The sequence below is a fragment of the Pantherophis guttatus genome, chromosome 2, assembly GCF_059756535.1.
Source record: "Pantherophis guttatus breed Tessera chromosome 2, ASM5975653v1, whole genome shotgun sequence".
NCBI lineage: Eukaryota > Metazoa > Chordata > Lepidosauria > Squamata > Colubridae > Pantherophis > Pantherophis guttatus.
The window spans coordinates 165,271,377-166,424,809 of NC_142064.1; the positions used below are offsets into that span (position 1 = coordinate 165,271,377).

The window sequence follows — 1,153,433 nt, forward strand, 5'->3', positions numbered from 1 at the left end:
AAATCCAAAGTCCTCAGTAGCTCTGTCTGAAGTAGCAATAAAAGATGTTGTTTGTGCTCTTGGATATGGTAAAGATTTCCAACTCAAGGAGGGGAAGAGATATTGACTATGCTAGGCAGTGCAGATGGCACCGTGGTTGTGCTAGCCATAGTGGCTAATCTCAGAAGGGAGAAAATTTTAGTTTTTCACATCCATGGCAGCTGAGAGCCAGACAAGCTTTTACAATATCCAGCCTCTTCTAGTCTCTCTCTCTCTCTCTCTCTCTCTCTCCCTCCACAGGCTGAGATTTGACTTCAGAAACAGCAGCCAGCGGATTGGTCCAGACTTTTCTTCTCTCTCTCTCCCCTACATTTTGCCCGTCCCTCAACATTCTCTCCAGCAGAGATTGGGGGAGCTTTGAGACTCTCTCTCTGTTTGTGTCTGTGACAGGAAGGAGTGTAAATAAAGAGAAAACAAGCAGGGAGACTTTGAACACAGTTGCAGTTCTCCTAGTAACTAGACAAAGTTGGTGACAAGAGTGCAAGTGGCTTGCAAGGCAACAGTGGAAAACGAGACTGCTCCCTGAAGCCAGATTGCCTAAAAACCGGCAAGCTTTCTTCTGCTGGTGTTTGGGACTTGAGAGTTTTGCCTCCACCCATCTGCAAGATCTAGAGAAGCATGTCTCTGGCTGTGAAGAAGAGCCAAGTACGCCTGGTGTTTCTGGGGGCAGCCGGGGTTGGCAAGTCTTCCCTCATCCGGCGATTCCTACAAAACACATTTGAGCCAAAGCATCGCCGGACAGTAGAGGAGATGCACAGCAAGGAGTATGAGGTCAGTGGAATTACCATCAAGGTGGAGATCTTGGACACTAGTGGTAGTTATTCATTCCCTGCGATGCGCAAGCTCTCCATCCAGAACAGTGATGCTTTTGCCTTGGTCTATGCTGTGGATGATGCAGAGTCCTTTGAGCGTGTGAAGACTTTACACGAGGAGATCCTTGAGCTGAAAGAAGATAAGTTCCCACCGATTGTAGTGGTGGGCAATAAGGCTGAAGCTGGTGGGGTTAGGCAAGTATTACCTGAAGATGTTCTCTCCTTGGTGGAGCTTGACTGGAACAACCGTTTCCTGGAGGCATCTGCTAAGGAGAATGAGAATGTGATGGAAGTTTTCAGGGAGCTGCTTCAGCAAGTCAACCTGCCCAGCCTGCTGAGCCCTGTTGTGCGGAGAAGACGCGAGACTTTCTCCAGTGAAGCCCCCCTGAGGCCCCCCATGAACAAAGCAAATAGTTGCACCATCTGTTGAATGTGAGAATGTCAGCATCAAGATGATGTTGTTTTGTTTTGTTTTGTTTTGTTTTGCAAAACCTAGTCACTATCAGTATGGGATGTTGCCTGTAAACAGTGTCATACTCTAAATCCAATGTGATCTCCTCACCAAATTAAGGCTGTAATTTGTAAAGTGGAAGAGGCGCCTCCTGTATGACACAGAGCTCTAGGAGTAAGCTTGGCTAGGCTAAAGGAGGGAATATGGGTCAGTTGGCTAATGTCTGAAACAATATTGCAAGGTGCAGAGCATGAACTGCAAAGGCAAGCATTTGAGGAATCTCTTAAGGAACATTTCATTCTGGGGGCATCTACTGATGGTTTGTATTTTCAGATGGCTGAGTAGACGTTGTTTCAAGAGCGGGAAGGTAGAGTTTTATATGCTTATTGAACAGCAGATGTGTGTGTGTTGCTTCTTAGACTACAGTGCTTTTTTATTTCTAATGTTTGCATGAATATGTCCTTGCACTGATTATGTTTACACTGAGCTAAACCATTTCGGTGACATCTCTGCATCTATACTGTAGAAAGAGATGCATCACCCAGTGGGTCAGTTGGCCTGAATGTGATTTTGATTTTCTTAAAAATAACTTTTCAAAGCTTGTATCCAATAAAAGAAAAGTCAAACCTTGCCAGTAACTCTGCCAGATGCACACTGTATTTGCATTCGTCCTTTAAGAGGTGTAACTACAAGAGGAACATGTCACCAGTTTCTGTTGCACTGATTTCTACATTCTGCTTTCTGCTTTTGTTCTCATGCATTTGTAGGTCATGCACCTGCTGAGCTTGTGTAGATTTCTATGCTCTTAGGATTTCTGGGACAGATACAAGTCTGAGAAGTCGCCCCTTAGGAGACATCAATTTCAGTACTTTCTTAGTTATACCCTTGTGGGCATAGACTCTGGGAATATCTTGTTCTCTCAGCTGGATTTCTGCAGAATGAGAGTGATAATAATCCCTCTTATTGATTAGGAAGATAGGAAAGAAACGTTGTGTGTTATCTCAAGACATTACATTTATTTGCTAGGATAAAAATCCCAGTAGTACCAGGAAGGCACCATTGTGACTGATGTGCTTCGGATTTCAGTTCACTTAAGCTATGTAGATTAATAAGAAGTACTTCTGGGTTCTATAAAAAGAGGAACTAGGTATAAATTCATTCTATGTTTGTCATAGCAGAAAAGAAAAAGTGTGTATTTTATGAAGAAATGATTTTTCATAGTGCAAAACAAAGCCATAAATATGGTAAACTGAGAGTAAACAAAATTACAGTGGATGGATGTTCTAGTAATCTTCATAAATTAAGCCAGAGTAGTGGATTACCCATTGAACTACCCCATTTGTATTTATTTAAGCATTTATGAGTAAAAGTAATCTCCCTACTTCTGGCTGCTGCTCCCTCTGGTATTTCAATTCCCAGTTCTTTTCACTAGCTGTGATTCTAGCAGATGAGTCTGTCATTCTCTCACAAAAACAGTCCAAAACATAAGCACAATTTCTCTCTTCTGGGTTATTTGGTTAATACCCAGTATAGTAGGAAGGGATTGGGTGCCTCACCTGTCCACCTGTTCAGTGTTCCTGTGCATTTCTGGCCTTAAGGAATGAAACAACGTAAGATACTTCCTTCAGGGCTGGCTGCTAGTGAAGGAATAATTGTGTTAAAATGATAATGGGTGGCTGAAGATTTCCTCCATGTATGCTCATTTCACAGATTACGGTAATACCTGTATCCTGATTGGTTGTGGGGAACTATTGATGATAGTTCAAGCAGTACATTTCTCAGGACAGTCTTGCTACTGGCATGGTTGAAGGGAGAATGTGCTATGACTCTATCATGCAGAAGCAGCACAAGATCCTCCAAGAAGAGGGAGCTCTAGAGATGTGGTACGAAGGACAAGACCATGCATGAGACATCCTTCTATTAGAATGAACCCCGGAAGGATAGCCAACACTCCGGAAGATAGGGTTAAGATACAGAAGGATCTTGATAGACTTGAACATCGGGCACTATCTAACAAAATGAAATTCAATGGTGAAAAAAGTAAGGTTCTACATTTAGGGAAGAAAAACAAAATGCACAGGTACAGTATATGTGGTACCTTGCTCAATAGTGGTGACTGTGGATCTTGGGAGTCCTAGTGGACAATCACTTAAATATGAGCCAGCAGGGTGCTGCAGCTGCCAAAAAAGCCAACACAATTCTAGGCTGCATAAACAGAGGGATAGAATCAAGATCACGTGAAGTGTTAATACCACTTTATAATGCCTTGGTAAGGCCACATTTGGAATACTGCATCCAGGTTTGGTTGCCATGATGTAAAAAAGATGTTGAGGCTCTAGAAAGAGTACAGAGAAGAGCAACAAAGATGATTAGGGAACTCAATGATAAAACATATGAAGAACGGTTGCTGGAACTGGATATGTCTAGTCTTATGAAAAGAACTAGGGATGACACGATAGCGGTGTTCTGATATCTCAGGGGTTGCTACAAAGAAGAGGGAGTCAAACTATTCTCCAAAGCACTTGAGGGTAAAAAAAGAAGCAATGGGTGGAAACTAATCAAGAAGAGAAGCAACTTAGAACTAAGGAGAAATTTCCTGACAGTTAGAACAATTTATCAGTGAAACAACTTGCCTCCAGAAGTTGTAGGTGCTCTAATACTAGAGGTTTTTAAGAAGAGATTAGATAACCATTTGTGGTGTAGGGCTTCTTGCCTAAGCAGGGGGTTGGACTAGAAGACCTCCAAGGTCCCTTCCAACTCTGTTTTTCTATTCCATTCCATTCTATTCTAAAGACATTCCTTTAGAATGTCTGAGGTTGGCCATGCCTTAGGAATGAGAGTTCAGATGAGTACAGAAGAACTATGATTGGTCCTACCCTATTGATCAAAGAGAAGGTTCACCCCAGCAAAAGTAGTGCATGTTTAATTTACACCAATTTCTCTCCTGTCAAAAGCAGTGGGAACTAACCTCCCTCCCTCCCTCCCTTCTTTATGTCATAAAGGAGAAAAATAAAAAGATTCCAACAAAAAACCATTTTCCTTAGCAGAGAATTAATTTTGTATACAATATTTGGATGGCACCAAAGATGTCTTCTTATTCCTTTTTTGACTTGCATAGTATTTGGAAAGGAAAGGAAAGAAGGAAAGGAAAGGAAAGGAAAGGAAAGGAAAGGAAAGGAAAGGAAAGGAAAGGAAAGGAAAGGAAGGAAAGGAACAGAGAGGAGAGGTGAGGAGAGGAGAGGAGAGGAGGGAAGGGAAGGAAAGGAAAAGGAAAAGGTGTAGTGGATATGTCTATATATTATGAAAATTATCCTATATTAGGATTATTTTCTCTGCATTTAGAACAGTCATAGGGTCTCCCCACCCCCATCTTAATCCACCAGTTTGGAACTGAATCCATCTCTTTTCTTTTCTCAGAATACTCAGCATTTTGAAGATACTATGTAATGTCCCATTTATCATTCCATATTTTACAATACACTCAACATGGGGGCTTTGTGGCCCCTAGATGCTCAACACCACAACTCCAGTCCATCTGAGCATCGGCAATGATGAGGGATGATGCTTGCATCTATAGCTCAGCATCTTTGGAACCATGGATTATTTGTTTCTAATGTAAATGAATGGCATTAGCTCTGCAGAAGGCTTCTTAATAGTCCTTACATCTACCCAGATGCCGTTCTAAAAGAGCTGCTTTATTATGCTTCACCTACAAGTTGATCTGTAATATATAATCCACCATAACGTGAATATGACTCGGACATTGCAACTGAGAGGTACACTTCCTCTCTCATGATTTTGAAACAGGTACTGGTCATCTTCCTACATTATTGGAACTCACAGGCTCTCCAACTGACAGGTGATGTGCAAAAAAAAAAAAGTGAATCTTTGCTTATGATGGACACCAATACCTAGCACACAGAGCAGGGGATGCATTCGTATAGTCTGGTTTGTCTCACCCCTTTAAACCCTTACAACCATTTTACCCCACTCTGTCACTCTCCTTGCTGATACCACTCTTGTAACATCAGTGTGCCCAACAAGCCAATCAGGGCTCTAGCTACCTGACCAATGGGGTAATGCAAAGATTGACTGTCTCTTCTCCCATCCTTTGGCTGCCTTCCCCAACAAAGGTTAACTCAAAAGTTTAACTCAATTTAAAAAGCTTAGGGAAGTGGTGCTTTGGGACTGCTGGGCCATGTTCTTACCATGATTAGGTACACTAAGAGTTTCCACACTGTTTCGACCTTTTACAATAAAACTTCTCAGGTTCTTATTCAGAAAGCAGGAGAATCTATAAGGAAATCAACATACAGTCAGTATTTCCAAATATGAGTTCAGGGAAGTAAATTCTACATAACCCCGCTTCGCCAAAAAATAAAAAGGTGAATGTGGATTTGAATTTGTGCAGTCTCATGTAATAGGATGAGAAGCTGTGGAGGAGGGTGCCCACGAGGAGGCCATGCTGTGATTCAACTTTTATTCTCCAAAGCTGCTTCGAGGTACACAGCAGCAGAATAATTCTTTAACATAATTGTGTTTCCCCCCCCCTGTATTGAGCTTAAAGATGCAGCTGCTTTAAGAAACTTAACTCCAAAGCACCTTTTTAAGAATCAGACGCAGAGTGCTAGATGCACATGCTTATTTAAGGTACTGATATTTTTCTTGTCATATGGTGGAAATCTTTGCAAATATATATCTGACTCCTTCCCCCTGGCTTTCAGAGATTAGTGGGCCTCTATAACAATATGATTACAATTTCGAGTCTCTGTCTCAGGAATCACAGCAGCCCAGTGGATACATTATCAATTTTGCTTCTGGCACAGCGATGGGGGAACAGAAAAGTGTAGCAGAAATTGCATCAGCCTACCTTAGCCACTAGAAAATATGAGCACTCAATAGATTTTCCCCTGGTAATGTAGCTTTATATAGGGATGCACAGGGAATCTGGGGCAACTGGAAATGTTATGTATTAGCCAAATAATCTTAATTTTGTTTGCATCTAATTCCTGAAGTGTTGCAACTGCAGTTAATACATTAATGAGTGCAATGATTTTCAATAGGGCTGTAATCTCTATTGCTTCTCCCTTGTAAATTACCACAGGAAAAGCAAAAGATGTGTGGAAAGACACAGAGGCCTAAGTAGGTCAGAAAATGACAACTACATACAAAATTGTTGTACTGTATGCCCAATTTTGAACTCAAATCAACTACTCCCTCTAGTGACTTTCTCTGGAAGTATTAGTTAACATACAACCAATAATGCAAATGTTTGTAAATGGTCTTGCATGCATATTGTACCTCCAACTAGCGCAGATCTGTGGACAGCATCAAACTAATATACATCTCTCCTAATCAATACTTAAGACATTTAAAGATATCATTTTGCTAATCTGCGCAGGCTAATTTGCATTTTAGATTTAGGCATGGACGCTCTAGAGCAGGGGTGTCAAACTCGCGGCCTGCGGCCGGATGCGTCATGCGCCGGCCATGCCCACCATTGGTTTAAGGAAGGGGGAATACATCACCTGACGATAATGCATCATTGCAAGTTTGACACAGCTGCTCTAGAGCATAAAATATATACAATGTTTGCAAAACTTGAGTGTTGCTGGCATTTAAAATTTAGGATTTGTCTCTTTAAAAGCAACAACATGGAAGGATAAGAAGTCTGCTTGCAACTAAGAGTGTTTTATGTTGAGCTGCAAGTCTGTTTCCCCACTAGAGGTTAATGGCATCTTAAATCTAGGTAGAACATGCTGGCTGGGGAATTATAGGAGTTGAAGTCCACATATTTTAAAGCTGCCAAGGTTGAAACACACTGTTCCAGGATCACCCAATCAACATTGTGCTACAATTAAATAGGGAGAACATCAGTAGAAAAGGAGTGGGGCTTTTACTTCATCACATTTTTTTGGGAAACAACTCCATCCATTTTTTTTGATCCCTTGTGGATACTTTTATCCTAAGATTAATTCATCGGTGAATCTGTAATATGCAGATTTGATATGTGTTCTCTCTACTATATGTCTCCTCCACATCACTGATACAAATGTTAAAGAGTAGAGGCCCAAGGATGAGCTATGAGGCACCACACTTGATGTCTTCCTTAATGAATATTTTGCAACTAGATCTTAAATAAACACACATTACAGTATTTAAATAAACTTATTTCATACGCTGGGACTGAACTAAGTCAGATTCATAAATCAAGTGCTATATAACTGGATATTTTATTTTTTCAAAATAATTTGAAACAGTAGATGATATGCAATGAATTCTCCTTCTGATTGCAAAAGTCTTATTTTCATTATCACTTACATTGCTTTTAAATGAATATTGACGAGAACTAGTGATATACCTCTGACATTTTGAGTTTGACCTAAAGTATCATAATTACCGGTATTTGGAAGTATCATCTAAGTTATCAAATCACATTATTCACATTTTTGTAAAAGATATACTGCCTTTGATATTTATCAAATTGGGGCTTCTATATCACTGTGTATTACAGGTATTTCAATAATCCTATTGAAGTTGGAGGTTCAAACCGTCTTCAAATTCATGGAGAATTTAAAAAATGGCCTCAAAATTTTTAGTCAGTACAATTGTGTACTGACTAAAACCATATAATTACCTTGTATGAAGAAGGAATTCAGATGAAACTACTAAAGGACTTTCAAAAAGTGCACAATAGGTTTGGATATGATAGAGGAAATTAGATTTACATAGTTATTTTCTTGATTATAATAGGCCACAATTGGTTTCATAGTGTTGAATCCATATTTAATGAGTAGTCCCATTAAAACAATGAGTTTACTTTCCCTAATATGACTAGGAACTGCAAGATAAAGGCAATGAACATGAACTATTAAGAATATCAACATTTTTCCAGCAATATTTTTGTACAGCAGCCACATCCAATCTCTTTGATGTCATCTAATAGTCCCTGTAATTCTTACTTGACACATACTGAACCTCTAGGGCCAGTCCTCAACACTGCTGAAAGAGAAAGGTGTGTCAGTAGCTCTCATAACTGCACTCCTCTTGCTGGCTGAGAACTTCTTCCAGATCAGTACTGCGAAAAGAAGGAAGAGAGCTAAAGAATTAGACTCCACAGTGAACCTCCACTGGTCTGAGATTTCCAGATGGAAAATATTGACCCTGCTGGCACCTCTATCTGGCATTAAAAAAGTAGGATTGATACAATTTAGCTGTACATAACTTTTGCTCCCTAAAGCCACAAGCTGACCCCATTTTGTAAACTAACAGTCTTGGCTAAGCACATGCTTAAATTCCTACTTATGATACATACCGTATGGTGATGGGTATGCAGCTTGTTTGACAAGAACAGCTGATCTGCCTTGTGTCAATTGCTGTCAGCTCCTTGCTCACAGAAAGGAAGCCCGCAGAGCATGACCAAGGCTTGGCTTTCCCTACCTCTCAAGATCAAAGAGCAGTAGAAACTAGCATGCTGGAGCAATCCAAGTAGAAGGCAGAGCTGCGGGGGCTACCCAGCCTCTGCTTTTGTATCCTTCCTCCAATGGAACAAACCAGTTGCTTTGAGATTGATAAGTGATGCTCCTAAATCATCAGGATAAAGCCTGTTGAAGCTTTTCTATGCGACAGAGGGAGAAGCATAAGCAGTGAGCAATTTCATTGCCTATGTACTTGAAAAATGAACGTTAAAATGAAACAAAGCAGTTCTATATTGCCTTATCTTACAAATTCCTGCAATTTGCTCCCTGTATACCTGCCCTTACGCACCCCAAGGCTCCAATGGATACAGAACATAGTATCTTAGTTACAGATAGATATTAACTAGCCTACAGAATAATGCCTATTTTGTGGGACTAATATTCCAGGAACAATTTAAGAATGCTGGTGATCACCTAACCTGTTACCTTCAGGATTGTCTTAGTTTGGTTAGAATTTGCCTGTTCCCAGCAGTCTAGGTAAAGTGAGATGATATTGATACCCACTCCTAAGAGATCAAGGAGGCAGGGGGCCACAAAACACAAAACAGTAGCAGCTTCTGCGAAATTCTCTGCTGTTTCGCCCTCCTATATTTTATCACTGAGGAAGAGGAAAATAATCCTATCAAGAGGTATATATCACCAAAGCAGGTCTAGAAAGTATAAAGGGACTTCAAATTTATGTCTGAAATATGAACAAGAAAGGATATTTTATCATGTTTGTTGGAAGTGTAAAAAAGCTAGAAAGTTCTGGGCATACATTAATTTAGAGGATTTTAAAGACCGAGACCAGGGGTTTTCTTTTGGGATTCATGGACAGTCAGAAAAATGTCATGGAACTTTGTTTTTGTACATGACAACTGCACCAAGATTATTGTATGCACAATGTTGGAAAGACTCAACACCCTCCATAATGAATGGCTGAATATGATGGAAGTTGCTGAGGTGGCTAAATGGATTTTTTTATCAGAGAAAAGACTCTACATCTCTACATTTACTGCTGACTGGAAACCCTTTAAGAACTTCTTGTGTAGAACAGATAAAATGCACTTATGATTTATGGTTTAAATCAGGGGTCCCCAACCCCTGGGCTGTGACTGGTACCAGTCCATGGCCTGTTAGGAACTGGGCCGAACAGTTGGAGGTGAGCAGTGGGTGAGAGCTAAGTTGTGCGCTTCTCCCGCTGATCTGTGGAAAAATTGTCTTCCACGAAACTGAGCCCTGGTGCCAAAAAGGTTGGGGACTGCTGATTTGATTACTAGACAGGGTAGATTATAGTAAGAGAGTTAAATTGTAACCACAGAGTTAACAGGTAATTTTATAACTGTACTTAAAACTGCTATCAAGAAAATCAGAAGCTACCGGTACTTCTTTTCTTTTTTGCACTTTTAGCTTTGTATTTATTATTTCTTATTTTATATTAATATGTATTAGTGTTTAATCTTTTTAAAAATTCTTTAATAAAACAATGGAGAGTCCTTAGGAATTGACATCAGTGGAAGATAATTTTTTTTTTTAATATTGTAAGCTGTCTAGATTCTAGGGAGTTGGCATACAAACTGATGTAATGCATACATACATTCTAATAGGAAAAGTGCAATTTCTTTCCAATATTAACAGAAAGGAATCAGTGTTGAAAATACATACATTACATCATAACAGTAAGGAATATAACCCTGACTGGTTAATTATGTAATATTTAGAACATATTATTTGGTGAGTTTAAACATGAAAATATCTGCCAGATTTCCTGTGGTCTAGGAAAGTACAATATTTGGCAGTGTTCCCTAAAAGGCCTTTTGTCACTGGTTGTCCTAGTTAGGTGTGATCAATTAAAAGAAACAAACACCCATTTCTTAAGACAAATGAGGACATTGCATAGTCCTGCAAGACACAGATGATCTTTGCCCTTTTTTTCAGGGCTCCTGTACGTATTTTCAGACAAAGCAGGATTTTGAAGCTACCCCTCTTTTTATTTTTAAAAGGCCAATGGAACTCAAATGGAAGCCCAAAGGCAATCGTGTAAATAAGAATCTGGTGCTTTGGTTTATGATCTAAAATAGTATTAAGAAAATTGAGCTATGCTGGAATTCTGATGTGTCAAGGTAAGTGTCTACAAGCTAATTTAAAATGACAATAGTTATGAAAATCAATACACTAGCATCCTATATTAGCATTTTTTTTTCTAAAAAAATGTATGGACCTCTCTCAAAAGTCCAAGTTATTATGATTACTACAGGGAAATCCTAAATATGAGATTTTACATGTTACTGTTGACCCATCTGAGAGTCCTTCTGGTCACTATTTTGACTAAAAAAGAACTATTTACAGGTTTCTTTAAAAAAAAAAAAAACCTCATTCCAACATTTATACCAATCCTCCTGTTGTGGAATATACACATTGAATAGAGTACTGTACACATAACAATTTTAAAAAATGGGTATTTCATTATTTAAGCTAGATCAAGACAAAACATGTAAGTAGTCTGAGTTAGCTTAAAAAGTAAACATGGCTTTGGAGTGCATCACCCAGAAAACCCTACTTTCATGCTGAATTTCTTATTGTGGCCAAGAAAAAACTTCCGTGTTTTACAAATCCTTTTCTTTCTGGAAGCTGTATAAAAGATATAAATGTTTATGTTGATGTAATATTTTGTCACAGGAAAAAAAGCAAGCTCCCACGCAAATAAATATAAAGAAGGGAAAAAAAAGTCTTGGCAGCATTGGTATACCTAAACCATGAATAATATTTTGTTTGGAAACCTCCCAGTTATAGATATGGAAATATAAAATTTGTTGTCAAAGAAATCTAAAGTAAAAGGAATACTAGCCAGAAATATGACAATATGTTTGTAAAGTATATACGTTGAATTATGAGTGATTTTTCTCCATAATATGTCAGAGACAAAAAAAGAAAAGAAAAAAGGGGGAGAGAAACAGCATTTAACAAAAATACAATTACTTTACAACTTTTTCATATAAAAATCCAATCCTATCTTATATTGCGAAATTGAAAAGGCAACTAACAAACATAAATAACAACACTAAGCAATCACAAGCAGCGAGTCAACAATCTGTAAATTATAGCATACACACATTGAAAGTGACATTTTAATCATTTCGGATATTTGCTGGCTGAACAATTAACAGGTAATGAATGGGGCAAGCCTTAGAAATGCTAGGAGATTATCTGTTAACAGTCATCTCTGTACACAAGAAAAATACACATGCCTTCTTAACAGCCAAGAAAAACTGCAATTTATTAAGTTTCAAAGAATCTTCGTACTCTTGAAAGCAACTTCTGGTGCATGTTTTTAACAATCACATTCTATGAGGAGAAATAACATTAAAAGCCACAAACTTTTAAAAACTTTTCATCTCAGAGTTACAGACATCTTGAGTTCAAAATTAAAGGCAAAACATTAAAATAAAATAAAAAATAAAAATTCAACAGGAATTATTTTAAAAATGTCCATCTCCAATTTCAAATGATTGTGAGTTCTTTTTCTACAATTCATTACTAAATTTTAGCATGGAAAATTGTATTGACTATTTCAATCCGCACATAGGCACATATGTATTTTATATATAAATATGTGTGTGTGTGTGTGTGTATCTGTATGTGTGTTAAAAGAGATATATATACACAATACATATGTAGAGTGCGTGTAATGAGAATGAGATGCAATCGCTCTGAGAAAAGGGTATTCAGCTAAATACACTACGAAAACTTGAGAAAACACAAGTCTGGAACCCAATCTGTGCATAGTTCATGATCCTCTAAAAAAACCCAGCTTTTGTTGATTTGCAATTTTGCAGGACCCTTTTTAATTCGACAAAACCATTGAAAAACTAACCTTGAACAAAACAAAACAAAACAAAACGTAATGCACAAGTTTCCTGATCCAAGCAGTCAGGGAGCACAATGTTCATATAATTTTTAAAAACATACTCAAAGGGTATGCTATTCCATTGTCTTTCTTCCTTTCAAAACAATCAAAAACATTGATCATTTTTAAACATAAAGCAATTTTTTTAATATATAAAGCACTCTTCAAACATCTATTTCTTTTGAGTCCATTATTTGGTAAATATGTAACTGCTACACATTAGATTAGGTATTTTTCTTCTTCTCTTACTGTCTTTTTTATTTTGTTTTTTGTTTTTTTTTAATAATATCTTCAGTGCTAGGAGTTGGGTTTAAAAAATACATGAAATGGTGTGGAGTTGCTCCTCGGGAAACCCGGCTTTCCTGAGACATCTTCCACCATGTGCAAGATAGTGATCACAATATTTTTCGCCACTCTGACGAAGATGAGGGAAAAAAAAAGAGTACACAGCAATGGCCAAAGAAAAGGATCAACAACATCAACAGTAACAACAACAGTAACAACAACAAACACTGTTCAATCCCAGAGCTCTGAAGTAGCATATCTTCATTCTGAAAATAGGTTTCTTTATGATGGAAGTCTTTTTTTTTCTTTTTTTTTAATTCCTTTTTTTATTTTAAAGTTTGAAGGAGGAAAAAAAAAAGGTTTGTAAACAGGTGGGAGCTGAAATCGTAGGCTCCTCCAAAAGCAGTCAAAACCTATGTCCAAGTGCTTGTTTCTGTTCCAGCTTGCAGGGAACCATCCACTCTTTACAAGTATTTATGGCCACAGTTCAACAAGAGTTTTTTTTTTCCTTTTTTTTTTAAACTTTATATTCCGAATGAGAAAAAATGGTGCAATACTCCGGTAATTATTTTCTTGCATTAGTCCACAATAAAAAGCTGCTAAAGGTAGATATACATATTATTCTCCAGAGATACACACTGTAAGTTTTTAAAATGCGGTAAGAGTCCTTGAGTAAACATTTACACATGAATTGTCGCCAGCCCCTCCTATCAGTTTTTTTTTTTAAATTTTTATTTTTAAAAAAACAAGTAGGATTAGCTACAAGAAGGGCTGTGGACACTCAGTGCAAAGTTAGAAGCTAATAACAATTAAACATTTGACCGATAAGCAAATCAAAAGCATATACTGAAAAAGAAGGGGAAAAAAAAAAGGTCACACAATTTGTTAAGTTGTACACCTGGCACACGCACACATCCATACATTCATACATCAGTTCAACTTGTCCCCAATGCATACATGTAAGAAAGAACCAAAAATAATAATAATCCTAGAGCCTGTTCTTTTGTTTTCTGATACCAACCTGGAAGTGTAATAATAGAAAGTGTTCACATTTTTGTTATTGGCCTGCTGGATTCAAGTATAATTGCATGTTTGATATGTTAATTTTTCTTTCTTTCTTTCTTTCTTTTTTCTTTCTTTCATTTCTTTTTTTTTTAAAAAAAAGACCTTTGAACTATTTGGGGGGAGAATTAAAAAAAATGACACAAAAAGTAATGAAACAAGTGTAATGTGCATAGGCAAGACCCACGGGAGTAGTGGACCTGGATATTCCACCCCACCTCTCAATCCAAGTCATCCAGCCAAGGGGGCTTAAGATTTGTTCCCCAATAGCTGCTGACAAGCTGGTCAGATGCCACCCCACCCCCACCCCCATTGATTACTGGATCCGCCTCTGGTAATGTGCATAATTATCACAGGCTCATTTTAAATAGGCTTTCTCACCTCCCCTTCATCCCAACCCCAACTTCCCCAAGTTGATAAAATAACCCTTTCCAGCCCAAATTCTGAAAAGTGCCCTTCATGATAGAACTAGTCTAAGCAGCTTGTATACGTCTTTAAAAACACCATACAAACATAAAAATAAAATTAAAAAGCCGTTGGAAAAAAACCCACACAAAAATCTATCATTAGCACATGACACTGACCAAAGGGAGCCCATACTGTTAACGCAAACAGTTCACAAGGGACTCCAGCAGAGTTTCATAGTCAAGATTAGACAGAGGTACTAAAAAAAGGGCTGCCAGTCTGATCTATTAAAGCTGGATCCTTCGTGCTGCCCTGGACTGGAAAGGGTTACTGCTATTTCTTTTTTTTTTCCTTTAGTGCTGATGATTGTTACTTCCATTTTGTTTTTCTGGCATCCTAGATGGATTCCCCGCTGAGAAGATCCCCTGGGAGCAGAGTATTCAAAGGCGTTGGGCTTCCGATAACCCTGCCGTCATCGGTGCTGGGAGGACCCCAAAGGCTGCTTGAATACTGAGGGACCCCACCCCAGAGCAGATCGCTGCTCCCTTTCCCACCAAGGCAGGGGGTATTCCAGTGGCCTGCATCATTGCGCACCATGCCATGAGAACTGCTTGTGGAGCCCAAACGTGTCTGAGTGGTTCCAGTGTTGGACTGCCAACTGGAAGTGGGGGGCAGTGGCTGGCCTTGTGCTAAAAAACGGTTCACTTCCTCCTCTCCAGCAAACTCAGCCAAGATGGTAGTGTTCCCCAAAACGCACCTGAAAACACAAAGGAAAACTGCTGAGGCATACTTCTCAGGATCTATGCATTTATTCTGAATGCAGTATATACATTCCCTTAAACATTATTTAAGAGCTAGAACAGGGGTGTCAAACTCAAGGCTTAGATCTGGCCCGTGGGACCACCCTGGACCGCTCCATTTTCACTGGCAGAGGGCTGCAGGAGGCCATCGCAGCCAAAAACGGACATTGAACTGGCAATGCCCACCTTGGCCATTCCCCTCCCCCCGAGGTCAAACACAACCCTGATGTGGCCCTCAATGAAATCGAGTTTGACACCCCTGAGTTAGAATATTGTGAAATAACCAAATACCTGACCAGGAAGTTTTGAATATGGGGTGTAACATTGTGGACATTTAGATTGATGCCCAAGGACGATAGGGAAGACTTAAAGCAGAAACAATCTTGGTTTAATCTTTTTTTTAAAAAAAAATATAGGATTGTAAAATAAGATTGACTAGTCACATAACTCTCCACCCTTTCTATATGACATCCTTCTTTGTTCATTATTCATACCTCCTTTTTACTGTCCAAGGCAATCATTAAATATATCACAAGCCCCAACTGGGCATGCCATTCTTGAAAAACAGTATAAATACTGAATCAAATTACATACATGTGCAGAGACTTCTGAGCCTTTGCTGCTTCCTCCTTGGAACTGTATCGGACCACAGCATTCCCTTGAGTCAGGTTCAGATGGAATGTAATAAGAGGACCATGTTGCAAGCATAGAGTACGCAGTGTAGAGCCATCAATCTAATTAGGGAAAGCGAAAAGAAAAAAGTGTGAGTGATTTCTCTCCTCCTCTAGTGGCATTACTATTTTGACTAAGGGAGAGTAACACATTAGTAAAAAGTCAAAGCCATATCTTAAAAACATACAAATACAACAACGTAGATTCCTCCCAGAGATTTAATGTATTGATGAAACAACTCTTCCATCTTCCACTTCCTGAACAAGCACACCTACAATTGAGCTATTTCTGGAGCTTCCCTTCAAGCTCTGCTGCCTATAGATTTGAACCTTACCATTCCTAGTTGCCTTCAGAAAAGTGATGAGAGGTCAGGGTCAGAGCTCTAATGAATTCACTTTTGAGGGATGGAGTGGTACCACCCGCCCTGAAATAGGCATTGATGTGCTTCGTGTTCAAGAAGCCACCATTAGACCCAGACAGTTTGGAAACCTGTCAACAATTTCAAGCTTCCTTTTGTTGCAAAGGTTATTGAGAAGGTGGTAGGGTTCCAGTTGCAGAGGGTCCTGGAAGAAATTTGATTATCTGGGCTTTTTCAGCTGAGTGTCAGGCTAGAGTACTATACTGAGAACACATCGTTTGTTTTTGTCAATGATGTGTGGACAACCAAGATTGTGTGACCTTCCTGATCCTCCTTGATCTCTCAACTGTGTTCAGAACCATTGATCATGGTATTGTTCTGGACCATGTCTGGGAGCTGAGAGTAGGAAGCGAGTATTACAGTAGTTGTCCTTTCCCTAGAACCAGCTCTGGTTATTGTTGTTGGGAGAGAAGAATTGAAGCCAGAAGGTGCTACACTGTTGGGACCTGCAGGGCTCAACTCTCTTTCCTCTATTCCTTTACAGATGCATGAAGCAACTGTGAGAGGTTATCTATTGACATGGGGCCAGGTAGCATCAGTTCACTGATGATACTTATTTCTCTATTGAGACACTGGACTGAGTATAAAGTGTAATCTAAGTACTGACCCATTCCCTTGATGCTATTAGGATCTACGTGGAGAAGAACATACTTAGTTTCCACCTCCACAAGGCAGAGTGACTGTGAGTTCAGAGGTCTGGCGAGTCTGAGAATATTTTTGATTCTAGACTGAATTGAGCTCCCTATTTTTAATTTGTTCATAATTTGAAGGTCTTCCTAAATTAATTATTCTTGTTCGATGAGAAAAATGGCAGCTGTGGCCAACAGGACCTTTGCACAATCCATCTTGTTCATAAATTTCTACTGGAAAGTACTCTCACGGGGCTGCCCTTGAATACCACCCAAAAGCTACAATTTAAAAATGCCGCTGCTGAAGTATTTATTGCTATTCTTCCTGTGAAACACTTTGAGAACTGCAATGATTAATAGTGATCTGGACTTAATTCAAGGTGCTGGTTGTTATCTTTAAAGGCCTACAAATGATTTAGGATCTAGTTATCTTGAACCAATCTGAGATGATCTGCTAATCCAGTAAGGTTAGGGACAGAGGGCTTGCTCAAATATCCTACTCTTAAAGAGAATGTAATCATTAGGGAACATGGGCCTTCACTATTGCTGCCTTTCTCCTATAGAGTAGCATCCCCCCTGTAATTGCAATAATCCCAGCCCTCCATCAAACCTTCAATGAGTGAAGTGCAGACGGCCCCAATGCAACTGGTGCTTATGCCATTCTAACATTTAATAAATAAATAAAAATGTCAAGTAGGTCAATCCTACAACTTGCTGTTTTAGAAATAAAATGCTTAAAATAGAAAGCTCCAAGAGTTAACAAAATTACATAAGACACATCAAGAACAGAAGGGCCTAAGACAGAGGTGTCAAACTCAAAGTCCAGGGGGCTGGATCCGACCTGTGGGGTGCTTAGATCTGGCCCAGGGGGCCACCCTGGAAACATTGAAGGACTGGCCCGCAGTGCTTCAGCCAGTGAAAATGAAGCTACTACAGAGCACTCAGGCCACCACAAGTGCCCCAGACACAAGTGACATTGAACTGGCTACACCCCCCTGGCCACGCCCCCCCCAAGGTCAAACACAACCCTGATGTGGCTCTCAATGAAATTGAGTTTGATATCCCTGGTCTAAGTGTTTACAAGTACAATGCTGAGTACTTTTATGACTCTTCCTCTAATTTATTGTAAATTCATTTACCTGGGGAGTGAGGTTACGGAGAACTAGCCAGCTACTTGTTCTTCCTGAGCTGTCAGTACTCCAGGCTGAGCCTACAACCCAATAAAGAAAACATTAGGGAAAGCCCAACCTAACAATTGAAAAAGAAGAGCAGAAGATACAGGACACAAACCTGATGAATACAATTTCTACAAGAACTTCTAACAGGAAATGTATTTGGATCAGAAGATTTAGCAAATGTCTGCTAGCCCTCCTCTCCTCCCATCATGTCTAATTCCTCATTGAGGAATTTTGCTTGTCATAAATAGAACCAATGCATAATTTAGATTTCCCCAATATGATACTTTACAAATATGTTGGATCAAACTCACAGACTTTCCAACCAGAAATTCTGGGGATTGTGAACCAGTACATCTGAAGGATAGCCATGAGATAGATAGATAGATAGATAGATAGATAGATAGATAGATAGATAGATAGATAGATAGATAGATAGATAGATCTATATATATATAGTATATTCAGATATACTGGTTCACGTCTTACCAGATGAAAGCCACAATAAAATTACTACATTTCAATATAGACTTGTTGACATTTCTATAGTGTTTTCTAAGCCACACATTATATATCTATATCATCTATATCTATCTATGAAAGGTAGTGTAAGTGTAATACATAGACATGTCTGTATAGGTTTGTAAAATAAATTAAATAATTCAGACTCTAAGCAAAGGACAGATGCATCTGAACTTAAGTGACTGACACAGTGCTGTGGCGTCGGAGTCGGAGTCGAAGGAAATTTTGGGTACCTGGAGTCGGAGGTAAAAAAAAACACTGAGGAGTCGGAGTCGGAACATTTATCTCCCGACTCCACAGCCCTGGACTGACATTGACAATATTGCACTGTCAGTCTTCAGAGCAGGGGTCTCCAACCTTGACAACTTTAAGGTTTGTGAACTTCAACTCCCAGAATTCCTCAGCCAGGAATTCCTTAGAGGTGGACCAGACTTGGGAATCAAAGTAAAGAACATTAAAGTTACTTTTATTATAGGGTTACAGTAAAAAAAAAATCTTGCATGACTGAAAGCACCTCCCCCCTCCCTGCTTTTATCTGTACAAGAACTAGGGAGGATTAATTCTGAAATGCTTTCTGAAACTACCGTTCTGCTTTGAATTTAAATTTATCTGATTCTTGCCTTGGTTGTGGCCCTTTCTCCTGTTCCTCAAGGTTATTTTCACAACCTATTACATACACTAATTTTTAGGCCAGGATTTTCCACATAAAAAGTCTAAACACAAAGTAAATATATATTGTATTTATTTAGCTAAGAAAGAGTTGGACTGAGCCAAATTCTAATCTACCCTTAGCCAGGAGGTTCATTGACTGTCTTTAGATTGGTTACCCTTTTCAACCCTAACAGGGTTGATTTTGTGGAGGAAAACTAGATGGGAAAGCCTTATGTATGTTGCCTCAAACTCTTAAAGGAAAGCAGATATAATCTATGCAGTTAAGTCAAAAGAAAAAAGAAGAAAAAAGAACTCAGGAATACCAGAGGAGTAAGAGCTGGTCCAACCCAATGGGCTGGCACCCCAGGTAGACGATGGCTTGGTGTTCGTTAAGCCTGGAGGTGGCCTTGTAGGAGCTGTAGTGTTCCTGGGAACCTTCCAGAGTTCATGTGACAAAGAGGCTTGTGTGTGAGAAATTGGACCAGAAGACCATGTTGATTTGATGTCTGACAATTTACCTGTAATAGAGAAATGCAATTCAGAATGTCAGCATGTGGAGTTTATGGACAATCTGGGTTCCCCAGGTTTCTGCTGTCTGTATATAAACATAGTGAATTTCAAGCAAACAGTGGTTCATACATTGCTCATCTTTGTTAATTTTGTTGTTAATTCTTTTTTTCAATTTTCTGCTATATAAATCTCATTAATCCATCAAAGATTCTCAAAATGGTCTCTATAAGGCTCAAAAATATGAAATTCATCTGGCATCATAACTTCAGAATAAATCCAAACATTTACCAGTCTCAAGCATATAATATCATTTTACTCTCCCAGTCCCCAACAGAAAAGGAAAGAAACTGCTCATTTTCACAAAGCACATAGAAGCTACTTTGTGATCCACAAAGATCTTTGGGAAAGGGTCTGTAACTTTCAGTTAACAACAGTGTATGCTTCACAGAGACAACAATTGGCTTGATTCCTTTGGCTACTAAAGCGCAGAAGCCCAGCAAAAACAAAGTATATTCTACAAACCTAATTCCTGAATTACAGGAATAAAACAGAAAGAGAATTCCTCTCTGTATTAAAAGAGAATGGGAAAGTGAGGCTGAAGGATAATATGCAAGAGGAAGATAGATGAGGAAGATTCATCATTTATTATTTTCATTAATCCACTTAGCTATCACAGGGAATGAAGAAGAAAGAGGGGTGTCTCTCAAAACTTTCACCAGGTAGTCCTTATGACAATGATTTATTCCTGTAATCATATATTTCTGAGTAGTTTTTATCATCATTATCTCTAACTTGAATTTCAATACCAAATATAGTGAAGCATCTGAAAGATGATTAAGGCAACCAAGTAACACATTAAAACAGCAATCATATGAATAAACCATACTTAGATGTCAATTAATACAAATATAGAGTAACAGATCATCACTGAAATATTTCCCAAAGTCTATAAAGGAAGGTGGTTGATACACATCCTAAAACTGCAATCTTAAATACATTTTCTAATAGATTATATTTACTAAACTCTGCTACAAGTATTGAGTTTCAATCAAAAGAACCCTCCCGTTCTATACCACCATCTAAGCATGGCTTCTCCTACTATTTTTCTCAGTTCTTAACCTTTTATGAAGTATAATGCTGTAGCTTATATGAACTAGGTTGCTGCCAAGTTATCGATTTCTCCATTTCCAGAAAGATCGATTATTTGCACAAAACCAAAAATTCTGAAAAATTAACTTCAGGATCTGAACCAAGTTTCACCCAAAAGAGAAAAACAGCCCTGCCAAAGGAAAATGCATCCTAGGTAAAATAAACGTCAACTATTTCTTTATTTTAAAACTTTTTGAATTGAAGATTCAAAAGAACTTTCAGATTTTATTTTTTAACTGCCAATTTTAATTACATCTTAATTTCTTAAAAAATTACTTTAACTGGAATTAAAGATTATGATGAGTCTGTGGAAGAATGTCTATGGAGAGTCTCAATCATCCAGGGCATGGTTATCCCAAAGGTGCTTTTTCCAAAAGGCAACTGGACTTTGGTTGGTTTTGAAAAAACCTTTTGGAAAAAGCACCTTTGGGATAGTCTGTGAAAGGGGTTACAAAGAGTTTGAATCAGTGAGGGTAACAACTATAAAGGCGCATGTGGTGGAGAGAAAGAAATAGATTTATATGTTGCTGGCTACACGGAGGTTTCCACATTTTTTTCCAGGTTACGATGAAATCTAAACCTTTGAGATAGTTCAGTCTACAAACTATAATAAAACAATATTATGATAACAGGTTGCAATTTTGAAGGATTGATGAGATGTTAATTACCTTATTTTTAGTGAATCAGTTGAAAAAGGCATGCAGATAGTCCTTGACTTACAACCACAATAGGGACCAGAAAATTCATTATTGTAGTGTGGTTGTTAAATGAAGCATCATGTAATCACATTTTATACCTTTTTCTGCCACAGTTGTTAAGCAAATAACCATAGTTGTTAAGTGAGATATCACATGGCTATGATTTGCAATCTTCCCTGAGACCTTCCCCATTAACTTTGCTTGTTGGAAGCCAGCTGGAAAGGTGATTGTGTGACATAGGACAATGCAATAATCACTGTAAATGTGTGACAATTGTCAAGCACCCAAATCACGGTTGCATGATCGTGGAAACACTGAAACAGTTGTAAATCACTTTTATCAGCACTACTGTAAATTGAGGACTACTTGTAGTGCAGAATTATACTACTGGCAGTATTTTGGATGGCTCCCAGAAATTATGTATAATTCTAGTTCTAATTCTTTAATTCTTCCTATTCTTTAATTCTGGGTCCAATCCTGGAAATTGGGAAAACCTAAGTTGACAAATTAGCTATAACTAGCAAAGGTCCCACTGAAAGATGACAAATGCACAAGTGCACAAATACAGCAAAATTCTTAAGAGCTAAGTGCTGAGGAAGAAAATAGTCAGCATATTTATGAATGTTGGGTCCAATATTATCTGATATACAATACACACTGTGATAGAAAAGGCAGATCCATTCTTCCCGTTGAGTGAATAAAGCACACACCATTTATGCATGTGGTTTTTTTTTTCATTTGCTTTTTCTAACACCATCAGTGCATACCAATGACTGCATGATGAGAATCACAGCTGGCATTTTTGCCTTAAATTATGCAAAACAACAAGCAGATGATAAACAAGATTATTGTCTGTTATTCTCATTTTACACAAAAGATATACATTATGATCCCACATGGTATATGTTGGTTTATATTGTGGTTTCCACAATGTAGGTGAGTCACATTTTTCTTACTGTTAGGTACATGATGCTTCTTTTAAATATATTTTTAATCTTTATATGCCATCTAGAGTTTCTTGGTGACTGAGGTGGCTAAATATAAGTGAACAAAGAAAATGTGATACAAAGCATGAACAAAAGCACTGTGTCAGAATATAGAGATTGACAAAAGCGCACATAATAAAGTGTGCTGCTACTTTCAAGTATCCTTCTCCTGTGTCCTCCTTGAGTCCCTGAATTCCTACTTGCACTAATGGTCTAAGAATAAAATAGCTGCCAGCACCTTGAAAACGTGAGGACAGGTGAGCACAGAAGGTGCGGATATTCATCCTTACCCAAATTGATTATGACCATCTTGATTATTACTACGCTCTTCAAGACAAGACATGGTTGAGAAAGCGAGGGAAAGAGGGCGCAGAAGAGCAATAGGCGCTGCGCCTCTTTGGATCAAGTCATTCTCCCAAAATAAAATGCTCAATGTCGGATAGGTGGTGTTCTTTGCTGCATAACGTCTGCTGGTAATTGTGTGTATGCTAGGTATATGAAGAAAATGTTTATGTCCCAAAATTAATTTAACAGAAATTAGCATTATATTGAATGCTGCTAAATTCTTAGGACAGTCATTTGAAAAAAGGAGCCCAGGATGCAAAAGAAGTACACTTCTTGTACCATTGTTGTTACTGCAAAGAACAGAGGCTGTGTGAAAACCTCCTATCCCAGGGGCCTCTTAGGAGAAAGGCCATTGGTCATACCTGCAATGCTGCTGAAAGAGCTACTGTAGCCGGAGGCACTAAGTGGCCAGGCACTCGATGAAGGCAGCGTGGCATTCTGAGATGATGTTGGGGATGACCCTGCAGAACCAGCAAAGAAGCAACTAAGAAAGATGGGCAGAATGGTGTCTACGATAGCATATGCAATTCTCACACCATCACATGCAAACAAAACCATGCAAGGGAAGATGCTAGCCCAGCCCTGCCTTTGACGCCTAGCTGTGAAATGTTATAGAAAGCATGGTTCAATGTACGGTAACGAACAACACGGTGAGAAAGATGATGGTGTTCATGCAGAAATATATATATATATCCCTTAACTCTGTGTCATATTCAACATAATGATATTCACTGCCATTGTATTCACAATTTACGAATTGCATGTGAAAAATATGAAAATGCAGCCATGTTAATTATGATGAGTCTGCCCTGCATTTTATGGTAGGTATTTTTAGAAGAAAAGGCACATCTCTGCCCCATTTGCCTTTAAAATTCCCTGCCATGGCCACCATTGACAATCTTGTCCCCTTGACATTCCTGCAATGTTGCTGAAATGTGTATTCTAGTAAGCCTTGCTACAACAATGGTGACACTCAATATTATACCACAACACAGGATAAATTTATGATTGTTGCATTATGCAAGGAGACACTGAAAACCAAATGTCAAATTCTATGCAACAGATTTGTTGAAAACCATCCACCTCTAAGATGATCACACTACTACAAACCATCTGGAATTCTATATCTGTTGCAGTGCTTGTTTCAGAAAGTGATACAAATTGTTTCCCAATGCATATATGTGCCTTGGCAGAAAATGCAAACATGATTCTTATACCCATGTCTTCTGCCTAACCTGTGCACTTCAAGAAATAAACTTTAGTATAAAGTTTTTCCAAACAATCCAAATTAATAATGCACAATTGGCTATTGTTACTTTACCAACAAAAACATCTATTCTAATAAGTCAAGAATGAAAATCACTCCCACATTTTAAGTAGTTTGCAAATCACAAACTAAAGTCAAAGATCAATGCTAAAATGACTGTGTCTGTCTTAGGGATATGAAGAAATCCTCCGTTTGAGATTCACCGTTTGCTTATGAAATATTATTCTAAAATCTGTGATTGTATATTAGCTGCAAGTATGTTCCATTTTGAACTCCTCAAACTTTGAATATATATGAAGTGTTTGTTATATGTATTCTAATTATTTTTAATGACTTTTAACTTTAACACTTGACGTCTTGAATATTCTGTTGAATGGAAAGTTAGAGTATAAATTAATAAATACATTTTCCACAGAAAACAGATGGTATGATATTCTGTGGAAGCAGCATCTATAAGCACAGGATGTTATTACAATTCAGTAGAAACTTGTTTTATTCCCACTCCCCACTGCATAGACCATGATGGAACATCCATGCCACCTTGTCTATACTGTACCTAATTCTAAGCATAAGTAACTTGTACTAAATTTCATAGAGAAAGTGAGCTACAGATAGATTTAAAGATGCTCCATTCTCCCTTATTTATCATGCTGCCTAGGAGAAAGTTGTCTTTTGCATACCAGTGCCATAAATGGATAGTATTCAAACTATATAACAATCAGAAAATAAAAAAGTGAAAACCTAAACTTCATTCCAATTATAATATAATTAAATTTACACAATTACATCCAGATTTTAGGTATATAATGATGTACTTACAGCTGGAATTAAGAAAAGATATAAATGTGTATTTTGAGTCTTTATTTCACCTTAATATAGTAAATATACAAAACCTGCTTGGAAATCTAGTCCAGAATAACCCTGACACTTCACTGTGCAACTGTTCTGGATCAGGAAGTAAGGGCCGAAGAGGGCTTTTACTCCGTTTCACTGGGAGTAAAAGTAATTGTGCAGATGGGACCATACAAATACCCTCTTTAGTTCTTCGATATCAACAAAGGAAGGCAAAAAAGGAGGAACCCCTCCCCCAAACTGTACTCTAAAAATCTTGAGTGTAGTCCTTTAATGGGTCACGTGCATTTAAGAATCTATAAAGGAACTTATCAACCTACTAAAAGGATCTCTGTGATAGTGAATCTAGCTTTCCACATTTTTGCTTAGAAAAAATTTGGCTCTATGAAAAACTAACAGAACTAGCTGTTTTCCTTTGCTAAAGGTTTTGGAAATAGGATGCTTTCAAACACTATGCATGTATACTACACATTGTACTTATTTTTGTGTATCAGAAAAGGACATTGAAGATGAAGCTACTTCATCTTACCCCAGTATGCAATTAGTCCTGTTATTATATGCTTATTAAATAATAGAACCTAAATTAATGTTCCCCAATATTGATAGACCACTGGTCTATTTGACGTAATTTTGTTGATACTGGCTGGCAATGGTTTTTCATGACTTAATCTTGTCTTCTGAATCCAAATGTGAGAAAAAACTAGGGGTTGACAAAGTTTCTGTAATGTGTCAGTCAAATATTCCCTATACAAGACTCTGATTTTGCTTCAAATTAAAAAAAAAACTCTTTTCTCTTGCAAAATTAATAAGAAAAGGTGAAATATTAAATATTCAATTTCATCGTACACATATTGTGCATTGACAATAAAGGTTTGATTTGATTTGAGGTAAAGGATTTCAATGGTCAAGGAAGATGTTCTTGATTCTTTTTTTAAAAAAATAAAGTAAAAAAATACAATAAGTTTCATAAAAGACTAGAGTGAAATAGAAGGCAAGATACAAATCCAGAATAGAAATGAGAAAGTTTAATAGGTACCTCCCATATCTTCTTCCTAATAAAAATATCTCCCTAGCTATTATAATTTTTTTGTGTGTGTTCCATGAGGAAAATATGTAAGAGCAAGGCTGTCAACTCCCAGCCCATGGGCCGGATGCGTCACGTGCTAGCCATGCCCACACCCACACCCAGTTTAGTGAATGGGAAAAAAGTCCCGATATGTCATGTGATGCCGCCGTGATCACATGAGTTTGACACCCTGCATAAGAGCTATTCTTCACAGTACAAGTAGCAGTAGCAAGTGGAGACAAAAGTGAAAACAGTGAAAAGAAAAAAGAGAAAATATTAATAGAGTTAATCTAAAGCCCCACAATTAGCATTCTAACATTCCACTCAGCAAACCATTACACAGTTTAAAAAGTTGCAGCAGAAACTCTGACTGTGGATGTCTTTCTGATCTATTTGCAAATTTGAACCCCAGTGACTTTAATTCAACAGACCCGAAACAGCCCAACGCAACTTGGCAATGGTTCCATCATAGATCTCTGAATTCAGGGAGAGAAAGAATAAAACTAATGTATAGATATGCTTTTATGCTCACTTTCACATTGAGCAGATCGATCAAGTGTGTAACTTTTTCAGATCAAAGGGCAACTTGCCTTTGAAGATATGCGAAGGTCCTCTAAGGACAAATTGGTTGAGAATAACATTTAATATATTTTCCTTGGAAAATATTTATTTCTGTTTTTTAGCACATTAAAAGTTATGCTCCTGGGGCATCTCTAAAAGGTCTTGGGAACTGTTTAAAAGGTTTGTGAAAATGTATATACTTTTTTCACTCTACTTCTGACGTTCACCTAAAATGTTGGGAAAGTGCTGAAAAACCATACATTTTTCAAATTCCCTCAATCAGCCAAAAGGTAGGCAGAAAAATACAATTAGACACTCTGCAGGAAGTGTCAGAAGCAAGGAAAAGAAAAGTATCACAGGACATAAAAAAAGGAAAAGCACCAGATATTTACAAATACATGCACAGGAATTATTCATCAAGAATCTCAAATCTAAGTTCCCTGTATCATGTCCACAAAATTCACATGTAATTCATAAAACCAACATGTAAATTTCAAGCTTATCTTCCTTAAAGTGTTGAGCAGGCCAAAGACTTAAAAATTTAACTTCAACAGAGAATTTTTTCTGGTGGCATTCTATCTCACAAATACGCTATGTTTTTTAACTATAAAGTAAGGCTAGAACTTCTGATGCTTGCAAGCCACCAGTGCATATGGATTTTACGAGTAATCCCGCTCCTCAGTCACTCTGAAATATAGCAACATATTTTACGCCAAAAAGGGAGAATGAATAATTCATGTTACAACACAATAGCACTTTTAGAAGTATTACAAATTTAAATTAGGCAGCAAAGTTCTCTCCAAATAAAGCAGCTAGCCCTAGTTTGGTTTTTTCCTTATCCCCTGCTCTCTGACGATATCACTGATATCAGTCCCCCCCCTCCCCAGCAGTCTTATGTTCAAAACAGGAAAGGGAACAGTATTTATTTTCTCTTCCAGAGTAGAGGAAAATGATCCATTCCTTTGCATGAAGATTTTCTGAACATTTTCTGAACAAAAAAAAGAAATGCTTCTCTTTTCAGGTCATTGTAGGTATCTTACATTGTTCTACAGGATTTGGACATATAGAATGGCTTAATAGCCTCATAGTTGAAAAAGATCAAATAAGAAAGTGAAAATCTCATTAAAAAGAACTGTTACATTTTATATTGCTTTTATAATTCTGGGATCAGAATGATATTTTCTCTCAATATTATCTTGATTATTGACGTAACAAGGTAATTGCAGAATATTAGCTTAGATCTGAAAATATGATTCTATGCTATACCATACAGGAACCATAGTGAGAGATAAATCTTCACTAAGTCCCAAGGAAAACAGAGCAACTTCTAGAGAAAAGAAGTTTCAGTGAGTTCTATTAATTTTCTTATAGGCTGAAAGCTCCAGAGAGGAATCAAAAACCCCTTTCCATTGAACCCCTTATATTTAAAAGAGACAAGGTATCAGGTATTTCAAGTCAGGTATTTCAATTTATAGCTGTACAAGACTGAATATCAAACTAGACATGGCAAGAAGCAACAACATTTTTTTTCCAATTTCTTCTTTTCAGATAAAAATTAAAAAGTAATTTAGCATTATGTGGGTATGAAGTTAAGCAGACAAGATAGGGCTTAAGACCTATAAATGAGTATATCTTTTCTTAAGCCAGAGATAGCCAGGAAGAATTTTTAGTGTACAACCTACCCCTGCCAAAAAACAAAACTAAATAAAACAAAACAAAACAAACACCCCAAAACCAGTTACAGAAGAAGGGACTCTAATCACAGTATTTCTCTGATTTAGTTGTCAAAGCTGTTTTGAGATTTTACCAATTAAATATGCACACTGCTGTATAACTTGGTAATTCTGAGCATGAATATAGTCTGTCATATACTCTAAAAACCACATATGTTAAAAGAGAAACAAAAAAATGCAATAAGGATAAATGATTGAGACAATACCTCCACTTTTGAGTAAGTAGCGATTGACATCCTGTATAGTGGTGTTAATTGTAGGACCTGTAGGAACACTTCCAGGGGTAACATCAGGATCATTTTCAGGGTCAATATTTTGTAATCCTTTCCATGGTACTCCAGGATGAAATTCTGCTTGGCAAAACAAGATGAAATCAACATTTTACTTCTCAAGAGTCACAGAAAATAAAGATTTACGGAGAGCCTCATCTATGGAAGTTTTGGTGGGTGGATTTTGCTGTAAATTTCAGAACCAATACAGAATAGAACAACTGTTCATTGTTAGACCACTGGGATGCCTGACATTCTGTCTACTTTGTCCAACAACAGTATGAGTTAAATAAAGTGTTTAGATAAAGCCTCAAAAGAACATTTATTCATTTCATTCAGTGGAAAAATAACGAGGAAGTGGAACATAAAAAGTAAACCAGTGCATTTCAAATGCTAGGTAAGGGAATGCATATCTTTGGTCTGAAAAAAACGAAGTACATACTACATTGGGTTCTCAACAACAATGCATTTGAGGACAAAGAACAACTTTGTTAAGTTACTTCTAGACAATATTTCTACAATATTTATTGAAGATTACCTGGTGGCCAATTGATACTGGAGCCATTGGAGATTTTATCACTATCAGATTTGGCACGTGACCAGCTATGAGGAACAGCTACAGGAGGACTGGCTGGTGATTCACTATTTTGAATAAGATCATACCGGCCATAAGAATCATCAATGGAGGACTTTCCTGGAGGACCAATACTCAGACCTCCAGGGATAGCACCTGAAAATGGAAGAAGTACAGGCAAGAGACCATAAGCTTATTAACAATATTAAATGTTGGTGGTGTTTTCTATTGCATCTCACTATCAAAAACAAATGAAACTACATTTCAGTCACAAAAGGCAATATGATTCTGTGCATTTAATGGAAGGATAGAAGATTAAATTAGGAAAGGTCAGAAGATTACTACAAAAGATTCATCCTGTTAATGGATGAATCCTACACTTTTGTAGGATACAAAAAGGACAATGGGACTTTGCTAACAACTCAATCTGTAAATAACACTTATATTTCTTTTAAAGAGTACAGTAATAACTGAGCTTCAGAAATGTGATTTTGCAACAAAACAAGCAACCAAATAGACATTTCAATGCTTAGGTTGAAATATAATGATTGTGAATATCATGCATTATTTTAAGTATAGTTATAGACAGTGGTGGGATTCTGCCGGTTCTAGGCAGTTCGGCCGAACTGTTTGTTAAATTGCTGGCTCACCCCGCCCCTTGCCAATAAATAGTGGGGGCGGGGCGAGGGGTGGGCAAAAAGTAATTTAACAAACGGTTTGGTGTTTTTTTATAATTTATTGGCCTCGCAGCACACCAAACCATTTGTTAAATTGCTGGCTCGCCCGCCCCTCGCCCTCCCCCGCCTCCCACCCACGCGGCGCCCACCTACCCTAGCCCATCTAGTCGCTGGGGGAGATGCACAACTTTTCTCCGCCCTGGAACACTGGCTGCCCAGGCTGCAGCTGAAGCTCTGCATCGTAATGGGCTCCAGGAGGAGGAGGGGCGCCGTCTGCCCCATTGTGAAGCTCAGTAAGAGCAACAAGAGCCGGCTGCAGGCGCAGCCAGGCGGACGCATGCACAGTGGGGTGCAGGCTTAAGGTGCTGCCTCCAAGCCGAGGGGCGACCTGATGGTGCAGTAGTAGAGATGGAGAGGAAGAGAGATGAAGGAGAGAAAGGGGGGGGGGAGAAAGAGAGATGAAGGAGAGAAGGGAGGGAAAAGAGAGATGAAGGAGAGAAAGGGGGAGAAAGAGAGATGAAGGAGAGAAAGGGGGGAGAAAGAGATGAAGGAGAGAAAGGGGGGAGAAAGAGAGATGGAGAGAAAGGGGGAAGAAAGAGAGATGAAGGAGAGAAAGGGGGAGGGAGAAAGAAAGAGATGAAAGAGATGAAAGAGACACAGAGAGATACCTGTTTAAAAGAAAATACTGGGAGCCACAAAACCTGGGTGGGAGTAAGTGATATGGAGTTGGCAATGTCCACCCAGGTTTAAGGTTGTGTTTAAGTGTTTACATGTGTTTAAGGTTGAGTGTTTAAAATTGCAGACCCCTGACCTACCCCATCCAATCGCTTCACCCTGTAGCCAGCCCTATAGGCCTGCGCCTGCCTCCCACCTGGGCAGCAGCGGCCTACCTACCCCGGTTGTATCACCTTGCCCTGCAGCCGGCCCAAATGCCCGCCTCGGAGTGCCTCCGACTGCTCCAGCAGGTCATTTTTATTTAATTAATTTAATTAAGAATGCTGCAATGGGCATAAATGATGATCGGTCAAAAGAGGATCTGTCAGAAATCACTTTTTTCAGCCCTCTGGGTAGTCCCTATGTGCATATGGACTACTCAGAGGGCTGAAAAAGTTATTTTTGACCAGTCCTCGCACTTTTGACCAGTCCTTGAACTTACGAGTGTCCTCACATTTTACGCTTTGAGCCCTACCTTGTCACCGTGCTGAAGAGAAGTAGTGGTGAAATGAGTGACATGGTTGTTAAGAATGCCGCAACGGGCATAAATGTGAGGATTGTCATAAATGCAAGGACCGGTCATAAGTGTGAGGACCAGTCAGAAATGACTTTTTTCAGCCCTCTGAGTAGTCCCTTTGCACATAGCCACGCCCCCGGACACATGACCAGCTAGCCACGCCCACCCAGTCACATGACCAGCTAGCCACACCTACCCAGTCACATGACCACCAAGCCACACCCCCAACTAAGCCACGCCCACAGAACCGGTTGTTAAAAAAATTGAATCCCACCACTGGTTATAGATGCAGCTGTTGTAAACTGCATACAATTTATATTAATAATGGAAGCATGGTTGATAGTAATCTTCTGTTCTCTAGGATAATTTTGGAGTTGTTCATTTAAATGAAAAAATAAATAAACCTTCTGTGAATATTTCAAAATATTCCTCAGAATTTCTGTGGAAATTAAATTTTCTAACAGTACTAAGCTAGGTATGATTTCAAACTCCTACTGAGTTCAATAGGCTTATTCTCAGGATAAAAATAATATCCTAAAGATTGGTTCTCTCTCTCTTTCTCTCTCTCTCTCTCTCTCTTTCTTTTCCTTCCTCTTTCCTTCTATCTATCTATCTATCTATCTATCTATCTATCTATCTATCTATCTATCTATCCATCCATCCATCCATCCATCCATCCACCCATCCACCCACCCACCCACCCACCCACCCACCATTTTAATATTCTGGTTTATTCCATTCTACTTTTACTTCTGTCAAATATTCTGTCAAAGAATATTTACAAAAAGAGTTCTATGACAAATGAGTTCTATGTATTTATAAAGAATATGCATTACCATGCTTGCTAGGGTTCTGGTCAAGTGGAGAAGCAGCACTGGAAAGATTATCCATTGAATTTGGGTGTGTCCACTGAGGAAGGCGAGACTGGGACTGAGAAGTATCCTTCACTGACAAACCACCAGGAATGTCCATACTATTTACATTCATGTTTGGGTTCAATCCAGCTAAAAGGAAGTGAATAAACTGTCAGACTTTCTTAATTCCTGGTATTTAATTGCAATTTATATTTCAGATCATAAACTAACATTATATGTCTAATAATCTCCTCTCCTCATTTGCCTATTGATAAGGCAAATGAGGAGAGGAGGAGGAGGAGGAGGAGGAGGAAGAGGAAGAGGAGGAGGAGACGAGAGGAGAAAAAAAGCACTAGGAAAAAAAATCAAATATCATTTTAGCTCACTTCATTACTTCTAAAAACTCAACATACAGATGTAAAAGGATTCTTTTCTTTTTCTGATATGGAGTCTATTTTCTACCATTCTAAGATCCTACATTTTAATACTACTGGATAAATCTTTCTGGTGTTATAGGAATAAGAGAATAATATTTCTGAAAAGATAGACCTATAAGAGGTAGAGGATATTGCACATCTTTTCCTTAATCAACTTTGTAGTTGTTGAAAAAAAAATGTGACAAAATGAAGAACTCCAAAGGTTAATGGCCACTTTTTAGGATTATTACAATATGTAGGATTCAATCACTTGCACAGTAGCATTAGCAAATTCTGTATCAGCTGGGCACTCCAGAGAAATATTAAGTATAATATTTCAAATGCCACTAAAAGATCCACTATATTCATCTCTTCCAAGGCACTTTAAGTTTGAAGCCGGAAAAAAAGTGTTCAAATACAGGACAACTAACAGAGGTCTTTCAGAAATAGATATATGTACTGAAAATTTGCATGGTGATATTTACCTGTAAATGTCATCATATTTTCTTTCTTCTCTATCTAAAAATGGTTGTTATATATAAGAAATACATGGGTTGGAAACCTGTAGAAAATTTATAGTTCTATATTTGTTAGATTGGGGAGTCAAAAAAATATTCTCCCAAAGAAGACAATGACACTTTTATAATGCTGCAAGAAAATGGCATGGATCTAATCCCTAGGAGATGAGCTCAACTATAGTATGTTTTTATTTTTTTTAAAGACATAATCTAGGAGGATCATGGGCGATCCACCATCCTTAGTTTCATCAGAAGAATGCAAAAGGAGCATGAAGAAGAAGAGACTAAAGGAAGACAGAATCAAAGCATGAGGAATTTTAGTTATCCATGAGTAGGCAATCGGACAACTTGTGGATATTCTGGACTGTAATTCTCATTATCTATATGATCAAAGACTGGTCGGGATCAAAATCCAGAAAAAAAATAGAAGGCACCAGGTTATCCATTCATATTTCCCAAATAGAAAGTTTTGTGCTTGCTGACACCTAATGTTGTGAATAGGAATTATCTACATTTAATCTTCTATTCACAGAGAAGGAAAAACATAGAAGCTGCATCTGATAGTGAGGAATGAGGCAAAAAGACTTGGGCAATAATGAGGAGGGAGAGAGGGGGAAGAGAGAGAGAGGGAGGGAGGGACAGAGGGAGAGAGAATATTATTAGTAAATTATGAGCAGTAAAGTCCTTTACAAAAACCACGCTTACCAAGGGGGTAAGGAGCAAAGGTGTTCGGTGAAGACTGTTGCTCTTTGGTCTGCAGGTCAGATAGGCCAGGAGCTTGGGGATGGGGTGAAAAGTTATCCATGGCTGATTTGCCTGCAGAGGGGTGCAAAGATAGGTGTGGAGGGGGTGGCTGCTGCTTCATAAGCAGGGCCTGGGCCAGCTGGCGCTGGTGCTGCTGAATTTGCTGCTGCATGTTATTGATTGTACGTGCAACCTACAAAATAATAGTAACAAGAATTTTAAAAACAGAAAACAGCCCAAAGATTATGATTTTGTGCTATGAGCCAAAGAGCTATACTAGCAATAAACTCATTGGTGAAACTTCAGATGTATCAGACATAGGTTACCGAAACTGAAATCTGCTATTACAGGTAGTTCAACGTATGACCATTTGTTACAGTGGTACTGAATGGACTTACAATTGGTCCACAAAGTTACGGCCATTGCAGTGTCCCCATAGTCACCAGATCAAAATTCACATGCTTGGTGCCTCACACATAGGGGTACTTTAACTCCCTCCCCCCCCCAAAATCTATGCCCTTTGGATCACCTATATTCTGTGGTCCTTGGAACCCCATCACTGTCTCCTGCTGCTGACTAAGCATGCCTGGTGTGGCCCTTCAGCTTTCTTCCCCAGGTCATGCATGACTTATTTTCTCATGGCTAACATCTGGAGTAGATAGCATCATATGGCCATCAGTTTCACGCAAAGGGCAGGGCTAGGCTTTCCTCATCAGCAGTGGGAGGAAGAAGATGGTGAAGATCATTTGACGTGGCAGAGCGCAGGGTGGAAGGGGCCTTGAGAGTTCAGGGTAGTGCTGCTGGGCTCGCTGTAACTTCCCAGGGTGGCAACAAGGTCCCTTGTGCCACTCTGCTTGGTGGGGGCTGGGTTGGGCTTTGTACTGCAAAGGGCTTCAAGATGAAGCTTAGGGGTTCTTGTAGAAGAAATCCCTTCATGCCATGCTGTTGGGCTGGGGCTGGGTCGCATACTGTGAAGGGCTGAGATGTGCTGCATCTTATGGGTTCTTGCAGCCTCACAGCCTCATGTTGACAAAAAGCCTCTTTGTGCTGCATTGCTGGGCTTCATGCTGCATTGAAGCACAGAGGCTTTTTGCAATCCCAGAGCCTCAGTGTACCAAGAAGACATAAGCTGCAACATATTCTTTCCCTGATCTCCCTGTAGTCATACACATGGATGCACACATCCTGCCCCCTTTTTTTCCAGGCTCCCTGAGTTCCTGCTGCACTGCAGCAACCCCAAATTTGTGCATGATCTGTGATGCCCCTCTGCGGCACCGTGCGCTCCTTACCCAGGATTCTTTCTGCTTCCCACTTAATGACTTGGACGTCTAGTCAATGAAGACTGCTGGGATTGACATAGCTAAGTAATGTGGTCATGTGATTAGTGCTTCACAACCACATTACTTAATGATGGAAATTCCAGGCCCAACTGTCATCATAAAGCGAGAACTAAGTGTACAATTAATGATTTATTCTTGGATAAAAGTATGCAGCACAGAATGTTTATTTTATAAATAGTCATTGTTATATACCATACAAGATTCTTTACTGGCAGTACATCTGGAATTGAGTGAAACCTACTTGCTGCTCCTGTTGTCTGATGGGTCCGGAAACGTTACGCTGAGCCTGTAACATCTGCTGCTGGATTTGTAAACGTTGGTATGCCTGAAAGATACAAAGAAAGGAATCATATGGTCACAGAACAAGGAGACTTAATACTTACAGTGTATTAATCAGCATTTGAATAGGTTTTGTACTTTTCCATTGTGCCATTCCACTGAACGGTGCTCCAAAAATCTTGAAATTCCTAACAACACTGAATCTGAGTAAGATTCAGAGCAAACATGGGCTGCAATCAATATCTGGCTGGTTAAAACTGAGGATAAAGTATTAAATTAATACTTAGTAAATTATTTACTAATTCTGCACTACTATTAATCTTCTCATCGTTCCCAGTACCCATCTCCTTCCACTTACGACTGTATGACAGTAATTTTGTATCCTTACGATTTATATTGATATTGTTTCCTGATTGCTTATTTGTACCCTATGACTATCATTAAGTGTTGTACCTTATGATTCTTGACAAATGTATCTTTTCTTTTTATGTACACCTATTCTATTCTATTCTATTCTATTCTATTCTATTCTATTCTATTCTATTCTATTCTATTCTATTCTATTCTATTCTAAATATACAACGAGAAAAAGTATAAGTATCATCACCTGAACATGATACTTCAAAAAGTAGAAATGAGAAGTGATATACCTCTCCATTCAGTCCAGAACTACCTTCTTGCCTATTTTGCTTACAGAATCATATTTAGAAAGAAACCCTACTTATGCAAATATTGGATTTCTAAATGTAAAATTGGCATGGATTTATAGAAGGCTACATTTTGGTGAGAAACAGAAGGGTAGAAAAATGATAAATGTTTTAAAAAGAAACCGTTCTATAGATGCTTTCTAAAGATGGAAAGGCTTCTATGACTAGGTACTATACTGGAATTCAAGACAATTTGTAAGGGTCAGAAAGTTGAGGAAGGATTTCCATGTGGAGCTTGGAAGAGATCCCATGGATCTAGATTTCCATTTTGTTTGAAAAAGAGCAGCTAAGCCAATAGGCTTTTGTAATTACTAGGAACAAGAACTTTATCATGGATCACCTCTGCTGATGAAATTAAGACACATGTTTTCTCCAGTTATTAAAAAAGAATTCATAATATGTATCCATTGTATGTATAATAGCTATACCAAAGTGACTGTAAGTCTTTAATCTATCTATAACTCCATAAAGTAAATGAATGTGTGAACCATTTGAATGATGGGAAATACATGCCTGTCTTAAAGCATTTATTTTTTTTAATAGCTCAAGAAGATCAGAATGGCAGTGGATAATTTTATTGGGTATAATGATCCCCTTTTGTCTACAGTGGCCTAATTTTGCTCAAACAGATCTAAAAATGATATTATTTTAAAACAATCATTAACCATCTTTAGATTTCAGAATACGCTTACCATTACCTTTGATCTGACATATACTGAAGATAGCTTTCTAATTCATTAAGTCCTTTGATAAATACTTTTGGTTGTAGCCATCATCTACCTTTTTCTTTGCCTTTTTGTTACCTCCTACTTTGTTTGGAATTCAGAATACAGATGAACTGACTTTGGATTTGCATGTTCCCAAGATCATTCCTCATGGTTTTGCCTAATGCAACTTTTATTCCAGTGATTCATCTCATTTCAGGAAAATCTTTCCTTCATCCTCTTTCATGATTTATTCATAAAAATCTGTTTGCCTTAAAAAAGTTTTATTAGTTAAGAAGCCACCTAAGTCCAAAGCCTGTTTCTATAAGTGATCTTGTTTGGAGCCACAACCTCCCTTAGGACAATTTTTGATGCCTTGTGGGAATTATATCCTCTGTATGAATTTCTGACTGTGATGGGGAAGTCGATTATAGAGGAAAAGACAAATTGTTAAGATCTCAAGACAATTATAGGTAAAGAACCATTTTAAATTCTACTTTTAAACCAGATGGTTGTGGCATTTGCTTATTCTCTGCTCAGTCTCACTGCCAAAGCCATTTTCCCTCCCTCTTCATAAGTGCATTTTCAAAAGGCTACTGGACTTTCTTTGTTTTTTCTTGAAGATGTTTGGCTTCTCATCCAAGAAGCTTCTTCAGTTCTGACTGAATGAGTGAAGAATGGAAGGATTTATATTCCTTGCAGTCATCTGGTCATTAGCACACTTTCTGAGAGTTGCTGAGGCCACTTGGAGGTTTGGAATATAAAGCCTTCCATTTTTCACCATTCAGTTAGAACTGAAGGAGCTTCTTGGATGAGAAGTGAAACATCTTCAAGGAAAAACAAAGAAAGTCCAGTTGCTCTTTGAAAAGCACTTTTGGGATCTGGATGACTGAGAATCTCCATAGACACCCCTCTCTCTCTCTCCATCTTTTAGATCAAGATTATTAGAAGTAAATAATCCCTAAATCAATTCAATAGCATGGTTTAGATTCAGCTCTTGCTAAAGAATACATTAAATTCCATATTAATATTTTAACATTTGGAGTAATGTGACGTAACATAATGTATTTTCTGTGTTCTGAATCCCATTGAACGCCCCCCCCCCCCCCAAAAAAAAAGACTTATTGATCAGAGCCAGCTTGATCTAGTGGTTCAGGCACCAGACTAGAAATCAGGAGATTGTGTATTCTAGTCTTGCCTTAAGCACAAAAGCTGACTGGATAACCTTTGACCACCTTCTCTCTCTCTCTCTCAGTCCTTCTCACCTCACAGATTGTTGTGGGGCAAATAAGAGGAGAAGGATATTAAGTATATTAGCTTTGAGTTTTTAATAAAAATAATAAAGAGGATAAAACATCTAAGCAAAATAAGGCACAATTATAGTTCCTTTGAGAAGAAATCATACGTAATTCTTAGTAATGATTAATATGTAATAGATAAAATTATAGGGATCGAATTTTGGTAAAGAGAAAGGCAATAGAAATATGGTGAGCATTCTGAGAAACACTAGCAGTACTAGTGGATGGTTTTGGTGATGCTTCTGCTTATATGACTCAGAAGTTAAAGAGCAGAAAAATCTGAAAACAATCAGCAAAATATGAGTCTAAAAATGTTCAAAACAAAATAGGAAGATAGTACCTTTATTAATTGTATATGATTTCCTTGGGTTTTTTTTAACTTACCAGCTGCAGCTGATAGAGCTGGTTCAACATCGTCATATGCTGAGGATTAATTGGCGAGGTTAATAGTGCAGGATTGAGACCAATGTTTTTTGCTGCAAACTGCAAAAGCTGTGCTTGAACCTGAGATAGAATAAAACAGTTTATAAATGCTATACTCACTCACCAGAATTCCAGCAAAATACACAAATGGCATATGATCTGACTTTCCGTGATTGTGTTTCTTTTTGATAAATATATAAAGAAACCAAGAAATGGATAGTAACTGCTTTTATCAGACAAAGTAATAGCATACTGTACTTGCTGCATATCATAACTAGGGTTTTCTTACTTAAGATTTCAACTTAATATGTATTGAACATGATATAGAAATAGTCACTGCTAGAAATATAACAAATCTTTGCAAAACTGAAGAAGAACTGAAGAAAAGAAGGTAGCATCCTGATTGCTTCAGGAATAATCAGTGTTAGTGGTTAATGCAACCGGGATTTCTATATTTCTCGCTACCAACAAAGAAATTCTCCCAGTTCTCATTTAATTTAAAAAAGAGTTTTAAAATTTTGATGTGATGTTTCTCCCTTATTTAGTTGTGTGCATGTCTGTCTTATCTTCAGCTGTACCATCCGGGTTTTTTAGTATGTGTGTGTGTGTGTCCTTGGTGCTCTCTGAGCTTGCTTGTTTTCTTGCAGATGTTTTATTACCCAAGCTAAGTAACATCATCAGTATTAACAATGTTAGCACTGAAGATGTTCCCTAGTTTGGGTAATGAAACAAACAAGTTCAGAGCACCACGGATCCCTCATGTCAACCCTGAGCTACAAATATTCTCCTTTATTTGTACCATCCTTTCTCCAATAGTCTGCAGCGCCCATTAAATCCCAAGAGAAAACATCATGAAAGATTCTCACCGGAGAATCTCTCTTTCCCCTAGAAATGATCCACCCAATTTCTTTTCCACAAATGTAGCAATGACTTTTGATCAGCCATTTGTGTCCAGCTCTGCTGCCTATAATGCTGTAGATCTCCACTAACCTGAGGGGAGAGAAACTGAGGCACTTGAGCACGAAGACTAGGCTGGGATGAGTTAAGAGGTTGCACTGGCGGTTGCTGCGGCTGTTGCATGGTCCTGGCTTGTGCTGCTCCGCTATTGCCAAACATACCTAGATTGCCACTCGGTATCTGCAGAATAACAAAATTCACAATTTTCAGAAGTACATTTTACTTGGTGGCAATTCTTTGAACTGCTCTACATGTTACTGAACAGGAGCCCCCCTGTAAAAATTAGCAGATCTTTCAATCAATGCCTGAGTGAAGTGTTACATTAATGCTCAGAAAGTATCAGTGGATACTAATATACTGATGTTTTAATAGGTATCTCCACAAATATCTACTTTGTGGAGTAGAACTATCCAAACGTATATAAAATTCTTATATGTAGTCAGCCATATGTGGGCATATCCCTCTCTGGTGAAATATCTGGAAGGAGTGGCTATCTCAAAACTTTCAATTTGCAAATGCTGTTAGAAGACAGCCAACAATATGATCAAAACAGCACAGCCATATGGGGAGAATTGCTAATAGAAATGGTTTAAATATGCAAATGTATATATAGGTAGGCATATATATTTAAGTCTGCCTTACAGAATTATAGAATATGCAGAATTATAGAATTAACATGCTGGTGTCAATGTACATATACTATATGCATATTCTTTTGATTCTTTACAATACATTCCAACATATCGACTGCACTGTAACGTGCCCTGTAGTTTTTTATTATTTTATTCTTACTTGATATGCAAGTTATTCTATTCATTTAGTATCAACAGTATTTAAAAAATAGGTATTCACTTTTTGTAACTAGATAGATGCTTTTTCTTTTACTCCAGTTGGCAATCTATGTGATGTTTAGAACACTTAAGATTCCTGGTTTGAAACAGTAATGTGCTGAGTTACAATTTCAAATTTCTCCCAAGCTAAATGGTAATCTCTGTATCTTTTGACTGCTTTACTGCCTAATTAGTACAAAGTTTTCCTGTCTAATTTACTGGTCAGTGGTGTCTTCTACTTGATTTATTGTGGGTCCAAAATTGAGAAAACAAGTCTTCTGCTTCATTTGAAAAAACAGGAAAGCAACTTGCTGAGATGGCAGTAGACAGCTGATAGCCTTGATCGAATTTAGTCAGTTTACTCCATCCAGGCATTCTAATGGATTTGTCAGGAAATGTTGCTTACCTCAAATGGCAATGTCAGACAGGTATGTGTGCATGTATATGTATGTATATGGATCAGCTTGTTACCAACTTTTAGCCGTTTGTGTTATTGCGAGAGGAATCTGGATTACCTAAAACTGTGAATTGGTATATTGTTATATATGATCATTTTCAATTATACATTTCTTGAATTCGCAGTTTAGTTCAGGTATATTGGTTGTATTTAGAATTATTGAATTAGCAATGTATTTTGAATTATTCTAAATCTATAATACTTTTATAAACAAGTAAAATGATTACTGAAATAAATCTGAGATATTTGGAAAAAATCAGGTATATAAAGTTGGAATATTTTGATTAATATATTAGAAGGTAAAGTTGTTAAAAGAATATTAAATCTGCTGCTTGCAATTACTGCAAGTTCAAATTTCACCAGGCTCAAGGCTGACTCAGCCTTCCATCCTTTCAAAGGTAGGTAAAATGAGGACCCAGATTGTGGGGGCAATAAACTGACTTTGTATAAATATACAAAAGTATGAAGGCTATTGCTTAACGCATTGTAAGCTGCCCTGAGTCTCTGGAGAAGGGCGGCATATAAATTAAAGCAAAAAAAAAAAAAAGGTTTTTTTTAAAAATGATTTTAACCACAAAAAAAGATTCTTGTCATATTTATTGTATTCCCAAGAGGTTGTTTTTAAATGACATGCTTTTTAAAAATAAATTTTACTTTTCAATGGACATTGCCCACTCCATGTTTACAATCTTGGATTACTAATACCTGTGTGCTTTAAACAATCTCTCGATCAATGTAATAGAAAGACCAATCAAAATTACTGTTTGCTCAAGATTTAATGATGTGTTTAAAACATGGGATTAACTGCTCTTTGTATGTAATATAATATGGCTTTGTTGTTTCTCTTTTTTGCATTTGTGTGGATAATTGTGGGTTTTCTTTTCTATTTTTCTTTTGTTCCTCTCTTTTGTAAATTAAAGCAATACAAGTAAAATAAACAAAGAAGCCAATGTTTCCCAAATTCTAATCCTTATAGATTTAGAGACAGACAGACAGACAGATAATAGAGTAATTTCCTTCTAAGAACTTTTATTTGTTTTTAGTTTTAGTATAACAGTTTCGATGAATGTGTGGAAATGGTACTAGGGTACCTTATTTCCTTTATTACTACCCAAAGTAGCAAAGGTTTCAAAACAATTTCTTACTATGATGACAATGATTTTATGATTCTATTGTGGAAATGTTTCAGAATGATTCCTCTTATGATTCTTCTCATCTAAAGATTTCTACCTTGCTCTTCTTTCAGAATACAGAATGTTTAACAAAGACAGAATGTAAGTCTACAGCATACAATACAGGCAAATCAAATGGAACGAGAAGTCAGTGCTACATTGCACATTGTAACACAACAGTATAAAAGGACTCATAAAAATAAAGGCAGTCTTCATATAAGCTACTGTGGATAGAATCAACTAAATGTTCTTTAGAAACCTGGTACTACAAGAGAGGAGGCTCTATCTGTCACACTGGTAATGATGAGACAGATTTTCAGGTTTTCTTTCCTTTTCAAGGTATTTTAAAATGGATGGCTAAATTCCTTCCTTGCTAACCCTAAGTCTGTGCAAAAGAGTCAGTCACTTGGTCCACATAGAAATTTAAGCTGAACATGCTCTGAGGCATCTTCCGTACATATTTTTTCTTAACTGTCTCATATTTAAGATTAGCAAAATATACCTAAGTTAAAGTTGTTTTCTTTCTATGTTACATTTCAGTCTTATCTTGTACTATTTCTATGTTCTGTAAATTGCCTTTACTTATATACTTGTGGGTACCCACCCATAACATTTTTTGGGTAGGAAGTTGGTAAACAACAATAAAAACATATGGAAGGAAAGTCCTTCCCATACTTTTAGGGTTTTTAAATGAGCAGATTGGGCCTGGAAATAATTCAGCCCAGGATAGTGTATATGAAAATAAAAAAGTTATAGCTTTATCACTACAATCATCTTTGAGCACTAAGGCAACTTGATGCCTTACGTGATGGTTTACTGAGTTGCAACTAAACTACATGGTAGGTTCAAAGATTGCCTGACCCTGCTCTAGATGTACTATGTAGTTTTTGACTGACTCAATTTAATAAATTAGCAATTATTAAATGCACAAGAAATCAGTATGCAAACTGGCATAATGCAGTAAGCAAGGGGATCCCAATGTAGTGCCTATGGGCATTGTAGTACCTGCAGAACCTTACTGGGCATAATGCTAGGGTCTTGCTCCCCCCCCCCCAAATAGTCTTAAAATATTTTTCAAATTGAACAAAAAGCAAATAAGTAAATAGGAAACAGGCATGCTGCAAAGCAAAACAGCTACTGGGACATTAAAAAACAAAACAAAACTGGTAGATATGCAGGAAAAAAAGTAGGCAGTAGGAGGAGATGGACTTTGCAGAGAACATCCTGTAGGTATGGAGGTGGTGCAGTGGAAAATGAATGGGGGAAGACTGACAATACGTGTGTTCACATGTGCTCATGTAAATCAACACTTTGCATTCTGAGAAAGTGGTATTTGTTTTGCAGGGAAGTATATGTAATTGACATTGGGAGTTCAACTTCATCTCTGCCTTGTAGGAGATCCTGAATGATTTTTTTTCCTGTTTTTTTAGACCTCAAAATTAGGGAAGGACATAAATTCAAAAGAGTTGATATTTTGGGGTATTAGTCCTCACCTCTGCCTTATTTTCAGTTCTTGGGAAATATATGTTTCCCAAGAACTGAAAATGTATTTATTATTTCTGAAAATACTTATAATGCATTCTCAAAATTCCAAAGGTGCTCACTTGCCTAACAAAGCTGAAGACCCCATATGAATGGAATGGAATATTTCCACATGAATGGAAATATTCAATTTCTCTGGTGCTAAGAACTGATTTCTCACTCAGGATTGGCAGTACCACAACTCTACTGACTGGGTGAACTGAAAATAGAAACTGGTTTAATCCCAACTAGTAACCAAATACTGCAGTCAAGAAAGCTTGCTTGGGGACCAGAATAACCTCAACACAGTAAATGATAATTGTTTGAGGACGAGAAAAGAAGAAATCTAAGAAGAGACCGATTACAAGTTGGGAGAACTGTGATTTCTATTGTCACGCAAGATCACAGAAAAGAGTAACACTATCCTGGAATGCTGTGGAAAAGCAGCAGGGAAGAAAAGAAATAGAAGCAGGAGTTGTGGAGAGAAGCAGCAGTAGAAAAGCAAAGGCATAATATTTAGCTAAAAGACTTTTGTTTATCTCCTATAGTAATGACTTCCCTTTGAAGAAGGTCTAGATGCCAAATTGCATTTTGATTTAGACTCATTTACTACTTACATTTGAAAAAAGGATATTGAAATAGGAAAAAAAAAACATATTCCTTTTACTAAGACAGCAACCGACTTTCACACAGTTGTCACTGAAAAGGTACCTTACCTGTCTAGAAGAATTCAAGTTTTGCATGCCCAGCCCTGAGGCAATCCCACCCAGGGTCTGATTAGGGAGTGCACTGTTTGAAAGGGGGAGCTTCAGGCTTGGTGAAGGCAAAAATGGTGAAGTAGTGGGCTCTTCCACTAGGCCGCCATCCTGATTGAAAAAAGAAAGGGTGAGCTGTGTGCAGTGTCCAGGTACAGACAGTGCACAAAACAGTTTCCCATGGAAATATAAGTGGAACATGGATGAATAAAAGATCAAAATATTGTTTAAAAAGGCATGAGGAATACATAATGAAAAGTATGGAGTGGAAGGAAGAAGAAAAAGAGAAACAGAATTAAGATACTGTTTGTCTTTACTTTTTGTTTTTAAATTTTTAAATGCATAATTGTAAATATATAATCATTCTCAAATATGAAAAGAAACAAACTCTTGTTGAAACACTTTTAAGGCAGGAATTACATTGCAACATTACGTGCCTCTTTTGGAACAATTAAATATCCTCCCGTGGAAAAAAACATTACTATTTCTATTTTTAATTTCTACTTTCATATCAAATTATTTTCTTTTCTATTTTTTTTAAACTATCCCAAAAACATATAGTAATTCTGAAGAAAACCAACACTGCATTTTTGCATCATTACTATTTTGGAACATAGTCACTTTTGTGACATTAAGACTGCCAAAACTTCAGTGATCACTTAGTTAGCCTCTGGCAATATGCATAATCATCTGTAGTTTAGGTATATTCTAACCTGTAAAAAAGCTGTTAGGAAAATACATTCTATTAGCACAGCTATACAGTCTCCTGTTCATTGTGTGAATGAGCAAAACTTTAAAAAGAATATATTAGCACAGTACTGAAAGCATTGTAAAACAGTAAAGTTTTTTTTTAAAAAAAAAAACCAGTTAGTAGTTTAGGAAATGGGAAAGAAGACAAGGAGATTGCTATGACAATTCATCTCAAAGCAGGGTGCCTTAATCTAAATACTACATAGGATTCTTGGATAAATTGTCAATTGCAGTCTAAAGCATAAACACAATTATATAGATCTGACTGTTCAGGTAAAAGGACTGAGTATAAATATTTAGGCTTAATAATGGTGCATAATTCTCTAGGTAACTATCTCCACAGCTTGTCTCAACAAAAACCAGGATATAATTATGTTTCTAACAATGACAGATTTCTTAAGAAGCTGAAGAAACAGATACTTTTATTTCAGTTCCAGTGATACACATAATAATTCTGATCCTTCAAGGAACAACCAATAAAATTTCATTAACTGCCTATTTACTATGGAGGTTTCTTTGTCCTCCAGACAGGGTGGAGAGGAGAAAAAGTAAAAATCAGTAGTCATCTCCAGCATACAATATAAACACTATAACAACCATTATGTAGGACAGACAGGCAGAAGATTAGCAGGGCGTGTTCATAAAACCAACTAACAGTCAGAACACACTATGAAAATTCCTTAGTCTCACAGCTGATAGACAGACTTAACCATTGTTTCAACTGGGAAACGGTAAGCATCCCAGACCAAGCTAAATTCAGAAATGCCAGGGAATTCCTGGAAGCTTGGCATTCAGACAAATCAGCCACCAATAGACAGACAGTGATAAACTACATTTACACATCATTCAAAAAAGAAAATAAAAAAGCTAAGAAGGAAAACAAAAAGACCAAACACATCTTCTTCAACAACCAACATTCAGATAAGCAGGGATCAATACCAGATAACAATCAAGCAGAAAACAGTACCCTAATCAAGGGACTACTGAAGAGAAAACCACATCCCCATCAACAACAGCAGGACAAACTACTGTATATAAACAGGTAGCAAACTCCACAATGGCTAGCATTGATGATGTTACCTAATCAGGTAACAAGCAAACAACTAAGCTCTGGCACACAAAGGACTCCACAGTTCAACCTGGAGCTACAAATATTCTCTTCTTTAGGAACTACTTGCACAGCTTAAAGTTAAAACCAGCAACTGGTTTCCACTTTGCTTTGTAGAGATAGTACAAATGATAGTTTACCAGTCTGGTTTAAGCTATGATCTGCCTCAAAATGAAAGAAACCATATTCAAGGAGAAGAGTAAATGATAGAAAGGATTTTGAAATATTTGCATCTGTTCCAAAAGCAAGAATTCAGCAATAATAATAAATAGATGAATAAGAGCAAATTTTGGATACAAGTGCTCTCTCCTTCTTCTCCTTTTCTTCTGACACATACACGTCTAAGACTATGATCATTTGCGCTCTGTTTAAAGTTATGGTGGGGCTGAATGAAGGGACATACGAGTCCCCAAAATTCAGGTGCTTGGCAGCCTTCCCACACCTATGACCAAAGGGGTGCTTTAACGCCTGCCACCACTTATCACCACACCATCAATGTTCCTTTTTCCCCCAAGCACTTTGCGGCCCCTGCTATGCTAGCTGACTTCCATTATTTTCCTGTTCCGACATCTGGTAAGCATGGCCAGCATGGCCCTCCACAAGGCAGTTACTGGCTACACAAATCTTTTCTTCAGGTTATGCTCAGAGGTCTCCTCACAAGACCTGGAGAAGATGGCCTAATGTGGTTAGCAGCTGCTTCTTGAAGGGCCAGGCCATGCATGCCTCATCAGCAAGTGGGAGTAGAAAGATGGTGAAAGTCAGCTGGGGAAACAGAGTGCAGAGCGGCAGGGGCCTTGGAATATAGGGTAGCAAGGGTGACTGAGGCTAGGACTGGGCTGGTGTGATGCAGCTCTGGGTTTGTAAGAGCCCCTGAGCTTCAATGCAGCGTGAAGCCTTGCCCCAGCTCCAGCCTAGCAGTGTGGTGCAAAGGGCTTTGCATGCCACAAAGCAGGTTCTGCACATTTTAGAGCTCTGGGAATTGGGGCAAGTCATTCAATGTTCAAATGGACATTGGATTTCCATACTTCCTTTCTTAACTTAGGAAATTGCTTGTTAATGACTTTTGGATGATAAGAACCTTCAGAAATGCAAGTTTCATTACACTGGGTGAGTCTATCCTTGAGGAAAGACGTTCAATGAAATTTAAGGACTTTAAAAAGATTTTTTAAAAAAAATAATAAGCAAAAGGGTGACTAATATGTTGATTGTGGAAAGTTATAAATGAATTATGGGCCAGGTGGACTTGAAGTACAAGAATATTTCCTGTAGATGGTTTAAAATTTTACAAAAATATTTATGAAGATTTTGAAACTAACTATAATAAATCTTCCCACAGAGAAAGTGTTTATTGGGGGAAAAAACATGATAAAACAGGAATTCTACTGCCATTAAACATAACTGCATGCTAAATACTACCTACAGTCCACACAAGCTATTGAGTTGAGAGACAGCCTTTCTTTGATGCTGGATGGCATCATGCTTGCAGAGACAGAGCTGGTCTCCAGCTCGGGGTCTTCCTGGATTTTGTTTGAATTCCAGGTGTAGGGTATGACTATAAGGACCTTTGCATACATGCATTTTCATTTGGCCACACATGCCATCACTTCATGGTGAATTATTACAATTAACTCTACAATGCATTATACTGTATATATATTTAATTTTTTGATGCCTAAATATCCTCTTAAGCAGGGGAATACCATTCAACTTAAAACCTGAAGCATGGTAGGAAAAGAAGTATTGAACTTGCTCTGTACTTTGCAAACAAAAGTAGCTTCAAGAATACATGTGCTTCATTAACTTCCTAAAAATAATTATTTTACAGTTAACCTGCATTATCTTCTCACCATTCACTCAGATTATCAGGGAATACTCTATGTTCCTGAAGCAGGGAAAACAATATTCAATGCCAATCATATATAAAAAATCTCTGACGTTCTAAATAAATCCTGCTAGAGGTTCTCCCCTCCACTCTGCCCCCCAGAAGCCTCAACGTTTCTTTATTATCAATCAAATTGATGTTTATTTAATGCTGGAAAGCCCTAAGGGAGGACCCTGACATTTTCTAGTCATATCCTTAAGGCCTTTCAGCTCAACATGCTTAACATTCTGCAAGGATATCCATCATGCTCCACAAATTGCAGCTTGCATGACAGTAACAGGTTCAAAGATTTCTTCCCTCTGCTCTTTGCAATCCTGCCTTGAGTCTCAAATACGAACAGTATTCAATATCCCGTCTTTCTGCTAATCATGAGTGTTCTACTTTGTAAAACTAATGCTTACATCCAGCATATCATGGAATGTTGTTAAGAAGCTAACATATGGCTCTAAACTTAATCTCTTTGATAAGTGCTAATTTAAATATGGGGAGCAAAATCTATAAAATTTAATTTGAAACTCTAAAAGAATTGGAATTTAGCACATTTGATTTATTTTACTTTGTTTTCATCAGCTTTTGATAAGAGCAATGTGAAATACCAATTTGGTCACATACTGGAGAAATTTAATTCAATAATTTGGTTATGGATGTTTCTATTCATATACCTATTGACTACCTGCCTATTAAAAACCAATACTATTAAAAGGACTCAAAGACCAACTAATATCAAAGTAATTTATATAAAGCAAGCTAGGGAACACACACACACACACAAAAAAACCCCGAATGGAAGAAAGGGAAAAGTTCCCTTAAGTTAAATCCTATTTTAAATATAGAAAAAGTGTATGATTTTTAATATTATTTTTTGCCTTAATTATAGCTTCCTAAGATTAAAACATTTTCTTCCTGTTTTTTAGGAATACTGCTCCTGGATTTTGGTCCTTCTGAAACAATGAAAATGACTGATTCCAGGACTATACTATCTTTGAAACTGGATAGGGTTGCACTGCCTCAGTCAGACTCTATTTGCAACCTGGGGACCCTCCTAGACTTGTGACTTCTGCTAGATGAGCAGGTGGCAGTCATGGCTAGGAAGACATGCCTTTGCCTTTGTCTTATGTTCCAGTTGCGCTTGTTCCTGGATTTGCAGGCCCTGCTTACAATCACTCATACCCTTGTCATTTCCAGATTGAACTACTGTATGCACTCTACATGCAGTGCTGTCTTTGAAGAGTATCTGGAAGCTTCAGCTGATACAGAATGCAGTGGTGTGAGTAGTTATCTACATCCTTAACAGGACATGTTATACTTCTGTGCTGGTTGCCAGTTTGCATCTGTGTCCAATTCAAGATGCTGTTTTTAACCTTTAAAATCTTTCATGGCAAAGGATTGGGATATTTGAGAGACCATCTCTTCCCGATCACATCAGCCTGCTGGACTAGATCTGGAAAAGGGGGCATACTGTGGATACCATCAGCTAGGGACCTACATATGATGGGTCCCAGTGACATGATAGACATCTCTATCATGGTGCCCTTTTCATGGAACATTCTTCCCCTTGAAATTAGATTGATGCCATCTTTTTTGACATTTTGGAAATGTCCCAAGACCTGGTTATATAATCAGGTCTGAGGTTCCCAGGGAACTGTAGATATGCTCAGATATGCTAGATGATTATTCTTCTTTTGCTGAGGGTCTGTATATATTTTTATAATATTTATTTTTAATCTGGATTTTATATTTTTTTATATTTCTTGTTTTTATATTTCTTGTTGCTCGACTGTTGTACGCATGTTGTGAGATAAAAGGCTACACAAATTTGACAAATAAATAAATGAAGGATAAATCCAAAAGACTTCATTTGATTGCTTTAACTTGCTGAATCATGTGAGTCCCTCCTGATTAATGCATTCTGTTGATTCCTGTAATCTTACTACAGCAAGTTAGAAAGTTTAGAGAATGAGATTATCAACAGGAGACAAGCAAAGAGAATACCTATCTCTATTATTTTCTCCTTTGTTAATCAAACTTTCACCAGTTGTTGTCATCTTCCGTTATTTATTTATTTTTAACTCCAGAATGTTGCCCCTACCTTGTCAAGGAAGGTGGGGCGGTCCATGGAAGACTCTTTGGAGATTGGTGGTGGGCGGCAGCCAAGGGGTTTGGTGACCATTCCATTGTAGTCAGCTACTCCCATTCCACGCTTGTCCATTTCCACCTTCTTTTCCAGCAGAGCACCTGTAAATGGTAAAGCAAATATGAAAATGTCATAAGAAAATTAGGAATCTTTATCCAAGCCAAGATGAAGTTACATTTATATTGCTTTCACTACACTTTTCTTCTAAAGCACTGAATTAGTACAGATTTACAGCCTACCCAATTCTTACATAAAATGGTTTTAAAATAATGCAGTTTATTTTATTGAAACAGAACAATTATCACTCATATCAATAGGTATATCATTTACAAAAGTACTTACTCATGGCCTGATCTAGATTCATACTGTTACTCTTTAAGGCCTCTTCTGCTGGCTCTCTCTGCAAAAATAAGAAAATGTGTTGGTTACTAACTGCACAAAACAGAGTTTATAACTATATATAAGAACATTCTACAAGCACCTCAAGTATACTCTCCTTATGTTAAGAGGTGATAATAATTGACATTTCAACAGCTAATAGTCAGACGTTTGCAACTAAAGTGGGGGAGGGACTGTGCCCTGTGCTCAAACAGCAAGTTAATGTATTGAAACAGCAAACAAAGCTTTTCATAGCAAAGAGATACATACAACTGATCACCTGCCAAGACCTCCAGATCAAGAAATGTCTAGGTGTGCAACAGTTGGTGAACTTAAACTTAAAATATCAATTTTAGGTTCAACCATTTGAAATAGGAAATAACCATGGTGCCAGCTTTCAAATTTACTATGGAAAATATAAGTCCCCCAGTTCAGTTTCAGAGCCTGCCCCCAAACTGTAAATAATTGCCTACAAACTGGAAATAAGCAATATGATTGCCTATATTTGGCAATCATAGCCCAAAACCCATGTCGTGGATTCCATGTAATAGAAAGAATCTCAGATACCTCTGAAACGGCCAAGGTATCTAGCCCAGGGATGTCAAACTCAAGGCCCACTGCAGATCTGGCCCATGGGATGCTTAGATCTGGCCCACAGGGCCACCCTGGAAACAGCGAAGGACTGGCCAGCAATGCCTCTGCCAGTGAAAACGGAGCTTGGGAGGACTGCACGTGGCTCTCCCAAGCTCCGTTTTCTCTGGCAGAGGGTTGCAGGAGGCCATCGCAGCCAAAAACAGAGCTCGGGAGCCTGTTTTTGCTAGCAGAGCCTTGGCCTACCACAGGTGCACCTGACACAAGTGACGTCGAGCTGGTCACATCCACCTTGGCCACACCCACCCTGGCCCCTTGAAGTCAAACACAACCCTGAGGCAGCCCTCAATGAAATTTGAGTTTGACACCCTTGATCTAGCCTATTCTGAGCCATCAAAAATGCTTAAGTTGAAAACTGTTGAGAACTAGAAAAATTTGACTTGGAATTGGGAAAAATCCTTAATGATTACACAATTATTGATTTGAAGTCATTATCCTGGATTTTGCCCATACTTTCCAATAACATTTTACCACCCATTTTTAAAATAGAAATTTTCCAAGGAGTTAAATATTCGTAAGTGTCATTATCAAAAACTAATCTATGCCCCAATATTCTCACAGCCTGGGAACAATTGTACTTTCTAACACATATTGTTCTAAGAACTTGTCATGACCGCAAGGGGAATAAATAATAAAATTCCAACATAACCCCAATAGAGGATGATATTTCACTAAATTTTAATTTGCAATGGTAATAAAATATAAGCCCAATGATAGTTTTCAAATCAGATAAATTAAAGCCACCATTCTCAAATGGTAATTTCAATTTAGCTAATGGAAACATGGTGGACTACTATTGCAAATAAATGAAGTAGCCTGTCAATCTGAAGAAAATGTTTATTTGGTATTCATATTATGATACCTCTAAGGACATAAATAAAGTGAAGATTATTAATTTTAATAATATTCATTTTCCCCACAAACATAAGGGGATTTTAGTTTCTCTATTTATATCCCATTTGTTTTTTAAAATAATAAATTCAAAGTATTTATTTCCACATCACATAACTAGAAATATTTTGATAAATGTAAAATCCAAGATACTTAATATATGGAAATGACAAAATCAACCCTCTATATAATTGTGTCATGTTAGTGCCTAAGGCAGTGATGGCGAACCTTTTAGAGTCCAAATGCCCAAACTGCACCCCAAAACCTATTTATTGCAAAGTGCCAACACAGCAATTTAACTTGAATAATGAAGTTTTACTACTTAAAATAATGATAAACAATGCAGAGTTCATCTAATTGTTCTAAGAAAAATGTCATAAATGTACTTTTATGCCTTCATTTTTTTCTGCTTTTGAAATATTGTTTAGCAACAATAAAAAACAAAAACTTTTGTAATATCATTTCTCTCTTTCCCTCCCTTTTCCCCCTTTCTTTCCCTCCCTCTCTCTTTCCCTCCCTCCCTCCCTTTCTTTCTTTCCCTCCCTCCCTCTATCTGTTTCTCTTTCCTTCCTCTCTCTTTTCTCCCTCCCTATCTCTCTCTTTCCCTCCTTCTCTCTCTCTCTCTCACGCTCTCTCTCTCTCTCTCTCTCTCTGCCTTCCTCTGTTTCTCTCTCTCTCTCTTTCCCCCCTCTCTCTCTTTCCCTGTCTCTCCTGGGGATGGGGGAGGAGGGAAGGAACCCCTGAACTGGTGCTGGATGGTGGGAATCTGACATCCTGAAGCTGAGGAGCCCGGGAGCAGCGTGCCCACATTCAGCTGGTTGGCAGAGAGCTGAAGACCAGCTGGACGGCAGGGAGGCAGGGCATTCCAATATAGGCAGCTCTGCAGGAAAAGCAACTGACATCCAGGAGGCGAGAGCGAGCCCACGATGATGCAGGGTCACATTGTGGCTCCGCATCATAATGGCCTCCAGGAGAAGGTTGGGACCTTGTTTTCCCCATTGTGAAGCATGTTAAATTTCACTGTGCTGCGCAAGGGGCAGGCCATGGAGGCAGCAACAGCAAATGTCCTGCGACAAAGGCGGAATGCTATTTCACACCCTTTTTTTGTCTTACAAACGATGGTGAAAAACACAATGGAGAAACGTGATGAAGCTGGGCTGGGGTGATGGTGCACGTGCCCACAGAGAGGGCTCTGAAAAAAATATATTCCATTCTATAGAGGAGAATATTCGTAGTTTAGGGTTGAAATGAAGGGGGTTTTTTATAACCTTTGAGCTGGGTTCTTTTCTTGCAGTCCATTTATATTTTAGGTACATCCAATAAATTATTATTATTTTTTTACTAAACTATTAATTTTTTTAACAAACTGTGATTGTACATGGCCAGAAAATTTGCAAATGCATTGTACCATTCCATTGGAAAACCACCTAGGCTAGGAGCTTTATCGTTTTGAAACAATTGTATAGAAATATGTAATAGAGGCAGAGGTGCTTTCAGAAGATAAATCCATAACATAACTTTATCAAAAATCAAGAATATTTAAGGTAGGCATTATTATGATATTTGAAACATGGACCAAAGAACTAGAAAGAGCCAAAATGGCCTTCAAAGGCTTCATATTCTTAGAAATGTTAAAATGATATCAACAGATTTGAAATTAAATCTGATTCATAAAAATAATTATAGTTACAGTAAATGGGAACACCCTAAAGAATATATTAAAAAAAATCAGTCTTTCTTGTTGAAGATGTAAAAAAAAAAAAAGAGTTCATTGAACATATGATAGTTTTCTGAAATAGTATTTTAATACACATAAGTAGATTTATGGGCAAACCTTTAAATGTTAAAGAAGTTAATGTGATGTTGAATTATTCATCAAAGCTTTGGAATCAGACTATCTATAAGGAATTATGACTGTGCAGTGCATGTGAGATGTCTAAGAATAATAATGAGAAATTGGAAAAGTGACATTATTCTAGATACTAGATTGGCTTTTAGAAATGTGCAATTTATCCATTCTGGAAAAGGTAATATTTTCTACCAAAGGATGAAGCAATATGTTATTCTTTGGCACAGATTTTATATTTTAAATAATATTTTGTATCTGATTATATAGTATTATATAATATTTTCAGCAAACTAGTAACTGTAAGTTTAATATATAGATCTTTTTCATTTGTTTGTTTGCTTTTTAACTTTAAGGATAGTTTGCTCTTGTGTTGTTTCTTGGTATTTTATCTGCATTTTGAATTGTTTTAAAACAAAGAATACTAATAATAAAAAGACCAAAAAAATAATATGCAATAAAAATAATAAAATCTTGTAACTATAAATGCTAGACTACTACAACAACAACCCAAAACTGCATACTATACCCTAGCATAATCCTCTTCAAATAAACTATAGAACAATGAAATGATAGGGTTTACACAGATTTCTCCATAGACCCATTCTACTGGTGTTTTGATTTTTTTCTCTTAATTATCTCTTATTCACTTCTTTTTTCATTCAGACTTTTGGCAAGGGAGAGTGAGACTGCTCACTTTATCATTCTTGCCAACTTTTATCTTTTATTGATTTTGTTGTAATTTCTTTGATTGTTGTGAATCACTCAGAGTCACTGAGAATTGGGCAGCATACAAATTTAATAAATTCTGGTCCATCACACATTCAGCCAGATGTTTAGACAAGAGTTGGCATTTTTAATCCACCTATCGAGTCTTTCCCAAAGACCAGGGATAGAGAGATGTTGTTTGATAGTGTGAAAGGTATTGTCATGGGATGTAAACCATTCCAAGCAAAGCTGTCTTTTGCAATTGATTGATGGTGATTTTATCAATGCTGATGTTTTAGGATTGCACCCAATCCCTTCTTCCTCTTTCACACATTTGCAGTAAAATACCTTGTTACTTTTAGCAAGATTTTTAAACTTAATTTCAACTTACTTGACTTGCTAATACAGGCAGCCCTCCAGATTAAGAACGAGTTTGATTCCTAACTCTGTCATTCACTTGAATTTGTATGTAAATTGAAACTCTTACTTACAAATGGATTGCCTTTTACTAAAAATGGTGGATGGCATTCACCTTCCTCAAGCCAATGAATGGCTGAAGTTGTGCAATGTTTTAAAGAACTATTGAAAACAGGCTGTATATTAAAAACACAGCTTCAGCAGATCATAAAAATATTGTGAAGATTCAGTGGTTCTTTGGCTTAAGAAAGGACAATGTGTCTGCCAGTTTTAGTAATAGGCATCTCATTCATAAATATGGGTTGCTCAGATGTTCTTAACCCAGGGACTGTTTGTACAAAATGAAACAAAATACAGTATATTAACACTGGACATATTGAAGGATATTTTCGAGCAATGGAACCAGAAGCTAATTTTATCTGGGTCTGAGAGGACAAGGATTATCTGACTTGATTGTGACTTTGAAAGTGGATTTAAAAATGACAGACTGGAAGAATGACATGGAAAAAAAATGTTACACTGGACATACAAAAGAATCTGCAAAACTAATAAATCTTTTGTTTTGTAACAAGTTACTAATTACATTAAGACTTCCTCAGGCAATCTACAACTGATATCAAAAAAATATCCTCAGGAGTCTTTAATCTGATTTTTAAAACATCTTTTGAAAGTAAAATAGAATTCTCAGAGATTGCTAAAATTTAATTTTGTACAAGGATACTGGTTCTTAACAAGTTACCATCTTCTACATGCTAAACAATTTTACCTTTAACCAGCTTTCTGCCAATTTTTCCAGAATGAAAATTAAGAGCCTCTAATCCCAGGCATCTACAAGATTAATTGCTTTCATAAATATGACAAAAGGAGCACTGTAACCCAAGCTCAGTTTCCTTCAATATGTACAACAGTGCTTCATTTGAACAAAAGGGATGGAGCTGGTTTCACATTGGTTTCAACTTTTGAAGTTATCCCCTTTCTGTCCCTCACTCCATGCTATTGCCTCTAATCTCTAGAGGCAATAGCTAGATATACTCTGTATTTTTTTTGAAATTTATCAGCTATTTTTTTGTCAACTCACTTAGATCTTAATGACATGTTATGTATTGCTTAGAAGAGAATCAATTTCACATTTAGAATATGTTGAAATTTGAATATAACTTACTGGGAAGCCCATGTCTGTAAGCTGTTTTATCAGACGATTCATGATCCAGGCCTCATCTTGCTTACTAGATGTCTTCATGCCCTAGGAAAATGAAAAGAAATAAGAAAACCCAATTCTAAACATATGTACTCAGAAAAAGTCTATTGCATTTAATTAACTTTACTCTAGCACTGGCAAATCTGGACAAACATTAGATGGCAGCAAAGAAAATAATGAGCTTTTTGTAACCCTAATGGTAGCCCTGCCTTATTTCCTACTAAGTAGATACAGGATTGCAGCCTAAATATATATATTTCCCTTAAATTATCAGTAGGGCCAAGATATATATGATTACTGTAGTATAATATTTTGAATATGAAGCATTTTGGACATGGCAATAAATAGAAACAGCAGTGATTTTGGGGTTTACCACCAGTTTTCTCTCTTCTATTCCTATGGATCAGGGAAAAAAAAAATAGAAGTAGATGCTTTTTTATTGATCTGAGCAACCTATCATGCGAGATTAACAATTTTGGAGACTTGTAGGCATCCATATAAACTTTGAGACCTTAGGTTTAAACTGCAATTAATGAATAAATGAGTAAACTATAGTTTGATCCTAATTTCAAATTAAATTAGCATTTGAAATTCCTGTTAGACATATAGAGGAAATGTTTCTTTAAAGATGAAGGCAGATATTCTTATTGGTGTTAAATGGAAAAGTGGAGAATTGAATTTCTCCACTTCGGACCTTCGGCTGATGTTATGCAACGCCAGATCCATAGTAAATAAAGCCCCCCTCATTTGTGATCTTGTTCAGGAGGGGGAAGCGGATCTGGCAGGTATTACGGAGACCTGATTGGGCCAAGAGGGGGGGTCTCCCTCGTTGAAATGTGCCCACCTGGTTTCCGCGCATTTCATCAGCCGAGGTCACAGGGTAGGGGCGGGGTGGTGGTTGTTGTTATAAAAGAAGGTCTTGGTCCGAGAGAGACCACTGTTCCTCAGATTGCCGGATGTGAGTCCCTCCTGGTGAAGTGGGGTCATGGGGTGCAGATGGGCTTGCTGATCACATACCTGGCTCCCTGCCATGTGGCAGCGGCCCTGCCCGAACTGCTCAATGTTATAGCCAGGGTGGCGGTTGATACCCCTAGGCTTATGGTCATGGGGGATTTTAACCTGCCATCCATCGGTGAAGCGTCTGAGACAGCGCGGGAGTTCATGGCTTCCATGACGGCTATGGACCTGACCCAGTTAGTGCATGGCCCTACTCACATAGGGGGGAAACACTCTGGACTTGGTTTTTGTCTCTGGTCAGTGGCTGAATGATCTTGATATAGGGGATATAGTAACTGAACCCTTGTCATGGTCGGATCATTCTCTCCTTCGCTTTGACCTTCGAACTGCTACACCCCGCCACAGGGAGGTGGAACCGATGAGGTGGTTCTGCCCCAGGTGCCTGATGGACCCGGATTGGTTCCAGACGGAGCTTGGGCCATTTCCTGAGGCTCTGGCTCACGGCTCGACCGAAGACCTGGTGGCCGCCTGGGATAGGGTGGCTGCTGGAGCTTTGGATCGGGTCGTGCCTTTGCGGCCTCTGACTCGGCGCCGATCTCGCTTGGCTCCTTGGTTTACCGAGGAGCTGAGGGAGATGAAGCACTGAAAAAGACGCCTGGAGAGCAGTTGGAGGGCCAGCCATTCTGAATCGGACTGAACACTGGTAAGGTCTCATATTAAGACCTACCTGGTGGCGATAAAAGCGGCAAAATGTAATTATTTTTCTGCTCTTATTGCATCATCAGATAACCACCCGGCCACCCTGTTTAGGGTGACCCGCTCCCTGCTCCACCAGGAAGTGTGGGAGGACCCCTTGGAGGGTAGAGCCGAGGACTTTGTACAGTATCTGTATGACAAAATCACTCAGATTCGGGAACATCTCGACTCTGACTGGGTAGATTCAGGGGAGAGGATGGAGGCAGGTCTTGAGAACATTATCTGGGAAGAGTTTGATTCAGTGACTCCCGAAGACGTGGACAGGATACTGGGCAGACTGAGCGCTGCCACATGTTTATTGGACCTGTGCCCTCCTGGTTGGTGCTGGCTTCTTGGGAGGTTACACGAGGCTGGCTCCAGGGGATTATAAATGCTTCCTTGAGTGAGGGTGTCTTCCCCGCCGCCTTGAAAGAGGCAGTGGTGAGACCTCTCCTCAAGAAGCCTTCCCTGGACCTGGTAGTGTTGGTTAATTATCTTCCAGTCTCCAACCTTCGCTTTGTTGCGAAGGTTGTTGAGAGTGTGGTAGCGCGACAGCTCCCTCAGTACCTGGATGAATCGGCTTATCTGGATCCGTTCCAGTCGGGCTTCAGGCCTGGGTACAGCACGGAAACGGCATTGGTCGCATTGATCAATGATCTCTGGAGGGCTCGGGACAGGGGTTGCTCCTCCGTCCTGGTCCTATTAGACCTCTCAGTGGCTTTTGATACCATCGACCATGGTATCATGCTGCACCGGCTGGAAGAGCTAGGGGTGGGGGGCACCGTGTTGCGGTGGTTCTCCTTTCTCTCCGACCGGTCGCAGTCTGTGTTGGCGGGGGCAGAGGTCGACCCCGAGGCCCCTTGTATGTGGGGTGCCATAGGGATCGGTCCTCTCACCCCTTCTGTTCAACATTTATGTGAAGCCGCTGGGTGAGATCATCCGTGGTTTCAGGGTGAAGTACCATCAGTACGCTGATGACACTCAGCTGTACATCTCCACCCCAGATCACCCCAATGATGCCCTTGAAGTGATGTCCCGGTGCCTGAAGGCTGTGCGGATCTGGATGGGGAGAAACAGACTCAGGCTCAACCCATCCAAGACCGAGTGGCTGTGGTTTCTGACATCCCGGTATAGTGAGTTGGTGCCATCACTGACTTTTGGGGGTGAGTTGTTGGCCCCCATGGATAGGGCTCGCAACTTGGGTGTCCTCCTGGACTCACAGCTGTCTTTAGAAGAGCATTTGACGGCTGTGGCCGGGAGGACTTTTTATCAGGTCCGCCTGATTCGCCAGTTGCGGCCCTTTCTGGATCGGGACTCGTTAAGTATGGTCACTCATGCCCTTGTCACTTCCCGCCTGGACTACTGCAATGCTCTCTACATGGGGCTCCCCTTGAGGAGCACCTGGAGGCTCCAGCTGGCCCAGAATGCGGCCACGCGGGTGGTTATGGGAGCGACATGGCGCTCCCAAGTGACGCCCTTCCTGCGCGAGCTGCACTGGCTCCCAGTGGTCTTCCGGGTGCGCTTCAAGGTTTTGGTTACCACCTTTAGAGCGCTCCATGGCTTAAGACCAGGGTATCTATGAGACCGCCTTCTGCCACCAGTAGCCTCTCACCAACCAGTACGCTCCCACAGAGAGGGGCTCCTCAGGATGTTGTCGGTCAAACAGAGTTGACTGGCGGCCCCCAGGGGGAGAGCCTTCTCTGTGGGGGCACCTGCCATCTGGAACGAGTTCCCCCCGGAGATACGGCGGATCCCAGATCTGCACGCTTTCTGCCATGCCCTTAAAACGTTCCTTCTCCAGCAGGCTGGCCTGGCTGAACCTCTTTTTTAAATCGTTTTAAATTTTAAATTTGTCTTATAAATTTCAGGCCATGGTATTTAATATATTTTAAATGGTTTTTAACATTTGTATTACGTGTATTTTATCTTGGATGTTCACCGCCCTGAGTCCTTTGGGAGTAGGGCAGTATATAAATTTAATAAATAAATAAATAAATAAATAATAATAATAATTATTATTATTATTATTATTATTTGTAAAAAGCACAACTTGGCTGCATTTTGTGCATCTGACATTAATTTTTGAGCTTTTTCTTTTGGTCATTTTAAATTATTCATTTAATGTATTTGGTTATCCTGAAGCAATGTACAAAACTATGGAATCAAAATTAAAGTACAATAACACAAAATTAATACAAAAATAATAGAAATTGGGGAAACTGGGGGAGGAAAATGTTTCATGTATATTGGAGGGGGGGGACTAGTATTCTATGCTTAGATTGTTATTTTGCTTTATTCAATGTAAGCCTCCAAGAGTTGATTGATTAAGGTGGGGCATAAACCCTATCATAAATATAAATACATAATCTATGATCAATCAAATGTATTATAGCCCCTCAAAAAATAATCTTAGTAAGTTTTTTCAGTGTCTTAATTTGCTTCACAAGATCAAGTGGACACCTAAATTGTGTTTGTATATATTCTTATTCTTAATTCAAGAATAAGAATACTAAATTAGTAATATTTCTGGAGTAATTTTCCCATAGGTTTAACTGAATAATTCATATTTTATTAAGTTTATGGGCCATGCCAGTCACAAACAATTCTCCTCCATATATCAAGATGTAATAAAACAGTGAGACTTCTTTTGAGAGTTAAATGATAATTTCAATATTTATGTTAATCCAAATGGGCAAACTAAACCCGTAACTGATATGACCCGCAGTAATAGCAAACATTCTTATTAAAAATACAAAGCACAGTGTTTCCACCAAGATTCTGGCTATTATCTGTAAAGCCCCTAATAATATTGGATCCTTGCTAGCCTTGGGATCTTCTGCTCCTGGTAAAAACTGTCCATCAAAAAGGCAGGGGTCAAAAGGGCATGCTGTAGATCCTCCTCTCTTAAGGTGTGACTGAGGTATGGGACTCTGGCCTTTTCAGCTGAACTACCCTCACTTTGGAATTTTTGTCTGTTGAGATGTGTTTATAAGGCAACTGTTTAGTAGTCTAATTCTTTTGTATTGATGTGATTGTTGCAATATGGTTTTAATAAAAGCTTATGGTTCTACAAAATACATGTTGCTTAGAATTAATTTTGTTAAGCATATCTGCTTTGGAGTATCAGGCCCATACAACAACAACAACAACAACAACAACAACAACAACAACACCACGCAGAAACAATAGCTTCTCTTCCATAGAATAATGAAATATTCTGGTCTGTAACAATAATAATTGATTTGAGTTATTCAGTAAAGAAAGCAGTATCATTGCTTGAATCATTTGACTATTAAATTGTTGATACTTGTAACACAGCTGTTTCAGTCCTACCTTCTGAAGTCCTTTCTTTGGGACATTCCCCCAGGAGCTACAAGAGGAATTGCTCTCTTGTGAAGCAGTATTATTCCACATATCTCCTTCTTCATCTTCCCACTGACTTGTACTGAGATTTACTTCATCTCCACCACTGCCCCAGCCTTCTTGCATAGAAGATTTAGAAGCTATGGGGGGAAAGAAATGGAAGATTTAAGCAAGCTTCCCTAGTCTCTTTAAATCTTGCCAACTGTAATCATAGCAACACCATATTTTACTTCAATGGGATAAAATTGGAGAGCCTACAGATGAATCAACAAAAAAGGACAGCAATTCTAGATGCTGACACATCTTTCATCTTCCACAACATAAAAGAATGCCTATTTAAATTGAAAAAGAATGTAAAAGCAGGAGTATTTTTTTTCTTCCACCTTAGCCAAGCCAATCAATGAACTACAGATTTTACCTGGTTTGCACAGTGCTGGGGCAGCAGCTGGTGCGCTCACTCTTCCATAGGTCCCTGCTGACTCAGCAGAGTTATCTCCCCACCCTGTACCACTGCTAGGGGGCTTCCCCCAGGCTGAAGTGCCATTATCAACTGCAGCAGAAGGGGAGGAAGGTTCTCCCCATGAAGCTTCAGGCTTTGCATGGACAGCAGGCATCTCTCCCCAACCTGCTGAAATCAGAAATTGAAAAACCATGTTGAAAGCAAAACACAGAATTAATTGTTAATACGATATGTTTTAATTGTTTTACTTAAAAATTATGGACAACTTGACGCAACCTCAGATAAAGTTTAGTCACCTCAGACAAGATTTGCTTTTCTTTTCTTAAAGGAAGATTCGAGAATCACTGCACTACAATAAGAATCCTTTGCTAAATTTTTTCCCATTCAAATCTTTTCACAATTTACTAAGTTATAAAAAATATAACTTTTATTAACTTATAACTAAGTTATAAAAATATTACACTTCCATAATAAACAAAACTCATTCATTTGGATGACTGAAATCACAAGAATTTTCCAATTCATTCAAAGCAAAACTCTGAAATTCACTCTGAGAAAAACAATGCTGGCTTCATCCATAACTTTTATAAGGGCTTTTAAAATATACTTTTTCTCTCTGAAAAACAGAGAGAAAAATGTTAAAATGTTAAAATGTTTAATGTTTTTTAATGCTATGTGCTATTCTTAAACATTTGATGTAAATTTTAAAACTATTAAGTTTTATACACTTATTTTTATATATTATTTATTTGTATATCACCTTTATTATTTTTATAAATAACTCAACGTATCTAATACACTCTCCTCTTCCTCCTATTTTCAACACAGCAACAACCGTTGTTTCATGTATCATGAAACAATAATTTTTAACCCATTAACTGATTATTTTGAATAAGCCAGTCTGATAACAGTTATTGTGTGTTAAAGAAGTATGTTCAATTTTGTTGCTATTTTGATAGAGTATTCAAACATCTTGTAGTCAAATATATAAAAAGAAAAGTTATTTCTGGGCCCTCTAAAGAATGACATCTCTTCAGTATTCTACATCTCAAAACTAGGGTAGTGGAAGGAGTTTCTTCAAGACCTTTGCCCAAATCCCTGTTTATCCATCAGTTAGAAACATTTGGACAAGTCCTTATCCAAGAACAAAGGAATGACTTTAGAAGCTTATCACAAGGATAACATGGTCTACCTAGCATTTTGTATATTAAAACTGGTTGGAATGCTACAACAATAACCAGAAACCCAGAATCTGGTTGACTTCATTTTCAAACAAAAGGGCCATGTTGCATAATATGCCCTTTAAAAAAAATTGGTACCAAAGTAGAAAGGTTTTGAAAAATTGGGGAAAGACATGAAAAGCAATGGAATAAGGAATAACCGGCTTATGGGAAAACTGCAGAAAAGAACTAACAAATCAACAGAATGGATATAAATAGGAGTATTTTATAAAGTAGGAACTCTGAAGTAAGGAACACATGTTTATATATAGATTTGAGATTGCTCCTAACAGGACTTTATGTTAAAAAAGGCTTCACTAATTGATTTATTATGTAATTATATCTTGCCATAATTACATTATCATTCAGGAAATTAAGTACAATTAAATATTATAAGGAAGCCACTAAATAGATAGTAAATACTATGTAAATAGAGAAACTTCAAGGAAATAAAATAGTACATGTCTGATAAAATAAATCATAATTCACAGGTTACTTTGCCAAATAAGGAGCTATAAAGTGGAATTTCCACTTTACAGAAGGAAAAATATGAAAGGTTATAAGCTACAGATTGAATGGATTCTTCTCTAAAACAGCATAGCCTAAGTTTGTAAGGGATTTTTAAATATACCCCTTTAAGAACAGTTGCTGGGAAGATATTGAAATGTTCTAATATGTATTCTTTTTAAAGCTTTCAGCTTCTCTATTGAATGAGGATCAATACTATAATAACACTAGAGCATCTACTCTTGTTAAATAAAAAGAAAAAGAACAGTTTCTCATAGTTCTCTTTAAATTCAGTAATGATTAAAAACAATCAATCTGTAAGATATAAATAATAGCTAAATACATTGTGTACTGAGCCACATACTATGTAAATTATTACTCACAACAAGGGAGTTCATGCCATGCCAAATTAGTTATAATTATATGACAACAATAACATGCATTAAGACACTCTTAGTTTGTAAGGTTTTCCAGAGATCAAACTGAATCCAAAAAAAGTTGCAAAATCATAATGATGGTTAGTATGAAAAATCTTAAATAATAAGTTGGGTGTTGCTGATATTTAAATCTGGGGGGGGGGATCCACAGTCTACTAATGTTTTAAGGATAGGTATGAATATTTGCACTATTTACATATGTATACAAAACACTACAACCAAGCAAAGCAAGACATTAGTAAAATTATTCTAAACCAAAAAAAAAAAATTAGGCATTCAGGTCTTTTCATTGGCTCAGTGTGGAAAATAACAGAACCTGATTGAAGAGGGCAAATTGTGATACTGGAAAGATTACATACACAAATTAAAAATTTTTGAATGTAAACTTTCAAACTAAACTGATTCATATAGCCAAGTATTCTTGCTGATCCAAATAAAAACCATTCCAGACAATTATTTGAACTTCCTTAAAATCTTCAGGTTGACTTAAGTGTAAAATGTTATCCATACTTGACAGTTTGATGATATATTCTTTAACTGTTTTTAAAAAGATGATTAATAATTTATTAATGGAGGCTAGTTCTTTAATTAGCTATGTATTCTCAAATGAACTAAGACAAGCAACATTGCATTTATGCAATGGTAACCTAAAAAGAAATGTAGCCTTAACTACAATAATGTAGTTGCATAACATTAATAGAATTTAGAATCCAGAATGCTCTTGGAGCCCTATGACTAAAATCGTTCATATTTTTTGAATATTCTAGGATTACTAGATATAAAATAAAGTAAGTAATACTTAGTATTCTTAATGCACTGTATCCTATCCTATCCTATTGTGATATAATAGTGCTACTTTATTTTAGAATTTTTAGGAAAACCCGATCAACTACTTTCTCAAATTTGAGGAAATACCCAATCATCTTTCAAAGACATAAAGTATATGTAAATGGAATTTCAAGAATTCTCATAGTTAAATCCCATCTCCATTACTATAGTTTTTAGTTTTCTATTCAAAATGATATTAAATGGTCTTCAAACCATCCACCCAGCCTGATGCACACTGTCAGAAATGTGCAGTAGAAAAGCATAAGCCCTGTCCCTTCACCATGCCAATAATCATTGGCATGGTTTGACTTATAGGCTCTCAGTTATTCATCCTACAAAGAGGCCCATCCAAGTAAGCCTTTTCTGAAGAAAACTGCACAATTTTCATATGGGACACCTTCTACATGGGGAAAGAAAAGGAAACATTTAAAATTATTATTATAAAATGTACTACTGGTCTCTGGTTAATATATTTAATAGAATTAATCTAAAATCAAGGCCACATAATGATATCCCATTGATATACAAACTGGAGTCTGATGATACCCTAAAATTTCAGCACTTTGTAGCACGAACTACACAATGTGAGGAACATTCATTCAAACAACTAGACAATGGATTAGGGAAAGTGACAGAGTGCTGCTCCTGTTCATCAAAATTGCTTTTGTTGTGTGGTGGCAAGGATTCCCCTCATAGGGTTCTTTAATCGCTTTAGGAGTCTTTCCTTAGACCAAGACATGGTAAATATAGTGCCCTTAAGAATCTGTTGCCATACTGGTGGCAAATACTACTTCAGGACTGTTGAACAGACAATGAAGGAAATTCTGAAAGCATTTGAAAGGCTGCTGATGCTATTATCAAAACCTATCTGATTCTACAAGACTTTGGAGGAATAAGAGTTGGTCTCCATGAAACATCAAAGAGTCTTCAGCTTCAGATGTAAAGAGAAGCCTAGAGATGTGACTATGGATAGCTAGGATGACATTTTGGGGAGGGGGAGTGCCCAAAGGGAAAAGGGTTGTTTTGCATCACCCAGTGATTTTTGTAACAGTAGATAAGAATGTTTACCACCTTGACCTCTACATCTTCTTTTATATTGCAGCATGATTAAATATTTTATTTCTCCATATTTTTATCAGAACCATATTTTTGCTTTCCCCCCCTACACTTTGATGTTGTATTTTAACTATATATGTTATTTTATTTGCCTCAGAGCTAACCAATGAATGTGAATCTTTACCAATCCATGGAGGTTGCAATAAGCAAAATACGTATTATGAAAAAAAAATCTAACTTTGTAATCGATAAGCCAAAGGGATTGGCAGAAAAGGTTCCCTTCTGCTACTATGATAGGCCTGGAAGTATTGTTTGTGGTAGGGGAATATTTGGATAAATGATGCAGTTGCTCCTAATCTGCTCTCAACTGCTTAAGCACATATGCAGTTTATTGGCTTAATCCTTATTCCTTTGATTAAACTATTTATTTGCTTACTTAATATGGTTTATACTCACTTTTCTGCAGATATCCCATGGACACATTTCTATTTTATTCCAAACTATTAGCTATTTCAATTATTCAGCAATTGTAGAAATACAAACTGAAAATTCTCCTTCTCAAGCTTGATCCTTTTATTCCAAGCAGAGTACAATACTGCAAGCTGCCTATACTCCAGTTCCACTTAAGTAAGTTAATAGTTATTTAAAACCCAAAAGTAATTGGAAGAAGCAGTGGCTATCATATCTAATCAAAACATATTCAATCATTCCTAGAGATATGGCACCTCATATTTATCAGAAATGGGTAATTCCTATTTATAATGGATGAAATGGAAAACTGTTTCTTTAAATATTTGTGCTATTTCCTCTGTTTCAAATGAAACACAGAAAATGGCACAAACACATTTCAACTAAAATTAATAATGAAGAGTTTTAAATATGAGCTGAATTATTCCTGTAGGGGTCTAAAAAGCTAAAACCTGGGGGGGGGGGGGGGAGAGAGAAGAAGAAAGAATTTGGAAGTTGTCAGACATTTCATTATGATGTTATCAATGTTGCTTCGCTGCTATTGTTTATTTAATGTAAGTGCTTTCCAATATTGTCATACAAAAATATCCTTATAAAAGCTAATGGATTTTTTTAAAAAGTTGACTCCAATAACTAAGCAGGTTTTAGGTTAGCAATAACTGAAGAAATACCTCTTTGTCAAAAAACATTCAGATGTAGTACCTGATTGCACTACCAGATGCAGTATCTGATAACAAAAATCAAAGACTAAACAAGACACAGGTCATGTGAGAAAACAGAACTAAGAAAAGAGAAATATGGCACAAATTATGAAGACAGTATTTTAGAATCCGTTATGTGAAGTGCTGATGGACTTGAGTGTTAGTCAGTGACGCTGAACTGTCAATCTATGATCCCAAACACATTTATTTGGTTATACGTATTCTGAAGAGAAGGGGTCACTAATGTCTCTACCCAATATGATTTCCTTTGCATCTTTTCTACTTTTTCTTTAGAACAAGGAATTTGTAATGCTTTTTTTTTTTAATGACAGTGTTCCACTGACTCATTTTGTTGGACACCGTTTCAATTTTATTTTTACAATCCTACTGCTCATTTAAATCTATGTAATTACATTGCTTTCCTAATTCAAGTGACAATCTAAAACGCACTTACCTGAAATTAAGCTTAACTGAACTTAATATTTTATTTTGAGCAGCTATGGATAGAACTGTATTGTCAGCCTTTCATGCCTGCTTAAGTTTTGCACTTTGGATGGAAAATAAATCAGTTTCATGCAAGCAACATATTGGAAACTACATTTATACCTTGTACCAGTGATGGCGAACCTATGGCACGCGTGCCAGAGGTGGCACGCAAAGCCCTCTCTGTGGGCAAGCATGTCATCACCAGCTGCTCTTCTGGTTTACAGCACGTGCATGTGCACTTGCCAGCTGATCTTCGCGCATGCCGGAGCCCCGGAAACCCGAAGACCAGCTGGCCAGTGCGCATGTGCACACCGGAAACCAGTAGACCAGGTGGCTGGTGCAGGCATGTGCACTGGCCAACTAGTCTTTGAGCTTCCGGGGCTCCAGCATGCATGCACATTCCGGTTTGGGCACTCGGTGCCGAAAAGGTTCACCATTACTGCCTTAATACTTTCATCTTAAATATTAACATATATTTAAGGTTGAGTACGTAAGTTAATAAGTACTATTATTTCATGCTAAAAAAAAATCAAAATATGTATCCTACCTGGGCCAAGCAGAGGGGACCGGTTTGACTGGGCACTTGACTGGTGCGGTGGCTGAGGTTCAGCCATGTTTGCGTTGATAGTGGTGGTTGTGGTGGTAGCTGTGGTACTGCTCTGGATTACAGAATTGTTTCTATCCCACATATTTACAGTCTTGTTGTTATTGTAATTTGGATCACCCCAAGCTGAGGTACCATCATCTATCTCCATCTTGCGCCGAATGGAGGGTGGAGAGGGCTCTTCCCACCCAGTTGCTTCACTGTTATCTTTCTGTTTGGCTGGGAGTGGTCCACCAACCCATCCTGATCCAGTCTGTTTAACAGAAGCAGCTCCTCCCCAGTTACTCACATTGTTATCCTGGGATTTAGAAGCCCAATTTTGTTGGGGACCAGATTTTAAAGATTCCCCCCAGCTTGTACCTGTATTAACTTTGCTATTTGTGCCATTTCCCCATCCACTGGTCCCAGAACGTGTAGTGTCATTCCAACCAGACCCTGATCTGTTGTCAGCATCCCATCCAGAACCATTCTTTTTCCCATCTCCCAAGTGTCCAGGGATAGATGAGGAATCAACCCAATCTCCACCACTTGAAGTCCAGCCTGGATTTGATTTCTGTCCATCTCCCCAGTTTTGAGATTTGGGTTTTTGAGGTTCCCCCCAAGTAGGCGACTTGTCCTCCTGATTTGTGGTCCCACTCCAAGTGTGGCCACTTTTGGCAGCAGCAGCATTATTGACAGCAGTTGAATTTGTTAGCTCTCCCCATCCCCCAGGGCCGTTGGGCGCTTTGTTATTGTTATCACCCCAACCTGTATTAGTTGGAACGGATGCAGGTGGAGAGCTGACCCACCCAGATACTGAAGAGGTATTTGTACTGTTCATGATGGACCCATCATTCTTGCCCCCTGCATTTGAAGGCTGAGTAGCCGCACAACCCCAGGCCTCAGTTCCATTGTCATTCTTTCGATCAGACCTTGGAGATTCTTCAAATTCCCAGGCAGTGTTTTGTTTTACAGGCGTCTGTCCCCATCCCGTGTTGGAAAGAACCCTTGGGTCAAGGTCATTCCTTGGCAGTTGGACTTGTCCTTGGTCTATCATTCCCTTGTCTCTTCTTCGACACTCTCCAGGGCCTTCTCTTCCAGTACTGCCTTCATTTTGACTTCCATTGCTATCATTACTTCCTTCACTACCTGTGTTGCCAGTTGCTGCAGCTTTGGCCCAAGAGTTTATTTGATCATTGCCCTGCTGCATGGCAGGATTCTGGTTGGTAACACTAGAGCTATCCCACCCTGTTGATCCTTTTCCACTGATGTCATTACTGGAATGCTGGTTTGGGGGTTTGCTCCATTCACCATTAATACCATTGCTAGTGCTGCGGTTTGAATGTCCCCAAGCACCAGAATGCATACTACCAACGCTATTGTTGCCATTGCCCCTGCCCCATGCTAAGACTCCAGGACTGGCAGGATCCCACGCACTTGTTCCATTCCCTTCCTTTTGCACAGCATTGCTGGATCCATTTTGCTTAGCAGTTAATGCTGAGTTCACAGTGTCTCCATTCCCCTGACTGAACCCAGAATTGCTGTTTCCTGTGGCAGGATTATTTGGGGATATTCCCCACACTGAATTGCCCATTCCTTCACCACTACCCCCACTGACTTGAGAAACTGATGTCCCATTAGCACCAGGAAGGCTTTGCAAATGGGGTGGGATGATGGCCCCCATGCCAACAGCCATGCCCCAGTTTGGCAGTCCATTTGTCTGCATTGCATTGATAGGGTTTGGTGAAGAGTTCATGGGGTTAGTGTTATTTGGTCCATCAGTGTTAAGGTTCTGAGGTTGTACGCTGAAAGACACATTCTGAGAAGTGGACGTTTGTGGTTCTGTGCTCTCTTGTGGCAACAAGTTTCCCCAAGCACCTAAGGTGCCTGCTGGGTTCCCATTCTGGTTGCCCATGTTCTGACCTATGGCACTGACTGGACTGCAAATACTGGAAGGGTTGCCTGCTCCCACAGTTCCCTCATGTCCAAGTACAGGCCAGGCAGCTGGATTGGCATTGGGGTTAAGGTTAAGATTAATGCCAGCATTTGAGTTGGAAGCACCCCAGCAATTCTGACTTCTACCATCTCCAATCATGTTGTCCATCTTTCCATCCCCACCACTAGCAGAGCAGTGAGCTAAGCCAGAGTTAGAATTGGTGGCAACACCCCACACTCTGGTCGAGTTTCCATTACCATTTGCTCCCCCAGCTCCAAGGGCACTCTGGTTAGAAGTGCTTTGGATGAGTGCTCCATTGGTGCCATTATTGCCATTGGGTTTCTTTGTATGTCCAGTGAAGTTGCCTTGGGCACTCCCTGTAGCCATGCTACTATTCTCAGAGCCACAGTTGGAGGCAGAGTCAGTGTCTGTAGTACATTCTGAGGCAGACTCAGTCTCAGTTCCTGTAATGGAAGGCCACGCTTCCTTGTCAGTCCTGTCTATTATCACTTTATCCCAGCCGCAACTGGCTTCACTTCGGAAAGTGGGCTGCTGTCCCCAGTGAGTATTCTCATAGTTGTCTCCCAATCCACTGTGGCCAAGGTCTGTAAAATCAAATATTATGCAAATTAATCACATGACAATGACCAAATATACAAGTATGGCTTATTACAATATTTTCATACACATTTCCAATTCCAAAGCCTGTCATCACATCTGAAAAAAAATAATAAAGCCTATGTGATGGCATAAAAGCTATGTATTAGATAGGTGAAGTACAGATTTTTCTATACATTAAAATATAGTCTTCCATGGTACAACAATGCACTAAAAATTCCAAGCTATGATAAAATAACTCTTCTCTATACTAATACATACAGGTTTTAGATACATTCAATACTTAAATTCCTCTTATAAGACTCAACTAACAAAACTAACTTTCTTAACCTATACTGAGGGGCATACAAGCATATATTTTTCTATAAATTACAGAAGTTAAAGGTAAATTATATTAGTATTATCAAATGATTTTAATATTTCAACAAATTTATAAAATTAATCAATTCCTATAAGATGTATAATGTACCTTAAATCTTAGAAAACGTATTGTTGTATCACAGATATTTAGGACTTGAACTTAGAAACAATAGGCCTAATAGAGCCAAACATTACAATGATGTTACTTTCAAGACTTTTTAAACGCTAAAATTAAAAAGATAGAAGAATCAGTTGTTTCACTGAAAATTAACGACTTGGACGTAATGGTTAGTATTCCATACCTATAAATGACAGTACAATGTGGGCATAGGGCTCAATATAATCCTGACCCATGAGGAAGAAGAGGGCAAGCAGTCTCCTTACTTATGTCCTAATCAAGCAAAGCATAATGCTAGCTTTTGAGACTAGGAAAAGCAAAGAAAATTAAGAGTTGTAGTTTTAACTATTTACAAAGAGATTCAAGGGAGGTTATTCTTGTATGTGCACAGGACATTTTAAATATTAATAAATTAGCTATTTTTAATAATGTTTTGTTCTGCAATATGAATTACTATTAAATGTAAACTATATTTTCTGTAGTTGTCAGAGATAATTTGGGATTTTGAGAAAAATCTCAAACCAAGAGAAAAATAATTAAATTTAAGCCTTCTATAAATAACTGGCAATTTTTCATTTTTTAAGAAAACCTTGAATCTTTTTGGGATGAAGTGATAAACTATATTCTAAATTATGATTCATTATAATAAAAACTTGGTAGTACAATATTCTTTATATTGAACAATTAAAGGTATTTTTAACAGTTAAACCCAACAGTGTGTTTCTTATTTATTTAAAAGACCAGTTAAGGCATTTTAAAAGGCAATCTTCTAAGTATATAAATTAGATGAATAAATAAAATTTCTATAGCAGAATAAAAACAAAACTTATGTATAATAATGTGGATATTCAGGATGAAGACAAAAAAGGTTTTTTTTAAATGCACAAAGGATCTATTTTAGTCTGTAAAAGTTTATTTATTATTAAGAGGCTCCCCCTGATTTCTATAGCATGTATAATCTGAGGGTCAAGCCCTTTTTAAAGGTGTTAGAAATCTGTAAGAATTTGGTTTTTTTAAATAATAATAGGTGAAGTATTTATGTCTGTGTTCTGAATTTTGCAACTATAAACATTTAGGTGGAAATTGCAAGTTTGTCCAACAAGAATTACTGTATAAAAGCTTAAATTCTAAGACTGTGCCAGAAATACTAACGCAGATATGAAAGAGTTAAGGGACAGCCCAAAATAAAACAGCTTCATTTACAGACAGAATCCAATACTAAGCCACACAAGTGGAAAAACCTAATTTTCTTTTCTTTTTTTTTTTTCTTCTCTTTTTGCCACGGTATGCAACGAAGTATGCTCCCTCTGAACCTTTAATGTATTCAGGAAAAGAGCTGAGCAGCATAAAAGAGAACATTCTTCATTATTAGATAATGAGTACTCTGTGAAATACTAACACTCCAAAACCAAACAGCAGTAGATAATGACAAATAATAACTTCATTTTTCTGCCCAGCGCAGCATATCTATAGCAAGCAGCTCTTTCTCTGAGGACGCCATTTTATCAAACCTGAAAGGCAGCCAAAAGCTTAGGACGCTGTGCTGCTGCTGCCTCTAAAACATTATGTAATAAACTGATTTAACAGAAGCAGATGCTATTTGCCCCCTCCCTTTTTTTCCTCCTCTTGTTGCTCTAAAGGGGCCAATGAGTAATAAAATACCTGACGAAAGGTGACGCCCAACCATCCTAGAAGACGCTACATTGTGTACAGAGCTGCCTCTCCTTCTGCATCTAGGTTCGCCTGGACTCTCAGCTTCAATATGTCGGCTGTGTTGAGAGTGAGCCTCATCCTGTAGAGCTGCCAAGAAAACCGCTCAGTGCAAGTGTGCACCCAGACAACCTGCAAGCTTGCTCAGGCCTTAGCTCTGCTAGCCTTGGAAATGCTCTTTCTATGCAGGGAAACTCTTCTACTCTCCCCCCCACCTCTCCAGCATATAGCCCCCTTAACTCTGGGTAAGGCATCAACAGATGAGGATTTAAAAGCTTGATTATCTAATTGCAGCTGACATTAAACCGATCTTGCTTCCTCCTTAAATTCTTTCAACTGTCACAAAACATTTTCAGTTCGAAACCTAGCCACAATTAGCACGGTGGCTGCTTTTCTTCTGGTTTTGAAAGTCAGCCAAAAGAACAGCCGCATATTGCTGATTGGCTACATGCAAACACATTCCTGCCTCCTTCGTATTTCCACCCTCCTCTTCCCATCCTTAAAAAGAAGAAGACGGGCTGCATACTTGGCAAACAAGCGCTGGTAATGATATTGGGGAGGGGAGGGAGGGGAAACCTGACATAAAACCAGGTAATTCTCCCAAGTCTTTTAATTGTTTCTCTGCTTTTATCAAGAACGTAGAAAGTGGGCAAGTGCATTAAAACCCACAGCTTTAGTCTGTGAGCATGTGGAATTGTTGCTACATGCCTCGGAATGACAAGATAAACTGCAGCACTTTTTCCCTTCAATATTTGCATCTGTTGTACCATAGAGGCGCAAGTATTTGATTTCTAGTTAAGGCTTTTTAATTTTGTTTCTCGTCTTTTACTAAACACTGTGTAATTTTTATATGAATGATGATATCAACATCTGATCCAAAACATAACATTTTCAAACTAATAAGATACAGGGAGAAAAAAAATCACTATTATTTTATTGACTTGGAAGGAAGCAGCCCTGAATCCCTTCACTTAAGATCAGGAAAAAAGAAAAAAAACCCTTTCATCTCATTTATATCTCAAGCCTTCCAATCTGAAAGCTAAGGATGAGATAAAATACATATATCATACAGGTAATCTGCTCCAGGTAATCCAGAAGTAATTATTCAAATATAATTACTCCAAAGAAAAATTACAATTATTGCATTCACTAGCTTCTAAAACGTAGATTAGGATAAATCTGTGTATATTCCACTAAGCACATGTAAGTGCATATTTAACTTTCTTCAAAACATAGCAATGTTTATGGATCAAATTATCATTACTATCACAAGTTAGCAGAATAGTTAGAGATACCTTTAAAACTATTCAAACATTATTGTGAAAAAACAGAAGTGCAACTGAACAAGATTTCAATGGTTAGGATTGTAAATATTAACAGTAGTAATTATTCTGCATAATATAGTAAAAATAAAAATATTCTGAAATTTGCAAGTTATGTACATTTGAGTAACTTTTGTACATATGATGGATAATCTTCTAAAAAGAGATATTATGTATCATGATACCTCTGACTATATAGATAGTCCTCATTTAACAAGCACCTGTTCAGCAAATACTCAAATTTAGGACTGCACTGAATGGGTTGTAATGACAGCTCCTTGCAGTTGTGGCCATCGCAGTGTCCACATAGTCATGTAATTGCAATCCAGTCACTTGTCAATTACTTTTCAGCATCTCACGGCCATGTAATCACCATTGACGACCTTTGTTACCTGCCTCCAACAATAGGGAAGCCAGAAAGATATTGCAAATGGAGACCATGTGACATCACACTTATTGGTGGTGCGGGATTCACTTAACGACAGCAACCGGAAAAGCCAGAATTGCTATTGCTAAGCAGTGAAATCACGTGACATTCCTTTTTATGATCATGTTGTTTAGTGATGCCAAGTCTGATCCCAATTGCCATTATTAAGCAAGTACTACAAGTATAGCTCTATCCTGAATTTTGTCAGTAGTTACACTGCTTTTTTTTTTGGTACCAAAGATTAATGGACATAGTTTTAGTATTTCATTCAAACCTTTTTATTACTTTGGGTTTTTTTTAAATTTCTGCATTCTACATTTCATGACTTTGAACCAAGAGTGTATATATAATTCAGTATGTTTCCTTCACTGGGATGAAATAAGTACATTAGGGAAATATATGTAGAACACAGGGAAAAATTCGAATAAAAAAGATAAACAAATATTAAACAGTATTAATGTATTTATGCTGTCATTTCCAATAAAGCAAAGGATGACATGGCAAACATCTTATTGTCAAGTCAATTTAATTCTGTGTATTAACATTTGACTTCTATTTACAAAAGTTTCCCATGTTAAGTTTTTGTTGGCAGCAATGCTAGGAGGATGTAAGAATATCTTTCATACCATATTTATTCCTAGATTCTTATTTCTAGATTGGATTGAATTGTACAGTACAATTATTGTTGGTTGGATATTTTTGAAAATGAACCTTTTTTAAAAAAAAATACTAACCATGTTATTTCAATTATTTAAACCATTGGGGAGAGGAGAGATAAGATGTAATCTATATCTAGCCAGTACTGGAAGAATCCCAAGCATCTGTATACAATTTTCTGAAAATTCCTTTTGGATTTTCTGAATGCTTGAATTACGTTGCCCCAGAGTATTAGACCTTCATATGGGCCTTGATTTTACATAAATGGAGTTTGAAAGAATGTTGGCAATTATTTTACTTATTTCATAAAGTCACCAAATATGCTATTTATGTACTTATTTGTAAGATCAATTAACCTCCTCAAAGGATTTTATATAGCTGTCCATCTCAGTGTGGCTATGGGCAGTTTAGAGAGTTAAAAACACATGTGCAAAATACAACAATAACAACAAAGAAACCATACTGAAGCACATTTAAAACAATTAAAATGTATTCAAATCTTTAAAAAGCCTATAATCTGTGAGTGATAAAGACATGTGATAAAGAGATTTATGGTGAAATGTGAAAGGAATTTGCTACCACCTCTTCAAACGAACAAGCCTCATGAAAAGGCTCACTTCTGTGAGCTGTAACTCACAGCATCGGATGCTGTAATACCGGTAGTGTTATTTATGGTGGAAGGCCCACCAAAACATAACTGTTCCACAGGAGGGAAGAATACAGACAAACCAACAAACAACCTAGAACAGAGATATAGCTAGGTATCATTCATGTATCTGTATGAAAAAGTACTCATGCCCTTAATTTCAGTAACTGATTGCATCATCTTTAAATGTAATAACTGCAACCAAACACTTCCTGTACTTGGTTATCAATCTTTCAGACTGATATATAGCAACTTCTTCATATAACTGACAATTCTCTAGCATGATGAACTACTCATTTTAAGCCAGCCACAATATTTCTTTAGAATTTAGATCTGAACATTGACTTGCCTGCTCCAAAGCAACAAAATTATTCTTTTTCATCCATTTTCATGTCAACTTAATATATTTGAGAATTTTCTCTTGTTCATGATCTATTGTACTTCAATAGATGGGTTAAGAGAAGAAGAGATTCTTTTTTTGTAACCTTATGTGGAGAAGAAGAATTAAATTTGTTTGTACTTGTGATGAAAATTGGTAGCAATTTAAATATGATTAAATATGTTAAATATTTCTTTTCTTTTCTTATTCCTTCTTCTTTGTTCTTTTGTTTCTTTTTTCTTAATTCTGCACTTTCTATACTTTCTTTACTTTTATTCTTGTTTGAGTTTAGTTTGCAATGTCTTTTACTATTGTTATTAAAATTTTCAATAAATAAAAAATAAATAAAATTTTCAATATTTTAAGAAAGAAATTTGTTTTCAGTAGAGCATGATATTTACTAGGATCCATGTGGTAATGGCAGGAACCAAAATTGTGATACTTCGGTAGGGTAGGGTAGCGAAATCAGACCTGTTTATTGAAATAGTTGAACATATAGTCCCAGTTATTCTCTTAATTGAATTCACTGAACTGCTGGGGAGTGGGTGGCAACCAATGTTTCCCATTAGTATATCTTGTTTTATGAAATAAAAGAAACAAACATCTAATGACTGGTGCTATTTGTTCAATCAAATACTGTATCAGTAAGACAAGCTTTGATAACATTCAGTATTACACATATCGAAAAATGCAGAAAATCCAAACCAGATGAACATTTTATTAACAAAATGTATATGCCTTCTAATGGTCTCTAAATATGATAAATTAAATAAAATGTGACTAAAATTAGATTGAATATAAATAAGTATAGTCCCACTTTCTTCAGATGCAGTAAACCAAGAATCTTGTAAATAAGACTTGTATTATTATACCCTCCCTATTGCTCAGGTTTTGGAATATTCTAAAATCATATCCCTGCTCAAAGAATAATCTATTTCTCTAGAACTGTCATTTATAACACTAAACTTGATTTGCTTTACAATCATTCCTAACAGAAGACAGCTGTTATATCATACACTTCTTGAAAGAAGATTAAGACTTCAAGTGGACATAAGGAGCAGAAAGAGCAGGTCAACTTCCAACCCCGTTAAAACCGATTAGCTGAGCTAAAAATATATAGTTCCTTTGTGAGATAAAAGGTTGCCAATTAGCTCTCATAGTTTTCATAATCTAAGTTCAAAAATACAAAATTTAGTCAATTATCAAATGTGAATTCTTCCTTTTATCAATAGAATACCATTTCAGTATATTGCATTTATTATATGTTAAGGCTACATTTTTCATTTCACTTTTTTCATTTTTTAACATTCATGAGTTGAATTTCTGACGCTAATTTAATTAATTTCTTGTTTCATAGTTATGCATTCTGAGGAATATAGTAACAACTGAATTTTAATCTCAGAGATTACAACATTTCAAAAACAAAATCAGTTAAAAGAACTGATAGTATTTTTCATTTGCAATACAATTAGCACAGCATACTTTGAACAATCTAATAGATAACGCTTGCATAAGATTTATTCTGTAATGAAAATGAATTTATGTTGAAATTTAGACTCCTAACTATAAGGGGTAACAGTTTATAAATGGTATAATATGTAACAAGATTAAGAGATGGTAATGCATTTATCATAAGCAACAGAATTTGGCAAATCAGATTCCTGTGACATGGCGTGCTGTATAATAGATGAACTATAAATTCCAGAATTCCTAGCTTTGCATCACTAACCATAACAACCAGGAATTCTGGAAATTAAAATGCAGCATCAATAGAGGCAACTGGGATAAAGTTCCCTGTTATAGTTATACTTTTTGCCTTCTCGGTGAATTGGCAACTAAACTGCACTCTAAGGGATATCAGACATTTTGTGTTTAAATATGTCTGAGACAAAATACCACTGCAGACACTATTATTCTGAAGAAATTGAACTCAGCTGAACTTTATAGTCTGAGTTAATTTTCAGACTAGCCTTCTAAGCTAATGCCCTCTAGATATTATGGGGTCCCAGAATTCCTTGCAATTCTATCACATCTGAAGAGCTCCAGTTTGGTGAGATCTAAATATAGTTATGATGTGATCTGAATATCTGGCTTCTTTGTATTTTCATATCTATAATACATTAGCATAATATGCAAAGTAACATTTGTAATCATCTGAATGCATTCATTGGAGCACAGCTAAGTTGTCTTGAAAGCTGATCGCATATGATTCATATTTCATATTTATTCTAGGTACTTTACTTAAAGAATGGATAAATATGGCATAAAGTTATGATTATTAATCATAATGTACACGAATGCACATATTTCATGTATTAAAAATAAATACACATATCTGTTTTATGTATTAACAGGTTGGGGGGAGGAGACTCCTCTTGGACTTGTGGTTCCTACTTAAAGAGTATGTGGCAGCTGTGGCCAGCTTTGCACAGCTTCATGTTGTGTCATTCATGTCCATTACTAGACCAGGGAGTCCTTCCCACAGTCACTCCTAATTCAACTACTACTCTATATGGGGTCCTTGAAGACTATTTGGAAGCTTCAGCTGGTATAAAATATGGTGGCATGGGCAGTTATGTGGTGTTCATTCAGCCCCTGTAATATTTCCGCTTTGTGAGCTGTACCAGCTACCAATATGTTTCCAGGTACAATTCAATATGCTAGTGATCATCTTTAAAACCTTTCATAGCTTGCAACCAGGTTATGGACAGGATAGCTCCCCAGTAGTGTGTACTTGTCCTTTTAAAAAAATCTGCAGTGGCTACCCATCCTGTTACAGCCAGAAGGACAGGCATGTTCTGGGTCCCATCTGCAAGACAGTGCCATCTAGTAGGATCCAGGAAAAAAACATTTTCTGCCATAGCTCTGGCGTTTTGAAACATCACTTCTCTCAAGATCATATTTGCCACAACCCTACTGGTCATTTGCAAGACATTAAAAATTTGTTTCTTCTGTAACGTCTGGGGCCGTGAGTGAGTGAGCCCATTTCTTGGTTATATTGACTGTGGAGCATTGTGAGTTTCATAGTTGCTGTTTTTGATTATTTATGTTTATAATATATTGGTTGTGTTTTATTCTTTTTTAAAATACTGTTTTAATTGTCAGCCATCCACAATTATACATAAGATGTATGCTGTGCCTAAATTATTTTATTATTCATGTAGTTTAATTATTTACTGGAAAAATAAAATATCACTGTCACTGCCTCTTTGCTCTGTCCTCTTTTTATTTAAGCGTACATCCCGTTCTAGCTTTCTCTTTCCTTCTCCACTTACATATTTAAATTTCAGAAGCATCAGCACTTGCAAATCTTTGTGAGGCTCTCCGCCAAAAATTGATTTCATCATAAAGACATGTAACTCTTTAATACACAACCAAGATATTAAGATCATTTCATTTAAAATTAAAATTAAGTCTTATCTGGTTTAGAATCCAATCCAGAATCCAGAATCCAGATTTATATTTGCATCTAATAAAGCTATGTTTTACTGACAATAAAGTAGCCTAGTTTGAATTGTTAAGAGTTTAAAAAATTAAATAAAAATATACAATATACGGTGATAATTGAACTACTATTCTAAAACTACTCATCAATGAAGATGAACCTTATTACATGAACACAGGTAGTCCTTGACTTACAACCATTCACTTAGTGACTGTGACGTTACAATGGCACTGAAAAAAGTGATTATGGCCAGTTTTCACACTTACAACCACTGCAGCATCCCCATGTTCATGTGGTGAAAATTCCGGCGTTTGACAACTGGCCCATATTTATGACAGCTGCACTGTCCCAGGTTTATGTAATCACCATTTGTATCCTTGCCAGCTTGCTTTTGACAAATAAAGTCAATGGGGAAAGCTGGATTCACTTAACAATGTGATTCACTTTAAAACTGCAGTGATTCATTTAACAACTGTGCCAAAAAGCTTGTTTTATGGGGCACAATTCATTTAGCAAAATATATTTTGGGTTCCATAGTGATCGTAAGTCTATGAGGAAAATAGTTAATAAAAAGCATGCAACAGCAACAGTTAAAAACAACTGTTTAACTTTGCTGTTGTAAATGATATATTTGACACTGTCTTGCTATATGTTACATTCACAGTAAAACCACAATGTAGCACAGTTGTCAAGTTCAAAAGGAAAAAAATAAAATTAATGTTAAGAATATAATAAAAAATTAACATTTAACATAGCCAGCTTAGCCTAGCCAGGAAACAAATGAACAATACCAGGAAAATAAGGAAGTACAGATATAAAATCAGAGAACTTGAAAAATGGTTTAAACATAAAGTATAATAAAGACTGGAATATTGTATGTAATCTTTCCCTGTCAGAGAGAGGGGGGGAAATGAGGAAGATTTTCCCCTGCACTTGGGAATACTTATTAGCACTTAAGAATTCATCTAAGTGCATATGGCAAACTAGCAAGGATGTGCAGTCAGAAAGGGATTGAGTTTACACATAAACTCATTTTTAGACATCTTTTAGTTTAGAATGTTTAAAAGCATGCTTTGTTGAATAAATCACAGTAGCCTTATTTGTACATAACAGAAAACCATAATGAGTGGCTACATATTCTTAGTCACATATTATATTAAGCCCCAAACAAACAATCCCCAAACAAATCAAACTACAATATGGCTTTGTGTTCTTCTAAATCGGACAACATATTGTGTAAGTGTGAAGATTCAGTCCAATGTAAATGATGACAGAGGACAAAACTGTAAGCACCACTTCCAAATCCCGTTAACCTTTTGCTGTTAGCTGTCTTGAGTGTTTTTTTGGCAGAACAGTCAAATTCTTAGGCCAAGATTCTATAACTCATGGATGTAAGAACAGCCCTTTAAATCAGACACAAGTCTATTGAATCTATTATGATTTCACAAAAAGTCCAACTAAATGCCAATTGAAAGTCTTCAAGCAAACATGAAGGAAATAACATTTCCTTAATATTGTTTGCTAGTAACCAGTACTGAAAGATACAATATTATAACTAGGACAATTCTATTAGGAATCAAGGTTAACCAATACTTTATAATTGTCCAACATTCTTAAGATCCTGTCTAAATCCCTATTAGAGCCTTCCAAAGTCAACAGCTTCAAAACATTTTGCAGTTGCAAACTCCATAATTTAAGTTTGGAATATATAGTATTCTTCTTTCCAGTAACTTTTAAAATGGAACTTTAAAACAATATAACGTACATCCTAAAAACTAACTTTAAAAGCATGGCAATACTACTGGTCTCCCTCTATTTACTGAACCAAGTGGCTGATTTTTTTATCATTCTGAGTGCTGTTTCATATGATAGAAGATGCTTTCTCCTTTCACTTACTTACTCCAAATAAGTCTTGTATTTAACATTGCTCGATCAATTTCAGTAGACTTTTCAGCTCTCATTTTCTCAAGCTATTCTTAGTAAGAAATATACTCTGAGATCCACAAGTAATTCCACTCATCTATGATACAAGTTGGACTAAAGCCCATTAACTCTCACAGGAGCAGTTCATCCTGCTACAATATCTCATAATACATTTAGAGTATGCATGATTGCCAACTCATGGTCTGACATTTCTTAAAGCAACAACTGCAAAAATCATGGCTTACTTTAAATAGCTAATAACTTTACAGTCAGATTTTGAGAAGCCTATTTGCAAGCATTAGCAATATTCTCTGTTAACATTTTGAAACATCTGGATGTAAAATCATTCAGTTTTGAAAAAAATATATTAAGACAACACTATACAAATTATATTTAGAATTAAGTCTATATTCCTAGGATTCCTGCTTTTGTATGTATCCATATGGTGGACTGACAATTTATGACGTCTACATGAGCTACAGTAGCTTTTCTCAAACAGTAAGTCATGGATATAACTATATATACCTGTGATGGTGAACCTATGGTACGTGTGCCAGAGAGGCACGCACATCATCACCAGCTGCTCTTTGAGGTTTCGGCACGCGCATGACCAGCTGGCTAGCGCACATTTGCGTGCCGGAAACCCAAAGACCAGGTGGCCGGCACGTGCATGTGCACCAGACAGCTGGTCTTTGGGTTTCCGGTGCTCTGATGCTCTGGCAGGTGCGCACACATGTGCGCACGCGTTCCGGTTTGGGTACTTGGTGCCAAAAAGGTTCGCCACCACTGTTATATATTGTATACACAAACAATTTGTATCATGCATGTTTCACTGTGAACAGTCACATTTTGATTTCAAGCACAAAATGAATCTCTATGAACATGGGAGCTCTGCTTTGCATTCAAAACGCTCAAAACAATGCTTTTATAATTTACTCTGATAATGGTTTCAACTTTGGTTTTATTTCTGCCTCTTCTACAGAGCCTAACTCAAAGAAGTACACAGGAAAGTCCTCTAGTTAGATTATGGCCACAAGAGGCCCATAATCAACAAAGGTTTCCAATGAATCTCCTGTTTAGTAAGCTGTCAATATTACTTCATTCAGGTCTTGTCTCTATATTGTTCACCTATACTTTCCAGGTGAAACTGATTCTGTAACAGAGAACAATGTGTCTTCCTTTCTACATGACCACAGTGTTTTAAATCAGAAACCAACCACTCTGATTAACTATTAATCAGATATATATTAACTATTTAGCTGAGCACCTGAACAATTGTCCTGCCTATAATACATTTCTTTCAACCTTATCACTCACCTGTGGGGATCTGAGTCTTACTGGGGTGGTGATGTCCACCTACTCCTGGTTGTGGAGGAGGACTTGTTCCTACTTGTCCAGTACCTTGCGCTGGGCTTGTGCTGATCAGAGTTCCAGCAGGCAGAGGCTGGCCTCTTTTTAAGAGCTGCTTCTGTTCTTGTTGGCGGAAGCGTGGAGGCACCTCACGAGGCAGGTATCGGGATGCAGCTGGCTGCTGCCCATTGGCAGATGCACGCTTGCCATTATTATTGTTGGTAATAGTGCTGGTGGAAGTACTGGTACTGGTACCGGCAGGTTGGGGCTGGCTTAAACTGGTCTTAATAGGTTCTGGCACTAAGAAAATAAAAAGTTAAGAAAATATTAAGAGGGAGAATTAAATACAACTCTTCTTAAATGCACTTGAAATTAGAATTGATCAACATGCTCTTTGCTTGAATAAGCAAGTGAAGTAATCAAGCATATAACACTTAGGAAGCAGAGTTTATGCTACATAAATGTTACATTCTTTAGGTTTGGTCATGTGACTGAAAATTTCTAAACAATATTTCTGGACATCTCAGTGATTTCTAAAACTTTATACTATATACTAAAAAAAAATTCTTCATCTCTCCAAATGTATGCCATAATAATATTTTTCTGTCTTCTGATATCAAGAGCATATCAAACTTGGGGAAACTTACATTAAGGAAACGCTTCAACAATATCGCAGTGCCATTATAACTTCAAATGGTTGTTAAATGAATAGTCATAAGGTGAGAACTATCTATATGGAATTACAACTGCTAACGTTAAGAAATAGCGAAATGTGTCAGTTTTTCTATTCTTTATTTCTTTTTGCTCCATTTTAAGAAACAGTTTTCCATAATAATAATATAGTGAATAATTTTTGGTGTAGCAATTAAGGTACTGGCCTAGAAACCAGGAGACTGTGAGTTCTAGTCCCATTTTAGGCATAAAAGTTGGACTGGGTGCCCAACCTACTTCACAGGGTTTGCAGTTGTGGGGAAAATAGGAGGAATGAGCAGTATGTATCTTTGTCACCTTGAGTTACTTATAAGTAATAAAGGCGGCATAAAATAATCTAATTCACACACACATACACATATAAATTTTAAAATGTGTAAATCTCAAAGTGCAATTGCACCTTGGTTTATATATTACCCTGACAGGTTGACATTAGATACATTCACACTGATATTGATATGAACAAATTTCTTTCCTAAAGTATTTCCTTACAATTTCCTAAAAATTCCCTTAAAACTCTCTATTTCAAGACATAAATATTCTTATTTATATCTTTAAAATATAAGAGCCACCTAACTTTAGTTAGCTCCAAAATTACACAAATAATCAATTATGCTTTTTCAGTATGCTTTATATATTTTGTCTTTTAAGAATCATATTCTACTATGATATAATTACATAATAAATTTATTTGCAGAACATTTTAATATCCTTTGTACAGTCCAGCAATTTATAACGGAATTTTAGAGCAATATAAATTGGTTATTAAAACATACTAAGAGAAGCATGAAAAGTAAATTACTTCAAAAGAAAAACTCCATTAAATGCCCAATATTTATTTACTCTATGTTTTCACTGGGCATTATTAAGGCAAGTAGCAACTGAACCAGCTTTCCATAGTCAGGACACCAAATCAATGAGTAACATTTTATATATCCAACAATCTCACTTCTGTAGGTAAAGAACAGCAGAAGAGGCCTTTAAAAAGAGGCATCCCTCCTTTGCCATCTGATGTTAATGATTTTATTTGCTAATGAGTTTATTGGCTATTATTGATGTTTTTAATGTTTTCAATCCTTTAATGTCTGTAAGCTGCCCAGAGTCATTGCATACAAGATGGGCAGCAAATAAATTTCATAAATAAATAAATAAATGTTGGCCAGAGGGCAAGGCTACACATGTGTGAAACCAGACCGTCCTTAAGATATCCCAGCCTTGCATTGTTTAGAGTTCTTAAAGGTCAAACTAGTACTCTGACTTAGAACTGGAAACAAATCAGTAATTAACGTAAGTTTCATACTGCCAAGGTTGTATGCTCCGTGTACTGAGATCTACTTACAAATCTTGCTTTGGGACTGTGAGCCAGCTGATGTTTCTGATCACTTTTAAAGCTAGAACCATGTGGTAGGAAAGCAGTATATATATTCTCTACTTTGAATGTTACCAGGCATAATGATTGATAACACAACATAGATGTAAAAGTGAGTATCTTCAAAATGAGCAAATCATGGCCCTGGTACACACAAAACTAAGTCAAAACTGTAACCAAGACTACAGGCAAATTCATGCAATCCCACAATTTTCTTAACAAATTACAATGAAACTTTAATTTTGCCTTTCACAAATGCCTCAATTAATCTCTAATTGTGGAAATCAGCCACTTAGGTGGAAGCAGAGATGCCAATCTTCTTTTCTCTGCTACTCAGTACTACCACAGAATTAAAAAATAGCTTAAATTTCCTACAAAATTCACATCAGCCTTTGTGTTTTACATTCTTTTCAACTTCATTTGTAAAACTCAAAGTGACTGTGGTGAATTACATTTGTAGTACATTTAATACAAACCAGGAATGTATATACTGGGAATATAGATAAAACACTGACTTTGTTTAAATCTCTGCAGCTGCTTAAAACTAGAAACATTTCCTGAATTTTTAACTGGAATAAAACCCAGACCCTGATCCCCACCGAGGTAACATTATCCAAGAACAATGCACTATCAAACAGAACAAAGATTCTTTTACCATAACCTGCTAAGTCAAAATATATAAAAATAGATGAAATCACACAGAAATTAATGGGGCAATATAACATCATTCACTATATCCACAACTGTGAAATTGAACAACTGATGCAGAACATTTTGCTGCAAGAATTAAAGTTCTGATTTTTTTTTTAAAAAAATCTTATCTTATTAAAGCTATAAAAATATAGACATAAGGCTGAGTGTCATGGCGCCATTGGAGCCTGGGTCCAAGGAGGATGATGAGACAGAGCTAGGGTGGTGGAGGAACAATTGGAGGAGCAGGATGAAGCAGTCCCAGGTCCCTTGGGCCTAGGAAGGATTGCCAGCGAAGGAGAGAGGGTGCAGGATGACTAAGCAAGTGGGGAGGAGGGCAGGCAGTGGAGCAGAGGAGTGACGGAGCTCCAGCGACAAGCAATTACTTTCTCTCTCTCTCTCTCTCTCTCTCCCCCCCCCCCGATCCCAGAGCAAGAAGAGGAGACAGGATCAGCGCAGAGCAACCCAACATCTCGGGAGGAGGGTGCCCTGTCCCTCTTTACAAGGATTACCTGGGGAATGAGATTTAATGAGATGCCATTGGAAAGGGCACTTGTAAGGAACAAGTGTTGCCTTTTTCCAGTCTCACGTGCTGTTACTAATGTCTGGATACCTTGCTGTGCCTTGCCCTGCTTGCCTTGCCCTATTTGCCTGGTCTGGCTATGTGAGAGTTTGCAGCGACACAGTTCTGATCCTGGTTATGTTGCAGTCCCAGTGAACTCTTCCTATGACAAGAACTCCTTGGAATGAAATTCCCTGAACTGCGGCTGCTCCCAGAACTGTGCTGCTCCTCTGGACTAATAGCAGCCAGGAACTATTGGAGGTTTGTTTAGAGCTTTGCTCCTGGACTTGCGGTGAACGGTGGGACTTTTGAAGGAAAGTTGGTGCAATAAAGGGGAGTTAAGCCTCTGTTCCGGCTGTGTTGCTTCCATGCCCAGCCGGCAGCTGAGGGGAGCGCTCCCAATCCCCAATACACATATACTGCGCAGCCCTACTGGTACACAGAACACAGCAAAAAAACTCAGAGTTCCAACCATAAATTTAAGTAAAAAATAGTCCAAAATAAAATAAGTTTCAGACCAACAGAATTATTCTCAATATTTGTCTCTGAATATCTCAGAGAAATCCAACACCAGTCTCATCAGTAAGACTGAGTGAAAAAGTCTGAAGAGGGCGTGGCCAGACCAACGGAAAAAGTTTAAACAGTCAGTCTCGAGCTAAGCAGGAAGTGATTACCCATGTGGATTGTCGGAGCAGCAATGCTGGAAAATTAATTGGACAAAGTGGTATTATCACAGGAAGCATTTTTTGAACCAAAGTGCCACAAATGGGCTAACTTATAGACTGTGATAGAACATACAAGCAGAATATAGATATTTTCTAAAAACAATTGGAGATGAGGAAGGTGTTCATGGATATTATTTACTTATTATTCTTCCAAACAAAATGGTTTTGTCTCATTTAAATAGAAAGATTTAGATAGGATATACTCATATGATTGTTATCTGATTAATCTACTCACAATTGAAGCTTATTTTTATCTGAGTTGAAGTGTCTTTATGAATTGATCAGTTAGACACAAAGGAGCTGCCCTTCCATCTGCATTTACGTGCAAACCAAGACATTTTTAAAGCAGTATTTTTGCTCACATCTATATTTGGTTAGAATTTAATATTTTTACATAATAAATGTTTTGAGTGTTTCAGCTATCTCTAGATGAATCCATCCAAGTATTATATGGCAATTATGCATTAAAGCATTACATGATTACCATTAAAAGTTTCTGAGGCCTTTATTTCAAACAAAATAAACAATTACCTGATATAATTGTCAGATTACAATCTTCTCTTCAATGAAAGTAATTTGTTAACGGAGAAAGCCCTGCTTTAGGTTTTCAAATGTAAGATATTGCAGGTGCTCATTATCTACAGCAAAATATTACAAAGCTATCTAGGTAGTGTTTTGGGATACACATAGGGAGACACCTGCCCTCAAATAGACCACACACATACTAACCTTGGCAGAAATAATAAGACCAAACATACTGGGTTTTACAGCAGCTGCTACCCCAGATCAACCAAAGGTCTAGACAAGAAAAGGTACTATGCGTGCAAAACCAAATGCTTCTGGCAGTTCTCAGAATGGCTTAAATGGGAAAAGTTTTTCCTCAAAGAAAAAGCAGGAGTATTCTTGCAACAAAATTCCAAATACTGCCCAAAGATAGACATTGTAGTTGTTGCCACTTGAGAGTCTTAAAAAAGAAGGTATGGAAATATCTCTATCGGTTAAATAAAAAAGCATACCAATAACAGGAAAAAAAACCCCACATGGCTGGCTTGAGAAATAACTTAGATATGGAAACAGGCCAACTGCAATTATTTTTAAGAAGTGTTTTGCATAGAGACAATCTGGAAAAACTAAATATCAGATGCACAACAGGACTGAAGATTAGATGACAAAAAAATGTAGGGCCAATATCAAAAGCATAAAATTCCTTCAATAGGTAAACAGAAATTTTGCCAAAATAAACTCTAGTCATCTTTCTAGAAATAACTGCCATCTGTTTTTACGATATAAGAAATAAAGAGAGACAGCTTTAAAAATTATTACATTATCCAAGTATACAAAAATGTCTTTTACTTCATGTACTCAAACAGCATTTAAAAGCCAGCTGCTTTATCCAAAGGGTTAATTTTGATATTATGTTAAAGTATGTTTAGGGTTATACTGTATGAACAAGCCTACACAAACTTCCCTGGTATCCTCTTTTTCCTCTGGTGCATCTGCAAAAGATCAGAAGCATCATTTTTTTTGTTTTGTTTTCATTGGATTCATCAAAGCTTTGCATCAAACCTTTATGGAACTAGTGAATCATAATCCAGTGTTCAATTAAGACATTGATAAATCATAATGTAAACTGAAATGTCTTTCAATAATTTAAACTAAAACTTCTGAATATTCACATAGCTTGTTCTCCTTGCTGCTGCAGCTTCAAAAACAAAGTGCTATCTGCAAGACAGAGGCTTGTTCATACAACAGTAAATTATTGCTTTATATTTAAAGGGGGAAAAATCTCCCTTTAGAGGTGTTTCAACTAAATATGCCAACACTTTCAAATGCGGCTTGAGCTACATTCAATGCTTAAATAGAAATCATTTACAGAACGAAGAGATGGGGACCACAGCTAAGGAACTGCTCTTTCCAATGTCTTTTTACAATTTTTATCTGGCGAGTGGTTTTCATCCTACCCCCAATAGTTTTATTTCACTTTTTTTTCCCCGCTGACCTCAATAGTACTGAAATTTTTATTATTATGCAATAAATCTGGTTGTAAATTATTCAGTATACACCGTATTTATTCCTTTGTCCAATTGCTATCTCAGGGGAATGGGAAAGTTTTGATCCAAAGCCTCTTTAGAAATAGCCACGGACAGTCACAGGAATGTCTCCTGTAAACAAAGTCAACCAAGACCCATGACACCAGTAGTCTTTTCCCAATGCAGGTTTCTCTTTTTGGCTTAGAGAAGGGAAATCCATTACAGTTATGCCTGAATTAAGTAGCAGAAATCTGATTTTTCAAATCTGAGAAGATACCATATTGTTATTAAATACTGTATTTTTCAGTGTATAAGACGCACTTCCCTCCCCCAAAAAATGGGTGAAATGTCTGTGCATCTTATACAGCGAATGTTGCCAAAGCCCCGCCTACCCACCAGCCCCCATCCTTTGGCCTCTGCCTCCCAGCAATTTGCCTCCTTGCAGCAAACAGCAAACAGCCTGTTCAGCTTCAGCACAGCCTGATTTAGCAAGAGGAGCTGATTGGCGGTTGGATCTGCCTCCTGGAATACTGCCTATCAGCTGTTCCAGGCTGCAGGGATCGCCACCGCCCATCACCGCTGCCACATATCACTGCCTCCACGTGCCACATTTTTGGCCTCCTGTGTCCCGTTTTCAGCCTCCGCACTCCCCATTTTCCATCTCCAAGCTCTCCATTTTTGGCCTGTTTCAGGCGGTGGGGATAGGCAGTGGCAGACTATCTAAATTGCTAAATTATCTAAACTATCTAAAATGCTAAATCAGAGATGGACAAACTAACTTTAGAGTTACAGGATAAGGAAGACTCAAAATACTTCATAATATGAAATAGATGGTACCAGTGGATAAACCAGAGGAGGGGGAATGGTTAAAGATGAAATTTAGAAGAAATTAACATAATTAAAAACAGCACTGTCAGATGGATAGAAAAGGAAATAAGTCACTGTGTGTATGTATATATGTATATATAATAATAGAAAGTAGTCAATAGATGAAGTTGAGTACTGTATATATATACTGTATATGTAATTTTTGTCTTCAATTAAGAGAAACTTGTATGTTTTTCTTATATTTGTTTTAAATGTTTTTTTAAGAACGAATAAAGTTTGTTTTAAAATTAAAAAAAAAAAAAAAGCTAAATCAGGCTGTGCTGAAGCTGACCAGGCTGTTTGCTGTTTACTGCAAGGAGGAAAATTGCTGAGAGGCACAGGCAGATTTTTTTTCTTGTTTTCCTCCACAAAAGCTAGGTGCGTCTTATAGTCCGGAGCATTGTATAGTTCGAAAAATATGGTACATCTTGCTAGACTATACTCAAGCTGACCTTTAAGAAATTCATAGTGTTCACTCTGATTTAAACTGACTGCAGTCTCTTAGAAAATGAACTTCAGGATAGCTTTTCATAAAAAATGTTGTTATGGGAGGGGGGGAGTTTTGATTCATTAACAGAAGAGTTTTTCTTATTTCTACCAGCCATTTTGTTTTCTGGTGCTTCTTACTATCTAACAATCAGAATCACACAAGCAATAGTATCACCTGGGACACTTCTCCAACACCAAAGTTCAAAAGCATCAATACTCTTGTTACCCGGCTTCTTCAAAATCCAACTTTCACTTCTACAAAGTTGTGTAGAATTCTGATCTTTGTAAGTATACAGACAACATGGCATCTGAATATCTTTTCCAAAGCCTTTGTAGTTGCTCAACTAAATGCTGAGGCCTATTTCTTGACTGCTTGTTCCTTTAATGTTGATGGCTGATCTTAAAAGGCAGAAGCTATCATTGACAATTCTAAGGCTAGTTTGCTCTTCTTTATATTTGATTTTAATCCCATTTTTTCACTGTGCTCCTTGGTTTTTATTACTAGAGCGTGTAGATCTTTTACATTTTTAGCTCTCAGAATAATATCAGCAGCATCGTGCAGGTTATTAACATTTCATTTTAAAACCATTGCTCATCTTCTTCCAGTCCAGCTTCCCTTAATATACTTTCAGCATACACATTGATAAAATGAAATGCTCATCCATAAAAATGTACATAAACTAAAGAACCAGCTAATATAAGGTGACCAGATTTTAACATTGGTAAAGAGGGACATTGTGGGCGTGGCTTATTTTGTGGGCGTGGCTATCTGGTCATGTGACTGGGTGGGCGTGGCTATCTGGTCATGTGACTGGGTGGGCGTGGCTAGCTGGTCATGTGACTGGGTGGCCATGGCTATGTGTATAGGGTAAGGTGAACAGATTTTAACATTGGTAAGAAGGACACCATTGTGGGCGTGACTTATTGTGTGGGCGTGGCTTGGAGGCCATGTGACTGGGTGGGCGTGGCTAGCTGGTCATGTGACCGGGTGGCCATGGCTATGTGTATAGGGACTACTCAGAGGGCTGAAAAGTCATTTCTGACAGGTCCTCACACTTTTGACTGGTCCTCACACTTATGACCATCCTCACATTTATGCCCGTGCAGTATTCTTAACAACCATGTCACTCATTTCACAACTGCTTCTCTTCACCATGGTGACAAGATAGGGCAAAAATGTAAAATGTGAGGACAGTCGTAAGTTCGAGGACTGGTCAAAAGTGTGAGGACCAGTTAAAATAACTTTTTCAGCCCTCTGAGTAGTCCATATGCACAAAAGGATTAACCAGAGGGCTGAAAAAAGTCATTTCTGACAGGTCCTCGCACTTTTGACTGGTCCTCACACTTATGACCATCCTCACATTTATGCCCATGCAGCATTCTTAACAACCATGTCACTCATTTCACAACTGCTTCTCTTCAACATGGTGACAAGATAGGGCAAAAATGTAAAATGTGAGGACAGTCATAAGTTCAAGGACTGGTCAAAAGTGTGAGGACCAGTCAAAAATAACTTTTTCAGCCCTCTGAGTAGTCCATATGCATTAAAGGATACAGCAATAGAGAGGGATGAAGGAATGGAAATTAGAGTAGGAGTGAGGGTAAGAGAGGGAGGAAGAGAGGAGGAGAAGGAGAAAGGAAGAGGAAGTAGGGAGGAGAAAAAGAGGGTGGGGGGAAGAGAAAGTAAGAAGGAAAGAAAAGAGAGTGGTGGTAGGTTTGAGGAGAAAGATTGCTGTACAATAAAAAAGATGAAAGGGAAGAAAGCCAACCCCAAGCAAATATAAAGATATTAAGATTAAGAATGAATTGTTAAACTTTAAAGAATAAAAGAGAACAAATATGAATAAATAGCAATAATTAGAAACACACATACAAACATACAATGTATTTTCTTTGAACAGAATATTTGGCTGGTTCACAAATTTAAACAGCGTTCAGTCATTTCAATTAAATTTACAATTTCTATATTTCCTTTTTGCCATATTTATTCCTCATCTATTTTTTTAAAAAAACCAATATTACCCTTCATCCTCATCTCTAATCTTAATCAAATTCAATTTTTCCCTTCTATTCTATATTATACCCCTTCCCATTGTCATCTATTTTTATATCCATCCTCACATTGGTTAATTATGTAATTATGTAATACAGTTGTTTAATACAAATTCAACATTTTAATATAAATCAATTAGTTATATAACTATCTTTTTTGTATATTAATCAATATGAACATGAATATTCCAATTATTTCCATGCAATCCAATTTCTTACAAATCAATTAATTATATTTACCAATAATAATAAACCAAATAATTTCCCCCATATATTCCTCCAAACCACAACTTAACCATTTCTGCTTTCAACACAATATACAATTATTAATAGTATCTCAATTATTACAATTCCCTAGTTAAATAGAGCTTTTTTTCTTTTGTGTTTTAAAATCTTGAACTCTCCTCTTTTGCCCAAAATTTCCCATTGTTTGCAGTTTTGTACCTATCTTTTTTGGTGAGGAAAAAGAAAAAGAAAAAGAAAGAAATCTCTCTCTGCCTCATTTTGTCACCTTGCAGGTTTAGTTTCGCTTTCGCCTTTGTTTTCAGTATAGCTAGGGGGGGGGGAAATCTGCTCCAGGAACTTTTTGCAGCTTTTTGCAGCTAATTAACCTAGCGGAAGCTGTTAACAGGGGCTGTTTTTTCTATTTTTGCAGACATGGGTCTATTCATTTTTTTTTTAACACTGATCAGCTGTAGGTCGGCCCTTTGAAGCACCGCGGCAAGAGTTTAAAGACTTTTTTTCCCCTCTAGCCATCAGCGGGGATTCAGGAGGCAGCCGGGAGTCAGGAGCAGAATGAAAAATCGGGACTTTTTTAAAACGCCGCGGGACGCGGGACAAATTGCTCAAAAGCGGGACGTCTGGTCACCTTAAGCTAATAGAATGGCAGTCCCCCACCTCTGCAGCTTGGCAGCCAGGCTTGGGGGAGGAGAGAGGGGAACTGGGCCATGCAAGCTGTAGACCGGCATGCATGCACATGCAGCCTTACGCGAGTGGTGGGCCATTGCACATACATCCGAGTGTCCACTACCCCACCACTCGCGCAAGTTGAGCTGCACACATACGTACTCTGGCCAGCCACTCACATGGCCCAATTCCAAATAGGCCACAGCCCGGTAATGAGCCACAGTTTGCGGACCCCTGTAATGGAAGAGAAGAGTAGAATCACAGTTAATGACTTGGACAACATTTGGAGGCTATGGTTATCAGTGACTGTTATTTGGATTGGATATATCCAGCAATTTATTTCTGATTGCCAGAAACAAAATAGTTGCTAAACTATAGAAAAGAAATGGTGCCATTACTGTCATGTCTACTTGTCTGTTCTCAAAAGGAATGTATGAATCATGCAGAAACAGAAGGGAAGCCTTTTGCCCAACAGGTTTTGATCTGATCCAATGTGGTTAATAGCAATTAAGCTAAAGTATATTTCTTCTCTAAACAATAGGAAGCAGAAGGTGACATTTCAGTTGAAGTAGGTAACAACATACATTTTATCTTATATAGATAGATCTTATACACACACATACATACATATAAAGAGAGAGAAAAGTTCAGTTGTTTTATATCTATCTATCTATCTATCTATCTATCTATCTATCTATCTATCTATCTATCTATCTATCTATCTATCTAAAACAACGGAACTTTTCTGCTTTTGTATTATTGTCTCCTCTACACTATTATACCAGGACTGTGTCTGAAAAAGAAAAGTTCCACACCCTGATTGTTACCAATATAGCACAAATTAAACCTATATTTTAATCTCAAGACAAAAAAGGCCTATTTTCTTATCAACCTTATAATGGCACAGTGATTAGTATATTAAAATATGTAAATTTATTTAAATGTAATCAATCAGTTAAGAGCTATAAAATAATTAAAAAAACTAATCAGTTGATAGCAATGGTAAGAATAAAGAGGTAATCAGTTACCAACTTAAAATTAATGACCTTAAAAATTGTTTTGTAGGGCTAATATTTTTCGACTATTATAAAGGAGTTTTTAATGTGATACGATAGTATAAAAACATAGACTTCTTTCATATTCATTGAGAGATTGGGAAATACTACATAATAACAAGGACTGTGCCTGTCATAAATAAAGTTCATCTGATTATAGAATTTTGAACAAGGACACTCAACTATGCTACTAAGATAATTAAAATCTTATAGATCACAAATGAATTGGATCCATGATTCCCTGTATAGTACCATATTTTCCGGCGTATAAGACGACTTTTTAACACATGAAAATCTTCTCAAAAGTCGGGGGTCGTCTTATACGCCCGGTGTCGTTCTCCTGTAACCAGGCAGACCAGCCCGAAAGACTCTGACGCCTTAAATGGCTCTGGCGATCCAAGCTCTGACGATCCCAGCTGAGTTGCCTGCTAATCAGGCAACTCAGCTTGGATCGCCAGAGCCATGTAAAAGGAAAAAAGTTTTCCCCCTCCAGCTTGCTTACCTTAGCTGCTAATCGCAACACTTGCCTTGCTTCGCTTGCCTGAATCCATTCCATCAGCAAGCCACTCCCTGCCTGCAATCAAGCAGACAGGGAGTTGTGGACTTCAACTCCCAGAATTCCTCAGCCAGCAAAACAAAGCTGGCTGAGGAATTCTGGGAGTTGAAGTCTACAAGTCTTAAAGTTGCCAAGGTTGGAGACCTCTGTTCTATTGAGTAAGATTTTTTCCCCTTTGGGAGCTTTAAAAAAAATAGTTAATTGGGGATTTTTTTAGTTGTTCTTTTTTAGACCTAGCCATTTAAAGTTTAGGAAGTTTTAAATTTAGCTTTCATATAAAAATAAAAATAAAATAAAATAAAATAATATTTGTGCAGCTCTCTGAGATTTAGTGTGTTTCTGTAGTGTTTCACTCTAACTACACAAACACACAAAATCTCACAAAGCTGTATGTGGAATTTTGTGTGTGTAAAGTGTGAAAGTTATTTTTTTGGGCTTTTTGTGGCTGTGTGAAGTTCCTGCTTGTTGCAGGGGCCATTTTGGGTCTAGCACAGCTGCTTTTACATTGTGGCTGAGCCAATTGATGTTTTTTAATTTTTATTTGGTGTGCGTTGGAAGAGGGGTAGTCTTATACAGCGAGTATAGCCCAAACCCTATATTTTAACAGGAAAATTCGGGGGTTGTCTTATACGCCCAGTCGTCTTATACACCGGAAAATACAGTATATGCTATAGTGTATAGTATAGCAAATACTATAATTATTTGCAAAAGGTATTTTAAAGTAATAAAGCATTAAGTTGTGACGTATATTAAGATAAAATCCTTTGCATGCAGTTTCATAATATCCAGCTCTAGCTAAATAACAGTGGAATTTTTTTAAAGCATTGTGAGAAATTGCCAGCAGATTTGAACAAATGTATTAATTTTGCAAATATTTTCTTTATGATAGTGGAGCCAACAAATGTCTTCTAAATGGTAGAAGGTTTAAAGGCACTTTTCTTGATCACAATTGAACTTTTTGAAAGTGATAGCTCTTAATATATTGTAGATATATTAACACATTCTCTCGCACAGAGATCTAACAAACTGTGGAAATTGATTAGATCATTAAAATCTTGCATGCCAATCAGATCCCAAACCCAAACCCAATCTGTCAATCTACAGAAAAGACCAGGCCAGTTATACAAGACGTTATCTACAGAGGACACTATCTTTTTTAATGAAAAGAAGGACTAGGGGTGACATGATGGCAGAGTTCTAATATCTCAGAGGCTTCCACAAAGAAGAGGGAGTCAAGCTATTCTCCAAAGAACCTGAAGGCAGGACAAGAAGCAATGGATGGAAACTAATCAAAGAGAGAAGCAACCTAGTATTAATTAGAAATTCCCTGATGGTGAGAACAATTAATCAGTGGAACAACTTGCATCCAGAAGTTGTGAATACTTAAACACTGGGGGTTTTTAAGAAGAGATTGGACAGCCATTTGTCTGAAATAGTATAGGATTTCCTGCCTGAGCAGGGGGTTGGACTAGAAGACCACCAAGTTCCCTTCCAACTTTGTTATACTGTTATGCCCTTTTACTAATGATAATATATTTCCATGGATCTTATTATTTAAGCAGCAGCTTATGATACAAACAATGAAATCTAGTCTGATGCCATCATGATGGAGTTAAAGAAATATAAGAGTAAATATTTCACTGTGCGTACTAAATATTTCATTTTTACTAACAAGACCATTCCAAAACTATATACTGCTTCTTTTAAAAAAATAAATAGGTCAGGAATCAATTGTGACACAAAACCAGAGTAACATGGAAACCACATTACTTTGGATTTTTCTAATAAATATCTCCCACATTCCCAATATAAAGCTAATTGCTTGCTACTACTAATAATCCCATATTTAATTTTAAATCTAAATTTCATAATCCAATGTGGAAAAAAATATTTCAGTGACATCCCAACTCCATGCAAAGGCATTAAGGAATTCCATATAATGTTATTAATGCAATGAATGGGATCAATCATTCAGATCTTAATTATTCAGCTTTTAAATACATTTCTGCAAAGATTAACATGGAAATAATAAAAGCTACATAAGCCTCACATCGAGTCCTTGGTCTTTTGGATCCCCAATTTCCTCACATCTAAGGTTGTACAATATATAATTGTATGTTTGCTGTACAATGTACAACTCTTTTGCTCCCAGGTTGTCCCCACATCACCCACCTTGCCCCACTCTCCAAACATATCAATGGTTCACTAAGAAGGGAAAGAAAGGGAGCACTGCAAGAAGCATTCTGGAGATGGAACAGTTAAACCCAGCAATGCTTTCTTAGCCACTGCTGTGACAGGATTTATTTACAGCTTCCATTAAATACAGCAAGCTCCATTACAAAGTGCTGTATGTGAGAAGAATTTTTGATTATACAATGCAAGTGCTTCACTGCATTAAACATAGCATACCAGTGTATTCCCCCACACAACCCCCTGTAATTGGTTTGGGTCATTGTTTGATGGGTTTATGAATTCATTACAGGAAACAGATGGATCACATAAATCAGAGCTATTCATCCAGCCAATCAAATGGCCAATTTTTCTCTTCTGTTCTCTTTCCCCCTTCTCTTCAACCTTAAAGAAGCTATTTCCTTCGTGCACAAAATGGTGTATAGAGTATGTATAGAAATAAGTTGTTAAAGCAACCTTGAAACAGGAAATTGAAACAGGAAACACCTTTTAAATGGAACTAAGCTTACTACGCTCACTATCCCCTATCAAAGCCTGATACAAAGAAAACTTACCCAAGTTTTCCTGAAACACTGGAACTCAAGCAGAAAAAGCAAGATACTTAAGAATACACCAAGTTCTATTTTTAATGGCAATGAAAGAGTTTAATATTGGAAAAGCTTATTTTAACCCCTCAATTCCCATTTTCAAATGGAGAGTTTTTATTCAGAAAATTACTTCCTTTGTCTATTAAACTCTCAAGTTTGACAACAGAGACATCTGCTGGTAAAATGCAAGTATCACAAAGGTTATATAAGCATTTATATTTTTAACGTAAGCAAACCTTTTGTCATCTACTATGCAGAAAAAAATCTAAATATCCAATGTTAGATAATTAAATGATTTGACTTGTAGGAAATTTCATTATATGAGGTATCTGGGGGGTGGGGAGGAACACGCTTTGTAAAAATAATATTTCAATGGCTACTTTCAGATTTCTGCTGTATTTTTCAAGTCCCCCCCTTTTTTTAAACAAATAGGGCAATTAAAGTCCAGAAAGCTCTTAAAATAAAATGTGAAACTCACTCATAACCACACTGACCTAATTCTCAAGGGGGTCTAGTTATATATGAATGGTTGGGAAATTAGAGGACATGATCATCAATACATGGTCTTCGTAGACATTATTATAAAATCATGGGGCTAGAAGGGACCTTGGTGGTCTTCTAATCCAACCCCCTGCCCAAGGCAGGGGTCCTTATACCATCCTAGACAAATGGCTGTCCAGTGTTTTCTTGAAAACCTCCAGTGATGGAGCACCTTCAACTCTGGGAGGCAAGTTGTTCCACTGATTGATTAATCATTCACACTGTCAGAAATTTTATTTCCAGGTTGGATCTCCCTAGCTTCTACCCATTCCTTTTTGTCCTGCCCTCAGGTGCTATGGAGAATAAATCAACTCCCTCTTCTCTGTGACAGCCCTGCAAGTTCTGGGAGATGGCTCTTAGGACTCCCCTAAGCATTTTCTTTGTTAGGCTAAACACAACTAGTTCCCTTAGCTGTATTTAGTCTCCAGATCTCTAACCATCTTTGTCATGCTTCTCTGCACACTTGATAGGGCCTCAGCACCTTTTTTGTACTGTGACCACCAGAATTGGATGCAGTATTCCAAATCTGGCCTCATTATACAGTACAGAGCTGTACTATAACTTCTCACAATCTTGATGTTATCCCTCTGTTGATGCCGCCCAGGACTGCGTTGGCATTTTTGGCCAATTAACTTTATTTGGGAACAGCTATGTACTAAATTCTTCTAGGATAGAATTTTCTTGAGCATTTTTAGTAGAATGTTTGGGCTTATCAGGTAGAAGGGGGAGTTGTCTCCCTATCAGACAATTCCTACTCTCTTTGCCAAGCTTATCCTGCTCAAGCTGCCTGAAACAGCAATTTCAAGAATTGGGGATGGGGGTAGGGCTTGAGAATGGGATGAGAGTATGAAACTTCTGAAGGACAAATTGCTTTAATTCTCACCCTTAAACAGCAGCATGTAAGGCTGCAAATGAGGTGCCAGGATGGAAGCCAACAAAAGTGTGTTTGTGTGGGAGGGGGGGAACGGCACACACGGATATTCCAATTAGACTTTAGCCTTTAAATTCATGTACTGTACTTTTAAATTTTAAATACTTCCATACAAGATTTTACTAACTTGGTATTAGCAAAGTTGTTTTTTTCAGGGCACTGTGCTATACATATTCATTCATTCATTATGAAAATTCTGAATATATTTAGGTATCATGCTAAACTGAGGCATGTATAGCAAAACACTTTCAGTGGGTTAATTAAATTATTCAATTTAACATTCACATATTCATCTCAAGAACCATTGTTGCCATGAGCCCAAAAAAGATCCAAGTAAACTGATCAGAAAAAAAAATGTGCTATCAACATAAGTTTTAAAATTTTTAGAAAAGATTACTCATGAAAAGATTTCTAGAACTGAACATTCTATACATATTTTTCAAAAAGGATTCCCTATCACTTTATACAAATTACATGGATCACCTAGATTTGTTTCTTATTGTCCCTTAAATGTATGATTATGCTAAGAAGCACATTTAATTTCTTTCACCTTAATTTTGAGGGCCTTAAATGTTTATTTTTATATATACTTTACTATGGTAACAGTGTCTCTCAAAGTTGTGCTTTTAAAAATCAATTATTTTTCCATCTCTGCAGAATCCCTGGAGAACTACTGTCTTACTATCTATATTGAATCTTTGTAGAAAATATGGAACAAGAGTTGCTATCTTGGTTTAAAATATATTGACTCCTTTCTTTCTTTGTTAGGTAGTTTAGCTTTCTTGATAGCACACTTCTATTGCCTCATCAATAACTGTTACTGTCCTCATGGAAAAATGATGCCTATATTTGACCCAATCTTGAAAATGCTGATATGCAAAGACAGATCCTGTATCATACAAAATACTAAGATATACAGTTCTTATACAAATATTGTAGAAACTTTAGGGCAACAGTATTTCTACAAATATTTACATAACAATTGCATTACTGAATTACATCTAATAACGTAGTCCTCAATTTACAAACATTCTTTTAGTGGCCATTTGAAGTTATAATGGCATTGAAAAATGACTGTTTTTCACATTTATGACCATTGTAGCAACCCCATGGTAGCATGTTCAGAATTTGGACACTTGGAAAGCAGCATATATTTATGACAGTTGCAGTGTCCCGGGGTCATGTGATGTGATCACCTTTTGCGACCTTCAGAGTAGCAAAGTCAATGAGGAAGCCAGATTCTTTTATCAACTATGTTACTAACTTAACTACTGCATTGATTAACTTAACAACCATGGAACATACTAACAATTATGATGTAGTCTGAGGATTTCTTTCCCTGCCTGTATTCCTTTTCTAAACTGGTTCCAAAATGTCATGGAGTGATTATATAGGGTCATTTCCATGAATACCATATGAAGAAAAAGACTGTCCCCACCAAATTTCATTCCATTTTCTCTTATTCTGCCTATAATCCAAATTTTATCTGGAAGTCTATAGCTATCCACAAACCATTCTGAGGACCTCCATCCTATCTGAAAAGCATCGAAGTGTATTATAATGCTATGCGTGTAAGGAGGAAGAAAAAGGTATAACTACAACTGAGTTGCTGAAGTGTGTCTTAAAATTGCTCTAATGCAACAATTTTGGAATTAGCAAATGCCTAACGGCAACAAAGAACAATGCATTTATATTACCTGGTTATATATTTCACACTCTCTAGAACTATCATCCAGAAATTAATTCATCATTTTCAATCGAACAAAAGCAATACTAATCATCCTGATTAGCTAATGTCTATATTAAGTTGATTTTCACTCCTCTCACAGCAATGAGTTTAGTGAAGGAATACTAGTGGCAGGGGTTTGCTTCCATTTCTGTGGTTCTTGAAATATATAGTACATATAATATTCAGTGGCTAGGGAGCCAAAGAGAAGTTATCTTGGAGAATCTTTGTTTCTAACATCAGGAAGAAGGTAAAAAATCTATTTAGCTGACTCTCAAAGTAAAAAGACAATGTGAAACATCCAGAAAAGTCTCTGAGAGTTATTTAGGAAACTTCAACTATATCTTAATGAAATCTGGACCTTTGGAATTAAGAACTCTGCTGAGGACTAAGCTGGCTGGCAGTCAATCTGCAGATTAACAAGATTTGCTGTTCTACAATATATGAAATCAAGTAGTTCTTCAGTTTATATGAGAATTAAGATTTATTTTTGTACCTTTGTGGAAATATAGATATACAGGAATGTGGAATATTATTTTTGGCTTGCATACAAAATAGTTATTAAACGTAAGGCTTTTTGAAAGGCCTTTGTGCTGGGACTCTGGGATGCATATCTTTGACAGAACCCGTTCACTGGTTACATTAATTTGTTACTGGTGCTTTTATTTAAGCTTGGATACTGATTATATTTGTGCAGGGTTTTTTACATTATGTTTTTGTACATTATTATTAGCTGCCCAGAGTCATTAATTTGGGAAGGGATAGGATAGGATATAGAATACCCTTATTATATCTCTTAGCCTTAGGCAGAAGAGAGTAGGCAGCATTAATCACCCAACTTTAAGAATGAGGATTGAACCTATCTCTCTTAAGAGAGAGTTTATTTGATTTTTTTAAAAAAGAAAGCTGCTGAGTCAGAGAATATCCTTTTTCTGTTAGTAAACAAAATGAATGTTTCCTCTTAACTGTTTTAAGATTAACTACTACATTTTGTTGATTTGTTTTTTTAAAGAATGCCACTCTGGATAATATATTGCTATAACATAGTTACATTTAATTATGATTACATTTTTGTTTACTGTGAACCACACTGGATGCAGCATTCACTTAACACTCATATGGATCAGGGGTGGGCTGCTGGGTGTTCACAGGGTTCGGGAGAATCTCTAGCTAAGATTCTGTGCAGTTCAGAGAACCCACAAATCCCACTCCTGGCTGGCCCCACCCTCGCCCCTCCCAGGCCCCACCCCACCCCCGCCCCTCCCATGTGGCCCATTTTGAATGCAGGTAAGTGCAGGGCACGTGCAGAGGGGAGAGTGAAAAACAGGCCTACCAGAAGTTCATGAAGGCTGGAAACGGGCCCATTTCAGAGGGCCTCCAGAGCCTGGGAGGCCGTTTTCACCCTCCCAGAGGCTGGAGGAAAGTCTCTGGAGCCCATGGAAGGACACCCCCCCCCTCGCCATGGTGCAGGAGGTCGACTAGGCCACAGCTGCCATAGCCATACCCACTGAGCAACCGAGCAGAGAATCCCTTGCTAAAATTTTTAAAGCCCATCCCTGGTATATATATATGATATGACTGATAGAGTGAGCTGCCAAATGACTTTAAAGACTCATTATATTATCTGAGTATTCTGGAGTCTCCCTGTTGTGTGACACATTTCATGATACTGTTTCACTATGTTTGGGTCAAATTGTAAAGGAGAGGGGAAAAAAACTTGTCCTCTGAATTAATGACTGCATATTTACAGTATCTGGCATTCAGACTAGGAATATGAGAACTGATGGTTTCAACTTAGACTTCATTTCAGGGGCTTTACCTTTTAACTAACCCCAAATGAAGCTCTCTAATTTAGATCTTACCATGCAGAAATAATTATTCCCCCCCCCCCCCACATTATATCCTTAACAGCAATTGTCATTATTTCTTTCATTTTTGCTTGCTTCCTTTTTGCAGACTATTCTTAGTATATATTCAACATATGGAAGACTTAGATTACTGAATTGAAGTAGTTATCTCCATTCATACCCATTCATATATTTTATACTCAAAAGAAATATGCAGAGAAAAATGAAAAGGTCATGAACAATATTTTATCTGAACATATTGATATTTCAATACAGACAAGTATTGCAATGTGTACATAAATTCTAGAAATTCCCACTTTCCCCTCATTCCACCTGCAGAGCAAAATGTGGAAGGAATTTAGCTTTGATTCAATATTCATTTTTCTGTAATCTTTCAAAGGCTTAATTTTCCTGTTTTTGTAAGAAAATATATTTGCTCTAAAATAGTTCGGAATCTGCTCCAGCTTGATCATCTACATTCAGTTATTTGTTGCAGTCAGATTGTATAAGAATAAAGACTACATTGCCCATGAAAATCTGATGATGAAAAATAGTATTAGACTTCTCTTTAGACTGAAAACAAATTCAACTACTGATCCTTAACACTTGTCAATTTTTGCAATTGGTTTGTCAGATCTTGAGACCTATTTTGGGGGCTATTTTAAGATCTAGTAGGATGAGTGAGGCCTAAAATCCTCTGTTAATGCTCCAAAAAAAAAAAAAAAAAAAAATCAATGAGGGCTGTAGGTGTTGTTTTCAGATCTGAAACAAAGAAACTAGAGGAGAATGGAATTTTCCAAATCACCATGAGGTTGAAACTGTTGGAAGAAATATCCTTCTGCGTTCAGCTCCAAGTGGGGAAAAAGACACTGGAAACATGGAGACTGCTTGGAAAGATGGTTTAATGGTGGACAGGATCACACGGCTTGAGTTCCTGAACTGAAAAGGGGCGAGATACAGCGAGTCCCCGGGTTTTATGCTTTCTTTGGCTTTGAACATCCTGGTGCCCAGAAAGAGTATCCTGATTGGTTGTCAGACTCCCAGGGGGTGGGGGTCTTAGCTAGCCTTGCTGGCTGATTTATCTTCCCAGGTGCCATGTGGTGAGTTTCTGTCCTAGATAGGTCCTATTGTGTTGCAGATGATGGTCTTTTGACAAAGGATTGAGTTTCTGCCTCTGGCCCATTAACAAAGGTGTGGGGGGGGGAGGCAGGAAGCTGCTTTGTCTTTAAAACATGTTTCTCCATTTCTCATCCAGGGAAATATAATATACTGCCTTTTTAATATTTCCCAAAATATTTTATTCTTCCAGGAAAGGGGTGGGTGCTAACTTCCTACAAAACAATAGAAAAAATATATTTCAAGTGCTTCAGCAATAGAGTTGATGTCTTTAGCAAAGGGTGGAGAACTGCTTTTCCAAGGACAAATGCCAGATGATCTTCCTAAATAAGAGATGCTACTATTCTACAGGCAATCAATATCCTAGTTTCATAGTGTGGCCCAGTACTGTCTATGGCTCTATTTCAAACAACTAACTGACTGTAACCCATAAATTCTGTCATTACAAGATTGAGTTACAAGTGACCATTATCCAATTTTAAGCCCACTCTAATACACTACATTCTATGTTAAGACAAGCTAAGCAGCAGCCAAATCTCCCATTCTTTAACCTGAGCTGTATTATGTATACTAGCAGATTCAGTGCTATTACAACAATTCAAAGGATTCTTAAGTGCAGCAGTGTTCCAGCCGAGGTCAGCAATCTACTTATTTGAAAGTTCAGCAATATGATCAATACAGCAACTATATCCTATATCTATATCCATGTTAAGACAGGGATCTGAGCCTTCAAAGGGTTATGTCAGTATCATTAACAATTCCAGCATGAACAGCACCTATAACCACTTAAGACAGAATTGAAACTTGATACAGCAGTAGTCAAATCACAAGCTTCAGATACATCCTGAAATTATGCATATAAGAAGTCTTGGCACATTCAATATTACCTCATAATCAACTCAGCCAGATTAGAGGAGGCATTTGGTTTCTTTGGATGTACAATGGTACTCCGAGTATGTTTCAACATTAAAGATAAATAAAGACAGGTCTGAGTTTGGAGATTTGAATGAATGAAAACATATTACAGGGAAATTAGTTTTGAAATATGCCAGACAACATTACTTATGTTTAGCTAATGGCTGGGGTTCTATGTATGTATGTATGTATACATACATACATACAAATTATTTATATGGCTGCCCAACTTGTAAACTGAGATTCTGAGTAACTAAAATGGAATTTAAAAACAAACAAACAAACAAACCAAAAACAGACAAATAATAACTTACAATATAATAATATAAAACAATACAACATGTTAAATACAACATGTGGAGAATCTATTTTCCAAATGGTCTCACCTGACTTTCCAATCCAGTGCTGCTCCAATCAGCTGGTGTCACAACAGAAAAGGCACACTACCTAGGCACCACTAGATGTCATTGTTTCATGGAAGGGACCAATCAGAAGTCTACCAATGCAAAAAACCAATCAGTAGCCTGATTCCAAAACTAGCCAATCAGGAACTGATTCTCCTGGAATTTCTTCAAAACAGACCAATTGGAAGTCTACCTATTTTAGGAACAAATCTGGAACCAGTTTTCTTGAAATGTTTGATGTTTCATTGGTAACATCAGTCAATCAGATACCAGCTTGCTGCATTCAAATACATAGCCCATTCAGCCTGTATTCAGTTGCCTATGAGCTGCCAAGAGGTACACTATAAAGCAGCTCATTCTAGCTCTGAAGATGCCAATCACAGGTGTTGACACAACACCAGGGCTTCAAAAAACTAAACTATGGCCATAGAGCCTGAAAGCTCCTTACTGCTTCATATTTAATCTATTGGATTCCACAGATAATTTGATACTATTCCATGAAAAGCATCAAAGGTAATAATCATCACCTGAAAGCCAATGGGAATCCAGTGCAATTCATTAAGTAGTGGTAACATAGACATACTATGGCAGATGTCCCCAACCCCTAGGCCATGGCTCACTATCAGACCATGGCCTGTTTGGAACTGTTTGGCATACGTGCGCACATAGCTCAATTCGTGCGTAGCTGACTGCCACTTGCGTGGGACAGTTCCTCTCTCACTTCCCACCAGGCTGTCAAACCATAAAGGTTGAGGCCGCAGTACTATGGTACACTCATCACTAACATGATATTCCATCCTATACAGCAGCTTTGGTAGACTTTGTTGAAATAGTCCAATTGGGAAGAGACTATATATAGAATCTCCTGATGCAAGAATGGGAGCAATTGGCACAGGATATGGTGTTGTGTAAAGTCTCTCTTGGCCATGACTGTCACATATTCTTCAATCGGCAGCTGGATACTGATTATGTCTGAGGGCGTATCTAGACTTAATATTAAGACTAGGTATTAAACTTAATATCTAGAATTAAGAGACAGTAAATCTCCAAATCCAGAGGGCTCTAAAACCTGCATACTGGCCACCTTTTAAATAATCTTCCCTAAAAAAGAGAAACTTTGGATGCAAAACAAACTTTGCCTAGCATTGTTGAATTCAGAGATAGTTTCTTCAAGAGCAGGTAGAATCTCTTTAAGCTCCAGTGGAATTACTCCCTTCCTCATGGATGGATCCATTACCTGGATTTAACTATATGTTGTCTCCAACAATAAAATGGCTATGGACAGGTACAGAAGCCTTGCCCAGCTATCTTTACACAGCTTTGCATGTTTAACATGAAAAGATAAAAAGTGTTTATATGCATTTTACTAAAGAAGCTCCCTAAGATTAAAACCCATTCCTGAATGTAAGAAACTTGGAAACATGTTTCATTTGAACACACTTGTCAATTTCTACAACATCTTTGCACTCTATTCTAAGCATACTTGGACACATTGAGATATTATATATGTGACTTTCTTACCTGCATGCTCATATTTAATGTTTCACATATTGCAGTAAAATAAGGTTAAGTAATAATTGCATTCTATACGTTGAAGTTGCTGTTCAATTCTGATCACTTCAATCTAGTACTGCTGCAGAAAAAATATTTGGAGTTCTATGTTTTTAGGCTTTCCACCTTTAAATAACAGAAGCTTTCAAAATATATTCTAAGCAGAGGCACTATTCAACTGATATAAACTTATCACTTCTACTATTTAAAAGATGGACTAAGATGACAAAAGAATTTCCTTCCTCGGATGGCTAATAAATTTTTAAAGCAGACACATTCCAGTGTCTAAAGGAGAAAAACTGGAATGATACACTATCGGGAAGAGTCTTCATTAATTCATCTGAATCTTAACAGAATGTTATGTCTGTAGGGCTATCATATATTAATGACATATATGGGAAGCAGCATTTAAATTATTCAGGAACACTGGGAATGCAGATCCAGCAGTTTTTATAATTCTCAACTGCTGTACAAAAGAAACGAAGGAAGAAAGCATCTTCTTTCATCTTCATTCTCTTTTTCTCCCATATATACAAGCATATATACAGTCACACAAAGCTGGGCAAAATCAGGTCTACAATCACTGAGCTGATGAAAACTAGCAACACTCCTTTCAGTTGTTGCACACATAACAATGAACCCTTCTGTGCACATATATCCATTCGTTTACATAATCAGACATCTTTCAAAGATATATATGCTAAATCTTCCAGGGCAATTTTATCAATTATAAATGCATAAACAAGTGGCTTCCTCTCAAAACACTAAAGAGACCAAAATCAAACATAGAGCAAACGGAATCCATACGTCTGTGTTTACAGACTAACAACAACGGTGCCAATGTGCAGAGCTGGCTTATTCTATTTATTGTTTTAGTTGACAGCTCTTGCTTGAGCACCCATCACCATGGCAACAGTGAGCACAACTCACAAAGCACCCAAACGAACTCAGAGCTAAATTAACTTATTGCATGTCACCAATGAGAAATGACTGTTCAGAGGTAATTTTCTGTACTAATATGTAATAGAGTTAACTCTCTAAATTGAATTAAATTAATTAAATGCCACTCCCAGTAAATCAGTTTCTATTACATCAATGTTAAAATGAATTAAATGTTTTATTAAAACCACTAATAATATTATGCTATTACTTCATTCATTCAAAATTCTATGCAGTTTACTTCAAGATACATGCTTTGTATTAAGCAGCAATATAACTAACAAATCATCAGCATTTGTTACAGCTTTGCTTATATCAAGTTATGACAGGAAGTGAAAAACATGATTTCAGGGAAGTCATCCATTCTATACTATTATTGACTTAAATGTAAACAGTTTCTAGAAGTATTACTATTTGTAATTGGACCAAGTAGAATAAAAATCCTAATTTATGAAGCAGAACCCAAAATAAGGATACAAATAAAGTAGGTATTAATGGTTCCATTTCTGGATGAACTATAGATATAAGCAAAAAAGTATTAGCTGCTAAAATGTTTCATTTCAAGTTTCATAGTAGTCCTCTAAACCACCACAGACTGAACTCAAGAATCACTAGTATTTGGTTCAAAGCAGTCATCAAAAAAGACATTCTGGATATTAAGAAGTATTCAGCAGCAACTGAAGAATCATAAACAATTCAGATTTTCCCAGAATCACAGAAAGATGCAAGATGTGGAAAAGATATGTAGGAAAAGGAACAATGCCCTAATCTATTTTATCATCCTGACAATGGGGGAAAAAAGAGCTGCATATTGGAGCTTTCTTTATGAATAATCGAAAAGAAGAACACTTTGCAAACAGCAGAGGGAGCACTCAATATTCTTAGTCTGATCACTGTTTCTATGGAGTTTGGTATTGCTCAAAGGGAAAATGCAGTGAACCTTTTATTAAAAGTACAGAATAAGTAGATTCTAATCCTCTAGGTTTTTCTCTTAAAAAACCAATTTTTCCAAGTATGTTTTGAGGTCCGTTAATCCTTTAATTTTTATTACCTACCTGAATAGCTCTGTAAACCTGAAATTTCCCTCAAGCTTATGAATATCTTCCGCTTATTTTTCAATAGTTTTATTTTGGCTAATTCTGCTGCTAACACTGAGCAGGAGTATTACCAGGAATGGTGAGAGGAAAGTTCAATTACAATGTTTTAAATGCCTGCATTTCAACAGAATTTTTTTCCAAAACAAAAGTATTGAAATAGCTGGAAGAAAAGAGGCGTTGGACTTACCGTGAACGCTCTTTCTCCAGGGGATGCGGAGTGGGTCAGAAGTGGGATGATCCAGCTCGTCTGGCCAATCACTGAGTCGGATAAACTTGGCCACGCCTACTCAGGCCTCCCTTCCTTCCAGTTTGTTCGACGAAGGCAGATCTGCAAAACAGTCTCAAGCCTAGAAATTACAAAGGAGAAAATCGCAGACGGGAGGGGCTGACCCACTCCGCATCCCCTGGAGAAAGAGCGTTCACGGTAAGTCCAACGCCTCTTCTCCCACTGGGATGCGGAGTGGGTCAGAAGTGGGACATACCCAAGCTTGCTACTTCGTCGGGCGGGAGGTCTGCGAAGGTCGATGTCGAGGCGCCAGGTGAACCTGTTGGAGGACTCTCCGTCCGAAGGCTGCCTCAGCGGAGGCAAAGGTGTCCAAACGGTAATGCTTGATGAATGGAACAGGAGAGGCCCAGGTAGCTGCCCGGCAAATTTCCTCGAGGGAGGCCTGCGTGGCCCAAGCAGCGGTAGTAGCTGCACTCCGTGTGGAGTGAGCTGTAATATGACGTGGAATGGGGAGAGATCGTGAGTCATAAGCTTTGGAAATACAGGCTCGGATCCAACGCCCTATGGTGGCAGAAGAAACTTTGGATCCCAAAGATGAAGGTTGAAAGGAAATAAATAGGGCTTCGGAGCGTCTTGAGGGTGCGGTCCGAGAGATATATATTTTTAAAGCCCTGCGAACATCAAGGGTCCGCCATTTGTGTTCTAGTGGGTGAGATGGATTCGGGCAAAAGTTAGGCAGGATCACTTCCTGTTCACGATGGAACCGTGAGTTAATTTTTGGCACGAATGCCGGGTCCAGTCTAAGAATTACCCTATCTGGGTGTATCACACATAAGTCTGGCCTGACTGATAGAGCTGCCAGTTCAGAAATGCGGCGAGCCGAAGTCACGGCCACCAGGAAAGCCACTTTCATGGTTAGAAATCTAAGGGAGGCAGTCCGGAGAGGTTCAAAGGGTGGACCTGTCAAGGCTGACAATACATGTGGCAAGTCCCATGTGGGATATCGGTGTACCACGGGTGGACGCAGATTTCGTACCCCACGTAGGAATCTCCGGATGGAAAGGTGATGAGACAGAGGCACGCCGTCCCTGGGAGACAACACCGTGGCGAGAGCTGCAACATGCCGCTTGAGGGTATTATGCGCTAGACCCTTGCTGTAGCCATCATGGAGGAACTCCAACACCTGCGGAACAGAAGCTGACAACGGGTTAATTTCGCGCGCAGAGCACCACGAAATAAATACCTTCCACGTGATGTTGTAGAGTCTGATGGTGGACTCCTTCTTGTCAGCCTGCATCACCCGGATGACATCTTCTGAGTACCTCGCTTCCCTCAAGAGCAGCCCTTCAAACGCCAAGCGGTTAGGTTGAGCCACTGGGGCTCTGGGTGTAGGATTGTCCCTTGACTGAGGGACACCTTCTCCGGAGGAAGCCGCCAAGGGTCCGTCGTTGAGAGGGCTACGAGGTCGGAGAACCATGGCCTTCTTGGCCAATAGGGAGCGATGAAGATCACATCCGCTCTCTCGGTCACAATTCTGCGAAGGACCCGCGGGATCAATGGGATCGGCGGGAACGCATAGAGTAGCTCCTGGGGCCAGGGGCAACGGAGAGCGTTTGTGTCCTCTGCCCCCCGCGATGGGTAGCGCGTGAAGAATCGGCGTAGCTGTGCGTTCTCTGGGGATGCAAGGAGGTCTACCTGTGGCTGGCCGAACCGGAGACAGATGTCCCGAAACAGAGCGGGGCTGAGGCGCCATTCTGATGCGTCTATCGTGGTGCGGCTGAGATAGTCCGCCTGAAGGTTGTCCTTCCCCGCGATGTGATCCGCCTTGAGGGATTGAAGGTGGGATTCCGCCCACCTCCCCAGAAGAAGAGCCTCCTGCATCAAGGTCCTGGACCTTGTCCCCCCTTGGCGGTTGACATGTGCCTTTGCTGACACATTGTCTGTAAGCACCAGTAAGTGTTGTCCCTGCACCGTCTGAAGAAAGGCCAGAAGAGCTAAGCGGATGGCCCTGAGTTCCAGAAGATTGATACTTGACCTTGCTTCTGTCGTGGACCATCGCCCCTGAGCGACCTGGGAACCCAGGTGCGCACCCCAGCCCGTCAGACTGGCGTCTGTAGTCATAATCAGTGGATGTGTGTCCAAGAAGACGCATCCGTTGTCCAGAGCCGGGGATAGCCACCAGTGCAAAGACCGGCGTACTGACAGGGGGACCCTGATCTTGGATTTGGAGGCTGCTGTCCTTGCCCGCTGATAGGGGAGTAGCAGCCATTGAAGGCTGCGGGCATGAAGCCGAGCCCAGGGAACTATGTCTGTGCATGAGGCTAGTTTCCCCAGGAGACGGGACAATTCTAGCTTGGGAGCTGTCGGATCTTGTAACAGATGCCGAATCAGAGATCTGAGGCTGTCCTTCCTCTCCTGGGAGAGGAACACCTGTCCCACCTGCGTGTCTATGACTGCGCCTAGATGATTTATGCGCTGTTGAGGGACCAACTGACTCTTGGGCTCGTTGACTAGAAACCCATGATTCTGTAATATTTGCAATGTCAGAAATACATTGGTTCTGGCTCTGTCGTAGGACGAGGCTTGTATTAAAATATCGTCCAGATAAGCCTGAATTCGAATTGGTACGGACCTCAGGTGAGCTATCAAGGCTGCCAGAATCTTGGTGAAACTGCGCGGGGCCGATGCCAGGCCAAATGGAAGGGCCCGGTATTGTAGGTGACGCCCCGCGTAGCTGAACCTGAGGTACCGCCGGTGAGCTGGCTCTATAGGTATATGAAGGTACGCCTCGGAGAGATCGATTGAGGCTAGGAAGTCTCCGGGTCTTATTCCCTCCAGGATAGATTTGAGCGTACTCATCCTGAACTTGCGCTATACTAAATGGGTGTTCAGGGATTTTAAATTTAGGATCGCTCTCCATCCCCCCGAGCGCTTCGGAACCACGAAAAGAATCGAGTAAAATCCCTGCCTCCATTGCTCCCGAGGGACGTCCTCCACAGCATTGATCTCCAGAAGATGCTGAATGGCGATCTCCATCAAATTCCGCTTGCTGAGGGAGCTGGAGACAGGGCAAGGCACGAAGCGGCTCGGAGGGCGGGAGAGGAACTCCAATGGGAGGCCGAATTCGATGATATGAAGAACCCATTGGTCTGTCGTACTGCGAGCCCATTCGGGGAGAAACAGGCTCAACCTCCCCCCAATGGGAGCTATCAAGCGGGAGTCACTTTTGGCGGCGGAACTGACGTCCGCCAGTTCCACGAAAGGGCCGTTTCTGAGGGGCAAAGGGTTTGGATTTATCCCTGTAGGAACCTCTATCTTGGGGACGAAAGGAACCCTGTGAGTAAGGTCTCTGACTGGGGCCCTCCTGGAAAAAATTACGGGCCGGGGGCCTGCGATAGTAGGGGGTAGCCCTGCGATCAGCTCGTCTAGTAATGGAAGGAAGGACCTTCCTTTTGTCCCTGTCCTCCACTAATAATGGTTCAAGGGAAGCACCAAATAATTTAGGCCCAGAGTATGGTGTAGAAGCTAGACGCCATTTGGCCTTGAGGTCAGCTTGCCAAGGCTTAAGCCACAACAGGCGACGGGAAGTGACTGAGGAAGCCATAGCCCGCGAGGCAAATTTGGCAGCATTTAACGTGGCATCCGAGGTGAATTGAGTGGCAGCTATTATCTTATTTAGGTCCTGATGGACTCTGGCCTCCTGGGCTGGTAAGCGGGACTGAAGCTGCTGGAGCCATAATAGAGATGACCGTGAAAAGAATGAGGCCACAGTAGCGGCCTGAATTGCCCAAGCTGAGGCCTGGTGAGCCTTCTTGAAAGAAGAATCAAACTTACGGTCTTCCGGCTTAAGACCCTCAGAAGTGTCCCCTGAGATGAAAGGAGATGAAGATGAAAGCGCTGCCACAGGGCCATCGACTTCGGGAACCTGCAAAAGACTAGTCAGGACAGGATCCATGTTGTAATTTCTACGATCGTAGCCACTAGGAGTAGGAAAAGAAGTTGGATTAGTCCATTGTTTACGAACCACATCAGTGAAAAGTTTTGGCGCTGGGACAAACAGTTGTTCAGTTACTGGTTCAGAAAATATGCCTTGACTGGAGGAAGCGGCAGAAGTTGATGGGACAGAATCAGTGTCAACTAGGCCCGAGGTGACTTTGGCCTTGTGAAGCAGTGATTTAAAAAGTCCCTGGGGGAAAAGGCCGGTAAAGGCTGGCACATCAGGAGCAGTGGATTCGTCATCCGATAAATCCACTTCCCTTTGAGGTTCATCCTCTAGTTCTATATCAGCACTGCCTCTAGATCTAACAGGGGAGTGATCAGGGGACCCTGTAAGACTGGCATCAGGAGACACCCTTGATCTTCTGGAATGAAGGCTCTCAGAGACAAGAGAGACAGAGCGATGCTCTCTGATGCCCGCTTGGATGCCATGAGAAATGGCCCTGGCAATTAATATCTGAACTGATTGTGGAAGGTTCTCCAGATCTGACTTAGGTTGATTACTTGGTGGAGGGTCCTGAACAGGGATAGAGCAATCAAAGGGGTCCCCCTCCTGTCTAATTGGAGAGCCATGAAGGCTGTCCTGGCGTTCTGGAGAGAAGGCTCTGGTCAAGTCAGCCTCCTCTGCAACCCCTGAATCAAGACCGGCATCCGGGTTTGGCTTATCTCCATGGGTATGCGAAGTCAGATCAGAATCATGCTGATGAGACGTTTTTGTATGTTTTGATTTAGAGGAGGCCTTACGGCCAGAATCCATCTTGCAAGATGACTGGTCCGCCATAGCGATGGATAATATATGTCACAGCAGGAATCTGCACACAAAGGAACAACAGTAAGTATTATCATTATAATTATTTTGAAAAGAGGCAGTATAATCCATTGTAATTTCCCAGATATCCTAAACCAAGGATAAATTAGGAAGTTCGCTGCAATCCAACCACCAAGGAAATTTTCTTTCTTTTTTTTTTTTTTTTTTTTTTTTTTTTTTTTGTATTACTGTTATGCTGAGAGATAAAATGGCTGCCCGGGAACAAGTCTCCAGGGTCAGACAAAATGGCCGCCAATAGTTGAAATATTCTTTAAAATAACCGAAAATCCACAAAGGGACCCCAGACCTATTCCAATCGTCTTCTCCTTTTTTTTTTTTTTTTTTTTATATATAGGGCAAGTGCAGAGCTCACCAAGGAAGGAGATCAGGCAGGTCCCAGCAGCCGATGAAAGAAGCGCGCGGAAATGGCGGCTAATTAACGGCTGCAAAGATGGCGGCACGGAAAATTGGCGGGGAAGTGTCAGACACCCCCCCACGCCAAGGCAGGAACAGCGCAGTTCAAAACGCCGTCTTCCCCGATCGCTGGGAAGAGCGGCGGCAGCCACAAGCCGGAACGAAGCCTTTGGGCAGGCAGCGGCTTCTGCGGCTTCTCCGACCTCCAGCTGATCGACGCTGAGGCGGAGACTGACAGCGGAACGGGGCGGCGAAGAGGAACCCCCGGCGGCGGTTCCCGAAGCGTCGCGATCTTCGCGCCCCTCAGCTGATGGGCGCTGAAGTCGGCGGCTGTCAGAGGAGCGCGGCGGCGGCGTTTCCAGCCCAGGAGGACTGAAATGGCCCGCACACACAGCGCTAAGAAGAATGGGGGCGGAAGGGAACTTTCACACTCACGTCCCTCTGATGATCGAGAGGCAACGGAGGTAGTCGTTTGCGATCAGTTGAAGCCCCCAACACACACACGATCTCCAAAATCTGCAGAAGTGAGAGACTCAGCGAATGCGACTGGTCAGAACCACTGAGTCGAATAAACTGGAAGGAAGGGAGGCCTGAGTAGGCGTGGCCAAGTTTATCCGACTCAGTGATTGGCCAGACGAGCTGGATCATCCCACTTCTGACCCACTCCGCATCCCAGTGGGAGAATGCAGCGTCAGATGATTCAGGAAAAACAATTTTGTGATAATCATTATCTTATCATGATTATTATCTATAAAATTTACAATATATGCTGCCCAACTTTTTATGCTGTGACACATAAAAACATTTTATATGATAATATAAAATTAAGTCTCTTAGCTGAGTTTGACATTTCAACTACTGACGATTTAATAGATATATCCATGTAAATTTATTTGCAACAGTATTTAACTAATTTGGCTTTGTCTTCTTCTGGAATGCTTTTTCAGTTTCCCAGCCTGTACCCCTGATATTCTCTGGAAAAGTCTTTTTTTCCCCTCTTCCATTTAATCATGTCCGATTTTCCAAGACTGCCTGGAGAAGTCACTGCAGTTTTCTTGGCAAGGCTTTTCAGAAGTAGGAAAAAAAAGTGAAGAGTTGTCCTATCCAAGTGCTAAATAGGATCAGCTTTCAAGCTTAGACAAGGCCAACCAGGTGCTGCCATCTGCTGAGATTATGATGTTGATAAAAAGCAAATAAATCAGTGCCAATAGAAGTGTAACAAACGTCATATCTAGCAACTGAAATTGATAACATAAAAAATACAGTCACTGGTATTAAGATTGTCCTAGAAAATCAGGAAAGAAATGATACATACTAAAGGATGGAACCATCTGATATTCCTCATGAAGATCATATTGCATAAAATGTACAATGGAAGTAATCTATTTAGAAATACTTCTGATATTATGACAATCAGCTGAGACCACTGTTAAGAATAGCTTGAGACTATTAGTGAACAAAGATTTGATAGCCATACTTCAAATAAGATTTATCTATTTAATTTTTTATAGCTGCCCATCTCAACCGTGCCATTCTGTGAAGCGTACATTTCTTAAAACAATAAAAACATTTTAAAATAATGCAAACAATGCAAAGATAAGTAGATACAGCAGCCAATTATCCAATTTAACAGTAAAGTCAAGAAATGGGGCCCTGAACACATTCAGAATCCTGACAATAAGTTCTTAGAAAACAATAGGCTCTAAACATTTAGAAGTTAAAATATAACAAAAATAATAAACATGATAGAAAGAGATGGAGAGAGAAACAAAGAAAGGACAGGAAGCAGAAGGTCCTGGAACTTTTGATGGAAAAACAAAGTAACAATCCTTGTAGGATTATGCCTACAGTAGGTAAAATATCTTCATGTTTTGGATTCAGACTGATAATAAATTAAAGGAACCAGAAGCCTTTACTGTGTTTTTTTTCAGCCAGAGTTATACACTGATCAATAGCATGAATTTTATGCTAAGTGGGGGGAAAAGAAGGCTGGATGCAGCAGAATCATCTTGGAAAATGAAGGAGTATTACTGGATCCAGTTTACCACTGGGCAAAGAAAGGGCATGTCTGTTGAAGCCTGATTGGCTATGATTTTCAACAATTCCTCCCTCCTACTGAAGCCCTGTGCATCATATCTGTGCTGTTGCTGGCATAGTACGAACTGAAAAAAAACAGGGGAACAAGATTCAGGATCTAAAGTCTGAGCAATAGTTGACCAGGTTCACCAGCTGATACACAATCTGAATAAGTGTTGAAACAAAATGTGTTTTAGGTTCATTCTGGATGATGCATGGGGGAAACCACAGCATGATGATGCTGAAAGTGGCACAAGAGAAGAATTTAGCTTATCTATATAATATTTTAGAGGGACACGGTGGCTCAGTGGCTAAGACACTGAGCTTGTCGATCAAAAGGTTGGCAGTTCAGCGGTTCAAAACCCTAGTGCCGCGTAACGGGGTGAGGTCCCGCTACTTGTCCCAGCTTCTGCCAACCTAGCAGTTCAAAAGCACGTAAAAAATGCAAGTAGAAAAATAGGGACCACCTTTGGTGGGAAGGTAACAGCATTCCGTGCGCTTTTGGCATTTAGTCATGCCGGCCACATGACCACAGAGATGTCTTTGAACAGCGTTGGCTCTTCGGCTTTGAAACGGAGATGAGCACCGCCCCCTAGAGTCAGAAACGACTGGCAGATATGTGCAAGGGGAACCTTTACCTTTACCTACATAATATTTGTTTCTCAGCTTCTCTCTAGATTATAAATTTCTGCGGAGGACTTGGCAGTTAAATTACAACCCATGTCCTTGGAAGCAGTCATGTCCTTTGGAGTTCAAAATAACTGGTAGCTTAAAGATGAGAAATGATTCCAAAAGTAGAATAAGTAACGGAGGCACTGAGGCCAAGCCTCATTGAAGTAAGTGATACATACAAAAGTTATCAGAGGATACAAAAAGCACTGTTTAAAATAATTCCTTCTGTCTTATTTTGTAGGTTTTTGGCTACAGGAACAAGAATCAATCAGATAAAGAAGCAAGTAAGGGAAAGTGTGCTACCTCACTGACTTGAAGAAATATTTGTGTCACAATAATTAAATGTAAAAGACATATACACCACACAATTCAATAAAAACAAATACAAGTAACATGCGATAGAAGAAAAACAATGGGGGGAGGGAAGATAAAAGAATATGCTTAAATGTTGGATATTTTTCAAAATGCTACTGATGTGATAATAATTATAAGAGACTAATAAGGTTCCAAAAACCTTACAAAGAAAACTTCAGGAATTAGTCAAGGCAATTGTCAAGAACCAACACTGACTCAAAAGCAAGCAAGCAAGCAAGCAAGCAAGCAAAGATAAATAGATATGGCACATCTGTTATTAGTTGAATTAGGAGCAGCAGATCTGCATGACTCAACTAAAATCTTTATTGTAGTCTTTGGTCCAGAAAGCAGTTATTAGATACTGGTATTAAAAAATAGATATTAATTAATGAATGATATTTCAGAAGAAGCCCAGTAAACCAATGATGGGCAAATGCAAATCTGCTGAAATATATTTTACTGCTAAGCTAATTTAGGAAGTGCAAAACAGGCTGTGGGACCTGAATAGTTAGTTTGTCTTCCAAGTAAAGGCAGTGACAAAGGGGCTGCCACTTATTTCACCATCCCATGATATAGGGCTAACCTGTCCTAAATATGACCTTTCAATATTCAAAGCAGATGAATTTCAAAAAATCCATAAAAGGCAAGAATGAAGAATTAGATTTGTAGATGTATTAATTGTATTCCTTCAATGAATAGTTCCACTACAATACCTGCTACTTTAGAGGAAAGTTAAAAAGAACTCAATGAATTTACTTTTCAGTAGACATATATAGAATGATATTTTATTAAAGGGTTTCTGCATGTTTTGTGGGCTTCTTCAAGCCTAAACACACTGCATTTCCCCCTATACTGAATACCCCCTCTTGTTTTCACCTTTTGACTTATCTACAGTCCCATTGGCATTCAACAATGGAGTTTATTGTTAATGACAGTTAACAGTTAATGATTTCTGAATTTAAAATCAGTCAGGAAGTACTAAAATGCTATCTGTGATATATGATGTGCAGTGGTGGGTTTCTACCAGTTTGCCCCAGTTCGGGCGAATCGGTAGCAGCGGCAGCGGGAGGCTCTGCCAACCCGCCCAGACATCATCATGGATGCTTTGTGCATGCACAAAAGTGCCACGCGCGAGCAGAGCAAGCGCACACGCACGCTCACAGTTCCAAACTGGTAGCAAAGGTAAGTGAAAACCACTACTGATGATGTGCCCATCTTCAGATTTTGGTTAATAAATTCTAGCTCCATACCAAAAATAATATTTTAAAACTAATTAACTAGCACATATGTGTGAGGGGAACCTTTACCATTAAAACTAATTAAGATCCAAAAGAAAATGATCATTAAAGAATAGGAGGGAAAAAAGCAAAAAAGTGGATGAAGAAATTATATAGGAATTTTAGGTTATCAGATTAAGAAAAACAACAAGAACATTTTAGCAAAAGCACATATTTAAGTAATTGCACGAAGACAGCATGTACAAGTAGTCCTTGACTTATGCCCACAATTGAGCTCAAAATTTCTGTTTTTAAACAAGAAGTTAAGTGACTTTTGCCCCATTTTACGATCTTTCTTGCCATAGCTGTTAAGAGAATTACTGCAGTTGTTAAGTTAATAGCATGATTGTTAAGCGACTCTGGTGTCCCCATTGCTGACATTTGCTTGTCAGAAGGTCACAAATGATGATCACATAACCCCGGGACATTGCAACTGTCATAAATACATGCCAGTTTTGATCATGTGACCATGGGGGTGCTGCAACTGTCATAACTGTGAAAAATGTAAGTTTCTTATTTCAGTGCCATTGTAAGTTCAAACAATCATTAAACAAATGGTTGTAAATCAAGGACTACCTGTGGTTATCAGTTTAGATGATTATAAACAAAGATTATAAAAAGCTTGATAGACATTAAATATGTCAGCAGCTATTAGTAGAAAAATCTATGAATTGAGCCTCATGTTGAAGGGCCTGGAATTACCAGAAATGTGTTTTAATCTTCATGGAATGGCTATTAACTTCATAGTCTTTTTGCAAGCTTTTAAGCACTGGCCACACTATATTATGTCAAATATAATCTTTATTAAAGCAGTCAGATTACAGACATAGAGGCCTCTGCCTCTTTTCCCCAAAATATTTATCTCTAAAATCATGCCACATATTTTTATTTGGTGATTTGTTCATGCTATCATGAATGTAAATACATCACTGTAAACCAGTGATGACGAACCTTTTCGGCACCGAGTGCCCAAACCGGAATGTGCATGTGCGTGCGTATGCATATGCACCAGAACCCTAGAAACTCGAAGACCAGCTGGCCCACCTGGTTTTCTGGTTTCCATCGTGCATGGTCTTCGCATATGCTGGAACTCCAGAAACCTGAAGACCAGCTGGCCGGTGCGCGTGCGCATGCCAGAAACCAGAAGAGCAGCTGGTGATGGCACGAGTGCCCACAGATAGGGCTCTGCATGCCACCTCTGATACACGTGACGTAGGTTCGCCATCACGGCTGTAAATCATCCCCCGCTTGTTTTCAATTTAATTTATTTATTCAAATGAACAGTGGTGTTCTGTCTTTCATGGATTCTTACAAATGATGCCCCTTAGTTGTTTTAGAATAAAATAAAAGGAAAAATCCCAACTTGACAACTCAATTGTCCATGAACCTTTTCATAAGGAAAGGAAGTGGGGAGATGTTCTTTTAGCACATTAACAACTCCAGTGCATACATTTGCCATGCAAGATCTACTTGCTCAAAATGACTTCATATTCCCTTCATGTTCTGAAAATTCCTGTTTATCTTTTCAGTTTGCTGTAGTATTGCTTAGTCCTAATCACAATTTGAATTTCTGATATGAAGCAATGCTGTTTATGCCATATAAATGTTATATTTTTGCATTTTTACAGGATTATGTAAAGTGCAAATCATACAGAATCTCCATATAGGACACAGAATTTGCTATTCTACTTTATAAAAACAGATGTGAGGACTAGGTGCATATGTAAGAATCATGGGGAATGTTTCTTTACATTTACATTAAAATAATATCTAAACAGTAGTCAAACTTTAAATTTTAAAAACAAGCTTCTTTTTTGCTCAATTTCCAGTTTTGCTTTTTTGGACATGGCGTTTAAGTCACAGCATCTCAGCTATAGTGGTTTGGATGAAGGATGAAGCAAATATATCTCAAATCCAGTTCAGACCTACCTATATGATAATCTATCATTCTGATTGACAATCTGTGTCATAAATTAAGCTTGGGAAGCTCTCCACACAGTTGACAGAAAACCCAATTTTCTTGATTTATTTGCAGTAGCAATGTTTATCTCAATCCAAAGGCAATGGAACATGAAGGAAAAGGAATCTGCTCATTATGCCTAAACTAGATCTATGTCTCTGAGCTACGACAGGGCTAGAAATGCTCTTAGGCAACATATTTAGCACAAAGAACAACAAAATGGTTTAGGCAGTATCTCAAAATTTCAAAATCCAGAGTTTTAAATAATAATTATTATTTCTGAATAATAAGAATCAGCTTATTACCTTGCTATTTTAATTGGGCCCAAATACTAGAAAAAATTCCAAGACAATGCTTGAATGCTTTACCATCTGCTTTTTTAGATGTAGATTTAATACTGTAGTGACCTTTTTAATGAATGCAGTTTCTCCCTGTGGGTTCTAGAACTACCAAAATGAATGAGTTTATTATCCATTGTTATTTTTAAGAGTTACATGAAATGACTTGGTTTTACATTTTTACTGTCTCTTTTTGGACATGAAAATGATAGTTATGTTCTTTTCCTGTTATTAGATAAGTAAGGTAGTAAAGCAATAATAAAACCAACAAAAATTATTGCAATTTTGCTGTCATCTACAAGTTGGCTATATACTCTGTGTCCATACTTCATACAGTTTAAGTATTGTATTGCTAGGATGGAACTGCTATGAAGTTACCAACTTGCTTATGAACTCAATTAAAATCAGTACCAGGGTTAATTTGCAGCCTCTTTGTAATCACAAAATTGAATAATACTATGAAACATGCTCTTGTCATATTATTATATACTGTACTGTGTTCTTGTTATAATAGTCATGAAAACAATTTAAATTTATCTATCTGTCTATCTATATATATATTCAATTACCTTTGGTTTTTTGTTCAGCAGCCTGAAAAACAAAAACAACAAAATGATCCGTTAGTAGCCAGTTTTTTATTGAAGACAACTGTGGGGAGAAAAAACATGTAGTCCTAACAATTAGTCATAGCTAACATGATCATCATGTTAATATGGTCTGGCCAATTTTTGGTTTGATGTTTTGTGCAATTTTGCAGGAATGAAGATCAGCAGTAGAACCCCTGAAGATGGTTTATTGTAATGTCAGCACATATTTTATTTTTATATATATGTAAAATTATATATATAGGTTCTGACAGGTTCTGGAGAACCGGTAGCAGAAATTTTGAGCAGTTCGGAGAACCGGCAAATACCACCTCTGGGTGGCTCCAGAGTGGGGAGGGAATGGAGATTTTGCAATATCCTTCCCCCAGAAGTGGGGAGGGAATAGGGATTTTGCAATATCCTTCCCCTACCACGCCTACCAAGCCACACCATGCCCACCAAGCCACACCCACAGAACCAGTAGTAAAAAAAATGGGATTTCACCACTGATATATTGTATTTTTACTGTTAGTGGCTTTTGAACCCTTGTAATATGTAGAAATGGGATTTCTCTGTTGGTTATGTAAATATGGAAGTGATTTCAGAACCAATTTAGTGTCGTGAGGATAAGCAAAATTTAATGTTGTTGACTCTTGACTCTTTAGCTTAGTGGTATACAAGCTTGAATTTTTTAGAAACCTTCAAGTGTAAACTTCACAAGCCCAAGAATTAAGCAATTCGAAAACATCAGGTTCCACATCTTTCCTCCACCACATACATTTTATTCATAACTTCATTAAAAAAGCATAGGCTCAAAACATTTTTGTTACAAATAATGAAAGCAACACAGTAAACACGAGGTAATTTATACTGGCTCTAGTTTATAGTGATCAAAGTAACTTTGCTTTGCCACCAGAAAATATTGAATATACAGTATGTATGCTAAAGTGACATATTATGAAATACAACACTTCAATATTTTTACATTGAACTCTTCAAATTAATTACACATGTATTTGAATAATTATACAAATTAAGTTATTAAAAGAATGTAGACTGTCAATGATTTATTTAGTCTGGGTAATGAAATATGTACATTAGTGGGTATACACGTGTCCATATGTGTATACCTACATACAAAATATAGTTTACAACCATTCTAGGGCAACACAGAAAGGATATAACTACTTAAGTATCTCATGAATGTTTGAGTCAGTAAGTGATATTAAACATTTAATATTATAATCAGCATGATTCAGATAGTTTTAAATACACAAAGAACTTGAATGTATTCAGAGTTCTGGATTCCCTTGCTGCTTTAAACATCTCAAAATCATTATTACTGTAAATAGAACAATATCCTAAGAGAAGTCTGTTGCCTTCTCTCTACCTATCTTAAACTATTACATTTTTTTTTTATTTGATTTATATGCCGCCCTTCTCCGGAGACTCAGGGCGGCTTACAATGCGTTAAGCAATAGCCTTCATTCTTTTGTATATTTTATACAAAGTCAGCTTATTGCCCCCACAAACTGGGTCCTCATTTCACCTACCTTAGAAAGGATGGAAGGCTGAGTCAACCTTGAGCCTTGGAGAGATTCGAACCAGCAGAAATTGCAGGCAGCTGTGTTAATAACAGGGTGCACTAAACCACTGTACTATCAAGGCTCCTTGATATTTAAGGCTGTTTTAGATGTTCGATTTTATCATGCATTCCAAGGTAGGATCTGTTGTTACTCAATCAACCAACCTCCACTTTGCTGTTTCCCCCATTGGGGCCACAAGCCACCTGGCACAGCAAGGTCTTTAGACCCTTACAAAAGGATAAAAGGGTTGAGGCAACCCCATATCGGTGGGAAAAGATGTTCCAGAGGGCAGGAGCAACAGCAGAAAAGGCCCTCATCCTAGACCCCACCAGCTGGAATAATCGAGCTGACAGGACCCACAGCATGCCTCCTCTGCTGGCACGAGTGTGATGGGCCAATCCCAGTGGGGTGAGACCATCCCATCCCTCAAAATGATGGAAGGGTCTTGGCAAAATTTTTGCAGCATGTTAAATAATGGAATAAAGCTTGTTATTATAAAGAGCAATATTTTTAAATGAGTAAGAAATAATTAATCCTTGCTTTTAATGAAAAGCAATCCCTATAAAACTTTAAGTTATTGCCATGGTCCCCTCAGACAAATTTTCCTTAGAAAGGGGAGAGAAGGAGAGGGAGAGAGAATGAATATGAACTGGGAAAAATGCCTCTCAAATTGATCAAGTAGTGTTCATGTCCAGCTCTGAGATGCTGATGGACTCATTCCCAAGTGCTTCTGACAATTCAGTATTTAACTCTGATCCCAACATAGACACACAGACTTCAAGCTTGCAAGAATGTCAATGTCAATTCAATCCTAAATGGCAAATAAAGAAAGGAGTGTGGGGCGCTTGGTAAAGTACACTGGGAATAATGGTCTACTTGGCAGTTAAGATCTACTCAGTAATAGATTATCAGTTTTAAGTAGCTGATTTCTTCAACTAGCTTTAATCAGCCAAACTTGAATGTGAATTAAGTTCAAGTTTTTCTAATATTTAAACTTTTTCTGAGACCAGTCAACTATCAAAATAATGTTTATGACAGTTTACAGTAATTTTCAGACTTGGCTTGAAGTCTTGTACAACTTTCTGAAAAGCCTAATCTCTGACTTGATCTCATAGTTTTACCATTAACACTATATCTTGTTGACTTAAATTCTGAACTAGACAGGAACCACACTATTGTCTCTAGTAAGTATTATTTGACTCTTGGTTGCATGACTCCACTTCTTATCCCTATTGTGTGAACTTGGAAATGGGACTAACATTTTAAAAAATCTTAAAGATATACCAGACATTTTATAGAAAATTATGGTTTCCAGCCCTCGATCGCACCGGATAACCAGCTCCTCGATCGCGGCAATCAGCTGTAAGGGGGAAACACCGTTTCCTTAAAGGCGCTAATTCAAACTGTTAAAAGCCACAGCCAGCGTCCCAGCTGGGAAATGCCTGTTCGCGCCTCTGTCAATTAAAGCACAGATCGTAGCCCTCGGCCTACCACTCCTTAAAATTAACAATTTTAACTAAATAGTCGCTAAATTACACAAGACACAAGGCACTCAAGTCTAGTCACCAGCGACTGAGTGAAAAGACTGGCCATGCGCAGAAGGAGGAGGCGGAACCAAGCTGTGGAGGAAAATTTGATTGGCACTCAGTCTGGCTAATGGCGAAGAGGAAATCCCAATGAGTGGAGTGTCGGAACAACGAGGAGGAAAAGCTGAATTTCTAAATTAGGAGAGCAATATCATCTGTGGTCAGTATATTGTTCTGAAAAAATGTATTACCTGAAAATAATATTTGTTAATAAATAAAATCTACTAATTACAGAATTTTATGAAATACTAGAAGCCACATAACCTCTAAGTGTTCAAAGACTTTTGTTATGTTTCTGAAATATATAATTCATCTGGGAATTACTTCAGATGGTAATGTTTACCTACTGTTCATAGACTACTTAAACTTTGCTTTAATAAAAACATTTGATCAGGCCAGGAGAAAATCTGCTTGTAGGAGAATATAGTAGTTTGAAGAAGTGAAAATAAGAACAAACTTATGCATAATGTTTGGTACTTACAAATGATGAAACCTAATTAGACTATATTTCTCAACAAAATAATTTTTTTCTAACACACACTAATGAAATTGGCTGTTAAATTATATATCTGAGATCTTAACAAACCTTTTTCTGAGCACCTTCCTTCTTTTTCTTTTCTTCCTGCTTTTTCTTTTTCTTTTCTTCCATCAAATGTTCCTCTTCTTGTGTTTGTTCTTTTTCCCTATTTATAAAAAAGAATATAACTTCTTTTAGACAATTATATAAATCAGAGAAGCCTGAATTACAGTAGACACTAAAATTATCTGCCACCACATGTTTAAATTACTTCCATCACAGAATTTAAATCAACATCAATTTAAATTAACAATCATATATGAGATACTTCTTACATATTACACTGCTACCATTTATTTTACTTGTAGTTACTAACTGAAAGCTAACGAAACATTTTAAACCAGGTCTACCAGTGTGTTTAAAAAACAAAGATATAAACCAGAATGGTGTCTGTGGCTCTCAAAAATTAATGTAGCTCTAAATGTATCTCTAAAACAATTAGAAGAAATCAAAAGAGCTATGAGCAATTCAAGGGTTCTAAGATCTGCAAAAAAACGATGTCTAACTCTGCTTTCAAACATTGTATTTAACTTTAATTTTTATGTAAAATCTCTGGGCGGAAGAGACTAATGGATCTGATTTACAGATAATGTTTAATATAGAAAATCAAGAGATTAGGAGCTTTTTGATCACTTTCTTTTGGGAGGATGAAACTAATATTCTTTGCCTGTAAATATTATTTACTTTTCTACAAATTAAAAAAAAAAAACTGTAATTTTTACAGGCTTCTTGCCAATGCATACCAATTACATGTTCTGTAGTTTTATTATATATTTGACCCCGGCCGAAATGGTGGACTCTCTCCCCTGGACTTTTTCTTTATACCATCATTAAGAATCCTTAGCCTTTTTCCATCTTCCCCAGACAGACTTTTGGAACCTTAAGATGTATTCATCCGCTGATCTCTTCGCACTGCGAGACTCCCCCCTCTCGCGGGCCTGGCCCTCCACGTTATCGAGGGCCTATCTTGATGACGGGCTTTGGAACCCCGAGTGATGGCATGCAGCGAAGAGGGGGTTGAGGGGTTTTCTACGCAAATTCTTAATGAAATTTTTAAGGGGACCCGGGAGGAGGGATGGAAATAATGATTTTTTAAGGGGAACTGGGAGGAAGACCAAGGGGTTTGGGGGGACGAACCCACTAAGGTCAGAGCTGAGCCCGGCACAGGGGGACGGCCTGGAGGGTGCGAGTCGAGGGATTCGGGAGGGGCTGGAGGACCATCCGGAAGAGGAATTTTCCATCAGCACGGTGAATGGGAGGGGCAGATAGGGCAGGAGTAGGGGACCATATCATCTGTTGGGGGTGCGCACTCGCTGTTTGAGAGCAATTACGCGCCCCGGTCCCCAAGACTCCACTCAGATACTAGGTGGCTTAGATACTCAGGACCTGGGCCTCCGGCTGATGTTATGCAATGCCAGGTCCGTGGTTAATAAGGCCCCCCTCATTTATGGTCTTATACAGGAGGGGGGAGCAGACCTGGCAGCTATTACCGAGACTTGATTGGGCCCGGAGGGAGGGGTCCCCCTGGTTGAGATGTGCCCACCGGGCTTCAGAGCATTTCATCAGCTGAGGGCCCAGGGGAGAGGCGGGGGGTGGCGGTTATTATTAAAGAAGATCTTGGTTCGAGGGAAACCACTGTGCCACAGATTGCCGGATGGGAAACCCTCTTTGTGAGATGGGGTCATGGGGTTCAGATGGGCCTGTTGCTCATGTACCTGGCTCCCTGCCACGTGGCAACGGCCCTGCCCGAGCTACTCGACGTGATAGCCACGGTGGCAGTTGATACACCCAGGCTTATGGTCATGGGTGATTTCAACCTGCCATCCGCTGGTGAGACGTCTGAGATGGCACGGGAGTTCATGGCTTCTATGACGGCCATGGACCTGACCCAGTTAGTTCATGGCCCCACCCACAGGGGGGTCACACTCTGGACTTGATTTTTGTCTCTGGCCAGTGGTTGAGTGGCCTGGTTATAGGGGATATAGACATGGAACCCTTGTCATGGTCTGACCACTCGCTCCTTCGCCTAGATCTTCAAACCGCTACACCCCACCACAGGGAGGCGGAGCCTACAAGATGGGTCCACCCCAGGCGCCTGATGGATTCTGATAGATTCCAGATGGAGCTTGGGCCATTTCCTGAGGTTCTAGCACATGACTCGGTCGGGGACCTGGTGGCGGCCTGGGATTGGGCCGCTAGCGGAGCCTTAGATCAAGTCGTGCCTTTGCGGCCTCTGACCCGGTCCCGATCCCTCGCGGCTCCTTGGTTTACTGAGGAGCTGAGGGAGATGAAGCGCCGGAAAAGACGCCTGGAGAGTGGTTGGAGGGCCAGTCTCACCGAATCTGACCGAACACTGGTAAGGTCGTATATTAAGACCTACCTAGTGGTGATAAAAGCGGCGAAGTCCAATTACTTTTCTGCTCTTATTGCGTCATCAGAGAATCGTCCGGCAGCCCTGTACAGAGTGACCCGCTCCCTGCTTCAACCGGGAGTGCGGGAGGACCCTCTGGAGGGCAGGGCTGAGGATTTCGGACGATATCTGTATGACAAAATCGCTCAGATCCGGCAGGATTTGGACTCTGACTGGGTAGATCCGGGCAGGATGACGAGGAAGTCTTGAAAATGTTATCTGGGAAGAGTTTGACTCTGTGACTCGGGATGACATGGACAGGATTTTGGGGAGACTTAATGCGACCACATGTTTACTGGACCTGTTGTGGCCCCGCCCTCTGAGCCTGTCCCATCGGAGGAAGAAAGCTCCGAGCATGAGGAAGAGGAGTCAGCCAGGCCTCCCTCTCCAGGCCCCTCCCCTCTGGCATTGTCTCAAGTGCCAGTCGAGGGAGAGGAGACAGCTGATTCGAGTCAAAGTGATAATGAAACATCATTCCTGGACGCACGCCTCCGAAGGCGTGATAAACGTTTGCAGCAGCTTGGGAGGCGTGCTAGGGATTAGCACTGAGTCACTGGACCACACCCCAGAGACTATATAATAGAGGGTAGTGGTCAAAGGATCCTTGTGACGAACAAAGCAAAACCTTGGACAGTCACTAAAGCCTCGTCCGGAACTGCTGGGAGGAATATTATTTCTGTTTGGACTTTCTTGAACGTTCGTATCTTATCTGTCTGTTTGTGAAAATAAAGTCCCTTGGCAGACGGTGTGTCTATCGCTGCCAAGTGGGGAGATAAGAACTGGGTGCGTTCCAAAGTGTTTCCTTAACCCTCGACTGGCTGTGTGTGTGTGTGTGGGTACGGGGACAGATCAGGACCCGTGTCCCTCCTGGTTAGTACTGGCTTCCCGGGAGGTCTCACGAGGCTGGCTCCAGGGAATTATCAACGCTTCGTTGAGTGAGGGTCACTTCCCCGCTACCTTGAAAGAGGCGGTGGTGAGGCCTCTCCTCAAGAAGCCCTCCCTGGATCCGGCAGTATTAGCTAACTTCCGTCCTGTCTCCAACCTTCGCATTGTGGCGAAGGTTGTTGAGAGTGTGGTCGCACGACAGTTCCCACAATTCCTGGAGGAAACGTCCTATCTAGACCAGTTCCAGTCGGGTTTCAGGCCTGGGCACAGCACGGAAACGGCATTGGTTGCATTGGTTGATGATCTCTGGAGGGCTCGGGACAGGGGTTGCTCCTCTGTTCTGGTCCTATTAGATCTCTCAGCGGCTTTTGATACCATCGACCATGATATCATGCTGCACCGGTTGGAAGAGTTGGGGATGGGGGGCACCGTGTTACAGTGGTTCTCCTCCTTTCTCTCCGACCGGTCGCAGTTTGTGTTGACAGGAGGGCAGAGGTCGACCTCGTGGCCTCTCATCTGTGGAGTGCCGCAAGGGTCGGTCCTCTCGCCCCTTCTGTTCAACATTTATGTGAAGCCGCTGGGCGAGATCATCCGTGGCTTTGGGATGAGATACCACCAGTATGCTGATGACACCCAGCTGTACATCTCCACCCCAGGCCACCCCAGGCCACCCCAGCGATGCCCTTGAAGTGATGGCCCAGTGCTTGGAGGCTGTACGGATCTGGATGGGGAGGAACAAGCTCAAGCTCAACTCTTCCAAGACTGAGTGGCTGTGGTTCCCGGCATCCCGATATAGTCAGCTGATTCCATCGCTGACTATCAGGGGCGAGTCTTTGGCCCCTGTTGAGAGGGCGTGCAATCTGGGTGTCCTCCTGGATACGCAGCTGTCTTTGGAGGAACATCTGACGGCTGTTGCCAGGGGGACCTTTTGTCAGGTTCGCCTGATTCGCCAGTTGCGCCCCTTTCTTGATCGGGATTCTGTGTGCACAGTCACTCATGCCCTCGTCGCCTGGACTACTGCAACGCTCTCTACATGGGGCTCCCCTTGAGGAGCACCCGGAGGCTCCAACTGGTCCAGAATGTGACCGCGCGGGTAATTATGGGAGCTGCATGGCGCTCCCGCATAACACCACTCCTGCGCGAGCTGCACTGGCTCCCAGTGGTCTTCCGGGTGCGCTTCAAGGTTTGGTTACCACCTTTAAAGCGCTCCATGGCATAGGACCTAGTTATCTCCGAGACCGCCTTCTGCCACCGACGACCTCCCATCGACCCGTGCGCTCCCACAGAGAGGGCCTCCTCGGGGTGCCATCAGCCAAGCAATGCAGGCTGGTGACCCCCAGGGGGAGGGCCTTCTCTGTGGGGGCACCCACCCTCTGGAATCAGCTGCCCCCAGATATAAGGAGAATCCAAGACCTCCGTGCCTTCCGCCGTGCCCTTAAAACTTTCCTTTTCCAGCAAGCCGGGCTGGCCTAACAAATCCTTTTAAATGATTTTAAATTCGTATGTCTTTTAAATTTTGGGCCAAATTGAGATATTTCCTTTTAATCTGTTCTTAATGTTTATATTATGTGTTTTTATCTGGTTGTAAACCGCCCTGAGTTCCCAGGAAGAAGGGCGGTATATAAATTTGAAGTAAAATAAAATAAAAATAATTTATTTATTTATTTAGTATATGGCTGCAGTTTTCTTATGCAAAACAGAAAAAAATAGATTAACAAACTTTTCTTCCTATTTACTAAAGATTTCCTTTGCACAAAGCATCTCCTTAAATACTCACTTAAAAATAAATCAGTTTGATCATCAAATTATATTTTTTAAAAAATTAAAAAGGGACAATTACTCCAAAATCCCTAACCTGCACCCAATAGTATAATTTAATTTGGACAGAATTAAAGGATATATGTTCCCATTTACTGTTTGGGTCTGATTCTTGTGTTGCATATACCGTAAAAGCTTAAGTTAAAAAATATGAAACAAAAACAATTATAAATTGAGATGGGATGGAAGTCAGAAATCTTGGCAAAAATCATAGCTGATTCCAGTGTGCCGGAAATGTAAATCTTACAGGAAGTGTAAATAAAATAAAAAACAGAATGCCTATTGCAATTAGAAAGGGCTAATTTCAAAAGTACAAAAAAAAAAGTAGCTATAGGAAGGATGTGGATTGGAAAATAATTTTAAGAACTAGCAACAATTCATGCTTTATTGTAAACTCTATCCAACACAGTACTTTCATTCCTTTGATAGACCATCATCTACCAGAGGATTGGATTCTTTGTTCCCCTCTTGCCAGGCACTTCCCAAACCTTCTTTGTAAGTTATCTTTAAGCAAAGTCCACTGCACAGTCAATTTGCATAATGAAGCACACAGTCTCTTATTTTAATAACCATTTTTATTCTGCATTATAACATACATAAGTGTTTGAAAATAGGCAAGAATTTTATTAAAACAACAACAACAACAAGTTATAAACTAACACTGGCAGAAAGGTATTTCCTAGCAGCAATGATCCTCCAGTCTATATTATATTACACTAAAACAGATTTCAGGGAAACCTTAGATATTTTATAGGAAATACATGAATTTGTATTTTCAGAGTGGATTCAAAAATGATACATACTGACAAATTAATTCATAACATATATTCTAGTTAATTTAAATAACATAATTTTGATTTAATAATTATATTTGGATTAAGCTAAATCTTAAAAGTATGCAGAATTATAAAAAAAATTCTGCACAGCATATTGCTAAGCTGCTTTTCAATAGGCACTGTTACAGCTCATTTCTCAACTTTTTCCTGGCTGATAACAACAAAACTCTCTGTCTCATGGGCATTGTGTTAGAGTTTGTACATTGGCAAAATTGAGAAAATAGGCAGTCTATCATTCTTCTGCCAATTTCACTCAGTGTCAAATATCCAGGGCACAAAATCCTGACCTGTTGTGATAGAGATGAAACTTTTGACCCTGTACCACAGCTCTGAGCAACCAAAATCAATAAACTGTGAATTATGCTGTTATACTGATGGCAGCCATGAACTTAACTATAAATAGGGATTTTTTAAAATGTTCAAAACTCCATTACCTTTTTATTCAATTACAGCTTGATTTTTCAAAGGGGAACATGAACAGAATACAAGAAAATATATAATATGAAACACATTTCTTGTTAAAGATTGCATAACTAAGAATTTTAGGTGCACTTAGTTTTATTTATAAGAAGGTGTTTTTTAAAGTATTAATACACGAACTTAAAGAGCTTGGAAATAAATGGTTAACTCCCTTTAACTTCAAGAGAGCAGTTTATCAATTCATATACTATTTATGTGTTATCTAAAACTTTCTAGAACTAAGATTTTGGAAAGAGTCTAGCTTCCCCCGAGAGGGCCAAATAAAAAGAAACACTACTTACCAGAGACATATAATAAAGAATTGCAATATTTAATTGTAAACCTTCTAACGGTGGTTAGAATTGTATTTGCTAAAAATTGGAAAGGAAAAAAGACACTTACTGATGAAGAAATTATTAAGAAAATGATGGATTGTGCTGAAATGAGTAAACTGACATTTGAAATAAGAGAACAGGAAGATAAACAATATTACTTGATATGGGACTTATTTTATCAATGGACAGACAATAAAACATGGAGATAAATATATAACAAGTAGATATTGAGATAAATTAAGTGGAATATTTTTTATGAAAATAAGCCTTGGATGCATAGTGATATTTTGAAGAGAAGAGGGAGCACAATAGGATGTTAACTGATCGATACACTGTCTGTAATTATTTGGAACGATGATGTTTTTATGTTTTATTTTTGTTTTAAAATAAAAAAAGTGATTTGGAAAAAAAAGAAACACTACAGTAAACAATTCTTTTCATCTTGATAGATCTTGAAATGGCTGCTCCACAGTGAGGAAAACAAGTGAATTTTAATATATAATAAGCACAAGAAGGTCATCCAAAATTTGGAAATAAATGCCTTCCTTGGTCTGAAATCATACCCAAGCCTCTAATCCCCAGACTTCTACCAGTCTGTGGTCTGTTAGGAACTGGGCCACACAGATAGAAGTGAGCGGTGGGCAAGTGAGCAAAACCGAAACCACCACCACCCACCCACCCTGTCTGCAGAAAAAATATCTTCCACGAAAGCAGTCCCTGGTACCAAAAAGGTTGGGGACCACTGCTCTATATCTAAAAATATAGCCCCAAAACAGTTGAACTGTTTCCTAGGTCATTAGAAGGCCCTTGCAAGACATAAAATGAACCAACTTAGTAAATCTATTACTACCGGTATGCTAGTATATCCCCTGAGGGAAGATCAGTGATTAAATCTAGAGAAATATTGGCAAAGTTGCAACTTGTTAAACCCCATTGATTGGGATAAATTTTGGCCCAGGTCTTGTGTTAGTTGTAACATGGCATTCTGAAAATTGGTCATCTGTGCATTCACTTCCTGTTGGTATTGCAACAACACTGCTTCCAAATGCTCGGTGGATAGAGGAGTTTTTTGAGGATCTGAGGCTATTCCTGAAATTTTTTCTTCTCCATTGTGGGTGGAGACAGCAGCCAGGATGAGATGTGCTCGTCTGTTCAGATTGATGGACTGAGTCTGTCATAGTTGTTTAGTCCCGCCCTTGTTGCTAGGGGCTTCCAACTTTTGACTCAGTCCGTCAGTCTGGACAGTCGTGTGAGATCGGGTCTCTAGCTACTTTCTCTTATTCTCTTATTGTAATTGGATTTCTTGGTTCTTTGGACTTTGGATTTGGACATTGGATTTGGAATTCGCCTATCGGATTGGTCTTTCCTGATTTTTTTTCTTTAGAAGAGATTCTGAGGTATGCAAGATTGATATCAACCATATTAGGTAGATCAGAGAGGAAGTACAACCAGATAAGCTAATTCTACTTTACTCTAAAGTTACACTAAAATAATCTCCCAAGGTCTTTCAGGCATTCAATTACAGCAGTGCTGCAAGGAAGTCAGAAAAGCTGCAAGATGTCTTGGAGCCTGGTGCAGGCTGTGTGCAAATACAGGAGTGCCAGGGGGTGAAGAAAATGGCAGGGTGCAAATCAGAAAGGTCAGGAGAACTGAATAGAGTGACTTGTGACCTTCTCTGGCAGCTTCTCACAAAGTAAATGAGTTGCAAATGGTGATCACATGACTGAGGGATGCTTCCAACTGGTATAAGTGTGAGCTGGTTGCCAGGCACCCAAATTGTGATTACATGATTATAGAAGTGCTACAAGAGTTGGAGTTTTGAAGAATGTTCATAAGTACCACTCGTACATCTCTATCACAACTTCAAATGATCACCGAACAAATGGTTGGAAAGCAAGGACAATCTGTAATATGCTACTACCTATGGCATAAATGGGTCAAAAAAATAATAATCAGGATAAGTGACATCTGACTCAAGTTGGAAAGCACAGATTCAAAAGATTTGGATGTGACATGGTAAATATCAATTATAAGTTCTGATCAACTAGGATTTATTGGTTAAATATCTAAATATAATAGATATGGAGAAATAGAGCACAGAATGCTAAAAATACGGATTTTTTTACTTAAATAAAAGATAAACTTTGCTGTTTACAAGAAATAAAGGATGCTAACATACATTCTAAGCAGAGGGAGGGAGGGAGGGAGAGAGAGAGATATGAATAACCATATCATGACATTGAAAGAAATATGACCCAAGTGCTCTTTGCAGCACTACATAGCTTGAGTTATTTGTCAGTTTAATATCCCACCATTATCTGTAAAGTCAAGGAAGCGTACACAATACTCCCTCCTCAGTTTTTCCCACAACAATTATCCTTAGATGGTTGGTTGAGGAATATGATTGTTGCAAGAACATTGGGAGATAAAAGAAGAGTTAGTTTTTAAAGGGACAGGCCAAGGCCGGCAACCTCTACAAGCCATAATAATGTACTCAAGTGAACTGAACCTTTTCTCTGGTATGATTCTCCTGTATAGGGCAATCGGGAGGAAGAGCACGGTGGAAAAGCAGCAAGCAAAATGCAATCTACTTTTCTCTGCTAAAGAAAATGTGTGTGTGATTAATTCCACCTGACTTAAATCACCTGGTAGCATGGTCTCTCCTCAAGCTTCCCTGGTCTTAGTTGTTTTTAAGGATTTTTGCTCAGTTTCAGTTTCTTGCAAAAGTGATTGAGGAAGGAATTAGCATATCAAACCCTGCAATTACATAAGCAACTGAGGGAGAAGTAAGGAGGCAAAAACTTTATGCCTTTGAAGTTTAAGAAACTTTCCCACAGAGGTTTGATGAATATATGTAGAATGTTTTCTTACATTATTCTTACCCTTACATAGATACATATGCATTTACAAAATAGGATTGGTTATTTTTGCCAGTCAAGGGAATTTTTATGCATTAGATTATCCATTAATAATAACAATTTCAAAAGTGCAAGAAAAGATGTAGAAGAAACAAGGAGTCTTTCTGATAATATCTAGCAGGCATCCCTTAGGTTTTCAGAATATTACTCCAAATCAGCACTTTGTGTATGCTGGCCATATCCTGTATTCCTCAAAGTTCCATATGCTTGAAAAAGAACAAGGATTTTTTTTAAAAAAACCATTGCCTTTCTTAACTAGGAAGAGAGATTATTCTCACTTAACAACACAGCTGGGAATGGCCACTCCACTGTTAAGTGACATGGTCATTAAGTGAGACACCACATGATTGCGACTCACAATGTAACTTTCCCTGCATTCATAAGTTAATCATCATAGTTGTTAAACGAGACATCATGTAACTGCAATTTTCTGGGTTAATGGCTAAACATAAAGAAACAGTGCTATCACTAGAGATACAATTTTTTGAAGCAGAATTGTTTCTATGATGGGGCATGTTAATTTGCTATTTTGCCAGATGGGGAGGCTTCAGCATGGAAGACTATGGAAGACAAATCTCTCGAGTTGTCATGTGAGAGATTGAGGGGAAAATGTGATTTTGTCCCAGAATTTTGATATTCTTGCCACATGATCTTGATAACTGGTGATCCAAAAGCACAAAACATTTGAAGCATAATGCTTCCATCCCATGGTGTCCACTTTCTGGCTCTCTTTTAACAATAGGCATAGAACATTACTTCCATTATTTCCTGAATGGGAGGCCTGCACATGCATGATTATGCAATTGGACCAATGATGATCTGGAAGCAACTCATACCAGCTGGCAAGAGCTAATGGCTAAATTTTCAGGAATTTGGCAAGCCAGTTCATAGCAGATTTGAGCTACAACACCCAGAACATCAGCTGCTCTGTAGCTAGCAGCACGCCACTGGACTGGACCCTATGCAAGTTCACAAAAATGTACGGGAAAAGCCTCTTCCAGGAATTCTTGGCAACTTTCAAACAGATAGGCAGCATGATGGTCATAATCAGCAATCAAAATATATTCATAATTAGTGTAAATACTGGATTTTAATCAGACCAATTCTATTTCTTTAGTGCTATATCTTTTGAAGTGTATCTTTTGGGCTAATTGCTGCCTATTCTATATTCAGGAGAAAAGTTACTCTTTTGGATCTGACAGCATAGAGTAGATCTCATAAGTTTCAGCTGTGGATTCAATGCTGCAATCCAGCCCCTTTTTCTACTAACAAATCAATGTATTGTAATAAAGATGAAATTTATGAAAAGTATATTAAAGCATTTTAATATGATCTAAAAGTATTTTGTTATAAATATCGTATTTTTTTGGAGTATAAGAAGCCCGCCCCCCCCAAAGAGGCTGAAAATGGGCGTTGACTTACCTGAACGCCCCTTCTGGGGACTGGGAAGACAGCGGTCAGGAAAGGGTTATCTGCTCCTAATCCAGCGAAGATCGGGTCAGGAAGTTGAAAGGCTCCTCCTCCTGTAGCTTCCCCAGCTTTCGGACGAGGATGTGATGTCTCCCTGACGACGCACAAGCCTCCCTAGGAAGGATTGAGAAGAGAGAAGTGGCCGGGCCGAAACGAACCGGCGGAGAAAAAGGGCGGGGCTGACCGCTGTCTTCCCAGTCCCCAGAAGGGGCGTTCAGGTAAGTCAACGCCCATTCTAGGGAAGTGAGGAAGACAGCGGTCAGGAAAGGGACATGCCAAAGCCCGAGGACTAACGGGAGGGATCCGCCCGGGACGTGGAGGCCTGGTCCGCACACACCTGTTGGAGAACCCTACGGCCGAAGGCAGCCTCCGCCGAAGCAAAGGCATCGATCCTATAGTGTCGGATAAAGGGAGTAGGGGACGCCCAAGTGGCGGCCCGGCAGATGTCCCACAGGGAAGCTTGAGTAGCCCAAGCTGCCGAAGTGGCGGCACTGCGGGTGGAGTGAGCAGTGACCCGCCCAGGGGCCGGAATGGAAGAGGCCTGGTAGCATGAAGCAATGGTGGCACGGAGCCACCGGCCTACAGTGTGAGAGGAGACTTTAAGGCCCAGAGAGGATGGTTGGAAAGAGACGAAAAGCGCCTCTGACCTGCGGAGCGAGGAGGTCCGCCTAAGGTAGATGCGGAGCGCACGGCGGACATCCAGGGAGTGCCAAACCCGTTCCCTAGGGTGGGACGGGTGAGGACAAAAATCTGGGAGAATTAATTCCTGGGACCTATGAAACGGGGAATTAACCTTCGGCAAAAAGGTAGGGTCTAGGCGAAGAACCACCCTGTCCGGATGAAAAATGCAGAGATCAGCCCTCACGGAGAGGGCTGCCAATTCTGAAATCCGCCTGGCGGAGGTGATTGCAACCAAAAAGGACACCTTATAGGAGAGAAACCGTAAGGAGACAGAACGAATAGGTTCAAAGGGTTCCCGCGTGAGAGCGTTTAACACCTTTGGAAGATCCCAGGTAGGGTAGCGGTGTACGGGGGGGGGCCGAAGGTTGGAAGCCCCTTTGAGGAACAAACGAATCAGAGGACGTTGAGCTAGGGAGTTACGGGACCCCAAACAGAGAATGGAAGACAAAGCGGCTACTTGCCTGCGTAATGTGTTAGGCGCGAGGCCGGCTGCCAACCCCTTCTGAAGGAAGATGAGTACCTGGTTAGTAGAAGCCTGCTTTGGGTCGATCCCCTGAGGCATACACCATTCCGCGAAGGAGCGCCATGTAGCCGCGTAGATGCGTACAGTAGCCGGGCGGCGCGCCGCCGAGATGGTGTCTATCACATCGTCGGGCAGGAGAGACTCCGTCAGGAGCTGGCGCTCAACCGCCATGCGGTCAGTTGTAGCCAGGAGGCGTCCGGATGGCGGAGCGAACCCTGATGAAGGACGACGTCGGCGGAGGGAAGACGCCACGGAGGGCGAATCGACAGAGCCTGAAGGTCGGCAAACCAAGGCCGACGGGGCCAGTAAGGGGCGATGAGGATCAGCTCTGCCCTTTCTTCTAGAAGCTTCCGGACGACCCTGGAAAGAAGAGGAAGAGGGGGAAAGGCGTAGAGAAGTCCTTTCGGCCACCTGCTCAGGAAGGCGTCCGTGGACTCTGCCATCGGGTCCGGAAACCTGGAGACGAAGCGGGGTGTCTGGCGATTGTCCCTCGTTGCGAACAAATCCACGGTCGGTTCCCCGAAGCGACGTGTGATCCGTTGGAAAAGTCTCGGGTCGAGGCGCCACTCGCCGTGGTCCAGCGTGGAGCGGCTCAGCCAGTCGGCCTGGGTGTTCACTAGGCCGGAGATATGGACTGCTCGCAGGGACCGCAAGTTGGCCTCCGCCCAGGTCCCCAAACGCTCCGCTTCGTCCATGAGGGGGCGGGACCGAGTCCCCCCCAGGCGATTGACATTGGCCTTGGCTGCCACGTTGTCCGTCCGGACAATTACGTGTCGGTCCTTGACGATGTCCTTGAAAACCCTGAGGGCCAGGAAAATGGCCCGGAGCTCCAGCCAGTTTATGTTGTGTGATTTGTCCTCCGAGGTCCAGGAGCCCTGGGCCATGCGTGAGTGAACGTGGGCCCCCCAGCCCAGAAGACTGGCGTCCGTTGTCAGGACGACCGGATTGGGCTCCCTGAACTCCCTTCCCTTGAACAGGGATTTGGAGGACCACCAGCGGAGGGACTGAAGGACAGAGGGGTTAAGGTGAATAATTTGAGAAGAAGCCGAATGATGGGACTTCTGATACGGGAGAAGAAACCACTGCAGAGCCCTGCAGTGGAGACGAGCCCATGGTACGCCGATGCACGAGACCATCTTCCCGAGGAGCTGGGAAAGGGTCGCCAAAGGAACGGGGTTTCCCTGAGCGACCAGACTGACCAGAGACCGCAAACTGGACAGTCGCTCCTCGGAAAGGAAGACCCTGCTCTCAACCGTATCGATGATAGCCCCAAGGTGTTGAATCCGGGTCGTGGGAACCAGGTGGCTCTTGGCCCTATTGATGGAGAATCCGTGAGCCGTCAGGATCCGGAGGGTGGCGTCCAAATCCTGAAGCGCCCTATCCTCCGAGCTCGACAGAATGAGGAGGTCATCTAGATAGCAGAGAATCCTAATCGGAAGAGCTCGGAGGTGGGCCGCAATGGCGGCCATCAATTTAGTGAACACTCGGGGGGCCGAGGAAAGGCCAAATGGGAGGGCGCGGTACTGGTAGTGGCGACCCGCATGGCAAAACCGAAGAAATTTGAAATATGCCGGATGAATGGGGACATGAAGGTAGGCTTCCGTCAAGTCGATCGACGTGAGGAAGTCCCCGACCCTAATGCTGTCTAGGATTGAGGAAAGGGACTGCATTTTGAACCGCCGGTAGGGGACCCAGCGGTTCAAGGACTTAAGATCCAGAATTGCCCTCCAACCTCCCGAGGATTTCTGAACGAGGAACAGGCGGGAATAAAAACCCTGTCCCTGCTGCCCCTGTGGCACCGGCTCGATTGCCCGAATGTCAAGGAGATGTTTAATAGCCGAGGCCAGCAGGAGCCGTTTCTCGCGATCCCGAGAAAGAGGGCATCGCAGAAACCTGTCGGGAGGAGTGGAGAGAAATTCGAGGGAGAGGCCCCACCTAACCGTCTCCCGGACCCAAGCATCGGAGGAAGAATTCTCCCACTGGCTGGCAAAGAGCGCCAGGCGGCCCCCAATGGGAGGAGAGGAGGGGAGATTATCTGGACCTGCGGAAGGGACGGCCCCGGGGGCCCCGGGGGGGACGTCTGGAGAATCCCCTTTGAGTCTGGTATCCCTGGTGTTCTGGGACCCTGGGACGGGGAAAGGAGGCCCTGGGAAACCTACCTCCTGAATAGGGAAACTCAGGCTGCCGAAAGGAGCGAAAGTTAGCAGGGGATGGGCGATATTGAGAACGCCTCGAGACTGGTGCAAGGATACGTTTCTTGTCTTTTGTTTCAATTAAGAGAGGTTCTAAGGGTGCCCCAAATAGGAGGGGGCCCTCAAAGGCTGCGGAGGCAAGGCGCCACTTTGATTTGGCATCTGCCTGCCAATTCCGCAGCCATAACAACCGCCGGGAGGTTATGGTTGAGCCAATTGCCTTGGCCGAGAAACGGGACGCATTGAGCGTCGCGTCGGCGGAAAATTCCAATGCCGCTAAAATTTTGTTAAGGTCTTGGTGGGTCCTGGAATCTGACACTGGGAGCCTATCCTGCAGTTGCCGAATCCACAAAATGGACGCCCTATTAAAGAACGATGAGGACATAGCAGATTTAGCTGCCCAGGCTGAAGCCAAATGAGATTTGACTAGTGACTGTTCCAGCCGTTTGTCCTCCGGCCGGAGGTGTTCCTCAGGCGGTCCAGTAGCATTAGAGGGAGCCGGAAGGGCTGCTACTGGAGGGTCCACAGTCGGGAGTTGGAGTAGGGAGGCCAACTCTGGGGCCATGTTATAAAAACGCCTGTCGAGCTGGTTAGGGTTAGGCCCCGAAGCAGGCGCCGACCATTGTTTCTTAAGGACGTCTCTAAAAAGCTTGGGACCCGGAACCTCCTCGGTTTCAATCTCTGGGACCTCAAAAAGGGGAATAGAGCTCTGATTGTCCCCGCTAGAAGAAGGAACGGCCTGAGGGGAACCCAGGCGGGTAGTTAACTTGGCTTTGTGCAAGAGGGACCTAAAAAGGTGAGGCTTAAATAAGCCTATGAAGGATGGCTGATCTGGGGCGAGGTCTTCATCATCAGAGAGATCCCCCTCCCGAGCATCCTCGTCATGGGAAGATGGATGCTCAGATGGAGCCCCCGAAGTTACAGCAATTATAGGAGGGTCTTGACCCTCTTCCAAAGGGGAACCCTCAACGTCCAGATTCGAGCAGGCAGAGTCGGCCACCCAGGAGGATGTCCTGCGCAGATTCCTTAATTCAGCCTGCACCCCTTTTTGGATAGCAGATTGAATGAACGCCAGGGTCTCAGGGGTAACCGAGGGACCCGGTTGTACATTACTCCCCAAATTGGATGGTGCATTTCCCAACGGAGTAGAAGAGGCTGGGGCCTGGCCCTGGGGAGGAGTATCTGACTGTGCTCCAAAGAGGACTTCACAAATCTGCCCTTGAGGAAGGGCCGGCAGTTGACCCCCATCCGGAGATAAAGGGCGTGACTCTTGGGCCTGAGCTTCCACTGGCTCAGGTAGAGAGGCTATTGGGGCCTGGGGGGCCAGGGGTGTGGCCATCACCTCTTGATAGATTGGGGCCTCTCGAACAGAGGCCTCTTTCATGGCCTTCTGTATGGAGCGTTCAATCGCCTGGTGTAGGCGAAGCTCCTCTTTGGCCCTGGCTGCCGCCTTCTTTTCCTCCCTAGAGGCCTGAGATTTCTTTGATTTTTTAGAAGGCTCAGCTGATGAAGGGCCTGGAGCCGGGTCCTCAGAGGCCTGGCGCTTATTCGCCTTAGATGAACGGGATGCCATGCTGTTAAAACTAGGCCTCTAATATCACGAGTGAGGACAAGATGGCGGCCGTAAGGCAAAGGTTCAGTGGTGGCCTAGGGCGATAAAATGGCGGCCGCTGTAATAACACCCCAGAAGCTTAGGGAGTCAAAGACTAGGCCCGCAATGCCGCGAGGAGAGCCCAAAATGGCGGCCGTTAAGGCAAGGTTCGGTGGTGGCCTAGGGCGATAAATGGCGGCCGCTGTAATAACACCCCAGAAGCTGTCCAAAGTCCAGAGAAGGGGCCCCAAATAATAAAATTGACGTCCGCTTACAAAAACCGCTTCTTCGCTCCGTCAATTTGGAGCCGGGAAGGATCCGGCGGCGATTACGGGCGGCTAGAAGCAGAGCGACTCAAGCGACGGCAGCGGGCACGAAGAGGCTGCAAGCGGCAGCAATTTAACTGCCGAGGGGTGTCTTCGGCGAGGGAGAGATCGTCTCGCCGGAATGGAAGCAAGCAGCCACTAAGAGAGAGACAGAGAACCTCGACTCCAAGAGGAGGCTCTCAGCGGCGGAATCGGGCGTGAACCGTTCGCGCCAAGTGGGAGAGACCCAGCCAAGGGGTCTCAATCCCCAAAGACCGCAAGCGGTCGCAGCGGAGTTGGACCGAAGCAGCCCTTCTCGCTGTAGACCTCAATTGTTTAAGAAATTTAGAAAGTAAAAGACCGAATTAGAGTCAAATTTAAACTGCAAAGAACAGGAGAGAGGCTATGTGCGTCCGATCCAGCACAGATCGAGTCAGAAAGCTGGGGAAGCTACAGGAGGAGGAGCCTTTCAACTTCCTGACCCGATCTTCGCTGGATTAGGAGCAGATAACCCTTTCCTGACCGCTGTCTTCCTCACTTCCCTAGAATTTGGGTGCATCTTATACTCCGAATGTAGGTTTCCTGAATCTTTTTTTTCAGCCCTAACGAGGCACTAGGGAGTGAAGCAATCATCCTGCTTTGCCTGCTCCCTCCAACTCTCAGCTGTGCTTTAGCAGCTTTTTTTCAGCCCTAAGGAGGTGCTAGCGAGTGAAGCGATCTTCTGCTTTGCCTGCTTTTCTCATTGCTGCTCCCTCTCAGCTGTGCTTTAGAAGCTGTTTTTTTATCCCCAAGCAGGGAATAAAAAGTGTGCGCGCTCAAAACCAGCAAATTAATATGCTGAAACTGACCAGACTAAGGATGCTAGCCAGATGAATACCTGGTAGGCAGTTTTTTTCTCCCTATTTTCCTCTCCCAAAACTAAGCTGCATCTTATACTCCGGTGCGTCTTATACTCTGAAAAATATGGTAAGTTGAATACCTAGCCCATGTGACCAGCAATGAATAGTTCTAGAAAAACTATTACTGTAATATTTGGATGTCCACAAATTTTTTCTATCTGGTCTAAATCCTGGTATGGCATTCTGGGGGCTTGACAAAGGTAAGCCAATATTGTCTGTGAAAAGGAAGCTAGGCAAAAAGACAGACATGAATCATTTTAAAAGATCCTCTTACCAATTCCAGAAACACAACTCTCATTGCCTACTATTCAAATAGCCACTTATTACCTCCATTTCTAATTCACTCTTTCTGGGAAAGATTGTCAAGACTTAGTCACTGGGTACAATAGAGTTGTTCCAGTCAACAGTTTCAAACAGTGAGGAGATCAGCTGGCCAGTTGCTGCTCTGGGCTATGGCAAAATTTGGTTTTCTCCCAGTTTTTTAAATTTCTACAAAAGTGGTTGGAAAGGTAATCTATCAGTTCAGGCTGCAGTATCATCAGTATGCTAGGTAGAAGAAGCTATCAATATCTTATATAAGTATCATGAGATTGCTAGGGTCTGGATGGGATAAAACACAAACAGGCTAAATCCCAGCAAAAAGGGTTTGATATTCATTCCTCAAAGCCCTTGACTGTTCCAGCCAGGGTGGATAAAAATCAATGATTTTTTTTTAAAAATGGGGTAAAAATCTATCGTAAGATAGTTTTCTATTTAAGATACATAAATAATTTAGTTTATTCAGCATGAAATGGAGCTTAGTTATGTAGCATGAGGCTGTATATTCTGCAACACTGGGACTATCGGTGAGTCAACAGTGGGTCAAAGGAGTAGCAGAGATGACAGTTGCTCTTTAAAAATTATGATTTAAATCAAGCCTTTTTACTAGTGATTTAAATCATGATTTAAATCAACTCGATTTAAATCAAATCCACCCTGGTTCCAGCATTGTCTTTTGATGTGGCATTGCCCTGAAACAGCAGATCTGTCACTTGGAGTACTATGTGATCCACTCACTGCTCTGTATCATGGGCAGCAGACCTTGATCCAATTTCAGTTGGTGTACCAGCTGAATCTCTACCTTGAGCATGCACCTGGACTAAAGTAATATAACCTACCTGGGTCTGCCTGAGATAACTTGCTTCGCAGTAACAAAGAGCATATCAAGATATATTTCACCAAGACATATATCAATACTCTTTTATTTTCTTCATTGAAACAGTACCTAATGGCTCTGATCTGGCTCTCTGTACATTTTTAATAGGCAAATCCTTCAAGTCATGATGCTAAGACTCTGGTGCTTTCTAAAACTTTAGAAACGTAATAGAATTACGTAAAATGGAAACAGATCCATGCTAGATCAAACCCAAATGCTTCTGAATGGGCTACAGTATGCTTTTGTAAACAATTTGGAAAGATGCTGCTGGGTACAAACACAGCATCTATTTACAACTCTTTAAAGCAACCACATTTTCTCCTTAAATTGCACTGTTGCCACTTTATCCTAGGGAAAAATTAGGCTACTTAAGGAGTTGTAAAAAGGTGTTGTATACATTCTAAAGCACCTTTCTGAAACTGAATCTGAAGCAACACACAATCCTTCTAATAGTAAACCACTCTATTCCTGTTGTTTCCAGCCAGATGCATTTGGGAAGTATGCAACTGGGATGTGAGTGCAATAACATTCTCCTTGTTCTTTAACAGATGGTATTGAGAGCAATATTATTTCTGACAATGGAAGAAATATGCAATCATTAGGACTAAGCCACTTACTCTATCTGAATTAATTATTAAACAACACTTATATTAAGAATAAATTCAGATGGAGAGAATAAACAAAAACAAAAAGGCAATGTGGCTGTCTTCAAAATTTCTCTAATCTTCTTTTGAAGAAAGCCATAATGCTTTTTTACTGTTATTTAAGAATTCAGTTCTTCACTAAAATGAGTATCTGTTGAACATGATTTCTGCTGAAAATTCCAGAATTTCAGATTTCACTAGATTACAAAAGTAGATTTGAATGTATTTTTAATTATCATAAAATTTAAGTTTATAAAAACTTTAAGTCTAACAGCTAAAATATGATGTTCATAAATAGTCTCCTTCAAAACCTTAAATATTGAATATTACATTTTTACTGTCTCTGAAATGAACTGTATCAGCAAATAAATCAAAGAAACCATAGAACAGAAAATCTGAGTCTTATTTATTACTTGTAACACCAAATTCACTAAGCATAGAATATGTACATTTTGTAACTCTATTAAGAGATTTACTGGTAAGAAATATGTACTCCATAAGAGTTCCAAATACACTTTAGCCTCACTGACGTTGCCCAACTGATGTAAATTTCTTCAGAATACAAATACAGCATGGCTATTTGCAGAAGAAAATTTTATTCTGCCTTTTTTCCCCATTACTACATACACACTTTGCTTCTCTGTGGGCAACAAACTGCTAATGCAATCTTTATTCATGTGGAAATCAAGATATAATCAACTGTATATGAAAAAGCTTTCATTCTCCAGACCTCCACATTGTATTTGTGTTTTGAGGAAGGGGAGGTCATTAGAGCAAAGGGATAGACCATATCAGGAATTGTTGAATGATTACAGATCTGCTCATTATGAACCAGACTGAATTTCTCAAGACAAGACACAGGTAATAATAAATCCATAACAAGATATGGAAATAGATTAATTTTTCTATGGCAAAAACAGAGCAGTAGTCACATGAATTTGCTATTGCACGGTCTTCCAAGGAAAATCCAAAATGCAGCTATTTGAACTTATAAAGTTGGGATCTCATGTTAATTTCAGGAAAGTTACCATGATGTAATGCAATAATTACTGTATAGATATCAATTTTGAGATAATTTAAAGTCAAAATGTTTTTTTTATTCTAAACTGACACCATAGTATTATAAGCAGTTTTGTAGATAATACTTTTATATTCTCTCTAGCATCATTTAGCATCATTGATAGTAAAGTTAACTCAATTAATTTAATAATAGTTCTGTTTTTAAATATAGTTTCTTGGCTTTTCCCTCTTCCCCCAATGACATAAAGGAAAGGGAGAGTGCTCAGAAGACTCATTCTTATCTAGGCTTATTTGGCTTTTAAAGCCAAATTGAATTAATAGAACTACTGTACGTGGTACTAATAAACATTTTTAAAAACATTTTGTTTTTTCTAAATCATCTTCTTACATGTATTTTGGATATTAAGTAGGGGAATAGTTAGATATTGAGCTTTTATTGGCCACCCACACTCAACAAGAGTATTCCTAAAATCAGATCTGCTCTTAGGGAATTAGGTAGCAAATATAGTCAGAAACTATATACCAATAGCACACATTTAGAAGATGATGCCTAAGAAAATATATTCTCTGTGACACTTTGTGGAAGCAAAAGTTGAAACTGGAAGAAGCAGAATAGGAAGAGTATTAATGCTATTGAACTATGGGGTTGGAGAAGATTTCTGAAAATATTATAGACATCCAGGAAAATAAACAAATGGATCATTGAACAAATCAACCCAGAGCTCCCACTTGAGGAACAAATGACCAGGCTCAAATTATCCTATTTTGAACACATTATATAAGGATCTAGTTCCCTAGAGGAGGTTCTAATGCTGGGGAAGATGGAAAGAAAGAAGCTGGAGACCGTTAGCAGAGGGCGTGTCTTTACAGCTTTGACAGACTCGGTCTTATTGGCTGACAGACGAGGACAATCCATTCCTATTCCTGGATGCTGCCTCCACTACAATGGAGAAATATGAAAACTTCTCTTGTTCTTCTTTATCACATTGCAGCTGCCTTCAAAAAAGGAAGACAGATCCCTGTCCACCTCAGTAAGGATTTCAATACAGACTGCATATGGGAAGCTGGCGTTTCCTTATATGAATAAATTAGTCAATTAGATAATAAAAACAAAGGGTCTAATAAGATCTTACTAGGAAGTAAATTATAATGATTTAAAGAAATAAGTTTTATCCCCAGTTGCATTCTAGCCCTTTTAATTTACAGAACATAAGAACTCATGATAATCTAGGCAACATCTCTACAATGTAATATGGATTGCACTTGTTGGTTAGGTCAGGGGTCCCAAATCCCTGGTTTGTGGAGTAGCATGCCAGCAACCGTGCAAACAATTAAATCCTGTTTAGTTTCTTGAAGTCAGTGAATTTGCTAAGTTTTCAAAAAAACACAAGTGGGCTGCTCAAGGGTGCTTGGCAGGCTGTATGTTGTGCAAGCCTGCTCTATCTGTTACTTGATAATAGAAGACAAAGGTTTAGCTGAAGTCTTTGACTTTGTCCAAACAATACACTATGGCATGGTTTTAATAAACCACAATAATTGAGTTCAACAACACACTAAGCAATTAACCTGTTCCTGCTCTATTCATCAGACTTGGTAGTATATCACCAATCTTCAAACACTTAACCTACCCTGTTTCCCTTGAAATACAACCTACCCAACTTGATTTTTACATGTGCGCCTAATATAAGCCCTACCCCCCCCAAATAAGCCCTAATTAAGACCCTGCCCACTCCAGGGTGCAAGGGTAAAAATTAAGCTAGGGCGGGGATGGAGGGTGGAGCTGCCCTACTACTTACCTTTGGACAGTTGCAACCAGACCTCGCACACCCTGACACCTGCCTTGACAGCCCATTTCTTCTGCAACTGGCAAGGCTTTCCTGAAGGTCTCTGTAGCCAATAACAGAGCTCGGGATCAATCCGGAGCTCTGTTATTGGCTGCAGAGGCCTTCAGGAAAGCCTTGCCAGCTGCAGAAGTTTCTGAAGCCTCCGACAGCAAAAAGGAGGCCGGGGGCGATGCGCGCAAGTGAGGTAAGTCAGTGGACGATATGCACCCTCCAAAATAAGACCTGGTATCTTTTTTGGTGGCAAAAATATATATATATAAGACAGTCTTATTTTCGGGGAAACACAGTATAATTTATATTAAATAAATAAATAATTTAACTCTTGGCTAGACTTGCAGAGGATTCCAAGGCACAACTTGGTTGAATTAGAATATTTATTGTAAACAATTAAATCTCAAACTCAAGAGTTGATTGCTCATTTCTCTGTAAAGAGGTAAAAAGCTTATATATGCATGCTTCAGGTTTAAATTCTAGACTACTTCCTCTGTGCTTCTGAATTAACAGACATTTGGCAAGTTGCTTTGGTTTGAGAAACACTGGAGATGCATTTACATAATAGTCTGTGAACCATTAATTCAGTGCCGTTTCAGCAAGTTCAGCTGACAATATGTTATCCCAGCACATGACCATCCTGTTTTCTGTAAGCATCTTCTACTCAAGAAATCAGCAACATCCAAATGACAAGGTCCTATCTTATGTCACTGATTGTATAACTTTCTGTTCAGTATCCTTTCACCTCTCTGAACTATTTCTATGCCCCTTCCTTGATTGTGATTATTCTTTAGTTCCTTACACTGTATGTAACACTATCTATTACTTGAAATAATGAAGCTGGTCATGTCACTTGTTTGCAAAAGCAAATAAAAATAGAGTATGTGTCTATCCAAACAATAGAGCATGCTTACTAAGGGGACTGACACACTGATCTATTAAAATAACAGTATCATTGAAATCAATAAGCAAGTACACTTAACCAAGTTGTCACAAGGAATTCTATTTTTCATGTTGTGTTTCTCCAAAAGACAGAAGCATTAAAAGAGCTTCATTTTCCCCATCTTGTTCTTTTGAAATGGCTGAACCATAACCCTGAAACTTTACAGTACATGTTCAGCCTGAGGCAAAAAGCTTTTCACAGAATGTTTCTCTGCCTGAATGGTTTAAATTTGCCAAATTAAATTGAAAAGAGGGGTTTATAGGAAATACAAGACCTATAATGAGGAACTTGTTAACATACATGAAAGTCTTACAGCATTTAAGGTAACTCTTAATTAGGTTATCTGTTCATATTTACATCATTTTATTACCGTCATGGACACTGAAGCTTCTTCAAAAGCACACTAGCGTCAGGGCTGTGTGTATACTGCAATTCTGAAGCAGCAAAGAAGTAATAGATAGTCCTCGACTTACGACCACATTTGATCCCAAAATTTATGTTGCTAAGCGAAACATTTGTTAAGTGAGTTTTGCTCTATTTTACAACTTTTCTTGCCACTTTTAAGTGAATCATTGCAGTTGTTAAGTGAATCTGGCTTCCCCATTGACTTTGCTTGTCAGAAGGTTTCAAAAGGGGATCACATGACATTGCAACTGTATAAATACGAACCAGCTGCCAAGCATCTGAATTTTGATCATGGGTCCATGGGGATGTTGCAAAGGTCGTAAGTGTGAAAAGTCTGTGAACAATGGTCATAAGTCACTTTTTTCAGTGCCATTGTAACTTTGAACAGTCACTAAATGTACTGTTGTAAGTCAAGGACTACCTGTAGTTGTAAGTTGATTCATATCTACTTCCTGAGAATCAGTGTATCTATTCATGTGCTTATATGAGTGGGTGTTTATCTAAAGAACAGAAAATTTCTATTTGCAAGGGTAACAAGAACAGTTGTCACTATATCCACTGCAATCCTAGATGTCAGAATCATAACCAAATTACTAATAATACTAAGTAATTGGAGCAAGATTAGCAGCACCATTGCCTCTGTAACAGACTTTTACATGAAAGAAAATACTTAGATTAATAAAATAGGTCACATAACTTCTCTTGGTAAATAGGTATCAGGTTGCAAAGGATCACAAAGCCATGGCTACAGTGAATACTTTTTAAACATCTGCAATCCCGCAGTACTATAATTTATGGTACATTCAGTGCTGCATTTGACTATTAATAATAATACTTACTGACTGAACAAATACCATTAAAACAATATACTGTATCACATTTTTAATGACATCACTGGGCCGATATTCACTGTCTGTTAGAAAGCATATGTGAAGCCCTATTCTAATAGGGATAATCGGTTCCCTGAAGAGGTAGGTTGAAGCAGATGTTTCAATCAATGAGATGACTATCAAGTGTAATTTGCAGGGCTCTTGCCTATGGGGGAAAAAACCACATACACCATTGATGCTACCACTGCAATCTCCTCTGTGCATCATGAACTTCATGCTTCAAACAACAAGATGTATACAGAATTCAGTAAAAATAATGAGTAAGCACAAGACAAGAAACCATTGCCAAATACTCTGGCCTCTATCAATCCATGGTCAGGCAGATAGTGTAAAGAACATACAACATCAACATTACTCCCTTTAGAAGTTGTAAAAAAAAACATACAAAAGCAGGGTACATAATACTCTGGAAATTTCAAAAAAAAAAAAAATCAAGGTAAAGTCAGATCATGTTTACATTATTTAATCTCGTCCGTCATAAGGGAAACAATGAACATGAGTGGTATGCATATAATTATTTTAAAAAACCTATAACTTTTCAGAAAGCACATAGCTTCTTAGCTCAGGTTTGCCAGAAATCACCTGGATGATCCAGCAAGCTACTGGAACAATTTTCAATCAACAGATGAAATGACAGAACTTTTTGCCAATAATGAGAAAATTTTGGAGAAAATGAAACACTATATTCCAAAATAATTATCTTATCCTAACTATAAAGCACAGCAAGAGGAGTCTGTTTAGGACTGCTTTGCAGCTTCATAACCTGGATAGTTCACATGTATTGAAGGAGCAATGGATCTCGGAAAGTATGAGCCAAATTCTGCAGAGGAATGTTAGGAGAACTATCTGGGTTTAGGGCGTCTCATTTAATGGGGTGAAAATTAATTTTTGCAATTTTTTTCGGTGAGGGATTCTAAAAATATGTGTATTTACATCAAGAATTTAAATCTGCTGTTATTTTTGCAATTGTACAATGTTTAGTTAGTATACCCCACAAATACTGTTAACTTTATCCTCAAAATTATACCTTGTGCTACAAAAATTAATCTTTTTATGCATGAATTTTATCTATTCAACAAAACATAATCCATGCAATTATAAACTAACATCAGAAAGCAATTATCTAAATTACAAAAATGTTTAAGTGAGTTTCATCAAGTCTTGTTTTGATTTATTCTTTGACATCAGCTGCCGACTTGCTTCTTGTCCTCACGTTTCTCATGTATATATACTCTGCTTGCTGCCTCTGTGACCTGTTTCACACATCTCTCTATTGATTGGGCATAACAGGGCCACTGTGGTACTTGCATTGATTTGTCAATGAACTTCGTTATTTCCGCTGTAGTCAGTTTGCACATCAAAGGTGGCTCATATACACCTTCAGACCTGTCAATCAGCTCCAGCAGAGTGGATGCTCTGGCTCTGATTAAAAGCATTTTTCTTGCATGTACAGAAAAATCTCCCAGCACGTCATTGTCTGCACCCCTCAAATCAATGATCTTTTGCACACCAGCTCTCTTCTCTTGAATGTCATCTGAGCACAAAATTGCCTGGATTATCATTTCACTGAAAGCGTACCATGCTGAGCGCTGAATGGTTGGCAAAACAGCATCTACTACAGTCTTCTTTTGCAGTCTGACTTGCTGCAGCTGGAACATGACACGGGCCTTCAATCCAGGAATGTTTTACTTTGATGTTGAACCAGCAAGAGTAGTACACACCAACAATGTATTCCATTATCATTCTTAAGTTTTGGAGAGTTTTGCCTTTAAAGCCATGCTTTGAAACCCATATTCGACAAAGCCTATTTGTGGTTGTCAACCAGCGTGAATGGCTTATAGGGCCAATTTCCAGAAGAGCTAGATCTGTGAGAGGTTTTCCTGTCCTTATTGCCTTTGTGATCCTATATCCATGTGCTTGATCAGTAGAGAGATCCTTCACAACACTGTCACTCAGTGAAATGAGAGGTTCACCAATTAAAACTCTGGTGAGTGAAGGATCAGCGTCAAGTTCTGTTGCAATGTCTAGCATGCTGCCAATTTTACCTGCCCATTTGTTATTAGACAAGGTCTTTCCAGCCAATTTTGTCATTAAGTGTTGTAGGGGTAACTCATTCGTGTGGAGTGCATACACCAACCAGATCAACTTCCAGTTCAATCCAGATCAAACCCAGTGCATGGCACCACCTTCACAGCCAATATTAACACTTGTAGAATCTCCACCAGTGGCCTTCAAGCTTTTGTCAATGTCCTTCTTCTTCATGAAATACACCAGACTATCTGCAATCACTTAAGCAGGTTTTCCTGTTTTTGAGCCTTTCTCTGGAGTAAAATGGTAAAGATATCTTCCACCGGCTCACTGCACACAGAATAATGTTCTTCTTTGATGGTACTGGGGAATTGTCTGAATTGTTTTCTTTCAGGATAAATTTAGTTGCATCTGTACAGCCATCGAAGAAGATGCATTCTATTTTGCCCTTCTTACAGAGCTCATCAAATTCTTGATCTAGGGACTTCATTATTTTTTTTCCTGGACTGTCAACTTTATTGTGGTTAACTACAAGTCTTTTGTCTTCTTTGGTGATCAAGCCAGTATCTATGAAGGCGGCTGTGGTAATGGCATTGTGGCACATGGACCAATACTGCATCTTATGCTCTGCATAGCGACATTTGTTATTTCTAATCTGTTGTGTTCTGTCTTTTCTTTTGAAGTAGAGGGCACATGGGCTTGGTGTAAGGCGTCTCTTCATAACTTCCATCACATTCCTCTTCATCTTCATCATCAGTCGTATGTCCTTCATTTTCATCATAAGAGGTACTTTATTTGTTGGTATCGAAATGTCTGGAGTAGTTCTCTGCTTATATTTAGCGAGACTTTGTCTCTCATCATCTTGCTGCTTTTGCCTTTTGCCTAGTCATTTCTGCTTGGGCACATCTGGCAAACCAATCTGATGAGATCCAAAAGAACCAATCTTGTCTCTCTGACCTTTAATGAAAGCAAGTTCCTTCAATGGTATCTTGGTTTCCTTAGGGCAGGTACAGTTAATGTGAGCTTCTTTTTTGTAGCCAGCAGGGCAGCCGAATTAGACACACAGAACAATTTGACATGTGCAGTTGAGGATGTCAAACAGCTTGTCAAGTTTCACAGTGAAAGTCTTGACATCTAGCTTTCCTCTACCAAGAGATATGTTTTTGGCTTGATCTCAGCTCTCTTGGATCTTGTTCAAGATTGTTACTTGTAAATTTACAACAGAGGTCACCAAAGAACTGTTTGCTCATTCCTACTTTTCAAATACTTTTGGATATACATCTCTTGCAAGACTGGTTGCTAGGTAGTTTCTAGCATAATCACTACTTTTTTCTCTTAACAGTAAGCCATATCTGAGAATGTCTCGCAATGTTGGTAATTCACATGGCAACAAGTCTCTGCCAGTCCCAATTAGGTTGTGCATATGAGTGAATGTTCCCAGTCTTGTTCTTTTTTTAAGAAGCCGTTACATATCAGTTATTACACTCACAGGAAACGAGGCCAACAGTACTAACACTCTCAGACAAAATAATGTTTAATAAAAAGAGAAAGACAGCTGAACCTGTGAAATGAAACAAACAAAATGTTAAAAAGTTATGATATTTATGCAGTTATTTACCAAGCACAACTAAATTATATTAAAGTAACCAAAATATCTTTATAATCCCCAAGGCATGTCACAACCTTTGAGCACCCCTAATGTTTGGAAATTGAAAGCTGAAAAAAGGGTCATGGTCATGTACTGCAACTATAATTTTAAGCACAAAAGTAAATCTACAGGTATATCTGACCAGCAATACATGTGAAAAAGAACAATGTGATTTGGAGGATCATGTGCCTGAAAGAAGCAACAATGTGATACAGTTGCATTAAAAAAAAACACACACACAACCATTGGCTCCAGTATTCTCCACTATTTAGATAGACTACACCTAGAATATTGCATTGAGTTCTGGGTATCAGATTTTAGGAAGGAGATTGATAAACTGAAGTGTATCCAGAAAGGAACATCCAAGATAGTAATATTATTTAGAGGTATTGTGTTTGCTTTGTCTATTAGAAGAGAAAACTGGAGGAAAACATGACAGCTGTTTTTAACAGAATCCCTATCATGTAGAACAGCGGTTCTCAACCTGGGGGTCGCGACCCCTTTGGGGGTCAAACGGCCATTTCACAAGGGTCGCCAAAGCCCTCTCTCGCCCCCCCCCACGCCTTCACTCACCCTCACCCTCTGCCTCTGTTGGATCGCCCGGTCGCCGTTCGCTTACCCTGCCCACTCCCAATCTATTGCTGCCTCCGGAGTCCCAGCTGATGGCTAGAGGGAAAAAAAACTTTAAATTCTTGCCGCGGGGCTTCAAAGAGCTAGCTGCAAAGAGGTAAATTCCTGGAGCAGATTTTTTTCCCTCTAGCTATGCTGAAAAAGCGAAATTGAAAGTAAGCAGGCTGCAACGTGACAAAATGAGGCAGAGAGATTTCTTTTTCTTTTTCCTCACCAAAAAAGGTAGGTGCAAAACTGCAAACAATGGGAAATTTAGGGCAAAAGAGGAGAGTTCCAAGATTTTAAAACACAAAAGAAAAAAAGTTCTATTTAACTAGGGAATTGTAATAATTGAGATACTATTAATTGGTTAAGTTGTGGTTTGGAGGAATATATGGGGGAAATTATTTGGTTTATTATTATTGGTAAATATAATTAATTGATTTGTTAAGAAATTGGATTGCATGGAAATAATTGGAATATTCATGTTCATATTGATTAATATACAAAAAAGGTAGTTATATAACATATAACAAATATGACAGTGGATATTATCCCAATCGGTGGAATATCTGAGCAGCGAGGGAGGAAAAAGGACGTTGTACTTACCTGAAGGTCCATTTTATCCTCGCTGCGAAGATATTCCACCGATTGGGATAATATCCACTGTCACTGGACTGACTGGGTGCCATTCAAACTTCCTCTACAGCCTGGTCACGCCCCTTTCTTCTGCGCATGTCCAGTCTTTTCACGAAGTCGACTCTCGTAATGTTCACTTCCAGCCTATGGACTTCGTACCGTATCTCACCATTTATCTCTTAATATACTCCATTCTTTGCTGTAGAGGAAGAAAAAACAGAAACCCCAACCCAGGCCAGGTGATGGAAGTTCACTGGGAGGGCTGGAATATCTTCGCAGCGAGGATAAAATGGACGTTCAGGTAAGTACAACGTCCTTTTTCCTCCCTCGCTGCTCAGATATTCCACCGATTGGGACATACCCAAGCCTTCATTCAATGGGAGGGTTTAGACTCCATCCCCTGGCTCTGGTTGGAAATTACAGCTTGTAAAACTCTTCTACCGAATGATGCATCCGCAGCCGCAAATGAATCCACTCGGTAATGTCTGATAAAAGAAGAAATAGACGACCATGTGGCCGCTCTACAGATATCATCAATTGAAGCCTGAGTGGCCCAAGCAGCTGATGTAGCCGCACTGCGTGTAGAATGTGGAACTATACCTTCAGGAACTTGTGAACCTTGCAACTTGTAAGCAGCAGCAATGCATGCTTTAATCCATCTACCCACTGTTGTAGACGATACTTTCTGTCCCATAGTAGATGGTAAAAAGGATACCAGCAAAGCCTCAGACTTACGGAAAGATGCCCTTCTCTTAATGTAACATTTTAATATCCTCCTAACATTTAATGTATGCCACCTTTTTTCTAATGGATGTCTAGGATTTGGGCAGAAATTAGGTAGGACAATGTCTTGCGATCTGTGAAATAATGAATTAATTTTTGGAATAAATACCGGATCCAGTCTCATAACCACTCTGTCCGGAAAGAAAATACACAGATCTTGACGAATAGATAATGCCGCCAATTCAGATACTCGTCTAGCCGACGTAACCGCTAATAGAAATGCTAGTTTCATTGTAAGATGTTTTAATGTTATTTCCTTTATAGGTTCATAAGGTTCTAGTGTCAATGACTGTAATACTAAATTGAGATCCCAAGTTGGGTATCTATGTACTGTTGGTGGTCTTAAATTTACAGCACCATGTAAAAATGATCTAATTCTGGGATCTTGAGACAACGAATGTCCCTTGTCAGTATGAAGCACTGTAGCTAACGCCGCTACCTGATGTCTGAGAGTAGCTGGTGCAAGTCCTTTCTTGAATCCAGATTGTAAAAACTTAAGAACGTCTTGTACTGATGCAGTTGTAGGATCTGTATGTTGTTCAACTGCCCACTTAGCGAACCTTTTCCAGGATGCATTATAAATGCGGACTGTTGCTGGTCTTCTAGCCGCTTGAATAGTGTCTATTACATCATGTGGTAACTGATCTTTCAAGAGACGGATCCGTTCAAACGCCAGACTGTCAACTGTAGCCAGTCTGGATTTGGATGATAGATTGCTCCTTGACTCAGATCCTGTCTGCCCACTGGTAACTTCCATGGTTGATCGATCGAACAATCTTTCAGGTCTGCAAACCACTCTCGGCGAGGCCAGTATGGTGCCACTAGAATGAGCTCTGCTTTTTCCATCATCATTTTCCTTATGACAATTGGAATGATGGGAATGGGGGGAAATGCATATAAAAGTCCCTGAGGCCAAGGACTTCGCAGAGCATCTAGAGCCTCCGCTCCTGGAGTCGGGAATCTTGAGAAAAATCTCGGAAGTTGTGTATTCTTTTCCGTGGCGAACAAATCCACCATCGGCTTCCCGAACCTGTTTACAATTTGTAGAAATAGTTTTGGATTCAATCTCCATTCTGACTGATCTATGATCCCCCTGCTTAACCAGTCTGCTTGTTGATTTAAGGAACCCGAAATGTGTTCCGCTTTTATCGACAGTATATATCTCTCTGCCCATGCCATCAGTTTTTCTGTCTCGTTCATGAGCGATTTTGATCTCGTACCTCCCTGTCTGTTCAGATGAGCCTTTGTGGCCATATTGTCTGTTAGAACTAATACATGTTTCTTCGCTACTTCCTGATGGAAATGTCTTAGTGCTAATCTGACTGCTCTTAATTCTAGGAAATTTATGTTGTACTGTTTCTCTACAGGAGACCATTTTCCCTGTGCTAGTTGAGACCCGAGATGGGCTCCCCATCCCATCAGACTGGCATCCGTGGTCAGCTTGATCCTTGGTGGCTCTATAAATAGCGTTCCCGCTCTCAGGGCTGGTGATATCCACCATTTTAGTGATAGTTTCACTATCGGAGACAGCTTTATCTTGAACTGTGAGTCTGCCGTGCCCTGCTTTTGGTAGGGCAACAGTAGCCATTTAACTGACGAGAGTGTCGTCGAGCCCAAGGCACAATGTTTATGCATGAAATTAGTTTTCCCAATAGTTGAGACAACAGAATCAAAGGTACAGTTCTCAGAGACAACACTTGAGATATCATTTTTCGAATGCTGGATTGGCACTCTGGGGAAAGATACACTATTCCCTGTCTGGAATCTATTACTGCCCCTAGATGTAATATTCGGGTTGTTGGTTCCAGCTGACTTTTGTCCCAATTGATAGTCAATCCATGATTTTGCAGTGTTTGAAGAACTGTCTGTCTGTCCAGTTCTGCTTGATGTACCGATGACGACAGGATTAAAATATCGTCCAGATAACAGACAATTCTTACTGATTTCTCCCTTAGTGTTGCCGCTACTGCTGCCATTAACTTCGTAAATATTCTTGGAGCCGACGAAAGGCCAAAAGGCATAGATCGGTATTGAAAATGGCGATTTGCATATGCAAATCTGAGAAATTGCCTGTGGGTTGGATAAATCGGTACATGTAGATATGCCTCCCTCAGGTCGATGGATTGCATGAGATCGTTGGACCGGATACATCCTAGCAGTGACCTGAGGGAGTGCATCTTGAAACGGCGATACCTCACATGGAGATTTAATCGCTTTAGATTGAGGATGCCCCTCCATCCTCCCGAATTTTTGGGCACAAGAAAAAGAATTGAATAAAATCCTTTGTGTATTTGATGTTGAGGTACTGGTTCTATTGCTTTTATTTGAAGTAAGTGTTGAATTTCCAACTCCATTAGTTGTCTTTTTAAAGGGATGTTTGAAAAGGGACATTGAAGGAAAAACATTGGAGGTGGTGACGTGAATTCCAGTTGTAGTCTGTCCGTCACTGTACGAAGAATCCAATTGTCTGTTGTTGAAAGTTTCCACTCTTTGCAAAACAATTGGATTTTCCCTCCAACGGGTACAGGGGTTGTCGAGTCATTTTCCTCTGCGGAACGAGCGAGAACCCGTTCCCCTAAAAGGACGTTTGAGACCTGCCTGACGTCTTCCCCTGTCTCGAAAGGACGCTCTATCCGAAAAGGAAGAATACTGTTGAGTAGAAGCTCTTTGAAAATTGGAACCACTAGGTCCCTGCTCTGGCCGAAAGGACTGTCTTGAATATGGTGAAAAACGTCTATCATAACGCCTATATGAAGATGGTAGTACTTTCTTTTTATCTCGACCTTCCACTAAAATCGATTCTAATGATGCCCCAAATAAAGACTGTCCTTGATATGGTGCCGCAGTAAGGCGCCATTTTGACTTCATATCAGCTCTCCACTGGTGTAGCCAGAGAAGACGCCTTGATGAAACTGCTGAGGCCAACGCTCTTGATGCAAATTTTGCTGCGTCCAGAGATGCATCAGCTGAATATTCTGCTGCAGCTATTAACTTAGTCACATTTTGCATAAATTTGACATCTTGGGGAGGTATCCCCTCTTTTAATTGACGGAGCCAAGTTAATGAGGCTCTGTTGAAAAATGAGGCAGACGTTGCAGCCCTGATTGCCCAAGCGGCAGCCTGATGCATTTTTTTGAAAATCATCTCTGCCCGTTTGTCTTCCAATTTTAGACCATCTCCAGCATCACTAACCAACACCGATGGTGAAGTGTAGCTGGCCACGGGCTCATCTACCGCAGGTAACTGTAGAAGAGCATCCAATTCAGGGGAGCTACAATAAAGCTTTCTATCAAATGTATTGGGTCCAGAAATTGAACCAGGCCGATTCCACGGTTTCTTAATGACTTGAGAAAACAAATCTGGAAAAGGCACATAGTCAAAATCAATTGGGGGAACTGGAAATAAACTATTAGTCTTTTGAGATTGGGAATTTGGATCCAAATTCTTGTCACTACTCTGTTCCATATTGGTAGCTATTCTCGCCTTACGTAAAAGAGACTTAAAAAGTTTAGGATTAAAAAGTCCTTGAAAGGTAGGCTTATCTGTATCCACCTCCTCATCATCTGGTAACTCAAATTCATTCAAATAGTCTGAATCTGGATTTTCCTCCTCAAATTGACTACAATTAAATACAGAATGTTGCATAGTATTGTGAGACATATTGTAAGAGGTTGGTGGTATAGGTTCTGATAATAGACCTGATTGTTGCAATCCCGCTTGAAAAATGCGGGAAAATGTTTGTGAGAGTAAAGCCTGGAAATCCAAATTCTGACTCTGTAATAGACCTTCACCAACACGTAGGCCAGCGGCCATAGGAGTGAATGTGGCCTCTGGAGCAGCCTGAACAAAAGGTTGTTGATTTGTCCCCACAGTGACCCTGCTTTGGGTTTCTGTATTCAAAGGCTTAGCTGTCATAGACAAGCCTTGATTGTCTGAAGGTAAATCCTCCTGCTGCCAAATCATTGCTTCCTCATCTATCTCAGGATATATTATTTTTTCAGTAGTCTGAGGTAAAATCACCTCCTGAACCTCTCTGAGGTATAACTTGAGCTGCCAGTCTGGCTCTATTGAACTGTTTTTCAAGAGCATTATGTCTACGTAAATCCTCTCTGGAAGGCCTGTCCCCTTGCCTGGACATGGGTTGTTCAGACATATCCCTGGTCCTGGCTCTGCCCTTCTTGGATTTATTAGGCTTAGGGGATGGTGCTCTAGGTGGTGAATCCACCTGTTCTAAATCTGATGAATTTTCTGCCTCTGCCATTGTTGAAATTAATTAATCAATCTCTCAAATAGAAATTAAAATAATCAAAATTAATACTTTCCTTTGATGGCAGTATACATAAGGTTATTCAAACAGACAGTGTCTGTAGATAACAGCTCGTAATAGCCGTTAACGATCCTCCAACGGCTTATCTGAGAAGCTGCCCCAAACCGCTCTAAACAATGGGCGGATGGGCGCTGAGCAGGCAGATCAATACAAGCTCGAGATCGGAACCTCAGCCGACTCGGCTTAAATGCAGCCTCTGTCCCTTCTGCCAATCTTAAAGGTGAAGTACCCTCCTATTATATGGAGTTTGCTGCAATGCAGGGACTCCAAAGCCGCATACAATTTAAATAAACGATGTGGAGAGTTGGGAGAGCGAGGGCGGCTTTGCCAGCGCGCCGGATGCCCCTCTCCTCGCTCGCGGCTCAAACGGCTGCTTTAGGACCGTTGCAAGGTCCTCTGTCCACGCGCTGTCAAATAACGTTCAAAACGGCTGGCGCCCCATTCAGGAAACTGCCAAAGCCGCGTAGCGCTAATTACACTTCAAAAACAATCCTAGTCAGCTGGCATCCCAGCCAGGAAACGCCGAAGCTGCTCAGCGCTGATACATTGTGTCTTTTTGAATCCACAACTCTCCGAACAAAGAAACAATTAAAAATCCTACCATTTGCAACAAATTAACCAAATGTATCTAATAACGAAAGGCACACCAGTCTGATCACCTGTGATTGAGTGAAAAGACTGGACATGCGCAGAAGAAAGGGGCGTGACCAGGCTGTAGAGGAAGTTTGAATGGCACCCAGTCAATCCAGTGACAGTGGATATTATCCCAATCGGTGGAATATCTGAGCAGCGAGGGAGGAAAAAAGATAGTTATATAACTAATTGATTTATATTAAAATGTTGAATTTGTATTAAACAACTGTATTACATAATTAATCAATGTGAGGATGGATATAAAAATAGATAACAATGCGAAGGGGTATAATATAGAATAGAAGGGAAAAATTGAATTTGATTAAGATTAGAGATGAGGATGAAGGGTAATATTGTTTTTTTAAAAAAATAGATGAGGAATAAATATGGTAAAAAGGAAATATAGAAATTGTAAATTTAATTGAAATGACTAAATACTGTGTTGGAAGAAATAACCTTCTGGGTTCTGCTCCAAGTGGGGAAAAAGGCACTGGAAACATGGAGACTGCTTGGAAAGATGGTTTAATGGTGGACAGGATCACATGGCTTGATGGGGCCCATTGTGTTAGTTTCTGTTGCTATTGTGTTGCAAATGTCCTTTGACAAAGGATTGACTTTCTGCCTCTGGCCCATTAACAAAGGGTGGGGGGCAGGAAGTTGGGAGCTGCTTTGTCTGTAAAATATGCTTCTCCATTTCTCATCCAGGTAGGGAAATATAATATTCTGCCTTTTTAATATTTCCAAAAATATTTCATTCTTCTAGGAAAGGGGTGGGTGCTAACCTCCTATAACTGTTTAAATTTGTGAACCGGCCAAATACTCTGTTCAAAGAAAATACGTTGTATGTTTGTATGTGTGTTTCTAATTATTGCTATTTATTGCTATTTGTTCTCTTTTATTCTTTAAAGTTTAACAATTCATTCTTTATCTTAATATTTGTTTGGGGTTGGCTTTCTTCCCTTTCATCTTTTTTATTGTACAGCAATCTTTCTCCTCAAACCTACCACCTCTGTCTTTTCTTTCTTACTTACTTTCTCTTCCCCCCCCTCTTCTTCTTCTCCCTACATCCTCTTTCTTTCTCTTTCTCCTCCTCTCTTCCTCCCTCTCTTACCTTCACTCCTACTCTAATTTCCCTTCCCTTCCTTCATCCCTCTCTATTGCTGTATCCTTTTATGCATATGGACTACTCAGAGGGCTGAAAAAGTTATTTTTGACTGGTCCTCGCACTTTTGACCAGTCCTCGAACTTACGACTGTCCTCACAATTTACGTATTTGTGCTATCTTGTCACCATGGTGAAGAGAAGCAGTTGTGAAATGAGTGACACGGTTGTTAAGAATGGTACAATGGGCATAAATGATGACCAGTCATAACTGAAATCACGTTTTTCAGCCCTCTGGGTAGTCCTTTTGTGCACAGGGACTACTCAGAGGGCTGAAAAAGTTATTTTTGACTGGTCCTCGCACTTTTGACCAGTCCTTGAATTTACGACTGTCCTCACATTTTTCGTTTTTTGCCCTATCTTATACCATGTTGAAGAGAAGCAGTTGTGAAATGAGTGACATGGTTGTTAAGAATGCTGCACAGGCATAAATGTGAGGATGGTCATAAGGGTGAGGACCAGTCAAAAGTGCGAGAACCTGTCAGAAATGACTTTTTTCAGCCCTCTGAGTAGTCCCTATACATATAGCCATGGCCACCCGGTCACATGACCAGCTAGCCACGCCCGCCCAGTCACATGACCTCCAAGCCACACCCACAAAATAAGCCATGCCCACAGAACCGGTAGTAAAAAAATTTAGAACCCACCCTTGGTTGGGGGTCACCACAACATGAGGAACTGTATTAAAGGGTCGCAGCATTAGGAAGGTTGAGAACCACTGATGTAGAAGATGGGATAGAATTGTTCAGAACTGTTCCAAAAGAAAAGACAAGATGCAATAGGTTCAAATTATAACAAACTATCACTACAGGTAGTCCTTGACTTACAACCACAAGTGGGATTAGGATTGCCATCATAAATCACGGCATTCGTAAAGTGAGACATCACATGAGTCCATGACGTATGATGGCAATCCCAGCAATCACCATTACAATTATTAATTAAGAATTGATTTACATGTGACTTCGGCCATTTACGAAAACAGTGCAGCTTTACAAAAACTTAAAGAGCCAAATGTTCACTGGAGAAGTTGGGTCTGAAAAGGAGACAGCAAAAGGTGAAAGATTGGTACAGAAAACTAGGAGGGACGAATGGATGAGCTAGCATGCTGGAGTGGGCTGGGGAGCTAACGAATACTTGCTGGCACTTCCACATGGAGCAGGGGAGAAGGCATCTGGGCAAATGAATGTTCACTGGTGTTGACTAGGAGGGGGCCTGAAGTTTCCCGGGGGTGGTAGGCAGCCCCAGATTTACACTTCCTGCCCCACAAGATAGGGCAGCAGGGGATCAAAGAGACATAAATGAGAGAAGATAGAGGGGGGTAGTTGAAACATCCCTCCAGTTGTAAGTGTATGTGGGCTGACAAACACCTGGATTTTGATGTGACTACAAGAGTGCTACAAAAGCCATACTTTCAGTCACATTGTAATCTCATTTTTTTCAGCACCACTGTAACTTTGAATAAATGTTCAGAAGGAAGCATTATGTGGGACTACCTGTATATTAGATATTAGGTACATTTTTTTTTAACACAGATGTTTAAAAATGGAAGGGCTGCCTTGAAATATGGTAGATTCTGTCAGGGGTCTAAATTGGCCAATGGATTTGGAAAATATTTTCAAGATTCTTTCCAACCCTTATATTTAACGTTTCTAAAATAAATGTGTTGCATTTTAAATTATTTAAAATTTACTTTGATTTTACCCAAGAGACCAACATACACTCACATATAAACTGAGAATTTCAGATGCCAAAATGGGTACAAAAAATATTCAGCTTATCAGTAGAACAGCTTGCTTTTTCTATTGTTTCTACTGTATAGTCTTCTTCAAATCTCTTTAGTAGTCAATTAAGTATTAAGGATATTTTAAATACATATTAAATTAAAATTCTGGTGTTAAATGTATCACAATTGATTTAAAGTTTGAGATAATATAAACAAAATCAGCTTTAAAAACAACCATGTTTTTATTTCCTACCCTGTTTCCCCCAAAATAAGACATCTCCTAATAATAAGTCCAATCGGGCTATGGAGTGCATGGCAATAAGGCCAATTTCAGGGTTCAAAAAAAATATAAGACAGGGTCTTATTTTCAGAGAAACACGGTAATAAGAGTTTTTGTGTCAATAAACTGAAGAATCAAGTGAACAATATTTATGTGGTAGAGTCTATCCAACCATGACTTATCTTGAAAAGTTAAGTAGGGTGAATACAGTTCTTATATAGATGGGTGACCAGAAGGAAATGGTGTAAGGTAGGCTTAAGGTGGCGGGGTCAAAAACATCCCCCCAAAAAGTAATGGCCATTTCCATATTGCTGTCAAGAAAGTTACATAAACATTTCTATGTAATTCATTAGAAGTGATCTAAACAAATTCTTGACTTAAAGAAAGCTGTGCTTGTAGAAAGAGTAAAGTAGAATACACCATTCTGTGATATTCTCATATAACTAAAAAAAAATAATAAACAAAATGTGCACTTAAACCTTTTATGTACAACATACTGCACTCAGATAAGTAAAAACCAAGATAAAACACTTTATCAATTTACCAAACTTTTAAATTTAAGTGATACACTAGATGAATAACTTCTGAAAATCAAGAAATAGTTCAGTTATGCTTGTTATGTTTGAAAGAAAGGTGAATGGGGAAGAGAAACTAATGAAAAGAATATCCAAGCAGCATTGCAATAAGATATTTGATGTTTAAAAGTAAGGAAGAATAAAATATAAACTTAATATGTGAAAGCCAAATTTGAATAGCGCTCACTATACATCCCAACATTTTACAAGATATTTTCTTAATAAAACAATCCACACATTCTATCAGAAGTTTCCACCTTTGGTAGTCTTACTGTCAAAGTAATTTTTTTCATGGCAAGCATAGCGGTTCCCAAACTATGTGTCATAGTGCCCTGGAGACAGTTAAGACAATGACATTTATCAAATAGTAAAATATCCTGTGGCACCCTGTGAGTATGCTAGGGTGCTCTGGGGCATAGCAGCACAGTTTGGGAATCATGGCACTATATTGAAAGGCAAACATATAAACAGAAATGTTTTCAATAACTATCTTACCGTGTTTCCCCGAAAATAAGACAGGGGGGTGTCTTATTATTTTGGGGGTGGAGGAGGAGGCAAGTGTGGGACTGGATGTTCCATCATCGCTGCCTCCCCTCCCTGTTCTTCACACTGGCCGAGCGGCTGGCCACCGCTGCCTTGTAGAGCAGGACTCTGCAAGGCTTGTGCTGTTGAATCTCACAAAGACTCATTTCTGATAGGTGGGGCGGGAGAGAAGCGAGACACGTGGAGTGAAACATGGCTCCCCTTGCCGTCTCTTCTCCCCTATCAATGTAAAGATTTTAATTGGTTTTAAATGGGATTTTAAATTTGGGGTTTTATAAATTGGGCCTATTATTTAATAATTTTAATTATTTTTAAATTTTGTCTGTCTTTGTGTTTTTAATTAGGCTGTACACCGCCCTGAGTTCTTCGGGAGAAGAGAGGTATAGAAATAAAATAAATAAATAAATAAATAAATAATAAATAAAGTGATGTATAAATCCAATCCAATAGATTGATGGAACTCAGAAATATGAAATTTTTTGGAGTATAAGACACACTTCCCCCCCCCCCATAAGGGGGTGAAAATTTGAGTCCGTCTTATACACCAAATGTAGCTCCGCCCACCTACTGGCCCCCACCCTTTGGCCTCTGTCTCCCAGCAATTTACCTCCTTGCAGCAAAAAGAAACAACCCATTTCAGCTTCAGCACAACCTAATTAGCACAAGCAGTTGATTGTCAGTTGGATCAGCCTCCCGGCCCTCAGCTGTTTCAGGCTGCAGGGATTGCCATTGCCTATTGCTGCGTGGGCCTCTGCTGCTTACTGCAAGGAGGTAAATTGCTGGGAAGCAGATTTTTTTTTCTTGTGCTAATTTTGTGCAGAAAACAAAAATGAAAGTGAAGCAAGCTGTTTGCTGCAATGAGGCAGAGGCAGATTTCTTTTTCTTGTTTTCCTCCCCCAAAAAAGGTAGGTGCATCTTACAGTCCGGAGCGTCTTATACTCCGAAAAATATGGTATTTTAGAAAGGATAACAATACAATACAATTACAATACAAACCAGAACAAGAGCCGTGGTGGCACAGTGGTTAGAATACAGTATTGCAGGCTAATTCTGCTGACTGCCAGCAGATCGAGTTTCACCAGCTCAAGGTTGACTCAGCCTTCCATCCTTCTAAAGTGAGTAAAATGAGGGCCCAGATTATTGGGGGCAATATGCTGACTCTGTAGAGAAGGCTTTACAGTTTAGAGAGGGCTGTAAAGCACTGTGAAGTGGTATATAAGTCTAAGCACTATTGATATTGGGTGGTGAAATGTCTGCAAGAAAACAACCAAGCTCAGATAGCACCAAGGACCCCTCAAAAGAAGGAGAAGAAGGGAGAGGCAATCTGCAGGTTCATCCTCTATGCTTTCTCTACTTGAGGGACATAGTAAAGCAAAATGCTTGTCGTTTAAATAAAAACCATGCAGTTACTCAGCTCAGTAACAAAGCTGAATTACAAAGAAATACTACTATTAATCCAGCTTCTTAAATGTTTGGTCCATAACATGCTCTTTTTTAATGAGTAGCAAATAAGTGCAAAGCAAATGTACCAAGCAAAAAACATTTCCAAAAATAAAATAAAAAATCAAATAAAACATTTTTTTCTTCAATAAATGACTTTATTCAAATTAGTTACCATCACTTTCTATCAGTGATATCATTTTTTATCTGAGTCATCAAAAGTTTTTTTTAAAAAATATGGAATATTGAAGCAAAACAATTAACAATAATGTGGTACTTGCTCTGAAATCATATTCCTTAATATTTGTTTGCATCTGCAGTATATTAAAAAAATACATTTTCTGTTTTTAGAATAGTATTTTGGAAGAATAATTATTTAAAAACACACTGGTACAATTTATAAATTGGTATCATTTCAAGGTCAGTAAACACTTTGGGGGCATGTTTCTCACAAATATATTTCAGTATAAAGTATATATAATCAGTGTGGTGGATTACTCTATCAAGTTTGGTGTACTTATACTAATGAGCTAGCTGAGATTTCTGGAAATTGTCACCTCAGCATAACTGGATGGGATCGGGTTTGAAAGGGTTACAAGCAAAATTCAAGCAGGCTGATGTGAGATAATGTTCAGTGAATCACGCTGCTTTCCTCAGAAAAAATATTCAGTTCAAATAACTAGAAAGATATTCAATTTCATGAAGCAGTCCTACCTATCAAACCCCAAAAGCTCTGATCAAGTACAAGTGCCTTTTGGAGACAGTAAGGAATCTCTTTCACATGGCCTAATTCCAGTTAGCATGATCTCCATATATGCATTTGGAAAAGGACAATGACATTCATGTAGCAGGCAGTTGCAGGCATTAAATGGAGAAACTAATACAGTGTGTAATATACTTCAGAAATGTACAAGAAAAGTACAAGAAAAGTAAAATAATACCATACACTTCACAAATTTACAAAAAAATTAAATTTTACTTTTTAAAAGAAATAATGGAAAAAATACAAAAGCTGTAAAAAAAAAACTAAGAAAAATATTCAAAGTATTCTATATACACATAAATGTATATGTAGGCATTACTTTCTAGTTATATTTAAATCTTAATTCCAAAGTAGCACTATTTTGGAAATGTATTAATACCAACTATAGCAGTAACACTTAGACTTATATACCACTCCATAGTGCTTTATAATACTTCCAGAGGGGTTTACAAATGTCAACAATCTGGGTCTTCATTTTACCAACCTCGGAAGGATGGAAGACTGAGCCCATCAGGATCAAACTGCTGGCTGTGGGCAGATTTAGCCTGCAATACTGCATTACAACCACTGTGCCACCATGGCTCCTAACTATAGACATTCATGTCTTACAAGAATAAATATTACTCAATGACATTTTATATAATTTTTCATTCAACACTACTACCTTTACAACTGTAATGTGAATACAGAAATGCTTGTGTGCATCAATAAATATTTTTTTCCAATGCATAAACTAAACCCTTTAAGGTAGTAAAAGAAAGCAATAATTTTGCCGGTTGAAAATCAATTTCTGAACAGCTATGAACTAATCCTGAATTTTTATGAAATATTATCATTTAAAATATTTCAACCAATGCTGTTACAGTAATATTTTACAGCAAGAGAAGTAAATCTCTATTATTGCTTTCTTGCTTATTTTGCTCAAACCAATCAGTTAACAATATACAATATAAACAGATTAACAGATTAACTAAACTGAAATAAAACTGAGTTAATTAAATTGTTTTCACATTTCATACTATCCTTATAGTTTTTATAGAGAAACTGTGCTTTGAGTAGTTATTTTAAATTAATTTTCTACCTCTAAAAATCAGATAGGAGAGACAGTTTGGTGTGGTGGTTTAGGCACAAGGTTACACAGTGAGTGCCTGAGTTCTAGTCCCACCTTAGGTACAAGGTCAGCTAGGTGACCTTGGGCCAGTCATACCTCCTCTCAGCCCTAGGAAGTGTTAGTAAACCACTTCTAAAATCTTGCCAAGAAAAACTGCAGGTACTAGTACAAACAGTTACCAGGAGTTAAGACTGACTTGAAAGTATGGAAAAAAATAATAATTAGACACCGGAAACTGGTAAGAATAGTGGATGTCAACTACATAGGACAGCCAAAATACAGTAATGGACAATACTTTTTATACTTCTGTAACTGTATTCTTGAAGATGAACTAACAGCAGTTTATATTATCCACAACTTTCAAAGTAAGCAGATATTTTTAAGAAGGTGAAAAAGCTTATTAGTTCTTTCAGCTCTTCCTCAAGTGTACAAGAACAAACTATTTGTTCCTTCAACTTCACAGGTGGCAGATATTATTTCCATATGATTGACAACTAAGTGACACTGCGAGGAGCAGTAAAGCAAATCCGCTATTGGACTGAATCTTTCATTTGCCTACAATCCCTCATACAGTATATTCATAGAACAAATCTCTAGTTACTTTGCCTAGTTTTTCAGAACATAAGTGTTTTGAAATTGAATCAAAGATTAAATATTAAATATCTATCTTTGCTATTAATTACAAACAGGTTTAACTTTTTAACTGAAAATTCCTGGAGATCCTTTCAAAGATTAAATAAAATAAAAACTGAATTAGAAAAACACTCTAACTTAAGATAAAAGACCAAGGTCAAGCAAACAAAAAAAGGAATTAATAAGCTTTTAGTAACAAAATATTACCAATGCTGCTATAGAAAAGCATGTAAATGATTCTTCTTGTCTATAATATACCACAGTAGTGAGAGAATTTAAGGAGGGCTTTACAGTACAGTATGTTTAATTATCTTTTTATGTCAAGTACTAACAATAGCTTTATTTTTATGGCTGCTCCAAGGAAATCAATTTAATTTGAAAAAAAAGCTAAAATTATTTTTAGGCTCATTCTTGAAAAATGTTTTCAACTTGAATAATAAGCAGAAGCAATCTAGACATGTAAAAAACTTGACCTAGAATTTGTTAGTTGTGTTTTATGATTATGTACAGTTTATTTAAAAATTAAATGACAAAACAATATTTTCAAAAGAAAAAAATCTGCAGAGATATAATTGTTTATTAAGAATACATTTCACCTTTCTAGCCCTCCAAAGACAAACCACAGAGCTGTGTACAAAGCTAGACAATCTGGGCAGCCAGCCATAAAACATTACTTCTATAGCAGATTCTGCTTTCACTCCTAAACTCTCCACAGCTGTAAAATATAACAAGAGAAGTTCTGGTAACTGACCTATATGCCGCAGACTATTTATGATTCAAAGGCTAAAGTTTATTTCCTTCACTTTGAATCCTTTCTTTAGATACAAAGCCACACCCAACTGGGTATTCAAGGTTAACCTTCTAGATTGCAGAGAAAATAAAAACACAAAAATGACTTGTTACATAGTAACATCTGATGACTCTCCCAATAGCTTTTACTGAGAAGATGAAAATAGGTAACACTCATGCAAATAATACCGATTACAGTATGACTACAGAACAGAAACTTACTAAAATACCTTTGTATTTGGAAGTTCACAGTTGAAAATATTGTTTAATTCAAAATGTTGACCAAAGTTCAAAGAACTATACAACATGCCAAATGTCCAAGTGTGGGGTTTTTTTTAGTTTCTCACTGTCATCCAATCCCATGACACAAGCAAAATTCAAGCACTCCTCTAAATAGACACAACTAGAGGAATGAAGAAATATAAAAATCTGCTATCTCCCTGTATGTCAGCAATAGTATTTTGTGGCTCTCTAAATCCCAGCTCTTAGTACACAGTTTAAAGCAAGTTCCACTGAAATCAATGAACAATCCAATTTAGAATGTTTTTAAATGGTGATTCATCTTTCTCTACAACTTGCTATATTTATGCATAAATGCAAAAGTCATGCATCACAGAAAACTAATTTGGTAAATCAGTTTGTTACATCCAGAGCATGTTACAATTCAACAAAATATTTGAGTCTTTCAGTTCTTACCCAGCTAAATACCTTTATAAAGTTACTTCAAAGCTCAAGACATTATCACCAAAAGGTATCAGCTGATACTAAATTGGCTAGACTGCATCATCATCAGGCACTTAAGAGGTTTCTTATTCATCTATAGTACTAAAATAGAATGATAAGTTCTTTTCTACAGCTTCAACACCAAGGGGGAAAAGGTTTCAAGTATGACATTATCTTGTAATATGGATTTTAGTTTTTAACAACAACTTGATGGTGCATCACAAGCTAACATCCTGCAAAGCAAGGAATGCAAATCCTAACCAGCAGCCAATATAATAATTTTATATAGTTCATAGTGTATTTCCGGTTTCACCAAAACATACTAAATTTAATATTTAAAATTGCTTTATATGAAGTAATAGTATCAACTAGGATAGTGACAGGTTTGAAAGGCAAAGAAATTAGCATTTATTCTTTGGATGAATTGAAATGAGTAGAAGCTAAGCATTAAGTCTGTAAGTGTTCTCACAGAGACTTTCTTAGCAATACTTTCCATCTGAAATCCGCCTTTGCTGAAGGAAAAGGCTGCCCCACCCCTGACCTCCTGCTCCTCCAGCTTGTTTTGGAAAGCAGCCAGATGACAGTATTGGGAAAAGTGCATATTTATCTCAACAAGACCAGCTGCAGAGAACAACTAAATGCAATTTTAGGTATTATTCATTCTTCCTTCTCAATGGCCTTGTTTTTTTATTCCATTAAGATGCTGAGTTCCAAATTATATCTACATTGATGCTTTAGTAACTGTATTCCTACAGCTTACTATCATTAAGGAAACAATAATCCTTGTAAATAAAAGTGAACTGTCCATTGATGGAAATTCGTTTGCATCTTTAACTAAGGCACGGAAAAATATTTATATGCACTTTGCTACAGTGAGTATTCCTTTTTGCCCTTTTTTCACACCTGGCTAAAATATTGAATCTCTGAAACACATCCAAAGACACCACACCCAAAAAACCTGTTGTTAGACATATGATACTCCAATGCTTACCATGTAAACCTTCAATTTATGATACACATTTATAACACTGATGTATTATAATTTAAGATTTAAATCAGCAAAAATAGCTGAAAAGTTTAATTAATACCTTAATATTTGTCTGCCCAGCAATGTTAATCACTGTTGCAAAATGGTACATTAGCTACAATGGCAGATTAAAGATTAAAAGTTACTGCTTTCTATGGGGAAAATAGTGATTATTATGTGAAAGGATCTCTTTCACCCAATAAAAAATCTGTTACAAGGACAGAATTTCAAAATACAGAATATTTATCTTATTAGTACACATTTTAAGGTTCAAAGCAGAATTTCTCACCAAAAGATAAGTGCATTATTCACTTTTCTTTTATCAGCTTATCTATTCAAGAACTGTAATGAATTTCACAAAGGCATGACTACTGAATCACAAGAGATATAGTATATACAGCTTATAGAGTTTATGATTTAAGAGTACAAATACCCTTCATGAGATTGTGCCTGCTTAGCTGATAGACTAGCATTGACATAGTATTTTTTATCAATATCAGACCTCCAACATTCATATTGTGAGGAAGAACAAACTTACATTTGGGATATTTTAATTAACTGTTTTAAAGTGCTTTGCAGACTGCTTGTTGACACCAGAACCTAAGTGAATCAAATCACCGGCCTACTTAGTCCAATATTTATTTCTATAATGGCCAATGGAAATCCCAAAAGAAAGGAATAACAGCTTCCTCTGCTGCTGTTTCTCAGTAACTGATAGTCTAAGCATGCTCTCTCTGATCCTGAAGGTAGCATATTTACTAGCAATTTTCTTCTGCATGAATATATATAATCCCTTTTAAAATTATCAAAGTTGCTGGCTATAGCTGTATGTTGTGATACATTTCAGAATCTATATGATGTGTCAAGAAGCATTTTCAACACTCAGCATCATTTGGCAACCTTTGATTGTTATATTTTGAAAAAGAAAAACTTCATCAATTTCTTTGTATACCATGTACGATTTATATACCGCTATTTTGCCCAGTTACTTTGCATTGTTTTCTCAATTAAAAAGCACTAAATGATAATTTACATATGAAAATGATGGAATTGTCTAATAATTATGGTTACCATTTTCTGCACTGTTTTCAGCTTGATAATATGCTTTTTAGTACACAGTTGTTGGCTGCATATATAGCATTTCAAATATGGTCACATTATATATTTGCATCAGAACACTACAGAATAGTATTATTTGTGGCTCCTTTGTAATGATCTCCAGCATGGAATTCACATTTTTTTTTCATAGCTGCTGCGCACTGCATTGACATGTTCATTGAGTTATATCTATTATAAGCCCACTATTCCTTTGCTCTGGTCAGTCGCTCTCAGCTTGACTATTCTTTTTCAGGAAATATGAAAAATCAATAAGGGAAAGCAGAATGCATTTCTGTCTTTTATATTGCACTAACCCTATCATTAAGTTCATTTAATTCTTGATCAGTGAAAACATATTTTCACTAAAATTAAGAATGCAACAAAATTATTGCAAAACTAGAAATCTTGTATTTTGTTCAGTCTACTTAACATAGTAATTAAAAATGGAAAGCATGTTATGTTACAAATATGCTAAAAAGTTAACCAAAATGTACCAATAACTATAATTACATTGGAAAGAAAGAAAAATACTTTAATGAATTTTTAAAAGGCAATAGCCTTTTTTCAAGTTACCTATGATAAAATGTTTTGTTAATTGAAGGGTTACTTGTGTAGAAAATTTAAATGAGAATAAAAATAGCAATAAAACATGTTTGTATCTATGAATGAAATTTAAATATTTCTGAGGCATTTTAGATCAAAGTTGAGAATATCTAGTTGAAACAGAACCGAGAGACCCTCAACTCTGATGATTATTAGAAATTCCTGTAACAAGTTATATTAAGTCTTGGGTTTTTCCTGTGTAAAACTGTTCATTTTTCTAAATTCTGATGGAAATAATTATATTATATGGACAAAACCAACAGCAAAAACTCAAATATGCAGAAATAATGAAACACATTATCAGCTTTTAAAAACATTTCAATAATTATAGATGCTTTATTTCATATGTAGGTATTTCTCACAATCTACGTTTCTATGTTATGAATCTATTGATATAAAAACATTTGTCTAGAGTAGTACAGAGATGTTATTTTGTTTGCTGTTCCATATGCAGACTTTTAAGTAATCAAACCATCCTTTAGCATTCTGTTTATAAAATGACAAAAACATTAAGGAATTTTAAATCAGCCTTAGTCACTTTTGTAATATTAAAAGTATCATAATACTCTTCTATGCATGAGCTATGTTTCTAGAGAGCCTAGCTTTTGATTTAAATAACACAAGGATTTTGGGTACACTTTCAGCAAAGTTTCATAGTAAAATTACATGCAAATTGTCATTGTAGTTCTGTGTTTATTTTTAATCATTGTTTGTTCCATTTAATCAAAAATACTATATAAAAAGGGGAAAAAATCTATCCTTATTAAGAATACTCCAGCAAAGAAATAGAGACATCAGAAAAACTACTTGGGGGGAGGCTGTACTCCTTTGCACATACCAATTGATAAGTCCTACTAAACACAATGGAATTTAATTCAAATAAGTCTATACAGAATTGCACCACTCATTATTTAAATGCCCAACAGTAACTAATCATAGATGAAGTTCAAGTTTTGACCACTTGGTTACATTCAATCAGCTTCTCTATTCTAGCAATACTTATACTGAAATTGCCAAGATTAATTATCACTATTTTCCAAACAGCACACCACATGATAGTAAGAGTTATTAGCAACAGCATGCAAACCCTAATAATTCAAAAGAAATCATTTCTCATTATTTCCATTTTCTTCCATATTTTTTTCATAAATGAGGCATTTGGAGTTTTCAGTAGTAGCAAGGAATATGAGAAAAATTGAAGTTTTTAAAGTATCTGAAGCTGTCAATTGGGGATATTTTTAGCTTGTGAATACATTAGCTTGAGAGGGAGATTTGTTAATTTTTCATTTTAATCATTATATAATGATTAAAAAACAGATTAAGAGTTACATAGTCCTGGATCAGGAGCTACTTAATAACAAACTGCAGGCACTGAACTTCATAAGAGGTCTTTTTCCATCTGTAACTTTTCTGCCCCCTCATTAAGAATGTGAATGGTCCTTCTCTTACCTTGCTTGTTTCCTTCTGGGGCTCTTTGGCAGCTTTCTACTCGGTCTCCTTGAAAAAGAACAAATGAATATTTTGTCTGGCGCCTGGGAGTTTCACTACCGTGCTCCTTTCTTTTAATGCTTTTTCTTACAAAAAATACCCGTATTTTTCACGTTGAATATGAAAAAAATCTCTCACGGCCAATAAAGTCAGTTTTTTTAAATATCTATGCTCGTTCCAAATTAAAACAAAAAACAAAAACCACCAAAAATATTCTGCCACAAAAGAGGAGGAAGGGGGTTGGGAAAATCAGACAAGAAACCAACAGTAGAAGAGCTGTATGCTCCAGTTTTATTTCCAGCCCAGAAGATAAGTGCAGCAGAGGCAGGTCCAATTCCAAAACAAGAATATTATTTTTCTTCAATGAAGCAAAACTCACAATTATGAGTTCTCAGCTAAATTCTGCGCAGAGAATTTTGTTTTTAAAATTAAACATAGATGGTTGCAGCAAAAATATACTGTCAGGATGAGCGTGAAATCTGTATGCTTTGTAGTTGTTCAGGGTACGGCTTTTAAAAAGGTGTTGGTAGATTCTCAGTTTACATGGAGGAGCATCTGAATATTTTGTTTTCAAAAGTGCAAATTAAAATGGATAATATCGAACCCATTCAAAAGTTTAAAGGAGATTAGCTCAGAAAAACAAAAAAGAGCCAGAAGACTCTGAGACAGAGATCCAAGTACCCAGTAAAGTCTTTTTTTTTTTTAAAGGAAAGCGAGACGTAGAACACAAGCAGGAAAAAAAAAAAGATCTAACAGTTTCTTTCAGGAAGATCCAAGGGGGAGAAGAATCCAGGCAAGGATCCACAAATGGCAGGGAAACCCACCAGCAGTGCTTTTCATACGTGGATCCAAAGAAGGGAGCTCCAGCAGTCTCTCTCATGTACCGGGATCCTAAAAAGGATCCAGAAAATAGGCTTCGTGGTGAGGAAGGAGCCCACCACTCTCTTTCATACGGATCCACCCAGACAAGCCAAACATAGGTGGATCCAGAGAAGAAGGCAAAATCCAGTCTCTTTCTCACAAAGACAGGATCCGCAAAACCCGGGGCGATCCCGCAGCTGAGTTTCTCACAAGGAGGTCCGTCAGTCGTTTCCTCTCCCCGCGGGATCCACCCAGTTTAAGAGCAGAATCCACAGCAGCAGCCGCTCGCCGCTCTCCTGTCCCTCCCCAGCGATTGACGAGAGATTCTCTGGGGGAACCAGGGGGATTTATGGAGGCAGCAGCCGCAGGGACGGCTCCTCGGACCGAGCTTTCGCTTGTAAGGGAAAGGGGTTGGGCCGCTGGCAGGACAAGCAACGCCGCTGTGTTCAGTGATGCCGCCGAGCCGGCCCTCCACTCCTCCTTGCAGTAGTAGTACTAGCAGCAGCAGCAGCAGCAGCAGCCGCCGTCGCCTCCGCAGCCTGTGCCCTCCGCTTCAGGAGCAGAGCTGCTGCCACCGCAGCCATTTTGTTACTAACTGACAAGAGCCCCGCCAGGCAGCCAGCGCGAGACCACAACGGGGCGAGGGGGAGGGAGCAAGGAGCGAAGGAGAAAGAGAGAGAGAGAGAGAGAGAGAGAGAGAGAGGCGAGAATCCCTCCCCCTCCCTTCCCTGACCTCAAACAGGAAGTCCCGACCACCTCTCCGATCACGTGGCAAAGCCGAACGCATAAAAGAAGGCTCCGAGACATGCAAAGATGATACAAAAGGCGAGCCAATGGGGCGACGGGAGCGGTTAGCGGGCCCCGCCTTTCTCTCAGCCTTGTCTAGTCGCGTGAGAGCGGCCGCTGGGGCCTTTTCCCTGGCTGGGTGATGAGCGCCGCCTCGAATGGCTTTGCCTGCTCCGTCCATCTTGTGTGTTAGCTAATTCGCCATAGAGAGGGAGTGAGAATCGCAGGTCGCTCCCGGCCGCTTTTGCACAGAGAAAAGCAAAGCAAAAAAAAAAAAAAAAAAACCCCAAGGCTGGGAATGCGAGAAAGGCGCAGGGCATTCGTTTCGGTAACTTTTCAAAAAAAAAAAAAAAAAAAGCAAAACGCGTTGCAGCCGCAACCGAACCATTTGGAAAACAAATAGGTTGGTTTGATCCGCCTGTTTGTTTATGTAACTGTATCCTTGGTGGATGTACGCTGAAGCCATTATTTTAGTAGCCGCCGCCTGTCTCGCAACACAAGCGTTCAGTGAAAGGAGAGCCGAAATAAAAGAACTTAAAAGATGCGATGCCGTCGCTATTTTATAATTTTATGACCCGCTTTAGAAAAGAAAAAAAACCCCCAGCTTTAGCCCATTTCTTCTGAATTTACCATAAACTTGAGCAGTCGCCTCGCACTGCCGTGGAAAGATCAGAGTTATTGATTTCGACCTACTCCCACTAGAGATCCCTTGTTTAGGATAATAACTTAAACCTGTTTCCCAGGATGACATACATAAGGTAAGCTACACCTGTTGGTCCACTGGCTGGTTTCAGAAAGGGTGAAGTGAAGCCTTGGGAATTCACCCAGCTACTGAAGGTGAAGAGGCACACCAAGCTGAGGAAGTGGCTTGATGTTTGTTTAATATAGTCTCTCTAGTGAGCTGGAGAAGAGGTGAAGAGAATCAATAATAGCATAATTCTCGCTTTGGTGGCCCTTAATCTCAAGGGTGCACAGAATTCATGGCCAAAGATAGTTAACCTTTCCAACCTGAAGGGGAGCACCAAATTAAACTTGAGTGCCTCCAATGTAATGCCTGCAGATGCAAAGTTTGGGGTAAAGTAAATAGATTTAATGCCTTGAATTCCATGGCTTGGTTGGCTACTGTCAGCCAAAGATTGATCAGGCTACTTTTCAGAGAAGAACCAGCAATATTATAGGGGTAAAAAGATACCGTAAATTGTTGTTGTTTTTTACAATGTTTTGGTTTCTCACCATCCAAAGTTATCAAAAAGAATAACTCTCATGTAGAAAATAACCTTACTCTTTCTTTTATTTGGCCCACTGAAAACAATTGTTACAAATGTAAGCCGGTAAGTAGGCTTGGAAATCCTACATCTCCGAATAAACTATCTTCACTGAGTGTTCTCCTAATCTCGTTGTAGAGGTTTTTGTATAGCATACTAACCTCTAATGTATTTAGTGTGATTTTAGCTTAGCACAATGTGTAAAACCAATTGCTGGGATTTGTAAATTACCTTGTAAAGATTAACATTGTGTAAACAGGGTGACTAGGCCTAACTTTAAAAAGGTTAAAAGCAAAATGTGGCTTAATACATTGTGTCAACCTAACCATACAGAGAGCCTGCTTTGATATACATTTACAGATAACTGGAGGATGTATTTTGTAGATGGCAAAAAGAGCCAAAATAACTACAAGTATTGAATTCATTGGTATGAACTGCAGAATAAGCATATACAAATTCACCCTGGAGTTCCCTATTTAAAGACATAATCATGAAGACTTTTAAAAGTATCCATAGATATATCATTTTGAATGAACTGGCAGTTTGCAATCCATTATAAAGCTTTAGGCAATCCAAAACCATGCTATTGCAACTCCTAAGAAACTTTCAGAAACCATAGAATTACATTTGATCCAATACTTGCTTGGAGCACAGACACAAGTCAACTTTCATTAATAGTTAATATGCACCTTAGAAGGTGACAACACCTTGCTGACCCTGGCTAATCTGAGAAGCTGAGCAGGTTTTACCCTGATTAATATTTGGGTAGAAGAATTACCTGGAGATTCTAAGGATGTTGGCTAGACTGAGAAATTTTAAAGTAATTGCAAATCCCTGCCAAGAAAACTCTGGGAACACAGTCATCAAGACTCTCAGGCACATCTTTTTCTTTTATGTAGAAACAAAGTTTGAGGTGTACACTCTGCAATAAACTTTGGACCAACTGAAATATATATCTTAAATCCCCTAACAAGATGACATAATTGTCCAAGATTTTTAAAGCTCCAAGCATAATAGTTGGTATGATTTTTCAACTCTGTCTCTAAACAGAATATTATTGGTGTTGCAACACTATGCCTCATTGTGTCTTACACTCAGTGGTTTGACTAAAACTACAGTATGCTAAACAATTATGAAAGTGACTCAATGTCAACAAGTATATATCCCTGTGATAATAAAATTTAAAAGATTAGCATGAGAATTAGCGTTTATGGTTATTGTGCTGATAATAAATGAGATATAGTTTAAATGTGTGAAAATTAAATTCAATGCTAAACCCAGGTTTATTTTTCCCTTATAGGCAATGTTGATGTTATATTTTAGCCATTTCCAATAAAAACTTTTTTCATGAACTTGAGCACTCTGATTTTTAGATAGTTTTCACAATAGTATCTCAAACAAATTAAAAATTCACCTTATTTTCAAGTTCATCTACATTTTTATTTTATTACCTTTCAATGAGCATTTATTCTGAATAAATCAATTGTTCAAAAGAGATTTGTTTTTCAACAACCAACAAAAACTTCATGAGATATTTGACCAGATTTGATTTCACTTGCCTGGATTACCTGTAATGGCTGTTTATTACTAGACATAGTGATTCTTCTCAGAAGACAGGGATCAAACTGATCCATTAATTTTCAGTTTTGACATCATTTGTGTGTTCCCTTTGTAATGAATGATTTTTTTTTTTTGGTCCATGTGACTTATTTTTGCTATTTGCTTACCATAACACTACTCCTTATCTTTCTAAGTCACAGTTCTTGCAAACAACTGCTAGAATGTTGATTCTTTGTTTTGAGAGACATTTGCTCTGGCATAGAAGAAAAAAAATCTGAGAACTCCGTATGATGGATATATAACAGATATCGGTGAAGATGGATTGGCAAGTACACTATGAAGTGCTGGACTTGTCATCCCTCATCAGGGCACAATGGGTCTATTTTTAGCTGTTGAGGATAAGTCTGATAACGTCTTTGATTTATAGACTGAAATGTAATTAGAACCATTTTTTGCCACTGGAGGGAGACCACATTGCTTAAGAAAGCAATAGGAAGAGAAGTCCAGAACAAAGCCAAACACACACACACAGGTGCTGTATATTTAGTCTAAAAAACTTTGTAGACTAGACAACATTGTTATGCACGAAATCTTTTAGCAGCTAAATTTGAAGTAATCTTGCTTTTCACAGAGAAAAAGTACTAGCAATAGAGGGTAAGCATTTCTGCTGGCAATTTTCAGCAGATCTGATTATACTTGCATTGAAATGGCTCGGTTTGGGAGAGGAGCCAATCAACCCTGACTTTACTGATGATGGATAGGGGCATGATTTTGTTTGCTGTACATCTAAATCTAGGCAGGGGACAAAGTTGCAAGGGAGTAATGGAAAAACAAAAATAGCAATGGAATTCCACTTTGTCGTGTTTATAAATGTAGGTCAGCAACTGCAGTGCCTGGCAGCCCAAAAGGAGAACAGAAAATTATTTTACTGATACTTTCTGAAATCAAAAGTCTCATACAAACTGAATAGGCATAGTCATGTGACCTCACTGCTGCTGTAAGTTGCAATTTATTTCCCAGGCTTGAATAGGATTTTAATGTCACAAATTAAATATACATTGCTATTGCCCAGTGAAAGTGGTTTGTTTCTCTGTATTATAAGGAAATGTGTGAATTGAAATTTGCTTCCACTTTAAGGTATTATAAAAGGTCATTTTAAAGATCTTAAAATGGAATTGGTATTTTTAATTATTTTTATTGTTACATTTAAAATGTCAAATATTGTGGCTGTATTCTAATTGTGTGTTATTCACCCCTTAAATCTGATAGAAAAGAAACAAACTATCTCAGTCTTCTCAAAACATATCTTACGTTTGTAACAGAGGTGGGTTTCAGCAGGTTCTGACCAGTTCTGGAGAACCGGTAGCGGAAATTTTGAGTAGTTCGGAGAACCGGTAGTAAAAATTCTGACTGCCTCTCAAGTCCTAGCTGATCGGGAGGAAATGGGGATTTTGCAGTAACCTTCCCCTGGAGTGGGAGGGAATGGGGATTTTACAGTATCCTTCCCCTGCCATGCCCATCAAGCCACGCGACGCGCACAGAACTGGTAGTAAAAAAATTTGAAACCCACCACTGATTTGTTGTACTTACTAGTATTGAATAAAATTTAGATATGTTTCTAGTTGAAATGAAGAATATGAGCAACTTCTTTTAGCTTATTCCAAATTAATGAATATCTTAAAACAGATGTTAATGAAAAGAAGAACTGTGGTGACATGATAGCAGTGTTCCAATATCTAAGGAGCTGCCACAAAGAAGAAAGAATCAACCTATTCTCCAAAGCACCTGAAGGCAAGATAAAAAACAATGGATGGAAACTAAACAAGGAGAGAACCAAACTAGGACTATGGAGAAAATTTCCTGACAGAACAATTATTCAATGGAATGGCTTGTCTTCAAAAGTTGTGGGTGCTCCAATACTGGAGATTTTAAAGAAGAGTTTGGACACCATTTCTCTGAAATGGTATATGCTTGAACAGGGAGTTGGACTAGAAGATCTCCACAGTCCCGTCCAACTCTGTTATTCTGTTAAAACTGATTTAGTACAATCTCATTGCTTTCCATACTACTGGAAAGCCATTCTCTCTCCCCACCTTTTGTGGTCATAGTATTGACATACAGCTGGGTTTTATTTTGGGGGGTGAGTTTTAAAAACTAAATTAATAGTCAAGCCTCTGGGTGGGTCACAACAGATTAAAAATATAAATTGATACAAAAGACTTATTTATTTATTTATTTATTTATTTATTTATTTATTTATTTATTTATTTATTTATTTGATTTCTATACTGCCATACTCCCGAAGGACTCAGGGCGGTGCACAGCCAAACAATAAAATACATACATATTGTATGACCCCAATGGATATTGTTAGGAATCAACTTGGATTTAAAAAGGCTCTTTGCAAGAGGGCTGTTCGGGAGGGGTTTTTGAAATGTAACGAGGAAGGTAGTTGCACAGACCTCTAGGGAAAAGAGTTCTAGAGTGTAGAACCCATCAGACATTTCTGACCTCTGATGGATGGGGCAGATTTTTAGCAAGCCTTCATAATATGTCCCTACTGACGGGCAAATTCATTGCTGACAAGGCAGCATAGTATTGCAGTGCTAGTCTGTACAGCATAATGATTTAAAGGTGATGGCCAGCACTTTGAACTGGGCCCAAAAACCTGCAGGTAAGCAATGCAACAATTTTAGCACTGCCATTGCAATTTTGCAGTTCTGTAAACTGACTCAGCAGGACTCCTGTCACCACATCCCAAAGCAGCTGCAGCTTCTGGACTGTGCAAAGGCTGCTCCATGAAATATCATCTATTACAATAATCAAACCAGATGGTGCTGAAAAGATGGCTTGCCATCGTTAAAGCCGCCTGGCCCAGGTAGGATTAAAACTAGAATTTGGAGATTAAGGTAAGCATAACCCACCCCACCCCTAGTCACAGACTCTACCTGTTGTTTGATCAATAGTCATGAGTCCAAAAGGACACCGAGTTCTTGAACCAGTTCATTTGGAATGCACACAATTCTATTCAGAGTAACTATCAATATTTCAACATATTTGAATTATATATATCAACTCAACCTTGGATGGATTTAATCTGAGTTTATTTTGCCCTCTTCAGACCCCCAGACATTTGTTCAAACTTAATTGCGTTTCAACTTGACTAGGTAATGTAATATACAGCTCAATATTATCAGCCTAATGATAGCAGCTCCCTTTAGATCAGCAGAAGACCTCATCTAGCAACTTGATATAGAAAATGGGGGGAATAGCAAGCACTGTGGAGCAGCTACATCCTAACAGACTGGAATCATTCACTCAAGAGCAGAATCACTGAAAATCGGTGTCTTCAAACCGGCATCCTAGCAGCATACCACCACTGATATTATCAAAAGCTACTGGCAGCATCTAAAAGGACCAGGAAGTGAGAAGTTTCTTCCTGCTTAGACCCAACAAAAATAGTCTGTCTAGGCAATTAATAATGACCTGGTCTGAATTCAGCCCATCTGTTTTTTCTAAAATTCTATGTAGCTGAGTCACTTTACATTTTCCCCTATGCTTTTGTGTTGCTTGATTTTTTTTTTTAATTTCCTGATATATTTTTGGAGAAGCTTGACAAGAATGTGTATTTGTTCCACATTAATAAAGCAAAGTTTTCTTTGTTTTTTAAATCTTAAAACCCTGTTACATTTTCTCGGCACAAATCTGTACTCGCTATAACTTAATCCTCAGTTGGATCAGATACAGTTTTTTTCCTCATAGTTATTCCTATTCTGCTTACTTTCTGGCTTATACATAATCATCTACAGTAGCAAGAAGATGGGAAGGCAGCTAGTGGCATAACTGAAAATATTGGAAAGCAGATATTCCAACTGGATAATACTTTCACATATGTTTGATGCTGAACTAATGCTTGATTAAGACCATCTTCAATGTATCTGCAGGGAATCTAATGTAGCTGGTCTTAACCTTTAGATGAAACTATAATAGCAATTTGAGCAGAGAAACATGAGCCTAGTAGCAAAGACTTCTTTACTGTGGTTCATTCATGACTTGATGGATATTGGTTCTACAGGATTGTTTGTCAGTAACAATTTTGTTGAGTTCTTGTAAAGTTATGCTTGTGCCACTATTATCTAACCATCTTGTCATCTTTGGTCTTTTCTATCTCAGTTGCTCTGATTTTTCCAAGAAGCAGGGTCTTCTCCATTGATTGTTGCCTTTGAGTTACATGTCCAAAACATCTAACCTTTAGTTTCATTATTAGAGTTTATATGAGCAGTATGGTTTTACCTCATCTAGCACTGAATAATTTGTTCATTACAGTGCAGGGTATTCCCAACCATGTTATCCAGCATCACAATTCAAAGGCACCAATTTTCTTCATTCAGCTTTTTTATGATCCAGTATTCATAGCCATATGTTACAACTTGAAAAGCTGTAGCCTACAGCCTATTTGTCAGTGTGATGTCACTGCATGTTAATGTCTTGTCTAGATCTGTCAGTCTTTCTCCCAAATAGTTATATCTCTATAAATTATTTAGTCAGGAAGATAAAATGTGTTACTACTTCAAGTTCGCCTTTCCCTATTTGTGCTCAGTTGGCCCTGCATGTTGGTGTAATGTGAAGTTTGATTCTTTTAAAAAATGTGGAGCAGCAAACCAGGTTTTGCCCTCTTCTTTTTATCTTCAAGAAGACATTCTCCATTCTTCCTCTCTTTCAGTCATCAAAATGGTATCATTAGCAAGTCTATTTATTTTGATTTATATCCTGCCTCTTGTATATCAACTCCATATGAATTGCCCCCTCTTCTTTTTTCCCTCAACAACAACACTGTGAGATAGATTGGGTTAAGAAATAGTGAATGTCCCAAAGTCAACCAGAGAACTTCCATGACTGAGGGTAGAATAGAACAGGGGTCCCCAACCCCTAGGCCATGGCCCACTACTGGGCTATAAGCAGTTAGAACCAAACTGCCCAAAGTGGCAGGTGAGTATGTATGTGCACACATCCCCTCTTGCATGAGCATCACACGTGTGTTCACACATGTTCCATTTGCATGAGGGGCAGGTGCACATGCCCACCACTCATGCAACTACAGCTGTGTGTGTTTCCCCACCACTCATGCAGAACCAACCCCCCCCCGCCTGCCCACTGGTCCACTAAACCAGAAAGGTTGGGGAACTCTGGACTAGAACACAGGTTTAGCTCTCATTTCATCATATTGTTGAAGTTAGAACTCATATAAATGCAATAGTTTCAAAACTGTTTAGCATTGCCTCTCCTTTTGGGATGTGTGGGTTGGAATACAAATTAATCTTTTCCAGTCCTTTGGCCCCTGCTATCTTCTTTAGTTGCTTCCAATGTGCAAGTAGCACTTTAATAGCATCATCTCAAACATTTCTATTGAAACTTCATCAACTCCTGCAGCTTTCATGTTAGCAATATTTTCTAGGGCCCATTTAACATTAACTTCCAGAATATTTGCTCTAGTTCAGTGACCAAATCTTCAGTGACCAAATATTGGCTCATATCTTTGATACTGTGATCTCTTTTGTTCAATTCTTCTGTACAGTAATTGAGGTTCTATACAATATTTTCCTTTTCTCCAGTACACCAGATATGGTAGAAGAAGATAGGTTTTAGATTATTTCTGTTTATAGGGTGCATTTAAACTACTCCATTAATTAATAGCCTCCTTGAGGCAAAATACAATGGTTGCATGTCTGATTTCTTCACATGTTAAAGAGCCTTGGTGGCACATCAGACTAAAGTGCTTTTAAGTAGCACCAGCTGCCTGCAATTACTGCAAGTTCAAATCTCACCAGGCTCAAGGTTGACTCAGCCTTCCATCCTTCCGAAGTAGGTAAAATGAGGACCCGGATTGTGGGGGCAATAAGATGACTTTGTATAAAAAATAACACCGCTTGGGGGGGGGCGAAAGCCCTACTAAGCATGTATATACAAAAAGTATGAAGGCTTGCTTAACGCATTGTAAGACGCTCCGAGTCTCCGGAGAAGGGCGGCATATAAATCGAACCAATAATAATAATAAATAATGTTACAAAGGCAGTTTTGTTTTAGTGAAAGCTAGAGGCTAGAAACTGGGAGACTATGAGTTCTAGTTCCACCTTAACTAGGGTAGAATAAAGCCCATTGGGTTACCTTGGGCCAGTCATACTTTTTAAATCCTAGGAAGGAGGCAATAGCAAACCACTTCCAAAATACTTCGCCAAGAAAACTTCAGGGACTTGTCCAAGCAGTCTCCCAGAATTGAAGACAATTGAGTGGGGGAGGGGGGACTCTGAAAATAAACTCACTACTGCCTTGCTGCTTGATTCTAATTGGCTCATGGCTGTGGTTTATGGTAGATGGAACTACAATGCCCAAATTTCCCACACAAGAATGTCCAGAAATAGAAATTCTGAATGCTGTAATCCCAGTGAATCAGATGGGGGATAATAAGTTTGATTAAATAGATCTATAGGAAGGAGGAGAATTGATGAATGTTAGTTTTGCATAACAATGTTTATTTCAAGGCTGATTACAGATTGATCATGGGGGGGGGGATCCTTTGGTTTAGATCAGTGATTCTCAACCTGTGGGTCGGGACCCCTTTGGGGGTCGAATGACCCTTTCACAGGCGTCGCCTAAGACCATAGGAAAACACATATTTTCAATGGTTTTAGGAATAATTTTATGGTTGGGGGTCACCACAACATGAGGAACTGTATTAAAGGGTCGCAGCATTAGGAAAGTTGAGAACCACTGGTCTAGATTGACTTTTGTGGGATGCAAATAACCACATTTGTAAAACTGTAGAGGAAAAGTTTCCACAATTTATTCTGATAGTTGTATTAAAACACAGAATATTTAGTTACTTGGTTTAGCTGAAAGATAAAGGAATTGAGTTCATCATTTCTTGACTTCATGAATGTATCCATGTAGTTTTCTTGGCAATACTATAGAAGTAGTCCATCATTACCTTCTTTGGGCATTTTTAAAAAGACTTCTAATCCAGCCTTATAACCTTAGTGTTCTTTGGTGGGTTTTCATCCAAATAGTAACTAGAACCAATCCTATCCTGCTTCAGAGTTTAGAAAACCTTGACCATAATCTCTGTTGGAGCCTGCAATTTGATTCCAGAATATTGGGGTACTGACTGATGAATACAACAGTTGTACTTCTTTTTGCAGTGTATATATCCACTATGTATTCAAGTGCCAGATGCTAAGAGATAGAAACTAAGGATTTCTGCCTCCAGCGTACCTCTTTAAATAAACAACCCAAAATTAGATTAGTGATTATAACATCTTTTTGATTAAATTAAATGGCTTGTCATTACTACAAAAATGGTTTATAATTGGAACTTGACTGTTTTAAAAAACCAAGTATAGGCATACAGTACTAATCTAGCAACAGGATTGAATATAAATCCAAGTATTCTTGTGGTGGTCCTACTAAAATCATAAACCTCTGCCAAAGAGATCTTGATGGCTAATGTGTTGGGGCAGTTATTCATAATACCTGCTATAAGTTTTGAGCTAAACTCAAAACCTTGAATTTTCTATTTGGTAATAGCACTATTATTGGGGGAGAGGAGGTGTCATTTCTTTGATGTTCTCTTAGGTCTAAGTGATAATCCTCAATAGCCCAATGCTGGAAATATTCTGTATATTTCTGCTGGCAGTGTTTGTACAATTTGTAGGTTTAGAGTGAATATTGAAATGAGATGCAAATACTTTTTTTACAAGGATCATATTCCCTTAGGATAATTAAGGACTGCATATTAATAAGATGGTGTCCTTGGTTAAGGAATAGATCACATCTATTGATCTATCACCTAGACTAAGGGTAGCTGACAGCTGCGGATGCCAGATCTGACAACTGTGAGCCATGCAGGTGCAAAATTGTCACAAAAATCCATCATCACAATTTGAATTATGAATTGGATTTTAGAGCGAGGAAGCATAAGTCACAATGAGAATTTACAAACAAGATGAAACATGTTTTGAGCCTTTTATACTCTAACTTCAGTAGCAGTGCAAAAGCTCCTAATCAGGTATCAGATTTCTTTGGCTTCCCATAGTTTGTGGGAACTTGCCACTTTCATCCTGAAATCATTTTGCTAGGACTAGCTGAAATTCCAGGTTATTCCTTTTGTCCCCTTTTGCAATTGGGATTTTTTTTGCAATTGAAGTGGCGTAACTTTTATTTATTCAATTTAAATAGAGCCCCCCACCATCTTACGTATGTGATTCAGATATGTGTTTAGTTCCCTTGTACCCTGACCTACATTATTTCTGCATGGCTCCTATTTATGAGTGCTCAACAAAACCATCTGGATGCGGGGAGGGGCTCCATGAAGGTAAGCCTTTGTGGCAGCCATTTGCAGCTCTCCAAGATGAATCTACTCCATCTCAGATTAGTTTTCGTGTCTTATTCTGTCACAACTGTGCACCATAAAGAAGCTCTTAATTTTTCTGGCTCGTCAGCTCTACTGAGTGATGACCACATGGGTGACAAGCTTGACAGCAGAAGCCTATTCTAGTGTCACTTGTTACTATTAGTGTCATCTGTGAGAAATATGTGCCTGCCGTGTGTGTTAAATTGCCGAGGCAATAAGAAGCAAGGAGGATCTCCATGCAACCCTGCTAGTGTTACAACAACAACCCATTTGGTCCAGCATTTTTTTTTTTACAGCGCATCTACTGTGTTTCCCCAAAACTTATTTTCTTATTTTCTTTTGGGCTTCAAAATAAGCACTTGGGCTTATTTTCGGGGGAGATCTTAATTTTTTTAAAAGTGCTACTGCTGGCCTCGCTTTCTCCGTCATGCTGTCTGCTCCCCAGAAGCAGCAATGGAAGGGAAAGAGACGGGGGGGAGGGAGGAAGGAAAGAAGCGATTCCAGCTGCCTTGCAGGAGGCTTGTGCGGTCGCACCTGCAGCAGATGAAGGCAGAGGCATGGGGGAGGCAGGTAATCCAGACAGTCTGTGGTGTTGCTTGTTCGGCATGGCTGCAGGCAAGCCGAGAGACAGAGGGATGGAGTGGGCAGCAGGTTGGGGTTGCTTCTGCCTCCACCTGCTGCCAGTGCCTCCCACAAGCACCCCATGCTTGTGGGAAAAAGCAAAGTGGGGAAAAAGCAAAGTGGCTGGCCGCGGAGGTACCAGCTTCAGGAAGCAGCCCAACAAGCAAACATAAGCGCCGCACCCAGAAAGAAATGGGCAAAAGTCTGTGCTCCATTGCCTCTCAGCTGTGGAGTCTGGCCAGGAAGACAAAGGGTAGAGCCATGTACTGGGCCCGCAAAAACTTTCCCACCTCCCACCAGGTTAACGTGCAGCTCCTCGCCTTCGCTTTCGCTCCCCCCTCTTACCACCCCTCCCCCCACACCTGGCCCTCTTTAGACTCTTTGGCTCCACTACAGTTGGAAAGGAGGTCTCTCTCTCTCTCTTTCTCCCCCCTCCCCCCAGCGGCAGTGGCGGAGCTTCAGTGCCTGGCGGGAAGCTTCTCACCCATCCTGCCTGCTGGCCCAGCTGCTGCTGGGACACTTCTCGGCTGCTGAAGGCCCCGTGCTGCTGGTGTCACGGTTGAAGCTGTGCTGCCTGTGCCACCTCATAGCTGGTAAGAGAGCTGCAGCACCCGCCAGGGTCCAAAGACCAATGGGCTCAGCATAGCTGTATGGAAAGCCCGGTGTCTGCAGCACCGAATAGGCATGCAGGCTGGCACTCAGCAGCCCAAAGGAGTCAACGGGCGAGGCAACACAGGCAGCTGCTCTGGAGGATTGCAAGTTGGAGGCTTTGCCTTGCTCCGATCAGCAGGAAAATCCCCCCCCCCCCATTTCCCTGCTGATCGTTCTATCCTTGGGGAGCTCTGCACAGACACACATCCCAAAAATGCTCCCTCCGAAGCCTTCAGCCTTGCAATCCTGTGCAGGGAAGGCAGAGGTTTGCTCCAAAGCTGTGGCAGAGCATTGCACTGGGAGGCCTCCGCAGAGAGACAGAGAGGTAGCTCCCGGCCCTTGCTTGCTGAGCTGATCCACGGGCCACAATTAAGGTGCCAAGCTTCCATAAGGTAACCAGGGAAGGGAAGGGCTGCCTCCTATGCTGCCCATGCCCATCCCTTCACTAGGGCTTATTTTCAGGGGAGGGTGTATATTTATGCCCACCCCAAAAATCAGGCTTGGCCTTATTTTCAGGACATGTCATATTTTCGGGGAAACACGGTAGGTGAGGTTGCTCCAGTGAGAGCCAAAATAGATCAACAGACAATATAATGCTTTGGTTTTGGCACAGCAGATCAGATGATTTAATGTTTGTTTGCATTTAAGATAAGCAAGCTAACTCTTGCGTACATTAACTTTTATTAGCTTGAGGCATCTTCCTTGACATGCTAGTTTGATATATGGAGGTTTGGTAGTCATCCATCTTGGGAAGGATTCAAAGGTTTTCTGGCCTGCCTTCAAATGAATAAAGCTTTCACAAATCTGGTATTGTCCAAAGGTGTTAGACAACTACTCCCAGGAATCCTAGCCACAACTCCATGGGAAGTTGTAGTTAAGAGGTGCCATCTCAACATTCTTGAAGAAAGCTGTGTTGTGGGGGATCCAGAAGCACATACAACTAAAGCTGCTAATTGTGTATCTTATATCTCAGTTTTAAGTTTAATCAAGGTCAGTTGAGTTCTGAAATGGACTTGAGGAAGAAGCAAAGGTAGAGGCACCATAATTGATGACCATCTCTTATGTTCTGACTTTGTATGAAGTTCATTGTCAGAAAATGTCTGGAAATTGCAGTTGGTGCTAAGCATATGCTGCTGCACAACGTAGTGTACCAGGAATAAAGCTGCCCACTTAGAAATATTTATATTGTCAATTAAAGCCCTAATTGGTTCAGGATCTGATTATGTGCAAAATCATTCTCTCCTGGTACAAGCCCGCCCAACAGGAGATACTCTCACTGACCATCAGGCATCGGGCATTATAATCACCTTCTGGAATCACCCTCTGGAGATCAAATTGGCCTGACTTTTCATAAGGACTTGAAGACCTGGTTGTCCCACTATTTCACAATAGCATTTTTATACAGTTATTCCTAAATACATTATATAAGGTATACAGTTAACTGTAGTTTTCTCATATTCATACATGTTTCATTGAAATCTTTTGCAGCCCCCAAAGCCAAAGATGAAGATTTTGGAGTCCTCCAAAAGTAGCTACTACTGCATAGTCATGTTTAAAAATATGACGGGAGATTAGTGTACTCATATTAACTACCTGTATTTTCAATTAACTTTAAACTTAAATGAATTCACATTTACTTTTTGCCTTAAACCCACTCACTCTAGTTTCAAGTACATTCTCTCAGATGAGCAATTCAATCGCAGTCTTGAAAATGTAGTTCACTTTTGGTTTATGATGTTTCTGAACTAATTGGGGACATTTCTTAAAAAAAACAGAATCAGAGAATCTGAAATCATGGACCCTGTAGAATAACCCCCATTTCCATCTCTTCTTTGGTTGTTTGACAGTTTGCTCCAGTAATTCCATGTAAGTAAGCATATGTGATGTATTAGAAAGCAATGAGAGAAGTGACTATCCTATTACGCTCATTGTAAAGACCCGTGAAAAGCCAGAAAAATATCAAGCCTAGCAAAATGCATTTGGAAACTGTAGTGCTTTTTTCAACTACTTTTAAAACAAGTGGTCCTACAGCAAGGAAATGTGATTGCATTCTTTGAAGACCCCACATTTTGTATAGTCTTATAGCAAAAGTAATTTTGACAGCTATCATGGAGGATGAAAAATTCTTCAGAGTTGGATGAGTAATGGGGATTTATCCTGGTGTTCTCTTTTCTGGCATAGTTCATTCTCAATGCATATTTAATAGCTACAGACTTGACTTTCTCCTCATTATTCTAATTGATTCCAGAATTGTCTTAAGTGGTGGTAGGGAATGCTTTTATTTTCCAAAAATCGCTGACCCACATGCACCAAGCTTGAAATTTTACCGCAATATAGATCATTGGAGGTCTCTCAGAGATATTAAGGTAGTTAAGGTGAATATTGAGACTGTCTGGCTTTTCTAATCATGATAGACTTCTCTAAGAGAAAGGTTTAATTCAGTTAGTTTAGCAAGCATCTCCAGTTAGTCACAATCTGAGGCTTAGGGGAATGGTTGTATGGTCCAAAGAGAAAACTTTCAGAAGAGAGCCACACACTCAGTATTGCATATTTAGTCACTGCTTGGACTTTATTTTATCAGGGATTAAGATGACATAGAATAGCACTATTTAGAATGCAAAGACAAATAGCTCTTGCTAATCTATTTCTATTTGGTAGATCACAGCTTTTGGATATTTGATTTATGCCAAGGACCTTCTCCAGGAAGCTAATTCATTCTCATTACATTTTTTAAAAGAGGGCTATTGTACTATATATTCATTAAACCTGATGGTTATAATCTGGAGGTGTTCTTTCCACGGTGATATAATTTTGGCTAGTTATTGCTACGTCACTTTTTTGACAGTGTAGTTCAGAATCATGCTGACTGGGAATTTGTCAGTTTTACTGATTTCTTCTTCAAAAAAAAAATTTGCAGTTCCAGTTGTTCAGATGAAATAAATTACTGCACCACCAATCAATTGAAGCTGGCAGATACATTCCAAGTTTAGCATTTACGTTTTTGAAACATGGCTGCTAATTTTGAATTATTAGTACTAATGATGCTGCTTATTATAAAAAAAAATCTGTGTATGAATTTAAAGATTATTAATGCTTATATAATAAACAGACTGAGATTAAATTACACAGTTTTGAAGAAATGGATTTCTCTATGTGTGTATATATGAGCAAGGCATACACACACACACACACACACACATATTCTCTCCCCCCTCTCCCTTCCCCCCCCCCCCCCATGCTTTGTATGGGTTGACTGGTGAAGCAAAAGTACAACCCTAACACACAACTCACTGCTCCATTCCTGCTCTGCACTGCATGTTGCAGCCAAAGACACATTCTTTTCTAATCAGATCACCTTCCTGGATTTATCATTTTAATGTTCTCTGGGCCATTGAGCCCTACAGCTGTAAATTAATTTTTTTTTGAAGTGATATAGGTTTTAAAACTTCAATTTGTTTTAATGAGCATGGGGGACTCGCCTTACTTCCATCAAAAAAAAAAAAAGCAATTATTTATGCATTCCAACATTCTCAAGAACTCCACCTACGGGACACAACTGGTCCTCTATAAAGTGACTTGGTATAGTTGTGATGGTTATAGTGCAGCACACCACCTGCCTGCAATGTGCTTTCTGTGCTGAGAATTAGCCCGAGCCAGACAGGAGCTCGCAAGAAAACATTAGCAAGTCTCTTGGTAATTTCCTTCATCACCTTTCTAATACTCCAGCAGTGTAAGGTAGAATTATGAGATGGCTAATGATCAGCATCAATTTAGGCTGCCTGATGGAACTAGATTACTTGCCATCCACTCCCCAACCTTCTGTGACTGGTTTGTAATATCTGCTATACTTTTTCAAATAGCAATTAGCCTAATAAACAATGTTTTCATTGCACAGATGTAGATTAGTCACTTCAAATACTATAAAGAAAAGATTATTGCACAGTCATACATGAAAGATTATGTCTTGGCAATAAATATGTCCAACTACTGCTTTGGGATAGTGTTTTTGTTTTGTGCTAGGCATGCTTCTCAGCTGCTTGGTGGCACCAATGTTTTAATCCCCTTTAGTAACAAAACTATATTCTGACGGTTGAATGGGAAATTAGCCAATTCACCGCGTGCTTCAGAATTTTAAGTTGCCTACAGTCAATCTGACAAGAATACTTGAACGATAGAGTTTTGCAGAGATGTACTTGTCATTTTAAGTCTGTACTGAAGGTATACTGGGTAGAAAACAATTCTCCCCTTAATGTACTGTAATCAGTTGGATCTTATGGAAATCAATAGGGTTTAAATCATCACTAATTTCTCCCACTGACTTCAATAAGATCTAAGTGCCAGGAATTTAATCTGGGTCTAACCCAAATATGTTTGGGTCCAACCCAAATTTGGTTCTCTGTGCCAATTTTGAATGTATTGATACCTAAATGCCATATGGGAGTCTACATATGTAATAAATATTGATTGCTGTCACTGGCATGAACATATTTGATTTGATCAAATTTGCATTGAAGTAGGACAGAGATAGTGAGGCACATCATACAAATTATGTGACAGAAAGCAAAAAGAAATAAATGAGGCCATGCTAAGTATTAGAGGCAGTGTAATAATGATTACATAGAGTGAAAAGAGGCCCACATAATTGAACAGACTGAAAACAGCCCTTCATTTATTGTTAGAAACATTGACTTCATAGACATGCATGGCCATTGATTGCAAATAAAAAAAAAAGGACAAAAAAAAAACACCCACATTGAGTTCATGGTTGTAGTCAGTGTCATGAACACTATAGAAATCTTTTCAGGTCAGCTACTCTCCCTTGAGGGTTTATAGGATTATAATACACACAGTAAATGCAAACATAAATCATAGATCTGATCCTAGTCATGCATATGTACCTCTGAAGCATCAAATAGGCCTTGTCTGGGCAAGGAGATTAATGCTTTGACACAGGTAAATGTGATGTCTAAGTAGGTAGGCAGCCATTGGGTCATTATATTATGAAGTTTACCGTCACTAGATGTAGCACTAGATATTGGGATATTCATTCATTCATTCATTCATTCATTCATTCATTCATTCATATATAAAAAGTTGGTCCTGAAGGCTGTTACACAGTGCTTTATTACATTTAAACATTATTATTGCTTACATTTATATCAAATGTTTCCTTCAAATTGTTCAGGGAAGTGTGCCTAAAGTCATTCCATTTTTTCCCAAAGAATCCTATGAAATAGCCTTGGCTTGTGTAGAAATCTGATCCAAAGAATCTTGGGATATAATCTGGCTTCCAACACCATATGCTATCTTTTTTGACATGTCTAACATTCTGAGAGAAGTTCATGGTGAGGGAGAAGAAGATTCAAACAGCTTCCAGAATCACAAACACACAAACACACACACACACACACACACACACACACCACTTAAGGTAAAATATGCTCCCCTGTTTTGATATTTTGATCTCTCAAGCTTGTCCCATGTGGAATGGCCACTCAGTATATTATTAAAATCTCCTTTGTATGTATGATTGAAAAGAGCTTCATGATGGCATGGCATAGCTGCTGCTTTGCAAAGTCACTTGCAAAAACAATTTTTAAAAGAGTTTTATTTGCTTTTATCTTTTAATCGTATTAACTTTTTGCACTTGAAATGTAGGAATGGTCTATAGTGGGGAGAAAATGAACTAAGAGATTTTTTCCTTCATATGAGAAGAGGCTGCCACATCACAAAGAAAATGGTAACGGGGAATAAAAACAACAACGTCACCAAACAATCTTTGATCCAATAAAAAAAAATATTTGTTTCAGAATGAAATTACAGTGATAAAGCCTATTAAAACGTTCCTGGATAATTAATTGGACAAATTTAAATGTATGAAATTCCTGTAGTTCTCATTATGAGAGTTGCATTATTATGCACAGCAAAATCCCTAAAGCAGAAACAAATATGTTCATTTGCAACATCCATACCTCAGGAGATATCAGCAGTCAGGCATTTATGGCAGGGCTGGATCCTGTAACCTGGCAGAGTTCACACCTGCCTGAATGATTTGGCCAGGCAGTATGCAAGTCAAAAGCTCTGTTTTCCCTTCATCCAATTTGTGTGGCCCTCTCCCCCTTCCAATCACATTTAATGGATTGGCAGCTGTTAATCAGAGGGCAGTATCCCTGCAATGTTCCTGCATCTCTACAGATACTGCAAACGTACATTTTACACAACTCTCCTAGTTGCACTGAATTTTCCCAAAGTGCAGTCACCTTGGAAAAGTCTTGGAAAAGTGCCTTAAGGAACTACTGTTTGCATACCATGCTTCCGGATTTCCCAGGGGCATCTGATGGGCCTCTGTAAAAAGAAGCATATTGAACCAAGTAAGTCTTTCTCAGACTGCTGCTCTACAAATATGTTGGGCTACTATATTGTTATCCCCATATATCTGCAATTTACCTATTAAGTATAATGGGAATTGTAGTCCAGGTTGTAGGGAAGACTAAATTCCCACGCTAGCAGTTGTAGGCAACAACCCTCATAATTCTCATCATTGCTTTGAAAAGTTGAGCACTGTAGTCCAACACATCTGTGAGGCACCAGTTTAAATAAGACCAATCCTGAACTCTGGCTTTAAATAGCAAAAACCCTCCCTCCCTCCCTTGTCACAGTCTAAAATACATTTATTTATTTATTTATTTATTTATTTATTTATTTATTTATTTATTTATTTATCAAATACATATACGATAACAGATATGTATAAACATGATTATGAATACAGGATAAGGATACAAATAAATGGGGACAGTAGACACATTGGTGCATTTATGCACGCCTCTTAGGAATGGGGTGAGGTGAACAGTAGACAGTCTAAGGTTAAAGTTATGGGGGTTTGGGGAAGAAACCACAGAGTCAGGTAGTGCATTCCAGGCATTGACCACTCTGTAACTGAAGTCATATTTTCTGCAATCAAGTTTGGAGCGGTTTACTTTAAGTTTGTATCTATTGTTTGCTCGTGTATTATTGCAGTTGAGGCTGAAGTAGTCATTGACAGGTAGGACGTTGTAGCAGATAATTTTATGTACTATGCTTAGGTCAGACCGAAGGCGGCATAGTTCTAAGTTGTAGAATTGTATTATTGTATTATTGTCGGATATACAGTGCGGGTTCTAGGCAGATGAGCTGTATTCGAAAATACACATCTACTTATTTGATATAAAGTTTTTACAATAAATTATTTCAAGAGATGTTGCTGGAGGAAGTCCAGAAGAATTTTTGGCAGTACAACCCTCTCGGACGGATACATTGGAAGAATGAAGAATGCAGGTCTTTCAACCCTTAAGTTGTGCTAGCAAAACATATAAAACCAGGTGTTCTCAAACAGTGAGTCTTGCCCCCTCCCAAAAGGGGCTACAAGTAGCTTAATGTCGAGGTCATAAGGTGGCAAAACATTTTGTTTCAGACATGTTAATGTAGCTCAGCCTTTTGTGTATCATTAAGCAGTTTTCTCTCTGCTTCCTTTTCTTAGCAGAGAGACAGGAATTCTGTGAGCTGCCGAACATTTGTATTTTCCAATGTTTGTTATAGAATATCATGAACTTTTAATACTGAAGCAATTAAATCTATTTGTTTTACAAAATGTTTAAATCTATTTAAATCTACTGTTATATTAACATGTTGACAGTTTTTGTAACTTTCTTTGATTAAAGCATAATGTGTTTTGTAAGGCATTCCATGAAATGGAAATTTCTGCAGAGTATAAATGACACTTATTGAACATGTAAAAAAAAACCTATTAGATACATGCACTGATCATCAATAGCTTTGATCAGTTTCTCCTGGAAATATTTGTGTCTCCAATATCTCTCTTGATGTGTGGAATAGCATATCTACAGTCACTGGAACATTTATGAAACTAAATGAGTTAATAAAGTTCAATGTTTTTTTAAAAATCTGCTTTACTTTAAAGTTTTGTAAAATTCTATCATTGCTCTTCAGAAAATGCACCTCTGTTAGTCTCTTTACCTGAGGTGGAGCTTTTCCTGTTAACGCCTAACCATGGCATGAACAGATCCTATAAAGATTGTCCTTTATCTCATCTCCCTCTGTGGCAAGTTAGCCACCCTTAGCTCTTCTGATGTTAAAGTAGCAATTTCTTCTTTAATTAGGCAAGGAGCTGAAGGAAATATTCCAGAATGCCACCAAACCTATGACCTGAAGGACCCCCAACTCTCAGCAGATGTCAGACCCCTTTGAATGAACTTGCATAAAACACTTGTACCAAAACAGATCAAGTTGTGATAGTCATCTTGTCAAACTAATATTTCCCAACCTCATCTCAAGAGAAAGCTTAGTGGATTTCTTTTTCCCACTAGCCAATGATATTTGGTGGAAGGAGAGAGGGGAAAGAAACGCAGAGGAATTTACCAATCCCTTCCTTGAATATAACCTGTTAAGCTAAAATTAATAAAAAAGGAGAAATAGTTATAAATACAATCTTGTCAGACCTGGAAGCCATCTTTTACATTTGGGCCTTCTGGCCTGCCACTTATTCTTCTGTGGGAAAATCGGAGGGGGAGGGGAATTGCATAGAGTATGGGTGATATGTAGTCAAAATAACATTCCTTTCTCAGAGAGTCAAGGATGCATAGCCCTGGCACCTGGAGTCGGATGATTGGGAGGTGTCTCCAGTTTCGATGGTGGATGATTGGACCATGTGATGAACATGAGGGTGCTGGGCAGGGACTTGAACTTTCTCTTGGGTGGGGAAAACCTGGAAACTTTCAGATTCGGGTTTTTCCAGATGTACCAATAAGACATCTTCAATAAAAAGGAACTTTGAGGAAACTCAAGCCTTGGAGTCTTCTTTCTTTGGACCCTGACAGCTCTGCAGTTAAGGGATTTGACACTAGCACTTGTTGGCATTGTGCCTACTACAGGACAATGTTCATTGTGGACAGTGAATATATCACTACAGTATTTTGATTGTTCAAGGTGGGTAGCCCTTTAACTTGGCCATGGGGAGGAGCCCACTATATCCCCAAGTTAATGCATAAGTTTCCCACATCCTTACCGAAGGCTTGAGAGAAGCAGCCATCTTTTTAAAAAATTGAAAAATTTTGAAATTCATTGGGAGAATCATACACGGTCACCACAATCCGCTCAAACAATCATCATGCTCACATGTAACTCAAATGATCATTATCCCCAGATATAACAACAACAAAGCCCCACACTCCTCCAGTCCGTCTCTGGATTCTCATGTGACCCTTGCAGAGTTGATGCAAAGCAAATCTCCATTGGAAATGTTGCCGGCACTGGCATTGTTTCCAAGCGCCTGAATGGGCCCCTTCAGAGATCTCAAGAACCGGAGCCTCAGAACTGCATGCTAAATTGCCTGTTGGAAAAAAGAGAGTGCAACACCACAGCTCTCTTTCTTTTATTCCTGTGCCTGCAGGTTCACCACATTACAAAGTGCTCCTGCTTTGCCTTTTTCTTTTCTCTTGACCAGGGGAATTTACATCCAACAGAAAAATTAAGTTTGTTCCTCTGCTAGCAAGCTCTTGGAATGAGGACGAATTGCATTCCTGCTTTTGCTCCTCCTCCATCAGGCAGGCAATCTGCAAAGAATCTCAGAGCTGCAGGCTGCTTATTCATGGCATGAGAAGGTTAAACAAAGGCCTCATTCATCCCTGCTCTCTTTCTGCCAGTTTTCCTTTCAGCCCGCCTTGTGTTTTTTCTCTCCAGCATTCTCTTTTGCAAGCTCTGTCACTTAATTCCATTGACAGTATCGTTCACATTGGGTGGGAGCAGGGGAAATCTCTCATCCCATTCAGAAAACACCACTTGGGTGCTTTCTTTCTTTTCCCAAACTCCCCCCTCCCTTCCATCTTTAAGTCTATCAGCATCCACAGATTTGAAAGCCAGCCAGAGCAGATGAATGCAGGAACTGCAGTCAATGTAGATCCAGAATGTGGCCGAAACAGAACCTATGTCCAGCTTACGACTTCCATCTCAGCTAAGAAGGTCACAATTAGCACTTTGGAAAGCTCAGTGAATCTTATAATTAAACTGGATTCTAAAATGCAGTTTAGATGTAAAGAAACAAAGAGGCGTGTTCAGTTTTTATACATGCTGCATCCCACAGACCACTCGTTTCCAATCTCACATGTTACCTGTGAAATAAGTGGTTTATGGATGGCAAGCTATTTCTGGCTGAGTGAATTAATCACCATGCCAAAAGCTCGGTGGCATCTGAAAATCTGCTTTCTTGTAATGCGCACTGGTTTGCCCTCATGCTGAGGATTGCTCCAATCCTCAGTTGCTCAAATGCTCAAAGGGAGGAATCACACATTTAGTGTGGCTTGTCTCTCTGTCTGTTTGCTGCTCCAGGGTTGCTATTTCTAATCTCTTCCTGTCAGACGCAGAACTGACACTCTTAAGTGATATTCTCTGAATATGTCAGGTGAAAGCATGTACCTGGGTGAATATGTGATATGGTGGATTCCTAACCCTCTTTTCCCTTACAATTTTGAAAGGGAGAAATTATTGTAATTGGCTGGACTGGACAGATGCCTTGCATCATTGCAGCATTTAAATGCAGTATAATCATATTTCTCAATTACAAAATGTAAACTACGGTTTATTCCACATGGTGTCAAATTACATTTTTAATCTCCTTCCCTTCCAAAACATAGACAAACAGGGGAAAGGCAGCTAGAAAAAAAATGCACTCATAGCCTAGGCATTCGATATTTCAGAGGTGCAGCAGTACATATACCTTTACTGATCTAGCTTCTTTCTTGCCTTATACTTCACAGCCTAACCTGGAGATCTCAGAACAGTCATAGAAGCAACCTATATAAGTACATTATTGGCAGGAATTCTGTCAAAGAATTATTATCTTTTCCAAACTCTGTTTCATCATCATTTTCTGCAACAACTTCCCTACCTCTGAATTATTATTGAAAAATTTCTGTTATATTTCTGACTTATGTTATGCACTTATTTATTATTCCATTGATAAAATGAGAATTGTAAACCTAGCCTAAATTTAATATAACTGAGTGGTAAGGGGATTGCCCTGGATTCAGACATATCTTGAGCCCAGTTAGGATAATTCAGACACATGTGGAATTCATCTGAAATGCTTTGAAATCCTCCTGAAGTTTTAGAAACAATGCAGATATTTGGAGAGATGTGGAAATAAAAAGAATATGTTTCTAAAACTTTATCTGACTTGCCCCATATGACTACAATTAGGTGAAACAGGAGTGAAGTATAATCTTGTGGCTACAGAATTACCATGCTTGTTCTACATTTTAGGGAAGTTTTAGGGATGAACTTTGCAGAGGCATCTTCCACAGTTGGTTTTAAATTAATTTTGTGGCAGCACTCGACACTCCAGTTTTACTTAGGCTCTGGGGTAAACGAGGATACTTCTTTCCATTATTGCTCGTTCATTGGTTGGTGTGTAAGTAGAATCTGTTAGCACCCGTGTCTTTCTTTAGAATTGGGCAGCAATTGCAAAATTTAACTGTCAAATTCTGGGCAAAGCTGCTTTAAAGAGTTGCAGACAGGTGCTATGTTCATTCATCAATAGCACCTTTCTGGAATTGAACTTGGAAGTTCAATTGAACTGGACTAATATTATGACTTATAATAGAAAATCAGACTAATGAGCTGTGCTGTTGGAAAACAGAACAGATGCTAGTATTTTGGCTGCTTTTTCCTTCGCTCTTTACAGTAAAACCTGATGAGAAAGGATTCTTTCTCTGAGGCATGGAGGGAGACAAGCCTTGTCTTTTCTGCACAAAATCATGTCAAGGTATGGATATCCATTTCTGGCTACAACAAGGCCGAAATAACAAAAGGAGCAACTTGAGACAAGGTCCATCTTTTCATGCTTGCATCATGTCAGCACACACATGTGTAAAGGGCAGAATTTGCATAACAACATTGAGACACACATTACGACTCTTGGCCCTCTACCCTGCATATGTAGAGAAGGATCATCTGAAGGGTTTTATTACCAAGGAGGGCTTTTGCTTGCTATGAGCATTTCTTTTAGCACTGAATACAGGAAAACTGCAACCATTGCTCATTAAAAAAATAGAGTTCAGTGGGGCGGTGTTTGAAAAATAGTGATCCTTAAAAGTTCCCTTGTTGTAAGCAGTATGCAAAAGCTCCCCTTTAGGCACCATTATGCCTACAAGCATCGCTGTGAAACCTTTCTTGATGCTCACTAGGTGTCTTGTCCCACCTGGTTTTTTAAGGATTCTTTCAATTAAAAATAAACCAAACCAGAATATAAATGCTACAATGCCAAGCATGTAGCATTATATCTATTTAAATGAGTGTTCCTGGACACAAGAAAGGATTTGCTGAGGTAGTTCAGAGCATCTTGCAGGTGTGGAAATGCATTTGTCAGATAGGTGTCTTGTGATGGCCAAGTTCATCATAGCACCCATTTTGTAACTGGGCAGGTTCTCCTTTGCCGACCATTTTTTCCCTGTAAGTAATTCTCCCATGACAGCTATTTTATGAAGCTATTTCCTTCCCATGGAAGCCATTTTCGAAGTGTACTTCTTATATAGGCTCATCATTCCCAAAATACCTATGGCCCTAAAAAGTTTCCCTTTGCCTCCACTCTTTTATAACATTCATATCTTTCCTCACTGAAGTGTTATACCTCCATTGAAGAAGAGCTTTTGTTAGCTTGGTCCTGTCCATCTTCCGTTCTCTTGTTCTTTATAACTCTTCTTCATCCTGTATTATCCTAAAGTTTGCAGAATTATTCACTTCATACACAACAATAAAATATGGGGGAGGCTATGTGAATTTTTTTCCAGAAAGTTCAATTCCATAGGCTGATCTTGCAATAAAAACCGTGGTAGAATTTTACAAATCACTTCCTAAGTGGCACCTTTCCCATGACTGCATAAATGCTGCCATAGAAAAACATAGGGAAGAAACTAAATACTCTAAATTCCTCTGCATCAATTTAAGAGGCTTAAGAAAATTCCCCCATCCGCCATTTCTTTCATGCAGCTACCTCTATAACCTATGTAATATTTCATATCCTGTATGTCAGCCTCACTAGGTAGACCAGATCAAGAAATTAATTCTATATGAAGGCTAAAACTAATTTTATTTTATTGTCTAGAAAAACAGAATTATATAAGTCTGACTTGTCTATACCTCCTCCTTTTTCTTATAATTTGGTGAATCAGGGAGGCATCTGAATATTATCTAGGGTTTCTGGACTTAAATAATGTTTCATCTCCTTTTGCTTAGACAACATTCCTATATATCTCCATCAAGGTCATTTTCTTTACTGTCTACAATCATTTTTAATTTCAATTTCAGCAAAATATATTGGGAGAAAGGTGAGTTGTGATTCTAGACTGACTGTGCTAATTCTTACTATTGTTTCTTTAGTTTGAACTTTGGATCTTCCATGAACCTCGCTACTAAACTTTGCAAAACGTGGTTTATCATTTAGCATGATATGTGGATCAGGCCAATTGTGGAGCTTAATCAACTGAATCAAAATTTGTTGCATTGTTGGCTGTCTCAGAAAGAAACTCTGAGCTGTAGGAGTTCCTTCCCTTACTATAAATGTATGCTATTGTATGTATGCACACATATAAATGTATGATATTTCAGACTATTGCCTGTTGTACTGCTTAATGAGCATATTTTTCAAATATTCAAAAATGCCAGTAAAGCTATAGTTGATGAGACAAATTATGACCGTCTAGTCTTCGTTGAACAACAACTTTCATCAGTCAAAGGCAGAATGATTACTGATGACAGATAATGGGAGGTATAGATCAGCAACATTTGGCGGCCCATAGGATGGGCATCTCTGATATACAGTGACCTCATTCTGAAAAAGCTAATTTTCAGTCTCAACTTCTTATTGTGCAGAGAACTGTGGCGACTGCCTATATTAAGCTAAAATTAGACTATACTCAAAGAACTAAACAAAACAGTAGTGATTGCTGAGATGGCAGTCATATATCACTTTTTAAACATTTATAAAATTAGGAAATTGTGTTTGATCTGGTATCCTTGCCAGGAGACAATGCTTGTAAAATGATCTGGCTTTTTCATTTCACAGCACATGTGATTTTTCTTCCTGAACATGACCGTACAACAACCATATGGCTTCTTTAGTTTCCCGTCCACTCAAGGACAAGAGATAAGTTGAACTGATTCAACCAGGTGTTAATGACATTGCCATAAACACATGCCCAAAATTCAAAGGCTGGGCTTTGCAGCCCCACTTTGCTATTCAGAACAGAGCAGCAGAAATTACTTCAATTTTGTTGTCCAGTTAGGCAACAGTACACAGGAAGCACAGGGCCTCTCCCCATTTTCATGCTTGGTGGAGAAATAAACACTGGGCTTAGTGAATTTGGATGCACACATCAACAACTTTATTACCTTTTTTTCAGACAGAAAAAAAGAGATTTTTCATGTTTTCAGAAAGCTGCATGTTTGAGATACTGAAGGACTGTATAGAATCATAAAGGCTTTAGAAAGTTCTAATCACAAATAATATATCTTGTGTCCACAACATAATATAGGATCTTTGTAATTAGGAAGGCAGATGTTGCATTTTACATAAAATATAACTTCCCATAAGTTAAGGAAAAGGATCTCATTACTGAAATAGATGCAGGAAGTGGGAAACAAGTTCCCTGAAGCATCTTCTTTTCTGACTCACTAATGAATATCAGACTAATATACCCAATATTAATATTAGTGAAGTTATTTATTCTTAGACTCATTTAGATAGCTTATTTGGGCCATCAATGTACCTGGCTGTTTACAGACTGTAAGAAGACCTGAGGAGTTTACAATCTAAAAAATGATGAGAGGAAAGCATTTCAAGATCTTTTTAACATAAAGGTATGGTGCATAAATATGTCAAGAAGATGGGCTGCAACTGGAGATTATTTTAATGAGTAAGGGCTTTATTAGTATATCTGTATTTCTGTCTACACCAGGGGTGTCAAACTCCTGGCCCATGGGCTGATGCATCATGTGCTGGCCATGCCCACGCCCAGTTTAGCAAAGGGGAAAAAAATTGTGATACGTCACATGATGCTACCGCCGTGACAACACAAGTTTGACACCCCTGGTCTACACCCATCAAATCAATAGAGGTAGATCAGATATCAGCCACACAACACCTGCAGACAACAAGGACACCTTCTGACTCTTCAATATCCCTAAGGCTCTCCCAATTGACAAAAAGCCTAATAATGCTTTGAAAGTCCAACAAAAAGTTGTAAGATTTTACAAACCTACAGATTTCAGTCTTCTATGAGTTCTGGGCATGGAGATGTGGCATTTCTGCACAAGACATTCAAGGCACTGAGGGAGGCAGCAGCAGTCACTGTACACAAAACCATGGGAAGATTTTGTTCTCAATCAAGACCATTTAGGTCAGGCTTGTTGACATTGGCTGGCTTCACAAAGCATGTTAAGCCATGGCTTCATTGACCACAGTGTAGTTAAATGACTATAATTGGCTGTTTGAGTGAATTTTATGGCACATTGAGCCATAAATCGCCATTTACTAACCATTGTGGTAGGTTCAAATAACACCCTAGACTACAAACAAGGGGGTATAATGTGAACCCAGACACTGATTGGCAACATCTCTCTAGAATTTCAGGCTGGGATTTTTCTAGCTCTGTGAAGTTGCTAGGGATGAGGTCATTTCCACTTTGCCTGCTAAAATGGGGCTCTTTGCCCTAATCCTCCTATACGTACTTGCTCCCTTTAATTCTGCTCTATGGCATATTGTGGATAGAGGGAGGGACAACAGGTGCAGAAGAATGAACAGCAATTGCATCCCACATTTTGGAAAAGCTTAAGATATGAAAGACACAGTCCCCACACAACAAAGACTGACCACCCTTTAACAAACCCACTCTTGAATTATATTAGGAAGAGAGGTCTCTTCATAGATATAATCTTATAAAAGAAGAAGTGGGTAGTAGTGTAATTCTCCTAAGGCTAGCTTTACCTCAGGCCTGCTTATCTAAGGCACAGAAAATCTCCAAAGCTTGTCATGTGCCAACATATCTTGCACTTCTAGAAAAGGTCAAGTTTTGCTTCAGTTTCAGTCAGAAGGCAGACGGTTGTCAAGCAAGCATTAATAATTATTTAGCATGCCTATTCACCTAACTAAGGATCCCTATGCTGCAAACATGTCTATGAATTAACAAGGCATCTGGCCTCTTTTACACAATATGGACAGCTTGGATCATCAAGTGTCTGCAGCAAATAAAAAGTGCCTTCCATCTGTCTCTCCAAAAGCAGAGCTCGGTAGCACCAAAGCAAACAAATCACTCTTTCCAACCTACCCTCCCTTCCACCTGCACCTTCTCCCCTCCCTCTCAGTTCCATGTGTTGCTTAAACAAAAACCTACAAGTATTTCTAAAAGAACATTTCCTGCTTCTGGAATTTCCTGGATGGATAATATTAATGGTGGGGGGGGGGAGGAAAGAAAAGCAACATTGGGTGTATTAGTGGCAAAAAAAGTGTAAAGGGTGATGATGCAAAGGAAAGAAAAAGTTAGAATTATTAGTGATGGTGCTTAACCCACATTCTACATCATTTCAAGTAGCAGTGGCACTAGAGAGAACCACTAAAAGTGACCTCTCTCTGTGTATAAGAGGTTGGCTTGGGTTGAGATGCACCTTAAGTAACTACATTCCAATCTGTACAGGAAATGAAAGATAATAAGTACACACTAAGTTGTAGTTAGAAATGGACCCATGGGGAAAAGTTGCAATGCAAGATTCCTAATGATCAGCCTAGCAACTTTGTTTTGAATGGACTGGGTCCTAATTACTTTCAGACGATCTGAAGCAGGTAATATCCGCCCAACCTCCTTACTTTGTGCAAGGCAAGAGAGTAGACTGAGAATCCTTCTCCCATGAGAAGTCCAGGGGGAAGGAATCAGAGATCAAGTGTTCTTGGTGACAGCCCCTTTGAGGAGAAGGTGGCAGCTGGCCTGTTCTCCTTTTAGAAAGCAGAAGAGACTAGGCTTTTCCAAAGGGATTTTAGTAGGGATGGTGCAATTTAATTAGGAACAGCTGATCTAAGGATGAAATTTTACCATAAAAGAGCGACACAACACATGTATGTATATCCATGGATGTGTCTATGATTTTAACATTTGTTAAGGGATGTTTACTTGGCTCCTGCAATAACCCCATTTTTATACTTCCTATGGGAAGATAAAAAGTGAATCATGTGTGAGTGCTTTTAATGCTGGATAGAAAGCAGAATAGAATCACACTTCTGATCTGCTATCTATTGTGATAGGAAGTCATATGGGGAGGCGGAGAAAGAAGGGTATTGTATGAAAGAGCTGGAATTGCTGTTTGAAGGGGCGATGGTATAGATGAGAAAGGGATGGGATGGGATGAAATGGAAGTGTAGGCACTATGGGATACTTCAAATGCTCTAAATTGCTTTGAGTATGTGGGAAAGGATGATATATAGGAGAAAGCTCTCCTGGGCTTCCTTCTAGCCCACAGCTAACAAAGTTAAAAGAAGACTCTTTGATCATTTGCTACAAATAATTCCTAGGGGCATTGGTAATATTGATCTCTTGATCTTTGATATCTTCCAGGAGATTGAAAGATCAAGACTCCCAATACCATGAACCCCTGAGTGGTTCCATCTTCATCTTTGACAGACCTGTTAATGGAATGGTTTCTTGGGGGGGGGGATGACATGGAATTTCCAAGGAAATCAATAAAACTGGATCAACCTTCCACTTCACCAAAAATATTCTGGATGTCTGGGTGAGTAAGAAGTGGGAAGGAGTACCTAGATTCCTCATGTCCATCTTGTCACATTTGCAAAAAGCAATTGTTTATTTTTTCTCCCTGCCACTGAGAGATGTTGCTGAGTGGGATAGGATTAGAGATAAAGGGGGAGGGAAGGACAGGAGGGAATCCACCAATTGCTACAGTGCATCTGGTTAGGACAGCAACACTGCCCAGCCTCATGATGGGCAGCAATAAAGTCCAGCTAATTTATGTCTGTATACTTTTCTACCATGGACAGGGGTAAATCACATTGAAGCAGTGGTCTGGATGAGCAAAGCGTTGGGCTGGTGTCACCCTACTTCAGAAGAGAAACTGTGGTTCTTCTGTACCTTCTCAACTGCAGGACATATCCATGTCCTTCCCTTCAAATTCTAAGAATGGTCTCCTCATGGCTCCTACCCACTCCACAGAAAGACTAATAAGCCATTTAAAAATAGCTATTGGCATCCCACAATGATGTTCCCTCTAAAATAACAAATTCTGTTAACTTTCGTAAGACCTCAGTTGTATCTTTGCTGGCAAAAGAACATTCCATGAAGGAACAATGCAGATAGTTTGCTCCTACAGAATGCTGTCCAAAATCTAGACAACTCCTTGCACATAGGGACTTTGGCCAGTTTGTGCTCAATTGTTTTGCTCATTTTGTGGGTCTTGAGTCCAGCTGGGATGCACAGTCAGATCTTGACTGTTTAAAAACTAAGCATAATTACTTAAGGAAAAGAAAAGAAAATGAAGACATTCAGACTTATGTTGCCATGTTCTTGCAAAATTTCTGATATATGTAGAAGAAATATGGCATCTGTGCACTGTGATTAACACAGTGTTGATATAGATGACATTTTCCACACAACAACAATCCTGTGAGGGGAATTGGGCTGAGAGAGAATGACTAGCCCAAACTGCACTCAAATGACAACTTTGATTGACTGATATCATATAGTCCTTTTCCCCCCTAACTTCTGAAAAACTGACTAAAGCAATTACTAAAAAAGGGGACAAAAAATATTAAACCCATGCTATGCAAACTCAAATATTTTTAAGCAGTTAAAATGGATACGGTTCTCATATGAGAATAAAGCTGATTCAACTCCATCACATACACCGAAAATGGGTCTAAAAGCTAATCCTGAGGGATTAGTCGCATTGTATAATGTGGAGAAAACTGTGTCCTTAATTTACTTTTGAAATGACATCATTTTTGTTCATCTCCAAGTGCAGCCAGCAACAGAATATGTGCCTACATTGATATCTTTTCCAATGAAGAGAGATTGTTGGTCCGAAATAACTGTTGTGCCCTTCATCAATAACCAGCCACCTTCTCATTCCACCTCACCCCAGAGTCTGCATTCTAGAACTTCATGAAGCCTCTTTTAGCCCTTAGGGAGTTGCTCTGGTTTTTGACCCTCATCCTGCACCCACAGCTATCAATGCCAGCTTTGTCATTGCCTTGAGTAGAAGCAGAATTGGGCTCTGTATGCGCAAGAAAAACCTTTCAAGCATGAAAGCTAATTTAAAAGAAGCAGCTCTCCCTGCATTCAGAGAGAGGGAGGGAGGGAGGGAGGGAGGGAGAAACACAGTTGAATTTTGGTGTATTTTAACTGGGTTATTGTCCCCTGGGGATTGAGCTAAAACCACAAACATTATTTCACTTTCCAGCAAGCCTTCCATGATGAATTTGAGTTGCAAAGCAGAAAGATGGGGGTTTTTTCTGCTTTTAATAATGAGTGACTAGAGTTGCAAACACTTCGATACTGCAGCATGTGACTCTTCAAACAAAGATTCTTTATTGCAATAAACAAACAGCTGAAATTTGTTCCAGCCTTATGAAAGACAGCACTGAACGCAGCCAGAGATTTCCACTAGAGCTGTGCTAAGAATATTCTGTTTAATTGATTTTCTACAAAATCTATTATGTTGCTCCAGGCCTGGTTATTGATCGATAGTGCTGTGGAGGTAATGAAGGAGCCTTGAAATCAATAAGGCAAAAGTATATCTCAAACTGTATCTGCTTCAGCAGCACATCAAGGATGCAGCCAGTCAAATTCCCTTGATAAAGCTGGTAGTACAAGCCGCCTCTCCACTGACTGCCGAGATTTATTTCTATTGGCATAAACATAACTAATGAAACCCCTATGACTCTTGGTTCTATGGACAGCAAATAAAATTTGGCATTGCTAGTGACAAAACGGGCAAGGGCAGAAGCTTCAGATGTAAAGTAAATAAAATGTTTTAAATCCTTGGGCACTTGTGAGCAGACAGGTTCATTTGTATGTTAGTACAGTCAGTACGCAGCTCCTCCCCAGGCATGATCCAGCTACACTGTTTACCTTATTTAGATTCTGTGTTGGCTGTTATCACAGTATTTCCAATTCCAAGAGTGACTGGTTCGCCTTCCCCCTCCTTTCCATCAGCACAATGCAGGCAACGGCAATCAACAACTGATAAATATGTTTGGAATCAAACACTGTATTGTAGCCTATCTACTTTGCAAATGCTGCTGCCCTAGATAAACCACCTGGACTAGTCAAAATTACGGTCTCTCAAGGAATTAACCTCATTAAAGTTCAGAAGACTACAGACTGTCACAAAAACAGCTGAATTGTTGTAAAAATAATAATCAACAGGATTTCTAGGCTTTCCTGTTCCGTGTTTCGTATCTCGATGCTCAGAACAGCTGAAAATGCAAATGTTATAAAAGATGTGCCTTTAAGAAAGAATGGGGGAATATGTGAGATTTTTTTCCCCCTACAAAACATCACTGGTCCATAAGAAAAAAGGAGTCGAGGACCACATACTACACTGGGTGGGGCTACTATACTGATAAAGAAATCTGTAGAGGAGATATAATCAGCACATCTAGAATACCAAAGGAAATATTACAGCAATGTAGAAAAGTTGTTTTATGATACATGATAACAGGAAGCGGGTCCTAGATGTACATCTGAGATAAATACAGATATCCACACCCATCTTTTTTTTTTTTTGCCTCTAAATTCTTTGCCTCTTTATGAAGAGTTGCACTTGGAGTTAAGGGACCATCCACTCCCATTACACAAGTCCAACTGCACAATAGAGGCTCTGGATCACAATGGATTCTTTCAAACACAGCCAAGTCTTGGGACAGAGACATGGCATGCAGTAAAAGAGAATCAGTTTCCAAGGCATGCCGAAGAAAGTGGTTCCTGCCAACAGAGTTCTATATGCTCTTTGCCTTGATGTCATATTACTATTATTCCAAATTCTGGGTGAATTTCCCATGGGCAGTTACTGGTATAAATCAATCAGAAGCCATCCTTTCATTCTCATACTCAGTTGGAGAAGAGCAAGCCGCAGTCAATCTGCCTGATGGTTGAGCAAGCCAGGTGCACTGTCCTCCTAGCTTATCAGGGTTGATACCCCTGGGGACCAGAGGGGCAGGAAGCAGGTACGCTAATCAGCAAAACCATATTTTATTTTTATTTATTTATTTATTTATACTTATTTATTTATTTATTTCATCAAGCATGCATTGTATGACAGATACAAGTGAAAACATAATTATAAATACACGAAAAGGAGACGAATAAAAGAAAAAAATTATGACAGGGACGGCAGGCATGCTGGTGTGCTTAAGCACGCCCCTTATAGACCTCTTAGGAATGGGGTGAGGTCTACAGTAGACAGTCTAAGGTTAAAGTTTTGGGGATTTGGGGAAGAAACCACAAAGTCAGGTAGTACATTCCAGGTGTTGACAACTCTGTTACTGAAGTCGTATTTTCTGCAGTCTAGTTTGGATCGGTTTACCATGAGTTTGTATCTATTGTGTGCTCTTGTATTGTTTTGGTTGAAGCTGAAGTAGTCATTGGCTGGTAGGACATTGTAGCAGATGATTTTATGTACTATGCTTATTAAAGGCACTAAAAGGGGGCTGGATTGAAGATCTAAACCCATCTGTTCTGATCCACCCCTACCCAATACCCACAAAGTGAGGCAATTCAGTGGTTACAGCAACACAGAATATTTCCAACAAGCAACTTTTCTGGAGTTGGGCCAAGGATTTCCAAGCTTTGTCTCCTTCTTCAATGAAATGATATTCTTAAAATGCCAGAGAATGGCATTTCATGCCAGAGAATGGCATTTCATGCCAGAGAATGGCACTAATTCTGTCCTTGAAATGCTTTGTCTGATATACTATGTATAACACTGGATAATAATGGTGCAGAAAGAATGTGATGTTTCAAGGAAAAGAGGCTTTGAAATTAACTTTGTACAACCTGGATTGATGGGCCCTCATTCAGGTCAAGAGTTAAACTTTTCTCCAAGTTTGATACTGAGGTTTATTGCTCTTCAGAGAAGGGAAGGACAAGAAACAGAAATAGCAGGAATGCTCTTTATTGTTGTATGGTATAATAAAAGAATATTGAAAGTTGGACCTATATTTGTTGGGAAATCCCCAGCTAGGCAAGGAGGAGGGATCAAGCAGGGAATTAGACTTGAATTGTTGTGCAGCAGCAATAAACCTATAACGAATCCCACCATGGAACCTTTTCTTTTTGTTCTCAAGGGAAAACGAACAATCTAGGGAGATTCTTCTATTATAGGTGGAACACAATAAAGTAATCAATTTAAACCTTTCATGTTTAGCTCTGGTTACTTGGGCCTGACAATATTTTACCAAACAAAATCAAGACAGAGTTTTGAATTTCTTTCTCATCCTTTCTTAGGACTGAATAATCACACAACCACAGAAGCAAAGATTGATGGAAAGCCATATGAATCTTTATTGATGCAGGGAATTGCAAATAGAAGATGATTGGAAGGAGATGGATGGATGGACGGACAGCTAGCTAGACTACAGACAGACAGACACATGATTGATAGATGATACATTTTTAATTGTGTGTGTATAATTCCAGAGGAAAAACATATAGAAAATGAAGTTAAGACAGAGAAAGAGAGAGAGAAGATAAAGAAAAAGTGTGGCAAATAAGAAAAAGTAATTTAAAGAAATTACTTCCGATCTTCCTTTCATGAATTACAAACAAACTTATTGTCACTCTTTTCCTATCAAGGTTACATCACATAGTTCTCTTCATCCCATATTCAGCCCTTTGCAATTAGCAAATCCAGAAATTATCAAATTATTGTCAGTAATATGTCCGTAAAGGGTTTCCAGGCTTTTGTAAATGTATTTATTGTTTTATCCCTGACCAAGCATGTCATTTTTGCTAATTCTGTCACTGTCATTGTCCAACCTTCTACTTGGGTAGTTCTGCATTTTTTCATTTTTGTGCATATAGTAATTTCACTGAAGTTATCATATATAAAACTAATCTTCCATGAGTCTTTTCTAATTGGCTATCCATGAATCCTAACAACAAAAATTCTGGTTTCATCTGAATATTAATTTTTAAAAATTCTGTGCATCATCACCTGCATTTGTATCCATGTTTTTCAGAACTCCACTATGTATGATAAAATGTCCCTTTGTTCTTTCTACATTTCCAGCAATGATAAGAAGTACCTTTATGCATATAGTTTTTCTGGTGACAAATACCAACAGCACATCATTTTATAGAAGTTCTTTATTAAATTAAAAGACAATGTGAATTTCAGTCACATCAATTTTTAACCACATTTTTGCCATGGAGTTTTTTTATTGAGCCACTGGGAAGGGAACGATACATTTAGAGTCCAGCTTTGTGGAGACAAATACAAGAACGTAATGAAAAGCCACACCAGATCCCCCTCTTGGCTCTGTGGGTCTAACCCGTTCCCCTCTATGCAGTCTCACTTGTGAAATTAGTGATCATTCATAAGTCTACTACTCATACAAGCTGTACTTTACGGCCTGAATCTGCAAAGTAAAAGAAACAATAATGTGTGTGTGCCTCTTATGGGCCTTCTGAGGGCCTCCCTTCAGAACTATTGGGAGAGAGGCCTGCTGCTGGATCACAGAAATGAAAAAGATTATTGGTGCTGCAGGCTACTGTGCTGCTGCTGGTTGAGGTAAATTCTGTCTGAACAGCTGTTGCATCAGGACATTTTGCTGGTTATTCAAAAAGCTGCAGCAAAGTCCTCTGGAGCGCTCTGAGGATCAGAAGCCATCTACCCTCATAAAGGTAAAAACTTTAGCTTCTCTTGAAAGAGGGTTGAAGCTTTGTAAGACTGATGTCAGCTCAGTAGGTAAACCAACTCAGGAAAGTAACTCCATTTGAAGGCCAGAACTTTATGGACATAGTATATAACAACAGAACCTTGCAAGCCTGATTGTGCTTTACCTTACCTCTTTCTTGCACTCGAGTGAACTAGGGAGTAGTCTGCCTAGTGTTTGCAAATGTTATGTATTGTACATTATGTATTATTGCTCTGCCTAAAGTGGACCTCCTCCCAACAAGTTGTCCACCTCTACTGTATAGATTTAAAATGAGCTCAGGCCTTAAACAATGCTCAATCCCCTTTGCTCATGGAATGATTCTTGCATATCAAGATCAGGATCATTTCCTTTACTCACTTTCAACAGCCCTGTTGAAAGTTATTTCTGCATAGGAATTCTATTGTGTATCATGTTTGCTCCACTGGGTTATCCATTATATAATCAATGTGCTACCCTGTGGGTAGTAATTCATAGATTGCACTATGAATTGTGCAATCTTAAACTAGCTTCTGAGTTAAGTGTAGAAGACCACAGAGATTACTTTGGGAGATGTATGCAGAGACTGTTAGCAAAACAAGGATTAAGGACGTAAAGGGGAGAAGGCATTAGGAAAAGAAAAAAAAAAACCTAGAATCTTGACTTCGTTTGGTATAAGAAAGAGAAGGAAAAACGCTGTCAGGCTTCCAAGGTTCCATTACTGCTGCTTATATCAATAGAGTTCCCATATTTCTTGCCAAGTCTATTTGATGACCTGGCCTAGGTTGAAGAGCTGACACTGAATGAAGTCTAATGGAAGCAATAATTGAATCATAGAGTTGGAAGAAGTCTATGAATCCAACTCCCTGTTCAGTGTGGGATTCAGATTAAAGTTTCCTGAAAAATAGCTGTCTAGTGAAAATATCCATCTCCTCTGTATTTAGTTTCCTCTGTCAAACTGCTCTGACGGGAAGTTTTTTCTAACACAGACCCTGTTTTCCTGTCTGTAACTTTTTTTCTGTGTCTTGCACTCTGGAACAAATAATAACAGCTCTTGACTTGTTGACATATGAATTTTACATAGAACATTCTTGTGGGTGTTTAAGATTGTTATCATATCCTAAAAAAATCTCAAGAAATTTAAGACTTTCTAAATTTACCAAAAATAGTTTGCTGAAAGAAAGAGTACAATATTCCATTTATTCAAGATAGGATTTCATTTCTCCTAAAATTGGATGGGCAACCCATTCTCTCATTTACATGCAATCCCTATAAACATCTTCTGGGAGGGCCAAAGAATTTCAATGGTGTAATTGCCAGAAATTAGCCATTTTTTTTTGTACCATTCAGACATAAGAGACTCACATAAAATGGTAGCATTATCCACAAAATAGCCATGACACCCTTTTTTAAAAAAGAAGTCACAATCCTTCTAAAACTGGAAAAACGTCAATAATCTACTCCTATGTGACCCAGGAGTGTCCATTATGTATTATTGCTCTGTCTAGAGTGGACCTCCTCCCAACAAGTTGTCCATCTCTACTGTACAGAAATAAAATGAATGTCTTTGGGATCCCCATTTCCAGTTTTATCTTTAGTTCCTTGCCATGGGTGTTATCTCACCTTGTGGCCTGGAGCAATTTTAGTCATAATTTGTATTTGTATTGTTATTAGATATACACATTTTTATTACTTTTAATTTTGTAAGCCATCCGGAATTACCTCATGGCAAGATGGGTGGCAAATAAATTTAATTAATATTAATAAAAATTGGGAAGGACTCGATAGGCAGACAAAAAATGCCAAATCCAGTCGGAACATCTGGCTGACTCTGTAACGAATCATCATAATAATAACATTGGCTTTGACAAATTCACCAGCAGGCAGCTTTACTCCGAAAAGCTGACATTGTGCAATAATACGTCTAACACCATCAAACATCAACATCTGCCTATCCTAAGTACTTGGGAAGAACTGGATATGGGGATAAAAATAGCTACAGCAACAGCAATAGCACTTAGAATTATATACTGCTTCATAGTGCTTTATAAGTGGTTATAAAGTGGTATAACCTCTAAGTGGTTTACAGAGTCAGCATATTTGTCAGGCTTGCCCCAGCTAGGTCCCTAGACAAGAAAGACACTCGACTCTATTTGATTGAAGTGATAGGGTCTTTTACTAAGGGTTAGTGGTTGCAAATAAAGCAAGGCTAGAACTAAGATTTCCCGCATAAAACTACTAAGTTTTCTCTTTTTGTACACCCCCCCCCACTTGACCAGATCATCATTGTTCAACAGCATACCTGTGCAATGTTTGGGAACTGTTCTGATGTCAGGTGCATCCTGCAACAGCTTTGCATTCTTTCTCATGCCAGGTGTCCTTGAAGCAGCTGGATCAATCTGGTTTAACACACCTAGTTAATGTCAGTGGCATTCCCTCCCCCCTTACATGTACCTCTTGTCCGCCTGCACATCTCCCCCCCCCCATTACTGCTCTGACCCCCCTCTCCGTTTATGGCAGAATGCTATCAAGCTTAGCGAAGCATAGCAAAGATGGAAGATCAGACAATATTGCCCCCAACAATCTGAGTCCTTATTTTACTGATCTCGAAAGGATGGAAGGCCTTGAGCCTGTCAGGATTGAACTCCTAGCAATGGGTAGAATTTGCCTACAATACTGCATTCTAACCACTGCATCATCTCGGCTCAGGTCAATGCCAAATGTCAAATCCAGTCTAAACATTTGGATAACTGTGTGACGAACATAATAATTTTAAAGAATTGGGACTACTTACACAGTTCTTCAGGTAGTTCAGCATGCAGAGATCCATATACTTGATGATGCAATATTCCAGTGCTTAAAAAGTCTTGATTGACTGCTGCATTGTTCCATCATAATGCATGAGATTTTTAAATCTCCCAAATCGGGATATGTGGCTTCGAAGCCACAGGATTCTATGTAATCTCTCAAGCTTTTGATGCATTCCCTTGCGCCCCTCCAAAAGTTGCCATTAAATTATAATTAATAAATAAAATGTCTTTCTTAAAATAGAAGCATTACCTTTGTACATTCTGAACATACAAACCTCACATACTATTACCATGTATTTCACAGCTCTTCTCTTCCTTTCCTCTTTTAACCAGTCTACCCAAATAGAGGACGATAGACGATTGCTCTTAGCATGCATACCAAGTTTTGTTGCAATGAATGTAATTTCGTTTAATTGCAATATCTCCACTTTCAAGGAAAGAGAGCACATTATAACATCATTTGCATTTTCTTCCTACTGCTTCTAAAAAGAGTCACAGAGCCTATACTGTTCTTAATAACAGCTCCCTCCCAAAAGTGCTCTGAACATAGGTATTGAATTTCGTTCTAGTATTTCCATGTTGAAAAGGAAATAATGTCAAGCAGCTCTGGACCATAGAGGCTCCAAATGCCTTAGGGAAGTTCTGACCCCATTCAGGAAAAAAGGAGAATGCCACAGAAGCAAGCCATTCTTTGTTATCCTAAAACTATAGGTCTCTGCAGTTTCATTCTATATGTGTTTGTGAAGAACTTCATTGGATGCTAGGCAGTGAGGAACCAAAAGAAGCTGTCTACAGTTGGTATATTAACCATGACCAAAATATGTTATTTTTTTAAGGATCCAATCTGAGTCAGTTACCAAAAGCTTATTCTTCCAAAGTTAGGGAACTTTTGTCTCTCAAGAATATACAGTAGGCACTGGGCTACTCTATGCATCGTATTTATATAGTTCTGAGGTGTTGATAGTTGACTATTAAGTCATTAATTGTAATTTTTTGTGCTGCTGTGCCATTGGTTCCTAATAGATTGATGGTAAATCAACATTCCTATTGACTGACAAGGGCTTCAATCATTTCCCTGGCTATTGTCCAGAGAAATTTGTGTCCCAGCTTGGCCAACAATTGTAGTGGCTGTGAAATTGAATGCACGTCCTTGTTCGTTGCAATTATTTTTTTAGTTGACTGTTCTCTTGTCTTGCTCAAAGTTTGTGTCCGCTTAAGTTAACGCACCTCATTCACCTACATGACTATGATGTGTCAAGTTTATGTCACCTGCTGCCAGCATGTGTGTTGAAAACCTCAATGCCTTAAAAGCATCTGGAAAGCTGTTTCAACATCGGAGTCCCTTCATGGCCCAGGTGACTCGTGTTATCCCAATCAATGGGGTCAAGGGCAAAAGAGGAGACTCTCCAGTTTCAAGAAAGCCCAAAGACTTCCAGCTAGGAGGAAGTGAATCTGGTCCTTTTGGAAATGTCTAAAGCTAATCTGCATCGCCAAAGTTTTTTTTTTAAAAAAAATATATGATAATGCAATTAGTAACGTCGGCTGTCTAATGAAATCCACTTTAAATCCTGCAAAAATACCATTAAAAGAGAAAGCTGAAGAGCCTCTTCAAACTTTTTAAAAATGTAAAAAGTGTGTTCTTATTTAGAAGATGCCAATCTTGTCTTTTTCTTTCTAGGTTCAGTATTAATTAGGGTCTTGCTTAGTGCATGAATGAGGAAACAAATGAACTCTTGCATTAAACTCTACTAGAAGCAAATTTTCAATCTTTCTCTTTTCCTTCCCTTTATTGTTTTAAAAATTACATTTACATCATGTTACTTTCAAACACAGATATTTTCTTCAGGGGTGAAATCCAGCAGGTTCTGACAGGTTCTGAAGAACCGGTAGCGGAAATTTTGAGTAGTTCGGAGAACCGGCAAATACCACCTCTGGCTGGCCCCAGAGTGGGGTGGGAATGGAGATTTTGCAGTATCCTTCCCCTGCCACGCCCACCAAACTACACCATGCCCATCAAGCTACGCCCACAGAACCGGTAGTAAAAAAAATTGAATTTCACCACTGATTTTCTGTCATGAGCCTCTATTAAATCAAGTAACTATAACAATCATTTCCTCTTCTCCCAGTCAGAAGATTAGGAATTTCTTCACAAAAAAGTGCAGATAAAAGATTTAAGGGAATGACAATACTCATTAAAATGTTGAGATTAAAAAAAAATGCATGCCCATATTTACACTCCTGCTTTTTTAAAGACAATGAGTTTTTTTTCATAATTAGAAACCCGCCAACATGGAATCCAGACATTAAAGGATTGTGCTATTAAAGTTCTCTAAAATCCAAATACAGAGCAAATTACACTGCTAGCCTGTGAGACTTTCTGCCACAATAATTTATTTTTGCTCTAGCATAACAACATTCACATAATGGAAGATGGAAATATGTATATTCCAACACATGAAGCTTTAGCTAGGTTAAAATAAGCAATATGCTTGTACATATGAGTACTACACCAACATTCCCTGTTGTAGTGCTTAAGATTTGGTTACTTTAAATGTCTTAGCATTTCCTCATTTAAAGCTGGAAAAAGAAAAAAAGGTGACAATAATAACAATGAAATAGTGTAAGGACAGGGAGTGATGTTGGGTAGAAGTGAATATATAAAATCTGATTGATTTTTCTTATTTTATTTTATTTATTTATTTTATGCAATTTATATGCCGCCCTATCTCCGAGGACTCAGGGCGGCTCACAACAGTAAAAATGCATAGTTCCTCATTAAAAGTGATATAAAATTAAAATTCCAATTTAAAACAATTTAAAATTCATTTAAAAACCCCCCCATCAGTCCAGGCTGCGGAACAATCAGGTCTTCAAATCGTGGCAGAACGAGCAAAAGTCAGGGGCCATTCGGAGCTCCAAAGGAAGTTGGTTCCAGAGGGTGGGAGCACCCACAGAGAAAGCTTTCCCCCTGGGGGTCACCAGCCAACACTGTCTGGCCGACGGCACCCTGAGGAGGCCCTGTCTGTGGGAACGCACCGGGCGATTGGGGATTGTCACTGGCTGCAGGGGGTCCGACAAATATCCCGGGCCTAGGCCATGAAGGGCTTTGTAGGTGATAACCAGCACCTTGAACCTCACTCGAAGGGCAACCGGTAACCAATGCAAGTCGCACAGGAGGGGTGTAACATGGAAGTGTCGGGATGCTCCCATCACAACCTGTGCGGCCGCATTCTGCACTAGCTGAAGCCTTCGAGTGGTTTTCAAGGGCAGCCCTAGGTAGAGAGTGTTGCAGTAGTGAAGACGGGAGGTGACCAGCGCATGAGTAATGGTGAGTAGGGCATCTTGGTCCAAGTAAGGGCGCAGCTGGCGCAGAAGGCGAACCTGGGCAAATGCCCCCCTTGTCAGTCATTACATGGTCTTCCAGAGACAACTGTGAATCCAGGAGGACACCCAAGTTGTGAGCCCTATCCACCGGGGATAACACCTCACCCCCGATGGTCAACGATGGAATATCTCGATCGGACCAAGATGCTGGTACTCACAGCCACTCAGTCTTGGCAGGGTTAAGTCGAAGCCTTTCCTCCCCATCCAGGTTCGTACCACTTCCAGGCAACGGGACATTACATCGAGGGCATCACTGGGCTGGTTTGGGGTGGATATAAAAACTGGGTATCATCAGCGTACTGATGATACCACACCCCAAAACCACGGATGATCTTCCCAAGTGGCTTCATATAGATGTTGAACAGGAGAGGCGACCCCTGGGGGACCCCACAAGTGAGGGGCCTCATAGCCGACCTCTGCCCCCCTGCCAACACCACTTGCATACGGCCCAAGAGATAGGAGGAGAACCACCGTAAGCAGTACCTCCCACTCCCAACCCCTCGAGCCGTCTCAGCAAGATACCATGGTCGATGGTATCAAAAGCCGCCGAAAGATCCAAGAGGACCAGAACAGAGGAGTATCCCCTGTCCTGAGCCCTCCAAAGATCATCCACCAGCGCAACCAATGCCGTCTTTGTGCTGTACCCCGGCCTGAAACCCGATTGGCACGGATCCAGGTAGTCTGTATCCTCCAGGGCCAATGGGAGCTGCCGTGCCACCACACTCTCAACAACCTTCACTACAAAGCGAAGGTTGGAGACCAGACGAAAGTTGTCCAGTATGGTTGGATCCAAGGCAGGTTTCTTGAGGAGGGGTCTCACCACTGCCTCCTTCAAGGCGGCAGAGAAGATCCCCTCATCCAAGGATGCCATTATTACTGCCTGGATCCAATCCCGTGTCACCTCTCGGGCTGCATAAGCTAGCCAGGAGGGGCACGGGTCCAGTACACACGTGGTGGCACTCAGCCTTCCCATAATCCTGTCCACTTCCTCAGGGGTGACAGGATCGAACTCCTCCCAGATCCCAAGACCAGCTGCCTCCTCACCATCAGACCCTGCCCAGTCAGAGTCCAGACCTTCCCAAATCCAAGCGATCTTATCCAGCAGATGCTGACTAAACTCCTCGGCGTGTCCCTGCAAAGGATCGTCCCCCACCCCCCGATTCAGGAGAGAGCAGGACACCCTGAACAGGGCGGCCGGGCGATTATCTGCGGATGTGATGAGGGCAGAGAAGTATGTGGTCAGCTCTCCAACCGCTCTCTAGGCCTCTCCTACAGCGCTTCATCTCCGAGAGCTCCTCTGGTTTGGACAGAGCATTGTTGTGCCATTATTTTTGTCTATTAAATTTATTGATTTAATTTATTAAATTTATATGCCACTCATCTCATTTCAAAACAACTCCGGGCATTTATCAATGCATATCTACGTATGTGCATCCTACTTAGGTTTGGTCCTAAGTTGGTTCATTATGAAAACATCTGCTTGTCCAAAAATCAGAGTACCACAAAGGAGAAATCTACTTCCTAATACTTATTATGTTTTAGTCATTTTTGTTCTATTTTTTTAAATTTTGAAATAACAAATAGTGGAGATTTTGGCCCTCACTTCAGACATTCAAATCCCTTTTCATATTGTTCAGCCATGATATATCTGAACTCCAAGAAAGGCAGTCTGTTCTTGGAAAACCAAACCAAACCAAACCAAACCAAACCACACCACACCACACCACACCACACCAAACCAATTTCTAATCATGGGGCATATATATACATAGCTCTAGTGGCTCAGTGGTTCGAATGCAGTATTGCAGGCAAACTGTCCACAGCCAAGAGTTTGATTCTGACCGGCTCAAGGTTGACTCAGTCTTCCATCCTTTTGAGGCCGGTAAAATAAGGACCCAGATTAATAGGGGCTGACTCTGTAAACCTCTTAGACAGGGCTGTAAAGCACTATGAAGCTGTATATAAATCTAAGCGCTGTTGCTATCTGTTCAGTCAGTTTCAGCCAATAGTATAAGAACCGCCACTCTGGTTCTAAATTGGCTGTTTTTAAAAATGGGTACAGTAGGCCGTCTGCTGTGGCCCCTTCAGCAGCTTCTGTCAGGGCCATTCAGATGAAGAACTTTTCCTGTGTTACTTTAAAAGTTTACTCCTTGGAAGCTCAGCCTATTTCACTGTTTCCTTTTTAGGGCCGCAGCAGATGGCTGGCTTTTTAATTACCAGGCAGCGTTCCTTTCGGTGTCCCAGGAAGACGAGTGGGCTTCAATTACTAACTGCCTGTTGTGGTTTTTTTTTTTTCTTTTCTTTTCTTCTTACCACGTTCATTCAAACAGCATTATTTCACAATATAAAAATGAAAAGAAAAGCATAATTATTGAAAATCAGTTTTTGTTCCTACAAGCAGGGGGAGACTTTCATTACTATCAATAAGAAGCAATTAACAGAATCTTTTCATCAGTAATCCGGCTGCTGTGCTGAACAAGGAGCAGTAAGTGACCTCTTTGTGCAAGCAAAAAGCTTTAATTAAAGGTACAGGAATTGTGAGAAACTTAAATCATATGTTTGCTGACTAGTCTGGGCAACCTCATGCTGCAGTTGTATCATGTTCACTCAAAAGCATGAGAGGGCAATATCAAAAATGCGAGAATGCAGCAATTTAACAATAGCTAGAGTCTGGATCAGGGGTGAAATTCAGCAGGTTCTGACAGGTTCTGGAGATCCGGTAGTGGAAATTTTGAGTAGTTCAGAGAACCGGCAAATACCACCTCTGGTTATATACCTCAGAGTGGGGTGGGAATGGAAATTTTGCAATATCCTTCTCCCATGAATGGGAAGGGAATGGGGATTTTGCAGTATCCTTCCCTGCCATGCCCACCAAGCCACACACCATGCCCACCAAGCCACGCCCACAGAACTGGTAGTAAAAAAATTTAAATTCCACCACTGGTCTGGATGTCCTTCAGAACTGGAGAGTTCAAAAAGTGGGAATTTCAGAGAGAGAAAAAACGCAGCATAGAAACAATTGTGGATACTACTACTACAAGCAATGAAAAGTTGCTTAAGAGAAGTGCTACTTTGCCAACGTCTTTATGCTATAAAGAGCAGTTCTATTTATGCTTTCAGTTTTCATTGAGTACATTATTCAAATTTCTGTATGGGCTTTTACAGAGATTATTAGATTTTCTTAAATTTGGGGGGGGAACCTTTCTCATAGGTAACAAATATTAAAATGATTCTTAATAAAATTCTTCTTAAAATAAAATATGTAGCAAATATTAAAATAATTCTTATTTTTCATACTTGTGAAGGGAGCAGGACAAGAAATGGAGCACGCATAACAGTGATTAGCAGATGTGCTTACCATTTCCATTAGTATCAACGCACGATTATCAAGCCTATACCAAGCCAACCTTATAACATTTTCTCTGAGTGGAATGACAAAGCTATAATTTTCATAATTGATTCCTTCAACCCTGTTTTATGTCCACTGAGCAATTGCACACCAGATTTATTTTCTCCAAGATTTCTTTGCATATGTTTAAAAAAAAAAAAGCACTAGGGCAATTCTAAGTCATGTGTCATAACTTCATTTCTATTGAGCTAAACTACAGCTATTGCGTAGTAGAATACCATTATAGGTGGGTGACAAAGTTTTAACCTGTCTCTAATGAATATAAGGAGGCTTTTCATCAACAAGACTGTACCTCAAATAGGGTTGCCCATAGTTTTGGCCTATGCCTTATAGCAATATTCATAGTGTCTGAAGACATCATCTTCCGCTTAATCTAACTTTTAAAGATATCTAAGATTACCATCTTACACACTTGGTCAACTCTTAATGTTGTGAAAGGAGACAGTAAACAAATAAAAAATAAGTATGTTATTTATGCAGAGCCATTTTGGCATCGTGATTAAATACATCAGGCTAAAGAGCAGGAGTTCTAATTCTGCCTTAGACACAAAGTCAGTTGGGTGATCTTATTTATTATATTTCTATATTGTCCATACCACCTAAGTGACTCTGAGTGGTTCACAACAATAAACACCCTCTTAGCCCTAGGAAGCAGGCAAACCACTTCCGAAATCTTGCCAAGAAAACAGCAGGAAGTTGTCCAGGCAGTTGCCGGGAGTCAAACTGACTTGGAGACACTAAAAAAAATAAGTTGAAAAGAAAATTCCTACTAAAATATTGAAAAAATCAAAACGCACTTTCCATGGATACTCCACTAGCATTTTCAAACATTTTCATGGATGGTTTTTATCAGGGATAAACCATGCAAAGCAAGGGTGTCACACTCAAGGCCTGGAAAATGTAAGGGGCTGGCCCACATTGCTTCAGCTCGGTCTACCCACATCGCTTAGGCCCAGTCTACCCAATGCAAAGAGGAAATATGCCAGCAGTTTGGGGAGTGGTGTCAAAATGGCCACGCCCACCCAGTTGGCCACATCCACCCAGTCAGTCCCCACCCCCTGCCCAGCCCCTCCCCCAGGTCGACCACAGCCCTGATGCGGCCCTCAATGAAATTGAGTTTGACACCCCTGATGTAAAGCTTAGGGGCAGAACCCATTTTATCAGCCATGCTTGTTCCCTCTTGTAATGGCTACATTGGAGAGAACTTGGAAAATCATGACTGAGGTAAAGTTTGCATTTAATCCAACGTTCAGCTCTGGAATCTTTTAAAGCATCTAAGTATTACCCTACAAGAAGAAGGTAATTTCATAAAAGATACCTGGCTACTTTTACAGATGCAGTGAATTAGCTACCTGCTGGTTCCTTTTAAAGGTGATGTTCACCTTTTCTGTTAATAATGTCAGCCCTATTATTGGATAAATGAAATGGTTGACTGGGGAGCTAACTCCAAAAAGATCATTCAGCTGCTCAGTTTCTAGAGAGCTCTTGCTAATGAATGTTTTGGAATGTAAAAATGTGTTAGTTTTTGAGGAATTTAAGGGCTTTCTGCATTGCTGCCATTTGTTCCATCTGTCTTCTTTGGTTACTCACTTTCACCCTAGTGATTAATTTTGAACAAGATTCAAGATGGGAAGAAAGCCATCCTGTATGCTATGATTTATAGACTGGAGACACTGTCTTGATCCAATAATAGTACGGGAAGCATTAGTTACTACACAAGAAGAAAAGATACTGTATTTTGCCCAATGACAAGAGTGTTCTTTTCACATGCTCTGGCACCGAATGCAGTATGTAGGATCCAAACAAGAAAAATATTTGGATTAAACAGAATCTTCCCCCTTTTATTGCCTCTCAACAGCTCTCCTAATTTAAGCCAGATTCTGCATTCTGTTTGATGTTGCTTCCTCTTCTGTTTTGAAGATCAAATCTTCAGCTTAACATTGAATACTGCCTCTGGCCCTCAAGAACTACCGTGAGCTAAACATTTTGGATCTGCTCTACAAATTGTACAAAGCCAAAAAGTGAAAGTTTATGTGATCCTTCTGGACTAGAGGACAATGATCTGTAAACAGAAGTTCCCAAGGGCATAAAAGTGGCCTCGAAGACATAAACAATCCCTTCCATTTTGAGAATTCTATGATATGAATTTAATCTGACAGAAATACCGTAGGTTTCCCAGATGGCAAGGAGCATACTGCAAAAAGTTAGGGGGGATTCCTCTTTCATTCTTTCCAGCAAAATGTAACAGACAAATAAAATAATAAAATAAAAAACAATAAAATAAAAAATGGAGCATGATGGCAAATACCCTTTTTATTCAAAGGGCATATCTATTTCTCCCTAAATAAAACAGATGGAAGTAAATGGAACAGAAATAAACTAGGCAGTGGTGGGATTCAAATAATTTAACAACCGGTTCTCTGCCCTAATGATTTCTTCCAATAACCAGTTCATCAAACTGCTCAGAAAGTTAACAACCGGTTAACAACTGAAGTGGTGCAAACTGGCTGAATCCCACCACTGGGTCCAGGTATAATTTGTGATTTGTGCCTTGTGATTTGTGATTTGTGCCGTGATTCTTGATGAATGTATCTTGTCTTTTTATGTACACTGAGAGCATATGCACCAAAGACAAATTCCTTGTGTGTACAATCACACTTGGCCAATAAAGAATTCTATTCTATTCTATTCTATTCTATTCTATTCTATTCTATTCTATTCTATTCTATCCTATCCTATCCTATCCTATCCTATCCTATCCTATCCTATCCTATCCTATCCTATCCTATTCCAATCACCTGATTCTTCAGGGACTACAGTAAGGGTAGGTACAGGCAAATGATTTTATTCTCACCTGGGTTATGGTGTCATCCATTTCAATACTAACTCATATACAGATTTAAAAGAGTTAAAAGCATTAATTTTCATTACTGTTTTCTCATGTTTCTGGGTTAAAATAAAAAAATATTTTTTAAAAAAGTGAGAGGTCCATCTTTCATTCTTTCTAGCAAAATATAACAAATAAATAAATTAACACCAGCTGTCTGCAATTACTGTAAGTTCGAATCTCACCAGGCTCAAGGTTGACTCAGCCTTCCATCCTTTCTAAGGTAGGTAAATTGAGGACCCAGTTTGTGGGGGCAATAAGCTGACTTTGTATAAAATATACAAAAGTATGAAGGCTATTGCTTAACGCATTGTAAGCCTCCCTGAGTCTCAGGGGAAGGGCGGCATATAAATCAAATTTAAAAAAAAAATTAAATAAAAATAAAATAAAGATAAATACAATAATAAATAAAGGAAATAAAAATAAAATAAATGGAGCATGATGGAAAATCCCCCTTTTATTCAGAAGACAATTCTATTTCTCTCTAAAGAAAGCAGATGGAAGTAAATGGAAGAGAAATAAACTAGGTCCAGGTATATTTAACTGGATCTTCAGAGACTACAATAAATGTCGGTACAGGCACAAATAATTTTACTCTTACTTGGGTTATGGTGGCCCTATCAAGGTCACAGGGAAAAGTGACTTCATTGAAGGTGAGCTTCCTTCTGAAGAAAATCTTGGAGAAATGTAAATTAGAAAGTTATTATTGTATTCCAATTTTCACTAACCCCTTTCTTCTGTTGGTTTCCTTTCTACCTACGATGAAGATGGAGAAGTTATTCTGTAGAAATCAAAGAAATGCGCAAATAATGGGAGCAGCTTGAAGCCAGGAACGTCATTTCAGGAGATAGAAGATCACTTCTTAGGAAACCAGACAAGTACAAATAGTGAAGGCAGAGAAGTCTGCCGCCTTTGAGCCTGCAGATGCAGAGATGAGGATTGATTCCTCCAGGTGACTTGACTGTTCCATTGACAGAATATGGTCAGTGAAGCATGCCAGATTTTGTCAGGCAAGGAGGAACTGCAGCATGGCCAGTTGCAGCTGGAGCCTTCCTTCTGAAGGGGTCATCATAACAAAACATGGCTGCTGGGATTAAGATAAAATGTATGATGATGATTTTAACAGCTGCAAGATTTTGTTAAAAATCTTTTTTGTACTAGGTGATTGGCTCTACTCAGAATCAATCTATGTAACTAAAAGTGGGGAAAAATTGGACAGAACTGCTCACAGTATTTTTTTTTAAAAAAGGAATATATCCTATATATTATAGTGATATAAGTTATATCACTATAAGTTATAGTGATAAAAGAGACACCAAAGTACTATCCTTTGTTTAGGAGTCGTGGTAGTGCAGTGGTTAGAATGCAGGCTAACTCTGCCCCCAGCCAGGAGTTCGATTGTGACTGGCTCAAGGTTGGCTCAGCCGTCCACCCTTCTGGGGTTGGTATAGTCAGGACACAGATTGTTGGGGGCAATATGCTGACTCTTAGAGCTTAGAGAGGGCTGCAAGCTCTATGAAGCAGTATATAAGTCTATTATATAAGTGCTATATAAATGTTATTGCTATACTTAGCAATACTTAGGGCTGTAAGCTCTATGAAGAGAGAGGGCTGTACTTAGTCATAGAGCTGTAAGCTCTATGAAGCAGTATATAAGTCTATTATGTAAGTGCTATATAAATGTTATTGCTATACTTAGCAATACTTAGGGCTGTAAGCTCTATGAAGAGAGAGGGCTGTACTTAGTCATAGAGCTGTAAGCTCTATGAAGCAGTATATAAGTCTATTATGTAAGTGCTATATAAATGTTATTGCTATAGAAGCCCAATTGATGAATCCAAATAAGAATTGAAGGGCTATCTGACCAGGATAAAAAGAAGCACACCCTTCCCATAGTTTTTCTTCTATCTTTATTCCCTAAACATTCACCTTAGATTCTGATCTGTTTAAAAGACCTTTAGTGAGAATTGGATAAGCCTGGCCTTGCTGTGGTGGGAAAAACATCACTGGAAAATCATCACCAGAAAAATATTACCAGACTGGATCTTCCAGGGGAAAGCAAGGACCATACTGATAGTAAGACAAGGCAGGTCTTATTTGAGCTGAGGTGGCGCAATGGTTAGAATGCAGTATTGCAGACTAATTCTGCTGAGTGTCAGGAGTTTGATCCTGACTGGCTCAAGGTTGACTCTGCCTTCTATCTTTCCAAGGTCAGTAAAATGAGGACCCAGATTGTTGGGGGCAATATGCTGACTCTGTAAACCACTTAGAGAGGGCTGTAAAAGCACTGTGAAGTGGTATATAAGTCTAAGTGCTATTGCTATCTCTCCTTGAAATCTCCACAGAGGTGGGTTTTTTTTTTCCCCTGCCTTCTCTCTTAGCACTCCCTTTGTCTAGTGGACAGCACAGCCCTGTCAGTTTGATAAATGAGGATCAATGCAAAAGATCCCCAAGTCTCATTTTGAGAGTTTCTCCTGATGGACTCGAGTTGAGAAGTGGCCAGTTGGGAATCTCTCTCTTGGGTGAGGTTCTTTTGCATTGCCTTTGGTCCTCACTTAAACTTTCTTTTAAAGGTTAAGCGTATTTATATACCACCTACAAAAGGTTATTCTGCTTGACCAGGTCCCCAGAAAGAATGATTAATGATTATCTCTGCCAGCCTTCTGCCTTTTGGGGGCGAATCGGTGTGTTGGAGCTGTAGTAGAAAATCTGGCTGGTTTAAAGCTTCTTTCTATTAGCTTGTCATGTTCCCCAGTTCCCCAGTGACTCTCCAGAATGATATGCATTTTATTGTATGTGGCAGTCTGTATGTAGGAACTTTTCCGTGTCATTATCATATGTTCATATGCTCAGAACAATGAGACCTCAGGAGGAGAGGATGGCGATGGGGATGACACTCTGAAGTCACTGCATTAAAAACTGCTGTAAGAATAAATGTTTATCCAAACAGCATCTGTAATCCATATATATAAAAGCGAAAACCACTCACGCATTAATCACGAAATCTCCAGAACTGTAAAGCCTACAAACTTGAAATTTGCCACGTATGTTCCTCTTGGCTTCTAGGTGCTCACTAAGAAAGGATTTTTCAAAATGACCACCAGAGCATTAATATTTCCTATATTATTATAACACACTCTGATGCTAATTAGTTAGACGTTCTACTCCCCCTCCCAACTTGAAAATAACTCTGAAGAGAATGGGATAGCATAGGACAGGCTTCGGTGGGGCAAGCCTGAGGGAGAGAAGGGGATAGGATGGGAGACGTTTCTGTGGGGCAAGCCTGAGGGAGAGAAAGGGATAGGATAGGGGAGGATTCAAGCTGTAAGTGTCAATTTATCAAGCCCGATCACATAGTTTCATAGCGAAGCATGGGGATCCAGCTAGTTTCCTATAATTCTCTGATTTGGTTATGCTCATTCAAATATTTGGTTCTTTCTTGCTAACATACTGATAATGGATTAAGTTCCAACAGACTCTCTGGTATTAACTACCTGGCTGTTTTTTCTTTTTGAGTTGTGGTGGTTTATACTGTTTTTAAGCAGCAACAACAACAACAAACCTGTCAAGGTTCTGAAGAACTTTTGAAGGTTAAACCAGAACTCCCTTCACCTTCACATATAAGACATCACAATTATTTTCAGACTCAAGTAAGAACATTTTACAACTTTCTATCACCTCATGTTATATTTTAATGCTTTGCCAAGGACTCCCTCTCATGCTTTGTCATGAAAGAAATGGGATCATACTTATTCTTCATTTCCTTCCCTTAGAGAAAGATAATAAAGATGGAATGGTAATTCACCCCTCAAAAATTGGCTGGAAATGGTCTTTAGATAGGTCATCATGTCCAGGAAAACGAAACAAATAAATGAAGAAAGAGCAAAGGGGTCAAGAGGAAGGAAAATACAGTGAAAGTCTTTGTTGGCTGGAGTTAATGAGTTCCTCAAAAGAAAAAGGTGAAAAGTTTAAAGACGAAAAGACAATATATAAACCAGTGTATAGACCTGATAGAAACAAGGATGGTTTGCAAGGACAGAAAATTATAGATAAGTTTCGTGAACGGTGTTGGCATAAACTAGATTTGGTTTAATTTTCTTTTCTTATGCTTTTCTTTTCTTTGACTTAATATTTCCCTTTTTTTTAAATGCACTTTGCATAACACTATTTACTCTGAAATAGAATAGTATTAAGGGGAAGTAGGCATGTGTCAAATTCAGCTAAGTCATCTTGAAAAAAAATTATATAGTATTTTTCTTTTGCTTCTCATTAACATATAACCATATAGAAAATATTTACCCCAATATTACTCTTTTCTGCCACGTTGAACAATATTAAAAATCTTTAAGTCATTGTCTGTTTTTCTTTGCTTTATGATAGCATGATGTGACAATATTGTTCCTTACATTATATTGAGATTATATATGAATACGCCATTATATCAAGGCTTCTGCTTTCCCCCACTAGTTTTATTTAGCAACAGCAATAGATTTTAGTCCTTTTTTTATGAGACTCATATTTCAGTTAGAATATCAGACTTAAATCTAACCAAAGACACCTGTTCACACAGAACACTGAGCTGAAAAAGAATAATGATACAGAATCATGGCATTCACATCACTAAATTGTACTTTAAAAGGCAGATTATTTATTTACTGCATCTATTATTTTTCTTTCTTTCGTGATCTGTACCATTAGAACTATACTTTGGGGACATTTTTATTCTGCCTGTTTTTAAGAAGTGGTGAACAATTATTTCCAAACTCAGATTCCTTAATTAGTGCTATTGTTTTACAACTACCCATATTTGCCATATTGGTTCATAAAATAACAGGGAAAATAGAAAAAAGGAGATTTCTTCACCTGGGAGAAATAAGATCAGTTTCAAAACTTAGACGATTTTTCTCAATTATTTAATACAAGTATTTCTCAAAAGAGTACACATTTGATACATTTTGAACTTTATAATTTTTTAAAATTAGATCAATCAGTCATCCTCTACTTGTTTTTTCAGGAGTTCAAGATAGCATGCATAGCACTTTCCCCTTTAGTTTTTCCTCTGTAAAACAATCCTGTGAGTTAAGTTGGACTGAGGTAGACCGACTGTCCCAGAAAACACTAAATGAACTCTATAGTTGATGCTGGATTTCAACTGAGTTCTAGTCTAACTTCTTAACTATTATACCATACTGGTTTGCTGTTTCTTATGCAAGTGGAACAATTACTGATACCACGACACTGATATCATCAGTGTTTCAGATTTTTCAATGTATAATGGAAAGCTATCTAAATACCATCTTCTGCCATAAATTTCTGATTCCCCTAATTTTCATCACATAGGATAGGAAACCTCACTTCAGAAGTATGTCTAGGCTAATGTGGTGTACTTAAAAAGAACTTTCTGATTACCGGATCTCTTAAGCCAATTCTATTGATAGGCTAATTGGTTATCCTTAGAACATTGAGTAGAACCTGAAGTTCTACTAGTAGTACTCGTAGTCATCTACTAACTTTTTACTGGTGAGTGCATTTATTGTTAGGTCACAGAGTTGGAAGAAATCTTGTTGACTATCAGGTTCAACTCTCTGATCAGTACTGGAATCTTAAGTAAATCATTACTGATAAAACGTCTGTCCTACTTGAATGCATAACGGGAAGGTGGGAAACTCTCTTCTCCTTCAATAAGGGATGCAACTATTGAACTACCATCTATTGACCTATCACTGAGAAGTAAAATCAGTCATGGTTGGAAAAGATATAGACATGAAATTCTTAAAAAAATAGTTTATTTATAGACCCCTCGCATCCTGGATATAAACTGTTTCAACTCCTACCCTCAAAACAACGCTATAGAGCACTGTACACCAGAACAACTAGACACAAGAACAGTTTTTTCCCAAATGCCATCACTCTGCTAAACAAATAATTCCCTCAACACTGTCAACTTAGTAAGTCTACATTACTATTAATATTCTCATTGTTCCTATCACCCATCTCCTCCCACTTATGACTGTATGACTGTAACCTTATTGCTGGTATCCTTAAGATTTATATTGACTGCTTCCCTATGACTATCATTAAGTGTTGTACCTTATGATTCTTGACGAATGTATCTTCTCTTTTATGTACACTGAGAGCGTGTGCATCAAGACAAATTCCTTGTGTGTCCAATCACACTTGACCAATAAAGAATTCTATTCTATTCTATTCTATTCTATTCTATTCTATTCTATTCTATTCTATTCTATTCTATTCTATTCTATTCTATTCTATTCTATTCTATTCTATTCTATTCTATTCTATTCTATTCTCTGTAGGGGCATGTTAGAAATTTGAAGAAAAATTCTGCCTAGTGTGAAGGAAAATAAATGTTTGATTCTCTTTATTTTCAGGTATTAGAATTTGTGGGCACCCACTGAAATTAATTTAGCAAAATTGCATAAGTTGAATGTATGCCAATTCCATATTTTATACTACTTAGAAAAAAGGTAGCTTTGGAAACCATCAGGTTGGGGGTAATACACACAGGCAAAATAAATTATATTTCCATACATTGTAGCTATGCATGCTATAGAATTCATTGCAATAGTAATGACCAGTGAAGGCTGCCCTCCCTCTGTTATGTTGAAAGAATATAATGGAGGAATTGGAAAGGTTCTTCAGTTATATGTAGCTTCCAATTTTTTCCTTTATGCATTTCCGGTGAAAGTTATTTGCAGCCTATCATGTAAATTAGGAGTTAATAGTGCCGTAGTCATGGTCAGCACAGCACACAATATTTTCTCAACAGAAGTCCAAAATTAAATACAGTCATTAAAAATTAACAATATGTAGTTGAAAACTTCTGAGACTGAAAATTCTCACAAGATTTCAGTGTTGTTCTTAGAGCCCTCAAGAGATTTTAGGTGAGATCATCAACATCTCAGGAGATTTTATGATCTCACTACACTTTATCTATTCAACAGACAACATTTCTAGGTTTAGTTTGGTATCTGCATACAGTATATTTGAAGATCATCAAAGATCCATGGGTCACTTTTAATAATTCGCGGTAGATGACAACAACATCTGCCTATCTCAAATCTTTGTGAAATATCAACGGATGAACAAAAATGTCAAATCCATTATAAATATCTAGCTAACTGGGTGACCAACCATAATAATAAAGTGAGATGATACCTTGATGTGGTTGTGGGGCTTATGTGCTCTCAGGAAGATGAGAGCTATGCCAGAGGTTCAACCATGCTGGACAGGTCTCATCAGAAGAAGCAGATGAAGAGTGTCTCTTCCATAAACAATATGGTGAGATGTAACTTACAGAAACCTATACTGGATTGGTCATTGCTTAGGTCAACAAGGACCACGGTATAGATTTTGGAATTCCTGGATATCTGGTGACAAGTGAACTATAGGACTCAGAATAGTTGGCTGAGCAACCAGGGCCAGCAACTGCAGGACTATTGGAAGAAAAGTTGCCCACCCACAGCAAATAAAATAACAGCCTACAGGTTGCAACAGTACTTTTAATACCATCAACCAAAACATCTGCCTATCCCAGGTCCATGGGAATGACTTGATAGGTGGATAAAATGCCAAATCCAGTCTAAACATCTGACAGACTATGTGACCAATCGTAATATCCTCTATTTCGGTGTTCAAACAAAGTATTGTAGCTTATGAAGCCCATGAGGAAACTGGAGGAGGAGGAGGAGGACCCTGTGGTGGATGAAGCCAGGAGGAAAGTGGTTCTTCTCAATCTTTCATTGCCTCAGTATCATCAGCCATGGTATATCCTTTGGTGTCAACTGAGAATTGGGAGGTTCTTTTGATAGTCACTCATGCCCGGCTTACTTCACAGCTGTGATGGGGTTGTCTTGATATGCCCACAACATTAGTGCTTCACAAGTGTACTGTTTGCCAGTTTGGTCCTGGGTAGGATTCAAAGTGGTGGTGGTTACCTGTAAAGCCTTATATAGGGCCTGGTTACCTGATGGACTGTCTTGACTCCCTGAATATCTGCCCAACCTATTCAATTTGGTAGGTTTAGTGTACTTCAGGTTCTTTCAGCTTAAAAAAATGACATCTATCCAGATGTACATTCTCTGTAGAAATACCGTCCCTTCGGCATGAGGATGGCTCAGAGCTGGGCATAGCCCCTATTCTGCTAGTGTTTTTGAATGGTCTTGAAGACCGGTCTTCATTGAGGAATTTCACAAGGGTAAGTAAAAGCCCCCTTTGGATCATCTGATTTAATTTCTTTTTTTCCACTTCTATCTAGTTTTTATCATCTTTATCATCTTTTATTCTTATGATTGCTGTTGCAGCATTATTATTTGTTTGTAATGGGAGAAGGAGGAGAAGGGGGAGGGGGAGGAAAAGAAAGAGAAGAAAGAGCAGGAAGAGCAAGGGGAAGGGAAGAAGGAAAAGGGGAAGGGGAAAAAGGAAGAGAAGGAGGAGGAGGAGGAGAAGATATAATGGAGTGGAATGACCAGAATGCTAAACAGGAAGCATAGCCCACCATGCAATGCTTTGTCCCAAGTCCTACTCATAGCCCTAGTAGTAGAGATGAATGATTTAGTACAGGGCTCCTCCTTGCCAGCCTTCAGGTTGAGCTACCTCCAAGATGAAGCGGTTCTGCTCTCCCCTCAGGAGTCAGTCAAATAAGAGTCCTGGCCTGATCCCTGTAAAATGTGGGGGTGGACTGATTTATTCGAGGTAGGTACCGGGCACGCAGGGTGTAGAAGGTGCAGGTATAATAAGGAAATTCACAGTAAGAAGCTACGGTTGTTTTCCTTTATCTCTGCAGACGCTTCTTTCTCTTGTCCTTCTCTTTTTCCCCGCCCTCCATTCCATGATATACACTGCTGGGCACACTGCCAGCTCAGTTCTACTATTAATAATCCAGCAACAATGAGAGGAAACAGATTTCAGTGCCAGCCTTCCAAAGGGAGCTAATTAAAAATAAGTGTCAGCAGAATAAAAAAAAGAGAGATTTTGAAAAATAACAGGATAGTGCCCTTTTAGGCAAAGATAAAAAAAAAAAATCTCCCCTGTATATGGGCTTCTTTTTGCCCTGTGCACTGTATCTTAGGAGAAAAATAGGACAATTAAAATTTAACGTGGGCCAGCATGTTAATAAATCAAAGCGGACACCAACACAGCTGGGAGAGCAAAACGACTGTGTTACAAAGCGCCCAGGCTCTGGCTTCTCTGCAGGTCGTGTTCGGCAAATGAGAGCACAAGGCTAATGTTTCGCCACTCCCTACAGCTTTATACAGCAGGAAACTGACAGCCCCATCTTCTGCAAGAGAGGCACATTTAAGCCCGCTGAATTCAGAGCCAATCACACAAAACAAGACCGCCAATGATCCTCCTCCTCCTCCTCACTTGGGTCTTTCCATTTAGTTGTGAAAAAAAGCTCATTGTGAAAATTTCCCGTTTATTGTTGTGCTTTTGCTTCCCTTCTAAGATGCCAGTCCCCCAAACCACCAGCATATGGGTCAGAAATACTTCAGCCAAAGGTGCTGTGACATCCCCAAATATCAGGCAGACCCCTTGGCATATAAACTCACACACAGAGACACACAAACGCACCCATAAACATAAATATCTCATGAAATCCCAGAGTTTTACCCTGAACTCTTAGGAGAAAGACCAATCCTGAATACTGAAAGCATACTGATTTGAGGTAACAATGATTTGGCAATACAGGTGGTCCTTGACTTACAACCATTCATTTAGTGACCATTAAAGTTACAACGGCACTGAAAAAAATGACTTATGGTCAGTCCATGCACTTACAACTGTAGCAGCATCCCTATTGGTCATGTGACCAAAATTCAGGCACTTACCAACTAGCATGTATTAACAATGGATGCAGCATCCTGGAGTGATATGATGGTCATTTATGACCTTCTCAGAATTACTTTTTTAAAAAAAAAAAAAATATTTATACATTTTTTCATTAATATGCCGTATTTTCGGACTATAAGACACCCCGGACTATAAAATGCACATTAGCTTTAGAGGAGGAAAACAAGAAAAAAAATCTGCCTCTGCCTCCGCCAACAATTCGCTGCCGCCACGCCCATTTGCTGCAGCCTGTTTGCTGCCACGGCCCGTTCACTGCTGCCATGGCCTGTTTACTAGAGCTCATTTGCTGCGGCCATTCACTGTGGCCCATTCGCTGTCATCTGTTCACCGCCGCTGCCTGTTTGCTGCAAATGGGTGGTGATAGGCAACGATAGCTGGCGATAAGCGGTGGTGGTGATAGGCTGGTGATAGGCGGTGGTAGAACAGCAGATCGGTGCTGCACTAACAACACTCCCACCGCAATATTCACTCTATAAGATGCACAGACATTTCCACCCACTTTTGGGGGGGGGGAGGACGGCATCTTATAGTCTGAAAAATATGGTACATAAGTGTTTAGTCAACAGTGTATTGTCTGAGTCCACTTACTTATACAAAATAATAATAATAATAATAATAATAATAATAATAATAATAATAATAATAATAAATATTTTAAGCAGATACTTGATTCATACCTAGGACGCTGGCAGCAACCCGTATCAACCATTAGCACCAGTCAATCATATTTGTGACACATTTTTAAATGTTCAGTTGACTGAGTTTCATGTTTAATGAATAAAAGAGATCCTCCTCCTCCTCCTCCTCCATTGGTCATTATGTAAAAAATACGACATACCTGTATCCAAAAAGTCATGGGAACACAAAGTGGAAAAGTTATTGAAAATAAGACAGTGAAAACCTTGTGGGACTTTCGAATACAGATGGATCGTCATTTGGAACATAATACGCCAGATATCATGGTTGTCGAGGGCCGAAGTATACAGTTTATTGACATCGCTGTACCAGGAGACACCAGATTCGAAGAAAAAGAACTGGAAAAAAATCACATAATATCGCAACCTGGCCATTGAAACTACACGGCTATGGATGAAACATGTAACAGTGATACCCATGGTCATCGGGGCACTTGGTACCATGTCCACAAATTTTACAAAACACATCAAGAAATTGCAGCTTCCTGTAATAATATCAATGGAACTGCAAAAAACTGCGCTACTTGGAACAACATATATTTTAAGAAGATACTTGGTTGAACCCATATCAACCATTAGCACCAGTCAATCGTATTTGTGACACATTTTTAAATGTTCAGTTGACTGAGTTTAATGCTTGCTTATATGTAATAATCTTTCATCATTTACTTTTACATAACAATGATCTTTTATCTTTTAATTTCTACCTTTTTTATCTAACCACTGATAAAATAAGTCCCATGTTAAAAAATATTCTGTTTCTTCCTTGTCTTTTATTTTTAATGTCAATCTATCCATCTCTGCAGTCTAGTATTTTTCTAATTATATTTTCATCTGTAGGAGTATCTTCATTTTCCAATGGTGTACAAACACAATTCTCGCTGCTGTCAGCACATGTAGTATTAGATATGCATTTCCTTTATTATAAATTTCTGGCATTATACCTAACAAGAATATTTCTGGCTTTAAGTCTATGTGTTACTTTTTTCTAACCATGTATGTAATTTCGTCCAGAATTTTTTTGCCTTTGGCAAAGGCAAAAAATTACTTTTGAAGAGCAGAGTCCTCTGAAAAGCAAAATCAATGGGGAAAGCTTGATTCACCTAACAACTGTGTGATTCAGTTAACTGCAGTGATTTGCTTAACAACCATGGTGAAAATAGCCATAAAATTAGGAGAAACTCCCTTAAACTCTGCTTTGCTTAGCCAGGTAAATTCTTATCCCAATTGTAGTAGTAAATTGGGAACTACCTGTATTTCTTTGGAATCTCTTATAGGTTGAGAGACAAGGGATGGAAATTGATCCAAGGAGAGATTCAATCTAGAAATAAGGATAAATTTTCTGAACAATCAACCAATGGAACAGCTTGCCTTCAGAAGTTGCAGGTGCTTCATCACTGGAGGCTTTCAAGAAGAGACTGGATGGCCACTTGTCAGAAATGGTGTAGGGTCTCCTGCTTAAGCAGGGGGTTGGACTAGATGCTCTCCAAGTATCCCTTCCAACTCTGTTATTCTGTTACTAAATATTCCTCCAGATTTAGTTTATCTTTAAAGAAATGAATCCTTTTTCAAATGGTCCAGCTCTAAGATTCTTTTTGCAAGAAAATGGTGGTCCTTGATTAACAATTGTTTATTGACTGTTTGAACTAACTGGTTCTTGAAGTTCTGGCCATCACAGCACTCCTGCAGTCACATTATTGCAATCCAAGCACTCGAATTTCTGATAATTGCAGCATCCTACAGGTCACATGACAGCAGTTTGCGACACTCCCTTGGGCTTCCCACAAGTAAAGTCAATGAGGAAGCTGGCAAGAAGTCAGATGTCACAGTCAAATGAGATCCTCACTTATGACCTATGACGATTCACTTAACAACAGTAACGGAGACTGACAGAACTTCAGTTGCTAAGTGGTATGGTCACATAACATCACATTCAATGATTGCGTTGTCTAGCGATAGAAATTCTGGTCCCAGTTATCATTTATAAGTGAGGACTGCCTGTATTAGAGTGTATATTAGAGAATATGGGCAAGAGGTTGGAACCTAACGCTAGGAAAATATCCTGATCTAAAACTTTTTAAGGTTCCACTGAAATCAAAACAAAATCAAAACACTTCTTATTATGCAGTGAGTTCTTCTCTATATGCTTCATTAATCTTAGAAATTATAAAGACCGGAGAAGTTTAGGAATCAAAATTAATTCCCTGGAAATGTGGGAGAAGGACAAAAATTAATCTGTAGAAAGAAGCTCTACGCAAGGAGATGTATAAGGAGAGGAATTTGGCTGCCTGTGAGGAGTTAACAATAAACAAATCCCTTTGCTATAGAAAGTCTTCTTGCTTAAGCTACTTTTGTACAAGCAAAACTACAACCTTCTGTCATAATTTCTAGCCCAACTGATAAGACTGGCTGGTGCACTGTATCAAAAAGCAGAGATCATGCACAGAAGTCACCCGGGGCTTTACAAATTTCATGAATCTTTCTTTCATTAGTATTCTTTCCCTCTTGATTGAGTCTAACTCAGTGAAGTATTCTTCTCCATTTGCAAATCAGCAGAAAGAAGAGAGCAGAAATTTTGCTCTCCCCATTGCCAGCCCGTTGCAGCTGGAAGATTGTGTCCTTATTTCCCACAGAAGTATATCTGCCCTGCCCACAGCTTCTCTATGTCAACAGCTGATGAGAAAAAAATGTGTCAGGTCCCAAGAACCAAGAACAACATGAGGAGTTACTTCTGAGTAGTGCCTTTATTGTTGTTCACCTAAAACAGAAATCTTGCTGAACTAAAGCAATTATCTGCAATGATCATAGAAATACTCTGTGAATTGCTTGGGAGGATCTACCTTCCCCCTCTTCTTCCTACCTACCAGACATTCCAGGTTCTGCTGTCCCTTCATCCTCTGGGAAGAAGCTCCTCCCTCCAACTCCAGACTGCATTCCATCACCACAGTATTGAAGGGATTGGCAATGATGTTGACACATGGATAGGCTTGAGGATGTAGCCATCTATCAGAATTGCTTTCCCCCCCCCTCAATCCCTGTCATCTCTCTCACACTGAGGAGACAGCAGGTAAAGGAGAGAGGAGGCTATTTATCTAGCAGGTATTCACACCAATTTCGGGCTTGAACTGAATCAGCTCACGCAGATAGCAGCCCAAAGATCAATCAAGAGGCATGCCCAGCTCTCTTCCTGCCACTCTGCTATTATTTAGGATGCTTTGAACACAGGTTTACCATTGTTCCAGAGCAGTGCTTATCATGTGATCTTTTGAAAAGCCAAAAACTCATGTTTAAAAGTATCCCAAACAACAGCTGACATGGATTGCACTATGATAAGGCAGAGAGCCAATTCTCTGTCTCCCATTATATCCAAGGTAAAATTAGTATTTATTTGATTTTTATCCCACCTTTATTATTTTATAAGTAACTCAAAGCATCAAAACTGAACACTCTTTCCTGCTCCTATTTTCCTCACAACAATCCTGTGAGGTGGGTTGGCCTAAGAGAGAGTGACAGGCCCAGACAGATTTCCTGCCTAAAACAGAACAAAGAACTCACCACCTCCTGGTTTTTTAGGCCAGAACCTTAACCACTACACCAAACTACCTCACAGGTATAACTTATGGTTGCTTAAACAAATACTGCATAAGAGTACAACTTCTCAGTACATCTTTAAACTGTTTCTAGAACAGGTCTAAGACAAGATATAGGCATTGTTGTGGTGACCAAGAAGAAAAATAGAAGAGATTTGGGGACCATGTTTATGTTGAGATTAAGTGCAAGTTTGTAAAGTCTCTCTCGATGAATACAGAGGATTGAAAATAACATGAACTAATTGCAGAAACTGTGGATCTTTTGATTTGAATTTGTACCCTGATGGCTACATGGATACTTCTATACAGCTTTATTGTCAACAATATTATTAGTTTCCATTCACCATCAAACATAGAGTTCTGAAATTCACTCTGGTCCAGTCTAGCATGGGCCAAAATTTTTATGAGTGCAAGTGATTATGGGCTTATTCCCATAGTTTGGATAAGTGCAGAACGAATGGGCAACTGCTACTGGACGGCAGGACTGGATGACTCATCCTTTATTAATCTTCTACTCACATTTTAAATGACCTCATGGTGCATTTTGTTGCCTACTTGAGATACTGTTAGACCTCAGAGAGAATCATGATGGATCTTCAATTCCATGAAACCCCATCATCTCACAACACATGGGTCTCCATCATATTCACCATCCCTTCGGTAAAACCAGGAACAATGCAAACGTTCAAAATCTGAAAACAACATGGTCTTGATAAACTAGTCAGAAAATGCAGAGCTTTTTCTCAAAACCTTTCTCTGTGTGATTCAGTGATCTCAGGAGAATACCTTCCTTACTCATGTCCTCTGCCCTAGATTAATGCAGGCAACTAATTTACCAAATATTGTGCTCGGGGAAATTGGACCAGTTCAAATGTGACACACCATGTTTATTCTTCCTCATGTAGTAGGCAGGTTGTCTGAATCCAACCTAAAATATATCTGGATGCAATCATCACGGTCCCGTTATCTATCTTTTTCTGACATAAATCCCAAGAAAGCCTTGTTGGCTCTGCTTTCTTGTTCAGCCTTTTAATATTGTCTTTTAGTAATATACACATTCACACAAGAGAGAGAACCCGCTGCACGCATGATTAAGACAGAGCAGAAATAAGCAGCAGAGTTCATCAATCCTGTGCCAGGATTTCAGTTCCCAGGACAGCTCATTAGCTACACTCTGTCACAAAAGATATTGACTCCTGGGGGAGAAGAGTGAGGCCACACGCACAGCTGTGAAGATGGATGCTAGGGAAGGCACCATACAAAACATGCAACACATCAAAGGGGCCTCACTAGTGTTAATGCAAAGAATCAGACAAGTTTTGAAGAATGGTGGCTCCAGAAGCAATGCAATGTTTTTAGAACTGAACTTTACACTAAAATAGAGACATTCATGAAACCCCACTTTGCATGTTCTTCCTCCATAGAATAGACTAAGGACTGGTCTAATCATTTTCATAAACCCAACTAACTATTTTGGGATGATTAAATCATGGCTGTTTTGAAGGCCCATTTGATTGTTTGGGAGGATGTAGAACCTGCCTCTTAAGTCTTCACGCAGTTGTCATTTCATTGCATGCAGGCCTGTTTCAGTCTTCTTTCGTGAAATCCCAAATGATTACAACAAATGAGTCTACATTTTCAAATTAAAAATTACAAATTAAACCATTAGTGCATTACTGAACCAGAGGAATGTTGAAAAAGAGGTTACTTTTCTATTATAACAGAAAAATAACAACTGCACAATCAGGATCTGAAAAAATCTGCCACTTTCCCTTTGTCTAGCACAATAGTTATCATTAAGAGATGAGGGAGGACTCAATCACTTCATATTTTAATGAAGCTTATCTTATTTTGAACGAATATGTGAATTTTCCTTTGACATTTACGCTTCCCTAAATTTGAAAGTGAAGGCAACAGCACCTTGCAATGCTTTCATTAGTGAAAGAAAGTCTGTTATCTCTTGGCATGGATTCTACTGTCAAACAATTCTTAGTGTTCCAAAAAACTCCTTATATTCTGGCTTCCTGTAATTTAAGCCCACTGTTTTGTATCCTGCATCCTGAATGATAAGGAACATAACTTCACCTTCTGTGTGTGACACCCTTCAGATTATTCAAGGGTATTATATCCCTCAAAAGTACACTTTTTTCAAGTTTAAAACCACCCGTTTCTCTCAAAGTGTAACTTTATTCTAGTTCCCTAATATTTTTCTTGCTGTTCATTGCACCTGCTCCAGGTTGTCTACATTCTTCTTAAAGTGTGGTGCCCCAAATGAACATACTGCTCAATGTTCTGATCAACACAAAAAGGAACAAGAAATTATTCTCCTTGATTTGGAAACTAAATTCTATTGATGAAATCTAAGAGTGTATTTTTATTTCTCCTCTTTGCCCCACAACCCTCTTTGCCCTGTGAGGTGGGTTTGGCTGAGAGAGGCTTCTAGCCTGGTGACATAACCACTAGACACAACTGGTCTACCCCTCTATTTCACATCTTTTCATATTTTCAGTATCATTAGATATTCCATAGATATTTTCATATCTATTATTCTTCAAGAAAAGATTTCCTATCCTATTATCTATGCAACTGACCACTTTCCTAAATTTAATTTTTGTACTGTTATTTTCAGTTTATCTTTCAAACTGTCAAAATCAATAAATCTAATTTTAATTATACTTTAGCTAATACTACCCCATTTTGTACATTCATGTATACAGATATATACTGTGTTTCCCCGGAAATAAGACCCTGTCTTATATTTTTTGAACCCTGAAATAAGTGCTTGGCCTTATTTTCGGAAATGTCTTATTATTTTGGGGCACATGGAGCAAGATGGGGCTCCTCTTGCTGTCTTACCTGATTTCCAGCTCTGTCTCCCTAACCCGAACCAGAGGAAATGGTGGAGACCGGCTGTGCATGCATTTAAATATTTTTGGGGAGGGCTTATTTTGGGGGAGGGCTTATTTTCAGGGGGGGCTTATTTGTAGCGCATGTGCTCAAAAGCCCGATTGGGCTTATTATCAGGGGGTGTCTTATTTTAGGGGAAACAGGGTATACTATGGCATTCTCTTTTGGAGTATGCGATGGTAGATATTGCAGACAAGAGGTAAGAAGTAATAACCCAAAGGAATTAGAGATAGGAATTAAAAAAAGAAAAGGAAAAGGAATTACAAACACAATAGCATTCACTACAAGTAGCACTTGACTTATGGCCACATTTGAGCCCAATATTTTTGTTGTTAAACAAGACATTTGTTAATTGAGTTTTGCTCCATTTTATGACTTTTCTTATCACATTTATTGAGTGAATCTCTGCAGTTGTTAAGTTAATAACATGGTTGTTAATTGAATCTGGCTTCCTTTTTGACTTTGCTTTATCAGAAGAACACAACAGGTGATCAGATAAGCCTGGGACACTGCAACTACATGCAATTACAAATACATGCAATTGCCAAGTGTCTGAATTTTGATCACGTGAGATGTTGCAATGATCAAAAGTGTGATAAACGGCCAGGTCACTTTTTTCAGTGCCGCCATAACTTCGAACAGTGACTAAATGAACGGTTATAAATCAAGGACTACCTGTATACCTTTTTATACTCTAAAGAGTGAACAGTATAGTAAACAGCATTCACTGTACCTTCTTTTTGCAAAATTTCATTCTACTATGCCCTTGTGTCAATATATTCATTGTGGTTTGTTCTTTCAATTTCTCATCTCTTCCTTTTTAAAGATCTCATGATTTTCCTGATCTTCTTCTCTCCATGCATTCTTTCTTCTTTCATGTATTTGTTTTGTGATCAATTCCTGATTAATGATCTCTATGTGATCAAACTTCCTCAGTGTACTACTCTTGTACTGATCACTCACTTCTGTATTCAACTCACATTCAGTTATCACCCATTCATTTTCTGTGCAGGTTACAGTTTGTAAGTAACCTATTTCTGCTACATTCAGCTTATTTTAATGTTTCTCTTGACATATCCAACACTCACTCTCAAAGAGGGCAGACGTCTGTCATTACTTCTGACAAATATTTCATTCATTGCAACAGATTACATACCCCCCCGCTACATTTCTACTAGCATTTATGCATCTTAAGATCTGCATGTCTTTCTCCTTGATCAATGTTGATAAGCATTTCATTTATTCTAACACAGGCTTTACTACTATAATTTAGTATCTTTACCACATTTAGCAATCATTTTTAATTCCATATTTGCAGAAAAGATTCTACAATTCAAGCTTTTTTTTTCATATGCTATTTCTCAATCAACAAACTTGGAACAGAATTCTTCCAATCACCAGGCATGGGGGAACACTCCCAATAAACAAGTCACAGAGCCACTGCATAAAGAAACCATGTCTGCATGTTAACATTTCTCCAGTAACACTGCTTACACCTGCAGCTTTATTATTTTCAATGTTCTGTGAACAGTTAATTTTTTTTCATTCATTTTTCCTTGAACTGTAACATTGATAGCATTCATTTCCATTTTATTTTATTTTTAACATAATTATTATTCTTGTATGCTTCTCTAATTAATTTGTTCCAGCATGCTCACAAATGTCCAAAATTTATCATTTTTAAGGTTTATTTTTTAATTCCTTTTACTTGGTTGGAGGCTCCTTGTTTAGCCCTTTTTTTATTTTTTAAGACAAACAAACATTTAGTACATCATTCATTTCTTCCATGTGACATTTCGGTGTTATCTTCAAAAGTTTCTTCTCTTCTCTATCCCTTCTGTCTTCAATCTCACCAAGTCCATTGCAAAGGCTTTTCATTAATATAATATTCTAATTACAACAATTTTTTTTCCTTCAATCTCTTTTAAAACTTATTTGTATCCCTTTTCTAACCAATAGTAAAATTTATTCCATATTTTAAAATATTCTGAATCTTCTCTTTCCTTTATCATCATAGTTAATCTATTCATTTCTGCACAGTTTAAAATATTTGTAATTACTTCTCCCTCCGATGGTATATTCTCTGCTTTCCAATTTTGTGCATAAACAATCCTTGCTGCTATTATTACATGTATAATCAAATATATATTATTTTTACTAATTTTCTCTGGTAAGATACCCAATAGGAATAGTTCTGGTTTTAAGTCTATACGTTGTTGTATCATTTCCTCCACCCATAACTTAATTTTATTCCAATAGTTTTTTGCTTCAGGGCATGTCCATCACATGTGGTAATATGAACCTGGTAACTGGTGACATTTCCAACATTTAGTTGATTTATCTTTAAACATTTTTGCCAGTTTCTCAGGGGGCATATGCCATCTGTAAAACATTTTATATTGATTTTCCTTGTATGCAGTGGACATTGTTAATTTATAATTTCTTTCCCATAATTGTTGCCATTTATCCAATTCAACTGAATATCCAAATTTTTTTGCCCAGGCTATCATTGTTTCTTTTACTTGTTCTTCCTCTAGTTCTATATTTAATAAAAAATTGTAACATTTTTAAATTAATTTATCTCTGTTCCCATGAGTATCTTATCAAGCTCAGTCTTCTCTAAGTAAAAACCCTGTAGTTTAACATCTTTTTCATATCTAGTTTGCATTTGCATATACATGTACCAATCCATTTCAATTCCCTGTTCTTCCAGTTCTTGTTTCCCTTTCAATTCCGCCTTATCTGTTAACAAATATTTATATCTGACAATATTTCCAAAATTAAAACCATTTGGGTGAATTAAGGCTTCCATTGTTGATAACCGTATTGGTTTTTTTGTTTAGCCCTTTTCATCCACTTTGAAAACATTTGCATTTTCATAGCTCTGCATTCTCCCAATCCCATTTAATTATAAACATTCCTCTTTTTCTTTGTCTAAATCTCCCCCTCTGTGTATTTATCCATATATATATGGATAAAATCACAAAATATTTAGATCTGCAAATAAAAGTAGAATGTGGCAAAAGACAACCAAGGAAGTACTACCGGTAGTAGTGATAGGCACCTTTTGGGCAATCTCAGAACATTTAAACACCATCAGCATTGACAACTTGGCATTAGTAAATTGCAAAAGGCAGCTTTACTTGGAACAGCTTATAGCCTGTGAAAATCAATCCTCGACTTACGATCACAATTGAGCTCAACATTTCTGTTGATAAGTGAGATATTTGTTAAGTGAGTTTTGCCCCATTTTACGACTTTTCTTGCCACAGTTGTTTAAGTGAATTACTGTAGTTAGTAACATAGTTGTTAAATGAAATCTGGCTTCCTCGTCAACTTTGCTTGTCAGAACGTTGCAAGAGGTGATCACATGCCCCTGGGACACTGCAACCATCATAAACACATGCCAGTTGCCAAGCGTTTGAATTCTGATCATGTGACCATGGGGATGCTGCAAAGGTCGTAAGTGTGAAAAACTATCATAAATCACTTTTTTTCAGTGCCGGTGTAACTTCAAACGGTCACTAAATGAACTATTTTAAATTGAGGACTACCTGTATTATTTTTAGTATTATTAAACAACATCAGGAGCTGTGGTGGCGCAGTGGTTAGAATGCAGTATTGCAGGCTAACTTACTGCTCATTCCAGGACTTCAATTCAATTCAATTCCAAGACCCGGTGGCCTAGAGGTGGAGCACTTGCCTCATAATCAGGAGGTTGTGAGTTCGATCCTAGGTAGAGGCAGATGTAAGGTCTCCTGCTTGGGCAGGGGGTTGGACTGTTAATCTGTTAAATCTGTTATATTCTGACTCAGCCTTCCATCCTTCTGAGGTCTGTAAAATGAGGACCCAGATAGTAACATGGTTGTTAAGCGAATCTGGCTTTCCCATTGACTTTACTTGTCAGAAGATCACAAAAGGGGATCACACGGGGGTGAAATCCAAATTTTTTCCCTACCAGTTCTGTGGGTGTGGCTTGGTGGGCGTGGCAGGGGAAGGATATTGCAAAATCTCCATTCCCATCCCACTCCAGGGGAAGGATACTTCAGAATCCCCATTCCCTCCCCATTTGTATTTCATGTTCTTAATTCTGGCTGTACACCGCCCTGAGTCCTCAGGGAGAAGGGCGGTATATAAATTGGAAATAAAATAAAATAAAAAATAAAAATAAATTCTTGGGCCAGCCAGAGGTGGTATTTGCCGGTTCTCCGAACTACTCAAAATTTCCACTACTGGTTTTCCAGAACCTGTCAGAACCTGCTGGATTTCACCCCTGGGATCACATGACCCTGGGACCCTGTCATAAATATGAACCAGCTGTCAAGCATTTGTATGTAAATCATGTGATCATGGGGACACTGCAAAGGCTGTAACTGTGAAAATAGCTTCTTGGATTTGGAGTGAAATCTTTTCTTCTTCTTCCTCAAAGAAAAAAAAAACAGTCCACTTGCCTTTTGAAGAAAAAATAGCAATAGCAATAGCACTTAAGACTTATATACCACTTCATAGTGCTTTTACAGCCCTCTCTAAGCGGTTTACAGAGTCAGCGTATTGCCCCCAACAATCTGGTCCTCATTTTACCCACCTTGGAAGGATGGAAAGCTAAGTCAATCTTGAGCCTGTTGAAATTCGATCTGCCAAATTGCAGGCAGACGGCAGCCCGCAGAAATAGCCTGAAGTATGGCATTCTAACCACTGCGTTACCACAGCTCTATAAGTCATTTTTTTCAGTGCCGTTATAACTTTGAACGGTCACTAAATGAACTATTGTAAGTCGAGGATTACCCATACTGTTAACAATTCTATTCTAAAACATAAGAACATATATCTTTATATTTAACTTCATTAGAGCTATGAGAACTGGGCCACAAGGCTCTGCTGAATAAGATACAGAATTCTCACTTTTTGTTTCCATTTAATGCAGTATTTAACATCCTTGGAAATCTTGGAAGATGTGTGGACTCCAATTTCCAAAATTCTTCAGCCAGCCATGAAGAACAATACCTAATTTTTTAAAAAAATGTTTTGACTAAAATATCCGTTGAACATACAGAATCTGTTTGTTCTGAAACAGCTGCTGGGCCCTCAACTTTATCACTTCTTACAGGTGTCTTTCTGATTCACAATCCAATTCATTTACAGGAAGTGGCAAACCCAACAGATGTGGACACCTCCTGGCTATTAGCAACTGCTGAAATCTCTAAATTTACTGCCAGACACCTTCTCTCCACATCCTGGGAATAGCTCTTTCTTTGAAACACCAGCTTGTCTCATTGTGCCAATGAATGGGTGTTTGAATGCTTGGACTTCTGGCGAATTATGCCCATAATACAAGAAGAAAATTCACATGATGGGCAGTTTTTTGTCTTGCGGGACCCAGCCACGAATTGAAGTGTATGGGTTTTAATGTTTTCTTTTAAACTTTTGTATGGGATATTGTTCGCATTGTTTTATTCTCTGTTGTTAGCAGCCCAGAGTCCCTCGGGAGTTGGGTGGCATAATAATAATAATAATAATAATAATAATAATAATAATAATAATAATAATAATAATAATAATAATAATAATAATAATAATAATAATGTTACAGAATAACATTAGCAAACAAAGGCAACAGATAAGGTTCCCTACAGCTTTGTACCTCTTACAAGAGTAGGCTCCACTGAATAATTTGAACTTGTTAATGAATGAATTTGGGTACAATTGCCTGATAGGGTTTGTTCTTCTTGGCTTGTTATTTTAATTTGCAGTGCTTCTCTAAAGTTGTGATATGATTTGGAAACATATTTGCTGCAAAACATGTTTCTCTGGGTGGGGGGGAATGCCTAATATGATACAGTATATATATATGTATGTGTGTGTATGTGTGTGTGTGTACACACACACATATATGTATACACATATATACATATATACACACACACATTATTTAGGTGACAAATATGGTTTCTTACTGTACTTTGCTTTTGAAGCTGCTTAGATTCATCCTAATTGAAACAACATAAAACCACTTATAAATAAATAAAAATACTCTGCTCTCTCCCTTAAATGCATCCTCTGAAATAATTTGCTGCAGGCTATAGTCAAATGTATTTGGACATTTCAGATCTGTTCAAATCTCCTTGCTAATTTTTTCTATTGTTGCATCTCCCATTTTTGTCAAGCACTAGAGAGAAAAAAATAAAATCAGTATCTGAAAATGTAAATGTAAATCCTGTTACAATAAAATTTAGCCATCTATTGGTGCATGTACCTTATTTTTCTCCTACATGGATGGATGGCTTGAAGTGAGGAAGGAGTGTATAGTAGACATAATTACATTTCATGAAAGATTGGTAAAAATAACATATTAGTAACTGTCGTAATAGGGAATTAAGAACAAAAGCTATCATGGAAATGAAATGTCCCTTGTGACTTTTTTTTAGAAGTGAGTGTGTTCAACATCATTTCAGCACCAGCTTTTTCTTTTTTTTCTCTCTCTCTCTCTTATATTATTATTACCAACATAATCAGTTAAGTTTTCAATGTCTTTGTCTTTATCTTCATCTTTATTCTTAATCTCTTTCTTGCTTCTCATTCATTATTTCTTTATTCACTTGAGTGTTGTCTAACACATTTTCATCAGATCTTCTCTGTAATATTGTAATTATTTCTCTTATATCTGTTTTCAATGACATATACATCATTTTCATCATTTCCATTAATTCCTGCACCATTTTGTTATATTTTGATTGGTATTATTCCAATTTTAAATCTGGCTGTAATCCAGTTTCCTTAATCATCAAAGTTGTCGCTTGCAGACAAAACAAAGCCTCCTTAGCAATTCTCACAGCTATTATCACCATCAAAGTTTTTTTTTACTTTTTTCAGTCATAAGAGTCCAATGTTGTAATGATCCAATTTCGCCTAAAGTGTCTCTCCAGAGTCCACAATTCCAATCAACAGTCTGTAAATGTATCCATTTTGTTTATAATCTACATTGCTGATATTTACTAACTTTTTATTTTCTTCTTTTTTGTTTTTATTTCACCAAGTCAATTTATAGTCTAATTCAGACTATAATAGAATAGCCCCCTTTTCTTTTCCTTGATATGAAACTTCTATTACAGGGCTTTTTAGATTCCCCTTTATTTTTCATCAAATTAAAGAAAAACTTTTCAATTTCTTTCTGGGTTCTTAATTCTTCTAATTTTTTAAAGTTCTCCAAATATTTTAACCAAAAAAAAAAAAAAAAATTCTGGTCGAATTTTGTCACTTTGTAGCTTCCGCTTTAATCTTCTTTTTCCATCCTTTCCCCCACGCCCATTAGCCGCTGTTATTCTGCTAGGACATTTATAACTAATTTAAAAGTCCACTTTTTTTCCCTTTTCTACCTATGAGCTAGTTGTCACTCACCTGGCATCAATATTCTGCTCAATTCGCTGCTCCTGCACAATGCTTAGTCCGGTTGCCCCAGCTTACTGGCGGTCAGAATGGCAACCGCCCCCGCTGCTGAGTCAGGGAGAGTTTCCTCTGACCTCCGAGGAACTTGCCTGTTCCTCTTGGTCTTCTGAGGTGCCTCTACTTCTTCCCTGTCCCTACAGGACAAGTCCGGTCCGAAGACCCCTTGGCAGCGGTTCGTCAGCCCGGGATTTTGCAAGGTTCATCAAAGCCTGCTAATCCCCAACTGGCTCACCATGACACTTCCGGTCGAATCCCCAGCTTTTTCTTATAAGTGCAAAAAGTCATGACATTGTTTTTGCTTTTTAAAATTGAGTAAATATAATGTTTATTCCTAATATAAATCCAAAATAGGTTTCCACTTCAGTATCAATTGTGAAAGTTTGTTTGCTTGCTTACCCAGCATCTTTGGCTGTTACAGCAGAATGATGGGAAAGGAAGCATGAAATCTTCCTTTCCTTGTATCTCTTGTGTAATATTAAAATTAGGAACAAAATTTCTCTCCTAATGATAGATTGATGTAGTTGACTATAAGGAGTAAAGCTCCTGGCAGGTTTTCATGGGAGATGTATGCATCTTCTTTGGCCATTAATCCAGAAACCAGAACAGAAAGTAAAAAAAAAATAATCATATTTTCCCTTTCCTTCTTCCTCCTTCTTAAATTCTTTGGCCATGTCCCCAGTTGGATCTAAGGAAAATCTAAACATATTCTGGCCACATTGCTGTAATTGTGCCTTCATTTTGTCCTCAGTCTATGAGTGAGATAGGCTTAAATTGTTTTTAATTGCCTCAATGGAGGAAAACAGTTTTCCCCACTTAAGACAGCATCCAATAACAGCTGTATAAAATCCATTCTGCTTTGCTTCCTTTTATACAGGAAGCAAAATTAGGTGGCTAGTAGTGGATGGGATCAGGGAGGTGTTATTGGCTGGTTTGTACCTTGCTTATTCAATCTTATCTGTTGCCATTCTGCCATTGTTTTCCTAAACAGCTGAATGCTGTAGTAATGCACTCTGAGGTCTAACAGAATGATGTGAAAAAGGCTAGTCTGTTAATCTGTAAGTGCCCATAGAGCAGGGGTGCTATTCAGCAGTTTCTGACAGGTTCTGGAGAACCGGTAGTGGAAATTTTGAGTAGTTCAGAGAACCAGAAAATGCCACCTCTGGCTGGCCCCAGAGTGGGGTGGGAATGGAGGTTTTGCAGTATCCTTCCCCTGCCACGCCCACCAAGCCACACCCACAGAACTGGTAGTAAAATAATTTGAATTCCACCACTGCCATAGAGGCAGAATAAGGATCATCAACAAAGTAAGCAGCATATTTCATGTCGGCATGCTTCCTTTCCAAATCAAGGATGTGATAACACTTTCAATTATCAGTGGGGAAAACCCCCAATTTGAAGCAAGGATGTAATCAACATTAAGAAAAGACCACTTACAATGATAATTTGACATCTTATGCAGGCTCTCATGATCATACTTGACCCAGAATATTTCCTGATCTTTACCACAGACCTTTTTGGAAAAAGCTGCAGAAAGCTTGTCTTGTGGCTAAAGGAAATGCAGAATATGTGTTCTCCTGTCCCTCCCCAAGTCTTAGTCTATAACTGTCTACACATAGAGTTGGAAAAAAATAATGGACCAAAGTGGATTTTTTTTTTCTGAGTAAACACACACAGAAGCAGATGGTAAGCTTTCTAAAGGAAGAGGCAGAAAAGTTGTTATATACTATATTTTTTGGAGTATAAGTCACATATTTTTCCCCCCTAAAAGGGGTGAAAATTTAGGTGCGTCTTATACACTGAATGTAGCCCTGCCCACCCACTGGCCCCCACCCTCTGGCCTCTGCCTTGCAGCAGTTACCTCCTTGCAAGCAAACAGCAAGAAAAAACAGCTCCTTTCAGCTTCAGCACAGCCTAATTAGCAGAAGTTGATTGGATCCATCTCCCGACTCTCAGCTGATTTGCTCTCAGCTGTTTTGCACAGAGCTCTGCTGCTTGCTGCAAGGAGGAAAATTGCTGGAACAGATTTTTTTTTCCCTTGTGTTAATCAAGCTATGCTGAAAACAAAAATGAAAGTAAAGCAGGCTGTTTTCTGTTTGCTGCAACGAGGCAAAATTGCTCAGAGGCAGAGGGAGATTTCTTTTTCTTCTTTTCCTCACCAAAAAAGGCAGGTGCATCTTATACTCCGGTGCATCTTATACTCCGAAAAATACGGTAGTTTGGCAATGGCATTGGACAGGGTCATTCACAGGTTTAGATAATCAAAAAAGTGAAAATAATTGGGACTGCACAATCAAAAACCAGAGAGATGTGAAATAGAGATGGGACTTCAATCACATCGTCATGGTGACCATCAGTTGACAATTCTGGCTTGGGATGCATTTCAAACAGGGAGTACTACAGTTATTTCTTGCAACAATCATTGCATGATGTTTATTCTAGAAAACATGTAGCAATCATTTCCCACAAATGGATCCCACAAATAGCTAGATAACTTCAAGAGCTAGACTTTGTTGTTACAGTTGCACACAGTTTTCAGAATTCTAGATTTTGTTATGTCGGAGTCTAAATTTCAAACTACACTTTAAGTTTCATGCTAACAGAGTATAGCTGGGCAGACGCAATGAGATTTCTCTGAAATAGAAAGTGAAACACATGAATAAATAAAATGCCAATATTAGAACAGAGCTTTCTTCAAAGGGTTTAAAAGATATTAATGTGGTTGTGGCCCATATCTCCTAAACCTTGGGGAACTATTTATAATCCTTAATGACTTGTCTCAACCAGAGACAAGGCTTTAAAAAACACCAATTCCTCTTTGCACTCCCTTCATACATCTTGGCAAACGGGTTTTTAAGGTGCCTACAGCTAGAGAAAACTTGAGGTACTTTGAGTTTAAATGAATGTGCTGGGAAAATGGTTGAAATGATTGGGACTGGAAAGTGAAATTCTCTTATCAACAGAGGCAAAAATCCTATCTAGGCCATAGCTAGCACTAGTGCATTTTACACTGGCAGAGACAGACTACTTATTGCTAACATGACAAAATTGTTATTTTATCTAAGTGTGTCTGAGCAAGTGTTACAAGAAGATGGAAAGTCATAACAATGCTGACATTTTCAGATGGTTTTTTTTTCCTGACAAGCAGGTGTTCTAAGATTTTAGTAGTCTAGCCAGAGGTTTCCCCACCTTTAGAAGCCTAATGTTTTAATTAGATTTTTAGAAACATGGCAACTAATAAATGTACTGGCACCTTTCCAAAATAAAATTGGCAATCCAAAGTAGAATTTCTGGGATACGATTTAAAAGCAGAAGTGGGTGAGAATAATCCCTTAGGAAAGATCCATTTTTGGAGAGAAATTCCCTCCATTGGCTATGAGTGTATAGTCTTTAGAGTATGAAACACTAAACCACAAAGGTTTTGGTATGCATGTAATTAATTTAAGTCTGCAACATGCTTTATCCAGGGGTGAAATCCAGCAGGTTCTGACAGATTCTTGGGAACCGGTAGTGGAAATTTTGAGCAGTCTGGAGATACCGGCAAATACCTCTGGCCCCAGAGTGGGGTAGTAATGGAGATTTTGCAGTATCCTTCCCCTCCCACGCCCACCAAGTCACGCCCACCAAACCACATCATGCCCACCAAGCCACGCCCACAGAACTGGTAGTAAAAAAAATTTGGATTTACCCACTGGCTTTATCTCTAGGAAGAGAGTATTTCCCATGGTGGGACACTATGAAGGAAAAGCTATTGATGTGAAATGAATATCTCAATGGAGATGGTACAACTAGGAGGACTTTCACTGATATTTCTAGTGAACAGGTAGATATTTTACAAGAGAAGGTGTTTTCTCAGCTATATTAGTTTTAAGCTTATGTGAGCTTCAAAGGTTTCTGCCTCACCTGGGTATGAATCTGTGCGTGCGTGTATATAAAAGCAGCTCTTTCAGTAATGATGTTATATGACAGTGGCTAAGCATACCATCAAATGACCAAGCAGCTATATTTTGCAGATGTAATTTTCAAACCAAATATAATAGCAGACCTATCTAGTTTGAACAAGAATGGCACTTTCTTACATTCTTATGAGAGAGACTTGAAGGGGCTAATCATAATACAGCATCAATATTTTCTGCAGAGAGTTGGCTTATTTCCTATTGCTTGGGACTTGTTAAACCCTATAATCCATCTTTAATATCTACAATTCAATTGGGAGGTAGAGACCTTTAGTGTTATGTACTCTTTGTGATGGAAAAAATGCTGAAGAAGATGTGCAGAGCTGTGGTGCAAGAGGTTATCACTCCTGTAAATATTAGCAGGGATGTTAAATTGTTTATTTTTGGGTTTCTTTCAATAAATCCTATTTTGTGTTCTCTATTTTGCTGCATTTTTGCAATTTGCAACAGAAGAAGATTCTAAGTTACAATATTCATAATTTTATAAAAGTTTATCATTTTCTTGAAGGGAATTTAAAGCTGCAGAAAGATATTCTTCCAAGTAAGGGGAACCATAGCTGGAAGCTATGTAGCCATTTTTGCATTTTTCTTAATAACCTTGATACTTTTTAAAATGAAGCCTAATCTATAATCAAATCATTGATCAACTGACAGCTTCACATTAAAAGAACTTTTCCTGGCATTTTAATCCCCCCAGGAGGTAATGTGGATATTTGTCATTGCTGATTTTCTCTTCCTGCAACCCATCCATAGATGACAAGATCCGTGAAATTGCTACTGCCAGGGAGTGAGATGGATATTAACCTTGTGCCCAACAGACATTACAGTACCATCCTTTCTGAATTGGCCTTGACCACTTTCGTTTCTACAGCAAAGAAAATGAGAATAGGTGGGAAGGGGATGGTGGTGGCGATGATGATATTGTTGCTAGAAAATCCATTTCCTATACAGTATCTTCCTTTTGGTATTGTTGTGTTACTTTTCATGGATGCATTTTAGAGGATAATAAGCAACCTCCTTTAGATAGATCACTTTTGGATAGATCCCTTAGGATTAAAGATCCTTCTCTTTAATTCTAATTCTCCTTTGTTTTCATACTGTTGCCACTTATGTAAAGGAGAAGTTATGAATAAAAATAACAATTACATCAGCATTTATGTATATGTACTTGAATCTATTCAGATTTGATACTAAGCAGCAACAGCAGCAGTTGTGCGTATGTGTGTATAGCAATATGTGTTTATGTGTGCATACACACACACAGACAGACAACTGCTGCTATTGCTACTCAGTATCAAATCTGAATAGAAACAGATGGAAGGAAGGAGGTAAGAAGGATGAATAATATTTCATGCCCTATAGCCAAGCATAATTTCAAAAGGAAATGAATGCAAACTAGTACAAGGATTTATCCTGTTATGATAGCAATTCAGAGTGGCTCTTTAAACAGAGTCTCTAAACACATTTACCAGTTATTTATTGCTCTTGACTGGAACTCATCTTTAAGAAAAGGGAGACCTCTTTTGAAGAGAGGGTGATGCATTATTAGAATAGAGATCTTAAAAAGCAAAGGCACTATTTGGCCAGATCTGCCCATTCAAGAGTTCCGCCTTTAGTCCCCGCCTCTTGGAACACTCTGTCTCTGCAATTTTATAATGTTGTTTTACATTTTTTAAATTTTTTTTAATTATTCTGTCTTCAATATTTTATGAAATTGATTATATGTTATGTATTGATGAAACCGTACAACACCCAGAGCCTCTTTTGTAAGGAAGATGGGCAGTTTAAAAGTTTGATATAAATACCTACCAACCTACATATAATTCCCCCAAGTCCTATAGCACTACCCCATTGTGATGGGGCAGTTTCCTGAGAAGAATGAGTGGAAAATGTTAAGACTGTACTCCAAAGGTATATATTCCCCCCAGGGAGCATGCAGATCACCCCAGGGCCCAGCTAAAGCAAGCAGACCACTTCTGTATTTCATCAAGAAAATTCACATGGCTAGACAATATTAAGTGATCGATGATATAATGCAGGGTGTTGGATCCCTGAGGACTGATGGTATTAAACATGCTACATGAGAATTGGTCCAGCTGGTTGGCAAGCTCAGCTGTTTCTGCAAAGAATCTGACTAGCACTGATAATGTTACCTAGTTTGGGTAATGAAACATCTGCAAGAAAACAATCAAGCTCAGAGAGCACTAAAGACCTCTGCAAAGAATCTCCTCTTTACTGGCTTTGATGAATTTAAAGCTGGACAATGCACACTGGTAAAGTTTGCTATGTTCTGACAGGAGTGTGATTTTCTGCAATGTTCTATTAGTAGAGACACCAGTGCAGATTGTTGCAATGAAGACATGGCTCTAAGTAACAACATTGCCAAAAAGGCATTAAGAGTTGTTAACCTAATCTTGCGTAGCTTCTTCTCTGGTAATGTTGTACTACTAACTAGAACATATAAAACATTTGCTAGACCAATTCTTGAATACAGCTCATCTGTCTGGAACCCGCACTGCATATCGGACATAAATACAGTTGAGAGAGTCTAGAGATATTTTACGAGAAGAGTCCTCCATTCCTCTAACCGCAATAAAATACCTTTTGCCACCAGACTCCAAATTTTGGGCTTAGACAACCTAGCACTATGCTGACTTCAGTCTGACCTAAGCATAGTAAATAAAATTATCTGCCACAATGTCCTTCCTGTCAATGACTACTTCAGCTTCAACCACAACAATACACGAGCAAATAATAGATACAAACTCAAGATAAACCGCTCCAAACTTGATTGCAGAAAATATAACTTCAGTAACAGAGTGGTCAATGCCTTGAATGCCCTACCTGACTCTATAGTTTCTTCCCCAAACCCCCAAAACTTTAACTTTAAACTGTCTACTGTTGACCTCACCCCATTCCTAAGAGGTCTGTAAGGGGTATGCATAAGTACACCAGCGTGCCTACCGTCCCTGTCCTAATATTCCTTTTACTTACTTTTTTCATGTATTCAAATTATGTTTATACTTTTACCTGTTATCTTATATATGCTTGACAAATAAATAAAAAAATAATAAAAATAAATGATAGATCAGAGAAAGAAACTAACATAGAGAAAGAGACATCCATAGCTTCACCACCCTCTTTTCATAAAAGTGTACACATTTAATCTAACTATAGAAAGTGTTAGCTTGATACTCATTCATACCTTATATTGTCAAGATGCTTACACATGTCCTAATCAGGCAGAATATAAAGAAGAGGTAACTCCAGATTGTCAACTGGCTTGACAGAAGAGTGCCTACTGGCTCAGCCAACCTTGTGCTCATATTTAGGGTGCTGAGAACTAGATCAAACTCCTCATTTTGTTAGCTAGACAAGCAGTGATGGGTAACAATCTATTAGACAAAAAGAAACAAAGTTCTGACTTGTGGCCAGCTATATTCAAGAAACTGAGAGCTGGGGAAGGGAATGACCATAAAGCAAAGTTAAAGAATACTGATAGAGGCAGAGTTGGATGACATATTGAATAGAATAGAATAACAGAGTTGGAAGGGACCTTGGAGGTCTTCTAATCCAACCCCCTGCTTAGGCAGGAAACCCTACACCACTTCAGATAAATGGTTATTGAACATCTTCTTAAAAACTTCCAGTGTTGGAGCATTGACAACGTCCGGAGGCAAATTGTTCCACTGATTAATTGTTCTAACTGTCAGAAAATTTCTCCTTAATTCTAGGTTGCTTCTCTCCTTGATTAGTTTCCACCCATTGCTTCTTTTTCTATCCTCAGGTGCTTTGGAGAATATTTTATTTATTTATTTATTTATTTATTTATTTATTTATTTATTTATTTATTCGATTTATATGCTGCCCTTAGATTGACTCCCTCCTCTTTGTGAACATGGTGATATCAGAATCCCATCACATTTTCTATATATGTATGTATATTATTTAACTATCTGGAAATTGCACAGAATCTATTGAATTTGTGCTGATTCAATTTTCTAGGTGGATCTTTGCTTTAATTTCAATCAGTTGGTGATTCAATCAAATATCCATCAACATGAGATATCCCTTCAAAGCTCTGCATAGACCTAAGGAGCAAGTGGCCTCCCTGAGGATTGCTTTGTATTTGAGTGAGATGCTTAGATGTGTCATTTCCTTATCAGGTGAACACAAGACTGATTTGACACCCTCAGAAGAGACTTTCTTTGCTGAATTGGAGAAAAGCAGAGCCATCTTGATTTCATTAGGAAAGTTTGTTTTCTTCCACCCAATTGTTTAGCAAGTTGGGAAAGTGAACAGGATTGGAAGGGTTGTGTGTGTATGTGTAAATCAGGGGATTTGAAACCTCTTCTTCCAATGATTCCAGTACCAGAAAAGCTGTGTCAGAATCATTTGCCCAAAAATCCGAATCAAGATGATTGTCCCAGCACTGTGTTCTACTGTAGATCCTTGAAGAACAGCAAGGACTTGTTGAGAGATCAGAATAAAATAAAAGAAAAATAGGAGCAAATCAATAAGATTGAAATGTTCAAGGTCAGCACATCTACGTCCTAGTTTATAAGCCAAAGAAGGTAGGTCTGAGTTGCAAAATTGATTGTTTAATTGAAATACCAGTGGAAACCTCTTGCCTTTTGACAGTAACGGCATAGCCATAGAACAAAAATATACAGAGAGGATTTTTTTCTTACTTTTTAATGTTCCTAAATAAAGTCCAATTCTTTGCCATGCTTGTATGCATATTCACCTTTTCTTTCTATCCACAAATAGAATTATACTTACTCTGGGAACTGCACGTAGTTCATTAAATATCAGTCAAGTGCTAATGATACTTCTTTTTCTTTTTTAAATACCTGTTTTAATGTTTTTCCAGCTCATTTCTCCCTGTTCTCACCCCAAATCTGGTGGGCAGTAATGACATGTTGAAGGCAGAAAATGGGATTATGATGTACAGAGTGAACACTCTTGAAAAATGGGAAACATTAAAAGATTTGCAGATACTTTCCCATTCTCTCCCCTTGCAGGCTTCTACCTAAAATGCATTTCATTCCCATCACATACGATGAACAATTCTGCAGGCACACACAAGAAATCCAATTCATATCTAGCTCAAATACTTTAGCTAATAGCAGAAAGAAGTAGAAAGGAGCAAGGACTGGTTCTCTATTTTGAAAGAATAGATATGTGATCTGAAATCTCTCTCTCATTCTCTCTCCACTTCCCACAAGGCACCATGCAATTTAAAAAGAAAAGTGATTCTTTCCCCTAAAATTAAAAAAAAAAGATAATTTCACAACAGGGGGCTACTGTTTTTGTACAGCATGTTGATTTACAGCTGATTGCAATCCCAAATAATACACTAGCTTCAGATTAATATCAGTCCTCAAATGATAAATCCAAAGCTATTCCCAAGTGTTTGTGTGTGTGAGAGGGAGGGAGGGAGGGAGGGAGGGAGGGAGGGAGGGAGGGACGGAGAGAGAGAGAGAGAGAGAGAGAGAGAGAGAGAGAGAGAGAGAGAGAGAGAGAGAGAGAGAGAGAGAGAGAGAGAGAGAGAGAGAGATTGATTATATCCTTTGGAGGATATAATATTGTCCAAAGGGAATCTATTGCTCTATTGAGAACATTGCATAATTCAAGCTCAGTAGGATGTATTGCATCTCACAAAAGGAATATTTGTGCAGTCCTAGGAAGGATAAATGAAGTTAGGAGGGGACCCTTGATGTTGGTTATTCTGAAAGCTAAGTGGTGCCCATGTGACAGAGACAGGTACTGGAGCTGGATGCCTGCCTGAGACACTAAAAAAAGAGGAAATTGGTGCTTGATCTGAGGACAGTGGTGTGATGGCTCTTAACACTTTCTTTACATATTTAACCAGCTTGTTATAATATGGGAGGAAACTGTTACAGGAAAGACCAGAAGAAGAAAAATATGGCCATATAATTTGTTAAATAAAGGCATGCTGGTTTCAAGTAGCTGAAGTACTTACCCATGCATGTTTCTTTCAGTGAAAAAATTAGCATGTGAGAGGTTACAAATGGGCTTTATTTCTCCATCTTTTCACAAGATTTTTGTCTCAGTGACCTATTATTGGCTATGGCATAAGATGCTTCTTTTTATGGAATTCTTCTGCGGACCTGTTCCTATAGTATATTTATATGATCTTTTAAAATGCCAATATATCCCATTATCTCATGCTGTTCATAAAAGCAATAGCACTTATATACCACTTCACAGTGCTTTTACAGCCCTCTCTAAGTGGTTTACAAAGTCAGCATATTGCCCCCAACAATCTGGGTCCTATGATATTAACAATGCCCTCATCATCAAGTCTCTGGTTTCTATATGTCCATGGAACTGCTCTTGGGAGACCACTGGAAGCTTCATGTAGTCCAGACAATATCTGTTTATTGGCACATATTATATTAATACATTATGCTAGGATGTATGGCCGTACTTTGGTTTGGAAGTAGTACTATGTTTTTAATGACTTTTTAATATTGTACATGGATGGTTTCATATTTTAACATTGTACTATGCTTTATTTTTTATGTTTACTCATAATCAAAAATGTTACGATTATGGCAATTAATACCTTTGATTAAATTTAAAAAATATTTTGAATGGCCTATAATTACTTTTTTTTAATCCTTTATTGTAACTGTTTTCTGGTAATTCTGCTACTGGCATCAGAGACAGACAGACAGGCAGATTTGAATGTGGGGTCAAGCATACCTAATGCTCCCCTAAGCATTTTTTTTTTGTTTCTTTTTCTTTTTGTGCCTGGGAAATATCTTTCCTCCTTAGGGCTTTAATAATCAATCAACCCAATAAATGAAATACAAATTTTATTCTGTGTTTGCATGTTTTTCTGCCTTTGATTTCCTGGTTGTAATATAACTTAGAGGTTGTTGTTTTTTAATGCTACTCTTTATCAAAGCATGGGATTTGGTTCATTAATAAATAAATAAATAATAAACATTGGTTAAAAACAAAAGATATATGCATGTAAGCATCAGTTTACTGAGTGTGCACCAGTCATAGGACATTACTATGCTGGCTTCACAAAACAGAGTGGAGAAATCATTGTCATTTCATGGGAATAAGGTTAGGTCACAGTTTTTCAAGCAAGAACAGTTCCTTTTAAACCACCCTCCCTCTGGACTCTACATTCAGGCTTGAGTTTAATTAGCATAAACAGAATTTAATTAGCATAAACAGAATAAAGTCCTGGATACATTTCCAATAATAGTCACTCTGCTGAAACATTTATAACGCAAACCATTGATGTTTCTACTCTGTTGCATCATTTGAGAATGCTTGAGTCCTGAGTGAGTCAAAATTAAAATAGTCTTATACTTTTGCACACAAATATTAAAATTTAATTAATGCAGGCTGGGAAAAAATTCTTGGAACAGCATAGAAATGTGAAGCAGAAATTGGGTTTTCAAAGCTGTTTGTTTTAGAAAGTGAACTTTTTGATACTTCTGGGGTGGGAAATAGGGCTTAATATATTTTATGCATATTAAAAAGTATGCTTTGCATTTACTTTCTAAACAGACAGAAAAGTTGTTGTTATTCATTAAACTGCATTATTCTAAGAGAACACTTCACACCAACTACTTTTAAACAAATGCAGCAGGTCAACAGTTATTTCTCCTAAGTCAGAAAGTGTCCAAGCCAAAGTTGCAGAAAAACATAATATACATTAGGAATATTTAATGTATATACTTATTTATGTTGTGATTTCCCATACGCTTTTTAGTATTTGGCATTTTCTTGAAAGATGAAGAATGAAGACTGACTTGCTAACTAACAGTGAGCATTTTCAAAACTTTTTTTTTCTTCTGTATTTAAATACTTGATCAGGAGGGGAAAAGAAAGCTGGATGCATTGGTCCAAGTTGCTTCAATCTTATAACTTGGCTCAGCAAGTTGAATCATTTCTTCCAAAAATCAATTTAATGTATTCAAAGTCCAATTTCAACTCATACAGGCAGAGGCCTCCGCAGGATTGAAGACTTTCATCAAAATGTTGAAACAGGGTCTGTTGTAACAGAAGTTGTGTCCCCTTTGTGTATGTGTGTGACACAAAATATACATACAGACAGTACATCAAGGTGGCACAGAAGTTGGATTGAGACACAGAGATTGGATTGTGGTAGTTTTGTAGATCTCTTGAGAACCTGCCAACTTCCTCTTAAACCTTCATTTTCTAGCCTCTGCAAATTCCACCTCTCTTCTTATGCCAAACCCATCACTTCTCTGGATTCTCTCCATCTCAGTCTAGCTATGAGAACTTAGTGAATGTTTTCTTTTCATGAAATGTTTTTATTCATTACCACTGTGAAATAGAAGTAACGCTAGGAAAACTTTCCTGGTTGGGAGTATGTCCATCTTGTAAGGTAGTACAGACAAGAAGCATAACTAAAGATTACAAGTTCCATCTTTACTGTAAGGTTGCATTATCAGATTCTTACAAGTTTGAAAGTCCTTCCTTCACTTTTACTCTCTGGGAAACTAAGGAGGGTCCCTTCTGAGATGCTTTTGCCACCCCTCCTCCATCAGACTCAAATATTATCAGACTGTTGCCTAAAATGCAGCTCTTCCTCCTGTCTCCCAAGGACATTTCCTTCCTTCCTTCCTTCCTTCCTTCCTTCCTTCCTTCCTTCCTTCCTCCTTCACTCACTCACTTTCTGATATAAAGGAAACAGGAGAAATGGAGAGAAAGACATCTTGATTTCTTCTCAAGCTTGGATTAAAATCAAAGCCAGAAAAGGAACATTATGGGCGTAATCCTGGCCTTGTATCTGAACTTTATTTTGGAAGCACAACATTTGGTTCCATCAGTCATCACATGTAAAAAACTGGCTTCAAAGGCAGATGAGCATAACTTCTGAGCCAAATAAAGGATACACATCAATTACATCAGCATGACATTTTTCCAGCTTGGAGCTATTTTGTACGACAGATTTTCCCAACCTGGTACTTTCCTGATATATTTGAGATCGCAGTGCCTCTGGATTTCCAATCATTAGTCAACTTTGGGAATTGTCATCCTCATACAGAGAACCAGTTGAGTGTACTGTGATGGTTAAAGGCATCAGGCTAGAAATCAGGGCAGTGTGACATCTAGCACACCACCAGATGAGTGACCTTGGACCATGCACTCTCTCTCAAGACTTGGAAGCAACCAAGGGCAAACCACTTTTGAAATCTTGCCAAATCTTGCAGGGGCTCATCCAGTCAGTTGCCAGGAGTCAACACTGTTTGAGAGGACAACCCTCTCCCAACAGCATATCCCCGTCCTAATATGTCTAAAACGCATATTGAAGGCACCCTTTTCCTTCCTACTGCAAAGGGAAGATTACATGAACTTCTATGTGTGGATTGCTAGATGGCATTTCTGCAGAGCTCCAATTCACAGGGAGTGAAGCAGCTGCAGATGGCAGCTACACATTTAACATTCCTAAGTGTTTTTATCATTCCCTTAAAAAATGTACAGGGAAAAAAACATTGTGAACTGTCTGTCCATATTTAAAGCACAAACCCACACACCCACAAATGACACCTCAAGCAAACAAACTAGCAGTAAAAAAAAAAAAAAAAAGAGGAAAATCCACCCAACCACCCTTTCCCCCTCTGTATAATGTATCAAAGCAATAACGTGTGCTGGAGCGTTGCAGTCGCCTATCAAGAGGTTGATCGGCTTTTATCAGCCTTGGGCAATTCGGCACATGATGGTCTTTAGAATGACATGGAATTTATTAAACTTTTCTACAAACTGACAGGCCCTTGCCTGACTGCAGCCCCTCCTCCCTTCGGTGGGGTTGGGAGAACAAAACCCTGATTTTGTAAATCCTGGGTTGTCTTTATTGTTTGTTCTTTTTATTTCACTGGCCACTGGAGTATGTCTCCCAAGGTGTTAGTTTAAAGGAACCCCATTCTGATACCACCTCAAAGGCAAAGATATATTTTAAAAAAATACCCTGGGCAGCCCCACTGTTGCCTGCCTCGCACCATAAACCTGCTCAAACACGCTCCACAGATATGTAACACGCATACACGTGCACATAAACAGACCAGGCATGATTGCTGCTCCCTCCCTCCTCCTCCCTTCTGGATCACCTAATTTTTCCTGTGTGTGCTGTCCTGTGTAATAAATTTCACATTTCAGACAATAGCCTGTCGCCTCAGGCAGCTGGCCTCCTTCAAAATCCAGCACTGTTGAAAGCATCTGCTTGCTTTGCCTTTTCCTATCAATAGACTGTTAGACTGTTGCAGGAAGATCAGCCTACGCCATTAGGGGGAAGGAGGCATTGAAGCTTTAAAGGCTGCTCATACAGCACTCTGGATAAACTGACTGTAACACACACACACAGAGGCACAAACATACTGGACAGACAGACATACTGGAATGAAGCAATTTCCCTTTCTTTTTCTTTTACAAACTCTGAATGTACAAATCCCCAAAATATAAGAGAGATTTGACAACGATTCCTTTGTACATTCTTCCCTGCATACATTACGATAAATTGTTTTGGAGCAATTCTATAGACAGCAGCTCTGTTGGTTTCCAAAGATGCCACATATTAGCAAAGCCTTTAAACTACTATCCACAATACATAAGTAAATTTATGTGCCATGCAAGATGACTGATTCCTGATTTGTTATCCTTCGTGCCTTAGAAAAGATAGTCAAATATATGACAAAATGTTAATTTAAAATAGCCTATGAGCGGTGCTGAATCAGATTCTTCCTTTTACTATTCTCATTCAATGCGATGTAAAAAAGAATAAGCTTTGATTTATTTTTCAAAGGTAAATACAGTGGTACCTTGGTACTGCTTTGAAACTCATCAGATTTGGTACTCAGCACATTTTGACATGAAAATTTTGTCCCGTTACTCATTGTTTGTTTGGTACTCATCGCACAAGCTAGAACTTGTTAGTGTCAGCTGCCTTGTAACTCCCTACATTATTTCTTATGAGAAAAAAAATTGTTTGGTACTCATCATTTTTGGTATGCATTGCGCCTCCTGGAACCAATTAATGATGAGTACTGAGGTACCACTGTACAATTCAGGGCGGTGAACAGCCAAAAAATAAAATACATATAATACAAACATTAAAACCATTTAAAATACATTTTTTTTATTTGATTTATATGTTGCCCTTCTCAGGGCGGCTTACAATGTGTTAAGCAATAGCCTTCATACTTTTGTATATTTATACAAAGTCAGTTTATTGCCCCCACAATCTGGGTCCTCAATTTACCTACCTTAGAAAGGATGGAAGGCTGAGTCAACCTTGAGCCTGGTGAGATTCGAACTTACAGTAATTGCAGACAGCTGGTGTTAATCACAATGCTATCAGTCTGCTGAGTCACCAGGCTCTTGATGCTCGGGGGTCGCATAACATTAAATCCTTTGGCCCAGAAAACAAATTTAAAACACCCCAATTTATAAGACAAATTTAAAATTTAAAAAGCAATTTAAAAGAGAGGTTAGGCCAGGCTAGCCTGCTGGAATAGGAATGTTTTGAGGGCACGGCAGAAAGTGCGCAGATCCAGAATCCTCTGTATCTCCGGGGGGAGCTCATTCCAGATGGCAGGTGCCCCCACAGAGAAGGCTCTCCCCCTGGGAGCCACCAGTTGACACTGTTTGGCTGACGGCACCCTGAGAAGCCCCTCTCTATGGGAGCGTACTGGTCGGTGAGAGGTTACTGGTGGCAGAAGGCGGTCTCGTAGATACCCCAGTCCTAAGCCTTGGAGCGCTCTAAAGGTGGTAACCAAAACCTTGAAGCGCACCCGGAAGACCACCAGGAGCCAGTGCAGCTTGCGCAGGAGGGAAGTCACATGGGAGCGCTACGTCACTCCCATAACCACCCGCGCAGCCACATTCTGCACCAACTGGAGCATCCGGGTGCTCCTCAAGGGGAGCCCCATGTAGAGAGCATTACAGTAATCCAGGCGGGAAGTGACGAGGGCATGAGTGACCGTGCTTAACGAGTCCCGATCCAGAAAGGGACGCAACTGGCGAATCAGGCAGACCTGATAAAAAACCCTCCCGGCCACAGCCATCAAGTGCTCTTCTAAAGACAGCTGTGAGTCCAGGAGGACACCCAAGTTGCGAGCCCTCTCCGTGGGGGCCAACGACTTGCCCCCAATGATGGCACCAACTGACTATATCGGGACGTCGGAAACCACAGCCACTCAGTCTTGGATGAGTTGAGCCTGAGTCTGTTTCTCCCCATCCAGATCCGTACAGCCTCCAGGCACCGGGACATCACTTCAAGGGCATCGTTGGGGTGATCTGGGGTGGAGATGTACAGCTGAGTGTCATCAGCGTACTGATGGTACTTCACCCCGAAACCACGGATGATCTCACCCAGCGGCTTCACATAAATATTGAACAGAAGGGGCGAGAGGATCGACCCCTGTGGCACCCCACATACAAGGGGCCTCGGGGTCGACCTCTGCCCCCCTGCCAACACAGACTGCGACCGGTCGGAGAGAAAGGAGGAGAACCACCACAACACGGTGCCCCCCACCCCTAACTCTTCCAACCGGTGCAGCATGATACCACGGTCGATGGTATCAAAAGCCGCTGAGAGGTCTAATAGGACCAGGACAGAGGAGCAGTCCCTGTCCCAAGCCCTCTAGAGATCATCGACCAATGCCGTTTCCATTCTGTGCCCAGGCCTGAAGCCCAACTGGAATGGATCCAGATAAGCCGATTCATCCAGGTACTGAGGGAGCTGTCACGCTACCACACTCTCAACAACCTTCGCAACAAAGCGAAGGTTGGAGACTGGACGGTAATTAGCTAACACTGCCGGGTCCAGCAACAAAGTGAACAAAGAAGGTCTATATCTTTAATCCTACAATCATCTTTCCAAAATCTGCTTTCTAAATTTCAGTGAAACCAGGACAGAAACCATCTTGAGAGAATGCCTCCTACAGCACTTTCTCAAAGGAGTAGGAAGGGAGGCTGAAAAGTGATAGAGAGATGAGTAGCTGAAGAAAACCATAATACCACATCTTTCCAACCTCACAACAGTTAAGAAAACTCCAAAACATCTTCTAAATATGATAAACATCTCCTATCTAGATATTTGAAAGAACAGTACTTCAGGGATATGGTAGAAAATAGAAGCCTCTTTCATAGGTGAAGAAAGGTAGAAGACATGAGTATTTTGTGGGTGTTATTATAGATAAAATGTTGTACTGTTTGTATCCCTTTTCCGAGAAAAGAAAAAGGACCACTATTATGGCATATTGTGCAGAGTCCTTCTGTAGATGCTATTGCTGTTTCACCAAACCGTGATAGAGCTCTTTTTTCCCTGGCAAATACTGGAGGCAAGAGAGAAAGATGTCTTTTTATTGACATTTTGGGTGTCTTGTTGAAGGAAGAGAAATGCCTTTAAATAAATAAGACTCATTGGGTGAATTTGAACCAATTTCTATTCTCCATTCTAACTCACCTAACAGTAATTGTGAAGATAAAAATTGGAGAATAGTAGCATGAAGCCTGCTTTGATCTCTATTGGTAAGGCAGGGAGAAGAAAAAAAATATTACTTAAAAAAAAAAAAGAACCCTGTTACCAAATGCCAGACAACCATTGAGAGTATGAGCTATAAGAATCAGGATAACTGTGTTTGAAAGATGGTTATTACACTGCAGGAACCACTTGCTGGTCCAGCAATGAGGGCTGCTTTGAGCATCGTATCCGGAATGTTAGAATCCCATTGTAGAAAAGGATGAACCTGTTTTTATTTCTCTTATCATGTATTCCCACATTGCACACCTTCCAAATGCATAGCACCAATGCTGTTTGCTTCTTTTGTGCTGGTGGTGATATGCTTGGTTACGTACTATGCATAAGGATTAAAATTTCTGAACAACTGTAAATGCACCGGGAAGGGTGGGGGGGAAGGATTATACTAGTATATGTATGTCTGCATGCAGTAGTCATGTACTTCTGGACCCAACCTAAATTACAGTCAGCATTCACAAGGATCTCCTACCAAGCAGTTAAGCCTTATTTCAGTCTTATTTACCCCCTTTGTTATCCGTGCTGAAAAATGAATAACAAGTATACATTACAATGAATAGCCTGACAGAACAAGGAATGACAAAAATGGCAGGCTGCACAATGAAACAGACACTTTTTAATGAATTTCCTGGCAGATCTTAAGAGGAGTTGGACCCTCTTGTTTCACTCACATGGAATTTGCCTTTGCTGGAGTGACATCTATCAGCATCATACCTTGATGAGCTCTGATCAGGCTGGGCAGGGAAATAGAGGCCTCAAGACTCACCTGTTTCACAGTCTAGCAGGAGCATGGTATTAAGCTACTGTATTATCTGGGCTGAACAAATGTGGAAAGTTTCCAAACAGCAACAAAGGAATAGAGGTTTTTTTTTTATTTCATTGTTCCTAACTAGCAATTGTCTGGATTTTGGCAGCCCAGATATTCTAACTCTGGGTTTTAAGGATTCTCTCATTTAAAATCTTCTCATACCTGTTACAAGGATCTCTGGGGGATTCAGTCCCACCTTATTATTTGTTAGGATAAAAAAGCTGTTGGAGAAAGAGTGTGAACAGCTCCACAGTTGGACTAATTGAGTGAGGTTTTGGGAGTCCAATAAGAATATATCTGCCAGGCATAACACAAATACTGGTTACTGAGGATTCCTAATACAATATTTTTCATAGCATTCTTACCAGTTATATACCCCTTTAGATGCAATTCTGGACAAACTAATATAATTTTCTTCTTAGAGCATTGGGCATGCATTTTTCATCCAGCTCAGGTGAGGGCAATTTTTGGAGCCTTAAATATGATTTTTTTTCTCTTCAAATGTGGGATGTTTCCAAAAATGTTCAGATTATGGGATGGTAGCCCTGGATATTTCCTGCCTGGTTTTAGGATTGGAGGAAGTATGATGAGCAGAGACCCCAGAACAACATGCACTAAAAATACATATAGTTGATGGGTTAAGAGGCTGCCTGCAATCCATGGACCATGTTATCTGCCCCATCTCTAATCACTGATCTTTATAGGAACATCCAAGTTAACTATGCCCAGAATTGCATGTAAAGGCATATAAAACTATGATGAGGATGGTACGAAAAATATTGTATTAAGCATACTCAATAATCAGGTAGATCCATATTGGACTCCCAAAATCTCATTCAATTAGTCCAGTTAGGACTGTTGTTGTAATTGTATAATTGTACAATCTTACAACAGTCTTACAGGAAGTTTTTGCCCTGTTGAATAGAACTTACTGGGGAAATACTTCCAAGACTTCCCAAGAAACAGCAGAGATATTACTTTAAAGCGTTTATTGAACATCCATTTCATGTACAATTTAAAATTGATTCAGTAACTACGTATCAAAATATGACTCGAATAGTAATAATAACCTTAAAAGTGATCAAATTTCAAAGTGTTAATTTGTAAATTTCCATTAGTTCTCTTTCCACTTAAAACAGGAGCCCCCAATCTTCAGGCCATAGTCCACTACCGGGCCTTGAGCTGTTTGGAACCGGGCCGTGTAAACAGCGGGTGAGCACGTGCATGCACGCTCTAGTTGTGCGAGTGGCGTGCATACATTCCCACTTGCGCAAATGGAGCTGCGTGCGCATGCACGCTTGCCCACCACTCATGCAGAACCATCCCCTCTCCCCGCCACCCGCTCGGTCACAAAGCCAGCAAAGGTTGATGAACTCTAACTTAAAATATATTTTGTTCTTTGTGTGCCCTCTCATATACTCTCCATTTATGTTAGGAATTAATGTCTCTGCTAGATTTATATATTTTTTTCCACAGAGCTACACAAATACACTCAGTTTGTATTTCAAGGATTGCTGTTCAGCTTTTCTTGTTGTTTTGTCAAGTGTTTTAGCCTGAAAAACACGTTTTAGCCTCTTTTCCTTTTTACCTTTTCGACGTTTTCATTTGTGCCCATTTGCTGGTTGGAAATTTCTATTTCATCTCTTCTTTCAGGACAAAGAAGGAAATTCATTTCAGGTTACAAATTATGGAGTGATCAATATTCCCGGAATAAGCTAACTGGCCAAGTCTGCAATGATAAAGTATCATCTCCCCAACATCCCTAGTGCAACATCCCTAGAGAAACACCATGGGCCCCTTAGATAAAAGGCAAGGCATCCTTAAAGGAATTGCTTCGTCTTCCCATGATGTGAAGCATTTTTATATCCTTTCTACTTAATCCACTGAGAAAGATAGCCAGTTTGTTGCTTCCCAAAAGATAGAAGAAATCACTCTCCTCACCACCACACAGTAAGAAACTGTGGAAGCACGTGTGGTTCTTCCTGCCATGTTATGTAGCATTCACACAAACCTGAACTAAAAGCCCAAAGGGTTTAGAGTATAAGATTTATCATTTAATCCCTAAATTCTAGAGCAGACACAGGCAGCTCAGAAGTCACATGTGGTCCTTGGCCTGATTCCATAATTCTCTATAAGCAAGCAACTGGACTTTAGCAAGAACAATGTCTTCTACTGAAATAGAAGGACAAATAACACGAGCAACAACAAAGGAAGGGTTTCAAAACAAAGAAGGTATCAGAAAGAGAGGGGTGGTCCTACCCAGTTTTTATTCTGGCTCATCTGCTGTTTAACTTAAGCCCATCTTCCATTGCCATTTATCTCAGTATGTATTATTCCCAAAGGAATGGAGACTAGAGAGAAAAAAAAGATTGCCATACACAAAACTACACAATCAGCGTTGGAAAGGACAACTTAGGCCATTGTGTTCAATTGCTTTCTGCAAATAAAGGCATCCCTGACTGATAGTTGTCTAGCTTCTGCTTGAAGACATTCAGTGAAAGGGAGCCTCACCACTTCTCTAGGAAGTGCTTTCGTTGCCAAACTGTTAGAAACCTTTTTCTAACATTCAGTTGGAATCTGCCCGTTTGTAACATACACACCATTTATAAAGGAGAATATTTGTAGCTCAGGTTGAAATGAGGGGTCCTTGAGTGCACTGATAATGACAGCTAGTTTGGGTAATGAAACATCTGCAAGAAAACAATCAAACTCAGAGAGCACCAAGGACCACTCAGAGACACCACTGTCTGTATTTTGGACTGTCAGATGATGAAGAGGTAATGATCTTCTTCTGTGCAATATCCTTCTAGATCTTTGAAGAATGTTATCATACATCTTCAGTCTTCTCTTGTCTTCTTAAGACCTCCTCAGTTTTAAGACTTCTCTTGTCTTCTTAAGTCTTCCTTTTCAGTCTTCTTAAGACCCAATCTTCAATTTCTCTTCATAGGACTTACATTTGAGTTCCTTTAGTGAACCTCATTGTCCTTCCTTTCTTAAAACGTGGTACCCAGAACAGGATCCTACATCAGAAGTGAAATTTGACCACTGAAAAATAGAACAGTGATATTCTGCCCAGCATTTCTCTTGTTAGAAATTAGCTACTGGGTTTTTTTCTTTTTGCAAAATTGTTGTCAGACAGCTTCAGAGCTGTTATCTACAAAAACTTATCACCTTGTGTGCCAAAAGGAGGGAAGCAGCAGACCAATAAACTGGAAGAATTTCAAAACACCATCATTGGAAAAATAAATGCTGGAGCACTGCCATCTTGGAAAGCATGACTAATTCATTGCACGCAGTCTACCAAGCAAGATCAAATATTGGAGAACCTTTAAAAAAATATCTTCTCTTTATCTTTTTGAAGAACGGTCAAATATGTTTAAAGCACAAATAGAAAGACTGTGCAGTGCATTGGATTGGCACTTGCCAGTCTTCAGAAAGGGTTCACTTGGCTTAAAAATATGTAGATCTGTGCTCTGTTCACAACTGAGCCTCTGCAGTGTCATTTTACTTTAGAATGCTATACAGCCCTAATAAATTCCTCAGAATATACAGGTAGAGTTAGAGACAATTGATTTTCTAATATATATCAATAAAGAAATAGAAAAGGCAGTGCTTGAAGGCTTGGTTTCTATTATAATTAAATATTTTCAAAGCATTAAAAATACACTCAAGAAAAGGTTGGAAAACATGTCTACTAATATATTGGGAGGGAGGAGGAGAAGATATGTTTTCACAAGGGAGTCATAAAAAGAAAGCAAGCCAAAAGGTCCATATCAGAAATCTTTCAAAAGCTATTTTTCATGAAGCTAAATCACAGGGCTATGATTTGTCTGCTATCATGTATGTAGAAAGCATAACCCTTAAAAAAAATATATGTTTTTGCATAGTTCAGCAGAGCACCACCCTCCCTACTATTTCAAGGGGAAATTTTTTGATGCAACCTTGTAGCTGTGCTGCTATTCAAATATAATATGTAATTAGCGAAACAGAGATTGAATCCCAATGAATACCGCCTGCAAGACAACCCTCCATTAAATGCCTTCTTGTTTAAACTTCAATATTTTAGCAATAGTGACAAAGACACACACACACACACACATACACAGAGCACCGATTTTTCCCTTTGAAAAAATCCGACTCAGGTAAAAAAGGTGGGTAAGATGAAAATTGTCAAAGGATCCCAGTTCCCTCTCTTCCAGCACTCTGAAATACATGGGGATGCCTTTCCTTTTATACAAGGAAAGCTTCCCGGCGTCTAATCCATTCGGCCTCTTCCTACCCTTGTTGTTTTATTGAGAGGCATCTGGGAGATGCACAGCAGGGAACAGCCTACCCCGTGAGAGGCAACTGGACTCTGTTCCTAAGCTACAGAATCCTGCCCAGACTCCTAACAAAGGAACAATAGCATTTCCATAACAGAGCGCGAGGCATGCAAAGGGCGGCTGGGGGAGGGAGCAGCACCATCTCTCCACACAGGCTTGACAAATTCCATGCAATTTATATGCCCCATTTTGCTGATCTCTTCCCCCCCCACCATCAAACACACACACATGCGCACATGTCCACGTCCACTGGCACGCTGCCATGGAAAAAGCCGCGTTAGGCAAAGAGGAGAGGAACGCTCCCTTCCCCCACCCCCACCCCCAGATGCAGAGTTTTAGAGGACTCAGCGGCGCACATGTGCTTTTGAGAAGGCAAATCTGGCGAGAAGAGGCCGAGACTTGTTTAAATGTTGCGTTGGCGTATCTGCATCCAAAAGTGGGAAATGGGAGGAGAGGGAGGGATGCCAAAGGGGTTGAGGGAGGCTTGCTCCCGGTTCCTTTTCTACCGTTCTCATCTCCCCCACCTTCCTTTCATCTCCCACCCTCGGTAAATAGGACTGCAAACATGATGCAAGATTTGGCTCCTCCGGGGTTGGAGAGGCCCTCATCAGGGTAGATTCTTAGCAACAGCAACAGCAGCAGCTTGATAGATGGATTTTCTTCTGCTGGGAAGAATGTCCCAGGCTATTTCTGTGGAAAAAGAGGCAATTTTCATTCCTATGTCCCAGGTTTTTTTTTTTTTTAAGTCTATCAATCCCAAGCAAGATGACATCAATCCCAAACAAGAGAATCAGAATTTGGTAAACACTTTGCTTGAAAGAGGATCTCTAGGAAAGCAATGGAGGTCCTGACTGACATCTGGTAGCCTGCATGGAAAAGTTAAGGAAATCATATTTAACGATGTGACAGAATAAGTCCTCTCCCTCCCTCCCTCCCTCCCTCCCTCCCTGTGTTTTTCACACTGCTGCCTATGATTTCAACTGGTGCACAAATGTAGAATTTGTCATGTCTAAAGCCAAGAACATGTGTGATGTCATCTTTAGGTGTCAATTTGGTGCTACCTGCTTTTGATAAGGAGCAAGACCTTTTTTTAAAAAAAAAAAATTAAACACAGAATATCAGATGATTTTAAAGGGGAAATTTCTGGCCTCCCTGATGATCAGAAATCCACTGGGCAATATCAGAGAAGTCCTGGAGGGTTAACATATGAATCATGGATTTGAAAGCAGCCAGGATTACAATATTGTCTTGTAAGACTTATTTACTTGTAGTTTAGGATTTTTGACATCGGAAGGGGAATGGCGGGATTCCCAAGAATTCCAGGGTGCTCAAATGTGAAGGTAATCGCATGTACTGTATCGCTTCCCTTCCCCTGCTAATTACCTGAGCAATGACAGCAATTCAGAACAAGCCTGGCTAGCATCATTACACAAATTGGGGGGGGGGGGGTGGCGGGTGGTAACTGCGAACGCTACACAAAAGAAACCCGAAGCTACCTAAGAGGACAGGGTGAAGGGAGAGATAAGCAAGACTATTGGCCGTATCTGATGCCAGTTGACGGGTATTTTGCAAAAAAATTGTGGTCTCCTATCCTTCCAGCGGGCAGTCGCTGCAATCGCTTTGAAGCAAGGATGTTTAAAGCCCAGGGAGAAGGCAATCCTGGGCAATTCCGGCAGCGAAAGGGGGGGGAAAAAAAGACATTCGGGTTTAGACAACTACAGGAATGAGCAGCTCTAGCCCAATTAATAATCCTCTTCTGATGGTCTTTATTGCGGCAACGTCGCCCTCCCTCCGCCTCCGCCCGCATACAAAAGGCTCCGTTCGCCTTCTCCCTTGCAGGGGAATGGCGGCCGCCAACGACGCAACAGCGCCCTCCGCTTCCCATAGGCCTGGTCCGGAAAAAGTTGCCTCAGCTCGACCTGCGATCTGAGGAAGGACGTCTCCCTTTCCCCACCACCCCTCATCCTTCCCGCTCCCGGCCTCACGTCCCGGCAGCCCATCTCCCGCCGGGCCGCCATGAGCGTCTGTGCGCAAGCCGGATAGGCGCCAGAGCCAAGGCAAGCAGGCAAAAGGCGGCCTCCACTACGCGCAATGCAGAGGCGTTGGGGGTGGAGTGGAGAAACGGGCAGGCGTGAACTTCAGCAAGGGCTTCGCGGTTGATGCCCTTGCTCGAAGAGAGAAAGGCGGAGGAGATTCTTCGCGCTGCATGGACGGATGGGGGGAAATAAAGGCGCCGGTTTTTTTTTTTCCAAACGGCTCCCCTTGCAGAACGCGTTTTCTTCAGCGGCGAGACCGCGTTTGGCGCACATATAGCGACTAAATCGCATGGCTTCCCTCCCTCTCACCCACCCACCGCCCGGCATTGCAGTCAGCCCCTAATTAGGACTCTCCTGGGACGAAGACGGTCCTACCGCGGCGGGGAAGGGTCGCTTTTAAAACATTTTTGTTTTTAAAGGGCCGTTTTGGTTTGGATTGATGCGTAGTTTCTCTCTCTCTCCTCTCTCTGTTTTTTTAAAAGGCAGAATCTCCCTCTGGTGGCGCTGGACGGGGCAGGTTTCTGTCGCATTTTTTGGAGAAGCCCAAAATCGTATAATATTTCTCTCAACGAGCAAAAGCGGTTTGCCTCCTCTTTTAACTCTCTCCCAGTGCTTGCAGACAGGTGAACAGTAAAAGAAAACGGCTGAGTTCAGTTTTTATTGCGATTCATTTCTGCAATATAGAAACCGGGTGGGCAGTCACTCTCACCCAGTGGTACACGGAAGAGGTAAAGAAGGACCCTAACTCTATTATTAGGAATGTTCTTTGCAAAGATCTTTCCTTTTATTTTTACTTCCCAGGGGAATCAAGCCCCCTCCCCTTCCAGCAGTTATTGGGAAGGAATAGTTTAAGGTCCCCCCCCCACAACCTGCAGAAAGCCTGTCTGTCATAAGCTTAGGTGACTTCTATTTATCTTAGTACTTTGATCAGAATTTGGACAAGGGCCTTGGAAATAAAACCTTTTAATATATAGCAATAGTGCTTAGACTTATATATTGCTTCATAGTGCTTTTACAGCCCTCTCTAAGCGGTTTACAGAGTTGGCATATTGCCCCCAACAATCTGGGTCCTCATTTTACCCACTTCGGAAGGATGGAAGGCTGAGTCAACCTTGAGCAGGTGAGATAAATATACCTATTTATCCATCTCCTCTCAAGGAATGAATGCATCAGTCTCTGAGGGTCAAGTGTTGTGTGGCAATATAAATCAGGGGCTTCCGGAATTGTCCCTCTAAAATTGTTTTCTGTTTCCTAACTATTCTGCTGCAAAGATCCTAGGGAACAGAAAAGCAATTGGAAAAGAACAGCAATTAAATTCAGACAACCCCACTTGATTGTAGATTAAATCCAGAGTTGAAGGATGCAAATTGTATCCACCATGATTCACCTGAAGATCCTAACTTGACCTGTAAGAGCCCTGGGCCAGAGTTTTCTCTTCCACCTCTAATGCTTACGCATGGAATCAAGTTGGAAGGTGCCATTTAGCAATCAAGTCCAAAGTCCATTCCTATTCAGTGCAGAAATCCAAATTAAATCCAGACTGATGGCTGCTTATCCGATGACAAAGAATTCACAATCTGCCTTAATGAATGGTTCTATTGTCAAATTTGTCTTAGTGTAGGAAGCTTTAATGTTCTTGTAACATGATCCCATTATTTCATGTTCTGAGATGATAGAAAACAGATCTTGATTTTCCTTTCTATGACATCCCTTCAAATACTTGAACAATGTTATATCCCCATTCAGTTGTCTTTTCTCAAGGCTAAACATACCCCCCTTCCCTCAAACTCTCTTGCACTCCTTTAATCATCTTTGTTTCTTTTCTGTACACCTGTTTGTTGTAGGCTTTCTTAAAATTCTGGTACCCAGAACTGAACATAACTACTCCAAATGGGGTCTAACTTGCTTTCCAGATTTTCATTCCATTCTTAGAGGTTTATTCTATTGCATTTCGGGTTTTCCTCCACTAACTAGGATTATTTGCCATTTTCCTTTCAGAATTCACTATCCAACTTTTTTTTACTATCTTCTCCTGCTATGGAATTCTTTGAGAGCATTGATCTGAGATCCACCCTGCATGGCAAGCTGAAACTGCTTGTCTCCTGTGCTGGCACCAGCTAGTAAGGTTGGTACCAGTAATAAGAAATTGGTGCCCAGATTTCAAATTTGGACAGTAATACCGACCAGCTGTTCTACCCCAAACAGCAGTTGCCATGACTTCCAATTAATGGACTCTCCTGCTTTCCCAAAAGCCAGCAGCAGACCCTTTTCTTTGAGAGGATGGCTCTTTAAGCGCACACAATATCCATTTGCAAGTGCAAACATCAGCTGTCATAGAAACATAGATTTTGAATGGGCCCTAAAGATTATGTAATCTAGCAACCTACTAGGTGCAGAATTTTCTTGGTCAGGATGAGCACTGCATTGGGTCATATCATACAACATTGTTTCACCATCCTTTTTTATTTATTAAAATTCTACAACCACATGTCACATTTACTTGACTGGGTGATTTGCAAGTGAAATATTAAAATCATATAAAACCCATAGTTATAAGAAAAATTAAAAACAGTATTAAAACAGAGTTAAAAAGAACTACTGAAAAGTTCAAAAGGCAGAGAGAGCTCCTTCAGCCCCCCCCCCCCCAAGGTTGCATTATACTCTTAGACCATCACCACAATTGGCAGTGTCAGGTCTTGATGCCTTTCCAAAAGGCTACGAGAGTGGGGGCTCATCTCACCTCTGGGGGTAAAATATTCCATAGGGTTGGGACAATGGCAGAGAAGGCTCTTTTCCTAGACCCTGCCGGTCAAAATTCTTTTAACTGAATGTATTTGTATTTTGTATTTATTAGTTTGTCAAACATGTACAAAATAGCAGATATAAATATAAACATGGATATGAACAAAAGAAATGAATACAAATAAATGGGGATAGTAGGACAGGGACGATAGGCATGCTGGTGCTCTTATCCACGCCCCCTTTAGGGACCTCTTAGGAGTGGGGTGAGGTCCACGGTAGATAGTTTAAGGTTGAAGCTGTGAGAGTTAGAGGATATAACAATGGACTCATGTAGAGCATTTCAGGCATTGACCACTCTGTTGATGAAGTCGTATTTTCTGCAATCAAGTTTGGAGCGGTTTACCTTAAATTTGTACCGATTGTTTGCCCGTGTATTATTCAGTCTGTAATGGGTTTGTAACATACCCTCCCAGCCTAACTGGACAAGATACATTTGTCAAGAATCATAAGGTACAACACTTAATGATAGTCATAGGGTACAAATAAGCAATCAGGAAACTATCAATATAAATGGTAAGGATACAAGCAACAAAGTTACAATCATAGTCATAAGTGGGAGGAGATGGGTGATAGGAACAGTGAGAAGACTAATAATAGTAATGCAGCCTTAGTGAATAGTTTAACAGTGTTGAGGGAATTATTTGTATAGCAAAGTGATGGCGTTTGGGAAAAAACTGTTCTTGTGTCTTGGTGTCTATAGCGTCGTTTTGAGGGTAGGAGTTGAATAGTAGCTGCCCACATGAATGCATGCACAGATGCATGCACACTCACACACAATCTTTCATCCTCTACCCTTTCTCCTTATAGTTTTTCCTTTTCCCCCATTTGCCTGTTTACCTGCCTTTAGGTAATTTCTGTGGGACTAAAGGGAAAACAAAAACTATGAAAATGAAAACTCTTTCAATGGCCTGGTGTAAAAAAACTAAAAGAGTTTTACTGGTCCAGAAACCCAAGATGAAATGGCCTTGAAGGAAAGTGACTAGTAACGGGGGATATTCCTGTCGCAGCACATAGTAGCTAATTGGAGTTGGCCTAAATTTGCACAAGAGGTAAATCAGACATCCCCATTTGGATCAGCACATATCAGAAAATAGTACTTTTGATGTAAAAGAAAGAAAAGAAAGAGAAAGAAAGAAAAAGAGGGATGGAGGGAGGAAAAAAGGAAGGAAGATTTATATCCACAGTGGGTGGGTACAGCATAACTGAGAAGCTATGATTATCTTGTTTATATCCCACATTATAAGCATTAATATGTAAACAAGAAAGGGCACAAACTTCTTGAGCCAATATTTTTCCTGAGTGTTCTTCTAAACAATTTAATAGACTATCCCACTCCCATTCATTCCTGCAGTTCTTGGGTCCTTGTTCTTATTTCTAGATATTTGTCACTAAACCCCACAGGATTCAGTTTAAAACACTCCTGATCAAATCGGATATCCTTAATCCAAACACATTTTTCCCAATCCTTGTGAGATACAACTCATCTCTTGCCAGCAGCCTACCATTCAGATAAAACAGATTATGGTCTCAAAAGGAAATCTCTCCTGTCAACACCATTTCTAAGTATTCTGTATTCCATGGAATGTTTCTGTACTCAACTGCAGTATTCTTTTTTCTTTTCCCGTGGAATGGAAAGATGGATAAGACCAACATATGAGACCCCAGGGTCTTTGTTAATAGAAGATATTTCCTTATTTACAGAACAGAGCAGTTTAAGAAGTCACTGTGTACGTATGTATAATTATAATATCTGCCTAACTGTTGTGTGCTAATGTATATTTTGAAATCCTGATTGAAATCATCTAAATTCCCACAGAAATAAGGACAATAATTTCCTAGGATTTACAGCTGTATCATTCCCAATATATTTTCATAGGTGCAAGATGATAACTTCAAATAATAATGCAAGCCATGAATTGCAAACTCATTACAAATCCCTTCTAGGAATCTAATTAATTCAATAGGACAGGACATGTGGGTAAAAGTTGTGATGGAGGAGGAGGAAGAGGAGGAGGAGGCGGCAATATTAGATCAGGTGGGAATGTTTCGTGATACAATTAACTCAATGTGAATATCACTTCCTTATGACAGCCAGCCTGCATGGAAGAAGACATTGAAAATACGCTTCCTTGTGCAGCGTGCATGCTTTTTCCTGTATATATAATGATCTATCTGTTGAAAAGCCATCAGTTTCATTTTAGTGCATACATTTTTATTACATACATTTTATAGTACCATATGCATTTTTAAAAATGCCTTTCCACTTTTTATATCACCCAGGTTGCTATAGAACGAACCAGATACCATAAGCCTACTTCCCCCTGCATCCAATTGTCAAGATTAATTGCCTCTTTGTCAACTCAGCCAAGAAATTTACTGGGCCCAGTGCACTGCTTGTGATGGAGAAATACCTGCAGGGCACAACTGTTCCTTGTACTTCTTCATTTTTATCCCCCCAATGTCTGAGCAATCAGTAGCTCTGGCCTTCTGTCACCTCGTAGCTCTGGAAGTGAATTCCAGTGGAGGCAAAAAGAGGCAGATGTAGGATTTTCGGACCCTGGAATGGCTTGGTGGAATCCTTTAAGAGTGGGTTGTTTGTTTGTTTGTATGTGTCTCTGTGTGGCAGAGGGTAAGGACACAAACCTAGATTCCTAGAAATTTGGTTAGCCCCCAAACTTTATGAAGGCCCTGATGACTGATTCATCTTGGACCAGTAAGTTAGATGAACCAGCTGCAATTATATGGTGTGGGATGGTTCCTGCCACAGTATATTTTATTTTACTATGTTCTATTTTTATCTTTTTCTTGTATTGCTGTTTTCAACCCTTGTTAGTCATCCAGTATTCCTGGCCAAGTGGGTGGCCATAGATTATTTTAAATAAATAAATAATGCTAGTAGGTTCACAGCTTCAGAAAGCACCACATAGGGCCATTAAGCTCCACCTCCCTGCTCAGTTCAGGAATCCAAATTAAACCTTTCCCAACAGGTGGCTGTCCACCTCTGCTTGAACCCGTCTTATAAAAGGGATCTCACTGCTTTGTTGGATGATTAATTCCACATTCAAACTGTTTTTACTGTCAGGAAGGTCTTTCTAACATTCAATCATAACCTGCCTTCCTGTAGCTTCAATTCATAATTCCATGTCCTGGTCTCTGGAAGAAGAGAGAAGAGGCCTTCGCTTTCTTTAGGAGTCACTTTTTCAGGTATCTGAAGAGTGTTGTCATCTCTCCTTTCAATCTTCTTGTCTCAAGGTTAAACATTCTGGATCGTTTAATCTTTCTAATTTTTAAATCGTTAATAATTTTGATTCCCCTTCTTTGTTCCAGTTTGTCTAAATCTTCCTTAAAATGTGATCCCTAGAATTTGCCAGAATTACTCAAACTGGGATTTGGAGCAGCATGGTGGCCCAGTGGTGAAGATGCTTGCCTCTTACTCAGGAGGTTTAGAGTTCAATCTTAGGTAGCAGCAGATGTTTCTTTGCTAGAGTGCAAGAAAAAATATCTGCTGCAAACTCTGTGTAGGTGTCAGGAAGAGCGTCCGGCCAGTAAATGCTTAGCTCCATCCAGTCATCCTCACTCTACCCCAAATAGGGACTAGAGAGTCATAAAAAGAAAAGAAAAATCAAACTGAGATTTGATTAGCACAAAATCTTTTTCATAGGTATTATCCAGCTGGGTGTTGTCCATTATAAATCTGTGTATTTCATTTCTGTATATTAAATAAAGAATTTTTGCCTTTGTCTCCATTAAGTTTCATGCCCTTCATTTATCTAACCTCTATAATAATTTTTAATTTTCTTTCTGTCCTTCCCATCCAGTTTTCTGTCTCCTACTAATGTGATAAGTATTCCATCCTCAAACTGCAAAAGAATGTGTATGCCAAGGTATGGAGTTGTTGCTGTTCCCAAGACAAGCTTTTATGTACCCTGACGCATTTCTCAGCAATGATGCACGCTTCTTCATTGCTTCTATGTAAGCTTGAAATTTATATCCCTAGTGGAGATATATTTCATTTTCTCTATGGTGTCCTGGAAAAGGGATTCTGTATGGCATTTGAGCAGAAAATATAATGAGCTGGATGAGGTCCTTTAGCCATAGAAACCACAGAGAGAGATAAAATCAATATATCATTACTGCTGATAGCAAGGAAATGTTCGGGTATCTACAGCTTGCAGAATATAATGGAAATCATAAAGTCTTTAGCTGGTTTTATGTTTCCCCCATCCACTTCATTTCCTAGGTTCTATAATAGGTTTGTAAACAAAATAAAACGTGTGTGTGTGTGTGTTTGAGGGTAGGGAACGGAAGAGGAAAAAGAAGCCGAGAGAAATCTTCCTTTATAGGAATAACATCAGCATTCTTCTCAGCTTCCCAGCTGCTGACTGTTTTTGAAGCCTTGAATGCAATTAGTATCTTTTACTGCCCACCTTCTGGGGATAGCAAAATTATATTCTTCCAGTTTCACCTTGACATGCAGATAGGAAAGCACGAATCAGGGTTTCATCTTGAGATTTTGCTACTAGATTATGGTATGGTCTTCTGAGAGCTCCATGATCAGATAAAATGATGAAATGATGGGAAAGCAGCTGGAATAATAAACACGAGATGTGGATACCTTCCAAAGATGCTCAAGTGCAAAAATCCTGTGATGAGTGCAAAAGTGGACACAGAAAGTGTATTAAAATTATATTAACCATGGGGGGGGGGGGGTGGAAATCTGCGCACCTTTCCTCTTGTGTTTTTGGAGCTTGAATGTTTATTTAAGCTAATTTCCCCTTTCTAGCATATTTTTTGCTTTGTCTGGATTGCTGCCAGATCATTTATTCTTCGTGGAAAAAAAAAAGATGAATAATTTTATCTCTTTTCAAAAAAGATGATCACAGAGGCATGTTGGCAGCACTTTGGCAGCTTTAATAGGGTCAGCTCTGCTAAATGTGGAACCATCCGCTGTGTAGTATTTGCAAGAACAGAAATCCTGCCTTTGATTCCTTTTATTATACTAAGCTTCAGGGCTTGCTTAGCCCCAAAGAACATCTTAGCAAGAATAGCCGGTGAATAATATATACTGTAGAAGGAATATGCGAACGTGTGTGTGTGTGTGTGTGTGTGTGTGTGTGGCATGTGATCAAATGTATTTCTCTGCGAGTACTTAGTCTGATACTCCATTTATTCACTCAGGCATTTATTCACCATTCACTTTGGCAAAAACTGATAGAATTCCAAAGAAAAGCCATATATTCTCTATGTATGTTTCACACTCTTGAAAGAAATAATAATGTACTGAATGCTCAATTTTCATTAATAACACACCTAATGATCTTGGTATCTGCACTCAACTTCTATACCTTGCTAATTATACCCCCCCCCAAAAAAACCCTAAACACAAAATGGAAAGTTGAGTCTGCTCCTTATCACCAATTTGTTTAAAAATGGTTACCAAGAATTTTGGCAGCTGAGAAATTAGTACTTCCACAAATTGGGTCTCCCTAAAAAACACTTTACCCATCAACAAGGCACAATGATAAAGGGATTATGTAGGCTGAGTGTCCTTCTGACATGAACCATATTATTATTCTGGTTTTTGGTTAAAAATAAGATATAGATTAGATGGAATTAAATTGGAAAGGAGCACATCTTCCTCTGAGGAAGTGGATCACAGTTCTGTAGTTTATTTGCCAATTTAGCCTGACTAGTTGACAGGTCATCTCAGAAAGTCTCTTAATTTAAGAATGGGAAGTTGTTGAATGATACATGGATTGGAGGAAAAGATGCATTTGTATCCCAGGGAAGAACATTCATTTATATTACAAATATATAATCACTTTGACTTAGGCAGAACTTTGATGTTAGCAACCACCAGGATTATTTTCTTCTCCTTTTGCTTATTTCAAAGGCTAAGCAAACTTAGACCTGGATAATAGTTGGAGGATGGGAACCACACCCAAATTCCTGGACTGGAACCTGAAAAAGTATTCCTCAAAAAGACAATGACCAACCACTTTTGTATCCTTGCCAAGAAAACTGAGTGGCTGTAGTCATAGGTGTCCAGTCTGAACTGAGGGCATGTTGACATTATTTTAGAGAAGAACTTCAACAACCTTGGCAGACCAATAGATTCAGATCTAGGAAGAAAGCAAACCTACTTTAATTCACCTCTTGTACATCTAAGACAAAGATAGCTAAACTATCCACAGACAGCACAATTTCACTAGCGCCTACACCATTACTTCTGTAGTGTAGAATGGGCTGAAATTCACTAACTGGGAATCCCTTGAGGTTGCATCAGTGGATGTCTCTGAGAACCGTTTCTCTTTAAGAGACTAGTATTCAGTGGTGAAATCTAAAATTTGTTACTACTGGTTCTGTGGGCGTGGCTTGGTGGTGGTGGGGTTAATGTGACTGGGTGGGTATAGCCAATTTTTTTTTTACTTTTAAAACCATTTTTTTCTACAATTTCTTCCGCGAAGAAGTTGTAAAAAAAATGCTTTCAAAAGGCTGTGATGATCCCAGCTGAGTTGCCTGATTGGCAGAGGCTTTTTAAAAAAGCCTCTGCCGATCAGGCAACTCAGCTGGGATTGTCAGAGGCATTTAAAAGAAAAAAAGGGTTTTGTTCTTTTAAAAGCCTTTGACGATCCTAGCTGAGCCGCACAATCATCAGAGGCTTTTTTTTTTACTTTTAAAAGCATTTTTTCTGCCTAAGAGGTTGTAGAAAAAATGCTTTTAAAAGTTTAAAAAAAGCCTCTGATGATTGTGCGGCTCAGCTGGGGATGGATGGGGGGAGGGATTTTTGCTACCGGTTCGCCGAACCACCCGCCTCCATCGCTACCAGATCGGGTGATCCAGTCTGAACTGGGAGCATTTCACCCCTGCTAGTATTGCTGTTGGGGTGTTAATGAACAATTGAATAAAACTCACACCACAGATTAATTATGTGGGTTAGACAGAATTATAGACAAAAATATAATAGGCAAAAAAAAAAAATCCCATTGTTTCCCACTCTCCTCTTCTACATAAACCCGCTCATTCTCTCCACTTCCCCCATTCTTAAATTTAGTAGTCTGTCTTGTAATCTGCTCTCTAATGAACTCTAGTTCCAGAGAAACTAGTGGGAATTTGCTCACATTCAAATTCCCCTGCCCCTGAGAATGAGGGGATAAGAAACAGTAATGAAGGGGAAAATCTTCAAAGGTGCCTACTGCCTTTGGAACAACCTTTCATCAAGGAAGCTTCCATAGTTTCTATTTTGCTTGGAAAAAGCAGACTGATTTCTGCTTCATCGGAATAAGTTTCATCTACCGTGTTTCCCCCAAAATATTTACCTACCCCGAAAATAAGCCCTAGCTATTTTTGGGGTGGGTGGGTGAGGGGGGTGTCAAAAGAAAATAAGACCCAGTCTTATTTTCAGAGTAGGTCTAGGCTACCTCTGGAATCCGAATGATTATATGTTGGTTTTATTTTATTTGAAATGAAACCATGCAGTGATGAGAGATTACATTAAAACAGAGCTCAGATCCATAAAACTAGAGATTAGAAAATAAAGCAGCATTACACTAAGTGCAGCCCAATTAAAACCTTTCCAGTTACAGAAAAAGGAGCAATCGATTAAAAGGTTTCCAACGCAGAGATATTGGGGTGATTTGCTTTCCTCCTGTTCCATTTTTTTTTTTGCTGATTTGGATGAGCATAGCAAGTGTCATAGATTCAGATATGCAGGCAGGGAACCTGAAAAGTATAAAATGAATGAGGTGCTAGGGAGGTATGGCGAGTGAAAGACTATTGAAAAGGTTTCGATTTTTCTACTCAATTGGCACCAAAACCATCACAAATGCAACAGAGGTAAAAATGGATGTGAAGCAAACAGCTGCGGAGACAGACGGACGTGAACATCCAGCATGAGTGACCAGAATTTTCCAAGCAAGAACTCAAATGCTATAACCTTCCTACTCTGAGTAACTCCACGTTTACCTTTCCTGCTCTGGGGCAAAAAAAAAAAAAAAAGAAGAAGAAGAAGAAGAAGAAAAAGTGAAAAGCACTGAGCTCTGGAATAGTCCTGGCATATATTGTTTAGCATTGCCTCCTCCAATGATGTGAGTACTACGCTAAATTCACCATAGATTTCCCCATCACAAAAGTACAGCTCTCTTCTATCTCATCAATCCCTAATAGCTTTTTCATTCTGTAAAGTATTTGGGGAGAAATGTCTTGCAGGCATGATGTCTCTGTGGATCTATCAATATCAGTTAAGCTTCGGAGGGATTCAGGTTTAGATTTGGTCTGCTTTCAAAGATGGCTTCAGTTTGGATATTCCTCTGCTGTTTCTCAATCATACTGCTTCAGTTGGGATTCCAGAATTGGCTGAATGCAACACACAATCCTATTCTGCATGCTGGAGAGCAACACTTCAGAGGATAAGCTTGGCACGCTCCAAAATACATGCATCCTGTTTCCAGTAAATCCTATATACCAGTAAATGATTGAGCCTCCATTGAGCACACTTATTGCCTGTTTATAGGTGAGCCATAATTCCATAAATGAAAGTCTCTAATTTCCTTAGTTTTCATGTGAATTCTCAAGAAATCAATAAAACGTATGAGTCCATTTCACAGTTGCTTTACAGTAATATCCATTTAGTTTTATATTGTATGAAGCACCATTGCAGCAGGCCCAATAGATGAGGAAACAGACATGCTGTTTATATATTTAATGCCCAGAAGTTAAAAATAATGGTACAAATAGAATGGAACTTATGAGTCCCTCAGAGAACCTCATATAGCCAAGTGGCTTTGGTAAAGATTATTAACATTAAAGGATGTTGGCAGAAAATTTGTAGCTTTGATTGCTGAACCCCCTTCTGACACACTAATAAAGCCCGTGACTGGCGCTATCGTTCACTACAATATTTTATACAGGACAAGTTAAGGAAAGTAATGGGTAGGTTTCCCCAGCTTTGTTTTCCCTTTTACTGTACAAAATATTGACTTCTGGTGGAAAAATAACCATCTATGGTTCTAGCTAACATGAAAGAGGATAGATTTAGATGAGTATAAGTTGACTGGAAAGGTACGTCAAGTTGCCCAATTAATAGGTCACAGATTAAACTATTTCCTGCTCTTCTAACAGAGGGCTATATCTCTGGGCAAAAATTACCCAGCTGATAGATTACAGGTTTAGGAGTGAGGTGAAGCAAGAAGGAGTGATCAGTAACAAGCAAGCCCCATCTTCAAATAATGGTGTAATGGAATGGAAGCACTACAAATAAGTCCATTTTCATTTATGTAACTGGCAATATCTAGATACGGGCTGTGAATGGCCATGGAATTAGAATGGAGTAATCAAAATGGCCTCACTCCTGCAGTTATGAAAGCAGTACAGAGTACAGCCAGGTGAAACTCTTCGTTGGGAGAAATCACAGAAGGCCTGTGATGCATTCTCTCAGAACAGAATCAGCAATGCACAGCTGACAAAACCTAATTCTTTCCCAGTTTTAATTGACCTTCTGTGCAATGTTGGGCTAGTGTTCTCTTAAGCACTACAGCTGTCTTTAGCAAACAAATATTATTGTTTTTTTTTTCATAAGAATACGGAACCCATGTTTGCAGGGAGCACATAAGACTTGACAAACGAGAAAGCACCAGTTAGAGGGAAATACTGCCAGTTCCAGTCTTTCCTGTAGTCCAAGTGAAAATGGCCACAGGACATGCAATGGCCAGGAACCAGATATAAGGGGAATGTTTGCAGCAGACTAAAGTGGCCAATAAGAGATGGGTACATCCCATTCATGTCCATATCGGCAATCACATCAATCAATGAAGTATCCTGAATTGTGTCCAGGGCAAAAGTTGTGGTAGAAGAAGAGGGAAGATGCTACTTTAAATCTGAAACTATTAAAGATGAGTAAGCTGACTCAGCTATGGTCTGAAGTTGAGAAGAAGGCAGCATCATTAAGAGCTGCTGTGGCGCAGTGGTTAGAATGTAGTACTGCAGGCTATTCTGCTGACTGGCGGCTGCCTGCAATTTGGCAGTTTGAATCTCACCAGGCTGAAGGTTGACTCAGCCTTCCATTCTTCCGAGGTTGGTAAAATGAGGATCCAGCTTGTTGTGGGCAAGATGCTAACTCTGTAACCAATTTAGAGAGTATTGTGCATTGGTATAAAAGCATTGTGAAGTGGTATATAAGTCTAAGTGCTATTGGTATCATGAGGACACGAAGGGAGAAAGAAATAATTATTGTATCATAGATAGGAACATGAACACAGGCCCAAAGAAAAACTCACTGTAGTTAACATACATTATTTCTCATATACAAAACCTGCGTGCACCCATTTTACTTTTTGCTACTTTTCTGTTTCACGTATCACAAGAGGATTGCAAAGAGCTTTACAAACAATAGATCTTCCAATGACCCTAAAGCAGATTTAATAGGGGCCTTTCACTGTTTTGATTTACTTGTTTTTCAACTATCTGGTGGTGTGTACAAATAGGCATTATTAGTCCGAAAGTTTCAACATAGGGGCTCCTGGGTCTAGGTTTGAAACATGCAGAAACAAACACATAATTGTCTGTTTGTGTGTTGTGTGTGTAATGAAGTGGCAGAATGCCCCCGATGCAGTTCCTAGGAAAGCTCTACATTTGTCAATTAACACAAATTACAGCCAGCCCAGCTTGGTGCCAGCCTCCACAGCTTCCGTGCCCAAAAGGCAGCAGAATTTTCTAACAGGGATTGGAGAGAAGCCCTTACAATAAAGAGATGCTTATTTAGATCTGAATGTAACTCCAGCGCAGCACCAACTGCACAACTGAAGCTCCCACCTTAGGCCTAGATTAAGCATTGAACTTTCTTTTGGAACTGAAGCCCCGCTTCATAAAATAAAATTACATAATAAGATGTAATGATTCTATTGTGTCTGAATGCTCCCGCTGTTTCTGTCAGGTTTTCTTTTTCAATTAAACAAGTCTTTTAGTAGTCAGGGAAATAGAACTTGGCATCACAATTACTTAGCTTCAGAACATGGAAGAAGCACAGAAAGAATGCATGTTTGTTATTATGGCAATCAAGAGATTTTGTCTAAAAGATTTTGATGTGGTGGCAATGCAGCATGTTTAGCTCACTGCCGAAAGGAATGGCTAACATGCAAAACATATGTACAGAGTGCTCTGCAAAGAAACACCTTCCTTGGAAGGAAAGAAATAACCATGTTCATTTGTGGCTTCTCTTCCCATATTTCCCTTCTGGTATTTTACCATTTTTTGTGGAAATGACCACAGTAACTTTATTTGCTTTTATGATGCCATAGAACTCCTGAGTAAAAATGCAGCCAATTTATATTTTAATCCACACAGGGGAAAAAAACCAACACAACATGAAATTCACTGGTAGCCCTTCTCTTGTCTCTATTGAGTCTATTGGAGCCACATGATTCTGTCCAGATTTTGCAAGGATAAAATAATTGTTGACTCTTTCACCTTTGCTGCCCTACGTCTTCCGGATATCACCAGAGAGTGGGGTGGGAAAAATCCACCAGTAGGGGATTGGGATGGCTAAAGGACTGTGCCATCTCAAGGCTCTTTAGGCAACACTTGCTGGCTTCAAGATTTCTCTGTTTAGTTCAGGAGATAATAAGGATGGGTGACTTTTGTGTTGCTTTAGCCTTTATTAAATCTCTAAGGCAGGGGTGTCAAAATGGTGGTCTGTGGGCCGGATGCGTCATGCGCAGGTCACGCCTACCCCAGCTCTGCGAATGGGAAAACACCATGAAATGACACATGATGACAATGTGAGGTGGACAGTTTGACACCTGTGCGCTAAAGGATTTAAAGCTAAAGCATTTACAGTATTGCCAGCTGAACAGTCTAACCCAATAGATTCTAATTCTGATAGACCATTATTTAAATCTACCAACTATCAACTGCTACCCCTGTCACATGAAAGATGTAACAACATCTTCATGCCACATGGTGCTACATAGCCAGGCCTCATTTAGCAACTACTTCATTTAGCGACCATTTGCAGTTATGGTGGTGAGGAAAAGCAACTTTATGACCGATCCTCACATTTACAACTTCACTGTAAAGTGAAAGAAAGCTGAAATAAGATCATAAGCACATTCATGGCTTCATTTAGTGACTTCTTTATTTAATGACGAACAGGCTGGTCCCAGTCACTAAACAAGGACTTCTTCCATAGGTATGCATGTGCTCGTGACACAAAACTCAAACTAGAGAAGGACTACCAGAGGAACACAAAGGTTAACTTCTATTTAAAAAATAAACTTAGCATACACACCCAACTGATACTTGTGATTGGAAAAAAAAAAGCTTCTGAAAAGAATTTTGGTGGTTAAAAGACTCATGAAAATACCAGGGATAGCCAGGAAAACAAACAAACAGATCATAGAACACATCAGTCCAGATTTCTCAGTTGCACAATTGATCAGTCTCATATCTTGGACAGATTATGTGAAGAACTAGCTCTCTTGAGAAGTCTATAAAGCTGGGAAAGGTTAAAGGAAAAAAAGAAAGAACATTAGCTGCAAAGTGGAGGAACACATTTACAGCAGCTATGGATAAGTGTTAGAAGCCCTGAAGGACCAGGCGGAGGACAGACCATTCTAGAGAAAATATACCTTTGTGATCACTGAGAATCGACACCAATATGATGACACATAATAATTATGGCAGTCACCCTTGCCAAAGCTATATAATATCAGAAGACATCTATTAGGTCCTAATGAGATTTCTGGCAGATTGACCTGGGAAGTGAATATATGTATTCCTGACTTTGTCTACAAAGATTGAAAGCTTTTAGTAGTTGCAATTTGAAAGCATAGGCTGGTACCAAAATAACAGGAATGGCATGTATATGTGGAACAGGGATTAGAAAAATGTTGGAAAGAGTTGGAAAGTTCAATAATGGAACCGGCATGAATAGGAAACCTTTGTACTTGTAGATGTGCATTTGGCATATAAAATTGAAAAAAAAAATACTTTATTGATTTCAAATAGAGTTTAAAAAAATACCCTGCATTTTTGTGTTTAAAAGGATGCGGGAAAGTAAAAAGTGAATCATGAAAACAGAAAAAGATAAATCAAACAGATATTAAAAAACCTTCATTTTCAGAAAAAGGGTGAGAAAGAAAGTAAGGATCCAGGTTCAGAACACACATTTACAGGTTCAGAACACACATTTACTATTAAATACACAAATACCACAGGTATTACTATTGTTATCAGTCCCTATTTTTCTGGGTCTTTTGCTTGTTCATTTTTTCATGGATTTTAAAATACTGATGATTACCCTATTTTCTATTTATTTCTTGGTGCATTCTCAGACACACTGAGATCAACTTCTTAACCATTTGATGTGTTGAAAATGTTAACTAACAGTTTATCTGTTTATTCCCCCATCTTTTAAATTAGGGAAGCTTAAGGAAATATTTTTTGCCAGCTTTTATTCAAGGCCTTGACATCTTCAAACAAATATATTAAAAGATTGTGACACTGACAGTTGTTATGCTGTGAATAAGCACATTATGATGCTTATAAGCATAGATTTTTATTTAGAAAAATAAGTGGAGGACATTTGTTGAAGAGGGGGACATTTGTTAAGAGCTGTGGTGGTGCAGTGGTTAGAATGCAATATTGCAGGCTAATTCTGCTGACTTCCAGGAGTTCGATCCTGACTGGCTTGAGGTTGACTCAGCCTTCCATCCTTACAAGGTTGGTAAAAGGAGGACCCAGATTGTTGGGGGCAATAGGCTCACTCTATAAATCACTTAGAGAGGGCTGTAAAGCACTATAATGCGGTATATAGGTCTAAGTGCTATTGCTATTGAAAGGGAAAAGCCTAATTCTCTTTTCCTTTTGTGCACCTGCAATGAAAGCTACTCTTGTTCTTGACTTCTGCTAATGAAATTCAGGCAGAAGTTCTAAAAAGTGCCAGGACTGCAAATCTATGTCTTTTCTCCAAAGTACTTCAAGTGCTATACTAAACCCAAATAGTCCTAGGCAACAGGGTCTTCTCCTACAATCTGGGAAGAATTGTGGAAATGGAGGGAAGGAAATTATAAATTCAGCTCATACTAAATAACCAAACCTTAATGTATGGAAAATTCAGTTCTTTTTCCTTCCCCAAGCCAGACGAAAGCAGATAAATCTTGCCACTCATTTCACTTGCAATCAAAACAACTGTTTTATTTAGAAAAGGGCCAGCAGCAACAATAACAGGAGAACACTTAAGATTGTTCATTGGCTCTGTTGAACCCGCTCTTTATAAACTAGACATTTTTTTATTCCTTTTACGAATACAAGAATTGTCATTTAACAGAATAACAGAGTTGGAAGGGACCTTGGAGGTCTTCTAGTCCAACCCGCTGCCCAGGCAGGAAACCCTACACCACTTCAGACAAATGATTATCCAACATCTTCTTAAAAATTTCCAGTGTTGGAGGATTCACAACTTCTGAAGGCAAGTTGTTCCACTTATTAATTGTTCTAATTGTCAGGAAATTTCTCCTTAGTTCTAAGTTGCTTCTCTCCTTCATTAGTTTCCACCCATTGCTTCTTGTTCTACCCTCAGGTGCTTTGAAGAATAGTTTGACTCCTTCTTCTTTGTGGCAACCCCTGAGATACTGGAACACTGCTATCATGTCTCCCCTAGTCCTTCTTTTCATTAAACTAGACATACTCAGTTCCTGCAACCGTTCTTCATATGTTTTAGCCTCCTGTCCCCTAATCATCTTTGTTGATCTTCTCTGCTCTTTTTCTAGAGTCTCCACATCTTTTTTACATTGTGGCGACCAAAACTGAATGCAATATTCCAAGTGTGGCCTTACCAAGGCATTATAAAGTGGTAGTAACACTTCACGTGACCTTGATTCTATTCCTCTGTTTATGCAGCCCAGAACTGTGTTGGCTTTTTTGGCAGCCAACACAGCTGCCAAATTTTGGATTAGCTGGAATTTTGGGTTAGCTGAAAGAAAAAAGCTATTCTAGTTGGTGGTTGACTGTTATCAAGTACTCCCCATTCACTGTCCCAAACAGGTGTTTTTCTCCTAATAAATGCCCATTTGTGTCATCCGCCCATAATTAAGCATCTGTTCTCCAAGAGGCTGACAGGTTCTTTGGTGGATAATCCCAGTTGGTTTGGTGGCATTATTTATAATGCTATCTTGACAAAGGTCTTCTTTTTTTAGTCTCCTTGTCAGATTGAGATAGAACTAATCATTATTATGAAGATATGGAAAATGTAACCAAAGTCCATATTGCACACCTGAGAGGCAGTACTGGACAAACAAGATACACAAACTTCACATGAAAAAACAAATGAGCTTGTCTCATTGGCCTAGAAGGCTTTGGGATATGACTTGTTCTTTATTGCAGCAATACATAAGCCATTATTAGAGCTGTCAACCAACTAAAATGTTTTTGGTCAATTAACCATCGTGTTGTTAATCAAGTGATTAATTAAATAGTCACAATAAATGTTACAGTATCTCCATAAGGCTGATAATTTAGGAGAAAGCTAGTAAAGATTACATTTTCCACTCCATCACAATGCATCCATGTGATTCTTTTTTGTTTGAAAATTACCTTATATTGCTTAAATTAAGATATGCATATTTATTTATCAAACTTAGGCATTTAAGAATACGGTTGATTTATAGCTGTATCTTAAACATGGAGCAGCCTTCCCCACCCCCCCACCCCATATGTTACCGTGTTACCTATATAGCCAACAAAGGAAATTAAAATGATTACTAAGTTAGTTTTTCTTGCAGGATTTATTAATTGATACAAAAATGACGGAAAGGTTAACATGAAGCACATCAGGAATGAATGTCATAACCATCACAATTATCATCTGAGAATGATTGTCTATAGCATATTTCATTTTTACCATGCCTATTCAACTAGCAGAGCAAATAGAAAACATGGGTTGAACTTTAAAGGTAATCCTCGACTTACAACAGTTCATTTCATGACTGTTCAAAGTTACAAAAGCACTGAAAAAAGTGACTTATGGCCATTTTTCACGCTAAGGATCCTTGTAGCATCCCCACAGTCACAAGATTAAAATTTGGACGCTTGGCATCTGGCTCATATTTATGATTATCCCCGAGTCATGTCATCATCTTTTGTGACAGCTTCTGACAGCAAATTCAATGGGGAAGCCATTTAACAACCCTGTTACTAACAACAAAACATCATAAAATGGTACAAAACTCAATGAACAAATGTCTCGCTTAGCAACGTAATTTTTGGGCTAGTTGTGATAAGGAGAAGACTACCTGTATTGTATGAGGGTGTAGTATCATCAGATGCTGATGATACCCAGTTATAGATCTCTGCTCCTTGCAAATTAAGTGGAACCATTAACATTTTATCCTGGTACTTGGAAGCTATATGGATCCAGATGGAAAATAACATATTTCTGATAAGACTGGTTTTGGGGGCATTCTAGTTCTAGGACTATGCCATCTTTGATGGTGGATTAAGTAGCACTGTCTTAGACAAACCCATTGTACAATCTCGGAGTCCTTCTGGACACAAAGAGCAGATGGCCTTCGTGGCTAGGAGAGCCTTTGCAAAGCTTTGTGTTTGTGCACCAGTTTCACCCATTCCTGGATTGGAGGGGCTCTTCTCACTATTGTTCATGATCTTGTAACTTCCCAAGTAACCTTTCTGTAATGCAGTCTATATGAGGCTGCCCTTGAAGAGTATCTGGAAGCTTTGGCTGGTTCAGAAGGTGGTGGTGCGGGCAGCTATGTATGACCCTAGAACTGCACATGTTACACCTCTGCTCAATGAGCTGCATTGGTTGCAGGCCCAGTTTAAAATGCTGGGTGATTTATCTAATGACTCACCTCTCCCCAGTTATACATGACCATGCCATCAGATTTGGCAGAGAAGGCATGCTATGGGTCCCAGGGAACTACACTTGCCAGGTGGTAGGCGACTAGGAGGGAATTAGGAAGCAGGCCTTCTCTGCCGTAGTGCCCACCATTTGGAATCTTCTCCTCCTGGAAGTGAAGTTGGCTCCATCCTCTTAACAGTCTACAAGTCTCTTAAGACTTGTCTATGCCATCAGACTTGGGAGTCCAATGGAGACCTTGTGGTAGTTCCCTTACAGTGGTTAAAATCAATCTCTCTCATTCTTGTGCTATTTATAGTTCAAAGATTATGGACCTACATGTAAAAGCCACAGTATCTGCTGTTATATGTAAAAGGTAAAGGAGTCCCTTAATCTGTTACTTGTCACTGACTGTAGGGGGCTCATCTCCGTTTCCAGGCCATTAAGCCAATGCTGTCTGAAGGCATTTCTGTGGTTATGTGGCCAGCATGACATCACGGAGCACTGTTACCTTCCCTCAGTAGTGGTACCTATTTATCTACTTGCATTTGCATGCTTTAGAACTGTTAGGTTGGCAGGAGCTGGGGTGAGGACAGGAGCTCACCCTGTTGCATGGTGCTTGGGTCTCGAACCTGGGTGCTGGCTTAAGCCTAGTGCCTTAACCACTGAGCCACCACACCGCCCATTGTCCTATGACAGAGCAGAAAAAAGGCAAAAAGAAAGGCTCAGCCATCATCCCTTTACTACATTACCAATGAGCAATAGATAGGATGCCAACTGAACAGAGTAATTGGGATAAGTAATATGTAAGATAGCAATGTCACAACAGGGATAGTTGCCCACCTACGTTCACCAGTACCAAGTAACATAATGAAATAGGCTATAAGGATAACCTTGAGAAACAGGCAGAAGCATAGCAACCAAGACAACTGTCAGCAAATGAAATTTGAGTCCAAACAGGAATGTAATTTGAGAAAATGTCTCAGATTTGGCCCTCCCCACTTTTCTTAGAGGTAAAATCAGAGTGAAAGGGGCATAGCCAGACTTGCAAAACTTTATTTCTGTAATCTTATAATAAAAGTAGTTGGAATTACCATTGGAATGGTAATTCCAATAATGTTGGAATGACTTGGGAGACAGGAAGAAGAGCCATAGACTGAACAACTGGTATGTAAAAGAAATCTCAGTCCACAGAAGGAGAAAGAGGCGGGAGGTGTTTTAGAAGGGACCCACCCTAGTTTCCCAGGGAGTAAAAGGAAAGGAAGGGAGAAGATCCAGGCTTGCAAAGTTCTGTGAATGTAATCTTACAATAAAGGTACAGCTAGTACTCCTGGCTGTGCTATCACTGTACTATCTTTTGGTTTATAAAATGGGAGCGACGGTCCATCTTAGAGGGAAGTTATGGAAATGCTAAACAAATGAATAAATTCATCAACACTTTTGTCTTTATGTTTATTGATGATGTGTGCGATAAAATAGATAGCTGGGAAGTAAAGCTGCTACTTAACTTTTTTTTCCTTTAGCAGAAAATTGAATGGTTATAGAATCTACTTATGCCCTTCATTCATTCTTTGAATTCAGCATCTTTTCCATATCAATTTGCTTGGTTGCTGATGGCAGTACAGCTATCAGCCTGAGTCCATTCAAATTTGTATGTTCTTCCTTCTTGCTGCTTATAGAGAAAAGCTACGATAGTATGCTTCCACAATTCACAATAAGACATCGAAGCTGTAATCTTGGATCACTCAGGCCGTAGGACAGTAAGGTCCAGATGTAACTTTGGTTTTCAGAAACCGAGGAGCCAGTAACCTGCGATGTCAGATTCAAGTCCTTATTTAATCTTCCTGATTGTTCAGGAAGATTAAAGTTTGCAGAAACATGTTTATGGAGAAACGCAATCCTTGAAAACAATCCCGGGAGTGTATAGCACAAATAATAGCAGGATTAGGCATGTTTACAAAAAAGGGATTTTTAAAAAAAGTAAAATCAAAGGAAAGGGAAGAGAGAACTTACCCATTGCAGAGCCCAAAACTAATTATAAGCCAAATAACAAGAAGCTACAAGGACCTTCCTTCCTACTTTCCTACTTCTAGGAAATCCTTGAACAACATATGTTCTTTAAAATCTCCAGACATTTCTCCACCTATGTGAAGTCTTCAGAAGCTGCACCATCGTGCGTTGATTGTTTTTCATTATAAGCACTTAAGAGAGGATCCCAGTGCAGAATTCCACTGGGGGGAATATTCAAGGTGATTTGTTTATTTTCACTTTGTCAATAATTGGAACTTCCTCATCTAGAATCTTCTTTCTTGTCACTGGCATTGATCTCATTTCCACGAAATGTCACTTCGGGAATGGACACCTGCCCTATATTTTCAGTAATAAAGAAAGATGCAAAGAATGTGTTTAGCTTCTCTGCAGATTCTTTATTGTCTTGCAGTAATCTTTTAACTGTTATTCAATAGGCCAATTGTCTCCTAGTTTTCTGCTTCTGCTGAATGATATTTAATACATCAAAAACATGTCTAGTGATGTACAATATTCCTTAAAAACCCAATGCTTTTGTGGGCAACACTTTCCCATGGAACCTGTATTTTCTAAAATTGCTTCCTTGAAACTGCTTATTAACCCTGCTAGTGATGATTTATGGTAGCAAGTCCTTCCCTGACCTTCCCTCTCCTTAAAGGGTTTATATGAAAGACGAAACTATCTCACTGGCTCTCCGTGTTCTGTGAGGGTTTCTCTTCAATGCCCAGTGAATCTATGTTATATTATGTGCTCCACTGTTAACATCTTAAGTCAGAAATTGCTAGCAGTTTGCACATAAATATTTGTGTATGCCTGTGGTGATTCTCAGTCATCCAGGTCATAGTTGTCTCAAAAGTGCTTTTTTCTTCAAAAGGCAAGTGGACTGGGTTTTTTTTTTCTTTGAGGGAGAAGAAGAAAATATTTCACTCCTCATCCAAGAAGCTTCATCAGTTCTGATGGAAGGGGGATGGAAGGATAGGTACTGATAGGAAGAGGGAATGGAAGGATTGTATTTCTTTGCAGTCATCTGGTTGTTAGCACTCTCTGAGGCCGCTGTTGAGGCCACTTGGGGGTTTATCTGTGCCCTCAGGGTCACCTGAATCAGAGTGCAACTGGCTGTGGAATCTACAACACTGCCCTTGTAGCAGTTTCAAGAAGATTCCACAACCAGTTGCACTTAGTTGCATTCCGCAACCAGTTGCATTCAGGTGATCCTGAGGCCTCAACAGCTCTCACAGAGTGTTAACGACCAGATGATTGCAAAGAAATACAATCCTTCCATCCTGCTCCCCACTGCCGCCATCCTATCAGAAACTACCTTTCCATCCCCTCTGCCATCAGAACTGATGAAGCTTCTTGGATAAGAAGCAAAATGTTTCTTCTTCTTCCTCAAAGAAAAAAAACAGGCCAGTCGTCTTTTGAGGGGGAAAAAAAAGACCAATATTTGTGTATGATGTCCTTTTCTGAATATAGCAGATAGTTCCTACCAACTTTTATTTTTGAAGTAAGGAGACAGAAATCCAGTATTATTTCTGATTTTTCTTTTTATGAGATAATCTAGCTTTAGTGTCTAGTTGCTCTGCACCTGTCAACAAGTTACATTTCACAGAAAAAAAATTATTGGAAATTCTAATTAGCAACTTACTTTTGCATTTCAGGATCTCATATCTCAGCACCATTTATTAGGCTATCAAGATTGTGGATGATTTTAACACCTCGTAGGCAATTCACCTTGTTGTCTACTTGCTGTCATATATCGTGCAATCTCTGTCACTAATCCTACTACTATGAGCTTCCCTTTCCTGCCCCCATCCACAATAATATCTGTCCGTGTAAAAATCATTTGTCAAAAGTATTAGAGGTGGTCAGTGTATGATGTGTGATTAACTAGGAAATTTAAACAAGTTATAGATCGATAGTACCTCCCCCAACAGACATATTCCTTAATTTTTATTTTTTAAAAAATATACACACATTCAAACATTCAAAAATTATGGCTGCAACATTTAGTCATACCTTTTCTATGGAAATTACTCTATTTTAATTTGCTGCACCTTGCTGAGTCCCATTTGGTAGGAGCCAGCATTACCATGCTGGTTTTAGATTGAAAAAAAAAAAGAATTAACTTCAGGACTCTTATTTTCCTTTTGGGACTTTGGCCTCAATAAGGGAAGGGAATGACACCTGTATCCAAACAGGAGGAACATTTAATTGGAATAATCTTGATGAAAACTCAGAAATCTTTTAGATCAGTTCTAGCATTCTCATGTCTTCCTAAAGCAGCAAGACAAACTTTCAGTTTTTCATTTTGAGATTTTGCAATTCCATTAGGGGGATGGAAATTGTTTAAGTTGCCCCTGGAAGGACCTTCTGCACTGACAACCTGACTTTCTGGTTGTTTCTCCTTCCCACAAATGTAAAGCATCATGGTTTGTTCTCTCCCGCCTCCCCAACCAACACAAAAATAAAGAAATGCAACAAGGCATGAAGCAGTGCAATGGCCTGTCTTAAAAGGAAATTAGTAGAGAAGACACTTGCGTGATTATTCAAGTTTGTCTCAGAGGACTTCGGAAATGAAGCTTGTGGCCATCTAGAAGCATCCTCAGTTTCTTACTGTTCATCTGGTTAGTAACTTACAATAGCTTGCAGCATTTTAGGAAGTTTGGATGGGTGCATACCGGTAGAAAGATAGAATGTAAAAAAAAATGATATGTTATGAAAATAAAAATGCAAGTTGTATTGTCAGAATTAGGACACTAGCAATACATTCTTGCCCTACTACTGTTCAATTTGCCTTCTTTTTCTGTCAAAGGTTCTTTGACACACACATACATAAACACACACACACACACACCATGCAGTGCTACAAAATGCTATGTTGTATTGTCATCAACAGAAAAGCAGAACATAGGATGAATTCATGATTTTCTGGGTGAATATTTCTAATATTGATTAATCCTTGCTATTGATATTCTATTGATTATTCTGTAGTAATTAAAATAGTCATAGACTAATTTTTCACTCAGCACAAAAGCTTTCAATAATTAGACTAGGATATTCATAGCATAAAGGCTGCTATCTATTCTATTAGTAGCATTCTTGTTAATGTATAACATGTTAATATAGATCCAGGTTTTCATAGATCATTGTTTCTACTTGCAGAGATCAAAACAGAAGTGGATTGCATATCTTTCCATCTGTTTTATTGGTTTCCTCCATAAATTATAATAATGGTTATTTGACCAAGCACTATATTAGCTCTTTGTAGGGACCAACTGGTAGCCATTATCTAAATCTTTGTAAGAGAGTCCAAAGGTTGTTGCTTTCTGAGCAACATCACAATATGAAATAGGAAGCCAAACTGATGTCTACTGACAAAATAAATATACAACATAAAGGCTATTCTCACAAGACTAATAAACTGCCATCTTGAATATTATTTACAGCTACAAATTTATTGAATGGCTCCGCATGAACCGGAATGAAACAGAAGCAATGTTTAAACATATCTTGTTGTCTTCTGCAATGTACAGCAAGGCTTTCTCAAAGCGAGACCTCTTACCCCATGATCTAGTTGTAATAGATATATGTGACATCCTTGGTTGGCCTAGAAACAAAATTAATTAGCATTTATTCCAAGAAGAGATGCCAATGAATTTACCTAATGCAGGCATTGAGGTAAGTGAAAATTAGTGCTCAGTTTCAGTACGACTATGGAAAGACTAAAAGAGAAAGGGCAGGTTTCTATAAAGAGAGGCTGTCAGTGAATTTTGCCTTAAGCAAAATGCAAGGCAAGCTCAGAAGTCTCTGCTCAAATAAAATGTGGTTGGGTAATTAAGTTATTTTTTAAAAACAGAAATGTATGAAAGGGTTAGATATTAATTGCTTGTTATTTACAATGTTGCAAGTGTAAACCTACTCCTTAAGGGATGCTTACCTTGATTCTAAACTTCGTAATTTCTTTTGAAGTTAAAAGAAAGAATATTTTCCAAAAGGCTTCTTGATGTTAAAGTTAAAAGGTTAACATCTTAGAAATGCTGCTTTTTTAAAGATTCATAACTCATTCACTTGAAGTAGGATTATGTTGCCACAGTAGTTTATCAAGTTTGTTTAGTAATATCACATGAACCACCCAAATAAGATATCCTTTGTATACTTATGACATATTAAGTCATGGAGTAATATTTTGCTCAGCACTTGAAAAAGTCTGGGCATTAGAAAGGGCCAAATTCAAGATCTTAAAGTTCAGTGGAATAAACCAGAAAGTGCTTTCATTGACATAGGGTGGAATGGATGGCACTGAACTTATTATGAAGATCTACTTTTGATTTATTCTCTGTACTCTGCGAAAAGGTATCATCACAGAAGTCACCACAAAGGAAAAATGAAAGAAAAAACTTTTGGTTAAGTATGTAAAACCCCAGGTATTAGCCCAGTACAGCCAGGGCTAATACTTCTCCTCCAACCTTAACAATTATCATATCCAAGAAGGTGCATCATTATTACATGCAACCATCTCCCTTTTTTCCTAGTGGTTTAATGTGCTGGATGAAGTCAGTCTATTTACATTGGTTTGTGATTCAATGTACTGTGCAAATTTTTAAAATTGTGTTTATTCCATAATCAAATTAATCATATACCGCGTTTCCCTGAAAACAAGACCCTGTCTTATATTTTTTGAATCCCCAAATAAGCACTTGACCTTATTTTCAGAGAGGTCTTATTATTTTGGGGCGCATGGAGCAAGATGGGGCTCCTCTTGCCGTCTTACCTCATTTCCAGCTCTGCATTTAAATATTTTCGGGGAGGGCTTATTTTCGGGGGGAAGCTTATTTTAGTGCATGCACTCAAAAGCCTGATTGGGCTTATTATCAGGGGATGTCTTATTGTTGGGAAAACAGGGTGTGTGTGTGTATGTGTGTGTTTGTATTAATTTGATTATGGTAATTGATTAATCAAATACCTAAATACACTCTGTCCAAGGAGATATCTTAGGCAGATAAGGAATTCTACAGCTGTAGAATTGGAAGAGGCCTTACACTCTATTTAGTCAAATTGTCTGCTCAACACAAGGTCTATTAGAAGATCTCTTACCATCCAGCGTTTTTGTGAAGACTTCTAGCAAGGCAGTCTGTGCCATTCAGCCTGAATCTGAGTTTTATGTCACTGGTTCCAAGCCAAGATAGAAAAGCCTCTATGTGTCAGCTCTTCTGATATCTGAAAAACTACTATCACATCTGGGAGTTTCTTCCCAGTTGTTTTGTAAGATGTACTCTGGTTTCCTTTGTGAGGGTAGCATAAGCCATTGGCATTGAGGGATGAAAAAGTACCCGTGCCCCCAGTTCCTTCACTTTCCTGTTCAAAAACTTAATAATTCCCAGAGATTCTTTAAAAATTACTTTTGGCAGTATTATCCATCCACACATGTATCAAGAGAAAAACCTAGGTATTGATGGTTTGAATAGGCTTTGAGAAACTGTCTGTCATAGGAATATGAACTTAGGAAATTGGAAGTCAACACACCTCACATCAAATTTATTTTGCAAACAGTTGCTTCAGGTCTTTTAAAGCTGGAAATAACCTACCAATGCAACACCTCTTCAGTTTTTCACCTCTTCAGAGACAACTTCTTCAATTCAAAGGAGCCCAAGGGTCCTCTATAATGTTCTATGTTGTGATATGCTCTGGTGATTATTAATTGTCCTCTAAGGGACAGCCGGATATGGATTCCTGACATATTAAGTGGCTCCTGACCCTCTTATTTCTAGTGGTGGCATGCTTCCAGATGTTTACCTCTGCCAATGGATCCCCCCCCCATCATTTGATCTCTTAATCTCTCTGGAAAGGTTCAGTTGTCCTGTCTAAGAATCTCTTGTTTTTCCTGATGCATTTCAGTTTAGAATCTCTCTCCACAGATTCTTTTTCTTCTTCCTTCAATTCAAAACAATGCAAAGTGTTTCACTTCCAGCAAGTGTACCTTGTGTCCCCTTCAGACAGGAAGATACACACTTAATTTACCTTCACTGTCTGTCATTTAGAGCCTTTCTTACCAACTCCTCTTGCCAACATTTTGCCTATTGACTTGGCCTGGTTGGGAGCATCTAGAATCTCTTCTCTGGGTGTGGACTAGCTTGAACTGAAAGACCATGAAGAAAAGAGAAAAGGAAAAGAAAAGAGGGGGAGAGGAGAGAAACGGACTAAATCTCTTACTATCTGCTTTCTCTCACTTAGGGAACTCCAGGATGTTTTTCATTAGTGAAGGAACAATCAGGCCTGTACATACACATTAGATATTTAAAACTGAGGGTACTTAAACTTGGACCAAAGAAAAACCAAATGGGTTTGAGGCAGTGGTGGGTTTCAAAATATTTTACTACCGGTTCTGTGGGTGTGGCTTGGTGGGCGTGGCATGGCTTGGTGGGCGTGGCAGGGGAAGGATACTGTAAAATCTCCATTCCCATCCCACTCCAGGGGAAGGTTACTCCAAAATCCCCATTTCCTCCCGATCAGCTGGGACTTGGGTGGCAGAGAATAGATGGGGGTAGGGTCAGTCAGAATTTTTACTACCAGTTCTCCGAACTACTCAAAATTTCTGCTACTGGTTCTCCAGAACTGGTCAGAACCTGCTGAAACCCACCTCTGGTTTGAGGACCAGATTTAAGGATTTAACTTTTATATTACCTCTCACTGTGTCCTCCAGGGAAAGCTGGTACTGGCTGGAACAAGCTTTGGTAGAGTAGAAACTGCTAGTCTGTCAAAGAGACTATAAATGGAGAGGGAAGAAAGAGAGAGTCCAAGAACTAACAAGGAAACTCTGTGTTATGATATATTTTCAGATAGAAAAAGGTGATAGATTGAAAAGGATTTACTGAGTTTCGGTCCTCATGTACAAAAGCTTTCCTGAAAGCAATTGCTCATGCTCTCTTGTGCATGGCACTGCTCCTTGGGAAATGAAAAGACTTTTTTAAAAAAAAGGAAAGAGAAAGGGGGGAAAAAGCTAGCACTGAGCCTCATGAATTCACACTGGCACTCCAGAGGCTTAGAGAGAAGCAATAAATATAATAGTAGCAACCGTTGTCAGCAGCAGCTTCGTTTTTATCCTAGCGGTATAAGAAAACTCTATATAGCATAAGAAAAACCTTCCAATATTGTAATTAGATGTGATGAGTTAAGGAGGGAAAATGAAAAGGTAAGATAGAACATGAAGGGGAAAAGGGGAGAGGAGACTAACATTATTGAATCAATGGGAAATACTAGAATATAAGGCATGCAGCATGAAACAAAATGATGTCTGGTAAATTGATGGCCCTTATTGCTCCCAACTTGCATTATGTGGCTTTTTTGTGTTAACCTTGTCCTTCACAATGATTTCATTTATCACTCTTTATTATCTATTTATTTAAATTTATCAGCTGTTTGAGCTCTGTGATGTTTCTAAAAAATCTGGTACTTATTTATTTATTTATTTTATTTTATTAAATTTCTATACCGCCCTTCTCCCGAAGGACTCAGGGCAGTGAACAACCACAAGATAAAACAAATAAATACAAAAATTTAAAATAGATAGATGTTGTTAAATAGAACTTACGTTGTTAGAATAAAAAGGGTGCAGTCTTAATGACTCAGTCCTTCCTTTCTCTTCTTGCCATCACTCCATCTTCCTTCCTCCAAACTCCCTCCCTCTGGAGTGGGGGGTTATTAAAAAAAATAATGTTGGAAATATTAAATTTACCTTCAGTGTCAAACCTTGCCACAGTATCATTCTCCTGACAAGAGGCTGGCAAACAAAGTGATTCCCAGGCTCTTGGGCTTTGGCCTTCCCTTTGTCATTCTTCACTGTCTCTCAAAAATGTGTCCTGGCAGTTTTACTCATTGGGCTCACTTCATTTGGGTCAGAAAAGAGGAATTAAAATAAAATTAGAGTTCTAGAGCATAAAGAGGGAAGACTCAAGGTGCCATTGCTTATCTAAGAGGGCTGCCCCTTCACCTGGATTTCTTTATACTGTATTGAGAGAAGATAAATTAAGACTGGAATAATTCCCAAATGAGGTGATGGGAAATAAGGCTGATGATAAGTGAGGGATGAAGAGGCAGAGAGAGATACATCTTCTTTAGAGGGGAGAAAGTTAAGGAATGTACATAGCGCATACATATTTTCTGAGCTGCAATTTGCAAAGCCTAACCACATAATGATTTTTCCCCCTGTGTTTGAGATACCAAATGCATGGGGGTTTTTTTCATGGTCGTAAAGCCACTTTCTCCACCCAATTTCAACATCTGAAGCAGAAGTGATTCTGCGGTGCCACCTGGACTCCAGTATCCATCTGTAGTGGGACTGTTCAGATTTCTTTTGTCTAAGTGGTCATGCTGGGTTTGTATTGGGTTAAATGCCTACTTTGTGTTTGATAACTAGTCCTAAAATATGCTTGTTTATCAACTGATCAATGTATAATTTGTTAACTGCCAAGAAGCTTTAGTCCTGAAAAAAAAAAGTCATATAAGCAGGAACAGAAATAAAGGGGGGGGGGGGGAATAAAAAAGGCAAAGCTTGCATCAATATACTAGGCGTATTTGTTTCCCCTGTATCCTTCTAAACATTTAAGGCAGGACTAATTGATTTGATTTTGTCCTCTCCAAATTCTGTATTGATATGGTTTTCTATCAAGCAGTGTTCTTCAACTTTAACCATTTCTGTCCGTTAAAATTTTAAATGTTCAATATTATTGAAAATCAGTTGTTGGCATTAAATGTAGATGACTTTAGGAATCTAACTCTTACATCCCCATCCCTGAGTATATCAGATGTAAAAATGAGCTTGTAATATGTTGGCATCTTCCATTACAACATGTCTTGTTTCTCTGCATTTCACCAGCTGGCATCCTGCAGTAATGCCACCTTGGCTATTTACAGCCAGTGTCTGTGGAAATTTCATGTTTCTTAATGTTCCCAGCTACTTTCCAGCGACATTTTGATTTAGTTTGCATCGCTAATCACTTCCACAGCTGTATGCCATCCTGTAGTTATCCCATCTGAAGACAAATAACTGGCAAATGTTTTTAAGCAGTTCCCATATTATTTATAACAACAGCTTATGGTGGTATTCACCTGCAGATATAAAACTAAACCAATAATAATGCATTTGACTTCCTTATAATTAGTCCTAAGATCCACATGCAAAAATAGGTAGATATTAGATCTCTTATACTGAATGGTCCCTTAGTTCATCTATTTCAGGGGTGTCAAACTCAAGGCCTGCGGGCCAGATTCGGCCAATGGGGTGCTTAGGTCTGACCCACAGGTCCAGCTTGGAAATAGCAAAGGACTGGACCAGCTAGCAAAAATAGGGCATGGGGGGCTGCACGTGGCCCCCCCGCACCCCATTGATGGCTTCCTGCAGCACTCTGCCGCCAAAACAGGGCATGGGGGGCCTTCGCACACACCCCATGCCCTGTTTTGGGCCTGCACGGCCTCATGCAGCACTCTGCCAACCAAAACGGGGCATGGGAGGACCATGCACAGCCCCCCATGCCCCGTTTTGGCCGGCAGAGTGCTGTCCTGTCTCCCTGTCCTGTCTCACCCCCCCCCCCCCGGCCAGCCTGCAGAAGACAACTACAATGCTGATCTGGCCCTCGAAGAAATCCAGTTTGACACCCTGATCTATCTGATAGTGTCCTGCCTTGATAACTACTCTGGACATCTTCAGATTGAAGTCTTGCAACCCTATCTGCAGGCCATAGATCTGGGAAAGATGCCCTCTCCCACTGTGCTATTATACTTTACTTTTTTTTAAAAAAAGTAATCTATATTAAAATATTTTACATGTACAGCACAAGGTGCACATTTAAAATATACAGTAAATAAGAAAAAGAAAGGAAAAAAGAAACAAAGAATAAGAGGCATAAAAAGAACAACCCCAGAAAACATAGATTTGTTCTTCCAAAGTTATCCCATCTCCTTTCTATCACCATTTACAGTATAATGCAACTGGAGAATAAGGCAGGATCAGGAAGGACACACAAAAGAAGCTATACATGCCATTTGTTTTTCCCTGTTATGTTGAGTTACCAATCATTTTCAAACCTTCAGCCAATCCAATTTCTTCCAGCTCTCCTACAACTACATCATGCCTTTCCTACACAGGAAGAACCCCCATATCCTAGAGAGTTCTTTTTCTAAGTTAGACAATTGTTCATCAGGCCACACAGGGAAGAATGACCATCAAGATGAACTGTTCTTATAGCTAAGGGTTAATATTTTATTTGTACACTGCCCAGATGAGTGGTTTCTAACTTTGAAAATAAAATAAAATAAAATATAATAATAATAATAATAATAATAATAATAATAATAATAATAATAATAATAATAATAATAAAAAACATGAGCCATAGATTCAGCAAGAGAGCAAAAAATGGAAAATAACCATTCATGAGAAAGTATATGATAAGCCTGTGGGGTAAGAGTTGGTGGGAATGTGAACAAATATACTGAACAGCAAAGAGCTGTTTTGCTGAGATAGGGAAGAACCTGAAAATAAAGCTGCTAATCAGTGGGCTATAAAAAATTCATATCCGCCGTCAGTCATATCAGCCAAGGATGTCATGCCAAAAAGTTAGTGGCAACATCATAAGAGGCAGAAAAGCATCACTGCATGTATTAGAGGAGGCCAGAGCCTAATATGCTGCTGGAGTAAACCCAGAGGCATAAAGTTATTCATCACACAACATAATTCTGTGCTGTCTCCAACATTTTTTTACAGCTCTTTCCTGTAAGTTTGTAAGATCAGAGAGAGAACGATAACATTTTAATTTCTATTAAAAAGTTAATTTGTGAAAGAGAGTTTGTTTTTAATAAGTTCTGAAACCCCTTTATGGAATTACCCTTAGGATTGCTATCTTGATAAAAATTACCTCATAATTTCTAATGTCTAATTTTTATACATGCTCTTTTGCTTATTTTCATAAAAAGGATTCCTGGTCATTGCAATACTTTTCCAGATGGACAGAATGTGTGCTCTGGTCTTATTAACGCATTACTGGATGATCTGATGAGTTCATAGATAAAGCAACTATTACAATATATTTGCTGGATTTACCACTCATAACTGGACGAGCTACGTACACCATACAAATGTGCCTTGGTACTGAATATAAATTAGACTTCTCTTATAATGTATGATTTTTGAAGGAACTGAATAAACTTGAATATGGACTGTACCAGGAGAATTCACAATTGAGTTCTTTTTTCAATTTTCAAAGCCATTACTCATGTGTAATAGAGTTAAAACATTTCGTTTGGACAAAGACGAAGTACAGATATTAATCTAATCCAAATTCATTTGGGCTTGGATTTGAAATGTGTTCATTATTGAAGCTTGGCAGCAGAATATATCAATGGAGCAAGGAGAAAAGTTCTACATTTGTGGAGATTTCATTACCTGACTAGGTAACATCATCAGTACATGGGACAGTAGAGTTTGCTGGTTGTTTATATATAAACAATCTCATTCTCCCCTGCTCCTTGTGTCTATTGACATCAACTTGATGTCACAATCACATAATCCAACACTCATTCACTCAATAATCAGTCAGTCAGTCAGTCAGTCAATCAATCACTATTCTATCCTCAGTTTTTGTGGTAATTTGAGATAACTCTACTGAAACAAACAGAAATAAAAAGTTTTTCTCCTGATAGATTAAAAAAACGAACAAACAGAAAAAATGTTAGCCAGCCTAAAGTCCATCTCCCCGAAATATGAACTGGACTCCAAAGCCCAAGAAAATTGTCCCTCCTGCCTTCCATACCACCACTGATGGTGCCAAAAGGAGAGAAGCCTAGAAAAGCATCAGGGAGGAATGATAGGAAGAATTTTTCTAGCACTCTAGAAGAGTTAAAGATATTTTTTTTGATGTCTGGCTTCTGAAGCAACAATTTTGGGCTACATCAAGAACTGCAGAAATAAAAAATGGAAAGCTGTGGCCTAAATCTTGCATCTGAACCTTCTTCCCAAAAACAGTGATGCATGGTGGGAGAGCAGAGGTGGAGAAGCTGCAGCTTCACTTTCTTGATTCCCTCATTCATGACTCATGATTGTACTGAACAGCAAAGATTTGCTTAGGTGGAAGGTAAAGATAACCAAATAAAGGGTCTAATTTAAAATGGTCAGGACTCTAAAGCTTGCTGTATGCATATTTTTCCCTTGATTGCATCTACCAAGAGGGAGAAGGAGAATTTTATTTCATTAATGAAGGAGGGAAAAAAAGAATTACCTTCTCCAACCAGTCCAATTATATCTGAGTTCCACAGGAAAAAAGCCAGAATGTTTAGAGAGAGCGAGAGCACATCCAGTGCTTTCCTGCTGATTGGCTGACAAAGTGGGAATGAGGTTTGCATCCTATTTTTAGTCGTTCTTGCAGCAGACTGTTATGTCACAGGACTGGTTGTGCAGGGATAAGGCTATTGAATGAGATGATGATTTCTTGCCAGTACTAAATCCCAGACTAAAGACTTGGCTTCCTAAAAATTAATTGTTACTGTAATAAAGCACAATTTTATTCCTTCCAGTATAAATAACACTATCAACAGAAATATATTTGCAAATGAATGTTTAGGGAGAATGGCTGAGATTAGCATAAGGGAGCCTCCACCTCCCCTGCTTGTAAGCAAACAAACTCAGTGAGATTTACATGCACCTCATCAAGAAGCAGCTGAAAGAAGCTGTTCCACTCATGATTAAAGCCTTTGCCTCATGTTTTCATAACACTGCAAGTGTTCCTATCTTTAATCTCTGGAAAATAAGTACAAGAAAACATTTACCCATAGGTAAGCTGTGCAAGTCAGAAAGAGCTTCATTAATATTTAGAGTAAAGTCTTTATTCTAGAATTACCTACATCTATTTTCTTCTGGCAAGGTTGTGTTTTTTGTTTGTTTGTTTGTTTAGCTTTATGTTCTCCAAATTTAGTTTCTTACGCTGGATGGGCTTTATGGCATTTAGCTCATCAGTAGGGTCCTGTTTTCTATTAGAATTTGAGGGGATCCAAAGAATGAGAATATAAAATCAGTGCTTTTCTTCATCTGTTCAACTCCAGCATAAACAGGCTTTTATAACTTTTCTTTTATCCACCTTTATTATTTTTTTATAAATAACTGAAATTGACAAATACAGCTAATATTTGTTCCTGTAGTGTCTTGTATAGATCTTGTACATTGTTTATGTAGGGTATATTGGAGGTGGTGACGCTTTGAGAGCTGTATGCAATGAAATTTCATTTTAATGTATGCCGATTAGTGTACATTCAAAGCAGGGGTGGGTTCTACTTACCTTTACTACCGGTTTGCAATGGGATTGCGTGTTCATGTGCCTTCTGCACATGCGCAGCTCGCTTCTGACGACATCAGGGTCAGTGGGCGGAGCCTCCCACCAGTTTTACTACTGGTTCTATAGAACCGGTCCGAACCGGGGGCAACCCACCACTGATTCAAAGTGACAATAAAGTTATTGTTCTATTCTATTCTATTTCTATTTCTATTCTAGGTTAGGTAGGGAGTCACCCAGCTGTCTTTCATGCCTAAGGTGGGAATAGAACTCATGGCCTCCTGGCTTCTAGTCTGGTGTCTTAACTACTAGGGTCTCCTACCTGAGCAGGGGGTTGGACTAGGAGACCTCCAAGATACCTTCCAACTGAGTTATTCTGTTAAATGGAAAATTTATTTATTTATTTGGATTTTCCACATTTTCGGCCTGCTTGGCTTTTAACTTCCATGGAGAAGAAATAAAGAATAAAAGTGACATTGACTTAAAATGCAATGACAAAAAAATAAGGCCTTTTAGTCATGAAAGGGCCTGGATTCTAGCTGATAGAATTAGAAAAACTTCATAGAATTAGCCCCAACATAATTTTGATGTTATTAAGGGCCTTTGCACTGAGGCTTCAAAATAACTCTGAAGACTTTCTTCATGTCTTATATCTTTTCTTGATCCATTTTAAGATCCATTTTAAATCTGTGTTGAAAACAAGATGTGTTTACAATGCCTAGGGGCATGTGGCATGTTGGCTTGGACATGTTGGCTTGCCAATTGAGAGGTAGCTTTAGGAACTGGTGTCCGTACACCCTCTCATCTCCCCTCTGGAGATTCTTTCCTTTACCTGAATGAAGCTTAGTTTCACATGACATTTGCCCCATTATAAACTTCAATCAGTGCAACCTCCAACTGTTTCATAAGTTCCTCTTCTTTACCATCTTTGTAAATTGCAGAAATGTACCAGAAAAACTTCAGGTATGAACCTAATTGAAAGACTGGGCTAAAATGGATCAAGTGTGCTTCAAAAAATAAACCAAAGCAAGTAGATGGGTTACAGACATAATCTATTATCACTAATCCTTTAAAAGGGGCCAACATTCAAAACTGGGTAATTAGAATATGAGAAGACCATATTCATCACTTTGAGCTCCTGAACAGAATGTCCTTTTCAAAATATCCAGTAAAGGCAGAGGATAGAAATCCAACAAATACATACCACAGACATTCAAGAAAATGTAACTAAAGTTTTGATTGGATGTCTTAATTACTTTAACAGCACCATTCCCCTTTGCATCAAAATAAAAGATCGAAGAGTGAATTTTAAAAAAACCCACAAGTGCTTTACTTAACGGTGCAAGATTGTTTATTTTGTTTTTGTGATAAATTCTAGAAGTATGTGGCTATTGCTCTCTGTTCCTTCTGTTTCTTCAGGCAAGTGCTGAAACTTTAAGAAGTTTAACTTAGAAACTAGATAACAGATTTCTTCTATTCTCTGCTACATCTCAAATATATATTGTACATGTGCATGTACTCTATTAAAATATTTTAAGAATGAATTCATTAGGCAATTGAACTCCTGGGATTCAGTGACAGACATATTCTGAGTGAACTCCCCCTTTTTTACAACCCTCTTACTAATTGACCAAATCAAACTACTAACAGCCACAAAGTTGTTAAAGCAGTTCTTCCAAGTTCTTGACTGGCCAGAAAATTCTCATCACCCTGGTGAAGGAAGTCAACTAGATATGCCTACAGGAAGTGATACCACAATTTTTCACTTCGAAAGCTAGTATTGATTATTTTACTGTTCTCTATTTTATTCTCTATGATAAAGCAATAAATCTATTTTTAAAAAGCTAGTGCTGATTCGAGTGTTTGATACAGTCTAAAATGAATCCAAAAGAAGTTCTTCCTTCAGGTGAGTCAGACCAATATTTGAACATTTTTTTGCAGTCCCAAGTCCTGCTTTCTCTTACCTATTCTCCCTTCTGAAGTCCATGATGGTGGTGCTCAAAAAAGTTCATTTTACCTTAACTCTATCTGCACTTGAATTAGCACTGAGGGAAAGGACACCATGAAGTGTAACACAGGCGCATGGGAAACAAGAATGGAAAGCCAAAGCAGGACCAGGGAGAGAACTCCTGGCAAGTCAGGCTCCTGATCTTCTCCTGCATCATCCCTCTCAAATGCTGTACAATTAAGTAATGCAGTGGATTTGAATACTCAGGATATTCACATTAAAATTTATTGCAACACTTAATCATCTGCCTTAAACCTGTAGCCTGCTTGGATGATTTTTGCTTGGGTTTTATTGTTAGTTTCATTGAACTTATCAGTTAAATTATTAAAGATCTGCCTCTCAAGAACATTTTCTGTTAAGATCATAAGGGAAGAAAAGTCTTCCGTTTCCTACGGCAGATCTAAAAGTGCAGCAGCTGATGCAATTAAGATAGAGATGGATGCTAGGGTTTGCAAGGTAAGGAAATACATATTTGTGTAAGACTTTCCAAGCTTTTGCTATAACTTTGGTTCCATGTGACATTTCTCCCATCCTTAACCCCTTACTCTTTTTTATTAATGTTAATAGAAAAGCAGTGTTTTTTGCACTTGCCCCCATATTCCATATCAGCTGGATATTTCTCACTGAGGCCATTTCCTTTCCAGTGATTTATATTGTTATGGCAACATAAGACCTGTCTTGATTATTGTTATGTCGGCACAGGAATGGTCGGATGATGCTATAAATCACCAAAGAGGAAAATAGCCTGCATAACTGCGGCCAGGTCACAATGGTTATGCTGCGAAGCAAATTCGAACAAGGACAGAACAGAAGGTGGCTGTGTTTGGGGCAGCAAGTACAGAATTCTCCCCCTACCCTTAAAGTTGCTTCAGCTGTTAATTGAGCTTTCTTCTGCAACCAGGAATCCCCACCAACTCTGTTTTTAGGGAGAAAGACTTACTTCTCCTCCTACCCACTCAGTGTTGTTGCTTGAAGCTAAAATGAATATGCTTGAAGCCAAGGTCATATTGGAGCCCAGGTAACACTGTCAATCAACCTCTGGAAATATGCTTTCCTCTATCCACCTGCCTAAGCCATTGCCTTGTAAGTCAAGGGGGAAAGGCCAGAGAGCTGTGGCCTTTCTAGTCTGCTAACCTTGGGCAATATAAAGCACTGGAAATCTGAAGCTTTGAGAGAAGAGGAGGGCAATTTGTCCTCATATGGCACTCTCTGCTCTTGTGAGAATCGAAAGGAAAGAAATTGTGTTAGGCAAACATATGCAAATCTTGCTCAGAATGTAAGGTAAAGGTAAAAGTTCCCCTCGCACATATGTACTAGTCGTTCCCGACTCTAGGGGGAGGTGCTCATCTCTGTTTCAAAGCTGAAGAGCCAGCTCAGTCCGAAGACGTCTCCATGGTCATGTGGTGGCATGACTAAATGCCAAAGGCTCATGGAACACTGTTACCTTCCCACCAAAGGTGGTCCCTATTTTTCTACTTGCATTTTTTACGTGCTTTTGAACTGCTAGGTTGGCAGAAGCTGGGACAAGTAACGGGAGCTCACCCCGTTACGCAGCACTAGGGATTTGAACCGCTGAACTGCCAACCTTTCGATGCCACCATGTCCCTCGGAATGGGTAAGTGTAAAAGCAAGAATGAGAAGCAGGGTATCAGTACGCTAGGCTTGTCTCTTATCTGCTTCTCTCTGATTTCATGATGGGTTCCGAAAAGCAGCAAAATATCTGGAAACACACTTGGAAACCCTCTAAGCATAGATAATAAAAATATTATGGCAAGATTATGTTCTATCATTCCTGACCCCACTTTTAGCTCGGAACCATTCAAGTGAACAGTAGAAAGTAGAAACAGTAGAAAGAGGAAAAGGAGGAACTTTGCTTGCTAAAACAGAGTTAACTTTCCCTTCCCAAATGTGGAACCAGCTCAGCAAGGTTGCAGTGCTGCATGTATTCAAAAATTTTACACATTTGAAATGTTTTATAAGTTCTTTCACAAGAACAAACCACCCTGAACTGAGCTGCTTGGATCAATCTAAATTAGCCAGAATGTATGCTGCAGTGCTTTATAAATAAAAATAATGGTACTAATCTGTTCATTCCAGATTACAGGAGCTATTGATGTCATAGAGAGCCTGGGAGGAAATAGTCTGTCTATTGTTATTTCAAAAATTTAGAAAAATCTCAGCCATGAAGAAATAGCACTGTCTTCCTTCCTTCAAGTAGCCATGGATCACAGCAAAGACAGATGATATTTTCCTACTAAACACATAACGGAGGAAGTGAATGGAGGCACCGATTACCAGATGCATCTTAGAATTCACTGAAGTGTAATGAAGTTAGCAAAGAAAAGGAGCTCATTTGTAGTGCAGACCTGCCACAGTATTAGAGTAATGCATGATATTTTCTTGGCATGCAGGGTAATCTCTGCTCAGGGACTCATGTGCAGTAATGTGAGACAAATAAAGTATGCACCATTCTTGTTCTGATTCAGAAAGGCTCAAATGGCTAGACACATCTTAAAAAGAAATGATTTCCATTCCATTCCACTTAACCCAAAAGATATAGATATACTGTACATAGAGATATAGACAGACAGACAACAGAGATAGATAATTGATTAGTCTTATGACCATATCAAAATATAAAACAAAAATAAAACACAGAATCTAATTTCAGGATAAAATAGATAAAAGAAAATACAGTAATAAAATGCAAGGAATCAACATTAAGATACACATCACCTCTACCCCAATCTGTTCAATGTAATATGTTCTTAGTTCAACTGCCTTAACTGTAAAGCAGTTCTGCTCATGCTATATAGATTAGAAGCCAGGAGGAAATAGGACAATCTCGATTCAGATCCCAGTGGGCCTTTCTTTCAAGTAGGGATGTTAAGTATCTAAGCCTAAGAAGGGCATATAGTTGACAATCAAACAGAACTTGAGTAATGTCTTTGAGATGACTAGAACACTGCATATGTGTCCTCTCATGATATGGCAGGTGGTGGAAATGCCAATATTTGATCATGGAATCCAACAGCTTGAGTCTGACTCTAAAACAGGCCCTTCTTGCAAATGGTGCCAATCTCATTTAAAGTATTTTTTAAATTGAAAAGTAGTTTTGTTCTTAGCCATCCAACTTAAAGATCTATGTTTGCCAGTAACTCTTAAACTAGTAATAAAAGTAGCATTTATGTAAAGGTTCCATGTTGTGAAAAGTGGCACAATGGGGACCAAGATAAAAAGTAGAGCAGTCTTTTCACAACATTTGAAATGTCAGTTCTAGAACAGAAAATGGTCCGTTCCACAAAGGAAACTGCCTGAGAATGCTCCCTTTGTCTTGAGACTGAAATCTGATTCATTCTCATTACCCTTAAAAACAATTCAAACTCTTCAGCCTCTTGATTCAGAGTGCATTCTGAATATACTTATGCCATCACCAACAAAGGCAAACATCAGGAATCACAGTGCCCACATACATGTGTCCTTTATTAAACCAAAGTATGAGCTACGGTGGCGCAGTGCTTAGAGTGCAGTACTGCAGGCTACTTCTGCTGATCACCGGTTGCCTGCCGTTTGGCAGATCAAATCTCACCAGGCTCAAGGTTGACTCAGCCTTCCATCCTTCTGAGGTTTGTAAAATGAGGATCCAGATTGTTGGGGGCAAGAGGCTGACTCTGTAAACTGCTTAGGCAGGGCTGTAAAGCACTATGAAGCGGTATATAAGTCTAAGTGCTAGTGCTAAAGTAAGCAGCCATTGGGTAAGTGGGCTACATAATTTAAAATTATTTTGAGGAGAGGGTGTAAACTGCACTGGACAGAATGGACATGCAGTAGCATCACTGATGTAAACAAGGCCTGGATTTGGGGGTGTAAAGTTCTGGCCATCTTACATCTAAATGAAAACTTGAATGCTTTTAAAAAGAGATACTTGCTGAAAAGCACTGAGAAAATGTGCCTGGTGATTTGCTTGATGATTTGCTGCCCAGTTTTTGCTCAATTCCCAGGAAAAAGCAGTTTGGGTTCAGAAGTAGCAAGATGTTATTGTTCTCATCTTGTTCTTGAAAGCTTCTCATCGGCAGCTGTTTGGACACTTGGGTCCAGTATATTGAATTAGGCACATCTTTGGTCTAATCAGCAAACCTCTTTGTATACATATATCCAGGCAAAAATGTTACATGAATTTTATGTATCTCTTTATAAAGAAACCTTACATTATAAAAATGCATAAGTATCATAAGATCGGAAGAATGCTCCTGCCAGATTTTCCAGTATTTTGTTTTTATAGTGTCCAACTATAGTGCTCACACATAGGAAACAAAGATATGCCCCTCTCCTACTGTTGTTCTTCTACAATTGGTATTTAGAGGCATGCTATCTATATAATAGAAATAACATTGAATATTCAAGATTAATAGCTTTACTTTTGTTATTCTTTCTGATCCCCTTTTAAAGTCGTTTATATAAATGGCCTCCATCATATTTTAAAGTAATGTTTCTAAATCTCAGAGCCTTTAAGATGCATGGCTGGCTGGGGAATTCTGGGAGTTTAAATCCACACATCTTAAAAGTTCTGAGGCTGAGAAACGCTGTTTTGGAAAAAAATAAACTCTTGTCAGTTGTACATTGTGCAATTGAATTTGCCTTCCAATCAGCATCTCTGAAAGGCCCATAGCCTAAGCATTTTTGAGACAAATACTCAAAACTTCTTTCTGTCCACTTTTTCCACATAGGTTTCTAAACATTTCAAGCATATTCCCCCTTAAGTCACCTTTTCTCCTGTTCAGAGTTCCAAATTCCTAGCCTTCTCTTGCAAGGAAGATGTTTCAGCTTCCAGATCATTTTGGTTAGCTTCTTCACTTTCCCCAGAACTATTATGTTCTTTTGCAAATGTAATGTAAAGAATTATACAAAGTATTTCAGATGCAGATATGTACTGTTTTCTAGATTTACAACATTGGCATTTTTGACTTCAGGCTTCTTCTCCTTTCTAGCAAGGAAGCTGCCTTTTTCATAGTCACTGCACACTGAATCACTATCTTCATTAGTTATCCACAATGACCCCGGGTTTGTTCCCGGATTATTTACAGACAGCTCAACTCCATCAGAATATCTCTAATGTTGGGGTGGAATGGGGAAAATGTCCCAATGTACCTTACTTTACATTAGTTAAATTGTATTGTAGTTGTCATTTGGTTACCCAGGTTGAAGATAGCCTTCGAGAACTTTTCATAATCACTTCATTTTCACCACCCTAAACAGTATTATTACAAATTTGGCCAAATCATGGCTTATCCTTAAACTAAGAAGAAATCCAGTGATTTCTCTTTCAATAGGAAAACATCCCTCCACCACAGTCCCTTGGAATGTCTCACAATTTAGCAAAATTAGAAATGAAAAATATGTTATGTCCAAGGGTTCTTTCTATTTCCCAATCATTCTCAGCCTAGTTTAAAACACATTCAAGCTTTAAGTGTCTGCAGATCCTTTCTGGGCAGTAGCTGCACAGAAGGAACTATCCAGCAATCTATGCTCAAGCTGGCCAGTAACAAAGTGGCTTTCCCCCAAACAAGCCCATGCTTAAAAAAAAATCCCCTCTCTTAAGAAGCAGAAGATAGATGGCTGATGCTTCTCTTGTCCTGTGTTCTACAGAATTCTGTACCAGTATTGAAGAACACTTATCAATTGTTTCAAAAAAAAATATTCCAAAGGCATTTACAGAAAGCATGAGTGGAAGTCAGTTGTTAAAAGCAACAAATACATTGAAAATCTTTAAAAACTTCCCATCAGCTTTGAAAGCAAGCTTCAGTTGTCTTGCAAACACTGTGATCTATTATAATACCAGCCACGCCAGAAATTCTGCATTCAGGAACCTTTTCCTGGTCATGCCAGTAGACTGTTAGGACTGGAGCCCACGACTGGGAGGTGGTAAGAGTGGTCCGCCATCTTCCTTGAAGCATAAGGGAGCAATGCCCTTGCCAGTGTCATTAACTGGGCCAAAAAGAGACTTTCTGGCAAACTGACCAAATGGCACAGTGCAAGGAGACATTACGATTGCAAAGCCTTGGTGACAATGTTGTGCATCTGGGGAGGGAGCCATCCTCTCATTTCTGCAAAATCACATGCAAGAAGCTGCCTCTAAGAGAGAGGCAGAATAAGTGTTGCTGCAACTGTCCTGTTTCCAAGACAGCACGGATCCTTTCTCTTGTGCCCATTGGCTGCTTAGCATGCCCGTATGATTGTGTGGGCATGGTCCTGTTTGTGGACATATATCATAAACCATAACGTGTCCCCTTGTCGTTTGAGACCCTCCATACATGATTAAAGCAGACTTGCCAGAACCAAGAGGAAGAAATTACCAGCACCGTGTTGCTAGGAGAAGTAGTGTCTGCAAGGAGCGTTTATTATTATTATTTATTAATTGCTGAGCAAGGATCGCACATGCCAGGGCAGCGGCATTATTTTGCTGATTTATTGTTGCAAGATGATCCTTGGGTAACGTGGCGTTAGCAACATGCAGTTACGCTTCCTGAATGGAAGAGTGGCGGAAAATAATAGACCAGCCACTTGCACAATTAATGTAATGAGAGTAATTAATTTGAAAATAATACCCAAGGGTTAAGGATTTTGGGTAGGAAAAAAAGAAGAAAAGGAATGAAAGCAAAAGCAGAGCTTTAGTGCCCCACAGGAATTAGCATTATTCAAGCTTTGATTGTTGCATTCATGTGATAATATTCAACGAAGCCCGGCTCTCCTGGCAGAAGCTGTTTGCCCCTTCTTTCCTTGCCTACAATAGATACGGACGTGGCCACTCCAAAGGCAACATTTGTTCACAAGGCATGTCAGGGTTGAACCCAGTGATTGCTTTGGCTTTTTGCAGTCACATAAAGGAGATGTACATTGCCATCTCCTATGGAAGGGAGTTCTTCTAATCATGGCAGCTGGTGAAGAGAAACAATGGGACATGTGATGCTATACAAACAGCTGCACGAAGGGTTGCCCAAATGGGGGCATTGCGGGGGGGGGTGGGGGGGGAAGGTGGCAGGAAGGATGCCTGCAGAATAAAATGCCTGCAGCCACATATGCCTTGACAATTTATTATGGGAGAGCAAATCCTTAAACCCCACCTTTCCATAAAGATTTTAACCCTTCAACATTCAGTCCAGAGTGAATTGAAATCAAGCTACTCTATAAAAGGAGACATTCTCCCAGTTACATCCTTTGTTTTTTCCATTCTTATGAATCTTCTTCCTGGTTTTTTTTTTATTCTCCCCAATGTCTCTCCACACTCTTGACTTTTTCAGTGTGTGATCCTTGAAGCAGGAATCTGTCTTTTCATGTGTATGTATGGTATGTATGTATGTATGTATGTGTGTGTGTGTGTGTGTGTGTGTGTGTATTACAAATGCTATGAAGAAACAGAAGGAGAAGGTGGTGGAGATGGAAAATTCTAAATATTTTGTTTGCCTCTTATCTCTATATTCACGACATGGAGCGTTCCTTTTGTGCAGACGCTTTAGATTTATCATTTTTTTTTACTTTATCTAAATCAATACAACAACCCTGCTTACTCGCTAATCAAGATGGATATGAATATTTTTTTTCTTATGCTACAAAAGGTTCTCATGTTGGATAAGCATTGGAGATGCATTGAAAACGGAAACAGCAATTTTTCTCAGATTGGCAAGTGGGAGACCAAATTAGGGTTTGACGCTATGCTTCGATCCATAGATATAGGTTTTTTTAAAAAAAAAATCTTGTGAATACTTTTTGGTAGGCTTTATGGACTAATCATAACTTTAAACAGTTTGGTGTGAAACAGATATCACATTTGCTCCAAACTCTGAAGACAGTTGAAACTGAAGCACTGCAAACTTTGTCAGTATAATTTGACAACAAAACCAAGTTCTTTTCCAATTTCTCCCCTGTAAAGAAGGAGCAGCAGAAAAGAAACATCTGTTATAGCAGCTATCCATGTCTGGAAGAAGAAAGAGAAGAACAATGGAAAGATATTTCAAGAGCTGCAATATGAAACAAAACACCTTCTTTTCCTCAAAAAATAAGTCCAGTTGGCTTTTCAAAAAATAAAAACCACTTTTGATAAAAAAGAGACTATGGATGCATTTTTTTTTATAACTAGATCTCTGATATAAAACATATTTTATATCTGTATTTCTGTTTCTTGCATAATTTATTATTTGCAAATAAATCAACCTTGCAAATTTGGTACTTTTAGTCTTTGGCTTGGCAGCGATAGGACTTTGGACCATGGGTTAAAACTAGTCATTTTTCATTTTCTCTTAATCTTCTTTATTGGCTTTCCACTCTCCCTGGTACTCCTGGACAATTAAACTTTATCCTGGAGGAAATGTTTCTTTGACTCTGCATGTCTTTGGTTTTGACAGTAAGATTTATCAGATAATGTTGGACTTTTAAATATATAAGCCATCTCAAAGGTAGGAATACAACCTCCATTATTTAATGAAAAGAGGCCAGCAAGAACATTTTTATATCTGCTAACTATTGATTTAATGTTTTCTGTGCGTCCATTGAAGAATCTTCTTTTTAGTCCAGCTAAATGCCTTGTCCTTCATGTTTTTGAAGAGAAATGAAGTAGCAAGAAATCCAGACTCAAAGGATTTATCCTTTTGAACTTGGGACATTAGAGACAGTGATGTACATACTACACCCTTTATATGGACTGCTATTTTGACCTAATAACTCTTCTAATCTATTCTTTGAATTGTATAAATATCAGACAGAAGTAGCCTGACTTTTCTTTCAAGAAAATGAAATTTAGAAACATATGTCTTTCCTTTCTTGCAAGGAAGAAACTAATATATAACAGACAAAATAATTTTCTCTGTTATCAAGGATTCTTTGCCAAGAAAACACTACTTGGATTGATTGTGGAGGACTCCTATAATGTAGTAATTCTAATAAAGGAGAATATTTGTAGCTCAGGGTGGAAATGAGGGGTCCTTGGTGCTCTGATGATGTTACCTAGTTAGGGTAATTGAATGTCTGCAAGAAAACAAGCAAGCTCAGAGAGCACCAAGGACCCCTCATGTAGTAATTCTAAAATATGAGGGTTTGCATTTCAGAAGGACAGTTGGTGTCCTTTTAACATTGTGTTTATTTTGTTGAATTTTTATTTCTTTTTACTTCATCAGCAATAACTTGTTCCAGCGCAGAAACACTGTCCAAGAAGGTCAGTAGAATGTATCAAAGAGAAATATCAGTTTTGTAGAGATTTTAAAATTAAGCAGGGTCTGAAAAAATATCAACTCAGGTGGCCAAAAAGAGATCTGATCATGATACTGATCAGGCTACCATTTTTGCACCATTGCAAGACTGTTATTCTCAAACTGGTGCAAAAAAATAAATCAATAGAGAAAAAGTCCCATTGGTTATAAGCATTTTTCACATTGGATCAAGGAATTAATGTCAAGGGTCAGGTGGAAATGTCTAACTTTCTTCCTAGTCAGCTAGTGGAGCCTGGAAGACCCATTGCTTCTGTGACTGGACTGCTGCTTGAACTGTGAATTTCATTCTTTGATCTGTTGTTTCCAGCAATCAAGAACTTCATCCTTGCACTTCAGGGCTTCAGCAAGGTGAGGAATGTACACTGAACTTCCCACAAATACACAAGGTAAAAAATTGTCTCTCCAAGGCTCTGAAGCAATGTTAGTTTTTCTGTTCTGTACACTGAATTTGAAATTAAGCTGGGTTTAAAAATAAAACACTAACAAGTTTTGTGCATGGCCATAGAGTAAGAGGGACAAATAATTTCTTGTGAGTGAATTACAGCTAAAGGGAGCAATTAATCTGGCAAAAAGCATGAATTCTAAACAATGGCTAGGTAGTAAAAATGTGGAGGTTTGATGTAGCAATATTTATTTTGTGTATTTGGCAATTTACATTTTAACAATGTAACTTAACAATTTCAGTGTGATTAATTGGTCTTTGTATAGCCTCTTAAATTCTGTGCTGCTATGAACAGGTAAATTGTTAGGTTTCTTTAAAAGATATTTAGTGAATGTTCTGTGGCATTTTTCAGATCTCAATCCCAATTGTTTATACTCGGTGGAAATTAGGAAAGATTTTAGTTTCAAACATACAAACAACTCCCCCCCCCCAATTCTATTAGTTTAGAATAAAGTTATTTATGACATTTGAATTCTAGAATGGCACAGAAGTGGAAGTTGATAGACTTATGTTAGATTCGTAAGGGATGAGGTGTTCAAAAGCTAAAATCTTCAAATCATAAAAGCTCTAAAGCAGAAATCCATTTTTTGAATATACATACAAATAAGCAATTTCTGAATCAGAATTTTATCTAGGAAAGCAAAATCCTTTGTTAAAACAATATAACAAGAAAAAAGTGGACATCTATTCCTATTCTTTTCTGCAAATATCTCTCAGCCATTGCATTTGGGTTACTAGGGAATTAATGAGCAATTGCCTCATAAACATCCCAAATATATAATTTAAACTCTCTTCAAATAAATAACTGAACTATTCTATTTTTCATTAGGTAGGGATGGGAAATCTTTACATGCAGCCCACATGGCTCTTCCTTCTGACATGCACAATTCTGAGTTGGGAGGTCCAATTTCTTGGCTGAAATTTTGTCCTTCAAGGTTGTCTATCCGCACAGAAACACAGATAGACTGTTCCATGCTTTCCTGTGTACAAAGAAAGGGGAGAAGGAATCCCTAGAAGGTGGGATTTGAGTCATGGGGAGGGGCTGCAATTATCTTTGTTGACTATCTGGGAAACAGAGACAAAATTGAACTGAGTTGAAACAAAAGACATTTTGAGTTTACAAAAAAAAACCAGGAGGATGGATAGCATATAAACTGAGGAAAGAAAGAGAAAAGAAACTGGTAGAGAAATTTCAAAAAGGTGACACTCTACTGACAAACAATGGGACTATTAAAAAGTTCCTTTATAATTTTTACTTCAACCTCTATAAGAGGCAGGAAGTGGATATTGAAAAAAAATAGATGATTATCTACAAAAACATTTACCAAAGCTTTCAGAAACCCAAATATTAATGAATTGATAACTAACTTTGAAATATCAGATGCTATTTAAAAATTGAAAATAGTCAAAACACTAGGTCCAGATGGTCTCTCAAGACAATATTATAAATGTTTTGAAGATCAACTTTTAAAAGAAAGATACAATGAATTCCATACCACCCGGAGTTAGGATGCCTCAGTCTTGGAAAAAAGCCAATATTGCTTTATTGCCAAAGGAAAGTCAGGATGCGTTATTGACAAAAAAAAATTACAGACCAACTTCATTATTAAATGATTATAAACATTTTAGTACAACATTGGCTGAAAGACTCAGGAAAGTTTTAGTCTTTTAACTGTAAAGTCCAACCTGGCTTTTTGCCAAAAAGACAATTGAAAGACAATGTGAGAATGGTCCTGAATGTTATTGAATACCTACAATACTGTAATGAGAAACAAGCATCTTTAATATTTTTGAATACAAAGAAAGCCTTTGACAATTTTAGCTGGGTCTTTATGTGTAAAGTTTTGAAAGACATGGACTTCGGGGGAAAATTATACAAGGGATTAAGTCAATTTTATGCATCATAGCAAACACATATGATTGTATTGTGTGCCAATGATGAACAGGTTATTGCCAAGGTTTACAAAATGTTGCTGAAATTGAACTTAGAAAATGAATATGTGAAATATTGTATTATTCAATGGGAAAATAATTTTGGTTATAATATTTGAGCAATAGGAAACTATGTGTACAGATAGTTTGAAATTTACAATAAGTTATAAACTGAAAGCAAACTTTAACAAAATAATGTATCATTGGTACCTAATACTTGACAAATTGTCAAAGATGTATAATGGTGTCCCAAATGTATGTTGGAAATATAATTGTAAAGAAGGAACTTTTTATCGTCTTTGGTGAACTTGTGATGAAGACATATTGGGACCAGATTCATATTTTAATGCAGAAGATTCTTAAAGTGAGTATAAAATTGAAACCAGAAGCTTTTCTTAGAACTATTGGATAAAGAGCTTGAAAAAAAAATGGAACTTTGTTATTGTACATGCTGACTGCAGTGATAATTCTTTATGTACAAAAATGGAAAGATATGTCAATCCCCACAATAGAAAATGGATGGAAAAGGCAATGGAGTTAGCAGAGATGGCAAAATTAACTGTTTTAATCAGAGAAAAGAATATATGTAGTTTTGTTTCCACTGTACCTGGAAACCACTTCTATGTAGACTTCATTGCTCAAAACAGAATATAGATAGATAGATAGATAGATAGATAGATAGATAGATAGATAGATAGATAGATAGATAGATAGATATGAAATTCTGACTTATAAATTTGCTGTTTAATCCTTTGTTATAGAAATGGCTAGTACTTAATAAGTATGTAAAAATAAAAAATAGAGTCTGTAATTCTCTTTTGTAGTTTTACTGTGCTGAAAAAAATTGGAACTCAGTGCTTTTTTCTTTCTTGCCCTTTATCCTTCACTTCTCTTTCCCATTTCTTTCCCCTTCCCATTTTCCTATCTTTACTTTCATTTGAATTTTGCACTATGCTCCCGCTCTTTGAAATATCATGCCCCTCCCAGGTGAGATCCTCACCCATCCTTTTAGCATTCTTAAAGTGCCTGAAGATTTGGCTCTGCCAATTAACATGGGACTTCAATGGGGGTGTGTCCTTTTGGAGGTAGTTAATGAATCAAGATAACCTTAACTCCTCTCTATCTGCATCTTCATTGCATCCCTCCCTTCCCATGTTTGTCAACTTTAAACCAATTTTAATGTCACTATTTGTTTTAATGTTTTATTGTTTCACATCCGGAGCCCTGCTTTAGGCTAATAAAAGTTCTTCATCTCTATCATGACATCATCTTACGCATACACACACATAAAATTTGTAAGTCAGTCATAAATTAGATTCCATTCACTCTGTCTATCTACCAAATTCAGATACTACCCATCTCACTCTCAACATGACTCAGGGTAGTGTGCATTTAAAAGCATAAAAACCATATAAAGGTACAATATATCAACAAAAGGAGCCAGGTAAGACAAGGATAAAATTAGTTAAAAAGTTGGGGGGAGGGTCTCCAAAGATAGTATGCCCATCTGTGAGCCTCATGTGGTTGGCAGACCCTGGTCCTCCTCACCTCCAGGGGGAGAATATTCCAGACAGTGGGGGCAACCACAGAAAAAGCACTTTTCCTGAGACCCACCCATCAAAATTCATTAACTGACATGGTCTGTAACATATTTCTCTGCCTCGTTGGGTGAGATGGGCCAATGCGATATTAATTTTGATGATGATAATAATAATGATGATGATGCTGTAGTCCTTGCTTTACCCATGATCTAAAAAAAATTGAAATGGGTGACCAAATTCCAGAGTTCATTGTATGTTTTATACTACGTTATAATTACTTGGCCACCTGACCTGCATATTTATAAATACAGCCTATAGCTTTATATGCACCTCCAGAGTTATGAGTTTCTGTTAACTCATTACCACAAATTTCTGGATGTCAGTCATTACTTTTTGGTTGTTTGAGGCATCCTCCCTTAAATTCTTATGGACATTGGGTTGTTTTCATTTAAGGACCTATTTTGGGTCAATTTCATCTTTGCCACAGATTGATGTAAACAAAGGGGCCCATACCGCCAATGAATCCTTTGGTGAAAGAAGTTAAGATAGTTAGCTAAGGTTGATTATGGTGTAAAAGCAGGGGTGAAATCCAGCAGGTTCTCAGAGGTTCTGGAGAACTGGTAGCGGAAATTTTGAGCAGTTCGGAGAACCGGAAAATACCACCTCTGGCTGGCCCCCGAGTGGGGAGGGAATGGAGATTTTGCAGTATCCTTCCCCTGCCACACCATGCCCACCAAGCCACACCCACAGACCCGGTAGTAAAAAATTTGGATTTCACCACTGTGTAAAAGGGATGGCAGGCAAGTAGAGACAGGAACAATGTTCTTAAAATATATCCAACTTTTTCCCCCCTTCTCCAAAATCGGAAACGGTAAAGAGAGAAGCCTGGGTGCCTAAGGAGAGGGTCGAATAACACTGAAGGATTCCCAAATTACCAGTTTCGGGAGTCTGACGTGGCAGGCAGAGAGCCTTGGGTTATGCATGGCTGAACTAAAGGGACCATGGGTTTGATTCTCCAAAGACCCTTTGCCTATAGTCACAGCCAGATTTGCCACTCAATCCTTCCCAGGGGAGGCATCCAAAGGTGTTGTGGCAAAACCAAAGCAGCCGATTACGATTCTCCTGCCGGGGTCTATGCAGTTGGCAGAGTGAAGGACATTTCCTATTCAGCAGTGGAAGAGAAGGGCCGGAGCCACGTCGGTGGTGGTTGATCTCACGTCGTTTTAATTGTTTGGCACACCGAGAAAGGAAAGCAAACCTTTCATTGGGAGGTTAGAGGGTCGGTGCTACAAAGCAGCTTTTATTTTCCCCTTAATTTAACACTATAACGCGGCTTTTTGCTGCGCCGTCGGGATGTTTTGAGGGGAGGGGGTAATTAAAACACAGGAGGAGGAGGAGGAGGAACCCCCTCCTTCCTGCTCCGTTCATTAGCGAAAGTGACATTGATGCAGACAGGCAGCCTAAAAAGGCAGCTAACCGCTCCCTTGTCTGGCAGCCCCCGCCGCTGGTTTCCGTAGCAACGGCAGGCGGGGGGGGGAAGAGGGAGGGAGAGAGAGAGAGAGAGAGAGAAAAAACCCCCCACCAGAATCCGTCAGATGGAAAATGTCAATTACGGCGCAGCGGCACAGGCGGGCGGGAGAAAGAGGGAGGGGGAGGGAGGAGGAGAGAAACAAACAGGGAGGAGGGGCGGGAACCACGCAGGGCCGCCGAGCGACCGGTGGTGCAGGCGATTTGGTGGGAGGAGGAGGAGGAGGAGGCGGCGGGGGTGGTGGGAACAGCCAATATGTAAAAAAGAGCGAGGCTGCGACGAAGCGAAGCGGGGACGCAGCGGCGGAAAGAGGAAGGCAGGGAGGGAGGGACGGGGACGCTGCCAAGGAGGAGGAGGAAGAGGGCTTGCCTCGAAGCCAACAGCAGCGTCTTCCCAAGGACACGAGCGGGTTCTCAGCCCTGAACCAGGTGGCCGCTCTTCCTTTCGAAAACAAGCCTGTGCGGGCAGCGGCACGGCGTCCCCATGGTTCAAAATGGCTTCTACCCTCACCCCCACCCCTTTAAATAAAATAAAATAAAATAAAATAAAATAAAATAAAATGCTTCCTCCCGGCAAACGGCGGCCAAGATAGCCGTGGTGACTTTCGGAGCGGTCGCCGCGTCTTTGCTTGAGCTGGTGTCGAGGCGCGCTTGGCGCCTGTGGCGGTATCCCTCAGGGGGACGCCAGCGAAAGCCAGTGTGAAGGGCAGGCTGGGTAGGGTTTTTTTTGTGCGATTCTTTCCGGAGAAGCCCTTGACACAGGATGCGTAGCCGCTCGGAAAGCGTAGAAGCCGAGAGAGATCTCCTGCTCAATTGTTGGGGAAAAGACATGGCCGCCTCTTCCTAGGAAAGCAAAACCGAATCTCCTCTTCCCGCCGCCCCACCCTCGGGCTTTGCGCCTGAGACAAAGGAGGAAAGGGCGATTAGGGCTGGAAACGATGGAGGCCGAGGAGCTTTTTACTGCAGGCGCTGCGGGAAGAAGCAGCACTGTCCCCTGTGCGCCTCTGTCGGGGTCTTTTTATTTTTTTCCCACCCTCCTGTTCTCTCACTGTCCCCCTTTCCCCCCCTTTTAATCAAGCTGTTCCTCCCACTTGGCAGTTGATACCGAGTGATACCTGCATCACTTTATTTTGCCTGTTAGGGGTTCTGTTGAATACAGATTCTGTGAATTTTAAGGTTGGATCAATTTGAGTGACGTGAGTGTCGGGCCAGGGGTGACATGCTAGCAGTGTTCCAATATTTGGGGGGCTATTCCGGGGAGGGAAGGGGGGTGGGTGTCAACCTGTTTTTCCAAAGCATCAGAAGGCCAGACAAGGAACAATGGGTGGAAACTGATCCATGGAGAAATTCAACCTAGAAATTAAGGAGAATTTTTGTTGACAGTGAAAACAATCAACCAGTGGAAGAGTTTGCCTTCAGAAGTTGTGGGAGCTTCATCATTGGAGGATTTTAAAGAGACTGGACAGCCATTTGTCAGAAATGGTATAGAAATGGAAATGTTTGAGCAGGGGGTTGGACTAGATGACCTACAAGATCCCTCCCAATTCTTATTTTGTATTCTGTACTCACTCAGCCCTGAATCTGACTTGACTAGCCACTATAAGTCTCTACAGCAAGGGTGTCAAACTCGATTTCATTGAGGGCCACATCAGGGTTGTGTTTAACCTTGGGGGTCAGGGGCATGACCAGCTCGACGTCATTCATCAAGACTCTGCGTGGGGCCCACCTGAGCTCCGTTTTCGCTGGCAGAGGGTTGCAGGAGGCCATTGTGGCCAAAAACGGAGCCTGGGCAGGCCGTGGGCCTCCTGAAGCTCCATTTTCATTGGCAGAGGGCTGCAGGAAGCTGTCACAGCTTTAAATGATAAAATGACATGCGATATTAAAATTAGAAATGGTGACTATAAAGAAGACATTTTCTGGAAAATTTGGAAACCATTTGTGGACTATGCGCTGGGAAAATTGGATGCTTCGGTACCTGTACCCCGAGAACGTGGATTTTGGCGATCATGAGGATATATCCGAAGAACCAAATCTTCCTTTCTTATGTATAGCACAGGGTGAAATATTGTATATGTTGTTTGTAATGTTAGTAATTTAAAATATAAAATGTTAAAATTTAAAAAAATAAGCAAAAAAAAACAAAAACAAAAAAACAAATCTTTAGTCTATGCTGACAGTATAAAAATCAAAATAATTATTGTTAATGATGAGGTTGTTAATATATGAAAAATAATGAATGGATGGTGGATTAAAAAAAAAAAAAAAGCTGTCACGGCTGAAAATGGAGCCTGGGCAGGCTGCGCATGGCCCTCTTGAACTCGAACTCAGAGGCACCACGGGCCAGTCCTTTGCTGTTTTCAGAGCGGGCCCGTGGGCCAGATCTAAGCATCGCATGGGCCGGATCCAACCCCCAGGCCTTGAGTTTGACACCCCTGCTCTACAGGTATCCTGGGTATAGCTTGGATTTTACACTTGGAAATAGACCGGAGTCCACAATAGCTTAAATGAACACATGCAAGAGGAAAATGAATCCAATTATGGATTGTCATCCTTCCACTGTAGGCATATATATTTGTTCTGCCCCAGCTCCGGATTTTCAAGGATATTAACACACACCAACAGTCTTTATCAAATTTATTAAGTAGCAAGAATAAACAAGACCGGCAAAGTTTGGCAACCATCCCAGAAAACAAGATATGATAAACCAAAATACTCTGATAATAAATACAAGTTGTTTCCAGCAAGAAAGCACTAGCTGTGTGGGACTTAAATAGGCTAAGGGAGTGACCAATTATCCTCAAGCCCTACTCTGGAGTAGACCTCCTCCTGAGTAGCCACTCCTGCCTTTTGGTAGCCCTGCGTCAGGGCCGGATTTAGATGAAAAGAGGCCCTAGGTTATTCCACTTATGAGGCCCTTTCACCTCCCATTTTTAAGTTTGTAAATTACATTTTTATGTTTATTAGTCATATGCGTAGAATTTCTCCTTATTTTCGGTTCAGTGTTTTAGTGTTCACTGTTTTTAGAATAGTGTAATTTTAATTTTGCTAACAATTTGAATGTAGGCCCCTCTTGATCTTGAGGCCCTAGGCTGAAGCCTAGTTAGCCTATAGGAAAATCCGGCCCTGCCCTGCGTGCTCGAGCATTGAGGAGAGGCTCCTCTACTTCGCTCTCTCCACTTGAAGGAACCTCTGGAGGTTCTGAAGGCCCTGGCTGAGTCTCTGCCTCTGGCATCACATCCTCTTCAGCCTCCTCGCTGTCCGACGCGAGCGCCAGCTGCGCAGGCTGCTGGCGCGACACCACACCAGCCTCCTCTTTGTCGGGATCAGCCACGATCCGTGCAGGCCGCTGGCGGGCCACAACAATATTTGTGCTTTTTCCTGGCATCTATATTTGGAGCTGGGAGCTGCTAGGGTTATAAGGCTTCTGGTGGCCTCTGCATATGTGTGTGAATAGACCTTTTTCTGCAATAGCACAACAGTATAAACCTTTAACTAGTAGCAATTGGCACAATTCAACCTTTTCTCTATCAATAGTCCATCTTAATAGAATTGCTATAGGCTTACCTGATTCTCCATCCTGTCATATACTATGGTTAACAAAATCAACGGTCCTTACTGGGAGTGGGGGTGGGGGTGATTCAGGAAAAATATTTCCTGAATCAGGAATCAGCAAGTATTTCATGTACATATAGTTCTTGCTTATCTACTGCCTTGTTTAGCAACCATTTGAAGTTACCACATTTGGGGGAAAAATAACTGTAACTACCCTTCCATTTTCAGCCATCACAGCATCCCACAGTCACATGACCCCCATTTGCAAACTTCACAACCAGCTTCCAATAAGCAAAATTAATGGAGAATGTGGAAATGAAGCAACAAGTCGAGATCACGTTATGTCTTGCTTAACAACTGCAGTAATACATTTACCAGTATAAGTGGATGTTTGCATGTTCTGTTAATGTTAACGTGTTAATGTTAATGTAGATTGGCCTCTTTCAGTCTGCTGGCAATTGTTCTTCAGATTTGCTGTCATAGCTTGGTTAGAACATTACTGATTCTTCTTCTGTTGATTGCTTCTTCTGTTGATTGTTTCTGTGGGTATTCCCATAGCCTTCCAACTTGGTATGAACAGGAGTGCTGATCTGAGTTTCCATTTTTCTTTTATCTTTTTTTTTGAATTGGTTACTATCTGTCCATTGGCATCTTCTAGCATATTAAATCAAGATTGGAACTTCTTTCTGAGTTCAGTGGTCTTTTGGAAGTCTTCCTTTGTTTTTCCGTGTACATTTACATAGCCAATGTCTATGTATGATGTTGTAATGTTGCTTTTTAATGTGTCTTCTAATAGCTCCCTGAAATTCTTAAGCTCCTTTCTGAGATTTTTGACTTCCTTGATTTTGGCTTCTCTTCACTTCTTGGCAATTTTCATTGTTTTTTCTGACATCTTATATATTTATCTTTGGTATTCTCTTTTCATTCATAATGTGAATGATAATCATCAATGATCTTCTTTAAATTCAATCCATAATTCCTTTGATTCTCTTATCATTTGAGATTCAGAACTTCAAAGTAATTCCCGATGTTCTCCTGGAAAATGTTATGTACATGTTCAAGATAATATTATGAAATTCACTGGCTTTCTTCTTCTACAGCTTAACTTGGAATTTGTACATTAGCAATTGGTGAACTGTTCTAAAATCAGCACCTGTTCATATCTTTGATGCTGTAATTGATATATGATATAATTTGATGCTCCTCCAGCTCCTTTTAGCAATATTATAATCAGTTTTATTTCTATGCACTCTTGTTTGGTGATGTCCATATATAGATTCATCGTTTTGGTTGAAGATAATGTTAGCTATAAAGTAATTATTGGAGTGGCAGAATTGTTATGTCATTCGCTTGTTTAATTTCAATTTCTTAAGCCATACAATCCAACTACGTTTTCTTCTTTAATATTTCCAGCTTTGGCATTTCAATCTTCAACCACAAGCAACACATCTTACTTGAATATTATATTGATTTCAAATTGAATTTAATTATATTTCTCCTATTTTGCATTGATAATTGCAGCATAAACCTAGACGATTAAAAATTGTTTAAATGATTAACAGGTTGTCCACAAAGTCTGTTTGTTAGTATGTGGTCATTAATTACATTATAGCCAAGTAATATTCTTGCCCTACCCTTCTTAACTGTAAAAGCAATAGTTTTTAGTTTTTCATGTCCCGAGTAATAAGTAATGTGCCCTTCTGACTTTAAATGTCCAATCCCAGTACCTAAGATGTCAATTTGTAGTCATTTCATTTAATCTTTCACTTTGTTCAGTTTTTTTGTGTTCATACTTTTAACACTCAATATTTCTACCATAATTCTGTCTTTGTAGCTTCAGATTTTCTTGTCTTGTATAGCAACATCAAAAACTAGGTGCTCTAAAGTCTTTAGTCATGTCACAGACGTCATTAATGGTCCAAAGATCCTCAGTTCTTCCTCAATAGCATATTGAGTGCCATTCAGCCTGAGGACTCCATCATCTGGCTCTATATCATCAATCATTTTATACTGTCTATTCATGTGGTTTCCAAAAAGACTGGTGAGAAAAGACATGATATCCCAAGAAAACTCTACTAGACTTTGTCTTACATCACCAGGCAATATGTACTCTGTCATAGATAGAGTGAGAACTTACATATGGTTGAACTCAAGGGAATGGCCTACAAGTCAGTCACTTTTAGTCATGCACACTTTTACCTGCCTTATGGGGATACAGACTTACCTTACAGAGTGATGGTTTCTGGCAATAGATGTAAAAATTACAGCAAGGTAACACGTAAGCTATGCTTCATAAATCCAGTGTGCTTTATAAATTGACCTCATTCTTTCAGATACTTCTTACAGTTTTCTGCATGGAAATCTATCACTCTTTCAGCTGTGTGAAGTTGCTCACAAGGTAGCAATAAATATTGCCTGCTGGGCCTCTTATGTCCCCTTCCCAAATTTTAAATTGATTGCTCAGTTTCATTATGGAAACATCATTAATTAATAGGAGATTTCTGTTATTAACTTCCTCAATACAGGTTTGAATTCTATATTATTAATATTGACATTTTTCAACTTTTATATGAAGAAATTAATAAACTTGGCCATACCATGGTATTTTACGACATCTTTAACTTCTCAAAAATCCTTAGAGCCTTATCTGTTCAATTGCTAATCTAGAATTTAGTTGCAATAATAATGTGCCATATAAGTGAAGAACCACAATTAATTATTAGCCGAGGGGAGGGGGGGGAGGCAAGGTTAAATTAAAATTTCATTTGGTGTCCATCCCTCTTACGTTTTTTCCCCTTTGTCTCTCTCTCCTCCCTTTTCCTTTTTGTCTAATAGTATCATTTTTCCATTATATTAGTCTGGAAGGGATAATTAGCTGAACTGTTGGAAGATAATGCCAAGTTACTAGCATTTTTCGTAGCCAACTTGTTTCCTTGCCAAATTAAAGACATAAGGAAGGAATGGGACAATCTTTTATCCTAACATTGTTTGGAGATACTAATAATAATGATTGGATTGAGGGCTGAGCATGCCCAATTGTCCTTCATGCATCACCCAAGTTGTGTGTGTATCTATGTGTGTACACACACATACACACACAGAATATATATAAGGGTTATATATATATAAGGGTGGTTTTCTTCAGACCAAGAGACTTCCTAAGGAAGAACATCTCTAACTTGCTCAGTTTGGTTTTATTTTTGGTTACTTCCATTCTCCCCTTAAAGCAGAATAAAGGAATATAAAGCTAGATATTGGCAGAATTACCTTCTTTCTGTTTGGTTGGTTGGTTAATTGGTTAGTTTAGCACAGCATATGTGTATCCAACCATCACAGGTTTGAATAATTATTCATGGCGTATCTGAATGAGGGTACTATGGTTTATTCCACAAAATGTAGATTAAAAAATGGTTCTGTATGAATATAGACATTGTAGCATAGGGAGCTTTCCATGAAAACAGTATGGAGAGGCCAGCTGCATTGCCTATCGTTTCAGTCTGGCCTCAATCTATTTCATGTACGGTAGCTAATTATGACCAGCAGAATTCTCATTTCATTGCAGGTGCTCATCCTTTCTCTGTCCGTGCACATCATGTAAATACGGACACATCACTGCTATTTGCCTTTCAGATCATGAATAAGAAAATGCCATGAAATGTTTGCTTTCTAGAAAAGTAAGCAAACCTTTATTAGTAGAAAAACAACCCAAGCCCAAACTTATTCTGTCTATGGCCATGCCAGAAGGTGAATTCATCTTCGATTAGATGAAGTCAAGACTTAATGGGTATAAAGCCCAGAAAACAACTTGGCTGGGATCTATATATATAGCTTTATTGACAAAGAAGCAAAGCTGAGCAGAGCCTAGAGATAACTAAAAAAATAGGAAAATAAAACAGGCTGCCAGGAAAACCAAACAAATTATATATGCAAATTTTTTTTTTGAGGATTGTATCCACTTTGTACCTTATGGGTTCAATACCATTTACATTAAGGGTGAGGATAAAGGCAGTCTGCAAAACCTGCAACTCTACCCTGTTTCCTCCAAAATAAGCCCAGTCGGGCTTTTGAGCACATGGCAATAAGGCCAAGTGCTTATTTTAGGGTTCAGAAAAATATAAGACAGGGTCTTATTTTCGGGAAAACACTATATTTGTGAAATTTTATACCCAAAATAGAGAAGTATTGAGTTCAGAGGCCAAGAATAGTTAAGTTAAAGAAAAAACATTTTTCAGATTTAGATGAAGTTTAAGAATCTCTCCTAGACTCTTGTTGACTACATGGACATGCACTTCTCAATATTAGCTAAGTGCTGCCATCTAGCTGGGTTAATGACATATCTAGTACTCGGTATTAGTTGACATATTTATTGCCATGGGTACAAGGGTCATCTAGGACCTGTAGAGACGTGTTATTGAATTTGAGCAGAAAAGTCTTCCATCAAGTTTTATCTGTGATCATGAGGCAGTTTCTACCTTTCTGTTCTAGGGCTACCCTAACTTCAGCCATCCATCTCTACACAAATAGCTTGTGTCTTTTCCCCACACTGTAGAGAATCCATACCAGAACTTTGCCATGCATAATGATTCTGATTATTAGCTGAACGTGGAAGAAGCTGAGGAAACTGACTCTCGTATGTTAAGTGAGGATACTAAAAGAGAAAAGCTATCTTCTAAAAGACATATTTGGGAGAATATCACTAACAAAATCTGAAAAATACACAGCAAAAGACACTGAAGATGCAGACTTCAGTGGCTACTCAGGATCCATCTGGTCTTGTAAGTAAAGCCAAGGAAGCTAGCTTTCTGAGTTGGGCTTTCTTGCAGTGTAAAGTGTGATGGTAAAGACTGCTGTCCTTGAGCTTGTTCTTATCTGACTTCTTGTAAACCAAGTCTGCTTATGAACTGATTCCATAAGTTTTGTCTGTGCTGAGCCTGATTAACTCCTATATCTAAGGGAGTTTGCCAAGTTCTTATCTTCATATGTAGAATTTAATCTGCAGGCAATCAAATGGGCCCAAATGTATAATGGGGAGTATGAGCTGTGTACTTTTATAAAATTATAAGGGGTATGTGCGTATGCGCACAATGTATTAACCCCTAACATTGATCATGAATTAGCTGTGCAGGCAGTCCTTGACTTATGACCACAATTGAGCCCAAAATTTATGTTGCTAAGTTTGACATTTGTTAAGTGAGTTTTGACCCATTTTATGACCTTTCTTGCCACAGTTGTTAACTGAATCACTGCCGTTGTTAGGTTAGTAACATGGTTGTTAAGTGAATCTTGCTTCCCCATTGACTTTGTTTATCAGAAGATTACAAAAGGTGATTAATGACCCTAAGTCATTGCAACGGTCATAAATATGAGTCAGTTGCCAAGCATCTGAATTTTGATCGCTTGACCATGGGGATGCTGCAATGGTCAAAAGTGTGAAAAATAGTCATAAGTCTGAAAAATAAGTTTTTTTCAGTGCCATTGTAATTTCAAATGGTCACTAAATGAATTGTTGTAAACTGAGGACTACCTGTACCTTTCCCTATACCTAAAGGAAGCATACACACTTTCAAATGAAAAATCAATTATCCAAACTGACCTAATTCATTTTTCAAATCTGAATCCCTAAATTCCATAGGGCATGTTTGCAGCAAAATAAGAAATAGGCCAGTGTGGATGTAAATCTGTTGTACCTTTGAAATATCTCCTCCCATCCAATATCTTGATGAAAGGTCTTGTGGAATCTCTTTATAAGGTGATCTGGACCTCCCCAAAGAAAAATATAGGAAGGATACATTAAATCTATCCCTAGGTCAACCACCGGCCATTCTGACTAGACATTTTCGACATTACAGTCCAACATGTTGAAAGGCTTAATTTGAGAAAAGTGGCAATTATATTGTTTTTCTGTCCCCGAATCTCACCAAGATAGGATTTTATTTTTTTTAAAGTCCTTTTAAGTGAATTGTACAGATGCAATGTATCCATTTGTGAAATGATTTCTGGCCTTGTTGTTTCATGCACCCAACTTTATGTGGCATAATTGCAGCTTTTATTTCACCTCAGATACAATTCTCAGTCAAAATGAAAAATGTCATAATTTAGGTCCAGACTGATCTGACAAGGAAGCCCAAATGGCCTTTAATGTAAAATAAAGAGAGATTTAGTCCTATCACAATCAAAATGGCTCAGAACCTGAATAAGAAACTTGTGTCAGGAAATTGAATAAAAGTGCTCCAGCGCTTTCTCAATTGGAAGCAAAATCTAAATGAGCTCTCTTCTTTTTATGACCATACAAATAAAAATTTCCTTCAAATCCTGGCTTGTATTCTAAACTGTGACATGGGCAACTCAGGATATTGGCAAACAGCCACCACTGAAATATTTTGAACTAGTGAGAGCAAAATGAGAAAGCTAAGCATCTTTGGTCCCTTCACTTCTTGTTAGATTAAAACCAAATATCCCTCTCATCTCCTGGCCTCATATAAAGGCAGGACTGACAAATGCTAAAGATCAGCAACATCTGGAAGACCAGATACTCCACAGTCATGATCCAGCAGAGGCTTCATGGTTTTAATCCATCTGAAACAATTTTTCATTCCACTCCAATTATCCCATACATCTTTTTTAAAAAAAACACACATCAACCACTAGGACCTGAAATAAATCAGCACTATACCAGGAGCTTGTAATCTGTAAAATGTTTTCCCGCAACACCTGCTTTTAGCCTCTCATGTTAGATGTGCCACATTGAGAATATGGAATAGATACAAACCCATGTTGTGCCTGAAAACACACTTTTGTGGCTCTGAACACCAGGAGCATTTTATAGACGAGAAATAACAGGCAAACACAAATAGCTAACTTATTGTGAGATAGTAGAATTTTATCAAGGGGAATTTAAAATAGAGTCAAGACAAGAACTGGGGCAGAGGGATATGATTGTCAATGTTTTCTTATTTGCAGTTATTAGATTTAAAGTAAAGAAATGCGTTTATAGTTTTGAACATTGTAAGATTCAGTTTGAAATAGAATTGTGTACAAATGATGAACGTGTAATTGTTAAAATGTCTGAACTTTTATTGAAATTCCAACATGTATTGAATGTTTCTGAAGAAAAAGAAACATGATAAAGTGAGCTAAAAATTCCTGTTATAATATGCAGATGGAAAATATGTGGTTGAGAGGATTGAAATTTATACTATGCTATAAATCTTAAAGACAATTTTTGTAAAATGATGTACTGTTAGGATATGTCACCAGAGAAATTGTCTAGAATGTATAAATTTATGTTGGAAATGTGAACGAGGAGGGAAATTTTATCATGTTTGGTAGACAGGGAAAAACCTGAAAATTTTGGATATTAATACATATAATGATTCAGAAGATTTTAAAGATTAATATATTAACTAGAGGCTTTACTTTTGGGATTGATGGACAAACTGTTGAAAAATAGTCATGGCACTTTGTTTTTTTACATGATAATTGTGTGTACTGTATGTACAAAGATGGCAATATTCAGCATTTCCCTTCATGGAGGATTGCGAAAGATGATGAAACTTGCTGAAATGGCTAAATTGACCATTTTTTCTTTGATCGAGGAAAAGACAGATTTTTTTAATATTAATTACAGACTTTTTGCATTTATTATTTTTGCGTAAAACAGAAAAAAACTTTTGATTTATTGTGTTGATGATTAAACAAGCTATAATATAGAAAGAAGAAAGTTATGTTATAACCATAGAGTCATTTGTAATTAAATTTGTAATTGTACTTACAACTGCTATTAAGAAGAGTGGAAGCTACTCCTTTGTATCTGTTTTCTTTCCTTCCTTTTTTATTTTTCTTTCCCCCTTTCTTGCACTTTTTGCTTTCTCTTTGCTTTCTTTCTTTTTCTTTCCCCTACTTCATATTAGTCTATATTAGCTTTTATGTTCCTTTTCTAAAATCTTTAAATTGCACACATAAATGTATACACACTTGCTTTTAGCCTCCCAGTACCCACCTCTAATAAACTTTTTAAAAATCATATTTTTATTTTTATTTTGGTTAGCTGCCTTGAGTATCCGAAAGATGGCACATAAATTATAATTGTGTACATAATAAATAAAGGAAAAGAGAAGCATGAGTGAGAAACTCATGGCTCTGCAGATGTTTTTGATTTGCAACTCCCAGAGTTCAGTCAGTACTATGGATACTGCAAGCTGCAATTCAGCAACGTCTGACATTTTAACCATCATTGGCCTAAGAAAGAGGCATAGGATATAGAATAAGTAACAAAACCATGGAATAAAAAAAGAAAAAAACAAAACGTTGAAGTGATGGTTGGGGGGGGGGAAGCAGGAGATGCTTAGGAAAGAAAAAACAGAAGAAATATGGTCCAAAGGTAGAAGAAAACAGACAAAAGAGAGAAGAGTGAAAGATCATTAAATTCACACAGCCAAGATTTTTCTTTGTGACTATTATTTCTTAGATGGAGAAAACTGACATTCAGAAACTGATCTGAAGTCCTTAATGAGAAGTAACATGAAATCCTCGGATACTATATAGTTTTATTATTGCAAAGTTTCTTAAATACATTGTCCTTTTTATCCACTCATCTTCTGCTAATTTGTTCTATTTCGACCTGAAGATCCGTGCATCACCAACACAGTTTTAAATTTTTTTCATTCAAAGATTTTAGAATCTTTGAATGTAACCATAACTACAGGTTGTTCTCTGAATTGACTAGAAGATGGTCCTTCCGAAACTCTTGTTATTCTGTAAATAGGGCGAAAGGTTACAAAATAACTTGCAAAATATGCTTTAACATTTCTTTCTACTAAGGCTACTATATCTGGGCTGAAAGAATCCAGACAACAAATACGTATTAGCAAAGAAGTACGGAAAATTGTACTCTCCATGGTATGCAAGATGATCAGTTTTCAATAAAATGAAGTTAATATAAAATAAAGTCAATATGCTCATTGTTCACCTGGCTTTTAAAAAATGTATCAAGCTAAACTTCAGAATTTTTTGTATTCCCTACTTTTCTCATACCTGGAATGTATGAGAATTCACAATTACAATTTGCTTTTGTTTTTTCACTATGAAATCAGAGCAGAGGCATCAAGTTATGTGACATACAAAAGCATTTTCCTTTGCAATTCTCTTGGGTTTTGTTGAACTATATTCCCACCAACTCTTTGTAATCCAACACAGGGCATCAGGCTCAGAGAGACCAAATTCCCCAAACTATTATCATATGGCAGCATTAGAAAATTTGTTATTGTATATGAGGCCATCCACCTCACAGCAGTAACTCTGAGTGGTGTGCAAAGTTAAAACCAACAATTAAAACAATCAAAATGATTAGTCTAAAGTTGCAAACAGCAAACTCCAACTTTCTACTACTGTATCCTGCATGAAAATACAATGATATACCACTTCAAATATCTTGGGGGAAAGGGTGGGATATATATGTATTCTACTAACAGTATTTTTATTACAAATTTAACAGATGCACAGAGAAACAGTAAAAGGTGTCCACTCCTAGCATAGATAGGATGTTAAATCCTATTCTGTTTTGAAAATAGCAGAGAAGAAATCCTTTCCTGTGTTCTCAAACCCAGTACAAGATTAGACTAAGAATAAGGTCAAAAAACCTGAAGTAGAGGTTACGTTGTACAGAAGCGGAATGAGGCAGGCTCCCAAAATTGAAGATTTATTTGATGCATCCTCTCCAATACAATAAAATTTCAAACTATTAGGAACAACAGCACAAAGTAAAGAAAAAGAGAAGAAAATACTGAATTATTAGCAGTTGTCCACATTTTGGGAGAGAGAGAATAGAGTATTCTTTCTTTCTCACAGTTTAGATATCTAAATTCTGAATATTTAAGATGTTCAGAACATGGTTTTTCTTTTAAGATGCATTACTGTATTCTTTACAACTGCCCAGCATCCTGAATCTCTCTCAGCCCGTAAATATGCTCTGGCAACTATCCATACAAATTTTTTTTCAGAGCACCTGTGTGAAAAGTGATTCTCAGCATTGCATTTCTTGGTACTGGAATTAGGTGACTTTAATAGACCTTTCCTCTGCTTATCTGATTAATCTCCTTTAAATTCATGTATGCTGGCTGAATTCCATATCTTGATAATAATGTATGTGAACAAATGCATCCCTTTGAACTTAATTTTTGATTCTCCTATTCAATTGGATGACCCTTAGCCATTTATTTATAAGGAAGGATAACTTCTATTAATTCTTCCCAACACATTCCTAATTTTGTAAATCTCTGTGACATTCCCTTTTATAGTATTTATCTTTTAAGTTTTTTCTTAAAAGAAACTTCTATTCCTTAAGCTTCCCTTTACAAGAGATTCCATGCCATGTTTTATTTTTTAGTATATTTTGTTGTATTTGAGGGTTGCATTTTGAAGTTCGCAGTTGGAGTGGGCTATGGGAAAGGAAGGACTCCAGCTGGGACACTTCCCACACGCCTGGCTGTACATTCCATTGGCTAACCAGACATCCAGGAAACCACAGTCTGGACAGACCCCCTAGGCTTATTGAGAAGTCTTAGTACATCAAACAGAAAAGGTCCAAACCTGCCAGAAGAAATCTTGACTTTTGCTTTGTTATTTAGAATTGTGGAATGTTCACAGAGAAGGAATATGGTAGCCTTATATATTAATAGCTGTTCATGATTTCCATGAACAAGGACTCTGTTTCTATCATGGATGCCTTCTCTTTCCCTGTTTCAAGATCAGGCTATGAAGGTTTTTAAAAAAAAACCTTAAGAGGTCAACTGTGGAAGATATCTGTATCTGCTTCAGACAAGCAGTGCCAACTTTTGCTAATTTTTGTAGTAAGAAAAATGGCAAAGGAGGTGAGGTAAACCTAAGAAATATCTTTGATGTGGTTTCTTAACAACGGCTCCTAGTTCTGCTTATTGTGTCTTTCTCTTCTTAACAGGTTATTTTTGAAGCAAACCTGGGGAGACAAGGTGAAGATTCCAAAAGGAAGGTTATTTTAATGGGAACAGTTAAATGAAGTGAATGAGGCAGAATGGTCTAGAAGCCTTCTTTGGGTTCTGGTTATCAAACTGGACAAACTGAACTACGTAAGCTAATAGCCCAAAGGTAGTATCATATGTTCATAATAGATTCCTATGTTCAGCATACTATGAATAATGCAACTTCTGCCCACAATATTCATAGAGTCATTAATGGAAAACATACCATTATAGGTAGTCCTTGTCTTATGACCACAAATGAGCCCAACATTTCTGTTGTTAAGTGAGACATTTGTTAAGTGAGCTCTGCCCCCATTTTATGACTTTTCTTGCTACAGTTGTTAAGTGAATCATTGCAGTTGATAAGTTAGTAACCAGGATGTGAAGGGAATTCCCCACTGACTGCTTGTCAGAAGGTCAGAAAAGGTGATCACACATGACCCTGGGACACAGCAAAGGTCATAAATATGAATCAGTTGCCAAGCATCTGAATTTTGATCACATGATCATGAAGATGCTGCAAAGGTCGTAACTATAAAAAAACTCATAAGTCACATAAGTTTCAGTGTTGTCATAACTTTGAACTGTCACTAAAATGAACTATTGTAAATTGAGGACTACCTATACTATTGTTGATTCAGCTCTAGCATTGGAAGATTGGACAGTATGAAACTTTTATCAGGAATCAGCAAACTTTGGCTAATCAGGAGAGGACTTTCTTTTTTCAGTGGTTTTTGCGGGTAGAGAAGGCAAGGACTTGAATGGACAGGGCAATTATTTTGCCCAATAATAACATTTATGAATAAGTGGGACTTGGAGGACAAGTTATATTTTGAGGAGAATTAGTCACTGTTTTTGTTTTCTAATTGAAAAAAAATTACAAGATATTTGTTTGGATTAGAAGACCTCCAAGGTCTCTATCCTATTCTATTCTATTCTATTCTATTCTATTCTATTCTATTCTATTCTATTCTATTCTATTCTATTCTATTCTATTCTATTCTATTCTATTCTATTCTATTCTATTCCACGCTATGCTATGCTACGCTATTCTATTCCTATTCTAGACATTTGCTGCTGAATTCTGGTGTTGCACTATCTGAGGCTTTCAAGGGCAACATGTAGTAGGTAGTTGCCTACCCTTAGTCTTTGCTGCAAGACAACTTTAGATGAAAAAGTATTTGATGCTGACTCTCTCCCAAGGCCCCTTTTAAAATAAAGTAATCATTATGCAATGGGTACCAAAGATTTACAAACAAGGAAATTGCTAACATATTAATTGGCACATTGACCAAAAACTAATATTGACAGACATTCTTTAATTCTGCTTTGTGGAACTAACTGTATTTAAACATTGTAGTATTTATAATGATTCAATAAGCTGCAATTGTTTTCATTGTGTAAGTTAATCTTAGGAAAACAATGGGTCTTTCTTCTCTACCATGTTACAGCGCAATCCACCCATCCTTGAGTTGGCAGACACATATTTATATATATATATATATAGAGAGAGAGAGAGAGGGAGGGGGGGTGTTTCTATACAAATCTGATACTTCTGCTTTTTATATACAATCATTTATGCATGCAAAAAGAAGTGTCAAACAATAGCAATGCTGTTTGGAAACTTTGACAATTCTAAGACCTTTCCCCGCTGCTAAGTTGAATTGCTCTTTACCCACCTTTGAGCCTGAAAAAAATTTCTACCGGCATGAAATTGATTATCCCCATTGTCAATCCCTTTTCTTGTCTCTGTTCCCAGCCACTGACAGTCACTAAATTCCTTCCAAGGTTAATAGATGACAAATCCTAACAAATTTGAGGAGGCTCAGGGGCCATAGCAGAATAAGGGAGAACGTGTTACTTTTACAGCTAAATAAGTCTTAAATCTGAGCTGGGGATGAGATGAGAGCAATGTAATGGAGCTGTGGCAGGAAAAAAAAGGGGGCATGTTTATACCATGGTTAGGTACAAGTAGGGATGTGACTATAGCCTTAAAATGCAGCAAAGAAATTGATTAGGTAAATAAAATATTCCTCTACAAAATACATTTCTATGTCATGTGCTTCCTTGATAAAGTTTCCTATAAATAAAATATAAGAGTTTACAAACAATAAATTATATCTCTGTGACATTTACTGAGAAGAACATTACTGTAATCAAATAATAAATAATAATATCAAGTCAGTTTGAATTCCAGCAACTCCATGGACAAGTCCCCATGCAGTTTTATAGGTGGAATTTTCAGCAATGGTTGGCTACTTTCTTCTCCCTAGGGTTGAAAATGACTGGCCCAAGGTGACCCATCTGGCTTTTATATTTCTCCAAGGCAGTTCTACAACTCAGATTTCCCTACTTCTAGTCTGCCACTTTAACCATTAAAACAGACTGGCTTGATTATAATCAAATAAGACATGAAAATAAATATAAATTTAGATGCTACGCTATTTTTGTAAAATTTCTGTATGAAGCATTTCCATAGCATTTAATTGACATTTGACTAAAACAAATAAACATGAACAGGATATAGTAAACTAACATTATTTCTAAAATAATAAAACACAATAATTAAAAATGTCCCTCTGTAATGGGAAGTAGGAATGACCTTGAGGAATAGGTGGAAGAGCTGTAACCAATGTCAAATAAAAGAAATTTGAGTCTGAGAAGAAAAGTAATTTGAAAAAGCATTTCAGACTTGCTCGTGAATATAAAGGAAGAGAAGGAGGAACTGTATTCACACTTGCAAGATTCTGTTTCTGGAAGCATTTTATTAGTATTGCATTCATAACTTTGGCTTCCAATGTAGTGTACCTGAAATGCCTTATATCCCAGGCATTCCAGAACCTGAGATGCATGCATGGTTGGTTGGATAGATAGACAGACAGACAGACAGATAAAAAATTATGGAAGAATGAGAGAATGAAAATAATATTTATCTCCTGGTATTTTTTTTTCAGTCAGAGTTCCAGCTAGCAAAATGGCAAGAAAGAACTTGCCATTTTGCCTTTAAAGGAAGTACAATCAACTGCATTAATAGTAAATTCCGAAGGTCACATGAATAATGTCCTCATTTTTGTAAAAACTGGAATATGGAACAATGCTTTCCATGACACGCAGCTATGAGAATGCAGGATAATCATATGAAAGGTAACTCAGAGCCCCCAAAATAATTACATTGCCTTGCAAATGGAAAGTACTTTATGGGAAGGTTATTGGCTAGTGTCATGTGAGGAACAGGTGCAGTGGCCATCTGATTTAGTCACAACAGAGGTAAGCATATCAACAATGGTTTTAGTAGATCTTTAGAGTGTTTGATACAGTCTCAATAGACCTGACCTCCAAATCTTACTGAGTAAAGCTACATTCTTTAGCCAGAAGGGAAAATATTATTAATACATGTATCATTCTTCTTGTTTGAATCTTCTTCTAAATGCCAAACAACCACAGAATGGGAGGATTATGACAAAAACTAGCATGTTGAATAATCAGGAAGTGTATAGACAATGTAATTGGCTCTGTTCTGTGAATTGTCCCCATTACCAATAGAAATCTGCATTACATGCATGTAGATCTGCATTAGTGGCAGCTAAACATCATTTCCAGAGTCAACAACGAAATTACTAAAACCACAATACTTGGATAGAGAAATGTCAAAACATGCATTCAAGTTATTAATCTGAATGTCAGTATTCCCCAACTTGGTTTCCAGGCGTGCTGGCTGAGGATCATGGGGACTATGATACCAATAAATCTGAAGATATCCAAGTTTTGAGAAATGAAATAAATAGGATACAATGGCCTTTTAATGACTTCAGCACACGTTTATGAACCAAAGGATTACAATTAGAGTATAAGATGGTTATGTCAACATGCTGGCTTTTAGTTCTAAAGCTCAGATATGGGCTGGTGTCAAAGGTATTTATTTTGGCACATATCTTATCTATATCCTTAAAGGTAAATATGTCCTTCACTGTTGTCACCTGCTGTATCAGACACTCCCATCAAATGAAGCTTGAAAACCCATAAATTACTGCACAAACCATTCCAAACAATAAAAGCTATTTTACTTACTGAACCATTAAATTTACATACTTAAATTAGACTCAACCAGACGTTGCAAGGGGATGTTTGCAGCCAGACAAACAATGAATTTAGAGAAAGAGCTGCTATGTACTTCCCCACCTCTCACATGAAATTAATGAGGTGCTTCAATTTAATCATCATTAAAATTACATCTTTATTTAGTTACTTAGCAGAGTTTGACTCTGTGGCATGCGACAGACTGTCTGGTTGCCCCTTTGATAATAACCTTTCTCATGGAGTGAAGGGTTAGTTGGGGAACTGACATATTTGCACTCCCTTTGAACTTTGCATAGCAAAATTGTAAGAAAGTAGGGAAAAGTCAAATTAACTAAATATTTGAGAGAAAAACAGGACTTGGAGGTTGGGAGAAAGTGGAAGAGTCTTAACTTTTCCTAAATAACTTTTTTTTTCAAATTTATATCCGCTGTGAGTATCAGAAAAATAAATCCCAGGAGATGAATATAACCTCTGATATGAGAAGATTACCAAGTATATTTTCTAAAAATCAAATTTGTTTATCAGTTTTCCATGATAGATGCTTAATCCATGCTTAAAGAAAGCTTTTGGAGTTTGGTTTTCTGTGTAGATGATGTTAGATGTAAAATTTTGGTGTCTGATTGATAAGCATTTTTCTCTGATTTATAGAACAAGCTCAATCAAATATTTAAAAATATGAAAATAAATAAAAAATATAAAAATAAATAAAACTAAAAATGGAACATGAGCAATGAGATATGATAATGTGCAAAAGTCAGAGACATTTCAAAGTACTTTGTTATATTTACAAGAAAAATGTGAAAGCATAAATGCGAACATTTATGATAAACTTCATTGGAATTTAAATCCCAAGAACTAAGAGACAAAGTTACGTGGTATAGAGAAGATTTTATTATAATTCTCTTTCCTGCAACAGGTTTATATAAGAGCTTCTTTATAAATGGGCATATAAATAGAAATACTAAGCAAAGACTTAAATTCTTCTGCACCATTTTTATTGAAGATCAGTTTATTTGCTCTTCATCTGTAATATTTAAATAAATACCAAGTTTGCAATACAATGGATATTTACCGTACCTCATTAAATAGAGGGGAAATGCTCTAAATCAGTTTTGTGTAACCTGTCCCCCTACCCCCATCCAGATACAGTGAATTTCTGCTTCCATATTCTCAGCCAGTACTGATTAAATGTTTCTGGAATGCACCTGTCTGAGAAAGACTTCACTAGAAGATCATTTAAGTCATTGGCTGCTCAATTGTGATGACATGGTTTTGGGTCTGGATTACTGAGGTTGCTGACTTTAGTTGCAAATTCTGGAGGAAACATTATCGCTTTCAAAATCAGTGGTCCAGCTTTGAGATTTATTAATTAAAGAATTATTTAAAGAGAGAAGCAAACATTTCAAAAGCAAAATATTCTATTTAACTTCGTGTAAGAGAGAAATAATTTCTGAACTATTTTAAAATAGTTACTATACTATATTGTGGGAAATAAGTTTTTGTTTTTATGTACAGGTCACAAAAAGAAATGAGAAGCAAACTTGACACATAATTGATAGATATAATTTGTCTACTTTAAAAATGCAATGTCAGGGGTTAGGGTCTCAGGAGGCTCAATTCATCAATTCCAGGGTTCAAGATGCTTGAAAGCTGTATAAAGGTTATACAAGCACATCACTGATATACTGTGTGTATTCAGCAGGGCTGGTCAACCAGTTTAAAATACACAAGACACTCTGCCTTGGTAACTTTCTTCCAGTCTTCAGATAAATGGAGGAGTGAAATGTTATCAAGCAAGAAAAATAAGACTCTTGCTTCAAATAACTTCAGTTTATGCAAGCAACCTGCAGAGAAAGTAATCGAATGCCACAATTGGGGGGTGGGGGTGGGACACACTATTGAATCATTCACATACATCATGATTAATGGCTGAATTCCCAAATGTGAAAATTATTCAGGAATCATATTTTTGTTACTGACAGTGCTCCATGCCTTGCAAAGGTCATAGATGATAAGATTACAATCCCTATTTCTTCAGCAAACGTGCTTAACCTTGTAGAACACATCTTGCCTCTAAGTTCATTGTTGCATCTCCAGCATTGCAAATGTACAAAAGATACAGAGATTCTGTCAGCGATCAAACAGCTCTCCAAGTTAGGAGGCACTTCTAGTTGCTTTCAATATAGTTCCTTAAAAGTGCCCTGTTTCCTCAGAACTAAGCCCCATAGTTTTTAATGGAATTTACTCCAAGGAAAGGTATGCACAATGCTACTGCTTTGCATTATACATTTTTCTTGATTGTTACTATTTCTAGGCAAATGGAATGTTGGAAAGAAATTATGTAAAGCAGGGGTGTCAAACTCAAGGTCTGCAGGATGGATCCAACCCACAATGTGGTCAGATCCGGCCCGCAGGGCTGTCCTGGTCTACCCAATGCGAAGATGAAAGATCAGGCCAGTGTAGCTTCGGCCTGATCTACCCAATCCGGAGAGGAAACATGCCAGCAGTTTGGGGAGTGGGGTCAAGCTGGCCATGCCCACCCAGTTGGCCATGCCCACCAAGTCGGCCACACCCACCCGCCCTCCCTGAGGTCAACCACAGCCCTGATGCAGCCCTCAATGAAATTGAGTTTGACACTCCTGATGTAAACAACAAAATAGCTCTCTAAAAATTGAGGTGGCAGAAAAAAAGAACAAAAAAAAAAAATGAAAATAGGCTGAATCAAACCAGAAGCTGCAAGAAAATAATAATAACAATAATAATTTGCCCACAACATGCCTGATATCACTACTCTGGAAAAATCTGGTTCATTGATATTGCAACACCAAGTGATGCACGTATTGAAGAGAAACAGCTAGAAAAAATAACAAAATATCGCGATTTGCAAATTGAAGTTGAGCAATTGTGGAGGAAGAAATCAATGGTTGTACCAATAGTAATAGGAAACCTTGGAGTAATACCCAAAGGGCTGTCTAGGCACATTATTGCAACATGCTCTACATGGATCTACCCTTGAAAAGTGTTCGGAGACTTGGTCCAGAATGCAGCCGTGCGAGCTGTCATGGGTGCACCTAGGTACATCCACATTACACCAATTCTCCGCGAGCTGCACTGGCTCCCTATTGGTCTCCGGTCACAATTCAAGGTGTTGGTTATTACCTTTAGAGCCCTACATGGCTCAGGGCCAGGGTATCTTCGAGACCGCCTTCTACCACATAACTCCCAATGACCGGTAAGATCCCACAGAGTTGGTCTCCTCCGGGTCCCGTCAGCTAAACAATGCCGGCTGGCGAACCCGTGGGGGAGGGCCTTCTCTGTGGCTGCCCCAGTCTCTGGAACCAGTCACGTCCTGAGGTCCGGACCATCCCCACCCTATTGGCCTTCCGAAAAGCGGTGAAGACCTGGCTTTTCCGGCAGGTCTGGGGCCATTGATCTCGCTCTTGCGATCCGGCGAGATCCGGCCATGAATGGTGTGAATGAGTTTTAATGTTTTTAATGTTTTTAATTTTTAAATGTTTTTTTATAATGATTTTAAATGCATTGTGAGCCGCCCTGAGTCTTCGGAGAGGGACGGCATACAAATTGAATTAAAAATAAATAAATAAATAAATAAATAAATAAATAAATAAATAAATAAATAAATAGAAATTTTGAACTTATTAGACCTGAATATCTGACTGCAAAAAAACCACCGTAACTTGGACCTGCCTATATACTCAAGATGGTATTTTAACAGCTCTTAGGTCCTTGGTTAGAACTTGAACTGTTAAGTTTTTACCAGTCCCAGACTGTGAATAGAATTGAAGATTAACAACAACAACAACAACAACAACAACAACAACAACAACAAAACAATAACAATAATAATATCCCCCAAAATAACTCAATGGAAGAGGCAGCTGGGTAGCAGCTAAGAAGCTGCTGCTCCATTCTAAGCCTCTCGTTCCTCTGCAAATCCAGTGACAACCTCCCCACTATTATGAACTTGCTCCTCTTGGGGAAGTGGAACTTTGGGATTCAACTTTCTTCTTTGCGGCAACATTTCCATCTTGTCTGGATTTATTTTCAGCAAAGCTCTGGCTCATCCCACCCATTATACAAACGAATTAAGGCAGATATGAATCAGAGGTGGGTTGCAGCAGGTTCTGACCAGTTCTGGAGAACAGGTAGCGGAAATTTTGAGGAGTTTGGAGAACCGGTAGTAAAAATTCTGACTGGCCCAGCCCCCATCTATTCTCTGCCTCCCGAATCCCAGCTGATCCCAGCGGAAGAAATGGGGATTTTGCAGTAATATTCCCCTGGATTGGGGAGGGAATGGAGATTTTGCAGTATCCTCCCTTTGCCACACCCACCAAGCCACGCCCACCATGCCATGCCATGCCCACCAAGCCACACCCACAGAACCAGTAGTAAAAATTTTTGAAACCCACCATTGTATTGAATGTTTTAGGCACATGACAGGTTAATTATGCATTTGGGGGCGGGTTTTTTTTTTGTTTTTACCAGCAAGCATGCCTATCATACTGAAAATATTTTGTTTAGCTATTCTTATACCATAAATCTCAAAAAAATCTGAACTTTCATCAGTTAATTGATGAATACCTGCTATTCCAGCATAGCAGCACACCAGACGGGAATGGTAAACTCATAAGAGGCCTGTAGTAACGGTCACAGAGATTTAATGCCTGGTGTGGTTTAGGTTTGTGGTTTCCTAGTATATTAGACACTTGTGTGATGGAAAGGGTTTTTTGTTTGTTTGTTTACTGTGGACTTTATGATGAAAAGAGCTCAGAAGTGATGGTGCCAGAGCAGAGATATAAGGAAGGACTTGGAGCTCTCAAGTGGTTTGAAAGTCAGGAAATCAGAAATGAAAAGGACATTTTATCCAGTGGTGGAATTCAAATTTTTTTACTACCGGTTCTGTGGGCGTAGCTTGGTGGCATGGTGTGGCTTGGTGGCATGGCTTAGTGGGCATGGCAGGGGAAGGATACTGCAAAATCTCCATTCGCACCCCACTCTGGGGCCAGGCAGAGGGGGTATTTGTCGGTTCTCCGAACTACTCAAAATTTCTGCTACCAGTTCTCCAGAACCTGTCAGAACCTGCTGGATTTCACCCCTGATTTTATCCCAAAGATGTGAACCATGATTACAAACCTCATACCTGGTGAGACAAAAATAAGCAAAGGAGAGGTGAGAATTCTGTAGTTCTCCAATTGTTGAATTAAACTACAACTATCAGCATCCCACATAATTGGTCATGCTGGTTGAAACTGCTAGGAAATGTAGTTCTTCAATATCTGGATGTCCCCAGGACTCTCCCTTTTTGAATTAAGGGCAAAGGAGTGTAAATTCCCTTTTGCTTTAAGGCTCCCCCCCCCCCGATCCCTCAGATAACCAGGGAAAAGAGAATGACCTTTATATGTACATTTTAGTTTTACAAGAAAGCATCAACTTTTCTCCCTTCTTCCTTTTGACTGAAGAGAAATGAATGCTGGGTTCCAGTTCACAAGCATGCAAGAATGAGGCACCTATAGGCAGCCATATCTAGCCAGATGCTATTTGAAAATGATGAGAAGGAACATCATTTAATTGCTGGAGTAACAACCAACAAAGCAATGCCAAATGCAGAGCTAGATTAGTATCATCCATTGGTGTCATGAATTTATACCAGTCTGGAATCTTGTTACTTATAGTATAGTATAGTATAGTATAGTATAGTATAGTATAGTATAGTATAGTATAGTATAGTATAGTATAGTATAATATAATATAGTACAGGGGTGGGCAAATATGGCCCCTTTATGACCTGTGGACTTCAACTCCCAGAATTTCTGAGCCAGCTTGGCTGTCTCAGGAATTCTGGGAGTTGCAGTCCACAGGTCGTAAAAGGGCCACAGTTGCCCACCCATAGCATAGCATAGCATAGCATAGCATAGCATAGCATAGCATAGCATAGCATAGCATAGCATAGCATAGCATAGCATAGCATAGCATAGCATTGCATTGCATTGCATTGCATTGAATTGCATTGAATTGCATTACATTCGTTCATTGTTAAATTAAGTGTTTTTAATTTAATTTCAATTTACATTTACTCTAAAGGCAATGCCTGTGCTCTGGAATGATGTGCCCCTCAACATCTGGATAGCCCCCACTCTAATTGTGTTTCAAAGGGCCTTGAACACCCAGGCGGCAAGGATGATTGAAGCCCTCTTTGAATTGTGTCTTCTTTTTCAGTCTTCTTTTTCAGCCTTGTTCTGGTTTTGTCATCTTTGTGATCTTTCACTTCTTTATTTTTGTTTAGGATTTTTTTTTTAAGTTGTTTAATTTTTTTTCCCCTGTGAACCACCCAGAGCAGTTGAATGGGTATATAAATCAATAAATTAGATTACATTTTTAAAACATTTCATGAGTTGTTTAACCCACCTCTGCAACATTAGTGTCACTCACGAGGCCCCTGGAACTTCTCCAATCCATCTTCTCAATGCTATTTCTTCTTATTCTAATCACTTCTTCCTCTATACTCTACTTTTTTTTTTTTAGGTCTTTGGGTTGATTGTAGCTTCCAAGGAATAGAAAATAAAAAGGCCTTTAATTCTTCTTAGAGTGATTGGGATCGTTTTCAAGAGAGAGGACCTTAACTTCTTGAAACCACCTCTTTGCATGCAAGTATGGAAATGGAAGAAGAAACTGGACAAGAATGGGGCATCAACCTTGAAAACAGAAGAAAGTGCTGGATCCTTGGTGCTCTCTGAGCTTGGTTGTTTTCTTGCAGACGTTTCATTACCCAAAGTAGGTAACATCATCAGTGCTAGTAGAAAGTGCCTTTACCTCATGGAAAGCAGCAACAATTCTCCATTAAATATTCTAGTTTCTTTATCTTTAGAGAGGGAGGGTGACAGCCAGGCAGGACTACTCATAGTTGGACAATAGGGAGCAGATTCCTGCCAGTTTCTCTGCCACTTTTGACAATGAGAAAATAATAAACTTTTTAAAGACTGATACAAGGAGAGAAGTTAAAGTTAAAGAAGTTCTGGTAACCACAATCAATTTCATCTATAGATGCTACGAGCAATAGGGAAACAATAAGAGTTCTTACACTGGGCTCATTGATAGCGAAGCTGAAGCATTTTGCCCTCCAGCGATCCCTTCAGGGGAAATTGCTGTGTATATTTAAGTGTCTAAGAAAGGGAGACGTAGGCAGGTTGACCTCTTCAGAGAATACGTGTGGGTATTCAAGTAGACAAGTGTGGGTGTTCAACTTCATCTCTGCCTCTCCTCTCCTCTCTGTGCCCAAGAGTTCAGGGACAGCCAAGAATCAGAAGCAGGCTGGCGGCACCTTTTCAGACTAACACATTTAATTAATAGGCATGAGCTTTCATGAGCTGCAGCTCCTTTCATCTGATGCAAGACGTGACTGACCTGATGTAGGATTTATCCACTCCACGCAACTGGTGAAGGGAGTTACAGTTCTCAAATCCTACTCATTTAATAAAGTATGTTAGTCTGAAAAGTACTACTAGCCTGTTTGAATTAATGCCACCCAAACAGCGCAAATGCATTGCACAGTCTTTGTAGTCAGAAACGGCACTCAGTTATAACACACGAGGGATTATCTGGAAAAATGATCACTGCCATCTTTTGAGGTTTGGGAATCTGGAAGACTGAAAAAAAATCACTGCTGTTGCTAATTACGAGGAAGCATCAAACAAGACAAGCATTTTACTTCACAGCGCTGAATTTTGCTACGTTAATGAGAACTACGTAAAATGTTGCTATTTTACTTGGAAGAGAACATATGTCAGGGAAGCAAAGCCATATGCATTAATATTGACCAAGCTATTTTAAAATCTCCTGCTCAGTACTTCAGTGAGGTTCTGCTCTTTTAAGGATTTGGCATGTTTTTCAGGGGCTTGGGTACATTTTGTTTTGCTTTTCAAATCCCCACCCCCGTCAGATAAACCATACAGAAATGCAACCACATCAGGGAGCCTATTTTGTCATAGCAATATCTCTCATAATAATTATGAACCCCTTTCTCTCCATCTGTGTGTGTGGGAAAGAGAGTTTAAAACTTTGATGGAGAAATTCCTTACCTATCCTCTTAAAAAACATTATTCTGCTATTTGGGTGTCAAAGGTTCAAACCAAGACCTTAAACGAAGATTAAGTATTATATCTTAAATGCTAAGATAAAATGTCTCTCTCAAGTCAAATCAAGTCAAGACTCCTAATGACTAGCCAGACAGGTTCATATTGTTGTCATGGCAATGTTACAGGAGTAGTTTTCCTTCTTCTGAGATGTTTTTTGATTTCTCAATTTAATTGTGATATGTCTTATGGCCTTCCATCAAGAACTAAGGCTGCCTTCACGATGCATGAAAGTTTAATTTTTCATATGGCAATGATAGCAAGATTATTATATGCACAAAGATGGAAGAGTATTGACATTCCCACAATGGAGGAATGGATTGTAAATCAGATTTAGCAGAAATGGCAAAATTGATCTGATTGGGGAAAAAACAAGTACTTTCTTAAAAGAGTGGAAACCTTTTATGGACTTTTTGCTAAAAGAAGAAAAAAGTGAAATGAAGATGTAATGGACTTAGTGGTAGAAAAAATGACAATTTAATATGAGGATGAAGGGATTTTAGGAAGAGATAAGAAGGAAGGGAGATTATCTGTTGAAGAGAAGGTTGGAAGCCATTATAACTTGAGTTTTTTTTCTCTTTTGTTTTGTTTTGTTTTCTCTTTTCTTTTCTTGCACCTACTCCTTTCTTCTTCCCCTCATTCTTAAATACCTCTTTTATTTATATAACATTTTCACTAAATAGAAACAACCAAAAAGAGCTACAGCTGCTTTCAAACACAAGAATACTAAAGGAAGAAAAATAATTTGCCTGAGCAAAAATAATTTTGTGGGGATACGAGACTGGAAGCCAACTTTCAGATGCTCAGTTCCAATATACCTTCATGTTACTTATTTTCGAGGATCTGGCCCAATAACTCCAGCACACAAAACAGATGTTGGATCAGCAAGTATTTATTTACAACATGTCTATCTATTACAGGTGGTCAGCTGGAACTGGACTCCGGACCGCATGGATAGAGCTTATATACCTTGGAGGTGGAGTTAAGGTGAGGAGGGGTCAAGAGGTGAAGGGGCCTGTGGGAGTTAACCCTCACAGGTCTTTGCCGCATCATCATCCGGGCATATGGGTAAGGCATTTATATGTGACAAAACCCCCTCTAAATGCCTGGCAGAGATTTTAGGGTGTGTTAGTTGTGTGGGGAAAGCACTACATGTGGACACCCAACTTTGACGTTAAGTAAGCGTGTTGTTTGTTTTGTAGTGGCTTGGTGAGTATGTCTGCTGTTTGCTCCTCGGTTTCGCAATGTGTGGTTTCGATGAACCCAATACTTGAAAGCTGCCTGATGTGCTTGTGTTTAATGTCAATGTGTCTCGATCTCTGGCCTACTGCGTCTGCCTTAGATATTTCAATAGCTGCTCTATTGTCCTCATGGATGATGATTGGGTATGTAGGTTCAGCCCAAATGTTGGAGAGCAAGTCATTGAACCAAATTAAGTTGTTGGCGGCCTTGGACAAGCATATGAATTCAGCTTCAGTGGTGGATGTGGCTACCAAGTTTTGTTTGCCCGTTTACCAATGCACGGGGCTGTTATTGAGGAAAAATATGTACCCAGACGTGCTCTTCCTCTTTTTACGTCCCCTGCCCAGTCAGCGTCAGCGTAGCACATCAGCGTTGGCCCTTTGGAGATTTCTGGCTCCAGACATAGGCAAGCATTTGAGCTGTATTTCAAGTATCTGAGTATTCTCTTGGTGGCTTCCCAGTGGTATGTGGTGGGCTTGCCAACATGCCTGGATAGGAGATTTACGGGTAAAACAATGTCGGGCCTTGTCCAGTTTGCAATATACAGTAGTGAGCCTATGGTGGACCTGTAAAGAGTGTTATTATTGAATGTTTCTGCTTCATTATACATGTTCTTCAAGAAGCCTGGCTGCATTGGGGCTTGGAATCAAACATGTTACATTTATGTAGGAGCTCTAGAATTTTCTCCTTTTGTGATAGCCGGAAACCTTTGTCGGTTTTGGTGATTTGTACTCCTAGGTACTTGTCTACCTTTCCTAATATTTTCAGGGAGAAGTGTTTCCCTAGTTCCTCAGCAAAGTTATCGCATTTGCGTGTCTGGTTACCAATGTATATGTCATCTATGTAAACAAGGACATATTCAATAGTCCTTCTCTCTTGATGAAGAAGCAGTTGTCTGCTGATGTGGCGGAGAAGCCCATTGATCTGAGGATTTTGGCTAGGCATTTGTACCACCTTTTCCCTGCCTGCTTTAGCCCATATAGGCTTCTGTTCAGAAGCCATGTTTCCCCCTTTTGTGTACCTTTGCCGGGTGGGGCCTTGACGTAAATTTTCTTGTCAAGTTCCGCATGTAGGTATGCTGTCTGCACATCAGATTGGTGCACCTCGAAAGCTAGGATGGATGCTATCGCTAAGGCACACTTGACGCTCTCAGCTCTGACTGTGGGGGAATATGTGTCTGTGTAATCTTCTGGGTATTTTTGTGCGAACCCCTGTGCCACTAATCTAGCTTTGTATAACACTTTATTGCCTTCTAATGTCTTGATCTTGTAAATCCACCTGGTTCCAATTGGGGTCTTATCATTTGGTACCTTGGCTGGGGTGTACACATTTAACTCCCGGAGGCTACTCATTTCCCTCTCCATGACTTGCTCCCATTTGGTCCTTTCCTCCTGGGGTAGGTTTAGTACTTCTTCATAGGTGTTTGGGGTTAGGTTGTTAGTTTGTATGGATAGGACATAGTCCTCGAGCCTTTTGGGAGTCTTGTTCCTGTTTGTTCTAACTAGCCTGTTTGGTAGCATTTCTGCCTCGTGTAAGTATCTGGCTTCCTTCTCTGTGAGTGTGTCTAGCTTTATGTTTGGGTGATTTTCCTTCCACTCCCTGATTTCTGGTGTTTTGGTTTGATTTTCCCCTGTCCCCTGTTTTCCCTTGTGACTTGACCTGCCTCATCTTGTTTGCTATTGGGTTGTTCCTTTTTGGGGAATACCTTGTTTAGGTGTATCTTTGACCAGTTGGAATGTTCATGGAAAACTGCTGTTCGGGACACTATGAATTTATTGTGGTTATCTATGAACCTAAACCCCTTGGTCCCCGGTTCGTACCCCATAAACCTCAACCTTCTCGATACTTTGTCCCCCTTGCGCCGTAGCTGTTTGGGAATGTGTACGTCTGCTGTGACCCCGAATATGTGTAAGTGTGCTATTTGTGGTTTCCTCCTGTACATTAACTCGTATGGGGTCTTGTCTATCATGCTAGACCACAGTCTGTTCAATGTGTAGTTAGAGTAAATAAGTGCCTCTGACCAAAAGGATTGTCCTAACCCTGCGTCCTCTAAGGCACATCTCATCATGGTTTGTAGGGTGCCGTTTCTGCGTTCTACCACCCCGTTTTGAAAAGTGGAAAACAGCGAGGAAGTGAAGTGTAATACTCCGCGTATCTTTAGCCAATGTGAAAAATCCCCTGATAGGAACTCAGACCCCCAGTCTGTCATTATCTGCTTGACTTTGGTGTTGTGTTGAACCTCTACCCTCTTGTAGAATTCTTTGAACTTCTGGTATACCTCGTTCTTATGGTTGAGAGAGTATACAAATCCGTAGCGACTAAAGTCGTCTACAATAGTCAGGAAGAACCTCTTTTTGTATTTGATGGATGGTCTTAGGGGTACTACCAAATCCATGTGCACTAATTGGAAAACTGAATCAGTGGTGCGTACTGACTTTTTTGGTCTGGGTTTGGCCTTGAGTTTGGAACATTTACACACACAACACTCAAGATAATTCTCACAATTCTTTACTTTCAGGCCTTCAGAACAGTTAACCATCTTTTGTATGACGGGGAAACTAATGTGTCCCAACTTTCTATGCAGGAGGTGCGTGCAGTTGTCATGGATGGGCTTGCCTATTGAGGGCTTCTCCCTGTCAGATGGTTCATGAACATGTATATCACTAGGGGTGAGTTCGCGACTAACCCTCATTGTCACCCTTTTCGCTTTTGGTGGGTATGGGGCTCACCTTGGCACTTAGATTGGCATTTACTCTTGGGTGACCATCACTGTCTGGGTGGAAGTACGGTAGTCCTCCACTGACTATGGCTCTTCCTACGTTCTTACCGTCCCTAGTCATGTGTACCTTTCCTTCCTTGAATGTGATCTCAATGCCGGTGTCCCTGCTTAGTTTCAAGATGGCGAGTATGTTGTAGGGTATTTCAGGTACGAGTAACACCCCCTCTATCTCTCCTACTCCCGGTATGTACATGTTCCCTTTTCCCGTTACCAAAACGTTGTCTTGGTATGCCACCTTGATTATGAAGTTCTGTTTCGTGAAGGATGAGAGTAATTTTGGATTGTATGTGGTGTGGTTAGTGACCCCTGAGTCTATGAGCCAAGTATTTTCTTTCTTGGCTTGGTTGATGGTGTCCCTGATCCCCAAGGCCATATAGTGAGCCTGTTTGGCTTTCTCTAGAGCTGTCCCTGTATCCTCTTCTGTCTCTTGGGTTGGGGGAGTCTCTGCGCCTGTGTCTGCTGTCTGGGGAGTGCCTGTCTGGGAACCTTGGCCCGTGGTCTAGTCTGTCCCTGCGATAGGTGCGGTCCCTATCTCTTGCATTTCTGGGACAGTCCCTCTTATAATGGTTTCTGGAACTGCACAGGAAGCATTCGGGCGTATTGTGGTTTCTGCCTTGGAACTCTACTCTTTTGGCTGGTTTATGATCTCTGCGACATAAGTAGTGGTCCTTCCTTAGGTTGTCCTCAGCTATCAATTTATTGGTTAGTGTTTCTAAAGTGAGGTGTTCCAAGCTAAGGCTGTCCAGCTGTGTAATGAAGTTGTCCCAACTGGAGTCTAGGGTGTTAATAATAATGCTTTTCATGCTCCCCTCAGTTATGACTTCCCCCCTCTGTTTTAGCTCGGCCCTAGTGGCGTTTAAGGTTAGTAGGTGCTCACTCATGGAGGTCCCTGCCTTGTGTCTGGCTGAGTGGAAGTCTCTAGAAATTCTGGTGGTGGTGGCCATGCTCTTGCTGTAGAACAGACTAAACATTTTTTGTATCAGTTCTGGAACAGTTAGGTTATGATTGATGCTGCGATATATACTGGGTGAAATGCTAGCTATCAACATGTAATATGCTTTATGGTGAGACAGTCTAATTCAAATGTCCATGGCCTTTCAGGAGGGTCAGTGATCAGGAATAGCAAGTTCTCCCTTAAGAAGTTAACCTGGAATTGTTGATTCCACTCTAAGAGATTTGTCCCATCTAATCTTAACTTAGGGAAGTCAATTGGCAATGTCCCTGTGCTGTGTGTGAAGCTACTTACAGGCTGTCGCTGTCCATGGTTTTGGATGTAAAGGAACTCGCAATATGGTACGGGTATGCTTGCTGTTAGTCTGTACTGACTTGCTGCTATGTTTTTTCCTTCTCTCTTTGTAGGCGGATTCTGCGTATGCTCCAGATTCATTTTCGTCCAGGAATCGCCAGGGAAGGAGCTTTTGGCCGTAGCTCCTGGATGGAGGCTCCATTCGATCGGATGGGTCCCTGGCTCAGTCTTGAGCGGTCTCAGGTGGTCGATGGGCACTCAGGACGTCATCTGGATCACCGAGGTGCTCCTTGGATCGTTCTGGAGACTTGGATGGCCCGCGGTAGCCGGGTGAAGGTCCAGGTGGCCTGGTCCAGCGTGGTAGCTGCAGGCTGGGGCCGGGCCAAAATCCACACCCGTCGGATGTTCCAGGTGTCTCGGTTGGGGTCGCTGGATTGGTGAGTGACCGATTTGTCCCCTGGGTTCCGGAGTGGGTCTCGGTGGCGGCATGGGGAGGTCCCCAGTGGGTCACGGTTGGAACGGCACCCATGTTCTGGTGGTTGCGTCCCCTGGGTGGTTTTCGGCGATGGCCTTTTGCGCATCGGCTGCCTCTTCGGGCCCCTCCGGGGTATCTGGGTGCGGGCCCGGTAGCCTTATTTTTGGGCCGAAGGCCGCGGTTAACACCTGTATGGCCTTATCGATATCGAGCTCGGTAGGCAAGCTTATTGGGTTAGATTCTCGCTCATCCCCATCTTTGTGGTTGCTTTCCCTAATTGCTCACGAGTAGGCCTTGGCTCCCGCCTTTTATTTTAAATCTTGGGAGCCCATTGGTGTTGGTTGGCCATCTTTGGTGATATCACTATCCAAGATGGCTGCCACAAAAAAGGCGTTAATTCGGCCTCGGCTCTTTCGGCGGGGGTATGGTAAGGATGCATATTTCCTACCATGTCGGTGTTAGTGTGGTTCGGTCCAGCTTCGTCCTCTCCGGCCACTGCTCCGCAGTCCTCGATCAGGCCTCAGAGGTTCGCGATGAGATTCTGGTTGGTAGGAGCTGACTCTATCAGTTTCAGCAGTTTTCTCCTGAGGTCACCTTCCTTGCTTGCGGTGGCCTCGGAGTCGTTTTCTTTTTCGGTTTGTTCTCCCTCGATTTTGGCTGGGGTGCCTGGGTTGGATATCTGTTTGTTCATGTCCGGCATCTCTCTTGGTATGGCTCCCTCAGGCGATAGCTGTGCTGCCATTTTCTTCGCAAAGGCTCGGGTGTTTGCTCTTCCCTTTGCTTCAGGCAGTTTGGGGGTTCCCGACATATCTTAGAGTAATTGGGCTAGTTAACCATCCTCTGCTACCATTTTGTTATTTATTTTCGGGGATCTGGCCCAATAACTCCAGCACACAAAACAGATGTTGGGTCAGCAAGTATTTATTTATAACATGTCTATCTATTACAGGTGGTCAGCTGGAACTGGACTCTGGACCACATGGATAGAGCTTATATACCTTGGAGGTGGAGTTAAGGTGAGGAGGGGTCAAGAGGTGAAGGGGCCTGTGGGAGTTAACCCTCACAGGTCTTTGCCTTGTGGTGTGGGCATATGGGTTAGGCATTTATATGTGACACTTCATTCACCTCAAATTCCTCCTCCTATTTGCCCATCTCTTGTGATCAGGGAGGGAAGAGGGGAGTTTGGTATTATAGAATGGATTTGAGTGGAGTGGCTCAGTTTTCAGTACTTGGGCAAAAGCTGAGAAGACATGGAAGAAAAGGGAAGGAGAATCATTGGGAAAAAGTCTTTGTCAGCATTCCAGAAGAACCCAACTCCAATTAAAAACTCTGAAATAGGCATTTTTTTTCAAAGTTCCAATTTATTAGAGTAGGTATACTGGCACATCTGGGAAAACCCGAATCTGAGCGTTCCAGGTTTTCACTCAGGAAATCAACACCCCAAATCCAGCTTCTGCACCCCTCAGTCCATCACATGACCCAATCACCATCCGTCCCATCTTGAGCCACCACTTCAACCACTCCTCCTCCAGATGCAGGAACAACCTGACCTTGACCAAAAAGAAGAATGCTATTATTCCTAATTAAAAACCCTCTACTAAATCCCCCCTCCTACTTTCCCAAGCACAAGAAGGTGGCAGCATGGAAGCTTCCAGTGCTAATATGGCTGACAGTCTTTGGAGGAAGAAAAGCTGCAGTGTAAGCCCCAGAAAAAAGAGAAGAAGGCATTTTGTGTATGGACATCAGGGAAGAGAAAACAAAGAGCCTAAATGTAAATAAAACTGGGTTTTCCATTGATGTATGCAAAGTATGGCAATCATTCATTCATTCATTCATTCATTCATTCATTCATTCATTCATTCATTGAGGAAATTCTTTCAAATGTTATCTCTAAATGCACAAAAACCAACTGAGGAGCCATCTAGCTGGAGTATTTGGTCTGGGACTTGTACGCATTTATATCCTCCCTGAAAGGCATACAATGTTTTAGCCTGACAAGGCAGCCATGATTGCCTAAGATCAGTACATTTGAATTTTCAATAACTGAACCTGAAATGTGCCTTGGTCTCTTTGTGCACGATTCACCTTCTCAGATTGGGAATGTTGTTTCTTATTTTATGGCCAGTTCATAAGATTACTAGGCACAGGGATGGACAGATGCTTGTTCACGTTGGTAGTAATAGTATGTCTGTCATCTGCACCTCTATAACTGTCTGGTTTGGTTCTGCAACCCAACAATACAGACACCGACTTCAGAGGATAATTAGAACTGCAGAAAAAACAATTACTAACAACCTGCCTTCCATTGAGGACGAGTCAAAAAGGGGGCTGTGAAAATATTTACAGATCCCTCGGATCCTGGACATAAACTGTTTCAACTCCTACCCTTAAAACGATGCTATAGAGCACTGCACACCAGAACAACTAGACACAAGAACAGTTTTTTCCCGAATGCCATCACTCTGCTAAACAAATAATTCCCTCAACACTGTCAAACTATTTACTAAGTCTGCATTACTATTAACCTTCTCATCGTTCCTATCACCCATCTCCTCCCACTTATGACTGTATGACTGTAACCTTGTTGCTGGTATCCTTAAGATTTATATTGACTTTTCCTAATATGATTTGATTGCTTATTTGTTCCCTATGACTACCATTAAGTGTTGTACCTTATGATTCTTGACGAATGTATCTTTTCTTTTATGTACACAGAGAGTGTATGCACCAAGACAAATTCCTTGTGTGTCCAATCACACTTGGCCAATAAAGAATTCTATTCTATTGTAATGGTTCTAAGGTTTCTGTTTCTGATATCAGAGGATGTGAATTAAGTTCTGATTCACAGGCTAGCATGTCATTGGTGTGTCAAAACGCAAGAGTCAGTTTCACAAATTTTCTATTCTCTGAGAGCCTCTTTTGTATTACCAATTTATTTAAAATATTTGTTCGGTGCCCTCCATACCAGAGATCCCAGGGTGGTGAGACAGCAAATAGATCATAAAATATCAAAATATGTAATACAGATATCAGATTAATGAGGTTTAGCAGAACATTTCAGAAAAAGGGCAAAACTGCTTGGTCAGGTAAGCAGAGCTCCAGCCAGAAAGAGGGGCCAGGGAGGGAAGCAAAAGCATTTTTGGATGAAGCCACAGTAACCAAATTTGCTAGCTGGCACATAATTTGCACAGTGATTGATCAGCTCTTCAGAGAAGAAGGTTAATCAAGTAACGGGCATGATAAACGTGTCCATCAATACTGTTAGCATTTTGTCCCTCGCCAGGCAGCTTAACGGGTGGGTCCACAAATGGCTAATTGGAAAACAGAGAGATGGGATAAATATGGACCAACTCACCATGGATGGGACTGCACAAAAGCCACACCCACATTTAAGTAGTAAAGATTGAGTCAGCTCTTGGATGGAGCCGTATTTCAATGAAAAGAGAAAGGGAGAAAGAATGTTGCCACGGAAAAGAAGCTGTCACATAAATAATACATACCAGGTTATATATAACTCCCAGGGTTATTCTATTGACTGGGCTACAAGTTATCTCTTCCTAACAGCACATTTATCACTTGCAACTGCAGATGGAAATCTCTATTCCTTCAGGGGCTTGTTTACACTGTCAAGGATCCCAGTTTGCAGAGAAGCTAATATCCCTGAATCAACAGTCTCCCAGGGCAAGGAAGATGTGGCTGATTCCAAGGTAACAGCCCAAGGGACTGTCAAGCTACCATAATAGGGTTGATCCAGGAATTCGGGAGAGCTCCAGAGATAGCAGCAACTGCAACCCAAGCCATCTGCCTCTGTCTGTTGTGTGGGAGTTTAATATCTGCCATGATTATACTGGTCCTAGGAAAGTAGAGGGCGGGGGAAGAGTATCCCCAAGGCAGTTGGCACAAAAAGCATCTGCTACGCAAGCTTGTCCCAACCATCTGCTGATACGTGGACATGAATGCACCTCTCCAGCATGAGTCCACCTTTAGGCTTTCCCCACTCCATTTTGCTAGGGTCAGTATCCCAGGGGGGCATTCGCCAATTCAATTCACTCTTTTTAATGTGACCTAACCTGATAGTTGAACCTGTGCCTCTTTGAGTGACAGACTCACGCATCTTTCTCTCTGTCTTTTCGCCACAGCTTCTCTTACTGTCTACTCCTCCTGACCTCATTTCCATCAAAATATGTCCAGGAAAGTAAGCAGCTATCCTCTTTGCCTCTAAAAGGCAGCTTAAGGTCTTGCTCTTTCTATCTTGATATCAATCAGCATAAACAGGAGAGACAATTGCAAGAAAAGGATCACTTTGTCCTCCAGGGTCTATTCAATCACCCCAGCCTCCTTAATCGCAAACAGATTAAACACACACAGCCAAAGAAAGCTGAAATGAAGGGTAAGAAGGATGACCAAAAAAAAAAAAAAAAAAAGAAGAAGAAGAAGAAGAAGAAAGAACACACTAGGAAATGCAGTAGATGTCAGCTTCTACTTATTTTTTAATTTCATCTTTTACAAGTCTTTTGCAAGCTAACATGATTAAGTTCTTCACACAATTCATTAGCATCATGTTGGAAATCCAGTACATATTATGCTCTCTGAGTAATCCAATTAGCAAAATGTATTTATTTAACCAGAATATTAGCTACACAGAATCCCAGATGAAGTCTAGCCCATGATCCCTGAGTTTCATTTGCAATTCTGGGGTTTTTTTTCCCCTTTCTATAGAGAGATTTATGCAGATACAAACAATGCTGGCATCTTTGCTTTAAATGAACAAAGGTGATGTGAAATTTTCTTCTCAAATACGCAGTTTCCCGCAACAGAATGGGCTACTGCTGGGAGACTGATTTTTGATCCCTCGGCTTTTAATACATTTGCTTCATAATCCTCCATTTTTATATGCATATGCATGCTTGTCCATGCATGGCAACTACATTTTAACTGTGTTGCGAGGGCAGGTTCTCTGCTTTATTGCAAAATGTCCTTTGTACACACGTCCTTTGGGTTATTCCATGTTTCACATCATTCACCAAGCAATTGGCAGAATTTGCTAAATTACCGTAAAATGAAAAATGCATTTCTCAGTTTTATTCCATTTTTACCATTTCCACCTAAAGGACTTCACAGATTTTGTCATCATATCTTTTTAGGAAACATGAAGGTTTGAATCTTTTTAAGAAAAAAAAAAAAGGTAGAATGGGAGCTATATCATTTTCCTTTTGAGAAAACAGAAATGTTGTTGAGTCTTAGAGATATATCACCATGCAGGGTTTCTTGGCCATAGTAGAGAAGCAGGCTTCTTCTAGGCTGATTTACAATCTTCCATTCTAGTCTCTACCAGAGATGTCCTTAAAGTATGATAAAAAAAAAAAAATCAATCAAGATTGCAGCTACAATGGGGCAATTAAAGCTCTGCCTATTTTTATGTGCATCTTGCATAACAAACCTGCTTCAATTACCCATCACGGCTAACATCTTGGCTTTTTTATATATACTCTACAGACACTCCTGGCTAACCATAGTATTCTCTGGTGGAATCCCATCTAAATACTATCTTAGTCAAAGCCTGCTTAACGTGTGCACAGAGACAAGGTCAGTTAAGTGTTCCTGCTACCTACTAAGGCTTGAATGTAGTTTATTCTGAATGTGGTTAATAGCAATGACTTCCACTTTCCTAGGTTTCACTTAATTAGCATACATTTGATTGATCATGAAAATATGATGGACCAACCATATTCAGGAAAAAACATCATACATGCTGAGCTCATTGCTTCAGAATCTGTGCCATGTTATCTAAAACCAGAGCAAAATTGGTGGCTTTTTGAGAAAACTCAAATCCTAATCCTAGCCCTAATCCCCAGCTCTAGGACTTTTCTTCTTCTATCCTTGTCTTAGAGCCTCAGCCCTCTGCTTCTGGGACTTTCTAGTTAGGACTCATCTCCCTCATTTCAGTATTGTTAACCCAGGGTTCAGTTTTCTGGGGAATGAGCCTAGGTTGCAAAAGGGATCTCCCTGCTGTTGTTTCAGCACTGGAGGTCACAACGGGTCTCGTATACAATAGTGCAACCACGGATTTTACATTGGGGCAGCTTCCTGCATATTGTTAGATCTTTCAGCAAATAGCCAAATGTACATGAGGTACATTAAGAGGGGGGAGTAGGTATGACTGTGTTTCCCCGAAAATAAGACCCAAAAATAAGCCTTAGCATGATTTTTCAGGATGCTCGTAATATGACCTACCCCCAAAATAAGCCCCAGTTAAGATCGACAGCCAGACATATGCATTTAGTAGTGTATTTCCCCCGAAAATAAGACCTAACCAGAAAATAAGCCTTAATACAGAGGCCAGTGTGAATCTCAACATCAAGCAGTAGCAGTGTTTCAAGCTGCTGATCTCAATTCTTGCCTAAAACCTTAATGACTCTACTAGCTGCAGATACTAAATCCTAAGGTTTAACTCTTCTCTCTCCATCCTTTGCAATGCCTTCAGGTCTCCTGCTGACATGCTGCGGCCTCTAGGGGCAATTAGCAGATGTCAATTAATGGCTGAAGAATGGGAATGAGCAGGAGGCAAGCAATCTCCCATTTTTTTTTATTAAATGGGGACATGTGGGAGTGTTTATCAGAGTGTCTTCATTTCAACCTAGGCCCCCAATATTGGTAGAAAAGGGAACTTCCTTTAGCTGGGCTTTTGAATAAACCAGCCAACTAAAACTAGCTGAGCCTGGAATAGTTAACTCATTTTCCTCCATCTGAAGCCTTTAATGACTCTGATTAATTTCTTTCCTCCTTTAAAGAAGCCCTGGAATTAGCAATATGCTTGCACACCTCGTTTCCCACCCCCCTCCTTCTTGATATTTGCAGATCAGGAAATTAATTTTCCCCACTCTGGGCTGCCCTATTCAGCAGCTAGGCAAAGTGACAGAGAGCCCAACTTCCCTTCCTTATGGCAACATGGCAAGGCTCTGGAAGATAAAGAAAGCCATCTTGCTATTGTCTTCTTGCTCATATTTGCAGCTCGGGGACATTTTTAGTTTTATCCCCCCTTTTTATTAACATTAGGCGAGGGTTATTTTTTTCCTCCCCCGTTTTCCTCCCTGGAACTGCCAACGAGTGCACGAGCCAGACCTGATTTATGGTTATTAAAACCAGACAGTCTTTGGCAGAAGCCAAGGGAAGAACAATGTGAACGCGCTTCCCCACTGACGAATACACTGAGTGCGCTTCCTTTGATACCTCTGGTCTCTTCCCCACCCCCTGCCTCCCCAATCTCCACCACAGCGTCAAAAGCAAAGGGTAGAGGGACAGCGAGTGTTTGCGGCTTTCTGTAGGTCTGCGCTCCCTTCCTGCCTAGAGGGAATTTTGCCTATTCTGCATATTCATTTTCCTCACTGCTTCTCTGCTCCGAAATCTGCATATGCAGCACAGCAAGGCAGAAAGCAGAAGGGGAGTCTCCAAAGCTCAGTCTGGGAGGTTCAGCCTTCCCTAAACTCCAATCCCCACTTCACCTCCCTTCCCGTGGCTAATGGGCACTGCAGTAGGTTCCCACTTCAAATGGGAGGAAGCTGGGATGTGTGTCTCTCCCAGCTCTTCCCCCTGATTGTTTCTTCCCATTCTGCCTTCTCTCCCCCGCCCCAATCCCTCTTGCCCTTCCCCTTCCTGGGCTTTCACTGCACTTCAATAATGCCTCTCTCTGTCCCTTTTCAACTTCTTTTTAGGCTGCTTCTGTATCACCTTGAGGCCACTGAGAGAGAAAAAAACATTTCAGTCCCAGCCTTCCCTCATCCATCCGCCTGGGATCGCGGTCTACTGTCGATTCAAAGAAGCACACTGCAAGAATGTTACACTCTGAAGGCATTTCCCTTCACTCTGTTTTAAGAATCGTATACCTTTACTTTCAGGCTTCCCTGAAAAATGCCCCATTCCCTGGAATATATTTATTATCGGGGACTAAAGATTCCAATTCTAATCTTCCATTGCTACGCAGTTAAAAAGGCAATTACTACTAAGAAGCATTAATTAAACAGATTTTAAAACCATTGGAACCGCGCAGGAAAAGCTGTTGAAGTGACTTGTATCACCTGCCCTGTCATGTGTTAATAGTACATTAAGTCCTATGAATTACCAATTACTGGCCAGCAACATCTTCCAAGATTTGAGGGCATTTCTCTCCCTCCCCCCACTCTTTGCAATCACAAGTATTGCTCGAAGCCAGCCATCTTGCTCATTCAGCTATTGTATTCTAGTTATCCATGTAAGCAGGATTGTTAGATTGTTGGGCCTCCCAAGTGAAAAGCTAACTACACGTTGAATGAAAACACATTACAAAGACTCAATACTTTATTGAAAGGGAGGGGTGGATGTTTTGTGGAAAGAAGAAGAAGAAAGAAGCAGCTTTATTTTTCTGTCATTTCATGTTGCAAACTGAATACAGCAGCTTTATTCCTTTAGAATTCTAAATATATAAATTGGTTTATTGGAGATGCTAGGTTAAAATCTTGACATATAACGTTACAAGCTGCTGCCCTTCAACAGGCAGGTTGTATAATTTCAGTGTTGAAATATCTCTCAGCGTTCCAGGAATCGTCTGTCCGAAGCTGGGTAAAGCACAACACACACACAGAATTGGCTAATACAACCCAGGGTTTAATCTCGGTTAACACGACGGTCTTACAGAAAACGCTGGTGCTGTGACTTCAGCTCAAAGACGGAGTTAGCTGGCTGCTCAGTTGGTGCGGTTTTATAGGCGTTCTAAATGAGTTTACAGCTGTAGCATCTTTGAATATACCGCCAGCTCCCGCCCCTCCTATTCGAAGGCTGAGAATGTCAGTGAATGATGACATCAGCTTTGTTGCCGCTTTTGCTTCAGATTGCTTTGATTTCCTCTTTCCTATACCGTCCGTCACCTATCACCATCAATGTGTTTCCTAGATGCGCACCCCCCTCCACCATGCTTTGTTGCTGAATCCGGATGTATTCTTGAACACTCCTTCCCTGCATGGGTAAGGTTCTTGCCATCAAGTTCATCACATGTGTGCCAAGGAGATTTGCTACTCAACAATATCTAACTAATGCTTCTTTTATCCTATTTACTCCTTCCTCTTCACTTCAGTAGCAGTAGCACTTAGACTTCCCAGTGCTTTACAGCCCTCTCTAAGCAGTTTACAGAGTCAGTATATTGCTCCCAACAATCTGGGTCCAAACATTTTAGCATGTTTAATTTCAATTGAAAATTTTATTGTCAGTGCAATAAGATTGGTTGAGCTCTCTCAGTGCACCCTGCCAATACTCAACACCCCGCCAACACTCACAGTGAAGACAGAAAATCTCTAATCCAATAAATCGTATTAACAAAACACCCAGCCCTATTGCCCCAGTGTGAACATGTTACACATTGCACCGGCCCTGCAGTCTATCATACAACGTAGTTATTATGTTATTTCTCATTCAGGAGTCTGACAGCCCACGGATAAAAACTGTTCTTCAGCCTGTTTGTGCGGCTGGCTATACTTCTATATCTCCTTCCCGATGGTAAGAGGGTAAAGAAGTGATGACCAGGGTGAGAATCATACCTGAGAATTTTCCTCACTCTTCTAAAGCAGCGAGCCCTAGCGATCTCATCTGGTGGTATCAGGGGACAGCCCATTATGTTTTGTGCTGTGCTCACCACCCTCTGTAGTGTTTTTCAACTATATTTCAACAATCCCCCATATGCTTTAAACATTTCTTTCTTTCTTTTATTAATTAAATGTATTTGCTGTCCATCTTCCTGTCCCAGTTCTGACTCTCTTAGAAACAATATCAAATGGTAGCAGTAAAACAACTGTTTTGTAAATAAATAAATAAACAAATAAATAAATCACGCATTTGATCTCAGACTAAGTAATTCAAGGCAGTGCTCTTCTGGAAGCAGCCAAAATGTCTCAGAACTGAATTCAATTGTGGTGGTTTACATATTGCTTACTTATGTTTTTATTTTTGAATGGGCTACTAAAGAATAGGTAAGAAATGATGGAGACTGATATTTCCTGCTCCTCATTTAGTTGACTGGCTGGATCCACTTTAGCAAGGCCAAGCATAACATTTTGGTACCTGATTCAATGGAGAAGTTCATCAACTTTGGAGAATAACTTGAACTTCCTAGTTATGAGATTCCAACTAGGTTTCAAGGTAGATATGGATATTGCTATAATAATTTCTTATGGCATTATACATGACATCTAAGGCAGCTATCTATTTCCACCTAATGAGAAGACTAGATTTGTTGTAATACATTTACTGAATACCTTCCATTCTGCCTGTGAAAGAATGAAGAAAGTAAACATCATTGGCCAGTCTGTCACATGGCCTCCCAGATATAAAAAATACTTAAAGGTGGCAACCTAAGTTTTCAAAAGAACCAAAATACTGTAAGTTTCATACACAGAAGATGTGTCATTGAGGCAAGGAAGTTGAAAATGAACTAAAAAGCTAGTAAAATAAAGAAGAAAAAAATTCAAGTGGGAATTAGGCAGTCTTTGACTACTTAAGACATCTAGTGATTTAAAACCACCAACAAGATATTGGTATAGGGGTCATAATGTAAGACAGACGACAGTTTGAGATCTGTCTACCTTGTGCAGATATTCAAAGGAAAAAGAGGATCTGAAGACACTGGAATGAAAATCCAGGTTTTGCTAGCCATGACAAGTTGCCAACTTACTTTTAATTGGAATCCTTGATTAACTCTTTGGGGAATTTAATTGCAGCTACATTTTAGGATAGCCGCACTGTCATTTTAGCAGAGTTGCTATTATTGCAAGTGGTGAGAGAATTAATCTTGGAATGGTAGAGCAATTAGGTCACAAAGAAACTGGCTGCTTTCTATCTTCCTGTGAAGAAGACAATGGAAGGAAACAAAATGGAGAGAGGGGCAGAGAACAGGAGGCTTGTTTGTATGCATTAATGGCATCACTTAATTATCAAACTGGAAAAATCAATCATTCAAACATTAATGCCTTTCTCTTCTTTTTATACTAATAATAAAGGAAAAAGTCGATACAAGTCACTAGGAGACTACTGTTATTTTTTTTCCCCCTGATAAATTCTGAAAACTCATGATACTGCCCTTCGTGTTTAAAGAAATCAGGCTCCTTTTATAGCACTAGTAGAGCTATACTGAGATTGGATTTTATACAATGATTCAATTAGATCCATTTACCACAAACTTCATCATGGGAACAACATAAAATAGGTGTACGGGAATGAAATTTGCATACAAGATCAAGATGTATGAATGAATGAAAGTCACCATATGCCACAGAAGTCAATGCTTCTTTTTAAAGGAACAACTTTGCTTTAAAACCTATTTTATTCTATTTTTCCTCTCAAGTAGCCAATAATTCTATTGTTGGGGAGGTATAGCATATTCTGAAATTTGCAATTGTCTCTGTAGCGTTCAATAGATGTGCGGGGGGGGGAGGGAATGCAAACCCGCTGAGAGGAATTGACTAGAGTAACCTTATCAGGGAGATGGGTGGCATCTAAATTTAATAAATGCATAAATTGCATAAAAAAGGCTTTAAATAGAGACAATTAGGTGTAGTGGTTAAGACACCAGTCTAGAAACTAGGAGATTGTAAATTCTAGTCTTCTGTTAGGCATGGAGCCAGATGAGTAACCTTGGGCCGTACTTTCTCAGCCCTAGGTAGCAGGCAAGGGCAAATCTTGTCAGATAATCCTTGGCATGAAAGAAGGCACCGTTTTCTTCCATAGCATTGCAAAAAGATAAAAGAGGAATTTGTTGGGAGTTGAAACATTGTTATGTGAGAGCAGGAATCTGACCTAAGCAATCATTAGTGATGAAAAAAGGCTTATTTACAGGCAACACATTATAGGGTTACGCAAAGGTAGGTAAGAAGTGCCAAGGAGTTTTTGCTCTGTGTATGTTTGTGTGCATATGCCTGGGAAGGAAGGCAGAAAGAAATGACGTCAGCAGATAATTTCTTAGCAGTTTCTTTGACAAAGACCAAGCAGAGTCTTAAATAAAGAGGGGGGCACAGAATAAACCCTGAACTCTCTGTCTATTCCCTAGTATTCCCCTGTGGTCACTAGATCATGAGATGCTGAAGAGTCAGTGTTATTAGCCTTAGACAGCCACTTGAGACTCAATTTCCTCATTCATTAGTCACTATAAGGTAAATATTCATGTTTCCTCTAAAGCACCTTCTCTTGTCAAGCCGGAGGTTTCTGTTAAGATATTTTTTTTCCAGCGTTGAGATTGTGGATTTCTGGTCAAGTGCTAACCAAGTCTGGAACTATTTAGTTTTTTCAAGATCAGCCAACATCTGGAATTGCCGTCTCTATTCTGCTGGGAAAAATGTTATTATAACCATAATATTAATAATGAGTACTTGATATTGTAATGGGCCACTCAAAGAATATTTGGTCACAGCATAAATCTTAGCAGCTTGCAAAAATGGAAAATCATTTAAGTCTGCAAACTTTACACATGCTAGTAGAGGCATTTTCTGCAACACTAAATGATCTAGTTTATTATCAGTGCACCAATGTAAAACTATTATTGTTACCATGTCACTAAATCTGTGGTGTTTTTACTGCAGCTTGTAAGTAGTTGTTACTTTTGATTCTTGGCAGCTAGTCAGGGAAAAGAGATACAAATATATAACATTCATTGATGACATGAACCTTGGTCATTGTTACAAAGATAAAAGGAACATTGGCTTTTTACACAAGAGTACTGTGTTTGCACATATAAATGGTAGTTACTCACAGGGTGACAGAAATTATTTCTCCATTCAATATTATGGTGAAATAATTGTCCCTTTCCCCACAACTAAGTGATATAACTCATATTTATCCAGCGGCATAACTAAAGAATGAAAAGCCAGTCAAGTTCCTGTCCCTCCATGAAATCAGTGATCAGAACATTCCAGCTAAGAGACATTTATTCCAAAACAATACTGCAAGTGGGTAGGATGCCAATTTTCTCTTTGAAGCAGAACTGAAGCTGAGTTAAGCCCCTCTAGTTAGGTCAAACACTGTTTTCAGTCTTCAGATTCATATGTGAAATCAGTCATCAGCGTGGATCCTTGAAGGTTTTCCACAGACAATACTAAAGAATCACTTATTTCTCATCATTCTTTTTTACAATAGATTTCACTACAAAAATCCCACTCCCACTCCCACTCCCTGGATATCTATCCCCTCCCCTCAATGTTTTTCATACTTCACTTCTAAAGTTGATCTGGATGTAGCCTGTTTCTCTTCCTTTCTGCAGTAAGTTTCATAATTTCAATCGCTTGCAAAATGGTAACAGTTTCTTTATAAGTATGAGAACTAGAAACCTGATTTTCATCAGTGAATATTAAAATTCACTATAATGTCATGTCACAGAATATGAATAGCCTTGGAATGGATTCAACTCCATTCCACTTCAACAGCTCTATTCAATAGCCTAGCAAAGAACCAAAATCTATGTTAAGAGAAAAGGTATATGCAGATATAATTTCTTATTTATTTATTTATTTATTTATTTATTTATTTATTTATTTATTTATTTATTTATTTATTTGATTAATCACAATCATTTCTATACCTAAGTGACTCTTGAATGAGTCAGTCAAATACAGATAAGACTGAAGTGTTGAATTAAAGCAGACCAGACTCAAGAGCTTATATTTTTTAAAATACATACTTCTCTCCCCAATCTCTTGAAAAAGATGCCTACAAAACTAACAAAGAAAGTCTGCTGTTGCTGAAATTTCTCTTAATCCTTGGCTCAGTTAGAATGATGCCATTCAGATTAGTAAGTACTAAAAGGAACCTAAGAGGAAAAGGTGTCCACAGAAACACAAATGAGGTGCTGAAAGACATTGAAAAAATGAAATATATGCTGGAAAGTAGCATCTTTTCCGGATTTGAAAAAACAAACAAACCTACAATGGACAAAATTTGTGCCTTAAGAACATGTTGTCCGAAGCAGTATTATCCAGAGAAGAAAGTCACATATTAGAGAGAAGAGGTCTCATTTCTAAAACCAGCAGTAAACACAGTTATAGGGAGTGCAGATTTATTATTTGGGCATGATCAAAATGAATTGCCTTAATTTTGGCTGTCCTACTCTACATTTAAGAGAAACAAAACTAACCTTTTACTGAAATTTCATTAATTCTTATTTGCCCAGGGACACAATTTATAGGGACGATCTGGAAAAGTTTGAAGTTGGGTGAATGCCGAGTCTTAGATTTATGGCTCATCTTGAGTTCCTTCTGCATATGGCATGCTCATCTTGAACTCTTCCCTGACCAAACTCTTAGGAAGAAACCAAACTTCTGTATGGTGTCTAGGCCCTTTTCCTGACACTGCCTCTTATCTATGCTTCAGACCCAAACACATAACATTAATGACTCAGTGCACTTTAAAGTATGAATGAGAAGTCTCACAACTCATATGCTGTGCTAGATCATTTTTTTTCTTCCTTGCTTAAATTTCCCATTAGGCCAGCACCAGCCCTTTATCTTGATTCAAAATAATCCACCTTACAGGCAAAACCATGATGAGAAATTACACTGTATGACAGGACAAAGACGTTCTTGAGCCCCTGTGTCATCGTAAAACACACAAGCATTCTTGTCACTTTGATGTTACACTCAGTGAAATCCCTACCTGCTCTTGACTCCTTCAAAGGCTGCCTTCTGGCAAGGACTTATCTGATAGTTTATTCGCTGCTGAAAGATAGAGGGAAAGAAAAATGAAACATTGAACTCACACAAAGAAAGGCAGTTTACCCCAATGTAAATAATGGGAAGGGTTTTTTTTTTTTTTTAAATGTGGACAAGGCCATATATGAGGGTAATGTACTCAACATTTTAAAAACAAATACAATCTGGTACAAACCATTTTTTTTAATTTAATTTATATACCACCCTTCTCCTAGTGGACTCAGGGCAGTGCACAGCCAAAACTAAAATAAATAACAATACAAAATTTTAAATTAATTAAAAGAATTATATACTTTGGCCCGAATTAAAACAGTGAGAATTAAAACCCATTAACAAATTAAAACTAAACAATTAATAACCATTAAAAACTAAAAAAGGGGGCGGGGTTCACGCCAGCCCTGCTTGCTGGAAAAGAAGAGTTTTCAGGGCACGGCGAAAGACCCGGAGATCCAATATCCTTCTTATCTCCAGGGGCAAATTGTTCCAGAGGGCGGGGGCTGCCACAGAGAAGGCCCTCCCCCTGGGGGTCGCCAGCCGACATTGCCTGGCCGACGGCACCCTGAGGAGTCCCTCTCTGTGGGAGCGTACTGGTCGGTGGGAGGCTATCGGCGGCAGAAGGCGGTCCCGCAAATACCCAGGTCCTATGCCATGGAGCGCTTTAAAGGTGGTAACCAACACCTTGAAGCGCACCCGGAAGACCACTGGAAGCCAATGCAGCTCACGCAGGAGAGGTGTCACATGGGAGCGACCCCTCGCTCCCATAATCCCCCGCGCGGCCGCATTCTGCACCAGTTGGAGCCTCCGGGTACTCCTCAAGGGGAGCCCCATGTAGAGAGCATTGCAGTAGTCCAGGCGGGAAGTGACGAGTGCCTGAGTGACTGTGCGTAAGGAATCCTGATCCAGAAAGGGACACAACTGGTGAATCAGGCGGACCTGATAAAACCCCCCCCTGGCCACGGCCGTCATATGCTCTTCTAAAGACAGCCGTGCATCCAGGAGGACGCCCAAGTTGCGAGCCCTATCCGTGGGGGCCAATAACTCGCCCCCAATAGCCAGCGATGGCACCAGCTGGTTATATCGGGACGCCGGAAGCCACAGCCACTCGGTCTTGGAAGGGTTGAGTCGGAGCCTGTTACTCCCCATCCAGATCTGCACGGCCTCCAGGCACTGGGACATCACTTCAAGGGCATCGTTGGGATGGCCTGGGGTGGAGATGTACAGCTGCGTATCATCAGTGTACTGATGGAACTCCACCCCAAAGCCACGGATGATCTCACCCAGCGGCTTCACATAAATGTTGAACAGAAGGGGCGAGAGGACCGACCCCTGAGGCACCCCACAAACAAGGCGCCTCGGGGTCGACCGCTGCCCCCCTGCCAACACCGACTGTGACCGGTCAGAGAGATAGGAGGAGAACCACCGCAAAACAGTGCCCTCCACTCCCAACCCCTCCAACCGGCGCAGCAGGATACCATGGTCGATGGTATCAAAAGCCGCTGAGAGATCTAACAGGACCAGGACAGAGGAACAACCCCTATCCCGAGCCCTCCAGAGATCATCCACCAACGCGACCAATGCCGTTTCCATGCTGTGCCCAGGCCTGAAGCTGGACTGGAGCGGATCCAGATAGACAGCTTCATCCAGGTACCCAGGAAGCTGTTGCGCCACCACACTCTCAACAACCTTCGCCAAGAAGGGAAGGTTGGAGACCGGACGATAGTTAGCCAAAACAGCCGGATCCAGAGCAGGCTTCTTGAGGAGGGTCCTCACCACCACCTCTTTCAAGGCGGATGGCAAGACACCCTCGCTCAAAGAAGCGTTGATAATACCCTGGAGCCAGCCTCGCGTAACCTCCCGGGAGGCCAGCACCAACCAGGAGGGACACGGGTCCAATAAACATGTGGTCACGTTCAGCCGCCCCAGTATCCTGTCCATGTCCTCGGGAGCAACAGGGTCGAACTCCTCCCAAATGGCAGTCTCAAGACCGACACCTATCATCCCGTCTGTACCTACCCAGTCAGAGACCAAGCCTTCCCGAATCTGAGTGATTTTATCGTGCAGATACTGGACAAAATCCTCGGCACGACCCTGCAAGGGATCCTCCCGCGCTCCCAGATGAAGGAGGGAACAGGTCACCCTAAACAGGGTGGCCGGGCGATTATCTGCCGATGCGATAAGAGCGGAAAAATAGTTACATTTTGCCGCTTTTATCGCCACTAGGTAAGTCTTAATATGAGATCTTACCAGTGTTCGGTCGGATTCGGAGCGACTAGATCTCCAACTGCTCTCTAGGTGTCTTTTCTGGCGCTTCATCCCCCTCAGCTCCTCGGAGAACCAAGGAGCCAGGTAGACATTATGTGCATAATAATGTTTTAACATATGAATTATGTAAATTGTGTCATCATTTTCACAATAGGATTAGGATGCCTATGATGTCACTTTCTACCCTCTCCCCCACCTTTGAAATCTGTTCTAGGAAACCTGATCCCTTCACACCATTTTCCATACATATCTCCAGCAAAGAAGGGAGCAGTCTATATTCATAAAGGGCTAAATGTAGCACTAAATGTAGAACAATAATTCTATTCTCAGATAGTTCAGTTGAGCTGAACCTGGTCCATTGAATCTGGCAACTGTAACAAATAAAATGGGATATTCCATTCTTTTTGGAATAATTCCCTAGTTCTTTATCATCAACTCAATTCACTAACATGTCCATCCAGAGACAAGCTTGCCCAAAGCTTTAAATATATATTACTGGACCTCTTAGATTTCCCCAGTTATCATGAAAACTGGAGTCTCAGTATTGCAGCTAATCTACAGTCTTTAATATGAACTTGTTTTCAGATTTAGCTGCTTATCATTTACATCCACAAAGAATTTGGGACATTCTTCAGGTAGCTTTAAAACCACTAGCCCCCGTATGCTTTTTTATATTAAATGATACATTTAATATATTAAATAACATCTGCATAAATAAAAGGTGTATAAAAATGTCAAATCCAGTCTAAATGTCTGACTGTGTAGCCAATAACCACAACATTAAATCTAGAGTCTTCTTGAAAGCCAAGTGATTGAAGCATTTCCTATCTCAAGAGGCAAGGGGTCCTAAAGGGATGGGAACAGAAGGTGTCTCAATGCCCTCTCTTCTCAATGGTTGTGGATCATAACCATTCTTTCCAGAGGTGGGTTTCAGCAGGTTCTGACCAGTTCTGGAGAACTGATAGCGGAGATTTTGAGTAGTTCGGAGAACCGGTAAATACCACCTCTGACTGGCCCTGCCCCCATCTATTCTCTGCCTCCCGAGTCCCAGCTGATCAGGAGGAAATGGGGATTTTGCAGTAACCTTCCCCTGGAGTGGGGAGGGAAAGGAGATTTTACAGTATCTTTCCCCTGCCGCGCCCACCAAGCCACGCCCACCAGGTCACACCACACCCACCAAGCCACAACCAAAGTACCAGTAGTAAAAATGTTTGAATCTCACCACTGATTCTTTCCCTCAGAGATTACATAAGGTAGCTACATTGGGGCAGAAAAAGTGATCAGGTAGGTTTTTACAAGCTACTGCATTATGAAATGAAGTTTTTGAGTTGTTTTCAAAGGCAGGCCTGTACAGAGCCTGACACTGTTAACCCTTCAGAAAAAATCCAGACAAGAAACACAGTCAGGAATACTAGCTCGATTTTTATTGTAAGGTTATACTAACAGAATTTTGTAAGACTGAAACAGTATTTTCCTCCTCCTCTCTTTTTACTCTCTGGAAACTTAGGAGGGTCCTTTCTGAAATGCTTCCCACTTCCCCCTGTGGAATAGATACTTTTAGAGGATGTTGTCCAGTCTGTGGCTGATTCTCCTGCCTCCCAAGGTCATTCCCACATATCATTACAGTTGCAACCATCAACATATGAAGTGATGAGAGCATGAGGCATTCTTGCCAGAGCATCAGGAAAGCCTGCAACTGATGAACCAGCAGAGTTGAGCAAAAGTCACCTCTGTCCATTGTTGCTGCTCTAACATAAGCCATGAGGACTTCTAAATTGTCAGCCTACTTCTTTGGAAGAAGTGAAATGCAGAATCAAAGTTGGGACCAAGTTCAGGCAAGAATGATCACTGACGAACAGCCATTTGTTTGAACTAATCTAGACTTACAATCTTCACACATACAACCAGGACTGTGACGTCACCTCTCCCAGGCCTGGAATGGCTATGCATAACTGGGCATCATCAGCAAACGGGAAAATGCCATTCCCTTTTAGTGGATTGAAAGTATTTTATTTAAAAGTGCATAGGTTTTTAAAGTCCTGCGATTTCATTTTGAAATAACTTTCATTGTGGTAATTTTTAGCATGTATTTTAAACAACATGTGAGTTCCTATCCTTATCCACTCTCTGCCAATATTTAGAATTATAGCATTCAGCCTAATTCTCATTAATTCATGAAGTCTTACTATGAAGTGCTTTCTTTATGAGATACCAGAAAATTACCAGAGGTAATTCAAAACTGATTTAAATAAAACAGTTTCATAGTAACAGTGAACATTGCTTTGGGGGTGGCACAACAAGGCATCTAAAAGCTTGAATTAAAATAAATCAGTGTCAAAGGTTAATAAGATATTACCAAGATATTAGTAGGGAAGCATATTTACAGAAGTTACAAAACAAGTAGTTTCTATTGGAAATAAATTGATAGAATATAACAAACTGGGATTTTTTGGGTCACTTGTGTCAAGGTATATCAAATCTATGAAACCAATGGTTGAATTCTGTCAGCTGTTTGAGGTAAGACCAGGTCAAGAAACAGACACCACTAGAAGTCTACTATATTGGTATATAGGATAACAGATTCTTGAAAAAGATCCCTCTTATGCTAAGGAGATATGGTGGGGCTGGGGCTATCTTGATCTCCTTTCTTACCCCTTCATGTCTTTTGGGGCTAAGCTCATGCTTTCCTAACAACCGCTAGATATCTTCTTCAAGGCTATCTCCATAATGTTCTACACATTCGTATACATGTCAGCCACAAATAACCAGGGGCATTTATTGAGTTCAAAGCACAGAAGAGTTTATTATTGTTACCTATACATAAGAATATAGTCAACTAATGGTCAAAGCTTAATTGGTGCTAGATAAGGGTCAACTGAATTCACAGGGGCTGGACTTGGGTCTCTTGTGGTAACGCAATGACTCTAAACCAATGACACATATAACTCTGCCTTTCAGTTCAGCTTGCTTTTTTCCTACAACATCATGCTAAACCATAGTATGATTTGTTTGATTTCATCTAACATGGTGTATGAATTCAGCCACTGTGTATAATTATGTAATAAAAATATCCAAACAGAAAATATTGGGAACATTCATAAAGTAATATCAATATAAGAATCTAATAAAGTATTGATTGTAAGAAATTGTATAGTAACTATGGACTGGAAAGGTCCAGTGAAATCATCAAATGCAATTTGGAGCAACAATATTTGGAATCAAGTTAAAGTGGAAAAGATAACTAGTCCAAACTCAATAATATGATATGATATTATATAATAATAATGTATGATTTTTAAATGATTGAAAATTGACCAAGCTCTGTTATGTTATGAAGTATTGTTAAGTATTCCTAAAAATATTTCTGGAAATAAATATGCTATAAGTTTTAGAAAAGACCACTTTAGGTATCCATATATGGACTAAAATTGCATTAAATAAGTGGGATTAAAATTAATGTTATTAAAATAAATATTGCTCTCCAACTGGTTTATGTTTAAGGTTTAACCCAAATATGCAATTTTCTTCAAGTAGACAAAATTATTGAGAGGAAATTTATCTGTGAAAACAAGCAACCAAAGATTTCACTGCCTAACCTGAATTATCACCATATGATAGAGGTTTTAACAGATTTTCAAAAATATAATTGGATTTTCAACTTATCGATCATATTTAGGTGATATGAAATGTTAACACAGTATAAACTTTTGTGAACCTAACTGGATTTTCCCCTCCATTTATTTCCACTAAAGTCTTAGCAACTACATAGGTCAAAATAGAAGAAAAAAGTCTTTCATTCCTGGGACTGAGAGCAGCTAGATATGTTTGGTTCTGCTGTGTTGTAGATTAGGTATTGACTTTGAGGATTATGAAAATTTAAGTTAATGGAAAAATTAACCTTTTTTAGATAGGTGCTAAAATGCTATACTGGAAAGTAGGAGTGAAATCTGGAAGAGTTATCTTAAAACACCCAGGTCTTTGGTGAGAAAGAATGAAGCCGCTTTGTTTAGTCCTATCTGCTTTGTTGGTCTTGCCATCTTTTATTTTTCACTTGTTCTTAATTGTATTTCTCTTGTTTTAGTTGCTGTGTAAACTCATAGAGTTGTTGGGAGTCTGGTAGCATACACATTTAAATAAATGTGTATGCTTTATTTAATTGTTAATTAAATAAATAAACAATTATTTTAAGAATTTCTCTCAACTTCAGATAGAATTTGCTCACCTAATTCATGGCTCTATGGAGTAGAGAGTTGGTCTCTGACAGAAACCACTTGAAGGAACTAGAAGCATTTGAAATGTGGAATTACAGATGGCTGTTACGTATAAACTGGGTTAATAAAATCACAAATGAGGAGGTGATAAGCCGCCTGGGAAAGCAAAGGGAAATCATCAAAGCCATTAAAATGTGAAAGTTAGAATATTTTGGACATGTGATGTGACACCCAGAAAAATATGGCATCCTTCACTTAATCCTCCAGGGAAAGATTGAAGGCAAACAAGGTCCAAGTAGAAGAAGAACATCATGTCTTCAAAACCTAAGGGACTGGTTTGGACAAAACTCAGCAGCACTTTTTCATGTGGCTGGAGACAAAAATAGGATTGCCAACATGATCGCCAACGTCCAATGACGGATATGGCACAGGAAGAAGAATTCATGACTATGGTAGTATACTTTATGTAACCATGCCTTGACCATTCAATACGGACCTAGGCTTTAACTGCTTCAAAGAAATCTGCTTTGAAATCTGATCTGCTTACCTTTCTGATGGATTAATATCTGGAACCAAATCTATCATTTATTTGGATAAAAAATATTTTAAAAATTGAAATCATTGACACAAAGGTTGAAATAACCCACGTCAATGGTTTCAAATCTTTAAAAATGTTAAACAGGTCTCTTTGGATTTAAGATTGACACTGAATCATCAAAAGATTCTGTACTAAAAATTGGACCCCCCAAAGAATAGAGCTGAAAGGATGGATGTCAGATTTTCTCTATTGGGAATGTAAACAATATGAAGGGTCATTAACTCATATGGTTGGTCTTCTGAGCTGTGACTTTTAAAAAGAACCTCTATATTTGTGTGCTTGTGTGTGTCTGGAGATTTAAGAGGAAATCTCTTATTGGTTTCAAGATGTCAATATTATGTTGAAAGTCACTCCAAACATTTGGGATTTGACTTTTTTTGTGAACTATGGCTATATCAGGCATAGGGAATAGCTAAGAGAATTATTTTAAGAAATTAGAAAAATATTACTCTGAGTATTATGAAGTCAGCATATTATCAATGTTTGAAAAGGCAATGATGCATTGTGTTTCCCTTGACAAAAAATTCACAATATTCAAAACAATAAAGTCTAAGTGATATGCTTAGACTTATAATTTTCTTTTTGTTTATTTCTGCTTTACTTATTATTGTTTATCATTAATTATGTTTTTATACTTCTGTTTATAGTTTATTTTTGTAGTAAGTTCATTTCTTTTTGAATTTTAAAGCTTGTTATAAAATAAATTAAAACATGGATTAAATCATGGCTGGCTCAGGAATTCTGGGAGTTGAAGTCCACAAGTCATAAAAGGGCCATCATTCCCCACCCCGATGTAGAGTATAAGCCTATATCAACTTAGACAACAATAAGGCCTCTGAATTTATCTGCCCTTTTGGTAAGTAGACGTGGATTGGATTGCACTCTAATTGCTACCTTTTCCTTTCCTGAAATATAATTGTTACTATTTGATAAAAGATGCTATGAATGTGAAAAAAAAAGTATGCTTGAATTAATCCTACTTCTTCAGATCCTCCAGAAATATTGAGGCAACAATTTTGCAGCCTTTGGTCATGCTGACTTAGAAATATGAGTATCAAAAGCCCAGACTGGCGATGGCTGAATTAAGTATTGCAGATAGAAAAACAGCATACACATGCTGAATCTTTTCTTCCAATTTAGTTTGTACTTTTTAATAATGAGTTTTGCTTTATATATTTGACATTAGATGAGTAAAGGTAAAGGTTCCCCTCACACATATGTGCTAATTGTTCCCAACTCTAGGGGGCGGTGCTCATCTCCGTTTCAAAGCCGAAGAGCCAGCGCTGCCCAAAGATGTCTCCGTGGTCATGTGGCCGGCATGACTAAACGGCAAAGGCGCACGGAATGCTGTTACCTTCCCACCAAAGGTGGTCCCTATTTTTCTACTTGCATTTTTTACGTGCTTTCGAACTGCTAGGTTGGCAGAAGCTGGACAAACTCAGTGTCTTAGCCACTGAGCCACTGCGTTCCTTTTATTAGATGAGTAGACTCAGTCAAAATTAGTATCTTTTACTCTACAATATTGTTGCTGTTTCTTGGAAATGAAACCCAACTGTCCCCCACTCCAACAATTTATAGATTATACTATTTGGTGTGTATACATGCATTTTTACAGTTAGGCAGAAATCTGTTCTTATGAGCCAAGTTCATTACACACAACTTGCAGTACCCAACAGCATATAATATCGGCATTTATTCAATGTACTTCAGACATACTACTCAAGTAATAATTTATCATTTTCCTAAATTTTATCTTTTATTATCATTAAACAAATCTGCTAAAATTATTATTTGCACCTAAATTATAAATATATACATAAAAATAGACACATAATATAAAAATCACATGGAAATGTTCCTCTAATATACATGGCACAATCAACCAGTCAATATCTGATGCAATTTATTAAAATGACTCCTATCTCTTAATATACTAGGCCTGGAAAAATACCCCCCCCCTCCCAAATCCAGATAAGGTTGTGGCTTTCCTCTCAGTTACACCACTAATATTTTTTTTTCAGATGTAGCTGATCAGCTATGTTATATTCAGGCTCTAACTTGCTATATTTTAAAGCAAAATATTAGAAAATCTAATAAGGAGACATAGAGGCAGATAGTCAGGTTGACAAATGCTTGGGTTACAGGAATAGATGTATAACAATGATGCTATTGGCCATCTTGTTATTGTAGTATTGTATGTTTCAGATAAATTTGATACATTATTTGATAAAATGGTTTGGAATAGGATAAATATGGCTCCATGGAGACAATGTTAAGGCCTATTAAATAGTGAATTATTTGGTGTATTCACATTTCACCTCAGCCAAAATTTGAGCCTTCTTTTCACTCTATTTATCAGGAACCTTTTGTCTTTCAACTGCAAATTTACTGGGGTGTAGAATCAAAAGTTTTGCAATACTCCACAGGATAACTGTTTCCTTGGGTTGATTCTATCTAGGGGAAAGGAAAATATCACTTTTTTTCTTCAGCTTGTTAAAGCAAATCAAAACATTTAAGTTTCACCATCCTGATTATCTGACCCAAGGAGCCCAGGACACTTACTTGATTAGTCATTTCTCTTGTCATGGTCCTACAACTCAATATAGATGTGACTGTTTTTCTCCCTGATACACCCAAGCTACAATAGAAGAAGTTATACTTAATTCATCTGAAACAGATCTATTGCTTGGATCTATAATCACTGCACAGACTAGCTTAAAATATAATTGTTTGGTTTTATTTCAATATAACCTTTTTTTTTACTTCTACTTGCTTAATTTCAAATGATATCTTAAATTAGAAGCATGCAACTGACTGACTAGGTTTATAGCTTAGGCTCCTGCTCATCCATGAATTCCACCACCACAGGAAGGATGAATGGGCTTCACAGGATTGTGCCAACCTGAGAAATATTAATTCTCCATTCTCAAAAATCCCATTCTCCCATCACCTTTACAGTCCAAACATTTAGGGAGTCTTCCTTCTGACCTTCTTCCTCCACCTACTATCTAGCCACAGCCTAAGTTGTCTCTTATCTGACTGTTCCCTAGGAACACCTCTTCTTCACCCCATATCCCAAGGATTTTTCCACATTACACAAACCTACTAGATTGCCTATGTTAAGGATATTGGTGTTGTGTTACCAACCAGCAGAGTAAATGCACAAGGAAACGTTGCTGAGAGCAATGAATAAGAGATGTGCAAACTGGTTTATCAAAAGCTTACTTTATAGTAGAAAAACAGTCTCATAGTCTTTAAACAAATTCCAAGTCTTTGCCAGTTAAATCAGTCCAGTAGTTACAGATATCTTCTTACCAAACAGACAGTAGTTGGTTAGAAGAACAAACTCACTCTTGTTCACAAACCATGATGGTAGCAGATCCATCAAACTATGATTAGCAGAATGTTAGCAACTCCTCACTATGGCAGTTTATCATACTCTGGTAGCATATCACCTCATCTTCATACACAATGGCAGCATATCATAGCAGCAATGGAACAGGTTACAATATCTTGCTTAAATACTCTCACAACCAGTCATTACCTAATTACAGCATGACTCAGCATTATAATGAATCAGCAGTAAAACTTTTAAAGTCACACAATACATATTCATATTAAAGTCACAGAACACATATATTGCCTGGACAACTTGTTAGGCTCAAACCATAACCTAACAGCCTACTTATTTGGACTATAACTATTTAAACTGGACTATAAAATGTCAGGCCGGGCTTAGTTTTCTTGGTGCATGGAAGATTTTGATGCTTTTTAAAATTTGGTACACAGTACCTCCCTGGCTTTTCAGACAGTTCAGTTGCCCACTCTGCAATTCAGATTAGGCTAAGGGTAATGATTCAGACAAGGGCATTATGGAGTTTTCCGAGCACATGAATAGTGGTAGTCTAGACTTCCTTGGAGAGGCCCTCAGATCAGAACAACAATAGAACTCAGGTTAGTTTTGATCTGCATTCTGGCTTTGGTTACTTTAGAACAGCTTTGCTGGCTGAGGAATTCTGGGAGTTGAAGTCCACAAGTCTTAAAAAGTTTTCAAGTTTGGAGACCCCTGTTTTAGAATCATGTGCAAAATAGCATAAAATAGGAAAAAAGGAAGAAATATATACTGCAGTGTGGAAAAGGAATATAAAAATAAATTCACCTATTGATGCTTCTGAATATGGAGCACTGACAAGAATTTCCAAAGCCAAGTAGTGAACACAGTGGATCTCTTTACCTAAACTATATTCTGCAACTCTTTCCATATACCAAGTTCTTTTGACTTCTACAATGAAGAAACCTGCATTTCCACTTGCTTCTTCTCCCTTTCCTTAACACCCATGCTCTCTAACAGCACACTGAACTTGGTCTCAAATATTGTAGGCTTCGCATCAACACCTTAGCCCAGTCTATCCCAGCATGCCTGCTACCGAGCTTCCTGATGAATTGCTGACTGATGCTTGCCCACCCCTCTTCTACTGACTGAGAGGCCTGAAGATGATCAATCACAGTTAGAAAGCCAATCAGACTAAGAAGATAGTCCTTGACAGCAGGAAGAAAGGAGAGTGGTAGACCTGCTCAAATAAGTTACTAGGCATATTTTTTCCAAGACCTCTCCTCCACCCCCTCCAGACTCTTTCAAATTTGACTCTAACTTAATATATATGGGGTGGGGACCCATTTCCTCTATGGATCTCACCCCTGTAGATTAATATAAAGGAATGAACTTCTCCAATGAAATCTGAAATGTATTTAATAGAGATGGGCATTTTTGGTGATGAAGTAGGGGAGTTTAGTAAACCAGCAACACAAACAAACCAAAACAGATCCTAGGAATGCTTGGTTTAAGGTGCCACAATTATTCATGTGCCATAAATTTGTTCATATAATTGTTCACCATGGCTGTTATTCCTAGAAGAATTACTCAGAAACTAACCCAAAGGTGGCTTTTCAAGAGGCAACCAGAAGGTCCATTTGCCTCTTGAAAAAGCACCTTTGGGACGACCATGACCTGGATGACTGAGAATCTCCATAGACATTCCGAAACCAACCTATCATGTGGGGATTGGGGGAAGCTAAGTGCTGCTATGGGTGTAAACCACCATGGCTCCAACCAGCAAGTTCTTCTGAATGTTAGAGTCCAAACAATCAGGAGGATACTGAATTACTCACAGTATTTTATTCAGTGGTGATAATTTCTTACACAAGTATACATTAACTCTGCCAGCAGTCCAAGATGATGTCAGGAACAATATTTCCATTCAGGTAATCAGGAATACTTTGGCAAAGAAATTGTCTCTCTCATCCCCCCCCACCTTTTATTTTTGCACCAGATGGCTCTCTAGTACTAGGTAAATCCAGCTCTCTTAGGCTTTAACACAAAGAGGCTTAAAATTAATTAGTAGCTCCATTAAAAAAAATACAAAGCAGTTGCTGTGATAAAAAGGAGTGCGAGAAAGGAGACTGATTAGAAATTTTTCTGTGCTTTTAGGCCAAAGGGATGAATTATAGCTTACAAAAGAGGTGATTTTTATTCCATGGAGAGGTTAAAGGTATTTACAAGCTGGTGTTTTGATGCTGCTTTGTTTTAAGGCATTCGCAGAGCTGTTTGCAAGATGACAGGTTCAGCAGCATCACTTTGAATTCAGTCTTCTCCAGAATGAAAATTAGAAGAAAATTGGTTTTCTCACCAGAATAATCAACAAGAAGCCAAGCAGTTTATGGTTGCCTGGTGACCAGGAAAAGAGCCATTTTCCTTATTCAGGATTGGTTTTGAGCTGGCATGTCATGCTCCATGTTAAAACTAAATGAAACAGGAAAGGTGAATTCAATGGGATCCAGCAGTTCAAGAACAAGCATTCAGGAAAGTTGCATTGATTCCTTTAAGCACAAAGAGAACATCATTGGAGATTATGGCTCATGATCTTCTATTGCTCAAACCCAATCAAATTATGCCATGTTATTCTAGTTGCTGTCATTGAAAACAAGCTTTTTCTACCTGATTGGATAGGAAATTACCCAACAAGTATAGGAACCAAAATCAGCCCCTAACTGACAAGATGATTTTGGAAAACTGCAAGAGAAGGAAGACAATCTCAATGTAGCTTGAACTGATTACAAGAAAACATTCAACTCCCTGCCTCATGATTGGATAACCAAGTGCCTATAAATAACAGGAGTCAGTAGAAACATCAGAAATGTTGTGCAAAGATTATTGGTATGGAAGACACAATGCTGGTCGATGGTGATAGATTAGGAGAGGTTAATATTAAGAGATGAACCTTTCAAGGAGACTCACTATCACTTCTACTGTTTGTTATTGCACTGATTCCTCTGTCAACAATACTTAACAAGTGAGGCTATGACTACCAAGCATAAAAATCATCTGCCACTATTTCACCTCCTTCACACGGACAATTTGAAGCTATATGGATAAACACCATCTAAATAGAATTGCTGTTCTACACTGTCCGTTTACACAGTCAAGATATTGCAATGGAGTTTAGACTGGACAAATATGCCACCCTCATCATCAACAGGGGAAAAACAAGGAAAACTGAAGGAATCAGAATGCCTATGGAAATAACATCAAGAGCCTGGATGAAGATGATCACTACACATACCTGGGCATCCTTCAAGCTGACAACCTCAAGTACACTGAAGTCAAGAAGAATGTTGGAAGTGAATACATCATGAAAGCAAAGAAGATCTTAAAGTCCAAATCCAGTGGAGGAAATATTATCAAGGCAATTAACACCTGGGGAATTCCAGATATTAGATGTACTGGTGGAATAGTGGCCCAGAACTCAAGCAGGATTAAAAGCTCTGTATAGGAAAACCAGAAAAATAACGACAATGAATCATGCCCTTCATCCATGAAGCAATGTTGACAAACTCTACTTATCAAGGAATATAGGTGAGCATGGAATGTTGCAATTACATCAGACAATTGAAAAAAAAAGGGCATCGGAAGAATATCTAAAAGACAGCTAAGGTTGGGTCAGCAGCAGGCTCCACATATGGTCACTTTAGGATTGTGTTGTTAGAAATGTGCTTAGGATCATGCGAAGAGTCTACTGGATGGACTACTGGATTGTTGCTGTTGATTCATCTGATAGAAGAATTGTGGTTTTCCCCTTAAGTTTTCTTATGCTGCTCTGCCAGGCCTGTGATAGGTCTAAGAAAAGCTCTAAACCTGTGTTCAGAAACAGCTTGATTGACAGGTAGCAGTGCATAACACTCTGACTTGGGCAGCTTGGCAGCTTGCTAAATTGGCCATTCTAAATACCTGGTCTCTAAACCCATCGGACACCAAAAGAAACAACTAATGGTTGTTTTCACTGCTCTAAGTGCCACCCCACTCTCAGTGGGAGAAGAAAGAGGAATCTACTAATCACTTTCCTTCACATGTCCCACAATAACACAGTGAAAACACATTTTTACTAGTTCACAGACTAGAGGAAAGTATTTTCATACAGCCATCTGGCTACGCCCACAAAGAAGGTATAGAAAGACAGCAGAGCAGTTGTTTTGGAGGCATCCTCACATGTCTTTCCTGGGAGGCATCTCTTTTCACTTGTAATGTCCAGTTAATTCAGTCCAACTACCTTCTTCTCTGCTTGGTCCCTTTAATGTTTTGCCATATATAATCTGATGATTAGATCAAATATTTCAGCAGAACTGCTGAACTGGGATTTTTTAAGGGCATTTCCACCTGGTGTTTGGCACTATACCAAGTCCCTGGGTTTTCCCACTATTGTTTGCGCCAAGCAGCTGAGCTGATTTATCCTTGCTGCTGCAGCAGCACAGGAGGCCCTGGAAACCTTCTGCTTGACTAAGTGACACAGTGAATTTTGGAGAGCAGCCCTTCCCCATTGCCTTCTGAATCCTGAACTCTTGCCCCTGCTAAAGGGCAGAAGCCCTCCTCTTTATATTGACCAATCCTTTATTTTTATTCAGCACAAAATCTCACAGTATAAGAGGGAAGGGGGGTGGGTGCACTTTCTTACTGATGATGCTTGCTGGCCAGATGAAGAGAAGTCAAAAAACAGTGATAGTAAAGAAAGTTGTGGGGAAGTGGCACTTGGTTTTGAAGATTTAGGAAATCCAGATAGAAGTGACTTAAAACCTGCAAAATGGATACTTTTGAAGTCAGAACTCCAGGATAGAAGGATATTACTGCAAACTGTCTTGAATTTCTCTCCTTGCTGTCTCTTTCTCTCTTGGATGTTGACCCTACCTAGCAACAGTGCTTTGCCATCTAAAAGGTGATCCTGGAATCAGTTTCTGATAAATGGTAATATGCTTCTTTCACACAAATGCACACATAGGCGCACTTACATTGATACCAGCATTAGATAATTTTCCCATTGATATTCTTGTGAAGAAAGTTAGCACCCACCCCACTCCTAGAAGAATGAAATATTTTAGGAAATATTAAAAAGATAGACTATTATATTTCCCTGGATGAGAAAAGGGGAAACATGTTTTAAAGACAAAGCAGCTCCCTGCAGTTCTCTGCCCCCCCCCTTCAGCTCCATGGTGATCGGATTAAGACATGGCCCTCAGAACATGATAGGATTAGCCCTCTACCCATCTAGCAACAGAACTCAGCACATGGCACCTGGGGAGATTACATCACCCAGCAAGATTAAACCAAGCTTGAGACACACGACACTACAAAGTTACCCGTGCATGGCTGCATGGGAGTCTGAAAACCAATCAGAATACAGGAACAGGAAGCTCCAAGGCGGGGCTCAAGAGAGGGTATAAATCTGTCTCTCTTTCTCACCCATGTGCTCATTTTGCCTAGAACCTCAAACCATGTGGTCATGTCTACCATTAAACCATCTTTCCAAATAGCCTCCATGTTACTAGTGTCTTTCTCCCCACTTGGAAATGAAACCAGATGGACATTTCTTCCAACACTTGAGAACATAGTGTCTACAATTGGGTTGTTGCATTCCTGAGCACTGGTTTCAAGGAAGGAAGGAAGGAGAAAGGAGGGGAAGGGGAGGAGGAAAGGAAAGGATTTAAATAGCTAGTTCCTGCTTGTGAGTTAAAGCTAATTTGCAGATGTTGCCTGAGAGGTAAATAGTAAATTGCTTATGGATATTTCCTATAGCATGAAGGCAAATTCTTCAAACACAATTTTGATATGAATTTTGTCTTTAGCTCTAGGGAACCAGATAAGATTCTGAGTTATTAGGCATCAGCCCAGAGCATTGTGATAACATTAGGTATTATTTATCATTAAACCCGAGCAGGAGAAAAAGCTATTTTCTTCTGCAGGAGAATAACATGCATTTGGAATAAGAAAAAGCCAGAAATGGGGGCTGGGAAGAAGAATCACACAGAGCCCTAAAATGCAAACTTTCAGTAGCATTCCCCATTTCATTGCTTCAGCTGAGAATGAAATTAAGATATTTCATGTTTAAGAGCAATACACAGTATTAAAGCAGACCTTCTTGTGTTTGATAAAAGACCTAGGAATTTTAAGATAAGACATGAGAAACAAAGCATTTTTAAAAAGAATAAAACTAAAAAGAGGCTGTATTATTCTGTGTGTGTAAATGATGTTTAATTTCATTAGAGCTCATCCATGTGTAACTCTAAAATAATTTGAATGGTACAGACTACACCAAATGTTAAACAACAGACCAGGAAATTACAAACTTAGGGGCCAGAACAGCTACTTAAAATTGGGGAGGGGTGGAAGGGAAAGGCCATGATAAGGGCTACAATAAGTGGGGCAATGATGTAAAATTGGCAGGATTTTTTCCATTGAATTTTTGATCAAGGAAGTGATCAGTCCCACAGCTGGGACTGAATTTTTGATTGCTAAGTAATGTGGTTGTTACACAAATCATCCCATGATCAGACCCGATTTTACAACCATTGTGAATCATGTGATTGTTTGGTGAGTCCAGCTTCCCAATTGACTTTGCTGGCTGGGAAGGTCCCAAATTGCAATCAAGTGATTGCTAGACCATGCGACTGTCTAAATGCGAACTGGTTTCCAAGTGTCAATATTGCAATCATGGGGGTGTCCAACAATCATAACCTCGAGGATGTAAGGGGCGTTAGCCACTTTATCTGAAGCTGTTGTAACTCTGAACTATTGTTAAAGTAATGGTTGTAAGTTGAAAACTACCTGCCTGTGAATTATCTCCAGCATACCAGGAAAGCACTGTAGATTTGGGAAACAGGACTCAAATTCCTTTGAGGAGAACGGGCACAGAAATAGCATATAGCAAATTGTCCAGTCTTACCACATACTGAGAAACTCTTTAAGAATGAAACTTCTGAGACTTATGGAAAAGGGCTTAACTCTTCCCCTTCAGTTCATTGCAATACAGTCTCTCTCCTAACTGTAATTAGATCTTGGGAGAGAAGTTCCCATTCCAAAATTGGTAACAGCTTTTTGGGGATTTTGACATAGCCAGAATCACTGGAAATGTATTAACTTTTTCTTAGTCCTGATGTTCCCACCATGTATATTAGAATAAAACAACCTCATTTTTATCTAAAGGGGGATAATCTTAACTTTTTGTCTATCAAAACACAATCCACATTAACCAAGTGCTCCATTACCAAAGTAACAACCCAACTCCTAGAAAAGCTGTGTAAGAACATAATCCAGGCAAGCATAAAAGCACTGCAGCAACACAAATGGAAAAAACAAAAACAAAACACAAACCACTTATGCAACATATTCCAACCAAATGGATATCCATGTAAATTTATTCCAAAGTCCCTGTCCACTCAACGCACTATAGCACAAAGAATCCAAGCTATATAAAACAATATTATTATAGATCTAAAACCTCAGAAACAATCAAGAGAACTACAGGACTTCACCATAGCATACAAATGAACTAAAATGCTCCAAAACATTTTAAGTAAACAAAAGACCAGTAGCTCAAGAAGAAAAAAAACAGGTGCCATCTACCACATAGTGCAGTTGTGGCTAACCTTTTTCCAGACCGAGTGCCCAAAGCATGCGTGAACCCCCAAAATGCAATGTGTGCGCGGCCCCATGCATGCACCCCACTTCCTACACATGCACATGCACCCCTGCATGCATCCTGCCCCTCCATGCATGTGTGGCAGAGACCCGAAGACCAGCTGGCCGGTGGGAGGTGCACGTGCAAGCAGAGCTGAGCTGGGGCGATGGCACGCATGCCTACAGAAAGGGCGCTGCATGCCACCTCTGGCACTTGTGCCATAGGTTCACCATCATTGACATAGTGCAAGGACTGACAGAAGATATGATGAAAATTCTTTAATTACACAACACATGGACAAATTCAGCCATAGTTTCAACTGGGAAACTGTGAGTATCCTAAACTAATCTAAATCCAAAAATGCCAAGGACTTTCTGGAAGCTGGACATTTAGACAAATCAGCCATCAATACACACATACTGTAGAGATAAATCACATTTACACAGCATTCAAAAAAAAAAAAGAAGCTAAGAAACAAAAAAAATCAAAAATATATTTTAACACTTTACACCTAGATAAGCAGGGATTAACAGCAGACCAAACAAGCAGAAAATAATATCCTAAACAAGGATTGACCAAGGACAAAATCATACCCCCACCAACATTAGTAAGACAAGTTACTGTATATAAACAGAAAGCAAACCCCATACTCATTTACGCTGATGATGTTACTTAGTTGGGTAATGGTTTATCTGCAAGCAAACCATCAAACTTAAAAAGCACTAAGGATTCTGTAGTTTAACCCTGACTTACATATATTCTCTTCTATTAAAATAACTCTAGAATAAAAGAATCTTAACATCATATCTTGGTCCTATGTGGAAACAAATTTCAGCTATTTGGATTCAGAAGAACTCAACAGCGTTTGCCTGCATACACAATACAGATAATCCTTGATTTATGACCACAATTGAGCCCAAAATTGATGTTGCTAAGTGAAACAGTTATTAAAAGAACTTTGCAAACCACCTTCTTTACCACAGTGTTTAAGTGAATCATTGCAGTTGTTAAAGTAGTAACACAGTTGTTAAGTGAATCTGGGTTCCCCGTTGACTTTGCTTGTCAGAAGGCTGCAAAAGGGGATCACATGACCCCGGGACACTGCAACTGTCAAGCGCCTGAATTTTGATCAGATGGCCATACATGGGAATGCTGCAATGGTTGTAAGTGTGAAAAACAGTCATGTAACTTTTTTCAGAGCCCTTGTAACTTCAAACGCTCACTAAATGAACTGCTGTAAGTCGAGGCCTGCTTGCATATTTACATGAATTAACTCTACAGGTCAGGGGTGTCAAACTCAAGGCCCGTGGGCTGGATTTGGCCCACAATGTGGTTAGATCCGACCCACGGGGCCATCCTAGAAAATGTAAGGGGCTGGCCCACATAGCTTCGGCCCAGTCTACCCAATGTGAAGAGGAAACATTGGGCCAGCGTGGCTTCGGCCCGGTCTAGCCAGTGTGAAGAGGAAACATGCCAGCAGCTTGGGGAGTGGCATCAAGTTGGTCACACCCACCCAATTGGCCACATCCACCGAGTCAGACACATCTGCCCGGCCCCCCAGGTCAATCACAGCCCTGATGTGAAATTGAGTTTGACACCCCTGCTATAAGTTCTTGCACTCTTGTATCGCCACCCTTCAGCTTCATTTCATTCTGTGTATTTTTTAAGGAAGAACTTAAATACCAGGTCTGTTCACTTAATGCCTAGCAAAGGGAAGGAACCTAGGCATTGATGGATACAAAGCCTGAAATTTAGTCAAACGATTTATCCCAACACATTTGCAAGCTGTTCACAGCACAATAGTAAACGGGCTGCCTGGTAATTGAGGAGGACACATCCTTTTTATGATATTGAGTCTACTGTGAACGATGATGATGGCAAGTTAATTAATTATCTCCGGCATTGGTTTACTTGAACATTTTCTTTTTCTCTGGCAGCTTTTAAAAAGAAGCCCAATAGAGGGCTTGATTAGGGGGATAATGAAGGAAATTTCCAATAGATTATATCATTTCTCATCTATTTGCAGCCATTGTTAACATGGATTGCTCGCTCTGTGCTAAGATTCATGCCAAGGAAATTTCAAAAGCATGTAAATCTGTGTTAAATGGGATATTTAAGGATAAATTCAAATAATTGCATGTTTATCATATTTCTGTTAAAGTGATAGGAAAGAGATTCTCTGCTTCCAATTCAGGGAGAGGGGTTATTTTATGTGCCCAATTCCCTTTTGGGCCATCTATGATATGAAATATTTTTTTTGTTTGTTTGTTTTAAAAGGAAGTTGTCCATTGTTAAAGGACAATTTGTTACATTTGCTTTAGCAAACATGGAAAGTAAAAAACCCCAACAATGTGATACTGATCTATGCTTTCAAGACCTTTTCATCAGAGGTGGGTTTTAGCAGATTCTGACCAGTTCTGGAGAACTGGTAGTGGAAATTTTGAGTAGTTTGGAGAACCAGTAATAAAAATTCTAACTGGCCCTGCCCCAACTATTCCCTGCCTGCCAAGTCCCAACTCATCAGAAGGAAATGGGGATTTTGCAGTAACCTTCCTCTAGATTGGAAAGGGGATGGAGATTTCACAGTATCCTTCCCCTGCCATGCCCACCAAGCCACACCCCCAGAACCGGTAGTAAAAAAATTTGAAACCTACCACCACTTTTCATTATGAAAATTCTGTATTTGGGGTGGGGGTGGGGGAAAGGCATCCCTATAAGTCCTTGTTTACAGCGTGCCTTTTCTTCTTGCTTTTTCCACTTTGTTTTTAAAAATGATCCATGCATGAGAAAGGTGGACCTCAGGGCTAGGCTTCTCTTCAGAAACCATGCAGAAAAGGTGCTTCAGAAAATGCATGAGGTAAAACATGGCACCATTTTGAAATCCTTTCAAGTAGCTGAGTATCTCCCTAGGTTTGGCTGCCTTTATTAAGCTTTATATGGGTGAGGCTATGACTAAAACCATAGCCCACTTAAAGCTCTAGGCCAGATGCATTGAGAACCCAACTCTTTTGGCTGCCGTCTAGTAGTTTTGTAGTTGAGGATTGGTAGCCCAAATTAAATTGGGTTCTTCACTTTCAGTTTCCATGCTTTTTGATACATAAATGCATTTGATCTTAAAAACAACTTTTCATATTCAAGTGTCCTACAGAAATTCTCCATTAGCAAAGATTATCCTGGTTGAGAATTACAGAGTTTGCAAAGAGTAACTATTCTAACTTCTCATTCCCTAATGCAGGGGCAATATGATAGAAGTATCAGTGGAAGAGTTATAAACAGAACAGAAGAGATACCTGGATATCTCTCCCTGTAGTAGCATGTGGAAGACCATTGAATTTCGATGAGCACAGTGACATCTTTTGGTTTCTCCTTCTAGAAGATTCTAGAAGTTTAGAATTTATTCTGAATTACAATAATGTTTAACTTCTTTGTTTTATAGTCTTGCTTGATAAATAAAGGAAAGGGAGGAATCTTCACACAGCAGTAAAAAAACTCAAGATTATTTAGGCTGGCATCAACTTACATCTCAGGGTTTTGTTGGTTTGCATGATAAACAGATGTATTATCTAGTCAAGGTCAGGTCCTGCAATCTCGTTACCATGGAAACAAAGTCATGAGGTTTTGGTACCAGGTTTTGATAAAACCCTGGTATTGCCCTTTGAGTTGGGAGCTTTGACACTGACCTAGTGCTGAGTAACTTTGATGCTTTGGGGTCTCCGTGGTGATTCACTGAGGCTCCCAATAGCTGCCTGGAAATTTGTTATCATCTTCTTGGCAAGTTTTTCTGTGTCTGTTTAAGTCTGTCCGATAAAGTTAATAGTAGTGCGTAAAATCTTCTTGCTTGTTCATGTTTTATTGTCTCTGGATCCTCAAACAACCATCTTATCTGACACCTGGCCATAACTTGACATTTGGCAATATACTCCCATCTATCTGTGAATGAGGCCAGAAAACTACAAACAAGCCTTATCTGAAAGTATTTTCAGATGTGATGTTTTTCTATCCTGTTGCCCTTCATGAGGAACAAATAGGTCATGTCCAGCATGAGCACAAACTCAAAACCTTTTTTTCTAAGTGGTAGAAAATCTTAGAGTTGACTGGACCTCAGTATGAATAGAGTCAATCAGCCGATATGAAGTATAAAACATTGGGAAATTATCATCTCAAAGTGAATATTTAAATAGATTTCAGCAAAGTAGCTGAATTAACTACTGCAGCAAAAACATTAAACAATTAATGTATGCATTGTGGTAATTAAAGTATGAACTATCATAAATTATAGCCATCAGATCAACAGATCAATTTTTGGATGAATGGCAGTCACTTAACGTGTCTGTCAATGTTTCCAGCAGGATACAATGAAACATTCACCATTATTAAGAGTGCAACGAGAGATATCCAAAATAAAAATCTTAATTTTTTCTTTCTTAAAAAGGAAATAAAAATGGGCATTTGTGTAAGTGAAGGAATTTTTTTGAAAATATGTTTGCTTATATAAAAAGACAGCTAGCTCGACTTACCTCAAAATAATTTTTACTCTGAAAAATTCGGTATGTCCCATGCGAAGTGAAATATACACCCTACTCTAAAGGATAATATGATTAGGTTAGGTTTGCTGCAGAAGGTGAATCTAACCAGTTCTGATTTAAGCAAAATGTAGTTTACCATACTTAACTTGCATATCATATTAAACCATTATTTGTTTAATTATGATTTGTTGCTTGAGAAAGGCAGAATTGCCTGGGTTTACACATACAAGTAATTTACAGATTACAAGGATTAGATTCATGACAGATGCTGAACCAAACCCAAACCACAGTTTGGCTTAGCATAATATATAGTGAGAGTTTTCTCTTTTCACTTTCAGTTTGCTGTGGATCTTTAACATAAATTCCACAAAGGTTATATAATGCTATAGCATAATTATTTTGTTTACATGTGAAGCCTCTTTTTGATACCTCCAATATACAAGGCTAGTGGTTAGCAGAAATGAATTCCTTTTAAGCCATGACACGCCATGGTCTCTGATGTATGTATAGTAGAGCTAGCAGACGGTAGCTCTCCAGCTTTGGGGGATATAACATGTTAAGGACCCTGTTTCCTGGATGTATTAAGATCCATATTAACAGTTTTACTTGATGCCATATATATTTATTTTGTACTGCTTTGTTTTCATTATTTGTATGTTTTATGAAATACACCACCCAGAGTCACTTGTTGAGATGGACAGCTATAGAAATCAAATAGTCTATTCTACATGACTAGAATGCCGTGTGGAAAATATACCTAAATGCCTGTAGGGTCATCCAATCAGCAATGGATCTTCTTCCCAATTTTTAAAAATAAGATTCTGTGGAATTCCTTAATTTATGAAACTTATCTCTGAAGAGGCACTAGCCATCTCAAATAGTGTTTTAAATTTAAATATTACAATGAATCACTTGCTAGCTGACAAGCTTCATACTGGGCAGATTACCACTAAACTGTAAATAAATAAATGATTTCGGATCATATATGGAAATTTGATGACAAATTCCTCAGCAAGTCATAAAGAACTATAAAGTGGGCATAATCAGTTTTAGAATGCTAAATATTTGTCTCGTTGTTGCCTAACTCTAATGTCAGTTCCCAGAGACTTGGGAAATGGAAGGAAAAGATGGCTATATTACAAAGGTTAGAAAGAGATAAAGAAAGTGTAAGAACCAACTACATGTGTACTCTTTGAGTCTGGAATCCCATCTATCAGTAGTAATTCCAAGAAAGGCCGAGATGAAATCTGACCTTGCTTTAATGGTGAAGGTATGGGGGAGATTCATATCTTTGTACTTCTACAAGATAACCGAATTATCCAGTTTGTATCACTGACTGATCTATGAGCAATTGTATTAGAAAATGACTAGACTAGAAAGGGGAGAAGGGAAAATATTAAATGCCCTCGCCTAAAAAAAAGCAGTTTTTTTCTGTTCTTCTTCTGTTTTCTCCTGAAGACTTATCATCTCCAGCTGGGATAAAATAAAGCTCTATTTAATGGAGATCCATTTAAACTGAATCATGCTAACAAGATTACTTAACCAAGGCTAATTTTATATTTATGGAAGTGCCATATCTAGGGAGAATGATCCATGTGCTTTGGTGGTAAGAGATCTACAGACTGTTTGATCGATGCCATAAGGCTATGAAATATTGGCTGCTTCCCATGATCTCCACTGTTTTAAAATACACTTTCAGAAAGAACTTTGATATTGTCCATTGAATCTCTGGAGGAAGAATACTTTAGATCAGAGCTGTTAATCTCATGGCCTGTGGGCCAGATCCGTCATGCGCTGGCTATGCCCACGCCCAGTTTAGCGAAGGGGAAAAAAGTCCCAATACGTCACGTGACGATGCCGTGATGACTGAGTTTGACACCCCTGCTTTAGATAGAGAGGCAGTGCATTAATAGAAGTCCTCTGGGTATGCTTACTGATCAATTCAACATTAAAACACAACATAATATATTAAGAATGCTTAAAGTCAAACACAGAATTTAAAAACTCATTTTAAAGCTTGTCTTCTAAAGCCTTGTGTTCAAGATTGTCTTCTATTTGCATGAAGAAGAGAGATAGGGCTCTACTATTATCAGATAGATAGTTCAGATTGCTTTATTGAAGTGCTAGATGTAAGAACAAAAGGACCATCTGAATAAGATCCTCTAATCTTGCATCCTGAATCTCAGAATTGCCATCCAAATGCCTCCAAGAAGTGTGTAAGAAAACAAAAATGGAAGTAGTTTATAAGGTTCTGCAACAGCTAGTTGAAGCTAGTGTTCATTTGCATACCATCTGTAGAATCTTTATAGCCTATGTTAGAACTATTCTTTGTACATTTCTCTAATTCTCTTTTTAAGCCATATAAAGGCCATCATCACAGCTTATGGCAGAAAATTTAATGAATTAATTATATGTATAATTTTCTGAATCTTTTTGCTAGACGACACTAATTTCCAGTATTGTTAGCTAATTTTCCTTTTTAAAGATAAAAATGTACTTGTAGCTATTGACATACATGTGCAATTAAATAATGTATAAATGTATTAATATAGCAATGCCTGCCTGCATACATACATACACATACATACATACATACATACATACATAAGACTGTACCTGTAGCTCTTCAATTTACATATAAATTCTGTAGACTAATAGTAGAAATGGAATGAAACAATAATAAACTAAGATAATATTGGTAATATTTCAAGGTAAGTTCTGACTGAGAGCATGTTATACTATAAATCATTATATGATCTGTTTTACACAGTGCTCTAAGCTAAAATGTTGTTTTCAGTTTAAGGTGTTACAGCAGGGGTGTCAAACTCATGGCGTCACAGCATCGTCATGTGACTTGTGACTTTCCCCCCCTTCGCTAAGCCAGGAGTGGGAGTGGCCAGCACATGATTTATAAGCCATGGTTTATAGTTTAACATTTAATGCAAACCTGGCTAATTGTGGTTTATATGAGAATCCACTACTAAACAAAACATTGCTGAAAGAAAAATATAATCCTAGTCTTTACCTATTTGGCTTAAAATGATATTCAAACAGTAATCAACTGATCATTAAAGATTTTTAAGAAAAACACTACAATACAGGTTTATTTTCTTTATTTAGTAAAGTTTTCTCACACATCTACATTTGGCCCATCTTCTGACTATTGGGCAAAGGCATGATAAAAGCCATTGTGATATCTACCAGAGACACGGGCAATAATCTAAAGTACATATGCATATCCCCAAACAATGACATCATCCTTCAAATGATGCAATTGTGTAATATGCAGCAAATTTATATAATTTATGTCATGTGCTCTTTGTAGACACACAAGTATTCAGGGTTCTTTCCTTTCAGCAAATGTGCTAGATGTTTACAGTATGTGCTTTGTCTACGGTAAAAAGGACAGAACAAAACCAGTGGTGGGTTGCCTCCAGTTTGCACCGGTTCTATAGAATCGGAAGTAAAACCGGTGGGAGGCTCTGCCCACCGACCCTGATGTCATCAAAATGCTTCTGCGCTTGCGCAGAAGAGCATGCGCAAGCACGAGTGAAAAGAGTGTGTGTGCGTGGCCCCGCTGCAAACTGGTAGTAAAGGTAAGTAGAACCCACCCCTGAACAAAACCTTATGAATATCCAAAGATGGCAGTTTACCAACAATGTAATTTAGGCTGTGAGGAATGATTAAAATTTGTGTGAAAATTTCTAAATTTTCAAAGTATCAGGAATGTATTTATTTATACCATACAATATATATACAGTTTGGTGAAGGAGAGAAACAAGAGAAGACGATTGTTCTATTTGCTGAAGGAAATCAGAGAAGATAGTCACCTACAGTGCCTCCCTGAGCACAATTTTCGGATTAAGCATATATGTATATTTTCTTCCACAGAAGAGCATTTCAAGAAAACATCTTTGATTTCCAATTAAATGCTGCTAGGAAGCACCATTTTGAGATCAAGGTCTTTAACAAGGATGGGATTCCAACGTCAGAAAAGCAAGTTCTATAATGCAACTAGATTGACATTTTCCTCAGTAGGCAAATGAGCTCTATTTTTGATGCCAGAGGTTTAGCAATCAAACTTCAAAATTGTTCGGCAGCTGGACTTATTTTGTAATGACTTCAAACTTACATCTCAAAAGAGCCAGCTGGTTCAAACTAGATGAGCTATTATGAAAAAGAGATTAACGTCTGGATGCATATTCAGAAACAAAGCCCATAATATATGTTCATTCAGACTTCCTGGCAAAGTTCCATATTACTAGATCCCTTAGGAGAAACTACTGAGTAAGATTAGAATATTGGGATACATAATATTAGATTTAAAAATGACCAGTTACCAATATAATTATTCAATTTTGAACTCCCCCTACCCATCTCTCATATAATTAAACATTGGCAACTTTGCTACTGATTATTGAAGAACATTTGCAGACATTCTGCTTCTGTCAGCTCTCTGCTGCCAACATCCTCCAAATTTACAACACTATCACACTATAAAGACATGCCAAGATGAATGGTTCTAACTTCCCTTTTCTGCATAATGCCTGGCATATTCCAGTAGATTATTTATTATTCTGTGGCTAGGCTTGATTAGTTTTTTATGTTTTCCTAAATCTTGCCAGATTTGGATAGTCTGCTATTTTGAAAGGGATTTTTTGGGGTGAGGGAAGGAGCAAGTCATTGTAACGATAGCTTCATTTTTCTTTAAGGAACCCACATACTGTATTTAAAAATGCCCCAGAGGAAGGATTAAATTATTTCCCAGTCTGTGAAACATGCAAAAAGAGAAAAGAAAAGAAAAGAAAAGAAAGAAAGCTAATACTGAGATCTGGAATTATTTTACAGCTGGTCATTGTTATTATCAGATCTATTTTTAGTTTTCTGAATAAATTGTCTGTTTCACAGACAGGCAACCTAATGGCCTCCAAGAATATTGGACTTCAGCTCCCATCAGGCACAGGAAATTTGACAATAGCTTTAATTCAAAATATTGAAGTTGAAGCTTTGAATATCAAAAGGAATCAGATCGTCTACTTCTCCCTCCTTTTCTATTCATGCAAACTGTGTAAGAAATTATTTGCAGGAACTTGATGGTTAGGCAAATACTAAATTTTCCTATGATTAACAGTGAGAAATGCTGTGATTGTGATGTTTTGATTTGGGGTGATCCTAGCACCCCTACTTTATTATCATGCTTATTCTAGATGTTTCCCATGGCCTGATTTACAATTTAAATAAAGCCCTAATGTAGTTTGTTTGGTTTGGCTTCATTTATTCACTTATAAACTCAGCCATTGTGATTTGTTTATGACCTAAAGTGCAATGTCAAAACAGCCAATTGCAGCTTATTCAACAACAACAACAACAACAAAAATGGCTAAATAAGCCATAAGTAAAATCTTTTTCAAGTTGACTTTTAATCCTGGTAATCACATGGATGCATCCAAGCGAGCTTCTTAGCACCAATATGGAAATGGTTCATCATTGTCTTTTTCTGGGATTTTTATTTTTTTTTAAATATTTTTTTAGTTTTCTCTACAGCCCTGATATTTACTTATTTAATTTATATCATGCCTTTACTATTTTTTATAAACAACTGAAGGCAATGAACATATCTATTGCTCCTTCTTCCTCCTATTTTTGCCACAACAACAACCCTATGAGGTAGGGCAGGTTGAAAAAGAATAACTGGCCCAAGATCACCCAGCAGGCTTTCACTGCTATGGTAGGACTTGAACTCACAGTCTTCCTGTTCTAACCTGGTGCCTTAACCACTAGACCAACCTGGCTTCCTATCCAAATAGCAACCAGATCCAACTATGCTTAGCTTCCAGTAATTTGGCACATTTTGTGAACTCAGCCATCATCGGCAAACACAAGGCTCCATTTTCTCCTCTTGCCTCCAGTTGCACAAAGCAACATGACGGTTCACCTTTGAAGGAGAGAGTATCACACGTCTGTCATTGGATCCTGGCTATTGTGAATACGGCACTCAATTGCAAACCTGGAAACAATATAAAATTATTTTCTTTTGGAGCAGAAAGGCAGCGAATCACTAATCACTTGCCGTCGTGTAGTCTCATAAACTGTAATGGGGTACACCAGCAAAGTGGATAAGTAAGCTGCTCCCCGAGCTGTCTTGTAGATTTGACTGACAGGAAAACCATATTTAGTAACAGGGCGATTAAAATGAGAATTGCAGAAGCATGAAGTCTTGTTATCTGCGCGTCTTTCCCCAGCTGAGCCTCGAGACACACACTGATTGGTAATTCAGATCATGAAGTTTGTCCCCATGGAGCTTCCATATGTTTCTCCCCCTGGAGGAGCTATGAATGTCAATGCACCCCTTAGGGTCTTCAATATGTGAAAATTCTCCAGGGGAAGAAATGAGAACTGACATTAATCTGCCACAGGTGGCCTTTGCAACTTTTAAGCATTTCCTGATTTCTTGCAAATCCTGAGAAAGGAAGCTGACCCCACACACCTGCACGCCTCACCTTGAAATAATACATATTAAAAGATTTACTGAGTTGAACTGGGAGGCTAATCACAAGTGATTTATGTGAAGAAAACATTCTGAGAGTTACAGGACTGTTTTTCTTCACTCAAGACTTGTCACAAAGACTTGACTACAAACATCCATCCACGTGCACGATGGTCGTTTCAACAAGTCACGATAATTCCAATTCATACATCTCTGTAGAGAAGCAAGAGGAATAAGGACACACCTGCACTGTGACATTGGGCAAACGTCACAAATTATAAACTTGCATCAGATTGCATGACATGCCTGGTGCACATTATATAATCATGCCATTGTTGAGCCCAAATTTGACATATGTGTAGCCATTTTATTTAGCTCTCTAGTATACTCATGTATTCCTTTGTTTCTCTTTACTGTGTAAGGGGGGTTTTCAGGCTCGCCACATTCTTAAGTTAGGGGGAAGGAGCGAATAGATAGTGAGGATTGTTTTGGCTAGGTGACTTTCTTTCCCATGGGAACAGAGGCTGCTCCTGGTGAGAATGGAAGGTGGAGTTTGAAGACACCGGGAAATGTGGATTGAGTGTTTATTGGAGAATGTGACTTTTGAGGGATGTTTCTAACTTGCAATACTATGTGGTGTAATTCTGGTTTGTGTCAGATCCGGAATTACAACAGACTTTGCCAATTTGATGTTTACCCAAATAAAAGAAATTTGTTTTGGAAGATGGACTTTGCTTATTTCTTTTTTGTATGGGTTTCATCACTTGGAAACCTGACAGCCACTTTCAGAATGACATCATGACCCACATGTTGTCATTTTATGTCATTGTAGTTTATGATAGGGGATTAGGGCTCAGTCTATTTATCTGCTACATGGATCCCCACACAGACCACAGTGTGTTAATGAAAAAGAGTGACATAATGCAAAAAATGGAAGGGGGTGGGGGGTCCATAACTTTTTTTCCTGGGCCATTAACTAATGGAATACAGCTAAGAATATGGCTACCAGCTGGAATAGAATACTGTTTCATGTTTCTTCCGTTCACCCAGTTATAGAATTCTGCAGCCTTGGTTGGGAAGAAATTGTTCTCACATGTTGCCAGGCAAAAAACTGATGAAAGGAGGAAGGCTCTGGCACTCAGTTTCTTGACTTAGCTCAAGGTAGTAAAGCTCTTTCTCAGTCCCTTGCTAAGAGCAACTTCAGGGATTGTTTCTCATCAAAAGAGAAGGTATGGGATATCTCCTCATTTTAGCAATCTTTCTGGTAGGAACATACCTATCTTCTGATTGCTGGCTCTGATTATATTCTTAATGTGGGAGGCAAACTGGAGAGGATTCTGGAGGAAATAAAACTTGCAGACAGCATTGACTGACATACAATAATATGTAAAAATGTAAATGTATACCTTATCTTTTCATCGTAGTGAGAGGGGGAAGAGGAACTGATTTTAAAAAGCTACCGTATATGTCCCTTCCAGCATTATAGTAATCCATCTGAGCTCAAATTCATTACAATTTCATAGCACCTCAGAAAGGGAGGACCACTGAGATGGCAGATGTTGCAGGATAGCTGTGGTATCACAATCTGGAGCCCTCTAGCTGTTCTTATTGGCAGAAAAAAAATATACGCTGCCAGCCATTGTCAGAATTTGGTTGCCTTCTGTGTCCTTCTCATGTACCAAGATGTCACTGGCCGATTCTGATTAGGAATTATTTTTTCCAGATTCCTGTGATCATAACTCCTATTCTTCAAGTCTATTTGATGATATTTATGCTTAAATTGGCATATTGATAATACAGAAGCCCTAATCAAATGTTACTGAAGTTATATAATCCAATGTTCCTTAATACGGAAAATGTTTTGGATTAAAAGTCCCAGAGTTCCATGCCAACAAACCAGGAACCTGGAAAAAATCTTGCATCAAAAAAATCTTGCTTTATCTGGGCATATGGGATAGTAACAGCAATACTTATGTACCATTCCGTAGTGCTTTACAGCACTCTCTAAGCAGTTTACAATATCAGTATACTGCCCCCAGCAATCTGGGCCTCATTTTACTGACCTTGGAAGCAGTGGTGGGCTGCAACAGGTTTAACAATCGGTTCTGTGAGTGCGCGCTTTGTGCACGCACATGCCTAATGCATTTGTGCGCAGTGTTCAAAATACAGCAATTTGAAGCTCAGCTGTTTACCTTCTAAGGCAGCCCCGGTAAGTAGAACAACGGAGGCATGGAAATCAGCTGTGCCGCACAAATCAGCTGAGGCAGAAAGAAGGAAATATAGGACAGGATAGGGCAGGGGCGGGTGAGCATGGACAGCTGATCATTGGAATTACCGGTTTGCCTGAAGTCCACCATTGCAGTCCACCATTGCTTGGAAGGATGAAAGGCGAGTCAATCTCGAACCCCATCAGGATCGAACTCCAGGCTGTGGCCAGAGTTAGCCTGCAGTACTGCATTCTAACCACTGTGCCACCGGGGCTTAAGGGATGACTTTCATGCATTGGATGATCCTGTTGGGAGGATATACTCTTGGCATACACTCCTAGAACTCTTCACTCATCCCTTTATGGAGCAACCCCACCCACCCATGGCAACAAAACAGGATTTCAGGAGGAGTTTGACTTAGCAGGGAACTTATAAACAGCTATAATTCCCAAAATCTTTTCATATATACTACTATGAAGCCAGGTATCCCCGCATCCTACATCTCTTTATTAGATTATTAGCTATCCCACCCAATTTTATTTCATCTACAAATTCAAGAAATATTTTTTCCACTTTGTCATCTAGGTCAATAATGAAAGTATTGAAGAGGACTAGATCAAACCCTATGGTACTCCATTTCATTCCAGTTTAATGTGGAACTGTTGATCAGCACGCCTTGAAGAAAGTTTGGAGCTAGCTCTGGATTTAATAGCCATTCTAGTTGGCTTAATTAATAGTCTGTTAGTCAGAGAGCCATGGAGTGCTTTTCTTAAATCCTTTGCTGAAGTCAAACTCTATTATGATCATAGCATTCCCATAATCTGCTAAAGGAAATTGCCTGACAAAATAGTGAAGTAATCTGACCTGACTTGTTTTTTTAAAATTCATACTGATGTTTAGTAACCCTGCACAGCTTTCAAGAGGCTTACAGATTAATTGCATGACAATTTGCCATGGCCAACTCGCCACAGCCAACTCACCATGACCAATTTGCCACAGCCAACTTGCCACAGCCAACTCACTGCAGGACAACTTGCCATGGCCTACTCACCATGAGACAACTTGCTTGGGACAAGAGTTACACTAATAGCAATAAATGATAGAATACTCAGGGACGACTCTCGCCCTGGTCATAACTTCTTTACTTTCTTACCATCGGGAAGGAGATATAGAAGTATAGCCAGCCACACAAACAGGCTGAAGAACAGTTTTTATCCGTGGGCTGTCAAGACTCCTGAATGAGAAATAACATCATAACTATGTAGTATGATGGACTGCAGTGCCGGCGCAATGTGTAACATGTTCACACTGGTGCCATAGGACTGGGTGTTTTGTTAATATGATTTATTGGGTTAGGAATTCTCTGTCTTCACTGTGAGTGGTGCACTGAGTGAGCTCAACCAATCTAATTGTACATATGTTGTGCACTGACAATAAAGATTTGAATTGAATTGAATATAATCATTAAAGAAAGGATGCAAAAGGAGGAACAGAATGAAATGTGAATGACAAAAATTAAAATAATTCTTAATTTATTTTAAATAATTAAATTGAATTGTTACATTGTCCCACGGCGACTTGCCCTGTAGTGAGTTGGCCATGGCAAGTTGGCCACGGTGAGTTGGCTTTGGTGAGATGGCCATGGCAGAGAGTTGTCTGCGGTGAGGTTTCCCCTTCCATTGTAAATTGCCCCAAGTATCAACATCAGTTTAATTAACTTCTTTCTTCCATTTTTTAAAATAGGGAGAACATTGGCTCACCTTCAGTATTCTGATACTTCACCTGGTATTCATCTAACCTCTCTGGAGTTTCTCAAAGATAAATAGAAAAATGGTTTGACAAGACCACCAGCAAATTCTTCAAGTTGTTTCTGTAAAGCATGAGCAGCAATCCTGCTCCTTCAATCAGCTCTTTATAACTGCCTTGAAAATTGAATCAAAACTGGAACTGAGTAGCTGCAATCTTTCTTTGTTATTTGTTACCCTTTAGCCATCTTCAGTGAGCAGCTAGTAGACCATATCTTTATTTTAGTTTGAGCTTGTCTAAGGAAGCTCTCTTTTTTTGTTATTCTTACAATCTATTGTGAATTTCTGAACCACTTGTTCTTATAGGTAGCACTTGTATCTTTTCTACTCTTTAGGCCCTAGATTTTCTAATTCCTGTTCAGCCCAGTCTCTTATGCCGAGTCTGTAGTGTTGTTGTCATTGGGGGTGGTGGAGGAGCAGACTGGATGAGTAAGAGAAAGTCTTGAGCATTATTTTGAATTCCAGCTGTGGGGTATATTTTTGATTTGTTTCCTGTTGTCCCTCTTGTATAGTGGTCTTGCTCCTTTTTAAATTTGTTTCCTTGAAGGCCACTGAATTCTCTGCCAGCTCCTATTGTAAGAATTCCTTTCATAGATCAAACAAATCTTTACCTCTTTTATGAAAAGAGGTGAGGATACTTACTGTTCTAATCAGCTTTATTTTTTCTTCTTGTACTGATACACGCCTGCATCTCTTGAAAAAAATACACCAAGGTGCTCCCGGGAAGGAACACAAAAAGTCCCACAAGGTCACAACTGCAGAGTTTGTCCATTCATCTTCACTTCTGTTTCTTAAGATAGCACTGGGGAAAGAGTTTGTATTCTTCTTTGTTTACTTTTCAGGCCCTTGACTTAGGCAAGTTGTCATTAGAGAGAGAAATTGTTGGGGACTTCCCCTTGTATGTCCCCATCCCATTTCAATAATTCCTGAACAAAACTGTAGAAAAAAAAAAAGATACTTCTTAAATTTGCTTTCTATTTTCTAGAAAAAGAGAAATGAAGTACAGCCAAGTAAGAAAGGGTCCCTAGTAAGGGCAGAGATTCACTCCTTAGGCAAGAATAGCAAAAAAAGTGGAATGATCTTACATATTTCTGCTGCCAGGTACTTTCTCATCTCTGGCAATACTGAGCAGCCTGTAGGCATACAACTCTCTGGTGATTGAGTCTAGGAATGCTCTCTCTCTGTGTGTATGTATAGTATGGTTTAAGTTTAAAAAAAAAAAAACCTGGATGGAAGGGAAAAAAGCCTAAGTACATCCCTGGTTTTTGGGTGCATAAAAGGGATGTCCTTCAATACTAAGACTGGAAAGTGAGGTCTGGTTTGTAGTTTCATCGTTTCACATTTTGCTTTTGTTCAACCAGACTGTTCTTTTGCTACAGTTGAAAGAATGAAGGAGAGAGGGCATATGACAATGTTGGGCGTTGAGCCCACACAACTACCATAGTCTTCCTCTATAACTTATTTCAGGTAAAAACACCCTTGAGTCAACTCAACTCCCAGTTAATAAATGGACAAGTGATTTTTCCATTGGCTTCCTACTAATTTCTCAGATCTCTCTCTCTCTCTGTCTCTGTCGCTGTCGCTGTCGCTGTCTCTTTCTCTCTTTCTCTTTCTCTTTCTCTCTCTCTGATTTCAGAAGTGATTTGTGGGTTGCCTCCTTTCTTGGGCTGGAAGCCTGGCCCAAGGTCACCCAGCTGGTGTCATGCCTAAGATGGACAGTCTCCCAGTTTTTAGCTTGGTGCCTTAACAAACAATGGCTTTTTACACTAGCGTGGTAACCAGATTCAATCTTGCTTAGCTTCAATGGCCAGGAAAAAAAAATCAACCAAGTGCTACCATCTATTATGATCCATAGGTTAGTACTGACTAACAATTACTTGCAACTCTTTCACGGTATTAGCCACTTTGGGGTGGTTTTCATATAATATAACCTGCAGAATAATATAATAAAGATAAGAATTCTGCCTTCCCGTACTTTCTTATGTGACTTGGTTATCAGACTGGAAAAGATCCCCAATCATCTCCCCAGCCCCCCAGCCCCAATACTCTGCTCCTGCCAATGAGAAATGAAAAGCCCATTTATTTTCTTAAGTGAGATCTTTTGGTGACATTGAAGGACCCCTTTTATACAAGACAATTACTGGCAAAAAAGTGTTTGCCTCTGACTCCAGCAAACCTGCGAGTTGACTTAAAGCTACATAAAAGATGAAAAAGCCCCATCCTATCTCCCTGGAAACTCACCATTTTGTCTCTCTGTATGTGTGCTTTGCCATCTACATAATGCCCCAAAGAACAAAACAGAATGTCAGCAAAGAAAGATTTCCCCCTCTCCCGTCCCCTCCACTTCACAGCCAGGCAGCTTGATTTTATTTATTGTTATTGACAATTTCAGCAACTATTTCTCAATCATAAAAAAGCAAAAAGCAGAGGCTGAGCAAGTCAGACCATCACTCATATTTTGCTTTTATTGGAACCAGAAAACCTGGGAGACGGGAGAGCTCGTTTGCCGAGACACCCTAGTGGCAGCATCACATTATTCAAATGGCTAAAATAAGCCTCCTGCACATAGTTCATACAAATCCCCTCCATCCTGCCCCCTCTGCAAACAATGAATCACACCAACGACTCCATTAGATATAATGCAGGTGCCCCCATGCGCATATCTAACCTTGCTTTATGTCTGCCAGAACAAAATTTCAAATACAAAGAGCAATTCGTGTCATACAAGAACAACAACAACCTTCCTTGTTTGGAATGAAGTCTTAGAAACCAAAAGATTTTGAAGCCTGGGTTCTCTAGACCTATTGGATCACAAATCACAACATTCAGATTAGAGACCGGTTGGCAAACTTGGCTTAGAGGATCATGTTTGATTTTCCCTAAATGCCAGGTGCTTTACAGAGAGCCAAATATAATTGGTTAGGAAGAACAGAGTTATTATAAGGTAAGGGTGTCAACTCGATTTCATTGAGGGCCGCATCAGAGTTATATTTGACCTCGGGAGGGGGCATGGCCAGGGTGGGTGTGGCCAGCTCAATATCACTCGTGTCGGGGGAACCTGTGGTGGCCCAAGTGCTCTGCCAGTGAAAACGGACTCTCAAGCTCTGTTTTTGGCTCTGTGACGGCCTCCTGTAACCCTCTGCCAGAGAAAACGGGACTCGGGAGGGCTGCAGGCGGCCCTCCCAAGCTCCGTTTTTGCTGGCAGAGACACCGCAGGCTGGTCCTTCACTGTTTCCAGGGCAGCCATGCAGGCCAGATTTAAGCACCCTGGGGCTGGATCTGGCCCCTGGGCCTTGAGTTTGACATCCCTGTTATAAGGGATGCGGTGCCTCTGGAACAAGCCAGGAAATTGAGCTCATAGTAGTTCTATCACGCAAAAATTAGCTGGGGTTTTCCTTCTTTCAATTAAGATGTTAATATAGCCAAAAGAACAAGAATATTAGACACTCCTGGTGCAATCCATTCTGAGATGAACAATAATGTTCTCAGATCTTCCTTTTGTTAGCACAATTGTCTCAGAATTGAACATCTGGCATACTCATAGGAGATAATTGTTTTAGAGAGCACAGAATTTGAGGGGATGAAGAAAACATAACACAGAAGTCAGTATTGGACTTTGTGGCTGCAATTTTTTAAAGTCTAAATTTAGATTCTAATCTGAATTAGATACAGAATGAGTAAAAGAAATCCACAGCAGCAGTATTACAGAACACACCTGACCTAGCCAAATATACTGAAATACCTAGAATTGTGGACTGCATCAACTCCTGCCTCACTACCTACCATCAGTTTGATTGACAGATATGCAAAGCAGAGGAACACCGATAAGGTCATCGCTCTCAGGACTCATAGCAGAGACTATAATGCATTCCCACGTATACAACTCAAAGTATGGATCCCATATGTAGACAACACCTTCATCAGAATAAGAAAAGAACTATTAGAGAAGACATATTAAACAATCAACAACATCTCCAGAAGAATAAAATTCATAAGGGAAGAAGAAAATCACAACACACTACCCTTCCTGGGTAGCCTCGTTAGCAGAGGTAACAATGTCAAATTACAGTCTATCAAAAAACAACCCCCACTGACCAAGTGATCTATTATCAAAGTAATAACCCAACCTTTCACAAGGTTGTAAGCTATATAAGAGCATCATTCAGATGGATACAAATGCACTGCAGCAATCCAGAATACCGGAAAAAGGAAACAGACCACTTATACAACATCTTCTAATAAAATGTATACCCATGCAACTTTATCCATGACATAAAACTCCATTTCATTATGCATTTGTTATTACATTTCTAGCCTGGTTTGCAAGATTGAAATAATAAATATGGAAGATGGGGTGTGTGTGTCTTATTTCTTATTTCATCCTCAAAACAGCAATCCTGATAGGTTGGATAAAGAGATTTTAATAAATTCAAGATCACCCTATGATCTATTAGATTAAATGGGGATTCATATTGGTGTAATACCTGAATTATTGTATTACAATACATCACATACATCAATACTTTAGCTGCATTAAGTCTACTGCCACTTGCTTTTGGAAATGAGAAAGCAGATTTACAAACTCCTATGTGCACCTAAAATGTTCTCTTTTTTTAAAAACTGGGAACTGAATATTTTTCCATAAGTTCAAATTGGCTCAGTTGAAGCACCTGTTTAGTATGTAAGGGGGGAAAGGCATATTTCATAATAGGAAGATTATTACTGGTAAAAGAAATGAAAACAAAATGTGAAATCAGAATCACCTGGAAATATTGTGTAAAGAACTGATGCCCTATTTCAAAATTAGAGGTCCGTAGGATGAAGAATGGTCCCAAAAAGCCCATATGAACAATGGATTAGATTACCTTTCCTTGAAGAAAAGGCTAAATCACTGAAAAAGTAACTAAAGAGGATGTTACTAAAACTCAGGATCGCTCGGTGAAGTTGCTTCACTGAAGCCTAAGAACTGGGAGAAAAAAAATAGTTCACATCAACTAGGAAATATATTGCCTGAAGAAGTGGTGTTGCCCATTAGCTTTGATGGCTTTAAAAAGATTTGATGAACAGAGAGATGATATATAGATATATCTCAGTGGACAGCCCTTTTAGCTAATGAAACATCCAGTGTTATGCTGCCCAATTTAGTTTATAAGCAAATTAATATTTGCTTTGGCTGGCAGAAAAAAAGTCTTGGTTAAACCTTTGCTCTCCCCAGCTCTGATTGATATGCAACCTGTCCAAGATCCCCAGAGCTATGGCTACTGTAAAACAGTAGAATATCTGTTTTAATCTTCCTACATTCCTAAGAGTTGACTGCTGTTTTGCTGTGGATGAATTGCATTGGAGCAATTGATTGATCAACATTAGACTGATGGATTGATCCATTCTGACATGCCAGCCAAAAAGTTTGAATCTAGCAGACAAGAAACCCCATGCTCAAATTGTGTCAGAGATTAAAAGCTGCAGTCAAGAACATGACTGTCATACTGGACTCTTAAAAATTGGTTAATTTTAGTGCTGACTTTGTCCATAGAGCTTGTGTTGCTCCATCTGCATTTCTAATAAATTGAGCAAAGGGGTGCTGATATTGTTTTTGCACTATAATACAAAGCATAGAGTATCCAAGAGTTAAGGTCAGCGTCCTCCTCTGGTCCCCTCCATCCCACCGTAGTATGATATTAAAAAGCATATGCAGTGAGGCTACACCTTATGTTCACAACCTATCAATAATTCTGAAAGGTTTGCTACTAACTCCCTAATGGAAAAGCCTTTTATATGGCTTGCTGGCTGTGCTTCACAGTTAAGCATTATCTGCAAAGATGCAGACCGTTGATTTGTGGGTATCGTAAGCTCAAGATGCAGAATATAAAAGAAATGGTTAGATGGTTGCAGTACAGCAGGCCAGGAAACGCAGGTAGGGGGGAAAAACAGGAGGCTGTGCATAAGGCAGAAATCTGGGATTATCCAAACCTTGAAGAGGAACTAATTCCAGAAATGCAACTCGTTTTGCGTGGGAATGGGCTAGATGGAGAAAAGAAATCCTAGCTTAAATTTAATTACAAATTTCATTCACCCTGGTCCCCATATTCAGAAAAATACAGCAACAATAAGACATCCTTATGAATGGCAATATCCAGTATTCATTACAAACCTATGAGAGAATTGGAGAAACACAACTCATTACTGGGTTCTTCACCTCTACCCTTGATAATGGTTATTTACATAATAACCTGACCTGCAGGTTACCATTCATTAACAAACACATGTGAAAACATTGAGGCAGCTGGCTACCACTCATAAATATAGATTGTTAACCTTGGTTTATAAGCCTTAAACTCACTGATGGCAAAAAAGAGAACTTGTTTTGCATAACTGTTATGTCGTACCCTCTAGGCCAAATACAATAAACCAGTGGCCTAAAGGGAGGGTCTCAAAATGTTGCTTCTCACGCCAGCAGCACCATTTAAAAGCATCAAGCCTATGTGAATGGTAGAAGCATATTTACAGGAAATGGTAAAAACCTGACAGTTCATGTTCTTATATTGGCATTTGCAGTTTTGGGCATTTGTGTTTACAATTGAAATCTACTAATATCTATCTTTCTAGGATGCATCCTGTCTTCCTTCCAAGATAATTGACCTTAATGTTTTTATTTATATATGCTTCCTTTGGCTTTATCTTCTGAAGGGTAGTCTTTACAAAAGAGGCAGAAGTAATTTCTAAAAATCACAAGCTTCGTCAGTTATGTGACCCATGTTATTTGAGGGTCAACCAAAGCTAGTGCCACATGCAAGGAAAACTTTAAAAAATGAACATAAAGAAACCACAGATCACTTTCTAGCTTCTTGAGGAAGATTTCAACTTAAGTAGAAATTTTTAACACTTAGTATAATATTGTGGCAAATATAGGATGGCTTCAAATCTCCTGGCATTCTGTAGGACCAGAAAGTGCCTTTCATTTTAGAGGTGGCATACAATTTATAGTGATTTTATATTATTCAACGCAGTCTTTTTGATGGCAAAATTATGAAGACATAAAAGACCAGGTTAGGGAGATTATCATCATGGAGCACATCTATCTATTTGGTCACTAAGAGTTGACACCAACTAGGTGACATATAATCAATCTTCTTGATAGGGGCCATTTGTGATTCATTGCTGATGATTTTGTGTTGTAGCAATACTTGATGTGATGGTCGTGACCAAAACCTCATGGAAGGTCACTGGCAAGCAAAAGCCAAGACTTGTGAAAGTAAAGGTCACCGAAATCTATTCAATAGATGTGGTTTATGTATTTTCTATGACTTTGAACACTTGGTGTATAGGTGTATTTATGTGGGGCCTGACTACATTGAATATACTACTTTCCAAGTACAGGTAGTCCTCACATTATGACCATAACTGAGCCTGGAAATTTTGGTGGTAAGTCATGACAATTGTAAAGTGGGTCATCATATGACCGGATCTGATTTTATGACCTTTTTTATGGCAGTCATTAAGTGAACATGGTGATCATTAAGCAAACATGTTATTTGGTATGGGTTCATTTTTGCTGGAAACTAGAATTCATAATGCCATATTAATTTATGGTACCCTTGCAAAGTGTTTAAGTGTACATAGACTTTATTCACATAGCAGGAACTTTTAGTATAACTCCATTGAGCAAATCACCATGGAAACCAATGTCAGAAAGAAGATATCAGAGGTATAAAGGTGTTAAGAAAGTACACCCTAAAGGTTTAATGCACTGACTGCATTTTGTGATATGTCATTGTTGAACTAAATAATCTACCATTCAGCAGCTATTTTTATTTTGATGTTTGAACAAACTTTCTATACCTAATAAAATTTCCACAAACTTTTTTTCCAGGCTAGCCAGCTATAAAAGTAGAATCTAATTAAAGCTTTGTTGGCTGACAGGATTAATTAGGCTGGATGGCTGTAGGAGTGAGAAGTGAGAGTAAGAGACGGCTATGAAGACATTTATTACAATCCAAGTCCTGACCTAATTGTATCTGTGTCAATTATTATTATTATTAATTAAATTCTTATTCCCCTGACCTCCCCTATAAGGCAACTCAATCCTATTTACTATCATATATATATATATATATATATATACTGTATATGTAAAAACATCCCCTGGCAGGATCTAGGAAGAGGGCCTTGTCTGCTGTTGCCCCCCACTCTCTGGAACATCTTACCCAAATAGGTGTGAGACAAGCCCCCACTCTTCTGATTTTCTGTAACTGGCTCTGCCAATTAGCATGAGGGTCTAAGAGGATTATGTAGCTCTGGGGGGTAGCTAGTGACTTCATGGCACTCCCTCCACATTGTTTAACTTTTTAGCCTTGTGGATTTTTTAACTTGCATTTTCACTTTGAACTTGTAAAACTTGTAAAATTTAACCTGAGCTGTGGTGGCGCAGTGGTTTGATTGTAGTATTGCAGACTAACTCTGTCCACTGCCAGGAGTTCGAGCCTAACCGGCTCAGGATTGACTCAGCATGACCTTACATTGCAATGACAAATCTGTCCATTTTGACCCCATCTGATTCATTCCAATGATGCTATTCTGCTAGTGTCCACAGTGGAAGGCTTCCCTGGCAGCCTTTCCCTACTTTCACTTGACCATTATACAGACATGTCCTGCCCATACTTTTTTTCTCTGTTGGGTGTTTATGATTTTTGCCTTCATCTGCTACCCAACCCAAGTCAACCTACAACATCAAAGTAGTGTTCCCCCTTATTCTAATACATTCTAAGGACAATCTTGAGGCATATGAAATCTGGTGGGCATTGGCACCCATTATTTTGAAAGAGCATCAGAGAAGTGAGTTGAAATGTCAGTCAAAGAGGCAAAGTAAGGATCAGCCATGGGGACAGTCAATGTTAAGTTATCACCATTTTCTCCTGACTCAGAGGGAACTTCCCCAAGCTAAGCTGCAGTACCATCCTTGAGGGTATGTTTGTGCTGTGGTTAAGTGCAAATAAAAAAAGGTACAAGGATGAGTGGATGGCACTTCAATTCAGCAACTGGAAGGGTCCTTAGAGACACTAAGTACTGCAGTTTATGACTCTTAACCATCTACTTGTTGCCCGCTGAGTTTTCCTAATCTTTATGATGTTTACACTCTGCAGACTAAAATTAACAGCTTTTGAAACAAGCGATAGCAATGAAAGAAAGCAAACTACCAACACAGGGAATCTGTGTGTATAATCATTAGAAATGCCTTGATTTTTTTTCTTTTTTACAAACCAACAACATAGGAAATGCATGTGAATAATTAGAAAAGGCTTTTAAAAAATAAACCTATTTCCTTAAAATGTCCACACCAGTTACTGCTTCAACTTTTACAAAGCCACCTGACTGTGGGTTTTAGGCACCTGACTGTGGGTTTTAGGGTTGTTATCAACCCTATATGATTTATTTAGTAGAAAGCATATGCAGTAACTTTTTCTGTTTAGCTTCAGGAACACCACAGGCAACCACAAATATTCCTTGAGGTGAGTTCATATTTGCCAGTTTAAGAAACAGTTTATTCTATTTCAATAATTGGATTTAGCACACACTCTCTTATATAGAGTAGAAAGAATACCTTATTTAAAAGTTGAATATTTAGGATGATCCTGTTTTGTCTGGTGGACTTGGTTCCAATACAACTGAAATGAATTCTGAACAATTAAATTTCAAAACAGAAAATCCAGCCACAATCTATTTTCCTTGCCATTTATTGGAAATACTAAAATGAGCATTTATGAGGACCCAGCTATTGTTTCTGCTATGCAAATCCATCATATGATGGTCAACTTGTTGCTTGGATGTATTTGAAAGCTTGTTTTTGCCAGATAAAAGTAAAGCCTCTTTCAAATCACCTCAGCTCCTGCTAACCTCATGGACGCGTCTGTTGTTTTCTTGGCATCAATGTGGAAATAATTTGCCAATACTTTACAAGGCTTCTTTGTGTCTTCTTTTAACTCCTCAAGCTCAATTATAGGAATTACTTATGACCTCCAGGTATTAACTGGCTTCTTACCTCGCATCTAGTATGGCCCTCAAGTCTAAAAAGGTTGCCCACTTCTGATTTAAAATAAAGCAAACCAAAATGCAACTTTGTGCTAGTAGAGAAACCTCACAAGTTTTATCAAATCAACAGGATGGGCTACTTATAGTGGACAACAAGGAAACAGCAGGATTCAGCTCTGGGTAAGCCAAGCTCTTGAAAGCTGGAAGAAAAAGACTGTTGAGGCAAGAACAGGAATTAAAATTTGTTAGATGTTCTCCAAAATTTGAACTTTTAAACTGAGTGGATGTTATTTCTGTACTACAATTACATTGCCCACTAATAATAGAGATTTGAGCATAATATTTCAGAACTGCAATTTGAAAATGGCATGTGGTGACATAGCTATAAAAGGTACTACTCAAATCTAACCTTTTTTTTTTCCAGTGGTGGTCTTTTGACTGCAAACTACTCTTTCGCCCATTTATAGCTAATGGCAGGCCAAAATTAAACAGTCATGGTACTTATAAATCCAACTTGGAAAATGCCATCATGTATTTTTAATCTAGCTACCTCATCACTGAATAATAAAATGAAAGGATTGCTGAGTTTGACTGGCATTTGTAAGTAGCATATGAAAGAAGCTAATAGAGGGAGAAAATTAGTTGCATTTATCATCTTAACTACATTCATATTACACTCACGATTCAATTGTTTAAAAATTAATCCTTAAGAATAGCTTTTTTTTAAGTTTAAGCATTCCAAACAATTGTAATTTATTCTCTGAACAAATGCTATTTGTAAAAGATTAAAAAAAAAAAGAACCTTCCACACATTGAATGAAATAAATGACCTATTCTTCAAGTATTTGAAATAAGTAGCATTTAATACCTCCATGTGTATAACACGAGAGGGGAAAATCCTGTAAGCTAATAACAGAATCCCAAATGTATACAATCTGTCTTGAAGGCAGTTTTATGGATATAACATACTTCAGTATTTTGGAAAGAACTAAGGCTTGTATTAACATAAATCAATTTACTCTGCTGGGGATGTCAGTCTAAAGTCACTCCAAGTTACTGCTTGTCCAGCACTGCAGTGATCTTCATTTTTGACATTGAACCAACTCAATATTATCTAGATCAGCTTTCTGTAAATGAATAGTGTTCTATGAGTTTCAGGCTACAGGCCACAAAACAATTGCCCATGCTGGCTGAGATTTCTTTCATACACCACTTATGTCTACCTTGGACTCTGTTGCCAAGTAGTCTTCTTTAGAGTGGCCTGCTAAAGGGGGGGGGGGGAGGAAATTTCTTGTAAAACTGAATAGTGGTTGAGGCAGGGAGAACAGACATCTGCAGTTTCCTGACACCTGATTTTTCTAAACATACTTCCAGGAGATCCTTTCCAGCTGCCTTAGCCAAAGGAAGGGGGACTGAAGGATGGGCAAGCTGAGGCTGACATCATTGACCTCCCTAGCCAATTGTGGGAGTTCAAAAGAATTGTAGAAGGAAGAGGTGAAGTGGGAGGCAACAATGGCATTGCATCTTTCGTCAAACTCAGGGAAAGTTGGGCGAGAGGGAAACATGCCTGAAGGAAACAGAAGGACAATGAGCTCCTGGGGCAGACTTGGCCAGGTGAACACTGCTACTCAAGCTGTTTCACTATCTCCTCCAGAATCTTTCATACTCATTCTCAGAAGCAGTGGCCAAATGGGGGGGGGGGTGGTCTTGGCACACATTGGTTTATTCTCTCCCTAGCTTTGTGAATCCTGGCTCTGTATTTCAAGGACGTTGGTTCTGGTTTCTGTCCCAGACGAGTCACGCTCCATCCATGACAACTCTCGGAGGTTCAAATCCTAAACTTTTATGATTCTTCAAAATCATAAACCTTTATGATTCTCCATTGGAAATTAAAATGGAGAACACCAAATGAAAATTGTTTTTTTTCCCCACTTTCTCTGTTTGACAGGGTACTTACTAAATAATGATTCAAACTCAATGTAATTCGCTCTAATCTTGATTGTAGGAAATATTACTTCTGCAATAGAGTAGTAAATGTCTGGAACACTCTACCTGATTCTGTTGTTAGTCTCACCAATCCCCATACCTTTTACCTTAAACTGTCTACCGTGGACCTTTCATGTTTCTTAAGAGGTCCCTAAGGGAGCGTGCATAAGCACACCAGCGTGTTTACCGTCCCTGTCCTACTGTCCCCATTTATATATAATCATTCTATGTGTTTATGGCTATGTTTTGCCTATTTATATCCTTTTATTAGTGCCAATTTTTTTCATGTGTCCATGTCTATGTCTATACTGTTACTTGTTTCCTTGTACTTGTTGACAAATCAATAAATAATAAATAAATAACAATAATAAATTCTTACCCTGGTTTCTATTAACAATACTCTGAAGTTAAATGGAATTGGCAGGATTAATAACCTTTTAAGTGATGGTGAGATATGTCAAACTGAAGATAAAACATGTCTTTTTTCCCTTACAAGAGAACTGCCAATATAATTTTTATTTATATCGAAAACTGGAAATAATTTTCAGGCATAGTTGCCTCTTTCAATAAGGTAAATCCTGCTAAGTTTCAGATTATTACGTCGGAGGATTTTATTTATTGTTTAACAACAACCACGTCAAATCTCTCGTGGCATGAAGAATGCTGCTAGGTAAGTGGCTAAAATGAAATGATAGGAAAGGAGCTGTGTTCATAGCAGTAAAGTTTTAACAAGGGTACATTTAATAGCACACCAGAATACTCTTCATTTTTGACTCCCTAGAGACTCTTGTACAGTGGTGAAATCCAATTTTTTTTACTACCAGTTCTGTGGGCGTGGCTTGGTGGGCATGGCAGGGGAAGGATACTGCAAAATCTCCATTCCCACCCCACTCCAGGGGAAGGATACTGCAAAATCTCCATTCCCTCCCCACTCCAGGGGAAGGATACTGCAGAATCTCCATTCCCACCCCACTCTGGGGCTAGCCAGAGATGGTATTTGCCAGTTCTCCAAACTACTCAAAATTTCTGCTCCCGGTTCTCTGAACTGCCCAAAATTTCTGCTCCTGGTTCTCCAGAACCTGTCAGAACCTGCTGGATTTCACCCCTGCTCTTGTATCAATGTGTGAAAAGCCTATTAGGGATCAGCCTTCAGGCTAATGAATTAGACTTCATACCATCCTGGTCATGATTTGAGCTGGGGGCCCTGAACTGGATACACCAGTGATATAAGAGACTATAGGACAAATCCCTCTTTCTCTGTATAAAGGTAAGAGTGATTCAGGTGCTGATGCTTCCTGTCATCCATCAAACTGAATACAATCTGCCAGCCATATAGCATAAGTGATGGACAAAACAATTGCATGTTCACACACATTGGTTTTGCAGTATTAGGCAGGCAACAAAGCATGCCATGTATCAAGCATCTGCCGGTCCACCACATCTGGCTGACAGGCTGGTTGGCTGAGTCACCATTTGTGGCATGCCTGTTTCCATCACACTGTCGTTGCCCTGGATTTGGCTGAACTTAAAATGTCACGGACAACTGTGGAAATGTCCTGGCTTAAGCTGTAATTGCGAGAGAAAAAGGAGACACCACCCCCATGATAATTGTGGCACTTTCCCGAAATATCTGCGGTGGGGAAGCCCTTTTGCAAGGCAATTACAGATTGTGTTATTGGCAGGCGGTGGAATTCCTGATTGCCCTTTCCCCATCGACTCTGATGCTCTCCATTCACACAGCGGAAAAGCCAGCCTGTTTCTCTAATTAAGCTGCTTGAACAACAGTTGTAAGAGAACAATTAGCCCTGAGTCATACTGGCATGCAGCTCTCCCTCCACCTGCTGCCAAGCGCTCATGTGACACATAGAGCCGTCAGTTGCTCACTCGGTGAAGCTAAGCTTTACATGTTGGGTTGATGGGAGGAGCTGCTGACCCTCCTGGTAATTACTCAGTCTAACAGCTTAACTAACATGCAAATTCCTCTGTTGAATGACAGGGAGGCAGTGTGAGGCCCTGGACTTCAGCTGGCAGAGGGGAGGAGGAAAATAAGAGTGGGTGGGTGCTGACAAAGATGTAAGAACGGGTATCAATTGCAGCTCTAACAGCTTCGAAGTATGACATGATTCATTAGCTCTCTTTCATGCTGGGGTAACAAAGTTGTGGTTGCTGTGTTAATTAAAAGAGGAAGGAACTGGGTGGTACTTGGCAGGCAAGTCAATGGGTCTGGCCGGCAGTTCCCAAAGGGCAGGGCTGCTCCAAATCATAGACTTTACAGTTCTCTCCAGAGTTTGCATCTAAAGTCTCCATTCTGAGCACGGAAAGTAGAAAAGGAAGTCGAACGTTTGCAGTGCTTCACTTAATCCAAACTGCTTGATTATTTTGGGTGGGGGTAGAAAGATTTGTCGTCAAAATCAAACAAAATCATTTTTATAAGGATAGAGGGCAGTGCTCAATATACTGTATCTTTTTCAATGTTTGCTGAGTAGGGATGAAGCAAACTTTAGGTGACTAAGGGCTACAGTTATTTTTTGGGGGGAGGGTGTTGGCAAGGGTTTTAATTGGGATGTCAGCAGTGAAAGGACACCGTAATAGTTCAACATAGGCATTTGGGGGCATTTTCAAAGTAGCACAGACTATTTCTAGATTCCCACTTCTGGAAAATCTGGCAATGGACTGAGGGTGAATCCTCAGTACAATGTCTAACCTATTAAGGTGGAAGAATCTGATTTCTGAGAAATTTATAGAATAGGTCTACATTTCCTTGCTTCTAGGCTTACTGCAATTAGCAGTAGATCTAGCATCCATTTGGAAACAAATCTAAAGTTCTCCTCATGCCTTTCTTCTTTCCTTAACCCAATATTCAACTGTACTGAATCTGTAGTGATTAACTATATTTCCCGGCACACCAGAAACATAATTCTAAAATCCAAGATGCTAAGAAACCACTGTGGATAATAATACTGAACCTTTATGCTAAGTTATACACTAATCTAATTCTCTCTTCCTACCCCAACAAACAAAGGATGAATAGCCAAGGCTCTGTTGTAGGTCAGACATAAATCATGCAAGATATTTAATTTTTATTTACTTACTGATGTTGTAGTGGGTTTTGGTGTTATATTGCAGAGTTAGTAAAACACTAAACCCTGGACTAAATACTTTTTATAAAATGGCATCCAATTCTCCATCAAGAAATATGGATGGACTAAGAAAATAAATTACATTTAAAATGAACTAGGAAAGTTCATGTTCAAGTTATGGAGGTGTTATTTTATTCCAAGTTGCCTCTGCATTTATAAATAATAATCATGATGACTTTATTTTATTTTCTTCACATCAATAAAAAGTGGAAGGAAGCTATTTTCTCACCAAGAAGGGCATGTTTGAACAAGAATCCATTTTTTTAAAAAAATGGATATTGGGAACCTGAGAATTATTATTCATTGCATAGGCACTTTTCTTCATCTATGAATATCTGTGAATGATAGTGGACAAATACAGAACAGTTTAATGCAATCATCCTATATATTTTTAGAATCAGAACCTTCATTTTGAGCAGAAAAAAAGAGCTTTAAACAGGAAATTTCATTTTATTTGTATATATAAAATATATTAAATAAATTGTGCTACTTGTTTATCCAAATTATTTTGGAATTCAGTATTATGTAGCAGTTAAACTATTCAGAATAACATTAATGGGGAGGCAGTTTTTAATTAAATGTTTCATGCAGAGGTTATAGAAGAGGAGCTGATTTGAGACAGCATCTCAGCATCTTAGAAGTTGTAGGGAAGAATGAAACTGAAGGGAATCTGCTATATTGAAGATAATCTGTTCTTATTATTCTTTCCAACCCAGTGGAACATGGGAAAGAAATTATGTGAAGGGACTCAGTCTCCCTGCCTATCCATCACTGGGATCTCTCTTAAAAATTAAAAGAGAATAGGATTAAATTTTGTTCATGTAGAGAAGCTGACAAAAGAGAGATTGAATTGAACAATGGGCTAATCTCCCTGGGGACTGCAGAAAAATACCAATCAAGAAAGACATTCTTCTAGTGTATCAGAATGCTACTAACTACTCCATTCCATCCTTCCTCCTCTTCCTGGTCATATGAGGTCAGAGAGGGACGTATTAGGCCTTCACTTTTTCCCAGCGCATATAGAAAGTTCAAAAGCACATGCAAATACAACATGCTACTTCACTACCAAGAAGAATTACAGAGTCCTTCTGGGGCTCTAAAGAGGCTGGAAGAACTCAAGAAACCATGTTCTGCATGCTTCCCTTGTCTTGTCTGGGACTTCATCAGTCTACATAGTTCAAGGGCAAACTTACATTTTAAGCAATTCTATGAATAACTAGTACCAAATTTCTGCCTGTTGAAAGTAATTTATTTTATCCAGTCAGTATCTTCTCAGCTATTTTTCTTTCCTGCTGGCCTTCTTAATAGACAGCTGTTCATAGATTATATCTAAATTCCAAGTCACTTATGGATTATTATCAGTCTTGCCCAGTCTGCTTCTGAAAAGATATTCAATAGTATAAAAATTAATGGGCCTCCATAGGGAAGCAAATCAACTTATGGCCAGGAGCAACTGGTAAAGGAAAAATAAAATGGAAATGAAAACATCTTTGAAGTCAATGATACCTCCAGATGCACTTAAACTGTAAAACATAACCCCACTGTGGCCTCCAACCTCTAAGATTCACTTTTGTCTGAATGGAACTACTCAGCTTTTATCCGCACAGCTTTCAAAAACAAGTTTTCTGATTTCATTCTCCCATATTCAAGAAAATGTGGAAGATCCTCAACTGACTACTAACCTGGAAGAGGCAATATTGGATGAAATGTTGGAAACTGCTGACATCACCGTAATCATGAATTTTAAAATCCTTTGCTAGGGATTCTTCATCTGATGCATCCTAGAACTTTGCAGTTGCCATAACAAACCACTGACTTTTGTCAAGAAAAGTCCTTTGATTGTAAAATTACAATTCCTTTACAATATTGTTGTATGGTTTCTGTTTATTTGATGGCCATCAAAATACTCCTGTCAACCCTGAAGCTGACCTGACAGGAGCCATATTGAAGCTTCAGTGTTGCCACACTGGAGCTGAGGGACAGGGAGGGGGGATTAGAGATAGAGAAATTTGTTTAGCCAAAATAAAATACTTTCTCTTGAGAACTAAGGACATTCTCACACCTGGACCATGGAAGAAGGAGGGAGGTCTCCAGACGACCAGGGACCATCTTGATTGGACCATGTGATTGTTTGGGGTTTGGAAAAAACTTCCTCTTTTAACTAGGTGAAAACCGTGGGAACTGTTAGAATTGGTTTTCACCAGATATGTGCCAATATGATTTTTTCAATAAAACTATCCTTTGAGGAATTGGCCTGCCTCGGAATTTTGCCTGCTATGGATCTATTACTTGGAACCCTGACAATTCCCTTATAATGCTTTAATTACATTCAACTACATTTGAACACATGTTTATGCATCTTTCCAAAAGGCACAATGGTTTTCAAGAAACTTGATTTGTAGTGAGTCTAATTGCTGGGCACAATCGACTACAGACATTTCCATTCATTACTGCCATCCATTCTATAGGTGAAACCTACTTTAGTATGTCATGGCTTTTAAAAGTAGAATAGAACTGTGAGGGAACATAGTTCAGTTCAGAACAGAATGTAATACAAGGGCAATTAAAAGCATTATAAAAAGCCAATCTGTGGCTCCAGTGCTGCAAACAGTTTCTAAACTCATTTTTGTGACTCCCGAATCCAATCCAACCACAACTGCCATTTAAATAGTATAAGCCTTGGTCTGTTGAACTATTGTTTCAGAGATATTTCCTTATCTAAACAGAGAAACAATATAATCACGGTCAGGCAAAAAAGCAGTGAGAAAAGGAATAACTTCTGACTTCCTACCATTGACTTTCCTTGTAGGAAGTTGGCATGGAGCCTTGGAAATGACATTTGTGTGGCTGCGGTTGATCATGGCAGCATGGCAGAGAAGGAGCATGGCAGAGCTGAAGTGGTCACAACCTTGCCAATCCCACAGGAGTCACGGGTACCAGATTTTGGACACATTCTGTAAAGTAGCCCATTTGAGGTACGTTGATTCAACAATTGTTGCCTTGTGATGTAATGGAATTCATGGATGAACTAGGGGGACAAGAGAAAGAGATGTTGACCAGGTAAAAATCAGACAAGAGGAGTGAGTGCCATTCAAGGGCTTAATGGTCAGACAAAGAAATTTAGGAAGGGCCCTCCCCCATTGATCAGATGGTTAAAAGTGGCAATGGGAAGTTTGTACTTTCAGTCTTGCAAGATTCTGTTAATGCAGCCTTACAGTGAAGTAGATTTAGCTCTTCTAGTCTGGTTTCCTATCTGCTTTACCAAAGAGAGCTGACAAATACACCGTTTTATTCAATGGAGGGTTACAAACAATCAAATAGATAGTAGTATATCTATTTTAGTAATATATTTTAGTAACATATAGTTGACAGCAATGCAAGCCCTACAATTTCTTTGCTTTTTCAAAACAAACAAATGTGGGATCCTTGGTGCTCCCTGAATTTGGTTGTTTTCTTGCAGATTTCATTACTCAAGCTAGGTAATATTATCAGCACTGATGGTGTTACCTAGTTTGAGTAATGAAACATCTGCAAGAAAACAACCAAACTCAGGGAGCACCAAGGACCCCTCATTTCAACCCTGAGCTACAAATATTCTCCTTTATCAGTACAAAGAAATTTCCCCATCCCTAGCATCCCATCACATGGCATAGCCACATCCTCCCTGAACATCTTTGTTATTCCCAAAGAACCTTAAATCTGTCTCAAGTCACTTAAAGGTACCTCACCTTTACTTTAAATAATAGGACAAGCACAAAATTATGCATCAGGGAACTAAAAGTCATAAACAATTTGTCTAAGCATGAGGCGGAAGGGGTGAGGAATTATTTCTTGCTTTATTCTTTAAATTTTATCCCACCTTTCTTCCAGGTAATCAAATCAGCATATAAAGTACTCATTCCTCCAATTTTACAACACAACACAGTGATTTGCTGTGGGGAACACTGGTGGGCTTCAAAATTTTGTACTACTGGTTCTGTGGGTGTGACTTGGTGGGCGTGGCAGGGGACAGATACTGTAAAATCTCCATTCCCACCCCACTCCAGGGGAAGGTTACTGCACAATCCCCATTTCCTCCTGATCAGCTGGGACTCGGGAGGCAGAGAATAGATGGGGTGGAGCCAGTCAGAGGTGATATTTACCGGTTTTCCAAACTATTCAAAATTTCCGCTACCGGTTCTCCCGAACTGGTCAGAACCTGCTGAAACCCAACTCTGGTGGGGAACATAACAAATTTACATTTCTTTCTGTCACATGGGGCACAAGAGGAAATATGGCAGAACTCTTGTCAATTTCACCCAGTTAAAAGAAAGGAAAAATAGAAGGAAGGACAACAGAAAATAAAAGAAAATTTCAGATGAAATGCTCTCTTCCCACCCATCTCCATAAAGGTCCACATTTCCCGTGTCAGGCAGCCAGACAGATCTGGGTACAAAAGGTGGAGAGTGGATCTGGTATCAAAGGGGGAGAGCGGATCTAGTAGGAAAGTGCCTTCCAAAGCACACACCAACCTACTCCAGTTGGAATGAAGGGACCTGATTAAAATGGAATGAAACTCAGCAGGTGGATCAGGCTGCTCTGCAGGTATTAATAGAAGTGGGCAGCAGTGGGAACACTATTGTTTATATAATGCAAGAAAACCTGGGTGGAGGCCATCTTCCTATCAGGCTAGGGTGGGCTGAGGATGTGATCTATTCCTGATTTCCTATATAGCCCTCCTCACATTGGGATAAACAGGAAAAACAGATCAGTTGTTTTTTTTTCTCTCTAATGTGGGCAAGTACCTTAGCCAGGATTTTCAGCTGCTATAAAGGCTCATTGACATTCTTCAATGTTCTCTATTCTGCTTTTTCAGAGGCTGGTACAGAGACTGGATGACTGCCATGGTTTAATCCCCAGATATCTAAATGGGAAAGGTTGACAAAGGGTGGCCTTTGAGTTACCCAATTCAAAGTTTGGAAAGTTACAATCTAATATCAAGAGGAAAGTATTTTGCACATGGTCTATTCAATGTACTTTTCTTATCATTCAGGGTGTTTATTCCAGCCTTTGCTAAAGGCATTTCTTTCTTTTAAATAGCCTTCATGAACACCGGGTAAATGTTTTGGTACAAAGGGTAGATATGAAATTGGGGAAGGGGGGAAAACGGAAAAAGAGCCCATTGTTTTGCTAGCCTTAAAGACTTAATTTAATGTTATTTTTAAAACAATAACAACAATCTCCCAGCATTGGTTTCTTGCACCCAAGTCTGCTTTCAGCTCCCCTCCCCCATGCAAAAAAGAAAAAAGAAAAAGAAACAGCAACAAAAAACCACCAGCTATTATTCTCTGGCCATTTGGTAGTGGTTGCTATGGAGATCAAAAGGAAAATAGCATGCAAATCAACACAAGCCCTACTGTTCAATAACAACCTTAAAAGGACAGCTGGATAAGGCAACAGAAATCACTTGAAATGCTTCAACCTGTTCTGCTCGCTGTGATTAGATCTAAAACGAAAAGAAAAATACTCTAATGGATTAGAGAGCAGATGGGGAAAAAAGTCTATCAGCAATGGGGTGTAACCTTCCTGATTATTATACACACATACATACTTTCACATTGCACCCTAGATTCACACTGGAAGGAGAAAAGTGTGTGTGTAAAGGTTACAGGGCTGGTCAAATCACATTCCTAAATATATGCAACATTTTTATGTCTTTCCCATCCCAGAACTAAAGGCAACTATTATCTCAGTAAATTTTTGAAAATTCTGCTATTGATTAAAAATAAACTCTTGGGGGTGTGTGTGTGTGTAGATAATTTTAAAGTCAAACATATTATGAAAGCTGTTTGTGGATATTTGTTCTGCACTTGGGAAATACTTTTATTGTCTAAACTTTAGTTGGTAGAAGAAAACTTTCGATATCTATTTTCTAGTTATATCTTAGATTCTGGGAAGAATAAGAACCTAATATTCCCTAGATCTGTAACTAGGGAAATAGTAAAGATTTAGTAAAGGTTTTCAAAAGCATTTGGTATTACCCCACAGTTCTTACATTAAATGAAAATTGGATTTTATGTACACACAGTCCAAAGAAAGCAGGTTTTACATCAGAGAAAATTCAAGCACTTTAGGGCTACCATGTTATATATACATATAGTGTGCATGAAAAGAGCACACTATATGTATATATAACATGGTATAACAAGAGCCTTGGTGGCACATCGGACTAAACTGCTGTTAAAGTAGCACTTAGGTGCCAGCTGCCTGCAATTACTGTGAGTTCAATTCTCACAGGCTCAAGGTTGACTCAGCCTTCCATCCTTCCAAGGTAGGTAAAATGAGGACCCGGTTTGTGGGGGCAATAAGCTGACTTTGTATAAAATAGAACACCACTTAGGGGGGGCCAAAAAGCCCTACTAAGCAGGTATATACAAAAGTATAAAGGCTATTGCTTAATGCATTGTAAACCGCCCTGAGTCTCCGGAGAAGGGCGGCATATAAATCGAACTAATAAATAAATAAATAAAATATTCCATTCTGAGTTGGCATCATGTATATTGCAAAGTCTGAAGACAGTTAGTAAAAATGCCCCTTGCTTGGCTGTAGGGTTACCATTATGGAATGTTTAGTGTTGTAAGGTGAGCAAGCAATTATATCAAGGATCAAGCAGGTTACAACGAGGACATAGGAAAGGTTTGGCTATATTAGGCCAAAGTTAACTTTGTCACATGATGGCCAACTGGATACTCCCAAACCTGGATTGGAAGGCAATAGCACTCTTCCATCATTACTTCCTGGTAACTGGGATTTAGGAATTCTGTCTACAATTTAGGAGGTAGTAAACAGCTCTCAATATAACTAGTCATTGATAGTATAATCCTCTTTGAATCTGTCCTACCTTTTTAAAATTTCCAAAATTGATTGTTGTAATCACTACTGAGGGAGCAAAGTCTCCAGCTGAATTATGCATTGTGAACAAAATATTTTCCTTTCTCAGTCTTGAACCTCCCCACACAATGGATGACTCTGAGTCCAGGATTTATGAAAGTGGGAAGGAAAAAAATCCACAGAAATTTACATCATTTTTCAGGTATTATTTTATATACCTTTCATATACCTGTTCCTACGAACTCCAACCATAACACTCATAGAATTGTTCTGACTTCTCATTATTTTGGTTTCCTTCTTTGCACTGCATAATAGTCTTCTTAAGGCAGCCAATATATATGTTGCAATATTTTCAGGATCAGACTCAATAATAATAATAAGAGTTAGAGGTTTAAATATATTTCTCTTTAATTATAATAGGCATTCTATATTCACTGAATATTCACAGATAGAAGCGAAGAAAATGGTGAAGGTGGCTCCTTATATATACAAAGGGTGGAGCCAAGAGTGGGAGTGGTGAATTATGAATACATTAAGAGTCAAAGAATAAGTTAACCCCTGATATCCCATATATACATTATTTACACATTAGGGAATAAGGCATTTACATCTGACAAATCCCCCTCTAAATGCCGGTTCGCTATACAACACCAATTACATTCAGATTCAGGACAATATAAGACATACAATTTGGAAGTTAAGTATTTGTGCTGTTTAGAAGGTAAAGGCTTCGTCAATATGTCAGCTAATTGTTCAGAGGTATCACAATGCACTGCTTTGATAAATCCATCTTGAGACAATTGTCTCACATGTTTAAATTTTATATCTATATGCCTGGATCTTTGTCCAATGGCATCGGATCTAGATATTTCAATGGCCGCTTTATTGTCTTCATGCATAACAAAAGGCAAAGCAGGTTTTTTCCAAACATCTGAAATTAAATCATTAAACCATACAAGGTTATTTGCAGCTTTGGATAAACAAACATATTCCGCTTCTGTGGTTGAAGTGGCTACCAGTTCTTGTTTACCAGTGTACCAGTAAACTGGACAGTCATTTAACAGAAAAATATAACCAGAAGTACTTTTTCTGCATGATATATCTCCAGCCCAATCCGCATCTGCGTAACATGTAAGTTTTGGTTCTTTATTATCACTAGGTTCTAATACTAGGCAAAAGTCTAATGTACTTTTCAGATATCTTAAAATTCTTTTGACAGCTTCCCAGTGATACATTGTTGGTTTGCTAACGTGCCTTGATAATAAATTGAGTGGTAATGCAATATCTGGCCTGGTCCAATTAGATATATAAAGAAGTGAACCTATGACTGATCTATAAAATGTATTATCCTTGAATTCAGGGGAAGATTCATCAGTATTTCTAAGGAAATCAGTTTGCATAGGAGTGTCACAGGGTTTGGCATTGTTTAAATTGCATTTGTTTAGAAGTTCAATAATCTTATCTTTCTGAGTAAGTTTGAATCCCCTTCTAGTTTTGTTAATTTGTACACCAAGGTATTTGTTTACTTTACCTAGAGATTTCAACGAGAAATGTTCATTTAGTTTGTTTACAAAGATTTCTCTTCTCTCTTTGTGTTTTCCTATATATAAAATATCATCTACATAAATCAATACAAATTCAATGTGATCATCACTCTTTTTGACAAAGAAACAGTTATCAGCAGTGGTAGCGTTGAAATCCATGGTCTTAAGTACTTTTACCAAGCAATCGTACCATCTTTTGCCAGATTGCTTTAATCCGTATAAACTCTTGTTCAATAGCCAAATTTCATTTTTATTAGTGTATTGACTGTGAGGTGCTCTTACATATGTTTCCTTATCTAGTTTTGCGTGTAGGTACGCAGTCTGTATGTCATATTGAAATACATCAAGATTGAGTGCGGATGCTACTACTAGAGCTGTTTTAACACTCTCTGTTCTTACTGTGGGGGAGTACGTGTCAGTATAGTCCTCCGGATATTTTTGTGCATAACCTTGTGCAACCAATCTAGCTTTGTATAAGGTATTGCCTCCTTCTAGGTTCTTAATTTTATAAATCCACCTGGTACCAATAATTGTTTTATCTTTAGGTGCAATCGCAGGTGTGAATACATTTAATCCTTGCAAACTTTCCATCTCTTTTTTCATAGCTAGTTCCCATTTTTCCTTTTCTTCACGAGGGAGTTTTAATACTTCCTCATATGTATTAGGTGTTATTTGTTCACCATCCATATGCATTATGTAATCTCTGTATTTATTTGGTATTTGATTTCTGTTGTTCCTAATAGCTCTTTCTGGTTTGCTATGGTAGTCATGCAAATATCTTGCTTCCCTTTTTGTTAATGTGTCTGTCTTTATTTTGTGTTGACTATTTGTCCATGTTTTGGTTTTGTTTTTATTTTTGTTGACATTTTGATTTTCTATTGTCCCTTCCTCACGAGATTTGGTATCTTTGCATTTATTTGGAAATATTTCATTAAGATGTAATTTAGACCAGTTGGCCTGTTCATGGAACACAGCTGTTCTGGAAACTATAAATTTGTTATTATTATCAATGAATCTGTACCCTTTGGTGCCAGTTTCATATCCCATAAATCTTAGTCTTCTGGATACGTTTTCTCCCTTTCTTCTCAACTGTTTAGGTATGTGTACGTCTGCAGTGACCCCAAATATGTGCATGTGTGCTAATTTTGGTTTCCTATTATACATCACCTCATATGGTGTCTTATTCACAATACTGGACCAGGTTCTATTTTGAGTGTAATTTGAATAATGTAGGGCTTCTGACCAAAATTGTTTGCCTAAACCAGCATCCTCTAATGTGCACCTAATCATGGTTTGTAATGTGGAATTCTTTCTCTCTACAATCCCGTTCTGGAACGCAGAAAATGGACTAGACGTGTAATGTAGCATTCCTCTATCCTTTAACCATTGGGAGAATTCTTTAGACATGAATTCACATCCCCTATCTGTCATAATTTGTTTTATTCTGATATTATGTTGTGTTTCTATGCGTTTGTAAAATTCCTTAAATTTTTGAAAGGTTTCATCCTTGTGTTTTAATGTGTAAACAAAACCATAGCGACTGTAATCGTCTACTATTGTTAGGAAGTAACGTTTTCTATAAGTGATTGATGGAGTTAATGGGCCAACTAAGTCCATGTGTACTAAGTCAAAAATTTTGTTAGTTGATCTGGTGGATTTTTTTGGCCTGGGACTAGTTTTTAGTTTAGTAGATTTACATACTGAGCATTCCAAATAATTTTCACAATTTTTTATTTTGACACCTTCTGCGTGTTCAGTCATTTTTTGTACTACAGGAAAACTTGCATGTCCTAACTTCCTATGTAAGATATGAGCACACTCGTCATGAATTGGTTTACCTATTTTTGGTTTCTTCTCATTGTGTGTATCTGTGTGATCATGAGATATTTTACATTCATCATTGTCACTGTTACTAATATTTTCATCATCTGCCTCAATACAATCTTCCATATTTGAATCAATGTTATGTAACCATCTTTCTTTTGTTATCAGATAGGGTAGGCCTCCTTTAATCATCACAGTGCCTACATTTGTTTTATTCTTCTCTAAAGTTGCTTTTCCCTTTGAGAAAACTATATTGATGTCAGAATCTCTGCTTAGTTTTATGGCACTTAGTATGTTATGAGGTATTTCTGGTATTAACAATACCCCCTCTATTTTTCCTAGACCAGGCAAGGTCACATTCCCTCTGCCTAATACTTGAACTTTTTCTTGATTAGCTACCTTTATTACAAACTTATCTTCTGTAAATGAAGACAATATATTTTTGTTATTAGTGGTGTGATTAGTTGCCCCAGAATCAATAAGCCAATTATTGTTCTCATTTTGTTGCGTTTTAGTGCTGTCTTGTTTATTTAGTCCATTCAGTGAACCAGATTTTCTCTCTTTTGAATTTTCTCTGCCCCCTCTACTTTCTCTGTAATTTGGTGGGCTTCTATATTTATGTCTATCTGTGGAAGACTGTCTATAATTGTATTTATTCCTATATTCTGACCTATGTCTTTCCTTTGAAATTTTGGGACAATCTCTTCTATTGTGTTCCCTGGACCCACAATTGTGGCATTTAAAAGTTTCATTATATTTTTCTTGGAAAGCTACCTTCCTAAAAGATTTGTGTTCTGTGTGATTGCTATAACGATTTTTTCTTGAATTGTCTTCTGCTATCAATTTGTTAGACAGACTTTCTATTGATAAATATCCTAGATTGATGGTGTCTAAGTGTGACATAAAACTATCCCATGATGAATCAAGTGAGTTGATAATAACACTTTTCATTGTTTGATCTGAAATCACTTCCCCCCTCAAATGCAGCTCAGCTCTTATTTTGTTTAAAGATATTAAATGCTCACTTATGGAAACCCCTGGTTTTACTCTGGAAGAAAAGAAGTCCTTAGACATTCTTGTGGTGGTAGCTACACTATCGCTGTGAAACAAATTAAACATGCATTGAATTATTTCTGAAACAGTTAGATTTGGTTTGATGCTATGATACATTGCAGGAGACACGCTAGATACTATTAAGAAAAATGCCTTATGGTGTAAACAATCTATTTTTAAAGTCCAAGGTCTTCTTGGGGGACTAGTGATAAAAAATAGTAAATTTTCTTTCATAAAGACAACCTGGAGCTGTTGATACCATTCTTGTAAATTAATGCCATCAACCCTAAGTTTTGGGAAGTCACTGGGTAAGTTACCCACATTATTTTGTCCATTACTTACAACCTGAGGTAGTCCGTGGTCTCGCAAGTGTAGGAAATTGCAAAACGGCATGGGGATGCTCGCAACGAGTCTGCGCGGTTCTCTGGCCAGTTCAAGTCTTTCCGGACCGTCTACGTAGTTTCGTACATGCGCGTTGTTCATTTCTTCTTTGACGTCGTCGTGGAAGGTTCTCTCCATTGTAGCTCGCTCGCTCCGCTCCTCTTCAGACGAGTCGGTCTCTGGCTCGGTCATAGGAGTTCTGATGGCGGCGACTGTTCTTCTCTTTCTTTTGGGTGCGTTGGCACTTGCTTCGGTCTGCGGTGTAGGGCGGAATCGACATGGCTCTCTGGGCTCGGGCGTCGTCGCTCTCGAAGTCAGGATGGGAGCGTGCAGGTCTTGAAGTATCGGCTTGTTCGCTTGCTTCTTCGTTGGCGCTTTGGAAATTTTTAATTTTGGCCCAAATGCAGCAAAAAGCGTCTTCATTGCTGACTTTACTTGGGATTTCGTTAAATCGTCTTCATTTTCTGATTCTGGCTCTTCCGAAGAGTTTGAATCCTCCTTTTCACTTTCGTTGTCTGATAACGTTTTTCGCGCCAGAAATTTTGAACTGAGCATTTTGATTGGCTCTGCTTCGCTCACTTTGGAGGCTTGTTGAAACCAAGATGGCTGCCATTCAAAATTTCGCGCGGGATCACATTTTTTCTTTTTCATAACGACTTTCTCTGTAGTCATATCACTCACAGTTTTTTGGTCTTTGGGTTTCTCTTTAGCGATGTTTTTCTCTCTCGCTGCTCCGCTGTTCTTCAGCATTTCTTGGAGGTTCGCGATGAGGCTTTCATCATTCTTCTGGCTTTTTAATAACTTCAATATCTCTGACCTGAGTTCGTTATTTTCTATTTCGATTTCCTCCTGGCCATCATTTTCATTTATTAATTCTTCTTCTTCAGTGGTGTATTCTTCGGATTCTCTCGAAATCGCGTTTGTGGATTCGTTGATTATTTCTTGTTCAGTTTCTATTTCTTTGCTGTAGGCCCTGGTGTTGGGCCTATCTTTCTTAGACATTTTTAGGTATTTATTGAGTCAATTAACCATCCTCTGCTACCAGTTTGTTGCAATATTTTCAGGATCAGACTCAATAATAATAATAAGAGTTAGAGGTTTAAATATATTTCTCTTTAATTATAATAGGCATTCTATATTCACTGAATATTCACAGATAGAAGCGAAGAAAATGGTGAAGGTGGCTCCTTATATATACAAAGGGTGGAGCCAAGAGTGGGAGTGGTGAATTATGAATACATTAAGAGTCAAAGAATAAGTTAACCCCTGATATCCCATATATACATTATTTACACATTAGGGAATAAGGCATTTACATCTGACAATATATATATATAATATTCCCAAGTATGGTCCTACCATAGATTTGTACAAGAACTTTGCTGTACTGGCAGTGCTTTGGCTCCTTCTATTTTCTGCATTTTAACCTATTGTCAGTCCATCAATATACCTGATTCCAAGTGAGGAATTTGGTCAGAGCTTTCTAGAAGTGCAAGTATACAATATTGATTAGTGACCTTTGCTGACAGGCTTTCTGTTCTCCTCAAAAAGTAAAAGGAAAAAAAAACAGATAAGACATACCTTTGCTGAAAACCATGGTGTATTCTTTTCAGAAAGATTCATTCTTTTATTTTTATTTTTTAAAAAAATACCTTTCAATCATTTCTCCTGTATAGATATTAATTTAACTGGACTATAATTTCTCTTATTGCCTTTGTAAAAATTGTGAACATCACAACTATTTTCCAGACCTTAGGAACAGATGTTGACGCTAAAAAGAAATTGCATATTTTTTGTAAAAAGATCAGCTATTTCAACATATTTAAGTTCTTTAAGAATTCTTGGGTGGATACCATCTGGTCTTGGGGATTTATTCATTTTTACTTTGTCAGTTTGGCTAATAATGTCGTCTTTGTTATTTCTATTTGTCTCTGTTCATCCAATTCTCCTCCTAAAAAAGCTATCACAGGCCTGGGCATCTGTCCTAAGTCCTCAGAAGCAACAAATTAATTTCTCTGCCATTTCCCTAACTTGTTTTAGATCCTATGGTACAGTTCTGGTTCCTGGTTCTATTTTAAACACATTTAAAGATTTAGAACAATGTTTGTCTTCATATTCTTTACTGTGTGTTCCTCGGAGTCTTTTGTTTTTCAATTTTTTACCATTTTAATGCATCTTTTGTCAGTGTTAATGTTCTTTTTTGCTTTTATTTGGGCAATAATTTCATATTTTGAAGGTAGCCCTACTGATTTTAATAATGTCTGTCTGTCTTTCAGTTTCTCTTTCTCACACACCCCCCATCCTAATTTACCAGAATGGAGTCCTCTTGGACTTCAAAACAAAGAAGTCTCCTTACCTGCTTACAGCATGGCCCAAAGGCACTTGCAAGGAAATTGCAACCTAGAGAAACCACAGGTTTCCATCCTCCATCAGCTGAAGACCTCACTCTTCCATCTCCTTAAACAAGGGGCTCCTCAGCTCTGCTGCCCTCTGGAAAGAACTATTTTGCTTAACAACAGACCCAAATTGGTTTAGTATTTAAGGCCCCAGGCTAGAAACCAGGAGACTGTGAATTCTAGTTCTGCCTTAGGCATGAATGCCATTTGGGTGACTTTGTGCTGTCACTTTCTCAGTCCAACTCACCTCACAAGATTGTTGTTGTGGGGAAAATAGGAGGAAAGGAGTATTAGATATGTTCACTGCTTTGAGTTCTTTATAAAAGTAGTAAACATAATAAAAAATAATAGAATAAAAAATAAACTCTCAATAGAACTCACCCCAGGTACACTGACAAGGACCTGCCTAGCTTCCCCAACAAGCCAGCCAATCAGATTGCTAGGATTTCCTACCTTGCAGTCCTCAGCTTCTATAAGCATCTTTGCTTTCCCATTGTTATTCTGAGACACACAAAGATTGTTGCAATGAACATTGTTCTTCACCTCAATATTGAGCTCTTTCTTCAAACTGAATCCAATGTCTGTTTCCAGATCTTCAGTGGTGGGTTGCTCTTGGTTCGCCCCGGTTAGGCAAACCAGTAGTGGCGGCAGCGGGAGGCTCTGCCCACCTGCCCAGACGTCATCAAAAATGATCTGCGCATGTGCAGAAGCTTCTGCACATCCACAGAAGCACCGCACACTCGCACTACCAATAGCAAACTGGTAGTGCTGGGTTTTGAAACCCACTACGGCAGATCTTGCATAGTTTGAAGGGCTGATGGATAGATTGCAGTAGCCACTTTTAGAAATGTCCTAGCAGCTGTGAAGGAGGATGAAACACTGTCACTTCCTACCCCGTTCCTTTCCACACACCCCAAGCCAGAGTGAAAGCAATAAAGAAAAGTCCATAGCAATTGAGTTCACCTCCCAGCAATTTCTGCTTCTTCTTTTTTGTCCATTTTGGTTTTTCCCCTAAGATATTAGAGTTCATCATAGCTGAAGATTAAATGAGATCATACAAGACAGATATGCATGTTAAAAGACCAAATTCTTGGATATATATATATTTTTTTAAAAAAAACTAAAGATCAGAATTTTGGGAGCAAGGTAATTCCTTTATTTGAATGTCATTAAGTCTTGTTCATTGGAAACTCACCTTCATAAAATCTAAATATTCTCCTGGATTGTATAGCTATTTTAAATAGGAATAGGAACATATACAGATATCACATCCTACCTTTACCCACAAGACCTTTACCTAGATGGCTGCCAGTAAGAGAAACTTGTGCGTATATTGTGCTCTACTGAACAATAAGTAAAAGCACCCAGTTTAAAACCAATTTCACTTCCATAAGTTAAATAGTCTTCTTTAACCTAGCACTGAGCAGATGTGTTGAGGTTAAAGTTTCCAGAATTCCCAGTCAGTATAGCCTTTGTCCCAGTAAATCTGGAGGGTGCCAGAACAAGAACAGTTTAGTTAAAGCAACAGTTTGAATAAATCTGTTCACCAGCCCTACTTAAAAGAGATGCAGTAACTGTCAGGCAAGGTGGAGGAAAATGAGGAAATGTGAAGGACCAGCAGGAGAAAGAACTTGTCTCTTTGTATCTTAATAATACTATAATGACCCTTCCATTCCACAACTACTAAAGTAATTTCAAAATGTGACTTTTAAAGTTAATTGCCAAGAAAATGTCAGTGCCTCTTACAAATCGTACAGGGCTGCCGCTGAGGTATATTTTTCCCACATTGCAAATTCCATTTTCAGTTCCAGAAATAGAACCAGCTTTTTAAGCAATCGCCTGTCTTAGCCTGAACTACCGTAACAACTCTTTCACCTGATAGGAAGAAAATGCTCTTTTTTTCCCCTCAGAATAAAGCAGAAACACATTCCTAAGGCATGATTAATTCTTCCAGAATTAAAAGAGAAAGAGAGAAGGTAAACATTTAAGTCATTTGGTAAGACCAAGTGAATGATTATCTCTGAAAGGACCTTTAGTCCTTTCAGAGATAGTCCAAGTTCATAGCAGTGAACTATTCCAAATTTGATTACAGTTTTCTGTTGAAGGATCCTTTTGGAAAGTGTGACATTTGTCTCATTATCAAGGCCAAGACAGCTGGAATCAGTTGATGGCAGCTGTGTGCTAAGGGAATCTGTTCCTTAGTTCTAGGACACAATACCTGTTGGGTTTGCCATCAAGTGTACTCAGAGTTATTTCTTTGTATCTTGGTGGGATGGCAGAATATAGGGCTTGCAATAAATGAATACAATAGAAATGCAAATTTAAAAATGCAAGCATATGACTTGGGAGAGGTGTTTGTATACGTTGTTTGCTTATAGTATACGTAGATCTTGAGTCTTGGTGCTTCCTGGAGTTGTTCCTGTAGTTGCTACATCTTTACACTCTTAAACTCATATTATTATAATAGTTCATATTATTTCTGTAGAATTATCTACTATTAGCTATTCATATTAGTCAAATCTTACATAAAACCCTATTTAAGAATGTGAAGAATGTGGCATCACAATTTTGCTACTTGCTGAGTGACTGAATTTATACATTGCATTTAACTAAAAAATTATTTATTTGGCTTTGGCTGTATGAATCTACCTACTATATTTAATTCAAAAATCTTAGTTAAAAATATGGCTTAGCATGGAGGCTATACTGAACCACCTTGTGGATTTCTTATAGAGGTAGATACTGTACACATGTTGGATTTGATGGTTTATGAGAAAATGTCCAGTCGGTTGGAAACAGGTCATGGCTTCTTTTAAGAACCAGGTACAGTTCTATTTATCAATGAGTGTACTTTTATATCTCATAAAAGTTCTCTGGGCAGTGCATAGTTAATTGAAATATACTATTAAAAATAAAGCAATATAAAAACCATATAAAAATCTACATGGAAAACAGTACATGGGCACAATAAAAATAGATATCCACAACAATAATAATGGCAATAAATAAACCATAACATCTCAGTAATGTTGCAGCAAAACAACATTGTAAGCAGTTCACCATTCTTACAAAGCTCCTCATCTAATACTGAAAAGACTGTCATATATGGGCAGTACATAGAAAACTTTTCTTTGCAAAAGTTCCCTGTCTCCCGAAGCAGACAGTCACTATCAAAAAGGCTCTTTTGTGAGTATCCAGCACCCCTGTTGCCAAAAGAGAATCAGCTAGAAAAGGATTTCAAATAAAAATCCTAAATTCCTTCAAGTAGTTGACACCATGCCATTAAAGACCTCTTCCAGATACATTGAATTGGATCCTGAATTGATAGCTAAGTGCAAATAGCAAACTATTGGCATAGTGTAGCCATCTCTCTTAAAGGCTTAGCTGCCCATTTTTAACTCATAGAAGTTTCCCAATATTAAGATTTTTTTCTGGAAGCATCATTGCTTCTGAATAAAGAAGCAGCCACCATGATGAGTATACAAAGTGGAATATCCTTAGCTAAAGATGGCAGACCTTGCCACAGTTATATAAGTTTTGGTGACACCTTGGTGAAGACAATATATATGAGGCATGTTTCTTATAGAAATTTAAGCTGGCTGCACACTGCAGTACCTAAACCACTGAGACCCCATGGGTATATCTCCATTGGTTTCTGGTATGTCAGCAGGAACCAGTTTAGCTGTGTCCCTAATAGGTGACTTGGTAGATATTTCCATCTCTGATCATCATTTTCTTATTTAGTCCATTTTAATGAGCTATACTGTACTGTATTAATTAACTGCACCTTTCTTTTTTTGACTTTTTGCATGTCAACCAGTCATAGAGATAGACAGCCATGCAAATGCTTACATGACTAATTAAATACTAGACATAGTTTCAAAGTGTCAATTTTAATTTTTAAATTGCTAAATTATTTAAAGGCAAATCATTTACCTAAAAGGATTCTTTTTCTGACTGAAAGCAAAGCTCACTCTGAAACTGTATGGGGTATCCTGCTCTGTTTTCCCATGCTGAGGGATAAGAAACTTTTGAAAATGACAGTTGGCCTCCAACAAAATGTTAAACATTATCAGTAGCAGGTGATCAAATGATGTTTTCATTCCTGTGGCTTACAACTCATTCTAACAAGATTTTTCTGGAAATCATTGGGTTTTTCAAATATGTTTATCATCACATGGGTATCTCCTACTGGCCTGGAGATGTTTGTCAGTGAATCTTGTCATGTCCTACTTATTTGAATTCCTTCAGCTTGCCTAAGGGTTCTTTAAAGTACATCACAGTGATTGTAGCATCTTGGTCTCATGAATTTTTTTAAAAAAACCACAAAGCAAAACTTGCACACTTCCAGTACTTTTCAAAAAGTAGTTGGTTGAAATAAAAGCTATTTTATTTCATTAGATGCATTAGATATACTTCAACATTCTCCTTTGTAATTTATCTTTGTTCTTTGTTTTACATTTCTACATGTTTCATCATAATCACATAGGTTTTGTATGCCATGTTGTTCTGAACCAAAGGGGGTTTAAATAGTTCCCTCTCTTTTTAACTTTTCATCTTCTTTTCTTTCCAAGCAGTTTCAGCCATGTCTCTTTATAGGAACACAAAAGCATATGAGAAAACGTTTTTGCCACTTTCTGATATCAGTTCTATTATAACTCATTTTGAGTTTCTGCGTTTATTATGATTGCCCTGACATATTCAATGGTGTCAATATATTCCCTTTGAAGAATCTGAAAATGAGTTTGACTTGGAAGATTTCCCTCTCTCCAATTAGATAACTCTATCTAATTCGGCATCTAGTCACTATTTTGTTTTATGATCCGAAATAAAAGCCCAGTATTGCTCATATAAAAACTACCTTCTTTTACAACACACCATTCTAATTTCATGTCAGGTCAAAGACAAATAGGACTAACAGTTCAATTTTGTAATTTCAAATATGGGGGAATTTTGAATATATTTGTTCAATTGCTCCAGTACAGAAACTTTTTAGTTTCATATCTGGAGTTCTTATGGACTAATAGTGACACGTCTTAGTGTGTGTTGTATTTTATGAATAATCTAGAAAAATACCTTGTAATATAGCCCTTCTCCCTGTAGCCTGTGGTTCAACTCTCTGTTGATAAGAATTATGTGTAAAAAAACTAGTTATATTTAAAACTTGTTTTGCTAAGAACTGAAGAAGATTCACAAACAACTGTAAAACTTGTCTATCCAAAGGTTCATAATAGCTGAAAAGCCATTAACAAGCAATTCCAAAAAGTGATTAGAAAAAGAAGTAGGCAACCCTAGTGTCCTTTTGAAGTTGCTGACTGTGGTTTGAGCAAAAGAGGCCTATTCCCTCATCCACAAAAAGGTAAAGTCGCAGAGATGACTCCTTTGCAGGTTCCTCATGAGGAGAAACTGTATGGAACACTTGTGGGCAATCTCAAATCCTCTCCTAGTCTCCTTGCAAGCTCTTCATTTCACCACAGTCATCAGTTCTGCTTTTCATGGAGCTGTTTTCAGTTCATCATTTCTTTCCTGAAAGCCTTGTCAGAAAGTGTTTTTTTAAAAAATCTACATTCTGCAATGTAATTATTAATCCATATCCTTTAAATACCTCTGGAAGACTTCCAGCAATAGAATATTTTACTTCTTTCTTCCTATTCTTTCCATTTATTTATCTACTCAAATCTTCTGCAATGTACAGGAAAATCAACTGACACACTTAAGAGGTGATTATCCAAAAACCTCAAGAAATAGTGAACCCACAACACCTATAGGTAAACTAGCACACTGTTATTCAAATCTTGTTGCCAGGAAGACTTAATATTTAAACAAAATCTAGGAAGTTGCAATGAATAGCTTTACTTCTGATCCTAATTTCTGCAGCAATGAAGAATAGTTCACCACGCTCTTCTCTATGGTACTGTAGGAAGTTAACACCCACCCCTCTCCTAGGAAAATGAGATATTTTAGGAAATTTTAAAAGGGCAGAATATTTCCCCTAAAAGGGAGGTAGAAACTCAGCCCACCTTTGTCAATGGGCCATTAAGGCCTGGGCCAGTCTATTCTACATAACAAAGATCTACCTCCTTCAGGCATAGTAGGAATTGCCCAAAGCCCTTTTATTACATCATCACCCAGCAAGAGTCAACCAAGCCTGGGACTCAAAAGACAACCTACAAAGTTATCCAACCTACAAATTCAAAGCCCAACAGAGGGCATTAAACCCAGGCACTCTCAGCATCTCTGCCCTTTTTTTGCCCAGGAACTCAAGCCATGTATCCTATTCATCAATAAACCTTCTTTCCAAGCAACTTCCATGAATCCAGTGTCTTTTTCCCCACTTGGAACTGAACCCAGAAGGATATTTCTTCCAACAGTACCTTTTATCTGAGACTGATTAGCATGTTTTCCTTTAGTTTTCTTTTCTCCAGACTGAACATCCCAAGTTCATTTAGCCTGTCCTCAGTTCTCAAATTCCTGCATCATTCTTACTGCCCTACTCTGAAACTATTCTAACTTGTCAATATCCTTCTGAAGATGGGCTAATCAGGTCTGTGCCCAGTACAGCAGTGGTATCACCAGTGCAGAATAGAGGGGACTTCATATGTTTTTGATAAAATGCTTTCCTAATGTAACCCAGTACTGTGCTAACACTTCCAGCTATGCACTTTGGCAGTACATATACTATTCTAGCAGGTGTTTCACACATTGCTGTCTCAGGTTCAGCTAATTGTCAATGACCACACTCAAGTCCTTCTCTGATGTAGTGTTTCTAAGCTATGGATCCTCCATCTTCTATGCATGCACTGTATTTTTCATTCCTAAATGGTAATACTTTATATTTCTCCTTCTTGAAGGATAACTTATTGCTCTCAGTCTTCCAGCCTGTCCAGATTAGATTGCAATCATATTCTGTCATCCTAGTAAAGTAAGATGGACGCACTTTCTTTCATCTGCAAATTTGATAAGCAACCCATCAATCCTGTTATCAAAGTCATTAATAAAAATTCTGAACAATGAGATCTGTTTGAAATGAAATATTTGCAAGAAAGCCATTCTAATCCCTAGCAATTATGGCGTTGTCTTCAAGGTGTTTACAAATAGCCTGTTTTATTATTTGCTATAACATATTTCCAAATATTTATTTTGGACTTATTGAGCAATACTGGGACCATCTCCCCCCCCCTTTTTAAAGAGTAGGACAATTATTCTTTTCTAGCCCTCTGGCACCTTCCCAGGACACTTCATAGAGAATTGAGAGAGCTCCTAGGACTAGTTTTTAAACTAGTCTTTTCAATATTCTAGGGCTGTGATGGCGAACCTATGCATGTGTGCCACAGCTGCCACACGGAGCCCTCTCGGTGGGCACACAAGCTGTTGCCCAGCTCAACTGCACTGCGCATGTGCATGCGCCTCCTGCCTGCCAGCTGGTTTTCAGGTCTCTGCCGCACGTGCAGGGGGGTGGGGCACATGTGGGAGATGCGCACGCATGCACAGGGTGCGGGTGCAGGGGGGAGCGCGGGGTGGGTGCAGGGGGGAGAGGGGTGTGGGGGCATGGGGGGAGCAACGCGCTTCCCGCGGCCCATTTTGGTCCCAGGAGATGCAGGGAGGCCTACTAGGCCCAAAATGGGGCAGAGGGGTCGCATGAACATGCCCAGGGGGTGGAGGAGTGCAGGGGGTTGTGTGCACATGTGCAGGGGTGTGTGTCATGTGTGCATTGCATTATGGGTGCCGGCATGCACCCATGCTATTGTGGCATATGCTTTCGGCATGCAAGGACAAAAAGATTAGCCATCACTGTTCTAGGGTATGTTTTGTAAGGATCTGTGGACTGATAAACTTGAATTCAGTTAAAAGGTTCTTTACTAGAACTTTACTTTATACTGTTGTTTTTGTTCCCAGGCTATTCAAATCACCATTTCCTTTGAGTGTAAAGGCAGAGGCAAAGCAGGAGTTGAATTCCTTTGTTTTCTCTTTGTCGCCTATTAAGAGGTAAACCACAGTGAGCCTGACTCTTCTTTTATCTCACTCTTGTTACTAATATACTTGAAGAAATCCTTCAAAACCCTTCTTGTTGAATTTTATTTCTGTAAGATTTCATTGATTTTCTCATTTTTCCTTTCTGACCTCATTCATACATTCTGACCTGACGTTTTGTAGGTGTGCTTAGTCATTCGGTTTCTTCCATTTTGCGTAAGCATTCTCCTTTGGTCTGAGCTTACATATTCAATCACATTAATTTCTTTTGTTGTCTCCTGGTTTTCCTAGTTACTAAGTCTGCATTACTATTAATCTTCTCATCGTTCCTATCACCCATCTCCTCCCACTTATGACTGTATGACTGTAACCTTGTTGCTGGTATCCTTACAATTTATATTGACTGTTTCTCTATGACTATCATTAAGTGTTGTATCTTATGATTCTTGATGAATGTATCTTTTTTTTTTATGTACTCTGAGAGCGTATGAATCAAGACAAATTCCTTGTGTGTCCAATCACACTTGACCAATAAAGAATTCTATTCTATTCTATTCTATTCTATTCTATTCTATTCTATTCTATTCTATTCTATTCTATTCTATTCTATTCTATTCTATTCTTCATTTGCATTGTTGAGACTGCACATTTCATATCCTTTTCAGGAAGCAACAATTTTCTTTCCATGCATCTTCCTTATGATTCCTCTTCACCTATTAAAATTAGTCTTTCTAAAATTCGCGGTTTGTGTTTTTGTTTTACCGGTTACACACTATATTATCTCACTATAACGCACGCTGACTGCTCCCTTCCAACTTCAGTTGGATAATTGCCCTGTTCCATTTATTTATTTATTTATTTATTTATTTATTTATTTATTTATTTACTTACTTATTTATTTATTTATTTATTTTATTATTCATATTTCTATGCCGCCCACTCTTCGAGGACTCTGGGTGGCTTACACCAAAGACAGTATACTAAATAGCATATTGCTCCCAACAATCTGGGTCCTCATTTTACCCACCTCAGAAGGATGGAAGGCTGAGTCAACCTTGAGCTGGTGAGATTTGATCTGCTGATCTGCTGAACTAGCAGTCAGCTGAAGTAGCTGCAGTACAGCACTCTAACCACTGCGCGACCTCGGCTTTTGGTACAGAATGTCTGATTTCCTTGTAAAAACATTGTTAACACTGTCCATTAACCATTCTTGTGTTAACTAGACATCCAGTTAATAATCAGATTCAGTGATGTTTCTAAAGGGGAGCAAGTAGTTGGATGTAATTCACAATTGTGTACTTGACAACAATAAAACTTTGGAAACAGCGAGATATATGCAGCCATGAGAAAGCAGGGAGTTTGTGTATGTGTGTGTGTGTGTGTTGGAAGAAATATCCATCTGGGTTCAGCTCCAAGTGGGGAAAAAGACACTGGAAACATGGAGACTGCTTGGAAAGATGGTTTAATGGTGGACAGGATCACATGGCTTGAGTTCCTGAACAGAAAAGGGCTGAGATACAGCGAGTCCCCGGGTTTTATGCTTTCTCTGGCTTTGCATTTCATGGGGCCCCGAAACAGTATCCTGATTGGTTGTCAGACTCCCAGGGGGTGGGGGTCTTAGCTAGCCTTGCTGGCTGATGTAATCTTCCTAGGTGCCATGTGGTGAGTTTCTGTCTAGATGGGTCCCATTGTGTTAGTTTCTGTTGCTATTGTGTTGCAAATGTCCTTTGACAAAGGATTGGGTTTCTGCCTCTGGCCCATTGACTAAGGGTGGGGGCAGGAAGGTGGGAGCTGCTTTGTCTGTAAAACATGCTTCTCCATTTTTCATACAGAGAAACATAATATTCTGCCTTTTTAATATTTCCCAAAATATTTCACTCTTCCAGGAAAGGGGTGGGTGCTAACTTCCTACACGTGTGCATGTGTAGAGTAACAACTACTCTGGAATAGACAAACAGAAAGAAAGGAAAAAGTTGGAGTCCTGTGACATAACTGAAAACTATTTCTCTGCAGGTGCAGCCACATTTTAGCTCTGCAATAAGGTACAAGTGTCAATTATATATATCCTCATTTATACACTCTGTAAATTCTTATTCTTAAAAGGTGAGCAGAGCAAAGCAACTGGATGGCCTCAGGAGCTTTTTCCTAAGAATACTTGCAATCCTACTCATGCTTACAGTATTTGGGAATCAAATGCACACTTACATGTGAATTTAAAAATATGTCAAAATTGCAAAGTGCTTCATTGACTATAGAAAAGCCTTTTATTTCAACATACATGCCAAGCTATGGAATATGCTCATAAAAATGGGAATTCCAGAACATCTCATTGTCCTCATAAGAAACCTATGTGCAGGTCAAGAAACCACAGTCAGAGAAAACATGGTGAAATGGACTGGCTCCAAGCAGGCAAAAGAGTGCACAAGGCTGTCAATTCTCTCCTTATATAGTCAGCTATACACAGAATATACATTAAAGGAAACCGGATTGGAAGAAGAAGATGTGGTTTTAAAACTGGAGGAAGAAACACCAATAAACTGAATGATCCTGATGACATTACTCTCATAGCTGAAAATGCAAAAGATCTGAAAACACTAGTAAGAAAAGCTCAGGAATAACTTAAAAAACACTGGGACCAATATTTAATATAAAGAAGGCCAAACTAAGGACAACAGGTCGAACAACCAGCCATAGAATTGGCAAATAATATGTTGTCTGGAAGAAAAATGTCTACTGAAAATAAACATTTGAAAAATATTGTTTTAAGATGATAAATTGAAGAAAGAACGGGGACAGTTCTGCTTTCCAGATATTTTGAATTAGGCCTTATAAATGTACTTGCCACTGATGCAAATTGATTATCAAAACATTTGGAAAAGATCACTTTGTCCAAACCCTCTTCATAGTAATATAAAACATTTCTGAAATATAAAACATAGGGTTTTTCTTAATCTTAAGAATATGTTTGAAGAAATTAATTCACACCTCTAGGTAAACAGAGAAATTTCGAGCTCCACATATTCAATCCACTATATCTATTGAAGGAAAATTTCCTCCCCATCATTCTGATTTTTAACTAAGGATCTGTTTCCCCCGATAGTGTTAGCTACTGCATGAACCTTCCACTTGTCTCCATGGCTGCACTATTGAGTGAGTTAATTGGGTAACATCTTGCTCACCTACGCAGAGTTCGAACCTCTTGCTGAAGCTCAGCTGTAGCTCACACACCCTCCTAATTACATTTATTCACAGAAATCAAAAGAAGAGGGACAGAGTTCAGTAAAGGTCACATTAATAATACAGGCTGAAAGAAAGCCTGTGGATATGTATTTTTCATTAAAGGCACATTTGACTGAAGGGGCAATTCTTTTAGGATTGGCAATAATTCTCAAGGAGGTGGGAGAGAAGGAGGGAGTGTAAGAGGACGAGAATAATTCTCTGGTCATTGTTTGTTGTCTGCTCCAAATCAGAAGAAATAACAAGGAAAGTTAATCATGTTGCTCACAGCAGGAATCACCTGAGATCACAGACTTCAAACCAAGAGGCTTTGCGCCCTCTACAAGTTCAAGAAAAAGTACACACACACTTGGAGTTCTGTTCATATTCAGGGCCTCCTGAAGAGGCCATCAATGACTGGGAATAAAGGAGGGGTGCCCTGTTTTGTTAGGTTCAAGTGGAAAGCAAAATCTATAGCTAATCTGGAACCATAATTCAAGAATCACATTTATTTTGTTTATGTGCAACTTTCTAATGCTGTGTTCCCTGAAGTCCAGCAACTATGTCCTCAAAAAGTTGTTTGCATTCCACTTCATTCAGAATTGACATTGTTAATGTAGTTTTTAATTGCACTGTATGTTTAGTGAATCCCAAGATACTGTAAATATTTCTGACTGAAGCTAACCCTCTCTGGATCAATTATTTTAGTCAATTGCCTAATTAACTGGATTAGATAGGTGTGCATGTTTTTCTCCCCTTCCTAAAAGTTTTACAGAATCAAATAGAGCATGGATATCTTAAAAGTTCACTTTTTCCAGACTATCAGAGGAAGAGATAGTGGACTGAAGATAGTTCCAGAACTGGCAACCACATTGGAACGAACAGCCTGTAAGTAAACAAGGAGAGGACTTGAGATTGCCCACAAGTGCTCCAGACAGCTTCTCCTCACAAGGAGACTGCAAGATAGCAGTCTCTGGTGGGGTTAGAGCTCTCTGCGAGATGAGGGAAGATCAAGAGCGAGTTGAAAATGGAGTTACAAAGGTCTACAAGAATGACATGGAAAAAGATATTACACTGGACTTATAATAAAAGAAACCAGCTGATTTCTTAATAATAAAAGGCATGTACAAAAAATAATCCAAAAGATAGACCTGGATATTTTTTCCATATTGGATTTACGAAAAAAGTGTGTTAAACTTTTAAAGAATTGTGTGATAAGGGACAAAAAATGAAAATAAATCAAGTGGTAGGACATTGTTTGAAAGGCTGATACAGAAGTAAAAGGAAGGAATATAAATTTGGGTTATTTGATCAAGGTTAGAATAGATATTATCTTTGGTAACCCTTAATGGAATTTTGCTGACACTAAGACTGAAATGATGTGTTATGGATTTGTTTACAGATGAGAGATGGGATATGGGAAAAGAGATAATTTGTTCTATTTTAAGATGTTACTAAAATTATTTATACTTGTAATGAAGATGGGATCTCACAGAATGTATCAGTATAGTTACAAATTAAAAGTATAGTCTTTAAATTAAATAGATAGATAGATAGATAGATAGATAGATAGATAGATAGATAGATAGATAGATAGATAGATAGATAGATAGATTTCCAACAACGGCTCATCCTTCCTAACCGTATCCCACTGCATTGTTTCTCCACATCTGTTAGCATAAGTGGCAAGTTGCATGCATGCAAGAAGAGTGCAACTAAAACAAAACAGAGTGGCCCCAATGCTTCTAGTAACCCTCCTCTGCATCTGTGGCTTGTCTGCCAGGCTATATCCCAATAAATGTCTATGGCTCTTCTGAAAAAGCAGTAAACCGTTAGTCAAAGCTAGCCTGGATGACAGGTACAGAAAAGGGTTATGGGATGAAGTTCTTTACCACTGTTCTTTTTCCATGCCAGTGATTCTTCAAAAGAGTGTCTAGATCAGTGGTGGGTTGCTACCGGTTCGCCTCGGTTCAGGCGAACCGGTAGCAGCCACGGTGGGAGGCTCTGCCCACCCGCCTGGACATCATGAAATACAAACTGCGCATGCGCAGAAGCTTCGCGAGCGAACTGGTAGCAAAGGTAAGTGAAACCCACCCCTGGTCTAGATTCCTCTTAAGGCACACATGAGGAACACTTATAACTTGTCACTCAGCATCCTGAGCCCCTCTATACCAGGCACTTATATATATTTGCCAAATGTCACTTCACAAATTGTTGAAAAAGAATGCTTGGTGATAGTTTCCACCACTGGACAATGCTGGTGGAACATGGGGTAAAGTTTTAATATTGTAAGCCACCCAGAGTTACCCTGCAGTAAGATTTCATAAATTTATAAACAAACATAAATAAATGTGAAAAGCTGCCCTTTGGACATATGCAGGGTCTTGATCCTAGTAGCCTTTGGCTGTGCAAACCTAGCTCTTCCCTCAGATATTAGCACCACGGTGTGAAGTAATGAATTCTGCCATGAATATATATAAAGTGTGCTAAATACCTTGAGATTCTTGGTGGGAGAGGGTGCAACTTGTTTTTTCTTTATGTTCACTACCCAGCATTTTATTGGATAGATGGGTGGCCATAAAAATCAGGTAGGTAGGTAGATAAGCCATCAGGAAGAACCCAGAAGCAATATTTTATGAGTCTGACCAACTAGGAAAGTCAGCTTCAACCATTGCCATTCTTACAGAGATCTTCTGATCAAGTCCCCTATTTCTTAGGTGTAATATCTGGTTTTGCAAATACATTTAATTTCATTAATTAATGTTTTTTTTCATGATAAAGAAATGTTATTTTTCTTTTCTTCTGTTACTTCTTTGCGGGTTCCTGCATACCTCTGTGATAACACTGAGACTTCCCCATGCCTAAATTTTGAAAGACTTGTGCCCAATTGTGAGAATCAGAGTGGGTTTTTTTAAATTATTACTAAGGTTCCTGTTGTCTAAAAATAGGTAGAATGGTGTTCCTTTGATGTGTTGGAAGAAGGCACATCTACAATTGCATGCAACCTTTATGTTGCACCAATGAAAGAAGCTGCTGTCTCACATGAAAATATTCTCTTCCAGCTTGAAGGTGGGGAGGGTTGTATTTCAGTACGGTTCCTTTTTCTCTGCTGATACATAACAGCCCTCGTGTCAGTCTGCACCCAGACAAAAGTCACTCAAAATCTCTTTTCTTTAACAAATAGAAATTATTTTTCAAAAGTAGCCTGAGGAATCGGTGATTTCCACTTGCTGGGAGCACTTAAATCCCCAAGGAGTCTTCTGGCTGAATGTCGGTGTCGTTTCTTCACAGTTGGAATTCCCTGAGAGAGACGATGCAGATAATGCTTTTGGTCTTGGATTTCCACCATGTTTGCTCTGTGTGAAGCAATTTACCTCCATGCTATCCCCCCTCAGTGGAGCCACTGGTGCTGCCCAAGGGCTTCCTAAAAGCCAGTTAGTGTTAAATTAATGACTGGCAGTGATATGGTGAACTGCTGCCATCAGCTGCTTGACCCACAGACTAAGACCCAGAACCATTTCTGGTGCACAGCCATCCGAACAATTTACATTCATCAATTGAGCAAATACAATTAAATTCCCATATGCAACAGAAAGGGCCCTGCAAATCCGAAGTGAAAGAAAAGAAGGGCATCTTAACAGTGCTTTGATTCATTTGCCACCCAAAGAACAAAAGGTGGGGGAGGAAGAATAGTATAAAATCAGTGAAATCCACTATTAATTAATGTTGAGGTATCAGGGGGCTTATTTATAGCTCTCTCCGTTGCACAGGAGAGGATGAATTATAAGCCAGTCAACCATTTGGGAACTTGGGACTATATGTAGAAACTGATTCATGGCTGCTTCTCACTGCTTAAAAGCTGGCATCTGGCTTCAACTGGGTTCAGTAAAATCTTCCAGGACTCTCCTGTTCTCCATTTAGAATGTCACAGCAGCCTCTCTCTAAATCTCCCCACCCCACTTCCCATATTCTTTCTTGCATTTATTCTTCCACATTCACAATTAGAAGGGGAGCCCACAGCCAGGCCAGAAGTATCACATTACCCACAAGAGGGGGCTCAATTTATGCCGATCTGCTTTTTTTAAACATTAAAAACAGATTAATTAAAAACCAAACCAAAACTTGTGGAAATTCTACCTTCTGGTCAATATCACTATACCGAATCCGACGATTCTTTTAACAACTTGTAAGAAATGAACTAAGTAGTCCAAAACAAGTTCCAGATGCAATACAGACACTTTAGTGATTAAAATATTGGAGCTGGACAGAGGAGGCTTGGCCTCAAATTCTTACCTAGACATGGACCTTGCTTAGTGACTTTGGGCCAATAATTCCTCTCAACCTGCTTTACAGGGTTGCTGTTGAAGGGACTAGTAAAAACCTTCATGTATGTTTTTTGAGAGTTCAGGGGGCATAGAAATCTATTAATGGATCAGAAATTCAAACCTCTGGCTCTAGAGCCATTTGTAGTATTTTGTGCCTTGGGTCAGGGGTGGGCTTCAAAAATTTTAGCAAGGGGTTCGCTGCCTGGTTGCTGAGTGGGTGTGGCCATGGTGGACGTGGCCTAGTCGGCCTCCTGCACTATGGTGGGGGGAGGGCGTTTTTGTCCTCTGCGGGCTCTGGAGGCTTTTTTCAAGTCTCCAGGAGGGGAAAAACAGCCTCCCCAGGCTCTGGAGGCTTTCCCGAACTTCTGGTAGGCCCGTTTTTTGCCCTCCCCAAGCCTCTGTGTATGTCCTGCACTTACGCTGCATCCAAAATGGACTGCATGGGGACTCCTGGTAGGGGAGGAGAGGGCTGGGGCGGGGTGGGGCGGGGCAGGGCCAGCCAGGAGTGGGATTTGGGGGTTCTCCGAATTGCACAGAATCTTAGCTAGAGGTTCTCCCGAAACCCTGCAAACCCCCAGCAGCCCATCCCTGCCTTGGGTGTGCTTCCCAGTCACTCCAAATATCAGCATCACATTGTAATTGTTAGTGTGACAGAAAGGGGAACATATTTGCTGAATAGACATATGAAAAGTATTAACTGATTTTAATTTAAATTTACTCTGATTTAAAATTTGTTTTTGCCCACCCACTTTCTGGAGTTTAACCGCCGACTTGCTATTGAAGGATCAAAGACAGTCCTCATATTCCTGTTTCTAACTTCAGCTAAGAAAAGTGGTCAGATTTCCCTTTAAGTGACAAAAACTGACGTCTGTGACACTTGTGTTTCAAGTTTGATCTCTCAGTACTAAACGAATGAGAGAAATGCCTGAATAACTGAGAAGCAGGAATGCTACAAATGATAAGATAAGAACTTGTGAAAAAATGGAAGAACTTCTGTTAGAAAAACATAATGTAAAAAAGCCTCCCAGGTCATGAAATATCTGGATCTTTGAATGTTGCCCCAAACAAGGTAGGATTCAGGGGGGTGGGGGTCGGGTGGATCATCTATGGTATGGAAAGATATCATAAAGAACTCTAATATATTTGTTGCAAATAAGGCATTCTGGTGATGCAGCAAAACAATTGGCTAGACTGTCAACAAATCCCATATGCACACAGCATGCCACTACAAAAGTCTTCCTCCAATGCCCTCTACAGACACGTAAGAGCACCTCAAAGTGCAAATGTGGTAAGAGGCATGCAAATCATGTGCCTTAGCTTTCAGCTATTAAAAATCTTATAGATTCTGATCAGCCCGAGGTGAAAAGCTGAATTCTACTCAATCATCACAAATTCCAGATTCAAAGAAAAATGTACTTTGACAAAGGTCTCCACCTCAGATCCCACTAACTACAATATGAAGATGCCTTCCTGATCCATTTTTAAAAGACATATTTTATTCATTTATATTTCCTATTTCTAAGCCACCCATCTAGCTCATTATATTACCTTTGTCTCATGCCCAGCCCATAGCAGAGACAGCTTAAATTACCTTGAATTGTTTCAGTTTTAAAGTAGTATTTTCCCCTTTTTTCCAAGACAAAGCCTTGACGTGTGAGTGATCTAAAATGCCTGTGATAATGTTGGTGATGACCCAAATGGAGCTGGCTCTGTCTAACTCCTATTGCCAATTTTAGGCTGATGAAGTCAACCCTCCTCACCTCTATTTGCAGAGCACATGCCTTTGTGGTTATTTTGGCCTGGATACCTGGCTTCTGCACAGAGATCGTCTGACATAATACCTAAATAGTGCATTTCCAAGCACCTGTCAGATAGTATTCAGATTTCTTATACTCACAGGTATATCAGTTTTGGGAAAGACAGCTAGATTTGTATTTATGGTCCCTAGAGAGAAAGGTAATCCAGAAGGTCAGTTTAAATTGGAGAAGAGAGTTGTGTGTTGCTGGTTCTGTCCCAAATGAGTACATTTCACATTCTTCATTGCTTCTGCTGAGAAGGAGTTTTACATAGCCATCCTTTCTATTGTTTTTATTACTTCGGAAGAAGGGGAGATGGAATTATTTTACCTACCATTTTAATGATTTCACAGATTACTTCTGAGTTCAGCCATTGCAGGCACTCACTGCTATTCCCATAATTTGGAATAATTTATTTGGGTTATGTTGGAGTGCGATGGCATTTGCAAGAGTTCTGCTTCTCCTTTTAGCATTAGAAGCAGGTCACAGGCACAGTGGGGCCATGGGATAAAGTGGGAATGAGGTGCCTGATGGTGTCTGGAACCCTCTACCGCAAGAGTGATATGTCACTTGGGGGATTTCTGAATATGGTTCTACTTCTCTTCTGGAGGAACTCTTAATTCCTTTCAAAAAATAGCTTGGCTGACAGTCCAATGGAGGAAGTAAGACTGCAAACAGGATGAAGTGGGTGGCAGATGATCCTGTGAGAGGGGAGAGCTCCATCTCACCTCACATATCTTCTGATGCCCACCTGACAGCCATATTTTTGTTGTGCATTTAGAGTTTTTCCAGAAGACCAACAGATCCCTGTTAAGAAACAGCACACAAACATCTATGCTTTTATCCTGGCACATAGGTAATTTGAAGAATGGCTAAATTCTCCATGCTAGACAACTGCTCTTTAATTGCCCAGTCCTGATCCATCACATTTTGAAGACAGTAATTGGTATTTGTTTTGCCAAGTGATGCCAGGTGAGAAGCAAAAAGCATACAAGTAAATCCTTCGATCACTGTTCTTTTTTCATCCTGTGCTAAAGCTGTAAGGATAGCACAAGTCACTAGGCTCATCAGTGGCCAAACTGATCCCATCATTGCATCTTCCTGCTGAGAAAACTTTCCTCTTTAGGGTTTGGTTGTCATGCATCAGAGCCTTGATGTAAAAAAAAAAAGTTGCAGCCTTATCAGTAAACTCTGCTTATTCAAAAATTCACAGCATTCTGACCCGGGTTGACATAATGGTTACAGGTCTGCAGACCATGGTTGTAAGATGGAAAATCAGTTGTGCGTTTTTCTTTTTATCGATTTGGATGTACCTGGTTGTCCCTGAAAACAATGATGTTTTAAAGCAGAAGATATAAACCTGAGAGCTAGGACATGGGCACCCAGAGGATTCCACAACATCCCTCATTATTAGCCATGTTGACTAGAATGTCTTGGAATTGTAATTTAGCAACATTTGAAGAGCTGATAATGTTGTGCATCTGTGCCAAAGGTCATATAAAGCATTCAAAAGCTTTGAGTATGGTTTGCCCAGCCCCCACTGGCTATCCCAAATCATATTTTTAATATGATTAAAATATTTGGAGAGAAACTAAACCGACACAAAAAGGTATCATATCAATGCACCCCTTTCTAGATCAGGACTCCTTATGCACGGTCACTCAAGCACTCGTCACTTCTCATCTGGACTATTGTAACGCTCTCTACATGGGGCTCCCTTTGGGGTGCACCCGGAGGCTCCAACTGGTGCAAAATGCGGCCGCGCGGGGGATTATGGGAGCGATGGGGCGCTCCCACGTGACACCTCTCCTGTGCGAGCTGCATTGGCTTAAAGTGGACTTCCGGGTGCGCTTCAAGGTCTTGGTGACCACCTTTAAAGCGCTCCATGGCTTAGGGCCAGGGTACTTGCGGGACCGCCTTCTGCCACCAATTGCCTCCCACCGGCCGGTTCACTCCCACAGAGAGGGCCTCCTCAGGGTGTCGGCTGGTGACCCCCAGGGGGAGAGCCTTCTCTGTGGTGGCACCTACCCTCTGGAATGATCTACCTCCAGAGATACAAGTGATCTCAGACCTCTGGACTTTTCGTCGGGCCCTAAAAACTTACTTTTTTCAGCTAGCCGGGCTGGCCTGATTCTATGTTGGTTTTAACATTTGATAATGATTTTAATTGATATGTTTTAAATTATGGGCCAAATTCTATTTAATTAGTTTTAAATAATTATTTTAACTTTTGTGTACAACTGTTTTTATTTTGGCTGTTCACCGCCCTGAGTCCGAAAGGAGAAGGGCGGTATACAAATTTAATAAATAAAATAAATAAATAAATAAATAAACAAATTATTTAATTACCATTATGTATTTGTAATTAAAATTAAATTGAAAGAAATTTAAATTCCCCAATCTATTTATCTTTGCCTACCTAAAGGACTGCATTCCCCACTGTCAACATGCCATAAATTTCAGACCTCAGCCACCTATTGTTCAAAGACCAAAGCTCCATGAAAAGAAGAGACCAGAATCCCCCAAATGCTAAATTTAAGAGCAGAGTCCCAGAAACCTCCATCTCCCATGTTACAAGTTGCTATGTCATGTGCTAATGCTTCACAACTCTATTGAGATTTTGTTTGTGGGTAAGTTCAAACCCATTAAATCATGTTTTTATTGGCTTTCAAGAGTTATTCCTTTCTAAGCCTATTTAATCATCTCTCTCTCTCTCTCTCTCTCTCTCTCTCTCTCTCTCTCTCTCTCTCTCACACACACACACACACACACACACACACACACACACACACACACACAAAAGTCAATTTAATACCAGGTGACCAAAAAGAATCACATATGTAAGGTCTGGCCAAGGTCTCAAGCTGGGAAGTTTGAGTTCTGTGGTCCTGAATCATCGGGAAAGGTGCCTATCTGAGAGAAGGTTGACATCAAGGCAATCTGATGAATCTGCTGTATGCAATCATTCTAAGTGTAATGCAGGCAATGCCTGTGATCATAACACACCTTAGAAGCAGGGTCATAAGAAGATAAATTAGTTGCATCCACAGGCACAATGACGGCATATAGGATTTATTCATGCCCCATTACCTCCACCTGAACACAAGACTTTGGAAGTCTTGACAACGTGATATATATTTGTATTCTACCTGACTGTTGTGCAGCTAATACAGAAGTGCTTCTCCAAGCGGGACCCTAAGCCAGATGACAGCCAAAGTTTCAAGGTTTTAGATTGCCATGCTGACATTAAACTCATGGAAAAAATTTCATCAGTTAAGGTAGAAATATCTAATAGAATCTCTGATAGAACGGCAACAAATTAAGCAGGAAACCAAGAAAGTTGGTCAAATTAGAAACAAAACCAGGCAAAATACTGCATGTTTAAATAGGTAGGGGGAATTAAATTCCAGTCAAGTTTCTCAAAGCCATCATCCATTTCAGAGGAAGAAATCAAGACGAATGACGGGAAGGAGAATGTAAAATAAAAGCCTTCCACATATCAAAAGGAAGATCCGATACTCATCAAGAAGTTGAGCTGATATGTTGCCATGAAACAAGAACATCCATTAACATGATATCTGCTGTTGATGTTGTTCAATGACTAAGCCATGTCTGACTCTTTGCAACCCCATGGACCACAGCAAACCCGGTCTCTGTCCTCTACTGTCTATCTGAGTCTGCCCAAATTTATGCCCACTGCCTGCATGACACTATCTAACTATCTCATTCTCTGCTGTCCCCTTCTCCTTTTGCCTTCAATCTTTTCCAACATTAGGGTCTCTTCCAATGGGTATGATAGCTGTAGTTAACTGCTATTCAGAGGAGGTCACTGGAAAATTGCAGGCTCCTCACCTCCCAGAACTTCTGAGAATTACTTAAGGTTCTGCACAGGGGTAGGTTCTACTTACCTTTAACACTAGTTTGCAACGGGATTGCGCACACGCTTCACTCACGGGCATGCCTTGCTTCTGCACATGCACAGAAGCTTCTGTGGGTGAGGCCTCCCACCGGTTTTACTACTGGTTCTTGCAAACCGGTCCGAACTGGGGGCAACCCACCACTGGTTCTGCATTTCCCACTTAGAGCATTCTGGATAATTTAGTACTCAATATGATTGAATGATTTTGTGGAGTTATGGCCTTTGAGAAGCCTGTATTTTAACTTACGGGTTACCAACTACTACTATTCAAACTCTGAGAAGTACATGATCTTGGAACTTGGCAATGTAATGGATTTCATAGAGACATAAACCAAGATTGGGTGAAGTGGGGATAGTTGTTAAATCTTTAGTGGAAGAATTACAAAAAAGTGTCAACATAAGCTTCAGTAATGAAGTGGTGAACATAGACGTATTCAAAATGGAATGAAATAAGATGAGAAAGAGGTTTAAATTCTAGAAGATGAAATTGAGAAACTGAGAAGAGAGTGGGGGATCAATACAACCATATCAGAGAAAGCAGAGGAATATTACAAAGAACTTATTGGATTTCTTCAGGAAGAAGATCTGCTGATCTTAAAGGCAAATGTTCTACATGGCTAGTGAATATTCTACCTTTAAAATTACACAGATAAAGAAGATGGATATTGAAATGTAATATTTTGTTTTCTTTGCTCAGAGTCCATTTTTTTTAAATACAAATACTTCACAACTAATCTAATCCAGTAAATATAATAAGCATGACTTTAACACAGCTCAATAGTACGCATGGCACTCTTAATAATCTTTCACTACTTGTACATATGAAGTGGTTCCTTTTATTGAATTAATGGCATCAATTAGGACATGCATATTAGCATATCATGAAGCCTCATGGGTGAAAGACAACAAATGCAACAGTGATGTTTAAGCTACGGTTATTATGAATAGCTAAATAGTTATATTTGCAAATATGGCACATTTAATTCAGATTACGATGAAATCTGGCATAATTTTTTTCTTAATGTAGTGTAGATATTATTATATTTTCCCCTGCTTCTCTCTTTCTTCAACTTTTCTGCTTTTAGACATTGTCAGGTTTTGTCATTATCTGCTTTGCCTGCTAGTTTTTTCATGTATCGGCCATATAATACTTTGTCTTGCCATGTTTCTTTTCTATACTTTATTATAGGCCAGTTTGGTCTTTTTTGGTATTTATTAAGCCTTTAGGGGGTTCTAGCTTCAGTGCATCTTCACTATCCTTCAGATATTCTTCCAATGTCCTTTTTTCCCCTTCAACTATCTGGTATACTTGCAACATTCCACTCTCACCTATGCTCCAGAAACTGTCAAAATTGCTGCATGGATGAAGGATATGATTGATTGTCATTCTTTTCTGGTCTTTCTAAGCCAGAGCTTCTAGTTCAGCTTGAACCCACTCCACTATTCCAGCTGTGTATCTAATGATTGCTGTTGGTCTGTATTAGTTGGCACACCGGTTAGAAATTTAAAAGTTGTTGGTAAGCAGATAAATACCTTGTGCTGCCCCTTTTGTTGGATCTTTCATAATTATGTAGGTTTTGCCAAATGTTAACCAATCTTCAACTTCACTTCCCTGCAGTATGTTGTTAAACTGCTTGACAACAAATGGATGCAAACTAGTCAGATATTTCAACCAAAAACCATGCAGTTCATCTTCACCTAGTGCTGTGCAATTTTTGATCTTCCTTGCTCCTTTCTCCCACCATTTCTGCTTTTATTACAAGTGCTTGTTTCAGTTTCTTTATTTTTATTTCTCCTTTATCCAAGCTTCATTCTTGTTGGATTTCTTTGGTCTGTCCCATAGCTTTGTCTTCTTTGTCATATTTTGTTGAGTTCATTGCAGTGAGCCAATGCACTATAATGCATTGATGTGTTGGCAGAAACATTTCTGATTCAACTGAAATCGTAGATTCTGCCTGTAGTGTGAAAATTGAGCTTTGTATCTAATGATTTTCTTGGTTATAGCTGTTATTTGCTGCTTTGTTATTTTCAGTGCTCCCTTGATCTTCCTTGTCTCTAGGTGATACTTTTTGATCGGGTATCTTTTGGTCTTCTTGTTCTTCAGCTTCTTTTCTTTCATTTGTTCTAGTTGACTTGCATCTGCTCTTAGCATGCTGATCCTATTTTCCAACCTGATCTTCCATTTTGGTGATACGCTGTTTTGTGTCTGTCAAGGTTTTGACCTTTAAAACCCTAAAAGATAGGGGCTGCATTATCTGAGGGACCATCTCTCACTGATTACATTTGTCCCACGAGATCCAGCAGAGAGGGCACACTATAGGTACCATTATCTAGGGAGCTACATTTGGCATGCCCTAAGTGGCAGGCCTTTTCTGCTGTGGTGCCCACTCTATGGAATATCCTTCTCCCAGGAGTTAAGTCTGTTTTCACCCCTTCTGACTTTTTGAAGGTCTCTAAAAGCCTACTTGTGCTACCAGGCCTGGGGGCCTCAGGGGATTGGTGAATTAATTAAGGTGGCTACAATTACGGTGTTATTTTTTATCTCTTCACCTAATATGTCTTTTTGAGTGTTTTTAGTTTTTTTAAACATTTTAATGATTTTAATTTTGATTGCTTTAGTATTTATTAACTACCAGTTTTTAGCTTTGTTGTATGCCTGCCAAAGTCACTAGTTATGAGATGGGTGGCTATATAAATTTGATCAATAAAATCAAGAATCAATTAGTGCTCATCCTCTTACCTTCTACCAGACCACTAGGTGAGTGCAGAGAACATTATCAAATTATTTTCCTATCTTTCTCCCTGAGCTCTTACCAGTTATAAGTAGCAAAAATCATCTTACACTGATTCTTCATGAAAAAGAAATAAAATAAATAGTAAGTGCCTCACTCCCTATGCCAAATCTATGCTTTACAATATATTTGCTTGTATGTACATTTGTCCTGTGGCCTGCATAAGGATAGGTTGCTGTGCTGGGAATGTACACAAGGATAAGCGGATTGTATAGAAGATTGTATTGGTGAGGGCCCCACCAATTTCTATTTGGATTAAATTCCAATTTGTAAAAATGGAATATTAGTGTGTCAGCAGTTTTGCAACTGGGTGATTTTCCCAATAGCTGTGACCACTGTGCACATTGCCAAAATAGCTGAGCCAGAGAAAGTGGAGGGGGTGGGGTGATTATTATTTCTAAAAAAATGGGTACTTAAAGAACAGAACTCTGCACCAGTAGTTGGCTTGAATCTGGGAGGCAAGAGACAGGGGAGGCAAGAATTCCCATCAATGGGGAAAACAGATCTCTCACAAAGACTGCAAAATTACAGCAGGAATCTCCTTGCAAAAGCTGGAAATTGCTCTTCAAAGAAAAAGCGAGTTCAGTTAGAGCAGCTTCTGAAATTGGAGCTGAATCCAAAATAAATAATCTTAAATCCCAAAGACTATAAGAATAATCAGATTCCGAGCTGATCAAAGAGTGGTTAGGGAAAAAATTCTGTGAGATCCAACTGGCACTGCATTAATGTCTTTAAAAGTAATGTTGAAGTGAATCAGGCCTGCAAGGAATTTGCTTCACCTGTGAAAACAGACCAGTTTGCACATACCACTTTGGGAAATGCTGGGGCACATGGTTTCTGAATGAACATAATATCAGAGTGTTATACTTTGTGTTGCTTTCTAATGACTCTCCTCTCCCAATCTAACTTTGACAGAGAAAAACCACAGACTTCAAGCAATTATCCCATGAGACTTTTTATAAGGGAAGAAAATCCAGTTTGAGGTTCTCTTATAAGAAAATTGATCCAGTCTGGACCTTCACCCAGCAGCTGCTGTCAGCATCTCTCTCTCTCTCTCTCTCTCTCTCTCTCTCTCTCTCTCTCTCTCTCTCTCTCTCTCCATGGCTATTAAGAGATGAAACAGGCTTTAAAACTGGAACCTTTTCACTCTGGGAAAATTGTGTATGGCGTGTTACATACGGATTGGATAATTAATGTATGCCCTGATTTCCTTCACTGTAACATAAAAAGGGTGAGATAACAGCACTATAATTCAGATAATTAAAGAGCGATCGACTCAGAGCAGCTTCTACAGCTCGGGAAGTGTATTCCTCCGTTATTAACACCACCTAAACCTTCTCTATTCTTCACACCTCATTGCGAGCTGCACTCTTGGCAACCAGCTCCCCAGAGAAGGAAGCACTACAGAACACCAGCTGACTCAAACAGATGCTGTTCTCAGCCATACCCTCTGGTGTCATTTGGACCAATTTGTAGCATATTTGGGCCACATGGAACCGTCATTATGTATTTTTATCCATCTGTTCTCTTCGACTACCTGATGCCTACTTCAGCTGCCCAGGAACCGTAAAGATGTTGCAAATTCAGGTCTGCAGGGAGCTGTGATTAAGTTGCCAGGGTGTCCTGCTGCCTTGAAAACACCTGCTGTAGTCAGGTGCTGGGCAGTTCAGATCAGGAAGGGTTTCCTCATTGGTTAAACATGTTTACTCATTGACAGCATTCCTATACAATCTTTCACCCCAAAGAATTCTACATCTCTTCAGAGGCATTCTGTGATCGCTTCACTTGATCAGTGAATGTAACCAGGCATCCCTGGCTCAAGTCAAGGATCAAGGATTGAATTACATTCCGGCTCATGGCAGTTATCTGACATACTCCATAATACAAAGAAGCTATTTTGTCACATAACAAAAACACTAGGAAGTGTGCCAGCGAGGCAGGAGAAAGCAGGAAGGCTAGAGGAGAAAGGGAACACTTGCTCAAGTGTGCTGATGTATGGATAGGCTTATGCCAGTCCTCTTAAATATTTGTTTCAGCATGACCTTTAGTATGTTGGAGGAGCTGAGAAACCAAGAGACAAAGATATTTTAAGCCTACCTTTTCTCCTCTGATTGCATGCCCATACATCTTGCTTAGTGGTGCCGTATTTCCCTTAATTCTTCCCAATGTTTCTATAATGAATATGTAGTAGCTGGGTACCCAAGGCCTTTTGACATTCTGTACTAGATTTATGGGCAGAGATATTGGGTAGATAATTTCTTTGAATTTCTCCACTGAAGGAAGCCATTTTACAACAATGACTCAGAGGGAGATTCCCCCTTCATAGTGATGGTAACACTGCTATTGAACTACAGATAGTCCTCGACTTACAACTGGTTGCTTAGTGACCATTTGAAATTATGATGGGCTTGCCAAAAGCTAATTACAACCTGGTTCTGAAGCTCCAGTGGCTGCTTCCTGCAATTATGTGACTGTATTTCAGGTGCTTGGCAATTGACCCACATTTACTACACATAACCACAATTTATGTATTTGCCGAAAACTGGCATTTCTTTCTAAATACCCTTTAGTGAAAAATAGGTTTGCTTAAAACTGTGGCATTCACTTAATGACCACTGATTCACTTTATGGTAATTTTCTTAACCACAAAAAAGTTATAAAATCAGGTCGGTCACAGGATGTCCTCTTTTATGGCCATCACAATTTACAGCAGTAATGGGCAAGCTGCATGACAGTCATAAGTTGAGGACCTCTTATACTGGCTGAATTTTTTATGATGTTCTCTCTTGAGACTGAAGTCTCAAGCCAGGGAGGTTGCAAAGAGCTGGAGAAAGGAGAGTACATACAATAAACACAAGGACATTCACACCAGTGGTGGGTTGCCCCCGGTTCAGACCAGTTCTATAGAACCGGAAGTAAAACCGGTGGGAGGCTCCGCCCACCAACCCCGATGTCATCAAAACACTTCTGTGCATGCCCCGTTGCGAACCAGTAGTAAAGGTAAATAGAACCCACCCCTGATTCACACCACTTTTGGTTCACTCCTAACAAAGTAAGCACATAATATTAAGAAAAAGGAGACCCGACCCCAAAGAAAGTTGAATCATGCTGGGTCATTCATTCTCTCTGAATCTACCTCATAAGAGTTGTTACTGTGGGGAAAAAATGGAAGAGGGAAAACAATTTTTTCCCACCATGAATTCCGGAAGGAAAGGTGGGATAGAAATATAGCACATGATATACACGAGCACACAATAGATACAAACTTAAAGTGAACCGCTCCAAACTAAATTGCAGAAAATAGAGAAATTTTCTGAGAAACTGAGCCTTGGTAGTACAGTGGACTAAAGCACTGTTATTAAGATCTGCTGCTTGCAATTACTGCAAGTTCAAATCTCACCAGGCTCAAGATCGACTCAGCCTTCCATCCTTTCAAAGGTAGGTAAAATGAGGACCCAGATTGTGGGGGCAGTAAGATGACTTTGTATAAATATACAAAAGTATGAAGGCTATTGCTTAACGCATTGTAAGCTGCCCTGAGTCTCCGGAGAAGGGCGGCATATAAATTAAAGCAAAAAAAAAAAAAAAAATGACTTCAGTAACAGAGTTGTTAATGCCTAGAATGCACTACCAGACTCTGTGGTCTCATCCCAAAACCCCCAAAACTTAAACTGTCTACTGTTGACTTTACCCCATTCCTAAGAGGTCTGTAAGGGGCGTACACCGGCCTGCCTACCATCCCTGTCCTAATGTTCCTTTTAATTGTATTCATTTTATGTATTCAATTCATGCTTATACTTATATATATTGTCTAATATGTACTCGACAAAATAAAATAAATAAATAAAATAAATAAATGAATACATAAGCCCCAAACAATTTCTGCAACCAATTCTTTTTGAGCAAATGCACAAGAACAAATAGAAAAGAATTCAGGAGAATTGCCTTTTTCTGCCTGCGCTGGCAATCATTGGGCTAGGCATCTTGTAATCCCATTATCTCCCTCATTGTTTGCTTTGCCTCTTGCCCTCTCACTTTTTTGTTTTTATCTCACTGCTTCTTTGCCTCTTGTTGAATTTCTCACTCATCTTTTCCGCCTGTCTCACTCCTTTGCTGTTACTCAGTCAGTCTCACTTGCTCTCACCTGTGTTCATTTTCACTTCTACTTTCTTTCTCTCGCCTGTTCCGTTTCTTCTGCTCACTCTCTTGTGTTGCACAAGAAAGTGCTGATCCTTTCAAGTGTTCATGCTGCAGTTGATATGAGCTCTAAGACACCAGAGTCCAGTGTCAGCTGAAGACATTTTACTGCCCAAGGTGGAGCTCAAATAATAACTCCTCCACTTATTAGGACCAATATTGTTTTTTTAAAAAATCTTGAAGTCCCTTCCTTCCTTATTTCCTTATTAAGGAGCTTCTCTGCTGCCTAGGATGAATTTGAATTTACCCTCCCAAAAAAACTAGTTTTCTATAGACAATCTGACCCTTGATACAAACAGATATATGGAGGAGGGAGTATTTCCAGTAACAGAGGCAATGCCACACTACTGAAAAGGAGTTCTACCCTGTCTCAGGTGTTCTTATGAGAGAGGTGAGCCTCTCTTGCTATTCTCACTCAGATGAGAAACAGGTGAGTCTCACTATTTACAGGTGGTTCCATTCCATTCAAACAACCACAGAGACTCTGGGTAATGAGAACATAGAAACACATATTTTCGCATGCACAAAAACTCATCTGACATTTTGCACATACCTGTATTTTTCAGAGTATAACACACACTTTTTCCCCCCTAAAAGAGGGTGGAAATGTTGGTGCACCGAATACAGCCATTTCTGGCCTCCCGAAAACACTCCCTGCTCGTCTCATTTTTGTGAAAAACAGGCCCGTTTTTCGCAAAAACGGTGTGCAGAGGGTTTGGGAGGCCTGCAGAGTCCTCCTGGGCGCTGGGGAGGGCAAAAACACCCCCATTTTTGTGAAAAATGGGCCCAATTTTTGCCCGTTTTTTTCAAAAAGAGGGGCATTTTTGCCCTCCCCCAGCCCCCAGGAGCACTCTGCAGGCCTCCCAAACCCTCTGCACAGCCCATTTTTTGCCCATTTTTGCAAAAAACAGGGCACGCAGAGGGTTTGGGAGGCCTGCAGAGCGCTCCTGGGGGCCGGAGAGGGCAAAAATCTTTTTTTTTCTTACTTACCTCTTGAAATCTTGGTGTGTCTTATACACCGGTGCATCTTATAGTCTGAAAAATACAGTATATAAAATACTATATACAGAAATCATACCCTAAACTGCAGATGTGTGAAATCTTTACTGCAGGTGATAAGGTCAAGTCTGTGTTTTCCAACTTCTTAGCATTTTTCTTGCAAGTGCAGGGTGCACCTTTTTTTTCTTTTTTCTTTTTTTTTCAGTTGAGTATTGAACTATTGGTTGTGACAGGAATTGACCAATAGCTTGTTGCCTGAGCCTGATGTCGTGGGCTGAAAGTGACTGGCCCCATCCGGCTTTCATACCTAAGGACTAGAACTTGCAGTCTCCTGGCTTTCAGCCTGGCACCTTAACCACTAGACCAAACTGGCTCTCTTTGCATTTTTCAACTGTGGATATGCAAAAACACAGATAAGGGCCACCTGTATATAAGTGGGATATATTTTTCATCAAAAATTAAAGATTGAGAGCTCTGTACTAGTAGGAGTAGCTTGTCTCTTCCTGTTCATAACTGGAATTTAAAGTTTGCATAGTGCTTTAGAAGAGATGACATTAAATCAAGAAAGCTCTCAAGTAATAGTAATGAGGGAGACACTGGTATAGACTAGGATTTTCTTTCATTTCTGGCCTGGCTATGAATATTTTGAGTTAAAAAGGAGCAGATTATCTCACACAGTGAGCAGTGCCATTCTACAAATACTTGTTTGCCAGTTTTTGATTGCAAAAGTTTAACAAAAGAGCAGAGGTCAGAATGGGCAGGACATGAATACAATAGTGATCTGGTTATCAATGTCTGTTTCATTTCTATAGGTCAGCAAAGATTTTAATCTTTTTGCAACAAAATGGCTGAAATTACTTTCTACAGGCTAATAAAAGACAATGGATATGTTCAGAGAACAGCTAATGAATCAATGCAATGTCGTGTGTTTAATCCGCAGATCACTTTTAACATTAACATATATTTACTGCTGGTTAGTGGGATTTGGGCTTGGTGGTTCTCACTGGTTTTTCCCCCAGGATTTTACATTCTTGCTTAGTCCATAGACCTCTCCAAGTACTTTCCAGAACGGATCATGCCTAGCTTTCAAGATTAGTCAAGGTCAGATTGTCCAATGAAGCTGATATTAAAGAGATAGTCTTTAACATTAGAAGCACTTACCATACATAAAGCCCACTTCACACCACACAAACAAACCAGCCATCCACTTTCCTGGCGCATTGACTACTGTTGGGTGCCAGAACCATATGATCTCGGATGACTCAATCAGCCATCTATGTTTTTAGTCCTTCTAACTACCATTAAAGTGTCTAGGAGACTTACCATTCGTTCCAGTTCCTGCCATCTCTCTCTGTCTCATAACAAAAGAGTAGGACTGGGACTGATGTTACTGAAGGCAAATTCAAGGTCTCTACATGGCTCCCCTTGAGGAGCACCCAGAGGCTCCAACTGGTCCAGAATGTGGCCGCGTGGGTGGTTATGGGAGCGACATGGCGTTCCCATGTAACACTTCTCCTGCGCAAGCTGGCTCCTGGTGGTCTTCCGGGTGCGCTTCAAGGTCTTGGTTACCACCTTTAGAACGCTCCATGGCTTAGGACCTGGGTACTTACGAGACCGCCTTCTGCTACCAGTAGCCTCTCACCGGCCAGTACGCTCCCATAGAGAGGGGCTCCTCAGGGTGCCGTTAGTCAAACAGTGTCAACTGGCGACCCCCAGGGGGAGAGCCTTCTCTGTGGGGGTGCCTGCCATTTGGAACGAGCTCCCCCCAGAGATACGGAGGATCCCGGATTTATACACTTTCCGCCGTGCCCTCAAGACCTTTTTATTTCCACAGGCTGGCCTGGCCTAACTTCCTTTTAATTGTTATTTTTAAATTTGTTTTAAAACAATGGGGGTGTTTTAATTTGTTTGGGCCAAATTATTTAATGTGTTTTTAAATTGTTTTTTAAATTTTGTATTATGTGTGTTTTATCTTTTGGCTGTTCACCGCCCTGAGTCCGTCGGGAGTAGGGTGGTATATAAATCCAAAGTAAAGTAAAGTAAAGTAAAAAGGTAGGTGTAAACATTCTTCCTTTTTTCCATATCTTTCTATGGCTGTGGAAGGATGCCTAGAGAGGTTTCCTCTTTTTGGAAAGGTCTGTCTAGGACATCAATGTAATCATTGACATTGGAAAGGATGGAGAACTGTTTGGTAAAGACTTTGAACAGGGTGGCAGGGGAGTTAATTTAACCCCAAACAAGATAAGATCTAACCCCCTCTGGTTTAATTGGTCAAGTCAATTAACTCGTCTCTGAAATTTGCATAACTTGCTTAGCTCTATAGACCCAAAACCCAATTAAACATGTTGTCTGGAAAGGAACACTCTTTAAATATTGTGAAATATGCCCTGGAAACTTCCTTGACCTTCTTTCATTCTGTAGTATAAGAAATTAGCAATAAAAAGGTACACATGGTTAAGGTTATACATCCTCAAGCTTTCCTTTTCAGTTGAGACTTAGCTGCCATAACTCCTTCCTCGCCCTGTGCTACAGTATTTAATTTTAAAGCAGATCAAAATGAAACCCCAAAGATTGCTTGGTCTCTTTCTTTCTGCTTGTTGCAGAGTCTCTAAGGAAAAGGTTCACAGACAAAGGGGTCCAATCTCAGGAGCTCCTGCTGCATTGCCTCAGTAAACCAGCTCCTTGTTTAAGAAACAAATTTCCACAGCTTCCCTCTGAATTTTCACGTTCGGCTGCCTGTTTTCCATCCACTCCGTCTCAAATGTGTTGTTTAATATTCAGATATTTAGTGCTCTTGAATATATACAAAAAAGTAATATATTCTGTGCCCAGCTTGCTAACACCAGCGCCTTTTTCTAATGCTTTAAAGGTCTCAATCATTTGATTTGACCGTGATACTCCCTCCCACTCCTTTCTTTCCCCTCCCCCCTGCCCCCCCCCCCCGTCTGCCACCACCTTCATTTCAAGGAGAGAAAAAAAAATCTTTCCCAGGGCTAAATCCTGACAAATGTCTGCCTTCAACCAGCCCGGCTTTCTTGCACACCCCCTTTGAAATATGTATGCGCATGTTATGCAGGGTGGATGCATATCAATGCCAAGCTATCTACCTTTGCATATTAAATCATTACCACATCTTTGCTGGCAGTAAAATATGCAGAGCGTATTCTAAAGAAAAGCCTCTCCCCTGCCGAGCCAGCATTCTTCCTTCTCCCCACTCCCTCCCAGCTTTAGCCCAGAAGCCCAGGTATCTCATGCCACCCTCCTTTGTTCCTTTGCAAAGGCATTTCTCTTGTTTTCTCTTTGTCATTGTCTCGCGGTTCTGCTGGAAAAGGACTTTTTGCAAATGTGACTCAAAGCAAAACCCTTCGGTGCCCTTCAATACCCTTCACCCCAGGCCCCCGTTCTCATCTGCCTGTAAATACCACCACTGTTGGGGAAGGTCTGGGGTCGTCCTGCAGAGTTGCAGTATATGGTCTCCCTACTGCAGATGGCTTTTTCCCAGCATCTCTACATCCCTTCCTCTGGAACCTAAACAGCCAGCTGACCTCCAAGCCTCCTGTTCCTTTCCCATGCACCTTTTGTGCCATTTCAATCCATTAAAATCCTTTCCATTTTGTAAAAAATAAAATAAAATAAAAGCCCCAGGAATACCAATTAGAGAAACCCTGGTGATTTTTTTGAGTTGAGTTTTGTTTTCCTTGCTTTAGGGTTGGGCAGAGGGTAGGTTAAGATGCACTGGGAAACCTCTAAATTGTTAAAGATATCTAGCTGGCAATTATTCAATTTGTGTGTGTGTGTGTGTGTGTTATGTTTGCACACATACACACTTTTGACTCCTGGCAGCTGCTTGGACTCCCTGCAGTTTGCTTGGCAAGATTTTTGGAAATGGTTTGCCGTTGCCTTCTGCTTAGGGCTGAGAGAGAGCGACTGGCCTAAGGTCGCCCAGCTGGCTTCATGCCAAAGCAGAACTACAACTTCTGGTGTCCAGGTTTCTAGCCTGGTGTCTTAACCTGTCCACCAAATTGCCTCTTAATCCATTTGTATTAACTGCAACATGAATCTCCCATGCCTTATATTATAACAATTAATTTGACAATTTACATTATTTAGGTTGTTGGTTTGAGCTCCGGGCTTGGCAATTTGCTTGCAAACATTTCGTTACCATTGGAGGAGACATCATCAGTGCATTCTGAGTTGTGCTCTTCTGTCAGAGTGCTGGCCTTTAAATACCTTTTTATGTGATGCAAATTAGCATGGATGTTGATTTGCATCACATAAAAAGGTATTTAAAAACCAGTGGTCTGACAGACAAGCACAATTCAAAGTGCACTGATGATGTCTCCTCGAATGGCGATGAAACATTTGCAACCCAATTGCCAAGCTGGGAGCTCAAACCAACAACCTAACTACCAACCTGAGCTACTAATATTCAAATACATTTTACATTATGTAAAAAAAAAAAAGAAAAGAAAGCTTGGGGATGATCCAGGGCTGTATTTCTTTGTGGAAGCACAATGCACAGCTCAATATGAAACAACTTGCTTTTTCCATAAAACGGTCCTAAATCAATGTTATAACCATACTTTAAATCTAGCCCCCCCCCCAAAAAATGAGATGTGAATGGTCAGCATCTAGGAAAAGAAGCAAAATGGGCCAACTCGCCCCAGACAACTCGCTATGGGACAACTTGGCCCACAGTATTGGCCTCAGTGGGTTTTCCCATGGCAAGTTGGTCATAGTGAGGTGACTGTGGTGAGTTGGGCTTGACGAGTTGTCCTACACCGAAAAGAAGAGTCATCTTGTATTGCTGAAGCATAGTGAATGAGCTGCTAGAACCAAGGCCACAGGAATTTGCTCTTCTATAACCCCATAATTATCCTATTATCCTTTGATAGTGACTCTTCTGCAAATGGTTTTCATATTATATTTTACTTTTATATCACTCAATCAAATCTTTATTATGGTCATAGACCATAATATTGCTTTCATATGCATGTAGTACAGCTGGGGTAAACTGTATGGTGGTGCCTTCCAAGTGTTTGGGACTACAAATCCCACAATGCTTAAGCCGCCTGAGGGACAATAAGAATGGAAATCTGCCTGAGCTATGCTAGTGGAAGAGAAAATAGATACAAACAGTAAACCAATATTTTATTTCCTGAACAGTAATTACAACTGGGACAAATATCACTACTCTAGTCCCTCACACCTAAAATATCAGTTTTCCTTGGAAAGCAATCCTGGACTGTAATTTAACACGTGGATTTGTATTTTATTCAAAATTTGGTTTTTTTCTGTATATTGAGTGTATATTTTAACTTCATAGGATATAAAAATAAGATATTCTCATACTGATTGAATTTACTATATCTTCTTATTTCTGTTGGTGATTTATACTGTGTTGACCAAGGTTTCTAATCTTTATTTTTAGTTCAGTGCTTAATAATGATTCTTAGTCTTTTAAAGTGATAGAATATAATATATAACTGATTAATGCTATATTTGTTAGGCATGAAAATCGAGGTCCACATTTAACGGTCCAATTAAACTGATTTGTTGCTAAAAAGCCCATGTAGAGGAATCTTCTTAACTAATGGCTATCACCTGCTTGAAGTTTGATAAGGGTCAATGAAATTCAAAGTGGTTGGATTTAGTCCAGTTGTGGCTATGTAGGGATTCTAGGCTGATCCCTCTTTTAAGTCCACCCCCAGGTTCTGCCACTTCTACAATATTGGAAAACTGCCAGCTCCCTGGCTTTTCAATCCTTTGCTTAGTTATTTGTGTTTATATTATTTTAACTTTTCTTTTACCTGTGTTCAGATCCTTTCTCTAAAATGTCCAATTAAAAAATGTCTCTGCAGTCCCATCTCAGAGCACTTTTAGATACTTTTAGATACTTCTATTACAATCCAGTACTTATGTAAACTGACCAGCATTCCATTTTACTCTCAATTAAAGATCATCAAAACTGGCCTCAGGGTTCAAAGAGCTCTACTATATCAAACTGCGAAATACAGAATTTTGCAATTTGAAAATTGGGGCAGTTACACTGATATGAAATCCATTTGGCTATTTAGTTGGGATGATTTCATGCAATTCAGGGATTAATGTGGACATGCCGGTAGATGGCTTATAATTGGATTATAAACATCCTGAGTGCTGTGTTTAAACGTGATGTCACATTCAATGAAGGGCCCACATAAATCTGGAATTGAACCTGATTGAATTTTGGTAAGCAGAAATAAGAGTTAAGCACTCTTTCCTCTTGCTGCTACTCCCCTGTTCTAAATCTCTTTTTCTAAAATAGCTTTTCAAAAACATTCAGTGGTCTGTAACATATAGTTAGCCCTGTAGATTGGGGCAATTAGATGCAAATGGAAGAGAATGGAGTGCTGCTACTGAATTTTCCTGAAGTGTCTGGATCTGACCCCTGTCATAGACCAGGGGATCATTTGTCTGACCCAGTGATATGTGAGTAAAAGTGGATTTTGATTAGATTGGTGGCCAGACTAACTACCATTTAGCTTTTCAAGCTTTTCCATTGCTGAATTTGTACCTGTAGGTTTGTCTCTCAATCTCCTCCCAATCCTCTGTCCTGCATTCTCTTTACTTGCTAATTTTATAAAAGCATGCAGCAAGTGAGAGCGTTATGGAGAATTCTAACAGGACAGAAGAACAGAGAGAAGCTTTGTTTCATTGTAAGTTGTCAAATTCAAATCCCAGTTCCCAGGTGCCTTTTTCTAACAAGTACCCATTGAATGATATACCTATGGCCCCTTTTGGGTGAAAGCTAAGAAACAGAGAAAGTGCTGTTCCTTCACTCACAACATTAAAGAGTCTAAGAGATATAGTTATTTATTTACCGTATGGCACATACACACATGCACAGGAGGTAAAATGGAATGTTGATGCTGCTGATTGCAATACCTTTCTCATTGTGGAGCCAAAAGGTCATCCATTCAACTTAGCTTCTCGTTCTTACTCCTCATAGTCTTCTTAACGCTATCAGGAAAAGACACAGGACTGCCTCATTTGCATAGAGAATGATTTTTTATTTGTTTGCATCCTATCTTTATTATTTTTTACAAATAACTCAAGGCAGCAACATATCCAACACACCTTCCCCCTCCTATTGTTCCTCACAACAGCAACTCGATGAGGTGAATTGGGCTGAGAGAGAGTGAGTGACTGGCCCAAGATCACCCCGCTGCCTTTCTTGGCTAATCTGCCTCTGGGTTTCCATGCTTAATCCCTTAACTAAATCCACATGTAAGAATTTGATCTGCAATCTGTGGTTTCTTGTTTCATTTTTGCACCACTCATCTGCTGCTTTACATATACTTTGCATACAGCTGACAGTAACTAACTGAGGGCCTTTCTTCACTTGCGCTTCCTCAAGGCACAAACATGCCTGGCAGTAATTTTTTTCTGGCAAGTTCCCATGATATGGCCTTCATATTTTCCCAAAGCCCATGAGTGAAGCATTTTTAAAGACATCATTAGCTGTGTTGATGTTAAAGTACTATATTTCCTTTCATCCCAGCACTGTCCAAGGGCAGCTTCAAGGTGTGCAAAATCTGTGAGGCCTTATTAACAATTACCTTGGATGGAAGACAGAGAGCCAGTTTGATATAGTGGTTATATGCTGGATTAGAAAATGGGAGACCATAAATTCTACTCCTCCCTTAAGCTTGAGTGGATACTCTGGGCCAGTTACTCTTTCTCAGTCCACAGGCTTGTTGTTGTGGGGAACTAGGAGCATTAAGTATGTACTGTATGCTGCCTCAAGTTGATCAAAAATAATGAGTGTCAGTGACTGGAAACTGAGGCAATATAGGCCGAATAGGGATTCGCAGCGAGGACAAGCAATTTCATACTGATTAATTCTCTGCCAGGTCAAGGTTGGGTGGAGACTGGTTCAACTCAGTGATGAAGATAGATCCTCGTAATCTCTGGATCTGAATTTCAGTGATGCGCTCCAACTAAAAATTGGTCAGTTTATTTTTTAGTTTGTCCATGGTAGAAATGCCCATTTTTAATGTCACACCATACAGGCATAAGGAGATCAGAATGTGTCCTGATGGCATGATGCTGCTTTTGTTAGACTAGTTTATTTGAGTCCTTCTGTGGACACCATTAAGCATATAGATAGAAAGTACCTTTCCCAATTATCACGACCTGTTTCTTGATTCTTCTTACCACAAAGCAATGCAGTTTGGCTGCCTCAAACAATAGATTTAGAGCAGTGTGGGAAATATGTTGGTTGCCAAGGCAAGTTGCATGTCTTCTTTGGGAGGAACAGCCTAGATAAAGAGATCTCACACCTGTTGGCAGTCCAGTTGTTTGGGGAGATCTTTATTTATTTATTTATTTTAAAAAACCTGAGATATACATGTTTGGGCCTCACCCTAGAATTTTAGTTTGTTTTCGAAGTGGCAGAAAATATAGTTTTATCCATCATGGTCAGATAGTGCACTGCAAAAAAAAAAAAGGTTATTTTTTCCCCCCCAAGACTTGGAAGCTGCAGATTGATTATCCCCAGATAAAGTTATTTAACTAAGGTTTTAAAATTGGGAGAGGGGGAGCTAAAATGCAGCTTTTAGAATAATAGCTGGATATACCTGTTAATCACAGGATTTTCTAGGGCTGATATACAGGTAGTCCTCGACTTACAACAGTTCATTTAGTGACCATTCAAAGTTACAACGGCACTGAAAAAAGTGACTTATGACCATTTTTCATAGTTACAACCTTTGCTGCATCCCCATGATCGTGTGATCAAAATTCAGATGCTTGGCAACTGGTTCATACTTATGACCGTTGCTGAGTCCCAATGTCATGTGATCACTTTTTGCAACCTTCTGACAAGCAAAGTCAATGGGAAAGGCCGATTCACTTAACAACCAGGTTACTAACTTATCAACTGCAGTGATTCACAAGTGTAACAAGAAATAGGAATAGCACTTAGATTTATATACCGCTTCACTGTGCTTTACAGTCCTCTCTAAGGGCTTACAGAGTCAGCCTATTGCCCCCAACAATCTGGGTCCTCATTTTACCGACCTCGGAAGGATGGAAGGCTGTGTCAACCTTGAGCCTGGTGGGATTCGAACTGCCAAATTGCAGGCAGCTAACAGTCAGCAGAAGTAACCTGCAGTACTGCATTCTAACCACTGCACCACATAGCTCAGAGTCATAAAACGGGGCAAAACTCACTTAACAAATTCTCACTTAACAACATAAATTTTGGCTTCAATTGTGGCTGTAAATCGAGGATTACCTGTATTCCCTAGGATAGCTTCACAGGTAATCCTCAATTTACAATTCAGCAACTGTTCAAAATTACATCAGACTCCCAAAGGACTTAGGACCTAGATTCAAAATTCTGAGATTCAAGCCCCACCCATAATCATGTGATCACATTTTGGATGCTTAGCAACCAGTCTGCATTTAGGGATATATTCAATTTCCCATAGTCATTTGGCCATGATTTATGAATTCCCCCCCCAAATACCCCCTGCCATTTATTTCCAGTTTCTGGGTGGGAAATGCTCCTTAAATGAACAATGGGTTTGCATAATAATTGTGACGTTCACTTTATGACAGTCACAGAAAAGGTTGTAAAATTGAGCATGGTCACATGGTAACCCATTTTATGACCATCACAATTTATGATTGAAATTGTGGGTTCAATTATGGTGATAGGTTGAGGACTTACCTGTATTTTAGAAAACATGCCATTCCTCTGATTGTAGCAAATGCTTGATCACTATATGACTATTTGGTATCATTTAAGAAGTATTTCCCATCCTTCGGAGGAGGAGAACAGGGAGACCATCTAGATCAGGGGTGTTAAACTCAAGGCCTGTGGGCTGGATCTGGCCCGTGGGGCACTCTGGAAACAGTGAAGGACCAGCCTGCAGTGCCTCTGCCGGCAAAAACGGAGCTCAGGAGGCCTGCGCACAGCCCTCCTGAGCTTTGTTTTCGCTGGCAGAAGGCTGCAAGAGGATCCACCCAGCCCCACCCAGGCCACAACAGGTGCCCCCGACACGAGTGATGTTGAGCTGGCCAACCCACCCTGGCCACACCCCCTCCAGCCCCCCAAGGTCAAACCCAACCCTGATGCAGCCCTCAATGAAATCGAGTTTGACACCCCTGATCTAGATGTAAATGAGGAGCAGAAAGTGATAGCTTAGCATAGCCCTCCCGATTTCCATATCTTCAAATGAACTGGCTCATGCAGTCTGGGAATACAAGAAACTACAGCTTCAACACATCTGAAGATACCAGTTTGGGAAAGGATGATATACAGTAGGATGAAAATCCTGGAGAGGACATAGTTTGAGGGGCAAAAATGTTAATCACAGCTTTGATCTTTTTTCTTCTATACATCTAAAGAGATTTGTATGGAATACCTCAAGGGCGAATAGCATCCGTAAATGGATTAGTACTGGGACCAATAGAATGCGGCAATTAATGCTTAACTCCCCAGCCATTTTCAGAACTAAAATTTCCCCTCCAAGGTATGATTTGACTCGAAGACACTTTTAAAAATGGGAAGAGATGTGTTTCATTGATCTCCCATGTCTTAAATAATTTGAGTCCTAGAAATATCTCTGTTTTATTGTCATCATGTTGGCATAAAATAAGTGGTGAGGATATGCAACTTTCTGTGTTGATGTAGAACTCATTCATCAAGCAAAGCAGAATGACCTTGAGTTCTCAGCTAGGAAAAGAACAATGACGTTAAGCCAATTTAAATATTTGCAATTGCTTTAAATGGATAATTATCTAATCTTCCAAGTACAGATGAAACAATATATTGGCCAGCAAAGCGTAATAGATTCCTGCTATTCGGCTTTAAACTGGTTGTCTAAACTGCTATTCTCCATTATTCTGAGCCAGCAGAATCAATACTGTCTGAACACCTTGGCAAAATCGAAGGAGGAAGGATCTCGGCGGAGAACCTGTGCAGCCTCCTCTCCTTCTATGAATTCTCCAGGGTCTTACAGACAATACAGACATTAATGTAATGTTAATATGGGTAGTCTTCAACTTACAACCACAATTGATCCCAAAATTTCTGTTGTTAAGTGAGACATTTGTTAAGTGAGTTTTGCACCATTTTACGACTTTTCTTGCTGCAGTTGATAAGTTAATAACCCGGCTGTTAAGTGAATCTGGCTTCCCTGTTGACTTTGCTTGTCAGAAGGTCATAAAAGATGATCACATGATTCAGGTACACAGTCATAAATATGAACCAGTTGCCAAGCCTCTGAATTTTGATCACATGATCATAAATAAAATAAATAAATAACTTTATTGTCATTGCACGTATATACACAGTATACCCATACAACGAAATTCACTTAACACCCAAAGACCAGGTCCAACACACATAATAATCCCCAAACACATCCACATCATGGATGTGTTTGGAGCAAAGGTCGGAACTGTGAAAAATGGTCATAACTCACATTTTTCAGTGCCGTTGTAGCTTTGAACCGTCACTGAACTACCTGTATTCACGTGGATATGGATTCTGCAGGGAGAGGAATGCCCATATTTCTTCCCTGTAGAATTATTTTACATTTCTAAGTTCAAAGCATAAAGCATTATACAATTGAATGTGTGTGTGTGTGGACGCGCACACACATGTGTTTTCAGACAATATAAGTAGTCAGGTGGAATGAAGGAATGGGATGGGAGGAAAAATGTGCTATGCAAAAGCTCTGAAAAAGGCTCATTCAATGTGTTGCGTGCTATCCTAACCCTAGTATGGATTCTGGTTGGCTACATAATCAGCAATGGCACAGATGGGGATGGAGCATTCTGGCCTTCTGATACTCAGGTGCTCCCCCTCCCCCTCCCCCACCAAAATCATGGAATTCTTTCCACTTTTCAATATGGCAATAGAGGTAAGAAATTGTCTCCTAAGTTCCTGCTTCCTTAATCTTCCAGGATGAATCATTGCTATTTTAAGCAGGATGGCAGACGGCAAAAAAGATTTATGCAGTAATAGTAGTGGGGAATTGTTTCAGACTCCGAGGTCTCTGAACAATAATCCATAATTCAGAAATTAATACAGGAAAGCAATGACAGTGGGATTTGAAATAAGAGTTAGTGGCTAAGGCAAGAGGGGACTCCATAGGCTTGTCATTTCTGGATGCCGTGCTTCCACACACATGCAATTATAACTTTAGCCGTTACAGGAGAAGCAGACTTAAACCATTATCTTTATTGTTTTTTTTTTCCCCTGTGGTGGAAGTGTGTGTGCACACACGCACATGTGCGCACTTGCATAGATGTGGTGGAGGGAGAGGGAAGCGAGAAGGAAGCTTCTTTAAAGATATAGAGTTTAAATTGAGCTTTAAAAGTGTAACTGAGCAAGATTTAATGATGACAATTAGCCTGGACAAACAGTTAATCATCCTGCAGGCATAATTTATATATTCTCCGTGCAACAGGGAGATTGTCAGCACATCGCCCTACAAATTAGGGCAATAAAAGAATCTCATAACCTCCAACAGCTTAGCTGTCTGACAAAGAGAGAGAGAGAGAGATATCATTTCCCCACGTCCTCTCTTCCTTTCCTGGCCACAATGAAAGCAGTTGGGGTTGCCGGGCACAAGTATTACATTTGATTTCCCTGGCTGCTTCATATTTAACTTCATCAGTGCTTTCTATTTACCCTTCCCAGGCATGATCTTCTTCATCACACTCTGGAGTTAGAACAAAGCCAAACCTAATCACGCTGCAACAAGTTGGATATTTGAAGAGGCTTACCAGATCAGTCCAGACAGGAACTGCTCTTCTTGCATCATTAACCAATTCGGCAGGGAACATTTTTGCTGAACATTAGATGCCTTCTTCTGACACTTATTCCCACCATTGTTTTGCCTGAACTTGCCACCACTGTTAGACAGAACAGGCATAATAGATTGCCATTGACTACTTCCTAGGGTTGAGGCTAACTGGCCCAAGGTCATCTAGCTGGATTTGTTCCTTAGGTGAGGGACTACTAGTCCTCACAGTCTCCTCGTTTCTAGTCTGGTGCTGAACCAGTACCCCAAATTAGCTCTCACACAACCTTTTCCTCCTTTTTTAAAAAAAATATTGCTAAAGAAGTCTTATTGTGAATCTTATTTTGGTTGAATTAGCTATCTAACACTCAGCTAGATCTTTGTTTTTCCTAAAAGGTTACATTATAAGATGACCCAGAAGTACATTATTTTATTCTGTTGCCAACATCAGCAGGAAGATGCTGTGTGTTAAGACAGGTAAAGGAGGGGCAGGTTTGCAGATGGATGGGTGGAAGGAACAAGAGAGTTGTGGAGATGAGAAAATCTTGGTGGGTCACAAAGGTCAGAAACACAAAAACCTGCTTTGTGGTTCCCCAGTGGGAACACGGGAAACATTCAAATTGCAGCAAGTAATGATTGGCTTACTTCTAGCTCATGTCAGAGCTTAGACTTTTCCTGAAGCACTGCACAAATTTCGGTGAAAAACTTCAGTTTTCTGAACTGATGAGCTACTTTGGGAAGTAACTAATTCTTTCCATCAATAATGAATGTATTGTGGCAAACTACAGTTAGTGGAAACTGGGAAGAGGAGTCGAGAGCATCAGACCCACAGGGATATTCACAGTTGCTTTGACTCTTTACCTATATATTGACACTAAGATTTGCAGTGTAGAGGGAGGGTGGAGAATTGGCGCTTATTAGCATCCTAAGAATGATTGCTGTATGTACAGACACACTAATAGCGTATAAAAGAGCATTCCCAAGTGGTCCTTGAAAAAGCAAAATATGTCCCGTGATTTACCAAAGACAGTAAAAAGAAAATAAGGCCACTGTGTAGCAAAAGGATAAAGGGAAGTGAATATGCATGTTAAATAATGTTGCAATGCAAACCAAGTATCTGAAGGTTTTATTATTGTAGATTTCAGTCAGGAATTAATTTTTATCTGTTCCACTTGATTCTGTCAATCTCTTTGTATTACAGTGCTATTTTTTTTCCAGATTCTTTTAAAATGAATTTGTCTGCCTTATCGACATTGGATTAGATTCAGATTAAAATGTGTAGTTCTCAGAGAAAGCAGAGGGACTTAAGTAATCATTCCCTTGCTGTAATAGATAACTGCAAGAAGCTACTTTCCCTACTTGCACCTACCTAAGTCACAACAGCACTTTTTCTGTTGTGTCCTCATTGCTTTCATCTCATTCCCAGCCCATGAATGGGACATGCTTAAGTTATTCTTAGTTGCACCGATATTGAAATAGCCTTTTACCCCTCATTTTGACTCTGTCCAAAGGCAGCCTTGAGGTATATAAAATATGTATAATCTGTCAGGCTTTATCATCCATTATCTTGGAATGAAATCAAGTGACTGTGGTGATTTAAAACAGAAGTAATAAATGCAGGATGGGGATCAGCCGTGGGACACTGCCACACACTATGATGTTGTATAGTTTTTTGTGAACTCAAGGATGGGCAAAGATTATTTGAATTTATTAGTAAAGAAAGGGCCTTACTGAGTGTTATTCATCAAAATGTTCCACCATCAATATTTACCTTGACTATTTGAAGTTATATTCATGTTATATCTAATATGTTATATTCATGTTATATCATCATGTTATATTTAAACCATTCCTACTTTTAAGCAATATACAAATAAATGACATCTCTTCAGAATGACAAACATGCAGAATTGTCTTATTCTTGTTACATTGGCCTGTCCTACTCGGTCAAGCAGAGAAGATATGTTATGGACTCTGTCAGTTAAATAAGCTTGAGTGGTGGAGTCCAGGAAGAGGGCCTTCTCTACTGTTACCCCACCCTTTACGAAATCCTCCTCCCAGAGGTGAGGTGGGCTCCTTATTCTCCTGACCTTTCAAAAGAGTTTGAAGACTTGGCTCTGCTCACTTCCATGGGGATTGCAGAAAGGCACAAAAGTTTGAAGTTAAAAGGCCCTACTGTCTTTAAGGTTTTAATTTATTCTACTCTTGTTTTACCTAGCACATTTATTGAGATACACTATGGTTTTTGTGTTTTTAATCACACAATGCCCAGAAAGAGATGGGAAGTCTCTCAATTTGATCAATTAATTAATTAATCTTTTTGGCATAAAGCAGATTTGGCTACACTCTAAACTCTTGCAGAGGAATAGATGTAGAACCTACAGCTCTCCACATGTTTTGAACTACAATTCCTTGCATCCCTTGCCATTGTCTATGCTGATAGGGACTTCAGGGAATGGAAACTCAGCAGTATCCAGAGGGCTACTTGATTTCCATCCTTGTCCAGCAGAGCAATTAATGCAGCCCTAACAATAGCAGAGTGCCAGGAAAATGAACATACTTAGATGGCTCATACAAATAATTGCAAATCTTCAGATTTTCAAGTGCACATTTTTATTTGCGAACCCTAATATGGATTCCCCCCCCCTTAATGTTGATCATGTCTTTAAAGGCTGGAAGCAGAATCAGATAGGTTTAAATGGTTTTCAAGCTCCTGGTTTGTTTGTTTTTTAAAAAAATCACAGTTGTTATTTTGAGATTAAAAATGCTGCGAAAGGTGGAAGGAAAGAGAAGAGGGCAAACAGCAGAAAAGTGGATGGACTCGGAGTGGCAATGAATGTGACATTGGGTGAATTGAAAGAAGAGATTAAGGATAGATCTTTGGGGAGAAAATCTATCTATACCTGTGTTTTTCAAATTTGGCTACTTTCAGATGTGTGGACAGCAACTCCTTGAATTTCCAAATCAGCCTTGTTAGCTGGGAAATTCTAGGAGTTGATGTCTGCACTTTTGAAAGTTACCAAGGCTAATTTAAACACTCATTTATATGGTCACTAGGAATTAAAATTACTTTTCTTTTTATGACCCTTTTAATCCCTTTATTCAGAGCGGAGTTGGGATGATTAAATGGAGTTGAACATTTACTGGCCAGATGCCCTTCCTGATGCCTACATGGAGTTCGCAGCAGATATGTTCTTTTTGTGCCCTGATAGAGAAACATCTGTCACTGCCTAGGATTGAACTCTCAGCTTTCCAAGTAGGAGGTAAGGGTCTTCACCTTTAGGCCACTGCCCGCTCAGGAGTTAAAAATGATTTGACAGCACATAATCAATCAAATAATAAGCCACTGTAAACTTATGTGTTACATTAATTCTGTAATTCTCAGTTGTGCAAACCTTTGATCCCAAATATGACCTGGACAGGAAGTCCATCACAAAGCTAACACTACAGAGGTAATACAATGGAGCCATTATGTTCAAGGAAACAGTAGACGAAGTTTACAGATTACTTTGAGGCAGATAAAATGCAAGATTAGCTACATCCTTCCAGATTGCACTTTATATGACTTTCGGTGCAAAATGAGTACACCTTCTTAGGCTAACTATAATTGTCTTACACTGAGATGTTTTAAAAGCAAGTACAAATGAAGACTCCAGTTACCTAAAGATTTATAGCACATAAAATGCTATTTTTTTCCCTCCACACTATATTTGCATAAAATGCTTATTTTACTAGAGTTTCACCAGACCTGAAAATGCAATATGATTCTAATAACATTTCTCTTGAGATAGACAGTAGAGCTGGGGGAGGCGGAACCCACCCCTCAACAATGACAGGAAAAGTGTTCATTCAGCTGTGCGTCTTTATTAACAAACATGCCAAAATGCATTTCTAATATTGCACAATTTAAATGGAGCTGGTAGGTGGGGGGAAAATAGCTCACACAGGGTGGCCATCATCCAATCCATCTTTCTATTTTCTAGTGTCAATCCATTGTTTTCAACTTGTAATAAAATATTTGGCTGAAACATGGACAAAGTGTACCGACCCCCTTTAGAATTCCTATTTACTATAGCTGCTTTACTAAGAATGTTGCTGGGTGTAGATTTTTAAAAGAGCAAATACTTGGCCACCAAATGAATCTGAATGAGGAGCATTTTAAAGAATAGTGGTACAGCAGAAATTTGTCCACAGCCTAAGCGCAGTACATCATCTCAGGCAGCTCCTTATCAATTTTACTGTAACATTCTTATTTAGTTAAGGTAAGACTTGCTGTTTGAATATTTTGGTGAGACAGCACTTTCTTTCAAATAGAAGCTGGATTATACTTGCTTTTAAAGGAACATTCTGTTTCTGCCATCACTGTTTTTAGAAACAACTTTGTAAAGTTTACATCAGGGGATATCTAAACTGATATTTAGTTTAGCATTTACCATTGTGTCTCTAAGTGGAATTGCTTCAGAATCCCACGATTGCAAATATTGGATTTCTTTATTGGTTTGTACTAAAACAAAAAAATAATCTGGAGAAAAAACCTTTAAATTCTATAGCCTAAGAATTTAAAGGAGATTGAGATAGGTTGGGAAAAAGACAGGTACATTAAAAAGTGTTTTGACTCTCTTTTGTTCTTGGAGGGGGAGATAACTGATATTGGAATATTTGCATGTTGCAGTTAAACTATGGATTGATCTTGGAACACAAATGGGAAACCATCATTTGCCTTTCAATATTGCTATAACCTGATCTATAATCCCTGTACCTGTTAAAAGTCCAAATCACTACATCTATGAAACACTTTTCCAGCATAGTCCTATAAAGAAGAATGGAATTAACAGAGATTTGTTCCTGGAATATACAGCAACTGTGCAAACACATTTCCTGCCACTAGAAAATACCAAATGGTATAGAATCAAGGAATGGTCCTACATTACAATCCTGAAAGTTCAAAAGCAGTAGCAATAGCACTTAGACTTATATACCACTTCGTAGTGCTTTACAGCACTAAGTGATTTACAGAGTCAGCAGATTGCCACCAACAATCTGGGTCCTCATTTCACCGACTTCAGAAGGATAAACTTTGAAATGTTATTTCTGTTTTCCGTTTAGGTTTTCTTACTGTTTTTTTTATTGTTTTTATTGTTTTTAACCTGTAAAAATGAAGTGTTTTAATACTGTGTGTGACCAACCATACGCTAAATAAAATAAATAAGAAGGATAGAAGGCTGAGTCAACTTTGATAAACAGGATCAAACTCCTGTCAGTGAGCAGCATTAGCCTGCAAAACTGCATTTTAACCACTATGCCACCACGGTTCCTCAAAGCAACTCAATCCAGCTCAAAGCAAATTGAATCTGAATTCTCGAATCAGGTTTTCTACTGACCAACAGTGTTCTTTTTTGTCTGGATCTAACCTTACCTAATTCATCCTCATGTGACCCATCACCAAGCTTAGGAAACATTTAACATTAAGCCAATGGCTATTCTGGAAAATAGCTGCATGGCCTATGAATCTGATATTCCAAACACCATTTAACATCTGATGATATAAAACAAAGCAGTTTTCTCATTTAGGGTACCATTAATTAAAAATAAGAGAATCATTTTTTTGTAGTGGTTAAGGCAAGAGGCTGGAAACCAGGAGACTGTGAGTTCTACTTCCACTTTGGGCACAAAGCCAGCAGAATTACCTTGAGCCAGTCACTTTCTCTCAGCTCTAAAAAGAAGGCAATGGCAAACCACTTCTGAAAACAACTTGTCAAGAAAACTGCAACGACTTGTCCAGTCATTCTCTGAGAATCTGGCATGATTGAATAGAAGTGAAAAAAAAAATAGGCAAAACCTGCTTAAACAAGGAGATGTAAGGCAACTATGTTAACTGATTTAAAATGGTATATTGTGCATATATTTGAGGCACATTTTATTATATATATATATGCTGACGATGCTGATAAAGTCAGACATGATGTCACCAACATTCTATGTACTAGTAAACCACCTAAAAGCAACTTATCAAAAGAAGAACAAAAAGCACTGCAAGTTTTAAAAAATGATAATAGCATAATGATATTACCAGCAGATAAAGGCAATGCAACAGTAGTAATGAACACAGTGGACTATGAAAAGAAACTGTCTGACTTACTTCAAGACACCACATATAAACCCATAAACACAGACCCAACAACATATCTAGAAAAAACCACGAAGATAAAGATAAAATCAAGTACTATAAGTAAAGAAATCCAACAAAAAATTATCCCCAGAGAAAAATCATCAAAATGCCCAAAACTGTATGGCCTCCCAAAAATACACAAAGATGGAATACCTCTCAGACCCATAGTAAGTTCCATAGGCTCACCTTTACAAAATCTAGCCAGATATTTAGCAAAACATCTTCAACCTTACGCAGAATCTGCTGCTTCATATGTACAGAACTCATACCATTTCATACAAATAATAAAAAAGCAACACATAAAAGAAAGTGACCTTCTTGTAAGCTTTGATGTTGTATCACTATTCACACAAATACCTGTCAAAGAAGCCTTGTCATCAATTAAAAACAAATATCAACTACCAAAACATATCACAAACTTAACAGAACATTGTTTATCCAACACATATTTCATACACAGAGGACAGAGATATAAACAAGTAGAAGGTGCACCAATGGGATCACCATTATCACCAGTCATCGCTAATCTTTTCATGGAAGAATTCGAATCCAATGCCTTAGAAAAAACTGTTAACAAACCAAAATTATGGCTCAGATACGTTGATGACACCTTTGTGATCTGGCCACATGGAAGAGATAAATTGGAAAACTTCTTAGTACATTTGAACAGCCTCCATCCCAAAATAAAGTTCACCATGGAGATAGAATCAGAAAACCAGTTACCTTTCCTCGATGTATTAATTTATAAAAAATCTGATGGCACCTTAGGACATACCATCTATCAAAAGAAGACACATACGAACCGCTATCTCAACGCCAAATCACACCACCATCCAGCACAAATAAACTCTGTTGCCAAAACATTAACCACAAGAACTAAACGTCTGGCTGATGAAGCACATTTACAAACTGAATTATATACACTAACTAATGTACTGACATCAAATGGGTTCTGTAGAAATAAAGTCATCAATATGATCAAACATACAACACCAAGACAGAATAAAAAACAACAAGAGGAACAAAACAATGGGAAAGCCATCTTGCCCTATATAAGGGGAACAACAGATAAAATTAGCAAAGTACTACAAAAACACAACATCAAAACCATATTTTGCACAGATAGAAAGATATCGTCCATTCTGAGAAACCCCAAAGACAAAATAGAATTAGAAGATCAAGGCATATATGAAATCCCATGTGCTTCCTGCCCATCAACATACATTGGACAGACCAACAGAAGAATGAGTGTGCGCATCGAGGAACACAAAAACTCAATACAAAAGCAAGAACACACATCATCATTAGTTCAACATATAAATACAACAGGACACAACATTAATTTTAATAAAACAAAAACAGTTGCAAAAATAGAACATCTCAATGGCAGGATAATCAGAGAAGCAATAGAAATGGAAAAAAGACCATATTGCATGAATAAACGGGATGACACTTCACGTCTGCCTACTATTTGGAAACCTGCTCTCATAGATAGACGAATCTTGACACCATATGTGGAACATGGACCAAACATTGCACAAAGAAATCCCAACCAAATCATATTCAAACCAGCCACAAAGATAAAGCCCTGCCACCTAGTGGAGAAAAACCGACCATACACCCGAAGCCAAGCCAATAAACACATACTGGGACTCCCAACCAATCAGAATGAAAAGGTGGAGCCATCCCAGAATACCAGCACCAGATTTGAAATTCCAACGTCAGTTAGTGCAAAATGACTACTGGCATAAGCCTGATGATGGCAGATGGGATTCTGCCGAAACGTCGCTTCTACCCTTTTAGGGATATATCCACAATTACACGGGAAGAAACCCGAAATATTAACTATACACACATACATACCCGTGAAAACTTACATAAACATATATATATATATATATATATATACATATATATATATATACATATACATATATATATATATATATATATATATATATATATATATATATACATATATATATATATATATATATATATATATATATATATATATATAGTAATTTTTCTGATGAGAAATAGAAAAATATGATAGATCAACATCATATTGTTTGTTTTTGAAAGTGTGCCAAGATTATTTTTGAAACTGCTAAACTGAGAGTTGTGCCCAATCAGCAAACCTTTATGAGAAAGTTTTCTCTTCCACTAAACCCCAGCAGATGTGGAGCAGGAAAGCAGCTATCCCATTAAAAGTGCATTCGCCTTTTGGATTGGAAGAGACAGGGGAAATAGGGAATGGGAAGAAGTAACATGCAAAGATTAATGACAAAGGGGGTGTCAGGTGGTATCAGGGTAGCTGGAGGAGAGGGGGAGATAATCACATTTTACACCTGCTAACATTCCAAGATCCCCTTTAAGGCATGAGTACTAATGAGCCAACAAATTATTGAGATGGGAGGCAAAAAGCTATCCCTCTGGTTCTCTATACTCAGAGAGCCAATCAGGGACTGCCGAAGTGGAAAATTATGTGGGTTTCTTCCTTTCTTGTTTTTAAGGATATTGTTCCAAATGAGGTCTGTGTCTAGTTCACGCAAGCTACGCAAACCCTGTATAACCCGAGATTTTCATGAGGGAAGTCACAGGCTGTATTTGAGCAGTGGGATATTCTGTCAATCATCTTGCACATTAATAGCTAAACATCACTGCACTTCCACATTAGCTATACATACGGCTAAGTAGCTGGTCCAGGGAGAATGAAGCATATGCCTTAAAAGAAACTTAATAACCTAGGGTGTGGGGGGTGGCAAATGGGACTGAGAATGATGACAGATTCCCCGTGCCTTAAAAACCATGGAATAGATAAGCAATTAACTAAAATGACCACTTTGCACTGCTAACCGAGGATGCAATTATAGCTCTTAAAATCTGCTGCTCCGTCACAAATTACAGTGACCCACAACCTAGCTGTTTAAATAAATACAATTGTGGGATGTGAGTGTATAATGGTTAAAATCATTTTTGTTGATATTTGAAGGCAAATACGACCGCCTTGTTGTAAGTGCTGTGGATAGGCCTCCTGAGCCATTCATATTTGCCATTTTGCCCAAATCTCCAGCTCACCATATAGCATGATAATCAGTTTAGAGGGTTGCAACATTTCCTAAGATATTCACCAATTCTAACTCCCCATGTTCCATCTTTTTACCTGTTTGTAATATTTGCACCACAGGAATGTTGGAATTATTCAGTTTCATTCCTCCAATTTTGTAAACCTAAACTGCATTGACTTTTTTGAAATAAAGTCAAGACAAATAATACATATTAAATTGGGTGTCCCTATTTTCCTAATGTACCCCCCTCATATCCATCTCTATATCCAATTTTGCTGACAGATTGTGATTTTGATACTCAGCTAAGATACCTTGCAAGTTACTGGAATCAAGGAAAGTGACATTTAACTTAAACAATTGGTTAGAGGCCAGAGTAAGCAAAGTTTATCATTAGCTAGTAAAAAACACAACAGAGGTAGTCAACTTATATGATCAGGGAGTAAAATTAAATAATTAATGGGATCTTATGGGATGGCTTTGCTTAGGGCACATGAAACTTGCTCAGGGGTGAAATTCAGCAGGTTCTGACAGGTTCTGGAAAACCGGTAGCGGAAATTTTGAGTAGTTCAGAGAACTGGCTGGCCCCAGAGTGGGGAGGGAATGGAGATGTTGCAATATACTTCCCCTGCCATGCCCACCAAGGCACGCCCACCAAGCCACACCATGTTCACTAAGCCACGCCCATAGAACTGTAGTAAAAAAAAATGGATTTCAACACTGCCCTTGCTCAGGAAACCTGTTGTCCCACTGTTCAGGAAACCCTATACCATTCCAGACAAATGTTTGTCCAATTTCTTCTTAAAAACTTTTAGTGTTGGAGCATTCACAACTTCTGGAAGCAAATTGTTCCACTGATTAATTGTTCTAACTGTCAGGAAATTTCTCCTTAGTTCTAGATTGCTTCTCTTCTTGATTAGTTTCCACCCATTGCTTCTTGTCTTGCCTTCAAGTGCTTTGGAGAATAGCTTGAGTTCCTTTTCTTTGTGGCAACCCGTGAGATATTGGAACACTGTTATCATGTCAATTCTCTTTTGTTTCCGGTACCAAATTGTATAAAAATCAGCCTGATTTCTGATGTGCATCTTGGGTGTGAAACTCAGAGACGTTTTCTGTTGCTTCTGTACAGTAATAAAAGAATTTTTCTATCCTTGAACCTATATGGAAATTGGCTTTTTTATACCAGGCTCTGATGCCAAGCCAATATTTACTTGCTTCTTTTCTAGCATTTTCATCTAGTGAGCAGCATTAAATACAACGAGATCTACATAGGCAGGAAAAGACAAAGTGATATCTTTGTTTGCCCATCTTACACATTGGCTGGTTCAGTGGTGGGCTGCCCCCAGTTTGGACCGGTTCTGTAGAACTGGTAGTAAAACCGTCAAGAGACTCCACCCACTGATCCCGACGTCATCAGGCGCACACGTCCCCATTGTGAACTAGTAGTAAATGTAAGTAGAATCCACCCCTGGGCTGGTTCCATTTAAAATAGTTCAATTTGGATGAATTGCTATTTTTTGTTTACACATATGAAAACAATAGTTATAAAAGTGTTAGCAAACTAGAATTTGGTGAATGCTTATGGATTATATGGTTCTAAATGGTATTGATTACTGAAAAGGTGATAACAAGAGATGGATCATTTCTTCATATCCATTTCAGAGTTGAAAGCCAAACCTACAGAACTGACACAAGGCTGAATGAAAGTGAATTATGTGAATTCTTCAATGGTATTGAGTTGGATATGTAACAGAATATCTGTAAATTAATGACTGTGACTGGAATAATATGATCAGCAATCATAATTACATGAATTTTACATTCATTAGAGTCAGCGTTTTTGTGCTCCCAACCATCTCAGACATTCAACAATTTGTCATATGATCATAAGAACAACAAACAAAAATGAAGTTTTTTTTTAAAGCAAATCTGCATAGTTAAAAGTACTTTATCAAGTATATATACTTATATATAAATGTAAATATAAGTTTTGTGGGTGGAAATATATGCTTTTGAGAGATGATTCTTATCTTATATAACCTTTCCTTCCTTCCTTCCTTCCTTCCTTCCTTCCTTCCTTCCTTCCTTCCTTCCCTCCCTCCCTCCCTCCCTCCCTCCGTGGTAGCTTCCCAACCAGCCCCCTCTAAAATCTTTTCAGTCACTGTTGTGCAATGAGAGAAACATTTTCCTTGCATTCAGTATGAGGGGATAAAACTGAGATGTAGAAATTAGTTTACAGCAAATAGAAAATGCATATTAATCTAGAACTATTTAATATCCCTTTTGTGTGAAAATGCTCTTTTCTTATCATACTACAACAGTTTCAAAATCCTCTATTTTCATCTGAGATGACCTGGTATGTCGTGGTAGAGTCAAAAGGCCATGCTTTAAATATCATGGAGAAGACTGATGTGTATGGTTGGTGAGTAAAATTTATCATTAACCAAACAACAGATAATCCCCACCCCAAACACACATGCATTATATCTAGGGTTTGAGAAAAGACAACAGAATATTTAGAAATAATTTATTGCATTCTCAGAGTTTGCAAATGCACAATAGACCAGGGATTAGCCATTCTCTAATTTACATTAGCAATTATGAGAACAGAATCAGAAGTTGCAATTTCATCCAAACCCAGTAGGGTTTCATCTAAATTTGTAAGTACTATATATCCATCTACTGCCTGCTGCCAAAGAGGTAGCAAAATGTCACCTTGCTAATGAGAAGCGTCCCTGGAAAATCACCAGACGACACAACATCGGAAAGAAAAACTGAAGAGCTCTAGATCACAACGAGAAATTTCCCTCCCCTTTCCCACTTTTCCTCCCCATCACCTCTGATTTGTAATTACCAAATTAACACATTCTAATGGGTGAAGTACTTGAGCAACAGACTATGATTAATACACGTGTCCAATTAGCTGGTGCTTCTTTCCCCTCTAATTTTAACCCACTTAAATACTGTGCCACAATCTGTAATGTCTCTGAGGTGAGGCTCCCACTCATCCAAGGCTCCCTCCTCCACGGAATCCTTAGTATTTATTAAGAGAGGTCCCTCTGCTCAGCTGCTCTGCAGGAAATATGTCTCTTGCCCTCCTACCTGTTGTGCAGAAGAAGTTTACAAAAAGCAAGATTATCTTCAGGGGAATGGAAGCAAAAGAGTTGAGGGAACATCCAGCTGAGGAGCATTTGGTGATAGTGAACTCTTTGTTTCAATTTTCATTTTGTTACTGATCAGATCATTCTCCAATGCTCTCAAAACACTTTCTAGTAAAATTGGTGTTCTTTTCAAGAAGGCAAACCCTTGACTTCTTCATAAAACCTTAAAAAGGAATTAGTTTTCTCGCCTGTCTTTAGAACTGTCCTATGTTTGTGGGGCCTTTTTCCCACCCCAAAATAGAGTCACAATGTACTTTGGATTAATAGTCATGGCTTCTCCTTACAGCTGAGGAAAAGTACTAGCCTTCTGAGGTGAAGGCCTCAGACACAACCCATCCCTCATTTTTCATGCTGCTCTTTCATCAGTCCCAGGAAGTTTAAGACCACTTCACAGGTTCATCAGGGAGGCCATACTTAACAATCTACTTAGGTAAAGGGTTTTGGAGTTGAAACATTTACATCCCAACGACTCTACCTATTCACCTAACAAGCCTATTTAGATTAGGTGAGAAATGAAACCTCCCTGGAGGACATATATGGGATACCCCTAACCTATTTGGCTCTACTTCGATAAGCAGTGAAACATTTTAAACCAACAAGAAAAGAAGTCCAGTTAACATAACTCAACTTCCAGACAACTCCACCTAGATGAATGAGTGTTGTTGACATACTAGCCCTCTGAGTCAGCAGACAACACCACTGGCATGAAATTAATCTTAAACTTAATACTTTATTTGGCCAAGTGTGATTAGACATACAAGGAATTTGTCTCCAGTGAAGAAGGTCTTCTTGTCAGCTGCTACCCTGCCTTTCTTGGCTTGGTTCCCAGCCACTGCCAATCCTCCGGGGAAATGGATAACAAAACAAACTGATTTTAGGCCTATGGAGTCTGTTGTTGGACCAGGTTGGAATAAGGGCCTTTCCACACATGTGCTTAGCCATGGCCCAACCAACTGTGGCAGCATCCTTTTTCTGTTTCCATCACGTTACCTTCATCTCATGACCAATCCGTACACAAATAAGATAGCCTTAAGTCATTCTTCGTCTAACAATGCATGCTTTCTCTTTTAAGATAAGAGTATTCATTGACAGCCCATTGAAAATGTAAATCTGTCACATTTTGCTAGCCACTACAATAGAACTCAAGTGACCATTAGTGAGTGGGATCAGAAGGATGCTTCCTGTTTTTTTTTCAGATTGATGCAGGTGCATCCTCTGCCTAGTCTCCAGTTAGCATCTCCTGTCATTCTCCCTAAAGAACTGACCCCACAGTGCTATGCTGGTGGTGTAGCAAATGTAAGGATAAACAAATTCTTCAGGGCAAGTAGTAGTGTGAATGTAGCACCAGTCTGCATCTCCATAAAGCAGTTCCAGCATTTCCTAGTGCCATTGTCTCACACAATAACTGTAGTATTTGAAGTGGGGAAAAAAAATTCTTGTTTAAGGAAATCTAGACAAGTACTTCTTGCTTGCCGCATGCACTCCAAAGCTCTTTTATGCCTTTGGTATGTGAAATGCTGCACAGCCTTGTTAAGCACAATACAGTCAAATCAGAGCCAATCCCACGCCATACTTTCTTAAAAATTAAAAATAAAATCAACCCAAGTCAGGAGAATCAGTTCCAATAGGGAAGCCAACCTTTGGGGATGTTAGGTGACCATCCAAAATATTAGGAATCTGGGAATCTTGGCTACCCACATATTATTTCTGAACGTGGTAGGCTCTGACTGCAGAATACTACAGAGCAAAATTCTTAAATGCGTCAGAATGTACAACACAACTTCATTCATTTTAATGCCATTGAGTTTTGTGAACTTCATGGACAGGTAATTTTGGCATTTTATGTTTATGATTTTCAAGTGCAATTACTTTGTTTTGCTTTGTTTAGAAAATAATGGTTCTGTAATTACTTTTTTAATTCAAGTGCTGCAATATTTTCTGAAGCATCAATGTGAGCCTCGTGGAAGAAGGTTGAAGTTAAGCATCCATCTATTTGCTTAAGTATCCAGAAAGGAGCTGCTTTGCATATTTGCTACTGATTCAAATGGTACATAATGGCTGTATATACACAAACCTTTTACCATTCTAAACTGATCTCAGGCAAATATGACAAGATGTCCAAAATCATGAATAAACTAGGTAGTTATACCTGATTAAAGATATATTGCAAGATTAAAATCTACAAGATTAAAATCTACAAGATTTTAATTGCAAGATTAAAATCTACAAGTTAATTTGATCTGATGTAATCTACTATATAATTTAGAAGTTTCCACAGGACACATTTAAAATGTCCTCTTTCAGTTTACATTAACTTTCCAGTATCGCCAGTATTCAGTCTAATAATTTGGGAGAAAGGTAAATAGCAAATTTATTCTGTGCCATAAAATCAGAAATATTTTCTTGACAAATTGTCCATTACTTTTTTTTTTTATCCATTGCTCCCACTCCTTTGTTTCCTTCATTTTTATAAAGGGCTTTATTCCATCAAAATAGATGATTCAGCCAATTTTGTTGTGTGTGTGTGTGTGCTTGGTGTACATTTATTAAGAATAAATAACGAATTTCACTAAGTTCACCTAGCTGACTTTCGCACAAAGGTCATTCACTAATCTGTTGTATTTGTGCATCTACCTCCAACTTTGCTGCATAGGAAAAATGAGTGGGTTTTCCCCATTTTTTCCTAAGGCTTGCAGCATTCTACTTTTCTAACAGTGCCAGTCGGTGTAACTATGCAGAATAGTTCAGAGCTTGTTTTGCAAATCAGGATCTGGTTTTATGGAATCCCACATATTAATACATTCACCCTTAAAAAGTGGTGTTTTAAAAAGATTTCAAATAAAACCTGATTCCTCCAGAGCTTCTACTATGACAAACATCAAAAAAATGTTATGAGTCCCTATGGCTGGATTAGAAGGAATCTTAAAAGATTAAATAGAATGCACAGGTCAATTATTGAAACAAGTAAATGACTTAAGGAATAATTACATATAATTTTCTCTTATTTATTTTGTATTAATCAGAAGTGTCCATTATCTAGTGTCCCCTGAGGTCTCTTTGAATTGGGTTGAAGGGTCATTCATCAATGTACTATAAGGAAATTTATTCTAGCATATTACTACTACCATTACCATTTCTGCATCTTTCTCCCAATCCTTCTGTTTTGGAGTGGTGAACGTTCAAAAGAAGAATCTCATAAATACTAGAGATTCGCAGATAATGTAGGTAAATCTAAACTGCCAGAATGAGATAAATGAGGAATGTGTCACAACTGAGTCAAAACTCAGGATTCTGATTTCAGTAAAGATCTGTAAGTCTGAAAATCAAGCATCTAGGCTTGGGATGCTTTAATTTTAAGTTTACACCTTTTAAAACCAATATTGTTGGTTTTCAGGGGGGTCTCCTTGAGAACCAAGTTGGTCCTGAAAGTCTCTTCATCCTAGTTTACCATTCCAGTAGGGTGAAACAGGGGGATATCCAATGTGAAAATAATACAGTCTGGAATGCAGAGGGGTGAGGGGAAACTCTGCAAGGTGAAATAATAAAAAGGAAAAACACTTGCTCGATACTTTCCTTTTGCTTGTTTTCTCCGCTTTGCTTTTACATTAGCAGCCAATCTGCATATCTCTTATACATTTGATGGTCGGGACTGACTCAGCACCTGCCTTGGCAGTTCTGCTCCTAATGTTGTTTTATTACATACCTGCATATAACAAGGATAATAAAAGTAATGTTTCAAAAAACACATTAGGCAGGATTTGGGAGCTTTCAGCAACCAGGTGGAGAAGCAAATCCACTAAAGGACATACAATATCATAATCTTCCAGCATTACTTAATATACGTCCAGGTTTATACTGATGTTTCACCACCCTCCGTATGTTTGGCAGAAGCCCATTTCTTTTAAGTGATTTTGATAAGCTGATTGATGCAGTCCCTCTTTTTCTCATATGTGTGTGTTTCTCAGAACCTATTTGCCTGGTGCCAAGGGCTTCTATCTAATAAAGGAGCTATAATGTACTTATTTTCCTCAACCACAACTTTCCTCCGCTTTCGCTGGCAATAAACTACTATAAAGAAATTTAATCTGCTGCTGAAATGTAGTGTATTATTAATGGAGAAGCAATGCCGCATCATACCATAATTAAACTTTAGCGCGCATACACTCTGCACACACACACACACACACACACACACACACACATTGTGTTCCATTGCATCTAGAATCTGACAGAAAGCTGCTGAAGCAGAGAAATTCAAAGACGTATTGCACTGAAGGTGTCCTAACATGCATTTGCATGCATGTAAGGAGGGCGGACTGGAGCCATCTTCAACATAAAATCAGAATTTGGTCAGTGGAAAACCAACAACAGAACATGTTGCTTTCTAGCACCCTTTTTCTTCCTTCCCAGAGAACATCTTTAAAGCAGACTTCCCCAACTTGCTGGTTAAGAATTCTGGGAATTAAAGCCCCAGCACATCTGAGAGGGGTCTATGACAATTCGCCGCATTCAGCTCGCCATGGCCAACTTACCATGGCCAACTCACTGCAGGACATCTCACCACAGGACAAGTAGCTGCGGGACAAGAGTTGCACTAATATCAAAGTTATGGTGGAATAGAATCAATAAAGAAAGGATGCAAAAGGAAGGACAAATGAAATGTGAATTAAAATAATTTTTATTTATTTTAAATAATTAAATAGAATTGTTAAATTGTCCTGCAATGAGTTGTCTTGAGGCAAGTTGGCCGTGGCAAGTTCACCCGCTGCAAGTTGGCTGTGACAAGTTGCCCCATTCCTATCTGAGGGACATCAGATTGAGCAAAGCTGAGCAGATGAAGACGCCAAGGTAACCAACTCTGCCAATAGCATCTTCTACCTAAAGGCATTATTTTTTCAGGGATGACTTTTTAAAAAAGTTTGTTTGTTTGTTTAAGCATAGTATACAAAATTAACTGCTACAACATCCTACCTGTCAATGACTACTTCAGCTTCAACCGCAATAATATACAAACACACAATAGATACAAACTTAAGGTAAACCGCTGCAAACTCGATTGTAGAAACAGAGTGGTCAATGCCTGGAATGCACTACCTGACTCTGGTTACTTCCCTAAACCCCCATAACTTTAACCTTAGGCTGTCTACCGTGGACCTCACCCTATTCCTAAGAGGTCTGTAAGGGGTGTGCATAAGCGCACATGTGCCTAGCGTCCATGGGTGGGTTCTACTTACCTTTACTACCGGTTTACTTCTGCCCTTACGTAGATCGTCAATTATGACGTCCGGGCGGGTGGGTGGAGCCTCCTGCCGCTTTTACTACCAGTTGTAAAGAATCAGACAGAACCTGGAGCAACCCACCACTGCTACCGTCCCTGTCCTAATGTCCCCATTTACTCATATCCTTATCCTGAGTTCATAATCATGTTTATACTTATATCTGTTATCTTACGCGTTTGACAAATAATAAAATTTTAAAAATGGTAGTGAGAGAGATAAAATCTCCCCTTCCTTATCATCTAAGCATCTCTCAGTCTTCTCTTCAGTGGTACTTTAATAAAATGAGGGCTGTATAGCAGTTCAATTAATTTCAAATCTAATCTTTTTTTTTTTAAATAAATGGCTGATTATATTATGATTGAATAGGTCTATTGGACTCTAGATGGGAGAATTCTGGCCAAGTCACAAGGCCTTAGTCAGATCTTGGCCTACTAAGAATTTACAGCAAGGGAAGAAGATGCCTTGATTAATGCCATCCATAACAGCAGACATTCAGGAATTCCGCTGATTATTGCTATATCGGTTTATATTATTGATATAAAGTTTAATATAAAACTATTATTATTGCTATCCCTAAACTTGCTAACAATGGGTTATCACTCTGAAAAATCTTTAGAAATAGGAAGATACCCTGTATGTAAAATGTCCAAGAATTTCAGAGTAACAAACCCAATTCACTAACAAAGGACGATTAAGTGTATATATTTATTCAGCAAATACATTATGAAGCTGAGAACAGACATTGGGTCCACCCTGGTTTTTTTTTTTATTATTTGTTTGTTTGTTTGCACCTTCTGACATTAGAGCTTCCCATCTCCACTGAAACTGGGAAGACTGATTTATTGTCAGTTCACAAAGTCAGGCTCTTATTCTGGATGAATATTCTGGTTGTTAAATAAAGCATATACAACAATATACTTCCCAAGCTTCATAAACAAATGGCTTTGTTGGCGAGGGATGATGTGCTTATTAGTTCAGCACATCCCACAAGCACCAGCCTAAAGATGACTTGTTTAGAATGAAGAAACGTGTCCTGCCATTGGAGTTTTGTATGCCGCAGAAATGGCTAAAACTAGCAGTTATGTCTTTGCAACATTGTGAAGCCTAAATTAAGTTTGCAATTCAGTTTTATATTCATATTTTACATTTTACATTAATTCATTCATTAATTCATTCAGTTTCTATAGCTCTCCATCTCAATCAATGACTCTGGGCAGCTTATAATTCAATAAATATACAATAAAACAATAAAACATTTTAAAACAATAAAAAACAGAAGACTAAATAAAAATATTCACCCAAAATAAATGCAAACTTAATGCAAATTAAATTCAGACATCTCTCTGACTGTGCAAAGAACAAGTAGAACAACTATGGCAAAAAAAAAGAGAGAAAAAGAGCAAAGATAGTACCAATATTAACAGGTGTCTTAGGTACAACTCCAAAACAATTGGAGCACCACCTGGATACTGCAATGACAAAATCCCTACCAGCAAAAGGCAGTTTTACTTGGAACAACTTACATCCTGCACTGATACAGTTAACACCATCAAACATCAACATCCACCTATCCGAGGTTTTTGGAAAGGATTCGATAGCTGGATAAAAATATAAAATCCCATCGAAACATCTGGCTGATTGTGCAGGCAACCATAATAATAATAATAACATCACAATCTATCCCAGGACCTTTAAGCACCGCTTTTTATTTTATTTTATGGAGAATGGTAGAAAGTGGAACTATTTACGATAGGAGTTTTAGTAAAATATGCAGCCATTAGCATCCAATCTCCAAGATTTAGCCAAGGAAATATCTGTGCAGAATATTCATACCCCGCTGTCACCCAGTGTTTGTGGACTTCACTATGCCGTGGGACATGTCAGATGTTGACATCAAATTGCAGGAGGCAGAGAAGGCTGTGAGTTGCTGATTTGAGATTAGCTGTATTAAGTGGTAAGATGGCTCAAGCCTTTAGGGATGTAATGCACAACGACAGCTAATCTAAGTGACTTTGTTTTTCTGCTGCCCAGCACAGGGTTTCAGGTCAGGAAGTGTAATACTGGGGAAAAGAAAGGGTTTATTTTCATCTTGACATGCAGGCTTCTCCTGTAATGGGAAAGTTGAAATTTGTGGATTTGCTGCTGTTTTGTTGATGGGATTCAAAGAGAAATGTGGCATTCTCGCTGAGCTAATATTTAAAGCCATTTCAAATCTGTTTAGTGCCACTCGTTTTTTTTGGGGGGGCGGGCGGGGAGTAACTCTGATTCATTTTCCTTGGTGCACAAGAAAATCAGGAATCCTCTTTTCTTTAGACTGATACACCTCATGGACAATGTAGATTTCCTTGGATTTGGAAGGGAAACTTCCCAGGAAGGGATGTGAATTTGGTGTGTGTGCATATGTGGAGGTTTGGTTTGTGTGCATATGCGCCTGGTTCCATTTTTTAAAGATTCCATAGCTAACCAATATTGACTGATCTTAAGGAAAGCTAAGCACAGTGAGATTGGATTTGATGTGCAGAAGGGAGATTACCAGGGAGATAATTTTATTGGGAAATTATAACAAAATCCTGGAAGAAGGCATTGTCAAAATACTCCTGAACAGTTGTAAAAAAAACAAACAAACCACATAGTGTATCCACGAAATCAAGCCTGACTTGAGGGAGATTTTACTGTGTCCTAGACCAGCTTTGATCTAAGAGATTCCAAAATGGATCTCTTTTCCCCATCTAAAAACAGGTGTAGAAGAAAGGCATGGGGTAGTATTGGGGGAAACTGAAGAAAATGTCAATAGAGTACAATATTTGTGTGTCAGCTATATTCCCCATGACTGAAGTCACCTGACTTTTCTCCAAGGGAGCAAAGCTTTCACATACCCTGGGAATGCCTCTGGATGTGTCTGTTTTAGCAGGGGTACAACTAAGAATGACTTAGTTGAACCTGAGTCTTGAACTTGAATCTCATCACAATATTAACATGCCCTGACCACATCCCATGATGTTGCTTTTCCTTGTCTTTGGCCCGTGAGTGAGCTAGCCTTCAGAACCTTTCTTCCCAGCTTAAACTGCTATCTACCCATCCTTGAAGCAGGAGAAAACTATACTGGTCTAAACATTGCTGTCCCCACTGCTGATTCCTACCATTTCTCTATAGTCTCTTTTCTGATATTGCACCAGTTAGTGGAGTCCTGATTTCAGGTGTCCAGAGTATTTTAAGCAAAGCCATTAATTAAACTCTCTGGCTTTACTATCCTCCTGCTTTCTGGACACCATTAGTTGTCAGGAAACCATCTGTCAGCACAATAGTGCTGGTGCTTGTTTTGAACATGGTTTAAAGCACTTAAACTTTAAGTCAAAACAAGACAGCCAGACTGGCAGCCATGGATTAAGTCCCCTGTGGAGTAACTTCTGCTCCACAAACATAATGGGAATAATTGTCTTCAATTGTCATTATTCCCATTCAGTATGTCCAAACCATACTCTGAAGTCTAGAGATCCTTTTCCTGACAAGTGAAGTGAAGTTCTTAGCATGATAATTAAAGCAATGGTGCCTGGTTCTAATGACATTCTTAAGACAAATCTTTTTGTGATTAAGTTGCATAAAATGTTTGCATCTAACAGTTTCACACTAGAAGGGCAGCCCATTTGATTATCAATGAAAAAGAGTTCTTTGAAGCTATGTAAGGCTTCTACCAAATGTCAAATCCCTGAAACATTCAAAGTCCATTTTTCCCCCAGAGAGAGAGTTGGAAGTAAGAGGCATTATGGACAAGCCCCAGAAAAATTGCCTGTCCTGTAATAATTCATATGAAACCCTTGTGCTTTCAGAAGAAATTCTCATTATACTAAGAAAGCAATTCCATAATAATCTCAAAGAATATGAATTCTTAGCTTGTCTAAGAGCTGTCTTCTGTCTAGATCAGGGGTGTCAAACTGGCAGGCCACAGACCGGATGTGTTACGTGCAGGCCATGCCCACTCCAGCTCCGCAAATGGGAAAAACATCATGAAATGTCACATGATGGCAATGTGATGCAGCGAGTTTGACACCTGTGATCTAGATCAAGTCAATCCATTGAACTTGGATTCTGCATGGGAGCCCTCTCTGACCTCTTCCCACCAACATGGCTTGAGAGCATGGATAACATTCATTCATTCATTCATTCATTCATTCATTCATTCATTCATTTATTTATTTATTTATTTATTTATTTAAATTTTTATACTGCCCTTCTCCCGAAGGACTCAGGGCAGTGTACAGCCATACTAAAACAACATATACCCATAAAATTTAAAAACAGTTTAAAATATATTAAAAATTTGGCCCTTATATTAAAAAAAGGACCAGGACCTGATGAAATGACATAATCAGTGAGAGCCTCCCAAAATCCATGTTTTCTGGCAGCATCTAGATCCCTGTGACACAAGTCAGTAGAAGTCCCAGTCCTTAGCTTATGTAATGCCTTGTGTATATGATACAAATGGCAAGATTTCCAGGGGCCTATTCTTTATGCAACTATGACCCCTTCTCTAACTTTCCAATGCATCCTTCTGTGTGTTGTGACCTCAGCTTACTGAGTCATTAAAACACACGAATAGTCCCAAAAACCTCTTTTATTGCAATTGAGTCCCAATTAATTGAAAAAAGTCCTTTGAGATAAGGCTGACAATCACCAACCTTTATCTCCCTTGACATGCTGCCAAAGACCTACTTGGCAAAGCCACATGGAGTCCAGAATCAAACAGAGATGCCGACTGGGAACAGAAATAACAACATTGCTTTCCTGCAAAGGGCCCACGTGCCTTTGCTCCTCTTTTAAGCCTTATGGGAGGGGCCAATCATCTCTAGGCCTTACTCCCAAGTCGTCCCTTTTGTTTTAACAGTTCTTGCCTTCTGGCAGCTCTGCGCATGCATGCACTAGGAACAAGCTCCTCCTGTTCCTCTGCCTCTCTGCTGTCCGACTCTGGAGGCTCCAGAGTCCACACATAACTCCTAGATGGCCCTGGCCCCATCTCTGCCTCCGAAGCAGAGCCCTCATCCGGGCCTTCCCCAGACTCCAGGACTGGCCCATGTTCCTCCCCAGCCTCCTCACTGTCCGACTCCACTGCCAGCTCCGAAGGCTGCTGGCGGACCACAACACTGTGCTGTCTCCGCCCTAAAAGCATTTATGACCTCTATCTCTCAACAACTTTGATTCCCTGGAGGAATCCCTGGGGGAAAAAGCTTGTGCTTTAGATACATGCAATTCTTGAAAGGCTAACTCAATAAAAAACTAGCAACAATCTGCAAATGTAATAGCCTTAAATCTTGCTCATCTGTTGATATTTATCTATCTTTGTAGCATGATTAACTACAAAAGGTCTTTGTCATACCACTGACTGTAATTATTTTAATTCAAACACTTTCCTTATAGGACTGACATCATAAATGTTGTTTTCTATAACAAATAACATCAGGTGTGTCAAGCAGATCTGCTTACTGTTTTATATCATTACTGTGCAATATTTAATATCCACTCAAAGTTCTTCATCAGATGTTCCAAAATCGTCTTTTTCCCTTGCCAGAAGATGTTTCTAGTCTTTAATTAAGGTGACCAGACGTCCCGCTTTTGGCGGGACAGTCCCGCTTTTTAGCAATTTGTCCCGCGTCCCGCGGCGTTTCAAAAAAGTCCCGATTTTTCATTCTGCCTCCTCAGTCCCGCTGCCTCTTGAGCCCCAGCTGATGGCTAGAAGAAAAAAAAAACTGTTTAAACTCTTGCCCGGGGCTTCAAAGGGCCGCCCTACAGGCAATCAGTGTAAAGAGTTTTTTTTCCCCCTAGCTAAGCTGCAGAAACGAAACCGAAACCAGGATCTTTGGTGGAACGTGACAAAATGAGGCAGAGAGAGATTTATTTTTATTTTTATTTTTCTTCCCCAAAAAAGGTAGGTGAAAAACTGCAAACAATGGGAAATTTAGGAGGAGAGTTCAAGTTTTTAAAACACAAAAGAAAAAAAAGCTGTATTTAACTAGGGAATTGTAATAATTGAATTGAGATACTATTAATTGTATATTGTGTTGAAAGCAGAAATGTTTAAGTTGTGGTTCAGAGGAATATATGGGGGAAATTATTTGGTTTATTATTATTGGTAAATATAATTAATTGATTTGTAAGAAATTGGATTGCATGGAAATAATTGGAATATTCATGTTCATATTGATTAATATACAAAAAAGATAGTTTTATAACTAATTGATTTATATTAAAATGTTGAATTTGTATTAAACAACTGTATTACATAATTACATAATTAAACAATGTGAGGATGGATATAAAAATAGATGACAATGGAAAGGGGTATAATATAGAATAGAAGGGAAAAATTGAATTTGATTAAGATTAGAGATGAGGATGAAGGGTAATATTGGTTTTTTTAAAAAAATAGATGAGGAATAAATATGGCAAAAAGGAAATATAGAAATTGTAAATTTAATTGAAGTGACTAAACACTGTTTATATTTGTGAACCGGCCAAATACTCTGTTCAAAGAAAATAAATTGTATGTTTGTATGTGTGTTTCTAATTACTGCTATTTATTCATATTTGTTCTCTTTTATTCTTTAAAGTTTAACCATTCATTCTTTATCTTAATATCTTTATATTTGTTTGGGGTTGGCTTTCTTCCCTTTCATCTTTTTTATTGTACAGCAATCTTTCTCCTCAAACCTACCACCTCTCTCTTTTCTTTCCTTCTTACTTTCTCTTCCTCCCCTCTTCTTCTCCTCCCTACTTCCTCTTCCTTTCTCCTTCTCCTCTCTTCGTCCCCCTCTTACCCTCACTCCTACTCTAATTTCCCTTCCCTTCCTTCATCCCTCTCTATTGCTGTATCCTTTTATGCATATGGACTACTCAGAGGGCTGAAAAAGTTATTTTTGACTGGTCCTCGCACTTTTGACCAGTCCTCAAACTTACGACTGTCCTCACATTTTACATTTTTGCCCTATCTTGTCATCATGGTGAAGAGAAGCAGTTGTGAAATGAGTGACATGGTTGTTAAGAATACTGCACGGGCATAAATGTGAGGATGGTCATAAGTGTGAGGACCAGTCAAAAGTGCGAGGACCTGTCAGAAATGACTTTTTTCAGCCCTCTGGTTAGTCCTTTTGTGCATATGGACTACTCAGAGGGCTGAAAAAGTTATTTTTGATTGATCCTCGCACTTTTGTCCAGTCCTCAAACTTACGACTGTCCTCACATTTTACATTTTTGCCCTATCTTGTCATCATGGTGAAGAGAAGCAGTTGTGAAATGAGTGACATGGTTGTTAAGAATGCTGCACGGGCATAAATGTGAGGATGGTCATAAGTGTGAGGACCAGTCAAAAGTGCGAGGATCAATCAAAAATAACTTTTTCAGCCCTCTGGTTAGTCCTTTTGTGCATATGGACTACTCAGAGGGCTGAAAAAGTTATTTTTGACTGGTCCTCACACTTTTGACCAGTCCTCGAACTTACGACTGTCCTCACATTTTACGTTTTTGCCCTATCTTGTCACCATGGTGAAGAGAAGCAGTTGTGAAATGAGTGACATGGTTGTTAAGAATACTGCACGGGCATAAATGTGAGGATGGTCATAAGTGTGAGGACCAGTCAAAAGTGCGAGGACCTGTCAGAAATGACTTTTTTCAGCCCTCTGGTTAGTCCTTTTGTGCATATGGACTACTCAGAGGGCTGAAAAAGTTATTTTTGATTGATCCTCGCACTTTTGTCCAGTCCTCGAACTTACGACTGTCCTCACATTTTACGTTTTTGCCCTATCTTGTCACCATGGTGAAGAGAAGCAGTTGTGAAATGAGTGACATGGTTGTTAAGAATACTGCACGGGCATAAATGTGAGGATGGTCATAAGTGTGAGGACCAGTCAAAAGTGTGAGGACCTGTCAGAAATGACTTTTCAGCCCTCTGAGTAGTCCCTATACACATAGCCATGGCCACCCGGTCACATGACCAGCTAGCCACGCCCACCCAGTCACATGGCCTCCAAGCCACGCCCACACAATAAGTCACGCCCACAATGGTGTCCTTCTTACCAATGTTAAAATCTGTTCACCTTACCCTATACACATAGCCATGGCCACCCGGTCACATGACCAGCTAGCCACGCCCACCCAGTCACATGACCAGCTAGCCACGCCCACAAAATAAGCCACGCCCACAATGTCCCTCTTTACCAATGTTAAAATCTGGTCACCTTATCTTTAATACAATCTTTTTATGCAAAGGAGGTTCTGCCTCTGGCATTCAATAATAGCATTTTTCAGTTTTGAGTTCAGCACAGGTTTCTGCAACCTGGATATTAAACCCATAGTCATCCTGGCAATTGCTAAATAGAAATATACACATCTGAAGGTCTCCAGGTTGGGGAGCCTTGGCTTAGCATGTTTTGTGAAACATTACGGTTTGTCAAACTCCAGTTCATATTTCAGTATGATGTGCAAAACCAGCCACCCCAAAAATGTAAGATGCATTCTTCCACCCACTAAACAAAAACCCCACCCTCTTCTGTCATCACCAAAGGGGAGGAAGAAGCAAATTTAGGCTCCTCCTCCATAGTTTCTCATCTGTGCTCCTTTACTTTCTACCCTTGAAATGGAAGAGTCTCATGTTCTTTTGAGACAAGAATGGAAAGAATGCTGCACTGGGACCGAAGAAGCAAAATCTACTTCCATTGAGGCATCTCTATAAAGAAGGACCCAGGATTCCCAAATTTTGTTCAACCAAATCCTCATTGTTGACATTGGTTCTTGTCAGCCTTACCAGGTAGACCAAACAAGAAACACAAGCTAATTCCACTTTATTGTAAAATTACATTAATCAAGTCTTGCAAGTCTCAAAATAGAAATCTCCCACTGTCTCCTTCACAGCCCAAGAAATTAGGGAGGGTTCCTCTTGCCTCATCTACTATCCAGCTGTGGCTTATGCAGGAAGGGTTTTTTTCCTTTTCTTCCCAGCCCTCTCTGGATTGAAGTCCCCCTGGAAGCCTCTTTGCAGTATACAACTACTATATTCTCCACACTTTCCCTCTTTGTTGAAAAGTTATGTGCATAGTTAATAACAGCAAATAAGAATAGATGTGTATGTGAGAAAGAGACAGGAGCACTTATCTGTATCCATGCATTCTCTTCATACAGCTTCATGACTAAGGGTGTGAGTACACACACGTATGTGTGTGCGTGCGTGCACTGCATTGCACAGGGGAAACTTTCAAGAGCAACCCATCCATTTGCTCTGGCGATGGTATCAGGGTTACGGACTGTTCAAAGCCTCACTAACCCTCGGCTACTTGAGGCTTATCATTTAATTAAAAATAATGCTTAGGTTTAGGGGCCAACCTGGTGATGTACAGCAAGCTGCTCAGCTTGCCTCTCCTCCTCTTTGTCTTTATGCCCGGGATACATTAGTGTAACCTTCCTTTCCAGCAAAAAGCTCTATAAACCACCAATAAATTTTACTGACTTTCCATTGACCTTCATGAGGGTTGGACAAGGCACATTTCACACCAAAGATGGAGCTGTAAATATTTTATCTGGGCAGTAAACACAGCAGTGACAGCAGCGCTCCACTTGTTTCCCTGAAACTGCTCTCTGAATCTCACCATCTCGCTGAAAAAGGGGATTTATCTTCTGCTCCAGGAAAAGTCTTGGCAGAGGGACAAGGAAGAAGATGCTCGCAGAGGCAGTATGTCTGCATTGTTCACAGCAGCCCTTTGCTGCTGGCAACCAAGGCTGTTGTGTTACACAGCAGCTGTCCTTTTTTGCAATTGTACCCACAATCTGAATGGGGTGGGGAGGAAAGAAATTTGTCTTTGGCATGTAACTGTCCACAGCTGTACTGGATGAAGCCAAATCCAATGTAATATTAACGCATAAATGGTAAATGCTTAATGCTCAAGGTTGTTAACTATGGGGTGGGTTTATACTGTAAGGGGTGTTACTTATTTTAAAAGAGGAATAGTACTGGAAAATGAATGAACCTGCACTGATCAGTTTTGGAGTGATGATGCATTCATTTGGTACACCCAATCATCCCCAGTCATGATACATCATTGCCCCATCATCTCAATTTCAGTTCTGAGATTCACCCAGAAAGCAGGCTTTTGAAAGTATTGGGAGTGGGGTTGGGGCAGGGAGAGTAGCATTTACAGAAGGAAAACAGAAGCTGGAAAAAAGGCTTAGAGCAAATCAAGAGAAACAAATTTTCAGGTGGCAGGCTGGAATGTCATTTAACCTTCAGAAGTTATAGGGAAGCCAATAGATGCTAGATTTGATTTTCATAACAGGACTGATGCAGGGTATTGGTTTAGTGGTAGAGCTCAGAAAGGGAGGAACTATTTCAAATCAGGGACCAAAACCAACTGTGGAGTCACGAAGAGTTTTACTTGCTCAACTTCAATCTCTTGTCTGCAATATAAGGAGAAAACACTCCTGCTTCATAGGACTCTGTGGGATTGATAGAAACGAATGTTTCAAGCATTCTAAATGATAAGCGTTGTTTTTCTACACTGTTAGGCCAATGTATCTTCATTTTGTGTTCTTGTTATAATAATGAAACACCAAAGCAAAAGCAGATAATTAATCGGACCCTTCCAATATCTGTAAAATAGGTTTTCTTCCACAAACCTTTGGTCAAAACCAGTTTCACTACCAGATATGATTTCACATTTACTGTAGTCATGTTTACTGTTTCAGCGTTGTTTTGAATGACCATCACGTTTATTTTCAAAAATTACCATCCCAAAGGACGTTTGTGGGATCTGTACTGACTTAAAATTTCATTTCAAAATTTGCAATGCAAATCACTCCAAAACAATCAAATTGATCCTAAATGTCCCTAATTTTCTTTAGGAAATCCTGGAAACGTTATAAGAATAAGTCCGCATAAGGTAAAATTATATACCTCAAAATAAAACACTTGTCCAAGAGGAATATCCGTTGTCAAAGCAAATGAACAGTGCATCCACCAAAAAGTGCTATTTTCCTATGAATAACATTTAAAAAAAAATAGTGTAGATGTTTAAATAAAAATCGTATGCTACCCATCTCAGCAAAAAAACTTTGACCAGTATGAATAAAATTTACTGACATTCAAAACCCAGAGCTATAAATAGTTGCAAATAATGACTTTTCAGGGCTGGCAATTCAACTTCAAGTCTAATATACATTATTCTCTGTAACACTTGATTCCATATGGAATCAAACACCTGCTTTATATAAATATTACAGTATTTGCTGGAATAAATGTAATTAGGAAGCTGGAATATACTTCATCTTCTGAACTGTCATCTCAGCTTTAAAACTAATCTATTTCCCAGGCCTGGAACATGGTTTCTTTTATTGCTAAGGACAAAATTATAAGGTAAATGCAGCCAACAGCCACACACTTCTGCTTTTTCCGTGTTGCAGAACACTCAAGGGAGGTGGCGCTTTTCACTGAAAGAGTGGGAGAGGGAGGAGAGGTGGGCGCCAGGCAACTTTGGGCTGTAAATCTGCACAATTTTCCACCCAAAATTCTACACCTTCCAACTGTTTTTCCTTTTTAAAAAAATGATACTCAAATATGCAAATGAAATTTGGGCCTAGAATGCTGATAAGAATAAAGCAGCAGGAATATTTGTGTGCTTGTGTCTGTGCATGGACGGAAGATTTTGAGCCCAAAGAGAGGAAGGGTGGAGTGCTCCTTGCTCTTTCCTATTTTCTAAGCCAGTGTTTCTCAACCTTGTGAACTTTAAGATATATGGACTTCAACTCCCAGAATTCCCCAGCAAGCAATCTGGGAGTTGATGTCCATACAGCTTAAAGTTCACAAGGCTGAGAAATATTGTTCTAAGCATAGTTTCCAGTAGGGAAAGGGCAAGATCTTTGGCCTTTGATAGGACCCAGATTGTTGGGGGCAGTATGCTGACTCTGTAAACTGCTTAGAGAGGGCTGTAAAGCACTGTGAAGCGGTATATAAGTCTAAGTGCTATTGCTATTGCTATTGGATTGTCATTGTGATGAACTGAGAATGATTGATAGATTAGATTAATTCACGTCGTGGCTTAAAGTGCTAGAGAACGTTCTGAACAGGAGATAATAAGTTTCTTTCATTTTCTATAATATTGCTATTCTCATTTTAAGGAAAGGAACAACTCCACTTGAACCTCTACCAAGAGAAAGCCGAGTCTATTGCATAGAACCACCATTGCTAATGGCAGCTCAAATAATATTTTAAGGAAAAGGTAAGACACAAAGCGTAGTCTGTCTCTATGCTCCCATGTGCACCTTCAATTGACACGGGGACAGATGTGGTTACAATTCCCCTTTCCCTATTGGAGGTCTGCATTTTCTTGTATTGTCAATTTTTCTTACTGTTATAGCTGCTGGGCTGATGTTCCCATACTGGCTAACTAGGTGCAATTGTTGGGTTTACATTACCTCCAAAATAAACTTCAGTATCATGACCTGGTTCACCCAACATGCTAAGACATGATCATTATGAGTCTCTTTGGATAGTGAGAAGAGCAGCATATAAATGTAATAAATAAATAAAATTAAATAACAGTTTTGCTCCTGTTAGGAATGTATATTTGCCTCTCTTCCTAACAGGAGCCGCAAGTAAAAACTCTACTTTCTGAATTTGAATTTGGAACGATTATCAAATGGGGCATCAGGTGTCTGTCGCTGCTTTATTTGAGTCTACCTCACCCACCCAGTTGTACTAGCTATTTGTTTGCTTATTCAAACTTATGTTTATATTCTACCTGTCTACTCAAGTGGTTAATCAGTTTTAGGAATAAAAAGGTCTTGAATCAAGCTGAACTCCAGATATTCATGGTCACCCCTGCAGTTTTCTCTCAATATTTTGCTGATGCTTTGTTTTGGGATGATCTCCTGATAATATATACCCACAACCAGACCCTCCTGGGGTTCTGAGTGCAACTTGGATTAGCCAAGTGTTACTATCTGTTGAGTTTAAATAGGTAAAAAATGTAACCAAGTATCCAAATTCATACTACTGAATGAACAGCTTTTTGGTGATGCCTAAGGTTGCTTTTCACTGACTCCTCCTTTTGTATTTGATTTATACCACTTTGCTTTAATGATAGCTATGTAGTGCAACACAATGGAGGTCAATCGGTGGTCACTAAAACTCAGGGATGGGAAGGTCTATTCCCCTGCACTATATTATGTTCAGGTCAGAGGACTCTGATCCAAGCACTTATCTGGGCTCAGTAGACGGAGGTGCTTTCTTTTGCTAAACCCTGAAGATATGGGTGTCAGTCCCACACTGGAAGGAGAGGTTGATTTCCAAGGTATCTGCAGCAATCAAACATTGGAGACAATGTTTCACCCACTGTCCTCTTAGGAGAGGAGTATTACATCATTCGAAGAGCTAAGACAAAGTTATAGCTCCCGGCTTGTCCAAGCCTCCCTCTATCCTTGAGTTCCCTCATTTAAGGCATGGCCTTATTCTCCTACACCAGGCCTGTCAAACTGGCAGCCCGCAGGGCATGGCCGGCGTCATGCAAGCCATTATTCATAATGCCCAGGTTTAGGCCATTGACAACAATGAAATCCCATAAAATATTTCACACAATCTAAAAATGTTAGTCCATGAGAAAAAAAGGTTAGTTTTGCCTGGAGAATACACCTCGCCCCTCATCCTAATTTTTTTCTGCAGTTGTAATTAAAGCCCCGACAAACTGCATTAGCTGCTTGTGTTTTATTCAATTTATTGATTAGACATTTCTCAGAAGTCCATTACTATTTAGAGGCAGGGGATTGTGTTCGTGTGCACTCATGGATTTCCTTTCCTTTCCTTTCTCCTTTCCTTTTCTTTCCCCTCCTTTCCTTTCCTTTCTTTCCTTTCCTTTCCCCTTTCCTCTCCCCTTTCCTTTCTTTTCCTTTCCCCTTTCCTTTCCTTTCCTTTCCTTTCCTTTCCTTTCCCCTTTCCTTTCCTTTCCCCTTTCCTTTCCTTTCCTTTCCCTTCCTTTCCCCTTTCCTTTCCTTTCCTTTCCTTTCCTTTCCTTTCCTTTCCTTTCCTTTCCTTTCCTTTCCTTTCCTTTCCTTTCCTTTCCTTTCCCTTCCCCTTCCCCTTCCCCTTCCCCTTTCCTTTCCTTTCCTTTCCTTTCCTTTCCTTTCCTTTCCTTTCCTTTCCTTTCCTTTCCTGATGGGCTCATGGCTTCATCTCTGACTCACATGATTAATGCAACCACAAGACACCCGTCGCCTATCAAGCGATTCTGCCCAAGGTCAAATATTCATGCAAAACAGGGATGCCGATCTGCATGTCTAAATCTCATCTGCATGAATTTAAAAGTGGATGTCCTGAGATGGAAAATGCCTTGGCAGTGTGAAAGGGATGCCTTTTCGAAAGGTGTAACAGCTTGGTTCCCAAATGATCTGTCTTATTTCAGCAGGCTCTCATTGGATAAAATCATGACAATGGGGAAGTTAGCATGAATAAAATTCCTGGAATAAGCATATGAAGAATGCAGTAGCCTGAAGTTAATCACCAGAGGAGCTATATATGAAATACAAACTGGCTGACTTCTTTAGATAAAGGATAAGAGGGTGTAAAGAAATGGGCATTCTATTGTGTGTAAAAAGCAAATGAAATAAATTGTCCCCTGGCCATATCATTAATGCTTCCCTCAGGACAAACATGGTTTTGCTGTGGTCATGCCTCTCCACGGTGGACATTTAAATTAATAACTTGACTTTCAGAGTTACTTCCAACTGATCTACTTTAATGTGCCCAGGAAAAACAGGGAGGCTATTGCAAGTGTTCCTCCCCCTCCCCCTCCATTTAAATTACAAAGAATCAGAAATGGGGGAATGATGCCAGCATAATAAATTCTAGCTAAAAGACCAAGCATCCTTTCTGTTGAGGACTTTAGCACAACTTTAATGTTCGCCTTTTTAGGCCAATGATTTTCAAACTGTTGTCCGTGGCTGATGGTCCTCTGTGGCCTCTTCAGATCCATCCCATTCATGATGACTGCCTCAGATTTCATCTCCATTCACAACCAGGCCACTGGTTCACAAAACCACATCTGTGATTGAAAACTGATTCATTCAAGCACAGAAAGAATAATACAGATAGCACTTCTGGGAGTAAGGAAATTAAAAACAAAATCAAAAGCTAACCAGAGTGAACTGGTTTCCAATGCAGTTCTCAGGTGTGATTCCTCATGGGTTTCACCAAGTGGACTTTTGCTGTAGGGGAACAATTCCTTAAGAAAAGTGAAAAGAGGAAAGATAGATTTGGGTTGTGGGGGGAGACACCTATTTCATGGGAATGGACAATCACTTGCCCTTGGAATCCTTAACACTCATATATTTCAGCAGACAAACATCATTGATCAGCACATTTTCTTGACAGTTCTTATTATGGCATTGGACTGGATACATAAAATTCACGTCATGTGTAAATATTGAATCTTGGATATTTGTAATCCAAAATATAGTTTAAAAAGACCTTCAAAACGGGAGAGAATCAGAAGATGTAGAGCCAGTTTAGTGTAGTGGTTAAAGCACTAGGCTAGAAATAAGGAAATGGTTACTTCTAGTCATGCCATGGGTGTAATGAAGTCACTGTGTGAACTTGGGCTAGTCTTTCTCACTCAATCCTAGGAAGGGAGCCATGGCGAACTGCTTCTGAAAAATCCCATTAAGAAAACTGCAGGGACTAGTCCAGAAAGTCACCAGGAGTCAATACTGATTCAACCTCCCCTCCCTCCTCTTAAAAAAGAGGCGGAGGACAAATGTATATATATATATATATATATATATATATATACGCAGTTATAAGAATCATTGTATTATTTGTTGAAAAAGTTGCCCTCCTATGCTTTTAAAAATAAAGACATTCTGTAATAAAGGGGTGTTTCTTTAATTGGGTAGCCCCTACATTTTCCAAATATATATCTAATGTTTCACACCAAAATAAAATTTTAGTATTATTGTTTTTATGGTGATTTTGTTTGTACTCTTGACTGGAGGAGGGCGCACAAACATAGGGTGGAACTACTAGCTGCGTACAGATAAGCAATTATCCATTTCTGCTTCAAATGTGAGGCAAATATTTCTAAATATTGAAAATGCCTTTATGAAACTGTCCCAAGAGTGACCACATGGTCTTGGGAAAGACATAGCCTCCTTCAGAAATAGAAGTAAAGGTAAGGAGTGCACTGTATTTTCATGGCATCTTAGCAGCCAAAGCCTTGAGTACAATCTTTATTACTCTCCAAATTGACCCAAGCTATTGTCCCTCAGGCACACCACTCAAAGGCTAAATGGGGTTGTTGACCAATGACAACATTGACCCATCGTCTTGACATATCGTTTCAAGTAGCTGAGTCAATAATGTTCTTAAATTGCCTAACAGAACCCTAACTTGCAGCAATTATTTTCTTTTCTGACACTATAAGAATCTATGAACGCTTTTCTTCAAAAGTGCCATTCTTTTTATTCCTTTTTTTCCCTTGCCTACTATATGGGCTTGAATTTAAACAATAAATTACTTTATAATTAAATACTTTCATTGCAGATGAATTGTCTGTCACATGGAATGGATAGGACTGCAACATTTGGTGATCAAGAAACGAGATTGATTGATTCAGTTAGGACAAAGCAGAGTGAGACTGCACAGAGAAACCTTGAAAGTAGAGAAATGATACTTTTCCAGCCTTTCCAAATTTTTTATATATATTTCTGATTTCCGCCCCCCTTGCCCTGGGGGCCCTTTCAAGAGACATAATGGATATTGTGACTGAAAATAATAGAATTTATAGCCCAGGCTCAACACTATAAATTTAGCTATTATGTTCCTGATGGGAAAATGAGGAAAGAAATGAATTGAGACAGAATATTTGTCTTAATAAGTGTCTCTTTTCTATAATGTTTCTCTGTATGTTTAATGTATTTGCGTATACACACAGAAACACACATGGACATGTGTGGCTAGAGACAGACAGACTGATAGTTATTCATTTGAAAAGACATTCAAATATTGTCAAATATATCAACATACAAAAGCAATGAGAAAAAATTAATTACTGTTCAGTTATACACACACACACACACACACACACACACACACACCCCAAAGACTGTTATGGGTGAATTGTAAATATCTTTGCCATGATCAGATCATACAAATATTGTATCTTCAGCAAATATATTTGTCTTAGACTGAGATCTCTTGTTTATGAATTTGCATTAGATTTTTGGAGATATGTAAATGCTTGAATGATTCTCATATTAGCTGGATCTTACAAAGAAATAGCAATGTAAATTAGCTACAACAGAATATATTTTAGACTCATATTTAAAATGTTAGGTATTTGTGAACTATAAATGTATATGTATCAAAATGAAATGTAATTGCTTTTGAGAAAATTTCAGTTTTAACTGTAAAATAAAAACCAAGACATTGTTTCTCTGGACAGCTGTTTTCCAGAGATGATGTTTGGCAACTGTTCACACTGATTTCATCCCACCTTTCCCCAAAATTGGTCATTTGAATGGCCAAACAGAACTGAATTCTTCTCATATTCTCCCTTCTGAACAGGTATCTTAATCACTTCTCCATAAACACCAAAGAATGCTTTTCTCCATAAACACCAAAGAATGCTTTTCTCAGATATGATCATTTGTCTTCAAAGATAGAGTAGATGATATGAACCATGCCAAACACTGTAATAACTAATTTTAAACATTTATTACAACATAGGATAGACCTGAAAGCTGTCCTGCTCTTGATTTTAATAAATGCCGTCTTGAAGCAGCCGCTTATCAAAGTGACACAAATTGTGTGGTAAATAGATTATGGCATAGCTGAAATACTGGAAAATGAGATCAGAAATGCTGCTTCTTCCCCATTTAAAATACCATGAGATACAGCATCTCACAGTGATACCAAGGAGGCGGCACTGTCAATCTGCTGGAGAGGCCAAGTTGTTGCAAAATTAGGGCTAAATAAATCTGGTTTTTAATGGTTTATTCTTTTCTGGTTGGGAAGATTCCCTTCTGGTGCATTTGTCGCTTGATCTTTGTTTATTCTTGGTGTGAGAAGTCACCAAAGATAGCAGTAAAGTCCAGACAAATAGTATGCAGAGATAGTTTTTAACTTTAACAAACACTTTATCACTTTTAGATAAACTAGGAGGATTAAGCTCTTCCCTGACAGATGGTTTAGTGAAGAAAATTGTCGCGGAAATACAATAATGTATATGGAATCAGCATGCGGCAGAGTGTGGTCCAATAGAGACAGATACATTTTATTTTACTTGAGTCCCAAAATTGGCTTGACATTGCAATTCCATCCTTAACTTAACACAGGCTTAACTTGAAATATTTGTAAAATTAACTCCAGAACTAATACGCAGTCTCAGATTTCAGTTTGTATTTTCCCCTATACTGGAATACTATTTGTGTGGAGTCTTAATCAATGCACAGCTTTCCATTGATTAGAGGTCCACATGAGCAAAAAAAACCCTTATACACATCAAGAAATTCAAACTAAAGACTCACAAGCTATCTAGAGTTGCTTTATGGTGCTCCATCACTGGAGGTTTTCAAGAAGAGACTGGATAGCCATTTGGCCAGAATGGTATAGGGTCTCCTGTTTGAGCAGGGGATTGGACTAGAAAACCTCCAAGGTTTCTTCCAACCCTATTATTCTATGTTCTATGATACCGGTTAAGATATTTTTCATAGAGAGAAATACAAATAGCTGAATCTTCTGATTTAGTTCTGATACCAGCTTGCATTGGCTTGAGGACCCAAAGTAAGTGGGAATGATTACATTTCACCCAGTATTTTATTTTGTATGAAACATTAATAAATATCGACCTTATTTTCATTTGTGCATTTATTATTTAAGTTTTCAGCCTGTTTTTTTTTTTTTTTTAAGGAACCTGCAGCTTTTTTCTTCAACAGTAGAGAGCACTGTGATGTTAAGACTGTTTTGTAGGCAGTTCGGTTGTGGGTGGGTGGGTGGGGGAAATTGCTGCATTTTCAACCTTTAGAAGAAACAGAGGACTGAAAAAAGTGAAGGTGGAGGATCCCATGAAATTATCTTAGTGTTACATTTCCCCACTTCTTTTTTGAAATGGGGCAGGGGTGGGTTCTACTTACCTTTACTACCAGTTCGCAACGGGATCGCAAACGGGAAACTTCTGCGCATGATCAGATCGCCGATGATGACATCCGGGGTGGTGGGCGGGGCCTCCCGCAGGTTTTACTACCGGTTCTTGCAAACCAGTCCAAACCGGGGCAACCCACCACTGAAATGGGGGTACTCATTTCACCTCCCCACTTCTTTTTTGAAGTGGGGGTACAGGATACAGAAGTTCCAATGCTTCAGCAAGAGACGGGCTGGGCAAGGGCCGAGAAAGACAGTGTGGGGAGGTAGAAGAGAACAGGCAAGAAGGCCAGGCAGGATCAGAAAGGTTGGGAGAAGACATGCGATTAGGTTGGAAGGAGTAGACAGTCTCAAAGAGCTGGAATGGGGTTAGAGGAAAGCTGCATTTCTAATGACAACATTCACTGTAGTTACTTAATTTCCTTGATGAGGTCAAGACAGAAAAGAATTATCTTGCTCTGGAGGGAAACTCCAAAACATTCTCCTGTCTCAGGGTTGTCTAATTCAAAGATAGAATTGTATGGTTTTCTTTAACAGCAGTCCAGTCACTCTTCTTCTAACAAGAGCATCACCAAAAAGGAATGGATTGGCAGGAAAGGAGCATATGTGACTCATTTTAATAGAATAGGTTTGGTTAAATTCCCAGCACTACAATTTTGTCTCTTGATGGCCTTATTCATTTAGAAAGATGCTGCTGCAGAATAGAGCTGAGAGTTTTGAATATGCATATGAGAATATTTGCCGGCAAATAGTCTTTCGCTTTATTCAAATGATCGGGAGGCTTTCCGTGGCTTTCATGAATTCCAGGAAATGTATTTACAGAATTATCAGCTTCAAAGAATTGGATTTCCACATTGCAGCTCAGGGGATTTTCAAGGTTTTTGTTAAAATGCAGAGCTTCCAGTCTCACAAAGCCATTTTAATAAGACAATCCACTGCAGTTTCATATTAAAAATCCTCAATTAATAGCAACTGAAATTGAAAGAAATATCACAATGACCTTAGATTTCCCCAAAGTGAAACTAAACAGCTCCTATATATAACTTTCCTCGTGGTATTTCTTCTCCCTGGTGATGACCAGCTGCAGAGCTTTATATTGTATCATGCCCTATGTCCTAGGGAGATCTTAAAGATTAGTTCACCCACAACAAGGAAGGCAGGGAAAAAAATATTCACTTTTATCATGGTTAGCATTTGAAGGTCATCCAATAGACAAAAACCTATGGATTTTGACAAGTCAAGTGAGAAAATTTTTCCTTCACTTCATTATTTCAGTATCTAAATGTCCGGTTCTAAAAACTGAATTTTGCAATTCAGTTAGGCATCAGCCCTAACTGATATTACAGCCAAGTAAATGTTGCAAAAGTGGATCATCATCTATTATTCCTAATTTGGAAGTATAACTCAGCATGGGTTTGGAATTTTTTAAAAAAATGCACCTTGAGATCAAATGTTTCAGCCTTAGAACCTGAAATCATATAAAAAGAAACACACTAGACCATGGGTTAATGCTTCCAAATCTGGGCTACAAAAATCTTCATCACTGGAAGCTTTCAAGAAGAGGATGGACTGCCAGCTATCTATCAGAAATGGTGAAGGGTCTCCTGCTTGGGTGGGGGGGTTGGACTAGATGACCTAACAAGGTCCCTGTCAGATAATTATCTGAAACAGTGCCACTGAACCACACTGTCTATACTGAAAGGATGGTTTTGTGTTTATACTTTCCCTCCATTTTGTCTAAGGGACTGAAGGGGGAGTGGCTTAGCCACCTTATAAATATGACCCCCTTTAGCCACACACACTGGGGAGACACATGGAAGGCACATAGGAGACACACAGGAGAAGGGATTATGCTCTAGGCACATTTACCTCAGAAATAAATAAAGACCAAGATACAATGTTCTGTGATTTAAAATGTAAATAGTTTATTGATTTTTAAAGAAAGTTTTTCTTGATAAAAGAAATCTGGCTTAATTGTAGCTGCTGGGACATTCCAAGATCTTATTGACCTCTACAACCTAAACTAAAAACTTTTCTAACAGTCCCTTCCAACTCTGTTAATCTGAAATGCTAGGTGGCAGGAAAAAGATACAGAAAATTCCAGATTTATGCTGCCATGTACTGGTCAGTAGATTTGGTACAAACCTTTGCCTCAATACAGAGATTCCATACTCCTGGATGGCAAACTCCTGGGTGCCAGCTCTTTCATCTCCTTACACCTGTCAAAATCTGTTCCAGAAGATGGGGCAACCTTTTGGAACAGCCCGGGAAGTGACTGTAATTGCAAGGTTAAGAGGGGAAATAATCTTCTCCATTTCCTTTTCAAAAAGCCCCCATAGGATCTACATCTCTTCTGCAGGTGTGAAGAAGCACCTTTGGATCCAGTTCCAGAATGGAAATATAGAAAATTGATTGTATTGTGATAATTAAGTTTCAGAGATGTCTTCTGGGGCAAAATTCAAGGGTGAATTTATTTATTTTTTAAAAAAGACAATGATTGAGTCCTTGCACGCATGGACCTGCCAACAGTTGAAATTTTAGATAAGAGGTATGAAACGCACAGCAGTAGAAAATGAAAGATGTGTGAACTACACTTTTATCACTTCCAATATACTTTGGAAGTGAGTTTCACAGATCTCCACCTCACTGATCTGGAATCCATGATCTCACAGTAAGAGAGATTTGCAAACCCCTTTCTTCCCATCCATGTCACCCTCAGAATGATAGTATAGTAAATAGTCTCTTATTTTTTCCAGTAGGTTTTTGTAGGTGTTTGGGGTCGTGGAGGTGTGAAACAACCAAGAAACTAGAAGAGACAATTATTTCTGTAAGTAGATTTAAATTTGTAAATTTGACTGAGCATTAATTCCCCAAGTAATTACAATTCTATTTTATTTTAATAGGAGTAAAAGGTATTTATTATTTTAATATGAATAAAAAGGGCTTTATCCCATTTGCAAATTGCTATGTCTCACACATAATCTAGCCATCCCTTCCAGCATACAGCCACTTTCCACAGCAAATGCAACTAATAATAACACCTATAACATATATGGCAGTTTTAGCTGATAAATTGCAAAATGCTTGGCACACCTGGGGAAAAGGCCATTATTCCCATTTTAGGGGTGAGGAAACAGGGAAATTGACTTGCTTCATCAGAAGATTGATTCACCGAGAAGGGCAGCGAGGAAAGAAAAAGGAAGGAAGGAAGGAAGGAAGGAAGGAAGGAAGGAAGGAAGGAAGGAAGGAGGGAGGGAGGGAGGGAGGGAGGGAGGGAGGGAGGGAGGGAGGACAGGTACTAAATCCAGGGTTTTTTTTACTTAAATTCCTGTCCTACATATACAGTTTTGCCACCCTCCCTTTTTCCATTGTTCTCAAGTAGAAAATAGCACCTTTGCATTTGACAGCTCTATCAAGCCCCTGGCGGGTTCACTTTTCCATATATATTTTTCCCCCATTCCCCTCTCCTTCACCCACCTCCAGTTCAAATTACAAAGCTATTTGGATGCTATTATTTGATGCTGCCCCTGTGCTCCTGCCAAGAAGCCGTCCCAAGCATGCCCCTTGCCTGCAATCTCTACTGAGTGCACAGGAGTGATGCTGGCAGCAAAAGCAAGTACTTTGATGAGGAACTCTTTGCACCCTGTGGTAGCCATGGCAACGGGCTTTCACAGAGCAAGAGACCTATTTGCCAAAGCTGAGGGATTCACCATTTGAGCATATGTCTTTTCCTGACTTAGACAGGATTACATCTTCTAGAAATCTAGACCCAGCTGATTTAAAAACAAGAAAATCTTTTTATTGGGGAGTGAAGGACTGCTGATTGTCCAAAGAAATCCAGTTGTACCCTGGGCATTAACTGAATTCATCAGAGCATTAAAAACAACAAAGATCAATTAAAAGCTGTTAAGTTTTTATATTTACACTTGAATACCACCCAGAATCACTCTGTGAAGGATATGGGCAGCTTCTAAATATAGGTGTAAACTCATAGTTAGGATGTCATAGTATTGTAGGACTACTAGGAATGTGAATATCATGAGATCCAAGCCCTCTCAAATTACCCCAGTAATTCAGACACTGTTTTTACAACTTAAAACAATAGTGTTCCAGTTGATCTTTTTTCTGACCTGGCCTTCTTAAGAGTTGACAATGATCTCCTGGAATAGGAGAACTAAGCTTTTTGAAGCTTCTCTTAAAGATCAAGGCAATGGTAGATTGGTAGAAATTTGATCCTAGGCTAGCCTTATAATATTAAAGTTTTCTTCTCTGTATTATAGTAGCTACTTTCTTTTTCTTTTGTATATGCCAGTTTTAAGTCTTTTTTACTGCCTTTGGACACTTTGATTTGCATTTCCACATTTCCACAAACACACTCACCAACCTTTTCCTAAAGTTATCTCCAATCCCTACCTTAGGACACTGGATTTGATAAGTATTTCTCAAGTAAGTAGTTCTTCTGTTCTTTAGTTTTTATTCAGAGTCCCTGGGTGACATGGCAAGAAAATGCTTTGTCCAATTTCATTCTTCAGGATGTGTTGAATTTCAATAAAGCCAATCACTGTCTGGTCTGGTGAGTTGTGGGAACCAAAGTACACACTCTCTGGAGGGCATCATTGTGGGAAACTGTTTTATACAAACAGAGCAGATATGATCTTTTTAAAGCAGCCTTCCTCAATCTGATGCCTTCTAGATCTATGGCAGTATAATATTAATCCATCACCTCCACTGAACATGGCCAATGGTTATGTTGTCTAGAAATTATGGGAGGTAATTTATGTTCTGAAAATCATAAAGTTGGGGAAGAGGTTTACAGAGCTGTATGAGTCATGTTTATATTAAACATGTATATTGTAAATTTTGCTGATTCATAATACTACCACATTTGTCAAGTCCACTATAAACATATTTCCCCATCATTGAGAAAGTCTTCTTATGCAAATTGTGCTCAACAAAAGTAGTTTTGTTTTGCTTTTTATTTGTTTTTTGAAGATGCCAGATTCACATCATTTTTAAAACAGTTTTCCACTGCACTGACTGGTTAACCCTCATATCATGTTTGAAATTTCCTTTCTATTCCAAGTGTTGTATCTAGTTTTGACTGGCTACTCCTTTCATCTATCATTAAAAACCACTGTGATTGGTGACAACCTATTCTGAGGAGCTTCAAGATGGCATAAAGTAAGTGATCTTGGAAGGAGGAAGAGGAGGAAGGAGAGGAGGAGCATGGAACACTCTATTAAATGAAGGTGCCAGGAATCTAAAGGAAAGAAAACAAAAAGGAATGGCTTGCTTAAAATATATGGACAACAATTTATGGGGGAATAGATGTGCAGGTTGTATGTGTGGTTCAACAAAAATTGAGAGCAGAGAAAGGCCATTGTATAATTGAAAAACTCATACTTCTGTTCATACAGAAAATACGTATAACTTCACTCAAACATGTAATGATAGTTATGAGGAGTACCTAAAATTGTTTAGCCGACAAGATGAGATAGATAGATAGATAGATAGATAGATAGATAGATAGATAGACAGATAGATAGATAGATAAGAGAGAGGAGAGAGGAGAGGGAGAGGGAGAGGGAGAGAAGATTGGAGAGTGGAGATTGGAGGGAAGAGACATTATTTCTCTCTTATTATATGTATGTCATGCTATTTCCAATAGAGGACTAATCTTAGAAATGTAATCTTAGATGATGCCATCTTCCTCTTGAAAGCAAAGCATCTTTAGACCTTACAGCTGTTGAGATATATCTGTCAACAGGGGGAAAAAAACTAATGTAGGAGGTTCTGTCATTGATTTTAACAAATCCAATGATTAGGAACAGCAGCCTCAGAACTATTTCAGGTTTTAGCAGAGATAAGAAACCCGATGCTTATGCCAAGCATTAAGCAAAGGCAAACATTTCTTTGCTGTTGCAGTTATAGAGAGAAAAGAACAGGAACAGAGTTTGTGTGGAAACCCAGTGAAGCTCTGCCCTTTCCAGTTACCAACAGTAGCATTCCTGCCCTCCCCACCTACCCAATAAATTGGTGCTCATCCCTCACTTCCATTTTCACAGGTCTGAGATAAAGACAAGCGGGTCTAATTATTTTCAGCTTGCACAGCTGAGCCCTGCAGCCTTTCTTCTGCCTTACCTGAATGCTCTCATTGAAAGCTGGTTATATATGGCCAAGCCCTATGGCTGCATGCCTTCTGCAGAGGAAGTCTTCTGTCAGAGCTTTCAAGTGCCTTTTCTCCCATTTCATTTTCTCAACTGAGGGTTTAATAAAGAATGTTAATTTACTTAGACTTCGTCTAACAAGCCAAGCTGTGAACCAATCACATCCAGTAGCTGGGAAGGGTTTGCAGAACTGGAAACATTGTTAACAGCCCTTCTATAGATTTGAGCAGGATTTTAGTACTGATTTACAACACGGTTTCTTTCTTTGTTTTTATTGTTTTAGCATAATTATTTTTACCTGTTTGTCTCACAAACAAGCCATAGTCACCAGAGAACTTCAATCTGCATGAGAACTAAAGAGTTCAGTTCAGTTAGAATGTCCAATGTGTGTGTTTGAATTCCAAGATCATATTAAGTTACCAAATTCTAGCAGCTGTCAATCATTTAAATGACTAGAATTACCTAGCACATTAGATCCTAATGAAGTACTTCTTCTGTATATTTTATTTTTTTGAGGGAAAGGGAGAGATATTTTTGAATTAAGAGAGAATTAAGTTAAATTGCACATTGTGTTCGTAATTTAAGCAAACCAGCCCTTCTCCAAATCTCATGAAAGCCGTTACTAAGCTTTCTGAAAATTGATGATGGAATAAATGTTGGATGGGCATTCTGCAGGCCACTGGGACACAGACACAATCTCCCTGACTTGTTCCAGAACAGATTATTCTGACCCCTTGTTTTTCTACTCTACCACCCACCACTCACATCACAACTTTAAATGATTAGTGAATAATTCAATATAAAGGGTCTGGCAATTGGTTTATGTTTTTACTTTTATTATATTTTTATTATTTTTCTATGTTTTAATCAATTTCTAAACTATCTGTTTTTAATGCATTTAGCTTTGTTTTGGATTGCATTGCATTTGCTTTTGTGTCTGACTGCTTTAGCGTGGCTATAAATATCAAGGAGGACTGGATCCATGACCTTAGGGATCTCCAAGTCAGAGATTTCCAGTAGATTGTGGGAAAGATAAAGAGTATAATACTTCAAGCAAACATGATCATCTATATGTCTCTTGAATCACTGGCAACCATTGCAAGATGAATATTAGGAAAATAATTAAATATCAACAGATTTCATGAGCTCACATCTCACTCAGTTACCCAAAATGGAGACTACCATTTGTAATTAAGTTCCATACTTTGAGGATGTAACTTAGCAGATTTAGATCTGTCTAATTATAAAATATTGTCACTTTTATTCCTATTATATCAAATACCATATAGCTGCATATCCCTTTAGCTCTAACAGGAGAAGGAGAAGGAAGGAGAAAGGAAAAACAAAGAGAGAAGAGAATTATTATTTTAAGTATTTATAGTCAGCACCATTTCACGAGGATCTCATGGCAGGTTAGTAATCAATAAAAACAAAATGTCACAATAGTAGTTATTAAAGTAGATGACAAATTAGTTAAAGGAGTCTATTTAAAAACACACAGTAATAAACAAGTTTCATTAATGCAGAGACACTTAAAGGATAAAAGGGATAGGCAGGCTTTTTCAAGAAGAATAGCAATAGTACTTAGACTTATATACCACTTCACAGTGCTTTACAGCCTTCTCTAAGCGGTTTATGAGTCAGCTTATTAGCCCCAACAATCTGGGTCCTCATTTTACCGACCTCAGAAGGATGAAAGGCAGAGTCAACCTTGAGCCTTGAACAGCCAAACTGCTGGCAGTTGGCAATCAGCAGAATTTGCTAGCAATACTGTATTCTAACCTCTGCACCATCATGGCTCTGAAAAACAGGTCTTTATCTGGCACCAAAAGGCAGATCATGTTAGCACCAGCCTGGGCTCTGTTGGCACCAGAATGCCCCAATGTCTCTCCCCACTTCTTCAGGCATTCTAAATGGGGATAACATAATAAAGGGATCCTTCTCTTGCATTCTCTCATACCATGCCTCTTCCATGTTGGTGAATGTTGGGGATGTTGGTGAAAGGACAGTATGTATTGAGGGAGGAGTTCCCTCAAATATTAGGGTATACAGCATTATACCTCTACATTCGGACTGATGTGATGTGGACTTTGAAAACTACAGTGGTATCTCAATACTCATTGTATATAATTGGCTCCAAAAGGTGCAATGAGTACCAAAAACAACTTTTCCCATAAGGAGTCACAAGGCAGCCAATACCGACAACTTCTAGCTTGTGCAAATGAATCTGGTGAGGCCAGAACCAATATTTCTCACAGCAGAAGGAAATTACTGTATAAGTCAGTTTAGGTAAGGTGCCTTCCAAAACCATCCAAAGAATGGTAAAGAAGGCATTGGTGTGGAAAGTTGGAAGGAAAAAGCCTTGCATTTAAACCCAGCAGCTTTTATAACAGCTTTGATTCATAGGCACCATGAATAGATCAGACATCCAGCCCTTGCTTATCAATGGAGACCGAGTGGAGCAAGTGGCCAGTTTTAAGTTTCTGGGTGTTATCATAAAAGAGGACCTGACCTGGGGCACTCACATTGCAGCACTGGTCAAAAGGGCCCAGCAGAGTTTATACTATCTGAGACTACTCAGGAAACAACAACTGAATGAAAAACTGCTGGTGACCTTCTACTGCTGCATCATAGAGAGCATTTTAATTTACTGCACCTGTGTATGGTTTGCCAATTGCACAGTGGCAGATAGGACAGCACTCCAGAAGGTCAACGTCATTGCCCAGAGGATCATTGGTTGCCCTCTCCCCTCTTTGGAAGAGCTTTATAGCTCCCACTGCCTTAAGAAAGTTCAAAACATTCTTAAATATCCATCTCATCCTGGGCACCCTTTTTTTGAATTATTACCATCTGGCAGACAGTACAGGATAATAAAAGCAAACAAATAGGCTGAAAAACAGTTTCTATCCCAGGGCAGTAACTATATTGAATTCTACTGTATAAAAAGGTAAAGGTAAAGGTTCCCCTTGCACATGTGCTAGTCATTTCCGACTCTAGTGTGTGGTGCTTATCTCCGTTTCAAAGCCAAAGAGCCAGCGCTGTCTGAAGACATCTCCGTGGTCATGTGGCCGGCATGACTAAACACCAAAGGTGCACAGAACGCTGTTACCTTCCCACCAAAGGTGGTCCCTATTTTTCTACTTGCATTTTTACACGCTTTCGAACTGCTAGGTTGGCAGAAGCTGGAACAAGTAACGGGAGCTCACCCCATTATGTGGCACTAGGGATTCGAACCACTGAACTGCCGACCTTTCGGTTGACAAGCTCAGCGTCTTAGCCACTGAGCCACTGTATAGTGCAATATTAATGCAATATCAGTTTTTAATTCAATTGTATAGAATGTGAAGGATGTGTGTTTATATTTTATTTTTATAATTATAATGTACACTGAAGATGGCATTTAATTTTGTTGTACGAGGTGCAATGACAATAAAGTAAACTAAACTAAACCACATGGAGCAAATCTTCTGTGTCTGTAAAGCAGGGTTTTGTCTGTAACAGAGATTAATCTAATTAAATCATGTCTACGAGCCTTCTGCTGAATAAGTCAGTCAATGTCTGAAAAGCATTACAGCCATGCCTGTATGAAACTTGACAGCTACACTTGACCACTCCACTATACAGAAACCAAAGACCTTATGTGTATGTTCCTAGGTTTAATTCTAGCTTTTTTCTACTTTTGCCATTGCAAATCAACATATACTAGACTGATCCCTTGATGGTCTTGAAATGTACCTAGGTATTTAAAATAGTTTTCTTTCTGACATAGGAACATCAGTTGCTGCCTCACCAACTTCATTCAAAATAGAGTTTTACTGGAGCATAGGAATCTGTGACCCAGCCACCGCAGCCTAAGTAAGGTTGCATTAAATGTCATTGATTCCGATGAATCTGAGAGTAAATCAAAGCAGCATGTACAGGTGCTTTTTCAGGAATACGACCCCATCCAATTCTGAAGATTTATCTAATTACCTGGCCTGCAATTTGCCAATCCATAGAGTCACTGCCGTGTTGGGATTCAACCCATTTTATTTGCTGTCTGTGACTACTTGGAATGCCTCAGCTGATTTTGACATCAAGAAGAAATAAATGATGATACCAACTGCAGACACTCAGTGGTTTCATATAATTGTAAACCACCAAGGAGGATAGAATGGAACCCTGCAACCAGTGTCCACAAGACTTAGCAGCAAGGCCATCTTTTGCCATAGAGATAGAAACAGAACCACTGAAGAATAGTAATGTTATTCCAGCACCAGGAGATTGAATCAGCAAGATATCATGTCAAAGATGTAAAAAGCCATCAAGATATCCAAAAGTGATGTTTCTCAACTTCAGCAATTTTAAGACATATTGACTTCAACTTCCAGAATTTCCCACCCAGCATGTAGTCCACATATCTTAAAGTTGTTGTGGTTGAGAAACATTGACCTAGAGCAGTGATGGCTAACCTTTTTTCCACCGCGTGCCAAAAGTGGAGGGGAGGGTCCCTTACGTGCATGTCCACATCCATAATTCAATGCGTCCCGTCCCCCTGTGCATGCATGCATGACCCCCCCCCCATGCTCCCCCTGCTTTTGGCATGTGATAGCATGGTGGGCCCGGTAGGCCTGCTTTTTGCCCTCCCCAGGCTCCAGAGGCTTTCTAGGAGCCTGGGGAGGGTGAAAACAACCTCCCCCCCGGAGGCCTTCCAGAGGCTGGAAATGGCCTGTTTCCTGACTTCCAGTGGGCCTGAAAGGCCCCAAAATCAGCTGGCCGGTGCACGCATGCATGCTGGAGCTGAGCTAGGGCAACATTCGCGTGCCCACAGATATGGCTCCGTGTGCCACCTGTGGCATGCGTGCCATAGGTTCGCCATCACAGACCTAGAGGATTGATAGAGCTCAACTCCATCTTTTCTTTGGAACTGCGTTCATTAAGTACTAAATATGGATGAAAGTGTGGGTCACTAAGGAAGTTTCTGTTTGCCAGTCCTAAATCCCAACTGAAATAGATCCAAATAATCTGGATCCTCCAAGAATGAAGACATTGATGGCCATCACTTTTCAAATACATTGCCCATGAAGATTATGTTGCAACAAGGATATTGCTCTCAAAGTACTGTACTTACAACCACTTCTGAGATTGCCTCAGTCTTCTCTGCCTTATCTCTCAGACCCAATCCCAGATAAATATCTACAAAGCTTGTGTTAAGCCACAGGACTGAAGGGAAACACGATTGTACCAATACTCCCCCCTTGCCCTCCCTCACCATCTTAATTTTGTGCTGGAGCAGAGCCAACCTCAATGTCATCTATAATGTGAATTGTTTTATATTATGAACTGATGCACACAGCCATATTCCAGAAGAATCAAAGAGACTAAAAAGAGAACAACATAAAGAAGTAACCTTTGGAGGAGAGGCATAATTAGGCCAGAGAAGATAGGCAGTGTCAAAAGCAATTTGATAATTAATACTTGCGCGTTAAGGTTTTCTTTGAAAATAGAGGAATATAATAAAATAAATACCTTCAATGAAAAAACGTTTGAAAGACAAATGTGCGCAATGCTCTATAGAACAAATGGGGAACACTAGGCAATAAATTTTATTTGCGAAATAAATTCTACATGTTTAGTAAATCTGTCTTCCAATATTCTTCATCATTACACAAATATTAAGTTGAAAACCACATATCACAACTGCTTTGCTTGTGTTTTTTCCCTAACTATAATTATGAAAGTGGCTAACAATCAGATGTTAACCACTACATTTGGGTCCTTATTTGTGTTGTTCTGAAATGAACACTGTATCCATATTCATGAGATTTCTTTGTCTTTGCAGAGAGATTTGTTATCAAATTGGATTTATCAGAGGGTGTATTTTTTTTTTTTACATCCAGACCGCTGACTTTGCAGAACCTGAAACATACTTTAGTTTAATGGGAACTGTTTGAAACACAAAATATCAGGTTTATTTTGCATTACTGATAGTTGGAATAGAATAATGAGTAATACTCAGTAAATAAATATTACTTATACCGGTATTCTCTCAAGTATAATCAGAATCCTGGGAATAAACTACACTGTCACAGACACACATACCCTCAACATGCACACACTTCAGTTTCCTCCATCTTATTTATTTTTATTTATTTATTTATTTATTTTAAATTTATATACCGCCCTTCTCCCTGAGGACTCAGGGCGGTGTACAGCCAGAATTAAAAAACATAAAATACAAATATTAAAAAACAATTAAAATATATATAAATTTGGCCCAAAATTAAAAATACAAACCAATTAAAACATTTAAAATTTCTTCCTAGGCCAGCCCGGCTTGCTGGAAAAAGTGGGTTTTAAGGGCACGGCGGAAGGCACTAAGGTCTTGGATTCTCCTTATCTCTGGGGGCAACTGATTCCAGAGGGTAGGTGGCCCCACAGAGAAGGCCCTCCCCCTGGGGGTCACCAGCCTACATTGATTGGCTGATGAGGAGGCCCTCTCTGTGGGAGCGCACGGGACGATGGGAGGTTGTCGGTAGCAGCAGGCGGTCTCGAAGATAGCTAGGCCCGATGCCATTGAGCGCTTTAAAGGTGATAACCAGCACCTTGAAGCGCACCCGGAAGACCACTGGGAGCCAGTGCAGCTCGCGCAGGAGCAGTGTTACATGGGAGCGCCATGCTGCTCCCGTCACTACCCGCGCTGCTGCATTCTGGACCAGTTGGAGCCTCCGGGTGCTCTTCAAGGGGAGCCCCATGTAGAGAGCGTTGCAGTAGTCCAGGCGAGAGGTGACGAGGGCATGAGTGACTGTGCACAGGGAATCCCAATCAAGAAAGGGCCGCAACTGGTGGATCAGGCCACATGAGTCCCCGTGGCAACAGCTGTCAGATGTTCCTCCAAGGACAGCTGCATATCCAGGAGGACTCCAAGATTGTGAGCCCTTTCTGTGGGGGCCAAAGACTCGCCCCCAATAGTCAGTGATGGAGTCAACTGACTATATCGGGATGCCGGGAGCCACAGCCACTCAGTCTTGGAAGGGTTGAGCTTGAGCCTGTTCCTCCCCATCCAGATCCGCACAGCCTCCAGGCACTGGGACATCACTTCAAGGGCATCGTTGGGGTGGCCTGGGGTGGAGATGTACAGCTGGGTGTCATCAGCGTACTAGTGGTATCTCACCCCGAAGCCACGGATGATCTCGCCCAGCGGCTTTACATAAATGTTGAACAGAAGGGGCGAGAGGACCGATCCCTGTGGCACTCCACAGATGAGAGGCCTCGAGGTCGACCTCTGCCCCCCTGCCAACACAAACTGCGACCGGTCGGAGAGAAAGGAGGAGAACCACCGCAACACGGTGCCTCCCACCCCAACTCTTCCAGCCGGTGCAGCATGATACCATGGTCGATGGTATCAAAAGCCGCTGAGAGATCTAACAGGACCAGAACAGAGGAGCAACCCCTGTCCCGAGCCCTCCAGAGATCATCAACCAATGCGACCAATGCCGTTTCCATGCTGTGCCCAGACCTGAAACCTGACTGGAACGGATCTAGATAAGATGTTTCCTCCAGGAATTGTGGGAACTGTTGCGCGACCACACTCTCCACAACCTTCGCCATGAAGCGAAGGTTGGAGACAGGACGGTAGTTGGCCAATATTGCCGGATCCAGGGACGGCTTCTTGAGGAGAGGCCTCACCACCGCCTCCTTCAAGGCAGTGGAGAAGTGGCCCTCACTCAGCGAAGCGTTGATAACACCCTGGAGCCAGCCTCGTGTAACCTCCCGGGAAGCCAGTACCAACCAGGAGGAATACGGGTCCAGTAAACATGTGGCCGCACTAAGTCATCTATCCTCTGTTAGAATTATATTGACACCAGAGTTATATTATATAATTGTATTATATTATATTGACACAAGCCCTAATCAGAACTAGATTTGCAAGCCCCCTTTTTACATGGTATCCAGATGTGAACATAGTTGATGTTAACTCTGGAAAACAGCACGAAAACACAATATTGATAGTTACTGCTAAAAGAGATAGACATTTGCAATGATGCAAGAAGCCTATTCTCTCCTATTCGCCCCCCACATATTCCCAATACCTTAATAGAGTTTCTAGCTTTGTTTGTTTACCACATCAATAACCTACTTGCTCCCAGAAAACCCATCTCGCAGCAGCTATAAAACTGCAACTCTGTAATTAGGAAGTTCTTAGTGTAAACCTACTCTCAAGTTAAATTCCTCCTGTAGAGTGTTCTTTGCTGATTGTTTTTCAGTCTTAGCTTCCTACCGCTTGGACAGCTGTACCAAGTTGCTATTAGGATAATGAGAATATGAAGTACTTCACATACATAGGAAAAAAAGGGGGGCATTTAGGTAAATGCTAATATTTTAACTCATGCACATCCCTCTCTTGACCATGAACCTATGGAGACCGGATGCTTAAAAATCCATTTATCAGATCAAATATATACAAATATATACTGTATATATATATACAGGATTTTACTGATTTTTTTTTTCTCCAGCACAATAGGATTCTTGAAGCAGCCAATAGGATTTTTAATCATGCAATAGGCTCCCAAAGTGAGTGTCTGCCTCATAACCATTTCCAAACACCTTGATGTGAAAAATATCTGAAAAGACATCTACCTTATTGCTCAAGTATATGGTGTAAATCTGGTAGAAGGAAAAAAAAGAAAGAAACTGGTTGGTCCTGGAACAAGTTTAGAGTACAACATTTGAACAAGATTGGAGAAGATCTTACCATTGGACTCTGAGAAACAGGGGTGAAATCCAGCAGGTTCTGACAGGTTCTGGAGAACCGGTAGCGGAAATTTTGAGCAGTTCGGAGAACCAGGAAATACCACCTCTGGCTAACCCCAGAGTGGTGGGAATGGGGATTTTGCAATATGCTTCCCCTGGAGTGGGGTGGGAATGGGGATTTTGCAGTATCCTTCCCCTGGATTGGGGTGGGAATGGAGATTTTGCAGTATCCTTCCCCTGGAATGGGGTGGGAATGGGGATTTTGTAATATCCTTCCCCTGGAGTGGGGTGGGAATGGGGATTTTGCAGTATCCTTCCCCTGGAGTGGGGTGGGAATGGAGATTTTGCAGTACCTTCCCCTGGAATGGGGTGGAAATGGGGATTTTGCAGTATCCTTCTTCTGCCATGCCCACCAAGCCATGCCCCCAGAACCGGTAGTAAAAAAAATTGGATTTCACCACTGCTGAGAAGGATTGGCGGTCATTTGCAGAATGGAAAATCGGAATTCAAGCAAAAATTAAGCCATATTTTTAACTGATCCTGTCCTTGGCTAAAGTTTAAGATTTATTCCCTCATTAATCACTGGCTTCCCTTCATCCATGTTAAATATAAAAATGATTAGGAAAGATCCCCATCATGCTTAAAAAAAAATAATTAGCTGCTACATCATGTTGCACACATTCAGACAGAAAGGAGTGATTAAATTAGGAATATTAAAACCCCATTAATCTGTGCTCAGCTTAAGCTCTGCTTGTTCATCTCGCTGTGGCACTTATTATTTCTGACACTGAAAGATATCTGAATTACCAACCGAAACAAGGTTACTATCAGAAAGGTGTCAGGTCAGCAATTAGTCAAAGGTGGGAGAAGATCCCTGAACGGAGTTATGCTCGACATTCTGCGAATGTGTCAAGATCTCCTGACTTCTCATTGTTGTTTGGGTGAGTAGGTCACTTGCAAGAACCCGGAGAGCACACAGATAACAGTGCAATCTGGTTATTACAGAGCTGCATTTGACACTTGTTGTCAGGGCCTACACAAGAACATCTTGATCAAGACACTCGGTTTGGTACTTTTGTGGCAGTTCATGAATAGCTGGCCATGCAAACACCAAAAACTATGGGGGGGGGTTCAACATCCCCCATCCAGGTACCTGGCAAAGGTTTATCTGGGGAAATAGAGAAGTGAAACTGCAGGGTGCTGAAAGATCATTGTAGGGTTACTTTTCATGAGAACCCCAAATCAACCCTTTGCATTCACAGATATAGGAAAAGGAGACCAAATCAAGCAAAACAACAAGTTCTGAAAAATGGTCAGTTTGAGTTGAGGGGTGTCCGTCAACACTCCAGAATGTAGCTAGAAGGTAACTAATTGATGGCCATTACAGGTACAGTGTCCTTCCTATGTATAGGTTACCACTCCTTGCCTGCCTTACAGCAACCTGAGATGGACAGGTTTAAAAACACCGACTACTCCAAAAGAAATGTAAACAAGAACAATTGACAATTGAAGACTCACGGATCACCTTCTGAAAGGAATGGGAAAAGGCCTCTACTTGCCATCAGATTAAATTCAGGGAAAAGGGAAATTTTGACACACATCTTTATGAAGGCTGGTGGGAAGCTTGTAACTATTCCTTTGGCAGCTGTAATTCTACTGAAACATTTAGATGAAATTACACACTTGTGCCAGGAATGTGAGGGGGGGGCACATGTCCCCAGCTCCAGGCTCCACTTATTGTCAAAAGAGCCAAGAATCCTGCTTGTATGCAGGGCTTCTCACCTGAGTAGTTTTTCTGTTTTGCATGCCATTCTGGGTATCCTGGCCAGCTTACACATACACATACACATGCACACACAAACACACACACACAACATCCCTACAAGTAGACCTCCATAAAAAGTGTCAGGAAGACTATTTATTTATTGGACTTATATAGGTATCTATTTCATAGAATGACTCTTGGCAACTGACAACAATTCATAAAACCTAATTAAAACCAAAGATATCTTGAAATCCTAAGATCCAATAAAGTACCACTTCCCAAAATACTTCACTGAAAGCCTCAGGACCTGGCATGACAAGTGTAAAGCTATTCAGCTAAACTTCTGCCTTCTTTGGTCTACAACTCTGTCTTAGTGAAAATGAGGTGGCTCTCAAAGCAAGGAAAAAAAAATAGCAGAAATAGTTTTCCTAAAACATCTTACAAAGAAGATGCATACAGAGAAAGTTGTATTATACTTTACAAGGCCATTTTTCAAATTAATGTAATATTGGTGGAGGTTCCCTACTTGGAGATGCTTAGGAAGGGACTTCCAGGCAAATCGTATGTTGATTTATTTGTTTAAACATTTCATAGAAATAAAGTCCTCTAGGCATTCTACTGTATTATTTAAAATAAATGGATTATATCATAAAATCACAATGAGGATCAATAAAGAATATAAAACTAATGGTCTTGCCAACTCAGTATAAATGCTGTGTGTTTGGATAGGTATGCATCTTTGATAGTATAAAATTAAAAGTATAATGAGGCACATGCATTTTAACTGCTCTTTCAATATTAAAATACCGAATTATTAACTTGGTATTAAAAAGGCAGAAGTGTGGATTCATTTCTATGAGCAGCATTTCTATGAGTTTGCCAGAATCCAGAAACTTTCAAGAAGAGCTTCTCTTGGTGACATTAAAATACAGACAGGGGTGAGGAACTCAGATGCCATGTTCTACAGGGTTTTATAGGTCAAAACTGCTATTTTGCATCTGATTTAGAAGTCAAGTTCATATTGCCATCCAATGCCCAGCAAATCATAATGCATGGGTACAATTAAAACCAGGGACGTGTGAGGAATGTATGGCTGCAGAACATTTTTAAAGAAGATAAACATTTCTTCTTCAAGAAGAAAAAGGAATAAAACCAAATTATGTTTAGACAGCACCACGAACACTCCTGGAGTTGCCGATATGATTTACAGTTCAGAGAAGCACCTGTGTATTAGGAGAAGGTATGCACATAAATACATGCAGTTCAATTCTGTGTCTTCTCAGAGACAACTTGTCACCCACTTCCACTTGGCCATGAAGCTTATTGGGTGACTTTTAGCAAAGTTAGAGAACATTAGAGAATGGTTTGAGAATGAAACAGGCAGAGAAAGAGAAGGAAAAGCCTTGAAGAACATGTTAAGATGTAAATACTGCCAAAAATTCAACAGATTATTGTTTGATTTATATTTTATCTTTTGACTTAAGTCATCCATCTGTCCTCCCACATCTCATGCTTGCCTGCATTCTCGCATCTGTAGAAGCAGACACCCTAAAGAGAACAAAGAGGGGAAAATTCTTTTATCCCAAATCTAACTTTTAACAGGTTTATCAACATAGTTATGAACGTTCAATGATCTGAGTCCCAAAGAAGGAGATAACATGAAGCATGATTAGACTTTACAGTGGGATATTTGCAAACCTTGATATAGATGTAATCATTCACAACCTGTCCTCCACAAATAGCAAATGGGTGTAACTGATCCCCGTAGAGTACAACTTCCTTTACTGCCTTTGTGGCAGTGAAACTCATCAGGAACAGCCTCCACACGAGAGAGAAAGCTCAGGCATTGGGAGCAGCATCTGACTTCTTTGTTCCCTCTTCCCCTTTTCTGATGATATTTACTTAGGTCACCGATATCCTACTCCCTATGGTGGTAGGGAAATCAAACATATGAGATTTCTGCCAGTGTAAGCATGGAGGATATGGCACACCTCTTCTTCCAGGTGTGCTCCTGAGAAAAAGTACCAGCCTGTTCAAGTGCTAATGCTGGAGAGAGAGGAAACCAAGAACCGGACTGGGGATTAATTGACAACTGGGGGAAGCAATGCGATGCATTGGAATTTTCAAGACAATGCATTGGATAAGGGACCTGTCAGGCAAACGTCTTTCCTCTCAAGAAACTCCAGTAACTAATGCACTATCATGAAGTCTTTTGCTGCAATCTATCCTTGACATTGTAAACATACCTTGGTCTGTGGTGAACCTTTCCCTATCATTAAAATGTCACGTGTAAGAGATATTTTGGTATTTTGTTTTAACTTTCAGAAGATAGAAAGATTAAAGAAGAAGCCTTCTGGGAGGTATCCTGCTGATTGTCATCTAATGGGCCAGTTTCTATTGTTCACTTTCAGGAACTGTGTGTCCCAGAGATCCAATAGCCATGGAAGACGCTCATTCAGGAGCCTAGTCTTTTTACTGGGAGGCTTTATTTTAAAGCTATTAATGGATAGGTCTGGCATCCCTGAAACTGTTAACTTCCAGAGCACCTCCACATAATGCATAACACAGCAGGGTGCTATAATTTTTCTCCTCCACTCCCCCCCCTTTCACTTCCTTAAAATCCATTCCAAATGAATGACATTTGCTGAGTGTATTTATGCAGCCCTTTCTAATCCCTTCAGAATATTAAGACTGCATTACTTTGTCTTTGGTTACATTAACTTCAATTTTCCTTATGAGTAAGTATTTGGTGAAAAATTAATATACTGAAGTTGAAAAGAATCTTATGATGGGAAAAGACTAATTTTGTCTCCTGGCTGCTCAGATATCGGAGAACACTGGGGTTAATGTAATTAACTTACATTTTTATCCTGGGTTGTGTACATACACTGAATCTCCCGGCTGGAAACAAGATTAGATTTTATTACACTATATATCCTGGTTATCTTCACCATGCCTCCAATATTACTTCCCTCAATGACTTCAAGGCTCTTTGCTGCAATGAGAATGCACAGCCATCTGGTACTGAGCCCATGCAGTTTATTTAAGGATTTAATTAAGTGCTCTAAACGGAGAGCTTCTTCGAATTAACATTTTAAATGTGACTTATTGCAGGTTTAATATTGTCTTAATGCCAACCTGGGAAACTCCATAGCAAGTTGTTGACGTTTAAATTGAATTCATTTGGGTGGCTCCAGGGGGACTCATTAATTAATCTAAACAACTAATGGGGATTGGTTCTGACTTCTGATGAAGATTATTTACAGAGACAATTTGCTGTGAATAAAGAGTCACAGTAGGCATATGTTTAATTGATTTTTTTTTTTTAAAAAAAGGGGACATCTCATTGTATTTAATATCAGAAATGCATCTTACGAACAAGCTTTGAAATGCCATGAAAGCAAGGATGGTTAGAAATTTCCTCTCTGAGTGCTAATAACAAAGGGAATGGGTAATTACATTTCCCCACGAACTATGATGCTTGTGAGGGACTACAGGTCTGTCTGTTTAATAGCTTAAAGCAGCTTTCCCCAACCTGGTGCTTTTCAAATGAAGTAGCGAGGCTGATTGAGGACTATGGGAATTGAAGGGCAACCTATGAAGGGCAGCACATGGGAAGGGCAAAAGGAGGGAGAAAAAATTACACTTGATAGCCAAGTTTGCATTAGTATTATTCTGTTATTTCCAGCTTCATGTCTTTAGCTGCAGAGCTGAAGCATAAGGCTGAAAGAAGTGGGAATAGCCCAAACAATGATAGAATGCAGCTAGATCCAATTTAAAACATGGGTCCCTGAGTCGAGATTAAGAGGCAGGAGGAAAAGTAAAGACAAGCGAGGAAGGCAAAACAGTCCTCAGAACTCATTTGGGGAACCTGCTGTTATTCACTCCTATCTCCACCAGGGGTGGGTTCTATTTACCTTTACTACTGGTTCGCATGCACAGATCACTTCTGATGACGTCCGAGTCAGTGGGCGGAGCCTCCCGCAGGTTTTACTACCGGTTCTTGAGAACAGGTCTGAACCGGGGGCAACCCACCACTGATTTCCCTGTGCCAGGTAGTTCTCTAATCAATGAATGAATGAGTTACTCAGAGAGGGCCTATTGGGGTGGTGTGTATATGAAGATAGACGTAATCCTTTTATCTCTGTGATTATGTGGTACAGCACATAAGTATCCAAATGCATTTGTTATGTCCCTTGGAACCCTAAAGGTGGCTTGTCCCTGATTTAAAGGAAAGAGCTGGTAATACTAGAGTTAATCTATGCTATAGCACTGATAATATGTTGTGTTCAGGTCTGGTAAAATCAAGTGATTATGTAAAAATCTCAATATTCATTTACTGATCTATTCACTTGTACAAATCTGAACCTGCATTCAGAATATCAAGAAAAATAAAAATGAAAAGATCATTAATAAAAGTACAAAAGGTTTTCAAGTCATAACAAAAGAGCTATCATTACAAATATAAAGCATTTGAAATACACAGTATCAAGTATGAATGACAATAGAAATGAAAATGGGAAAATACACTTTATAATGTATTGGGGGTATTTATGTGTGTATGTTTTTTGTGGGTAGAAAGAGACACATTTCTGTCTAGATGCTATCTTGCACTGGCACCCAGATGACATCACAATGTATGCAGTGTTTGCTAGATATCTGATAGAAGGAGGTGTACAAATTAGTTAAGAAAGTCTGCTAATTATACAGTTTAAATACAGTTTAGTTAAGGAGGAAGGAGATTACAGTATTTCCATTCTGTTTCCTATCAAAAGAAATCTTGGAGCAGTTTACAGTTTAAAAAAATAGCAGACTCAAATTCAGTGAAGTCAGCACTGTTAAGGATCTTCAAAGGGCAACTTAAGTGACTGTTACAGGCATAATAATTACTCACAGCAGCTCATTGTTAGCAAAACCAACTCTTGGCTACTAGAAAAGAATACAGACTGCAATATTTTAATGAAGACTCTTATATCCCATAAGCAGATTTTAGAGGAAAAATAATAATTCAGCAACAACTTTTCATCAAACCTGGCTTTCATTCAATATCCAGTTGTCTTCCGGGTGCGCTTCAAGGTGTTGGTTATCACCTTTAAAGCGCTCCATGGCATAGGGCCTAGCTATCTGCGAGACCGCCTGCTGCTACCGACGACCTCCCAGCGACCCGTGCGCTCCCACAGAGAGGGCCTCCTCGGGGTGCCATCAGCCAAACAATGCAGGCTGGTGACCCCCAGGGGGAGGGCCTTCTCTGTGGGGGCACCTACCCTCTGGAATCAGCTCCCCCCAGAGATAAGGAGAATCCAAGACCTCAGTGCCTTCCGTCGCGCCCTTAAAACCCATTTATTTAAACAAGCCGGGCTGGCTTAAGATGAAATTTTTAACTGTTTTTAAATGTTTTAAACGTTTTTAATTGGTAAATGAGTTTTAATTGGGCCAAATTTATATATCTTTTAATTGTTTTTAATATTTGTTCTGCATGTTTTTTAATCTGGCTGTACACCGCCCTGAGTCCTTAGGGAGAAGGGCGGTATAGAAATCCAATATAAAATAAAATAAATAAAAAATTGAAATTGGTACAGAACAGGCAATTTGGCACTCATTACCCTGTTTTCCCCAAAATAAGACATCCCCTGATAATAAACCCAATCGGGCTTTTGAGTGCATGGCAATAAGGCCAAGTGCTTATTTCAGGGTTCAAAAAAAATATAAGACAGGATCTTATATTCATTAGGTAATGAATTCAGAAGGTGGTTCCAACCTTGAATTGTATATCAAGGATGCCAATAACCAGTACAATGATCCATCTATTATTGGCAGACAACTACATATCTTACTGGGAAATCTTACTGGGAAAAGGGAAATGGAGTCTCTGTGGTTTCTCCAGCCATCTTAAACTTAAAGTCAGATCAAACTAGATCAAATCTAAGGCAAAGATTCTTAGATATAGAAAATTAATCAGAAACTGCTACTTTCTTTCACAATATAATTGCAAATAGCCAAATTTGTGTGCTGAAACCAATCTCATATTTATATCACAATTCCCAAATTCAGAAGAGCTTATCTTTAGCTCAATTTAATTGATTTCCCACAGCTGTCCTGGAAAGCAAATATACAAAAAAATCCCATATGAAACCTGACACTCCCCAGTGATATGGCTACCATAGAAACCACAGTTCTTGTTCTTCTCTATTTTACAGGGTCATTTGTAACTAGCTGATTACCCCTCCTTTATTTAAATGTAAATTAATCAAGATAAAATTATTTTTCTAAAAGTAGCAAATTTTGCTACATTATTTATAAGCTTCATCCACAAATGGTTGCCAATAGTTCTTGTTGTTAGGGTATAAGCTTTGTGTCGTTAGTTTTATTGGATATGCTTTTATTGGTCAATGACTGAAATCCTGCCTACTTAAAAGAAACTCAAGAACCAAAATACGAAGTTAGATCCTCAATCTGATCATGACCAAGTACAGGAACTGATGGAATATTACTAAAATATGTCAAGCAACAGAAGAATAACTCATGGCAAAAGAGATGCTAATTGTTGAAGCCAGCTTTTAGAAAAGGCCAAGGAACATGAGACATTATTGCTAATGCACAATGGATAATTAAAAAAGCCAAATAATATTAAAAGAAAAGTAACTGTGATTATAGATTGGCCTTCAAGTATGTAATTCACATCAAGCTGTGCAGAAAAATGGGACTCTCAGAACATCCATTGTTCTCATGAGAAAATTATATACCGCTCAGAAAGCCACATTATGGATAGAACATGGTGAAGCCGAGTGGCTCCAGGTTGGCAAAGGAATGTGACAAGGCTGTACACTTCAACCTATATGCTGCATATACGTTAAGGGAAGCTGGATTGGAAGAAGGTAAGCCTGGTATTAAAATTGGAAGAATAAACAACAGTTACTTGTGCATGCTGATGACACTACCCTGTCAGCCAAAAATACTAAGGATCTGTGGGCTATAATAATAAAGTGAAAGTGCAAAAAAAAAAATGTGACTAAAAAAGATCAAAGTAATGACAACAAATGGAACAACCAGCCTTAGAATTGGCAATGAAGATACCAAAGAGGTGGATAGTTTTTGCCTTTTAGGATCAACTATCAGCAGTAAAGGAACAAGCAATCAAGCAATACATGTCATTGATCATTGAACAAATGAACCCAGAGCTCCCACTTGAGGAACAAATGACCAGGCTCAAATTATCCTACTTTGAACACATTATATGATGACCTAGCTCCGTAGAGGAGGTTCTAATGCTGGGAAAGATGGAAAGAAAGAAGAGAATGGCTAGCAGCAAGGTGGATGGACTCAGTTACAGTGGCAATGAATGCACTTTTGAAAGACCAGGTTAGGGAGAGATTTGCATGGAGAAAATCTATCTATATGATTTTTAGGAATAAAAAATGACTTATGGTACATAATTAATCAACCCTGTCCTTTCTTCTTCATCATATCAAAATATTGTACCATATCAGAATAATTTTGAGTAGTTATTGTGAAGAATCACAATTAAGAGTTTATTGTTTTTTTATTACTGTTGCTGCTATATTATGAAAAACTGATAGTGCTGATTTACTGTTTTACTGAATCTTGGTGGTTATAACATTCCTTGAACATTCTCTGAGAACATAAAGATAGGATATAGAGGGTTTTTTTAAAAAAAAAAACACTTTATTTTTAACTCAGAAGCTGCATTCATACTGGCAGCAGAAATAAGTTAAAATGTTCTGAATAAATTTTCCTCCTCTATTCCACTGGTGGAGGAGAGAGAGGGAAAGGGAAATATGGAAAACCTGTTTGCTTGTCTTTCTCACATTGCAACTGCCTTCCAAAAGGGAAGACTTGATCCTTGTCCAAGAGAATAACCACCAACAAGGTAGATGGGACTCAATGGCAATGAATGCAGAGTTGGAAAACCTGAAAGTCAAGATTGGGGATAGATCATCATGGAGAAAATTATGTGGTTGCTAAGAGTCAAAAACAACTTTAAAATGATTTTGGATAATAATCTGATAATAAGGAAAAATAACTTGATAATCAGTCAAACCATTGTATAATGTTTATTCTGTTCAGTAGAGGTGTTTGTGTGTTGTGGCCCGCCAGCAGCCTGCGCAGATTGTGGCTGATCCCGATGAGGAGGAGGCTGGTGTGGTGTCGTGCCAGCAGCCTGCGCAGCCGGCGCTCGCGTCGGACAGCGAGGAGGCTGAAGAGGATGTGGTGCCAGAGGCAGAGGCTCAGCCAGGGCCTTCAGAACCTCCAGAGGCTCTTCAAGTGGAGAGAGCGAAATGGAGGAGCCTCTTCTCAATGCTCGAGCATGCAGGGCTGCCAAAAGGCAGGAGTGGCTACTCAGGAGGAGGAGGTCTCCTCGAGAGTAAGGCTTGAGGATAATTGGCCTCTCCCTTAGCCTATTTAAGTTACAGGCGGTTAGTAAGTTTCTTGCTGGAAACAACTTGTAATTATCATCAGAGCATTTTTGGAAAAGTCTTATCGTATTTTGTTTTCTGGCTGGTTGCCAACCTTTGCCGGACTTTGGTTTATTCTTGCTACTTAATAAATTTGATAAGGACCATTGGTGTGTGTCAATATCCTTGGAAATCTGGAGCTGGGGCAGAACATTGTGTAAAATTGCAAAATGAACGAAGTATGGTAAAAACAGTAAAAAATTACTGTTTTAATTTGCTGATTGTAAAACACCCAGTGTCCAGAATGAAAATAGAAAACAGCAAGAATAACATACAAATGTTACAAAGCTCTTCTGGCTAGAAATTGTAGGAACTGGGGTCCTAAAAATTTTTAACAGCATTAGTTGGGGGGAAATTGAATGGCATGGACTAGCGACTGCTTTGTCAGATGCAAACATGACTAATGGTTTATTTTAAGTGACATGAATCTTGGACATATACCATAAAGAAGTCAAAACCTCCAAATTTTGTACCCCTGTTCTTATTAAAGGGATTTTGAGCTAATACAAGGCTGTACATTAAAAAGAGTGCACACCAACAGTACTCTAATGAAAAGACAGATTGATAGGGGGAGTCTTCTCGTGGAATTCCAGCAGCCACCTCTTTGTATGGTGATGAAATGCTACAAAGAGCATTGTCATATTGGGTTGAGACAAGAAAGGATGTCTTTTATGCAAAATACATCCAGTGGTAACTTTTAAACTATCTAGCAGAATGGTTAAAAATTGTACATTCAGTGGGATTTCCAGGGGAGACTTGTTGTGTGGTACATCTGAAGGATTGGGATGGTGCTGGAATATTTCAATGATCATCATCATCATCACAAAGATGGAAAAGAAACAGATCATTGTTGCCAAAAATAAGGCACTGTAATATCTCACATAAGAGTAAAATATGTAACTTTCCCTTCTCAGGAAAACTTACTTGATGGCAATCAATCTAAATGAAATTGGGTTTTTTTTTTAACATAAACTTGTCAATACATATTAGCCAATATTTTCCCACTCTGTTGTATATCAAAAGCACCTAGAAGCCCAGTTCTTGAAAAATCCACTATGTTTGTGTGAATCCCTTCAAAAAGTTTATGTAACCTTAATTAGTATGCTATGAGTTATCAAATCCCATCATTTAAAATCAAATCAAATATTCTTTCTTATTTGAGACATTTTGATTGCTGTTGCTGTTTCTTAGAGAAGCAACTTTAGTTTCCAAATAAATATTGACTGGAAAGGTGCAGCAATTAAGTTATGTAGAGCAAATATGGAAACTGACCTTTTTGTTCTCACAGAGAGTCTCGTTTTCTTTGGTTTTAAATTCACAAGTAGTTGTTTCCATGTCCTAGGGGGAAAAAAGGAGTGCCTTCCCATTACTGTCAAATATTGAAAATCTCGTATTGAAAACTAGAGAGTTGTTTGCTATTTGGGGGCCTTTTATTAAGAGGTCAAGAATTCAACTGTCAGTTTCTAAAGATTCATTCATCAGTCAAATGTCAGTCATTTCTACGTCTAGCATAACTTAATTGGGCATTACTGGACTGAACATACGGATACATTTACAGCAGCTGCTGAATAATACTTCATGATTCAAAGTATGATGCAGAGAAAATACAAGAAATTAGCCACTATTGATGTTAGGCTTATATATTAAGAATACTTAATTAAGAATAATTAATCAACCATTCAACTGAACCGAGATTCACACCAAAATACTTTTTTAGCATATAAAACATATACTTCTACTATGAAAAGAAGACAGATATCCATGCAAGGGAGTTTTGGTTGTTATAAATCTTTCCTTGGATCTCAAGGAGGAGGTGATATATAAAAATGTCTTTGGACAAATGGATGGATAGACTCATACAGAAGCATATATAATGCAAACGTTTTGGAAAAAAAAAGAGGATTTTATTATTATATAAAAATAAATGAAAACACCAAAACTGTGATAGGATATTTTAGCAAAGCTTATGCTAGCCTATGAGTATTTTGCAGTTCTAGATTTCTAGCACAGAACAATCAAAATAAATTGTTGCATACAGATTTTGAAAAGAATAGCATTTACATTTACGGCTATGCTTGGGAGTGTGAACAAGGAAGGAGACCACACAAGTTGGTAGTGTATATGTTCTATGTCATCTGCCACATCTACCATCTTGTTATTTTCCTTCCTTTCTGGTCTGCTTCTTCTGCTGTATGGTTTTGGTTTTGTTATAGTGTTTCTTATTCTGTTTATTATACTGTGAACCCCCCAGAGTCACTCTAAAGTTGGATGGCATTGCATTCAGATAAACCAACAAAGAAGCAAACAAACACAGCGACTGGAAGGTAATGAAAGACATTCCTGGCCTTCTTTTCACTTGTTGTTGCTGAACATGCATTCATTATGTTTCTACAAACTAATGGCGGTTTTATTTGAGTCAACCTGTAGTGCCTATTCAAATTCTCCACCGTCTATTTCCAAGCATTCTCACCAGAAGAATTTTGTGTTCATCTGAACTGATCCTTTCTTGCAAAACCTACTTTCAAAAATAGCTACTTGTTCTTTATTCTTATGGCAGACAATGAAATCTATTCCTTTGAGATAAGCTATACATCATTCAACAAGGAAGTAGCAGAAGAAACCCAGGAGAGACAAACTAAATGTCAGTATCTGCAATAGCAAGTAACTGTTCATAAAGACCCAGTAAGGCATGCTGTATTATATTTTCTGGGAATAGTTAGAACCTGTTGATTTTAAGGAAATGGAAAGAATCCTTGGTGAAACAAGCCCCCTATTAGTTGTTATTAGTTACATATATTAACAGCAGTAAGATTGGCCTTTGCACAAAAATGGAAAAATAAAGAGATGCCCATAGGAGAAATATTAGCTAAAATCTTAACTTGTGTGGAAATGGACAGGTTGATGCTGGAACTCAAGGATAAGAGCGAATCAGAGTATTATGAAATCTGGAACACATTTTATTATTGGATGGACAGGAGGAAGAATGCGGGGATAAAGGATTATTGATGAGTTGAATGTTTAGAAACTTTTACGTTAATCATCTGGGATAGATAGGAATGAACTAGGCATTGATGTAACATTCACAGATGAAAGAACCTACGTGTTTGAAATGTGATAAATAACATAAATATATATAGTGATAAGAAATTGTATTTGTTGCAAGGTAAAAACTGATGAAAATGTCTAAACCAGAGAAGTTAAACCATGTCCAACGTTTTAACATTTGTATTATTAATGAAAAACATTTTTTTTAAAAAAAGCCTCCACCTACAGACTCGGTCTCTGCTCCATCTGGCTTATATGTGCTATCAGGAAGAGGTGAGTGGATGAGCTGGCTTTGTACAATTGTGAATACCTCACTGTGGGTGGAAATATGCCAATGTTCTTGAAAGAGGCATTGTGTGCCCTGTCCTTAACAGGCTGACCCTGAATCCTACTGTACTTACTCACCAAGCTGTGTAATCTCCCCTTTTTAGATGATGTGACATCAGCTACAAGGGCCCTAAAAGGAATGAATTATCTGCACGCTTTTCATTCAGTCTACCATTGGTTACTCTCACTGATAATCTAAGATGGAACCAAGGTTGGAGATATGTATTTTTCAGCATCATGGTTCTTTGGGGTTTGGGGTTAGCACTTTGAATTGCATCCAGAAATAAAGTGGACTCTTTGGGGCCGTCTGCATGGGTTGGAAGTTAGTGTCCTTAGTGGTTCCATTTCAGGGATGGATTCTACTTACCTTTACTACCGGTTTGCAATGGGGCATGCGCAAAAGCTTCTGCACATGCACAGAAACGTTCTGATGATGTCAGGGTCAGTGGGCGGAGCCTCCCACCAGTTTTACTACCGGTTCTATAGAACCAGTGTGAATCGGGGGCAACTCACCACTGTTCCATTCCTTCCTGAAAGAAGGGAAGTGTGTGCAAATAGGAGGACAAATAACACTCTTGTGTACTCCAATGTGGGCTCAGCTCGCTCTCTATCTTATTTAGCATCTACGCGAAATTGCTGGGTTTTGAACAGTTTAGGGTTCAGATTCATCAATGTGTAGATGGTATTCAGCCATTCACTTTTGTCTCAGAGCATCCAGGAGATGCAATGGAAATCTTGACCAATGTCTGGAGGCTGCAAGCTCTTGGGTTGGAAGAAATACATTTAGGTTTAATGCTAGCACAATGGAATGCTGTGGGTTCAAAAGCTGACAACAAGTAAAATCACTTATTAATGCTCTTGAGAGAGTTGTGCTCCCTAAGAAAGAGTAGGGTAAAAACTGGGATACTTCCGGACTCTCGGTTCTCGGTACAGCTTGGAAGCTGTAACCAAGAAGCCTTTGTCTATTGTGACCATTCCTGGAATGGAAGTTGCTGGCAACAGTCACTATGTTCTTGTGTTCTCACAGATGGAGCACTGTAATACATTACAGGGGACCACCCTTGAAGACCATCTGGAAACTACAACTAATGCAAAATGTAGCAGCCCACACACTAACAAGGATAACTCCCTGCTTTCACCTAACAGTACAGCAGGGGTTTCATTATTTGCCAGTTTATTTCTGGATGCAATTCAAGGTGCTGATTGAAACTTTTAATTGTTATCTTTTTTTTTAAAAGCCACTCATTCCAGATAGAAACAGCCCAACCATGGTATGCCTTTAGAGAAGGCTTGCTAAGAATCCTCAGTCCTCATGCAGTGTAATGAAAGGAGGACCCAGAGATGGGTCTGTTCTGCAGAAGGTCTCCTCCTGTAGAATACTAGATCTAAATTCATTCATACTCTCACCCTAGTATTTAAAAAGCTTTCAGAAAGCCTCTGGGGCCTGACACATGAGTAATGGAAGGGTGGTAATGGAGATATGTGAGACCATTATAATTATGAATTAGTTTTTATTATTCAGTTCTGGGTCTTCTATTATTGATATTGTACTAGTATTGCTGCTTGTGAGCCTCTTAGAAGTACACCCTCAGAAAAGCATGCATTAAAAGTAAAAATAAGTAAAAATGGTTTGAACTCAGCGGTGAAATGCTACCGGTTCGGACCAGTTCAGGAGAACCGATAGTGATAAAAACTACCGGTTCGGGCGAACCGGTAGTAAAAAAAGCTACGGGTTTCTCCTAACTGATATTTCTGATGATCAGCTGTGCCGTGTGATTTAAAATCACTAGAAAGCAGGAAATCCTGCTTTCTAGTGAATCTAAATCGCGCGGCACAGCTGTTCTCCCCCCTCGCTGTTCTATTTACCTTCCCAAGCCTCCTTTCCCTGTGTGAAGCGTGCATTTGGTGCATACTGCACATGTATGCACAACACATGCTTGGCACACACTGTGTATGTGTGTGCACACAGCACGCAATTGATGCACACCGCGGATCTGCAGGCAGCGAACCGGTGGTAAACCGGGGAAGATTTCACCACTGGTTTGAATTATATTTCCCAAGGCATAAGACATATATACAAACCCATGAGAAAGGTAGGAGCTGATAGAAAGGGTTTATTACAAGAATGAGCTATGCTCTAGAAGCCCCTAATTCAAATTCAGCCTCAGCTAGGCATGACCCCAGGTCAGTCCTTCTCTTTCAATCTCAGCAAATCCACTGCTCCTCTGAACAGATGGATAAACAGGAATAATGATTTCCATCCCTCATGATACTTATAAAGATTGCTGATATATATGTACACTCAGAAAGTATATATATAGAAACTGAATGGCTTCTTATGATACATTTCCTTGATTTTGGAATGCCACTGATAATGTTAAAGATAAATTGTACAGAAAAATGTAACACGCTTCGATCAGTCATTTCATACGGCCCTGGTCAGTTCTGTCTGTTTATTTAAATTTATATGGCACCCATTTCCCCAATTGGGTGACTCTGGGCAGCCTACAGAACATTAAATGATATATGGAAAAGCAGTTAAGATTTTACATTGTTGGTTCCACTATTATTCTAAGTCAACAACCGACATTGTTAATAGAGGTGTGCAAAATCTTTTAAATTTGATACAGTCCAGGCTAAACATGGCTTGTTTCAACCTGATTGGAAATGTTCTGACGGTGTCCCAGTTTCACTGAAAATGTTCTGAGTTCAGATTAAACTAAAGTTTCAAATTAAGGGAAAGTAGGCCTTCAAAGGAAGATAAGATATAAGAAAAATACAGCAAGCTTGCCACAGATTTGGTTAGCATGCTACATCCCTCAAAGCGAATCACCTATGATTATTTAAAGAAACAAGTTCGCATTATTTTAATTGCAGTTTCCTGACTTCCTTCATTTCACTGCACATTCAGTTACATTAGTTTTGTTAACCGGGGGTGGGTGACCATTATTTTCACAGCTGTAAGAGCAACAGGGTCACTATGTTGCAGAAGATGTGGGATTGTTGTTTGTCCATTAATATGGCTAGTCCGAGATTGCAGATATCTGCAGGTCTGTATATGTTTTGGAAAACCCTACAATTGGGATGCAAGTTATGAAATGCTTATTAGAAAATTATGTTGAGTTTTGAGCTGGTGAAATTTAAAGCAGGATCTTTATACCCACTTCATTCTAATTCAGCTGTGAGCTAAAATAGATACAGTACACATTGCAATAAAGGAAGAGCCAGGCAAAGGTCAGTTTCTGGCCATCTGTCCAGAAGAGATAGCAGTGTTGTATCTGATTCAGTCTGAAAAAACCAGAACAGTATTCTAGATAAATAAATGTATTGGCTCATGCAAATATAGTTAAAATGATGGCTCAGGTTTATGGGAAGTTGGTTAAAAAAAATAAATCCCTTTGACCATGAGCAGTTTGAGGAAATGGATGGATGGATGGATGAATAGATGGGGGAAAGGGAGACCTATCATGGGCTAATTCCAGATATTAGGCTCCCTATTAATTGAAAATGGAGTTATAAAGGATGTGTTACACTATAGTATCACTTTATATTCTTCCTACAGTGTTGTGAAGAATCCTGAGTAAACTGAATAAATTTAATCATGGGGGGGGAGGGAATCTTAAATACTCCTTAATAGCCCTATATTATTTATTTTACCTTTGATTGCTTATTACTCATCATGATTTTTTAAAATGGCTTATCAATATAGATGTTCAATTGAGAAGGAAAAAATCCTAAAGTGGTGATTAGAAATGTGTTTGTGCATGTTTTAATTAGCACCCTAGTATTGTTGAGCTACAACATTTAAGCAAGAATTCATTAATATTTGAACTTTTTTTTTTTCAAATGACAGCCAAAACCAAGTATTTAAGCTCTAATTAAAAGACTGGTTTTAAAAATTAACAGGGCTGTTAAGTACAGAGCTGCTGCTGCTGCTGAAGCATTCAGTATGCTGGCTGAACCCCAATGTTCTTCTGGCGCGGCTGTGAAAAAAACAACCCCAAACCACAAAGGAAGATTGGTAGAAATTAAAGCAAATAGACTCAGAAAGGCAGCTGACCTAAACAGCACTTTTTGTGTTTGTGTGTAACCTTAATCCACACTAGATCAATGTGTCAGTGACATGCTGGCTCTTGTGGACTTCCACATAATCATCCCCATTATTCTAACTTTCTATATCAATTTGTTGACAGATAGGAAATTACTGGGAGCTAGTAGTGAAACCTCTCTGCTTCAGAAAGAGGCTGGTAGCATCTATATTTGAACAGAACAGAATAACAGAGTTGGAAAGAACTTGGGAGGTCTTCTAGTTCAACTCCCTGTTCTAGCAGGAGACTCAATACCATTCCAGACAAGTGGTTATCCAGTCTCTTCTTAAATGCCTCCAGTGATGGTGTACCCAGAACTTCTGAAGGCAAGCTATTCCACTGGTTAATTGTTCTCACTGTTAGGGAATTTCTCCTTAGTTCTAGGTTCTTCTTGTCAAAACATTTTATTAAAAGCATAAACTTTCATGAGCTGAATCTCCCTTCATGACATATAGGTATATAATGATATCTTAATTCCAATGGAGAGAGAGATGATCCAGGATCTGATCAGAATTCCTACCAGTGGAGAATCTCCTCCCTTGTAACTCCAGAGGAAATGCTGCAATGTTATCTTTACTGCATTGCCTTTGGAGCAACTGGGTTAATGGGTTCAACGGCAGAAATGCTTCCTAAAGCCAGTGGCATCTTGGGAGCACAACTGTAATCAAGACAGACAAGGAGGATGGAAATGGGAGGAAGAGTTATGGCAGCTTTAAACAACATCCTTTTTTATTAAACCACATCTTATTGTATTTCCTATTCGTCGGTGCTATTGCTTTTCAAGTCAAAGGAATTCAAAGAAATATATTGGTAATTATGAAATACTATGTATTGAAATGGTCACTTCACCTTTTTAAAGTAAAAATTCAAAAAAAAAATGCTAGCTTTGTTTCAGTTATGGCTCTTCAACAACTTAATCTTTTAGTCAACCCACCCAGAATTTTCTAATGAAGCAATTTCTAGATCCCTAATGAATGAATCCTGAATCTGTTATATAATTTATAAGAATGTGGCGTTGTGGTGGTGGCTTAAATTCCATGGTTGGTTATTCTTAATATTGGCAACTCTGTTGGGAGGAAGGAACTACAACACTTCATTTTCTTCCATCTCTAACCGTCCAGAATCCCCAGGGAAACCTAAGGGCATTTTTTAAAAAAAAATTAGCTTCTTTAATTCACCACTGTGGAGCTAAGGTAGCAACTCCAGAAAAGGGGGTGGCCAACTTCTCTATGACAGGGGTCTCCAACCTTAGCAACTTTAAGACTTGTGGACTTCAACTCCCAGAGTTCCTCAGCCAGCTGGATGAGGAATTCTGGGAGTTGTAGTCCACAAGTCTTAAAGTTGCCAAGGTTGGAGACCCCTGGTCTATGATGCATGCTGGCTTTTTTCAGGAAGACGGTTTGCAGGGAGTTATTGAGCTCAGGCTTTCAGAAGAGAGAAGCTTTATTGGAGCTCTCAAGAACTCTGCCAAAGAGTTGAGATATGGAAAGATGATTAACTTGCTCAACTGTCTTCACATTTATTAATTAAAATATCTGCCACTCACATCAAGCTGGCAGAAACCAATTTCTATTCAGCAAAATTAGATCTTTCAAAAATTTAAACATAGGAAAAGAAATAAGCTGCTGCTTTTCCAAATAGGATCCCGCTAGTCACTGTGTACTCTCTACTCCTCATTGTGGCAAGACCAACCATTGCATAAAAATGCTTTTCATCATTTGCAAAAAAATTTATGCTCAAAATAGCCCCTTGGTTGCCTTAGCAACTAGCATTTATTTCTCCTCCATTCCTTCTCCCCCTCCCCTTACTCTTTGCATATTGCTGCATATTTCTATCATCTCTTTCCAGGCACAGTTCATAAACACGGCTGCATAATAAAGAATGTTATCACCAGTGACTTACAGCCCAGCTGCTGCAAATAAGATATGAAGTGGCAGGGAAATACAATTTCATGCAGCTAGGACAACAGATTGATAGGGTGCCCTTCAAATTTGATGCCACTTCTTTAAGTCTGTCCAAATTAAAAAAAAAAAAGTTGGTCTGCTCTCTTCCTCCCCCCTTTCTGGTAGCAATGACAATAAAGGCAAAAGATAATTCATAAGGATTTTCATTAGTTTGGAGCAACCTTGCCCTGAGATATGGACGATTCAAAGAGATGCACGTCTCTTTGCCCCTCGGCCCTGGTTCTACAGCTCTCTATCACCCTTGAAACATTTATCCATCTAGCTTGTGGACCTTTCTAATTTAAATAGACCCCTTTCAAATTATTATGCAGTCTCAGATTTCTTAGGATAGGCTGACCATAGACAGAGATAAAATAAAGCCTTCAGCTCCCACCTTCAGAGATTGGTTTTATTCAAGAAATATGGAAGTGGGACTTCGTTTAATGAGAAGAGATCTCAGGGACATTGTCTCCATCAAAGAAAAAATGAGAAGAGATTGCTTTTCAAGGATCCCTTGTGGCAATTGCTTGCTGATGGGCTGACCTCAGCAGGAGTTTTGGACATTGATCAGAACTGGGAAGACAGATTGCCCTGCCCTTTCATGATGAGATCATATGACTGCTAATGCCATGGAATAACACAGCAGAACCTGCTGGCATTGAAGGCCTATCCATAGGCCCTGCCAGGACTAAAGATAGGTTACACAGAAATAATTTGAAGGATCTACAGCTTATTTTTTCATTTGGAAGAAACTTATTTCTAGTGCAAACCTCGCATAGCTAAGCTGATTAGCTGACCTAGAGAAGTATCAAACAGGCTATCTTGCATCAAGTAGAGCTGTCTGATTGCCATTCCAGAGAGCTTCTGAAGATACCTGGATGAGCCAGCCTATAAATGCAAAGAAGTGTAAGGCTCACAGTAAAAGAGTTTTTGGTGGCAGTACATATCCAAGGTCAAGAGCCAAGGGAAAAATCACATGCCAGAGTTCTTAAGCACCAGAACTGTTATATGACTGAGGCCCAAAAGCTGAAGGGCAGAGAGTAGTCCAGTAAACAGCAGGCCCACTGTTAAGTTTGAATTGTTAGAGCTCCATTCAAACCTTCATCACAAGTTTTCAGAAAAGCCTTTAAAGGTTCTTACTTACCTTTAGTCAACAGGTTTACTCACAAGGAGCCTTACTGATGGCTCCTTAAACTGGCTTTTCAATGCCTGGCACTTAGCTAAACCTGATATGTCTATGGACATGTTTATATTTAAGCTGCTCCTGTCCTTAACTCATGATGGCTGAACTCTAAAATATCTTAAGAAAATTCTGTTTAGTCTGAGACATTTTGACAACTCCATGCAATGTGTATCCAGTCTGAACTTCCGACTGCCATCCCATCTTTCTGTTGTAGGAAATCAGTGACTGAGCTCTTTCTTTCCTGAGAACAGATCTTCTTAGATATACATCTATCTCTCTCTATCCCTCTCTCTCTCTCTCTCTCTCTCTCTCCATATGATCTGAGTCTTTATATATATGACTCAAGGGGGAGAATTCAATTTATGTTGTTAGCTACTAGGCTTGTTATCATAAACACCGAAACAAATGTATCTATATATCTATATTTATATCTCTCTTTGGGTCAGATTCATTTACAAGGGTTGGAAATGGCTCAATCTGAAAAACACAACAACAAAGAACTTATCTGGCTATTAGGAATAGATTTATATAGATTTGACCACCATTTCTTACTTGTATTATCATTTTTCCTCCAAACACATTAACTTTGTCTATGCAGAAATCTCTTTGAACTTCTCAATACTCAATATTTTTAAATTTGAAGTTCAGTAATTCATTGTTTAATTATTTTTCCAGTCATTCCTAGTAGAAGCCTTTCATTTTTCAGTACCCAAATAACCAACAGGTTATATGGGAGCTTGGGCAGATAAATATGTTGTACGTCAAAAATGTGTGCTGCTAGGGCTTCTTTTCTTCTCTCTCTCTCTCTCCCTCTCTTCCCCTCCCCCCTCTCTCCCCCTCTCTCCCTTTCTCTCTCTCTCTCTCTCACACACACACACATACACACACACACACACCTCTTTTAAGGCATAGGGGAAAGTAAAAAGTTCAGGGAAAAAAATTAGTAGTTAGGTAGTCCTAAAGGGTATTATAGACTATGGTAAACATTGACTTAGTTGAAAGGATGTTTTGACCTCTGCAAAATAATCAGTGAACTGTTAGCCTACCACAAAATGCTGAATGGCATTTAAAATGGACAGGTGCACCTGGGGCCTGGGGCCATAATATGGGAAAGTATACTTTAGAAGAGAAGAAGAAGAAAAAATTCCTTGGTGGTAAATAGGGATTGGGGGAGGGTGATTGTTGTCCATTCCTCCCTTCCAATGATTTCCAGCCTATACAGGGTGACAGAAAAGCTGAGAAATGAGGGTAAACTTTAAGTAGGGAGATTTGACTTTCCATCTTGATGCTCCCTTACGTGACTGTGGTGATAGGCTTGCAGTAATAATAGAAGTATTTTTGTTGTTGTTTCCTTGTGGTCATGTCAATTAAAATTGAGAAAAGAGCCCCTGAAAAAGCAGGAGCTGTGAAACAAATGGCCTTGCTTACTTAAAAAATAATTCCAGCTACTCTAATCAGTTATCCAAAAAAGAATTTTCAAATGATTTAATTCCGTGCTGTAAACACTTTCAAGACCAGGTCAGAAAGTTGCCAGTTGTGCTTCTTGCAGGTTCAGTATGCAAGAGCAGTGTGTGTGTGTGTGTGTGTGTGTGTGTGTGTGTGTGTGTGTGTGTGTATGTATGTATGTATGTATGTATGTATGTATGTATATATATATATATATATATATATATATATATATATATATATATATATATATATATATATATATATATATATATATATATATATATATATCCATATATATCCATTGATAGCTCCTTCCCTTAAGGGATAACTGGGAAGGTTCAATTATACATACAAAACAACTAATTCAGCTCTTCTATTTATTTGAATGGCAAAATTATATATTTCTTTGCCTGACCCTTAAATAAAGAAGCTAATTCCCCAGACATTTTATTCTATAAGTGTTCCCCTAATATGCAATGTCTAAAAGTATGTTCCCTCCCTCCCTCCTGCTAAATCTTTAAATTTTACTCGTATCTAAAGCATCATTAGATCTCTGGCTATGATTGTCTGCCATAATCAAGAAGAACATTAAGACAAGTGAATGGTGCTGAAAAATGACATCTTCTCTCTTTCTTCCCCACCTTTGCTCTGTGTCCCATTTTTGTCATTATAGGTCATACGCCTGCTCCCCACTTTATAGTGAAGTGATAAATGCATCAATGAACACATTACTGGAGGCTATTTCAATCTGGAAACAGAAAACCTCACTCAATTGCCAGCTTTTGTCCTGGAGAAAACTAAAATACCTATAGCCTGAATTTGTCTCTTTTTTCTTTGTGTTCTCAGAAGTGATTGATAATCAAGAAAGAGTCCACATTAGAGCTCAAGGGAAGTTAGAGATGAAGTTGCTTTCCCTTGCTTTTCAGGGGCAAGAGGACTATTTGCATGAGATGAAATTACCCCATAAATGACCATGACCTCATCTTGACTTCAATGTGAGATGGATGATTGATAGACAGACAGACAGACAGACAGACAGACACATAGATGATGGATAAAAGAGAGATAGATAGATATAGACAGAGATATTTGTGGGTTTCTTGCTAAAATGTTTCCCTCAAGAATGTCAAACAGAAGACCAAGGACATCATATTATTTAGAGAACACTCATTATATCTTATGTTACTGTTCATTTCACTTCACACAAATTATTGAGCTATCTGTAATTATAGGAACCAATGACTAATAATTGACATTCACAGCTGCTTTTGCACACAGAACTATGTGTGACATACAGGTATCTCAAAGGTTCTTTTTGAAAAGGCACCTTGTTTTTTTTTGTTTTTTGAAGACATTTTGCTTGTCATCCAAGAAGCTTCTTCAGTTCTCACTTCAAGAAAAAAACATCTTCAAGGAAAAACCAAGGAAGTCCATTAGCTTTTTGAAAAAGCATCTTTGGGACAACAATGACCTGGATGATTGAGACTCTCCATAGACAGACATACAGGTATGCATAACATCATTATATGTTTGTTAAATTCCAGGAAAGTTTCTATGCAACTTTATTACTTGGAAAACTTACCAAGGCATTTAAAAATAGCCTGACTGGAACAAATTTGATGTTGCAACCATTTGATGATGTCACCCTATCACTTCTATAATTCTGCTGCCCATATAAGTCATTTTTGGTGGAGAGCAGGAAATTAGGGTGATGAGAATATTTAGAGAAAAACCATTTTATTTATTTATTTATTTTATTCAATTTATATCCCGCCCTTCTCCAAGTGGACTCAGGGCGGTGCACAGCCAGACTAAAACACATATCGATACAAAATTTAAAATTATTAAAAGAATTAAATAACTGTGGCCCAAAAATTTAAAACATTGAAACTAAAACCCCTTTGACAATTTAAAAAGCTAAAAACTAAAAAGGGGAGGGGGTTTCACGCCAGCCTTGCTTGATGGAAAAGAAAAGTTTTTAGGGCATGGCGAAAAACCCGGAGATCCGATATCCTTCGTATCTCTGGGGGCAAATCGTTCCAGAGGGCAGGAGCTGCCACAGAGAAAGCCCTCTCCCTGGGGGTCGCCAGCTGACATTGCCTGGCTGACGGCACCCTGAGGAGTCCCTCTCTGTGGGAGCGCACTGGTCGGTGGGAGGCTATCGGCGGCAGAAGGCGGTCCCGCAAATACCCAGGTCCCATGCCATGGAGCGCTTTAAAGGTGGTGACCAACACCTTGAAGCGCACCCGGAAGACCACTGGAAGCCAATGCAGCTCACACAGGAGAGGTGTCACATGGGAGCGGTCCCTCGCTCCCATAATCCCCCGCGCGGCCGCATTCTGCACCAGTTGGAGCCTCCAGGTGCTCCTCAAGGGGAGCCCCATGTAGAGAGCATTGCAGTAGTCCAGGCGGGAAGTGACGAACGCCTGAGTGACTGTGCGTAGGGAATCCCGATCCAGAAAGGGACGCAACTGGCGAATCAGGCGGACCTGATAAAAAGCCCCCCTGGCCACGGCCATCATATGCTCTTCTAAAGACAGCCATGCATCCAGGAGGACACCCAAGTTGCGAGCCCTATCCGTGGGGGCCAATAACTCGGCCCCAATAGCCAGCGATGGCACCAGCTGGCTATATTGGGACGCCAGAAGCCACAGCCACTCGGTCTTGGAAGGGTTGAGTCGAAGCCTGTTACTCCCCATCCAGGTCCATGGGGTAAAGATATAATTGGGAGTCTAGATCCAGGAAATGACCAAACATCTTTCTACAGCTTCACAGCCTACATAAAAGAAATACTCTATATGAATCTTCTTTAGTAACATGTGAAGCATTTGCAAAACACAGCCTTGTGCAGCAACTTGTAGACCTTTAGAACACCATATATGGAAGCTGAACTACATTGATTGATTAAGCCTCATTTCTGTCGAAAGTGTAAATGAATTTTATATTCTTACTGCCTTGAAATCTGTCAGAGCGCAGCATTCAAGATTAAATAGACTCTATTTGCTTTGTCTACTGAGAATCAAGTATCTATTTCATAGGCTGCATTTGATTACAGTAGTGTTATTATGTTTGACCTAGAAAGATTGTATCCAACCACTTATTTCTAGTATTTTGATATACCACCTTGGCAATGGATGGCAGTTTCTGTCCTGTCCAGTGGCTAACCAAAAATATCAATTTCACATGAAAAATATCTAACATCAAATGTCACATTTTAATATAATTCTAATTACCTGAAAGTGAAAAAAAACATTATTTCAGATGTGAGCAAATATCATTGATCCTCACTTGCAATGAGATACAGACTTTTGGTTATGAATACTGATTATAAAGGAACCCGGAATAATAACTTCTTACTTGAAAATAGACTTTCAAACACAGTATTAAAAGACAGCCACAAAATATGTGACTGGCATGCACCCATGATTCTGATTTAAGCTACATGACTGAGATTTAAATCAGATTTAAATCAAACAGAGAGAAGATGTTTTCCTGAACAACAAAAGCAACAGCAAACCTGTCCATTATGAGGGCCAAGGATTAGCAGTAAGGAGATATGGAGAATCAGAGTGTTTAGCAACAGCAATAGCACTTAGACTTATATACCACTTCATAGTGCTTTTACAGCCCTCTCTAAGTGGTTTAGAGCCAGCATATTGCCCCCCAACAATCTGGGTCCTCATTTTACCAACCTCGGAAGGATGGTAGGCTGAGTCAACTTTTAACCTGTGAAAATCGAATTGCTGACAGTCAGCAGAATTAGCCTGCAATGCTGCATTCTAACCATTGCACCACCACAACAATTTCATTTGCTTTCCTTTGCCACACTCTCTACAGTTGCCCATGAAAAGATCTTCACAGGCAGTCTCTTATGCACGTTCCAGTCATTTTTACCTTTGCAAGGTAAGGTTTATGTTCAAAGGAACCAGCAGCAGTGACCACTTCGCATGTATAAAACAGGCTAAACAGACATCTTTTTGCGCATGGTTACTGAAGTTATGATCCTACAATTTTGCGTCATCTCAAGGATAGCCAGCCAACTGATTTATTGCACATAGAAACCAGTGGTGGGTTCCTCCCGGTTCGGTCCGGTTCGGCCGAGCAGGTAGCGGTGACGATATGATGTCACCGAACCGGTTCTCCCCCCCCCGCCCTCCCACCCCCCCACGTTATTCTTACCTTTTATTTGGTCCCACCCCCAATCTATTGCTGCCTCCTGAGTCCCAGCTGATGACTAGAGGGAAAAAAAAACTGTTTAAACTCTTGCCCCGGGGCTTCAAAGGGCCATCCTACAGCTGATCAGTGTTAAAAGCAAACAAATGAGTCGGGTCGTAAGTGTGAGGACTGGTCGTAAGTGCGAGGACCTTCCAGAAATGACTCTGACCAGCTAGCCACGCCCACCTAGTCACATGACCTCCAAGCCACACCCACAAAATAAGCCACGCCCACAGAACCGGTAGTAAAAAATTTAGAACCCACCCCTGATAGAAACCCGCCTCTAGGGAAGTTATTAATTCAGGGCCGATTGCATATCAAAACTTGTATGAAAATACAAATTCTTGAGATGGTTCTGTGGTTAGTGGAAGACTCTAAATACTTGAAAAACACCAAAGTTACCTAAATGTTTCATTTAAAATTGTTTCGTTTTCTCCTCCAAGGCTGGAGACAAAGGCTATATAGGATAAATTGGTTCCCACTACCAAGCTTGAAGACAGCACTTTGAATCTGGAAAGGAACACTCGGATATTGATTTTCCTGTCCCATTTCTCTGCTAGCAAACCAGACAATATAGCAGAGGATACAGATGTTACTGGATGAAATACAGACTGATACCATTCTGAATGTGGATCTGGAGTTTAAAAATGTACTGAGTTATAACAATAATATGGAAAAAGACTTTGTGGATCTGAAAATGGATTTAAAAACGCCAGAATATAAGACTGATATGGAAAATGATGCCAAAATGGATGTATAAATGAAATCAATTGATGTCTTAATAATCAAAGGGGGCATACAAATAATAAATCAGAAGCATGACTTAGAAAGATTTCTTACTTCTTAATTTACAAAAGGGATGTATTGAATCAAGGAAACTCTGTGAAGAGACAAAAAAGAATTGTTCAAGCTGTTACTGGAAGGAGATAAAGAGAAAATGATAAGAGATCAACTTGTGGGACACTATTTAATGGGACTAAACATAAAGGTTATTAAAAATGAAAAGATGATTTATAAAGGGAATTTGTTCGATAAGGGAATATAGAGATAGATAGATATGGTATAAATAGATATACACACACCTTATACACCATATATATTCCATATACCATATCTATCTATCTATCTATCTATCTATCTATCTATCTATCTATATCTATATCTATATCTATAAATTTATATTTGCTGAGAATAAATTTGTTTTGAATGTGACTGCTTGAGGGCTCCTGGATTGGAGTTGAAAGGCAAAAGGGAAGCAGTATGTTCCCTCCCATATTGGGGAGACATTTCTTCTGCTTTATTTTTTTTTTTTAGAGAAATTACATAAATTTAGAAAAAGTGATACATTTGGATTATAAAATTGAGTTTGTTTTGATTAAGATTAAAATACATGTTAATATTTCTGGCAGCTTTTAATGGAGATTTGCTGATTAGCATTGAATGATATATCTTGGATGTCTTGTAACTTGACTGTTGATAATGGGTGACATATGAGAAGAAAAGTTTGTTTTTAATTGGTGAAGATGGTGTTAAATTAGCCAAATTGTTTAAATTGTCTGAGGGGGGCAGTCATTTTTTATATATCATTTTTTTTCTTTTCTGTTTTATATTCTTTTCTCTATTTCTTTTCACTTTTCTTCTTCTTTCCTTTATTTTTCATATTTTGTCTTTGCTTTTTATCTTTGTATTTGCCAACTTTAATTTTTTTTAAAAAAATTGTTGGAGCAATCCAATTTAATTTTTGGATTTCTCTGTTAATGGATGTGAAAATGAGCTCTCTCTACCATGGAATGGCTCATCTGCTTGTCAGTTGCTTACAATGCTTTATGAGAAAATAATCCAATGCTACCTATCTTTTATCATCGGATATAAACTGAACAAGTAAATTATTACTGAAGTACTAGCATTAAGAACCAGGCTAACACCTAAAGATGTGAGAAAGGTTTATTTCTTCATTTACATAAGGCCCAAGCATGGAGTAAATAAATGCTACTACCTTTGTTTTCATTAAACAGCACCATGTTAATTTTCTTTATAAAAATTCAAATCATATTTTTGCTCCTTACTTCTGCATAAACTTTCCCTAATTTATACAAGCTAACTCCATAAGTTACTCCCTTCCCAAATGGATATTGTATCTTGATGATCTTTCAGAAACCGATGACTGGTTGTCTGTTGCTACCTATAATTGGAAAAAACACTGGCGATAAGAAAATTTATATAACAAAGTCAATAAAGAATATCAAGCAGAAAAGGGGAAGATGATGTGAAAACACACCCTACCTCATGTGTATGTAGAGAAGGCAGAGTTAAATTTCTATTTCCTTTACAAAGAAATATTCGGACAATTTACTGGCCCTGCCACCCACAATTAAAATTATCGGGCCATTGAAAGGCAGAGATGGAAACAGGCACTGGAGGGAAACTGCCTGTAGCTAACGGCAGAACCTTTCAAGCGGATCTGGAGGAAGCATTTTCTTCTTTGTTGCAATTCACCTATTGTCCTGATCAAATGAGCAGCAGCAACTACTTTAAACTCTCTGCCATTCTTGTCAGTCCTTTGCTCCTGAATTGGCTGGCAAACAAAAGAACCGCACTGGATACAGGATGTTATCCAAACTACTGTGTATAGCTTCTTGTTTTTGTTTGTTTTTTGTTTTGTTTTTATTTGATTTGTATACCGCTCTACTCCCGAAGGACTCAGGGCGGTGAACAGCCAACAATAAAATACATAAATACACAAAATTTAAAAACCCGATAAAATCAAATTAAACTTTTTGGCCCAGACAAATTAAAATACCCCAATAATTTAAAAACAGGTTAAAATTTACATATTTAAAAAGGGAAGAGATCAGGCCAAGCCTGCTTGATGGAATAAAAAGGTCTTCACAGCACGGCGGAAGGAGCGCAGATCCGGGATCCTCCGTATCTCCGGAGGGAGCTCATTCCAGACGGTAGGTGCCCCCACAGAGAAGGCTCTCCCCCTAGGGGCCGCCAGTCGACACTGTTTGGCTGATGGCACCCGGAGGAGTCCCTCTCTATGAGAGCGTACTGGCCGGTGGGAGGCTATTGGTGGTAGTAGGCGGTCCCATAAATAACCAGGCCCTAAGCCATGGAGCGCTTTAAACCAAAACCTTGAAGCGCACCCGGAAGACCACCGGGAGCCAGTGCAGCTCGCGCAGGAGAGGTGTTACATGGGAGCGCCATGTCACTCCCATTACCACCCGCGCGGCCGCACTCTGCGCCAGTTGGAGCCTCTGGGTGCTTTCCAAGGGGAGCCCCATGTAGAGAGCATTACAATAGTCCAGGCGGGAGGTGACGAGGGCATGAGTGACCGTGCGTAACGAGTCCCGATCCAGAAAGGGACGCAACTGGCGAATCAGGCGGACCTGATAAAAAATCCTCCCGGTCACGGCCGTCAAGTGCTCTTCTAAAGACAGCTGTGGATCCAGGAGGACGCCCAAGTTGCGAGCCCTCTCCGTGGGGGCCAATGATTCGCCCCCAATAGTCAGTGATGGCGTCAGGAGGTCAAAAACCACAGCCACTCGGTCTTAGATGGGTTGAGCCTGAGCCTGTTCCTCCCCATCCAGATCCGTACGGCCTCCAGGCACCGGGACATCACTTCAAGGGCATCGTTGGGGTGATCCGGGGTGGAGATGTACAGCGTACTGATGGTACTCCACCCCGAAACCATGGATGATCTCGCCCAGCGGCTTTACATAAATGTTGAACAGGAGAGGCGAGAGGACCGACCCTTGCGGCACCCCACATATGAGGGGCCTCGGGGTCGACCTCTGTCCCCCTGTCAACACAGACTGCGACCGGTCAGAGAGAAAGGAGGAGAACCACCGCAACACAGTGCCTCCCACCCCTAACTCTTCCAACCGGTGCAGCATGATACCATGGTCGATGGTATCAAAAGCCGCTGAGAGATCTAACAGGACCAGGACAGAGGAGCACCCCCTGTCCCGAGCCCTCCAGAGATCATCAACCAACGCGACCAATGCCGTTTCCGTGCTGTACCCGGGCCTGAAGCCCGACTGGAACGGATCCAGATACGTCGTTTCATCCAGGTGCTGGGGGAGCTGTTGCGCAACCACACTCTCAACAACCTTTGCCACAAAACCAAGGTTGGAGACCGGACGATAATTTACCAACATTGCCAGGTCCAGGGAAGGCTTCTTGAGGAGAGGCCTCACCACCGCCTCTTTCAAGGCGGCAGGAAAGACACCCTCACCCAGCGAAGCATTTACAATCCCCTGGAACCAGCCTCGTGTCACCTCCCGAGAAGCCAGCACTAACCAGGAGGGACACGGGTCCAATAAACAAGTGGTCGCGTTCAGTCTACCCAGAATCCTGTCCACGTCCTCAGGGGTCACAGGATCAAACTCATCCCAGATAACATTCTCAAGACCTGCCCCTTTCCCTCCCCCTGAGACTATCCAGTCGGAGTCCAGATCACTCTTGTTCACTCTAGTAATATAGAATAATCGTTTCCTTCTTTGCCTGCATACAGTAATTTGCTTCCATAGTTTGCCATTGCATTTAAAAGATTATTTCAAATGAATGTGTATTGATTGATTTGCTACTTTTTTTCTGTTCCACATTTTTAAATGGCGACAAGATTTTCAAAGTTAATATTTGTCTTTGGAAAGGTCCCAACATCACCCAGAATTCAAGATTTGAAAATAATTCAGAAACTTAAATACAGGACAATTAAGAACAAGAGAAATGAATCTTTTGCAATCAAAGTGTGGGGCCAATAAACTTCCAGTCACTAAAAATGGAACAAAAATATATGTTAATAGATTATTTTAAAAAATCATAAAAGAGGCCCTTCAATTTTTTTTTTTGAGAGGGGGTAGATTTTTACAATGGACCACTATCACAGATCTCTCTGCTCTACATCCTCCAAGCAGGCCTCAGGGGTAGGACATCTAGAGCAAGTAATTGAAGTTATCCAGGCCTGAGCCATGTACAGCAGTGGCCAAAATTGTGGAAACCTTTTGGGAAAAGTGTATTTTTGAGGTTTGACAGCTAATAACATCACTTTTTTTGGGAGTTTCAAGATAATCATATTCCTCTGCTGGAATGGCCTGGGAATAGCCCAGACCTTAACCCAATTGAAAATCTATGGAGCCAACTAAAGAAACGTGTTAGTCAGAAGTGATCCAGCAATAAAACCCAGTTAATAGAAGCAATCATTCAATCTTGGTTTCACATTATAACAGCTGCAGAACTAAAAGACTTGGTTTACTCCATGGGAAGACATTGTAAGGCCATAATTCATGCTAAAGGTTCCCCAACTAAGGATTAACTGACGTGATCATTTTTGTATATCTCGTTTTTTTCTATGTGTTTCACTTTTCTTCTTTATACTGTAACTGCTATTATAATAGCAATAATAGCCCTTAGCATATCACCCAGAAGCGGATTGGCAACCAATGCAACTTCCAGAATGAGAATCAGAATCAGAATCAGGGTTTACAAGGGCAAATTCAGGAGCATCTATAATATAATTCCTAGGTTAGAAAGTAGCCTCCAGGAGGGGAAAGTGACCTGATCCATAGACCATCACCAATGGTCCATATATTAGATTTGAAAGAGTTTCATACTCACAGCCATTCAAAATTCAGCCTGTATTTGCTCTCCCAGCCAGATCCTAACTATCTCCAGGATTGGGTCAGGACCTCTATCAATTCACTTGTCTGGCTTGTGGCAAAGAGGTAAAGCTGGATATCATTTCCATACTGATAGTCCTTCACCCAATACCAAACAACGTTTTCACCCAGCAGTTTGTAAATTTTAAATAGTAAAGGGGGAAAATCAATAAGACAGCAAAGACAAAGAGGGATCATTTGTTACACTGAAGGATGGATGATTGATGACAATGATATGATGAGTTTCTGGTTCAAGTGAATGAATCTTCCCACAGATCCATTTGGAGCCATTGGCTTAGAGATGAGAAGATGCATAGAAGAAGAAAGAAAGGACTGTTCATAGCATCACCCTGTTTTGCAAGCATCTCCTGCAGCACTGGAAGCCAAACATTGCTGACTGTTCAATGTGGACCAAATGTTTGGTAGGCTACCCAGATGGCATTGGAGGTTGCAATATACAGCCTCAGAAAAATCATTTTATGAATGGGAGAAAGTAAGATGATCTTTCTTTCTTTCTTTCTTTCTTTCTTTCTTTCTTTCTTTCTTTCTTTCTTTCTTTCTTTCCCTTCCTTCCTTCCTTCCTTCCTTCCTTCCTTCCTTCCTTCTTCCCCTTCTTCTTCTTCTTCCCCTCCCCCTCCCCCTTCTCCTCCTCCTCATATTCCCACAAGTGCAGGGTCCGCTTAGGAGAAAGTAAGATGCCCTAGCAAATAAAGCAGACAACGGTATTTGTCTCACAGGCATGGTTGTCAGAATGGATTAATGTTGAAGCTTGCAGAAGGAATATGAAGTGATTTGAAAAGTGGAACTCTCATAAACTCAATATATTATTCTACTTGAATTTATTTATTTATCAAATTTATATAGTCACCCAGCTCACAAAAAATAACTCTGGGTAGCATAAGGAAAAGGTAAAGGTTCCCCTCACATATACGTGCTGGTCATTCCCGATTCTAGGGGGCAGTGCTCATCTCCGTTTCAAAGCCAAAGAGACAGCACTGTCTGAAGACATCTCCGTGGTCATGTGGCCGGCATGACTAAACACCAAAGGCGCACGGAACGCTGTTACCTTCCCACCAAAGGTGGTCCCTGTTTTTCTACTTGCATTTTTTTACGTGCTTTCGAACTGCTAGATTGGCAGAAGCTGGGACAAGTAACGGGAGCTCACCCCATTACACTAGGGATTCAAACCACTGAACTGCTGATCTTTCTGATCGACAAGCTCAGCGTCTTAGCCATTGAGCACTGCGTCCCCATCTGGGTAGTATATAACATTTAAATAGCACAAAATATATAAAAACAATCACCATTAAATTATAAAATTATATATAATGTGTGTGTGTGTATACAGATACATGCATAAACATGCACACACACAGCATTAGGACAAGAAAGAGTAGTTAGTAACATTGTAAAATGTCATTGGTTCCCTGGGACCCCTGATAGAGCCAGATCTTGAGGACTTACAGAACAATATCTGGGATGCAGCTAACTTTACATTGGGGGGAGGGCGGAAGGAGTGTCATGGCAGAAAAGTCCCACCTCCTTAGACCTGCCAAATGTAGGTTTCCTAGAACATATCACCCAAAGCCAGATCTACCAAGAACATATCATCTCTGCCAGATCTACCAAGGTGGGGAAATGTAATTTGGGAGAAGCTACAGTATGCTCACAATCCTAAAAACCCTGCCCTCTTCCTCAGGTCAAACAAGTTCAAACTGTTCCCAGATAACTCAGTAAGATTCCTCCCCAGGTATCTTTTTTGGGCCTGCAACAAGGCCAGTGTCTAACTGGGAGCAAATCTTTGTCCAACACATGCTGAACTAATTCCTCCACACTTCCCTGCAAGTAGTTCTACCCAAAAAAGTTTATGTTACTTGGAAAAGGGCTGTGAAGTGCCTATCTGCAGGCACAATAAAGGCAGAGAAATACTAGTGTGGGGGTGAATTATCTGAGCTTGTGGGTTGGTTTCCAAACTTTTTGTTACCAGGCTAGGTAACATTTTCAGCAGAGTTTAGGAGATGTCAGTACCAGTGTTCTTCTGTTTATAAGGGCTTCGGGTGTGAGTGTGTCAAGTGAGGGTCTTGTGATGGGTCAACTGTGAGTCATCAGTGAGTCTTGTGATGGGTGTGATGGACATGTGGGTGCTGGGCAGGGACTTGGATTTTCTTTTGGGTGGGGAAAAAAGCTTTCAGATTCGGGTTTTCCCAGATGTGCCAATATGAAATCTTGAATAAAATATTACTTTGAGGAAATTCAAGCCTCAGAGTCTTCTTTCGTTGGGGGTGTTACTTGGAAGACTGACAATGGGTGTTGTGCTAAGGAGATCCAATCAAGACCCATCACAAGACTCACTGATGATTCACAGCTGACCCACCACAAGACCCACATCTGAAGCCCTTATAAACAGCAGAACATTGACACCGACATCCCCTAAACTCTGTTGAGGATGTTACCTAGCCTAGTAATGAAAAGCTTCAGAAATCAACCCACAAACTCAAAGAATGAACCTTCACCTTCATCCTACACCTGAGCTAGAGATATTCACCACTGTTGCAAATACTAGTGCTTTGCCACCCTTTCTAGTGCAAGGTAAACCTTACTAGCAGCTTTAACCTATGTTCATCCTTTATTGAGTGATATTTTAGACCAGGGCTGTCAAATTCTCTGCCCACAGGCCAGATGTGTCACGCACTGCCCATGCCTGGTTTAGCAAAGGGCAAAAAAAGTCCTGATATGCCACATGATACCACTGTGATGACAGGAATTTGACACCCCTGCTATAGTCATCTCTTCTCTCATTTGATCTCCCTCATCCATGAAACACTGGGAATAATAGGGTTGCTGGGAAGGAAGAGATTGCATGGGTATGATCCAATCTAATGTCTTAAAAGGCCCTTATACCAAGCAATAACCAAACCTTCTGATGGACTGTGAAGCAAACTGCTTTCAGAATTGGAAATTAGGGTTGTAGCACTTTCCTGAATTGATTACCCAAGTTGAAATATATCCTGCAACACACTCTTAACTTTTAACTCTTCTCAATGTTTATGAGAAAGGCAAATTATGATTAATACCAAGGATTTTTTTTTAGATTGGGGTATAGGCATAGCTATGGCAAATCTAGACAGCATACTAAAAAGCAGAGACATCACCCTGCCAACAAAAGTGTGTATAGTCAAGGCTATGGTTTTCCCAGTTGCAATGTATGGCTGTGAAAGTTGGACCATAAGAAAGGCTGAGGGCCAAAGAATTGAGGCCTTTGAACTCTGGTGCTGGAGAAGACTCCTGCGAGTCCCTTGGATTGCAAGGTGATCCAACCGGTCATCCCTAGAGGAGATCAACCCTGACTGCTCTTTAGAAGGCCAGATCCTGAAGATGAAACTCAAATACTTTGGCCACCTAATGAGAAGGAAGGACTCACTGGAGAAGAGCCTAATGCTGGGAAAGATTGAGGGCAAAAGAAGAAGGGGACGACAGAGAACGAGGTGGCTGGATGGAATCACTAAAGCAGTCAACGTGAGCTTAAATGGACTCCAGAGGATGGTAGAGGACAGGAAGGCACGTTGTCCATGGGGTCGGACATGACTTTGCAACTAACAACAACAAATGGCAGGCATGCATTGCATTCACAGATTCATAGTTCCTATCAACTGTATCCACAGGCTAAGAATTTTTTTAAAAAGTCAAGATGGCAGATGAAACACTGCAATCGAAGTTCTATCTGTTTTGTATGTGTATTATGTACATAATTGGAATTTCAATCACATCATTGTGGTCACCAGTATGACTTTTCTCTCTCCCTCCTGCAGATAACCCTGGTCCATATGCTGGTTGAAACGAGATGCTCAAAGTTATGTTGTAGACATGATTTCTCAGTTTAGAGAAGCTACAGAAATAAGAGGACTTAAATTTCCATAGCTGAATCCAAAATGACAAAACGAAAAGCACAAAGAAAAATTAACTGCATTCTGTAAGAATCTCAAACTTCATCTGCTGCTTGACTTTCAGGCACTTCTATTTTATTGTAGTTATCTTTCTAAAGTTCTTTTTTTTTAAAAAAAAAAATCACTTTCAGATACCTTCGGTAACTTGTAAGACAAAACAAAACCAAGAAACCTTGACAGATTCTTCACCTTCTTAAGGCAGTTACTATTTTTCTGCACAAAAAACAAAATTAAACTTCTATGCCTGCATTTATGAATAATAATCTTTATAGAATATAAAGTGCTACTTTCTGTTTCAAACATGCTATTGGTCTGTGTTATTACTTTTGAGGTTTTGCACTATAGCAATCCTTAAGTTTTTCATGCTATAAACATTCAAGAAGAGTTGACTTACTGCAAGTACAAAGAATAAAATCTGAATTTTAGCATTTTAATGGTATAGCATTGAATGCTGCATCATCTATATATATATAAGCAAAAACCATTCACACAGTAATCACAAAATCTCCAGAATCGTAAAGCCTACAAACTTGAAATTTGCCACATATTTTCCTCTTGCCTTCTAGGTGCTCACTAAGAAAGGATTTTTCCTTTCAGAGCATCAGAGCATTAGTATTTCTTATATTATTATTAACATGCTCCGATGCTAAGGAGTTCTACTCCCCCTCCCCATCTCAAAAGAAATCTGTTCCAAATGCAAAACACAAGCAGAGGAGAGGAGTTTCACTTTCACTTTCACAGCAACAAGCAGCTTTACTATAGAACAGTTGAGCTAAGCCACACCCAGCGTCCTCCTTGCTCACACAGCAAATACTGTTTGAATTTCCAAACACCCCTCAACTCTCCCACACACTGACAGGATGCTAGCCAGATGAATACCAATGGATGCTGGTAGGCAGAGGCAGATTTCCCCCCACCCCCTTATTTTCCTCCTCAGTTCAGATGAATCTGTTCCTTCTACTGTAACATCAGTTAAAGGGAAAATAGGCAAAAAAACACAGAAAAAGATTTACAGATGTAAATCTGTAAATTTAGGAAATTTCCTAATTAGGAAAACACAAGTAAGGGAAGCTGTACACAAGTATCATCAAACTCAGCCCCAAGTCAGTAGACAGGCTGTAAAAAAGTATACATGTAATAACTCCTACGTTAATTAGTCACAAATGAGATCAATGCCTTGGACTAATAAGTATTTGTCTGTTTTTAAATATGAACCTCAGATTGATTACTCCAGGGATAAGGTTGTTGATCTCAGATCCCGGTTACCCTGTGCCTGGTGCCATGCTCTAAAGTGGCAGGATAAGAGTCCCAGGATGTGCTGTAGTGGCGGTAAAGTCCACCTCTCTCCCTTCAGCCCTACCCTGAACCCTTACACAGCCTTCTCACCCACCAGCATCCAATGGCAAAGCACTTTCTTTCTGTTGTCCGGAAGTACAATGGATGCTTCCAAATAACGTCTTTTGGAGCCAGAGAGATGAAGGAGGGAAATTTTATGCCAACATTCAAAGTGCAGGGGCAGGTCTACCACAGGATAGGGAGTATCATGGCGGGGCCTCAGCAGCAGCCTTAATTTCTACAGAAATACTTTGTTGGTGATGATGACAATGAGAGGGACATCCATTGTGAAATTTACCCAGGCGTTAATCTACAACTGGTTAGCCAACTGCAGCAGTTGCTGCTTGAACACAACAAGTATATTTTGGAACTTAAGGCTGCTGTTGATTCTGTTCCTAAGGGCCACAAGGACTTCCAATGCCGATAGGAAGCCTTCTGGAGAGCACCGAGGTCGTTTCAATGCCCCCACGACTACAGAAGTGGCTGTTCTCATTGTTGGCCAGGATTTTGAGAAGAGATATATTTTTCTCCACAGCAGAGACAACAGGTTATTATGAATCAGTGAGACGCACCATGCCTATGACACTCTCCAGTACCCTCTGATGTTCTGCTATGGAGAAGATGGCTATTACATCAATATACCTCAGTGTGACCCAAACATCAAGGTTCCTCTCAAGAAGACCGTGTCTGCTGCTGCCTTTTACAGCTACAGGATAATGGAGGGTGATGGCGAAGAATGCTACCTACTGCTGTTCTGCAACCTTCTCAATCAATATCTGGTTGATATGTATGTGAAAATTGAGAATGAAAGACTCAATTGGATTCGTAGAAACCAAAAAAACCTGAGAAGTGAGGAGTATGTGCACCTGAAGGATGCCATGACAAGAACTGACAACCACTTATCACAGGTTGGCAAGATGGTTGTTTTGCTGTCTTCTTTCACTGGAGGACTCCACTACATGCATGAGCGAATTCAAGATACGATGACATATGTGCGCCATTTCAGACAACCAGATCTGTTCATTCATTTATCTGCAATCCAAAATGGCCAGAAATCGTACAGATCTTGAAACATGGACAAAAATCTCACAATAGACATGACATAGTAGTAAGTTTTACATGAAAGTAAAACATATCATGAAGTTCCTCACTAAAACTTGCATCTTTGGAAATACCAGATGTCACATGTACTCCATGGAATGGCAGAAACACAGACTCCCCCACATTCATATTCTTCTGTGGCTAGAAGAGAAGAGAAGACCAGAGTCCATTGACAAAGCTGAGGTACCTGATCCCGACCTAGACCTAGTCCTCCATGACATTATCAAGATGACAATAATCCACAACCTATGTGGACCCCTCAACAGGAACTCAACCTGCATGGTGGATGGCACCTGCAGCAAGAAGTACCCCCTTTTTGAAGGAAACTCAAACCAGAGAGAACAGTATTGCAAGCGGTCCCTGGCAGATGATGGCTTCACTGCCAACATCACTGGACTCAATCTTGACAATCGCTGGGTGGTGCCATACAACCCTGTCCTGTTTCGCACCTTCTCGGCTCATATAAATGTTGAGTACTGCAATTCAGTTAAATCCATAAAATACACCTGCAATTATATTAACAAAGGGTCTGACCAGGCAACATTCATTGTTGAAGATGTGGACGAGGTGATGAGGTATGAGGTAGGACAATACATCAGCAGCTCTGAGGCAGCCTGGCGCATTCTCTGCTTCCCTATTCATGAAAGGTTTCCTCCTGTTATGCACCTTGCCGTACATCTCAAAAACAGCCAGAGAGTTTATTTTACTGAGGACAATGTTGTTGAGAGGATCAATTACCCTCCCAAAACAACACTTCTGGCCTTTTTTCAGCTGTGAAAAGTCGATGCTTTTGCAAGGACCCTTTTATATTGCGAAGTTCCAACTTACTACATATGGAAAGGCAACCAGTTCTGCAGGAGGAAACAAGGGAAGCCTGTACCAGGTTATCCAGGGTTGAACCTGAATCATTCTGAATCTGCACTTTGTAACATTTCTAAACAGAGTGACATGGCTCAGGTGCTTCGAGAAGCCAAACTTATCGTGTGGGATGAATGCACCATGACTCACAAAAGAAGTCTTGAGTCTTTAAACAGGACACTCCAGGACATTAGGGGCAGCAACCATCTTATGGGTGGAGTTATGATGCTTTTGGCTGGTGACTTCAGACAGACTTTGCCTGTTGTGCCACGAGGGACACATGCAGATGAAGTCAAGGCCTGTCTCAAGTCATCCATCTTATGGCCTAAAGTCAAAGTCCTGACCTTGACAGCTAACATGCGTGTCCACCTTCAATGTGATTTGAGGACAGAAGAATTTTCTAAATTATTACTTGATATTGGTTTTTGGAAGAGGAGGGAAGAATAACTATTCTGAGTAAACTTTGTGATGTTGTGACAGATCTGATCAGCTTGACTGACAGAATATACATCAGGCTGGAGTGGATTGCGGTTCATGGCTGAGGGAAAGAGCTATTCTCACTCCAACAAATGACTCGGCCAACAACATCAACAACTTTCTGTTGGAAAAGTTGTCCATTGAGCATATGAAGTATGAATCTGTAATGTAATGGAGATTGGGGATGCTGTACATTACCCTGTGGAGTTCTTGCACACCCTCAACCCACCAGGATTACCACCTCATGTCCTCTACCTCAAGGATGGCACTCCAATCATGCTGATATGCAATCTTACCCCTCCGAACCTGTGCAATGGCACCCGGCTTCAGGTGAAGACTCTGTACAAACACGTAATTGAAGCCACAATTTTCACAGACGTCAATCAGGGAGAAACCGTTTTCATATCCCAAATTCCTCTGATCCCATCAGACTACCACTTTGAGTTCAAATGTCTACAATTTCCCGTTAAGGTTTGCTATGCCATCACCATCAATAAGGCACAGGGACAGACTTTGAAAGTGGCTGGTGTATCTGACGAGTGACTGTTTCTCCCATGGCCAGTTCTATGTGGCATGCTCCAGAGTCAGTTCACCTGACAGCCTGGTCATCCTCCAGCCAGCCAGCAAAACCAGGAATGTTGTTTACAGGGAGGTCTTGAGCAATTCATCTGAGGGATGAATTGAAAGTCTATGCTATGTTGTAAGAAAGTGAAGGCTTTTTGGATAAAAATCTGGTGGGTTATGCAAAATGTTTTGAAGAAAAAACTTCAGTTTTCTCCACAACTGTTTTTATTGGGTATAGTTAAGGGTTTTACATTGGGTGAAACAAAGTATATGGTGACAGCAGCGAGATTATTGATAGGTCAATATTGGAAAAATGATGCTTTGCCCACTATTGAAGAATGGACTTTGAAGATGGCCAGTTTTGCAGAGATGGAGAAGATTTCAGCATATTTAAAAGACCGAACTCAAGAGACTTATGTATGGGAGTGGAAAAAGTGGATAGACTATGTGCAGAATAAATATCAAACTAGGAAATATCAGATAGCTTTTAGCTGAATGAATGTATTATGTAGGGATAGATTAACTGAGTTTTAAGAAGGTATAAATGGTATATAGGGGGTGGAGGGGTTTAAGTTTCATAAAATGTATTTTTGATTAGGATTTTATTTTGTGGAAGTCCTGGGGGGAAAAGGGGAGGGTCAGGGAGGGTTTGGGGGGTTTGGGGGGGGGAATTGGGGAGAAAATGTATTTGTAAAACTTTTCAAATTAAAAAAAAAAAAGAAAGCCTATGCTATGCAATTTATTAGCCTGGCTACATAGACAAAACAGCCACGGTTGCTGCTGGGATTAAAGGGTTTAAGCCCATCTATTTCATTGTTGTTACACTTATAATAATGTCTTCATCTGTAACAGAAACTTATTTTAATGTCTCTAACGAAATAATACAGTCACTTTTTAAACTATTCATTAATTTCCAAGCTTTAAGTATCAATTTATCAAGCCCCATCACATAGTTTCATAGCAAAGCACGGGTATCCAGCTAGTATTTAGATAAAATTGACCTTTTTTTTGAAAAATGAAGAGTAACTGTATCAATGTAATGCAAGTAGATTTTCTGCATGAATAATTTGGCCTTCCCATCACTTTGAATTTGATATTTCTGTTTTATGAGTTGTATTTGACTCTTTTTTTTCCATTAAACTCATGGAAACTAAATGGGGAATATGACAGGAAACTAGTTAGATATGTGTCAATTCCAAAGATCTATGAAATTTATGACAGTAAGCCAGCCATTATGCATAATTTTTATGTGTTGGCATGATTAAACCATCTATGTTCCGTCCGTTTGTATATAGAAGGATCATACAGTTCCTCATAAAGAATGCAACTAAATATAACTATATGTTTAGTAAACAACTTTTATTTGCAGCAAAAAGAAGGGTTTGGGTCATTAGATGCTTATTTTCATTACTTATATACATGCAGAATAACAAGATTCAAGATGAATTATAATTCAAGAAATCATCAGTGCAAAAGAAAAAGAAACCAAGGAGAAAAATCAATTATGAAGCTTTGAGGTGCATTTATATTATGCTACCCAAAATATTCTGCCAAAAGCCTGAATTACAAACCTTACCAATCCCAAGCTCCCCTGCAGTACTACTAAATTGAGGTCTAAGCACATCTGAGACCATCAAGTTAGGAAAAACTGCTTAACAGTTTCCTCTTTGTATATCATGGAAACCTACATACCCATATTTTTTGAAGTATAAGACACTTTTTTCCCTCCTAAAAGAGGCTGAAAATTTGGGTGCATCTTATACTCCGAATGTAACCCTGTGTGGTGCCCAAAATGGTTACCTGGAACAGCTGCTGCCTTCTCTTATCCCTTCCATGCTTTGCCTGCTTTAGTCACTGGAGCTCCCTCTGAGGATCAGCTCTGCTTTTGAAGCTGTTTTTCAGCCCCAACACGAGCGAAGTGATCTTCCGTGCTTTGCCTGCTTTTCTAATTGCTGCTCCCTCCGACAATCAGCTGTGCTTTAGAAGCTGTTTTTTAGCCCCAATCAGCCCCAACCTCAAAACCAGCGACCGAACTAATGTGCTGAAGCTGACTAGGCTAAGGACTAGCCAGTTGAATACCTGGTAGGCAGAATTTTTTTTCCTATTTTCCTCCCCAAAAACTAAGGTGCGTCTTATACTCTGAAAAATACGATAGTTTCCATAGTTTAGTTGCTTAGTGCGTTGTGTGATCAAAACATTGTTTAATGGAATATTTAATAAATTTTTAAAAAACCTGATTAGAAACTTGAATCACTAGGGGAAAGAATAAGAACACTAGTTGACACACTGTTTCTTGTGCAAGGCCTTTACAATTCTCAGGTTGCTTTTCTTAGTGCTTATTTCAAGATGACATTTAAAGGTTTTTATCTCAACTATCCTATTTTGCTTTTAATGGTTTGGGAATATGCCCCTCGAATCTCATTCAGTGCTCTTTAGTTTTAGAAAATCTCATGTGCAAATAACAAAGAAATCTTCATATTCTAAGTGATTTGGAAGAAGTATTAAAAAGAGAACTGCTTTAAAAAGCTGCCACTGCGGCTCTCGTTCCATATCTCATAAGTATTATTATAGATTTATTTAGTTTTATGGTGCTATCAACTAGGGATACACATCACCCTTAAGATTTGATTTGCATCTAGATTTCTGAGATTCAAACAGTTGCTTAATGTGTTTTATTGGAAGCTTCCAATTCAACTTGGGTTCCAAATACAAACTTTCTTAGCTCACATTGCCATTTATTAGAAAATTACAAAAAGTATTTTTAAAACAAATGGGAATCTATCATGCTACAGGCAGCATCTTCTATACATCCTATAATGTATTTTGTTCTTGACCCAAAAGCTCTCTATTTTTTAAATAAAATAAAAAGACAGTGAGGCCACATCCTACTTCTTTGTTTGAATCCAGTCTAGAAATTATTGTGTAAGAGGATTCTTAACTAGAACCGCTGATTCTGAATGACCACAAGGTGACACCAGAGAGTCTAATTTTGTTAGTATTTCTTGGCTTCCATCTCAGTTGTTCAAATTTTCTTCCTTCCACCAGGTGTTTGCACCATTTCACACAATGTAAAATTAATATTAATAAAAATTAATGAATTAATATGCTAAGATAAAAAAGCTATCAAATATAGATCAGACAAATACACAGCTTTAATTAAAATAAGAAATTAAATTAGGAAACTTAAAATTGCTTTTCAAAAAAAGCACAAATATATTTGAGCAGAACTTTAATTTCTTGCAACTGTTGGATGTAATTTACTGGTTGAAATGCAACAGAATGTCATATCGAGATATCAACTGCCATTTTTGCCACCTCCAGCTGGCTGCAGTGGTGGGTTTCAATTTTTTTTTTACTACCGGTTCTGTGGGTGTGGCTTGGTGCGCGTGGCAGGGGAAGGATACTGCAAAATCTCCATTCCCACCCCACTCCAGAAGAAGGATACTGCAAAATCCCCATTTCCTCCCGATCAGCTGGGACTTAGGAGGCAGAGAACAGATGGGGGCAGGGGCAGTCAGAGGTAGTATTTACTGGTTCTCCAAACTACTCAAAATTCCCGCTACCAGTTCTCCAGAATTGGTCAGAACCTGCTGAAACCCACTTCTGGCTGGCTGACTGAAGTGGTTGCAGCTCTAATTCTAAGCATCCCAGATGTCACTAGGTTAGAGAAGGCTGATATGAATTCTCTCTGCTAATTATTAGAGAAAAATATTTTTCATATTAAAAATCCTTGTGACTAACACTTTTTTCAATAAAGTAGAATGTTTGTAGCTCAAGGTTGAAATGAGGGGTCCTTGGTGTTTACTGACCAGTTTGGGTAATAAAACATCTGCAAGTATACAATCAAGCTCAGAGAGCCCCAAGGACCCCTCATAACACTTTTATACATTGCATAAGACTTTTATGCATTAAAGCAGAGTGTCAAACTCAAGGCCTGGGGGCTGGATCTGGCCCATGAGGTGCTTAGATCTGGCCCGTGGGGCCCTCCTGGAAACAGCAAAGGACTGACCCGCGGTGCCTCTGTCAGCGAAAACGGAGCTTGGGAGGGCCGCAGTCAGCCCTCCCAAGCTCCATTTTCACTATCAGAGGGTTGCAGGTGGTGGTGAAATCCAATTTTTTTTACTACCGGTTCTGTGGGCATGACTTGGTTGGTGTGGTGTGGCTTGGTGGGTGTGGCTTGGTGGGTATGGCAGGGGAAAGATACTGCAAAATCTCCATTCCCACCCCACTCTGGGGCCAGCCAGAGGTGGTATTTGCCGGTTCTCCGAACTACTCAAAATTTATGTTACCAGTTCTCCAGAACCTGTCAGAACCTGTTGGATTTCACCCCTGGTTGCAGGACACTGTTGCAGCCGAAAATGGAGCTCAGGAGCCCGTTTTTGCTCAGGCTACCACATGAGTGACGTCGAGCTGGCCACGTCCAACCTGCCCCCCCCGAAATCAAACACAACCCTGATGTGGCCCTTAATGAAATCGAGTTTGACATCCCTGCATTAAAGCAACAAAGCATTATTGTGACACAGAGGCACAAGGATGAAAATATGTAGATAATTTCTACAAATACTTGCTCTCTTCTCTCCTATGTTAAGCACAACTCTTCATTTGCCTAGACAAGAACTTGATAATATTCCAGACACTAATACATTTATTTTCTACTTGACTTTTTATTCACTTAAATGTTAGTATATGGTGGAAATGCATGTTTTGCCATTACAGGATTTGGATAATCCATTCCCAGTGATTGACTTATGAAAAAAGATGATTCAAGGAGAACCATCTGAGGTTGTTTTGGCTCTCCAAGTTCAACAGGTGGTTCTTCTCTGGGCTCAGTTGTAGACTTCAAGCTTAAGCACCAGATTTCACATATTTTCCAAGAATGTGCAGAACCATATTTCTGGGCAAGACCCATGTAATGATTCTTGCCCATTTATAGAAATTCTTGCTACCCCAAGTAAGAGATCTTGGGGTGGTTATGAAAAGCATATACCAAAGAATTAAGGAAACAATTTGGCCAGGAAGATTGGATGGCTTTGTACCTTAGCTCTCTTTCTCCATTGAAAAAGCAGATATCCAATTCTACTAGTTGCAGAATTCCAAATACATTTGCTTAACAAATAGACTGTTCCACATTACTTTTTCAACCTGGGCATTTATTCCATCCCTTTTGACTTCTTTTCTTTAAAAAAAAGTTCCAACAAAAGATCTTTCAAAGTAGGATTTGTATCATTTTTACTAGAGCTACTTCCTTTAAGTGCCGCATAGGCTGTGAAACTCTTCCTTTTCAGGGAAGTGAACAGTGATCCAGCTTTTGTTTGCTGTATTACCTCTAGTTTATTTCTTCTGTTGTCTCTGGATCTTCAGACACCCCACAACTGGCCTAAGGCTGATTCCCTGACTGGAGAAGCAAAAGAGAGAAGCAGCTAAATCATCCAGCCAGGCCTCCTGGAGATATGAAATCTGCCCAGCTTCTTTCATTTCACTTGGCTGTTTCTATCCGAGCTGAGTTGCAGTCAATCTGACAATGCTCAGTGATGGCAAGGCATGAGGGCTTTCAGTATTTATTGGCTGACGTTGGGTGGTCAACCAGAATTACTCAGCATACTTTATGCTTGGGAGCAGTGGTGGGTTTCAAATTTTTTTACTACCGGTTCTGTGGGCATGGCTTGGTGGGCGTGGCAGGGGAAGGATAATGTAAAATCTCCATTCCCTCCCCATTCCAGGGATTTACTGCAAAATCCCCATTTTCTCCCAATCATCTGGGACTCGGGAGGCAGAGAATAGATGGGGGCGGGGCCAGTCAAAGATGGTATTTACCGGTTCTCCAAACTACTCAAAATCTCCGCTACTGGTTCTCAGAACTGGTCAGAACCTGCTGAAACCCACCTCTGCTTGGGTTTTATACACTTTACATTTTATACACTTTACATTTTATACACTAAGAGCCTGAAAGCATCTGGCTGACATTTGAGCAATGTATCTGGGCAGACAATAAGAATGAGCCCCATTGCTCACCCCAAATCTCATGCCAAACCCAAAACATAAAACTCTTCAAACATCCCTGCCTTTCGCTGGAGAGAAAGGGGTGAGGTGCTTTTCCACTGTCAGCTCCTTTTATTTTCTGACATTGCAGGACTTTGGAAGATTGATGTGGTTACCAAGGAAACCCGCATAGTGGTGCACAGGGCTGCCACTTCCCTAAGTGTGGAAAATGCCAGCAATCCACAACCAAGCTCATCCGGCTGGCACATTGCCAATTAGTTGCAGCTTGACTGTATGGCTGGCAGGACAAAAGAACATGATGTAAAGAGGAAGGCGTGTGCCCCTGTGTGTGTGTGTGTGTGTGTGTGTGTGTGTGTGTGTGTGTGTGAATGTGCATGTGTGATTCAAACCAGCAGCCTCAACATCTGCTTCAGTCAGGAGTGTCTTGATTTTAGGGCAACAGCCCCAAGGTTAGGCACTCTCAGGAAAACCTCTGCACTGGGGTAGTGTTGTCAGTTCACCTGAAGGTTGGAACAAAGGACAGCCAAGTGTCTTGCCTTTTTTTAATGACTCCCTTATGAGAATTCTATTAAGGTTAATAATTTTCAAAAATCATTTTGAAATCACAGTTTGATTAGTTCTTGCACCTTTGGTCAAAGTCTCATGGGAATTTAAATCACTAAGGACGGCTTGTTAAAATATATATTCTTAGTTTCTGCCTTTCGCTATACCGATTGCAGCAACCATCACAGATATGTATGGTCAGTACATTTATATAGGTTTTCATCACTCAGAAGAGACAGTGATTCAGAATGGAATGGAATGGGATGGGATGGGATGGGATGAGATGGGATAGGATAGGATAGGATAGGATAGGATAGGACAGGACAGGACAGGACAGGACAGGACAGGACAGGACAGGACAGAATAGAATTAAATAGACTAGACTAGACTAGACTAGACTAGACTAGACTAGACTAGACTAGACTAGACTAGACTAGACTAGACTAGACTAGACTAGACTAGAATAGAATAGAATAGAATAGAATAGAATAGAATTCTTTATTGGCCAAGTGTGATTGGACACACAAGTAATTTGTCTTCAGTGCATAAGCTCTCAGTGTACATAAAAATACATTCATCAAGAATCATAAGATACAACACTTAGTGATAGTCATAGGATACTAAATAAGCAATCAAATCATACTAGGAAACTAAATAAACAATATAAATCATAAAGATACAAGCAACAAGATTATAGTCGTAAGTAGGAGGAGATAGCTAATTGGAAGGATGAGAAGAATAGTAGTAATACAGTCTTAGTAAATAGTTTGACAGTGTTGTGGGAATTAGTTAATCCTGAAACAGTTCAGAGATCTTGGATCACAAAGAAATGCCTGCCAAATAAGAAGTGGGAAGTAATATTGGGATGAAGAATCTGGCTTGTAAATCAGAAAGTCTTCCTTACTTAAGCCAACCTAACAACCGACCCAATCTGGTGACCTTCAAAAACTGGATTGTAACTTTCACATTCTCAGCTACCATGGGAGTGCCCAACACCAACTCCAGTAAGATACCTACAGTCCCTCTTTACAGTCCCTCCAACATGTTGTTTTGCACTAACCACTCTTAGAAAAATCACCACCTCTTAACTTCAACTTTTCACCAGCACTTAATTATATAGACTGATAAGAGCATAGCGGATAAGAGTGCTTCAGGATTGTTATAAGCATGTCTAGATAATATAAGCCTGTTACATTCTCAGACATTCAAGGTATATATCGTATTATAAGTGGGTATGCTTTGAATTATCTTAAATGAGTGATAAGTGATATTGTTTAGGCAGCTGAAATGCTATGCCTGTGTTCCTTGTCCATTATTAATTCTCACATTCAACTTAAATGTTAAATGCATAGATCCATAAGCAGAATAATTTTGCACCAAGGAGTTCAAGTCAGAAGAAAAATGAAGGAACTGTTCCTTTATCCACAGATGAGTCAGCTTTCTTAATACAATTGTTAAAGGTAGCAGGATCATGTGAAGATACAGTATAGGTCAAAAGATGTTTCATTCCTTAAGAATAATTGAATGTGTCTTTCTTAACTCTAATATAGTAATTGTGTATGCAGGGTTTTTTTTAATACTCACTTTTCTCATTTTGATGTTAAGGTGCAGTTAGGTCCGTGACAGGACAAATGAAAAAACAAAAACATAAAAACACTGAATGGAGTATCAGAATCCCTGACTGTATTTCTTATGTATGGTTTCTACTCTGAGAGAATTCTAAGAGTTTCACTCAACTCACTTGACTATGTTGTACTAAAAATTTATAGCTGGCGCCCTCAGTACATTACTGTATTAGGTTTATTAAGATGCTTGTCTTCCATGTGGGCTGACCAAATTCTACTGAGATAATTCAAAGACTAGAGTAAGCTCCTGTTCCTCCCAGCCTCCCTATCAACATCTACGGCTGCCTTTTATTTGAAATTTCAAGGTGTATTCTCCCATAGCTCAATCTCGCCTTGGATCTTTATTGGTAAGAAGAAAGAGAAAGAGAAGGAAGGAAGGAGGGACAGAGGGAGAGATATTGTGTGTGTGAGAGAGAGAAAGAGAGAGGGAGGGAAAGGAAGAGGGAGGGGGGGAGAGAAAGATTGTGTGTGTGTGTGTGTGTGTGTGTGTGAGTGAGAGAGAGAGAGAGAGAGAGAGAGAGAGAGAGAGAGAGAGAGAGAGAGAGGGAGGGAGAGAGAGAGAACCCAAGTGTTTCATTTAAAGGTGGAGAAGTTTATTTCAAGTCCTCATAACACAAGAATATTTTCCAGGAGGAGGAGGAGAAACCAATAAATTTTAAAAAAGCAAATATTTCTAAAAAGAGAAAGCTTGCTGCCAGTGGTGCTACCTGGCAAAGTAATTAGGAGTGATTATTTACAACCTTGCTACCATTTTAAGGTTGTTTTGCATCTGTTCATTGTGCACTCAGAGAACAGCCACAGAGGGGAACATCTGTTTTCATCTACAGTCAAATGCAACATTCCCCAGCCAGAGACCTCTCTACTGTTTCCGTGGGCTTTAATTATGTCTGCCTCTGTACCCAGAGTCATCTGCCCTCATGCAGGCAAACAGAAACTGGGGCTTGGCTGGGAGCAGTTGACATAGCCTGATGTCGTTCCACTTGCCTTTCTTTTACCTTAAATCCCCTGTTCACCCGAGTAAGATACAAGTGATGTGGAGATGTCACCTCTACTTTCTGGAGACAGGAAGGCACAGCAGAGAAAAGGAAAAGACACCACAAAGGGGTGGGACAGAAGCACTGTAATCAAGGTCTTATCTTGACTGACAAGATAAAGTATACAAGGGGAAGGAAGGCTCCTTGTGAATGAAGAGGCCTTGTCAATTCCACTCACCAATACAATCTCTATAGAAATCTGTCAGAGAAATTTGGTCAATGCTGGAAGGAAGCTTTACAGTGGTCTCTCTGACACTTTCCAGTTTGTGTACAGGGATCAGTCCTGTCCTTAAAGTGAGGTCATTAGGTAGGGGAAAGAGAAGGGCCGGATGGATAGTTGAATAACTGAATGGAAACAATGTCCTTCGCTGAAACCTCAGAGCTAAAGCAATGGTTGTCTTTAATTCCTCATAGACACTATGCAGCTCGGGTGATCCTTTCTCTGATAATTAGATTAATAATTGTTTCTGAACAATGACTTTCTGCAATGAGAATTATTTTATTTGCATATATTAGTGGTGTGCTGTTTTACTAATAGCTTGATTTTGTTTGTCTCTTGTGAAACCTTTCTGTCTCCCAATGAAGAGCTGAAACCTCTAGAAACACATCTTTATGCATAATAAATCTCATTACAAAAAAAAATTATTTTATTCACCCTCCATTCCCTGTTTTTGTCTTTCTAATTGCCAAAAAGCATCAGCCCTCCAGGGTAGACCAGAATAGGGAACCAAAGTCATGCAGAATAAGGCTGATTCAATTGCAAATTCAGAAGCAAGAGTTAAGATTAGTGGAGATGAGGAGGAATGCATACAGCCAGTCTCTCCTCCCCACCAATCACCACCAATTTTGCATTCTTCTAACTATAAGTTTTAGAATCTTGGAACGTCAGAATTCTAAAATTACAGAAAGCCAGCATAAAGTTCTCCTTTGTAGACAAGTATGTCTAGAAACATTGCAAGAGGAGAATTTTGCAAGAAAGAATGACTGCATAAAACAATGTTTTGGCCATTTGGTAATAAAGTTATCAAAAGAGATATGGTCCTTTTTTTATTTGTGGGGAATGGGGTTGGGGACTAATTAAAGGGGAGGAAGGGGAAGGCTTTTCAGAGGTGCCCTGGTCTTGTACCCAGTTTTAAAATAATTTAATCCCAGAAAATGAATAAAAAGACCCACATTGTTGAAATGGATTCATTTTGCCTTAAATCAGGAGATTTAAGAGTAATATCTTGCAAATATCTCAGCAAAATTCTTAGTTGATGGAATTTGAGCAACTGCATACTGACTGGTGAGAAAGTGTCCAGATTAGAAATTCTAATGTGAGTATGCTTGGAGTGAAAATAGATTTGGATTTTACCATGGTCAGACTATGCCAAAACTGATTGGTACTATGGTTGCTTACCATTTGCACAGAATATAGTACTGCTTGTGATATGAGTATGATTAAGGCTGAAGCTCCCACAACTTCTGAAGGCAACCTGTTCCATTGGTTGATTGTACTAACTGCCAGAAAACTTCTCCTTATTTCCAGATTGAATCTCTCCTTGATCAGTTTCTATCCATTATTCCTTGTCTGGCCTTCAAATGCTTTAGAAAACAGGTTGATCCCCTCCTCTCTATGACAGCCCCTCAGATATTGGAACACTGCTATCATGTCTCCCCTGGTCCTTTTCTTCACTAGACTAGCCATACCCAGTTCCTGCAACCATTCTTCATATGTTTTAGGCTCCAGTCCCCTAATTATCTTTGTAACAGATCCATAGTCTGATCTTCTGATGTGGAGGTGAAACAAGAAATGAAGGTGTCAATTTAATTATGAATGAAAAGGATAAAAACAGAAAGTATGCGTAACTATCACCTGAGCTATTGTAAGAAATGAATGTTTGTTGAAAGAAGCAAAACAACTGCATATAAGCCGCCCTGAGTCTCCGGAGAAAGGCGGCATATAAATTGAACTAATAAATAAATAAATAAGACCCCACTTTGTTATTTGGAAGCAAAAGATGTGAAGAGAAAGAAAAGTAAGTTGAATGCAGAGGAAATGGATCCTTCACAAAGAGTGTGTGTTAAAACACAAAGAAATAGGGTCAGGAATATATGGGTACCAAATGAATGCATACTGAATACAGGAATGAGTGACAGTTCGAAAGAAGTACAGCCAGTGATTTAATGATATCGAAAGAATGAATTATTGATGCTCAAAACAAATGCATAAAGGAAGTGTGAATAGATTGAGAGGAAGAGGAAGATCAAAAATAGTTGTGATTGGATGGAATCAACAAGAGCATGAAAAAGAGAGAGAGCGAGAGAGCTGAGAAGCTGAAAGAAAGAAAAAAAGTAATGTACGAAGCAGTTTATGGGCATAGGGGAAGCAAGGATGATTTGCAAGGATAAAAAGCTATGAAGAAATATAGTGAATGGTCTTGGGAGTTAACTATATTTAGCTATAGCTCTGTTTTATTTTTTCCTTATATCTTGCTTCTAATGTCTTTGGCTTGCCATCTCTTACTAAATTTCTATATTTTGCAGATGAAGGAGAATAGTTGTAGCTCAGGGTTGAAATGAGGGGTCCTTGGTGCTCTCTGAGCTTGTTTTTTTTTTTTTTTGCAGACATTTCATTACCCAAACTAGGTAACCTCATCAGTGCATTTGCTATAGCCTGCATAGCATTACTTGCCCCCCAAAAAATTGTATGACAGGTGGGTAGGAAGGTAGGTAGGTAGGTAGGTAAGAGGAGTCTGTCCAATAAGACTGTAAGCCTCTTCTGCTCTCTTCCTACTTATTATTCTATAATATACATTGAATAGAAATAGTCTCCTTGTTTCCTAATGATATAATTGATATAGCTAGCATTATAGTTCCCAAAATTCTTAACTGGGAATTATCTGAGGATGTCAGATTGGAAGAGTTTTATTTAGAAAATAGAAACAAAATGTGTGTTTGGGGAGAGATTATTATTCCAGCAAATTTTTCAGGAAGAAGGAAAAAAGGGAGCTTACATTTTAGGTTTCACTAAGTTTCTGGCGTTTAGAACATAAAACATAGAATAATAGGGTTGGAAGGGACCTTGGAGGTCTTCTAGTCCAACCCCTTGCTCAAGCAGGAAATCCTATACCATTCTGGATAAATGGTTGTCCAATATCTTCTTTAAAACCTCAAGTGATAGAGCACCCACAATTTAAGTTATTCCTCCGATTAATTATTTTCACATACTGTATGGTTTTACCACACAAACATTGTTTATTCACTCCAATGAATTATAAGAAGATTCTCACTGTTAACATGAAATCATTGGTAATAAAAATGAACATTTTAGTTAGAGTTGACATCACAAATATACAATCATATACTATAGGATATTAATCCTCTCAGGTAGCATGCTGGTATCTTATCTGTACACTCTTTCATGAAGCCAACTGGTCGTCATGTTTCTGTGAGGCTACTTTTTTTTTTTTTTGAAAAAAGTTTTATTTTTAAATAAAAAAACAACATAAAAATATCCTTACAAACAATTACAGACAGCATCTCGATCGGTTAGAATCATTTCGTATTATTTGATATGGGAGATATTTTATCAATGGTTAGACAATAGAGCATGGAGATGAGATAGTATATATGAAATGAAATTTCGATGAAATATCTTCTGTTCGAGGAAAGAATATTTGTCATATGATGAGATTTTGAAAATCTGTGAGGCTACTTTTGACACTACCGTCATTATTAAAATCTACGTATCAGGCCAAGGATTATTATAAACCCCTTCCACAATTTCCCCCTACTATCACATTAACAGAACAGAGAGAGCAAACACACAATGTCCCTGTTGAAATAAAACATTTTCACATAAATAATAGTTGAACTTTCTGTAGAAATGTCATCAGGGAAACAGTGATAAGGAAAATAACTAAAAATAAAAACAGCGAGAGCCCTTCAAAAGCTTCGTTAGCTGTGCACACAAAATCAATACAAATACCTTTCACGTGGCTTTAACGTTCACCACAAGATGGCTCCCTGTGCACTACTTTTAACAGCCGGTTTACTCTCTCCAGGTGACCAAACCCGTTATCTCCATGAAAGAGAAATCAAAACTAGCTGCCTGTTTCAAAAAAACAAGCCTGGGAAACAAGTGAGTTTTATGTTTTAAAATTGAGGGCATCAGTCATTATGCCATTTTCTCTTTAAATACAGGCATAGCATGACAGCTAGATAACATGGCTTCAGCATAATCCCAAGGTCTCAGTGCATTGATAATTAATTTCATATGCTTTGATTATTGCATATGTTCAATGTGCCTTTTCAACAGCTGCATATTTTAAAAAAGAGAAATCTATGAAATGGGAGCAGAATAAACAGGTCAAAAGGCAACTATTGTTTTTATCATTTCAAGACTTCTAAGAAACTTTTGCATATGGATTTGAGATGACCACTATTTATTTCTCATTGTCAAGAAGAAAAGCACTACCCTGATACAACGTGCAGGGATAATTCTAGCCTAAAGCCCTTGAATTTTTTAAAAAATTTCTTTAAAAATATAGGGATGGTCTTAGTTGAAAAACTTAAAAACAATGTTTAAAATCAGGGATTCTTAAACTGCTATACTCATTTTATTTATATAGATTATTTCAGCTAATGCTCGGATTTTCAGAATTAAATGTATATGAAAATACAGTAATTATAAATGAAGATACGAAACCAAGTACAGGTAGTCTTCAATTTACAACAGTTCATTTAGTGACCATTCAAAGTTGCAACGGCACTGAAAAAAGTGACTTGTGACCATTTTTCACACTCACAACCATTGCAGCATCCCTATAGTCACAGATCAAAATTCAGACACTTGGCAACTGACTCATATTTATGACGGTTGCAATGTCCCAGGGTCAAGTGATCACCTTTTGCAAATTTCTGACAAGCAAAGTCAATGGGGAAGCCAGATTCACAAAACTCACTTAACAAATGTCTCACGCAACATACATTTTGGGCTCAATTGTGGTCATAAATCGAAGACTTATTCATAGTGGGAATATTTGCATCCAAAGCAGATTCTTAAGAAGAAAGACATTTTAACTGCAGCTATTCTACCAAATAGCAATCCTGCTTTCAGGATTGCTATTTAGTGGAATTAATTAAGCAGAATTTAATCCTGATTTAAATTCCATTTTAATCTCAGTCAGAAGCATGATATTAGTACCGTATTTAATTGGTGTCAGTCCTATTTAATAATTTCTCCTAAATCAACTGGACTAGTATGAAGACTAAGAACTTCTTTGAGATGTTTTGTGTGACTCTTTATCAATATCCTTTAATTTATTTTTAAACAATGTTTTAATTTTTCCCAATAGTCTATGTTAATATTTATTTAATAAACTTAGCCATAATTGTTGGAAATGGATTTTGTTTGGAATACCTATTTGTTTGGAGGAAAAGGGCCTATTAATTATTATTAAATTATTGACAAATAAAGCTTGTGTTGAATATTACTGATTAATTATAGAAATAGTATTGATTATTATTAATGTGAATTAATCACTAATATTAATTAGCACAATAATTTCTATATTAATTATTCTGTTTTCATTACAGAAATAATATTATATTGAAATATCATTTCCAATAATACATTTTTAAAGACCAAACAATACGTAGCAGTTACACAGCAATACTCTTCCATGGTGCCCATCTAATGGAGCATCCTTCCCTCCAAAATTATACTAGTCTCATCCTGATCTGAAGTCATTAAATGGAGACTTGTCTAGATGACTCCATTGTTGAAGAGACTATATTTTTTATTCTCCTTTCAGGTGTGGCTTATATTTTTTTTATTTTTATGCTATTTATTGCAATGTTTTTAATATTTGTATTTACTGTTCTTAATCTTCCTTCATATAATCTAACTGGGGAGATATATGGAAACATCAAAAACTTGCCTACAACTTTCTCATGCCTTTGGTTAACCCTAACAAAAGTATTGACTGTTTTTTTTTTCCTTACAGAATTCCGCCCCGCCCCGCCCAGTTTTTATAAGATTTTGTTTTTCCAGCACAGCAGACCCAAATGGATACAGAGACATATCCTAATGAGGGATGTACCATCAGCATGGTCGATGGGAGGGGCAGATATGGCATGAGCAGGGGGTCATATCATGTGTCGGGGGTGCGCACTCGCTGTTTGAGAGCTACTGCACGCCCCGGTCCCCAAGGCTCCTCTTGGATGCTAGGTGGCACAGATATTCAGGATCTGGGCCTTCGGCTGATGCTATGCAATGCCAGGTCCGTGGTAAAAAAGGCCTCCCTCATCCACGATCTCATACAGGAGGGGGGAGCGGACCTGGCGGGTATTACTGAGACCTGGTTGGGCCCGGAGGGAGGGGTCCCCCTAGTTGAGATGTGCCCACCAGGTTTCAGAGCATTCCACCAGCTGAAGGCCCAGGGGAGGGGCAGGGGGGTGGCGGTCATTATTAAAGAGGGTCTTGGTCCTAGGGAGACCACTGTGCCTCAGACTGCCGGATGTGAATCCCTCTTTGTGAGATGGGGTCATGGGGTTCAGATGGGCCTGTTGCTTACGTACCTGGCTCCCTGCCATGTGGCAATGGCCCCGCCCGAACTACTCGACGTGATAGCCACGGTGGCGGTTGATACACCCAGGCTTATGGTCATGAGTGATTTCAACTTGCCGTCCGTTGGTGAAACGTCTGATTTGGCTCGGGAGTTCATGGCTTCCATGATGGCCATGGACCTGACCCAGTTAGTTCATGGCCCAACCCACAGGGGGGTCACACTCTGGACTTGATTTTTGTCTCTAGCCAGTGGTTGAGTGGTCTTGTTATAGGGGATATAGACATGGAAACAGTGGTGGGATACTGGGGGTTCTAGGGGGTTTGGCCGAACCCTTTATTAAATTGCTGGCTCGCCCCGCCCCTTGCCCCGCCCCTCCGCACTACTATTTATTCCCAATAAATGGGGCGAGCGAGCCAGCAATTTAACAAATGGTTCGGTGTTTTTTTGTAATTTATTGGCCCCGCAGCACACCAAACCATTTGTTAAATTGCTGGCTCGCCCACCCCTCGCCCCGCCCCGCCTCCCACCCACGCGGCGCCAGCCTACCGTAGCCACAGCTTGGCTGTCTCAGGAATTCTGGGAGTTGAAGGCCACAGGTTGTAAAAGAGCCACAATTGCCCACCCCTTCCCTAGCCTGAGTTCCGCTGCCTGGGATCCACGTGGACTGCCACGTGGTTCCCCACTGGCTCCAGACGCAAGAGAGCAGGATGGAGAAAGCAGCTTCCATGCCTTCACTCACCCTCACTCTCTGCTCTGTTGGATCGCCGGCCGTTCGCTTACTCCACCCACTCCCAATCTATTGCTGCCTCCGGAGTCCCAGCTGATGGCTAGAGGAAAAAAAACTTCTAATTCTTGCCACGGGGCTTCAAAGGGCCGCCCTATAGCCAGTGGTGTAGCTGAACCATTTGTTAAATTGCTGGCTTGCCCCGCCCCTCCGCACCACTATTTATTGCCAATAAATAGTGGTGGGCGAGGGGCGGGCGAGCCAGCAATTTAACAAAGGGTTCGGTGTTTTTTTGTAATTTTATTGGCCCCCGGAGCTTCAGTATAGGCTAATTAGCCCCTTGATTCTATCGGCCTCCCGGCTCTCAGCTGATTTGTCTCAGCTGTTTTGCTCAGGGCTCGGCTGCTTCCTTGCAAAGAGTCCTGGAGCATTTTTTTTTTCCCCTAGCTATGCTGAAACACGAAACTGAAACTGCTTTGCTGTTGCTGCAAGGTTGGAAAATTAGGCAGGCATAATTCTTTTCTTTTCCCTCACCAAAAAAGGTAGGTGCAAACAATGGGAAATTTAGGGAAAAAGAGGAGAGTTCAGGATTTTAAAACACAAAAGAAAAAAAGCTCTATTTAACTAGGGAATTGTAATAATTGAGATACTATTAATTGTATATTTCTGAAAGCAGAAATGGTTAAGTTGTGGTTTGGAGGAATATATGGGGGAAATTATTTGGTTTATTATTATTGTTAAATATAATTAATTGATTTGTAAGAAATTGGATTGCATGGAAATAATTGGAATATTCATGTTCATATTGATTAATATACAAAAAAGGTAGTTATATAACTAATTGATTTATATTAAAATGTTGAATTTATATTAAACAACTAATATTACATAATTAACCAATGTGAGGATGGATATAAAAATAGATGACAATGGGAAGGGGTATAATATAGAATAGAAGGGAAAAATTGAATTTGATTAAGATTAGAGATGAGGATGAAGGGTAATATTGATTTTTTACAAAAATAGATGAGGAATAAATATGGCAAAAAGGAAATATAGAAATTGTAAATTTAATTGAAATGACTAAACACTGTTTAAATTTGTGAACCGGCCAAATACTCTGTTCAAAGAAAATACATTCTATGTTTGTATGTGTGTTTCTAATTATTGTTATTTATTCATATTTGTTCTCTTTTATTCTTTAAAGTTTAACAATTCATTTTTTAGTTTAATATCTTTATATTTGATTGGAGTTGCCTTTCTTCCCTTTCATCTTTTTTATTGTACAGCAATCTTTCTCCTCAAACCTACCACCTCTCTCTTTTCTTTCCTTCTTACTTTCTCTTCCTCCCCCTCTTCTTCTCCTCCCTACTTCCTCTTCCTTTCTCCTTCTCCTCCTCTCTTACTCCCTCTCTTACCCTCCCTCCTACTCTAATTTCCTTTCCCTTCCTTCATCCCTCTCTATTGGTGTATCCTTTTATGCATATGGACTACTCAGAGGGCTGAAAAAGTTATTTCTGACTGGTCCTCGCACTTTTGACCAGTCCTCGAACTTACGACTGTCCTCACATTTTACGTTTTTGCCCTATCTTGTCACCATGGTGAAGAGAAGCAGTTGTGAAATGAGTGACATGGTTGTTAAGAAAGCTGCACGGGCATAAATGTGAGGATGGTCATAAGTGTGAGGACCGGTCAAAAGTACGAAGCCCAGTCAGAAATGACTTTTTTCAGCCCTCTGCGTAGTCCCTATGCACATAGCCACGCCCACCCAGTCACATGATGAGCTAGCCACGCTTACAGTCACGTGACCAGCTAGCCATGCCTACACAGTCACATGATTGCCAAGCCACACCCCCAACTAAGCCACGCCCACAGAACCTGTTGTTAAAAAAATTGAATCCCACCACTGCATGGAACCCTTGTCATGGTCAGATCACTCGCTCCTTCGCCTGGACCTTTGAACTGCCATACCCTGCCGCAGAGAGGTGGAGCCAATAAGATGGGTCCGCCCCAGGCGCCTGATGGATCCTGATAGGTTCCAGATGGAGCTTGGGCCACTTCCTGACGATCTGGTGCATGACTCGGCCGAGGACCTGGTGACCGCCTGGGATCAGGCGGCTGGTGGGGCCTTGGATCGAGTTGTGCCTTTGCGGCCTCTGACCTGGTGCCGATCCCTCACGGCTCCTTGGTTCACTGAGGAGCTGAGGGAGATGAAACGCTGGAAAAGACGCCTAGAGAGCGGTTGGAGGGCCAGTCTCGCTGAATCTGATCGAACACTGGTAAAGTCGCAACTTTGGTGTGATTCAGCAAGGAGTTCATAGGAGTTTGTCGTGTGTCATTGTATCATAACCATAGAAATGCACATTAATATTTTGGCCAGCATTTATAGCAATAGCATTTAGACTTACCAGTATATACCACTTAATAGTGCTTCACAGCCCACTCTTGCAATCTTAGTGTCCTTAAAAGGCTCTGCCACAGTTGCAAGCAAAATGGCTGATCCCTTTCTGTCTCAGTGTTCAAGCTCATGGAAAACTACTGTCCTGTGGTCTGCTCATGAGGAGCAGCTGTAAGGAGCACATGTGTGTGATCTCCTGTCCTCTCCTTGCTGGAGTGTTTCTGAGGAACCCGTCTATTCATAGTTACTCATTGCTGCAGTCATTTCACAGAAGCATCTTCAGAGTTCACCATAATTTCTTAGAAAATCCCACCCTTCTTATTTTCTAAGGTTGTTTATAAGATCTGTCTGTAGTACAAAGGTACTCTTGTACATAAACATGAGTGGAGAAAGAAAAATTAGAACTGTAAAGGAAAAATAAAGGCAGCTAAGGCAAGCAATGCACCAGATTCAAGAGAAAAGTTGCCTTTTTGTCAGTCATTATGGGACAAAGAAACACTGGCTGACCTCCCATTTTGAAAATGCATCAATTGTCTGTATCTCTTTATTTCCTACCTTTGCCAAACTGCACAACAGGACAAGAACCTTTTTACTTCCCCGGTCACATGTTTTCCTTTAAAAAGGGTGCAGAGGAAATATAACATATAAAGTGTTTTGTTGTTTGTTTATGGAAATCCAGATTTCCATTGTCTTGATTTGCTCAACCAAAACAGCTACATGTGGTTTGTGTTATGTGAGTTTTGCACACTACAGCTGTGATCAACCCTTAAAGTAAGATTTGATTTCTATGAGTTGTGAAAATATTGGAAATATGAAACTTCAAAATACCATCAAATCTCCAGTTGTCTGAATTTTCAGATCTAACTTTTTTCATTATCCATGCTATTTTTCATCCTTCCAACCAGCTTGGTTTCTTAACTATCATATCCTTCACTTTAAACATCTGGTTATATATTTATTTTGGATGTCTCTCAAAGTTTTACAATAAATGAAAAACATACTGTATATATATATTATCTTGGAGCATATAAAGGTATTTATTTTTTTTATCACTGAATGAACTTGATTCATTGTATAATTAAAAATGTCATGACAAGTTCTAAAGTTTCCAAAATCTAATAAACACTAACTCAGCTGAAGAGACAATAATTTAATAAAGCAGTTAGGATTACAGTCAACAAATTCATACAAAAGGGAAGTTGGGATCTATCCAATATTAACTATAAATTCTGAGAACATCAGCAATCGATCTGAATGCAGAAAAACGGTCCAGCTGGAAATCATGGTATCTATTTTCTTCTACAACAGAAAATTGAACATCTATGGCATCATCAAGTTTCAATAAAATTGGGCGATAATCCTAGTTCATATAATTCATTTTACCTGGTTAGGTTGGGCTGCAGAATCTTTGATGCTGACTTTCCCACGAAAAGCCATTCAAGCCCATCCTCCATGAGGAACTTCCTAGAGATTAGTGGCTCTCCTGTGTAAGGAAAACAAGACTAGTTTCAATCATTTAGAAGAAGGAATACTGACTGGATATTACATCTCATGCTAAATCATAATGTGGTTTCTTTGGTTTAACTTGGTAAGATGTGGGAACCCACTTACTGATCAATTAGCATGCTGACTGGGGAATTCTGGGAGTTGAAGTCCGTACTTCTTAAAGTACAGTAACTGTTGAGAAACCTGTTCTGGAGTATTCCTAATTATGTTTCATCTAAGATATTCACCCCTCACAGAAGCAATGAAATTTCTCTTTCCAGCATGGAGGAAAGCAATTAGTGCAGAGGTTCTTCTTCAAGATTTTGTCCCTACAACTTGCTGAATATTATGTGCATTGCTTTACTGGTACTTATAATAGTTGACTGGAAAAAGTCTTGTCCAGCCTTGAATTTGCTGAAGAGGCAGAAGACCATGTTGTTCTTTAAATAGCTTTGAAGTATCTCTTAACACTTCCTTAGTTCTATAAACTGTCTTGCCCAGTTCTGTACCACCTTTAACCTTGTTAAGCATTCTCTCCTGATTTTCATCAAAATTATTAACGAAAAATTTGAAAAGTATTCAAGAATGAAAATCCACTTAATACTCCAATCCAGTTTGATAAAGACCCTTTGAACTATTATTCTCCTTTGAGTGCAATTTTCATATTTGCTGAGGACCCATAACGGGTACCATATTTTTTGCACTATAAGACGCACTGGACCATATGATGCACATTAGCTTTAGTGGAGAAAAACAAGAAAAAAAAATCTGCCTCTGCCTCCCAACATCCATCCAGTATTCATCTGGCTAGTGTCCTTGCAGCAAACAGCAAACAGCCTGGTCAGCTTCTGCATGTTATTGCAGACCCAGCACATGGCTCGTCAGGTTTCTGCTCTGTTGTGCCTTGCCGCCACCAGGGATCACTGGAACCTTCATTACTGAGCAGCTGATTGCCGTTTAGATCGGCCTCTCAGAATACCGCCAATCAGCTGTTCTAGGCGGTGGCAATTGGTGGCAGCGATTGGTGGTGGTGGCGAACAGCAGCAGTGAGCAGCGGTGGCAATCCCCACCACCAAGGAACGCTGGAGCCTTCCTGGAATACTGCCGATCAACTGCCCTGGTGGCAGCAAACAGCGGCGACAGTGACAGGCGGCAGTGACAGGTGGCAGACAGGCGGTGGCGGTGAATGCCGCTGCCAGACACACCCCTCTCCCCGCCACAATATTTGCTCTATAAGACGCACAGACATTTCCACCACTTTTTTTTGGGGGGGGGGTCTTATAGTGCGAAAAATATGGTATATCCTGGGACTAAAACTACTTCATGGTTGGTTCATATTTCTGCCTAATCTCTGAATTGGGTCAGTTTTCCAATTCTTTTGTGGGCTGGCTAGCTGGAAAAGTGACTTAATAATCAGGAGGCATCTTAATTTTCTCAAAAAATTCTAACTCACTTTTGCAAGTAACCACACAATATAAATACAAACAGAAAAAAATAACATTGATTTTAAAAATACTGTATATTGGATCCTTTCACAGATCAATACAACTGTTTCTCCGTCTTAAGGTGGAATGTGTGGGGCTCTGAGTGTCTGTCAGGACACCATAAATGCTCCATTTCCCTGATTTCTTCTCACTTATTCATCTGATCCTCACTAGACAACAAGAGATGTCTATTTGTCTGTCTTGCTTGCTTGAGAAAACTTTACATAAGAATGCTGTATCAATTGAAAGTTGTCTCCAGATCACTCTTATTCCAGACTACATGCTGGAAATTCAAAATTCTCCTTTTCATTTTCTTCGAAGTACTTTGCCGAGTTCACAAGTAGGCATCCAGTGTTTTACTTCTGAATCACTGAATAGTCTTCAGCAGCCTTGGTATAGCAGCTAAAAATTTAAATTGCAAACAGAGCGCATAAAATGCAAATGCATTCTTTATTTATGCTCACATTCTACTCTCACCATTCTCGCTGGGTTAACCTAACCTTGTTCCTACAGTCATTTCAGTGTTGGTGGGTAGCATATTATTCACAACCTTGAAAGAAAAAAAACCTCCATTCCCACCCCAATCCAGGGGTAGGTTACTGCAAAATCCCCATTTCCTCCCTATCAGCTGGGATTTGGGAGGCAGAGAATAGATGGGGGCAGGGCCAGTCAGAATTTTTACTACCGGTTCTCCGAGCTACTCAAAATTTCCACTACCGGTTCTCCAGAACTGGTCAGAACCTGCTGAAACCCATCTCTGACATGTACATAGACATATTTCTTCTGTTATTCTTTTCTATTGGTCAGCAGATTCCTCCTGTTCATATCTTTTTATTGGTACTATATTCCACCTGTTTCTTCCAAAATGCATACACAGATTTGGTTTTTCCTTAGCTAGGAAGCAGATTTATATCACCTTCCACTAGCTATGATAGATATTTCCCTCTAAAGGGCAAATTGTAAGAATTATCTCTCATAAGAGATCCTTTTGCTGTCCTGAATGATGTATATATATTAATAGGGTATACTGTATTTTTTTTTTTATAGAGATAACATAAATTCTGAGGTTTCAATCAGACTTCTACCTAATAAAGAAAAAGATAGTTATAAATGCAGACACACACATTAAAACTGTGCAGTGTTCATTCTCTAAAAGATGCTTCAAAATGTGCAAGAGGGCAGACAGGACATCTCTGGATAATTTCAAGCAACCATTACAGTAACAGTAACAGAGTTGGAAGGGACCTTGGAGGTCATCTAGTCCTACCCCCTGCTCACACAGGAGACCTGTATTAGGGATTTGAACCACCGAACTGCCGACCTTTCTGATCAATAAGCTCAGTGTCTTAGCCACCGACCCACCTAGTCAGGCAAATATGTGTCCATTCCCAGAGGCTCATGAATATCTTTTATAGCTACTTCACAATCTTGAAGCAGTACTGTACTGCTTTACAGTAAGGTGGGCAGGTGCTCCATTCACACTTTGGCACTTTCCAAGATATCTTTAGATGTTTGAATTCAATGTTCTGCATAAACTATGTGCATATAAAATTTGTGTCCGTGACTGCCATACCTTTCAAAACAAATAAAATAAGGGAAAATAATAAGGATTACCAGATTTTAGAGCGATAATGCTATAAGCTTTGTTGACCTAATAATAAAACTCACAGATAAACTTCAAAATAGTGTTCCTTGTTTAGCAACCACTATTGTGACTAGCAACTTGGTAATTAAGTGAACTCACAACTGTGTGATCTTACTTCAGGTTTCCTTTGCTTTATAATCCTGTAAAAATCATAAACATGGGGATTGGTCGTAAAGTTACTTCTTTATCATTGTCATAACTGTGAATGGCAGCTAAACAAGGCAGTCTCTAAATGAGGGCTACATATAAACTGTGGTAAATACTTTCCCCTTAGTGCTTCATGAGGCTGGATATTTGTCTCCTGAGGAATTCAAACCTGTTAAATAGAGTATTCCTAACCTTAACGATTATGCTCTGGTTTTAATGCAGCCATTACAATAAATGCAATTTATGTGACTAAGGGCTATTCATTAACTTTTCTAGATGGAAAGGTCCATTATATATTGGCATTAAACAGAGAATCCTTTTGAGCTGTGCAAAATCTTGGAAACCAACACATTTTGGTCCCTGAAACACAGTTGTAAATGGTTCCAATTCCTCTTTAATTCACCCTATACAGCAGTGGTGAAATCCAATTTTTTTTTACTACCGGTTCTGTGGCAGGGCTTGGTGGATGTGGTGTGGCTTAGTGGGCATGGCTTGGTGGATGTGGCAGGGGAAGGATACTGCAAAATCCCCATTCCCTCCCCACTCCAGGGGAAGGATACTGCAAAATCCCCATTCCCTCCCCACTCCTGGGGGAAGAATATTGCAAAATCTCCATTCCCATCCTACTCTGGGGCCAGCCAGAGGTGGTATTTGCCAGTTCTCCAAACTACTGAAGTTCTGGTATATAATTGCCAGTTCTCCAAACTACTCAAAATTTCCGCTACCTATCAGAACCTACTGGATTTCACCCCTGGTATATAGGCCACATAATATCCAAAGACAGGCTTGGGGGCAGTTTCAAGCCTCTCAGCATTAAAACAAAACTGCTCCATGGAGCTTTCAGTGCAAGGGATCCTAGTTGTCTGAAAGCAGCTTCCAGTGGGGGTGGGGGAAAGTGGTTAGTCATCAAAAGTCAAGATAATGTTTCTGGTTACTGCAACTGTTTTTAATTTGCATTTTATTTATTATTTGAACATTTTTTTTATTTTTTTAAAACATAAACATACAAAAACCTTTTCAGAACGAGCCATTGATCCAGTCATAAGTAGGTACACTAATTCCTCTTTAACAAAAGCTTTTCCCAAATCCCCGCTAATTACCATAAAAAAAAGAAAAAAAAGAAAAAAAAGAAAAATGTTTTCCCTTAACTTATATCATTTTACACAAATCAATTACCTTCTATTATTTCACCACAAATCTTAATTTTCAAATAACACAACTTAATTTTCTCTAACATTATTGCTCTAAATTCTATCTCGTTTTTAATTTGCATTTTATTGTGCTGGATGCATAGAACCTATAATGAATTGTATGGCATACAAGTTTCTAAGGAGCCACATAACTCTGCCTGATAGTAGGGCCAGGTCTTTAACTTGGTTAATGAAGCAGGGTATTAAAGTCACAGTTATTATAATCTGCACATTGTTCTTTTTTGGGCAATGTTGGTCAGCTGTTGCTGGTCAGATAAATGCATTCTAACTGGCCTGGGATACCCAAACTTTTCAGCTCATCAACCCCTTCATAAAGGTGTCCGATTGTACATTGACCTCCATTTATTCTATGAAAACAATTTAATGAATTCTACTTTATTAAACCAATAGTACAACAACAACAACATTGGCCCCTTGGATAGTCCCACTGACTTTTGTGGGTCAGTAATGGCCACTCTGAAGAACCACAAATTTGACTTTTGTACTGAAACTCGTGCCATTCTATAAAGGGAGAGACTGACTGAATTATTGAATCTAATTGCACAAATATATTCAAGAACTGCGGAAAAAAAAACAATGGGGATTTTCTTCTTGAGGAAAGAATAATATCTTGGAATGTTAGGAATCGTACACTTGAGTCTGGTTGGAAAAGATTGTTCTAAGAAGAATGCAAGAGGAACAAAAGTTATCCATATTATGATGGAGTCCGCAGGCATTTTTCAGACTCCGTCTCCTATGGTGCAGCAAATGAACGCTCGCAAAAGGTTCCAGTATCACATCATTAGTTAAAAACAAGCAATTACCATGCAGCGCAGGCTACAAGAATGAGCTGCATTCTGCATACTTGTCTCCTCCGTTCTTCCTACCATCTTATTTTCCAGATCCAATGGCTATGATGTCTGGGAATGATGGAAGGGACAATAGAGCTGGAAGGCACCAGGTTGGAGAAGGCTACCCACTTTTCTCTTCCCTTTTCCAAGAGTCAAATTGTTTAAATGTGCTACAGCTGCCAGGTTTGAAGTAAATCACCTTCAGATTATCGAACATTGGGTGCTATACAACAAAATGAGGTTGTAAAAGTAAAAGGTTCTACATTTAGGCAAGAAAATCAAAATGCACAAGTACAATATATGCGGTACCTAACTCAATAGTAGTAACTATGAGAGAGATCTTGGAGTCCTAGTGGACAACCATTTAAATATCAGTCAGCAGTGTGCTGCAGCTGCCAAAAAAGCCAACACAGTTCTATAAACAGAGATAGAATCAAGATCACGTGAAGCATTAATACTACTTTATAATGCCGTGGTAAAGCCACACTTGGAATACTGCATCCAGTTTTGGTCACATTTGGTCACAATGTAAAAAAGATGTTGAGACTCTAGAAAGAGTGCAGAGAAGAGCAACAAAGATGATTAGGGAACTGGAGGCTAAAACTTATAAAGAACGGTTCCTGGAACTGGGTATGAAAAGAAGGACTAGGGGTGACATGATAGTAGTGTTCCAATATCTCAGAAATTGCCACAAAGAAGAGGGAGTCGAGCTATTCTCCAAAGCACCTAAGGGAAGGACAAGAAGCAATGGGTGGAAACTAATCAAGGAGAGAAGCAACCTAGAACTAAGGATAGTTAGAACAATTAATCAATGGGACAACTTGCCTCCAGAAGTTGTGGGTGCTTCAACACTGGAAGTTTTTAAGAAGAGATTGGAGAACCATTTGTTTGAAATGGTATAGGGTTTCCTGCCTAAGCAGGGGATTGGACTTGAAGACCTCCAAAGTCTCTTCCAACTCTGTTATTCTATTCTATTCTATTCTATTCTATTCTATTCTATTCTATTCTATTCTATTCTATTCTATTCTATTCTATTCTATTCTATTCTATTCTATTTATAGATTAAAATCCATGTAGTGTTGTGCTGAATTTTTCTTCTGCCATTTTAAAAAAGTGTTTGTTGACTTCAGTGAAAAAACAGTTTTTTCTTCAAAAATATTGGAATTATCTAGTCATTTTTATGACTAGTGAATATAGTCCAACTGAGATCGGCATAAGTGTGCCTGATTGGGGGGTAGATTGCAGGGGTGATATAGAAATATAATTTTATGTCATTTTATTCTATTTTACATATTTATGTATTAAATTATTGTATTTTCTGCTATAACTATTGTATTTTACCCTACTATCATTTTAAATTGTTTGTTTAGAATTTAATGGTAATATGTGTTTGAACCAGTATGTTGATATGGCCTATAGGCTAATCAATCAACACTTTGACTAGTGGATATATAGGACCTTGCCTTTACCCAGGTCCGTGATGGTGAACCTATGGCAGGCGTGCCACAGGTGGAATGCAGCGCCCTCTCTGTGGACACATGAGCCGTTGCCCTAGTTTAGCTCCACCGCGCATGTGCATGCGCCTTCCACTGGCCAGCTGGTCATTGGAACTCTGCTGCGCATGTGCGGGGGGCGGGGCATGTGCGGGGGCTGCACATACATTCATGGGTGTGTGTGCGGGCATGTGGGGTGCATGCGTGCATGCACAGGGTAGGGCAAGTGCGCAGGGGGTGTGCATGCATGGGGGCTCACATGTGTGGGGCCCGCATGGATTGCATTTTGGGGGTTCAGGCGCTCGCATTTGCACACACACACGCGCTTTGGGAAGTCAGTCTGCAAAAGGTTAGTTATCACTAACCTAGGCAAAAAAGGTGACCAGAGCTGTGGTTTCAGTCTTCTTTTTAGAAAACGGTAACCTCCCTGGATTCTAATCTTTTAGTTAAACTCCTGGGCAAGATGGTTTTAAAGAAAAAAGTCATCGGTTTCCAAGGATTTTATTTTATTTATTTATTTTATTAAAATTTATATGCCGCCCTTCTCCCGAAGGACTCAGGGCGGCTCACAATAATAAAATCACAATAAAACAGCAATAATTAATAAGATTAAAAGATTCAATTAAAATCCCACAATTAATTAAAACTCCCAAAACAGAATCAGACAATTTGCTTAAAAAGCCATCTCTTCAGGTCTTTGCGGAAGGAACGGAGATCAGGGGCCATCCAGAGCCCGGTGGGTAACTCATTCCAGAAGGTCGGTGCAGCCACAGAGAACGTCCTCATCTTGGGCGCCATCAGCCGACATTGTCTGGCCGACAGCACCCAGAGGAGGGCAGCCCTATGTGAGCGCACTGGGCGGTGGGAGGCCGGTAGGATGTGATCCTGCAAGTACCCCAGGCCCATGCCATGAAGGGCCTTATAGGTGAGAACCAGCACCTTGAAGCGGATCCGAAGGACCACCGGCAACCAGTGCAGCTCGTGCAGGAGAGGTGTAACCTGGGAGTATCGGGAAGTTTCCATAATAACCTGCGCGGCCGCATTCTGGACCAGTTGGAGCCTCCGGGTGCACCCCAAGGGCAGCCCCATGTAGAGGGCATTGCAGTTGTCCAGATGAGAGATAACGAGAGCCTTAGTGACTGTGCAGAGGGCATCCCTGTCTAGGTAAGTTTGCAACTGGCGCATCAGGCGAACCTGTGCAAAAGCCCCCCTGGACACGGCCGTCAGATGGTCTACTAAAGACAGCTGCAAATCTAGGAGAATGCCAAGGTTGTGAACCCTTTCAGAGGGAGTAAGCAACTCCCCTCCCATCAAAAGTGGTGGGGCCGCTAGATCCTGGGATGCCGGCATCCACAGCCACTCCATCTTGGAGGGGTTGAGTTTGAGCCTGTTCCTACCCATCCAAACCCCCACCGCCTCCAGGCACTTAGACATCACGGAAAGGGCATCTCTGGATTGGTCCGGGGTGGAGATGTAAAGCTGAGTGTCATCCGCATACTGATGGTAACTCACCCCGAAACTATGAATGATCTCACCCAGCGGCTTCATATAGATGTTAAAGAGGATGCATTTCTGGATTCTGAATCAAGGGCTGCAGAATAATAGACCACCTAAATGTGCATCTAAAATAAATACCACCTACAACAATGTCTAACTAAATTAACATCTCTACCAAACCAGCTCAAGCTTAAAAAGACAATGAAAAGGATCAGAAAAGAAATTCCCAAATGCCTTGCCGATAAAGACAGACTTTTTCAGAGAGAAAAAGAGAGCTTTTAAGAAGTAGAAAACACGATTTCCGGCACAACACTATGAAGCTGGCTCAGAACTACCGGTAGTGGTTCCAGAAGTTGGAACTAAACATTGCCAAGTCTATTTCATTGATATCTCTCACCATGGCCTAATTTTCATGCCATCATGTGGCTGTCATGTGGCTGTCATCACCACTTATTTGCAGTGGGCTGTAATTAAAATCCCGGGTCCGTGATTCAGCATTCTCCGAAGGCATATCCGGAGTATCCCAGGCTGTTTAAAACGTCACCTGCTGAGGCATATCATCCCCTCCTAAATAACTATGACAGTGATCAAACTTGGGCTAATTACAGTGACTTCATTATTTGTTTGTATGTTTTAATATTTAATTGCTTTCATGTTCATCCAATTACGAAGCAACAGCAAATAGAAATTAACTTTTTATCAATCTGCTCCCAGCCCAGCTAAGTGGCACTTCAAAGGACAAGCACAGTGGGAGTTTAACCAACCTGAGAGAGCTTTATAAGACACACTTCAGTCAGTGAAGGGATCCTCTGGCTAAAGGCAAGAAGAATTGCTGAGCTGAGAACTTCCTTGACTCTCTTTGACATTACTTTTCCTGAATCCCTTTTACATTAGTTCTGCACTGTCAATAATCCGCATTATTAAGTCCCTGGCCAGTATAGTGCATTTCAGCTGCAAATGGCTGCCATGTAACCGCCCCAAGTGGCCAAATATCTTCACGGAGTTATACAACTGTGCAAAACTTTTAATTAGATGTGCTGTTTTATTGTATTATCATTTTTCCCCTTCCCCAATAACAAATTACTGTATTAAACTATTTCCCTTTTTACAGGTGGTCCTCGACTTACGAACACAATTGAGCCCAAAATTTCTGTTGCTAAATGAGACATTTGTAAAGCGGTTTTGACCCCTTTTCTTGCCACAGTTGTTAAGTGAATTGCTGCAATTGTTAAGTTAGTAACCGGGTTGTTAAGTGAAACTGGCTTCCCCATTGATTTTGCTTGTCAGAAGATTGCAAAAGGGGATCTTCACATGATCCCAGGACCCTGCAATTGTCATAAATATGACCCAGTTGCCAAGGATGTGAATTTCGATCACATGTCCACGGGGAGGCAACAATGGTTGTAAGAGTGAAACCTGGTCATAAGTCACTTTTTTCAATGCCGTTGTAACTTTGAATGGTCACTAAAACTGTTGTAAGTCAGGGACTTACAATACATGGAATACTGTATCCAGTTTTGGTCACCACATTACAAAAAAAGATGTTGAGACTATGGAAAAAGTGCAAGGAAGACCAACAAAGGTGATTAAGGGCCGGGAGACCAAAAAAAAAAAAAAAAACATATGAAGAATGGTTGCAGGAATTGGGTATGGCCAGTCTAGAGAAAAGAAGGACTGGGGGTGACATGATAGCAGTATTCCAGTATTTGAGGGGCTGAAACAAAGAGGAGGGGGTCAATTTATTTTCCAAAACACCAGAAGGCAAGATGAGAAACAATGGATAGAAACTAATCAAGGAGAGAAAGAACCTGGAACTAAGGAGAAACTTCCTAACAGTGAGAATAATTAACCAGTAGAACAATTTACCTTCAGAAGTTGTAGGTGATTCATCACCGGAGGTTTTTAAGAAAAGACTGGACAGCAACCTGTCTGAAATGGCATAGGGTCTCCTGCTTGAGCAGGGATTGGACTAGAAGACCTCTGAGGTCCCCTCCAGCTCTATTCTGATTGATTGACTCCTGTACTGTACTCTTTTATTGTAAAGACTAGCCCGAGACCATAATAAAGATATTTGGTACTTAACTCCCTCAAGCACATTGGATTGTTTGGTAGGTAAACTTTGGGTGATCCTCTCCTTTTACACTCCCTGTCCCTCCCTTTCAACCATGGTTTTGATTCTACTTGTTTAGTATGGTGAGCCCCAATCAGAGTCAGACTGAAGAAAGGAGAGGGTCTACAGAGAAATAAAAAAGGAAAGAAAAATGAAAAAGCTTTCCTTTTCTCACATTTTTAAACTTCATAATATCTATAAGACTGCTTCAGTCTGCAAAACCTGTGTTAGTTATCATTCCTGATCCTGGTATCTTACTAAATATATTAATTATGAAAATATTCAGATTGAAGCATTTTAATATTATTGTAGGTCAATACCTATTTGTTCTCTGATTTTTTTTTTCTCTATTCTTTTAGCTTACCCGTGTTAATGTACTGTATGTTATAAAGGAAGCCAGAGATTTTCTTACAAATTTCAGGAAGAAAAGGAATAACAAATTTCAAATGAGAGATCTGAAAGAATTCAAAAGAGTTGTATTTGAATATACCGTAGATACAATAATGACCAAATAAAGCAATTTCGGCTATTGTTTAGAAGTACTTAGCAAACATTATGAATGCATTTAAGCCTTGGGAATTTTGATTATATGAGCAGCTCTCTTAAAAAAAAAACACTTAAGTTCTTTTCATAGTAAATTATTAAATACTAGACCATCAAGAATCATAGAAATATTCAGGACAAAGCTGTATGATTTCAGGACTGTTCATTTTAGCTTCTCTTCTATTTTTGAGGTATCATAGAAATATGACCTTGTGAAGTCCAAACTATTAAAAAAAAAAGATTTTTTAAAAAAGTTTTACTATTAAAACAGTTGCATTGTTATATATTTTCTAGCCTCTCCTAGTGTGTCTTATTTTCATATAAATATTTGATAATGTTTTGAAATATGTAAGATTTTATACAAATTGTATTTTGTGGGTTTACTTTCAATATTTTTACAGCGTACAGACTTCAATATTACTTAATGAGGATGGTGTTATCCAGTGGGGAAATCCAATTTTTTTTACTACCGGTTCTATGGGCATGGCTTGGTGGGCATGGTGTGGCTTGGTGGGCATGGCAGGGGAAGATATTGCAAAATCTCCATTCCCACCCCACTCTGGGGTCAGCTAGAGGTATTTGCCGGTTCTCCAAACTGCTCAAAATTTCCGCTACCGGTTCTCCAGAACTTGTCAGAACCTGCTGGATATAGATAGGTTATCTATATCTAGACAATCAAAATTCTAAGATAAGTAGCATTGCCTGGTAACAAGCATAAGAAAGATATTTGTTCCTATTCTATTGTTCCTAATAGAAAATGAAGAACTAAGGCAGGCTAATTAGATAAAATCCAAAATATTGAAAGTTTCTATGATTATTGTGTTTTCATTGACCAAACCATGCAGTACACTTGCACTCAAAAATACCAGAATTGTCATTTTAATGAAATATTTTATAGATTCTAATTTAAAGTTTGCCTATTTACTGTATATGGAACTCAAGACCCAGGAGTTTTCAATCTTTCTGATCCATGAGCAGTTTAAAAGACTTAAAAAATATTTCAAGATTGGGCACTCCTAAATTTCTTACTGCAACAAAATATCCATTGCAGGCATGGCAATGGCAATACTAGAGCAGAAGAGAAATGGAGTCACAAAGACAAATAACGAAACTGTCTGGTTAAGTCAACATAACTTTCTATATTTGCCAATAGATGATCATTGAACTGTAGCAATTTGCCCAAGTACCTGACTTCAAGGTACAGATGAGTTCGGAGCCACCAAATACAAAATCACTTTTTAAATTCTCTTTGCTGCTTTACCAACCCAACTAATTTCCTCAAATGATCTCTAATTAATTTCCCCTAAAATTAATAAGATCATCCCAAATCAATTTTCTCTAAGAGTATTACTCAATCCAGTTGGATTTCAGTTTGCTCTCAATCCACTTATTTCTCAACTTCTTAACTTCCTAGAGTGGTCTTTTGGGAAGATTTTTATTGTAGATATTTCATTCACACCATTTATTTGCTTCTGGGTTAACAGTTGTCCAGCTTGGTGAGTTGCTTAAGAGGTTGGATAGAAGGTGTTGGTTCCTAATTTAAGCTTTCAAACAAAAGAAATAGATGTATTCATTTATTTATCCAATTTTGAGACCACCCAACTCCTTAGTGATGCTGGGCAGCTTATAAATAAAAGAAGAAGAGGAATACATATATTGTTATGAAATGTGTGGATAAACTTGGAGGATGAGGGGAAAAGATGCTGCCTAAGAAACAATCAGACAAGAGATGGAGAGGCCCCCAATGAATTAATGAGCAGAAGAAGAAACTTAAGAAGGACCCATCCCAATTAATCAGGCAGTTACAAATGGTAGCAGGAACTTTGTACCATGAAACTTGCAAGAGTGATGTCAACTCTTCCTCGTAAACCAGACACAAAACACAATTAGATGAGTTAATTCCACTTTATTATAAGACTACGTTAATAGACTCTTGCAAGTCTGAAAGTACAAATTTCCCACCACCACTTTCACAGGTTCATATTCCTGACCGCTGTGAAGGAGGGCAGGGCTGTCAAACTCGCAGCCTGTGGGCCAGATGCGTCATGCGCTGGCCCTCCCCACGTCCGGTTTAGCAAAGGGGGGAAAAGTCCCAATATGTCATGTGACACTGCCGTGATGATGCGAGTTTGACACTCCTGAACTAAAGCATCTCCCCTTCCATTTTTCCTAGAAATGAGCTGAAGGAATAGTTCCTTGGTAGAAGAAGAAAAAAATCTCCAATTTGATAGATTTGAGTGTGTCAGAAGGTTCAGCCTAACTGTGATACTCTGTTATAATTATTTCTTTACAACACCCGAAGAAAAGATTGGGAAGACTTAAAGACTGCTGACAAACATTTTTTTCTGAATTTCATGGGCAAGAAAAAAGGCATTAAGACCACCTTACTTTTAAAGTCATTTTTCAAAACATGTCATATTTTGAATCAACAAAGTGAATTACCTAAGTCTTCTCAGTATAAATTTATGCAATTAAAGTATCTCTTAATAGTACAATTTGAGCCAGATGTATTAGTTACTTCTGACATTTCTAAACAAATACCAGTAGAAAAGATGTTTGAAGTCCTTAAACCTACAATTTATTTTTATTCACAATTGCAAAAGATGCATTGAGATGCACCAATTTGCATGTATTGGAATAATGAGTTAGAATCTATTTTAGCAGATAAATGGGCTAAAAGTATGTGGAAGTAGTTTTATATGCCCCTAAAGCAGGGGTGAAATGCTACCGGTTCGGGCCGGTTCTCCCGAACCAGTAGTAAAAAATGCTACTGGTTCGCTGAACTGGTAGTAACAAAAGGTAAAAAAAAATTCTGACGATCAGCTGAGAGACGCGCAATCATGGGAACTTTTTTTTTTAACTTTTAAAGCATTTTTTTTACTATCGGTTCTCTGGAACTGGTAGTAAAAGATGCTTTAAAAAGGTTTTTTAAAAGTTTCCCAAGATCGCGCGCCACAGCTGATTCCCCCCCTTGCTGTTCTACTTATGTTCCCAAGCCTCCTTTTGGCGTGTATTGCGCATGCATGCAAGCACATGTTTGGTGCAAACTGTGCATGCATGTGCGCAGCACCCATGTGCAGTCACCGAACCGGTAGCAAACCGGTTCAGATTTCACCACTGTCCTAAAGTAAAATTAATTCAGCAAATTCTTGAGTATATTAGGCAACACAGAGGAGCATAGTAAGGGTTGATTCTGTATTTTGGAAGTGCAATCTATTGGACAGGACTCTGACTCATATATAGATCAATGGGCTTGCTCTATATTGATATAGCTTTGATTTATTATTCATACAGTTGTACACAGAGCTTTAAAAAAAATAAAGATCAAAGAATGGAATATATTGTTGAATAATACAGTATTCCAAAACTTTGGAACCTATCAAAGTATGAAAAACTTTGGATTTATTGTGCGTGGGCAGAAGCTAAGATTAATACTTTACTTGGATGGAAAGTAATTCATGGTGAAAGACACTCTTCCATTTTCTACATATGAATTGACTTTTTCCCACCTCTATGGGAAATTTGATCAGTTTGGAATAGATGATTCTTGTGGTTCCTTCCAACTTTATGATTCGATGATACTATGGGGACATGTGATATAAGTCCTACGTGATGAAGGTTGAATGTCATTGAGCTTTGTTCTACCATTATATTTTATTATTTTATTTTAATTTATGATTTGATTTTTTTAAAAAATATTTTATTTATTTTCTGGTATATTTTACTTTGTTTTTATGTTATCATTTATGACTGTAGATTAAAAAGCAATAACACATTTTTAAAAAGAAGGAAAGATTCCCTCTTGGTAAGCTAAAATTGACCCTTTTTTAGAACTTGTAACAGGTAAACAGAGGAAGAAGCCAGCAGGTGCTATGTGTTAATCAAGCTTTGTGTCAGCCAATGAGAGTGTCACGTATTCTTCATTACACCATCTTCCACCTGCTTCAGAAGCTTTCCATATGGCTGTCCCATACTGCTTTTCTTAGCCTTGGTTAATTTGACATGTTTCTAATTTCTCCTATAAATCCCAGCAGGGGGTAGTATCTGCAGAAGGAAGTAGACTGAGATAACTAAGGAATATCAGATGACAGGCACCTAAGCATTTTTGCTGGTACTGTATACATAAACCTATCCACTTAAATAATATAATAAATTGGGTTGGCAGTGTTTCAGATTCATCTGCCAAAGATGTAGCAGTTCTGATCAAATCTCCCCACATTCTGAAGCACATTTTGGAGATCAAGTTTAAAGCACTGCACAAAACCCTAATAATAAATTAACAGCAAGTCCCTTGGATAATCAAAGCATAATGGTCATCCCTCCCAGCCCCTTACAGTAATCTCAGAAAAGTATGTAAGCAGTCATTGATAAGATAATTTTTTTAAAAAAATGTCTTTTAAGCATGGGGCAAAGGAAAGGGTTTAGGAAAAGAAAATGGCAGGAAAGATTATTACCATGTTCTCTGGTCACCTAGTTGGAATGCCCAATATAGCCAATTTATTTCAAAATCTATGGTATAATGGTTAGGGTACAGAATTATTTTTTATAAAATATGCTACTTATTTATTACAGGTTAAAATTCCTGTTAGTCAAGGCTTGGATTGGAAGAATTCCATATTAATAAAAGGGAAAATGTCTTGTTGGATATTGTTCCCTTTCCTTTTCTAGGAACCTGTTCATCAGCAAAGAAATAGAGAAAGAAAAACAGAGAAAAAGAGGAAAATTGGGACAGAATATTTAGCTAGTGTTCAAATCCATTTCATGTTCAGAAGGCAAATGGACCTCTTTTGTTCTTTCCATTCACATCTGCTTGAAGAAGAAAAGAAGGAAGTAGAGAGAGACTTAACAATATCATCATCTACCGTATATGACTTAGCAGCACAAGGAAACAACAGCCAACAACTTAATAGCTAGCCAACAGCATCCCAATCAATCAATAAAAAGCCATACACAATCAGGCACCACATAAACACTATGCATCGAGTAGTCCAAAGTATACATTCTGGTAGAGAGAAGTTCCCTGAGGATGGGCTCCGGCACAAGTCCCAAACCTTGGAAGACTTAACCTCTGGTCCTGGTGACCGACCCAGATTAGATCCTGTAATTAGAACTCCACAAATGTTATCCCTTTTCTACTAGACATACATACATTGCATATACTCTAAATCCACAATCAGGTGGCACAAAGCCTTCTTTGATCAATTTTTAATTAGAATTACATAGAATTGGGACTACTTATTTCCTTATTATCCACCCTACTCTTTCTTTTCAATAAACAATTTAAAAATATCTGTTCATTAGCTGCTTTTTTTTTTTTAATCAATTACTTTCAAGAAATTGACCAAATTTTATTTCTCGACAACATTTCTTGTTTTCTTTATTTACTATTTCATATGGCCCAACTTAAACTTTAGGTTGGGACCATTCTCTGAGCTCATCATTGTCATTGCCTTCCTAAGAAGCTGGGAGTAGATTCTAAGCAATCAGCATTTAGTCATGAATCAAGCCCAACAGGCTAACAACCCCATACATTTTACAACTCATTTTCTCTTGAGGGAATTCCAATATGTCTTCATCGAGATGAGCTGTCTCCACCGCTGATTTATAGAAGATATCATAAAGCTGTCCATATCCAGAATTTATTCAGAGTCACTGTCAGAATTTCAGACTCTATTTAGGAAGTTACCTTTTTAAAGTACTAAAAATTTTTCTAGACAACATCCCTGAACTCTAAGTGATAAAGAAACTCAGAAATCTGACCACAGTAGCTGTTCTGGGATCCGGCTCAGTGCCTTATTCTTGCAAAGTTTCTTACAAAGAAATGAATGTATGGTTCCAATTTTCAAGTGTTGTGATGTAATATATTTCACTGGATGTGACAGCCTGACTTGCAATAATTGATCTGTGGTGTGCCAGACACCTGATGACCTAATGTTCAGAAGATATGGGTTTCTCATTTACAAATATACACACATCCCTGTGCACACATTCACAGATGGCAGGGGGGAATCATAATTAACTTTATCTAAACTTATAAACAGATCCTAAATCCAGGCAAGCTCAAAGGCCCTGCATTAGCCTCTTATAGTCAGAGCTTGTCTAATCCAGACCAACAGGACTATGCTAGGTTTATGCAGAAATGCACAGAACAGAAAAGCAGGGAAGATGCTTGCTCAGCAGAAATAATTCAGTGTACTTTTTTTTTTACTAGCACCAAGATTAACAACATGAAATTAATTAGAATAAACCTCATGCTAATGCAATAGGTCAAAGTCTAACCATGAAAAAGGAACCAATACTAGATATGACTTCAAGAACAGAATATAGAGGGATTTACTACTCTAGAAATATGTGATGTTAATATCTGTGCAGGATCAGTAATGATCAGTGAATATTAACTTGATTCAATGAATAATCATGAGTCAGCTACAAACTACATTTTTATTGCCCCACACATGGTATAATCTCAACAGGTAACAACATTTAGTCACACTATCTCAGCTCAGAAACTATGAGGGGCTATGCGTTTCAGTAAAATTTGATTGGGAGAATGCCAGGGAATCCCAAGGCTGGATGAGTGATGGTAGAGTCAGGAAAATATCCTGGAAGGTAGGTAAACACACCTGTGACTGCGCAACTAAAACTACACTGTTGTGTTCATATTGATATCAGGAAGTGAGTTGAGGGCACATTTAATCTCTACAGAGCATAAATAATAGGAGGGACCTGGGTAGGTTTTAGATTAGATGAATTTTAGATCCTTTGGGTACCTTAGGGGTTGAGAGAAAATCTTCAGAGTTTTATGAGGAATTTGAGGAGTTTGAGGAGTTTGAGTAGGTCAGTGAGGTGATTTTTTTTTTATTTGAAGTAGTTTCCATATGGAAGGCATTCCGATATTACTACCATCAAGTAGTATCTTCTAAGAGACTTGTTTCTAATATGTTTATTTCCATTTTCTGTTAAGCTTGTAGGCATTATCCAGCAAGGTAGAATCTCCAGAAATATAGTATTTAGATTATATTGGCTATTAAGAAAGACTCCAGAAACATCACTTCTTCATGTTTATAAGAGTCTTAGTGCCAAGACTGAGTTCTAGAGAATGGAATTCACATTCTTAATTGTGATGCCCAGCAAATCAAGTAGAGATTTCTACAGCGTCTCTGAATTAGCAAACAGAAGGATTGAGATACAGAAACCAATATTTCACTTTTGAGAAATTTCCATTGGAAAATGTCAGTCTGGTTACAGGTAAATGAAGAGAGTGAAGAGTGCATGCTTTCTTCTCCCTTAAAAAAAAAAGTTTTGAGGGGAAAAAAGGTTTTCAGTCCTGCCTGATTTAGCTGGGTCATCATAACCTATGGTTTTTGTGTGTGTGTGTTAATCACTCTACTCAAACTCCCTGATTTTTGCCTCCAACTTCCTCTAGGATACAAAAGGCTAAAATTTGTGCAAAGAAAGGGAAGCAAGGAAGTAGGGCCTGCTTAATGCTGGAAGAACCTGTAATTCACCTCCTTGTATTCCCTCTTCCCTTCGGCTTTCTCTCCTATAAGGGAAGAGAAGGCTTCTCATCATGTGGTGGCAGAGTTGCCAATGGCTGGAATGACTGAGCTGTGGAGGTTGGCCATGCCATCCCTGTAGAAATGAAATACCTGTGGAATTTGTTACTTGCCAACCTTGAGGGAGAAATAACCCTCACCTTGTCAACCAATCAGCATCTCAGCCTTTCCAGTTGAGGCAAGTTTTGACTATATCTCATCATTTACCACAGAACTTCAGTGACTGTGATGACATCAGAGTCAGGGCACATTTCTCCATTATCCTGAAGGGCCCCACTGAGGAAAAATGAGACAAGAAACCCAGAGTCCTATACACCTTTTAAAAGTAAGCTTCCAATTGCATTTAGATCTCCCAGCCTCAACTTCCAACCTGTTTCCAGTGGAAATTATTCTGGGCAAACCAAATAAAAAAATCCCCTGTGCATTTGGCTCAAATGTGCTTGCTTTCTCCTCCTCCTCCCTCCTCCCCCACCCTCTTCCACTGCTCATCCTGAGGTATAAAAATCTATAACCACAGAGCCAAGGAAGAGAACTTGATGAGAAATTCGTATGCCAGCCTTCCCACCACTGTAATTTCATTCTGCCTTTGTAATTGCCTGATATTACATTGTTCCCTGCCGGAAGATTAATTAGCTAGTCTTACCGTCCAACATACCATCCCTCTGAAACCCTCAAGGAAGCTGGCATGGTGCCAAGTCTTGCAGATTTGCTATGCAGGCTGGCAGCTGCTTCTCTTCTCCCTTAACAACAGTTGCTGTGCCAACATACACCCCCCCTTTTCCCCTCCCTAGCCCTCCGCCAAAGAGGTAGTGAAGTTTTAATGCCATCGGCTGGGCAGGGGTGGGGGGCGGGTGAAGAAACAAAACCCCCAAATAATACAACAGCACACAACCCGAAAGTCTGATTGGCATAATTACTCACACTCATTAAGTATGGCTGCACGGCATATGCAAATCGGGCAACTCGAGTACACGAGGCGCATCAAGCGGCTGGAGCATCAGCAATGCCTTTCAGATTCCTCAGTCCTGGCTGGGATGGTCGGGAAGAATGCGAGCGAGATGGCATCTTGCAGGGACGATGTGCCAGACGGACAGAAAGCAGCCTTTGCCTTCAAGCTCAGGACCTATGACGTTCCACAGAGGGAGCCTTGAAAAAAGGAAGGAAGGAAGGAAGGAAGGAAGGAAGGAAGGAAGGAAGGAAGGAAGGAAGGAAGGGAAAGGAAAGGAAAGGAAAATAGGGCAGAGGAAGTTGAAAGTGGGCAGTCATGGGGGAGCATGACCAGCCATTTTGGATTTAAAGAAAACAGTGGGGCAAAGATAAGACAAGACACCAACCTGTCAAGATAGGTATTCTGCTTTCATCTTCTACCCATCCCGCTCTCTCTCCCCATAACAAGTCACCCTCCACAGCAATCAAGAAATGGTGGGGTTTCTTCCGCAACCATTAGCTAAGACAATGGCATTTTGCATACACATTGAAACCGCGTATTGTGAATTCACTTGGCAAGGAGCCCGATCCAGCACTGAATATCTCAGCATGCCGGGCACTATATTTGCTGCTTTTGTTTGACTCAGTCTTTGTTTTTGGCAAAGGAGTTTTTTTTTAATTAGCCTTTCTCTCCGCCTCCATTATTTCCGCATTTTAATTTTTTTTAAAAAAAAATCGAACCCACTCTATTTTTGCTTTATTTGATGGGTGGTAAACAAATACAATTTCCCAATGCAAAACAAGAAAAAAAATAGAAAAAGGAAAAAGGAGGTCTTTTGAAGATTTTTTTTTCTCCAATCAACTTACAACCACATTTTTAATCAATTAAAAGAAAAACCCTTCCTCCCCCTTCCCTTTGTGACTTCTCTTATACACTGTTGATAAATGAATTGTTGCAAAATATTGGGGAGTGGGGGGAGGAGATGGGATTAATGAAATGAGAAATCACAACATACATAGATCCTAATGCCCTCGGTAGACCAATGCTAATTAAACGACAGGCAATTAGTTATCTTGAAGATTAGATGGGCTTGTCGAGGGTCTTCAAGGCTCTACGGATGTCTCTGAGCACTTCATATTGGTCAAGATTTAAGGTTTTTTTCCCCCGTTTGTCTTTGCTGGAGTGCTGAGGTTGGGAAGAGAGAGATGCCCATCCGTTTCTCCCTTCCCATAGGCATTCTAGCTCTGGCCCCAGTTGAGCTTGGGTTATTTATTTATTTATTTATTTATTTATTTATTTATTTATTTACTTACTTACTTACTTACTTACTTACTTACTTACTTACTTACTTACTTACTTACTTACTTACTTACTCACTCACTCACTCATTCACTCATTTATTTATTTATTTATTTATTTATTTATTTATTTATTTATTTATTTATTTATTTATTTATTTATTTTTCAAATCCCGAGTAGTTGCTGCTTCTGAAAATAGGTGATTTAAAAACCAGAAAAAAAGGAGAAAGGAATCCCAGCAAGACACACATGAATAACTACTAGACATATTGGGGGCTTGTTACAGCCTGATTGTGGTTTTCACTTATTTCTGCAAAGATGCTACATCCAATTACAGCGGGAAAACCTGGCAGACACTACGTTGCTCTTTGCAACACCCGTTCGCCTGTTCCTGCTGGCAATCAGGAAGATTTTGGAGGCACATGTTGTCGTGCCCTTGGATGCGCAAAAGCAAACTTACCAACTCTGGGAGGCAGTAGTGGTTGTCAGATCCAGACTGGGAGGGGGTAAAATATTTCCCAAGCACATGAAGTAAGGATTGGGGATAATGATCTAGTGGCATCCTACAGTCTAATTAAGCTCTGCCAAACTTCATGCTGTAAGCTGAGGTAGAAGACCGAAGCCAAGAGATACCCCTGCCAGGCATTGCCTGACTATTTGTTGTTCACCTCCTGGCCATTGTGCATCTTTGTGCACTGCGTGAATTAAATTCTGATGAATGTGGCATTAGTTAATTACACAAAGATGCACATGGTAGGGGAAAGGGAGAGCTGCACTATGCAAATAAGCCAAGGAAGCCCGGCTGTAAATTTGCTTCAGTCTGCAATGCTGTTTGCCTTTCCCTCTTGGTCCACATGGCTGAATGACAAAACTGAGCACTAATAAGGCAGCACGCCTAACCTGCAGGTGCCAAATTGGCATCCGGGAGATTTACAGCCATCTGTGTCAGGATGACAAGAGAAGAGACAGGAATGGTGTCACTGCAAGGAAGAGAGAAGAGCCGTAGACAGTGTTCAGTGCCGCCATTTTCTCGTGCTTGAGAGGAGAGGCAAGGAATCGTCCGTGCATCTTTGAAATGGCTGTTTGAAAAGAGAGTGACCTCAGATTTCATCCTGGTTCATTTTCTGCAGAAGAAATGTTGCCCCTTTATCAAAGGAAGTGGACTGCCTGCTAAGATGCTATTAGCGAATTACACGTTTTAATAGGAATGCATGAGGTGCCTAAATGAATGTTTCTGATTATAATTATCAGGTGGGTCGCATGGTTTTTCCTATGATAAGGACACTGAAATACCCAAAGCTGTGACTATGGTAGCTGAGAATGATGGGAATTATAGTTCCAACATCTACATGGGAGTTGGAGAAGACTGCCAGAGACTAAAGACTGCACATACTGAGATATTTTTTCCAGTTTTAATGGGAGAAAGAAATTATATTTCAGCTTTCCTCTGCATTTAATATTTCCCTTTCATGTAACAGTTGGATTACAGTAAACCAGAAAAGTACATCATCCTTTATGAAGTGTTAATATCACTTTATAATGCCTTGGTAAGGCCACATTTGTAATACTGCATTCAGTTTTGGTCACCATGATGTAAAAAAGATGTTGAGACTCTAGAAAAAGAGCAGAGAAGAGCAACAAAGATGATTAGGGGACTGGAGGCTAAAACATATGAAGAATGGTTGCAGGAACTGGGTATGTCTAATTTAATGAAGAGAAGGTCTAGGGGAGACATGATAGCAGTGTTCCAATATCTCAGGGGTTGCCACAAAGAAGAAGGAGTCAAACTATTCTCCAAAGCACCTGCGGGTAGAACAAGAAGCAATGGATGGAAACTAATCAAGGAGAGAAGCAACTTAGAACTAAGGAGAAATTTCCTGACAGTTAGAACAATTAATCAGTGGAACAATTTGCTTCCGGAAGTTGTAAATGCTCCAACACTGGAAATTTTTAAGAAGATGTTGAATAACCATTTGTCTGAAGTGATGTAGGGTTTCCTGCCTGGGCAGTGGGTTGGACTAGAAGACCTCCAAGGTCCCTTCCAACTCTGTTATTCTATTCTATTCTATTTACCTAAGATCTGCAAACATAAAGCAATAACTAGATTGGCAAAACTTTTGTTTAGCATTCATACTATTCCATCCAGTTCAAGTGCTGGGATGTAGGTGACTAAGCAGTAGTGAAGGTTGCCCATCTGCAGCTCCATCTTTTGTTGCTTCTGAACATATTTAGAATCTGGGAGTGACAACCAAGAATTCCATGTTCCTCTATAAAAAGAGAAGAAAGTAACATCTTTGTATTTACTTTCATCCCTTCTTGCCACCCCTCCACCCACAACTCCCTCTATTTGTCTGTTATAAATTCAGCAAAAGCCCCTGGGATGCTAGCTAGTAGGACTGCGTGAATATCCAGTTAAGAGATCCAATTTATCGAATGCAATTTATTTCCAAGTAGAATTGACTTTCCAAGCCATAGAATAATCAAACCAGGTACAGCTCAAATCATTTGGATTGCTCAAAGGTTTCTGTGCATGTGTAGCACCAGGTTTTTCTTATTCAAACTGGAAACCCACAATGAAATAATTTGACAATTTCATTCAAGCACCCAAGTTGAATTGATTTTCAGAATTGGTTCACATTTTTGAACTAGAATAATTTTCTGAGGAAAATCATCTATTCAGATTAGATTTTGCCTGATTTGTACAGACCTACTGGCTAGCATGTCAAATGATTAAATGGAAAACTGAGAAGTTCAGGGTTTTGTTGGATGGAAATGATACGGTAAGGAATTGCAGAAGTGTGGATAAACTTGTAGAGGGGAGAATACTCAGGAAACATTCCCATGGAATGGGGGAAGAAGGTCATTGAAAGACCATTTTCATAAGACTCTGCGAATCTTTCTAAAGTTACAGAAATGACTGTAGGAACTGAAAGCATGTCTCTGGGAAAAAAAAACCCTACCTTTTTCCACGAGGGAAGAAAAAGTGATACACCGAACGTTTGGATTCCTTCCCACTGGATTATGACATTGTTAAAATGATGGGGGTCACACAGGTGCTGAAAAGAGCTGTTGAAATGGCCTCACCATGGCAGCTGTCAGAGACCAGAAGCAGAAGGAATGGTTTTAATATAAAACTCCACAGGCTGCTCTATTACTTATTGCTTGCTGGTTTTGAGTTCTCTTGGTCACAGACTTTTCTTGCATTATAGAAGTTAATACTTGTTTCATCTCAGCCCCATTTCTGAGAGGTTGAAATAGAAGGAATGTGTTAAAATGGCCTTTCAAAACACAGGTGCACTTGCGGTTAAAAGAAGTCCAGATTCCCTCATGTCCTCTAGCACCTGTATCTCAAGGTCACTTCACAGCCAATATTTTTGGCTGGAAAGTTGCCAGAAGAGATAATTATTGCAGTTGCCAGTTGTTACTCTCCATATCTGGCCTCCAACGGTTACATATATCACCTCAAAATGTTCCCTGCCTGCCATTTAAATTTCTTCAACGTGCCAGGAGAGCATGGAGCCACTAGGGCTTCTGCCCTACCATAAATCTACCAAGACTTATTGGCAATGGTGGGATTCAAATAATTTAACAACCGGTTCTCTGCCCTAATGACCGGCTGGGTGGGTGTGGCTGGGTGGGCATGGCCAGGGTGGGAGGGGGCAGCGGGCGTGACAGCACTCAGCTTCCTGCAGCACTCTGCCAGCCAAAACTGGGTGCGGGGGTTAATTACAAAATATGGGCTTTGCCAGATATCCAGATCCAGCGAGCAAGGGGTGTGAACTGCACAGACAATACACTTTTGTTTGGTTATGAAGAAATATCCCCAAAGTCAGATGTACACTAAATGTAGATTGACTTTTAGCTACACACCTCCCCAGCAAACAGCAAATTTTGAAGCTCCAAGTAAAAAGGATTCATTTTAGGATAAGTAACCACAGTTTGCTTGGTTGGAGATTCCTAGAGGAATGCTGGGAAATTCTGTATTTTAAAGAACATTTGAGGGAGAGTTTATTTATCTACCTGAGGCTGTAGAGACCCGGCATCAATCAAAACAATTTTTGTGAAGCAACTGATCAACACTGACAAGGTAAGCCCTAGTATATGAAAATAAGAGCAAACTCCAATCCCTTCTAGTACTGATGATGTTACCTAGTTTGGTAATGAAACATCTGCAGGAAAACTATCAAGCTCAGAGAGCACCAAGGATCCACAGTTTAACCCTGTGTTACAAATATTCTCTTCTATCGATAAACACTTTTTGGTTAGAGGGACTCAGGGCCTGTGTTATATGAGATGGCTCCCAGTGGATTTCATTCTAAATTTTGATATGATTTCTGTAAATAAGGAATGTAGAATTATAATGGCTGAATATTTGATCTTTTATACATCAAAAAAATAAAATAAAATACAAAGCTAAGGGATAAACACTACACGCAAAGCGTGTGCGCGAAGAGAACCGGTGGTAACACTGGTCGGAACCCACCACTGAAAAGACTCCCTTATTTCATAAAAGTCTGTCTACCTCCACTCAGTAGGAGACTGCTAATGCCAGGATAGGCCCAGTTGCCTGCTTGACGCAAAGAAAAATTCCTCTTGCTCTCATGTACTCTGAGTAGTTTCATCCACAGGAAGAAGAGTTCCAAGTTGGAAGGCTGCAAGGATTTTGTATGAGCCATATTCCTCTACAGAAGTCTTCTACTGATATCGGCAGTATAGCACCAAGTATAAATAGAGGCTCATTTCTAAATGACTGGTTAACTTGACTGCTAAGCTTGAAGGAATCACAGCTCTGAATACTTGAACCTGTGGGAAATGCTATTGAAAGGGATAAATACGTGTTACTGAACAGCAGGGGATAAAACATTGCATTTAAGTCTCCTAATACCAACTCTAGCTAATTACACTTCATTCCTCAACATACACGTTGCAAGGTAGGTAATAATTAATGACCTGGTACAGATGTGCTGTGTGGGAGGCTCTAAGAGCTTAAGGTGACTTCCTGGAGGTTACACAGCCAATCCGCTCTCCCAGCTCCCAAGCCAGACCACCAAGGACTCTAACCAAGCCTCTTAGTTTCCAGGTTGTTGGATTAATTGTAACAGTTCTCTCCCTCCAGCCATTAGGATAACAGCCAGCACTGAGTGGGTTAAAGGCAGCTTATCAAATTAAGCATTAAACTAAGTGGAGAGAAAGCACGGATAAGAGTTTGTACAAAACCATTCAAATTGCAAGTGTGGGTTACAGTAATTGCTAAATTATAGTGTGGCTGCTTCATTGCACACAACCCTGACCTCCCCCCCAACTTTAATAATAGGCAGGGGCTGACTCTGGCAGACAAAACCCAGGGAGTCCTAAGTTATAGTCTGACACTCTTATTATGATGATTATGATGATTATTACGACTACATTAGCACCTAGAGGACCTAGCCAAGGACTATTGTGCCGGGAACAGCACAGTTACAAATAATAAAAATGTTAAATCTGACAATTTAAGTAGTCACGCGAGATGCAAGGACTGGAGGGCCATGATCTGAAAGTAGCTTATCATGGAGCAATGTTGGTCTCTGAGAATAGAGGTCAAGTGGCAGGGAAAGTGGAGCTACCTTGATGGCCATTTTATGACCAGTTCTGGGAAAATGCAGTTGTAGCACTCCTAGACTCCTCTGTATGCCCATCATTTGACAAGTCTGGAAACTTGTGTGTGTAAACAGAACACTAGCAAATGTGTTCTATTGCTATCTCATTAGGCAGAATAGTTGACTGTCATTTGTTTAGTGACTGGACAACATATGTTTATCAAGGTTAATGACATCTTTGGACTCAATCTGCCCAACATATCCCACAGAAAAGCTTTCTCCAACTTGGTGCTCTTTGGGCTTCAGTCTCATTGGGGATGCTGGCTGGAAGTTGATATCCAGTACATCTGGAAATCCCCAAGTTGGCAAAGACTACCTTAACAGTACCATATGCAATGTGTGTTATTCTAAAGTATATTATAACACTAAAAGGGACAAAATTTCATACTCTCGGGTCTTGTGATACCAGAAAGAATTTAGAGTTGGAAATTTATTTATAGAATAAATAAATTTATAGAATAGAATAGAATAGAATAGAATAGAATAGAATAGAATAGAATAGAATAGAATAGAATAGAATAGAATAGAATAGAATAACAGAGTTGGAAGGGGCCTTGGAGATCTTCAAGTCCAACCCCCTGCTTAGCCAGGAAACCCTACACCACTTCAGACAAATGATTATCCAACATCTTCTTAAAAACTTCCAGTGTTGTAGCATTCACAATACTCTGTTGTTCCACTGATTAATTGTTCTAACTGTCAGGAAATTTCTCCTTAGTTCTAAGTTGCTTCTCTCCTTGATTAGTTTCCACCCATTGCTTCTTGTCCTGCCCTCAGATGCTTTAGAGAATAGCTTGACTCACTCTTCTTTGTGGCAGCCTCTGAGATATTGGAACACTGCTACCATGTCTCCAATAGTTTGTTGGTAGATCTAATTTTCAGCGGGGTTCACCATCAGACATAGACAGTATGAAAACTACATTCCGATAGGCAAACCTAAAAATGAGCCAAATTCTGGTTCTGAATTTTTAAACTGGGTTTACATAGTCTGATAAGAAATGGTTTGTTTTAGCCATAATTCATTGAACAAGCTACATATGGCTGGGCCATATACTGCAGTTTAAAAACTATAATTGGGTGAGTTCATATACTAAGCCAAAACCAAGCTGCATTTCAGTTTAGTGAAATATGTGAACCCAGTCACTTAGGGATAGGTACCAGACCTGGGCAAATCAGCTCCATTAAGTTGAATTGGAGAGCAAGATCTAAACATGGAATGATTCAATTAAATATTGCAATTTGAGATTATAAAGCAAACTGAGATGGTACAATCTGCTTCAGGATTTGACTCAAAAAATTCAGCCATATGCTATAATGGGGAAGCATAAAAATGTTTGCAGCTGCTTCACATTTGGCCAGTTTGAGTTGGAAGTATCAGCAGTGGGGGATATTTTAGAGGACATTAACCCTGCAAGTTTCAACAGGATGCCTTCAAGGGGATCATCATAATAAATTGTTGAAATATCCCCTCTGCAGTTGTTTTGGAGGCAGAGATAGCAGGAATGATGAAAACAGAGCACTGCAGCTTTCAAATTGCCAACAAAAAACAAAACAAAACAAAACAAAAAACAAAACAAAACAAACCCTCAAACCCCCAAATCCCCAAACCCCCAAACCTAAATTCAAGCAGGGAGCATTCTCCTCAGTGTTTAAAATAGTATTTTTCCAAAACTGGATTAAAACTTTTTAACCCTCTTGCTGTTCTGAGATGTCAATTTTGATGTTACATTCATGTTACATTTACCCATGTGGATGGTTGTCCACAGGGTATTTAAAAAAAGTCACACATAAAAGACAGGCAGTAGCACAGAAATAGGAAGCCCTAGTAAAAGAAGTTAGTACAATGAAAATGTCATTCCTAACCTTTCCATTCCCTATCTTTTTTTAAGTAAATAGCCAGCATCTGAAATGTTAGTCTGAGAAGCTTTCACAGCCTTAAATCCAATCCAAATATGCCCAATTTAAAATCTAGATTTGACCCTGAGTGTCTGTTGGATTCATTCTACTGGAGCCTGTAATCTTCATGCTGCTGAAGTCTTGTTTGGGTGGAAGGCTCAGTGAAGAAGTGTCAGAGATTGCAAAATTAACAATTATGGCTGCCTTCAGTTCAAAGGTCTAAGAGGTAAGGGAGAAAATAAAGCCCATCACAAGGTAAGCCTTACTGGCCCCAAAGAGCTTTGGTGGAGAGGGTTGAATGAGATAATCTGATCTCATTGGCCAGCTGCTCATGTCTGTTTCAGAGAGCCCATCCCACCCATCTCTCCCCCCATTGCGTTTGCTATATAAGGAAGTCCTGAGCAATGATGCTTGATGACAGAGGTGGGTTTCAGCAGGTTCTGACCACTTCTGGAGAACCGGTAGCGGAAATTTTGAGTAGTTCGGAGAACCGGTAGTAAAAATGCTGAGTGGCCCTGCCCCCATCTATTCTCTGCCTCCCAAGTCCCAGCTGATCGGGAGGAAATGGGGATTTTGCAGTATCCTTCCCCTGCCATGGCCACCAAGCCAAACCCACAGAACCAGTAGTAAAAAATTTTGAAACCCACCACTGCTTTATAACTATAACTTTATAAACCTCACCAGGCACGAGAAATGTCACCGAAAGAGCAATGAGCTTTGAAGTATTTCAGAACCCTAATTCAACTCATTGTATCCAATTGGTTTTTCCACCACCACTCCTCCAGTTCCTGACTCTTTCAATTGGGATTCAACCAAGTCTTCATTGCACTTCAGCTTCCTTTCAAAGTTTCATACCTTGTTGATAAGGTTGTCACTTAACTTCCTGGAGTGGCAAAGGACACTAACCAAAGGCTATACTCAAGGGCAACATTTTTATATTCATTTTCAAGAAATTGACTGATTAGATTGTTGTAGCAAAAAGTTTTGGCTCTTGAAAGGCTAGCCAATTTATTATGCTTTAAGCTTTTACGGGGTACATATTGATCTGATCTGATCATGGTTGGGTTCTTTTAATGAAAACTACATTCCTGCTGTATTATAATTAATTATATTGTCTGAAGCCATGACCAGTGTGGCAAATGGCTACAGGTAGTCCTCGACTTACAACCATAATTGAGCTCAAAGTTGATGTTGCTAAGTGAGACATTTGCTAAGTGAGTTTTGCCCCATTTTACGACTTTTCTTGCCACAGTTAAATGAATCAGTGCAGATATTAATATTAATAATCCGGTTGTTCAGTGAATCTGACTTCCCCATTGACTTTGCTTGTCAGAAAGTTGCAAAAGGGGATCACATGACCTGGGGACACTGCAATTGTCATAAATATGAACCAGTTGTTAAGCATCCAAATCTTGGTCACGTGACCACGAGGATGCTGCAATGGTCATAAGTGTGAAAAATGGTCATAAGTCACTTTTTCCAGTGACGTAAATTCAAACGATCACTAAATGAACTGTTGTAAGTCGAGAATTATCTGTATTTCACTGCAGATTCCAATTGACACATTCTCTCTCTTTGCTTATTAGGAATAACTGCTACCCTGTTTCCCCCAAAATAAGACATCCCCTGATAATAAGTCCAAATGGGCCAAGCGCTTATTTCAGGGTTCAAAAAAATATAAGACAGGGTCTTATTTTTGGGGAAACACGGTACTTCCAAATCTAATCCCCAAACTTCTTACAGTCGTGCAAGCTCTGTGCTTTGTGTATAAACTCTATAAAAGTTGAACCAACCTTTTCTTTAAAAAAACAACAACACCCATCTCTATTAACTATTAAGATAGGGCATGCCATCATTAAATATAAATGATAAGTGGGATGGAATTAGGGAAAGGGGAATGGGAGTGAATGGAATTGTTTGTGCAATTTTAGTTGTAGTGATCTGCTGCCACACTAATAATGAGTAGATGCATTATTGATAGCAGTGTTTATTCTTATAAACCCAATAGAGCAAGTTAATATTTAATTCAAAATCTATATACATGTCATCCCACTTACCCCTTTACAGAATGGAACTGTTTTTTCTTTACAAATATTTTAGATGGAGCATTCATCTCTCTCTCTCTGTCTCGTGTGTGTGTGTGTGTGTGTGTGATGCATATATATGTGTGTGTATCAGTGGTGAGTTTCTACCGGTTCGCCCCAGTTTGGGTGAACTGGTAGTGGTGGCGATGGGAGGCTCCACCCACCCGCACGGATGTCATCACAGACGCTCTGTGCATGCGCAAAGCAAGCACGTGCACGCATGCCCTCATGCCCTCACAGTTCCAAACCAGTAGCGAAGATAAGTGGAACCCACTACTGGTGTGTATATATATTATCTATCTATCTATCTATCTATCTATCTATCTATCTATCTATCTATCTATCTATCTATCTATCTATCTATCTATCTATCTATCTTCATCTATCTATCATTATCTATCATCTATCATCTACCTAATCTATATCATCTCTACCTCTATCTAAGAGCCAAGGTGGCACAGTGGTTAGAGTGCAGTACTGCAGGCTACTTCAGCTGACTGCTAGCTGCAGTTTGCCAGTTCAAATCTCACTGGCTCAAGGTTGACTCAGCCTTCCATCCTTCTGAGGTCCCAGATTGTTGGGGGCAAGATGCTGACTCTGTAAACCGCTCTGAAAAAGCACTATGAAGCGGTATATAATTCTAAGTGCTATCTACTCTCTCTCTCCCTATCCTCACTACATTTGTATCTAAACTTGCACTAACACGATTTGGACCTCAAATGTACTATGCCCTTGTTCCTGTTGGTAGGAGTATACTGCGGGAACTCCCAAATGTGGTGTCACAATGGAAGTATTCTCTTCTACAGACTATCTGCCATGATGGTCCTGACTGCACTAAATACTCCTTTACCAGAAAGCCAAATGAAGATATTGTATTGTTATAATGTGTTCCCACTCTGGCTTATATTTATAGATTTGTTGGTTTGTTTCTGAGCACATGGACAAACCTGATGGATGTCTTTGGAATCCATCCACTGTCTTTTACTTTCCAGAAGTACAGGATTCAGCAATGTGTGTGGAAATGATAGTGAGGGTTGGTGTTTTCCTTTGCAGAATTGTCCAGAACTCTCTGATTTAGCATCCCTGGCATGTATCTGTTGAGTTTGTACATGTCAGGCCCCAAGAACCAAAAATGACACACAGAGATACTTCTGAATAGTTTATCATTGTTCTGATTAATGCCAGACTAAAGCAACTTTCTGCACAGCTATAGATATACCTGAAGTGCCAGGGAGGGGATGTCTTATTATTCCTCTTCCTGCCTATCAAACTTTCTAAGCTTCCCTGTTTCTTTGCCCATTGAGAAGCAGCCTCTCCTTCTGGAAATCAATATTACATTTCATCACATTACAGGAATACAGCTATTGTATAGGCTGGCTCAGCATTCATGCTTTCCTGCTCAGTTGTCCATGCCTGTTGGGAGTTGGGATTGCCTTATTGCCCTTCTCAATTCTTAGATTCCATTCATATTGTTGGGCTTAGTTCTAAATACTTAATTTTAGCTTAAATACCTTTTAAATACTACATACCAAACATATCAACATCAGACTTTTTTTTTTAAAAAATGTTCCAATTCTTCTCAAATCTTCAATAATTAGGTAAAATAACATCAGAAGGTCTGGCTTTTCTTTCCACATCTTCTCAAACATCCTTCTTAGATGTATCCAAAATGTCTTCTCCAGCGTCATGGTCTCCATTGGATGTTACACAGTTTCTAGAAAATATAATTCCAGCACATCCAGGCAGCAGAAATTTAAGGAAGGCTATATTGATACGGCAGGGGTGAAATGCTCTCGGTTCGGACCGGCTCGGGTGAGTAGGTAGCGATGGCAGCGGGCAGTTCGGAGAACCAGTAGCAAAAATCCCTTCCCCTCCAGCCTCCAGCTTGCTTACCTTCGCTCTTTGAATCCTGAGCTGCTGGTCGCAACGCCTGCCTTGCTTCGCTTGCTGTAATCCCTGCAATCCATTGCATCAGCAAGCAACTGAATCTCCCTGCCTGCAATCAAGCTCATCGGTGAGCAACTCTATCTGCCTGCCTACCTGCCTGTAAGTTTTTTCCCCCTTTGGGAGCTTTTAAAAAAAATAGTTAATTGGGGTTTTTTTTAGTTGTTCTTTTTTTAGACCTAGCCATTTAAAGTTTAGGAAGTTTTAAATTTAGCTGCTTTTATATAAAAATAAATAAAATAAAATAAAATAATATTTATGCAGCTTTCTGAGATTTTGTGTGTTTCTTTTTATTTTAATAAATTTTTATTATAGTTCAAAAAACAAAAACAAAAACAAATATATAATAGTTTTTCTATCACAATGTAACATCATCAAAATATCTATGTATACATACACCAATAATCAGAAAGTAAAAATAGAAATTATTTACATATTCTTATATACAAATTTACATTTCCAATACTTATTGATTACCATAATTATACCATCATCTATAATTATAATCCAACATTAACCTTTATCTCTCTCCCATCGTTTCTGGATCCAATCATACCACATGTTCCAACTACTATAAAAATCTGAATCTCTTTTACCTTTGATCAGTTTTGTAAATCTGTCGGACTCCGCACATTTCATAATTTTATAAATTATTTTTGAGTCCGTTGGTAAGTCCTCATTCTTCCATTCTTGTGCGAATGCCAGTCTCCCTGCAGTGATTATGTCAGCATCAGATACCATTTAATCAATCCAATATTTGCGGGTCTAACCCCCAACAGAAAAGTTTCAGGTTTCAGTTCCACTCTACAGTGTGTAATTTCAAGCAACCATCGTCATATTTTCATCCAATATTTGGCTGCCAGTGGACATGTCCACCATTGTTGGAAGTAGGTTCCATTGCTATGTCCACATTTCCAACACTGTGTGTTTCTGTAGTGTTTCACTCTAACTACACAAACACACAAAATCTCACAAAGCTGTATGTGGAATTTTGTGTGTGTGAAGTGTGAAAGTTGGTTTTTTGGACTTTTTGTGGCTGTGTGAGGTTCCTGCTTGTTGCAGGGGCCATTTTGGGTCTAGCACAGCTGTTTTTACATTGTGGGTGAGCCAGTTGAGTTGTGCTGTATTTTGTAGGTTAAAAAAGGGCAAAGAAATGACGTTGACTTGGCCATGCCCACCTGACCACCAAGCCCCACCCACCCAGTCACCTGACCACCAAGCCCCACCCACTAATTAAGCCACACCCACAGAACCAGTTGTGAAAATTTTTAGATTTCACCCCTGTGATACAGGCAGTGGTGGGTTGCCCCCGGTTCGCACCGGTTCTATAGTGGGAGACTCTGCCCACCGACCCCAACATCATCAGAACACTTCTGCACATGCACAGAAGAGCGCGCAGCCCCGTTGCAAACCGGTAGTAAGTAGGACCCACCCGTGGATATGGGACTAGGTCAGAGGTGGTATTTAGCCAGTGAACTGATAGCGGAGACTGCAGATGGTTCCGCCCATCAGCCCTGGCTCTATGCCATCCTATTTAGGCACGGTTTTGAGGCCGGGCGCATGCGCGAAAGGTGCGCACATGAGCAAAGCGCATGCATGGAAGGCCGGGTGCATGCACGCGGCAAAACGGTAGCAAGAAAATATTAAATCCACCACTGGACTAGGTTCTCTCTTGCACACCTTCATGCAGATGTAGTCTCAACACAGATCAGAATGGGTTCTTAGATTTAGTGTTTCAAAGTAAATCAGCAAGGGGTTTCGATTTTCTGTTGTTTAGCACAGGGCCACATTAATGCAGGTTTTCTCCCCAAAAAAGGTTCCAATTCTTGTGAGAGCACAAAATTTCATGACATTTTATGATTGTACACATGATCTTGTAAGATTTGTATATTCTCATGCCCAGGTATCACCAGATTGCAAAGGCTTGTAAAATAAGACCTTGTAAAAGCACTAGCACATTTGCAATTATTTTTGGCCAGATAAGGAAGATGGCAGATAAGGTGGTCCCTGCATTATCAGTCCTAGTTTCTCTGCGGCCATTTAAAGTGTCTGAATTTTGAGTACTGGGATCTCTGAATTGTAAAACCTCTGATGTAGATTTGTGGGCTTATGCCCCCAATTTCCAAAGCCACCATTTTGGATCTTACTCATTTACCAAAACTGGAGTTTTAGAAGTCAACCCCTTGGACTGGATCTACCATTTCTTCCCATTAAATTTCAAACTTGTCGTTTTAAATGACAGAGGATTTCCTTTTGTGTCATTCCACATCATAGTTTGACACCCCTTTGTTCTGATAGTGAGAATATTGGCTGATGGGTGCCTTTAAAAACTGAAAACCCCTGGCTCCTAGATTGTTATTTCTAGTGAGGATTTATTGCTCTTTGACATATGACTCCAATGAAGTTATTAATCAAGAGATGGAAGAGTCAAGTCCAGTTTATTGTCTGCAAGCGATAAAAGATAATCCTGAATACTGATGTCCTGGATAGTGATTAGGAGATAGAAGGATCTGGCAGGAAGGGAGGGAGGGAGGGAGAGGGAGAACGGCACTGTGGGTAAAGGTATGCAATTTCTGGTGATGATTACCTTCCAAGTAATTAGTTTTTAAATCAGGCAGACGTTTTGGGAGCCATTTTAATTATTTATGTTTTCTTTCACTCTTTTTTTATCATAGATTCTCACATACAGGCACAGTGTGGTGCAATGGGGCCACTCATCCTGAACTGAGAACCATCTCCATCATATGTCGCCCTCTCTCAGAAATTTTCTCCCAGAATTTCCCTATTGGCAGTAGCCACAAGGTAGGATAGGAATTCTTTGGCCACATTTTCCCTATAATCTCTCCTTTGGGACTTCCATCAAACTTCTTTATCTACATCCGCTTCTTACTTTCTCCCATTCATTATAGGCAGCAATCAGCAAATTGGGTCTCTCCCCCCACTCCTCAAAGCTACTTTCCTTAAACATATGCTTAAATATTCCAGCCAAATCTCATGGCACTAAAAACACTTTTCATTTTGTGAAACTGCAGTTATAGGAAAAAAAGGGGGCAGGGGAAGAAATGACTTGAACAAAGTTGTCCCAGGGGAGAAAAATGCACTTCTGCAAATTACTGGATTCTCATCCTGAATTTCACTTATGGATTGTCTTGTGTGTGCTGTTCCCAGCATCTGCTCAAGTGCAATACAAATACCATCTTTACACACATTTAACAGTTTTCCTGTAAAGAATGTAATGTTCTGTGAAATTTCTGTTGGCTTTCTGTTGCTTGGATGGTTTACCCTGGTTTGTTTATTCAATTTAGAGAGCCACCTTCCTTCATGATTTTGAGAAAAGCAGTTTAAAATGTCCTAAAAAAGGTTCTAAAAGTCAGCAGACCTTATAAAGCCAGTACACAAAGCCCAGTGAGAGTATAAGTGATGGTGTGCTAGGAGACATTGTTTTCTAGTCTCAAGTCATCCATGAAGTTCATTGGATGACTTTGGGCCAATCACTCTCGGCCCCATCCAGAGTATCGTGATAGGAATAAAAGTTCCATTATCTTGAACTCTTTGAGAAAGGTTTGAATATTCATTCATTCATTTTTCCTAGCGTCTCATTTCATCAGCTTTTGGTGACTAATGAGGAAAAGTTCAACTAACACAGTGGCCTCGAGTCTCAGAAAGAGCGCTAACAACCGGATTATATAGGATGGAAGGAATATAAATCCTTCCATCCTCCATCTTTTAGTCAGAACTGAAGAAGCTTCTTGGATGTCTTCAAGGAAAAACAAAGTCGAGATTTTAGGCAACCATGACCTTGAGTGTTTGTGAATCTCCACAAACATTCAACTAATACAGCCTTTAAGTGATGGTAGTGAACACTTTTACAGTTCAAGGACAAAATACAAGAGCCTTTGCTAGAGAAACCAACATTTTCTTCCTTTCTTGCAGGCAGGTTTAGGCCTCAAGGCTTGTCAGCAAGTGAGGTAGAGAGAAAGCAGGGGTAGATTTATTTTTTCACTGTACCAAGATGGCTACATTTCATGCCACAGCAGAACTCTACCTCTAGGCCTTACGAAAGCTATCCCATGCTTCCACAGTTCACATTTCCCTATAGGGGAAATCACGTGTTGATCACCAAAGCTAGGCTTTAAGAAAATACAAGGAATTCAGAATATAGCCCCAAGAAATCTGTAGAGCTCAGTAGTCCACTAAAATAACTTGACCTGAAAATAACTAGCACTAGGGGGTGAGCCTACAAACCTAGCTGTCAAAATGGATTAGGTAAAGTACTAAAGACTTAAACTCCTATATTGACCTTATTAAGGTTATTTTAGCAGGATTTGATGCCATTGACTGAAAAGCAACGTTATAGAGGGTAAGGTACTTTGTTCCTGGAAAAGCAATCATGAGGCTTCATAAAAGACTTGACCGTGTGGCATAACCAGTCTACTTTGCTGACATAGTGGGTGCTAACTCAGGAAAAAGCTTGCCACAATAAATGTACCACAGGATCTTTTGCTGCTTGTATTAATCATGAAGGGATAAACCAGTGAAATGTAAAATTCGTTACTACCAATTCTGTGGGCGTGGCTTGGTGTGTGTGGGGGTAATGTGACTGGGTGGGCATGGCCAACTTTTTTTTTTTTTAACTTTTAAAAGCATTTTTTCTACAACCTCTTCGGCTGAAGAGGTTGTAGAAAAAAATGCTTTTAAAAGTAAAAAAAAAAAAGCCTCTGATGATTGCTTGGCTCAGCTGGGCATGGGGGGGGGCGCACAGGGATTTTTGCTACCAGTTCGCCGAACCACCCGCTGCCATTGCTACTGGATCGGGTGATCTGGTCCAAACCAGGAGCATTTCACCCCTGGGATAAACACACCCACTGACGATTATTCCTGGAGTCATATTTGAATGGTTCAGCTCAAGTCGGCAAAAAAACGTCTACAGCGTTGCATATGACAATTCTGAACATCTTTTCTAAACTTTTCCTGTGGAGGGCAAGGATACCTAGAAACAGACTGGGACATTACTGTAACAGCTAAGGCTCTGTTTGGTAGCTTTATCATCTGGCTATCTTTTGAATTTAGCTGAGTTGGGTCTATGAACCCATCTGATTTGTAACCTTGGATTAGCTTTGGTCTGTTAACCAACTGTGGAATCATGGGATATGGAATTCAGGCTTGGCAACTTATCGTTCAAGAGCAGTTTGATTTTGAATAAAGGTATCTTTAAACTGGAACTGAATACCACGTAAAGTGAATAAACAACAGTTGGATGATTTATATCTGTGCAGTGAGGAGAATCTTCTAATCTTCCTGAGAGTCAAGATACTTTATTCAAATATATGCTCTGTATCCATGTGTAAAATATAAAGCACTTCCAGCTTTCTTTTCAGTTAAGACATAATTTTTTTAACTGTCCTCCTTTAATGACTTACTTTCTTCTTCTTTTTTTCTGGACAGCCACTTGTCTGGAATGGTCTAGGGTCTTTTACTTGCGCAGGGGGTTGGATTAGAAGACCTCCAAAGTCCCTTCCAACTCTGTTATTCTGTTATCATACCGTGCCTGTGCATCCTGAACTAATGTATGTAGAAGTGTTGGGAGAAAAAAGGATTTACATATATACCCTTTGAGCCCAATCTCCCCGTCACCCCAAAAAGCCTCATCTGATTATTTCCATTTGAAACATTTATTTTTGGAAATACATATTAAACACTATTATTATACAAAACAGGACTAAATTTATCATAATGCATACTGTTCTCAAAAAGGCCATTTTTAATTATTTGGGTGAACTTTTTTGGTTTTACTCAGTAAACACTCCTCCAAACATACAATATAAAAGGAGAAAGCTGTTTTAGTCCTGCTTTTGCTGGCTGAAAAATACTGGCAAACATGGTATAATGATACAACTACTTTTAATTTTTGTTTTACTGAAATGCATGGAAAAGGGGTGTGGAGACTTTCTCCGTTTCTTAGTTATCCGTTTCATAAACACTTGAAATATAGATATTTATATATATTTTTAGATAATGCACAATTTTTATTTTGCTAAAATATAGCAAGTCAGCAAGTAAAAAAAATATTTTTTTTCCTCAGCTTAACACAGCTCAGTAAAGTTTTTCCATTTTTCTTCTCTTTTGGCTTGGGAGGGACAACTTAAACTTAAAAAGGGTAGTTTAGATTGACTTGCAATACCAAATGCGTAACAGCCTCAGAGCAAAGAGTACTTGAAGACATATTCACCACGGGCAGAAATGACAAACAGACAAGAATCACATCTCCTGACAGTTTGGATTCAGGAGGGAAAAACAACTGCTCTGGGCAGAAAGGACGCAGTAATAGCTCACAAGAGGTCTGGGTGGAAGACGACTTTATACGCTTAGAAGACCTGCATGAAGATGTGTTCATCTACTGGCATCCTACAGCTTGTATTTGATGTCTTATCCTGAGGCATTTCTGCCTGTTAAGAATGGCCACATGGGTGCCCAGATAAGCAAGAGGAAATCAGAGCACTTAATGTTGAAGGAAGTCAAGAATCAATACATAGGCTGTTCTTTTCAGAGTGTTCCACAAGAGGGCAGTATTGCTTCCTGGTTTCAAAAAGGAGCAACTGGGAGTCTTAACATCATGTGGTCCTTCAGAACTGTCTCTTTTGACTCTCTGTTCAAACACTATAATGCTATAACCTATGGACTTCTTGATTAATCATAAATACTGGCTAAAGCCTGGATCAGATTAGCATTCAGTTCTCACCCCACATTCATTGTTATGGAGAAATTGCCTCTGTCAGCTTCCTCAAAGGAAAACATTTCCCCCATTAGGAATATAGATATCCCTCTCTACTGCATAAGGACTGGTTGGAGAATGTGAATGACTTCTATATTAAATGAACTTCCTCAGCAACTTTCAGCATACAGCATGAGAGAGATTTTTACACAACCTTTTGCCCATGTTTGCAGAGTCATGAGCGATGGGTTGGATATCCAACTTAATCCTTAAAGTTTTGGAGTCATGGGGCCCGAAACCCAATAAATCTGGATGGTGCCAAGCCAAGAAAAAAAAAATGCAGAGTGTGGCTTTTCAGACTGAGATGAACTTCCCAGATGATATGATTTCGGATGCATACCTGGGATGCTTTAAGCGTAAGTAAAAAGATTACACTCAAAAACTGAACCCTGAGATAGTTTAGCCTATCCGGATCTCAAGAATGTCTTCGGTATTTTGAAGAGAGGAAAAAAAGGAGCTAAGCTCAACAACATTAATTATTGGGGTCTTCAAAGCATATGAACTTCCACCATAGGAAAGCCTACACCCAAACTGCTTGAACGGAAGTCTAAATCTAATGTATGATGAACCCCTTCACTTCTGGAAAGTCAAAAGTTTTGGGGTTTCAGGCCTGATGAAGGCAGAGATGGGATGAGGGGGATGAAAAAGGAGCCTTTTTAAAGTCAGGGTGATCTACGTTTCCAAAAGGTGGCTTACTCTTAAAATAGAGTCACCATATTATACCATAGTAGATCATCACTTTCTATTGAGTCTACTAGCTCTCTCTACTATTGTTGTCATTTGAAGGGAAAGGGGGAAGAAATCAGGCATGCTGGAGTAAGAAATGTATAGTGCTGTGTAGAATTGTGCCATGCAACCATCATACATTTTTCTATCCACTCTACCATGTCTTTGAAAATGTACCTAGTCATAACAAATTTCATCTGAAATGGATGGAGTTAAGATACATAAAGCAGAAACAAAAAAACAAAAAAAAGCCCCACCCCAAAACAAAACCACCCTCTCACACTGGAAATAAAACAGAAACAACTCCCTGTTCTTTCCAAGGTTTAGAAAACAATAAACTTTGGCACGAGATAAACCAAGTAGCTTGCAAAAGATTTGTATGGATCCGAGGCACTGAAGCAGAAAAAGAATAGATTTTTCTTTAATTATCTTCTAGTGAAGATGATCCTGTAGCGCATTCATCCAGTCTGTTTGCTAAAGAAAGCTGCCCTGTCCAGATCTGATTTTGCCCCTTTCAACATTGTTCTGATAAACCATTGCTTAATTGGGAACAGAAGCTGCATGGAGAGAGTAAGAAATGCATAGCACCCTCTTTTCTTATTAACATAGCTATGCTTCATATTTACTAGATTGGCACAATACTAGCAATCATTTCAAATAATTGGGCCAATGATACTTGGCTTAAACGATAGCATAGGAATCTATGAAAAAGACCTCTTGATTCCGGATTAACAGAAAAAGAAAATTTCAATCATTGCTCATCTCAGTTTCAGGAAACTCAAATTACTGTAATTGTTTGAGACTCTCTTCCTTAGCTCCAAGGAAGGAACATGGACCAGTCCTGGTCAACAACCTATGCTAAAGTGGTCACCATTCTATCAAAACTCAAGAAAAGCCCCATCCTGAGTTCATCCTGAAGCTGCTGTCCCTATAACAATTCATTACTATATCTTAAAAGGAGAGATGTTTCACATCACAGAGACTGGGAAAGAGCAAGATACGATGTTTGTTATGGAAAGCACTGTTATTTGGTCAATTAACATCAGCAGCCTGGATACCACTGGCAAAGAGGAGGAAAAGGACAATGGCACCAGTGAAGGATTTATACGATCGTGTTTTAAAGAAAGTAGGGTGGAACAGGGAAGGGGGAGGGGCAACTACAGAGCATTACATTTCATTGGCCACCAGTTCTTCCTTGTCAACCACACCATTGGAGAGTGCATTCTGGCTTTCATTTAAACGCTTAACTCTGTAGGCTTCAAAATGGATGCTGCTAGTAATGTCTTTGATGTTCTGCATGTGTGTCCTAAGAAAAAGAGAAATAATATTTTTAAAATAAAGGCAAACAAGAGAGATCTTCAGGTCCAAAGTTGGAGGTAAAACCAATATTATACTGGAATGTCAAAGAAGATCTATAGTACAATAATTTAAAAAAAACAAAAAACCATATGTTTTACCATACCCACATTTGAATCTTGCCATTTTCAGGAGATATGAAAATTAGATGTGTTAATTTTTTGTGTATCTTAAAGTTGGCAAGATTGCAATAAATTGACAAATGGTGTCTGATACTTTTGCAAATTTTGACTTTTTCACACACCATATTTTAAGTCATGATTTAAGCAAGGTTTATTGAATAAACCACTGGATAGCTGGCCATAAGCCATGGATGGCCAACGCATACAGAAAGAGGCAGACCACGTATGCAGAATCAAATCCCACTACAGTATCTTGAGTTACATGTACCATATCTCCAACTTTGATAGGAAGAACACCAGACTGGAGGATCTCTGATGTATCTATGGAATGGTGCAATCTTCCCCACAATCCCAGTCTGAAAAGTAAATTGCCTTGATGCATCCAAACTGCCTTTTAAGAAATTGGCACCCACCTGATCAGGAGATCTCTCAAGTAAGCAAACTCGCAGTGTGTTGTGTTCTCGACTGTCAATGCAGAAGAAGGAACAATTAGCATAAACTCTTTTACCTGCTAAATTCCAGAGCAAAGACAGGGTTCAAAACGCCATTCAGTTCATAAAGTATCTGCAGCACTAACCATAGTGCAGTTCCCTAATTCTAATAGATTAGAAGAGCTGGAAGGATTTCTTTCACAGTGCTCCAATTATATTGTCTTATGATAGACTGTACCTCTCGCTATTCCACTGGATGACATGTTTCCAAAATCACAAAGTTTGGCCTCCCAACATCCTCACTAATTTCATGAGATACAAGAACTGGCCACAGGGTGGAAGCAGAAGGCTTAAAATAACTTTCCTTCCCCCCTCACCCCTTTCAATTAAAAAGTGCTTTATTTCAGTGCCAGGTTGCTTGTCCATTCCAGTCCTCTGACGTAGGAAATCTTTTTTTTTTCCCCAGTTCAACTTTTAACACTTGGGACTCCTTCACAGGATTTTAAAAATAAACATCCCAACCTTGTAGTAGAAGCAATATATGCTGACATAGAAATGCCAAAAGTATTTACAGCAATTGTTGGAAAAGCTTCTGCCATTCCTGATCAGCTAAACAGGCTTAGATATGTTTAGCAAACATGCTTCTGCAATCCTGTCCTTTCAAAACTGTTTCAAGGAAGATGGAAGATTATTATGATCTCAAAGATTCAAGGAGAATTAAAACACAGATATTCCTCGAGTTACAACTGTAATGGAGCCTGTCCATCAGGATCGTAACTTGCGATGCTCATATAATGTGTCACTCATGTTACTGACCTGATTTTTATATTTTTTGCACTGGTTGTTAAGCAAATCAATGGTTTATTACGGACATGGTTTTGCTGAAAAAATGGAATTAATGCTGATTGACAATCGTAAAATGCAATCACATGACCACAGGATGTAGCAGGTGTACTTGGACTGCAGTCACGTGACTGTGTGGGATCCAGATAGGTCCAGTGGAACTTCGAATAGTTGCTAAGTAATTGTTGATTACCTATACATCTTTCTACTCTACATAAAGCCATAATAGAATCGCAATCCAGTTAAAGAAAGTAATAAAATACATAGTACAAAAATAATATAGACTCTGTCTCCTTTGCTTGACTAGACACAAGAACAGTTTTTCTCCGAACGCCATCACTCTGCTAAATAAATAATTCCCTCAACACTGTCAAACTATTTACTAAGTCTGCACCACTATTAATCTTCTCATCTTCTCATCGTTCCAATCACCCATCTCCTTCCACTTATGACTGTATGACTGTAACCTTGTTACAATATAAATCCTTACGATTTATATTGATATTGTTTCCTGATTGCTTATTTGTAACCTATGACTATCATTAAGGGTTGTACCTTATGATTCTTGATGAACGTATCTTTTCTTTTATGTACACTGAGAGCATATGCACCAAGACAAATTCCTTGTGTGTCCAATCACACTTGGCCAATAAAAATTCTATTCTATTCTATTCTATTCTATTCTATTCTATTCTATTCTATTCTATGCTATGCTATGCTATGCTATGCTATGCTATGCTATGCTATGCTATGCTATGCTATGCTATGCTATGCTATTCTACTCTACTCGCTGCTGCAGAAAATGGGATAATTGTAGTAAGTTTTACTGTCAATAATTAGAGAGGTAAGGGATGCTACTCTGAAACATCTTCTTCAACTCATTTGGTTCCACAGCTGCCAGTTTTAATATATTAAAATCTCTACAGAGCATGGATTAAATCCTACTTATGCATGGTTAATAGTCTGCATGGCACTTCCCCGTATAGAAGGAGGGGTCTCTGCCATGAAAAGTTAGCAATTTAAAATTCAGCAGGAGGGAAAAAGAGGAAGGGAAGGGAAGAGGGGTGAGGGAAGAATGAATATGGGGTTATTGAATCTGTTGCATGTGCTTAAGATCATATGGCAAGTCTTCACATAAAATATAATGAGGGAGAGAGAAAGAAAGAAGAGATAAATGTTTGGAAGAAAGGGCATCACCCAAATGCCCTGGGAAACCACTGCAACCACTGTTCTTTTAATAATTATGCTTGCTCTTTAAAACAGTATTTATGGAGTCTTTCACAGAATAATTGTGTTCTCCCCTGAATGCAAAAAATTATATTATAACTTGGTTTTAAATTGCTAAGATCTAGCCAACAGAATGGATATAATTGTTTACATAAACCCAGAATGACTGCCACTTGCAGCTAACGTATGTTGATCCAAGCTACAACCCACAACTATCTTTTGTCTAATCTCCAAAGACTGCTGCTACTGCGAGTGATCCATCAGAAGAAAACCTCTTGTGCTTTCAGAAAGTCTCAGGATGCTGTTTCATTTCAACACCGACACGAAGTCATTTTATCTTCAATAGTTTTGGGCCAGGCTGGGATTCTGAAAATCTCCCCTTTGCGTCTTGTATTTCTTCAGCTTCTAAAAGCTGAGAATTTGGGTGAAGATATAGAATTAAACGTGAGGTAGTGGAGCTTTCTGATGAAGCAACAAATCAAAGTTGTTTTCTCCTACTCTGACAATTCTTAAATCCCTTTTCAAGTGATCACCGAGCAACCCAACCCACAAAACATGACTCTTATTCTGCCCAGCAGAGGGCAGCAGAGCATACAGTCTTGCAAAAATGGATGCACACCTTGCCATCTTTGCACATTCAAGATGTTACTTTAGCAAATCGAAAGTCACAATATTGGCAAGAAAACAACAAACAGGAATTCTTACCTTCGATTGTGCCCCATTTTGTTTTCCTTCCCAGAATTCGTCTTCCATTGATCTGGTATTCTTGGTCACTGCCCACCACGGCAAATGGAATCATTTCCTACAGTGAAATGTTAGGGTCAGAATGGAGGGTGAAAAAACCTGGCAACTTTTTATTGCATTAAACAATGCACATATTAAACAGCTAAAGCAAATATCTTTATGTTCTCCCTCTCTCACTTTATTTTTGGGACTTCAGTCTTTCTACAAGAGTTGTCCTATAGCTGGGGATTAACAAAAGTCCAGAGTCAAATTAAATATAAGGCGGTTTTATTTCTAGAAACTAAGCTTTTCTTGTGAAGCAATGATGAGGAATGGTAAATTCAGAGAAAAACCTCTTATTTTCCTTGGATTAACAATATGGTAGCAGGACTGCTAATCAGAACCAGGCATTGTGGATAAATTAATGACAGTCTTTTTTCACTTGCAGTAGCTCACCATCTAATTTAAAGTTACGTGTTGTTTTTAATTTGATATTTATTTGTATAGTTTATTCCCAATTATATATTGGGAAGTTGTACAACACTCCAAGTCAGCTGATTGGGGTAATCCTAAAGTCATGTAAATAAATAAACCAATAAAATATGTCTGAAAGAAAACTTAGATGGTCCCCCAATGTAGAGGGCAGAGGAAATGGCCATGAAGGACAGGAGGAAGAACCTCTTACCAAGTCAGGTCAAGAATGTTATGTGAGTAAACATCTTAGAAAAAAACCCTTCCTAGTTCACCCAAAATAAAAGAAAGGAGGGAGGGAGGGAGAGGGGAAACACATTATAGCTTTACAATACAAGTAGTACTCATCTACATGACGTTGATTTGCTAGTCTGATCTGCCTGGAGGGTTAATCTCCTCTCAACCATAATTGTGAACATGTCTTCCACGATCTTCCTTGATGCTCACTTTAGTGTGTTTCAATGTACCCCTAATTGAAAGATCCCTTAAATCAATATCAGTTTTATATCAAACATAAGGAAATAGACCAACTTGCATATTTTTAAGAGTGATTCAGAAATCTAATAGGCAGAAATAATTAAATATCATTGAGATGAATTCTTGGAGCCTGAAAGTCTACTGTAAATCTCTGACCACGAACAAAATGTGTATTAAAAGAGATCTACACACTTACTCTAAATTTTTCATTTATTAATCGGTCTTCAGAATCCTCATCAAATTGTTTCTGGGGATATACATCTATGCCATTAGCAAGAAGATCTGCTGTAATCTAAGAGGAAGAAAAAACATCGAACATAATAAGACTGTGATTCAGACAGCTATACCAGTAAAAGATTTTTAGTGACTGAGCTATACAAAAAAGAATGGCATTGGCCTTCATATCTGGTCACATTCTTATCACCCACAGTGAACCTGCAAAGTATGGACTAAGGCAATTTTGCTGAAGTTAAGAAGGTGTGAAATTGAAACAATGTTTAAATAGCCTGGGATATTGAATACACTGCCATCCAAAAAAAGAGATACAAACTGAAGTAAAGACACCAACCAGTCAAGCATGATCATTTGTGAATAGAGTTAACTAGATAAACACTGGAAAGAAACACACAATATTCAAAGAGCTCTCAGTACGCCTCTTGGATTTAGGTTGTTTAGAACAGTCCTTGTGCACTGACATGATAGTACACTATGGTTTTTAAGCCATCCACTCAAAAACATCAGTGTTGGGAAACCGGTCCCAAGACTCAACTTTCTCCTTTCAATTACAGACAAACTGTAATTCATTTGTAGGCTGGTCCTAACTTCCTTTAGGCTGTCAAGTCAATGGGCAAAATATTGAAGACTAGCCAAGTTATTTTTGGCATCTGTGGTAGAACCAGTGGCCATCTTTTTTTCCATGTTCATAAGGATAATGCAACGATTAAACAAATCAGAAGCCCTTTAACAGCACTGAACAATATAACCATTAATGACAGGGTCAGAACAAAGCAAATAAAGACAGTCAGGATGATTAACTCCACAGGATGAGAGCAGAGATATATCTGTTCAAACAGGGCCGGGCATGTGGGTGGTACAATTATGCAATGAGAATTGCTACTGACCAGTGGTGAAATCTGAACCGGTTTGTTACCAGAAAAATCAGGAAGGGCCTTGTCCTGTCCCATCCCATCCTGCTTACCCTTTGCTTGAAGGCGTCCCTCTCCTCCAGGGTTAATGTGTCTGCTTTGGCGATGACAGGCACAATGTTAACTACTTTGCTCAAGCGTCTCATGAATTCAATGTCAAGCGGCCGGAGGCTGAAAACAAGATAGAGAAGAGATTTCTTAAATGAGACCAGGAAAGTGGAAACCTTCTGGCTTCAGAAATGCCAGAAAGAAATGGCTCCCTTCCCTGATAGGACCCTTCAAAAATGTGTGTGTGTGTGTGTGTGTGTGTGTGTGTGTGTGTAAAAAGTCAACAAGCAGATTTGAATGTGAACACAGCCATTCCTGTTTCTGATCCATCCACTCAATATACAGTCAGACCAAGGTCTCACAAAGTCATGGAGATGCCTAAGGAAAAGCCGCGTGAGAGCAGTAGTTCATGTTCATCAAGAATTGACACCCAGAGGCAGGCTGCCTAGAACACTGAAATAATATCATCCTGATTAAAAAATTATCCTGGCAGCAATTGTTTGGTAAATTGTTTGGTAAATGTCTTCAATTCCCATTTTAAAGTTGTCCACATCAGAAGCCAGAGCAATATACTGCTAATTCTCTCAGCCTAACTCATTGCAGCAATTTAACAAGTGAAATCAAACAACGAGTCCTTGGATGCTGCCCTCAACTCTTTAGAGTTAAAAAAAAAAAAAGCAAACAAATACAATTTTAGCTTCCTATGTCCACTTGTAACTCAGGACATATCTGCATTCTGTGAATATGTCTATGCATGCATGCTTGTACAAATACAAAAATGTATACAAAGCTTACATTGTATACCAGCAAAAATAGAATGCAGCCAGATCTTCTTTGGTCTGTGTTGTGACTTATAGTGTGGTTCCCTGCTCAAAAATCAGATACAGAAATGCATACAATTGCATGCAGAAGGAATTCTTAAAAATGTTTTTAATATTGGCAAATGTATATGGAATCGGATATAAGAGCTGCGGTGGCGCAGTGGTTAGAATGCAGTACTGCAGGCTACTTCTGCTGACTGCCTGCAATTTGGCAGTTCGAATCTCACCAGGCTAAAGGTTGACTCAGCCTTCCATCCTTCCGAGGTGGGTAAAATGAGGACCCAGATTGTTGGGGGACAATATGCTGACTCTGTAAACTGCTTAGAGAGGGCTGTAAAAGCACTGTGAAGCAGTATATAAGTCTAAATGCTATTGCCATTAGGATACATTTTATACAAGAGAAAGCAGGGGAGCCAGTGTGGTTGGAAAAACAGGCATATTGTGACAATATACTCCAGAGAAGCAGCTGGCGGGGGGGGGGGGAAGCACCTTGGTCTAGTGATTAATGTGCCAGGCTTGAAACCTGGAGACTGTGAGTTCTAGACGTAGAGCCAGCTGGGTATTTTGGGTCAATCATTCTCACCTCAACCCATCCATAGGGTTGTCGTGGTGGGGAAAAGAGGAGGAGTATGTTTACTATCTGGAGTAATTTATAAAAATAATAGGAGGGATTAAAAAAATCTAAATAATTAAATGTTCTGACTTCAGTCCACCATATCGCAGACGGAGAAAGACGGAGCCAGTTTCTTGTGGAAATCACTTACCTCTTGCAAAGAATGCTTTTAAAAGCTTTGAGAGGCTTAAAGTTCCAAGTTAGCTGTATTTGGCTTTAATTAACTGAACAGCAGCTATTCTGCCAAGTAATTTCCAGGTATTTCATATTATAACAATTGCTTTCTCCCCTGAGAACCATGTTCTGGAAGGTGGGTTGTAAATCTCCCCAGTAAAATAAATAACTAAAATGTTAGTGAAACTCCTATTTGCATTCTGCTACCTATGACAGAGCTTCCAGCCCAACTGCTGTGATCTATGTGGGTACGCTGATTGATTCCAGCATTAATCACCGTGATATCTAGAAAATATATATTAAGACGCACTCTCTTGTGACACAAAATGCTCTTGGTTAAACTGATCATTAGCTCTTTAAGAACATGCTGGAGTCCTGCTTAACAATTGCAGCCTTCATTTCCTTTCCATGTTAACGTGTTACATTCACAAATGAAAGTAAATATACGTGTCCCAGGATAATGTTGCAGGATCCAATCTGGGTTGGTCACCGAGACCAGAGATTTTGTCTTCTGAGCTTTCGGAATTGTGCTGGAGCCCATCTTCAGGGAACTTCTCTCTAGCGGAGTGTAACACACTCTATATAAACACATAGAGAGAGAAGTTCCCTAAAAATGGCTCCAGCACAAATGGTTTGTCGTGAATGCGACTGCTTGAGGGCTCCTGGATTGGAGCTGAAAGGCAAAAGGGATGCAGTTTGCTCCCTCCCACATGCTGGGGTAGACCAGGTGTCTCAATAGAAAAACACACACACACATATATATCTCAGGGGTGGGTTTCACTTACTTTGCTACTGATTTGCTCGCTCGCGCTTGCTTTACTCATGCACCACTTCTATGCATGCGCAGAAGCTTCTGTATTTGATGATGTTCGGGCAGGTGGTCACAGCCTCCCGCCACCGCCGTTACCGGTTCGCCTGAACTGGGGCAAACCGGTAGCAGCCCACCACTGATATATATATGTGTATATATATATGTGTGTGTGTGTGTGTGTGTGTGTGTGTGTGTGTGTGTGTGTGTGTGTGTGTGTATATATATATATATATATATATATATATATATATATATATATATACACACACACACACACACACACATATATATTACACATATATACATATATATATATACATATATATACATACACACACACACACACACAACCCAAGTTGCCTTCCTACTGGAGAAATCAGCACAGTGACAGAAACCATGTTACTTCTCATTTTTGTCATAGTTATCTGCATCCATATGCAAATGTGAAACACAGACATCCAAGAAAAATCACAAAGCTGAAATAGTTGCAAAAGATTCTCCCGAAACATGAAATTCTACAAAGTAAACAGTGATAGTGTTTCATCTCTTGCCAATAAGCAGCTTTCTAGGCCTTGCTGGGTCAAAAGGGAAACCTGGGTGGGGGATGCCAGGATGCTAATGGCAGTAGCCACAGAAATAAGATTTTCTCAGTTTACTCAATTTAGATTACACGCATGGGCATTTAGCTCTTCATTTTAATTATACAGATCACTTGCTTGTTCCTGACCTAGAACAGGAATTGGGATGGGTTGCTGGAAGAAAAATAACTTGTATTCATTCCAAGTTAGAAACCCAGAAACAGAAGTGCTAAGGGTAACATCAAGCAATGCTTGATGGGAAGTTTAATCCTGAGGAAGCAGATAGAATCCTTTGCAAGATGAGCTCTGTCTCATGTAGGTTTGATCCCTACGTTGCCAGGGAGAGGATAGGAAACTGGGTTTTGGTGGTTATAAAACTTTACTGTGGGGGGTAGAGATGTCAGTATACTTGGAGAAGGCTTTGGTGCAATCAATCCTTAAAGAACTGAGTCTATAGTACCCACCCAATATCTAACTTCCCTTTTGGGGTAAAGGTTATTCATAAGGTGGTGGACCTTCAACTGCAAAGGACTCTGAAAGAAATGGATGATCAGAACTTTTTCAATCTCCATTCAGGCATGGGCATGGGATGGAAACTGCTCTTGCTGAAAACACACAATGGATCTTAGATGGAAGATGCATGCTCCAGCCTTCAATGATATGAACTATGGTATTGTTCCAAATTAGCAATGAGTGATATTAATTGAAAGCAACTAAAGGCTGAACCAAAGGATTCAAAAGTTCCATTTGGAACATAGATTGATATGCAATAAATATATGACTGTTGGAAGAGAAAGGTGTGTGTGTGTGTGTGTGTGTGTGTGTGTGTGTGTGTGTGTGTGTGTGTGTAAGAGAGAAAACTAAAGGGAACTAAATACAATCCAAATTTGAATATTACACTGCAAGCTGGTCTCCATGTCCCAAAGAAAAAATATGTATATTAACCATAGTAGAGTAAACCCAAATGCTGTAGATAAAGACTGTCAATATTTTTGGGTGACTTAATTAGAACCGAAAGAAATCTAGAGTATGTCTAGAGCTTACTGGGCACATTGGGCTTTTGTTCATAAATCTTAAATTCTATCTCCTAATTGATGGAATACAAAGAATGATATGTTGGCTTACAAAATAGTTTCTATGGTAGAGAACCCAGCTTGCATAAAATAGTGTGAGTTTGGCATAAAACCTGGGCTTTGGTGTGCATATAACATACTGGCCCAAATGTGCTCAGCCATCTTTACGGTTAGCAGGCAATGCTGTATATGGTAAAATCAAGGCCGGTAACCACCTCCTCTTTCGTAGTAAAAACATCATGAGAGAGCCTCAATTGACCAAAGACACAATAGGCACCAGTACAAGTCAGTATTTATGGACCCTTCTGAAGACTGTAATGACCTATGGAAAACAGAAAGTTTAAAGGACTAAATGATTAAAAAAAGAGTATAAGTTAGTATAATGAAATGAAAGCAAGAAAAGCTGTGAGTCGGTAAAATAAAAAGGTGGAATATGTAATAGGTTTGAATATTCTGATCTTATAGAGTAGTGTTGATGAATACAGGCAAGAAAGTGAAGATACAGGTTTAATTATGAATGAAAGGTCTAACATACAGTTCTTTCTGGGTTGGTGGCCCAGAGCCGGGGGTGGGCAGGCACCTTTCCAAGTGCAAGCACACGAGTGAACAGGACTGCGAGTGTGACGTTCGCAGCACCAGTAGCGTGCTCACACCAATAGTAGCACCCAACATGGTCCTCGTGGTGATGGTAGGGCACGCACGATGCTAGAGCGAGTGGAGGGGTGAGCATGCACACACATGCTCACTGGCCACCCAGTCATGCGGCCCTGTGGCCAAATGGCCATGGCCAGTAGTGGGCCATGGCCAACAGGTTGGAGACCTTGATCTAACATATATGAACCGATGCATTTGGATGTATGTAAGTACAAAATCCTAAGTAGGTGATATCAGTATCTTACACCCCAATGAATGATGATAATAAAAGAATCAGGAGTGAATTTGAGAGGAAAATTGCACAGTATTCTGAATAAACATGATCCAGAAAAAAATGATATTTTTTTTGGCTATATAATAGGGATGGATGAATGGGAATGCAATGAACAAATATAGAAAAGCTAATTGGGACATTCAGAGACTCAAGAATGAATAATAATGTTAAACCGAGTGAGTGATAACTTAAAAATAGATCTCTTTGTTCTAAATACTTTGCTTATTTATAGGTCTATTAATGAGTACACATGCAAATGAAATGAATATAAATTTAAAAACATGATGTATTTGATGGTTAATTAGAATTAATGAAGACAACACAGGAGATGAATCTGAAAAAGACCAAATTTAAGTAGTGTCAAAGGGAAAATATTGGGAGAAAAAAAAGTGCTGTGCTAGAGAAGCATCTGTACGACTTGAATGAATTTTTAAAAGAAGTAGAAAAAAATAAAAATAAAAATTATTGCACTCCCAACAGAATGAATACAAAGTGGGTAAAAGGGAAAAAAAGGATAAGCTGATTGGCACAAAGTTTGTGGAACAAAACAAATGGGAAGTATGAGCAAGATTTAGTGGAACAATAAACTGAAAGTGATATAATGCATCAGAAAGAAAAATCCATGTGGTAGAATAAAGGAAAAAAACCCCAAGAGAATGATAAATGTGTGTGGAGATATAAAAAGAGCTGCAAAGAATATGACCAAAGTTTCCAAGGAAGAGTTAAGCTTGAAAAAGGCAGAGAAAATGCAGAGCAATTTTAATGGATTAAAAAAAAAAAATCTGAAGAGGACTAAACAAAAAGTCTGAATGGTAATAAAAATTAAAGCAATGGAATCATTTAGGCTGAAGCTGAAATTTTTAAAAAATGGCAGAAAGAATATTTTAGAAATCTATATGTGGGGGCTAGTGGCATCTCGAAGAAATTAATGCCATAAATATCATAACTGTAAACAGAATGATGAAGGGTAAGTCATAGATACTGTGAGGATACTGGAAAATGTTACAGTCACAGCTGTTGATGATGCAACTAGAGAACTTTTAGCTGATGGATGTGATGGAGCGGCTCTGTGATTTGTATAATATGCATATGTAAAAACTTCATGCATGCCCAATGACTGGAAAAACGTTATTGTTCCTTTCTACAAAGTAAAAGGTAATAAGAGTAAATGCAAAAGTTATAGGAGGATTAGCTTCTTAAGCATGCCTAGGAAAGCATGTGGCAGAATTCTCACTGAATTTTGACCAGAAGTACCGTCTGGCTTTACATTAAGACAAGGAATGTGCTGACCAAGTTGTGGCTCTTTAGCAAGTCATCAGAAATCTATGTATGTGTAGAATTATGTTTACAACACATTTAGTGGTTTAGAGAAAGTCTATGATAGACTTGAATTATGGAATATAATTATGAAATATATTGTAAAGGTAAAGTCCAGTTGTTTCTGACTCTAGGGGGCAATGCTCATCTTCGTTTCTTAGCCGAGGGAGCCAGTGACATTTCCGTGGTTATGGGGCCAGCATGACTATATGCCAAGGTGCATGGAACGTTGGCGTATATTATAAGAATATATTGTATATTGAGGTTTGGTTACTGAGTACAGGAAGCATAGTACACAAGAGAAGCACAGTACTGTAGGTGTGAGAATAAGTGAAATGTTGTGTTAATAGTTGAACTTTGAACAAGGAATAAGAAAAGTACGATTTTATGCACGTTCTAAAACACTGTTTATCTCGACAGTCAATAACATGATGAGCAGGCTTGCATGTTATACGGCTCGTATCTTTTACCTTCTTGTAGAAACCTCCTAAGGAAGAGTCATGTTAAACTTTTAGGAGTAAGAAAAGAAATTCCTGTTCATAAAACAACATGCTTGTCTCTATAACTCAATGAACTGAACTGTTTGTTAGTGACAACAAACTCTTTGCTATAATGTGTAAGGCATCCTATTTGTCTTATATACATATACACTAATTCAAAGGCCTAGTCGTCTTAACGTTCTGCCATCCAACTCGACAAATCAATGTGCAAAGTAATTTCTAAACAGAGGACCATCCCCAAAACAAATTCAATTGTGTTAGGATGTATGGCACAGAGCTGAGTATACCAAATAAATAAACAAATATCAAGAGAGGAATCAAGAAAAATACAGTCTTTGGCAAGTACACCTAGAGAGTATACTTTGGGGGAGTAGATTGTCCTCACTAGGATTTAGTGGAAATGCCTGCAAATCGACTCTTACCCATCATTTTAATGTTGAAGAATACACTCGAGGGACAGCTGAAGGAATATACAAGTGGTGAAAAGAATTTTGCTCTGACCTCAAGAAGAAAATGAGATGAATGATTCCTCAGCTCTGGGAAAGTAGGAAGGCTGAAAAAATGCTCAGAATAACCCTACCTTGACCCTGTTCTCTTGAAAAAGGGGGCTTGTGAAGTGAAGGTTATGTACATGCTTTCAAGATTCATCTAATATATCCTGCAACAATAAAGTAGCATTCCTGGAATCCTGCAGTGTGTTTCTTGGCCTGGCCAATCTCAAAGGGCTGATATTCCCTAAATTATGGCACTCAAAACTTCACCCAGTAAATTTCATTATGAATAGTCTTCAATGTATGACCACAATTGGGTTAAAACTTTTATTATCTTTTTTGCCATGCTATTAAGAGAATGACAGCGGTTGTTAAGTGAAGCATGTGGTCAGTGAGTGAATCCAGCTTCCCTCAGTCAGTTACTCTACTTCTTGGGAGCTGGCTGGGAAAGTTGGAAACAGTGATCAAGTGACTCTGGGACACTGCAACCATTATAAATCCAAGGGTCCGAATTTTGATCACATGAGCGTGGGAGATGCTGCAACAATGGTAAGCGTAAAAACCAGAGGTGGGTTTCAGCAGGTTCTGACCAGTTCTGGAGAACAGGCAGCAGAAAGTTTGAGTAGTTCGGAGAACCGGTAGTAAAAATTCTGCCTGGCCCCGCCCCTATCTATTCTCTGCCTCCCAAGTCCCAGCTGATCGGGAGGGAATGGAGATTTTACAGTATCCTTCCCCTGCCATGCCCACCAAGCCACGCCCACCAAGCCACACCCACAGAACTGGTAGTGAAAATATTTGAAAGCCACCACTGGTAAGAACCAGCTGTAAGAAACTTCTTTCAGTGTTGTCCTGAACTGTCAAACTGTCACAAAGCGAATGGTTGCAAGTCACTGACTATCTGTACACTGATGCAGTAGAGCACATGCAAGCAGGGTACTTCCTTGTGTACTTAAAGGGTCTTGGATGGAGCTCTGATGGAGGTGGGGAAGTAAAGGTTTAAAGGAAAGTAGAACAAAGAGCAGACTCAGCTTCCCCCCGTCTCCTCCTCCCTGATGCACAAGAACAGAAAATTACACTGACTGGAAGACGGTGCCAAATCATTTCAGAGTGGAAATGGGTGTGTGCACACGTGTCATATATTATATATGCTCACAGAATGTAAAGTGCCAAAATACACCCAGAAAATTGGGTTTGGCTTATCCATGGACAGGCTTAACCACAAGTATATTCAGTAATACTTTTAAAAAAGTATTCACATATTTTGCATATGCACATGGATAAGCAGATTTTTAAAAAAATTTTAAAACCAAAATACCATGAAAAAACCTGTGCCACCACATATAAGCTGACTGTGAAAATTAAAACACAAAAAAAAAATTCCAAGGATTGGCTTACTTCATTTTAATTTTTCGTGGTGTTTTGGTTAACACGGGATCAGTTTATCTGCAGATGGGTTTATACACGAGTATATAAGGTGCTTAGTTAAACTTGAACGTTTTCTCAAAAGCCTTACGACCCTGAGTACAGTATCACAGACCAGAAAGACTCACAGTGTACCCTTAACTACCAGAAGCAATTACAGAAAAGTTTAAAAGGAAGCAGAAAAAGAGAAAGAGGGGTTTTTGGGGTGGGTGGGGGACAAAGAGAGACTGGGGATGTCCATGTTTTTTCCCTGACTCTTCCCACATCCTTTACAACCTGCCTGCAAACTGCAACTCGACCTGCCCCATAAACTCGCTGATTCTTGCCAACTTCCCTTCCCCCCCACTCAATCCATATGTCTTTCTTTGACATGGGATAGGAAAGCAAAGCCCTAGAATGAACTGTCTGGGGCAGAGGCCCAAGGAACACCTAGGCCTAACCTCCAGCAGGGATATCAAGCTACATGAAAGTCAAAAATGATGTGTCTCATAGCTTCAAAACCCTAGCCTTATATTGGAAACACATGTTTCTGGGAAAAGAGGAATACACTAGGCAGACTTTTAGGCACCGCTTACCACTCAAGCAGCAGGGTGAGAGGGAAACCGTGGGGCGCAATTAGAAAGCCTCTCCCAGGCAGTCTAATGTTTCAGTGGCTATAAGAGGGGAAGAGCTAATACGTGGAAGTATGTTGGTTCTCAAGGAAGGATAGGTCTCCTTGCCAGACAAGCTGTGAATCAGCACCTATGTCCAGCTGCAACTGAAAAGGTGGGTTTGTGTAACTTGCAAGGGGGAAAGGAAAACAAGGCTAGTAATGATGCAAGGCTTATTTGAAGGCAGGGGCTGAGCAAGCACATATTTTCTTGGATGTCTGGTTCCAGGGAAAGGTGGCAATCTGTGCCACTGAGCTCGTTTACAGAAAATCAGGGGCTATAGTTCGGAAGCAGAAATACATACGAGTGGCCAGTGGCAGGGATGAAATATATACAGCAGTGAACTCTGCTATCCGGGATCTGCTTCTTCCGATTAATATTTAGTTCTTCCTGGAGATACTTTTCATATTGGTCGTTGATGAACTTCATAATCGGTTGCCAACTGTTGCAAGAAAGAAATATGACATATTAGAGGAAAATGTCTCTATGCAGAGATTCCCTTTAAAAAAAAATCAGTTCATTCACTTTCTCAAGCTTTGAAGCACTGATTGATTGCCATAGAGTCGTTTCCAACTCCTAGCGACCATATAAGTTTCCTCCCAGATTTTCTCTTAAGCACGTCGAGTTTAATAAAAGGAGAAGATGTTGGCTAATTATAAATGTTTGTTTGTATGCCTTTGTACTTTTGCTAGCACTTTACAGGAAAAAGTGCATGGGCAAGGAATCACAGAACCAACTCACAGCCTGCTTTAAGTATACTATTATAAGCAATTACAAAAATCAGCCCCCTTCATTTTGACAGAATTGCTAGGAAGGATAACATTTCCATTTTGGACTTTTCCAGGAGACACAGCAGATTATTGCTTGCTGGCAGCCACCCAGTGTTGACAAACAGAAATTCTCAAGTGCTTGCTATGAAAAGTTAGACAGGGTAGATACATGCCAGGTCCCTACCCTTAATGTTATCATTTGATGGAACCTTGAAGGTGCATCTTCATGGTGGCCAGACAGCTCTTTGGACCAGCCCCTCACCTAACATCCAAGAGGTCACTATGCTTTTAGCTTCTAGAGGGCTGTGAAGCCCTGACTCTTGCCTTGACCATTGGGATAGGAAGGGGGTTTGAGCTGGGAGGCTGATTGGTCTTACCATCTGGATGAGGAAGGGAGGTATTTCTATTTTAGCTATGTTTTTATGGACTGACCTACCTAGAATCATATGAGATAGATGACCATATAAGTTCTCTAAATAAGTAAATACAATATATATTCAAATAAAGGTAGTTTCCCGAGCATGCAGTGTTCAGTATCAGGATCTCTTTATAGCAGAAATATACAGCCTTCAGCTCTCCTTTGTATTTCTATTTATGTTCTTTGACAGGCAGGCCCCCTTAAAGTTAAGAGAGGAATGAAATCTGAAGCTAATTTGCATTTGCTGTATTTGGAGGCATGCCACCATTGTTTTGTTGACTTTGGAAGGTTGATGTCACTTGATATTCCTTATTCCAGATGATCCCTTGCAAAATAGTAAGGAAACAGTAAGATGTATTCTCAAGAGTCCTTTCTTTCACTCATATAATTCACATCAACTATGGAGGTGACCCTTTGCTAATAGTGCACCATGGCATCACATTTTCCTACACATTATATAAGGCATTCCATTGTAGTTCTTTTCTGAGTAATTTAAATTGGTAAGCCAATCCTCATGAGAAAAGATGTATAAGTAACTGCAACTCTCCATGTCTGTAAAGTACAGTTTGGTTTAGAAAATTTCCTAGCTTTTGAAGAATCAATACATTTTGGCATAATTTTTGCTCTTGGTCATCTAAAGCAGAGTAATTCCATTCCATTCTTCCCTCCTCCTAGGTGAAACATTTCTTGGGAGGTAATCAACAAGACTAAATTCAATTGAAAATAATTTTGCAATATTGGCAAATATCTATCCTAACTCTCATCAAAATAATCTCCTTATTCTTATCCTGGTTAAGCTCTTCTCTTTTTGTTTCCAGCCCACAGATGGAAGAGTGTTTAGTCTGAACTGGTTTGGCACCAAGTCAGTCAGTGTCAGTCAAAACAAAACAGTATCAATAACAACAACAAAAGCAGACTAGGCCACATTGTACTAATAGCTAGAGTTTTTGAAGTGCCAAGTTCCCCTTGTCCTGGTGCATTTCTCCATTGAAAGTCCCTTACCAATTCTCATTGTTAATGTGGTCCCCAAATCCAGGAGTGTCAATGACAGTCAGTTTCATACGAACGCCTTTTTCCTCAATATCTGAAATGGAATGTGAAGACATTAAATAGCAACGTATCACTTTGGGATGAACACAATGAGTATGTGGGAAATCCCTCTTTACGTGTATGTTTATCAAAGATGTTCTTGATAAAGAAGTTTAAGCATTTGAACATTTCAAGGATCTCCTAGTCAACCAAAAGGTGACTCCCTGGACCCTCTTTCCTTGGCTGCTAACTTTCCACAAAAAACAGACAGACAATCTCTTGACAACACTCACCATGTGTAATGGACTTGATTTCAATTGTCTTGGGAATACGCTCTTCAGAACTTGGTTGCACTGATTTGCGACTGATCTTGGATTTGAAAAGGGTATTGATTAGAGTTGATTTTCCCAAGCCACTCTGACCTAAAAGGTAGCAGGAAACAAATTTCAGAAACCCACATTTTGTTACTGAAGTCACCCCATAACCGTGGGGTCCCCACAGTCTGAGCACATCCAGACTCCCCTCGGAAAACATGAGATGATACACACAAAGATTGCTATTGTTTGATTTCTGACTGGTTTATATTTTTATGACATTTATTTTGTTCTGTTTCATGGACAAAATGGTTGTTTCCACAAAAGAAGCATTAAGGAAAACTGTACGCCAGATATAAGGCATAGGAATTATATATATAAGACCACATTACAAGCAGCTCTTTGTTAAGTTTGCTTTATGGGCCCGAAACAAGCAAAAATAAGAGAATAATTAATAGGATAATTAAGAAGCAAAAGGGAATCTATTTTTTATAATACATGCTTAATTTCTGGTTTTTGCTTCTGCTTACAACCTGGTTTATTTCTCTTCTTTCCAATTCTGTAATTTGCATGACTATCTCTAACCCTATTTTCAAAAAAGCAAACAATATTCTCTCCAAGTTTTCTTACATTAGGAAAATCATTTCAGTCTTCCCATCTCTTTATGAGAACTTCAAAGTGAAAGAAGTACATAGTTTATAACTCAAAAAAGGAGTGTGTTTCTGTTTGAGTTACATCTGCATGCCTTCTGTTATCTGAGAAGCTCAAAGTGACATTTTAACCACTCTGGAATTGGTCATGCCCAACTGGAGCTCTTAGTGGCTCTTCAGCAACATTTGGAGTCCATAGATTTCCTGCTTCAACTCTATGGACTAATTTTAGAAGACAAACAGTAATGTCAGTTTGGCTTAAATTAAGTAGGTTGTGCTTAATTCCCAGTTAAATCGATAACTTAAAAAATCACAATAGCATTTCAAATGAAGTTCATGTTCAGCTTCTTCCAAGTCAATATCCCACCTTCTTCATAAATGAGCACCTTTTGACTTCCAAAATTTGTATTTCAGTGCCCCACATTGGTTGACAGGCATTAAATTATTTTCTCCTAATGCTGACAGATTATAACCTATGGAATTTTTACAAGAAACCCTACAAAAAACATCTTGCAATTTATTCTTGCCATTTAACAGGAATTTCAGGCAGTCAATTGTGTGCCACCCTGTCTCCAATTCCCATTTTTTTTCTTTTCCAACTTAGAATGCCACAGTTGTCCATGTATACTGTGTATGCTCAGTATTCATGGAGTTGATCTGAAGACATGTCATTCCCTGCTTTCAAGGGAAATTTAGAGATTTTATATAAATGGGGAGTGCATCCAAATTTGCTTGTCAGTTTCAGAAATCCCATTCTATCTCTGTTGCTATCGGCATGGGAGCACTATGCTCGTTATTAGTGGAAATAATATGCATGGATGACAAATAAATATATCTTATTTTTCAGAGAACGGTCTGAGATGAGTGATGGAAAAATAAGCTGTCTTTTATTTAAAAAAAAAAGGAATGCAAAAAACATTGTTCTCCTTTCATTGATACTCTGCTTGTATAGTAAACCTGTGCTTTTAAAAATGAGAGAACACAGCTCATGTTTCTGAAAATTATTCATGAATTCTGTTTTTTAGCAAGCTGAAAACGAGAACTAAGTGTTAGACCAAAATGCTAATTCTGGGTTTGACAGTCCAGACATTCTTTTAAATGAATTCAACTGTCTTCTGAAACCACAACTTAAACCAAAATTCAAAGAACTTAAAAGATCAACAAGTGTCAGTGAAAAAAAATATAGGAGCATGCTATTATTTAGATAAGAGGTGTTTAAGGCGATTGCCATAGTGGTTAAGTCTTGCACAGAACACAGGAAATGCAATCTGCATGTATGAGTTACAAAAATCTCAACTGTCAGGTCCTTTTAACATCAAAACCAAGAAACATTTTAAAATGCCTAAGCTTTACTTCTCTCTTCTAATTAAAAACAAAACAAAACATTATGAATGTGTATTACCACACCTTGCTGGAAAAAAGCAATGATCTGGAAAGCACTAGGTGGAAGAAAGTTGCTTTTATTGTTTTTCATTGTTAGGTTATTAATGCGTGAACGCTGAATACCAGTATACAGATTGCCCAAAGGGAATGTGGTTACAAAAGTAAAGAAATATTTGGTCTAACTCAATTAATCACATAAAATATGTTATACTTTAACTAACGGCACAAGTTTTATTTTACTATAAAAAGTGGGTGGGGAATGAAAGGAGTGCAGAATGGTGAGAACAGCCTCAGTCACAGCAGACAGAATACCAAATGGGAGATAAGGAAGATAATAGACCAGTGTTTCTCAACCTTGGAAGCTTGAAGATGGGTGGACTTCAACTCCCAGAATCCCCCAGCCAGCGCTGCTGGCTGGGGGTTTCTGGGAGTTGAAGTCCGCCCATCTTCAAGCTACCAAGGTTGAGAAACACTGTAATAGACCATAAGCAAATGAAAACAACACTATAGTTACCCCAAGAGGCCCTGTGCTTATAAGACATGAGCCCAAGGTCCATATGTTGTTTTAACGTTCGATTGGGAGCCACCCAGAATTTGTTAGAAAATGGGCAGCTACATAAATGGATTAAATATATAAATAAATCATTCTATGTGAAAGCGTGACACAGAAAGGTTATAAAATAAATGAAAGCCCCGTTAGGAATAGTAGATTGGATATTTAGTTAAAGAAGTTTATTTTTCATCTTGCTTAGTTGCAAAGGGTAAGCCAATAAATCACATGTTGTTTCTCAAACTGTAATATACAGTATTTGTCCTTGCCATGAGGCATAAACTGCTATAACCAAGCACTCATTTTTAAAGGGCCAGCAAAACTCTTAATTCTTTTGCAGAGACATCCTATAGCACAAGGCCAATTGAGGAGTAATAAAGCTTCATACTTTAATCCAATTTAATTCCAACCTTCCTCCTGTACTTATAGTTATGTTTATATTTATTTATTTAGAAATTTACATGGCTGCCTTATATTATGCAAGATAATCTGAGCAGCTCAACACTAACATTAAATAAAAGCAGAATATTATAAAATAACCCCAACAATACCATGTATCCCAAATACAGCACCACAATATCACATGACCTCCCCATACTCTTACATTTGCTAGGCTCACTTGTGCCCTATCCAAAGCCTGGGTGAAGTGCCAAGTTTTCACAGCCCTCTGAAGGGCTAATAGGATGGGGCCCATCTGAAAACAGCCACAGAAAAGTTGTCCTGATTCTATAGCCTGATCTAATACACTGTACATGTACATAACTATATAGTATAAACAGTGAGAAGATTATAATGGAAGAAATGCTGGTATAAGAATTGTACAGTTTTAATTTTTCACACAATTTTGTTCATCCATAAAAATAAGCAGACACAGAAATGAATCCAATCTTCCTAGGAATATTAAAAAGCAGTAAGAGAAATGAAAAGTTTATGGGTGTTGAAGAAACCAGGAAACCAGATATACGGCTAGATTTCTGGCACTGCCTTCCAAACAGCCACAAATAAAGACAGAAAAATTCTACACTGAATGCTTCACTTCCTAAGCATATTGAGTCTGCTTGAGCCAGGACTTTTTGAGATTTTATTAAAAATGGTGCACCAACCCCTTCAAGGAAATGAACAAAATACCGTATTTTTCAGTGTATAAAACGCACTCAACCCCCCCCCCCAAAAATGGGTGGAAATGTCAGGGCGTCTTATTGAGCGAATGTTGCCAAAGCCCTGCCCACCCCCACCCTTCGAACTCTGCCTCCCAGCAATTCTTGTAGCAAACAGAAAACAGCCTGGTCAGCTTCAGGACAGACTGATTTAGCACAAGCAGCTGATTGGCGGTTGGATTGGCCTCCCGGAATACCGCCTAATAGCTGTTCCAGGCTGCGGGAATCATCACCGCCCATCGCCGCTGTTGCTGCCACCACCTATTGCCGCCTCCATGCGCCCCATTTTCGGCCTTTGCATGCCCCATTTTTGGCCCATTCCAGGTGGCGGGGATAGGCGGCAGTGGTGGTTATGGTGACAGGTGGTAGCGATCCCCACAGCCTGGAACAGATGATAGGCTGTATTCCAGGAGCCTGATCCAACCACCAATCAGCTGCTCGTGCTAAATCAGGCTGTACTGAAGCTGACCAGGCTGTTTGCTGTTTGCTGCAAGGAGGCAAATTGCTGGGAGGCAGAGGCAGATTTTTTTTTCTTGTTTTCTTCCCCAAAAGCTAGGTGCGTCTTATAATCTTAAAAATACGGTATTTTTAACAGTCAAGTATTCAGTTAATATGTACATCAAAACTGCAGTTTTAACCATCCTCAAATAAATTCAACTGTCTACATCTGTTAAAGTGCTAACCATCTGGAGCTAAATATTTGTCAAATAGTATATGCACCCAGTCTGCAATAAAATCCTAGAAAAAGAAGAATAATTTTTTTAAAAATGCACTACAACTCTTTTTAAAGAAGTTTAGAAAGATGGCACTGAACTATTGGGCTATAAATGATTGGGGGAACAAAGCAGGAATTTTTAGTTATCTTCAAAAACCATTTCACTGATAGGTCAGGGTGAGCAAGAATTACCAAAAGGCAATCAGGCAAAGTAGGACTGATTTATAAGTTTGGAAATGAAACAATTCCTTCTGTTTCCCCAAAAAGCAAATTTAATTATTTTGTAACAGAAGTTGCAGCTCATCTGTCTCTGTTCCCTGCCTTGGCCTGTTTTCACAAAAACATTTTGACCTGTAATAGTCACAGTTCATCATAGTCACAGTTCATCATAGTACTTTCATTCTGTATCCCCAGATCATTGGGAAGTTTTAGCCATCATTCCATGTTTGATCTCTCATTTCTTTTTCACTTGATAACTTCATTCCCCTCCAAAGACCTGGTATGGCCAGCCACAAATCATCTATTTTCCGAAACAAAAACTAATGAGGTTGCTCAATTAAACTGGCCATAAGGAGGTAATAAAGGTAAAGGTTCCCCTTGCACATATGTGGTAGTCATTCCCGACTCTAGGGGGCGGTGCTCATCTCCGTTTCAAAGCCGAAGAACCAGCGCTATCCGAAAAATGTCTCCGTGGTGATGTGGCCGGCATGACTAAATGCCAAAGGCACACGGAACGCTGTTACCTTCCCACCAAAGATGGTCCCTATTTTTCTAATTGCATTTTTTAATGTGCTTTTGAACTGCTAAGTTGGCAGAAGCTGGGACAAGTAACAGGAGCTCACCCTGTTATGCGGCACTAGGGATTCGAACTGCTGAACTGCCAACCTTTCAATCGACAAGCTCAGCATCTTAGCCACTGAGCCACCACGTCCCACAAACTGCCCATACAATACCAGTATCTCCTGTTGTCTTTTTAATCATGATGAACAATGTGTCACTGTAACAATCATGAGGGGGTGTCACTTCAGAAGAGCTTTTTTTTTTTTTTTTAAAGAAAAACCCTATTTTCTAAACAGATATAGACCTGCTTAGGGAAATTATTATTATAATATCCCACTTTTTTAAAATCTATAACTCCAAGGTAGCAAACATGCTTAATTTTTCTGTCTCCTATTTTCCACAAAAACCACCCTGAGGTGAGTTGGGCTGAGGGGAATTGGTCCAAAGTCACCTAGCTGTCTTTTATGCTTAAGGTACAACTAGAACTCACAGTCACCTGGTTTCTAGGTCAGCTCCTTCACCACTACACCAGACTGGTTCTCTATTGCTCACAGTCAACCACTCACAGTCAAGAATGTAGGTTCTGATGCAACAAGGGCTCTTTTTATTTGTTCCTATATTAGTCCTTAATTCAACGTTGAAAGCATTGAATGTAGAAGCAACACATTTCCTCCCCCTCTCCAAAAGTGAAAGAAATCCTTTGTTCCCATGGAAGAATATTGGAAGGAAAATACTTTCCCTGAACTAACATACACAAATGGGGGTGATGTTATACTTAGCAGGCCAGAACAGTCAGTGATCAGCAGATTCTTCTTCAGCAACACTTACTCTTCCTACTATGTGAAGTCTAACTATAGAGTAAATGCATAAATTGAAGGATGTCTTTATTCAGGCAAACACTTTTATCTTTCAGACCTTTTCGGTCATTGGTCTTTGCTATTGCCCTTAAGAAACATGTTTTACCCTATCATCAAAGCATCAGAGAAAGAACTAGCTGCAAGCCACAACCTAACCAGGGAGTGGAAATCAACTTTTGCAAGGAGTGTACCATGTGATCTTCAAGAATCAGGAGTTTGATGTAGCATCAAGTGCTAGACTTGCTAGATTTTTGCAAGCACTTTAAAATTCAGGTTCTTTAAACATACCCTTAATGTTGAAGGAGATGAAGCATGAACAAAAAGAACAAAAAGTGTGGGGTTTAGAACAGAGGGGCAAGAATGAAGTCAGAGCTATGATGTTGGGTCTACAGACTTGCATCTAATTAGAGCAAACTTTGAATTAACTATCCACTCTGACTGGTTAAGAAGGGACTAAAGCAGGGGTGAAATGCTACCAGTTCGCACCGGTTCGGGTAAACTGGTAGTAATAAAAGCTACTGGTTCAGCCAAACTGGTAGTAAAAAAATGCTACCGGTTCGTCTAAACCGGTATTTCCGACGATCAGTTATGCCGTGTGATTTTTATTCCCTAGAAAGCAGGAAAACTTGCTTTCTGGCGAATCTAAATCACGCAGCACAGCTGTCCCCCCCCTCGCTGTTCTACTTACCTTAAGCCTCCTTTTCTACACGAAGCGCACATTTGGAGTGCACTGAGCATAAGCACATGTGCAGCGTGCATTTGGTGCACACTGCACATGTGCAGGAGCATGTGTTTCATGCACACTGCACATGCACATGTGCGGTGCGTGTTTGGCACACACCGCGCATGCGCGCACAGCAAATTAGTGGCAAACCTTGGAGAATTTCACCACTGGACAAAAGGAAGTGGGTCATTGTTTAGGTAAGAAATGCTTATAAGCAGTTTTTTTTAACAACTTCTGTTACTTTTAGGAGATTACAGAATGATTTTTTTTCTTTTAAAGGAGAATTATACAGCACCTTCAAATAACCTTCAAGAATGGCACAGGCAAGCAGGACTTTGTTTTGTTTTTAGTGGAAGAAATTCAATCACAGAATGCCAAGCAGCATAGCTGCTTATCAAAGTTAAAATGGCTGATTAAAAGCCACATGTCCTTGATGTTTGATGCTCCAGTCAGGACAAAGAGGCTTATTAGAGAAAACACATAATCACCTTGACATTCAGAGTATAAAACATCTATTTTAGTAATCTACAGAATATTTTATCAAACTGCATTACCTAAATAACAAATGCTAGTTACCGTTGTTCATACACATAGGTAAAACGAAAACCACCAGGAGTGGACAGGTAAAAATAGAATGGTGGAAGGAAATCAAAGTACATACTTTTGGTACCCTTGTCAAGAATCTTACCTAGCATGACTAATGTAATCTCTACCCAGTCAACCAAGGTAAGGAGACTTACCAACAACCATGATGTTGAATTCAAAGCCTTGTTTCATGGCTTTCCTTCGCATCTGTTCGAGGATGGCATCAATCCCAACATAGGCAAAATCGGCAGCTGGCTTCTCTGTCCTTGCTGGTGCAACTGGCTTGAGGCCAGCATCTCGAGTGGCATCCATCACACTGCTGGGATAATTGGGAATGGTCTCTGAACCTGTTAGTGAAAAATCAAGCCGCCAGTCAATAAAGTATATCCACTGGTCTCTTAATAATGCACATAACTAAAATAATCAAAATATCTTCATAGATAGAGGATGAAAGGAAAGGAAAGGAAAGGAAAGGAAAGGAAAGGAAAGGAAAGGAAAGGAAAGGAAAGGAAAGGAAAGGAAAGGAAAGGAAAGGAAAGGTTTAAAGGATAGTGCTTGTGAGAAAAAATAGGAGATGCATTTCTGTACAATACTTCACTTTATATAAAAAGTGGGATATAAATTTAACAAATGGGATAACCACCAATAATCTCTTTTCAATCTCTTTTCTCATTCTTTTCTCTTAGTTTAAGATTTTACCTTGCTTTATCTTGTAGCATGTTACAGACCAGCTTTTTTTTTTTTTTAAACTGTTTTATCTCTGGGTATTCACATCACTTACTGAGGATAGTTTGCAATCTGATTAGCTCGGTACCATGTTAAATGCTAAGTTATCAAAAGCATTTTAAAATGTGAATTGATAGAAACCCAGGTCCTCAACATGCCTTGTGATTCCAGATTTATAACATAGAGTGGTGGTAATACTGTTAGATCAAAAAATGAGGGAGGGAAGGAGCAATTGCCAAAATTCCTCTCAATGACTGCTGAAATAACTACATTTTAGTCATGGGGGGGGGTTCTATCTATTGATTAAAAAATCTGGAAAGTATAAGAATAGTTTTGTATCTGAAAATCACACTGCAGGTACTAAGCTTTTGACACAGAGCAAGGTTAGCTGAGTTTCTACTTGCCCAGTTCCTGATGCTTCATCTCTATCCAGTTTGCCACTTCCTGGCCTTCAAATTAATCCTCATGCTAAACCATATTTTGATTTGAACCTTTCCAAATAGTTGTGGATTCTCTGGCAATGCTGGTGGTGATTCCTACTGTAGTTAAGCTTAGCTCTATTTTGGTTCTCTGTAGCCCGTGCGCTACAGAGGGATGAACAGGCTCCCCCAAGTTTAAAATATAAAGGAGACAAAGTCTGAAAAAACAATTTTCATTTTTTTCTCTTTGTCTATGTACCTAAGAACAGTTATTTACTCATCACTGTAAAATTAAGGGCCTCTTATTGCAAAATGACATAGTATTTTCAGGTTTTTAAAAACTTTGCAAGTTGTCATGGATTCAGCTAACATCCTTACTTCTTTTCCCCGTTGTTGGCAAGGCCTCTTTGTCATGATCTCATCTTATTCCTTGATGCAAGAATTCGTCTCTTCAATAAAAGCTTTGAAAGACTTGGCTCCTGCAATATCTTAAAACAGGGCCATTCATTACAGCCACTAGGGATGTGAGAAATCTATAAGCCAATAACATGAATTTAGCACCCAAGGTTCCAGAATAAACTGAGTGTAAAAGCAATAAATGACTGTATGGACATCATGCCAGATTCTTCCATTAGGAAGAAAAAAATATATCGCTGTTGTTAATCACAATAAGGATGCCAATATATTTCCAAAATGCTTCACACCACCCCATCAAATGAACATAATTATAAGGATATTTACTCAAAATTTTCACATCTGATAACCCTTTCTCCCTTACCAGTGTGTTATGGATCAAAGTCTTGATGCAATTCATATACAGTCAATCTTTAACCCTGGTGAAAAATTTTTATGGAATTGTTGTCCCAAACTAAGAAATTGACTATTAGCTCTTCATCACTGGCTCCTGTAATTTCTCATAGTATAGTTAATCCAGGCTAGAAGTTGTATTGGTCTCAAATTCAGAAACTTTGTGAAGCCAATGCAGGATCAGATCAAAAACCTGTTGGAAACCTGAGAGCTGCCCTGTGGCACAGAATTTCAATTTTAACCACTTGATGTACCAATAAGAACTTTCTAATCTGTTCAGTATCTCCCAATCTTCGGGTTCATTCAATGAAGTTTCATGATTCCTTTTTAAAAATCTTACATTGGCTTCTGAGACAGGAAAGGTCAAATCTGCAAGCATCAATCTTCCCCCAGACATCTGTGTTGGTGGCCACCAAGCTCCCTGCTCCTTTTTATTACCAAGTTTACCTTAATTCAAAATCATTAATAGAAAGGCAGCATTTGCAAATACCTGCTTTAGTTGTTTGGACCCCTCTGTAATGGTAAAGAACATTCCAGGGGCTACTTTGTGTTCTGGCAAATGGGTATTTTATGTCTATGATGGCAACCATTCTCAGAGTGTCCAAACCTTCTGAACATTTCAGATGTGCCTCTGGCCCTAATCTTGTCTTCCTTGCTTCCTTCAAAGGTTTTCTCTCATGTGGAAATTGTTCCAGCAATTTGATTGCCAATGTGTTTACTTAATTAAGTCAGTTAAGTAGACCTAGTAGTTGAATACACAAACTCTGTAAAATCTTTATTAGTATTAATCTGGTTAAATGTTTCATGCATGCATTTTTTTTTAAATTCTACTCTCCCTACATAATCTGGTTTGGTCCACAAAATGTGGCCGTCTCCTAGCTCTTTCTTAAATCCAGATAAATTTTGAACAAATTAAAAAGCACAGGTTCCAATCTAGATCCTCAGGGAACTCTACATTTACATCTACCTATAATGAGAACCATTCTTTTATCCCTATTCTTTGCTAGTTGCTGGTATATGTCTACATGAAACTCTTGAATAAATACTCATGCATGATATAAAAAGACAAGGGGGAAGTACTATGTATTCACATAACTTTTTATTTTTATCTATGCCTTTTCAGAACCTGACTGCAAAGTACAGAAGAATAATGATTTCTATTGAAAGTTCCAGGAAAAACTAGGCCAAAACAAATGTAGGCCATTTAGGCCAAAATTAAACCATATTTTAAAAACATGGCATCCATTCAAACCTGCTTAGATTTCCCAATTTCCTCTTGGGAAGTCAGCTATGCAGGTAACTATCCAGAAAGGTCATCAACAAGAAGTAAAAATACAAAAATTTGAAACAGATTTAGAAAATGATGTTAACACCCTTGCAATATTGACATCCAAGAGACAACAAGGACATCCCACATATCTCGTTGCCACAATGTATGGAACATTTATAGCCTTAATGGCACAAAAATCACTTTCTCAGAATTAAACTCAGTTTAAATGTAACGTCAGTAAAACCTTAGAAGACCAAGAAAGCTTCTAAATCACAAGTACATTTCTCTGTCCACTGGCTCAATGCTGTATCTGTTGCCATGGATGCAATCTCCACATTGTACCAACAAGACAGTATCTTTATAACAGGCAGGATTCTCTGTTTGAACTCTCATCCAGTAAGGAAGTATTGAGGAGATTGTTTTTACATGATCTATTGAGGACTGTCTTACATTACATTATATAGAGCAATTGCAAGGAAATTCCATGTAGAGAATAATTTAGAGTCTCAAGAGCCTCAATCAAATCCCTTGCACATAGGATATCCACTGTTTGTAAGGGGGAGTTATTCTTAACTTGCTAATTTTCTATATGAAAGGAATTCTGGGAAGGAAAAAAATGTAGATGTGTACTCAATCATATGAACAAAGCACTGCTTGGAGGCCTGTAATCCAGGCATAGGATTAATTCAGAATTGTGATTTAGGGTACTGTAAATGGAATATTAGCAATCCCAGCAGAAACACATATCTTTCCTTCTCTCCGTCACACACATAACACACTTGAGACATGAGCAGCAGAAATTGCTGTTCAGGGAAAGACTGATTCCAGCTGGCTAAGAAGAAAACATTCCACCAGAAAGGAAAAGGGCAAGCAAGAAAACCTTTGCATATCCTGCCTCTAAAACATTGAGCCTACTTTGGATTCATTATCAAACTACTGTACAGAGAAGACTGTAGTGCAATTACATTAGTCTTTGCCGCCATGCATTTATTCACCAGTTTGGGATGGAATAAATTGCTGGAGACATCTTTAACTTCTTAAAAAATGATATATATAAGCAGATAACTCCCCATCTCAATTGATCATCATATGGGAAATTCTACCCCATATCTTTGCAGCAAATATGTGTTTAATAGTGAAGGCTGGGTAGAAGCTGTTTGTTATAGAGTGAGGTGTTTGCTTAAAAAAAGAATAGTTTTGCAAAAAGTAGAAAATTGAATCCTTCTACTGTTCTCTGTTGATGGTAGAATTTCCATCGCCTCTCCCATGTCCCATGAAAGGAACTCATTACTAACTAGCATTAGCCTCCAACTTAGAACAGGAAGTCCCTGTGGGAATTTCTTTTGAGTCTCTCCCACTCACCCCAATTTTATAAGGAGTGTATATACATCCTTAGTCTCACCCTTCCTGTAGGCTTGGAGATCCCTGTTGTTCGGGGTTGGGATGTGTGAGCGTGAGAAAAATGGGAACTGAGAGAAAGGCACTCTGCAACAATCATGCGAGGGAGAGATAATGCAGATGCAGAGCAAATACTGGCCTCTTCCACATGTTTCTCCTCAAAGTTGTGGGACTTGATTGGATGTTGGAAAATTAACTAAGAAACATTGCAAATGCCTGATTGAAATGCCTTCTCTGGAACTATGGGGAAGGGCAGTTTCCCACTATCGGGAGTTTCTGCTCATCCCATCTCCTGGGAATTATATCTCCAACTGTAGCCAAATGCAATAATGGCTTGCTACTATCCTACCCCACCTTTCTTAACTGCTCCAAGGAGCAATTTTTCCCCTTCTTTCAATTGGGTTTCTTGGAAATTTTGTTCTCTTATTACTAAAAAACGTTGTTAGGAAACAATTGTGGAGAACAGAGTACCAGCTGGTTGCTAGTTTCCTACATCAATTGGCCAGCTAGAAGGAACACTGGCCAGGTTTCATAGGAGAATTTTATAGGGATATTAGTACAGAAGCTTATATGCTGATGAAAAGGGGGGAGAAGGAAGGGATTTTCCCCATTAAAACTAAGTGGCCCATTGGATTGGTGAAGCTGTAGAGTGCACAGGTTGCAATACAGCAAAGTCACAAACTGAATCAGAGGCTGACTGCAAGCGCATATGTTCAAAGAAAATATAGTTTGAATATTGTGTATGTGTGTATTTATATATGCGGGGGAATCTGGAGGTTCCAGTGTTTTAGTCAGTGATAAAAGCAAGGTTTTTCCCTCACAATGCACAATATAGTCCTTCTGTATGTGCACACAACACCACAATATATATACAAAAGAGGTGGAGCTTGCATTACATTGGTGCAAGAGAGTACTGCTTTCATCATTTGTTTTCTCCTGGGTTCTCCTGTTGATGCCTCTATTTGAATGTGTAGGAGAAAGGGTTTCTGATTAGCACAGTTAACACCACAACAATCCTTTGAGTCATTACAATATAAGTTAAGTCATCAAAATACGAAAGATCTCTGTGAGGTGAAAGAGCAGGTCCATTTATGACAGTTCAATTAACTGATTTATTTCTAAAAGTCTACGTACAGGAATCTTGACACTAATGGGGTCAACACCTAGTGAGGGTTAGATAAGGGTGAACAGCACTCAAGGGGGACTTAGTTCACTTGCGGCTATAAGGAGATTCTAGGCTAATCCCCCTTTTCACTCTGCCAGTCCTTCTCCTACACCCTCCTTTGCACTCGTTTTTTTCAACTTCAGTACAACATATTTATTCATTAAACCAATTTATATAGCCATTCAGCTCACAAACAGTCACAAAAAGATAAACAAAACAAACTAAAACTAAGCAGAGACTAGAAAAAGACAAACTAAACAAAGCCATTTATATACCTGCTCAGGCCTTCAACTCAAAGGCTACAGTGTGTCAAAGATGACACAAAAAAGAAAAGACTCCTTCAAATTGAGCTTGACTTACGAGACTTCATGAACAATCTCATTAAGCTTCTGACAACAGCTAAAATCAGGCCAAGCATTGCTAGCTTCAAGAGTCTTTCTTTGAACCCATAATAATTAGTACACCAACTAATTATTCTACAGAAAAAGCAAACCACAGCATACCAATTAAATAAACTGAAACGTATTTGGTGATTACATCCCAAACCCACAATTGCTCCCATTTATCACAGCTGCCTATTTAAAAATTAAGCAGGGAACACATTGCAACAAACAAAACTATTTCCCTGACCCCATGAGTCTGGATTTTCATATGCGTTTCATTGTTATACACAATGAAACACATTTTCCCTCTTCAACCTCAAGAAAATACTTTCAAACCTGAAAGAAAATAGGAAGAATAATAGTACCTGCCCACATAATGCAATTCTTTCGCCTACTTCCATGCTCTGGCTATTGTTCTCGGAGAAACTGAAACTAAGTAGAATCACTGAGAATGCATTTGGTAATGATTTTCCTAAATATTGTAGGAAGTTAGCACCCACCCCTCTCCTAGAAGAATGAAATATTTAGGAAATATTAAAAAGGCAGAATATATTTCCCTGGATGAGAAATGGAGAAACATGTTTTAAAGACAAAGCAGCTCCCATCTTCCTGCCTCCCTCCACCACCTCAATGGACCATCATCTGCAACACAATAGGACCCATTTGGAACTGAAACTCATCACATGGCACCTGGGAAGATTACATCAGCCACCAAGGCTAGCTAAGGCCCCCACCCGCTGGGAGTCTGACAACCAATCAGGATACTCTTCCTGTGCCCCAGGAAGTTCAAGGCCCAGAGAGTATAAAACCCAGGGATTCGCAGTGTCTCTGCCCTTTTCTGTTCAGGAACTCAAACCATGTGATCCTGTCCACCATTAAACCATCTTTCCAAGCAGTCTCCATGTTTCCAGTGTCTTTTTCCCCACTTGGAGCTGAACCCAGATGGATATTTCTTCCAACAATATCAAGCAGCCAAGTTTAGCAAAATCATAGGTCTGTATTTAGGAATTTGGACACAATGGTCTTTACAGATATTCTACCTGAATACCTATTCTTAGCAGCTCAATTAACCATGGCAGGAATGTTGTAAGAATGAGCACATCTTTTTATTTGATTTGAAACAGGTTCTTTGGAATGGACAGGAGGACAAATAAAACACCAAATCTGTGACACTTCAAAATAGCATGGTATTTTTCTAGGATCAAACAACTAGAGTGGAAACCTCCCCATGGCAGTTGTGCTACTTGCCATTATTTTAGGGATTTTCAGCAAGGTGATGCATTAACATTCTTGCACATTCTGAAGCACTTCTTTGATATCAGATACAAATAAGAACCCTGATTCTAAGCAAAATGAACAAGGTTAGACAGTCAGAAATAATTAAAGTTGACAGCAAGATAAGACAGGCTTTTTAGTCAAAAGAGCACAAAGATGGGCCAGATGAAGGGAAGACACTATTCTCCCTGCAGAAGAGTAGACATGACTAGAAAAGACAAGTGACTATCCAGCCAAATCCAAAGTCACCATGCAACTTTTTCATCTTTGCCACTTCAACAGACATCTGTGGTAAAGGAATATATGAAGGAAGTGATAGGAAAACACAACCGTAACCCTTCACTAAAATCATAGGATGAGACAGGATGACCAATAATATTTTATTTGCTTACAAACCTAATATTTACTCTCTCAGAATTCAGTCCATGTATGACAGGATTGTGGAGAAACAAAGAGGGGAGGAGAGAATCTTCTACGACACTTTGAGTGACAAGAGAAAAGGCAGGAAATAAATATCTGGATATCTATAAGAATGCCTGATGTGTGCTAGTAGAACACTCTTGTTAAGTGTTCCTCCCCCAGGAAGATATGATGGGAGAAGACTTGGAGATGAACATTCCTTGGCAGGGTTCCCCTCCTATGCAGCCAGCTATCACCAGAAATAAGAAGTGCATCCTAACTACTAACATCCAGAGAACAGTTAAAAACTTGGCTCTTTAAGCAGACATAGGGAGATAAAGGATGTAACCAATAGACATCTGGGATGCATCAATGCCATTTATTACGGTTTATGAAGATTATGTTTGTGACTGAACTGTAATTTAAATTGCCTGACATAATTTTGCCTGTTCCATGCTATATAATTTGTTTTATTAATTATTGTAAGCTGCTTAGATTTGCTCAGCCCAAAGCAACCTAAAAGTGGAAGGAAGGAGCAGAAATTGCTAACCTGGCTCCAATTAAAACTGAACTATATATCCATTTGTTAAAGATGTAAGACCCAGATCTGCAGTCTGGCTAGAGGCTTCTTCAGCTCAAGTGACTGTATTTGTAAGTAATAGCTCATTTCATTTACAAACAGTATTAGATTCATGTTTTGTAATATTCTGTGTGAACAGAAATGGCTGATAAAATAGACACACAGAGTGTGGGGGAGGGGGAGAGAAAGGATTACAATGTTGAAGCAACTATGGAGTTTAAAAAGAGAATGGGTGCATGCAGTCTGCCCAGTTCTGCCTCACAGAAAAGTGACACAAGCTAAGCCACAGAAAGATTCATGACCATGGTTGAAATCTCTAGAAAGAAAGAATTGGATTGGAACCCAGAAGGGAGGAGATAGAAACCTTGCCTGGGAAAGTTACTCAATGGATTTTACTTTCTCTGCTTCCCAAGGTACTGCTGCAAGAAGAAAGGAAGGAAGGGCATGTAGGAAGATGATTTAGAAAGCAAACAACAGAATTTTGGTTCTAACTAAAGAAAAGTCACAATAATTTTATATAGGAAAAGAGGGTACACTTCCATCACCCTGGTTCAGGCCTCCGCTTCAGAAAGTATCAATCTCACCATTTCAGAAATGTAATACGTAGGCTGTGCCTATTAGTAAAGAGTACTAATGCTAGGGTAGCTTTCCACAATGCAAACCCACCCAGTTAAGTTTATTCATGAGAAGCCATGAATAGCTGGATCTCAAGAGGTTTTCTTTTGGTCAAAAGTGGACAGCTATTAATTGACTAATAGAAGTTTGGGATAGATAATGTACTTCAGTTGCTGTAATGCTTTACATAGGGCGCCCGCTAACCTCAAAGCAGAATCAAAAGTAGAATTTAAAAACTCTGAATTTCCCCTGTAGACCACCAAAAATAAAAGATATAGAAAGAGTAAGATGGGGGAAAACTTCAAAGGAGGACTCCTTGCCATTATTAGAACTGTACCAACAGAAGTGTTGATCCACTGGTTTGCCTATTTTTAGCCAGCACAGAGGCCTTTCTCTTTTCCTCTGCCAAGGACACAGACAGCTCATTCATTCCCTGGTAAACAATATGGAGCATCTAAGCAAGCCTTCAACCATAGGGGGTCATGGATTGGGAAACAAAGGATCTTCTTATGGTGCTGGGGAAATTAATTATATAGACAAGGCAAGAACAAAAGAGATGGAGCTTAAGTACTCCCCCCCTCTTGGATCTCATGTGTAGCTTGATGGATTTTATGTGTGACATGTGACAGAAAAACATTGAATGCTTCCATCTGGGTTACTTGTTCCTGGGAAGAATTCTAGATTAACAATCATCCCATAGTTTACTGACCCAAATTAATATCCATTGTACTGTCCTTTAATGTGGACTCTTCTTTTACAAACAGAATTGCCTGGGATACATTACTTTGGATAGAATCTTCTTTTTCCTGTCCTATTTGTGTATATCTTCTATTGGCCTGCTGATTTGGGTTTTATTTAGATAACACACTTCTAGATTATCAGATATGCCAAAGATCCATTGCTTAAGGCTAAAAGCATGAGTTATTAGAAAATAAGATAGACAAACTTGCTTGAACTCTTCTATTTTGACAGTTCGGAAAAGGACCTCACTGGCCCAAGTTCTAGCAGAAATTGGTCAGAGGGCAAGTTCTTCTATGATCTGGAGTGATGGCTCCAGTAACTGGGATAGTAATGGGAAATTGCTGAACTCCAAGTTAAAAAACAACAACGGTGCAATGGATAAACACTGAACCAACAACTCCCAATTCTAAAAATTGTGAACTCAGCAAGTCACCCTGACTTCTATAACAAAAGAAACAACAAGGTTAAAAGGGACAACTAACAAAAGATAACAAACTAGTTTAATTCAAACTAAACACAGAATACCATATGGTAAAATGTTACATACTGGAAATTTTTGTACACTTTTTAAGCACCCTGAAAGGAAAAGTGTTGCTACTAAAGTTACAGAAAGGGGTAGACAAATTCCATAAGGTATTTCTACTCATTTGTCTACAGAGAATCAAACTTCAACAGCAGATTACAGTACCATTATATCAGTAAATGTGTTCCTTTAACTATATAAACATACCACTGCTTGCAGTGGAACAGAACACAATCTTTTCACAATCTGCTCAGCAAAAACCATTTATAATATCTTAATTGGTACCAATTAGTATCTGGTAAAAGGATCCCAAAAGATGTGATACACACTTTGAAATCTTGTAGAAGAGCTCTAACAACCTCTCCTAATCTAGAAGGGTCAAATAAGATTTTATGCTTCTCTGTTATTTTAGAATATGAACCTTTTTTAATCATTTTACCTCCCTAACATAAGAATGGACTGATAAGTTGCCCTATTAAATCTAATTAATCAAAATCATTTTGGAAATTGCAAAATTGGAACAGATGTTGTATATCTGATAATAAGAAGCAGCTAAGGATACAGTATTGAATTCTATCTCTGACTTCTTATTAATAACATCCACCACATTATTCTGAAATAAATTGGGGTCCCATTGGTTTACATTGGTAATAATGCCACTATTAATTTTGGGGCCAATCAGCCTTATTAAGTATTGCCCAATGCTGATATTGATTGCAAGGATGTTTTCCACAGCTGATGGGTTAAAAAAGCAAATTGGGATGGATATCCCAGTGTTGAATGCATAAAACCCAGCTATTACTCTGAAATGTCTCCATTCTCAGATGAATATTGTTCTGACCAGATTTCTTGACATCTGGTCAGAACACAAATCAAATAACTAAATGTATAAATAAATGAGTTGCGGGCACAACTCCTCTAGCAATATGAACCTTTCAACACTAACAAAGCTGGAGATAATCTTAGATGACATACTCAATAAAAATTCAGAATTTACAAAATTAGATCAAACATTTATTTTTTTTCTCAGCAGTCTTTTAGGAAGTTCAAGATGTAGCCTGATATCCTATCTGCACCTGATAAATTAAAATTCTGCACTTCCTTGTTCCATCCATATAAATAGTCCAAACTATAAAATTTAAATATCAAGCTCTCTCCTGCTTTTATAACTAATCTTATTTCAATGAAGATCTTTGGAGAATTTGAAAGCCTGAAAAATCATGTTGGCTTAGTAAATATAAACACCGTCCTTCATTCAAAAAGTAAGTATTTCAAACATTAATAGAAGCTTTAGTTTACATAGTATCTCAACAAAAACCTTGACTTAGTATTTTCATTTTCACTTTCACATGTATCCTGAACTTCAGTTTACCTGCTCAGGTGTTTACTTGGAAATCTGAATAAACTAAATAGGGTCTTCCATCTCTAGGGTTAGTGAATGCCATCCAACACATATATGGTCAAGATGAAATTTGGACACTAAATTCAGGCACCCAGCTAGGTTACACCAAATGAGCTGGGTCACTTCGCAATACTAAGTGCCACAAACTGTCTTACCCCTTTGTATATTCAGAATTTGCATTCCTTCTCCATGATGAACTGCTGTTAGCTGTCTTATTTCCCATGCCCACCCGGGGCTCTACTTTGCACTCATTAAAAATTTGGGTCAGCTCAGTTGGATGTTTTCCTTTCCATCGTTTTGTTGCCAAGAGTTATGGCATTACAAGCTTGTCATTGTTAAATAAATTAGATCTTATTTTCTCAAACAATAAGGGATCATATATACAACAAATATAAAATCCACTGCCACTGTGCTGTAAACCAGACTGGAACTCCAACTTCAATCTGGCCATTGGCATTGTTGCAACAAGAAACTTTTAGATGAATTACAACCCTTTTTATGATTTGACAGAATTTTATCCACTGCAATGGGCATTAAAATTTATAATCTCCTTAATCTTAATCCACTCAATGCCAAATATGAGACTTGCCTACAAGCAACTGGTTTCACTTCTTTCCAAACTTGGTTTAGGCCAAGCAGGAAAATAGAGGAGCTAGTAACCCAGCTTTTATTTTATTTGCATTTGATTAACCAATCCAATAGGTTCTTGCTTGGACAACCATAAGCACAAAATAGCTACCATTCAAAAGTCTCCTATCCTACCACCAGTTACAACAAGCTGCTTATTTTGCTGAAATATGGAAACAAATAGGTAGATAAAATGTTTTATGGCCGATTCCAAAAACTGGGTTCCTTCAACATAGATGATACTATGGGAATATTCTCTTTTCAAAGCGATAGGCTCTGTGCAAACACAAATTTCCCTTTGAATTATGCCATCAATTTCTATGTTTTTCGTTATTGTTGAAAAAAAGTTGAAAAAAATAAGCTTGCTCCTACTCTGTATTTTACTCCAAAGTCATCTGCAGTAACTCACCCATATCAATAAGTGGATCAAAGCATTTTCAAACTTACATGCTTGTCCTGTTCACACAGCCTTTCTTCTGTCCACTGTCCATTTACTTCCTTCCCAAAAGAAATTAAGAACATGTATAAAGCTGTTTTATTGAGTGCAAACATGTCACTTTCATTATTTTACATTGGATTTCAAGAATTTCTGAAGTAGAAAATGCTAATCTATAACACTACCATTTTATAAAATGACAAATATGCATTTTTACTGTGTTTTTTTTTTAAAAAAAAATATGGATTATAAATTGTGAGGTACAGCTGTGGTGCAAATTTTGTTTCATTGTTTCTTTACTGAAACACTATACAAAACAGCCGTTTATACAGCTGAGGTTATTATATTTTTAGTTGTTGCCACATTGGCACTCTGAAACCCTGAAGCACGAAATCATAGTTCATTGCTGATTAGAAAAATAAAGCACCTCAGCTGGAATTCAGTGTTATGCAAGTTCATCTCCACATGTGTATAACTCAAGCTCTATCTCCATTTTTGTCTGTAGCTTTTATGAAGATATTTCAAAGCAGTTTTTAGGAATCACTGCTCCCACTTTAGACTGGGTAAAACCATCTGTTTCTCAAGATGGAGAATTTAGATTCTACTAGGGTTACAAATGACTAATGGTTTTTAGTTAATGATCTTTTTTAAAGGATTTTTTTTTACAGGATTTTTTTTACAGGAAGATGGGGAAGTGGTGGCTCAGTTGCTAAGACGCTGAGCTTGTCGATTGAAAGGTTCAAATCCCTAGTGCCGCATAACAGGGTGAGCTCCCGTTACTTGTCCCAGCTTCTGCCAACCTAGCAGTTCGAAAGTAAAAAATGCAAGTAGAAAAATAGGGACCACTTTTGGTGGGAAGGTAACAGCATTCCGTGCACCTTTGGCATTTAGTCATGCCGGCCACGTGACCATGGAGATGTCTTCAGAGTCTTTGGCTTTGAAATGGAGATGAGCACTGCCCCCTAGAGTCGGGAATGACTAGCACGTATGTGCGAGGGGAACCTTTACCTTTGCGTTTTACAGGAAGATTTTCCATTTCCCAGCTGATTAACAAAAATGTGTCTTAAACTGGGTCTTAAGTGAGATGGGCAACTATATAAAATTAATAAATAACTCTTAGTCGCTGCATCTCGGAACTCTCCATCTTTCGTAATTTTATAATATTGTTTTACATTTTTAAAAGTTTCATCTTAAAGTATTCAATTTGTAATATTTCATTGTATTAAATTGTACACTGCCCAGGACCCATTTGTGAGGGAGATTGGCAGTTAAAATGTTTTATATATAATAAAATAAAAGCTAAACTAGAAGGGTGAATAGATTGACATGAACTGACATACAAGGTCGATTTCAAAATTGCAATATTTTTACCACACCAAAAATCTTGTATGAAAAATTATGACATGCAAATGTTGACATACGAAACTCTTTTGCACATATTTCAAAGACTATTAATGTTTTTCTGAGGAAAGAAGGAAGGGGGAACACATTGACTGTTGACATCAAGACTAACCCTTTTCCAATGTCTACAAAACACCTGTGCTTTTGAAGAGCTGTATCTTTAGTTTTTCTGCCTATCCCTGTTCCGTGGAGAAAACTGGATCGAAGAAAAGTACAATGTGGTCTAATAATTAAGTAATAGCAACATCACCTGGAGACCCTACAACACTGCCAAAAAGAACACACTGAATGTTAAACATTCCATCTGGAACAAGCTAATGTTACTTTTATTTTGTCCTAGACTATGGATATGCACAACGCAAATCATCATATCATGCATTTGCCCGCATTCAGAAACATTACAATTTTGACAGAGCACTTATGTTAATATTTCAGAAACAAACAAATGAACAGCTGTGATCGCATCTCAAGCATTCATTAATTTTTGTCTTTCATTTTAAATAGCCAAGCCCTCTAGAATCTGTTTGGTTTGATATTTGTTGTACTGATTTATTAGCTTTATTTTTCACATTCTTACCACTGAGGGATTATTTTAATAAATTCCTTAGAAATATTTTAAGTAAATGAATAAATAACACTGTGGAATCAATCACAAATCATCAAGAAGGAGTGGTTTAATGCAACTATCAATTCTGGACCAATACATTGCCATGCAGTAATTAATGCAAACCTTAATTGCAAAAGCTAAATCTGTCCATTCTAGCCAATACACACACCTATCATTCTGCTAATGTTACTTTAGAACCAAATACACACACCCAATCCAGCAGTATTTATCTTTAATGTAAGAAAATAACAGCAGAGTGATTATATCATCCAATAGTAACGAAAGTGGCATTACTGTACCAAGATTAGTTTCATAATGGGACTAAGGCTGTACCTTGGACAACTTTGTTGACTTATGCTGCTACTTAAGTCTAAAAGGTTACACTATGAAGTCTTTTCTTTTTACAGTATTCCTATAGAAATGTTAACAGAACCAGCAGCAACTGTCAATTAATTAATTAACCATTAATAATTAGTTAACTGTCTATTTTATTTTAAAATAAGATTGGAAAATAATCTGTACTTCAGTTAATTGGCTTTACCCAGGATATATAATAAATAGATTTAACTAATCTAATTCTGAAATATTACTAGGTTTGCTCTTAGTTTCTAGCCCTTATATTTTCTATCTCTAAACATTAAAGAAGATGAATATAGGTTAAAAATGTATTTTTCTGTGACCCTTTCAAGCTTTATCGCCAACTATAACCTAGGAAGAAATTTTAAACAAACTGGAATGCAGATTTTTTTTTCTGGGAGTCTGCATTGATAATTACAGCAGTAGTGATTTTGAGACTTTTGATTGCACCAAGTATATTAAATAGCACTGACTCTCCAATCTTTAAATCTGTTAATTTCAAGCAAATTATCTTCTGCTGCATCCATGCCTTCCTAATAACATGACCACTTTTTATTTTCTTTACAGGTAGTTCTCAACCTGTAACCACAATTGAGATAAAAATGTTCATTGTTTTAAAATAACATTTACAAAATGGAAACAAAAATAGAATGCATTGACCGCTTTCCCACAATAATTTTCTACTTGTCACTATTAAAAACAGTTTAACATTTTCCATATTAGATTGTCTACAGTTTTCTATAGCTAACAATAGAACATTTTTCTATGTAACATATGTCCTTTATCCTTGGCCCAATGCAGCCATTGATATTCATGAGATCACAATACACAGATTGAGGAGAGAAGCCTAAATCTGAACTGTGTAATCATGTTTACAACTGTAAATCTACTTCTGGAACAAGCAAAATTGCTTAAAACATCTAAAGGCTAGGTTAAGAGAAGGAGAATGAGGAAGAAATTAATTTCTCTTAAACAATCAGAACCCAGAATGTATGACAATTGAGTGTTAGTAAATGTGAGGTCAACTTACCCAAACTTACCCTATATTACAGTTGCTTGGAAAGTTTGAATGTTGAGGAATAAAACAGAAATTTGGGTGGTTTTATTTTAATGTTGCTCTTATTTAAGGATAATACAGCAGCATTTGGAGTCAGTTAAACTGCTCAGGGTGGATAAAAATCGATGATTTTAAAAAAAATTAAAAATAGTTTTGATTTAAATCGATTCTTTTTGTTTTTTATCAAATTTATTTTAATAAAATACTTTTGGAGTAAATATCTATCTAAATATAGTTTTCTATTTAAGATACATTAATAATTTAGTTTATTCAGCATGAAATGGAGCTTAGTTGTGTAGCACGAGGCTGTATATTCTACAATATTGGGACTATCGGTGAGTCAACAGCGGGTCAGAGGAGGAGCTGCTGCGGGACAGAGATGACAGTTGCTCTTTAAAAATTATGATTTAAATTGAGTTGATTTAAATCAAGCCTTTTTACTAGTGATTTAAATCATGATTTAAATCAACTTGATTTAAATTGACTTGATTTAAATCAAATCCACCTTGAAACTGTTAAACTTGGATTTAAAAGTACCCCTATTTTACCTGGGTTTAATTTCACTTTATTAACCCTCATCCAAATCATCATTTCTTACAGACATCAGTGAAGTATATTTATACTCCATACTACCATGTTTTCCTGAAAATAAGACTCTGTCCTATATTTTTTTGAACCCTGAAATAAGTGCTTGGCCTTATTGCCATGTGCTCAAAAACCCAATTGGGCTTATTATCAGGGGATGTCTTATTTTGGGGAAAACAGGGTAGGAGCTGTAGGGAAACGAGATATACATCTAGATGTTATCTGCATACTGATGACAATCTAGCAACTTCATATAGTTGTTAAATGTTATGATAAAGCACAGATTACTGTGCGTCCAAAGCCATTTCAGTATTGAAGGAAGGGCTAAATCCTAATGGAAATACACTGCTCAAAAAAATAAAGGGAACACAAGCAGAAGACATCCAAGATCTGAATGAATGAAATAGCCTTATTAAATACTTTGTTTGTTACATACAGTGGTTTCGTGTTCCCTTTAGTTGTTTGAGCAGTGTATAAACTATTGTATGTAAAGAACAAAGTATTTAATAAGGCTATTCCATACATTCAGATCTCGGATGTCTTCTGCTTGTGTTCCCTTTATTTTTTTGAGCAGTATATATCCACATAATCAGTTTCATCCAGAAACAAAAGGAACTGCGATGTCATCATATACTGCATGAATTTGCCCCTGAGACAGGCTAGAATCTGTATTTAAATTTAAGAAGAGTTTTATTTTAGGGAGGGCTAAAAAAATATCCTCCCATCTCTAACTACTTTCATTGGCCAGGATTGACAAGAGTCATTTGGGACAAGGACCCAAACAGTTAGCCTCAGAATTCCAAGAGATCTATCTGTAACCTCAAATTCAATGAACTGAAAATAATCATATAAGAATGGAGTGGGGTAGCCATTATCATTTTCCTAGATTTGGTTCAGAACCACAGCTTTCTGATATGAATATAAAGTCTGGGACTTCATGAATGTGGACTAGCTTTGCCACTTGTCTAGCTGTTTTCATTTGCAGTGATAAATTAGTTGTTATATGTTTCCTGTTTATCTTTATGGGCAAAACTGAATGCTGAATTTGTGCTGTCTTGCGTAAAACATTTCTCCCACCCAGTTCCTTATTAAGGAAATGCTTCCCTGGGAAACCAATATAGACTATCCTTATTACACATTTGGTGCCAAAGCAAATGTCTCTCAAAACAACCTGGACCTAACATGGCAATGATGTAGAATATCCTTGATATTTGATAGATTACTCACTTTGTTTTCCTCTCTAATTCATGAGTTGCAAAATGCATACAGTTGGTGGATTTTCACTTTATCCAGTCCTCTACTTCAGGGGTCTCCAACCTTGACAACTTTAAGACTTGTGGACTTCAACTCCCAGAGTTCCTCAGCCAGCAGAGCAAAGCTGGCTGAGGAACTCTGGGAGTTGAAGTCCACAAGTCTTAAAGTTGCCAAGGTTGGAGACCCCTGCTCTACTTGTCTTGAAAGACCAAGGAGACAAAAAGCAAGGGAAGGGCCTCTTTTTCAATTGTACTCCAAATAGCCACCTTGCCTCCACCATTGAAATATACTGGAGGAAGGAACAGCATTAACATTTATTGCATTCTTTTCTCTTCACAGCTTCCAAACATTTCTCATTTGAAACAGTAACAGAGTGGTGCCTGTATTTGCTAAATGAACATTTTTTGTGGGAAAGACTTCACACCCAAAAAAACCTGTGTTCTTAATATCTGAAATCAGAGAACCAGACCCAGGTACAGCTTCCTCAGAACAGCCATATAACCAACTGTAAACATGGTCAAGAATCCAGGTTCCAGATGTTCCAAGCAGCCCACAGAATTAAGAGTGGAATCCATTCTATAGTACATCAGTTAAGATCTACATTTGACATATCATGTTCAGTTTTCTTCCAAAGTGAGCAAAGCAAGATGTCCCATACTTTCTCAAGATATCTCATTCCATACCTTTTCACAACCTGAAAAGTTTCACTTAACTTTTAACTTCTGTAATTTGAACTCCCTCATTCTTGTTCTATCTGCCTCACAAACTGTCAATTCTCAATACTGAATGTATGCATACATAATAATTTAGTCCTTCTCCTAAACCCAGGCACCTAGTTCCCAATCCCAAATTAATTAATATCCTACCTTTATTATTTTTGTACATAACTCAAGGTGGTGAACAATGCACCTTCTTCCTCCCATTTTCCCCACAATGGGAGGAACAATCCTGTGAGATGGGTTGGGCTGAGAGAATGATTGGTCTGAGGTCAGCTGGCTTTCATGGCTAAGACAAGACTAGAATTCACGATCTTCTGGTATTTAGTCTGATGCCTTAACTACTAAACCAGGGTGTCAAATTTACGTCAACACATTGTGGTCACATGATGTATTGCAACTTTTCCCTTCACTAAAATGAGGATGGACATGGCCAGCGTGTGACGCATCTGCCCCTTGGGATGCGAGTTTGACACCCCTGTACTAGACCAAAGTGGTTCTCTAAGATTTGCTCTAAAATTACAAGCACTTTTTAGCCAGCCCTTCTACTTTCCCTGCTTTAGAAAGGTTAGCAAATATAATAGGTCCAGCATTATATCAAAATTTATGTTCATTTTTTTATACCCACTCTTTTGTGCATTTGGTTCAGCTAATACACATAATTAGGTTGGAGGTCAGAGTGTGCATTAGGTTTATTAAAATATATGTATTGTCTATATATTACTTTTTTAAAATTTTAGCTACCTATATGTGTATGTGTGTGTGTGTGTGTGTTTTAATTATTAGTTGCCCAAAGTCATTTGTTTGAAGATGTATAGTAATATAAACCGAATGAATAAATTCTTATCTTTCTAATCTTATTTTGCAAGACCTGAAACTTTCAGAGAAAGACAGCTACCTAGCCCACTTCCTTTTTGCCAGACCACAACAGAGTTGTCTTTCATTTTAAGGCCAAAATGTGATCGTGCCTTTACTAATACAGCTTTTGTGGTCTTCCCTGAAGTTGTCATTCATGTTCCCATTTGGAAAATTCTGCTGGAGGCTAAAGCACATCTGTGATTTAAGTCTTTGTATATCTCAAGCCTCTGTTTAGGTAAAGAGTTTCCAATGAGTTTGTATCTTTGGGTTCAGAGATCCAAGTTAGAAATAATCAAGGAAAACAGAGTAGCACTATTATCTTGTGTTCCTGCTTGTACCATTTCCATTGCATTCCTACTTCATATCCACACTGTGAAACAAATACACAACACTATACTTGTGTCTTCATCCCATACACTTAATTCCATTTTATCCTATTTTAATTTTGTTTGCTTCCTTTCTAGAGCACCCTGTGTAATATTTTGCTTGTCTTGTGTTTTTAAAGCACACAAAGGAGGAGATAACTGAAAACCACTCATGTCAGATGCTGGCCTTCATTTACGGAAGTAGCTTGCCACTTCCTTCTTCTCTGGTATTTTCTTTTTTTATTTCTCACTCTAGTCTATAGCCCTGGTATATCCTGGGGGATAGTGTCACATTCTGAGTATTAACTTGTTCCAACTCCGCTTAGCTTTTCAGATCAGCCAAAGTTATATCACTCACTTATCTGGGCAAGGAGGAAGATTTAATTCAACTGCTTGTCACCACATGACCTTTCCATGCAGTTTATTTGGCAAAATAAGGATGAAATTCCCATCGCCTTATTCTGTTTTAACTACCCACAGCACTAGGATTTTCTGAGTTTCCCATCTAAATTCAAACTATTTTCAACTCTGCTTAGCTTTTCTGAGAGCCCATTAAGATTGGCTAAGTATTATTGGAAAGTAGTAACGTTTCACAAAGAATACAGATAAATATATGGAAAAAGACAAGGAATGTATTTTCTTACCGCTATTAAACGTTTAACCTTTTTAAAATCAGGATTAGTATTATTACTTCTGCATACTTTTAGTCAGATAAATCTGAAGCAGAATACAAATTATTATTCTGGTCCTCCCCGCTTCCCCCAGGTAATCTAGTTTGCAAGCATCTTCAACAAGAGGTTCCTTTTCCCAGGTTATTCCTGGGCATGCTTACTGAGGAATTACCCTATGTTCCCATAGGCTGAATGCACGTTTAAAAATCCTTGATAGGAGACTGGTGCATCATGCACCAATCACTTTCAGATATTGAATCATATGGTATTTCCTGGCAGAACCTCTTCTAGTACTAGAATTAGTCTTGGAAATTATGCAGAAAGCCCATTATGAGTATTATGCTATTTGTGCCTATTATTATGGAGGTTTTCTATCTCCTGAAGAACCTGCCATTGCTGCTTTGCTAGAGAAAGTTTGTAATTATACCTGCACACTCCACTCACTGAACTACTACCAAAGCTTGGAGATTAGCATGTATGTAACAATAATCTTGAAATACTGTATTGCCCTTGACATGCCTTATTTTCATTCTCTTCCTTGTTCAGTAGCCCCTTCACTCAAGAGGTAGTTTCTTCCATGTACAGAAAACTGGAAAACAAAAGTGCACCTTGAGTTTTATTAGCATAGACTTGAACTATTGTTACATAAAAGAATCAGAGCATTCTTCTCTGTGAGGTGTGGGACCTTCTCAGACGTGTAATTCAAATCTCATAAAATCAGAGAAGTCAAAAATAAGGAAGCTAATATTTATTCCACTGAAGCATGCTACTTGAAGAATGAGCTCACTACTGCTTGTGGGGCTTGAAAATCCAGCATCTTATGTATGCCCCTCTCCTTAAGAGGGGGCAAATGGTAAGCAAAGGTATCTAGATTGTTGGAAGAACTAGAGAGGGTGCTTCAAAAGTGTAGCCTTGTTCCAGTGGTCTTTTTCAAAAAACACTCCACAGCTTTGGAAATACAAATTATGCTCTGGCAATCAAAACATTTAGGCAAATTACAGATGACGAATATACCCTAGCATATGACCTGCACCCCTCTAGGACATCCCATGTTCATGAGCTAAGTATATATTTCAAAGCCTCAAAGATCTAGCAATCAAGAATTTGAAGCACAGGAGGAAACAAAAAAAAATAAAAAATAATAAATTCAGATATTGACCTGAGCAGTTGGTCAAGATTATTCTTTCACAAGATTTAAAACTTAAAAAGATTGAAAAGAAAGACATTATGGGGTTTTTTTTTTATACTAGAAAAGAGGTTAATTGATTCAGAATTTCTCCAGATGAACTGTTTTTTTTTTTTTTTTTAAGGCAGAGGTATTTTAGGAACTATTAAAGATGTTCTTCTCTGGGCAAGTGACTGAAAGTGGCTGTAGAATGCAACAGTTATCTCCATTTCAATAATTTCAATTAGCACATTCTTGGAAATCCCAGATTCTCTTGTCCCTGGCTCTTCACCTCACAAATAAGAGTATTTTGTATTTCTTTGTACTTTATGCTTCTATATTTTGTGTGCCCTTTTTAAGTGCTGCACTTGAAATGTAATTTATTGCAGCTGCCATATTTTTGTGTAGTCCGTGCAACTATAAAGACTAGCACACAAATACCACCAGCAGCATCACCATCACTATGTACAGGTACTCAGTTTGGAAGCAGAGTTTTGAGGTGGAAAGAGAAAGGAGGTGAGTTGGTGGGTGAGAATCCTGCCCCTATACCCAACTAGCCTACAATAGGCCTTATTACTTCTTCGAGCATTAGATTTCACTGTAAACTTGACTCGGGACAAAATTAGTTTTGTATAGTTAGAATACTTGCTACACTGTTTAAGAATATATAAATGGCATAGAAATTGTAGCATATTAAACTGCTCCCCATTCAAACAAAAAGGGATGTTGAATACACTGTTATGTGTCCAACAACATTATGCTGCTGCACGAGGATAAATCAGACAATCAGTTCTAAGAAAATTTAGGGCAAACACCTTCCTTACATACTGTCTTCTTCCTTCCCCCAAACCACTTTTTTAAAAAAAGCATAGGCTATATTTCATGAAACCCCCAAAGAAATGGCAAAACCCCAGCCACACTGCTGCATTTAGCACAGCTCAATGGTGAAAAAAGCTCACAGAGAAACGGCAGGATTTAAAAGCCAAGACATGTAGAAGTCCAGGGTTTACATTCGACCAAAACTGGAAAAGCCAGGGACCCATACTGTTGCTTTCTCAAAGCCAGATGGTTCATTACAGGAATAAGTAATGAAAGGGAGAGAGAGGGAGAGAGGGGATGGTGGGAAGGAATTACAGTTAAGGCTTGTCTCTCTCCTTTTTAGAATACAACACAGTGGGCAGAGTGGAGGAAAGCAGAGAAAGAGAGGGGGGGGGGAGCAGAAATTAGCACACTCGGCTGTATTGGCCAAATATTTACAAAGAGATAGCTGTGAGGCACAAAGCCCTTTTCTTCCTTCAGAAAGAAATCTGGTTAAGACATGGAAAGCTGCATTCTCCAGACCGTGTCTCTGGATACAGAAGTTCCAAGCATGAGGCTGTGAAGGCTTTCTCCTAGTGCAACTAAAAATGCAAGAACCTGTACATACCTTCAACCCAAACTACACGCCAAAACACCCCCTCAACCCGAATGGGAAAGACATCCAGAACCTTCCCTCTCTCTCTCCCCCCCCCACTACACCGATGGCTTTGTCACAAAAACAGCCCACGAAACGCAAGGATTTCTTCCCTTGCTCGAACCCAGCCCACCCTTCCTGCCCACCCCTCCTTTCCCTTGCACAAAGCCAGAATGGCAGAGCAACCTGAAGCCAGGGAGGGGAGGAAAAAGCTAGCAGAAACTATCTTGCAAGCAGATTGGTAAGCGGGGGGAGCAGCAAAAGTTTGAATTCTATCTCAAAGAACAAAGGCAGTTTTCAGGAGACTTACCCAAGCAGCTGAAACTCTCTATTCTCCTGGCTATGTTACTACCGAAGACCCGCCCCTCACAGGGTCACATGGTTCAGGCTGCTAGTCAATGATCAAAGAAGCATTGTCATCCTGTGAATAATAAGCATCCCACAGTGCAAAAGAGGTAGGCAGGAGTTGGGAGAGGGGATAATTGCTGCCCAGGGGTGCAAATGGCAAAGCAGCCCCGTCTAAAGGGGCGGGGGGGGGGGGAAAGAGAAGAGAGAAAGGAGGTTATTTAGGCTGTTCAGAAAGGAAATGGCTGTACGGTGTAAATTGTTTCAAATGCAGCAGAGTATGAGGCTGCTATCACCACGGCTGATTCAGAAGCCCTCTCCAGTTCTTTCAGACACGTTTACAGAAAATATAAAACTCCATGCCATTTTAGGAAAAGCAAAACACTTGGGACTTGCCTGTGAGTCAATATGCTCAATATCAAGAAACCCGAACTTCAAAAGGATGAGTGAGCAGGTGTGTTTCTTGCTAAACACAGCAGGGACAAAAATGGGAAAAACACCTCTTGTGAATAACTAAAAATTGGTAGGGATTGGGTTTGATCAAGGAACCCCAGATTTCAAAAAAATATTATTTGCTGGCTATTGATTCAGGGGAGAAAAAAATCATACCCTGATAATGAAGTTATCTAGTTGGGTACTGAAATGGCTGCAAGCAAACAACCACACTCAGAGAGCAACAATAGCTCCACAGTTCAACCTTGAGCTATAGATATCCTCTTCTATTGAAACCATTTTTGATTTACATCTAACTTTACAAAGTGGTTGTGTTGGAATGTTAGATTCAACTCCGAGATACCCACCATCAAACACCCTAAACACACTTGTGAGTCTTAACTATTGCACATAAAATATTGGTTCTTAATAAAATAAACTCATACATTTCTACAGGGCACAGTCCTGGATAGAAATCCTTCAATATATGGAAAAGTGAACAAAACAAAGGCAAAATGATGATGGCAAACTGAATATTTTTTTTGGGGGGGGGAGTGGGCAACTAGGCTTTTAGGCAGGCTGGCATTCAGGAAAGTGAATTGTACTTCCATGTATAACACTAACTCCCAATGGTCTGTGTACAGGTTTCCCATTGCGTCAACAAACTGCAATCTAAAATATCTCTGGAGAGTCCCCCAACCCTTCAGACTAAATTTTGAGTAGATGAAAGAAATAAGCCATTTGCTCTTGACTGCACTATGACAAATACAGGTCCAGCCAGTTGTGGTTGGGACCACAGGAATGCACTTTCAGCACTATCCTCCATTGAGTTTTGTGTGCCTGAACTGTTTGATATAACCAGATTAGCCATGATGAGTTTCACATAAGATCAGGTGGATCTTATTACTTCACAGAGGACTCTTGAAATCAATGTATCTGCTTTTCTAGCAACTGTATTCAACTTAACGTTGCAAGCATACCAAACATAAACAAAAGAGCAGGTAAAAGTGTGTATTATGAGGAAGGAGCACTAAAATGGTATAATTTGTTTTAGGAGTCTTATATTGATAAAACACAGAATGAACTGTATTTAAGCCTTGGATACTAGAATAGAAATTCATTAGGAGGAAGGAAACGCCAGAAATTAGTACTGTAAGTGAGCTTTAAATAAAATGGCTCTGGTTGGTGGAGGATAATAAGTAGGTTATTTAGTGGTTCTGAGGAAAAAATTAGTTCCCCAATATATTAGTTCAATTTAGTTCCTCACAGTCAACAATTATCAAAATGGGATTTCAAAGCTCCTTTTGAAATTCAAAGGGGAGTAATCATTTAATGTTGTTACCAGTCTATTGCTAAGATGAAAAGACAGGATTAAGAAAAGTGAATGATTTTCTATTGGCAGACTTGCACAGTTGAGGGGGTTTCTCATTTTGTAAGCTTGCAATTCATATCAGACAGGCTGGTTCTTTTCATATCAGGTTTGATGGATGTTTTCCCTTAGGTAAGAGCCCTCTTATTTTTCAAGTGTCATATGGTAGATAAAATTCAACAGCTGAAGCTTTTCCTATCAGTGCCTCTCCATACTTCAAGGATGTTAAAGAACAGTACTCTGACAAAAAACAAAAACAAAAAAAAACAACAACAACCATTTAGCCACCAGACCCTACACAATTTGGACATTGGTTTCAGAAGAATATAGTATCAAGCAACCGGTGGAGAATAAGCTATCCTGGCATTTTAAGAAATTTAAAAGGAATGTGAACAAACCATGTTTTTAAGGAAATTATTGGCACAAAAATGTTTGAAAATATTTCGATCTCTGAGTTTTCTGTCCTCCTAGCAACATAAGATGGCAATGAAGAATATATAAACATAGAAGAACTATCAGCTATAAACTGAGGGAACAGCTGTAGTTAGTCAAACAGTGTTTCAACTTCAACAGCTTAACTGGAGGATCAAACAGAATTTGGGTTTTTAGAGGAGGAGGAAACCGAGGGGGTTAACTGATAAATAAGTCAAAGGCCATTAGGCCAAACTATGAATGCCATCATTCAGCTGAAACAGGAAATGATCTGCATTTTGATCTATCATGGTATGCCATGGTTTGAGATGTTCCAGGATCAGCACAGCAGGCAGTTAACATTTGGGCTACATTTAGAGATTGTTACAAAGATAGCAGGGAGCTTCAAGAAATCAACAAAAGGGTTTCTAAACCAGCTGTTGTTTACCGTCACTTATCAAGTCTGTAAAGCAAATAAGGGCAATAGGTCAATAAGCAGAGGACATGCTTTGAATTTAGAGGTTGCTAAGCTTCAATACTTCTCTTGCTTCCCAGCTAAAAGAATCCCAGGTAATAGAGCTGGGATAAGCTTCTCTTTCTCTAACACACCAGAGAATTGCTGTCAATCAAACAGAGCACTCAATATTAGGTACTTTGGCTGGATACAAACATCACTCCACAAGCCATAAGTCCTACCTAGACAATATCTGCATACAGAACTTGTCATGAACAATGAGGAACCTCCAAATTGTACTGGAGAAATACTTGAATACCTGTACTAGGTGGTGCATCTTGATCTCTGCAAGAAGAGATAATTCCTGGTTGTGTATTGAGCTTAGTGTAATGTTTGAACATAGCCAAGTTTGGCTTACACTACGAGACCGCCTTCTGAAGTCGACAGCCTCCAACCGGCCAATACGCTCCTACAGAGAGGGGCTCCTCAGGGTGCCGTCGGCCAAACAATGTTGACTGGCGACGCCCAGGAGAAAAGCCTTCTCTGTGGGGGCACCAGCCCTCTGGAATGAGCTGCCCCTAGATGTGTGTATGATCCCCAACCTGCGCACCTTTCGCCGCGCCCTGAAGACCCTCTTGTTTCAACAAGCCGGGCTGGCCTAATATGAATATGAATTTTAATGGGTGTATGTAAGTTTTTTAATTTGTGGGCCAAATTTTTGTATATTTGATTTTAATGGTTTTAAATTTTTGTAAATTTTATGTGTTTTAATATGGCTGTATACCACCCTGAGTCCTTCAGGAGAAGGGCGGTATAGAAGTCTAATAAAAGTAAAGTAAAGTAATGATTAATAAAGCAATAATGTAATATTTTGTTATTTGAAATGACTTTTGTACTCAATTTTCTTTGTGCCTCAAAATGTTGCTCTACATTAGAGATCAATCACAGAAACACAAAGTTTTTATAGACCATTAAAATACTACTTATTCTAAAATATTTGTAAAATGTTTAACAAAGCAGCCTGCAAAATTGAAGCAGAAAAAGTCTTCTGGTGCTTGTCCTCCTCCATAAAACCTTATAACCCAGATGGCATAATTTGAAGATTCTGATGTAAGACATATATCTCTTGCCAGTTTAGCCCAAATAAATAAATTAACTCAAATTACAGACATATGAAATTTCATCTGACCCTGGAAACAGAATATATTGGTATCTTGCCCCTGAGCCATCTAGCTCCATTCACAGTCACCCTTTCAGCCATTTTTTTGCTGGCATATTCTTTCTTTTTTTTGGTGATAAACCAAGTAATCGCTCAGATGCTTTGTCTTCCTTATTGGATTATACCTTTTTTTAAAAAATTAAAGTTTTTTTCTTAATATAAAATACACTGAAAATGAAGACAATATAATAAAGGAAAAGGGGGAAGGGAAAGCATTGAAGGAAAGGGGAAAAGAAGACAACTTTTTTCAGAGCAGTAAATTACATAGTAAAATTATAAACTGTACTTTGCATTTGTATAAGAATAGTAAGACACTTCTATAACTTTTTATTTATTAAATTTATTAAATTTGTTTGCTGCCCTTCTGGCTTCGAAGCAATTTAATCAGCAAAACCCAAAATCAAAATTTCATTTTTATTTCTTTCAAGCAGAAAGTCCAGAAGTTGTTTCCAGGTAGAAACAAAGCTAGTTATAGTTTTTTCCCCTAATTAAAAGTTAACTTTGCCATCTCTGCCAATTCCATCACTTTTTCAATTCATTTTCCATTTTATCAGATTATGTTTTAAATTTCAAGAAATTAAATGAAATATTTCCAAGAAGAATAGAATTTCACTAGTCCAAAATGTTTTCCATTTATACCTTTTCCACAGAATCTTTCAAGAAGGTTCCCTAACCCAAAGGCTTTATTGATTCTTTTTCTAGGTTTTTTTTAAAAATATTTCTCATAAGACTTGCTCTATGGAGGAGGTTTCTATCCTCAATGAGGTTTATATGTAAAATAAAGCCTCAATAATGCTTCCTAGTAAGCTACTCTACTGGTCTCTTTTTTCCCAAGCCTTTTTGGAATCCTTTTCAAAAACTGATGTGGATCTTCTATTGTCTTCTGGTAATAAGTGTGATTTTAAATGACATCTTAAAGTTCCAGCAATCTTAAATTTGAGTAAAAAACTATTGAACAAATTGACTATCATCAATTTACCTGCTTTATGAATTGGTTTCTTTTGGGGACAAAATGGAATTGGAAGGTGGAGTGTCCAAGAGTAATGATGGAATATTGTTATCAAAACCAACATTAATATCATTCATCTATATATATTCCATCTTTCTGCTTCTAGGAAAGACGTGTTTGTCAGTCAAAATAAATAAAAACAACATAAAAATACTCCAGACGAACAGTTAATGTTCTACAGAGGAACTGATAAGTCATTTCCTGAGTACAGTCATCATTGCATCACCCAACCATCAGTAAGTGATATAAACCATGCCTTCATCCAGCAATGGGTGAATGGCTCTCGGAGATCCTATAAGGAATCCTTCTCTGGTGGGGGAATTATCTTAGAAACTAAATGTAATGCAAGTTTCACTTGTATATTACCATTTATCTTTGTCCATCCTATAACTATGTTGGCTGGTAATTCTGGGATTTTCTTTCCCAATGCTGTTAGAGATTATTTGATTGGTGAAGACAAAACGTCTTGATTTTCGGAAAACCTTCTTTAGAGGAAAATGTGTATTTTCTATTTATTTAAAAATATGATCAGCTAGACCTGTTGTCTTCAGTAGCATTTATGGTATTGTTCTTTTCAGATATGAGTCCTTTGAGCTGATATACCAAACTTTGCAAAGAGAGAAAATTCACTGATGAAATTCTTAAGCCATTAAAATAATGGCTGCCAAGAGCAATGTTTCTTCTTATCTCATCTTTCTTTTTATTTTCTTTAACTTAGAAGAATGAATGGTATTTTACATTAAGACAATAAATTTGCCTCCAAAATAAAACATACCAAAATTACGCTAATTTGTGGATAAATCTATAAACACAATTAGGTGTATGATTTGTAACTGTTCTCCTCTCATACCACCTAGATAGATATACGGACTGGCCCAAATCTTATCAGTCTTTTCCTACTTAATTTATGTCTATAATTCACACAGATTACCTGTTTGCTTTCTTTTGTCAACTGCCTTTTTTTTTTTTTTAGTTTTAAATGACTTTAGAGAAAAATTAAAGCTGCTAAGTGTGAGGAATCACAGGATTTGTCATTGACTCATAAATCAGTGCTGATTTCAAAAAAGGAAAGAAGAAGTTTCGTGACTAGATGACAGAGCCAATCAATTAATGCTGTACAATCCAAATATTGATTCAAAATTATTTTGACCGAAAAAAATGTGGGCTCTGAAGTTTTCATTCTAGATGAAGACAGTGCTATACAAAGCCACAAAAACTGCATGGCTAATGGCAACTTACTCTAAGCCAGAGGTGTCAAACTGATGGCCTGTGGGAGCGCCGGATGTGTGTGTGTGTCACACGCACATGTGTGTGGGATGGGGCGCATTGAATTATGGGTGTGGGCACATGTGCATGTGACACCCCCCCCATGCTCCCCCACTTTTGGCATGTGACGACAACAGGTTAGCCATCACTGCTCTAAGCTATCAAGCCCTGACTGGAACATAACTTTGCTTTTTATGAAACTATGGTAGATTATTGTTACAAAACAGGACTCATTCATCAATCAACACTTTCAACACTTAGATTATAAAATATTTCAAAACATTAAAGATCTTTAAAAAGTTTTGTCCAGGATTGCCATCCTGTAATCATATTGTAATTGATAAATTAATGTTACGGTATTCTTATTTACTTTTTGTTTTTGTGTTCTATTTTACTTTACTCTTCGAGACCGCCTACTGCTACCGATGACCTCCCATCGTCCCGTGCGCTCCCACAGAGAGGGCCTCCTCAGGGTGCCATCAGCCAATCAATGTAGGCTGGTGACCCCCAGGGGGAGGGCCTTCTCTGTGGGGGCACCTACCCTCTGGAATCAGTTGCCCCCAGAGATAAGGAGAATCCAAGACCTTAGTGCCTTCCGCCGTGCCCTTAAAACCCACTTTTTCCAGCAAGCCGGGCTGGCTTAAGAAGAAATTTTAAATGTTTTAATTGGTTTGTATTTTAATTTTGGGCCAAATTTATATATATTTTAATTGTTTTTTAATATTTGTATTTTATGTTTTTTAATTCTGGCTGTACACCGCCCTGAGTCCTCAGGGAGAAGGGCGGTATATAAATTTAAAATAAATAAATAAATAAAACCTCCCAGAGTTCCTTACCCTTAAGTCAGATGACCTTAAAAAAATCTTTTCCAAAAACTAGAAAAACAAAGCAATGAAAAATAGCACCAAAACAAGCAAAAATGCTGCTGCTCTAAAGAGTTTCTCTAATTTCATCCCATGTATCAATGAAAACCGTTTGTTAAGGTAAAGGAACTGTGCACATTCCTTTCAGATTTTTTTTGATGGAAATTTCAAGTGGTAAAAGCTTGCATCAGCTATTTTGTGGATTGACAGTCTATGCCACATTTCCTTGGAATATGCACTGGATCAACAATCATAACATATATATTCTATTTTACTGTGGGCTTTCACATTCTTTCTAGGTCAGAGTTCTTCCAGGGTACAGCTCCAGAAATTCAAGATCTATTTCTTTAATACGTATTTGATATAGGGAGATATATATTTGAGATAGCAAAAAGGAAAAGGACTGCCAGAAACAATAGTGGACAAGTAATAACCTGGAATTGACTTTTCAAAGAATGTGCTATTAAAATGTGATGAATTTGGTCAGTATTTAGAATAATTCCACTCTCTTGAAATTAAGGGACTGGTCTTGGCATTTTGAAATCCTGGACGAGTTTTATTTAAATCAGCTGTACGGAATTCTTTATATCAAAGGTTTTGAACTTATGATCTTCAAAATGCTACTATAAGTTATTATTATAAGCTACCAATATAGGTAATTATACAAGTAGTCCTTGACTTACAACAGTTCATTTAGGGACTGTTCAAAATTACAACGGCATTGAAAAAAAGTGACATGACCATTTTTCATACTTATGACCATTGCAGCATCCCCTTGGTCACGTGATTTACATTTGGATGCTTGACAGCTGACTCACATTTATGACGGTTGCAGTGTCCCGAAGTCATGTGATCCTCTTTTGTGACCTTTTGACAAGCAAAGTCAATGGGGAAACCAGATTCACTTAACAACCGTGGCAAGAAAAGTCATAAAATGGGACAAAATGCACTTAACAAAGGTCTCATTTAGCAACATAAATTTTGGGCTCAGTTGTGGTCGTAAGTCGAGGAATACCTGTATGCAGATATTTTTTCTTCACTTCTATGGAATTAATCTACAGTCTAGGTCTTCTTTTTTTTCATTTTCTATAACAGATTCAGCTTATTCCAGAAAATGTTGGATAACCACTTGTGATGCCTTGAAGTTCACCAACAACTGAAGAGTTCTTGTTTTAAATGTTGCAATAGCAATAGGAAAGCCCATCTCTTATAAAGTCATCCAATACTACAGCTGCCTCATTTAAAGCTCAATGCTATGAATTCAACTATAAGTTATCCTCATACATGACGGCCGATGATTTGGGAGTTGTAATCGAAGCACATCTGGACAGCACCAAACTGAGGGAGCCGTCAAGACAATCTGAAACTGGGAAGTAGTTCCAATGCAATCTGATGTTTGTCTGGTCCACAAGGACTATCATAGCTTCCTTCTTCATACTCATCCAAATGACCAGATTGACAGGGTTAGCTTGAGTTTCCTAAGTGGTTTGCTAAACCGGGCATAGGCGTGGTCAGTGTGTGATGCATTCGGCCTGCCGGCCATGAGTTTGAGACCCTGGTCTACATGGTCATAGCTCAGCCAGTCAGGCTAGAAAGTTTGCTCTGCAGAAAAGAATCATAGATATGCAATGCTGCTAATCAAGAGTGCGTAGCATTCTGCTTTGCACTGTTGCTTTGTTTTTTGCATGCAAAATTATAAATGGCTTAATACCTTTACATGCTTACATGAAAAACCAATAAGAGACAGAAGAGATGAGAACAACAGTTGCTCTAAGCAACTAGACTGGTGATACCCATACCTCAAACTGGCTTTTGGCTAACTTGGCTGATCCTAGATCCTAAGCAGGCTCAGATCTGATGAGTATTTCAATGGAGAGGTACCAGGAAATGTAGACAACAATGGGAAGTCAATAGCAAATAATACATGAGTATATATATGGATATGATTATTAAGTCATTAGAAATTGCACTTATTGATTGATTTGCTTCTAAATTAAAATGATATTTAATTTTGTGCATGTGCGCAAGGCAGCATATGAAATAATCCCTCCACTCATTTTCCTAACAACCCTGTAGGTTAGTCAAATTGCCTATTACTGGTTTCCATTTTTCCTCATATGTCAGTGCTGCCATCATATTTCACTGCATTGCTGCTTCAGTGATGCCAGACTGCCATGAATTGTGGGGGAAGGGAACTATCAGGTGGGAAGGGGGAGACAAGTAACAGAAACTACTTTGAGTGGTTTGGCTGATGGACCCCAAGGCCACAAGCCTGGGAATGGAATGCGAACCAATGGCGAGGTCACCAAACACCAGAACGATTACCAAAACAATATCTTTGAATCTAATTGGACATAACGGGGAAGAACCAAAGAAAGGGGGGAAATAAGTAGGCAGCTTTCGTATGCAAATCTCAGATCGAGGATCTTTCTCTGCTTTGTAACCACTTGCTTTAATAAAAGTATTCCTTTCATTACAAACATCATTGAAGGCTCTTCTTTTATGAATGGCCAGATTGGGACAAGCTCGACACCAGCGATGCTCTACAGAAAAGCAATTTTCACCCAATCAGCAGCTATCTTATTAAATGACAAACAACAGAATAGTAAATGAAGCTTGGAATGCAGATCTTCTTTTACACCATGCCTATATAATTCAACGGAAATATAAATATATTTTGATTGAATTATATAAAAAAATGTAAAATATAAAAAAGTGGGAGAGACTTTGGGATGGTCTAAAAGCTTTTAATAAAATGAAGTCAAATTCCAGACAGGTCAGCAGTGAACATCTGAGATTACTGACCTATAATTCCATTACACCTCTGTGGGACATAGTTAAGCTATGTGTGCTCATGCAAAGGTTAAAAAAAAAAAGTTTATGAACTAGGATATTCTCTCACCTCCAGAGGGCAGCTCGGTTCTTCCTTTCTGTTCCAAAGAAGTGCCAAGTTTGTGAGCTATAGAGGACAGCCTGGTTTTCTGGACACTGGGAAACGTTTGAAGGAATATGTTTCCCACCTCACGGAGGGGAATGAGGTGAGCAGTGTCTGTATATACAAGGACTTCCTTAGTTTCAGAAGATATACAGAGTTTCTTTATCCTGTAACTGTCTAGCATCTTGAAAATCAGCAAGTTAGTCTTTGAGAGAGAGGTTCTGTTTACTTGCTTCTAATGGTGTTCTTTCTATTCATTTCAGATTGGAAAATTCCCTTTCCTGTACTGGCAAGATCTGGAATGCTCCCATAGAGATTTTGAATTGGGGATGGCAGAAGATTTCCAATATTATTCCTGTTGAAGGAGACTGAATAAAGGAAAAATGCTATAGCTAAATGCTACATGTTCCGATGCCAGTGTCAAACTGCAAATATTGGAATATGTATTTGATTCTTCCTCCTTTAAACAAATTGGTCACTGTTAGCTCCAATAACAGAGAAATCTATGAAGTTCATGTTCCTAATTAAATCACACACACACACACACACACACACACGTACACACATACCTTCCTACTTTCCACATCAATGTCCATAAAGTATAAACATTAAATTTGCTCAGTGTAGTTATACTTACACTCACTATGAACTCTTACCAATTAGAATTGAGTGCTCTTGACAAGAATTTCAATAGTGTCATGCCAAGCAAGATAAAAAAGAACAAAAGGGTTTCTTTTCATATATGGATATGTCAGAATGACATCAAGTGTAACCTGTTGTTTAATGCATTCATTTTTACCAATTGGAGCTGGCATGTTTTCAGTTATTTTTAATTTAACAACAGAACATCCAATTTAAAACAGATAATTATGTTTTTAAAATCAGGGAAGAGCAACCGAGAGCCCTCTAGATGTTTAAGTAATAATATTGGTGATGCTTGCTGGAACTTATGAGAGTTATAATAAAAACCACATAGGTTGCTCACTTTGGTTTATGTATCACCCCCAGATTAACATTTTGCTGAAGTAAATGAATCTAAAGTGTCTTAAGGAAGAATAATCCATACAATACTCAGAAGGTGCATTCATCCCATCAAGTCGCCCCCCCCCCCAAAGGTGCACAAATCTCAAGAGATTTTGAAAGCCTCATTTAAGAATTTAGGAGATTTTAGGGATTTTTCTTTCAGTTTGTTTTCCATGCTATGAGACTAGAAAAAGTTTTATTTACAGACTTTAAAAACATTTATTTTCAAATATGTCTGGGTACTTTATACTATGAAAACTAGAACAGGAATGTAACAGGACAAAGAAATATGCATCCAGAGAAAGAAAGAAAAACATGCCAGACAAAACCAAAATTTACAGAGCTCACCGTCATCCTATTCAAAGTCTGGGAGAATAATTTAAGTTTTCTGGAAAGTATTCACTGTGGGATCTCTAGGGGGATACGGTTCCAGAGGGCAGTCTCCAAATCAGTGAAGGTATGTTTCTCTTCTTTTCTACATTGTTTAACTGAAGGGGTCTGCCAAATCTTACTGGATGGGCAGAAATGCTGAGACAGGCAGGCCCTCAATTAACCAGGCTTTACACCATTAAGGGGTTTATAAGTGATAATTAGCACTTTGAATTATACCTCGAAATCAACTGGCAACCAGAGTGCATACCATGGCATGTGTGTTACTGTCACAGTCTGGATCAGCTGTAGCTTTTGAGTGGTTTTGAAGTTGCTACACAAGCAAACTCTGATTTTTAATCCATGCTAGTTATAACTATAGGTTTCAGTGAAAGCTGCTAAGCAGAGTTGCTAGTGAGTATCAATGATGTTTAGAGGTTCCGACACAGAATTTTCTAACCCTGCTTAGAAGTATCTGGGGGGAATATGGTGGCTCTGTGGTTAGGATGCTGAGTCTTAGACCATTAAAAGTCTACAGCTTGACAGTTCGAGGCCTAAGTCCTGCGAGATGGAGTAAGCTCCTGTCACATGTCCTGGCAACCTAGCAGTTCAAAAGCATGCAAATTCAAGCAGATGAATTGGTATCACATATAACCATGCAGCAGCATTCCATGTTTTGCCGTACTCTGTGCTGCAGCGTGAGGTCATGCTGGCCATATGATTGTAGAAACATCTCCGGACAATGCTGGCTCTTTGGCTTAAGATGCAGAGGTAAACGTTGCTTCTTAAAGTTGGTCACAACTAGCAGGATAAAATCCTTCACTTAAAAAGTATGAGCAATTAAATATGAGCATTTTGGCATGCAAGACAAGGACCTAGCCACTGAGCTGTGACACCAGGACTCAAACCCCACTTCTATGCTTGAAGAACTAAACAAAGGAGAGAGCTCTACTACTTCAGATCTTGTTTTCTATACAATACATGAACAAATGGTCCCAGCTTTCCTTACCCTTGTTAGGGCCCCATGTGCTGCTGACATTGGAGAATAATGTTACCAATTGAATTTGGGAGAAATCAAACTTTCTTATACCAGTATACTTCTGTTTAATTGATTTTGGAACAGAACTGCATGTTTTGGGAGACTATCTCAGAACAAACATAATAACTTTTGGCAGTTACTTCCCCTTTTAGAATTTGAGAGCTAACACAGAACAACAGCAACTGCAGGAAGACTGAAATAACTCCCATTCGAGTATCACCTCAGTTACAAATTCACAGTCAGTTTTTATAAACTATTCTTCTCTCAGTGCCAACGTCCCAGCTGCCATGTGGAATTCATTATTAAGACGCACTATATAAATGTTAAGCCTGATTATTAATTTAATGACTGGACACGTTTTGGTCCGGCCAGCAGCTTGGGTTTAAGACAGGATCTGAGCTGTAGAGAGAGATAGAGGTCAGCAGTGCTCTACATTTGGGGTTTTTAGTTGCACAGGAAGGATGTAGCTTCCTTCCTGATGCACTCAGGTTATAGCCAAAGGCAACATTCATTTCTCAAAGCAATGCTGCAAACTCAAGGCCTAATGCTTACAGTGGAGCAGCCAGATGGCTTTTATTTTCAAGGAAACCTTTTCTTGCAGAGCACTTATTCCCAGAGCACCACTACCCACAGCGCATCACAGATGTTGTCCTGACTCCACAACATTTACAGCTTCAAAGCAAACACAACACAGTTCTATAGGATTTGTTCTGTTGACACTATGGAACCAGGGAGCAGCTCGAGCGTGCAGTGAAACAGTGCCAGACTCATTCAAAACCTTTCATTTTTAAATAGAAAAACATTTTTTTATAAAAAATGATGAACCAGCTTCAGTTTTGCTGGCTGTTAGCAATCCTGTGGCTTGACTAAGTTTTTCACCACTTCTCTAGTCATTTTAGGAGACAGGTCAACATAAAGAAATTCCTTCCATTCTTACCCCTTCTAAAATCTCCATTTCAGCACATCAAGTGACAACAAAATTGTGCTGCCTACTTGCACAGACAATAGTTCCAATTTGGTCCACATAGAACAACATTGAGTATCAGTCTGGTGCAGTGGCTAAAGTGTTAGGCTAGAAACTGGGAGATTGTGAGTTCTAATCCCACCATGGGGCTCTAAGCCAGCCTGGTAACCTTGGACCAATCACTCTCAGTCAAGACAAACCACTTCTGAAAAATTCGTGCCAAAAAAAGTACAGGAAATAGTCCAGGCTATTACCAGGAGTGAAAAAACTCAAAGACACAAAACAACAACAACCAAGTATACCATTAGAGCAGAGAGAAGAAGCATCCTGAAGGTTTGAAGAGTGTTGATGGACAACAACCATACCAGTTTGTTTTTTTAAAAAAGGTATTTTATAGCTGACCATAGCTACCATATCTGACTATATAGCTGACCATAGCTAGTCTAATAAAATTTTATTAGACTAGCTAAAAGAAACACTTTTAAAATTCCAAATATGCCTATTTGCCCAAAATGGCTGGGAATTTCAGCTATTATACTATTCCAGCTATTAGATCAGCTGCGAAAAATACGAACCCATTTCAGTTTGTGTACCTGACGCAAACAAGTAAACAAGTCACATAGCATGTGATAGGGGAATGGGTGGTGGAAATATCAGCAAGCCCAATCTGAAGGACAGGTTTTCTTGAATGCAAATATTAAACTTCATCTTATAAGCAATCTAGCAACTTTTACAATGCACCACGCAGTTGTGGATATTTTTGATGTTTGACACTAAAATGGCAATCTATCTTCTGAAAAGAACCAATATGTTGTTGAATATGTTATTGAACTAATATGTTATTGAAAGACTTTGCCAATGCATCTTAAATCCATATCAGAGAAAACATCATACTGTGGTCTAAAAATTATTCCCTCTATCCATGATGGGGAACCTGGTGGCACCCAGAGCCATGTTGTCTGGCATGCACAGCATCTCCTGTTCCTCTTCTGGGTTTCTGGTGCACATGCGCACGTGATGATCAGCTGACCTTTGTGCTTGCGGCAGTGCTGGAAACTGGAAGAGCTGGTCTTCCGTTTTCCTGCATGATCATGCTGTCAGCATTCTGATGCTGCCATAAAAAGGAGGAGACGAGGCTTGACTTTTCACCTACTTATTTTCCCTGTAGATAATATCCCCTAGGAGATGGGATTGGGGGGAGGGACATTCTTGTGGGGTGAGGTCAGAAGCTGGGGAGACTGACTTGGAAGATGACCAATGAGGAGATGAGAATTGGGGAACAGAAAGGGAAGGGTTTGGGGGTCAGAGGGTTAGTATCGGCTACGACGAAGTCGGGGCCAGATCTGTCATACTCAATAAATGGAATATTTCAGCAAAGATTAATTGTTTGGGAGTGCAATTTATTTGAGATGACATCGAAACCTGACACATGCACGCCGGCCAGCTGATTGTCGTGTGCGCATGCATGCCAGAAACCCGGAAGACTAGCTGGCCGGTGCACATGCACGGGCCAGAAACCAGAAGTTCATTTTCAGGGGCGCACATGTGCCCTGGGCAGCTCCTCTTTTGGGTTGTGACCCAGACGAGCGCACTTACTGCTGAAAAGGTTCACCATCACTGCCCTATACTGTTTTATTTACCAAAGAAATGAAACAGTTTTTGGGCCTTCCATCTGAATGCTTAGAATCTTCTGGGCTTCATTGAATGAATGTTGAAAGGGCCCAATTTGATAAGCTTGGGCTCCGAGCTGGCCAATAACTTCTGTTATTATAATGCTACTGACATGAATGATATGGCTGGCCCATCCTTGTATGAATCAAAAGCAGAACTCAGGCTATTGCTCAGGGACCAGATTATTTACTGACTGACTGACAGATTTATTCATTTATTTATCTTCCACCTTATTAGTTTTACAAATAGCTCAAGGCTGCAAACATATCCAACACACCTCCCTCTTCCTATTTTCCCCACAACATCTCTGTGAGGTAAATTGGGCAGAGAAAGAGTAACTGTCCCAAAGTTACCCAGCTGGCTAAGGCAGGACTTGATTTCACAATCCCCTGTTTTCTAGTATGGTGTTTTAACCACTAAACCAAATTGGCTTTCATGTGTGTATCTATCTATGCAAGGTTATCCCAATTCGGGTATTTGCATAATCAAGCATATTTCTCAAATCTACGCCACCACCACCCATCTCTGTAAGCAATTCTTTCAGTCTTAAACTTGGTTTTCTTTATTTGATGTAAAAGTGATATATACTGATCTCATACAATATAAAATCAGATGGATGAATTGTGACTTATTACATGCTTTATACATTTCCTTAAATCCATGTGTTCCAGGTTAGTTAGAATACAGATTGCTGCAGTGGTGAAATCCAAATTTTTTTACTACCGGTTCTGTGGATATGGCTTGGTAGGCATGGTGTGGCTTGGTGGCCATGGCTTGGTGGGCATGGCAGGGGAAGGATACTACAAAATCTCCATTCCCTCCCCACTTCTGGGAAAAGGATATTGCAAAATCTCCATTCTCACCCCACTCTGGGGTCAGTCAGAGGTGGTATTTGCTGGTTCTCCAAACTTCTCAAAATTTCCGCTACCGGTTCTCTGAACTGCTCAAAATTTCTGCTACCGGTTCTCCAGAACCTGTCAGAACCTGCTGGATTTCACTCCTGGATTGCTGCTCTTAAAATAGTACATAAAAAAGAAGACTAGTTTCTGAAAAAGGAACAATATCATATTTAATAATTCAAAGTGAGTTGCCTTTTACACAGAGGCTGATCTTCTTCAGTATTGTACAAGCCTTGATTCATTGTTAAATATTCACATTATTTGAAAATTTTCTTTTCATATAATGTGAATTTGGATTGACTAGTTGTCATTGTTATCATCATCATCATCATCATCATCATCATCATCATCGTCATCTAGAATACACAAATGTTTCTGGGGCCCTTGCAGGAGTTTTTCATGATGAAAAAACATTGCAAAATGTTCTAAATCATTACAGGGAGTTATTTTCTCTGAAATGCAGTTTCTAGCATCAACAGGATATGAAATGAATGCTAGAGACCAGCCTCTTTAGTATATCAGCTCCTTTCCCCATTTCCTAATGTTCCTTGCCCAACCTTCAAGCTTCCTTTCACAATTTATCTTCACAGAATCCACTGAAAGACATGTTTAAGTAATACAGTATTTTTCTGATATTAAATTCTAACGACTTTGTGCAGACTTAAAGCTAGAAAAGCTTTAAAAAGCTTTAAAAAGCACAAAGATAGAAAATATGCAAACGGCAATGAATTCCAGCTACACCAGGCATCCTGTCAAAGTAGCTATATGCTAATTACTATGTGACAAGTAACAAACAGGAAATCTAATGATGCAATATGACAAATGCATAATGTCCACATAGGATAACCAAATAGAGAAGTAGCGTGTTAAAATGATCAGTAAGAAGCAAATGGAAATAACTGTACAGGCAATAGTATTAGTAAACAATTGAGAATCCTCAATCAAATATGACCTTCTCTGCATCTCCCAAAACTTGTGGGTCAGAAGACACTTTTCGATCCTGCCCTGTTTATTTGCATTTTTAGCATAAAAGAAATACAAATTGTCATGCATAGGTTCCTTGACCCCAATTTGGATTTATGCTGACATGGGCTGAAATAACTCCATCCATCTATCCGTCCATCCATCAAGCCATCCATCCTTGAAATGATATTGGATGCTGACAATATGAGAGCAACTTAGGCTGTAGCTGGGAACAGATTGTTAAGAGGGAATAGTCACTGTAACTTCAAAACTAGCCCAAAGTTTTGTCTAGTCCTAGTTTGCTTCCTGAGTCACACAATTTTGCTGAATTCTGTGCATCAATACTGAAGACATAGAAATTCATGAGAGCAGGGCCTTTGGAATTTATCATTTCATTAAAGGTTTTAGCTCCAACAAGCCTGGGGCTCGGTAAAGAGGATAATCTTACATAAGCAGAAAGGAACCTATCCTCCTAATATTAAGTAATACCTTTAGAATTTGAATCTGTTATCTATTTTTGAAAAGTCTATAGCCTAAAAAGGGAAAGATGAAGAGTTATGTTTCTACATGATGATAAGTTTATGGATTGAATTAATTCCATATTGGTACTGAATTGGTATTATATGGATTTTTTAAATTAGCATTTTTGTTACATTTAGTCATTTAATAGAGTATAATGTTGGTTGTTTTTTAGTCGAATAACCACTACTTTATTTCTGATCACACCATTGTTCATATTCATTTTTTTTTAAAAAAATATAATTTGAATAATTACAAAAGGTTTGTACCAATGGATAACTACCTTAAAGAATGTGAAATTAATATCTTTGTATTTTAAAATCAGGCTAATGCAGCAGAAACTTCTTTTCTGTGTATATTGGATAACTCAAAGAATGTTTAATAAGGTTTGGATGCAGTTGACTTCTGCTGGAACACTGATTCATAAGAGTTTGGGCTCATCTTACTCTTGGCATATTTGGGGCTGAAATCCAGAGATAGTTAACATGATTTTAGATTGATTACTGCTGGTTAAAGATCCATATGTTCTGCTTGGCTGTTTCCCCAGCATTTGGAATCTATCTAGACATCAAGAACTGTGAATCTTTCATACAACGGGGATAGCCAAAAGAATTATTAAATAATATTGGAAGACAAAATCTATGCCAGACATGCAACAGTGGACTGCTGATAGAAGTGATCTCTCAATATTTGAATTGGGGTTGGAAGTTTTCAAGGGAGCACCAGAGAAGAAGACTTTCAAGCAAGTTAATTAGTTTTTGGAGTTAGTTTGTGCATTGGATAAATTTCTAGGCATTATCAACATGTTTTCTTCCTTGTAGATTTCAATATTATGAGTTTGATGCAGTCAAAAAGAAGAGATTTGAAGTTGTAGCGTTCTTCACCAGTTCAGCGTCACTCTTGAAGGGAGCTGGGTGACAAATAAATTTCACAAATAAATAAACGAACTGTTTTTAAACAGTCATAACAGACAGCTACAAACAGAAAACCACACTGGCTCCTAATCACCAGTGGTTGGACAATTGTGAAGTTGTATTTTGTTTCACTAACAATAAAGTTCTATGAGTACCACCTTAGCAAACCTAGATAATGTTTTTTGCTTTTCCGTTTCCCCTCCTCCTCTTGATAGGAGCGGGTTTGAAAGTGGACCCATTCCTCAGGACTTTTACTAGTCATCCACTTTGTAAATGGTAAACTCTGTAAATTTGTCAACTGGTTGTCTTTTTTGGAGGGAGATGGAGTATTGTTCTGTTTTGGAAATCTGAAATCCCCAAGCAACAGAAATACAAGAAAAATAGACCTCCTCATTATGCGAAGGGAATCATTTTCCACTCTCCTAAAAGCAATGGCTTGTGTCTTATCTTTGCTAGTAACTCTTTATTCTTATTTATTCTATGGAATTTATTTCCCCGATACTATGCTTTCTGTAATTTGGAAGCAGTCTGCTGAGGTACTTCACTGAATTATTCTTTCTGTGTTTCCAAATCAACTTTATTAAATTTCAAAAAGATACAAAATACAAAATAAAAAGGGAAAAATTGGAGGAAGAGGGAAGGAATTGATTTATCCTTTCTGATCCTAGGAAATTTCAGAAGCTGTCAGCAAGTCCCCCTTGGATGCTCATAATTACCATATCTATCTAACAACATGGCAACCTCCTTTACTTTGGAATGAAATAGAACAGGACAACAGAGTTGGAAGGGACCTTGGAGGTCTTCTAGTCCAACCTCAAGCAGGAACCCTATACTATTTCTGACAAATGGTTGTCCAATCTCTTCTTTAAAAACTCCAGTGTTAGAGCACCCAGAACTTCCGAGGCAAGTCATTCCACTGGTTGATTGTTCTTTTGATTTCAGGAAATTTTTCCTTAGTTCTAGATTGGTTCTCTCCTTGCTTAGTTTTCATCCATTGCTTCTTGTCTGGCCTTGTCTGGCTTTGGAGAATAGACTGACCCTCTCTTCTTTGTGCCAGCACCTTAGATATTGGAACATTGCTATCATGTCACCGCTAATCCTTCTTTTCACTAGACTAGACGTACTGAAACTATTCTCCAAAGCACCTGAGGGTAGAAAATGAAGCAATGGGTGGAAACTAATCAAGGAGAGAAACAACTTAGAACTAAGGAGAAATTTCCTGACAGTTAGAACAATTAATCAGTGGAACAACTTGCCTCCAGAAGTTGTAAATGCTCCAACACTGGAAGTTTTTAAGAAAAGATAAGATAACCATTTGTTTGAAGTGGTATAGGGTTTCCTGTCAGGGGGTTGGACTAGAAGACCTCCAAGATCTCTTCCAACTCTGTTATTCTATTCTATTCTATTCTATTCTATTCTATTCTATTCTATTCTATTCTATTCTATTCTATTCTATTCTATTCTATTCTATTCTATTCCATTCCATTCCATTCCATTCCATTCCATTCCATTCCATTCCAGTCCATCCCATCCCATCCCATCCCATCCCATCCCATCCCATCCCATCCCATCCCATCCAGCCTCCCGTTCCCTAATCATCTTTGGTGCTCTTGTCTGCACTTTTTCTAGAATCTCAACATCTCTTTTATGACATGTAAATAAAATCAATTGAATGAAATCAAGGTATTGTTGTGAGTGAACCTTTATTTTCAAAAAAGCAGAACCTGTTCACATGTGGATGACATTGAGCCATAAAAGCATAAAAGGGAAACATAGAATTTTAAAGTAGTATTTGGACTTTTTTATGAACTTATTTTTCCATTTGCCAAAAAAAATCCAGTTTCTGCAATGATGAACTCAAGATGAATAGAACAGAAGGAAAGAATGCAAACCATTTCTGCAGCACTAACAGAGCTTTTTCAACCACTTGCCCTTTTGCAGTATTTTGCAGCCCAGAGGGCAAAAGAACTTTATAGAAAGCCTGGGTTTGATCTGAACATTTTCAAAATTGAAGTGGTTCTGAACAATTTTGTTTTCAGGAAAAAAAACTTGCGGTATTAAAAAGAAACTAAGGTGACTACATTTGAGGAAAAGAAGTAACAATCAGATGAGCAGAACCTATCACATGAGTTTCTTCCATTGTGTAAGGAAGCTTCTCTCACACAAATGCAGATCTCAAACCCATGCTCACTGGTTCACCGGAAAAATACCCGCATAAGTATAAGGAGGAGTTCTATTTCTATCATATATGTTGTAAAACAGACATTCAAGGCAGTGGTGAAATATAATTTTTTTTACTACTGGTTCTGTGGGCGTGGCTTGGTGGGCATGGTGTGTGGTGGGCATGGCTTGATGGGCGTGGCAGGGGAAGGATACTGCAAAATTTCCATTCCCACCCAACTCCAGGGGAAGGATACTGCAAAATCCCCATTCCCTCCCCACTCCTGGGGGAAGGATATTGCAAAATCTCCATTGCCACCCCACACTGAGGCCAGCCAGAGGTGGTATTTGCCGGTTCTCCGAACTACTCAAAATTTCCGCTACCGGTTCTCCAGAACGTGTCAGAACCTGCTGGATTTCACCCCTGATCCAAAGGAGGAATGGTGAACTGTAGATGTCTGCAAAAACAGAGATGATGACTGCAGCAAAAATCAAGGAACCAGGGACTAGACATGGTCCTTAGAACCTCTCCAAGTAAGGAGAGAATGGGAGATTGCCCACACATTCTGGATGGCTGCTCCCTATGAGGAGACTGCAGCCCAGTGGTATTCTCTGGGTTTGAACACTGGTATTAGCCATCTTGTTCATAATTGTGGCAAAGACTTTTAAGTAGCCCTAAACTCACAAACCTCACATTTTAATTACTTTCAGAAATTGCTTATTAACTACGGTACTTCTAAGCTATTGGAATAACCCTTTGGCCCTTTGGAATAACAAGTTTGAAATTTCCAGGTTTTAAACCACTTTAATCTTGAATGAAAGAAACTTTAATTATAAAGTTAAGAATTTAAAAAGTATGAAATAAACAGCAAAAAGTGAAATAAGAGTTTGATCTTAGAAAGTTATAAACAGGAATTAATACAAAAAATTTATATATGCGCAGAGATGGACAAACTAACTTTAGAGTTACAGGATAAGGAAGACTCAAAATACTTCAAAATATGGAATAGCTGGTACCAGTGGATAAATCAAAGGAGGGGGAATGGTTAAAGATGAAATTCAGAAGAAATCAATATAAATAAACAACTGCACTGTCAGAGATATACAAAAGGAAATAAGTCACTGTGCGTATGTATATATGTATATATAATAATAGAAAGTAGTCAATAGTCAATAGATGAAGTTGAGTACTGTATATGTACTGTATATGTATATGCAATCTGTGTTTTTGATTAAGAGAAACTTGTTTGTTTCTCTTATATTTGTTTTAAATGTCTTTTTTAAATACGAATAAAGTTTGTTTTTAAATTAAAAAAAAAAAAGAAAGTTATAAACAGAGTAAGGATTCAGATAAAAATGAAATAATAAAACTTTTACAAGATATTTGAATTAATTATAAAGTACAAGCAGCTTCTCATGGGAAATAGATCATGCTTTGGTTTTCCCAAGACACAACAGAGATAAATAATTTCACAATTTCAAAAACTGGACACTAGAGGGGACTAGAGGTTTTAGGTAGAGAAAAAATATAGTGGCCTGCAAGATGGTCATGACAATAGCAATAGCAATGGCACTTAGACTTATATACAGCTTCATACTGCTTTTACAGCTCCCTCTAAGCGTTTTACAGAGTCAGCATATTGCCCCCAACAATCTGGGTCCTCATTTTATCTCATTTTACCTCGGAAGGATGGAAGGCTGAGTCAACCTTGAGCTGGTGAGATTTGAACTGCCGAACTGTAGCTAGCTGTCAGCTGAAGTAGCCTGCAGTGCTGCACTCTAACCACTGCACCATCTCTGCTCTTTAAAAAAATACTAAGGGACACTTCTGAAGAATGGAATCAGAAAATAATAGCCACGTAGTGAACGAAGTCAGTAATGATGTTTGCTTTTATCCATAGACTAATATGTCCAAAAGATGATATTGATTTATAACTGACAGGTCAACAGAATGATTTAGAAAAGGATATTTCACTGATTCTACAAAGGAAACTGATTGGGATTTTAAAATTTAAAAAGGAAATGCAATTGGCAAACCAAGGATATTTTTTTTTCCTACTGGATTTACAACAAAGGCTTGTTAAACCCTTGAAGAACTCTGTGTGATGGGCTAAACTAGAATTGAAGATTAATCAAATCCTGTGACAATATTTGGATGAACTGAAGACTAAGACTGTTAGAAATAAAAGAAAGGAATTTAAATTTGGTTTATTTGTTAAGGATTAAAATAAGATATATAGTTATTTCTGGCTACACTTTTTAGACTTTCTGCTGACACCAAGATTGAAAATATTAAGTTTTATGAATCTGTTCATAGTTATGAGACGGGATAAGGGATGAAGAGATAAATGTAACTTTAGAGAGGGTGAAGAATTCATTCATAATTGTTGTGATGAAGATTGGAAGTAACTTCATTATATTTTTTTTCTCTTTTTTATATTCTTTATTTTTATTTTCTTTTTCTTGTTTTCTTTGCACATTTTATTCCTTCTATTTTATTACTTTAAGTTTAATTTATATAATGGAATGTGTGGATTCCATTGGGGGATGAGGGGAAGAGATGCTGTGTAGGAAGGAGGAGCACCCAAGGACTTAATAGGCAAAGAAAAAAATATAGGAAGAACCCACCCTAATTGATCAGGTTGTTAAAAGTGGAGGTGGGAAGTTTGTACCTTCATACTCGCCAGATTCTGTTAATGATGTAACCTTTGTTGTTGTTAGTTGCGAAGTCGTGTCCGACCCATCGCAACCTCACAGCCTTACATTGCAACTGGGAAAACCATAACTTTGACTATACACACTTTTGTTCGCAAGGTGATGTCTCTGCTTTTTAGAATGCTGTCTAGATTTGCCATAGCTTTCCTCCCCAGGAGCAAGCGTCTTTTAATTTCTTGGTTGTAGTCCCCATCTGCAGTGATCTTGGAGCCCAGGAAAATAAAATCTGTCACTACCTCCATTTTTTCCCTATCTATTTACCAGGAATGTAGCCTTATAATAAAGTAGATTTAACTCAGCTAGTCAAGTTACCTTGTTTGGTTTACCTGGGCGGGCTGACATCAATTTTGTAAGTCTCATAGTACAAATATACACACAAACACACACACAGAGCCAATTTTTAGCATTGGGTAGAGCAGTAATACAACTACAAATTAACTTTAAAAAACCTTTGCCATATAATTTTAAAAATCCTTGCTAGTATCAGTGTTCTTTCTGGGTACTATCCTCCCAAATCTGAGCATCCACTGAAGCTACAGATATCTCCTAGCTAAGTCATGTTTCCTAATGCTTTCTGATCTTCTCAGTAGCCAATCAAATGCAAGCAGGAGCTGGAGACATATGTCCTCTTCCACTGCTATTCTACTTCCACTCATCAACTGGTATCTGAAGGCATGCTGTCCCCAATGCAGAGGTACAGTTTGTCTTCAAGATTAATAGTTCCTGATGGATTTGTCCTCTATTAATGTATTCAATGTCTTTTCAAAGCCATTCAACTTTGTGGCCATTATGATTCTAGAGGTAAATTATACATAATACATAAATGTGCCTAAGTTGTTTTATTGGGAAACAATATAAACATAAAAATTGTTTGCCAGGAAGTAATCCTTTTATTATCCTCTTTGTCCTAATCTTTACCCTTGAATCTGAACAGGTCACACTTGGAATAACAAAGGTTCAGAGAGGTTAAGAGGTTTCTTCCATTTTCATCAACATAATGAAAGCAGTATCATGTTGTTTTGCCGCAAGCTCAGTCCCTTTTGTGCATGCAATATTATGATGCACACACAAAATGAGTGGGGCTAGTCATGACAACATGATGCAGTATTGTTTTCATCATCCTTGCCTATTTGATCCTTCCTGCAGATCCTGTTGCTATATCCCTTTGGCATATCTGGCAATCAATAAGGGCAGTCTTAACATTGAAGGATTAACAAAACTATCATCAGGTTCAATGTTGCCCATCATCTTCATTGGTTTTGTATTTTAAATTCAGAATCTGTATTTAAGCAAGCATTTTTGTTTTCAATTGAAACCAGTAAGGAAAAAGACAAGACAAGAAAAGTTAAAATATTACAACTGTATATTAAAAAAAGAAGACATTGTACTGAATATCTACTATTTGTCTTATAAATTCACAGATTAAGGATACATTAGATTTAGATACTTAAAGTAAACAGATACTTAATTCGGTGGAAGCACCTACCAATCTTGGACTAATCTCGAAAAGCTAAGCAGGACTGGATTTAGTCCACTAGGGCTGTCAATTAGATTGTGTGTGTGTGCATGCTTTGAATGAGCCTTGACTCCTGGCAATTATCTGGATTAGTCCCTGTCATTTCCTTGACAAGATTTTCAAAAACAATTTGCCCTCGCCTTCTTCCTCAGGCTCTTGCTAAAAAGATCACTCAGCTGTCTTCTTGCTTAAGGCAGGACTAGAATTTACATCTTCTGGTTTCTAGCCTGTTGCCTTAATGCATACATCAAACTGACTCTTGTAGACTAGATTGCAAAGTCAAAAAATCATCCCCAGAAAGACAATATAAGATCACTCCCATTTTCTTGCTCAGAAAACTGCATGGATGTATCAATAAAGTCACCAGGAAACAATTGTGTTAAAGGAGACATTTTATAATATGAAAGGCCTGACCACCAATTCTCCAAGTTTGTTTGTTTGTTTGTTTAGAACATGCATGGCTGTCTATCTTACATTGTGATCCTAGGCAATAAAAACAAGAATAAAAGCAAAGATCAAGCAAACTATTAATCTGCTGATTCAACCCCCATTCTAGTTCTTGAGAGAGATTCCATCTATCCTGTTGATAATTAAGTCCATAATTACTTTTTTGGGGGAAGGGTTACTATCCTTTTAATGGTTTCATGAAGATAACTTCAACTGGTCCAAAATGATCTTCTGAAGCCAGTCATGAAACTGGAAAAAATATTCTACATCTGCATGTAAAAAATACTAATTCTGTATGGTGACAGTCTACTTAAAATGTCAATTTTCTACATATATTATACAATCACAGTATAACAGAGACATAGCTACCAGTATTAGGTATAAACCAGATCCTTTAAAATTTGTTCTATAACTATTATTTTACTGTTTTTATTCTTTTTCCATTTGTTGCATAAATTTGATGATAATAGAACTACAACTGGAGTCAAATTGATTATATTTTATATGAATTTCACCCCTGAACTATTTGCTTATCTATCACAAGAATGAACTAAACAGGGATGAAGTAATTGAGTCACATTGTTCCACAATTCTTGAAACTCAGATATAAATATCCATAAATTTTGTTTTAAATAAAAAGTACAAATGCCTAAGGAAAAAACATGTGCCTTTCTGATATGCCTTTATTTTATATGAAATCAAATTCCTGGATATTTCTGGAGAGTTACCATCTCTAGAAACATTAGAAACATTATCTAAACTGTGTTGCCAGTTGACAGAAGGAAATTTTATCAATGCACAGATTTTCTAAGAGTCATCCAATATTTTTTTGATATGGCATCCAATGCGCCGATAACCACTGGGATCATCACAGCAACTTATACTATTATCTTTCACTTTTGGTTTTCAGATCTTGGTACTTTGTCACCAATTCTTTATTATTGCTGCATATACCCCAAACTGTGAAATCACAGCTGCTAGTTGTTTCATCTAGTATGGCCTTCAGATGCATTGAGTTCTCAAGAACCAAGGATATCATATTGTACTGGCATAGTATAAATCCATATTCAAGCAGTGTAGCCCTTTAGAATTCAGAATTTATTTTTAATTCACAGATTATCTTCAACTTTATTATTATATTATTAAAACCCTATGTACAAAGCAAAAATGATTGGACTCAAAAGCTTAATTTGGTTCATTCCAAGATATTTTTTTTCCTGTTTATTGATATACCGAATGTGTTGCAACATCCCGTCACTAGGAAATAAACTGTGACAATATGTACAGCTTTAGAGAATGATGAAAGGAAGAAGAAACTTAGAAACTGGCTAATTGTCAAGGTATCTTGTCCAATCATCATGAGATTTGATGTTCCTGGAAACAAAGCAGTCTCTGTGAAGTCTTAATCCAGTGCTTTAACTCCTTTCCCTTGATTTATTGCGTTTGCATGTTACCAATCTTTCATCCTATTACATCCTGGCCAAAAACAGCAAGGCTTTGTGCTGAGGCAGAACCAGATCTGTATAATTAGTCAAAAAGAGTTTGTGACAAAACCATCCCTTTCTTGTTTTTTTTTTTGTAAACTACAAACGAATGTATTGACTGAGTAGTTGGACACCATCAAGGCCTCACCTAGGACACCAAGCTGCACTTGAAGGCTTATAAAAGGGGACTGAGTAACAGAGACAATAATCTCACCACCACTACCACCCACCAAAAGAAACTGGGCAAGGGAAACAGACCAAGTTATCTTTATGTTATAACTGCTGACCATGGGTGTTAACTTAAAAACAAAGAAACAATTTTAAAATCTTGAACACTTCAGTTCTTTGAGAGTAAAAAAATACTATTTAAGATCTTCTCAGGATTTTTTTCTGGAACTGCTCTAATGGGCTTATCTGCAAAAGATTCATTCTGTACACATATTTATTACTTTTAGGCAAATCAGTTAATGTGCATGCATTGTAAATTCAGACACTGTATATAATGTCTGTATCAGTGGTGGGTTGCCTCTGGTTCGGACCGGTTCGCAAGAACCGGTAGTAAACCGGCGGGAGACCCTGCCCACCATCCCGGATGTTGTCATCGGTGATGTGCGCATGTGCAGAAGCCCGTTGCGAACCGGTAGTAAAGGTAAGTAGAACCCACCCCGGGTCTGCATATAATGTACAGACATTATTATTGTAAAGCCAAAATCTTGAACCAAAATTTCTGCTATATTCATGCTGACATATTGCAAGCAAATCAGTGCTTGTAATATCACAATGCTAATCAATGAGAATAACCAGCCTTTTATAATGGAAGGATAAAAAATGGGTAACGATTATTACAAAAGGTTATCTCTGTATTATATATCAGAAAGTTGTTTACATACATTGAGAATGATTTGGCATAAATATATTTCCATATTGCCAAACTTAAATGATATCATTAGTAGAATAATATATTAAGGAAAATTACAAGTTTGTACTGTAATGTCTCTGGATCCTAAACAATGCTATACTTATTTTGAAAACATGATGTTTTTGGATTGAAAGGACTGATAGCTGTAAAGATGGATGGATATCCATGTAACTTCATCTTAAAGGGTAGTTTTGTGAGCCACCATTTGTGCTTTGTGGTCAGAAGAATTTACCATGTAGTCTAGATATGTCTTCCTCAATTTTGCTTTCTCCAGCATCGTTATCAGTTTGATAAGATTTTGGGTTTTTATCTCTAACACATCTAGAAAGCAACAGGACTGGGAAGGATGTTCTAGAACGCAAGACCAATGCTTCTGTTCTGTTCTAGTTATCAATTAATCAAGAAAATCAGCCTTTTACAAAATAAATACCAAGCACCTTGGATCAACATTCCTGAGAAGTCTCACTTCCGGTTTGCTGTTTGTCGCTGCCAGACGTTCCTTTGGGATCGTCAGTTTCCATCGCCTGTCAGAGCCGCCTTCACAACGGAATGGCGGCTCAAAAAAACTCCGTTTTCATGAGGAAACGGAGATAGAGCCGGCAGGGGTGGGTAGAACTCTCTGCGGAGTCCCAAAAGTTTTTCCTTTACTTTTGGGACGGAGCGGATGAGATGCCCCGTATCCCCAGCCGCTGCTCCGGGCTTTGGGAGACCTCTGCTGATGCAGAGCCAGGCGTCAAAAGCAAGCCTGCAAATTTAACAGACTACTCAAAGAAAATGTGAGCTGGACCTGTAATACTGAACCGCAAGTATTTTACTGATTTTTTAAAAAAAATTACTTAAGAGAGAGGAGGAAAAGAAAGAGGAAAAAAAGCCTTTTAAAATGGCGTCGGCTGGAGGAGAGGCTGAAAGGGAAAGTCCTTTCGTTTTTTTTTTTTTAATAGACTTTATTGAGATTTTTTACAGAACAAAAAGGAAAAAAAATGAGAAAAACAAACAAACAAACAAACAAACAAAACAATCATTCAAACAATAACATAAAACACATAAATATAATAAACATTTTTCAATTTGTATCGGATATGCAGTGTTTTAACTATTTACATAAATAATACTTATTGATATTATTGGTATACTATATGGTGTGGGAAAGGTGGTACAAGTGGTTGCATGATAAAATGGAAGAAAGATCAAAGGTGTGTTAAATATTGGTTAAAAGTGAGTCAAAATGTCCTTTCGTTTTTTATTACTACAATGTAGCGGAATAAATACCACTGGCTACATTTGTAGACAAAACTTCGCTCCTGTGTCTTTTTCTCTTTTTTTTCCCTTGGAGACCTGATATTGTTGTTGATTGGAAAGAAGTCTTTCTTGCTTTTTTTTAACAAAGCCTGCCTGGGCGGAAACATGGCACTGAGACTCATAAAGCCAGATAAACAAGAAGGGGGGGGATTCCCCCACCAACAACTTAAAGGAACAAGTCTTAACTCTTCAGTCTCAGAAACCTGATTTTAATATAATAGAATTTTTTATAGAGGAGATTGAAAGAAGGGAGGAGATTGTGAATCAGCAACTTGAAAAATTTAAGCAGGAAATTAAAGAATTGGTGAAATCTAAGTTTGATTTTTTGGAGAAAAAACTCTCAAAAGTGGCTAATGGTTTTACAGAATTTATGATACAGTTGGACACAAATACTAATGTACTAGAGTCTAAAATGGAAGAAATTCAAGATAAATTGGACAATAGAATTCAAAAAATTGAAAATGATTTGACAAACACTCAGGATAATAGCTTAGAAGAAAAACCTAAAATGGATGCTGATCAAAAGTATGGTAATGCAGAAAATCTGCAACAGAAGATTGAAAAAGAGATTTTAATGGTACAATATAATTTCACAGAATATGCGATAAGATTAAGAGGTTTGCAGGAAAATAATAGAGATGATTTAAGGAAAATATCTTCTGAATTTCTAGCTGGGATTCTAAAGGTTCAACCTGACGAAGTGTTTTGTAGGATTGACAGTTTATCGAATCAACTCCTGGATTGCCAAGCAAAGGCAATTGCCTAGAGATGTGGTGATTTATTTTACAGATAAAGAAATTAGGAATAATATCGTGCAAAATTCCTTCAATTCTAATTTGCAATTGTATGGAAGAAAGATTTGGATTTACAAGGAACTCCCACCTAAGATATTGATGGAAAGGAAGAAATTTGGTTTTCTGGTGAATGAGTTAAAAAAGAGAAATATCCCATTCAGGTGGGACGCCCCAGTTGGTATTATATTTAGATACCAAGGAGAAAGATATCAGCTAAATACTGTTGAAAGAGCGGAAGAATTTTATCAAAATAGGTTGAAAATGAACTTAACATCTTCAGATATAATACAGGATAAGCAGAAGGAGCCGGAAATAAAGGTAAAATATCGAACTACAGAGACTGTACCAGATGAATTGCCTTTGGATTTATTGGATACCCCAGCTGGACTATCTACAAATTTGAGAGAAGTGGCATCTAACCTTAATGTGATGACTTATCAAGGCAAGGATAAGCATGGAAACCAATTAGGGGATATACAAGGGATAAAAAAGAAATATGAGATACAAAAACAAAACCAACAAGACCAATCTACAAAGCAGAATAAAAACCGACCAGATGATACACAATTTGTAGAAAGGAAACCAGGATGGAAACCAAACCCACAAAAAGAAAAGAAAAAAAGAAATAGGTGGCATAAAAATAGAAATTTCTAAATCAGGCAACAGTGAAGCCAGTGACTTTAAAATATGAATGATTATGTGTAAACACAGAAGAGGCGACGTATTGGTTAATATCATCCTGAGGATTGTGGCAGATCTCTGCATGGCCGTAATTTGGGGACGTGAAACGAGCCCTAAACTGATGGATTTGAATTATCCATTTTGGAATTTCTTTTTGTGTTGATAAACATATTATATTATCTTGAATCACAAGGCAAGAGAATTATGCTGGGGCATGCAGAAGATCAGGTTGTTACCCACTACGATGATGGGAATTAATAATCCTGATGAAACCCACAATTATTACTATATGGAATATAATTATAATGTCATTCGGGTGGTTGTTTTTACTTTTATACATATAAGAAGATATTTACTACTGATGGGGGCAGATATGATTGAAGATCCTGAATAAACTGTTGCACCAGCAAGCTATGTTACCCGATTATGGATGTTGGTTCTACCAATCCAGTGGAAAGACCTCAAAGAAGATACTATATGGATTATAAATTTAAAGTCATTGTCTTTTCTTTTTTTTTATTTAGATATAATGGAAAATATAGACATATATTTTTAAGTAGTGTGGGCAGTGAATCAAAGATATTAAGAAATGTTGTGTATGGTAATTTTGCATGATAGTGGGTGAATAAGCTAGTTAGTAGATTGATTAGTCTAAGAAAAGGGATTTTTAAGTGATATATTTAGGGGAGTGGAGGAAATGGATAGAGTGGAATAAATGTTAAACTAGATTTTATGGGGAAGGCCGCTTTGAAATGTTATAGTAATATATATAGAAGATTAAATGTTAAAGTAGGACTTATTGTATAGTTTTAAAGTGGAGAAGTTATTCTATAATGTCATAGTATAATGTCTTTTTTTTTCCCTTTCTTTTCTCTTTTCTGAAATGTATGGATAAAGGGGGATGTTATAATATTAATAATATTTTTAGTAAGTAAAGGTCAATATCTAGAGGAGGGAGTAAGTAATCTGTTATGAATTAGGTTTTTTTTTTTTGTTATGAAGAAGTCACAGGGGGGGATGGGTGGGGAGGGGGGGTTAGGGAGGGGGAGGGAGAGGGGGAAAAAAAGGGGGGGGGAATTTGTATTTGAAAACTTTTTCAATAAAAAAAAAAAACATTCCTGAGAAGTCTGATGGCTATACATCTGATGGGTTCCCAGCTTTGGTAAGACTTAGGTAAATTGTGGTCATACAACATTGTTTATGGGACCATTCAACTTTACATTACAGTTGTGTCCAGTGGCAACTCCAACGGGCAGTCAGAGGGCTGAGTATGGTCTCTCCAGTTCAGTGGTGAAATCCAAATTTTTTTAGTACTGGTTTTGTGGGCGTGGCTTGGTGGGCGTGGTGGGCGTGGCTTGGTGGGCATGGCAGGGGAAGGATACTGTAAAATCCCCATTCCCTCCTCACTCCTGGGGGAAGGATATTGCAAAATCTCCATTCCCACCCCACTCTGGGGCCAGCCAGAGGTGGTATTTGCCGGTTCTCCGAACTACTCAAAATTTCCACTACCAGTTCTCCAGAACCTGTCAGAACCTGCTGGATTTCACCTCTGCTCCAGTTCCTTTCTGTATTATAAACATGTTATGTACTTTAACTGTTACTTTGAGGTGTGCTTGTAATTCACACTCAGTGAATAGAAATTCACGCTTCTATTATTCAGTTAAAATTATTAATAACTATCGGTATTTGAATTAGTTATGAGGCCTCACTAGTTCATGTCTCTGTTGAGATAGCATTATCTATACCCCAATTTTTATTTAGAGTATGTTGATACCACCACTATTTTCACCCCTCCCTCCAAACTTTCAGAAACAGTTTAAAGATAAACTACTTATATTTTCACTTCTACTGCTATAGGAAATTCTTCCAGAACAAGAAAACTGCTTTCTGATAGCTTGAAAGTGCTAATCCTCATCTACTATAACTGCTGCCTTGAGTATACAGTGAGCACCCAGTTAAGAAAGAGCTGACTTTTTCATCAGCTCAGTTTTCCACCAATCTTTCCATGTTCCAAATGAAATTCCTATTGTCCTTTCCAGATTGCCAATCAGATCTTATTCTTAAACTTTTCTCTCCTTTATTCCACCGTTCCCAAGGATATGTGAAGTAGTTGCCCAGATTTGATATTCAGGCACCTTGCTTTCACTAGACTGTTATGGCAAAGATGAAGGATGGAAAGGAAAAAGTTCTGCAATCACCACCCACACCTTGACCTCTGTATGTTGATATTTTTTTTAAATTTTCCCTTTCGTATGCTCCTCACATGACTTTCTGGAAAGATACTGCAAATCAATGTGCTGTTCAAAAATTTCCTTCTTGCCTTTTCCATCCTCATTCATCTATGAACAATTTGGAAAGGTCTACAAAACTGCATGAGGATGTACTCTCTTAGCCTAAAACAGGGGTGTCAAACTTGCGGCCTGCAGGCCAGATGCATCACGTGCTGGCCCCACCCTCATCCAGTTTAGCAAAGGGGGGGAAAGTCCCGATATATCACGTGATGATGCCGTGACGATGCGAGTTTAACATGCCAGGCCTAGAAATACAATCTACTCATTTAATTCCATTATTCCAGATGATGCCATTACTTTGCAACTCCTGTTACTTAAATGTAGCTATCCAAATTCCTGAAGAGCCTTCTACCAAACTGACAGTTCAGTCTGGGCATTTTCCAAATGCTTTTTGAAATGGGACCTCACTCACATCATTCTGATAAGAGCAATTGGAACAGGTGTGGCTTAGCTGAAATCAAAACAGTGAGGCAAAAAATACCCCAATCCACACCATATTTCCTCACCAATATTTCTCTTTGCCTCTTCTGCCTTGGCTCATTCAATCTCTTTCCAAATTGAAAACACTGCTTTTTTTCCTCTCTCAGTTTATCTTACCTGCCTTCCCTGCATAGAAACAGACTGCATGGTCCCCCCCTCCATCCGTCTGTCCCCCCCTCCCTGTACCACACACACACACAGCCTCTCTGTGAATTAGCATTTCAGGACTGAAAGCTCTTTCCTGCTTAAAACAATATCAACACACATAATCTAGCCCAAATGTGTCATCTGGTTTTAAGGAAACATTTCCCAAACAGCTTTTAGTTTCTCAGTGCAATTAAACTGCTAAGTTGCTCAGGGAATTGGAAAGGATTACTCACTGTTAATCCACAGCTTTTTGCCTGGTTTCTATTTTGATAAAACTTGTTGTGTTTATTGTCCTTTAAATTTCTTTAAACTGCTGGCCACAATTAAGCAATCATGATTGAACATTAAAAGAAAGAGTCCAATAAAGCCTTGGAAAATATATCCTTGAAAGTTTGATCAGCATGTTTTATTCCTACCACCTCTTAACAATACTAGACAACACAGTATCAACAGTAAAATCCTTCAAGTTTCTAGGTTCTATCATATCTCAAGACTTAAAATGGACATCTAACATCAAAAACATCATCAAAAAAGCACATCAAATAATGTTCTTTCTGCACCAACTCAGAAAGCTCAAACTGCCCAAGGAGCTTCTGATACAGTTCTACAGAGGAATTATTGAGTCAGTCATCTGCACCTGGATAATGGATAATTAGAACTGCAGAAAAAACAATTGCTACCAACTTGCCTTCCATTGAGGACCTGTATACTGCACAAGTCAAAAAGTGGGCTGAGAAAATATCTACAGACCCCTCACATCCTGGTTATAAATTATTTCAACTTCTACCCTCAAAACGACGCTATAGGGCTCTGCACACCAGAACAACAAGACAGAAGGACAGTTTTTTCCCGAATGCCATCACTCTGCTAAACAAATAATTCCCACAACCCTGTCAAATTAACTATTGAGACTGTATTACTATTCTTCTTCTCCTCATCCTTACTAGTACCTATCTCTTTCCACTATATTCATGTTGCTTGTATCTTTACAACTTATATTGTTTTTATTGTTTCCTAGTATGATTTGATTGCTTATTAGTATCCTATGACTATCACTGTTTTGTATCTTATGAATTTTGATGAATATATTTTATTTTTTCTTTATGTACACTGAGAACATATGCACCAAAGACAAATTCCTTGTTGTCCAATCACACTTGCCCAATAAAGAATTCTATTCTATTCTATTCTTTTCTGGCAGAAGATCATACTTCAGAAAGGAAATAGCCACGTAGATGTTTTGATTCCAGTTCATACCTGTTGCATATCCTTTAGCAAATTTTCTTAGCTCCTGATACTAGTGCTTTAACAGAGTGAACAATACCAATTTGGAGATGTTAGGAAGAGGACCATCAAAAGATATTGGACATATTTTGTTTTGTTCATGCCTGTCCAAATTACAGCATCTAATTTGAGAGCCAGTTTGATTTAGTGGTTAAGGAACAGGCTAGAAAGTGGAAGACCATTAATTCAAGTTCTGCCATAGCCATGAAAGCCAGCTAAATGACCTGGGGCCAGTCACTCTCTCTCAGCCAATCCATCTCACAGGGTGGTTGCTGTCAGGAAAACAGGAGGAGGAAAGTGTGTTGGATATGTTTGCCACCTTGAGTTATTTGTAAAAATAACAAAGGCTGGATATAAACAAACCAATAAATAAAAAATATAAATCTTGGAGAAATCTCCCAAAATGAGAAAAGGAAACACTGGTATTATGTGATGGTTGTAGATGTATACACATCTACATACACATCTATAATTATAGTATATCACAAGACGTTCAGAGAAGAAGAACTAAGATAATCAAAGGCCTAAAAGACTAAAATATATGAAGAATGGCTTCAGGATTTGGGTTTGGCTAGTCTAAAGAAAAGAATAATTAGGGGTGACATGATAGCAGTAGTCCGGTATTTGAGGGGCTACCACAAAGAAGAGGGGGGTCAAATTATTCTCCAAAGCACCAGAAGACAGGACAAGAAACAATGGTTGGAAACTAATCAAAGAAAAAAAGCAATCTGGAATTAAGGAGAAACTTCCTAACAGTGAGGACAGTTAACCAGTGGAACAGCTTGCCTTCACAAATCATGAGCGCTCCATCACTGGATATTTTTAAGAAGAAAATAGACAGTCACTTATCTGAAATAGTATAGGTTCTCCTGCTTGAGCAGGGAACTGGACTAGAAGACCTCCAAGGGCCCTTCCAGCTCATTCTATTCTAGATTCTAGAAGACAAGAATTAATGAGCAGAGCTTGTGCAATATAGTAGCTGGAGGATATAGCAACTGGATTATGAATGGAAAGACCCAGAATGATTTTGGACTACAGTGGTACTCAACTGCTTTGAAACTCATCAAATTTGGCACTCAACACATTTTGATGTGAAACTTTTATCCTGGTACTCATAGTTTGTTTGATACTCAATGCACAAGCTAGAACTTGTCAGTGTCGGCTGCCTTGTGACTCACTTACATTATTCCTTATGGGAAAAAATTGTTTGGTACTCATCATTTTTGATATTCATTGTGCCTCCAGGAAACAATTAATGGTGAATACCAAGTTACCATTGCATTTGTTATCTCAGTTTAGGCTCATATGGTTTTTGTGAGTGTGAAATTGAAGGAAAGACTAAACAAATTAAAAACAGCAAATAATCCATTGTGTTTCTGCTGAAAAGACGGATGTAATTAATTAATACTTATTAATAAACAATAAATATTTAGTATTTCTTATTGCTACAATTACAGCAATATTTAAACCTCTCTTTAGAGACCATACACCAATAATTGTAACAATTTAATCTGTATGGTGTTTTGTTCCATCTGATAAAATGGAACATGAAAAAAATATTCACATGCATCTACACATGCACATACCACATTAATCTCTGCTTTATCTATTATGACAACATTAAAAAAACCAACTACAATCAAGAAGCCAGATCTGTTGCAATAGCTGCCAGGATGCAGCATTTCAAAAATTTCCACATATGGTCTTAGTATATAACACAAGGAGGAAATATTACTTATGAACTACTTTGTGCAGCACATGGGCTTAATGCAAGAGAATTAAATTGCAAGGATAGGAAAATCCCAATAAATGAAATGATAATGAAATGTTTGCAAGTAAACAACCAAGCATAGAGAACACCAAGGACACCACAGATCCCAATGATGGTTGAGAGAAAATCATTATTCAATAGTTCCCTTAGCACATGTGTCAGCAACCTCTTGCTGATGCGGCTCAATGTGGCTCTTTGGGCCCTCTGCTGTGGCTCCATGTCAAGTGATCCCACCACTGGCTGGCCCCGCCCCTCTCCCTCCCCTCCCAGTCACTCTTTGCCTGGCCTGAGAAGGTAAGGGCGACAGCGGGGGATGGAGAAGTAGCCAGGACAGAGACAGAGACATACAGAGAGAGTGGGAGAGAGACAGACATAGAGAGATACAGAAAAAGGGGGGAGAGAGGGGAGAGGGAGGGAGGGAGAGAGAGAGAGAGAGAGGTAAAAAGGGGTTTTGTGACTCCCGGTGTTTTTTAACAACCAGTTCTCTGTCCTAATGACTGGCTGGGTAGGCATGGCTAGGGAGTCATGTGACTGGTGGAAGTGAGTGACGTCGAGTTGGCCTCACACACCCAGGTTTTGTGGCTCCCGGTGTTTTCTTTTCTGTGGGAAATGTGTCCAAATGGCTCTTTGAGTGTTTAAGGTTGCAGACCCCTGGCTTAGCATAAAGTTGTTTGTTTGGGAAGCACTGCATGTTGGACAATTTTCAAATTCTCACAATGAGGAAGACCTTTCCATTCTTTCTTTTCTTCAAGAAAATTCTACATACTTAACTACTTATTTAAAAAAAATGTGAGTGGATGGTCAATTTTTAATTTGAGTAGCAGCTCTATGTTGCTTCTATGATACAACAGAGCACAATGTACAGTACATACACTTTTTTTTCAGCTATGCATTGCAGACTGATTCTGGCAAATAAGCTTTCTTGTTAAAAATTAGGAAGACCCAGTAGCATATTTTCCAATTAATAAATTTTATGAAAAGTTTTAAGTGTTGCAGCTCACATACATTGATACTTTTAATGAAATCTATCAGAAAAGGAGCTATCGGATTCCTTCTAATTTTTGGCAACTATAGACTGATAAAGCTCTTCTCCTACAATGTACATTATCTTTTTGGGATTTAATTTTTCTAATTATTTGGTCAAACAGCCCCAATAGTATCTATGTTTCCTCAAAACAGAGCTTCTATGATATGGAATAGTAGAGAAGATGTACACATAAAGTGTGGGCATAATGAGAAATTACTTCATCTAATAGAGGTGGGAAATTCTAAGTAAATCTTCATAAACTGATAAATATCTTCTTGAGATTGGAGGGAATCAATGAAAGTTAATGGGCTAAATCCCTTGGAGAACATATCCCCAGTTCTAGTTATTGCTAAATGTATAATTTCATATCACAGTAGGCTCTGTAACAAGCAACTGCTGCAGAACAAAAAGAAAAGAAAAAGACATAAATTTTTATGTAAAGACAATATAAGACTTTTCAAGCCTTGTTTAATGAAGAACGTGAAAGGTGCAGTGGCCTGATTCACACAACTGGATTTTTTGTTGTGGTCCACCAGCAGCCCACGGAACTAACAGCAGAGTCAGACAGTGAGGAGGCCATGGGCCAGTCCTGGAGTCTGGGGAAGGCCCGGATGAGGGCTCTGCGTCGGAGGCAGAGATGGGGCCAGGACCATCTGGGAGTGATGTGTGGACTCCAGTGCTTCCAGAGTCGGACAGCAGAAAGGCAGAGGAACAGGAGGAGCCTGTTCCTAGTGCATGCATGCGCAGAGCTGCCAGAAGGCAAGAGCACCTAAAGCAAAAAGGACGACTCAGGAGTAAGGCCAGGAGATGATTGACCCCTCCTGTAAGGCTTAAAAGAGCAGCAAAGGCTCTTGGGCTCTTTGTAGGAAAGCAACATTGCTAAATCTGTTTTCCAGTCGGTGTCTCTTGTTTCTGAACTTCGTGGGGCTTTGCCAAGAAAGGCCTTTGGCAGGGTGCCAAAGAAGATAAAGGCTTGTGATAAGCTGAAGGACTTTTTCTGAAGGATTAGTTTTAGAATTAAGGGAGCGCGGGAGGACCCCTTGCAGGGCCGAGCTGAGGATTTTGTACAGTATCTGGATGATAAAATAACTCAGATTCGGGAAGACTTGGCCGCCGACTGGGTTAGTTCAGACGAGATGACTGAGGCAGGCCTTGAGAGTGTTATCTGGGAGGAGTTCGATCCTGTGGCTCCCGAGGACGTGGACAGGATCTTGGGGCGGCTGAACGCAACCACATGTTTATTGGACCCGTGTCCCTCCTGGTTGGTGCTGGCTTCCCGGGAGGTTACACGAGGCTGGCTCCAGGGGATTATTAACGCTTCTTTGAGCGAGGGTGTCCTGCCGGCCGCCTTGAAAGAGGCGGTGGTGAGGCCTCTCCTCAAGAAGCCATCCCTGGACCCGGCTGTTTTGGCTAACTATCGTCCAGTCTCCAACCTTCGCTTTATTGCGAAGGTTGTTGAGAGTGTGGTGGCGCGACAGCTTCCCCAGTACCTGGATGAAGCTGTCTATCTGGATCCGCTCCAGTCCGGCTTCAGACCTGGGTACAGCACGGAAACGGCATTGGTCGCGTTGGTGGATGATCTCTGGAGAGCCCGGGATAGGGGTTCTTCCTCTATCCTGGTCCTATTAGACCTCTCAGCGGCTTTTGATACCATCGACCATGGTATCATGTTGCGCCGGCTGGAGGGACTGGGAGTGGGGGGCACCATTTTGCGGTGGTTCTCCTCCTATCTCTCCGACCGGTCGCAATCCGTGTTGACAGGGGGGCAGCGGTCGACCCCAAGGCGCCTTGTTTGTGGGGTGCCGCAAGGGTCGGTCCTCTCGCCCCTCCTGTTCAACATTTATGTGAAGCCGCTGGGTGAGATCATCCGTGGTTTTGGGGTGGAGTTCCATCAGTACGCTGATGATACTCAGCTGTACATTTCCACCCCAGACCATCCCAATGATGCCTTGGAAGTGATGTCCCAGTGCCTGGAGGCCGTGCGGGTCTGGATGGGGAGAAACAGGCTTCGACTCAACCCTTCCAAGACCGAGTGGCTGTGGCTGCCGGCGTCCCGGTATAGCCAGCTGACGCCATCGCTGGTTATTGGGGGCGAATCATTGGCCCCCACGGAGAGGGCCCGCAACTTGGGTGTCCTCCTGGATGCGCGGCTGTCTTTAGAAGGGCATATGACAGCCGTGGCCAGGGGGGCTTTTTGTCAGGTTCGCCTGATACGCCAGTTGCGCCCCTTTCTGGACCGGGACTCCCTACGCACGGTCACTCAAGCACTCGTCACTTCTCGTCTGGACTATTGTAACACTCTCTACATGGGGCTCCCCTTGGGGTACACCTGGAGGCTCCAACTGGTGCAGAATGCGGCTGCGCGGGGGATTATGGGAGCGACGGGGCGCTCCCATGTGACTCCTCTCCTGCGCGAGCTGCATTGGCTTCCGGTGGACTTCCGGGTGCGCTTCAAGGTGTTGGTGATCACCTTTAAAGCGCTCCATGGCTTAGGGCCAGGGTACTTACGGGACCGCCTTCTGCCACCAATAGCCTCCCACCGGCCGGTTCGCTCCCACAGAGAGGGCCTCCTCAGGGTGCCGTCGGCCAGACAATGCCGGCTGACGACCCCCAGGAGGAGAGCCTTCTCTGTGGTGGCACCTACCCTATGGAACAATCTACCCCCAGAGATACGAGTGATCTCCGACCTTCGGATTTTTCGTCGGGCCCTAAAAACTTATTTTTTCCAGTTAGCCGGTCTGTCTTGATTTTAGGGTTAGTTTTAAAATTTTAATATTGATTTTAAATTGACAAGTTTTAAATTATGGGCCAAATTTATAAATTATTTTAACTTTATTTTTTAACTGTGATGTTTTGTATAGATGTTTTTATCTTGGCTGTTCACCGCCCTGAGTCCGAAAGGAGAAGGGCGGTATAGAAATTTGAATAAAGTAAAGTAAAGTAAGAATTAATTTGGACTAAGCTGGGAATGAAGTAATTCTCAGCTGTTATAATAAAACAGTTTTGTTTGGGACCAATTGTGTCTGGTAATGACTAAGTGAGCCTGGGTCACAACATTTTTATATTATGGCAGTTAGATGTAAACATACCATAATATGATTTAGTGTGATACGTGAAGCCAACCAATTGAGGACTCACAATAAATAGAAACTGCATTAAACATTAACAGAATGTCCTGCCTGTTATTAGACAGTAGACAAAAAGAGGGGGAAACATGGGGCAATATGCCACCCGCCCTATTAGCCCCATAACTGCATGATATTATAGTCTCCCCATCAGCAGATTATTCTTTGGCCTTCTTGATCTCTGGCTGTGGGGTAGCTCAGTAGTAAAGACACCGGGCTTGTCAACTGGAAAACCTGGCAGCCTGGCAGCCTGAAACCTGGCAGGTTTGAGATATGAATGCTACGTGACAGGGTGACCTTCTGTCCTTGTCCCAGCTCCTGCAAGCCTAGCTGTTCAAAAGCATGCAAATGCAAGTAGATAAATAGGTACCACTTCAGTGGGAAGGTAATAGTGCTCCATGCTGGTCACGTGACCATGGAAATGTTTTCAGACAGCACTGGCTCAATGGCCTTGAAATGGAGATGAGCACTGCCCCCTATAGGCGGTGTCTAAAATCTGCAGAGACTCCTTTATCTTTACCCTGATTTTTATCATCCCCTACTTTTTCTGGGCACATTTACCACAAAGGCAATAGGGCACCATGATACCTTAATTCTTTTAAAACAATTCTGTTAAAGTTCATAAAAATAAGAGTAGCAGGTAAACGAAAGCACATCTTAAAAAGTCGGTGAATACCTGCATTTGCTGTGCTCATAAATTATCTTTGTTCCTGCCAGGTATCTGCTGGAAGAAGCCATTTATATGAATATCATTTCCTTGAATTTAATATCAGTTTAGCCCCTGAGAGCTTGTTAGGAGGAGGAGGAATTCCTTCCTGCGCCAAATGAAATCCAAATATCACCTTAGAGACAAAGCAATAGCAAGTACAGCTTTCTGTGCCAATGATGTTTTAAAAGGTAGTTTAACTCAACTACTAAATTTGAAAGTTTTTAATATTTTTTTAATTTTAATATTTTTTTAAAAAATAATAATATTGAAATACCTGCCAAAGCCAGCTTTCTAGTCATGTCATGCATTAAACTCCAACACAGGATACTGAACCTGCAATATTTAATTTATTGACTATTCTCGTTGAATTGGATTTTTTTTCTACAGGTAGATGTTGAATTAGTATGCATTCATATCCGAAAACAAAAGTGCCTGACAAGATATCAATCTTCTGTTCAATTGTTGTTCAATGTGGCAGGTGAAGCTGTCATTAAGGTGCTCTGAGAATGTGGAAAGGACCATAAAATTGTAATTTATGGGGCAAATATACGCCATTAAGATGGCTGCACATTTTAAAGAAATCCTGTAAAAAAAGTGACATCCTATAAAAATAGACTTAGGAACCAGGATAGATTGTGCCTATCACTTTATAGGATATATAATATGGGGGAGGGGGGAGAGAGAAAAGAAAGCTGCTACATAAAGCATTTGATGAATTTCACCAGGATCTTTTGTACAAGATTTTGTCCTTCCCAAGTGCTTACTGAGAATAGAATCTGACATATAGTATTTCCCAACATAAATTAGGATACTCACGACCAGTTCCTTTTATAAGAATTATGAATGTGTAACAATGTGGTGGAGACACAAAAATGGCATTCTGGATCTGATCAGTACTTCAGCATTTCTATTAAGCATTTCAAAACATGGCATATACATTTCACAAACTAAGGTTAGTGGGGTTGTCAGTAAGAACCCATTAAACCAGTGCTTTCTAAACCTGGGTAAAAGTGGTTTTTCCTTTGGGTAATGAATTACAATACGGACATTTAAAGTGACTTAAAATGTCACTGGGTAAAAAGGACTGTCTGATAAGCAGTTTAAAAAAAAAAAAGTTTGGAAAGCACTGCGTTAAGCCAAGAAACTCAAGTGCTGGAAATAAAGTAAATTCTTCTGATAGCTATGAAAACTAATTGTTCACTGGATTATCTACAACTTGAGGTTCTAATAAACATTTTACAAGCAAAACATTTTACAAGCTGGTGTCCATCGATAAAGCTCTCTGTTACATGAGATCATTATTGAGTCATCAGCCTATGGAATTAAACAATCTAGGAACATAAAAAGCTTTAAAATTCAAGATTAGTTTAAAATTCACTTAACTTAATGCTCGGGGCAGAGAATATGCTATTATTTGCTCTCAGACCCAATTTTTGGTGAAAGCGATAACACATTTTAGCAAATTGTCTAACTGAGAAGAGGAAGATCACTCCCAGTTCTAAACCACAGAATTGATCCTTTAAATGATCAGCATTTGTACAAAACAACCATCTTATTTTCTACCCAGAAATAGCAGAATTGAGGAAGGGGGGAAGTATTATGAGAATCACTACTGACTTCAACTTTGGTTTGATAAAATGAGCACCCCTGATTTCCAAGTCAATAGGGGAAAGGGGAATTGAGTTGGAGAGTTCATCCCTCATAATTTATCACCCACAAAAGTCACTTTAATTACAACTGTAATTATTAGAAGGGTTCCAATTTTGTTTTACTCTTCTTGAAATTTTTCAGTTCAGGTGAAGGATACTTTCGAACTCAAAACAACCCTGGAATGATCAGGATAGCATTGGGACACTTCTGATAAATTCAGAGCTTTTGTTAATTTGAAACTGGGTGTTTCAGTTTAAAACATTTTGCTCATCATTATATGTTTGTGTTAAAAAAAAAATCCCAATGCAAATCTTGTAAGTGAAATGTAGAAGCTCTCTTTTCCATCCAAAAATAAACTAGGGCAATAAAATGTTACTAGCATTTTCTCCTTATCACAGCTAGGATTCTATCAGTTGTCATCTCCTGGCAACCATATTCAATCTCTGTTTTTCAATTGCCCCCAGTACACATTTCATCCTTAATAATTCATAGCAATTGCAATGGAAATATCCATCCTAGAACCCAAAAGTGCTTTTTCATCAGGCAACTGGACTTCCTTGTTTTTTTTTCTTTTGAAGATGTTTCACTTCTCATCCAAGAAGCTTCTTCAGCTCTGACTGGATGGTGGGGAATGGAAGGATTTATATTCCTTGCAGACAGCTGGTCATTTGCATTCTTTTAGAGAGTCATTGAGGCCACTTGGAGTTTTATCTTTGTCCTCAGGGTCACCCAAGTAGTGCAAATGGGTATGGAGCCTTCTTGGCTGTAGAATGACACTGTTGAACACAGGAAGAGGCTGTTGGGGATGAATCTCTGTTGTCTGCATCTCAAACTGAAGTGCAAATGATTCCTACAGTCTGCAATTTTTCTGGAAATCCGTTCATATTCCCATACCATTTGAAGGGTGTTCATCCCAAAGTGCATAACTAAAAGTCTATGGAGATTCTCAGGCATCCAGGTCATGGTTGTCCCAAAGGGGGACAACATTTGGGATAACCATGACCTGGATGACTGAGAATCTCCATAGGCATCCATCCTAGAAAGGTGATTAGGATCTTCTACAATAGTGGCAATTGAGATGCTTACTGCTAAATATTCGTGATTGCTTTGATACAAATTATAATTTTTAGGGATGGGTTTATTTGCGTTTGTGCATGTGCATGAGTGTAAAGCTTGGTTATAAATAGCTTCAGATAATAAGATTCAATTTTTGTTGCTATTAGAAAAGAAGAGGGAAGGGATCACCTACTTTTTCTATAGTCAGCATCCCCAAATCTAGGACAACATAAAATAATGTCCAAGGTATTTAAGGACACTAAGCTTCCAGAAACTTAAAGCAAAGAACAAAAATTGTTTTAAAAAACATGAAATAACTTTATTGATTTATGATGACTGGGCCCTAATAGTATGCATATTAATCAATAATATAATTTATTTAAAGAGCTTGTCTGCATCACAAATTTCCATAGATGCATAATTGGGAAGGAAATTTAAAATAGACAAAATAAAAGCTGAGGAAATCTCAAAAAGGTTTCTGTTACAAAAGTTCTGGTTTGCTTTTTTCAATTGTTTATAGAGGTCTTTTTTATTTTGTTTCTGCTCTGTCATAAAAGTTGCATGTATATTTTAATCACAATGGGACACAAATATCAGTAGCTTATGATTGGATTTTATATTTTCCAGGTAAGCAAGTCATTACCTCCTTATCCAGGCACACCTTTGTGTAACCTTCCAAAGCAAAATTCTAATCTAATTAAAATCCATATTAAACTATTCCATTTCCATGTTATGATGGAAATTACAGATTACACATTAACAGAGTTGGAAGGGACCTTGTAGGTCATCTAGTCCAACCCCACACTCAAACAGGAGACCCTACACCATTTCTGACAAATGGCAGTCCAATCTCTTCTTGCAAGTCTCAAGTGATGAAGCTCCCACAACTTCCGAAGGCAAGCTGTTCCATTCGTTGATTGTTCTCACTGTCAGAAAATTTCTCCTTATTTCCAGGTTAAATCTCTCCTTGATCAGTTTCCATCCATTATTCCTTGTCTGGCCTTCAGGTGCTTTGGAAAATAGCTTGACTCTCTGTGGTAGCCCCTCAAATATTGGAACACATGTCTCCCCTGGTCCTTCTCTTCACTAGACTAGCCATGCCCAGTTCATGTAACCATTCTTCATATGTTTTAGTCTCCAGTCCCCTAATCATCCTGGTTGCTCTTCTCTGCACTATTTTTAGAGTCTCAACATCTTTTTTATAGTGCGATGACCAAAACTGGATGCAGTACTCTAGGTGTGGTCTTATTAAGGCTTTATACAGTGGTATTAGTACCTCACTTGATCTTGATTGTATCCCACTTTAGGATTCCATTGGCTTTTTTCGCTGCCACTGCACACTGATGGTTCATATTTAGCTGGTTGTCCACTAAGACTCCAAGATCCCTCTCACAGTTACTGCTATTAAGCCTGGTTTCACCCAGTCTATATGTGTACTTTTGGTTTTTTTTTTTGTCTAAGTGTAGTACTTTACTTTTCTCCTACACTGAATTTTGTTTTGTTAGATAGGGCCCAGTGTTCAAGTCTGTCAAGATCCATCTGGATCTTGAGCCTATCTTCTAGGGCAGGGGTGTCAAAGTCAAGGCTTGGGGGCCAGATCCGGCCCACAGGATGCTTAGATCTGGCCCATGGAGCCACCCTGAAAATAGTGAAGGACCGGCCTGCAATGCCTCTGCCAGCGAAAAAAAGAGCTTAAGGCGACCCTCCCGAGCTCCATTTTCACTGGCAGAGGGTTGCAGGAGGCTGTCAGAGCTGAAAATGGAGCCCGGGAGCCCGTTTTCACTGGCAAAGCACTCGGGCAACCATAGATGCCCCCGAGATGAGTGATATCAAACTGGCCACACCCACCCTGGGCACACACCCCAGCCCCCCCTCCCCCAAGGTCAAACACAGCCCTGATGCGGCCCTCAATGAAATCGAGTTTGACACTCCTGTTCTAGGATTTTAGCTATTAGAAATAAGATAGATGTAAATGAAAGGGTGTCTTACCAGTAGGAATTTGTAATATTTTGAAAGGAAATTATAAATCTCTTTTTTAATATATAACTTTATTAAGTTTTTAAAGTAAAGGTAAAAAAAACTAAGAAGAAATTAGTAGCTAGGAGGGAGATTAGAAAGTAAGAACAGAGGAAAAATAAAGATCCAATAAAATAAAAAAATATGCACAAAAATGACTTCTGACTTTTTACAGCAGCTATAAATAAAACTTAAGTTTAACTCTTGTTCTACAATTACAGCATAGCATGCATTTTTTAAAATAATCTACAAATATTACTAGTAATCACATCCATATGTCATTATTTTATTTTATTTTTCTGTTTTGCACAAAAAAAGGGGCATCCAGCTGCTATTAAATTTGGCCAAGGTCTTTTCTCTAATCACAGCCATCAGTTCCAGAAATTGTAAACTGTAAAGAAATTGTAAAGGGGAGACATGATAACAGTCTTCCAATACTTGAAGAGCTATCACAGGGTAGAGGATATCAATTTATTCTCCATAACACTTGAGGGCAGGACAAAAAGCAATGAGTGGAAGCACATCAGAGGGAGATCCAACCTGGAAATCAGGAGGAATTTCCCGGGAGTAAGAATGATGAATCAATGGAACAACTTGCCTCCCAAGAGTTATGGGTGCTCCAGTTCTCCAATTTTCATGAAAGAAGTTGGACCACCATTTGTCCGGGATGGTATAAGGACTCCTGCTTTGGACTAGAAGGCATCCAAGGTCCCTTACAGCTCTACAGTTCTATAATTCTAAATCTTGAAGGGCTGTGACTACAATACTGACACTTACCTAACTGAAAATGAGGGTTCTAACCAGTGGTGGGTTGCCCCTAGTTCGGACCGGTTCTCAAGAACTGGTAGTAAAACAGGCAGGAGGCCCCGCCCACTTCCCCGGATGTCATCATCGGCGATCTGCACGTGCGCAGAAGCAAGGCGCACACGCAAGCGAAGCAAGCATGATCCCGTTGTGAACCAGTAGTAAAGGTAAGTAGAACCCACCCCTGGTTCTAACTGCTAAAACCAAGGGCTTAATTAAGGTTGCATATTTGGCTCCAATAAGCTGTGGTCCACGAAATTAAGGAATTGCTCCAAAACTTAACCAGATGGGAGTTAGATGGGAAGAAGATGAGGGAAAGAGGTGAGGATATTGGAACTAAGCTAACATCAGTGCCTTTCTACTCAAGCTGGTACTCATTAAATTGGTTGAGGCTGAAGGCACGGAGTTCAGAGAGTTTCAGCCTCAAGACCAGGAATGAAATTCAGCAGGTTCTGATAGGTTCTAGAGAACCAGTAGCAGAAATTTTGAGTAGTTCGGAAAAGCGGCAAATACTACCTTTGGCTGGGCTGAGAGTAGAGGGAAGAATGGAGATTTTGCAATATCCTTCCCCCAGCAGTGGGGAGGGAATGGGGATTTTGCAGTATCCTTCCCTTGCCACACCCAACAAGCCACACCCACAGAACTGGTTGTAAAAAAATTTGAATTCTACCACTGCTCAAGATATTTATGTGGAAGGCACCAAGGCAGAAAAGGCTGCTAGAGGAAAATAACACTTTTCTTTTATAGGGATTGTAAAGGAAGGCAGATAAAGGGGTGCTATAAGAATTTTTCATATCTATTTTGTTTTTTGTTTTTATATACAAGACTTCATTGGAAGTGAAAGACCACTGTGTTATTGATTGCACTGAATGTGGCTGTCTCCTGCTTTAAATCTCCCAACAGACAGCTGCTTTCATTGTTCAAGTCTTATACTCAGCAGCTGTCCCAGGATGCCAGAGTTGGTTTTAAATCAACATCTCTCCATCTTCAAGCAGCTGTTACCAACTCTAGCATTCAGGTTCTATCTTGAGTCCTGAATGAGCAATGATGCTATATCAACCCTGGTGGTAATTTAAGTTGATGGTTTGCCTCAGATTAAATTAATTATGTCTCCATGCAGTTCATTAATTTGTAAACAGAGATGAACTAAATGGTTTCCTGAATCATTTTTTTTAAACTCAGAAGTGGGGGTGGGGGTTTAAAAACCCACTCCCTTAACTTTGCATCTCTTTGTGGCTGTTTGGCTCCAAAGTAAAGTATCATGTGAACAATTGCATCCTTTCCTGTTTGTTTCTTCTACTTTTTCTTTGATAATCTGACAAATCATCAGCTGTGATTACACAGTTGTGACAATATGATGTTGCTATACAGACACTTAGATGATGACAAAGGCAAAGTCTTCCCTTTTTAGGGAAGATGGTTGACAAGATGATTGTGTAACAGCTTCAGAGGGTTCAGAATGAAGCAGATTATCTGGACTCCTTTCAGTTGGGTTTCAGACCTTGGTAATGGTCCTGTTTAAAATCTACATGAAGGTGCTGGATAAGGTCTCCATAGCCATAGAGTGAGCTATCATCAGTATGCTGATGATATCCAGCTATATCTCTGCCTTATTGATGCTGCCATGTCTTGGTATGTGGAAACAGAAGGGGGTTGGATGGAGAATAACAAGCTCAATTCTGACAAGACTGAGTGGCTTTGAGTTTTGGAACCACCTGGATCTAAGAATTTGTCATCTATGGTTCTGGATGAAGTTGAACTTCCCCAGACCCAGTGCACAATCTGGGATTCATTCTGGATTCATGAGTCCTACTCAAAAGAGCAGGAAGCAATTGTGGCTAGGAGGGCCTTTGCAAAGCTTTGAGTGATAAACTATAAGGCCCTACATGGCATGGGGTCCCCCACCTTGATGGCCTTCCAGAAGGACCTGAAGACCTGGTTTTGCCATCTGGCCTGGAGATCAGAGAGTGGTGTAGAGCCCATAAAAGGGCTGTACTGTTCTTGATGGCTATGCTTTCCTGGTGATCGTACTGTACTGTATGGCTTTTCATTGTTCAATTGCTTTTAATGTTTTTATTGTTTATATAGCTGTTTTATAGTTAATTATGTTTAGTACTGTTTACGTTTTAATTGTGTAAGCCACTCTTACAGATAGGAAAATCTATAAATCAAATAAATAATAAAATGTCACTACAAAGGAACAAAAAAGTTCCATTAATGGACAAAGCTTTGTAGTCAGGGATAAATTAACAACATATTTGCATCCTTTTCTAAAATGTTAGCTTAAAAGGTCCTTTTTATGCTAAGAAAATGCTTCTCCCCATCTCCTTTCTGCTCTGATTTAACTTTGATATTTATTTATTTGTTATTCAGCTGCTTTCATCTCTATGTGACCTAACAGGTATAAATTGGCCAATCAAGGTCATTTTATTTTACTTTATTTTAATGTCCCACTAAGGATCTCCTCTTCTTACTAACTGAAAGAAATAGATAAATAGGGTATTCATGTCTTAGTTTTACAAGTTTCAAAGCTTTGTTTTTTTCTGACTCCAGCTTGTTATTCCTGTGAAAACAATTTCAATGCATTTTAACCTTTTCATCATCTACCTTCTTAGAATCTTAGCTCAGCCGGTGGAGATATAAGATCACTTTCAAAGCTCTATCTAAAATAATATCCATATCCTTTGAAAAATTATTCCTTTCATAAATCTTCCTAGTAATTCTTCTTATGCTCAGCTGCAAAAAGGCTGAGGATAGAAAAGCAATATCGTGATGCCTATTCTGTGAATGGAAGCATGGATGAAACACATGTTTTGCCTTTCCAATTTAAATGGACAGACGTCTTCTTAATTGTACACAACGGTATAGAATGCTTCCAGTCTGTGCTTTAGTATGGTTTGTTTTGAAGAATTCTGTGTTATCGCACTGATTTATTACACATCTCCAATTTCAAAGGTGCTTTTTCAGGAGGCAACTAGATTTTCTTGTTTTTCTTTGAAGACGTTTCACTTCTCATCCAAGAACCTTCTTCAGCTCTGACTGGGTAGTGGTAAATGGAAGGATTTATATTCCTTGCAGACTTTATATGCTACATACTATTATATAGACTTTATATTCTATATATTATTATATATGTTTGCAAGGAATATAAATCCTTCCATTCCCCACCATCCAGTGGGGAAGTCCAGTTGACTCCTGAAGAAGCATCTTTGGGACAACCATGACCTGGATGACTGAGAATTTCCATAGACATCTCCAATTCCAGTATATCAGCGATGAAAAAAGTTCATGAGCTATGAGAATTCAACAGTCACAACCAAAAACTGAAAGTTGGTAATAAGCCATTCTTTCTAGGGTTTTTGTCATGCCTGTATTATTTGTGCTTTCCTCCAGTCCTCAATTTGGCAAAAAGAAATATGCCAGCATAATCTTTCAGTGCCCAAAGGTTTATCTTTAATTCATCTCGGTAATAAGTTTTGTACTTACAGCTCTACTGCAGAACAATTTAAGGGCAATGATTCCCCTGGCTTTTCCATTCCCACTCAACACCAGCAATCACACCCTCTTACATGCCTTAAAATATGTGGTGCTGTCTTGGGTGAAGGTGGGTGGATGCCTGGGATTTTAGCCAACTTTCAAATGACAGGTAACCAGGGTGGAAATGTTCTGTGATGGCAACCTATCACTTAGGCCATTTCTAAATAATGATCTCCCAGTTTGCTAGAAGACATATAGGCCAGTGACCAAATATCACCCAGGTTGGTGGGGCCGAGAATGTGAGAGGAAGCAAAAAGAAGCTTCACAGAATATTTGAGGAACCATCTTCTCACTTCATCCCAGTTATCTTCCGTCCCACCAACCTTTCAGCTGGACTACTTTACAGTCTTCTAGTAGACAGTTTTGCTGGTCTTTCTGTTCCTGAGGCTAGAGGATGAAACTGGCAGACCTCTTGTCACTAATAGCCACTCTCAAATAATCCAAACTGGCAAATGTTGCAAAAGAATGGCAATACTGGCATCATGGCAACAATTCAAAGCACCTGGAAAGATCCCATTAAGATTGCAAAATGGAACTAGAGTAGCAAAACGAAATTGCCTTCTTCCCAAGAGAGAAAGCACTATTTTAGAACTGGAACAGCTAAGGACAAATTTAGATTGCCTCCGCACTAAGCTGGGGAATGAGGCAAAGCTTGAATCATGAGGACATGTCCTCCAAAACTGGATGTTTATGAGCTATAGTGAACAGTTGCTGCAAAGGAGCCCTAAGTACTGCTAAATCAAGCTAGCCACAATTCTAAACTATTTTGTATACAAGAAATGAAATGGATATTTAGCACCGTGCAGTTTCATTTTTTTGTATCCCAAGACGTTAGGACGATATGAGACAACAGGCGGACAATTTATAAAGCTGTCTTGAGTGCTAGGAATATCATTCAATAAAGCGAAGAAATAACTGGATGGAACAGAGTAGAAGAGTATCACGTTTTTAATATCTTACTTAAAAGCTCCAGCCTGGCCTAGAACATGTAGCAATGAAACTTGGAGTATGAAAACATAAGATGGACTTTGCTTGATCAGGCTAATGACAACAGAATGCCTGATTTAATTCACTCAGAAAACTTACAAATGGACAACTCACTTTTCTACTTCTATTTCTACTGTTACTACCTAGCCACTGGTATACCAGAGGTTACTCTGAAGGTACTAAGCAGCCATGAAAACCATTTGCCATTGATAGAGTCATATGACTTTGACTCCTTTAAAAACCTTTAAAAACCTTCTAAACTGCTACTCACTGTCCATTGTTTTATTATATTTTATATAAGAGGCACTTCTTCCACATCAATCCTATCTTTCACTTCAACAAAGGACTAAGTTTCAATACTATAATTGAGGAAGTTAAACTATCCATACCATGCATAAGTTTATATACAGCTTTCTTGATCCCTCTTATCTATTCTTTTTCATAACTAAAAAAAATGGAAACAATATACATAATATTTTTCCACAGAAGAGCAGCTTTCTAATAATTTGAATCTATTCCTTTTCACAATTTCCTTTTTTTAGGCACTGATCAGACCTGTGCAGAGAAGCAGAATTACACACATATATACTAAGGGTAGGAATCTTTCTCAATACCTCATTACATTTAAGAAAGGGGAAAGTAGGACCTTGTTAGCAGAAGAAGGTAGAAAAGAGAAACAGTGAACTGGGACTCAATGAAAGTTCTCTATATTAGAAACGAAAAAACAAAAAACCACATTATGGCACCCTTTTTATTAGGTCCAACTAAAATATTTGCAAACCTAAAAAAATAGTAGTGCTATTTTGGCCCTTGAAGCATTAAAGAGGGTCTTGTAGAAAAAAAAAATACGAAATTTTCAAGAGGAGAGTAGGAGATTGAATTTATATAAACTGAGTGACATGGAGAAAGAACAAAGGTACAACAAGGAAGTAAATATAAAATATAGAATAAATAAAATACGCTTCCATCTAGGACTGGAAACAAATAGTCCTAACACTGCATGTCCTTTTTTGTGACACCAAAACCCTGCTCTGTGTCATCTTACTATGGCAATATAAAAATCAACATGTTTTTCTATTATTTTATAGAATACTTAGGGATAATTCCAGTGGTGGTATTCGAATCGGTTTCCTATTGGAAGCGCGCGGGTGTGCGCTTTGCAAGTGTGCGGCACTTCTGTGCATGTGCAGAAGATTCTGCGCATGCACAGGGCATTTTTGGTGACGTCTAGGTGGGTGGAGTCTCCCGCCGCCGCCACTACCGGTTCACCTGAACCGGGGCGAACTGGTAGAAACCCACCCCTGGACAATTCACATCCTGGTCAGTGTCTTTTATCACTTTTACCATCAGGCAGAAGACACAGAAGTATAGCCAGCTGGACAAACAGGTTTAAAAACAGCTTTTATCCATGGGCCGTCAGACTCCTAAATACACCTACAATCACTCCATGCACACATGGAAACATATGACTGATTTCTCCCCAATTACTTGTATAAGGACTATTTTCTATATTGTTCATGTTCTTCTGTATTTTGTTATGGATTGCACCAGTAGAGGCTAAATCAATTTCGTTGTATATATGTACAATGACAATAAAGGTTGTTGTTGTTATTATTATTATTTTAAGGTACAACATGTAAAAATAAAGGTAGACTTAAAACCATTGAAAGAACAAAGGAAAACTCCCCAAATCTTAACAAAGCTCCTATTCCCAAGTTACCGAATTCACCTTTTGAACACTTATCCCTCTTGGGAAAATTAAGTAGTCCAACTACCTAAAAGTTGCTTTTGTCTGCAGTAAAACCATTACTCTTCAGCTGCAAGAGACCAGAAAGCTCTGGATTTTCTTAAACAGGCTGTTTTTTTATTTGAGTTGTTTGTTACTATAAAATAGTTCTGCATACCAAAGCATCATAAAAAGGGAACACAACGCAGAGCATGTGCACATCACAATGTTTGATTGACTGCATTCCTTCATAATGTGTTTGCAACGCTATAAAAAAAAAAGAAGAAAAAAAATTAAGAGCATCTATGAAATCCTCTCTCTGGAAGGTCAAAATACGGCAAATGCCACGGCAGAAATGTTCTCATCCTGTTAAACTGCAAAGTTGTTTCTGAACTGCCATCTGAAAGTCAGCTAGGCAAGATCTCAGCCTCATGGCTGGCACCAAATAAAGTGCCAACACAGTTAAGATAATTATTCATAATACTAATTATATACAATTGTAGTTGATAATAGAATTCTGACTTACTAGTCAAAACAAGCTGGACAACTGTAATGGAAATCTTTCAAAAAGTGTAGGTAGCTATGTGGGTGTGTTAAAGAATAAAAAACCAAAAACCACACCATGCTAACATCTTTCTTAAGGCCAACTAACGTATCTGCAAATCATAAACAAATAATCATGCTATTACAATTGGGTCTGGATTAAAGATCTGCAAATTTAGCCCCACAACCCTTTTCTTTCTGGACATAACAGCTCTTTGAAGAAGAACTCTACTCCAAAGGTAACACACATTCTTGCATTGAGCACTAATCCTGGGCATTCATTATACAGTCTATTTTGGACCCATAAATGCAGCTTGGTTGCAATTCTGAACGTTTTCTGTTTGAGTTGTCTGAATGGGGCCATATAGTACAAGGCTCAAGAAATGCAGTCACAGTTTGGGTAATGCTACTGTCATATAACCACTAGAAACTATACTGTTCACATAAAATATATCCAGCTTATGGATTTTTTTCAAAATGGAAAGATCCAATGATTTATTTGCTAGCAATGATCTCAAATCCAATTAATGTAATGTGTCTTGTTTTGTCCATTATAAATCATAAAATTCAGATTTCTTTAATTGCAAAAAAGAAAAACCAACATAGAAATCCAATGCCATTTCAGAAAGACACAACTAATCCACAATAACCTAAAATAAATATGAACACAATTTCATCTCGCAATTAATATAAAACAATAATAGTGATTATTACTTTAAAATATTGGTAATCAAAATCTTATTGCTACCCCAAGAAAATAAAAAAAAATAATCCAGACAAATAATAAAAGCCAATGTAGTATAGTGTTAAGGTGTTTGACTTGAAGTGAGAAGATAGAGGATTTATTCCACTCTCAACCGCAGATGCTCCCTTAGGTTACTTTGGGCAGATCCCTCTTTCTCAGCCCACTATAGGGTAGCCCTTTATGTGTTTCTTTCTACCTTGAGCTCCTGTACCAGTGATGGCGAACCTTTTAGACTTCGAGTGCCCAAACTGTGCACACACATGCCCAAACTGAAATGTGTGCCTGCGTGGACATGCGTGCAAACATGCCTGGACATGCTGGCCGGCGGGAGGCAGGGCATCCCAGCACTGGCAGTGTGGCAAGAAGTAAGATCTTTATCTTTCGTGAGCTTCTGTTTTATTGTTTGCAGGGAAACAGAAGCTCACAAAAGAAACGCCCGGAGATCTGACCTGTGGCGATGGCGCACGTGCCAGCAGAGAGGGCTCTCCGTGCCACCTCTGGCACGCATGCCATAGGTTTGCCATCATGGCCCTGTACAAAAGGAGAGATGTAAGTTAAATAAATAAAATAAAGCTGTGCTATAACTGAAATAATACTCATGAATCAATATGTTTTTTTTTCTTTTTTTCTTTAGAATAGTAACTGATTATAATCCTGGGGACTGGCAAAAGATCTCTGAAAGGAACACAAGGACAAAGAGCTAAAACAAGATCATCTGCTTACCTTCTTGGCCTTTGTGTGGTAGTTCGGTCACTGCTGGCTGTATCTTTGGTTCTGGTGGCAGATGCTGATTGGTTGAAAAATGCTCCACATTTTCAGTCTGCCTGATCGGTGGCACTGGGGCCTCAGAAGATTTTGTCACCTGGATTTCCACACGTTTGGTAGCAACATCAGGCAAAGATGGACTAGTGGGTTCAACTCTGCGCTGGGTTGGTTCAGGGATCTTTGAGGGGACTTCCATTCTGCGAAGAGCTTGGTCCTGGGGCTTACTTATACTGATCTCAGTCCTTCTGGGAGGAGTCTCAAGAGGCTTGTGTCCCAACACATCTGTTCTCTTGAGGCCAAATCTTGATGCTCCTGAGGTGGAATTTTCCACTTGCTTTGATGATATGTCAATGGAGATTTCTGTTCTTCTGGACACTGGTTCAGGATGTTTTGGCCCAGAAATATCAACTCTCCTTAAAGAGGACTTGGGAGACTCCCCATGTCTGGAAGGAGTCTCTGAATTCCTGGCCCCAAGATCTTGGAATTTCTGTGTGGAACTGGACACTGTGGACCTTGCAAGAGGATTGGGTGCCCGCCTTTGTGGAGTAGAAGAATTTGAAGGCTGATCTACTTCTTCAACTTCAAAGGATCTCTTCAAAGCTGAAAGATATAAAAATGGAATTTAAAGACTACTATCAGAATTACATAGTTACTGTCCTCAAGTTGTAAATTATATATCAACATTGCCTTCATTGGATGATATCCCTCATATTGGGTGATATCCCTTTTGTTAATTCAAATACTTAAGAAAGGTGGGGGGGGATGACTTGCTGAGTCTTTGGATCTTTAGGGAATTTGTGCTGAAGTGTTGGGAAACTTAATCTGATTTTCAAGCCTTCCCAAAAATAGTTGAAAAAATAAGGAATACCTTACTCTTCTTGGCAGTCTGAAAGAGGCCATGGAGTCTCACAAGATTTCTAGATTCTATATAAAAATGTATACCACATACTGTAAAGTCCCTTCATCTTTTTGAAAATTTTAGTTACATTTACTTTGGGATTTCTTCTTGCGCCCAACTTATTACATTTATATCATGGTATAAAAGACACCTAGAATGCCTTTGGAGATAAACACCAAGTGAAACTCACCAAACATAGGTTATAGCCTTTCTTAAAGATTGTCTTGTGGCAATAAGTGAGATTTCTTATTTCTCAATCCTTATTATATCTACAAAGTGGATAAGAAGGGCCACAGAAAGACTCTTCAAGGCATCTAGTGGATAAAGTCACTCAATTTTGTTTGGAGTTGGAATCTGGATGAACAGATCTTTTGGAATTGTTTGAGACAGTTATCCGGGAAGAGATTGAAGGTATTCATTCTGATGAAATGAGCAGAGTTCCCGGTGCTGTGAGTTCAGCCACCTGTATTTTAATTCCTCTCCTCCCGGCTGACTTAAGGTGCTTAACGCACTGTAAACCGCCCTGAGTCTCCAGAGAAGGGCGGCATATAAATCAAATTTTTAAAAAAAAAGGTTTCCTGGGAGGTGACAAATGGTTGGGTCCAGACACCAACCACTGTGGGAGACTGTTGTCTGCCCTCTTCTTAAGAGATTGTTGGTGGACCAAGGAATCTGGACAATTTTCATCCAGCCTCCACCTTGGCCCTAGAAGAAACAGATTATCTGGGGCCTTTCCCGTTACGATTCAGGGCTGCTATAGTACTGTGAAATCATTGACTGTACTTATTGAGGATCTCTGGTGGGCTTAGGGTCAGGCACTGACTGCATCCTCCTTGATGTCTTGGTGGTGGTCAATATCATTGTTCATGGTATTCTTCTGGCCCAGCCAAGGAAAGTGGGAATTGGGGCTACTGTATTGCTATGGTTCTCTTGTTTTATTCATGGCTATTTCAAATTGATGTTAGTGTGTGTTGGTGGGGGGTGGGGGGGACTTGAACCTGAGACTCATGCTTTGCGGAGAAACTCCAGCTTCTGCTTTCTCACTACACCTATATAATATCTACATGAAATTGCTCAGTAAAGTCATCTGCGAGGATGGGGTGCATTGTCACTATTGTGCTGATGATAAACCAATAGTGTTTCTCTAGACTGGGCTCACCGAGTGATGCCACTGAAGTTCTTTCCTGATGCCTGGAGGCTATGAGGGTCTGGATAGAGGAGAATTCTGGTTCAACCCTACTAAGATTAAGTGGCTGTGGTTGTAAGTCCTGCACCCCTCCCCTGGTTTTGGCTTTGCACATGACAACTCACATCTTAATCATCTCCCATTAGGATTCCGGTAATGCACTGAATATGGGACTTCTATTGAAGAACATTTGGAAGCTGAAGCTGAAGCTGATCCAGAATGCAACAGCACAGGGAGTTTTGGGAGTTTCACACACTGCTCCACAAGCTGCTCCAGTAGGCTTCCAAATACAATTCTTGGTGCTACTTATTGTCTTGTCACCTATAGAGCTCTACATGGCATATAGTGAGCTATCTGGGTGACTGCCTTTCTCCCATTATTTCTACTTGCCCCACCAGATCTAATAGGCTCCAGTCCCCTTTTATCAAATACCATCACCTTGTTGGACCCCGGAGTTGTGCCTTCACTATGGCAGCACCTGTCCTATGGAACAGCATCCTGTCAGAAAGCCAGATGATCCTGCCCTGACCCTGTTAACCTTTCAAGTTCTGAATACTGGATGTTTTCCTAGGCATTTGGGCCAGGATGTTAGGCAAGCTCTGTTGCTGATGTGGTTTTATGCTTGGGATGTATGTATATCTTGGGTGTCATGGGTCATTGCTCAAAGCTGTTGTTTTAATCCTTGCACAAAACCCACAGTCACCATTGTGAGATGGGTGGCCATATTACATTATTAAAATAAATAAATAAATATAGTCCCACCAAAATATCGGATGCCTTCCAAAACAACAGAAGCCTCAAAGTTTTCCAGTCAAATGATGAAAATAATTGTAGGGCACTGACTAGAAAAATAGCTCAAGATCAACATCTATAAAACTAGACAGCATCAGGCACAAGTCTGACACATCGATTTGTCCAACTCCCAAGAGTGAGTCGGCCAGACACATGGCTTAGATTCATTGACTACTTGGCATGTTTCAAAAACTGCACTGTCAGCCTCTTGCTTGTACTTAGCCCTTTTAGGTTTTATTACAAAAACAGCAAAGGGAAGCATTTATTTATTAGGTCAGTTGAGCTTTCCACACAACACAAATTTCAGTAGTGCTCAAACTAAGACAACATTTTGGTATGCCTTAGAGTGTGGTTTCTACCACATAGAAAATTAATCATTTACAAAATCCTCATTCTAAACTTTATGAAACACCAAAGACACAGTACAAGATGACCTATTGGTCAGTGCCCATGTTGCAAGACATTACTCGGGAATAGACAATAAAATCCATACAAGTAATCATATCTACAGCTAAAACAGGCATTCTCGAATTCTCAAAACACGACAGACCATGACAGACCATGGGCAACAAAAGAGTTTGCTCAAAATTCATAGTCAGGGGCATATATAGATTTTTTTCCCCCTAAGGAAAAGGTCAAAATTACTTCCTAGTCATTTGAGAATGATTACTTTGGTTAAAACATTAAACTCCCAGGTAATTGTGAAAGGCAACTTTTAATTTATGAACATTGGAAACCTTTTGTATTTGTAATAAAAACTGTACTTTTTAATATTTGTCATAAATTGCGAACCTTCTGGGACACTAAGTGAGGCATCTTTTTTGTAAAATACAAACAATGTTCATATATATATTTCCATAAATTACAATAATCATGCATTTCATCTTTTTGCTAGTTTTCTGTCATTCGAGTTTTGTCTCTTCTGGGACAAAAAATCCCATTCTTTAAGGTTTTGCAGCCTGAATAAACTGAAACTACCTGATCTAGTGAATGGGGAAAGCAGCTGATTGGTGGTTGGATCTGCCTCCCGGAATATTGCCTATCAGCTGTTCCAGGTTGCAGGGATCGCCATCGCCTCCATCGCTGCCCATCACTGCTGCCACCTATCGCCATCTCCGTGCACCCCATTTTCGGCCTCCATGCACCTCATTTTCATCCTGTTCCAGGTGGCAGGGATAGGCAGTGAGAATTCCATCGCCCATTGCCGCTGCCGCCTATCGCCGCCTCTGCGCACCCCATTTTCGGCCTCCACGTGCCCCATTTTTGGCCGTTCCCAGGCAGTGGGAATTCCCACTTCAGCATCATTTGCTCTATAAGATGCACAGACATTTCCACCCACATTTGGGAGGGGGGGGCGAAGTGTATCTTATACACTGAAAAATATGTTAGATATATAACTGGATCACCTCAAGAGCATTGTCATGTTGGCTGAGACTACTGGAAGTTATATTTGAGCAACATCTGTGGGGCCAAATATATGTTGACATGTACAGAGAAGCAAGTACAGCCTAGTGTGATCATGCATCTACCACAATACCCTTTTAATATTGGTATGTGTATAGGGTAGGGGGAAAAAACTGGATGTAGGCAACACATTGCTGCTCTAATTATTTTACTTGGGTTCTGTTTAATTATGAATTACCTTGCTATTACAATCAATTTTATATCATTTCACAGCACTTGAAGGTCTGAAGATTGTTTCAGGAAGGCTGAAATGCTTAGCATGCCACATCTGGTATACTGACAGCAAGACTGTTATTCTAAAATTTCAGTGGCGTGTTGCTGGCACCAGCAGCACAATCATTGCAGCCTGCAAACATCACAGTGTGCTTGCAACATTATACTTAACCTTCCTGCTTTCTGCATTACCACCAATTAAGATAAATAGCTGTTTACATGCTGTAGTGCATTTGTTAGGTAATGAGATACATTATCTTTTGAAAGAGGTTAAATGTCTGCTCTGTTAAAACTAGCACTCAGAAAACATCAGATCTTTATTGCTATCAAATGAAGACAACAGTACCATGAGTAACAAAAATTTCAAAAGCACTGAGCAATAAACTCAAAAGAACTCCAAGGACAAGCAGCAAACAAACAAGGTAATGAAACAAAATGGCATTGCGTACTCTTACAGAGTAAGGGTTAACTAACCTAGCCTTCCAAATCAATACGAGTTCTTCCAGTTAATTTTGAAATGTAATCTGAACATAGATTTCAGGAGGGGAACAATAACATACAAATGTGGTTTGTGGTTGTGGGTGGAGTCTCAAGAAAGAATAGCTTTGTCAGCAGATTCCCCAAATTATCGGGAGGGTTGGGAAGACACCTGGAAGATGCCAGATTTGGAAAGACAGCTGCAGAATCTAGAGACCCCTAGAAATGTCACATTCTTCCAAATGGAAACAGAAGATGGGGAAAATGATGAGAGAGGGCCAATGGTCTGAAGAGTTGAGTAAATGAGAGGCTGAACAGGAGAAGGAGAAAAAAAATGTGTGAAACAAGCTGCAGACTATGTAAGGTCTAGTGCAGAATGTACAACTTCAGAAGATCACAAAGACCTTGACTTTTCAACCCAGAACATGCCTCAGTCATCACAAAAAAAGTTCTGCTTGAACACATTTCCTTGAGATCTACAGTTCTTTAAGTTAAATCCTGCAATGCAGATGCAACACCGTCTACCAGTCCATAGTGATTGTGATCTTTGTCTCGCTCCCACAGAACTGATTTCACCATGCATAACGCCTTCATTAGTGTCCTGATAACATCTGCATCTTAGCAAGCATAAACAGCAGACATATACATTTATGGTGCGTGCTCAACTTCTAGGTTCAGGCAGACCACAAAGGAGGTTAGAGAACACATAATAAACTTTGGTTTGAAAGAAGACAGGAAGTTGTTTTCTAAAGACTTTTTAATCTCTGTTCATTATATTGTTTTCTTCAGTTTGGGGAGATAGAATGCAGATAAATATTTTTCTGACAGTAGTGTGAAAAGACAAATCCCAACTAAAACTTCAGGGGGAAAAAAAATCAAATTTAGCTTAGGGATACCTTAGCCTCTTGAGCAAGTTTTTCCTTTTTTCCCCAATTTTCTATATCTGCTAAATGTAGGCTTCTTTTGCCCTGATCATATTTTCACCTGCTGTTACCTTATTTTCATTTAAGATAAGTTCAGTAAAGATGACTGAATGAAGAATATATATTATAAGAACTAGTAATCTAAATTGAGAATTTAGTAACCGAAATTGAGACTAAGGCATTAGAAATTACCTAATATGTCCTGAGTCAAAGAAAGGTAAATATTGTGTGACCCAAAACACTGTATCTGTGTTTGACCTTGGGATAGGAAGTGTCCACTCTGCAGAACAAAACAGCCTTCTATCCCATTTGAGTCTGAGGCCACCATGATAGAAAATTTGTTCTTGATTTTTCAAATCAAGGACAACAGAGCCACTTTAAAAGGGATGGTAGGAAGCAGAGGTGGTATTAAGCAGGTTCTGACCAGTTCTGGAGAACCGGTAGCGGAAATTTTGAGGTGGTAAATACCACCTCTGACTGGCCCCACCCACATCTATTATCTGCCTCCCGAGTCCCAGCTGATCGGGAGGAAATGGGGATTTTGCAGTAACCTGCCCCTGGATTGGGGAGGGAATGGAGATTTTACAGTATCCTTCCCTTGGAGAGGGGTGGAAATGGAGATTTTACAGTATCCTTCCCCTGCCACACCTACCAAGCCATGCCATGCCATGCCATGCCATGCCCACTAAGCCACATCCATAGAACTGGTAGTAAAATTTTTTGAAATCCACCACTGGTGGGGAGGACTGATCTTGTCTCCACACATGGGAAATATATTTAACCCGTAGGCCACCCAGAACATGAAAAAGGCCCAATAATAAGAGGTGATAGGTGAACAGGACTTCCACTATTTTTAACTTTAAAGCAGTTATACTATATTAATAGGGGTAAATGAGAATCAGTTTGGTGTTGTGGTTAAGGCATCAATTGGGTGACTGCGAGTTCTAATCCTACCTTAGGCACAAAACCAACTAGATGACCTTGGGCCAGTCATTTTCTCTCAGCCCAAACCATCTCATAGGGTTGTTGTTGTGTGGAAAATAGTAGGAGTAAGGTGTGTTAGATATGTCTGTCACCTTTCCCTCAGCCCTAGAAAGGAGGCAATGGCAAATTACTTTTGAAAACATTGCCTAGAAAATGTCAGGGACATGATTGAATGGAACAAAAAAGAAGGGGGATGGATATAAATACAATCAGAACTATGATGATGTGATTTTTTTAAAAAAGTATATTATGCCATTTTAAGCCTATTCCCTACCTCCCACAACCATTTGCCTTAAAGAGCAAAATGTATCTTAAAAGAGTTACATTTTGTGTTTGAAAAGAGACTAATGAAAATCCTCCCAGGTTTTCTTTTTATTTCTTAGCATGGCTAAAGATAGAATTTGTTGGTTGCTATAGATTAGGTGTTGGCAATATATGGCTCTTCAGATGTGGTTTGATTCCCAGCATCCCTCACTTTAGACCATGGTGGTTTAAAGCTGGTGGGAGCTCAAGTTCAATAACATTTGATCTGCATAACCACTTTGGTGTGAAGCAGGAACAATTTGAACAACTATCTCTAAACCAAGGCAAAAAGAAAGTCCTATAAACATTGTCAAAGGGCAAAAAACAAACATATGTGGTCAGAGGCAGCCTGCTGTATTGCCTTTCAAGAGATTTAAAACTACAAATAAGCCAATATACCTCAAGTTTGTTTGTCTGCAAAAGCCACTTCAACAATAATATGTGGAATGAATAAATCAACACAGAATCTTTGCAAACTATTTCAAGTTGATGAATGAACTAGCCTCTTTTGCAGTACAATCCTATAAATATCCACTCATAAATAGACTCAACTGAGTTCAATTGACTTTACTCCCATATAATTATGTATAAGAATACAACATGATTCAACCACAAATACAAAGGCAAGCTTTCTAACTGCTTCAATCTTAAAATTTTTTATAATTATTGAATGTCTACTGCTGATTAGCAAACTGAGCAATCTTGACTTAATTATTAGCTTTGCCTCTCTTGAAGGAAGGCATCTCAAAATGTGCCTGTATATGAAAAATTCATTCCTGAAAGCTTAAAGAAAATTATTTAACATCTTACACCACAAGCTTGTCTTCTTTCTCCCAAGCTTTGTCCATTTACAACAGAAACAAAACAAAAAGCTGCTTCTTCAAAGTTATGGCTTTTATTTAGTCATGCATAGTAACAAACAAGCTTCTATGCATTTCCAACCTTAAAGTTATATTTTCCACCAGTAAATACCAAACCATTGTCAAAGTTTATTGGACACTATCTTGAAAAAGGGGGATTCTAATTAGGAAAACAAGACAGGAGCCTAGGGAAAGTTTAAATGAAGTTATGTTTATTTTAAAAAATACCACTGGAATATTTCAATTTCATCTTTTCTTTTAAAAAATGTATTTTTTTTTTAAAAAAAGTACACACTGAATTATTTCAGTTTAATCTTATATGGGGACAGCATAACTTTTTCATGATATATTTTAATATAGACACGTGGAAGTAAAAAGTATTTCCTAGGTCAATATCCAGAACTTTTTATCAAACACCTTGCCTTCTTTCAAGCAGAGTTAAATACATGTTGATGTACTGTAAGTACACATTACATCAACATTCTGTCAGAACTTCCATCCCCCCACCATCCAGTCTCAACTGTCAGTACCTATTGTCCCAAAGGTGCTTTTTTTCAAAAGGCAATTGGACTTTGCTTTTTGGCTTAAGACATTTAGCTTCTTATTCAAAAACCTTCTTCAGTTCTGAAGAAGCTTTTCTTGGATGAGAAGCAAAATGTCTTCAAGTCAAAAAACAAAGTCCTGTTGCCTTTTGAAAAAAATCACCTTTGGGACAACCATGACCTGGATGACTGAGAATCTCCATAGACGCTGTCGGTACCTATCCTTCCATCCTCCCCACCATCCCAACTGATGAAGCTTCTTGAATGAGAAGCAAAACATTTTCTTCTATTTCTTCAAGGGAAAAACAGTCCAGTTGCCTTTTATAAAAGCACCTTTGATACACATTAGATCAGTTTTCTTCAACCTAGTGCTTTCCAATTCCAGTTCTCTAAATCCCCAAATCATGTGGGTGGGGGAAAGTTGCATTTGATCATACTATATAGATTGCTTTCTCCTCCAACATACACACATATTTCAATGATGCCTAAACGGCGATGTATTTGACTAGGAGAAGACACGTACACCAAAACAAAGGTCTCATATCCATATAAAAGAGATATGGCAAATGAAACTTTGATTCAAATATCGACTGAACTCCAGACAAAGCCTTCCCTTTTTTCACAGGATGCATAATCTTTGAGGCAAGTTTCTCTCTCTTCTAGCTTGCAGTTGAAGTATCTGATACTCAAGGTAATCATGACCAAAAATAAACCCACCTTCACATTTAAATTAGTTTCAAATATTTCCTGTCTGTGTTGCAACACTTTTCTGTAAGCCTTCCCAAGAGAGTCCTTCCATCTGTTCAAGCTGGATCAAATAAAACTTAATATCAGTCTCTTTATTAACTTCATTGCAAGAACATCTCTGGCTAAAATCCACAGAGAACAAAAGAAGTTAAGTTTTGTAAAAAGCCCACTCAAATGATACAGAAACCATATGCAAGGAAGTTACTACAGGAAATCAGTGATAAAAATGGAGGAACGGGGATTTACTTCCTACAAAATGTAAAATATGCATAATCTGAATAAGAGAACATCTCCTGCTTCATCTGCAAGAATTTTTTTTTTTTTACATTTTGGATTGTTTTGCATTCATGAGATAACACTGAGAATGATTCCCAAGGATTTTGTACAGTAAGTCAAGGGCAGGACTGTAGGCAGCTGCCTGAGATGCATCATGGGCCAAAATTTAAGCCAGGGAGGGGGAGCCATGGGAACAGGGAGGAAGAGAAACTGAGGAGCAGTCCAGAAATGTGGAATAATAGTTTAAACTAACGGACCACCAAAATACACAGAGATGCATGACAGCTTATAGGATCTTGCTGATCAGACAAAGTCTAAGTCAAAGACGAAACTTTTCCATGCAATTGTCAGCTTCAGTGGAGAGAGCTAATTCAAGGATGTGATGGTACCTACTTCCACAAATATATGCTCCAGTCAGCAATTCTATTATTTATTACAAGGATCAGCTACACAGAAGATAAGAAAGTCCCTATTTGATAGTCACTCCTATCAGTTAGACCTAAGAATTTTTGTTCAACCATTAAACTCATTAAGTAAATCCTATCATTTTATAACCTTTAGAATATTAACAAAATATTAGAATAACAAAGTTGGAAGGGACCTTGGAGGTCTTCTAGTCCAACCCTCTGCTTAGGCAGGAAACCCTACACCACTTCAAACCAATAATTGTCCAATCTCTTCTTAAAAACATTCACAACTTCTGAAGGCAAGTTGTTGCACTGGTTAATTGTTCTGTTAGGAAATTTCTCCTTAGTTCTCTGTTGCTTCTCTCCTTAGTTTCCATCCATTGCTTTCTGTCCTGCCGTCAGGTGCTTTGGAGAATAGGTTGACTCCCTCTTCTTTGTGGCAACCCTTGATATCAGAACACTGCTATCATTGCAGCCCTAGTCCTTCTTTTCATAAGACTAGACATACCCAGTTCCAGCAACCGTTTTTTATATGTTTTAGCCTCCAGTCCCCTAATCATCTTTGTTGCTCTTCTCTTTACTCTTTCTACTCAACATCTTTTTTACACTGTGGTGACCAAAGCTGGATGCAGTGTTCCAGGTGTGGCCTTACCAAGGCATTATAAAGTGATATTAATCTTTCACATGATCTTGATTCTATCCCTTTGTTAATGCAGCCTAGAACTATGTTGGCTTTTTTGGCAGCTGCAGTATATTACTGGCTAATATTTAAGTGATTGTCCACTAGGACTCCTAGAGAGTCTCTGGAGGCTGGGGACAGCAAAAAAGTCATTTCCTGTCCAACCGAAATTTAGAAAATGGGCTGTTTCAGGCCTCCGGAGGGCCTCTGAGTGGATGGGGAAGGCTGTTTTCACCCTCCCTAGATGCATAGAGAGGATCTGGAGCCAGGTGAGAAAGAAAAACGGGCCTTCCCCACCCCCCCAGGCCCTCCGGAGGCAGGAAACAGCCTGTTTCCCTACTTCTGGTGGGCCCAGAAGGCCCGAAAATCAGCTGGCCAGCACGCACATGCACGCCGCAGCTGAGCTGGCATGCCAGGTGACATGACTCTGTGTGCCACCTGTGGCATGCGTGCCATAGGTTTGCCATCACGGACCTATACTATACCTGTGCATTGCCTTAGGGCACGGGTGTCAAACTTGCATCATCTCGGTGACGTATAAGGACTTTTTTCCCCTTCACTAAACCAGGCGGGGCGGGACCAGCACATGACGCAATCGGCCCACGGTCTACGAGTTTGACACCCTTGGCTTAGGAATACATATCCAAAGGAAAACTAATATAAGAAGAATGACAATTTTTATCACAATCTGGAAAAAGAAAATCTGAACCATATAGGAACTTATTCCACTCATCAGTCACTATAGTGTATAGTACAGACTATACTGGCCACAGATACTTGCATTTCAATAGAATTTCAATTCATTTAGAGGACCCCAGATTGGAAAGTCTTTTGCAACAGATACACAGTAAAGGAATATGAACTGCAGTTCCTCAAATCCCTAGATTTACACAGAACTCTTCTGGCTCCTGCTTCTCCAGGGGAAATCCTGATGAAGTTATGCATTCCCAAGACAGCTTGATCATAGCAGCATTAAAATATAAACATTTCCCCCACAATGACAGCTTGATAAACACACTTTTAGATCATTCTCGGTAACAGCAGCAACTTGATAGGAAACCAACCACAGTTCTCTTTGCTCCAGAAAGGATGGGGAGGAGGAAAGTGACAGCAAATGGCTGACCAATCACCAGTGCCGTTCCCCCAGCTGCAAGGGAAAGGAAAGGTCAGTAGGACAAGGGGGACCCACTGCCAGCAAGCAAAGTTCAACAAATACAAGCAGTGTGAGGGGCAGAGAGCTCTAACAGGAGCAGTGATGGGAAAAAGAGTCATTCCTCCCGCTGTCCTTTCACTCCCCCGCTTTCAATTTTCACATAGTGAATTCAAGAGATTACAAGGAAAGTCAGAGCCATTATTTTTTTAAAGAAAATCACCTATTTGCATAGGATTCTTGCTGTATTTCTCCTCATACCTTAAAACTACGGGGATGTTAGAAAGACAGAACATTATAAAAACAAGACTGGGCAGGCAGGGAAAGCACTCGGAAGGCACCCACTTCATGAATCTTGACCTTGCAATGAGATAAAAGAAGTACCTTGACATACTACTCTTAATGTTGATTGCAACATCTGGGAAACTTGCAAGCTTAGCAGGAAAGGCATATGTAATGTCAGGCAGACATGTCTTTTGTTATCTCATGTTTATCCAAGTATTAATTTTCCTGGGTAATTTTCCAAGTAATAATTTTTCTATAAAGGTGGCTGACCCCGATAGAGCCCCTTTTCTGCTGACTAAAACCGGGAATGGCACCTAGGAACACGGGCCAGCTGAGTGTGTAAGGTTTGCAAGTACCTGAGGAGATACACTATCAGGAGGAGGAGCACAAGCAAATCAAACAAAAGACAAGCAACTAGCCCAGGAGGTGTCAAACGTTTGTTGTCGTCACGTGACTTTTTGCAATTGTTTCTCCTTTGCTAAACCGATGGGCGTGGCCAGTGTGTGACACATCCAGCCTGCGAGCTGCAAGTTTGACACCCCTGAACTAACCCCTAAAGTATTATTTGTTTTCAGAGTTTCTCAGCCACAGTGAATTCTGGAAGTGGAGCAGTGGTGGGATTCAAAATTTTTTACTACCAGTTCTGTGGCCGTGGCTTGGTGGGCGTGGCAGGGGAAGGTTAGTGCAAAATCCCCATTTCCTCCTGATCAGCTGGGTCTCGGGAGGCAGAGAATAGATGGGGGTGGGGCCAGTCAGAGGTGGATTTACTGGTTCTCCGAACTACTCAAAATTTCTGCTACCAGTTCTCCAGAACTGGTCAGAACCTGCTGAAACCCACTTCTGTGTCATCATGTATTTTGAAGACTCCAGGCTAGGGAAGACCCAAGCCCAGACCTTTAATATTTTTAGGCAATGAGCTAAAGCAGAAATCCCCCAAGATACCATTTGATCCTAAACTACTATAACTCTTCTGAAATCTCTCTCACCAGCTTGTCAGGCAGTTCTCTGCCAGACACACAACGGACTTTTAGAACTACAAAATAAATTCAGTTACAATGGAATATGTGACTAAAGAGGCAAGCACCCCCCCCTTTCATGAACCTCAGAGGAATCAAAAGAGCAAAGAAAGTAAGACCTTAAAATATTTTGCATGCTTCCAAAAGAAGCTCATATTGTGAAATTTATCCTGTCCCATTTAAAGATTTTTATAGGGCTGTCAGATGCCACTGTGATACTTCCATATTTTCTGACTGATTCTCCTTTCTTTTTAATTCCAGGGACAAAAAAAAAAAGTAATTTTTAAAAAAAAGATAGATTAGCTTCCAGAGTTTTCAGTGATAGTGGTTGACGCCATCTGTATATTGGGAGCAGCCTTTTAATCAGATCCCCAGCCCCTCACATAATCTATTCTAAGAGCCAAGCACTGATCTCTGACAGTGAAAATATAATTACTGCAGAAAACTGAGTCATAACAATTCAGCAAAACAAAAGCTCATGATTCCATGTAAGGACTTTTGAGATCAAATCAAGACTAAGTAGCTCTACTCTTTATCCTTTTTTTCGCCTCTTCGTGCTTCTTGCATTTTTTTGAACAACAAAAAATGTGATCCACTACATTCGAATTTCAGAGAATAACTACTAAATTGGACTGTTGGCACTTCTATGGGAATGATGATTAGATTAGTTACAACTGAGCAGACAAATTTTGCAGCATTTATCCACTGAAATAAATATCCTCCCTCTCTCCCCCGCCTTTGGAAGAGCACCACTTTAGGACAGTTTTAGAGATAACTTATATTTCACGAAAAGGGACATTGGGCAGGACAGTTTTTCTCAATACACACATTTGTGTTGCATTATAACTCTCATAGTTCCTACCAGAATATCACAAGACATTTGGGGATTATTGGGGCTATAGTGGAACACATTGGAGGCTGACAGGATGGAAAACACCAATGTAGGGAAAAATATGTGAAGATTCTGCTGGACTAATCTGCACTATTGTCTATTCCAATATATCTGTCTTGTAGTCCCTATCCTTTTTGTGTTTCTTAACACACTCACAATCACAATCACATATACACAATACATCTGGTTTTCCTCCTCTCATGTGCAGAGCCAAAAAAACTTCAGCCCACTGCAGTTTCTTTTACATTATCATGTTATCATACACATTCCATGCTGGAAAAAATAATGTGTGAAATACCTCTTGGCTACCAGAAAGTAAAATTTAGTGGGAGTTAAATATTTAGAAAAGTTTTTTGTTTTTTGTTTAGATCTGTCACCCACCTCTGATCTAACAGGAAGCAGTTTAAATGTTCCCAACTATAGTACGAGTTGACTCTGTTTTCCTCAAAATACATCTCTATGAAAAACACGTTTTAGGATTAGGAATCATTCCTTTTTGTTGGAACTATATGTTTGAAAGGGGGCAGAAGGAATTCTTAGCAATCTAACCCAAGCCAAACTTCCAAAATGAAGTTTTCTCTCCCACTGAGGCCTTCTATTAGTCCCAGTGGTGATATTCAGCCGGTTCTATCTGGTTCCAGTGAACCGGCAGCGGCAGGAAGCTCTGTCCACCTGCCCAGATATCATCACGTCCCATTTTTGACGCTCTGTGAACACACACACTCATATTTGCGAACTGGTAGCAAAGGTATGTGAATACCACCCTGATTAATCCTATCTTCAATCCTATTTCTTTCTCTTCCTCTCTCCCAAACCCAAAATTGCTTTTTGATGGGCACTACTTGTGACGTTCAACTCAGACCAGATTGGAATCCTCTTTTAATCTTAACTTACTAACAGAAGACAATAACAGGCAAAACTATCATTAATTAAGTAGTCAACATTTTAATAGTATAAGAGAGCTGAACAGTAAAAATGAATTAAAGCTTCTAACCGCTATAGAAACTTTGTAATAAACATTGTACGCAGTGGTGGAATTCAAGTAATTTAACAACCGGTTCTCTGCCCTAATGATTTCTTCCAACAACCAGTTCACCAAAGAGCTCAGAAAGTTAGCAACCGGTTCTCTCGAAGTGGTGCAAACTGGCTGAATCCCACCACTGATTGTACCTTTCCAATTTCACCATCATTTCTGCTGCCACAGAGTAACGTATCTGTCCCTTTGGAAACTATGTAAGTTCCTATTAGGTAAAGTCAGAGACTGGGAGATTCCTTCAAATACTGACTCAAGCAAACAGACATAACAAAGCAAATTTTGGCATATTTTGCAGCACACGTTCTGTTCCTTGGCACGTGCAGCTCAGCCCAGTTTTAATTCTTTTGTGTTAAACAAAATGTTCCTTAGAGAGTGTTAGTTATGTTACTGTTATGGTTATTGCATTATAACACACGAGTCCCTTTCCAACTGTGGCAGAAAGGATTCCATCCCCTACTTTACGATACTTTAGAATTATGAGACAAGTTAAGTGTTCAGAAGTTTCCATTTTGATCCAAGCTGTAGCTTGCATGCTCCGAACTGAGAGTGGTGCTGGATTTTTTTAAAAAATGTGTAATGAAGACACACAGAACTCTCATTTCATCAAACAGTGTAGGGCCAGAAGTAGCTATTGCAATTGCAAAACTGAAATATTAAATATTGCTACAAGTGGCCTCAAATTCAAAGGAGAAGAAGCATGAAAGTAAAATGTACCTCCTATAGGTGGGCACAAACATTTTTCAGAACAATGAAAACTCACTTCACATCTCATCTCCATATAGGACTGATAGAAGGGCTCCTGATTCACTTCATGGGGGCTTATAAGACTTGGGCAATGTTCCCCAACAAGGCAAGGCCACCCACCCACCCATAAGTACTATACAGCAATTCCCCAATTCCTTTACTAGTCTTCTAATCAGGAAAGCAGAGAGTTATATCATGCCTTCAATCATCTAACCACACCAGGGGTGAAATCCAGCAGGTTCGGACAGGTTCTGGAGAACCAGTAATGGAAATTTTGAGTAGTTCGGAGAACTGGCAAATACCACCTCTGGCTGGTCCCAGAGTGCGGTGGGAATGGAGATTTTGCAATATCCTTCCCCCAGGAGTGGGGTGGGAATGGAGATTTTGCAATATCCTTCCCCCAGGAGTGGGGTGGAAATGGAAATTTTGCAGTATCCTTTCCCTGCCACACCCACAATGCAATGCCCACCAAGCCATACCACGCCCATCAAGCCACAGACTGGTAGTAAAAAAATTTGGATTTCACCACTGAAACATATGTTCAAGAAAAGTATTAGCCCTTCTGGCTGTTCATCAATGAATATGGGAAAGAATTACAAAGACATGGAGGCCAAGCCATCCAGGTGAAGCCTCCTCTCCTCTGATGCAGTAGTATGATTGGGACAGAAACAGTACCCAGAGAAAGTCCTACACATTCCCATAGTTATCAGCATTCCTAAATGAACCTCTGAAAAGAATAATTCTCATTCTTATTCTCTCAGAGAAACATCTGGCAGTTCCTTCATGATGTGAAGCAGGAAAAGAGAAAAGAAATACAAAGAAAAAATAGCACTTCCCAGGGTCTGTCTCTCCATTCCACTTCAGGCATTCCTTCTCATAATTGCACTATCATTTATTTATCAGTTAGATAAATATTTGGAATGGTTCTGAGTCCCCAAAACTCTGTTATTATCTTTGAATTCATAGCATGCTCCCAATGAACCTTGATAAGTATTACGAGAGAGAAAGAGAGAGAGAGAGAGAGAGAGAGAGAGAGAGAGAGAGAGAGAGAGAGAGAGAGAGGGGATGGATGATAGATAGATAGATAGATAGATAGATAGATAGATAGATAGATAGATAGATAGATAGATAGATAGAATGGATGATAGGTAGATAGGTAGGTAGGTATAGGTAGGTAGGTAGATAGGTAGGTAGATAAATAGATAGATAGATAGATAGATAGATAGATAGATAGATAGATAGATAGATAGATAGATAGATAGATAGATAGATAGATAGATAGATCGGATGGATGATAGGTAGGTAGGTAGGTAGGTAAATAGATAGATAGATAGATAGATAGATAGATAGATAGATAGATAGATAGATAGATAGATAGATAGATAGATAGATCGTATGGATGGATTATAGGTAGGTAGGTAGGTAGGTAGGTAGGTAGGTAGGTAGGTAGGTAGGTAGATAGATAGATAGATAGATAGATAGATAGATAGATAGATAGATAGATAGATAGATAGATAGATAGACAGACAGACGATAGACAGACAGACATCCTGTGTGTGTGTGTGTGTGTGTGTGTGTGTGTGTGTGTGTGTGTGTGTGTGTGTGTGTGTGTGTGTGTGAGAGAGAGAGAGAGAGAGAGAGAGAGAGAGAGAGAGAGAACGGACTCTGGTTTATTTTTTTTTAAAAAAATATTTTGTTTTATTTTTTATTCAATTTTAAAAATTTAAAATTCATTCTTGCTTCAGAGGAAATGCTATGACCAAAGTTATGTAGTGCTTCCTATGAAGACCCACCTCTTCCTGCCTCCCATTTTAAGGATTTCCAGAATGAGCTTCTTCCTCCCATGCTTCCCCTCTAAGAAAGGGAAAGGGAAGGCTGCTTGTTTGTACAGCAATGAGAAATTTATGCTTACAGTTAAGCCAAAGGCTATATGGAAAGAGAACTATGTTTTCCAGTGATTCTTCCAGTACATTATTAGTGGTGGAGAAAATGACTCTCCACCCCTAAATTGCACAGCACCAACATGTTTCTGCACAGAAGAAATTTACAGAATTTGTTGTCTATGCTTTTGGACTGCTAACCTTTTCTTTTCTTATAAGCATACAATCAATTGCATGTTCTCCCTCCTCCTTGATCAAGGTTTTCCATCCCTAAATATCCAATGGAATTCTGCAAGTCCCAAAAGCGCATATAAGAAAGTGAAGGGAAGTCAAATCTCAGTGCCTGAGTTCAAGGCTTGCATAAATTTTTCTATTCTTTGAATCCTTTATCACATGCATCCAAGGACACCAGAAGGACGAGAAAAATGGATTTAAAAGAGCAAGTTATAAACTCAAACTCAGCTTGTTTAGATTGGGTGGGTTTTTTTAATCTTAGTATTTCATTATTTCCTTCATTGTTTACTTTTGAATTTTTGTGCTCTGTTAATCTTTTGTAATCTTCCTATTTTTTTTTTTTAAAGCAATAGAGTTGGAATAAAAAGAAAACAACCTTCAAACTGACCTTGGTCATAGACAACACTCCTTTCCAATTTCAAACCACTCTCATTTGCTAGATGGGTACACTGGGAGAGTTTTTGTAAAGACCACTCAAGAATTGTGTAAATGCTTTTTTGAACACTCAAGCCCGCTATTGTTTTGTCAAGTGGTATTAATGACTCATTGTTAAAATACCTTTTTAAAAAGACAAAGCAAACATATCCTCGTTTGAGATTTCAGAATTTTAAATTATGAATGAAATTATTTTGGTTTTGTCAGTATATTCATGAATTGGATTAGGGATAGCAACAGGTCAGCCAACGGGGGACTGTTTGGTAACTGAAACATAGTATTTGTTGTATGGGGCCGTAAGAGACAGTTTGGAGCCTGGGCGTGGCTTAACTTTGCCCCCCCACAGAGGTGGGCTCGCAATCTGGGTGTCTTTGCCCCCCACAGAGAGGGCTCGCAATCTGGGTGTCCTCCTGGACGCACGGCTGTCTTTAGAAGAGCATATGACGGCCGTGGCCAGGGGGGCCTTTTATCAGGTTCACCTGATCCGCCAGTTGCAGCCCTTTCTGGACCGGGACGCCTTGCGCACGGTCACTCATGCCCTTGTCACCTCCCGGCTGGACTATTGTAATGCTCTCTACATGGGGCTCCCCTTGAAGAGCACTCGGAGGCTCCAACTGGTCCAGAATGCGGCCACGCGGGTGGTTATGGGCGCAACTCGTTGTGCCCGCGTGACACCCCTCCTGCGCGAGCTGCACTGGCTCCCAGTGGTCTTCCGGGTGCGATTCAAGGTGTTGGTTACCACCTTTAAAGCGCTCCATGGCATAGGACCCGGGTACCTTCGAGACCGTCTTCTGCCACCAATAGCCTCCCACCGACCAGTCCGCTCCCACAGAGAGGGTCTCCTCAAGGTGCCATCAGCCAAGTTATGTCGGCTGGCGACACCCAGGGGGAGGGCCTTCTCTGTGGGAGCCCCAGCCCTGTGAAATGAACTGCCCCCGGAAATACGTAAGATCTCCGACCTCCGGGTGTTTCGTTGCGCATTGAAGACCCTGTTGTTCCGCCAGGCCGGGCTATCAACTTAATAATTTTAAATTGGGGTATTTTAAATTTTTGGGGTTTTAAATCGGCCAAATCTATTTAATTATTTTAATTTTTAATTATTGTTGTGTCTTGTGTTTTTAAATTGGCTGTACACCGCCCTGAGTCCTTCAGGAGAAGGGCGGTATAGAAATAAAATTATTAAATTAAATTAAATTAAATTAAACTGTTCTGTATATAAGCTTGAGGGCACTAGCTTCTTTCTCCTCCATTTTGCCTTCTCCATTTTGTGCTTCTATTTTGGCCTGTGTTTGTACTTGCTATTTCTCTTCTCTACAACATGGAAAAACCTACAAGGGTATTGTATACATGCCTTATATGTTTAGTATTGTATATAAAGGAGTTTCTTATATGTAAGATGAATCCTACAGAATTATTTAAATGTGTGTCTGATTGTGTGTGCTGCAACAAACTCTGACAGGTTTGTCAAGGAGAGACCTGACAAAGTTGACTAAGACAGCTCTAAAGGCCACCGATCACTTGCATCTGACCAAATTCAAAATACATCATTACATAACCCAGTGAAGGAAGCTGAATGAGTTTAGAAAGAGAGAACTAAGAAGAACTCTTGCCCTCCTGAAAGCATGGCTGAGCAAGTGAGCATCAAAACCTATCACTTCCTGACTCCAAGACTTCTCAATAGCAGCCCACTGAACTTTAGAATAGGCAACAAACATTTTCTCTCCTGCTTTACAACATACAGTAAAGTACAGGAACATGGGTCAGGATCGCTGCCAAAGCTCAAACACGCCCCCCCCCTTTAAGGCCCATCCCCAGACTGTGGTCATGTTGAACAGATGGTTTCATGTCTTCTGGTGGCATTCACAAAGTGGGAGGGCAGCAAAGATGAAGGGGTTTCACCAGTTGCTTTGCACATCTTGGGACACAATTCAAGGATGGGTAACTAGTCATTTAAACTTGGCAACCCTGGAAATACTGAAGATCAGGACTTCTGGTCTGTTCTTAGAGAAGATTGGAATTGTTCTTGGAGTAGTAAAATTCTCATCCCTTTTCACTATCCTCCAATATTGCCATACCCTTCAATGATGACTGGGCTACTAGAGCAGTGGTGGGTTTCAAAAAATTTTACTATCGGTTCTGTGGGTGTGGCTTGGTGGGTGTGGCATGGCTTGGTGGGCGTGGCAGGGGAAGCTTACTATAAAATCTCCATTCCCACTCCATTCCAGGGGAAGATTACTGCAAAATCCCCATTTCTTCCCAATCAGCTGGGACTTGGGAGGCAGAGAATAGATGGGGGTGGGGCCAGTCAGAATTTTTACTACTGGTTCTCCGAACTACTCAAAATTTCCACTACCGTAATCCAGAACTGGTCAGAACCTGCTGAAACCCACCTCTGTACTAGAGGGTGGGCAAGAGAAGTGGCTTGAAACAATAAAAGGCAGGGCAAAGTTCCCTTTTCTGGTTCCCTCCTCATATTACAAACCATTTGGGAGGCACTCATTTAAAGAATTTTGAAATGCAATCATGGTCCATTCAAAGATAGTTAACAGAGAAGCAGCAAATACTAGATCCAAGAAAGTGTGAGACCAGAGCTTGTCACTGCAACACTTAAAAACATAGAAAGAGAAGGGGGGAAAAAATAATAACCTTGGCAATGTTTTGGGTGGAAACATCTGTTACCTCTGCAAAAATGCTGACATTGGATTGTTACTCTTTAGAACAGAGTATAGAAACCAGCAGAGCAAACGGCATTGACCCAACATGGAAGCATATGTGTATTTGTAAAATACTTTGGGAGGATGTTGTCAGAGGAAAGAAGAAAACATTTACCTGACACCATATACCTATTAACTTCACACTACATTCTGTGGGATATGGTACAGAAGGTCACGAGTTCAAATCATCTGTTTCCTTCCTTTCTTTCCATTATGCCAATGTCCCATTGCTAGAACATACAATAACTTCCTTGGACTAATAAACAAATAAATATATGGAATATGACAGTAGGAAGACAGTTTGCCTGGCATGTGACAGGCTTACATGCCTAACTAATGGCTGGCCTAGACAGGTGTCTCAGAAACTACAGATTTTAACTCCTGCAATGCATTAGAATAGGGGAAGCTAAGGTTAGCCCTGCCTTGCAACAGAGGGAGCAGCCCTAGAAGGCCCCAAGAAAGGAGGCTAATGCCCGATACTGGAAGACTTTTTGAGTACAGTCAGTTCTCAATTTATGACTGGTTGTTTGACAAACACCGGATAGTGGAAGACTTTTTAAGTACAGATAGTCCTCAACTTATGACTGGTGGTTTAATAACTATTAGTAGACAGTCAAGGAGCAGATGCTTTATAGCCCATAAATCACTTCTGGATAAAATGTCGTGCCACCCTACTCTGGTGGTTACGCGGCCACATTTTGGATACTTGTTTGAATTTACAACTGGCTGCCAAATGATCACTCTTTGCAATAGGTGGCCATGTGATCACCATCTGCAATCTTCTCTGCTGGCTTTCCAAGTAAACTGTTGCAAATGGAAGAGGCAGAGGATTTGAATCTATTTCCCCTCCCTTCTGTGTATGGAGGAATAGGCCTCAAATCTGGTAAAAATGCTAGCAAAACCAACATTCTGAAAGGGTTTAAGCCTCAGCATTTCAGAACACTGAGACTCATAGCCTCTCAGAATGCCAGCTTTATCCTCTCTGGAGGAGAAAATGCTAGTGAATGCCATTATTCTCATTATGGTTTGGAAGGGTCTTCTCCAAATCATATGATGTGGTGGGGTGGAGAGAGGATCCATGCACTGGTGGGCTCAGCTAGTCAATGCCTCCCAACCTGCAGCAGCTTTCTATATGGAATGGAATGGAATGGAATGGAATAGAATAGAATAGAATAGAATAGAATAGAATAGAATAGAATAGAATAGAATAGAATAGAATAGAATAGAATAGAATAGAATAGAATAGAATAGAATAGAATAGAATAGAATAGAATAGAATTTTTTATTGGCCAAGTGTGGTTGGACACACAAGGAATTTGTCTTGGTGCATATGCTCTCAGTGTACATGAAAGAAAAGATACGTTCATCAAGAATCATAAGGTACAACACTTAATGATAGTCATAGGGTAAAAATAAGCAAACAGGAAACAATCAATATAAATATAAATCGTAAGGATACAAGCAACAAAGTTATACAGTCATACAGTCATAAGTGGAAGGAGATGGGTGTTGGGCAATGGATCCCCCAGGGCTTTCCACATCCCATGAGGCACAACTACAAAGGAGAGAGCTTGGATTGTGGTCATTGAGCAGGGCAATCATATGAACCCCTCACTTAATGACCACAATGACTTAAGACTAAAATTCCAGGCTCAATTGTAATCAAAAGTTAAGGGCTGCATGAATTGGTCATGAAAGACTTTAAATGGACACCATCTGGCCTTCATGCTGAACAGCATTCCTAAGGGAAGTAAGTGATATTATGTGCAAAGCATCGATTTCTATCTCAGAGAGCCTTAAAGAGGCCTCTGATTGACGTAGATAAGGCAACAATATGCACCTTTGACTTCTCAGCTGCCAGTCCTGTCTATCCAGCATCTCAGAGATGAATATTCTATGTATGATGTTGCATCTCCTTTCACTTCTAACCCATCCCACATTCTCATCTCTTCTCCTACACATACTGAATTTGGTTCTCTAGGGAAATATTTTATGTATGAATAAAAGAAGGAAGTGATGTACAACTTTTCTACTATTTTCCCTCCCTTCATTTGCACTGACCAGAGAAGTTCAGTCCAGCCAAGTAATTATCAACTTTTTTTCCAAGGTACTTCCCTTCCTCTTCCTTTGGCAAGTTGGTTCATTGATTTTATTCTGTAACAGTGTACTTATTTAGGGGAAGGGGTGGTTTTAAGAATGATGCATTCTGCAGAACAGGGAGAGAAAATCTGTAGCCCAACAAAATTTCTTTCCCTGAGTGCCTGAGTGTTCTTCTCAAAATGGAGAAATAAGTGTCATGTGCCATAACAATGGGACAAGGATTTTGAAGACTCACATTGAGCACAAAGTTCTGCAATGGCTCTTCCCTACCAACTCATAATAAAGACAGGAAGTACGTATGGGATGGCACAGGCAGACTGGTTTGACTGTCCCCTCAAGCCCATTTCTGAAGCCTCAGAAGACCAAATGAGCAAGTGTTGATAGCATGAATATTTTGAACAAGATCCAAGTTGCTGCACTGCTTGCAACAGTGGCTCTAGACTCTTGTGTGTGCAGTTTATATCATACATATTAACTGTGAACAGCTGCTCATACCAGACCAAATTAGTACATCAGCCTTTTGCCATTGATGGTAGTGACTAAGGGCAGCTTCAACTTAATGATATGTAATGCAGTCAGAGGCAATAAGTGTGCAGATGACCATTGTAAATTGGGAAATCTAAGTTCTTCTCACAGCAACTACGCGATGCGTGATTGATAGTACAGACCTTTGAAGGCAGGAATGATACCCACAAATCATCAGTACAGTGATGTACAGGAAATTCAGTTCCTATGTCAAGCAGAACAATGATTATTTTCAACTGGCTAACCCATGCTTTGCTAAATAAGACAGAGCAGCAGAGTGCATATCTTGCTAAGCCACTAAATATGGGCTACAAAACAAAATGGTAAGGTGTACACAATATCTTAAGGGACGTGGCTCAGTGGCTAAGACACTGAGCTTGTCGATCTAAAGGTCGGCAGTTCAGTGGTTCAAATACCTAATGCCACGTGATGGGGTGAGCTCCTGTTACTTGTACCAGCTTCTGCCAACCTAGCAGTTCGAAAGCACATAAAAAATGCAAGTAGAAAAATAGAGACCACCTTTGGTGGGAAGGTAACAGCGTTCCGTGCACCTTTGGCGTTTAGTCATCAGGCTATATGACCATGGAGACATCTTTGGACAGCGCTGGCTCTTCGGCTTTGAAACGGAGATGAGCACTGCCCCCTAGAGTCGGGAACGACTAGGACATATGTGCCAGGGGAACCTTTACCTTTTACACAATATTTAAGATAAAACCAAAAAGTTCATAAGATGACTAAGTATAATGCACAAATTCAGGCAGTGTGAGGAATCAATCCTAATCTTCCAGCCTTGGCAACATCACATCCAGATTATTGAGATCAAAAGGAATGAGTGTACTTTGGATCTGAAAGGAGGACTTTGTGAAATTAACCCCTACTTTTCAGATAAAGTGGCACAAACAAAAAGCAAGGGACAACTACAGTTGATCAAATCCGGAATAAAATCTCCATTCTGCAATGAAGATAAACTTCTTAAACCAGGAGACCCAAGGTTCTTTCTCAAGTGCTATCTTAACTATAGTATGATATATATGCATAGTATGTGTTTTTCAGAAATAAGTAACCGTAAAACTATAGTTACAGTTAATGCAACATGAAATGTAACCCTGATTTTCATTTCATGGTCTTGCCACCTTGCTAGATTTTTGCATTTGGATATATTATCGCCCTAATCTTGCTTCTCCAATCTTCTAGAACAAATAGTGAGAATTCTATGCCTCCTGTGTTTTCTGCATAACAGATTGTGTAACTTATTGCATCCAGAGGCTGACAAAATATATGACAGCATGGCAGCCTGATTAGCCAAGTTAAAATTTATACAATTGCCTCTATTTTAAATTATTTAGTAGTCATGGTATTGCAGCCAAGGCAGACTTAAGTAGGAGAATGAAAGCCACATAGAATTGAATCTGTTAAGTGGGCAGTCATATAAATTGAAGAGGAGAAATAAATAACTCAAGAATGCAATGTTGCATTATCAAGAAGCCCAGGGATATCCTTATGGCATTCCATCTAAGTTTTAAATAGGTCTATTTCTCCTCCTTGTTCCTTCAAGTCAGTTTGGACCAGTGGTGGGTTTCAAATTTTTTTACTACCGGTTCTGTGGGTGTGGCTTGGTGGGCGTGGCATGGCTTGGTAGGTGGGGCTTGGTTGGCATGGCAGGGGAAGGATACTGTAAAATCTCCATTCCCTCCCCACTCCAGGGGAAGATTACTGCAAAATGCCCATTTCTTCCCGATCGGCTGGGACTTGGGAGGCAGAGAATAGATGGGGGCAGGGCCAGTCAGAGGTATTTACCGGTTCTCCGAACTACTCAAAATTTCCACTACCGGTTCTCCAGAACTGGTCAGAACCTGCTGAAACCCACCTCTGGTTTGGACTCCTAATGACTGATAGTACAGAACAAGTCAAAAGAACAATCTTGTTGGCAAAATTTATGGGCATGGCTTGTGAAAGTGTAAAGTTTCCATGCTGACTTCATTCCTAAGGCAGAGCTAGAACTCCCAGGTCCCCCAATTTCTAGTGTGGTACCTTTAACCACCGCTCCAAACTGTCTCCAATTATGTTTAGCTTTTTGAAATTAATATGCCGTAAAAAGGAGAAAGAGGACGGGGGAAAAGAGAAATGCTTTGCACAGTACATATTACTTCCTTCTGACGTCTGGCTCTCCCAATTTCCTCTGCAGAAAAGCTATTTGCATCATACCTCTAAAATAACACCAATGAATATATCTAAAGAAGCTAAGCCTGATGGTACCAGGAAAATGGAGAAAATGAATTCTGCCTTTTTCAAAAAACGCTTTCTGCTGAAAAGCTGTAATGCAGAAATCAATTTATTAGTATGCAAGGAATGTCTCATTTCCTTCTCCAAGAGTGATAAGAAACTCTTTTCCGTTCTATAACTGCATATTGACTCTGTAGGAGTGAAATGATTCAAAATTTTGGGCAGTTTTCACTTCCTTTCTTAACATTTGTGTCATAGCAAATTCAGGTCCTCCTGCCCACCTAAACAATATACATTCCACACAGCACTGAAATTACTAAGTTTAGCACATGGATGATATATAGAAGCACTGAATCAGCAGCTGTTTTCTTCATATAGCAGATAAGTGGGGAGAGAATTCCAAGGAAGTATTAGATGTGTGTCTTCAATAAAACTCCAAATGATTTGTTTTAAAATGCAACACATTTTAAGGAAGGGTGTGGGTGGGAAGTAAAGCAGGATTCATGGTCTTGAAAATAATATATATATAGTGTATGGTTATTGACTCTCATGGACAATGGTTAAGCCTGGAGTAAGATGTTTTCCTCTTGACAGTCCTAGCTTCTGTGTAAACATCTGCATATGTAGACACTTGAGTTCCTCCTATACTATTATTATAAGACTTTAATTTTTGTTGAAACTATACACAAGCACTGTGCAAATACTATCTATCATTTGGGAGATGCTAAATCAGAGCCAGTTTCAACTTTTATCAGATACCCACTAAGATTCCAAGTCCTTGTTAGGTTTTTACTATAGGACTTTAGCTCAGCCACCCTTGGACAATTTTTCTCTACCTCTTCCCTCTTTGTGGAGCGGGGTGTATGTGCTATGATGAGTAAGATGTCAGGAAATGTTCCTTACCTACATTAACCAATTTCCTGAATGACCTCCAGGAATATGGATCCCCATTCCCAAAGATGTCAGGATACTGACTCCTGTGGAATTGTAGGAATTGAAGGCCACTTCTGGATGGTTTGCAGGTTGGGGAAGACTACTATTTGTGAAGTCTTATGTGTCAGCAGCAGTTCTTCTATCCCAGATTCAGGCAGACAAATAAACTATGGCTGCTCTTCCTCCTTAAATCTATTTGGCTGATCCAAAGAGAAACATTAGTATGGACCCTGGCTGAACTGTAAAAATAGAATTGGCACAGGAAGGCTGGGCCCCACTGCACAGTTGAATGATGCCAAAATGACACATGTACAATGGCATTTACACAAAAATTTTGCAATAATACACTTGCATCATTACGGGTCATCATTTGTGCCCCTCGCAGGATGTCCACGGGGTTTCAGGTAGCCTAATTGTCCACCAGCTGTGTGTGAACACTGGAAGGGTCCATAGTTGATTTACTACCTGGGAGCTATAAAATTAACCAGTTAATGGCTGGGTTCATAATGTTACACTAGTGGTTTTAAACCATTGTTCTTGAACTGCTCACACACCCTCTAAGCCAAGAGCAAAACAAATTATACGCCCATAGTAACAATTATTTTTCAGTTCTAAAAGTAAATTTCTAGAATTCCTAATCTGAAGAACTCAGAGATAAATTTATGTGGGTATATTTACCCAAAGTACGATTCATCGGTAAAGCTGTAGACAGAGTCAGTTTCTATTTGACCCTATTTGGTGGATACTCATGTATTATCATGAGTATTACCTCACAATCATGTATTACTTTCTATCACTAATCCACACTTTTAGCAGTTCATACACATAATTTATTTACTTGAGAATAACAGAGAAGAAAGAAAAGACACATAGTATTAGAAATCATTTTTCATGAGCAATATGCATTCCCCTGTGCCAATGGCCAAGAATTAATCAGTGCTGAACAAGAGTATACCTGATAAATCTTTTAATTACAAACTTTGCCTAGGAGAAATACATCAGAATACAATCAGAATTGCAAGGTTAAGCAGAAATTCTAGTTTACCTAAGTATGAACAAATTTTAACATATTGCAATAGCTCTGTATGAGCTCATTAGTGCAACTAAAACTTGACAAATATTTGTATTCCAGGAAGAAGCTGCAGCAGTTCCTTACCCTCCTGCTTTGCAAAGAAATGAAATGGTGCCAGTGCGAGACACGCTATCCAAATAAAACTCCATGTCATGCTGTCACAGAACTTTCCCATGCCATGGTGCAACTTATTTTTAAGATGTGGCTGTCTCCTATATTTCCTGTTTGGTGCTTAATTAAAAATGGAACCAGAAGGCAAAAGATTTTTTTCCACAGAGTTAGAATCATCAGAGTCACATACATCTGTCCCAAATGACTAAGAATCCAGGAAACAAATCAAGACCAACAATCTTTGCTTTATTACACTGGTGTTTTTCTCACTCTCCATTTCTGATCTTCATCTGCACAGAAACTATGATGCTGAAGTGGCCACATTTAATTTGGATTTCACTCACCTAATTACATTAACTGTTATTCAAGTTGACTGCTTTCTATGGCATCATCAGAAAATGTGCATTGTTACAAATCCATGCTGAGCTATGCTTTATAGGACCAGCAATTTCTCAGACACTCTCAAAGTAGATGCTGGCTATCAGAAACCCTCACTGCACATCTTTTAATCTTGGATCAATGCAGTAGTGGGTTTCAATTTAGTTTGCTACCGGTTTGCTCGTGCGTACCAGCGCTTGTACATGTGCATGGCGCTTATGCGCATTGCAGAAGCATCTGTGCATGCGGAGAAGCGTCCAGGCGGGTGGGCGGAGCCTCCAATCCGGGGCGAACCGGTAGCAACCCACCACTGGATGAAAGATTTGGCTGTGGCATAAACCTTGGATTGAATAATCCCTCCAGTTGGCAATTCTTAATAAATAATATGGCATTATATTTACTATATTGTTTACAATATTTCTATCTATATCGGTTCAGTGTTCTAATATTAAATTATTGTAAGATTATATATCTATGTGCATCAATAAGATTTGCCAGTATTGATAGTCTGCATAAACTGGTTCTCCCTCATCAACAGGATGGTGCAATATATATTAAAAGGAATAAGAAAACTCATTCACATCCTTGACAAAAAAAAATTAAGCAACCCAATTTTCCCTAAACATCTTCTCCAACTTTGCTATTAATATGTAAGTGGACCTACATTTAGATCTTGCTTACCCTGAGTCAAATACCATCATGAAAGAAAAGCAAAATATTAATAAACTTCTTCACCCATTATAAACTGTCTACTTGGACATTTATTGTCTAGTACACATTTTTTCTACAGCCTGTCATTCCTAAGCACCGAACTGGGACTAATATGATTTTATTGTATTTATATTGAAGAGTCAATTAACAGACAATCATGGATTTTGATCCAGGAAAACCACAGCCTATGACTTCAAGGAGAAAGAGGACAGAGGTGTTCATTCTTCTAAATATTTATTTATTCATTCATTCATTCATTCATTTACTTAATTACTTCCTGCCCATCTCAATCAATGATTCTGAGTGACTTACAAAGTTCCTATGCTGCTACTCAGGGGGAGTAAGGGAGGTGAGGATGGAGAAGTCTGGTATATTTTTCAAAAACATAAGGATCCTTCAGCAATGAAATATTTGAAATGAGCATCTGTTACTTTTTATGGAATATGAACAAAGTTTCTGGAATCTCTATGCACGTCCCGAACACTTAACAATATACAATATCTCTTCATGCTAAGCCAGTTTCAGAGATTGAATTTCAGTTCAGGGCATGACTAGAACAGAAAAGAACAGCATTCTGGCATGGTGTGACAATGGATTTCACATCAGGAGTTTTGATTTCTTTGCTGTTGTGTCCAGCCTATCTAACACTCCAGAGCTTTTGAATACCAGCACAGGGAAAAACTGGGCTAATGTGAAAGGAAATGCCTTCAAAGCCTTGCCATGTCCTATGACTGCAGAAAGTTGGAGGAAAAGAGAGGTGCCCATTCTTGTAAATCCAAGATGGGAAAGGAGTGTCCAAATTAGCTTTCCTCGATTCAGGGATCTACAAATGTGCTGAACTACTACTTCAACTAGTATTTTCATCAGGTTTAATGGTTGGGAATGACAGAGTCCAGCACTAAAGATATTGGTTTGAGAATAACAGTTCAGCCTAATCTGAATAGGCAACAGCTATTCAATAACAAGATATCATCACACAAGGGCAATTGATTAGCTAAAGTGTGGCAGTCTTAATATGCAGCGAACAACTCAGTTCTCAGCCTGGGTCAAGTTCTAAGCAATAAGCACATACTTCAGAGGACAATAGACTGAGAGCACAAGAGAAAAGTTTTTAATTCCAGTTTAATCCCCTTTTAACTAGTTTTATTTATTTACTTACTTATTCGGTTAATACACTGTTTCATTTCCAAAGACTTTTAGGATTAGGATGGCTACTTCTGAAAAAACTGAGAAAAATATTCTTGTACTTCAAATACAGCATAGCAGCCAAACGCCACTGCAGGAAATTGTGGAAACAAGATTAATTTTCTCCAGTAATGTGTGTTGTTGTTCCTTAAATTCCTGTCAAGCTGTTTTGAGGATATCTTTATATTGCATGTTAAGAAACAGTGACATATTTTTATGGCTAGTCAAGTGCTTAGTTTTACACGTATAGCTGAACTGGCAAGATTGGATTCTTACACTTTAACCGGAATTTATTCTTGCTTTTTTGAAATCAGTCTCCAACATATACATCTATGGAATAATTTCTTGCAGATTAACGCATTAAAGAAATGTACCATAACTAAGGCTACCAATGCATTGACATGGAATTATAGTATGTGTGTGTATGTGTATCAATGTATGATACAAGCAGTCATGTCTCTATTTTATATAATCAAAGCCAATAACTGGTGGTTGAATCCAAACTCTGGTAAAAACTGGGAGGGAGGGAGGGAGGGAGGGAGGGAGGGAGGGAAGGAAGGAAGGAAGGAAGGAAGGAAGGAAGGAAGGAAGGAAGGAAGGAAGGAGGAATAGTAGTGATAAATGCTGGGGAAGAAGAGTGTCAGAGACATGCTATGAACTATTCTAATTTGCATGGAAAAAATCTACGACTCTCCCAAAAACAATTTACAGCATCCCTTACCACTACAGTATACACACTGGCTAGGGATTCTGGGAGTCACAGCGTGTAAACATCTATACAATTTACTTCTGGGCTAGACTTTAAGATTATAAAAACATATGAAGATAATAACCCATGCACGTTATCCACTAATTCAACTTTGGCATTCAGTCTATTCCTATATTGAGCAATAGTATAAACACAACCCGAAAGTTGGCAACAGAGTCCTGAATCAGAATATAACTTAAGTGAGTAGTCCGCGCTGGATAAAATCATGCACTTCTAGGTTAAGAAAATAATAACATAATACAGTTCTGATTGTATCTAAATGGAAAATAATACGCCCTGAACTCTGCTGAGTTGCCAAAGGGATGTGAGGCGGTGGCCAACCACCTCAATTTTTCCAGCTTCCCTCGCTTCTGCTCCCATCCTCCAGTTCAATGTAACAAAAGGAATGGTGGATCTCTTGGGCTCCCAAGACAAAGGTCAAATCCTACTCACACCTGCCCACTGAACTTCTGAGTAAGAGAGCTCCAGTTGTGGCCAGAAGCCATACTTCAATGAAGATGCAGCTGTTTCCATACTTCAATAATCTCCCATTGTGTAGATGTTTTTTTTTTAAAAAAATGCTCTACTCTTCTGAGAACAGAGCATACCACAGTTGCAGCAGAAAACATGGCAGGGGGTGGGCCAAAGTCTGTGACCCAGTACACCTTCTGTTTTGTTTCCAAGGACAAAAACAACAGCATCCTGAAAGCTTCCAATCAATGCTGTGTAAACCATTCAACTGCTTTGCACTTTTAATCATCTCACTTCATGATGGAGCTTGTCACTGCTAGGATTTTATTTTCTGTTCTTTACAGGCAGAGAGAAGCCTACCAATTTATATCTAAGGAAATACAAAGTCAAAATCTTCCAAATACAATCACCACAATGAGATGAGTCCCCTTTCCTGCCCCAGCCCCTGTCAGCCTAGCAGTTCAGAATCATGCAAATGCGAGTAGATTAATAGGTACCACTTTGGTAGGAAGGGAAGTGTGTTCTGTGTGCCTTTGGTATATAGCCATGCCAACCACATGATTACAGAAAATGTCGTCAGACAACACTGGCTCCCTTGGCTAAGTAACAGAGATGAGCACTGCACCTTAGAATAGGGCAGGACTGGACAGGGAAACCTTTACATTTTTACTATTCCCCCAGCCAAACAAGTTTTGCAATAGCGAAACTAAAGGAGGAAAAAAAATAGGATCAGAGGCTATGACCTATCCCCTAACTTCCTGAGTGAGGCCCAACTTTACAATTTTGCAACTTAAAATATTAGTTGTAGCACAGAGATTCAGAGTCCTACCAATGCCCTTCATTGAACTTCTTTGTAACTTCACAGAATAGGAATGAATTAGTAATCCTCACATGTTTCTGCAAGTTATCTAAGAGAAAGAGAAAATGGTAAAGCAAAAAGCCATTTATCTACCCCAGACAGAGTTGGATTTCTTGGTCTTTCCTAATTCTCAACTACAACCTCTCTGTAGTGCTGATTCACCCATTGTGCTTTGTTTGACTAAATGTGATGTTTGGTTTGTAAACCTCAATTTAGAGCTTAATCCCAATCAGCTGTAGATTTAATAAACATGCAATAGATCAGCGGTCTCCAACATTCATGGCTTGGTGGCCCAGCTGGTGGGGGGAGAGGGGAACCGGGCTGTACGAGTAGCAGGCTGGCACACATGTGCACTTGCAGCTCAACTTGTGCAAGTGGTGGGTCGGCACACATGCGCATGCACACGCAGCTCAACTAGTAGTGTTGTGCATACATGCATGTCTGCACCAACCCACTACATGCGCAAGTCCAGCTGCCCACCGTTCACGCAACAGCCCAGTTGCAAAAAGGCCCGGGGATTGGGGATTCCTGCAGTATATAGATAGCTAGACAGACAAATGTTATTTATTATGGTCATTGATCATTGCAAAGTAAATTAGGTAGGCAATAGGGTACCATATTGGGCATTGGCTTATTTACCTTCGCTAACTATAACACAAAACTTTGTAACATTTATGGAAACTTTACAGACTATAACACAAAACTTTGTAACATTTATGGAAACTTTACAGACTATAACACAAAACTTTGTAACATTTATGGAAAGGGATGGATTTCTGTTGGAAAATAAATAATAAAAAAATCTGAAGCTTTTGAGAATTTTGTTATTAAAGATTATGAGGCCAGAGGAGATATGCCTGTAAAACTGACAATATATAAGAACTGTGGTCTCCAATAGCACAAGAGCAAAGTTTAGTGGCATATGACATTTTCTTAAGCTTCATCTCTATGATGGTTGTGAGGTGAGTTTTAAAGTAGCCAAAGAATAAGACTCTTCTAAATTGTGGAACTATAATTGGATATAAATGTTAAGTAGGTATAATTTGTGCAGATTGATGATTTTCAAAAATAACTCCAATCAGGAATGTCTATTCCATTTCACTTTCTATATCGGTTGTCTGAGAAAGTGGTGTTTTGGGGGGAATTAAAGTCAAAATAGTGCTTATGTGAGGAAACCCCATTCCAATATGAAAGGTTTCAATCATATAGCCATGATACTATCTTGAATCTTTTGAACTCATCTGTATCTCTCTCTCTTTCACAAAAGCCCTGATATTATCCAAAACTAGAGAAACTATTGTATTTCAATTTCTGAAAGAGTAATCTTTTCCATTATGAGATGAAGTTGTTGATTAACGTTATAAACCAGATTCATGTGGGAAATGGATAATCTTAACCAATAAGCAAATATATTTCACCAAAATTGTTCTTCACCTTAGTGATCCCAACTCCTGATGGAGTACTAGTTTGGGTAAATAAATCAGAAAATACTATGCAGAAACATGGATTGCATGCCCTCTAAACTGGCTGTGTTGCTATGTGAATTCCATATGTATGAACTTCAGGTGTGAATAATTTTAATATGCCATGGTTAAAAACATACCATAAAAGAATGTCCAGATTTGGACCTGATTATGTTCAGTTTGGAGATTTCTTGCTTGTTTCAGTGCTAGCTAACATGTGAGATATGTGGCTTTAAGTCCAAACTGTCCCATGGAGAATCCCCCAATCTTAGTGCCCATTAGGGCACTAAGCTGTAAATTCTGGGAGATGATTTTAACTCTCAATCAAGGTTCAAAATTCCAACACTGAAGTGCACAACTGAATGATGCCCAAGTTGGCCAAGTCCGTCTTACAGCTCGCTATCTTGTTCCCAAGATTTACCCATTCTTAGACTTTGTCCTTGTCCTTGGATCCACCCTGATTTCATTTATAGGCCTAGAAAAGAGAAAGCTTCTTATTACCGATCAGCAGCTTTTTGAATGTGAGTTTTTCCTGCCTTTCCATCTATGTCAGTATATGTGGTTTTAAGTACTCATACCAGACAAGGAGAAGAATTTTTAACAAGGAAAGACCATTTCTAGAAAGGAATAAGACTGCCCTCCTCAGTTTGTCAATCCTCCTCCTCAAAAACAAGGCTATGCAACAACTGACATCAGTGGAAGTATTTTAAAATCTCATTGCCATGTAGCCATGTTTTCAAATGCGACCAACAAAAAGGCCTACCGTGTTTCCCTGAAAATAAGAGCCTGTCTAATATTTTTTTGAACCCAGAAATAAGCACTTGGCCTTATTGCCATGCGCTCAAAAGCCAAACTGGGCTTATTATCAGGGGATGTCTTATTTTGGGGGAAACAGGGTACTCTCCCTTCTCATGAAGTCACTCCTATTTTTTGTTTTAAAAAGTCACTTCAGCAAACTTCAGCAAGGCTTTAAAATAACTTCTAAGATCCCAATAGAGGCCATTTTTAAACCTCACAATAAGGCAGGGTTGGGGGAAAAAACAATGAAAGGAAGTAGCAAAAGATCAAGGCAATAAATGTAGTATCTAGGGAAAATTGCTCACAGTAGGTAGCTCCTCTGACCTCATTTGGTGTGCACCCCCTCCCCCAAAATATTTCCATGGGTTGAAATACATTTCCAATTCCTTATATGCTATACTTTACTATACATGGAACCGAATACAAATATAACCTCAAAACTGCTATTACTATGCAGAAATCTACTGGAAAATTGGACCTGTCTGATCAGATTTACTTACATTGCAACCATGCTCATCATCCCCTTGATTCTAAATAACTTCATTGGCTTCATATTTGCTTTGTAGTTCAATTAAAATGTTAGTAAATAGGACCAGCTGCCCTTAGCTACAAGAGAGAATGACTTACTTTTTTAGCAGTGCCTCCTTAGAGACAATCATCTAGCACAGAGATGGCTAATCTTTTTGCTGTTGCGTGCCAAAAGTGGGGGCAGTGTGCACATGTGCGTGCCCACACCATAATTCAATGTGCCCCCCCCCATGCATGCTTGTGTGACCTCCAACACTCACCCCACTTTTTGCATGTGATGGCCCGGTGGGCCCGGTAGGCCTGTTTTTCGCTCTCCCCAGGCTACAGAGCCTTTCTAGGAACCTGGGGAAGGCAAAAATGCCCCCCCCCGGGAGGCCCTCTGGAGACTGGAAACAGACCATTTCCCGCACACTGGAGCTGAGCTAGGGCAACGCTCACGTGCCCACCAATATGGCTCCGCGTGCCACCTGTGGCACGTGTGCCATAGGTTTGCCATCACAGATCTAGCACCTCTGTTGCACTTCTTTTGGTACTGGCTATAAATATTTTTATTGACTAAAGGCACTTTCAATTCCTTAGTTAACTCTTGGCTTACACACTGCTTTTAATTGGTGTCTTTTCTCTGTTTATTACTATTGCACTATATACTGCATTATTGATATTGTTATATATTGCATAAATCATTATTATGCAGAAGGGCCAAGGAAATAAAAGATGTTATATACATTATTTACATTATGGACAAGGAACCTATGCTTACCGAAGGCCAAACTGGAACTATTTCAGATACCAAGGTTAGTACAGAGAGATGCTGGTACTTAAAGTTCAGCAATGCCTGGAAGATCACCAGTTGCCCATTCCTGGTTTGCATAAGCCAGTAAGCAAAAGGATCTGCTTTGACTAATAGCAGTTTTTCCAAGTTCTCATTGGAAAAGCCTCCCTCATTATCTGCTTCTTCAGCTTCTATTCACTGGGAATGGTCAAGGTTTTGAATGCTGGACCATCATTGTGAAGAAGGGCTGCACCCAAAGTTGCAGCATCAGAAATGGTAGCATCAATGCATTCCACCCCCCCACCCCCCCATTCAGTTCTATGTTTTAAACTCTCTCTTTCAAAGCTGAGGTTTTCAAGATACAGCATACCATATCCGCTGCAGAAACAGCAGAGGCCCTAAAATTTGTATAATCGGCTTTTTACAATCAAAGGGGGTGGGGGGAGAGATGCGTTTCCCCCTCCCCTTCCTTCTGTAGTTTTGATTCTCAAGTTACCACAACAGTGTGAAAGCAACAGTGCAAAAGAGTACCAGGCAGACCTGACATGGCTCCCTGCAGACAGTAAACAAAAGAGGCCATTTCTGGGACTGGGATACATTTAAGTTATTTTAAAAAAAAACCTTTGAGTATCAAAAAGAGAAAGGAAACATTTACATGGCTCCATTAGTCACAATAATGCAGCAGAATACTGGATTGAAGCCAGAACATAAGCAGATTTTACGTTCTGATAACAATCCAACAACTGTACCTCCAAGGGACCCCGAAAGACAGACAGACAGACAGACAGACACACTCTCTAAAGGCCTTCCTGATTCTCTGCCTTGGAAAATCAGAAGCTATTGGACAGAACAGGGAAAAGTACACACACACACACACATACACACACACACACACAATCTTGAGCCTTGAATTTTCAGAATGGGTGGGCATGCAACTAGCGCCAAGCAAAACAAACCGGGAGGGAGAGGGAGAGGGAGAGGGAGAGGGAAGGGACCTTCCAGCCTCATTTTGGTCTGGACCACAACAAATTACAAGGCGCTGCCTGAGCTACAGCTTGGAGGTGGGGGTCCCTGTCCTCACACACACCCTGAAACAGACGCTAGGGTCACACTCTCAAGAAGTTCATGGCGCAGCACACACTCTTCCAAAGCCAAATGAACATTTACCAGGTGAGATACATGGACAAGCATCTCCGGACAAGGGGTGCCTCATTTTGCTCTCTGTATAACAGGCAAGGGTTGTTGTTGGAACCGATAAAGTTAGAAAACAGGACTTTTCCTGATTAACAAATCACTTTTTCTTTTTCAGCTGCAACACAAGGAAAGTGGAAGAGAGCGCCAGGCCCAGCCCTGCCTGCGTGAACGAGACCCAAAGCTTTCTTCCGAAGAGGGGAGAAAAAATGTGTCTCACATTTATACATCTTTAAATTAAAACTCCCACTTTAAAACGGGAGCATCTACCTGGCCAAAATAGAACCAGGCAACTCACACGCCTTTATGCCTCACCAACCCGCATCTACGTCTATTTTACTAGAGTCCCCCTTCCTGCCGCAATCCAATATAGCCTGATCGCATCCCGCCGGGGGATCGGCTCCGCCATCCGACCCACCATCCCAAGAATAACATCGGCCTCTGCTCCGGGTGTTTCCGCTGGCTCGTTAGCTGCCGCGAGTGAGGGGATGTTGTCTTGGATCTGGAAACACACGAGCGGAAAACGGCGCCCGAGTAGCCGCGGGAGGGGTGGGGGGGATCTGGGGTCGATCCCGCTTCCTCCTCTTCCCTCTCCCTTCGCGATCTACCTACCCTCGAAGTCGGAGATGATCCCTTCCAGGTGCGCGTTGACCGCCGGATCGGACATTGCCTCGCTCAGCCGGTCGCCGCGCGCTTGGGAATGCCGCCCTCGCCTCCCCCGAGGTCCTCGGCTAAAGGCCGGAGCGCGGACGGAGAGCAGGGCGCCCTCGGAAGGCCCCCTAACAGCGAGAGGGGAGGTCGAGAGTCGGCCGCGAGGCGCTCGCAGGCGAAGAGCCCCCCCCGCCCCGTGGCTCCGTCCCGCTGAAGAGAGTCGAATGAATGGAGGAAGGAAAGGGAGCCGCGGCCCTCCCCGCCCCTCCGCACTTGGCAGCCCCGCTTGCGCACAGGCTGCGGCGCACGCCTGTCAAGCCGAGCCGGAGCAGGGCAACGCCGACCACAGGCTGGCGAGGAAGCGGCTCGGCTCTTTGGCCCGGAGGGAGGGAGGGAGGGAACGAGCTCGCTCCGTCCTAAAGCGTTGCCGGTCCGTAAAAACCACCAGCCCGGGGGGAGGGGACTGTCGTCCTGCCTCCAAAGAGCCGCTGCCATCAAGGAACGAACTCGGGTCACTCCGGCCGGTCAGCGCTGCGACAGCCTGGAAACGAGTTTCTGAGAATACGCAGCCTCTTCCATTAACGTGAATATACCCTGTAGCTACCCATCCAGGAGAAAAAAAAATGTACGTTGGGCGGTGGGAGTGTATTTTTTTATTACACTAAAGTACTCTAAAACCCATCCTTTCCTTTCCCTACAGGTAAACTTGACACCTATTGTGCAGCTTGAAAAGTCCAGACACCCTGTTAAGCAAAAGGGAATATTTACAAGTAATCATCTCGTAGCCTCAGGACCCAATTCGACACCGGCCCACCAACAGACCAGCGCCGTTTTGTTTCCCAAGCGAACCATCCGTCTTCTTTTCATCTCACGGTGCCTTCAAGGAAATCAAAGTAGCATTACCGGGAGCAATCCATTGTTAACCATTAAAACAATCCCGGGAGGGAGGTTGAACTAGAAAGTCTGGAAAAGCAAAGAGGGGCAAAGGGTGGAGGGGGGAACTAATTAACAGTCTTTAAAGACTGAGCAAGGGATAATTTTAAAGGACCTTCAGGCCAATGCATGGCGTGTTGCTGGAGAAAGACAACTGGGCTAGTAATTAGGAATGACTGCAGCAGTCTATCACCCCTCCCTCCCCTCCCTAACATACAAGTATGGTGCCCTTCAGGGCCATGGAGCTACACTTTCCAGACAGACTGGCTACCCCAGAAGAATTCTAAGTAAGGATCCAGGAAATGAGTTATGGTACTTTTGTTAGATTAAAAATCTAATAAATAAATAGAGCTTTGCAACACTCCAATGTTAGGATAGAATCAAGATCACATGAGGTGTTAATACCACTTTAGAATGCCTTGGTAAGGCCACACTTGGAATATTGCATCCAGTTTTGATCGCCACAATGTAAAAAAACATCGCCACAATGTTGAGACTCTAGAAAGAGTACAGACAAGAGCAACAAAGATGATTAGGGGACTGGAGGCTAAAACATAAGAAGAACGGTTGCAGGAACTGGGTATGTCTAGTTTAATGAAAAGAAGGACCAGTGGAGACATGATAGCCATGTTCCAATATCTCAGGGGTTGCCACAAAGAAGAGGGAGTCAAGCTATTCTCCAAAATACCTGGACAAGAAGCAGGACAAGAAGCAATGGGTGGAAACTAATCAAGGAGAGAAGCAAACTTAGAACTAAGGAGACATTTACTGACAGTTAGAACAATTAATCAATGGAACAATTTGCCTCCAGAAGTTGTGAATGCTCCAACACTGGAAGTTTTTAAGATGATGTTGGATAATCATTTGTTTCAAGTGGTGTAGGGTTTCCTGCCTAAGCAGGAACTAGAAGACCTCCAAGGTCCCTTCCAACTCTGTTATTCTAAAGATTCAATTAGGTGAGCCTCCCACCTGTGTCTGGCCATTGAAAGGGGGGTGGGTTTGTAGTCCAACACATTTGTAGGATGACAGTACTGGGAAAACTGCTTTACGCCACGGCCATTCTGTTCTTATCATTCCTCTTCTGCCCAGTGCATTTCCTGGGCATTTTTTTTATTTTACATGAAACGAACTTTGCTTCCTACTGTAAATGGACAATTGCTGTGGATCAAGCTCAGCTTCTGGTGTCTTCAGGGATACATCCATGCTTTCCCTCCCTGACAATAGCACAAATGTACATGTAGCTCTATTCCTCATTCATGCCCTTAGCTCAACTACTCCACCCCACCCCTTCATCTTCAACCATCAGCTTGCTATTTTTGCTTTCATGTGTAAGAAAGTCAGTTCTTTGTCACCGTGGTTACTAATTAATGAAAAGACTAGTAAAAGTAGCAACTTATTTCTGAAGAGTTTTAAAATGTTATCACATGGATGTAAGATGCTAATAAAAGGCAAACTTTTTCAAGTGTTTTAGAGTGACTGGACTACAGCTGGGGAAATTCAGCTGCAAATTTGCCTTCAACCATTAAATCTGAAGAATGACACTTTCTCTTATCTTAGCCTATTTCAAAGATGATGGTACATTTGCCTTGAGCTCCCTGGAGGAAATGTGACTGTGAATATAGCAAATACATGAAAAGAAGTTAAATCTCTCTGCGCTTAAAGCACCACTGTGCATGGTCCTTTAAATAGAAAAATAGGATAAAATATTTTAAATAAATAGTTACAGAATTTAAGAAGATATTTAGATGGCTTTTTCTCATGCACTCTAGCAAGCTGGACAAATCTGATAGGGCAATGAGTTTCTGTTACATGCTTACACATGTTTTCAACATACTAAGAACATCTGTTCGTTATTTATTAATTACATATTAATGTTAACTGAAGGTGGGTCTCAGCTCTCTATGGTGACACAATCTTTCCTGCACTGGTGAGACTTTTCCATGTTTAATGTCTGTTTTTATTAACAGCATGACATAGAGGAAATTTTAGATGAGACAAAATTGTTTTATTTTTTAAAGAAAAGCTATCAGAATAGTGCCCTCAGCAGGATACAGTTTAATCTAAGGTAGGAAAAAAATGTGTCTGCCATACTTTATAAGATCAAAAAGAGCAATAAGGAAACTTTGCCTGCCTTGAATGTTTCAAGCTGTTTCCGAGCTTGATTTTGGGACTGTTGAACTGCAACATTCTGAATAGCTTCTTGCCATCCAGCTCTGTTTGCAGTCAGTGTTTGTGAAATACATAGTCCCCATTTATATTAACAGTAGGCGACTATTTGAAAACAGGTAAGAGCCAGAATTCTCTCCAATGTACCATGTGATGTATTTCAGAACAAAATTAGCATTAGGCCACAGTAGATTTCTAACTAGCAGCATTACTCTCGAGTGCAAAACTGGCATTCCTTAATTCTAAAGAATTGCTGTGATTAGCATCTCTTTATCACCACTGATAAATGCGGGGCTAGATGAATCAAAAGTTGGAATTAAGATTGCAGGGAGAAATATCAACAACCTCAGATATGCAGATTATACCACTCTAATGGCAGAAAGCGAAGAGGAACTAAAGACCCTCCTAATGCTGGTGAAGAAGGAGAGTGCAAAAGTTGGCTTGAAACTCAACCTTAAGAAAACTAAGATCATGGCTCCCGGCCCTCTCAATTCCTGGCAAATAGATGGGGAAGAAATGGAGGTAGTGACAGATTTTATTTTCCTGGGCTCCAAGATCACCGCAGATGGGGACTGGAGCCAAGAAATTAAAAGATGCTTGCTCCTGGGGAGGAAAGCTATGGCAAATCTAGATCACATACTAAAAAGCAGAGACATCACCCTGCCAACAAAAGTGTGTATAGTCAAGGCTATGGTTTTCCCAGTTGCAATGTATGGCTGTGAAAGTTGGACCATAAGAAAGGCTGAGGGCCAAAGAATTGAGGCCTTTGAACTATGGTGCTGGAGAAGACTCCTGCAAGTCCCTTGGACTGCAAGGCAATCAAACTGGTCAGTCCTAGAGGAGATCAACCCTGACTGCTCTTTAGAAGGCCAGATCCTGAAGGCGAAGCTCAAATACTTTGGCCACCTAATGAGAAGGAAGGAGTCACTGGAAAAGAGCCTAATGCTGGGAAAGATTGAGGGCAAAAGAAGAAGAGGATGACAGCGAATGAGGTGGCTGGATGGAGTCACTGAAGCAGTAGGCATGAGTTTAAATGGATTCCAGAGGATGGTAGAGGACAGGAAGGCCTGAAGGAAGGTTGTCCATGGGGTCATGATGGGTCGGACATGACTTCGCAACTAACAACAACAACAACAATCACCACTGAATCAACCAGGGGATGATGCAAAGATACCTACTGGTTGGCAAATGCCCAGTGCTGCCTCATTGCTGGGACTGAAAGGAACCCTTTAGCATTCCTTCTCCTGCAGTGCTAAAGAGAAACCACACAATCCCTTTTGGATGCTGTTTTTCATTCTGTATGCTTATCCAAAAGAATGAATGGAATGGAAGAAAGAACCTGAAAGTAATCTATCTGGATATTAATTTAGACTAAGTATTATATTAGTCCCCTCCCCCACTAGCTTAATGCCCACTAAATGTGGATTATCCATCATCCCCCAGGTCAGCATGGCAGGTAGGGGTGAGAATATCCATAGATCAACATAGTGGCAATTGTAGCATAGATGACTGGGGAATGGCTCATTGATTTTGGCTGCTGAGTTTTATTTCAGAAGATAGTCCTACATATTTGTGTTCTTAAACTCTGTCCCAGCCCACAATTAAAAAATGTATAATAGTCCTCCACATACAAATATTTGTTTAGTGACTGTTTGAAGTTATGATGGTGCTGAGAAAAGTGATTTACAAGCAGCCCTCCCACTTTCAACTGTCCCAATGTCCTGTGGTCACAGATCAAAATGTGGGTGCTTGGCATTATATTTATGTGATTTACATTGCAATCACAATTGCTATTTGTGACCTTCCCAGCCAGCTTCTGACAAGCAAAGTCAATGTGGAAAGATGGGTTCACTTAACCCATTATTTGCATTATTTGCTGAATGACTGCATGATTCACTTAATAACCATAGCAAAAAAGATTGCAAAATCTGGTGTGATTCACTTAATGAATGTATAGCTTCTGGTTCCAATTGTGGTTGTAAGTCAAGGACTACCTGTAATACTGACCTATTGGACCAGTGCATTGCCACTGTCCCTCCTCTCCTAATACACATTTTGATTACTCATTTCTGCATTTCAATTGCAATCTGAAGAGCAACTGTGGGATAAGAGTCAATTTGTACATGTTATTGGTGCTCCTCCTTCTCTCTTTTTTTAAAAAACCCTGCTTATTATTATTTTTTATTATTATTATTATTATTATTATTATTTAATTTGATTTATATGCCGCCCTTCTCCGGAGACTCAGGGCGGCTTACAATGCGTTAAGCAATAGCCTTCATACTTTTGTATATTTATACAAAGTCAGCCTATTGCCCCCACAATCTGGATCCTCATTTTACCTACCTTAGAAAGGATGGAAGGCTGAGTCAACCTTGAGCCTGGTGAGATTTGAACTTACAGTAATTGCAGACAGCTGGTGTTAATCACAATGCTAGCAGTCTGCTGAGCCACCAGGCCCTTTTTATTTTATAAAAAGGAAGGAAATCCTAGTTTGTATTGAGACCTTGTGCTACTTTTTAAGACATCAATCCAACTCCCTGCTGCTCTGTGCCTTCAAGGAGAAAGAGGCCAAGTAAGGATGGCTGAACAGACACAATTATCAATAGAAAATTGATGGAGGAACCCAGACAACACTGAAAACAGATGCCAGGTTAAGATCCTCACAATACTTTTTCTTTCAAAATAATAATAATTTAAAAAGGCTCATGCCTTTAAGCCCCTATGTGAGGTGTGTGGAAGGGGCCCGGCAGCCCTGTTTATTTCGAGAACCCACTGTTTCCTTCCCTGCTGATTTATCCATAATGTGTAATCTATGCTGCATTGCAATGCTGCCACGCAGAACTAGTCCACAGCCACACACTGTGAAGAGCATGATAGTCATGGGGCAGAAATGAGGACTCTCTGGAGGGCGTCTGACATGACATTTTCAAAAAAGGCCAAATCGCAAATCGGATGAAACAATAGTGCAAAAGAGGTGGAGTGTGTCATACACAGATAAGGGATACAGATTCTACCCCTTCTTACCCCCCCCCCACTTTTTAATTTTTTTTTTTGCTTGAGCTAATTTCTAAAGTCATGCTAAGCTTCTTTTAGCATTTGCACAAAAAGACAGGAAACCACACTGCCTGATTTTGGTGACTGTGCAGATAAAATTCAACAACCTGGGCTAAGGAAGTGGGAAGGACCCTCACATGGTATTTGGGCCACCGGTTGTTACGCTTGATCTAAAGGAAGAGTCTCCAAACTTGGCAACTTGATGACTTGTGGACTTCAACTCCCAAAATTCCCCAGCCAAGTCATCAAGTTGCCAAGTTTGGAGACCGCTGATCTAGAGAACACATTAAGTTAAAGCCTCACTGTACTAACCCCACCTCCCCCGAAAGGGAGAAGAGAGTGGAAAAGTGATTTGAGGAGGCATGAACAGGATGGAAAAGTTTGTTTATTTATCTATTTTAATAATTTACATAACCATCCACTTTAAACTAGTAACTCTGGGCAGTTAAGAAACAATACAAAAACCCTTTTCTAAAGCCAATATAAAAATAAATTCAAAATAATTATATCATAATCAGGACACCACACAAATAATTCACAATATATATGTTTGGCTTCAGTAATAACCTGGCCCTAACATATGAAGGAAAGGTTAGATCTTCACAGTTTAACAGAAGACCAATGGAGGCAGATCTCAGAGGGAAGGCTGTTTCCAATAAAAGTATGGTACCTTATTGTATGGTACCCCAGGAGAAGATAGATCTTCTAAGTCCTACCAGATGAGATTATTTCAGAAAACAAATCCAGAGCATTCTCATCCTGCCAGATTTGGTGGGATAGGCTGGGACCATTAGGGACAGGTGGTCCTTCAAATTGTTATGCATGACTTACTTTTCCTTAGCAAATCATTTTCTCTTAGGACAATACTTTGGGCTTTCAAATACTAACACTTTAAAAGTAGGCTGTGAAAATATTATTTCTCCCCCACCTTCACAATATTCATTCCACTAGATAAAATGTATCTTGCTTTTAAGCCAAGGATTCAAGTTCCCTGAAGTACTGTTCTGCCCATTGTTGCAGAAAACCTCATTATCTTTATGAATGCATTTTCTGAAGGTAGGTAGAGCTGGTAGCCATTTTGGGTCAGGGAAGTCTATAAATTGAGGCAGAATACATTTCTTTTCTTTGCTCTGAGTGGGACACAGGTTTCCACTCAATTTCCCCTCACTGCTCTACTGTGTTTGTTCATCATCCTTTTTTCTAGGTAAAGGGTTATTGTCCATGGCTTCAGTCTCTTCTGGCAGCAAGAACCCGAACTTCCTGTTCCTTTCTAGACCTTTCCCAGATCTCTAGCTACCAAGCACTAAGAACTTCCAATTGCTGAAACATGCATTTTCTGGATGTCTCCAGAAGATGATGAGACATGCATTTTTCTGGATGACTTGAAGCAAAAGATCCACCTCTATCCTTTCCATCTGCTTTCTCCTTAAAAAGAGGCCAGACTGTGTGAAACACCATTTCTTTTACATTGATTAGTGCTGTTCTTAGTTCTCCAGGACTGAGACTGGAAAAAGTATGCAGGATCTTGCTTGGGCCAAGGTGTCACAGTTAACCTGAAGTGTTTAGTACCCAAAGATGCTCCTACTCCTAGACTTTCTCTTGTTGGGGGTATTTAAACAAACACCAGATTGCCATCTGTCAAGGATGCTGTAAGAATGGATTTTAAGCAGCTGGACTACATAATTTCCAAAATCCCTTCCAAGTCTTTCAAATGCTACCTGAAGATGCTGGGATTGGATTTAGAAGTTTCTTGGAAAGCATGTGCTCTACCACTAAGCCACATGAGTAGGATGATGTAATAACACATCTGATCTCTATAAAAGAGAGACAGCCATGTGAAACTCATAAATACATAATTTTGGTCAAAATTACCTGTGTCTTCTATTGTTTTGTGAGATCGATCTTCCACAGTAATACAAAAAATTAAAAATAAAAAGGTACAGTGCAACATCCTGGAAATTTCATAATTGAAAGGGATGAACTGGCAAGATTAAAAGGAAATTAATCTTATAGTTTCTCTATATGTTGATTTGTGAAAATGACATTTTGGTTTGCAAGCTATCAGAAAGGGAGAAAACAGAAAAATCCTGAATCTTTTAGAGCCCAGATTTAAAAAAGAGAGATGGAGGAAGAGAGGGGACTTTTAGAGAAAAAGCTTTGCTCTCCAGATGACATTCTGGAAATGTATTTTGGAAGAGAGCATATGTGGGAGATTGTTATTTATCACCTTGTTCTCAACAGTTTGTATTTAATAAAGTATTAGCAGACAATAGAGAAATATCTCATAAGACAAGCAATGGTGTTGATGGACCATAACTCCCAACCTCCTGCACCATTGACTAAGCAGAGCTCCTGGGAATTAGCATTCAAGCAAATTAGGAGAGTCACAAATTTCCCAACCCCAGATTTGGACAGGTATATAATACTTTAGATAACATCTCTGCAACACTATCTCATTTTCTTTGTGGAAAAGAAAAAAAGACCACAGCAGCTATTTAATTGAGTTTTCTTCCTGGAAACAATAATTAATCTCAGAGCCAACATGATTCAACCTCATGATTATGTCATTCAGCACAAACAAAGCAAATGTCTGTGATGGCAATTCCAGTACTTGTAGTTGCTTCTTTGGTGACTTTATTTCATAGTCCAATTTTGACTCATTTTCTAAGGAAAAGAATGAGTGTTGGAGGTTATGATTTTGGCAAACACAGTCTAAAGATTTTTGCACTCCCCAAGATGCAGCAATTAAGCTGGATTTCCTAATGAGTAATTGTCAAGATTAAATATGTAAGAACCTTAATTTACAGTGTTATTGGACACACACACTATTATCTTGTAAAGTTAAAGTGCATCATTACCAAAACCTAACATTGTTCCTGGTGATTCTTCACCGAACAGTAGCAGATCACGGTAGAAAACATAAACCAGAATACCCATAACTACAGCAAAAATCCATCCACTAAAAAGCCTTTGGGGTTCACAATCCTGGTTGAATCTCCTGGCCATGAGAGAAATCTCACTGAGACCTTAGGCAAATCCTGCTCTCTATATTCTCCCTCCCCACTTGCCAATATGTAGATAAGTGCCACAGAACCATCTTAAAGGTTCCCTGAAGAGTCACATGGAAGTGATACCTTTTCTATAAGAGGACCATACATACATACATACATACATACATACATACATACATACATACATACATACATACACACACACACACACACACACACACACACACACACACAAAACCAACCCACCATAAAATGACGTGGCAGAATTCTGGACTACCAAGTACCTACTGTATGTTGCATTCAACTTACTTTTATGTTTCTCTTCATATATGCAATTCTCATTCCCATATAACAATGCATCTGAAAGCATACTTTTTTGCACAGCCACTTTCATTTCTTTCAACAGTCATTTCACATAACAGATAACAATTACCTTCTACTTTTCACCTAGTGTTTCTGTGGTTCAAAATTTCTCCAATCAATTCCCCACCTTTAGAAAACATTTTACCAAGGTTGATGAATCCAGTTATTTCTCCCTTTTTTGCCATTTAAGTCTAGTGAACAGGCTGGATTTTTAACTTCCATGGAGCTGTTCCCAGAATATCTTCTGTGCATTACACCAAAACAAAGTCAATGCAATTAAATTTGTTTAGGTTTTATGCAAGTGGAAAGAAAGCAGATTCTTTCATTGTGTGGAATCCTCAGATGGATTCCTGCTGATATTTCCTGAGGAAGATGTTATAGAGGAATGGAAAACCTATGGCTCTCCCCAATGTTGCTAAACACCATGCTGGCTGGATCTGCTGGAAGTTGTAGTTCAACATTTCTTTTCCCTACTTGGATTCCTGTGTTTGATTTTTGAAGACAGGTGCATTTCTAATTTCTGGAATTTTTGAGACGCTAAGGCTCTTATATTAGGTTTAAGTAAAGATCAATAGAAATGTAAATAAACATGTATCTTGTGCTAATCTAAAACAGACACTAGCACATGGGAAGAGCAAGAGCAAGTATCCCCTAATGTCCATGATTAAATAGACACCACAATAACATTAAGACAATCTCCAAAAATGGTGGGCAAAGAATTAGCTTGCAGTGATAAAAGCTGACATACATACTTTGCATTAATTGCTCACTTCCTAATACCTTTAGCAAATATGTAGCACACTGGTTTTCTCCCTCACTGAGTTTTTCCACATGTATGTAAGATTTAAAAGGTAAAGGTTCCCCTTGCACATATGTGCTAATTGTTCCCGACTCTAGGGAGCAGGGCTCATCTCTGTTTCAAAACTGAAGAGCCAGCACTGTCCAAAGACGATTCTGCAGTCATGTGGCTGGCATGACTAAATGCTAAAGGCGCATGGAATGCTGTTACCTTCCCACCAAAGTTGATCCTTATTTTTCTACTTGCATTTTTTACGTGCTTTCGAACTGCTAGTTTGGCAGAAACTGGGACAAGTAACAGGAGTTCACCCCGTTACAGGGCACTAGGGATTTGAACCACTGAACTGCCGACCTTTCAATAGACAAGCTCAGCGTCTTAGCCACTGAGCCACCACATCCCTATATGTAAGATTTATCCAACTCTTATTTTAAATTAGATTCAAGTACTCTGTCTCAAAGTCTTGGCGTTTTCATGGGAACTATAGAATGAAAAATATTAGGATATGAAGTTCAACCCTCTCCTCTTCATAAAAATCCAAATTAAAGCATTCTTTTAGATACTGTAGTTGTCCAGCTTCTGTTCGAACATACCAGGGAATTTGATTCTGATTTTAAAGTTCCCCTGTCTACCATATTCATTCCATCCTGTTGTTGTTTTTTTAATTCCCACCAGGATGGTGTCAATATGGTAGACAGCAGAAAGAAATGCACACGAAAGCCAGCCCTCATTACATGGTTTATTGGGAAAAGAAATTAGTCAAGGTCCTGCAATGTGACTTTTCATTCTCAATATTAGAGACTTGGAAATTTGTTCATCTCTGGAGGAGGGAGAGCTGGAGAGGAAAAAACCTTTCTTTTTATAAATAGTGGTTTATGTTCTTGCTGCTTGTCTCCTTTGATAAATAGGTACATCTTCTGTTCAGGCTGACTCAAATTCCCTTCCCTATCCTGAACTGTTCAAGGTAGGGTTACACCATCATATGAATGCCATTCCCATCAATAATCCGATAGGCACTTTGATTGGTACTTCCCAAGCAACTTTTTTAAAAAAAAATCTACTTCCTTTTTAATTAAAAAAAAGAAAAGAAATAGGAAATTTCTGTCCTAAAAAAAAAAAAAAAGTCAAGCATTAGTTTACGGGCAAGAGCACTTCTGGGGCTCTTGGTATTCTTAGAAATTTTTTAAAAAATGGTATGTGGGTCCTGGATGCCCAACTGGTCAGAGTAAAGTCAAGTAACTAGGGCAGCCCAAGAAGCCTAGGTAGGCCAAAGGGTAGGGAGTATCACCAGTATGTTCTGATGATAATCTGGCATCCCATAACAAACATTTTATAAGAGCATTTATAGCATATTATGCTTGGCTTTAAACCTGTATGTGCAGCCCAGGCTCACCATTTATACAATCTATAAATACTGTATAGATTATATACAATCCAGGGGTGAAATATAGCAGGTTCTGACAGGTTCTGGAGAACCAGTAGCGGAAATTTTGAGTAGCTCAGAGAACTGGCAAATACCACCTATGGCTGGCCCCAGAGCAGGGTGGGAATGGAGACTTTGCAGTATCCTTCCCCCAGGAGTGGGTTAGGAATGGGGATTTTGCAGTATCCTTCCCCTGGAGTGGGGTGGGAATGGAGATTTTGCAGTATCCTTCCCGTGCCATTCCCACCAAGCCACACCCACCAAGCCACACCACCAAGCCACACCACGCCCACCAAGCCACACCCACAGAAACGGTAGTAAAAAAAAATGGATTTCACCACTGATACAATCTATAAATAGATTAAATAAGCATTTCCAAATTTCCACTGTGTCCAATGGCACCAAAGCAGTTGTCTATTTGTGGCGGAAAATGATGTTGGGCACACACTTTTGACTGCTTATATATAACAAGATGGTGTAGCTCACCTGCTGAGCAGGACAGGGATCAAAAGTCAGTATGGTAGTTTTTATCAAAGCCCAGACTTCAGAAAGTTCTCTAGGTTCCTCAGGCTCTGTGGTCTTTACTTCCCCACATCCTATTTCCAATCCTTGCCTGTTCATCTCTTTTCCCAGGGATACAAAGCAAAAGCCGCCCCTTGATTTTAACAGATCTTCAACTCTCACCAGCCCACTAAGATATAGAACCAGAGATATTAGAGATAGTATCAATAGCAGTGGGAAGATGAGATGAGATGAGAGCCCAGGGAAGGAAATCCAACCCTATAGAATGGCTTGCCCAAGTGTGGAAGAGAAGCAGTAACACACATAACAATTCCCAAACACACTCCCACCCACCACAATTCCCCAACCACCCAAACATCTATACAACAGACCAAGTAATGCTGTCCAACAGCTCACTGATGGTGGCCCTTTAGTTCATCGTTGAGTTCAATTATAGCTATAACTATTCAGAAAACGTGTGGTCCAAGTTTTAATTGTTCTGTATCTCCTGCCAGAAGGCAACAGTCCAAAAAGATTGTAAGCAGGATGGGAAGAGTCTCTGAGAATGTTATGCAACTTCCTCAAACAGTGAGATTCAAAGATGTCATCCAGGGCTGGTAGCTGGAGCCTGATGATATTCTGGGCAGTTTTAATGATTCTCTGTAGAGCATTTTTGTCCGCTACAGAGCTGCTCCCATACCATGTAAGAATGCCGTATGTCAGGACACTCTCAATAGTGCTGCGATAGTAGGGCAGAAGTAGATGCTGAGATAGATTTATCTTCCTGAGCATTCTCAGGAAGTACAGCCACTTCTGTGCCTTCTTCACAAGCATGTTAACATTCATAGTCCCTGAGAGGTCCTTCGAGATATAAACGCCCAGAGGTAATGGAGTAATAATAACTAACATAGTGATCTTTCATCAATAACAATATCAGGTAGACACTTATAATCACTTCATGCATTGCTCCTTCCTGGGATCTCTACTTCTTTTTGTTTTCCAAATTAATGAAAACTTCCCAGTTTCTTTTAGGGTGTGGAGCCGATGGAGCAAGTAAGTTCCCATACTCCATCATAAGCACCAAGAAATTCAAAGTCTAAATAAATGCACAGAATTGCATTTGATTTAAACCAAATTTCTTATCTTTTAATAAGTCACCGTAGAACTGTGTGTGTGTGTGTGTGTTCCTTCCTACATTTTAAAACAATGCATAGTGCCATCCTTGTGTTGCTAAGTCCTCTTCAGGGCATGAACTCCACCTAAGAAATCCCAGGGAAACTGAAAAGATAATTTAAATTCTGCCCTTCAGTTGAACAACTAAAGCCCTCCAGGAGCAATTTCCAACACAGATTAAAATCATTCACCATGTGATGTAGCATTTGAATACTAAGCAACTGAGTGCTAAATTACAAGTTAGAAACCACACGGAAGCCACTTTGAGATGCTCCACCAACTGCAACCATATCCTGAAGCTCACCTAGCAGTTTAGACAGTTTTCAATCTCACGGTTAAAAGAGAGAGACAAAGTCCCATAATGCTAACAAATATTCAATTATTAACTTTGACGTTTAGGAATCTAATCACATAAATGTGATAGAATAAGTCCTGAGTCAAGTCATTACAGATGTTTCTGGGTCCATAATGCTATTTAGTAATATTGGAGGACACAAAGCAATGGTGTGATTAGCCAGCAAATCATAGGGTTGTCAACAGACCAGAATCAATGGCCTTGTTATAGTCATGAAGACAATGGCGGTACTTTTCTCCTCTGACTGTGCGTCTGCGGACTGAACAGTACACAATGAATGACCAATCATAGTCTGTGCCCAAAATTCACTGAAAGCTACAGAATAAAAATCTATTCCAATTTATAATGTTCTTCTTGTATGAAACACAACCTTATGTATATTTCCTTAGATCAATCCTTCCCAGCCTCATGCTTGTAGATCTGTTGGACTGTACTTATCATTGGAGAATACGGCTGGCTACCAAGATAGGGGAGGTTGTATTAGGGAACTTATTTTCATAGATAAAGAGCAAAACATTGAAGCATTAGGGTTGGGATCATGGTGCTCACAGGAATTAGAGTTTGTCCCCTCCCGCTCTTCTTTAAAGAAATTATTACTGACTGAAAGTTCAGAAAATGTTAGTGTTATTACATGTGAGTTCATGAGATCTCATGAAGAACTTGCATCGATACACATAGAGTTTATACGTGAGACTATATAAATTTTCATGACATTTTGGCTTTGTGGGAGGACATCTGGGCCATCATAAAAGCTCACAAAAATCTATATGGCATCTAAAAAAAAGAATCGATCTCTGATTAAGACTTACTTAAAATTTCCACATAAAATGTTATAGAAATAGGCATTAGGAGTGAACTAACCATCTTTTTAACATATACAACATCTTTCTTCTTCTCCCCCTGATTGTTGGTAGTTGCTAGAACTGCACCCAACTATAGAATTCATCTTCCAATTCCAACAAAATTCAACTTGTCTCCCTTGGGAACTGTCAACTGATAATCTCATCAGTCATGTTCTAATTTTTAACATTCTGAGCCTCTTGAGAGATTGCATCAAAATGTTTTAATTTATGGCATCAAATTATTAAAGTATATTTTCTTGTTTGCATGAAAATGTAAATGAAAAATTAACAAATACATTTGTTAGGCAGGACGAGAACAAAACTCGTTCATAGAATGGGAAAAAAATGGAACAAGTTTCTCCCAATGCACACTGCAGGAGATACGATCTTTTCTGTAAGTGACTCTGCAGCTGCTGGGCCTATAGAGTTGCAGAGAAAATTATCTTAAGAACTGAAAGGAGAAACTTATTCCATAGTTCTGCACATTGAGAAAGACACCAGCAGCCTTTTTTCCCACCAGAAGTGATGGAACATAAACTCATTTACTTTTTTTTAAAAAAAAGAACCATTAAGAAAGCAAAGAGAAGAGGAAAATAATTAAAATTTCATAACTATCAAGGATTTATGGCCGGGGAGGGGGGCTTCCTCTGTTGTGTTAAAAGTTGTAAAGATATATAGTATACCTGTGTTAGGAGAAAGGAAGGGGGGACAGTGAAATCATGGAATGGAGAGAAATGGAACCAAGCAACATTTAAACATGGGATGAGGGAAAGAAGGAAGAGCAAGGAAAATGGAGAAAAGGGCTTTATGGGAAAGGGAAGGGAAGCAATTAGACAGTCAGGAGGCGAAAGAAGGAGAATCAAAATGTAAGCTGAATTCCTGGCAACTGATTTACATACTTTCAGCTGTTGGCAATAAAATGAGCATGAGTGAGGAAGTGGCAAGTCAAGCATGATGAACTTGGAGCCAACCCAAGCATATTTTGATCAAAAAATATCAGGCCATTTTATTTAACTCTGCTTCTGAATAAAATACAGGATGTGATGAGACGATTGGTTAGATCACCAGAATAGTGCAATGGAAAAGCTGAGCATTCTTCATACTCCTTATAAAGCACCAGTTCTTGTTCAGATCAAGTAGACTTTGGCTGAAGAACTTGTAGTTCTCTCACTTGCTGTATGCCACCCAGAGTCACTTTTCATGAGATGGGCGGCTATGCTGTATAAATGTGATAAATAAATAAATTTCCTTTAGGATTGGACTCAAGAACCAAGATTCAAATCCTGGCACCTCTGAGAAGAAAGTTTAACTTAATTTTTTTTCATACTTTTTTTTTAAAGTCCTCCTTGGTTTGGCTCTGCTGTTCCACAAACCAGGTCTTTTTGGTCAGAACAATCTATTGAGTTCTATGTATATTACTCATACCAGTTGATGAACAGCTATAAACGTTTACAGAGGAACATGTGGAAAACTTTATTGTTGCAATCAGGAAAATATGAGCAAGGAATTCTCCATTAAGTTGTGATATCTGAAAAGCCCTCTCATAAATATGCACAAATTTAATCCTATGGCACGTGCACATTCGTTGCTGACATGTCAAATAAGGAAATGTGACTGAACGCATTGTAAACATCTGGGAAGAAGCAGTGATCATGTCATTGCTTAGAATCTCATTTAACTTTGGCAAGCGACTTAGCAGAGAACATGTTAAATTCATTTTATTAATGGGAGGGAAATTATTTCCAAAACTGTACAGCAGAATCCAAGATATGGGAACAGTAAAATTAACAGAGCACCTGAATATAACAATGATAAGTAGACAAGCATGCCATGGTCTACAAGAAAAATTATTTCCAGAAATGTGGAACAATGTATGTTCTTTAAGGGTGGCATACAACAATGCCAAGTATTGATGACGAAGGTCTGTAGTTAGCACAGCAGCTTGTAAGCAAGTTTTTTGAAATATCCCAAGTCCTCCTGTTGGAAAGAGCATTAATTTCTTGCCAACTTCAAAAGAAGGTGGCCAGCTGATGCCACCTTGGATAAAAGGCAACTCAGGCACTCTTTATAACAAAGCAACCAATTCTCTTTGTGTGAAGCAACTCTAGCTTTCAAATTAACAAGGGAGCAACAATTACTGTTCAGCATATGATGCAGCTTTTGTGCCTAATTTGCACTTTGTCCTTGGTGTTTTGGTTTTGGCTTCTGCTTCTGAGCTGTTCTTTCCTCTTAATGTTATATACCACTGACTGGGATTTGGCACTTTTCCCTGGCAAGAAAGTCAGTTGGAGCCTGGAGAGAGAGAGACAGCCTTCTCTGGAAGGTGCTCACCCTTCCTACTTGGCATCTGGTACCCCTGCAACAGTTACACGTCTCTCTTGTTTCATGTAATTTCAGGGTTAAAAAAAACTGCTGGCGATCAACAAATGACCTTCTTACACTCCAGCAAGAGAGGTTGGGTGAAAATAATTTTTTAAGCAGTTCATAGAAGTTCAAGCATAATTGCTGCTCCCATCCTTCCTCTTCACCTGGCATTTGGCCAGAAAAAAATAAAATAAACGGGCAAAGGATTTCATCAAGGCTGGAGGCAGTGTCATTGGAAAAAATTGCCAAGGGGAATATTCAGCCCACTTAGTTGGGTTCTGATGATCATGTGGATTTGCGGGTGCTGATTTAGCTGGCATCCTTCCCAGTATGGACTCAAGATGGACTCAGGTGGAAGCTAGAAGAGTCTCAGATGATACAGCTGAGCCAGGCGTGGGTTGCTAATTAGGAAAAAGAGAAAGTGGAGTGGCAATTGTTAGCCATTTAGTGCTACGTGTTCAGCTTTCCCCTGTTATTTTGAAACTGGAAGCTCCAAGCTTCGTTCCATTCCTGTTTTCTGCAAGCTCCTAAGATTTAATCAACAAATTACTGTTGTGCTTGAGGTGCTGTTAATGACTGGCAGCAGAAAGTCAATCTTTTTTCTGCCAACAATGGAGAGCCTCCCTCTCTGTTTCTTGCACAGCTCAAGATTTCAAAAGCTCTTGTTCTTCCATAGGTGTTTTTTTCAAAGTACCTCTGAGCTATAATAATGCATGATTTGTCCCAGGCAGACACATTAGCCAGTCCACATAAGCTGGTTTAAGGACAGAGCTACCCATTGAAAGAAAAGAACTTTAGCTCGTAAAATATCTTAATTGACGTTGCATTAATCTGGTGAAGTGATCCATTAGCTTTTGAAGGTGCAGCTGAAGAATAGCAACTTAGACTTATATACCTCTTCAGAGTGTTTCACAGTCCTGTCTAAACAGTTTACAGAGTCAACCAGAGGTGGGTTTCAGCAGGTTCTGACTAGTTCTGGAGAACTGGTAGCAGAAATTTTGGGTAGTTTGGAGAACCGGTAGTAAAAATTCTGACTGAGCCCGCCCCCATCTATTTTCTGCCTCCCAAGTCCCAGCTGATCGGGAGGGAATGGAGATTTTACAGTATCCTTCCCCTGGAGTGGGGAGGGAATGGAGATTTTACAGTATCCTTCCCCTGCCACATACCCCAAGCCACGCCCCCCAAGCCACACCCACAGAACTGGTAGTAAAAATTTTTGAAACCCACCAATAGAGTCAACATATTGCCCCCAACAATCTAGGTCCTCATTTAACTAACCTTTGAAGGATAGAAGTCTGAGTCAACCTTGAGCAGGTCAGGATCGAACTCCTGGCTGTGGAAATGCAGTCTGCAATAATGCATTCTAACCACTGTGCCACCACAGCTCATCAGTGTTGCTCATCTAAGGGATCCAAATACAAGCTGAAGAGGATCCATCTAGTTTGCATGAAGTGCAGTTGTGGTAGAAAGTGCATGCTGGGATATTTCTGAATTTTCTTGACCCAACTTTAGAGCTGCCTAAACCAGTGAGCAGCAAAGAAGCAGACAATTCTGTATGGCTTCACTGCCCTGGAATTTGGCAGCAAAGCTATAGAAGTCCTTCCACAGCTGCTCTTATTTTGCAAGGACCAGCCATAACCCAACCTGAATAAGTTATAAGCATATAAAACACTTTAAACTCTATGCATGCCTTGGGAAAAAGCAAGAGGATTTTGTCTTCCAATATTTTCATGTTTTCTAGTCAGTAGAAAATGTTTCAGAATTTGGCTGAAACTTATTTTACCTAGAATACCATCCTAAATAAATCTCCAATTTTGCTAATACATATAATATTCATCATCTTCCATTTGTCGTTTGCTCTTCTTACTCTCCTATCCAGGAACTCATACATTTTACTAAGCCCAGGGCCAGTTAGGTAAGAGCGAACCACATTTCAAAAGCTGAGATGGCAGTGATTGCTTCTTCATGCAATAACAATAACTTACAGGGACTTTAAGAGCTGAAGTGATCCTGGAGGGAACAATAACTCCATCAAAATGACAATGCACGTGATGTCATTATATTAATGATGCATTAAATGCTAGTATCGTGACTTCTGATACAAAAGTGTAAGTTGTATCATTTGCATGGTGTTATGAGAACATACAAGTCATAGTTTCCTCTCTACATACAGATGCCATTGTATGGGGCTATGCTCCTGTGCCCCTATGAAACCATAGGATTTTCAAAGGTTTTTGTGAATTGAACCAGTTAACTTATGGTTCTGCTGCTACTGCTTGTGAAGAAAAAAAAAAAAAAGGTAGTGGCTGTTCTTCCAGAGTATGGAAGGGATAATTTCCTAGTGGAAATTCCAACTTTTGGCTTCTGGAATTCTCTTTACTCCATAAGGCAAGATGTTAGAGTGCTTTCTACCATCCTCTTGATCTTCAAGACAAAGCTTCATCATTCCCTTCTTTTCTTGGTCCAAAATAAACATCAAAAGGAAACAATGAAACAGAGGGAGGTACTGGCTGGAGTTCTGGTTTTTCTGCTCCCTCATTGGTCAATCATCCACCTAATACATCCATGGCAAACTGAGACTGCATCAAGGTGACAAGATGTGTGTCATCAGGTCATGACTGAGACAGTTTCCTTATTTGCAAGCCCTCATTTCAGGGACATATAGTTTCTTCCACCTGAAGGAATAGCAATAGTACTTAGACTTATATACTGCTTTATAGTGCTTTACAGCCTTCTCTAAGCGGTTTTACAGAGTCAGCATATTGTCCCTAACAATCTGGGTCCTCATTTTACCCACCTCGGAAGGATGGAAGGCTGAGTCAACCTTGAGCCTGGTGAGATTCAATCTGCCAAACTGCTGGCAGCCGGTGAGCAGCAGAAGTAGCCTGCAGTACTGCACGCTAACCACTGCGCCACTACAGCTCATGAGTGGAATGGCATTCAAAGTGCTTGATTTCATGGACACTAGTATACAATTAAATCAACATATGTTATATGATTATGGTCATGTTGCTTATTTCATAGTTCTCTTTTTTGCCACATTAAATATGTGCATGCTCACTCCTCAAGGGATGCCCTCCTGTCTTAAAACCATGCAGGATATATGGATACTACTGAATGGCCTAAATGACATTTGCCTTGAAATCATGAACTAGATAAGAAAAGTCTTCTTTTCATTCTAATTAACAGCTACATTCCTCCTTTTTTCCTGATTTGACTTCTACATCAGATTTATTAAAGTGTATCCGAGGAGGAGCCAGACTGAATCATCTGTGTCTACTCATGCTTAAATGTTTTTGGTATATTGAAAGCTCCAAGGCCAAAGATATTCATTTAAGGAATTCAAAACTCTCCACATGCCAAGAAAACAGGACCTTACTCTCAGATCAGAGCATCTGTAGTCACACTGCCCCTATCAAGAGCGTCAGAAAGCTTTCTGCACTTGGAAGCCATCCTCTCTCCCTCACCATACAGACTTTCCATTTAGCCTGTTAAAAACAAAATCCTGGACCAGTTACATAACTCTTGCAAAAGGCCAGATTTTCTAAATAATGCCAAATATAGACATATGAGAAAAGCGCCTGGCTTCTTGGATAGGGTTCCCTGCAAAATAATTCCCTCAAATTGGATCAACTCTTAAAATCTTCAGCAAGATTTACAATCCAGTATTCCTCAACTCATACTTTTTCAAATACTGAACCAAATCTCCCAGAATCCATAATTAGCAGGCTTCTTGTGGATTATGGTCCCGGCTACAGGAAAACATATAAATGACCCCACAAAAAAGATGCCCGGCTTTGAACTACCAGATCAGCAATGGACAATCCTGAATAAGATTCGCATCTCACATGGTGTTTGCTGGGACTCTCTGTATAAATGGGGCATAGTATCTTCCCCTTAGTGTGACTCAGAGGTGGGTTTCAGCAGGTTCTGACCAGTTCTGGGGAACTGGTAGCGGAAATTTTGAGTAGTTCGAAGAATCGGTAAATACCACGTCTGACTGGCCCCGCCCCCATCTATTCTCTGCCTCCCAAGTCCCAGCTGATCGGGAGGAAATGGGGATTTTGCAGTAACCTTCCCCTGGAGTGAGGTGGGAATGGAGATTTTACATTATCCTTCCCCTGCCACGCCCACCAAGCCATGCCCACAGAACCGGTAGTAAAAAAATTTGAAACCCATCACTGGTATGACTGTAGTGTAGGGTCCCATGTCAAACTGTTGAGCACATTGCGATCAACTGTAAGAGGAGGACATATACTGGTCCAGTATCTGATTTTTTTTTTAATATGAACAATGCTGTGTTTCAATGGTTAGACATTGATATTTGAATATAGCTCTTTCTAATTTTTATATTTTATGGGATTCTATTAATCTGGCTGAACTGTTAATTTATGTTGCTAGTTCATAGTATGATACGCCATACGCTAAATAAATTATTCTTGGACCCAGCAATCTCATATGCCTGGAGAGCACCAAGCTATTAGAGTGAAATGTTTCTTCAAAGCAGTTTCCTGTTTTCCTTTTATGGACCTGGGCTCTGACTGATATTCTGTGTGATCCAGAACAGTTTTACTTCCAGTTAAGATGTTTTCCAGGACAGCAATCAGATGAGTGGCTGGGACCCAGATTTCAGAGGTAAAAATGATATGAATATCATATCCCTCTGGCAATTCTCACATGAGATTAAACCAGAGTCTCGCCCATAAAAAAAAGAAGAATGCTGGGTAAGTGCTGTACCCTTCTGGCAGGTCAGGCATATATATCTTGATGACACATGGGGAGAGGGGGAAAACTGAGCAATTTGTGTAACTAACAGCAGCTTAATAAAGACTGATGATAAAAGCATGAGGCTAACTAGAGATGCTCTTTGCTGAGAAATGCAGCCGTGCAAAGGGGAGGGGAGAACAGATGGGAGATAGTCCAAGGAGCTTTTATCCAGTTCTCTGCAAACTTTTCACCATCTACGGAAACTGCCTCAGCTCTGGAGGATCCATTAAAAGATGAACTGGCTTCTACCTCTAAGGTTGCCTATCTTTGAAGATACACGGAGCTCCTGGCACAACTGGCCAGTGGGAGAAACAGAGATGTGGGTCTGTCATTTACATTAGCCTAAGAAATCGGAGCACTGGCTGATGGCTTCCAAAGAGATCTTGCCTGAAGTAACGGAAAATGTAATGGAAAATGAATTAGCCCTGGGTTTTCCTTTCCAACAGATTGCCATCAACACATTTCGTCCTATTCTTTTTGTAAAGTCACCAGGTACTCCTCAGTGTGTAAAGTCATCAAATAGTTTTGTTTTAAGCAAAGGCGCTGCCAAGTACAAACAGTACTACTTGAAAAAATAATAACCTACCTTTGGAATTATAAGCCTCTTGCAGGGAGGCAGAAGGGAGACTCAATATAGAGAACTTGGTTTGTACTGAAAACATCCAAGAAATAATTTATGACTAGTCTCTTCACATAGTTCTTCACTCATTTATTCCTGAGGATGCAGACTATGATTCTTCCACATCATTGCCTTACAGGTTAAATCCACATTTTAAAGTGCTAGAATATGCATTTTAATTCTACGTATTTAATTACTGCATTATTAAGCTACAATTTGATTTACTATGGTAGGTGAACCAGGCCATGTAGTTATTGTATGTACTGCATGAGCACCTCTATAAGGGGGTCCTTGTCTACTTGAATGACATCCTCATCTACACTGAGACCATGGAAGACCACATACCCCTAGTCCGCCAGGTACTGGGAAAACTGGCGGCAAACCTGTACATCAAGCTGTCAAAATGAGAATGTAGCTAATGTGTGAATCAGAGAACGTGTGGATCATTAGGTATAGATGTAGTTATTGTCTCTCCTGCTTACTATCCTGTGCAAGCTTTTGGTGTCTTGTGCAATTCGTTCATTGAATAAACGGATTCTGCACAATTTTCTGTCTAAAATGTTGCTTTCTAGTTAAAGAGTTTCTGCAGTTGAATGTAAGGAAAGCTGATTATATTTCCAAGAGAAAAGCTTGGCCATTTAGAAGTAGAAATATATACCATTTGCAAAAAGTGGCTAGGTGTAAAGCAGGATGAGGGTCCGACACCTGTCATAGGTACAATTAACTTTTTTCAACTCAAAATGACCACATACTATATACAGGTTTTCCCTATAATGCTCTAACCCAGGGGTGTCAAATTTGTGCCCCCGGGCCAGATGTGTCACATGCTGGCCATGCCCATGCCCGGTTTAGTGAAGGGGAAAAAGTCACGATACGTCATGTGACAACTGCATGATGATGCAAGTTTGACACCCCTGCTCTAACCTGTTCTTCCAAGTTTTCCAATGGTGCATTCATTGCCAATATAACTGACTTCATCCACTTTGTTCATCCTCTTCTTCCCTTTCCCAGACTTACAGCCTCTCCCAGAGACCTGGGTCTTCACATAATGTGTCTGAAGTGAAACAATTTGAGCCTGGACATTTGCACTTCATATAAGAATTCTGGGCTGGCTTGTTCAATGACTCATTGGTTTGTTGCCTTAGCTATCCATGATTCTCAGGAGCCTTCTTCGACAGCAAAGTTCAAAGGCACCAATATTCTTCCTATCCTGCGTCTCTCAGTTCCATAGGGCGCCACAGGGAATACCATGGCTTGCATGATTTTGGTCTTTATAGGTATAGACATATCACAGCATTTGAATATTTTTTTCCCCAAAAAATATTTCAGATTACCACTTCTAAGTGGTAGTCTGTGGCATTTCTTTTTATTTGTTTCTTTGCTATTGGTGCTCGATCCTACAAGATGTAGAAACTATAGACCACTTCGGTCTCTTTTCATTTCTAAGGCTGATAGTTCTAACTGTTGTCATTAGTTTACTTTCTTTATATTTTAATTTTAGTTCTATGTTTTTTATTGTCCTTTTTGACTTTTAGTACTATGGCTTCCAGATTCTTTGGCATTTTCAGCTACCAGGGGAGCATCGTCAGCATAGTGAAGGTTTGATGTGTGTTTTTCCAATTTTAGAATCGCACTCATCTTTTTCCAATCCAGCTTCTCTTAATATATATTTGGCATTACAGTGGTTGAAATTCTGTCTACAGCACAACTATAAAAAGTCCAGACGTCCTCTTATGTTTTACCCAAAAATCTTATAATGTTGAGGCCATGGAGATTCCCTAAGGCTGCTTAGAGCAGGGGAGAGCCTTGGTAGTACAGGGGTTTAAGGCACCCTGTTATTAAGTTTATTAAGACCAGCTGCCTGCAATTACTGCAGGGTTCGAATCTCGCCAAGGCTCAAGGTTGACTCAGCCTTCCATCCTTTCTAAGGTAGGTGAAATGAGGACCCAGTTTGTGGGGGCAATAAGCTGACTTTGTATAAATATACAAAAGGATGAAGGCTATTGCTGAGCACATTGTAAGCCGCCCTGAGTCTTCGGAGAAGGACGGCATATAAATCAAATTAAAAAAAAAAAACTATAGCCTTTTTACGACCTGTGGACTTCAACTCCCAGAATTCCTGAGCCAGCCATGCTTCTGGGAGTTGACGTCCACAGCTCGTAAAGGAGCCATAGTTGCCTATCCCAGCTTAGAGTAAAAATGAATAGAAATAATATGAGTTTCTGCAACAACCTTTCCATCATTCCAAGGCAAACAAACCAGAGAGGAAGAAGATCAAATTGATGAACATATTGTCCATTCCATTTCCTTTCGTCCAGCTTTGAATGGAGCAGCAGTAGCAGGAGCTGCCGCCAGCCTCTCAGAGTGGACAGGCCAAGCTTCCCTCAAAAGCATTTGGATACCATTAAAAAGCAAACACAAATCACGTTGCTGTTGAAAGCTCCAGTAAAGTCAAAAATAAAGATATAGATCAGTCCACAAAGTTAGGGGACATCTGAGCAGAAATGAAAAATTGTTCCTTTCCCTTTGTTGGATTCTCTCTGGTGAAAACAATGACTTCATCCAGAGGAAATTACATAGTTTTGGTTCTACAATTTTGTTTTAGCAATTATAATAAACAAATATAGACTATTCAGTGCTTTATATGCAGACGCTAAATCATGACAAAGTTGTGGAAGGTCCTGATGCAGAGATGGTTTGGCAACAATTCTACTTAATTGAAGCCTAGACTGCTTGTTTTTTTCTCTCTCTGCCCCAATATATGTTGAAACACATGTCCACAAACATTTGAACATTCCAGCTTCATCAGACAACTCCTTTCCTTTCAGCCCTGGCTACACTGGGGATGACGGAGACTGTGGTCATCATTTCAGTGAGTGCATAGTCATTACTGAAAGCCCCAAAATGCTGCTAGCATCTCAGAGATAGGAAATGGGCTTAATACATTGCATTCAAACCACTTGCATATCCTCTTGATGTCCATGGATATAAATGGACAGGCCTACAACAAATAACTTTATAGACATTTGCTCAGGAAATTAGGCCTAAACCACACAACCTGGATTTGTGTGCACTTTGAATTCTTTCATGCAATGAATATTCACATGATTTTTTTAATTTAATTTTAATTTTATTTTAGTAGAAAATCAGAAGGCATGCTTGTGAATAAATTCTTTCAACTAAGATTGCAATCCTGCATTCCATTATTTGCAATGTTATTTTCAGCCAAAAGCTTGAAAGTTATTTGGACTTTTTAAGCTTACAGTGTCAACATTGGGCCACAACCTGCTACTACAGTATGGTCCAATACATTTGGGAAATAATAGATGGGCATGTTAATCCTTTGCTATTGTCCATTCTGAATGACAGGGTTACAACATCAATTTGCCTTGGATTGCCTTTGCTAAACAATGCTGTTATAAAGCACGTGACTGATCACTTAGCATGGTTTGGGGGGAATCCTGGGGAGGGCTGGTGGAGGCTGCATGTGGATTGAAGGGGCTGGTGGAGGCTGTGGGAAGGAGAGATGCTATGGTTGTGTGTGTGTGTGCCACAGAGGGTGGGGGTAGATGGACTGTACTTGTGAAAAGCTAGCAAGGAAAGTCATTATTGGCAATCACAAAATTGTGGCACTTGAGTGCTTGGATCATGGTCACAGGACCATGAAGGTAACCTTGGAACATTGAGGATTGATCCTAAATCCGTTTTCTTCAGCACCAATGCACCACCAAATGGTAGCTGAGTGAATGGATGTAAGCCAAGGACTGCCTTTAGACTCTCTCTTATCAACATGGAAATGGAAATGATACTTCATGCTATATCAGACATGTGAGAAGAACCTCATGTTATATCAGACATCATTGAAAGATACTTCATGCTATATCAGACATGTGGGAAGTAGCACAGCTAATATTTGCAAAATATGCAGGGGAAAAAGAGTTTATTTTCCTGTGCTTTGCATTATTATTGCCCAATTCTTGGAATACAAGTTTGCTCATTGATTCATATACAGTTCCACTCTTAGCAGACTCTAACCAATGTACAGCACCAATCAGTAGCATAAGCAACATAGCAATTTAAACAAAATAATACAAGTTATTGACAGCAAAATAAGGGGCAATGTTCCTTTGAAAGATGATACATACAGTAGTGGCCAAAATTTGTGGAAATCTTTTGGGAAAAGTGTATTTTTGAGGTTTGGTGGCTAATAACACCACTTTATTTCGAGTAGCACGATAAAATTATATATCAATGGAAAGATAATTTAAATAAGAATGTAATGCAACAAAGTTTGTTCAATTATCTGTATTCTATGAAAAGTTACAGCCAAATAACCAAAAAAAGGAAGCACAACTTGCTCAGGTAGCTTTCCTTCATCTAATTGTAGCCAATGAGTGTTTAGAGAGCCAATCAGGTGTCATCTTGTTTTGGCAATGAGCCAATCAGATCACAGTAGGATTCAATTATTGATGTCATGTATTGAAGCTACAGGAGGACATTTGTCAGTGTGTTATGTGATTGCTATCAAGTTGGTTGGGGTTTTTTTTTTGTGTTCTTTCATTTAGTGGGCTTGTAAAATGCAATAAAATTAAAGTAATGGTGCAAAGAGTTGACTGGTCGCCCAGAAAGCGATGTAAAATAGTATTATTAAGTGAACAAGGCTACAGTTATAAAGAAATTAGAAAAAGAATTGGTGGAAACTTGGTGGCATTTCTAAGTTTTTGAAGAGGTATAAGGAGACTCAGTCACTACAAAACCACACTGGTAAAGACAGGAAAAGGTGCACAACAGCAATTGATGATAGAAGAATTAAGAGGCTGTGCCTACGTGACAGAAGAAAATCATCTGGGTGTATACAAGTGTATGCAGGAATTTGGCCTAAAATCTAGAATTCCATGTTTATCTCTCAAACGAAGGTTAAAAAGACTAAACTGGGCTAAAACCCATGTTACCTGGACAGAGGAACAATGGGACAGTATTATTTGGAGTGATGAGACCAAGATCAATAAAGTGTTATTAGCCATCAAACCTCAAAAATACACTTTTCCCAAAAGTTTTCCACAATTTTGGCCACTACTGTTCTTTTCAGGGCCCTCCAGAGTAAAATTAGTATTAGGATCAGCACCTGAACCAAGAGAAAGACCTCCCAAGCACGGTTACCACCGAGAAGGCATGATCAGATTTGCCCATATCTCTTGCACTTAATTCTCAAAGCCCCTCCTCCCTAGCTGTTTGGACTGAAGGGGCAGAATAATTGGCAATGGAGTCCCTGAAAAATCCCAATGCCATGCTGCCATGCTGCCAAGCTGCCATGCTTTGTAGAGAAATGCCAAGCCTTTGAAATCAGCTCAAAAGCAGACTGATTTCCATTGCAGTGATGTTCAGGAACTTCAGCCTGAGAGTCATTTCTTGGTCCCTGCAAAACTTGGCCCCTCCCTGTCAGGGTGGATTTGATTTAAATCGAATTGATTTAAATCACAATTTAAATCATGATTTAAATCACTAGTAAAAATGCTTGATTTAAATCAACTCGATTTAAATCATAATTTTTAAAGAGCAACTGTCATCTCTGCTACTCCTTTGACCCACTGTTGACTCACCGATAGTCCCAGTGTTGCAGAATATACAGCCTCATGCTACATAACTAAGCTCCATTTCATGCTGAATAAACTAAATTATTTATGTATCTTAAATAGAAAACTATCTTACGATAGATTTTTACCCCAAAAGATTTTATTAAAATAAATTCGATAAAAATAAAAAAAATCCGATTTAAATAAAAAAAATCCGATTTAAATAAAAAAATCTGATTTTTTTTTTTTAAATCATTGATTTTTATCCACCCTGCTCCCTGTACTCTATAGCATTACAATTGTGGGCAAGAGTTAACCCAGAGGTAAGGAAGACTAGCAAGGCAAACGAACTCTGGCATCCATCTGATGTTGTCTTTTCCTAACTCTATGATACTTTTTGAAAATTATGATTAGGACTGTCCGTGATTTTTCTTACCTGCATGTAACCCCAGCTTTGAGAACACTTCAGAGGCATTCGGTAGTACTACTGAAGAACTTAAATCTATTGAGTATATATTTCCCTTGTCTGGGAAGCATTGTAGACCAAGAAAAGTCTGGGAAAAACTGAAGAAAATCTGATGAAAAAGTTATCCAGGCAGATGTATACTGATCACACATCTGTTTCATTTCAGCACTGCCACCTGGATATCCGACATTCAGCTTTGAGAGACTTTTTAATAAAGCAAGGTGGGCTTTTTTATGCATGAAAAAGTGTCTGATTACCAGCAATCGTTTCCCCCCCCCTTTTTTTCTTATGGAATTCTCCATTTTAATCCTCCCTAATTCTCTGCTTCTTTTCTATGTCTGCAGGCCTCTAATCCTCCCTGCTCTTTACCAGGGATAAGTAAACAAACCCACAGCTGAGGAGTAATGAGAGTATTTAAAGGGATTCAGAAACTGAAACTCCAGGATAAGATGGTACAATGTTTCTGTGCAAAGAGCTTTGAAGCTGCTTTGCCTATTTTTGTTCATATTTCAGCATCCAGCAAGTTGTGAGGTGCCATATGATGCTTGTTGCACTGATCCTACAGAAAAGCACTTGGTTTTTCTTGTTTCTCTAGCTTATGTGTCGCTGCGCAGCCCTTGCTCCCATCCTAAATATTTTGCATTTGAAATCTAGCTGCATTCCATAGCTCCATGGAGGGGAGCGGGGAGACAGAGCCATAAAGCACATAACATTTTATTAATAAAAAGGCCCAGCAGAAGCCATTTCCCTGAGATGCCCAATTTGCAATATGGGATTTAACTGAAAAGCAAATACTGCCACCTAGTGGAAAACATAATAACATAACAGAATGAAGGACGCAAGAATAATGCTCCTTATTTTTCCAATATAGTTTCAAAATACTATGGCTGTTTCATAGCACCTAGCTCTTTGCAAGAATGTATTTCACCTAACCAGAAATTAACAATATCTCATATTGTATAAAAGCATCTGAGATGGTAAAGACTTCTAAATAAGTAGTCCTCAATTTACGACCAGAATTGTGCCCAAAATGTATGTTGCTAAGTGAAAAAATTGTTAAGTGACTTTTGCCCGATTTTACAACTTTTTTTGCCCCAGTTGTTAAGTGAATCATGGCACTTGTTAAGTTAGTAACACGGTTGTTAAGTGAATCTGGCTTCCCCAGTGACTTTGCTTGTGATCAGATGACCCCAGGACCCTGCAACCATTATAAATACAAGTCAGTTGCCAAGAATCTGAATTTTGATTATGTGATCATTGGGATGCTGCAATGGTCGCAAGTGTGAAAAATGGTCATAAATCCCTTTTTTTTCCAGTGCCATTGTAACTTTGAACGGTCACTAAATGAACTGTTCATTTGTAAGTCAAGGACTACCTGCACAACTACGCACATTCGCACATACAACTATACATGCAAAACAGGGAACCAGGGCATAACTTTCTACTTAGTTAGTGGAGGAGATAGTTCACCAAGAGGGAGTTGCCCCATTGCACAATTTAGCTGGGTGCCACTGCCTTGACAGTAATTGACACTCCATCAACACATATTTCTTTTTCTTAAAAAAACTTAGTGTGTATATTTGGCAGTACAAGAGTGTAACATGCACCATAGGCTCCTAGTTAATGCTGAACAGGACTGCAGACTGACATTTCATCTAGATCATCAAGTTTTCAAAAGGATTTGCATACATTACTCCAATTATACTCACAATTGCCCTGCAATTAGCCTGGCTGCATCTTAATCCCCTTATTACTATGAACGAATAATTGTTGGAGCCGCTCCCTGCTTATTCCCATCCAGGGTAACTGCGGGCTTCGCAGTCTCCCACTGGCTTCAGGAGCAGAGCAGCATCTGAGAAGAATGCATTGGCACCTCGTGGGCCTTCCAAAGACAGCACGCTTTCCTCCCTTAAACCACTTCCTGGAAAGCGCTTGGATGCTCTGATGAACCAAGTCTCCCTCCTCCTTTGTTATACCCTTCTAGTGTATAAGTGTACAATGTGTAGTTCTTTGTCTATCTTCAGAAAGGTCTCAGCAGCGTTAATGACAATAAGCCTGGTAACATCAGAAAAAGAGATGAGAAGGATGGGAAAGGTCAAGAAGGGAGGAAGAAACGCATTAAAAATGACATTTCAATTCTGACTTTCTCTGACCCAGCTTCACAACTTGAGGCCACTGGGCTTCTCCCCTCCCCTTTGTTGCTGCTGTTGACAGCAGACCGACAACGTGTACCTGACCTTCTCTGACTTTTCAGCAGCTAAGCTGAGTGTAAGCTAGTTAATATTGGAGTAGGGGTGGCCACTAAAAAAATCTCAGCGCTATTGGCTAAAAGGGGACAGAAACAATTGAATTCATTTCTGTGCTGCTAACAAAGATGCAACATTAAAGCCCCCAAAAGGCAAGATTAACTCAAACTAACCCATAGGATCAGCCAAGCATTAGCCAAATGGACTTGACAGCATAAAGCAGACTCTCTCACCCAACTGCTCTTCAAACATACCTGGGAATAATATGATTTATTTTTTTTTGACAATGCATCTGGAAGGTACCACCTGCAGGAAAGCTAATCTAAGTCTCTCCTGCAAGAGTGTAGAGTGTTCCAGGATAACCAAAGGAAATTCTTGATGTTGTTCCTCAGAGCAAAAGGCTAAGCAGTCAACAGATTCTGGCATTGCTCAGTAATTATTGCCTTATCAGTTAGACAGGAAAAAATAATCAGTCCAATTTAAAGAGGCAATCCTCAGTCAAACACAAGTAATTCCACTGGACGGCTCATGATATAGCTTTTTTTGCTTACCTTCAAGGAAGGGAAAACTTTAGAGATTATGAGATGCAGGAGATCTCTGTGTGTGCATGGAGAGACAGAGAGACTGTGCAGTCATGATTCTAAAAACAGGGTTTATTTTTTTCACAATAGTAAAACTGCTTCCATTTCTACTACTCTGAGTCCAGGATGCCCAACACTGCAAGAGAGATAACTGTTTCAATTATTCAAATGGTGATTAAACCATCAGTTTTTTGTTTTCCCCAGCCTAGCTTTCACTTTATAATTTCTCTACAGGGTGCTGCTTATCAGTTTACCCAAACATTCTTTCATAACTTCTGCATGCACAGTGCAGGCTCTGAAGCCATAAACATTCTGAATGCTGCCATTCAGGCCCAAGGCTTTTCCAGTTTGAAGAAGAAGAAAACATCCCCTTCTGCCCTTTACATTTCCACAAACCAGCTAGATTAGCCATTGACTCCAACTTCAACACTGCCTGTGTGAAAGGTCAATACTCATTTCATATGAAACATAAACCCCAGCTATTCAACCTTACCCTGCCACTCTTCAGCTCCCATTGGCCACCTAATGATACAGGTGGTCCTCTATGGCCAAAAAACAAAATATGAGAAGTGGTTTTCTCTGAATTTGACCCAAATCTACATTCAGTGAAGAAAGGGCATTTCCAAAATAACTCTTCCATTCAGTAATATACAGCTGTACACAGTTCCAATAAAAAAAATCAGAAAGAACCTAAAAATTTCTGGTTTTTCTTGCCATATTTGTAAAATAAATAGGCAACGAGATGTTTTAATCTTCTGGTATAGTGAACACAAAGCCATGTCTGTTGAGTACATCTGAAACACACTGTGCTTTGTCCACAGGCCAGAAGAGGCCCTGGGATTTAAAAGAGTTTGCCAAAGGTACATGAGTCAAGACACTGGCAGAGACCAAAGTGAACTCTTGACACTCTGTGACCCATTTATTGATGATCCTAAAGAATAACATGAGAAACCTCAGTATTTGATTGAATATTTTCATTCTAGTATCTATGAGCCAGTTCAAATATTCTTTGACATTCCAAATTCTGTCTGGGGTTAGAATGCTATACAACATGGTTAAAAAATGGTATTTGCAATCATAAGAAATGGAAGTGATCACCAATTTAGATGACTTGAGTAGATTATAAGATTACCAGTGACTGCTACTCATGACAATAGTTGTGGCCTGCTTGTGGCCGGTCAAAAGCCACCTTGGTTGGCCATTGTAGACAAAAGCAATGTCTGATAAGATGGCTCTTTGGTCACATCCAACAAAGCTCCCTTAGATCCTTATTTTAATGGATTCTATTATATCAAGGATAAGAGAGATTGATGGGGAGAAGACCATGAAAGTGGAAAGATACATATCCAAGGTCACCTATCCACCAATTCCCCAAACAGAAACCAGTATCAAGTGACCAACGAATGGATTCAAAAAACAAGAAAGTCCTGGGACAGAAATCAAATGAATTAAATAACATAATCAAAACAATTACATGCTTTACTCTGCGGCCAAGTCCAAGCTTCAGCATGGCAAGAAAGCTAGACGTCAGCAGAAATGCAAAAAAAAGATGGATTATACTTTCCTTATGTCCTCCCCCTTACTGGAAAAACCCATGGACCTTTCAGATGCAGTCTGGCTGGATTAGCCATTTCCTTTCCACCACTGACTCAGTCCCCTCCAATCCTAACTAAGGGCATAAAAAGTTTCTTGTGCTCCATTATGCCCTTCAGGCCCCAAAGGGCCTGTGATCCTGAACCACATGCTAAGGCAATGAGTCATCATGTGGACCATATACCACATGGGCTGGGAAAGAAAAGAGATTTCTCCTCTTGTCCTCCCTCCCTGGAAAATCCAGAAGTTCTCTAGCCTTCTCTACCTGCTTCTTCCTCCCCAGCTCTGGCTTCCAGACTTGACTTGACAACTGCACTATTTATATTTTCTGGCTTGCTAGAATAATGGACACCGTGTACTTCTGTGTGCTGTCTCCCATGCCCTTTCACCCGTTACAGGAGGCTCAGACCCCAATTCCTTTCCTTTCAAAGACCGAGGGCTTCATTTTACCCCCTCGGACTTCATACTCCAGCTTACATTTTGCAGAAGCAGCTGTTTCACCCAGCTCTGCCTCCATCTCTCCTCCTAGTCTCCTTGGTTGATCTGGGCCTTGTCCTGACTATCCAAGATGACCATCCCTCACTCTCAAGTGAGTAATAGTTCAGCTTTCAGGAAAGGTGTCCGTGGCCTTTTTTTTGTTTCAGATTATTTCAGATGCTTGCCTTTTCAAAATTGAACTAGACTGGGGAAAGTCCGCTGCTGGGAACCACCTTTGGAGCTGGAAATTCATATTGTGATAAAATGTTTTAAGTCATTTGCATGAACATCTCCTCCACTTTCTCCTCTGCATTTACCCACATGTGGTCAATCACTTCACAGCAACTTAGAGTAGACATTTCTTTCATGGCTTGGGTTTCACACCCAAGTAAATTGCTATGGGAAAATTTTTCATAGGATACCCCAGAATTTACAGCAGTATTTTTGTGAACTAAAGACAAGAGCAGCAGGAAAGGCCCCTTTAGGATAGTAAACCCCGAGTCTAGGGGTTGATGCAACAAAGGTATGCTAACATCTTCAATATCCTCTGAAGGTTCTCCAGATTCACACAACTCCCATCAGTTGCATGCTGTCTTAGAGAGATGGGGACTGTAACACTTCCAGTGATGGGAGAAGGCTGTTATAATCAGTGCTGTCTTTCCTGCTATGCAGGCAGTCTTCAACTTACAACCATTTTAACTAAACCTTTGAAGTGACAACGCCACTGAAAAAAAGTGACTTACAACTGGTCCTCACATTTACAATTGTTGCAGCATCCCCATGGTCATGTCATCAAAATATTTTGGGCACTTGGCAACTGGCGCGTATTTACAATGGTTGCAGAGGAGTGATTTGCTTAACAACTGTGGGGAAAAGGTCAATAAAATCAGGCATGGCTCACTTAACAACTGTCTTGTTTAGCATCAGAAATTCTGGTCCCAATTCTGGTTTTAAGTGGAGGACTACCTGGACTTTCCATGAATATCTAGTCATGGGGCTCTGAAATAAACAAACAAACAAACAAACAAAAAACTGGTATACAGAATACATTTTCATTTTTACAAAGCCTTGGGCTTAGACCAGGATTCCGGCCAGTGATTTCCCATTTTCTGCTTTCTCTGCCCTTCCCCCAAAGCCTCCAAGGCAGAGGAATAATTGCAAACATACTTACAGCTGGAATGGCCATAGAGAACCCTGCCTGGATCCCTTCCCCCTCCTTCCCACCTAATCACATTTCATTGTGTTAACCTGATATAGGCCCTCTTTATCCTGCTGCCAACATCGCAAATGCACTGCAGTTGGACGGGGGAGAAAAATACACGGCTTCAGACCCTGAAATACCCTTAGTGAACTCTCACACACATACGCCAAAGGCAGAAAGAAATCCCAGTATAACGATCAGTCTCACAAACACTATATAAGGACAAAGGAAAAACAAGAGACTGATAATGACATTCATCAGGCAGCACACACAGACACAAACTCCCATTTTTAAAATCACATCTGCCCTAGGCTGGAAAGAAAAGGGGGAAAAAAAGAAATAAATATGTGTAGGGGGAATTTTTCCACAAATGGGGCGGGGAAAGAGGGGGCTGAACTGTCAGATGCAACACACCGTGAGTTATTTATCCGGTATTGGTGTTTATGTGGAAAAGCATAGATAAGAAAACATACATTATTGATGTAATTTGTTTAGGTTGCAAAAGGCATCTTTCCTTGATTCACAGCTTTGATTTCTTTCTACAGAAAGCATGATTACACTATGGGTCTTTGTGCTGCTCTCTTTCCCATGGCTTAATGAGCAATCTGCTGCTCTTTCGGGGGTTTGTCACACTGCCCAAATTTGAGCCACATTAGCAACCCTTTTTGATTAGGCAAGTGCTTGCTTGATTCAGTAAACCCAGGAACTCTAATCTGTCATTTCTGTAAAAGTTGCTGATGTTTTGTATATGGCAAGAAAATATTTTGATTTGCAAACATTAATAATTAAAAATGAAGAAGGGAGGGAGGGAGGGAGGGAGGGAGGGAGGGAGGAAGGAAGGAAGGAAGGAAGGAAGGAAGGAAGGAAGGAAGGAAGGAAGGAAGGAAGGAAGGAAGTCAAATCACCTCCACTATTGCATTACATATAAGCCAATATTTCAGAATAGGGAAAAGGGACATGTGCCAAATATTATTCACTATTCTCTCTCTCTCTCTCTCTCTCTCTCGCTCTCTCTCTCTCTCTCTCTCTCTCTCTCACACACACACACACACACACACACACACACACAGAGAGAGAGAGAGAGAGAGAGAGAGAGAGAGAGAGAGAGAGAGAGAGAGAGAGAGAGAGAGTTCTTCTCTCCTCAACCTCAGTATTTGTTTGTTCTTCAAGCCCTCACGGTACCTTCAAAAGTATAACCAAGCAAGCCTTCAAATAACTCACCTTGTAAGGGAGATGGGCAGCATACAAATGTAATAAATTAAATAAAAATAATTATTTCTCATGCTTACAGCCTTCTTCATACACAAAGATAGGATACCGTTAATTGTTCATTTCTAGAAGGTTGCAAGGGTTATATTCCAAGGTTGAGGAGGCCAAAGTTGCTCCCTTTTGTAAAAAACTTTTCCAACATCAATAAAAATGCTAGTTACATATCGTTTTCCTCTACTCTACTATGCAAAGGATGCAAAGGGGATTAGACTTGGCATGACTTCTGAGAAATGAGTTACATTAAACCCTGTGCAGTTTATTCTTAGGAAAGCAAGTATAATGGCCTCTTGCAGATAATTAAGCAATAACCTGCCCTATTAATTATGCAACTTCTTCCAATCTCTCCTCATTTTCTTTTTGGCCAAGACAAAACCATCTATGGAAGCCCCCCCCTCCCCCCTGAGAGTTGTGAGATAGATTGCAATTCTATACATACTTACCTAGCTGCAAGTCCAGTGAAATTCAATGAGGCTTGCTTATCCAGGTAAAAGGCCAGAAAGATAATAGGCTAAGATTGCAGTCCTTACACAGAATGAAACAATGCAAGCAGAATCTGACCGCAGTTTTAAAACAAAACAAAAATGCCTTCTCTACTTCCCTTCCACTCTGTCCTGACAAGTGGGTTATCAAGTAATAGGTAAGTGAAGCGTTATCAGGACAAAACATATTTCTTTGTTTTTGTAACTCAGATTATCAATTGGTGACAATAATGTCGCCTTTATCAAAGATAGCTAGTGTCAGACACAAATCTCTCTGCATTAACCATTGCTCAAGCAAATAGTAAATTTGAAACTGGGATACAATGGGAGCCATAAACTGCGTACAGGAGGCAATTAACCAGGGTTGTTTATTTACCACAATTAGGTTGACTTTGCCCTTAATTCATTACAAAAAGATCACAAGTCCAACAAGATAAATCTTCCACTGATAATGTGCATAAAATGAGGAAATCTAGATGTTCCCTATTGGGAGAAATCTAGATGTTCCCTATTGGGTAGGAGAGAAATAGGGCTAGTACACATAGTCCTTGATTTACAACAGTTCATTTAGTGAATCTTCAAAGTTACAACAGCATTGAAAAAAGTGACGTTGTATGTGACCATTTTTCACACTTACAACCATTGTAGCACCCTGATGGTCGTGTGATCAAAATTCAGACGCTTGGTAACTGACTCATATTTATGACGGTTGCAGTGTCCCGGGGTCATGTGATCAACTTTTGCAAACTCCTGATCAGCAAAATCAATGGGGAAGCCAGATTCATTAGCAAACATGTTACTAACTTAAAACTGCAGTGACTCACTTAAGAACTGTGGCAAGAAAGATCATAAAATGGAGCAAAACTCACTTAACAAATGTCTCCCTTAGCAATAGAAATGTTGGGCTCAATTGTGGTCGTACGTTGAGGACTACTTGTATCAAACAGCTGATCCTAGAAACTCTACAGTGGTTTTGTAGATAACATGACCACATTTTCTTGGAAATAATAAAGGACAAACCTGAAGAGCGGACAAATCTAAAAGAGGTTCATATGATCATTGTAGTGATAGAGTCCTGTTTAGGGGAGTTTTCTCTAAATATTATTGTGCTTAGGTTCATCTTTTGAAATGACAGTCATCTCCAAAGGTTAGTAAGCCTGCAAGCACTGAAAAGCTAATCTAGGGCATTATAGCAGTTCCTGAAGCAAAAAGGGAAATAATCTCTCCTTCCATTCCACTTGAATGAGACAACTGGATTAAATTTACTTCAGCACTGGGCATGGGATAAAATTCTCCATCCTTTTCTGTAAGAAATGTCAAGCCAACTAGCCTAGGAAAACTATGCAGTGCAGTTTTTCCTCAAAGGGAGCGGAGTGACTAGGTAGCTCCAGTGAGTTGCCTGCAGTTGCTGCTACTGCTGCCCAGTGTCTACCTCTGGGAGAAGTTCTCTCATTTTGCCTAACAATTGGCCAGGGCCAAGTGTGGAAAAATCCCCACCAGGTCTGTGGTTCAGCTTTGGCAGCTACTATGTCTGAGTCAGAGCCAAATTGGCTCAATACTCTGGGGCTCCAGCGCAGAAGGATTTAAGCTTTGACAGATGTGATGTGCTCAAGATGGAGAGCTCACTATAGCTTGGATGCCTCTTTCACTCCCTCCCTTCCAGACATAATTACAATTGCACAGGCTTTTTTGTATAGCGGTGCATTCAGTACAAAAGGGCAACACATACTTAAGAACTTACTGTGTATGGAAAGACTCCCATGACCACAGCTTGTCCAGGTGGCATAAAAAAGAGAAGCCTGTTTCTGCAGAAACATTTATTTCTACAAACTCCGGGGCCCAACTGTTTGATGAAGAGGAAATAATTACAAGGATATGGCAGTTATTCCGTATTAGGGTTAGGGCCTCCATGTGATGTTTAGTTGCCATCTGTCCAGAATAAGGGAGTAAATACAACTTTAACCCTGGAAGAGGTAAGTTCTACCAAGCTTGTCTTGCTCATGGGCTGAGATCAAGTGAAGATGACACCGTGCAGATATGATAGGGAAAACAATTGTTGCCGGGACCTGTTTGTTCCATGGTTAAAGTTCAAATGGGGAAATATCCTTAAGGTACTTTCTTCCCTTATTTCAATGTTGTGTGAGAGCAACTGTCGGGGGCATAAAGTTTGTTAAGCTTTGCTGCTTTGGAAGGAAGACAAACAACTGCAATGATCTGAAGCAGATATAGGCAGGGTAGGCATCAGCAATGAGGATTGCCAATTTAATGCCAGTATATTTTTCTGTTGACTCAAGAATGTGTGGAGAAAACTTCATTTTGGTGGTAGGAAAGGGCTATAAGCGAGTCCTGTTGGGACTTCTTAGTGAGAAATGGGAAGTTAGTATATCTGTGGTCTACCATAGGTATTGCCAATCTTTTTCTACAGAAGCATATCTGCAGATAACTGCCAGGCTCATGATCATTCTTGGAAATAAAGAATATATTTGGATGGTGGTAGCATGTTTGTTCCTAAAATCTGTATGTGGAACATACAGTATAGAAGATATTGCGGGGATGATGGAAATCCAAGTCTCAATAAAGGCCTGGAAATTCTGTGGTTTCCCAAAATGCTGATATTTTCCCACAAAGCTCTTCCATAGCCCTTTTATATTCCCAGCAATGGCATTTCTATCTTCAGTCTTGTAATAGTTATCTTTTAGCTTTGCCTATCCACTGCATAGGAAGAAGGAGAAGTGTTTGATGGCACATCTCTTGCAATTACATGGGATTATTTAAAGTTACTAGAAATTTGATTTTCGAAAATCTAGGCACACATCATTTTCACTACATAAAATATTTCCACTCAACCTCTTTAGTTCAAAAATGCAGACCGAAATGTTCTCACATCAACTATCGTGCCCAATGAAATGGTCATTAGATTATCTCATCTATGCAACTGAATTATGGGTCATCAACCACATCTAGCTGCAAGGCATAATGCAATCACTCATGTCCTGCCATATTTTTAAAAAGTCTTGATGAATCAGCCTATACCTTACCACAAATTATGTGCTTTTACAGAAAAGCAATTCGCAAGTACTAAGAACCTATGATATCACAAATAAGGAACAGGCAAAAGTTGATGAATCATAAACCCTTTAAAATATAATGCTTTACCTGTGTTTTTTCTACAAAGCAAAAGGCGAGAGGGAGAAGCATGTTCTCCAGATTAAAAAAAAAACTTTGAAATTGTAATATAACAATACCCTTGAATAACTTTGAATTTTCAGAATGGTTCACACAATCAGAAGTAAAATTAGACTTTTCCACACATTAATTCCACATGTAAATTGAATTCCAGGGACCAGATTTTTCCCAGGAGTCCTATGCTCCAATTTCCATCTAGCCATTCAGTGCAAATACAGCTGTCTGGATACAGACTGTTCTATGGAAGGTACAATCCTCCATGCTTAAGATCAACATCAAATGGATAGACCACTGCAGAGCTGAATAGGCGTAAGAATTACTTTCAAAGATTCTGCTGAAACCATAGAGGTCACGGGGTAAAGCCAGAGAGCTTAACTTTCACACAAGTTCTCTTCATAGGGAGAAGCTGAGTAGAACTAGAGAGTTGTTGGCAAAGGTGCTGCAAGTTATTCTAGTGGCTAGTACTAAACCGCTGCTTATTAAATAAGCCCCCATTGTATAATTAACATTAACATTTCTGAATTAAAAAAAAAAAAAAACCTGGCATACTGTAGCCTGCAATCATTAGAAGACTGCACATCATAGAACTGTATCCAGTATTAAGTTCTAAAAGTTCTAAGATTCCAAGCCCAATATTTTAGTCAATGCTTTAGTTGCTCTGTTACACCACTTCTCAAACCCTAGAGAGCCTGTGGTTCTTATGAAAATAGGTAAATACCCATTAGGTTCTTCCGAGCCATGACACTGGGGGATAGTGGTAAAATCTTTAAAATAAAGGCTCCCTGGCAACCCTGATGTAGACAGGACAAGCTTACTCCATTGTATGACTCAGGAGTGGACTGACTGAGGAATGCTTTGAAGTGGTTCAAACCAAGAGAGGCAGAGTTTGAAAATGAGAAAGTCAAAAATACATCACAGTTGCTCTGCAGCACACCATATGCCTTAATTTGTCCCCATCTCTGAAATATCACAGAAAGGCCAAAGAAACCCAAATCTTTGGTTTGCTTCCAATTTGGTTTTGTCCTTTCCAAGCGCACACCATCCCAAAGGCCATATAGCCTTTAAAGAAGCAAATGGAATAACAAAGCATATAAAATGAAAGTGCCTCTCCGGTGATCTGTAGGGCACTCTTCTCAAGAATAGAATAGAATAGAATAGAATAGAATAGAATAGAATAGAATAGAATAGAATAGAATAGAATAGAATAGAATAGAATAAGAATTAGAATTAGAATTAGAATTAGAATTAGAATTAGAATTAGAATGTAGAGTAGAGTAGAGCAGAATAGGAACAGGAACAGGAACAGGAACAGAACAGGAGAGAACAGAACAGAACAGATTTTTTTATTGGCGATTTTTTTTATAAGTGTGATTGTGCACACAAGGAATTTGTCTTGGTGCATATGCTCTCAGTATACATAAAAGAAAAGATACGTTCATCAAGAATTATAAGGTATAACACTTAATGATAGTCATAGAGTACAAATAAGCAATCAAATTGTATTAGGAAACAATCAATATAAATCATAAGGATACTAGCAACAAGGTTACAGTCATGCAGTCATAAGTGGGAGGAGATGGGTGATAGGAAACATAAATAAAACAGAAGATCATACAAATGTCCAAAGAAATTATAGATGGTATAGGGTTTCCTGCTTGAGCAGAGGGTGGGACTAGAAGACCTCCAAGGTCCCTTCCAACTTTGTTATTCTGTTAAATCACCCAAGCATACTTTGTTTTAAACCACAATCCAATATGGAATGAGTGAAACTTAGTACTAAAATATGTGGTGGAGGAAGGTGTGCCGTGGTGGCCCAGTGGTTAGAAGGCAATATTGCAGGTTAACTCTGCCCACAGGCAAGAGTTTGATCCTGATGGCTGAAAGTTGACTCAATTTTCCATTCTTCCAAGGTCAATAAAAAGAGGACCCAGATAGTTGGGGGCAATATGCTGACATTTGTAAACCCCTCAGAGATGGCTATAAAGCACCATGAGCGGTATATAAATCTAAATGCTATTGCTACCTTTAGAAAGAGCAGGAAACGCCTGTGTGAAATCTTGGAGAATAACTACAATGAAAAACTACTGACCTGGTCCTCAGCATGTCAGTGTGCTAAAATTAGTCCCATCACCTAAACAGCAAAACACTATTTGAGAACAATGGACTTTGTGGAAGAATCAGGATTGGCTAGGCTCATGTAGATATATTTAATCTAGACATTTATAGCTAAGCTTCAGTATAGAAATGTCAAGAAAGACTCCTAACCTAGGTACGCCTAGACATTCAGCTAAGGTCTAACATGCCAAAATTGTGCTTGTAGAGCAGGACAGATTCAAGAAACAACAAACAGTTGGTCTTATTTTTCCAAGGAACATTTCTGCACTGGTTTGCTCTTAAGAATCACAGCACACATATGATAAAGGCATCACAATACAAGATTAATGTTTGGAGCCAAATTGCCCACACCTGGGCCATCTTATGGCCAGCAAGGTCACATTTCATTTGCAATTTGCAAACTTACTATTTCTCTCATTCAGAGCAAAAAAAAGCTAAAGCTGTCATGGAGTGGATACTGTTTTCTATATGTCAATATCCAAAATTACATCTCAGTCTCAGATAACCATACTAAATGAAACAGGGAGACGCTGAATCTCTCTCTTACAGGTTTGTGCTTGTTTACCAGTTGCACAAGACTGCACTTCCCTTAAAAGAGCAAGTTCACAAACTGGGAGTTCCTTGATTCTCAGATAGTACTGAATTTGCAAGTGGAAGTTGTGGAGAGAGTATCTTGAGACTAATGGATTATTATATCTCTTGGCTGCTATTTATATTTCTTTTTTTGCATTGTATTTTAACTGCTTTGTTTTATGATTGTTCGCCACCCAGAGTCACTGGTTTGAGATGGCCGGCTATACAAATTGAGTAAAATAATAGAGGCTGGTGTGCCAGCTGTGATCCTTTCCAAATGAATATTTGGTGACGGTGATCTTTCTCTTGGTTACATCCTGACTTCCCTACTGTAATATGCTCTATATGGGGTTAACTTGTAAAAAAAAAAAAATCTGGAGTGTGAAATTGTACAAAATTATTTATTGCTATTAAACACTAAAATATACCATTAAAAACATTTAACATATGAAACACTAAGTAATCTACCATGACAATTTCACTCACTGGGTAAACTAAATTTCCAAAACATCTCCAAAATCATTCCTGAAGGGTCAAGTCTTTACTGTCCTTTGAAAGCTTAATAATGTAAAGAGTACTAGAAGTAAGCTGTTCCATAAATGGAAGGCCATCACCAAGTAGGCTTACTCCCCAGATCCCAATGCTATTTTCTTAAAGGGATCCTCAGCAAACCCTCTCTTCCTAATCTCCATGGGTGGTAAATTTTAATATGGAGAATTTAACATATATATATCTGGGTCCTAAGCCACTAAGAGCTTTAGAGGTGACAGCCAGCATCTTAACTGCACTGGGAGACTAAGTGGCAACCAATGTAGTTCCCAAAGTGGCATGTTACCTGAGAAATTTTCAAACTTTCCATTACCATATGGACTACTTGTGCCAATTGAAGCTTCTGTATGATGTCAAGGTCTTCAGGGACATGTAGAGTAATCACCCCATGTAGAGTGAAGTGAGATATTGAAAAGGGCATGAGTTATCATGCCCAAAGTTTCAAAATCCAGAAATGACTACAATAGGCACATGAGATGCAATTGTATTAACTCTCTCCTGCTACAACTTCAACTTGCTAACAAATTAAAAGAATCACATGAAGACTGTACTGAAATACTTAGTTCTTTACTGAGCAGACTGTTTAATTGACTCCTGATATGGATCTAAGGAGATACTTCTGCTGTCAAAGGTGTTTGATCTGGCACTAGGAGAATGTGGCCTTATTTCAGGCTAGGAAAAGCATTAGAGGACCAATTCTCTAAGCATTTCAAAAATCTGTAAATCTCTCTCTTTTTCAGCAAGATTTTAACAATTATTTGACCACACTATTAATAGCATTTATTTTCACTTGTATGACATTAAGTTCAGTTAGCCATCTTGAGTGATCATCTAAGCAAAAGAATGAGTGAATGAAGGCTTCATGATTTCTTAAATATTTCACAATGTCTTTGGAGATTACAGCCACAGTACTATGAGCTGGTGCATTATTTATACAGCTCCTCTGTGTGGTGAACCAGTGAACTGAACTTTTTGGTGAAATATTTCTACGCCTTTCCTGGACTGATTCTGGCTATGCAGATTAGTCATCAGATTCTATTGAACAGAAAAATTCAGTTTTAATATAAATTAGGTAATATAATTATGTAATATCTGAAACTCTGAAACATTCCTCTTACATTAGCATTACTGATTCGCAGGACTGTATATAGGACGTGATTCTAAATAGGTGCTATGGCACGTGCCTTAAAGAGGCAACTGTCTACAATTAAATTAGCCACATCTTTTTCCCAGATTTGCTTTGGTACCTAATGCAACTGTCATGTGATCCTGAGAGAAGAGGTTTTTGCTTTTGAAGTGTATATGCTCCTTCTGTTCTGAAGCATATTTTTAGATCCGAAGCTGATTCATTATTCAGACCTCCTAATTTGTCATTAGTCCTAGTTCAGACTTCCTATCTTGTCTGCTATTGCTAATTTACTCTTCAGATTACTAAAGATTACTGACTACTGACTCATTCCATAGCTCCTCATCCCTTGTTTATCCCATCCATGATTCAGTCCTGACAGACAAGCACGTAGTAGAATACTAATAGGGTTCCTAATAGGAGGTGCTTAGCTTAATAACTCTCCCTCATAAATGATGGTCCAGAGTAACAGCTAACGAAAGGATAGCAAACAGCCCCAAGCTCAGTACCTTAATTTTTTGGAGGGCAGCTATGGCTGACGATGCTTATTTTTCAAGATATTTTCCAAACATGGAGTGGATGGTTAGGTGTAGAAACATCTGCACTATTGTTTCAATAGAATCTGATCAACACAAAGGCATTTAAAAAATTAAAGCAAGCACCAGTCATTGGAGGCCATACAAACAAATGCTATCTATTGCAGATCCTTGTATTTTATCAAACAACTTCATTTGTGGAGTGTGGGTCACAATGAAGAGCCTTGGTGGCACAGTGGTTAGAATGCAGTACTGCAGAGCTAACTCACTGCTTCACTCCACGAGTTCAATCCTAACCGGTTCCAAGGTTGACTCAGCCTTCCATTCTTCTGAGGTTGGTAAAACGAGGACCCAGATTGTTGGGATCAATATGCTGACTCTGTAAACCGCTTAGAGAGGGCTATAAAGCACTGTGAAGCAGTATATAAGTCTAAGTGCTATTGCTAATGCTGAAACATTTATGGTTACAGCTTTATTTACATTTTGTACAATTTTACACTTTTGCAAATTGGCAGAACAGGATTTATAATCCCTTCCTGAAGATGAAAGCATATAGGAAAAAAGAACAACACAAAATAGGATATTTAATACGAGGCGTATTTGCCACATAGGACTACTTAATTCTCCCTAGTACTTTGAAAGAGGGAGAAAGGTTAAAGTAAGATGGTAGCTAATCAATTTAGTGTTTTTTTTTTTCTTAGTCTGATATGCTAGCTGGGAATTTTGGGAGTTGCAGTCCTGGACATATTAGACATTGGAGAATGGAAAAGGTTTATTGGATGTATTACTGCTGCCTAAATCAGAAAGAAAAGTAGTGTTCTCTTAAGCAATAAGCCTGCTGTTAGAGCCATGTAAATGTGCAACTCAAACTTTGTTCTTCTTCCACAGAGCCCAGATTAGACCAGGGCTGAGTTCACTTTTCCTTTGCCACTGTTGCACTCCACCCTTGCTTGGTGGTTTCCTCTAGAACATGTGGTTTTGCTTCCAGTGTGAGTACCCAGCAAAGTTAGCAACGCCCAGGAGAGCTGAATGGCTTCCCAACTCCTGTTTTCACCCATGCAGGGAAAAAGACAGGTTTTGAAAGCTGGAGGGAGACAGACAGAACATTGCCTACCCTGCCATCGAATGCATCTCAAAGGTAAGTTGATTACAAATCAATGTAAACAGTAACAGAGTTGGAAGGGACCTTGGAGGTCATCTAGTCCAACCTCCTGCTCACGCAGGAGACCTATACTAGGGATTCAAACCACCGAACTGCCGACCTTTCTGATTGACAAGCTCAGCATCTTAGCCACTGAACCACCTAGCCAGGCAAGGTGTAGCGTCTTCATCCGGAAGAAGAGAGCAGGAGCTTTCCTCAACAGCAATTAAGTGGCAGAATTAAAGGCTGTTTTTTTGACTTATTTTCTTGCTAATCCAGGCTAACTCTCCTACTGCGGTTCCCCCCAACAATGGTTGCGTTGTTTAATGACTGAGGAACCAGCAGCAGACTCTCTCCCTTGAGGCATGGACCCTGATATGGGCGCAGCCATGTTGAATATTGATTACAGTCCCAAGTTCTATTCTCTAGACAGAGCTGAGGGATCACACCTAAGGCTACTTGGTAAATGCAGGGAAATAATGAGACGTGAGCAACAAAACATCTCCGGCTGTTATCTGCTGTGTCACATGAATTCCATCCCTTAACTCTGTTGTTTACAGGTAAGGTATTTTTAAGACCTCAAGAGACCAGCTCAGAGATTCTTTCAAAGATACTAACTGCTAAAAGTATTGCAAAAACAGACGTCTCATAAACCTGCCATCAGTCCGGGGCTGAAAAATAATGAACAAAGTAGCTTCAAGGCTCTCAGGGAGAGTCAATAGCTGGTTATTGTGTCTACAGTGGTGACAGATACACAGTGGGCCCATTGTGAGTGTCTTCTTTTACTTAGCAATCAATTTACACCTTGTCTCCAGCAAGTGGACCTCTGTGGAGGATGGTGGTTTCTCAGGCACACGCCATTAGCAGAAAAGCACCATGTCAAATATACTTGATGATGAAATACAGGGCCCAAGGGCAGCAACCTTCTCGTATAATGTTTCCTACCCAGGGAACATGCATATATCCAGGATACTCACTCTCCCCTAGCAACCATGCCCCTCTTGTTTATCAGCCAATCCTCCCTGAAGCAATATAAACATCTCCAGAGGACAAAGGAGTAGGCGGGAGAGCTTCTGCCTTTCACACAAGTTTTGGCATGAAAGCCAGTGCTAAACCACAACACACAGGCAAACAAAACAAGCAGCCAACTTCCAGGACATAAAGCCATCCTTGAGCCACCAGCTGGGATAGGCTTTCCCACTCCTCCCACTCCCAAATTCCACCAAGCCCCCCCTCCCCACCTCCAAACTGTCAAAGTTCATGCAAAGATGTTCCAAAAGGTCCATTCCTTTCTCTGGCAGAAGGGGAAAAGCCAAAAAAACAAAAACAAAAACAAAAAAACACCTGAAGGAAGCACCAATAGGATCCAGAAGCCCAACACTGCCTTTGACCTGTGGTGGGACTCCTGCAGCAGCATCTACTCTGAGACCATTCAGGAGAGGGAATGGAGAGTAGAGCTAAACCAAGGTCATCCGGGATTGTGGCCGAAATGCCACAAGAGTTGTGCTGAGATTTTTTTTTTCCAATACAGCCAAAACCACAGGAGGGGTGAATGGGGAGAAAGGCAGGGAGGAGGCACCACGTCTACATAGCCATAGCCAAACTATTCCAGCCACTCACCTGTAATCCGGTCCCTGTCCATGACTGGGAAATAGATTTAGCATCCACGTGTCCCGAAGTGTATTTAATTACTTTCCCTGCTGCTGCTGCTTTTTTTTTTTTTTGCCTCTTCGTCAAAACCAAGCTAAACAAACGTCCCCCAGTCGAATTTCTTCAATGGGTTGCAATCGCGAGTGCCTTCCACATTACCACATTTCCGTGCGCGGATCAGACCTTTCTGCTCCTAGCTGAAGCAGCTTTGTATCATTGAAAGAAAATGAGCGAAAAAAGAGAGATGCCAGAAGCATGACCCAGAAAAAAAAAAAAAAAATCGGAACGCAATTTCTCTTCCACCACCACCCTATTTCTCCCCCCCCCACCCCAACCAAAAATATATTCCGCCACGTGCAGGACTACTGAGAAACCCAATTCCCCCGCAACTCTCTCTTAAAGGCACAGCGCAAGCACTTCCTCCGGGACAACGCGGCTCGCTCGACTTGTCATTTAATAATCTGCCGGAAGGCGCTCGGCAAACTCGGCTCCTTGAAACAAAACAAGCCACTGACTAATCCACCGATATTAAACGGCGTCTTCAGATTTCTTCAGGCTTAATTCGCTGCCGCCGTTTCTCCTTCTCCCTCTGCCCTTTCTTTCTTTCTTTCTTTCTTTCTTTCTTTCTTTCTTTCTTTCTTTCTTTCTTTCTTTCTTTCTTTCTTTCTTTCTTTCTTTCTTTCTTTCCTTTTGTTTTTTGGCTAGAGCATATGAAGCCCTCCAATCGGACTTACTCCTCCAGTCAGTCTGGCTTTCAAACTACTTTTTTTTTTTTTTAAAGTCAGTTTCTATTTGCTCTTCTGTTCTGCTGACTTCAGTCTTCGGCCGAATGACAAGAGAGGATCTCGCCCGTCTGCTTGCTACCAGGGAGGATTGCAGCGTTTCTTTGCTCCCTGCTGGAGAGGCTTTCTTCCTCCTCGGTCTTGGCCAGAAGCCACAGGGTTGCCTTGGCACAAGGAACTGCCTGTCGGACTTTCCCTTGTCCCACGGGCCAATAAGGCTGAGCGGTTGCAGCTGGCCTAGAAGTGACAGGCTGCCTGGCTCTTGGGCTGCTCCTGCAGATATTCCCCCCACCACCCCCGCGCAAATTGGCCTTACTGATTACTGTCCAAAGGGCTCCGGGTGTGGGCTTTGAAGGTAGAAATGCAATTGTGCAACCACTGTGACCTTATCCACAAGGCTGGATATTATGGCCCATTTCATAAAGGGGTTACTGTGAGTTGGGGAGGCTCTGCTGGGCAAAACAAAAGGCACTGAGGGGGATTGTTCTCTCTTGGGAGTTTGGGATGTATACATTCTGCAGATCTTGGGTGTTTCTGCACCTGACAGGAGAGCAGGTCCATCAAGAATTGTTTTCAGAGATTGAATGAGCAGAACCATGCCTCAGCTAGGCCTCAACAGGTCTATCCAACAGGAGGGGACCAGAGCACTCCCAATGTGAGTTAGGCTTGTATGGACCACATAGGCAGGTCTGGAAAGAACGGTGGCTTGCTAGGGGGAAAAGAAGTCTTTTAAGGTTCATTAGCAACTTGGGACTCACTAAACAAAACGTGGGGCTTGATAAAATGCCCCTGGTTCAGCAAACTGCCTCGTGAGATGCGTAGCTGATGAGTCAGGCTAGGAGTTATTCAGTGCTTTGTTCCTTTTTCAATCCTACAGTTCCTGTCAACAAACTTCTCTTAAATTAATTTTAAAGATCCCCTGTCATAAGCAATCAAAAACATCCCTGTAAAAGTTATACATGTTTTTTAGGAAGGACTTATGGAGTAAACACAGAGATTCCTGCCAGCTGCTACTTACGAGAGATTGCCCTAGAAAAATTCAACATGAATAGCCAATACTAATAAGTAGGCCTCTACTGGAAACTCTCCAAAGGGAGCTCTGGAAAAAGTAAAATATTCGCAAGACTTGCAGAACAATGCTTAGAAATCCATTTCTGCTTAGCTAGTCCATAAAAGAGGCAGGATCCTCCTAACAAATAACTCTGACAGTTTAATTGTATCAATCAATTCATTAGAAGTGATTGATACATGCGGGCCTCTCGGCTCCATCTTTTTTAGAGGACAGAACTTGTAGTGTTTTATTGTGCTGCATATATACTTTACAATGCATTCAATTTGAGAAGGTGCCTTCTCCAACTGTTTTTTTCTTTTCTTTTTCTTTTCTGAGTCTTTCCATGACTTGAAAACATTGACCAAGGCAGGAATTCTAAATTTAGGGCTGCTCTAGCCTGCTTGACCTGTGCTAAGTGGGATCATTGTCCATGTTGGACCCTGTTGCAGCTACTCCCAAAAATGGCATTCCTCTTTGGGTTCAAGGGGATGATCCTGCTGTATTGAGTGAGTCATCTCCATTCCAGATTATTAAAATGGATGAATCATCTTCCCATGGAAGCAGAAAGGGCTGATAAAATCTCTTTCAGTATTGCAGCCTCCACATTTTGCCATGTACCGATCTACATGCATGCTTGCCTTTATATATTTCTCCTAAATATAGCTTTCTGGTTACTCAAAACCCAGGGTGGGGGAGTCAACTAATGCTGTTCCTTCAAAGAAAGATGGGAAAAACGTTGAGCTGTAGCCACATTGAAAACAAATAATTCTAACTTCTGGATAATAACAGAAGCCCTTCATATTGTGACACTTGCATATCTTCTAAACTTTTAGCATATTCATTGGGCAGAAAGGACCATGGAAGTCAGCTAATCTACTTTGTGTACACTGCAGGCTCTGTAACATCAACTCTGACAGATAACCCAGCCTCTGTATCCCCCAACAAATGTGATTTTGCCACTTCATGTGACAGCCTGTTCTTCTCTCCAACAGCGCAAACAAAAGTTTCTCCAGAACCAACTTCCTTGTGGCTTTAACACATTGTTCCTGTCGCGATCATTTGTTTGACTATTTCTTTTTTTTTGATGTATTGTTTTAAATAAATAAATAAATAAAATAATAATAATAAAAAAACAATGAGGCAACACAAGTACTGAGATTCTTATAAAAAGAAAACATTGTTTTTTGTTACTCTTTCTTCTATGTGATAACCTTCAGATATGTAGAGTGTATCCCAGGGGTGTCAAACTTGCGGCCCGCAGGCCAGATGCATCACGTGCTGGCACACCCACGCCTGGTTTAGCGAAGGGGGAAAAAGTTGTGATATGTCCTGTGACGACACAAGTTTTACACCCCTAGTCTATCCTATCAACTCTTGGTTGTCTTTAAACACCCAGATCCTTTCATATGGCTTGTTTCCAGACCTCTTACTATCTTGATAGCCTTCCTCTGATCTCACTTCCATTTTTCACTGCCTTTTTGCACTGTCATACCCAGAATCGTTTACCATCACATGTTCTTGCCTATAGTTTATAGACTCATACTGCAGGATTAGTTAGTAGATCCATGGTGATGCAGTACTGCAGGCTACTTCTGCTGACTGCCAGCTGCCAGCAGTTCGAGTCTCACAGGCTCAAGGTTGACTCAGCCTTCCATCCTCCATCCGAGGATCAGTAAAATGAGGACCCAGATTTTTGGGGGTTAGAGAGGGCTGTAAAACACTCAGAAGTGGTATATAAGTCTAAGTGCTATTGTCCCTGTTATTCTCTGTCTCATCAGTTTGAAGATACTTGGACTTCATTTCTCAGAATACTGGCTGGGAAATTTTGGGAATTAAAGTCCACATACCTTAAAGTTGATAAGATTGAGAAATACTGAGATAGAGAATGGAGCATCTAGTGGCCTCACTGTTTTTGATAAGAGCCACTTTGGCCATTAGGCCAAACTAGATTCCCTTCACTTATTTTGGGACGAATCCTTCCTGGATGACATAGCACAAAACAGAACCATAGTGGAAAATGCTATAAAGTTAAACAATTTAAACCCATTGTATGATGTAATAAAACATTGCATCAAGTTCAAGCTGTTCTAAGAGCTGAATTTCAGTAGATATTTTGTGAAGGTGAAATGAAATAGTCCACCTAGTAAAAAAAAACAAATCAAAACAGCAGATGCAGGGTGCTGTGTGTGTGTGGATTCTTTGTGCCCATCAGCTATATTATTATTCTAGGAAAGTACACCAAGAGTTTATTGGAAAATTTTAAGGTCATCTTGAAATTACTTCATTGCAGCATGTTCATGACTTTAAATGACAGTATCTGCAGGCATGCTCTTTATATGACCCGACTTTGTTCAACTGAAGGTTTAAAGCAAGGGTGTCCAAACTTTTTGTAAGGAGGGCCAGATTTGGTGAGGTGAAAATGTGTGTGGGCCGACCATTCAGCCTGACATTCTTTGAACCATTAACATTAAATGCAAATGAACTATTTTATGAAAGACTAAACAAATAACTGTCCTGGAAGTGGTGGCCCTCGCTGTCAACTTTCCTTTTTTTAGTTACAGTCGCCATTTTAGAAATGGGCACATAAGCTCACAAGGGTCACTCAGGTCTACTGCCATCTTCTGTTGAAAAATATGGCTGAGATGCTCTGCAGAGTAGGGTGGCTGTGGAGCAGGAGGCAGCAGGGGACAGCTGTGGGAACCGCTGTGCGGTGAAGGGAAAAGCGCCAGCCGGCGAGGATGAGTGACAGGCTGAGCCAGCGGGGAGAAGAGGCTGCGGGCTGCTCGAAATTTGAACATGGGCCACAATTGGCTCCTGGGCCGGACTTTGGACACGCCTGGTTTAAATGCAGCATCTTAGTGCCATCCAACCCAAATGTCACTGGAACAGAACTCCCAAAAGTTGAGATTAGTGGTTATTTCTAGCATTCTAGGGGAATTTTGTGATAGTTGTCATGAAACATTTAACCAGTCACAAGACATCAATTTACTGAAAGATGGATTAGTGAGGTTTAACCACCTCCTCCTCCTTCTCCCAGCTGCTGTCACCTCCCAACATCATTGTTTTCTAAGGAGTACATGTTCAAATAAAGCACTAGCAGAAGCCAGCCACTATTTTTATCTTCTAAGAAGGCCAGTGAAGCTGGAGCTTAGAAATAAGAAATTATGCCACAGGCTCACGCTCTGCTTTGCAGCATGCCCGTTTCCCTCTTCTTGCATCCTGATAGGGAAATAAGTCAGAAGAGAAGGAGTTTGTTACAAATCAAGACAGAACACTACAATGTGGACTCTACCCTATAACATAGAACAGAGGTCTTCAAACTTGGCAGCTTTAAGACTTGTGGACTTCAACTCCCAGAATTCAGCATAGCTGCCTGGAGAATTCTGGGAGTTGAAGTCCACAAGTCTTAAAGCTGCCAATTTTAAGACCTCTGACATAGAAGATACTTGCATTAAGGCCCATCTTCCATAAATGATGCTGTTAATGCTACATTATCCTACTCCAGTGAAGAATATTCCCAGTTGCTACCATTCTCACCACCACCTGAGCTTCACCAGTTCATTCAAGAATTGTGGGGTAATGAGAGTTTATTTTCTGTCTGAAATGCAGAGGACCTTCCCTTTAGCAAATGGAAATTTAGAGGGCCTCCTCAGCAAACTTCCTGCACTGGTCAAATGAGACAGTCATTTCTTTCCCTTATCTTTCATCATCTTGAGCAGCAGAATTGCATTGCTGCAGTAGAAAATCTTTTTTTTTTCTCAAAGGGGGTGTGGAGACAGGAAGAAAAGCTAAATCCAATTATAGGCTAGGAGCTTGGGTTTGGACAGTGTTTGCCTTTTAAAAATAAATTTCAAGGCAACCAGGACAATGCTTGCAAGACAAATGAAGCATCCATTATGCAAGCATACTCAGACATTCAAATAGTTTCAGAAATACAGAGAATACCACAAAATTCCAAATTTGAGAATTATTCTCCCTATACAGACTGTACTGGAAGATAAATGAGCACAACTGTTTTCAATAGCTATGATGTGTTCATCAGTCCAGTCATCACATATTGTAGTTAATAAAAGTCATTTATGGAGAATCCTTATGGGAAGCCAGTCAATGATCACTAATAGTTTAACATTGTCTACTCCGAGATCCACGTGTCTGTCCTAACTGTTCCCTATTTTAGTGTTAACTGGGATATGTTTTTTTGTCCTATGCTTTGTTAGTAATGTGATGACATTTTTCTAAGCTTCTAACTTATGCTTTTATTTTTTTTTCTTTCTTTCTACCTCTATTGCAAGGCACTGTAGTCAGCTAATTTCATTCCAAAAATTGATCGAATCGATTGATAAAACCTAGCATATATATTTTTCCAAAAAAATTGCTGGCTTCATCAATCAAACTTTTAACCAATCATCTTTTAACAGTGACATAGCTAAGAATAATTTAGCTTATCTCACTTAGGGCCAAAAGAGCAATGTCATAGGAATATGGCAGAAAACATCCAGTACTAGAGAATGTGCAGGGTCCTTGATTCCTCAAGGGACAAGCTTGGTTTCTTTCTTGCAGACATTTCATTACCAAATTAGGTAACAATATCAGTGCACTAGAGAATGTTTATGCCATGGTTAGATGCAAGGGGAAATAGGCCAAAAATGTCACTCAGCCAATTGCTGCCCCAATATCTCATATCATATGATATGATTCATATCAAGAATCAGTCTGGTGTAGTGATTAAAGCATTGGGTTAAGAAATCAGGAGTCCTGCCTTAGGCACAAAGGCAGCTGAGTGATTTTGGGCCAGTTGCTCTTCCTCAGCCCCAGGAAGGAATCAATGAGAAACCACAAAATATTGCCAAAAATATTTTTATCTTACCCAGCCAGTCGCTAGGAGTCAACACTGTCTCAAAGGCATACATTTATATTATATTAAATGAAGTCTGATGAAGCTGTGAATAAATGATATAAAGTTCTGTAGGTTCTATAACATATGCAATGTTAAAATGCAATGTTAAAATGTTCAAGTTTATGATGTAGCATGTTGGTGGAATTGCGATGCAGTTTATTCAGTGGACTGGTTAAACAAATCATAGCATAGTGTTTGAACCCAACCACTGGGTTTTCTCCCCACTGCTTAATTTCACATATAGACACAGACATTCATTTGGAAATTATTGCTTTGCCTTAATACACACACACACACATACACACACACACACACAAACACACACACACCTTGTTTCAATAATGTTAATACATGTTTGAAGAGAATTGTGGTTCCTCAAGGGACAATTCACGAAGAAAAGAGATGAACACCATTTCACAGTCTGATCTGGACCAAGTTCTAAAATCATAAAAAAAAAAAAGAAAGAAAGAAAACAAAAAAAGAAAAGAAATCCTGGGACAGGAAGGAACAGCCTCGACTCCCACACCATGAATAGCTATGCTCAAGGACGGATTTAGAAGTGGTATGTTATTCTGTGGCTAAGTTACACAATTAGAGGTTTTGGAATGCACCAGAGAGTCATTGAAGATCTTGTCTTTACGGCTCTTAAATTGTGCATGATCATTAAGATTGCTCTTTTTCTCTCAATCTCTCCCTTCCCCCATTCCCCTCACAATTCTGGAAACTATTATTCATCTAGGAAAACAACATAGAGCAATGGAGAAAGACAGAAATCAGATGAAACATCAGTAAACCTGAGGAAATGTTGAAAGCCAATCCCAAAAATTAAATCTTTGCACGTGAGAAAATTATCTGGAATCTGGATGAAGGGTTGGGTTGTCAGAAGGGTTCAGGAGATAAGAGGACAAGCCCTTCTTCCTAGGGCTGAGAGACAATCAGCTAGATTTGTACTGAATGAGGGATTGGAACTTTCTCCCATTTTTTAATCCAGAGCCTTTAACCACTGCCCCAAATAGGCATACTTTGTATTATTTTCAAATTTGGCTTTCGCTGGGCACAGAATTGCATGCCTCAGAGGACATAATCTTATTTCAGATTATTTCAAATTTACACTGACCACCAGGCTTTACCACATGATTCATTTTGGGACACTTCAGAGACAGTGAAGAGAGATATATTGGCCCTGATGCTGAAGATAACATAGATGTTAAATTTTGAATAACCAGGAAGAGTTTCTGGAAAGATCTGACTCCCTGGGTTCTCTATTTCAACTTCCTTGTTTTTAATCCTTTCTTCAATGTGAGATGTTTTCTGCAATCAAGTACAGCTATGCCAGACCTCAGTGGCAGTTTTTAATTTCAGTTAGATTTTGAAAGCACTATGGTCATTGCTTCCAAGAACAGTGGTATTTTTTTGCTAATCATCCTCATCTGAAATAGTTAAACAGTAATATATTTCTGCATTTTCTCACACAGATATGACTCTTTACTATTCCTATAGACCCCCTATTTATCTGTACAGGTAGTCCTCAATTTACGACCACAACTGAGCCCAAAATTTCTGTTGCTGAGTGAGACATTTGTTAAGTAAGCTTTGCCCCATTTTACAACCTTTCTTGCCACAGTTGTTAAAACGAATCACTGTAGCTGTTAGGTTGATAACATGGTTGTTAAGTGAATCTGGTTCCCCATTGACTTTGCTTGTCAGAAGATTGTAAAATGTGATCACCTGACCCCAGGACACCACATCGTCATAAATATGAACCACTTGCCAAGCATCCAAATTCTGATCATGTTACCACAGTTGTTAAAACGAATCACTGTAGCTGTTAGGTTGATAACATGGTTGTTAAGTGAATCTGGTTCCCCATTGACTTTGCTTGTCAGAAGATTGTAAAAGGTGATCACCTGACCCCAGGACACCACATCATCATAAATATGAACCACTTGCCAAGCATCCAAATTCTGATCATGTTACCATGGGGTTATGGTAACATGGCAATATAAGGATATTTGCAAGAGGGATCTAAAGGCCTTGGTAATGGACATTAACGACTGGGAAACGACCTCTGATCGTTCAGCTTGGAGGCTAAAGACGCAGCATGGCCTTCTCCAATTCGAAGAGACACTTGTTTGGCAGGCTGAGGCAAAGAGGCAATCCTAGAACCAGCGAAATCTGGGGGCTGGGCACTCTCGAATTGGCCTTTTTAGTCACACCAGATGCTGTTTTAGGACCTCTTTATAGAGCACGATACCATAGTCTTTTGAGACGGAAGGTTGCCAACGTATGAATGTACCATGGGGATGCTGCAACGGTCATGTGTGAAAAATGGCCGTAAATCACTTTTTTCAGTGTCATTGTAACTTTGAACTGTTATAAAATTGAGGATTGCCTCTATGTTTCCTGTCACTTTTTCTCACTTATGCTTAAGTATATTTTGTTTTAACCATAGCTTACTGAATAAATAATTATGATCTCACCTCACATAACATGCATATTCATCCACCATAATTTATTAACAATGGTAGACTGTTGTTTGTATAGATATGTTTTGGAGGTGATTATCAGCTCCCAAGTAATATAATATAACTTGGCTGCTTTTGATAGATTTTTCATTTTACCTCAGTTTAAACTTGGGATAGCATTTATAGTTTGCAGCCTTTGCAGTGTATTCTGTTTCAACAGTTCTTCAGGGAACTGTTTATTGTAACATCAGAAGATGCCCAATAAACTGTTAATTATAATAGACAGAGGATCTGGTGCTCTGTACATGTTATACCAGGTTTATGGAAAAGAAGTTAAGCTAGGAAGAGCACATATTTCAATAATCAAGGGAACTGATGTCAGATGACCCACTTATCAGAAAGCTCTCCAAATAAAGGCCTGGGATGAGATTGCTGTTTTGCAAAAATCCTTGATCGTCCATTGATGTTTCACACTTTGAAAGCAAGAAGGAAAATGACTTAATAGCTTGAACGTAAATAATCCATATTAAGTGAATTGAGAGACAATTGGACCCATTGGCTTAAGCAGATATAAATGCCCCTGCTAAATCAGCAGAAAGTCCATCCAGCATAGAAGAATAATACAATTGAGCACTGAGTGCCTTAACAGAAGCTGATTGACAAATAGCTCATGGACCGCAGTCTACCGTCTTAAATAACTGTAAGGTAGAGCATGGGAAATGGTGAACAGCATCCCTTGTTTTGCTTTGTTTTTTCCTTAGACAAAGCTATTTCAAGATACTTGAATGCAGAGGAAAGGTTATGCAATTAAACACAGCACAGATCCAGCACCAGCACCAGGCAAATCTATATATACAAGGACTGCAATGCCTATTCTGACTTCATAATGTGAACGAGGAATATTTTTCTTCACATTGGATCCTACACATATGTACGCTATTCCCTGCTCCCTCACCCTTTCCTCTACCACCATCTCCTCTGTTTTTTTCTGTCATACAGTAGAAGACACTTCACTCTAAATTTAATATAAACGGAGAGACAGTCAGTTATTCCCACTCCCTTCTTCCTCCTCCTCACACAGACATAACCTACTCCAGATCTGCTAGCAACAGGACAATCTTTACCTTTCAACACCTTTGCAGTGAATTGTTCACCTCTGCTTGTCTGAATGCTGAAGTTTCTCAGAGTAATTCTGTTTGTCCAGCACTGTGGAATTAGCCTGGTCTCCTCCCAGTGTGTCTTCCCCTTTACTCCCAAGGCTAAGCATTCCTGAACAGATACATATTGCTTGTCATTAAGAGATAATGAATGATTTATCTCTCTGCTGAGGTATTGTACCCAGGCAAAGGGTGAACTGGAATACTACCAAAAGAATAGCTGGATACAACTAAATTCCATTGTCCTTTGTTTAGTGTTCAATACTCCATGGCATCACAAAATGGTTTTGTTTCTAAACGATAACATCTCACCCAAAAAGTTTTCACTTCTAATTTACATCAAGCTCCACCTACTTACCGACTCTCTGAAAATGTCATGAAAATTTAATGAATGGTTGAGGAAGCCATGGAAAAGATACAGTGCAGTCAGGTAGCACCTTCATCGATTTCCTGAATGGTATCCCAGTGCAAAAGCAAATGGCAGGGTTAAGTTGTATCACAGTTATGGGGGGGAAAATCCATTAACCAAGAAAATAAAGCATATAGTCTACAAATAGTATTCTTTTTTGTGGGGCATAATGCTAGGTCTCATTTTCCTTTTTAACAGTATGCAGTTATCCCAGAATGCCCTCCCCAAAAATAAGCCCTCCCCGAAAATATTTAAATGCATGTGCAGCGGTCCCCACCATTTCCTCTGGTTAGGGTTAGGGAGACAGAAATCAGGTAAGACAGCAAACCCCGTCTTGCTCCATGCACCCCAAAATAATAGGACATCCCTGAAAATAAGGCCAAACACTTATTTCAGGGTTCAAAAAAATATAAGACAGGGTCTTATTTTTGGGAAAACATGATATTTGTTGGTCTTTTCATTCCTTTGTCATCTACATCTGCACCTCCACTTTCCCAAATAGGCTGCAACTTTATCTACATTTTCTTCTGTGAAATAGGTCTTTTACCGCATTTGTCGTATGACCTTAGGACAACATAACAAATGCATTGACATTTCACTCTCTTATTAGTCTCGCTCTGAGCAGGAGAAGAGGAACAGACAAATTGGTTAATGTTTCCTTCCTTATCATGCCATGCTGGGGAAATGGTTGCCTCCAAGTGTTACATTGCAAGGCTTTTTTCTAGGCTGCCCTTATTCTCACATATAGATGGGGCAAAATGTATATGAAAATATGCATTCTACTGATATATATCAGAAGCAGGGGTGGTATTCACTTACTTTCCCTACCGGTTTGCAAATGTGAACATTCCACATACGTGCTTTGTTGTCATGCATGTCTTCCGCGCATGCACCCAGCCTCAAAAACATGCCTAAATAGGATGACATAGAACTGGGGTGGGTGGGCAGGCCCACCCGCAATTTCCACTACTGGTTCAGGCAAACTGATGTTGTGACCTAGGCTTACTGAGTCATTACAAGACAGTTAGTTCCCCAAAAAACTATTTTATTGTAACAGCTTAGAATTACGTTCATTCCCAGCTGAGTCCCAATTAGTTGCAAAACAAGTCCTTCGGGATAATCACCAACCTTTATCTTCTTTGACACCCTGCCAAAGGCCTTACTTGGCAAAGCCCCATGAAGTTCAGAAGCAAACAAGAGATGCTGACTGGAAACAGAGTTAGCAACATTGCTTTCCTGCAAAAGGCCCAAGTGCCTTTGTTTCTCTTTTAAGCCTTATGGGAGAACCCATATCATCTCCTGGCCTTACTCCCGAGTCGTCCCTTTTGCTTTAGCTGCTCTTGCCTTCTGGCAGCTCTGTGCATGTGCGCACTAGGAACAGGCTCCTCCTGTTCCTCTGCCTCTCTGCTGTCCGACTTTGATGACTCTGGAGTCCGTGCATCACTGCCAGATGGCCCTGGCCCCATATCTGCCTCCGACCCAGAGCCCTTGTCCGGGCCTTCCCCAGACTCCAGGACTGGCCCATGTTCCTCCCTAGCCTTTTCACTGTCCGACTCCGCTGCCAGCTCTGCAGGCTGCTGGTGGACCACAACAACCGGTCTGAATTGGCTGAATACCAACTCTGATCAGAAGGTACATCCCCATTCCCCTTTTGCCCCAGCTGATGGGCTCCAAGTGAAGATCATCAGAGGACTTGCCTCTGCAGCAACAACTATCCCATTTTTGTAAAGAAGTACACTTTGTTTTGCAGTAAATAAGGGATGCATTTCACGGGAGGTGAGAACATTCACAAAACACACTCTTTATTATAGAATCTGCAGTAAAATTACACTGCTTATCATCACCCACAAGCCTTGCCATCAGCAAAAAGAACTATAGACTTTTGGATTAGGTTTCATAAAAGTTCTGGACACGAAAACAGACCTTGTGTCATGGAATTTAAAATTTATTGGCACTGGGAAAGAGACCAAGCAAAATGTATTAATTCCATGACTGTCTGGATAAATGCTATTGCAGTCACTAGGTGTGACTGTTTCTAGCCTTGAGAAAATTACAATGTGTGTTTCAGAAAAAAAAAAAAAAACAAGGAAAAGCAACTTCTTAAATATATATGTGCTAAGAGTACATTGTGTTGCCCAAGAATAAGGTAGAAAGCAATAGGAAAGCTTAAGCACGTGTCCTACAAGCATGGTGTTAGCCATATACACAGAGACAAAGAGAAGCAGTAATTTAAGCAGAAGAATGTAAATAGCCACGTCTATTGTACTGGACAGCCTATCAAGGGTCTAATTCAGAATGTAAAAGCAGAGGTATGGCATTTGTGGCCACCAACATATTGAGGATCTTAATATCCCAGCATCCTTTATCATTGCCTATGGTAACTTGGGTTGAAATGAAGTTACCCCTTCAGCTAAAAAGTGACCAAGTGGGTTTTCTCTTTAATTTGTCAATGAGCAAAGCTGAGGTAAACCCTAAAGCAACCCACTGGTGAGATATATCTGTTATGAAAGAACGTAGCATGTCATATGATTTTGACAGAAACCTGGATGCACTTTGGTCAGTGCAAAATGATAGCCAGAATTTGTGCACTTAGATTATAATAAGACTTTTCCAACAAAAGGAATGCCTAATATCTACTCCATAGAAGTTCCCACAGAACTTTGTCTATCTGTCTGTCTATCTGTCTACAGTATCTCTAAAATGCTAGCTGGAGCTTTATGAGACAAAAAGATAAATGACTCAATCATCAGTTGTGGCAATTAGCTAAATGATGAGAGGTTTGGGGATCCCACTATGCAGTAGTTCAATAAAGAAATGAACTCTGTGGTTTGGTGGTTTCTGGAAGGCTGTAGACTCACAGTGTAGCAGATGCTTTCCATGTTGACAATTCCAGATTTAAATTAGAATTAACAAGAAATAACTTAAAGCCACCTCAAAATCAAGAATATTTAAAAAAAGAAGCTGAAAAGAGAAAGGTAATCTAACCTCATAGTGGCAAGGAATCCCATCCTCAAGGTTACTCAGGGAAAGCCCTTTCAGCCTTCTGTACAGTACAGTAGAAACTCTGGTCACAACCATAATTCATTCCATAACTTTGGTCGCAAACTGATTTGGTCATGATCCGAACCTAATTTTGGAAATTTGGCGCTTACAAAAAAGTACTAAATTTGCCGTTGGAAAAAAAAGTGAGTTTTTTGATCGGAACCCGATTTGGTCATGGTCAGAAGCATTTGTGATCAGAGATTCTACTGTATACTGTACTATACAAGATATTGTATGCAACAGGATGGGATGCCCTACTCAAGATTAAATGAACTATCCTATATTCACTTGCATCCCTAAAAATGCCAAATCCATTAAAAACTGTCATATATATCAACATTTCTTAACCTTGGCAACTTTAAGATATGCATACTCGAACTTCCAGATTTCCCCAACCAGCAATTCAAGTCCATACATCTTAAAGTTGCCAAGGTTGAGAAACACTGATATATGCTACAACATGTAGAGAATTGTGTTTGATGAGTGCCAGAATGAGAAATGATTGCTTGGGAGGAAAGTGCTGCTATAGACTAAGGAGCTCAGGGATACATACTGTAATCCAGACTTTTTTAGGCATAGATAAATAAAAGAAAGCAAAACAAAAATAGGAATATCCAAATCAATAATGCAGCCACCAATAAACAAAGAATAACTGATACAAAAATAATAAACTGGGTTAAATCTGGTTAAGGATGGGAAGTCACTAGGAAATCCCAGGGCTGTATTCAAGATTGGGAAATTGACTAAATATCCCAGATGACAATGGTAAATCCCTTCCTAGAAATCCCTAAGATTTCCAGCATGGACTTGTCTATGAAGTCACAAAAAGTTAAGCTCTATACTTCAGAAAATATAGATATTTCAAAGACATGTAAAGCAGCCATTCTTAACCTAAATATATAGAACTTCAGCTTGAATGCTCTTTCAGTCAGAGTAACTGTTGGTTGGGATTATGGAAGATGGAAACAGACATACTTGAGATGTGGAGATTTGGAAATGGCCAAACTTTCCTCTTTTTGGTTGTCGATAACCTTTCCCAGCATAAGAAGTGTGTATTGAGCAATGAACAAGTTTTGTTGCAGGGAAACTGACTGTTCATGAGGTGACTCACCCAGCTAATGAGACAAAAGGAGCAGACCAGCCACAGGAAATGCAAATGATCTCAGCTAAGAAGGCATTCAAAGCAGATGGGCAGTATCAGCCAACATGTAGCTAATTTGGCCATTGGCAAAGGAAAACAGCACTGACTATGGATTAAAAATAAGGAGATAATCGTTGCATGATGTGGTCCCATGGCAGTTGAATCAAATGCATAATTTGCATTGTGTCTACACTTGCCTTTCTAGTTAGTTCTCCAATTCATAAATATTCCACATTTGAAAAAAAATCTGGTTCCACCAATGTTTGAATGGGAATGTTCAAAGCAAAAGTTGAACTTGAGTTTTGAAGTGTGTGTGTGTGTATGAGTCTGTGTTCATTCAAAATTGTAATCCTTTGTGTAGGTTGGCCTCCCTTGCTGATGTTTATTTTGGTGAGCATGGGCTGTCAATTGTAAAGTACGAATTAGCTTTGCATGCTGATCATCTGCTGCCAGTTATTAAAAATAGTGCATTTTTGTCTATTATTAAGATGGCACGACTGTCTTCCTTGGCAAGAGAACAGTGCAACTCCCTTCCATCTGTTGCAGCACCACAGTCTCACATCCTTCATAGCAAAAGGTTTCATCAGATCACAGAATGTCCTGTTTCAGGAGTGGCTGATATCTACTCCCACAGAGAATCCCAAATGAGCCTGGGCTAAGGTCCTCTTCTGTCAATATCCTCCTTTTGTGTCTCTGTTCACGGGGCCACTGGCCTCCTTGCATTGGAGAAGCTTGCAGAAAATGAACCTTTCCATTTTACTTTGTTTTAAAGTGTATGTACTACCCACAAAAGATTTCCCAGGGTGGTTTACAAAATAATTTAACATTGCTATCCAAAAATGTAATTTAAAAACAGCAACTAAAAATACAAACCAGAGAGGACCAATGATAGGTTTGCCTTGCTTGAAATATATTTTTCTGGCTACCAAGTCTTTGTCTGAAATTGGATGATTATAAGCATCAAGAGCTTGATTTAAACATACAAATTAGATAAAGTGTGCTGCTCTCTGCAACATCTGTGTTAGGACCTCCTACTCCTAAGTCCTGCCGGGTCAGGGAAGAAATTCCATAGCACTAAACTCCTTACTCAACAGCTGGCAATGTTCTTCCCCCCCCACAAAAGTTTCTCTTTAACATCCCCCTCTCCTGTTCTTCTCTAGTCCTCTCTTTCTTCCATGTTTCCATCAACCCCATGCACATGCTGTTCCCATCACTTCATACTACATTTTTTTCCAGTCTAGGTAGCCTCCAGGTAAGTGACTTCATCTCCCAGAATTTTTAATAATAACTATTGTTTTCTGAAAATGCTGGGAATGCTGGGAAATGCTGAAGTCCACACTGGGCAAATATGATTCAGTCTTCTCAGCTAATTCAAGGCCATGACAATTTGTCCTTTTGGGGTGATATAAACATTTGGACCAATACTTACAAGTGTTAGCCTGGCTTTTTTTCACCTATTATCAAAATGTGAAGTATTTTGCTAGGCTACAAAAGATTTCACAATCATCTGATTCTATTTACTGCTTCAAAAGAGTCTCTGTTTTGATTTGGAAGTATGCATTGATGGGATAATATGACTGAAGTTTCACTGAAACCAGGTTCCGTTTAGCCCTATTAAATTTCACCGTGAGCAAAAACATCAAATACATGTACCAAAGATTTTCAAATTATTTTTAAAAGGAATTTTTGTTTTTGGTTTGAAAAACTATGAAACAATACTCTGCAAGAGGGAACTGATAAACAACATGTATTATTTGCCTTTCTTTATAGGTAATCCTCCACTTACGACCACAATTCAGCCCCAAATTTCTGTTGCTAACTGAGACAGTTAAGCGAATTTTGCCCCATTTTACGTCCTTTCTTGCCACACTTAAGTCAATCACCATGGTTGTTAAGTGAATCTGCCTTCCCCATTGACTTAGCTTGTCAGAAAAGTGCAAAAGGTGATTTACATGACCCTGGGACACTGCAACTGTCACAAATAGGAGTCAGTTGCCAAGAGTATGAATTTTGAATCACATGATCATGGGGATGCTGCAACGGTCATAAGTGTGAAGTATGGTCATAAGTCACTTTTTTCAATGCCGCTGTAACTTTGAACAGTCATTAAATGAACTGTTGTAAGTCAAGGACTATTTGTACTTGGGTAGGGCACACTTTTTCTAACATAGGATGATTTTTGTAAAACCCATAAATGTACATATTTATTTATTTATTTATTTATTTATTTATTTATTTATTTATTTATTATTCAAATTTCTATACCGCCCTTCTCCTTTCGGACTCAGGGCAGTGAACAGCCAAAATAAAAGCATTTATACATAAAGTACGATTAAAAATAGATTTAAAATAATTAAATTTGGCCCATAGTTTAAAATTTATCAATTTAAAATCCATATCAAAATTTAAAACCAACCATAAAATCATAAAATCAAGAGAGACCGGCTAACTGAAAGAGATGAGTTTTTAGGGCCCGACGAAAAGTCCGGAGGTCCGGATGTGAATGGCTGGGCAAAATACCATACAAATTTTCATCCCATTTATCTATAAACATAACAAAGCGGAAATTCTGAGGAAAGGAAAGGGTAGAAATGTTTCTTTTGATTCTGAGATGTTTTTTAAATGGGAATGGAAATATAGATGGTAGGGCAGCAGTCCTCAAACTTTTCGGCTTGGTGGCCCAGCAGAGGGGGAGAGGGGAACTGGGCCATGCGAGCAGTAGGCTGGTGCACATGTACACAGACAGGTCAACGTGCTCAAGCAGCGGGCTGGCACACATGCAGTTCAACTTGAGCAAGTTGAGCTGCACACACGTGTGCACGTGCATCAGCCCGCTGCTTGTGCAAATCACTTGTGGGGCCCGGTTCTGAATAGGCCATGGCCTGGTATAGGGCCACGGCCCAGGGGTTGGTGAAGAGCATTCAATAGTTTTAACCCAATTTCTCCTTGACTTCAAGTTTTCTAAATATACTGATTGCAAAGTGTGGCGGAGCATTTCATGATTTCTGCTCCATTCTGTGATGCCAAAGAAATTCACAGTCTTAGGGTTACCGTATGTGAAAATGAAGTCTTCGTTCAACATCTGGATTCTAAGGTGAACCAAGAACAAAATATGACAGAAACAACAGATGCATCAAAAGGACAAACATCTGCAACTGAAGTTTCCCTGTCAGCAAAAGTACATGATTTACTGTTAATGTCTCTGTGGTTTTATTACAACACAAGTTATGTACTCTACATCCAAGAAGCCTCAAAACAAGCCATGATCTGACAATGGCCGGATGCTGACGGTGCAAAAATGGGGACACAAACCTGCTGACACACTCTGAGCAAATGGCTACATTGTAGTTGGTTCCAACATAAAGCCTTTCTTTTAATGGTTTCATATTGCAGCAAGGGAGGAAAGTAAATAACCTTTTATTTTCTAAAAAAAAAAAACCCTTCCAGCAAGATCTGAATGCTATTTTTTAAAAAAATCATCTGGTCAAAGAAAAATTAGGACCCGTCTTTCAAAAGTGAAATGTTTTTCAATTCACTGTGGAGCATATGACCCTACTTAAGAAGTGCTCACAGAGAAGTACAGAGATGTCTAAGGGAAAACAGATTTGTGGCATTATCTGTGAAACAGTTTTGTCTACTTCTTTTTCCATTCAAGCAGAGTTATATAAGAGAAAGAGATATACTAACAATTTGGGTAGACTTACAACATTTTTAGATAGATGTTAGGTGTGGGAAACGCACTTATTGCATTTTTCACACACCTCTTCTCCCCTAGTGGGAAAACCTCACTAAACTGTCTATTTTGTTTGTTTGTTTATAAAATTTATAGGCTGCCCATTTTACCTCAGGGTAACTCTGGGTGGCTTACAATCATAAAAAATAAAAATGGTATAAACTAAAAACATAAATAAGTTAATACACAAGCAAACTCTGTTAATTGTGTTGCTTTATATTTGTGACAAGAACCTTTCTCATTTGCATTAATTAAAAAAGTTACAGAAGGATGATGTTAAAATTAGAGCCTTGATAGTACAGTGGTTTAGTGCACCCTGTTATTAACACAGCTGCCTGCAATTTCTGCTGGTTCGAATCTCTCCAAGGCTCAAGGTTGACTCAGCCTTCCATCCTTTCTAAGGTAGGTGAAATGAGGACCCAGTTTGTGGGGGCAATAAGCTGACTTTGTATAAAATATACAAAAGTATGAAGGCTATTGCTTAACGCATTGTAAGCCGCCCTGAGTCTCCGGAGAAGGGCGGCATATAAATCAAATTTAAAAAAAAAAATTGCTCCTCAATGTCTTATTTTTGTAAAAGTTATTTTAAAAATGATCAGCTAGTGGCAATGGTGTGTCTGTAACTTCCACTAAAAACAAAGCATAGGATTCCCTACATAGTAGTCAGAATTACGGCTGATCTTGAAGGAGATGATATGATACGGGTCTTTATGTTCTCTTTTGAACCTTTTCACAAATAAGAAACTGGACATCTGTGTTGCCATATCATCATCAGTCCAGCCTCTAGTTGAAGAACAGCATTCTATCAAATAAGTATGGTCCTTTGGAATGTGCAAATTGCAAAAGGGCCTTTGGAAATATATTTTTTTTTAAAATCTATTTGGACACACATACATTCAAAAGGGGTGGCAATCTGTCCCTGGTTCTACAAACACAAAACTGGCACAAGTCGTTCTTTGTTTCCTTCTATGATGCCATATTACAGAAGCAGCAGCCTGGCAATCAACTTCTTAAGCAGGCCTATGCTGAGCTCTTTGTGCCTCAGCACTATGCTGACAGAGTCAGCCATATTTGGAATGTTACTTTCAGAGCTCAAAGAGCCACCTGCGGTTTCAATCCATCCAAGAGACGTAAGCAGTGAGTATACACGGGGCATATTATTGAGTGACGTGATGTGCCATCTGTGCCAGGCAGCCTCTTTCACAAGGGAATGACATGCTTCAAAATGCACTGAGCAAACAAAGTAGACAAATGAGAATTGTAGCGGACTATTTATTGAACCAGCCGATCAAACGATGAGTCAGTAGGTCTAATGGGTACAGCTCCACACACAAATTCTCTTAGGGTTGTGCAAACTGTCTTAAGTTTCTATTCCTTGAAGACAGCTGAGAATGATTACATCTTTTAGGAAAAAAATGATTTTCAGAGAAAACTATTATTATAGGTTTTTAATTTATTTATTATAGTTTTCTTTCATCAGCATTTCACTTTTCCTATGAGAAGGCCAGTGGTGGGTTGCTCCCAGTTCTGTTTGGTTCTTTAGAACCGGTAGTAAAAGTGGTGGGAGGCTCCGCTCACCTGCCCAGATGTCATAATTGATGATCTGCGCAAGCGCAGAAGCATGTGCACGTGAGCGAGCGAAGCAAGCACACACGCACGCTCCTGTTGCGAACTGGTAGTAAAGGTAAGTAGAACCCACCCCTGGAGAAGGCCAAAGCTTGAGAGAGAAGAAATACCATGGCCCACAGAACTACAACTCTTACATCTCTCTATGACCAGGTTCAATGAGTTGCTGCGGCTTAGAATTAAGCAAAGTCAGGTGGTTTTGATCTAGGCAGAGTATATGATCCGCCCTATTCTGGAACCATGGTCGCCCAGTGGTTTGAATGCAGTATTGCAGGCTGACTCTGCTCACTGCCAGAAGTTCGATTCTCACCAGCTCAAAGTTGACTCAGCCTTTTATCCTTCTGAGATCGGTAAAATGAGGAGCCAGATTGTGGGGCCAATATGCTGACATTGTAAACCACTTAGAGAGTGCTGTAAAGCACTGTGAAACGGTATATAAGTCTAAGTTCTATGCTAGTGCTATTCTTGTATCCTCAAGGCATTCCCATGAAGTAGTTTAGTCATGATAAAGTCAAGTTAATCCAAGAATTTCATAACTGAGAAAAGCAGCCTCCCTCGCTGTAGTCTGGCAATCTAAGCCTCTGTCTCAGATATATTTAATTCATCTGAAGCAAAACCTGGAAGGTACAGCTTCCCAACATTAACAAAAAGAGATATCTATTTAACCTTAAAAGAGAAGAAGTCTTATTACATGTAGTCCTCAATTTATGACAGTTCATTTAGTAACTGTTCAAAGTTACAACAGCAATAAAAAAGTGACTTATGACTATTTTTCACAGTTATGATCTTTGAAGCATCCCCATGATCATGTGATCAGCATTCAGATGCTTGGCAACTGGTTCATACTTATGACCGTTGCTGGGTCCCAAGGTCATGTGATCCCCTTTTGCAATCTTCTAACAAGCAAAATCAACGGGGAAACCAGATTCACTTAACAACTGAGTTACTAACTTATCAACTGCAATGATTCATTTAACAATTGTAGGAAGAATGGTCATAAAAAAGAGCAAAACTCACTTTACAATGTCTCACTTAGCAACAGAAATGTTGGGCTCAGTTGTGGTCGTAAGTCAAGGACTACCTGTAATATGTTATTCTTGCTGTGAGGAAAGCTGGAAGTCTTTATATATTCTTTTTTTTCTCTTTACTATAATTTCTTTTTTGAGGGGTCCTTGGTGCTCTCTGAGCTTGCTTGTTTCCTTCCAGATGTTTCATTATCCAAACTAGGTAACATCTTCAGTGCTAGCATTTCTTTTTTTTTTCTGCACTTTTTATTCTTTTTCCACCATCTAAGTTTAGTTTAAATTAGTTTTACTATTGCAATTTAAAGCTCTTAATAAAAATATATTTTCAGAAAAGAAACATAACAAAGCAATTAGGAGTCCAACTTTTTGTCAAAAAGATTAATCTGTACAAGAATTCCTGTGCAATAAATATAGTTGCAAACCAGAGCAAGTAAGGCTTATTGTTTTGGCTATAACTTTTTTTAAAAAAGAACCAATACTCTTCTGATGTGGAATATAGGCTGTCTTTTTTTCCCCATTATCTGTTATCTGATCCTTTCATGGAAGCTATTGTATGAACTTCACTGCATTACTTTACACTTCTAAAAATTACTGAGAAAGATCCTCAAGGGTTGTCTCTTTGTAACTGATGCAACAATCATCAGGGAGTCTATTTCTTTAGTCTAATCCTATCCAGGCAGCTTACTTGGACTTGTTGGATCTCCAAATCTTCGGAGTCTCCCACTGGAGGTCCTTGAGGTTCCTGGGACAAAGAAGAAAATGCATGTGGGTGATTAAACAGATATTAGATTCAGGGCATCCTCTGGTTGTTTTGGCAAAAGCTAACAGTAAATAAGCTTGGAATGTCTACATATGCAGTTATAAATCAACTGAATGTATTCAGCACAACATAGATTGTGGCTGCAATTTCATCAACAAAATCATAAATGGCAATGATGACTAAAAATATACATTTATTTTATTTTATTTATTTATTTTGTCAATTATATATAAGATAACAAGTAAAAGTATAAACATAATTTGGATACATGAAAAGAGTAAGTAAAAAGGAATATTAGGACAGGAACGGTAGGCACGCTGGTGCACTTATGCACGCCCATGTTGAAGCATAGATTTGTTTTTTTCCTCCTCCAAGCACAGACCAAGAGGTACTAAGATGTCTCGTATCTCCATTAGAAAAATAGTTAATTTAGGGAGGAATCATCAAAATACTGTTTCTCAAAACTCTTGAAAGAAATTATGCTACAGTACTCCAATCACTGACTTTATTTTTCACAGAAGGACCTCTGAATGAGAGGCAGCCTCTAATTTTTAACATGGCACATACTTTTAGAATGAATATTCCAAATACTTACATGCATATTAGATAGCAAGATGGGCATTTGAAGCTATCATTAAGCAAAGTATTTTTGGGCTACTGATTATTATTCAAATGCTATTTATGTAGAAGAAGCAAAACAGAATAACAGAGTTGGAAGTGACCTTGGAGGTCTTCTATGCCAACCCCCTGCACAAACAGGAGACCATCGACCATTCTGGACAAATAACTTTCCAATCTCTTCTTAAAAACTTCCAGTGATAGATTACTCACAACTTTTGGAGGCAAGCCATTCCACTGGTTAATTATTCTCACTGTCAGGAAATTTCTCTTTAGTTCTAGGTTGGTTCTGTCCTTGATTCTATCTGTTGCTTCTTCTCCTGCTTTCTGGTGCTTTGGAAAATAGATTGACCCTGTTTTCTTTGTGGCAGCCCTTTGAATACTGGAACACTGCTATTATGTCACCCTTAGTCCTTCTTTTCACTAGACTAGACATACTCAATTTCTGCAATCATTCTTCATATGTTTTAGCCTCCAGCCTGGGGAAGGGGTCAAAAGAAGAGCCAGGCTAGAAGCATTACAAGTCCTCAAAATTTTATAAGCATATAGAGAATGTGTACACGTAACTATAATTTGGATAAAGTTGCAGCATTTATTTTCTCAAGGGGGCAGAAAGTTCACCCAGTTCCAAAAGTACTGAAACATGCTATTAGTTCTATTAGAGACATTCCATAAATAATTTAATGCTTTGTACAGAAAGGGAGAAGATAAGTTGAAAGAAAGATCGTTCTATATGACAATTGTCTCATTTTTTTCAACACTGAAATGCAAGCATCGGAAAATTAAAATATGACCATCCTGGAACATTCCACAGCATAACTCTCTGCAAAATTACAGCATTGAGGAAGGCTAGTTGATTTGTGGCTAAACATTATTCCTTGTGACTTTATTTTTTTAATTTTTTTTTTCTTATTCCTTGTGACTTTACGACATATGACTTGGCAAGCTCCAAGTCCAGTTTCCACAAGTCAACAATCCTGATAATTGACTTCCTTTTAACGGATGCTTTTATTTGGGGTCAAGTATTTAATATGTAAATCAAAATACTCTTGAAGCCTCTCCTACCAAAAGCCTAGACATATTTTTCTTCTGTCCTATTCTTAAACTGTTGCACTAATTTCTTTATTATATTATGAGTGAGATAACCTCAAGTCATCCTTACTTCTACTAGTGCAGCATTTTCCCCTTTATTCCCACGCTATCCAAGGACAGCTTCCAGGTGCATTGAATCTGCAAGTGTTTGTTCCCCATTAACCTTGCAAGGAAGTCAAGTGACTCTCGGAGGCTAGGGAGTGAGGCCATAGAGACAGGAGAAATATCCGCAGTTTCGCTCTATAATTCATTGCTGGTTCAAGGATGAGTGAAAAGCATTTCAACAGTCAGAAAAGGACCACAAACTGTTATTCAATCATTCTAGTCCATTGGGGGTAATTTTTTATTTCTTGCTTCAGTTCTAGCAAGAAATTAAACACTGGACAGCAGCAGAGAACTAGTGCCATAAAATGGTGATGATGATTATGATGTTATCCATTCAGTCGTGTCTGACTCTTGACAATTCTATGGGCCAGGTCTCTCTACATCTTCCCATCCTACACTACTTCTTTGCATTGTTCTATGTTCTGGCTGGTATCCAGCTACTGTGTTCTTTGGTGGCCTGGTTTCCTTTTGCAGCTAAGTTTTCCAAACATAATTGCTTTCTCCATTGAATTTCTCCACATGACATGGCCAAATCTTACTGAACCCAGCCCTTTGCTTGACAAAAGGAAGATCTGTGATACATTGATGCCTCTGACCCTCCTTTCTGATATTTGAGTTTTGCAGCAAGTGAAATATTAGAAAAAGGCTGCATAATTCATGGCCTAGATATAAGACACTTTAAGCAAATCTGGGTTTGTCAGTGACGGTGCAACAAACTAATGAAGAAGAGTTCTTAAGGCAGTTAAAGCAGATGGTGAATAATTGGCTATTATACAATTACTAAAATAAAATTCCCCTCCTGGAAAAGAAATTGTAACTGCTGATCTAAGAATAGCCCCTTCTGGAAGTTTATTCTGGAATGTTTTCTGCTTCCACCACATGAAAAGAGAATCCGTAGTTGGAGGCTTCTACTTCCTATTGGGGCATAAAGCAGCTCAGCTTTCATATATATATATATAATTAGAATTTTGAAAACAGAATAAAAACTAACAAGAACTAATATTGGAATGAAAAGGGGGGAAAAGAAAGAAGAATGAAAACCAAAGCAGAAATCAAAGAAAAGAAAAAATATTGGGGAAAAAAAGACTTTTCTTTTACAACAATTATGGGAGGAAATTAACCTTCTTACACTATGGTTACAGCATTATTTTTTTTCTATAATCTATTGTTTTGATTCTAATTGTCAGAACCATATTATAACTACATTTTTTTTCCTACAAAAAGTCAATAAGGGATTTCCAGTCATTGTTAGACAATGTTCTCTTTCTAATTAAAGTGCTCAATTTGCCCATCTCAACAAGTTCACCATTCATTCCCACATTGTGGGTAAAGTTGAATCTTCCCACCTTTGTGCCTTTAATAGCCTTGCTCCAATTGTCAGGTATTAAAATAAAGTTGACTTTTTCCCCCAGCTGCTTTCCCCAGCTGCTTTTCCATCAATCCCAAAAGAAAAGTCTCTGGATTCAATTGTATATGAATCTTTAAAATCTTCTATATTATTTTATGCAGACTGAGCCCAAAATTTTGTAGCTCTTTTACACATTCACTAAGTATGATAAAATGTGCCTTCCTGTTTATTACATTTCCAGCATAATTTTGAAGGATCTTTATACATTCTAGCCAATTTTTCCAGTGACATATACATCATTTTATAAGAATTCTTTTAAAGACTACAACATAGTGTACATTTTAATCCTTTCAACCCTATATTCTTTCAGGTTAATTTGGAGAGTTTTCTACTGCTGCAAAAACATCATCAGAAACAATTCGTCAACTTGACAAATACCATCTCCCCTCTTTGAAAAATCCTTTTCTGACAATCTTTTTCTGCAAGCTTTGTTGCATGCTCTGAACGTATGTCCAGTTCACTTGTTTTGTGAAGTTTTGTACTTTACATATAATTTTAGGAAACATATATATTATGTTTTTAAAGTTTTGAAACACCAACACAGCATTTTATAAAGCCACACAACAACAGTGTGACAATCCATCATTAATAAAGATAGGGTTTAGATTGCCACATGATGATGTTCTGACTCCATCCAATGTTATAAATTAATAGTGAGTGGAAATATCCACTGTAAGCAGAATTCTTGTGGGCAAACCTCTGAACTTCAACCTAATTCCACCCAGCATTTCATATCTCTCTGCCGCTCTGTCTTGTCTCTGCCTTTCTTTCTTCCTTTCTCAATCTCTCATTTTCACTTTCACTATCTATAGTTTCATTTAAACAATGTCAACAATGATAACTAAACAGAGTACTTAAAAATTCCAGTGTAAAAAATTCAAAAATGTTGAAAAGAAACAACAGTTAACAAAAAGGCAGAAGAAAAAAAATAACTTCTCTAACCAATGCCATAAATGTTTCAATATAATAATCATTTGTCTACCGAAAATAATATATTTATATAAATTATTTGAATCCATATTTGAAAAACAATTTAAACCAAGACCATACAGAGTTTCCTTTTTCCAGTCAGTCTCCCATTGCTGCGCTTAAACCAAAGGTATAAATCATGGTTTCTTGTTTTTACCCCTACCATTCTATTATTATGTTGTCATTTCAAATATTCAAAAACATAAGCTGCTCACAATTTCAAGAAAATATAATATATATTACTACAATATATGTATATAACAGGAGGCAAGAAACTAGGATTAATGGGAATGCAGGATTAGAGTTTCCTTTAATCACTACTTTGTTCTACTTTGTGAAACAAACTCACTGATCTGAAGTAAAAAAAAATATTAAGACCGCCTTCCTGGCTATGGTGGTTTCCATAATTGGATTGTAAACCCATTGTTTCCATTTGTCAGTTAAGGCTGGGCTGGAGAAAATAGGAACCGCAGTCCAACGTGACCCTATAACTTGAGGGCACTGGATTAGAAAAGATTCAGGTAAGGAAAAAAGGGAGAATGGATAAAATGCTGCACCTGCCAACATTCCCTATTCAAGCCAGTCACGAGGAATTTGTGGTCTGCTCTCCAACTTTCCCCTAAGAATAATAATGCAATAAGAGCAGAACCACATGGAAAGCAGCATCTTTCAACAGTGGTATATTAAAAATATTCCTGCTGGGCAAAATTATACAGTACATTGTGCCTGCTTTTTTTTTTTTTTTTAAAGCACACACTTAAGCCAGCGGCTTTCATTTTGAAGGAATAGCAATGACATGAAGCTCTAATCTAAAATGTACTCCAGATACAAACTAGGTTTCTATCTTTTCTTTTATGTACACTGAGAGCATATGCACCAAGACAAATTCCTTGTGTGTCCAATCACACTTGGCCAATAAATTCTATTCTATATCAACTTCTTACTAAAATAACCTTACTATTTGCCTCTTGATATACAGTACTTTTGTCGCAAGAGCTGCCAAAAAGGTCCTTAATATTTAGCTATTTCTCCTAATGCTGCAAACAATTTGACTTATTTCTTACGTTTGTAATTAAGACCATTTCTGTGGCACTCCCTTGCCAATTTTTCCCCACTGCAACTATATGAAGTAAATTAAGCTGACAATGAATGATTGGTCCAAAGTCACCAGTGACTTTTTATAGCTAATGATGGAATTGGACCTTGCTGTCCTTACTCCTAGTCCAATATTTTAGCCATTACATTACCCTGCAGTGCTGCAGTTTTTTCCAAATCTTTTTCAGTCCACCCTTCCTTAACTTGATTTAAAATCATCTCAAATCCTAGTGGACACATCCATATGGTATGGTGGTCTCTGAGCTTGGTTGTTTTCTCTCTGAACTTGGTTGTTTTCTTGGAGACAACCAAATTTGGCAACACATCAATGCTAGAAGGGAGGGGGATTTGGTCTATATACTAGTGGTTCCTTAATTAGGTTGTTTACTGTTATCTTGTTTGTCCGAATTAGTAGCTCCTTGATTGGGGCATTTACTACTTGCATGAGGTTTGTTGTCAACAATACAGAAGTGGCTTTCTGTTGCTTTTTCCAGAATTATTTTCAGCTTCCAAGCCTATTTATGAGATTTCTTCATGGATTTCCATCCACAACTTACCCAGATCCAATCCCACTTAACTTTTAGATATCAGCCAAGGTTGGATATGTATTGGCAACTGCTATGATACCTTGTCCTAGAAATTCCAGAATTAATGACAGGAGCTCTTTCACAAAATGAAAAGAGGATCTTCTTCAAAGCAAGTCTTTTTCACTGGGTGGTTGAATTGTTTATTATTTTATTTTATTTTATTTTATTTTATTTTATTTTATTTTATTTTATTTTATTTTATTTTATTTTATTTTATTTTATTTTATTTTATTATTTTATTTTATTTTATTTTATTTTATTTTATTTTATTTTATTTTATTTATTATTTTATTTTATTTTATTTTTTTATTTTATTTTTTATTTTATTTATATACCGCCCTTCTCCCGAAGGACTCAGGGCGGTGAACAGCCATAATAAAACAGTGTACAAAATAGAATTTAAAAGCAGATTAAAATAATTAAATCATAGGCCGAATTTAAAACTCTCATTTAAAACCAATTTTAAAACCCCATTAAAACCAAATTAAAACCATTTAATTTGGTTTAAGAAGCTATTCTGATCCTCTCTACTTTTCACCCACCAATAAATAAATAAATGTGGACTGTGTTGTACTCTTTGCCCTCTCTTTATCTAATCAACTAAAGATGCTTATATTGTCTCAGTGTGCTGATTTGTTGTTTCATTCTTTTTATCATTCCTCTACTTTGTAAGTACCCAATTTTCCCCCTCTTTGTTATATTCCTTTTTAAAAAATACCTTTAATTCTGTTTGGATCTGTGAGTCAAGATTTTTTTGGGTAGAAATTTTATTAACGATTGTAATTACAAATAACTGATATACATTAAAATAGAATAAAAAGAAACAAGGTACAAAAAGAAGGAAAACTGGAAAAGAATAGAAAAGAAAGAATATAGTAGAGAAAAAAGAATATCAAAAGCGGCTTCCCACTTTAATCACAAATATAAACAATTTTAGCAATTCAGAGCTTCCTCTTAAACTACAACAAATATCTTCTTTCCATATTCCATCTCATATTTACAAACAAATTTACAACACATTATCATTTCAGTCCTGGTGTCAGCAAAAGTCTATTAACAACATCTATTTTAACCTTGATCAAATAAACTACATTTATATTCCTTTTACTTCTAATAATCTTAATACTTAGTCATGCAAATAATGTTGTAGAACTTGAGGTTTTTTTCATTTTTTTTGTCCCTTCTCACAAGATTATTTAAAACTTTAAAAAGCCTCTCTTTAAATCTAATTTAGGAAAATTATCCAGTCACTCTCTTGCTTTATTTGTACATCTCTTTTAATTATTAAGACCACAACTAGTTCTTTTTAATGTCCAATATAACATTTTTTTCCATGTCATTCTTGTAGCCTGTCATTTTACATCCACTTTCAACTCAATCCCAATCTTGTCAGGTAGAATTTATCTTTCCATAATATATTTTAGATACTTGTAGATACATAGAGGTTTTTGACACTATTAAGTTACTTCTGCACCCAATATTCAAAAATGTCCTTCAGTTTGTCCAGTATTCAAATATTTTGCTTCATTTTCTAATTGTAAGATGCGTTTTATGTGTACTTTTCCTTTAATTATTATCATTAGTTCCCTCTAGTGTTCAGTTATTAAAAACTTAACTTATTGTATTTTTTAAAAACAAAACAACACTTTTTCCCACAGGAAGGATTCTTTATCATTAATTCCAAAATCTTACTCCAAAGGGATCTTTAGTCCCTTTGTAACTTTCTAAAATCAAAGTTTAATCACCCCTTTTCTGTGTATTTCAAAGTAGTTTTTTTAAGACCTTAAACTTGTATTTAAAATTTATTTCACTAAGGATTGAAGGGAATTCATCTGCTGCTGTAAAACATGTTGATCCAAAGGTTCCTGGTGGCTGAAAAACAGCTAACAAGCAATTTCCAAATGAGATTAGAAGTATGCAAATGTATACTTCTGGTGTCCTTTCAAAGGCACCAACTATTTGAGCAAGGTGGCTTTCCCTTTTCTCCCAGAGGTCTAAACCCACTGGAGACCACTGTGGGCTATCTCAAGCCCTCTCTTTGTCTGGAGAGGGATTATTATATTATTATTACTATTATAAGAGCCACGGTGGCACAGTGGTTGGAATGCAGTACTGCAGGCTACTTCTGCTGCCTGCCGGCTGCCGGCAATTTGGCAGTTTGAATCTCACCAGGCTCAAGGTTGACTCAGCCTTCCATTCTTTTGAGGTCGGTAAAATGAAGACCCAGATTGTTGGGAGGCAATATGCTGACTCTGTAAACCACTTAGAGAGGGCTGTAAAGCACTGTGAAGTGGTATATGAGTCTATGTGTTACTGCTATTATTGAAAAGCTGGTTTACATGCTGGCTCTTCATTCCACTGTGGTCATCAGCTCTGCTTTTCTGAGTCATCTGTCCACCACTTTTCTTCTGGAAGTAATCTGGACCTGTGATTGAAGCTTGGATTTGAACCACCCTTATACAATTTTCTAATCTGCCCTAATTGGATGCATGGTGGCTCATCTGGTTAGGACACTGGGTTAACAAGATGCAAGCCCTTTGTTCGAGACCCAAGTGCTGGGATAAGATGAGATGGGATAAGCTCCCACCTTTCTCTCCAGTTTCTATTGGGGACATGAAAGAAGTCCGCAACTGGGCATTCTCCCAGGCAACAGTAATGTCACCAGTTAATCCTTTCACACTGGAAGTGCCTCGGTGCTTCTGACACACATGTGATGCAATCTGCTTAATCCTCAATTCAGCTATTGGGGTTTCCTTGAAATAGAGCAGGCAGCTGCGAACTGACTTATATCTCAGTCCTAGGCCACCTCTTTGCATGGTCAGTGGGAAAAGGGTTGAGGTCAACTCCCAGGCTGCTTTGAAGTTATACTAATCTGGCCTGCCTTGCAAGAGAGTTGGATTGAGTGTGGAGGATTTCTTCACAAAGGTGTAGTAATCTGATGTAATTTAGTTTTAAAACAGATAAATGAGAAAAGCAAGGGGTGAGTGCAAAGTTTGTTGCTTATCGCTGCTTGCTATCATGTAAAAAGGCACTTCCCTTTTATTAGTATTGAAATTAAACCAACAAAAGGAATTGGCAAAGCCACAGATGCTTTCCAACATTAATCAGAAACACTCATTGAAAAAATTTATGGTTTCTCAGCCTCTGTGGAAGGGAGGCCCTTGTCAAACATAAGCCAAGCACAGCTGCACTGAAAACATAAGCCATGTGTTGGGATGTTTTGTATTTCTTTTTGCCTGGCAGCAGTGAGAGGCAGGCGGTTCGCTCCACAGGAGGGCAAAGTGCCCTGGCAGCTTGCTCTTCAGATTGGCAACAGCCCTCTGTGTGGCTTGAGGCCCCCATTTGCAGCCCATTGATTTACTTGCCGGTAAGATTGCCAGAGCCAAACCCTCTTCCTGGAGGACATTAGCCAGAGCTCCGATTGACTTTTGTGGCATATGTGTCTGGCTTTGAATGCCCTCTTTCCTGCTGCTGCCATAGATTGATTTCAAAGACACATATATGTTTCCTTTCTCCCTTTGAGCCCTGAAAACAAGAATTTCCCCACAGAATCTGGAGTGCATCTGTTCTTCATTTGCAACCCAAGTTTCATCCCGTTCATGACACAGTGATTCGGCTTATTTATTATGTATGCTAAACCATAGTTTGTTTTACTATTGCTTATTAAATGAAACACAACTGGCTGGGCTTATAAAAGATGCTAGGCCATAAACCATGATTCACAAACCACAGTAACTGGATTCACACAATACACTAACACATCTTGCCTTAATTCAAGAGGTAAAATCATTGGGAGGACTTCAGTAATGGGATAGATACATTCACCCTCCTATTAGCAAACCCTGGGAATTTTGGTGATATATCTGTTCCTGATCAGAAGCAAAGTAAAGAAAGGAAAGCCCCATGTTACGAATACAGACAAATTTTCACTCTGTTAACATAAAGTCCTAAGAATGTACACACATATGTAAACAGAAGGAAATGCCATTTTTCTGTGTATATATAACTGATGGCAGAATTATATCTGCTATGTGAATATGTATGTTTTCTTAGTGTCTTCTGTGTATAATTTAGTAATAGAAACTGCACCAGGCCTGCAGGCAAAGCCTTTCTTCCTTAATCCTTTCTTTGTAAAAGTAGCTAATCTTTTCCCAACAATTATTCATCCGCAAGCACTGTCACCATACATAGGAGCTGAAAAACAATTTGGAGTCTTTAGGATTTCTAGGGTTTATTGCTAGGGCAATTCTAATCCAAGACAATGATATTCAGAAATGTCACTCAGAAAAGAAAATGAGGATGGGATTGCAATTTAGCCAGTGTATGAATCTCTCAGGGATTGCTTACTTTAATATTGACTGCATGGTTTGAAGGCTAAAATGCATGGCTTGTTGTGCTTATCAGGTACAGCCATGGTAATGGAAAAGGAGGAAAGGCAGTTTTTATGGTTTCATGCACCAATTTTCAAGGAGAGTGGTTGACAAAACAAATGGAAACTGGGCAGACAAGCTGACAAGGAGAGGTAAATATGAATTATTTATTTTCAAGTTCCCTGAAGACCAACACTGATCTTGTTCATATCATCCTATAAGGGTTTATCTTTTCTATCTCCTATACAACTTTTCTATCTCCTATATAATCTTTTGCCAGGCTATTATCCGGGCTCTGTCCATCTCGGCTTAGAGACCAGTGATCAGAGTTACCCTGTGGTAAAATGGGCAACCAATAAAATTTATAAATACATTCATTCATTCATTCATTCATTCATTCATTCATTCATTCATTAAATTTGTTTGCCCACAAGGTGAAATTGTTTATATTATTGGATCATAGAACCTTAAATTATAGTGCTGGAAGAGACTTGGAGGTCTTCTAGTTCAACCCCCTGCCTAAAGCAGGAATTCTTATACTATCGTGGACAAATAAATGCCCAATCTTTTCTTGAATACCTTCAACAATGGAGAATCCACAACTCTGGAAGGTAAACTGTTCTGTTGGTTAATTGTTCTCAATGTCAGGAAATTTCTCCTCAGTTCCAGGAAGGATAGCAATAGCACTTAGACTTCATAGTGCTTTTCCAGCCCTCTCTAAGCAGTTTACAGAGTCAGCATATTGCTCCCAACAATGTGCTTCCTCATTTTACCCACCTCAGAAGGATGGAAGGCTGAGTCAACCTTGAGCCAGTGGAACTCGGGCCCGGAGGGTGGCGTCCCTCTGGTTGAAATGTGCCCACCAGGCTTCAGAGCATTCCATCAGCCGAGGGCTCAGGGGAGGGGCGGGGGGGTGGCGGTTATTATTAACGAGGATCTGGGTCCGAGGGAGACCACTGTGCCTCAGATAGCCGGATGTGAGTCCCTCCTTGTGAGGTGGGGCCGTGGGGTTCAGATGGGCTTGTTGCTTACGTACCTGGCTCCCTGCCGCGTGGCAACAGCCCTACCTGAGCTACTCGACGTGATAGCCACGGTGGCAGTAGATACACCCAGGCTTTTAGTCATGGGTGATTTCAACTTGCCATCCGTCGGTGAAACGTCTGAGGTGGCTCGGGAGTTCATGGCTTCCATGACGGCCATGGACCTGACCCAGTTAGTTCATGGCCCTACTCACAGGGGAGGTCACACTCTGGATCTGATTTTTGTCTCTGGCCAGTGGTTGAGTGGTCTTGTTATAGGGGATATAGACATGGAACCCTTGTCATGGTCTGACCACTCACTCCTTCGCCTAGATCTTCGAACCGCGACCCCTCGCCGCAGGGAGGTGGATCCAATTAGATGGATCCGCCCCAGGCGCCTGATGGATCCTGATAGGTTCCAGACGGAGCTTGGGCCATTTCCTGAGGATCTAGCACATGACTCGGCCGAGGACCTGGTAGCCGCCTGGGATCGGGCGGCTGGTGGGGCCTTGGACCGAGTTGTGCCTTTGCGGCCTCTGACCCGATGCCGATCCCGTGCGGCTCCTTGGTTTACTGAGGAGCTGAGGGAAATGAAGCGCCGGAAAAGACGCCTGGAGAGCGGTTGGAGGGCCAGTCTCGCTGAATCTGATCGAACACTGGTAAGGTCGCATATTAAGGCCTACCTAGTGGCGATAGAGACGGCAAAGTCTAACTACTTTTCCGCCTCTATTGCGTCATCAGGGAATCGTCCGGCTGCCCTGTTTAGGGTGACCCGCGCCCTGCTCCATCCAGGAGTGCGGGAGGATCCCTTAGAAGGCAGGGCGGAGGATTTCGGACAATACCTGTATGACAAAATCGCCCAGATCCGGGGGGATTTGGACTCTGACTGGGTAGATCAGGGCAGGGTGACGAGGAATAGTCTTGAGAATGTTATCTGGGAGGAGTTTGATGCTGTGACTCCTGATGATGTGGACAGGATTTTGGGGAGACTTAGTGCGGCCACATGTTTACTGGACCCGTGTCCCTCCTGGTTGGTACTGGCTTCCCGGGAGGTTACACGAGGCTGGCTCCAGGGTGTTATCAACGCTTCGTTGAGTGAGGGTTACTTCCCCACCGCCTTGAAAGAGGCGGTGGTGAGGCCTCTCCTCAAGAAGCCGTCCCTGGATCCGGCAATATTGGCCAACTATCGTCCTGTCTCCAACCTTCGCTTTATGGCGAAGGTTGTTGAGAGTGTGGTCGCACGACAGTTTCCGCAATTCCTGGAGGAAACATCTTATCTAGATCCGTTCCAGTCGGGTTTCAGGTCTGGGCACAGCACAGAAACGGCATTGGTCGCGTTGGTTGATGATCTCTGGAGGGCTCGGGACAGGGGTTGTTCCTCTGTTCTGGTCCTGTTAGACCTCTCAGCGGCTTTTGATACCATCGACCATGGTATCATGCTGCACCGGCTGGAAGAGTTGGGGGTGGGAGGCACCGTGTTGCGGTGGTTCTCCTCCTTTCTCTCCGACCGGTCGCAGTTTGTGTTGGCAGGGGGGCAGAGGTCGACCTCGAGGCCTCTCATTTGTGGAGTGCCGCAGGGATCGGTCCTCTCGCCCCTTCTGTTCAACATTTATGTGAAGCCGCTGGGTGAGATCATCCGTGGCTTTGGGGTGAGATACCACCAGTACGCTGATGACACCCAGCTGTACATCTCCACCCCAGGCCACCCCAACGATGCCCTTGAAGTGATGTCCCAGTGCCTGGAGGCTGTACGGGTCTGGATGGGGAGGAACAGGCTCAAGCTCAACCCTTCCAAGACTGAGTGGCTGTGGCTCCCGGCATCCCGATATAGTCAGTTGACTCCATCACTGACTATTGGGGGCGAGTCATTGGCCCCCACAGAGAGGGCTCGCAATCTGGGAGTCCTCCTGGATATGCAGCTGTCCTTGGAGGAACATCTGACGGCTGTAACCAGGGGGACCTTTTGTCAGGTTCGCCTGATTCGCCAGTTGCGGCCCTTTCTTGATCGGGATTCCCTGTGCACAGTCACTCATGCCCTCGTCACCTCTCGCCTTGACTACTGCAACGCTCTCTACATGGGGCTCCCCTTGAGGAGCACCCGGAGGCTCCAGCTGGTCCAGAACGCAGCAGCGCGGGTAGTGACGGGAGCAGCATGGCGCTCCCATGTAACACCGCTCCTGCGCGAGCTGCACTGGCTCCCAGTTGTCTTCCGGGTGCGCTTCAAGGTGTTGGTTATCACCTTTAAAGCGCTCCATGGCATAGGGCCTAGCTATCTGCGAGACCGCCTGCTGCTACCGACGACCTCCCAGCGACCCGTGCGCTCCCACAGAGAGGGCCTCCTCGGGGTGCCATCAGCCAAACAATGCAGGCTGGTGACCCCCAGGGGGAGGGCCTTCTCTGTGGGGGCACCTACCCTCTGGAATCAGCTCCCCCCAGAGATAAGGAGAATCCAAGACCTCAGTGCCTTCCGTCGCGCCCTTAAAACCCATTTATTTAAACAAGCCGGGCTGGCTTAAGATGAAATTTTTAACTGTTTTTAAATGTTTTAAACGTTTTTAATTGGTAAATGAGTTTTAATTGGGCCAAATTTATATATCTTTTAATTGTTTTTAATATTTGTTCTGCATGTTTTTTTAATCTGGCTGTACACCGCCCTGAGTCCTTAGGGAGAAGGGCGGTATAGAAATCCAATATAAAATAAAAATAAATAAATAAACTCGAACTGCTGAACTGCAGTCAGTCAGCAGAAGTAGCCTGCAGTACTGCATTCTGACTGGTTGCCACCACAACTCAGATATTCCTCTGACAAGCTTCCACCCATTGCTTCTTTTCCTGCCCTCAGGTGCTTTGGAGAATAGGTCAACCTCTCATCTCTGTGACTACCCCTCAGGTATTGAAAGTCAGCTATGGCAGCTGCAGCATACGGCTGGATTCATACTTAAGCCGTGGTCCACTAAGACATCTAGTTCCCTCTTACAGTTACTATTATTGAGGCAAGTACAACCTATTCTATACTTGTGCATTTTGTTTTTCCTGCCTAAGTAGAACCTTACTTTTCTCACCACTGAACTGCATCTTATTAGATAGGGCCTTTTCTCTAGTCTTTCAATATTTTTTTGAATCTTGAGTCTATCTTCCAAAGTTTTAGGAATTTTAATAGTGTCCTTACTTCCAAACTCCATTGCTTTAGTTCATATTTTAGTAGGTCATCATTTTTTTCCATAACAGACTGGCATAATTGGTGCGCGCGCGCATACACACACACACACACACACACACACACACACACCAGTGATGGAAATAAAAGCAAACCATGAAATGGGATCAAAAGAAAGGGAGGAGACATCAGCCCCAATCAGGTAGAAATCAACAGAGTTCACATTCATTTTTAATATGGGAACTATTAGTCTGGTCCTGTGCCTTATAAGGCTTTATAAGTGAGGACCAGATCTTGAATCACACGCAGAAGCCTGATGGGAGCCAGAAAAGCTCATGAACAGGAGTGTTATGGAAACATACCATGGTTTGTTCACTGCTGCATTCTGGACCTGCTGCAGCTACTAATTGCTCTTCAAGAGCAGCTCTATGAAGAGCACAGTGAAATAGTCCAACCAGGAGGTTACAAAAGGATGAGTGACCATTAGTATACATCATGATCCAAGAATAGGCACACTTAATATGTGAGATTAATCTGTGCGAAGGCCTTCCTTGCCACATCTGTTACCGTTTTTCAAATAAGAGCCATGAGTCCAAGACAGACCTAAAATTGCACACCAGCTTTGTCTTGGAGGAATGCTAACCCATCCAGAGTCCAAGGTAAAAAAATATATATCCAATTTTTGGAGTCTCTAAAACACAACCTTTCTTGGCTTTCTCCAATAAGTCTTTCCCATCCACAACCTCCAGAACCCAGGAAAGAATCTTGACAGCATCACTTGGGAAGCCTGGAGCAGACCTGCACAACAGTTTATCACCAGCATGTTTCATGTAGATGTTTAATGGGAGTTAGGAAACAGCAGAGCTCTAGGGCCAGGAGCCTGGAGCCAGACCTCTCCCCACCATACCAACACTGACTGAAATCAACCTTGAAAACAGAGGACAACCTCTTCCATCCCAATCCTTAAAATGGACCAGATGGATCCATGGTTGATGGTACTGAAAGCCACTGAGAGATCCAGGAAACCAGAATGGATCCCTGCCAAGACCATTTAGAAGTGTGATCAATGCTTCTCAGTACCATAAAACCTGAATGAAAAGATTCAAGATAATCGACTTCTTTCAGGTGTCTTCCCCCTAATTGGACTAAAGTTCTCCAGTACCACTGGATCCAGGATGGCTTTTTGAAGACAAAGTACAGTATTGATTCCTTCAAAGTAAGCAGAACCTTCTTTGAATCTGTGAGTAATCAAAAGACTGTAACTGATCCCCCCAACAATGGCTTCTGCTATTTACAATCTCAGCAAGTGACACAATCTGGCTGACTTTGGGTTTAGAAGTTAAACAAGGTCAGGCCAAATGGGTATTCTGGGGGTATTTCCTAGACTGGAATGTAAAAAAAAAATCCCCAAAATAAGCAATGGATAAATAATTTCCTTTTGCTTTAAAAAAAAAAATTGCACTCTGCATACTTAACTGGAGAGTTTAGTTTTAGCAAGTAAGCCATGCCAGACAAATTTCAGTTTTCTACATTAAAAGTTTTCTAAGTAAGGGAACATCTGAAAACTACCTCCTGCAATCTTGTGATGGATCAAAGCTCTCAAGATGATCATTTCATGATGCAATTCATTCCAAAGCCTGCTGATTTCACTTGGAGCACATAAACCAGTAGCTATCCTTGAATAATACGGAACTGACAATGTGCATAGAAGAAAAATATCTTCAGAGGTTCCCACAACCATTGCAATGGAGAGGGGAAAGATGCATAAGAAGTGGGAAGAGCGATGAGAGATTCTTTTTTGCTTAGAGACATAGCTTTTCTAGATGTGGGAGAAAAAATGGTTAATAAATTGAAAAGGCCGCTTTGGAAAAAACAAAACAAACCCTATTCCCTTATATTAAGGGAAGGTCATAATAAATGGTAAAACTTAAAAAATCAGATTGATTTGTGCTAAAGCAGGTGGCAGCCAGCCCATCCAGCACAATTCTTTCTCAAGAAGGAAAGCCGAATTTTAAATGAAGTATTTGCCTGGAAGCCTTAGCTGTCCTCAGACTCCCTCTGCTGCCCTGCACTTCATTTTTCTCTCTGTCCTGAATTTTATGTTAGGAACATCACGTTCTGTGTGGAATCTCTTTTATTCCTTTGGTGAAAACCTCTTCATTTTGACACCATGGAGAATTTTCTGTCACGAAACAGCAATATGTTTTCTTAAATCCAACACTTGCTTTATCAAAGACATTTCTTTACATATCTGCCAGGATCTTTTAATCAGATGCTCTTGGCTTTCTGGCTGCAGAATTTCCCCTGTGACCCTTGGTTACTTTTCTGTTCTGATTTCAAAAACACTTCATTTGTGTGTTTTATTTAAAAAGGCTCATCTTCCTCGGCATCTCTCAAACTTTCAAATGAGGCTTCAGCATTAATTACTCCAATGCTGCAACTTCATGAATTCAACTGTCATGAGGATAAACGTGTGAACCGCTGTAACCCTTGTTGGTCATATTCCAGCCATCTAATGTTGGATTTTCCCAGAAGATGATCTATTTAGAGAAAAACATTGTCAGTTCTATTTTTCCCACGTGTTAGAGGCCAGTGAGAAATGAAGAGTAACTCAAATACTTAATTGTATCTTATCAAAGGCCAACACAAATTTAGATTGGTATACCATATCAGAATATTCCCTGAAGGCTCTGTGAAAGAGAAGATTTTCCTTTCACTGTCCCTCTGAATATTAAAAAAATAAAAATAAAAATGAGCCATCCTGACTGGGGAAAACAAGTTGTTCCTGAGGGAGGAGAAACGTAGTACAGAACAGTGGCCCCCCAACCTTTTGGAACTTAGAAATTAGAACTGCAGAAAAAACAATTGCTACCAACCTGCTTTCCATTGAGGACCTATAAACTGCATGAGTCAACAAAGAGGGCTGTGAAAATATTTACAGACCCCTCACATCCTGGACATAAACTGTTTCAACTCCTACCTTCAAAACGACATTATAGAGCACTGCACACCAAAACAACTAGACACAAGAACAGTTTTTTCCCAAACGCCATCACTCTGCTAAACAAATAATTCCCACAACACTGTCAAACTATTTACTAAGTCTGCACTACTATTAATCTTCTCATCGTTCCCACCACCCATCTCCTCCCACTTATGACTGTATGACTGTAACTTTGTTGCTTGAATCCTTACGATTTATATTGATATTGTTTCGTGATTGCTTATTTGTACCCTATGACTATCATTAAGTGTTGTACCTTATGATTCTTGAAGAATGTATCTTTTCTTTTATGTACACCCAGAGCATATGCACCAAGACAAATTCCTTGTGTGTCCAATCACACTTGGCTGATAAAGAATTCTATTCTATTCTATTCTATTCTATTCTATTCTATTCTATTCTATTCTATTCTATTCTATTCTATTCTATTCTATTCTATTCTATTCTATTCTATTCTATTCTATTCTATTCTATTCTATTCTATTCTTTTGGGCACCAGGGATCGATTCCGTGGAGAAAAGTTTTTCTGTGGATGGGAGGGGTCGTGGTTTCGCATGCAACCTGCATCCTGTGGATAGGGCTTCACTTGTTTGTGTGGCCTGGCATGCTGTGGCCTAGTGCCGGTCCATGGACCGGGGATTGGGAACCCCGATATAGAAAGCTTATTTTTTACCACTACCTCCAGCAGCTTGTTATAGACCTAAATCTGTGGCAGATTTCTCTTTTAGGACTTCTGTTACACACCCGTCTTATTTTGGGGATACTGTACATTCATGCACACCTATATAAACTTCCCATATTTCAGGATCTGATTGTTAACTTCTAGTTAATTTGGGCTTCTTAAACCAAAATTATAAAATTAGAAGTCCCATTTATAAGATGTATCAAAACTTACACTGAAAGGAGAGTGTAGGGAGAGTAAAGAGAAGGGAAAGACCAATGCATTATAATAACCAATCTTGGTCCTTACCCAATTAAGTAAGGATGGGCAAACTGAACCCCAGGGCACTCTCGAAACCCCCATTGGTACTGACCTTAAAGCCTCCTTTATCTGGTAGCACCCAGATTATGTACCCTTGCCACCATCCCTGCTCAATCAATCTATCAATTAAATAGTCATTAGTTTAATAATGTTCCACTTCTAAATTATTCTCCTTAAAGCTCAGTGTCTCACCCTTACAAGCTAATTTAATAATAACTGATCTGTCCTTGATTAACTAAATCATACATTCCTTGTCAAATTTTATTTAAATATATCAATAACTGTTCCATGCAGCACCTCGGTCCAGCAGTTCACAAATTAATACCATTCATCCTTAATTAAGGTTCACAAGGATGTAGGGTTGAATGTATATGATCATGTAGTGTTGTCCGTGAGAATTCAGTTCTGTTTATAAAGCAGAGAAGTGAAGAACAAGTAAAATCTCCTCCTGAGCATTTTCCATAAAGGTCTGCTCTGGGCTATAACCTTTGCATGCGTCTCTTTGTATTTATCAAAATAATTGCTCACTGAAGTATGAGATCACGGGAAGACATGTGGTCAATTCACTTACAAACAAAGTAGACTTTCATACTCCACTATTTAAAAAGACTCATTATGCTATAAAGAAGCTGAACTAAAACTGCTGGAGAAACCCCTCAGCCCTCAAATATAAAGCACAGCATAGACCAAATTGGGATTTATTTAACCCTATGGATTTTATCAAAAAGAGTAGCTGCAAAAAAAGAATAGAAGCCACAAAAAGAGTGCAGATTGCTGGGCTGCGGAAGATAGAAAATAAAGGCAACTCTAACAATTGAGAAACAAGATTTATTAATAGACATTGTTCATTATCTTTCTCTTGGTGAGGCTGAAACTCATCAGGTTATCTACTTTGGCATACTCAAAAAGAACCAATCAGCTTCCTGGTAGTGGCTAAACACTTGTAGTTCTAGTGACTATGCTTTGGGTATTCAAAATTTATTTAGGTATCTTTTTTTCAAAATTTGCTTGAGCTTCTTTTTCCACTTAAGGCTGCAAGTTCTCTATCCAAATCATAGTTTAAAACTATGAAATGTATGATAATGGAAGCATTCCTTGGCATACAAAGAAGTCTCCCCTAGATGCAGTTTATTCTTGATTTTAACAGAAAACAAGAGCGTTAAATCTTCATGTAGAGAGCCAGTTTGGTGTAGTGGTTAAGGCACCGGGTTAGAGACTGGGAGTTCTAGTCTTGCCTCAGAGATAAAAACCAGTTGGATTACCTTGGACCAGTCACTCACTCTCAGCCCTAGGAAGCAGGCAAGGGTAAACCACTTCTGAAATCTTACCAAAAAATTCTGCAGGGACTAATCCAAGCAATTGCAAAGAGTCCACTGACTTGAAGGCACCCATACCCAACCTTCACGTGCTCCATCCTCCTTTGATTGGGAGACCTAGATTCTTCTACAGTTCAGCTTTTAAGGTTAATGTGAAAGCAACTCCAGCTGAACTGGGAAAATATCAGAGCAATTCCATTGTGCATTGTGTATGTGCATTCCATGTCACAACATCTGGGTTACTCTCTCTGGGTATTGTTTTCTATGCATGGCTAATGTAGGGTACATCTCTAAGCATCAGTTTGGTAGATGGTAGCAGAGTTTCCTGGATCTCCACAAGAATGGCTATCAGTGTTATTATCTGGAGCCTTTCTGCTTTGTGAGTATCCATTCTACTAAAGCTTCTGTAGATGTTGCTAGCATAGAGTGTAAGATGCAACTACCATGTTTCCCTGAAAATAAGACCTTGTATTATATTTTTTTGAACCCTGAAATAAGCACTTGGCCTTACTGCCATGCGCTCAAAAGCCCAATTGGGCTTATTATCAGGGGATGTCTTATTTTGGGGAAAACAGGGTAATTAGTTACTTACTAATTGTTTCCATAGAATGAACTACAGTGAAACTGTATCGCAGTTAATCCACAGTGCTATAAAATGTATCTTTGAAAAATTAGATTTCTTATTCCTGTTTTTGTTTGCTTGTTTGTTTTTTGTGGTACAGCTTCAGGTGACTACTATGATCCTCATGCCATAAAGGAGGAAGAAATTGCTTCCAGAGAACTAATATAGGACAAATGCATATATACACAGATTGTGTAGTAAGTTCAGCATCCCACTCAAAAACCATATGGCGATATGGTGATTATTATAAAATGTACAGTACATTAGATAGGAGAAGGGAAAGAATGGAAAAAGAAAGAAAGAAGAGAAACACGTAGCTAAATGTAATATAAAGCAGAATAATACAAGATATAGTCAGGAAATGCCAAATTAAGATGGTTTAGTAATAGGAAGCGGAAGAGAGCAATTACATTTTCAGAACAGAACAAGGCAGCGTTAGTTCCAGATTCATTCAGCTCCCTGAAAAAAGAATCTTCATAATGACTAGATAGAATCAAGCATCACCCAATAGTTGCTTTGCTCTTAGTAATTCATTTCTTACATATGCCTAGAAAAATGACATTTATTAGGAATGGGTGGTTTTAAAACATTTATTAGGAATGAAGGTTTAGAAAAAAGAAAACCAAATTTCTTTTTATCTGAAGGTATTAGATTCAAGAGACTTGCAGAAATCAAATGAAACCAGCTATGAAGCAATCTGGAAAAGTATCAAAGGATTATTTCTATTTCGTAAAGTAAGTGAAAGCCAGAATTATAGAGGAAGATGCTAGTATTTATCCTGACCTGTCAAATCATTCTTGGCATGTAAATCATTCATGTCCTACAGTTGTTCTCTTCAGTTGTTCTATCAATAAGATGAGATGTTGGACGCTAAGGTTCATATGGAGGATTGAAAGTTCACCATCCTAGTTTTCTACCTACATTATTTCTTAAAAGGAGGGAAGCATTTTTAGTTCTAAAAGCACCCTTGCTCCTATTTAATTCATTTATATCTCTCCTTTCTTTTGTCATGGAACTGAAGACAATGTACTTATTAACTATGATAATGTAGTCACAAACTAGACTGTTAGGTAGACTAACAGTCACCAGATCTGCTTAGCTTTAGCAACATGGCTCCATCCCAAGTGTTCACGCCCTATGTGTCATCCATGGAAGTGATACCTTTGTAAAGCAACTACATGAGACAAAAGGTTAATTTGCCCCAATTGTGTCTTGCAGCTGAAGCATTCTCAATCTCAACCTTTTTTCAGTTGCTACCTGCTTTGCATTTTTTCCCCCGTAGGAGCAGACTACCAAATTATGCAATTACAGTAGTTAATCTAACCTCCACATTAATGTAGAAAGATGTTCCTTTATATATGATGAAGAACTTGCATCCTGGTCTAAATTGCTCAGCAAAATACATAGATATTTTATTAGTTGTTTTTAATGGCTTTCCTATTCATTTAATAAGTGTCAAAGTTGAAATTTGGCCGTGCAAAAATGCTGCCAATTGGTTAATTCATTAATATGGCAGTCTTGCACATTTAGGCCATGAGACTGAGAAACTTATCAAAAATGCCACCCAGAGTCATTTGACTGGACAGCTATAGAAATCAAATAAATAAGTAGATCATACAACTTAATTTGCCACAGTTTTCCTTTCTACCATTTTAGGCCTACCAGTTCAAAAATCCAGATGACCATGAGCTGGCAGCAACGAATTATTCTGCCATCCTAATTTTTACAGACCAAATATATTCTACTTTAAGAGAAAACAACAGTGTATAAGGCTGCCTACCACAGATGACTCTGCAGACATTCACCTGTGAAAGAACCTAAATTGGACTTAGGATGGGCTAAGGGAGCAATGAACCTATACGGTTCATTAGTTTATGAAAATCTTACTTAATCCTGAGAAAAAGGAAAGCATGAGACAGAAACTTAAAACTGATTTTGTTTGGTATAAGGTACAAAGAAAGAAATAGATGGGCTTTCAAGATTCTCTTACTCTATTCTATAACATCCCAGCTGCTTCTGTTTCTTCACATTGTTAACCTCGAAGTGCTGACAACACCAACTCATATCCATTTGCTTGACAGCCACTTAAACATGTCATCACATAAAGACATCCAGCAATGAGCTCAAAAAGCAGGGGCACCAGGAAATTAATGATAGGACAAAAAGAAGCAACAAAGATATATCTGCATTTTCCTTCTCTAGTCTTTATTCCCTGTGTTTGTGTCACTCTCCATTGCTTTTAATCAAAGAAGTGGCCATGGCCACTTAAAATGTACCCTTTCTCATGAATGGAGGTCAATGTACGTGTTCCAGGATAATGTTGCAGGATCCAATCTGGGTCAGTCACTGGGACCAGAGGTTTAGTCTTCCGAGCTTTTGGACTCGTGCTGGAGTCCATTCTCAGGGAATTTCTTTCTCTCTCTCAGGGAACTTCTGGTGATACTCCATCATGAGTCCAAAAACTTGGAAAACCAAACCTCTGGTCCCAGTTGGTCCCAGACCAACCTTGATTGGATCCTGGGAAGAACTTGTGATTCTTTCTGAAGTTGCAGGTTTGTAACTCCCAATCATTTTTGATCATTGGTGGTACTAATTGAACCAGGAGGAGTTGAGAGTTCAACTGTCTCTGACAAAATCACTGTCAATGTAACAACTTGTTCCCTCCACCCCGAATGCTCCTACTCAAGTACCAAGTATTTTGAGCCTCAAGGCCCATTAAGATATAGCATAACAGAAGCCTAGAGAAGTCATGTTTGAAAATGGATCAGACCTGGATCAGACCTGGATCAGACCTTGGCTCATCTAGTACATTTTATAAAACTTTCAACCTAGCTTTATCTTTCTTTTCTTCTGCCTTAAGCAGTGCTCTGTATGGGTGAATTTCTACCTATAACTTCATAAGATCATCAACATTCCCTTTCCAGCAATCCCTACCACAACAGGATATAGAAAGAGGGGAGGAAAGAAGTCTTTTGCCAATTATTTTGTCTTTTTAAATTGTATTCTTTGAAAACAAGGTAACAAATTGAAATCAGACTCAACCTCAATATTCCCAGAAAGGGAGTGGATTGGGAAAAGCAGGGGTGGGGTGAGATGGGGAGGGAGTTACACTATATCCAGTTTGGTGGGAAAAGTTGAGATCAGACAGCTGCATCATTGAAGAAAAAAACCCAGCCTGGCTCCCACAATTTCACCAAAATGCTGCCTTCAGTCATTTTGCAAATCAAAACCAGAACAAGAAATTATATTTTGGGGAGTAAAAAATAAAATAAAATGAAAAACACCTTGCTTTACTTAGAAAAGGATGAATAATATTCCCCAAGAAAAGAGTGCTTTCGTGGGGAATATTATCATCTAGAAAATCCAACCATTTTGCTAAATTATCCTAAAAGAATCTTTTGGGACTGCTCCAACCAATCAAGGGGTGGATAGATCGTAGATATCTAATATCTCTCTCTCTTTTTTTTTCTATTTCTCTTTATCTATGATAATAATCAATATTCTCAAATATTGAGAAGACATTAAAAGCCAAAGCAGTGTGTTTGTAACCATGGATAATACATTTCTCTATGCAAGCATAATACTGGTTTCCATTGTAGACAAATGCACAAGAACGTGTATTGTTCACACTTCAATTGACTCCTGGAGAATGCCTGGGCAAGTCCATGCAGGGTTTTTTTTTTTTTTTTAGCCAAGATTATGGAAGTGGTTTGTCCTTACCTGCTTCCTAGTTTCATGCACCTTCTTCGCTTCATGCCTAAGGTGAAACTATAACTCTCAGCCTCCCAGTTTCTATCCTTAACCTCTGCACCCCAGTGGCCCTTAATATAGTAGACAACTTTTAAAGGCATGTTTTACATTTTGAACACCATGCTGTGGGCTCACTCTCAAAATGATTGCACTGGCAGACACGAACAATATAATAATATAAAAGCAGTGCTTCGCTGGATCAGACCTTGGCTCATCTAGTCCAACAATCTGTTCTCATTAGTGGCCAACCAACTGCAAAAGGAAGCCCACTAGACTTCCAACAGATGACCTTTCGAAGCAGTCAGATTGCCATCAAAGCTAACAGCCATTGTTGCCCATAACTTCCAGGCACTGGCCCAACCCTTTCTGGATGACACCCAAGCTGATAGCCAGCCATCACAAGCATGTCCAATAAGAAAAAGACACTGCTAGAAGTCAAATCATGAGATCCTTCTTTACCACCAGGTTAGGCCCCCTGGATGCTTTCCTGTTGTACTTATTGTGTGTACAACAGAACTTATTACTAAGCAACTGTGTCCCCCCATACAGATGCTTAGAAAACAAAGGCTCATTCCAAATTCAGCATAGGGCTACCAGATCTGCAAAGAAATACATAAATCTATAGTGTTTGTATAGGTTTCTGTAGCCCAGATCTAGTTACCCTACCAAAAAAACCAAACAACGTCAGGATGCAATTTTTATTTACTATGAATGCATATGGGATCCTATGGACAGATTGGCTTCCAATTAATAGTAAAAAAGTTGGGATAAGTGCCGAGAGAGGTCTCTATAAAATCTATATTAGCATTAGTGCACTCACACAAACCATTAATTGTAAATATGCTATACTAATTCTTCATCGAAAAGAGCCCTTTTATGACATTATTGTTGTTATGTGATTTAAATGGTTGGCAGAAGCTCTTAATGAGTACTAGAAGGTTTCACTTAATTTCCAATTTAGTTTTAATTTTAAAACAGGTTGTGCAAATAAAATAAAAGCTGCTAACCTTTAAACTTTCCTTGGGGTCATTTTTCCTTGTCTGAGTATAAATTAGTGCTTTATTTGAGGAATCAATATTATATACCAAAAATAAACTAGAGAATGTAAATCCTATTCACCAAGGTCACTCCTTCCTTGAGTGCATTGCATTATTTATGCTTTGGCAATCACTCAATAACCTAACGGTGATCAAGCAGTCTGCAAGAGTATTTATTAGCATGATTTCTTTCCAGCAAAATCTCCTCACTTCTTCAGAATAGGTGAGGAATTGCTCAATTAATTTAAGATTAATATAGCCAAATGTGATTTGGTTGGATTTGTTATCTTCTCGTGTACTTTTCACTAGTAAAACAGAAAACAGCTTGCCTTCAGAAGTTGTGGGAGCTTCATCACTGGAAGCTTTCAAGAAGAGACTGGGCTGCCATTTGTCAGAAATGGTGTAGGGTCTCCTGCTTGAGCAGGGGGTTGGACTAGATGACCTACAAGGTACCTTCCAACTTTAGTAAAGATTTGCTGGCAGCCATTAATCATAGCTGTTTATATACATTTAGAAAATGCACTGCATGCAACATAATAGATACTATTACAAATCAATACCAGAACTCATCGCTCAAACAAAGTCTCTTTGGAGTCAAACTCAGCATCTGGAAACTTCATGGATACAAATCTGTGTTGTTTTCTTAACAATTTTTTTAAACTTACCAGCTGGGTCCTTAGTTGTGAATATACTGTATACCATTTTTTTTTTACCATGGATTACTGTAGCTGTCCAACTCTGCTTTAAAATTCAGTGTAATATAAATTTCCTTCTGCAAACAGAAGGCATATTCCAGACAACTGTTTTTATTATCAGAAAGCAACTGATTTTTTTAAAAAAAGCAGCACAACTGAATGTCATTTCCTTGAAAAATTAAATCTTCCCCTTTCCTAATTCCACAAGTGGAATTCCATAAGTGGAAATTCTAGAGCCTATGCTGCTAATATCTTCCCTTGCCAAGATTCCTATACAAGCAGATAGAGTACCACAAATCACAAGGATACTCCTGGGCAATTCAAAATGTACTGTTCGACTTGGGGCATCTGGTTAATTTCTGATACTTGGGAGGTTAATTGCCATAATCCTGTGGGTTGCTTGCTCTTTGCATTTCAAGAAAGCAGTTTATAGAAGGAGGACTTGAGAATGAGGATTTGCTCTGGTCAGAGTTCAGAGACACAAGTGTTGGGACTGAAAATAGACAGCAAATAGAAATAATAGTAGGAATAAACTGTAAAAGGCAGTTGAATCTTTGCAATGATAAAGATTTGACATTCTAAACCACCGTTTCCTAAACGTGGGATAGCCAAGACTCCATACCCTTATGAGTAATAATATCTAAGAAGGCTTCCTTGGAAATTCCTAAGAGGAATGTGCTCCTCCCCTTTCATTTTGTTAGTTGCTGATCTGACCACACATCCTAGTCAGAAAGAGTTATAATCAAGACGCTGATGCACCAGGGAGCTTTGAAGGCAGCTCACTCTGCTACTTCTCTGCAAACCATGTCCAAAATCTTGCCAAGACAATAGTAGAGACATCTCTGCATTGGTATTGGTATTATTTAGATGATTAAATTGCACTCATAACAATAATCATCTCTTTATAGGCAGGCAAAGATGCCTAGCAGCTTTTATTGGAGTTTGGTATTTGGGGATAACATGAGGGTTTTTTAATTATAATCATACAATGTGTTTTAGAATGTATTGAGCTGATGCACACTGGGTACAGCCTTCTCTGATCTTCCTTATTTCTGTAAATGCTCTCACAATGAAAAAACAAGAATGCGTGTTGTGAAATTGATATGTACCTAATCTCACAATTGATACAAAAGCTACAAGTGGCTCAAAGAGCCATGGAAAGATATATGCTCAGCATTAAAAGACAAGATAGAAAGACCTGCATATGGATTAGAGGACAAATGAAAGTATACGATATCATCAAACGAGTAAAATAATGGAAATGGAAATGGGCTGGTCACATAGCAAGAAGATCTGATGGCAGGTGGACCAAAGCAGTCATAGAATGGATCCCACTTGATAAAAAGTGTCCACGAAAGAGACCTAAAACAAGATGGATCAACAACATCAGCAAGTATTGCGAGCCCAATTGGCAAAAGAAAGCTCAGGACCGTATTGCTTGGAAACACGTGGAAGAGGCCTTCATCCTGCAGTGGATAGATGGTGGCTAAAATGATTATGATGATTGCAATGACGGATGTTGCACACTGTTAGATTTCTCCTTTGATTACATCATATTAGATACTCTGTATCTAAACCAGAGGTGCACAATCTATTCCTCTAGGACTTTATGTCTTGTTGACTTTGGGGTCAAACTCTTAAGCCCATCAAAAAATGTTCATCAAATTTTAACTGTCACAAAAATTAAAAATTGCCTGCATGAGGTAGTCTCAGAGGTTGTAGCATTAGCTATAGGGGTTATGCACGAAGTTTCCTTTGTTTGCTTTGTGGATTGTGATGTAATTAGTAAAACAAGCATTTTTATGAGAACCAATATGCTAATAACCACCCCAGAACACAACATGAGGAATAATTCACTATTAATTTAACTATAATGTTCATTTAACACAATTTAAAGAAAATTTAGTTCTTTGTCCTGGAACTACTCATTCCTTTGGAGTTCAACACCAGCATAACCCTCATAGGCCCTGGAAGAAGCTGATTTGAGAAAATTCACCCTCCAATAAGGACAAAGAACAACAAAACATTTCCTTCTAGAAGTTGTATTCTGAGAGGTTTTGTTACATAACAGCGATTTATTTCTAAGAGAAACCCATTATTTTTCTGGAGCACATGAACTTTACATAGAATGGAAAGTAGCCCCAAGGCAAGGATTGTTTTGTTTTGCTATATAACAGGCTTCCCGACTTCTACTACTAAAAGACAGCTCAAAAGCACTAAATTACTTCCTTTGTTTGGGTTTTCATTTGCTTCACTTTTCAGTTCTGGAGCTGAATTCAGGGGTCATTGCCCATATCTCTTGTGCTCTTTCAAAAATAACCTATTACAAATCATGTGTCCTTGTATTAAATCATGAGAGGGGACAAGCTTCTAATAGAGAGCTAGAACTCTGGATGTAGCTATTGGGAGACTTGATGAGCAGCGAAACGTCTTCAAAAGGAAAAAACAAGCAAGTCCAGTTGCCTCCTGAAAAAAGCACCTTTGGGACAACCATGACCTGGATGACTGAGAGTCTCTACAGACTTCCTGAATGATAGGACACTACAGCTTTTACTTTACAACTTTTGCAATGAGGAACTTGTATTTCCTTATGCTATTTGCCTTAGCCTATGCAAAGGGAAAAGTTATCTTTGTTTTAGCTTCCACTGGGAGGTGTTTCATGTTCACCCAAGGAACCCTCAATGCAAGAGCTCCTATTTTCCTCATGACCCCCAAGTCAGGTGATCTTTTTGGCTTGTAAGAAGAGAAAGGCAAACAAGGAGGAAAGCAAAATTATAGCCTGCCTGAGCTGAAGGTTGTTTAGTCATTCAGTCACTTCTCCTTCTTCAGAATATAATTTTGCCAGGCTTGCCTATCAGTGATTGCTTCTTGGAGTTGAATTAGAATAGAGCTGGAAGGGAACTTGGAGGTCTTTTACTCAACCAGGAGAACCTATACATATACATACATACATACATACATTGGTGGTGTCACATTTCGAGGTTGTCTCAAATAAATTGCACTTCAAACAAAGTCTTTGATGAAAAACTCCCATTTATTAAGCACGACATTCCAACTCCAACTCCATCACAGCCAACACTGACTTCCTGACCCAAAACCCTCCCTTTCCTTTCCCCACTCCTCTGCACTCATTGGCCATCTTCCAAGTCACTCTACCCCAATCTACTGCTCCAGCTCAAAAGAATTTCCCCCCTCCCATCCCATCTCCTAGGGGATATTATCTCCAGGGAAAATAAGTAGGTGAAAAGTCAAACGTCCCTTTCCAGACGCCTCCGCTTCTCCTTCTTATGTCAACACTAGAGTAAATGCAGCTTGAAGTGCTGACAGGTGGGATTCTGCCAGTTCACACCACTTCGGGAGAACCTATTGTAAATTTCTGAGCAGTTTGGTGAACTGGTTGTTGGAAGAAATCATTAGGATAGAGAACCGGTTGTTAAATTAGTTGAATCCCACCACTGCATATATACCAGTGGTAGGTTGCCCTCCGGTTTGGACCGGTTCTATAGAACCAGTAATAAAACTGGCAGGAGGTTCCGCCCACCAACCCTGACATCATCAGAAGCAATCTGCGCAGAAGTAAGGTGTGCATGCGATCCGATTGCGAACCGGTAGTAAAGGTTAGTAGAACCCACCCATGATATATACATACATATATACATTTCAAATTGTATAGCTAAAAGTCTGTAGATTTGGGATGAATATCCTTTGAATGGTGTGGGAGTAGGAATGGATTTCCAGAGGAAAAAATTACAGACTACAGGAACCAGGAACATTACTCAGGTGACCCTGAGGACACAGTTAAACCTCCAAGTGCTTCAAGAACTCTTTAAAAGGGTTTTTGCATGCAAATGACCAGCTGTCTGCAAGGAATATAAATCCTTCCATTCCCCACTATCCTGTCAGAGCTGAAGAAACTTCTTGGATGAGCAGCAAAACGTCTTCAAAAGGAAAAAACAAGGAAGTCCAGTTGCCTCCTGAAAAAAGCACCTTTGGGACAACCATGACCTGGATGACTGAGAATCTCTACAGACTTCCTGAATGATAGGACACATGGACAGTAGAAAGGGGATTGCTTGGTTCTTCTGCTCTTCTCAATTCACTGTCTGAAGCAGATTATTTGTTCTGCCTCAGGAGGAGGCATGCCAGGGGCCTGAATAGTCTTAGGCATTGAACATTGAACTTGAATCAGATGACTAAAGAAATGGCTGGGGAGAAGCTTGCTTCACTGTGCCTTGGTGGCAGCCTCATTCCCTTCTATTTACAGCAATGACATCATTCTCCCAAGCTGTCAGTAGTCCTGGGCAGTTTCCCAGCACCTAATTCATATTGACTAAATTATGCTGCTCATCCATCCATTGCTTAATCCTCGGTTTTGGCTTGTACTGTAGTTCACTAGGGTTCCTCTGTAATCTTTTGCAGTCATTTTGTACATGTCCAGACATTGTCTCTTTGAGTTCTTGAGCCACTGAGTTTCTCTACTGGCTCAAGGAAATTCGTACTCATTTCCTTCATTTGCCCTGTCAAGTAAAAGAAGATGAAACCTCTTCCTCTAATACCTCTGATCATTTCAGAGATAAAGGCTTGTGGAATAAGCTTGCTTTCTGCCAATGTTGCATGGATCTTGACATCAGGTCTTGAATCCAAAATAATACCGTGCAGAATGCAATAAAGACTAACTATCAAATGTACCTGACCTTCTAAAGCAGGGGTGTCAAACTTGATTTCATTGAGGGCTGCCTCAAGGTTGTGTTTGACCTTGGGGGGGGGGAGGAGTGTTTGTGGCCAGGTTGGGTGTGGCCAGCTCAACATCACTCGTGTTGGGGGCACCTGTGATGGTCCGAGCACTCTGCCCGCGAAAATGAGCTCCCACAGTTTTTGGCTGCGACGGTCTCCTGCAACCCTCTGCCAGTGAAAATGGAACTCAGGAGGGCCACACGTGGCCTTCCCGAGCTCCATTTTTGCTGGCATTGTGGGCCTGTCCTTTGCTGTTTCTAGGGTAGCCCTGCGGGCCAGATCTAAGCACCCCATGGGCCAGATCCAGGGCCGGAGCCTTGAGTTTGACACCACCAAGGTAAACCAGTCAAAGATCTTATTAGATGGGGCTGTTGGTCTGAGCTCCGAGCTTGGCAATTTGAAGCTCAGCCCAACAGCCCAACAATCAACCTGAGCTTTCATCACTGAGTAATAGCAATAACACTTAGATTTATATACTGCTTCATAGTGCTTTTACAGCCCTCTCTAAATGGTTTACAGAGTCAGCATATTGCCCCCAACAATCTGGGTCCTCATTTTACCCACCTTGGAAGGATGGAAGGCTGAGTCAACCTTGAACCTGGTGAGATTTGAACTGCCAAACTGCTGGCAGCCGGCAGTCAGCAGAATTAGCCTGCAATTCTGCATTCTAACCACTGCACCACCATGGCATTTGCTAAACCGAGTCCCCTTTCAACTACAACACTATGATTGATTATTTTAGTTTTGCTGAATTCCTTTTCAGGGAAAAACAAGCACCAATCAATTTTACTTGTCCTGTGTATTACCAGAATAGTACCATTTGACAGTAACTTGCAGCAGAAACAATAGAAGCAGAATAGAAACTGTCAATGAAAGCACACTATCATACACCACAAATTTCACACTAGTAAGTGTTCTGCTGACTCAAGAATGGGTGCATAGTTCTTTACTCAGCAATGAGTAGGTCCGTATTTGGCTTCACTGACTCTTGATTAAATCATGTACTTTTGAACTGACTTGTTCAATCTAAAGGCATAGCTCAAGGCTGTTATCTGAAAAAATAATCTTAGAAAATCTGTGTCACAGAGAAGTCTTTTGCTGTAAAAAGTACAAACAGCCATATTAACAGTAAAAATGTTATCAAACTAAGAGGCATAATCCAAGAAATTGAAATTGTTCCTATCCACATTAACCCGCAGAAGAGATTCATTGCAAGTTCTAACATGATACCATACCTGCCTTCTCAGTGATATAATATTGTCTTTTGTGCTATGTTCACACACACACACACACACACACACACACACAGATCAACACCAGGAAATTCATCACAGCAAGGCATTTCATCTTCCCATTTGAACAGGAAAGACCACCCAGATGAAAACATTCCTTATAACAACTTTTGCCATTGTTAAATGTAGCTGGCAGCTTTAAGTGGCTTAAAAATTGGCACTCTTAAATGGCTAGAATGGAATCAATGTTCCACAGCTGGGATACTTCAGCTAGAGAAGCATCTTTCTCATTTTACCACAATGCTCTTTGGCTAAATTATACTTATTTATTAATGAAGGTTTATATTTATCTACGAAACTCTGTTCCCTAGAGAAGAGATGGGGGATATCATACTCATGGGCCCTCTGAAGTGCAAATACCTTTTTGAAAAGCAATAATTATATATTATACAGTGAAAGATATTATGGGTTTTCTATTAATTTAAGGAGAGTGCTACATATTTGATCTGCTCAAGTCTTATACAGTGTACATTAATTGTTTTCACAGCTTTGGAAAATGCCAGGATTCTGCAGCATTGCTTGCTCACTCTCATGGAATTTGAGAAATAATAGGATGGAAGAGTTGTTTTAAGTGGGGAAAAGAGAGAAATGATTTCTTTGGTGAACTTAATATAGGAATCCCGACTGCAACATTCTCTTTCTAAAGAGATCATATGATCATAATTACAGTGGAAATGTGGTACCTTTCTTTTACTTTTATTTGTTTTATTTGTTAAAAGGCTTGTACTGGTATACTCAGTTTCTCTTCTTCTTCAGAACTGAAGAAGCTTCTTGGATGAAAGGTGAAATATCTTCAAGGGAAAAACAAAGAAAGTCCAGTTGCCTGTTGAAAAAGCACCTTTGGAACATCCATGACATGGATGACTGAGAATCTCCACAGATACTCACAGCTTAATAACAGTGGTAACTAGGTTCTTCCATTACTGTTGAGCTACTTGGCAGATTTGCTAAACATTGGGGGAGGGGGGAGGGTTCCACCACTATGTGAATATGTCACAACATTGTGCAGTTATTAGTTTCTGTCCACTTCTAGTCAGAGATGGACTTAGTAACTTTTCCTGTACTGACCTCCTCAGTGTTCTTGGTACTCAGACAAAGAGAAAAAGAGAGAATTTTTCTTTCAACGTGACTTCACCAAAAAGGCAAAAGATTTTAATTGAATAATTAAAACCAATTTGGGGAATGAAATTCTCTATGGTAGCAAGCAATTCCTGTTCAGAAAAGAGGTGTGATCTCAAACAAAATGACAATTTTAAGACTAGCATTCATTTTTCCCCTAACCTGATATTGGTGTAATATGAGGGAATGCAAGGAAGTAAGGCAGGTTTTGTGTGCACAAATATTTTGTGTGTTATTTATTGTACAAATGTTTGGACTGCCCCTCCACAGAGAACACTTGAGGTGATGGACTAATACAATACAAAATACTTAGATTATTTTTTGAACAGTAAGAAATTGTTTTCCTCATTTAAAAACTCAAGTAAAAAATAATCTGGGTAGGACAAAATCAATCAAGTGAGTTTCTTTTAAAATTTGGAAGAATTCTGAACTTTCATCATGGGGGACTAGGTTTTGCTTTAACGTGAATGAATGCATTAAATCAATTGGAAGTTTAATGTATCTATGTAATTTTTTATTTCAAGCCCAATTATAGAGGAACTGCCAGAATCCATCTGGGAATAATTCTAGGTTTTTAAAGGACTTCTATTCTTAAATCCCATGAATCAGCTCTAAAATGGTTCATCATATCACAAGTCAATCCTAACAATGGTGGCATGATAAAAGGGAACCAAATGTTTGACTAAAAGAGAAAAGGGCAGGTTTGCCCTTTATTTTATTTTATTTATTTTATGACAACCACCCAAAATTCTGAGCTAATTGTGAAAAGTTCTTTCGGAGAACATTTTTATCATGATACTTGGGTTGTTTATTGTTCATGAAAGACAAAGATGGTAGAGCTGGACTAAAACCATATTTTTAGTAATCTGTTCAGACTCATAAATTTCATCGCCTCATTACCATTGCCTAGATATCCAGTTTGGCATAGTAGTTAAGGTGCTGATTTAGAAAGCAGAAGACTGTGAATTCTAGTCCCACTTTACACATGAAAGCCAGTTTGGTGACTTTGAGCCAGTCATTTTCTCTCAACCCAACCACCTCATGAGGTTCTTGTTGTGGGGAGAAATTGGAGGAGGAAGGCCCCAAAAGGCTTTTTCAAGAAGCAACTGAACTTTCTGGTTTTTCTCTGAAGATGTTTCACTTTTCATCCAAGAAGCTTCTTTTGCTCTGAGCTGAAAGTCCAGTTGCCTCTTGAAAAAGCATTTTTGGGACAACCATGGCCTGGATGACTGAGAATCTCCAAAGATAGGAGGAGGAAGGAGTATTATGTGTTTTCTCCCCCTTATAAGTTACTCATAAAGTAATGAAGACGCGATAGAAATGTACTTAAATAATTAAATTGCCTTTATATGGATGTTTTTGGTTAACCTTTCCTCTAATTGGATAATATACACCCACATATACCACAGCTGAGATGAAAGTGCCTAATTAAAATGCAAAGTAAAAACTGTGAACTAAGAACACTTTAAGATTGTGTATGTATTTGGGGTAGGCTCAAAATACAGATTAGCTCCTTAATCTTCAAGGATTGATTCCATTAACTAATGTTAGTCTGAAAAGATTTTGACTCCTCTAAAGAAAAATGGCAAGAAACGCTCCAGCATTGATTACAGTACAATCAAACAGTCAGCTAAATTTGTAGCAATATCAAATCATAAAGAGCTCAGAGAAAACACCAGCATTCTGGGATCTGGCTTCACTGAGTACACACGTAGCTCACTAGTGGGTGAATAGACAACTTTGCTAAATTCCTTTGGCCTTTTGCACGCAGCATTCTCATGAGTCCCTATCCTGTAAAAAAAAGCAAATAATTATTGTTCAACAGCATAAAGCTGCCCTTATACGCCACAGTCTAATATCTAATACCCAGAAAAGAGGAAACCCTTAGGAATACCCAGTATTTTTACAATTCTTGCTTGACCAAAATTGCAAGCTAACCTATGCATAGTAGACAATAGGTACTGTATTTGCCTTTTGTGGCATGTAGGTGTTTCTTAATTCAAATAATATTCAACAAAGGTAATATCTTTGTGGGAAAAACAGGTCCTGGCTGTTACAGCTGTGGACCAAGGGTTGAGCAATTGTGATAATAAAGCTCTATAATTTTTCCTCTAAACATTGTAAGAATGGACAGGAAATCCTGTTACAATGAATCACAAAGGCCCCAGGATCATAATTAAGCAAAAAACAAACAGGAGAAATCATAGTAACAGGTTAAAGTAAGGAAACGACACCCTGTTAGTCAAAGGCTCTAAAGTTGGGCATGCACACCAGAAAAGTTACTAACCTGAATATCGAACTAAAAATTCTGCAACAGATTTCAGTGAAGAAAAGCTGTCAAACTTAAGAAGAAAATAAATCAAAATGGAAAGTACGTGTTTTAATAGGAACTTTTAGAAGAATTTAATAACTTCCCATCAATGTAAAACAATAATATACTGTATATCAATAGTTTTTTTCCCCACAATCTTTGAACCTAATTTTACCACATGGCACAGCCAGCTTGGTCTAGCAGTTAAGATGCTGGAGTATGAGCAAGAAAACTTCAGTTCTAGTCTTACTTAAGGCCTGAAGCCACCTGGTTGTCTTTAAGCCAGTCATCAAAAGAGAGCAAGGGCATACCACTTCCGAAGATGTTGTCAAGAAAGTGCATAGATCTGTCTATGTATTCACCAGGAGTTAAGATTGCCTGAAAGGTACACACAGACATACACATACACACACAGCCTTCCCCTGGGATGATTCCTGGTGGGTGTCTTTCAGTTCCCAGAATTGTTGGCTATTGCCAAAAGGGCAGCCCCCTCTTGGGGGAAAAATCTGCTGTGGCTTTCAGTAGTATAAATTGTTTCTCGGGGCATATCATAAGCTATACCCCATAGCTTCTAGAGGATACATGCAATTGGCAATATTACCTCTGTGGTATGATTATCAAAAAGGGATGCGGAATACAGAGGACAATTTTGTTTAATCCAGGTCTGGCCAGATCGGATGATATTATTGAGGTCCCTTGCATTAGCCTCGTGTCCCAGGAGCAACTCTCCTAAGCACCAGAGTTGCAGACTGCTGATTTGGGCTGTGTTTGTAGATTGCTGGATCATTTGAATGCAAATGAAGGGTTTCTTCTGGCTGGAGCAAGCCAAAGAGGAAAATTTAATAATGGATCTATTTTTGTTCCAATGCAAAAAAAAAAAAATCATTTGCAATACACTAATTAAAAAAGAAACCAGAAAAGAACAATTCTCTATTTTTGTGCAGCTTGTGTGGCCAAACCAGCACATGGACACATGCGGCTTGACTGAAAAACTATGCCTTGGTTTTGCTACTCAATCTCTGGCTCTACTTTAATATCTATCAATTATATTGTAATCATGCATACAAAAGACACACTCCAGTGTGTTTAAATAAAGACTGTTATATACAGTTTTAACATTGCTAGACCTATTATGAAATATATCAAAAATAAACAAATCATACTTCAAATGCATTTGAATTGTACAAAGCAGCCAAGTCCTTTGAGAATCTATTCTCTCACTGGAAAAAGGATAGTTGTGTGCCCTACTTTACAGAGAACAGTCCTTTTCTTGAAGGTATCCTCTCAGCTCTGCTTATAAAGAACTATCTGAAAGGAAAATAGAGGACTAAACTCTCCATCAATTCTGGCCAACTGCTTTAAAAGGCTTACAAATGACTTTTCCTCTCTATGGAGAGTTTTCTTTTATATTTTTCTATTGGCTTGGCAGTAGCACATGTAAAACTATCTGGGGAGGATTTCCAACCACAAGTTAAAAATCAGACAAGATTGCAATTATTTAAAAGCAAATACCATTCTGTGATGCATAGAATTCAGATCACAGGAAGCAATTCTTCTGCTCTACACTGCCATGGATACCTTCTCATTTGAAATACTTGGTCCAGTTCTGGGTATTGTAGTCCAAAAAGAGACAGATTGGAATAAGTTTAGAAGAAGGCTCCCAAATTAGTTAATGCCTGGAATCCAAGCCTTATGAGAAACAGTTAAATGACCTGTGTACTTTTAACTTATAGAAAAGAAATTTAAAGGAAGATATAACTTTTGAAAAGTTATAAGATATAACTTTTTTTAAAAAGTTAAAGGTTGCAAGGGACTTGTCTGGTAATGGTCTTGGACAAGATTAGAGGCAATGGGGTAAGACTACAAGAAAACAGGTTGAAGTCAGACATCAGGACTTCTTGGTTGTATGTTGTCCACCAGAGGAACAGACCGATATATAAAGTGATGAGTTCTACTTTGCTGGAGGTCTTCACACAGAGATTAGATGGTTACCTGCTACTAGATGAGCAGAGATCAGACCTGATGATCTTTAAGTTCCTTTTTTGCTTATAATTCTATTTATAACAGACTGAGCCATGTGGTGCACTGATAGAATGCAGTACTGCAGGCTAACTCTGCTCACATTGCAAGGAATCCAATTCCCTCAATCCTGACTAACTCGAGGTTGATTCAGCCTTCCATCCTTCCAAGGTGGGTAAAATGAGGACCCAGATTGTTGGGGACAATATGCTGATTCTGTAAACCACTTAGGGAGGCTATAAAGCACTGTGAAGCGGTATATAAGTCTAAGTGCTATTGCTATTATCAGGTCTATTATGTGGAAATCTTCATTATTCAAAACACTTCCAAAGAACGACTATAAATTATGAATGCCGTTTTTAAATACCTGTTTTTATGAAATTTATTTTTCCCTTTTGGCATCTTTCTTGCTGATTATATAAATGGAAACTTTATTGGAAATAGAACCTAGAGTTCAAAATATACCTGAGAATGTGTTTCAGGCCATCAGTCAATAACCAAACATTGAGTCAATATTCTAGAGAGACAGGAATGTGATGAAGAAATAAGAAATACAATTGTCCTAACCACAAGGGTCTGGCTCAAGAAGGGATTGATTTTTCCAACACAACAATGCAAAAGGATATTGAAATTAAGATCATCATTAGCCCTAAAGTCGGAGGTGACTAATGAATGAGTCTGACAAATGTTCTACGTGAATTGGTTATATTTCATAATCCCGAAGTCCACAGCTAAACCTGACAGTGCACTGTGACTTTTGTTTACCGGCATTACAGTGTGACTGTACTACCCAACAAAAAATTAAAAAGCAGTTGCTTAAAACAAGGGCACAATGTTTTCTATGGAAGGGGAAAAAAGGTGCTTTTTAGTTGTGAGGAAGGGCTGGAGGAAGGAGACTGCTGCATGGAAAGATTGGAGAAAAGAGCTGACTTCTAATATGATGTTGTAAACTCAAGCTGCTCTAGTTCACATCATTGTACAAAAAAGAGGCCACAGGAATTTCTTCTAGTATGTTAAAGGAAAAACACAAAGTTCTTTACACAGTAGAACAGTTACTGCTGCTTCCAGATTAAGAGAAAGCAAACATTTACTGTGTGTTTTTTTTCCCAATGATTCAAAGGGGGAAAAAATGAGTTATTTGAAAGCAAATAGGAACTTGTTTGTAGAGGACTTTTTACTTGAAACAAGTTGAAATTGAAATGAAACGCAAAACTGACCAATTGTTTTTAAATCACTTGAGAGGTTGAACTTTCCAAGGTGAAGTAACAATAAATCAAAAGTAGAGCAAAAATCTGGCATTTCACAGTTTATGGCTCAGATGCCATATTAATTTCTAACATCTTACCTAACAATTAAAATGTTCACTCTGATGAACTTTTGCGTTATGTCCTGAGGGCAGGTTTTTTTTTTTTTTTTTCACTACTTGGAATTCAGTTCTTCTCCTGAATAATTTCATATACTACATTTCCTGACCTTGGAAATGAAATTGAGTGAGACTATTACAAGTGTTTATTTATTTGGTGACAACATTTTCCTAGAGGAATTGAGTGCCAACTACAGGTAGTCCTCAATTTACAACCAGAATTAAGCCTAAAATTTCTCTTGCTAAGTGAGACAATTGTTAAAGGAGTTTTGCCCCATTTTATGCATTTTCTTGCCACTATTGTTGAGTGAATCACTGCAGTTGTTACATTAGTACCATGGGTTGTTAAGTGAATATGGCTTTCCCATTGACTCTGCTTGTCAGAAGGTCACAAAAGGGAATCACATGATCCCAGGACATTGTAACCATCAATTGCCAAGTGTCTGAATTTTGATCGTGTGACCATGGGAATGCCGCAATGGTTGTAAGTGTGAAAAATAGTCATAAATCACTTTTTTTCGGTGCCGTTGTAACTTTACAAGTCACTGAATGAACTGTTGTATGTCAAGGACTACCTGCATAGACCTATGAAGATTTATGATGCTTATTGTTTTCATTGAAAATGTAGTCTTCAGTAATAGCTTGATCCAAACTGTTATTTTCTGTAAATGTCTGGCTGTCTGGCTAAAGAATTTGGGGGACAGATACCAAATTCATACAGAGAGTAACAGGCTGCAATTCTGTTAGAAATGTCTAAGGGCTACATCCCCTTGGTATGAAGAACTCTTGCTTCTTTCATACATTCAAACCCTGCCTTTCTTCCATAGCAGAACTCAAAGCAGGCAATTCTCTGATCATCTTCCATCTTGGTCCTGACCAAATCAAGCCCTGTTTAGTTTCAGCAAAGAGACATGGAGGAAATCTCAGATGGCAACTAGCATCAATCCTCCTCTCTCATTTAATTCTCCCCTCATGCTTAACTGGAATAGAAATTCTCCAAAGACAAAGAAGTTCTTCAGAGTAAAAAAAAACAGTAGATTTCCATTAAAATAATACTGTGTTTTGTTTCTTATTATCGTTCGGATATACTACTGTGGATATGCTGTCAGTGTCTAGCAACTCTGGGCTGCTTATATTGTAAAATAAAACAATTAGCATGCTAAAAACATTAAAATCTCAAAAGTCATGAAAATCAGATCTCATTTTGATACAACTGTATTGGCAAACATTTCTACCCTCCATATATCCCCAAGATGAATGCTTCCTTGTGTTTGTTTAAGGTACACTAAATATCCCACTTTTAATGGCAACTAAATTCACAGTTACAAATTAAGAGCTCAGCTGTAGTTAGTTTCTGGTGCTGAACATTATCATTAGAGTTAAAATGAACATAATAAGCAGTGTGTCTTTTTTTTTTTTAATTGGAATCAATAAAAAGCCATACATGTATAACCACTCTTCTATCTTCCAAGAACTGAACATGTTGAGGCAGGCTAAATTTCATGCCAAGATAATGAGTAATATGGCATTCATTTAAAAATAATGTTCCACCAAGGCATGAATAGTTCCTGAAATACGATAGTTGTTTTATGTAAAATATTTTTTTTTTAAAAAAAAATATTAACAGAGGTTGCTTCATTTGTAGTATCTTAGGGTCAACTGTAATGTGAAGGGCAACTGTTGTGGTTGGGAAGTCCAGCTGTTATCCACTATTTTTGGTGAGCATGGCTAGCCAGAAAATGCAAGGCTGTTAATTTGCAATTATAGAAACTTTATAGCATAGCAGTTGTTGTAGATTTCACTTGCATTTCAGTAGCAATTGTTGCTATTGAAGAGTTAGAAGGGTTTGTTGTCAAACCTAATGGAGGCAACAGCTGGACCTCTTCAGAAGATGGATCAAGAATGGGGTCATCTCAGAACTATTGATAACATCCATATGTGTTGTGGCCTGTTGGCCGCTCCAGCAGCCGAATCAGATGAGGAGATGGGAGTCAGAGTCAGCATCAAGGTAACCTGAGAACTCTGAGAGGAAGAGAGAATGGAACTGTCAGAGAGAGAGAGAGAGACAGAGGCAGAACTTGGGCCATCCATCAGCTCTCAGATGGAGAATCAATAGCCCCCAGGTATGGAGGTGGCTGATGAGGAAGAGGAGGAACAGCTGGGTCCAGTGCCTGATGCACGGATGTGCAAAAGACAGAGGAGAGGAGAGCAGTGGAAATCTGTGGGCCGATCCTTGGGATGGAAGAGCCAGCGTTGCTAGCGAAGCCCCACTCTAGCTCTGGGGATAAACGGCAGGGGGCGGAGCTGAATAGATGTGGCAGACAACTATTCACTTCCCTATTGGACAGACTTGTTAGCCTGCGTTGAGAAACTTTTTGCCGGGGCTGCTGGTGATCCTAATAAAGGAATCATTTATTTAAATACAGAAGGTTTGTCATGTTTGGGGAGCTGGGTCAGAACAATACAGCATTGCTATCCAGAACTCTTAAATCTGGTTCTAAGCTAGAAGCAGGAAAGACATCTTCAGAGAATATGAAAGGTTTTACATTGTAGTTCTTCAATTGTTTGAGGCATGTTTTCAGTTAAAAATCTTCATTACTCATAAATATATTTTCCTTATCATACTTTTCTTTTTAAACTCAGTATAGATGCAAAATATTAGTTTTAAGGAAACCATGGTCTAACTACCAAACTTGTTTCATATCCAGAGATGCTAAAGCCTTTTGGGATTGTAAACTCCAAAAATCTGGGCCTTAATATAATGCTTCTGTTGATATTAGTGATATTACTATTTTATGTACTTGATTAGTGGACCAGCTGTCCATTTCAAAAACTGAACTCCAATCAAATCCTATACTGTGTTATTCAGTTCTGATTTCACCATATATATGAACTTCACATATACAGTAGATTAATAATAGATCTGAAAAATCAGTAAAGTTCTTTGGAAAAAATATTGTGATTTGTTTGATTGTTGAAAAGCCTAGTTACATTTATCTTCAGTAATCTCATGCACAGAATTAGTATTATATTTATCCAGGACAAAATGAACATAGTCAACCAAAGTGATTCTGTTTTTACATTGAATGGGGTACAGTTATTGGTATATACCAAACCAGCCATTATTTATCTGCCAAATAGTTAATAGCATTCTCAAGACAAAGATCACTTGCTACTCTTTTTATTACTTTGCTGGTTTTGGAGAACTGATTATCTGTAACAATAATAAATTAGAGGATGGAGAATTTGGACTAGCCTTTCCCACTACAGGTATGCTGCATTTGCCTTCCAAAATTCACTTTTGGCCCAGTGAAAAGAAGTTTTAGTGCCACCTTTCTAGAGGCCAACAGAATGGCAAATGTCTCTGCCAGTAATTCAATGTACAAGGTGCAGAAGTATGTCACTTCTGTGACAGTACATAAATGGTCATCCTGTATAAAAGAATGCCTTGATTTGACAAGTCTGTTGCTTGAAATGGTTCTTGCAGTTCCTTGTAGTTCCCTAAAGATACTTTTAGAGTTTATGACACATTGGTTTGATTCACATACACATTATGCTAAGCAATTAAACATGGTTGACAAATATGATTCATACAAAGCCAGCCCAAATCAAATCAAACTTACTTTAATTTAGTTCAATCTGTAAATTTCCATTTTAAAAGTTTCAGAGTGAAAGAGTTCTAGGTTTCAGAAGTCTTTCTTTACAAAACTGCTTTTCTACTGGGAAATTCTTCTCGGTTTTGGGAATGTATTATGAGATCATCACACTCTACTGACCATATTACATTCTTCTCTTCTATAATATGCAGTCCTTGGGTATCCAAAGACTCTCGAAAAGCAGTATGTAGTGAAGCTTTATTATATCAGCCATTTAAATGATAAGTCCCTAAGGTAGGTTTCCAATCAATACAATAATATTCTTTCTGTGATTATAAACTAAGAGGAAAAAACATTAGATATTTATTCAATGCCTACAGATGCTAGAAGAGTTTTTAAACTAAGGAACTTGCAAACAGTTTTAAGGATTATGTTATGTTCTCTCTACCAGTCACTTGGATCTTCACATAGCCTTTTTTCAATGGCTGCAGTAAATGATTTATGTCTAGGAGACTTCCCAGGTCACCTACAGTTCAGGATAGATAATATGGATACTCTGGTCTCAGAGAGCTGTAGGAAAAGTTTAGCATCTTGCTTACTTCTGTAGAATTTTGTATGCACCTTACCAATGTGAAAGAGATTTAATACATCCTATAACAGGCCTGTCAAACTGGCAGCCGGGATGCATCATGCGCAGGCCACGCCCTCCCCAGCTCTGCAAAGGCAAAAAATGTCACGATATGTCACGATACGTCACCTGACACAATCGAGTTTGACACCTGTGCTATAAAGGAATCAAGACTTTTGCTTTAGTTTTCATCCATTTTAGTGCTGAATAAATAAAATGTAAAAATCATCTAGATTGAATTTTGGAACTGTTGGCTACAGAGGTCTTTCTGGAATCAGTTTTTCTTTACATGCATACTATAATGCAAGTGTGTGTAAATAAATCCCTATTTTCATGAAAAGAAATTCAGAGAGGAAACACCTGCTTGAACTTATTGAACAATGAATGAAGAATGAGAGATGATTCAGAATGAAAGAACTGTGAGCAGGGGATGGGTTGCGTTCCTCTGATTCTATAGTCTCCCTAACAACTGTTTTATATTTTTTTTTAAAGGAAGCAGCCCATAAGTTACACATTTTTTCATATACAGAGATGGCCTATGTGTAATTGACATGACTGCTCCTAAACATCTTCCTTCCTCTAGCAGAGTTTGATTAACACTTTGACTTACCAGGAAGTTGAGAAATATGAAGAGGGAAAATCTCTTAAAGAGGCATCACAATATTGAGAGAACATAGGCACTAAGCCAGTGGTGAAATCCAAATTTTTTTACTACCGGTTCTGTGGGCGTGGCTTGGTGTGGCTTGGTGGGTGTGGCAGGGGAAGGATACTGCAAAATCTCCATTCCCACCCCACTCCAGGGGAAAGATACTGTAAAATACCCATTTCTACCCCACTTCTGGGGAAGGATATTGCAAAATCTCCATTCCCACCCCACTCTGGGGCCAGCCAAAGGTGGTATTTGCTGGTTCTCTGAACTGCTCAAAATTTCCGCTACCGGTTCTCCAGAACCTGTCAGAACTTGATGGATTTCACCCCTGCACTAAGCCCTATTTCGTGGTGTAGCAGATGAAGACAAACAGGCAAAGGGAAAGAGGACAGTGGAAGGTCACATGGCTGCTTCTCCTCCCCAATCTCCTCCACCCAGCTGTTGTCCCAAAAAGTTTCCCCTTATCTTCTCAGTCAACCAAAGTCTCTCTGTCCACCCTGGATGACGGTTAGATTCAGATGGAACCTCCTCCTCTCTTCCCTTCCATTCAAAACAGAATGAGTGGGTGCAATGTATTTTGGTAGCTTTTGATGGTGATGTTCATGGTATCTCTCTGACTTTCTGCAGGCTGAGTCTTGGGGGCACTGTTCCATAATAATGCTGGCTCTTTCTGTCTGAACCCATTCAGAAGGTGATGCTGGGTTGATTATTGCTCTGCCTGCTTTTATATGGGGAAATTGTATTCTGCTTTATCCCTTATGTCGTTAAACAAATGCAAACGATAGCTGGGGGAGATTTATTTATTTATTTATTAGTTCGATTTATATGCCGCCCTTCTCTGGAGACTCAGGGAGGTTTACAATGCATTAAGCAATAGCCTTCATACTTTTGTATATACCTGCTTAGTAGGGCTTTTTGCCCCCCCCCCAGCGGTATTCTATTTTATACAAAGTCAGTTTATTGCCCCCACAATCTGCGTCCTCATTTTACCTACCTCGGAAGGATGGAAGGCTGAGTCAAACTTGAGCCTGGTGAGAATTGAACTCGCAGTAATTGCAGGCAGCTGGCAGCTAAGTGCTACTTTAACAGCAGTTTAGTCCGCTGCGCCACCAAGGCTCCATGATAATTCAAAGCCTTAAAGTGCTCTATACCATCGAACTCCAAAGAATCAATTAGTATCATGATTAGGAATGTAGCCTAATCATAATAATGATTTGCCTGAAGAAGCTGACATCAAATCCGGATAAGAAAAAAAAACCCTAGATTTGGGAGTTGAGGTCAAGCCCACTCTGAATAGGGTTTCCTTCTTCAGAAAGAGCAGGTTCTCAATTTGGGAGTGAATCTTGACAACCAATTATTCTTGCACTGGTAGATACTGGTTCAGTAGTGGCATTCACTTACCTTCGCTACCGGTTCGGAAACATGAGTGTGCGTGCGCCACCTTTGCGCATGCACAGAGCCTTCTGCGCGTGCTTAGAGCATCTGTGATGACAACCGGGTGGGTGGGCGGAACCTCCCACTACCTCTGCTAGCAGTTCGCCCGAACTGGGTAGAACCAGTAGAATTCCACCACTGTACTGGTTGTGGTGAAGAATGTATTTGCACATTATTTCCTGAGCCACATCGTTTTATCTTGAACTGATCTTGAACAGTTCCTGGAGGTTGCAAATGATGCAAAATGTGGTGCCTAAGCTGCTAACTGATGCAAGGAACAAGGATCACATGATATGAACATTGAATTATCTGAACTGGCTGCCCATTGCCTACCACTGAAGGTATTGGTGTTGAACTTTATGGCTTAGGAGCTGACTATCTTGTGGCATCCCCTCTTCCATTCAGAATCTGTCTAATTGCTCAGATGAGCAGGAGAAGCCCTCTTGATGATGTCCCTAGTGCCACATTTGGTGGACAAGCGAGGCTCTTCTCTGGTATGACTTTTGAGCTGTAGAAATGTGCACTCCCGGAAGATGTGTTTGCTCCTCATTCTTTCAGTGTAAGAAAATGGCAAAAAAAACCCAAAAAAACCCCCCACCCATTTCTTTTATCAAGCTTTACATTATTGATTTTAATCATAATTAATTTTGATTGTAATATTAATGGTACTGCTGCATTTTGTAGTTTGCTTCATTGTTATAAGGTACCCAGAGGGCTTACATAAGTAGAAAAGTGGAATGTACAGTACATGTTATTATCTTATATGGCTTTTGTTAAGCTGCTAAAATAATTGAAGCAGCATAATATCAGGTTACAAATAAATAAGATGATGACATAATGTGAAATTAGGCTGAGGTCCAGCATCAACACCCAATAAATCTGGGAAGCTTCTGGGTTAAACCACAATTACCCTTGTTTCTTACATTCCACATAACACTTTCTGAGATATTATGAGTAGTATGAAATACTGGTTCAGCAATTCAGATTTAGCTTCTGGAACAAACTGCAGAAAGGAGATCAGAAGAGCTTATTCTACCTAGAAGTTACCTTAATTAGGCGAATAGAATAGAATAGAATAGAATAGAATAGAATAGAATAGAATAGAATAGAATAGAATAGAATAGAATAGAATAGTTGGAAGGGACCTTGGAGGTCTTTTAGTCCAACCCCCTGTTTAGGCAGGAAACCCTACACCACTTCAGACAAATGGTTATCCAACATCTTCTTAAAAACTTCCAGTGTTGGAGCATTCATAACTTGTTCCACTGATTAATTGTTCTAACTGTCAGGAAATTTCTCCTTAGTTCTAAGTTGCTTCTCTCCTTGATTAGTTTCTACCCATTGCTTCTTGTCCTGCCCTCAGGTGCTTTGGAGAATAGCTTGTGAAGCACATACTGTGGCATAATTTTATTTATTTTTTACAGTTTTACGATACTCTCAATTTGAAACAAAAATGTTTCTGGCCAGCATGGAGAGTTGACATCCAATGCACATATCAGCCCCATTTTAGCAATTACATGAAGAGTTATTACAGTTAGATATAGATATGAAAAAAGAATCCGATTAGTCATGATCTATATTCATCTGGCAGAGCTCTAGGCAGGCCCTTTCTCACAACCGATTGAAGCTCGGCCAAAGCACACAGCGGTTGGCTATGCAGAACCACTCCACAAAGGCTCATAGGTACTGTGGACATGTGAGAGGGGGTAGACAGAGGTTCAAAACAGGCTGCTTGCCAGGAGGTATGAATGCCCCAAGAGTGGGCTGGTGCCCAAAAGTTAGGCTTATTTTTGAGGATGGGGATTTTAAGGGGCCCAATTTGTGCTTCAAAACTTGCTGAGGTTCCAAGCATCTATTTCACTTCTTAAAATTTCCTCTCCCCTATTCCCCTCCCCCCCCACACCAAATAAGGCTAATTTGAACCTGGTCCATATTGTTAAAGCTTGGCATATCTTTTAAGCCAATGGATTTTTTGTTCATTTCCTGAATCATCAAAATACACAATAAAATTTCTCACAGTTCTCAACGAAGGAGCAAATCTCTGGTCCACATACCCCCTGCCTGGGTAAAACATGGCCTTGTGATTCCCAGATTTTGCTGAATGCCATCTCTCATATTCTTTCAGACAGAATTCCCTCATCCTCCCTGGGACATTTAAAAAGGTCATTCCTTTGTTTACTCATTGCTACTCATCCCTTGCTATTCATCCCCTTTATGAAGAGGAATAGTTACAGCATTCTTACAATTGTCCAGCCTGGATACACACAGATGTAATATTTTGCATTTATAGCAATAGCACGTAGATTTATATGCTGCTTCACAGTGCTTTTACAGCCCTCTCTAAGCGGTTTACAGAGTCAGCATATTGCCCCCAACAATCTGGGTCCTCATTTTACTGACCTTGGAAGGATGGAAGGATGGAGTCATCCTTGAGCCAATGAGATTCGAATTGCCGAACTTTCTCCGAAAGTTATGTTCTCCGAACAACATATCTATTTTTATTTCATTTCATTAATTCATGCTCGTTGTCACTTACCCCTCTTACATTGTAAATCAGTTTTCCTTATGCCATGACTGTCATCAGATAAGTCTACCTGCTGCTTATGTATGCCTTTGATCTAACACTTGATATAGAGGTAGTCCTCAGCTTACAATCATTCAATTAGTGATCATTTGAAGTTGCAATAGCACTGAAAAAAGGGACTTATGACCATTTCCCACACTTATGATTGTTGCAGCATTCTTATGGGGCATGTGATCAAAATCCAGACACTTGGCAACTGACTCATATTTATGATGATTGCAGTGACCAGGTCATATGATCACCTGTTGCGACCTTCTGACAAGCAAAGACAATAGGGAAGTCACATTCACTTAACATCCATGATATTGACTTAACATGTGCAGTGATTCACTTAACAATTCTGGCAAGAAAGGTCATAAAATGGGGCAAAAGTCCCTTAACAACTGTCTTGATTAGCAATAGAAATTTTGATTTCTCTAACACTTTTGAATAATATAGAGTAGGAGTGGACTTGGTTACCAGCCTTATTCATACCGATGCCAAGTAGAATATTTGCTGCAAGCAACAGGAACAGTGTCTTTTTAGCCAGTATGCCACAAATGCAATCAAATCCTAGTTTTTACCCCAACCATATTTGTTACTCTATGCAAGCTAGGATCTCTGGAAATACTTTCCAAATTTTCACACTGTTATCAGCAATCCAGCGAGAATGCAAAATATTGACATTCTCTCAGTCTGTTCAATTGTACATTATTTCAACTTTATGCAGTACCTCCAGTATGTAAATGTGTATGAAACCTTATGACAAGTTTCTAATCCTCCAGAGTTACAGAGATCAGCTGTCTCCTAGGAGCGTAAAATCAAGGTCTATGATGTATTTTCAATATATACATACAACCTATGCACTGCAGAACCCAAGAGTCAAAAAAGCATAGAGTACTACGACTGCTGTAATGTAAGAAATAATCGGTAAAAGCACTGTAGGAGCCTTGAGTAGCAACACCTGTCGGGCTGGTTCTAGATAAAATAACTACTGTTTTAAATGTCAATTTGTTACATACCAGAGCTTTTGGCTACCAAAGGCTATGTTTGATCTGTCTATACCTGTACATACACAAATATTTGCCTTTCGAGCTGAGAATTTAGCATATGCTTAATTCACTCAGGATTTTTTGTTTTATTGCCAATGCCCTTCCTCTCCTCTTCCCTGAAACCCACTTGCAACTCTAAAGAGTTGAGCCAATAGAAGACAGGCAGTAGTTTGCAACAAGTAGCTTCTCGTTCTGTGCAAAGAGGAGAATATTCCTGAGGAAATGTTTTGTTCCTACTCACCTGTATATGATGTCTTTTTCATGCTGTCCTTAACCCAGCTGTTACATAGGAAGGGAAGAAAGTTTCTCCAAGCTGCCCTCCCTTGTAAATAATCCTCAAGGGTGCTATGAAACGGGCTTGACAATCCTTTTGCTGTAGCAGGCAGGGCTCCACAGAGGAAGTGCTCTCCTCTTACAGGTTACATACAGACCTAATCACAATTGCAGCTGGGCAGGGAATGCACAGCACTCCCATTCATTAGAACACACCTTTTCTAATCCGTGGGTTGTTCCAACTAGGCTAAAGCTGAGAGAGGCAGTTCAGGGAAGAGTTCAGCTGCAGGAGAAATTTCACCTTTTCCCCTCTGCAAATAAACCGGCCCTGGCACACACATGCTCCTCTCCCTGCCAGATATGCCCCTTTTGTGCGCTTCTTCCCCCACCTGAGTTGCCTTGCCCCAACTTTGAGTCTTCCTCCTAGCTCTCCGTTCCCAGCTGTGCTGGCTGCTCAGGTTGAAGGCAGAACACATTCCAGCAGGCTCATTCCAGTTCAAAGTACATTGTGGCTTGTCTGCCCACTTACTGTAAACATGACTTCTTTTCCTCCTTGGAAAGGCCCAGAGAAGGCAATTCATTGGTCAAGGCTGCTGATTGTGTAAATGTATCAACCCTAATTGTTTGTAAGGTTTGTATAAGTGCTGCCATTCATGACTTGGAAACAGTGGTGAAATCCAATTTTTTTTACTATCGGTTCTGTGGGCATGGCTTGGTGGGCGTGATGTAGCTTGGTGGGTGTGGCATGGTGGGTGTGGCAGGGGAAGGATACTGAAAAATGCCCATTCTGTCCCCACTCCTGGGGGAAGCATATTGCAAAATCTCCATTCCCACCCCACTCTGGGGCCAGCCAGAAATGGTATTTGCCGGTTCTCCAAACTACTCAAAATTTCCACTACCGGTTCTCTGAACTGCTCAACATTTCTGCTACCGGTTCTCCAGAACCTGTCAGAACCTGCTGGATTTCACCCTTGCTTGGGAAGGAAATGGGGCACTGACAAGCTTGCCTTGCCGTTGCCACAAAATCCCCAGGTAAAAAGAGGCCAGGTAATGGTGCCTGAGTGTTTTTCAACATTAGATCACTTAGTAGACATGAACATTTCATCTGAAAACAAAAAGATTTTGGGAGGGGAATAAAAAACAAGGAAGGGAGAAATGTTCAAATATGCGACTAGGCAATTGATATTTAGTGAAATGAAATGAAATCCAATATGCTTTTTGCTTGCTCTCACTTCTTGGAGCATTGCCACTTGAGAAAGATATATATGTATTTAGGACTAAAGAATGATTAATCTTTGCAGTATGTTTCACCAACTGACTTTGCTTTCTACCCTTTCTTGCCCTGTCTTGTCAGAGGTTGTTGTGGTTATTGTTTTCAATGTTGTTAGCTGCAAATAACACACTCTGAAAGTGTATATGTGCAAGAACATTGTCTTTGAGTTAAGGTTCACTCATTTAGACTTCATGTCCACGTTGAAGACATTTTTTTGCAACAGTGATTTGCTGTTTCTTTTTTCTGTTATGTCTTTTCTGACTTTCCAGAATATAGCATACAGATTCTTCCTGGTGATCTCCCATCCAAGTACTGAGTAGGTCTGACCTAGTTAATTTTTCATAATGCAAACTTAAATTCTGGCATAGCTTACTACATAAATCATAACTTAAAGTCATAATAGTATCCGTAGATTTTTGATAGTAAGCAGACTATATAATTATGAAAAGTCCCTCTTTCTATTGGGGGGAATGAAGATGGAGGCTTCTTTTTATTTTTGTCAGAGAAAAGGATACACATATTATCTGCCTTCCATAGTGAAAATCCATTGAAATTGGTAAGGTAGCATTTAGGAGCAGCTATCTTATATCCCTATGCCAAAAATGAAGGAAGGCAGACTCTAGAACAGGGGTGTCAAACACAAGATGCCCTTATGGTGCAGAAGCATTCTAGAGGAGCTTCATAAACCTTGACAAAGGTTCCCACTTATGATATGCCCATGAACATCTTTTGTCATCATGTATAAGCAGGCTTCTACAACATCTCTCTAGTGCAGGGTTGTCAAACTGGCAGGCCGGGGGCTGGATGTGTCACGCGCAGACCAGGGGTGAAATGCCCTTACCTTCACTACTGGATCGCAAATATGAATGCATGCGCTGGCTACACTCGCACACGCCTCCTCCACACATGCACAGAGCCTTCTGCACATGCGCAGAGGGTCAAAAAAGGGACATGATGACGTCCAGGCGGGTGGGCAGAGACTCCCACACTGGCACTACCGGATCGTGCAATATGGATAGATCTGGCTGAATTTCACCCCTGGCGCAGGCCACATCCACCCCAGCTCCACGAAGGGGAAAAACGTCGCAAAACATGTGACGGCAACATGACACCGTGAGTTTGACACCTATGCTCTAGAGCAGGGGTCGCCAATCTTTCGGACCTCAGGGACCACTAAATTCGTAATTTTAAATCCCACGGACCACTAATATGATTTTTTTAAAAAGATAAATGTAGTTAGTGCAATATAAAAAACGCAAATAATTTTTCTGCGGACCACTAAAATTTTCTCACAGACCATCAGTGGTCCGGGGACCACCAGTTCGTGACCGCTGCTCTAGAGGGTATCTTTTTCCTTCTCTTTATCAATTTACCATATAACCTGTGTAATTTTAAGGTGCTAACATTCAGAGTTGAATAAATTCAGGTGTTGATATCTCTGGATGACTAATCCATGCTAAAATAACATTCCAAATATTTGTCTAAGGAGATTCTCAGTCATCCTGGTCATGGTTGTCCCATGGTTGTCCCATGGTTTATTCAAAAGGCAACCTGACTTTCTTTGTTTTTCCTTGAAGATGTTTCACTTCTTATCCAAGAAGCATCTTCAGTTCTCTTGTTAGCACAGAGTGTATGCTAATGCCTAGATGACTGCAAGGAATATAAATCCTTCCATTCTCTACCATTCAGTCAGAACCGAAGAAGTTTCTTCGATGAGAAGCGAAATGTCTTCAAGGAAAAAAACAAAGAAAGTCCAGTTGGCTTTTGAAAAAAACACCTTTGGGATTCCAAATATTTGTACCCCTCACCAAGCCTGCCCAGACATAACCTAAACAAAATCCCACAAATGCAATATTTCTGAGGATGGATTATTTTCTAAGTGCAATGGACAGTAGGCTTGTTCTGTTGCTACCGTGACCTGGCGTATTACTTCCACTCTGGGAGCCAAAAGAAAAGAAAAAATCCAAAAATGTCAGAAAGGATTTAAAAAATAAAAAATAGGGAGGCTACAGAATGAAATTATTTATTTTTTCCTGCTGTGTCAGAATGATTTGGAGACCAGCACTTCTTTTGAATGGGCAAGTTAATGTTTCATAAAATACACATCCCAGAAGCCCTCAATAGGCAGGTGTTTATATAACTTTTTTCCTTACTCTTGCAAGTTTAGTGAGGGAATGTATAGTTCATTAAAGAAAGGGGGATTTGGAGCAATAGCAGGACCCAGGTGGAGTGTAGTCATGCCAAACAGCTCAGGTCAGCCCAGAAAAATGCATAAATTATGCCAGCTGGGTCAGAGCTTTTTCTGAGAGTACCCTCCATTTTCCTAACGTTGGAATTTCTGTCCACAACTTTCTAAAGAAAAGCAGATCTCTCTGTGAGCTTGGGTTTGTTTTTTGTTTTTTTTTCTGGTCAGGTCAGCCCGCTTTTGAAAAGTGCTTTCCATTGTCTCATGAGAGGCAAAAATCTAACCAGTAAAATGCTTGTTTTGCTTTGCTTAGTTTCATTTTTAGTGGAACTAAAGTTTTGCTTCTGGTTAATTGTTACTCTTTAAGAAGCTATTCAAAAGGTTCATAAGTAAGGTCATTTAACATTATTGTGGTCCTTTGTCAAAGCACATCTGTAACAGTTTAGCACATCTGCAGTACAGAAGATTTATATGTATATGTGTATGAATATGTATATGTATGCACTACCTAAAGCTTTCAGAGGCCAGGTGTAACCTGAATTAGGAGAATTAGAAAGAGCCAATTTGGTGTAGCAGTGAAGGTGCTGTTTAGAAACTCAGAGATTGTGAGTTCTAGTCAAGGGCGGGTTCTAAATCCCGTCGCTACCGGTTTGCTCATGCGCCTGGGCAGGTGGGCAGAACCTCCCACCGCCACAGCTACCGGGTTACCCAATCAGGTGCGAACCGGTAGCAACCCACCACTGGTTATAGTCCTGTTTAGACATGAAAGCCAGCTGGGTGACTTTGGGCCAGTCATTCTCTCTCAGCCCAGTTCAACTCACAGCATGGTTGTTGTGGGGAAAATAGGAAGATCAAGGAGTACTATGTATGCTCTCTATCTTGAGTTACTTATAAATTAATACTATACTATACTATACTATATTATACTATACTATATAGTATAGTATAGTATAGTATAGTATAGTATAGTATAGTATAGTATAGTATAGTATAGTATAGTATAGTATAGTATAGTATAGTATAGTATAGTATGCTAGGCTAGGCTAGGCTAGGCTAGGCTAGGCTAGGCTAGGCTAGGCTAGGCTAGGCTAGGCTAGGCTATAATATACTATAATAATAATAATAATAATATACTAAATAAATTAGCCCAAATTTGTCTGCATGGCAAGCTGTGATGCAGCATGATCTATGTAAAAAAGTGAACTCTTCATATGCCTCTGGAAAAGTCCTAATTAACATGGCTAAGAAGGAAGAGGGTCCACTGCTCTCTTTGGGTGTCTGAAGTTGCTGCCCAGCTTTCAGTCCCTTTAAGTGCTCGAAATCAGAAAACAGCTTGAGAGAGGTATGTCTTCCTGGTTCAGAATCTTCTGAATCGCACACAACTTTTCACTATGCAGCTTTTCTCTCTTATGGAGGGCTATCTCTCTGGGCTTCTCTCCAATATGCCTTTCCTATTAAATATACAAAAGATGAAAGGGTATCAGGCAGTAGTAGGTGTCCATTTCAGCTGCTAATGGCATGTGCAGAGATGTCCAGGTGGGTGGGCAGAGTCTCCCGCCTCTGCCGCCGCTACCAGTTTACCCAATCCGGTGGTAGCAACTCACCACTGGTATCAGGCAGTAACAGTTAATCTCAGACTTCCATTATGTCGATCTGAAGTGGAAGTGGACTTGTGTTCATTTCAATGTGTTCCACATAAGAGCTTGGGTTAGACTTATGCTTGTGGGTATTCAAAAGCATCACAAGTCCTATATTTCCCTTGTCCTAGAACTATACCTGTGCTAGAAAATTCACACAATAGCTACTCTATTAGTATTTATCCTTTGCTTTAATCCCTAAAATATAAGTCTTTTCTGCTTTGGATTTTTTTTTTTTTTTTACCAATTATTACTTCTGAAATGGAGAGGGATCTCTGTTATTTTATTTAATTTATTTTTTATTCAATCAGTCAATCAATCAATCGACTGATATAGCACCCCATCTCACATTTGTAACCCTGGGCAGCTTACAATTAAAACATAAACATTACTCAAATCCCATCAAAATAACACAAGCACACAAATTAAAACAAAATGTTAAAACAATTAAAAACTATACTGTACGGTCTCTGGATGAACACAGTTGTTCAAGAACAATACAGTACAGCCATTTTATCATCTGGAGATGGAACTGAAGAATCAAACAGAAAAGACAATTTTAGTCTTTCATTGATCAAATAAAGAGTAGAAATTCTCGTACTCTCACAGTAGGGTTGCCGGAATTGTTTTATCCCCCTAGGGCAAAAAGTAATATCTATATTAACTCACACAAGCAGCATATTACATGTTTTTACCCCATCATAGAGCTAGGGGAATGACAGAATCAGAGTTGCTGCTGGCAACTTATTTCATATGCATATACACATTGTGTGAGATGCTATTTTTCTTGTTGACAGATATTATGAAAAAGATCATAATAAAGATGGACTTCTACTAGCTTCTACCTTATTCTATGTAATATTACTTCATGGAACATTTTAGGGCAAGAAATACGAGGGCTTCTTTCTGACAATGACTGTCTTATCCATTGGAGTTAAACAAAAAGGAAACACTATATGTGTGTTTCTGTGTGTCAGACTGAGATTTGCACCATTTGCACCATTTCCCCGACTCCTGTGGTTTTATTAATACTGATTACATGTCTTTGAGATTCAAAATGAAACAAAATCCTGAAACTCTTAATAGGTTACTTATTATGTAGTTTATCAACTGGAACTTCTGTTGAGCTTTTGGTTTCTTCCATGTTAGCTCTTCCGTGATGTACAAGAGCTTTATTAACACTCCTGTGTTAGATGTAACATGTTCCACAGAGGATCTCCAGAGTAGAAATGTGTTCCATTCAAGATGGAAAAGTATAGCAGTAAAGTTTCAAGGGGAAGTGACCAGATGTCTTCCTCCTATGACAGAGTTGGGGAACCAAAGGGTAGATGAACTGCGTGGATAAGAAAAGGTAGGGAAACAATAGGTCAGAGTTACAAGGCTACTAGCTGCCAAGCAACTTCATAGTATGTGGGAAACAGCTTTGTTGCTGGATGTGAAGATGGAAACCAGAGCGATGGGTCTGTAAATCAAGCATATCCACCTCCCTACTCTTGTGTTTGTTTTACCTCTGGCCCTGCCAGCTTCATTTAGCACACAATCCCTCTTCTTCTATACCTCCATGGTTGGAAAGTTTTCCATCTGGTTTGTCTTCTTGTCGGGCTATCCAGTCTAGCTTTGGCAAAACAGAGGGATAAGGGGGAAACTGCCAAAACAAACAGTAGATGTGCAATGCCACCCAGTGGCTGGCAGGAAAGGAACCAGAAAGGAAGGGGAGGGGGGGAAACACCCTGAAAATTAGCTGTAAAAGGATTTAAATAGCAGAAACAAAGTAAACAAATGGAGATGGCATTAGATTTCAGCTGCGGCTCCAACTCATAACAATTAAGGGGCTTTCCCAGCCACTGCCAGTTTGCGATCCCACCAGCAATCTTGGCTCCCATGAACGGCAGCACCCAAGTGCTGACTTGTCAAATGTATTTTGGTAAAGCCAGCAGGCCTTCGGTTCATAAAAAAGGGGCTTAGCAATATTTCTTAAAGAATCCGTAAGATGTCTGTACTGTGAAATTTAATTTAATTTTACAGCTGGTGGGGGGTGGGAAGGAAGAATCTTGCACCAAATTGTTGCAGCAGATGCCAATCACACTAAATCTGTGTCTGGGCCAAAGAAATTACCAAAGTAATTTCAATAACTAATAATGTGCCAATGTATAAGTTTCAAGCTATTTTGTCCTGAGCGTCAAGAGGCAGATTGTTATCCTAGATACCATGTTTCCCCGAAAATAAGACCCTGTCTTATATTTTTTTGAACCCTGAAATAAGTGCTTGGCCATATTGCCATGCCCTCAAAAAGCCCGATTGGGCTTATTATCAGGGGATGTCTTATTTTGGAGGAAACAGGGTAAAAGCAGCCTAAGGTTAATGAGATTTATATTTTAAACAATGCTTTCAGTTCATTATTTTGCTGGCTGGATATTTCGTAGGTTCAAGCAAAACGGAGAAATGACAGATCAGTACATGCACTGCAATGAATGGATTCATATATTGTTTTTAAACCAAGGGTTCTCAAACTCTGAGTCAGAATATGAGCGATGTAAGTAGTCAAAACGTTTTATACATCTGATCGGGCATGTGAAGATTAAGTGGGAGCATTGTCAAAAATCACTCTGGAGTCTGGCTCCATTCCATTTTTTGCCTGCATATAAGCCTAAAGTAGGTAATTGAGTTACATGGCAACACCTGTGAACTATGCATCAAGATTAAGTTATTAAAAATGTGTATGTATATATATATATATATATATATATATATATATTTTGTACAACCCAAACCTTAATTAAATCATTCATTTAAATCCCAGGGGGAGGACACACACGATTACTTTTCTCCTGCTGGGCTGCAGGGAGAAGGGGGCAAATGTGCACAACATAATTATCTAAATGTTATTATTTGCATTCTTGTGTAAAATATACTGATACATGTACATACTGTGGCATTTGCATGGTGACATCGTTCCATGTGTGTTGTCAAGTTGGTGCCATTGTGGTTTTCTGCAGATGACTAAAGAATATGTTACCACAATTTTTGAAAACCCTTGAGTTAAATTGTCATGTGTTTCTTTGCTTTTGGTTAGCATGATTTTGGAACCCACTCAATTGTTGTTGATTAAGTAACCATGTTTAATCAAATCATGTGTGTGAACCCAATCATCAAAGGAGGGGGGGCAGTTAGAAGGCACGCAGGGCTGATGAACTCCAAATCATCACTGTCAGTGCTGTCAATTTTGTAGGCAAACCCAAATTCAGTAGGATTATGGTTGAATGCTCTGGCAAGAAGAGGAGGAAGTATAAAACGGTTTTTTTCCCCCCGCCAAGTTTCCACAAATTAAGTTATCCAAACTTGTTGAGTCATAACATTTTAACAATCTTTCTTTCATTTCTTTCCCTTTCTGAAGGAAAAAGAAATATGAGTCCATTATATTTATCCTGTTTTCTACCCTATAAAAGGAATTAGAGTTAGCCAGTTGTCCTTCAGGATGATTATCTTTGCTGGTAAGTGGAAAGAGAACATTGCAGTCAGTTTATATACAGTTTTAAAGTTCCATTTTTCAGCCAGTTTTCCTTCTCAATGCTGTGGCACATATTCTTTTTTAGCCCTGGTTTCAGAGCTTAATATCATCAAAAGGATGCTTTTGTAAAATGTGGAAGACCAGACCTCACAAGTCTGTCTATCCATCCCATTTCCATAGCACACAAATTGGAAAACCATCAGTGGCATATGCTGTACAAAGTAATACAGATACAATAGGCCTATCATATCTGAGTTGCAAATTTGGAGTTGACCACTAGATAGCATCCAAGATATACAGGAAATTCTGACATTTGATTGCAATTCAGAAATAATAATAATAATAATAATAATAATAATAATAATAATAATGTACTAAAAAAGGTCAATGAGGCTCTGCAAACTATTCGAACCACTACATTAGCCGAAACTAACCAACTGATGTATGCAGCAGCTGTCATAACCACCAAAGAACTGGGGTTGAAAATACAAAAGAACCAAAGAGGCAAGAAGGGGAAGCCTAAGTGGAAAATTTGGTTAGAATTGAAGATAAAAAAAGTACGTGGAGATTTGAGCAACTTGAAGAACCTAAGGCAAGGTCAGCTAAAGAACAAGCAGGTCAAAAGCAGCCTGGAAGCAAGATACAATCTAAGGAATAAGGAGATTGCAATAGTAATTGAAGAGCTGAAGCAGAGGGTTGTTGCCATCGCTGAAAAGATTAAAAGGTATGAAAACCAAGTAACTCAGTTCAAGGAAAACTCACAGTTCAGAGCAAATCAGCACCAGTTTTATAAGAATTTAGAAAATGGAAATGGAGTAACAACAAATGAAAAGCCTGATAAAGAGAAAGCTCTGGAATTCTGGAAGAATTTGTGGGAAAACAACAAGAAGCACAACAGAAATGCAAAATGGATCAAACAGGTTGAGGACTCTATTAAAATGCATAAAATGGAAGACGTGAAAATAACAAAAGCAATGGTGCAAAGACAGTCAAGAAAAGTGAAGAACTGGAGTGCACCTGGACCGGATGAGCTGCATGGCTTCTGGTTAAAGGCACTTACAAGTCTGCACAAAAGATTGGCAACCCAGATGAACCAGATCCTAAAAACACCTGAAAATGATGGATGGATGACAACTGGAAGGACATTTTTGATCCAAAAAGATAAAGAAAAAGGAAAGGACCCTGGAAACTATAGGCCAATCACCTGCTTGCCAACAACATACAAGCTTCTTACTGGTATCATTGCAAACCAAATCTATGGATACCTGGAAAGAAATAACTTGCTTCCTGTAGAACAGAAAGGATGCTGCAAAAACTCAAGAGGAACAAAAGATCAATTGCTGATCGACAAGCTAATCCTAAAGAACTCAAAGAAAAGACGAACCAACTGTTCATGGCTTGGATAGACTATAAGAAAGCATTTGATTCAGTTCCCCATAGCTGGATCAAGAAATGCCTGGAAATATTAGGCATCAGCAGCAACATACAAAAATTCATGGAATCTTCAATGAACCTCTGGAAAACAAAACTTATGGCTAATGAAGAAGAACTGGGTGAAGTTGAAATTAAACGAGGCATTTTCCAGGGCGATTCCCTTTCACCCCTACTTTTTATACTCTCAATGCTACCACTGACAATCATTTTGAAGAAGATGAACTGTGGATACGAACTTGCAAAGAAAGGACTGAAAATCTCGCACTTGATGTACATGGATGATTTGAAGCTGTTTGGTAAAACAAAAGCTGAACTGAATTTATTAATTGAAAACACAAAAGAATTCAGCCAAGACATTGGTATGCAGTTTGGAATTGACAAATGTGCAACAATAGCAACCAAAGCAGGCAAGATCATAGAAGAGGATGGAATAGAACTAGAGAATGAAGAAATGATAAAGGCAGTAAAATCAGAAGAAGGCTACAAGTACTTGGGGATTTTAGAAGCCTCTGACTTAATGCATAATAAAGTCAAGGAATTAACTTCAGCCAAGTACATTCGACAAATTCGTAAGATATTAATGTCCAAATTGAGTGGAGGAAACATCATAAAAGCCATAAATACCTGGGCTATACCTGTGATTAGATACTCTGCAGGAATAATTGACTGGACCCAGATGGAGTTAGACAATTTGGACAGAAAAACAAGGAAGCTTATGACAATGAATCATGCCTTGCACCCTAAAAGTGATGTTGACCGATTATATTCACCAAGAGCAGAGGGTGGTCGAGGACTGTGGAAGCAGACTGTGGAAGAAGAAAAATGCAGCTTGAATGGTTACATCCAGAAAAGTGAAGAACCAATGATTAAGGAAGTAAATAAAGGAGGCCTTTTAAAGACAACTAAAACAAAAGCAGAATATAAGAAAGAAGTAATTGAGCAGCGAGCTGAAAATTGGAAACACAAAGCTCTGCATGGCCAATACTTGAAAAGTATTGAAGGCAAAGCTGACCAGAAACTAACTTGGAACTGGTTAAGATCAGGAGTACTGAAAAAAGAAACAGAAAGCTTTATTTTGGCAGCTCAAGAACAAGCCCTAGCCACAAACTGTATGAAGGCAAAAATTCAACATGTTACCACCAACAGCAAATGCCACCTCTGCAATGAGAAAGATGAGACAGTCGACCACCTGATCAGTGGGTGCAGCAAAATTTCACAAACTGACTACCTACAACGCCATGACCGTGTTGCTAAAATCATTCACTGGAAATTGTGCCAGAAGTTTGGATTTGAGTACAGCAAAAACCACTGGGAACATCAGGTTGAGAAAGTTTTAGAGAATGAGAAACTCAAGATCTTGTGGGACTTTAGGATTCAGACTGACAGGCACTTGGTCCACAACACACCTGACATAACAATAGTTGAAAAGAAAAAAGTATGGTTCATTGACATTGCAATACCTGGTGATGCACGAATTGAAGATAAGCAGCAAGAAAAAATCACAAAGTACCGGGACTTACAAATTGAAGTTGAGCGACTGTGGAAAAAGAAATCGTGTGTTGTCCCGATTGTAATTGGAGCCCTCGGAGCAATACCCAAAGGGTTACCCCGCTATTTAGAAATTCTAAATTTGCCGGACTTGAACATTTTGACTCTACAAAAAACCACCTTACTCGGAACAGCTTACATCCTCCGACGATACCTTAACAGTTCCTAGGTCCTTGGTTAGGACTCGAGCTGCTGAGCTATTAACCAGCCTCAAAGGCTGTGAATCTCACTAAAGATTAACCAATAAATAATAATAATAATAATAATAATAATTTTATTTCTATACCGCCCTTCTCCCAAAGGACTCAGGGTGGTGTACAGCCTATTTAAAAACACAGACAAACAGCAATTTAAAATTTAAAATAATTAAATAAATTGGCTCAGTTTTAAAACCCCAAAAAATTTAAATACCCCAATTTAAAACTATTATGTTGATAGTCCGGCCTGGCGGAACAACAGGGTCTTCAGTGCGCAGCGAAACACCCGGAGGTCAGAGATCTTACGTATTTCTGGGGGCAGTTCATTCCACAGGGCTGGGGCTCCCACAGAGAAGGCCCTCCCCCTGGGTGTCACCAGCCGACATAACTTGACTGATGGCACCCTGAGGAGACCCTCTCTGTGGGAGCAAACTGGTGTATAAAGAAGAAAATATCTGTAGCTCAGAGAGTGCCAACAACTCTGTAGTAGGAACAATATTTTTTAATACTGTGTGGATTTAAGTGTCAGTAGCACAAAGAAAATTATTAACATTAGAATATTACAAAACAAAAGCCATCCAATTCAGTTAGTGGTCTTGCCTGTTTCTGCCCATTATTAGGGAAAGCAACTCAATCTATGTTTCTCCTTATTTCCTAGAGAAGTGTGGAACTATCTGGGTTTGGCTGCCAGGAAGAAGGCAACTCCAGATGTCATAAGCAAGTGAGCCAAATCCAAGATTGCTGGACTCAACTTCAGAGGAGAAGCAGCACCAATTTCCAGTAGGTAGTCCTCTACTTACAACAGTTCATTTGGTGACCGTTCAAAATTACAATGGCACTGAAAAAAAGTGACTTGTGACCATTTTTCACACTTCTGATCATTGCAGCATCCTCATGGTCACTTGAACAAAATTCTGATGCTTGGCAACGGTCATATTTATGCTGTGTCCCAAGGTCATGTGATCCCCTTTTGCGACCTTCTGACCAGCAAAGTCAACGTGGAATCCAGATTCACTTAATAACCATGTTACTAATTTAACAAATGCAATGATTCACTTAACAAGGAAAGTCGTAAAATGGGGCAAACTCATTTAACAGATGTTTCACTTAGCAACATAAATTTTGGGCTTAATTGTGGCCATAACTTGAGGACTACCTGTATTCTTCATTCTTTTTTTAAAAAAAATAATTTTTATTAATTTTTCCAAGTTTAAAATCAACATAAGAGAAAAACATTTTTTTTCATTTTTTTTATTTAAAAGTTTTTTATTTTATAAACAAACAAACAAACAATACATAATCAATCATTCAATATATCTTCTGAATACATCTTTTGTATCTTCTTTTTACTCCTCCAATATTTATCATATCCTAATATTATCATTTCCTTTATTATGACATTTCCCCCACATTTCTTACTTCTCTATTAATACATTTATCTATCTTTTAGTTTTATTAAAAATTAAACAACAATTTTAACCCCAACAACCTTCAACCCCCCCTCCCCTCCCCCACCCCGACTTCCCAGAGCAAAAACAGGGTGTAACATTAAACAAGCATAAGCTAAAATACACTAACTTTCTACAAGATTCAAAACTCCCTCACACTCTTTAACTCCTCTTTTAAAATTTATTCATCAGCCTCCCCTTTTAGGATTCTAAATTAAACATTTTAAAACTTTCTTTAAATCATATCTTTTTAATATATATATATATATTATTTTAAGTTAAACCTTTTAAAATCTCTTAATACCTTTAATAAGACATTCTTCAAGATACAAGTTTCAAAACTTTTTTTTCTTTTTTTTTTTAAAGGCTATCCATATAATCTTAAAAATACCAGTTATCCATTGAGTTAAATTATTTCTAACTCTTAAATTCATTCTTCAAAATATCAATTTCAAAACTTTCAGAAAGTTATCAATTAAGTTTAAAATTAAGCATTTTAATACCTCGATAATTTTTTAAAAAAAGCTATCCATTTTTAATTAAACATTTTTACAAAAACTTAAAAAATACTAATTTCAGTAAACTTTTCAAATTTATTATTAAAATCCTCCCCAAAAGAAACTAATCTTCAATTCTTCCTTTCTTTCTATATTTTTTCCAGTCCTTCTTCTTCAATAGTACTTTCTTCTTCAACATTGCTCCTCCCCCTGCTTTTATTTTCGAAAATTTTTGAATATAGATTTGAGGCTGATGCATCTTTGAAAATCGTTCTCTTCTAAAAGTTATCTCCTTCAATTTGAAAACTCCATTTCGACTCTTCCTGCTTATATAATCAGTCACTTCCTTCCTTGAAAATTAATTCTGTCTATAAAGCCACAAAGTGTCATGATAAAGTTTATCAGTCTGCAGGAAAGAGTCTATTTGCTGCTTTTCAGTTAACTGCATAGAAGCTTCTGCCAAAATCTCTGTTTCCAGTGTGCTAACTTCCATCGTGATCCTGACAGCCTCTTTTCCCTGCTCCAAAGTCAAAATAGCTTGATTTTCTTCCTCTTTTCCAGCCAGCAAATCATTGTTGTTCTCCAGATTATAATTTTGAATAGTCCTTTCAATTGATTCTAATATAACAGAAGTATAAAAATTTAAGAGTTCTTGTGAAACCTTTACAGTCACAACTTAATTTGTGAATTTGCTGGCTCATATAGTAATGATCCTCCATCCTTGATGTCAGCCATATTTCAATTTCCACTTTAACTTTATTCAGCTATCAGGTCAATAAGTCCAATAATTTTCCACACAATTTAGAAGTATAAAGTAGTTAGAGTCAGTACCATAGTCTTTTTCATCCCACTAGCACTTTAAATCTTTTTCTTGCTGCGTAATCCAGTAGCTTTTACAATGTTGCAGCTTTAACGATCACTTTCACTAGTAAGTTTCGTTTTAACGCCCTTAAGCACCATCTTTTTTCTTTTTCTTTTAAATGGAGTTAAAGTTTAGTACTTGCATTTTCTGTTCTCCTGATTTTGCTCTGCCAGCATCCAGGTTCAAATTTTCTCACAATCCTTAAAATTGCTCTGCTGGTGTGGTCGCGACCCCTTGTTCTGCATAAAGCAGAATCGTCCCAGATCCGGAGCACTGAAGGGTTTTCAGAGAGCTCTCACCCTGCAAACCCCAGGCTTAAAAGAAAAAAGCCTGGGGGTCTAGGGGAGCTCTACCCAGACCCTTCTGCTCTTCTCTCCCCCTTTTTCCCTGGGGGAGAGTTTCGAGCCTCTAGAACAGCTGATTTTCGTTGTTCTAGCGGCAAACGGAATCACGGGGCTGGAGCTCCTATTCGGGGAACGAGGAGCCACCGGAAGTTCTTAAGACAAAAACATTGATTACACACAAAAACAAAAACCATACATTCCCCTCCCTCCCTCCCCCATTCATAACACTAAACATACAAACACATCTATCCTGGCAGATAATGTTCCTGCCCTCATTAATAAATAATTATGCCCACAACACAGAATAAAGTAAATAATCTCCAAATGAGATGAAGTGAGGGCCTAAGTCAATATGAGGAGAGATATATTTATCTAGATTGAAAGATAATTGTATGAAAACCACATTTGGAGATTGCTGTATTCTTCATTCTTAAGGCATTCGGTGGGGAAACATAGCAACATTTGTTTTTAAACCATATCCAGAAAACATGACCTTTCTTTTTCTGCCTATTCATTAGAATCTCATTGCAATTCTATAGCTATGGCTGTGGTTTGACATCCAATTGTAATTCTATGTCTCCATATTATGGTAATTTTTATTATGGTTTCACCCTAATTTAATAGTTTATCTCATATAGTATTGTCCATATATCATTCATATATATACTCTGTGTGTGTGTGTATTTGCTGACACTTTATTTAAACTAAATTTGTAAATCAGTGACTGCATGACCTTTGTAACTGCCATACTCCTCCTCCTCCTCCTCCTCCTCCTCCTCCTCCTCCTCCTCCTCCTCCTCCTCCTCCTCCTCCTTCCATATCCATCATCGGACGTTGGCAATCGTGTTGGCAATCCTATTTTTTATCAACAGCAGCACCAAAAAGTGCTGTTGAGTTTTATTCAAACCAGTCCCTTGAAGCTATTATGTTCTTCTTCTGCCTGGACCTTGTTTGCCTTCAATGTTTCCTTGGAGGATTAATGCCATAGGCTAAGTAAATAAATGCCATATGCTAAGTAAATAAATAAAAGTTTGACATCTCCAGCTCAAATAAGACCCCCTTACTTTGTAACTATCCACAGGTGACTCCCAGGTCAGTCTTTTCATGTTCTGTTGCAGGTGCTCCATGGCATGGAGATGCTAGAGTTCTGCCTCAGTGGACAACATCTAACAGAAAAATAGCCTAGGCATTTCAAGAGGAGCTTGCAGAACAGTCTTCTGCTCATGGCTACACACAGAGCAGCAGGGAATTTCTACTACATCCTTTTGATCATTGGAGTGAATGTACTTTGCGGAAAAAACAGACGGGAAAAAAAAATCTATCAATTTAGACAGACGTAACATGCATTTCCCCCCAAATAAATTAAGTAAGCAAATAAGTAAGTTTATATTCAACTTTGATTCTTTCAGAGTTTTGCTGTTGAAAATGGGATAGAATGTGCTATTTATAATCAGGTTGATACATAATGTCCAAAGAATCCACTGGAACTGGGTGGCTAATAAATTTAAATAATAATAATTGCGTCTAGCACATCAATTCATACAAAAATAAACTAATGTGATGCTCAGACTTACCATAAAATTTGGCCTAAAGAATTGAGCGGCAGAGGCTCAATTTTTGAAACCAAAAAACAGGACTCCTTCTGTATTTATATCTTTTTTTAATGAAATTCCTCTCCCTAAGAGAGGCTTACATTTAGAAATGCAGGTTGGTATCTGCTTAGGTTGATCAGCTTAGGTATTATATTTTAACACAATAACAGCCCTAAGGATTATTTGTTTTATTTATTTGCTTACCTGTTGATTCTTCTATTTTAACTCAGCCTTCTTTTTATTCATATACACAGAGAGACATATAAAGATGTGTATATGCATCTGTGTCTGTTTTCATAGGAATACCTGCATTTTTTTTTTTAACACTGTACGTCTTTCTTCCAGGTTTTTTTGCAAGGTCATCAGAGACAGTTTGCCTTCTGAAGTTGTGGGTGCTTCATCACTGGATGATTTTATTTTATTTTATTTATTATTTTATTAGTTTGATTTATATGCCGCCCTTCTCAGGGCGGCTTACAATGCTTTTAAGCAATAGCCTTCATACTTTTGTATATACCTGCTTAGTAGGGCTTTTTGGCCCTCCCTAAGCGGTGTTCTATTTTATACAAAGTCATCTTATTGCCCCCGCAAACCGGGTCCTTATTTTACCTACCTCGGAAGGATGGAAGACTGAGTCAACCTTGAGCTGGTGAGAATTGAACTTGCAGTAATTGCAGGCAGCTTGCAGCTAAATACTACTTTAACAGTAGTTTAGTCTACTGCACCACCAGGCTCCTAGAGACTGGACAGCCACTTGTCTCAAATTGTAAAGGGTGTCCTGCTTGAGCAAAGGGTAGGACTAGAAGACATCTAAGATCCTTTCCAGCTCTATTCTGACTGATTGATTGATAGATTTGTATCCCATCATTTTACCTTTATACGCCCCCCGCCCCCAGTAGTAACTTTCTGTGTTGGCTGATCTGAAACAGAATGACTAGCCCAAAATCCATCAATGAATTTCCTTGACTGTGGGTATTGATTCGATCTCCTTAGACAAACATTTGACTAGCTCTCTTAGTTCTGTTTCAGGTTTCTCCAAGCAGGGAATTTCTTGTGAATGCCCAAGAGCGGGAAGACCTAAGTAAGATATCCCAGATGCCTCTGTAATGAGGCCTTTTGAAGAAATTGCTATTCCTTTGAATGAGATATGTTCAGATACTTCACCAGCTCTCAGCTATGATGCAGTTAGGTTGAATTCTCAGGATAGCGTAGATGAAAAGAATAATCTGAGGGCAGTGCATACATTCTGCAGACAGAGAGAATGCAGGCGGTGCCAGGCTTGCCGTGTTGATGGGTACACTGGGGAGATACAGAACTAGCAATTCACCTGCAGGAACAGGGGAATTGGGTGGAATTTAATGAAAGCACTCAGCTCAGCATAAATCACCTCCCACCCTTGGCATGATTTAAGAGATGTTTAGACAGCTCTGACTTGTCTTTAATCACAGCGGGAGATGTAGGTGTATAAAGATTTAATAGGAAGGGGGAATGTATGCCTGCCTTCTCTGGGCCTCCACCCCTTGCATTCCTCAAGCCTTTTTGGCATTGCATTACAGGGGCAAATGCTGAATAAATGGACACACAAAATAGGCAATATTGAGCTTGCAGATTACAGTAATAACAGTTTGGAATGGAGACACTATTGGTTAGAATCTTCCACATTAGCAGAAAGACCTGCTTGTGAGTTTCCCCGAGGCATGTGGCTGGTTTTAGGAAGACACAAGACTTTAGTCTGATCCAAAAAAGATCTTTTTATGATTATGTTCGTACAATAGGGGAGAAATACCTCCAAACAGCCTTCACTTGACACCTCATGAGTGCACAAAAATTAAAACATAATAAATCTGTGATTTAAAACATGTTCTGGATGTGCTCCACAAGATAAGAAAATAAGGCCCTGGTGGCTCAGCAGACTAAAAGCATTGTGATTAACACCAGCTGTCTGCAATTACTGTAAATTCGAATTTCACGAGGTTCAAGGTTGACTCAGCCTTCCATCCTTTCTAAGGTAGGTAAAATGAGGATCCAGTTTGTGGGGGCAATAAGCTGACTTTGTATAAATATACAAAAGTATGAAGGCTATTCCTTAACGCATTGTAAGCCGCCCTGAGTCTCCGGAAAAGGGCAGCATATAAATCAAATTTAAAACAAAACAAAACAAAACAAAACAAAACAAAACAAAAACAATTATTTAGTATGCAATTTTCATAGAATTACTGATCATACATGTAGGGCAAGGATTTTGGCATGCTCTTTTTATTTATTTATTAAATTGATGATGATGATGATGATGATGATGATGATGATGATGATGATAATGATAATGATGATGATAATGATAATGATGTTATCCATTGTGTCCAATTCTTGATAATTCTATGGGCCAGGTTTCTCCACATCTTCTGATCTTGCACTGCTTCTTTCAGTTCTTCTTGAGCTTTGGCTGGTGTCAGCTTTGATGGTGCCCAGCCATCATTTTCTTTGGCAGCCACGTTTCCTTTTACCACTAACTCTTCCCAACATAATAGTTTTTTCCAGTGAATTAAATTTATATGGTGCCCATCTCACAATTACAGTGACTCTGGGTTACTTACAATATGATAAGAAGATTAAAAAAAGAGAATACAAAATGATTAAAAGTTAAGAGGATTAAATAAGAAACTAAAAATCAAGAGGATGTGCGATTTTTAGAGGAGAAATTATATGATTCATTCCTTAATTTAACCATGGGCTTTGAGGAGAGTTAGCAGATACCTGAAAAGCATTTGTTATTGTGAACACCTGTACTGTAGTTCACAATTTTCATTCGCATTCAATCCAAAATCTTCTACTCAGAAGATTTAAAGATATTGAATTTGTTCTAGGTGCCTTGTTGTACAAATTATAATCTGATCCACTGGGAGATTGTGAGATTATTATAATCTTTATTAATGAAGTACAGTTTCAGTAAAACTTCTGAAATCAGTTTCTTGAGATGATCTACCTCAAAGGATAGATAGGTCATTTGGCACTTCTTCCATCCTTCAAAATTGTTCAAAATGGATACATTAAAATCTTGGTGTATCAAAACTTGATACAATGAGCTTCATATGCAACGAACCATTTCCTTGCACCAATGTTCCTTATCCATCTCATTGTTCATTATTTGCCTAATGGTAGTTCCTAAATGACTTAAAATAATGCAAAAAACATATTTTACAGCATTTGTGCAGTGATGCCATCTCCAAATGAGATAAATTGTCACAATGCCAATTTAACAGGAAATCAAGAAAAACTGACACTTCTTCCCTAATTGGGTCATATCAATTTCAAGTTCAATCTTGCCTATTCATGTTTCTGGTGGAGCACGTATTCTCTTCTTGCAGAAGACTAAGGAAAAATAAGACTGGAATAATACTGCTTCTTCTTCATTAGCTGCTAGCATTTTAGTCGTCTTCATGCAGTACAGTGTTTTGATATTTTTGTCTCCTTTTATTGTAATACAAAGAAGTCCTTTTATTCATAGAGCCAGGAATAGGATCAATAGCATATGCAAAGCCCATGCAAACTTTTACAACAATAATCTTTTTTGTTAAAGAAGGTGAAATTTATTGGTGCATTGAGGTAATTTCGTGCCTTAATGGAGATGGTGGTGGTGCAGTAGCAATGGGAGTGGGTCTGTATAGACGCAAATATTTCTCAGCCATTGAATAAATTCTATCTAACAATAATGCTAGTCAAGGCAAAATCTTAAAGTAGAAATCCTTGAGCCAGAAGGGTCTCCAACTGCAACAGGAGGTTATTACTGTTTGACTTGATATCTAGCTTTGACATAATAATATAATCATGTCATTTTCATGATGACACATGTTATTATTTGAATGTCATCACATCATTGCAAGTGATGCTCCCACTCCTCCAATCTAAGCCACATTGTAACTATATTCAACCGATGCTTGAAAAGTGGTTTACAAACTCCAGAATTGGTGTTCGAACCACATGAAAAGCTAAAATCCAATATACCATTTTCTGGCATGGCAGTATTCTTGAGTCAAGTCTTTAATCCTATGGTAGATGTCTATGAAGCAAAACATTAATTAAAGTTATGAATGAAAGAAATAGAAAACAAATCTTGATCTGTGTAAGTATTTGGGAAAGCGCATTTCTAGATGGAGAGGTAATATGAAATGTGTAAGCATTGTCTATGTATTGGAGCATATTATGCCTACGTTTAACCTGTAGATTTTGAAATAAATCCAAAGAGTGTATATAGTGAGTGCTTAATGGAAGAAACAAAGTCTATGCTAGCAGTGAAATCTCAGAAATCACTTCATAATGTGACTCTTCTTTTATTGATCTGCATCACAATGACAGTTTTGTATCCATTCCTTCCCTAAAGATTACTGTTTTCTTTGCAGTTCCTGAGCAAAGGGCAATCATTTTTAGTATGACAATTCCTAGGAAAACATTGCCCTCTCTTGTTCAACACTAAGTGTTGCAATATCTCCCCCCCCCCCCAATAAAATAACTGGAATGTGAATTCTTAAGCTCCAAGGAATATCAGTGTAGTTCATCAGTCAGTGCACAATGTCATAAATCTAGAAGTCAGTGCCAGAGACAACGGGCTTTCTGGCATAAAAGAAATCTGTGTTAAATCTAATTTAGGATATTCTAATATGAAAACTATGCATCATTTAATATATTTTCAGCTGTCAGGTATCCAAATTAATCTAGCCGCCATCTAGAGGGGAAATAAATTTCTTCTAACTCTAAAGCTAATATTTGTAAACTTTCAGACAGGCCATTCCTCAGCTCCAAACTTGTACATTTCTTTATGACCCAAGAAATCTCATGGGGTACAGATGGCCAGCTGCCACTCACCCATTTGCTGCTTTTCTGCAGTAGGAGCAATGATAACCTTTTGTTTCTTTTCTGCACTGAACAGTCTTTGACACTTACACGCATCTCACACACAGAAAAGTGAACCTTTTCTCATCACTCAGAGTGCTGGGAATTTAGGAAAATCTAAACTTGCTGAACTTGTCAATGAAATGTCAATAAGTTTTTACAAAAACATGTGCAACAATGGTTTCCATCTCCTGCAACTGCCTTTCTCTGAATTTAAGGGAGCCAAGGTAAGCATATTAATTGCCCAAGAGCCCTTTTGAAAACTATATCAGTGAATGTCAGCATTCTGCCTTCAGAATATTATTAAAATCCATTGGAAAAGCCATTCCAAATGAGTCTAATTTATAGAACATCTTGAACATGGAATCAGAGATCAATATGGCTAATTCTGTCCAGAACCCTTGATTTTACAAAGGCTGTCTTTCCACTTAAGGAGATCCTCATAAAATCAATCACTCTTTGAAGGGATATAAATCCTGTCTTCATTATTGTTATTTTGATACAATAACTAGATTGTTGGTTTTAATTGTCCATTCTCTCCTAAGGAAAGATTGTCTCTATCTCTCCTAAGGAAACAAGCAGTCTGCTCTGAAGTTGAAGGAAACCATTTTCTCTTCTGCCATTATTGAGGTCCACCATTTTATTCCTATTGTATTTTTAAAATGACATTCTTAAGGGCCTTCTCTGTGGGGGCACCTACCCTCTGGAATCAGCTGCCCCCAGAGATAAGGAGAATTCAAGACCTCGGTGCCTTCCGCCGTGCCTTTAAAACCTTCTTTTTCCAGCAAGCCAGGCTGGCTTAACATAACATTTTTTAAAAATTTTTTTAACTGGTTTGTCATTTTAAATTGGGGCCAAATTAATATATCCTTTTAATTGTTTTTAATGTTTGTATTGTATGTTTTTAGCTGGCTGTACACCGCCCTGAGTCCCTTGGGAGAAGGTGCGGTATATAAATTTGAAATAAAATAAAAAAAATAAATAAAAAAAAGGAGTAGGGCTTGCTTTCATGTAGCTGTTACTCGAATTCTTTCTTATGAAAAAGAAAAGGGAGATGCACAAACATAATTGAACCAGGTAGCCCCCACCACCCTTCCTATTCCTGGCAGGGGTGATTTTTAAAACGTATTAAAATTCTATAGTAATGGAAATAGCAAAATCTACATAATATTTTAGTCAATTTCAGTCCTGATTATGCTTGTTTTTTGAAATTTCTTTAATATAGAAAAAATATACTAGATTCATTAAGGTGATCTCTACTTAATTTTTGCCCTAAGTCAATTAAAATGATTTTAAAATGCAGTCTGTACTGAATGGCACCATGAACAAAGTTTTTAAAGATTCTGGCCTTTCTTCACAAGTCTTGGCTTGAACCTAGATTACTTCTTGATATGCTATTTCGATTCTTGAGGTTGTTTTTATGTATTTGTGTTTTGTACTAATGTGTTTTTCCTTCCAATCTGTGATTTGGCTACATAAACTATATGTAGCCGTGATGGCGAACCTATGGCACGCGTGCCACAGGTGGCACACGTAGCCAATCAGTGGGCATGCCAGCTCAGCTCTGGCGCACGTGTGCGCGCCGGCTAGCTGATTTTTGGGCCTTCTGGGCCCAAAAGTAGGGAAGTAGGGAAACAAGCTGTTTCCTGTCTCCGGAGGGCCTGGGGGTGGGTGGGGAAGGCCCGTTTTTCTTTCTCACCTGGCTCCAGATCCTCTTTATGCATCTGGGAAGGATGAAAAGGAAGTGACATTTTTTGCTGTCCCCAGCCTCCAGAGATTCCTAGAGAGGCTCTGGAGGCTGGGTACAGCAAAAAACATCACTTCCTGTCCCACTGGGAGTTGGGAAATGGGCCATTTCAGGCCTCTGGAGGGCCTCAGAGGGAGTGGGAAAGGCTGTTTTCACCCTTCTCAGATGCATAGAGAGGATTTGGAGCCAGATGAGAAAGAAAAACGGGTCTACCGGGCCATTGAGTGCCAGGAGCGAGAGGGGGGAGGGGGGTTGCGTGCACATGTGCAGAGCAGGGCGCATAGAATTATGGGTGTGGGCACGTGCGCGAACCTCCCCCACCCCCTTCTCCTGGCATGCAATGGCAAAAAGGTTAGCCAACACTGATATATAGTATTTACCTTTTTTATGTATCTTTTTATTAAAGAAAATTTTAAGAAGATAAAATACAAATTTTAGAGAAGAAAGAAAAAGAGTGAATAGATAAGAAATAAGAAACAGAAAGAAAGAAAAAGAAAATAATTTATTATCAAAATGAAGCTTCCAATCTTCTTAACAGTGGTTATAAATACATTTATATTTTTCTCCCTCTCTCTATGATAACATCACAGTTTCATTCATCTCATAAGATACCCTTTCTAATAATCAAACCTACAAATCACAAGTTCATTTTATTTTTTCTTCATCAAAAAGTCTATAAGGACTTTCCAGTCACTAATAAATATTATTATTTCCCAAATCAAACAAGTCAAGTTTGCTGTCTCTGCTAATTCTATCATAATCATAAGTTTATTTGTCAAGCACATATAAGATAACAGGTAAAAGTATAAACATAATTTGAATACATGAAAAGAGTAAGTAAAAAGGAATATTAGGACAGGGATGGTAGGCACACTGGTGCACTTATGCACACCCCTCACAGACCTCTTAGGAGTGGAGTGAGGTCAACAGTAGACAGTTTAAGGTTAAAGTTTTGGGAGTTTGGAGAAGAAACTACAGTCAGCTAGGGCATTCCAGGCATTGACCACTCTGTTACTGAAGTCATATTTTCTGCAATCGAGTTTGGAACGGTTTACCTTGAGTTTGTATCTATTATTTCCTCGTATATTGTTGTGGTTGAAACTGAAGTAGTCATTGACAGGAAGGACATTGTGGCAGATAATTTTATGTACTATGCTTAGGTCAGACTGAAGTCGGCGTAGTTTTAAATTGTCTAAGCCCAAAATTTGGAGTCTGGTGGCATAAGGTATTTTATTGCGGGTAGAGGAATCGAGGACTTTTCTCGTAAAATATCTCTGGACTCTCTCAATTATATTTATGTCCGATATGCAGTGCGGGTTCCAGACAGATGAGCTGTATTCAAGAATTGGTCTAGCAAATGTTTTGTATGCTCTAGTTAGTAGTACAACATTACCAGAGAAGAAGCTACGCAAAATTAGGTTAAAAACTCTTAATGTCTTTTTGGCAATGTTGTTTTCACCTTTTTTTTTTCACCTTTGCTAACCATTCCTCCATTGTGGATATTTCAGAGTCTTTCCATTTTTGTGCATATAATAGTCTTGCAGAAGTTATCGCATACAAAAACAATGTTCCATTGCTGTTTCTGATTGCCCATTCATTAGTCCCAGTAAGAAAAGTTTGCATTTAAGTTAAATGTAATCTTTAAAATTCTTTGAATCACTGTGTGTATTTGAACCTCAAATTTCCTGGCAGTTTTATAAATCCACCTGGCGTGATGAAATGTTCCTTCATGTTGTCTACATTTCCAGCATAGTTTTGAACTACATTTATACAGTCTGGATAATGTTACATGCATACATACTACATATACATCCCAAAATTACTGTGGACATACTGTACAGTGTCTCCCAATAAAGATTGAAGAATACCCAAAGAATACCCCTAACATTTTCCAAGTGCTGCTGAATGCAACAAGAGTGCTGTATAACAGAAATAATTTGTACACTATTTGTGAGAATAAATGGAAGGTTTAATCAATAGGTCAACACTGAGAAGGGAGCTATACAAGGATTGGATTGTCCCAATATATTTCTGAACAAGCCTATAAAGAATGTTTGTGACGATATAGATTTCTTGATTGTGAACATAAAAGTGCAGATACTTCTATAAGCTGACAATATAATAATGGATAAGAACATAAATGTTTTGCAGTGAACATTAGATAGATTTCAGGAAGCAAAGAGGAGCGTAAATCTCAACATTAATGTGTCAAACACCACAGTAGTTTTATTTGACAGGGTGAAAGGTGTGAATTATTGCAAGTTATATATACAGTAAATGACAAAAACCTAGAGCAAATATATGGAGCAATGTACTTGAGTAGAATTTTTGCAAATGATGAAATGGGCCAAGAAATTTGACAATATACAAAGTATGATAAAACGCTATTGGAATATACATTGAGATGTGTAAATGTTTTTAACCATTCTGGGGTGATTTGCTGATTACTAGTAGTAATTTACTACTAGTAAAGTCCAGAAAAGAAGTAAAATCTCTGAACTGGAAGTGGTTCAAAGTATTTACTTTGTTCAGGAAAGTACAGAGTTCAGGAAAAGGTGTACCATGTTCCAGAGGAGAACAGATTGATTAATCTTATACATTCCTATAATACAAACTGTTATGAAAAGTGAATGTTTGTCAAAAGAAGTAAAATAGCTGTATCTAAAAACATGATTCTGCCCACTTTTGTTTCCAGTTTGCTAAATGAGCAGAAACAGAAAAATAAGTGGTATCCAGGAGAACGGGACACTTAAAAAGTGTTTGTGGTAGAACAAGAAGAAACACAGTCTAAAATGAATGGGTGCTGAATGAATGTGTACTGAATTGAAAGCAAGTGACCAGCATATTCGAGATGTTGCAGGATCTAATCTGAGTCGGTCACCAGGACCAGAGGTTTTGTATTCTGAGCTTTCAGACTCATACTGGAGCCCATCTTCAGAGAACTTCTCTGTAGCAGAATGTCAGCTGTTCTGTATGTGGTATTTATAGTGCTTGTTGTATGTGGCTTTTTAGATATCATTGGAGTTTCTCAATCATCCAGGTCCCAAAGGTGCTTTTTCAAGAAGCAACTGTACTTTCTTGTTTTTATCTGAAGACGTTTTGCTTCTCATCCAAGAAGCTTCTTCACCTCTGACTAGAGAGTGGTGAATGGAAGGATTTATATTCCTTGCAGATAGTTGGTTGTTTGCATTCTTTTAGCGAGTCATTGAGGCCACTTGGCTTTTTAGATGTTGATTGGGGCGTGTTGATGGCTGGTTTTTAAGTCTTTGCTGTCATTTGCTTGTGCTCTCCAGCCCTCACCTTTTAAGTACTTGATAGGCTGGTGGTAAATCAGCACTCTTGTCTATTGACCAGGGGCCTGACCTGGGGTTTATTTGAGATGGTTTGTTCAGATGAACAGAATGAAGGATCAAATTACAAAATAAACATTGGAAGGAAAGAAATGGAAAGATGTGAAAGTCATAGTTGGATGAAGCTGTCTGCAGAAAGAATGATGAATAAAATCAGCCACCTTTGAGTGAGAGGAACAATTTCCAGCTGACCTTTGTTTAGGTGGCAGTCACCCATTTTTTCCATTCTGAGAACTAACTTTCAGTTTGCAAGAATGAATAGGTCAAAAACGCATAGAGAATGATGTTGGTATGAACTTTTGCTTTATTTCCTTTCTCATCTGATCTGTATAATTTCTTTCTCTTATTATTCTTACTCCTACTCATTGTTTTGCAATAGTGATTCCTCTTGCCTGCCCACCCAACCACACCAATAGCATGGTAAGTATGCATGCATCTATCTATTTTTTTTTAATAGTGCATGAAATTCTACTAGAGTTTTATTAGAGTGATACTTCTACTTGTTTTCAAGTATTTATTGGAGACCCCTATTGCAGGTTTTATTCTCCAATATGATAAGACTTCAGCTTAAAGCCTTCTTGATCAAGTTTACGTCCACATTGTTACTGGATCTTGCAAGATGAAATCCATCTTATACCAGCAGACCCTCATCCAGATATTTCAGCCCCAGGCCCAAATTCAACTCGTTTCTGAAGCCAGCCATTTAACTGCAGTCTTCTTTCTCTTTCCAGTTCTTTTCCACTGATTCAGTGGATGATAAGAATGTCACCTGAATCCCTATCTTCTTGAGTTTCCTTTGTAGAACTTCATAGGCCATGATGATAGAGCTATAGCTTTTCTCAATACTGTTATTTGTCCTTACGTTTGTCCTTAGCAGGGAGGAAAAATTGTCAATGAACTTGATAAATTTTGGAGCCTCTTCAGTCATCAACCTAATCCATAATTCTCATAGATAGCATCAGTGGTGGTTGCTACCGGTTCTCCCCGGTTCTTGCGAACCGGTAGTGGAAATTTTGAGTAGTTTGGAGAATCGGTAAATACCACTTCTGCCTGGCCCCGCCCCCAATCTATTCGCTGCCTCCCGAGTCCCAGCTGATCGGCTAGAAGGAAAAAAACTGTTTAAACTCTTGCCGTGGGGCTTCAAAGGGCTGCCCTACAGCTGATCAGCGGTAAAAGGCAGTGTGGTGGTAGACCAGTGCACTCCAAAAACAAATAAGTAGACTGGAACGCTCAAAAAACAAATGGGTAGACCGGTATGGCTCTCCAAGTAGTTAAAAGCCTGGTAGACCAATACCTCTGCTAAATCCTAAAGAATTGTTACATGACCATCAAACCACGCTCACAAAATAAGCCACGCCCACAGAACCAATAGTAAAAAAAAATTAGAACCCACCCCTGGATAGCACATTATGCAGTCATGGGTTTGGCCAGTCTCATTTGTTTCTGTCCTTTATAATAGTGAGTTGTCAAATACCGTCACTGTTGCATTGAAGAGGACTCTTTAATATTCCACCATCCTGTCTCCAGTTCAATAGTGTGTCTTTCTGATTTTTTTTTCTCCTCATCTTTGAAGATGCAGGGATCATTGTTTTCAGCAAGATTTGAACACTGTTTCTTTCCAGGAGCAGTGGTTATGGTTTTGATTACCATTGTTTAGTGTTTCCATTCATTGATCGCTTTCTCTTTAAACTTCTCCTTTAAAGATCCCCATTATGAATTATACTATTGTCTAAAGTCACTCAACTGAGTTGTGCCAATATAAATGTAATTATATTTAAGGCTTTCAACAATAATTAGGTGACTATATTATTAAATAGTACTTTCTTTGTTAGTCCAATAAATCTTTGTTCTCTCTCTGCTACTCTGTTTTAATCCTGTACATTTTCTTCAAGCCCTACTACAAGCTTCTTTGACTGCCACAAACTTGCTTTCTTTTACTATAATTATGTGTCAGATTGTCACAGCAGTAGGTGAATTCATTTTCACTTAAGGTGCCTCCTTAAATAGAAGATAATTTACTTCTCTTTGTTCCCTTCTCAGACTCTCACCTAAATACCAGCTGTTAAACCAGAAGGAAAATGTATCCAGTATCGTCCCCTTAAACTCATCCAGTGCCAAACCCTCACTAAATATCCACCACTGCTACTCTTTCCACAATCTTGGAAAAATGAGATGGAGTTCCAGAGCTAGAGTTGATGCCTCAACAAGAATTAAAAGTGATCCCTAGCACCAGAAGCGTCAGAAGATGTTGAGTCTTCAGGCTCTGGCTCAGGAGATGTTGAGACCTCCCGTTTATGCTATGAGTTAGGATTCTGTTCCCTTCAGAAGGGACTCAAGGCCAAATTCTAGTGAGTCTTGATTCATTTCTGTTATTTTTAGTGACAGATTATAAATGTGTGAATAGAATTGGATCATATCGGTGTGGATTGTCTCTGCAAGCAGATCCTGGTGGTCTGTTTATAGAGGACTTCCAAAGGATGAAGCAGCAGAACAGATGCTTAAAACAGTGTTGGAGGAAGGCAATAGCAATAGACATATACCGCTTCATAGTGCTTTACAGCCCTCTCTAAGCAGTTTACAGTATCAGCATATTGTCCCCAACAATCTGGGTCCTCATTTTACCCACCTCGGAAGGATGGAAGGCTGAGTCAACCTTGAGTCAGTGAGAATCGAACTCTGGCAATCAGCAGAATTAGCCTGCAATTAGCCTGCAATGCTGCAGTCTAACCACTGTGCCACCATACCTTCCACCACCAAGGCAACAGATGAATGAGGGACATGAAAGTAATTGCCACTTTAGAAGGCAAAGTAACCTATGCAAGGATAAGAAGAGCCTCAGAAGAACCCTAGCCAACCAGCATCAACATACCAGTAAAAAGCAACCACATCCACAGCTACTCTAATTGAAGACCAAGGCAGCAAAACTCAGCAGAGCAGTGGGAAAGAAAAAGAGAAGGCTCTGAAGGAGAAGCAGCAAAACCAACAAAGGATGAAATGAAAAGTCTTGGAAGGCCTGAAGTAGGTGGCAGCAGCAGAAGGCAGCTTAAGAGATCCAGGAAGTGTGCCTTGTATTCTCTCCCACATCACCAACAGGTGCAAGAAAGGATCAAGCAGGCAGAAAACCTTCCCGCTAGCAGAAAAGATTTGAGATGGAGTGGTCCAGATATACCCAAAGGCCAAGATGTGGCATATGGCAAGATGAACCAACAAGAGTTGTGGCAAGATCCAGGACAAGAAAGCATGAACCTCATGATGTCAAGCCACATTAGAACCAGTTCCAGTATCATGATGGTAAATTCATCTGAATCATCTAACAGCAGAGACTGAAGCAGCAATAAAGACTCCCATTGGAGATAGTTGGTAGTTTCTGGGACCTCTGTTGTATATGAACCAACATTTGAAACTTGCAGGATATAATATGAACCCTGGTGGCACAGCAGACTAAAGCATTGTTATTAATATCAGCTGCCTGAAATTACTGCAAGTTCAAATCTCACCAGGCTCAAGGTTGACTCAGCCTTCCATCCTTTCTAAGGTAGGTAAAATGAGGACCCGGATTGTGGGGGCAATAAGCTGACTTTGTATAAAAATATACGAAAGTATGAAGGCTATTGCTTAACGCATTGTAAGCCGCCCTGAGTCTCCGGAGAAGGGCGGTATATAAATCAAATTTTTTTAAAAAATACAATCCTTAGATAAAGGATTAATCAGACCAAGGATTTGCATACAGAAATTTAATTCTCTGGTATATATGCTGTTTAAATTTAATCAAGTCATTAATGCAAATTAAAAAGTATTTGAGAATGAAAAATATATTTAATATACCAAGATTTAAGCATTTGTGCTACATTTAATAATAGATAGATGTAAGAATAATAATCTTTTAAATGAATATATAGGAAACGGTTGATTAACTTTAATTATAAGGCTAAAATCTCTTTTCCAGTATTTATTATTAACCCCTATTTCAATATTAATTATGCCACATTTGATAATAAAGGAGCAAAATCTTATTTATTACATATTTTGAAGTTCTGTAATTGATGTGAATCTTCAGCTCACTTCTTAAAACTGTTCTGTCTGACTTAATTATTTCATTAACATGAATAAAAATTTCCTCCCTACAGAGATGGTTTTCTTTCTTTTTTCCTGCTTTTATTAATTTTCTATCAGTTCTGGACTTCCTGTAGACATATGTTTAGAACAGTGGTGAAATCCAATTTTTTTTACTACCGGTTCTGTGGGCGTGGCTTGGTAGGTATGGCAGGGGAAGGATACTGCAAAATCTCCATTTCTACCCCACTCCAGGGAAAAGATACTGCAAAATCCCCATTCCCTCCCCACTCCTGGGGGAAGGATATTGCAAAATCTCCATTCCCACCCTACTCTGGGGCCAGTCAGAGGTGGTATTTGCCAGTTCTCCAAACTACTCAAAATTTCTGCTTCCAGAACCTGTTAGAACCTGCTGGATTTCATCCCTGGTTTAGAAGCAGGACGATTTATATCCTTACTTTTTAATAGCAAATAATAATTTTCTAATAACAATTTTTCCTCAAAATCCCCAAGTATGTTAAACTAACAATCTTTGGGGGGAAAGGAAATCTTGAGATTTAGGCTGGGCATAATATGGAGGCACCCTCAATCACATTTCTGGAGGTCCTGTGTGGACCTAGGATGGAGGAGTCTCAACCAACCTCATACCCCTTGATAGCTCAAGGATTTTTCAGTGCCCTTAGTCTTGATACCCATTTGAACCAACTGCTGGGGATGGGAGCAAGAAGTATAGTGGTTTTCTTCATTTTTCTATGACCAGTTGCAGTTGGTAGGAGGAAAAATATCAACATTTGTGGGGGGTGTGCTTCAAAACTCATGGCTCTTACTCCTATTTAACATCCACATGGGGCCATTGCAGTGGTGGGTTGCTCCTGATTCGGTCTGGTTCTATAGAACTGATAGTAAAACTGGCAGGAGGCTTCACCTACCTGCCACAACATCATCATGGGTGATCTGCGCAGAAGCACACATGCATGCACAAGCAAAGCGTGCACACGCTTCTGTTGTGAACTGGTAGTAAAGGTAAGTAGAACCCACCCCTGGGCCATTGGGTTAGGTCATCAGTTGACTGGGGTCAGGTATTGTCACTATACTGATAATAATCAATTATACATTTCATCCAGATATCCTGTTTTGAAGCAATGGGGCCAAGGATTTGGATAAGAGGAATAAATTAAGACTCAACCCTAACAAGACTGAATGGCAGTGGCTGTTCGGGGGCCCTGGTCCTGGGGTTCTTTTACCATTGGGCATGAATTGGATTAAATTATCCTATTAGATGGTTGTTTGGCTTGGTTGTTTGAGGGAATGTCTGCCTCCCATATTTTTTGCCAATCCTGTAAGATCCTCTTGAACCTACTGAGCTGAATAAACATATTGGTAAAGCGGCACCACATTTTCCAGACTTACAAAGAGAGTATGGCTTAATAAGAAGCTGACAGAACATACAAAGATCTAGGTCTATAGAGCCTGCATCCTGAGCACTCTCTTGTACTGCAGTGAGTCTTGGACCCTTTATGCACGGCAGGAGAGAAAGTTGAACACCTTTCATATGCGCTGTCTCTGACGAATTCTTGGTATCACCTGGCAGGACAAAGTTCCAAATAGCGCAGTCTTGGAACATGCTGGAATTTCTAGCATGTATACACTATTGAAACAGCGACAACTACACTGGCTGGGGCATGTCATGAGAATGGCTGATGGTCGGATTCCGAAAGATCTCCTGTATGGCGAATTAGTGCAGGGAAAGCGCCTCAGAGGGAGACCACAGCTGCAATATAAGGATATCGGCAAGAGGGACCTAAAGGCCCTGGGAATGGACATAAAGAACTAGGAAAACTTGACCTCTGATTGTTCAGCTTGGAGGCTAAAGATACAGCATGGCCTTCTCCAATTCGAAGAGACACTTGTTTGGCAGGCTGAGGCAAAGAGACAGTCCCGGAACCAGCAAAATCTGGGGACTGGGCAGGGGACAGAATGTATCTGCCCTCAGTGTGGAAGGGATTGCCACTCTCGAATTGGCCTTTTTAGTCACACTAGATTCTGTTTTAGGAACTCTTTCCAGAGCACGATACCATAGTCTTTTGACTATGGATGAAGGATGCCAATGTATACAATGTAAGATCCTCTCAGAGAGTTGGTTCACTGTTGGTCCAGTCAAATCAATGTGATTTAGCATGACCTAGATACTAAGACAATGCCCTTCTCAGTCATGACATCTTTCACATAGCTGTTAAAGCTTCTGGAAATCTAAGAGGAAGAAAATGTGGCTTTGAATACAACACCACAAGATCGTTGCCAGTTGAAACTCAGACTAGATTTACAGCCACCTGTCACATTCTCCTTACCTTGGCTTGTCTGTTTTGTTTCACAGATTTGGGTGGTTAGAAACAGAGGGCATCTAATTGGATGCCATTGTGAGAAAAAATGCAGCCCTTACTGAGGTTGCTGAAGAGCATCTCCCAATTATATTGACATAGGGAATGATTTGAAACCAAAAGAAAGCTATACCTTGATCCATCTACATTATATGAAATAAAGAAACATCAAAAATTTTATAATGCCAAACAAAATAGCAATTTGTCTTGTAATAGTCTAATTATTTCTATCTCTGATGTGAAAGACAAAGAGGACAAGTAGTTAAATACCTAAGCACATAGATATTTCTTATAGAAGAGTTTGTTTTCAGGATCTTCCTGGTGAGGAAAACACAGACTCTGAAGTTGAACCCATTCCAAGATGGATTGAAATCTTCCAGGATTCAGAAAGGAACTCCAGTGCACCTAGGCTTCCACATTCAATAAAAAATCAAAAGTGCAATTGCTTTTTTTTATTATTTTATTTTGGGTATGTTCAAGGTCCTCCCCAATTCCTTAAAAATTATTTTTCTTGAGGCTCAATCTTAATTTTAGATCGGTCTACCCTTTGTTCCTTTGTTTATACATGCTCATTAACTCCTAATCTTTTATTTTTCATCGATGCTAGTTGATTTTGGTGGTTTCTTATCAATAACATTTATTTTTAAAGAGGCTTCAGTGTAACTTTGTATCTTTGATTCAGTATCATGCGTAAGAAGACCTAGCACTTTCAGACTGACTAGACTTAAAATGTTTTTTAATCAGAAATCATTTTCCTTCTTTTGGGCTTCTCAAAAAAGGAGGATGTGGTAACAAATGGGATCCTTACAATTAGAGTTCAATAGGTATTTGTGATCCCCTGACATTTTAATAATACAATTGTGACTTATCAGTTATGCTCTACATTAGCCATATACCTTGTGTAGACCCCTGTTCTCCAATTATCAGTCCTGGACTGAAAATTAAACCAAGAATCCCTACTAATCTGTTGTGTCAATTTAATTAACTGTTTTTAGTTTGGTGTTTTTACTTTACTTTAGTTTATGTTACATTCATCTTTGCTTTTGAAAAAAGTTCTGAAAAAAACCAATGAAGAATTACCCATGAACACTTTGGGCAGCATGTTTAGAAGATACATGATTTGTGTTTTTGAGTTTGAATCACATTATTTGCAAGTATTTGTTGACCACATCCCTGCTGTGCACAATTTCCACTCTGAGAAGATGCAGTTGACTAGAATTTTGAAGTACATTTCTACACTCAGGTATCATGAACTATTTGCCTAAACCAACCCAAACAGTAATTTTGAAAATACCTTTATAAATATCTCAGCCACACAGTACTTGATTCCATCATCACATTTCCTGATGAAATAAGAAAGTGGGCTCTGTGGTCACCTTTGGTGGTTCTGAACCCAGGAAGTCCTATTCTGGTTAGGCCTGTTGTTTTCAGGTTGTACATCACTTGCTTCCCTTTCAGGATCTTTGCTTGTTTGCTATCTGTGTTTTAAGTCCATGCAATTTACAGCTATTTTGGAGCTCACAAGAACATGAAGATCCCACTAAATCAGACCAGTCAGATGCCAAAGCAAAGTCACAAACAGAACCTGGGTGCAAACAGCAGGCTTCCACTTACATTTCCTAATAACCATTGTTATCTGTATTAAGACAGATAATTATTCTTGATCCTAGATATAATAAACAACCATCAGGATTGAATCAAGCCTGACTTTGTCTATCCTCTTCATAGTGTGTGTGAATAGCCTTGAACTTTTGGAATTGTGAGTAGTAGAAAGGAAAGTGTTCTTTGTATCTCCATTGGGTTTTGCACAAAATGAAAATGTGTTTTGTTTCAAGCTCAAAACAACGTTGGCAAGATTCTAGCAGAACAAAACTTGAAAAGCCTTCAACAGCTGCTCCTCTCTTGTTTTTCACCACAGCATTGCAAGTTTAGTTAGAGGTGGCAGTCCATGCCAAATGTTGCTTACCAACCAATCTGCAAAATACCTGGCTGGTGATCATTTAAATTTTTTTTAAAAGCATTAAAATTCACCTTTTATGTACTTCTCCAACAAACTACAGGGCATAGAGAAACTTAATCGATCTAATTAATTCACCAAGCGCAAGTTTCTAAATTGCATGAGTCATATTAATAATGAAAACTTAAGGACTGCACATGAACTGAAACTTGACAAACTACCTCAAGCCACTATAGAATTTTTGCATTTTGAATATATTCCAAGGCTCCGAATAAATGCAAGTATGCGCACAGAATTCACACAGACACAAAGTACAAGTTTAATAAATCAAAATCAAATAATTGTTGGGCAAATCTTTACATTTGTAGAACATGAGTGTATGAACGCTATGTATATGTGCAGCACATTTGATCTGCTTGGAAAATAAAGTACAGCATCCCATAAGATGCATGCACTCCACTACCATCTTATGGATGTTGACTCTCTATAGCATAAGGCAGGGGTGTCAAACCGAAGGCCCAGGGGCTGGATCCCCATGGGGTGCTTAGAACTAGCCTGCGGGCCATCCTGGAAACTGCAAAGTCTCTGCCAGCAAAAACGGAGCTTGGGAGGGCCACATGTGGCTCTCCCGAGGTCTGTTTTTGCTGGCAGAGGGTTGCAGAAGGGCGTTGCAGCTGAAACTGGAGCTCAGGATCCTGTTTTTGCTGGCAGAGTGCTTGGGCCATCACAGAGCTCCCTGACACAAGTGACGTCAAGCTGGCTGTGCCCACCCTGGCCATGCCCACCATGGCTCTGCCCACCACGGCCCACCAAGGTCAAACACAACCCTGATGCGGCCCTCAATGAAATTGAGTTTGAGTCTGACGCCCCTGGCATGGGGGGGGGGGTTGTTTTGTTTTAAAGTCAGCAATAAATTACAAAAAAGTCTGGCAGACATACAACTTTGAGCAATTTTCCTATGTGGTCAGGTTCTTAATTGCTTCTTTCCTCTCTAAAAGTCTAAAATCTAAAACTAAATTTCATCTAGTCAGAATACCCACACCTTTATGTCATCTAGTCAAAATAATAGCAGTAAAGACATGACTAATTGGAATTGCTATATTAGCAAAACTGGAAAAAGTGTTGTTTTTTTAAAGAAAGCATTTGCTACCCACACAACAAAAAAATAGTCACTCTGCTCAGAACAGTCAAACCATTCAAAATGACATTGGCACGTTTTCTTTCACACCTAGAACACTTAGAACAGCTGGTTTAAGGTCAGAGTGCTGCAGTGTCAAAATATCTTGCACCTCTGTACTCTCCATCCTTTACAAATCATAAATAGTGGTCTTGCTCTTCCTAGAGTGGTTCTACATATGACTGATTTTTCTGATGGAACATTATCACTGGAGGTTTTTTAAAAATAGACTGGACCATTTGATTGGGATGGTGTAAGGCTCCTACCTTGAGAAAGGGATTGGACTAGAAGGTTTCTGAAGTCCCTTCCAGCTCTATGATTCTAGGATTGTTTTCAGCGAAGCATGGAATATGGCACCACTGTCTAATGACTATGCCACTATGTATCCTGCTTCAAATTTCTTTGACCTCACACCCAGATGGCAGCAGTTCTTCACTTGAGATGTATTTTACCTCAGGATCCAATCTGGGTCAATCACTGGGACCAGAGGTTTTGTCTTCTGATACATCTCTTTCAGTTTCTGTTGGAGTCCATCCTCAAGAAACTTCTCTGCATCTGTGTCTCTGTGTTATTGAGAGGTTCCCTGAAGATAGACTCCAGCATGAGTCTCAAAGCTCGGAAAGACAAAACCTCTGGTTCCGATGACCGATCCAAATTGGATCCTACAACATTATCCTGGGACATGTATATTCACATTCATTCATGTATTTTACTGCTTAAAACAACAATCATTTCCTGTGTTTCACTATATGTGACCTTTATTTTATTATTTATTTGTTTGATTTATAAACTACCTCAATCATCACAGCAATTCAAAAGTGATGCACAATACAATGAAATCAATTTAAAACACCCAACAAAGAAAGAAGACTAACAATAATTAATAATAACAAGAATTAAAACCCACAGCAGGGAACAATTCATCAGTAATATTTGTAGAACATGAGTGTATGAACACCATGTACTTACTATATGTGCAGCACATTTGACCTGCCTGGAAAATAAAGTACGGCATCCCATAAAATTGATATGCATTGGTCAATCACTGCAGATCAATATTCAAAGTGGAGTCATCAATCATCCTACCACAGGGTGGGTTGAAAGATTTTATGGCATGGATTATCATCTGTACATTTACCTGCCTTTCCAGATAGTTCAAGAAACGTGGATAAGTAGATGGAAAGAGAAATGTGCCCAAACTGATAGGATTCCTAGGAATTAAATATTAGTCTCTTCGATAGAGTATGCCATGTATATGGATCAGTGGTTTCAAAAAATTTTACTACCGGTTCTGTAGGTGTCACTTGGTGGGCATGGCATGGCTTGGTGGGCATGGCTTGGTGGGTGTGGCAGGGGAAGGATACTGTAAAATCTCCATTCCCTCCCCAATCCAGGGGAAGGTTACTGCAAAATCCCCATTTCCTTCCGATCAGCTGGGACTTCGGAAGCAGAGAATAGATGGGGGTGGAGCCAGTCAGAATTTTTAGTACCAGTTCTCTGAACTACTCAAAATTTCCACTACCGGTTCTCCAGAACTGGTCAGAAACTGCTGAAACCCACCTCTGATATGGATGTACATAAATGCAAGATATCAGCAAAACAAATAGCATTTGTCTCTACCTCCTGCCAGTGACATAGTCACATTTCTCAACTATACACTGTACAGAAAAATGGAAAAGAAATGATAGAGAGGCAATTATGGTGGACAGAAAATGGATAACTCAAATTAACTCAAACTATATTACTGTGTAAATCTATGCCGTCCAACATTTTTTTTCCTCAGAGAAGACACATGCTAAAGTTTACTGAATTTCATGCCTTCAGTTTCTCATTATTTGTATGTTTCAATTTCAAATTTTAAATTCTTCACACATGTTAGATGTAAATTGGTGCTCAAAGTGTACACTTTGTGATCACTTTTTTTAAAAAAAGAATCAGAAATAATGAAATAATTATGAATTTGTTGGAATTTCAACAATATTTTGTTATTCAGCATTCAATATTATATGACATACTGAATTTTTTGAGTCTCAGTGTTCTTGAACCTCAGGCTGTAAGTCATGTCTTCATAGATAAAATTTTGCTTTGTCTTTGCATGTCCTTTTTCAAAGCATTTCTTAATCTGTTTAAAAAAACAATAATTAAGATGCATTACCCCTTGTTTTTTATATTTCCAAGTTACATAAAAATGTCTCAGTTCTGTGTGCTAGGTGCAGATCTGTTGAAGCATAACATAAACAAGATATAAAAAATAAATACAACAACTGTTGACAAATAAAAAAATAAAAATTGAAGTATGTAAAATCATTATATAAACCCAAAATCACCACACAGGAACTGTAAAGTGGATTTGTAATGCTACATGTTTTTATTTCACTGGTCTTGGACTGAATAATTTTCAGCATCAGCCATTATAGGAAAGAGGACATAGCTGGGCATTTTTAAGGTCACAATGACAAATACCTATAGCAAACATTAATGTTGTGCTGAATCACAAGGATTTTCTATTAAGTTTGCACTTATGTGATTATGGTTATTATATGGATCCATTATGTTGGTATAGAAGAACCAAAATAAAGACACCTGGAAACCTTTAAATTGGAAATTCTTTTGTACTACAAATATCCAATGTCCTACAATTATTCAGGAAAGGACTTATTTGACATTATCTTGGGACATTTCTTGACTGATGTACATAATTTTTGGAAGTAAAGAATGGAAGTCGATGGCACTTAGTTAATATAATACCTTGATATTAGCCATACTTACATTGGTATGATAGACGATATAAAATCCCAGCATAAAAATTGAGAGTATTAACACAGAGATAATACTATACAGCATCCAGGGAGATTCAAAATTCTTCTTTGCAGCTGCTGTAGCAAAGAAAATGGGACATGTGATTTATCATAATGCTTTACACCAGGGGTATCAAACTCAAAGCCCAGGGGCCAGATCCGGCCTGCAGGGTGCTTAGATCTGGCTCACAGTAAACTCCTTACGTCCAATTAGACTGAATGTATCAACTTTATAAATAAACAAATCAATCAATATGTTTACTTTCAAAGATGATCAATTTCTAAATTAAGATTGGGGTGTAGGCTTCAAGTGGAATTAGGAAGTTTCTAAACAAAAATGAGGTAAATTATGCTATTTGGTTATCTGAATAACCAAATCAAGGCCTGAATTGAATCTTCTGGTTATAAAGTTCAATTATTTAAGAGTCTAGGTTTTTCCAGTTTAAAATTCAGTCCATCCCATTGTCAAGTTTCTCATTTATGTACTTTCTCAAATATGTACTTTTGAAGTATATACAAATATATACCATCTGTATATATTTAATTTACATGTTTGTTCATTTGTTTCTCATCCATCTCAGAACAATATATTTTATTTCATTTTGTAGGTATTTATACTTTCATTTATACTAAAATATATTTATACTTTCATTTTTTAGGTATTTGACTCGAATGAACACATTTTGTATTAGTCTAGAACCAAATATGAAGATGCTGAAGCCTGGAAGGGAAAGTGAACAAGTTGCCACTTTCCCCAACCCCAGTGACATTAGGTTTATTACTTTTTTAAAAAAAGATATCACCTTAATTTGTATCCAAACTTTCCATATTTACATTCCTCAGACTTTTAAGACAACATGATAGTCTAGATAGTACCAAAATGATGAATGGTTTATAATTGAAAATCAAACTGCTATCCACATGACCCTTTTGTCCATCCTTATCAGGGGTGGGTTCTACTTACCTTTACTACTCACTTCGCTCATGTGCATGCACGCTCTTCTGCGCATGCGCAGAAGCGTTTTGGTGACGTTCGGAGTCGGTGGGTGGGGCTTCCCGCCAGTTTTACTACCGGTTTTATATGCGAACCGGTAGTAAACCGGTTGATCCTTACCTTTTACTGCCAACAAAATATTCACTCTACTATTCTTCTGCTTAAACCCAGTGTCTGTGGTCAAGTTTGCAATACACATATATACATTGCTGTCATTCTCTTTCAGTTGCTTCAGTGTGATTGTGGCCGTGTTGTTCATCTCAAAATACTCAGTGCGATTTTCATATGCACAAGCTTCACTCTTGATTTTGCCATGTTCAATAACATAAAGCACATTCGTGACGTCTCCAAAGGTTCGTTTCAGATACAGAGCTTCAATCCTATGCATAAACTTGCAGGTGAGATTGACAGATTGCCCTTCTTCAGCAATAAGAACAATCAATTCCTGGTTCACCATTTTATCTGGAAAGAAAAAGATCTCCTGAATGAAGGTGATGGTGAATATTATTTATGCCCTTGCCATATTGATGTCAATGGATCTTAAGTGTTATAGTACGCGGCAGTTCCTATTCCAAGTCTAATTAAAAATGCAAAACCCTGAAGATAAAGCCTCATTTTAAGATCCTTTCAGTTGTATCTCAATCATGAGACTGAGAAGAAATCCAAATTATTTCCAGGCATTTAGCACTCATAATGCAAGTTCCAGCTAGTCCTTCACACTAGAAACAGCCCGGCTTATAAGTCTTATCACAGTTATGTTCCTCTGTCTGCATTTCCTGCTGGGTATCACCTGCTATACATTCTTCTGAAAGGTGGCAGACACAGTAAACAAGCTTATTTTAATTTGCCTTTTCCTGTCATTTAGCTTTTTATTATTGGCACTACATCACAGATTGAGATTTTCTGTGTTCTCCTGCATAGATTTGCAAAGGAAAAAAAAAATACATATGTATTGTGGAGCTGCTTTAAAGCAGTGGCTATCACTTTTAAGGAGCATTCATTTGTTGAAGCATGCTTCAGATCCCATATGCTAAATGATGTCACTTAAGCATTTGAATGCTTTTTTTTCTATGTCCAGGTTCTTTTCTACACCTCTACATCCAACTAGCTGAACAGTTGTAAGAGATCGTGGGGATCTCCTAAAATCTCTTTACTTCAATGATGTTCAAGCTTAACAAATTACCACCTCCATTTGCAAGACATGCTTATTTGCCTGGCATTCAACCAATAACATTGTACAGGCAGTCCTCAACTTAACAACAGTTCGCTTAGTGACCATTCAAAGTTACAATAGCACTGAAAAAGTGACTTATGACCATTTTCACACTTATGACTGTTGCAGCATCCCTGTGGTCACATGATTTACATGTGGATGCTTGACAACTGACTCACATTTATGATGCTTACAGTGTCCCAGGGTCATGTGATTACCTTTTGCAACCAGGTTCACTTAACAACCGAGTTACTAATTTAACAACTGTAGTGATTCACTTAACAAATGTGGCAAAAAAAATATTGTAAAATGGGGCAAAATTTGCTTAACAAATTTATCACTTAGCAACATAAATTTTGGGCTCAATTGTGGTTTTACGACAAGGACTACCTGAATTGGTTTTTAAAATGACATAATTGCCCATACTCTTTGAACCTGTGAGGATATCAATATATCTTTAAGAGTTAAACTTGAGCATCCCAAAGATCTCAAAATATAACTTTTATAAATTTTAAGACACATTTTAGGAATGCTTAAAAGTATTTTCTGCTGGAATTATTATAGAGCAGAAATTCTGACAGAAAGAACTGTAGCTCCCCAATGTACATGTTTGCATATCAATATCAAATTCCTCTGAATCCTGACATGCTTCAGCATAGAGACCAGAGTTGTGCAGAGATCCATATTTGAAGGCGAGTGGGTGACTTAGAGCATATGTCACCATTAAACACATTTTCCCCTTAGGATTGAATGCAAAAGTTGCCTAAGACGTGGCTTATTTAAGGAGTTACTGACAGGTATAAGGTGTGCATACCATCTCAATTTTTCTCCTTGGAACCTCCAATTTTGACAGTTTAATCTGAGAAAGTAAGTATTATTTCCTTTCCAAAATCAATAATAAAGATGAAACATAAAGTACTAAAAATGCAAGGCAAGTTAATGACACAATTTAATAATGCAAGAAAGGCACAATCTCTACCAATCTCTTCTATTCATAGAAATTTTGCAGACATTGGTCTGTATTCAAAAAAAGAATTTCAGTGGCATTCTGGCAATAAAAGATTCTTATGACACCATGAAAATTAACAGCATAATTGTATCCATTACTTTTAAATACATTTGGAAAGGAAGGTTCTCACATTTTAACAATACAACTATTTAGAATTTATATGTAGAAGTTAATCTCTAGTAATATTCCCAGGCAATTCTCAACCAAATCTGAATATACTACTTTGTGTCCCACACTCAGCCATGCATATTTATGCTTTGTCAAACAATTTGTGCTTTTACACACTCAACTTGTCCACTTTACTGTATATGAACATTGCCAAGACTGTACAGATGCCATGACGGCTATGGAGTACCGACACAGCTGTAAAACAAAAATAATCTTTTAACACCTGGTTATCAGCCAGATGAAATGGAATCTCTTGAAAGAACATATGAAATCCAGTTACTAGACTGGGTTACTTTGTTATTTACTCATCCTGCAAAAGAGAGAGAGAGAGAGAGAGAGAGAGAGAGAGAAAGAGAGAGAGAGAGAGAGCGCCTTTTACAAGTCATGCTAAGATATAAGGAAAGCATATAGATTTTGAATTAAATCATACATAAACATTCTCAATATTCACATTATTGAAAGAAAATGTTAATTTATACCAATAGGCTAAACCCAGATCTGATTTCTTCCCCTGCAATCAGCCAAAACAGTGTCTCTCTTTATATCATAAATAAAATAAAGAGCCAGACAAATAAACAGTCTTTTTGAACTTAGCCTACATCAATAATTCTCAGTGAGGGTTAAAAAATCAGTAAAACGTTTGGTTATCTTCTACCTTTTGGTTCTGCATTTCCAGTAGAAAGCAGCAAGAGAAAATATGCAGAAAGGGTCCAGAGCATTTTGCAACAGCTACTTTTTTCTACCTGAAAGTAGCTACTCTTTACCCACAGAACAAAAATGAACTTCCTACTTAGGTGATCATGTGATTTTCAGTCTAAGGAGTATAAATCATAACAGTTTAAACAGCCAAATCTAATGGCGTGAGTAACAAACCACAAATAAAAACACATTTCTGAGAAGATACAAAGACATATTCAGCCTTAGTTCTTGTTTTAACAAAATATTAACAATCAAAAAATTTTCATACTAGTCCCTCATAAGCAAAGTTTGCTTCCACTTTATTCCACATAGAGATTAAGTAGTGAAGTGTTTTTAAATTAGATTGAAGGAGGACTAAAATAAAACAATCTTTATTAATTTATTTGTGTCTAGGTGATCTTTCTGAATTCTCCATTTTTTTTATCAACAACTTAAGAAGAGGTGGTTTATTTTAAAAGTTTTGAACTTGAATGTTTATTTAAGTTTACTCCAAGTAGACAAGGATAGTAATGCATTGTTAATCATAACTAGCATATAGACTTCATCAAATGAACCTTAGATCTTTAAAACACTTGTTTTAGGATATCCATCAAACCATTTATTTCCAGGATAAACAATGTTACATACAATACAGAAAAAAATGTAAATAGGCACAGTCACATTTCTCAACTATACACTGTAGAAAAGAAATGGAAAAGAAATGGTAGGTAGACAATTATAGCAGACAGAAAATGGATGACTCAAATTCACTCATAAACTAAATTACTGTGTAAAGTCATGCCACCCAACATTTTTTTCTGGGGGAAGATACATACTAAAGATTATTGAATTTCATGTTTTAGGTTTCTCATTTTTTGCCAAGCTGTCTGTTTCAGTTTCTCATAATTCAAGTATTTCCATATCTAATCCAACTATTATTTTTCTTTATAATGGTATTTTTGCATACATCTCTCCAAATATATGTACTTTGTTTTAGGGTTGTGTTTGATATACACTATCTTTGCAACCATTTCCCCCTAATAAAAAGCAATCTGTTGTTTAATTTTAGATGCAATTTGTGCAGCTTTTTCTCTCACGTGATTTTTTAATACTAAATTTTGCAGATTTGTAAAGGTAGGCCTTTTAAAGGATTAATTAATTGTACAGATTCCAAAATAAGAAATTCTCACATTCAGATTTGTCAAATGTCTGTTATCTCTAATGCAGAGACATAAGGAAAAGCAAATGATGGAATACAAACAGTACTGCACAGCCAAGATATATTGAAGTCTTTGCTTTCCTTCTGTCTGTCTCTGTCTCTCTGTCTCTGTGTGTCTCTCTCTTTTTCTGTCTCCATGTCTCTGTCTCTGTCTCTCTGTCTCTCTCTCTCTGTCTTTCTCCTTCATAAAATAACCCCATCTATTTAACTTCTAAATTTGATTTAAAATCTAAAAGAGTAACATATATTATAGAAGAATAAACATTCAATGCTGCAATTGTATTTTTTTCCCCTAAATTTGCCTTACATACAGAAATACAAGGCAACCTACATAATGCTTCCTTCTATTTCTTCCCAATGCATCAGCCACCTTGTGTTAAGGAGTTGTTTAATCTGAAGTCATCAGGTAAGATACTATGGATGAGGATGAATGACAATTTGGGTCTTCACAGTGCCAAGATGATTACCACTACACCACATTGGCTCTTTTGTGGGTATTGAAATCATAAAGTTATACCTCTTAAAAGGTTTATACAGCATTCTAAATGTACAAGATAAAAAACATTTTCAACATCTTCCCTTCTAAATACTTGCTAATATTCCATAATGTTTTCTACAGATATACCTTTAATAACTATGGATGTGGAAGAATGCTATATTTTAAAAACTGCAGTATATTTTCCACTTGTATTCCTCTTCATTAAACTGGGTATTGAATACTTTCAATAATATATTACATATAAAAAATATTGCAAATATTTATGGCAATGACATCGTTTCAAAATACCTACTTATATTATATAACTAGGACTAACCACAACAGTCATAAAGTTAAGCCATATTAATATTAAGACAGGTAAGGATATATATATATATAAACCTAGTAAGAATTTAAGCCATCCAGATTAAAGCTCATTTGCTGTCCTTTTTCAGGTTTTCAGCTGAATGTGTGAAGGGGAAGTGGACTTGACTTGGGTTGATGGCTCTCCAGTTTGTTTATTTGTTTGTTTGTTTTGCAGACCTCTAGCAATGCAGCATCCACAACTTCACGAGGTAGGCTATTGCATTGCCTAATCATTCTCACAATCAGGAAATTATTTCTGTGAGTTCAAGTTTGGAGCTCTACTATAGTTTTTCCCCCCACTGGTTCTTTTCTTGCCCTCAGGTACTTGGGAGAGTAAATCTACTCCTCTCTTCCTGGGATGTCCCTATCTGAAAATTGCTATCATGTCTCCTCATTGTCTTTTCTTCTTGATCCTAAATAAATTCCAAGTTTAACAGCTTTTAGTATGATTTAGATTCCAAGCCCTTGCCATCTTTGTTGCTCTTCTCTGCATGCTTTCTAGTTCCTCCAGCATAAAGCAGTAGTATCACTTTCCATGATTTTGATGCTATGGTTGCTATGCTAGGTTGACTCAGCCTTCCATCCTTCCGAAGTGGGTAAAATGAGGAGCCAGATTGTTGGGGGGCAATATGCTGACTCTGTAAAACCACTTAGTAAAGCACTGTGAAGCAGTACATAAGTCTAAGTGCTATTGCTATTGCTATACTTCTATTGATGCAGCCCAAAATTGCATTGGCTCTTTTGGTAACTGAAGTACAGTGTCAATTCTTGCTTAATCTGTGATCTAGCAAGACACCCTGATTTTTGCTGCAAGCATTTCAAGCCCTCTAATAAATCAAAGTCTCTAATTGAACTGAGGGCTATTCTCCCATACAAATGAATGCAAATTTGGCTCTCTTCAGACCTCCAGCTAAATGTATGGAAGTCAGAGGAGGTAGGATTAGTAGGTACCATTCTTGACCAGGTTTGTGCCCTTCACACATGTAATGGGGCTACCTGAATGGAGCTTTTGAACCTTAACTTTCAAATGCAAACTGGTGATCGCTTTAAAAAAGAATAATGGAACAATTATATTTTTGCTGGAATTTTAACAATATTTTGTTATTCAGAATTCAATATTACACGGCATATTGATTTTTTTGACTCTCAGTGTTCTTGAACCTCAGGCTGTAAGTCATGTCTTCATAGATAAAATTTTGCTTTGTCTTTGCATGTCCTTTTTCGAAACATTTCTTAATCTGTTTAAAAAAACAATAATTAAGATGCATTACCCCTTGTTTTTTATATTTCCAAGTTACCTAAAAGTCTCAGTTCTGTGTGCTAGGTGCAGATCTGTTGAAGCATAACATAAACAAGATATAAAAAATAAATAGAGCAACTGTTAGCAAATAAAAAAATAAAAATTGAAGTATGTAAAATCATTATATAAACCAAAATCACCACACAGGAACTGTAAAGTGGATTTGTAATGCTACATGTTTTTATTTCACTGGTCTTGGACTGAATAATTTTCAGCATCAGCCATTATAGAAAAGAGGACATAGTTGGGCATTTTTAAGGTCACAATGACAAATACCTATAGTAAACATTAATGTTGTGCTGAATCACAAGGCTTTTCTATTAAGTTTGCACTTATGTGATTATGGTTATTATATGGATCCACTGCAGTCCTTACGTTGGTATAGAAGAACCAGAATAAAGAACCCGGAAACCTTTAAATTGGAAATTCTTTTGTACTACAAATATCCAATGTCCTACAATTATTCAGGAAAGGACTGATTTGACATTATCTTGGGACATTTCTTGACTGATGTACATAATATTTGTTTTTATCATTTTTTTTATTATTGAAAAGTTTTTATTTTATAAACAAGGTGCTGGTTACCACCTTTAAAGCGCTCCATGGCATAGGACCCGGGTACCTTCGAGACCGACTTCTGCCACCAGTAGCCTCCCACCGGCCAGTCCGCTGAGAGGGTCTCCTCAGGGTGCCATCGGCCAAGTTATGTCGGCTGGCGACACCCAGGGGGAGGGCCTTCTCTGTGGGAGCCCCAGCCCTGTGGAATGAACTGCCCCCAGAAATATGTAAGATCTCCGACCTCCGGGTGTTTCGTTGCACATTGAAGACCCTGTTGTTCCGCCAGGCCGGGCTATCAACATAATGATTTTAAATTGGGGTATTTAAAATTTTTGGGGTTTTAAACCGGCCAAATCTATTTAATTATTTTAATTTTTAATCATTGTTGTGTCTTGTGTTTTTAAATTGGCTGTACACCACCCTGAGTCCTTCGGGAGAAGGGTGGTATAGAAATAAAATAATAATAATAATAATAATAATAATAATAATAATAATAATAATAATAATAATAATAATAATAATAATAATAATTATTATTATTATTATTATTATTATTATTATTATTATTATTATTATTATTATTATTATTATTATTATTATTATTATTATTCTTTCTTCTTCAACATTGCTCCTCCTCCTGCTTTTATTTTTGAGAATTTTGAAATTTGGATTTGAGGTTGATGTCTCTTTGAAAGTTTTTGTCTTCTTAAAGTTATTTCATTTAATTTGAAACCCCCATAAATCAATCTCAAGTCCTTCTGATTAAACTCTTCCAGATTCCTTTGCTTTCCCCTCTTGGTCTGGAAAGCATCCTTTTTATCCAAAGTCACATTAAACTGGATTTCTGCCCCATCTTTTTCCAGCAGTTCACTACTGTCTAACAAGCCTTGGAATGTTACTATATTCTCCTTTGTCTCCATGTTTTGAGTCAAAACAGTTTCCTCTTCCTGAGACCTTTCATCAAAAAAAACCTTTAAGACTTTCCAGTAAAGCAGTGGTTTGTGATTCAAAAATTTCATGTATTATAACTCTTATTTGTGTATTTACTGGTGTGTGTAATAATAGTCCTTCAGCACTTTCAAAGGTACCAGCCATTTTCTTTTTTTCAAAGTCCAATTATTCACACAATTTAAAAATGTAAATTAGTTGAAATCAATTCCATAGTCTTTTGCTTTCCGCTTCCACTTTAAATCTTTTTCTTAATGTGTAATCTGGTAGTTGTTAACAATGTTGCAAACGTTAAAGCACTTTCACTGGTAAGTTTCATTTCCATGCCCTCAAGCGCCATTTCCCCCCCCCCTTTTTAAACGGAGTTAAAGCTCAATACTTGCTTTTTGTCGTTCTCCTGATTTTGCTCTGCCAGGATCCAAAGTCATGATGTCTTGTAAAACTTAAAATTGCATTGCTGGTGTGGTCGCAATGTCTTGGTCTGCAAAAGGCAGACTCACCCCGGATCCGGAGCTAACAAAGGGCTTTCAGGGAGCTTAAAAAGAAAAAAACCCTGGGGGTCTAGGGGAGCTCTACCCAGACCCTTCTGCTCTTCTCTCCCCCTTTTTCCCAGGGGGACATTTTTTAGCCGCTAGACAGCTGGTTTTCACTGTTCTAGCGGCTCTACAGATCATGGGGCTGGAGCTCCTACAGGAGCGTCCGTTCGGCGTTCGTGGAGCCACCGGAAGTCATAATTTTTGGAAGTAAAGAATGGAAGTTGATGGCAGTTAGTTAATATAATACCTTGATATTAGCCATACTTACATTGGTATGATAGATGATATAAAATCCCAGCATAAAAATCAAGAGTATTAACACAGAGATAATACTATACAGCATCCAGGGAGATTCAAAATTCTTCTTTGCAGCTGCTGTAGCAAAGAAAATGGGACATGTGATTTATCATAATGCTTTACACCAGGGGTATCAAACTCAAGGTCCAGGGGCCAGATCCAGCCTGCAGGGTGCTTAGATCTGGCCTGCTGGACCGTCCTGGAAACAGCAAAGGCCCAAGCCGCAGTGCCTCTGCTAGAAAAAATGGAGCTTGGGAGGGCCCTCCCAAGCTCCATTTTTTCTGGCAGAGGGTTGCAGGAGGTTGTTGCAGTTGAAATGGAGCTTGGGAGCCCGTTTTTGCTGGCAGAGCACTCGGACCACTACAGATGTCCCTGACACAAGTGATGTCAAGCTGGCCATGCCCACCCAGGCCACACCCTTGGGACCCAGCCTCCCAAGGTTAAACACAACCCTGATGCGGCCCTTAATGAAATGGAGTTTGACACCCCTGCTTTACACTAACCTTTCCCAGCCTCCAAATATGAAGGAATAATATTTCCTCTCATTATACCAACTGAAAAGTCTAGGAGTTGTAGTTCCATCTATTAAAAAGTGCTTTAAGAAGGCTGCTTTATTGGATCCCAGCCTTCCACAACCTCGATATCCCTTTGAGCTGTGGCCTTCAACTCGCACAATTCACAACACTTACCTTATTAATTATGGGATTTAACGTCTCAGATACATTTAATTGTTTTAAAAAGTTGTTATCTATTATACATTTTTGCTTATCACAGAAGGGAATAATGTAAATAATGTATATATGGATGTATTTGTGTCTGTGTGTGCATGGTGATATCCTTATATATTCTGTAAACTCCTAGAGTCCAATTAGATTAAAGCAATATGGACTCCTAGAGTCCAATTAGATTAAAGCAATATATCAATCAATAAATAAACCAACCAAATCAATTTGCTGACTTTCAAAGATAAGCATCTGAATTAAGATTGGGGTGTAGTCCTCAAATTGAATTAGAAAATCTATGAGCAAAGATGAGATAAATTAAGTAATTTTTCTGAATGACTGAATCAGGATCTGGATTGAATCTTCTGCTCTATAAAATTTCAATTTATTTGAGAGTCTACATTTTTCTAGTTTAAAATTCAGTCCATCCCATTGTCACCTCAATGTGCAATTTTCTTTTTTAAAAAGCTTTCCTTGGTTATGTACTTTTTCAAATATGTACATTCTGAAGGATATATATATATATTTGTTTTCTCAGGTTTTCGCGGGTGTTTGTATGTAGGTCTTTGGTTATTCGGGTCTTCTCCCACGTAAAATTGGAAGTGTCTTGGCGACGTTTCGACGAAGTCTCATTCGTCATCTTCAGGCTGGTGTTCTCGGCTTCGTGCTTCCAGGAGCAATGTGAGATTGCAGCTGTCTCTTCCTTTTAACTGCTAGTGGGGGTGTGAGCTGATTGGGTGGGAACTTGGCTGTGTTCTGATTGGGTGGAGGTGTGTTCTGATTGGTTAGGGGCTTGGCTGTGCTCTGATTGGATGGGGGGTTGGTTGTGCTCTGATTGGCTGGGGGTGTGTTCTGTTTGGGTGGGGGCTTGGTTGTGCTCAGCTTAGTCTGAGTTGCAGGGGGATTTGAGCTGGTGAGCTGTGTTGTTGTTGTTTGGCTTCGTGTTTGTGGCCGTGCGAGCTCTTCATGGTGGGTGTCAGTCTGCTTCATGTATGGATTGGAGGGGTTTAAAGTGGCTAATGATGCAGCTGCGGTCTGGCTTCTGGTCCTTGGTCGTGGCTCATTATCAGTGTGGGTTTGAGTCTGCTTTCTGTGTGGATGTGTGGTGGTGACATCCTGTGTGGCTCTCGTGAGTGTGGGTCTGGTGTCATTTGTCATGTTAGGGACTCGTTTGTCAATAAGGGCGGGTTTCCAAATGGCTGGTAGGCAGGAGGTATCATCTCGTTTGTTCATGCTGTGTGGGCGTTTTTCTATCTCGATGGCTTCTCTGATTATTCTGTTGTTAAAGTGTTCAGTTTTGGCGATAGTTCTGGTCTTTTTAAAGTCAATATCATGTCCTGTGGCTTTAAGGTGTTGGACCAGGGAAGAAGTTGGTTCCTCTTTTCTGACTGAGTTCTTGTGTTCTTCTATGCGTGCACTTATTTGTCTGTTGGTTTGTCCGATGTATGTGGTGGGGCAGGCGGTGCATGGGATTTCATATACTCCTTGATTTTCTAACTCAATTTTGTCTTTGGGGTCCTTAGGATGGTGGATATTTTTCGGTTTGTGCAGAATGCTGTCTTGATGTTATGTTTGTGGAGGATTTTGCTTATTCTGTCTGTGGTGCCTTTTATGTATGGGAGGAGGGCTTTGCCGTTTTCTTGTTCTCTGTCTTGGATTTTAGTGGGGGTTTCTTTTTGGATTAGGTTGGTGATCTTATTTCTTTGGAATCCATTGGATGTTAGTACGTTAGTGAGAGTGTGTAGTTCGGTTTTTAGGTGTTGTTCGTCAGCTAAGCGTTTTGTTCTGGAAATGAGTGTCTTGGCTACAGAGTTGATCTGGGCAGGGTGGTGGTGTGAGAGTGCGTGCAGATAGTGGTTTGTGTGTGTTTTCTTCTGGTAGATAGTGTGTCCTAGGGAGCCATTGGATTTTCTGTAGACTAAGACATCCAGGAAGGGAAGTTGGTTGTTCGCTTCTGTTTCCATGCTGAACTGTATTTTGGGGTGTAGGCTGTTGAGGTGTGTGAGGAAGTTGTCCAGTTTTTCTTTCCCATGTGGCCAGATTATGAAGGTGTCATCTACATATCTGAGCCAGAGTTTGGGTTTGTGATCAGATTATTCTAGAGCTTGGGTTTCAAAGTATTCCATATAGAGACAGCATTCTGCACAAACCGAAAAATATCCACCATCCTAAGGAACCCCAAAGACAAAATTGAGTTAGAAAATCAAGGAGTATATGAAATCCCATGCACCGCCTGCCCCACCACATACATCGGACAAACCAACAGACGAATAAGTGCACGCATAGAAGAACACAAGAACTCAGTCAGAAAAGAGGAACCAACTTCTTCCCTGGTCCAACACCTTAAAGCCACAGGACATGATATTGACTTTAAAAAGACCAGAACTATCGCCAAAACTGAACACTTTAACAACAGAATAATCAGAGAAGCCATCGAGATAGAAAAACACCCACACAGCATGAACAAACGAGATGATACCTCCCGCCTACCAGCCATTTGGAAACCCGCCCTTATTGACAAACGAGTCCCTAACACAACGAATGACACCAGACCCACACTCACGAGAGCCACACAGGATGTCACCACCACACATCCACACAGAAAGCAGACTCAAACCCACACTGATAATGAGCCACGACCAAGGACCAGAAGCCAGACCGCAGCTGCATCATTAGCCACTTTAAACCCCTCCAATCCATACATGAAGCAGACTGACACCCACCATGAAGAGTTCGCACGGCCACAAACACGAAGCCAAACAACAACAACACAGCTCACCAGCTCAAATCCCCCTGCAACTCAGACTAAGCTGAGCACAATCAAGCCCCCACCCAAACAGAACACACCCCCAGCCAATCAGAGCACAACCAACCCCCCATCCAATCAGAGCACAGCCAAGCCCCTAACCAATCAGAACACACCTCCACCCAATCAGAACACAGCCAAGTTCCCACCCAATCAGCTCACACCCCCACTAGCAGTTAAAAGGAAGAGACAGCTGCAATCTCACATTGCTCCTGGAAGCACGAAGCCGAGAACACCAGCCTGAAGATGACAAATGAGACTTCGTCGAAACGTCGCCAAGACACTTCCAATTTTACGTGGGAGAAGACCCGAATAACCAAAGACCTACACACACACACACACACACACACACATATATATATATATATATATATATATATATATATATATATATATATATATATGCATATTTTGTATACATGTTTGCTCAGTGCACATCATTTCTTTTTCAGCCTTCTTAGTACAATGCATTTTTATATCCTTTAATTATATTTTGATTTTGTAGGTGCTTGACATGAACGAGCACATTTTTGTCTTGGTCTAGAACTAAATGTGAAGATGCTGAAGTCTGGAAGGGTAACTGAATTTTAGTTTATGAGCTATCATTTTCCCCAACCCCAGTATCATCAAATTTATTACTTTTTTTTTTAAAAAAAAATCACTTTAATTTTTATCCAGACATTCCACTTTTACTTCTACATTTCATAGAATTCTAAGAAAATATGGCTAATGAGAGTTAGAACCCAAGAATCAAATTGAGAAAAAAATGGTTAATGATTTGCAAGTGAGAATTATCCATATGATCTTTTTCTCCATCCCTACCTTGTACTGCCAAAAGAATATGAGGGCCATTTTCCTGCACAATATCATTATTTATTAACATGCCTGCCCTACACAGGTATACATCACTGTCATTCTCCTTCAGATGCTTCAGTGTGATTGTGGCCGTGTTGTTCATCTCAAAATACTCAGTGCGATTTTCATATGCACGAGCTTCCGTCTTGATTTTGCCATGTTCAATAACATAAAGCACGTTCGTGACGTCTCCAAAGGTTCGTTTCAGATACAGAGCTTCAATCCTATGCATAAACTTGCAGGTGAGATTGACAGATTGCTCTTCTTCAGCAATAAGAATCATCAATTCCTGGTTCATCATTTTATCTGGAAAGAAAAAGATCTCCTAAGTGAAGGTGATGGTGAATATTATTTATGCTCTTGCCATATTGATGTCAATGGATCTTAAATGTTATAGTACGCGGCAGTTCCTATTCCAAGTCTAATTAAAAATGCAAAACCCTGAAGATAAAGCCTCATTTTAAGATCCTTTCAGTTGTATACTTGTATTTCAGTCTTGATACTGAGGAGAAGCCCAATTTTTTTCCAGGCATTCAGCACTCACAATGCAAGTTCCAGTTCTTCCTTTACATTAGAAACAGCCTGGCTACTGAGCATTATCACAGTTTTGTAGCTTTCTATAAATACCACCTGCTGAATACCACCAGCTATAAATTCTCCTGAAAGGTGACAGACACAATAAACAAGCTTATTTTAATTTGTCATTTTGTCTCATTTAGTTTTTTATAATTGTCATTACATCATAATAGAATAGAATAGAATAGAATAGAATAGAATAGAATAGAATAGAATAGAATAGAATAGAATAGAATAGAATAGAATAGAATAGAATAGAACAGAACAGAACAGAACAGAACAGAATAGAATTTTTTATTGGCCAAGTGTGATTGGACACACAAAGACTTTGTCTTTGGTGGATATGCTCTCAGTGTACATGAAAGAAAAGATACATTCATCAAGAATCATAAGGTACAACACTTAATGATAGTCATAGAGTACAAATAAGCAATCAGGAAACTATCAATATAAATCGTAAGGATACAAGCAACAAAGTTACAGTCATACAGTCATAAGTGGAAGGAGATGGGTGGTGGGAACGATGAGAAGATTAATAGTAGTGCAGACTTAGTAAATAGTTTGACAGTGTTGAGGGAATTATTTGTTTAGCAGAGTGATGGCGTTCAGGAAAAATCTGTTCTTGTTTCTAGTTGTTCTGGTGAGAATGAGAACTGCTGCATAGTTTTGCTAAGAAAAAAATATCTTTGAATCATGGAACTGCTTTAAAAGCAGTGGCTATCACTTTCAAAATGCATTTGTTTCTTGAAGCAAGTTCAGCTGCCATATGCCACATCTAGTGTTGTCACTTAAGTATTTGAATACTTTTTTCCCCCTATGTCGGGGTTCTTTTCTTCAAATTACATCTAAACGATTACATCTAAAATAGCTGAACAGTTGTAAGAGATCTCCTAAAACTTTTCTACTTCAATGATATTCAACCTTTAAAAATTATCAGTTCCATTTGCAAGACAATCTTATTTTCAATAAGATTGTCTTTCAATCTTAGTTCAATCAATAACATTGTATTGGTTTTTTTTTTTTAATTGCCTGTCTTCTTTGAACCTATGAGGACTGTCTATCAAGCTGTTGTTCTGAATTACCAAAGAAACTTCTGTACTGTGCTATTCTTTGTTATGCTATGCTGTTCTTACTTGTTTAGCCTGTGTAAATCTGTCTGCTATTTTTATTTCATGTTTGAATGCCTTAATGCACTATTTCATTAACTGCGGTTTAAGTTGATTTGTTGGAATTCTATGCAATAATGGATTTCCTTGAAGTGCATTTCAGGAATAAATGAGCCACATTTGAGGAATAAATATAATATACTTTGAGAGTTAGTCCTTAGCATCCCAAAGATCTCAAAATATAATGTTTATATTTTTAAGATTCATTTTAGGAATCTTTAAACATATTGAATGCCGGAATTAATATAGAGAAGAAATTCTGACATAAAGAATTGTAGCTCCCGAACATATATCTTTGAATACCAGTACCAAATTTCTCTGATTCCTTACATGCTTCAACAGGGACCAGAGCTGTGTAGAGATCCGTATTTGAAGGGGAGAAGTTGACTTAGAGCATATCTCATTATGAAACACATTTTTCCTTTAGGATTGTATGGCAAGAGTTGGCCAAGCTCAGGTCAGATGTGGCTTATTTAAGGACCTACATACAGGTGTGCATACCTTCTTGATTTTTCTCGTTGGATTTAACAGCTTAATCTGAGAAAGTTAATATTATTTGCTTTCCAAGACCAACAGAAAAGATAAAACATAAAATAATAAAAATTACAAGACAAGTTAATGAAACAATTTAATAATGCAAGAAAGGCAACAGTCTCTGCAAACCATTACTATTCATAGAAATATTGCAGAAATTAGTTAGTATACAAAAAGGAATTTCAGTGGGATTGTAATAATAAAAGACTCTTTGACACCATGAAAACTAATAGCATCATTTGTATCCATTACTTTTAAGTACATTTGGAAAGGAATCTTCTCACATTTTAAATATACAATATTTCTAGACATGTCTCAGACAAATCTGAATATCCTACTTTGTATCCCACATTCAGACAAAACATATTTATGTTTTTTCAGACAATTTCTGCTTTTATACACTGAAATTCTCTACTTTACATGTGCATTAGCAAGGCTGCACAGATGCCACGACAGCTATGGAACACCAAGGTAGAGGTAAAACAAAAGTAATCATTAACACCTGGTTTTAGCCAAATAAAATGGAATAAATTGAAAGAAGATACGATTGTCTGGAATTTTGAATAACAGTTCTCAAAATGCCACCATATTTTATTGCAACTCCTACTTAGTTACAACCAGTTGCTAGACTGGGTTTCTCCGCTGTTTACTCATCTTGCAAAAAAAAAAAAAAAACCCACACACAAAACATACTTCTACAAGTCATGTTAAAATATAAATAAAGCCTACACATTCTGAGATAATTGATACGAACATTCTGAGTATTTATATTATTCAAAGAAAACTTTGATTTATACCAAAGTGCTAAACCCAAATCTGATTTCTTCCCCTGTAGTCAGCCAGAACAGTTGCTCTCTTTATATCATAAATAAAAGCAAGATCAAGACAAATAAACAGTCTTTTTTTTAAAACTTAACCCATTAATTCTCAGTGAGGGTTAAAAATCAGTAAAATAGTTTTCTACCTTTTGATCCTGCATTTCCAGGAGAAAGCAGCAAGAGAAAATACATAGAAAAGATCCAAAGCATTTTGCAACAGTAGTTTTTTTCTACCTGAAACCAGCTACTCTTTACCCACAGAGCAAAAATTGCCTTCCCATTTGGGTGATCATGTGATTTTCAACCAAATGAGTGCTTGGCTTAGCATAAACCACATCAGTATATACAGTCAAATCTAATGGTGTGAGTAACTATCCACAAATAAAACCACATTTCTGACAAGATACAAACAACATGTGTTCAGCCTTAGTCCTTGTTTTAGCAAAATCACAAAACAGTCACAAAAATGAAGAGCCTGGTGGCACAGCAGACTAAAGCACTGTTATTAACAGTGCTGTTATTAACATCAGCTGTCTGAAATTACTGTAAGTTCAAATCTCACCAGGCTCAAGATTGACTCAGCCTTCCATCCTTTCTAAGGTAGGTAAAATGCGGACCCATATTGTGGGGGCAATAAGCTGATTTTGTATAAAATATACAAAAAGTATGAAGGCTATTGCTTAACGCATTGTAAGCCGCCCTGAGTCTCCGGAGAAGGGCGGCATATAAATTAAATAAAAAAAAATGTTCATGCTAGTCCTTCATAAGCAACGTTTGCTCCCACTTCATTCCACACCCACATACAAATGATTTATCATAGTGTCTGTAAAATAGATGGAAGGACTAAAATAAAAACAATTTTTATTAATTTCTCTTTGTGTTGCTTATTGTCGTTTTGTCATATCCTTTTCATCATAATTTTCTGTCAAGCACCTTCCCAAGTACACATGCCCAACTAATCTACAATAATTTTTGCATTCATACTTGATAGGGAGGGGGACAATAATAGTATTCTTCCAATCATCAGGCCAAGGTGAAGTTTTTATATACATCATTAAATAAACGGTGATGTCATATTCAAATTTTGTCTGTATTTAAAACATTATTAATGAAAAAAATAACACTTTAAAAAACAAATTTAGGAGATTGTTTATTGATTTTTGGGAGCATCCTAAGATTACTATGTAAGTAATACTAATACTATTAATATTAATACTGTGGCCATAAAAGTTCTTAAAATTAAATAAATACATTTTCCCACTATCTCATCTACCCCACAGCCTTATCATTTTCAATGTTTCATAACAGTTATTTCATTTTCATCCCTTTGTTTCAATTCTAACTTGACATATTTTCCCACATTTTTCTTTAAAACAAAGTTTCCAGCATTCCCACTCTTGGGTAATTTTATCTCAAATTATTTCAACACTTTTAATTCCATGAGCTTTCATGGAGGTTCCTTGTTTAGCCCACCTCAATAGCTTCCAAAGCAACTTATTTCCCTCAAAATCACTCATTTTGTGGGCCATTTTTAATCTTATTGTTTCCTGATTTCTGACTACATTACTGTCTTCCCCCCTCAACACACATTATGCAATATCTTTCTTACCCTAAGTTTTATCTTACATTATTATTATTATTTTTTATTATTAAATTTATTTGCTGCTTATCTTGCCAGGGAGCAACTCTACATGCTTATTTCCTCATACACAGCTTATTTCAATTCGTCATTTCATCTAATGACTCTCCTTAGAATATCTCAATACATTTCTTTATTACCCTGGACAGTGATATAATTGTTATTCCAACTTCATGCAGTAATCCAATGTTCTTGTATTATGGCCCTTCCCATTCATTTTGTTGCTAGATTAATTTATCTTCTAATACTTTTATATACAGCATTCATATTTTCTTTTTCTGTAGACATTCTACTTTCACTCTACTTTCTTTCACTTATTTCCTTTTCTTCCATGTCTATTTCCCCCCCTAAAGATTCATTATTGACACTAATAAATATGACACACATTCAGATCATCTAATCATCCTTGTTTCCAAGACCATTTCTTCCTGGATCAACTTGGGCCACATGATGCTACGTAATAAAGTTCCACATAACCAACAGCATTCAGTATCTCTGTATCAAGAGCTTTAGGTATGGCAGATAGACAAGCTACCAAATCTGGACTGCCGATGTGCAGGCATAAACATCGTTTTACTGTCCTCTAGTGGTTGTCTAGGTTTTTTGCAGCCTATACCTGGTAGCCTTAACGTACCAAACTGCAAAGATCTACTTAGAAAGCTTTATTCAGTCATTTTTGATCGGATTCTGTTCCTTCCACACGTGCTCAGCAGAGCAAAAAGCAAAAAATTAAAAACAGTTTAAAAATATTTAATCTTGCCAGCCATCTAGCATCTTGAAGTGCAAAATGCCAAACAAAGTAAGATTAAATGACTTTCATTTTGTTACATAGTGAGTAATCCATATTGAATGACAAATACAGTTTTTCAAAATTCATCGTCCAGCTTCTTAACAAAAAATAGTGATCTTAACCACATTCATACAATCTTAGATTCTCCATCTTTGTATACCTGTAGTTCAGAGTTGAACTGTGGAGTCTTTGCTGCTCTTTGAGCATGGCTGTTTGCTTGCAGATGTCTTACTACCTGACTGGATAAGATCATCAGTGATTGGATTTGTGGGATTTGCTCCATTACTGGTATATACAATAGCTTGACCTCAGGGGTGAAATCTAAAAATTTTCCCTACCGGTTCTGTGGGCGTGGCTTGAAGGTCAGGTGATCGGGTGGGTGTGGCTTGGTGGTCAGGTGACTGGGTGGGCATGGCCAATAATAATAAATAATAAAAATAATAAACAAAGTACACAAAACAATAAGAGGTACCAAAAACCAACTTTCACACTTTACACACACACCCCACAGCACAACACAACTGACTCACACGCAATGTAAAAGCAGCTGCACTTCACCCAAAATGGTCCCTGCAACAAGCAGGAACCTCACAGAGGCACAAAAAGCTCAAAAACCAACTTCCACACTTCACACACACACAACACAACACAACTGACTCACACACAATGTAAAAGCAGCTGCACTTCACCCAAAATGGCCTCTGCAACAAGCAGGAACCTCACACAGCCACAAAAAGCTCAAAAACCAACTTTCACACTTTTTCCACACAAAATGCTATATACAGCTTTGTGAGATTTTGTGTGTTTGTGTAGTTAGAGTGAAACACTACAGAAACACACCAAATCTCAGAAAGTTGCACAAATTAAATAAATCAATTTATTATTTTATTTTATTTTATTTATATTTTTAGATAAAAACAGCTAAATTTAAAACTTCCTTAACTTTAAATTGCTGTCTAAAAAAAAAAAAAAAACTCCTAAACCCCTCCCCCCATTAACTATTTTTTTTAAAGCTCCCAGTTACTAACCAAATTGAAGGCACAAGGCAGGCAGGCAGGCAGATTGAACTGCTCACCGATTGCATTGATTGCAGGCAGGCAGATTAAATTGCTAGCGGATGCAAAGGATTACAGCAGCCAAAGCAAGGCAGGAAAAGCAAGCGAGCCTGAAGGAAGCAGCAAGCTGCCAAGTAGACAAGTGAGGACTGGGCAATTGGGTGGGCAAGGCCGGTGGGGGGGGCAGGGATTTTTGCTACCGGTTCTCCGAACTACCCGCCTCCATTGCTAACGGATCGTCCAATCAGGTCCAAACCGGGAGCATTTCACCCCTGCTTGACCTACCAGTGTTTTCCTTGGTAGTCTTAGATGCTCATAATCTAGATCAGTGGCCCCCAATCTTTTGGGCACCAGGGACACAATTTCATGTGCTGCCTGCATCCCATGAATGGGACTCCTCTTGTTCGCGCAGCCTAGTTGCGGGCATGCTGCGGACCAGTGCTGGTCCATGGACCAGGGATTTGGAGACCCCTGATCTAGATTGCAATTCCAGAAGAATCAAGGTTAAATACCCAGACAGAACATTCATTATACAGGAAGATAACAAAGAAGTACAGTTCACATATATATGAAACTTCCAAGATGGCTTGGCCAGTGCCACCTTGGCTTTTTCTCATAGGTAAATGAAATAGACCAGAGTGCCTTTCACTCATCCAGTTCATCTGGGAGTTGCCTGATTTTAGAGAATTGCCTTTTGTTGTGGAAACTATGCCCTCTTTTTTCTTCAAAGTCATCAGTTTTGATAAATTGCATCAGCTGAAGTCTCCCAAACCCTTTTTGCTTCCATGGCTGCTTTAGGTGGGTCTCATGCATTACATTTTCCATAGATGTCAATTCACAAACATGTGGCATAAAGCTACGTATACTTGTGTTTGTTTGTTGTGTTTATATACTGCCATATTTAGCAAAAATAACTCCTATAATGGTTTATAACTCCAAACATAAAAGCAGAATGAAGCATAATAAAAATAAAAACAGCCATAAAATTTGCTGTGTATTAGTGCCCATACATTTCCCAAGGCCCTCTGGAATAGCTCTGTTGTTAACAATTTCTGGAAATCAAGAGGGAAAGTGTTCCATTACATGGTCACAGTAGCAGAAAAATGTTGCCTGTAAGTCTCAGCCCATTTCATATATATAATGCCAATATATTGGCATTAATTCAGAGTTAAAATAAATTTATAAATTTAATATAAATAATATATTTAAACAATTAAATAATATATTCTAACAAACTTTTGTTTTGGGGTTTTGTTTTTTGTTTTTTGCTAAGAAAACTAAGTTATTTACTTGCATGCTTAGATCATATGTTAAGTGTATGACAGAGCTACAGTTTCAAAAGCAGTTGAAATATGTAAAAATTGGGAATAATAAGTCTGTATGTGCACCTTCAAGTTAGCCTTGACTGCAGGCAACAAGTACCTGCAATTTTCTTGGCAACATTTTTGGAAGGGGTTTATCACGGCATTCTTCCTATGACTTCCTATGACTTTGTGTGAGGAAAGCTTTCCTCACACAAGCACGAAGCCAAAGACACCAACCTGAAGATGACGAGTGGGACCTCGTCGAAACGTCGCCAAGATACTCTCAATCTTACATGGGAAAAGACCCGAATACACCAAAACTTGCATACAGTATATATATAAATATATCATTAACTATGTGTATTTACATGTCTGAAAGCCTACATAACAACAGACAGAAATATTTATTTACACATTTGATTAAACCCGATCCATTTCTATTGTTAGGTGATTTTTTTGAAGATTGTATTAATAATGTTCAAAAAATAACCACCCAATAAAATAATAATCCTTATTACAACAGTAATATTTTAAAATGAAGTGTCCACAATACAGAGGATAAAGTTCCCCACCTAACCCCCCCAAAAAATAATCAGTTTATCAAATTACATAATTTATCAAATTAAAACCCAATGGAATGGGAGATTTTTAATTCAGCCGGAGTCCATGTTGGGAGGGTATACATCTGTTAGGCCGCAAACCTAGAATAACTCATAGTGATACTTCCAAGCTGAGTTCTTTATTGTTTTCATACCTTGACCAGACTGAGGATTCTTGGATAGGATAGGATAGGATAGGATAGGATAGGATAGGATAGGATAGGATAGGATAGGATAGGATAGGATAGGACAGGACAGGACAGGACAGGACAGGACAGGACAGGACAGGACAAGAGAGAACAAGAGAGAACAAGGTAAAGCTGGAAGGGATCTTGGAGATCTTAGTCCTCTGGAATATGCCCTCTCTCTCCTGGGAATCCATCTCCTTACTACATTTTATTACAGAATCTGAACCTGAACAGATTGCTGGAAAAAAATACTGTGTAATTAATACTAAGTAATTAGCAGAATGTCCCATTAAATAGAAAAAACTGCCCATGATATAGTTGTCTTGAATGCAGAGTACAGACTTAGTACTCTGAGCTGGCAATATATGTAAGCAGACATTCATTAAATTTGAAGTAAATTGTTGATTTTTTAAAAACAAGATCTGTGAGAAACTGAAAACTGGCAGGGAGAACTTCAACAGATGTAGGAAGAGACGGTAGGGCCTAGCAGTGGGAATGATGCAAAGAAAATGTTTCTTTTAAAAAATAATATCTTTATTAAGTTTCAATTTCACATATTAAATTGCATACTATCATAAAAAGAAAAGGAAAAGGTAAAGAAAAAAATACATTAAAGTGTCCAAAAATACAACTAACAAATGCAACAAAAATGCCCTCTATCTTTTTTTTAGTAGATATATTAACTATCTAATCAAATTATTGTCATGAAGAAAATGTTTGAAAGTGATATGACCTTAATTGACTTGAAGTCTGCCTTTGGGTTTTCCCTTGAATAACATTGTATTAGAAGGAGATTATATGAGCTATATACATATTCAGTCATTAGAACAGTATTTTGGTGCTAGATAAGAGTTAACAAAATTAAAAGGGGTTGGACTTAGTCCACTTATGTAAATATGGAGGCTCTAGAATAATCCTTTTTTTTGCCACTCCTTCTCTTATGCCTCTATTATCCCCTGTAAATCCATTTTATAACAATTTAATAAAAATTACTCAGTATATTTCTATAGTTCCGTCTCAATATTTAAAAATTCCTGCTTAATAAAATTTCATCAATCCCATAATTATACCTCCAAAACCCCTAAATTTATGATCTTTAAAATTCTTTAATAATATACAGCCTTATAGTTTTCTAATTATATATCTTCCAATTGTCCAAATTTTAAAGTCTTATTTAACTTTCCTTCTTTTCTCTTTTCTTCTGTCACCTTTCTTCTTTTGTCTCATAGAATGTTCTGTTGAATAACATTAATAGTCCAAATTCAAGTTAATCCACTAGATTCCTCCAATCTTTCAGATCCATAATCCAATAGCCAATTTTAATAAAGTTTAGTTATTTGCAAGGTAGTTCCTTTTAAGAATCTTCAGAAGTGAAAAGTTGTCTTCTAAAAGTAAAGTCAAGGTCAGGCCATCTTCCAGATGTTATTACTTCTATTCTGTGTATTAGACTTTGTGTGTATTGAGTTGACTTTTACTGAGCATACTGTGGCTATAGTGCTGTAGTACTTCTCTTCTTCCTTCACCACCCCTACAAGGCGGCTAGGGTCTCCCGACAGCGGTTACCAACTGGATTTCGTGAGGCTCAGCGGAGCCCGCTATTTTCCAGCCATTCTCACCACAACGTCAACCGGAAGTCCCAATTGCAACTTCTTAAATTAAAATGTTCAACCTCTTCATTATTATTTACATCTGTAAATTGATTTTGTCCATAGTTTTCAGAAAAGTCATGAATCTAATTTCTCCAAGGAAATTTACAATTTAGATCACATTACTGTACATATTTGAAGGTGAAGGGAAGATTCTGCAGAGTTTAAATACTAGAAGCAAATAGAAATTAAATCTTGTGTAAAGCCTGAAGACCATTTCTTTTATTAAGCTGGATATGCAAGTATGTTCTTCCAACTACGATGGATTTGTTTCCTGGTAAGTAAAAAAACAAATGAACAAAAAGATTGAATAGACTCATAAAGCTGAAGACCGTGTAATTATTTGTATGCTAATGTTATTAAATAAAACAATAAATTATTTGCCTTTAAATTGTTTGAATTGCTTTTTATTTATTCAATCTCCAAATGATGAATGTGACTTAAGAAGTCTTAATATTTGTGTGTGTGTCCTATTCAAAGATTCTACTTAGGACATAGGATGGAACAATGATCATCCATAGAGCATATGGTTCATATACATTACAGCTGGTTCTTGATTTATGACTGATCACTTCATTCAAAGTTGCAATGGATCTCCCCAGAGCTACTTTTGACTCAGTTTCAAATTGCCTTTCGAGACAACCTTATATTTACTGATTGGATTAAAAGCAATTTCTTTCCCTGATGGATAAAAGGGAGATTACAGAGGTAGCAGCAAGAAAGCCACTGGGTAGGTTATGTTATGTAAGTAACTACCAAGTATGTCAACATATATATAGACCTATAAAGAGATACATTATATACTTACACTGAATTGGAAGAAATACATGGATTTGTTTGCATGAGTGAATTTCTGCCATTTCTGCACAATAAACAAGGAATAAACAAATAGTGAAGTTAACAAGACCAAGAAAACAGTTAATGAGTATTTTCTATCTTTTTTTAATGAGGCAAAAAGTCTACTTTTATTGTTCATTTTTAATTAACCTTTCTTTATTTTATTTACATGGGTAATCCCCTCATCACAGTGATTCTGGCAGTGAACACACTTTAAATGAACTGTAATGTAAATAAAATAAAATATAAAAATTTAAAATGTATAATATATATTATAACATAAAATATGTTCTGTAATTGTTTCCATTCATTTTCAGGGTTTGAGTATTTGAAATTATTTAAATGGACCCATGCTTTTTCTTTAAGGCAATAAACAGGCCAAAGTCTCCTTTTAATTAAGCTCCTGATAACCTATATTCAGACAGTCATGCAGTGTTCTTAACAACAGTATAAATATGGTTTACTATTGCCTTCTTCTGAGATATTTTTTTACTAGCAAGAAAAATAAATTCAAATATAATCTCAAGATTTTTGCACATTATAGGATTCCCCATGCATTTTCAGTTATTGGGAAATGATATTAATAGATAAAATACAGGTAGAAAAAAAGGCACATGGACATAGGATGCAGTGAAAAGGGTTGGAGTTTCCCATGAACACTGTGGCTCATGGGTTGGTGATTTATTGGATTCAAACCAAGGAAGTTAACATTGGGTCCATTCAAATATATTTCAATATTTTCTAGGCACCATAGATTGAACATTTAAGTATGAGGATAGATTGAATATTTAAGTATGAGGTCCCAGAGATGATAAATAATGATGCAGATGCAATGTTTTCATGCCAAATAAGAAAGCCCCAATTTTTTTTTGCCATGTCTGGCTTTATAACAATGGTTAAAGTAAATGGTCGTTAGGTATTGAAAAATATTAATCTCTAGTTAGCCCTTACCTGCAGAAGATAATTTTTCCTCCCTGTTCTCCACCACGTTACAGCCAATAAAATGCAAGCCAATGAAATAATAGCTATCACAATGATTATTATCATAGGTGTATTCAGCGTAGACTTTTCTGCTATAATCATGGAAGTGCTAACATTTTGAAGTATCATACATGTAGAGACTGTATAAAATTAAGAAAATGGAGTTAATTTTCCACCTGGACAATTAAAAGGTACTACCCTGTTTCCCCTAAAATAAGGCATCCTCTGATAATAAGCCCAATCGGGCTTTTGAGCACATGCACTAAAATAAGCCCTCCCCCGAAAATAAGTCCTCCCCGAAAATATTTAAACGCATGCACAGCCAGTCCCCACCATTTCCTCTGCTTTCCTCCACGCGTCCCAAAATAATAAGACCTCCCTGAAAATAAGGCCAAGCGCTTATTTCGGGGTTCAAAAAAATATAAGACAGGGTCTTATTTTCGGGGAAATACAGGTATCTTCTTGAAGTTGTGCTAAATTCCAGGTAATTTCATGGACATGTCCATATGATTTTCTTGGCAACTACACAGACATGTTTCTTCCAAATTTAGTCTAGTTCTGGGTTTTCTTGGGTGGTTTTAAATCCAGGTATGAACTTTGATCCTACTTAGCTTTTTTGATTCAACCAAGTTCAACTATATGCTGTTATCTAGCAAAGTGTATGATGCTTATCAAAGATACAACATAGAAGGAAGCCATTTGCTTCCCAAAAGTGGGACCACTACAAGTCCCTGCTTTGCCATCAAACTAAAACCATTGCCCCCATTCTGTTGAAAGAATCTCTTCTCCCAGGTCTGTCAACAAAAAGTACATCCTATTAGTTTTGTCATAGAAACCAAATGTTAACCTAATATTATACTGAATATTAGATACATGGAACAAGTAACATGACAAAGTGGTGGTCTTCATGTGCTGCTGGAATTCTAGACAGAACTCCAGACAGTAGCTTGCCAAGAACTCAATGCAAGACAGTGATTGGCCCCCAAGCATCAATCTCACATTTTTATTAATTCACCCCCAAAGATCTTATAATTACATTTCCATTTAATCACTCCAAAATGCTCATTACCCACCCAAAATTATTCAGTGAAAACAGTGGGATCTTAGTGGAATCTGAACAAACACAATTGTCAAGCCTATCTTGGGAAAGATATCTTATGCTAACTGTTCTTTTAATATTTTAATTACCTATGTTCCTAGATTGGTTGTTGATAATTTGAAGTATAGATGTGACAATGAAAAAATGAAACATACCTTGTCTGCTAGGAACTCTTGTGTGGTTCAAAGTACAGCAATATTCAGTTTCAGAGGGAGCAGATTCCAGTTGAAGGGTATTGCTCAGGCTGAATGACCCATTCTCATTTTTCACAGACTGAGATGTTGATTTATGGGTCAGATTAGTTCCACCCTTAAAAACCCAATAGAACTTCTCCTCTGGGTAACCTCCAGATGCTGTACAAATAAGAGTGTCTTCCTGTTTCATGACTTGAGGATTCGTATATGGTGCTGCCAAAATATAACAATGCACTAATCAGAACAGAACTACATGGCTCATAGACTTTAAAGGGATTCTCCAAGATCTACTGTTTTTCCGGTTATATTTGTGTCACTCCCATCCCTTGTCTCTCTTCAGGAATGTATAGATCCAAGCCAGTTATCATTAAGCTCTAATTTTTTTTCATTGCATTATTTAAAAAAATAGAGTAACTGCAAACTAGTGATTGCTGTGGATGCCCACAGGATAGTTCCAGAGTCATCATAATTGGCAAATCAAATGCATATAATTAACTGGGGGAATTCAAAATTAGATTTTTGCAGTTAATATTATGATATATTTTGCTGCAATAATATTCTAGACTTTAAAAGAAGAACAATGATTTATTTATTTACTTGTTTGATTGTTTGTTAATTTGTTTGTTTATTTATTTATTATAGGCTGTCCAACTAACTTTCTCTTTCAGTCTTTCACTTTCTCAGTCTAACACACCTCACAAGTGTTGTGGGGAAAATAGGAGGAGAAAGACATACTAGGTATGTTATCTACCTTGATTTATTTATAAAAATAATAAAGGCAGGGTAAAAACAAACAAACAAACAAACATTATTCTGGATTGTACAATTTTAAAAAATGTACCAGAACTCACAGTTTCCTGGTTTCTAGCCTGATGATTTAATCACTAGACCAAATAGTCTTTTCTATAAAGGATTTTGAAAGTATATTTCAAAGAATTCATGTTTATGACATTCTGTTTGTTCCATACTTCTAAATGCTTGCTTAGTGAATAGGCAGAGTGGAGAAGACTGATTTGAAGCTTTCTGGAAGCATCTGATTAACATTCCTGGAAATAAAAGTGAAGGACTACATGGGCATACTTTGTTAGAAGGAAAGCCTGAGAAAATAATACAGAATGACCCCATGTTCAGTTTAGTATATGATAGGTAGAGATAAACTCTGACAAGATTTGGAGATTCTGTTATTCTACCACCTATAACAACAAAAAGCACCCCAGAACCCTCGCCACACTTGTTTCTTGACTTTGCCCTTTCCAAATTTCTTTCTGCAACACTAAGCAAAATCAAGGCAGGATTGTTTTGAGTTTCTTTCTCACCCTTCCATCTTTCTTAGTACTGTATAATCTTTTCTCCAAGTTCCCTTTCAATGGCTCATTTACTCATCTTCCTTCCCAAGGGCAGATCTACATAATGTCAGCATGCAAGCCCCACCTTTTATGCTTGGATTGCAAGGTAGCACACAAGTATATGAAGGCTGGAGTGTATGTCAGGATTGGCATTTAGTCATTGACTCCATCCCTCTCCTCCCCCTGTGCTGATGTTTATGGTGAAAGCCAGTATTAATAGTGAAATTTTATGAATGGCAGTTGCTGTAGTAATTGATTTTGACCAACACACATTCAATTCTAGTTTCTTGAGGTTCATTGATCATAGGCTCAGACTTACCAAACACCTCTAGAGATATACTCAGATTATCCATACAGTTTCTAGTTATATAACTTAATATATAGGTTCCTTCATGTGATATCTTTATTGGGTTAATACTCAGAGAAGCTGTATTGTTGTGAAATTCCAATGTTGTTTCACCATCAGTCAAGGTGCTATTCGGTTTTTTGATGACACCTTTGGGAATACAGTCTCCCTTAAGGGGGCAGAATCTTATTCCCATAGATACAATGGGTGCATTATTCTTGCATTTAATCATAATGTCTTTTCCAAGTTCTGCAATGTTGGGTTTTGAACATGATAAACAATCATCCCCTGGGGGAAAAAAAGCAGAAGACATACCATTACACTGCATGTTTTTCATTTACCAAACCTAAACTATTAGGAATTAAGAATGCTATTTCTATAGCCAGAAGACATATTTGGATAGAAAAAGTTCAGTGTTTAGTAGTTCAGGCAATAAGGCTAATAGGAAAGCTCTCCTAAAGTTTGGGACAATGGCTGCTATTCAGTGTTGTCACCTCTGTTTTGTCTGAGGCATGGATAAACTGAATTCATAACAACCATTAATTGGATACAGCAAAAAAAAAAATGACAGTTAAAAATAATATATAAGCTGAATAACTGAATGTATAACAATGAACAAGAATATCTAGTTTTTCAGCCATGTTTTATTAAGTAATATTTCCTCTTTCTAAAGCCTTATAAGAATCATACAAGCAAACAAACATATTAAAAAACAGATGGTTTGTATCCTATAACTGAATTGTTTTTATTGATTTGACTTACTTTAAGTTTGTAATAATTTCTAAAAATCATGAGTTTGGCATTTGGTCCTTAGCATAAACTTGCAGGATATTCTTCCTCCCTACCTGGCTAGTGTACAGGTTATTAGTATTATATAACTCGACATAGTTAACATGCATTAATAGAGACACACCATTTCAATTCTCTAAAAATACAGCAGCTGTAGCTTTAATGTTAGAAATGATTACTCTTTTTTCCTTCTCCAATAAAAGGCAAAGTAAAATAAGAGTAAAGGAAATGCAGTTGAAGGAATCTCACCTATGTCCTGTTATAAGGCAGTATAAAAATATTGTGGCTATAAAATATACTGAGACAATAGAAAACATTTACCTGCTTGAATGTCACTTAAAACATTCAACAGTAGGAAAGTGAATAGTAACATTCGTAAAGATGCCATATTAACACCAATTGTTTCTGGAATCTCAGCGGAAGGCATTTCAGAAACTGAGTCACCAACTTGAAATAGCAATCAACGTTTTTCCTGTTGAAAAATGACGACATTAAGTATTCCTTCTCCATCTTGCTCAATTAGAATAATCTGTGAATAAAATTATTCCCAAATAATTCTTTACCCTGTACTTCTGGATTAAAACCTTTCTTTTAAAAAAAGTTTTGTAGAAGAAAAAAAAAATCTCATCATCATTTAAGAAAATGGTAACTGAGAGCCACTTTGGTGTAATGGTGAAGGGGCTACAAACCAGGAGAATGGAGCTTGTCAATCGAAAGGTCAGCAGTTCAGCAGTTTGAATCCCTAGTGCCGCATAATGGGGTGAGGTCCTGTTACTTGTCCCTGTTTCTGCCAACCTAGAAGTTCAAAAGCATGTAAAAAATGCAAGTAGAAAAATAGGGACCACTTTTGGTGGGAAGGTAACAGTGTTCTGTGTGCCTTTGGCGTTTAGTCATGTCGGCCACTTGACCACGGAGACATCTTCAGACAGCGTTGGCTCTTCGGCTTTGAAATGGAGATGAGCACCGCCCCCTAGAGCCATGAACGACTAACACATACGTGCGAAGGAAACCTTTAACTTTAGCCATGAAAGCTAACTGAATGCCTTTAGCCCAGTTATTTTTGCTCAGCCTATTATGTCAGGCTCTGGTGTCAAGCTTGTTTGTCATTCTAATTACAAGCTGTGAAGCAACATTTGGTTGATGCAAAAAAAAAAAAAAAAAAAAGCAGCCCATGCAGTTGCAAGATAAATTCTAGGACAGGGCTGTCAAATTCGTAGTAAAAAATTTTTAATCCCACCACTGAAGCAGTTGTTCACTTCAAATGATTGTCAAGATATTTAAGTATTTTTTATATATAAAAACATCTATTGGTACTACCAATTCATATCTTTAAAATGTCACGGTACTAGCTGTGAAGTAAGTCACCTTATGACAATAGCAAAACAAAACATTTCAGTCAGATTAGAAGCCTGTACTACATTCATTTATAAAAATATTCTGTTATTTCTTTTCTCACCAAAAGAGGACCCCCTGTCTCTTTTGAGTGTATCAGTAACATAAGGTTAACTCGTAACTGATTTTAAACAAATGGCTCTCAACATCTATTATAATTTCTCCCCATAACACATGATGATGTGAATGTTTTCGCTGATATATCTGTGTCTAGTATGAGTTAAAAGAATTGTTATCGGTTCACATTTTTTCCTTCTGCCATCACAGAGTTTCAGTGAGTTTGCATTTATATAGTAAATCCAGCACATGGTATCAAATTATAATTATAGTGGGATGGAGCTCCAGAGATCATTCAGTTTGTAATACAAAGTGGTTTTTTAAATCTATCTTTATTGTTGAAATAGTGAAATACTGTACAAAAGAGAAAACGAAGTAAAATAAGATAAAATAAAATAAAAGAACAGCTTTATGAAAAGGCTATTTCATAAAGTTATTGTTATTATTATAACAAATGGGGTTATTGTTTAGGTCCTAGAAGCCATATTCCAAACGTCTAAATTTGCCTTGCTGTGCAATGAGTTGTATATAAACCATCCTTTCTTACTTAAATTTACTGTGTATACTGTATATACTGCAAATTGTGCCACTGCAGTATATTCTCTAATTTTAGTCTCCCAATCTGATACCTTCTGCAAAGTTTCTCTGGGAATTTTATTCTTGTGGCTGTCAACATATATAATAGTAAACTGTATATTTTACATTTATGTTTCCTGGAATTATACCTAAGAAAATAATTGTGCTTTAAGTTCAATTTTTAGTTTTTGAATTTTTTGAATGTTTTAATGTATTTCTTTCCAGTTCCTTTGAGCTTTTATTATTAACATAACCATCACATGTGATAAAATTTTCCATCTCTGTTATGGCATTTCCAACATTTGTTGTCATGTGCCTTGTCTGTCTTGGCAATCATTGATGGAGTTAATTATAGTTCAGAGTAACTTTTATAGATTTTTTTTTGGTAACTCTTCCCACAGGGCCATTGTGATTGTTTCTTTGAATTTTAATATCAATTATACCATAGCACTTTTGATTTGTTCTGTGTCCATGTTGCGTTTCACCAGCAATTTGTAAATACATTCTAATGTGTGTTCTTGATTTTGTATCAGCATTTCAAATTATGTTATTTTTCTCAAGATCCTTGCTTCTTTTTTAAGATCTCTTTGTGTTTTTTTTCAGTGTTCTTTTCAGTGTTCTTTGGACAATTCTTGTGACTTTAATCTCTTTCCTGAATCTGGATATAACATGTTGGCAAATGTAATTAATTTTATTTTATTATTTTATAACACTTTATTCCTCTTCTCTATCACTATTAGTGTCCTCTCTTTTCTGATTTGAGATTTAGTTGGTGGCCTTCAACTGATGGAAGACATTCAGTGCAAAAGGGAGAGATAATGTTTTCCAGAGATTTCTGCATATACATGCAGTAAGATAAGGACTTTTCTGCAGAATTTGCACTTAAAATTACTGTGCTTGTTTCCCAGGAGCATGTGTTATCACCTTTTAATTAAAATATACATTTTCAATCTATATTAAAATTAGATAATTTCAGCAAGTAATATTGCAGCATATTTTTCCCACTAACACAATCACTACAAGTATGTAGCCAAGATTTTTGCGTGACTAAGGGTACTTTTACAGCTAACTTCATGCATACACAGCAATTTATTACCAGAATTAAACCAAAGTGAAAGTATTGCAGCAAAGTATCAAAACTCTTCTAACTTTACCTTTGTCCCAGAGCTATATTGTTAGCAAACACCTAGTCTGCCTTTAGCAACTAACTCTCCCCTTTTTCCTCCTCTTCCCTCTCCCTCAGCTTTTCACTCAGAAAGATAAGAAAGGGAAGATAAGAAGGGAGTTGGCTGGTTTTGGTGTGCACATAAAATCATTCTTTATTCTCTTTTTGGATCCTGACAGACATTCCTCCACAACTGAAGTTGTGTGATGCACCTCCCTCTGAGTCTTCTGCCCAGTCTTGCCCTGTGTGGGACTTCTCCAAGGTCTCTGGTTGTCTGTCTGCAGGTAGTACAAGAGCCTTGGTAGTACAGTGGTCTAAGGCACCCTGTTATTAAGCTTGTTATTAAGACCAGCTGCCTGCAATTACTGCAGGTTCGAATCTCGCCAAGGCTCAAGGTTGACTCAGCCTTCCATCCTTTCTAAGGTAGGTAAATTGAGGACCCAGTTGTGGGGGCAATAAGCTGACTTTGTATAAATATACAAAAGAATGAAGGCTATTGCTTAGCGCATTGTAAGCCGCCCTGAGTCTCTGGAGAAGGGCGGCATATAAATCTAAATAAAAATAAAAAAATAAAATAAATAAAAACCATGACTCTTTGTTCCGTCCACTTTGGGTATTGGGTGAAGCATATCCCTTTGTCTGTTTGTCACTTCTCTTGTCCCAAGAAGCCTCCAGGTGACATCTTCAACCTTTTTCTTCTTCTGGAGGCAGGAAACAGCATTTACACAGTCCAATGGCCCAGGACACTGAAGCAATCTCTCTTTCTAGTCTGATTTCCCATATGTCTCTTCTAAGGCATTCACTGCCTTGATGCCTCAGAAGGGCAAAGACTCAAACGTGACATGCCTCTCCATTTTCCTTCTCTCTCACTCTCTCTCGCTCTGATTTTTCTCTCCTGGACTTTTTTTTTTTTTTTTAATTTATATGCTTCATATAAACTTCAATACCCATATATTATGTCTGCCCATTAGAATGCTTTTTCTATCTGTAGGAGGTTAGCACCCACCCTTCTCCTAGAAGAATGAAATATTTTAGGAAATATTAAAAAGGCAGAATATTACATTTCCCTGGATGAGAAATGGAGAAACATGTTTTAAAGACAAAGCAGCTCCCTGCAGCTTCCTGCCTCCCCCCTTGTCAATGGGCCAGAGGCAGAAACTCATTCCCCCCACCTTTGTCAATGGGCCATCATCTGCACCACAATAGGACCCATCTAGCAACAGAAACTCACCAAGGCTCAAGCAAGCTTGAGAGACAACCTACAAAGTTAGCTAAGGCCCTTGCCCCCTGGGAGTTTGACAACCAATCATGATATATTTCTTATACAGGAACAGGAAACACTAAGGTGGGGCCCATCAAAGGGTATAAACTCAGACACTCTCAGCATCTCGGTCTTTTCTTTGCTTCTTCAGCCAACATTTTGAACAACATTGTGATCACCTTTTCTTTTCAGGAACTCAAGCCATGTGATTCCTGTCCACCATTAAATCATCTTTCCAAGCAGTCTCTATGTTTCCAGTGTCTTTTTCCTCACTTGAACTGAACCCAGAAGGATATTTCTTCTAACAAATCCTAGCTAGCAACCAAAGCAACTTGTTTGCCCCCAGGATAGCCTATCTGTACTTCAAGGCCTAGGGCACAATCACTTAAATATAAGTTAGCAATGTGCTACAGCTGCCAAAAAAGCCAAGACAGTCCTATTAATAGAGGGACAGAATCAAGACCATGTGACGTGTTAATACTAGTTTATAATGCCTTGATAACTTCACACTTGGAATATTGCATGCAGTTTTGGTTGCCAAGATATTAAAAAGGTGTTGAGACTCTAGAAAGAGTGCAGAGAAGAGCAACAAAGATGATTAGGAAACTGGAGGCTAAAACATATGAAGATTGGATACATCTAGTTTAATGAAAAGAAGGACTAGGGGTGACATGATAGCAGTGTTCCAATATCTTAGGGGCTGCCACAAAGAAAAGGAGAGTCAACCTGTTCTCCAAAGCACTGAGGATAGGACAAGATACAATTGATGGAAACTAATCAGAGAGAGAACCTACCTACAACTAAGGAGAAATTTCCTGCAGAACAATTAATCATTGAAATGACTTTCTTCCAGAAGTTGTGAAGGCTCCAATACTGGAGATTTTAAAGAAGAGATTGGACAACCATTTGTCAACTCCCTGCTTGAGCAGGGAGTTGGACTAGAAGACCTCCAAGGCTCGTTTCCAATTCTGTTATTCCGTTAAGGCCATATTTGAACTTCTCATTCCCCCCCCCTTTTTTTTTTCTCTGCCCACTCACACCAGATCCAAAGCATCCAGCCTGGCCACAAAACCCACATGCCACAGATATCATTGGATTTTTCACTCTCTACCAGCCAGAGTCAAAAATGGAAAGATAGTTTATTCATTATGTGGAGCACCGTGATTGAATGACTGTGTTGTAAACAGGAGGGATACAACATCCTCTAACTGTGGCCTAGAGGTGGAGCTCTTGCCTCACAATCAGGAGGTTGTGAATTCGATCCTAGGTAGAGGCAGATGAAGGGTCTCCTGCTTGGGCAGGGGGTTGGACTAGATGACCTGCAAGGTCCCTTCCAACTCTGTTAATCTGAATGATCTATCTCCTGTTTACAACATAGTCATTGCAGCAGTTCCAAGAAGGTTCAACACCCATTTGCACTTCTACAGATGATCCTGAGGGCACAGATAAACCTCCAAGTGGCCTCAACAACTCTTTGAAAGAGTGCTAATGATCAGATGACTACAAGGAATATACAACCTTCCATTGTCCACCATTGAAGCTTCTTGGATGAGGAATGAAACCAAGACAGTTGGGGGCAATATGCTGACTCTGTAAACTGCTTAGAGAGGGCTGTAAAAGCACTATGAAGCGGTATATAAGTCTAAGTGCTAGTGCTATTTGAAGGGAAAATAAAAAAGCATCTTTGGGACAAGCTTCTTCCTTCTTTTCACGTTCCATAAGAGTTTTAATTCATTCATTCATTCATTTATTTAGCATATAGCATCTACAGAGGTCATGCAATCACTGAGACACAAATTTAGTTTAAATAAAGTGTCAGCAAATATGTATGTATACATTTATGTATGTATGATATGTAGACAATGCAATGTAAGTGATAATATAAGGGTCCATAAGGGTTGAGGATCTTTTAAAAACATATAAAGACATTTTTATTTGACTAGTGAGTATGTGGTGGGACTATTTATATCACTTTGCTGACAGTTTCTAGTTTAACATCTGTTTTAGTAAATATGGCTATAGCTGCATTCTAACATAGTTATAACTATAAGCCATTGTCCCAGATGATTGTTGTACTGGGTTTAATTGTAATTGTTCATTTTACTGATCTGCAAGTAAAGATTTTGACTGGGTAGAATTTTGTAATTGCTGTGCTTTCCTGAATTGTAGCATATCTTGGTAAAGGCGTGATTGGCTGATCACACAATTAACTAGATATCTCCTACATTGACTCCTGCATACTTGATACGTTCCTGTCTGATGCATCTGCCAATGGCCCAATAAAAGAAAAACATATTTTTAAATCATTTTTATATATTTGGATCAGAAAGGGAAAAAGACAAAGAAGGGAGGGAGGGGGAGGGGAAGGGGGAGGGAGGGAAGAGGAAGGTTGGTTTTCTACTCTTATCAATATATTTATTTATTTTTTTAATGTGCATAGAGAGCAGTAACCAGTGAGCCAATGATAAAGGGCATTCCTATCACAATCACAGTAATCAACTGGCATGAAGGACTTTGCCCACACTGAAGTAATATGCATGAGGTAAACAAGTTAAGTAATAGGTAGCAAACATCTGATCTCCATTGGATCACAGTCTACTATTGGGGAAAACATGCATAGAGATTTTATACCAGGAAGCAGAATTATGACATCTTGGAAATAGAAAATATACATCTAAACAATTAATCCAAGCTGTTCTCAAGCATGGACATGAGCAACAGTTGCAAAAGTTTCCTTAGTTTAGGCTTTGGCATCTACTTAAGGAAGTTGTTTTAAGAAATGTTTTAAGAACTGTCATGCCACTTCCAGGAAAGCGCAACTAAAAAACCAAAAACCATAAATTACTTTATGTAAACATCTAACATATCCTTGACCCAAACATAGTTTGCAATCTATCAAGCATAAACATTCAGTGCATGGGGGAAAAAAAAACAGTACAGGTAGGTGATCATCAAAGCTGTAGCCACTTTCTTATGTGAAAATTAATATATGTGGAACTTCTGTTGGTTTGGCCCCAGAGAATTCCTATTTAATGGCTGTTCTTCAGAAAAATCTTAGTGGCTTTTTTCTAAGTTAATGGCTGCCAGTGAGCAATCAGGTGCAATTCAAGGGCTGATTATTAAGGTACTTTTCAAGTCCCATATGGCCCAGGACCCTGATATCTTCAGGACCAAATGAATCTGCTTGTCTAGTGAGATTAGAAACAGATGGCCCACTGTGGGAACACCATAGCCAGGTCTTCTCGGTGGTGGTTCGCCTTCTGCATATTTGCCCAAAAACCTGAGCAATGGCCACCACAATTCCCCCGCCCCCCCATTTTGGGCACCTTAAATTCAGATCTGCTCCTGATGATCTCAGTATTGCAATATTGTGGTTTCTCCTTATTTTGAATCTTCTCATTATGCAAGATGCTTCTGAAAGAAGTTGAAATGGATGATTATAATGTTTTCTCTGATGTACTTAATATATCAGGAAGTTACTTTGAATGGCTTATATCCTAAAAAGAATGCTACAAATACAGTAATGTAATGAACACACTTAACGGACAATGATTACTGAGACATGGTGTCAACAAAATGGATTGAAGGTACTTTTATTCTTCTCTGTTTATCCTTAATGTGAGCATTAAGGACACCTTACTGAAAAACTGTACTTCTAATGGCTGGATGCAGTCATGGGGAGCTGTGTAAAATGACAGGTTGGTGGTACAGCATACTATTATTGTACACCTGCCCCTATGTATTTCCATGCAATGTATACCAGCATTTTGCTTTTTTCACACACATTCACAAGCACCATGAATGACTTGATCTTAATCTTCAAAACTGCAATAACTTCCTTATGTCATTTCTAGGTTCTATCATATCTCAAGACCTAAAATGGACACTAACATCAAAAATATCATCAAAAAAGTACAACAAAACACAACAAATAATGTTCTTTCTGCACCAGCTCAGGAAGCTCAAACTGCCCAAGGAGCTGCTGATACAATTCTACAGAGGAATTATTGAGACTGTCATCTGCACCTCTATAACTGTCTAGTTTGGCTCTGCAACCCAACAAGACAGACACAGACTTCAAAGGATAATTAGAATTGCAGAAAAAAACAATTGCTACCATCCTGCCTTCCATTGCGGACCTGTATACTGCACGAGTCAGAAAGAGGGCTGTGAAAATATTTACAGATCCCTTGCATCCTGGATATAAATTGTTTCAACTCCTACCCTCAAAATGACGCTATAGAGCACTGTACACCAAGACAACTAGATACAAGAACAGTTTTTTCCCAAACGCCATCACTCTGCTAAACAAATTCCCTCAACACTGTCAAACTATTCACATTAGGCTGCATTACTATTACTATTGGTCTTCTCATCGTTCCTGTCGCCCATTTCCTCTCACTTGTGACTGCATAACTGTAACTTTGTTGCTTGTATCCTTGAGATTTATATTGATATTGATTGTTTCCTAGTATGATTTGATTGCTTATTGTACCGTATGACTGTCACTGGGTGTTGTGCCTTGTGACTCTTGATGAATGCATCTTGTCTTTTTATGTACACGGAGAGCATATGCATCAAAGACAAATTCCTTGTGTGTCCAATCACACTTGACCAATAAAGAATTCTATTCTATTCTATTCTATTCTATTCTATTCTATTCTATTCTATTCTATTCTATTCTATTCTATTCTATTCTATTCTATTCTATTCTGCAGCTGTGTATGTTTCCTGAGAGGTCATATTGTTGCTTTAGAACTTAGAATCATGAGCCTGGAAGGGATTTCAGAGATCTTCTGAAATCCCTTCCAGAGACCCCCCTATTCAAGGAAGGAGTCTTATACCATCCCAGTCAAAAAGTTGTCCAGTCTATTTTCAAAAACCTCTAGTGATCTTCAGAAGGAGAAGAATTAGACAAATAGCAAAGTGGAAGCATTCACTTACACATATGCACAGATTTACTCTTACTACAAATTACAGTTTACCAAACAATATTTGAATCAAATGATCAAAAATCAAAAGCGATTGACAAGGAAAAGGGAAGATATTCAGTTCAGTCTCCCTGTCCAGTCATTTGCTCCTATAATTATTCTTTTCCTTTCAGTTGTGTTCTTCTAGACCAGGCTTTCTTCTTTCATACCTGTTGGAATATAGCTCCTATCATTCACAGCCAGTAAGGGAATGAAAGTCACAGACTTCACCTAGAACTACAGATACATTCATATTTCTACAGATACATTCATATTTCATATTGCATATTTTTGAAAATGCAGAACATTCAGCCACGTACTCACATATCTGCACACTGAAAGTCATATTTTGTTTAAAAAATAGTGCCAGTAAAGATTTCACCGCATAAAATCTTAACAGAGCAGCAAGATAGAGCAAGCAGCAAAGCACCAGCGGTTCCTAAAAATACTTGGATTCTTTAGTAACAGAAAGTTGTACCTGATAAGCCACACTCCAGTTTTTTGGTAGTACGGTAGTAACAGATTCCACTATTGTTGTCAAAGAGTCGATACCTCTGAAGTTCAGTCTGCTCGCAAAGCAAAAAGTGTTCTCTACATTTGCTTTCATTTTCTTTTCGGTTTGAGACTTGTCAGCATAATAGGACCGAGAGATTGAAGTGCAAATGAGTCAGACAAGTTTTAAAATGGTATGCTGTACTTACATGTCTAAATTTAACTCTTTAGAATAATGCAAGAATGATCTCGTTAGTACCCTATGTACTATGTATCCTGTTGGAAAAGAATGGGCTCCCTGCCACCTGATACTTGAATTATGGCCATTATGCTACAATTGATAGGGGAGAATGGTCTTAAGAACAAGTGGAGCCAGGAGCATGCCTTTAGATTAGGGGTCCCCAATCCCTGGGCCATGGCCCAGTACTAGGCTGCAATCCATTCAGAAATGGGCCACACAAGTGGCAGGCAAGCACGTGCGCATAGCTCCACTTGTGCACGCATAAAGGTCCACTTGTGTGAGTGGCAGGCATGGCCACTGCTTGTACAAATGGACCTTCACAGGTGTGCACAAGTGTCCATCGATTGTACAAATGGAACTGTGCATCCAAGCACACGGATCTCCCCCTCACACAGAACCATTTCCTCTCCCCCCACCTGCTGATCCACAAAGGTGCTTTAGATCACCAATAGCAAAATGTACAAGCCCAGATTCAAGTCCAGAAACATATTACCTTAATTACAATGTTTACTTTTACCTGCTGTCTTTGCTCAAAAAGCTAAAAGTAGCATCCATAACACTGTGTCCTCCAGCTTTCCCAAACAGGCCTGGGGGGGGGGGGCAGTTTGGACTCAAAGATGCCTGCTCCAGTCACCCAATGAAATTCCTGGTCTTGAAATGACCCGGTGACCTCTAGCTGGTACCTCTAGCTGAACCTTCCAACACTGAGAGCATATCCACCAAAGACAAAGTCTTTGTGTGTCCAATCACATTTGGCCAATAAAGAATTCTATTCTATTCTATTCTATTCTATTCTATTCTATTCTATTCTATTCTATTCTATTCTATTCTATTCTATTCTATTCTACTCTACTCTACTCTACTCTACTCTACTCTATTCTATTCTAAGCATGACCTAGCTCTGCCATCCATGGTCACTGTAATGCCCCATTCTTTGGCTTCTACCCCCAACAACTTTTTCTGGGGCAGGACGAAGAGTAAGATTAGATGGTGCAATTCAAGGTCCTCGTTGCCTTTAAAACCCTCTGTGGTTTGGGGTTAGATCTGGCAGGAGAGACATGTTCTGGGTCCTGTCTTTAAGAAACTATTATCTGTTAAGACCCAGGAGGAGAGCTTTAAATGCCATGGTGCTTGCCATCTGAAACATCATCTCTCCCTAAAAAAAAAAAAAAAAAATTAAACTTGCCCCAACCATGTTGGCCTTTCCAAGGCCTTAAAAACTTATCTTTGCGATTGAGTTTGGTGCCTTGATACCATGGGTCAGCCCATGTCATAGCTTGTTTGAGTGGTTGTGAGTCATCTTGGCTACTATTTTTACGTTGTTTTTGTGGTTTTCAACTTTGATTGTTTTGTTATATTCTGTTTTGATTGTGAGTCACCACCACCCCTGGGAATAAGCAGCCTATAAATTTATTAAATAGACAAATAGTTTTCCTGATCAACTGTGGATCAAGTGAGTGGTGTTTCTTTCAGCCTTGTCTATCTATGTGCCTGCCCTATGGAACAATCTCACCGTGAGATTTGGCTGGCCCAAATCCCATGCAGTGTTTTGGAAAACCCTGAAGATTTGGTTGTTTCTCCATGTACCAGAATCAGGATGTTAGAGGAACCCAGTATGTGCATTTTATCTTTAGGTTTTAATGGGTTTTTTTAATAGTCCTTTGCTATGCTTTCAATCAGTTGTTGTCTTTTTCTACTATGTTTATTCTGTTTTTTGTTACCACACAAAATGCTTAAAGATGCGTGCCATATAAATATGTTTAATAAATAGTTACAGGCTTGAAATAAGAGACTGTTTACTTCTTTAGAGGATGTAGAAAATAAACTTGCTGTTCTAGAAGGTTCTGAAATAGAAACATGTAATGCTCAACTGACCTTAAAATCTGCCTTTTTTCTTAATTAGTTAACTAACTACTTTAATTATCAACTCTATCTTGGACACCAGAGTGCTTTTTAATCGATTCTAAGGAGAAATTTTGCTGCTCAGGAGTTTGTTTTTTTGGCCCTTCTTAACCTAAGCATACTTTCCTGACTGTATTTGCCAAGAATTAATGAGATAGATCCAGTCAAACAAACTGGCATAGTGTTTATCATTGTAGGAGCAACCTTCTCTAATATGTAATCCAAGGACATGTCCAAAAGAAGATCTTTGTGTTTATATGTTCTGTAGATTATTGCTTTCTATATCATTTGTGGCAACTTGGCTTAAGATAAAATCTCTCTCAAATTGAGTTTGATTCTTAGTTACTAAACAGACATGTCCATGTTATTTTCTTGGCAAAATAGTTCAGAAGTGGTTTGTTACTGTCTTTTTCTAGAAGGTATTTTCAGCTTCCCATTCCAAGAAGTTCCTAAAATTTCCTAATAGTCTCACATTCAACAATACAACCCTTTGTAGCTTTTGGGATATTGGACTATATTTGTATCAATACATCCCCAGATATACTGACAATTTGTTCACAGATATAATACAGGCAGAAATGCAGTAGGTGGCACTTGGTTTCCATTGATTTCTTGTCTTGATAGGATGAAAGTCAAGATATTAATTAAGTGAATTACTGTACTGGCAAAGAACATATTTTTTCTTATCAACAAGCATAGATGCTGTATTTACACCCATATTCAACAAGCTCCACATAAACTCCAAAAGCAGATCATAAATCCATGTACAGGTAGCCCTTAACTTACAACAGTTCATTTAGTGACCATTCAAAGTTACAACAGCACTGAAAAAAGTGACTTATGACTGTTTTTCACAGTTACAGCCTTTGCAGCATCCCCATGATCATGTGATCAAAATTCAGACGCTTGGCAACTAGTTCAAATTTATGACCGTTGCTGTGTCACAAGGTTATGTGATCCCCTTTTGCGACCTTCTGACAAGCAAAGTCAATGGCAAAGCCAGATTCACTTAACAACCAGATTATTAATTTATCAACTGCACTGATTTACTTAACAACTGTGGCAAATAAGGTTGAAAAATGAGGCAAAATTCATTTAATAAATCTCTCACTTAACAACAGAAATGTTGGGCTTAATTATGGTCATAAGTCAAGGGCTACCTGTACCTTAATAATGTCAAAGACCATAAACAAACAAAAAAAAACCCCCTACTAAAATGATAAAATTAAAAAGAAAACATTGAATAACATCAAAGTGGGCAGCAAATAAACTGAAGTATAACTATGGAAGACTTGGCATTAGCTGGTGCCTCATTTTTATAGTTGCTGTACAATATTATTCTACGATCCAAGTCGTGGGGATATTAAAATCAGAAAACAAGTAAAATAATATAAATCCTATCTGTATTTTCAGGATACTGATGATACAGGTAAGTTGTAGGTTAGTTGCATGTAGGTTGCAGATGACGCCAAGATATACTTTAAGATCCAGAAGGATTTTGACAGATTTGAACACTGAGCCCTATCCAACAAAATGCAATCCAGTGGTGAGAAAAGTAAGGTTTTACATTAAGCAAGAAAAACCAAATGCACAGGTATAGAGTAGGTGGCATGTGATTCAACAATACAGCAGTAACCTGAGATTCTAGCAGACAACCACTTAAGTATGAGCCAGCAGTGTGCTGCAGTTGCCAAAAAGCCAATGTAGCCCTAGGCTGCATCAACAGAGGGTTAATATCAAGATCACATGAAGTTTTAGTACCACTTTATACTGCAACTAGAAAGACCACACTTGGAATATTGCATCCAGTTTTAGTCACCATGATGTAAAAAAGGTGTTGAGATTCTAGATGGAATGCAGAGAAGAGCAGCAAAGATAATTAGGGGACTGGAAGATAAATCATATGATGAATAGTTTCAGGAATTAGGTATGTCTAGTGTAACAAACAAAAAAAAAGAATTAGGGGTGACTTGATAGCAGTCTTCCAATATTTAAGTTCCTGTCACAGCTTTAAAAGCTAAGGTTAAAAAAAAAAGATAGTGATATAATGACTTAACAGTCAACGATCTTTTCTCTACTTCTCAAGAGGTATATTCAGCTGGGCAATTTTTGAGAAACCCACCATTCAAAATGCAAAGAAGCTAGATGGATGGTCATCTATCTTAAACAGAATCTGATTAAGTTGGGTCCTTGACCTCTTATTAATCTTGGATAAAGACATTCCTCCAAGGATTCATCCAATATATTATCAATATAGCATTTTAATCCCCATCAATTAATAAATAGGCATCTGGACCAGCTACAAAATTTCTTTCAATATATTCTTCAATGCCATCTCAGGGACTTTTTGCAACCTCAACCAATGCTTGGGGGTATGCATAAATTAAACAACATAGCCTCAAACTTTTTAAAAAGCAGCATAGTTACTACTAGCAATGACTCAAGAGATATTAAGTGGAATGGTCCACTACTGACTCAAGGTGAAGGCAAATATACCCTTTCATCCCCACTGACCCCTGTTGATTCTATTGAATGTAATTTGTAGGGCAATTTGATTAATCTATGGGGATGGAGGTAAATGTTTGGCTTCAGTCTCATTCCCAAATTCCTGATTGATGGGCTCTCCTTCAAACACTTTTGCCTGTTAGATGGGGATGACCCTTCTCCCTCTCAGCTGGATGGAAACCACTCACTTTTGCCACAGAAAGATGAGCCTTTGCTGTTTCTGCCTGCTGATCTTGATTGAGTTTTTGTAAATGCCATTTTTATACAGTTTAGTTTTCCTGTCTCGTTTCCCCCCCCCCAAAAAAATAGGAATAGCTGTGCAGGCAGTATACTGTATCTGGATATAAAGTCCATTTCTTTCCTACTCTTTGAATGCATGTTCTTTTAAAGAAAACTCAATTGCTGAATGAACTGCATAGTCTTGTATATTAAATTAATGAATCCCTCCCAGGAGCCACATTCTTCCCATAGAGAAAAATAATGCTCTAGAATAGGACTGTCAAACTCCTGGCCCACGGGTCAGATGCACCATGTGCTGGCCAAGCCCATGCCCAGTTTAGCGAAGGGGGGGAAAGTCCTGGTACGTCACATGATGCTGCCATGACGACATGAGTCTGACACCCCTGCCCTAGAAGTTGTGGGTTCTGAATGTCTGCTTGGAAATCCCATTCCAGGGTTTCATTTCTATTTGATGTAAGTGTTGGACTTTTCATACTTTTCATATAATGCATTCTAAATATTTCTTGTTTTTAATATTCATTTACATTTATTTATTAGAGCCATAGGCCACTTCAATTCAACTTTGGAGACGTTAAGACATGTGGACTTCAACTCTCAGAATTCCCCAGCTAGCACAAAGTCCCAGAAGTTGAAGTCCATGTGTTTTAAAGGCACCAAGGTTATAGAAACACTGTTCTAATCAATCATAACCATGGGCAGTTTACAAAATCAAAACAATAAAAACAAAGTAATATACATAGCTTGGAAAAGCAAAAATAAAGAAAAGCAACATGACCTAATAGATCAAAACAGCCTATAAAACCAGCCATTCTACTCCAAGGCCAAGGAAGAAACTGAAGATGATGCAGGGACAAAGTTTCCTTAGTGAGCTGCTCACAAATTACTTTAATATCTTATCTCCTGTTAGACTCGATGATGGAAGAGACAGACACACTCTTTCAGTGACAACAGCTCTTTATTAGTAGACCAGTACAACCCAACAACCTGCTTGTCTGGCAGTGTCCCCTTTTATAGAGATTCTGCCAGATAGCTTAACCAATGAGCTTCAAGTATTTTCCTGCCATTTTGGAGGATCTGAGTGAAGCCTATGGCTCACTCCTTATATGGTACATAACATCTCCTCTTTTGTTATCTCAATCCTTTCATTATTCTTTAAACACTTTTATTGTTTTGAAACTGTTACCTTTGATATATCTTATCATTTTTCCATTAATGTACATCATCTATAGCTACTAATACCTGCAGCCTATTTGTCAGCAACCACACTTTCTTGCACTTCCTTTTTCTTCAGCAATTTCAATATCATACATATTAGACAAATATCTAATATATTTCTGCCTCCATTTTCTAACCTCAATTTCATTCCAAGTCCTTTCAAAACTTTTATTCTAAATTCCATTGACTCTTCTGGAGACTCCTTGCTTAACCCTTTTCATCCATTTCCAATACAATCTTTAACATCCATGGTTTTTTTAATTAATCTGCATTTTCTCTGCCTTTTGTAATTTTTATCATTTCTTGCTTTCTGGTGAACATTTGTTCACTGAATTCATTCACTTTTTTTCAATCGACACGTTATACAATATATTTCATTTGTACTTAAACTATGTATAAAAATCAAACCTTTTCCTAAACAATATTCACTCATTTCATCTTGCTCCCACTCACCCATTCATGTCAATTGATGGAATGCTTGTTTCCCCCTGGATCCCCATCATTCATAACATGGTCCAATTCTATCTTACCAATAAAGGAGAATATTTGTAGCTCAGGGTTGAAATGAGGAGTCTTCTGAGCTCACTTGTTTTCTTGCAGATGTTTCATTACCCAAATTTGGTAATATCATCAGTGCTACAATGTCAAGTAACATTATCAGTGTAGCATTGATGATGTTACCTAGCAGATGTTTACCTAATGAAACATCTGCAAGAAAACAACCAAGCTCAGAGAGCACCAAAGATCCCTCAATTCTACCCTAAATTCACCTTTGATTCTTTCCTTACTTTCTATTCACATTCAGCTATCAACAGCCTATGAATTTCTGTGTTTATGGTATTCAGTGGATGATGTTAATTCGACTATAAGTTACATATTGTTGCCCACATCTCACCAATTATGGTGTGTGTATATTGCTTAATTAAAGCATCTCCATTCTGGAAATGGAATGTAAATAAATGAATTGACAATCTATATCAGTGGTGAAATCCACATTTTTTTACTACCGATTCTGTGGGTGTGCTTGGTGAGCGCAGTGGGGTGTGGTGGGGCATGGCTTGATGGGTGTGGCAAGGGAAGGATACTGCAAAATCCCCATTCCCACCCCACTCAGGGGCCACCAGAGGTGGTATTTGCTAGTTGTCTGAACTACTCAAAATTTTCGCTGCTGGTTCTCTGAACTGCTCAAAATTTCCATTACCGGTTCTCCAGAACCTGTCAGAACCTGCTGGATTTCACCCCTGATCTATATCATAAAATGAGGCAACAAGAAAACAGGGGAATTGCAATCGACTCCTTGTTTATTTGAATGAAAAATAATAATTGAATATTGTCATTCAACTATTTTGCTTCTTGGGTCTCTTCAGGTTTTGGATATGGTTATCCTTCGTGCCTGCCTACCCTTCAATGGCTGAGCGGAGTGACCTATGACTTTAATAAATAAATACATAAACCATTCTCCATACAGTCAGGACTCCCTAACAATAGAGATCTAATTGGTATTGACACTTGCAGTATTTGCATATTAACTGATTTTATTATTTTTTTTGCTTTCATTGAGTTGTAAATGTCCCTGTCATATGGCTTGTCTTTTATCCCTTGTTGTGGATCACTTTATGATTTCTTACCTTTTCCTGTTTTTCAGCATTGTATACAATGATCAGTTGTAAGTGTTCTGTCTGCTTTAAAATTTTAGACCAAGCAACCAACCAACTACTATCAAAAAAGGGCCACAGAAATTAAAATGTTACAATAATCATTGCTTGCTATATCCACTAGATGTCCTTGCACTACAAGGAGAACATCACTAGATAAACAAATATGTGATCCATACAGACAAGACATACATTCTGAATCAACATACACATTGTAAGCAAAAATACTCATTCTGAATATAGTACAGATTTGGACTAATGATTGGGTGTTAGCAATAATCAGAGGGAATTGATGACATCTTTACAATACGTCAATTTTAGGGCAACTAAATGGTTTGGAGCACACACAACTATGTGCTAAAGCCAACTTTATCTTAACTTTTGAAGGTAGACAAGAGATGATAATAAAAGCTTTGTGTGTATCATGATCTCACATTTTGAGGAAAATTATCAGAAGGGAGAGCTCCAGGAAGCACAAAAAAGGTTCAGCTGTTGCTAAGTTCTACTTTGTTGTGTGTTAATATTCATGTATGTAATTACCTGCATCATGGAAAAATCTGGGAGTTTTAGCAAAATAACATTTTGCTCTGAATAGAAAGGATTTTTGTCACACTGGGTGCTCTAAGACATTCAAACCTCCTGTCTATCTTTTGCTAGGAGATAAGAGGTAATGAAGGGTGATTGTTTTTTGTCTTTTTAAGTGAATTTCTTTCCTGTGAAACTACAGGTAAGACTGAATCTATGCCAGCTCCAAAATAGGACAGCTTAACAGATACTTTGGAAGCATGTCTGGGGACTGGAATCCCCTCTTTTCCCCCTTTGTTTATGTATAACAATCACAAGGTAAATACTACATGCATCTGATGAAGTGGGCTTTATTCAATAATGGCTTGTGTCACAGAAAATGTGTCCATTTTTAAGTGATCACAATACTCTTACTGAAATCTCAGAATCATTCAGACTTTTGGTCAATGAACAAAGTGGTTGTTAAGCAAGATGCACCCATGACCACTTCACTCAGCGACTGCAATCCTGGCTCTTCCAGTTGTGGTTGTTAAGCAATTAGGCAAATTGTAAGTGGAGCATCAGGAAGAGGGCTGTCTCCCTGTCCCACCATGACCAGGAGATCCCAATCCTCTCTTAGCTCCACCACTCCAAGTTCCACTAACCACTGCAGGCACTCTCAGACAATGGGAGGCACAGCTTTCTACCAAGTCCACCTGATGGCATCCTGCAAACAGGCCCCAGTCTCGCCATTGTCGGAAAATTAAATTAAATTAAGGAAATTATTTTAGTTCGGCTGCTCGCTTCTTTCTATTCTGTTAACTGTGGAATAAAATAGGGGACTTAAAAGGATTACACTCCAATATATTATAGGGCAATCAGATTGGAAAAATATTTTTGATTTTCATTAGAATAGAATAGAATAGAATAGAATAGAATAGAATAGAATAGAATAGAATAGAATACAATACAATACAATACAATACAATACAATACAATACAATACAATACAATACAATACAATACAATAGAATTTTTATTGGCCAAGTGTGATTGGACACACAAGGAATTTGTCTTGGTGCATATGCTCTCATTGTACATAAATCACCTCCCTTTCCTTGTACACATCTCTTTCAATTTTTTTAAGTTATACTGAATATTATATTTGCCACTTTGAACAAAACACTAAAGCTAATACTAATGCTAATGTGGATCAAACAAGTGTTGGTATGGAGAAGTGAGTGTGATTGTGTGAGTGAATGACAGAAGCTGTTCAGTGTAGTTAATCTGTTCAATGCACATTCTTCCACATATGGAACAAGTGGTAGCCTTGCAATGAAATAAATGAGTGCACACTGCAGTGATGTCATTAAACTATATCACAAAGACTGCCTAAGTAAGAATGCATCCCAAACATGAGTCTTCCAGTCTGATATTTTCCAGAAGCATATGGCTCTCATGTCCATGTTCCAAGTAATACATCTGCTAAAATCAGAACTCTGAGGCAGGTAGATTCCTCAAAGAACATGTTTATTGGATACATCATATCAGCACAGCTGGTGAAAACCAACTCTAAAAGTTCCCACGGTTTCCCCCCTAGTTAAAAGAGCAAATAATTCCTTCCCCAGACGTCACTGGTCACATTGTCCAATGTGAATAGCTGGCAGGGTGCTTGGTTACTCCTCTCCTCCCTCAGCTGCCACTTGTTGGAATGATCTTGGTTCCCACAAGAAAACTTTTTGTTTTGACTATTAGCAAGCCTATCTATTTCCCCCCTCCCTTCCCCATCTCAGAGTTTGTGGCAACTATGAAGCAGCACAAGATGGCTACAGCCAGGTTTGCTTCAGAATTGACACCAGATCATAATGTTTCAAATCGAGGACATAATTGCATATTGTCATATTAATTTACATAATACGACATAATGTTCATATTAATTTGTGTATCTTTTTAATCACTTTAACCCAAAGGACCCCATTTTATACTTTTGGTCATGTTTTACTGTTTCTTAACTTTCAATCATATGTAATACTCTTTTTTTTTTAACTCAAATTCCTTTATTCCACTTGGATAGCAAATTTTATGGAGCTAGCTTTATGTTGGCTAGGGAATTCTGGGAGCTGAAGTCCACACCTCTTAAAATGACCAAGGTTGAGAAATACTGCACTAGAGTAATATATCCCAGGATAGCATTTGTTATTTTAGCAGTTGCCTCTCATGGTTGGCTCATGTTTAACTTGGAGTAAATCAACTTTGGAAGATTTGTTTTTCATATATGACTTAGAAAATTAGGATCTGAATTAGTATTAGCCTATAGTAAGATAGTCAAAAAAAAAAAGTCAAAAGGGATGCAATGGCTCAGTGGCTAAGACGCTGAGCTTGTCGATCGAAAGGTCGGCAGTTCAGCGGTCCCTAGTGCCGCATAACAGGGTGAGCTCCTGTTACTTGTCCCAGCTTCTGCCAATCTAGCAGTTCGAAAGCACGTAAAAAATGCAAGTAGAAAAATAGGGATCACCTTTGATGGGAAGGTAACAGTGTTCTGTGCACCTTTGGGGTTTAGTCATGCCAGCCACATGACCATGGAGATGTCTTTGGACACAGCTTGCTCTTTAGCTTTGAAATGGAGATGAGCACCGCCCCCTAGAGTTGGGAATGACTAGCACATATGTGCGAGGGAAACCTTTACCTTTATAGTAATATAAAACTAATACATTCTGCCTTTTCTATGCTTTTGTCTTAAGTTCAACATGCTTTAACTATTCAAAATGAGGTTCTGTTTTGATGTTACAAAAAAAAATGCTTTGGTGTATTAAGTTGCTCATAAATGAAAAGCAGTTGTATGTACTAACCAAGTTTTATTATCACTAACCAACCTCCAATTTTTGTGCCACAGCTTCTGTTGGTCATTTCTGTTGATTCAGTTTGCATGACATGCTACAGTTGGCTAAATTGGAGAATGAGAGGGGTTAATATGTGTTCAACTTGTGGGAACTTATCCTTCCCCTTAACTTGTAGCTTGCAGCAAAAATCAATCTTCCTAAATCAACACTACCAACACAAATATAAGGCTTCCTGATATGCAGCCCTACTTTGGGATTATCTACTTCAATCTTAAAAATTCTGAGTTGAACAAGGATTTAGGAGAAGAACCTAACTCTAATATTCTCTTTCTATAGTCACAGTGGGAGACAGCAAAGTAACAAAGTTTTTTTTTTTTGGTTGCTACAGCTGCTATGAGCAGAAGCAGGATGCAAACCTGGGCTGCTAAAGTCCTGGAAAAGATGGATAGTCAATTTAAATTTAAGTCCCATCTTAAAACTGGGTGTTTGGAGGACTTCAAGGTCACAAACCTGGAGATTTTCTTTTTTAACTATCTGGTAGACTTAAAATATGTGGGAACTACAGTTTAATCCCACTAAACTGTGGCTAAAAATTCTGAGCACTATAATCCTAATCCATCTTTTACAAATGATCCCAGTTTATATTACGTTCCTACAATGGCAATCCAATTTCTATAGAAAGCATGCAAACCAGATGTCCAAGAAAAACAGGAAACTAAGATAATGGTTGTCTCCTTAAAGCTGTGACAAAAAATTAATTAAGGCTCTTGAAGTAATTAAGCAGGTAAATCCCTGTGTAATTGATTTTACCTTCCTTAAAATGAAGACAAATTATGTTGAGCAGATCAGTATGGCTTCCCTGATTTCAGCAAGGGGAAGTAACAAAGTATTATCACTTTAGCACATTGATTTTTACCTATACCATTAGATAATGCATTGCATGCATGGTCAGAATCAGCAGGCTCAAAGGACTTGCAAAGTCAGAAGTTACAAGAACAACGTGATTTCTTCAAAATGTTTTTTCCAGATTAAGGGTAAATCATCAATATTCATTATATCTATTGGGGTGGGGTAAAAAATCAGGGTTATGCCGGTCTAACCAGAGTGTGGTTTATCTATGTTTTCTTCACATTATCTCTTGTTTATGATCAATTCCCAGTAATAAAATCCGCTATAGTTATCACCAACCCCCAGGATTCCCAATGGATTAAGCCACTAAATGCTTAGCAGATAATGAAAATTGAGTTAATTGAAGCCACAAATGGTGCTGGTTTCCAAATTAAGTCTTATTTATAGAATTATATAATGAGTTGTAGGACTATTAGTGCATACGATTAAGTAGCAAATGTAGGTTATTTTATTATATCTTAGCAGACAGAACAGATAGTGATAGTGATAACATGACTCCCTTGGCAAAATTCTGGGTGGTATTTCATACAAGATAATAGAATGATCTCTTCTATCTTTATGCACTTGTGAAATCAAATTAATCTAACTTGCTGCAAAATATCTACCAGGCCCCAACAGACATAAAATTTTTCAAATTAAAAAACTTCAGAAGTCATTTTGTCCTTTTAACTGAGAAAACAGAGATTGATCACAGGACCTCTGCATTTCAAGCATGTGCTCCAGAAATGGTCTGGAGCACATGTTTGGTATATATTTAGAATGCTTTTAGGGCAACAGCATTCTTTGGTGAGAGATGGACTGTTTGGTCCTAGGTAGTAATGGTCTCCTATCTAGTCTCCCATTTTTACATCTCAATCCCCTTCTTTTTTTCATCACTCAGATCAAGTGATTGCCATGCTTTGGCTGTATAATGCCTGGAGATGAAATAAATATTTATATGGTCAAAGATCAACATTCAAAACAACAAAATAGAAAAACATGGCCAACAGTATCTCAAACCACTTAGGAAAGGGCAAAATCTATATAGTACTGTCAGAAGAATAATTTGGAGTTCCAGCTCGAGACGGGGTTGCGCAAGAATAAATAAAAATGAGATCCTGTGAGTTGTGAGAAAAGAAGAAATGTTTATTCCTAAAAGCAAAACAGTTTGCATTTAGGGGCAGGCTGCAGAGAAATGGGGTACGCGCGAGCAAACCAGTAGCAAAGGTAAATGAAACCCACCACTGGATGGAAGCAGTGGTGGGTTGCCCCTTGTTCGGATCAGTTTGCAAGAACCGGTAGTAAAACCTGCGGGAGGCCCCACCCACTGCCCCGGATGTTGTCATCAGTGATCTGTGCATGCGCAATCCCGTTGCGAACGGTAGTAAAGGTAAGTAGAACCCACCCCTGGATGGAAGGATGAGGGAGACACTCAGATGCCTGAGTGGCTGTGGGGCACTGGCAATTGACAATTGAGCCCTATTCCTCCCTTGGAGGGAGGGAGGAAGCCCTTGGGGCTACACGAAGATGGAGAGTGAGGGTTCAGTTTTCTTTTGTTACCCCTTCCCTCAGAAAAATGGCAGACAGTTCCATGGGCCAGTTGAGGAGGAGGATTATTTCCGATACTCCCTGCCAGCTCCCACAAGCAATGTCAATGGGGAAACAAGCAGGAAATTAGAAGTAGCTCCTTCTCTCATTCCTTTTTTTTTTTTTTTTGCCTGCCCATGGCCATTCTGTTCTCCTGTTTAAGCAAAAAAATACAGTATTTTTGAAAAAATGACCTCATGAGTCACAAGTTATCTAGTAGTACAAAATAAATTAAAAGTAAGGGTAGCATTAGTCCAATGAAGTCAAATGTCAACAGCAGACAGTATTTGGTTGTGCTTTTTGTTATATCTTAATTGATACCTAATTAAAAAAATATTAGATGCTATAATATTATAGAGTATAAAATTTATCCATTCTCCCTAGGAATCACAGGAAGATCTGTACTAAATAAAATCCACCAGTATCTCTATAAAATTGCAAGTACATGCTAGATGGTTTCCAACTCTTCAGAATTACATGCATATATGTGCTCCAATGCAGGGATTTTAATATATTTACCAGATAAAAGAACTTAGAGTAAGTTTTGCCTGGCTCATGAAATATTTCCTTAAACTGGGGGAGATTAATATGCTCAGGAAGTTTTCAGATTTCCATGTGTATCCAAGTAGTGATAGGTACTCTAAAATTTTGTGATAAACAATCAATTTCCATTTGACACTTTATGTCCTCCAGTTATTTGATTAAAAAAAAAACTCTTTGGCTTGATCATAGCCAGAAGAAAGAAGATAATCTATGGTTAATCCAGTGGAATTTATTTTATTTTTAAACTGATATGGCCCATGGTAAATTCTAGTCATCTGCTAAAACCAATGATTCCAGGGGAGAAACTTAATTTCAACCAGTATGTCATTATTAATCTTAAACCCTTTATACAATCCTGGTGGCAAAGAGGATATTTTTATTATAACCAGAGACTGTAACTGTAAGACTATAACTGTAAGGAATGGATTCAAGAGATGATTCTGTTAGATATTTTTGAAAAGTTTATTTGTTCTAAAAGTGAGAAGGTGATACAAAACTGTTTCTGTGTGGTCTAGATTTAATTATAAGCTTAAGGATAAAATTATTTTTATATTGTTATAGTTTTTACATATAACTTTTTTTGCTTTCTTTTTTACTGTTAATTGTTTTTTATTTTTTAGTTATGTTTTATTTTGAGCACTATTTAGGTTTTTTTTTCACTGCATACTCTTTCTTTCTTTCTTTCTTTCTTTTTTCACTGTAATTTTCAGTAATAATAATTAGAGTACTGGTAATCACCTTAATTTTAAGCTACTGTCTGGAAGTGATCAGTTCAGCCTGATGCCCAGATGAGCTGTCCTCTTCCTGGAAACCCATTAGGAAACAAAAGGGAGAGTGGGGGGAAAAAGTTGGAGAGGAGAAGAGAGGGGAAAAAATAAAGTCAGCCTGACTTGGAAAGGAAAAAAATAAAGTCAGCCTGACTTGGAAAGGAAAATAGCAAAAGAAAGAAAGAAAGAAAGAAAGAAAGAAAGAAAGAAAGAAAGAAAGAAAGAAAGAAAGAAAGAAAGAAAGAAAGAAAGAAAGAAAGACTATATATGGTTTGGGGCTTGGCTTTTCCCCATCCCCAGTATATACTTACAAGGTTTTTTTTCCCCTTCTAAAATAATAACCATGAACTGGAAGGGAAATGATTATCTTAACATTTGCTGAGAAAAATAGAAGATATTATTGAAAGCAAGCAAGTGGTCCTGAGGGGTGCAAATGACCACCAAAGTTGCTGCTGAAAAGTCTCGAAAATTAGTCCTCCCTGCTTGCCTGCTGCTAACCCTCTGAGCCATATCAGAATACGCCTTCTCTCTTTTGCTTTCAATTCCCAATGAAGACAGCCTCTTCCCCTTTCCCTGCCTCTGCCTCCATCTTGTGTTCTCTTTTATTTTGTTTGTTTGTTTTTTGCAGTTTCTTTCAAAAGGAAAGAGGAGAATGGGGCTTTATGCATATTCCTTGGAGATTTATTCTGAGAGAATGATTTTAATGGGTAGGCAGGATCCCATTACATTTATAAACTTAAATGTATTATTTTTCAGGCCATTGAGTTTAATCAGTTATTAAGTCAATTACTATTAATGTTTCATTTGTTTTTTGTCCCATCTCTCCTCTGTGTGGAGTGCGGCCTCTAGCAAATATAACAAATATGTAATACACACATACAGTACAAGGATTGTACAACGCATTTGAAAGAGGGGACCACAAAATGTGGCAGCACAAGCAAAGTCTCTCCCCTTGAAGGATTAAAGCAGCCTAAACCTTTGTAAGGCTCTTTCAGCTGCTTCCAAAGTTGCCTCAGTTGTGTGCACAAGGAGCTGTGCATGGGATCACCAGTAAGGTGAAGTGACTGGATATGCATGTCACAGGCAGCTTGGGACAGCCTCCTGGAGCTCTGCAAGCCTTCTAAGGACACCTGTCAAGCACAAGAATTCAGGAACCGGAGAGGTTCAAATGATCACAAATTTATTGCATGCTAATACACTTTACAAGAATCTGAGTAAATTGGTGGTAGATAAGAGTAAATGGAACTCAAAGTACCGTAGGTTGGACTTAGATCTTTTGTGAGTGTGAAGGGACCAGAGCAGTGGTGGGATTCAATTTTTTTTTCTACTGGTTCTGTGGGCGTGGCTTGGTGGGCATGGCATGGCTTGGTGGGTGTGGCTTGGTGGGCGTGGCTGGGGAAGGATACTGTAAAATCTCCATTCCCTCCCCACTCCAGGGGAAGGTTCCTGCAAAATCCCCATTTCCTCCCGATCAGCTGGAACTCGGGAGGCAGAGAATAGATGGGGGTGGGGCCAGTCAAAGGTGGAATTTACTGGTTCTCTGAACTACTCAAAATTTCTGCTACCGCTTTTCCAGGACTGGTCAGAACCTGCTGAAAGCCACCTCTGGACCAGAGGCTGGTGGTGTGTTTGACTCCTCCCTCCTGGTTCCATCTGGTCATCTACAACGCCATAACTTAAAACTTTTCTAATGCTTTGCACAGCTCTTTCACCTACGGTATATGCATATACAAGTGTATCATAAGCTATGCTTACCTTTGGTGACAGGAAAAAAATTTAGGACTGGTTTCAGCTGGCATTAGCAACCCTAACAAGGATTGACAAGGTAGGGAAGCTGAGTGTTGAATAGGATTTTTTGCCTGGGTTTATTGTTTCTTTTATGTCAACCCTTCTGTGGAAGCAGTCATCTTAAATTCAGGATTTTACAGCATACAAACGGGAGAAGAGTAGAAAAATCTCTGCTTTTCATTAGAAACTATGACATTTCACCTGACTTCATGATGTCCCATTCTTCATTTTCAAAAAGATTTTTCCAAAGGAAATGAGGAGTCTTTTTGCTTATCTGATCCACCGACGGGCCACTTTTGTATTATTGCTTTATCCAAGCATAAACAATACTTGTTAGTTTGTTTATTATTTATAAGTATAAATGAGTATTTACAATTCATCCTACTCTAAGACTTCGGGTAGTGTACAACATCAGTGAAAATAAAAGCACCCCCATCCTACCCCGGGTAATAGATAAAGTAAATCAGAAGAAATCCTATACTAAAAATAATCATAAAAACCAATATAAATCCCAAATAAAACCCAAGATTGGTGCCCATAGTCAATAAACTGGAACCAAAGCACACTGAAACAAAACAGTTTTAATCTGTTTCTGGAAATTACAGCAAGGTGGAGCTGCATATACTTCCAGAGGGACAGAGTTATGTATTGTAGAGACTATTGTAGAAAAAGCCTGCTTTTGAAATACAAATTCTTATAGTACACCAAGTATATTTCTTACTAAAAATGAGTCTTAAAATACAGTAGTCACAGTGTTTATAGGTTGTTCTATGTTGGGAGGGATTTAGCACATCATCAGCACTAAGCCAGCCATAAATTGATTTGAGGAGAAAAAAGATAATAGTTCAGTAGCATATTCTGCATATGCAGTACAGAGATAAGACCACATAATTTCATATCGTTACAATAGATTGCGAAATCAGTTAACCACAATGTTGACAAGGACTTCCCCATCATCAGTCTCAAATATTGGAGTGCCAAACAGACTAGAGCCAAAAATGGACTATCTGAGAAATACAACAGAAAATGTATTAATTACAGTGCTGTTAGTGAGTAAGGATACCTGCAATGTTTTTCTGTGGTTTCCTTTAGTAGAACCATGGATTCTGAGGTCTTGCTTGGCACATGTGGAAAATGCTTGTACGGTGTGTCAAGAGAGTTCTCTTCTGCTTATCCTAGACTCCTTCTCCATGTCACTGAAGTTTCAATTGACATCTATGGATACAGATTTATCTGTCATCTTGCTACTAGAAGAGGAAATTGGCAGAATTCAGGTCAATGCTCTCAAATATCCCAAATCGATAAAGGTCACAATTAACAGTGCTGTTGGCAGCACCTGGAAGTATCCCATAAATAGGCAAATACTACTGTAAAACAAGTAACAAGAGTAGAAATACCAGCCTTCTCTACAAAAGCAACAGAAAACCTGTAATGAACACATTTCAACAGAACCAGAAATATCTCTCTTTCTCAGTTTAAATTGACCAGCAGCCCTTAAAAAAACATAATTATCAGTCTTTTGAAATAACACACATTTAATAAAAGGACTAGCCAGCTTCCAGAAGATTAGCATTTAATCGGGAGCCTGCATCTGTCAGGAACCTGAGTAATCCTTGAATTGCATTTTGTGGAGCACAAATTGGGCATTGTGCAGGCAGCCAGTAAGAGCTTGGTAGATACCAGGCCTTGACCACATCATCACTAAGCTCATGAATGAGACATTATAGATTGTTCATATGACGAGATATATCAAGAGAAGTTGGAAAACACTACTTTAGAAATTATTTCTAAGATTTCTGCTATCTCCAGAGTGAACTGAAGATGATACAATGGCTGCATCATGAGGGACATGTTCTCAAAAAATGATTAGTAGGGCATCTTCATGCTATTATCAGGTTGTGAGAATGAAGCCATAAAGAAGCGCTGTAGAAGTTCAGATTTATTATTATTTTGCAGATGTCTTTAATTGTCCCAAAGGTGCTTTTTTCAAGAGCAACTGGACTTTCTGGTTTTTCTTTGAAGACATTACACTTCTCATCCAAGAAGCTTCTTCAGTTGCCTCTTGAAAAAAGCACCTCTGGGACAACCATGACCTGGATGACTGAGAATCTCAATAGGCAGGTGTCTTTAATGTTCTTAGTATTCACTTATAACATTGTAAGCCATTTAATGGCTTCTAGGAATGCACAGGATGTCCTTCTCTTACTGAAAGTCTCCAGTTGCTTCTGATTTTGCAGCATAATTACAGAATTTTGAGCACCAGTGAAGCCTTTTCTGCACATCCAGTCCTTTTTGCTGCTTATTTCTAGAAATAGAGTTGAGGATGATCATTAGCCTCCCCTAATTTCTGAAAGCCCAAGTATCCCAGTGAGGTTAATTAGGATGAAGGGAATATGCATTTTCATAAATGTGAACAATGACCCCTACAGAGTGATTTTATGTGTTACTCTATTATTATCATTTTTAGCTTTTTGCCTGAAATAGCATCCAAATTTGTTATTAGGCCATTGTAGAAAGAAAAAGGTTCTCTGTGTATAGCCTAAGAAACAGGAAGTTGCTAGGGTGCTCTTTCAGTCCTATTATTAAAGAAGGACTATTCCATTGGTTAAATCCTTGGTTCTGTCCTTTGGATGCTGATCATCTGAGTGTGAAATCTAGTTATAAATATCATTGTTAAAGATGCATAGAGAAGAAGCAGGGGGATGGAAAGTTAATTGAATATTTAACTAGAAGAAAGTTTAACTGAACTGAAGGACAAAAAGAGGATCCCAACATGAAGGAAAAGATATTCCAAGCTTCTCAAGTAGTTCCAGCCAATTGACAATAGCCAAAGGGAAAAAAATGCTGGTTCTCCTGCACTGGATGTAGTAGTATGGAGAAAGGTGGTTAGAACTACCTATTGCCATCTTGACTAATTTGGAAATGTCCTTCATCATTTAAGAGTGAATTCGGCTCATCATTGTACCTGGCCAACTTTATCTGGGCTCAGAAGCTAAGCATGGCTAGGGCTGGTGAGTTTGAAAGGTGAGTAAAATTAATCCCAGAGTTGGGAACTCAGCAAATAAAAACTAAATCCTAAACCCCCAAAAAGGCAATGGCAAACTACTTTTTAAATTGACCAGTTAATCAAAATAACAAAAAACTACATTAGGTATTTCTGAAATTATTTGTCAGTTACTTGAAATGAAAAAAAAAAAAAGCTTTTAGAGAGTTTTTTTTTAAAATTGTGGCATCATCCTTATGAATTATTACCTCATTACTAATTTGATATCAATATAGGAGCAACTGATGCAAACTTAACTGCAATAGCAAAGAAAATCAACAAAAATTCAGACAGCTAATTTGAAATAGAGCATCAGTTCCATGCATCTTCATGCCATATTTTGGAAGAAAACCAAAAAGGTTATTTTTTCCCTTGATAAATGTGTCAATTATCTGACGCTGAGATGGAGTGCACATATTTGTACAGAGACCTCTATTTGGTTTTGATTATTACCACGCAAGAAAACAATTATTATATTCCCCCCCCCCGCAATGTTGTTGTCATGGATAGCATGTCTATTGGGTAAATCATTTTTCATTTGTGATTTTAGGAACTCTTTCCAATCTGGAAGCTGACTAATTGACATTTTGCTATTTATTATTGCTAATTATTTAATAAGTATGACAAAAGGTCTAAGTTTTTCAAACATAACATATCATCAGTCTCGGTCCCAGACCAGTTCATTAAGCATTCTTTGATTTCCTGCTCTGACATTGGTAATCAAGTTCTTAGCTTGAAAAGAGGCAATCTAAGATCTGTCCTTGTCAACTTCCAAAGCTAAGATAGATTCTCCTGACCTTTGAAAGCCCAGAAAGAGCCATGTCTGGGGTAGGCATTTCTGTACTATGTAAATCCTAAAACTCCTTATCCTTTCTTGATATTGCTCCCTGATCCAGGGAGAAAATAAAAAACTGCATCTACAATTTTGTTTTGTTGCTGTGGCTGTTACTATTTTTTTTAAGTTTTTAAATTAATAATACAAATTGAAAAGAGTGGACATAGGGTGACATCTCCGGTTTAAACATTATATATATATATTCTTTCCTCTATATAGGTTGATATCTAATTCAATCATATCTATCATAACAAATTAACATAAGAACTTCTAAATATTTTACTCGTCAATGGTCCTTTCTCCCAGCATTCCTCCTCCTGTCCAGCCAATAGTAAAATTTGTTCCGGATTCCATAATACTCTGATTCATTCTTATCTTTAAGTTCCAAAGTCCACACAAATTCATATTTTAGCTAACACTTCTTCTTCTGTGGGGGTCTCTTTGTTTCTCCATTTTTGTGCAAAAGCCAATCTTGCTGCTGTTAGAATATGTTACATTAGATAAATTGCACTCTTGTTGTATTTGCCCTCTATAATACCCAGTAGAAAGAATTCCGGTTTTGCTTCTATATTTTGCATTAGTATCTCTTCTAACCATTGTCTTATCTGGTGCCAAAATTTTGTGGCTTTTGGTATTCCCACCATACTGTGGCTGTTATTATTGATTACATTTGTTTGATAATGATAAGTAAATTATAAGCAAATCAGCAACTGAAGATTCAGTTATTCTTTTGAAGCACAATATAATAGCTGCTTGGGAATAAAGTCCCACTGAACCCATTGGAGTGTACTTCTGAACAGACACGGGAAGGAGTGCTCTGTAAATGCCATTCAGCCAAATCAGATATGAACTGTAGCCATCCAGGAAAATCAAACTGTTCAACTTGGTTGGATCTGCAGCAGCAGTTTATTAAGGTTCTACAGAGTCAAATGAATATGATTGCCTTGCAGAATCAAGAATGATGTGCTAGAAAAAGGGAATTAATTTACCCAATCCTTTAATCCTTCAACCATTTTTTCCAGTTGGAGAGAAATAAGGCAGAAATAATTTCCTTTATATTAGTAGAACACATACTGCATGCATACTAAATAACCGTCAGTTAGGTTCCTGCCTTGAACCAAGTGTGGGATAACAGATGTCTTAGAACAGTGTTGGCTAACCTTTTACGGACTGAGTGCCCAAAGTGCAGGCAAATGCGTGTGCACTGAACCCCCAAAATGCAATGCGCACACCCCATGCATGCACATACTCCTCCACATGTCCCCCAGCCCCTGCACAACTCCTCCTGCACGCGCCCCACGCATGCGCCCTGCACATGCGTGGCAGGGACCTGATGACCAGCTGGCCGGAGAGAGGCACACACACACGTGTGATGGAGCTGAACTGGGGTGATGGCTTGTGTGTCCACAGAGAGGGCGCTGCATGCCACCTGTGGCACACGTGCCATAGGTTCCCCATCATGGTCTTAGAAGAACGGGACAATGCAAACTTCAAAGAAAAAACAGATTCTCAAGGCAGAGACATTTAGGGAGACCTGGTTACCAAGAACAAGTTTAACTCTCCAGTACAGACCAGTTGCATCCATGAGTCTTGAAGCAGTATGTGAATGTCAACATGGAATCTTCTTTTAGTGACTTTGTGAAATCATGGAAGTCAGGTATAGTACAAGAGGACTGAAGAAGGCCAGATGACTTCCATATCTTTAAAGAGAGCCAATGTGAGTGAATTGATCTGGGCAACTATAAATTATATCAGTTTGATGCTGAATCTGGGCAAAAGCTGGAAACAGAGTTGGTATTACACTTGTATGGCTTGTGAGTATTTAAAATAGAACGATAGATTTACCAAGAGCAAAGTCATAGCAAACGAACATGTTCCTTGTAACAGAGTGGCCAATTTACTTGAGCAAGGAAATGGGCTGGATGTACCATACTTTGACAGCAAAGCATTCGGAAAAATCTCCCATTGAGATCCCAGTAAAGAAATTAGAAATATCTGGGCTACTGATGAAATGTAAAATTTGTTACTACCAGTTCTGTGGGCGTGGCTTGGTGGAGAGGCGGGTAATGTGACTGGGTGGGCGTGGCCAACTTTTTTTTTTATTATTTTTAAAAGCATTTTTTCTACAACCTCTTTGGCCGAAGAGGTTGTAAAAAAATGCTTTTAAAAGGCTCTGAGGATCCCAGCTGAGCCACGCGATCATCAGAGGCTTTTTTTTAAAAAAACATTTTTTCGGCGGAAGAAAAAATGCTTTTAAAAGTTTTAAAAAAAAGCCTCTGATGATCATGCAACTCAGCTGGGCATGGGGGGTGGGGCAGGGATTTTTGCTACCAGTTCTCCGAACCACCCGCCGCCATCACTACCAGATTGGGCGATCTGGTCCGAACAGGGAGCATTTCACCCCTGATCTGGGCTCAATAATGTCCCCAATAAATGGATACAGAGCAATCATATCCAATGAGAAAATGTCAAATGCTCTGTATCAACCTGGAAAATTGAACAGCATACCAGAGGGCTCTATGCTGGATCCTGTACTGCACAGTACTGTACTATTAAACTTATTTATAAATTAACTTATGTAATTGATATATTATTTATAAATTGAGTTGCACAAGGAAACAGAAAATGTTTTTAAAATTGTAAAAGGACAAAGAAAAAGACAAAGACTGCAAAGATTGCATAACTGAAAGAAAAGTCTAAGCCCCAAAATAGACCGGCTTTCCTCATCATAGCAATCTCTAGAAAGAGATATCTAGTACTCTAAAATGCTAACAGTACTCTAAGTGCTTACAAAAAGCTAGTCCAGTTCTCTGTCTGCATTTTCTTTTACAAATTTAATTAAACTGCATATTTTTGGGGCTTTTCCCACAGTTATATCTCATTTGAAATATCCTCATCTTGAACTTATAAGAGAGGTCCTTTTAGTTTGTGGATACAAGCTGCCCAGATAACCATGTCTGGCAAAACTCTTTCGTATCTGTAGTCTAAATTAAAGTGCTGAAAGATGAATCTTATTTTGGAGAATTGTGAGATTTTATGTTGGCATGTACCATGGAAATATTTGCTCAATGGTCTAATTCTGATATGCTAATTTTTCTATTCTTATCATTAAGCAGCAAAAATATCTCCACCTTATTCCAGCAATGATGAATGAGAATACATGCCATATATGTATCTCACCACAATCTCTTCTCTTCTGAATAGTCACCCTCAACCTAGAAGTGAGGCCCAAAGTACTAAAATCAAAGCAAGTGCTTAAACCTCACATACCCACTTTACAGTCTTTTTCTGTTGCTCCCCTCTGGGAGGAGGTTTCAAAGTATTTCTAACAGGACTTACCCGATTCTGTAACAGCTTTGTTCCCTATGCCATCCATCTGGTAAACTCACAAGATTCGGTTTTTTCCGCCATGTCAATGTATACATCCAAACTAGACTGTGTTGTTTCTCTGTGTCATATAATATATGTGGGTATATGCATAATTTTGTATTTATTTATTTATTTTGTCATGTTTATGTAGTGTATATTGGAAGTGATGACCCTTTGAAAGCTGTATGCAATGAAATTTCATTTTAATGTATGCTGATTATTGTAGTTAGTACATTCAAAGTGACAATAAAGTTATTCTAAGTCTAACTGACATATCTAACCCTGCAAGAATCAATGTCAACTGTTCTCTCAGTAACATACTTTTAATGGCAACATAGCAGTGATGAAATCCAAACTTGTTTACTACCGATTCTATGGGCATGGCTTGGTGGGTGTGGTGTGGCTTGGTAGGCATGACAGGGGAAAGATAGTGCAAAATCTCCATTCCCATTCTCCTCCAGGGTAAGGATATTGCAAAATCTCCATTCCCAGAGTTGGTATTTGCTGGTTCTCCAAACTGCTCAAAATTTCTGCTACAGGTTCTCCAGAACCTGTCAGAACCTGCTGGATTTCAGCCCTGCAATATAGTCCAGGTTAGAGGGACTCCTCAGGGTGCCATCAGCCAAGTTATGTCGGCTGGCGACACCCAGGGGGAGGGCCTTCTCTGTGGGAGCCCCAGCCCTGTGGAATGAACTGCCCCCGGAAATACGTAAGATCTCCGACCTCCGGGTGTTTCGTTGCGCTTTGAAGACCCTGTTGTTCCGCCAGGCCGGGCTATCAACTTAATAATTTTAAATTGGGGTATTTTAAATTTTTGGGGTTTTAAATCGGCCAAATCTATTTAATTATTTTAATTTTTAATTTAATTATTGTTGTGTCTTGTGTTTTTAAATTGGCTGTACACCGCCCTGAGTCCTTCGGGAGAAGGGCGGTATAGAAATAAAATTATAAATAAATTAATTTTTACATGAGCAAAGATTTTTAGGAAAATTCCCACTGATGAAATCCCATTATTTAAGTCAAGCAGAAGCCTGGAGAAACTATTCATATGTTTCTTGCCAATGCTCTGAGACTAACTAAAGCTCAGAGGGAAAGTATGCTCCAAATTGGGAGAAGATATGATAAGTTGATTTGTCAATGTATTCTTCTTCTTCTCAAGTTCTTTGGTGTTGTTTCTGAGTGGGGTCCAACGATAAAGATTCAGATTCACAGTGCATTCAGAATGGGACATGATTATAGCATGTGCAAGTGACTAGCTCAGACATAGAATAAATATCCTCTCTGATTGCAGACATCTTCAGTCGACATCTGAAAATGAAGTGTAGCTCCTGCTCTTATGTACAGTCACTATAGGGATTCAGATCCCCAACTTCTCTCTCTCCTGGGAATAGATAGAGGAAAAGTTTTATTGTGTTAAATATTGAGACAGAATTAGAGGAGAAAATAGGAGAAAAGAAAGTGAATTCTAGAGCTAAGAGGAGGAAAGAACTATCAATACTCTCCTCAGTCTTTGTTAAAAGATTCTGAATACACAGTAAGCTGAAAATTTTCAGGGAAGCTAGAATACTTGCAATATTCCATTAATGTAGTGTTATAATAAAGTAGAATTAGCTCATCTAGTCATGTTGCTTGTCTGGTTTACCTGGCAGGCTGATATCAAGATTACAAGTCTGAGGGGACAAACTTTTCACTGCCAGTGTTAACCATCTGATCAATTAGAATTGCTCACCCTTATCTTGTCTGATTGTTTTCTAGGTAGCATCTCTTTTCCTCATCCCCCAGGATCATCCATGCATTCTGTTGCGTTATATATGACATTGCAATGCAAGTACAAAAGGACAAGACTTGTCTTAGGGCATCATATTGCACATCTCATCATTTTGGCATTGTCCAATTAGTTGCAAATGCCCCTTCTTTAGACTATATCCAAAAATATTGATTTTTCTTTATTTTTCAGTTCTTATAGGATGAATATATAAGACACGACAGTGTCTTTTCCAAAATCAGTAACAGTAGCAGCCACAATCTTATGATCCACTGAAACAGTTCAGCTGCCTTTAAAGTAAGGGTTGACCTAACTTTTCTTTATAAAATAAAATTTCATTTTGTTTATACCTTCCCAGATTGATCTAGCTTCAGTTGATATTAGTAGTCACAGCCTTCTATTCACACACCCAGGAAATTGCATTGTAGGAATTATATCATTTTCCTTTAGTTTTGCTTTTAAAGCATGGTATAAACCACAACACAATAGGGCAGCTAAACCCTACTTTTCCCCCGCATCAGAGGTTGCTAGGTCAAGCAACTTTTAAAATGCAAGCAGTATCAGCATGAACTAATTTTGTTTATTATGCAGTTGTAAATAAATATAGATCAGATATAGAAAATGCCTGAAAATTAATATCTTTCAAATAATTATGATAATAATTTAAAATAAAGAGTCTCTGAAGTAAGCTGCTACACCAAAAAGCAGTAGATGAGACCAAGGTGTAAATATACAGATTATTTCTGGGATTAGCAGTTTCAGTTCTCTATGTTTCTACCTGACTGGCTCAATCATATTATGATGAGCATGAGTAACAGTAGCATAAAAATAGACACTTGAAATTAGTAGGGTTATTGTTAAACATGTAAATATTCCCATACAGCCAGGGCCGGATTTAGATGAAAAGAGGCCCTAAGCTATTCCACTTATGAGGCCCTTTCACCTATAGTGAAAGTGTAATTTTAATTTTGCTAACAATTTGAATGTAGGCCCCTCTTGATCTTGAGGCCCTAGGCTGAAGCCTAGTTAGCCTATAGGAAAATCCGGCCCTGCATACAGCATTACTGTATTCTATTGTGTAGAAATGTTTTTTATGGAATAATATATTTTCTGATCCTTAGCTTTCTAATGTACACATCAAACAATCCATTAATATGAGTATATGTACTCCTGTAGTTCATTGAATCATTTTCTTTCATCTATCAAACTTGGGCTGCCTGAATGTTAGGCAGTTGTATTAACCTCTGAGCCACAAGTTCTCATCAGCTTGAGCCAGGGTAGAGATAAAGTGTTTTTCTATTGAGAAATATAAGTGAAATATAAATTTGGTATAAAATGGTTTGTCGTGAATGCGACTGCTTGAGGGCACCTGGATTGGAGCTGAAAGGCAAAAGGGATGCAGTATGCTCCCTCCCACATCTGGCCATCCCAGAATACCAGCACCAGATTTGAAATACCAACGGCAGTTAGTGCAAAATGACTGCTGACATAAGCCTGATGATGGCAGATGGGATTCTGCCGAAACGTTGCTTCTACCCTTTTAGGGATATATCCACAATTACACGGGAAGAAACCCGAAATATTAACTATACACACATACATACCCGTGAAAACTTATATAAATATATATATATATATATATATATATATATATATATATATATATATATATATATATATATATATATATATATATATATATATATATATATATATATATATATATATATATATATATATATATATATATATATATATATATATATATATATATATATATATATATATATATATATATGTAGGTCTTTGGTTATTCGGGTCTTCTCCCACGTAAAATTGGAAGTGTCTTGGCGACGTTTCGACGAAGTCTCATTCGTCATCTTCAGGCTGGTGTTCTCGGCTTCGTGCTTCCAGGAGCAATGTGAGATCGCAGCTGTCTCTTCCTTTTAACTGCTAGTGGAGGTGTGAGCTGATTGGGTGGAAACTTGGCTGTGTTCTGATTGGGTGGAGGTGTGTTCTGATTGGTTAGGGGCTTGGCTGTGCTCTGATTGGCTGGGGGTGTGTTCTGTTTGGGTGGGGGCTTGGTTGTGCTCAGCTTAGTCTGAGTTGCAGGGGGATTTGAGCTGGTGAGCTGCGTTGTTGTTGTTTGGCTTCATGTTTGTGGCCGTGCGAGCTCTTCATGGTGGGTGTCAGTCTGCTTCATGTATGGATTGGAGGGGTTTAAAGTGGCTAATGATGCAGCTGCGGTCTGGCTTCTGGTCCTTGGTCGTGGCTCATTATCAGTGTGGGTTTGAGTCTGCTTTCTGCGTGGATGTGTGGTGGTGACATCAGGTGTGGCTCTCGTGAGTGTGGGTCTGGTGGCATTCATCATGTTAGGGACTCGTTTGTCAATAAGGGCAGGTTTCCAAATGGCTGGTAGGCGGGAGGTATCGTCTAGTTTGTTCATGCTGTGTGGGCGTTTTTCTATCTCGATGGCTTCTCTGATTATTCTGTTGTTAAAGTGTTCAGTTTTGGCGATAGTTCTGGTCTTTTTAAAGTCAATATCATGTCCTGTGGCTTTAAGGTGTTGGACCAGGGAAGAAGTTGGTTCCTCTTTTCTGACTGAGTTCTTGTGTTCTTCTATGCGTGCACTTATTCGTCTGTTGGATTGTCGGATGTATGTGGTGGGGCAGGCGGTGCATGGGATTTCATATACTCCTTGATTTTCTAACTCAATTTTGTCTTTGGGTTCCTTAGGATGGTGGATATTTTTCAGTTTGTGCAGAATGCTGTCTTGATGTTATGTTTGTGGAGGATTTTGCTTATTCTATCTGTGGTACCTTTTATGTATGGGAGGAGGGCCTTGCCGTTTTCTTGTTCTCTGTCTTGGATTTTAGTGGGGGTTTCTTTTTGGATTAGGTTGGTGATCTTATTTCTTTGGAATCCATTGGATGTGAGTATGTAAGTGAGGGTGTGTAGTTCGGTTTTTAGGTGTTGTTCGTCAGCTAAGCGTTTTGTTCTGGAAATGAGTGTCTTGGCTACAGAGTTGATCTGGGCAGGGTGGTGGTGTGAGAGTGCGTGCAGATAGCGGTTTGTGTGTGTTTTCTTCTGGTATATAGTGTGTCCTAGGGAGCCATTGGATTTTCTGTAGACTAAGACATCCAGGAAGGGAAGTTGGTTGTTCACTTCTGTTTCCATGGTGAACTGTTTCTGAACTTAGATCTCCATCCTGGTTGCCTTTTTAGGAGTTATATATCAACTGATTGATTTCCATGCTGGTCTGTAACTTGATAAGTCATCACATTAGAATCCAAAGCCGCCTCTCTTGTATTTATAGGTAATCCAACTACAACCTCTGAAGGAGAATCCATAAGCGACTCGTCCACAAAAGCCTCTGTAACTTGTTGTTTTTCCATTACCTCCACCTCCATCTGCTTAGCCTGGGTTTCAATCTCTTGTTAATTTTGCTTTTCTTTATTCCCCTCATGTGTTATACATGGAGATGTTGAGTCCATTTTAAGAACCTTATAATAAAAATTCTTCCGCTTTTTCAACAGTATTTAGTTTGTATCTTTCTCCTTGATATCTCAATATTATTCCAACTGGAGCATCCCACCTAAATGGGATGTTTTGTTTCTTTAGCTCAGTCACCAAAAAACCAAAATCCTTTCTATCTTTTAGCATCTTGGGCGGTAGCTCTTTAAATAGCCAAATCTTCCTTCCATACATTTCAAGAGTGGAGTTAAAAGACTTTTGCACAATACCATTTCTTATTCCTTTATCGGTAAAGTAAATCACCACATCTCTAGGCAACTTGATAGTCTTGATAGTACAGCCTTGATAGTACAGTGGTTTAGTGCACCCTGTTATTAACACAGCTGCCTGCAATTTCTGCTGGTTCGAATCTCTCCAAGGCTCAAGGTTGACTCAGCCTTCCATCCTTTCTAAGGTAGGTGAAATGAGAACCCAGTTTGTGGGGGCAATAAGCTGACTTTGTATACAATATACAAAAGAATGAAGGCTATTGCTTAACGCATTGTAAGCCGCCCTGAGTCTCCGGAGAAGGGCGGCATATAAATCAAATTAAAAAAAAAAAAACCTGCCTTTGCTTTGCCACCCAAGAATTTGCTCTGTAGGCCTTATCAATCTTACAGGATATCTCTTCAGGACTAACCTTTAAAATCCCAGCCAGAACTTCAGCAGACATCTTTCTCAAATCTTCTCCTTTATCTTCCTGTATTCCCCTAATTCTGACAACAAATTCCATAAATCTGAATTGCATCATTATGACTTCATTTTCAATCCTTTGTTTTATATTATCTGCATTGTAAGTCTTGTAGTCAGCTTCCTTTATTTTTAGCTCTACTTCTGAGCTATTTTCTTGAATCATTGTTAAATCATTTTCAATTCTTTGTATTTTATTATCCAAATTATGAATCTTGTAATCAACTTCCTTCATATTAGACTCTATTTCTGAATTAAACTTTTCATCCATCTTTATCATTGCGTCTAAGAAACTTATCATATGTTGCTTGAATTTATCATACTTTTGTTGAACCAACTCTTTAATTTCCTGTCTAAATTTTTCAAGGTTCTGGTTCACAATCTCATCATGTCTTGCCATCTCCTCCAATACAAATTGTGTTAGATCTTTAAAGCCATTCCTCTGCATCTGCAAACTCAGAACTTGTTCATGTGGTTTATGAATGGGGGAACCCTCCCCCCCAGCTTGGTTGTCTGGCTTTGTGAGTTTTAACGCCATCCTGCCACACAAGCAGATTTTTTTTCTTTTTTCCCCTTTAAAGAAGAAGACTTCTCTCCAAACAATATCAATATCAAGCCTCTAGGAAGGAAGAAGCATGAAATAAGAATTTTCTCTTCACTTCTAGCCAGCACTGTTATCTCAGTTACTTTGTAACATATTAAACTAGTCAAACAGAAGTACTTTCGCTTTCAGCTCTTCTCAAGCCTCAGCCAGTCGCCATTTTAAACTTTCTTTTTTTCCCCCTTCCACTCTTCTTTGCTTTTAAAGTCAGTCTTAGGGTTGTTAGAAGTACTTGCAATTTAGGGTCCCAGGTCCAGATTTCATCCTTCTTATTCAGAAAGTCTGCTAGTTTTTGTTGGTTGGTCTGGTCCCATCGCCTGGCTCTGCAAAGTGCAGAGTTTGCCTGAAGCCCGGAGCAGCGGCGAGGAGAATAGGGAGCCTCATACTGCTTCCTCCCCAGAGGTAAAAAAAAAACTGTGGGGACTTCGCAGAGGGCTCTACCTGCCCTCGCTGGCTCTGTCTCACATTTCCTTACGGAAACAGAGTTTTTCGAGCTGCCTTTCAGGTATAAAGGCGGCTCTTTACCGGCAACGGGGCTGGCGGTCTCAAAGGACTGTCTGGCGGCGACGGAAGCCAGACCGGAAGCCTATTCACTTTTCTTCTACAAGAGACTCTATTTGGAGAGCAAAACAATAACACATGTTATGAAATAAAATGTTCTGCAAAGAGGTAAACTCGTTCCTTACTGAATGTAGTTAGATATGCAGGTAAATGTATATCAGCGGTGGGTTTCTACTGGTTAGCCCCGGTTCAGGAGAACCGGTAGTGGCGGCGGCAGGAGGCTCCGCCCACCCACCCTGACGTCATCATGAGCGCACTGCGCATGCAGTGTGCACTCACAGTTCCGAACCGGTAGTGAAGTTAAGTGGAACCCACTACTGATGTTTTATGTGCTGAAATAATTAGGATTAGATATTTCAGTAAGTTTTGGTATCAAAATACACATTGTGATATCCCAGCATGTGCGACTTCCAAGTATTAATGCAGCAAGTATGTCTTAATTAATAGCTGAGAATGGAAATGCTATATAGCAGATAGCATAGCCAATCTAAAATGTTAGGTTTATTGCCCATGGAATCTCATTCGACAGATTAATAGAAGAGGGAAAAAAATTAGAAGGTTTAAGAGGAAAAGGTGACTTTTGCAAATGAATTGTACATCTGTGGAGGTGGACCGCTGTATTTGGGGATACTTTGCTTCATTGTGTGGCTTCTTGGCAAAGAGTTAGATTTGCTTGTTTGCTGAGCATAGAATCACTGCACAAAGTTTGAGGAAAAGTGGTTTACAACTGCAGTTGAAATGCTGATTGTGTGATCAGCTGATGATGGAGTTATATCTCTCCACCAGCAGTTCAAGTCCCAGAAGGTAGACAACTCGTTTGCATGACCAGAGCTATTTTAGGAGACTAATGCTTGCTGGAAAAGAAGTTCATTCATTCATTCATTCATTCATTCATTCATTCATTCATTCACATTTCTATTCCACAATCCAGAAATTCTCAGAAGTTTACACAAAGTATAAAACCAAATAAAATTATATAATATTATATATATAAACAATAAAACAACTCCAACCAAACAAAAACTACAAATAATGAAAATAGGGAATATAGATTGCTTAACAAGGTAACAGGTAACAGTAACAGAGTTGGAAGGGACCTTGGAGGTCATCTAGTCCAACCCCCTGCTCAGGGGGGTTAGACTAGATGACTTCCAGGAGACCTATACTACGGATTCGAACCACCGAACTGCCAGACCTTTCTGATCGACAAGCTCAGTGTCTTAACCACTGAGCCACCTAGCCAGGCTAAATCAAAATCAAGGGAAGACTCTCCAAAACAACTTGGTCTTTAAAAGCTGGCAAGGAGACGACTAGGCTGATCAAAAATGGGAGGCTCTTCTACAGCATCAGTGTTGCCATGGAAAAGCAATGGCTCCTCACTTCAGCTCCTGGACCTTCCAAATATATGAGATCAGCAGCAGTTTTTCTCTGCTCCTCTGGTCCCTCTTCCACCCGCCTCTCCAGAAGGATCCCCAACTCACAAACTTGGTCCCTCCCCATCAAAAAGCAATTTTGGTGGGATGGGAGATCCAACTGATTGCTGAACTCTGAATAACTGGAAAGATAAAATAGTGTGATCAATTTGGTATTGGACCAAAACCAGGGAGAATTTTCAAGTCAGTCATTTTTTCACTGTTCAATCTATCTCACATCTCTACATTTCTAAAGTATAAAATCCAATAAATAAATAGGTATGTACTTAATTCTGACCTATAGAAAGGAATTGCTTAGCAGGTTGAATTTGGTAAAGCTGATCATATCATGTTACTATTCAAGATTGTACACACACACACACACACACACACACACACACACACACACACACACGCACACACAATCATACATACATACCAAATCTTTTTCAGGACAAGCAGTACTATTCAAAATGTAAAAAGGAGTAGGAAATGGTAAGCAAGAGAAATTATAATCATGAGAAAACAGAAAAGGAAATAAAGCCAAATCTAGTTTGTAACAATATACATTTCTATTTTTGCAAGCCAACATTACTTCCACCACAAATTCAAATCCTTTTGCTCTTTTTCTTCTACCCTCTCTCTTTTTGAAGATCCCTTCCCCTATACATTTTTTCACTCTTCCCCTTCATCTCTATTTATTCTTTCTTCATATACTCATATCTCTGTTTTGTATTTTAATTGTCATTACTCTCTTTATATGACCAGATAATCTCACTTTGAATTTTTATACTGGTCATTCACTTATGTATTAAATCTACATTTACTAAAATTCCCCTTCACACATGTGAAATATGTGTGTACATGTTTCACACACTTCATATGTATTCATATCCAGTGCATTCAATTTATATTTATTCTCACTTCCATATGACAACATAAGAAAAGATAAACTTTTATGTACAGCCATGTTTATTTATTTATTTATTTATTAAATTTTTATACCGCCCTTCTCCCGAAGGACTCAGGGTGGTGTACAGCCAAAAATAAAACCCACAACTATATGAAAGTTAAAAGACAATTTAAAAATATTAAATAATTTGGCCGAAAGAGCTAAAATAGAAACCACCCATTAAAATAGCATTTAGGCCAGCTCTGCTTGGTGAAACAATAGCGTTTTGAGGGCACGGCGAAAGGTGCGAAGGTCGGGGATCCTACAAATCTCCGGGGGCAGCTCGTTCCAAAGGGCAGGTGCCCCCACAGAGAAGGCTCCCCCTGGGGGTCGCCACTCGACATTGTTTGACCGACGGCACCCTGAGGAGTCCCTCTCTGTGGGACCGTACTGGTCGATGGGAGGCTATCGGTGGCAGAAGGCGGTCTCGTAAGTACCCGGGTCCTAAGCCATGGAGCGCTTTAAAGATGGCAACCAACACCTTGAATCGCACCCGGAAGACCACCAGGAGCCAGTGCAGGTTGTGCAAGAGCGGTGTTACATGGGAACATCGAGTCGCTCCCATAATCACCCGCGCGGCTGCATTCTAGACCAGCTGGAGTGTCCAGGTGCTCTTCAAGGGGAGCCTCATGTAGAGAGTGTTACAGTAGTCCAGACGGGAGGTGATGAGGGCATGAGTGACTGTGCGCAAGGAGTCCCGGTCCAGAAAGGGACGCAACTGGTAGATCACTTTACTTACTTCAACAAATATTTCAATAGTCTACATATCTTTTCACCAGCCTTTCCTTGTTTCTGGATGACACCTACCAGGGCTGATGTGTTGAATAACTGTACTGACTAGTGATTTGGACTAGATAGTACATAAAGTCCAACTTCTACATTCAATGATGTTCTGAAATAGATTTAAAGAGGATGCTAGGAATGAGAAAACAGGTTGCTTTGCAGCATGAACCTATTTATTCTGCTAAGCATACTTTTTTTCATAAACAATCCCTTTTAATCAGAACATCCAGAAATCACCAATTCATTTTCAGCACAAAGTCTATAAAAGTCTTTTATAAAGGCGCTTATTGTTTCATTCCTAATCAAAAAGGTCAGTTTTGTCATCTTTCTGCTAAATATCCTTTTAAAAAACCAAACAAGTCATCTCCAGAAAGAAAACGCAAGAGAACCTAAGTTGTGTTTGAAGCCACTTCTAGAAATGATTCATCATGATAATGGAATATAGTGTACAATAGAGCTCAATCACATTGGCACCATTATGACAATCTTATGAGGTAATTTGCAAGCAAGACAGTGATGAACAAGAATTGAAAGATGAGTCTTCCCACAATCAAAGCCATTTCTCAAATGAGCATTGCTGTTTTCCTTATCATCTGGACTCCAGGTAGTCAGTAAACCTGCTTAATTCCAGAAATCGTGATTCTCCATGAATCTGAATATTCAAAAGTTTGGATACTTTTTATGAGCACCTTTGTTTCTGTTAATATGTCAACCTATCCAAAGTAACTGTCTAGCAGCAATTTACTATCTTGATTTTTAAATGTCTTTTTCTATGACAATTCTTGTCATACCTGGTTGCATTAATCTAAATGGGTTTTGGTTTCAGTATATTATATATCATTGAATTTTTCTAGGCTAGTAGAAATGCCAGCAGTCTTTATATTCTACTATTTTCTACCTGCAAAATCTTATTGTTTTTGTGTAATAAATTAGAGTTTTGTGAGTTTTAAAGTGATGAAAGATTGGGGAATAAATAGAGCAAAAAGGGGACATGGAAGAATAGGAAGAAGTGAAAGAATTTTCAGAATGAAAAGAATTATTTTACAGAATGTTACAAACATATGTGGAATTAAACTAATGGGAACTATGGACAATGATATTTGGTAGAAATGAAATGGAAGCAGCTATAGATGGGGATAGAAAAATGAGGATGAGAGACAGATATTAGTTGCAGAATGCATATAAAAAGATAAAGGTAATATAGCCAAAAGGAGCAGGTTTTGATTAAGAGACAGAGAAAGTGCAGATGAATGATACTAATAAGGATCTTCTGGCAGATTTAATAAAATTAAAATTGAAGGCTATGAAATGATTTGGGAATTCAGAAAGGAATAGTTTGGTGATTTGTAAGAAAATGACAATACATTGAAGAATTGAAAAGCGATTCTGTAAATGGCATCTGAGAAAAAGTAGAAAAAGTGCTGTAAGAATGTTGAAGATAGAATTAGCACCTAGACCTATATACCACTTCCCAGTGCTTTACAGCCCTTTCTAAGTGATTTACAGAGTGAGCATATTGCCCTCAAAAAATCTGGGTTCTCATTTTACTGACCTCGGAAGGATGGAAGGCTGAGTCAACCTTGAGCCCATGAGACTCGAACTGCCAAACTGCAGAGAAATGGTAATGTAGATATTATAATTGGAGAATTGTTTAAATATGAATGTAGTTGGCTTATGGAGTAGCTGTAAACCATGTTTAATGTGTGAGTAAAAAGAGCCTCTATGTCTAATTATTGGAAGTAAAAAGCAAATATATATTTTGGGACATTTTTCATTGTTTCTGTGGATGCAGCATGATCAAGCTCACATCCATGTTTACATAATCACATTAATAACCTATGCAGGTTATTAATATGCAGAGATGATTTATTCATACAGAGAAAATGAAGGAACAAAAAATACATGAAGGAGGAACAAAAAGATAAAAAGTAAGAAAAGACCAAGAAAACTGTAGTTGGATAGAGTCGATAGAAGGAAAGAGAGGAAAATTTTAAAAAGCCAATATATAAATAATTCAGTGGTGAAATCTGAACTGGTTTGACACTGGTTCGCCGGCCAGGCATGCGTGTGCATGACCAGTGTGCACCAAATGCATCCTGTGTGCCCATACATGCACAGTACGTGCCAAATGCATGCTTTGCACAGAAAAAGGAGGCTTGGGAAGGTAGGTAGAACAGCAAGGGGGGGAACAGCTGTTCCGGGTGATTTAGAAAGCAGGATTTCCTGCTTTCTAGCGATTTTAAATCACGCAGCACAGCTGATTGTCGGAAATACCGGTTTGGAGGAACCAGTAGCTTTTTTTACTACTGGTTCGCCTGAACTGGTAGTTTTATGACTACCAGTTCACCTGAACTAGTGCGAACCAGTAGCATTTCACCACTGAAATAATTGTATGGATATAGTAAAAGAAAGGAAGATTTGCAAGAATAGAGAACGATGCAGGTATAAACTAGATTTAAGTGTATTTCCTTTTCTTTTATCTCATGCTTTTAATTCGATTACCTTATTAAGTCTCATCTGTTTCAACAGTCTGCATAGTGTTGTTTACTTCAAAAGGGAATAGCATACACACATACACAAACACATATGATTCACAAAAGAAGAATGCTGCATATTGTCATTTATGCAAGGAAGGATATAAACTTGCAAGGTTTCTCCTTCCCTCTTTATAAATGTTTAGCCTTCACAGCTTTATACGCTGTGTCCTTATTTTGGGTTCAGTTGATTAATACATTAAATAATTATCTAAATGAATTAAATGACTAACATTTATCCTCTTGCATATCTTAATACCTTTTCATTTTCTCATTTTATCCCTTGGGAATCTTCCTCATTTTTGAATAATGGCAAGAACATAATTACCAAGGTTCTTCTCTCTGGGCTGGGAAGCCAGACTTGACAGGAGAAGATGATTCATCTTGAGAGATACGCATTGCTTTTCCACATTAGAAGTCAATGCATCTTCTATTTTATAATCCATATAAAGCTAGAGAAGAAGAATCACATATTTGCTCTTGTTTCTGAAGAATGAATTACCATCTTAATTTCATTCTTGTATCACGCAAAATTCCAGCAAAATGTTAGCCTAGGGTTTGAATCCCTTTGCCTTTGCCCCAATACCTATTAGGTCATCTAGAGAAAAACTGGGCCCACTGCTCTTCTCTAGTAAAGAGAACTGAGGCCAGGAGGCATTGCTTCTTGGAATCAAGATTGGTTATTTGGGGCAGCTACTGGATGGAAATCAAGGTGGCCCCTTCCATGATTGCTTTCAGAAAGATTTGCTGAAAATTGAACCTTTCAGAAGGTATGCCAGTTAGATCTCTGTTTATAGTTGTTTTGGAGTTGTATGGAATTGTTTGGTTTCTGACTTGTCATCATAGTGTTATATTGATTTCTTTTTTATGTAGAGAATAAGGAAGATGATCTTGAGCTAAATATGCATGAACTGTGGATCTATGCAGGGAAAAGTGGCTGTAGTGCAGCCCCTAGATGTCCCAAAGGTGCTTTTTCAAAAGGCAACTGGGCTTTCCTTGTTTCTGCTAGGAAACCTTTCGCTTCTCATCGAAGAAACTTCTTCAACCATGACCAGTACGAATGAGAAACTCCACGGACAGCCCTTGGATGGTTTATTTTTCTTTTACATCCAAAATAATGAGGTAACATTTGGAATGGTTCAGGCAGACACCTTGCTAATTTATTGAACTATAAGAAGGAGAGGGAGATGCAGCATAATCGGACTTGCAAAATTCTGTCATTATAGCCTATAATTATATAGCATATAATCTCAATAAAAATAAATTTAGCTTTTCTGTGGAATTGATTTCCTGGTCTACTGAGCAGGACTTATAGCTACTGCAAATGTTTTAAAGTGTTGTTCTGTACTGTGTTAATCACTGAGAATTGCTAGACTGCAGAGGATACAAATATAATAACTATTGCCACCTTGTCAGAAAATGATGAAGAGCTAAACAATCAAGAGTACTGGTGATGGAAAACCATTGTTTTTGATTAGTGCACAATAAGAGCAGTATTTTTGGCCACCTTGAAGTAGTAGTAATTAGAAAGAAGTTTACAATAAAAGTGGAAGTATCTTGGAAATGGGGCCAAAAACCAGAATCCTCTTTGGTGGTTGATTTTTTCAAAATGGCTGACCTAATGAAACAGCCCCAAATTTTCTTTACATTTGAAAGGCTGATAACTCTCAATCTGTTCTTAATTAGTGGGAAACATATAGCAATACAAAGTTTCTGTTGTCCTGCTGGGACTTTTATGTCCAATCTAATGATCCTTCCTGTCTCCTAATTAATGTTTGTTTATAAAGTCTACTTCTCTAATAGGTACCACCTGCTCTAAAGCCCCAAAACTTTGTGTTCTCTGCCCACTACCTATAAAACATTTTATTGAAAGATCTGTTTCCCTTTGCAGTGTTTTCCTAGTCCATATTTAGCTTCTGGGTTGTCATGCCTACACACATTAAATCACAAGGACATTTTATTATATTAAACGTTGCATGTTTCAAAAAAAAAAGAAACAAATATCTTTGCTTGTCATTCGTGTTGCCAAATGATATTGACTAATCTTAGTCTTCTGTATTAGCAGCATGTAATAATTCTGAAGGCAGTCGTCCCAAAGTGGAGTTCTTCCTGCCGAAGAGCTGTTTGTCTTGTTTTCCATTTATTAGACTGCATTAGTCATTTCACTTTGCAGCAATGTGTCCTTGGTAATACATATTCTCTTACACAACAATTTGGTTTTTCTTAAAAGAAAGCTACAGTTTCCAGTATATGCTGATTTCTCAGTTGGTCTTTTTAAATGACCAGGTTCTTCTTATTGTTTATCTATCATACACATTACATCATTTGTTATTATGTTTTTTATTCTGCGGCCTTAATATTATATTCTAAGGAAATTCTGCGGCCTTAATATTACATTCTAATTCTTTCAATTATTCAACTTTCTTTCATACTCTTCCTTCATGCTCCAATTCCTCTACAGATTCTCAAAAATGGAAACAAAAGGGTTTTGTTTCCAACCTATGGCTTCCAGTCTATGGGTTATGAGTTCCAAACGCATTAATGAATAAAACTGTCAGTAGACTGTATTTTGTAACTCCTTTCCGGCTTTGATTACTATAATCTAAAAAAATTATATAGGCTTCTTAGACTTTACATAAGATTCATATTTAGATCCTCACAGTTCAATCATAGTAAAATAAATGCAGCCTTCTTGTTACCATACAAAGACAGAAGAATGTCCTATGAAACGCAATCAATTCTTAACATCACCTAAAGTGGGTTACTGACTTTGAAAACATACTTCTTCAAACAATTCCATAGGCTGGTGCCCTAGAAATTAGTTTGTCAGTTAAAATAAAAGTGTATTATATCAGCAACTGCTATATTCAAAGGCTAATGTTGCTTATTCCAATAAAAAACATGCAAAGTAATCAAAATGCAGATTAATGTATTCTCTGTTACCTCTAATGCCACATCTTATAGGTTACTCACAAAGGACAAGCAAACATTTCAGTGACTAACTTATTCCTTATTTAATATATAAAATGCTTCAATTTTATAATGAAGTTGGCACTAATTTTTATATAATATGATAGAGGAAATGAATTCTAATCAGATTCATTGCCTTAAACTGTAGGTCTCCCATTGGCATTTCTTTTTTTAATAAATTTTAGTTACCATGGAATATATAATTATATGGAATTTATAATTATAGTAGAAAATCATATGTGTTATACATCCATTGTCAATACTTCTTCAAGTAAGCTATTAAAGTAAACTCTTGATGTAATGGATTTAGAATTTTCAAAGAAACACCATTCCAAGTAAGGGGCAAAGTTTATTTCAGCTGACAGTTTAGCAATTCATATAAATTCATGATATTTGCATCACTTGTAGTATTTCCATAATGATGTACTTATGCAAATACTTAAATTACAATTTGTATGAATGTATATCATTTATATAATTACCTCTTTAATATAAATTGATCCAAATGATATAAACTTAAATTTACTGGTCATTTAGGTTTAATATAGCCCTTTCTCCTAAAATTGCTCCTTAAAATGAAGATTTAATTTAACCTCAGTTTGCTTTTAGTACAATTACTTGATACCTCTTCTCTTATTCTTTTTGCATAATCTTGTCTATTCATTACCACTAATATCTCTCCATCCCCTGCACATCATTTGGGTTCTGGGATAATTGATTTAATATAGCTAACTCTAAACGATTTAAATTATCTTAATGTGAACAGTTCTTTTTCTTCTACTTCTCTAATTCTTTTGAATGACTTCCTAAGATTTGTACAGATCTACAGATCCTGAAGAGTTAAAACTGAACTTGGAATGAAAAATGTACTATTCAGCTTGTGAGGACAATCCACCTTTAATAATTAAGAGTGTTCTGATAAGTACATGACTGAGCACAGCCTAAAGTACAGTGGAGAGCTTATTCTGTAGCAATGAAAGAGAAGAAAGTTTTCCCCCCACCTCCATTACATCTGCTGAAAATCACCCAAAAAATCTCTTCCAGGTGGTATGGGAACTGACTCAGCCCACAGGAATTGTGGAACACTTCTGGTGCTTTTGGCAGCAAATGTTTAGGATTTCATTATTATTATTTTTTCATTGACAAAATACTCACAGATTAATGCCACTAAAATTGTGCTGGTTGAGAGGAGGCCAAGTCACACTGCCTTGTCTGGATTCTGTTTGTTTCTGAATACTTGGAAGATACAGACAGCTTTGAAAAATTTAAGACACTCTTTGTCTTCTGGATTTATGTTCTACTTGGTTATTCTGTCCAAGAGGCATGCATTAAGGGAGATGTTGTACAAGACTATTAATGCAATCTGCCCTGAAAAAGACAGTATTATGGCCCCACCTGAAAAAAATATTTAGAAGAGACAAATCTTATCCTACTACTCTTGATAAAGATGATTGTCTAGATTAGGTTGAGGCTAGGTATATTGAGGGAGCAAGACAACATAATATGACTCTGCTTGTGCTTCTTGACCTCTTAGTAATTTTTTTACTTCATTAATTATGGTATTCATAAACGAAGGCAAATATATAGGATAATGTTGCAGGATTCAATCTGGGTTGCTCACCTGGACTAGAGGTTTAGTCTTCCAAGCTTTGGGACTCGTGCTGGAGCCCATCCTCAAAGAACTTCTCTTTCACCATAATGTGAGAGGAAACTTCTGTAAGAGAGAAGTTCTCTGAGGATGGGCTCCAGCACGAGTCCCAAAGCTCAGAAGACTAAACCTCTGGTCCTGGTGAGCAACCCAGATTGAATCCTGCAACCATGGTACTTTCCTAAATTACCTTAATGAATTGGGATTGGAGGCGTTTAGCCTTTCAAAATAGATTAGATTGGGAAACAGATTTCAAGGAAGACTATAAATTCTTTATTAACCTTCAATATCAAATGGCTATTTCCAAATCAATGTTAAGTCCTTCAGAGTGGATGATCTCCAGTGCTTTATTACTCCAGCAATTTTTTTTAGCAACCATTTCATCCTGGGCTTCCAGCTTCAACCGGATGTTCTCCATGTAAATAAATGAATAAAAACCAGGCAATCCAACAATGGGCAACAACCCGTTCCATATTCCTTGGATTATTTCAGCATGAGAGCAATGATGATAACCTATAGAGTGGAGGTGGTCTGCATTTAGTGTCAAAGGAGATAATGTGGGATGGGATTGTGAAGGCATTCATGTAGGCAATCTAGCAAAGCAAACAAAAGGTACAGAAATTATCTTTTCTATTTAGAGGAAGCAATCTCTAAATAGAAAGGGCAGACACTGGTAGACTGTTCCATACACAAACTAGCTATTGAACTTGCTTCGTGGCATAGATAGGAAGGGAAGTAATCATGGGGATGACCAATTAATCTTGCAGGAGCAATAGTTTGGCTAAGCTATAACTCAGTCGGGTTGATAACCCACTGTAAACTACAATTTCTGAAGTTGATTTGTGCTGGGAGTAGCGCTGGAAACAAGCAGGTGCAGTACAGAAATGTTTGTAAATTGTATTTACCTTTTTGTTTTTGCAGCCACATCCTGCAGTTGATGCATACTCCTTTTGTGTTCATCTCTCATTCTAAAATCTTTTTCACAAACCAAAAATCCTCTCTTCTACAGCTGTACATTTGATTTCCGTTTCATAAATGCAGCACTTTGCATTGGTCCTTGGCTAAATTTTCTTTTGTTGCTCTCATCTCCTTCTCTAACTTGTCAAGCTAATTTTGAATTTAATTTTTTATCTTCTAGAGTATTAATTATCATACCCAATTTTGTCACCTGCAAATTTAATAAGCATTTCTTCTCCTTTATCGTACAAGTCATTAATAAACATATTGAAAAGAGGACCTGAATCTGAACTTTATGACACTCACTTGATACTCACTTCAGTTTGATGAGGAAATGTTAATGAGTACTCTTTGAGGACAATTTTCAAGCCAGCTAATGTATTCCTTTGTCATATCAACCCCTTTACTCATGTGCCAGTTTTACCCTTCTCTCTAGCAAATCCATTGTCACAGGAATCATGGTCTGAGTCCCTATAGAGAAAAAAATGAGACATCTGTTGTAAATGTCACATCTACAAGAAATACCAGCCTAGGTGTTGTTAGAATAGAGGAGACATAAAAAGCAAAGACAATTGCCATCTACAGTATATCTGATATATTTGAAAGGACTGGCATCAGACCCATATAATTGGTCCTGTGAGTCATTAGCATCTTTCTGGAACAATATTTTAATGTTCATTTAAGTAATTTATAGGGGAAATCTTTTAATGTTAATGGTGTTTATGTCATGTTAAATTATATCCCAAAACTCTGGAATCTCATTGTTTTTGAGAAACTGTGACTATACTGGGCATGAATGAATTGTTTTGTTAAATTAAATTTCTTGATATTAAAGACTGAATACAAGAGATGTATTTCCTGTTTAAGGAAAACCAATTGTTTGATTTTTGTTGTTGTTGTTTATTCTCTTTTTATTTTTGATTCAACCTTGTGGCACTCCACTTGATATTTCACTTCAATTTAAAGAATCATTAATGAGCATTTCTAATATAATGTTAAAGCTAGCTAATGCATTTACTTATCATGCCATTATATATATATATATATATATATATATATATATATATATATATATATATATATATATATATATATATATATATATATATATATATATATATATATATATATATATATATATATATATATATATATATATATATATATATATATATATATATATATATATATATATATATATATATATATATATATATATATATATACGTGCTTCCAGGAGCAATGTGAGATCGCAGCTGTCTCTTCCTTTTAACTGCTAGTGGGGTGTGAGCTGATTGGGTGGGAACTTGGCTGTGTTCTGATTGGGTGGAGGTGTGTTCTGATTGGTTAGGGGCTTGGCTGTGCTCTGATTGGATGGGGGGTTGGTTGTGCTCTGATTGGCTGGAGGTGTGTTCTGTTTGGGTGGGGGCTTGGTTGTGCTCAGCTTAGTCTGAGTTGCAGGGGGATTTGAGCTGGTGAGCTGCATTGTTGTTGTTTGGCTTCGTGTTTGTGGCCGTGCGAGCTCTTCATGGTGGGTGTCAGTCTGCTTCATGTATGGATTGGAGGGGTTTAAAGTGGCTAATGATGCAGCTGCAGTCTGGCTTCTGGTCCTTGGTCGTGGCTCATTATCAGTGTGGGTTTGAGTCTGCATTCTGCGTGGATGTGTGGTGGTGACATCCTGTGTGGCTCTCGTGAGTGTGGGTCTGGTGTCATTCGTCGTGTTAGGGACTCATTTGTCAATAAGGGCGGGTTTCCAAATGGCTGGTAGGCGGGAGGTATCGTCTCATTTGTTCATGCTGTGTGGGCGTTTTTCTATCTCGATGGCTTCTCTGATTATTCTGTTGTTAAAGTGTTCAGTTTTGGTGATAGTTCTGGTCTTTTTAAAGTCAATATCATGTCCTGTGGCTTTAAGGTGTTGGACCAGGGAAGAAGTTGGTCCAACACCTTAAAGCCACAGGACATGATATTGACTTTAAAAAGACCAGAACTAGCCCCTAACCAATCAGAACACACCTCCACCCAATCAGAACACAGCCAAGTTCCCACCCAATCAGCTCACACCCCCACTAGCAGTTAAAAGGAAGAGACAGCTGCGATCTCACATTGCTCCTGGAAGCACGAAGCCGAGAACACCAGCCTGAAGATGATGAATGAGACTTCGTCGAAACATCGCCAAGACACTTCCAATTTTACGTGGGAGAAGACCCAAATAACCAAAGACCTACATATATATCAAGCTTCTGGGCTTTTTTTCTGTTGACAAACTGCAACTCTGTGTTGATCTCTGGGAGACAGAGTTGCAGTTTGTCAACAGAAAAAAAGCCCAGAAGCTTGTGAATGAGATTTCACAGAACCTAGGCTGCAGAACAACTTAGTTTACGTAGGTAAAACCTGGCTAGAAAGAATATGCACATAAAAGCCTACGAAAAAGAAAAAGACATATATATATATATATATATATATATATATATATATATATATATATATATATATATATATATATATATATATATATATATTTCAATTTAATAAAGTTTTTTTTTTAAAAAAAGAAATCAGTAGAGGCAGGGGAAAATTGTCATAGGGTCTCTCACAGTCTAAAAGGTTGGCATGCCTGCTTCTTTGTTGTTTCAAAGTGTGAACACAGTTTAATGGTTTTAATTTACTCCACAATCCAATTCAAATTATCGTCACAAGAAGGTTCTTAATGGAAAGGACAGCTCAGCAGTGAATCCACTTATTACCTTTGAGAAATGTTTTCCTTTCTCTGAGGGCATTTAAGCAAAGGCGCTGGAGTGCCTTCAATTTGGCATTCTCCACTGTGCAGGAAGTTGCACAAAATAGTCTCAAGGGCCCCTTTCACAGATTCCATGATGTTGCGAACCCCAAGTGAAAAAGGGAAAGAAATCATCCTAGTAATTGTTGTCACATTTTGACAACAATTGGAATGGACAAAAGCATTGATCTCTTGTGAATCTGACAGTTACATTTCTGAAAAGAAAATCAATAGTTCTAGGTGGAGAATCATCTTCCAGTCTTTTTATTTTGGTAGTTGATTCATTTCTAGTTATTTCAGTAGTAATCTTCTTTCCTGGGTGAATGAAAATGAGGTAAGAAAAACCTATTAAAAAGTATCATATGAAGTGGAAAGAAGCTAGGATATTTAAAGATCACACACACACACTTATCCAACCTGTCTCCATTGAACTATTCAGTTGCTATTGCCCTAGAATTTAGTGACCCTAGCTTCACTTCCCAATACCACACTGGAATTGCACTTTCTACCCAAGAACCAAAATGCCAGCAAGAGGTATTCTGCTTGATAAAGCAACAATATCCCTTCCCCCAACCCACTAAATGATGCAGAGATGATGGTTGAGGAAAACAAAGCAAAGATTTACTTGCTAATTTAGCTTGCTGATTCCCTAAGAAGCTATGTGATCCCAGGAACAGAGCTTTGATGAGAGGATTGCAGGATTATTCACCTCAGCTTTTACAAGTAATTTGTAGATGTTGGCCTCAAGTTCAAACCAGGCTGAACTGGCAAGGCCTTTCATCACACTGAAGTTCATCTCACCTAAGAGTGCTAGGAAAATCCAATGAAGATTAAGAAAAATAAAATAAAACAAACCAACACCATGGTTGGATAGTGTGGCTAAGGCAAAATGCTAGTTATCAACAAGATCTGGGAGGTCTTCTTCTCATACAGTCGTGCATTCTTTCTGTTCTGTTACATCGTGGATATATCCAGCTTCTTAGACAAATATTTATCCAGGGAAAGAGTTTCTGCCACTCTTGCTAGCGATATGTTCTTACTCTTTTCTGGTTTGCTTAGCTACCCATGCAAAATGATATTAGAAAACCACCTGATAAATCACAAAATAGATATATTCGTTTTACTTCTTATTGTGAGTGTTAATTAAATGGCCTCATTCTTACTACGCTTCATTTATTCATTCAGAGTTTAAAAAATGATTCTCCTTTGGCTGATATAGTTCTGCATTTGAAAAAGTGTTATTTCTAGCTTTTGCCCAGCTTTAAAATGCAGTTCCTTTAAATTTGACATTCTTCCAGCCTGCACTGCAAAAATAATTGTTACAAAATAATACTCAATATGTCTTTAAGTGCTCAAAACATATTCATAATCTCAGTGATTTTCACAATCTCTTGGTTAAATAGTCTCCAGTATTAAAATCCCCAGGCTGCAAGTATTGAATGGCACAAAAATTCTCAGTACGTTAATAGCTGGACTGAGCCATTTGAAGCAAAGAATTCTATCAATCAAACACTGTTCTACCAATTCTGTATGACTTAACTACCGTATGTAAGACAATGCCTCCACTGTTGCATAGTCATATTAATCTATATTTTTCCCAGGGAGAATAAAAGAAAGACCATAAAATAAGTTAAATAATGATTAAGCAAAAGCTTTTTTTTTTTAATAGCACACTCAAAGGGCACAATGGCACTGTGCCAATCCACTGTGCTTGAAGTAGAATAGGAGGCAGTTCTGTTTCTCCTTAACTGGTGTGTAAATACCCAAATCTGGTCAAGTTATTTTAGCATTTAAGGCAAAACACAAAGTCCACAGCTGTAAAACCTATAAATTCATTTCTTGAACCTGCCTTAAATTCAGGATTACACAAAACGTTTCCATTCCTTACATTGTGTTGGATTCCTCCCAAAATAGAAGAGAATATCTAAAGCTCATAGATGAACTGTGGACTTCTTTGTGCTCCCTGAACTTGGTTGTTCACTTGCAGATGTTTCATTACCCAACTAGGTTACATCATAAGTGAGTGTACAGTATGCTGCCTATTTGTATAGAAAAACTATCTACGAGCTCCATGGGAAAGCAACTACTTAGTTTCTTAGGAACCTAGTGACATCCCACCCCCCACTCCCAGCATGGAATGGTTTCTCCCTGGAGATCCAGACTGCACCATCACACCTAAGCTTTTAAAATGGTACTGTTGAGATGTTTAAGCCTTTAGTTAAGATCTATCATTGGTATGCCCATTTTTTTCGGGGTGGGATGGGGTTGAAGTAAAATATTAAATGCTTTGATGTATTGAGGCATTACTATATTTGAACTGATTTTGTTATTATTGTTGTTCATGATTTTTATTCTGGTTTTATATGTACTGCTATAAATTCACACAGACTATGTCAACATAAAAATAAAGTAAGTAAACAAATGTTCCTTCTCAAAGAATACATGGGTTTTTCTTCTCACAAATTTTCAGAGAAAAAGCTTTGTTGGAGACGAGCAGGGCTAGTTCATGGTAGCCAGAGAAGGAGTTTAGGAGCATCTTTTTCAACCAATGCATTTCATTAAAAGACATAAGCTTTGTGAGCTGCAGTTCATTTCATCAGATGCATAGAAAAACTTATGTTCAAATTATAAAGCGAGTCATCTCCATCTTTTGGTAACACAGAGAAAGAGCATTGACGTGTTATGTGTTTGCTGACCATGTACTAGGTAAAATGAAGTAATCTTGCAACTTTGGCTTTGGCTTTTGAAATGCAGTTATTACTTTTGTAGCTTATTAGCTTTCTGCCTTTGCAGATCTACAATGTCCAACGTCACCAAGCAGCATGAATGAATACAAGGATTGGGAGGGGACAATTGTCATATATCTTTAGCGAAGAAGAATATCTCCTTCTCTTTTTCATATAGCCAGGCAAGATGAGTTCCATTGGTTCCATTTAGATCTTTCTGACATCTCAGCCAAGATTTCTGTCTAGGACTTTTCCAGTGGTGGGATTCAGCCAGTTCGCACCACTTCGGGAGAACCGGTTGTTAACTTTCTGAGCAGTTTGGCAAACTGGTTGTTGGAAGAAATTATTAGGCCAGAGAACCAGTTATTAAATTAAATTACTTGAATCCCGCCACTGGACTTTTCCCAATAAGGGGAAACTCCTTCAACTGGCTTTCAGGTTTGGATCTGAAGTTTCAATTGTTGTGTAGCTTCTTGAGATACAAGTGACTTGGCAAGTTGATTGTCTGAAACAAAGCTACGGCATCTGGGTAAGAAGAATAGCTTATTGGTGTAGTGTTATACTATTATTCAAATAAATAATAGGCTAAGCAAAACTCTGTGATTATCCCTGCAAACAGATGTGTCTGTTCAGTTTTCATTGTAGAAAGCTATCCATTTTGCTCTTTGTTTATCTTGTTCATCTAACTTTGCACAGAGCTCAGAAAAATATGTAATACCATTTTTATGGAGGTGAATTGTGTCACTCTTACTGACAAACCTAAAACGATAATGATGATTTGTTACATTTATTATAGCTTCCCATTCCAAAAGACTCTGAGTTTAAGCTTACAAGTTTAAATTCTCAGAATTGATAGGTTAATAAGAAATAATGCATATATGTATTTAAGCTACAATTTATGTATACCTATGTAAACCTCACTCTTCTCAGTCAGATTTAGTTTGAGAAAATAGGCGTCACACTGAACATTTTAAATTACTGCTGCATTATATCCTCAAAAATAACTGGAGTGAACAGACCATTTTATTATAAATAGCTTGAACTAACAGTCTTCAAGTATATCAAAGAGTTGTTTGTTGATGAGTGAAAATTATTGGGGAGCAGGGAGAGATAAAGAATTTGGGTCTGCAAGATGGAGAATTTAAAAGAAAAAACCTCACACTTACTCATTCCTAAAAAGTAACTATCAATAAAGAACTGCTTTCTGCATCCCCCTTAAATGCTTTGTAATGCAGTTCCATCTTCTCCTAAGCAGTATGGCCAGCTTGAAGAAGGATAATAATGAACCAGTCAATCAGTCAATCAATCAATCAATCAATCAATTGATTTAAACATTTTCCAGGGTCAAATAAAGGTCTCTGTCCTATTGCATTGTTCTCTAATATAAGGAATTGAGATAACCAATACTCATGACACTTGGCAAGATCTACTATTTCTAGCATAGACATTTCACTCTCTATACATTTGTTATCATATGTTCTTTGGAAATATTGAAGAAACAAATATATAATCAGGGATCAGATAAATATTCTCCAGTCTTTAGTGGAAATGGGAAAAATATTTTTTATTAAAATTCCATGTATGTTATTATATTATTATGAGCAATGAGATTTCTAGGGTTCCAAGGCTTACATTTTCTTTGACTAAGAAAATAAGGATCACAGATATTTGGTACCACTTGCCTTTCTTAATATATACAGTAGCTGACTGTATTTTTATTAAGAAGGACAAATCGTACCACTACTTCACCCCAGCAGAATGTCTCTCTCAGACAATTTTAGCTTGCATTATAATGCAGCACATGCTTTGGGGAAGAAGAGTTGGGATACTTGCTATCATTAAAACTGATTAGACAAACAAGTGTATCTATCCATAAACGAGCCCAAGTCAAATTATGTGCTCTGATGAAATCTGCTTGGCAAGTTATGGACCCATCAATCTTTTCCCAGAAAATATTCTTGAATCAAAAAGGGAAGTTGATCCCAGGAGATCATCTTGATTAGATTCCAATTCACAACAAAACAGGCTTCCCTTAAGGAAAAGCAATCAAATAAATGTTAAAAATAATGCACTGGTACATATTTGCAAGCATTTGTTATGGAAATTAGGGTAGTGACCTCCATATGATTAAAAACTGCAAGCCTGGACATAATATTAATATGATGTAAAAAGGTAGACCATTATGTAGTAATATTCAGACCTTCAACAGATCTGAAAAGTATGGCTGCTCTTCCACAAACTACCAGAGGGAACATGGCTGTCAATCAGTGCACAATGCAATTCCTTCTATGATTGTAAGCATGTAGAACTTTACTTTTGCTAACAAATGTTACCAGATCCATAAAACAGCAACAACACAGGGATCAGTGCTGTATCATATTTTTTAATATACTAATATACTTTTTAAAAATAGGAACACGTGTTTTTAGATAAAGCCTTTTGCTGTGAAGAAAGATGTTTCTGGATATTTTAGAGATGATCATCATGCTGGCTGTTTGTGGTATAGTATATGGTATGTGTAATAGCTCAGCTAACACTACAAGCTGCACACAGCTACCAGCCAAAGCATTCATATCGTTTCTTGTGTCCTTTTTCTAGAATAAATACAAGGTTGAAGATCTCAGGTGTTCTGATACTGTATTTCGGTAGAAATTAATTTCAACTAAGCAGTGCTTCCTTCCATTCTGTCTTCTCATTGAAGATTTTGAAGAGAAGGACAAAACCCTTCTGTGACATCCAAAAGAGAAAGCAAAAGAAGGGTTATAAGGAAGAAGCTGTATGGTCAGATCTGAATGATGTAATTAATTCTAGCAGAATCACGCCAAAAATGAGACCGGGGAAAACTTGAATAGTGCCACATATAATTATATATCTTTAGCTACAAGGATATTGTATTCACGGTTAATTCACTCATGAACTGAGTTAAGGTTTAGAAAAGGCCATTTATGTTTCTTTTACTAAAATGTAATGGTGGCTGCAATTATTAGACTTTTTCATTCCAGCTACATAGATGTGGAGCAGTGATTCTCCTGGCAAAATGCTTTAGAGTAACTACAAAGCAAAGCTGTCCTTTCTTTCTAATTACAGATAGCTGGATGGCCAGATCTGGACTTGAAAAGAACAAATATTGAAGCAGTTGAAAATGTTGAAGTTGAAATGAAAATGTTAAAATCTTGAACCCTATAAAAAATAACAACAACAACAACAACAACTGTTAACTACTAACAAGCCTGGGAAACAAGGAAAGTTGAGAATCAAAAAAGCTACAGCATTATATTATTCTGTCTTACAGTAGGTTTTTTTTTTCTCTCCTGTGCCCTTTCTCTAGAATAAATACAAGGCTGAAGATCACAGGTATTTCTGACATTTTAGCAGAAATTAATCTCAACTAAGCATCCTTCTGTTCCCTCTTCTCTTCAAAGAGTCAAATATTGCATGCTGATGATTGCTCAAGGTGTCAGCGTTCCAGAAAACCCCCCAACTCCAAGTAAAAACTCTGAAGCAAGCATTTTTCAAAGTTCTATTTACTAGAATAGGTAAACTGGCACATCTGGGAAAACCCAAATCTGAGAGGTCTGGGTTTTCCCTCAGTAAATCAAAACCCCCAAAACCATCCCCTCACTCCTCAGTCGATCTCATGATCAGATCACCATCCGTCCCATCTCAAAACAGCACTCCGACCACTCCTTCTCCAGATGCAGAATCACCCTGACCTTGACCGACAGGAGGAATGCTATTATGTCTAAAGACAAGCCCTCTACTAAATCCCCCCTCCTATTTTCCCACACATGAGAAGGTGGCAGCATGGAAGCTTCCGGCCTAATATGGCTTCCAAAGCTGACCCAAGGCATGTAAACTAGATCTTTTAAGAGAATGGATGGCACTATCTCTTCCACCATTAGACATCATAGCCACCTGCACTATGGGGCCATCCTGTTTCTTATGTGCATAATTGGAATGACAGGCAATGTCTACATCTTAGTTGTGATGTGCCACTACATAAGGTCCTCTGCCTCCATGTACATCTACATCATCAACTTGGCCCTAACAGACCTGCTCTACCTTCTCACTATCCCTTTCATTGTGGGATTTCATTCAGGAATGGTACTTTGGAGATACAGGTTGCAGGATCCTTTTCAGCTTGGGTTTCCTCACCAAGCCTGAGAAGGAATATATAATTTCGCTCAAGACTATTTTTCAATTATAATTATTGTTCTGGACTCTATTACTGAGAATCAGACATGACTGAATGGAAGGGTGAAAAACTCTGCATATTGTTTGTTAGATATGCAGAATCTTTTTTCGTTCCAATTTTATTTATAAGAATTTGCTGTATGGATGAAAACTCTGTGGGATGGAATTAGATTTTATTTTACACATAATGAGATTAATTCTAAGTTTCTAGTATATGGTTCTGCTTTGACTTTACTTAGATGTCATTGTTCAACCTGACATCTGTGAATTTTTCAGGAGTAGCTACAAGACAAAGTCACAGCTTTCATTCACACTTTTATAATCAGTGCAGTGTTCTTTCCAATTCCATGCCATCTGTCTCCTGTCGAATCAAACATAACACGGCATTTTTAGGAGTGACATGAGATAGAAAAGCTCAGGCTCAAAATAAGAACCATTTGCCCAACTAAGGTGTTTGTTTTTTTTCAGAATCCAAAAGGAGTACATTATCTTCTGAAATGTTTATTTCTGCTGCTCTTCAGTTGTTCAGTCACTTCTGACTTTTTGCAACCGTCTGTCAATAACTGTTTCTTTGAATAACTCGTACTTGTGCCATCAATGACAGCAGCTAGCACCTTTGTCTTCTTCATGTTCCCTTTGATTTTTCCAAGCAGGAGGGCCTTTTTTCATGACTTCTGTCTTTGCACTGGGCATCTAAAATATTTAAACTCTAGCTTTATTTTTAGTCCTTCTGGTTTGCAGCCTGATTTTACTTTCTCTCCTATTGGATGATTAGCTCTTTGTGGGAAAGTTTCAAGGTATTATCATTTTTCTCCAGCATCACAGTTCAAAGGCAGCCTTTTTTTCTTCATCATCCTTTCTGCTGGTCCAGCTTTCAGACACAAAACTGGAAAAAGTATGGCTGTTACAATATCTACCTTTGTTATCAGTATAATATTTCTGTGGTTCAGAAATGTTTAAATTGTATGTTGAGTTGTGATTAAAGACATGCTATTATAGCCCATCCTTCTTACACACCAAAGTTGTGTGTGAATATCCATGTATTAATATATATTATATTAATATCTTAACGTAATGTACAATATAAACTGATATAATGAAATGCATGATTTTTATATCAAAGAGAGAGGTTTTAGAATTTGAAGCAGATTTTTGAAAGAATAGTTTTAATAAAATCTGCAGGACGCAGAAAGGAAATTCCTATATAAGAATCTTATTACATGCAGTAATATCTCAGTGTACATTACAGATACTGGCACAGCAGCAGGGATAAATGGATGGATGGATGGATAGAAGGAAGGAAGGAAGGAAGGAAGGAAGGAAGGAAGGAAGGAAGGAAGGAAGGAAGGAAGGAAGGAAGGATCCTGTGGAATGCACTACCTCCCTCCTTGGAATCCAAACTGAGATGATTCTGATTGCTCATACAAATGAGGGCCTGGAATATAAAAACAAGGACATTGGTTGTGGACTCTGGGATAGAAAGATGCCTCTAACATGTGAGATTTCAGAAGAAATGCAGTTATTGTTGATTTTAGAGTAAGACTTGGATGTATAGTATTTTTATTTATACTTGTACTATTGGAAGCCTTTGGTAAAAGTATAAATAAACTTTTTTTAAATCATTTATACTTATACCAATGGAAGTCACTTTTTTTCTTCCTTTTTTACTTATCCCTTTCTTCTTTTCTTCACACTTTATCTTGCATATTGACTGATTCTTTTTTCTTTTTATTCATGCTTTTGAATTTTTATTTTATTTTTTTGCTTTAATTTATATGCCGCCCTTCTCTGGAGACTCAGGGCGGCTTACAATGCGTTAAGCAATAGCCTTCATACTTTTGTATATTTATACAAAGTCAGCTTATTGCCCCCACAATCTGGGACCTCATTTCACCTACTTTTGAAAGGATGGAAGGCTAGTCAACCTTGAGCCTGGTGAGATTTGAACTTGCAGTAATTGCAAGCAACAGATGTTAATAACAGTGCTTAGTCCACTGTTCTACAGGCTCTTTAATAAACTCATATTTTTTAAAAAAGATGCTTCTAACACAGAACTTGTATCTTTATCCCTGTAGAAAGAATCATATGTATTTTTGCAACGATTCCCAATATAAGTGAGATATCTGTTTGCACAGACAATATTAGCAAGTATATCATTCCATAACTGCCCAAAACTAGGAAAAGGAAAAATAAGCAACATATATATTAGTTAATTATTTTGTGCCTTGAGTTAATTTTCTGAATGTTATCCTTTGCTTCACTTTTAGCAGAAACTAGATAACTTGTGACCCATTGGGTCACTGTTTCAGAGATATTTCCTTACATAAACAGAAATAGAATGACCACAGGTGGGCAAAAAAAGCTATGGGAGAAGGAAAGACTTCTTGATTTCCTCACTGAGTTTCCTCATGGGAAGCTAACAAGGAGAGTTGAAAGATCTTTCTCTCTCCCTCCCTTCCCTTCTTCCCTTTTCCTTCCTTTCTTTTTTGTCAGCAGGCATGGAGATCATGAATGGAAATGGAGCTGACCAAGTGGTTGGTTTGATTATGTTACTGCTGCCATAAGGAGGGCTGCACGATTATGGGGTTTTGAGTTGTGAGTTTTTAATATTGTAAACATCTGAGAGTCATCTCCATGTGAGCTGGATGGCTATATAAATTTGTTTAATAAATAAATAATAAAAATATGGAAATTGGCTGGCCACTGGCCTTTCAGAGATGCTTTAAAACTTTCCATATTGTCTAGCACTGGGGTTTTCTGGTAGTCTCCTTTCTAAATAGGAATCAGGCCTGATCCTGCTTAGCTTTTCCAAATCAATCTAGGTCAGCTCAGAGCTGTTATTTAGCTAAATATAATTATAATTTAACAAAGTTGGAAGGGACCTTGGAGGTCTTCTAGTCCAAGTCCCTGCTTAGGCAGGAAACCCTGCACCACTTCAGTCAAATGGTTATCTAATCTCTTTTTAAAAACTTCCAGTGTTGGAGCACCTACAACTTCTGGAGGCAAGTTGTTGCACTGATTAATTGTTCTAACTGTCAGGAAATTTCTCCTTAGTTCTAAGTTGCTTCTCTCCTTGATTAGTTTCCACCCTTTGCTTCTTGTCCTGCCCTCAGGTGCTTTGGAGAATAGTTTGACTCCCTCTTCTTTGTGGCAACCCCTGAGATATTGGAACACGGCTATCATGTCATCCCTAGTCCTTCTTTTCATAAGACTAGATATATCCAGTTCTGGATTGGAGACCAGAGAATTCTACAGCAAGCTAGAGATGTACACCTCTTTATCTCGTGGGCTTTGATTTGAGATGTGGCATTTCCTTTTCTCTGTGTGTGACATTCTGGCCAAGGAACAGTGGCTAAAACCACTCCTGCTCTCCTCTCCTTTCTTTCTTTTTCTCTCTCTCTTAATTTTCTCTCCTGATTTCCTTTAACTTCTTTCATCTTGGTACGCATAACAAAGACTTGAGTTCTTAATGACTCATTCCCATTCATTATGGGAAAGCAGCATACATCTGCCACTTGAACGGAGGAATATACTCCCTTATCTCCTCCCAAGTAAACCAGGGGTGAAAAGTATTATTGTTTTATTTTATTTTACTTTTCTTTTCTTTCTTTTCTTTCTTTTACTTTACTTTATTTTATTATTTTATTATATTTTTATTTGGTGAAAAGTTAATAGTGGCAATATCACCAGAATGACTTTTTGTAACAATAGGGAGGGTGCAGTAGAGTGCAGATGGTTGAGAGACTTCCCTCATGGGAAATACAGGGGACCAATCCATTACATACTGTGTATGTATATGTGTACTCCATTACACCTATCGAAAAGTACTGTGGAACAATCTAAAATTACTCAGAGTAAAGATCAAAATTTTACTTCCATTCCAGGATTATCCTGAAATCTTTAATAGTGGACCTAGTCTGTAATTATGAGTAAAAGGGGAACCAAACTCTTATCAAAATATCAGAGGGGTCACCTAATCATTGCCTACACTGATAATGCTTTTTGGAATTGATTATGTTCTATAGAGAAATAGAAGTCAAAATATAAATCCTAGTATAAAGCTGAATATCCAAAAAAATTGCTTACCATCAATCATCATACATGAATTGTCATTTAGTTAAAAAAAAAATTTAGGCGCTGACTTTCCATTAAAACTTTCTTAATAACCTATCAGTTTGTTTGAGATTAGGTAAAGTTACATAGGAATACCATTGAGAATATATCTCAATTTGAATGAAAATAGATCATCACAACCGTCTTACTACACAGAAGCTGAGTTCCTCACACATCCACAATCACATGTTTCGAGTGATGGGCGCGTGTATTCATACATTCCCTGAGAAGATCAAAAAAACTACTGAAAACAAAATAATGGGCCTTAAAGATGAAAATGTCTGCAGACATTATTGCTAAAGTGTAAGGATGCCATCACTTTGAAGATTAGCTTTCCCTTTGGAAACACTGCTTACCTGCTGAGTTTCTACCTGTATATTTAATTAGATGTCTCTCTTCTGTTAATTTCTCTTTCATTTTACTCTAATCCCTTCTCTTCCTTGTACAATTACCCCTACCAGTGGTGGGTTGCTCCCGGTTTGGTCCGGTTCTATAGAACCGGTAGTAAAACTGGCGGGAGGCTCCACCCACCCACCATGACATCATCATGGGTGATCTGCACATGCGCAGAAGCTTCTGCGCACAAGCGAAGGGAGCGCACATGCATGCTCCCGCTGCGAACCGGTAGTAAAAGTAAGCGGAACCCACCCCTGACCCCTATCCTTATAACATCTGTTCTTTACTTTACTTTGCCCTACTTTACTTCTTACTGTGCTTTTTCTGCTAGGAGTGAGAAAAGAATGGCTTTAATTGTATAAATGGGGTCCTTTATTTTACAAATCATTAATTTTAATCAGTAGAAATCCATTTGCTTAAGAGTTTTTGTCCTGGCTCTCCCCTTTTGGGAATGTGACTTCTGGCACTTATAAATTGACTCAGACAAATATGCATGTAGAAGTGTATCAAACGGTCACGCACATGCATTTATTGAGAAGGACAATTTCTCCTGGACTGGTTTCAACTGGCGTTAGCAACCCTAGGTTAACAAGATGCAAAAGCTGGTTTTGTTGTATGTTTATATTGTTCTGTCTACTCTTTTGTGGCTTCTGTAAGGATATATCCATCTCAGGATTTTAAATGACTTTTTCAAAGCAATTCCTCAACCTAAACTAAAACCTGTAGATCCCACTCATTTCAGCAAAACTTCCTTCCTGGTAAAACTTCCTTCCTGGTAAAGATTGCCAGCTTACTCCTTTTCATAGGAAGGACAGAAAATAGAATGTAAGAGGACTACATGTGCTAAATCAACTATAATTCTTTTTTTAAAAAAAGTTTTTTGTGTAGACAAAATCCTTTTTTATTTGTCTACATTTTCATTCATTATGTGACAAAGAAAGTAATAGGAAAAAAGCAAGAAAACAAAATGCTAATAGTCTAGTTGATATTCAGAACAAAAGTAATTCTTTGCTCTTACAGTTAAACACATGTATTTTCTTAATAGTCATCTTTAGAACCAAAACATATGTGTATATCTAATTCTGGAAATACTTCCTCTATCTAAAAGAAAACTTGAAAAATGCTTTTATCTTGTTTTAAAAAGGAAGTATTTCTGAAGGAAAATAAGTAATCTGAGAGTAATTCCTACATATATTTCAAGAGTTAAAAAATGTAAGCATCATTTATTTTGCTTCTCAACTATGAGGGAGCTAAACTGCACATTCTGGAACTCATATATTAGGACTAGTGATCTGCTATAGTAAGAAACTATAGTAAGAACTCCCTTATAATCTCTTTTTTCTCTTTGAACCTCTTTTAGGTACTTTGCAAACTCTTAGAGAGGAAGAAGGTTGTTACAAAATTGCTGTTCTTTACAGTGTTGCCTAGAGGTTTTACAAGACAAGCCTATGAGGCTGCAAGGAGAAGGAGTCACATTCAAGCACCAATGACACATATCTTCTGAAATCCACCTGCAAGATAAATACTACACAGTCTGTTAATGTAGCTTTTATTACATGTGCAAGTAGCAGAGCAGACTTTGAAACATGGTCTCAAAAGGCTTCAGATAGTCTGCACCATAATTATCCCTGAGAATTAATGTTGGTGGATCTTGTTTGGGCATGCAATTTTAGCTTTCACATCATACTATGATTAATCTGGATCTTGTGACATATGCTTCTTCTCTCTGAATAGACCATGACGCTGATGTTCAGGGTCTGAGGAGAGCTATCATTTCGTTAATAGAAAGCTTTAATGAGTCACAATGGTCTGGAAAGTCACCCTGGCACTAATCAGGTACCTGAAGAATACGGTAGGAAATGTGACATAATATGATAGGGAACATGACATTTTAGGCATGTTCAATTAAAATGCTGATTTCAAATTGTGCTGTTTTGCTCTCTCATTCATGACATTCAAATGTCAGTCATGGCATTCAAATGAAACATTTACCTATCTATAAAAGGACAGGTTCCTGCATTGTTGCAGGGGAAAAAGGAATAACTACTTGTCGTGCATCCTATGCTCCTAGAAACTGATTTTTCTATGCAATAATGCTGATTGGCTTCTGACCCTAAACCTAATCTGACAGGGAAAGTTTGCACAAATTTTCATTTCCCCTAATAGCATAAATCATCTAACCTAAGTATTAACTGACATTAATTAACAATTAAGTAGCACACACATAGAGAGGTAAATGAGTTTGGAGACTTATATTTAAGGCTGCTTCCTTATCTCATCTCTCTACCACCTTATAGGAGGATATATGAGAACTTTTGCTGGTGGGGGATTCCTGTCCTATGGATTAAGTGCAGCACACAGGGTGTGGCTATATGATTCATAGCTCCTCGTTGCCTCCTTCAGGATGTTCAGTATGAGGAATAAAGGTACTATGTATGCTTTTAATTTATTGATTTGTATCCCACCTTTATTATTTTTTCTAATAACTCAAGATGGCAAACATATCTAACACATATGCTCTTATTTTCCCACAACAACCACCCTTGTGAGGTGGATTAGGCTGAGAGAGAGCAACTAGCCCAAAGACACCTAGTTGACTTTTGTGGTTAAGACAGGACTTGAACTCAAAGCCTCCTGCTTTCTAGCCTGCTGTCTCATCAATTAGACCAAACTGTTAGAACTATTTTTCTTAAATTGAATTGTTTAAGATGGAAAGTAGGGAAGTGATAATCTAGATGCTAGAGGGAAGGCCCATGTCTTGTCCTATGTAGTAAACTTTAAAAACAGTGTCCAACACAGTAAATTTAAGTAAAATAAAGTTTTAATTACTTGAAGAGCCATGGTGGCACAGTGGTTAGAACGCAGTATTGCAGGCTACTTCTGGTGACTGCCAGCTGCAGTTCAGCAGTTCAATTCTCACCAGCTCAAGACTGAATCAGCCTTCCATCCTTCTGAGGTCGGTAAAATGAGGACCCAGATTGTTGGGGATAATATGCTGTCTCTGTAAACTGCTTAGACAGGGCTGTAAAGCACTATGAAGCTGTATATAAGTCTATTTCATTTGCTATTACTATTTAATTTATTAAGACTTTTTAAGTGGCTATGGCTAGGAAAAATGGATAAGGCAAAAAGAAATGTAAAAGCAAGATATGAATTAGTATTTAATCAAATGTATAAATAAAAAAGGGCAAAAGCTAATCAAACGTTTCCAAAATTTCCAGAAGAAGCTGTATTTCAAAGCTTTAAATGTACATTTGCCATTTTGGAGAATATATTTTCTTAAAACTCAAAATATAATATACCTAGCAACTATATAGTTGTTTGTCATCATACAAATAACTTGTGTCATTAATGAAGTTATTTGAAAAATAAGAAAAAGAGACAATTTAATATTGTACCGATCAATTTTGAATTATTTTATGAGATTCAGCTGAATATAAAATTTATTAATAAGACATACATTGATTCTAGCTAGGATTTCTTTGCTTGTTTATTCATTTTATGTCTGTTCTGTTCAGATTCCAAAGACACCTTCTAGCCATTTACATTAGAATAGAGGATAAAAGCATAAAATGAAATAAATAACCCAACAAGAAACACAGTAATACAATAGGGTTGCATTTTTCATTCGACAATTTCTTTTATCTCATTCTAGCTCCAATCAAGGTTAAATTCTCATCTAAAGGTTCTGGTATTATATAAACTACTCAGCTATTACAGAGATATCATTACTATTGTCTACTCTGAGTTTGTGTCTTTTTTTAAAAAAACCTGTTAAATGTCAGTTCAGGATATAAAGAATTCTGTGAGCAATTTCATAGTTAAAGCAAGCAACTTTTCAGCACTTTATAAATCTGGAAAAGGTCAGATTTAGCAAGGTAGCTGTTGACTTAGAGATACACAACAATATTTTCTCCATTTCTACTGTTTGTTCTGAATATCTTTACAGAAGAGAAATAATTCTAATGCCTTTGGACATTCATTCACAATGAAAATGGGGTTGGATTCAGTGTCTTAGCTGATCCCTTCCTACTCTATGAACATAGTTGGAATGGACAATATATTTGTCATCAAATAAACTCTGCTTCAAAAATCTGAGTGTTCTATTAAAGATGGCAGCTTTATTATATTCTGGATAATATAAACAACTTTTTCCCCAAGCATAGCCTTGAAGCCTTAGGTACATATGGGAGATATAGCTTGGTGATTATTCTCTATAAATCAAATTATATCCTGAATAATTCCTGCATTGGAATTTGAGCAATGGAAAGCTCCAATTCCATCCATCTATTCCTTTTCCCATTGAAGACACAAATCCTGACAACTCACATTAGAGGGATCCTTCAAAGGTAGGTCACCATCATCATTTTCTATGAAAGATCCTGGGAGTAACAGTGTCATTATAGACTATAAAGCAGCAGTCAGGCACCTGGAATGTAAGGAGAAGAGGGAATGGTCTTGAATGACAGGAGGAAAAGCCACTACCAGGGCAATGGTTAGATAAGAGGAGCCTGAGCTTGGGCCAAGAAAGTAACTTAAGAAAGCAATTTAAGGCAATCCTCTCCCTTAATTTACATGAAAATAAGAGGGAGGGGGAGCACATTCATATTTGCAATATTCTGTTACAATAATGAGTACAATAAAAGGTGTACCAACCTGCATAGCATAGGTTCTTGATCTATTTTACTTTGTAGGGTAATACTGAAGTTTTCCAGGATCCTGAACTACAATGCAGAAATTTAGTAGCAAAACTGCTGAATTTCATCAGCCCAACCTTTTAAAAATCAATTAAATGGAGATAGAAGCTGGGAGCTTCTTGGTGGTCAATTTTTCCCATTTCTATTCCCACGTTTGGGATAATCAGTCCTGCAATTGGAAAAGTTTAAGCCTGGGAGGAGGAAAATCAATGTCGTCTCCATTCTTAAATCTTTCCAACCCTGTCCCTCCTTTATGAAGGCCAAAAATCAGCCTGAAAGATTCTTTTAAAACTACGTTTTAAAGGTATGATTGGAGATTTACTTTTGCTTTCACTTATTTTCCACCCATGAAACCCTGAAAATAATGTGAAATGTTTCAGTTCCACAACTTCTGATGACATAATCACTTCAACAGAAGGAGTGTATTGCCACTTTGAAGATTGCTATATTGAATTGACAAATCTGAATCCCCAAATCTGTAAAAAATATTGCTCAAACTATTTCTCCTTTTGACTGAGAAGATTTTAATTGCAACCCAAGCAGCTATTGCTGATAGGTGGTTTAAAAATGTAAATCATACCTATAAGATAATTATAAAAGGTCAGCTCCAATCTGCTAGTTATAGCTGTGTTCCAAGAAAGAGAGGGAGGGAGGGAGGGAGGGAGAAAGGAAGGAAGGAGGGAGGGAGGGAGGGAGGGACGAACCTGATGAAGTAATTGTAGTCCGGGGTGTCAAACTCAAGGCCCAGGGATGGGGTCCAGATCCAGCCCATGGGGTGCTTAGATCTGGCCCACAGGGCTGCCATGGAAACAGCAAAGGACTGGCCTATGGGCTCCGAGCTCTGTTTTAGCTGGCAGAGGGTTGCAGGAGGCCATCGCAGCCGAAAATGGAGCTCAGGAGCCCATTTTTGCTGGCAGAATGCTGGGGCCACCACAGGTGCCCCACAGTGGTGGGTTTCAAAAAATGTTACTACCAGTTCTGTGGGCATGGCTTGGGCATGGCATTGCTTGGTGGGCATTGCTTGGTGGGCATGGCAGGGGAAGGATGCTGTAAAATCTCCATTCCCTCCCCACTCCAGGGGAAGGTTACTGCAAAATCCCCATTTCCTCCTGATCAGCTGGGACTTGGGAGGCAGAGAATAGATGGGGGCGGGCCAGACATAATTTGTACTACAGGTTCTCTAAACTACTCAAAATTTCTGCTACTGGTTCTCCAGAACTGGTCAGAACCTGTTGAAACCCACCTCTGGTGCCCCAGACACTAGTAACATTGAGCTAAGTAATTTTAGTATATGTGCACTATCTAAGATTAATTTGCTGTCTTTTAAATTTGTTTCTGTTACATGCCCGAGGACTATCAAATCCTGAATATTTCAGCACTAGTCCAGAGAAAGGTGGGCATGGTATATCTTGAATAGGACTGAGAAATCCACAGTGAAATCTATATAAACATGACTGGTATTGTGCTTAATAGTTATGGGTTCTACAAATATGTAGTGGAAGTTCCTGCATTCTTCTCCACCCAAAGTTCTGATGGGAAACAGTAGCAATGCACCAAGATCAATTTTGTCGAAGGTCAGGAAAGGAGATAAGCTAGAAATCTGAGAGGCAAATTGTAAAGCAGATATATATATATAAAAGGCAGGCTGAGATTTAAGATGCTGAGAAAACAGGAAAGGGAGAACACCGCGACCTGGAGGAATTGATTAACAGTAAAGGGAGGCTCTGTTGTCTCTCATTTCCATCTGTTCTCTGCCTATGAACAATACTTACTTTTCCCTCCTTCAGAATCCCCCCTCCCCTTTCTGGTCTCTAAACTCATGAGCTCTTGAGTCTAACCATTTTGCCATTTTCCTCCATTTAGTTCCTTCAATCTAAATGCACTGTTGCATTATCTATTGAGTGATTGTCAACACAGAACCACCAATAACATGTACAGAGGAATCCAGTTTACCAGAGAAGAAAAAAAAAAAACCAGCTTACTATCCTTCCTGGACATCCTGATTAGCAGAAACCATAATGGCAAACTAGAAATACAAGTGTACACAAAAACTACCCCATGCCAACCAAGTGCTCCACTACTTAAAACAACAACCTAACCTCCCACAAGAGAAGCTGTACGAGAACTTTATTTAGATGAATGCAAATCCTGAACAGCAAAAAATCCTGAGCAGCAGAAAAAGGGAAACAGAGCTTCTATACATATTCCAACAAAATGGATATCCATACAACTTTATCAAAAAGTGACTGAACATTACAATTTCTTTACAAAAATGGATTTTTAATCCTATTTAAAAAGGTGTGTTGCTTAAAAGGAATTACTTTGCGAGCTGCACAGGATTGGAAGATAAAATTACAGTTGAATACACAAAAGCTTGTAAAAATAAAAGATGGTGGAATAAAGCGGAAGAAGAAGGCTCGGAAAAAAACCAGGGGGAAATGGAAGTGGAAGAATTTTATTCCTCTTTGTTAGGCAGGATAACATGGTGAATGATTGTATTGGTATTTAAGATTTTTATTAAGGATATGATTTGTTTGGTTTTAAAAACTTTTTTTTCTTTACTTATGACTGGGTGTTTCAACTGTTATAAAAACGGATTTTTAAAAAAAGAAATTTTCTTTTGGATGTTAAATGACTGGATGTTTCAACTGTTATATAAATGTGAACAAGGATATGATCTCTTTGGTTATGATTGGATGCATTATATCTAAAAATTATTTTAAGTTATGGATTAAATGAGAAATTTTTGGGGGGATGTTAAATTCAAGGCTATAGATTTTTCAATATATTTTCAAGGGCTTTAAATTGTTTGTTTATTGTTGAATTAATTGGGATTAACTACCTTTAAGCAAGAAAAGTTATATTTTGTTTTGAACAAGGAGAGTTAAAGTACAAGTGATAGATAAATCTATAGATAGTTTGTGGGGTTTTTCATTAAAGTTTGTTAGAAGCGACGTTTCGGCAGAATCCCATCTGCCATCATCAGGCTTATGCCAGTAGTCATTTTGCACTAAGTTAGTGGAGAAAATTTCAAGAAAATCAAGGAGTATATGAAATCCCATGCACCGCCTGCCCCACCACATACATCGGACAAACCAACAGACGAATAAGTGCACGCATAGAAGAACACAAGAACTCAGTCAGAAAAGAGGAACCAACTTCTTCCCTGGTCCAACACCTTAAAGCCACAGGACATGATATTGACTTTAAAAAGACCAGAACTATCGCCAAAACTGAACACTTTAACAACAGAATAATCAGAGAAGCCACTGAGATAGAAAAACGCCCACACAGCATGAACAAATGAGACGATACCTCCCGCCTACCAGCCATTTGGAAACCCGCCCTTATTGACAAACGAGTCCCTAACACGACGAATGACACCAGACCCACACTCACGAGAGCCACACCTGATGTCACCACCACACATCCACGCAGAAAGCAGACTCAAACCCACACTGATAATGAGCCACGACCAAGGACCAGAAGCCAGACCGCAGCTGCATCATTAGCCACTTTAAACCCCTCCAATCCATACATGAAGCAGACTGACACCCACCATGAAGAGCTCGCACGGCCACAAACACGAAGCCAAACAACAACAACGCAGCTCACCAGCTCAAATCCCCCTGCAACTCAGACTAAGCTGAGCACAACCAAGCCCCCACCCACACAGAACACACCCCCAGCCAATCAGAGCACAGCCAAGCCCCTAACCAATCAGAACACACCTCCACCCAATCAGAACACAGCCAAGTTCCCACCCAATCAGCTCATACCTCCACTAGCAGTTAAAAGGAAGAGACAGCTGCGATCTCACATTGCTCCTGGAAGCACAAAGCCGAGAACACCAGCCTGAAGATGACGAATGAGACTTCGTCGAAACGTCGCCAAGACACTTCCAATTTTACGTGGGAGAAGACCCGAATAACCAAAGACCTACATATCTGGGCCTTTTTTCTACTGACAAACTGCAAATGTTTGTCAAATATATATATGATTGATTTTTTGTTTAAGATGTATGTTGACTATGAAATAAAAGTTGTTTTTTTTTTAAAAAGTGCCTGACTACTCAACCCGATATAGCACAACCAACACAAACCCTAAAAAGAGTACACTGTCATACATCAAGAACATTTCAGAAACCAGCAACAGATTACTACAACTGCATGGAATCAACGTAGCCAAATCACACAAGCCAATTAAAGCCCTTCAAAACATTGTAAGCAAACCAAAAGACCCATCAGTCCCAAAAGAAAAAATGAGGAGTCATCTATAACATACAATGTAATGACTGCAACAACTACATAGGACAAACAGACAGAAGACTGGCAGAATGCATTGATGAACACCAACTAGCAGTCAGAAGACATGATGAAAACGCTTTAATTTTACAACATATGAATAGAGTGAACCATAGTTTCAATTGGGAAACTGTGACCATCCTACAACAAGCCAAGTCCAACAATGCTAGAGAATTTCTAAGAAGTCTGGCACTCTGACAAACTAGCCATCAATAGACATATAGGCATAAACCAGTTGTGAAATCCTCTGCGGAATCACCGCACCTCACCGGTTCGCTGCCCACACATGTGTGGTGTGCACTAAATGTGCAGTGCATGCACGCATGCACAGTGCGTGCCAAACACACGCTTCATGCAGAAAAAGGAGGCTTAACAAGGTAAGTAGAACTGTGGGGGGGGGAGGAATAGCTGTGCCACACAATTTAGATTCGCTAGAAAGCAGGATTTCTGCTTTCTAGTGAATGTAAATCATGTAGCACAGCTGATCGTCGGAAATACCAGTCCAGATGAACCGGTAGCTTTTTTTTACTACAGGTTTGCCTGAACTGGTAGCTTTTATCACTACCGGTTCACTTGAATCGGTACAAACCTGTAGCATTTCATCCCTGGCATAAACAATATAAGTTATGCAAAAGAGACAATCAACAAGCCAAAAAGGGAACAAAAGCAGCAAGCAGCACCCATAGATTAACTCCAAGATCAACATCAGACCAACAATCAAGGAAACAGCACCCCTATCAATAAACAAGTCAACAGTAAACAGCCCGACTAAAGAAACTCTAAGACTACCCCCACCAACACTGATAAAGCAAGCTATTAGAATATAAACTGAGAGCAAACCCCACTCCTTACTAGCACTGATGATGTTACTTAATTTGGGTAATGAATCATCTGCAAGAAAACAAACAAGCTCAGGGAGCACCAAAGTTCCCTCAGCTGAATCGTGTGTGTAGTGTTATCTCTAATTTAAATCTAGATTTTTTTTCCTGCTAGAAAGCTGCTCAGAACTATTTATATAGACCTGTTGCTTGTTGTTTTACAAAACTGAGAGATCAGTTTCCTTAATGAGAACTTCTCTCAGTAAAATCCTATAAACTTTAACCTTTAGAATCACAACTAATGGCATTAACAAAGATGTGTCTGCTAGCAACATGAGGTCAAATTGGATCATCTGATGGTTTAATTTGGCTTCAGTTTCACATTGAGGGTACCCCATTTATTGAAATAAATGCATTAAAATATTAAATAAGATATTAAACAGCACACAGAAAAGGACATAGCAGTCTAGTATTACCATTGGTTCTAGATACAGCCTGAGTGAAGAGTTATAACTAACTAGATACCACAAGACACAATCCCATCAGGCATATAATAATCAGATAATCAGGATCCACCAGATGGCATTAAAGTAAAAGACATGATGGTTTCATTAGATCCAACTATCTGAAACTATTGTTAAACACAGTTCATATCTATTGTCCAATTATTGTTGGTGCTACCATGGTGCTAAATAAGCAACATGCAATAATAAAATTTACACATACAGAAAAACATCCACCAAAACAAAAAGTATATACTTTACTTTAAATCCACTTTGTGATATAGTTTATTGATTACTAACTTCTGAATTAAACTTTCCCTATTTGAGAATCAAGATAAACAAGTATACGCTACATATCTGCAACATAATCTTTCTTACATAATCACAAAAGTAGTATCTGGAAATAACATCAGGGTTCATGAACAGGAAGAGCTCTCTCTCTCTCTCTCTCTCTCTCTCTCTCTCACACACACACACACACACACACACACACACACACACACACACACATACCAATGAAGAATCATTCTACATAGCAAGGCTTCAAGACTGCTCAAAATATACAAAACATGTTGAAAGTTTGGCAAGAAAGTCCATTGACAAAGTGAAGAATAAAGATAATGGTACTTGCTGGGTCTGGTCCAGGTATAATTGGCAAATGTTTGCTCCAATTTGTAAGGAGAAATGTTGATTGCTATCATCTCATGACCACAAATGAGAAGATTTGCCATTGGCAGTTACTGGTGGATAAATGTCCCATTTCTTTAAGTAGCCCGAAGTGCGTCTTGACAAGATGGGTTATATCTAAGCTGGCCACTTTATCTGTTATCTAGAAATCTGCTTAATCGGACCCTGTAGAATATATGTCCTGTCATATATGCTCTATGAACACCACAACAGGACTAATAGATGCAAAAGATCCTGAACATTTCTGGAGCAAAGTGAGAGCAATTATAAAGAAAATAGAAGTTGCCAATTTTAATTGAACTCATTTGTTGTAACCAACAAGTTGTGTTATGTTTTTTTTTTTTGCCCGAGACTTCCAGCTCCAATGTTTTGCCCTCTTCACATTATGAAAAGGGGCACAAACCAGTGGATACCAAGCTGACTCTGGATTCCCTAAAGTGATATGTTTTAGCCGAAATCTTTAAACAACTATGTTCTTTCTGATTTTCATCTATTAGAGCAAGTCTCCTAGGAAGATTCTTTTGTAATGTTTTGATTTGAATGACCTTTTGTTCAACCATATTCCTGACCCTTCAGTTCAATTCTGAGTCACAAACTCCAGTGAAGAAGAGACAGCTATCTCCAGAGGCAGGTCCCTCCCGCCCGCTTTCAGGCAGTTGCTATTTGACTCCTCACCAAGGCTGTTGCCTTGCAAAGATGTTGAACTCCCGCTTCCATTAATCCTCACCAGCAGGGTCAATAGTGGGGGATGATGAAAGTTGAAATTCAACAATATTTGGAGGGCCATACAGTTGCCTCAATTGTTCCTAAATATGTTTCTCTGAAATCTCCCCTCTAGCGGGTCTATGCTTCCGTGAATAATGCCAGGCTGTTTTCTTGGTGCAGATGGAATCCATGCATTCCTGGGAGCAGAGAGAGGAAAAGTGTCTTAGTGCTCAAATAAAGCTGCTGTTCAGAGACCAGAAAGTCAATGTCTTGTTTTAGAGCATTAATTGACAAGATAAAAGGAAAAAGTTGAAGAGCTGACAGGGCAAACAGGAACTTCTCCAGGCCAGACTAAATTGTGAGTCAGGGTCTTTCAAAGGACCATGGACAAGAAAGCTGGTGGAAATACACAAAATCACCCATGCTTTTGACCTCCTGGCTCAACCCCATCCTATCCCAATGTTTGATGGAAGAGCCAGATCTTCAGAGCTTTCTTGAAAACTAAAAGGGTAGGAAACCCTAAAATATCAAATGGAGGATATTCTAAAGGCTGTGGTAGCTACAGAGAAAGTAAACCAAATTCCCTCTGGGTCCAGCATGGGTTTCTGCAGTATGCTTGCTATCGGCTGTCATAGAAACGGGGAGGGGGGCATGGACATTGGGGAAGTAAGCTGGTGTGTAGTAGTCCCATGAGAATTGGAAGAGAGGTTTGCACTCATGAATTATGGTGCTGCTAAGTGGAGTTGTTTATACTCCGTCAAGGTCAACCATCCTGAGACTCCAGATGGGAGAAATACCTGAAGAGGAGCTTTCCCACAACATCATAGTGGATACTGATTGGACTCTCAGTGCTGGATGCAGGGGGAGGGATTTGGGGTGACTTTCAATGTGTAACCTTTGCAGATTTTGAATCACATCTTGCTTTGCTTTCACTGCTATCATTTCAAACTTAGTAAAAGTACATCTTCTCTATTGCAATGGATTTGGGGATTTTCTTGCTTGAGTTTTGAATGGAGGCAGGCCTGACATTAGGCAAGATTGCTTTATCAGCCAACTATGGGGGCTGAGCACTCAATGTCAACCCATGGGAGCAACCGGGAAGAGTCCAGAGCCCCTTTGGCCATGCCAGAGTTAAGATGAGACAGAATGGCTGGAGGAGCTGCAACTTGATGAGGAGCCAGTCCGAGCCAGATGGTGGCTAGGTGTAAGATGGCTGGAAGACCCTGAGGAGCACCCACCGGGGTGACCTTCACTAGAGGTATGGTGACTTTGCCCTGCCTGGCTCTGACAAAGAGGACCTCATGCTGAGCAAGGCATTGCAACTGCAACTGCTGCATGAGGGGATCGAGAGTCGGAGAGCTCAAGAAACCCTTGCCCAGAAGCCTGCCCAGCCATCGCATGGAGAGACAGATCAGGCAGCAGCCACTTCCACAGCCACACTGGTGGCCTCCATTGCTCAGCAGGGGGCAGCTCTGGCTGCAGCTGCTCAGCCAGCAGACGCTGTGGTGGCTCAGCTCCCCCCCCCAATCCCTGGAGGCCCCAAATTCCTAAGGTTCCTCTGCTGGGAATAAAATACAAAGGGGATCCCAAAGCTCTGGGATTCTTCCTAGCCCAAGTCTGGAATCACATCAGGAGTGGAGATGAATTGGGATCTGAGGCAGCCAAAGTGAGATGTGTCACCATGACCCTGGAAGGAGCTACAGCAGAGTTGATTGTTACTCTTCACAACAACAATGCTTCCCAACTAAGGAACTACGACCAATTTATGGTGGAACTTCATCAGCAGTTCAAGGACCCACTAGCCGAATGCAAGGCTAGGACCCGAATGAAGACCATTACACAGGGGCAGAGGTCAGTGGCAGAATACATCCAGGAGTTCTGTGAGCTGGCCTGTCATATGGCCAGCTGGCCTGAGGAAGCCCTGATGGAATGTTACAAGGATGGACTTAACAATGAAATCTATCACATCTGTGTCTCCCAAGGGGCCCCTCGAGAACTCCAGCATTACATGTTGACAGATGAGCTGGAAATTGACCTGGCCAGGGACCAGCACTGTGGCAACCACAGCTGGAGCAAGCCCTCCTCTCCTGCTCGTAAAGATCCCCCCCCAAAGTTGCCAAAGATGGGATAGTGCCCAAACCAAGGTTCATAGCATGCTTCAAGCATGGGAAGGAGGGACACCGGGCAGCTGATTGCGATTTGGCCAAACTGTGCCCCAAATCTGTGGTGGCTTGTTGGGGGCAAGAAGCCTGAGAAGAAGCCGCCAAGGCACCACAAAACAGCCTTGAAGCAGGTGGAGGTCATTGAGTTTGCCTTCCTGCCCAGGGAGAGCTGGGAACTCCAACCCCACTGGAGGAGAGTCAAAGTGACTCTGATGATGACCCCGCCCCCCAGTAAGTTGACATGTGATCCCAGTGACCATCCCAGTGGAGCTAAGGGTGCCTTCGTCAGGCACCCAGGGGAAGATGTTAGCCCTTTTGGACTCGGGGTGCACCAGATATGTGATTAGCCCCAAGGTAGTAGAGAAAAAGGACTGAGACCGAGGACCCTGAGAGTTTTAGACATACAGGTAGTTTTCGACTTACAACAGTTCATTTAATGACCATCGAAGTTACAAAATGTGCCTTTTGACTGTTTTTCACACTTATGACCATTGCAGTATCCCCATGTTCATGTGATCAAAGTTCAAATGCTTGGCAATTGGTTCATATTTATGACCTTTGCTGTGTCCTGGGGTCATGTGATCACCTTTTAGGACCTTCTGGCCAGCAAAGTCACTGGGGAAGCCAGATTCACTTAACAACCAGGTGACTAACTTATCAACTGCAGTGATTCATCTAACAACTGTGGCAAGAAATATAAAATGGGGCAAAACTCACTTAATGAATATCTCACTTAACATCAGAAATTTTGGCCTCTGTAATTTGTTCTGGGAAGAGGAGGGGGAGGGGGGAGGTTGAGGTAGGGAAGGGGGGGCGGAATATGTAAACTTTTTGTAAAACTTTTCAAAAAAAAAAAAAGAAAGAAAGAAATTTTGGCCTCAATTGTGGTCGTAAGTGGAGGACTACTTGTATTACTTCAGATTTTCTGGTGATTGGGTAGTCCAGAGCCATCCAAAATATTAGTTACCTCTTCCCAAATGTGTTGCTTAGCCAAAGCTTTTCGTGACTAATTAGCCCAGGAGAAATTCCAAGCATACATCAAAGTTGCCCAGCCATGATACACTTCAACCAGGGCAGAAAACACCTGAATTGAATGTATAATTCTATTATACATAGTGAATGTATATTAATTATGAATTCAATTATAAATTATAATGTACCATTAATATAATTAATTGTATCTGCATTCCCAGGACCTAAAGGCCCTGGGAATGGATATTAACAACTGGGAAACCTTGACCTCCAATCGTTCAGCTTGGAGGCTAAAAATGCAGCATGGGCTTCTCCAATTTGAAGGCTGAGGCAAAGAGGCAGTCCCGGAACCAGCAAAATCTAGGGCCTGGGCCGGGGACATAATGTATCTGCCCTCAGTGTGGAAGGGATTGCTACTCTTGAATTGACCTTTTTAATCATACTAGATCCTGTTTTAGGACCTCTTTCCAGAGCACGATACCATAGTCTCTTGAGACTGAAGGATGCCAATGATGATGTATCTGCAGCTATTAAGATTGTTGGCTATGCAGGTATAAAGATAGCCAGAGAAATTATTGAAGTCTAGGAAACAGGCCACTTGTCAGTCAACAGGAGTGCTGATTTACCACCAACTTACCAGGTGCTTAGGAGCCAAAGTACAAGGAAACATCAGCCAATCACCAGCCATCAACCAATAGGAAGGCACCACATAAATATGACTGATGGAATAGCCCAAAACACATATTTCGGTAGGGAGATATTCCCTGAAGATGGGCTCCAGCACCAGTCCAAAAACTCGGAAAAGTAAACCTCTCGTCCAGATTGGATCATGCAACATTATCCTGGGATACATATATTTGCCTTCAATCTTCTTTCTCACTCTTTCTCTTTCCTCAGACTAAGATTATGTTTTTAGAATAACAGAGTTGGGAAGAATCTTGGAGTTCTTCTAGTCCAGCTCCTTGCTAGAGTAGGAGACTATACCATTTCAGACAAGTGGCTGTCCAGTCTATTCTTAAAAACTTTCAGTGATGGAGCACCCACAACTTCCGAAGGCAAGCTGTTCCACTGGTTAATTGTTCTCACTGTTAGGAAATTTCTCCTAAATTCTAGGTTGCTTCTCTCCTTGATTAGTTTGCCAGGTCCAAGCTCATGTGTTCATTATAGCTGCCATCTATCTTCCTCAAGATCATCTCCATAGTCTTCTGAAAGGACAGACAGTTGTTTGGTTTCCAAAGTAGAAGACAAACTTGTGATTCTGGGATTTTGAGTTGCTTTGTGGAACTTAGTCTGCTAAACCTTTCATTTCACCCACTGTGAATCTATTTTGATTCATGGCCGTGTTCCTTCTATTCCTTAAAAGCTCCAAGTAATAAAAAAGAAAGGACTGTAGCTGAAATAAATGCATGGTTAAATATTTTAGTAGAGTAATTTCCAGACCCTTTTGGTTTGGATGGAAATGTAGTTAGTTTGTATAGTGGAAAACAAAGCAACTTTAGTTTAACAAATCAAATGAATGGCAGTTTAAAGAGCCAATTTATACAATTTAAACAACTAAAATTGCTGTTTTATCTCTCCTGAGATTCATTTGCAAAATGAATTTGGATTTGGTTGGTGAAAGTTTTGCAAGAATATTGGAGAAAGCTAAAATAGGACGATTAAAAGTGAAAAGAAGGAAGAAATGGAAGAAAAGAAGAAATGGAGTTTTCAGCAAGGAGAGGCTCTTTTGAAGGAGTTTGTTTTTAAATCCTGGTAAATGCCTGGACAAGTTCCTGTGGTTTTCTTGGCAAGATTTCAGAAGATTTCAGGTAAGGTTTACCTGCCCTTACCTGTTTCCTAGATCTGAGAGAGACTGACTGGTCCAAGGCCACCCAACTGGCTTTATGCCTAAAACAGGACTAGAACTCCCAGTCTCCCAGTTTCTAGATTGGTACTTTAACAACTGCATCAAGCTGTCTGTCTGTCTGTCTGTCTGTCTGTCTGTCTCTCTCTCTCTCTCTCTCTCTCTCTGTGTGTGTGTGTGTGTGTGTATGCATGTATGTATTTAACTGTGTTCATATGGTACTCAGTTCCAAAAAAATTACATGTTACACTAAACAGTGTTTTGTATACTGTAAACATAAACAGACATTATAGTTTGGTGTGTTCTTGGTATGTGAGGTCAGCCACATGATTTCATTGGATGTTTAGTATCCAAGAGCCGAGGTGGCGCAGTGGTTAGAGTACAGTACTGCAGCAGTGGTGGGTCGCTCCCGGTTTGGTCCGGTTCCATAGAACCGGTAGTAAAACCAGCAGGAGGCTTTGCCCACCTGCCACGATGTCATCATGGGTGATCTGCACATGCGCAGAAGCTTCCCGTTGCGAACTGGTAGTAAAGGTAAGTAGAATCCTGCACTGCAGGCTACTTCAGCTGACTGCTAGCTGCAGTTCGGTAGTTCAAAACTCACCGGCTTAAGGTTGACTCAGCCTTCCATCCTTCCGAGGTCGGTAAAATGAGGACCCAGATTGTTAGGGGCAATATGCTGACTCTGTAAACCGCTTAGAGAGGGCTGTAAAGCACTGTGAAGCATATATAAGTCTAAGTGCTAAGTATATTGTTGTGTTTTTTTTCTGTTGTCTACTGGTGCAAAAGCTTAGCAAAAGATTTCGAGCTTATAGCCACATTTTGAGATCTTTCCAAATGAGATGGGGAATTGATGGCCTCACCAGAGGCTGTTGATCTACAATTTCCCTCAACATTAGTCGCTACTATAAATACTAGATCCGTTTCAATCAGATGACATGTCTAGATTTGAAAAAGTCATATCTCCTGATGAGTTATACTCTGCAAGGATTGGATCAATGAAAGGGATGGAACCTTGCCGATCTCCAGGTCTAGCAACTTTTTAAGCTTTTAGTCATAATGTTCAGCAGAATTGGCTGCGTGAGAGCAGATTTCAGAAAATTCCCATCCTAACATCTACAGTATAAGGAACAGGCCTTTTAGCATCTATAGGAATAAGGTCTAGTGATGGTTAACCTTATAGGATAAGATACATCCTAAACAAAGGGATTTTTCAGTGGCAGATCTCTTTCAACAAAATAACATCTCAGTTGTGGGACTGTTGTCTCTCCTTCCCACCTGACATTTCTTCATCTTAGCGACTTCCTTTGATGCTGGGTTTCTGGGGAGCAGTAGGGGTACTAGGAATCCTGAGGTAAAAAAGGGGAAAAAAAAGGTTCTGGAATGAGGAAATTGGAAGAAGATGCCAGGAAAGAAAAAATAAAAGAATCCAATACAGTTGCCTCATGTGTAGAGAGACCCACTACAAAATATATTTGGAAAACCATACTAAAAAGCATGTTCTGCATTTGTTAAACCGCCCAGTGGCTTTTAGCACATCGATTTTCCTCTTTTGGATTAAACCCTTACAGAAATGATGTATAAAAATAGAATTCAATGAGCCAAATTGTCTCACATCGACAAATCATCATTTGCTCCGAAGAGAGTGGATTCAATGTGAAATGAAAACATTTTCTCCCTTGCCAAGCCATGACCCCCTGCCTGCCAAGAGTCAAGACCATCCATTCCCCATTGAGCTACTCAATTGCTATTATCCTAGAAATTCAAAAGGCTGTAGTAGAGCACAGTGGGAGAGAAGTGGAGGGGTCTAGGAGGTGGATGTCTATAGTGGCTGTAAATAAAAGTATATTTTCTATAAGTGGGACCAGGAATCTCTGGGACCTGCAGAGCAGGTTTGCTATAAAACGCTTTATCAATAGGCAGACTATGTATTTCACTTTAGAAGTAACATTCAGTATTAGGGCCTGTTGCTCAATAGATGGGACAAGAAAATCCAGGTCTCTGGAACATAAGGCAAACCAAAAAAACTTTAGACAGCATTAGTAAAGTGAAATTATTTAAGCTGAATTCAACCCCAGGGTATTTCATTAATATGTCAAAGCACTTTTTCTGGCCAAATTGCCAAAGTAGATAGAAGGGCTCCCATCAAAATCCTAGCTGGGCCTCACCCTACATAGCTTCTAATCTCAAAGTCAGCCAGATACTACAGCCACTTGCTAAGGCTTTGTAAATTAGGAGAGGCCTCTTGCATTGCGTTTGATGCTTACATGCCAAAATCAGAACATTATAAAAATATTCTGCAAAACTACATACTTCAATTTATGACAGTTCATTTAGTGACTGTCTGAAGTTGCATCACTGAAAAAAGTAACTTATGACCATTTCTCACACTTATGACCATTGTAGCCAGCGGTGAGATTCAACTGGTGTAACAACTGGTTCACTTCGCACGCACGCCAAATGGGCGATCCACCCACGCGCAGTACATTTGAAAACAGCACCTTCTACTGCAGCTCCAGTGAATAAAATAGCTCAGGCGTGGCAATCCGTACTACTGCGCCAATCATCTGGGCTTCAAACGAAAGAAATAAAGGTAGGCATAGCACAGGGGCAGGTGGGCGGGCCTAGCTGATGGTCGGAGCGAACTGATTCGCTCTCAGCTGATCATCGGAGCTACTGGTTATTATCCCGAACCGGTCCGAACTGGCAGAATCCCACCCCTGATTGTAGCATCTTCAAGGTTACATGATCAAAATTCAGATGCTTGGCAACTGGTTCATATTTATGACCATTGCAGTGTCCCGGGGTCCATGTGATCACCTTTTGAGACCTTCTGACAAGCAAAGTCAACAGGGGAGCTAGATTTACATACCAATCATGTTGCTAACCTAACAACTGCAGTGATTCACTTAACAACTCTGGCAAGAAAGGTTGCAAAATGGGGCAAAATTCACTTAACAACAGTCTCACTTAGCAACAGAAATTTTGGGCTCAACTGTGGCCATAAAATGGGGACTACCTGTAGTGGCTTTTCTTTTGTACAAGGCTTGATTCAATTTGTCTCCTCACACAGAGGGTATTTTATTCCCCCCAATCAAACAACAGATTGTTGAAAGCTATCTAAAGCATCTGGCAACTGCAGTGAACCCCTGCCTCTCCCTACATTCCAGCGGTAAATTCCACACGTCAATATATTAAATTTCAAATTAAAATTCATTAAAACTATTCTCACATCTTGATAACAAAATATAACATTTAGAGCTAAGAGATCTCAGATGAAAACTCCAGAGGATATCTAGAGGTCAGCAAGGGGTTGGAGTTTTCAGTATCTCCTTTCTACCATCTTTCAACATCTGAATTTTTTTCAGCCCAAAGGCTATGATACAGTCAATTTATTTCCATTATAATGCTGCCTTTAATTCCTTGTGTCATTACTTGTTTTACCTTCACTCACACAGACACACACCCAAAAACCCCAAAACAAATATAATTTGCATTCTCTGCTCCTTCAAAAACTCTCCGACTTGATTTGTTTTTCAAAAATAAACAAGTCTTCTGCTTTCTTAATTCTTGGCCTTCTTTCCTTCCCCATCTGTAAAGGAAAAACAAACACAACCAGAATGAAAATGCCAATAAATTTGCAACAAATAGAAGAAAAAGAAATAATGATTTATTCATTCGCATTAAAAGCATTGCTCCACAGTTTTGACTCATTTTGTTATTGCTTCTCCTTTTTTCAGATATACAATTTTTAAAAAGTATCTTCCCTCACCACAACAAGCACATCAACAAATGACTGATTTATTTACATTAAGGTACTTCCTCTAAAGTTTTAGTTCCTGATTTTCCTTTTGCACAGCCATACAATCAACAGAAGAAAGACTAAACCATTTAAGGTCCCTATTCTAGGACCTAAACTCTAAGCCCCAGTAACAGTATTAGAAAATATTCTCCCTCGGTATGAGTTTAGCTGTCCCAAAGCAGCCACATTTGGCACATTTTGCAAAAGAGATGGAGCTGTGATCTCTGGACAGAAGCTGCCAATCACAAGGTTGATCTGCACAATGAAATTGTCCTGGTGGGAGTACGGGCCACAGACCTTTTCTTGATGGCAGGAATGCACATTGTGTTCTCTAACGGCCCTCCACCCACTGGGAAGGCAACCTCTGACCATCTTTTTCTGCTACGTGTCAAAAGCAGTGTTTTTTTGGACTTCTGGCAGCACACACGGCAGGTGTCCTGCTGTGATCCGTTTCATGTAGGCAAATTGGATACCGTACAGTGTGGCAGGAATGTTGGCTACTGCCTTCTACCGCTGTTTTGTTTTTTAAATCATTTTCATTGAGGAACTATACAAGGTGGGCACCACACCAGCCACTCTTTCTCTTCTTTTAATCAGGTGAAGTAGACCAGAGTTCTGCCAAGAACTGAACTATTTAAAGAAGGACCAGGGGGTGACATGATGGCAGTCTTCCAACATTTGAGGGGATGCTACAAAGAAGAGGGGGTCAACCAATTCTTCAAAGGCAGGACAAGAAGCCCAGGATGGAAACTAATCAAGGAGAGAACTAATGTAGAACTAAGGAGAAATTTCCTGATGGTTAGAATTAACCATTCCAGTGAATCAGTAGAATGGCTTGCCTCCAGAAATTATGGGTGCTCCACCACTGGAGGTGCTTAAGAAGAGATTGGATAGCCATTTATCTGAAATGGCATATAGGGTCTCCTGCTAGAGCAGGGGGTTAGACTAGAAGACTCCCAAAGCCTTTCCAATTCTGTAATTCTGTCAAAATACAAATCAATCAGTACATTTCACCTTTCAGCCCATGTCACAGAAAGCCCATTTCATTGGAAATGAAGGGGGCTATGTTGTTACGTTTACCCATCCATCAGTAAGTGCACCATAGGGAAAAGTGTTAAATACAGCAGGCAGGAGACAATGGGGAAGGGTCATACAAATCTGTCCATAGAAACCACATGATCTCAAAGAGTTGTTCATGGAAAAGAAAAAAGAAAATTGAAGCCAGATTACCTGGCGTGGATGAGGGAGCTAGAGAAGCAAAGGAATCCTCCAGACAGGAACCATAGTAAATACCATCTGGATAGAAGATCAGGAGATCAGCATGGCCAAATCAGAAGAAGAAATGAAAGGCAGAAGATAGTATCTTAAACTGGCTTAGGTTCCAACCAGTATACTCTACGCTTGAGAGTGAAGCAGTTTAAGGCAATAGTGTGGAAAAGCCCCCAATCATATTCAGAAGAGCAGACTCTAAGTAGCTTGTTTGTCTGGATCATATCACTGCATTCTGAACTGCAGAATTTTGGACACTGTGAAGGAAGCTTGATTCCCGGGTCATGTTAGAAGCCTGCAAATTTGCCTCTACCAAGGGGTGAGTAATTCACACCAAGGATGTCATGCTACATGAAATGTTTGCTAGGATCATCAAAACCATGACACTTTCACCATTTTTTCAGGGAATAAGAGTGTCTCTGACCAAAGACTCTCAGAAGAGAAAAAGCCGAGGTTCCAACATGAATAGACCACCAAGAAAGCTGATTCTTTTCTCTTCTCTCTATTTACTGGAGTCACCAAACCATCATGCTGCCCACAATGAGTACACTACACAAGAGGGGAAGGAAGAGAATGTGGTTGGGTCCCTATCTAAAAGAGGTGGGGTGGGGGGTTGGTCAGAAACAAAGAATTGCTTTTTCCCTTTCCCTTTTTCTCTTTTTCCCTCTTTCTCTCCCTCTCCCCAAAAGAAAACTGTCATAAGTTTTTTTTTTAAAAAAAAAGAAAGAGTACAAAGGGATCAGAACAAGCCAGAGAACTATTTTTCACAGAGAACTGTTTCTCATCACCAAAATGATAGCTCCTTTATACTGTCCATAAGACTACACCGTAAGTCTTCTGATCCATACAAAACTCAGCTGTTTTGAAGATTTAAATTCACTACAAAAACCTTTGTTGGTAAATAACTCTCCCCCTTCCAGGAAAAAAAAAAGGTTTTGCTGACACTGTTTTTGTTCCCAAAGGGTCTGCTGTGAATAGAGATCCCCAGGCACCATTTAGGGAAAGGAGCCGGAGTATGGCTCCCCAGCTTCTTTTCGAGAGGAGGAAAACAGCCCAGATCATTTCTGTGACTCGCCCTCTCTTGGTCCAGCAAGGACTCAGCAGCAGAGGGCTGCCTCCGATTTTTGAAATGTTGCTTCTCTTCAAAGTAACCCTACCTAGTGCTGTGCAAAGGCAGTTCCACAATGCTGAGCGTCATCGAGCAGCATAAATAGCAAGCACGAGTGAATGTGGAGATTGGGAGGGCACAGATTTCAAACATACTTGGCTCTCCCCATCTCTTTTCTGCACACCCATTCCAAATGCCTTAAGCTTTTGGGTTCCAGGCTGCTTCTTTTTGTCTGCAAAGACCCTTTAGTCACATTTTGGCCAAGTCTGCTGGGGGGTTTTTTCCCCCACCCTTAATTTTATTTTATTGCCCAAGAAGAAACCTCATCAACTGGATTTCACTGAAGTCAGGTTTGAATCTAGATTTTATATGTTTACTTTGTTTGCTGTTTTCCCCCCTTATTTTGGGTAACCCCTTGAAATGTGGATGGTTTACCTGACTGACTGACTGACTGACTGACTGAGATGAAAGATAAATTTCTGTCTAAGTAGCTTGAAAAATGTGTGATGTGCTTGGATTAATGCAAAATGTAAAGCTCAGCTATATCCAGTGTCTGCTGAGGTGTTTCTCTAGACCTCCCCGGGCATGCTGAAAATTTGATTTGACAAACTGATTCAGTTGTAAAATCAGTTCTGCACAGCGAGTTGCTCTGCTCTTTTGGAGGGGGGAAGGGGAATTGTCGCTTGAGTCTTTTTAATCTTTTTCCAAACCGACCAAAGTGATACAGTAGACGTAGAAACCTTTTGGCAGAAAACTACTGCTATAATACTTAACAGGAGCTTGAGGTCAAAAGAGTCAGAAACTTAAATACATTGAACATACAGGAGGGTGAAGATGTGATTGCTGCTGTTGTTTGAAAAGCAAATAGAGCAGAACGTACTGGCAGGGTGAGAATTGTTGGGCCTCAAAAAGGCATTAATTATTTCCTCCATAAACCTCTCCTCTGAAATTAATATTGCTTTAGGAGTAGATCTTACAGTATTACCCACATCACCATCACCATTTATTTATTTATTTATTTATTTATTTATTTATTTATTTATTTATTTATTTATATCACTCAGTTGTCTGATTAAGAATACCTTCCTCCCCCACCCCCCGGTGTGTGTGTGTGTGTGCTTGTGTGTGTTCCTATAACTCAGCATTTGCAAGCTGGATTTTATTGGGCATTCATTCAAGTCCTTGCAAATTTGCATGGAAGCCATACAGCAAATAAATGAATGCTGTGAGGTAAACTAGGCTGAGAGAGATTAACAGCCAATCAATTTCATGGAGCTGAAGCTTTCAGGTCTCAAGGTAACAAATTATTCAAATGAACTCCAGGCGGATTATCGTAATTGTATGGAATTTACTGTCATAAAATTTGCTGATAGCCTCTAGGTCAGTAGGTTTTAAAGGCCAAACAGATTTGTGGAAGGTAATTTCTAAGGGCTGATAGAGAGCAAACTTTAATTGTTCCCCCTTACTACTTTAGTAGTGCTGAGCGCAATATGGATTTTAAACAGTTACTATGATTTTGAATTGCTTTAAAAATAACAATAGGTTGCCCCAGACATGCCATATTTTATACCATGCAGGTATTATGAACTACTGATATTTATAATGTGCTGTCAATGTACATAGCATTTTATAAAGAAGAGATATGATAAGCCTGGCTGCCCAAGGAGCTTACACTCTAAAATAGATCTAAGGAAATGGAGGGAAGAGAGAAACTGAGGAATGGATAAGCAGAGGAAAAATCTTTCTATTGTATATATCTTGATAGAGCTGCATACTAGAATACAGAACTATTTTAAAAGTTCCCTGAAAAGGTGGGTTTTGAAAAAGGGCTTAAAAGGAAATAAAAGGGGTGGTCACGTTGCGGAATCCTGAAGGAGAGTTGACCTCCTATCCATTTATCAAGCAGTAAAGGAAAGAGTGAGGAGCCACAGGAAGGACCAGGAAACGTTGAAAGGAATGTAAGAGGTAAGAAGGTAAGAGTACATGGTAGCTCAGTGGCTAAGACGCTGAGCTTGTCGATCAAAAGGTTGGCAGGTCAGTGGTTCAAATCCCTAGTACTGCGTAAGGGTGAGCTCCCAATACTTGTCCCAGCTTCTGCCAACCTAGCAGTTTGAAAGCATGTAAAAAATGCAAGTAGAAAAATAGGGACCACCTTTGGTGGGAAGGTAGCAGCGTTCCGTGCGCCTTTGGCATTAAGTCATGCCGGCCACATGACCATGGAGATGTCTTCAGACAGTGCTAGCTCTTCGGCTTTGAAACGGAGATGAGTACTGCCCCCTAGAGTCGGGAATGACTAGCACATATGTGCGAGGGGAACCTTTACCTTTTTAAGAGATAAGAAGGTAAGAATAAGGGCATAGGAGATTTTGAAGATAAAGACAAAATCCTGGTGAGATACAAAAGAGAAAGCAAAACAAAGCAGGAGGAAGGTGTGTGGTCAGATTCAAATGATATGGTTAATTCTAGCAGTGTCATGCCAAAAATGAGACCAGGGAAAACTAGAATAAACTAGAATATATGCTTACCCACAAAGAAGCTGTATTCTCAGGTAATTCACTAATGAACTGAGTTAATGTTTATAAAAGGCCATTTAGGTTTCTTTTACTAAAATATAATGGTGGCTATAATTATTAGACTTGTTCATTCCAGTTACATAGATGTAGAACAGTGGTTCTCCTGGCCAAATGCACAGCAAACTGTCCTTTTTTCCTATTACAGATAGCCGGTGGGCCAGAGATGGACTAACAATAAATTGAAAAGAAACAAATGTTGAAGCAGCCAAACATCCCATCTCCTTCCCCCCAAAAACCTGTCAACTACTAATAAGCCTGGGAAATAAAGAAAGCCTAAGAAACAAAAAAGCTACAGCATTATATTATTCTGCCTTACAGTGTTTTTTCTGCCCTTTCTCTAGAATAAATACAAGGTTGAAGATCACAGATGTTTCTGACATTTCAACAGAAATTAATCTCAGCTCAGCAGTATTTCCTTCCGTTCCCTCTTCTCTTCAAAGAATCAAATATTGCCTGCTGCTGATTGCTCAAGGCATGTAAAGATAGAACCTTTACGAGAATGGATGGCACTATCTCCTCCACCATTAGAGTGGCCACAGACACAGAAACTGGCAGCCCGCTCAGAAGCAACCCTAATATTTCTTCCAACAACACATGGGGTGAGGCCTTCTCTGCCAGCTCTTTGGAGGACATCATAGCCACCTGCACCATTGGGACCATCCTGTCTCTTATGTGCATAATTGGAGTGACAGGCAATGTCTACACCTTGGTTGTGATGTGCCACTACATGAGGTCTTCTGCCTCCATGTACATCTACATCATCAACTTGGCCCTAGCAGACCTGCTCTACCTTCTCACTATCCCTTTCATTGTGGGGACTTATTTCATTCAGGAATGGTACTTTGGAGATACAGGTTGCCGGATCCTTTTCAGCTTGGATTTCCTCACCATGCACGCTAGCATTTTCACCTTGATGGTGATGAGCACAGAGAGATACTTTGCAGTGCTGAAGCCTTTGGACACTGTGAAGAGATCCAAGAGTTATCGGAAAGCAATTGCCCTCATTATCTGGGTGGCATCTCTGCTTCTCACCCTGCCAATGCTGATTATGATCCAGCTGGTGCATGGGGAAAAGAATATTTGCCTCCCCACCTGGAGCAAGTTGTCTTACAAGATCTACATCACCATTCTCTTCTGCACCAGCATTGTTGGCCCTGGTGTCATCATTGGGTATCTCTACGTTAGACTAGCAAGAACCTACTGGGTGTCCCAGACCACTTCCTTGAAAGAGACCAAGCGGCTGCCCAATCAAAAAGTCCTCTACTTAATCTTCACTATTGTCCTGGTCTTCTGGGCCTGCTTCTTGCCGTTCTGGATCTGGCAACTGCTCTTCCAGTACTACGAGCCTCTTCCCATGTCTCCTAAAGCCACTAGGAACGTCAACTACCTGACCACCTGCCTGACCTACAGCAACAGTTGCATCAACCCTTTCCTCTACACCTTGCTGACCAAGAACTACAAAGAATATTTGAGGAATAGGCAGCGTTCTTTTCACAGCAGCCGCAACTACTTCCAGAGAAGGAACCGATTTCAAAGGATTTCTGGGAGATCTTTGTCAACAACCAGCCAGCATTGTACAGAGACATTTATGCTCCCACCCATTCCAGGGGGAAGTAATAGCCCATGATGAAAGAAGCACACTTCCAAAATCAACTGTCATCAAAGTCAGAAGAAGAAGAAAGAAAGCATTACATCTGAAAGGGAGGGATTGTAGAAGAGGTACACGCTGGGTTTAGAGTTTTGATGATATTTGTCATCATAGTAAATCAGGAAAAAAAACTTATGTATTTCATACAACCCATGATATATCACTGTAAGTTTTTGCTTCTTGAAATTTTATTATTCCTATTGTGAACAGTATTCACTCAAGCAGAATTATTTGGGAGATAAGGGTATGAATAAAAAACATGTTAATTAGTTTTATGTTTAAGCTGGAAGGTAGGTGGCACTTTTGTGGAAATTGAATTTGAGGGAAATGTTTGACTTGCTACTGAATTCGTATCATCTAAATTCAGATACAGGGACTAAAAACTTGGGTACGTGTTATCCGGCAGATTTTTCAGGACTGACAGTTGTGAGTCTTGTGGATAAAACCGCTTTATGCACACTTACACATTCAAATCTGTTTGTCTTTTACCCCAGCACATTCTTCACTGATCATCTCAGGTGAATCTCTTTATGCTTCAAAAAATAATTCCAAATACATAATTTGGACCTGAGAAAAAAGTGCTGTGACTGCTTTATGGAGCTGACTCATTAATGTTAATATGAATCTTAAAGCGGTCCCTCTTTAGGATTTTTTTTTTCCCACAAAGAAGTTTCATCTTCCCTCTCAGGGGTTATTTTAATAAATAGTAGAACAGTCCAAAACACTTTTCCCAAAGCGTGTTTTTTTTAAGCATACACAGCTCTAGTGTCAAATATTATGTGGTAATATTATAAATACAGATATTTAATCCTCAGTTTACAACCACAACCACAACTGAGCCCAAGATTTCTGTCGCTAAGCAAGACATTTGTTATGTGAATTTTGCCCCATTTTATGACCTGTCTTGCCACAGTTGTTAAGGGGAATCACTGCAGTTAGAAACAGGATTGTTAAGTGAATCTGGCTTCCCCGTTGACTTTGCTTGTCAGAAGGTTGCAAAAGATGATCATATGACCCTGCAACCATCACATGACACTGATCACATGACACTGCAACCATCATAAATATGAGTCACTTGCCAAGCAGCTGAGTTTCAATCATGTGACCATGGGGATTCTGCAATGGTCATAAGGGTAAAAAATGGTCATAAGTCACTTTTTTGTAACCTCGAACAGCCACTAAATGAACTATTGTAAGTTGAGGACTACCTGAACATAAGACATACACAAGAAATAAAGATTGTTCAATGAAAACAAATCAAAGAGAATATAATTTAGCGTCTCTGCAGTTATAACAGTTGCTGTGTAGTATTTGTTGGTTAACATAAACAAGAATTAAACAGGTTGATCTTTAAGAGCCTTGCTTCAGGGCTGGGCAGAAAGTTTAAATAACAAGTGTCTGTGCAAACCCCATTAATTTCTTTTAGAAGGAAGTCTACGGCAGGGATCTCCAATCTTGGCAATTTTAAGACTTGTGGACTTCAATTCCCAGAATTCCTCAGCCAGCTTTGGTGAAGTCCACAAGTCTTAAAGTTGCCAAGATTGGAGACCCCTAGTCTACAGGATCCAGCATTTACATTTGTAAAATGTAGAAACATTTTACAAAGCAACCTGTAATATTGTCATCAATCCATAAATAGTGGGGTGGTTCTTTTTTTTTATTATTTTTTGCTCTTAGGACCACTTACTACTTTTAAAAGTTATGGAGGACCTCCAAAAGAGCTTTGGTTTATATGGGTAATATTTATATTTTCCATATATTAGAAATTAAAATCGATGCATTCATGGAATATTTATTTATTAAATCACATAAAAATAACACTTAAATTCATGAGATATTAACATAAATGAAATATTGACCATAAAAAGCCCTATATTTTAACCAATTTTAAAAAAAACCAGAAGTGTGCCATTGTTTTAAATGTTTGTAATTATCTTCAATAGCTTGGAAATACTTTTGATTTCAAGGACCCTTGAGGGGTGTGTTGGGAGACCTCCATAGGTTCTAGTATTCCCTTTTAAAAAACCCAGCCATAAGCACTTTAATACTTGTATTCTTATCCTGTGATTTAAAAAAACAACAACCCAATTTTCTAAGAAATCTGTATCAATGTTGCTAGAGAATTGTGGCATTTTGAAATTCTGCAACATTTCCCACATAACTGAAGGTGTGCTTTGTATCTTTTTTTTTTTTTTTTTTTTAGTGGGAGTCTGGTTTCAATACGTTTACCTTGCCAGGTTCTACAGGTCAATGAACAGTGTGTCCATTATTTTTTTTTACTTCATACAAAATATAGGTATTCCGTCATTAGGAACAGCAGTCATCTCCAATATGACATGGAAAGTGGTTTTCTAGATTTTTCTCCATGCACCAGGAAAACCTTGAGATTTTTCTGGTCATGAGGCAAGGAATGCATCTGCTGGTTTTCAATATTATAAAAGTTGGTGGTGGAGTGGGGAGAGAACAATTATCCCATTACTAGTAAATAGAAAATCTCCAGCCCAGTATAATACATGGCTTTACCAACCATAATATAATAGGGCTGCACAAGTTATTTGGAAGAAAAAAAAATGATGCTTCCTTCCCTTCCTCTTTTTCTCTTTATGTTAGTTTTGTATTTAAATGTTTGTTTTTGAAATTTAATAAAGATATTTAAAATAAAAAGATGATACTCCCTGTTAAAACCTCTATTACTTCTTCCACAGTCAAATCCAAAATGTGGCTGTGAATGTACACACATGAGGAGAAAAGAGGAGAGTTCAAATCAGCCGTGTGAAACTAGACAAAGATACAGCTGCTTTCATCATTTAAACGCGGGCCTTGTATACATTCCCACACATTGCAAAGCTTCACCCCACCCGCTGGATTTGCAAACGCTGTACCAGAGGAAACTTATTATTTTCTTAGAGTTTTTGAGAACTATCCAGGTCCTCCCAATGGCAAAGAATCCTAATTTGCATTCATGCATACTTATTATATGTATGTCAACTGCACATAAACTTGCAGGATATTGTGGTGTCCAGCAAAAAGAAAAAGAATGAAAAAACTGATACTTTAAAGAGTATAACCACAATTTGGGGGGGGGGTTAGTTTTTTTTGTTTTGTTTTTTGTTTTCAGTGAGGATACGTTGAAGGAATTAATTCCAAATGGTATTTTTCTAAATCAGGGAGTTATAGAAAAGAGTAGGATAGAGAAAAGAGATTAAAAAGAACAACTCCTAAAGCAAGAGCCTCCATTGTTGGCAGTAGTTAACCTAGATTTTATTGGTTTCTGAAACAAAACAGGGTCAGCTGTAATTAGCATTTGAGTAGAGACCACCAGGGAATCCCAAGACTGGGGAACCTAGTTTAGATCCCACCAAGAAGAATGTAACAGAAATTTATTTCTAGTCTACAATGAGTCATCAGGAATTGAGTCGGACTTGAGAGCATCTTTACATAAATTCGCTTGAAGGGAAAATGTTGGTTATGAGTTTCAGGTTGGTAGATATGGTGATAGGAGAAAAGTGTATAAAAGAAATTAATTGGCTTGTGTACCAATTAAGGAGGGAATCATGCAAAAACCTACCTGTTCTTGCCTGCTGCATAAAAAAAATGGAAGCTGGTTGAGAAAGGAGGAGATCCCTCTGACTGGCAAATAACATAGAAGAAATATCCTTCCTCAAATCCTGAACTTCTAAATTTTTACTCCGGGAGGGAATTTAGTAAATTAAAATAAACAAAATCAAGTGGCACTGTGCTTAGAATGCAGTTTTGCAGGCTTATTTTGCCCACAGTCTAGAGTTCAATCCTGATGGGTTTAAGATTGACTCAGCCTTCCACCCTTCCAAGGTCGGTAAAATAAGGATTGTTGGGGGCAATACACTAACATTGTAATCCACTTAGAGAGTGCTGTAATGCACTATGCAGTGGTACATAAGTCTAAGTGCTCTTGCTATTTATTGCCTTTGTTTGGATAGTTGCAGAATTGGGGCGATCCAATTAAGTTTCTGCAGGGTATATAAAGCAAAGTGATCAGTTTAATCATGTGTAGCCAGGCTGCCATGTCCACTTCTCAAACTCAGCAGCCCACCAATCATAAAAAGGAAGCAGAGACAAGGCAGAGTTTGCTGTCCAGTACCTGATGTCTTTGTGATGGTTTATCATCAACTTTCCCCAGTCTGATCCCTTTCCAACCCTCTTGATAACTAATCCATTTAACTTCTTGTGATGCTTGCCATAAAGGACACGGGCTGACATTTAAAAAATTACCACAAATAATCACTTAAGCTCTTCAATTGAAAGGAATATCCAGGCTGATCTGACCTGGATGTTTGCTGGAAGATTCTGACTCTGATAGTCAGAATAGATAAACGTGAGGGCAAAGACATGAATGCATTGGCAGGATGAAGTGTTGTCTGTTTAAATATATGCAACATGTGACTGAAATGCCAACAGTATTACAGCTGAGGTGTTCAGATACACATAGAGAAACTAGGTCTCCTTGCAACTAGTCCTTATTAACCATTAAAATGAAACCTTTAGATGTACTGAAGTTTATCTCCCTTTGCTTACAACCAGCACTGTACTGGTTTTCAAGAGGAAAAGAGGACAGAAAAATTCTCACTTTCCTGCCTTTTGTAGGTTCTCATCTTATCTCCAAGAAAGTATCTTCCCAGGGGCCAAAGCACTGTGGTGGGGCTGTCACTGTGTTCAGCAGATGTGTGAGGTTTTGAGGGACTGCTAGAGCCGTGTTCAAAAGCAGAAGAGGTGTCTACTGGTTGCTCAAAACACTACACCTCCTCAAAACTAAATGCAGGAGCAACTCCGCCTAAGTTTCAGTAATGACTTGTGCCTTTGCTGCACTGGAATGGATTTCGATTGCATAAAATTATCTTTTAACACATAGCACAAAAGTTGTGGGAGATTCCCAAGAAGCAGAAACGATATTTTAATTTAAAAAAAAAACAGGCAATGCTTTTTTATGAAAGCATTTCGAGTTAACTCAATCCATTAAATTATTCCATTTGAAGGAAACAAAGAGCTTCAAGGCTTTTAAATCCTTTGTTGGTCTAACACAAATTATAATTTCATGAATTGCTTCATTCTATCACAAAGCTATACTTATTAGACATTCAGTGGTGGCACTAAGAGCCAAAGGATTGTGCTGAGGGTTTTCTGGGTCTTGAGCCAAGTGCAATCCTATACCCTCTTAACTAGCTTCCCTTCCTTTCCGTTTTCTCTTCAGTTCCCTAGGTGTGGTTTTTTAAAGCATTTTTCTTAGATTAGTTGGATGTAAAACTCTCTATTACACATTCCTTCCTTGCAACATCACTGCTTGGATCAGGGGCCCTTAATAATGGCTTAGACAGCCGTTCAGTGTCCTCTTATTACCTATCATGCAATATATTAGGTCTTTTGATAGTTCCTGATTTTCAAAATTATTCAAAATACTTCTACTCTTTTGTATTAGTGACCAAAAAGCTGTTTCTTATGTATGCAAGGCCAATTAGAAAAAAATTGTGTCTTTTGTCTTTCCCCTTCTCTAAAACAAGATCCATATATCCACTTGGACATATATATCCATATATCCACTTGGACATATATATCCATATATCCACTTGAAATATATGTATATTTCTTTTTCCATTTGAAATTCCTCTGATTTTATCACCTGTGCCTCAGTCGAAGGCCATTTCTTTCAAAGGTCCTAAGTCTTACCTTTGCAGGTCCCACCCACCAACATTCCTTATTTGTTGAGATTCTCAGAAAAATACAGCATCCTTCACTTAATCCTCCAGGGAAAAATTGAAGGCAAACGAGGCCCAGGCAGAAGAAGAACATAATGACTTCAAAACCTAAGGGACTGGTTTGAACAAAATTCAGCAGCACTTTTTCATATGGCTGTTGACAAAAATAGGATTGCCAACATGATCGCCAACATCCGATGACAGACATAGCACAAGAAGAAGAAGAAGAAGAGATTCTCAGTCATCCAGGTCATGGTTGTCCCAAAGGTGCTTCTTCAGGAGGCAACTGGACTTTCTTGTTTTTTTCTTTGAAGACATTTCACTTCACATCCAAGAAGCTTCTTCAGCTCTGACTAGATGGTGGGCAATGGAAGGATTTATATTTCTTGCAGACAGCTGTTCATTTGCATCCTTTTTGAGGACCGTTGAAGCACTTGGATGTTTATCTGTGTCCTCAGGGTCACCTGAGTAGTGCTAATGATTCCTGTAGTCTGCAATTTTTCAGGAAATCCGTTCATACTCCCACATCATTCGAAGGGTGTTCATCTCAAATTGCATAGCTAAAAGTCTTCAGCGATTCTCAGTCATCTAGGTCATGGTTGTCGGTCCCAAAGGTGCTTTTTCAGGAGTCAGTTGGACTCCCTTGATTTTTCTTTCAAACTTCTTGTTTCTTTCTTTCATTTCCCCCTTTATGCTCTCCCTGCCTCAAGAATTTCACGTTCAATATTTCAAAAATCTAATCTAGTGAAACTGTTGGAGGTATCTAGTTGAAATGAGGCAGATATAATGTCCTCTAAAAGGTCTATTATCCTTGCTATGGAGGAGGAGGAGGAGGAGGTGGAAGCCATTCAATGTTTTCCCACTATAGAATTTTTCTCCTAAAGAGAACTTCAAATTTAGCTCATACCAAATCAGTATTGTTTCAAAAATGACAAATCCAAACCCAACAGTATCCATTTCCAATAGACTAAAATATATGTAGCCCCAGGTTGAACTGTGGAGTCCTAGGGGCTCTCTAAGCATGGTGGTTTACTCAGAGCTCTGATGATGTTACCTAGTTGGGTAATGAAATGTCTACAAACAAACAAATAAATAAACAAACAAACACAGAAAGCACCAAGGACTCCACAATATGCAGTCCAGAATTGATCAAGATATATTGTGCAGGTATAGTTATTTTCTCAGTGGCTAATGTGAAGCATGATTCTATTTCAGTCTAAGTTGAAGTTTCTGATTTTGTCTGAGAGAAGTAGACTATTTTCTGAACTTAGAGCTTCTATATTTTTCTAGGAAGAAAACCCCAACAATCATCAAAGAGAAAATCTTTAGTAATATACTCTTGAGTATCTGCAGACAAGGAGGTATGAAAAGTTCCAAAAAATCCAATCCAAAATTGGATTGTTGCAAGCCTTTTTAAATGAGGACACATGATGTAAGATCTTCAGAACTTCGAATGACTAGGTTGATGATCTACAATTTAGTAGCATTCCGATGATTATTTCAATTCCCTAGGGTAGAAAATAAGGCCTACAAACATTCATATGTTTTTTCTTGCTCACTATTTTAAATATATATAAAAGTCCTTTGTGTCTAAAAGAACTCATTTTATCATAATTAATATTAATATAGACTGCATTTTTACAAAATATTTCACTAAGACTGCATAGACTTTACAACAATTTTGCTTTACCTCCTACTCCTTCTTTATACTTGTATAGACTTTACAATTTTGCTCTACCTCCTACTCATATCCCAGTGGATTCAGTCTACTTCTGAATGATATTTTGATGTAGACTTAAAAATGCTTCTACCTTTTCCTTAGGCAATGGACATTTGTTTTATGTAGGATCAAAAATAACCAGTAAAATAAATTAACCAAAAACACAATGCAGTCAAGGTCAAACCAGTATATAAATTGATTTCTGTACTAGTTATTCCCTGAGGTTGTAATAAGGTACTGGTTGTTTTGAGAGGTTTTTTTTATGTATAGTAGTGTTATCCTTTATATTGTTTTGGTTCGTTGGGCTATAGTAGGTTGATTTTTTTTATAAAGTTGTTGGAAGCTGTTGTTTAGGCAGTGATGGGCTGCAACTGGATAAACAATCGTTTCTGTGAGCGCCCGCTTATGTGCAGCATTTAAAATTCAGCAATTTGAAGCTCAGCTGCTTACCTTCTAAGGTAGCCATAGTAAATAGAACAGCTGCGCAAATCAGCTGAGCCAAAAAGAAGGAAATATAGGACAGGATAAGGTGGGAGCAGATGGGCAGAGGCAGCTGATTGTTGGAACTACCAGTTTGCCTGAATCGGTCTGAACCGGCACCAGCCCACCATTGCGTTTAGGTGATCTGTTCCTTTTTCTGATGATTTGGGTTGCTGTACTGTGTTTGTCCTTGTCTGAATACTTTTTTTTACACAGCTCCTCTTGTGGGAGGTTGGGTTGTAACTTTGATAATGGAGCACTTAGTTAATATGAGTTGTTTTCCAATAAACTTGCATTTCTAGTTTGCCCTCAGTTCCCCTGCTGATGACGATATCCAAGAAGAGTAGTGTGTTGTTTTCTTCTCTTGTGAATTTTATTCCTTTGAAGACTCTCTTGTGTTGTAATGATTTGAGACAGATCATAAGTGAACTCTGCTCTGAGCATGCTATGCTCAGAGCTGCATGTAATTATCTTTCGCACTACTCTCAGGAGCAGAAATGATATTTATAAGCACTCTCTTTTAAATGAAAGAAAAATAAGTTCAAGCCTCAAGTTGAATTACACGAAAGTTACTCCTTATATCACAGGAAGGTAATAAATGTAGAATATGACTCTACCAGAGATGACCAGGTCTTAGCAAATCCTTTCTTCCTGAATTCACAGATCTTCCTCAATACATACAATCCCATAAATTGAACAATACATAAAATCCCATAAATTGAACATTTATGGGATTTTAGATTAGACATGCCCTAAACTTGATCAAAGCTCTTAGGACTGATTTAGGTAGAACTTTATGCTTTCCCCCCACTTTTAATTGGAAAAGGCTATTGGCTTCATTATAGCCCAGAAAGGTCATAGATTTCACTTAATAACATGAAAACTTTATCTCCCAAATGATAACAGAAGATCAAGAAGTATGTCTTTTCATATATTGGATGGCTGCATCTTTGCTCCCATCATACAGTTGAAGTGCATGGGACCAAGAAACCCACAAATCCTAGTTATACAAACCAAGAATTGGCATGAGCAAAATGACAAAAAGGCTGTATGCACAATGGAGGTATGTTTGCTTTGCTTGCTTGCTTAATATAGCTTCCCAACTTGTGACCTGCAAGTCTGGTCCTATGTAGGATCAAAAACAAAAACAGAATAATCAGTGGAATATATTAACCCAAAACACAGTGTAATAAAGACCAAACTATAGTTATAAACTCAACCATTATACACGACTTATCCAACATGCTGCCCTATATTACTGAACATAGTGTTTGTAATTATGTGCCATATAAATCTCTCTTTGCATGTACATTAAAACAGCAAACTCTAATGTGGGCCTGATCTGAAAGAGCATCAAATCCATTCGTTCAAGCCATTTATCTTTGAATTGGGATGTTGATTGCAAATATTTTACTCCCAAGAATGTCTGCAGGGGAATCATAAAGGCCAGGACGGTACCCACAACCATTTGATTGCAGACCTATCTCATGGGATTGAAGCCTCATTGTGATGTGTGTAAAAAAGATGGGACTTTTTACTAAACAGTTTTCTGTTTATAATTTATAAGGAAGTTATGAAATCTATTATAATCAGGCAGAAATCTGCAGAAGCTGAATTATGATAGCCTGAATTCCCCACCCCCCACCCCTTTAATAGATCTAGAAACTTCCATAAACAGAGGTTCATCTGGTTTTTATTTTAAAATAGGTGAATATACTATACTTTTTGTTCTGGAGCACTGCCACTCTTACTGTTAGCTTACTGAGACTTTGTAAACTAGAGGTGAGTTTACTGTGAATAAGCCCACAGACAGTTTAAATCTGAAGTTGTAAATTCCATTAACCCTGAGGTTCTCCCTTAATCATTGCAACTCCGGTCTTATCTAGTTTCCAGCCCAATATTTAACCTGTCTTCTGTTCTTCCATATTTAAGGTTGTTCTCCTGCTTCAAGTGGCATGTGCCTGCCATAACAACAAGCAGTGTAAAAGATATGCAATCCTGCAGTTTCTTTTCAGATGTTAGAATATTTTAAAAAACTGACAGCATTTCAGAATGGATGGAGTAAAAACACCATTTGGATGAGGCAAGAAGAGCTTTGAGCAGACATAAGATAAAGAAGCAAAGTAGTCCTCCACTCCTCTGCTTGCAACAAAATACCTTATGCCACCAGACTTGAAATCCTGAGCCTAGAAAACTTAGAACTACACCGTCTTTGGTCTGACCTAAGAGTAGCTCATAAAATTATCTGCTACAATGTCCTACCTGTCAATGACTACTTCAGCTTCAACCACACGAGCACACAATAGATACAAACTTAAGGTAAACTGGACCAAACTCGATTGCAGAAAATACGACTTCAGCAACAGAGTGGTCAATGCCTGGAATACACTACCTGACTCTGTGGTTTCATCCCCAAACCCGCAAAATTTTAATCTAAGCCTGTCTACTGTTGACCTCACCCCATTCCTAAGAGGTCTATAAGGGGCGTGAATAAGAGCACCAGCATGCCTACCGTCCCTGTCCTAATGTTTCCTCTACTTATATCTATTTTATGTATTCAATTCATGCTTATAATTATATAAATTACCTAATACATTCTTGACAAATAAATAAATAAAATAAATAAATAATAAAGAAGACAAATACATTCCTAAACAGTATGTATCTAACTATCATGAGCATGATAAAGAGATACAAAGTAAAACACAAAGAGGTGAATTTGGCAGTGGTTCTGCATGGCCACCATCCATCTCTTTTTATTTGCTGTAGTTCAGCTCTTTTAATAAGGAAAAACCTGATTCTTCACAAGTGTCCCTGGGATCTTCTTTCCGGGCTTGAAAACTAACATAAAGAGTTATTTTTCCAACATAGAAAAAAATCAGGTTGACCTGCTTCTGATGTTGCTTACATATCAGAATGTTCATAATGATTACTGGTTGGGTAATGAAATATCTCCAAACGAACAACCGTTCTCAGAGAGCACCAAGGACTCCACAGGTCAACCTTGAGCAACATATATTTCCTTCTGTTGAAGATTGGATAAAGCAAGTATAGATGTGGTGGGTTTTCCTTACCATCAACTGGCTTTTTCATCCTTTCTCATCCTCAGCCCTTTTCATCCTAAATAGTGAAACATTTACAATCTTCTAGAACATGTACCAAAAAAATCAAATCACTTCCTTCTGGTAACTTTAATCGGGGTATTATTCCTTTATTGATAAGTGGTCCACATTGGTCTGCTTCACAGAGCTTTGGAGTACAGTAGCTTGTAGATTACAGTTAAAGTTTTCTTGTAACGTGCGGAAAAGAAGTCTGCTCAAACTTCACCAGCCTATTCAGTTGTGAAATTAAAGGTCAGCAGCCCGAGTCAAAATAGAAATGAAATAAATAGGAGGTTGCACAGAACTGGTTTCCTGTTCTCTCTCTGCCTCTGAAGTTACTTTGAAGGGGCAAAAGTGATTTTGCTAAAGCATATCAGAGAAAGATTAATAGTAGGGTAGAAATGCTTTCCCCCCCATCATTTATGGCTGTTCTTCCCATTAATTAATGTCAAATGACAGTATAGTTTGTATACAGATATGAATTCTGGAGATACATAACAAAGCCAAGTCATGGTGATTATTATTTTTCTCATAGCAGGTATGTTTAGCTAATATTTTCTTAGAACTGTGATTTCTTGCTGCAATTTTATAAAGAATGCATTAATGGGCATTAAAAAAAAATCTTGGCAATTGAACTGCAAAACACTGACTGTTGTACTGGCCTATTCTCATTAATTCACTGGCTATGTGCCTATGGCAGGGACAGAATTCATGGTCTCCTGATTTCTAGCCTGGTGCCTTAAACAACTACACCAACTGGTTGTCAATCAAGAGTAATATCCTCCAAAATCTATGTGGCAGAGTTGCTGCCAATATTTTGCATCCACATTTAAGGAAATCGGTAATAGCTTGCATAGTTAGCATAATTTCTTCCAGCCTTCCAATTCATTTATATAAACTCATTGACGGAGATTAGGAAAATCATATTTTAAAAGACATTACTACAGACCTCTGGTGGTACTGGATCAAAAAATTTAATATATGTCTTATATTCCTAAATGGGATAAAAACCTAGGCCAGGAGCTTTTCCTCATTTCATGGATTTACTGTGCATTTCTTGCACAGATTACACTGCAGCTAAATACAGTAGACAGCCTGATAATTTCTTGGAAAGACTAAATTACATAAAATGAATTAATTTCCTCTTCCATTACAGTTGACTCAGTATTGTACAACTCAGTATTGTACTGATGAGAGTACACATTAAAATTGTTGACTTGAGTCAGAGTATTATAATAATTAAGTTATTGCAATTGTTTCAGCCTAGAGGCTGGTACTTTGCCAAATCTTTCACCTCCTCCCAGTATCTTTGCTTCCTATGAATGAATGAATGTTTAGTTTCAATTTAAAAAATTAAGTTTCTATTTCGGGGGGGGGGAGGGAATGAGTATTTCTTTGTTTCCAAGTTTCTAAATGTAATAGATTTTGTCCCAAAGGTGCTTTTTCAAGAGGTAATTCCAAGAAGGATGAGAAGTGAAATGTCTTCAAAGAAAAACCAGAAAGTCCAGTTTCCTCTTGAAAAAGCACCTTTGGGACAACCATGACCTGGATGGCTAAGAATCTCCATAGACATAATAGATTTTGCTTTCTGGATAGATCAGAGAATTCAGTAGCTGAGTACTGTATATTTGCAGCAGTAGAGCTAAACTCATAAAGTTGTTGGGAGCCTCTCCCTGCTCTTCCAGAAGGCTCCAAGATTTACATGCTGCAATTCTATCTTCTCCCTTTGAGTTAGTGGCTTGGCAGTTGTTGTTGCCATTACCTGTCTTCCACTGGGTTTACTTGGTGCCCACCCCATTAACATTAACTCTGCCAGGGTAGACAAATGGGTCTTCTACAGCCTATGTGTCTAATGGCAAAAATATGATAAACATGAAGTAAAGTTTAGTCTCACCTCCACATCCTGTGCAATGGTGCATGGGGCTAGAGAAATCAGTACCTTCTGCTACTCCTTTGGAAGATAGATCTATCTCCACAAGGTATAAATAGAAACAAACTTCCTTTTCACAAATAAGGAAAAGAGAAAATGTAAAGATCATCTATAATGAGCTTAGACTAATTACATTTATCCTAAACTAAAGGAGCTCTTATAGATTCCAAGCTGCATGAAAGTTCATACTTTATTCAGAATAATAAGAGAACAACATTAGTGATCATAATTATCTGACATGGGAAAGAGGGAAGGGAGGGAGGGAGGGAGGGAGGAAGGAAGGAAGGGGGGAGGGAGGGAGGGAGGGAGGGAGGGAGAAAGGAAGGAAGGAAGGAAGGAAGGAAGGAAGGAAGGAAGGAAGGAAGGAAGGAAGGAAGGAAATATTTCTAGCTAAAAACATTTTTACAGACTTATATTTCCTGAAATATTTTCCTTCTTTCTCAACTCCTCCTGTATCTCACTCCATATCTCTGAGAATTCCAGTAAGTGAATTCTGAGGCTTCTGGGGAGATGGAAGATGCCCTGTTTCTCTTCTCTTTTTTTGTTTTAAAAGCAAGTCATTTTTGTCCCTCTTTAGCAGAAGGGGAAAGATTTGGGTGTTCTCATTTTGTACCCAACCCAAAGCATGTAATTGTCCTTCAGACAGATGTTGATTCCTGGTAGATGATTATGACTAAAATGTGTTTATTGGGAATGCCTGACCTTTGATGGCAAGGAGCCTGCAGTCTTGTGAAGATAGGCTAGCTACTCACCATTCATCTTCACATTCATTTCAAAATGCAATAAAGTTTCTCAGAAAACCATGTGAATCCGGGGAGGGGGGGGCAAGCATTTTCACCGCATGTCCCCGCTAACTGCTAAACGGCTTGCCCAGCAAACTCCCCGCCCCCATTTCATTTCTTGACCATTCCATTGTGCTTGCCAATCATTACAACAACATTGTCTGAGACGAAAGTTACAGAGTGCTTTTGGCAGAAGCCTCAATCAAAGAGGCTTTGATTCAAAGGTTGTTACAATTATTTTCATCATCATCTTGGTTTATTGTGAACATGGCCAGAAAGTTAAATCCTAACTGTGTGGGGGTGGGGGAATTTTCAAAGGTGATAATTTCTTTGGGGGGAAAGTTGTCAGAACTGCCATCTGAAAAAAATACATTAGAACCTTGTGTGATAATTGGTTTTAGATAGCAACTATGTTTTCTTTTCCAAGCAATGACTAACTCATTGGCACCTTTTTTTGGATCTCTTTTAAAATTTCCTAACTATTTCGCTATCTGGAAACTTCTGCCTAAAGGTTTACTGGAACTGCATTCATCACAAATGACAAATTGTGGCTCCAGGGAGAAAAAAATGTGTCTTTAAACAATAGTTTCAAGTTATAAACTTTATAAATATAAAATTATGTCTTCATTCCTCTGTTACTAGATAAAGACTCACCAGCACTCAAGGTTTTAAATAAACTTTTTAAATGCTTTCTCACATTTGTCCTGAATTTGACAGTAGCAATCCCTTTATATCATAAATACCACCATGAGTTATTGAGAAACCGGAGAGACACACTTCGTGAAATGTATGTGTGTTTTGTTTCATTGTGTAGCATGTGAGGAAGTGAATGTAATTTCATAATATGTTTGATTGGATTTTTAGGGGAAGGCACACAGGGGTGGGTTCTAAATTTTTTTACTACTGGTTCTGTGGGCGTGGCTTATTTTGTGGGTGTGGCTTGAGGGTCATGTGACAATTATTTAGGATTTAGCAGAGGCACTGGTCTACCAGGCTTTTAACTGCTTGCAGAGCTGTACCCATCTACCCATTTATTTTTGCAGGCACTGGTCTACCCATTTATTTTTGCAGGCATCGATCTGTTCATGTATTTTTGCAGGCACTGATCTACCCATTTATTTTTGCAGGCACTGGTCTACTCATTTGTTTTCTTTTAACTGATCAGCTGTAGGGCAGCCCTTTGAAGCTCCGCGGCAAGAGTTTAAATAGTTTTTTTCCCTCTAGCCATCAGCTGGGACTCAGGAAACAGCAATAGATTGGGGGTGGGGCCAAATAAAAGGTAAGAATAATGCAGGGGGGGTGGGGGGCGGCGGGGGGCCCAGAACCAGTTCGGTGATGTCATATCGTCACTGCTACCGGCTCAGCCAAACCGGGCCAAACCAGGAAGAACCCACACTGAAGGCATATCATGGTATATTAAAGTGTCCAAAATGGTAAACAAGGACATGAATTACTAAGCAATTGTTTAAAAAAAACCCATCAAAATACTGTTCTGATGCTACCTGTATGTGCATGAAACTTTTTTTTTTTTTTTTGGAAAAGTTATTCAGTTTTATTTCTTATACACATAATATAAAATGTACATTTTCTTATACATAATTAATCCTACATATACATGTTTTCCTTAAAGAAAGCATTAAAATAAGGCATTTTAATTACATTCGGAGTTGCTCTTCTACCCTTTCTTCCCTCATTTTATGTGCATGAAACTTAATGGTCCAAATCAATTTGCATTAAGGGATTTGGGTGGAATCAGTTAAAATATTAAAATCTAATTGGATCTATTTTCTGAATTGGTTTGAATATAAAATGAATTTGAACTGCTGAACTGAATCAGACTTAACTTTCAAAGCCTATTTTATGACATGTTTATATTTGACTTTACAGTTAATCTATGTTTAGTGATCACAACTGAAACCGGCAACTCAGTTGTTAAGTGAAGCAGTCACTAAAACCGTGACTGTGCTTATCTTCTTATTTCAGCTTTCTTTTGCTTTATAGACCTGCAAAGGTCGTAAAGATGAGAATTGATCATAAAGTTACTTTTTCATCACCATCGTAACTGCAAATGATCACAAATGAGAGCCACTTGTATAATAAAATATTATAAATTAAAAGATGATCAACATGCTCAGAATTAGCTGGATTTAAAATGTATAATTTTAATATTGGAAGAACAGAAAATTGATAATCTCTCTTTGTGTGAGAAGTGGATTTAATAAGAACAATGGAAGTACTTTTGTACCTTTAGAATCAACAGGCATACAGTAGATTTTTCTAAATACAATTTCAATATCTAGAATAAATCAAATGAAAATTAATCTGCCCAATGCCTTTTTCACTGTGTTCCATCTTGTAGATGACATTTGTACGTTAGGAGTAAAAACCACATTCTGCTCTCTACATCAGCCTAAACAATTGATAATTACACTGACCATTTATATATGTGAAAAATCATATAAACTTACTCAGCCATGAGGGAAAATTGTAAACTATTTCCTGTCATCTTTTTTAATGAAAGAACTGAATGGAGAGAGAGAGAGAGAGAGAGAGAGAGAGAAAGGGAGGGAGGGAGGGGGGAGGGAGGGATGGAGGGAGAGATAGTGTGTGTTAGTTTACATTGGCTTCAAGTATAAATTATTTTTAAAATCCTGCAACAGAAGCCTCCTACAACAACAAATAATGTCTGGGAAATTGGCATTTGGAATTATCTACTTGACTGTTTTATTTTAATTATCTGAAGTGTTCTTTCCTTAAATTGAGCCACCTTTAGTTCTTGTTAGGCTATGAAAAAATATCTATATCTATATCTATATCTATATCTATATCTATATCTATATCTATATATCTATATCTATCTATATATATATGTGTGTGTGTGTGTGCGCGCGCGTGTGTGTGTGTGTCTGGAGGGAGATTGTATTTTTTGTTTAAAATATTTATTTAAACTGTTTCACTATTTAAAAATTCCCTAACTAAAATTAAAAATAATCCAGTACAAACAAAACCCAAGGCAATAACGTGTAATTTACAATGAACACACACATAATGAGCTCCCTTAGCATTTTGACCTTAACACCTGGGGGGAAAAACAGGCTGCAAGAATCTTCCGGAAGGCCAAGGGGGTCAGTGTCCTCCAAGTCTCAGGAGAAAGGCTCTTATACAGAGCAGGCAGAGTGACAGAGAAGTCATACCTCTGTAGTCCTGAAAGACTACATAGATGGGACTGGAGCAGTGGTGGGTTGCCCCCGGTTCAGACCTGTTCACAAGAACCGGAAGTAAAACTGGAGGAACGCTCCGCCCACCAACCCTGTCATCATCAGGAAGCTTCTGCACACGGCCCCGTTGCAAACTGGTAATAAAGGTAAGTACAACCCGCCCCTGGACTGGAGCATTCCTACCTTGTCAGATATGGGTAACAGGCAGAGAGACAATCCTGCAAGTAACCTGGTTCTGTGCTATCCAGGACTTTAAAAGCACCCTGAATAACACCCAGAAGCATCCTGAAAGCCAATGCAGTTTCTATAGGATTTACACTCTTATGTAATTTAGTTTACCAATCTATTTGTCATTGGTGTCAGTTTTATCACAAGCCCATTCTATTTTTTATTTTATTTTTTTGGTAAAAATGAAAGTTTGCACATAAATCTAATATATTTCTCTTTCTAAATATATGTGTTGTATGCATATTTAAATTAAGAATTATGTTTCAAAATTCAAATAAGTGTGAACACTAGGAAAAAAATAACTTTGTTCAATCCTATATAATAGTTGATGAAAGAAAATTCTATCTCTCCTCATAACTACCTGTTTATTCTGCTGTAACATTGTGCAAATGAATGTCAAATATAATTTTATTGCACCTTAGATTGTAAAAAAGATGATCTCTACAGACTCAATGTTTTTATTTTGCTCTTTGAAGTTGAATATGCTGATTCACAAATGAAAGCAATTAATAGACTCTGTGAAACATAACACAACAGGGCCCCAGACTTTCAAACTCAGTGGCTACTAATTACAGGACATCTTGTTCTGTCTCACATAAATGCATCTTACATAATTTGTCATCATTAGCTGCCTTTATGACAAACATGCCAGGAATTACAGAGAGGAGAGGGCTTGATAAAATAGTTTAGCCCACTTGTGGCAAGTGATGATAATAAAATAACGCAAGCCATATAATTTCTTAATAACCAATTTCTTAATAGTAAAATATTATTTCTTCCAATCAATACTACCACTTTTGGAAATCTTTGAATACCAAATACTGAAGTGAAAAAGCAGATGGCAAGAAAAATGAAGTTCATATCTCTTCGTTCCAAAAGTTTATGTCATAGTCTGTAAGCCCTGGAAAGTATTTGAACTCTACCCAGAGACTGGACAGTCAGCCAAATCGATTTCCCTGTTCTCTTTGTTCTCAAGAACTCTGTATTGGTCCAGACATGTCTCAGTCCGTCTTCTATTCATCTCTGCATTCTACATTTTTAACATATCATCATCTACAATTAGTTTGTCCAAACCCAACTCAAAACAAACTGCAGACCTACCAGTAGCTATTTGCTTTTTAAATTTCCTCCTTCATATATGTATATATGTATATTAAAACTTTTTAAAAACTGTTTCTTGAAGGACTGGTTGGTAAAAAGATACTATGTTGTTTGAAAAAGGGATTCTAGAAGCAGGAGCATTTTTCAGAAAGATACAACAGAGCTGAAATGTTTGACGCGATTGGAATTTACATTCATGGTATGTGCAACTACAATACATCTGCTGGTTTTTCTTGCATGTGAACTTTGACACTTAATGTAAGGTGACCAGACGTCCCGCTTTTGGCGGGACAGTCCCGCTTTTGAGCAATTTGTCCCGCGTCCCGCGGCGTTTCAAAAAAATCCCGATTTTTCTTGAGCCCCAGCTGATGGCTAGAAGAAAAAAAAACTGTTTAAACTCTTGCCCGGGGCTTCAAAGGGCCGCCCTACAGGCAATCAGTGTAAAGCAGTTTTTTTTCCCCCTAGCTAAGCTTCAGAAACGAAACCGAAACCAGGGTCTTTGGTGCAGCGTGACAAAATGAGGCAGAGAGAGATTTATTTTTATTTTTATTTTTCCTCCCCAAAAAAGGTAGGTGAAAAACTGCAAACAATGGGAAATTTAGGAGGAGAGTTCAAGATTTTAAAACACAAAGGAAAAAAAGCTGTATTTAACTAGGGAATTGTAATAATTGAGATACTATTAATTATATATTGTGTTGAAAGCAGAAATGGTTAAGTTGTGGTTCGGAGGAATATATGGGAGAAATTATTTGGTTTATTATTATTGGTAAATATAATTAATTGATTTGTAAGAAATTGGATTGCATGGAAATAATTGGAATATTCATGTTCATATTGATTAATATACAAAAAAGATAGTTTTATAACTAATTGATTTATATTAAAATGTTGAATTTGTATTAAACAACTGTATTACATAATTACATAATTAAACAATGTGAGGATGGATATAAAAATAGATGACAATGGGAAGGGGTATAATATAGAATAGAAGAGAAAAATTGAATTTGATTAAGATTAGAGATGAGGATGAAGGGTAATATTGGTTTTTTTAAAAAATAGATGAGGAATAAATACGGCAAAAAGGAAATATAGAAATTGTAAATTTAATTGAAATGACTAAACGCTGTTTAAATTTGTGAACCAGCCAAATATTCTGTTCAAAGAAAATACATTGTATGTTTGTATGTGTGTTTCTAATTATTGCTATTTATTCATATTTGTTCTCTTTTATTCTTTAAAGTTTAACAATTCATTCTTTATCTTAATATCTTTATATTTGCTTGGGGTTGGCTTTCTTCCCTTTCATCTTTTTTATTGTACAGCAATCTTTCTCCTCAAACCTACCACCTCTCTCTTTTCTTTCCTTCTTACTTTCTCTTCCCCCCACCCTCTTTTTCTCCTCCCTACTTCCTCTTCCTTTCTCCTCCTCCTCCTCTCTTACCCTCACTCCTACTCTAATTTCCATTCCTTCATCCCTCTCTATTGCTGTAATCCTTTAATGCATATGGACTACTCAGAGGGCTGAAAAAGTTATTTTTGACTGGTCCTCACACTTTTGACCAGTCCTCGAACTTATGACTGTCCTCACATTTTACATTTTTGCCCTATCTTGTCATCATGGTGAAGAGAAGCAGTTGTGAAATGAGTGACATGGTTGTTAAGAATGCTGCATGGGCATAAATGTGAGGATGGTCATAAGTGTGAGGACCAGTCAAAAGTGTGAGGACCTGTCAGAAATGACTTTTTTCAGCTCTCTGGTTAGTCCTTTTGTGCATATGGACTACTCAGAGGGCTGAAAAAGTTATTTTTGACTGGTCCTCACACTTTTGACCAGTCCTCGAACTTACGACTGTCCTCACATTTTACATTTTTGCCCTATCTTGTCACCATGTTGAAGAGAAGCAGTTGTGAAATGAGTGACATGGTTGTTAAGAATGCTGCACGGGCATAAATGTGAGGATGGTCATAAGTGTGAGGACCAGTCAAAAGTGCGAGGACCTGTCAGAAATGACTTTTTTCAGCCCTCTGGTTAGTCCTTTTGTGCATATGGACTACTCAGAGGGCTGAAAAAGTTATTTTTGACTTGTCCTCACACTTTTGACCAGTCCTCGAACTTACGACTGTCCTCACATTTTACATTTTTGCCCTATCTTGTCACCTTGTTGAAGAGAAGCAGTTGTGAAATGAATGACATGGTTGTTAAGAATGCTGCATGGGCATAAATGTGAGGATGGTCATAAATGTGAGGACCAGTCAAAAGTGTGAGGACCTGTCAGAAATGACTTTTCAGCCCTCTGAGTAGTCCCTATACACATAGCCATGGCCACCCGGTCACATGACCAGGTAGCCACGCCCACCCAGTCACATGGCCTCTAAGCCACGCCCACACAATAAGCCACGCCCACAATGGTGTCCTTCTTACCAATGTTAAAATCTGTTCACCTTACCCTATAGACATAGCCATGGCCACCCGGTCACATGACCAGGTAGCCACGCCCACCCAGTCACATGACCAGCTAGCCACGCCCACAAAATAAGCCACACCCACAATGTCCCTCTTTACCAATGTTAAAATCTGGTCACCTTAACTTAATGCCATGTTCCATGATGGGAGTATGATATAGCAGCCTCAAGAATGTATTGGATATTTTTTGTTAAGCCCATCTTTTCCAGAAATTTAACGGGTTTGGAAAAGGGGCCCTCATGATAGAAACACAACTTAGGAAGCTGCCTTACACTGAGTCACAATTTTGATCCTACAGGCCTAAAATAGGCCCCACTGTGCTCCCAGGATTTTAGATTGGAATCTTTCCCAGCCATTACTTTAATCAGAAATTAATCTGGAATTTTCTGTATATGTTAAATTGTGAGTCTTCCCTTCAGGTTGGAAACATTGTTCATAATTCTTCCAAGAGCTGCCCTGGAAGTGAGGACAAGCAGAGATACTGCACTTGGCCAGGGTTTGGAGCTCACATAACTTTTACAGTATTAATCAGCCATTTTTTAAAAAAATCAGCTAAGTATAATTTAGGATCTTAATCTTTTAAAACTTATTTATTTATTTAAATCTAGTGGCCATCTGACTTCAGTAGATTATAGGCAGCATACAAAATTAAGGCAAACATTTGAAAAGCATTGAGAATCACAGACAATTCAGACCAGTCTAAAGGACAGCAGAAATAACAAAGCCAAACAGGGGCCGTTGGCTGCCTTTGGATGCTAGACAATATGCATTGATTTGTAAATTAGACATGCATTCTGAATAATCCAGTATTATATATAGAAAATGTAAAGAACACATTAAGCATTATTTGCATCTTTTTCAGCAAAGGAAATCCATAGTATTGTTGCTCAAGCAAAATTGTCATTATTTACCAAATAAAATTACAGGTGATTTAAAAAAAAAAAGTTAGATTATGGTGTATTCACAAATCAGGAAGTCTCTGTGTAAACCTCGTATGGAGACACCGATTGGTTCAAGACGGAGAAAGGATTGTGGCAAGGTTGCATTCTTTCACCTTTCTTACTCAACCTGCGTGCCAAAATGATCATGAGGAAGCTGGAACTTGAAGAATAAAAAATCGGAGTAAAGATTGGAAGAAGGAACATCAACAATCTTTGTTATGCTGACAACACAATGATCATCTCAGAAACCAAAGAAAGCCTTAAACATCTGATCGAAAGGATTAAAGAATGGAATGAGGAATTTGTCCTCTTCCTGAACATCAAAAACCCCAAGTTCATGACCACTTTGAGGAATGAAAATGTCAAAATAACAATTGAGAGTGAAGAGATCAAATGTGTACAAGAATTCGCTTTTCTAGTATCGCAGGTTGATCAAAGAGTAAATGCAGTCCAGAAATAAAGCATCAAAGTGCACAGGGTTGCATAGCAATGATGAACCAAGTATAGAAAACAAGGACATCAACCTGCCAACTAAATGCAACTAAATGCTACTAAACGCAACTAAATGCAGATTAATCCGTGCTATTGTGTTTCCCACAGTTATTTATGATTGTAAAAGATGGACTGGAAAAACTAAACCAGAGAAAAATAAATTTGATCAAGCTGAAGTGATGGAGAAGACTTCTGCGCATTCATTTGACACCAAAAATGAGAAACAAGCAAGTACTGGAGCATATTAAACCAGGTACATTGTTGAAAAGCAAAATTACAAAATTCTGCCTTATTTATTTCAGCCATGTCATGGAATCAAACTCACTGAAAAAGGCAGTTATGCTTGGGATGGTCAGCAGCAAAAGGAAACAAGGTCACCAAAAAACAGGATGACTAGGCACCATCAAAGCTGACACAGCCACAACGTAAAACAACTGAAAGAAGTTGTACAAGATTGGAGAAGGTGGAAAAAGCTGGTCCATAGAATGACAATGAATAGGACACAAATGAATGGATAGCATTCTCATAACGTAACAATACATTCTTACATATTCTTAAAGTTAATGCCAAATCTTTCTTACTTAAATAATTACCATCTATTTCTTTTTAAGAAATAAGACATAAAAATAGAGACATACAGTAAACTAATGGTTTTAAAATAAGTACAACATATACATCAGCTTTTGATTAAGAATATTAAAATATTTACGGTAACCAATGTAGTACAGGCAAAATATGGTTTCATTATTTAGGAAAAATGGTAATAAAATTATGTTATTTTGATATAGCAAAATGGATACAAGTAATGAAATCATCCTTTCTTTGGAGATCTTAAATCAGAGCTACAGGAAAAAGGGAACTGAATCAGACAGATGGAGAGCTAGAGAAAAGTGAAGATCTTTACTTACACCAGGTAAATTGCTGTAAATGTCTTATCTAAGGAAAATAGACTAAGAGCATGAATATATCCGATTTCCCCAGTGATGGATTATGGAAAAGAGATATGTTTTTGGTAATTTCATGTGAAATGCAACTTTCATATTATGCTTTGCTTTGAAGAAAACAGGAATCTTGGACACAAATAGGAATTTGGAAGAGAAAAGGAAGCTTTACTCATTGCCTATGGAGCAAACAATTGTAACAGATTACATAATTCCAATAATTTCCAAAGAGATAGCAATTATTATTTTGTTTTATCCATTAACAGATTATTAGTGTTTTATTTGAATCTATTCTTAAAATTGTACCTGCGGGTTCAAACACTTTTATTACTGAAATGACAAAATAGGGATAATTTGATTGCTCTCGTTTTAAATAAATACTGTTCTTGACTGCCTAACGGCCTTCCAATAATGTAAAAAGATAATAAAAATTACATATGACAGCACTACATCCTGAAAACTCTATTACACAGAAATAATTGAAAAACAGTGATGTGCACCTACTAAATTAATTTTTTAGCAGATGAATCAATGGGCAACAATTCATTCATTTTAAAATATTCCTATCTGGAATTCCATAAATTTGTTTTTCAGATATTTCTGGCTTGGATATTAAGTTTGCTACAGTTGTCTAAAACTACCAATTTAAATTACAGAAAATGTGTACAAAATTTCTGATTAGCCAACTGAAAGAAATCATACCGTGTTTTTCCGAAAATAAGACCCTGTCTTATATTTTATTGAACCCTGAAATAAGCGCTTGGCCCTATTGCCATGTGCTCAAAAGCCCAATTGGGCTTATTATCAGGGGATGTCTTATTTTGGGGAAAACAGGGTATGGCATGTGTTATACATGTGTACTACATACACACACATGTACACACATTAATAAATAAGATCCATTAGCAAGATTGTTGGTTTTACTATGGGCCACATGATTGCAAGGACCTCTTTTCTTCCCAAGTAATCTTCTTACAGCAATTTTTCCAATGTGAACAGTTGCACCCCGGGAAGATGTCAAAAGTGGCAAATTGATAGCCACAGCATGGAAATCAAAGCCCACTATTTTCTATGTGTGTCAATGTTGCATACATATACAGAAAAATAGGGGTTTGAAATACAAAATATGAAACTGCCTGGTTAGGTGGCTCAGTGGCTAAGACATTGAGCTCATTGATCAGAAAGGTCGGCAGTTCGGTGGTTCGAATATAGGTCTCCTGCGTGAGCAGGGGATTGGACTAGATGACCTCCAAGGTCCCTTCCAGCTCTGTTATTGTTATAGTTTCTAGACTGTTAAACTACAAAATTAATACAATTAAAATCAAACTCAAAAGTTAAAATCAATGTAAGTAAAGTATTAATAAAATTATGGCTTAGATATCTATGCTACACTAACCACAAGGGTCTTGGTCTATCTTTTAGTTATGTTATAAAAAACACAAACATCTATACACATTAAATAATTATGACTTTGATTCTTAATTGGCCTTTAGTTAACAGGTAAAGTCAAATGCACTTTTACAGCACTGAAAAAAGTTTATCCAGTTTTCTTTTAAGACTGTATAATTTCCCATAATTTCATGCTCCAGGTAATCCTCCACTGTGCTACTTTGAATTTCCAGACAGACTTTAATCTCATTCTCTCCTTAATTAAATGAGAATCTTAACAGTTTTTGAGTCAATTCTACCCCATGGGAATGAATGAGACTACTGAAAAAACAAGCACATAATGTACTTGAGATCAAACATCATGCCAGATTGTTCCAAAATGGTTTAGGTATTCCTCATGCCGTAAAGGAGCATAGAGCTCTTAGAATATTAAGACAATGTTCATAAATCTTTGTGTTTGAGCATGCATATGTTTGTGTGAAGTTATTCTAGGTTTTAATCTTTAGATTCCCTGCCAATAATTTTCTAACTAATTTTTTCCTCCATTGTTTTACAATACAGGTAGTCCTCGACTTACAACTACAATTGAGCCCAACATTTCTATTGTTAAATAAGACATTTGTTAAGTGAATTTTGCCCCATTTTAGGACATTTCTTGTCATCTCTTGACATTTGTTAAGTGAATCACTGCAATTGATGTTTTAGTAACACGGTTGTTAAATGAATCTGACTTCCCCATTGACTTCGCTTGTCAGAAGGCTGCAAAGGGTATGAACCAGTTGCCAAGCATTTGAATTTTGGTCACATGATCATGCGGATGCTGAAAAGGTTGTAACTGTGAAAAACAGTCATAAGTGTCTTTTTTCAATGCTGTTATAACTTTGAACGGCCATTTAACGAAGTGTTGTGAGTCGAGAACTACCTACAATACCATTAATTTTCAATTTAGACAATACTGTGATGTTACATTCTGTGTCATACCCCCATCGGAGTCTGAATCTGTGGGGGAAGATGAGCTGGAACAAGAGCCGACAAAGATTGAGAGGGCAGCTCCATTAGCCTTGGAGGAAACTGGGGAAGGTCAGAGTCAATCTAGGGAAGGCTTTTCGGAATTAGTAAGGCCTGCAGACAGGGAGGAGCAGGAGAGACAGAACTCAGGAGAAGAGCAAGGACTATCCCCTCCTGATCCTAGAACAAGGAGGGAAGAGAGACGGTGAGATCAACACAGATTGAACTAGCTACAAAGGATGAGAGTGCCCCGCCCCCTTTCACAAGGCACACCTAGGGACTGAGATGTAAGGAGGTGCCAGTGGGAGGGGCATTTGTCAGGAACAAGCGTTGAATCTGTGGAGCCTCGTGTGCACTTGCCAACACCTGGAGATTGCTGTACTCTGTCTTGTGGGGCTTGCCTGGATTGCCTGCTTCACTGAACTTTTTGCTCTGGTTACTCTTTGGTTAGCCTGGCTTATTGGACTGTTGGCCCTGGTTGCTAATCTTACTTACTGGACTACTCGGAACCAGAGGCTTCTGAAGGTGTGTGTGAGAGCTTTGCTCCAGGACTTGTAGTGAATGTGGGGACATTTGGGGGCACAGTTGGAGCAATAAAAGGGAGTTAGACCTGTTCTCTGGTTGTGTTGCTTTCGTGCGACATCCTGGGTCATCACATTCTGTTAACCATTTGTATTATGGTGCTTTAGCCATTTTTAGCACTATGGTTTTATACCAGTATGTCAATCACATAGATTTATATTCATAGTTGATTTTGTAATGCAAATTCATTTATAAACTTAATGGAATATGGCAGTTGAAGCTTAACAATTGTTTAAAAGAAACAGAAGCATTGAAAGTGAGGAGATGCACTATTTGTCAAAATATTCATTCTTTCTTGGAATCACAGTGAATGGATTTAGAAGTAGGGAGCATTTGGACTAAAGTAAGTGGCAGAGCAAATAAAAGCAATCATTTTGTTCTACTGTCATCCAACCAATCTATATATATAAAAGCCAAATACCATTCACTCATCACAAAATCTCCAGAACAGTACAGCCTACAAACTTGAAATTTGGCACGTATGTTCCTCTTGACTTCTAGGTGCTCATTACGAAAGGATTTTTTGAAATGACCATCAGATCATTAGTATTTCATATACAGTATTATATTCACACGCTCTGACGCTAAGGAGTTAGACGTTCTATTCCCTTCCCCACCAGAAAAGAACTCTGTTCTAACTGCCAGTTGCCTTATATTAACACGCTCTGATGCTACCCCTTCTCTAAACCGGGCGAGGGCATGGCCAGTGCATGACTCATCCGACCTGCAGGCTGCGACATTCTACTCCCCCTCCACCTCTGTTCCAACTGCCAGTTGCCTTATATTAACATGCTCTGATGCTACAGAGTTATACATTCTAAGTTTCAGACTTTAAGTGTCAGTTTATCACACCCAATCACATAGTTTCGTAGCAAAGCACGGGCGTCCAGCTAGTGAGTATATAATGGCTTACAGAAGCACTTTTTCACTTCTTTCCATGAGACCTGAAGAGTGATGGGAGACTTTCGTCACATCAACACTTGTTGACAAACATTCTACCAAACCTGATGTTTGTAGGAAAACCCTGTTCTATTCTAAAGGCAACTTTTTTTTTTAATAGTAGAAGTCATATGAAAATCAAGTTCCTTGACCTGATATTACATAGGGAAGATGTGGTTGAAGTTTTGGTTGAAATAGTAGGAAACTACACATAAAACTGAATGTTTCCTTTAAGAGAAATTAAAACTAGGCATAGTCAAATTAGTATCTTGGACTTTAAAAATGGATTTTAATAAAATCGGCACAATAATAAGTACTGTCTTAGGCTAAGAGAAGTTATAATAGGATGCTGGAAATGCACTTTCAGCCTGAATCAAGAGATGAATATTTTCCAAATCTTTGGGAAGCATTTTTATTTATTTATTTATTTATTTTGCATTGGTCAGACTCCACTTTGGTAATCGTAATATTTGGTTGTAGTCTGAAGTCTATGAGAGATTGATTCCCCCCAAAAAATGGCCATGGGAAAAACTTGGCTGATTAAACTGGCTTTAAAAAACTGGCTAACAGCAGAACCCAGTCCTAAGGTTTCTTTTGGGCAGCCTCTACCCATTAAGGTTTGAAAATTCCAAGATTGTCCTTATTCAGCATATCTGGGATATAAATTTTGTAACTAATCTAAGCCTGGTATTTAATCCCATCATCTATGGATTTGTTTTTTCAAATGGGCATTTGCCATCTGCCTGTCTTTCCTCCTTTCCAGTTCTGAAATTTTGCCTTCACTTTGGCAGATTGCAGACACTACCCTCTGCATTCCTGTGGGTCATTATAAAAACACTCCCCTACATCAGTACAAATGCCTGTGAGGGGACAGCTCTGTAGAGCCCCTCTGATGCATGCTGCTCTGCTTCTTTCTTTACAGGGAATCTCAGATGACAATTGTCTTTCCCATGCTGAAAAACTATTCGCAGATAGGATGATGCTTATTTGTCAAATCTTCTGTATGGCCAAGACTCTGGTGTATCGCCCAGGCTGCTTGATTTTGTGCTTCTATTTGTTCTGTTTGTGAATGAAGACAAGTATGAATGTTGATCATTCATTATATTTTTAATATTCTTTTATTGTATTGTATGAATGGCTTTATTTACAGCTACAGATTTTATATATATTTGATGCATAGTGTGCTTGTTTGCTATAAGGCTGCACGAAACAATACATACATATTTTATCATTTGTCCGTCCATCCATCCATCCATCAAAAAGAAGCAGGAAGCTTAATATAAATCAGCCTGGGAATTTACTCCTATACTTTTCAAAATTGTTTTCAAGCCCTACATTGCTGGCAAATCAACTGTAGTAATTCTACATAATAATTCTGAAGGATGTTTTATCATAGATTATTTGTTGTTGTTAGTTCCGAACTTGTGTTTGACCCATCGCGACCCCATGGACAATGTTTCCCCAGGCCTTCCTGTCCTCTACCATCCCCCAGAGTCCATTTAAGATCACACTGTCTGCTTCAGTGTCTCCATCCAGCCACCTCATTCTTTGTCATCCCCTTCTTCTTTTGCCCTCAAGAGCCCATCATTAGGCTCTTCTCCAGTGAGTCCTTCCTTCTCATTAGGTGGCCAAAGTATTTGAGTTATCATAGATTGTGACACCTCCCAAAAGAAAGAAAAGGAAGTTTTCCAATCAGAAATGACAAACCAATGACAAAGTATATCTACAAAGCAACAAATACAAACAAATGATTGGGGATTTATTAAAAAAGAGCATAGCAATTACGGAACAATTTATGACAATATTTTTTAAATAGCAATACAATTGTAGTCTACTTTTCATATTTCTTATGTACTAATTAATACTTTCAACTGACCGCTGCATTTTGTGATTCATAGACTTATAATGCATGCAACAGAGATGTTTTGCTTTTGTTTTGTTTTTAACTTGGAGGCTTAGTGGGTTATGAAGACAGTAGCTGATGACAGCTTTATAAATAAAACTATAGAGCAGGAAATCAGTTCATAACCACCCTTTGTGTTTAAGCTTATCTTCAAACTGCATTTAGAAAAGATCCCAATTTACTCTCTTGTCGAAGCCCAGGCTTCATTTCATGATTTGTAAAATCAACAAACAGAAACCAATTAAGATGCAATGGGGCTTGATTTAAAAAAGTCAGCCTCCAAATATATTTGAAAAAGTTCTTTCAGGGGATTCCTTCACGCAGTTATTCATGAAGTTGGGGTGGGGGCAATGAGGGGAAGGGAGTTGAGATTGTGTTTTCTCTTCCAGATGAAAATGCCAACTTTCATTGCTTTGTCCAATTGCCTTTTTTCCCCCTGTGACTCCAATCTCAAGAATGGATGAGCCCATCTACTGGGCACAAACAGTGTTTGGGGGGGTGGAATCAGTAAGAATTAGCTCGTCATTGTGTGCATATTATAATTTTGGAATGGCTTTAGTCCAGCTGGTGGAATGGCTTTAGTCCAGCTAATGAATCGGTCGCCAAGATTTTCATAAAAATGTGCCCGCTAGCTTTTGAGAAAATGGACCTATATCCTATAAAAACAACAACTTTTGGGAGGAAGGGGCCAAAATGGCATGATGGCAAATAGGGTATCATGATACCGGTTTAGCCTTTTCCTAAGTGCATTTGCTACTCATGCTATTATAAAAAGGGTAGGACATGCCCTGAGATTCTCATTGTACCATGCTGCCGCCATCACTCCATGAATGCTGAAGCTCAAAATCATTGTTATGAGAGGGGAAGTTTTTCTTAACGTTGTTACTGCTGTTCATAACAGCAGACTATATAATTATTTTTTCCCCATACCATACCTGCCCCAAAGCTTACACTATGGGCTTTCATGTCATCGATAAATCTATCAATCAAGGTAGATGTGTTAAGCATATTTGCTTTAAAACACATTTGAAGTAGTGCTTCTTGCTTCAGGGAATTTATTCAACCAGCAGAAACTTCTGTAAATCTAAGATGGAGCGAAAATGGTTGACTCGTATGACTTTAAAGCAGAATAGTGAGGCTTAAAACACTGTTGGGTGTGTGGGAAAAAAAACTTCTCATCCCCACTCTTTGATAGGTGGCAGGAATACAAAACTTGTGATTTTATTTCTTGCTTAGGACATCTATAAGGTTTTTAAAGAAATGTCTTAACATACATTACTAGAGAACTATTTTGCTAGTTGTTAGCTGGCACTCCTGGAGTTGCAGGAGAGAGAATAAATATGTGCATTATGTATAGCAAGAAGAAACTCATCCACAAATTCTGAATCAATACTTTAATCTCTACACACCCTTCAAGTGGACAACCATTTTGTTCCCTGGGATGCGTATGCCTGAATACAAGGACTGAAGGTTACTTCCTACTATTTATGGGCAGAGCCTATAATGGCCAGAGCTGGATTCTGGGAGGTGGTTGGGCTAAGAGAGGTAGTGATTGGCCCAAAGTGACCCAGCTGACTTTTATGGCTAAGGCGGAACTTGAACCTACAGTAGAAGTAAGGAGAAATTGCCTGACAGTGAGAACAATAAATCAATGGAATAGCTTGTCTCCCAGAGTTGTGGGTATTCCATCATTGGAGGTTTTCAGAAATAAACTTAACTGGAATGATATAAGAACTCCTGCCTTGAGCAGGGGATTGGACTAGAAGACCTCTGAGGTTCCCTCCAGCCCTATGATCCCATGTTCTATATTCTAAAGAACAGGGAAATGAAAAGTTTAGTTTAGTTTAGTTTAGTTTAGTTTAGTTTAGTTTAGTTTAGTTTAGTTTAGTTTATTTGTATACCGCCCTACTCCCGAAGGACTCAGGGCGGTGAACAGCCACCAGATGAAAACACATAAATACAAAATTTAAAAACAGAATAAAACCGAATTAAACAATTTGGCCGAAGACAGATTTAAAAACACCCCAATAAATTAAAAACAAATTAAAATTTGTGTTTTAAAAGGGAAAAAGGGAAAAAAAGAAATAACAATTTGCCTAATATCGTAAATATAATTGTCATTTCTTTTTACCCAGTAAATTTCAGTTATGCAGTTAGTGGGAAAAATAAATGTTTTTGCATGTCAGCATTATTACCACTATACATCAATTTGACTTAAAGCAGAAGATTAGATGAATAGCCCTAAACATATCTGTTCAGGAGTAAGATTGAAAGAACCAGGACAGCTAACACAAGACTTATTATTCCAAATCTCAGCTAAAATTACATCCCCGGTTTATTTTCAGGTTCTATATTGTTCAATACCATGGCTAGTAGTTTCTCATCTTATATTCTAATGCTGAATCTATCTACTGATTATTAGATTTTATCTCATCTTTATTATTTTATAAGTAACTCAAGGCAGCAAACATATTGAATACTCCTTCCTCCTTCCATTTTCCTCACAGCAAAACCCTCTGAGATGGATTCAGCTGAGAGAGACTGACTGGCCTAAAGACCCCCAGCCAACTTTCATGGTTAAGATGGCACTAGAACTCACAGTCTCCTGGCTAGCAACTTAACCCTCTACACCAAACTGGCTCTATTGGTTAGTTCACTTTTAATAAAGACACTACACATTTCTACGAGCTGATTTTACCCTAACTCTTAGGCTACACATGTCTCTATCAACCATTCAATGCCTGCAAACTAGCACTTATGTGATAAAATTGCCAAAGCCCTATTTTCCATTCTTCACCATTCTCACAAAATTGACTTTTCTCTCCCTCACCTCAGAGATGGATAAAACTTTCAATGCAATGAATTCCTTCTGTATTAATGATTTTTCCCCCCATGAAGAAGGTGAATTGTCATGTCCCACTTCCCGGTTCTAAGCTGTCATTTCATATAGCACAACTGAGGAAAGACCCAAATATTCACTAGCATTGATGGTGTTACTTAGTTTGGTAATGAAATGTCTGCAAGAAAACCACCAAGTTCAGAGAGCACCAAGATCCCCAGGGATCCAAATACTACTTGGGTGTCTTCCTATTCTTATAAAGTTTGTTGAGATAAAGGACATCACAACAGAAAAAAAGGTTATCTGGTCATTCATAGAACATTAGAAACTCAGATCCTCTCTAATTGGTCAGTTTGAAGCAGAAAGTGTGAATTAATTGGCTAGTGTTCACAGTGCTGAGCTATTTGCTAGCTCAGACTGAGTTAATGAATGACTCAAAGAGTTTTCTGCAACTTCCAGCCTCATAAGCATATAAATAGCGCTACGCTTGAAGTATTTGAGATATACAGATGGCGAGGACAAATGGGAGAAATCACCACTTGGTTTTAAAGTACCTTGCAAAGAGTGCTTCTGTGGCAGACTTCATTGTTATGTTACACTATTTCCCATAAATTACAATTTTGAAAAATGGATGCTCAGTTGCTGTTCAGCTCAAATTGGCCCAGTTCCAATACTGAGAGGAATAATGGGTTTAACATTTTCAGTAGAACGTTTACTACTTCAGGCAAGTTTACAATTTCAAAGATAGATGATATTTGCTTTTTCAGATGATTATTCTTAAATACTGAGAAGCAGGATGTCATAATTCTCCCTCTCTCCCATCAGATATTATAGCCTAAATACTTGTGCAGATTAAGCATACTGAAGTAATGTGCTAATTGGAATGTTACTTATTTGCAAATTTACCAAATCATATTTTGGGGGGAAATCCACATCTTTGGTTCAGGGGTGATGGGAGCTGTAACTTAAAAAATCAAGAAGTCTATTTTACAACAGCACCAACATGACAATTAAGTATGCAACCATATTCACCAATATATACAATATACACCTCTATCTCTTTTAATTTTGTTGTGAAGGAGTTAAAGAGATCGATTATATATGAAGAAAGAAAGCTAACTGGGATGCAGTCCTCACCAAATCTTATTTCTTCTTTGTATTTTACTCTTTTTTAAAACATTCAGGACTATTTTTTTAATTGTCTGCAGCAGATGGCTAAAACTGACCATAAATACAGCCTGGGTTGGGCCTGGCTAGTACTTGGATAAGGGACCACCAGGAAATCCCACAAATGTAGGCTAAACTGAGAAGTTGGAAGAAAAAAAATCCCAGAAGCAGTAAAGGCTAATCTTAGAGTGCAGTTGCCCAGAAAATGTGTGTCCTTGTTCGTGAGTACTCAAATTGACTTTATTCTTAGTTATAAAATGAAATCAAGCATGTAAATTGCCAAATCCAGACATAATTTTGATTAGCCACATGATTGAAAGCTATTAGCCATGGTTAATTGAATTCTAAAATATGCATGCTGATGATAGATTCAGAGTATTTATAATCAAAACTTGGTCCTCAAAGAATGACACAGTCATGCTAACCCTATGCTGTCATAGTATTTCTTGCTGTCTCTTAAGAAACTCTTTTCCATCTTGAAGCATTTTTCCTAGACAGTTGCCTTCTATGGCCATTTTTTCTCTCTCTCTCCCTTAAATACTATGATAGAAATGTCAAGGTCTCTTCTTTTGCTTCTTGAAAATAACTGCTTCCTAAAAGTGGAAAAGAATCAAGAAATGCCTTGTTTCCTCATCCAACCTCTTTTTACTCCAGTTCTTGCAGGACTCTTGTGGGTCAAGTATTTATCCACTTGAAATATTCACATCACAAGAAATGGGCATTTATGTAAAGGAGTTTCTGGCCACAAGTAAGCTAAGTACCTTTTTTCCAGCATCTCCTGACTGTCTTCCTTATATGTACACTGCTTAGCTAATAGACCAAATAGATATTGAGCTTGTGGTAAGCACATCATTTTAGACCTCTCGAAAGAAAAAGTACTTTTATTGATATAAATAAAGAGGAACATAAGCAATTGTTGAGATGAAATCAAAGTGAGAACTAAAGTTAGTTTCCGTATACAAGTTGGTTTCTTCCTGATGAGACATTTATTGGGCCATTCTCTTCAGCTCTGCCTTTTAACAATGTATTTATAATTTTAACTGCTTGTACTCTAAATTTATATTTCATTTTAAGTGGCTAACTATTTTATTGCCCTATGGGCAAAAAGGCACTGAAATCACTTCATGTACAACATTTTACAGAGTGTCCGGATGATATCTTGATCTTTGGTAATCCTTCTGCTTTTTCTAGTATCCTATTCTCAGTAGGATAGTAGTAGCTACTAGTGCTTCCATTTCTGTCCCTCTCATTAGGAGAGAAGAGATTCACCCTCTGGAAAGAGCCATTGACAATGAAGAAAGTAGATTAAGGAGAAAAATTCTGGCATTCTTTTGATAGCTGTGAAACTGTCTAAAATAACAAAAAATAAATTAAATAGTGACTAGGAAAAAGAAATGAATAACCTTTCTAGCTAGCATGTGAACTTGGTACTCTCTCTCTCCTCTTGTAAATATGGTACATGATATCAGTATGTCTGCTGATGCATTATATCTAGTGCACCAGCTTTGTCCTGTCCAAATAAATTAACTTTGGCAATAGTGATCCATCTTGATTACATCCTGTCTTGTCTATTGCATGGTACACTATAGGACACTGCCCTATAGTGACAAGTGTTCGGAAGTTACAATTGTGGAAATTTGGCCCTTTCACTGCTAATTACTTCAAGATACAGGATCTGGTTGCCAATTGATTACCAAGCATAATTTAAGGTATTGGTTTGGAGGCCTTGACAGTTCAAGCCCTGTTTCCCTAATGCAAAGGTCTTCAAATTTGGCAGCTTTAAGACTTGTGGACTTCAATTCCCAGAATTCTATGCTGGCTGGAGAATTCTGGGAGTTGAAGTCCACAAGTCTTAAAGCTGCCATGTTTGGAGACCCCTGCCCTAATGATTCACCTTTCCTAATATAAATCTATGCCATTATTTAACTGTGCAAGAATGGCCCTTTTAAGGGGGCCAATCTCAGGGTCTCGTCTTGTGAAACCCAGGAGGGGGGGCTTCTCTTGCATTGCTCTCAAGCCATGGAATATACTTACTTGGCCTTACAATATTCTGCTGGTTTTGTTAGGCACAAGGACCAAATCCCACACCATGAGCTGAACAAAGTTATTTATTTATTGTTCCAATGCTATTTGCAAGAATCTTGCCAGGCTGACTGCATTCTCTTGAGAACCGTCTGATAAGGCTTCAGGGATGCTGGGGAAGGTTAGTAATGCAGTCACATTTTTTGCTATGCAAGGACTCTGTTTAGTTCACCCCTCTTCACATCTTCTGCCATTCTACCTGGAGATTCTACTACACATATTTAGGAAACCTATAAAGATGCAGCTCTTACACTAGGCTTTTATTTGTTAGGTGAGTTTAGTGTTTCTTTTACCATTAATGGTATGTATGTATGTGTATTGTTTGTTTAAGGTTTTGTTAGCTGCCTGGAGTGGTTGCTACAGCAGAATGTTGGACTGTAAATCAAACAATCAATACGTCAATCAATCAATCAAACAGATCATCAGTAAGAAATCTGGTTTTAGCTTAAGGCAGAACACCCATGTTTGAAATTGCTAGGCAACTTCAGTCTAGGGTATCCAAGCTTACATGGGCATTAGTTACAAACTAGTTCAACTATCTCACCAAACATAGTGACTTGTGAGACAGTTCTACTCTTGGATAAGAGTATCTAACAACTTTCTGTCAGAAGTAAAATCACTTATTTTCTATGGTACAATATAGTTTAGCTTTGGGTGCTATATAATCGAAACAGCACCCAGAAGTGCTGAATTTACCTTCTTCATTTTCAAAGTAAAAATAAGTGAGGTTAAATAGTTTTCAGAAACCTCCTCATTGGGGTTTAGTTTGATCCGTTTCTATCTTGTGCAATTGTACTCTGCTTTAAGATGTAGCATTGGTTTATAGTTTATCAGTAATCTGACTCCAGAGCAACAGTGGCAATTACTGTATGTGTATCTTTGCAGGGGGAGAGAGAAGAGAGGAATACCCGCCGAGCAGAGAGTATCTTCATTGTAGAGTTCAGTGTAATCTCCTTCCTCTTTTACCAACTTTCAACTGCATGAGAGTGAAAAATGATTGCATGCTTTTCTGAATTATAGTCCGGTGATCCATATTTATTAGCATCTGGTGGTTCCGAACCTTGAGATTATGAATTAATATACACGTCTTCTGATTCATTGAATTTTATTTATTAACATATCTGAGAAAGGTTATCTAGTATTTTATATATATTATGAAATCTTCTCCGAGATACACTAACATATTTGGATTTCTAAGGAGGTTACTTACTCACTGATGACCTGCTGCCCTTCACAGTTCATTACATACATGCCTCTTGATCTCAGACAGATGTGTTTTCTGTTTGTTCACTGAATGTCAGCAGCATCTCTCATTCCATAGCTCGTGGTTCCCATGGAGACCACTGTATTTTTTTTTTTTTTTAATATGAATGGCTCGGCATAGTGGGTGGAAAAGTCTGGACAGAAAGACCTTGATCACTGATGAATGTTCAGCAAGCAAATGAAAGCAACTCAGAAACTTCTTGGAAAGGATAAGACACCAGGGTAAATTAATAAGAAAATGTATGGTATTATGCATTTATGCACCTCCATAAAATAAAAGGACAATGAGGACTATTCTTCCTAATTAATCTGAATTTGTAAGTATGTTATAACATTGAAATTTTGTTTAATCCTTTGCTAGGCTTAGCCAAAATGTAAATAATAATTATCTTGGAGACATAAACCAAAGACCAATTAAAAGAAACATAGAAGAACCTTCCGCAAATAGCTTCACAGCAGAAGAGCTAAGAGTTTATCACAACATTCAGCAGCCCAGAACTGGCCTTCTGTTATTACCTTTAAGTTCTGAAATAAGAATCTTTGGGATTCTTTAGTGTGCCAGCTGAAGAGCTTGCCATTTCTTCTTCCAACCACAAGCAAAGAAATTGGCTTTAATGTGCATCACGTTTGTATGAAGCAGGAAAACCTATTCTTTCATCAGCGCCAATCAAATAAATCTGCATGACTGTGGGTTACAAGCAGACCCCAGAAATGCTATAAGGAAAAAAATTAGGGAAGGGAAAAAATGAAGAAAAAGATGAAAAATAAAGCCTGATCTTGTATATTGCTAACTTTTACATAGCCTTTTATAACTTTGGAAGAGAAAGAGAGAGAGAGGGAGGGAAGGGAGGGAGGGAGGGAGGGAGGGAAGAAAGTGTGTGAGAGAGAGAATTTTTTTTAAAAAGTACATCAAATCCTTTTTGTCATTCAAGGAGCTTCATCCATGCATGATTCTCTGTTCCCAATTTTAACTATGAAATAGTTTAGCTGAACAATAGAGGGCATAACATCAGAATGAGATTTGAACATAGATGTTCAAGCCATTATAGCATGCAAAGGAAGGGTCCAGCTTTATCTTCTTACTCATTTCCCTTTACTTTGTGAAAGTAAAGTAATGAATACTAATGCTTGATTGCTTTTGTAGGAAGAAATATCCTTCTGGGTTCAGCTCCAAGTGGGGAAAAAGACACTGGAAACATGGAGCCTGCTTGGAAAGATGGTTTAATGGCGGTCAGGATCACATGGCTTGAGTTCCTGAACAGAAAAGGGCGAGACGCACTGAGTCCTCGGGTTTTATGCCCTCTCTGGCCTGAACTTCCTGGGGACCAGAAAGAGTATCCTGATTGGTTGTCAGACTCCCAGGGGGTGGGGGTCTTAGCTAGCCTTGCTGGCTGATGTAATCTTCCCAGGTGCCATGTAGTGAGTTTCTGTTGCTGGATGGGTCCCATTGTGTTGCAGATGATGGTCTTTTGACAAAGGATTGGGTTTCTGCCTCTGGCCTATTGACAAAGGGTGGGGCGGCAGGAAGTTGGGAGCTGCTTTGTCTTTAAAACATGCTTCTCCATTTCTCATCCAGGGAAACATAATATTCTGCCTTTTTAATATTTCCTAAAATATTCCATTCCTCTAGGAAAGGTGGGTGCTAACTTCCTACACTTTATAATAGTGACCAGATCTGAATGCCCAGAAGTCATTCAGTTACTTTCTTGTGTATCTTTTTGCTTCCACATAACGTTTGGCATGGAAATAATGAATTTTTCAATGCCAAACCTGGCCTCAATATTTTACCGTTTTACTTTACCTAATCTAATGAAGGACCTTTGCTTTGGTCCTTCCCAGGAGTGGGTTCTATTTATCTTTACTACTGGTTTGCATCATGCCCGATTTAAGTTTTCTTAAGCAATTCTTAAATGTTTTTATAATGATTTTAAATGCATTGTGAGCTGCCCTGAGTCTTCGGAGAGGGGCGGCATACAAATTGAATAAATAAATAAATAAATAAATAAATAAATCAATCAATCAATCAATCAATCAATCAACCTATTTTACTTTACCTTACAGTATGTCTTTAACGTGTCATACACTCCGTTGTTTATGTTGCAATAGGCTAATAGAGTTGATTCACTAAAGTTTGTTTTATGTGACTACTGTAGATCACAAAATAAACTTTTACCTACTTTTACCAAACTTAGACAATATCTCAATAACAGATCTTCAAACCAGCTTCTGAGGCCCACATATTAACTTAACACTGTGAACTGTGCCTCCCAATTTTTTAAAAAACTTGCCTCCCTTCTCCTAGAATAAAATGCATGCAAATGAAATGCTCTGTCAGAGTGCGCACAGTGTGACTATGTGAGACATCCCAGGAGCAAATATAGTAAACAGAGGTTTGTATTTCAAATAGTGGTTTTATCTACAAAGACTATATACATACAGGTACTTTAGTCAGACCTCAAAACAAACAGCTATCAGCAATTACAGCATGGAAGCTGAGATATGCCCCAACAGGGCTGTTCCTTATTACAGGCTCTTTTTTTTTTTTTTGCAAAAGTTTTACAATTACATTTTCACCCCTTTTCTCCCCCAACCCCCCCAAACTTCCCAACCTCCCTAACCCTCCCTAACCCTCCCCTCCCCCCAGACTTCCCTATAATATACTCATACTCATAAAGAACCCTAATATAACACTTATATATAAACTTGAACCCCTCCCTCCCCTGTATAATTTTTCTCTTTACCTCATTACATTAAAAAAATTTCCAATACATTATTTTCAAATAAAAGCTATTTGATACTTTCTAGTTTGATATTTGTTCTGAACATATTCTATCCACTTTTTCCATTCCCATTCATAAGTCTCTTGTGAACAATCTTTTAAATATGCTGAAATCTTCGCCATCTCTGCAAAACTGGCCATCTTCAAAGTCCATTCCTCGATAGTGGGCAAGGCTTCATTCTTCCAGTATTTACCTATCAACAATCTTGCTGCTGTTATCATATACAATATCAATTTTGTTTCACCCAATGTAAAACCCTTAACTATACCCAATAGAAACAATTGTGGAGAAAATTGAATTTTTTTCTTCAAAACATTCTGCATGACCCACCAAATTTTTATCCAAAAAGCCTTAACTTTCCTACAGGTCCACCAAACATGATAATACGTAGCATCCAAACATTCACATCTCCAACATTTTGGCTGAACATTAGGGTACATACATGACAACTTTTTGGGATCTAAATGCCATCTATAAAACATTTTGTAGAAATTTTCCCTCAGATTCTGCGACTGTGTAAATTTAACATTCTGAACCCAAATTTTTTCCCATGTTTCCAGCATCACTGGTTCTTCAAAATTCTGTGCCCACTTAATCATACAGTCTTTAACTAATTCGGTTTCTGAATCTCTTTCTAGCAAAACATTATAAAGCCTTTTGATACGCATTGGACCTTTCTCTCTTATATGTCTAACCAATTCTTCCTCATGCAACATAATACCAGTTTTTTGGTCCTCTTTCCATCTCAATTGTAATTGATTATATTGTAGCCAAGTTAAATTAATCCCTTCATCCAACAGTGTCTGCAATGTCTTCAGCTGCCATCTGCCCGCATCTGTAAAAAGAACCTCTTTATATAAAAACCCCCCGAGTGACATTATATTTGTATTCCACAAAGTATGACCAAGATCCAACCATAGCGGTATTTTATAATCCCATTTGAGTCGGTGCTTCTTCCAAACTCTCATCAAAGAATCTCTAAGTATGTGGCTTTTAAATACTTTATCTACTTTGTCGTCGTAAAATAAGTAAGCATGCCATCCAAATTCAAGATCAAAACTTTCTGCATTCAATATTCCAGTCTTTTTCCTTCCAAACCAATCACTTGTTAAAGTTAAAGCTGCTGCATCATAATATAGCTGTAGGTTTGGAAGTTTAAGACCTCCTCTTTCTGGAACATCTTGCATAATTTTCAATTTCACTCTCGGCTTCTTCTCGTTCCAGACAAACTTATTCAATCCAGATTGCCAAACTTTCAATTGTTTATCACTTTTAAACACCGGAATCATTTGAAACAAAAAAAGAAATCTTGGCAAAATGTTCATCTTAACTGCTGCTATTCTTCCAAGTAGAGACAGCTGTAGTTTTTTCCAAGTCTCCATATCTTTCTGCACCTCTCGCCACAACACCTCATAGTTATTTTGAAACAATTTCATATTTGATTCTGCAACCTGAACTCCTAGATATTTTACCTTAGGTACAGTCTCAAAACCTGCCCTCCTTTCAAGCTCATGTTTACGATCTTGTGTCATGTTTTTAGCTATCATTTTAGTCTTTTTTGGATTCAATCTAAAACCTGAAACTTTACCATAGTCTTGTATAATGTCCTTCATCAAGATTATTGATTCCATTGGTTGTGATAGGGTAACAACCAGATCATCTGCAAATGCCTTTATTCTGTAATCCTCTTGCCTAATCTTTATACCTCTCAAGATATTAGAGTCCCGTATTGTATTTAGCAAGACTTCTAGTGTTAAAATAAATAAAAGTGGGGACAGCGGACATCCCTGTCTTGTTCCTTTTTCAATTTTAAACTCTGTTGTCAGACTTCCATTAATAATGATCTGTGCCTTTTGCTCTTGATAAATTGCCGAAATCGCCTGTATAAATTGATCCCCAAAGTCCATCTTTTTCAAAGTCTTTAATAGAAAATTCCAGTCCACTCTGTCAAAGGCCTTCTCTGCATCCAAGAAGACCAGCACTGCAGGGATCTGTTTATTCTTCTCAAGATATTCCAATAAATCTATTACTTGCCTTACATTGTCCTTCATATATCTGCCCTCGATAAATCCCGCTTGATCATCATGAATCACCTTCTGAATTACTGGCATCAGCCTGTTGGCTAGTACTTTCGCAAAAATTTTATAATCTGTATTCAAAAGAGATATTGGTCTATAGTTCTCTGGTTTTTTAGGACCGACTTGTTCTTTTGGTATCAAAGATATGTAAGCTGTTGTCCATGATGGGGGTATTTTACCCCCTTGTTGAATATTGCAAAATAAATCTCTGAGTTGTTCTACCATTTCAGCTTGCAAAGTTTTGTAATACACTGCGGTCAAACCATCCGTGCCAGGAGCTTTGGCTGTTTTTAACTGTTTAATTGCTACTATTATCTCCTCCTCTGTTATAGGATAATTCATTCTTTCCTTTTGTTGATCAGTAATTTTTGTAACTCTTTTATCATTTAAATATTTTTCTATAAGTCCATTCTGCACCTCCTCTTTGGCATATAGTTTGGTATAATAGTCCACAAAAGCTTCTTTAATTAATTTTTGTTGAAAAATTTCTTTCCCTCCAATATCAATACTATCAATAGTCCGTATACTTTGTTTTTTCCTCAATGTGTAAGCCAACCATCTGCCCGGTTTATTAGCGTTACAAAATGTGTTATGCTTCGCATATTGTAAATTTGTTGCAACTTGTTCCGCCATAAGCATTTGAAATTGGTCTTTCAGAAGTTTTATAGCACTACATATTCTTTCATCTGTTGGATTTTTGATAAGTAACTGTTCTTTATTCTTTATTTCTATTTCCAGTTCAGATCTTTTCTTTTGTCGGAACAGTCTATGTTTAGAGTTCATGTAGATAAGTACCCCTCTCATATAAGCTTTACTTGCATCCCACACAATTTCAATTGGGGTACCTTTATTCAAATTTATTTCAAAAAATTCTTTCAAATGCTTTTTAAGTTCTGTTATATTTTTTTCATATCTAAACAAATTCTCATTTAATCTCCAAGAACGTCTCTCAACCTTGTCCATCTCAATTTCTATCCATACTGGGCTATGGTCAGTCAAAGTTCTTGGAAAAATCTTTGTTCTTTTTGTCTTAACAAGTAAATCATCTGTCAACAAAATAAAATCAATCCTAGAGAAGGATCTGTGTCTGTCAGAAAAAAAAGTATAGTCCAATTCTTTTGAATTATGTATTCTCCAAACATCTTTTAGTTCCATATCTTCTTTCATATCAAAAAAGGTCTGTGGTAATCTGATTCTAGACTTTGCCAAACTCTTTTTATCTAATTTAGAATCAATTACTCCATTCCAGTCTCCCATAATTAAAATAGATCTGTAATCCCATTGCAATAATTTAGTATGTAACATCTTATAGAAATAGTCCTGTTGTTGATTGGGAGCATAAATCCCCATCAGAAGAATTTGGCCATTTGCGGTAGACAATTCAATTGCTACAAACCTACCATCTTCATCTGTTTCTATAACTTTAACTGTTAACTTTTTATTTACATAAATTACCACACCATTCTTTTTTTGCGAAGTTGAAGATATAAAATGTGTTCCTAGTTTGGAGTTTATCAAATATTTTTGATCTTGCGTTGTGATATGCGTTTCTTGTAAACAAATTATATCATTATTAAATTGTTTCAAATATGTAAATAATTTCTTCCTTTTCTGTGCTGAATTCAACCCATTAACATTCCAGGATAAACACTTAAGCATCATCAGCCTCTTTCTGGAGCAAAGAGCAAAATAATTGAAGATCATCCGAAAGCTTCGATCTCGCTCCTCCCATAGCTCCAATCTCTTGTGCAGTACTCTTATCTGCCTCCTTGTCTTGTCTTTCCTGTTGTTGTTGTTGCTTTTGTTTAAGTAACTTAGCTTGAACTCGAGTTATACGTTGATCCTTAACTTCAATCATCCGAGCCGGGTCCAAGATTGGAGAAGATTCCAGCAAGGGCTCATCCAGAAAACCTCCTTCTGCACCTTGCACTTCTTCTAATTCCTGCTTAGACTGTTCTTGCAGTTCTCGTTGAGGTTGCTTCTCTTCACTCTCTTTAATCTCCAAAACTGTAGATGTACGTGGGGATGGTGTTCTTTCCTTGAGAATAGTAGTGTAGAAGTGCTGTGCCTTCTCCACGGTATTCAAACGGTATCTTTGTCCCTTGTATCTGAAAATTATGCCAACTGGTGCGTCCCACCGGAAAGGTATCTGTAAATTTTGCAATTCCTTAACGAGAAAACCATATTCTTTTCTAGCTTTCAGCATTTTAGGAGGTAATTCTTTATAAATTCCAATTCGTGAGCCCCCCACTTGTACGGAAGTGTAAAAGGATTTTTGCAGGATATCATTTCTTATTTCTCTATCTGTAAAATATATGACTACATCTCTAGGTAATTGTCTTTGTCTGGCCACCCAAGAGTTCACTCTGTAAATTTTGTCTATTTTGTGAAAAACCACATCTGGATTAACTTGTAAAATCTTAGCCAGGGCCTCAGAACAGACTTGTCTCAAATCCTGTCTTTCCTCCTCTCGAATTCCTCGAATCCGTATAGCAAACTCCATTGCCCTGAATTGTATCATGACAATCTCGTCTTCAACTCTCTGCATTTTATTGTCAACATCAGCAATTTTATAATCATTGTCTTTCATCTTAACATTAACTTCTGATTTAAATTCTTCAACTTTAAAATCAACTTTCCCAATAAATTCTGCCAGGCCAGATGCCACTTCTGATATTTTTTTGGTCACCTTATTTTGATTCTGTTTCACCATATCTTTAACTTCATTAATTTCCTGCATAAATTCCTGGTGTGATTTTTGAAGTTTGTCATCTATCCCCTGATGTGATTTTTGAAGTTTATCATCTATCTCCTGTTGAGATTTTTGAAATTTATCATCCAAAGTTTTAGAAATAAATTCTTTTAAATCTCCCACATCAAATTCTTTTTTCTGGGTCTGTAACTGCTGAGCAGGGGGAAGTTGCGTTTCATGTTTATGTGTGGGGGATCCCCCCCCTGTTGCCTTCCCTTCCTGCTTCTTTGAAGCCATCCTGCCACGTGATCTAGTTTTTCTAAAGAGGGAAGTTCCTTTTCCTTTCCCTCCTGCACAAAGACTTCTAAAAAAGTCCCCCAGATTTGATCAAATAAAGGTTGAAGTAAAGCAAAGTCAAATTTTGAAAGGGAGAAATTTTCCAATTGTTTCTCTTATAACAAGCAAAGCAACTTTGTAGCAACTTGGAAACTTTGTAACAAAGCAAAATAACTTCACCAATCCACACTCGCTGGCTCGTTAACTCTGAGACTAAACGCCATGTTTTTTCTAAGCACTTTCACTCATTCGCATTTTCTCAGGTTGAAAAGTCAACAAAGCGCTGATACTTGCGTTTCCAAGATTCAGGATTCAGATAGTTTTAAAGCTGGTTCTTTCGCTTTAAGTTTCCTGCAGCCGGCTTGTTCTGCAAAGGCAGAATCGTCCCACGTCGCCCGGAGTTTCAGCAGGTTGGGAGGGAGCCACGCCTGTTCTCTCCCCAGAAGCTTCCCTGGGGGGTTACAGGGGCTCGACCTGTGCCCTGCGATCTCTCCTTCTCCAATCCTACGGATTTAGAAGTTTTCGAGCTGCTTCCTCGTCGCCCGTAGCGGCTCTACGGGCGGCGGGGCTGGCGGAGCTTCAAAGGGCGCCGCCGTCGCCGAAGACAGGGAAACCGGAAGTCCCTTATTACAGGCTCTTAAAGCAGGGTTGAAATGCTCCCGGTTTGGACCGGATCACCCGATCCGGTAGCGATGGCAATGGGTGATTTGGAGAACCGGTAGCAAAAATCCCTGCGCCCCTCTCCCATGCCCAGCTGAGCTGCACGATCATTAGAGGCTGGTTTTTTTTTAACTTTTAAAAGCATTTTTTTCTACAACCTCTTCAGCTGAAAAAATGTTTTTAAAAGTAAAAAAAAAGTCTCTGACGAAGTCAGCTGAGTTGCCTGATTGTCAGAGGCTTTTAAAAGTATTTTTTTCTGCAACCTCTTCGACTGAAAAAAAAAAGGTGGCCACACGCACCCAGTCACATTACCCCCCCCACACACCCCCATCACCACCACCAAGCCACGCACACAGAACCGGTAGTAACAAATTTTACATTTCACCACTGTCTTAGAGTGATATCAGGCCAAAACCTTGCTGACTCATTCCCAGCATTACATCATCGTAGCAGCTGACCAGCCCTTAAATCATTATCCTAACATGCGCCAACAGAGCTAATTTGATCACTTTACTGTACCATCGATATCGATATGTTAATGGTAGGTGGAGGCTTTGTATGATCAGATGTAGCTAACTGTTTGACTGGTGATAAAATTTTATTCCAGCCCCAGTTACTTCATTTGTGATAATATCCATATCCCCTATCCATGCCCCTAGGCCAGTACCAAAAGCATCTTGAGGAATATATATGTATCAGTCACAAATTTTACAAGCCTGACTAGTGCATGCACTATGTGAGCAGTTGGTTGTAAGTCAGCATTTTTTCTAAAATGAAACAAAAATGCCTCTTTGAGAAATGGAATGCCCATCTTGAAGGCCCTAGTTACTTCTGCAGCAAAAGTACAGTATGTTGTAGATATTACTGTAGTGTTCAAAAATTCCTGCCAGTAATAGCTCCAAATGGAGTAGAAAGGGAATATACAATTCAGATTCAATTGGATTCAATTTTTGTTCATTTTCCAGCATAAGCTAGCTAACCTAAAGAACATACCCAACCAAAAGCAATTGGATGGGGAATAATAAAATTAAAGAACTACATGGGAAAAGGAATAAGCATATTACAATCTCTTGTTCTAGCTGGATATCCAGGAAAGAGCATGAATACACACACACACACACACACACACAGAGAGAGAGAGAGAGAGAGAGAGAGAGAGGCATACACACAGAAACCTGCACTCAGATTGTTTAGATTGCATTGTTATTTTCTGTTAAAGATTCATAAACTCTGACTGAAGCTTTCAAAAGAACTGGAAGAATTTCTGCTGTCTGGTTGGCAGTGCTTTGCTGTTTAGGGAAAACATTTTAAAACGAAGAGATTTTCATTCCCAAATCTTGAAATTCACTTAAAAGTGATACTGCCAATCTCACAAATAAACATATGCCCCAGATCTGATAGTCCAAATATCCAAGATTCAAATTAAAGGAGGTGGCTTTTCCCCCACTTTTAACAACAATGCAAATTTATTCTCTCATAATTAAGATTTGCTTTACCAGTCATCCTGGCAAACAAAATTAATTACTTATGGCTTAATATGTACCTGTGATAATTAAGCCACTCCACCATCTTCAGTAAAGTGATAATATTTTATTTCCCCTTCTGTCTCCTCAATGAATAGTTTTAATATTCCATCATCCTGAGAGGGGAACGGGATGCTGTCAATTCAGTATTCTTATATGGGAGAGAGTGTAATGGGAAAGGCATGTTATAGAGAAGAAAAACAATCCAAGTTCAATTTCATGGGATTTTTAAAGGAGATTTTAAAATACCACAAGCTAGTACCTTAAGGATGAATTTCAGGCAGGAGCCATATGAGATGTGCATTCACAGACCTTAGTTTTAAAACTTCGGGGCACTTATCCCAGTCCTGCTCAAGGATACTATGAACAAGATCTTAAGCTTCAGCGAGCAAACTCCTTCTGTCTTCCACCTTCTGTTTCTTTTCTACTTTCTCAGTCAAAACATTTAGCATTTAATTGCTCTTCAGCACAAATAGATTTTATTGATAGGTCAATTTCTTTAGCGCTTTTTCCCCTGAAAGAAAAGAAGCTATTTTGATCACACACATACACATACAGTACATCGCAATTTGATTTTACAATTTCCTGAGGAATACAGAAATCACTACTGTATGAGATGATGTCATTTTCCACTTCCAAATGAAAAGGAACTTAACTCACTATGTTGTTAAAACAGCAAAATTAGAACATGAAGCCTCTGGACCAGGGGAATAGGGGCTTCCCAACAAGGCTGGGATGTAGACACCTGCCTCAGGACCACTTCAAAAGCTGTGATTAATCTGACAGACTGAGAAAGTGGTTAAATAGACGGGGAGTAATTATGGCTAGCTGTAAGTAAAATATTTAAATCAGAAGTAAATTAAACCAACATCAGTTGTTCTTCTGATCCCAGTCAGTAGGAATGTCACTTAAAACCTAAGTATCCTCAGCCTGAAAATAGTCCTGCCTTCCTGAAGCAGCAACTTTAGCTCTAGGTTCAACAAAGATCATTTTGAATTATGTGTTATAAGTTCTTATATGGGAGTGAGTGTAATGGGAAAGGCATGTTATAGAAAAGGAAAACAATCCAAGTTCATTTAAATTAACCCAACAGAGTATTAGGAATGAGCATAAAGTTTATAATAAATCATTTACATCTATAATTTTTAAAGTGGTGCGATATCTATCTGCCTACCATCCAGAGTTCCTAGGAGACTGAATATAACATTTCAAAAACAAATGCCATGTATTGTTACACTGAGATAATAAGAGAGATGAGAACTGATGGGCCAGAAAGAGGCTATCAATTAAACATTAAAATATCTGTGGAAGTGATGCCTCAGAGAAAGCAAGACCAGCACTGATGGTCTCTCCTGAAGGAATTCCAAATTCTGGGTGCTTGGCAGGATGAGATGTCATGATCAAGGCTCAGTTGTCTTAAGGTTAGAGCCTCTGTTTACCAGCCTTATGAAAAGGATCATCTAGAACAGGGGTGTCAAACTCGATTTCATTGACAGCCGCATCAGGATTGTGTTTGACCTCGGGGGGGGCAGGGGGTTGGCCAGGGGGTGTGGCCAGCTCAACATCACTCATGTCAGAGGTGCCTGTGGTGGCCTGAGTGCTCTGCCAGAGAAAACGGGCTCCTGAGCTCCGTTTTTGGCTGCGAAAATATCCTACAACCGTCTGCTGGCAAAAATGGAACTCGTGGGCCGGTCCTTTGTTGTTTCCAGGGGAGGCCCCATGGGCCAGATCTAAGCACTTAAGGGCCGGATCTGGCCCCCGGGCCTTGAGTTTCACACCCCTTATCTAGAAGTAGACATCTAGAAAGTTCTTAAATTAATTACAGAGCCTGTAGTACAGTGCATTAAAGCACTGTTATTAACAACTGCTGCTTGCAATTACTGCAAGTTCGAATCTCACCAGGCTCAAGGTTGACTCAGCCTTCCATCCTTTCTAAGGTAGGTAAATTGAGGACCCAGATTGTGGGGGCAATAAGCTGACTTTGTATAAATATACAAAAGTATGAAGGCTATTGCTTAACGCATTGTAAGCCGCCTTGAGTCTCCGGAGAAGGGCGGCATATAAATTAAAGCAAAAAAAAAAAAAATTAAACAAGCATTCCTGCTTCTGGAGATTTATATGAAGCACATTTGTCAGGCAATGGGATTGCTGTGTTTGGGATGTACATGTATCAAACATGAAGGATTGGAGGTGCTGGAGAAAAGTATGGGACATGGTCAGAGAGAGGATTCCCAGAGAAAGGAGGACTTGAGGGCCCCGAAGGAACAAGCAGAATAAGAAAATGACATTTACTAAGTGGCTTGGCTGCTGAAAGGATGAGAGCTGCACTGAAAATGCAGACCGGGAATAAGAAAACAAAGTTGCTGGCTTGCCACCAGGCTCGGGTGAGAGTTATTTTTCCCTCCTTCTCCCAGGCTCTCTAGAGAATATAACAGCGGAAAGTAAAAGCCCTGCTAAATTCCCTAAATGAGGAGTTAGCCTCAAAAAGTTGTGCTTAAATTGAACATCTGTGTAAATAAGGAAGAGGGAAACAGAAACAGCTGTGGAACTGCAAGAAGCTATGTAGATATATATGTAATAGTTCATTATTTATATTAATAATGTAAGTTCAAATTGAGAGCCAGTTTGATGTAGTGGTTAAGACATCAGGATAGAAACCTGGAGCCTGTGAGTTCTAACCCCAGGTTAGGCACACAGCCAGCTGAGTAACTTTGGACCAGTCACTCTCTCTCAGCTGAGGAGGCAATGACAAATCATTTCTGAAAACTTGCCAAGGAAAATGCAGGAAGGCAATCACAGGGCAACAAGATTGACTCAAAGGTACTAAAATAACAACAACAACAACAACAATAAAATACATTTAGTTGCGCTGTAAGAATAAACATTGAGCCATGGTGGGGGTTAGACTGCAATATTGCAGGCTAATTCTGCCAACTAACCCTCTCCCTCTCCCTCTCTCTCTCTCTCTCTCTCTCTCTCTCTCTCTCTCTCTCTCTCTCTCTCTCTCTCTCTCTCCCCTTTCCTTTTTCCACCTTCCGAAACACTGCCTCCACAACAGATGTACACTTCCTTTTGTACTTTGAAGAAAGACTTTTTCCAGAAACATTTATACATAAGCAAAATAACAAGGGAGAAGGTTACCTTCTACAAAAGGAGGATTTTATTAAGATGTTGTTTTGCCAAAAAAATGCACTGAACATTTACAGAAACCTTCTAATGTTCTCTCACACATAATTTGACAGGATCTGCCTTTCCACTTGGTTCTATGAGACATACATGTAGGAAGCAAACACTGGCAAAGGAACCAATATTCAGTTTTAAACTACATTTTCCAATGCAGAGAAACATGATTGAATAATTTTACCAATTTCCCTTAATCTATATCAGGAGATCCTTAAGGGTTTTTATTTGAGCAATTGCCCAATTTTTCTAAAGAAAGAATGAATGGCAATTTTCTAGCAGGTACTGTGTGACAGAAAGGTTACAGTCGCAGAGCTTGGAAAAATACAGCTTGATGATGAATGAGGGAAACTCTAAAGAAAAGGCTCAGCATCAGATACCAAGGGAAGAAGCTGAACAAGTTGCATACACATCAGTCTCAACCTCTATTATGAAATACAATCCTGACCTATGTTCAAAGGCTCAGAAATTCTTATATGGTTATGAAGTGTTGGTAAGTGTTGGTAAATGGTTGAAAGTGCAAAGAGAAAAACCACAAGCTTGGGCCCAGAATGATATAAGTGCACTTCAGCCAAATTATCTTACATAATCAAGTACTTTTCTTCAAAAAAAAAAAAAAATTAACCCACCAGAAAGTTACAAAGAGAGATATAAAACTGATATTAAATAGTTCATATGACAATATCTTTAACACCATCATATATCAACATCTGCCTAATCCATATCCTTGGGAAGGACTTGATGGATAGATAAAAATGCCAAAATTGGTTTAACATTTGAAATATGTAGAACCTGAGTAAATGATTAATAGTATATTTCATGTTCAATTATATCAAATAATTGACAAATCTGGTAATAGATTTACAGTTATTTTTATTGTCATTATGACAATAAATGACAAGCCGTTTAATTGTTGCAAAGAAAATAGAATATTCCAAGAAGATGGATGAATAAAAATGCCCAAACCAGTTTAAACATTTGAAGTGTTTTGAAATATGCAGAACCTGAGTAAATGATTAATAGTATATTTCATGTTCAATTATATCAAATAATAGATTTACAGTTGTTTTTATTATCAATACATGACAAGCTGTTTAATTGTTGCAAAGAAAATAGAATATAAGAATAGAATATTCCAAGAAGATACTAATTCAGATATAAATATGTATCAAGATAGCATAAACATAGTGCTGAAAATGTTCTGGTTTTCTTTAGCATATTGTACAATTACACATCTACTGTGCATTCTACAGATCATGTACATTTATATGTTTTAAAATACGTATGTAAAAGTTTTGGGTTTTCTAGCCTGAGTTTATAAGATTTAAGTTAAACAGACATAAGCTTATTGTTCTTTTTCATGTCTGAGCTGAATGAAAATTCTTCAACAATCAAGTATTTCTCTTAAAAAAAATTAACCCACCAGAAAGATACAAAGAGAGGTATAAAACTGATGTTAAATAGTTTCCACTTTATAAAAATAGGTTTTTAAGTTTTTTCCCCTTACATATACCTCATTAGTATTCCCAGTGTTCTCCTGACATACCAGCTATTTAGTTTTATAAGAGAATAGCTTTAAAAAATGCTGACTGCACAAAATATGCTCATTACCTATACATGTAAGGACCTTTTTTTTTTATTTGACAACTACAGTGACATTACTATAAGCTCAAAAGTGGAAATCCCTCAATGGAGGGATGGTTGCAGAAGATGATAAAGCTTGTAGAGATGGCTAAGTTAGCTTTTTTGATTAGAGAAAAAAACACTATATTTATGATTCATTGGAAACCCCTTATAGACTTTTGCCACGAAACAGGGAAAAAAATGCTGTTATGATTGTGGTTTTGAAGATTAGGGAAAAAAACTGGATAACAGAAAAAAGTGAGTTTTTTTGTAATCAAAGAATAAGAGATAGACGTTTCTTTCTTCTAAGTCTTTTTCTGCATGTTTACTTTCTTCTTTTATTGCTTCTTTTACTCCTTATTGGTTTTTGTCAGCTTTTATGTTCTTTGTAGAAGTTTTAATGGAAAAATTTTAAATGTCTAGGTATTCAATAGAAGGAGCATATCCCTTACAATAAGTTTGGTTCAGATCATTTAGAATATGTGATAACTCAAAAAGTATTTTTTTCCCCAGAATTTAATCCCATCTTCATATTATATCCCATATTCCTTTTTTAAAAGGTTATGAAATTTTATACAATAAAGGGATGTGTGCTTTCCTTTCCAAAGCAATCTATTTCCAAACATATTAACAGAAAAAAAAATAGCCCTTGACTTTAGAGATCATTTTTGCATCATATCCTTTGCCAAGCAAAGACTGATAGACTTATTTTATTTGTCCATTTGATTTCCACAAAAAATATACTTATTGTTAAATATCTTATGCTGTAAGAGTAGGGTCTTCCTACAAACTTCACTGCCTGGGAAGATTTACACTCTTACTTTGTCAATTCCAGGATATATAGCAGAGTTCCCACTTCACTCAAATTTTTCTGGTATCATTTTTTTTTCAAATACTGACTCTAATGCTCTTAGCTGTATACTGTAATTTGTTTCAGAAATTTTGAACCACTGCCACTATGATCTTTGATAATAGTGCACAATTTCATTTTAGAGGTATTCTCTCTCTCTCTCTCTCTCTCACACACACACACACACACACACGAGAGAAAGAGAGAGAGAGAGAGAGAGAGAGAGAGAGAGAGAGAGAGAGAGAGAGAGAGAGAGAGAGAACACACTCTTTCTTTTCCTGTGGAAGTTGGAAAATATTTTCAAATATTTTTTCAAGCAAAACCCTCAGTCGCCCACCCACGTATTATTTTAAGAATGTCTATGCTAAAGTCTACAATATTATGGGTTTTCATTTTTTTTTGTTTTCTTCCCCCACATAATTAATCTAAACAATTAAACCAAGCAAGACAAGAAATCTGTTAGGCACCATCTATCACTGTCTGCTTCTTACTGAGCCTTTCTCAGCAGTAGCACTGCAGGATCACCATTTGAGAGTGTCCACTGAATCATTGAGAAGGCAAGCTGTCTGGTAGGAAAAGTGAACAAAGGATGAGCCCCCTTGGGTCTGGAATGGACTTTCCTCATCTCTTTAGCCACTTTACAATGCATTGGTCTGAATCAGAGGTGGGTTTCAGCAGTTCTGACCAGTTCTGGAGAACCGGTAGCAGAAATTTTGAGTAGTTCGAAGAACCGGTAGCAAAAATTCTGACTGGCCCTGCCCCCTGAGTCCCAGTTGATCTGGAGGAAATGGGAATTTTGCACTAACCTTCCCCTGGAGTGGGGTGGGAATGGAGATTTTACAGTATCCTTCCCCTGCCACGCCCACCAAGCCACGCCCACAGAACCATAGTAAAAAAAAATTGAAACCCACCATTGGTCTGTATGTTCCTCAGGACAACTTCATCTGCTGAGTAGCAAGCACTCAGCTGAAGGCACAATAAACTAGATATTCTGGCTAGTGCATCAGGAGGGCCACTGGTAAGAAGCTTGTCCCAATCTGCTGTCTTTTTTTAAACTTCTGCTTAAAGCAGCCACTTTATTCTACCTGAGTTATCCATGACCATGCTCAGTTCATATATGCTGCAGTTATATTTAAGTTTGCCACTGAAAGAAGTGAGAAACTTTTCCTTACAGGAAGAAGAAGAAAAAAGCACAAGTGCTATGGTCTTTTTCCTGTATCTTCATTTTCTGATTTCTTCCAATCAAGATGTTTAAGAAATTACAGCAAGATATCCAAATTAGCAAAAAAAGAAAAAGAAACAAAACCATCAAGGGTGTTCTACTCCCCATCATCCCAAATCCAGCACTCTGTTGACCTAGCAATACAGCAAAAGAAAGTACTTGCTTCTGAAGTACTTTCCATTGTTTTATTGTTTTCACTGTCTGAAAATCTCTCCTTATTTCTAGATTGAATCTCTCCTTGATCCGTTTCCATCCATTATTCCTTATCTGGCCTTCAGGTGTTTTGGGAAATAGGTTGATCCCCTCCTCTCTGTGGCATCCCCTCAAATATTGGAACACTGCTATCATGTCTTCACTGGTCCTTCTCTTTACTAGACTAGCCATGTCAAGTACCGGTACTTGCAACATTCATTATATATTTTAACCTCCAGTCCCCTGATCATCTTGGTTGCTCTTCTCTGCACTTTTTCTAGCGTCTCAACATCTTTTTTTATAGTGTTCTGACCAAAACTGGATGCAGTACTCTAGGTGTGGTCTTACTAAGGCTTTCAACTAGGTTGAATACATAGACTTTAAGACTGTTTTCAAGGCAATGAACTATTCATTCACATCAGTGAAGAAGTACTGGGTTAGAAAGTTATTCAATGTTTAGAAACAAGGAGGAAAAGTTGTCAATTTCAGGTATCTTTAGTTGCCCACCAATAGATATACGAGCCTTGGGCAAGGTTTGCCATGAATGTCAATATTGTAAACTACCTAGTTCACAGGGATATTTGGCAAAGGTATCACTTTTATTTCCCTAGTTTTTCAGAATAGAAGAAGGCATACACTGACATAAACTAAATCAAAGCAATCTTCCAAAGGCACCTGAAAATCCAGAGATAAATCCACCCCCCAATAGCTAGATGCAAATGTTATGTAAATGCTTTGCCTCTATGTGCAAACAGATTTTTCAGATTAGCATCTGCCTTTTACCAGATGATACAATATCAGTTTGGCCTTCCATTAAGCCGCATTGACATATCAACCTCTCTAATAATGGCCTTTCCATCTGTCTTATATAATGATTTTTGATATTTCAATCCATTCCATTCTGTACAGTGCTACTTCATACGGCAACTGCTGTCTCTTTATTTTGCCAACAAAGATAGGAGAGTTTTCTAAGGAGGACATGGAACAACAGCAGTTCAGCTCTTTCACATACTGCTTGGACAGTACTCAAAGTCCTATAATGTATGGGGGCACCCAGTGATTCCTTTCCATAAAGCACCACAACCCTTTCTGAACCTACAGCTGATCTAAGGATAAGATCCTTCTCCTTTAGCTAAAGCTTCTCATATCACACAGCAGGATAGGATCAATGTGTTTCCTTATAGCTCACCAGACAACTTTTAACAGATAGATTAACAGAGTTGGAAGGGACCTTATAGGTAATCTAGTCCAACCCCCCGCTCAAGCAGGAGACCCTACACCGTTTCTGATAAATGGCAGTCCAATCTTTTCTTGAAAGTCTCAAGTGATGAAGCTCCCACAACATCCGAAGGCAAGCTGTTCCATTGGTTGATTGTTCTCACTGTCAGAAAGTTCCTCCTCATTTCTAGGTTGAATCTCTCCTTGGTTAATTTCCATCCATTATTCCTTGTCTGGTCTTCGGGTACTTTTATTTATTTATTTATTTTATTTCTATACCGCCCTTCTCCCGAAGGACTCAGGGCAGTGTACAGCCTAATTAAAAACACAAAGACAGACAAAATTTAAAAATAATTAAAATTATTAAATAATAGGCCCAATTTATAAAACCCCAAATTTAAAATCCCATTTAAAACCAATTAAAATCTTTACATTGATAGCCCAGCCTGGCGGAACAACATGGTTTTGAGGGCACAGCGAAACACACGGAGATCAGAGATTTTACGAATTTCTAGGGGCAGATCATTCCAAAGGGCAGGGGCTCCCACAGAGAAGGCCCTCCCCCTGGGTGTCACCAGCCGACATAATTTGGCCGATGGCGCCCTGAGGAGACCCTCTCTGTGGGAGTGAACTGGCCGGTGGGAGGCTACTGGTGGCAGAAGACTGTCTCAAAGGTATCCAGGTCCAATGCCATGGAGCGCTTTAAAGATGGTAACCAACACCTTGAATCGCACCCGGAAGACCACTGGGAGCCAGTGCAGCTCACGCAGGATGGGTGTCACGTGGGCACAACGAGTTGCGCCCATAACCACCCGCGCGGCCGCATTCTGGACCAGTTGGAGCCTCCGGGTGCTTTTCAAGGGGAGCCCCATGTAGAGAGCATTGCAGTAGTCCAGTCGGGAGGTGACAAGGATGTGAGTGACTGTGCGCAAGGCGTTGCACACTTTTGAAAATAGCTTGACCTGTTCCTTTCTGTGGCAGCCCCTCAAATATTGGAACACTGCTATCATGTCTCCCCTGGTCCTTCTCTTCACTAGACTAGCCATGCCCAGTTCCTATAACCGTTCTTCATATGTTTTAGTTTCCAGTCCCCTAATCATCCTGGTTGCTCTCCTCTGCACTTTTTCTAGAGTCTCAACCTCTTTTTTATAGTATGGTGACCAAAACTAGATGCAGTACTCTAGGTATGGTCTTACTAGGGCTTTATAGAGTGGTATCAGTACCTCACTTGATCTTGATTGTATCCCTCTGTTAATGCAATTTAGGATTGCATTGGCTATTTTGGCTGCTGTTGCACACTGCCGGCTCATATTTAGCTGGTTGTCCACTAAGACTCCAAGATCCCTCTCACTGTATTAAGCCTGGTTTCAAAGGCTACCTTATCAAAGGTTTTCCATTGTTAAAAAATTAACTTTTTTATTGGGAGTAAAGAAGGTCACCAGTCTCTGGCACCATCTTTTATACATCTACTGTGCATTCTACATATCATGTACATTTAGATATTTTAAAACATGAATGTGAAAGTTTTGGGTTTTCTAGCCCAAGTTTATAAGATTTAGGTTAAACAAGGAATGAAAATTGATTAAATTTCTTCAACACAGAATTAAGCAAAAACATCTCTGAACTACAGAAATGCGATTTTTAAAAATATATATTTTAAAAGTCTATATTTACATGTACAAACCATTATTTTCAAATTATGGGGAGTAGCATAAATTCAGCCCCAGATATTTTGGTCAAATTTAATAATTGTCAAATAGTTCTACTATCTAAATCTAGTATTCCACAATTTGGAAATCCTGGCATTTAGAACAATTTTTTAAAGAAGAATTATGTAGAAGAAACTCAGACAATGAAGAAACAGAGCAATAGTCTTGGTTTTCCTGCTGGCGAGTTTTCTTTTCTCTTAATTGCAATGGTGGTTTGAAATCAAATGGCCTTGAAAGAAAATAGAAAGTTTTGAAAGCTGATCCAGATGTGTGGTGAGGTAAGAGTTTATTATATCCAGAGTTTTAAATAAATAATATCATCTCTGCTCCAGATTGAGTAATAGTCTGCTTGTCATGTTTTTAGTCAAGTTCATCAATAAATATCCACCTACTTTCTACACAATTCAGTTCAGTTCAGTCTAGTCTTCATTTTGTAGTCAAGTCATATCAGTTGTTCATTTTCTGAGTAATTTGACTTAGCATCTCGGTTAGCGTTGGATAATGGATATTAAATCGCTCCCATTTATGGCTGTTTTCTGGCAAAACTCAGTGCAAACAACATTCCTATGCAGGGCACCGAAGTTTTAGCTTGGCAATCAACAGCCCTCATTTGGACATCTGGTTGGCGCTATTAACAGCCATTTGCCTAACAGAATGTTCAGAGGCTACTTTGTTCACATTTATTGCAAGATGCCAAGAAATGTATTCATTTTTAATATTCTCCAAACAGATATGCTTGGAATAAAAGGTAAAAGAGCCAGAACTATAAAAAGAATTCCTCTGATATAAGAATTGTTATGAAGCTGACTGTGTCTCGTTAAGTTAGTGATCATATTCTGATCACAATTCAACTAAATTGGAATAATTAATCTGAATTATTTAATCTCAATGACTTTCAATAACTGAGTGGACCTGAAACATCATTAAAAATTAACCCATTTAAAATTCAGCAGGAATTAATCATTAATCAGTGAAGAGCGAATATGATTGTGGTTGTTTTGTTAATGAGATGAAGCAGAATAAATCCAACTGTTTTAAGTTTCAAGAGCTCAGATTGAAAAGCTGGAACATATTTTACTGTGCTGAATCAAAGTGCTGGGTCTGATTCCCTTATAGCAAGCAGAAGCAGGAGATTAACTTTTTCATGCATTAACTTTTTCATGCATTCTAGACAGTGCTCATAAGCGTTCCACATTTTTAATTTGTTATGAGTGCCAATGAGATTTTTTCCCCCAATGCAAATAATAACCTCAAACAAAAAGGTTTTGGAAGGACCACAGCTGGAGAAGAAAGAATGCCATGACATCTGTAATGATCCAGATTAATATCAGTCCAGCCCACCCCTCCATTAGATACAACTATACTCGTTTTTAAAATGTGCACCAAATGTCACATCTCATTTGGCTTTTAGCTTAATGCTTTTGGAACACTTCAAAGTAAAATCAGCAGAAGGTTTAAATGGGAAATAATTTCACTCACTCTTTTTAATATGCCTTTTCCAAAAGCAAACATGTCAGCTTGCATAAATGTCTTCCAAATCTTAAGCCTTCAAGCTCCTATCAGTTTTTAGATGACATTTTTGGATCATGATGAATGAGGAGCAGTATCTTGGCTCCTTGGTCAAGAAAGGTAGATGTCACTGCAGAGACAGAATAGCTGCTGTGTCAAATCTGTGATCAAACTTGACGTCATAGTGAGAAATTAGAGGGGCACAATGGCTTCCTTTTGAAGGTGAGAAGATGAGAGTGGGATGTATCCCCAGTACCATGTGATCAATCAGAAGTTATTTTGAGAGAACGTGGAGAAAGTGAGGGAAATGGGTGGTTTCTAAATGATAGATAGATAGATAGATAGATAGATAGATAGATAGATAGATAGATAGATAGATAGATAGATAGATAGCAGAGGTGGTATTCAGCAGGTTCTGACCAGTTCTGGAGAACTGATAGTGGAAATTTTGAGTAGTTCGGAGAACCGGTAAATACCACCTCTGACTGGCCCCACCCCCATCTAATCTGATTGGGAGGAAATGGGGATTTTGCAGTAACTTTCCCCTGGAGAAGGTAGGGAATGGAGATTTTACAGGACCCTTCCCTTGCCACGCCCACCAAGCCATGCCACACCTACCAAGCCACGTCCACAGAACCGGTAGTAAAACATTTTGAATCCCACCACAGATAGATAGATAGATAGATAGATAGATAGATAGATAGATAGATAGATAGATAGATGATAGACAGACAGGCAGACAGACAGACAGACAGTCATACTAGATAGATTGGATAGATTGGATAAATGAGAGAGTGGGAGAAAGAGAGGGGGGGAGATGACGAGAGAGAGAGAGAGGAAGGCAGACCCACAGGCAGGCACGTAGCTTTTTTTCAGTGTCTGGAATGAGGTCATGAGGTCCTGTTTGTCCTAGCATCTTGTCTCATCTTGTTTCATAAAAAATGCTTCTACTCATTTTACAGACATAGACCTCCATCAAGAAGGTATTTCATTTTTCTTCAACTGTTTTTCTCCTCATTAGAACACAACAAGGAGATTTTTGCATTAGAAAATTATCTTTCAGCTATCAGCAAAAGAGGCATTCTCTGAATGTTAAGGAACAACAGTCAGGCCATCACATGACACATAACTCAAACAATGGCCAGAGACTGGGAGAAAAATATTGTGTTGCGCAACATCTGAATTTCCCATCCTGGTGCCCTTCAGATGCTTGGACTCCGACTTAAAATCCAATGCAACCGAAAAACATCAAGTACTAGAAACCATGTTTGAATGGTTGGCCCCTCAAAAACCACAAACATTCTTGTAGTAGGTGAAAATCATGGTATATTCCACAGGAAAGAATTTGTGAGTTTCTCTGTTTGGTATAAAAACAACTTCTATTTCTAAAGGGCCTTTTTTCCATTATTCAGTTGACAATCCCATGATACAGTCAAGCTAAACTTTTTTTTTATTTTTGAGACGTTTGCTTGCAATTGTTCCTCTGTGTGTATGTTTATATGTATCGTGTGTGTGTGTGTGTGTATATTTATATGTATCTATCTATCTATATGTCTGTCTGTCTGTCTATTTTTTCTATCTATCTATCTGTCTGTCCATCCGTCTGTTCTGTCTGTCTGTCTATCTCTATCCTGTACAACAAATAAACATGGATCAGGGCAAAATGACAAAATTGTCACTTGTTCCCTGACCCACCCAGCATCTTTTCAATGGTTTCTTCTTCTATCAGTTATCAATGCATCTTTTCAAAGCTTATAATTGGTATGATTCTTGCTTTTCTCCTTCCCTTACATTTTCCATCCCAGCGTTTCTCTCTTCCCAAGGTACAGGATGGGTAATTACTGCCCAAAATACCAATTCTTGCCTTGCAATTATCATTAGAGATAATGAATACCTCAACGCAGCAAGCAGCTGGGATATTCCTGTTTATTCTCTCAGACTGCACAGTAGGTTGTCAGGAACAAGGCACCTATCACACTGAACAGATTTCTTTTTATGCAAAGTTAGGTCTCCCCCAAGTCACTGAGACAGTCAGAAAATAGCTACCATAGAATCTTTGCCCTTAAATACAGGCATTCAGTCCAATTTCTTTCTTTACTTTAGAGGAGTGAGAGTGCAGTTGCCCAAAGAAGAATGAGCTGCCCTCATTAACCTTTGCCTCACTATTTTATCCCTGGTGTCCAGCCCTTGTGAAATACTCTTTACAAAGAAAAGCAGGCTATATCTGTATAAAGTTCCCTTATGATTGGAATCAAAATCATGTACCATACATTAGACTTCTTTTCATTTTCATCAATCTGTGGACAGTAGAGAACGAGGAAGATCAAGAAAGTACTTGGGGATGTCATTTTAATATTATGCAGTATTCAAAGGCTGCCATTTATTTCTTATTGAAAAGCTTTCTGATGTGAATATATGGACTTGCAATTGCAGCTCCCTAGTTCTCACAAAGATAAAGATGAAAGGGAGGGAAGAATGAAGCACATTCAGATTTGTAAGAATCTTCTCCTATGATTTTACAATAGAAGTAGTACTGACCTCCATGACATAAGTTTCCCAGTTTAATCTACTTTGAACAGCTAACAGATAATACCTGTTCTACCAATGGCTCTTAAATGGGGGGCTTGTTAGAAAGTTGAGGATGCAGTCTGGGACTGCTGCTGAGACACTTGTGTGGAATGGCAGGGATTGGGAGTGGCGGCAGTGATCCCCACTGCCTGGAACCGGCCAAAAATGCGACAAGCGGAGGCCAAAAATGGGGTGTGCAGAGGCCAAAAATGTGACACACAGAGGCCGAAAATGTGATGCACGGAGGTGGCGATCGGCAGTGATGGAAATGGTCTAAAACAGACCATGTGAAGGCCAAAAATGTGATGCACGAGGCCAAAAACATGACACATGGAGGCGGTGATGAGCTCTGGCAATCCCTGCAGCATGGAACAGCTGATTGGTGATATTCCGGGAGGCCGATCCAACCGCCAATCAGCTGTTTGTGCTAAATCAGCCTCCGATAACGTGCTGAAGCTAACCAGGCTGTTTGCTGTTTGCTGAAAGAACAGTACATATATATGTTGGCCTTTACTTGTCTTCAAAGAACACTAGAATTGTGGAGAATGCCAGGTTCCATTGCATTCAAGGTACCTACAGTTTCCTGAGTGAAATGTGTCCTCTATAGACATAATTAATTCACTTCCACCTCTGTTTTTACCCAATACTGGTGAAGGAGAGAATGGGCACCAGGTTTGTCATGGATATGAGATAATTGGCTATACAATTCTTGCTGGTCTCTCCCACACTTTCTCCTCCCACAACAGGTAAAGCAAAGATAGGTTTCCATGGTAGCAACAGTTCTTACTAAAGATGTACATTAAAAACTTGTCCCTGAGTTATATATAAGAGCTTCATTTTATAATGGATAAAGAGGTTAGGAATCCTATTAGTAGACACAGACTGCACCTGTCAGACCACTAGTCTTTAATGGAAACTTTAAAAGTGTTACTCTCTAATTAGTGGTACCAAATCTGCATTATCAAAAGAATAGTGCAGATTTGTTACCATGTTAACTGGTTATATTTATGTTATTCCTTAATGTGGTGGAGTTTAGTTTCAATTCTCAGGAGGAGGGGGTGCATTCTAGAGGACCAAGAGACACTGAAGTTTAGATAATTTCATTGGTAGAAAGTTAAGGTGTGTCCCAAGCAATTCTCAGAATATATACTGCTCAAATAAATAAAGGGAACACAAGCAGAAGACATCTGAGATCTGAATGAATGAAATAGCCTTATTAAATACTTTGTTCGTTATATACAGTAGTTTTGTGTTCCCTTTAGTTGTTTGAGCAGTGTATAAACTACTGTATGTAAAGAACAAAGTATTTAATAAGGCTATTTCATTCATTCAGATCTTGGATGTCTTCTGCTTGTGTTCCCTTTATTTTTTTGAGCAGTGTACTTTTAATAATGCAAGTAGTTGCTTTAGTTTGGCAAGATTTATATCTATAGGTAAGGAACCTGCTTAGAAGTAACTCTCGGTGCTTTTCTTGGTGCCTGACAATTCATTAGCAAGTATATATGAATGAAATAGGCAAAATATTAACTTTTGTTCAGTTAGATGTTCCCATTACTTAGCCCAACAAAAGAGAATATAAGTAGCTAGAGGTCAAACTTGTTGAATTAATGGAATTAATATTAATGTTTCTATCTCTGTTTTATGATGTTGCAATCCACCCAGAGTCACCTGACAGTGAGATGGGCATCATATAAATTTAATAAATAAATTATGAAATGCTGCATGCTATAGAAAGCACAATGGAAGTTCCAGATTCTTGATAGGAATACTGCCAAAGAATATCACATTACGTCCAATTTTATTTTATTTCCTTTTTGTTCAGAGTAGGGTGAGGAGATTATATTTAATTTGGAACTTGGGGTAATAAAGGTTTGTGTGTATATGTGTGTTTCATTGTTTATTCTTCATAGTTGTCAGAAGGAAAAAAACAACAACCTCCGTTCATTTTCCAACTGCATTTGAGGCTCTAGGGAGTAGAAATTGTGTTGAAATAAAGGTACATTTACCACCTGCTTTATCCCATCAAGTATCTTTTTCCAGCCCAAATTCAACATCCAAATTAAATATTTTACTTTAAAAAAATTAGAATGGAGTAATAAATAGATAGGAAGAGTTATGTCATCAATAGGATATGTCATTCTCCCCACTCATTTTAGTCTATTGCCATCTTGTAAAATAAGCTTAGTTAAGAGCTGGTGAATGGCTGAAAATCACTCAGCTTAGATTCACACATTGTAGTAAGCCAAAGTACTGTTTTTTAGCATGCATGTTTCAAAGGTATTTGAATTATAGTTTCAACCTAAATTAATATCCTGAGATACTTTCTATCTTCTTCTATCACAAGTAGGCTATGTATGTATGACAACACTAAAATATAAACTGCCCATCCACCTAATGTGCTATGCAAACCTGATGTGTGTAGTTAGTTTATGGTTCAATATGTTGCTTGAAGACAGAAAGTTTGATTGCGTTCCAAGGGTTGAGTTTTAGCTTCATTGAAATCTTTTATAAAATAAATTGGCAGTTACTTTCTTTTTATACCTTTGTTTCTTTATATATATATATTTCCGTATCCCTTTTATTTATCTTTCTCTTTATTCTCTTTATCCTCTATCCTTCCCTCTTTCTATTAACATTTATTAGTTTTTATCTTGATGTTTTATAAAAAAAATTACTAAAATTATTTTTTTTTAAAAAAAAGAAAGCTTCATTGAGTAAACATGATTAATTGTGGATATATATGATTAGGTGCAGCCACAGATTGTGTTCACCAATAATGCTAAGCCAAATATGTAAATCCAGTTAACAAGAAGTTTCTCTTCTTCTCCAGAAGAGAAGAAGAACAATCTCCATGAACTATTCCCTTGTGTAAATTCCAGCTCCCATACCAGAAGCCTGAGTTCAGAAGCTTGAAGCTGAGACCAAATGTCTAGCACAATCCCTAAGAAGCTGGAATTCTTTAGACATCACAGAAATATTTCTTGTATTCCTCTAACACCAAGAATAAACTGTTGTGGGACACATAGTGAATAGGCCTTCACTGTTTCTTTAAAACTTGAGCTTTAAATTTAGAAGTTTTCAACTACTAATTTTTCTTTTTTGAAATTATTTTATAAATGCATATCCTGAGAGAAAAATAACTCAAATGTTGATGCTACCGGTGGACCTCACAGACGCTGAAATAAAATTAGTAAGGACAAACAAATTCCATGACTGCACATCAATCTTTTCTTGCCCCTTTGTTTAAATTCTGTATCAAAACAAACCACTCTGTCTCCATGGAAATTCTTCTCTTTCTAATTAAAAAGGTACAAGAAAGAAAATTGTCACTGATATGCTAAAGCCAACTATGTAACTAAAGTATATTTTTATGACATTTTATTTAAAAGTCAATATACAAGGTACTTTTTAATTAGGAAAAAAAACATTGTTTTCCAATCTGAATATTTCTTTAAATGAGGAAACTATTCTTTCTTTCCTCAGTTCTGCATGTCATAACAAACGAAACAACAAACATGGTGCAGAATTGAGCAGTAACAATTTACTGCATGACCAATGATGACATTTCAGTTGTAATATGGAAATTATTTCTAAAGATATGCATTTGACAGCCCTTACTTACCACTTGCCTTTTATAAAAAGTGAAATCAACTGAACTTTCTTTTTAAGTTGGTCCAACCATAAGTACAGACACTACTTTAAAACTTCATCTGAATCTAAAACAAATAATAACTTTATGAAAAGCTCAATCTTCAAACAGAAGTGATCCATGGATAAAAGTCTTTCAGATGTTAGTCTATGCAGAAATTGCTGCTCCATGCCCAAACTTTTCAGGTGCAGTCAAAAATCTTAATTATTATGTACTGCACAATCAATAATCTACTGTTTTTTTATATCACACAAATATGTTGTTTTAGGCAATCATATCATTCTGCTTAAAGTGAGTTGACCTTGTGTCACAGATAGGACACCTTCTACCTTCTTCCTCAGAACCAGATTTCTGAAACAGGACATCTCTTTTTTCTTTTTCTTATCTTCTGTCAAATATTGGATTCACATTCACTAGATCTCCCTATGAATACCAAGTTTTGATTTTCACTACTGGTATTTTCTCTCAGATCTATTAACCTGGAAGTGAAAATAATTGCTTGATGATTAGCCATCAAGTTGGTATCAATTCTGATGACCTCATAGATAGATTTGCTTCAGGACAGTCTGTTGCCAATTTAGTCCTTCAGATCTTCCAATGGTGCATTCCCTGCCAATGTGATTGAGTTCATCCACCTTGCTGCTATTTGTCTTCCTTCCACCTTTCCTAGCAGTGCAGAATTCTCCAGAGTGCTAAGTCTTACCATATATGTCCAAAACGCAATAATTTGAACCTGATCGGTTGTGTCTCAAGTGATAAGCCTGGATCTGTATGCTTTCTTGGCAGCACATGATATTCCTAGGAGATTTCTTCAGCACCAACATTCAAAAGAATCTTGCTTTCCATAAATGGTTGTAATCTCCACTGGATAGCCTTAAGCATTCTTTTGCTATCATGTGAAATGAAAGATTTGATATGATAGCTTTGTACAATCTGCTAAATTATAGACTGACCTCTTTGAATCTGTTGGCCATTATTCAGATTTGGTAACATAATTTGGTTGGAAACTTTTCATATTCTTCTTGTCATATTTGCTTGTCATGTTTCTGTAAATATTCCTCTAATTGTTGTAGCCTTCTGACTTGGTAATGATCACAATAATTATCTAACTTCATCTTCTAATAGTAATGGTTTTTGTAAAGAAAGACTGTTTTCTAAACTATCTAAGTTGTTGACATCTCTACTGTACTGAATTTCAGTATGTTCTTCAATCCTTGTTTGAAGTCAATTACTTTGCTTTAAGTCAATTACTATCTGTCCATTGGCATCCTTAATATACCAGTTTGAGTTTGCAACCACCTTCTGAAACCGGATACTTTGGAAGATTTTCCTTGGGGTTTGTTTATTTGTTTGTTTCTATCTTTGTCTTTACAGATGTCCTTGTAATACTGTAATATTTCTTCTGACAGTTCTCTGAAAAGCTATGTTAAGTTTCTTCCTAAAATCTTTGGCTTTGCCTTCTTTAATTTCATTCTGGGACTCCGCTAGTTCCCTATCAATGAGATTTGGGACTTCAAAGCAATTCCTCAACGTCTCCTTGCAAATGGTGAGTATATGCTCAAGATCCTGACATGAAACTAGTTGGATTTAGAACATGCACATGAACAGTTCAAGATTTGTTTCACAATTAGCCCCTGCCCAGCTCTGCTTAGCTATATAGCTCAGTTATAACTGAATTTTTCTACCTCCTTATGCCAATAACAGAGTTAATTTGATTCATGTATGCTCTTTGTGATGATTTTCTTGCATTATAAACAGCATTTTGATTGTTTGAAGAAAGAATTATTAATGAGGAAAATCATTAGGTTGGCAGTAACTGATATGTGATTCTTCTGGTTCCTTCTGGTTCCTAGGCCATGTAATGCAATTATGTTTACCACAATGCTATATATAACTTTGGCATCCAATTCTCCGGCCACAAGCAATACATTTTGCTTGTGTATTCTCTCAACTTTAGATTGAACTTGACTGTTTGCCACCTCCTTTTCTGCACCAGTGTTTGGAATATAATCTTGTCATCTTAAAAGGGTGTCCACATGTTTAATTGATATTATTCAGTCCACTGACTACACTATAGCCAAGCAATGTCTGTGCTATATTCTTCCTGACTATGAAAGCAAAACTATTCCTTCTTTGGTTTTTATGTTCTACATAGGAAAAAGTATGATCTCAAAGGGGGTTTGATATTTTAGGGATCAGCAAATTGAAAAGACTGGAATTGAAAATTTTCAGTTCAAAGACCATCTATAGGATATTTTCTACCTTTCTATTTAAGTCATAGCCATCATCATGTAACAGAGTTTCTCAACTTTAGCAAATTTAAGATATATGGACTTCAACTCTCCAAATTCTCCAGTCCACATGCCTGGAAGAACAGAATGGTCTTAAGAGGACCAGCAAAGATGGGGCAGTCATATTGCTACCCATGTTATCAAGAAAAATATTTAGAGCAATCCATAGTACCAAACCAGTTGCTACCTGTGGCAGTTGGGCTAGGAATGATGACTCTTGTAACTTTGTCTTATTTGCATGAATAATGCCCAACAAATCCATATATTATTCTATGGGGTTCAAACCTTCTACTAGGAATTTAACTCACAGTCAATTTAGGTAACTACAGAATACTTTAACTTTAGGAGCTGTCCACGTCCTGGTGCTTAATGATGATGCAGGAAGGGGTGTACTGTATGTATGTCAGAATAATATATCCTATTGATCTTCTCTTAAGTCCTTTAAGAGCATAAGGGAAGGTGGGCTGTATATATCTACCATTCTGGTATATACAGATACACCATTACAAAGAAGCTGGAAAAGTAATGGGTATCTTGATAAATGCTTCTATAAGCATTAAGTGACAAAGCAAATTTCATAAGTAAATGAGGTGCCTCCATTGATCACTCTGTAAATATTATGACTGTCTTCATCCAAGCATGATGTTTACCGAATCCGCTGTCTTTCTTTCCTGATAACATAGCAAAACAATGTTTCCTCTCAAGATATCCAAACATTTTCTGGAAACTTGGAAGTCCTTTTCATATATTGACGTAGAGAATGAGCAACAAAAATCATCCTAACTATTCTTGCTTCTTGTCTCAGTGATATAGTTCTATTGCAATATATCATGGTTTACTGACTAAACCACAATTGTCTGAATTCATATAACTCTACTAACAATGATTTAGAAATAACAGCGATTGGATCTGTATCACACCTTGTCATCCTGTCATTTGTTTAATTTGGGCTTTGTGTGGTGTGTGAATCCTGCCAATTAATTGAAGGCACAGTAATTCTCTATGTGTAGGAGCTCTTTTCAAGCTCCCCAGCACTTTGCATAAGACAGGGTTCCTTGTAGTGTGCATACTGTAGAGACTTCACACTGCTGTACCTAAAGACTCTATCCATACCTTCATCTCCAGTGTGAGGTCAGTCACTAGGGCAACAAACATGACTCTACTTTCCCCTCTAAATGCCTTCAGTGAAGCTGAAGTGTTGCATGAAAAATCTATGGTGATTCTCACTCATCCAGGTTATGGTTGTCCCAAAAGTGCTTTTTCAAGAGGCAACTGGACTTTTTGGTTTTTCTTTCAAGCTGTTTCACTTATCATCCAAGAAGCTTCTTCAGCTCTGACTGAATGCATGAAAACATACAGCTAACATAGTCCTTGACTTACAACTACAAGTAGGACCAGATATTCTACTACTAAGCAAACTGGTTGTTAATTGAGTCACACCCAATTCTACAACCTTTTTTTTTTTTTGCCATGGTTCTTAAGTGAATCATTCCAGTTGTCAAGTGCAATGGTTGTTATGCTTGCTGGAAGCCAAGGTTGCAAATGGTGACCCTGGACCCTGCAGTTGTCATACATTCCAATTGCCAAATGCCCAAATGTTGATCATGTGACTGTGGGAATGCTGCAATGGTTGTAAGTGTGAGGGACTGGACATAAGTAACTTTTTTCAGTGTAACTTAAAACAGTCACTAAATGAATGGTTATAAGTTGAGGATGAGGATAAAAGATACGTGTATACGAAATCAATTTTAGTCATGGTAAAATTCCCCCTTTGGCTGCTTTGTCAGCAAATAGTGGCAGTTATCATTAATCTCCACGCTGGCAATTTTACATTTAGATTATTCAAATACATTATTAAGGGAAGCCACTTAAAATAGCTTCCATAGCTTTCTAAATGGCTGGACTTTGTAAGACTGGAATCGACAGATCTACCATTTAAGGCAAAATAGCTACAACCATCAGCCAATGTTAACAAATGGTTTGAAAGCCTATGAAAACTGTTGCTGCCTATTAAAGTTGTTCGTGGAAGCTGACTGCTTCAAACAAGCAACATAAGAGAAGTGTTGCCTAATAAAACTTTAGAAGATGAACATTCTTGACACTTTTTGGATAGCCACTGTGTTATCCTTTTATGGGTTATAAAAGTCTTTAAAAACCAGCATAAGTTATTTAAGGTGCCAATATTGCTTGGAAACACAGTGCTGAAGCAAAAACAATTATTTTTGCTTTGTTTTTATCTATTCTTCATGGATGGGTGTTCTGTTTTACACATTTGCTACCATCCTAAGGTTGACAGATGGTACTGCACAGACAAGCAAAGAATGCATAAAGAGAAGTTGGATTGTGTCCTAGATAGTTTAATCACAGAAACACAAATTTCACGATAAGTATTTGCCTAAATGTTAAGAAGGACCTACCATGCAAATACTCTTTGATTGCTTTTTTTTTTTTTTCCAGATTCTGAATGCATGAAAAAACAAAATCAGGACTGAATAAAAGCAATTGTAACTAGTATGAAGTAGTTTTCTTTCTTTTATAAAGGAATCTATTGGTTATGGGAGCGACATGGCGCTCCCATGTGACCCCCCTCCTGGGCGAGCTGCACTGGCTCCCAGTGGTCTTCCAGGTGCGCTTCAAGGTTTTGGTTACCACCTTTAGAGTGCTCCATGGCCTAGGACCAGGGTATCTACGAGACCACCTTCTGCCACCAGTAGCCTCTCACTGACCAGTATGCTCCCTTCTTAGGGTGCCGTCAGTCAAACAGTGTCGACTGGCGGCCCCCAGGGGAAGAGCCTTCTCTGTGGGAGCACCTGCCATCTGTAACGAGCTCCCCCCGGAGATACGGAGGATTACAGACCTGCGCGCTTTCCGCCGTGCCCTCAAAACATTCCTATTCCAGCAGGCCAGCCTGGCCTAACCTCTTTTTTAAACTGTTTTTAAATTTTTAAAATTTTAAATTTGTCTTATAAATTTGGGGTGTTTTACATTTTGTTTTCCAAATTATTTAATTGTATTTTAATGGTTTTTTAACATTTGTATTATATATATTTTATCTTTTGGCTGTTCACTGCCCTGAGTCCTTCGGGAGTAGGGCGGTATACAAATTTAATAAATAATAATAATGATGATGATGATGATGATTTCAGGAAATTAGAATGCAAAACCTAGAATTCTTCTTTGTTAACAAGAGTTTTTGCATTAAGCACCAATGTCATATAGGTGATACGTTTTCCTATGGGGAAGCTATATTGGTATTTTCCTGCTACAGAAATAATCCTGTGGCAACTCAGAAAATCTTCATCATCATCTGTAACACAAACCTTGGTGGAATAATAGGAGCTTGTAAGTGTCCCATTTTATTCTTTCCTGGCTTTTCTTTTAAAATGTTTTAAAATTATTGTCCTAAAAAACCAAAATGACCATCCGGTTTATCTGGCTTGGATCATTATTGGCCTATACCCAAATTCTCCATTTCAACCTGACTAGGCAATAATCCAGCTTCAGATGTTGCTGGACTTCAATTACCATAAACTGTAACATTGGCACTGCTGACTTGAATCATAAGAATTAGAGATTGACAACATCTGAAGGGCCAATGTGCAATTTACCTTCTGACTGCTATGGCTTTGTATCATCCGCGGTAAATATGTCATCATTTTGCTACTCAGGACCTTTGGCAGCAAAATCCCCTTGGTAAAATGTTACCGGGCAAAGCACCAACTCTATTACTAATACCCAAAATAGCAGCAATTAAGACAGAACTATATTTTTCTCTCCGTGTTTAAAAAGAAAATAAAAAGAAGCATGAAACACTGTATTTTGCATTAGAAGGACAGTAAAGAATGAACAAGTTGTTTGTTCCTTTCCCTTCTATGATGTCTGTTCTAAAATTTCACTTTTCTTCCTCTTTTCTTTACTTTTCCTATTTTTCCTAGTTTTTGTATCTTTTTATTTGTGAACTTTAATAAAATTATTTTTTAAAAAATAAAATGATATTCCCCTAAGCTCATTTGTAGATTGGAAGGAGCAATGTTTATTTCTCTTCCATTCTTTCCTTCCTAGGGTGTTTATTTTAAAACCATTCTCTCCTATTTAAATTGAGGGACCTGTTTTGAACATTTGCAAAATGCTTGCTGTGGTTTGTTTCACATTGGAGCAGAGGTTTTGCACTTGAAATGGGATTTTTTTGCGACATTTTTGCAGATGAGAAACATTTCAAGGTGAAACAGTTTGCACACCCAAAATGAGCTGATGGGCCTTTGATGTCTCAGCCCAACCAGAAAAAAACAAGGAGTTAATTTCCTTGTCCTCTTGCACCTCTGTTTTCCCTGTAATATATACCAATTTCCCCACACTTGTCATTTAACTAGCACTTGTCAGCCAGATTTTCCCCAGATAGCGACAGGGGAAAAAAAACAAGCCCTCTTCTGCTCAAAACACTCCAACACATGCACAGAGGGCAAGTGGGAAAAAGATGCTTCCATCTCCTGTCTCTCGCCTGGGCATTTCCACTTTGTTCAGACCAGGATTAACGCAAAGGTGAATGAGTGACAGGCTTGTCACTCATCCCTGCTGTCTCTACCATTTTTGACTTTCTGCTTTAGGTCATAAGGTATATAATTACCATAAATACCCAGGAAAATTAGTTTAAATTCAGTTTACAAAGTATTAGGTATGTATATTTGTTTTTATTTATTTGTTTCATGAAAGTGGCAATTTTCCACAGCCTGCTTTCAGAAGGAAGTTGGTTAAGTAAAGGACTATCTCTCTATCTCTCTCCATCTCTTGCTATCTCTCTATCTCTATCTCCATCTCTCTCTATCTTTATCTATCTATCTTTTTATCTCTCTATCTTTTTATTTCTCTCTTTCTCTCTATCATCTATCTATCTACTATCATCTATCTACCTACCTACCTACACACCCATCCTCCATCCATCCATTATCTATCTATCTATCTATCTATCTATCTATCTATCTATCTATCCACCCATCCTCTATCTATCTATCTATCTATCTATCTATCTATCTATCCATCATCATCTATCATCTATAAAAAACACAAACAATATTTACTCTTGTGTTTTTTAAAGTGTTGGGTTTTTTTAAGGACAGGTGTCCTTTTTTTTCCCCAGAGCACCAATCAGCCTTTCCGTCTTTCAACCATTCTGATGGATCTGGGTTTCTTTGCCTGTTAGCAAATGTATGTTCCCTTTTCCTTATTTTGCATGTATTAATCCAAAAGAAGAGTGCAAGGAAGAATTGACTGCAGTTAAAACCAGGTGGAATTATCTTTCTTTTTTCCTTTAAAATGAGATTATTTGTGAAAAATTATTATTAGCCTATTTTTTTCAATCTTATATCTCATTGTAATCACATGCTATATTCCTGGCAGTTAACATTGTAAAACATAAAAAAACCATGATGAAACATAGCATGAAACGATAAATATAAAACTCACATGCAACAGTGAAACCTGGGCAACCCTGTCTTTTCTAACTCAATTTAATGAAGAAGGTTTAAGGAAATCTTGCCTGCCAAATCTATTAGGAACTGTAATAGTCACAGCACAATCTTCTTTCCCCTGGAAAGTTTCCTACTTTGTGAAATAAAGACACAATACAGCACTAAAATAAAGAAGGGATACAACATTTGAAGAGCTATTTTTGCATCATGAGGTTAATCAAAATATCTTCCTACTACTACATCACTGTTTTCACCAGAAAATCATACATTGATTCCCTATTTCCTTCTTCTTTTTTGGGAAGTGTTACTTCCTCCTACTTTTGCAGCTATATCTGAGCAGGAGATAATAAGTCCTATCTTATTATCTCTATCAAGATAGAGAAGAAAATATGAAGAAGCAGTTAGGCTTTCTTGCCTGGTATCAACCCAGGGATGTCCTCTGACTGACTTCTGGCAAGACTAAACTTATCCTTCTTTGAAAAGAGGTCAGGCGAAGAGAATGCATTAGCAACCCACAGTGGTGAAGGCTGCAGATATTCATGTTGATGAAGTTGGCCGATTCGTTGATGATTTAGAGTCACAATCAAGTCTCTACATGAGAATTTCATAATCCTAGGATTCCTGGGGTCCTCCACAGGGATCCACAAAAATCAAAATTTTGCCAGTCTATGTTTTTTAAAAAAAATACAGTATTAAAATCTCATCAAATAATTATGAATAGTGGCAGTAAATGCATCTATCTAAATTTTTAATATGGTAAATATCAATAAATATAACACATACAAAGAAAAGCTTTTGAGGTCCTCCATAATTTTTTAAAAGCAGGAGGGAGTCCCAAGAGAAAAAATGTGTAAGCAATCCTGCTCTATAGGGTTAGTGCTCATCTTTTCATTTCTTGAACCAATCAGTTTTCTATCTATCTTTTTAAAATCTGGATGCTCAAGAACTGGAAAAAGAGAGATATGCTCAGGGACCTAAATTTGTTCTTGCATTCTCCAGACTTATAAAATAAGCATTTGTGATATAAATATTTATGCGTTCCAAGTTGCTGTTCAAATGCTTCTGCCGTCCTAAGCTATAACTACTTAAAGCTGAGTGGATGAATCGGAATGTGAGATGAGCTTCTCTCATGGCTTCAGGGGTACCAAGACCGTTTTTTTCTGTTGCATTAAATATTCCTATGAAAGAAGGACTAATCTTGGCCCAATCTTATCGTAGCTAAACCTCCATGGGGATGGAGAAGAAGACTAATCTGAGCTCTGATGCTAGTACAAGATGAGGCAAAGTTTCTGGTTTTATGGAAAGCACCACAAGGTCTACAGAGTTTCAGCTCTGCAAATTAAATATTTTCTTTGCAGATACACTACAGCTGAGGCAGAAATACAGGTAGTCCTTGACTTACAGTGTTTCCCCAAAAATAAGACCCTGTCTTATATTTTTTTTGAACCCCGATATAAGCACTTGGCCTTATTTTCAGGGAGGTCTTATTATTTTGGGGTGTGTGGAGCAAGATGGGGCTCCTCTTGCCTTCTTACCTGATTTCTAGCTCTATATATAAATATTTTGGGGAGGGCTTATTTTCAGGGGGAGGAGGCTTATTTTAGCGCATGCGCTCAAAAGCCCGATTGGGCTTATTATCAGGGGATGTCTTATTTTTGGGAAAACAGGGAACAACAGTTCATTTAGTGAGGGTTCAAAGTTACAATGGCAATAAGATGACTTATGGCTGTTTTTCAACTTATGGCCATTAAGCATCTCCATAGTTATATGATCAAAATTCAGATGCTTGGCAATTGACTCATATTTATGACAGTTGCAGTGTCCTGGGGTCAGGTGATCACCTTTTGTAACCTTCTGACCACCAAATTCAATGGGGAAACCAGATTCACTTAACAACTATGTTGCAAATTTAATAACTACAGTGATTTACTTAACAATTGTGGCAAGAAAGGTCATAAAATGGAGCAAAACTCACTTAACAAATGTTTCACTTAGCAACATACATTTTGAGCTCAATTGTGGTTGTAAGTTGAGGACTACCTGCATATTCTCTCTGACAGTGATAAGATCTCCAAATGCAGCTGTAAAATCTTTAAAGCTTTGTTATCTAGTACCTTGGTGGAAAATCAGGTGACTTCAGTGATTGGAATAGAGGCAGGGTAAGAACCAGCAGTGGCATCATCATATTTCATATAGCACTAGCAATAGCGCTTAGACTTATATACCACTTCATAGTGCTTTATAACCCTCTGTAAGCAGTTTACAGAGTCAGCATATCACCCCCAACAATCTGGGTCCTCATTTTACCAACCTCAGAAGGATGAAAGACTGAGCTAACCTTAGGTAATGGCCACCGACATCACAAAAGAGTAGGAGGAAGTTTGCAATATGAATTCCTTTCCTTCTTTGTATATACAAGATGTAAGTGTGTAAAAAAGGGTTGTTTAGATAACACGGCAATGTATAATTTAGCAAGCTTTGTACTATAAATTCCTTTACAGATTGCATCTTTGTATGAGAAAATCACTTTCTCCTGTGAATCTTTTATCTGTTCCTATTTGTAAGCAATTAAGATACAGAGAACAGTGTGAGCTCCCTAATCTAATCTCTTCAAGAAGCGGGAACAGTATTACTGGCCATATATGTCTTCAGGTTCAGGCCATCCCCAGTTATTATCCCAACACTTGTCTAGGACAGGGGTCCCCAACTTTGGCAACTTTAAATCTTGTGAACTTCAACTCCTAGCTTTGCTGGCTGGGGAACTCTGGGAGTTGAAGTCCACAAGTCTTAAAGTTGCCAAGGTTGGGGACCTCTGGTCAAGAAGATGGTCAGTTGACAAGATTTTATTCAACACTTGTCTAGAAGATGGTCAGTTGACAAGATAAGTTATCAAACCATCCCCAGATGTTGCCTTCTAGGGTCCCTGTCTGATTTGAAAATAACTGTGGATGAGGGTCCACTACCTTAAGTAATGTCCAAGTGATGTATGACCAAATGATCTTCAAGTATTATTGTCTATACTCACTATCTCTTAAGAAAAGTAGAAAAAGATAGCAAAAGTCCCCAGATAGATTTTTTTAGACCTCAGCATAGCTTTAAAGTCCCAGGAAAAAGAAGTATTGAGCAACAGTTGGCTGTAGTGGGTCTGACCTTTGGCATTTGTGAGCTTCCTAGTAAGAGGAGAAAATTCAAATGCAAATTGGTATATTTTTCTTTCTCCATAATACTTATTAATAACATGCTTTTTGGCATTTCACTCTGGTTTAAACCTATTCTCCCTGAATCCTAATGAACCAATTGTCTCCCAGATGGCCATGGATACCAACATATATGCTTTCTGTTGACTCACGGAGGAGTGTTAAGTATTTCAAGGCAACAGCAAATAGAGATCTTCAGATTCTTACTTATAGGATGCAAAGCATATGTTGCAGCATTGAATTATAACATGTTTTTTATCCTTTCAATGGAATAGTAATTTATCCATTCCTCATTTTCAAAATGACTAGCCTTTCACAAATTCTAAAGCGCCCATTTCTTTGCTGTTCAGACAGGATTCAGACAAGTTTCTTTATTACCATTCTAGCACAGGAGAGCAGGAAAGGGACAAGAGCATAGCAGCTTTGATTTCCAAAAATGCAATCATCAAAGGGGCACTGTGACCAGACACATTAGACAAGAAGCTGGATTTCATTAGGTCTAAATCTGAACATTAGATGGGAAAGAAAAGCTGCCTGTTTAAAGGGCAATTCTACACATAGTTTCGGAACCACTTCTACATCACATCTGATCATCATTCTTGGATAGATGAATTGCTGTAATTTTCAGATATGGTTCAGTTTATAGAACAGCACTTCCATATTTATTCATTCATTCAGTTTCACATCTCAGGTTCATGACTCTGGGTAGCTAACAGTGTTTTTTAAAAAAGCAGAAAAGCAGAAAAAACAGAAGAACTAAAACCACAGACGTAAAACAGCAGCCAAGATGAAAACAGGCCTATCAGTCACAAGTTAACATAATGCACACACAAGCTCAGCCCTACTTCTCGATCCCCAGACCCAATGACAATTTATTCTTCTTTACTTTATGTTACTAGATTTACTGTACACCACCACCAGTCTTACCTGTTTCCGAGCAACTTACCCAATGAATTTTAAAATGTAAAAGAGCAATCTAATAATACAGTTTACCTAAATGCTTAGGAGTTAGGAATTAGGAATATTTCACTACCCACAATAGAATACCTTATGCCAAGAGACTTGAAATTTTGGGCTTAGATAACTTAGAACTACGCCATCTTTGGTCTGACCTAAGCGTAGTACATAAAATTATCTGCTACAATGTCCTATCTATCAATGACTACTTCAGCTTCAACCACAATACATGAGCACACAATAGATGCAAACTTAAGGTAAACTGCTCCAAACTCGATTGCAGAAAATATGACTTCAGCAACAGAGTGGTCAATGCCTGGAATGCACTATCTGACTTTGTGGTTTCTTCCCCAAACCCCCAAAACTTTAATCTTAGACTGTCTACTGTTGACCTCACCCCATTCCTAAGAGGTCTGTAAGGGGCGTGTTTAAGCGCACCAGTTTGCCTACCGTCCCTGTCCTATTGTCCCCCATTTATTCCTGTCCATTTCATGTATTCAAAATTATGTTTATACTTATATCTGTTATCTAATACATGCTTGACTAAATAAATAAATAAATAAATAAATAAATAAATAAATAAATAAATATGCACACATCTCAATGGAGACATAGAAGCAGCTATTCAGAACTGAAAGGCTCATTGAAGCAACCAGATCTTAATAATTGTGCAATAATTTAACAAGGTCAACACCTTTCTTATATCAAGACCGAGCTGCTATTCCAGACCAGGAGAACAACAATTGAGAAGGTCCACACCTTGGATTCCTAAATTATCAGTTTCTAGTCATTTCACAATCCCTACAAACATTATCCACATTTCCCCCAAATTATATAAGCAGTAGGCATTACGTTTTGGTCTCACCCCATCTCCAGCCACTGAGCTAAATTGAGCTATTATCATCTCCACCCCAAGACAGGCAGACACACACAGAAATTTCACACTGCAAGTATGGTATTTCAGTGGTTATAGAGGTGGAAAGCACTTAGATGCAAATTAAGCCTATCATCAAAGCTTCCTAAAGGAATTTAAATGCAGGAGTAATATCATCTTGACAGCTAAGCAAATTTGCAAAATGACCATACATATGCATACGACATGTACTGAAATTATGGGGAAGGGTGTTTGCCACTTTTTTCCCCTCTGTCTGGAACATGGGTAAGGGGATTTCTGTTATTCTAAGAGATGCCATAATTCATAGAGCAAAATACCGATTAAAGGATTTTTGATTCTCCCATTGATTAGCTAGGGGGAGCATTGATTTGTTCATGATGTTCTCTGTGTTATGATAGGATCCTGCATCATAGGAAGAATGTAGGTGTCTAAAGCAAGCTTTCCATTCAAAATTTACTACCCCAACATGTGAACAGTATGAAGGACTTTGGGTAGTGACATGCCTATGGAGGTGGGGGTGGGTGGGACAAGTAGCATTGCCAATTCTCCCTTCAGGCCCTTGTTACTTACAGTTGTGATTAAATGGCACCCTTTCCTTTCCCATGATTTTAGCACATATTGTATATGTGTGTATGGTCATTTTGCAAATTTGCTTAGTGTTGATATTATTTAATTTGGAAACAAATTTGAATTACTTGCCATGAGGTAAAACTGGACACTATTTATTTCCCTAGGGTATTAGCAATTTTAGTGAACATTACAAGACTTTTTCACTTTTTCTGATGATTATCTGTTAAGCATTTCTATCCTCAAATCCTCTATGCTGTTTACAAATTATCTAATTCTTATTCCCTACAAATGGTTGACCTGTTGGAATAATCCACTGCTCACTTCTTCAACTACACAGAAATCCACCATATAATTCAGCTTTTGGCATACGTGAATTATGTGTCACCTTTATAGAAAAGGCAACATGAAGTATTTTGTTTTGGGTCATTGCTTAATAACTACCCTATCAGTAGGTGCCTCCTCTAGAGAGATTATAATCAAATCTGTGGAATTAATTGCCAGTCTATTTCCTGTACTTTGCAAACAGCAATTAACAGCATAAGAACAAGCTCTATGGCCAGAATGAGTTGAATAATGTTATGGACTTTAAAATAAATAAATAGTGTGCAAGAATTTATCCCTCCTGAAAGAAACAGACTCACCATGAAATCTCTGATGTGATATGTGGGCCGCAAAGAAAATGGAAGGAGAAATGTACTTTCAGACTTACAAGTTTTTATTTATTTCATTAAAACTTTAAAAGACAACATGAAAACTAATACATAATAAAGAAACCAAAAAAAAAAAAAAGCCAAGGCAAAAAAGGACAAAAGTGCAATAAAAAAAGAAATAAAAAGAGGAAACCTCTGATTTTCATCACCACAAATACAAGTAGAATTATAAAGTTATATCTTGCTACATGATTACAATAAAAAGCTTACTTTTGTCTGTTATTCAATTTTTTAAAATAATCATCAAAACTGCAAGTTATAGATGCATTTTTTTCCATTTCATCCAAAAAGTCTGTAAGAGGTTTCTAGCCACCCATAAATGTATATATTGGCTTTTCTCTAATTTAAGAAATTCATGTAGCCGTCTTCTCCGGTTTCATTATCTTCACCAATCATTCTTCTGTTGTACCCTGTTTCCCCCAAAATAAGACATCCCCTGATAATAAGCCCAATTGGGCTTTTGAGCACCTGGTAATAAGGCCAAGCATTTATTTCAGGGTTCAAAAAAATATAAGACAGTGTCTTATTTTTAGGGAAATATGGTAGATAGTGTTGAACCTTTCCACTTTGAGCATATAATAGTCTTACTTATTGCTTTTAAAAGAAAAGCCTCTGGTTTTAACTGTACTTTAGTCTTTAAAATCTGAATTAATATATGTATTTGTATTTCAAAAAATTCTATTACCAAACGTAATAGAATATCCCTTCTAATAAAGATTTGAAGTGCCTTTTTACATTGTAGACAATTTCTCTAGTGACAAATTCCAATGACACATCACTTTGTAGAAATTCACAGTAAGATTATAGCATATGGTACAGTAAATTTCAGTCCTTTCAAACAATATTTTCCCATTGAACCATTTGTATATTGTAACCAAATAGTTTAGTTTATTTCATCATACATTCTTTCATTTGTTCTTCTTTTATCTCATAATTCAATAAAGGTTTATACATTTTACCAACAACATGTTCATCATTGGTACATAGTTCTTTTTCAAGTTTTAAATTCTTCAAAACCATAATATCTTTTATCCACTTTAAATTTTTCTAGTAATTATTCATAAGAAAACCATTGACAAGTAAATCCTTCTATTATCAAGACTTCTCTTAATTTTATTTGACATTCACCTTGAAAAAAATTGTAGTATATCACGGTAAATTAACCATTTTTGTTTAAATATCATTTTTCATCTATAAAATGCTTTGTGGACACAACCTACATTTATATTTATTCCAATCTCTAAGAATAGTCTGCCTAACATAATTATTTTTAAAATCTACATTAACCTTAACTTTGACATGCCATAAATAGCTATACCACCCAAATATCAGATCATGTTCTTCTAACTCCAATAGTCTTTATTTCTTTTTTTAAAAATAGTTATTATTGAACATTTTCCAACTTTAAAAACCACAAGGGAAAGAAAAGGAAAAGTAATAATAATACAAATACAAATAAATAGAAAAAACAAAGAACACAACAGTGTAATACAATTTTACAGCTTTCCGTATCACCATGTATATTCTGCTTTTGTAATTCACTATTCAATATTTGCCTTCTCATAGATTTTAACAATTTTTTTTTTAATTTTTAATTTGATTTATATGCCGCTCTTCTCCAGAGACTCAGGGCGGCTTACAATGCATTAAGCAATACCTTCATACTTTTGTATATTTATACAAAGTCACCTTATTGCCCCCACAAACTGGGTCCTCAATTTACCTACCTTAGAAAGGATGGAAGGCTGAATCAACCTGAGTCAATTCTAGTAATAGTATAATAATTATATTATTATAATAATATAATACTGATCCTAGCAGCGGTTAGTATGTGTAATATTATGTATTGATAATTCTTACCCAGTCTTTATTTCTTAACAACTCCCACTCTTTCATCGGAGCAGCAAAATATAATTTCAAATGTGGTCAACCCAAATCTCCTCTCTTTGCATCTTGTGGTACCTTATATTTAATAGGTGGGCGTTTTTTTCCTTGCCACAAATTTAGATATATCCTTCCACCATTATGTGATGGAATCAATCATCAAAACATGTATTGTCTGAAACAAAATAACATTCTAGGTAAAACATTCAACTTAATCATGGAAATTCTACTCTACAGTGAGTATTGTAACTTCCCCCATATTAACATAACTTTTTAAACTTCATTCCATGTCTTCGCATAGTTATTTAGAAATAATATACAATTCATATTTATTATAGTTATACCCAGTGGTGAAATGTAAAATTTGTTACTACGGTTCTGTGGGCGTGGCTTGCTAGGGGGATGTAATGTGATTGGGTGGACGTGGCCAACTTTTTTATTATTATTTTTAAAAGCATTTTTTTCTACAACCTCTTCAAAGAGGTTGTTTAAAAAAATGCTTTTAAAAGCCTCTGATGATCCCAGCTGAGTTGCCTGATCAACAGAGGCTTTTTTTAAAAAACCTCTGACGATCCCAGCTGTTGCCTGATCTTTTAAAAACATTTTTTTAAAAAAAAAAATTTCTACAAGCTCTTCAGCCGAAGAGGTTGTAAAAAAAAATGCTTTTAAAAGCCTCTGGTGATCAGGCAACTCAGCTGGGATCGTCAGAGGCTTTTAAAACCATTTTTTCTACAACCTCTTCGGCCAAAGAAGTTGTAGAAAAAATGCTTTTAAAAGCCACTGACAATCTCAGCTGAGCAGCGTGATCATCAGAGGCTTTTTTTTTTTTACTTTTAAAAGCATTTTTTCGGCCAAAAAGGTTGTAGAAAAAATGCTTTTAAAATTTTTTTTTAAAGCCTCTGATGATCATGAGGCTCAGCTGGGCATGGGGGTGGCCAGGGATTTTTGCTACCGGTTCTCCATCGCTACCTGATTGGGTGATCCGGTCCGAACCGGGAGCATTTCACCCCTGGTTATACCCAAGTATTTTACCTTGTTCTCAATCTTAAAACCCATTTTATTCATTGATTCTGTTTGATCTTTTAGTTTGTTTTTCCTCTCATCTTGTCTTATATCTCTATTCAATATTTCAAGGACTAAAATCAACAAAAGAAGTGACAGTGGGCAACTTTGTCTTGTTCCTTTTTGTGTTTCATATGGTTTGGTTAAATCTCACAAACAATTATTTGTGCCAATTCAATTCAAATTGTCAAAAGCTTTCTCTGCATCTAAAAGCATCAATGCAGCTTGTTTTTTGTATGTTTTTCTTAATATTCCAGAATATCCATTTCAGGTCTAATATTGTCCTTTAGTTGTCTTTTAGCTAAAAACTCACATCATGATTAAACTCTTTCAAAACTATTTTCAGTCTTTCAGAAAAAGTCATTGTAAACAAACTACAGTCATTATTCAACAATGATATTGGTCTGTAATTTCTTGCTGACATCAAATGTTGTACCTGTTTAGGTATTAATGTTATATTAACCTCCTTCTAGGTCTCTGGCATCTTTCCTCCTTAAAGAATAGAATGCCTTGTGTTCTGTAAAGTCTATAAAAGTTTATCCTCAAAGCAGTTATAATATAAATTCACTACTTGCACGATTTATACCTTACAAGGTAGACTCAGCAGGAAACACAATCTAATGAGATAATTATAACTTATTGCAGAGTTACATTAACAGAATCTTGTAAGTCTGAGACTACATCTCTCCCCCTTCACAGCCCAAGAAACTAGGGAGGGTCTCTTCTGAGCCTCTTGCTTTCTACCCACATTCCAGCTGTAAACTCAGTTATCTTTCGATCTGACATCCTTTCATCCCTTGGTTGCAGTCTCTTTCTCCTGTCACCCAAGGCCATTCCCACATACCATTACAAGGTCTCACTTCTCAGATATACTCACTCACTAGCAAAACTTTAACTCCTAGGAAATGTATGGAAATCTATTCTCAATTTTAGAAAAATAAATTGAAACCAACTGCAGGGCTTATGGGAAGGCATTTCGATCAGTAAAGAACATAGTTCCAATAAACAATATGCAGCAGTGGGAAACCTTGAATTGCAAGGTTAGAATAAAATGTACAGTATTTTCCACCCATATTTTTTCAATTAAGAGTCCCTTTTCAAACAGAGCAATAGATTGATATTTAGATAGGTTTATGCTGGGGTTTCCATCAACAGAGGAAATAAAGTTTATTAAAAATTTAATAAACCACTCCATATATTTTACCTTCTACTGAAGATAATAAACTGAAACTAATAAAATATTTATTCAACAAAATAGAAAAGCTGCAAACTTATACACATGTATCTGGAAGCCAATTTCAATGAACACAATGGGACTTATTCGTCAATAAAGATATATGGAATTTCCTTGAAGCTACTATATGCAGAAAGCTGGAAGAATACAGAAATACCCTTAATGGAGGAATGGATTGTGAAGACGGTGGAGTTCACAGAAATGGCTGAATTGACTTGTTCAATTAAGGAAGTAACAGCAATTAGCCTTATAAAAGGCTGGAAAGCCATTATGGACTTTTTGCTGAAAATAGATAAAAATGAATTGATGATTTTAATGATTTACGGCAAGAATGGAACCAGGATATGTAATTTGGGAGAGTGGAAATGGTAATTACTATGTTTATAGGTGCTCCAAAGAAGCCTAGAAGTGTCTTTTTAAATCTCTCTCTCTCTCTTCATGTCTCTCTTGTTATCTTTCACTTTTTATTTTATTCTTTTCACACTTATTTCTATTTTTTTAGTTTCCATTTTATGTTTCCATAGTTTTTAATCTTATATAAAATTTCCCTGTAATAAAAAAATATTTTCCCATGTAAAGATTTATATATACCATTATACACTGATGGAATTAATTTTTATTTTATTTTTTATTTTATTAGATTTCTATACCGCCCTTCTCCCGAAGGACTCAGGGCGGTGAACAGCCAAAGGATAAAACACAAGAGTACAAAATTTAAAATAAATTAAAACAGATTAAACAATTTGGCTCAATTTTAAAAATATCCCATAATTAAACAAATTAAAATTAGTATTTAGAATTTAAATTTTAAAATTTTAAAAAGGAGAAGATTTAGGCCAGGCCAGCTTGATGGAATAAAAACATTTTAAGCGCGCGGCGGAAGGTGCGCAGGTCCGGGATCCTCCGTATCTCCAGGGGGAGCTCGTTCCAGACTGTAGGTGCCCCCACAGAGAAGGTTCTCCCCCTGGGGGCCGCCAGTCGACATTGTTTGGCCAACGGCACCCGGAGGAGCCCCTCTCTATGGGAGCGTACTGGTCGGTGGGAGGCTATTGGTGGTAGCAGGCGGTCCCGTAAATAACCAGGTCCTAAGCCATGGAGCGCTTTAAAGGTGGTAACCAGAACCTTGAAGCGCACTCGGAAGACCACCGGGAGCCAGTGCAGCTCACGCAGGAGAGGTGTTACATGGGAGCTCCACGTTGCTCCCATAACCACCCGCACGGCCGCACTCTGCGCCAGTTGGAGCCTCCGAGTGCACCTCAAGGGGAGCCCCATGTAGAGAGCGTTACAATAGTCCAGACGAGAGGTGACAAGGGCATGAGTGACCGTGTGTAGGGAGTCCCGATCTAGAAAGGGACGTAACTGGCGAATCAGGCGAACCTGATGAAAAATCCTCCCGGTCACGGCCGTCAAGTGCTCTTCTAGAGACAGCCGTGAATCCAGGAGGACGCCCAAGTTGCGAGCCCTTTCTGTGGGGGCCAATGATTCGCCCCCAATAGTCAGCGATGGTGCCAGCTGACTATATCGGGACGTCAGAAACCACAGCCACTCAGTCTTGGATGGGTTGAGCCTGAGCCTGTTCCTCCCCATCCAGATCTGTACGGCCTCCAGGCACCAGGACATCACTTCAAGGGCATCATTGGGGTGGTCCGGGGTGGAGATGTACAGCTGAGTGTCGTCAGCGTACTGGTGGTACTTCACCCCGAAACCACGGATGATCTCGCCCAGCGGCTTTACATAAATGTTGAACAAAAGGGGCGAGAGAACCGATCCCTGCGGCACCCCACATATGAGGGGCCTCGGGGTCGATCTCTGCCCCCCTGTCAACACAGACTGCGACCGGTCGGAGAGAAAGGAGGAGAACCACCGTAAAACGGTGCCTCCCACCCCCAACTCTTCCAACCGGTGCAGCATGATACCATGGTCGATGGTATCAAAAGCCACTGAGAGATCTAACAGGACCAAGACAGAGGAGCAACCCCTGTCCCGAGCCCTCCAGAGATCATCAACCAACGCGACCAATGCCGTTTCCGTGCTGTACCCAGGCCTGAAGCCCGACTGGAATGGATCTAGATACGACGTTTCATCCAGGTACTGGGGAAACTGTCGTGCAACCACACTCTCGACAACCTTCACAACGAAGCGAAGGTTGGAAACTGGACGATAATTAGCCAATACTGCCGGGTCCAGGGAAGGCTTCTTGAGGAGAGGCCTCACCACCGCCTCCTTCAAGGCGGCGGGGAAGGCACCCTCACCCAATGAAGCATTTATAATCCCCTGGAGCCAGCCTCGCGTCACCTCCCGGGAAGCCAGTACTAATCAGGAGGGACACGGGTCCAACAAACATATGGTTGCATTCAGTCTGCCCAGAATCTTGTCCACGTCATCTGGGGTCACAGGATCAAACTCGTCCCAGATAACCTTCTCAAGACCTGCCCCCGTCACCCTCACTGGACCTACCCAGTCGGAGTCCAAACCTTCCCGAATCTGAGTGATTTTGTCATGCAGATATTGTACAAAGTCCTCGGCTCTTCCCTCCAAGGGGTCCTCCCGCGCTTCCTGGTGGAGCAGGGAGCGGGTCACCCTAAACAGGGCGGCCGGGCGATTATCTGATGACGCAATAAGAGCAGCACAATGAGTACATTTTGCTGCTTTTATCGCCACTAGGTAATTCTTAATATGAGATCTTACCAGTGTCCGGTCCGATTCAGAAAGACTAGCCCTCCAACTGCTCTCTAGGCGTCTTTTCCGGCGCTTCATCTCCCTCAGCTCCTCAGTGAACCAAGGAGCCAGGTGAGTACAGCACCAGGTCAGAGGCCGCAAAGGCACGACTCGATCCAGAGCTCCAGCGGCCGCTCTATCCCAAGCGGCCACTAGGTCTCCAGTTGAGGCATGTGCAAGATCCTCGGGGATTGGCCCAAGCTCCCTTTGGAACCTATCAGGTTCCATCAGGCGCCTGGGGCGGTACCATCTTACCGGTTCTGCCTCCCTGCAGCGGGGTACCGCGGTTCGAAGGTCAAGGCGAAGGAGAGAGTGATCCGTCCACGACAAGGGCTCAGTGACTATGTCCCCTATCTCAAGATCACTCAACCACTGTCCAGAGACAAAAACCAGGTCCAGTGTGTTTCCCCCCCTGTGCGTAGGGCCAGAAATTAGCTGGGTCAGGTCCATGGCTGTCATGGAAGCCATGAACTCCCGAGCCACCTCAGATGCCTCACCCGTGGACGGCAGGTTGAAATCCCCCATAACCATAAGTCTGAACAAAGCTAAGCAATAAACAATAGGAAGAGAAAAGTGTGAAAATACACACACGGAGAGAAAGAGTACTCGATACTCATTCAAGTAAGAAGGAGGAATTCAGTGTCTGTTAGATGTGTTATCCTTTGACTGTATTCAGCCCTTAGAAAGTGATAATGGGATGGGATTGTGGGAGTTGTCGATCAACTTACCTGTATTAGATACTACAGAAACAATGTGGTAATCACATATAGAAAGTGCTTATTAGAAAATCCTAAGTATTTTTATGGTTGTGGGTCACTAAAATTGTTCTGCCCCAGCTACGGAACCCAAGAAATGTAGCACACACAAAACTCCGAACAACTCCGTTTACTACAAACACAGTCTTTTTCAAATGCAGGCTATTACTAAAAATATCCTTAACAGCCTGCCAGAAATTCCAAAGATTAGATAAAGGCTTACAAGAGTTGGCAATTAGCCCAGAAACCAGGTTTGCAAGGAAAATTCACTCTCAAATGCTCAACATACGACCGGATGAACACACGTTGTTTCCTGCAATGTTTGCCAGCTGTGTGCAAACTTAAATAGGCTAAGGGAGTGGCCAATTAGCCCCAAGCTTTACTCTCGAGGAGATCTCCTCTTGAGAAACCACTCCTGCCTTTTGGCAGCTCTGCGTGCTCGTGCATTGAGAAGAGGCTCCTCCACTTCACTCTCTTCACCTGAAGGAGTCTCTGGAGGATCTGAAGGCCCTGGCTGAATCTCTGCCTCTGGCACCACATCTTCTTCAGCCTCCACGCTGTCCGACTCAAGTGCCGGCTGCACAGGCTGCTGGCACGACACCACACCAGTCTCCTCGTCGTCAGGATCAGCCTCAATCTGCGCAGGCCGCTGGTGGGCCACAACAAAAATACATTATCTCCATAGCTATATCTAACATGCATGTGACATTCTCATGAAAAACATTGCTTTAAGGAATATTATTGTAGCAAAAATCCACTCCCCCAAACCACAGGTAAATGTTAGTTAAGTTCAAAATGACCTAGTAAATCACATTATCTAACAAGCAGCAGTAACACCAGAGAAGCAAACACACTTTATAAAATTTGCAATAATTGAACTGAACCAAAAGGATGTTCAAGTGTTCAAGTGTTGCAAGGTACCCTACATTACCACGACAATAGATACACGTCATGTATGTATCAAATCCTTCACCTTTTCTAGCTACTAGAACTTTGTTGAACTGGATGCCATTTGTTATTTCTTAAAGATCTCTCTGGGGAATGAAGACAGAAGACAGTGGGAGGTCTTTACCTTGATGTGCTCTGAACATCTGGAAAGTCTATTTAAGAAATTTTCAAAAGCCTATAGGTTCAGCAATGAAGCCTGTGATTCAGAAGGGAGAGTTTACGGATATAGAGGTGTTTATAAATATTGTATTGTGACCTTAGCTTATTCAATGCACTTCCCAGTAGCCTGTACACTTTGTGCATACTCAGTTGGGTTACAAAGGTAAAGAACCAATTGAGCTAGGATTAAAGAGAGACACATCATGGAAGGAGCTCTCCCCAAATGCGCTATTCACTGCTCAAAAGCTACAACAAAAAGCCATTTAGTGCCATTTATATATACAAAAGAGCCAGCATTTCATTTCACTAAGAGTTCAAGAAGAATACTAGATATATTTATTTGGCCCTGAAAAGTCTTGCTGGTGAAGAATGGCTGCCAAATGGCTGCCAAAGACAGTGGAGGAAGCTTTATCTTTAAAATGAAACCAAACAAACAGGAATCTTGGGTGAGAGTGACTATGTAATATTGGAATTCAATATAATGAAGACACCAGCAATAGAACATAAACACACCAGAGTCTTAGATTGTAAAAATGTTGATTTTAACAAACTCAGAGAGAGAGAGAGCTTGGGAAAAATTCCTTGGATGAAAATCCTAAAGGGGAAAACCACTCAAGAAGCTTGGGAAACTCTGAAAAATATTATCATAAAAGCCCAGTCTACCACAAAATCATTGAAAAAGACAAACAAGAAATCCAAGAAGAAACCAGCATGGTTGCACAAAGATCTCTCTGATAAACTGAAAGATAAAAAGGATAAGTACAAAAAAAAATCAAAAAGGGGCCACATAACTAAGGCAGAATAGCAGCAGATAGCCAGAATCTGCAAAGATAGTATCAGGAAAGCAAAGGCTCAGAATGAACAAAGACTTGCAACAGAAGTCAAAGATAATTTTTAAAAAGTTTCTTACAACATATAAATAATAATCAAGGAAGTTAAAGAAAACAGTCAGTCCACTAAAGAGAGAAGATGGCAAGGAACTAACAGGCAGTAGAGAGAAAGCAGAGCTGTTTAACTCATTCTTTGCATTGGTATTCATGCAAAAAATACTGTAGCCCAACCTGCCAAAACCATAACTGTAAAAAACAGACTAGTAATATAAATTAAAATAAGCAAAAACAAAAAATGGTAAGAGAACACCTGTCTGATCTTGATGGATATAAATCACTGGGACCTGATGGATTACATCCCAGAGTTCTAAAGGAGCTGACTAATGTCATCTCAGAACCATTGTACCATATCTTTCAAAAATCCTGGAGCACCAGGGGAACTACCTGAGGACTGGAAAAGAGTTGGTGTGGTTCTCATTTTCAAACAAGGGGGGAAAAACTGACCCAGGAAACTACAAACCAGTCAGCTTAACATCAAAACCCAGATATATACTGTAAAAGATAATCAAAAGACAGATCTGCAAACATCTAGGAACAAATAAAGTTATAACTAAAAGTCAGCACGAGTTTGTTAAAAACAGATCATGCCAAACCAATCTTATTTCATTCTTTGACAAAGTGACTAAATTATTAGACCAGCAAAATGCTGTAGACATAGTATGCTTAGACTTCAGTAAGGCATTCAACAAAGTAGACTACTCTACTTCTTGGTAAGCTAGAAAAAGTGGGATAGATAGCATCACAACCAGATGGATTTGTAACTGACTGACAAACTGTACTCAGTGAGTAGTCCTACAACTACATGGAGGGAAATAAGCAGTGGTGTACCACAAAGTTCCATCTTAAGTCCAGTATTCTTCAATATCTTTATAAATGACTTAGATGAGGAAAGAGAAGGGGAACTCATAAAATTTTCAGATGCTACTAAGTTGGCAGAAATAACCAACACCCTAGATGATAGGCTCAAGATCCAGATGGATCTTGACAGACTTGGACACTAACAAAATGAAATTTAATGTAGAGAAAAATAAAGTCTAACCCTTAGGCAAGAAAAATCAAACATACACATACAGATTAGGTAAAACCTGGTTTAATAGCAGTAACTATAACAAGGATCTTGGAGTCCTAGTGGACAATCAATTAAATATGAGTCAGCAGTGTGCGGGAGCAGCCAAAAAAAGCTAATGCAATCCTAAATTGCATTAACAGAGGGATTGAATCAAGATCACATGAGGTACTAATAGCACTCTATAAAGCCTTAGTAAGGCCACACCTACAATACTGCATTCAGTTTTGGTCACCACACTATAAAAAAGATGTTGAGACTCTAGAAATAGTGCAGAGAAGAGCAACCAAGATGATTAGGGGACTGGAGGCTAAAACATGTGAAGAACAGTTGCAAGAACAGGGCTTGGCTAGTTTAATAAAGAGAAGGACCAGGGGAGACATGATAGCAGTGTTCCAAAATTTAAGGGGCTGACACAGAGAGGAGGAGGTCAGCTTATTTTCCAAAGCACCTACAGGCCAGACAAGGAACAATGGATGGACATTGATTAAGGAGAGATTCAACTTAGAAATAAGGACAGATTTTCTGACAGTGAGAACAATCAACCAATGGAACAGCTTGCCTTCAGAAGTTGTGGGTGCTTCATCACCGGAAGCTTTCAAGAAGAGACTGGACAGCCACTTGTCAGAAATAGCATAGGGACTCCTGCTTGAGTAGGGGGTTGAACTAAATGACCTACAAGGTGTCTTCTAACCCTGTTATTCTGTATGCACACACCCACACAACAACCTGGCAGTGTAAGAGTTATTTACTCTCATTAAGTTTTTCTGTATCAATAACTGAAAGGATAAGTGGAAACAAATGTCTGGAACATGTGAATCAGACACCATGTTCAAAGCAGAAGTAGTATATTTAATTTCTTCAGGCAAGACATAAAGAGATATCCTGGAGAGTTATGGAAGTTAATTTCAATCAAAAAGCAAGCACTGAAGAACACTCTAAACCTTCCCATTCAGACTACTTGACTGCCTGGAGTTACCATGCGGGAGCCTGGGCATAGTGTTTTTGTGATTACAATCAAATCCTTAAGGATTCTTGGGTTAGCAGCTAAGGCTATGAACATTTTAAAAATGATTCAAAAGAGGTGCTTCATATCTTGATGTGAATTAAAGCAGCTTGACTTTTTTCAGGCTTCTGCATGACCCCGCAAAGAGGTGCCATTCCTTAAGGGCTATAGTATCTTAAAGGATTCAATTTCCTAAAGCAGAAGTATGTATATGTTTTCCAGGCTCGTGTGTGAGTTTGGAAAATGTTAAGTCTCCTTTAATAAATGGCAGGCACTGATGTGAATTTTCTCACTTCATTCAACTGGTTAACAGCAAGAGTAACCTTTTCCAGGCTTAATTTACTTTCTTGGGTTTCAATTTCTTGAATCTGAATGGCCATAATCCTTATTATTCCTCTGATTTACACTTCTCTGCTAGGTTCTGCCAAAATACCTGGCAATTCATCACAGTTATCCAGTTGGAATACAAGCTGAAGCTGACCAACTCAGAAGGCACCTTTGGGACAACCTGATAATTGCTTTTATGTTTGTAAAAGAAATACCTTCTTTTAAATCCTGCTTTCATTGAAATATATCTAATCTTTTGACAAGCACTTAATGGATGCCAGGCTAACAGGATTAAGCATTAACCCATGGATCTAAACTTGCCAATATCCCAGGGGGAAAGGCTGCTTTCTAATAATGAAAGATTCCAAAAGAATCTTCATTTAGCAAGTGAAAATATGGAACAGGTAGGAGATAACCGGGCAGATCCCATGTGTGTGTGTGTGTGTGTGTGTGTGTGTGTGTGTGTGTGTGTGTGTGTTTTCAAATGCATCATCAGTCATGAGTCGCTATGTGCCCACAAGAGATCTAAGTCCAGCCCACCTTGAATTCCTTTCTATTTTTAACCCCTGCTAATTTCCCTTGACCGTTAGTAGTTCAGATTCTTGTAGAGAACTGAATCTTACAATAAATCTTTATACACATCTGAACTGCCTGGATTTCCTGATTTCACTGGTGCTTGGCAAACAATAGAAATGGACTTTCTACTATATTGAGAGTTGTGGGGCAAAATCCTTAAGAGACGTTTTTAAGTCAAAGAAACTTAGAATCTATAACTACTGAAACTGAATACCGCATTCTACCTTACAATGCTTACAGTCTGATTTTATGGTATGATCATGGAGACAGGATGAGCAAAGTAAGAAATGGCTGATATTGGAACTTTTTCTTCACCAAATTCACCATTTGTTTCTCAGATCCTTCTCCGTTATATTATCTTAATGCTACCATGTTTAAAAAGTGACTTTTGAAAGATAAAAGCTGAGAATTCCCTGAATAATGCCTATGCTTATGACCGAAGCAGCAGCATTTAATTTGCTAAGGCATATTAGTGTTTCATATATACATAATCTCTAAAAAGAAGTGTCATTAGAAATTGGTTCTAGAGGCCAAATTATATTCAGGAATGGTTTCTGTTTAAGGATTAAAAAATATCTTGAGGAAGCATACCTCATTTCTGACATTTGATAACATCAGCAAAAGAGAGTTAAACGTGCCACAATAATTAAGGCACAAAATCCATAACAATTATATTCTGATGGAATATAATTGTAAAGAGTGCTAAGGTACAAAGATTTCAGTGCAGAAAGAATGATTTAGTCACATTCATCTGTTTACCAATTGAGAAAAATGAATAAAAGATGAATGTTTACAACCTGAAGGTATATGTAAAATCAGATAATTTTACATGTTGTCAAGAAATTATTAATCACATATTAAGTAAATACTTAGATTAAAAGTATTTACTTAAAAGTACTTAGATTAAAAAGGAAACCCAAATGATTTCAGCTTATTTCTACAAGCCTTCATGTTAGGTGCAAACAATCAGATCCACACGTGAAGAGTTCAATTAATGTTCAATCAATGTTTTATTGCTCAAGCTTATACATCTTACATGTTATATATAGGAATCATATCGGTGTGATGGTTTACACCTGGGTAAGACTAGGTAAGGTTCAATGGCCTTTAAGAGGAGGGTTTCGACCTTACTTTCTTGTGCCCACATAGGGATTCCAGACTAATTCCCCATTTGACTCCTTTCCCTGGCTTGCCCAGTCTCTCTCCAACATTTAATACACAAATATATTCATGATTCAGTTAGTATATTATAATTAACCCAGGAGAAACTTGGTGTACTTAAAAATCTAGATGTAATGCTAATGACTCAGTTAAAATAGTTACATTAAGAAGTTTTTTTTTAAAAAAAAATATAGAACATAGCTCACAACTTTAATGCATTTCTGTTCTTGCTCCATGGAATGACAGAAAAGAACCAAAGTAGATAAAAATGACACCTTCTCACATTTGTCTCACAACAATAACCAGAATACCTGCTCCCTGCCTGTAATGTATAATATAGCTCTCTTATTCAACTTGCCACTCTCCAGATATTTTGGACTATTACTCCCATTCTAGACCCAGTATGGTCAGTGATCATGTTGGCCATAGATTTTAGGCTGTCAGTTACAGAGTGCCAAATTGGAGAAGGTGGCAATATAATTATAAATCAACCAATATATAATCAACCAATATTGTATTCAAATTATTCACTATCATTGAACATAAACATATGAAAATTCATACCAGCATGGAACAAACCCAATACAGCAATTGATTCAATCCAGCATGTGCTTTAGCCTGGATTCTTTAAAATGTACTATATTTTGAGTCTTGGATTGTTTATACTCTAGCCTTCCTCCTTATCCTTTTATAAACTCTTTCAGAAGCCACAATCAATTTCCTTGAGTGTAGAGAGGGAATCCAGTATTCATACCTTTAACTATTTCCACATTCTAGAGATTATGTTCTATTTATAGTTAGTTTAGGTCCAGTACATCTATAAGCAATATGGTAAAGGTACAGCATCTGTCTATATTGTTTTTCTAATATAAATTCCCAGCAAATAATTGGCCTCCTTATGAAAATATATTTTTCAAGGAATGAATAACAACTTCTTGCATGTATGTCTTCTATTTGAAAAACAATATAGATGGAGAAAGGATAGAGACTCTTCCCAATATTAGTACCAATCTGAACCTGCTTATTCTACCCAAAGATGAATCTAATGAGGATCCCTGAAGAGAAGGTAAGCTATGGGTAGAAGTGTTAGAATTCAGAACTTGTGTAAATATAAAATGCTTCAGTGAAAAAGAGCAAAGATAGTCATGGCTCCACACCTTTCCTTGTACAATCTTGTTGTACATGAGTTTCCTTTCTGAGCATGCCTAACAGTGTTGCCATAAAGTTGTTACAGTGGGTAGCAGTGGTGGGTTGCTACCAGTTCGCCCTGGTTCAGGCGAACTGGTAGCAGCGGCAGCAGGAGGCTCCATCCACCTGCCCAGATGTGATCAAATATGGTCTGCGCAGAACTGGCGCACGCGAGAGTGAAGCAAGCATGCATGTGTGAGTGAATCTGTAGCAAAAGTAAATGAAACCCACCACTGGTGGGTAGGGCAGAGAATCAAACAGTAGGACTGTGGATTATTTTATTTAGTAAACAGCAATGGTACATTAGCCAAGAGACTATAGCATTAATACGGAGTTGTTGCTTAGCTGCCTAAGACTGCTATTCTGTTTGGTTCATGCTCACATGCTATCCAGAAGTGCACCACAGGAGGTGAACTAGCTCCATACCCAGAATGTCTAATGGCATTCTGCAGCGTCATCCATTTTTTTCCCTCCACCGGTATGACCTTGAGTTTGGATGTTGCATTTGTCTGGAACCAGTTGGGTTCATACTGCTGCACAAGGTGCTATTATTTTTTCCCCACCAAAGTGGTACCTATTTATCTACTTGCATGTAGCATACTTTCGAACTGCTAGATTGGCAGCAGCCAAAGCAAGTGATGGGAACTCACCCCATCATAGGGTACTAGGAATCAAATCGCCGGAGCACAGACCTTCTCCAGCATCTTCAAGCTACTGAACCACCGCGCCTCTGGTAGCGTGGACAGAACAAACAACACAGAAATATTGCCTGCTAAATAGGAATTTAAAACCGTGGTGCCATTCTCATGTGAAAGAAAAAGAATTAGCAACAGAAATAGGTCATAGAGCCATGCATATGGCCAAGGTAGTATTGTGTACCTAGCCCAGGTGTCTTACTGTAATACCTTACTAACTGAAAATTTGACTACAATTACAAGGAAATATTACTGAAACTGACCTTCTTTTTCAACATTAGCAGCAGGCCCAGAATTTTAGTATCTCTGTCAGAAACTAGAAGAGGATGACAAAGCTCTTTCTTTTGTTCTTTCCAGGATTTTTGAGGGAAGTGGGAACAGCTGCCCCTCGCTGACTGCCAAGCAAGCCTCTGATAAAATTGTCTCTCTTATACTTGGAAAGAAAGAAACAAGAGCCTGCTTAAAGTTCTTCAGAATATTTTGCTGGAGCTAAGGAAGCATGGCACATTGGAGCTTATTCATTAAGTGAAAGTAAACAAAAAAACAAACAAACTGGAAATTCTTGAATTTAGCAGATCCTTCTTATACAAAATTTCCATATTGTACAGAAAAGAGAGACCAACTGAAACTTGTAATTGTGTTCATCAATATCTCTAATTCAGTACTACTACTCCCCAAGGGTGAGAAAGGCCCTTGCTCATGCTGAAAAGTAAATTAAAAGAATTGGTGTAAGGCAGAGGTGGGATTCACTTAACTTCCCTATCGGTTTGCAAATGTGAGCGCATGCGCACGTCCTTCTGCACATGTGCAGTAGTCGCACATTATATCTGGGCAGGTGGGCGGAGCCTCCCGCAGTCTCTGCTACTGGCTCGTGCGATCTGGACAGAACCAACTGAATCCCACCACTGGTGTAAGGACTGAGGCTGGCAGGACAGGTACTGGGTATTCCCAGCCTTAATAGATTCATTGTGTCCACAAACCTCAATTGCCCTCCATTGCTATCAAGAGATTGGCCAACTACCCTTAGCTGAGAAAGACGGGAGAAAGTAGTTTAGGGTGTAAATTTTAGGAGACAGGGAAGTTCTGACTTGATTGCACAACAATGAGTAATCAACTGTAGGTTTTTTAAAGTTTCATTCTTGTCTACAGCTTTAAATCTTGGTAAATCATGTCAGAGAATCTTCTGCCAAATCAAGCCACAGGCATAATAAGAGGGTTAAGTCCCTGGATGACTATGATTTATTGCAAAGCACTGCCATGACATTTGACAATTATAGAGAAATAAACATGATGACTAAAGAATTGAAATGCAGCTAGAAAGTGGGAAAATGTCATAATTTTGAAAAGGACACACCTTGGCAAATACTTATATTTTCATTTACAATCTAAATGTTTAAAAAGGCTTACTGCTTCATCACTAATTCACTATCTTGTATATAAATCAATCAAGTTACTATTTTAGTCAAATTTATCACAGATGATATTAATGGATGGAAACAGAAATCAATCAGTCAAGCACTGTGACAGATGCTATATCTTCAAATAGCATACAAAACATTATTGTGCAGGACTGAAAATTTATACAAGCAGATCCAGAGAAACTTGCAACTGATTTATGAGAACTGATAAGAGTCCCGGCAGTGCAGTGGTTAGAATGCAGTACTGCAGGCTAACTCACTGCTCACTCCAGGAGTTCGATGCTGAGCGGCTCAAGGTTGACTCAGCCTCCCTCCTTCTGAAGTCAGTAAAATGAGGACCCAGATTGTTGGGAACAATATACTGACTCTGTAAGCCATTTAGAGAGTGTGGTAAAGCTCTATGGGGCAGCATATACTGTAAGTCTAAGTGCTATTGCTATTTCATAGTTTGAATATTGATCGGTGATAAAGAGAAATTATAGTTTTCTAAATCCATAGAAGCAATGTTAAGCTTTAAAACTCCTATAAAATATTGAATTAACAAGTACTTGTGAAATTTAAAGTGAAAGTGGGTGTCTCTTCTCCCCTCTCCCCTCTCCCCTCCCCCCCCTCAGTATATCATCTGGCCCTCTCTCTGAGAATGGGATCTATGTGACTAGTGCCAATAAGTAGTAGGCCTTAGGTCTGGCAATTCTTATTAAAGAATTAATTAAAGAGCCAGAGCAGTGAGGTGGGGGGAGGCTACTTTGCTCATATCTAGCTTGTGGGTTTATCAGAAATTTGATTGGCCATTTGGGAACAAAATCTGGATTAAATTGGTCTTTGGTCTGATCCAGCACCATTTGTCTTATACTCTGACATGGCATACACTTTGCATTTACTTTTCTCCATTAATGGACTCCAGTGTAAACATGGTTCATAGGCCAAGCACAATGGCCAGGTTGCATAGGATCATGCTTTCCATGAACAGGGTGAAGGCATGCATTGCATCTCTAGTTATCCTACCGCAGACAATCAATCTAGAAGCAAGATAGAGAACATTTGAATTTGCTATTCCTAGGAGCTCCAACCAGTCTGAACAATAATTTTAAAATGGTGGTGTTATAATTGGGTAGTATTGTAATTGTAACAAGTAATAATAAGTTCCCTCTGCTGATCTAAAAGACATATCAGTGGAGGTTTTAGCAGAGGCTATGTCACCTAAGCTCTTTGTCTGCAACAGTCTTTGTCAAACTGATTACCCTCGCTGCTGCAACCCCCATCCCCCCCCCCAAAAAAGACATGTTGGACTGTGACGTTATCCCTACTTCTGGTATGACTATCTGAAGGCACAATGTTGAGGAAAGATACCTAGAAATCTGTATGGGCAGAAACATCAAAAGAGCCATAGATCACTTATAATCATCTCATACTGAGATTACCAGATACTAAAAGGCTTGGAATAGAAAGTCACCAACCTCCCTCTCCATTGTACACGAAACACAACATGCTCTTTCAAGTAACTGCACTGCATGTTCTGACCTATTTTTGTTTCTGGCAAATTAGCCTAGAATTGAAATAATCGCATGGAGCTCTACAAGTTTAAATTAAGCAAGAGAGCAGAAGGATAAAACTTCATTGCAACAAATGTTTGGAAATCCAAAAGAGGCAAAAGTTTTGTTTTTGTTTTTTTAAAACAACCTTCAGAAACAGGTGGGCCATTTCTTTACACTTGCGCAAACACATATGCATGCACACAAATTAGGGAAGGATTTTTATTGTTATTTAGCAGAACAATTTAGTTGTAGAAATTTACCAGCTGCTACCTGGTGCTAATCTGACTGGATTTCAGCAGTAGCACTCAGGTGCCAGTTTTCTAGTTATTTGAATCATGTACAAATGACCCAGAATGACATCTTGAAATGAGAGAGAGAAAGAGACAAGAGAGAGATGCAAATCAGGGGGGGGGGGGAAATGTGAAGGGAAACCCAACCAAGTGAATAAACTCAAGCAAACAAGAATTTTAAAAGATAAAGTAGAATGAAATCTACCATTTTATAACAGCAAACTGAATTTTGATGCATGAATTTGAATAAATGCCCAAATTTGAATTGACAGGTATCACATCCTTAACCACTTCTCAGACTGGAATCTGTGACGTGTGTCACAGATGGTACCAATTTGTGTATTAAGCTGTTGAGATGCATACAACAAGTCTGTAAACCATTTACTGTGCAAACTTTGATTGTTTTCAATCGGGTTGCTGTATTTGACATGCTTTTAGACTTATATAGGATACGTTGATATGTAATCGGCCATATCAATCAATTATAACTCTAAACTAAAGTTTGAGCTAAAGCTTGCAAGTATGGCTTCCAGAAGTTTCCACGAATGAAGGAAAATATACGTGTCCCAAGATAATGTTGCAGGATCCAATCTGGGTCGGTCCCTGGGACCAGAGATGTAGTCTTCTGAGTTTTTGGACTCATGCTAGGACCCATTCTCAGGGAACTTCTAATGTAATGTATTAGAGAGAGGTTACCTGAGAATGGGTTCTAGCATGAGTCCGAAAGCTCAGAAGACTAAACCTTTGGTCCCAGAAACCAATTCAGATTGGATCCTCCAAAAGTTTTCCTCATATTCGACAGAAAAGCTGTTTACAGGTAGTCCTCGATTTACAATCTTAATGAAGTGTGACCATTAAGCCATGACAGTCATAAAACAGGTCAGTCATGTGAGTGATCTGATTTCACAACCTTTTTTATGGCAATAGTTACCCAAGTACCATGGTCATAAAGTGACTGTCATGATCATTAAGCAAACCAAATTCACTATGGGTGAGATTTTGCTGAAAAGTAAATGCTGTTCTTTAGCAAAACCATTGTAAAATGTGGTCATGTGACTGGGACATTGCAAACAGTCATAAATGCTGCCTGGTTGCCTAGCACCCAAAGCTTGATCATGCGACTGGAGGGTTGATGATCATCGGAACTTCAAATCCGATTTTTCCAATCCAAGTTTTCACCCATTGATATTTTTTTATGAAAAAGAAGGGAATTGTTTCATATTGCATGGACTCATGAAATAAACAAGACATAGTTCACAGGAATGTAGATGGCAACCCCTGGTTATGAACTCTTTTGTTAAAAATTATATTGTGGAAGAAATTAACATAGCAGTACAGTTAAATCCATTTGTATTTTGAATGTTGCTGCTAGTGAAAAAAAATGAGACAATTTAGTAGACAATATTATGACAGTTGCAATAATTAAAAAGTATTTGAAATCAAAGAAAGAAAGCCCTAACGTAAAGTCACTCATGCAGCAATTCAAGAAATATTTTTCATTAGAATAACATTACAGAAGGGAAAAACAATTATGTATTATTATATTATTAAAACAAATACATTCATAACACACTTGTCTCCAAAGTTTCTACATTTTCAAAATGTGTAATCAAAACTATAAATGAATGTTGTTCCATTGACATTAAAGGAAATCCCTATTATACTGGAATGGCTGGAATGAACTGGTCTCCAAAGGAATACTAGAATATTCTGGACTTCTTTGAAATGTTTCATTCTGGGCATGGAATGTTTTGCAAATTCCAAATTCAAATCAAGAGATGGTATCACAGCCAACCAGGAATCATGATTAAAGAACCAGCTGGTCACGTCTCAAAAAGATATCAATTTGAAAGTCTAGAATGAGAACCAAATGGTTAAAAGAAATATCCCAGAACTTTTATCTTGATCAAGAGATGGAAAAATTTGCATACCTACCTGGGTAAAGTCAATTATCAGATTAAATGGCATCACTTTGGAAGACTGTTTACTGAGAAAGCGTACAGCTGAGCACACAAGCCAATTGTCATTATTCCCAGCTCCAGGTAATAACTGCTCTTCTTTTTTTTTTTTTTTTAGTTCTCTTTCTCTCTCTCTCCTCCATTTCCAATTACGCTTTTCACAAGCTTTTATATATGGATAACGATCCAGGCATCATACAACTAAAGTGGTTCATCATAGGATTTGCTCACAGAATGAAGTTCATAAAAATGCAAATTATTACTCCCTATTGCTGATTCTTGAAGCCAGCGGTGCATGGTAATAGGGTAGAGAATATTTGTCAGTATTATGTTACATGGAGAACCAGCTCTCGTTTTAGTTCATTAATGGAAGATTTTTAGCTTTCCACTAGTAAAATTCCATTAAAAGCACCAGTGCTGTGAAATAACAAGTGTGTTAGCAAGATACTTGAGTCTAGTAGGTTAGGGGTTTTATCATCAGTTTAATATTCTTAAAGTGAAAGACAAATGTAAAGAAAAAGAGAGAAAAGAAAGAAAAAAGAATACTCAAAACGAGGTTATGAAATATAGTGACTTTCTTCTCTTCAATCAATATTGACATACTCATCCTCTCTCCTCTCTCTTATCTTCTACAGAACTCCTTTCAACCCCATATTAATTTCTCATCTTTTTCTATCATTAATTCCATTAAATCTTCATTTCATACTTGTCTTCTTTTAGCAAAAAGAAGAAGAAACCTCCATAAAAGGCTTCCAGTGTTTTAAGAAAGCACTTTTTCTTTTCTCCCTAACCAAACAGGTCAACGTTGCCATTTCTACTAATCCTTTGTAGGTGGCAACCCTGCATGAGTCCCTGCCTCTTTTTTAAAAAAAATAATTTTTAATTGATTTTTTTTTTTTTTTACAATAATAAAAAGGGAAGGCAAGGTAGGCATGTCTCTGGAGAAACATACCATTTGCACCAATTAAACCCTAGAGGTGAGGTTATTTTATGGCTTCCCTTGGTTTTCAGCTATTATTATTCATTTGTAAAGGAAAAATGGGTTTAGCATGGTTGTGGAAAGCTTCCTAATTTTTTAAAGGTGCGCCAGAAGACATAGTTTTGTTTATTTGTTGTTTCTGTTTATTTGTTTCTGTTTATTGGTTATGTTTTAAATGGACGGTTTTATATTACATTCACTCAATATAGTGTCAAGAGTATACTACTGGATCACATTTTGAAATATAACGTTTAGTATCACCAAAAAAAAAAAACCTCATGGTAACAAACCAAACACTTTCTACAGCTCTAACCAAATAAAAAAGTGTCATTAGATCCTCTCCTAAGTGAAGCACAAATCATGAAATGTTGCTCCTTAGAATTTCCATTTGGCTGCTCTTTAAAGTGCTCCGCCCACCCACTTCTGTCATATGCAGAAAGTCCTTGACTTACAACCATTCATTTAGTGACCGTTCAAAATTAAAAAGTTATTTACAACCAGTCCTTGCACTTATGACTGCAGATTCCCTATGGCAGGGATGGGCAAATGTGGCCCTTTTAAAACCTGTGGACTTCAACTCCCAGAATTCCTGAGACAGCTTGGCTGTCTCAGGAATTCTGGGAGTTGAAGTCCATAGGTTGTAAAAGGGCCACATTTGCCCATCCCTGCTCTATGGTCATATGATCAAAATTCAGGGTCTTCGCAAGCAGCAAGTGTTTGTGGCCGGCTGCCAGCAATTTGGCAATTCGAATCTCACTAGGTTCAAGGTTGACTTAGATGACTTCCATCTTTCTGAGGTGGGTAAAATGAGGACCCAGAATGTTGGGGGGCAATATGCTGACTCTGTAAACTGCTTAGAGAG

The 1,153,433-nt window shown here is 38.9% G+C and overlaps 5 protein-coding genes, 4 long non-coding RNA genes and 1 pseudogene across 29 annotated transcripts; 4 read left to right on the forward strand and 6 right to left on the reverse strand.

Annotated features, from left to right (window-relative positions):
- The first annotated feature begins 294 nt into the window (after window positions 1-294).
- LOC117660454 (GTP-binding protein Rhes pseudogene) lies at window positions 295-1,932 on the forward strand (annotated as a pseudogene). Its single transcript, XR_015732487.1, has one exon. The product of XR_015732487.1 is annotated as a GTP-binding protein Rhes pseudogene (transcript).
- A 10,076-nt stretch (window positions 1,933-12,008) lies between these two features.
- TNRC6C (trinucleotide repeat containing adaptor 6C) lies at window positions 12,009-609,653 on the reverse strand. 18 transcript variants are annotated; one of them, XM_034408533.3, is made up of 27 exons: window positions 609,469-609,653; window positions 609,056-609,280; window positions 589,517-589,616; window positions 540,339-540,404; window positions 372,693-372,754; window positions 125,152-125,248; window positions 121,379-121,400; window positions 82,801-83,133; window positions 67,907-70,483; window positions 61,615-61,821; window positions 61,167-61,336; window positions 56,106-56,186; window positions 50,395-50,452; window positions 50,008-50,153; window positions 44,140-44,289; window positions 39,477-39,623; window positions 38,448-38,567; window positions 35,317-35,400; window positions 33,697-33,928; window positions 32,040-32,207; window positions 29,260-29,451; window positions 28,659-28,802; window positions 23,336-23,434; window positions 19,609-19,803; window positions 18,077-18,147; window positions 15,813-15,952; window positions 12,009-15,175 (listed from the first exon to the last, which is right to left on the reverse strand). In XM_034408533.3, exons 3-27 carry the CDS (start codon window positions 589,568-589,570, stop codon window positions 14,815-14,817), a joined length of 5,976 nt encoding a protein of 1,991 aa, XP_034264424.2. In that variant the 5' UTR covers window positions 589,571-589,616; window positions 609,056-609,280; window positions 609,469-609,653; the 3' UTR covers window positions 12,009-14,814. The 18 variants fall into 18 exon arrangements, with proteins under 18 accessions (XP_034264424.2, XP_060544640.1, XP_087743352.1 ...); XM_060688657.2 differs by having other exon boundaries at window positions 61,615-61,824; XM_087887226.1 differs by lacking the exon at window positions 23,336-23,434 and having other exon boundaries at window positions 609,469-609,652.
- On the reverse strand, window positions 149,846-164,702 carry LOC148115408 (uncharacterized). The gene is made up of 2 exons (XR_015732489.1): window positions 161,872-164,702; window positions 149,846-152,985 (listed from the first exon to the last, which is right to left on the reverse strand). It is a non-coding gene; the product is annotated as an uncharacterized LOC148115408 (long non-coding RNA).
- LOC132710972 (uncharacterized) lies at window positions 176,288-180,712 on the forward strand. The gene is made up of 2 exons (XR_009621714.2): window positions 176,288-176,428; window positions 180,182-180,712. It is a non-coding gene; the product is annotated as an uncharacterized LOC132710972 (long non-coding RNA).
- Window positions 268,428-274,442, reverse strand: LOC148115409 (uncharacterized). Its single transcript, XR_015732490.1, has 2 exons — window positions 273,159-274,442; window positions 268,428-272,641 (listed from the first exon to the last, which is right to left on the reverse strand). It is a non-coding gene; the product is annotated as an uncharacterized LOC148115409 (long non-coding RNA).
- Window positions 609,654-627,574: 17,921 nt separating the features above from the next.
- Window positions 627,575-890,551, reverse strand: SEPTIN9 (septin 9). 3 transcript variants are annotated; one of them, XM_034408527.3, is made up of 12 exons: window positions 890,072-890,551; window positions 841,170-841,226; window positions 734,128-734,769; window positions 655,728-655,919; window positions 648,151-648,279; window positions 647,831-647,912; window positions 645,945-646,082; window positions 636,268-636,385; window positions 635,266-635,361; window positions 634,104-634,200; window positions 631,311-631,362; window positions 627,575-630,725 (listed from the first exon to the last, which is right to left on the reverse strand). In XM_034408527.3, exons 1-12 carry the CDS (start codon window positions 890,091-890,093, stop codon window positions 630,587-630,589), a joined length of 1,764 nt encoding a protein of 587 aa, XP_034264418.2. In that variant the 5' UTR covers window positions 890,094-890,551; the 3' UTR covers window positions 627,575-630,586. The 3 variants fall into 3 exon arrangements, with proteins under 3 accessions (XP_034264418.2, XP_034264419.2, XP_034264416.2); XM_034408528.3 differs by lacking the exons at window positions 841,170-841,226; window positions 890,072-890,551 and adding an exon at window positions 819,127-820,252; XM_034408525.3 differs by lacking the exons at window positions 841,170-841,226; window positions 890,072-890,551 and adding an exon at window positions 771,987-772,481.
- On the forward strand, window positions 772,394-774,420 carry LOC148115410 (uncharacterized). Its single transcript, XR_015732491.1, has 2 exons — window positions 772,394-772,650; window positions 772,726-774,420. It is a non-coding gene; the product is annotated as an uncharacterized LOC148115410 (long non-coding RNA).
- A 36,372-nt stretch (window positions 890,552-926,923) lies between the features above and the next one.
- Window positions 926,924-943,420, reverse strand: LOC148115411 (uncharacterized). The gene is made up of 6 exons (XM_087885160.1): window positions 943,090-943,420; window positions 938,711-938,817; window positions 933,015-933,117; window positions 930,090-930,431; window positions 928,947-929,053; window positions 926,924-928,299 (listed from the first exon to the last, which is right to left on the reverse strand). Exons 1-6 carry the CDS (start codon window positions 943,418-943,420, stop codon window positions 928,180-928,182), a joined length of 1,110 nt encoding a protein of 369 aa, XP_087741286.1. The 3' UTR covers window positions 926,924-928,179.
- An 8,883-nt stretch (window positions 943,421-952,303) lies between these two features.
- Window positions 952,304-969,171, reverse strand: LOC117660451 (uncharacterized). Its single transcript, XM_034408524.3, has 7 exons — window positions 968,929-969,171; window positions 959,351-959,501; window positions 958,214-958,528; window positions 956,510-956,761; window positions 955,226-955,395; window positions 954,246-954,299; window positions 952,304-953,711 (listed from the first exon to the last, which is right to left on the reverse strand). The coding sequence occupies exons 2-7, from the start codon at window positions 959,454-959,456 to the stop codon at window positions 953,694-953,696; spliced, it is 915 nt and encodes a 304-aa protein (XP_034264415.2). The 5' UTR covers window positions 959,457-959,501; window positions 968,929-969,171; the 3' UTR covers window positions 952,304-953,693.
- A 79,284-nt stretch (window positions 969,172-1,048,455) lies between these two features.
- Window positions 1,048,456-1,052,695, forward strand: UTS2R (urotensin 2 receptor). The gene is made up of 2 exons (XM_034408523.3): window positions 1,048,456-1,048,675; window positions 1,051,240-1,052,695. Exon 2 carries the CDS (start codon window positions 1,051,398-1,051,400, stop codon window positions 1,052,523-1,052,525), a length of 1,128 nt encoding a protein of 375 aa, XP_034264414.1. The 5' UTR covers window positions 1,048,456-1,048,675; window positions 1,051,240-1,051,397; the 3' UTR covers window positions 1,052,526-1,052,695.
- Window positions 1,052,696-1,153,433: the final 100,738 nt, after the last annotated feature.

Bases quoted from the DNA above. Each gene is read 5' to 3' on its own strand.
- TNRC6C (XM_060688657.2), bottom strand. From the start codon at position 589,570: ATGGCTTTTCGTGGGAAAGTCAGCATCAAAGATTCTGCAGCCCAACCT. The intron at 372,755-540,338 runs GTCAGTTTCCAT...TCTATCTTTCAG, and splicing joins CTCTCTGTGAGAACAAAAAG to CAGCGAATAAACTATCAGAT. The intron at 23,435-28,658 runs GTATTGTCTCAA...CTGGTTCTGCAG, and splicing joins CTACTTACTCAAAAGTGGAG to GGTCATCCCCAACATCATCT.
- SEPTIN9 (XM_034408527.3), bottom strand. From the start codon at position 890,093: ATGAAAAAGACATCATATACAG. The intron at 636,386-645,944 runs GTATGTATTTCT...TCTTGTTTTCAG, and splicing joins ATCCCTGCCACTGGCCACTC to CCTCCGGCCGCTTGACATTG. The intron at 631,363-634,103 runs GTAAGAATTCCT...CTGCATTGACAG, and splicing joins AAAATGGGGCACAATCGAAG to TCGAGAACACAACACACTGC.
- LOC148115411 (XM_087885160.1), bottom strand. From the start codon at position 943,420: ATGAACCAGGAATTGATGATTCTTATTGCTGAAGAAGAGCAATCTGTC. The intron at 933,118-938,710 runs GTAAGTATGGCT...CTGTGGGTAAAG, and splicing joins ATATCATCTATCATACCAAT to AGTAGCTACTTTCAGGTAGA. The intron at 930,432-933,014 runs GTAGAAGATAAC...TTTTCTTTCCAG, and splicing joins TGGAAATGCAGAACCAAAAG to ATAAAATGGTGAACCAGGAA.
- LOC117660451 (XM_034408524.3), bottom strand. From the start codon at position 959,456: ATGCCTTCCGCTGAGATTCCAGAAACAATTGGTGTTAATATGGCATCT. The intron at 956,762-958,213 runs GTAAGTCTGAGC...ATATTTTGGCAG, and splicing joins TATATCTCTAGAGGTGTTTG to CACCATATACGAATCCTCAA. The intron at 955,396-956,509 runs GTATGTTTCATT...AATTTTATACAG, and splicing joins AAGAGTTCCTAGCAGACAAG to TCTCTACATGTATGATACTT.
- UTS2R (XM_034408523.3), top strand. From the start codon at position 1,051,398: ATGGATGGCACTATCTCCTCCACCATTAGAGTGGCCACAGACACAGAA.